The sequence below is a fragment of the Haliotis cracherodii genome, unplaced genomic scaffold (assembly GCF_022045235.1).
Source record: "Haliotis cracherodii isolate W230 unplaced genomic scaffold, xgHalCrac1.p SCAF_28, whole genome shotgun sequence".
NCBI classification, from domain to species: Eukaryota; Metazoa; Mollusca; class Gastropoda; order Lepetellida; family Haliotidae; genus Haliotis; species Haliotis cracherodii.
Genome location: NW_027266284.1, coordinates 2,282,969 through 3,436,401, shown reverse-complemented (window position 1 = coordinate 3,436,401; position 1,153,433 = coordinate 2,282,969). Strand labels below are relative to the sequence as shown.

Here is a 1,153,433-nt window from a genome sequence, read left to right as displayed (position 1 = left end):
GATGACATTAGTGACAGGCTGGATGAGGTGCAGGATGTGGACAGTGTAACAGTGATGACATTAGTGACAGGTTGGATGAAGTGCAGGATGTGGACAGTGTAACAGTGATGACATATGTGACAGGCTGGATGAAGTGCAGGATGTGGACAGTGTAACAGTGATGACATTAGTGACAGGCTGGATGAAGTGCAGGATGTGGACAGTGTAACAGTAATGACATTAGTGACAGGTTGGATGAAGTGCAGGATGTGGACAGCATAACAGTGATGACATTAGTGACAGGTTGGATGAAGTGCAGGACGTGGACAGCATAACAGTGATGACATTAGTGACAGGTTGGATGAAGTGCAGGATATGGACAGCATAACAGTGATGACATTTGTGACTGGTTGGATGAAGTGCAGGATGTAGACAGTATAACAGTGATGTCATTAGTGACAGGTTGAATTAAGTGCAGGATGTGGACAGTGTAACAATGATGACATTAGTGACAGGCTGGATGAAGTACAGGATGTGGACAGTGTAACAGTGATGACATTAGTGACAGGTTGGATGAAGTGCAGGATGTGGACAGTGTAACAGTGATGACATATGTGACAGGCTGGATGAAGTGCAGGATGTGGACAGTGTAACAGTGATGACATTAGTGACAGGCTGGATGAAGTACAGGATGTGGACAGTGTAACAGTGATGACATTAGTGACAGGTTGGATGAAGTGCAGGATGTGGACAGTGTAACAGTGATGACATTAGTGACAGGCTGGATGATGTGCAGGATGTGGACAGTGTAACAGTGATGACATTAGTGACAGGTTGGATGAAGTGCAGGATGTGGACAGTGTAACAGTGATGACATATGTGACAGGCTGGATGAAGTGCAGGATGTGGACAGTGTAACAGTGATGACATTAGTGACAGGCTGGATGAAGTACAGGATGTGGACAGTGTAACAGTGATGACATTAGTGACAGGTTGGATGAAGTGCAGGATGTGGACAGTGTAACAGTGATGACATTAGTGACAGGCTGGATGATGTGCAGGATGTGGACAGTGTAACAGTGATGACATTAGTGACAGGTTGGATGAAGTGCAGGATGTGGACAGTGTAACAGTGATGACATTAGTGACAGGCTGGATGAAGTGCAGGATGGGGACAGTGTAACAGTGATGACATGAGTGACAGGTTGGATGAAGTGCAGGATGTGGACAGCATAACAGTGATGACATTAGTCACAGGCTGGATGAAGTGCAGGATGTGGACAGTGTAACAGTGATGTCATTAGTGACAGGTTGAATTAAGTGCAGGATGTGGACTGTGTAACAATGATGACATTAGTGACAGGCTGGATGAAGTACAGGATGTAGACTGTGTAACAGTGATGACATTAGTGACAGGCTGGATGATGTGCAGGATGTGGACAGTGTAACAGTGATGACATTAGTGACAGGCTGGATGAAGTGCAGGATGTGGACTGTGTAACAGTGATGACATTAGTGACAGGCTGGATGAAGTGCAGGATGTAGACTGTGTAACAGTGATGACATTAGTGACAGGCTGGATGAAGTGCAGGATGTGGACAGTATAACGGGGTGACATTAGTGACTGGTTGGATGAAGTGCAGGATGTGGACAGTGTTACAGTGATGACATGTGTGACTGGTTGAATGAAGTGCAGGATGTGTACAACCTATGCAGCGGGATATTCACGTGATACAGGCTTACAATATGAAAACAGTAACACCAGAAGCACTTTGCATATAGATAGTTTGAACTTCGAAACATATTGCTTTATAATGTTTTTGAGCACATAATAGTCTTCTATTTTTCCCTGAAGATGTATCCTGTCAAGGTGTCAAGAATGCTAAAGATGGATTCCAATTAATGTTCTAAAGTTTTTAAGAAACATAATCAAAATCGTGCGAAGCATTGTTGGTGTGTTCTTTTATGGCTGCTTAATAATAAATAAAAACATAAAGCAAATCTGATTTGATGAGTTTTTTACTATTTCGGTTATCTGTTTTGAATAAATTTATATAATCATAGATTGTTTTTGCCTGTATGTGTGCAGCAGTCTGACGGTGGATGGATAAAGTAAACATCCTTGATTGAATTGTCAGCTGATAGAGACAGACACATTTTCCCCACACCTAGTTCCATCACTATTTGATAAATACATCTTAAAATAATCGTACAATAGACTCTTCTATATTTGTTTTGCATTATTGATGCATTATTGAATAATTACATAAACTTAAAGATTACTTATAATTATTATTATATTATTATGACATGTACATTATGTCTCACGTGACCCTAAACAAGTAAATAAAAGAAGTGCAACAAAATTCGTACCAGTAATGTGATATAAACGGGACCAGAAGTGCTTGAGAAAAAAACATATCTTGAATTTATTTTATTATAGTTTCTTCATGTTGGAAATTGTACGTTTTCACGTGTGAGCGATTCTGTGTGGTTTGGTTAACCAATAACTGTCATATTGATATATCATAAACTGTAAGTTAACAGACATTGGGGGCTTCTGGGATTTCTTTGGGAGACAGAATGTTTTTTTTAATCAACGCCTCATGGCATGCAACTCCGTTGTTGTTTTTTGGAAAGGGGTAGCCAAACATTTTTTTGGAACACAGAACACATTCTTTTTCAGAAGATCTAGTATGCTGTGAATTGGTTTTATTTTGCTGCAAAACCTGAGGAAAAATATTTTTTGTAAGGTATTCTTGGGAACAGATTGATATAACACCACTTCATAAAAGCTTAAAGGAAAATGTATGTACACAATCACTTATTTTAAATGTTGATTAAATAGGCATGTATATGAATTAATTACCACACTCGTTTTTAAAGCACTCGCTGAAAAAAAAGGTTTCTAGATAGGACGAGTTTTGTAAGTTTATTACTCACTTAGAAATTGTACTTTATCGAAATTCAACGTTAAAAACGGGACGTTGCTGGTTTTGAGGTTGGCGTATGAATACAACATTCGTTGCTAATTAGTTCCACGCTACGGCGTAAGAGAATGTGATGATTCGACCATAGACTTGTTTTCTCAAGGTGCAATAACGTGCGAAGACTTCTCCAAGATCGATTATAAGAAACGATAACATTCTAAAACCACGTGCATAAACACGCACAAACATCACTAAGTTAGATCCATCCATTAACGCTTCAAACGGGCTTCGAACTCGGTTCAGTGGGAGTGGAGATGATCGAGTCATATGATGGTGACTGTAAGTCAATGCGAGTTCACACGAGAAAGCAGATGCTTCATCTGTTATGAACATAATTTAATTACCGTCAAGTTACGCCCTTTCGGCGATTTCTCCCTTCCATGACATTTGGTTCAAATGATGAGATTTCTAACGAATGACCTCTTGGTCAAAGGGGGTCTACTCTCATTTACTCAACGAATTTCAAGGTCGTATAAGTAGGCGCGATGAAAACTGTTAGGATGATCTTACAACACAATTTTTCCTTTATTTAGTGATGATGTGCACATTTATAATAATAATGCGGCGATGTTTGCACGAAAACACCACAACAGTCGGAGTCTGCAAATTCCAAAGAACTTGACAGAGTAAAGTATGTCAACAGGCCCAGCTACTGAGAGATTTGAGATGCATGCATAACGTGTATATGCAGCGCTGATGTTTTAGGACAAACCTGTTGTATTTCGGGAGTACATTAATTATCTGTCTAGGAGCTGTGTAGACATTGCAGTGTGAAGTTGCACGGTGCTACCGACGCCTCCATGACCAGCTGATGCCACAAAACAGCCCCGTCCTCGCGTGATGTTATTAAGCCCTGTTTAATAAAGGAGTGTTGTTATTTAACGGGTGGTCTCTTCACGGGGGAGTCGTGAATATTAGCTATGATTACTGCATGAAGATAACGACTGACAAGTGTGACGTAACGCCGGTTCCTGCTGGTGACACCCCGCACAACAGTCACCGACTGATTAGTACGCCCGAGACTGTTGGTTATAATCAAACGCCATTCCACCATTAAGGGACCTGATCAGAGAAAAACCCCAGACTGAATTATAAATACCCTAGACTGTAAACATAAAATACCGGATTATTGACATTTTCGAACTTTTTGACATTTTAAAGAAGACTGTAGACGAGACGAAAATCTATTAACCTTAAGTTGATATTAATTGGGTTTTTTCTGTTCAGTGAATGTATCATGGGTTTCCCTGCACAGTGGATGTGAGCTAGGTTTCCCTGTAAAGTGGGTGTGAGCTAGGTTTCCCTGTAAAGTGGGTGTGAGCTAGGTTTCCCTGTAAAGTGGGTGTGAGCTAGGTTTCCCTGTAAAGTGGGTGTGAGCTAGGTTTCCCTTCGCAGTGGATGTGAGCTAGGTTTCCATGTACAGTGGGTGTGAGCTAGGTTTTCTTGCACAGTGGGTGTGAGCTGGGTTTCCCTGTACAGTTAACATGTCATGGGTTTCCCTGTACAGTAGGTGTGAGCTAGGTTTCCCTGCACAGTGGGTGTGCCCTTGGTTTCCCTGCACAGTGGGTGTGAGCTAGGTTTCCCTTCACAGTGGGTGTGAGCTAGGTTTCCCTGCACAGTAGGTGTTAGCTAGGTTTCCCTGTACAGTGGGTGTGAGCTAGGTTTCCCTGTACATTGGGTGTGAGCTAGGTTTCCCTGCACAGTGGGTGTGAGCTAGGTTTCCCTGTAAAGTGGGTGTGAGCTAGGTTTCCCTGCACATTGGGTGTGCGCTAGGTTTCCCTGCACAGTTAATATGTCATGGGTTTCCCTGCACATTGGGTGTGAGGTAGGTTTTCCTGTACAGTAGGTGTGAGATGGGTTGTCATGTACAGTATGTGTGAGATGGGTTTCCCTGCGCTGTGGGGTGAAATGGGTTTCCCTGCGCGGTGGGTGTGAGCTAGGTTTCCCTGCACAGTGGGTGTGAGCTAGGTTTCCCTGTACAGTAGGTGTGAGCTAGGTTTCCCTGTACAGTTAATATGTCATGGGTTTCCCTGTACAGTAGGTGTGAGCTAGGTTTCCCTGTACAGTAGGTGTGAGCTAGGTTTCCCTGTAAAGTGGATGTGAGCTAGGTTTCCCTGTACAGTGGTTGTGAGCTAGGTTTCCCTGCACAGTGGGTGTGAGCTAGGTTTCCCTGTACAGTAGGTGTGAGCTAGGTTTCCCCGCACAGTGGATACGTCATGGGTTTCCCTGAGCGGTGGGTGTGAGATTGGTTTCCCTGCACAGTAGGTGTCTGTTGTGGATTCCCCTGCAGAGTGGGTGTTTGTCATGGGTTTCCCTGCGCGGTGGGTTTGTTGTTGGTTTCCGCGTGATATGTGTGCCTACTCGTCCAGTACTTCATGACTGACACAAGTTCCTGGCCCTGATAGCCAAGAGAACGAAAGGTGTTCATTGTCGCACATGGCTCCTCTATGAATGTCTGGTTACAAGGCTAAAAACAAGAAAAATCAACTTTTATTCAATAATTTCATTAAGTCAGCGGCATTGTTACACCCATAGGACGCGCGGCGCGTTGACAAGGTTCGTTGCAGAAACACAGGTAGGCTTACAGTATTGGCCGCCATTGACTGCAGCTTGAAATGCGTCGTAGGGACAGGTTGTCACACAAATACGCAGAATAAAGGTTAATTATTCATGTTTGTGTATAGGTTAGATATATTAGAAAGTATTTGTATAGGTCATATGCCTCCCTCTCGACAACCACTGAACGAAGATATGAGTTGTTAAACGTAAGAATAAATAAATAAACACATGATGTTGCTTTATGTACACGCCATCTCCTTATCAAGTAGGATAGAGCCGGGGATATCATGCTCAAATAACGGCCACTTCTCCCCTTGTGGGGCTGCTGGGCTTGACCTTCCTTCTTCGGTTGATAGTTGATTTTCATTGAACTATATTTTATTAGTTTAGTTACTGATGGTTATATCCAGTTCTTGGACAGACAGAGTATTTGAACGATTATCATGAAACATGTTCACTTGACAAATGGTTATTTCATAGTATAAGACACTTAAGTATAAGAATGCCGATATTGAATTATGGAACAAGTGTTTTTTAAATGTTGCTCATCATAGTGCGGACATTATTTCAGGGTAATCTTTAATTTCTTCTTCTATCACGTTTTTTGGCCTGTTTTAATGGACGTTTGAAACAAATGTCATGGTTCTCCATTCTGAATGGAAGAGTTCTCTTTTCTTGTGGCTTCGGTTGAGTGTTATGATTTCTACGTTCCTTGTTTTCTACTTTTCCTTGTCTTGGAGTAAAGTTCGAAAAACAATCAAGTAATAACTAGATCAGGTATGTTATTTTAGCCAGTAAAGAACTTACACAGAGATAATGTGTCGCTGATTACGACGTCTGACTATAGACGGAGACGGGCTGCACTACATCAGTGGCATGTTAATGACGCCGTATTAACACGTTTATGACGATGCGGGGAGTCTGATGTGGCTGCGGTACTTATGTCTTTCGAGGTTGTTTTTCCGAAGTAGTGTTGGTTGATGTTTTTCAAATGAGACCCCTGCCTCGTTGATCAACACCCACGTATAAGGACATAGCCAAAGTCGGTGTAGAAGTGCTTAACTTGCGTTATCTACTCTACCTCTTCAAATAACCGCTACTCAAGGTTCACTTTGTATACTAATAGATGTGTCTCGGGTAGGCGTGTTGTTTGTCAAACACCAGACACTTCGCTTCGTTTACAGATAATCAGAAAGGTTCTAGTGTGTGTGTGTGTGTGTGTGTGTGTGTGTGTGTGTGTGTGTGTGTGTGTGTTGTTCAACGCCCTACTCCGCAATATTCCAGTTAAATGACGGCGGACTGAAAAATATTCGAAACTGGATCAGGCAATCCAGTGATTGATACCATGAACATCGATCCACACAATTGGGATTCGATGCAGTTCAGTTATTGTAATCAGCGAGCCTAAACACTTGATCCCTCTGGTCTTCTCTGACGAAACTTACAGTTTGCAGGGGACCCGAAGGGTACCGGGTAAAGGAAAGTGTGGACGCATGTTACCTCTGGTGGCAAACAGTGAAACAAACAAGATGTTCTTCAGGGGTGAGCATACACCACAAGACAGCATCACTGGCCTTGTGAACAGAACTATCACTCGCATAATAAATGGCTGAGGTTATGGGGACGTACTTTCCACGGGCAATAGAAAATCTCTTCCGTTCAAATGTTTATCCAATTAAAAGCATGCGTCAGACGATGATTTTGACGGAATCAGTCGTACAACCCAAAACTGTCGTTCGGAATACCCGGAATTAACCTTTTGGAGGTTGCATGTTTAGAAAACACATTCCGATTGTCACTCTCCTGATCTGGTAAGCGACGCTCTGATTGTTTGGATGAAAGGTCGATCTGACGTGACCCGTAATGGAATGTCCTCAGATCTTTGTTTATGGGGCCGTCACACCATGACGTTCTGGTCAGCGTTCTATGACGTTTGAGGAAACGTTGGTAGTCGCCCATGGTCGCTGGGATAGCGCCAGAAGAGCGTTGTGTGAACGCTAGTGAACGTCGGTGATCGCCGGGAATCGGCGGAGAACGCTGGTCCGGAAAACAAGTTTTGAACATGCACAAAAGTTCTCACTGAGACCAGCGTTCTTCAACGTTTAATTTTAAACGCTGAAGAACGTTTAAGAACGTTTGTGGAACGTTTTACTAACGTTCGCCGAGCGTTGCACGCGTTCGGCTATCGTTAGTCAGTCGTTACTCTAGCGTTACTTGGTTGTTACTAATCGTTTGCTTTGCATTGAACGACTCACTGGCGACCTGTCAACGACCGCTGAACGGTCCCCTAGCGCACGCAGCGTGTGACTAAAAATAACACGCCAGCAAGACGCTATTCTGTCGTTATCCACACGTTAGTCACACGCTCAACACGCTCGTCTAACGTTGACAAATCGTTCGTCGCGCGCCAGTGGCACGTTAGCACACGCTAATGGTTTTCAGGGTAATCTTACCTGGTCGCTGTTACACGCTTCTCGTGCGTTAGACACACGCTAGTCATGCGTTAGGCACACGTTAATCACACGCCAGATGTGTCATCCTCATTCTAGAACGCTCAAAAATTGAACGATTGAAATGTTCAGAGAACGTTGACCAGAACGTCATGGTGTGACGTCCCCTTTAGCTGAAGCAAGAACCTTCATATGATTTTGATGAGATTGCGCTTTCCAAAATGAAGTGAAAGGGTTTAAGTAGCATGTTTGACTATCAAACACTTTTAAACGTTTCTTGCATTTCGAATTTCGATTCATCTTTTTATCGGTTAACTTGAACTAAGTTTTCATCTGCATATAAATGAAACTAAATTATTTTCTCTCGGTTGCCGTGTATGCATTACCACGACGGTAATGTCCTAGAGGGTACACGGTATTCCTCGCCTTCTCGGGGGGAGGGGGGGGGGGGGTCCTTGGGGTAATAAAGCATTCAAGTGTACATCTTCACTGCCGTCGTCAATGTCAACAAGTGAACAAAACAACATTTACTAATCTTCGGAAATACTTTTTAGATGTTTACTTCAAATATTGTCCACGTTTTTGAAATTCCAGATCGTGTCCAAACTAAATATGTCAGCTTTAATTGTAACACTATTATGTTGTTTATATGCGGTACACGGAGCCCAGCCGCCCTTCTTCACAATGCATTTACATTTAAGTCTGGTCACATACAGCTTGTTGTATGTTGCGTCGATTCTACATAAGGTACATGATGTATAATCATGTAATCACACGGGCTATACTAGAGATATTGATTCTATCTCGCCTTGATTAATCAATATGAACTGACGTCATGAGTCTTCGTCCGTCCGGCGTCCGTCTATCTATCTATCCGTTTTGACTTACTCTAAGAAGGCTTCTTCTACAAACATATTTCAACATGCCAGCAATCATTGTCCCATGTCCTACAGCCTTCGCCGCAGCATATTGTAATCAACAGTATAAAGTCTTCGCCAAACCTCCTCTCCTCAGAAACCGTTGGACATACTACTTTGAATTGTTCAAGGTGTGTTTATAAAACCCTTCTTTACAGTATTTTTTTAATCAAATTGGTAATACGATCTCAACATTTAATTTGATTTGAATAGTAGTTCTATGAACGTAAAGGGTATGTAACGGGGGAGTTTCTTGCCAACCTATGCCTGCCTTATGGGAAAAAGAGCTTGTTAAGTTCCTGGTAAGGAACATTGTTATTTATCTCTTCATGATCTTACTGATAGACGCACAGTCCTCTAAGACATGCCCCACATCGGCCAAATGACGAAGTATAAAATACATGCGATAACTAGGACTCCTTAAGTTAGCCTAGGCCCATCGACATAATACGGAGAAGACGTGTTTTTCCTACATTGCGATCTTGTGGTTGGGTGAGTGGCCATAAAGACAGGGCTGTCAGCACTTCTCGGGAAGAGTTCTTCGACACGAGCACTCCTTCTGATTAAGCCCAGATACCGATAGTAAGAAATAAAAAACGTGAATGTCAACCATCTGAAATAGGTGACTTGAAGTAATCTCGGTTTTAATGTTTTGTTGACCCCATGAGGTCAGTTATGTACTGTTCCAAAGTGTTTGCCAATGGCAGATTTTCATTTCAATCCTATCTTACTAGCCCTACGTTAAGGGGGCCGCCATGTGCAACATGTATTAAAATAGTCTTGGGATTATAAGGCCAAACAACGACAAAGCTGATAAGTTGCTTAGTACGATACGTGTGGTTGACGTTTGTGGTGGTTGTTAGACTTAACACGCATCGCTAATAATACATGTACATACATGCCGGTCATAATCAGTGTATAGCTAAACCCAGTTTCCGATAAAATACGGAATAAACCCAAAATTAAAAAACAGACTTTGACATTGAATGACATGAGGTGACTAGATGATTTGTAGAAAATACTAGAAATAAACTGGGCGGCAAAAGAAAGTATAGGTCGGGTTCCATGATCGATAAAAAAATAACAAGTGTAGGTTTTGTTGTGAATTATAATATAATCTAGGGAGGGGTAAAAAATGATTGATCAACAACAGTTTGAATGAAATTGTGCAATTACAGGTAATGTAAGCTCAAGGTAAACAATGACGGGGTAAGAAATTTCATTTTCAAAAGTTGTCTGAAATGTCACCAAAAAATTGTCAGACACACTACAAGTTCACTGTCGACACAGTTGCCTTCAATAGCGTGAATGGCCTCCAGCTGCCTCAATGCATGCTGTGATACGCCGCCTCATCGATGACTTCAGTCTTCTGATGACGTGGACTGGAATCCGTTGCCACTCGTCTCTCAGGGCCTGCTGCAATTCTTGTCTGTTGACGGGAGGCTGGTGCTCTAATCTGTCTGTCAAGATGGTCCCACAGATGTTCAATAGGATTCATATCCGGTGAGTGGGCAGGCCAGGGCAAAACGTCAACGTTCTGTTGGTTTAGAAAGTTCCGAATGAGTCTTGCAGTATGGGACCTGGCATTGTCATGTTGAAACAATGTCCCCTGCTGTTGGTTTTGTAAGAACGGAAGCACAGCTGGCTGCAGCACTTGGTCTCTGTACTGCACAGCATTCAGGTTTCCCTGTATAATCACCACATCAGTCTTCTGATCTCCAGAAATACCGCCCCACGCCATGACACCTCCCCCGCCGAATGGATGGACCTCTCGAATACACGCCGGAGCCAAACGTTCCCCTCAGCGTCGATAAACTCGTTCTCTGCCGTCATTTCGAAACAAGTTAAACCGATTTTCAATAGTAAACAGCAATCGACGCCAATTTCTCACTTGCCTGAGTCGGATTGCCTTGCCCATCGCAGTCTCAGGCGTCGTTGTTGAGCAGTCCTCGGAAAGGACGATACGTTGTTATAACAGCAGGAGTAGGATTCCAGCAGCACGAAGTCGTCGTAGTACTGTACGTTGACTAATGGGATGTCCCAACGCTGTTGCTGCCGTCGCCGTCGCCGTTACGAATCTGTTTCGCAGGTGAATGAGCCGTATCTGACGTCTTCTAGTGGTGTTGTCTAGGCCTGTACCGTTGAATCAGCCTGGCTACTGTCAATGGTGTACAGCCAAACCTTCTGGCAATTTGGAGCTGTGTTTCCCCCATTTCGGCCATACTGATGGCTCTCTCCTGCTCCTGTGACAGTCGTGGCATTTTTTTTGTGTGCTCTCATCACGTGTGGTTATACCCTGCAGACGAACGCATTTATACAGCTCACATGGACGTGCAGTTTATGACATAGGCGGGAAACCTGTTTCACCATTTTTTTGTCACCGCACGAGCCCCTTCAAAGGTGGCGCGTTCGGGTGAGGTGTTTTTTGGTACCTGTTCCTGGGCAGTCATATTCCCAATACCCACCTTCCACTAGTTATCGTTGTTTTTAGGAAAATTACAAATTGCCAACATATACTTTCTTTTGCCGCTTAGTTTATATAAGTTTTGACTATGTATAATTTTGAATTTATGTATAATAACTTGTCTGTCGGGCTAGTTTTAGGGAAATGTTAACAGCCCAATTTAAAAGTCACTGGTATTTGGCTAGGGGACAGGCAGCTATTTGGAAACTGCGAGTACTTACAGGCTGCACAAACAAGGCACACATCAAGTAAGTGTGGAACTGTCAAATACAGCTACGTGCATTCGTGAATCATTAACATGTTGTTGTAAACTGTCTTAAAGGAATTATGCTTTCACTCACTGATGTAGATTCCGCTGTGCAGAGTTGCGCCCCTTAGGTCTGCAAGAACCCTACCAGGTTGTCGGTGCCTGCTTGTGGGTTGAACCAAAGTGGTAAACATCAAGTGGACACTCCGTGATTTAACTGAACTACTTTTCAAAGGGACATTAAATACAACTCACTCACTCACTTATTCATTTCAAATGAAAATACAGCCCGCACAAACACACCACACAGAAGAATATGAGTAACAAACTACAGAACGAGAAACATGTATATATATATATCAAGTACTCTCACTGACGTATACATTTGTCCTTCCATGTCTTTCCACCCTACACCACAACTTCCCCGCACACAGCTGACGGGCAGAGACACCTGAGCGTCCACCCTACATAACAACACACAACTTCCCCGCATACAGCTGACGGGCAGAGACACCTGAGCGTCCACCCTACATAACAACACACAACTTCCCCGCATACAGCTGACGGGCAGAGACACCTGAGCGTCCACCCTACATAACAACACACAACTTCCCCGCATACAGCTGACGGGCAGAGACACCTGAGCGTTCACCCTACATAACAACACACAACTTCCCCGCATACAGCTGACGGGCAGAGACACCTGAGCGTCCACCCTACATAACAACACACAACTTCCCCGCATACAGCTGACGGGCAGAGACACCTGAGCGTCCACCCTACATAACAACACACAACTTCCCCGCATACAGCTGACGGGCAGAGACACCTGAGCGTCCACCCTACATAACAACACACAACTTCCCCGCATACAGCTGACGGGCAGAGACACCTGAGCGTCCACCCTACATAACAACACACAACTTCCCCGCATACAGCTGACGGGCAGAGACACCTGAGCGTCCACCCTACATAACAACACACAACTTCCCCGCATACAGCTGACGGGCAGAGACACCTGAGCGTCCACCCTACATAACAACACACAACTTCCCCGCATACAGCTGACGGGCAGAGACACCTGAGCGTCCACCCTACATAACAACACACAACTTCCCCGCATACAGCTGACGGGCAGAGACACCTGAGCGTCCACCCTACATAACAACACACAACTTCCCCGCATACAGCTGACGGGCAGAGACACCTGAGCGTCCACCCTACATAACAACACACAACTTCCCCGCATACAGCTGACGGGCAGAGACACCTGAGCGTCCACCCTACATAACAACACACAACTTCCCCGCATACAGCTGACGGGCAGAGACACCTGAGCGTCCACCCTACATAACAACACACAACTTCCCCGCATACAGCTGACGGGCAGAGACACCTGAGCGTCCACCCTACATAACAACACACAACTTCCCCGCATACAGCTGACGGGCAGAGACACCTGAGCGTCCACCCTACATAACAACACACAACTTCCCCGCATACAGCTGACGGGCAGAGACACCTGAGCGTCCACCCTACATAACAACACACAACTTCCCCGCATACAGCTGACGGGCAGAGACACCTGAGCGTCCACCCTACATAACAACACACAACTTCCCCGCATACAGCTGACGGGCAGAGACACCTGAGCGTTCACCCTACATAACAACACACAACTTCCCCGCATACAGCTGACGGGCAGAGACACCTGAGCGTTCACCCTACATAACAACACACAACTTCCCCGCATACAGCTGACGGGCAGAGACACCTGAGCGTCCACCCTACATAACAACACACAACTTCCCCGCATACAGCTGACGGGCAGAGACACCTGAGCGTTCACCCTACATAACAACACACAACTTCCCCGCATACAGCTGACGGGCAGAGACACCTGAGCGTCCACCCTACATAACAACACACAACTTCCCCGCATACAGCTGACGGGCAGAGACACCTGAGCGTCTACCCAACATCACAACACACAACTTCCCCGCACACAGCTGACGGGCTCAGACACCTGAGCGTCTACCCTACATAACAACACACAACTTCCCCGCATACAGCTGACGGGCTCAGACACCTGAGCGTCTACCCAACATCACAACACACAACTTCCCCGCATACAGCTGACGGGCTCAGACACCTGAGCGTCTACCCAACATCACAACACACAACTTCCCCGCACACAGCTGACGGGCTCAGACACCTGAGCGTATGAGGCCGTTGACATACATACTCATTAGCAGGGGAGTGTCCTCCCATCGTGCTTAAAGCGATCACTGACGGTGCCAAGTCTTGTACCAACAAGGATTTGCCGCTGGCCAGGCACATCGATGGCGATTGAGACATATGGGGAGCACACAATCTCTTGAAGCATGTGCCTCACTTGGAAAATGTCGTTTGTATTGAATTATAAAAGAGAAGATTTACAACAATTTGTCTTTTAAAGGAGTTAGAATTATTCCCCTTTTCTAAGCATGGTATCCGCTCATCCGCAACAACACTACAAAAACAACAACAGCAACATAAGGGCAACACTACAATAACAATAACAACAACATAAGGGCAACACTACAACAACAACAACAACATAAGATCAACACTACAACAAGAACATAAGGGCAACACTACAACAACAACAACAACATAAGGGCTACACTATAAAAACAACAACATAAGGGCAGCACACTATAACAGCAACACTATAACAACAACATAAGGGCAACACTATAACAACAACAACATAAGGGCAACACTACAACAACAACAACATAAGGGCAACACTATAACAACAACAACATAAGGGCAACACTATAACAACAACAACATAAGGGCAACACTACAACAACAACAACATAAGGGCAACACTATAACAACAACATCATAGGGGGAACACTACAACAACAAAAACATGAAGGCAACACTACAACAACAACAACATAAGGGCAACACTATAACAACTACAACATAAGGGCAACACTGCAACAACAACAACAACATAAGGGCAACACTACAACAACAGCAACATAAGGGCAACACTATAACAACAACAACATAAGGGCAACACTATAACAACAACAACATAAGGGCAACACTACAACAACAACAACATAAGGGCAACACTATAACAACAACATCATAGGGGGAACACTACAACAACAAAAACATGAAGGCAACACTACAACAACAACAACATAAGGGCAACACTATAACAACTACAACATAAGGGCAACACTGCAACAACAACAACAACATAAGGGCAACACTACAACAACAGCAACATAAGGGCAACACTATAACAACAACAACAATATAAGGGCAACACTATAACAACAACAACATAAGGGCAACTCTACAACAACAACAACATAAGGGCAACACTACAACAACAACAACATAGGGGCAACACTACAAGAACAGCAACAACAATATAAGGGCAACACTACAACAACAACAACATAAGGGCAACACTATAACAACAAGAACAATGTCGTTTGTATTGAATTCTAGAAGAGAAGATTTCCAACAATTTGTCTTTCAAAGGAGTTAGAATTACTCCCCTTTTCTAAGCCTGGTATCCGCTCATCCGCAGCAACACTACAACAACAACAACAACAACAACAACAATAACATAAGGGCATCACTATAACAAAAACATAAGGGCAGCACTATAATAACAATAACAACATACCAACACCAATACCAAGTGAACGCCATAACAAGAATGCAGCTATGATAAACCTTTGAATGTATCCCGATCTCCAAATGGCGAGTGAAGACATTGCGGGCCCTTGTTACGTAATAACAAGAAGCTACATTTGTTTGACAGCTGATACAAAACCTGAGGTGCGTGGCACTGGGCAGCAGACATTTCTGTTACACCCCCAGGGATCACATCGTGATATATTTCTCTCTGTAAATACTTAGTGTTCTCAGCAGTTCTGGAGAAAGACAGAGTGTGTTCACTCCTTGGAGGAACATCCCGCTTGGACAATGAGGTGGGCGCTCTGGTGAGCAGATGGACGTCTCCTTGTGTTTAACGTTGAGATAATGTGGAGACCGCTTTTCCTGATACAGGGATTGATGTGCCTGCGTTCCACGAAGGAGTGAATGTCAACAATATTTTAGACATCTTGTAAACAACAGCGTCTGGGCATGGCAAGCCGGTGGTGGAGCAAGGACCCAGGCTGCCGGTGTGTGTGTTCTGACATGACACACACGCCACACGTCACACGTCACACACCGGAAGCGCCCAGGTACATGACACACACGCCACACGCCACACGTCACACGCCGGAAGCGCCCAGGTACATGACACACACGCCACACGTCACACGTCACACACCGGAAGCGCCCAGGTACATGACACACACGCCACACGTCACACGTCACACACCGGAAGCGCCCAGGTACATGACACACACGCCACACGTCACACGTCACACGCCGGAAGCGCCCAGGTACATGACACACACGCCACACGTCACACGTCACACGCCGGAAGCGCCCAGGTACATGACACACACGCCACACGTCACACGTCACACACCGGAAGCGCCCAGGTACATGACACACACGCCACACGTCACACGTCACACGCCGGAAGCGCCCAGGTACATGACACACACGCCACACGTCACACGTCACACACCGGAAGCGCCCAGGTACATGACACACACGCCACACGTCACACGTCACACGCCGGAAGCGCCCAGGTACATGACACACACGCCACACGTCACACGTCACACGCCGGAAGCGCCCAGGTACATGACACACACGCCACACGTCACACGTCACACGCCGGAAGCGCCCAGGTACATGACACACACGCCACACGTCACACGTCACACGCCGGAAGCGCCCAGGTACATGACACACACGCTACACGTCACACGTCACTCGCCGGAAGCGCCCAGGTACATGACACACACGCCACACGTCACACGTCACACACCGGAAGCGCCCAGGTACATGACACACACGCCACACGTCACACGTCACACGCCGGAAGCGCCCAGGTACATGACACACACGCCACACGTCACACGTCACACGCCGGAAGCGCCCAGGTACATGACACACACGCCACACGTCACACGTCACTCGCCGGAAGCGCCCAGGTACATGACACACACGCCACACGTCACACGTCACTCGCCGGAAGCGCCCAGGTACATGACACACACGCCACACGTCACACGTCACACACCGGAAGCGCCCAGGTACATGACACACACGCCACACGTCACACGTCACACGCCGGAAGCGCCCAGGTACATAACACACACGCCACACGTCACACGTCACACGCCGGAAGCGCCCAGGTACATGACACACACGCCACACGTCACACGTCACTCGCCGGAAGCGCCCAGGTACATAACACACACGCCACACGTCACACGTCACACGCCGGAAGCGCCCAGGTACATGACACACAAGTCACACGCCACACGCCGGGAGCACCCGGGTACATGACATACACGTCACACGTCACACGTCACACGCCGGAAGTGCCCAGGTACATGACACACACGTCACACGTCACCCGCCGGAAGCGCCCGGGTACATGACAGCATGGGTTTCAGGGGACACATTTGCGTACAATCCTGGGTTCTTTTTAATGTTCAGAAATAAGCAAATCTGATTGGTTAGTTAGATGTTTCAGTCTCTTAATCAAAGGAGCCGTTCTTAACTGTCAAGACTCACACGTCATTCAGAAGACACTTCTGTGTGTATAGTTGGTTAAATATGTGAATAATCGTTCAATTTTATACCCATTAAATCGAACAAAAAGACTCTTTACTGATGCAGGAAAAGCGGAAGCTATGAAGATGTATAGCTTAGGTAACGCTACATGGTTCTTTAATCGCATGTATCAAAGATTCGCCGAGTCTTTCAATATAATCGAACACTCTTCGAAACAAATTTCCAACCAACAGAAATTATGATGCATTATCACTAACATAATTAATGTGAAGTAGATATACACGAGATATACACGAACCACGTAATGCTGGATGTAAATGTTCATACCGGCACAATTTAACCGCACTACTCCATATTCGTCTGCGCACCGCCCTCAGACAATCACTTATTACTTCGCGGCGCAAAGTAGTCCTACTCATGAAAATTCAGTACATGTACACCTCGCCTTCAGCCCAAATAGATGCCAGATTTGATCGCTTGGGGCAGCTGTTGACTGTTGCCTCCGCATCTACATTTAATTAAGATCTGATTTGAATCAATTAAAAACCACCCTCATTGGGGGATACGGGAAGCTGCGAGGAACCGCGGACTTTCCGTGAATATCTCATGTCTTCCGTGCAATTAAGATCGGGCACATTCTGGCACTTTAATGAACAGGAACTCGATTGGGAAAAGTCGGGTTTTAAATTCCGGACGGTTTGTAAGTTGTTTAGTGTGAATTAAGAATATCGGAATGAAACTGTCTGTATTTCAAACGGCTGTAAAATCCTAGAACATAGTATTTCCCTAATGAAGTTCAGCTAATTTGGGTCTCGGTGCATGACAGTGGTGTGCGTTGTTGCCGGCCGCTAACAAACCATTCCTAGCACTGACATATTTACTCAGTCAATGCATCCACAACTTTTCTCGTATGAGTATTACATGTGGGATAAAAAAACAGTATTGGTTAAAAATGTAAATGTCAAGTTACCAAACGCTATGCGATACAGGGTACATCTGCACGCATCTTCGATTAGACCCGCACAACATCGTACTTCAGCAGCTAGTATCACTGTTACATGTCAGTGAGTGAGTTGGACGTTAACGTCGCATCGGCAATATGGCAGCCTTACGGCGACAGTTAAATGTCAGGCTCTATTTCAGCACGAGAATGCATTTGCATATATATCCTTATCACATTACTATCTTTCTTACATAGTTATCTGTCTTTCATAGTTATCTGTCTCACTTGGCTATCTGTTTTACATAAATATCTGTTTCATTTGACTATCTGTTTCACTTGGCTATCTGTCTTACTTGACAATCTGTTTCACTTGACTATCTGTTTCACTTGACTATCTTTGTCACTTGACTATCTGTTTCACTTGGCTATCTGTCTTACTTGACTATCTGTTTCACTTGACTATCTGTTTCACTTGACTATCTGTCTCACTTGACTATCTGTTTCACTTGACTATCTGTCTCACTTGACTATCTGTTTCACTTGTCTATCTGTCTCACTTGACTATCTGTTTCACTTGGCTATCTGTCTCACTTGACTATCTGTTTCACTTGACTATCTGCTTCACTTGACTATCTGTTTCACTTGACTTTCTATCTCACTTGACTATCTATCTCACTTGACTATCTGTTTCACTTGACTATCTATCTCACTTGACTATCTGTTTCACTTGACTATCTGTCTCACTTGACTATCTGTCTCCCTCCATTTTTTATCTCACTTGACTATCTGTCCCCCAACACTATCTGTCTCCTTACACTATCTGTCTCCTTACACTATCTGTCTCCTTACACTATCTGTCTCCCTACACTATCTGTCTCCCTACACTATCTGTCTCCCTACGCTATCTGTCTCCCACTATTATCTGTCTCCCACTACTATCTGTCTCCCTACACTATCTGTCTCCTTACACTATCTGTCTCCCACCACTATCTGTCTCCTTACACTATCTGTCTCCCACCACTATCTGTCTCCCACCACTATCTGTCTCCCTACACTATCTGTCTCCCTACACCATCTGTCTCCCTACACTATCTGTCACCCTACACTATCTGTCTCCCACTACTATCTGTCTCCCTACACTATCTGTCTCCTTACACTATCTGTCTCCCACTACTATCTGTGTCCCACCACTATCTGTCTCCCACCACTATCTGTCTCCCTACACTATCTGTCTCCCTATACTATCTGTCTCCCTACACTATCTGTCACCCTACACTATCTGTCTCCCACCACTATCTGTCTCCCACCACTATCTGTCTCCTTACACTATCTGTCTCCTTACACTATCTGTCTCCCACCACTATCCGTCTCCCACCACTATCTGTCTCCCACCACTATCTGTCTCCCACCACTATCTGTCTCCCTACATTATCTGTCTCCCACCACTATCTGTCTCCTTACACTATCTGTCTCCCACCACTATCTGTCTCCCTACACTATCTGTCTCCCACCACTATCTGTCTCCCACCACTATCTGTCTCCTTACACTATCTGTCTCCCACCACTATCTGTCTCCTTACACTATCTGTCTCCCACCACCATCTGTCTCCCACCAATATCTGTCTCCCTACACTATCTGTCTCCCTACACTATCTGTCTCCCACCACTATCTGTCACCCTACACTATCTGTCTCCCACTACTATCTGTCTCCCTACACTATCTGTCTCCTTACACTATCTGTCTCCCACCACTATCTGTGTCCCACCACTATCTGTCTCCCACCACTATCTGTCTCCCTACACTATCTGTCTCCCTATACTATCTGTCTCCCTACACTATCTGTCACCCTACACTATCTGTCTCCCACCACTATCTGTCTCCCACCACTATCTGTCTCCCTACACTATCTGTCTCCCACCACTATCTGTCTCCCTACACTATCTGTCTCCCTACACTATCTGTCTCCCACCACTATCTGTCTCCCTACACTATCTGTCTCCTTGCACTATCTGTCTCCTTACACTATCTGTCTCCCACCACTATCTGTCTCCTTACACTATCTGTCTCCTACCACTATCTGTCTCCCACCACTATCTGTCTCCCACCACTATCTGTCTCCTTACACTATCTGTCTCCCACCACTATCTGTCTCCCACCACTATCTGTCTCCCTACACTATCTGTCTCCCTACACTATCTGTCTCCCTACACTCTCTGTCTCCCACTACTATCTGTCTCCCACTACTATCTGTCTCCCTACACTATCTGTCTCCTTACACTATCTGTCTCCCACCACTATCTGTCTCCCTACACTATCTGTCTCCCACCACTATCTGTCTCCTTACACTATCTGTCTCCCACCACTATCTGTCTCCCACCACTATCTGTCTCCCACTACTATCTGTCTCCCACCACTATCTGTCTCCCACCACTATCTGTCTCCCACTACTATCTGTCTCCCACCACTATCTGTCTCCCTACACTATCTGTCTCCCACTACTATCTGTCTCCCACTACTATCTGTCTCCCACCACTATCTGTCTCCCACCACTATCTGTCTCCCACCACTATCTGTCTCCCACCACTATCTGTCTCCCTACACTATCTGTCTCCCACCACTATCTGTCTCCTTACACTATCTGTCTCCCTACACTATCTGTCTCCTTACACTATCTGTCTCCCACCACTATCTGTCTCCCACTACTATCTGTCTCCCTACACTATCTGTCTCCCTACGTCTCCTTACACTATCTGTCTTCCTACACTATCTGTCTCCTTACACTATCTGTCTCCCACCACTATCTGTCTCCCTCCACTATCCGTCTCCCACCACTATCTGTCTCCTGACACTATCTGTCTCCCTACACTATCTGTCTCCCTACACTATCTGTCTCCCACCACTATCTGTCTCCCACTACTATCTGTCTCCTGACACTATCTGTCTCCCATCAATATCTGTCTCCCTACACTATCTGTCTCCCACCACTATCTGTCTCCCTACACTATCTGTCTCCCTACACTATCTGCCACACTTGGCTATCTGTCTCACTTGTTATGTAACACTCGTAGTCATGTCACAGTGATTGCTTGTGACTCATAACAATCACGGTGACGTTACTACCAGTGTCACATACAATCACGGTTACGTTACTACCAATGTCACATACAATCACGGTGACGCTACTACCAGTGTCACATACAATCACGGTGACGTTACTACCAGTGTCACATACAATCACGGTGACGTTACTACCAGTGTCACATACAATCACGGTGACGCTACTACCAGTGTCAAATAACAATTACTGGGGACGTTACTACCAATGTCACATAACAATCTATGTTGCGTAAATACTAGCATCACATCAGAATCGGTTTGACAAGTTTGAGGTTAGCACTTGTATCACTGTCATGTAAGCCGCCCCAATACGAGCGCATGTATAGCGTACATGAGCTGTGTGGCGGTAGTGTTCACGACAAGTAAGTGTACACCCACACTAACCACAGTTTGCGGTCGTATTACGCACGCGGAAGTCCCTCTCACTGTTTCAGTGAAATAATGGATACATGAGGTGAGATTCAACACTGTGTCCATGTATCATACATCCATGCACAGGATCGATACAACACGCGTACAATGTACACCTCGACTGTGTTGATTGCGTCAACTGTTGTAGTCGTGTCACATTCACTAAGAACATGTCTTCACGTTTTACAGTTCCATGATAACATTCTTATGTTAGTTTCATCATATCGATTTGTGGATAGGAAAACACATGTTCACTGACCCTCTAAAATTTTGTATTTACAAATTATATATATATATATATATATATATATATATATATATATATATATATATATATATATATATATATATATATTGCTTTTTTCTCAGAAAATTACATGGAGTTTTGTCGGGCAACACTGGTGTTTGGCATTGACAAGAGGATAATTTGCTTCTCGGGCACATGTGGTGGTTCTTTCTAAGGGTATGTAAAACTTTTAATGAAATTAAAGGTTTTGAAACACTGCAGCAGGAGCTCGAGCCGAGCTTCTATCCTCCCTTACTGAACTAAATATAAAATCGTATAAATAATTATTGTTATAATTCCTTTTGCAGTTTAGTGATTGCTTCACGGTTTTTTTAAGAATGATGAGATATTAAAACATTAAACAGTTTTTTGGCTTTCACATTTCATCGGATCCTTTTTTTTAAAGTTATTATAACCTGGCTATCGAAGTGCTGAACATGCGTGTTATCAATATTTCATTGGTCTTCTCATGTAGCCTACTAAATGTAGACATATTACGAACACGTGGGCAACACGATTCATATTATATCTTCTCATTAGACTTATAGGTCCATAAATGCGTTTTGTGATCATGCATAGATATACATTGGCATACAACCAAGCGATGTCTCCCATAAGACAGTCACATTGCTGCTTTAGAAATGATCGTTGTAAAATAAAAAATGGCAACGGGGATGTGGGGTAGCCTTGAATATTGATAAAAGCGGCGTAAACCATACTCACGAGTGGCAGCGTGGGTGTATGTGTGTTACGGGGGAGTATGTGGGTTACGGGGGAGTATGTGTGTTACGGGGGTGTATGTGTTTTACGGGGGAGTATGTGGGTTACGGGGGAGTATGTGGGTTACGGGGGAGTATGTGGGTTACGGGGGAGTATGTGTGTTACGGGGGAGTATGTGGGTTACGGGGGAGTATGTGGGTTACGGGGGAGTATGTGTGTTACGGGGGAGTATGTGGGTTACGGGGGAGTATGTGTGTTACGGGGGAGTATGTGTGTTACGGGGGAGTATGTGGGTTACGGGGGGTGTATGTGGGTTACGGGGGAGTATGTGTGTTACGGGGGAGTATGTGGGTTACGGGGGAGTATGTGGGTTACGGGGGGAGTATGTGGGTTACGGGGGTGTATGTGTGTTACGGGGGGTGTATGTGGGTTACGGGGGTGTATGTGTGTTACGGGGGAGTATGTGGGTTACGGGGGTGTATGTGTGTTTACGGGGGTGTATGTGGGTTTACGGGGGGAGTATGTGGGGTAACGGCGATGGTGTGTGTGCCTGCCTGCCTGCCTGCCTGCCTGCCTTTGTGTTACGGGGGGTGTATGTGGGTTACGGGTTACGGGGTGTATGTTCTGTACGGCAGTGTTATGTGGGTAATAGGGGTGTATGAGTGTTACGGGTGTGTAGGTGGATTATGGGTTGTGTAGGTGGGTTACGGGGGGTGTATGTGTGTTACGGGTTACGGGGTGTATGTCTGTTACGGGAGTGTAGGTGGGTTACGGGTGTATGTATGTTAAGGGGATGTATGTGGGTTAAGGGGGTGTATGTGTGTTACGCGTGTGTGTGTGTGTTCTGGTTGTGTGTGTTTGTGGGTGTGTGTGTGTGTGTTTGTGGGTGGGTGTGTGTGTGTGTGTGTGTGTGGTGTGTGTGTGTGTGTGTGTGGTGTGTGTGTGTGTGTGTGTGTGTGTGTGTGTGTTGTGTGTGTGTGTGTGTGTGTGTGTGTGTGTGTGTGTGTGTGTGTGTGTGTTGATATTTCAGAATGTGTTTTGCATGAAATCAACATGCTTTAGTTCTAAAGACGTTTAACCGTACATGTTCAGATCTTAAGCATGTTTATTGTAGATGTCAGCATGTGTGTGTGTGTGGTGTGGTGTGGTGTGTGTGTTTGTGTGGTGTGTGTTTGTGCGTGCGTGCGTGCGTGTATGTGTGTTGCAGGGGTGTAGGTGGGTTACGCGGGTGTATGTGTGTTACGGGGGTGTAGGTTGGTTACGGGTCTGTGTGTGTGTGTGTGTGTGTGTGTGTGTGTTACGGGGGTGTATGTGGGTTACGGGGGTGTATGTGTTTTACGGGGTGAATGTGTGTTACGGTGGTGAATGTGTGTTACGTGGGTGTATGTGTGTTACGGGTGTGTGTGTGTCACGGAGATGTATTTGTGTTACGGGGATGTATGTTGGTAACGGGGGTGTATGTGGGTTACGGGTGTTTGTTGGTTTACGGGGGTGTATGTTGGTTACGGGACTGTATGTGGGTTACGGATGTGTGTTGCATTACGTGTGTGTGTGTGTGTGTGTTTTGCGGGTTTGCATGTGTGTTACTGGTGTGTGTATTGTGTGTGTGGTTTGGGGGGTTACAGATGTGTGTGGTGTGTTCTGGTTGTGTGTGTTGTGTGTGTGTCTGTGTGTCTGTGTGTGTGTTTTTGCGGGCGTCTGTGTGGTTTACGGGTGTATGTTGGTTACGGGGGTGTATGTGGGTTACGGGACTGTATGTGGGTTACGGATGTGTGTGCATTATGTGTGTGTGTGTGTGTGTGTGTGTGTGTGTGTGTGTGTGTGTGTGTGTGTGTGTGTGTGTGTGTGTGTGTGTGTGTGTGTGTGTGTGTGTGTGTGTTTGGTTGCATGTGTGTTACGGTTGTGTGTGTGGGGGGGGGGGGGGTTGGGGGTGGGGGGGTTACGGATATGTGTGTGTGTTCTGGTTGTGTGTGTTGGTGGGGTGTCGGTGTGTTATGGCGTGTGTGTGTTATGGGGGTGTATGTGTGTTACGGGAACGCATGTGAGTTGCGGGATAGTATGTGTGGTTACGGGTGTTGTGTGGGGGGGGGGGTTCGGGTGTGTGTGTATGTTCTGGTTGTTTGTGGGTGTCGGGTGTGTTATGGGCGTGTGTGTGTGTTATGGGGGTGTATGTGTGTTACGGGAACGCATGTGAGTTGCGGGGATAGTATGTGTGTTACGGGTGTGTGTGGGGGGGGGGGGGGTTCGGGTGTGTGTGTATGTTCTGGTTGTTTGTGGGTGTCGGTGTGTTATGGGCGTGTGTGTGTTATGGGGGTGTATGTGTGTTACGGGAACGCATGTGAGTTGCGGGATAGTATGTGTGTTACGGGTGTGTGTGTGTGTGTGGGGGGGGGGTGGGGGGGGTTCGGGTGTGTGTGTATGTTCTGGTTGTTTGTGGGTGTCGGTGTGTTATGGGCGTGTGTGTGTTTATGGGGGTGTATGTGTGTTACGGGAACGCATGTGAGTTGCGGGATAGTATGTGTGTTACGGGTGTGTGTGTGGGGGGGGGGGGGGGGGGGGGTGGGGGGGTTCGGGTGTGTGTGTATGTTCTGGTTGTTTGTGGGTGTCGGGTGTGTTATGGGCGTGTGTGTGTTATGGGGGTGTATGTGTGTTACGGGAACGCATGTGAGTTGCGGGATAGTATGTGTGTTACGGGTGTGTGTGTGTGTGGGGGGGGGGGTGGGGGGGGGTTCGGGTGTGTGTGTATGTTCTGGTTTGTTGTGGGTGTCGGGTGTGTTATGGGCGTGTGTGTGTTATGGGGGTGTATGTGTGTTACGGGAACGCATGTGAGTTACGGGGTAGTATGTGTGTTACGGGTGTGTGTGTGTTAGTGTGAGTTACGGGGTAGTATGTGTGTTACGGGTGTGTGTGGGGGGTGTGTGTGTGTGTATGTTCTGGTTGTTTGTGGGTGTCGGTGTGTTATGGGGCGTGTGTGTGTGTTATGGGGGTGTATGTGTGTTACGGGAACGCATGTAAGTTACGGGGTAGTATGTGTGTTACGGGTGTGTGTGTGTGTGTGGGGGGGGGGGGGGGGGGGGGGGGGGCGGGTTCGGGTGTGTGTGTATGTTCTGGTTGTTTGTGGGTGTCGGTGTGTTATGGGCGTGTGTGTGTTATGGGGGTGTATGTGTGTTACGGGAACGCATGTGAGTTACGGGGGTAGTATGTGTGTTACGGGTGGGTGTGTGTTAGTATGTGTTACGGGGGTGTATGTGTGCTACGGAGGTGTATGTGTGTTACGGGTGTATATATGTGTAACGGGGGTGTATGTGTTACGGGTTAGTATATGTGTGTATATATTAGTTACGTGTGTGTGTGTGCGTGGGCGTGTGTGTAACGGGGGTCTATGTGTGTCACGGAGATGTATGTGTGTTACGCGTGTGCGTGTGTGTGCTTGTATGTTACGGGTATGTGTATGTGTGTAACCAATACCGACACGTAGATCAGTTATATTAAACCTTGCCACAGTGACGTTTAACCAACACAAGAAATCTTTAAGCTTGTAATATGTTTTATTGCTTTGATTGTTCTCAGTTGTGAACTTCTGTATGGTGTAAAATGACCATAAAAATACATTTTCAACTACCAAATTGGCCAAAACGCACTTCTATGTCAAAACAAAACTCCGAATTTGAATACTTGAGGTCAAACACCTATACAAAAAAAGAGCCTTCATTCATGAAGTTAGGACAAATTCAAATAGGGACTGGCGGCCATCTTGGATTTTGCCAAAATTGCAACCCCAATAAGCACCGACTTGGGGAATTTAGTATGTTCTGGCCTACACCCGTGCCAAATGTGTAATGCTTGTTGACATGTCTGCACAATATCTCCCTAAGGGCCTGGACTATTAGACATTTCAGATTGTTCCATTGCTTAGTTTTCAAATTTGAATCAAGGAGTCTGTAAAAATAGTTTTCAAAGCGTAGTCTGGAATGGAAGTCGCGCAGAAAGTAGTGCAGTATAGCTCGAGAAAGCTGCTTTCTGATTGGCTAATGAGGACTTTTTGTCAGTTGTCTCACTGTTCTGTCAAAGTTTGCGAAAGGTCGTCCTGACGTGACCCGTAATGGGGCGTCCTAATATCTCTGTTGAGCGGTGGCGAGCACTAAGATATGATTTTAATGAGATTGGTAATAGTACTGCGTTTTGATGAAACCGTACATGTACTAAACAGCCTAAGCTCACAGAATCAACCCGGGGGGGGGGGGGGGGGGGGGGGGGGGGGAGGGGAGGGGAGGGTATATTTGGCATCTAAAGCTGATATGTTTTGTTTTCTTCACGCATGATAATGATCTGTACAGTTTCGTGATGATCCACAGATGGCCAGCAGACAACGTGGAGCGAGACGTGGGGCACGTGCAGACAGGCCGTCTAGACCCATCCCAGGCCGTATACTCAGGGAAATGACACAAATCAACAAATCGTCAACCGTGACACAGGAATGTATCTAGGGAGTAATTCTTTGGGTGCCAACACCAGCTCCATGGCTCCCGACATGGATCCAGTGTTAACCCTGTTCATATCGGCTGCGGTTCTTCTTTTTCAGACATATATTTTACCTCGTTGTTAGCCCACAGTGATAGTTATGAACGGATACGGAGCATGATGATTGTGCAGAAAGGTCGCGAGTATTTCCGTTGTCCTTTATTGGGAGCGAGATAAGATATTGATGGGTTACGTGGAATTAAAGATGGCCTGATATGGCTGCAGGTTTGGACAGCCAATAACCTGGGTCGGTAGCTCCAGGGTTAGATGTTAAATCGGTTTAAAATACGTGAATTATATGAGTAGCAGACATCAATAAGCTCAGTGGACGAATTCGAGATCAAGAAAATATATCTGCAACAATAGACATGATGTCCTTATTCTCCAATCCCTGATTACAGGACAAATAATTCCCTTCTCTCTTATCTCCGTGGATAGAAGTGCATTGTCAGTTTGTGTGTGTTTGGATGTGACTGTAGATGTCAGCATGTGTCTATGGATGTGACTGTAGATGTAAGCATGTGTGTGTGTTTGGATGTGACTGTAGATGTCAGCATGTGTGTATGGATGTGACAGTAGATGTAAGCATGTGTGTGTGTTTGGATGTGACTGTAGATGTCAGCATGTGTGTATGGATGTGACAGTAGATGTCAGCATGTGTGTGTATGGATGTGATAGTAGATGTCAGAATGTGTATATGGATGTGACAGTAGATGTCAGCATGTGTGTGTATGGATGTGATGGTAGATGTCAGCATGTGTATATGGATGTGACAGTAGATCTCAGCATGTGTGTATATGGATGTGACTGTAGATGTCAGTATGTGTGTGTATGGATGTGATTGTAGATGTCAGAATGTGTGTATGGATGTGACTGTAGATGTCAGCATGTGTGTATGGATGTGATTGTAGATGTCAGCATGTGTGTATGGATGTGACTGTAGATGTCAGCATGTGTGTATATGGATGTGATTGTAGATGTCAGTATGTGTTTGTATGGATGGGACAGTAGATGTCAGCATGTGTATATGGATGTGATTGTAGATGTCAGCATGTGTATATGGATGTGACTGTAGATGTCAGGATGTGTGTATATGGATGTGACTGTAGATGTCAGTATGTGTGTGTATGGATGTGACTGTAGATGTCAGTATGTGTGTATGGATGTGACTGTAAGTGTCAGCATGTGTGTATATGGATGTGACTGTAGATGTCAGCATTTGTGTGTATGGATGTGACTGTAGATGTCAGCATGTGTGTATATGGATGTGACTGTAGATGTCAGCATGTGTGTATATGGATGTGACTGTAGATGTCAGTATGTGTGTGTATGGATGTGACAGTAGATGTCAGTATGTGTGTATGGATGTGACTGTAAGTGTCAGCATGTGTGTATATGGATGTGCTGGTAGATGTCAGCATGTGTGTGTATGGATGTGACTGTAGATGTCAGCATGTGTGTATATGGATGTCATTGTAGATGTCAGTATGTGTTTGTATGGATGGGACAGTAGATGTCAGCATGTGTGTGTATGGATGTGATAGTAGATGTCAGCATGTGTGTGTATGGATGTGACAGTAGATGTCAGTATGTGTGTATGGATGTGATAGTAGATGTCAGCATGTGTGTGTATGGATGTGACAGTAGATGTCAGTATGTGTGTATGGATGTGACAGTAGATGTCAGCATGTGTGTGTATGGATGTGATAGTAGATGTCAGCATGTGTGTGGATGGATGTGACTGTAGATGTCAGCATGTGTGTATGGATGTGATAGTAGATGTCAGTATGTGTGTATGGATGTGACTGTAGATGTCAGCATGTTTGTATGGATGTGACAGTTGATGCCAGTATGTGTGTGTATGGATGTGACTGTAGATGTCAGCATGTGTGTATGGATATGATAGTAGATGTCAGTATGTGTGTATGGATGTGACTGTAGATGTCAGCATGTTTGTATGGATGTGACAGTTGATGCCAGTATGTGTGTGTATGGATGTGACTGTAGATGCCAGTATGTGTGTGTATAGATGTGACTGTAGATGTCAGTATGTGTGTGGATGGATGTGACTGTAGATGCCAGTATGTGTGTGTATGGATGTGACTGTAGATGCCAGTATGTGTGTGTATGGATGTGACTGTAGATGTCAGTATGTGTGTGGATGGATGTGATAGTAGATGTCAGCATTCGTGTATATGGATGTCATAGTAGATGTCAGCATGTGTGTATATGGATGTGACAGTAGATGTCAGCATGTGTTTGTATGGATGTGACTGTAGATGTCAGCATGTGTGTGGATGTCACTGTAGATATCAGCATGTGTGTGTATGGATGTGACTGTAGATGTCCGCATGTGTGTATTTGGATGTGACTGTAGATGTCAGCATGTGTGTGTATGGATGTCATAGTAGATGTCAGCATGTGTGTGTATGGATGTGACAGTAGATGTCAGCATGTGTGTGTATGGATGTGACTGTAGATGTCAGTATGTGTGTATATGGATGTGACTGTAGATGTCAGTATGTGTGTATGGATGTAACTGTAGATGTCAGCATGTGTAATGGATGTCAATGTAGATATCAGTATCTGTGTATGGATGTGACAGTAGATGTCAGTATGTGTGTATGGATGTGACAGTAGATGTGAGTATGTGTGTATTTGAATGTGACTGTAGATGTCAGCATGTGTGTGTATGGATGTGACAGTAGATGTCATGTCAGCATGTGTGTATGTTTTGATGTGACAGTAGATGTCAGTATGTGTGTGGATGGATGTGACAGTAGATGTCAGTATGTATGTATGGATGTGACTGTAGATGTCAGCATGTGTGTATTGATGTGATAGTAGATGTCAGCATGTGTGTACAGGATGTGACTGTAGATGTCAGCATGTGTGTATGTGGATGTGACTGTAGATGTCAGTCTGTGTGTATGGATGTGACTGTAGATGTCAGTATGTATGTATGGATGTGACTGTAGATGTCAGTATGTGTGTATTGATGTGATAGTAGATGCCAGTATGTGTGTACAGGATGTGACTGTAGATGTCAGCATGTGTGTATGTGGATGTGACTGTAGATGTCAGTATGTGTGTATGGATGTGACTGTAGATGTCAGTATGTGTGTGGATGTCACTGTAGATGTCAGTATGTGTGTAATGGATGTGACAGTAGATGTGAGTATGTGTGTATTTGAATGTGACTGTAGATGTCAGCATGTGTGTGTATGGATGTGATGGTAGATGTCATGTCAGCATGTGTGTATGTTTTGATGTGACAGTAGATGTCAGTATGTGTGTGTATGGATGTGACAGTAGATGTCAGTATGTGTGTGTGTTTGGATGTGACTGTAGATGTCAGTATGTGTGTATTGATGCGATAGTAGATGTCAGCATGTGTGTACAGGATGTGACTGTAGATGTCAGCATGTGTGTATGGATGTGACTGTAGATGTCAGCATGTGTGTATGGATGTGACAGTAGATGTCAGCATGTATATGTATGGATGTGACTGTAGATGTCAGCATGTATATGTATGGATGTGACTGTAGATGTCAGCATGTATATGTATGGATGTGACTGTAGATGTCAGCATGTATATGTATGGATGTGACTGTAGATGTCAGCATGTGTGTATGGATGTGACAGTAGATGTCAGCATGTCTATGTATGGATGTGACTGTAGATGTCAGCATGTATATGTATGGATGTGACAGTAGATGTCAGCATGTATATGTATGGATGTGACTGTAGATGTCAGCATGTGTGTGTATGGATGTGACAGTTGATGTCAGTATGTGTGTGTATGGATGTGACAGTTGATGTCAGCGTGTGTGTGTATGGATGTGACTGTAGATGTCAGCATGTGTTTATGGATGTAACTGTAGATGTCAGTATGTGTGTATGGATGTGATTGTAGATATCAGTATCTGTGTATTGATGTGACAGTAGATGTCAGTATGTGTGTGTATGGATGTGACAGTAGATGTCAGCATGTGTTTATGGATGTAACTGCAGATGTCAGTATGTGTGTATATGGATGTGACAGTAGATGTCAGCATGTGTGTGTATGGATGTGACTGTAGATGTGATGTCAGCATGTGTGTGTTGATGTCACTGTAGATGTCAGCATGTGTGTGTGGATGTCACTGTAGATATCAGTATGTGTGTATATGGATGTGATTGTAGATATCAGCATATGTGTGTATGGATGTGACTGTAGATGTCAGCATGTGTGTGTGTGTGTGTGTGTGGTGTGTGTGTGTGTGTGTGTGTGGTGTGTGTGTGTGTGTGTGTGGTGTGTGTGTGTGTGTGTGTGTGTGTGTGTGTGTGTGTGTGTGTGTGTGTGTGTGTGTGTGTGTGTGTGTGTGTGTGTGTGTGTGTGTGTGTGTGTGTGTGTGTGTGTGTTGATATTTCAGAATGTGTTTGCATGTTTGGAAATCAACATGCTTTAGTTCTAAAGACGTTTAACCGTACATGTTCAGATCTTAAGCATGTTTATTGTAGATGTCAGCATGTGTGTGTGTGGTGTGGTGTGTGTGTTTGTGTGGTGTGTGTGTGTGTGCGTGCGTGCGTGCGTGCGTGTGTGTGTGCGTGCGTGTGTGTGTGTGTGTGTTGATATTTCAGCATGTGTGTGCATGTTTGGACAGCAACATGCTTTGGTTCTAAAGACGTTTAAACGTACATGTTCAGATCTTAAGCATGTTTACATTTGACCTTTTAAAGATCATGTTATAACCCTTTTGACCGGATTGTTGATTTCAAAAACTCCTTCAGAAAGACACACATACATACAAGGGGACTGATCGAGCAGATCAAGGTCAAGGTTATCGAAGTGCACGTGTACCAATACGTTGACGCCGGTGTCGGACTATGGAGAGTCCGGGTTAGAGAGACTCCTGAGTATCTGTACAGTGTAAGGTGTTGACATACGTGGAATCTGCCGGGCTCTTGACGGCACTGCACATCCTGAAACCATGTACACAGGATATTCTCAACATGTCTTCTCGTAAAGAACTGCTTGTGGTCACATCTGGGGAGGTTTAAAGAAGCATCGATTCTGAAAAAAAGATCTCGGTATTCTGCCAAGTCTTCCCTTATAATTTAATTACGCTAAAAGGTCTTCGCCCCAGAAACATTAAAAGTCTGAATATTGCCTTTACGTACACACAACATATGTGCAAAACCAAGGGGAAATACTACAACAATCTAAAAGCCGATATGAGCGATTATATTTATTTGAAAATACTAATATAATCTAGAGAATTCTAATTAGTATTTGCAGTTTTTTAGAAACACTTAAAGTCACATCTCTTCATGTAGAATGCCGCGGTACGTCGCCCTGCGGTCCATTTCCTTGATTAATTGGAACCCCAAATGATATTTTTATTCATGAAAATCAGGTTTTTTTTTAAAAAAACGAAAGATATCAAGGCCACACTTTAAAAGATCAACACCATACAAAGTCACACCATTATTTTTATCGTCACACCAGAGTCACATCATTTGTCACATCAAAGGCAAACTTACGTCTAAATCCAACATTAAATGTCACAGTTTGAAGTACCTAGGAGAGTGCAGTGTGTGAGATTTGATAAGTTGGTTAATTGTTCCCGTTAGTTGGTTGACAGAAAGGGCGTCGTCCATCACGATTTACATATGAAAGCAAATTAATAATAGTGACATAGGATATAATGGATAAAATACTAATTGATCGAGTATCAAACTCATTCAAGAGTATGTTGGTGTTTCGTAACCGTGTAACATTCAATGGTATAATAGTTGCATCATCCTGTGATGCGTCATGTGACAGATTTTTATGAAATCATTAAAAAAAAAAGAGGAATTTCAAGTGTTACCCCTGTTAAAATACCCACATCACACTCACTCACACAAGCAGGCATTGTCTTTCAATGAAGACACAGACATCTACCTTTGAATCAAAACGGAGAAATAATTCCAATCGATGACACACAAACAGTGAGGGCCTTGCCCTCTACATGCCACAGACCTGCCGCCAAAGTACAGGTCCTATCAGACACAAGGTTGGTTGGGTGCTTGGTTTGTTGTTTAACGCCGCACTCAGCAATATTCCAGCTATATGACGGCGGTCTGTAAATAATCGAGTCTGGACCAGACAATCCAGTGATTAGTAACATGAACATCGATCCACACAATTGGGATCGATGACATTAATCAACCAAATCAGCGAGCCTGACCACCCGATCCGGTTAGTCGCCTCTTACGGCAAGCATGGGTTGTCAAAGACCTATTCTACCCCGAATCTTCACGGGTCTTCAGACACTAGGACAACATGCAATACTTATAAGATAGTTTTGTTTGACGAAAGTTGATGCTGACGACAAGATTTATTAAACAGAAGAGTGTGTCATCCTAAATGTTGATACTAGCGACAAGGAACGGTCTAATCATGTCAGGAACGAAGTTGGCCTATTGTGTGGAGCTTTAAGGTATGTGGATAGTCGAGACTGTCTTCCTCACTCGTTAAACTAATGGCTTTAGCTAATAACTGTATGTTTCAACTAGCCAACATTCCATGGCTATTGTTCCTAGATGTTGTTGAACTTTATACCTGCGCTAGTTCTACCGCAATGTGGTTTCAAAACAAATTTGGTCCTGTTTTGTAGAACAGGATACGAACTATTCAAAGGTAACTTTATCAGATTCAAGGGCGGCTTCAAGCATGAATGTAGTGTTGTTAAGCAGGAGAGTGATAGCGAACGTTACACAGGAGTTTTCAATGTTGCCGTTCCAAGCAAACAACGTTTATCATCAGGAGATTGGCACAGCCAACTCAATATGAAATGAAATGTTAACACGCGGGACGAGGAGGAACTGGGGGGCATGTGAATCTCTTTAACTTGGAGGATGGTCCAACTTTTAGAGAAAAATAGGATCGGTTGGCAACAGAACTCAATTTTTATAACACAAACACTTTGGGGAGTTCAGTTGCTCTTATCAGACGGAGAGATTGGCCAATACAGCCACAGAGTCAATCACTTCGTCACTTGGTGTAGATTTTGTGCGATTTAATATTTTCCGTGAATTTTTCACATTCTTCGGGGACACATTGAAGAAGGGATAGCACGGGTACTGGAGGTCCAGGGTCCGAGCAACTTAGTAGCAGCATACATATCTTATTTAAATCCATTATAATGCAAACAAAGTTCTTCTATTTAGCTATCTCATCACGTGAGTCCATTTCTGCCATTTTGTCTGCCAGCTAACGGCAACAGTAGACCAACCAACAAGATCTCACGAACCCCCTGTGGGTACCGAACAAAATGTCAGCGAGTCCCCCCCCCCCCTCCCCCCCACAGACCCCCTGTGTACGTGGGGCTTGTAACTGTCTATCATAACAACGACACGTATTACATATAATAATACCCTACATACATCACAATTCCCATATCTACTATTCCCATATGTTCATATTAATATATCGTAAACGACGACTAGGCCTCAAAATGAATGTGTTTTGATCCAAAGAAATGCAATACTTAAAAGTCGAGTTTTTCAGTCGAGTATATACAACCCGAGAGTTGAATTCATAAACCGTCAAATGGACTGAACTGGTATTGTTTGACATTTTTTTGTCATCATCTTGTCCGTCTGTCCGTCTGTATTTCGTTTCCGGAGCATAACGTGAAAACTGTGAAAGATTTTTCATCCAAACTTGGTCCATGTATTGCTATTGTGGGGGCCTCGGGGATTTGTCATCTGGTGACTCTTGTTTCTAAAGAGATAAGCGTCAGGATAAAATTAATTTGTCAATAACTGTTGCCCAATCAAGTGGTTAGTGCCGTTGCACATTTCTGTATAAACTGTTCGTACATGAAAAATACCGAGTTGGGGAATTAAATACGCATTACAGAATAAAAGATAAAAACAAAACAATATTGAATCAATCACAAAAATGAACTATATTTGAGAACAATACAACTTACATTTAATCCATCGTTGTTCAAACAAGTTCAACGGACACCGGATCACTGTCCTGTATAAACTTTTCGAGATCCATGCAATTGATAATAAACTCATGTAAGTAAAATGTTATTAATGATCTTAATCCCCATCACATTGAAAGGTTAAATCTAGATCTATATCACATCACGGTCAATATTCCGCGAGCAGAGTATATTACATCCGAAAACGTGTCCACTGGGAACTGGACTGAATGACCATTTCGACTCCGATAGGAAGACACCCATGAAGTTCTTGGTCACTAAATCAAATAACGGAAATACCTTTCTTTGATTTGTCTGTGAATAAGGAAGGCTGTCTCGACAATTTCAACTTGATTGAATATAACAGTATTGCCATCAGACAAATGATTGTTATCATTTTCTGCGTTATTATATTATGAATATAATAAACGAAGACTGTCCTGATAATTTCAAATTGCGTGAATATAATGGTTTCCCATTATACCCACGTCGTTCAGTACGAGCCAAGTTCATCACAGGGACCGCCTCCGTGGTCTAGTGGTAGAGCCTCTGCCCGGAGAGCGAAAGGTCGGGGTTTCGATCCCTGGTCGCGTCACACCAAAAGACGTTTTTAAATTTGTGTTTGTTTGTTGATTAACGCCACATACAGCAATATTCCAGCTATATGACGGCGTTTTGTAAATAATCGAGTGTTGATCACACAATCCAGTGATTAACATCATGAGCATCGATCCACGCAATTGGGATACGATGACATGCATCACCCAATTCCGTTTGTCGCCTTTAACGGCAAGCATGGGTTGCTGAAGACCTAGGATCTTCACGTGTCAAAAGACGTTAAAAGATAGTACTAGATATTACCCTGACGCTGTTGTTGCCCTACCAAGAACTGGTCTGCTCGGAGCCAGTATACTGTGTCTGATTGGGGTATTCATGTTAAACTGCAGCATGGGATCTCAGTGGGCTAGCCCTATAAATCGGCATTAGTTTAACCCCATTTCACCTCACCTCATATCACAGGTGAAACAGGGACCAGCCATGTTCACACGTGCATCACTTTCTGGGCATCAGACCGTGTCATTTCCTGACTTTACTGCAGGCACAGTGGAGACACACATCAGATTCAAGGGCGGCTTCAAGCATGAATGTAGTGTTGTTAAGCAGGAGAGTGATAGCGAACGTTACACAGGAGTTTTCAATGTTGCCGTTCCAAGCAAACAACGTTTATCATCAGGAGATTGGCACAGCCAACTCAATATGAAATGAAATGTTAACACGCGGGACGAGGAGGAACTGGGGGGCATGTGAATCTCTTTAACTTGGAGGATGGTCCAACTTTTAGAGAAAAATAGGATCGGTTGGCAACAGAACTCAATTTTCCACGCAATTGGGATACGATGACATGATTCAAGCATAGTCGCCTTTTACGGCAAGCATGGGTTCCTGAAGACCTATTCTACCCCGGATCTCCACGGGTCTTTCGTGAAACTGTTCATCTCAGCTGTTCCTGTGTACTCGTCGCTCAGTGTAAGTTATTCAGGGTTGTGTACTACGTGTCGAGATTTTTATCTTTAATTCTTTTTTTTTTATGTGTGTAAGAGGTCGCCTTCTGCCTTGTGGTAGCCCAGTAGTTAAAGCATACCCCTCCACCGCCACTCCGATGGCTCGGGCTCTGGGATGCTTAACAGGCAGTAGCTTCCATAAATGTCTAAATGGGCTCTCATCCATCCACCCACACCATCAAAGAAAGTACGTCTTGCGGTTTACTGTGAAATTTTGCACCGATCCCTACGTTCTCCCACAGCTTACTCCGTTCCAAGTACCCACCACCATCAGCCGGTCTCGGAAGCTACACAGCCAGAGCCAGGACATATCTTCTCTGCCCTGGAAACACTTCATCGCAACTGGTGATGGTTTTATCGTTAAACACGGTAAATTGGATTACTTTAGAACCACTTATTGAGTTTTATTGGGAAGCCTTGTTGGCTGTCAAGCTGGAAAAAACGTTCAATTGACGACAAACGAAGAAAAACAACATTGCACGTTTTCCGCATATTAATCACGTTCTTACCGGTGAACCTGGGCGAGATTTGAACGTGAGAAAACGCAATCATGAATCGCGTGCTTTTCACAAATCTGACAAGACTTGGGGATGAGAACAGTTAGCGTCAGCGCCAAGCTTAACGCGAGGCTTTCCATCTTATTACTAATGCCTCTCCCTATTATGAAGCTCACATAACGCTGGCAGTGGCATTGACAGCTACAACAATGAGGTCGGCTTGCTGTGACGTCAGTCGCGTGTCGTCATTCTTATTCATCTCCGCTGAACATGTCTGCGAGGTCGATCTGTGGATAGAAAATTATCTCACCCTTTCGATCACTTTCCAACGACTGGACTGATATAACAGCAATTAATACGATATCACGTTTGTCGTTTACTGTTTAGTTGTTCGTTTATTTTACTTCTTTCATCGAATGTTATTTTTTATGTTGCCAGATCGAAAACAAGATGGCCTCCAATGGTGACGTATTAAAAAACTTGCAATAAATGGTGACCGAATAACGGTGTGTATATACGGTAAGCACAGATAAACATAGCGTCACTGATGACTTTGATGGCCACATGTGCTGTAGTGGACGAACGAATTCATCCATTTCTTTTGTAGTGCACGTGGGGGGGGCGGGTAGCCTAGTGGTTAAAGCGTTCGATCGTCACGCCGAAGACCCGGGTTCGATAGCCGACATGGGTACAATGTGTTAAGCCCATTTCTGGTGTCCCCCGCCGTGATATTGCTGGAATATTGCTAAAAGCGGCGTAAAACCAAACTCACTCACTCACTCCCTCACTCTAGTGCACGTACGTGAAAGATTAAACGGTCTAAATCATTGCACGTCTCTGTACATAGCTGCGCCCCTTGAGCCGTCCTCGATCCGATGATTATGGATTTGAATACCAGGATCGCCCAGATTATAATGCTTGTTTTGTCAGCACCATGACTAGCTCATGGGTTTCAACAAAATGGTAAAAGTCTAAGACCTGCATTACTTCGGGCTTTCCTCCCACATCAAGCTGACGCGCCGTGATATAACTGGAATTTAGTTTAAAGCGGCGTTAATCGTCCGTCACTCATAAACTTTTGTGCAAAAAAACAATGTCCTCTCCGATCCCTTCCTCAAGACGATACACGGTCTTAATGACAAAAAATAATGTGCAGTAAACTAAACAATACTGCCCTATGTTCCCCATTAACGGTGGTAATGCCATGTGGAATACGGTTACTGACGTCCAATGGCCAGTCTTGGAGCCTCGGACCCGGCTTACAGTGTGTCGTGCCTCCCATGTGATCTCATGTCCTGATTTTCTAGAGATATATGCAGGCCATGTGGCGTACTGTTTTATGTCAAATAATGGGAAAATGTCACTTCTGGGTAATATTTCTTCACTCGCTGTTCCTTGCGACGTTTTGTGGAATAAAATATGTACATAAAATCGACCGACGGTATTGCGTAACTTAAATTTTGTGTCTTGCAATGGAGAAATTAATTTTGCTTACAAAATGTTTGAAGCTATTTTTTCGCGAAATAAAGGAAAAATATGTCCTTTGTAGATTTGTAACATCGTCAAGCACATTAATTTCTTTTGTACAAAGTCGTGTCAGTCTGATTCAAGATTTTTTACTTTTATCGATTCCTGGTTCATATACAATAATTCATCACTTTAATTCAGCCTTTGAAGTTTTCAATGCGTTTAAAGATATAGTCAGACATTTCCAAGGGATAAAACGCGGTTAACGTTTCGCTGAACAACTGTATTTTAACCATTGTTCGATACTCATTTGGCCTTGCATTTATCATATGAAATAAGGTTAAGCACCCCAAACTCCCCGCTCTACATCGCTTTGAGCAACATTCCGGGAATATCACGAGACTCCAGAAAACTGACTACACACACTGTACGCTGGACTTACATTAAGGGCTATGAAAACATTTCTTTAAGATATACTCTTCAAAAAAAGAAACGCAATACGGATATTTTTAGCGATAAAAGCAAAATTAGCGGACCAAGAGCGGACCAAGAGCGGACCAAGAGGTTTAATGTGTTATAGTGTCAGTGCCAAATTTCCGGGATTAGAATGATCACAACAAGGACATGCAAACCATAAGTCGGGAAACACGTACAATTCGGAAAAACGCACCCAGTGCATTAACAAAAGGGCCATGGAGCTGCACAATGAACGGTTTTTGATTGCCTGACATCTGCGTCAATCGAACAGTAACAGTTCAACAACATGCCAAGATTAACAGAAGTGCAAAGAAACAACGTCAAAGGCCGCTTGCAGGAAGGGGAATCCCGATCAGCTGTAGCCCGGGTTTTTAATGTAGCGCCCAGCACCATCACAAGGCTATGGGATAGGTTTCAACACCATGGGTAAACACGTGATCGGGCAAAGGACGACCAAGAGTAACCACCTCCGCCCAAGCAGGCTACATCCGACTGCGCCACCTACGTGAAAGGACGACCACAGCCACCTCAACTGCATCCCAAATACCCGGACTGCGCAAAATCTCCGACCAGACCGTACCAAAACCGTTTGAGCGCAGCAGGTCTACGAGCAAGACGTCATGTTCGACGCATCATATTGAGTCGACAACATCGTCAACAACAACAGCATTGGTGTCGTCAACACAGAGTATGGCCTCAACTGCGATGGAGAGATGTCTGGTTCAGCATCTAATCAAGATTTCTCCTCCGTCGAGGGGATGGAAGAGCACGGTTCTACAGACGTCTGGGAGAACGTTACGCTGCATACACGAAGTGGACAGGTTTAATGGGGGTAGCGTTATGATGTGGGCGGATATCTCTCATCATGGTAGGACAGGTTTGGTCCATATCCAGGGCAATCTTACGACTCAACGATACATTAACGAAATTCTACTACCACAGGTCCTGCCAATTGCAGCCAACGGCAACAGTGTTTTCCAGCAGGACAACGCTCGACAGCATACAGCACGAATCACAAGAACCTGTCTACACAACAACAACGTTAAAGTGTTCTCCCCTTGCCCTCCAGATCCCCGGATTTGAACCCGATAGAGCACCTGTGGGATGAATTGGATAGACGGCTATGCCGACGTCAACCACAACGCAAAACCTTGCAAGCAGTGGCTTGTGCGTTGCAGGCCCAGTGGTGTACCATTCCCCAGGATGTGATTCGCATACTCGTCTCTTCCATGGGCAGTAGATGTCAGGCCGCTATCGATTCCAATGGGGGACATACGCGTTATTGAAGGTAGCTGACCTTCACCTTGGACTTTTCGTATGTACCGTTAAGTGAGATGACTACAATCACCAAGTGTTCTCTCCACAACATTTTGGCTCAATATCTTGTACGGTTCCTCGTATAAATGTATATTCCTACCTCACACAAATCTGGCTTTGCGTTTCTTTTTTTGAAGAGTATAACCCCACCGCCTCAACAACTTGGGCAAATCACTTAAATACTTAGACGCACTCCTTAACTTTTATTGTGGGTAAATTCATTGGACGAAGTGGCAGTTTGTGGATACATTGTCACACTTGTTCATACACACATGTTTCTTGGATATGTTCATGGTGGCAATGGATACAGTCATTTGTTTCAGATAGTGGGCATTTGGAGAATACCCTATGAGTTACAATAGGGGGTTATCTATCCACATCAGTCCAGGTATAAATCATTTCTTTAAAAGCTAATGTGGAATAAAGCGTGTGTCAGACCAAGGAAGATAATCGGGGCGATTCTGGGACGTAACTCAGTTCACGTGTACTTGACGTTTACGACAAGGTTACAACCCTGTGTGATGATCCACTGCGTAAGGTGCAGACCAATGACCTTTCACTGAGGTGAATCACAGGCAGAGCCAACGACCTGCAGCTAAGGGACGCAACTCTAAAAACGCACCTTAGACGAGTGGGCAGCGCGTAGCCCCGACTGTAAGAAACACGGCAAATTACTGTTAATTCTATAGCCATTGTGCGGTAAGTACTTGCATCGCTACCGTTACAGGCATAGATAAAAACCTAATAATACCCAAAACACAGTTGATAGTTTCTTTCAATCGATTTCTAATCAGGACAAGTTATGGTTCATCTGTCGCCCCTGGTTACATGTAGATATTGCTCGTAGACAAGGTACGTGTTTCCAAGTGACAAGTCACATGCTTCCTGCCTCAAGCTGAAACACGAAGCCGTCGCCAGGTGGCGCTTTCTACGCCCGCCTACGGACATAGCCGAAGAAGAGGTCCGGGATGATACAAGTTGTTCATTACCGATGTCATCGCCTCAACCGCAGAAATTGGAGGGGCTCTGGCAGAAGATAATTTGTTCGTAAGTGACGACAAGCAGACGAGATTTTAATTATTGAGGGGAATAGGCGAGATTTATGTTTGTGAATGTCAGCAATTACCACACGCACGAAGTTCAGTGTTAATTGTTGCCATGCAACTGACAAGCAGTACTGTCGACTATACACCTTGCTTTATGACTTGCTATAGTGGGAAGTCGGCAAAGCGTGGGATCCCATACTCTTGATTACTCGTACATCCACGGGTAAATGTATTTTGTGAACGGCATAATATAGACTGCAGTAATAACGAAATGATAAAAAATTTCAGCGGTACCGTTGTCAGGAGAAAAGAGCATCATTGCCTTTCAAAACATGGCCCTGGTTAAAATAAAATTATTTGTCTTGCTTCGGTGCAGTTCAATGTGCAGAGTTGCCTCTCTTTCTCGTTTCAAGGTACCCTGATCGCGGTTCTGAATCAAAGATCCCCCCCCCCCCCCCCCCCCCATCCTTCCCCCTCCCCTTCATGACCATAGGTGTGTATTCCTAAGAGGTCTTTGGCTCGCGTGACTTCAGGTTTCAAGTTCCCCTGACATCAAGCTGGCTTGCCCGGATGTAGCGGAAAAAATGTTTAGAGCGGCCTTAAATCAAAGTCTCTCGCCCCTGTATGAGGCATACTCGACATTTCTTGAAACCTGGGGTCATGTCTGGCTTTGCCCGGCACACGTGTACAATACGATGACATTTGGTTTGGCCCCGTGAAGAATTGGCCTTCAGAAACCCATGTTTGTCGTAAAAGGCCACTAACGGGATTGGGTGGTCAAGCTCGCTGACTCAGTTAATGAATGTCATCGTATCCCAATTGCGCAGATTGATGCTCATGATACCAATCACTGGATTGTCTGGTCCGACAGCCACCATATAGCTGGAACATTGCTGAGTGAGGCGTTGAACAACAAACAAACAAACGATGTGCAATGTATGATGTTTCCACCTTAAGGATTAAGATCGCTGGCACAGACGTTATAGAGACAGAATGGCAAGCAATGAACACATGCTGTTTGAAAAAGAATAAATACTACTGATTTGAAGGTTCTCTTCACTGGTAACTTCAAAGCAAGATAAAACGTGGTTTAATCAGTATTCTTGTTACACGTCCCGGCTACTTCATGCGTGGTGCAAAAACCTGAAACGCAGGACGTTGTAAATGGGATATCAAATGTCTTTATGTGGTCGTCCTGTTGCACGTAAAATGCCATTATTTGCGGAACTTGTCTTGAATTTATCACACATCTTTCAAACTGTAACAATGTCCATTTACGCAAAAATAATGTTGCATGTGGTACAGACGAACATGTCAATCTGGCCGACATTACAAATGGCAGTCAACAGTTCGGCAAAGGCCAGGTTATGAAGGAAGCCGTGTACAGGATCTGACGGCGGATAGACGCAGCATCAGAGTCGACAGGGTGGCATATGTCGCCTAGCAAGCAAGCACGTGCAGCTTTCTATATGTTTCACAGAAATCGTGAAAATAAGGTCGGGAAACAGACACGTCAACCTCACAGAAACCGTCAGACAAAGACATTCACAGACACATATACCATCACTCATACAGTCAGAGGCATTTCATTTCTTCTTGCTGGATGAAGGTGACTAGCGTTTTTTTACCATAACTTCGTGTAATAATTACTCACGCATGTGTGTCAGTATCTGAACCCCAGTCTCATTACAATCAGATCTTAGTTCCAGCTGCATAAACCAACATCTGAGGACATCCCATGACGGGTCACGTCAGAACGACCTTTCATCCGACCAATCAGAGCGTCGCTTACCAGATCAGGAAAGTGACAGTCGGAATCATGTAACCTCGAAGATCTTAACACGGGGTGTATCCAACGAAAGTTTCTGGCTTGACGACTGAATCCGTCCAATACATCGTCTATCTCTCGCTTGAATGGGATAAACATTTGCCAGGAAGAGACTTTCTGTATCCCTTGGAAAGTACTGCCATACTATCTCGGCCATCTATTAGACATTTAAACATGTTCCTTTGTTCAGTTTTCAAATTTTGAATCGAGAACTTTGTCAAAATATTTTTCAAAGCGTAGTCTGGAAAGGAAGTCGTCATGTCGAAACTGGTGCTGTATAGTCCGTATAAATGATTTCTAATTGGCTAATATCGACTACTTGTTAGTCATTTCATTGGTCGGCCAAAGTTCGCGAAAGGTCGTTCTGACGTGACCTGTAATGATATCTGCAGATCTTTGTTTTGGGTATCAAGAACTAAGATCTGATTGTAATGAAATTCATATCCCATGCTACTCGCCAATGATTGGTCCAGTGGGACGTCACTGGCGTCTGCTTCAACTAGGATCATTAATGGACGGGGGCAAGAGAAATGACACACTGTTTCTATTTAGATTTGAAGCGTGACATCCAACACTCCACATCAAAGACAACTTGGATGTTACACAACTAAAGGACAATACGACAGTTCATGTGCTGGCACTGTCATTAAACAGCACGTGACAGAAAGATGGCGCCTACATACCAGTTGCTAAAAAAGTACAAAAGGTGCTAACAGAAAAATTAAAGGCACCTGGTATTTTACTGAATTGACAATATCATCTTCAAAATGTTTTAGCCCAGTGAGTGCTACCATAGTTATGTTAGAGTCACGGTTCTCTGTCTCAGCTTCTACTTAGTGTGTGTTTCGTCTACCTGGGAACAACAACAACAACAACAAACTTTCGGACATCCAGAATGTCCACTTAACAATTCTTTGGGTTTTTTTAAACCTGAGACCAAATGTTTTTTTACCAGTATTTTATAGAAAACATAATTTCCTTCAAGAAGACCCCACTTTGGTGAATTCCAAGACCATGGGCATGTTACCAACACACAGCGCAGTGCAGGCCTTAGTGCCTCCTTAGTGCAGGCTATCTTGAACAACCACACGAAACGACTGACAATCATTCAGTTTTGTAGGTTAAGGTGTAGTGCTTTAATATAGTTCTAAAAGAGGGGAATATTTGACGTGAAATTGGATATGAGATTAGATCAGCCTTCAACAGAGACCAAAGGTTCGGTTTTATTTAAAAAACATATTTTTAAGTGTAAAACTTCAAGCTAGGCTGCAGACAAATCTCCCTGCGGATGCCGCTTCCATCATGAGCACGGGTCCTTGCACTTATGCGTTATACGCCGCTGACGCTTTTGTCCATTGACAAAACTGGATCTTGTCATACAAAAATATTGAGTACTGACAGTGATACTGAAAGAAACCCAGTGTGTGTTTTGTAAGGCCCAATGGTAACATTATTTCAGGGGTCCCTCAGGTCTACTTGTGATTAATCACAACATGCTTAACGTTATCTGCAATGATTGCGGTCGGAATTGATCGGGCTCAGAATCAACACACGGAATGCATATCCTCGCCTCTTCTCGTACAACAACGACATATCTGTGATAGTGGCGGGAGAGGGGGCGCTATGCCTTGGGCTTCGTTAACCCTTTATCAGCTGAACACATGTTGGGGGGTTAGCTTTATATGTGCGAAGAGTAGTGGCAGATTCGGGAATAGGGTGGAGGGAGACTTTCCCCCGTCTCGTAACCACGTGATCAAGTATGACGGTGTCCTTGCTCAATCATCTTATAAAACCCTGGTGCGCACCATTCACAGCGAAACATCACAAACGTACAGGGAAAGGTTTTGGTAGAAGCAGGACTCACTTTAAAACCAACTAAACAAGTCACCTACATATCTTCAGCAAAGATGGCATCCATGTCTTTATACTTCAAAAATAAATTCAGTCACACAGATCCAGACCTGTAAAACATCTCCATGACATGTGTCATTTCTTCGATTTGGTCTTGTTTTATCACACTTTTGTAGCTATCCTTTCTGGTATCGCCTCCCCTCAAAACAACCTTCTGAAAAAAGACGCTTCATCCTCACAACTGATATAGGGTACATTGTAGGCCAACTACCTGTCAGGGCGTAACGTGGAATGATGTTGTTAATTCATGTCTTTATAACATACTCGTCAAGCAAAGTTGATTGTTAACGTTTCTTTTGCTCGTCAGTTTCCAAGTAAGCGTATATGATGCTTAATTATCAATTCCCATCACAGTCAACAACTGTCATGGCCTCTTGTGTAGAAATCAAATAATCCGCCCCTTAATGTGACCTGCACAGCCAAACCCCGACCCCAATAACAGACTGTTCCAACAAATCCCTAAACAATACCTGTCTCAAAGTGCACGTGCACGTTACGTTGACTGCCTTCTGAGATTGAAATATTCACGTCAAAGGTTACACTCCAAGCATATATTCGTGAATACGATACCCGTATGTACTATAATTCATAGATAAAGACCTATTCGTTCTTACTTCTTTACACACAGCGTGGACATATCCCAGGATCTGTCTCAAGGATGCCATTTCCTGTAATGGATCAGCAAAGCATGAAAATGTCGGAGTCGAAACTTATTACGGTCAGTTACTTTGGCGACCGTACCCCCACGTGGGTCAAGAGGCTTGGTGGGTGCAGTGGTGTTTGTTCTAAACATCTATACATACCCCAGGTGATGGGTAAAGTGCAAATGTATCACACTGGAATTGATTTTCACTTTGTAAACATTCATAAAGGGAGGGCCAACATTTATGAACGTCGGAGCTTGTTTGCTAGCATCCGTCTAAAACATGTATTCTCAACTTGTTAATGCACACCTACTTTTCCACAAACCGAATACCTGTGGGTACGTGTGAGCCCCGCTAGTGATTACTGTCACAGAATTCCATCTGCACGGGGATCTGCGGAATTCCATCTGCACGGGGATCTGCGGAATTCCATCTGCACGGGGATCTGCGGAGCTCCACACGTGTGCCAGTGCGGTCGGCAGTGTCACAGGAGGCGCCGATTGTTTTTGTCATCGTAATCCCACATGTTCAGCACTGGAACCCATTGCTAGCCAGCGTCACTGTATATCTGAGTTTGTTTCTCAATCAAAAGATCGATTTGAAAAAATATAAACAGCGAAAAGCATTTGAGTTATACATTGCGACGTTCATGAAGACAATTTCCAAATGTAGTACTCTGGCACAAAATCCAAACTTCCATTTCTACATATTCTCAACAACAAAAGTTCCTGTGACACCAATATTTTAGTGTATTTTTCAAACAAGTAAAGTTTGGTTTTCAATATTGTAGTATATGTATGGAATCAAGTCACAAAAATGCAACTGCTACAGAAAAGCATGCATTCCATGCAAAAGGTGACTTTTATGCAAGCTTTCACTAACCAAAAACATGTGCGTTAACGGGATTCCATATGCATTGTTTAGCATCGTGCTGACAACAGCTGCTCAGAAAAACAACAAAATTACGCAATTATTCAACATTACGAAATGCCACGCCTGTCCGAAAATGGGCGTCTGCGAACCATTGCTATGCTTGAAGCAGGATCGAGTCAACTTGATGTTGCAAAACAACTTAACGTCCACAGAAACACCATTTGGTGTTTATGGCAACGTTGGCAACAGACGAATGCTGTCAGAGACCATCCTCGGAGTGGCAGGCCACGCGTAACCAATAATGGACAAGACAACTGGATTCGAACAACACACCTACGAAATCGATTCCAGCCAGCAACAGTGACTGCAAGAAGCACCCCTGACCTTCGACGAATATCTTCACAAACCGTACGTTGTCGCCTCATATGTGCAGGGATTGTCGCCAGAAGACCCGCCAGACGTCCCATTTTGATAGGAAACCACCGTCAAGCTCGTCTACAGTGGTGCAGACAACGTCTACGCCGGACGGCCATGCAGTAGGGACAAGTTCTATTCACTGACGAGCCTCGTTTTCACCTCAGCCACAGCGATGGACGGATTCGAGTGTACCGACGTCGAGGTGAACGTTACGTCAATCAGTGTGTCATGGAAGAAGATCGGTTCAGGGGCGGCAGCGTTATGGTATGGGGTGGGATTACAGCAAGACAGAGGATAGTGGTAGAGGGAAATCTCAATGGACAGCGCTACCGCGACGAGATCATCGGTCCCGTTGTTCTACCGTTTTTGCGTCGTCATGGCCCAGACATTACCTTTCAACATGACAACGCCCGGCCTCATATTGCTCGACTTGTTCGGGAATCTCTTCAACAAAACAACGTGAATGTCATCCCCTGGCCGGCTCGTTCCCCTGATCTCTCGCCAATCGAGGACATGTGGGATGAGATGGATCGGCGCCTTGGACGTCAACCACGTGCTCCAAAGACACTCCAGGAACTTCGAAACGTGCTCCAGAAGATATGGACAGATATTCCACAGGCCTTTGTGCGACGCCTGGTCCATTCCATGAGACGAAGATATGTTGCTTGCATCGCAACCAGAGGTGGACACACACGCTATTGATTTGTAAATTGACATTTTGGCATGTTCATGTGTTTTTTTATGAAATCACGCATTTTCTGAAGTCAGTATGGCAAATTAAACCATTTGAACACTTACAGGAGTCTTTTATTTGTTGCAAACTGAAATTGTTTCAGATTTGGCAAAAAACATAACTTTGCATAAAATCTTATTCAGTGTCACAGGAACTTTTATTTTTCAGTATATATCCCCCGCCAGCACTGCCAACATAAAGTGAGTGAGTTTCTTAACGCCGCTGTCAGTCTGAATAGTCCACTTATTTCACATTGAAGTATAAATAACCGAGGCTGGACCAGACAAACCAGTGATGGTTAGTATGAACAATGATTCCCGCAGTGTAGGCTCCATGAAAACATGAATTGTCGCAGAAGATGCTTGGAAAAAGTTATTATGTTTCAGACTTTTGAAAAAAAATGGAATTGTCACAAAAAATATATATTTGCAAATAGAATATCCAGTCTCCGTACAAATGCAATAATCTTGAACGCGAGGGTAAACCTCATTTCACCTAACCTTTTATGTTTTGCCTCCATCATAGGTTTGGCAATGGCGATGTAGAAATCAGTGACTTTGAGGGGAAGCAAGTATGCATATGAAAGACTAAGTGAAACTGATACAAACTGCTACTGGGATGAGATTACAGTGCATTGAAACCAGTCTGCTAACAATGAAAAACGACCACTTGCTGCTACTGAAATGTTTCAATGGCTAGGAATGTTCTCAATAATGACTTAGTTTGAAATAGATACTAATCTTGTCTTCAAGATATGAAGGCTCGGGTTTGTTCCAAAGATAATGATTAAACCTACAAACGATTGAAACTTAATGATAAAGTTCAACCTTTACAATGATTATTTTATTTTTCCCAAAAAGTAACTAAGTATGATATGTCTCTGTCCTTTCTCAACAAACAGAGATTAACATTTGTTTTAGCTGTTTTTTTCTATTCAAAAGAGAGTGGTTTGACATTTGAATGTCAGCCAGAAATGTCATTCATTAGAAACGACTACATGACCAACTGATAACTTGGATACACGTCACTATTGTGGGCTCTGTGCAGTGTAATCTTGGTGATTATATCGGGCCAAAGTATGTATCTCGTCTTAAATTACTTATCAAATCGAAATGGTATCATTGCTATGAATATTAATCACTTTCTCTCAATTATTCCTATATATCACTAGTTATCCACCATGATGGTATTAATTCTCCATCTTACACTCGGGGATCCAATTGGGAAAGATTCATGTTGTCCACATACATGGTTATTGTTGTTATGCTTTAAGAAATCGATTGATGTTTGAAATTTAATAATGCAGGACCATCATAATCCTTGATTGCAACTTACACCTGCATCATGTTGTGACACATGAGAACTGCAGTATCCGCTGCCGGTGTGTAACCTAGTATTTTGTGATTGAGAGAGTGTGTGAGTGTATGTTCCTTTACGTCAACGAATACAGTCCCAGAAGTGGTGACCAAGCAAAGTATTATCCGTATTCGTGCAATCTCAGTTTAAGTGAAGTAGTGTGGACCCTAGACAACACAGGATTGTGGATCCTAGACAACCCAGGAGTGGGGACACTAGACAACCCAGGAGTGGGGGTCCTAGACAACCCAGGAGTGGGGATCCTAGACAACCCAGGAGTGGGGACCCTAGACAACCCAGGAGTGGGAACCCTAGACAACCCAGGAGTGGGGATCCTAGACAACCCAGGAGCGTGGATCCTAGACAACCAAGGAGTGGGAACCCTAGAAACCCAGAAGTGGGGACCCTAGACAACCCAGGAGTGGGAACCCTAGACAACCCAGGAGTGGGGATCCTAGACAACCCAGGAGCGTGGATCCTAGACAACCAAGGAGTGAGAACCCTAGAAACCCAGAAGTGGGGACCCTAGACAACCCAGGAGTGGGAACCCTAGACAACCCAGGAGTGGGGATCCTAGACAACCCAGGAGCGTGGATCCTAGACAACCAAGGAGTGGGAACCCTAGAAACCCAGAAGTGGGGACCCTAGACAACCCAGGAGTGGGAACCCTAGACAACCCAGGAGTGGTGATCCTAGACAACCCAGGAGCGGGAATACTCGACAACCCCGGAGTGTGGATCCTAGACAACATTGGAGCGTGGGCGAGTCATTTGGATTTAAAATCGCTTTGAACAGTAGTTCAGTTATATCATGGGGTTTGGGGAAAGCCCAAAATGATGCAGGTCTCAGACGTCTACCACTTTGGTGAAATCCTATTGCACGGGTATGGTGCTGGCAAACATCATCAGGACAAACCAGGATTCGAACCTATGATCCTAGGTTCCTGGCATGCTAAGGGACGCAACAACGGGCGGCACAACACGTGTTGTCAGGACATCCAGGATGTACCGTGCACCGTGTACCGTGTACCTTTGGGCAGTTCCTTTTCTTCCAGCATTTTCAGGAACAGATTATCTGATTAACAATTTCCAGGCCCAACCCAGAATATTGGTCTTTCCTTCAACAACATGCTGTAAAAATAACTGAAATACTGTCAAAGAACTTAAATACTGTAAAAGAACTGACGTGTATCCTGCTCGTCAACTAAGGCGTACACAAATCAGCTGCATTTCTAGTTACACCATCATTATATGGTACAAGCTGAACCAGTCAAGAGCTCATGTGTTTCCCAGAACAGGTGAAAATACAGGAAAGAAAGCTATAACTCAACGAAGGTTGCACATATTTGACAGGAGGGACAAACTGACATGGTGCTATTATTAGAGGTTTCTTTTTCTTTTCAGTGCAAGCAGTGAATGTCTTCTGTGCTGACTTCTGCCTGTCGACACTCCCATGTACGGATTACTTGTTACCACATACTTCTCATATTTCCACTGAACATGTCACTGAACATACAGCACACATCGTGTGATAATAAAGATTTGGATCGTCACAGTTATATACGGATTACTTGTTACCACATACTTCTCATATTTCCACTGAACATGTCACTTAATAAACAGCACACATCGTGTGATAATAAAGATTTGGATCGTCACAGTTATATACGGATTACTTGTTACCACATACATCTCATATTTCCACTGAACATGTCACTTAATAAACAGCACACATCGTGTGATAATAAAGATTTGGATCGTCACAGTTATATACGGATTACTTGTTACCACATACTTCTCATATTTCCACTGAACATGTCACTTAATAAACAGCACACATCGTGTGATAATAAAGATTTGGATCGTCACAGTTATATACGGATTACTTGTTACCACATACTTCTCATATTTCCACTGAACATGTCTCTGAACATACAGCACACATCGTGTGATAATAAAGATTTGGATCGTCACAGTTATATACGGATTACTTGTTACCACATACTTCTCATATTTCCACTGAACATGTCACTTAATAAACAGCACACATCGTGTGATAATAAAGATTTGGATCGTCACAGTTATATACGGATTACTTGTTACCACATACTTCTCATATTTCCACTGAACATGTCTCTGAACATACAGCACACATCGTGTGATAATAAAGATTTGGATCGTCACAGTTATATACGGATTACTTGTTACCACATACTTCTCATATTTCCACTGAACATGTCTCTGAACATACAGCACACATCGTGTGATAATAAAGATTTGGATCGTCACAGTTATATACGGATTACTTGTTACCACATACTTCTCATATTTCCACTGAACATGTCTCTGAACATACAGCACACATCGTGTGATAATAAAGATTTGGATCGTCACAGTTATATACGGATTACTTGTTACCACATACTTCTCATATTTCCACTGAACATGTCACTTAATAAACAGCACACATCGTGTGATAATAAAGATTTGGATCGTCACAGTTATATACGGATTACTTGTTACCACATACTTCTCACATTTCCACTGAACATGTCTCTGAACATACAGCACACATCGTGTGATAATAAAGATTTGGATCGTCACAGTTATATACGGATTACTTGTTACCACATACTTCTCATATTTCCACTGAACATGTCACTTAACATACAACACACATGTTTCAAACCTTTCTGATCGCGCATCACTTTGGGAACGATATTAGTAACCGGTTAGGACAGGAAAGTGTGTATATTGCGCTGTGATTCATATCCCGGAAACACATATCATGAGGTGTGGGGTAGTCGTGTGATTATAAGGAGCTCGTCACAGTCATACGCATCGTGTTATACCCGGTGTGGGATGTGCACAAGTACTGTGGTCAAACCCTAAGTGACGGCCTACATATTTTGAACATCCAACAAACTGATTGCATGACCTGGTTGTCTATGCACACGCACGCGCACACCGAAATAACCCGGATGAGATCATACAGCAAGGAAACACAGCGGAGATGCGTGGATCGTGGTTAACGCGAAACTCAAACAAATTGTTCCAACCTGGACATAGACTGAATGGCGGAAAGGAACAAGAGCCCTTGTAAATGCGACTTGCTATTTTTAGAACTTATGAGAAATTATATATTTAACTACAAGTCAAAATGAAATATACAAATGTCCATTTTTGGTCATGGCGAAGTGAGACACATCTGAATTCATTATGCATTGATCTGCGTCATTATGCGTGACAACCCAGCCAGTACATAGCTTATATGCTGCACATACCGAGTCGTGACTGAGGGACAAAAGAAAGTATAGACGGAGTTGTTGTTTTTAATGACTGTTGTGAAATTTGATTATTGTGAAATTTGATTATGGCTAGTATATATTTGTAACCACATGGCCCCTACCATGTTGTAAATTTTTGCCGAAAAAAAATGTAAATTTGATGTCGCGAAGTTTAAGATAGCCATCAGCAGTTGTCTTTTATGTGAAAATTCTTTTTGAATTTTTATACGTTGCAAATCAATATATATTTTAAAGAATAAAACCATCTAGAAGCTTTCTTTGCGCACGGACTCCACCAGTACGGATCATTTTGTTATGTAATATTGCTAAGTTAGAATATTCTCAATTGAAAACCAAACATACACTCTGCAAAAAAGAAACCGCAAAAGTGATTTTAGATGTATGCTCAAAATTTGCACCCTTCATTGATCTAGGCTCCATATGGCACACATGGGACAGTAGATTTTCAAGATGAATCTCATCTGTTCTTAATATATTGTATGGCCACCATTAGAGTCCAAAGCTGACTGGCATCGTCGTCTCACGGAAGCAATCAGATCCCGAATTGTGGCCTGGGGAATGTTCACCCACTCTGCCTGCAATGCTTGTGCCAACTGTCGGGGGTTCTGTGACGGGTGCTGACGTGCTCGCCTTCGTTGGTCCTGTGCATCCAAGAATTGTTCAGTTGGGTCTAAATCTGGAGACCTGGAGGGCCATGGCAGGACCTGTATATATTTTTGTTAATTTTTTGTTTGATTTTAGTTAGGCGGTCACCATTTCGTGAGTAAGAAATTGTACCCAATAAAATATCATTACATGCTTGAGACGACCCTTGCTCAGAAGTTGTTTGATTAGGGTTACAACATTCGAGGCAACGGGTGGGACAGGATTCGCGAATTGATGCTTGAAAACACGAGCATCGGTCTATGCAAAATTTTCGAAGCTGTCATCAGAAGAATTGCATTTGAAACACGCTGTGAGCAAGATTTTACCATGGTGTCAACCTCGAACGTCAATGTCTACAAATCCGATCATAACATACAGTGATGGTTGCGTATACCTCTATAAGGGATATGTTTCAAAGATGTAGTTTCATATGAAATAAGCGCCCAAAGTTCATATTGAGAATCACACGCAACTCAGGTCATTGCATACATTTCCTACAGTACTTGTGTTTGTTTCACAGGTGTAAACTCCGGCTTTTGGTCCCAAATATGTACAAATATTTCTTTTATTTCAAATAGACCTTCTGTGCAAAGCAAACTGCTGAGACATTTTGAATACCAGATTTGTTTATATAAAGATGCTGCTGCTGAATGGATTACTTACCTCAGTGAACTAACCTGGGATAGTCACGTGGCTGGCCTAACGGCAGATGTAAATGCTACTGAGTTCAGGACACCTGGACCTGGACGTAACATTTGTTAACATCTACAGTGTGGCCCCTTGTCTCAACTGTTTCTTGTCATAGATGACCCCAGTCTGTGCGGTGAGTGAGTGACGAGAACACCCCTTGTCTCAACTGTCTCTTGTCATAGATGACCCCAGTCTGTGCGGTGAGTGAGTGACGAGAACACCCTTTGTCTAAACTGTGTCTTGTCATAGATGACCCCAGTCTGTGCGGTGAGTGAGTGACGAGAATACCCCGTGTCTCAACTGTCTCTTGTCATAGATGACCCCAGTCTGTGCGGTGAGTGAGTGACGAGAACACCCTTTGTCTCAACTGTCTCTTGTCATAGATGACCCCAGTCTGTGCGGTGAGTGAGTGACGAGAACACCCCTTGTCTCAACTGTCTCTTGTCATAGATGACCCCAGTCTGTGCGGTGAGTGAGTGACGAGAACACCCTTTGTCTCAACTGTCTCTTGTCATAGATAACCCCAGTATGTGCGGTGAGTGAGTGACGAGAACACCCCTTGTCTCAACTGTCTCTTGTCATAGATGACCCCAGTCTGTGCGGTGAGTGAGTGACGAGAACACCCCTTGTCTCAACTGTCTCTTGTCATAGATGACCCCAGTCTGTGCGGTGAGTGAGTGACGAGAACACCCCTTGTCTCAACTGTCTCTTGTCATAGATGACCCCAGTCTGTGCGGTGAGTGAGTGACGAGAACACCCTTTGTCTCAACTGTCTCTTGTCATAGATAACCCCAGTCTGTGCGGCGAGTGAGTGACGAGAACACCCCTTGTCTCAACTGTCTCTTGTCATAGATGACCCCAGTCTGTGCGGTGAGTGAGTGACGAGAACACCCTTTGTCTCAACTGTCTCTTGTCATAGATAACCCCAGTCTGTGCGGTGAGTGAGTGACGAGAACACCCTTTGTCTCAACTGTCTCTTGTCATAGATGACCCCAGTCTGTGCGGTGAGTGAGTGACGAGAACACCCTTTGTCTCAACTGTCTTTTGTCATAGATAACCCCAGTCTGTGCGGTGAGTGAGTGACGAGAACACCCCTTGTCTCAACTGTCTCTTGTCATAGATGACCCCAGTCTGTGCGAGTGAGTGACGAGAACACCCCTTGTCTCAACTGTGTCTTGTCATAGATGACCCCAGTCTGTGCGGTGAGTGAGTGACGAGAACACCCTTTGTCTCAACTGTCTCTTGTCATAGATAACCCCAGTCTGTGCGGTGAGTGAGTGACGAGAACACCCCTTGTCTCAACTGTCTCTTGTCATAGATGACCCCAGTCTGTGCGGTGAGTGAGTGACGAGAACACCCCTTGTCTCAACTGTCTCTTGTCATAGATAACCCCAGTCTGTGCGGTGAATGAGTGACGAGAACACCCCTTGTCTCAACTGTCTCTTGTCATAGATGACCCCAGTCTGTGCGGTGAGTGAGTGACGAGAACACCCTTTGTCTCAACTGTCTCTTGTCATAGATAACCCCAGTCTGTGCGGTGAGTGAGTGACGAGAACACCCTTTGTCTCAACTGTCTCTTGTCATAGATGACCCCAGTCTGTGCGGTGAGTGAGTGACGAGAACACCCTTTGTCTCAACTGTCTCTTGTCATAGATGACCCCAGTCTGTGCGGTGAGTGAGTGACGAGAACACCCCTTGTCTCAACTGTCTCTTGTCATAGATAACCCCAGTCTGTGCGGTGAGTGAGTGACGAGAACACCCTTTGTCTCAACTGTCTCTTGTCATAGATGACCCCAGTCTGTGCGGTGAGTGAGTGACGAGAACACCCTTTGTCTCAACTGTCTCTTGTCATAGATAACCCCAGTCTGTGCGGTGAGTGAGTGACGAGAACACCCTTTGTCTCAACTGTCTCTTGTCATAGATGACCCCAGTCTGTGCGGTGAGTGAGTGACGAGAACACCCTTTGTCTCAACTGTCTCTTGTCATAGATAACCCCAGTCTGTGCGGTGAGTGAGTGACGAGAACACCCCTTGTCTCAACTGTCTCTTGTCATAGATGACCCCAGTCTGTGCGGTGAGTGACGAGAACACCCCTTGTCTCAACTGTCTCTTGTCATAGATGACCCCAGTCTGTGCGGTGAGTGAGTGAAGAGAACACCCTTTGTCTCAACTGTCTCTTGTCATAGATAACCCCAGTCTGTGCGGTGAGTGAGTGACGAGAACACCCTTTGTCTCAACTGTCTCTTGTCATAGATGACCCCAGTCTGTGCGGTGAGTGAGTGACGAGAACATCCTTTGTCTCAACTGTCTCTTGTCATAGATAACCCCAGTCTGTGCGGTGAGTGAGTGACGAGAACACCCTTTGTCTCAACTGTCTCTTGTCATAGATGACACCAGTCTGTGCGGTGAGTGACGAGAACACCCCTTGTCTCAACTGTGTCTTGTCATAGATGACCCCAGTCTGTGCGGTGAGTGAGTGACGAGAACACCCCTTGTCTCAACTGTGTCTTGTCATAGATGACCCCAGTCTGTGCGGTGAGTGAGTGACGAGAACACCCTTTGTCTCAACTGTCTCTTGTCATAGATGACGCCAGTCTATGCGGTGAGTGAGTGACGAGAACGAGTTGACATATATATACAAGAGCGGCATGAATACAACGTTATACTTAAAAGCAAGTTTGTCATCACAATATGAAGATACACTCGCCGACTCGGGTCTTTCAAAAGAAATCATTTTCAGAGTTCAAACCGTGTCAAATAATCTCCTTAAATACGTCCCAAAATCAACCCGAAACGTGGGATGGGCTCACAGTGTGTCCACCTATAAAAACCTCACTGAGGGTTTCATAGAGTCAAAAGATGTGATGAATCTATTCTTATTAGTGTTGGTCTCTGTGGTCTTTATAGTTTTTGGTCCTCTAGATCGAGTCACGGGTGGCTGTTTCTCTGATTCATGGGTTATGTCGTCACACCACAAAGTGACAGTGGTGGAAAGACTATGCTCGCGACCATTCTTCACCTGTGGCACTTGAAAGGGGACTTGTGCTACGGCCAGGGGCCTACTGCCTATGTGAGGACACTGTAATACTTGTGTCAAACGAGGGCATTGTCTCTGTGTAATGACTCTCACTTACTGCTAGGGTGATATGATACATTCATCTGGAAAAATCGTAAGTGAGTGAGTGAGTTGGGTTTTAACGCCGCTTTTAACAGTATTCCATGCATATCACGGCGTGTCAGGGTAATGTGGGAGGAAAAGCCGAAGTGATGCAGGTCTCAGTCGTTTACCACTTCGGTGAAACCCACGAACCTGGGTATGGTGTTGACAAACCTAGAAACTTAATCGGGCGAACGGGAATTCGAACCCACAATCATTGGTTTCTGGCGTGTCCAAGGGACGTAATTCTGCACAGGGAATCGCGGCGCCTTCGACGACTGGGCCGCGGGAAAATGGTAAGCACCGGTTGTTCTATATTTGCATATATCTGGAACTTCCATTTATCTTTCGAAAATATATACAAATGACACTGGTATCATGATGATAATTGTCCAAGATACCAGCATTACCACCGATACCTGCTGAAACGTTTGTTTGTTTAATATTCCAGAGGTCTGTAAATAATGGAGTCTGGAAAAGACATTCCAGTGATGGACATCAGGAGCATCGATCTACGCAATCGGGATACGATCACATGCATCAACCAAGTCAGCGAGCCTGACAAACAAATCCCGATAGTCGCCCTTGGGGACAAACGGGTTGCTGAAGCCCAATTCTGTCTCGGATATTCCCTGTTAGTTCCTCAAGATGGTCATAAGTACTACGTCATATATCACGTGATGCAAAGAAGCAGGGTATGCAAATATAGGCCATATGCAAATATATGCAAATATATGCAAATATATGCCATGTACTTCTGGTTTCTGTATGTAGAATGCCACTATGTAACCAAAAACACTATTATTTCGTCAGAAAATTAATACAGGTTAGGATTTTTTTTAAAGACTTTTTTATATGGAAATATACTGTATAATTGATTTCAGTTGTATACATAATGAACTGTTTACAGTCACATGACGTAGGTTTTGAAAACACGTGAATGAAGTGAGTGAGTGAGTATGGTTTTACGCCGCTTTTAGCAATATTCCAGCAATATCACGGCGGCGGACACCAGACACACATTTTACCCATGTCGGGAATCGAACCCCAGGTCTTCGGCCTGACGAGCGAACGCTTTAACCACTAAGCTACCCGACAGCCCCCACTTGAATGAAACAAGCTAAGGCTGACTGCTGTCCAGGTTTCCAGGCCCTGTACTCCCACGTGGGAAACAAGGAAGTGCGGGTGGGAGAAAGACGATACATGTTTTTACAACATTACTGACGGCGGATTAAAGGTTACTTTTACAAAGACGCATTTTTATCTAAAACGTTTACATTTATAAATGCGTTTACTGACATGATCGACATTGAGAATCGAGCACCATTAACTTCAAACAACTCTTCTTCAGTTAATCGCTGGCGTCCGGAGGAAATTGCGTGCGTTTCTGAAGAAGTTCTTAAGGCACTTCCCCACTGTCCGTCTCTGTGACCGCCACAGAGCGTGGCAGCAAGGGGATACGTCTGGAACATGCCGTGGACGACAAAACAGGGAGGAGGACTGTTTGCCATCGCTACCAACGACAAAAGCGTTGTCGTTCTAATGTCGTTACATGAGACATTACTTGAGAACTGTAGACTGCAAAGGATATTTCAATCGGAAGTAATGACATTATATACTAAGTATATCTAGTCTAACATATCCAGGGCCTAAGTCACACTTGCGTTAAAAAACGTACTTAAGCGTAGAAAAAGCTTTCGTAGTTTACCATATCCATACGTGGTTCATTGTAGCTGTTCCGTGTCTATCTGTGTTCACAACAGATAGCCACGTAAGCTGACATTTGTGTTAACGTAGTAGTAACATAGTTTAATGTAGTTAGATGTAGTTTGCCGTTGTTAAAACCATAGTCTACTGTAGCCAAACGTAACGAACATCGTAGTTATCAAGGCATAAAATATCTACGAACATCTAAGGTAAACTACATCTTAGTAGGGGCACAAGTCCGTCTATATAGTTCAACTTTCGTTAAACTTCACCCGGTTATACTACACTACACTACATTTACCTGATTGACATTAAAGAACGTTCAGTACAGCGAACTAAGTATTTGTACAGTTATCTACGTTTTGAAAATGCTATGTCACGTCTTGCTAGGTGTGCTCTTAGCACATGTAAGTTAAAGTAAGTTACAATACCTCGAGGGGGCACAGGTGGCCCAGTCGTCTAAGGCGCCGCGATTCGCTGTGCAGAGTTGCGTCCCTTGGGCATGCCAGAAACCAATGATTGTGGGTTCGAATCCCGGTTCGCCCCGATTATGTTTCTAGATTTGTCAGCACCATACCGGTGCTCGTGGGTTTCACCGAAGTGGTAAACGTCTGAGACTTGCATCACTTCGGGCTTTCCTCCCACATTAAGCTGACACGCCGTGATATAACTGGAATAATGTTAAAAGCGGCGTTAAACCCAACTCACTCACTCACACTACAATACCTCGAAATAAGTTAAACTAAGATAACAAGGCAGCAAGTATGGGTTGATACACGTGATATCTATAACCCATGATGACATCAGTCTGCAGACACAACATGAGTGATAGAAGAGTAAATATGATTCGGTTCTGTGCTGTTGTCAACAAAGAGCTGCTATGTTCTGCCCAGTGTCTCATGCAATTTGAAGAGGAAGAAGAGAAGCGGAGAAAACAGAAAAGATGGTGGCCTCGTGACTGGCTTCTGCGCATTGCACACCATGGTCAGTATGACGCCCTGGTGGAAGAATTACAACTTGAGGATCCTGAAGCTTTCGTGAACTTTCTGCGCTTGGACATGGCCACATTTCATGAACTGTTAGCAAGGGTAGAGGACCGTTTCACCAAGAATAGGACCTGATGGCGTGATCCTGTGTCTCCTGGACTCAAGCTGGCTGTGACATTAAGGTTCCTGGCTAATGGAGACCCATACCACTCACTGATGTGGGTTTTTTTCAGACTTGTTCACAACACCATCTCAGGGATTATTGTTTCCGTGTGTAAGGCTATTTTGGATGTCATGGAAGCTGGGGTTATGAAGACTCCTATCGAACCCCAAGATTGGTTACAAGTGGCAGAGCGATTTCAAGGAAGATGGCAATTTCCACATGTCTTGGATGCTTTTGATGGCAAGCATATCGCCATCAAAAAGCCCTCCAATTCAGGTTCAACGTATTATAACTACAAGGGGTTCTGCTCCATTGTATTAATGGGCCTGGTTGATGCAGATTACAAATTACGATGGATTCAGGTTGGTGATGTTGGGGCTAGCTCCAATAGCCAAATATGGAACCACTGTGCCCTCCACCAATCAATACAACAGGGAGCCTTTACCATTTGATATACCCTATTACATCATTGCAGATGATGCCTTTGCCATGCAGAGTTGGCTAATGAAACCATTCTCTCACTGGGGACTGGCACACGATGAGCTAGTATTCAATTATCGCCTTTCAAGAGTTCGCCGTGTGGTTGAGATTGCCTTTGGGATACTCGCAAACAGATTCAGGTGTCTGCCTCGCACTCTCCAGGCTCAGGTAGATACTGCATCTTTGATAGCGAGAACGTGTGTGGTGCTGCACAACTACCTGAGGGAGAGGAACCCCTCCAGTGATGTCATGACCCTGGACAAGGAAGATGCAAACCACAACTTGTATGACCCAATAGTTCTGACCCTCATTTCCATCCCTTAAATTTCGACAAAATGATCTCAGATTTTGCGTGAATACTAAGCAAAGATGTCTCTATCAAATTATTTGAAAACCTTAAAAGGGAAAGATTTCACCGATTAAATACAGTAATGCAGCTTTAACTATATATAAGCTTTACCTTTAATTGAAACATCTATTTTCAATTTAGATTCTATCTATATTTGAAAATAGGACCTTATTTACAGAATTAGTTTCAAATGGTCTTTTAATAGAAACAAGCAGTTTGTTTTGGTTTGTTAGCACAAGTCTCTTAGTTAATAATTTGGCTGTTTTCATATCATATCATATCAACAACATCACATTTGTATTTCTTATTTCAACTTTATGTTTAAAATACAAACAAACATACCAAATAAAAATACAGGGAAGCATCAACCTCTACTCTAGAATTCAAGAATTGCTGGAGGTGCACTTGAAGACCGCTCTGACTGTCCCTGCTGCGGCTGATAAACATGCTGCCATGGTGGCATCCATCCCGTTGGGCACTGTTGCTGCTGTGAAACCGCAATATTTGAAGCTATCTGGTATCTGGATGATGTGACTGGAGGGATGGTGTGTGGCTGCTGATGTTGTGCTTGCGTCTAAGATAGCAGATGTGGATGAGGTTGGGACTGTTGTAGCTGTACATGTGTACATTAAAATTCATATTTCATGAACAATTCACATTTTGATATTATCTTTCATGTAAAAATCAATTTATAATTATCAATCATATTTTTTAATCAGTCGTAAACAGTTAAGTACTGTAAGTTCATGTCGAAATTTACAGTTAAAGTTCAAGAAATTCAAATACCATAATCAATATCACGATGATATGTCATTTCAATAATTGACTCTTATAATACATATTCTGTAACAGCTGTTCCTGCTGCCTCTGGGTTGAGGCAAAACTTTCCTCAATATTTTGGATGACCATTGCAGTCTCAAAGGTCTTACGTTTTTATCTTGATTAAGCTGTGGAGGGAGGTTGAGGCTCTTCACAACACACCGGAAGATCCTCTGTGTCTGACTCTGGGTTAGGAACTTTTCCTTACGCTGCAGCAAGGTCCTCGAAATCCTTCAGTTGGGCAATGAGCTGCAAGTACAAGAACAAACCAAGATGTTAATCATATAAAATATTTGTGGCATTGAATTCTAATTTTTTAAAACCCATGGGTCAATGGTTATACTCACATCCACTCCACACCTCTTTGGCACCCTATACACGTGTTGGTCCAAGAAGCCAAGTCTCGCCTTCAGCCACTCTTCTCTGAGGGTGAGATTCTTTCTCCCAGCACCAGACGCTGTTCTTGTGCCCTTGCCATAAGTACTTCTCATATTCGAGAACCATGTCATCAGACGGGGTCCCTATGCAATGGTACCTAAAATATATTCAAAAACAAATTAGTCATTTTGTTAAAGAAACATGAAGAGATGATGTAAATATTACCAGTATTGTAAAAATGAATATTTGGTAAGAAAAGTGGCAGATTGTATTTTACTAATTTGATAACAAATTACTGAAATATTGAACACACCATCAGATTCCTTTGCCTGGATGAATGCCGCAAGTTCTTCTCACAAGGCTTCCTTCTGAGTTCTTTTGCAAAAATTTGAGTGGTTCTTGTTGAATAGTTCAGGGTGGGCTTCTACAAATTCAAACACCCGAACCTCCTGATCATCTTTGAGCTTTAGGCCAGATCTCCTGGGTGCTGACTTTCTTGGTGAAGCTGCCTCTTCCTGGACATTGCAACTCTGAGAGTGACATCAACTTCATCAATATCCTGCAAGTCTTCATAGATCGGATCCTCAGCAACCCCAGAAACATCTGGAACCTCAGGATTCTCATGAACCTCAGTAACCTCAGCAATGTCAGAAGCTGGGGTTTGACCTCTCCTGTTTTTTGTTTCCTCATAGCTAGACTGTAGTTAAGCTAACCCTAACTAAGACCAAAATGACGAAAGGAATGAAACATATATGTACTTTGTCAGGAATTGAAAGAATGATGAAAACCACATGTCTCTGTATATGCCCTGTACCTATTGCAGGAAATGGGCCTATGAGAAATGGGCCTATGGGAAATGGGCCTATGGGAAATGGGCCTATGAGAAATGGGCCTATGGGAAAGGGGCCTATGGGAAATGGGCCTATGGGAAAGGGGCCTATGAGAAATGGGCCTATGGGAAATGGGCCTATGAGAAATGGGCCTATAGGAAAGGGGCCTATGAGAAATGGGCCTATGGGAAATGGGCCTATGGGAAAGGGGCCTATGGGAAAGGGGCCTATAGGAAATGGGCCTATGGGAAATGGGCCTATGAGAAATGGGCCTATAGGAAATGAGCCTATGGGAAATGGGCCTATGGGAAATGGGCTTATGAGAAATGGGCCTATGGGAAATGGGAAATGTTCACCCTAGTTTAACGTAATGTAACGATTTTAAATGTAGTTCAACGTACCTGAATGTACTAGCTACTGACCTTGACTGTAGTCTAACGTAGCTTAACGCAGGGAAACGTAGATGATGTGTAGCACCCTTTTCGTACTTCAGTGTTGTTCGCTCTAGTACAACGTACTTGTCTGTAAATTGACGGACATTTCCCTAGTAACATTTTGATATAGAAACGTTGTTCGACTTAGTTAATATCCCTAAAGATAACTATAGCTACTAACGCAAGTGCTTGTTTGTTTGTTGTTTAACGACGCGCTCGGCAATATACCAGCTGTATGACGTCGGTCTGTAAATAAAATAGAGTCTAAACCAGACAATCCAGTGATTGCTAAAATGAGCATCAATCTACGCGATTGGGATACGATGACATGCATGACCACAACCGGTGTTAAACCAACGGATTCACTAAGTCTGGTGTTTTGACGCAGGTTTTTTAGGGGTAGGATAATTCACGACTCCGCGATTATGCCTAAGGTTCTCTTCTGGGGGGGGGGGGGGGGGGGGGGGGAAACAATCTCAAGTCTATCCAAAGAGTGTGTCGTCTAGGTTATGTGTCAGACGTCCAGCACAATCCAATGCGTGGGTTGTTTGCCGTAATATTCACATCTCCATCTGATCCAGCACACAACTATTGAGTGAGTGAGTAACGGGATCGGGTGGTCAAGCTCGCTGACTTGGTTGATGCGTGTCAACGATCCCAATTGCGTGGATCGATGCTCATGATCACTGGATTGTCTGGTCCAGATTCAATTATTTACAGATCGCCGTCAAATAGCTGGAATATTGCTGAGTGCAACTTACAACAACAAACAAACATACATACAACTATTGTCTTCTACAGTCCAAATTATTGCGATGTAATGACATTGTACATTTTTCAGGTTTTAGGTCGACTATTTTAAAAGTCAATATTATTTATCAAAATACCTCTAAATATAACAAAGTTATAAACATCATTTAGAAACAAGTATTAGTCAATGTCGAAACACTAGTATGTGAAACTTCAAGCCAAGTGATGACCAACCACCAGGTAGCTTCCTGCTAACACAATACTGCAGAATCCCCGTGCAGCAGACAACAGTGCGACCCATGCCCCTTAAGTGAGCGAGGGTATCTGTGGTGATGACTCGTGAACATCTTAATTACGTGGATCTGCAACATGTGCATGCGATTCCCATGCTGATAACAGTATTACAGGGTTCCTGGAATAGAAGCACTGAAACAGTCCAGCACTGAGTGTACCACTATTGCATTAGTTACCTCAGTATAGAGACCAAGACACTGAACAGACGCCTGGGGAGCCTCCATGATGGGTTGATGCATGGCATGCCGTGCTGATGGCTGGTTATATTTACTTTGGAGATTTTCGTCCATTTGTCCAGGGCAGCACCCAGAAGTGGCTGCTCATCATTTATTGAAGGTGCTGCAGGAGACTTGCATTTGCCATTTACAGCCAATTTGTTTTTGGGGGGGGGAATATTTTTGTCAACTCATTAATTAAGATGTTTTTGCGACTGCGAAATGAGTTAATTTAAAGTTTAACACTCAAATCCCCAATCAATTGCATGACACGTAATGATTATGAGTGTGCTCAGATTTTCTGTTCCTTTCTGTATTTATGTGTTGTGATAAGGATATCAATATGGATTATGCATGTTCACAAAACAGAGTCATGCTCCTGCAAAACTGCCAGAAAACCCTGTGAAGAACATTAATTTTACCATATTACATTTTGGGATTAAATGAGGAGGTCCGAGTGGTCTAACCTATTTAAACCATGGCAGAGTGTAGACAACATAAACTCCTTCCTTTACATTCTAATATGAAAGTTGTGATTGCGGCCTATCACTTTTGCGAAGGTATGTAAATAGTCTTTCTTCAATTCATGCTGCAGTCAAACTAACATATATGGCAGAGGCCTAACGTAGGCGTGCACGTCTTGCGTGCAATGCACGTTCATTTCGAACCTCTCAGTGGTACCAGAGAATAACTATTCTTGCTCGAAGCTACCATTTGTTATATTTTGGGCCGTTTGACTCGCATGATATAATAAGTTGAATGCACGTGTTTGTCGCCGCTTCGGGAAGAGTACATGTTATATGATAGACGTGTTTGACGCCACTTCGGAAAGAGTACATGTTATATGATAGACGTGTTTGTCGCCACCTCGGGAGGAGTACATGTCATATGATAGACGTGTTTGTCGCCACTTCGGGAAGAGTACATGTTACAAGATAGACGTGTTTGTCGCCACTTTGGAAAGAGTACATGTTACATGATAGACGTGTTTGTCGCCACTTTGGAAAGAGTACATGTTATATGATAGACGTGTTTGTCGCCACCTCGGGAGGAGTACATGTTATATGATAGACGTGTTTGTCGCCACCTCGGGAAGAGTACATGTTATATGATAGACGTGTTTGTCGCGACTTCGGAAAGAGTACATGTTATATGATAGACGTGTTTGTCGCCACCTCGGGGGGAGTACATGTTATATGATAGACGTGTTTGTCGCCACTTTGGAAAGAGTACATGTTATATGATAGACGTGTTTGTCGCCACCTCGGGAAGAGTACATGTTATATGATAGACGTGTTTGTCGCCACCTCGGGAAGAGTACATGTTATATGATAGACGTGTTTGATAGAAGAGTACATTTTCCTCACAATACATAAATGAAATCGTAGGAGCATATCATCAATACAGGCAGGTTCTCCTGCCACATGACTCAACTAAAGTGACATTTAGGACACCGCAGTTTTGATAATAGGAATAACAGGAAAATAGGTTTCATTTTGTAAACACTGAAGACAGATGAACTGGTTTGTATACTGGTGTTTTATTTATTTTCTCAGTATACTAGTCGTGTATCAGAGCAGACGGGAAGTAGGCAGGATTCGGACTGTGCAGGGGGGTTCTGGCAAAGGTCCTGAAGATGTTACAAGGCGACCTGTCAGCCACTTCATACACACTGACATCGACCTCACCTGACTGCTCTATGGTCGAAATGTATGTTAACAAAAGTGAATGAAACTTTGAATACAATTAATGAAATAGTTACAAAATTAAGTCCAGATATACAATTAACAATTTTATAACCATAGAGTGTAATTACACAATTAATTTTCGTACTTCAGTAGAGATTTGTTGACATGGTACTTCCGGTGTTGCTCACGGTGTTGCTCTTTGCATTGCGTTGGGAATAAAACAGAACAAATTATGATGGCGTGTATCATTTGTGCGCACCCCTCACTAAATAGCTGTGTATGTTTTTGTAACGTTCGCAGGTTAGAAACAAAGTACAGTATGCAAGATAATTTCAAACCAAAAATGTGTTTTATCTCTCGCACGTTTTCAGAAGTAATAACGATTTACACGTCATTCATATCATTAAAAGACGGCAACTTAGCAACTGTCTGTTAAAAAATAAACGGTATTATTTCTGTTGTAAGCCAATTGGTTAAGATGAATGTGGATGGCAGGGACTATGAATTATTTTGTACTGTCTGCCTTATATATCCTCAATTATCAGATCCAAATTCTTGACTGGTGATTGGTTAAAACAATAAGTTCAGAAATGAAAAATCAAAATTTCAAGGGAAAAGTAGGAAATATGTTCAATGCTGTGAACATGAACAAGTTATGAATGAATTCACAATATCATGCATAATCACTTAATACATTTGTGATTTTTTACTTTATAAAGGTAACTGCAGAAAATGGAAATAATAACCAAGAACATGAAACTTTATAAAATTTATAAGGGCAAGTGAAAACATCGCAGGACAAGTTGTTTGAGAATTTTTTCGAGCCCTGCTTTATGTATATTACATATTTCAGAGACCCCAAAGTCTATTTTAGAAAACCGAATCTTTTAAGTTTTTACATGCCATGAAATATTATCCGTACTTCAGAGGACCCACAGAAACATACTTTCTCCTTAAATCCTGTTAATATTACCACTGTAGCTAACCTAATTATGTATTCAATACCCTAAATGTCACGAAAACAGTCACCTGAGATAGTGTTTCTAGAAATGCTCATATCAGATATCAATTGTAAACCTATCTTTCATAAAGAGAAATGGGTTGTAAACTCGCTAGTAATTTTTCTAGTTTAAGCTTTAGATATTTATTGGCCTTTTGGCATCTTGTTAGTTTAGCAGTCAGAGCCTGCTTGTTTATATCAGTCACCTATCAGCTCCAAAACCAAGCTTGGATATAACTGAAGTACTTTTTAAAGTGGTGATGAACCCAGCAAAACTTGTTTTACGGTAATTAAGCACAAATTAAAAAACATTTTTCACATATATTTTGTGTATCTTATCCAAAAGAATAAATCAGATAAGACAATTAACTTCAGCACCTGGATGAGCACTATTCAAGAAACTAGTGTCTCATCTAATAGGTGAAAATGTAGGGGAGACATTCAGCTTCATCAGTACAGCGATGTCAGAGAAAATGTTGGACAACAATAATCAGATGATGACATAGGCGGGATTTGGCCGGGTATGATAGAAAACAGACACTGCACCATGACATGGTGACCTTTACTATAACAAAACAATCATGATTAGAATGGTGTTTATTACATTTATTGTAGACACTCACAGAGGATGAAGTATGATGAAATGAAAGTGCCACTGACTTGAAACTGATTGTGAGGAATCAATGATGTCCTCATCTTGACACTGTACTTTATAGGAAAGGAAAAGAAATACAAGCAAATCTCTTCCCTTCTGCAACATCTACACTGCTGTTGGATGCAACATCAACACTGCTGTTGGATGCAACATCTACACTGCTGTTGGAAAAGCTAACATTCTGCACTCAAATAGGGCGAAAAGTGTTCACAAATAATGTGCTGGTGCGTTGAAACACAGCTATACTGGTATTCTGTAATCCATCAATTCTTTTGACCTACTGGAAGTTTCTGTCTCTTGTAAGAAAACTGCCTATTGAACTCCATTTCTCTCTTTCTGTCACCTTGATACAGTAAAGAAGATATACATTTTCTTCCCTAACCCACCAAAAAAATATTTTGGAGCTCTATCAAATTACCAGACAAACTTGTGTTCCTCCACAGGTCATCTTCAAAGACTGAAATGTCTATTCATTGTCTGTGTGTTTATTGCCTGCCACCTTGCCTCTGCAGTCTGTAAGCATGTCCACATATAAAACCCCTAAACACACCCACCCACCCACCCCACCATGACCATGTGCTGAAGTTTATAGGTCACTCTCCAGTTGTTGCAGCAGTAACCTCCTCCTCTTCTCCAACTCCCCTTCACTCAACTCACTCTCGGTGCTGTCATAGTCATCATCTCTCTGGAACAAATAACCTCCCATTACTTGTCTGGCTCTGTGGATAGGGGTACCTAGTGGTTTACATGCAATAGTCAAGTATTTAACTGAATGTTGTTTCATGCAACAGCAATCTTGCAGCTATCCTGGCAAACATGGTTGTGGCCGAACAAGGACAATCAATAGGCTACATCACACATCCTAGCCACCCAACTCACAGTTGTCTCTTAGACATGCATGGGGCACTGGGAACCACAACGGCCCCACAATCCCAGCTGAGTCTTACAACAGTGAGGATCAATATTTCTCAAATCATTGCTTACCAAGGTAATATCTGGGAATACTGTTTTACATCAAATCATAAATAATAAATAATATACTGTATATCATTTGTCAGACAAAGAATTGTTATCATGCAACCATGGTAACTACTGATGTAAATGGGAAACTTGGATTATCTTCAATCTGCACAATACATGAAGATGCTCCACCTACTCAAATTCAACATTGTTTCATCTCACTGCAAAAGCATTTATCAACTATGCATATAAAATCCTTAACATATTTAGAAAACATGTTCAACGCTCATAAACCATGTTATTTATTGAGACATCAAACCATGATATTACTCCTCAAATGTGAACAGTAATTGATTGTTTTATTGTAGTCAGCCATATTCCAGCTACCGGTATATCCTCATGGCCTGAAGGTACTGTGTCCTGGGACTCAAAAACCAGTAGATCATCAATGTCCCACTCAACCAGAAAGTCACAGCCGATGTCAGGTTTTTAGGACATGTGTGCGGGGCCTATTCTGCCCCAGATTTCCACATGTTAGATTGGGCTGGTCATCCAGAATGTGATATTCATCATCCAAAAATTAATTGTTTCTACTTCTTGTAAGGAAGGTCATTTTTCCCATTTTCCCCCACAACTGGAAGATCACCAGCAATACTGGCATGGCATCGTTCTCACCAAGTGTAACTACATTTCCCAAAAGCCCTCATGCAATGAATTCCATTCTTTAAATATCAATCAACAAAAAAAGAATGATATATGAGGTTGCCTATTTCAAACTTTTTCACATGAAATGAATTGTAGTCAACATGAATTGAATCAGCAATTACTATGTCTTCTCAGAAAACGTTCATCACCAAGAACAACAACATATCAACAATGAAATTTGTATGAAATTTGAAATTGTCCACAGAGAAAAAACAGAATAAATTTGAACGCATTTTGATTCTTCTTACACATCTCTTGAGAAATGAAACTCTGAAATGATGAATGAACTTGTCTCTAAATTACAGGCCTTAAATACTTAATCAATCAGGATTGGACCTTTGTGTCATTAATTCAACATTAATGATTATCAGAATCACCATACATTCAGACAAGAATAGAAAATAACAGAAAAGAAATCCAAGAAGAGTGTATTCAAGTTAAACTTGTATTACTTCTAAATCAGAATCTTACAAAAATAATTCAGGAGGAGTGGGCTTATAATAGGTGTTTCACTTTTCAAATGAACATAGATGATGTCTGAGCACAGTTATAATCACTTGACTGCCATCCTGTGGTAAGCTTCCCTTCCCACCAGACAGTGATTCTGGTGACTTGTTGTTGTAAATCATGCAACTAAGTGAGTGGGTGGACTCAGCCCCCAGCCTTCTACAGATAGGAAAGAAGGGCACCCTGCATCCTATAGTGAGAGAGTGGAATTAATGGACAACACCCAGTGTCGGAAGTGTTATACACAGATCACTCTGGGGGACATCTTGGTATATTCTCTCCAAACATGTCCGAAACCCCCACATGATACATGCTGACACTGTGAGAGTGAGTTCACTGAAGCATACCTGACGTGGTTCACAAATCCTCCAGGCCACATGTCAACAACAAAAGCACCTGATGGCTCTGACCAGTAATCCCTACACTGGATAATGTTGGAGAATTCCTAGTTTTTACTGTAGGATACTCCCTGACTCTTCTGAGACACTAGCTTAAAGTTGGCATACACTATTCAGCTTGTACACCCCACTCATGACAACACATTATGCTGTACTGAGCATCCATACAGGTCAAAACATAACATAACACACCAAACAAACCAGTCTATGACCACGGACTACATTTGCAATTGGCAATCAATGTTTGCCATCTGCTCTCCAGGCCAGACACTAGCATCAACATGTCAGGTACGTGAGGTGAAATTGGGTTTAACGTCATGTTCAAGAGTATTTCACTTATATAGTGATGGGCACGTGTGTGTGGCTGCTTGTACTAGTCCAGACTAATGCAGATTCTATAGAGCTAGCCCACTGAGATATCATGCCACAGTTTAGCATGAATACCCCCCTCTGACAAAGTATACAGACTCCTGAACAGTCCTTGTTTTATCCCTTTAATGATGAGTGCCAGCGTGGGTAACAAGTACCATCTTTTAACATCTTTTGGTATGATGTGGAATTAACCCCCGACTCCCCCTCTCTGGGCAGACACTCTATCCACTGCACCACAGTGGCGGTCCATCATGTGATGGAGGCGATATGTTATTAACACAACACAGAAAACATGTAACAGGGAACATCAATGCAAATGAGTGAGTGAGTGAGTGAGTGAGTGAGTGAGTGAGTGAGTGAGTGAGTGAGTGAGTGAGTGAGTGAGTGAGTGAGTGAGTATAGTGAAATCTAAGTTATTGTGTGGATGAAGATGGAGAGGGTAGTGAACTACGATGTGGTTAGAGGGGTCAATGATGGCTGATGATTCAACTAACCTTCTTGGAAGCATGCTGAAAAGGGAAAAACAGAGGATGTTATGTACGTCAGTCAGCAAGCACGTAATACTGTACATGATAACAAGTTCACTCCAGACATCCTAAACCTAACATACTTGACACCCCACTGCAATTTGTAGGTAGGTTAATTGAAAAAAAAGGAAATAATTTCTGATGAGGTTTTGAAAGGAGTGAGTAAGTGAGTTGGGTTTAACGCCTCTTATAACATTATTCCAGTTATATCACAGTGTGTCAGCTTAATGTGAGAGGAAAGCCCGAAGTGATGCAGGTATCATACGTTTACCACTTCAGTGAAACCCACGAGCACGGGTATGGTGCTGACAAACCTAGAAACATAGTCAGGGTGAACCGGGATTTGAACCTACAATCATAGGTTTCTGGCATGCCCAAAGGATGCAGATCCGCACAGCGAATCGCGGTGCCTTAGATGACTGGGCCACCCGTGCCCACGGTTTTGGTAAGAACTGTATGATGTCCTGGCAGCCATAATCCAGCTACATCCCACCTGCCTGTAAATAATCAAGTCTGGGCCGGTGTATGAGCAACAAGCTACACTGTTGTCATTTGACATAAGACAGGTGCATCGGGCCTTACAGTCTTCATCCTTTTGTAATCAGCCTGAATTCCCCCAAGGAAGAGTTTCTGACTAGTGACAGATGTGGTTAACCATTCAGGGTCACAAGAGGAGTAGGGACAGATTACTGGAAGCAAGGTTTCTCAACATTGAAAACATACCAGGGTTCTTGTATCACTATCCCCCATTATGGGGCAAATAAGAATTCTGATTGTTCATATAGTAGTGAATATGAACTATATTAAAGGAGTCCTATAAAGCCTAAGAAGAGATAGGCACTTGGGCCCGCTTTGTGTCATCAGAAAAAAATAATTACATGTGAAGCTAATACACACAAAAGACCCCTTCTCTGGTAAAAATAGCCCAGTCTTGTTAAGTATCTCTCAGATAAGCTAACATCAGTAGTTTCTGAGAAAACTTGTTCCCATTGCAGACACTATGCAACAAGTAAACTATCATGGATCAAGGGCCGTAACTCTGTAAAAAAGTAATTTATCGGACAATTTTTCGAATTCAGTCTTGACAAGTATCTCTTTGATAAGCATGCAAACATTTATTCAAGTAACTTTAGTAGTTTCTGAGAAAAGTTGTTCCCACTCAGTTGAAAAGCAAGGAGCAAGAGCAATAACTTGGTAAAACAATGAGTTTACGACACCAACTCATTTGAGATCATGAACAGTAACATCAGTATTTCTCTGACTTAGTAAAAATTTTGAGAAAATTTGTCCACTTTGAGAAGCGGATGGAAGGAAGGAAGGACAAACTCAATTCCTATATCCCTCGCCCCACTTGGTGGCGGGGAGAATAACCTGGCGCCATGTCCTGATGTACATGAAATCATACACGAAGTCTAACGTGCGATTCTCAGAAATTCTATTCTGTAGGTGGAAAAACTGATATATTGCCTCGTATACGATCCAGATGAGTTCATCTGTCAGTGTCTAGGCTCAGTATCAGCACGAACACCACAATCACAACGATGCATTGGACATATAAGACACTGTTAGATCCATCCATTCCCCACGTGCAGCATGCCCAAGCCAACGCAAGTTTGATTTCCAACAACACATGATAGCATTTCATTTATTTCAAACAATGTTGTCTGTCTATAAATGTGCTCAGTATTAAAAAGGAGGAGCAGTAATTGACATATGACATTTGGCAATCTCGGTTCCCATTACCACAACTCATTACCTGTCTCATATCCTTGTGGTAATACATGTATCATTTTCTTCCAAACAATTTTGAAAAATGTTCTACACAAGATTTCCTTTCAAACAGATTTTAGTACACAGACTGGGTTCAGATATCTCCATACTAAACCAACACACAACTGCAAAGAACCTGTTTTGACTTATAATGCTAGCCTGTGATTACTCCCGAGTTATCCTGTCTTCCTAAACAAATTAGCTCTCCGTCCATGCTGCTGTTTTTAGCAGAGACTGGAAGACTCTGTCACTAGAATCACACCCACATTGCCATACAGAGGGAAATACAACAAACCTTATCATGTCTGTCTTTCCTGGAGGACGGTGTTGGAGATTTCTTCCTACGAGAAGACTTACTATCCCTCTCTCGTTCCCTGTCCCTGTCCCGTTCTCTCTCCCGTTCCCGTTCCCGGTCCCGATCGCGGTCCCTGTCCCGGTCCCGGTCCCGATCTCTTTCTCTCTCTCGATCATGTTCATGCTTCTCATCACTTGAATAGCCAGAACGTGACGGCTGAAAAACAAACACCAGTCTTACAGATGAAGAGCTAACACACTATTGTTGCTTCATTAAATTTAATTTATAATCTGTGGAAAACTCAGTCTAGGAAATGTGGGTTACAAATTCTAGGCAGCCATCAGTGTCAACAGTGTGGGGACTTACAGATCTGGAGATATGCTTCTTCTTCTTCTTCTTCTTGTGTTTCTTGGATGTCCGTTCAGGCTCATATTCTACATAAACAAAATGCAAACTGATACTCATAGAAGTGAGGAAGGAGGACAAGCCATCAGCTTATTTCCTCATATAGGTGCTGCAACAACAAATTGCTTTTTCTTTAACATCTTTTGTCACTATAATCAGAGTAACCTGATGGTCAGTCATGGTGGTCAATCAGGTCAACATCAACTTGCAAAATGTCCACAGAATGTAACAGAAATGAGAACAACTCAACCAGTGGCTGCTAGAGGCCTCCTGATGGATGCAACCCACTATCAGTTGTAGAAATCTACAGTTTCACTTCTCCTTCACATAAGTCAGTTAATGGGATCAAGCAATATGAATGGTAGATGAAAAAAACCTCTAAGACAATGAAACTTTAACTGGTGACTTCTTCCACCCCCTGGGGATAAAGGGCAACAAATGTCCCCAAGCAAACTATGCTTGACATAAGTGATGACAGGTGTCCAGACTTGGTTGAATGTGTGTCATTGTGAACTCCAACAGCGTTGATTGTTGCTCATAGTCTCAATCACAGGATCATCTCGCCCAGACTTGATTATTTATAGGCTGTGGTCCTGTAGCTGGAACAACAAACAATACACAATACACAAACAAACCTAACCTCTGTCTGAAGGTGTTCCGGGACTGGGAGACCTGGACTCAGAACGGGATTTCTTCTTCTTTTTTGCTTTGTGTCTTCGATCGTCTTCTTCTGAATCACTCTGAATAAACAAATAATATTCAATTATTGTGACACAACATAATGTAGTCCTGAATCAAAGACAGCCAACAGGCAGTTTAATAATGACATGTCTGTACAAATGACTTACGGAATGTGACCTTGACCTTGACCTCTTGACCTTGTGTTTCTTTGATTTCTTTCTCTTTGCATGGTGGTGCCCACATGTCTCCTCATAGGCAATGACATACTCCCTGAACAGTCTCATTCGCTCAGACTCAAGAGTGATTGCCTCAAAAGCTGTCTCGTGTTCTAACTTTGATCTTATCTGGAACAAAGAGAGATTCCTCTGCTATGAATCAATATCGTTTCTTTGATTAGCACATGAATGCTTCAGTGTTCCATAATGTGAAACCAAAATCCAGCCCAAGTGTTTACATTACCATTACCAAGGTCATTGTGACATACTGTATATTGAATTAATGCATCACCCAGACAGCCAGTTTACACACATCCATGGATAGTGTACACAGAGATTGGTAGTCAAGTGTCTTTCCATAAACCTTAACTTTACATAGTATTACAATTTGTCATTGCACAGTTACAGGTGTAGGTAGTGTTGGCAGCAGACCCAGATGTAGGTGTAGGTAGTGTTGGCAGCAGACACAGGTGTAGGTGTAGGTAGTGTTGGCAGCAGACACAGGTGTAGGTGTAGGTGTAGGTAGTGTTGGCAGCAGACACAGGTGTAGGTGTAGGTAGTGTTGGCAGCAGACACAGGTGTAGATGTAGGTAGTGTTGGCAGCAGACACAGGTGTAGGTGTAGGTGTAGGTAGTGTTGGCAGCAGACACAGGTGTAGGTGTAGGTAGTGTTGGCAGCAGACACAGGTGTAGGTGTAGGTAGTGTTGGCAGCAGACACAGGTGTAGGTGTAGGTGTAGGTAGTGTTGGCAGCAGACACAGGTGTAGGTGTAGGTAGTGTTGGCCACAGACACAGGTGTAGGTGTAGGTAGTGTTGGCAGCAGACACAGGTGTAGGTGTAGGTAGTGTTGGCAGCAGACACAGGTGTAGGTGTAGGTAGTGTTGGCAGCAGACACAGGTGTAGGTGTAGGTAGTGTTGGCAGCAGACACAGGTGTAGGTGTAGGTAGTGTTGGCAGCAGACACAGGTGTAGGTGTAGGTAGTGTTGGCAGCAGACACAGGTGTAGGTGTAGGTAGTGTTGGCAGCAGACACAGGTGTAGGTGTAGGTGTAGGTAGTGTTGGCAGCAGACACAGGTGTAGGTGTAGGTGTAGGTAGTGTTGGCAGCAGACACAGGTGTAGGTGTAGGTAGTGTTGGCAGCAGACACAGGTGTAGGTGTACGTGTAGGTAGTGTTGGCAGCAAACACAGGTGTAGGTAGTGTTGGCAGCAGACACAGGTGTAGGTGTAGGTAGTGTTGGCAGCAGACACAGGTGTAGGTGTAGGTAGTGTTGGCAGCAGACACAGGTGTGGGTGTAGGTAGTGTTGGCAGCAGACAGAGGTGTAGGTGTAGGTGTAGGTGTAGGTAGTGTTGGCAGCAGACACAGGTGTTGGTGTAGGTAGTGTTGGCAGCAGACACAGGTGTAGGTGTAGGTGTAGGTAGTGTTGGCAGCAGACACAGGTGTAGGTGTAGGTAGTGTTGGCAGCAAACACAGGTGTAGGTGTAGGTAGTGTTGGCAGCAGACACAGGTGTAGGTGTAGGTGTAGGTAGTGTTGGCAGCAGACACAGGTGTAGGTGTAGGTAGTGTTGGCAGCAGACACAGGTGTAGGTAGTGTTGGCAGCAGACACAGGTGTAGGTGTAGGTAGTGTTGGCAGCAGACACAGGTGTAGGTGTAGGTAGTGTTGGCAGCAGACACAGGTGTAGGTGTAGGTGTAGGTAGTGTTGGCAGCAGACACAGGTGTACGTGTAGGTAGTGTTGGCAGCAGACACAGGTGTAGGTAGTGTTGGCAGCAGACACAGGTGTAGGTGTAGGTAGTGTTGGCAGCAGACACAGGTGTAGGTGTAGGTAGTGTCGGCAGCAGACACAGGTGTAGGTGTAGGTAGTGTTGGCAGCAGACACAGGTGTAGGTGTAGGTAGTGTTGGCAGCAGACACAGGTGTAGGTGTAGGTAGTGTTGGCAGCAGACACAGGTGTAGGTGTAGGTAGTGTTGGCAGCAGACACAGGTGTAGGTGTAGGTGTAGGTAGTGTTGGCAGCAGACACAGGTGTAGATGTAGGTGTAGGTAGTGTTGGCAGCAGACACAGGTGTAGGTGTAGGTAGTGTTGGCAGCAGACACAGGTGTAGGTGTAGGTAGTGTTGGCAGCAGACACAGGTGTAGGTGTAGGTAGTGTTGGCAGCAGACACAGGTGTAGGTGTAGGTGTAGGTAGTGTTGGCAGCAGACACAGGTGTAGGTGTAGGTAGTGTTGGCAGCAGACACAGGTGTAGGTGTAGGTAGTGTTGGCAGCAGACACAGGTGTAGGTGTAGGTAGTGTTGGCAGCAGACACAGGTGTAGGTGTAGGTAGTGTTGGCAGCAGACACAGGTGTAGGTGTAGGTAGTGTTGGCAGCAGACACAGGTGTAGGTGTAGGTAGTGTTGGCAGCAGACACAGGTGTAGGTGTAGGTAGTGTTGGCAGCAGACACAGGTGTAGGTGTAGGTAGTGTTGGCAGCAGACACAGGTGTAGGTGTAGGTGTAGGTAGTGTTGGCAGCAGACACAGGTGTAGATGTAGGTGTAGGTAGTGTTGGCAGCAGACACAGGTGTAGGTGTAGGTAGTGTTGGCAGCAGACACAGGTGTAGGTGTAGGTAGTGTTGGCAGCAGACACAGGTGTAGGTGTAGGTAGTGTTGGCAGCAGACACAGGTGTAGGTGTAGGTGTAGGTAGTGTTGGCAGCAGACACAGGTGTAGGTGTAGGTAGTGTTGGCAGCAGACACAGGTGTAGGTGTAGGTAGTGTTGGCAGCAGACAGAGGTGTAGGTGTAGGTAGTGTTGGCAGCAGACACAGGTGTGGGTGTAGGAAGTGTTGGCAGCAGACACAGGTGTTGGTGTAGGTAGTGTTGGCAGCAGACACAGGTGTAGGTGTAGGTAGTGTTGGCAGCAGACACAGGTGTAGGTGTAGGTAGTGTTGGCAGCAGACACAGGTGTAGGTGTAGGTAGTGTTGGCAGCAGACACAGGTGTAGGTGTAGGTGTAGGTAGTGTTGGCAGCAGACACAGGTGTAGGTGTAGGTAGTGTTGGCAGCAAACACAGGTGTAGGTAGTGTTGGCAGCAGACACAGGTGTAGGTGTAGGTAGTGTTGGCAGCAGACCCAGATGTAGGTGTAGGTAGTGTTGGCAGCAGACACAGGTGTAGGTGAAGGTAGTGTTGGCAGCAGACACAGGTGTAGGTGTAGGTGTAGGTAGTGTTGGCAGCAGACACAGGTGTAGGTGTAGGTAGTGTTGGCAGCAAACACAGGTGTAGGTAGTGTTGGCAGCAGACACAGGCGTAGGTGTAAGTAGTGTTGGCAGCAGACACAGGTGTAGGTGTAGGTAGTGTTGGCAGCAGACACAGGTGTAGGTGTAGGTAGTGTTGGCAGCAGACACAGGTGTAGGTGTAGGTGTAGGTAGTGTTGGCAGCAGACACAGGTGTAGGTGTAGGTGTAGGTAGTGTTGGCAGCAGACACAGGTGTAGATGTAGGTGTAGGTAGTGTTGGCAGCAGACACAGGTGTAGGTGTAGGTAGTGTTGGCAGCAGACACAGGTGTAGGTGTAGGTAGTGTTGGCAGCAGACACAGGTGTAGGTGTAGGTAGTGTTGGCAGCAGACACAGGTGTAGGTGTAGGTAGTGTTGGCAGCAGACACAGGTGTGGGTGTAGGAAGTGTTGGCAGCAGACACAGGTGTTGGTGTAGGTAGTGTTGGCAGCAGACACAGGTGTAGGTGTAGGTAGTGTTGGCAGCAGACACAGGTGTAGGTGTAGGTGTAGGTAGTGTTGGCAGCAGACACAGGTGTAGGTGTAGGTAGTGTTGGCAGCAAACACAGGTGTAGGTGTAGGTAGTGTTGGCAGCAGACACAGGTGTAGGTGTAGGTGTAGGTAGTGTTGGCAGCAGACACAGGTGTAGGTGTAGGTAGTGTTGGCAGCAGACACAGGTGTAGGTGTAGGTAGTGTTGGCAGCAGACACAGGTGTGGGTGTAGGAAGTGTTGGCAGCAGACACAGGTGTAGGTGTAGGTAGTGTTGGCAGCAGACACAGGTGTAGGTGTAGGTAGTGTTGGCAGCAGACACAGGTGTAGGTGTAGGTAGTGTTGGCAGCAGACACAGGTGTAGGTGTAGGTAGTGTTGGCAGCAGACACAGGTGTAGGTGTAGGTGTAGGTAGTGTTGGCAGCAGACACAGGTGTAGGTGTAGGTAGTGTTGGCAGCAGACACAGGTGTAGGTAGTGTTGGCAGCAGACACAGGTGTAGGTGTAGGTGTAGGTAGTGTTGGCAGCAGACACAGGTGTAGGTGTAGGTGTAGGTAGTGTTGGCAGCAGACACAGGTGTAGGTGTAGGTAGTGTTGGCAGCAAACACAGGTGTAGGTAGTGTTGGCAGCAGACACAGGTGTAGGTGTAGGTAGTGTTGGCAGCAGACCCAGATGTAGGTGTAGGTAGTGTTGGCAGCAGACACGGGTGTAGGTGTAGGTAGTGTTGGCAGCAGACACAGGTGTAGGTGTAGGTGTAGGTAGTGTTGGCAGCAGACACAGGTGTAGGTGTAGGTAGTGTTGGCAGCAAACACAGGTGTAGGTAGTGTTGGCAGCAGACACAGGCGTAGGTGTAGGTAGTGTTGGCAGCAGACACAGGTGTAGGTGTAGGTAGTGTTGGCAGCAGACACAGGTGTAGGTGTAGGTAGTGTTGGCAGCAGACACAGGTGTAGGTGTAGGTAGTGTTGGCAGCAGACACAGGTGTAGGTGTAGGTAGTGTTGGCAGCAGACACAGGTGTAGGTGTAGGTAGTGTTGCCACCTGTGTCAGGGTATAACACAGCATATACTTACATCATCCCACTTGGTGTCAATATCTATGGGTGGAGACAGCTGTTTCAACAGAGTCTTGAAAGATCCCTCCAGTCGCTTCAGCTGGAAACACAGGATTTAGTGTTAGACAGACTCATGTACTTGCTATTAAAGCAATTTAAAGTGACATACATAGATAATCGTGATATATCCCAGTCAGATAACAACATAAAGTGTCAACAGTTCTGACCAGTATCAGCTGACCTCTTAGGGAATTAGAAACATTGCAGCTATCTTTGTCTGAGGTCTCAATATAAATAGTTTCAATATGAGTAACCAAAATGTCTTGATACCGAAATAAATACAAGTAACATCAGTTTCTTCAACTGTATCACCGATGTGACATGCCATAACTCTATGAGTACTTGAGGTGAGACATATACCTTCCTGGCCTCATCCTTCAGTCTCTCTTTCTCACGAGCCTCAGCCTTCTCTATCAGCTGCAAACATAAGATATACAGAATATGTTCACCTGTAGTTTCATCAAGTGATATCATTCATAAAGAGAGAGATTGACTTAACACAGCTTACAGTATTTCAAGACCAAAGTGTCAGGGTTGTAGATGTTTGGTAAAACCAGTGTAGAAAGGTATGGTGCTGACCGGTCAACCAGGAATCATATCAAGATCGGGGCACTGGGATTTGAACCCTCTGAACATTGAGGTGCGGAGCCTCAGACCACTGGTTTAACCCTGAACCATCAACAAAAGATCATGTATGTCATGACTAGCCACTGACAAAGTTATGATACTCCCAACCTAACATGAGGTCTGATCCTGTGATACATACACTATTATAGGTCAGCTTGATGTTGCCGGTGTCAAGGCTGATAGCCCGTCTGTCACTGCTGATGACAGCTGCAAAGTCATCGTATGTCGTGCTGACCTCCACCACAAAGCCCTTCTCCTGTTTTTAAACAAGCACAGTGTATGACATTAAATATAGTAGATCTGTGAAAGAAACACATGTTCAATACCCGATTGTACTTGGGTGTAATGGAATGATGCAGAGAGGTGGTTACTTCGGGGCCATGATCTGGGAAATTAGGTTAGGAAAGACGGGCGAGATGCAACAAGACTAGAGCACATCAGATGTATAAAGCCAGGGTATCTTTTCAACTGGAAAACCAAATAACAGTATTCATTCTGACAAGTCTCCTTGAATTTCTTCAGTTCTAACCTTTATCACATATCACCATCTGGCCCTGTAAGTGAAATGTGTCAATATATCAGTCCATTGTTTTTTCCTAGTCTCTGACATTAAACAAACAGTAATTTTACCTCACTGAGTCTACGACTGTTATATGTCTAGTAAGCACAGCTGTGATAGTGACACTGATTGTTGTATAAAATCCACATGCCTCAGTACATTCTAGCAAATACTGCTCCATCATTTCACAGTCTAGGTCATTATATCCAGATAATACTGATCAAAGGACTGCCACTAATTGAGGAAGACTGACTTTGCTGACTGGCTGTTCATTGTTGCAGGAAAGGCCCAATCTTTACTTATGATCACTGGTGGAACATCTGCACATAGCTAGAGGGACAGTTATTACTCAGGTCAGGTTATTTAGCATATAGTATTTAAAAGAGATACTTCATGTCAAATATCCTCAATAGTCCCAAGGCCTTCAAGAAGAAGAGCTTATATCCCTGCCAGTTATTAAGTGTGTGTACTGTACTCACTCGGAGAATCTCCTTCACTATCTTCTTCTCGTCATGGAAGCGGGCCTTGAGGTCCTCAACATAGAACTTGAACAGGTCGAGCGGGGTTGAGCCAGGCTGTCCCAGCATCATGGTGAAGCGCAGGTCTTGACTAATGATGGGATACAGGTCCATCCACAGAGACATGGAGTTGAGCTTGCCCTGGTCGTGCAGCTCGTCCAGTAGAACCTGCATGTCAACACAGATAATGTTAGATGAAGCTACAACAGAGACATGGAGTTGAGCTTGCCCTGGTCGTGCAGCTCGTCCAGCAGAACCCGTATGTCAACACAGATCATGTTAGATGAAGCTTGTGTGATGCAAACATAAATGACTATCTGTGGTGGTTCCAGAGAATTTGAAAATGTCAAACTTAGCACCAGACAGGTGGTGTCCACATGCACCAAACAACAGATCAGGTGGTGTCCACATGCACCAAACAACAGATCAGGTGGTGTCCACATGCACCAAACAACAGATCAGGTGGTGTCCACATGCACCAAACAACAGATCAGGTGGTGTCCACATGTACCAAACAACAGATCAGGTGGTGTCCACATACACCAAACAACAGATCAGGTGGTGTCCACATGCACCAAACAACAGATCAGGTGGTGTCCACATGCACCAAACAACAGATCAGGTGGTGTCCACATGCACCAAACAACAGATCAGGTGGTGTCCACATGCACCAAACAACAGATCAGGTGCTGTCCACATGCACCAAACAACAGATCAGGTGCTGTCACCCACTGTCACCATGGTCACTATACATGCTGAACACAGCTTGGAATAACACAACTGGCAATTGATGAACACTAAAAGCTATGGCAATGGCTTGCTATGAACTCACAATGCCTTTGTATGCTATCACTCACTCTGGTAGTCTGGGAGGGAATCCCAGCTGGGACTCAGCCCCAAAAAGTATGAGAATCTGTACTTTCCTAAGAATGTGTTATCCTAAATATAACATTTATTCGGTTTGCCTTCAATAAATCAAGACAACACATAATAACAGGAATTCCAGTTTGACTAATGTTAAAGATATCCTCATGTCAGGTAAAATTTCAGGCTTTTTAAGGGTGTCACTGTTTGGGCTAATAAATGTTTCAGGATAAATTGCATCCCTAAGAAAGCCGTTGTAGATGTGATCTCATTGATAGTTGTGAGCACACATCTAGGTGCACAGCTCTGTCCATCTGAGGCAGCTTCATGTAGAATTATTGTTTGTACAGAAGGGCATGTTTCAACAGAAGGGTTTGTAGGTTCATGCACAAATGTAAAAGCATGCAAAGTTTCCTGAAGTGGTTGGATAGATTAGAAGTAAATTATCAACTGTGATAAATAAGAAACATAACATTATCATTTTCTTATTCATGATTTGAACATATGCCAGAAATAAATAAACTATCCCCCTTTGTATCTGACTATATCACTGTATACAAGCATCACCTACCACACAACAGATAATGCTGGGACGTACATCATGGCGTCACTACAACTGTGATGAAGGCCTCACTTTCTCTAGCCCTTAAACCTCTTTATGACCACTCCCTTACACAGATGAAAGGTAATTGTCATCAACTCAGCTATCACGTATAATGTGCCATGAAATGTCTGCTGCCTATTTTTATGAACTGAAGAAAATAACTTTGCCAGAGGAAGAAACACCAATTTCTGGGGACATTTTTCACGACTTTTTCTTTCAAAACATTTGGTACACGTCCAACTTTATTTCTCAGCATCATTTCACAAATGTTGGCAAGACTAAAGGAGGAGAAAAGCACCTGCTTCTTCTTGGCAGATACATTCTCCATGCAGTGGAATGAGGATCCTTGAGAACACAGTGACAGGGCCACAGTGAGTGCTGTGACGGAGGCATGTGGGGGTGATGTACATTACAGGCTGTCTAGCTCCCACATACCAGCATAACATGTCACCGCGGGACTGTGTAAGCCAACTCCAAGACCTTCTTCCTTTAATTACAAGAGCAGGTGCAGGCTGAGATAATTCAATTCTGTCCCTCTTCTTTGTTCAAGCACCACCGCATATTTAATCTGACGACAGCTACGGGCCACGGAAGCAAGTGCAACTTTGGTAACAATTATAGTGATTACACACATAAAACTGTCATCAGTTCTGACATGCCTAAAATTTAGGTATGTTTTTTCATGTGAAAGGATAAGAACGTTCTCTTCTTCTGAGACTTGAATTGTCTATGATGGCGACGGGCAGTATTTTTCAGAATAATTAGAACTGTTTCTATGGCTTATTGATTTGTTGTACATGTGACTCAATAGCACCGTTTGTGTATTAATCAATGGTAAAAAACAGCAGCGCCTTGTAACAGTTCTGTCCAAGAAATAGTTCTATTGCGTGATGGGTCTAATTCGGCAGTTACACTGACTGATGTGTCTCAGAAGCAAAAGTTGCAATGAGTTGGTTTTCAGTTGCTTTTTGAAAGTATTTCAGTTAGATCACAGTGTGTCAGTTTAATGTGTGAGGAATGCCCCATGTACAATTACCACTCTGTGGAAAAGCTGATTAATATACCTCTAGGCCTACAGACAGGGTGGGTTTCACTGTACACGGGGACAAAATGTCAGTATACATGAAATCATCCACATGACATTATTAACATTTATATGTTTATATTTCACAGTGTAAATGTAAATGATTAATGTTTCTGGGTCAAAAGTTTTCGTTCGTTCGTTCGTGAGTGAGTGTTTTATGTCGCTTTTAGCAATATTCCAGCAATATCACAGTGGGGGACACCAGAAATAGGCTTCACACATTGTATCCATGTGGGGAATCATTGTCATGAAACAAGGGGACATGAGGGAATGGATAACAGCACAGCCATTGTCAGAGATCCCCCCAGTCAGCCCGGAGACAAGGTCACTAAACGAATAAACTGACAGTTGTCCCCACAGCACAGTCTCAGGACTTGACATTGATGCTGCTAATTAACTTAGTAAAACAGGCTCATACTGAACAATGTCCACATGTCCACAGGTTTCCATTCACTCAGCTATAGACTTTTTGGAAACATGTCTTTGAAAATAATGGAATTCTTTACATTTTTTGTTATATTTTGCAAAGAAGTATATCATTAACTTTGTTTATTTGATGAAGCTTATTACGGTGACAAACATCAATGCCCAGCATTTTAAAACTTTAATTTGAATTTGCAAATAGTTTCAACAAAACAACATCACAAAGATTTTATCAAAATGTGGTGTTATCATTAGAAGAAACACACCATGCCAAATGTCATATTCATGAGTCAAGAAAGAAGTCAGTAAAGAGCACCCAAAAAGAACAACGCAGACAAGATACATATCCCTTGTATATTCTGTTGTCAAAACTATAACTCCAATATGCTATGTCTATACAATCTAAACTATCCTTGCTATCTGCAAACTGCAGAGGCTTAGCTGATAAGCTAAAAAGAAAAGAGGTTTTTAATATTTGGCGCAAACGAAATTTTGATGTCATCTGCCTTCAAGATATTCATATAGATAAAAATCAAGTGAACATTTTTAGGAATGACTGGGGCCTTGAGTGTATTTTCGCTCCCTTCAAGTCTAATGCCCGCGGGGTGGCTATTCTTTAATTCCATCGAAATGTCTATTCATAAGGTTATGATAGATGATGATGGAAATTTTATAATTGCTGATATAACCACTAAAGGAATAAGATTGACCTTAGCTACTATATATGGGCCTAATTCTGATCTCCCATAATTTTATCATGATATCTGTAATGCCATTGATGGACTTGATAATAAATCGATTATAATTTGTGGGGATTGGAACCTCATTCTTGATCAATCTCTAGATCTGGAAAACTATAAAAATATTAACAACCCAAATGCTAGAAAAACGGTTCTAGACTATTTATCTCAGTTTAACCTACATGATGTTTGGCGTGAACAGAGCGGCTGTTAGAAAATTTACATGGTGGAAACATAAACCCAGACAGCAAGCTAGGCTAGACTTTTTTCTGGTTAGTGAAGATATTTTAAAGGGGCACTGATCTAACGCCATTCCCCGGACTGGTTGTTGCCTTTGTTATTGTTTTTTCCCCCGTGAGTACCCGGATGATACGCAACGCAACTGAGCGTGACCAGAGACTGGGCTACCGTCTGCAAGGACAGCTAAATAAACTTGGAGGCTGGAGGCAATATTTGTTTTACGCATTTTTGAATAAACACTGATTGGCTAAATGTGATCTATAAAGATTCAACAAAGGGCGCATGTTAATTAATTTCTTCAGCCTAAACAAACAGACAAATCCAGGTTTGAAGTGAGGTGAAATGTGCGTTATGTAATATGCACGTGGCAGCCCAGCAAGAGATGAATGATCAGTTGATTTACTTTTTTAGGTAAATCAACGGATCGTTACTAGTCATCAAAGGATTAACAGAAAATACGTTGATTGATTAATCACTGTTATCTGGCACAGTGGATATGTCAAAAGTGAGTGTTTACATGTCTAGGTTTACTAAAACAAAGGGAATACACTCATATCATGGCGTGAAGTGCCGATGTAAAAACAACATACTTTGTTCAAAGGGTTAACTGATAATACGCTGATTGGTTGCTCATTGTTATCAAACTCAGTGGATTTTTTAGGAACCGTGGACGTAATGTAAATAGTTGTCACGTGGCCTTTCTCAGCCAACCTTTGAGACTTGACACCTATGTGAAACACCTGAAACAATCCAAGTGATCAGTTGAGAAACGAACACTGGTTATAATATCCCAAAACGATATATATCTTTTAGAATATTTGATAGTTACAGAGACACATGACATCGAATAAGTTATTTTGTATAGCTGCAGATGAGTGGGACATTATTCCTTTGTGTGGATATTCACGGATACATTCCTCGAACAAGGACGCTGCCTATTTATACACATAAATTTGGTAAGTTGTAATTATGGTATTTGCATTTTGTTTTCCTTCATTTGAACCGATTCGTTCTTGTTTCTCTACGTCTTGGTTGGGAAATTCTTCAATACGCGATAGACGTTGTTTTCACAGGTCATTTCCTTTGTAAGCGTGTATAGATTACCGTCAATTTGTAAAATGTGATTCTCTCAGGCAATTTATAAAATGTGTAAATATTTCAGTCATTTTGACTAAAAAATCTGTCCAGATTGATTAAGACAATCAAAAGGGCCTACAAACATCACAACAGATTATTATGTAGGTAGGCTTAGAAGCCAAACAACATAGAAATGTACTTTTCAACGTAACATTTTCAGTCTCTTGGTGATGACATTAAACATCAAAATGTTTGGAATTCGTTATCATAATAATACAGATGGAAATGTTTTTCAGTCACTTTGTAAAATAACTGAATATTTATACGTTTAATAAATATGTTACACATTTTGACAGTAAAAAAATATACACACTATAAAAAAAGCAATGCTCAGATGAAATATTTACTTTGTGTTGCAAGTCAAAATAGTGTAAACGAAAATCGCAAAATTACCAAGCAAGTGACTTATCAAAACTTCGTCACCATTACCGATGCTACCCACAAAGATACCTACATTTCCTTATTATCTCGAAAACTGTATTTCATTTTGTTGATCAATTACTACCGGTATCCATAAAAGTGACTAATGCGCTTGCGAATGGCGCAACAGAGGTCGCGAGCTAGTCTAGATTTCTGCTCTACGTCCGGGTACTCACTGGGAAAAAACAATAACAAAGGCAACAAGCAGTCCCGGGGAATTGCGTTAGATCAGTGCCCCTTTAAACCTATCCTCTGCTGCTGACATTCTCCCAGGTTATAAATCTGACCATTCGGGTATTTCTTTATGCCTAAATGATTCTCTGATAAATAATAGGGGTCGTGGATATTTTAAATTTAACACTTCCCTTTTAAGAAATAAACAATATGTGGATATGGTTACGACTGTTTTAGATGAAACAAAACAACAATATGTGCATCCATCTTATAGATCAGACCATTCTACTCCTTTTGATGATTTGGATTTAAAACTGAATATACCTGATTCCCTATTCTTGGAAACCTTTTTAATGAATTTGCGAGGTAAAACAATTTCTTTTTCCTCATATTTGAAAAAGAAAAGAGGAAAGAAATTGGGCGATTTAGAAAAAGAAACAAACCAATATGAAAATAAAATTAGAGAGGATTTTCAAAATATTTCTGAAGAAGCTTTAAGTAAATTATCTGAATCAAAAAAGGATTATGAAAAAATTAAAGAAGAAGAAAGCTAGATAAATGCTTTTAATAAGAGATTACAATGGTATGAGGAGCGAGAGAAACCAACTAAATACTTTTGTGGTCTTGAAAATAGAATTTTTACAAATAATATCATCTCCTCTTTGATTAATAGTGAAGGTGAGGAACTGAATGATACAACTCTCATCATTAAAGAACAAGAATCATTTTATAGAAACTTGTACCAAAAAAATAGTTCAGTAGATACTGACCCAAGCCTGATGTTAAACAATATTCCAATTCCCAAACTAGAGAATGATATCAAACAGGCCTTTGAACAGCCGTTATCCTTAAACGAAATTGGTAAAGCTACACTTGCAATGAAAAATAATAAGAGCCCAGGTCTTGATGGCTTCCCAATTGACTTCTTTAAATTTTTCTGGAAAGATTTAAGAGTCTGGATATGGAGATACTTTAATCACGCGTACCATTCTAATTCTTTGACTTCTACTATGAACTGGGGCATGATTACTTGCATTCCAAAAGCAAATAAAGATAGAAAAAGATTAAAAAATTGGCGTCCCATTACTTTATTAAATGCTGTATATAAGATTTTAAGCTCTTGTATTACTAATAGAATCAAGCAATCTTTAAACAAATTAATTCATTGTAATCAATCAGGATTTATCCCTGGGAGATGTTTAAGTGATAATACTAGATTACTTTACGATATCATATTTGAAACTAAGAGACTTGACAATAAAGGTACCTTGATACTCATTGATTTTGAGAAAGCGTTCAACACCGTGAATAAAGATTTTATTTTCCTCGTTCTGGAAAAATTTGGCTTTGGGCCAAATATGATTAAATGGATACATATACTCATATCTAATGCCTCTTCTTGTATTGTCCAAAATGGCTACCTCTCTAAATTTTTCATGAATGAAAGAGGTTGTAGACAGGGTGACCCAATTTCCCCCTATTTGTTTCTTTTCGTAGCTGAAATTCTCGGTATCATGATTCGTAATAATGAAGATATAAAAGGTTTACTTCTACATGATATTGAACACACATTTGGCCAATATGCTGACAACACCCAACTTTTTTTAGATGGCTCGGAAAAATCATTAAAATCAGCCATGGATACACTTGAAACTTTTTACAAAATCTCAGGATTAAAAAGGAATTTTGAAAAAACCAAATCAATATGGATAGGCAGTATGGCTGGTAGCAAAGTCCGATTTTGTCCTAACTTAAGCTAGATTGGCATGATGGCAACTTTGAAGTTTTGGGCATATGTTTTAATGTTGACTTAAAAGACCTTTGGGTAATCAACACTAAAAAACGCCTTGATAATATCTATGGTCTTATAAGCAAATGGAAAAAACGTAATTTGACTTTGATGGGTAAAATAACAGTTGTTAAGACTTTAATTCTCTCTACCCTTGTACATATTTTTTCCGCTCTCCCAAATCCATCAAAAGCTTTTATTGATCAATTGAATAGAATTCTTTTTAACTTTATTTGGGGTGGCAAAAGAGATAAGATTAAGAGGGATTATTTGAAAAGGAATTATAGTCAAAGTGGATTGAAAATGACTGATTTGCCCAAATTTATATCATCTTTAAAAATTTCATGTTTAAAAAGATATTGCGAAAAAAACATTAATTATGACCTTGCTAGTTTTCAGCTGGCTCATATCTACACTTTAGGTGCCAGTTTGCACAAAAATTGGGAAATTGTAAATCCTTTCTGGAAAGATACCCTTATAGCCTGGAGTGACTTTATGCATTCATATGACTTTGAAGACTTAGAAAAAGCAGAAATTGCTTCCCAACCCATATGGTTAAACCATTATTTTAGAGAACCAGTATTAATTTTTAATGACTGGTTTAAAAAAGGTATAGTTACGATAAAAGACTTGTATGATGAAAACGGATGGATTCCTTTCCCACGTTCACAACAACTTTATGATCTTAAAGGAACTTTTCTCGACTATAACCGTATGTTTTTTAATATTCCAAGAAGTTGGAGACAAAATATTGATAAAAATCTACATTCCTCTTCTAATCTCACAGTATCTCCTTGAATTTATGATCTTACACGTTCTATCAAAGGAACAAAAGTGTTTTATAAAAAACTGATAGGGAATTCCCTCCCTCTCCCTAAATCTTGTTTGAAATGGGAAAATCAGCTGGGTTGTTCTTTTCCATGGAATCAAATATTCAGTGTATATTGCCATGGGTTAAGGGACACAAAACTCAGGGATTTCCAGTTTAGATTTATTCATAAAGTAATATTTACCAAACGTGAGTTATTAAGAATGAAACTTATTAATAACGATGAGCGTTCTATGTGTCATACTCACAAAGAAAATGTTTTTCATGTTTATATTGAATGTCATGTTGTTAAGAACTTCTGATCAGATTTCTGTATTTACTTGACTCATATCTTGCATAGAAAAATCCTTATAACTGACAACGAGCTCCTCTTTGGTACCTCTGATGTACTAATTAACCATTTGATTGTAGCTGCTAAAAGATTGATCTTTGTCCAGTGTATTAAGAATGAAAAGGTTGACTTTGTTGCTTTTATGAACACAACGTAGAAATAACGACTTCTCTGCCTTTAATAGAAAATGGGCTTTGTTTACTCAATATGCTCAAACTGATGTACCATAAATACTGCATCTTCTTAATTGTATACATAAATATGCCTTCATCTGTAACATGATGTGGATTATGCCTTCATCTGTACCATGATGTGGATTATGCCTTAGGCCTCCTCTGTACCATATCCTTTTGAGAAGTACCTGTATTCATAAAGCTGTATTGCTTTCCGAGTGCATATGTATCCTGTGTATATGACTGAATAAAAATTTATTAAAAAAAAAGAACAAAAAAAAGAACAAAGCTCTTTCCAATGCAAAGGTCAGTGTCAGGGTACTGTGAGAGTCATGTACCCATAAGTAGTCCATTACAAAAAAGGGACACCTCTTTGAAAAGCTGTAGGTCACTTACCCTAGCTCTGTGGCCTAAGCAAAGAGTGAGTGAGTGTTTGATTTTACGCTGCTTTTAGCATTGTTCCAGCAATATCACGGCGGGGCACACCAGAAATGGGCTTCACACATTGTACCCATGTCGGGAATCGAACCCGTGTCTTCGGCGTGACAAGCAAACGCTTTAACCACTAGGCTACCCGACCGCCCCTTAAGCAAAGAGTAATTTGGCTTTGACCAGCCATGGGGTAACTGACACATGTGTCACATTGGCCAAAACAGTCTGAACTTGTGTCGCTGTTTACCCTTACACCTCACTGTGTAGGATGGTTAGACTTGGCCTGGACCATAAGACTGACTCACACAGAAGCATTCATTGTTTGCACACAGATATTTCAATTCATACCTCCATGAACAGAATAAAATACAGTCAACCCTTATAAATTGAATTTGACAATGAAAACATGAGTTATGAACAAAAGTTGATTAAAAACAATTATATAAAGTTTATTGAGACTGGTCAATCAAGGCAAAAGGCAAGAAGAAAAACTTTTACGAATCAGGCAAATATGTCCGAGAGAAGGCGGCTGTTTCAAATGACATGGTTAGAATTCGCCAGATTCAAACATTAGTCTCATGAAACTGAAAGATATTGCTGGGAAAATGCGAGTTTGGAATTGAACTCAAAGAAACCCAAAGAAAACAGACGACATGAAATTTGATATGCTAACCCTGAACAGAAATCTAAACCTTCACATCACACTCATCCACAACTAACATTGAACTAGTGATGTCAAACTTCATGAATTTTAGAATGAAATATAAGTTTCACAATGTTGAATGTTTGCATATGCTATAAAAGACTGTACAGGCAGCACTGACCCCAAAGACTGTGATGTGACCTACCGGTACCCTATTTACTACCCTGTGATGCACTCCATGATGCCCCAGGCACGGGACCTTTAGACTTTCAAAATTAGGCTCCCAAACACTCTTGAATTTTGTATGAGGCATGTTCCTGAAGTCCGCTAACAGTCTAATTGCTTCAAAATGACCAACACACAGAGTTTTCCTCAGAGGACATTCTATACCCAGTAGGTTCTACATTGTGTCAGGAATGCATGTGTTACCTACCACAAAGCTCTCCCTGTTGTTTGGACACACAATACCCAGTAGGTTCTACATTGTGTCAGGAATGCATGTGTCACCTACCACAAAGCTCTCCCTGTTGTTTGGACACACAATACCCAGTAGGTTCTACATTGTGTCAGGAATGCATGTGTCACCTACCACAAAGCTCTCCCTGTTGTTTGGACACACAATACCCAGTAGGTTCTACATTGTGTCAGGAATGCATGTGTCACCTACCACAAAGCTCTCCCTGTTGTTTGGACACACAATACCCAGTAGGTTCTACATTGTGTCAGGAATGCATGTGTCACCTACCACAAAGCTCTCCCTGTTGTTTGGACACACAATACCCAGTAGGTTCTACATTGTGTCAGGAATGCATGTGTCACCTACCACAAAGCTCTCCCTGTTGTTTGGACACACAATACCCAGTAGGTTCTACATTGTGTCAGGAATGCATGTGTCACCTACCACAAAGCTCTCCCTGTTGTTTGGACATTCAATACCCAGTACGTTCTACATAGTGTCAGGAATGCATGTGTCACCTACCACAAAGCTCTCCCTATTGTTTGGACACACAATACCCAGTAGGTTCTACATTGTGTCAGAAATGCATGTGTCAGAAATGCATGCGTCACATACCACAAAGCTCTACCTGTTGTTTGGACACACAATACCCAGTAGGTTCTACATTGTGTCAGGAATGCATGTGTCACCTACCACAAAGCTCTCCCTGTTCTTGCGCTGCTGGCGCTTCATCCTCCGCCGCTCCCGCTCCCGCTCGTCATCATACTCCTGCTCCAGCATGCGAATGTGGTCCTCAAAACAGATCAGGGCATCCTCCTTGTCCATATCTGACACCAGAAACAGTGATCAAAGTCAGTCGGCATATCAGCAGTGTTGGAAAAAATAAAACCCCAGGTTGCCATAGGACCCACAGGTTTTAGGCTCTGACTAAACTCTTCAGACCCTCATCTGAAAAAACTACATCTTATTGTGACCAACAAAAAAAAAAGTAAATATACCACAGGCCAAAAGTACCCATGTAACTTTTAAACTATGAGTTCAACATGAGATCTACCTGCCATGGGCCTACAGGCCGGCACTTACTTGAAACAATGCATATCACTCTCGTCAACTTAAGCACCCAAGTCAAACTTAATTTATTTGAGCCCTCTCATAATTGCAAACAAGGCTAAACTCAACTTACTAAAATGACACAAATATATAAGTTCAGGCTAGTACATTATGACTTCATGAGACCACACAGAGCCATGATTGGGTGCCAACCCCCTAGGTAAACGGAGTGGACAAGAAAACATGCCCCGGGTCGTCCTGTAAGGCAGACCCACCCCTGTTCCCTGGACACCTGTCAGTGTTCTGTTACTCAATACAGACTGGGATCATTACAATCTCTCATTTGTGAAGACAATTCCAGCAGCTGCATGCTATTGAAACAATAATCAATACCAGTTCTTCACTTTTCCCAAAACATCCATTAACTCTAAATGTGATTGTCCTTTGGAATGGTTCTTGTTTTGTATTGAAGATCAGAATAAAATGCTTTCAGAACTATTATCCATTTATCTTATCTGACTACAAATGAGTTTGTCGCCGGGCATTGTCTCTAACACTGCTTCTTCCATGGTGAGTGTGTATTTTCAAAATACAGACAGAGAGTGAGTGAGTGAGTTGGGTTTAACGCCGCTTTTAACAGTATTCCAGTCATATCGTGGCGTGTCAGCTTAATGTGTGAGGAAAGCCCGAAGTGATGCAGGTCTCAGATGTTTACCACTTCAGTGAAACCCACCAGCACGGGTATGGTGCTGACAGACCCAGAAACATAACCGGGGTGAACTGGGATTCGAACCCACAATCATAGGTTTCTGGCATGCGAAAGGGACGCAACTCTGCACAGCGAATCGCGGCACCTTAGAAGACTGGACCACCCGTGCCCCCTATAATACAGACAGACTGATAGGGGAAATAACCAGGCAGCTGAAGACTGCTGCCGAGTAGTAACACCCATGACTGAACATGCTGGTGTTTGTTGCTTAACACACCACTCGGGCCTACCTGTATTCCAACTATAAATATTCAAATCTGGACCAGACAAACCAGTTATTGATATCATGAGCAACCACAATGGCCATCAGAGTACAATCACATGCATTCAACTTCATCACCGAGCCTGACCACAGAAGTCATAACTCACCTCCTACAGCCAGCATGGGTTTCTAACTCAAAATGTCCAGCAGTTAAACATGGGGGTGAGGGTGATGACAAAAGACACCATCCCACATGCAACTGAGATCTATCATATTACTTGACACACTGATATCCTGGCTATCTTTGACTTACAGTTAGCAACAGGTATCATGGTAATACTCATTTTTTTATATTTGGTAACAAATATTGAAAATTATACTCCGATGAACACATAAAACTGTCATGGACAATTGGCAAAATATATCCGAGACAATCCAAACTACTGTATAATCTGGTAATAAACTGCATTATTTGAAAAAGGTTGTCAGACAGGGAGATTTCCCCAGGTTCAAGTGCTCCCATGGGTACAATGTGTGAAGCCTTTTTCTGGTGACCCTCACCTTGATGTGGATGAATGTTGGTAAAACAAGTAAATGGTACCTGACTCACAACATACTACAACCTGAACTGTATTACTACTGGCATTCTTTAAACACTGTCATCAACGTCACAGGAGAGTAACATGTTGCCAATAGTAAGAGAGATCAGGTTCCTTTACAGACATGTCTGAAAGAAATATCTAATCTTCTCCAAGTCTGCATTGCCTAAGGTTGCCAACATGAACCGAACAAAAACACAGCCTGAAGTTCTTCTACCTTAATTATTCCACACAGAATAGAGCGCATGGAGAACTGGAATAAACAGCTTCTAGTTATAGAATAACCCAGTAAACAAGCTTAACATTCACACTGAGGGGTTTTCTGATGCATATTTTAATATGTTCTGAAAATTGAATGTTGTGAGAGTATTGCAGTCATGCGGCAAGAGTGCAACCATTGACTATAAACTGACCCATGGAGGTAGAATATTAACTTTCCTATCAGTGTATGTAAAATAAATAGGAAACATAAGACTGGTTTGAAAAAGGACAATGCTTAGTGTTGTCCACGCTTTTGTAATACATGAACGGGAAATCTGGACTTTTTTACATACACCAAGACAAGAGATGAGTACATGGTGCACCAACAGTTTTCTTTGACAGCTCTACGTAAACTTCTGTGAGCAGACATAATACTGTCTGAGTGAGTGAGTATGGTTTAAGGCCGCTTTTAGCAATATTCCAGAAATATCACGGCGGGGGACACCAGAAATGGGCTTCACACATTGTACCCATGTCGGGAATCGAACCCGGGTCATCAGAGTGAAGAGCGAACGCTTTAACCACTAGGCTACCCGACCGCCCCTAATACTGTCTGAAGCCTGAACCGCTTATGATATATCAAAGTGATCTGTATGCTTATTTATAATGCTACACATTCTAAGACGTCAAAAGAAAATACAGATGATACACATCCATGTGGCAGGACTCCCTTTGTTAAGAAATAATACATCATTCAGTTCTCTGTGATGGAACCACAACATATTTCTGTAGTGTTTTGTTCATGGGGAAGCAAACTGTTCTAACAGACATTTCAATATTGAACCTCTTGGTACAATCACAAATAATATGAAAAGATAAAATCCTATTACATTCAAAACCTATTAATGGTGAAATGGAGACCTTAGACTCCCACGTGCACCTGAATGTGTAAGTGTAATCTGACTCAATGTGCACATTATTGATAAGTACCAGCCTCATCATCAAATGTACTGAATTACAGGACAAGTAAAAGAGTTGACATCATGGTTTGTGTTGTCTCTGAAGGCACTGAGGAAAGGCCATATTGGTATTTCTAAGATGCTTCGCTAAACAGTCAAACAGCATTAGAAATTTTGGCATTAGTTCTACAGGTCCTTGCCAAACTGCCTAATAGCTAAGATATTACAAGGACCAGTAGAAATTTGCCATTATCATGTTTTTCTATATGTTATCATTATAAGGACGAGAAGACCAAAATTGTTAGTTTCTATCACTATCAAAGGGTAATAAACTACAGTTATATAAATATACTTTAACGCTTTAATAGTTCTGGGAAAAACTATACATTATTACACCAAACATTGGGTTAGTGCAAACCTTATAACTTTTCTGAGAGCCGGACTAACCTTGTGTTTCATTAGATATGGGTTTAAAATCAAATCTGTAATAAGCATGCAAAACTATACTTTATTACACCACACATGAGGGTAGAACAATTGTGAACAAGCAAATATAATTTTAATATTGGACATGCATGCATTCCATCGGAATGGGGTTGTTCCGCTTCAATTGTTTCAGTACAATACATTCATATGAAGAGTCTTCAGTTATCAGGATAAATTGTACAAGTTTGCCTAACAGATTGGGTACATGTAAAGTTGGGGATTTTTAACAACTTTTATAGAAATAAAGTAATCTCCTGAGAATTCAATATGTAAGAAATAGTGAAACACGAAAAACAAAAATGAGAGGAGCAAATCCTTTGTGGTCAAATTTGCACCTGGCATCAATATTCTGTCAATTAAACGACCCAAAACAATTTTAGAATGATTATATTTTCATTCTAATAATGTCTGCATATAGGTCATTATAAAAAATGCAATCAATTTTGGTAAAGTAGTACATTCAGGTTTACACTAAATGAAACGGGTATTCATTAAGTTGCTGTTGGGAAATTGTCACAATGACTCACAATTACACTGCAAAGGAAACATGCACATGCTGCAGTTTGAAACATTTACATGTTAAAATATTAAACTTGTTTGTTTCTAATTATTTTCTCATACAGAATAGTTGACTTAACTCAGTGTCAATACTGTCATGGCGATGGGTATTAGTCAGTTGTCAGTTGTGTTTCTTTACTTTTATGAGTGAGTCTATGGACGCTATTCTGTCAAGTGACTGGGTTTTCCACACAACATGTCGTATATGCAGTATCGAGATACATATCATATCGTGGCTTCTGTATCAAGATATGTATGGTATGGTGTGTTCACTGACAGTAGTATGCAGGATGTTTACAGGAGGATTATTGTTGATTAAGGAACTGGGTCAGTGTTGCCTTTGTGATTTAGTGTCAAGCTAAGGCAACTTCTGTTGAATTTACCATATCAGTGTAATGAATCTGTTTTTAATTAATTAAGTCTTGTTACAACACACACATTAGGTTATCCCCAAGAAATGTATTATTCAATGTGTTTAAATTGCCTAAACTCATAACTGGTTGATCAAGTAGCCGTTTTACAACAGGATATTCATAACTGAACACATTGAAAACATTAAAGTCACTAAAATATGAATGTTTTACAGAAGTGGAGAATACATCATGGAAGCCCTGTGCCACAGAAACAATCAGATCGTGATAGTTGAAAAGAACAGACCCACAACTGAACTGAATGTCAACCTCTTTACCTCAACCAAAAGGTTGGAAGTCACTTTTTGAAAGGTGAGTGAGTTGGGTTTAACGCCGCTTTTAACATTATTCCAGTTATATCACGGCGTGTCAGCTTAATGTGGGAGGAAAGCCCGAAGTGATGCAGGTCTCAGACGTTTACCACTTCGGTGAAACCCACGAGCACGGGTATGGTGCTGACAAACCTAGAAACATAATCGGGGCGAACCGGGATTCGAACCCACAATCATAGGTTTCTGGCGTGCCCAAGGGACGCAACTCTGCACAGCGAATCACGGCGCCTTAGACGACTGGGCCACCCGTGCCCCCCTTTTTGAAAGGCATATTATGGCAGTCAATTTATTTGCAGTTAACATTAACTTTCTCTTCATATTCAGAATAAATCATTGATGGCCAATAAAATAATTGACAATCAACTACCCGGTAATACTGTATGCAAGTGCTCAACCAGATGGATTTCCTTCACAATATTCAACTTCAACACTCTCTGGGACTTTGGTAGTTTGGGGGTGGGGGGTGGGGGGGGTGTTCTTTGTTGTTATTTTTTTGTCACCAATATTCCAACCACATGACCGGGGTCTGTAAATAATCAAGTCTGGACCAGACAATCCAGTGACTGACAAAATGAGCCTAGATACAATACAATACATGCAAGCCTGACTTCCCTATCCTGAAAGTCAAGTGAGCACATGGGTTGCTGCAGACAGATGTTCACCGACTGTCTCCGTTCTTTGGGGATATCAGACAGCTTGGTGTTCATGACATAATGTCACGATCAGCACTCCTGAATGATATCAACATGATTAATGTTTAATTTAATGAGCCTTGTTAATTAAATAAGGTTCCTGTTTTCTTATCCAAGAGTAAAAAACTCTGCAACAATGAAGCACCACCACAAGCAATGAACACTCATCGTAGTGTTTTACAACATCAACATTCATCATATAACGACAGATTTGCTGACTTGAAGAAGTATACTTCAGACTTGCCATGGTAGACACTTGATGTCACCATATTTGGACATGATAACTGACCAGTGAGACTCTCTTCCATGTGGGCAATATCAAAGTAATAACTACCAGTGTTACTTGTACATGTCACACCACACATAAGAAAGATGTGGGAAATACATAACTGCATTTGTTTTTATTCATTTGAGAAATTAGTAGCACTCTGGCAGATGGATATTATAAAGTGTTCTAAAAGGATAAGGCTTTATCTACACGTGGACAAATATTCAAAAAGTTTTTCATAACTAGAATTAGGAGGCTTTCTGTGTGTGCGTGTGTGTGTGGGGGGGGGGGGGGGGGAGTGGGGGTTGGGCAGCGTCCTTTACACAGGGTTGAGTTTTTTAATGTTTTTGTCCACAACACAAACACACTACTGTGAGCATGTAACACCAGAAATACCATGTCAACAAATCCGTACTGAAGTATGCTAATTAATCATATAATTACACTGTCTGGTTATAAAAAGTGTTCATCATATATCATTCAATATTGTATCAATTCATTTCGGCAAAATGGTTGGTGAAGTGATCAGAAGATCGCAAAACTCAACATTATTTACAGCAACCAGGGTCATATTGCCGCTCTTGACTCTGTGAAACGAACTTTAGTGGATAGAAATATCATAAATGCCATACATTGAATTGCTGAAAGTCATATTTGTTGTAGTTTGACCATTATATGTCAACAAAGTTTTCGCAATTGTGGGCGCTGGAGCTTCGACGAAAAAATATCTGGCAATGGCGATCAGCTGAACCAAAGTGCTTCGCTTGTCGTTATTAATTTATTTCACATATATATAGAAAAGCTGCAATTAACATGATATTGGAATAAATCATTCCTGATAAAATAATAGTTTCAGATACCATTCTTCTGCTCATTGTATCAAAATCCTATAAAATCCTATAAAATCGAGAAATGTGTGTACAGATGATTGCAACTTCGGGCTCAGGTTACGAGACAAGACACACGGTAATCTTAATTTCTGCATATAAAACAACGCCAAACAGAACAGGAAATACAATTTAATCGGTAAACCATCATGTCTAGCGATGTTTTATCTCAAATTTGTATGGGCAAAGTCTAATTGTTATTATCCGTTCGTTTCCCTGAATTTGCTGAAGGGATACGATGTAATGTCTTTCTGTGGAAGACAAACACGTTTTTATTGCAAATGAAGGGATTGTGTATGTACTGGTGACGTGCTTCATTCCGATTGCCCTTATAGATGGGGTATATAATCTAGAATCGATTTCCTGCTTATTTTACACATGTAATTGTAAATCTTAAATCTTAAATCTCTGCATATGAAGTATTGTCCCACATACAGTACAAAAAATACCATTAAATTTGTACTTGAAACCATCATCATGTCTTGTGATGTTGTATCGCAAATTTAATGTTTTCATTGACCAAATTTGCAAACAGCAAAACAAGCACACAAACTCCTATTGCCGCCATGACCAAAACACACGAGATGCGCAGTAATTTGAGTAAAGCAGTGAGCATGAGAGGGGAAGTAACTTCACATTATATTGGATCGCATTGTTTTTAAGTATTGCAGCACTTCACTGTTGGGGGCCATGTGTTCGAGACACGGAATATTTAAGGATTTCATTTTTTTTTAAAATGGAAATAAAAACGAAACATGCAGCAGACTTTATGATGATGCGGCGGTGCCTGAGAACCAAAAATATCTTTTTATTTTACCCAACCCTTCCTTTTTTATTCAAACAGTTAGACTTGATCATAAATCTCAGAAAAGAGTTGCAGCCAGCAGACAACCAAAAGCGGGATAAGTATTCAAATATCTTACAAACGTCATTTTACAGTAGTCCAAGAGACTGTTACATGGGCAAAGGGATTTAATACCAGTGTAACAGGAGGCAATCGCTGATAACTCTGTGACAAGGATAGTGTTGACTCTCGCATGTCTAATGTCTACACACAGGGGTGTTCAAATAGTATGCCCTACTTGCCCGACCCGGGAAAGTAAAGTGGCAGCCAATTGGAAAAATAATTTAGTTGCCCTCGGGCAGGAATGACAATCGGAAGTACTAACTTAGAAGATGCATTGTGTGTTTGTCAACTGCAGATGAAATATGTTACTTGACATTTTTCTATTCCACTTATCTCCCAACAGCTCTTGCTGCAGTTAAATAGAATTTGTTGTTAAAAGTTGTCTTCTTTTCTCTAATTTAGCAGGGCAAGTTGATGATCAGGCTGGGCAAGTAAAATATTAAGGTATAAAATAAAATATAAATCTGTGGCTTTACATTTAATGACTTTCTTTTGGTTTATATTATTAAAGTTTTATCAAATCATTAAAAAAACATGACACTATAAAGGTTTCAAGGCTTATTCATACACTGTGGTATTTGGTACTTGATGGGGAATGCCCAGAGTCTCTGGTCCTGTTAGTAGAGAAATACAAGTACCTTTCACAACCACACTTGACCCTCGATAGGGTGTTACCAGATACCAAATGGTGCATCTTATATGCATGAAAACTGAATGCAAATGAAAAATGGATGCAAATATAATACAGATGAGTATGTCTGTCTAAATCATTAAAACTAAGTCAATTATAGCATTCAGGGAAGACGCCATCCCCACCACACCACACCACACCACACCACACCACACCACACCACACCACACCACACCACACCACACCACACCACACCACACCACACCACACCACACCACAGAGGCGGTCAGTGAGGACAGTGTATTGAGATTCTATAAAGTTCAGGTAAAACAAGGATGCAAACACATGCAAAAGCATTACACAAGAAAACCCTCGAGAACTCTGACCCCAGTTCCCTACCTTCCCACACCTGATGGTCTGTCCATCTTTACCACCTGCAAACCATCCTACAGTTCCCAGCCTACATCTATGACAAAGAGGAGACAACACTGTATGAACTCACTCTGTAGATCCGGGTCCTCTGTGAAGCGGGGGTTGTCCAGCAGCATGGCCTGAGCTTCCGACCATGTAGTGCAGTATGTGAGACTCGGCATGCTGTCAAGGATTTCATTGAACAGTTTGGTGTTGCGCTTTCTTAGTGTCTTGGCTTCCTCCTGAAGGCATGAGAGAAGGAATGAGAGGCTACAGAAGCGGCCATGTTCATGCTAAATCCACACACCACACAACAAGACACTGTTGGTTGAAGTGAGGTAAAAGATGATGTTCTCACTACACCAACACAAGGTTCATACAAAAATTAATGTAGTCTTTTGTTCACCATGTTCAGGCCTTCTCAAATCATTCATCATACTAGGCTAAAAGTAAGTGTGCTTTCAAAAGATAATTGAGGAGAATCTTACTTTGATTTTCTGTCAGAAATGCTCCATTTGTACATTCAATTACACAATCAAAATATTTAAGTCCACACATAATATCTATAGGCTGAATTACAGACTAATCTTTGTCTATATAATGTGATCATGCAATATTAGAACAAGTAATTACCATATATTTATTGGAATAGTCCTTGAGTTAAGTCATCGTTTCAAGGCATTTAATGAAATATTTAGGGCTTCTCACAGCCGATTCCAACTGAAGGCTTTGCCAAGCTTGGCACCGATCCAGAAAGCAATCATAGCACTATGACTGTCATAACTGATGTGAAGAATTGGAGTTACGATGATCTTAACTCTGTGATCTGGGGAACAGGCCCAGGAGTTCACACTGCAGCTGCCTACATGGAGTTACCTACCTTTTCCCGTTTAGCAAGAAGATGCACAACATCATCAAACAGATCCCGGCGGTCTCGCTCGTTGACTGCCCGCCACACCTCCAGGTCTCCAAACATGTTGTCAGCTTTCCTGTAGTTAATATTAGTATGATAAGATGAGTTGTTTTCAATCACAAACAGTAAAGAATTAGACATGTTTAGAAATTACTGCAACAGCAATTTAAAGTTATTCAATGTCAGACAAGGGTTTCCAGTGTGTGAGTGAGTGATAGAAAGCCCTAAGCTACAATCATCAATATTACAGCTGTACCACAACAGATGATAAGTAATCCAATTTGGACGAGATCATCCTCGATTCTATTATGATATAGACGCTGGACCAATCCACACCACAGCTTTCATTTCACTAACCTAGCACAAACATTCTTTTACTCATCAGCTTGAAGCCAACAACCAACTGCCTCTTCTGAACGAGAGTTTGGATTAGATCAAGATTCGTACAAGCGAAGTGATTGGTCATGGTTCAGTCCAATATTTAATCAACTGAGAAGGTGATTTAGCTGGTAAAGATATTTTGAGAATTTTGATAGGGAGGGGTGTCCTAGTGCTAGTATAATTTCCTGCTGTATCTGAGGAGACCGACATAGAGGAGAGCCAGTTATCAGTGATATCACCACTTCAGTCATGAAAGAGCAGGGTGACTCATGAGTCCAGGGTAAATACCTTAGCCGAAAGGAGACATGATACGCACTCGACACCCGAGAATGGAGCAAAAACACCAGTGGTTGATATAACACAAGCACTTATCAGGTCAATCTCATTAAAATCATATCTTAGTTCTCGCTTTCACTAAACAAAGATCTGAGGACATCCCATTAACGGTCACGTCAGAACGACCTTTCATCCAACCAATACGAGCGTCTCTTACCAGATCATGAAAGTGACAGTCGGAATGTGTTTTCTACTCATGCAACCTCCAAAAGGTTAATTCCGGGTATTCCGAAAGACAGTTACGGGTTTTATGATTATAGCTATACAATCTAGGCCATCTATAAGACATTCCTGAATGTTCTTATCAGTTTTAATTTTTTTTAAATGAGAATACGTCAAAACATGTTTCGAGGCGTAGTCGCCAGTTTGAAATTTGTGTCATAAAGCTCGAGAAAGTTGCCTTCTGATTGGCTAATGTTGATTTCTTGTCAGTCATTACAATGGTCGGTCAAAATTTGCGAAGGTCGTTCTTATGTGACCAATAATGGGATGTCCTCAGATCTTTGCTTAGCGGTAGCAAGAACTAAGATCTGATTTTAATGAGATTGCTATCAGGCAGGTCATGCATTGTAACTATGTCATTCTGTTCTGGCAGACAGTGTGTTGAATAACACAGTGACATCTCTACAGTACAGTGTATCCTCTGATCACTGTCATGTTCTAAGCCAATGTGTGCCAGGTCCAAGCACTGTCAGCCTGACACAGGAGCCTACCAATGAGGTCACAATGAGCGTCTGATTATGTGTCCCCTCTGAGCCTGTCCGTACTGATTGTAAGTTTTACAGCAAGAATTCTCAACAGATTCCAGAAAATATTGTAGGAAGTCACAAGTATACAAGTGTCTCCTGAATCAGTATAAGGGGCAGTGAGGTAGCCAGCCATGTTCACTCATGTCGCCAAAGTACAGGGTTCAATTCCCAACATAGATACAATGTGTGCAGCCTAATTCTGGTGTTCCCCGTCATGATACTGCAGAAATAACGTTAAAACCATATTCACTCTCTCCGAAATCAGTAAGGTTAAAACATTTTTGGATGAAATGCCACTTCATCAGATATTTCCACCTTAGTATACAATGGTATATGTCAGTGAAGTAGGCATTTTCTACATCTTCAGCTGCTGCATCAAACAGTGGGACAATCTTACCAGTATTTCACTGTAGAGTTCATCTTCTCATTGTTACACAGGAAGTGTTCCAGGTCTTCCTTGGCCTGCTTGGCTCGTAGTCGCTGCTCATCCTAGCAACACAACAATAATCAATAAATGTGTATGATGTCATAACATCATGAACAAAACCTACTAAAGAATAAACACCAAATGAAAGTTCAAAGAAATGTTGTGTTGGATAAATAATAATATACTCCCTTCTCATGCTTGTCAGGGAAAATGGGAAATGAATCTCATTAAAATTACATCTTAACCCTGATACGCTTACCCTTCTGGGCAAATATCCGACAACCTTTAACGTCACATGGACCCTGAGCAAATTTTGACCATCCAATCCAATGAATCATAATGAATGATGTTTGGGTTTCTTGAGCCATTCAAATGTCAGCTTTCAGATGAAGCATTGGCGTCTTTCTTTATCACCTTGGGAATTTTGATCATAGCAAAAGAAAACCACCACATAAGACAAATATTCCCTCAACAGTGCACCATTGTGGTTGGAAACAACAGGGTGTATAAGATATCAACAACAATATACTTCCAAGGGAGGTGCCCCAAGATCTCAAGGTACACAAAGAAAATTAAATCAACACTGACAATTTTTATTTCTGTATTTGGCATTCTGCTTCTTGGCATGAAGGCAAATTAATATCAGGCCTTAGTAATACTTAGATCATGTCCTTGGCATAGTCACAACCACACAGTGTTAAACGCCCTGCAGCAGTGGTCGTACCTTCTCCTCCTTAGCCCTCTGTGTCTTGTATTCATTGAATGCTTGTTTCTTTTCATTGAGATGTTTGAGCGCTCCATAGCGTGGGTCATTGATGATGAGTTTCATGGCCTGCTCCCAGGAACAGTTGGACGGCACCTCCTGCAACATATGTACAACAGATGTATATCTACATCATACTGCCTGCAACACAGGTGCAACACATGTACATCTACATCATACTGCCTGCAACACAGGTGCAACACATGTATACCTGTATCATACTGCCTGCAATACAGGTGCAACACATGTATACCTGTATCATACTGCCTGCAACACAGGTGCAACACATGTATACCTGTATCATACTGCCTGCAACACATGTATACCTGTATCATACTGCCTGCAACACAGGTACAACACATGTATACCTGTATCACACAGCCTGCAACACAGGTGCAACACATGTATACCTGTATCATACTGCCTGCAACACAGGTGCAACACAGGTATACCTGTATCATACTGCCTGCAACACAGGTGCAACACAGGTATACCTGTATCATACTGCCTGCAACACAGGTGCAACACAGGTATACCTGTATCATACTGCCTGCAACACAGGTGCAACACAGGTATACCTGTATCATACTGCCTGCAACACAGGTACAACACACGTAAACCTGTATCACACTGCCTGCAACACAGGTGCAACACAGGTATACCTGTATCATACTGCCTGCAACACATATATACCTGTATCACACTGCCTGCAACACATGTATACCTGTATCACACAGCCTGCAACACATATATACCTGTATCACACTGACTGCAACACATGTATACCTGTATCATACTGCCTGCAACACAGGTATACCTGTATCACACTGCCTGCAACACATATATACCTGTATCACACTGACTGCAACACATGCATACCTGTATCATACTGCCTGCAACACAGGTATACCTGTATCACACTGCCTGCAACACAGGTACAACACAGGTATACCTGTATCATACTGCCTGCAACACAGGTGCAACACACGTAAACCTGTATCATACTGCCTGCAACACATATATACCTGTATCACACTGCCTGCAACACATATATACCTGTATCATACTGCCTGCAACACATATATACCTGTATCACACTGCCTGCAACACATGTATACCTGTATCACACAGCCTGCAACACATATATACCTGTATCACACTGCCTGCAACACATGTATACCTGTATCACACTGCCTGCAACACATATATACCTGTATCACACTGCCTGCAACACATGTATACCTGTATCACACTGCCTGCAACACAGGTATACCTGTATCATACTGCCTGCAACACAGGTATACCTGTATCATACTGCCTGCAACACAGGTATACCTGTATCATACTGCCTGCAACACAGGTATACCTGTATCATACTGCCTGCAACACAGGTATACCTGTATCACACTGCCTGCAACACATGTATACCTGTATTACACTGCCTGCAACACAGGTATACCTGTATCATACTGCCTGAAACAAGGGTATACCTGTATCACACTGCCTGCAACACAGGTATACCTGTATCATACGGCCTGCAACACAGGTATACCTGTATCATACTGCCTGCAACACAGGTATACCTGTATCACACTGCCTGAAACACATGTATACCTGTATTACACTGCCTGCAACACAGGTATACCTGTATCATACTGCCTGCAACACAGGTGCAACACAGGTATACCTGTATCATACTGCCTGCAACACAGGTGCAACACAGGTATACCTGTATCACACTGCCTGAAACACATGTATACCTGTATTACACTGACTGCAACACAGGTATACCTGTATCATACTGCCTGAAACACGGGTATACCTGTATCACACTGCCTGCAACACAGGTATACCTGTATCGTACCTATTATTTTACCAGAAATAACATATTCTTATACCTTGTTAATTAAGAAGGCTCTACATCTATTTAAAAAAAAAATAATCATAAGAGTGGCACTTTAGTACATTGCCGGATACATTTCATGTATGGAACACATTGACAAGTCACTGTTTGACGCTTCCTGCAGTCTTTCTATTTTTATTGTGAAAACAATACGTTGACATAAACATGACAAAACTAGTGAAAACAAATCCAATTATGACTTTTTATTAGTGAGAGCATGGCATCTATGATATATGTATCCATTCTCTGACAACATTTCACGGTGTCAATAGCAGTAATCTGATCGTGATTCATCTAAATGAGATTGGAGTTGGTGCGATCTGCCAAACAGATGACACATGATGTTACCATAATTAATGTAAACGATATTGAAGTAAATATGGAACACAATTAATATTCATAGATAAGAAACATAAGTCCAGATCTGCAATGATCACTTTTCATAACCAGATAGTGTAATACTGCAGCAGATGTAGCCCTTGCACATATTTAATTCTTCATATAATCTTTAGTGTCTGCAATTGAGTGTTTGCTTTTCTCTGATTAACTCTTACATAGCGGTAAGGATAGATTAAATGTAGTTCATTGTCCTTCAGGTTTAAGCCTTTAACAAACCCAAGCCATGACGTGCTCAACTGATTGGCCAAGCTAACCCTCTAAGTTAACCCTTTGTCTCAGGGCATGTACTCAGTCTGCAAACACATTCTACACAGACTGAGTACACAGCAAACCACTAAATCAGGTTAGTTGTATATGTGTGTATATATTTGTACTTTATATTATTGCATTTAAATATTGCAGTATATTAAACCTGTATTATTAGTAAACTAAAAGTGTCTAATATTATCTAAATCTCAGCTATAATCTATTTAAGAAATTGTGGTAAACTAGGCTTATATATTGTAAGCTTTTGTAATTAGTAATGTATAACTATATAATCTCTTTATTCTTGTATGAATGAGACAAGAGTGTAAGTGTTGTTTTACGGAATATGCTATGTTAATATTATGATACACATTTTAGACAATCAGAAACGTTAGCACCGTAATTTCCAGCCACCTTTTTCTTGTTCACCTCAGCGGTGCAGCTTAGAGCTGAGATTTGATGGTTGTTTTAAATAAATATGAGGTAAGGTGACCACAGATGAACCTGGTTGTGTAGCCTATGGTTTGTTTAGCAAGTTCCAATAGGTTGAAATAAGTGCCATTCATATTTCATGCAATATCGAGCTGTGATTCAAACTGAGTGTGAAATCTTGAATAAGGACCAAGATGGAGGGTGTCACTCCTTGTCTATATATATAAAGAGGGATGTGATTTTTTTTCTATTTGAATATATTATCCTTTACCCGCTATCATCAAATTCCTGTGCACTATTACATGTTGAGTCTGTTACTGTTAGATATGAAATGTGTCATACCATAATTATCATGTAACTAGTTCTATTATTAGATCAGTTAACATTTATCGAATAACCTGGTACATAATTGTCATATGCCTCAATGTATTTTGTCAAAAATTCATTAATCTTATTATACTTAGAATAATTATCCATCTCCCCGAACATTGTACACAGCTAAAATAATGCAAAATTCATTTTACTTATTTATCTTTTTCATGTTTTAGGGTGTTCAAACAATTTTACGGTACTCTTTTGGTACATTGACTGCCCTGTTACAATACCAGAATTAACTTGTGTACTGTGGTACAGATTTGTTGACATGATATTTCCAGTGCTGTGTTGGCAGTCACTTAAATAAGTAATAAAAACTCAAAGCATGCATGTATGACGCACACCCCCTCTATACAGCTGTATTTGTGGAAAAAAATGAATAAGATTGTATTTCCATACTGAACTTCATGATCATCTGTTAACTGATATATACTGCTCAAAAGAAGTTAAGGATCACCTGATTCTTTCATATTACAATAGTTAATCTCTCATGCCATGACAGATTAACATTACCAATATGAAAGAATCGGGTGACCCTTAACTTCTTTTGAGTAGTATATATTATATATGCAAGCTTGGGTGATTAATTTGCTCCAGTCGGCAAACGGCCAGGAACACCCTTTTCAGCCAGCTGTTACTACCAGCATGAGGCACACATGGTAGGTGCAGATGTAGGTAACAAGTCACCTTCTCCTTCAGCAAAGCCTTGAATGCCTCCACCGCCTCCTTCTTGTTCTTGAACACCAGCGGGACTTCTTTCTTGGGCTGCTTCACCTCCTCCACGTCAGAGCTGGAGAAAAACAGTTATCTTCATCATCTATTCTAACTCTGGCTCACGACTGAACTGCACTCACCAGGCACATTTCATCTGTCTCCAAGTTTTCACAAATTCTCCTTGCAGTTAACACCCCCACTTATCTTCCGAGCTGCTACCTGCTGGCCAGTCTGATGTCTCACTGTACATGTACACAACACTGATCATGTTGAAGTCAGAGAGTGCCTGGCTGGCCACTAAAGCATGGCTTTGTGTGGGAGGTGCAAGACTTGGCAGTCTGACAGTGATCTCCCGGAGGGTCAGTCGGGTCTTGACCCTCAAGGGGGACGAATGCCTGCAAGATGCCACCTCTAGACTACTAGCCAGTGCTGCATTATCGTTATAAGTATTCATATTAACATCACAAATAACATGTTGTGGACCCAGAGATGAACATTCCAAATATAATGAGTCCAGGATACAAGAAGAGCTCAGTGCCAACTTACACTTGTCAGAGAGGTACACAAAGTATGTGACATACTTTCTTTTTGTGGAAGCCTTTGTGTGGCACTCTGGGTTCGAATCTGGAATGGGACTCAACCCCAAAAAGTACTAGCATCTGTACTTTAGTGACCACTTTCTAAAAGTGTGTGTTCATATGACAGCAGTGTCTGGTCCAGACTTAATTATTTACAATCAAGAATCTGCACCAATATTGGTTAAAGTTACCACCCTGAATTCTTTAGAGCAGTTAAAACTAGAGAGTGAGTGAACTGATGTCCTCAATATGAACTAGTTCACATCAGTTAGTCCTTCTTAGGCCATTCTAGCCACGGCCATGTAACTACTAACATTGACACGTTTTGACTTGTGTTGAGAGGAATTATTCATCACAGCGGCTAATCAATGCAGACTTTTTATGTGAAAACGTCGGACAAACGAGGAGAGTCAGCTTCAACTGTCTGCAGACAACCATTTACCTTGAATCAGTTTTGAATTCATAACAAGTACTTAACATAGCTTTGACAAAGCTAGTATGACCAATCCAAATGACAATGTAGTGTATACTTGTTTTACTTTTAGCCAAATGCTACTTTTGTAGAAGTCATATTAGGTTACCGATATCGTTTGATTATGGCCTAGCAATGGGACAAAACAACTTATTCATAGTGGGAAAAGCCACAGAGATACAAAGTAAGGCTGATAGAAACACCATCTTGGTTCAAAAATCAGAAGGTCTCTGGACACAGGCAAGTGAAGCACTTTGACTTCTTCACAGTGCACCTACCCGCTATCGGAATCCTCTGGCTTGGCTGGAGGTGCTCCCCCTGGGGCGGCGGGGGGCAGCTCAATGGAGGCCAGGGTGGCCTGCATGGCCTGCTGGATGGCGGACGACGGGGTGGACGACTGTTTCAGCTGGGGAATCGGGGCAGACACCGTGGACGGCAGCTCCTTCCTACTACCAAACCATTAGACAAGAATTCTATCAAATTATTTGTTAAAGTTATGATATCATTACAAACATGAGGAAACTGTCAGGTTGGTCTACCCTTATGATGAATCCAGTTTACACATCCATGATATCTTCAAGTTGAGAACAAATTTCGAAGATAATCTGTGTCTAAGATTGTAAGATTGGATTACAGAAATGAGATAAATTAGTACATAGTCTCTATCCCTGCACTAAACTCACCTTGCTTTCTGGTCAGATAGCTTTTCTGAAATCATAAAAATACAGAGCTGTTAGTGGCATGTATTACCCAGGATGGATATACAGTATGCATACAGTGAAGGTGCAACTACTTCCGCATCATTAGAAACTGGCACTAGTCCTAGCCAAGCTATCATAAGGACAAGTAGAAATTAACCATTATCATGATTACTGAGGGTTTTGCTATATGTTATCATAGTGGACTAAAAATGTAAGTTTCTACTGCTACAACACTGCAGTGTAGGTGAATAGCTCATTTTGTCTTGTCTGTTTCAAAAGGTAACATAGTTGGGCATCAGATATTTTGCAGGATAAACAGATACCCTAATGTCCTTTAGATAATACAGTTTGAGTTGTGACTCTCTGCAAGAAGATGTTTGGTTCAGTACGAAGGAGATTGCTATTGCTTAGAGTTCTAACAGTGGATGTCAGCAGGGTCAAGTTGGAAACAAAAACACAAATATGTAATATTATCCAGAGTGCCATCATTATCTTCCTGGACATGTTGGAAATAACAATTTGTGAGTGCATGCAATGCCTCTACAAGTTACCACGGTTACATAGTCTTACTTTCTAATTCCTCTAGGTCTTTGGGCTTGGTCCACTTGCTTTCCTTGGTTTGAGAGTTATGGTAGTACACCTTGCCATTGTCTGACTTGTACTCCTTCCAAGGACACTGCGACAACAACCGCTGAAACAGACCAACACCAGTTGCTACACTACCATAGAGATGGAGAAGACATAGGAACGGCTAACAACAGAGTCTACATCATTTATGGTGGTCATGTTTCTAAGTGGTATTCCTTGAGCAGTCTATGTTTAAACATACAAGACATCTTCATATACAAAATCCTAGTCTAAGTTGTTGTAAAACTTAGCTCAATTACAAAGCTGTGTGTCACTGCCTTTCGACTATGTTCTATATTCATCTGTATGCTATAAATTTTTTTCTGCCCCACTGCATGTCACCTTGTATAAAAACTCTAATTTTCAACATCACCACCTTAAGTCATACACATCCAAAAACATGTAGTGTTCATTGTTGACCAAAACACGGCCCACTTGACTGTAAATAGTATGGGCCATTTAGAAATGTTGAAATGCTCCATTGAGCATTGAGTAATCTATGTATCACACAGAAGATCTAGTACATGGTAATCACATCCATCAATACAGGGCCACAACAGTATGACGGATGTCTTCACGGAGACGCTCCAACACACAGGTTCACGCAGTGCCTGGCTCATACATTCAACAAGCAATGGTTCTAAAGCCAGCAGGGGGCAACTTTACTCAGAAAAAAATCTCACTCCGCATCATCTACCATTTTGTGTAATTATACAAAAAAAATATCAGTTTCACTACATTGTTTCTACCAAACAGGTTCTAATTTTCAAGCATGCATGCGTTACCTCTGTGTCAGACTTGAGGTCATCAGGCTTCTCCCAGCTGGACTGCTTGGTGACATTGTTGTAGTAGTACGTCCTTCCATCTGGCGCCTTGTGCTCCGTCCACACACTCTGATAACACAACAGTACTTTACACTACTCCCCACACCTTCAGTTTCTCTATGTACATGAGAGAGTCTTCATGCAAGTCAGCAACATTCCAGTTACATCTGACACTAAACATTCTGGGTTAGGCAGACCAGCAGTTGACAGCATGACCAACAACCCACGACATGTCAGATCACACAGTCTCAGGACCAGAGAAATCAGCTCTTCTAACAACACAATATTTGGACAAAAATCGGATGATTCAACACGACCATTTAGGGTTTTACACAACACACAAATGTTGGGATTGGACACAGGAAGCGAATCGACTGCATACCAGGTGACGCACAACAATATTCATTGTACCTACAGCGCACCAAGAGCAGTTATGGGGGTCTTTTTTTTCCTCCATCAATCGTGACCACTGTCCATATGATCATTGATTCATTCCAGGCTCTGAAGTAATTATCTAAACGTACAGTACACTACACCATTTCATTACTTTACCATCTTTATGGGACCCTCATACTGCCTGCAAGGACCCTTAATACTAATTGTTGGGGGACCCCGGGACCCCTGGACCCCCCCCTTTCTAAAGTCAAGGTAAAACCCTGTTATTGGCTGTAGCTATAGTGATCTAAACTTTGAGAAAGATTGTCTCCCCTGCTGTGTATTTCTGTGTTACTCTGTTGTATAAGAGAGAGTGATAGAGTTCTGACTTACCTTGTCTCCACCATCCACTGCAGTGGTTGATGATGCAGATATGACAGGTGAAGATGTGGAACTGCCTGCTCAACATACAAAGAGTACTCGTGGTACATACAGCATATACAACTCATACTATAGTAGGTGAGTTTGGTTTAATGCCGCTTTTACAGTATTCCAGCTATATCACGGTGTGTCAGCTTAATGTAGGAGGAAAGTCCGAAGTGATGCATGTCACCGACGTTTACCTCTTTGGTGAAACCCATGAGTATGGGTATGGTGCTCACAAACTTAGAATCATAATCGGGGCGAACCCGGATCCGAACCACGACCATAGGTTTCTGGCATGCCCAAGGGACGCAACTCTGCAGAGCGAATCATGGCGCCTCAGATGACTTGGCCACCTGTGCCCCCTTTTACTGCAAGAAACATATTTGTGTATGACTGATTTAGGAAAACAGTGCCCAGCAGTTGTATTCATATAGATTCTCAGAATTATCTTGCATTGCCTAACAAGATTCTTAGCTGGTTGTTTTAGTCAAGACACTTTAGGAGTAGTTTTAGTTTTAGCATGCTTATTGCTGAGGTTTTATCCATACGACTAAAGAAATTTTAACATCAAAGAGTAACTTTTGGAATGTAGCTTTGTTATTGAATCAGATTTCACATGATTTATACAAAGCTGACATGCCATAGTATTTCTGACATTTGTCTGATTTGTGACTTTCGCCAACAAAAGGCGCTGATAGTACACTGTGACGCATAAGGCTACGAAAATCATGGTGTTTACATTGAATAATATAAGCAGCTGTCCTGTGGTGTACACTGTTTTTGAGACAGTAAGTGACTCCCATAACTACATGAAAATGAATGCGCCCCTTGTCCCACTGAAAGTAAATATCATGCACCAATCAATAAAATTTTGCGAGAATCCTGCAAGGCTGCTGCCTCGGCAGAACACTTCTGTCCCAGGTTCTCAGTTCCAGTGTCAGTAGTGAATGGAGTCCCACATCAGTCAACAGTATTATTATCAGAAATATTAAGACTGGAATATAATGACACAATCAGCCAGATCACACATTGTAACAATCCCAATTCTTTTAATCTCTTACAACATCATGTACTGGGGGACTTTCCTTTTTACCCAGAAACCCTCACATGCCCAACATGAATCCCTGCCATCTGAGTACAATAGGAGAACCTATGACATGTATATGTGGTGAACAGACCCAATACTATATCAGCCTCTGTTGTCACCATGGTTGGCTCCACACATCCTTACCATGTGGGGAGTTGGTTCTATGGTCTGAAAACAGTGAAGCTTGAGCCACTATTAAGAAATATTAAGACTGGAATATAATGACACAATCAGCCAGATCACACATTGTAACAATCCCAATTCTTTTAATCTCTTACAACATCATGTACTGGGGACTTTCCTTTTTACCCAGAAACCCTCACATGCCCAACATGAATCCCTGCCATCTGAGTACAATAGGAGAACCTATGACATGTATATGTGGTGAACAGACCCAATACTATATCAGCCTCTGTTGTCACCATGGTTGGCTCCACACATCCTTACCATGTGGGGAGTTGGTTCTATGGTCTGAAAACAGTGAAGCTTGAGCCACTAGGCTTCTCCACTACCCTGACGCCTGTAAAACAATCTGATGACATTGGGTACACACACTCTCTAACATGTTATGCCACCAGCCTTGAGTGAGTTGTGTTGAATGCCGCTTTGAACAGTATTCCAGTTATATTACCATGATTACTGTGCTTCAGTCTAATGTGTGATGTCTCCGACGGTGCTGAAAATCCTGGAAACATCATAATCAGTGCGAAAAAGAATTCGAAACTACCATCTTAGGTTTCAAGTGTGCCCATGGGTAGCAACTCTACACTGCAAATAGCGGCGCCCTAGACAACGGGGCCCCCTGTGCCATCAACTGGCCTTGATATGACATAAACCTGTTAACGTGGCTAACTCACACTTACCTCCAGGGAACATGGGTGGGGGCATCCCCATCGGTGGCGGCATGCCGGGGGGGAATCCAGGAGGGGGCATGTTGGGAGGTCCACTATATCCTGACAAATTAAACACAAACATATCATTGGGAGTTGGGTTCAATGCCACTTTGAACATTATTCCACTCACGTCATGGTGTATCAGCTTAACATGCTTATGTGGGACACATGTGGAAGGAAAGCCTAACGTTACATATGTTGTCAAATCTGGGATTCAAACCCACAAACAGCAGATCCTGGCATCGCTAAGAGACAAAACTCAACAAATTGTGGTGCTGTAGATGACTTATACATCCATCCCCTCTACCTTTACAGAGATAATCAAAGAGGAAGTCCCCCTGTGTGGTAAACATGCTAACTTTGGGTTTACTTCTTTCCTCAACTATCTCTCCATAGTTCCCCACACCAGTTCAATAGTTCACCACATCATGAACATTGCATTCATCAGTCTAGAATTTGTCACTAATGTTGACAGCAGACTCTGATGCTTCAAACAATCAGATAGGACTTGGTGCAAATTATATCAAGTTCCTTACTTCAAACACTGAGGACCAATAAAGAAGAAAAGTTTAGTGCTTACTTTTACATAACTGTGATAACATGTTAAATGCAATGTTAAAAGGCTCTGATATTGACAACACACCAATTTTGAACAAAATAACGCTATTTTCCCCAATTGTATTGAATTCCAGATAACTGTGCAACTGCGGTCTGTGTACACAATCCCCTCACCTGGCAGTCCTGGTGGAGGTTGGTTGAGGTCACCGTGACCTCCCATTCCAGGTGGGGGGATGAAACCCGGAGGGGGGGCATTCCCAGGAGGTATCTGAAAGATACAGCTTCATGAGGATATCTGCCTTTCTGAGTGCTTCAATTTCTGTTGTGTTGGACAATGTCAATTTCAGTTCATGGTGTGACAGACACAAAAGGTTCAATGATTATCAATCTGTAATACAAGTTCCTAACATGGTAAATTCATCATGTACATTGAATAATACACAAGCATTCATGGTTTAGGTAATACCTATGATATATTGAACATTTTACATCTCACACTATGCATTTCTTCTTTCGATCCTTAAGTGGAAACTTCCTGAAAGAAAGTTTCTAGCTAATAAAACCATTTTGCCCGATCACCCCTCGCATCCCCATAGTCACAACCCAAATAAATTGGTCACTCACTACAAACCAGTGCAAATAGACGTTAGCAGTCTGATCACCTGACACCCACATCATTCTCTGATAGGCTAGCGGGGCTTAACGGGCAGGCATATAACGTGTGAGATAGGATAAGTATATAGATATAGAATTTCATATGAAATTTTGAAATTTTTAAGCTTAACCTTATCTCAGACTACGCATTTTATCACACAGTTGGACAGTGAGTCGTAGAAATACCCTAGCCTGTAGTTGTCTACAACTGGGAGAAATACATGAGGAACCTGGTGCTGAACATGCTTTTTTCAAGATTGTAACACAATAGCGTCTGAAAGACATGGACTCGTGATTGGGTAGAAAAAGTGAGATAACGCTACTAGAACACGGTTACTAGGAAACAACGTCATGAAGTTGGGTATAACATGTGTTATGTGTCTCCACGGAGGACATCGTTTCCAGAACAACCACATAGCTTTGAAGTAGGGAAACTATTCAACTACCACTTATAACCAATTTGGAAGGGGTCTCCAGTTGTGATGGACGATACACCTATGCATCGGTGGATTGTGATACAGGTAAAAACAATTGCACACTATATGCATGATAAGTATTGAGTCGTACCTTAAATATATTCTTTAATAAATGTTACACCAAACACAATTTACTTGTGAAAATGAGTTGTGAAAATGTAAATATTTTCATCCATTGCGCAATAAATGACACTGCAAACTGTAAATTGTTAGTGGGCCAGGAATTTGGCCATCCTGTCTGTGAAAAAGATAGCTTACGCACCACCGATAAGAGCACATGATATACGGCATCGTTTCGGATCATGAGCAAGGTATCACACAGTGGGTGTCCCAGTCCTAGTCTCCAGTAGTTCTCCAAGACAAACCATGACATACGCTCTAAGACGGAAGGATGAGCAGTTTGACATCTTTTAATGCTTCGTCGAAGCTATCAATCCCACCGCAGGATTGAAGCATGCTAAGACGAGAAGAGGTAATGATCAACAACATCAGAGGATCTTCAAACCACTACCTGAGACATCTCGTGCACATGGCAGAGGTGAAATGTGGGGGTTTGGGACATCGCCGAAACGGCAGTGACTTGGGCAACCTCATCGTCGAAGACTAGTGTCTCTACAGACGAACATCAACAGACTCCAATGAGTACTCAATCTGGGGACCTGATGTACAAATAATATACAAAGGTGTGCCCCTCAATCTTTTATTCAGTATGTACAAGATTCGAAGTACGAGTCTGTGGGAGGTATGTGTATTAGTTATATGCGTTGCCGAGCTGTCATCAGTTTTGTTCGTTTGATTGTCGTTTAACGCCACACTCAGCACAATTCCGGCTATATGACGGTGGTCTGTAAATAATCAATTCTGGACAAGAGAATCCAGTGATTGACATCATGAGCATCAAACCACGCAATTGGGATACGATAACATGCATCAACTAAGTCAGCGACCCATACCATTAGTCGCCTTTTACTGCAAGCATTGGTTGCTGAAGACCTTTTCTACCCCGGCTCTTCACGGGTCAGCTGTCATCAGTTGTTATGTCAGCTAAGCAGACCAAATTGATGGAGGCCTTTTTACATCAGTAATGGAGATATCACGTAAGAAACGAAGACTGTATCCGACTTCCAAAAACATCCCTCCACGATGGCATTGAGGGTGCAGATACTGTGCAGTGCCATCATGGATGCAAAAGCTGTCGTTTTGCAGATATTAGATGTCTGAGGCAGAGGCAAATTGGCAAAGGTGTAGACTCAGACCGGACATAATGAGATGTCCTCACAATTCTAAGATGGAGGCCTGGGACGGGATGGTGAATAATCTGTCAGGTTTTCCTGGAAGCTGGTTCTTCATAATGAAGTCCCTGTGGAGACAAAGATGCCATGACGGCATCTCAAAAACAAGTTCTGTTGATGTCCAAGGCATGTATCTCACTGACTCTAGCATCAGTAGGGAGGGCCAGGAGGAAGACTGTCTTCAGAGTGACATGTTCGAGTCCTTTCCATTCAGAGACTCATAATCTGCCGATGTCAAAAGGCAAAGAATAACACTTAGGTCCCAAGTAGGCGGATGTAACCTGGACGACTGTTCAGCGAGTTTGTAAGAGTAGGGGAACCTATTGTGTCCTGTAGCATCATCAACTGGCTGACGGGATACACCCTCTGGAGCGGTGTGGACGTGGTAGAAGGACTCCTGATGAGTCCCAGTCTTCCGCCTACTGGAGACTAAAATATGGGTACAACTAGAGGCAGAAGGTCCCAGTCGTCCCGTAGAAGAGAGGAGTCACTTGGTGGAGATGTCGCCTAGCTTGGATGGCTCTCCCGAGTCCTTCATGGTAGTGAAGGTAACTGCCCTTGGTGCTGAAGACAAAGCCACATTGACCGCTGCGCCCTCTGACACAAAAAGAACTCGACCTAGCAGTGACAACATCACGAAGATCCTGATGGGATGGGGTAAATTGTGGACATCTGCGTTCCAAACGCACTTGATCCTCTAAATGTTGCTTCTGGAGGCCAAATGTAATAGTTCAATTTGGCCTTAGGTTGTTAAAGGTAGCACAAGAGCTAGTAGAATTTCAAGCTTTAGAGGTAGTGCTCTCTACCATTTGAGTTGTTGATGTCCTAAGTTACATTCCAAAACTGGAATTCTCCAATCAGTGATGACCTAATTGTATGCATCATGACATGTGCATGTCAACATGGTTGGGGGTAAATAGAGAAATTCCCCATATTCAGTATGAGCTATGACATTCAGAATTAAATCATGATTCCTCCTATCAATGTTTAACCTTAATCAGTGTTCAGAATTAAGCATCAGTGATAGACTGGGTGACCTGTGTGTGCAGCAGCTTTTGTAGACACTGGTGATGGTGAACTTTCTTGGTACATTATCTATTTAATATTGGGAGATCCTTGACCATCATATTCATACAGATTAGAATTCTGTAGTTGGAAACCTCAACATGCTCAAGGACCGGATAAATGTCTTTTGATCTAAAAAATGCTCCTTACCCCAAAAGGTGGTCTCATCATTGGGTTTGGGGGTCCTCCCTGATTAGAAGACGCCTGAAAAACAAAACACCGTGAGTTTGGTATAACCTATACTGCTTTAAACATGTTAAACACCAATAAACAGCACCAGTATTTCAGTCATTTCAAGCAGTGTCAATGACAGCTTAATGATGGAGGAAAGCTCAAAGTAATGCAGAATGCAGTAATTAGGACCACAGGGACTATATCATGGTCAAAAGATATATATAAAGTATATAACATGAGTACATGATCAAAACTTTTCATCAATAACTTAGTTACAATATGGCAGAAAAGGGGAAAACATTGCAGTGATCATTCAACAAATATCCCCATATAAGTGTAGCACAATATACATGATATACGTGACATAAAATATGAATGGCATGACGTTACAACTGGGGTGATCAGCCTTCACTGTTCATGCTGTTGCTCATCGAGCTGTGTATACCGTGTTGAACATTAGCATGATTATGCTAGCCAACTTCAGAAAGGACTAGTGATATTGTTGACTACCATTTTCACCATTAAGTAGAAAATGTAGATAGCAACTCTGTAGAATATCAGTTTTGTAGATTCATGAAAATTGATTTCTAACCCTGAATTGTTCATGTTGTATGATGTTGTGGCACCAAGAAGGTCCAATTAATATATTTCTCAAGTTTTGTTTAGATGTTGTTTAGCGCCTCACTCAACAGTATTCCAGCTATCATGGCTATATGACGATGGTCTGTAAATAATTGTGTCTATGCCAGGCAAGCCACTGATTGACATCATGATCACTGATCTACACAATTGGCATATGATGATATGCATCAACCAAGTCGGTGAGTCTGACCACCCAATTCCTTAAACATGATTGAAATATACCTAAATGACACCTCAGCAAAATGTCACTGAGTGAAATAGGCACCTCGCCTAAAGCAAAAACAGCTACTATTGCCTGGCAAAAACATCACCTTATTTTTTGTTGCTTAAATAAATGAAATCAAACTCGAATGGTCACATGCAAACACAAATAATTGTGAAAAGTTAATCGCCTTAAAACAAGTTTACATAAGAAATTAGTCTCAACTCCAAATTATTCGCTGACACAGATTGGGAGGCGAAAGTAAACATATTTTTCACATCACATGTGTAGGAGTTTTATGTAGCTATACTCAAATTAATTTAATGTCAAGCTGAACATGCTGAAACATTATTTAAGAGGGTGCTGTCAGAAAAATTATTATTTACAATGTCCATTCGTCAGAAAAAATGAACATCCTGTATAGCAACTGGTATAGTGACTGCTACATAAATCCTTATCATTATCAAAAATAGAGGTGCCCTTTTCACCCGACAATAAGTAGCCGTTTTCACCAAAAGTGGGGCAACAAAGGACCAGTTTGAGTGAGTGAGGTTTTACGCCGCTTTTAGCAATATTCCAGCAATATCACGGCGGGGGACACCAGATATCGGCTTCACACATTGTACCCATGTCGGGAATCGAACCCGGGTCTTCCGTGACGAGCGAAAGCTTTAACCACTAGGCTACAGGACCAGTGTGATGTGAATTAGCAAAATTATAAGGTGGCAAATAAATATATTTAAAAACTTTACACCACATCATTTGATACAAGGATAACGGTGATAGTAGCTACATTAGAACACGTGAACACGTTTAAAACACCGATTTAGTAATAAACGATGTCGTAAAGCTACTTACGTTGCGTTACGTTCCGTTAATGTTTTATTGTTAAGCAAAGCACCCAAATGATCGCCAAGAGGTTGGCTGACGATGTTTCGGTGAACGAGGGGTTCAATGAGATGATCTCAAAACGTCTTTGTAAGGTTCGCGAATACCGAAGGGCTACATTAATGGAAACAGGTCTATCAAAAGTTCATCAGTATTACGTGGTAACCGGGTTACATAGTATGGTTCAAAGAAGACAAACAACTCTCAAAAAGTAATTAGCAGCTTATAGCGGTACCCTCCAAGACATCATTTCAATTTAATCGAAAAATGAACGCTCTAAATCTACTCACCGCCATGATGCCGGAAGTTCATAAGGGAGGTAACTCCCCCATAAGCTGGGCCCCGTCTTTCAAATCATAAGTTGACGACGCGCATCGTGAGCCGGGAACCAGCTTACTCGTCCAATCGTTCTCGCGCCGTCATATAATATTTTGAAAAACATATTGACTCATATATGAACCAATGAAAACCATGCTCACTTACTCTGTCATGTTCTTAAGACTTCCACCAATAACCCCTGGCCGGAAGTATTAAACAACATTTATGTAGGTTAAGGTTCCCCTAATCAAATGAAAAGAAATGTGGGAGTTCTATTCAAACGAGGAAAGACGCAAGAATACATCTACCACGTATATCCATTAAAGGCAAAACAGTAAAATTCGAAAAATTCGCGAAATGTTTATGACCGACAACTCACTTTGTGCATATAGAATATATGGAAGCAAAATCATGAAAACCTGAACATTCCTGTGGCAGGATTGCGCGCACAGACAACAGACAATACGATGTTCATCATTGGCCAATATTTAATCCAAGATAGTATTCATGAAAGTAAAACCACCCAGGTGTGTGCATGGGCCTGGGTTGATATCCCACCAAGGGACGATGCCGCGCCAAGTTTCTACACAGTAGTACAAAACTCGTCTTGGAATTTGATCTAGAGACCCTTGTGAATAGCAAGTGAGAATATAGACATATGCATGTTACTTACTTACTTACTTACTTACTTACTTACTTACTTACTTACTTTGGAGATTTAACGTGCGCTTTCCGACTGATGCGTATTTCGCACACGGGCCCGGCCAGGCCATTTAATGTGTTTCCGAAAGGGGCGAGGGTGGTCTGTGCAACCCAAGAGGGGGCTTTAGGGGTTGCTTATATATAATTTGGGAATTTTGAGATTTGGAATAGATGCTGATGGGGTTGGGGAGGAGAACTAAGGGAGCTGGGTATGGTGGATGTTTGTTTATTTATGTGATTTTGGTTTGGTAGGTTATTATGTTTTTAGATGCGTTTTATTAGTTCCGTTTTGATTAAGAATACGCTAAGGCCTTGAAGTTTTCTAGTTTATTTTGTGGGTTTAGTATTGCTTCTAGAGTGAGAGCCTTGTTTAGATTGAGGGTGGTTTGAAATGCGGTTCGATGTGTGAGGTAGTGTGTGCAGTGGATGAGTGCGTGTTCTGGGGTTTCTGGTTGTTTGCAATGTGGGCAGTTACCTGTAGTGTGTTTTTTTATTTTTTTTAGGTGGTTATTTAGGTTGGTGTGTCCTGTTTGGAGTTTAGTGATTACTGCCGATTTTTTTTGATGGATGGAGAATTTTTGGTTTGGTTAGTGGTTTGCTGAGCACTTTTTTGATTTGGCTATTTGAGTTTAGATAAAGGTTATGCCATTTTTTGGTGATTTTTTGCTTGTTAACACTTTTAATTTCTGATTTTGAGATGGGTAAGTTTAAGCTTATTTCTGGGATTTTGAGGGATAGTTTAGCTGCTTTATCTGCGTTTTCATTACCGTATATTCCTACGTGGGCGGGGATCCACAAGAAGGTTATTTGTTTGCCTGCCTTAGTTAGGTCGTTGGAGCTTTTAAGTATTTGATTTATTAATTTAGGTCGGTTTTTGGTATTTTTGTTTTGGAGGGCTTGCAGTCCACTTAGGGAGTCGGTAAGTATTAGGATTGTTTTTGTGGTTTTTGGATTCTTGATTATGGAGGGCTGAGGCCATGCCCATTAGTTCTGCCGTGAATATTGATTGGTTATTTGGGAGTCGGAAGGATTGTGTGGTTTTAGTTGGTTGTGTGGTATGGACTCCGAAACCTGTGTGTTTGGAGGTCGGATCTGAGGATCCGTCCGTGTAAATGTGACACCAATTTGGCCAATTTTCGTGTATGTATGCTAGTGTGGTAGTTTTAGCTATGTTTGGGTCGGTTTGTTTATTTATTTGGCTAGCTAGTGTTGTGTCTATTTTGGGTATTTTAAGTTTAGGGGTGAAGATATTTGATTGTTTGCAGTTTTGTTTAAGATTTTTAATTTGGTGTTCATTTAGGTAGTTTGTTATTCTTTGGGATATTGGGGTAAGTAAGGGGTTATGCATGTTTATCCCTATAGGGTTATATATGTAATGACCGCTGTCCTTTTGATGTCCAGTATACAGCATGGCTGCGTGCCCAAGCTGGCCATATAGACAAAAGGGCTTGAGTAGGGAAAGGGCTGAGGCTTTTGTGTTAGTGCACAGGGTGTGACGTTTAAAAACTAACCATGCATGCAGTAAGCATGCTTAGAAAAAGAGCTGTGACTGATTGTGTTGTGCGTGTAAGGTTGGCTGAGCAATAAATTAAGATGACTAAATCTGCATGCAATTTTGTACATGAATTATACTTAAGAGTCAAAATGCAAGAAATATACAACACAACTCCTTAATCCGACAGGAACAGCATTGTACAGCTACCTCACTAGAAGCACTACACGTAAGTACAGGAGGGCCCCCATTGAAGCTAAGAAGAGGAGGCAATACTATCGTTATGGGGACGATCAGCAAACCCTTGTGTGAAAAAATATGGCAAGCCGAAAAAAAACCACCGAGATGAAGCCCTTGCTCGGGAAATTCCCTCTCAAGCCATGCATGCACCTGGGATATTAGTACGTGAACTCATCCGAAGTTACAAATTATGACCACATTCAGCCACCAGAAAGTGGCTACAAAGGGGTATATCCTCCCTGGACTCCCAAAGTCTACACTGCGTTAACATCAGAAGTCGCTATAAAGAAAGAAAACCCAAACCTAGTACGATCAGTAGCGATCACTAACATTCTGGACAACGACAGCTTGGCCCATATACAAGTATATACACCGTATATACACTGATCCGCTTATACCCGACGAGCATCATTCACTACTGCATCACGTTCCCTAACGCCTACCAAAACTAACCGAATCAAAGGCAGTCTTCATATCGGACTCTAAGACAAGATTGAGTCAATGATATTCCATACGAATATACAAAACTCTCTGATCAGGGAAAACAGGTAGAACTATGTTAGACACGCAAAGCGGAGATCCAGCCTTGTTCCCTTCAGAAAACTAGAGGTAAAATACAAAATGAAAGCCCCCATGGCCCAAAATGGCAAGCCCATGTGGGACGCGAGTATGCTGATCCAAATGTCGTATCACCTAAAGCCAAGGAGATGCAATAGCGAAGACAAATCTAACTCTATTTCTGAAAGATGGTCCGCTATCTGAATAGAAGAGCCAAAGAAATTATATCAATTTCTTTAATTATATATACATAAACGAGTGATTTCATCAGGTGTATAAGTATTAAATATAAAAAGTCCAGATATTCGTGCTTGTCAAAACTCCTTTACCCACACAAGATATTTCGCCGTTCAACGGCTCTTCAGGTGTAATGAAACCTTTAACTCGCATTGTAGTCTTAGGGGACGCATAACAGTAGTATTTGTGGCGTCGTAATGCCTATGATGTAACAGTGACAATAGAGGGAGAAGTATAACGTATATATCAATACAAAAGCAGACATCTGTCAATTCTAAAATCTCAATGTAGATGGGTGTGCATGTGTATGTACCTACTCACGCACGAGTCCCAAAGAGGTTGCAGGTCAAACGAGATTGCTGAGGCAGAAGGCGACCTATTAAACACTTAATTAGCGACGAAGAAGTAATTCAGTAATTGGATTCACAGGTGAATGACCACCATAACCTTATTGCGATTATATCAATCGCGTCACGCCACTAGCCTAACGTGTTACATTAGATATATAGAGGTTACATCTATTAGGAATATGTATCATAAACTGGAAATGAAGACCTTGGTGTTTCGTCAGGGTATCTTGGCTTCCCAGTTCAATGAATATCAACTATTCCTGATTGCTATGGGTATCCATTATCACCTGCATAAGGCATTGGGCATTGAGCGCAACCTATCCTTGTAGTGCCACGATATTCATGAATAACATGGTCATATTCTGACGAGGTGTCTGTGAATGGAATAGCTGACAGCTGTAGTGGGGTCCGAGAGTCAGGACACTGACTGTGGTCACATCGCATGTAGCAGCTAAGTTTTGCGTTACATGCAAGCCCCTGTGTTTGAAGCTGGAGTTTTTGTTGAATGCAAATGTTTTTATCTTGGTGATAAATGCTGTTAGGAACATTGTTTTAGGATCAGCATCTTATCGATTGTTATAATCGATCTCACTTGCGCATTTGCCATTTCGGTGGTATATTGTTGTTGTTGTTGTTGTTGTTGTTGTTGTTGCTTTAAGTGTATAAGAGGTCGCCTTCTGCCTTAGCAATTTCGGCTGATCTGCCCCTCTTTGGGACTCGTGTGTGTGAGTTGGGTAATTATATCTATTGCGATTTTTAGTATTCATAGAATTTCTGTTTTTGTATTGATATGATTTCTGTTTTCGTATATTGATATAATTTCATTTTTATCTTTGGTATATACGTTCGTGTAGCTGTCCATCTAGTTTTGATCTTCTTAAGTGCTTTATCTGTAAACACATCCGCATCGTGAAAGAAGGAAAGAAAGGAATCGTACGCAACGAAAAAGGCTGGCCCGCACCAAAGATTCTTGTCAGATTCGCCCCTGTTTTCAACATTTTTCGTACTGACTGACCCATACCCAAATTTGGAGGACCCGTATCTAGATTTGGAGGACCCGAACCCATTTATGTTTTATACCAAGACGTCGGAAACGGCATTGCTTTAACCGGTAGAGACTACAGCACTAAATTCTCATATATTCTGAACTACACTTTCATAGCAATTTATTTATAGCATTATTACAATATTTACCAAATTCACTCATTTTACATTTCAAACATTCATTCATTTTACATTTTCACTCATTTTAAATTTCAAATATTCATTCACTTTACATTTCAAATATCCACTCATTTTACAGTTCCAACATTCATTCATTTTACATTTTAAACATTCATTCATTTTTAATAGTTTCATTCATAAGTTGGTGAATGAACAATCAACCAAATAACTCACTCAATGCGAAGTGACAATGAATGACAGTTATTCATTCTTTAATATAATAGTAACATTAGGATTGAATAAATTAAGTTAACTAAATTGGCCCTGCTCACATTTTGTTGTTTTAGTATACAAACTATTAAGTTCTTGGAAGTCAGACGGTCACACAGTCGGACAACCCATGTGTTTGCTATACGAAAAACAAAACACTAAACAAACAAAGCCTTAGTTGAAAACATGTTTAATTTGATTAATGTTTAATCAAATCATACATATTTTCATTGGTTAAGGATTTGCTTTTTGTGTTATGAGTCATCCAGATGATTAGGTACGAGTGGGTACGGGCTATCCACATTTGAAGATACGGAGGGGCTGGTTGGTTGTGTCAGTGGATTACTCTGTATTGTTGGTCCAGGTTGTGACAGAAGAGGATTACTCTGTACTGTTGGTCCAGGTTGTGACGGAAGTGGATTACTCTGTATTGTTGGTCCAGGTTGTGACAGAAGTGGATTACTCTGTATTGTTGGTCCAGGCTGTGACAGAAGTGGATTACTCTGTACTGTTGGTCCAGGTTGTGACAGAAGAGAATTACTCTGCATTGTTGGTCCAGGTTGTGACAGAAGTGGATTACTCTGTACTGTTGGTCCAGGTTGTGACAGAAGTGGATTACTCTGTATGTTGGTCCAGGTTGTGACAGAAGTGGATTACTCTGTACTGTTGGTCCAGGTTGTACCAGAAGTGGAATGTAAACTCAGTACTGCTGGAGGATGTGACAGAAGTGGATTACTCTGTACTGTTGGTCCAGGTGGTGACAGAAGTGGATTACTCTGTACTGTTGGTCCAGGCTGTGACAGAAGTGGATTACTCTGTATTGTTGGTCCAGGCTGTGACAGAAGTGGATTACTCTGTATTGTTGGTCCAGGCTGTGACAGAAGTGGATTACTCTGTATTGTTCGTCCAGGTTGTGACAGAAGTGGATTACTCTGTATTGTTGGTCCAGGTTGTGACAGAAGTGGATTACTCTGTATAGTTGGTCCAGGTTGTGACGGAAGTGGATTACTCTGCATTGTTGGTCCAGGTTGTGACAGAAGTGGATTACTCTGTACTGTTGGTCCAGGTTGTGACAGAAGAGGATTACTCTGCATTGTTGGTCCAGGTTGTGACAGAAGTGGATTACTCTGTACTGTTGGTCCAGGTGGTGACAGAAGTGGATTACTCTGTATTGTTGGTCCAAGCTGTGACAGAAGTGGATTACTCTGTACTGTTGGTCAAGGTTGTGACAGAAGTGGATTACTCTGTATTGTTGGTCAAGGTTGTGACAGAAGTGGATTACTCTGTATTGTTGGTCCAGGTTGTGACAGAAGTGGATTACTCTGTACTGTTGGTCCAGGTTGTGACAGAAGAGGATTACTCTGCATTGTGGGTCCAGGTTGTGACAGAAGTGGATTACTCTGTACTGTTGGTCCAGGTGGTGACAGAAGTGGATTACTCTGTATTGTTGGTCCAGGCTGTGACAGAAGTGGATTACTCTGTATTGTTGGTCCAGGCTGTGACAGAAGTGGATTACTCTGTACTGTTGGTCCAGGTTGTGACAGAAGTGGATTACTCTGTATGTTGGTCCAGGTTGTGACAGAAGTGGATTACTCTGTATGTTGGTCCAGGTTGTGACAGAAGTGGATTACTCTGTATTGTTGGTGCAGGTGGTGACAGAAGTGGATTACCCTGTATTGTTGGTCCAGGTTGTGACAGAAGTGGATTACTCTGTACTGTTGGTCCAGGTTGTGACAGAAGTGGATTACTCTGTGTTGTTGGTCCAGGTTGTGACAGAAGTGGATTACTCTGTATTGTTGGTCCAGGTTGTGACAGAAGTGGATTACTCTGTACTGTTGGTCCAGGTTGTGACAGAAGAGAATTACTCTGCATTGTTGGTCCAGGTGGTGACAGAAGTGGATTACTCTGTACTGTTGGTCCAGGTTGTGACAGAAGTGGATTACTCTGTATGTTGGTCCAGGTTGTGACAGAAGTGGATTACTCTGTACTGTTGGTCCAGGTTGTACCAGAAGTGGAATGTAAACTCAGTACTGCTGGAGGATGTGACAGAAGTGGATTACTCTGTACTGTTGGTCCAGGTGGTGACAGAAGTGGATTACTCTGTACTGTTGGTCCAGGCTGTGACAGAAGTGGATTACTCTGTATTGTTGGTCCAGGCTGTGACAGAAGTGGATTACTCTGTATTGTTGGTCCAGGCTGTGACAGAAGTGGATTACTCTGTATTGTTGGTCCAGGTTGTGACAGAAGTGGATTACTCTGTATTGTTGGTCCAGGTTGTGACAGAAGTGGATTACTCTGTATAGTTGGTCCAGGTTGTGACGGAAGTGGATTACTCTGCATTGTTGGTCCAGGTTGTGACAGAAGTGGATTACTCTGTACTGTTGGTCCAGGTTGTGACAGAAGAGGATTACTCTGCATTGTTGGTCCAGGTTGTGACAGAAGTGGATTACTCTGTACTGTTGGTCCAGGTGGTGACAGAAGTGGATTACTCTGTATTGTTGGTCCAGGCTGTGACAGAAGTGGATTACTCTGTACTGTTGGTCAAGGTTGTGACAGAAGTGGATTACTCTGTACTGTTGGTCCAGGTTGTGACAGAAGTGGATTACTCTGTATTGTTGGTCAAGGTTGTGACAGAAGTGGATTACTCTGTATTGTTGGTCCAGGTTGTGACAGAAGTGGATTACTCTGTATTGTTGGTCCAGGTTGTGACAGAAGTGGATTACTCTGTATTGTTGGTCCAGGTTGTGACAGAAGTGGATTACTCTGTACTGTTGGTCCAGGTTGTGACAGAAGAGGATTACTCTGCATTGTTGGTCCAGGTTGTGACAGAAGTGGATTACTCTGTACTGTTGGTCCAGGTGATGACAAAAGTGGATTACTCTGTATTGTTGGTCCAGGCTGTGACAGAAGTGGATTACTCTGTACTGTTGGTCAAGGTTGTGACAGAAGTGGATTACTCTGTACTGTTGGTCAAGGTTGTGACAGAAGTGGATTAGTCTGTATTGTTGGTCAAGGTTGTGACAGAAGTGGATTACTTTGTATTGTTGGTCAAGGTTGTGACAGAGGCGGATTACTCTGTATTGTTGGTCCAGGTGGTGACAGAAGTGGATTACTCTGTACTGTTTTGTTCCAGGTGGTGACAGAAGTGGATTACTCTGTATTGTTGGTCCAGGCTGTGACAGAAGTGGATTACTCTGTATTGTTGGTCCAGGCTGTGACAGAAGTGGATTACTCTGTACTGTTGGTCCAGGTTGTGACAGAAGTGGATTACTCTGTATGTTGGTCCAGGTTGTGACAGAAGTGGATTACTCTGTATGTTGGTCCAGGTTGTGACAGAAGTGGATTACTCTGTATTGTTGGTGCAGGTTGTGACAGAAGTGGATTACCCTGTATTGTTGGTCCAGGTTGTGACATAAGTGGATTACTCTGTACTGTTGGTCCAGGTTGTGACAGAAGTGGATTACTCTGTGTTGTTGGTCCAGGTTGTGACAGAAGTGGATTACTCTGTATTGTTGGTCCAGGTTGTGACAGAAGTGGATTACTCTGTACTGTTGGTCCAGGTTGTGACAGAAGTGGATTACTCTGTATTGTTGGTCCAGGTTGTGACAGAAGTGGATTACTCTGTATTGTTGGTCCAGGTTGTGACAGAAGTGGAATGTAAACTCAGTACTGCTGGAGGATGTGACAGAAGTGGATTACTCTGTACTGTTGGTCCAGGTTGTGACAGAAGTGGATTACTCTGTACTGTTGGTCCAGGTTGTGACAGAAGTGGATTACTCTGTATTGTTGGTCCAGGTTGTGACAGAAGTGGAATGTAAACTCAGTACTGCTGGAGGATGTGACAGAAGTGGATTACTCTGTACTTTTGGTCCAGGTTGTGACAGAAGTGGATTACTCTGTATTGTTGGTCCAGGCTGTGGCAGAAGTGGATTACTCTGTATTGTTGGTCCAGGCTGTGACAGAAGTGGATTACTCTGTATTGTTGGTCCAGGTGGTGACAGACGTGGATTACTCTGTACTGTTGGTCCAGGTTGTGACAGCAGTTACAGCTTCTGGTAGCTGTCAAAACTATGGAATGCTTGTTACAACTCCACAACACTTGATTCAAATTAATATAAGTTCCCAATGCTAATCATCATAATGATACCAGCTATCAATAAGGTTATCTGTGTAATTAACTTTAATGAGATGGCTTCATTAACGCTACAGACCGCCAAATTGTAGCTCTGACACTGTCCATGTGTTCACTAATATTGCATCTGCTTCAAATCAGCTTCCTGAGATAATAAGGTAAACTGTTCATAATCAGGCCGAACTGAAAACTCAACGCGATGACCCCACACTTAAAGACTACAGAACAGTCTTCACCTCACCCTCAGATTATTTTTCAATAACTATTTATTTCAGACTATTCCATTTTGAAAAAGTAACAACATATTTATACAGTCAAGGCAATTTATTTTTCATCACCAAATATAAAAAAATGTGAATTAGTACAACCAAGAATATCTTACAAGTCCTAAAGAAACAGAACATGGTACCAATTTGGTACGTACTCTGAGGGACAGAGTGTTACAAATGTTTGTGCCAACAAGGAGCACATCCTGTGAGATGCTTCTGTGTCCACAAGGTGTCCCCCTCTCAGCAACACATGTCTGAACACAGGTCACACAAAGCTTCCCTTACCATTGACAATTTTCAATGTTAAATAGAAAGTTCCATTGTCTTAGTAACCTAGATCCATAGCATGTTGGACCTATTGAGCTGATTAATGATCTATTTCTTTGAATACTAACTCTACATAATATGTCTATTGATTTCTCAAGAGTAGAAAAATATGAAATTTGGTCTGAGACAAAGATGAGGGGATTGTTAACAGTGGTTTTAAGTCATGAAACCAATACAATACAGTAGAGTGCATTCATTCACTTAGCATTCCTTCAGATCACATGGGTACTTATCATCAAATTTCTGAAACCACAATCACACATAATGCATAATCACTTCAGTAAACATCTGCACATCTTATCTTGGGACAGAATATGTGGCACCTTTCTATCAAGAAGTTGTCTAGTCTTTTCTTACAGTTAGAAAATTTCACAATTAAAAATCCATAAGTAAAACAAATAACCGACTGCCATCAGCTTCCTCACTTCACTGCTCCCCATGTTTGGCAATTCGTGAGATGCTGAGTTAGTATCAGTATATATTACAGCTGACATGACGTATTCATATTTTTTTACAAGACCTGTACCTTGGATAACAGATGACAGTGAATCTGCAATGACCAAGGATCTGAGAATCCCAAGACTCCAACATACAAATAGAAGTTCCTGGGACTTTCCAGTGTCTTATACAAATAGTTCCCTATTCTCTTTGAATGCCAGAAAGATATTCCCCACAAGAAAACAAAACTCAATACTTTTTTTAGTTCTAAAAATAAGGAGGCTACATCACACTTTCACGTTTCTTCCAGGAACAACCTAATTATCGTTGAATCCAAGCTTCCCAGGGAATTCATACAACAATCATAATGAAAACAAGAAACATATTTACATTGTCTGGCAACTACATTCAGATTTGCTTCTCAAACTGTAACGTCTTTATGAAAGTTATATACTACTCAAAAGAAGTTAAAGATCACCTGATTCTTTCATATTACTATAGTTAATCTCTCATGTCATGACAGATTAACTTTACCATTATGAAAGAATCGGGTGATCCTTAACTTCTTTTGAGTAGTATATATAAGCACAATGAGAAAATATCTTTAGACTTATATACACACGATTGGTGCCATCACACAGGATAAAAATAGTCTCTATCATTGTATATATAATCCGTGTGCTTAAAGTTCTTCATTGCAATCATGACATACATATTTTGTATACATCAGTAACAACACATTACGTTTTTACACAATTGCAGATGCCACATCATGTCCGACAACCATAGTTCTCTTCAGGCACTTTAAGGAACTTCCTGTTAAGATGAAAAATAAACCAGTCCTTGAGTAATGACTCTGTTGCAGGCTAATACTAACTTGCTAGAAGCTATCCACTACATCAGAGTAAGAACATAGGCTCTGATTGCAGAGTTTTGTCTGATGTGACCCATACATGGAAGTGAGAGAGTTTACCTGTCACCCAAAGATAAAGAAAGTACGAGGATTTCACCATTGTTACAGATCACAAAAGACAACTTGGCAAAAGTGAAACCCCAGCTACAGCTACTTAAGTGTTACAGCAAATGTCTGGTACAGGCAAACCATGATAGTGACAGGAACCACACGGGTTCAAACTGGTGGTCGGCTTACTCCACCGTTACCTCCTCACAGTGATATGACGCGGGAGATGTGACTTCTACCTACCCCGTTAGGTAACTCAGGTGGCATATCTTGAAAATCCGACATCAAACACTTTAGTCATACAATATTGATTTTGATAATAAAACATTATGCGTTTTCTTAAACAATCAACAGAATAACACACAAACTAAACAGCAAGAAACACAACATGTGCCAACTGCAACCCAGCAAGCTCACTGGCTCTTGTACACAGCAATATGTGGTTTAGAAGTTTGGTGGAGTAGTTTTCAAATTACAAGTGCAGCGTTTGATGTCCAGAGTTACAGTGTATTGTTTCTCAGACATATAGGACAAGTACTTGTGAAATAACAGAACATCCTAAATTTTGTCTACCTTCACAACACAAGAAGACTTCATATGGTGCAACTTTGTGTTGAACTGGATGAAAGGCAGTCCTCCAACACTGTTTATTTACATCCTGTTCTATATATCCAAGCAATGGTAGGTCTTATTTGTCCAAAAAACTAAAAATAATAATGAAGTTACATTTTGAATACATACACATCACCAACCAAACTTTAAACATCACTTACTTTAACGACATAAAAAGGTGCTCAAGGGCATTTATTCATAAATGAGGAACCATGAACGAACAAGACACAAGAATGTAACAGGCAGCTTTCTTTGATGTCGCTGCATCAATATATTGACATGCATTAATGACATACAGCAGTGCATATTTCTGCCCTGTGTCTGTGACAAGCCAAGTTACAAGTCCAGTATTAAACCTCCCATAAACAAACCTCGAAGTAGTACTGATGTGAGAGGGGTCTGAATGTTTGTCTCCTGCAGAGCAGATGGGGGGATTCAACTAATGGGGGTGGTGCACGGTGGAATGAATAACAAATGGTGGGCACTTCACTAACTCTGGCGGCCATTGCTAGCTGGCAGGAAACAAAGGCATACAAACCACTATCAACCATAACGCAACTGAGGACATCTACTTGCCATGGTCAGAGGACCAAGCTACAGTACAGTTTCTATATTGCATGTACAGTCTTTGTCAGCTATGCAGATAGCATTCATTGCAATAAAGACAAAGTGCTTTTCAGGTCATGTTTTGTACTATTTTCTTGTTCAGGGCATTGCCAAGTCTCATACATATGCAGTAATTTGATACTTTAAGGACTAAACTAAATACTAGGTGTTGCTTGTGTGGAGAACTGATGTTCGTAATGTCTATTCTGTTATTTAAAGGGCTGTTCTAACCAGTGAGAAGTGTAGCCTGACAATAAACACTATTATGATTTACAACAATATCAAAAGCAAAAACATATAAATAAATGGTGAAACAAGTGATGAACACAGGTATTCCAAACAATTTCTCAAAATCATAATGCCAACAGCACACCATGCTCCTACATCAAGGCTATGTCAAACTACTTGGTCACATGCACATATACGTGGCTTGCTAGCACTTGGTGCATGAATTATTTTCTGAAATAAGAGTCAGATTGAAACCAAAATATTAAATTTATGAATGTTCTTAATCTCTTCAAGGTATTGTGTGCTGGGTGAAAGTCAAAGGGTTACTTCTCTACAACTTAGAACTTTGTTAGCATTACAAAAATTATAGCAGATTTGGGGGAAGAAGACATTTTGTTCAAAATAGTCTAATTTAATGAAATTGTGAAATTAGGGTTCAAGGATAAGTAAAACAAGTACCTTACACAACACACCTTGTTTCTGTGTTCTGTGGGACTTTCTACAAACATGACTGACATTGCTTCCTTACCCTGACCTTGGTCATCAGCTTCTTGTCGGAATTAGTCTGCTATCAGGAGCATAGCCATTAGACTAAATATCAAGAGCATAGCCATTAGCCTAAATATCAAGGGAATACTGGTAGACATGATCTATGCATATTAAAAGCATCAACATGAGCCGCCATGTCAAGAGCATAGATACATGCCGGGTGTTAACTTCAGCCAGGAGGTGTGACATGATGACTACCTCTAGTTGATGGCTGGAACATCACTGTCGTGTTGTTTGATCGGTAAATGAGGAGCATAAATAAGATGGACATGATACAATTGATATTGGTTATGATTGTACAAAAATTAAGAATATGAAATAAATACACATCTGGTGATTTTCCATACATATAAGGTGAACATAATGTAATATAGCTTTACACAAAATCAACAGGCTGTTTGTTGATGGGTGCTTCTCCTACAGTTAATGAAGTACTAGTAGACAACATCCCTACATTCACCATGAAGTTGTTGAACACTTGCATTAAGCATCACAAAAAGGCGGAACAAATGCTTATGTTATGGAATGAAAAGAATGACAGACTTGCACTTTGAACTAGACTTAGTCCTATAATTTGTATGATTAAAAGCAGCATGTGCATGATTGATTATCTTATGAGTGTACTGTCTATTATAAACACTTCTCTGCATATCAAGTAAACATGGAAAATGTGTTGCTGCACAGACATGACATGTTTCTGGATGACAGCATCACACCGAGTGTGACACAAACATGGGATGTGAACACTCCATCATGCTGTGATCAGTGTGCCAGGGCGACAGGCAGGCCACGGAGAGCTGAAGGAGATCTTGCTGCCACAGACTCCAAATGTTGTTACTTACAAGCTACATCCACAAGGAGCGAACACAGACTAATGGCCTAATCTTGGCTGAGTAAGTGGTACATTGACACAAAATCAAGTGCTAGACATCAGTATCTTGTAAAATAGAGGAACATGTAGGATATGAACAGTTTTAAGGACACATTCATTTGAGCAAAGTCTTCAACTTGTCTGATGTGAGGATTCAGCTGTTTGCTTCCAGCTGCTCACATTCAACCAGTGACACTCAATCATGTATATAAACTCTGTAACTAAGTGTGGAATACTGTAAACCTTGAAATTAACGAGAGCGTGAATTATATGCAAAAAATGTGAAAGGTCAACTGACCACTGAGTGTCCCACTGACCAGTCTCCACTGTGGTTCAACTGACCACTGAGTGTCCCACTGACCGGTCTCCACTGTGGTTCAACTGACCACTGAGTGTCCCACTGACCAGTCTCCACTGTGGTTCAACTGACCACCGAGTGTCCCACTGACCGGTCTCCACTGTGGTTCAACTGACCACTGAGTGTCCCACTGACCGGTCTCCACTGTGTGGCCCACTGACCACTGAGTGTCCCACTGACCGGTCTCCACTGTGTGGCCCACTGACCAGTCTCCACTGTGGTTCAACTGACCACTGAGTGTCCACTGACCAGTCTCCACTGTGTGGCCCACTGACCACTGAGTGTCCCACTGACCGGTCTCCACTGTGTGGCCCACTGACCAGTCTCCACTGTGGTTCAACTGACCACTGAGTGTCCACTGACCAGTCTCCACTGTGTGGCCCACTGACCACTGAGTGTCCCACTGACCAGTCTCCACTGTGGTTCAACTGACCACTGAGTGTCCCACTGACCGGTCTCCACTGTGGTTCAACTGACCACTGAGTGGCCCACTGACCGGTCTCCACTGTGTGGCCCACTGACAACTGAGTGTCCACTGACCAGTCTCCACTGTGGTTCAACTGACCACTGAGTGGCCCACTGACCGGTCTCCACTGTGGTTCAACTGACCACTGAGTGTCCCACGGACTGGTCTCCACTTTGGTTAAACTGACCACTGAGTGTCCCACTGACCGGTCTCCACTGTGGTTCAACTGACCACCGAGTGTCCCACTGACCGGTCTCCACTGTGGTTCAACTGACCACTGAGTGTCCCACTGACCGGTCTCCACTGTGGTTCAACTGACCACTGAGTGTCCCACTGACTGGTCTCCACTGTGGTTCAACTGACCACTGAGTGTCCCACTGACCGGTCTCCACTGTGGTTCAACTGACCACTGAGTGTCCCACTGACCGGTCTCCACTGTGGTTCAACTGACCACTGAGTGTCCCACTGACCGGTCTCCACAGTGGTTCAACTGACCACTGAGTGTCCCACTGACCGGTCTCCACAGTGGTTCAACTGACCACTGAGTGTCCCACTGACCGGTCTCCACTGTGGTTCAACTGACCACTGACCAGTCTCCACTGTGGTTCAACTGACCACCGAGTGTCCCACTGACCGGTCTCCACTGTGGTTAAACTGACCACTGAGTGTCCCACTGACCAGTCTCCACTGTGGTTCAACTGACCACTGAGTGTCCCACTGACCGGTCTCCACTGTGGTTAAACTGACCACTGAGTGTCCCACTGACCAGTCTCCACTGTGGTTCAACTGACCACTGACCAGTCTCCACTGTGGTTCAACTGACCATTGAGTGTCCCACTGACCGGTCTCCACTGTGGTTCAACTGACCACTGAGTGTCCCACTGACCGGTCTCCACTGTGGTTCAACTGACCACTGAGTGTCCACTGACCAGTCTCCACTGTGTGGCCCACTGACCACTGAGTGGCCCACTGACCGGTCTCCACTGTGTTTCAACTGACCACTGAGTGTCCCACTGACCGGTCTCCACTGTGGTTCAACTGACCACTGAGTGTCCCACTGACTGGTCTCCACTGTGGTTCAACTGACCACTGAGTGTCCCACTGACCGGTCTCCACTGTGGTTCAACTGACCACTGAGTGTCCCACTGACCGGTCTCCACAGTGGTTCAACTGACCACTGAGTGTCCCACTGACCGGTCTCCACAGTGGTTCAACTGACCACTGAGTGTCCCACTGACCGGTCTCCACTGTGGTTCAACTGACCACTGACCAGTCTCCACTGTGGTTCAACTGACCACTGAGTGTCCCACTGACTGGTCTCCACTGTGGTTCAACTGACCACCGAGTGTCCCACTGACCGGTCTCCACTGTGGTTAAACTGACCACTGAGTGTCCCACTGACCAGTCTCCACTGTGGTTCAACTGACCACTGAGTGTCCCACTGACCGGTCTCCACTGTGGTTAAACTGACCACTGAGTGTCCCACTGACCAGTCTCCACTGTGGTTCAACTGACCACTGACCAGTCTCCACTGTGGTTCAACTGACCATTGAGTGTCCCACTGACCGGTCTCCACTGTGGTTCAACTGACCACTGAGTGTCCCACTGACCGGTCTCCACTGTGGTTCAACTGACCACTGAGTGTCCACTGACCAGTCTCCACTGTGTGGCCCACTGACCACTGAGTGTCCCACTGACCGGTCTCCACTGTGTTTCAACTGACCACTGAGTGGCCCACTGACCGGTCTCCACTGTGGTTCAACTGACCACTGAGTGTCCCACTGACCGGTCTCCACTGTGGTTCAACTGACCACTGAGTGTCCCACTGACCGGTCTCCACTGTGGTTCAACTGACCACTGAGTGTCCCACTGACCGGTCTCCACTGTGGTTCAACTGACCACTGAGTGTCCCACTGACCGGTCTCCACTGTGGTTCAACTGACCACTGAGTGTCCCACTGACTGGTCTCCACTGTGGTTCAACTGACCACTGAGTGTCCCACTGACCAGTCTCCACTGTGGTTAAACTGACCACTGAGTGTCCCACTGACCGGTCTCCACTGTGGTTCAACTGACCACTGAGTGTCCCACTGACTGGTCTCCACTGTGGTTCAACTGACCACTGACCAGTCTCCACTGTGGTTCAACTGACCACCGAGTGTCCCACTGACCGGTCTCCACTGTGGTTCAACTGACCATTGAGTGGCCCACTGACCGGTCTCCACTGTGGTTCAACTGACCATTGAGTGTCCCACTGACCGGTCTCCACTGTGGTTCAACTGACCATTGAGTGGCCCACTGACCGGTCTCCACTGTGGTTCAACTGACCACTGAGTGGTTCAGAGATAAGATGGAACAGTTTGACCCTGATACAATTAATGAATAAGTAGTCCTTCAGATGTATGGCCATTGCCTGTAACTGTGAACACAATATATGTACAGCAAAAGAAGGAAACAGTGATCATGAAATAAAAGAATCATGCAGAAACGTTGTATTTCATTATGAACAGATTGATTTCATGTGCCAGATGGGCAGCATACAATACCATATACTCATGGATCATTCTGGACTGACATGCTTGCTGCAAACTCTAGAGAACAGCAATGTTTATTAATCTTTCTTCAAATAAAGTTTACCCACCTCTGATTTCCCACATTTGGAATTCCAACTAAAACCTTTTTGATCATTATAGAGTTCCAAGCCATTCCAGACAGACTTGTGGGAAAGGATATATTTAACTCAACAAAATAGTAACGACCCAACATGTTACAATTCAGTGTTTGAAATTTAAAGCAATTACCTTGTAAAGATTTGCATCATTTGACATTGTATAGATGCTTGTGAGGCAAAGATATGTTCCACCATGATGGACTTTTCAAAGTTAAACAGAATATTTTGAGCAAGATCACGTTAAACACAAGATTGAAGACACATTGATGATACTTGAAACTAACAGCTGACATCATGAGTGATCATTCCTTGTAACTAATGTTGTTATTTCTTGTTCTAAGATTTTTTGTTCCATTCATTTCTGTTTTGGTTGGTTCTGGCTCGGAGTCCTCGTCGGACAGATCTGCATCACTCTCTGTGTCACTCCGAACATCTTTCTGTAGCTGGAAACAGAAACATCAGCATCAGCACATGGAAAACCTGCCATTTTGTTGCTTAACACCGCACTCAACAATATTCCAGTTTCATAACGAGAGTGAAAATAATCATATTTGGACGAGACAATCTAGTGATTGATATTGTGAGCAGCAATCAACACATCAGGGCACAGTGACACACCATCACCAAGCCACCAAGCCTGACCACCACAGGGTTGCCTCTTACGACCAGCATTGGTTACGGGGGAGCAAATCTAACACTGCATCTTGATGGAGATGTCAACCTGCCAATAACTAAGGCCAGCCATCCTAGTGGTCAACTGCATGAGCAACAGCCTCATATACACAACAAGAGGACAAAGTCATATATATTCCCCGCAATGGTAAATATCTGTTGTCAATACATCAACTAGTAATACTAACTGCAAAACCGTCCCCTTTTTCAGACTAAATCAAAGTTGTTGCTGTGAAAACCTATAAAATTATCTTTTGAAAACTCCTGAACTATCACAAAGCACCAGTTCCTATCTATGTGCCAAGTTTGGTGAATAAACATTGTACAGTTTTCAAAATCTGCTACAGAAATAACATCTAGCATGGACGGGGGGTATCCATTTAATTTGAACACAATTCCTCAATAGATGGCTCTAAGACAAGCATCTTGGGCCATCCCTTCATCTCATTACCTCTCCACTGATTCTGAAACCTGAATCAAATTACTGTATTTCATGTAATTCAACAGTACAGATGGCAATGTTTTGCACTCACAGCTCCATGTGTGAACTTCTGGAGAGCTATCTTGAGGATGAGGTATGTCCAGATGGTGTGGAGCACGAGAAGGCCAAGCAGCAGAACCGTGAACAGCCGGTGAGAACTGAAGGGGGGCACATATTCAGTGATCTCAAACACCACTGAGTTCAATACTCTGAAACATAAACAAATGATATTAACACACAACACAATAAAACTTGACAACACCAACCTTCATGGAAGAAATATAGCCCCTCCAGTGACATCTGAATAGCAAGCTATTTATGTTGCAATCATGCTGACCAAAAAGTGCCAACGTATCCCAACAGAGTATATCTCTCTTATCCTTGAATCCAATGGTCCCTTGATGAGAGATACTATTGTTTGACACAGTAAAATCTTGTGAGTCTGTGCCATGTTAATATAGCAATCTCTCCTTCGAGGAAGTCTTTTATTTAAACACAATACTCTGAACCAAATTTCAGAAATCAGGAAATGTAAATATTTTGACAATTTCTGTGGACCTAGGTAAAGTGAACCAGTGAGAGTTGATATTGTTTCTATCTGACCTAGGTACTGTGTGGCAATGAGAGTTGTTACTGTCTATATCTGACCTAGGTACAGCGTGGCAGTGAGAGTTGTTACTGTCTATATCTGACCTAGGTACTGTGTGGCAATGAGAGTTGTTACTGTCTATATCTGACCTAGGTACTGTGTGGCAATGAGAGTTGTTACTGTCTATATCTGACCTAGGTACAGCGTGGCAGTGAGAGTTGTTACTGTCTATATCTGACCTAGGTACAGTGTGGCAATGAGAGTTGTTACTGTCTATATCTGACCTAGGTACAGCGTGGCAATGAGAGTTGTTACTGTCTATATCTGACCTAGGTACTGTGTGGCAATGAGAGTTGTTACTGTCTATATCTGACCTAGGTACTGTGTGGCAGTGAGAGTTGTTACTGTCTATATCTGACCTAGGTGCAGCGTGGCAGTGAGAGTTGATATTGTTTCTATCTGACCTAGGTACAGTGTGGCAATGAGAGTTGTTACTGTCTATATCTGACCTAGGTACAGTGTGGCAGTGAGAGTTGTTACTGTCTATATCTGACCTAGGTGCAGCGTGGCAGTGAGAGTTGTTACTGTCTATATCTGACCTAGGTACTGTGTGGCAGTGAGAGTTGTTACTGTCTATATCTGACCTAGGTACAGTGTGGCAGTGAGAGTTGTTACTGTCTATATCTGACCTAGGTACAGTGTGGCAGTGAGAGTTGTTACTGTCTATATCTGACCTAGGTACAGTGTGGCAGTGAGAGTTGTTACTGTCTATATCTGACCTAGGTGCAGCGTGGCAGTGAGAGTTGTTACTGTCTATATCTGACCTAGGTACTGTGTGGCAGTGAGAGTTGTTACTGTCTATATCTGACCTAGGTACAGTGTGGCAGTGAGAGTTGTTACTGTCTATATCTGACCTAGGTACAGTGTGGCAGTGAGAGTTGTTACTGTCTATATCTGACCTAGGTAATGTGTGGCAGTGAGAGTTGTTACTGTCTATATCTGACCTAGGTGCAGCGTGGCAGTGAGAGTTGATATTGTTTCTATCTGACCTAGGTACAGTGTGGCAATGAGAGTTGTTACTGTCTATATCTGACCTAGGTACAGTGTGGCAGTGAGAGTTGTTACTGTCTATATCTGACCTAGGTGCAGCGTGGCAGTGAGAGTTGTTACTGTCTATATCTGACCTAGGTACTGTGTGGCAGTGAGAGTTGTTACTGTCTATATCTGACCTAGGTACAGTGTGGCAGTGAGAGTTGTTACTGTCTATATCTGACCTAGGTACAGTGTGGCAGTGAGAGTTGTTACTGTCTATATCTGACCTAGGTACAGTGTGGCAGTGAGAGTTGTTACTGTCTATATCTGACCTAGGTGCAGCGTGGCAGTGAGAGTTGTTACTGTCTATATCTGACCTAGGTACTGTGTGGCAGTGAGAGTTGTTACTGTCTATATCTGACCTAGGTACAGTGTGGCAGTGAGAGTTGTTACTGTCTATATCTGACCTAGGTACAGTGTGGCAGTGAGAGTTGTTACTGTCTATATCTGACCTAGGTACAGTGTGGCAGTGAGAGTTGTTACTGTCTATATCTGACCTAGGTGCAGCGTGGCAGTGAGAGTTGTTACTGTCTATATCTGACCTAGGTACAGTGTGGCAATGAGAGTTGTTACTGTCTATATCTGACCTAGGTACTGTGTGGCAGTGAGAGTTGATATTGTTTCTATCTGACCTAGGTACTGTGTGGCAATGAGAGTTGTTACTGTCTATATCTGACCTAGGTACAGTGTGGCAGTGAGAGTTGTTACTGTCTATATCTGACCTAGGTACTGTGTGGCAGTGAGAGTTGTTACTGTCTATATCTGACCTAGGTACAGTGTGGCAATGAGAGTTGTTACTGTCTATATCTGACCTAGGTACAGTGTGGCAATGAGAGTTGTTACTGTCTATATCTGACCTAGGTACAGCGTGGCAGTGAGAGTTGTTACTGTCTATATCTGACCTAGGTACTGTGTGGCAATGAGAGTTGTTACTGTCTATATCTGACCTAGGTACTGTGTGGCAATGAGAGTTGTTACTGTCTATATCTGACCTAGGTACAGCGTGGCAATGAGAGTTGTTACTGTCTATATCTGACCTAGGTACAGCGTGGCAGTGAGAGTTGTTACTGTCTATATCTGACCTAGGTACAGTGTGGCAATGAGAGTTGTTACTGTCTATATCTGACCTAGGTGCAGCGTGGCAGTGAGAGTTGTTACTGTCTATATCTGACCTAGGTACTGTGTGGCAATGAGAGTTGTTACTGTCTATATCTGACCTAGGTGCAGCGTGGCAGTGAGAGTTGTTACTGTCTATATCTGACCTAGGTACAGTGTGGCAATGAGAGTTGTTACTGTCTATATCTGACCTAGGTACAGCGTGGCAGTGAGAGTTGTTACTGTCTATATCTGACCTAGGTACAGTGTGGCAATGAGAGTTGTTACTGTCTATATCTGACCTAGGTACAGTGTGGCAATGAGAGTTGTTACTGTCTATATCTGACCTAGGTACAGTGTGGCAGTGAGAGTTGTTACTGTCTATATCTGACCTAGGTAATGTGTGGCAATGAGAGTTGTTACTGTCTATATCTGACCCAGGTACAGTGTGGCAATGAGAGTTGTTACTGTCTATATCTGACCTAGGTACAGTGTGGCAATGAGAGTTGTTACTGTCTATATCTGACCCAGGTACAGTGTGGAGGTGAGAGTTGTTACTGTCTATATCTGACCTAGGTACAGTGTGGCAGTGAGAGTTGTTACTGTCTATATCTGACCCAGGTACAGTGTGGCAGTGAGAGTTGTTACTGTCTATATCTGACCCAGGTACAGTGTGGCAGTGAGAGTTGTTACTGTCTATATCTGACCTAGGTACAGTGTGGCAATGAGAGTTGTTACTGTCTATATCTGACCCAGGTACAGTGTGGCAATGAGAGTTGTTACTGTCTATATCTGACCTAGGTACAGCGTGGCAGTGAGAGTTGTTACTGTCTATATCTGACCTAGGTACAGTGTGGCAATGAGAGTTGTTACTGTCTATATCTGACCTAGGTACAGTGTGGCAATGAGAGTTGTTACTGTCTATATCTGACCTAGGTACAGTGTGGCAGTGAGAGTTGTTACTGTCTATATCTGACCTAGGTAATGTGTGGCAATGAGAGTTGTTACTGTCTATATCTGACCTAGGTACAGTGTGGCAATGAGAGTTGTTACTGTCTATATCTGACCTAGGTACAGTGTGGCAATGAGAGTTGTTACTGTCTATATCTGACCCAGGTACAGTGTGGCAGTGAGAGTTGTTACTGTCTATATCTGACCTAGGTACAGTGTGGCAGTGAGAGTTGTTACTGTCTATATCTGACCCAGGTACAGTGTGGCAGTGAGAGTTGTTACTGTCTATATCTGACCCAGGTACAGTGTGGCAGTGAGAGTTGTTACTGTTTATATCTGACCTAGGTACAGTGTGGCAATGAGAGTTGTTACTGTCTATATCTGACCCAGGTACAGTGTGGCAATGAGAGTTGTTACTGTCTATATCTGACCTAGGTACAGCGTGGCAGTGAGAGTTGTTACTGTCTATATCTGACCTAGGTACAGTGTGGCAGTGAGAGTTGTTACTGTCTATATCTGACCTAGGTACAGCGTGGCAGTAAGTACAACTTACCTGAAGGGGTAGATAATCATCCGAGACACAATCCAGATGACAATGAAACATGTGAACAGCGCCTCACAGATAGTCTGGTGTTTACTGTACTTAGCCATCTTTGCTGCCTGAAATATAGCAATTTCCTGTTTCAAGACCCATGATAAGTGCATTTATATGAGTTCCCTTGAGGCCTGAGACCTACTTCACAAAGTAACATTGAGGCCTGAGCCCTCCTTCACAAAGTAACATTGAGGCCTGAGACCTACTTCACAAAGTAACATTGAGGCCTGAGCCCTACTTCACAAAGTAACATTGAGGCCTGAGACCTACTTCACAAAGTGACATTGAGGCCTGAGCCCTACTTCACAAAGTGACATTGAGACCTGAGGCCTACTTCACAAAGTGACATTGAGGCCTGAGATCTACTTCACAAAGTAACATTGAGGCCTGAGGCCTACTTCACAAAGTAACATTGAGACCTGAGGCCTACTTCACAAAGTGACATTGAGGCCTGAGGCCTTCACAAAGTGACATTGAGGCCTGAGACCTACTTCACAAAGTGACATTGAGACCTGAGGCCTACTTCACAAAGTGACATTGAGACCTGAGGCCTACTTCACAAAGTGACACTGAGGCCTGAGGCCTACTTCACAAAGTGACATTGAGGCCTGAGACCTACTTCACACAGTGACGTTGAGCCCAACTTCACAAAGTGACATTGAGGCCTACTTCACACAGTGACACTGAGGCCTGAGGCCTACTTCACAAAGTGACATTGAGGCCTGAGACCTACTTCACAAAGTGACATTGAGGCCTGAGGCCTACTTCACAAAGTGACATTGAGGCCTGAGGCCTACTTCACAAAGTGACATTGAGACCTGAGACCAACTTCACAAAGTGACACTGAGGCCTGAGACCTACTTCACAAAGTGACATTGAGACCTGAGGCCTACTTCAGAAAGTGACATTGAGACCTGAGACCTACTTCACAAAGTGAGACTGAGGCCTGAGGCCTACTTCACAAAGTGACATTGAGGCCTGAGACCTACTTCACACAGTGACGTTGAGCCCAACTTCACAAAGTGACACTGAGGCCTGAGACCTACTTCACACAGTGACGTTGAGCCCTACTTCACAAAGTGACATTGAGGCCTGAGGCCTACTTCACAAAGTGACACTGAGGCCTGAGGCCTACTTCACACAGTGACGTTGAGCCCTACTTCACAAAGTGACACTGAGGCCTGAGGCCTACTTCACAAAGTGACACTGAGGCCTGAGGCCTACTTCACACAGTGACGTTGAGCCCTACTTCACAAAGTGACATTGAGGCGTGACGCCTACTTCACACAGTGACGTTGAGCCCTACTTCACAAAGTGACATTGAGACCTGAGGCCTACTTCACAAAGTGACATTGAGGCCTGAGACCTACTTCACAAAGTGACATTGAGGCCTGGGACCTACTTCACACAGTGACGTTGAGCCCTACTTCACACAGTGACATTGAAGGTTGAAGCCTCCTTCACACAGTGACATTGAAGGTTGAAGCCTCCTTCACACAGTGACGTTGAAGGTTGAAGCCTCCTTCACAAAGTCAGGTGGACTTACAGCCATCCAGTAGTCAGACACATCGTGAACCAAAATGATGAGTGCGCCAATTCGGACGAAGTTGAGAATCCAGGAAAAGTAGATGAGGTTAATTGTTATCAGGTGGTGTGCTGTCATCTCCCAGAAGTCCTGCAACATCAAATCATCAGTTACCATGGTTACATGCTGACAATGTAGTTTGTAATCACAGAATACAACAAACTGTAGATATTTCTTACCATGCAAGCAAGTGTTGAATTAGACATTCATTGGTCATGTATTGGTAATTGGTTGAAAAAAACCTTCTTTCGTTTAATAGAGATTCAATAATTGCTCTATTCAAAATGTGGACTTTTTTATCAATGTTTAACGCCTAAGTATGTATGTTAATCAAAATGACATCAGCAGACAAAGCTGGTGTTGTTCCGGTCGGACGGCACAGAACCCACCAGGGATGTAGGATCTGTAACTCTTGGTGATATTGATATTGGGAGAAAACTAGTTTTAAAAACATTAATTCAGGGCAAGATAATCATGATAATGCACAAGTGGGAGGTCAATTTCATTGCTGGATCCAGTAAAGTTTTTTAGAATTGCAGAACCCAGGGACTTTGGGTGTATATCTTTGTGAGCCCCGGGTATTGGGCGTCCCACGTAAAACCATGTAAAACCACGTAAAACCCTGTTGAAGCCCTGACAGAGTGTGAAGTTCCTCACCTTCCTCTTGACATCAGTTAGAGAAGAAAACAGCAGACTCCAATAAAAGCCTAACTCAGCAAGATAAAACAGGTACAGCGGATTGTCAACATGCTGAAACAGAACGGTGAGTGTGTGAGTTGGTGCTCAACAGTCAGCTCAATATCACCAGCTGGATGTGAGGGACAAACCCAAAGTAATCAAGTCACAGACTTTTACCATTTGGGTGAAACCAAGAATCCTAACTGGAACGCATTTGAGAACAGAACCAAAGTGCATCTGACCATGTCCACTAGGGCAAGAACGGACACAACTTTGGGGAAAGGAGGGATCACAACTTTAAATACATGCCATATCAGCAGTGTTGTACTACACTTCCACTTGTGTGTTTAGTTTCTACAAAATGAGGAGTACACCCTTTAAGATTCTCATAGTATCATATAGATAACGATCATGATTACAATGTTTTCACATAAACTTTATCTAAAACGGAAATGCAGCCCAAAAAAACAATTTACCTGATTTGGCCAGCCGACGTAGGAGTATTTGGTCTCCCAGAACCAGTCTCTCTGGAACAAACATAGCCACTTAATGACGAGGATGACAGGGGTCCAACAAGTGTACACAAAACAACATGGGCTAGTGTCACAAGTGAAAGTCGGTCAAAGTCACGGGCAGCAATATTACAGCTACATATCACGGTACCCAGAACATCAACGAGCCAAGGTCTGACAAACCAGGCAGTATAACAATGAGCAACATCCCATGCTGTCCCGGCATTGGTGGTGAGCAACCAACCAAGTCTATGAACCTGACCACCCAATCCAATTAATTGTTCTTTACAATTTAAGTTGCAGGGTACACAGGCCACGGTCAGAAACATGAACTGTGTCAACAATTGCTTTATACCAAAACTTTAGTTCTTCTACATCAATCAAACACTTCATGTTGACTTGTTTTTTTTATACAAGTGCAGGCAAAATATGTAATTCTGTAAGCATTAAGATCTCTGATTCACTGGTGTGCCTGATACAGGTAGCAACGAAGGTACTTACCTCCCACAAAATATACACTCCATATACAAAGGCCGAGAAATAAAACAGGAAGTGCCAGCTGAAACACACAGAAATAGTAATAATTACAACACAGAAATAGTAATAATTACAACACAGAAATAGTAATAATTACAACACAGAAATAGTAATAATTACAACACAAAATAGTAATAATTACTAGGGCTGTTACGATTCACTCACGTATTCAGGAATCGAACCGTATCCATTCATGAATTAAATTTGTTATTCATGGTCACTAGAATCGATTATTTACGAATATGCAGTCATGTGCATCTACATACCCTGCACCTAAAAATATCCATAAGAACATATCATATGCAGAGATTTCTTTAAAGACAACACTCATATATATAATTTGACAGTATTGTGGTCACTAGTCATTGTCGTATACTAAGACTAAGAACCTGGATAAATGCTGTATATAAATGTATAATATATTAATAATTATCCAACCATGTCAAATAATTTATGTTGTTATTTTTCACTGAATATAATAAATTATACATCAACTGCTGACTTGTAATTGTATTCGTGAAAATATTCGTATTCGTTACCCTATATTCGTGATATGAATCGTATTCGCCTCATACTGTATTCGTTGCAGCCCTAATAATTACAACACAGAAATAGTAATAATTACAACACAGAAATAGAAATAATTACAGCATGGAAATAGTAATAATTCCAGCACAGAAATAGAAATAATTACAACACAGAAATAGTGATTTATAAATTACAACACAGAAATAGTAATAATTCCAACACAGAAATAGAAATAACTAGAAAACAGTGTTATCACTATCCCCTGCCAATGGGCACATTAGAATGTTGTTTGTTTATAAAGTAGTGAATATAAACTATAAAAAAGAGTCCTATAAAGCCTTAAGAAGAGACCGGCACAAGGGTCGTTTAATGTCATCAGAATAAAATGATTAAATGTGAAATTAATACACACAAAAGGGCCCTTCTCTGAAAAAAATAATTTATGGCACCAGTTCTTGAATTTGGTCTTGATAAGTATCTCTTAGATAGGCTAACTTCAGCAGTTTCTCAGAAACTCTGGAAAAAAATAATTTTCAGGACCAGTTTTTGAATCTTGACAAGTATCTCTTAGATTAGCATGCAAAGGTTCATTCATGACACGTTAGTAGTTTCTGAGAAAACAGTAAGTTGAAAAGCATGGAGCAAGGGCTATAACTCTGTAAAAAAATATTTTACGGCACCAATTTTAAAACTCAGACTTGACAGGTATCTAATATGAGCATGCAAACTTTCATTCACGTAACTTCAGTAGTTTCTGTGAAAACTTGTCCCCATTTCATGCAGTATTTAAACTGAAAGAAGGGACCAAGGGCCATAACTCTTAAAAAATGAATTTAACACACAAATTTTCGAACTCATTTCAGATCATGACCAGTAATATCAGTGTGTACACTTTCATTACTCTAACTAAATTAGTTGTTGTGAAAATTTGTCCCCTTTGAGAAGCAGACGGAACAAAAGATGGAAGGACAGAAGAGCTCTATTCCTGTATCCCCCACCACAAGGAAAGAAATAGTAATAATTCTTACACAGAAACATGGTAAGGTCTCTTCTTCATTAATTGGCTTACAGGCTTTTTTCCAAAACAGTAGGGTAATTGGGCAAAACAAACATAAATTAGTGAACATTTTAAGATCAAAATAAATGAAATGAAATAATGTAATAGATGTATATAACTGTTTTAAATATATAGGCGTAACTTAGAAAGTAAATTAGCTCGTAATTGTGTTTCGGAAATTAGCTTCTTTGTACGCATGCTGAAAAAGCTTCATTGTGTATTTACGCGAGCTGTTTTTATACATTTGAGTTTTTCATTTAATGCATGCGTTTCTGTATGCAAGTTAATTGAAAGTAATTGGGTTTTGAATATTTTGGGGGGTGGGGGTATTTTACGTAAATACACAGTCTATCTGTAGCTCTGCATAAAGTACCATCTCACATCATTTGTAATGACTTACACAGAACAGCAATAACTTACTACATAGTAAAAACCATTTAGATGAATAGAGTGTGTTCAAAGATCATTGTTGTGTGGACAAGTAGGGGTTAGGAAGACACACATTTGAACTGTTTAGCATGCTCTTGGTGCATTGAGACATCAATGAGTATTTCTGAGTAAATGCAATGATTTTATACTAAGCTGATGCTACACAGTGCTATTAGTGCAGCGTCAGGTAAAGTAAAACATAGTAAGTGGCATTTTGTAATAAACGGTTGCACTGGTGCTTGTTTTAATTAGCTGAATTGAGCCCTGTGATGTGTTACAAGTGTTGTTCAAGAAAGGGCTTCCAATATCTCCAAAACCATACATCATTGCTCTTCTGAAAAGGTATGTGGCATGGTTTGAATTAAAAAAAATGATGACAAAACATTAATTCAAACTTTTCATGACCTAAAACTATGATTAAATCGGTGAAGCCATTTTGTCACCTATGGTTATGGTCGTGATGGTGATCACATCTCTGATTAATACCAAAAGGATATGTCTGAAGTGTTCAATGGCTTGATTCAGTTAGGGGCTGCTTGTAAACAAAAACATGCTTCTCTAGGTGTGTGTTTGTGGGCACAAATATCTATTCCAGTTTAGGTACATACACAATTACACTCATTTCATACTGTCGTATCTCATAACCTCATGACAATACATGTGAAGGGCTAATTCACAACAATTGGAACACTTCCATATTTTCAAATATGTCTGAATGAGAACACAATGAGCATGTCAAGTTAAATGGTAGTTTAGACACATGTGTCAGTTATAACACACATACTGAATGATTCTGTTGAGTCAGCACAGATGTATAGGTCAGCTAGACAACAAGTAGCAGGGAATCAGTGCATTCAAACACGGGCACACACAGAGAATTTCAGAAGACAAAAAACTCTACCTAAATTCCATTGTTTTACTTACGACAAATTGAGATACTTTAACTTTAAACATGTGTCTTATTGTCTACATATGCATGACATAAATCTAGGCGTGCACGAACACTCCAAGGAAAGCCAATATTTAGTTATTAATATGCATATCTAAGCAACCTCAGGTATTAGCCCCTTTTTTCATGTGGGTTGCAGCAACAATCAGCACATCAGTAACAAGGCACTGAAAACCATAATCACAACAGATCAGGGGATACTCAAAGGTTAAGATTGGTTATTATGAAATGGTTGCTGTCTGTGATGCCAATATTGTCAAATGACAGGAGTGGGTGCCACGACTAACTGACTGAAGAACATTGCCCAATGGTATTCACAGACTTTTCAAATGTCCCTTTACAACAACCAAATCAGTTCAGCTGTCATGTCTGACGCCACTCAGCACATGACAATATCGTGCCCATATGCATATGGTCAAGAATTGATGCTCTGGCATACCCCTCGCCACTACATCGCCAACAACGTTTTCTACCATCTACGAAAAACCTTAATTCGTCTTCTGTAAACATGTGTAACGCCATTGGGGCACAGCCTGTCCCTGGTATTGCCTAGCATGCATCAGTCTTAAGAAGGCTTTGCTTTCAGGTGGGCTGCATACAGCCAGTTTGTATTGTTAGATGTAGAAATTCCCCTTCCTTTTATTTTACGGAATTCTCTTTTGATAACAGGAGCAGATTCGAATCTGTTGCATAGTGCAATCAATGTAATGAGACGGTCTTGTCTAGGTGTCATGTTTTCTAGGCCTGCAACGCCAAGGTCTCAGTGATGGTACATTGCCACACAATTGGGCAACTTGGGATGTCGATTCTCTCTCTCATCTCTCTCTTCTCTCTTCCCTCTCTCTGTCTCTCATCTCTCTCTCACTTCTCTCCTCTCTCTCTCAGGCACGCACACACACACGCATCCCTCTATCATACCCACAATTCGCATTTTTTCTGTTCATTTAGATACTGTCTCAGAGGCATTTTTAAGCATTTGCTCAACTGCATTTGTGATTGTGAGTTCCCTTATAGGCGCACACACTTTGACTTGTGCGTATGTTTGCATGGGCATCACATGATGTACTGAGCATGGTTTTACTCCGCTTATAGAAATATCCTAGCAAAATCATGGCGGGGGACACCAGAAATGGGCTTCACACATTGTAGTCATGTTGGGAATCGAACCCGGATCTTCAGCGTGATGAGTGAATAAATAGATTTGACATAAAACTCAAACGTTATGAAGAAGTAGCACAAGCCCTTTGATCCTACTGCATCTGCACGTGCTCCAAGGTAGAGTGAGACACAATCAACCTGCTGTAGAACAACACTGTTGGTTTCACCATACGGCTGGAGACTTGCTGTCACAAAGGGATGGTTTAACAGGCATGGTTTAACAGGCATGGTCTGACACAGGGATGGTCTAATGCAGGGATGGTTTTATAAAGGGGTGGTCTAATGCAGGGGTGCTCTAACAGGGATGGTGTTACATAGGGATGGTCTTACAAAGTGATGGTCTAACTGGCATGGTCTGACACAGGGATGGTCTAATGCAGGGATGCTCTAACAGGGATGGTCTTACATAAGGACCCTAATATGTAGGGATTGTCTTACAAAGGGATAGTATAATGCAGGGGTGCTCTAACAGGGATGCTCTTACATAGGGATGATCTTACATAGGGATGGTTTAATGCAGGGGATGGTCTTTCATGGAGATGGTCTAATGCAGGGGGTATCTAACTGGGATGGTCTGGCACAGGGATGGTCTAATGCAGGGATGGTCTAATGCAGGAATGCTCTGACAGGGATGGTCTTACATAAGGACCCTGTTATGCAGGGATGGTCTTACAAAGGGATGGTCTAATGAAGTAATGGTCTTATAAAAGGATAGTCTAATACAGGGATGCTCTAACAGGGATGATCTTACATAGAGATGGTTTAATGCAGAGGTGCTCAAACAGGGATGGTGTTACATAGGGATGGTCTAATGCAGGGATGCTCTAACAGGAATGGTGTTACCTAGGGATGGTCTTACAAAGGGATGGTCTAACTGGCATGGTCTGACACAGGGTTGGTCTGACACAGGGATGGTCTAATGCAGGAATGCTCTGACAGGGATGGTCTTACATAAGGATGGTCTAATGAAATAATGGTCTTATAAAGGGATGGTCTAATGCAGGGGTGCTCTAACAAGGATGATCTTACATAGGGATGGTTTAATGCAGGGGTGCTCAAACAGGGATGGTCTTTCATGGGGATAGTCTAATGCAGGGGTTCTCTAACAGGGATGGTCTTACATAGGTATGGTCTAATGCAGGAGTGCTATAACAGGGATGGTCTTTCATAGAGATGGTCTAATGCAGTGATGGTCTTACATTGATATGGTTTTAGGCGTAGATGGCCTAGCTAACACTTGGATGAAACACAATTACAAATGTCAAACTGACTTAAGTCCTTGACGGGGCCGGTCAAAATCAAAATGTTTCTATGACAAATAGGGGCCCACCACCTTGCAAAAAACTACTAGCACCGGTAGGAAAAGAAGTGTCTGTGAAGTTCTACATCACTGACTCCAGCACAAGGTATCATAAGGACTAGTAGAAATTTGCCATTTTTAAGTGTTTTGCTATATGTTATCATCATAAGGACTAGTGGACTAAAACTGTGAGTTTCTACCGCTGAGCGAAGTTCTACACTGATTCCAGCACTATTGGTAACAATCTAAAGCAGAGTTAAAAATTGGCACTAGTCCTGTTGTCCTTGCCAAACTGCCCAATAGTTAAGGTATCATAAGGACAAGTAGAAATTATAAGGACTAGTGGGCTAAAACTGTTAGTTTCTACCACAATTAAGAAGCCCATCTTACAGGCTGCATGGACAGCTACGATGAAGTAGACCTCTTCACAAACATACCATTGCAAGAAGTCCCACAGAGCAATTTACAGACCCACATTGACCACACACTCTCTCCATCAACAGCATCATACAGTCAACAGCCTCCTGCTTGAACACTTGCTTCATCACATGCAGTGGCGAGATCCATCTGTAGATTCATGCCTCCCAATGTGTTCCCCTTATCCCACCTCATCACAGAAATTGTTATGGCCAACTTTGAAGCAACTGCCCTTAAACCTTTATGCTGGTACAGAAAACTAGATGACACATTCACCATCCCTGACAAAGGCCAGGACCCTGAAACCCAACTGGATCACCTCAACAATCTACACAAAAGAATCAAGTTTAACATGGAGACAGAAAACAAACCACATATTACCATTCCTCAATGTTCACCTTGACAAAAGACATGACGATGTCCACACTGCCGTTTACCTCAAGCCCATCCAACATGAACCAGTACAGTCACTATGACCAACATCCACCCACAGGGAAACAAGCCATACTTGCCACCCTCACCTAAAGAACCATAGCCATCTGCAATCCTGACAGTTTCCTCAAATGAGATACACAAAGCATAATCCAGAAAGTCACTCAGACATATTGTTGTTTCAAACTGATTGGCTGTTTCATGCCTTGTCTTCCACTGTTTTGCTTGTGACATCATAGCAGTCCATTGCAGCAAATAATCAAAGATGATTTCACAGATTATATTTTGCAATGTTGTTTCAACAATAGCTTGTCTTTGCTGATGTTCTTGCACGTGTTCGAGAAAAACATACTTTTCTACATTTTCCTATAGAAATGATTGTGGCTAACATCTGTAATAAGCTGCTCGCAACTCAGAATTACACATGATCGTACCTTTGTGAATCAATGTTATTAGTTCCTCAAAATGGTTTAGATTTACAAGACTGGTGACAGACAAGATGCAGCTTGCTATGTAAGCTGGTAGTTGCTCATACCTGCATTCTCTGAACTTCTTCATGGACGTTTGGTTGTCCTTTAACCTTCTCTTGAAGAACCATCTTTCTACCTCTCGTATGCTTAATTCTGTCTTCTTTGATAAAATCTGGAACAGTGATGCACACATGAACATTAACTGACACCACAGTTGCAATGGCTGTGTCCTAATCATGTATTTATATATTCTTCACATGACACAAATTAAACAAAATGAAGTTGAATGTGTTTTTACTCATTAAAACACATGTCCCCCCCCCCCCCCCCCCCCCCCCCCCCCCACCACCCTCCTCTTTGGTAAAAGGCAACAGAATAGCTGATAAGCCATACATAGACCAAACACCTCTCCCCTCGGGGGGGGGGGGGAGGAGGAAAGAAGGACTTAGAAGAGAGATAAAATAAACACACAATATGTCTCCCTTCCCTTTGGGGGAAGGGGATATAATTGAGAGCACTATCTTTTTTCAGGGAAAAGTGCCCTGGGGACCACTTCCTCATTTCAGATGCATTATGTTATATATTTTCATGAGGAAAAGCTGATATCAATCCATTAATATTTGCTTTCAGAGCCCAATTATTCACCTATTACTATTCAGAGTGATAACCAGCACTATTCACTGGGGTAATGTGCCCAGTGTCCTCCCATTCCTTGCCAGGTTGCCAGGATACGGCCACAGTCAACTACACAGGGTCTTCCGTCCTACATACTCACCCAGGCTAAGTCAAACAAGCTTCAACAGTGTACAGGGCCTTGTTATATCATGTTATAACACCCAGGGTGAGCACCCCAAAACCAGAGAATAATCTCTGCTAATGTTATTTTTTTATATGAAATATGAAGTAATACTGTGCAATATGTAAATGTGTCTCGAGGAATGTCTTGACGAACAAGGTACAAAGGGAATCATTTTCAGGTACCAATATGCATGTACAGGAATCACAAAGCTTCCATCTCTCCGTTTGTTCATAGAGTTTTATGTCACATGAGGTGAAAAGGGTGCGTGTCTGTGTGGACTACTTCACTTGATGTGTATTTACGACTATTCCATGTGCCAAGTGTGTTGACCTCCTCCTGTCAACCAGCGGTGTCAGAAAGTAGGGTGGGGGCACATGGGCCACGAAGGGTTAGCCTGCAGCAGCAGCCCATCACCAGGCATCCTACTTCTGTGTTATCAGGTCCCAGTGTTATCAGGGACAGGGTCACGCCATGTAGTTCAAGCATGTGTGGCTAGGTAGCCGGTATCACCAAATGCTCCTGTGCAACTATCCACGTCCAGCGCTTTGATAACAGCTCATGTTCGCAGCTAGGCAGTGGATGTGACCTCCCACTCAGCTCTTATGTCAAATCATGACCAGGACACAGTACACAGGCAGCACATAAGATTTATCTTGGAACAGGGCATGTGTCAAATGTTTTAACATTGGCCATGGTCTATCAATTCAAATTTGACATGTATCAAATGTTTGACAGTTGGTGATACTTAAGATATTCAGTACAGATGTTTGATTATCCAGAATGACATGTTCATTGCATGACATTGATCTGTTCAGTTTGTCATAACTTGTCTTCACTACAAACTATCCCCCCAAATACTCCTGATCTCTAACTTTTTTCGTTCAGTATATTAGAATCAACTTCTGTATAATAGAATCTTGGTTTTACAAGCTGTTAGATATTCCAGTCTCCCTCATATAAGAACATTGTCTCAGTGTTACAGGGTGTGTGAGCTGACTCGGGCTTCACATGGTGGGGAGCATGCAGCAAGTATTGTGACAGCCATTATACCTAGAGGGGTAATCATGACGCACACACCAAGGCTGTTTTCAGTAACTGAGCTGCCAAACAAATTATCTTCTCAGCTATGAATAGCAGAAGGAAGCTGAGGGTTCTTGTCAAGTTTAAAAGCGGGGGATATGATGGTACCCTAGCACAAGCAGGAGTGTGTCATCTGTCAAGACAGACACAACTACGTCTACAACTACGGGGGAAGACATTTGGATTGGCTCTGCCCCTTCAGAAAAAACTTCACGGTGAATGGTTTAGTAAATATCCGTGGTTATGACTGTCAAGGTAAAGTAAGGTTAACCTAGGCTTAAGTGGCAATACTTTCTTAACAAGAAAAGTAATGGGCCCCTAACTAAAGTCCTAACTGAATCTTACAGTGCAGGACACTACACCATTTCATTACTTTCTAGGACCCTCATATGTCCTGTAAGGATTCTTGAAATTTATTACTGGGTGTCCCCTGGACCCCCACATTTTAAAGTCAAGGTAAAATCCCAGCATATACTTGACCTAGGCCTCACTCTATACAGCATACAATACACCCAGGCCTACATACATGTACACGTCCCGTTGCCCTGTGTTTAACCCGGTGGGAATCTGGGCTAGACATGCAGGAAGTGAAGCTAATTGCTATGCCTCTCATTACCATGATTAGTGCCTGACTACATATGTCCTAGAGGTGGAGGTGACAAAACTGTCGTCAGCACTGCCATAGCAACACATCGTTCATAAACACTGTCACTTGTAGCATACATCAACTGATACAGGAGCATCAGCGACGGACACAGCCATAAACTCCCCCCTCTAGTATCTGTACTACAAAGGACTTGAAATCAATAATAAAAATAATGATAAAAATAATGATAAAAATAACAACAACAACAATGATAATCTGATAATACAGTAAACTACGGTTATAGCGACCACCCATTTTAGTTTGTAATAATCATAGTTCGTTATAAGCATATAAACAGCATATATGCAACACATGGCCGGGGCTAACAAGTAAGTTTGTTATATCAGTCAGTTCGTTATAAGCATGTTCGTTATAACCGTAGTTTACTGACTGTAATGATGATAATAATAATTAGAGAATTATAAAAAACCTTCTATAATCATAAGAAATCTCTGCTGAAAGCAGAGTTCATTGTACAATTCCAACAATATCTTGTGTTGATTGATGCTGCAGGTTGTAAATGCAGTACAGAGAGAGTTGTAGGTCCACCCCCACGTAGTCTGTGGGTGTCCGGAGCTCACCTGAAGGTCTCCCGGTGAAGCCTTTCCCTTGTGGCTACTGTATGCCTTCTCCAGGACTGGGTTGGGTTTCACATATCTTTTCCCATCCTTGACTCCCAGGAATTTGGCAAAAGGAACTATCACCAAACTGAAAGGACAAAAAAACAGTGGTTAATTTGATGACAATCATAGCTTCATACACAGTCTTGCTGTCTGTACAAGAATAGCTTCATACACTGTCTTGCTGATTGTACAAGAATAGCTTCATACACTGTCTGGCTGTCTGTACAAGAATAGCTTCATACACTGTCTGGCTGGCTGTACAAGAATAGCTTCATACACTGTCTTGCTGATTGTACAAGAATAGCTTCATACACTGTCTGGCTGTCTGTACAAGAATAGCTTCATACACTGTCTGGCTGTCTGTACAAGAATAGCTTCATACACTGTCTGGCTGTCTGTACAAGAATAGCTTCATACACTGTCTGGCTGTCTGTACAAGAATAGCTTCATACACTGTCTGGCTGTCTGTACAAGAATAGCTTCATACACTGTCTGGCTGGCTGTACAAGAATAGCTTCATACACTGTCTGGCTGTCTGTACAAGAATAGCTTCATACATTGTCTACATTGTTAGTTTGCTAACATACACTTCCTTCTCACACTCACACAACAAGGATATTGTCACCCAGAGTGACCCAAGCTGATTTAGTTGTGGCTACATGCAAAAACGGCTTCCCCGCACTGGTTCCCAGGCCACACCACCTTCTGCCAGTCAACATAATCACAGCGATAGGACCACAACAACATACAGCAGTAGACTTGTAAATACAAGCATCACTAGCACTTCACACACACCACTGCATTTTCAATGTTGACATCATTCTAATCTTACTGTGACGTATGGTTTGAATGACATCGCACATTAAGGCTGAAGATTGTTTACGTCACTCAACAATTGTGGTTCTTGTTAGACAGTGGTTGTTCCTGATCAGTGCATTTTTGATACAGGTGAAGGGGGGGTGGGGGTGGGCTCAAAAGGATTAAGAAATAATGGATAATGAAGAAATTATTACACTTACATGTTTGAGTAATAATCTCTATATAGTCATTCATTAACATGTCCTATACCAAGCTTCATTCACCAACAGTAAACAATTTTTTAACTTAAGTATCATTTGAACAAAAGTATCTGTAGGTTATGAACTTGTCCATATCTGTAACAGATAGGTCAATTTCATAAGACTATGGGTATTAATTAAGAACTGACCTTCACTTGGTGTGAGTTCATTGGAGTATGAACCTTCTTAGAGTGAGGGCCTAATTGAAAGGTGATTGTAAAGATGTGTCACATAGATACTAAGGTACATCAATTTATTGCTGTAGACTGTCACTGTAGTCTAGACATGGACCGAGTTGATACTACGGTGGCTTGGATCTGCTTTTCTTCGCTTTGTTCTCTAGGATGGGTTGTACAAGGACATCCTTGAAGGACATGCAATCAAACTCTGTGACCTATCCCAATGTACTCTAAAACGCTGAGTTCAAAATTACAGGGCCTAAATGATCAGAAACGATGCTTCTGTATGTTTTCGCACTAGGGAATTCTGATTGGTTTCCCCAGGTATGTGTCCGTCAGTGATAATGTTATTTCAAGAACATAATCTCGTGAAAACTTGTGAAAGTCAAATTGTGTCCTTCATACACTTATAAACGTCAATTTTGCAGTCATGTGACCGACCTCACGTCCAATGGAAAAGCTGTATATTGAGTAAACTTCAAATTACAAAAATATGCCCACTATGTTAGCTTGGATCATTCATACAAAGATTCAGCTCCTGTCCATTTGCCAATGGTGAAGTTAAAGACAGACAGACAACTGAACAACGCACCATGACATAAGCTCACTTGTCGTAAGAGGCGACTAACGGGATCAAGGGGTCAGGCTCACTGACTTGGTTGTTGCATGTCGCCCTATCCTAATTGCATGGATCCATACTCATGTCAGTCACTGGATTATCTGGTCCAGATTTGATTATTTACAGAAAGCTGTCACATAGCTGGAATATTGCTGAGTGAGGCGTTAAACAAATAAAAGTAAAAGCTCATCAGTTGTAGATTCAGTCTTGGTGCAAATAATTGCATTTTATTAATATGAACCCCTGTTATCAGAGATAAGAATGCAACTGATGAGAACCTAAACTAATGTCTATGTATTTGGAATGGACATAGTGTTGTCATGGGAAGACTATATTTACTGTTACGATCACTGCCTCGTACAGGATCATTGCGACATTCAAGCTAAAGCTTTCATCAAACATTAAATAAGCACTGTTCACCACTGCAGACAATTAACCACAACACTCCTCACAGCTGGGGTTCCCCAACTCATACATTCAGGTTAAAACAACACACGACATGATGTGTCTTGCTGGTGGATGGCAAGTGCATAAAGCAGCTCTGACAGCAAAAGAGAAAAGAAAACTTTGCCTAAATTTCATCTCTTTTCATATGGAAAAAAAGACAAGTCAATGTTGCATAAACTATACCTTTATTCCTGACAAACACAAAGAATACGATGGCAATAAAGTGTATGCTTTCTTCACTCCACTCTGATTGTCTTTATTAAATTTGAAAACAACATTGTGTTTCACTGCCCTGTATAAAGTGGTATATCAGATCCTTCCCTTCCAAATAAATATGTCAATAACACATGCCCCCTCCATGTTGTACTGCCCTGAATCTTGGTTGTACTGCCCTGATTCAAGGCTGTACTGCCCTGATTCAAGGCTGTACTGCCCTGATTCTAGGTTGTACTACCCTGATTCTAGGTTGTGTGTCCCTGATTCTAGGTTGTACTGCCCTGATTCTAGGTTGTGTGTCCCTGATTCTAGGTTGTACTGCCCTGATTGTAGGTTGTGTGTCCCTGATTCTAGGTTGTACTGCCCTGATTCTAGGTTGTGTGTCCCTGATTCTAGGTTGTGTGTCCCTGATTCTAGGTTGTGTGTCCCTGATTCTAGGTTGTACTGCCCTGATTGTAGGTTGTGTGTCCCTGATTCTAGGCTGTACTGCCCTGATTGTAGGTTGTGAGGCCCTGATTCTAGGTTGTACTGCCCTGATTCTAGGTTGTGTGTCCCTGATTCTAGGTTGTGTGTCCCTGATTCTAGGTTGTACTGCCCTGATTCTAGGTTGTGTGTCCCTGATTCTAGGCTGTACTGCCCTGATTCTAGGTTGTGAGGCCCTGATTCTAGGTTGTACTGCCCTGATTCTAGGCTGTACTGCCCTGATTCTAGGTTGTGTGTCCCTGATTCTAGGTTGTACTGCCCTGATTCTAGGCTGTACTGCCCTGATTCTAGTGTGTCCCTGATTCTAGGTTGTACTGCCCTGATTCTAGTGTGTCCCTGATTCTAGGTTGTACTGCCCTGATTCTAGTGTGTCCCTGATTCTAGGTTGTGTGTCCCTGATTCTAGGCTGTACTGCCCTGATTGTAGGTTGTGAGGCCCTGATTCTAGGTTGTACTGCCCTGATTCTAGGTTGTGTGTCCCTGATTCTAGGTTGTGTGTCCCTGATTCTAGGTTGTACTGCCCTGATTCTAGGTTGTGTGTCCCTGATTCTAGGCTGTACTGCCCTGATTCTAGGTTGTGAGGCCCTGATTCTAGGTTGTACTGCCCTGATTGTAGGTTGTGAGGCCCTGATTCTAGGCTGTACTGCCCTGATTCTAGGTTGTACTGCCCTGATTCTAGTGTGTCCCTGATTCTAGGTTGTGAGGCCCTGATTCTAGGTTGTGAGGCCCTGATTCTAGGTTGTGAGGCCCTGATTCTAGGGTGTACTGCCCTGTTTGTAGGTTGTGAGGCCCTGATTCTAGGTTGTGAGGCCCTGATTCTAGGTTGTACTGCCCTGATTCTAGGTTGTGAGGCCCTGATTCTAGGTTGTGCTGCCCAGATTCTAGGTTGTGCTGCCCAGATTCTAGGTTGTGAGGCCCTGATTCTAGGTTGTGAGGCCCTGATTCTAGGTTGTGAGGCCCTGATTCTAGGTTGTGAGGCCCTGATTCTAGGTTGTGAGGCCCTGTCATGCCTGACTGTTTCTACAGAATATTTCAGAGTTTGTTTCTATAGAAACAAAGAAGCCATGTACTTAATCACACAATGAACTCTGGATGTGACAATATTTGAATGCTCAATACATTGAAGCCTGCATGGTGTCCAGATTTCAACAACCACACTGCTAACTGTGGGGGAAAGACTTGACATACAGGCAGTATCATCCCATGATTAACCACTACTTCACAATAAACCTCATCATTAATTGTACAAATTTATTATAAGTAAATACAGGATCTAATTTGGGCTCAACATCCGTAAAATGATTCCTGTTGTTTCTGCCCCACTACATTCACAAAATCAATGAGAAACATTTGTATCAGAACGACTGAGGACATAGACCTCGAACAGGCCTTTCAGAATGAAATGTGCATTAGTTTGTTATTCTGCCAAGAACAACAGGGCATCAGTGTGTGATGCAGTAGTTATACTATAGCCTGTGTTTGCGATGTGACATGACGAGGTGTACACGACACTTTTCACACTGTGCTACAACAATGGTGGCAGCTATGCAGAAACAGAAGTAGCATTGAGGTTGTCACCATCGGCCTGCGTTATAAAAGAAAAACTGACCACCCCATTACCTAAAAAAAGTGACAGAAGTAGCATTGAATTTGTCATTGTGATACAAGAGTCATCAAAAGATGACAAATCCCCACGGCCCCCACAATAGCAAATGGCACCACTTCAGTCCATGGTTAATACATGTAGCAAGTTTGGATAAAAATATTTCACAGTTTTCAAGTCATGCTCTGGAAATGAAATACAGATGGACAGACAGACTAGACGATAGTGGTAGGAAGATACACCCATGCATCGGTGGATCATGATTTTTCACTTCTTGATTCCAGTAATCACATGGTAATGATCACAGTTGCATACTAAGTAAAAAAATAACAATTCAAACATTAAATGTTTGCTTTAAAAACTGTCACACCAAATACTAATTAGTTATGAAAATTAGAAGTGCAAACGTAAAACATTTTCATCCATTGCGCCATACATGACACTGCCAACTGTAAATCGTCCGTGTGCTAGGTATATGGTCATCCTATGAAAAAGATGGCTTATGCACCACATATTCGAGCACATGCAAGTATGGTGATACATATCTGAACATGAACAAGGTATTGCAATCATGGTGATACGTAGTGATGGGTCTTACAGTTGGTGTATTGTCCCAGCCCTACAAGATGATGAGTATATCAGATTACAGGTGTTGGAGAAACAGATGTTGGAGAAACAGATTACAGGTGTTGGAGAAACAGATTACAGGTGTTGGAGAAACAGGTAACAGGTGTTGGAGAAACAGATAACAGGTGTTGGAGAAACAGATTACAGGTGTTGGAGAAACAGATAACAGGTGTTGGAGAAACAGATAACAGGTGTTGGAGAAACAGATTACAGATGTTGGAGAAACAGATTACAGGTGTTGAGAAACAGATAACAGGTGTTGGAGAAACAGATAACAGGTGTTGGAGAAACAGATTACAGGTGTTGGAGAAACAGATAACAGGTGTTGGAGAAACAGATAACAGGTGTTGGAGAAACAGATAACAGGTGTTGGAGAAACAGATTACAGTGATTGTTGGTGACATGGCAGGGCCATTGCTCATGATATCAATTCACTGGTTTGTCCAGTCCAGAATAGATTAATCACAGGACACCATCATATAGCTTGAATAGTATGACATTAAACAAAGTGAACTGATTGAGAGTCTGATCAAACCTTCACACATGATCTATCACGTCTCTCAGAACCATTTTATCCTGATGACAGACCTTCTACATAGACTGATAGAATGTTCCATTCATCTTACTAGTTTAGTCATTCAATATTTATGTCATTTCCAGTGCCGTCTGGTATTGCTTCCAGTGAATCATTCTTGAAACATCATTATAAAATTTAGATTAAAAAGTGTTTAATGCTTCCATAGTTCCTGGCTTACCATGAAATTATAACCTGCCCAGGAACCTTGTGTATCAGTCACAGTTGCAAGGTAGTTTTATTATATCCAATACATCCACTTGTAGCAATGTCACTTGGATGGGGTTGGGTGACTGGGGACCTCGGGTTGGGTGGGTCCAGAGAAGGGCCCAGGTACCCACTGGACTACCCAGATCTGTGGCAAGTTCTATGTTAATCATGTTAATAACAATAACAAATAAAATTCCATTGTTACACAGCCAGTTGCTAATGTTTGCATTTCTTTCAGACTATGCACACATTTTCTGACTTTTATATGTATGAGTAAAGACAAATCTTCAGTCAACTTCAGTGTTTGCATGAGCAGATCATTATATAATTGGATCTTTTTTACCCAACTCTTGTGATCTACAGAGAGTAACCGTGTAGGGTCAGATAAGAGGGGGTCAGGTACCCGGGTAGTTAATCTGGACTCGCCCCAGTCCCAGATGTAGTGATGGGATCTACAACTCCATGCAGTGCATCAACAGTCACAGTTAACGGAAGCTACAACATCTACTGAACAAACTGTATAAAGTATAGTGTCAGGGAGATTTACTAACTCACTGACTTGTCAAAATTTATAACATTAAAGAAAAATGTACACTCAAAAATTGCGAAGATCATGAAAATGTCCCACAGGTGTCTGTGGCAAACTCCCCCTAGTTGTGTATGCTGGAATCCACTGCCCAGTGCCAATTCTACAGTGGTAAAAGTAGCTGAAACTGATATTAATCTACAATGGCCTCACTATCAATAGTTTGAGACGTGGGTATGAGGAGATGAGATAATGACGTCAGCTATCCCCCTAAAACTTCATGTGGAACATAACGAGGAAGTGTGGGAAGTCAAGGTGCCCTCCTCCTTTCCTAACACTCTATCAATTCTAAGTACTACAACTAGTACAATGGTTCAGTCTACCCACAATACTTACCCCTGCTTCGTGTCCAGTACAAACTTGAGGCTAACTTCATGCATGACAACATTGAAACTTACATAACAAATCTTCCAGAAAGTTTCCAATGCTTATGACGGTACTTCCGTTAGTTATACTCTCCAGCATGACAGCCTAATGTTGGAGTAAGGTCCAAAGTGATGTTCAGGGACAGATGTTAACACATTGTAATGTTCCAATTGGGCCATTTGTAACCTCAGTGGGGGTGGAGGAGTCCACCCAAGAGCATACCCCAAAAAAATCACAAACACTGTATGTATAACATCATTAATTTACTTTCCCAAGGAGATATGTTTGGGTGAGATCAAGCGATATCTACATTGTCTGAAACTAGAGTGTGTATCTTATTGTGATCGTTTTTATTTTTATTTTGTTCGTTGTTTAATGCCGCACTGAGAAATATTCCATTATATGACGGAGGTGTGTCAATAATAATGTTGGGAGCCAAAAGTTACTTTTGGATTTGGAATTGCCGTTTGTTGTTTGTACTTTTACGATCGAAAAATACTTTTAGTTTCGTTTTTTGGGAGCCATTATACCCGATGACGACCCATGTGCAATTCTTCGCACCACTGAAACACGTAACCATATAGCTGTGTTTGGAATTTAAATTAACAGTAACTAGGAAGTGAAAAATTATCATTTACTAGCATTATATATATATTTAGAGAGATTGACTGGATCTAAAAAGTGCTATATATGTTTAATTTGATTTCTGAGGTTTTTTTAATATTATCACATTTATATTCTTGACCAAAACATAGTTGCCAAATTCAGTTTTAGACAAGATGCCACCAGGCAACTGACACTAATATATGGCTCACCAAAATCCTAAATTGAATCACCATGGCGACCAAATTAGATGCAAACTTCAGGCTTGTGGTGTACTGCGAATCTAGCCTGGCATCCATCCAAGGCGACACTTGAAAGGAGACAAAGTAGTACTCTGAGTTGCATGCCCGGAGAGTATCAAATTTGAAACATACACACACACACCCACACACCCATAACCCCCCTTTCTGAATCCTACTGAGTCGCACAGCTTTGACAAGACCACGTTTTGCTGGAGACCAAAGCTGCCGCAATATGTCCTTTTGCTTCAATTGTCAACAAAAGTTATGAATAATGTCATTAATGCCCAACCTAAATAATTATGTCTTCTCTTCCAATAAAAACTGCCCACTTTTGTACATGATTGAACAGTACTTTTGTCATGAAGTGATGCGAGCAAGTGCTGTGCTGTAGTGGCTACTGTGTGTGATCCCAACACCAGCCTGGCACGAACACATGTGCTGCAGTCACACAATGTAGCTGAGCTGTGGAGCATGCTTGACCAAACAGGTACAACAACCTGTGTCAACAACACAGTAAATGGCAGCGCTGCTGTGCCACCAACAGGTTTCCATGTTTCTCGGCAGGTCCTGGAGATGGCTGGACACTCAGTCAGCCACCAACACAGGACATATTTGCCACAGGTATCTATCTCACTCAGAGAAGATGGAATGAGCAAATAGCATGATGACAGCAAAATGGAAATCATGTATTCCCCTTCTTTTCATTTTATTCTTATGACTTTTGCATGAGAACCAATTGTTTCTGTTTTTTGGTTGCAATTTCTGCAGGGAAGTAACATACATTGTTTTATTTTAAAAAAGTCAGATCACTAGAAGACAAATTTCCATTGCTTGGGAGCATCATTCAATGCCACCAGGTCATGGCAACGCACACTCTGTCAGGTTGGAGAGTCTTAAACAAGCACTGGACACTGGGGGCTATTCTGACCTGGAATCCCACACAAGTTCAGTCAAGAGTAGACTATCCAGCTGCCAGACTGGTTCAGTCAATAGTACACTATCTATCTGCCAGACAGGTTCAGTCAAGAGTAGACTATCTAGCTGCCAGACAGGTTCAGTCAAGAGTAGATTATCCAGCTGCCAGACAGGTTCAGTCAAGAGTAGACTATCTAGCTGCAACACAGGTTCAGTCAAGAGAAGTATATCAAGCTGTCATACAGGTTCAGTCAAGAGTAGACTATCTAGCTGCAACACAGGTTCAGTCAAGAGTAGACTATCTAGCTGCCAGAAAGGTTCAGTCAAGAGTAGACTATCTAGCTGCCAGACAGGTTCAGTCAAGAGAAGACTATCTAGCTGCAACACAGGTTAAGTCAAGAGTAGACTATCTAGCTGCAACACAGGTTCAGTCAAGAGTAGACTATCTAGCTGCCAGAAAGGTTCAGTCAAGAGTAGACTTTCTAGCTGCCATACAGGTTCAGTCAAGAGTAGACTATCTAGCTGCAACACAGGTTCAGTCAAGAGTAGACTATCTAGCTGCCATACAGGTTCAGTCAAGAGTAGACTATCTAGCTGCCATACAGGTTCAGTCAAGAGTAGACTATCTAGCTGCCATACAGGTTCAGTCAAGAGTAGACTATCTAGCTGCCATACAGGTTCAGTCAAGAGTAGACTATCTAGCTGCCATACAGGTTCAGTCAATAGTAGACTATCTAGCTGCCATACAGGTTCAGTCAAGAGTAGACTATCTAACTGCCATACAGGTTCAGTCAAGAGTAGACTATCTAGCTGCAACACAGGTTCAGTCAAGAGTACACTATCTAGTCATCAAGGTGCTGAAGGTCTCCTCTATACAATCAAGCAATTCAGAGTCAACAAATAGGTCAAAATGAAGGAAAGTTGAATCCCTGTTCAAAGTTTTGACAAATTTCGCATTTATAGGTCAAGTAGAAGTGAAGTGCTGTGATCATGGTGATGGAACTTATTTCAATAAGTCACATGAACATAGACCATGTAAACACTTGTAACATGCAGTAGATCATGTGCTTCAATTAAAGACTATTCATTTTGGATATAAACATACTATGTAGAGCTAGGTTACCTGTAGATAATACTGCGCTAAATTGAATTTGGAACAGATTGTGCAGTTTGAGGTTTCAAATTTTAATTTAGCGTGGTTAAATCTGCAGGTAACCTAGCTTTATCATATAATGGGTAGGTTTCTCGGCAGGACAAAGCCAACGGATAACAACGATATATGTGGGGTCATATGCGGATAGAGATGCAAATATCAAAGGACTACTTTCAATGTTTATAAACAAACATAGCGTCGCCCTTGTCATTCGGCGATCGAGTCAGAATTAACCATTGGGAATGTGGATAAACTAAAGGGATAATTCTATCATTATCAAAAGAACAGTCTAATATACTGAAAATCAGTGTCTAACTGTGACGTAGCTAAGGCATTTTATAGGTTTGGGCAACTTTGGAGATATAAATTTCAAAACAGTTTTGCGAGGGCACTAGGCCTAGCCAAGCAGGATCAGTAGCCATATCTGTGCTTGAAATCTTTTCCACAAATTAAAATAGTTCGATTTGGCCGAAATATGTTTGAATTGTTACCTTGTTTCGTTTTGTCCCTGTGTGTACGTCTGACTGCACTTAACCTTATGACAGGACAGACCGACTGTCAACAACGTCTGACCGTGGCCGTGACGTCTCATAGACTAGGATTAGAGTAGCTTCCCTTTGACAAAGAGCAGCTACTCTAACGAACAGACAGATAGATTGTCGCAAAAGGCAAGTAAAAACAATTCTTGTTTTGCGTATATGTTGCTTCGCCACTGTATAAGAAACAGATTTTAGTTGGAACTATATTGGCTACTGTCACTGTCCGACTGACACATCACTTACCCTGTGACGTAATAAATATTAATGAGCGCATTCCAGGAAAACTCGTAATGTTTAGGTAATGTTTGTGAGTGAGGGGAAGCGATTTTCAAGCACAGAATTGAAGAATGACATTATATGATAAAGAGGTTATAACGCTTGTGTTTTAAGGCTTGCTAAATACAATGTTTATTCCTAATGCAGGATATTTACCATCCCCAAACACACTCGCGTGATAACCTCTATCTACATCGAAAACACAGTATGTCTATCTCCATTCTACCATGACTAAATGAAACATGAACTCTTTGGCGTTAGCAAATATACTGAGTGAAGCGACATGTCCAGTGTTTTAAGTCGGTTGTCGATAGAATTTATGAAATCATCGTCAACAGCCTTCAAACATAATATGGTACTGTATATGCTCAAGTTTGTTTACATCATGACACTTCATTCGTACTTGTGACAGGCAATGAAAGCATGTAGCACAGCAACTACGTAATCTAACGTCACGAGTAACGTGTGGTGGACATCCTTGCAAAGGTTTCATTCTACACTGCACGTCACTTTTATGACGTCATACCTCTCACTGTGACAAACATGTAGACAAGTTGTTTGAGTTGAACTTTGTTCTTTCAAAGATTAAGCAGTGCACTCTCATCATATTAACTTTGTTTACAAATTGCAAGTGTGCTTTTAAAGCAAATGAAAAGAATGCTGCAAAACGTGCGGCCCAGTATATATTGCAAAGTTACGACATACTCGCGACACATTTATGTTCATGGTGATGTTCTGCAATTGTGACGTGGTTTATGCAATACACCCTGAGCACAAAATCTGTGCGCAAGCTTACGAATATCACTCCTTATTTACAGATATATTTTTTAGCACATAGGACAATAGCTTGTATAATTTAATATCCTTCATTGCTCAATCTTACATTACAATAACATGCGGAAAATTGACCTTTGGCAAAACCAGTAAACACCGGAATTTATCATAACATAAACAGATAAACATTTATCTCCAATAGCAGTTTAATTGTTTATCTATACTTTCCATACAGGAATATTTATCTACATATTGATCAATATTTTAAACATATAAATGCAAACATGAATTTTAATCTGTGGAACTCCCTGGATAAACAATGAACCCCCACCTTATTTTCCCTCCATCACAAAAGAGCTCAATGCCCTTGCTAAGATTTGCGTCGTAAGTAAGTTAACATTGCAGTAGTAAAGACTGCTTCAAGAACAGCTCTAGTCATATGGCAGTTGTAATTTTTGCCGAAAGTTGCTAAGGTTAGCCTCAGTTAAGACAGCTTCATGTATAGCCCGCCAATGTCTTGAGTGTATATAGGACCGCTTACCTGCTTCAGTAGCAGACAATAGTGATGTCATTGGATTGTGTTGTCTCGGTAACTGATGATGTCACAATGGTCTGCAAAGCATTGTGATGCAATTTCATTGTAATTATATCTCCCAAATGAGATCTCTATTTTTTTATGATAAATAGAGGTTATCACGCAAGTGTGTTTAGGGATGGTAAATATCCTGCATTAGGAATAAACATTCTATTTAGCGAGCCTTGGCATAATTCTGACTCGATCGCCGAATGTCAAGGGCAACGCCATGTTTGTTTATAAACACTGAAAGTAGTCCCTACTTGACCTTTGATATTTGCATCTCTATCTGCATATGACCCCACGGATATCGTTTTTTATCCGTTGGCTTTATCCTGCCGAGAAACCTACCCATTATATGATAAATACTTTTGTGGGACAGCCTTGCACAGGGTCATCATGGTCATTTTAGTAGCTCCATACTAAAGTCTATACTTTTGGTGTGTGACCAAAGGGTGGCAACTGGAATTTTAACTTCAGTTAACTCCCTTACTACCTTACCATGCTTACTAAGGGAAGATGTTTTGAATGTTGATCTGCACCTAACTCACATTTAGAAAGCTTATTTTGATTGGTTGTTGAGCATAAAGTCAGGGATTTTCCAAAGATCTTAACTCAGCTGGGAGGCAAATTGGGAAAAAGTGTTTTTTTTTAAAGTTCATATCTTCTAAAATTCAGAGGTCTTGCTACAAGTGAATACAGGTTAATTCTACAAAGTATATTGGCCTTTGAGCAGGACCATGAAAGCTCATCAAGAAATTCTGTGCTAGGCTAGCACCATGGGAGATGGAGAGTGTGACGTCATTTCCACAACAAAAGCTTTGGTGGCATGTAGGTCCAATGTTTCCATAATGGAATGGATAAGCAGCTGGATAATCGAGCATGTGGTGGACCCAACTTGTCCTCTTGGTGAAAAACACCAATCATACATGTCATAAGTAAACATGTACATAACTATCAATAATAGAGCTTCTTCACAACATCGTTAAAATCAGATCTTAGTTCTTGCTACCACTATACAAAGATCAGAGAATATCCCATTAGGGGTCATGTCAGAACGACCTTTCATAGGGAATAACACAGTGTCGCTTACAAGATCAGGAAAGTGACAGTCGGAATGTATTTTCTCATCCTACAACCTTATAAAGGTTAACACAGGGTGTTGTGAACAAGAGTTATGGGCTGTATGATTGAATCCATCAAAATCACCATCTATCGCTCGCTTGAATGGGATAAATATTTGAATGGAAGAGACTTTCTATATCCCCTAGGAAGTACTGTTATACAGGAAGAGACTTTCTATATCCCCTGGGAAGTACTGTTATACAGGAAGAGACTTTCTGTATCCCCTGGGAAGTACTGTTATACAGGAAAAGACTTTCTATATCCCCTGGGAAGTACTGTTATACAGGAAGAGACTTTCTATATCCCCTTGGAAGTACTGTTATACTGGAAGAGACTTTCTGTATCCCCTGGGAAGTACTGTTATACAGGAAGAGACTTTCTATATCCCCTGGGAAGTACTGTTATACAGGAAAAGACTTTCTATATCCCCTGGGAAGTACTGTTATACAATCTCAGGTCATCTATTAGACATCCCAGAAAGTTCCTTGGTTCAGTTTTCAAATTTTGAATCGAGCACTTTGTCAAAATATTTTTCAAAGCATAGGTTGGAATGGAAGTCGCCAGTTTAAAACTGGTGCTGTAGCGCTTGAGAATGCTGCTTTGTGATTGGCTAATGTCCACTTCTTGTTAGTCATTTCATTGGTCAGTCTAATTTTCACTGCTTGAAGGCTGTTCTGACGTGATATGGTATGGGACTTCACAGATCTTTGTTTAGCGGAAGCATGAACAAAGATCTGATGTTGATGAGATATGCTTTTTAATTTCATACTTTAGTATTGATCCCCCTCCCCAATACAACCCAAAAACAAAGTTCTAAACATACTGCCTCCTAAACAACAGCACTATTATTAAACAAGTATTGGTAGCTATTTGACTTGCAGTTGCACAGTTCATATATACATTTGCACAGTTCATTGCTTACGTGTCATACAGATAAGTTCATTGAGGAGTGTGGCATTAAACAACAAACAAACAAGTACACTGCACTGATTACTTCCCCTGCCTGCAGTCCATGAGGCACACCTGATGAGGACGAGGGGCGTGAAATAATGTAGTCCTCCCCAACTTCCTGGCCCACCCACATAGGAGACAACATTGTTGAGTCTTTAGCCACTGGTCACAAACCACTAGTGTGTAGTTATGTTGTGGAGTAGGTTCAGCTAATACTAGACCATACTGAAAATGTACTATGCGAAAAGTGTTCCATGAGGAAGTTTGCACTAATAGTTTTTTAACATGTTTAACACTGGCTGTTGCAAGTGGATTAGCCACACTCTGGGTGTACTCCCTTACCATCTCTCTTTTTTCACAGCACAGGTTTTCGAAATATCACAGGTTAACTTATCAACTGGATTAAAGTGGAACTCCAGAGTCTATCAGAAGCCTTAGTGAAAGCTGTCCAGTGATTACACTCATGTGCTAGGGGCGGTCGGGTAGCCTAGTGGTCAAAGCCTTCGCTCGTCACGATTCGATTCGATTCCCGACAGGGCTATAATGTGTGAAGCCCATTTCTAGTGTCCCCTGCTGTGATATTGCTGGAATAATGCTAAAAGCGGCGTAAAACCATACTCACTCACTCATGTACTCTGAACTAATCATGTTTTCTGAACTCGTTTAACTAACCCATATATTTCTGTGATATCTGAGTGCAGCATACATAATTTCCATTAGTCACCAAAAGTGGAATTTTGATTTAGAAATTCTGGAAAATACAGATACTTTTCAATGTTATCTGGGTAAAGATATGAAAACAAGCCATACAACACTGGCAGTATAATTTCCTTCTCTATAATATAATGGCACCGTGCACAGGAACACACCTGCCTCAATAAAATTACTGCCATTTCATAAAAAGCAGTCATTCTTTAGCCACAAGACCAAAGCCATAGTCTGCGAAAATGTCTTTCTGTCTACATGGTCTAGTTAGCTCGGCAAAGAAACAACATTAATTAAAACCTATTACAAACTGTTGCTGGTAGGCTAGTTTGGGGTTACATGCAAAGAAAACTGATTTATTTATAGATGTGAACATTTTTCATGCTACACTTCAATCAGATACATGCTCAGGATGTCATGGTTGGTTGACTTAACATACTTCTAATATTACTATGTGAGGCAAGTAGGACTAGTAGTACTTATCATGCTCATGGCTAATACCTTATTCCAAGTGCTGGAAATGATCTGGCAAAAGTTTTGGTACACAAGCACATAAGTGTAGCAAGTAATCTATGTCTAATTCATAAATGATATTTTTATAATACATCGAGGATATTTCATGTGTCGAGTGAAAAATCCTGTTTCTCTCATCGAGTGACTGGGGGGGGGGGGGGGGGGGTTGAAGGAGATGCAAGAGTGACGCATCGGTTTGCACATGGGTTTTTAAATTCATACCTCAATGAACATAAAAAATACACAGTCAATCCTTCAACTAGTCATAAGAAGGAAGTCAACAGTTTGACAAAGGGCCAGACACATGTGATAAAGGGAGACAATTTGGGAGGTAGCTCTTGTATGATAATATTTTCCAGGGTTAGAAACTAACAGTTTTCGTCCACTAGTCCTAATAATGATAACATATAGCAAAAAAACCTTAAAAATGGCAAATTTCTACTAGCCTTTATGATACCTTTACCATTGTGCAGTTTGGCAAGGACTATAGGACTAGTGCCAATTTCTAACACTGAATTTTCTTTGAGAGGCATTTAGAAGTTGGGGTACTAAGTAAGGATAGGATATATGAATGAACAACTTCTTTATTACCACTAGGAGCGATGTTTCGGTATAGGTTCTAACACCGTCATCAAGCAAGTGAATCTACACCGAAACATCGCTCCTAATTGTAATAAAGAAGTTGTTCATCCATATATCTTATCCTTACTTTGTATGATAATAGTTCTTTCAAAGTGCAATGTTCACAGCAGTTACATATCAAGTGTTATGTTCACTGCAATGAAAATATAACTTTTCTCAACTTCAGGAAACTTAATCTCTTACACTGAAGTATATAATAAATAGTCAGTTGTAATCATATTAATATTTATTTGTTATCATAATTACTTTATGTTTTATTCATGAATGATGAATTTGTGTTACTCCATCATTGAGTTTGCCAGATCATTTCCAGCACTTGGTGTTAAATATTAGCCATAAGCAAAAGTACTACTCGTCTTACAAGATTTACATAGTAATAGTAAAGTATGCAGAGTAGGTCAGATAGTGTTACGGGAGCTAGTCCTACTACAACACATCGTTGAGCCAATGCCTTACACAACATCACTGAAGTGCCACACCCGTGACTGACAAGACAACCCAGATTCAACAGGTCTACTAAGTCAAAGTTAGGATAACACATAACCTAAACACAAACGAACTGAAATCATTGACTGGGTTGTTTGTTGGTTCATTACACCTCTTCACTTCGGAACTCATGATGTTACATTCGTTTGTGTACTATAGATCTAGTCACCACTAGACTTGGCGTGGTGGGCTTGCATGGGCCACACGCCGAGCATACCCCTGTTTCCACATGAGCGGAGGCCTACATCACATTGTAGGGCAACTGTACACATCCGGCATCGTAACAGTGCCACTATAGTATACAGGTGTCTGTCCTTTTTTCATACCCTGAAATGACTAAAAGATCACGCGACCACAGAACATGCAACTGTTGTTAAATGACAGTTCAAATCCAACAGGAGCGAGAAGTAGAAACCTTACCTTTCATACAAATACCGCACCACGAGCATCAAAAGTCCCACAGCAAGAGACACATTAATATCTTCCACTTGTGGGAGATAGACATCACTGTCTTTACTTTTAAGATCTGCCCATGTGTGTCCGTCAGGCAGCCAAAACTTCGTACTCCAAAATGTGTCGCACACCGCTTTCCACTGGGCGGCCATGTTTTACGGTGTAAGGTTTGACAACTCTCTGTGCTATTTGGTACATCGGCTGAGTTCAATCAATACAACATCTCGTACGACTCCGGCATACACGCTAACTGGCTACACAGACCGGTGTGCGCATACGGCTAACCTGTTTGACGTGTACACGCATGTTGCTCACTACCCAGTTGCTCCGCGACCGTGACTCACTGCTATTTATACAACAGTTGACATATTATCCCTTGATACAGAATAATGAATGGCTTAGTTTATGTCACTGTTTTTCACAAATTTTCATCAAGACTACAACAATATCCTAGCTAAGATAACAGTTCTCCTACTAATAATAACCTATGTGTGTACATGGCCGCGAGACACTGATTATGTGTCGTGTACATAGGTAGACTATCAAACCATTCTGCAACAAAAAACAAAGGAAGCACATAAGCAATGCTTGCGATAACAACAGATACTGGGCAATGTGTAATTTCTACTGGCGCGCGATAGGTAGTCACATTTGTTTTGCGATTGTTGCAGCAACAAGTCATGTAAAGTGTCAAGCGGCCATATCGCACCCCAGAAATCACGATAAAATCGGTAAAGGGCAAACAGGTGTAACGAGTTTATTCAAATAAAAGCGACAAAAATCCTTTCCGTAATCTAAGGAAACGTCCACTAAAGGCAGGGTCAACTGAACGGCGTATCCGCCACAAACACATGCAAAGGCAAGTCAATTGTTCATCTAAAAAAACACATTGGAACACCTGGTATAAGTCAAAAAGGGAACTGCATCGGACAGTTTGGCCACCTATGCATCGTATTTAAAATGTTAGAAAGCTGAAAAATACTGAGGCCTTGATTGCTCTGATAAAACAACATATGAGCATGTATCGTACGACTATTTGCAGTCTTTCTTGAAAGAGAATGCTCGATTGTACCTGAAACGTTGTGAAATGTGGAGAGATAAAGATGGAGCTGCTGGAATACTGAGCAATATTCCAGCTTTATGACGGCGGTCTGTAAATAATCGAGTCTGGACCAGACAATCCATTGACTGATATCATGAGCATCGATCCACGCAGTTGGTGCCTATGGGGATGCCTGCTTCTTCCCTAAATGTCTTATCACCAAATTGTACATACATGGTATCAACGAGGAAGTCCAGCATTTCACATATTATATTCTCAGTAACTCCAGATGGCATTTGCTTTCGTTTATGACAAATTGTAACGTACATAGTCTTTATTGCTGTCACAAGTTTGCGGACTAAGTGGACTAGTCTGCCTGAGAGAGAGAGAGAGAGAGAGAGAGAGGGGGGGGGGGGGGGGGGGGAGTGTGTGTATGTGTGTGTCTGTGTGTGTGTGTGTGTGTGTGTACAATATAGAATACTGATGAATCTGTAAAAAAGGCTCTGGTCCATATAACTTCGACTTTGAGCTCACAATACATACGAAATGGGCCATTAACAATGCATTTGATAAATATAGAATACTAAACGAGCTCCCGTGTAATACCAATTTTATGAAACGAGTGAATAGTTGTGGTATCTGACGAGCGAAAGCGAGTCAGATACCACAACTATTCACGAGTTTCATAAAATTGGTTTTACACGAGAGCGAGTTTAGTATTTTATTTATTACTTGTCATTTATAATGTGTTTAGAATTATACTGTTGAGTGTAAATAGGCTGACACCTACACGATCCATGCATGGCATAATCCAATTGAGTTTAACAGAATAATACTTCAAACACGTCAAAAGTTGAAACGTATGAATTTAATATCATACAATGGTCCACCTTTAGATTTCAGGCGTTCGTCCCACAAAATTATCGTAGTGCTAAGGCTATCACAACTCTCATAATTTAACTTAGACTAACGACTGTCGTTGCGCTAGAGTACGATCGCCTTGTGGAACGGGGCCTTGCAGCTCAAAGTTTACAATGACGTCACAATACCCGATGACGTAATTTGTGGAATTTTGTTGTAAGATCCATCGGCAAAACAATACCATGTGACGTCAGCCTAGCAACAAGGTTGCTGGGGTCATCGAGCTCATCCCAGTGATCTATCATATCCACACACAATGTCGTTGAATACGCCAAGGGATGTTGAGAGCTTTCAATATTTGTTCGTGAAACGTGTTCCGAGAGTACATAAGCACGCGTTTTGGTATTACACAATGTGTAATAAAGCTGTATGTTTATTAAACGGGTGATCTCTTCACGGGCAAGTAATAAAACGTTTTACTAAGGGATATAAAAGGTATGGCTGCAAGTCATATTCCTTTTTAGTGAAGGAGATAAGATCGACCCCAGTCAGGTGATATGCATTACACTATTGACGTGTCCATGCTATCCTACCCCTAATGTCAACATGTGTACAGAACTGAAGTCCTCTTGCTAATGTTAGTATTCATCACTTCACTTTAGTTTTCCTCATTGAACTCCCATTACTGCACAGATGTTGTGATTTGATGCACGGGGAACATTAATAGAATAAGATCATTTTAAACATGTACACCCAATCGTGCGCTCATATGTAAACATGTATATTTATAGAAAATATATTATGTTGGGACCTCGGTATTCATGTTACAAAGTTAATATTCGTACGTCGATTGACACCGCACGGCATTGCAGTACAGCATGTGATTTGATATCACGAGTTCGGTAGATTTTAATATCCAAACTATGAAAATATACATGCAGGTATGGCATTTCCTTCGATGTACAACCGAGGAAAGGGGAGGGATGTGTTGGTGGGAGTGAGTGACTGAGAGGGGGAGTGAGGGAGCGAGTGGGTGAGAGAGTGAGTGAGTGAGTGAGTGACTCAAGAATCATAACCGGGGATAATCAAACATGGATTCGAACTCATGATCACAGGATCCCGGCATACCTAAGGGGCGTAACCCTGGAATGGGACTTGCGCATCTTAAGAGCCGCAAATAAGAACCAAGAAGCAGGACTGTGCCCTATAGCCTTCAGAGATTTTACGTCTTCGTTTACGCTGCAACATTATCAATCTTCAGTGTGATATTTCATTTGAATGTCTTGGACAACACATCTAGAGTCCTAAATGCGATTCCCGACCAGAGCATGGATATGTGACAGTCGATCGGTGCATTTTTATGGCGTTTCCATGAAGTTGTTAAAAACGTTTCAATTTAATATTAATCAACATTTTGTGAGACATTCGTTGCAATATCATTTTGGTGTTGAAAACAGCGCTGGTGATAAAGCGTCCCGCTGTTCTATAGCTAATAGAAGTCACCGTGTGTTTCTCACTAGGACATTAGACAACTTTTATTCACGAACGTATTTTCATTCCCGTTCGTTGAAACACAACATTCATTTTGAAAAGGACCATTGAAAGTTTATTCATATTTATGGACGTGACGCAATTTGCTTATGTCCTGGCCATGTGAAGGTACACGCCGTTCTCCGCCTGCGGCATGCGGTAATTGAAATGAAAGGATGTAATGAGCGGTGCTTACCCCCACTAAGTTTTGGCAGGATTAAGATTATTACCAAAAGCAGATTATCAAAAATCAGAGCATGTTAATACCGTATAAATGAAGTGTCTTAATTATTACTTGTCCGTTTTATACATTGTCTTTCGTAATTCCTTCGTGGATTGGCTTGTGTGTACATTTTTTGCTTTTAGCATGGTGAATGTGACACACGTGTTGAGACTGTAATAAGAATCAGAGTGCGTCGGTCAGATTATTACGTGCATGGTTGTACCAGTGACCGGCCTGAAGATGAGGGGTTGAGTTACCTTATATAGGTCAGATTTGAAATAATGGATGTCTTATTACAAATATGGACACGTCAGTTTGTTAGAATTTGTATTTCGAGTGTAAGCTGACGTCTAGTAACTCAACATTGCTGTATTGCACTGTTACGTTTCCCAGTGATGTAGTCAGGCCGGAACTATGCCAACCAGGTAATGTGAGCAACGTGAGTCGAAACATGGTCCTCCTGGTGAACCTCCTGTCCACAAGTCACATCTGCTGTAGCCATCCAATACCCCAAACTGTCGTTTGACAACCACAGCGTCACGGTTGTCTTCATGAGCCGCCATCTTCCTTGTTCACTATACTTTGGACGGACAGGAATCACAGGTGAAGACGGAACATATCAGCAGAGGATTCAGTAACCATCAACATTGCAGCCATTCAGACTCCGATCAAGGAGCACGAGTGGCCTTCTAAATCGGTATACAGAGTTGCGTCCCTTAGCCGTACTAGGATCTACTGATCACGGTTTCCAATCCCGGAATTGCCTGATTATGAGCCTTGGTTTGTCAGGAACATTCCAGTGATGGGGGCTTACCCAAAAGTGGGGGATTGGGGTTTGCTAACATACTAAGATGGCACACCGAACGTAACTGACACACCGCAATTAGGTATACTGGTTAAACCCAACTGACTCCTAAGAAATCAACAGTAATAGCAACAAGGTGTTGTTCCAATTCTGGGTGCCAGGACGTTTTCAATAACGTGGTTCCATTGTGGTTTTCCTGGTTTACACCACAAGTAACCCCCTAACGGTTCCTTTTATAAGTTTTCGTTATACATCAGCTTAAATTGATACAATTTAGAAACAGTTTTCGTAGATTCGGGTCCGGAAACGGTCATATGCGCCGGACATGTCCGATTTGGAATCTCAAATGTCCGGTTTAAAATATTGCTTAACGGACTTTTACATTTTTCTATCCGGACATTTTAAAAAACAAACAACGCTACCTTCGGGGTCCAAATAATTGATGAGCGTTATCGTATCCATTCACCGAATACAGGTGAATAAACAGGTATAACAAACTTGGTCAATAAAAGTATGAAATTTGATATAAAACATTACTAGACATTTACTGCTTAAAATGTATTTCCTGCTCTCCAAGGCATTGTTTTATATGCAGAGATTAAGATTACCGTGTGTATTTTCTCGTAAACTAAGCCGGAAATAGCAATCAGCTGTGCACACGTTTCCTCCCAATCTACCAGTGATTCAGTTAAAACATACCCAATTTTAGTTGCAGCTTCCACCATATAAACTTAAAACTATAAGAACCACCCGCTCCCTTAGTACGCCCACCATTCCCTCTTGGCATTTATTCCAAATCTCAAAATTTCTATATAAGCAACCACTAAACTCCCCTCCTGGGTTGCCCAATCTTTGTCCCTTCTCGGAAACACACTGAATGGTCTGGTCTCAGTTGCAGTTTGTACCCCAAGCGAGCAACACCTCCCAAGCCAGCACAGAGCATTGCCTGATAGCCAGCCAAGGAGAACTCCAACATCGGTAATTATCACGTCATCCTTTCAGCCTTATTCACATACTCTTACAATCACTCTCACCGTTTGTTTGTTTGTTGTTTAACGCCGAACCTAGCAGTGTTCCAGCTACAGGACAGCGGTTTGAAAATAAACGAGTCTTGGCCAGACAATCAGTTGCAGTTTGTACTCCCAGCGAGCAACACTTCCCAAGCCAGCACAGAGCATTGCCTGATAGCCAGCCAAGGAAACTCCATCATCGGTAATTATCACGTTATCCTTATTCACATACTCTTAAAATCACTCTCACCGAATTAATCATAAAACCCCTAAATCCTTAAAAAACAACAACACTAAATAACCAACACCTTATCCTACCCAATCTCCCTAACACAGCTCGCACTCATTTCTACTCACACCCACGCCCACCACTCAAACACACCCTTTGACCCAACTCCTAAAAGCAAAAAACACCTAATCCCCCCTTCTCCTAAACACAACGCTCGCTCTTTCCTACTCACCACCCACGCCCACCAGTCACATACCTCCACTCCTTCAACTAAATATCTCTTAATCCCCGCTTTCCACTTGTCTCACCTTATCCCAGCCTTCCAGAATCAAACTTAATCTTCAATAAATAATCCATTTCCCAAACCCTCCTACTAAAACCAACAACAAATAACCACCGCAACCTCCTCCGCCTCCTAAACACAAATCACCAAGTAAAAACAACAAACCAACTCACCTCCCCAAAACCACCACCACTCACCACAACACACGCTCTCCAACACAACACCCAAACAATATGATTGACACCCGCAACGCCACACTCGCAGACATTCCAGCTCCTTACTCACCCACGCCTGCGGAAGCGCACAACACTTCTGGGAGGTCACTCGAAAACATCGTCCCGACCGAGTATGGCGAAAACACGACATACACCACCCCAACCAAACCAGCTAACTCGCCACCACAAAACACCAAAAAACGCAAACTCGACACATCCACTCCACCTCCATCGCCAACACCCTCCCCGGCCGCCTTCCTCACCACCTTCGCCCTCTACTTCTTCTCAGCAGGCTCAGGCACCACTCTCTCACTAGAACTTTCGGCAGACAAAATAGGACTTTGGTTCAAAAGACAAAAAATAAATTACAACAATATTAAAAAAGCCAACAAAGGATACCAGATAATCTTTCCTAACCGAGAATCTTACAACGCAGCAAATAAAATAACTCAAATATTCCACGTCACGGTAATCAAACAAACACCTAATTGGCAACAATATACACGAGGCGTAATAAGGGTTAACCCAAGGGAAACAACTGAGGACTTACAATTATACTCTCTAGAAGCTAACATAAACCAAGACCAAAACCCTCAACCCCTAATCACCAGCACGCGCAGAATAACCTCAACTAGAAACGGAAAAACGGTCCCAACCTCCATTGTCATAATCAACTTTAAAAAAAACGCTAAATTCCCTGAAGCCCCCAAACACATATCCTTCGGAGCCCACACAAACTTAGAAGTCAAACCCTATATAAAGCAGGTTAAGCAATGTTCAAAGTGCCTCAAATACAACCACACTGCTTCCCAATGCACCTACCCTAAAACTAAATGTAAAAAATGCGCACAAACAGACTGCCCAGGCACATGCACACCCTGGTGCATCCGCTGCAAATCCACCCAACACACTTCACTTTCAAACCAATGCCCACACAGACACACACTCACCCAGCAGGCCAACAAACACATAAACATAGAAACGGCTAAAATCCAAACACGAAAATTTGCTACACCTGCATCTAAACCACTCCTCCCTACACCACACCCAAACACCATCCCACAAACAAACACCACACCCATAACCGACAGCTCTGTCTCGGACCCCTACCGAGAAACCGCACCCACCTCACACACACAAGCAGCCACTCAACCAACCACGAACCCTCCCAAAACATCAACCCCCGCATGCAAAACAAACCTCAAAATGACCACCACAACACGACCCTCATCCAAGCACCCTACAGCCCATATGGCAACAACGCTCTCCCACAAGCAAGCACAACAACAAAACACAAACACTAAGAAAACATCAGCTACACCCATCCCGCCAACACCTTCACAACCCTCCACATCACATGCCTCCCCCATGGAAACTCAACCAGCTAAACCTAATCCAACCCATGACGAAGATTTCTCCACTACTGAGGAAACAATAGACACTACTCCAACTAAAACAAACCAAACTTCCCAACCAGCCAACACCCCAAACCTAAATAACCTCACCTTACTCCTAGCATATATGCATAGTCAAAACTCACCAAAAGCTAGTATGGAATCCTTCCACAAAGTAGCTTTCAATCTAAAATTAACCGATCTTCCCTTCTTCCTCTTTAACCTCCATCTAAAAGAACTCACCGAATAAAATAAAAACTAAAAACTAAATCACCAATCACCCGAACCCAATATTCGAAGGACTAAATATTTTTCAGTGGAACGCCAACGGACTCACCTCCCACGGCCATGAACTAAAAACTAAATTTAAACTAAATAAAGGCCCTCACATTGCTTGTATACAGGAAACCAAATTCTCAAAAAAATCGAAATTCACACTACCTAACTACAACTCAGTTAGAACTGACAGAGCTAAACCGAAAACAAGAAGAGCCGCAGGAGGACTAATCATATTTATCAGGGAAGATATAAATTACGAAGAAATAAAAATAGACACGCCAAACCTAGAAGCCAACGGCATTAAAATCACATTAAATAACCGAAACATAAACATCATAAATATTTACCACTGGGCGGAACAAAAAGTCCAACCTGAGGATCTAAACAAACTACTCAAAATAAGCGATAAATCTACTATATTCCTAGGAGACTTTAACGCTCACCATCCTACATGGAGCATAGATGATAAAATAGATACTCATGGCAAATTAATCTCCGAATGGATAGAAACAAACGACCTAGTACTCCTTAATAGCAACCAACCCACGAGGTACGATAAGATAAACCAAAAAATGTCGGCTATCGACCTAACCATATGCACCGCAGATCTAGCCCAAAGCACTCAATGGGAAGTGCACGACGTCCCGCTAGGTAGCGACCACTTCCCCATAAACATAACCATAGGAAATACAAACGTACCAATCCAAACAGAAAACCAAGAACCAAAATTCCATTACAACAAAGCTAACTGGGACCAATTCCAAGATATCTGCAACGAAGCTAACTTAAACGAAATAGAAAATAATGATCCAGAAACCTATTGTAAAAACCTAACAGACTATATAATAAACGCAGCCAAAACCTCCATCCCCTTCAAAGTATCTAAGACAGGCAAACCGACGGTACCATGGTGGAATGAGGAAATAGAACAGACTAGACGAAAACGTAAATCAGCCTTCAATAAAGCAAAACGCGACTACAAATATTTAAACATAGCCCACGAACTAAACCACCAGGTTCAAAAACTAGTCCAAATAGCCAAAAGTAGAGACTGGAAAAAATTCTGCGAAGGTATAAATAACCGTACAGATGCCAGAACGGTCTGGCGCAAAATCCACGCCATTAGAGGCTTAAAACGACATAAAAAAAAACCCTAACATTAACAACTCAACCAACCCCGCCCAAAAAGCAAATAATCTCGCCAACCACTTTTCGGCCGTTAGCAGTAACAGCAACTTCAGCCAAAAATTCCAAGATAAACTTAAAACAGAAAACAAACCCACAAAAGAACCAAACAATAACAATCTAGAAATAAATCAACCCTACACAATGGAGGAGCTCCTCTACGTAATCCAAAACAGGAAAAAGGGCACAGCCCCAGGATTAGACCTAACCTCTTACCAAATAATTAAAAAACTCCCCCTAAAACTGCTCCAGGCACTACTCAAACTATACAATCTCATCTACCTAAACGGACAGGTTCCTACACCCTGGAAACAGGCCCTAGTCATACCAATCCCTAAACCTAATAAACCAGCTAATCAAGCTAACTCATATAGACCAATATCCCTAACTTCAAACTTATGTAAAGTAATGGAATCAATGGCTAAAAATAGATTACAACATTACTTAACCCAAAATAACACCATAAACCCAGATCAAAGCGGTTTCACTCCTGGCCGCTCAACCCTAGATAACCTCGCCCGACTAGAACAAGATATTAAGACAGGACAACTAAATAAACAATATACCACAGGCATCTTCTTAGACTTCTCTAAAGCTTTCGACATGGTATGGCACGCTGGGCTAATACAAAAACTTAAAAAAATAGGACTCAAAGGTCAGATAATAAACTACATCCAGGACTTCCTAAACAATCGTAAAATAACCGTGTGTATAGACCAAACTCTATCGGACCAATGTCCCCTAGAAAATGGCACTCCACAGGGCAGTATCCTCAGCCCCACCCTCTTCAATATAATGATAAACGATCTATTCGAGGGTCTATCCCCTAAAGTAAACACATCAAAATTCGCGGATGATGGAGCCATCTGGATCCGCACTAAAAGCATGAAAATGGCCACAAATCTACTCCAAAAATCTCTTAATAAAATACAACAATGGGCTGACAAATGGGGCTTCTCCCTTAACTCAGAAAAAACAACAGGAATAGTATTCAAACATAAAAACATGAAACCCGCCTCCCCAATCCTCCAGCTAAACAACCAAACAATCAAATTTCAAAAACAAACCAAATTCTTAGGACTTATTTTCGATGAACATCTCACCTGGGATGCTCACATCCAAAACCTAACAACTAAATGCAGTAAAGACCTAAACACCCTAAGATGCCTAACTGGCTCTAACTGGGGAGCCTCCAAAGATAATCTCCTCTCTCTCTACATATCCCTAATTAGATCAAAACTAGACTACGGCTGCGCCATATACAACACCCTAAACAACTCTCTATCCAAAAAACTTGACTCAATACAATATCAGGCTCTCAAACTCATTACACGCACCCAACATGGCACCTCCTACACCTCACTTCAGGCCTTAACAGGAGAAATGCCACTAAGTCTACGCAGGGAACAGCTAAGCTTAAATTTCTGGGCCGCGTCCCAATCAAACCCTCTCATCCAAAACTTAATAAACCAAAACATCAGCCCTAAAAACCAAGCTCTAGCTCGTAAACACCCCTTACTTACCCCAATATCCCAAAGAATAACAAACTACCTAAATGAACACCAAATTAAAAATCTTAAACAAAACTGCAAACAATCAAATATCTTCACCCCTAAACTTAAAATACCCAAAATAGACACAACACTAGCTAGCCAAATAAATAAACAAACCGACCCAAACATAGCTAAAACTACCACACTAGCATACATACACAAAAATTGGCCAAATTGGTGTCACATTTACACGGACGGATCCTCAGATCCGACCTCCAAACACACGGGTTTCGGAGTCCATACCACACAACCAACTAAAACCACACAATCCTTCCGACTCCCAAATAACCAATCAATATTCACGGCCGAACTAATGGGCATGGCCTCAGCCCTCCACAATCAAGAATCCAAAAACAACCAAAAAATCCTAATACTTACTGACTCCCTAAGTGGACTACAAGCCCTCCAAAACAAAAATACCAAAAACCGACCTAAATTAATAAATCAAATACTTAAAAGCTCCAACGACCTAACAAAAGCAGGCAAACAAATAACCTTCTTGTGGATACCCGCCCACGTAGGAATATACGGTAATGAAAACGCCGATAAAGCAGCTAAACTATCCCTTAAAATCCCAGAAATAAGCTTAAACTTACCCATCTCAAAATCAGAAATTAAAAGTGTAAACAAACAAAAAATCACAAAAAAATGGCATAACCTATATCTAAACTCAAATAGCAAAATCAAAAGAGTGCTCAGCAAACCACTAACCAAACCAAAAATTCTCCATCCATCAAAAAAAATCGACAGAGTAATCACTAAACTCCAAACAGGACACACCAACCTAAATAACCACCTAAAAAAATTTAAAAAACACACTACAGGTAACTGCCCACACTGCAAACAACCAGAAACCCCAGAACACGCACTCATCCACTGCACACACTACCTAACACATCGAACTGCATTACAAACCACCCTCAATCTAAACAAGGCTCTCACTCTAGAAGCAATACTAAACCCACAAAATAATCTAGAAAACTTCAAGGCCTTAGGCGTATTCTTAATAAAAACGGAACTAATAAAACGCATCTAAAACCATAATAACCTACCAAATCAAAATCACATAAACAAACAATCATCCACCATACCCAGCTCCCTTAGTTCTCCTCCCCAACCCCATCAGCATCTATTCCAAATCTCAAAATTCCCAAATTCTATATAAGCAACCCCTAAAGCCCCCTCTTGGGTTGCACAGACCACCCTCGCCCCTTTCGGAAACACATTAAATGGCCTGGCCGGGCCCGTGTGCGAAATACGCATCAGTCGGAAAGCGCACGTTAAATCTCCAAAGTAGGTAAAAGTAAGTAAGTAAGAACCACCCGCTCCCTTAGTACGCCCACCATTCCCTCTTGGCATTTATTCCAAATCTCAAAATTTCTATATAAGCAACCACTAAACTCCCCTCCTGGGTTGCCCAATCTTTCTCCCTTCTCGGAAACACACTGAATGGTCTGGCCGGGCCCGTGTGTGAAATACGCTACAGTCGGAAAGCGCACGTAAAATCTCCAATGTAAGTATGTAAGTAAGTAACTTTGGTACAGATGGTATGCAGGATATTTTTTGACGTATGGAACGATTTTGACCAGTCACCGTAGGCACTCCCCGCGCAACATGTATTTCGATTGCGAAAACGTTATGTTGACATTTAATAGTCAAACTGCCTCAAATATGACTCAGATATAATCATTGTACATGAATTTATACTGTTTACGCCACATCGAGCGTCGCCTTCAATGAGGTTGCTTATTTTTCCACTAATTGCACATTGTTCCTTAAAACATTACTTATCTGGACATAGGAGAGCTGATGCAGAAAGAGCACGTTTGCTAAGACATGAACAAAATGTGTCTGTCAAAGTTAAAAGGTCATTACATTAAACACGCCTTTTAAATCTAATAATGCAATTGCATGCCTCATTAAGGGACATATTTATCGTCTTGACCTTGAAGACACCTTGACGTCACGTTGAAGTCACACATGATACCGGGCTGATTTGACCAACACTCATCACACCATCACGTGACGGAGCAATTCCCTCTGTGAAGAGTGTCACATGGGCCTGTAAAGCATGTAGATATGGGTATATAGACTGAAACCACACGTCTTAACGACATAGTCAGTCATACTATGCAGTCGTTCTCAACCTCAGTCCATAATGTATTCATTTATTATGATGCTGCATTTCACTTTACTGTAGAATGATTGCAGTGGCTTAAGAATTCTACCTCATAGCGGAAAAGGAATATTTTACACTATACATAGCAAATGCTACACGCACAAACTCATTTCGCCTATATACAGAGCTGAAAGTGTTGTAAGCCTAAGACATGGATGCACTTTGTTCTATTCATGGCTCCCTGTGAAGGAGATGGTAGACGTCGGTCTCGTGTACAGTTGAAGTTAACGTCGTGGCTGCAATATCTTGGACATATCGACGTTTATTATTTATTATTATTTAACCATCATTAATTGTGACGTGCAAGGACATCAATCTGTTTTTTAGATCACGTTCGTGACTTTATTGATAAAGATTATAGTTAAATCTTCCCAACAAGGTTTGGAGTGGTCTCCCTTTGACATCAGCGATAGCTATCAAACGCTTTGCTAGTAGCACTGATAATAAGCAAATCTCTGATAAAAGGCAAAATGTGCGATATGAATACCAGAGAGTGTAAACCTTTCGACATAATAAATTCGTTATGGTGTCTATAGTTGCCGTATACGGTGTCATAATAGAAACATATTTTTTTCTGCTTATGTAATATGACACCGTATACTGCAACTAAAGACACCATAACTGATAATATCTGAACCAAGGTCAACAGAAGGCGATATTCTAGGAATTATGGTAGGTAAACGTCCATTGACCACGCGCCCACCAGGCAACTATTGGCATGAAGTGGAATGAGTACTCCTTGTAAAAGAACCGGAACAGCACGATACTATACTGAACTAATTACAATGCCATCTCTAACTGAAACCATTCTGTTTACATAAAGTTGATTAACAATCAAATGGTTTAGTCAATGGCATTGACCAATCCTCTAACGTATCATATTTGGTAACTATGGAACAAGAAACACGGGTCGCTCTGACATTAAGATCGAAGCCTTGCAGATATCGCGCAACGCCGACACAATAGTGGTTTATGATTTAATCATATTTATTGACATCGTCATTTTGGACTGGTAAAAGCATATCTTGCTAATTATAGATCCTGGGCAATATGGTAATTCAGCAATGATGTACCTTGACTGCAGACAGTCAACACACGAGTCAGGTGTCCCAGACTCAGTAATAGGATTAGGAGTAATGGAAACAGTGAGTTTTTAAAGTTAATATTTAACGTCGTATCAGCAATTTTTCAGCCATACACCGAGGAGTGGGTTGGGTTTAACATCGCTTTGAAATGATTATGTTGGTAAAGCAAGGAATTTGTATCTGAGTATATTTATTTGAGTACGTTTGAGACCTCTTTCTGGCTTCATAAAATGCCAAGGAGAAGACATTACTTGGTATGCCGATATGACAATAAGATCAATGTTAGCTGAGACAATGCTGGTGGAATTTTTTTTTCCCAAAGACCAGTGTGAAAGTGGCTCCGGCATCTTAATTTTGTTGTTGACCTGTTCATCAAACAAGATGCGACTCTTATGAAAAAGTATAAAAGAAATAAAGACATAATTTATATAAAAAAAAAAGAAAAAGAAAAAAAAGGGTGGTGGAATTGGGATACCAAGAAGTAGAACCATGCAGCTTTGGCCCATTTTGAAACTGTTCCACAGAGAGGCTTGAAACCCAAGTAAATGCCGGATATGACTGCCTGGAATGCAAAAAGATGCAAGTGAATATTCTAATTAATACGTACGCACCAAGCCATTATGGATCTTGCATATACTGTAAATCATTAAATTATTATGAGTGCCTCGCAAAAAGTGCGCCATGAAATTAATGTGTAGAAAGCCCGTGTTTTGAAATTCATAAACAAACACAATCTCATTAATGTGCTTGAAACGATAACACCGCGGTCAAGGAGTCCATTATAGTGTTAACTGATAGCAGTTCTCTGTCACACTGTACTCTTCTCACAATAACCCCACACTGGACATGCGATCAACTTCAGCAGGAGCTCGATAGTAGGAAATGACAAATGACTATTTGAGCGAATGCCGTCCTCCGGGTAAGGTTGAAGCTGGGCTCTCACACGACAGCAGTAACCTCGTGGAGCTCATGTACAGTCCGGTCATAAGCAATCTGGAGATCTGGACTGACAACCCTTCAGTGAGAATTACACATGCATCTAGTGACAAGTTCCTGGTTGCCTAGCATCAGGGTGCCCTGTCCCGCCCGCCCCACCCCTACATCAGTCTGTCTCACAGACCCCAGCTAACAGATCAAAATAGTCCAACTCAAGTCTAGAAGTATTGTTCTTGTTCTTGGCTCCATTTGGATTTTATTTTATATTGAGTAGACATAGACTTTTAAATAAGAGAACTTAATTTCTGGGACTAAATGTCAGTCTACCCCAACACAACAGGACTAGGGATAGACACACACAATTACAAGAGCGGTAGCATTACGATACATGGACTTACAGTAGAAAAATTAGATGATAATTTAGAGTTTTTCGTTTCGCCTTTTTCACTGACTGAGGCCAAACAACACAATAACAACATGAAATAAGAATAGATAAAATTCCTATTTGTTTAAACGCTAATCTTTGAATGGCCCAGGGGGTACGTTTCAAGTGCATCACAGTGTTCTCCGACTCATGAACAGTTCTCGAAAATATTTTTTAAGTAGGGTCATGTAAACAATGTGGTATTTTTTTAACAATTTGGGTGCTAATTAAGGTTCTTGGAGTGTTGGCAATGTGTGAGCATTTGGATTCTCACTTCTGATCCTTGAACTAGTTAGTCCAAATCCCCGGCGCTTTGTTCCTCGCACATAATGCAGACCTGATATCAACTCCATGTTTTAACAAGCCATTTCAACGATTAGACAGCCGGTGCTCGCGCACTAACATTCCCTTAAGTATTGCCAACCAATGTCATTCGATTCCATATCCAAATAAGGGTTTTACTTGGAATGGTAGTACAGGTAGCACGTGATAATTCATTCTCAGATCCATAAATAATCCATGTCCAGACCAACCAACACATTTAATGAAGTTCAGATCATTGTCAGTTCTCTGACGCATCACTGGATGTCGTTTCCATAGCAACTGCAATCTATATTTTTGTTTTGAAAAAATGCACAATTCCCCGCTTCAGCACCAGACTGACATTTGTTTCATGGAATCATACCGATGAATGTATTTCATTGTAAAAAGCAACATTTGGTTGATATTTTATCTAAATATTGTATCCTCGAGTGGGGATTCCGGGACACGATAGGTCCCCGTCTCCTTGTTACACAGTGGTGTTTCAGGGGAAGGATAGGTCCCCGTCTCCTTGTTACACAGTGGTGTTTCTGTGGAAGGATAGGTCCCCGTCTCCTTGTTACACAGTGGTGTTTCTGTGGAAGGATAGGTCCCCGTCTCCTTGTTACACAGTGGTGTTTCAGGGGAAGGATAGGTCCCCGTCTCCTTGTTACACACTGGTGTTTCTGTGGAAGGATAGGTCCCCGTCTCCTTGTTACACAGTGGTGTTTCTGTGGAAGGATAGATCCCCGTCTCCTTGTTACACAGTGGTGTTTCTGTGGAAGGATAGGTCCCCGTCTCCTTGTTACACACTGGTGTTTCTGTGGAAGGATAGATCCCCGTCTCCTTGTTACACAGTGGTGTTTCAGGGGAAGGATAGGTCCCCGTCTCCTTGTTACACAGTGGTGTTTCAGGGGAAGGATAGGTCCCCGTCTCCTTGTTACACAGTGGTGTTTCTGTGGAAGGATAGGTCCCCGTCTCCTTGTTACACAGTGGTGTTTCAGGGGAAGGATAGGTCCCCGTCTCCTTGTTACACAGTGGTGTTTCTGTGGAAGGATAGGTCCCCGTCTCCTTGTTACACAGTGTTGTTTCAGGGGAAGGATAGGTCCCCGTCTCCTTGTTACACAGTTGTGTTTCAGGGGAAGGATAGGTCCCCGTCTCCTTGTTACACAGTGGTGTTTCTGTGGAAGGATAGGTCCCCGTCTCCTTGTTACACAGTGGTGTTTCTGTGGAAGGATAGGTCCCCGTCTCCTTGTTACACAGTGGTGTTTCTGTGGAAGGATAGGTCCCCGTCTCCTTGTTACACAGTGGTGTTTCTGTGGAAAGATAGGTCCCCGTCTCCTTGTTACACAGTGGTGTTTCAGGGGAAGGATAGGTCCCCGTCTCCTTGTTACACAGTGGTGTTTCAGGGGAAGGATAGGTCCCCGTCTCCTTGTTACACACTGGTGTTTCAGGGGAAGGATAGGTCCCCGTCTCCTTGTTACACACTGGTGTTTCAGGGGAAGGATAGGTCCCCGTCTCCTTGTTACACAGTGGTGTTTCTGTGGAAGGATAGGTCCCCGTCTCCTTGTTACACACTGGTGTTTCAGGGGAAGGATAGGTCCCCGTCTCCTTGTTACACAGTGGTGTTTCAGGGGAAGGATAGGTCCCCGTCTCCTTGTTACACAGTGGTGTTTCAGGGGAAGGATAGGTCCCCGTCTCCTTGTTACACAGTGGTGTTTCTGTGGAAGGATAGGTCCCCGTCTCCTTGTTACACAGTGGTGTTTCTGTGGAAGGATAGGTCCCCGTCTCCTTGTTACACACTGGTGTTTCAGGGGAAGGATAGGTCCCCGTCTCCTTGTTACACGGTGGTGTTTCTGTGGAAGGATAGGTCCCCGTCTCCTTGTTACACAGTGGTGTTTCTGTGGAAGGATAGGTCCCCGTCTCCTTGTTACACAGTGGTGTTTCAGGGGAAGGATAGGTCCCCGTCTCCTTGTTACACAGTGGTGTTTCAGGGGAAGGATAGGTCCCCGTCTCCTTGTTACACAGTGGTGTTTCAGGGGAAGGATAGGTCCCCGTCTCCTTGTTACACAGTGGTGTTTCAGGGGAAGGATAGGTCCCCGTCTCCTTGTTACACACTGGTATTTCTGTGGAAGGATAGGTCCCCGTCTCCTTGTTACACACTGGTGTTTCAGGGGAAGGATAGGTCCCCGTCTCCTTGTTACACAGTGGTGTTTCAGGGGAAGGATAGTTCCCGTCTCCTTGTTACACAGTGGTGTTTCTGTGGAAGGATAGGTCCCCGTCTCCTTGTTAAACACTGGTGTTTCAGGGGAAGGATAGGTCCCCGTCTCCTTGTTACACAGTGGTGTTTCAGGGGAAGGATAGGTCCCCGTCTCCTTGTTACACAGTGGTGTTTCTGTGGAAGGATAGGTCCCCGTCTCCTTGTTACACAGTGGTGTTTCAGGGGAAGAATAGGTCCCCGTCTCCTTGTTACACAGTGGTGTTTCTGTGGAAGGATAGGTCCCCGTCTCCTTGTTACACAGTGGTGTTTCTGTGGAAGGATAGGTCCCCGTCTCCTTGTTACACAGTGGTGTTTCAGGGGAAGGATAGGTCCCCGTCTCCTTGTTACACAGTGGTGTTTCAGGGGAAGGATAGGTCCCCGTCTCCTTGTTACACAGTGGTGTTTCAGGGGAAGGATAGGTCCCCGTCTCCTTGTTACACAGTGGTGTTTCTGTGGAAGGATAGGTCCCCGTCTCCTTGTTACACAGTGGTGTTTCTGTGGAAGGATAGGTCCCCGTCTCCTTGTTACACAGTGGTGTTTCTGTGGAAGGATAGGTCCCCGTCTCCTTGTTACACAGTGGTGTTTCAGGGGAAGGATAGATCCCCGTCTCCTTGTTACACAGTGGTGTTTCTGTGGAAGGATAGATCCCCGTCTCCTTGTTACACAGTGGTGTTTCAGGGGAAGGATAGATCCCCGTCTCCTTGTTACACAGTGGTGTTTCTGTGGAAGGATAGATCCCCGTCTCCTTGTTACACACTGGTGTTTCTGTGGAAGGATAGATCCCCGTCTCCTTGTTACACAGTGGTGTTTCTGTGGAAGGATAGGTCCCCGTCTCCTTGTTACACACTGGTGTTTCAGGGGAAGGATAGATCCCCGTCTCCTTGTTACACAGTGGTGTTTCTGTGGAAGGATAGGTCCCCGTCTCCTTGTTACACAGTGGTGTTTCTGTGGAAGGATAGGTCCCCGTCTCCTTGTTACACAGTGGTGTTTCAGGGGAAGGATAGGTCCCCGTCTCCTTGTTACACAGTGGTGTTTCAGGGGAAGGATAGGTCCCCGTCTCCTTGTTACACAGAGGTGTTTCTGTGGAAGGATAGGTCCCCGTCTCCTTGTTACACAGTGGTGTTTCTGTGGAAGGATAGGTCCCCGTCTCCTTGTTACACAGAGGTGTTTCTGTGGAAGGATAGGTCCCCGGATCCTTGTGATACAGTGGTGTTTCTGGGGAAGGATAGGTCCCCGCACTGGACAAAATATCATCCATTCCAAACAATCCAAAACTTGGAAATACCACCATTCCAAATGGAAATATGACCATTCCAAAATCGGTCAAGGTCATATTTCCAAGCTTGGATTTGTTTGGATATGTTTGGATATCTTTGGATACAACATGTCATAATCATATCTGTTAAACGTTGTACATCTTTTGACCTTATGTGAGATTAGAAATTTTGTTTTGTATTTTGGCACTATTTACCACGAAAAGACCAAATCATGAGCAAATTTAACTAAAAGAATTTCTTTCATTTAAAGTGGCTACTCTTTATATTTAATTTCTTATCTTCCTTGTCTATAATCATATGACATTGACTATGAACTTTAAACAATTAAACAAATATTTTGTTTTCCCATATCGACTGACGGTTGTCGTAGAACAAAGACCGTTTCGAGAATAGAGGGCCTCATCATTATAATTTGAACTAATATACATATGTACATAATAGTACTAGGTATAAATGAATTTTGATAAGTGTTCTCACAAGTATATGAACTTCAAATTATCTCGGATTTATGCGCAACACATAGGACTGGAAATTTTATAATTGGTCTGGGACTATCTGACGGTAATTCAAAACAGGGAACAAGATTTCGTCAAATGAATCATTGAGCCAGGAATGCAACGATTTAAATGCTGACAAAATGAATAAACATATCTGGAACAGAGTAGATTGTTCATGTGGACAATTATATGCTCCGTCTATCGCCAATGAAGTTTATCACCCCATATTATAGCATTTGTTTCATATAAAAGATAGAAGCCAAATAAATGGGACAATTAGTTGTTATGAATTAGCTTTACCTCTGTGACATATTACGCAACTAAAGGTGAATACATTTATCAATTAATCAATTACAGTAATTAACCTAGTGTCCTTATTTATATACAATTTAATTACGTATTGGGGTACAATATATAATATGCATATACAAGGAATGATTTCTTATTTTGTCAATTTAATCATAACCCAAATCATACAAATCAAACATGTGAAAATAAAAGTAGTGACTAACTTTATGAACAAGGGTATAAATACTCAATTGTATCTATTAATCCTAATAGTATAACAATAAATCCTGTGTATTTACTGAGCATATTTAGATACATCCGGATCTACGACCGCAGTCATATAATCAATCAAGGAAAGTATATTAGATTGAATTAAAAATGTGCTATCGCTAAAACAAAATTTTCCGTTATCCACGTAAGCCTAAACCTGGGAGAAATAAAGTTCTGCTCTGTTCTGAAGGCGCCGTCATGATTAGTTGGCGCCAGTCTAGACTGTCCAATCAACGTGAATATACAAACCGTGATGTTACTTGACCAGTTGAGGACACCTGTCAAACTCAAAGTGCCCCTGGTCCTCCACCCACCATGTGTAATACTTTAGCGCACTTGTTTTATTTGCAGTTATATCACTGTTAGGCTGAGTGATGAGAGAATACATTTTGTTGTTTTTGTTAACGATCGTTTCCGCTTTCTACATGGTAACCTTATAAGTGACTAACTTTTTTATCATGATGAAATGAAACATATTAAAATAATCAGAGGGACTGACGATCGCATTTTTCGCATAAATGTCATGCTCGCATTAATTTCATGATTTACTGAAGATAGATTTGGACATTTCTGAGCAACGATCATGTTTGGGTAAGGGAAGTAAATCTTGTCTCCGCTTGCAATTGGATTCAATCGGGCGAGCAGTTCCGAGATCGCAGGTTGACTGTTCGGTACGCATCCATGTTGTTCACGCTCAGCTGATCACGGGGCCTCATTTTTCTGTATTCTGCTTATGAGCCGGGATGCGCATGAAACACGGGTGTCAAAACGAATATATTTACCAATCATATATTATACGGTCAATTGCCTAAAAGTCGGGCCAAGAAAAGTCGGGCCGGGCCAGTGGATAATGCTAAAAATGGATTGCAGAATAATAAAACGAAACGTGCACATCTAGGCAGATCGCAAATGTCCACAAACGAATACGTTTTGCTCATTTAATTGAGTTTGAATCAAAATGCATCTTCAACAATGTAATAAACTGATAATTATGACGTGAGTCCTCGTAGAAAGGTCAGTGTCTTGACTGTGTGTTTTCTTTGATGAGAAAGTTTCTCGCCGACCTTATATCGTGTAAGGGTGTGATGTCCAGGGCAGGGACGATGTGTCCAGTGTTTTGACTGATATAGAAGATTTAACGTGCGCTTGTAGCGACCAGAACTGGGATAAACACCGTAGAGAATTATATCTGTGGCATGCAACTATGCGTTTGATTGACAAACATTTAATAAGAGCAAAATCATCTGCACTTCTTGTGTTTTGTATTTTTACTCCGTTCTGCAAAGTGCGCCAATGGCAATGCTACTGACTCGATGTCCGACATTTGCAGCTAAATGTAGCAGCGTATAAAAGTTGTATTGCGGTACTAAAGCGGAATACAAATTCTTCTTTTTATGCAGATCGCTCATGAAAAAATGCAATTCCTATTAAAATGGTCGTGTTGCTTATTATCTGTAATCACTGCCCATTGCCATGTTTAAATTCTAACCATGATATCACTCCCAAATGTATTATTTAATTGTCTATCATATCATAACCTTTGTGAAGTGGTGACATGTTTAATAACAGAGTAAATTTTCTGTGAATTCCGAAAGAGTGAAAGTGGTGTGTGCAACCCAAGAGGGGGCTTTTAGGGGTTGCTTATATTGAATTTTTGGAATTTTTAAATTTGGAATAAATGCCGAGGTAGGTGGAGGAGGGAACTAAGGGAGCCGGGTGAGGTGGGTGTTTGTATGTTTATTGGATTTTGGATTGGTAGATTAATTAGTTTTTAGATGCGCTTAATTAGGTCTGTTTTGATTAGGAACACGCCTAGGGCCTTGAAGTTTTCAAGTTTATTTTGAGGGTTTAGTATTTTATCTAGAGTAGGAACCTTATTTAGATTGAGGGTGGTTTGTAGTGTGGTTCTGTATGTTTGGTAGTGGGTGCAGTGGATGAGTGCGTGTTCTGTGGTTTCGGGTTGTTTGCAGTGGGGGCAGTTGCCTGTTGTGTGCCTTTTAAGTTGTGATTAATCTGTCAATTTCTTTTTAGGGGTGTAGGATTTTAGGTTTGGCTAGTGGTTTGCTGAGCACTTTTTTTATTTGGCTATTTGAGTTTTGATATTGATTATGCCATTTTTTGTTTGTTTACACTTTTAATTTCTGATTTTGAGATGGGTAGGTTTAGGCTTATTTCTGGTATTTTGAGAGATAATTTAGCTGCTTTATCGGCGCTTTCGTTGCCGTAAATTCCTACGTGGGCGGGGATCCACAAGAAGGTTATTTGTTTGCTCGCTTTTGTTAGGTCGTTCGAGCTTTTAAGTATTTGGTTTATTAATTTAGGTCGGTTTTTTTTGTATTTTTGTTTTGGAGGGCTTGTAGTCCACTAAGGGAGTCTGTGAGAATTAGGATTTTATTGTTGTTTTTAGATTGTTGGTTATGCAGGGCTGAGGACATGCCCATAAGTTCGGCCGTGAATATAGATTGGTTGTTAGGGAGTCGGTAAGATTGTGTGGATATAACTGGTTGTGTGGTATGGACTCCGAAGCCTGTGTGGTTGGAGATCGGGTCTGAAGATCTGTCAGTGTATATGTGACACCAATTTGGCCAATTTTCGTGTATGTATGCAAGTGTGGTGGTTTTAGCAATGTTTGGGTCGGTTTGTTTATTTATTTGGTTTGCTAGCGTTGTGTTTATTTTGGGTATTTTGAGTTTAGGGGGTGAAGATATTTGATTTTTTGCAGTTTTGTTTAAGATTTTGAGTTTGGTGTTCATTGAGGTAGTTAGTTATTCTTTGGGATATTGGGGTGAGTAAGGGGTGTTTGCGAGCTAGAGCTTGTTTTTTTGGCTAATGTTTTGGTTAATTAAGTTTTGGATGAGAGGGTTTGCTTGGGACGCGGCCCAGAAATTAAGGTTTAGATGTTCCCTGCGTAGATTTAGTGGCATTTCCCCTGTAAGTGCCTGAAGTGAGGTGTAGGAGGTGCCATGTTGGGTGCGTGTAATTAATTTAAGGGCTTGGTATTGTATTGAGTCAAGTTTTTTAGATAGAGAGTTGTTAAGGGTATTGTATATGGCGCAGCCGTAGTCTAGTTTTGATCTAATTAGTGCTGTATAGAGTGAGAGGAGGGTATCTTTGGAGGCTCCCCAGTTAGAGCCGGTGAGACACCTTAGTGTGTTAAGGTCTTTGCTGCATCTAGTTTTTAGGTTTTGGACGTGAGCCTCCCAGGTGAGGTGTTGATCGAAAATGAGTCCTAAGAATTTGGTTTGTTTTGTGAATTTGATTGTTTGGTTGTTTAGCTGGAGGATTGGGAAGGGAGGTTTCGGGTTTTTATGTTTGAATACTACTCCTGTTGTGTTATCTGAGTTAAGGGAGAAGCCCCATTTGTCTGCCCATTGTTGTATTTTATTTAGAGATTTTTGGATTAAGTTTTCTGCCATTTTTATACTTTTAGTGCAGATCCATAGGGCTCCGTCATCCGCGAATTTTGAAGTGTTTAGTTTAGGGGATAAGCCCTCGAATAGATCGTTTATCATTATATTGAAGAGGGTTGGGCTGAGGATGCTGCCCTTGGGAGTGCCATTTTCTAGGGGACACTGGTCCGATAGCGTATGGTCTATACCCACGGTTATTTTGCGATTGTTTAGGAAATCTTGGATGAAGTTTATTATTTGGCCTTTTAGTCCTATTTTTTTTAGTTTTTGTATTAGCCCGTGGTGCCATACCATATCGAAAGCTTATTTGTATTGCTTGTTTAGCTGTCCTGTTTTTATATCCTGTTCTAGTCGGGCGAGGAGTGTTTTGACTACTCTTCTTTCATTAATTAACGTGTTGGGTATTAACCTTTAATAACAGAGGATGTTTTCTTGAAGTGGATATTCGCGAATGTCATAGGGCTGACACGACACGTGTTAAGAACTGTCCTAGCACTTCTAAAGTTCCTAACATTCTTTATATCTAAAGACTAGTATTATATCTAATCATATACCACTTTATTGTCTCATATTGCGGTAGATAAAGAAAATCAACTTTAAACACACAAATATCTCAAATGTGTTTACATCTGTAGCTTTATATTTTATCTACCTGTATACCACTTTATAATGTCACAGTACATCGTATTTAAAGAAAACAAGGTGCTCAAAGTGAAGCCCTTTTCACTCTACATTCTCAACATAGTCTCTATCAGAAGTGTTTGGCTTGTAATGGGTCAGACTTGGCCCTGGCTGTCAAAATCAACTTTAAACACACAAATGTATCCTCAAATGTGTTTACATCTGTAGCTTTATATTTTATCTACCTGTATACCACTTTATAATGTCACAGTACATCGTATTTAAAGAAAACAAGGTGCTCAAAGTGAAGCACTTTTCCCTCTACATTCTCAACATAGTCTCTATCAGAAGTGTTTGGTTTGTGTTGGTTCCGACTTGGCCCGGGCTGTCAAAATCTACTTAAACATCACAGATGTAACATCAAATGTGTTTACATCTATAGACAAGTATTATGTCTACCTAAATACTACTTTATATTGTCTCAGATCGCGGTATTTAAAGAAAACAAGGAGCTCAAAGTGAAGCTCCTGTGTGTAATCGGGTTAATTGTACGGTATACATTGTAGACAGACAATAATTTCTTAATGTCTCACTTCTGTACATACATAAAACAGCTTTGTACAAATAAACATTGATATAATGTACAGAACCATTCAATAGAATTATGAGAGATTATTAACAGAATATCTAACTGACAAGTGTATGATACATTGTTGAATTAACATTAGATAAGGTTGAGAATTATTTGCATGTTTTTTCAATACATACGATGATAACCAGCCAACTCAGAAATCAGAGCTGTTTTTTGTGATGTCAGCAAAGCCTTTGATAGAGTATGGCACAAAGGAATTATTCATAAACTCAATGCTTACAGTATCAAAGGTAATCTTTTGAAATGGTTTGAAAGCTACTTAGAACATAGAGTCCAAAAAGTAGTCAATAATGGTTATACCTTGGGGTCCCCCAAGGGTCAGTCCTTGGACCACTGCTTTTTATTGTTTATATAAATGACATTGTCGAAGGTATCGAGAGTAATATACGCCTGTTCGCAGACGATACATCTATATATGTCATCATTGATGATCAAATCTCTCTAGCAAATTGTATCAACAATGATTTGACAAAAATCTCAAACTGGGCCCAAAAATGGCAAGTAGGTTTCAATCCGATAAGACCAAAACTATAACATTCAGTCGCAAAGTCAATTCTGGTTTTAGACCAAACTTGGAGAGTTCCGTTATTGAAGAAGTACAAAGTCATAAACATTTAGGAATTACACTTCAATCTGATTGTTCATGGAAAATACACATTAACGAAATTATTAGAAAAATCAGTCCAATGATCAACTGCCTAAGGAACTTTAAATACAGACTAACAAGAAACACGCTTGAAACTATGTACACATCTTTTATCCTAACTTCGACTACTGCTGTCATATTTGAGACAACTGTACAAACGAACAATCATTGTTATTGGAGAATTTACATTTGGACGCATTGAGAACTATTTGTGGGGCGGTTCCGGGTACCAGTCATGTTAAAATTTATAACGAAACAAACTTTCAGTCCTTAAAAGAACGACGACACCGCTTCAAATTGATTACATTTTACAAAATGAAAAACAGTATTTCACCTGTATATCTCAACGATCTCATTCCAAGTCCAGTCTCCGATAATAGCAATTATAACCTTAGAAATAGATCTAACATACAAACAATCAAATGTAGAACCCAGACCTATGCTAAATCATATCTTCCGGATACGATTAATCTGTAGAACGCTCTACCCAATGAAGTTACTAATTCACTTGCTCATTAAAAGAATTCAAATCCTTAATTAATCGTTCTGATACAATTATTAATAATTTTGACCTAAAATACGGTCATAGATCATGCCAAATTATCCACTGTCGCCTGAGGCTCGGCTGCAGTGACCTAAACGCTGATAAGTTTAGACGACATGTATCAGACATATGAGACTGCACTTGTGGGTATCACTTCCCGCAATTCTCTTTTTCTATACCTGTCAAAAATACCATAATATCAGAAACACTATGTACTTCTACACACATGGGTATGATTTGAAAACGGTATTACATGGCAATAGTTCAGTTAGCAGTTCTACAAACATGACTATTCTTAAATCAGTTCACGATTTCATTGTCAAAAGCAAAAGATTCGAGTAGCATTTTATGCATGTGGTAATGGAAAACTGCTATATCTTATTTCACAGACACCACTTGTATTGGCTTCATATATTTCATTTGTGTATTTAGTATGTTTATGTTTAGCAATATTTTATATATAATCTGATATATAACCAGCTGTTGTAAAGTTATTACCTGGAGAGGTATTTACATAAGCAAGTTTTGCTTGTTTACCGATCCAGATTTCTTTTGAAATAAAAACGTTTAAATCACCAGCCTACTCATATTTTTACCCTGTTCCCCATTGTTTGAAAGTGTGTCGTCTGCTACCCCAGCTGGAGCCATCTGGTAACAATTAATCACAAGCTGTCAATATACAATACAGTATAATACATCAAGATGACAGTTAACATGTAACGATTAAGTATTTCTAAGAAACTTAAAGATATGTACAATATCTAGATATATGTATCTTTAATTTGCTTAGAAAAACTTAATCTTTACATGAAAACTGTCATCTTGATGTATTATTCTGTTTTGTATATTGACAGCTGGTGACTGAGCCGTGATTGCTGCCAAGGGCGGTTACACGAGATACTGAGTTCAGCGCACCCTTGTGGCCTTATGTGACATGACAACGAACAGTTTCCAATGCCTTTGTACGACAACATGTGACTATCGGACTCCAAAATTTCATATTTGTACCTATGATATTAAATATATCGACTTTATTAGGTTCAATAAATTTACTAACAAATCTACCTATTGCGCATTGAGCGATTATCTCCTTTAGCTGTATGCGTAGTATAGAGCTTTATCAGGCGCGACCTTTCAATGCTGTATATCTTATTCAAGCTGTATCACTGAAAAATGACTGATAATCTCCCTTACCCGAAAAGCTCTTTTGCGCACTACCTTAGCAATGTATCGTATGTTATTCAGGCAGGGAGCGAGAATGGTTCCAGGAATGAATTAAGGTCAAGCATTCAGTCGTTCTCCCTTCACAATGCTCTTGCAACTTATTGTTCAACACGATTAAATCCCAGGTTTCTATGAAGCATGACTTTGTTCAATAAACAACACATGTAAAACAACGGGTTTGATATCAGCTATGTGTAATAAGTTGTCTTCACAATCACATGTATGGTGCTTGCTGTGCAGATTTGAGCACAGTTTCAAGTCGTTCACTGTTTGTAAAATATGATTCATACCGTTTCATACGGCGGTATATGGTTCTGCAAGGTTTATTGTATTGACAGCTGTTTTAACTTCCTGCAGAGATTATACACCCGTATAAGTTCTTTGCTTCTGGATACATTGGAAATCAACATGTTGGCCTGTAGTTTGCAATTATTCTCCTGAAAAATAATTCGGTTGCATGATATATTCACGATGTTTGGCTTGAACATAGTAACATTCTTCTGAACATACTTCAAATTTAAGCCAGAAGTAATCACAACACAAACCCAGTTAACCAAACGGAACTGTACACAAGAGTAGCGAGTGAGTGAGTTGGGTTTAACGCCGCTTTGAATAGTATATTTCCAGTTATATCACGGCGTGTTAGCTTGATGTGGATGGAAATCCCGAAGTGATGCAGGTCTCAGACGTTCACCACTTTGGTGAAACCCATGAGCACAGGTATAGTGCTGACAACATAAACGGGGCGAACCGGGTTTCGAACACACTGTCATAGGTTTCTGGCGTGCCCAAGGGACACCACTCTGCATAGCGAATTGCAGCGCATGAGGCCAACCGTGCCCCCGTACACAACTGTAGCAAACTATCATACTACAAAGATGTTGAAGATGAGATATATATTGCGTAACATTCCATGAAGAAACAGTGGCAATATTACACTATCACAAACTACAAAATATATGCACAATAAGTGCAAAACACATAAGTACATTCAACATACAGAGAAGGCACATTATAACAAGTTTATTTTAAAACAAGTGTATTATAATGATGTAGAAACAATATGAGAATTGAGCAAAACATTTCTGATAGAGTCTATGTTCAGAATGTAGAGGAAAAAGTGCTTCACTTTGAGCTCCCCACTCTCTTTAAATACCGCGATCTGTGACATTATAAAGTAGTATAAAGGCAGATATAATACAAATTTATAGATGTAAACACATTTGATGATACATCTGTGTGTTTAAAGTTGATTTTGACAGCCCGGACCAAGTCGGACCCAACACAAGCCAAACACTTTTGATGGAGACTATGTTGAGAATGGAGAGGGAAAAGGGCTTCACTTTGAGCACCTTGTTTCCTTTAAATACCGCGACCTGAGACATTAGAAAGTGGTATATGGGTAGAGTTAATACTAATCTACAGATGAAAACACATTTGATGATACATCTGTGTGTTTAAAGTTGATTTTGACAGCCCAGGTCAAGTCGGAAGAACACCTCTGACAAAGATTTTCTTAAGAAAATACAGTAAAAGTGTTTGACTTTAATGGATCAGTTTTCTTTCAATGCGATGTACTGTGCCATTATAAAGTGTTATATAGGTAGATATAATACTACTCTATAGATGTAAACATATTTGATGATACATCTGTGTGTTTAAAGTTGATTTTGACAGCCCGGGCCAAGTCGGATTATATATATTGAAGATTATTAAGTCTCTTTTATCAGCCGCTACGTTTGTATCGTTTGCATTGTACAAAGAAATATTTTATCTGTCCTTTTGCAGATTTAGCCCCAGAATGTGCTCATTCGAATTAGGAACGAAAATAATTGCTTATCATGAGTACATATGATACAGTTAAAAGTTACTTGTACACTGTAAATGTATTCACTTTAAAGTCGTATACGACCTTCGCGAGCGAGTTATATGATCCAGGTTAATTGGAACGAAGTCTAGAAAGGGTTATAAAGTTTTGTATTTGGTAATGTGTAGGTTTGTTAAATATGATTATTTTAATTCCTTTTATTCAAAATGCAAAAAAATAATTATGCGCAGAAAAATAGAGCTGACTTTATGGGAGATATGGCGTTAGCCACCTGAGATTGTCTGGTGGACACGGTTTAACCTTACTGTGTCCTCACCCTGGTTGTTGTCGATGTTATAAGGGATTGGGAGCTACAGCTAATTGCATTTTTGGTTACAGTCTGTCTCACTAAAGTGTAGGTGAACTCTGTTCAATTAGTATATGAAATGCCCCAAAATGTAAACTCCAGACAATAATAACCTGAGAGTAAATCCACGTGCGTCTGCCTTTCCGCTCGTTCACTTGAAATTCAGTGACAATGTTGCTGAACAGTTGAATCTGATGGACGTATTGTGCAGAACCTGTTTGACACTATTGGTTCCAGGACCACTAACACTGGGAAGAGTGGCGCTCTGATCTGAAAAAAAGTTTGGTCCTAACCGCCCCAACATCTACAAGTTTGTAAGCTTTTTGACATTTTTAAGAGGAAATTAACAGTCCCATGCTGAGACCTTTCTCAAAATTCAGGCCGGTGGCAGGCTGCCAACAAAGAGAAGAAAATATCGCCACCTCGACACACGTGTGCTCAGTCAAACGATGAACTTACGACCGGCAGAAAACAACTCCAGTTGAGTATGTCGATGCTGTATCTCAACCGTGTTGGCCTGAAAAATTAAACATGCTAATTAAACCCATAATCGTATAATTATTTTTGATAGAAACCGTATCTTAGTTTGTTCTTGCACTGTATCATATCGTGTATTTCATCTGTATATGTGTAATGTGTATATGTATAAATGACTACACTTTTACCGCATATTCTGCAACAGACAATAATTAATCACCTTATTATTGTCTCTCCATTTACCATGGCTGACTGCACTAATACCCTTTTTAACAGTGGACACCGATTTCAGTATACATGTAGGCTTTTTGTTTAAAAAGGAATATGCAGGAAATTATATGTAACAATTAACTGTGTACTAATTACATGTTTGAATGTTATCAGTTTTGCGTTCTGAGATACAGTGATGTAAGCATCTTCTACAATTAACAATACATGTATATAATAAAATACTAAACTCTCTGCCGGAATTTTTCGTGGAAATCATTCGATCAAGTATAAATGACTGCGTGACAAGACAAATCAACTATTTATACCCGATAAAAGAAACTGGCTCATTTTAGGAACAGTGCTATATCAGGACATTTGCAAGTTCTAACCAAGCAGATACATTAGAGACAGTGACTAGACTACATTTACGTAATCCGTACCAATCAGAGGTGTAAAATAACTGAAAATCATATCTGTCGGAGACCTACCAAATTTACCAAGTTTTATTATTTCTATATTTATTACAATGCAAATACTTTAGTGATACATTTTTTCAGAGGAGAGGGCATACATACAAGTATATTGCTTCCGTGTGTGAATGCAGGTAATACTTGGCATCTCAGTTCTCAGTTTTATACCGGTGGTATGTCTGAATTTGTATATGGAACCATGCGTACAGCAAGACAATTACTTGCTTGTCGTCAGTTAGTATATAAGTGGTGACTGATGATGGCATGTCTGTTGTTGCAATACATAAGTGGTCACTGATGATAATGGCATGTCTATTGTTGCAGTACATAAGTGGTGACTGATGATGATGGCATGTCTATTGTTGCACTACATAAGAGGTGACTGATGATGGCATGTCTGTTGTTGCAATACATAAGAGGTGACTGATGATGGCATGTCTAATGTTGCAATACATAAGTGGTGACTGATGATGATGGCATGTCTATTGTTGCACTACATAAGTGGTGACTGATGATGGCATGTCTGTTGTTGCAATACATAAGTGGTGACTTATGATAGCATGTCTAATGTTGCAATACATAAGAGGTGACTGATGATGGCATGTCTATTGTTGCAGTACATAAGTGGTGACTGATGATGGCATGTCTGTTGTTGCAATACATAAGTGGTGACTTATGATAGCATGTCTAATGTTGCAATACATAAGAGGTGACTGATGATGGCATGTCTATTGTTGCAGTACATAAGTGGTGACTGATGATGGCATGTCTGTTGTTGCAATACATAAGTGGTGACTTATGATAGCATGTCTAATGTTGCAATACATAAGAGGTGACTGATGATGGCATGTCTAATGTTGCAATACATAAGAGGTGACTGATGATGATGGCATGTCTATTGTTGCAGTACATAAGTGGTGACTGATGATGGCATGTCTATTGTTGCAATACATAAGAGGTGACTGATGATGGCATGTCTATTGTTGCAGTACATAAGTGGTGACTGATGATGGCATGTCTAATGTTGCAATACATAAGAGGTGACTGATGATAGCATGTCTATTGTTGCAGTACATAAGTGGTGACTGATGATGATGGCATGTCTATTGTTGCACTACATAAGAGGTGACTGATGATGGCATGTCTATTGTTGCACTACATAAGAGGTGACTGATGATGGCATGTCTGTTGTTGCAATACATAAGAGGTGACTGATGATGGCATGTCTAATGTTGCAATACATAAGAGGTGACTGGTGATGGCATGTCTATTGTTGCAGTACATAAGTGGTGACTGATGATGATGGCATGTCTATTGTTGCACTACATCAGAGGTGACTGATGATGGCATGTCTGTTGTTGCAATACATAAGTGGTGACTTATGATAGCATGTCTAATGTTGCAATACATAAGAGGTGACTGATGATGGCATGTCTATTGTTGCAGTACATAAGTGGTGACTGATGATGGCATGTCTGTTGTTGCAATACATAAGTGGTGACTTATGATAGCATGTCTAATGTTGCAATACATAAGAGGTGACTGATGATGGCATGTCTAATGTTGCAATACATAAGAGGTGACTGATGATGATGGCATGTCTATTGTTGCAGTACATAAGTGGTGACTGATGATGGCATGTCTATTGTTGCAATACATAAGAGGTGACTGATGATGGCATGTCTATTGTTGCAGTACATAAGTGGTGACTGATGATGGCATGTCTAATGTTGCAATACATAAGAGGTGACTGATGATAGCATGTCTATTGTTGCAGTACATAAGTGGTGACTGATGATGATGGCATGTCTATTGTTGCACTACATAAGAGGTGACTGATGATGGCATGTCTATTGTTGCACTACATAAGAGGTGACTGATGATGGCATGTCTGTTGTTGCAATACATAAGAGGTGACTGATGATGGCATGTCTAATGTTGCAATACATAAGAGGTGACTGATGATGGCATGTCTATTGTTGCAGTACATAAGTGGTGACTGATGATGATGGCATGTCTATTGTTGCACTACATCAGAGGTGACTGATGATGGCATGTCTGTTGTTGCAATACATAAGTGGTGACTTATGATAGCATGTCTAATGTTGCAATACATAAGAGGTGACTGATGATGGCATGTCTATTGTTGCAGTACATAAGTGGTGACTGATGATGGCATGTCTGTTGTTGCAATACATAAGTGGTGACTTATGATAGCATGTCTAATGTTGCAATACATAAGAGGTGACTGATGATGGCATGTCTAATGTTGCAATACATAAGAGGTGACTGATGATGATGGCATGTCTATTGTTGCAGTACATAAGTGGTGACTGATGATGGCATGTCTATTGTTGCAATACATAAGAGGTGACTGATGATAGCATGTCTATTGTTGCAGTACATAAGTGGTGACTGATGATGGCATGTCTATTGTTGCTCTAAATAAGATGTGATTGAAAAAAATGAGTCTGTCAAAGTTGACCATGTTTATTGCAATGCGATAGATACAAAAGTGTAAGAATTACAAAAGGTCCCCCTTGACCAGGGTTTCCGCACATACAATACATAGAACAGTTAAACAATTGTGGGGTGAGTCAGACCATCAGCTCTCCGCGATACCATGAAGTCACGCAGAAGCAATTCTACATCCTAGTCCATGGTACCATACAGATACGGGCTATGATAGCCATGTACCCTACAGTTACATGGTTATGATAGCCTTGTACCCTACAGCTACAGAGCTATGATAGCCTTGTACCCTACAGCTACAGGGCTATGATAGCCTTGTACCCTACAGCTACAGAGCTATGATAGCCTTGTACCCTACAGCTACAAGGTAATGATAGCCTTGTACCCTACAGCTACTAGGCAATGATAGCCTTGTACCCTACAGCTACAGGGTTATGATAGCCTTGTACCCTACAGCTACAGGGCAATTATAGCCTTGTACCCTACAGCTACAAGGCAATGATAGTCTTGTACCCTACAGCTACTAGGCAATGATAGCCTTGTACCCTACAGCTACAGGGTTATGATAGCCTTGTACCCTACAGCTACAGGAGGGTTATGATAGCCTTGTATCCTACAGCTACAAGGCAATGATAGCCTTGTACCCTACAGCTACAGGAGGGTTATGATAGCCTTTTACCCTACAGCAAGAGTTATGATAGCATTGTACCCTACAGCTACAGGGTTATGATAGCCTTGTACCCTACAGCTACAAGGCAATGATAGCCTTGTACCCTACAGCTACAGAGCTATGATAGCCTTGTACCCTACAGCTACAGGAGGGTTATGATAGCCTTGTACCCTACAGCTACAAGGCAATGATAGCCTTGTACCCTACAGCTACAGAGCTATGATAGCCTTGTACCCTACAGCTACAGGAGGGTTATGATAGCCTTGTACCCTACAGCTACAAGGCAATGATAGCCTTGTACCCTACAGCTACAGAGCTATGATAGCCTTGTACCCTACAGCTACAGGAGGGTTATGATAGCCTTGTACCCTACAGCTACAAGGCAATGATAGCCATGTACCCTACAGCTACAGGGTTATGATAGCCTTGTACCCTACAGCTACAGGAGGGTTATGATAGCCTTATACCCTACAGCTACAAGGCAATGATAGCCTTGTACCCTACAGCTACAGGAGGGTTATGATAGCCCTGGTGGAATATATAAGACAGAATCCTATGACATAAAAGCATAAGGAAACATCATCTTGGAGGATTTCTACAAAGATTACAACAGCCAACCAGATGGATTGGGACACATTGTAATTAATAAATGACAATCAGGGACAACTTCTGTATATTTGTGAATTTTTTGAACACAGGGAAATATACAGGTAAAATTGTTTCATATTTCATTTTTACAATACACCAATCATGCAATAGACAAAGGAAACCTTGTAATGCTAGTCCACTCCATCCTCCACTGTAATTACTTTAGTGATGATAGGATGTGCTGTGATGAAATACCCGTGCAGAAAGTGTAGAAATAAATCATAATTTGGTCATCACAAGCGCTCAAAAACAAGGTGGAAGCCATACAATTCACTTACAAAACACTTCTAAATATAAACCCAAGTAAATAATGCAATAAAAAGTATAAAAGAAAATAATCTTGATAAATTATACTACATTCACAAGCATATTTAATTTCTGTCAACAATCATAAACATAACAGATTCAGTAAAATCAAATTATATCACAAAATCATTTGCCTTTAACACTATAAAACTAATTCTCCATTGAGCTCCAAGGAAAAGTAGGATCCCTCGTGCACTGCGGCTCACCGCCCACAACTTTCAGCAATTCAGTCAAGTATTTAGTCCAAGGTCAAATTGAAATTACAGTGGAACACTGAAATGAGTTACTATTTAACTGATAAAACCATCTACAAATCCTAGAACTCACAACCAAGGAAATTCATCTTTCAGAAACCATAACATCCAAAATGTTTTAATTGTTTCATCATGAGAATGTTCTCTTGACTTTGAATTACTGAAGGTGATGTGGATGATGGTGAGAGCTGAAGGTTGGGTGGAGGGGCAACCTCCTCCAGTGCCCTGTGCTTCATCGCTAACCATGTTGTGCATAGTTGTCTCAGCTCAGGACCAGTAGGATGGGAGGTACACTACAACATGTATTATGCTGGAGTTGTCAAAAGACAAATGAAGGGTAGAAGTACTAAAATCAAAAAGGCATATATTTGGATATGCTTAGAAGATATATTTGCTCTGGTAAAACCACCAGTAATTGAACAATAGACAATGTCATGACCTTACTACCTATATACTTGAGTGTCACATTCATGCAAAAGGAACATACATATAAACATATATCAGCATTTCCCAAGACATGAACATGAGCTTAGTTGGTGCTTTCTCACATTATCAAACATTGTACGAGGGGTGTTCATTAAAGATTTCCCCTAAACCACTTAGGGTTATCATATTTGGTTAAAATTTCACATGTGTAATGACACATGTATCTATGGGTTATGTCTGAATTTGCAGCAACGAACTATTCATCTTACCACTTTTACAGGTGTTATGATTGAGTAGGGTGTGACAATGGAGCCAGTAGAATACCGAGCAGTGATTGGGTTTTTATATTTGAAAGGTCGCACACCAAAAGAAATTTTCGATGAAATGAAAGCAACTTATGGGGAAGATGTCCCATCATATGACGTTGTTAAACACTGGCATCGGCAGTTCAAGTGTGGTCGGGCATCTGTGGAAACAGGTGCCATTCCTGGTCGCCCCCATTCAGCCATTGATGAGGACACTATCCATCAAGTGGAGACCGCCAGTTTGGCAGACCGATGTATAACTGTTCGCCAGTTAGCACAAGATGTCAAGATCAGTGTAGGGTCTGTGGAAAAAAATCATCCATGACAATTTGAACATGCATAAGGTGTCTTCATGATGGATTCCCAGGTTGCTCACACCTTTCCCAAAACAGGAACGAGTCAATTGCTCAAAGGATCTTTTGGACATGTGCCAAAAAAACCCAGGCAAACTTTTTTGACAGACTTATCACACAGTATGAAACATGGATCCATCACTATGATCCTGAGACTAAAGTTCAGTCGATGCAATGGAAGCATGTGGAGTCACCAGCCCCAAAGAAGGCACGTGTCCAACCCTCTGCAGGCAAGGTCATGCTCATGGTGTTTTGGGACCAGCACGGAGTAGTGATGATGGATTTCTTGGCAAAGGGTACCACAATTACAGGAGCTTATTATGCTTCACTGCTGCGGAAATTGCGGGACGCTATCAAGCTTAAGAGGCGTGGCATGCTGACCAAGGGTGTCCGTCTCCTGCAAGACAATGCTCCAGTACACAACTCTCATGTTGCCCAGACAGAAGCACGGTCCTGTGGCTATGAAATCCTTCCACATCCTCCTTACTCTCCTGACCTTGCACCATCTGACTTCCACCTCTTTCCAAACATGAAGTCATTTTTGAAGGGAAAACATTTCACAGATGATGAAACACTGATTTCTGAAGTCAAGTCCTGGTTTGAGACGCAAAATGAAGGCTTTTACAAGCGAGGTCTCCATAGTTGCATAAAACGATGGGCGAAGTGTGTAACTCTTGGTGGTTCCTATATGGAGAAAGACTAATTCCTATGCCAAGTTTCATTCCACTAAGTCCATCGGAAGTGGGTCAGGGGAAATCTTTAATGAACACCCCTCGTAAAAACTCATTATTCATGTAGCATTAAATATATCTGCACAGCTGTAAAGTTTTGAGAGGCAGATGTATGGTATTAAAAACGTGGTAGAGATTAGAAGGTCCAGGGTTTGATTCCTGCCAAAAGTTGTTAAAAGATGGTACTTGTTGTTACCCTACCTGGCACTTGGCATTAAGGGACTAAAACAAGGATTGGTCTGCTTGCAGTCAGTATACTGCCTGAGTGGAGTATTCAATAATCTTGCAAAAACCTTGTACACGACATTCACCTCCATTTCACCTCACGTCACATCGTCTGATGGTTGGTCTCCGTGTCACATGACAATCACTGGAACAAAGTATGTTCCTCAAGTCTATTTCTAACTATAACTGGCAATGTGTACAGTGTATGTTGGGAAGCAGAACCAACACAGTGGCTAGGGGAGGCACAAACTGCTTTTACACCTCAAGCTAGCCTTCTGCGAAGAAGGCATGATGCCCCACAGTACAATTATCTGCCATCACTTACTAAGGCATTGAATATATACTGACAATTTGAAACTCAATTCACTCGAAGCACCTGTTTTGGGTTGTGCAGTGACAGCCATGCTAAAAGTGCCATCCAGCTCGAGAACAGGTTTTTCAACCAGTCACAATCTTCGGGACCACCGAATGTACAAGAAGGGACCAGCCCATCACTGAGTTAGACATAGTATAAAGTCATTCAATTGATGTTAAAGTCTAGTGTTTGTCCTCCTGTAAAAGGCAACCCAAAACAGGACAAATCAACTAATTGCAATCTTGGACATGGCAACTACAGTACCATATACTGGATAACTAACAACTTCCAACCATTGATCCAACTTAAAGTAATTCTAAGGTTAGTCTAACTAAGGCATGGGTGTGGAGGAACAGTGTCAATGGCACCCAGGTAGAGCCCACTGGAGAGGGGATGTAAAGACGTATTGAACATTCAGTGCGCTGTGATATTCTGTGCCACAATAAAAGTATATATCAAGGTGACATGTAAAATGGCAGGGATATAATTGTGGGATACTACTAGAGACATTAAGCCAGTGTTTCAGTAATCAACTTCATTAGGCTTTGTTTCCTTTGATGTTGAAAAGTGTGGAGTTTTCATGTATGATATGCTGACGCTACTATGGTTACAGCCCCACCCATAACAAGGTCTTGTGCCACAGGGCTCACTCCCTATATACCAGCAAACACACTTCCTTACTTTGGAATACACTTTGTTGGTTTTCTCAACTTTCCATTCAGGCCCTGATATCACCTAAATTGTTTCACGTTTCCTGGTTCAATTGCCCTGGATAGTGTACCATTTTTTCTTATATGAGAATACATTTGCATGAATCATTCAGTAACCCAATTTGATATGTTGCAATTACAGTAAAGCATTTCATGATAACATAAATAGCTATTTACACTGACAACAGTTGTACTCTGTCTGGACACATGCACTCAACGTCCATACACAGGTGTACTCCATGTCCGGACACAGGTATATTCGTCTTGACATATGCGCTCTATATCCAGACACACACACTCAACGTCCATACACAGGTGTACTCAATGTCCATACACAGGTGTATTGTCTTGACACATGCTCTCAACAACCAGGCACACACACACAACATCCATACACAGGTGTACTCAACGTCCATACACAGACATACTCTAAGTCTGGACACAGGTGTATTGTCTTGACACATGCACTCTACATCCAGACATACACACTCAACGTCCAGACAGATACACTCTACATCCAGACATACACACTCAACGTCCAGACATACACACCCAATGTCCAGACAGACACACTCAACGTCCAGACACACACACTCAACGTCCAAACATACACACTCTACATCCAGACACACACACTCAACGTCCAGACAGATACACTCTACATCCAGACATACACACTCTACATCCAGACATACATACTCAACGTCCAGACAGACACAATCAACGTCCAGACATACACACTCTACATCCAGACACACACACTCAACGTCCAGACAGATACACTCTACATCAAGACATACACACTCAACGTCCAGACAGATACACTCTACATCCAGACATACACACTCAACGTCCAGACACATACACTCAACGTCCAGACATACACACTCTACATCCAGACACAGACACTCAACGTCCAGACAGATACACTCTACATCCAGACATACACACTCTACATCCAGACACAGACACTCAACGTCCAGACAGATACACTCTACATCCAGACATACACACTCTACATCCAGACACAGACACTCAACGTCCAGACAGATACACTCTACATCCAGACATACACACTCTACATCCAGACACACACACTCAACGTCCAGACAGATACACTCAACGTCCAGACATACACACTACATCCAGACATACACACTCTACATCCAGACATACACACTCAAAATCCAGACAGATACACTCAACGTCCAGACAGATACACTCTACATTCAGACATACACACTCTACATCCAGACATACACACTCAACGTCCAGACAGATACACTCTACATCCAGACATACACGCTCTACATCCAGACAGATACACTCTACATCCAGACAGACACACTCAACATCCAGACATACACACTCAACATCCAGACAGACACACTCAACGTCCATACACAGGTGTACTCAACGTCCATACACAGACATACCCTATGTCTGGACACAGGTGTATTGTCTTGGAAAAATGGACTCTACATCCAGACACACACACTCAACGTCCATACACAGGTGTACTGCTCATCACGGGATAATTGTTCAAAACCTGACTTTCTGAGATGTCCCCATTTTGATCTGACCCTCTTTCCCCACTACAACAGCCTCATGTGTTGCTGCCTCCTGTGACACAGCTGTCTATACATCTGTGCAGGAGAGAGTCAAGAGATCCGCACATCCTCATCAGTCATCCACAGCTAAGGCAGAGGAAAGCGTGGTGGCAACTGTTGCAACATGAACATTCTGAAACTGTAGTATATGCGGTTTCCCACAAACTGTCATATCTACCTGGAGTAGAAATCTGTGAATCTAGAAGATAGCCATGTACATTCAGCTTGAATACATCACATATAGCAAAGAAAAGACAAGCTCCTTATCATGTGTGAAGCCATATTTCATCTTCCACAGGGAAGCAGCACCAGAAACTCCCATCAGACAATAGTCAAAATGCGGCAGGCCCATATATTGCGGAGTAAAATCTGGCATCACATTACTGACATATTATTTTCAAGCATCTGTACATGGTTTCCACTAAATAAAGAGTTGCCAAACGTTCCCTATTCTTTTGAGTTCTGGAATGTTTGGCCCAAAAAAACTTTTATGAAATATGGTTGATAATTTACGTACAGCAGAAGAACACTTTACAGTGATATCCATATCAGACAATACATTGAATTAAAACAGTGAACCTGCAGACTTATAATAGTGCTAGTTGGGAGTTAGCAGGGAGGCTGACAACGTGTAGATATTGCATCACCTGTCAATCACGATCATGAACTGTGCTTATAACAAATATCATAGGAATACATTACCAACCAAACTTTAACGATGCTAACATCAATTTACAAACACATCCCATACATGATAAAGCATAGGTTTTTTCCTTATTCCTGGATCTCTAGTTAGGGATTGCTCAACCTACAATTTCCTTTTTCTTCTTCCCACAAAGTATGTCAAAAGATTTTAGTAATAAATAAAGCAGAATAAATTGACTAATGTACCGCACAAAAACCTATCTCATTGCCTTGGACAAAACAACTTGTACAAAAGCAAATCATAACACTATCAATTACATCACTGTAGAAAAAACAGGTATCATACAGATGTTCATATAGTGTTCAGTCTTGCAACACTGTAGCACAATAGTACCATACAACAATATCATACAGATGTTCAAAGCGTTTAGTCTTGCAACACTCTAGCACAATAGTACCATACAACAATATCATACAGATGTTCATAGTGTTCACTCTTGCAACACTGTAGCACAATAGTACCATACAACAATATCATACAGATGTTCATAGTGTTCACTCTTGCAACACTAGCACAATAGTACCATACAACAATATAATACAGATGTTCATAGTGTTCAGTCTTGCAACACTGTAGCATAATACAACAATTTCATTTTGTAAAAGTAGATTGCCCATAGGTTGTCACATATGCATTGAGGCAAAAGTTAGAATGGAGTATCTTCAACGAAAGTATCGGATGATTCACAATAGCATAGGTAAAGTTGCTACTCATGCATGTTATACAAATTTATCTACTGCCTGGTCTGACAACACTACTTAAATGTTTGGTAATATGAGGAATGTCACATCTTTGACACATTACACTAAGTCAGGCACATGACAGTCATCTCTCCAGCAGTGTACAAACATGTAGCATGACAGAAACATACAGACACACAATACAAAAACACACAGACACACTATACAAACACAGACACACCATACAAACACACAGACACACTATACAAACACACAGACACACCATACAAACACAGACACACCATACAAACACACACACACTATACAAACACAGACACACTATACAAACACACAGACATACCATACAAACACAGACACACCATACAAACACAGACACACTATACAAACACAGACACACCATACAAACACACAGACACACCATACAAACACAGACACACCATACAAACACAGACACACTATACAAACACAGACACACCATACAAACACACAGACACACCATACAAACACAGACACACCATACAAACACAGACACACTATACAAACACACAGACACACCATACAAACACAGACACACCATACAAACACAGACACACCATACAAATACAGACACACCATACAAACACAGACACACCATACAAACACAGACACACCATACAAACACACAGACACACCATACAAACATACAGACACACCATACAAACACAGACACACCATACAAACACAGACACACTATACAAACACACCATACAAACATGCACACACCATACAAACATACAGACACACCATACAAACACGCAGACACGCCATACAAACACAGACACACCATACAAACACACAGACACACCATACAAACATGCCTGTGCTTCTCAAGGAGAAGAGTCGTTGAAGGGTACAATTCCAAGCAACAGTAATTGGAAGCAGTAGCCCATTAGTATTCCAAAACTAGGATGTCATATGACAAATACAATACTTGTATAACAATATGACTACCTGGTAATGACATAGAAAACATTTGAGGAGTAAAAACTGTGTTTTCCAGATCTAAAATAATCATGTTGGTTCAACATAAATCTGAAAAGTATTTAAATAAATTTAAGTATAAAGGGAACATTATGTAGCATTATAGACGTGGGTCATCATCATCATAGTCACACTGTATATTACATGTTACAAAGCATCAGAGATTACACAGACACAAATCAATAAGCTTCTATTGCAGTGCAATAGACTCCCCCTACACCCCTTCCCAGAGTACATCTAGGGCCGCATGAGCCCCCACATCTCCACATAACACCATATACTGGCCCACTGGGGAACAAGTCAAATACCATTCTGCAGAGATAAATTGACTGAAAATTTGATTGATATATGTTTATCAAATTAATAATCAGGTGTACACACTGTTACATGCAGTTAACCAGCTCAGCATGTGCAGGCAGTGATCAGGATTCCTGTCCGGAAACACCAGGATTGGCTCATGCACTTTATATATCTGTCCAAAATTCTTGTTGGTACCGGCTGTGGCCAGGGGAGCTAACTCTATTCTCCAAATATCTAACTAATCAGAGTGAATACATTTGAATACACCAAAACCTGGACATACTTGTGAACAAACTTCATGAACAGGATTATGTATAATTAAAAATGTAAGGATTACTTTCCCATGACTACATCTTTACATTGACTTGTGCTTGACCTATTGATGTCAAAGGGAAAGGTTATACTCATTCTTGGCATAATTTACTATTTTCTTGTAACTTTTTTAAATGCATGATTTCAACAGCATATGACTAAAATATGTGAAAGTCAGACTTCAATGAACAAATAGCTAAACATTTTCAATCGGCATATGGAAATAATATTTTACAACTTTTTTGCCTTTATTTTCAATTCAAATGTGGTCCCTCTCTCAAAATCTCGTTTAATGAAACCAAGTAAAAAGCTGCCTTGAAGATGGTTGACATAATTTTCACATAATAACATTTTTTTCTGGTAGTGGTTTATACTCTTTGTTAAAAATGAAATGTGGTTCCTCGATCTCTCTTGTTTCTGTATGCAGGATATCTTCAAGAGGGACCACATCCTCATAATCAAACCGTATCACTGTAATACAATTAAAACAGACTTTCCCTTAGTTATACATGGCATCAGACATCATAGAGAAATATGTCCACAGATATTGGGGGTTTCAAAGTCTGACAACTGAGATTGATACGAAACAACCAAAGCTAGCTCCAAGGCCCTTGAATACAATAGAGTTACCTCCCCTATTCACATTTCAGAAATCATTTGGACTGAGAGAAATATTGCTGCTGCTGTGCATACATATCATGTGACACGCACCCCCGCAAACCAGGGCCATGTTCCACAAAGCAGTCATAGCCCTATTACAATCTATGGTCTGCACAACACGATCAATCAATCAGAATTGAAATGAAAAACTCCATTACTATATTTTGCAGACAGGAAAGCAAAGCTTTTAACATGATCTACTGCAACAAACTAGAAGTCCAGTTCCTTGATGGTGCGATCTATTGCACAGTTGTCTTCAGTACAAGATATGCCAAACATGAGACATCCAACACTGTGACAGTGTGTCACTAATCCCAACATGTCAAAGGGTCAATAGTCCTCGGCAGTGCATTCAACACATAAGCAGAACAAGCAACAGAGTATTTGTGGTTATGTTTAGGAGGAGACTTAACCTGGAGACTTGACATAATATTGGTCACATAAAATACTAAATTCGTCAGCTTGTTCAATCAGAATTTGAACCTGAGTTCAATGTAGAAATTATATAGATGGAACGTTAGCTGACACTACAGCCACAATCTTGACTTTTTTCCTCATTTTCTTTTTTCAAACAAAATCATCTTAAATATGATAAATATTTAAGAACAAACATGCATAAACCTTAACTTCATGATGATCCATGAAAACTACCAGGCAGGCCCATTCTTAACAGTACATGTCAAGTTCTGATTACAATGGCACTACATAAGTCTGAAGCATATATATATGCATTCAAGGTAAACAACTTGAACACTCTATGGTGCTGTCATTGGTGTGCTAGTAGCATGAGTCACATAACGACAAAGAGGTGAAGTCTAGACTGTGCAGGCGGTGGACAGAGCGTCGCAGCCTCTCCAGGACTGGCATGCTCCCCTGAGGTAAGAGTGGCACACTTCACCTAGCTGTCATGGTTTCGTATCAGACGGGGTATTGTCACGCCGTTCATCACTGGTTTGCTTGGAGTATTGTTGGAACATTCTTCGTCACTCTCGCTGAATGAAATATCGTCCATATCACTTGTGTCACTGCGTATATCACGCTCGATCTGAAACATCAGTGAAATGTGCATTCATTCAGTTGTTCAAATACAGACTATTTCAGAAGCTAGACCTACTTGGCAATCAGACCGCTAAGACAACCTGCAAATGAGGCGTTTCATCACCATGACAAGGATGGCACATGCCAAGTTTCTCAGTTTACTTGATTTCATCATAATTTCATTAACTTCTCAGTGTAGCTATTCAGACTGCAAAATGAAAACACAGCACTATTTGGAAAACCCCCAATAACCTTGTGTCTGCGTCAAAGTGAGTGCCAGCAGTTTTACTCCAATACACCTGCTGCAGCAGTGTGGCCCGCTAGTTATACTAGTTGTCAGTTCTAGGCCAGTGGTTGAAATCATGATGGCACAAAACCATCCAAGTCATTCATTTGCAACCCCTCCATTCACATCAGCCCGCCCCGACAACAAGCATGGGATGCTGCTACAGAATCCAGTGTCTCACACCAGGGCTTCAGATAACTTTTTGAGCAATTGAGTTTTTACTCTAGGGTTTCTATTTTAATTGGGTTACAGGGGTCCCTCATTATTGCGCTCTTCGATATAGCGCTAACTCGGTTATAGAGCACGGTAAAGCATGGCTCCCAAAATTTACTAACATTGTTAATAAACTCAAGTTTTCCAATGACACAATGTTTTCCCCCATCTCAGAAAACATTATCAGCTGATCACTGCGATCACGTCACACCGGAAATACCAGTCAACAAATCTGAACTGAAGTATGCAATTTAATCCTATTATTATAATATCTGGTAATAAATTTTTTTTTCATTGATTACCTGGACTAATGTTTGCAATATATTTTATTAATTATATTCAAAATTTAATTAAAAAATTATAATAATGTTTACCATAATTTCGGTGAAATCCTATGCGAAGTGATCGGTACACTAGATCCCACAACTCACCGTTATCTACAGCAACCACGGTCAGATTACCACTATTGGCGCCTTGAAACGAACTTTAGTTGCAAGAGAATGGATACACATGTCATAAAGGCCATACCATGACTCGCGAAAAGTCATATTTGAGGCAGTTTGACTATTCAATGTCAACATAACGTTTTCGCAATCGAAATACATGTAGCGCAGGATGTTTCTTCTGACCATTGCATCAAAATGCTTTGAAGTTGTATCATTGGGTATGTTTTAACTGAATCACCCGTAGATTGGGAGGAAACGTGCACAGCTGATTGCTATTTCCGGCTTAGTTTATGAGAAAATACACACAGTAATCTTAATCTCTGCATATAAAACAATGCTTTGGAAAGCAGGAAATACATTTTAAATGGTAAATCATCATGTCTAGCGATGTTTTATATCAAATTTCATACTTTTATTGTCCAATTGCGTTATACCTGTTTATTCACCTGAATTCGCTTCATTGGGTATTTACGTGTGATGTTTTTATACATTTGAGTTTTTCATTTAATGCATGTGTTTCTGTATGCGAGTTAATTGAAAGTAATTGGGTTTTGAATTTTGGGGGGATATTTTACTCAAATATGCTGCTTATCTGTAGCTTTGCCGACACTGACCTTAATATGTCAGTGGTCTAGACCAAATAAGGCGCAAAGCGCAATTGGAAAGGAAACCAGTCAAGAAGCTAACCACTGTACCATGGAGGGTTGTTAAGGTCGGTTGCAGGTTTTGCTTAAGAGTTTAGAGTCAAGCTATCGCTGATTTCAAACATGTACAAATTTAAATTACTTGGTTCACACCCAAATAACACCAGATCACAGGACCAGCTGTTATTTAAGTTTAATGGTCCTTAAGAAAATATGCTAGTCTCCGACCAGCAGACCAGTGTTCTTGACAAACACTGGAATGACCACGGAGGTTCACATAGAGCAATGTGACTACACCAGACTAAGTGACATGTGCCACTGGTGGTGCAGGCAGCCTTACCGATCCTTTGGTAACTTTCATGATTATCACTCGCAGTATGAAGTATGTCCACAGAATGTGTAGAACTTGCAGGACAGCCAGCAGAAAGTTGAACAGCCAAAAGCATGTCCCGACCGAAACATAGTCATGTACTTCAAAGTAGGTGGTCTTTAATATCCTGTAACATTATTTACAGAGATGAAGTATTCATAGATATCAACACAATAAAACAGTTCACTGGCATCACTGAAACAGAGTTCATGAAATGTTGTTTGGCAGTTTTGACCACAATTTTGTCTTGATTTCACTTTACTGTGTAAATTATTAACCTGCATTTGAAAATTAAAAAAAGATAGACATGTTTACAAAACTGGTAGATGAAATATTCGCAAGTGAATAATCAATTCAAATCAGAAGTACTCAAAATATTGTGTACACAAGCCTTGATAACACAGTGAGTGACCTTCACCTTCAAAAACACACAATCATTTGTCACAAATATTCTCATCACTGATGAAGTCTCTCCCACCTCTCCAAATTCCAGCAAACACCTGATGCAGCGCCCTTTCACTAAGGCTACTGCATTTCCAGTGAGCATACGGGTGCCAGTTAACAGCCAGTTGGTGACAGTGACTCACCTGTAGGTGTAGAGGTACAGCCGACAGAACACCCAGATCAGGATGAAGTTAGTAATAGTGGCTCACCTGTAGGTGTAGAGGTACAGCCGACAGAACACCCAGATCAGGATGAAGTTAGTAATAGTGGCTCACCTGTAGGTGTAGAGGTACAGCCGACAGAACACCCAGATCAGGATGAAGTTAGTAATAGTGGCTCACCTGAAGGTGTAGAGGTACAGCCGACAGAACACCCAGATCAGGATGAAGTTAGTAATAGTGGCTCACCTGTAGGTGTAGAGGTACAGCCGACAGAACACCCAGATCAGGATGAAGTTAGTAATAGTGGCTCACCTGAAGGGGTAGAGGTACAGCCGACAGAACACCCAGATCAGGATGAAGTTAGTAATAGTGGCTCACCTGAAGGGGTAGAGGTACAGCCGACAGAACACCCAGATCAGGATGAAGTTAGTAATAGTGGCTCACCTGAAGGGGTAGAGGTACAGCCGACAGAACACCCAGATCAGGATGAAGTTAGTAATAGTGGCTCACCTGAAGGTGTAGAGGTACAGCCGACAGAACACCCAGATCAGGATGAAGTTAGTAATAGTGGCTCACCTGTAGGTGTAGAGGTACAACCGACAGAACACCCAGATCAGGATGAAGTTAGTAATAGTGGCTCACCTGTAGGTGTAGAGGTACAGCCGACAGAACACCCAGATCAGGATGAAGTTAGTAATAGTGGCTCACCTGAAGGGGTAGAGGTACAGCCGACAGAACACCCAGATCAGGATGAAGTTAGTAATAGTGGCTCACCTGAAGGGGTAGAGGTACAGCCGACAGAACACCCAGATCAGGATGAAGTTAGTAATAGTGGCTCACCTGAAGGGGTAGAGGTACAGCCGACAGAACACCCAGATCAGGATGAAGTTAGTAAAAGTGGCTCACCTGTAGGTGTAGAGGTACAGTCGACTGAACACCCAGATCAGGATGAAGTTAGTAATAGTGGCTCACCTGAAGGGGTAGAGGTACAGCCGACAGAACACCCAGATCAGGATGAAGTTAGTAATAGTGGCTCACCTGAAGGGGTAGAGGTACAGCCGACAGAACACCCAGATCAGGATGAAGTTAGTAATAGTGGCTCACCTGAAGGGGTAGAGGTACAGCCGACAGAACACCCAGATCAGGATGAAGTTAGTAATAGTGGCTCACCTGTAGGTGTAGAGGTACAGCCGACAGAACACCCAGATCAGGATGAAGTTAGTAATAGTGGCTCACCTGAAGGGGTAGAGGTACAGCCGACAGAACACCCAGATCAGGATGAAGTTAGTAATAGTGGCTCACCTGAAGGGGTAGAGGTACAGCCGACAGAACACCCAGATCAGGATGAAGTTAGTAATAGTGGCTCACCTGAAGGGGTAGAGGTACAGCCGACAGAACACCCAGATCAGGATGAAGTTAGTAATAGTGGCTCACCTGAAGGGGTAGAGGTACAGCCGACAGAACACCCAGATCAGGATGAAGATGAAGAACAACACTTCACAGAGCATCTGCTTCTTAAGGTATTTGGCCATCTTAGCTGCCTGAACAGAGAAAACATCTACATGTATAGCACAGGACATTCCTACAGAACATTGATGCCACATGTTTAGCACGGGACATTAAACATTCCTACAGGACATTGATGCCACATGTTTAGCACAGGACATTAAACATTCCTACAGGACATTGACGCCACATGTTTAGCACAGGACATTAAACATTCCTACAGGACATTGACGCCACATGTTTAGCACGGGACATTAAACATTCCTAATGGACATTGATGCCACATGTTAAGCACACAACATTAAACATTCCTACAGGACATGGATGTCCACATGTATAGCATTGGACATTAAACATTCCTACAGGACATTGACGCCACATGTTTAGCACGGGACATTAAACATTCCTAATGGACATTGATGCCACATGTTTAGCACACAACATTAAACATTCCTACAGGACATGGATGTCCACATGTATAGCATTGGACATTAAACATTCCTACAGGACATTGATGCCACATGTTTAGCACGGGACATTAAACATTCCTACAGGACATTGATGCCACATGTTTAGCACGGGACATTAAACATTCCTACAGGACATTGATGCCACATGTTTAGCACAGGACATTAAACATTCCTACAAGACATGGGTGTCCACGTTTATAGAATGGGACATTAAATATTCCTACAGGACATGGATGTCCACATGTAAAGCACACGACATTAAATATTCCTAAAGGACATGGTCTTTGATTCAGGTTTTTAGCATATTGGCAGCTAGTCTTTCACTAGTGTGTCTTACAGACATTCAAGCATGGTGGTGAAGAAGGAGGAGGAGGTAGAAGAGGTGGTGGATGGAGAGGGGAGAGGAGGGGGTGGAGCAGGTGGAGGTAGAAGAGGTGGTGGATGGAGGGGGAGAGGAGGTGGTGAAAGAGGTGGTGAAGGAGGAGGAGGTAGAAGAGGTGGTGGAGGGAGGAAGAGGAGGTGGTGAAGGTAGAGGAGGTAGAAGAGGTGGTGGAGGGAGAGGGGAGAGGAGGTGGTGAAGTAGGTGGTGAAGGAGGAGGAGGTAGAAGAGGTGGTGGAGGGAGAGGGGAGAGGAGGTGGTGAAGGAGGAGGAGGTAGAAGAGGTGGTGAAGGAGGAGGAGGTAGAAGAGGTGGTGGAGGGAGAGGGGAGAGGAGGTGGTGGAGGGAGAGGGGAGAAGAGGTGGTGAAGGAGGAGGAGGTAGAAGAGGTGGTGGAGGGAGAAGGAAGAGGAGTTGGTGAAGGAGGAGGAGGGAGAAGAGGTGGTGAAGGAGGAGGAGGTAGAAGAGGTGGTGGAGGGAGAGGGGAGAAGAGGTGGTGAAGGAGGAGGAGGTAGAAGAGGTGGTGGAGGGAGAGGGGAGAAGAGGTGGTGAAGGAGGAGGAGGTAGAAGAGGTGGTGGAGGGAGAAGGAAGAGGAGTTGGTGAAGGAGGAGGAGGGAGAAGAGGTGGTGAAGGAGGAGGAGGTAGAAGAGGTGGTGGAGGGAGAGGGTAGAAGAGGTGGTGAAGGAGGAGGAGGTAGAAGAGGTGGTGAAGGAGGAGGAGGTAGAAGAGGTGGTGGAGGGAGAGGGTAGAAGAGGTGGTGGAGGGAGAAGGAAGAGGAGGTGGTGAAGGAGGAGGAGGTAGAAGAGGTGGTGAAGGAGGAGGAGGTAGAAGAGGTGGTGAAGGAGGAGGAGGTAGAAGAGGTGGTGGAGGGAGAAGGAAGAGGAGGTGGTGAAGGAGGAGGAGGGCGAAGAGGTGATGGTGGTGGAGTAGATGGTGGAGGGAGAGAAGGTTGGTAAGGGAGAGGGGAGAGGAGGTGGTGAGGGCAGTAGTGGTGGTAGTGGAGGTAATAGAGGTACTAGAGGTAGTGGAGGTAGTGCCAGGGCACAAAGAAGAGGAAATGTCTTACGGCCATCCAGTGGTCAGAAGCATCATGCACGACTAGGACCAGTGTCCCCACACGGACATAGTTAGTGATCCAGGAGAAGTACAACAGTAGCATCGTGATCAAGTGATGTGTAGCCATTTCCCAAAAGTCCTGAAAAACAACAGCATGTTAATCAAGTAATTTGCAGCTATCTTACATTTTGATAAAGCAGGATGATTGTGTGAGTGACTTTCAACAGTATTTGATTGAATGGAAGATTCCTAATTATTGCTATTGACCTACCTTGCGCTTGACATCATAGAAAAGTGTGAAGAGCAGGCACCAGTAGAAGCCCAGCTCCACCAGATAAAAGTAGTACAGGTCATTGGTGACATGCTGCAACACAGAGCACACATCATACACCTGGCACAGAGCACACATCATACACCTGGCACAGAGCACACATCATACACCTGGCACAGTCCACCATCATACACCTGGCACAGTCCACCATCATACACCTGGCACAGAGCACACATCATACACCTGGCACAGTCCACCATCATACACCTGGCACAGTCCACGATCATACACTTAGCACAGAGCACACATCATACACCTGGCACAGTCCACCATCATACACCTGGCACAGTCAATCATCATACACCTGGCACAGAGCACACATCATACACCTGGCACAGAGCACACATCATACACCTGGCACAGTCCACCATCATACACCTGGCACAGAGCACACATAATACACCTGGCACAGAGCACACATCATACACCTGGCACAGTCCACCATCATACACCTGGCACAGTCCACCACCATACACCTGTCACAGAGCACACATCATACAGCTGGCACTGTCCACCATCATACACCTGGCACAGTCCACCATCATACAGCTGGCACTGTCCACCATCATACACCTGGCACAGAGCACACATCATACACCAGGCGCAGTCCACCATCATACACCTGGCACAGTCCACCATCATACACCTGACACTGTCCACCATCATACACCTGGCACAGTCCACCATCATATACCTGGCACAGTCCACCATCATACACCTGACACTGTCCACCATCATACACAGGCAGTGTTAGAAATTGGCACTAGTCCTGTAGTCCTTGCCAAACTGCCCAATAGTAAAGGTATCATGAGGACTAGTAGAAATTTGCCATTTTTAGGGGTTTTGCTTATTTGATATCATTATAAGGACTACTGGACTGAAACTGTTAGGCACCGGGCACACAATACACAGGCAGTATTTAATTGTAGTTTATTTTAATGATAACCAAAGACAAATCACTGACACGAATGAGACCCAAATAAATTATAGGTAGAGCTCAGCAATTTCACTACATTAATACATATTGTCAAAGAGAAGCCACTCCAATCTGTGTGGACTAATATTATCTGCCCTTTAGTTATCCAAGAGATCACGACCATTACTATAGCTTGAAGAAGACTTATGTTTTTATCTTTCCCATGACTTTCAAAAGGGATGTGTTGTCATCATGGATGATGATTATCATACCTGTTTAGGCCAGCCTTTCCAGCAATTTGTTGTGTCCCACAGCCACGGCTTCTGCAGGCAGAAAACAGGGAGAGGTGTCGATCAGAGACAACAGAGAGAGGTGTCAGTCAGAGACAACAGGGAGAGGTGTCATCAGAGACAACAGGGAGAGGTGTCAGTCACAGTCAACAGGGAGAGGTGTCATCAGAGACAACAGGGAGAGGTGTCAGTCAGAGATAACAGGGAAAGATGTCAGTCAGAGACAACAGGGAGAGGTGTCAGTCAGAGACAACAGGGAGAGGTGTCAGTCAGAGATAACAGGGAGCGGTGTCAGTCACAGATAACAGGGAAAGATGTCAGTCAGAGACAACAGGGAGAGGTGTCAGTCAGAGACAACAGGGAGAGGTGTCAGTCAGAGACAACAGGGAGAGGGGTCAGTCACAGACAACAGGGAGAGGTGTCAGTCAGAGATAACAGGGAGAGGTGTCAGTCACAGACAACAGGGAGAGGTGTCAGTCAAAGGCAACAGAGAGAGGTGTCAGTCACAGGCAACAGAGAGAGGTGTCAGTCACAGGCAAAAGGGAGAGGTGTCAGTCACAGACAACAGAGAGAGAGGTGTCAGTCACAGGCAACAGGGAGAGGTGTCAGTCACAGACAACAGGGAGAGGTGTCAGTCACAGACAACAGGGAGAGGTGTCAGTCAAAGGCAACAGAGAGAGGTGTCAGTCACAGGCAACAGAGAGAGGTGTCAGTCACAGGCAACAGGGAGAGGTGTCAGTCAGAGACAACAGAGAGAGAGGTGTCAGTCACAGGCAACAGGGAGAGGTGTCAGTCACAGACAACAGGGAGAGGTGTCAGTCACAGGCAACAGGGAGAGGTGTCAGTCAGAGACAACAGGGAGAGGTGTCAGTCAGAGACAACAGGGAGAGGTGTCAGTCAGAGACAACAGGGAGAGGTGTCAGTCACAGACAACAGGGAAAGGTGTCAGTCAGAGACAACAGAGAGAGGTGTCAGTCACAGTCAACAGGGAGAGGTGTCAGTCAGAGACAACAGGGAGAGGTGTCAATCAGAGACAACAGAGAGAGGTGTCAGTCAGAGATAACAGGGAAAGGTGTACCTCACACATCAATACATTGCAGATATTGTGATCATCCACTTCCCATAGACTTCCTTCCTCTCAATAAACATACATTATTATATCATTCAATAAAGAAATTAACACAAACGATTCATTAGGTATTAGAGGTGGGAAAGAGAGCAAATGTTTTATGAGTGACACAGGACATGTATATAAGCTAGTGTACTCACATCCCACAAAACGAACATTCCATATAGGAAGGACATCGAGTAGAAGAGCATCTGCCAGCTGAAACAGTCAACATAGACTTTGGTCATAACAAAACACTTGTTTAAAACAGAGGGAATCAGAGTATTACCCTTGTTTATATACTTATCCTGACACAACAGAATCCAATATTCCTTCTTTCCTTGATCATATAACAGTGTAGAAAAATGTAAAACAATCCCCGAACACACCCTGTGACCATCTTGCTCCCAGCATGCTCCTGTGCTAATCATTACCTTTTCTACGATCGCAATACCCCTTTTCCAACTTGGTGGTCGGGCCAGGGCACAGACTAGACTAGACAGCCACTTTGTCTCCAACCCACGGGTAGGTTCAACTTCACTAGTCCTGTAATACAGGTAAGGCTGGGTCTGAAATTAAGCTGCATCTGGGGGTACTCGAACGATCAGGAACCGTAGTTGCCCTCACAATACATAGTACCCTGTGAACAGAAGGAAACAGCTGTTCTCGGTTTGTTTTGTTATAGCTCGCCCAAATACACTCATGAGTTAACTTGAAAGTGCTCGTCCAAACATACCACTTGCGCATGTTCTTTTTTGTAAATCTCGTGTTTTTCATGTTTTCACTATGTTGAATAGCGTAATATTTGAGTTGACATTTATTCGTGGTAACCTTAGAACGCCAGTCTGGCGATTGATTTTGAGTACCGTTAACTTCCATTATCGGGAAGTTAAAACCACTTTAAAACAGAAAGTGGTCAATTATTCACACTTTCGTTGAATATACAGAAAAAGTGTCATTTTGAGGGGACTTCTTCAGTTTTGCAAGGAAGGATTGTGTGTCTGTCTTTTGTCTAATTAAGTGTTCCGACCTGATCTTTTTGACTTGTTGTTTATGTGACGGGGAATAAGAACTGCCTCATTCCAATATGGTAGCAGAGTATGGTTTCCAAACGGTAAGTCAAATTGTAAAGAGCGATTAGTCTCTGGCCAAAGAAACAAACAGGTTTCTGTTAAAACTGGAGAACATTTTGAAACTGAAACAACAAAAAGCCAATGTTAAATCAACATTTACAAAAGCCAAAAACATGTTGTACAATTTACTCGAATCTCCTGACCAATAATCTCAAATAGACATTAGATATGGTATAGATATAATGAAAGAAAGTCAGGTGAAAGCAACTGATGTTATGACACAACTCACTCTGGCTTATGCAAAGAATCAGCAAGATGAAAATGTCACTAAAACTGAAGAAGAGATCAGTCATCTTGAAGATGAAACTAATGCTGTAGTTGAACAGGCACAATGTCACTTAGATAATAGGTCAGATGTGACTTCCGTGTCAAGTAGGACACTCAAAAGATTGTATTCTATTCTATTTTCTGGTGATATGAAATCCTATGGAAGTTGGAAAGCTGCATTTCTGACATGCATAGACCAAGCACCAGCCACTGCTGAATACAAGCTATTGCAGCTGAGGCAATATCTTGATGGTGAAGCTTTGAAAGCAGTACAAGGTTTGGGTCATAGTGCTGTAGCTTATGACACTGCATTAGAGCGCCTAGAAAGAAAGCTTGGTGGTAGGAAGTGTCAAGCAGCATTACAGTTAGAAGAAGTGACACATTTGAAGCTTATTCGACAAGGGAATGCCAGAGATGTTCAAAGATTTGCTGATGTCTTGGACACTGCAGTCGTTAGTCTAAAAGAAGCAGATAGAGTAGAATGGGTCATGGGTTATTGTATGCCACTTTACATACGAAAATGACTGAGTCAATGATCGCACAATACCAAAGATGGCTTCATGACAGAGATAGGCAAGAGTCTGTCGAGACTCTGAGAGATGGGTACTTCAGGAAGCTGAATACCAAACGATAGCTGCCGAAACAATACATGGTGTTTCTGATAAAAGCATAAGACTAGAGTTCAAAAGGAAAGAGTCCTGCTTGTTTGTCTGTGCTAAATAGAAAGTCAAAGAGGGAGGTCAAGTGCAAGGCATGTGTTATGGAAATGCAATGTGTTCAAGAATATGAATATTTCTGAGAGATGGAACACTGCTAAGAAAATGAAAATATGCTTTCGTTGTCTTGGTGGTAATCATCTTGGCTCACAATGTAGATATGCATATCGGTGTGGGATCAATGAGTGTACGAAAACCCACAATAGACTCTCACTTGATAACATACCCACAACAGACATTGCACATGGCAATCTGGACTTTGCAGAAAATGGTTTAGTTGTGAATATAGAGGATACTCAGTTAGGTTCACAAACAAAAGGTCATGACCAGGGCTTTTCTGAAAGAGCACATGCAACTATGACATTGGAATCTGACCAAACGTTCACAGCACTTCGGACAGTCCCAGTAGTGCTGAAGAATGGAACTAAAAGGATCCGTGTCAACGCATTATTGGATGATGCAAGTACCAGGTCATACATTAATGCTCATGTAGCTTCAGAATTAGGGATGCAGGGGTCAATAGAGAAAATATCTGTGAGTGCCTTGAATGGTAAGAAAGAAACATTTGAGACCAAGCCAGTGGTATTTGGAATTGAGAGTGAAGATAGTAGTGTGGATATGGAAACGACAGCACTGACTATGACTAGGGTCACAGGTGACCTGCAAGTGATTGATTGGCAGAAATGCAGACACTGATGGAGTCACATGGAAAACATCAACTTTCCAAGTGTTGGGCGACATCTAATCATCGATCTACTGATAGGTATTGATCACATGCAATTACATCAGTCATTCGAAGATGTTTGTGGAGATATAGGCGATCCTATTGCAAGGAGAACGCCTCTTGGGTGGACATGCATAAGCAGTGTAAGCAGTCAGGCAACATCCCAAACACACTGTGCATATACATACCACACATACAGCAAAGACAGTGAATAGTTGGTTGGTTTGTTTGTTGTTTAGCGCCGCACTAAGCAATATTCCAGCTATATGACGGCAGTCTGTAAATAATCGAGTCTGGACCAGACAATCCAGTGATTAATATCATGAGCATCGATCCACGCAATTGGGATCGATCAACTATGTCAGCAAGCCTGACCACCCGATCCCATTAGTCACCATTTATGACAAGTATAGTCGCCTTTCACGGCAAGCATGGGTTGCTTAAGACCTATTGTACCCCAGATCATCAAGGGTCCAGTGAATTGTGCTCATTGGTGAAGTCATTTTGGGAGTTGAAGAGTTGAAGACTCCTCTCAAACGCCTTCTACCAGATGATGAACAAGCTCTTCACAAAGAACAGGAGACACACGTGTATATACGAATGGCCGATACCTGATTGGTATTCATGGGAATAACGTTCCTTCATTGCCAAATGATTATGCCATGGCATTTTGTAGGTTTCTTAGCACTGAAAAGAAGTTATCCAAAGACCAGGACACAGCACTAGCCTACGACAATACCATCTTGCAGTATGTTGAAAGTAGTATGCAGAGGTGAGGTGAAATGCGGTTTAACGTCGCGTCCAAGATTATTGCACTTATATAGACGTGTAGTATGCAGAGGTTATATCTGTAAGGTAGATCATGAGGAATCGAAAGAAGATGTGTGGTATCTTCCTCATTTCCCGATACAGCACAAGACCACAACAAATGTCTGTATTGTTTTTAATGCTTCGGCAAAGTATCAGGACACATCATTGAATGAAGCTTCAACAGTGAGCTCTTTGATGTGCTGATAAGGTTCAGAAGAAAACCATTAGCTCTCATTTGTGATATAGCAGAGATGTTCTGGCAGATCAAAATATCACTGGAAGATAGACCTTGCAAAAGATTTCTCTGGAGATCTATGAATACAGATATTACTCCTGAGGTATACAAGTTCAGTCGTCTTGTATTCGGGAACACCTCTTCTCCTTTCTTGGCTCAGTAAGTTACCCAGGAACATGCTTAGGCACATCTTGTAGATCTGCCTATGGCTGCAGAGACCGTCATAAAATCCACATACATGGATAACAGCATGGACTCGGTGGAGAATGTGGATGAAGGTATAGAACTGTACAACCAATAAACTCAGTTATGGTCCAGTGCTTCAATGCATGCTTGGAAATGGTTGTCCAATTGCCTGAATGTCCTTGATAACATTCCTGAAAAAGATAGGGCTTCTGAAATTGATCTGTTTAAGGGCCATTTACCATCGGTGAAAGCACTTGGGTTAATGTGGGTTGCTGAAAAAGATATGTTCACATTCAAAATAGGAAAGTTTCTTGAAGAAGAAACCGCTAAAAGAGGTTTTCTTAGGCACATTGCAAAACTATTGGATCCTCTTGGATTCATAGGACCATTTAATCATTACTGTAAAGATACTGTTACAAGAAATGTGGTTAACAGGACACAACTGGGATGATGAACAGCCTCAACACCTGCAACACAAAATAGAAAAATGGTTGGTACAATGGAAGGAAGTACAAGGTGTTCAGGTACCCAGATGTTTGCGCCTTGACGCTGACGTTTGTTCAGTCTCGATTCATACCTTTGCTGATGCATTACAGGATGCATATGGCACCGTTGTATACTCTGTCTATACTTACATGGACGGAAAGAAGTCAAGCAGGATAGTTGCTGCAAAGAGTTGTGTAGCTCCGTTGAAAGCCTGTAGCATACCACACCTTGAACTGATGGCAGCTGTACTTGGCCTCAGAGTTGTCTCTGAAGTGGTCAAAGTCCTTCACATTGAGATTGAAACAGTTACCTTCTGGTCAGATAGTAGGAGTGTTATGTGCTGGATAAGAAACAATAGTCGTACTTTCAAACCGTTTGTTGCCAACAGAGTAGGAGAAATACACAGCACTACAAATCCATTTCAATGGTGACACGTACCATCTGCAGAAAATCCTGCAGATATCTTAACAAGAGGTCTGTTAGTTTCACAACTCATCCACAATGAGTTATGGTGGTCTGGGCCTACATTTTGGCTGAGAGCTGAAACAGAATGGCCACCTGACAAAGCATTGTCCCTTGACATGATCAATAATAATGAAAGAAGAACTAGCAATAAGAAATCCCGTGAAGATCCGGGGTAGAATAGATCTTCAGCAACCCATGCTTGCCGTAAAAGGCGACTAACGGGATCGGTTGGTCAGGCTCGCTGACATGGTTGATAGATGTTATCTATCCCAATTGCGTGGATCGATGCTCATGATATTAATCACAGGATTGTCTGGTCCAGATTCGATTATTTACAGACCACAGTCATATAGCTGGAATATTGCTTAGTGCGGCGCTAAACAACAACCAAACAATAAGCAGGTTGTTCTAGTTTTAATACAAAACCATGACCTAGAGACATGGAGACTTGATCCTTCCAGCTTCTCCAGCTGTCATGTTGACGGCAATAATTCTTGATAACCATTTCTGGTCATACAGAGATGCCAAAGATGGGCGGTGTGTCTGACGGATAGTGAGAGCCGCTGCCGTCCAAAAACCCTGGCCACCAGCGTGTTGTGCAAATTGACCACAAATGTAGATCCCATGACTCTCTGGCTCTCCAGTGAGTCGGAGCAGGTGGTGGAACCACATCCAACTGAGCCAATCAGGCACTACTACAAGAAGCTGGATGTCCACTGCGGATGCAGAAATCAGGGAAGGAGCACTAGAGGTGGAAATGCATACACGTGTTGGCCCTTCCACTCAATGGTGGAGCATCGTGATCCCAAGCCAGATCGTCTGAAGCTGGTGGTTGTATGAATTGAAGGGTCTTGTAGGGTGTTAACTTTGACTAGACGAAACTGATCTGCTGAAGGAGACGGAGTGTAAATCTGACCTGTCTGTGAAGCAGCTGAGATGAGGGTTTGCTCATCAGGCATTCCTTGACGTACAAGCTGAATGGGATCCCCGCTGGTGTAATACGGGTGAAAACCACAGGCCCATAGAGATGCCGAACAACAGGACTTTCCATTTGTATTGACGGACATTGAAGATAAATGGAGGTACTGACGATGGGCTGGAATAATCAGGACATGCAGGTAGGTATCCCGAAAGTCAAGTGAGACCTGGAAGTTGCCAGGTTGAATGGGTAGACCAGATCAGTGGCAGTGTAACCATCAGCAACAAGTGGAGGCACCAAGTTTGGTAAAGAAATTCCATGCAATTCAAATCAAGACAGTGTGATGGCAGGTTTGGGAAGCAAACCCTTGAGTGATGCTGATCATGATGCCATCAACCAAGTAATGAACAGGGACCGCGTAGGTAAGTGTAGTAAGTTTGAGATCAAAGGAGCATATAGCCGAAGGCAGGACAGGCTCCTCGAGCACATCCATGATCCACAGGATCTGAAGAGTAGACAGGCTGCTCTACTGCTGCAGAGGCTTCAAAACCCTATAAGGGAAATGGCTAATGCGATCTCGAATGCCTTGCAGGACAGCGTTTGAAATATATTTATAACCCAACAAGACAGTCAGGCAGGTGACCCACGAGTGTTGCCTGCCCATCTTCAAAGTTACCTACCCGCATTCAGACCTTATAAACATTGAAAAATCACAAAAACTTAGGGGCAAATCACGTCTTAATTCAGTTGAAATAATGCCAACAAATACTTGAGAAACTACAAGGAGTTAGACAGTCGGGGAGGTGGAAGAAAATTTAATGCAGCCCGACAGAAAAGTTACCAGCCACTGGCAGGCAGTTATTTCAGGCTGTGGGTGATGATGGGAGATGTACCTAATGGTGACAAAGTGGTAAGCTTGCCGAATTGACATGCATGAGGTGAGGTCGGCAAATTCTGACGAGTGAGTGCTGTCAGTAATACGGTTGGTTGGTTGGTTTGTTGTTTAAAGCCGCACTAAGCAATATTCCAGCTATATGACGGCAGTCTGTAAATAATCGAGTCTGGACCAGACAATCCAGTGATTAATATCATGAACATCGTTCCACGCAATTGGTATCGATGACATGTATCAATCAAGTCAGCAAGCCTGACCACCCATTCCCGTTAGTCGCCTTTTACGACAAGCATAGTCGCCTGTTACGGCAAGTATGGGTTGCTGAAGACCTATTCTACCCCGGCATCTTCAAGAGTAATACGGAGCAGGCCAGGCGGAGGTGGCTTGATAACGCAGTTGATAAGCAAGGTGAAGCCGAACAACCAAGGCTGGTCACCCTGGAGCTGCGCATGTAAGTGTGTTAATAGAGGGAGGTAGGAACACAAGAAAAAACCAAAGCAGAACATTCACATGCAGAATGGGGCAATGGCGGAAGAGAGAAGCTGCGTATCAACATGAAACATACATTTTCATGAGAAATGGACAATAACAATGACACAAAAGGTGGATGGAACAAGACAAGTACTGGAAAACATACAGAGAACACAAAGTGAGGAAGATAAGTAGCCTTTTATATATTAAATGATAAAATATGGCCAGGAACCCTGAATAACATTACACAAGGGATAAATCCGAGGGGTGTTCATTAAAGATTTCCCCTAAACCACTTAGGGTTATCATATTTGGTTGAAATTTCACATGTGTAATGACACATGTATCTATGGGTTATGTCTGAATTTGCAGCACCGAACTATTAATCTTACCACTTTTACAGGTGTTATGATTGAGTAGGGTGTGACAATGGAGCCAGTAGAATACCGAGCAGTGATTAGCATGATTAGGTTTATATATTTGAAAGGTCGCACACCAAGAGAAACTTTCGATGAAATGAAAGCAACTTATGGGGAAGATGCCCCATCATATGACGTTGTTAAACACTGGCATTGCCAGTTCAAGTGTGGTCGGACATCTGTGGAAACAGCTGCCATTCCTGGTCGCCCCCATTCAGCCATTGATGAGGACACTATCCATCAAGTGGAGACCGCCATTTTGGCAGACCGACGTAAAACTGTTCGCCAGTTAGCACAATATTTCAAGATCAATGTAGGGTCTTAGGAAAAAATCATCCATGACAATTTGAACATGCATAAGGTGTCTTCATGATGGATTCCCAGGTTGCTCACACCTTTCCAAAAGCAGGAACGAGTCAATTGCTCAAAGTATCTTTTGGACATGTGCAAAAAAAACAGGCAAACTTTTTTGACAGACTTATCACACAGGATGAAATATGGGTCCATCACTATGATCCTGAGATCCTGAAAGTTCAGTCGATGCAATGGAAGCATGTGGAGTCACCACCCCCAAAGAAGGTACGTGTCCAACCCTCTGCAGGCAAGGTCATGCTCACGGTGTTTTGGGACCAGCACGGAGTAGTGATGATGGATTTCTTGGCAAAGGGTACCACAATTACAGGAGCTTATTATGCTTCACTGCTGCGGAAATTGCGGGACGCTATCAAGCTTAAGAGGCGTGGCATGCTGACCAAGGGTGTCCGTCTCCTGCAAGACAATGCTCCAGTACACAACTCTCATGTTGCCCAGACAGAAGCACGGTCCTGTGGCTATGAAATCCTTCCACATCCTCCTTACTCTCCTGACCTTGCACCATCTGACTTCCACCTCTTTCCAACCATGAAGTCATTTTTGAAGGGAAAATGTTTCACAGATGTTGAAACACTGATTTCTGAAGTTCCTGGTTTGAGACGCAAAATGAGGGCTTTTACAAACGAGGTCTCTATAGTTGCATAAAACGATGGGAGAAGTGTGTAACTCTTGGTGGTTCCTATGTGGAGAAAGACTAATACCTATGCCAAGTTTCATTCCACTAGGTATATCGGAAGTGGGTCAGGGTAAATCTTTAATGAACACTCCTTGTATATCATACCATTATTTGTTAATTTGTCCTTTTTATAAAACTAGGAGACAAAAATTTAATTCCAAAATGTTACCATGTGCAACCATCTGTCCCAAAATTTATCAGTCTTCTATCTACCAGAAATGAATGTAAGAAAATTTGTGCATGTGCATACTATATATTTTTCCTGTAAATGAACTCTGGGCCATGTGGCCTTCATTCATGAATAAACTTCTTCCTCTTCTTCTTCTTAAGAAAATAGACCAGCAAACACAAACAACAAACAAAGTCTATTCCAATTGTAAATTGGGAGCGTAGCAAAACACGTCTGTCCAATACAGACGATGAAGGAAATGGTGACGAGATGTACAGGAGTATGCTGGGAGCGAGGTGGTTGGAGGGTGTGTTCAGGTGATTGTTTTACATTGTTCTTCACTGTCATATGATCGAGGCAAAAAGGAATATTGCATACCAGTGTGGAGGGATAAGTTAAAAAATAACATAATTGGTCAAAACGAAACACTTGTTCAAACATCTACCAAGTATCAGTTGGATTATCAAGTTACAGTCAGAGATACAAGTCCGTTTTTGATACGCATGATGACAAAAAGCGGATGCAGTATGGGAGCAAAGACGCACCTCTGATCCCGGAATCGGAAGAGGTTACTTGGCACATCTTTCAGTCTACGCTTGAAAAACCATCTCTGTACTTGTTTTTCTGTCATATCAGTTTGTTTTTGTGCTTTCTGAAATGTACAAAAGAAGTAATAAGTATAAAAGTCACATCTATCACATAATCATGTGAGAGCATGCTGACAAATCACCAATGTTTTCCAAACAAAGGGAATGGTGGAAGGGGAGTTTTTGTAAAGTTTAAAACATTTAGTAACCGTGTCAACAGTTTCTACTTTACTTGCAATGATCCCCCAAATGTTTGTCCTTTTATTCATACTGCTCCCCTATAGCTGTCTAAATTTATCATGAGCCTCCATAGGTGGCCTTAGTACTGTGTTGTAGCCTATGTTAATGCATTTGCCCAGCCAAAGTCTGGCTACTGGTTAGTCTTGCTGGGCATGTCTTTGTATACCTTAATGTAACTACAGCTGTCTTTGACAGATCCTCCCCTCAGACATGTCTTACACTGGCCTCTATAATACAGTCAGGCACAGGTCCCTTCTTACCTCAATGTCTGTCTTCAACAGATGCTCCCCTCAGACATGTCTTTCATTGGCCTCTATAATACAGTCAGGGACAGGTCCCTTCTTACCTCAATGTCTGTCTTCAACAGATGTTCCCTCAGACATGTCTTACACTGGCCTCTATAATACAGTCAGGCACAGGTCCCTTCTTACCTCAATGTCTGTCTTCAACAGATGCTCCCCTCAGACATGTCTTACATTGGCCTCTATAATACAGTCAGGCACAGGTCCCTTCTTACCTCAATGTCTGTCTTCAACAGATGCTCCCTCAGACATGTCTTACACTGGCCTCTACAATACAGTCAGGCACAGGTCCCTTCTCACCTCAATGTCTGTCTTCAACAGATGCTCCCCTCAGACATGTCTTACATTGGCCTCTATAATACAGTCAGGCACAGGTCCCTTCTTACCTCAATGTCTGTCTTCAACAGATGCTCCCTCAGACATGTCTTACACTGGCCTCTACAATACAGTCAGGCACATGTCCCTTCTTACCTCAATGTCTGTCTTCAACAGATGCTCCCTCAGTCATGTCTTACATTGGCAGGCCACTAGGTTAGAAAAATTTCAAAGGAGCCACTTGGCTCCTAAATATTTTTTTCAAGGAGCCAAATAGAATTTCAAGGAGCCAAGGCAAAATGTAAGGAGCCGAAAGTAATGACTTGTAATTTAACTGAGCTTCTGCCTAACAAAACACACAAAAATCCATTAGTTTGAATAATCATTTTTATATCATGAACAACAACTGTTGTTGAATGCTTTTGTAATGCTGTCAATGAGGACGTCAGCCATGTCTTTTGGGAATGTAATGAAACTAAACAATTTTGGAATGATCTCAAACTTTGGCTTAACAATTATCTTTCACAAAAAATCAAATTGACAAAATATCATATTTGGTTTGGTTCTAATTACGCTAATACTTTAATCAATCATATAGTTTTATTGGGAAAAAGGCATATTCATGTAAGTGGAATTAAAGGAACCAAACCGAAATTAGATATACTTATAAAATTGTTTAAAAAGATATATTCAATCGAGAAATTTATTGCTGAAAAAAAGGATGACAAAAATAACTTTAACAAAAAATGGTTAACTTTATTCTCAGCATTTGATTCATAGCTCTCTGTTGATACATGATATGTTTGAGTCTGACAGTGTGTTGCAACCGTGTTGGTTTGAAATAGGACAATGTTTGTTTCCAACCCTTAAATTTTCTAAAAAGTGTATTGTGCCATTCTATGCAATCCGAAATATGTCTTTGACGGAATACTGTATTAATCTACAACTCTGGGAACAATAAAATGTTGGAAAAAAACAACAAAAAAACAACTGTTGTTGAAGCTTTTGAGTTTTTCAGACTAACAAGCTTTAGAACATTGTGTCAGTAACATCATCAGACAAGTTTTAGGACATGTGTCAGTAAATCCATCAGACAAGCTTAAGAACACTGTGTCAGTAACATCATCTGACAGTTTACCGGTGCCAGTTGCAGGTTTTGGTTCATCGAGCGTGTCGACAGACGATGAAACTTCCGTGTCAGCTTCGCCATTCAAAGCATTCCGTATTTTCTTGAGTATTCTGCTCATTTTTTTCCAAAAACAAACACAGCTGTGTAGAAGGGGGTGCACATTATACACGAAATAATGAGTTTTGATGTTTTTCCCCCATGGAAAGACATTACCCTGAGCACATAACACCGGAAATACCATGTCAACAAATCCATACTGAAGTACGCAAATTAATCATGTAATTACACTGTCTGACTATAAAAAGTGTTCTTTGTATATCTGGACTTATGTTTGTAACTTATTTCATTAATTTTATTCAAAATTACTTTTAATATTGTTTTAATTAATTTCGGTGAAATAATGTGTGAAGCGATCGGAAGATCACACAACTCACCGTTATTAACAGAAACCACAGTCAGATTACCGCTATTGACGCCTTGAAACAAACTTTAGTTGACAGAGAATGGATACATATGTCATAAATGCCATACTTTGACTCGTTAAAAGTCATATTTGTTTTTGTTTGACGATTCTGTGTCAACACGTAATTCTCGCGATCACGCGATCATGTGTACGTGAGCCTTTACGGTGACTGGTCAGACTGGTTCCATGTAAAACCATGTAATACCCGGTAATAGCAATCAGCTGCTTCGCTTAGGGTTATTATTATTTCAAATATGTTTAGTAAAGGCTGCATCTAAATTAACAAGATATTGGAATATATTATTCCTGATGAAAAAATAGTTTCAGATACAATTTTTGCCGATCCTTGCATTAAAAACCTGTAAAGTTATATCATTGGGTGTGTCTTGACTGAATCACTGGTAAATTCCAAGAAAATGTGTGTACAGCTGATTGCTGTTTCCAGCTTAGTTTACGAGAAGATACACATGGTAATCTTAATCCCTTTATATAAAACAATGCCTAGCAGAACAAAAAAATACAATTTAAACAGTAAATCAACATGTCTGGTGATTTTTTATCTCAAATTTCGAATTTGTACTGACCAAGTTTCTTATCACCCGTTTGTTTGCCGGACTTCGCTAAAGGGGTAGATATATCTACGGTGTAATTTTTTTTCTGCGCTTGGTAGATCTATTCAAATTTTTTTCCCAAAAAAATACTGATTCCGCTAGAGAGGGGTGTGCACTATACTAAAGAAAATACGGTATTCATCATTTGCCGATTGACAACGATTTGTTGTTGTTTTGACTTGCGCAAATATGGAAAAATACTTATGGAAAAATACTTCGTGTTTTTGAATGGCGAAACGACTGCCACAGCTGTCACCTGGGCAGATGTCGAACTGCGCATGCGTGGGTACTAAACTCTTAACATCGTTAGTGCATTACTTAATAACGGAAAGTGCTTCCTTCATTCCAGGTATGGAGCTTCATATCGAAAGCGAAAACAGTACACATGGCCGGCCTTGCAGTGATCTAGTCGATGTTATTATGTTCTGATATCGATTTTTTTCGCTGAAGTTACCGCACTTACCGTATTAAAAACGATCTTTTTTAATATCTTATGACAAGAGATATTTAGTCACCAAACTTAATTAAAGACAAGGAGCCAGTTGGCGACTGACATGAAAATACCAGTCGCAAAATACAAAACTAGATCGCCATGGTGACCAATTTAGTCGCAACTTTGTGGCCTGATTGGCCTCTACAATACAGTCAGGCACAGGTCCCTTCTTACCTCAATGTCTGTCTTTGACAGCTGCTTCCCTCTGATACTTCTATACATGGCCTCCAAATTCTGGTTTGGCACAAGGCAGACATTTCTCTCTTTAAGGCCGAGGCTTTTAGCAATTGGAACAACAATAAATCTGAAAAAGAAATGCATTAATTAACTGCTGATTGAAGCAATAATACTGCCTGGAGAGTACAACAGGTTTCCATGTCTAGCACCTCTAACTCACAATAAAACAAGGGCAGGCTAGACAGTCTAACAGGTTTCCATGTCTAGCGCTTCTAACTCACAATAAAACAAGGGCAGGCTAGACAGTACAACAGGTTTCCATGTCTAGCGCTTCTAACTCACAATAAAACAAGGGCAGGCTAGAGAGTACAACAGGTTTCCATGTCTAGCGCTTCTAACTCACAATAAAACAAGGGCAGGCTAGACAGTACAACAGGTTTCCATGTCTAGCGCTTCTAACTCACAATAAAACAAGGGCAGGCTAGAGAGTACAACAGGTTTCCATGTCTAGCGCTTCTAACTCACAATAAAACAAGGGCAGGCTAGAGAGTACAACTGGTTTCCATGTCTAGCGCTTCTAACTCACAATAAAACAAGGGCAGGCTAGACAGTACAACAGGTTTCCATGTCTAGCGCTTCTAACTCACAATAAAACAAGGGCAGGCTAGACAGTACAACAGGTTTCCATGTCTAGCGCTTCTAACTCACAATAAAACAAGGGCAGGCTAGAGAGTACAACAGGTTTCCATGTCTAGCGCTTCTAACTCACAATAAAACAAGGGCAGGCTAGAGGGTACAACAGGTTTCCATGTCTAGCGCTTCTAACTCACAATAAAACAAGGGCAGGCTAGAGGGTTCAACAGGTTTCCATGTCTAGCGCTTCTAACTCACAATAAAACAAGGGCAGGCTAGACAGTACAACAGGTTTCCATGTCTAGCGCTTCTAACTCACAATAAAACAAGGGCAGGCTAGAGAGTACAACAGGTTTCCATGTCTAGCGCTTCTAACTCACAATAAAACAAGGGCAGGCTAGAGAGTACAACAGGTTTCCATGTCTAGCGCTTCTAACTCACAATAAAACAAGGGCAGGCTAGACAGTACAACAGGTTTCCATGTCTAGCGCTTCTATCTCACAATAAAACAAGGGCAGGCTAGAGGGTACAACAGGTTTCCATGTCTAGCGCTTCTAACTCACAATAAAACAAGGGCAGGCTAGAGAGTACAACAGGTTTCCATGTCTAGCGCTTCTAACTCACAATAAAACAAGGGCAAGCTAGACAGTACAACAGGTTTCCATGTCTAGCGCTTTTAACTCACAATAAAACAAGGGCAGGCTAGAGAGTACAACAGGTTTCCATGTCTAGCGCTTCTAACTCACAATAAAACAAGGGCAGGCTAGACAGTACAACAGGTTTCCATGTCTAGCGCTTCTAACTCACAATAAAACAAGGGCAGGCTAGAGAGTACAACAGGTTTCCATGTCTAGCGCTTCTAACTCACAATAAAACAAGGGCAGGCTAGACAGTACAACAGGTTTCCATGTCTAGTGCTTCTAACTCACAATAAAACAAGGGCAGGCTAGAGAGTACAACAGGTTTCCATGTCTAGCGCTTCTAACTCACAATAAAACAAGGGCAGGCTAGACAGTACAACAGGTTTCCATGTCTAGCGCTTCTAACTCACAATAAAACAAGGGCAGGCTAGAGAGTACAACAGGTTTCCATGTCTAGCACCTCTAACTCACAATAAAACAAGGGCTGTGTATACAGTACAACAGGTTTCCATGTCTAGCACTTCTAACTCACAATGAAACATACATGTTTGGCATCCCTAATACATTGCCATACACATCTGGCATCCCTTAAACATTGCCATACATATCTGGCATCCCTAATACATTGACATACATATCAGACATACCTAATACATTGCCATACATATCTGGCATCCCTAATACATTGCCATACATATCTGGCATCCCTAATACATGTCCATATTTATCTGGCATCCCTAATACATTGCCATATATATCTGGCATCCCTAATACATTGCCATACATGTCTGGCATCCCTAATACATTGCCATATATATCTGGCATCCCTAATACATTGCCATATATATCTGGCATCCCTAATACATTGCCATACATGTCTGGCATCCCTAATACATTGCCATACATATCTGGCATCCCTAATACATTGACATACATATCTGGCATCCCTAATACCTTGACATACATATCTGGCATCCCTTATACATTGACATACATATCTGGCATCCCTAATACATTGCCATACATATCTGGCATCCCTAATACATTGACATACATATCTGGCATCCCTAATACATTGCCATACATATCTGGCATACCTAATACATTGTCATACATATCTGGCATCCCTTATACATTACACAAGCCTAATGCATTGCTACAGTGTTTCACTGCATCCTAATTAACAACAAACTGACTTGAATAATGCATTAAACATACATGTTGGCGTATCCTATATATATATATATATATATATATATACATATGAAGTTTTATAGTTGCATAATACCTCTCAGCAGATGGAATCCAGATGTAAATAATGTCCTGGCAGTCTCACTCAGTGTAGTTACCCCACACAACACTTTCTTCAGTATCCTCAGCAGCCATTACCGTATTCGACATAATAAGCGCCCAGGGTGCTCTCAAAATTAGAAATAGGGGGCTCTTATTAGAATATAATTTTGGTGAAAAAAACCTGAGTTGAAATATCAAAAATTTCTACGTTTGAGGACCTGAACTGATACAAAAGAGAAGTTTGTGTGTATTATACACGACAGATATATAATTGCCCATAATTAAGGGTGCATATAACACACAAGTGCGTATTATACACGAATAACTAAGTCTTGAGTACATTGATCAATCGGAAGAGGTGCTAATTTGGATTGCTCACTAGACAATATATTAGCAGATATCACCATGGGCGCTTATTAGAGCGGGGCGCTCATTACGTTGAATACGGTACATCATGTGTTACACGACTCCCTACAACCCAGTGTCCGGTTGCTTCTATTTGTGCCCATGTTACATACACAATGCGAAATTAATTACAATGACAGAATGTAAAATGAATGCTTTAACTTAAACAAGGATCAAAGAATTCCAGCACGCCTAAAATGCCTATGGGACACAGGGGTGGCACAGCTCCTTAGTGACTGATGCCCTACATGTTCTGCATGACCATCCACAGGAGAGTGACAAATGGTGTGTGAGCCTCCTGTGTAGGCCAGTACAATGCCTGTCACTACAATGCTGTACAGCAGCACTGCCCCTCATCAACAGGTGTCATTACATGCTTAAAGTCCATCACAAACAGTGATATCAGTTGCTGGAGCTGCTCACTTGGAACACCAGCCATTATTCAGGTCAAATGATCAACATATGACATCAAGTATTGCCTTCCTTGTAGACAAGCTGACTATATTTGAAAAATGTACTTTATATGAATATCACCGATGTTTTGTTCAACAACAAAGATTTATAAGGTACTTTATTTGCCGGTCCACAAAGCCTAATTTTACCGGTAAAAAAACTGGTAATTACCAGTAAACGGGAATGCTGATTCCTTCTACATGTTCTACAATATTTGAGTATGTGTTTGTCCATGTTTGTCTCCTCCTGAAACTATCAGTAAATGAGCAGTGAAAAGCTCACTAACAAACTGTCCAGCAGGTCACCTTTGAAAAGTTTAAATCTCGCTTTTCCTTTATTGAGTGTAGGGTTCAAGTATAGGGAGGTCACATGTAGGTGCGGTGAGGTGAAATAGGGTTTCACGCTGTATCCAAGATTATTACACTTTTAAAGCGACGTGCATGCACGTGTGTGTGTGCGTGACTGTTTGTATTAATCTGGCCGAATGCCGATTTTATAGTGTTAGCCCACTGAGATACCCTGCCGCTACTTAACATGAATACTCCACTCAGACACAGTATACTGAGTCTGAGTCCGTGTTTTATCTCCTTAATGCCGAGTGCCAGGCAGGGTAACAACAAGTACCATCTTTTAATGTCTTTTAGTATGACGCAGTTGGGGAAAGAACCCCAGACCTTCCGCTAGTTAGGGAGATGTCATTGTATTTATCTATTGTTGATACATTTTTACTGCACGAGTATCAGAAAAAGTACATGTTGATACAAATAATGAATAGGTCTCTCTGCAAGATAAAGCCAACCAATAAAAACAGTATCTGTAGGGGTCACATAGGGATAACTATGCAAACATAAAAGGTCGTATTGGTAGTACTTTCATGAGGTTTGGCAACTTTGGAGATTAAATTGTGAAACAATCTAGTGAGGATACCAGCAGGATCAGTTTCCATATATGCACCTCCCCGGCTTGGGATCTTCCCCTAGTATAAAATGGTTGGATTTGGCCAAAATATGTTTGCATTTTTTTCCAACAATACAGCTATGTAGAGGGAACAGAACCTGATACATGCAGACAATTGTGTTGTTTTTTCACCCAAAGCACAGAGATAACCACTATTGATACATTGAATCTGCTTTTGTCTCTTAATTTTATAATAAAACAACCATAGACTTCATCCACGGCCAATATCGCTTTTTTTCAGATCCATATAAACAGGTATTGACCTCATATAAAGTTTATAATTGTACATTATTATACTATCTTGTTAGAGAAAGAGTTCATTGTATATCTGGCTTAAGCATATGCTGACTGTTGATTCTTGCACAGTGTATATATATATATATATATATATATATATATCACTGACCGCACAGTGTCTTATCGAACAGAAAAACAGGATGTAACTGAAACTGTAAATCATGATATTGAGTTATGTGCTATCAACAGTACAAACTGAAGTGCAATTGTCAATTTGTCATAACGACCTGTGTTTAGTACATATGGTGGACATGTAAAATAACTATCTAACCATGGTCGATGACCGAAGGAGATCTGAATCCCTGTACAGTGGGCGTGTCAAACCTCAGGTAAACGTACCAACACTTAGTGCCATCAGTACTTATCTCTCAGAAGTGTGTCAGTGATCATAATGATAACGGCTATTGGTCATTTCTGGTCCCCCAAACATCCTGTATTTCAAGCATGATAAATGCTTCATGAACATTAAAAACATTTCTTGAGTCATGCGGTGTATGAGGCCTGTGATTAAGTATAAGGATGTATGAAAGTGAACTTTGTTGATTCACCAGGCTTCCAGGCAGATGGCATACCCTGTAGCATGTTTACCTGGTGAATAAACCATGGTGGTCACAGCCCCGGTCACTCAGGTCAAGAAACCCCATCTTCAAGGGCCTGTACATTAATTAACATGATAGTTCACCTCCATTAAGTTCACCTCCATCACCTCAACATACATTCTCGCTGCTGGACCCACAAACTTAAACAAGGAAACTAAACAGTTACAAGCCTTCTGCTAACACACATGAAGCAGTTACACAATAAAAATAACGTTATGTCAAGGCTACTCATTCAAAGCATTCTGAATGTTACACAGGTATGCAGTGCAACCTTTTCAATAAACGTCTACACCAGTAGTCCTCTCAACATTTGGCTGTGTAGTCCATGGCGGGAGGACTAGTGGCTGTTTCACCCCCAGTATACAATGACATCCAGGACAGTGATGAAGTGATGCTTTATCAGTTACAAAGCATCCACACATTTTCCAACACTCCATTAAATGTGTGGTAAAATATTTACCGTATTTGACATAATAAGCATCCATGGCGCTCTCAAAATTAGAAATAGGGGACTCTTATTAGAATATTATTTTGGTGAAAAACAACAGAGTTAAAAGATCATAAATTTCGTGGTTTATGCTGACAGCCTGAAATGTTCATATATGACAGATATATTTTTCCAGAATTTGATTTCCCATAATTAAGGATGCATATAACACACGTAATATACACGAATAAATAAGTCTTGTGTACATTGAACAATCGGAAGGGGTGCGAATTGGGATTGTTCACTAGCCAATATAGGAAACAGTTCATTTCCATGATTAAACCATTTCAAGTCTTAAAAAATATTTTTGAGTGAATCATGGATAACGTTTTATGTCAATTTTACCTAGATTGTGAGTCCTGGCCCATTGTTGGCACACAAACAAACCACTAAAACACTTGTTGTTAAGTAGCAGGTCAGAGTGAAGAACAACACAGTTATTAGATTATTCTCGCTGACAATTACTGACAAACAACGTCAACATCTGCACCCCTATTGATAATAATTCATATTACCAGTATAACTTACCCATGAATACATCTCCTAGTTAATAACACTACACCTTTATTAAACAGTGTTTAATAACATAATGTGCTGACAGGACTATTTTGGGCATCAGCTGGTCATCAGCCTGGTTCCCTGGGTATGCTGCGCTGGCGCTACACTGACCCAGGCAATGACTGCACAATGGCCGCCTCCACTCGACGAAAAAACATTGAATACACAATATGTATTTACTATAGAAAAACACTAGAACGGGTAGTTAAAAAATGTTCTTAGCACTTTCATAACTGCTCTTGCATTGTATAAGTCACAAGAATAACGTCCATTGTTACTTTTAGAGAAGGAAAACATTATTTAAGCTGTTTCGAGACTCGAAAGTGGTCGTCACATCGGTGAAATGTAAACAATGACACACACCCCATTTTTAACAGTGATATGTGTGTTAATATTTTGTGTCAACTCACTGTTGTCACAAAATTGTATACATAATTGATAATACATGGAATTAAACGACCATGTTAATGAAATAGGGGTGCATATTCATTTTAGCACTTTTTTTATTGAATGTCACAGATTATGCCCTTTTTCTCCTATTGTAAAATGGTGGGTTTAGCTGAATTATTGAACGCCCAGTATAAATTACTATATAAAACAAACACATTTGATCCATAATAATAATAGTATTTAATGACAGGGTCTGTCATTGGTTTTGATATTTGGCCTCTGGATTTTATTCACATGAAAAGCCAATTATTTTGCATTTGTTTTCTTATTACACAATGAAATTAATCATAAATAGATCTAATAATTTTGGAAAATAATTGATTAATTCCAATCTAGTGTTTTTTAACTATGTGTGTGCTTGTAAAAATGTATGACATAATAATAAAAAATATGTTCATTATTTTGAATTAATTTGGTACAGTGGTATACATGTACATGTATTTTCTCTTTTTCACAGGATGAAAAAAAAGAAAAATATATACAGTTATGAAAGTGCTAAGAACATTTTTTAACTACCCGTTCTAGCGTTTTTCTATAGTAAATACATATCGTGTCCTCCATGTTTGTTCGTCAAGTAGAGGCGGCCATTGTGCAGTCATTGCCTGGGTCAGTGTAGCGCCAGCGCAGCATACCCAGGGAACCAGGCTGATGACCAGCTGATGCCCAAAATAGTCCTGTCAGCACATTATGTTATTAAACACTGTTTAATAAAGGTGTAGTGTTATTAACTAGGAGATGTATTCATGGGTAAGTTATACTGGTAATATGAATTATTATCAATAGGGGTGCAGATGTTGACGTTGTTTGTCAGTAATTGTCAGCGAGAATAATCTGATAGTGCCAGCGCAGCATACCTAGCGAACCAGACTGCAGCTGGTCATTTGACTGAGTACATCGGTGTCACTATGTAACTGTACCCTGGAAATGTCTACTCTACTCCAAGATGGAGACTCAGGAATCTCAAACCTGTGTTATTGACACATTTACTTGGAAATGTCACAACCTTGAGTTTTTTGCAGTTGCCTATGATCTATGATGATTAAAATGGACATGGATTTTTATTCCACTCTAACTGTATCTTGATTAAAGTGGATAAACTCTTATCATATAATGGGTAGGTTTCTCCGCAGGATAAGCCAAAGGATAAAAACGATATCCGTTGGGCTCATATGCGGATAGAGATGCAAATATCAAAGGTCAAGTAGGGACTACTTTCAGTGTTTATAAACAAACATGGCGTCACCCTCGTCATTCGGCGATCGAGTCAGAATTAACCATCGGGAATCTGGATAAAGTACAGGATAATTGCTATCATTATCAAAAGAACAGCCTAATATACTGAAAATCAGTGTCTAACTGTGATGTAGCTAAGGCATTTGGCAACTTTTGGCAACTTTGGAGATATAAATTTCGAAACAATTTTGCGAGGGCACGAGGCCTAGCCAAGCGGGATCAGTAACCATATCTGTGCTTGTAGACCTCTGCGGCTTGAAACCTTCTCCACAAATTAAAAAAGTTGGATTTGGCCGAAATATGTTTGAATTGTTACCTTGTTTCGTTGTGTCGCTGTGTGTACATCTGACTACACTTCTTAACGTTATGACAGGACAGACAGACTGTCAACAACGTCTGACCGTGGCCGTGACGTCTCATAGACTAGGGTTAGAGTAGCTTCCCTTTGACAAAGGGCAGTTACTCTAGCGGACAGACTGATGGATTGCCGCAAAAGGCAATTAAAAACAATTGTTGTTATGCGTATATGTTGCTTCACCACTGTATAAGAAACAGATTTCAGTTGGAACTATATTGGCTACTGTCACTGTCCTACTGACACATCACTTACCCTGTGACGTAATAAATATTAATGCGCGCATTCCAGGAAAACTCGCAATGTTTCGGCAATGTTTGTGAGAGATGGAAAGCGATTTTGAAGCACAGAATAAAAAAATGACATTATATGATAAAGAGGTTACCTCGCTTGTGTGTTTGGAAATGGTAAATATCCTGTATTAGGAATAAACACTAGTATTTATCTCGCCAAGGCTCGCTAAATACAATGTTTATTCCTAATGCAGGATATTTACCATCCCCAAACACACTCGCGTGATAACCTCTATATCACACTGTACCTATATCACACTGTATTTCTATCCTGGTGAACTGGATATTATCCCACAGTAATTGTACCCGGACATTGATTTAAGACTGTGCAGTGACTCAGTGACTATTATGTATTTTCAACTGAGTATATAGTTCAACTGCTGTGATGCACTGTTACACAATACTGCACGGAGCACAGTGATGCTTACAACAGGTCAAGTACATCTCATCAGACAGAGATCATATGACAAGCAATTGTGATACAAGTTCCATGACAAAAACACTTAATTAAGTAGTCATCCTCTCAACACAGACAACTATCTCTTGCAGTTGATAACCTCATTTCAAGCAGTACCCTTATCCATGATGAACATATGAAAAGTTCCATGTAGTTACAATCAATTCCTCTAAGTATACTTAAGTCATGTACAACAGCATGATGAGGGGTTGGTTCTACAACAATTCTACAGCTGATTCATTATTTCTTCAATCAATCACCCAACACCACAGGCGAAGGACTGACTACACGCAGGGTTTATAATTCAGTGTCAGTTTCACCTTCCTCACCATGGCCACAGATAGCCTGTTAACTGAATGTGAAGGCAAGTTCTCTCAACAATCACAGCTCAGACACGGGACACATGTCATGAAGCTATTATATTGGAATGTGGGGGCCTGGGATTTATCGAAAACAATAAAGTGTTGGAGAAAATTAACAAAATATCTGATTTAGCAGCTGTAGCTGCAAACATATCTAATCTCCAACAACCACAATGTCGTCTACACACTACTGATGGGCAACAACTACACTGTCGTCTACACACTACTGATGGGCTTCAACTACACTGTCGTCTACACACTACTGATCGGCTACAACTACACTGTCGTCTACACACCACTGATGGGTTACAACTACAGTGTCGTCTAGACACCACTGATGGGCTACAACTACACTGTCATCTACACACCACTGATGGGCTACAACTACACTGTCGTCTACACACCACTGATGGGCTACAACTACACTGTTGTCTACACACTACTGATGGGCTTCAACTACACTGTCGTCTACACACCACTGATGGGCAACAACCACACTGTCGTCTACACACCACTGATGGGTTACAACTACAGTGTCATCTACACACCACTGATGGGCTTCAACTACACTGTCGTCTACACACTACTGATGGGCTACAACTACACGTCATCTACACACCACTGATGGGCTACAACTACACGTCATCTACACACTACTGATGGGCTACAACTACACTGTCGTCTACACACTACTGATGGGCTACAACTACACTGTTGTCTACACACTACTGATGGGCTTCAACTACACTGTCGTCTACACACCACTGATGGGCTTCAACTACACTGTCGTCTACACACTACTGATAGGCTACAACTACACTGTCATCTACACACCACTGATGGGCTACAACTACACTGTCATCTACACACTACTGATGGGCTACAACTACACTGTCGTCTACACACCACTGATGGGCTACAACTACACTGTCGTCTACACACTACTGATGGGCTACAACTACACTGTCGTCTACACACTACTAATGGGCAACAACCACATAAGAGGATTAGACGACAATTATTAACTATTGTAAGAGCATGTATAACTATATGATTGATTGGCTTGTCCCAAGCATGCTATGCAGGCTATGTGAAAGAGTCACACGTATACCAGGTCTATCTCAAAGTATAGGGGTTATGACTATATCAGCAGAGTACCCTAAAATTCAACTTTATCCAGTAAGTCGAGTACATGCATCTGGAAATAGCATAGTGCCACCATGCTATTACGGATTATGTCCCATCTATGTCCGTCCTATTGACCAATCAGATTCCACCTCTCATATTACTTGCATTTACTTCAAACAACATGGTGTCACCCAGTCAAGACACAAGTCAAGTTCTATATTGTAATAAAACGGGTCTTACTTCGCTCAGTGCATCAAATGATGTGAGCACCTTGATTAGAAACATGAAAGGATTTGGAAAATAACTGTTGATGTCTAGCTGGCGGAACACATGCTTAACAAATCCGGCAATCAACTGAATTCTGCACATCAGTTTACAAACCGGATGTCGATTTTGATTGGACTATGCATAGACTAATTAGTCCAGCCAAAATATAACTCCATAACTCCACCCTCGTTCAACAAAGATGGAAACTGTTTTTTTAAGTCAGTTAACACACATGCCTCGGGAAGATGAGTCTTTATTCGTATGAAGGCCACTGTCCATACACAGAGAAAGTCCTATATACACATTACAAGGGTACACTAATGGCATGCTTGCAACTTGAACAGTATTTGCTGACCATGTCCACTAAGGGTGAAACAATACATCTGTGTACCAGTGCATGGCGAGTTTTCATGTGACAATACGTTTCTTTCTGTATCAATACAACTCGTGAAAATACATTACTTACTACTTGTATAATGATTCCTCAGCGTTCTTGTCAGTCAAATATCGCGAAATGTGCTGTAATTAGCATTTCAAGTTCTCTACTAAAAATAGCTGCCACAAACATGTGTCTGCAGCTAGGTTTTCCTTTTGAAATATTACGGTCAATAAGATTCCATGCGATTTAACGTAAATGTGCATTGGGATACACATCATATCATGATACATATCGTATCGTGACCTTGCTGTATCGTTTCACCCCTAATGCCAACTACACTAAAGTTATAGCTGAAAGCCCTGTAACTAACACAGTGTTTGCCAGCCATCCCATTAATATCATCCACTGTATAACTGAACCAGCAGAAACTAAACATGATCAACCTACCAACCTCTTATCCATGTCAAGGTGATTAGGAGAAGCTGATAAGAAGCTCGCTGTGACTCAATACATCAATTATCAATTACTGCTAGTGTGATTGAGGTGGATGGCTTCTGTTTCGTGCAAGGAGAGGGAGTACATTGCATACCTCAATACTCGCGTGCTGCTTCCTGGCAGTATATAACAGGTGCCATGGCCAATCAATATGCATAGCATCAAAATACATTGTTCCTCAAGTTACTAACATAAAATATGAGTACTTTGAAGAGAACAGCAGGGTTTTACCTTGACCTATAAATCTCGGACCCAATTACAAACTTATAGGGTCCTTACAGGACATATGAGGGTCCTGTAAAAAAATGAAATAGTGTAGTGTACTGAACTGTAAGATTTGATAATTACTTTAGTTACAGGAACTTTATATTTCTTGGCAAGAATTGGGTACAATGAACATTATTGTGCGTCCCTTGGGATCTGCAGCCATTTTTTCTATTTGTGTGCACTGGACGCACATTTGTGTGTGGTGTCAATCCTGCAACTGTAACACTGTAACCTGATGTAAGTGAGTGAGAAGGTCCTAGGTTACTCCCACAGTAGACATGGAAGGGTACAGGATGTTCATCAATTCAACTCAATAAGAACATATCAGTTTCACAATAAGTAAATGTAAAGGGTTTCACCCAGCTAATACACATCTTCCCGAGGCAAGAGAGTTAACTGACTTTAAAAGTCCAGTTTCCACCCTTGCCAAACTAGACTGGAATTCCTGGGCGCTATAATTTGGGACAGAACATCTACGATGAAGTACATGTGAAGGTCTCCCAGGATAACCAAATAGTGACACAGATATTGCCTCAATCTGACATGGAATGTGGACGCTGAAAGGCTTGTCAGTTAATAACTCTGCTACACTTGCCAACACATCCGATTGTATCACCCTTATCATGCTGAAACACCAACACAAACTTACCTCAACATCATTCCACTAACTTAAAATCAGACAGCCAACACATGGTTATGTCATGGTTATGTCATGGTTATGTCATGGTTATGAGGAGACATCCGACATGGGGCTACCAGGGTGTTGCGTGTGAGGAGCTACCAGGGTGTTGTGTGTGAGGGGCTACCCAGGGTGTTGTGTGTGAGGGGCTACAGAGTGTGTTGTGTGAGGGGCTACCTAGGGTGTTGTGGGTGAGGGGCTACCAGTGTGATGTGTGTGAGGGGCTCCCCAGGGTGTTGTGTGTGAGGGGCTACACAGGGTGTTGTGTGTGAGGGGCTACACAGGGTGTTGTGTGTGAGGGGCTACCAGGGTGTTGTGTGTGAGGGGCTACACAGGGTGTTGTGTGTGAGGGGCTACAGAGTGTGTTGTGTGAGGGGCTACCTAGGGTGTTGTGGGTGAGGGGCTACCAGTGTGATGTGTGTGAGGGGCTCCCCAGGGTGTTGTGTGTGAGGGGCTACACAGGGTGTTGTGTGTGAGGGGCTACCTAGGGTGTTGTGTGTGAGGGGCTACACAGGGTGTTGTGTGTGAGGGGCTACCAGGGTGTTGTGTGTGAGGGGCTACACAGGGTGTTGTGTGTGAGGGGCTACCAGGGTGTTGTGTGTGAGGGGCTACACAGGGTGTTGTGTGTGAGGGGCTACACAGGGTGTTGTGTGTGAGGGGCTACCAGGGTGTTGTGTGTGAGGGGCTACACAAGGTGTTGTGTGTGAGGGGCTACACAGGATGTTGTGTGTGAGGGGCTACACAGGGTGTTGTGTGTGGGGGGCTACCAGTGTGTGAGGGGTTACATAGGGTGTTGTGTGTGGGGGGCTACCAGTGTGTTGTGTGTGAGGGGCTACACAGGGTGTTGTGTGTGAGGGGTTACACAGGGTGTTGTGTGTGTCGGGGAGGGCGACCAGTGTGTTGTGTGTGAGGGGCTACACAAGGTGTTGTGTGTGGGGGGCTACCAGGGTGATGTGTGTGAGGGGCTCCCCAGGGTGTTGTGTGTGAGGGGCTACACAGGGTGTTGTGTGTGAGGGGCTACACAGGGTGTTGTGTGTGAGGGGCTACACAGGGTTTTGTGTGAGAGGGGCTCCCCAGGGTGTTGTGTGTGAGGGGCTACACAGGGTGTTGTGTGTGAGGGGCTACCCAGTTGTCTTGTATAAGTTGAGACATCCAGATTAAGCTAGGTACATACTACGAGGAGTGCTCACATAGATAGGTAGATCAGGCGGCCTTCATTCTTTTGCTGACTAGCAGCATCCTGCCAACATACCTTTGAACTGGCCTGGTGCTGCCCCACTTTGGACAGTATCACAATGAAGCCTGAACTTTAAGCTGTGGGTGACAGCATGACGTTCCACAGCCAGGAGTTAGATGGTGTCAGCTGACTAGACTTAATTAGTGACTCACATAAGCACATATAAGCAAAACTCATCAGGTCATAGGAATAGGCCTCTGCAGAACAGGCCAGGGTTTAACATGACATCCCTAATCTCAGGGGCATCGTAACCCTGGTCTGTTCTTCAGTGGGGTCCTAGGTGAACTGTAGGGGTCCTAATTGTCCACATACAAATAATGACTACTGCAATGGTGAACCCTGATTCAACTGTTATATAGTCTAATTTATAGAGAGTTGTGTGATATTCAATAGATCTTAACATGCAAAAGAACATTTCATTCATCTGCCTTATTGGGTACAAAACATTGGTGACCATATCTCAATTTGAGTGGCCTACAAGCTAGCATCCAGGTGCTCATAAACGTAACAGACCATGTTTGTGATGCACACAAAACACTCACTCACCATTGCTCACTCTCAGGGTATCAGCAGGTGTCCAAGGCATGGCACACCATCAGTCACGACTTGGTTTCTTAGGGCTTACACAATGTAATAGTACCTGAACCTGGGTTTACATGTTTCAGATAAGGGATTTATCTAGGACTCTAAGCTAAGTGCCCTTGGCAGGCAAATTGGGAAAAAATTACATTATTTTGTTCAAAATTTGTCAAAGTTCCTTATTTGTCAAAGTTTTTAATTTCATTAATTCTGAGGTGTTTTTACACTCCTGAAATGTGAAACAAAGGCAGTAAAGCCACATCCTCTTCAGTGAGTGAGAGTGAGTGATTTGGGATTGACGCAACATTAGAAATTAGCACTGCATCCATGCCAAACTGACCAATAGTTAAGGTAAAAAAAAAAAGGACTGGTGGACATTTGCCTTTTTTAAGGATAAGTAAAAACTGTTAGTTTCTACCGCTGGAACTTTAACGCCGCCTTGAACAGTTTTCCAGTTAAATAAAGGCATGTCACCTTAATCAGGTTTCATAAGAATAACAATTTTCAGAATTGTCACAGTAAAGTAAATATAGTAAAGTAGTATTGGACGTTTAACATGTATCACAATATTTTACAATGCACAAGGCCTTATTGATAAGTATCAAAAGAAATTGTATAATTAAACATTTTGAATTCAGAAGCAATGCAAGAATTGAAGTTTCATGAATGGAAAAAAAGAAGATGCTGGAACATCATAATGTTTACTCATTTAAAATTCAACATGCAAGGATACACGCTCTGGGACAGTGATGGCTTGGTGTTACACCTATGCCACAGAAGAACTCCAGAATGTGCATTTTGGAATTACAGAAACATTTCAAAGGTACTGGTACAAGACTACAAGTACTTGGCAAGTGTATAACATTAAACATGATAGAAATCACCCATTATCATGATTATACCGGGCATTAAAATGTGATATTGTGATATGTATCATGGCAAGAATGAACCTCTATTTGACGATATACCAGTAATAGTAAAACCTCACACTCTTAATGAATATTACTGATGAATATTAGCATTATTATGGGTAGCTTACATTCAGTCACCAAAGTCAGTTAATCTGAATAACCTGTCTATCATCGAGTCAGTCGTTCTATCATGACCCAATCAATTCAGATACATTCACCCCATAATCTAGTGTTCAAAATTCTAAATGACACACACAGTTAATACAAAGACAACTTTCACCTTCATCACTGTACTTTAGCCTATGTGTAAAACTTCATTCAAATATTTTGTATTTTGTCAACAGCAGTAATAAGAAAATCTTGTTAAACACATAAGAGATAGGGTAAACAAGGTGATCACATTACAACAGACACCACCAGTTCCAGCGAAACTTCCTTTAGGTCCAGTGGTTTATGTCACCTAACCAGATTTGGGGACAAAACACAGGTCTACTGATAGTCCTTATGTTGCTAATAGGCTGTCACTTGACCAATGGAGAAGTGGCAGTGTCTTACCCGTACAAGGAAAGTCACTGCCCCTGCTCATCCACAGTCTTTGTGTACAATGAACATCAATTTTGTATACAATACATTAAAGAATCTCTAATTGGTGACAATTAGACTTACACAAGACTTATTTATTTGTGTATAATACACACTCGTGTGTTATATGCACCCTTAATTATGGGCAATTAAATCCTGGAAAAATAAATCTGTCGTGTGTATAATAGGCACATACTTTTCTTTTGTATCATTTCAGGCTATCAGCATAAACCACGAAATTTACGATCTTTCAACTCTTTCACCAAAATTATATTCTAATAAGAGCCCCTTATTTCTAATTTGGAGAGCGCCCTGGCGCTTATTACGTACATTAATACAGTAGTTCGTAACTAGTTCTTGGAACATCACTAAATCTTGCAAGTTCTTCTCAGTTTCTACTGTTGTATCTAACATGGTATGAGTGAATCATGTTTAGCAGAATAGAGAAACTGAGATGTTTAGAGTGAGAGAAAACAAATTTAGATCATCATTGTTACCTTTTAGTTCACCATAGAGGCCACCCTTGACCATTTCAATTTCTCTCCATGCAAACAAGTGTTAATAATCCTAATAACCTCATTACGTTGATACAGCACGTAGTTAGGCAAGGGGAAGCACTGGGCCTACCTTTAGAATACAGCACCACAAACTTTTCAAACAGGTCACAATACCCTATGACGTAATTTGTAGTATTCTGGTGAATCACAATGGTGAAACAATGCCATAGGGGTCATTGAGTGTGCATAAGCTCCTCTCAGTGATCTATCCTCTCCACACGCAATGTAGTTGATTAAGCCCAGCGATGCTGAGAGTTTTGAATATTTGTTAACTAAATATAGTCTGCGGCAGCACATTTTATAGCAAGCTCTAGTTTACGAAAGCACTTTTATTTTCAATATATCTTTTATTTCTTTTTTTTTCTAAATTCAAATGGCTAAAATGATCATAAATGGGAACTAATATATTTTTTTATTCATTTATTTTCATTATTATGCACAGGAAGGCAGTTTACTAGGTATATTATATTGGTGCTGAACACATCCAAATGTTGCCGGTGTTAGGGTAGGTTACCCCGAACTCTATCCTTAGCCACTTTCACCCGCTACATTTATTCAGTAATGATTCAGAAGCGGACTCACCCTTGTGGCGTCACTACCCATGCTTATTCCTCCCTCGTTCCTTACTTTGATCCACATTATCCTAACAGTGTTCCCTACCACACTTCTCTATGACAAAAATCACCCGACAAATTATTAAAGGGGCACTGATCTAAAGCAACTGGTTGTTGCCTTTGTTATTGTTTTTTCCAAGTGAGTACCCGGATGTATAGCAGAAATCTGGACTAGTTCGCGACCTCTGCTGCACCATTCGTAAGCGCATTAGTCGCTTTTATGGGTAGTAATAAGGGCGTATGGTCACATTGATGAACAAAATGAAATACAGTTTTCGAGATAATAAGGAAATGTAGGTATCTTTGTGGGTAGCATCGGTAATCGTGACGAAGTTTTGATAAGTCACTTGCTTGGTAATTTTGCGATTTTCGTTTACACTATTTTGACTTGCAACACAAAATACATATTTCACCTGAGCATTGCTTTTTTTATAGTGTGTATTTTTTTTTACTGTCAAATGTGTAACAAATTTATTTAACGTCTAAATATTCAGTTATTTTCCAAAGTGACTGAAAAACATTTCCCTCTGTATTATTATGATAACGAATTCCAAACATTTTGATGTTTAATGTCATCACCAAAAGACTGAAAATGTTCATTGAAAAGTACATTTCTATGTTGTTTGGCTTCTAACCTACATAATAATCTGTTGTGATGTTTGTAGGCCCTTTTGATCGTCTTAATCAATCTGGGCAGATTTTTTAGTCACAATGACTGAAATATTTACACATTTTATGAATTGCCTGAGAGAATCAAATTTTACAAATTGACGGTAATATATACACGCTTACAAAGGAAAAGACCTGTTAAAACAACGTTTATCGCACATTGAAGAATTTCCCAACCAAGACGTAGAGAAACAAGAACGAATCGGTTCAAATGAAGGAAAACAAAATGCAAATATCATAATTACAACCTACCAAATTTATGTGTATAAATTTTAGGCAGCGTCCTTGTTCGAGGAATGTATCCGTGAATATCCACACAAAGGAACAATATACCACTCGTCTGCAGATGCACAAAGAAACTTATTCGATGTCACGTGTCTCAGTAACAATCAAATATTTTAAAGGATATATGTCGTTTCGGGATATTATAACCTGTTTTCGTTTCTCAACTGATCACTTGGATTGTTTCAGGTGTCTTACATAGGTGTCAAGTCTCAATGGTCGGCTGAGAAGGCCCATGTGACAACTATTTTCATAACGTTCCCGGTTCCTACAAAATCCATAATAGATAACAATGATCAATCAATCAACGTATTATAAGTTAACCCTTTGAACAACGTATGTTGTTTTTACATCGGCACTTCAGGCCATGGTATGAATGTATTCCCTTTGTTTTAGTAAACCTAGACATGTAAACACTCACTCTTGACATATCCACTGTGCAAGATAACAGTGATTAATCAATCAACGTATTTTCTGTTAATCCTTTGATGACTAGGAACGTTCCGTTGATTTTCAAAAAAATAAATCAACTGATCATTCATCTCTTGCTGGGCTGCCACGTGCATATTACATAACACACATTTCACCTCACTTCAAACCTGGATTTAGATTGAATAATTACCCCAGACACAATAAATGCCAAAATTGGAACCTTTGTCAGGTAATCTAAGTGGTGCTACCACTAACTGTACCTGTAATAAATTCATTAACTGAGCATCAAGTGAATGACGACAAATACACAAGTGTACGGTTATACGAGAAAACGTGGATGTCAACAAGGGAGTAGTAATCGTATTATCGACGCAAGCCGAAATCCGAAAATGCTTTCACCGTATAGATACTTTTTTTTAGTACTAGTACCAAATCCGATGAGCTCCGCCTTTCTTTTTGTCTGTTTGTTTAGGCTGAAGAAATTAATTTACATGCGCCCTTTGTCGAAATCTTTATAGATCACAGTTAACCAATCAGTGTTTATGCAAAAATTCGTAAAACAAATATTGCCTCCGGCCTCCCAAGTGTATTTAGCTGTCCTTGCAGACGGTAGCCCAGTCTCTGGTCAAGCTCAGTTGTGTTACGTATCATCCGGGTACTCACGAGGGAAAAAACAATAACAAAGGCAACAACCAGTCCGGGGAATTGCGTTAGATCAGTGCCCCTTTAAGGAGTTACCTAAATAAATACTCAAGGATACAAATTTAAGAAAACCCAACATGATTGCAGATGAGAAGATGGTATCATGAACACAGGAAAGAACAGTGACATTTACAACCTGAAAAATGTGAAATGTGTCCTTTGGAAAGGACTTCCTTAGTTTCAACTAAAGAAAATAAGAAAATGAAACAGACTTCCAATCTTGTGTAATTATGATGAACAATGTTCTTCCTCATCACACTGTCAACAGTATTAACAACCCACCCAAAAACAAAATCTCACACTCATCATCAGTTGCATAACAGCAGGCGCAGCATCCCCCACACACATCACCGAACACCACCCCGTAATGTGCCACACCCTGAAGAAAGGGTTTGGGGTTTTCATCAGTGTTCATCTCGGCCTCATGAATTAAATTTAACGTCAAATAATTTGGTTCCGCTGTGCAAATGTGTAGCAAATGCTGAAGCAAATAATGTTATCTTCTGAGAGATATTATAACTAAAAATCAGATGAATCACTGGTCTAAATATATATTGAGCGTGGAGTCAGCGTGATCGCGATGGACGAATGGTGATGACTCTAAATGACAGTGACTGAAGCTGCCTTGGTTACCTACCTCTCGTAAATATATCTGAGTCCCAGCAGCAGAAACCCAACGAAAAACGATTTGTTCATATCGGAGAACTTTGGGTAATATATATCTGGGTCTGTGCTTTCCAAATCTTTCCATGATGTCCCGTTAGCGAACCAAAATTTATCACTCCAGAGCACATTTTCAGCCGCTCTCAGCATCGCCGCCATTTTAACCGGTGTAGATTGATACTGCACCCGATGCGAAAAGATCGGCTTTATCACCTCCGGGGATGTTTGTGAGTGTTCGGAGCAGTCTTTCAGATGCGGTCATATGCATTGAGCGGCCCTTTACGGATGCTCGACTGACATACAAAACCACGAACTGTTAAGATATGATTGGTCAACAGCACCGCCAGCGTGTAGTATAAAGCAAACTATCCAGGAGATGATTTATATGCAGTTTTAATATTACCGTACATCTATAAGTAATCGCACTAGTATTATGTTTTTTCACAACCTTGTTCTGATTTGCATTTATATAAGACAGGCTTGGTATATACAATATTATATTAATAAGCATAATTTGAAATTGACCAGTATCAGGTAGTTTTGTTCAAATGAAAGTCTTGTACAAACGTGTAAGTTAGGGGATCAGTCCTGACGTTCATTCAATGTTGGCGTTGACGCTTGTGATATCGGTGTATCGCGATACCTGTGCCAGCGCTATAACGGACTTTCATTCGTTTACCGATATAAAGAAATGTACATATAATATTAGAATTATACACGACAAGTGGCAAAGCAAAACGCTACCGTTTTAAGAGCGCTTCAACTTCGGGGTAAACATTTCATGTAATTTTGTTGCTCGTTGAAATTATTCTTTGCAAGGTTGACTGTAAGATTGTAGGGAGTGTGTCGCTCTACAATACTTTGGCAATAGGCTGTATGCCAGTGTGCATTGTTCATCTTGAGATGTAGGCCTATAGGTGTATCTCGTTAGGCCTATACTCTAGCGTTTCATCTGGACTTTACGGTACACATAGATTTATCATCTGCAATCTTTGACTCACTTTGACCAAGCAAGACCTAGCACACACAGTTATGTTTAGAGATACGACTTTATCTCACGAGTCTGAGTTGTAGGTGTTAACAACATGAGTTTAACTCTCTTGGTGCCACGGGACAATATATGGTCCCTCACTTTTCACACTCTCTTAGAGCCAATGTCCCTTTTAAACTGTGAATTAAGATGTCAAACACTGAGTGCGCATACTCAAAATTAAAAAAATCACCACCCTAATCATCTCAGCTTTAACATCGTGTAACTCATATTTTATACAGTGGTACGCATTGCGAAATGTGTTGAGATTAGTAAAGTTGTTACTGCGCTTCTCGACTTTTTCTGCCATGTTGAGTGAGTGAGTGAGTGAGTTGGATTTAACGCCGCTTTTAACAGTATTCCAGTTATATCACGGCGTGTCAGCTTAATGTGGGAGGAAAGCCCGAAGTGATGCAGGTCTCAGACGTTTACCACTTCGGTGAAACCCACGAGCACGGGTATGGTGCTGACAAACCTAGAAACATAATCGGGGCGAACCGTGATTCGAACCCACAATCATAGGTTTCTGGCGTGCCCAAGGGACGCAACTCTGCACAGCGAATTGCGGCGCCTTAGACGACTGGGCCACCCGTGCCCCCTCTGCCATGTTGAACTTCATGCGAATGACGGCGATTTTTTATATTATGCGCCCATGTCACATACACGCAACTATTATGACATGAGACAGCCTATTTGAAAATGAAATCTGATCAGACCGGTCATGCAGAAAAAAATACTTTTCCTCACTGTACAGTTATTGTCGTAAGACTACTATAACATTTAGTACGCAACGGAAGTTTTTTGTTCAAGTATTGCATATGTTTATCGACTGTGTGCCATGGCGATTGAGCACGGCGCTAGAGACGAAAAGACAGTGCAGATTGTGTTTCTGTTTATGATGATTTACAAATATTCAAACCTAAGATATGGAAAGTTAGCTACGATCGTTAATATTAAGGTGGTATATAGGGTATATATATGGGCGTGAAGTTTAAGTTCATGATCAAAACGTAAACATTGAATGGCCACGCCCTAAGTGATCGACAGGACACGTTAAAAATCGTATCATAGCTGTGTCCTTCATGCTCGCCCGTTTAGACAATGGCGGTGTTTCCCTTCATTGCAGGCGTCGTCCACCTGTATCACCGATGCCGGACAGGTTGTCGTCTGGTTCCTGGTATATCTGAAGTTTTCTGCAAACACCAAATGAAATAAAAATATGACACACTTAGTTACTTAGATTATACTTATATCATATTCTTATGAGACATAAATAAATGTTTGTTTTTAAAAACAAGTATAAATATATTTACCCGAACGACGTACGTGAATCCATAATAATCCACAAGCTTCTTTTTAATAACATCTCACAATTATCGGTGTTTGCAAGTTACAATGTAAGTTTAATATACTTTATTTGACCAAGGTAAAAAATAAGGTGCTGTTTTCGCCAGGCTATAGGCAACATAAAATAACAAGTAAGTAACATAGGCTGAGCTCGAACACTGACTATTGCCTGGCGTCCATCTTCTAAACTGATGGCTTACAGGTTGTGGTGTTTGACATTTGGTTCACACTGAACAGACATTTGCGATTAAATAAATCACAACTTAAATTTCAAATATGTATTGGTTTGTTAGTTTTAATTAGGAATAGTAACCCTTCACGGCACCGGAAGCCGTCAAGATTTTAGTCACGTGACCTCTGTCAGTAAAATGATTGGCTCAAACCTATCGTCTGCTGTAGCAGTATACTACTGTTACTGTTGTGGTGGACGATTACTTTAGGATTATATCTTGGCTATTGCATTTTTATGCCCAATCATGGCTACATTGTGTAATTCAACTGTTACGTTTCTTGACACTCACTTGGCAACTTCCAAGTGACACCACTGGAGATTTGTCAAGAAAGGTATAAACCTATTGGAATTCTGACGTCTCTAAAACTAATGAATTTTCAAGTGGAAAATATCCAGAGTGCATTTTTACCAATAAGGCTTGTGTATGCTTTAATATTATTTAGAACGTTAAACGCTCGTAGAATTTTCCATCTTGTGAATGTATTTGCATTTATGCCATCCAATAAGTCAGAAAGGAAATAGAAACAAAAGCTGGAATGATGGTATTCCTCCTGAGAAAAAATGTAAGACATCGTATCATTATGGTAGCCCATGCAGCCCGTCAGGTATGCATACAGTTGGGAACATTTTATCATACATGGTCCTCATCATGAAATGAATAAACCTCATCACCCAGGTGAAAAGCATTAATATTCAGTGAATAAATTTCGTAACATGGAAAACTAATAAAAGTACAAAAACAGTTGTTTTAGTAGAAACCTCTGTTTATCCAGTTGACAGAGGCGAGAGAGTGAATATGTCTTCTGCTAGCAAATTGTATTTACTGTTTTTAGGTCGCACTTGAGAACGAGACTTGGTTTTTACGGGAATAAAATATCAATTACAAAATTGAGGCTAAGCTCGCTTGCTGAGGTGCCGTTTCGCTATAACCCGTGATTTCCAGCCGCTGTGAATTTCGTCTGGACAGGTGTGCGTGATTTGACCTCGCGTGTTGTGACGTTGATGACATCACACTAGGGTACGTTGCAAGCCACGAATCGCCTAGGGAAAGCAGATATTTTGGTTTGAGAACGCAGCGACCTCAGCCAGAGATTGTTTCGCTTGCAGGCGGCTGAAAGTTAGCGCACTGTTGTAAGGCGAATCGCTGTACATCGCTTGCAAGCGATTCGCTTGAACATGGTAGGGCGCGTTGCAAGCCACGAATCGCTTAGAGAAAGCAAATTCATCGCTCAACCCGGGGTCTGCAACAGTTCAAAGCGCTTGCGCACTCTTCCTATATGGCGCACTCAGCAATCTTCCAGCCATATGACGGCGGTTTGTAAATAATCGAGTTTGGACCAGACAATCCAGTGATTGACATCATGAGCATCAATCCACGTAATTGGGATACGATGACATGCATCAACATGTCAGCGAGCCTGACCATCCGCGTAATGAAGAACGTAATAGAAGAGGCTCGATGACGAGCTGATGAAATTTATGACTACTTTGAAGATGCGGAGCAGACTGAGGATGATGGGGTGTTAGCTACCTTTGCTCATTTTCTCGTTGATCCAGTCAAGAATTCCTTGGGTGCGTTGCAAAGCGCCAATCGCTTGCAAGCGAGGTACAGCGATTCGCCTAACAACAGTGCGCTAAGTTTACGCCGATTGCAAGCGAAACAATCGCTGGCTGAGGTCGCTTCGTTGTCAAACCAAAATGGCGGCTGACTTTGACAGCGGAAGAAGAAATTCTTGACTGGATCAGCGAGGAAATGAGCAAAGGCAGCCAACACCCCGTCATCCTCGATCGGATCCACATCTTCAAAGTAGTCATAAACTTGATCAGCTCGTCATCGAGCCTCTTCTATTACGTTCTTCATTAAGTCAAGGCAACCAAGCGGTGGTTGCGCCGCCATTTTGGAAGAGTGCGCAAGCGCTTCGAACTGTTGCAGACCCCGGGGTGAGCGAGTAAGTTGCTTTATCTAAGCGATTCGTGGCTTGCAACGCGCCCCTTGTTCCGCTGTCAAAGTAAGCCGCCATTTTGGTTTGAGAACGAAGCGACCTGAATCAGCGATTGTTTCGCTTGCAAGCGGCTGAAAGTTAGCGCACTGTTGTAAGGCGATTCGCTGTACATCGCTTACAAGCGATTGGCGTTTTGCAATGCACCGTTGTATAATGAATGGGTTTCATTTTCCAAATAACTATATTTGCTTTGGATGAACTAGTAAGTATATCTAGTAATCTACATCACGATTGGAAAATTCCCACGGCGACCGACGAGTGAATGAGACCGTTTATCACTTGGCGCAGTTTTCTAATTTTGGTATGTTAACATACCTGCTTTTCATATCTGTTTGAAGGATTGATATTCCAAGAAAATAATATGCATATAGTTGAGTAAGGGAATGGAATGTTTTACAGTGAGAAAGCTGTCAAAATGGATCCAATATTAAACAACCTAGCTTTTTAATAGTTTAGCTTCATCGATCGAAGCTGTCACTGACATGCAAGCAGGAATGAGTTTGTTGATTTTCACGTCTTCAGCATATGGTCGCCCAGTTAACATAAACGTCTTTAGCGAGCATTCTGATTTCACCCTCCCTAAATGGTGCGGACAGGATATAAATCAGCTGATAGATCAAGAAAACCGAACTACTTTGTTTGCACAGCCTGGGCGCTGGTTGGTCCGAGATTCAAAGCGCGGCTCTAATAGAGTTTTTAAGGTTTCTTACAGTTGTCTTGCGTACTAACAACAATGCGCTTGAATTACCTCAAGTTGAAGAAATTCTTTAAATAACAATCTTGAGCGTTGGTGCTCTCATGTTTGCATACACAGCAACAGGCACATGTTGTTAATACGTATGCATAGAAATGTCAACAATTCTCATATTTGGCATATGTCAATATTCATGCGCAACCGGTTTCAGTTTGGTCGGTTAACGAGCGAAATGTCATGTATTTACACTTAAATACATATTTAAAGTGGGTAATAAATAGAATACCATACGCATTTCACGTTAGATACCATTTTTACGAAACTCGTGAACTTTCTACGGTATCTGACTTCGCTTTCCCTCTGTCAGATACCATAGAAGGTCCACTCGTTTCGTACATTGTCTCTAACGAGAATGAGTGTAGTAGTCTCTATAAATACGAAACGCGCAATACTGATTTCACGTTGTACATCGGTGACGTTATGCAAATACTATTGTTTATCATATAATGGGTAGGTTTCTCGGCAGGATAAAGCCAACGGATAAAAACGATATCCGTTGGGGTCATATGCGGATAGAGATGCAAATATCAAAGGTCAAGTAGGACTACTTTCACTGTTTATAAACAAACATGGCGTCGCCCTCGTCATTCGGCGATCGAGTCAGAATTAACCATCGGGATTCTGGATAAACTACAGGGATAATTGCTATCATTATCAAAAGAACAGTTTAATATACTGAAAATCAGTGTCTATCTGTGATGTAGCTAAGGCATTTTATAAGTTTTGGCAACTTTGGAGATATAAATTTCGAAATAATTTTGCGAGGGCACGAGGCCTAGCCAAGCGGGATCAGTAGCCATATCTGTGCTTGTAGAGTACTAGACCTCGGCTTGAAACCTTCTCCACAAATCAAAATAGTTGGATTTTGCCGAAATATGTTTGAATTGTTACCTTGTTTCGTTTTGACGCTGTGTGTACATCTGACTACATTTCTTAACGTTATGACAGAACAGACCGACTGTCAACAACGTCTGACCGTGGCCGTGACGTCTCATGGACTAGGGTTAGAGTAGCTTCCCTTTGACAAAGGGCAGTTACTCTAGCGGACAGACTGATGGATTGCCACGAAAGGCAATTAAAAACAACTGTTGTTTAGCGTATATGTTGTTTCGCCACTGTACAAGGAACAGATTTCAGTTGGAACTATATTGGCTACTGTCATTGTCCGACTGACACATCACTTACCCTGTGACGTAATAAATATTAATGCGCACATTCCAGGAAAACTCGCAATGTTTCGGTAATGTTTGTGAGACAGGGAACGCGATTTTAAAGCACAGAATTAAAGAATGGCATTATATGATAAAGAGGTTATCACGCTTGTGTGTTTAGGGATGGTAAATATCCTGTTTTATGACGTCATAACATTGTTGTTGATGTCATTTTGACAGTGTTAGCTTCTTGGCGAAGCCTGCGTCCGAATCCATGCATATTTTCTCGTTTGGGAAATACAAACATTCTTACACTGCACTAGTAAAATAAGTATACGACAAACAAACGCAGATTAATCCCTTTATACACCATATGAATCATTGATCTGGTTACGGCGGGAGTGGGGGGGGGGGGATGTATCATGAACTTATATCACCACAACAATCCCATTTCCGAATTGCAGAACAAGTACAAAACGTCTAACAATCAATATGAAGTCTCGTCAATGAAAGAGTACCGAAGTCTGTTTTAAGCATGTCACTCGCCAATTTCAGAGATAGGATTGCCTCGAGATAACGGCCTTAATTTAATAAAAGTTGATGCTGATGACCCAGGTTCTTCACGTGGGCGCAGCGCGAAGTCCATCCACCTATCCCCTGTCGTTTTAATCTGCAGAATGAAATAAAATCACGATTTTTATATTAAAGTAGGAGGTTAATGTCAGAACCTCCAAACACATGCTTGTACGTTTTGGCATTAACCATATAACGCGACTAGGTATATGGGGCACCAATAAGAGGCAGTCGCTTTTGCTTGCGAAATAAAGCAATGCCTCACACTTGTTTCGCAATACCAGTATGACGCATACAATAATGACAATCTCTATGTACGTTGTAGACAACCGCCTTCACCCTACCGAGAATAATCACCCACATTCTACCCGGCCCAGGGCTGCTGACCAAGCACTAATATGCTATAATTGTCATGAATGTCATTCTTAAACACCGCTTATGTATAGTCTAGAATGTTATATTGTAACTGTAATTGCCGCGTGCTTTTATTCTCGAGACGCATCTAAAATGCACATCACCCCACCCCTACATAAACCCCTCCACATCACAAAACCCCTCCACGCACACCCTAACCGCATCGCAGGACACTTTTCAGAATTATCATAGCGTGGTTTGTGCTGGTTTGTAAAATTACACATTTCTCTAACCCACAGTAGTGTGTGTTAGTCTGTCTTACAGATCCTGATACAAATATATCAAATACAGCCCATGCAAGTCTATGATGTTTGGCAAGTCTAGATTACAGCAGTATCAGGAAGACGAAGAGAGTCTCTGGGCTCCCTTTTATTATATTTTTTAAAGATAATTGAACAACTGTTTTTTTCTGTACGATATGTTCATTTCAGAGACTAGATGTTAGTCTAAAGTGTGTGTGTGTGTGTGTGTGTGTGTGTGTGTGTGTGTGTGTGCGCGCGCGCGTGTGTGTGTAGTTGTTATATACGCTAATATCATATACGACTCTCGATGAACCTTCATAGCAGTTCTCATAGATGATAAATTTACTAACAATGAAACATACTGTGCTTCTTTGCTTCATAATGTAGACAGATTTCATAGTGTGGGATGGCGCCCTGCTTGTGTGTACTGAGTGATACAGCGAATAGATTAACACCATGTTATCAACTGTTCTGTTGTTATCCATAAATATCTCATGTCTTCATGCTCTTCCAAATTCCAACTTTTAGACTGAACCAATTAACAATACGTGTGGATTTCACCCCAGAATGTGTGTATGTATACATATGTAATCTGTTATTGTTATCTCAGTGCGAGTCGCTTATCCAAGCAATGTGTCCTTTGGCCCAGGGTGCCCTGGCTCTTGTAATCGTTAATGAATGACTGTATCGCATATCAGGAGATTGTAATAACGGGGCCCAACATGGACTTTGCTAGTTTGCCTTTTACGTAACAATTCAAAGACGAGTCAGCCTAGATGAGCACTTCCTGGTGTACGTGTAAATATGCCTACTGTGGAGGACACACTCTGCGTGTCCGGCCATCGCCTGCACCTGAGCGTGAGTGATCCTGAATGTGTCACCATGTCACGGAGTCGCGGTTCAATATCGCCCCACACTGAACACAGCCCAGACTCGTCGAGTGTCAATCACTGCTACTACTACTACTACTAGCTACTACAACTACTTTCAACCACAACTATCACTACAGCTACTACTACTACTACTACCACTGTCCACTGCAACTACCACCTCTACTACTACTTACAACTACCAACTACCACTACAGCTACTACTACTACCACTTCCAACTGCAACTACCACCGCCACTACTACTACTTACTAATTCCAACTACCACTACAACTACAACTACTACTACCACTACTACCGCCACGACTACCACTATCACTACTACAACAATTGCTGCTAGTAATTGTCTACTACTACTACCACCACTACCACTGCAACTACCACCACTTAGTACTTACTAATTCCAACAACTACCGTACCACTACCACCACTACTACCGCTACTACTACTACTACTACTACTACTACTACTACTACTACTACTACTACTACTAGTACCACTACAAAAAATGCCGCTAGTTATTGTCTAGACTACTACTACAACTACCGATACTACCACTCTCTATGGAGAGTCAAAGTGAGTGTCACTTGCTCGCTCACTCACTCACTCACTCACTCACATGCACGCACACGCACACACACACAAACACACAGACACACATACAGACACACACACTGCAATAATGTTGACCGCGACGTTAGCCCCATGTAAGCTCGCCTCACCAATAATGTATTCTGTGTTTCACGGACTAGTATTTATAATGTGTATATGAAACCAAATTCCCTTTGACAAAGAGGTGATACCACAAGTTCTGTTAACACTCGATACCTATATTCTCAGTTGTACCAGGAATGCAGTCTGGTGATCAACGAGAGGGTGTATTCAAAACAATTTGATAATGTGCTACAAATCGCTAATATTATACCGTATCCTTGGGTATACATGCACACACAGCAGGCGTTTTAGAGGAAGGGTACATAGATTATATACAGCTCCCCGCGTGGTTCGAATCAGTGTATACATGCTTTGCTTGTTTGTTGTTTAACTAAAAAAATCCGGTATATAAATTGGACATATGTTATTGGAAAATGTTGGTGGCCTGATATTCGACAAACGGTGCGTCACAACGCAGCCATTGTCGATTTGCAATGTCTTAAACGGTGTTATAGTGCAAACCATTTCAATACTTTTACTTAAATAGTGCAAACCATTTCAATACTTTTATTTTACATTTCATTTATCTAAATACCTAACTGGTTCAATATGTTTCCAAGTGCACCGAAATGCTATGCCCTTTGTCTGTTTAATATATTCAGCAAACATTCGGCGTTCCCCTCCGGGCAGGACCCTTAATCTCCAGCTATCTATAAATTTTAATTAACACCACCTAACGTCGCCGGATCTTACGTATATATATACACGTGGGACAATGACCTTGCCACACGTTATGTAATACCTCGCTCTACAAAACCCGACTGACATGGTCAGTCAGGGAGACAGCCTAGAGAACAGCCAGAAGGTAAGTGACAGAACGGTTCTCCGACCCGGGAAGATTGGCCACTCGGTCCCGGTGTGCGTTCTGTCACGTTATTATCAACATGTACCTTTTCGACTCATTTCAACCTGCATCAATAAATATGGCTGCTGTCGTCTAAACTTCACCCCTGAGTTTTGTCTTCCGTCATCACCCTGAGCTACCATCCGAGGGCCGAAACAAACGCCCTTGGACAACGGGATTGATTTCACACTTATTTGAAAATGTAATGGAGGAAAACAGTAAAGCAAAATGCACGTGCAAGTAATGGCATTCGTAATTCGTGGTAGTGACCGATACACATAGTTCAATTCCACTGCAGAGAACTGGCCGACCAAGAGTTACCACCCCTGCACAGGGTCGCTACATTCGACTGTTCCACCTACGCCATCGCAATGCCACAGCTACGGAGACTGCAGGACGCCCCCCTGGTTTGAGGAGCATATCGGACCAGACCGTCAGGAACCATCTTCGCTAGGTTGGAATCCGACCCAGAAGACCAGTTATCGTCCCTGTTTTGCAACAGATCCATCGACAGCGAGGCTTGCGTTGGTGCCATACATTACAGCCTTGTAATTTGAGAAACTGGAGACGAGTGTGTTTTAGCGATGAATCAAGACTTCCTCTTCACTGGCGAGATGAAAGACAACGTGTTTATCGTCGTCGAAACGAGCGTTTCCCCCACATTGTGTACGTGATTTAGGCAATTTCGGTTCCCTGGTTGATTTTAAAACAGACTTTATCCTCGTGTATATAAATACTTTATCATTGTGATCTCTTACTTTGCCAGATTGCTGATTGCCTGACAACGTGACGCCATGCGGGCACTTGATTGTCATGGGTAGAAGTACTTCCTTCAACACCGTTTGCATCTTCCCAAGGCAAGAGAGTTAACTGACTTTAAAAGTTCAGTTTCCACCCTTGCCGAACTAGGCTGGAATTACTGGGCTCGATCGTTGCGCCACCAGTGGTTATTACCAATTATGTCCCTTCTAAGCCTCTCCTATGGACCAATCAGATTCCACCTCTCGTATCACATGCGTTTGCTTCACACAAAATGGTGGCGCCCAGTCAGGACGGTCTGATCGATAATCAAGATCTATATTGTGATGAAACGGGTCTTACATCGCGAAATGCATCAAATCACGTGAGCATCTTGATTAAAAACATGAAAGCAATTGGAAAATATCTGCTGACAACGAATTGGCGAAGCACATACCTTGCAAACCCTGCAATCGATCGAAATCTGCACGACAGTTTACGAACCGGATTTTGATTTCGGTGCGCGATTTTGATTGGACTATGCATAGACTCGTTAGTCCAGACAAAACGTAACTCCATAATACCAGCCCAGTTCGGCAAGGGTGGAAACTGGGCTTTTATAGTCAGTAACTCCTTTGCCTCGGGAAGATGCACCGTTTGCTACTTGGGCGTGAAATTTGACAAAAATGGCAGCTGCACCTAATTCAAATTTCACCCAGGTTCAAGTAAAATGATAGCATATTCAAATTAAAGTTAGTATCTTGTGAATGTAGATTAATTCAAACAGTGTCCCTACACTGTAATTCACCAATCGCTAAGTGAATTTTAGCTTCCCGTTAGAAACAAAATGTACATTTATAAACATACAACGTAGTAGACAATGTGTCAATAGACATGTATCTAGTACTGTGTTTATATCAATGTACGTTTTCTTCTAAGAGTTAAGCCGACAATATCCTGATTTCACAGTGTGATCTTGTCATGCCAGATGGCGTGTAGCGGGTGATTCATACACCTGCTTCCGCTGACCTGACTTGCCTACCCACTTGATACCCGCAGGACGCCCCGTCTCTTGACATTGTATCTTGAATCGCACTCTAAATTGTGCGCGGCGAATATATATATATATATATATATATATATATATATATATATATATATATATATATATATATATATATATTGTGCCGTAGTACGTAGCGCTATATGTCACAGCCCAAACGCTCTTAAGTTTGAACCATTTTATGGATTATGGTCTCTGGTTTGAAAGTTCTTGATATCACTGATTTATTATGTTATTTCGACGTATATTATTCATATCTAATTACTGATTTAAGAATTGTCGGTTTAGGGTTACAAATTGACTACATACGGTCGACATTACAATATGTGTCATACAATAATTGGGGGACATCAAAATTCTCTCCCCTGAGCGCCTAGACGCTGCCATTCATTGTCTATATCACCTGTTATTGATGTCATAAAGGAATCAAAGTCATTTTAGCAACAGGCAATAGAAATCCTTATAATTACCCGAAAATCTGTAATGCAAAATGAATAGTTAAATATTTTTCTTTGCGGTTTTGAATTCTTGCGAGTGGGATATCGAGTTTATATTCCATATAAAGATAGTAATTCATCACTAAATATCACTAACAAACGGAATCAAATATTTAATGTCAGAGTGATATTTCGTAAAATCATGGTTGTGTATTATAGGGAATCGTTTGGGTAATAACCAATTCCAGTACTTTTAGGAATCATGGCAGTGTATTAGGAATCGTTTGAGTAATAACCAATTCCAGTACATTTAGGAATCCTGGTTGTGTGTTATAGGGAATCGTTTGGGTAATAACCAATTCCAGCACATTAAGGAATCATGGTTGTGTATTATAAGGAGTCGTCTAAGGAATAACCAATTCCAGTATTTTAGGAATCATTGTTGTGTATTATAAGGATTCGACTGGGTAATAACCAATTCCAGTACATTAAGGAATCATGGCTGTGTATGTTAAGGAATCACCTGGGTAATAACCAATTCCAGTACATTAAGGAATCATGGCTGTGTATTATAGGGAATCGCTTGGGAAATAACCAATTCCAGTACACTAAGGAATCATGGCTGTGTATGACAGGGAATCGCCTGGGAAATAACCAATTACAGTACATAAAGGAATCATGGCTATGTATTATAGGGAAGCGTCTTAATAATAACCGATTCCAGTAAATTAAGGAATCATGGTGGCATATTATAAGGAGTCGTCTGAGGAATAACCAATTCCAGTATTTCAGGAATCAAGGCTGTGTATTATAAGGCTTCGACTGGGTAATAACCAATTCCAGTACATTAAGGAATCATGGCTGTGTATTATAGGGAATCGCCTGGGAAATAACCAATTCCAGTACATTAAGGAATCATGGCTATGTATTATAGGGACGCGTCTTGATAATAACCGATTCCAGTAAATTAAGGAATCATGGTGGCGTATTATAAGGATTCGACTGGGTAATAACCAATTCCAGTTCATTAAGGAATCATGGCTGTGTATTATAGGAAATCGCCTGGGTAATAACCAATTCCAGTACATTAAGGAATCATGGTTGTGTATTAGGAATCGTTTGGGTAATAACCAATTCCAGTACATTAAGGAATCATGGCTGTGTATTAGGAATCATTTGGATAATAACCAATTCTAGTATATTAAGGAATGATGTGTGTGTGTATTAGGAATCGTTTGGATAATAACCAATTCCAGTACATTAAGGAATCATGGCTGTGTATTAGGAATCGTTTGGGTAATAACCAATTCCAGTACATTAAGGAATCATGGCTGTGTATTAGGAATCGTTTGGGTAATAACAATTCCAGTACATTAAGGAATCATGGCTGTGTATTAGGAATCGTTTTGGGTAATAACCAATTCCAGTACATTAAGGAATCATGGCTGTGTATTAGGAATCGTTTGGTTAATAACCAATTCCAGTACATTAAGGAATCATGGCTGTGTATGTTAAGGAATCACCTGGGTAATAACCAATTCCAGTACATTTAGGAACCATGGTTGTGTGTTATAGGGAGTCGTTTGGGTAATAACCAATTCCAGCACATTAAGGAATCATGGTTGTGTATTATAAGGAAGTGTCTTGATAATAACCGATTCCAGTACATTAAGGAATCATGGCTGTGTATGTTAAGGAATCACCTGGGTAATAACCAATTCCAGTACATTTAGGAATCATGGTTGTGTGTTATAGGGAATCGTTTGGGTAATAACCAATTCCAGCACATTAAGGAATCATGGTTGTGTATTATAAGGAAGTGTCTTGATAATAACCGATTCCAGTACATTAAGGAATCATGGTTGTGTATTATAAGAATCACCTGGGTAATAACCAATTCCAGTACATTAAGGAAACATGGCTGTGTATTATAGGAAATCGCCTGGGTAATAACCAATTCCAGTACATTAAGGAATCATGGTTGTGTATTAGGAATCGTTTGGTTAATAACCAATTCCAGTACATTAAGGAATCATGGCTGTGTATGTTAAGGAATCACCTGGGTAATAACCAATTCCAGTACATTAAGGAATCATGGTTGTGTATTAGGAATCGTTTGGGTAATAACCAATTCCAGTACATTAAGGAATCATGGCTGTGTATTAGGAATCATTTGGATAATAACCAATTCTAGTATATTAAGGAATGATGTGTGTGTGTATTAGGAATCGTTTGGGTAATAACCAATTCCAGTACATTAAGGAATCATGGTTGTGTATTATAAGGAATCACCTGGGTAATAACCAATTCCAGTACATTAAGGAATCATGGCTGTGTATTAGGAATCGTTTGGGTAATAACCAATTCCAGTACATTAAGGAATCATAGCTGTGTATTAGGAATCATTTGGATAATAACCAATTCTAGTATATTAAGGAATGATGTGTGTGTATTAGGAATCGTTTGGATAATAACCAATTCCAGTACATTAAGGAATCATGGCTGTGTATTAGGAATCGTTTGGGTAATAACCAATTCCAGTACATTAAGGAATCATGGCTGTGTATTCGGAATCGTTTGGGTAATAACCAATTCCAGTACACTCAGGAATCATGGCTGTGTATTAGGAATCGTTCGGGTAATAACCAATTCTAGTACATTAAGGACTCATGGCTGTGTATTAGGAATCGTTTTGGGTAATAACCAATTCCAGTACATTAAGGAATCAGGGCTGTGTATTAGGAATCGTTTGGGTAATAACCAATTCCAGTACATTAAGGAATCATGGTTGTGTATGTTAAGGCATCACCTGGGTAATAACCAATTCCAGTACATTAAGGAATCATGGCTGTGTATGTTAAGGCATCACCTGGGTAATAACCAATTCCAGTACATTAAGGAATCATGGTTGTGTGTTATAGGGAATCGTTTGGGTAATAACCAATTCCAGTACATTAAGGAATCATGGCTGTGTATTATAGGGAATCGTTTGGGTAATAACCATTTCCAGTACATTAAGGAATCATGGCTGTGTATGATAGGGAATCGACTGGGTAATAACTAATTCCAGTACATTAAGGAACCAGGGCTGTGTTTTAGAAGGAATCGTACGAAAGGCAGGATTTCCTGACTAACGGGTCTCTGTGTATCGGGAAAAAAAACGTATGTGTGAAACTATTATCAATGCGAACACGCAGGTAGATATATTGAATCGTACGACTACTGATCCCATGTTAGAAAGTGTCTTTGTACACTGTATAAATAGAACAGCTGTTCCTATTCGATCAATGTTTTCATTATACTCTTTCAATCTTTCAAACTAAACTTGAAAATCGGCAATATCGGAAGTATGGAATATCGATATATTAGCTATGCTTTATTTGCCCCGAATACAAAGTGTCTCCATTATTATGCTTAACCCGGTGTGGTGTAAGTTATAAACGAGTACTGACTTATGTAGTTTGTTTGTGCGACATCAATGTCTAATTTACCGAATTGTAGATAGATATATTTATAGTTTTCCATGCCGGATAACATATAATAACCCGGTCATCAAGACGCTAAAGTTCGAGGTGCAAAGTTGCGCCCGTTAGCCGTACCAGGATCCGATGTTGATGGGGGTTTGGATCCCAGTTTTGTACAGCTATTAATTTTATGTTTGACAGAACCACAACAGTGCTCGTTAGTTTCATCAGGGACAGGGATTCCTATTTAAGTTCCCTTGCCAGGAAATTTTCAAATAAAATATTGTTACTTTGCTCAAATTGGTCACTGAAATACACGTCATGTGTAGCAAAGCCACATGCCTGCAACTCGATGAAGAGACAAGGGGCAGGTGTGTTCAGTGACATTGTTATCTGTAACTGCTGTGTCAGCTATTTCCTTAATTTCAGCAGGATTGTGAGAATTTTGAGTATTTACAGAAATAAAACATAGTTTCATATTCAATGAAAAAACCTACATTTGAATGCATTGTGAGTGTTCATTAACATGTTCATGATTTTTACAGTATAATTGTTCATTATATTTTACTTAGATAGTTTAACAAAAAAAATCTGTAAAATATATTAATTTCTTAATCTTCCCGACGGCGTGGGGCGTTGCTCACAATATCAATCACTGGTGTGTCTGGTCAAAACTCAATCATTTACAGGCCACCGTCAAATAGCCTTGAATATTGCACGTGCCACTAAGCCGATGTGGTAATAGTATGAGATGGTTGAGACAGCGTGGATATTGGCTCCATGCAACATTCCTTCCCTCACTCACTCACCCCTGTCTTCATCGCAGCGAGGTTTTAGGGACCTTCTACAAACCATGTTGTACACCCTGGTGATGTCATACATGCCCTAATGACCTTGAATGAAATCCACTTTACCATGGCTTGAAGTGCAGGTGAAACTACTTTGCTGGCTTTCTAGCCGCAGCCATCAATGTTATAGCCATATCACGCAGAGCATGTAATCCCATTATACACTTTAGTTCTACCATCTCACACCGCCAGCTAATGCTATCAATCAGTCTCACAATGTAGCTGTTCAGCACGATGTCATTGAGTTTGAGTGCTGAGTGTTGAGAAAACAAACCTAAAACACGTGACAAAACGTTATAGGCTCACTACCCCAACAGCCACACCTCCACCTTCATCGGCCCCTGTCTGCTACACCTACTCCTTCCTTGGCCCCTGTCTGTCACACCTACTCCTTTCTTGGCCCCTGTCTGTCACACCTACTCCTTCCTTGACCACTGTATGTCACACCTCCTCCTTCCTTGGCCCTTGTCTGTCACACCTCCTCCTTCCTTGGCCCCTGTCTGTCACACCTACTCCTTTCTTGGCCCCTGTCTGTCACACCTACTCCTTCCTTGACCACTGTATGTCACACCTCCTCCTTCCTTGGCCCTTGTCTGTCAAACCTACTCTTTCATTGGCCCCTGTCTGTCACACCTACTCCTTCCTTGGCCCCTGTCTGTCACACCTACTCCTTCCTAGGCCCCTGTCTGTCACACCTACTCCTTCCTTGGCCCCTGTCTGTCACACCTACTCTTTCATTGGCCCCTGTCTGTCACACCTACTCCTTCCTTGGGCCCTGTCTGTCACACCTACTTCTTCCTTGGCCCCTGTCTGTCACACCTACTCCTTCCTAGGCCCCTGTCTGTCACACCTACTCCTTCCTTGGGCCCTGTCTGTCACACCTACTTCTTCCTTGGCCCCTGTCTGTCACACCTACTCCTTCCTTGGCCCCTGTCTGTCACACCTACTCCTTTCTTGGCCCCTGTCTGTCACACCTACTCCTTTCTTGGACCCTCTCTGTCACACCTACTCCTTCCTTTGCCCCTGTCTGTCACACCTACTCCTTCCTTGGCCCCTGTCTGTCACACCTACTCCTTCCTTGGCCCCTGTCTGTCACACCTGCTCAATCCTTGGCCCCTGTCTGTCACACCTACTCCTTCCTTGACCACTGTATGTCACACCTCCTCCTTCCTTGGCCCTTGTCTGTCACACCTCCTCCTTCCTTGGCCCCTGTCTGTCACACCTACTCCTTTCTTGGCCCCTGTCTGTCACACCTACTCCTTCCTTGACCACTGTATGTCACACCTCCTCCTTCCTTGGCCCTTGTCTGTCACACCTACTCCTTCCTTGGCCCCTGTCTGTCACACCTACTCCTTCCTTGGCCCCTGTCTGTCACACCTACTCCTTCCTAGGCCCCTGTCTGTCACACCTACTCCTTCCTTGGCCCCTGTCTGTCACACCTACTCTTTCATTGGCCCCTGTCTGTCACACCTCCTCCTTCCTTGGGCCCTGTCTGTCACACCTACTTCTTCCTTGGCCCCTGTCTGTCACACCTACTCCTTCCTAGGCCCCTGTCTGTCACACCTACTCCTTCCTTGGGCCCTGTCTGTCACACCTACTTCTTCCTTGGCCCCTGTCTGTCACACCTACTCCTTCCTTGGCCCCTGTCTGTCACACCTACTCCTTTCTTGGCCCCTGTCTGTCACACCTACTCCTTTCTTGGACCCTCTCTGTCACACCTACTCCTTCCTTTGCCCCTGTCTGTCACACCTACTCCTTCCTTGGCCCCTGTCTGTCACACCTACTCCTTCCTTGGCCCCTGTCTGTCACACCTGCTCAATCCTTGGCCCCTGTCTTTCACACCTACTCCTTTCTTGGCCCCTGTCTGTCACACCTACTCCTTTCTTGGACCCTCTCTGTCACACCTACTCCTTCATTGGCCCCTGTCTGTCACACCTACTTCTTCCTTGGCCCCTGTCTGTCACACCTACTCCTTCCTAGGCCCCTGTCTGTCACACCTACTCCTTCCTTGGGCCCTGTCTGTCACACCTACTTCTTCCTTGGCCCCTGTCTGTCACACCTACTCCTTCCTTGGCCCCTGTCTGTCACACCTACTCCTTTCTTGGCCCCTGTCTGTCACACCTACTCCTTTCTTGGACCCTCTCTGTCACACCTACTCCTTCCTTTGCCCCTGTCTGTCACACCTACTCCTTCATTGGCCCCTGTCTGTCACACCTACTCCTTCCTTGGCCCCTGTCTGTCACACCTGCTCAATCCTTGGCCCCTGTCTTTCACACCTACTCCTTTCTTGGCCCCTGTCTGTCACACCTACTCCTTTCTTGGACCCTCTCTGTCACACCTACTCCTTCCTTTGCCCCTGTCTGTCACACCTACTCCTTCCTTGGCCACTGTGTGTCACACCTCCTCCTTCCTTGGCCCCTGTCTGTCACACCTACTCCTTCCTTGGCCCCTGTCTGTCACACCTACTCCTTCCTTGGCCCCTGTCTGTCACACCTACTCCTTCCTTTGCCCCTGTCTGTCACACCTCCTCCTTCCTTGGCCCCTGTCTGTCACACCTCCTCCTTCCTTGGCCCCTGTCTGTCACACCTACTCCTTCCGTGGCCACTGTGTGTCACACCTACTCCTTCCTTGGCCACTGTGTGTCACACCTCCTCCTTCCTTGGCCCCTGTCTGTCACACATAGTCCTTCCTTGGCCCCTGTCTGTCAAACCTACTCTTTCATTGGCCCCTGTCTGTCACACCTACTCCTTCCTTGGCCCCTGTCTGTCACACCTACTCCTTCCTTGGCCCCTGTCTTTCACACCTCCTCCTTCCTTGGCTCCTGTCTGTCACACCTACTCCTTCCTTGGCCACTGTCTGTCACACCTACTTCTTCCTTGGCCACTGTCTGTCACACCTACTCCTTCCTTGGCCCCTGTCTGTCACACCTACTTCTTCCTTGGCCACTGTCTGTCACACCTACTCCTTCCTTGGCCCCTGTCTGTCACACCTACTTCTTCCTTGGCCCCTGTCTGTCACACCTCCTCCTTCCTAGGCCCCTGTCTGTCACACCTACTCCTTCCTTTGCCCCTGTCTGTCACACCTACTCCTTCATTGGCCCCTTTCTTTGTCACCTACTCCTTATAAAGGTCATTATTTATATATAAGACGATACCAACAATGAAATACTTTCCTATAAGTGCAAGAGGATTGGCATAACACATTGAGCACTTCAGCATGCATTTATCATTTACACGGCGGAACAAGCCGATTTAACTCGGAATGTTTTACAAATTAGCCATTTGGCATTCTATTTCTTTACATATGACGTCTTTTGTTTGCGAAATGTTCATTTGTGTCGTTTTGTATTTTGAATTCATTATTCGTATCTAAATAATGACCTTTCTAGGGAATAGGTGACAAAGACTGGGGCCAAGGAGTAACACTCATTCTTTATTCGTAACATTTGATTATTATTGAGAACGTTTGTCCTGTTTTCCAACTTTGTATTTTTGGACCGAATGGCCGCCCATAATATAGTATGCTACAATTAGCTACACCTGAAACACATTAATTAATGATGAGAGTCCATCATCACGGAAGGCAGACGCCGTCGGGGACACATTAGCTGCAAGGAAATTAATCTACATACTCGACTGCGAATAATAAGTGTTCGTTAATTTTAACGACAACGAAACAGTTTGAATTTGCTGCAAACATTGTAATTTTGATAATTATATAGTGCAAATTGACTGGATTATAGATGAATGGTGGTGTATCTGTAGAGGTGTACATCGTATGTGCAGACCTCAGCCTCAGCCCCGTCAGCTTCCTTTGCGTTATTGTTACTCATGTCATCAATAATACACAAGGCTGAGATGAGAGACGAGCGAAACTTCGATCCCGGCCCAGACATGCAGTTCTTCCATGGTGGCATCACCACGGCAAAACAAAGCACAGTCCGTCTTGCAGGGCTTCTTGTCACATGATCCAAGCCTTGTACTATCTGTACGTTTGTTGCGGTGCGGAGCTCGAGTCGGTCACGTGTTTGAGGTATTAACGGCAGAAAACATGCCGGGGGCCAAATATATTTAGCTATTTATAACTACAAGCAAAAATAGCCTCGGAAGATCGATACCGACCTGAGTTCCGCGCTGCCGTTCACAAGACCGTGACGGAAGTACTCTGGCCGATGTCTCTAATTACCCCGCCAGGTGTTGCCATAGTAGCCCTACATTCCAGTCGCTTCCGCATAGCGCTGCAGTGATGAGTTCATTGTAAGTCATGTTAGTCATGTTGTCAATGTGTGTTAGAAATTTAAAAATAATGCTTCATTTTTATTTTACATGGTGTAGAACAGTACCTCAGTCTAACACAACAGTCCTACTGTTGATGTTTAGATGTTTGTCGTAACAGGTGACTAAAGGGATCGGGTGGTCAGCAGGCTCGCCGACTTGGTTGATGTATGTCATCGTATCCTAATTGCATAGATCGATGTCAATCACTGGATTGTCTGGTCCAGAATCGATCGATTATTTACAGACCACCGGATAGCTGGAATAATGCCGAGTGCGGCGTTAATTAACAAAGAAACAATTAAAATAGATTAATGACAGAACGGCAGAACTCAAAAATCGTATTATACCGACTAAAGTACGGCTGATGAATCAGGCATGCGTGTGTGTATAGTTACACTTATGGTCTGATATTTTATAGGGCATTTGAAAGTAGTGTTGGACAGTGACCATTTTAAACTCTTCCTTCAAATTCAATATCCATTTAGACTCGCCATGGACTGGCTACTCGTGAAGCGTCGACTACCAACGGGTAGAGAAGCGATCCAGCACACCTGGTATCATACGAGCACTTGGAGCACATTACCCAGGTATCACAGTTCATTACGACAGGCACCTATGTTCACGTGCGTGACCGCCGACCTTACGGTTCACAGTCCACACATTGCTTGAGGCATGGTCGTATCAGCGATTTTCAACTCAGGTGTGACTTTAGTTGAAGGATGTGGGTATACCTGTGCTGGAGGGAACAACTGCCATATTTATAACCCAGAGAGGGGGATTGATCGACAACAGTGTTTACTCACGTACGTTCGCGCAAACGACATGTTGATTGCTGACTAATCTCATTAAGATCAGATCATAGTGCTCACTACCGCTACACATAGATATGAGGACCTCCCATTACAGATCACATACGAACATAGAAAACGCCTTATAGTTCTTGTGCAATCCCCTTTCCATTGATATACACAACTTGTTAACATTTGGGTTGAATTAGGAATTGCTGTTTACTCAGTTGGCTTTTTAATCACCGTACACTGGACACACAGATATAACTCACATTCGACTGGTTCTAGGACATACTGAAATCCCTTATCTACCATTAGTGCAGGATCAACGTTTAAGGGGGGCAACTGGTCAAGTTATTCATCATAACATTGTACAACTGACGCTTCCTCTGCCATGACTGTCTGACAGTTTCCTCCCTCCATACATCTCACAGAGCTGCAGGTCAGTAGGACCAGAGACCATGTAATAGTAGTCTATCATATGGTCACCGGTAGGACTCAATACCAACCCTTCTCCAATGTCCATTAGCTGATATCTAAACGTTTATGGCCGTTAGTTTTGTAGGGGAACGAGCTGACCTATCTATTACTACACGTGGGTGATTCCTGCATGGTTTTGGATACGCTATGATGTTAAGATGTATTGAAAGCTATTGATCGATATCTGGATGTGGCGCAGGTGCACTTACAACATGTCTCCAAGTGCTTGTCAGGGATTCCGAACAAGTCTAAGGCTTTTTAACAACTCTTCAACAGAAACAACAACTACTACTACAACAACAACAACAACAACAACAACAAAACAACAACAACTACTACTACTACTACTACTACTACTACTTCTTCCACTACTAGTCTATATATATTGCGGCTGTTCTCCATGCATTGACATGCCCAAAGCGCTCAGACATTTTTACTAATAGTGTTGACTCCGGTGGCCTGGCGAAAGTGAACATACATTTGAGCGGCTGTTTGGGCTTTCGTAAAGCCTGGTTTCTGATTAATCGTCATACCGAAGACCCGGTTTCGATTCCCCATATTGGTACAATGTGTGAAGCCCATTTTCGGTGTTCCCCGCCGTGATATTGCTGATATATTGCTAAAAGTGACGTATAACCACACTCACTCACTCACTCGAACCTGTGGCAATTGTCGCGCAGTGTTGTCTGGTGATGGGTCTGACTGAATGGCTGCAGGCGATGGTGGCGAGTCTATACCACCTGCCACTGATCATTCGATATTTTCTTGTGTTCATTTAAGTATTGACTACTTTAAATATCCACTTCATTTATCGACCATTTAATGTTACATGAATTATTTTAGGGTCACGAATTGATTTTTTGGTAGTTTACATTTAGTAAACACAATAATTTGCACATAAAAACAACATTAAAACTACACTTTCAATGCGTTCTACGGCCCGAGAGCTCGCCATGTTGATCCTGCTGAAGACAATAAAGAGATTTAATGTGTTCAAGAATAACGTGCACATCGTTGTAAAACCATTGCAGTTCAAATAAATACTCGTACGAACCGTTAACAAGCACAGTGATCCTTCCATTATCTTTATTAGCCTGTATATATATTGAACGTGCACGTATACCAACGGGGAAAACTGTGCTTCATATAGAGTTAAATAAAATAAAAATAAATTTATTCTGAAATTAAGTTACGCATCTTTCAATACATATTCATGAAGACATCTTCTCGACTTTAAGATCGTAATTCACAATTCTTACGTGCATATTAAAGCACGGCGCACAATTCAGATGTCTGTGTGTTTGTTTGGGAGCGTGGTTCTCATATATGTTTATTTCCAATATGAACAGCACACAATGACTGTTTAACTACTTGGTGCTCATTAAAATACTTTTGTTTAACCTTAAATAACGCTTACGCAATGCTACGGCTTGCTGAAATCAACGTCTACTCGCCGTGGGTATGCTGCAAACAGGAGTAGCGCAAAACGACGTTGCCAGGCATTTTAATGTTCATCGAAACACAATGTTATCTCTTTGGAGACCTGGGGCAACACTCGTGACTTGCCACGGGTAGGTCGTCCACGTGTGACGTCACGTCAACAATACAACAATATCCGGTTGGTGCATCCGTGGAATCGATACCAAACTGCCACATTAACAGCTCCGACAATTCCAGGGTTGAGATAACTTGGTAAAACCGTAGGCAACCGGTTGAGGGAGCACAACATCCTGCCCCGACGTCCAGCCATAAGTTTGCTTCAACGTCATCGTCAGGCACGCCTAGCTTGGTGTAGACAATATCTGAGGTTAAGAAGACAAGTCTGAGATAGTGTACCGTTCACAGATGAGTCGAGATTTCATCTGGACAGCTCTGATGGTCGCGAACGGGTTTACGGGCGTCAAGGAGAACGTGTCAGCGACGCTTGCGTTACTCAAGTCGTAAGTGTTCATTTCCAAGGCGCTGTTATCCATCCACTATGTGGTTCCTCAAATCGCACACGAGCATTTGTGACAATTAGAAGTACTTATTAAAATGAAATGTCTTGAATTTGGCCTTAAAACAGAGCGGGATGGAATTTATTTTAGGGCGTGCCGTTCTGTCTCCTGTTACCATGTATGGGTTTTGTCAGTGAATTAGTTCTGATTAAACACTGATCTGACGAATGACCAAATATTATATGGAGCACAGTTATTTTTTCCGCTCGTAAATATCACGGACCAAATTTTTTAGGCCCCTGTATATATTATATTAACTTACGCTCCGACATTTCGCCGACCTCTCACTTAGGGTTCCCCCAGGCCCATCTGTGACATCGGTCATTCTTGTACTCTTGACGCGCGTCTGCTGATGGGACCATCTCATTGTTTTAATGATGCTCGCGAAGGAGACTAAGTGTGTAGCTCTCCGGTGTCCTCATGTCATCACTCAGACTGGTTGTAGCTGTGAACTTTGATTGTTTGAAAATCTCTTGCTCATGATATTGGACGCACGTGACCAAACTTTGGACTTCGATTACACACGTTGTTCTGTATGTGTCAACATTAGAGAGTGGGTATAAACTTTGTACAATCTACATGTGCTATCACTGGTGCTATTATGATGTATATTTGAGAAGACGTCTACTGGGTTCATCAATCTGATTCACAACATCTGTCCATAGGCATTGCTGGCAAGTTACATTGTACTTACATTGTACTCTGTACTTACATTGCTAGAATGTTAATATTTCCTCGTTACAAGCACATACAATCAGTTCTGCCCCAAATAACCATTGGGTCAGCCAGCACATGAAGCTTTTTGTATATATCATCCACTAACTATTTATCGAAAATATGTTTACCTTGTACCCCTGTCGCACCTAGTATACCCCACCTGTCTCCCTCCTGACAAGGTGTTTTACCTGTGTGATGTACACCTTGTACCCCTGTCGCACCTAGTATACCCCACATGTCTCCCTCCTGACGAGGTGTTCTACCTGTGTGATGTACACCTTGTACCCCTGTCGCACCTAGTATACCCCACCTGTCTCCCTCCTGACAAGGTGTTTTACCTGTGTGATGTACACCTTGTACCCCTGTCTCACCTAGTATACCCCACCTGTCTCCCTCCTGACGAGGTGTTTTACCTGTGTGATGTACACCTTGTACCCCTGTCGCACCTAGTATACCCCACCTGTCTCCCTCCTGACAAGGTGTTTTACCTGTGTGATGTACACCTTGTACCCCTGTCTCACCTAGTATACCCCACCTGTCTCCCTCCTGACGAGGTGTTTTACCTGTGTGATGTACACCTTGTACCCCTGTCGCACCTAGTATACCCCACCTGTCTCCCTCCTGACGAGGTGTTTTACCTGTGTGATGTACACCTTGTACATCTCTCTCACCTAGTATACCCCACCTGTCTCCCTCCTGACGAGGTGTTTTACCTGTGTGATGTACACCTTGTACCCCTGTCACACCTAGTATACCCCACCTGTCTCCCTCCTGACGAGGTGTTCTACCTGTGTGATGTACACCTTGTACCCCTGTCTCACCTAGTATACCCCACCTGTCTCCCTCCTGACGAGGTGTTTTACCTGTGTGATGTACACCTTGTACCCCTGTCGCACCTAGTATACCCCACCTGTCTCCCTCCTGACGAGGTGTTCTACCTGTGTGATGTACACCTTGTACATCTCTCTCACCTAGTATACCCCACCTGTCTCCCTCCTGAAGAGGTGTTTTACCTGTGTGATGTACACCTTGTACCCCTGTCTCACCTAGTATACCCCACCTGACAAGGTGTTTTACCTATGTGATGTACACGTTGTACATCTGTCTCACCTAGTTTCATGCCTAAGGAGACATCAGATGTGTTTTATATGCTTCAGACTGAAGCAGGACTGTAGCCCCAGAAACTCTCTAGAGGCTCACCAAACGCGGTCACCCATTCTCCCGACCAATGTCGCTTACCTTAGTAGGCCATCTACAATAAAACACCTTCTTTCTATTGCCGATTCTTTACATGAAACCACCAACTCAAAAAGTATCTGCCACCTCGGAGGACATTTGAAATCTAGCTGTGAGTTTGCCATCTCGAATGTGATGCACATAATTTCAGCAAATATGTATAAACAGTAATTTTCTCATTTTGGTAAGGCGAACGAAGTTCAAATTCAGTTCTAAGTTCAAGGTTTGGACATACATGCATGCATACGTGCGTGCGTGCGTGCGTGCGTGCGTGCCTACCTACCTACCTACCTACCTACCTACATAAATACATACATGTTAACCTTTCAATAACTATAGATATACATGGGAAACCCTTTCATACACTCTTACATCCAAGAACTTTTTACATGTATATAAATGTTCCTTTTCAGTGACATCCAAATGTTATGGCCCCAATTTCTGATCCATATAACAGAATCGGGCTTCTTTTTTTTATCAAATATACTGAACCAAATAAAAAACTTCACAATCCTAAAATTTTAACATTTTGACCATGTTATCATTGTGGGCCCTTATTGTGTATTTAAACAGTAATGGCCACGTATGTAGCGACCAGAACTGGGATACGACCAGAATTGGGATAAACAGTCCACAATTTCGCAAAACCCCATTTACTGCGGTAATGCTTTCGGTTAGCTCTAAAACACATGGCGATATATATGCGGAATATGATTTAGTTTATATTTTGGGCGTATTGTCTTCAGATAACGCCCGTTTTTGTGGAGGTGAATCGATCAAAATCATGTGCACAGCACTATAGTTGCAAAAGTGTTTTTTTCATGTGCAACTGATCACGTGGCCATAATACCGCACGTGTTTTCAGCCATTCTTGTTAGCAGTCATTAACAAAAAAAAGAAAAACACAAGAAAACAAAAGTCTTTACGGCCATTTGTCATGCCACGCCATTCAAATGTTGTAGTCTACGGACTGTTTCTGTTACAGACGCGTCTACAGCAAACGGGTACCACCGCTGATCGCCCTCGGCCAGGTCGACCACGTGCGACGTCACATGCAGAGGATCGTCAGATTGTCTTACGTCACCACCGTAACCGATTTTTGACGGCTACATCAACCAGAAATGAACTGTTTAGGGGTAGACTGAGTGCACAAACTGTTCGAAACCGTCTGAGAACTGCTCACCTTTCATCTTCCAGAGGCAAGAGAGTTAATTGACTTTAAAAGTCCAGTTTCCACCCTTCCCGAACTAGGCTGGAATTCCTGGGTTCGATCGTAGCGCCACCAGTGGCTATTACGAGTTATGTCCTTGTATGCCTCTCCTATTGACCAATCAGATTCAACCTCTCGTATCACTTGCATTTGCTTCAAACAAAACGATGGCGCCCAGTCAAGACAATCTGATTGATAATCAAGATCTATATTGTATGGTCGCTTTCTCGCTTTCTCGCTCTATCGCTTTCTAGCTTTCTCGCTCTATCGCTCTATCGCTTTCTCGCTCTATCGCTTTCTCGCGGTTAAGCAATATCCCCTCTTGACCACTTTAGGGGCCGCATGTATGGTGGCCGAGAGGGGACATCGCTTTCTCGCCTTCTCGCTTTATCGCTTTCTCGCTTTCTCGCTCTATCCCTCTGTCGCTCTCTCTCTCTCTCTCTCTCTCTCTCTCTCTCTCTCTCTCTCTCTCTCTCTCTCTCAAAGTCATATGATGAAAGAATCGGATGTATTTTGAATAGTACATACTATACATCATGAAATTAACGCGAGAATTGATTAAATGCGACAAATGCGAGTGGACTTAATTAATTAAACTTTGCATATATGTCTCAGAAATGACTGTTGATAAGACGGCCTCACTGCACACTTTGAATAGCGGAAATACTAACTTAAACTACTATCTATTTTCACATTACGGTTTTTGACATCAATATGTCATTCAAACACAGGAAAATACGTCAGGTTATTGCCACGACGATAGGGCTTCAATCAATTACCTTTATACGCAGAAATCCGTGAATTGTTTTAAAAATCACATACGCTTGTACAGTTAAATTACGTTAAAGTAGATAGTGAGAAATTTGTCCCACCATAGGTACAGTTTTAAATGAGATTGGAAATCCCCCCTCCAAAACCCATACCCCGACAATACAACCCCCAACCCACCCTCAACCCCCCTTAATGACACTAAGGTGAATATACACGTTTTATCGTATAGAAACACATAACACATGTAACCCTATAGTGGCCAAGAGGGGATATTGCTACACCTCGAGAAAGCGAGAAAGCGAGAAAGCGATGTCCCCTCTCGGCCACCATATTTTTTCAGCTACAGCTGCAAAATCAGATATTTTTTTATAATATATAACCATTGGCCTAGTTTAGAATCAAATATAGGAAAGACGTCCGCCCGTGCCCCCTCTCCGAAAGTTATATATGTATGGGTTGCCGCTCAATCCTTTTAATCATACATATATTTAGGTGGATACGGGCGGAAGTCTTACCAAAATGTAGGCCATTTCATTTTTAGTCAACAGCCTGAGGCATAATTATTTTTTCAAGCATTTTCTAAGACAAATGATTGTTTTTGATCAATCTTCTTTCGGTCTTCTCCAACCACTGCAGCACATTGACAAGAGCATTAACCATGTTTGCAAAGGTAAAGACGATAAAATACTGGATTAAATCAGTTAACATGCCTGTAACAAGATATCCAAAGAAATGTTATAACACGCTGTTACTCTATGATCAAACAAGGACAGACTAACTGAGCATCTTCTGTTAAACATGAGTTTTATTCATGTGGTTATGGCAATTTATGGATAGAACCTGACACGTATGTACCAGATCATTTCATAGATGTTTTTACTCAGACCCTGAAAGATATGTAAATTCAAACATTTTCCTTATCGGTATCCAGTAAACTATCAACTTATTCCTTCCGTGAGCTGCGTCCCTGTGTCGGCGGAGCACGGTGGTCGGCGGTCTGGTGGTTGAGGGTAACTGGTTCCAGGAATAGCGTTCCTTTGCCCAATACACCACCTTGACCATTTCTTCGCCCCGACGAGTGGTAGGATGGGCCCGGTCCTATCAAACGGCTGGTCATGTCAAGCCTTGAGCGCGTTACTTTTCTTGCCCTCTGCTCTCTCACTATTCGGCTTTTTCGGAAATTTATATTTATGATTGAATGGTATGAATAATCATTTACACTGATTTTCAGTATATTTGTTATATTCAAAATTTGCCTAGACGCCAGCGCCAGAAGGCGGTGGCTCATGGGCCAATCTGGTAATATGTATCTTTTCAAGATATATTTCTGCTTGAGTATACCCTCCTGGTATCCTTGGGTGCCGTCTGTTGGAGATCCACAGACGTGAGGCATCGTCCACGTAGACACTTTGTGGTGGGTGGGGAGCTAGGAGGGTGAATCATATCTACTACTACCATGGAACTCCCACTCAAAAAACGTTCACATGAAACTGATCATTCAGTCTCTTCGGACGATGATGAACCTACTGATACCCTCATCAATCTCGATAACTGGCCTCGTTTTCTTGTCATGTCTGCTTCAGATGATGGTCCTCTTAAATTAAATCATTTTGCCATTGCAAAGGGCATTGAATGTTTAGCTGGCGACGTGAGGGAAGTTTAAAAGCTTCGATCTGGTTCCCTAGTGATCGAATGCAAAAAACAAGTTCAATCTCAAATTTTACTTTCAGCCCAATCACTCGCAAATGTTCCTGTTAAGGTTTCTCCTCACAACAATAGTAAAGGCATTGTCCGCGATGGAGGACGTTGCCTTGCAGACATGTCTGAGACTGACATAGTGTCAGAGTTACACTCACAAGAAGTTACGTTTCATTTCAAAGGGTGACCATCAAAGTATCCAGACAAACACATATCTGTTTACTGTTTGTCTTCCAACACATCCAGAATCACTTAAAGCTGGCTTCTGTGGATGCTTACACCCCAAATCCCCTGAGGTGTTACTGTTGCCAAAAGTATGGCCATGGCTCAAAATCATGCCACGAGCCAGCTGCCTGTCATCGATGTGTGGTGGAAAATGTGAAGATACCAGACCACATGTATGTGAGAAACCTCCTTCCTGTGATAAACTGCTCTGGCAATCATCCCTCATCTTCTAAATTCCCACGTGGGCATGAGTGTAACATCTCTTTTTCTGGATGCGAAGAAATTGTTCTTACTCAAGAAAAGTCAGGCCCAAGTTATGCTGCTGCTGTTTCTGTTTCAAGGCCATCTCCTGTTATCATTCCAAAGACTATATAAATCCATTCAGCCGGTTGCCAGACCGAATACACATGGGCAAGAGCTTCTGCTCCTACCTTGTCTGCTGCAGTCAAGGTTAGGCCTCCACAAGAGACCTCTAGTTCACAAACCATCACTACATCACAAACAATCTTTCAATCACAGGCGTTTTGTGATAAAGATTCATCTTTATCTCAGAACCTATCATCATCTCTATCAGCTAAACCTAACTCAGAAACTAAAGTGAAACAAGACGCAAAAAGGCAAAAAAAACCAAACAAACCGAAAGCAGAATCATCCAAAAAGTACCATAGAGGCAGAGCCTCAAAAGGGGCAGATAACCAGGTCCAACTTTTTAATAAGTATGGATCCCTTGAGGATATGGAGGTGGCTGACAACAGTCATCATCGTCTTCATAGGACACACAGCATGTCTCCCTCACGGAAGGTGAGGGGGTAGACCTCCCACCAATCTTCTTCACATATAGTACAATGGAATTGTAGAGGCCTGAGAACTAATTTTAACGATTTACCACTCTTAGTTCAGGATTGTAAACCTTCAGCATTCTGTCTGCAGGAAACGTATCTAAAGCAGACAGATAATTTTATTTTACGTCAGTTTAATGCATATCATTTGTTTCCTTCTCCGGGTGAAAGGGCCACTTGGGAATCTTCAATCAATGTTAAGAATGATGTAATCCACAGCCCTGTTATACTTAACACCAATCTGTAAGCCGTTGCAATGTGACTTACTTTGGACGTTGTTTTTACTTGGTGCTCACTGTATATTCCACCTTCTTCAGCTGACTGATCTTCAAGCTCTCTATGATCAACTCCCCAAACCTTGTATACTCATGGGTGATCTAAATGGCTACAACCCACTCTGGGGTGGTACAAACACTAACATTAAAGGTAACATACTTGAAGATTTCATCTCCATTAATGACCTATGTATATAGCATCAGCATCCTGCAACTGGGACCTACTCTTTTCTCGATTTGTTACTAACTGATTCTAATTTTTTAACCTTCTCAAAGAATTTGAATGGTCAGTCCACAATGACCTTTGTGGAAGTGACCATTTCCCAACTACCATAAAAACAATAAATCCATCTGATATTCTACCTTCAACCATTACTATAAAACATGACCAGATCCAAAGGCGGTAGTGTGCATGGTCATCGAACCAGGTCATGTAGTTATTGAACACTTGTGTCTGTCTAATGGTAGGAGCTTCTTACGCGATCTCTATCCAAGCATCTTGCACCAGGATGACTGGGAGGAATGGAAGTGCTGTGCTGTGAAGTATAATATTTTCTTAGGATTCGCCATGGTACGAGGCAAGAATTCCACGAAAGACATTTTATAAAGCTATACATTTCCTTCTTGATGTTGAGTAAACTAAATAAAACAAATATGCTTACAGTTCCTACTCAAACCAGGCCCTGAATTGCGATGAAAAGGCTGGAGATGTAACAGTAGGAGCATGTAAGGGGAGGTCAGTTAATCTGTTTCAGTGTGGACATGAGTGAGCTCCAGCGTGTGGAGAACCCCACTTGTCTGCTGGGAAGTGTAACAGTCACTGCACAAAAACAGCATGCTTTGTAGCTATTATTGTTTGTATATTATAACCTATCTCCCACTCGCGACTATCCGAAATACTTGCGACCAGGTGATGGGAAATGACGAAACTGGTGACTTAAGGGGAACGAGTCAGCGTGTAGAATAGTGTTTAGCCAGACCCTTTAAAAGCGCATTGAGGTCATATGAACCTTGAAGGCAGGAGGGTGTCAGCATATGTGAAAATAAAGCAATGTGAACCCGATATTTCACATTGTGGAAAATCTATGATAATATTTTTCAAGTACCGATTATACGAGCATAAATCTTTAAATACATAGCCTTGATATCTGAACTGAGACATGACCCTCTAAGCTTGTAAACATTTAGCAATGTTTCCTCGTCCAAGGAAATTCACATATTTCAAACTCTTGTCAATTTGAAAAAAAGTCTGAAATTGTCGGACCTATGACAATAGAAGAAATTCATTTAAAATAGGCTATGAGCAAGAAATTATTAAAGTCGAAATCATGCTTGGTAATTTCTGCAAGTTCGGTGCTTGTGTAGACTGCAATCAAGGACGATCATGATTCAAAGGTGTATCTTCATATGAATCGCCCAAAATTCACATCGGGAATCGTACGCAAATCCGGTCATTGCGTTGATATTCTCCAGTATTTGCGGTTTTTTCTGAAGTAAAATCCCGTTTTCCGTTGTGTTAGTCACAACAACTCTGTATTTAATGAAATCGTATTGAGTCTTCAACATGACTAACCTTTCATATATATGACACGAGGAGCAATAGGGAGCAAGATGCGGTTAACGTTCCCTATGTGGGTGAAGGAACCACACAGTATTTCGTATCACAGTGTCACTCAAGGACTGGTCTGAGCGTATTCAATGTCCTTCTGCAAACGCGTACTTGTTTCCAGGAGTCGGCGACAGTAATATAATAACCGTGGTTGTGTACAATGCGTGAGAGTTGGCAGGCGGCCGAGATGTCGGTTTTGTCTTACTGAACTGACCCAGTTCTATTATAGAGTAACCGCCTCCTTGGTTTAGTGGATAGAGCGTCTGCCAGGAGAGCGGAAGGTCGATCGTTCGATCCCCTGTCTGAGTCAAAAGACGTTAAAAGATTGTACTTGTTGTTATCCTGCCTGTCACTCGGCATTAGGGGATAAAACAAGGACTGGTCGGCTCTAAGTCAGTAGAGCGTGTCTAAGTGGTGTTTAACCAAACTCGCTCACTCACCTGTCTTTGAAGATAAAGCTTTAATTGTGAGGGCTGATGATGGTCTCTGTGGATCTTTCTGAAGAAGTGACCACCTGGACACATATGTTGGTGGAAATACTGCCACAAGTTTACTTCTAAAAACCAATCAAATTACTTGTAATATACTTATCGGTAGTTAAATTAAAGTTCATTTTAACAACAATTTATTCAGTGTCACAATAGATTCACAATCACAATATGTAACTAAATCGGTATCTAACTGCAAAATGGCGTTTGTATCTTAACTCTCATGTATCTAATATTTACCTACAACTTTTTACTTCAGTCGACAATTGTGTTTATTTTGTACCATTCACTGTACATTAGAATTTACACATTTACGAAATAATGTTTAACATATGTACCTCCTTCCCCCGTGGTTCCTCACACAAAGTTAAAATATTTATTTAGTTAGCTTTTTAAAAGTTAAAATACTAACAAGACATCACTTACTGATGTTTGTGATAGATCTATCATTTATTGACAAGTTTTCATAATTTATGGTATTATGTTACTTCCATAATATATGTGTTGAGTGCTATGAAGTGAATGGTTATCATATATATATATGTGATTGTGATTACGAACAAATTATAAAAAACTTAGGTAAATTTCTCTTCCAAGTCATGAACATCGAACGGAAACTCAAAATTGCAACTGTATGCCACAGGGTCCTCTTTGATTCAGCACTGGAGACATGTGTGCATTTAAGAAAACAGAAAATGCGTAGTAAGTGGCCAAGTTGTTGAAGCTAGATCTATGGTTAAGGATAATAAGAGTTCGAATTCTTTTAAAATTTGTTTAATGCTTGTGTAGTGTTTTCTCAAGTTGTTATATCGTTTCTCACTTGGGCCAAGCACTACCCTGGGTGTCAGGTCTTATCTGTAACAAATATCAATAACAAACGAATATGTTTTAATCAAATTAAATACAGATATTCCACAGTCATATCGAGGAAGTACCTTAAGCAGGGAGCTTAGAGCATAAAACCGACGAGCTTGACTCTGATCGTCTGTCGTCGCTAGTTTCACAGATGCTGTCGAAGGGAGGTCACTCTGTTATCACCTGACACTTCCGGTTTTCGTTTGTGACAACGCTCTTCAAGAGGGGTTGTTGACTTTGCGGAGTTTGATATTGTTTTGTTGAAGAAGTCATTTGTAATTTGCCAGTATGGTGTACTGGAGTGAAGTGTTGTTTCTCAGTTTAACAGTTTGTCTTTGTTTGACAGCACAAGCTAAAGCCCCCTCGTCATTGAAACTTGTCAATCTGGTGAGTAGCCTACTAGCTACTGAGCATAACTGTCATGGTTAGACTCCTGCCGTCTGCCTGGTTTAGTTTCACTTCAGTGTGAACAAACCAAATTTACCGTAGTACGCCATTTTCTGTAGGTTTCTAATTTAATCATGCGTTTCAAAACATACGCTCGTAGTTGTTGATAGATTCGAATTACTCGGAGGCTATAACCTGTTTCATTATTTGATCACTGTTGATATGGGGACAGGGTTCGAAGTTAACCCTCTTGGTGCCACGAGACCATATATGGTCCCTCACTTTTCACACCCGCATAGTGCCAGGGGACCATATATGGTCCCCAGAAAATGCCCTTTTAAACTGTGAATTTTGATATTTAACACTGAGTGCACAAAGTCACTATAACCATCATCACCCCAATCATCTTAGCTTTAACATCGTGTAACTCATACTTTATACAATGCTACTATCGATAATGGCGGAATGGTAGGTACACATGAGAAAGCGACAGTGTATATTTTCATTACATTTATGACGTTTATTGAATTAATTTATAACCATTATCACCCTAATCATCTCAACGTTAATATCGTGTAACTCATATTTTATGCAGTGCTACGGATTGCAAAATATGGCGCGATTAGTAATGTGGTTACCGCGCTTCTTGATCTTTTTCTGCCATGTTGAATTTCATGGGAATGAAGGCAATTTTTCATTATGCACCCATGTCACATACACGTAACTATTATTATATCAGACAGCCAATTTGAAAAAGAAATCTGATAGGACTGGTCAGAAAGATTTACTAGTCCCCACTGTACAGTTATTTGCGTAAGAGTACTAATGTTTAGTCGGCCACGGAAGTTTTTTGTTCAAGTATTGCATGTTTATCGACTGTGTGTCATGGCGATTTAGCACGGCGCTACATACCAACCGACAGTGCAGATTGTCTTTTTGTTTATGATGCTGATTTACAGAAAATATTCAAATAAAAAATATGGAAAGATAGCTATAATCGTTAATATTAAGTTGGTATAGTGTATATTTATGGGCAGGAGGTTCATGATCAAAACCTAAACATTGAATGGCCAAGCCCAAAGTGATCGACAGGGCACGTTCGCATCATATCTGTGCCGCGATTTCTTGTTTACCGGTTGTCCTACATACTCGCCCGTTCAGACAAATAACTGCTACTTTTTTCATATGAAATGACTAAGAGTCATGTGTGATTGCTCAAACTACCTGACCGTGTGAGTGACTTGCCCTAACTGTTTCACATTTTGTCGCAAATGGAGATTTCAAAAGTGTGGCCATGACATCTAACGTGAGTCAACGCCATATTGTAAACAAATCGTGTCAAGGTCGGTTCCACATGTGGTAGCTCGGCCCCCATTTCTGTCGATGGTACACGCGATACAAACATAATGCAACTACTGAAAACATCAACATAACTTCTACAATGATGACATCAATACCTTTTTGTATTTGGATTAACTTCTTATGGATACGCTGTGCTGTTAAGTTCGATTTCGATTTGTTTTTCCTTTCATTGAAACTGTGATAATGGCGCTGTGATTGGTTTGCTGAAATAGTATTTTCCATGAGTCCAATGTACATGGTACATGCTGTGATTGTACAAGATAATTGATAACCAATTGTGTATGCATACATATCATCAAATACACATTACTAATCTGTTCAGAAAATGGAATAAATTATAGCTCCTTTTCAAAAATTCTGCCATGGATATTAGATCAAAAATTAATATTAGATTTACAAATTATTTATGTACACTGCCCTCTCGATTAACGTATGATAATCTATTGCAAGTCTTCAACTCTTATTTGATATGTCATCTGAAATGTCAACAACGAGTCAAATTAATTTTATTTCGTTACCGTCTGCAATTTTATTCGAATAGGCTAATCATTGCTAATGGACGGTCTGTGATTTCCCGCCGCTGTGAATTTGTCGTCTGGACAGGTGCGCGTGATTTGACCTCGCGTGTTGTGACGTGGATGACGTCACATGAAACAGCTGATCTAATGTTGTGGTAGTATAATGGATACACATGGTTTCATTTTCCAAATAACAATATTCTCTTTGACTGAACTAGAAAGCATATCTAGTACATCACGATTGGAAAATTTCTACGGCGACCGACAAGTAAATGAGACCGCTTATCATTTGACTAACAGTGTGAGAATATTTGGCGCAGTTTTCTAATTTTGGTATGTTGACATGTGCTTTTCATAGTTATATTTATGTCTTTTTTCACTCTGCATTATCTAAATTACCAAATACTTCGACCAGTGACATAGTAGTTGTTAGATTCTACTTTGTTTTGTATCCTAAGTATGAAATATATTTTTTTTTAAATAAATATTTGTCTAAGAGCAAAATCAAAGCATTCTTGTGCGGCAATAATGAGGTTTAACCCTCGTGGTGCCTGGACGTCAGTCAGCCTGCATGCCGCTCAGTGCCACACTGTGATGACGCCGCTGTTTAAAAAACGTATACATTGTATCAAAAGTGTTACAATGTCTTTATTTCTTCACACAGTGGAACTAAATTGTATGACATGCAACTCCAGTTGATTGTCTTTCCATCAGTATCTAAAGTCACCAAATCCAAAAGATCTATATATGCACTGCCTAGCCATCAATAAAAGTGCTGGTATTATAAGTTTTATACTTTTCTACATTAATCGTAATATGGAAGCACCCGAATATGGCAAGTAAAGTCAAGTAAGTGCCCTTGTTTGAAATCTAAATGACCAATAATTCATATCATTGGCAAGTACATGTCCTAACAGTGATAGACATATGATATTTATGTTGAAGTACACATTCACGGAGAATTTTCCGCGAGTTATATTTACCGATAAAAAATCCCGATGAAATTGTGCTTGTTTTTGACGTCAAAACAAAATTGACGGAAGTGGTCGTGATTAATTCATACGCAGACTGTTTCAAAGATTATGTCACAAAACGAATGACAGTTTGGAATGTATATCTTGAAGAAATCCCGGTTACGTCCATGTATGTTTCAGTGACCGTGCTATTTTATTATTGATAAAAACAACTTCGGAGTAACTGACATCGTACTTTTCAAAGGACAAAATGTGAAAGATCACTAAACAGCCCTAACAATACGCAAATTGACATCGCTCAATATAAGGCATCATTAATATTTCTTAATAATTAACAAGATTATACTAACGTAATACCACCCAAGAGTAAGTACATGTAGATTCAATCAAAATTGTTGAAACGTTTTCATTGGCAGAAAATCTATTCAACAAACCTATTTTCGATCACTCGCAACTCGGGCGCTATATGTCATTGTTTCACTATGACCACCAGAAAACATACATCCTCGTCTCAGCTAGTATTTCGCACTTGGCTGCCTTACTTAGACCTTTGCTCAAAATATACTCATATGGCCAGTCCATGAAATACCACTTTTTCTTTCATTTATTCATTTGATATATAAATACGACTTTAGAAGTTTATTTACACCTAGTTAGGTATGTACATGTACATTTAAGAACATACATGATAGTTTATTTCCTCTAGTTTCCCATTCCATCCCATTCTACTAAAGGAAAAGTTTGAAGTAGATAATGATCATATTCTTGGTATTGAACTTCGAAAATTTAACCAGCAAAATCTTTAATATAAATGGTTTTCAGTTATTTTGTCTTTCCTTTTTTTTTTTAATTTTGGCAAAGCTTGGAGGGAAGATATACAAATTAAAATGGTGAGAAAAGAACCACAAGAATGCCTTGATTTTGCACTTAGACAAATATTTATTTAAAAAAATCTATTTCATACTAAGGATACAAAACAAAGTAATTACTACTGTCACTGATCGAAGTATTTGGCAATTTAGATCATGCAGAGTTAAAAAATACATAAATAAAACCATATGAAACATCAAAGCGAAATCACATTTACAATGACCACATTTTGTCTTTCAGAAATCAATTATATATATATTGTGAGTAGATCTAATTACTTTTACTGTTGATGTTATAAATTGAACCATTTGAGATAGATGAAGCTAAAATATTAAAAATCTAGGTTGTTTAATATTGGATCCATTTTGACAGCTTTCTCACTGTACTCAACTAGATGCACATTATTTTTTTTGGAATATCAAGCCTTCAAACAGTTATGAAAAGCACATACCAAAATTAGAAAACTGCACCAAATATTCTAACACTGTTTGTCAAATGATCAGCGGTCTCATTCACTTGTCAGTCGCCGTAGACATTTTCCAATCGTGATGTACTAGATATGCTTTCTAGTTCAGTCAAAGAGAATATTGTTATTTGGAAAATGAAACCACATGTATCCGTTATACTATCACAGCATTGACCCGTAGTTAGTCACGTGATGTATTGTTTAATCCAAACTTCTGTAAAACTCTATGGTCACACTACAAGTCACTAATGTTCCCATTCCTTTCTGACTATGCACACATTCTGACTTTTATATGTTTGGACCCGTGATGATCCGGATAGAATAGGTCTTCAGCAACCAATGCTTTCTGTAAAATGTGACTATGCTTGTCGTAAAGGGCGACTAATGGGATCAGGTGGTCAGACTGGATTACTTGGTTGATGCATGTTATCAATCTCAATTGCATGGATCGATGCTCATGATGTCAATCACAGGATTGTCTGGTCCAGACTCAATTATTTTACAGACTGCCATCATATAGCTTGAATGTTGCTGAGTTCAGCGTTAAACGACAAACAAACAAACAAACAAATTTCATATGTTTGACAAAAGATAAAACTTCATGCAGTTAACATCAGTGTATGCATGACCAGATCAGTTTATATAAGTGTATCTAAATACATTTTGGCAGGGGTACCGTCAAACTTTTCCCAATCGGACAGTTTGTACCTCTCTTGAGACCTACAACAGGTACCCGTGTAGGGTCGGGTAATAGCGTGGTGGGTACCCGGGTAATAAATTTTGACTCGTCCCAGCCCTATAATAGTCCCAAGATTTAAGTGAGTGAGTGAGTGAGTGAGTTTGGTTTAACGCCGCTTTTAACAGTATTCCAGTTATATCACGGCGTGTCAGCTTAATGTGGGAGGAAAGCCCGAAGTGATGCAGGTCTCAGACATTTACCACTTCGGTGAAACCCACGAGCACGGGTATGGTGCTGAGAAACCTAGAAACATAATTGGGGCGAACCGGGATTCGAACCCACAATCATAGGTTTCTGGCGTGCCCAAGGGACGCAACTTTGCACAGCGAATCGCGGCGCCTTAGACGACTGGGCCACCCGTGCCCCCCTCCCAAGATTTAAGAGCACCATTATCTACAAAACTTATTTAGTCATCCACACGATAGTAAACTCACCTAAAGTCTTTCTGTAGCTGTAACATTTGATTTTATTGCATAAAAAATTGGTTTCTTATGACACTTTCTTGCCGAAATCTGCTACAAGGTTCGTGATTGGTCAAATTTGAGCATGTGACCTAAGGCAGCCAATCAAATTACTGCAATGGTACGGTCCTCATGCATAAAGAAGGGTCGTTAAATTTTGTTCTTCTGAATGTTTTGAGCAGGAAAACATCTGTTTTATACTTACCTATTAATATCTTTACAGTATTTACTTATTGACCTGTATGTCTATGTATTGTTAAGAGTTAGTGAAAAAGTTTAAGTATGTATTATCCCGTTCCCCCTGTGGAAACGCAACAGGTGGGAGGGTGGTGGTGTCTGTGTTTGGTTGTGCTAGGTATACTATCATGCGCATGCCTTGTGTTATCCTTATTCTGTGGTGAGGTTTTGACCCTCCACCCTGTGCGTCAATAAGGTGTCTTAAAAATGCACAACCAATCGGAATTGCTCTGCATTAAGTTAAGTTAAGTTAAGTTTTCCCACCAAGGACTGCAAGTAGTGAAATGTTGTTTTCTTCTTTGAAGGTGATAAAAAAGCATCTATTTCCTGAGTAAGCGACACAACCTCGTCCATCGGTATGCTAATTTGCGCTTTGACAGTGTCGATTGTGATACCCAGGAACGTCATGTTTGTTATAGGTAGCACCGTTTTGTCCTTTGCGATGGGAACACCTATGTTTTGTAATAACTTCAGGGTTGACTCAAGAGTTTGTTGACACTTATCAGAGGCTAGTGCTGCCAATGCAGAATCATCCAAATAATGTTGTATGTTATTATGTTAGGTGTATTTCCTGTGTACCCACTGCAAAAATGTGCCAAATTTTTCAAATGTTGCACTTGATATGGAACAGCCAAACGGAAGACAAAGCTAGTGTACTTGACTGTTGACACCTCGTGTGATATGTAGTCGTTTACAGACTCTCCCTCAGGGTACGACAAATGGTGAATAAGTCTGAACGTTTGCTGAACTTGTTTATTGTTTTGATTTGTTGACTTTTTCGGAACGAGACCGATTGGAGAATCTATCATATCGTGGAATGGTGGTGCTGTAAATGGACCTGCAATTCTACCTAGATCAATTTCTTTTTGTAACATTGTTGCCACCATGTTTGGGTGTTGTTGGGCGGATTTTAAATTGTATGCCATTTAAGGACCCGGTGGACCCATGTATTGTAGTGGGAAACTTTTAGGAAAACATAGCATCTGCTGCGTAGAAAGGAGTGTAACTACTGAGCCAATATGTCAATACACGCATACAAATGGGTGTTGGAGCTAGGCCTTGAGTTGGTATTGTTTGCGTTGGGTTTTGTTTGAGTATTGGGGGTTGTAATGCCCCTTTTTGACGAAAGCATGTGTGTGCGCCGTGTGCAGTGCTGTCACATGTGATGCATTTGTGTGGATATCGGCTGAAAGACCTTGTACATCCGATTTTGTTAAAATCTCAGCAAAACTGATGGTACAGGTAGTTGCGCTACCCATGTTAACATTGTTGTTGCGGTTGGTGGTAGGTGTGTTGTTTGATACGCGAGTGTGCGTTGTTTGTTGATTTTGAAGGCATATGTTGTAACCATAAATGGCCATCTATTGCATCCTTTGTCGGAAACTACGGTCATATTGCAACCATGAAACTTTGCCGAACCGAATAGCAACTCCCCTGATTGTTTCGATGTAGGTCAGCAGGTCCTGTATCTTATCTGGGTGTTTTTCTATGTAAATGCTCATGTAGACGTTAAACGCCGATATCCATACACCAGTGCCTTATGGACGCGTTTGTTGTTGTTTGTGTTTAAAAATGATCTGACCTGTGGCGTCGAGTGCCAATGTAAATTGTCCGACATCTCTTGAGGTGTCCGATTTGGGGCCGATAGTTGTGTTGAGCTCAATCAATTCACGGTTGTGTATTTTTTCCCATAGTTGCTGGGAAATGTGTGATCAGATGTGTTCCGCTCTAACGTTTAACTGTTGACTGGGTGCATTTGTTGCTGGTATGCCAAACATGGTTAAATCGTTTAAATTCATAGTTGCGAAAGGATTGAGTGTTTGTGCTTGTTGTTGGGACAGATGCTTGTTTAGGGTGCTTTCGGATCCTTTTCTGTTTGTTTGCAAGTGTTCGCGTGTAAATGTGCTAATGTTTATGTGCCCTTGATTGCTTGAAAACCTATCCCAAGTTGGCGTCTGAATGCATTCAGGCATATGCGTGTCTCCGTTTGTGAGCATGGTGTTAGCAAGCATTGCCGTACTTGTGTGTGTTATGGCAGGAAGCACTGTCATAGCTGAGTTTGTATTATGCATAATATTGCACGTATTAATACAAACTAAATTGCTATCCAATGTACCTGCTGTGTTTTGGGGTACTCCGTCTCTGCTGATAGATCCTGTGCCAGTCGGCGCCTCCACGTCTGCTCCAACCACATAATTTCTCCTAACCCCCGTCCTAAAGGCTTTTGGACCCTTTACCAGTCGGTGGGCCAACGCAACTTTCCCTTCTAGGAGGCATCACTCATACAGCAAACACGAAACAGCAGTGAGGTGAAATCGCTAGAGGTGAAATTGCTAACCGCCTGACGAATTGTGTTGTTAGGATGAGTTGATGGTTTGGGAGTAAAAGTAGTGATGTCATTAGACCAAGGGTAGTGACGTCATGGGAGAAATGACAAATGGTTGCTATGGGGAGTATTGATAGCATTGTTTTAGTGGGGTATTGTTAGAGGAGAATGTTTGTAAACAAATGGTAAATGGGGATAGTTACTAGTATTTATTATGAAGAGCTAACCATAAACTGATTTAGCTAAATAATGCTAAATAATATTATTACTTGATATGTCTTTTTTCTGCTCTTTGACTTGTTCAATGTGGACCTATTGTCGAAGTGTGTCCGAGAATTTTATTTTAATTAACATTGCGGGAAATAGAGCAAGTGAATAATCTTTTAATCTATTGATAAAAAATAATAAATTGATATAGAAGACGTATTTCAGACATTGTGAAAGCTGACAGATTTAATAAATGAATGATATGACAGGTAGGTTCATAAAATTATATACTATTTTGATGTGTCTACAGCTTGGCTGGTCTACCGGCCTGCGGTGTCTGGGGACTCTGTGTTGAAAGAGTTCAGTCATGTTGATCATCGTTTTCCAAGAAGGAAATTCAATATATTTTTGCACATATTAATAAAAAATATGTTTACATAGTCATAATTATCAACAGAAATACTCGTCAGTCACTTTCATTGATAATTTGCCATAGGGACACAGAGGCAAGGAATTCACCGTGCCATTACAGTTTTAGGTGTGCCCTCGGCATGATGGCACCAATAATTTGGTTTTGTGTCATTTCGTACCCTGATGGATTAGTAACCCAAATCGAAACTGGTTTCAGGGGGCATGGGTGGCCCAGTCATCTAAGGCGCCACAATTTGCTGTGCAGAGTTGCGTCCCTTGGGCACGCCAGAAACCTATGATTGTGGGTTCGAATGAAACGTGTTAAAACAAAGTACACTATAATAGGATTACCCTCATCGGATTATTGGAAACTCTGTGAAAACCCTAGCCCTAACCAGGCCAAACTAAGGACCGAAAAAGGGTGTATAATAATCATAAAGATAACCCTTTGATACAAGTGTATTTAATAACCCACTGGAAAAGACAGTGAAGAGATCAGGGACAGACAACTTCTGTGGGTAACCAAGTGCTGGGGACGCCCCAGAGGAGGATTAGGCACATTTGGGGTTCTGTGTTATAGGATGGAGGTCCAGAAGGGAATTTGAGAGGTGTTGTGTCAGGATAAATATACTAATATTATGAATAATGAAATTCATGTAGTTTAGTACTCTGTTGCTAATAGTTATGTGTCCGGTATTATTAACATCTGTGCATATAATGTATGTTTGATGAGTTTGGACTTCCATTAACATTGTAAATAATCCTTCCTCATGAGATAAAGTTTTTTTGGTGGTAATTATTTACGAAGATTGACTTTCAGACGTCAAAAGTTAAGACAACTTTTCATCTCATTGACTTGAAATGCTACAGCTGAAGTTTCTAAAACCACTATCTCCTTCGGGATGAGAGCAGTCCTACTCTGAGCCTACAGAGATGCTGGTCTAGACCCTCCCTCGGCTTCCAATCTGCATGAGGTCAGAGTACTTGCTTCCATGTCAGCTCTCCATGGCAACTGCTCTATTCTGACAATAATGGAAGTATGTTTCTGGAAATCGGACAGTCTTTGCTAACCACTACCTTTGAGTCTTCGCCACAGAAGATATTGCTGGGATTCACCAGTTTTGACCAGGGTTCTGGAAAATTAAAATCCCAATCGGACATCTACATTTAGGCCACGCCCCCTTCAAATAGCGTATTTTTCACACACATTGCAAGTTGTAATGAGATTCCCAATCGGACATGTCCGGTGCATGTGACGGTTTCCGGACCCCTGGTTTGGAACCTTAGTGGCTGCTCAACAACTGAAAGTACCTTATCGAAGATAACCAAAATCAAGGTAGAACTTCTGGTTACTGATTCATAACCACTGACTGCGTGTCCTTGCTCCCCTGTTTTACAAAGTAATTCAGAACATGGGTGACAACGATTGTGTCAAGATTATGACCTTCTCTTCACACGAGAATTGTTCAAAGTAAGCTGGAATATAATGCTATGCACACTTACAAAATCCACGAAATCTCTTTATTTACTCCTACTCTCACAAGTACGGAGGTGGTGCCCCACTACAGATTGATATTTAAGAAGTAATAAGACATTTCCATGGGCTTAATTGAACAGATCCCGATCTGCTTCACACATACTGTGGATCCCACCACTGTTGGATTCAAGCAATTAGTATGAGTCAGGATAAGGTAAAATATGTATATTTTTAGGGTCAGAATATCATTTATACTTTTCCTGACTCATACACTATAGTGCCCACCCAGCCATCCCCACTTCCAGTATATGTGTTTCGGCCATATGGGTAAGTGAAAATGAGAGAGTGACAAGTATACAGGTTTGGTCACATACTTTTTTGCGTGCCTGTGCGGCTTAGGGGTGCATTCGGGTGAGATGTTTTTCTCTGTTCTTTGGCACACAGGACAGAAGTTTCCACTATCCTTTTGGAATCAGATGTGATAAGCAATTAGTATGAGTCAGAATAAGTATAAATGATTTTTTGTTCCGTTTTCATCACAAGTTGTACTTCACTGAAAATGATGGTAGTGCTCGTTTCTGGAGCAGTACTCAAAACCATTGAATATTTCAAGATGTAACTTGCTATAAGATTAGAATATAGTAGTTATTTATAGTTATATATAGTAGTTGTGCAAAATAGAGATATTTCCCTCATTTCTTTGTCGTTTGTTATTATTTATGAGCCTCATCTGTCACAATCAGTGTCAAACTAATATACTTACAGATAATGCTTTGTGTAAGAGGCAATCAGAATTCATTACACAAGTACAAAGTTTATTTAGAGATTTTGCCGAGGACCTATTATCTCTCTCTCCTAGGTAGGATATGATGTTTAGGAGTAGAGATTCAGTATAATGATGTTAACATTACACCCTGTGTCTGTTCTTCTCTGTTTAGGTGTATCGCCATGGTGACCGAAGCCCCACAATGACCTATCCCAAGAACCCAAACCATGTCAACGAGACATGGCCTGAAGGACTGGGCTGGCTGTCTACTGTAAGCTGGACAATGCACAGCTTGTCTGTAATCCCTGTAATGGGAAGTGTATCAGATAACGCCAAAGTCTGTGGTTCTGACCAACCAACCTACTACGTTTTTAGATTTTATCCCATCTGGAAACTTACTGTCATGAAAACACAACAAAAAGTAGGCAGGAAAAAGACTAAGTATGTCAGTGTGACTTCAGGCACTTGTCAGAAGCCCCAGTCTTGTAAAAATACTGTGAAGATTTTTTTGCCTTGTACACTCAGCTAAGAAAATGGAGTCTATATGTTAATACTAAAATCTACTTAGCATGAACACCACTGGACCAAAGAAGCTGAAACTTCACATACTTGTTCAAGCAGTTTTGCTTGGTCACCTGGCAGCCATTTTGAAAATCTTACTCATGGCCATTCCTCTAATGTTTGTGCTCAAGGGGTAATTAAGTTTGGTATGTTGTAGTGGGACTCAACACATATTCCATTTTTCGTAATATTTTAAATTTTGACGTTTGTGTTTTGACCACACTCTTTAATTTTCATAATGCATTTATATCTGTAAGCCTTTTCTTCTTTGAAAATGCCAGACTGTGAAAGTTGAACTTTCTTTTTTAGGGAGGCATTATATTTTTTTCATATCTTTGGGATTTTAGTATGAGTAGCTTAACCTCAGTACATGTCAGAAACTCTTTGAATCACTGGCTTTTTGTCAGTGGCTGTCTGTGTTGACATTTGTGACTGTTGTCTATATATCCAGGTGGCACTATGTTTTTATGTAATTTAAACCCTCTTCTAGTTGTATAATGAGCAGTGTAGTAGGAATGTAATAAATCTTTGTTGTTACACCATTTCCAGTTGGGGATGCAGGAGCAGTACTCACTGGGCAGCTTCCTCCGCCGTCGGTACACTGGATTCCTCAGTGACCAGTACATACACACTGAGGTAGGGAATTCTTGAGTGAGGGAGTTGGGTTAATGCCATTTCGTGTTTTCAGATATATGATGGTGGCCTGACAGAAAGCACCAACTGTCACAGGTAGTAGAACTTACTTCTCCTGTGAAGGCCGCCAGGATTAAGCACCAACTGTCACAGGTAGTAGAATGTACTTCTCCTGTGAAGGCCGCCAGGATGAAGCACCAACTGTCACAGGTAGTAGAATGTACTTCTCCTGTGAAGGCCGCCAGGATGAAGCACCAACTGTCACAGGTAGAAGAACTTATATCTCCGGTGAAGGCCACCAGGATTAAGCACCAACTGTCACAGGTAGTAGAACTTACTTCTCCTGTGAAGGCCGCCAGGATGAAGTACCAACTGTCACAGGTAGTAGAACTTACTTCTCCTGTGAAGGCCCCCAGGATGAAGTACCAACTGTCACAGGTAGTAGAACTTACTTCTCCTGTGAAGGCCACCAGGATGAAGTGGTGACAATCAGTAATCATCACCCCCCAAGCATGGCTTCCTCCTTTATCCTCTTAATTTGACTCTTGAAACCTCAGCCTATGCCATGTTAAACCTGTAACATACAGTAATCAGAGAGAATCTGGGATTCAAACCCAAGTAGATCCTGGCATGGCCAAGGACAAAACTCACAGTGTTGCAGCACGTTATTGCACTCTACAGCTCATTGTGTAGTTAGTTAGCCGAAAATAAAAACAAATAGAGTATCATCCCTTGCTGTTCCAGATGCTCTCACTCACTGACTACAGTAACAAGCCCTATCATCACTTACAATCTCTCCTTCCTCCAGCATCTGCCATTATATATTGTTGTGGGAAACAGTCCCTCTGTAAGCTCCCAGATGCTGGTGCACTGGGTGTGTGCTGTGCTGTGCTGTGCTGTGTGGTGACAAACTTGTCTGCTTGTGTTATCAGATAAGAGTGAACAGCTCAGATGTTGAGCGGTGTCTGATGTCTGCCTACTCCAACTTGGCTGGTCTGTACCCTCCAAGTGGGGACCAAATGTGGAACAGCAACATCTCCTGGCAGCCCATCCCCGTCCACACCAGGCCAGCAGAGGAGGACCGTGTATGTAACTTTCAATTGAGTTCTGCTCACCAATAGACTGCTCTGGAGGAGTTTCTTATTGTTTATGAATCATAAACAGTGCTTACTGAATACCAGTATAACTCACCCAACGAGCCTTGAATAATTTACAAAGACCTGCATATATGAGTATATTACATACATATTTGCAAAAATCTCTTCAAGCCTCTATACATTGATTTGCAAAGAAATGTGATCCAGAACATCAGGGTTTGAAATCTCTGTAAATCCGCTAGTCTGAGACAAGAGAAATTCAGGAAGGACACATGGACTGTCACTTTCACTGTAACAGAGATAGAACTGTGTCGTAGTTTATTTCAGACGACTAGTGAAAATAAAAATAAATTTCTTACCCTGGATCATGGTGCACAGATTTAACTAAAGACTCTTCAGGCCTTTTGTTTGTACTTCCTTGTAACCCTTTTTCTTAGGTTTATGAGACCGATAAATATGAATGTTAAGTTGTGGGTCCTATAAAGTCCTATCTTGTCAGTCTCCTGTTGTGATTACACTACCTCACATGTTCCTCCGTTTGATGTTTAGGAGCTGAACATGGGGGAGGACTGTCCCAAGTATGACCAGCTGTACGATGCCAGCCTGAAGTCCAACCGCGTCAAGAAGGAGGAGGCAGAGAACAAGGTATGTCCCTCTGTACAGCATCCCCCAACACTGTCTGTACTGCATCCCCCAACACTGTCTGTACAGCATCCCCCAACACTGTCTGTACTGCATCCCCCAACACTGTCTGTACAGCATCCCCCAACACTGTCTGTACAGCATAACAAACACTGTCTGTACATCATCCCCCAACACTGTCTGTACAGCATCCCTCAACACTGTCTGTACAGCGCCCCTCAACACTGTCTGTACAGCATCCCTCAACACTGTCTGTACAGCATCCCTCAACACTGTCTGTACAGCATCCCCCAACACTGTCTGTACAGCATCTCTTAACGCTGTCTGTACAGCATCCCTCAACACTGTATGTACAGCATCCCTCAACACTGTCTGTACAGCATCCCCCAACGCTGTCTGTACAGCATCCCTCAACACTGTCTGTACAGCGTCCCCCAACACTGTCTGTACAGCATCCCCCAACACTGTCTGTACAGCATCTCTCAACACTGTCTGTACAGCATCACTCAACACTGTCTGTACAGCATCCCCCAACACTGTCTGTACAGCATCCCTCAACACTGTCTGTACAGCATCCCTCAACACTGTCTGTACAGCGTCCCCCAACACTGTCTGTACAGCATCTCTCAACACTGTCTGTACAGCATCACTCAACACTGTCTGTACAGCATCCCCCAACACTGTCTGTACAGCATCAATCAATACTGACTTTGAATATGTCACTTCGAAGGTGTACCTTTTGTTTCAGGAGTTCTATGAGTTCATCACGAGAGTGACAGGTGTATCACACGAGTCAATCGCCGATATCTGGCAGATAGCTGACAGTCTGTTTTGTGAGGTAAGTAAGTGAAAACACAATAAACACACTCATTTCTCCTACATTAGAAGATACCCCATGCTGCAATGTATGTGTATAATATACGCTTCAGTATCTCCCACAGTAGATGACTGTTGCACAGAAAAACTTAAAGCAAACAATACGCTTCTGTTATGTTTAGTGCTTCACGAGTTTTTCTACTGCCTTCACATGACTGGGATCACAAGAGATTATATGACCATGCACTGTCCATAGGCTTAGTACAAGCAGGTTTGCCTTTGTGAACGATGGTGACATTCATAAGATCTAAACTGCCAGTGAAAATGAAAACACAATGAATAAGTCTAAACTTAACATGAATTTATTTCTCAAATTTGTACAGGAAGGCTTAAATGACACAAGAAATGTGGAACTTAAGATTATTCTTTGCAAATTTTTCATTTCGGCCGGTTAATCAGATGGTTTATAATTTGGACTGTCTACTTTGAAGGGGATCAAGGCTAGCATAGAGTGCTACCTTAGCGACATGATTGCATCATCTGCTCGTGAAATCAGTGCACTTTGCTTAACTCAGGAGGTTTTTAAAATCAAACAAAACAAAAATCACATTTAAAAAACAAGGAAAAGGAAACTTACCCCAGCGAGTTGATCCTGTGTCTGATATTGAACTAAATGAACTCCATGAATGCGAACAGCTTGGCACCAAGTTTCCAGATTCTGTGTTTGTCTATCAACACCTTTTCGACCATCAATGAATCACGTCAAAATATCAACAACTCCTGTCATCTACTAGGCTATATCCTCGCTAAAGCTCTGAACTTAAAACTATAATTTCATGTGACATATTTTCCGTAATCACTCATACCTCAGGATTATTCTATAAGTACACACAAATGCACTGTGTTCTGGCACAGTGTTGGTTAACCATTAACAGTCACATTCTTCTCCATACTGGCTGTACCATGGACAGATTGAATTCAAATTGTTAGGACGAGCTAGGTGGTTTAGCATGTCCTTACTACACAAGTTTTATATCCCTTGAAACAGGTGAGCTTCAGTACCTGTGGTGCTATTGTGATGTGTATCAAGCTACATGATCAAATTGCTCAGGAAAACATCCATAAACCATTAAGTCACCAGTGTATGTCCAAATGGTTGATGTGGTTGAGCAACTAAGGCTGATTTGGCCACTTTACTGTGTAACAGAAACAGCACAACGTCACATGGCCGACCTGGGTCAACTCAACCATATACAAGAAGCTGCGCGACCTTGAGGCCTGGGGCTTCGACCTGATGTTCCGCGGCAAGGAAGAGAGTCGTCTGAAAGGAGGTAATGTGAAGAAGTGTTGGCTATTGAACTAAAAGTCACACAAACTGTTTTATTACAAAAAATATTCAATCATAAAGAGGTGCTATGTCCACTTGAGAAATGTTTCTTATCCCCCCCGGTTTGAAAAATGAGGGGTTATAGCGATCAGCATGTCCGTCCATCCATCGCCCTGTTAAATATTTCTTGTTGAACCTTGCTATACAGATCAGTCTTGTGGTGAACTTCTGACTTTTGATGATTTTGAATTTATATATTTTTTTTATGTTTTCATGACAACAATCTGGATATACTGAATATGAGGGTAGTACTCGTTTCTGGAGCAGAACTCCAAAACCGTGAAATATTTCTTGGCGAAACATGCTATACAGATCAGTCTCATGGAGAACTTGTGCATTTAGACGATTTGGGCAATGAAAAATACTGAAGATCATTATTTTCTTCTTCACTGAGCTGAAGGTATCTAGTGACAATGAACCAAAAGTGGGCTATAAGTAGCCAAACATCACTTGCAAATTGCACCAGAAGGGGGAATAATTGTCATCTCCTGAAGTTTAATTCAGGTGTCAGGACAGGACAATGTCTGGCAATGACGATTACTAATTGATGTTGGGTTAATGGAAACAAACATGCATAAATGCAAATGCTCTGACACTGTTACTGTGTTGTGGCAGGCCCGCTACTGAGGGACTGGATTAGCTTGGCCAAGGAGAAGATCAAGAACCAGACTGCCAACATCGTCAAGATGAACATGTTCTCTGCTGTGAGTTAACTTTGGCTTTGTATGTCGTCATGTTGAGGAGTGGATGAAAATCTTTATAATAATGTATGTAAATGAAAAATAATATATAGAGTTCATTGATTCATTCAGATCCTGCCTGCAAAGTTTTCCTTCTACTTATTTTGGTCATTGAAATGTTTGCTTCTGTGATACCCGGTAGAAAAATGTTGTTGCAGTTGTGACTAGAGATACGTTGTTGAGGTTGTGTCTAGAGATACGTGGTTGAGGTTGTGACTAGTGATACAATATGTTGTTGCAGCACGACACGACTGTGGCAGCTGTTCTGAGTGCTCTCAGTGTGTACAACAGAATGAGTCCGCCCTACACAGCCACTGTGTTCATGGAGCTGCATCAGAACACCTCAGGGGACTTCCATGTAGAGCTGTATTTCAGGAACACCACCTCCACTGATCCCAACGATGACACACCACCTCACAAGCTTACAATACCAGGTAACCCCTACAATAGTGCACACTAATAGTACAAGGTTCAGACACTTCCACAGTCCCTACAACATTGCACACTAATAGTACGAGGTTCAGACACTTCCACAGACCCAACAACACACACTCACAGTACAAGGTTCAGACACTTCCACAGTCCCTACAACAGTGCACACTATTAGTACAAGGTTCAGACACTTCCACAGTCCCTACAACAGTGCACACTATTAGTACAAGGTTCAGACACTTCCACAGTCCCTACAACAGTGCACACTCACAGTACAAGGTTCAGACATTTCCACAGTCCCTACAACAGTGCACACTAATAGTACAAGGTTCAGACACTTCCACAGACCCAACAACACACACTCACAGTACAAGGTTCAGACACTTCCACAGTCCCTACAACAGTGCACACTATTAGTACAAGGTTCAGACACTTCCACAGTCCCTACAACAGTGCACACTCACAGTACAAGGTTCAGACACTTCCACAGTCCCTACAACAGTGCACACTCACAGTACAAGTTTCAGACATTTCCACAGTCCCTACAACAGTGCACACTATTAGTACAAGGTTCAGACACTTCCACAGTCCCTACAACAGTGCACACTCACAGTACAAGGTTCAGACATTTCCACAGTCCCTACAACAGTGCACACTAATAGTACAAGGTTCAGACATTTCCACAGTCCCTACAACAGTGCACACTAATAGTACAAGGTTCAGACACTTCCACAGACCCAACAACACACACTCACAGTACAAGGTTCAGTCCCTACAACAGTGCACACTATTAGTACAAGGTTCAGACACTTCCACAATCCCTACAACAGTGCACACTAATAGTACAAGGTTCAGACACTTCCACAGTCCCTACAACAGTGCACACTAATAGTACAAGGTTCAGACACTTCCACAGACCCAACAACACACACTCACAGTACAAGGTTCAGACACTTCCACAGTCCCTACAACAGTGCACACTAATAGTACAAGGTTCAGACACTTCCACAGTCCCTAAAATATTGCACACTAATAGTACGAGGTTCAGACACTTCCACAGTCCCAACAACACACACTCACAGTACAAGGTTCAGACACATCCACAGTCCCTACAACAGTGCACACTATTAGTACAAGGTTCAGACACTTCCACAGTCCCTACAACAGTGCACACTCACAGTACAAGGTTCAGACATTTCCACAGTCCCTACAACAGTGCACACTAATAGTACAAGGTTCAGACACTTCCACAGTCCCTACAACAGTGCACACTAATAGTACAAGGTTCAGACACTTCCACAGTCCCTACAACAGTGCACACTCACAGTACGAGGTTCAGACACTTCCACAGTCCCTACAACAGTGCACACTAATAGTACAAGGTTCAGACACTTCCACAGTCCCTAAAATATTGCACACTAATAGTACGAGGTTCAGACACTTCCACAGTCCCAACAACACACACTCACAGTACAAGGTTCAGACACATCCACAGTCCCTACAACAGTGCACACTATTAGTACAAGGTTCAGACACTTCCACAGTCCCTACAACAGTGCACACTAATAGTACAAGGTTCAGACACTTCCACAGTCCCAACAACACACACTCACAGTAAAAGGTTCAGACACTTCCACAGTCCCTACAACAGTGCACACTATTAGTACAAGGTTCAGACACTTCCACAGTCCCTACAACAGTGCACACTAATAGTACAAGGTTCAGACACTTCCACAGTCCCAACAACACACACTCACAATACAAGGTTAGGACACACCCACAGACCCAACAACACAGACTCACAGTACAAGGTTAGGACACACCCACAGACCCAACAACACACACTCACAATACAAGGTTAGGACACACCAACAGACCCAACAACACACACTCACAATACAAGGTTAGGGCACACCCAAAGACCAAACAACACACACTCACAATACAAGGTTAGGGCACACCAACAGACCCAACAACACACACTCACAATACAAGGTTAGGGCACACCCACAGACCCAACAACACAGACTCACAGTACAAGGTTAAGACACACCCACAGACCCAACAACACAGACTCACAATACAAGGTTAGGACACACCCACAGACCCAACAACACACACTCACAGTACAAGGTTAGGGCACACCCAAAGACCAAACAACACACACTCACAGTACAAGGTTAGGGCACACCAACAGACCCAACAACACACACTCACAATACAAGGTTAGAGCACACCCAAAGACCAAACAACACACACTCACAATACAAGGTTAGGGCACACCAACAGACCCAACAACACACACTCACAATACAAGGTTAGGACACACCCACAGACCCAACAACACACACTCACAGTACAAGGTTAGGACACACCCACAGACCCAACAACACAGACTCACAATACAAGGTTAGGGCACACCAACAGACCCAACAACACACACTCACAATACAAGGTTAGGGCACACCCACAGACCCAACAACACACACTCACAGTACAAGGTTAGGACACACCCACAGACCCAACAACACACACTCACAGTACAAGGTTAGGGCACACCCACAGACCCAACAACACACACTCACAATACAAGGTTAGGGCACACCAACAGACCCAACAACACACACTCACAATACAAGGTTAGGGCACACCCACAGACCCAACAACACACACTCACAGTACAAGGTTAGGACACACCAACAGACCCAACAACACACACTCACAATACAAGGTTAGGGCACACCCACAGACCCAACAACACAGACTCACAGTACAAGGTTAAGACACACCCACAGACCCAGCAACACAGACTCACAATACAAGGTTAGGACACACCCACAGACCCAACAACACACACTCACAGTACAAGGTTAGGGCACACCCAAAGACCAAACAACACACACTCACAGTACAAGGTTAGGGCACACCCACAGAACCAACAACACACACTCACAATATAAGGTTAGGACACACCCACAGACCCAACAACACACACAATGTTTGACAGATCCACTCATGAACGCAATGTTTGACAGATCTACTCATGAACGCAATGTTTGACAGATCTACTCATGAACAAGTTAAAGCCATCATTATCGGCATACAGCTTTTGCCATCTGAGATGATGTTGCAAAGATAGCATTTTGGGGCTTCTGTTCCCAGTACTGCTTGGGGGGCGGTGGGGTAGCCTAGAGGTTAAAGCGTTCGCTCGTCATGCCAAGGACCCGGGTTGATTCCCGACATGGGTACAATGTCTGAGGCCCATTTCTGGTGTCCACCACTGTGATATAGCTGGAATATTGCTAAAAGTGGCGTTAAAAAAAATACTCACTCACTCACTCACTCACTCACTCACTCACTCACTCACTCACTCACTCACTCACTCACTCACTCACTCACTCACTCACTCACTCACTCACTCACTCACTCACTCACTCACTCACTCACTCACTCACTCACTCACTCACTCACTCACTCACTCACTCACTCACTCACTCACTCACTCACTCACTCACTCACTCACTCACTCACTCACTCACTCACTCACTCACTCACTCACTCACTCACTCACTCACTCACTCACTCACTCACTCACTCTTTGAGCTGAAATGTTTTCCAGATGTTCAAAACCAGAAGTAATAAATTGCATAAGCCAGACAAATAGAATTTTTAATATTTATTCATGAAATTTGTTGAAAGAATCTTTACCTTCATTATTACAAAAGTCTGTAGATATAGCTTATTGCAAGAATATGACTGGTATATAGCTTATGGCATGTTACTCTCTTCTTGTCATTATGCCTGGCTAGTTGCTGCACAACAGTGTATTGATTGTATTGGAACGCGGTTCCATATTTGGTTATTGAGGCCATATAGGAACTGTTGTTTTGTTCTCTCTTGTAGGTTGTGAATTCACGTGCCCATTCAATCAGTTTGTATCACTGACCAGTGACATCGTGCCTACTGACTGGAAGACAGAGTGTCACATTGGAGGATTGTCTGATCTCAAGTTTAACCTTGGTAAGACAGCTTCCTGTTGAATGGTGTGACATGCCTGTCTAGTGTGTAGCTTCCTGTTGAATGGTGTGACATGTCTTTATAGTGAGTAGCTTCCTGTTGAATGGTGTGATATGTCTGTCTAGTGTGTTGCTTCTTGTTGAATGGTGTGACATGTCTGTCTAGTGTGTAGCTTCCTGTTGAATGGTGTGACATGTCTGTCTAGTGTGTTGCTTCCTGTTGAATGGTGTGACATGTCTGTCTAGTGTGTTGCTTCTTGTTGAATGGTGTGACATGTCTGTTTAGTGTGTAGCTTCCTGTTGAATGGTGTGACATGTCTGTCTAGTGTGTTGCTTCTTGTTGAATGGTGTGACATGTCTTTCTAGTGAGTAGCTTCCTGTTGAATGGTGTGACATGCCTGTCTAGTGTGTAGCTTCCTGTTAAATGGTGTGACATGCCTGTCTGGTGTGTAGCTTTCTGTTGAATGGTGTGACATGTCTGTCTAGTGTGTTTTTTTCTGTTGAATGGTGTGACATGTCTGCCTAGTGATTAACTTCTTGTTGAATAGTGTGACATGTCTGTCTAGTGTGTAGCTTCCTGTTGAATGGTGTGACATGTCTGTTTAGTGTGTAGCTTCCTGTTGAATAGGTGTGACATGTCTGTCTAGTGAGTTGCTTCTTGTTGAATGGTGTGACATGTCTGTCTAGTGTGTAGCTTCCTGTTGAATGGTGTGACATGTCTGTCTAGTGTGTTGCTTCTTGTTGAATGGTGTGACATGTCTTTCTAGTGAGTAGCTTCCTGTTGAATGGTGTGACATGCCTGTCTGGTGTGTAGCTTTCTGTTGAATGGTGTGACATGTCTGTCTAGTGTGTTTTTTTCTGTTGAATGGTGTGACATGTCTGCCTAGTGATTAACTTCTTGTTGAATAGTGTGACATGTCTGTCTAGTGTGTAGCTTCCTGTTGAATGGTGTGACATGTCTGTTTAGTGTGTAGCTTCCTGTTGAATAGGTGTGACATGTCTGTCTAGTGAGTTGCTTCTTGTTGAATGGTGTGACATGTCTGTCTAGTGTTTAGCTTCCTGTTGAATGGTGTGGCATGTCTGTCTAGTGTGTAGCTTCCTGTTGAATGGTGTGGCATGTCTTTCTAGTGAGTAGCTTCCTGTTGAATGGTGTGACATGTCTGTCTAGTGTGTAGCTTCCTGTTGAATGGTGTGGCATGTCTTTCTAGTGTGTAGCTTCCTGTTGAAGGGTGTGACATGTCTGTCTAGTGTGTAGCTTCCTGTTGAATGGTGTGACATGTCTGTCTAGTGGGTAGCTTCCTGTTGAATGGTGTGGCATGTCTGTCTAGTGTGTAGCTTCCTGTTGAATGGTGTGACATGTCTGTCTAGTGTGTAGCTTCTTGTTGAATGGTGTGACATGTCTGTCTATTGTGTAGCTTCCTGTTGAATGGTGTGGCATGTCTGTCTAGTGTGTAGCTTCCTGTTGAATGGTGTGACATGTCTGTCTAGTGTGTAGCTTCCTGTTGAATGGTGTGACATGCCTGTTTAGTGTGTAGCTTCCTGTTGAATGGTGTGACATGTCTGTCTAGTGAGTTGCTTCTTGTTGAATGATGTGACATGCCTGTCTAGTGTGTAGCTTCGTGTTGAATGGTGTGACATGTCTGTTTAGTGTGTAGCTTCCTGTTGAATGGTGTGATATGTCTGTCTAGCGAGTTGCTTCTTGTTGAATGATGTGACATTTATGACAGATGCTTTATCTGATAGTAACAATGTATCTTGGTTATCAGTCTAGTTGACTGGGTAATATATCAGTTCTAGACAAATTCTGTGATTCTGCATTCACAGAAAGATTTCCAGAAATGTAACTTTAGTGCATAAGTGCAGAAAAATTGTGGAATCGCCCTTTTTTATTAACCAGTACTCTAAATTTTTAAACCCTATCTCACACTTTGCATTTCTTCCTCCTTCTTTTGATCCAATGTTTAAACATGCTTGGACAAACTTGACAGCTTCTAAAAGCAAATCACCCAAAAACATCCCAGCATCACCATGGTCATCATCCAAACAAATGGGTCTCTCACTGTAATCCGGTGCATCACTACCCACCTGACCTGGTCAGGTGACTACCCCTGCCACATCATGCTCTTTCTCACTGCCCCACTGTGGAGATGTGCAGTGAGAGTTCAGAGAATACATTTAAGTTTTTTTTGCTGGATTTCCTCCAACATCATATGGACTGTAAGTTAATGTCTGAGGGAAGATGAGTACAAAAAAGAAACATCGCCCAGCCAGTCTTGAGTGTAGAACTACCTTTTCCACTTCGGACCCTGATAACCAATATTGTGATTGTCATGGCTGTTGCCGTACCAACAAGTATTGTTCCCTGTGTGCCCATCTTCCAGAGGAGTCCTATCTATGCACTTGCCACAGACAGGAAATTGCCCAGTGCTCAAATTCTAGAGACTTGGAACATGGTCTGTTTTCTGCTAAGATAACTAAGAAGTCGACCAGGCCGGCTCTACCTTCCTCCGTTACAACGGCCAAACCACCTCCGAGTCCACCTTGCCTGTTATCTCGGTGGTCGTTTCCTTACCGACAGCATCCCTTGTATGCCGATTCAACTGTCCATTCGTGATGCGTCCGGGTCCGCGCCTCTGTCGGACATCCAGCTACATCGGACGTTTTCAAGGTTCTCTCTTCAGTCAATTTCATCAAAGCCTCTTAGCACTCCTTGATCGTCAGCTACCAGTCTTTTGTCTCTTACTGCTTTGCATGATGTTCGAGTTGGTGGTGATGTCTCCTCTTCATCCAAAGATACTGCGCTTCTCCATCGACAGTGATGAATAAGGCTTCACCTGGGATTGGTCGAACGGGATCGACGAAGCAATGATCAATCTTGCGCTTCTACCAAGGATCACCATTTCAAGAATAGCACTCGGGCTCGACACTCTCGTGATTGACAGTTAAAGGACCAACCCTCTCATGATCAACGATTGGGGGATCAACACTCTGGGGATCGATGCTCTCTGTCGGCCATACAGAGGGAGTTAGTGGGAGAGGGGCTGGCCGACTCTTCGGAGTTGGCTGCGCAACTTACGGAGGTACATAGTCATCTTGCGAGGGACGCTATTCGTAGCTGTGCCTCGCAGATGATGTGCGCAGTCATGGGCATGCGCAGGCTGTGGATGTCGGTATCCAAATACTCGGCTTCCACACGCCAGGATCTACTTGCTTTGCCATATAAGATGGGTGCCACCCTCTTCCCTGGGGCTCAGCAGGTGGTCCGAAAGGCCACACAGTTGTATGCCTCCATCAAGGTACCTCTCCACTTGACTCCTCCTACGTTGACGCGCCGGGTCAGAAGTCTGCACCTGCTTGGAAGCAGCCGCTTCCTTCAGGTAAGGCGCCTGGAGGAGCAAGAGAGGCAGGGGCCGGGGCAGGGCAGCTGGTCGAGGCCAGCAGCCTTTTCGCGGGGCCGGGTTCCCATTATGGGGCCGAAGTGCCAGGGGCGGACCTACGGTCGCATGTTATCGAACTGCCGACAGCCGGGGTCCACTGCCTCAAGCCGGATGTCCCTGTAGGCGGCCGACTGGCTCTATTCCTGCAGGAATGGGAGACAGTCACATCCGATCCCTGGACCCTGTCCACTCTAAGGGATGTCCATTTGCCTCGGTGGAAACATCATCCGCCCCCCTTCTCCGGGATAAAGCACACTCCGGTGCCTGCTACCCGAGAGAGGCCGGAATTCCTCCGTGCCGAGGTGGACGCACTTCTTATGATGGCTGCGATCGAACCGGTCCCGTGGGACAGGAAAGCGAGGGCTTCTACTCGACATATTTCCTAGTCACCAAAAAAGACGGAGGGTTCAGGCCTATTCTCAATCTGAGAAGGCTGAACAAACTTATAGAGGTACCGTCCTTCAGGATGGAGACACTGCGCTCGGTGATCTCAGCTGTCGAGACAGGAGAATGGCTAATGTCAAAAGACCTAAAAGACGCCTATCTCCACGTACCCATATACCCCGAGTTCAAGAAATACCTGAGGTTTTCTTTCGACGGGAGGTGTTATCAGTTCAGGGTTCTACCTTTCGGGATCTCCACGGCCCCGAGGGTGTTCACCAAGCTGATGTTGATTCCCGCCCAAGTGGCCAGGTCAAAAGGTCGGTTCTGCCATCCGTACCTCGACGACTGGTTACTAAGAGCTCTATCGCAATCCCTGAGTCTGATAGCTACACAAGACGTGATAGACATTCTGATCACTCTAGGGTGGATAGTCAATCTCAAGAAGTCAGATCTGAGCCCTACTCAGAATCTAGTCTTCCTAGGGGCGAATTTCAACACGGTGAGCGGACTTGTATCTCTGTCACAAGATCGCATTACCAAGGTCAGAAGTGTTACTTCCCAGTTCCTTCTGTCGGCAAGTCACACTGCTCATACATGGCTCCAGTTACTGGGCAACATGGCGGCGACAGTGGATGTGGTTTGGCGGGCACACTTGAGAATGAGACCCATTCAACAAGCACTCTGTCGACTTAAGGTGAACTCAGAAGATCTCGAGACTGTTCTTGAGACTCTGCAGTGGCTCAATGCACACCTTCAGTGGTGGACCGAGGTCGGGAATCTGTCCCGGGGGCTCCCCCTCGACTCTCCCGTTCCGTCTCTCACAGTTCAAACAGACACGTCACTCTCCGGCTTGGGAGGCGTTCTGAACAATCACACTGCCTCGGGACTATGGTCCCAGCAGGAGATCAAACTGCATATCAATGTGCTAGAACTGAGAGCGGTCAGGTTGGTGGCCAAGTGGTGCGTCTAGAGATGGACAACCAAACGGCGATGACTTACATCCGGAAGCAGGGGGGAACGGTGTCTCCGTCGCTTCTCCAAGAGACGTGGCAGTTCCTCCTATGGTGCGACTGACACGTTATCAGGGTGCTACCTGTTTATCTCCTGGGGGTAGACAACGTCCGTGCGGACGCTCTGTCTCGCCGGATCCTCGCTCCTCACGAGTGGAGGCTCGACCCGGGGATATTCGGGATTATCTCCCAGTTATATGGGTCGTTCCAGGTGGATCTGTTTGCGACACCAACGTTCTGCTCCCGAGTCCCCGACCCAAGGTCGGTAGCACCGGACGCCTTCCAGCTAGATTGGACGGACAGAATTCTGTGGGCATTCCCCCCAGTACCTCTGATTTCCAAGGTCCTGTCTCAGCTAGCCACTCAGCCTGCACTACTACTTGTGCTCCTGGCACCCCTTTGGTCGGCGCAGAGTTGGTTTCCAGTAACACTCAGGTTTCTGGCTCAGCCTCCTGTTCTATTACCTTTACGACCGGACCTCCTATCCCAGAACAAGGCCCTCCACCCGAATCCCAGGATTCAGTGGGTGGCTTGGCCACTGTCCGGAATCGCCTCCAGAAGAGCGGTATTCCTGCACGAGTTGCAGACACAATACTGGCTTCGCAGAGGGATTCGACAAACGTTCAGTATGAGGATAGATGGGCCTGCTATGCGCGCTGGTGTGTCGATAGAAGGATTGCAGATCCCTTTTCTGCAGATCTCGTAGCCGTGCTTGAGTTCCTCCAGTCGCGACTTGATGTCGGCCTAGCCGCATCGACAGTTCGGGGGTACTCTACAGCTATCGTTGCCTTTCACGTCCCCGTCAACGGGGCACTTCTGGGTGCGCACCCATTAGTGCAGCGCTTTTTAGCAGGTGTGGACAGGATCCGACTGCCTGTCCGGCGGATCAGTCCCCCTTGGGACTTGTCAATCGTTCTTGATTGGCTGTCCAGTCCTTCCTTTCGGGATCTGTCGTCTCTCTCTCTTCAGCTGTTGAGCTGGAATACGGCGTTTCTTGTGGCGGTAACGTCCGGCAGACGGGTAGGCGACATTCACGCAATGTCAGCCGATCCCGAACTAACTGTCTTTCACCGGGACAGGGTCAGTATTCGCCTGCCGGGCTCTTACCGTCCTAAGGTCACACACGCCTTCCACGTGACGGCTCCTATTGAGCTACCTGCTCTTTCACAGCCTTCCTCGTCGGGGACCACTACAAGACATGCTCATGTCTTGGATGTCCGCAGGACCCTCAAGTCCTATATCAGCAGAACTAAGGGTATCCGTAAGGATAATCAACTATTTTGCTGTTATGGCGGTAGGAAGGCTGGCTCACCTGCGAGCAAACAAACTATCTCCAGGTGGATAGTCTCTACTATATGTACGGCGTACACCCTTCAAGGCAGGGACCCCCTACCAAGTTGAAGGCTCATTCGGATAGAGAAGTGGCTATGACACAAGCGTACACCGCGGCTCTGCCCATTGAGGAGATCTGCTCCGCGGCTTTTTGGAGCCAGCCGAGCACGTTCATCAAACATTACCAACTCGACAAACACTCAAGCGAGCGTGCTCGATTTGGTCAGTCAGTTCTCCGAACTGGGCAAAGTTCTACATCTCTAGCCGATTGAGCCTTCGAGATTTTAGACCGCCCGGACCGGTTATAACACTGCTCAGTAACGGTCCGGATTATATCTTCTACGGTCGATAACAATTCCAGCCATTACTACTCGATAATCATCGTATTTGCACATGCACTCCTTCGATTCACGGGGACCCTCTGGCCTAGCTCTGCGCGGGTTTATAGTCTCTCGTGATCTGTGCCCCCATATCACTTGTTCAAAAAAGTGGGGGTGTGGGGGGTGTGTGTGTCTCGAGTTCTCGATATGATAAGCCACAAAGAATGGCTCTTTTCATTGTGTATGGTCGATAACGCCTCCAGCCCCCGCCTTTCGACGGTGGTGCCTCACGATAAGGTTGGTTCCATTTATTGAACTCTTGTTTATTCATTGAAATAATCAAAATACGATGTATTTATGCACGCTTGTTGCTGACGGATGCCACTTCCTAGATTATCTTTAGGAGTCTATCTTGATGCAAAGGAGGATTTAATCTAAAAGAGAATTTTACGAACCTGTAGAGGTTATGAATTCTCTGATGAAATCCTCCTTGGGGCACGGCCACCCGCCTCCCCACATTCCGTCAGCATTAGACATATGGAAAGTGATTTGGGTGAGAGTTGCTTCCCTTGGCGTGACGCGCCGTAGAGGGTGAGGCACCATCAGGGTGGACGTATATCATACAAAAACAAAGTTTTTTGTGTGGTAACAATTTTTATTAAGGAAAATGGTTACCACTATGTCATGTAGATTTTCTTGAGCCAGGAAAATGCAATAAGTGCCCCAAGGACGATTTCATCAGAGAATTCATAACCTCTACAGGTTTGTAAAATGTTTCTCACTGTTTAGCACCAGCTTCCTTGTGTATGTGTTAAGGTTATAGTCTACAACAGGCTAGGGTATCTGCGCCCCACCATCCAACTGTGGGATAAATATATATAGTGTGAGATAGGATAAGTTTAAAAATTTGTAAATTTTCCATCAAATTGTATATCTATATACTTATCCTATCTCACAAGCTGTATGCCCTCTCCTCAACCCCTCTAGCCTGTTAGCTCTGTGAAAGAGATTGATGTGGCAGGGGTAGTCACGTGGTCAGGTCGTATGGGTCGTGTGCAGGGGATAACAGTGAGAGACCCATTTGTTTGGATGGTGACCATGGTGATGCTTGGATGTGTTTGGGTGATTTGTTTTTAGAAGCTGGAAAGTTTGTTCAAGCATTTTACCATATAGAATCGAAAGAGGAAGGGAGAAATGCATTGTGTGAGATTTTCAATTTTCATTATTTTCAAGCTTTTCTATGAAACACTGCACACAAATGATGCCAAACATTTAACATATGACATACAAAATATGAATCGTTCAATAAAATTTGAAATAAACAATTCTCACTTTTAAATGTTCTTGTGGTATTGTGACTACATAAACTATGTTTACATCTAACCATAAATAACTATCAGTGACACTTATGCTTTTGAGTTTGCATATCATATATATCATTCTATCAATTGTGACACATAATTATGCATGTGCTGTTTAAATTGGTTTGGGTACGATTTATATTTATGTGACATCAGAATGATTCTGCACTGAATTTTACAATCTGTTGCAGCTACCATTATCGCCATCTCCGTGGCTTCAGGTGTGGTCCTCATCCTGCTCGTGGTCATCATAGTCATGTGCTGCAAGAGACACCGGCCCACTGGGGGCTTCGGCTACAAGATGACTATATAGGGGTCTCAGGATGTAATCTCCTGTAAACTCCTAGCTAGTGATGTCTACCATATCATATGTTGGACTGTTTTGCCAATAATAGAGACTTCTGTGTTTGTTCTTTATCACAGAAAAGATACTTTTTGATGACTAAAATCTTCATTCAGCCTCATTAGTAGAAGAACAGTTTTGTTGTGGTGGTACAACTTATGCAAAATGTCCCCTGTTAAATTCAGCCTTAGGCCTCTTGCTGTTTTTGATAGTCACTGTTTGGGTCTGTAAGGTCTGTAGACAAAATTTCTCTTAAAACAAAAGCTGTTTAAATATGAAGTCTTTGATTCCTACATTTACCTACTATAAAATATTTTTCATTACTGAAATTAGTCTGAAAAACCCTAAAAAGCAGTGTCAACAGTTACAATTTTAATTCTAATCCACATTTTATTTTCCACAATTTTGTGTAGTGGATCCCTAAACTAAGCTATGAAGAGACTACTACATTCAGGCCACACACTGAAGCAGGAGCTCCACAACACATCTGGAGCAATCCCCTTGCTCAGACAGCAATATTTCATCAGCAATCAAAACATTTGAGTAATGGCTTCAGAAATAGGAACGTTGCTATGTTTGGGAGAGAGTGTGTACTCCATTCTGTGTTGTACATGTGTACTGAAACTGGCCATGTCATTTTCCCACCAAATCTCAAGAGGACATATGTTTGCTTATAGCAAAATTAATCACGGGTATCTGTAGGTTCTATGGACCATTTGAACCAGGGACACAAGTGAAGCTTCAAGTTTCTAGTTTTCTCCTACTGAATACATGTATATCTATTACATGTGCCCGTTGCGGAGCTGAAAACCCACGAGGACACTTTAACATGAATACAGGCATATTTTTATTTATGTAGTTTTCATGAACCCTTAAATATACAGGGCACTGTCACATTTCCAGCATTCATATCGGAAGTTGATGAAAATTTTCAGGTTGTGTTTCTATTTATATGCTCTCTGTTCCAAGAGAAAGCAGACATGAGGTTAAATGGTGTAGCGCTGATATCACAGAGCTACCATATGTAGAAGCTTTGTATGCAAGGGCTGGTCAAAAAGTTCTGAGTCTGACTAACTTGTTAGTCAATGTAGTACATTGTTTTAGTCTATAGTCTATTGAGGCCGTTTGTATATTAGTGACAGCCAGTTCAAAGGGACAGGGGTCCAAATGGTCAAAGAAATGGAAAAGAACGAGTACCAAGCAGTTATCAAGTAAATACTTTCCAAGAAATTCCTGACCGCATGTCACAAGTTTATGGGATTAAGATCCCGAGTCAAATCACCAATCCATGGAATGGCTCCATTCCACTTGTCTGGCACAAAAAGAAATTCTTCAGAAGTCTTCAAGATCCATAAAGAAAGTTGCGGCCACTGTATTCTGGAATGCAAAGGGTGTGATCCTTGTTGATTACTTAGAATATCAAAACACGTTTACCGGTGCCCTGCTATGCTGATTTGTTTTAGTGCCTGAGAGATTCTATTAAAGTAAAGCGGCAAGGGAAAGCTGAGTGCTGGAGTTCTATTACTTCATGAAAATGCCTCTTCACACCTCCCAACTTGCAAAGGATGCTGTGCAACAATGCGGGTTCAAAGAGCTTCCTCATCCACCATACTCGCCAGACCTGGCACCAAGTGATATCCATCTGTTTCCTTAACTGAAAGAGCAACTTCATGGAAAGCGCTATGACGACAACGATGACCTTAAAGCTGCCGTGAATGGGTTTTTCAGGGTGGCGACAGAAAACTTCTTCCTAACTGGAATTGAAAAGCTTCACTATCGATATGAGAAGTGTATTGAAAAGCAGGGATATTATTTGAAATAAACACCTTTAAAACCCTTTCACAACTGTTGGTTTCGTTTGTTAGACTTAGAACTTTTTGACCAGCCCTCATGTTATGTTAAATATTGTATATGGGATCATATGTGTTGTGGTAGCTATGGCAATTACTCAGCTATTTGTGTTTGAAATGTATTATATTTTGTTTTATATGTAGTTAGTAGTGAGGTTCAACACATATGTTCCGTTTTTCACAGTATTTTGATTTTTACCTTTTTCTCATGTTTAGACTTTTGACCATGCTCCTAAATTATCTCAAAGTGCATTTTCTGACATTGTAAATATCACCTCCTCAGAGACCATTGATCCAGTGAAGCTGAAAGTTGCCATGCTTGTTTCCACCAATGATGACTTTGTCCAAGAGGTTGGAGTTCTGATTTTCAACATTGTCACCATGGCAATCATTTTGAAAAAGCAATGTATGGCCATTACTCAGTCATTTGATTCAAAATGTGATTTGTAGTGGGTCTCAACAAATGTTCTGTCTTTTTTGACAAATGTTGTTCGGACTATGCTTTTACATTCCCTGAAAGCGATATTGACTCTGTGAACTTCTGTTCTCAGATTGACAGCAAGAGGAAGGTGAACTCTGGTCTAGCTTATGATGACTAAGGGTGAAACGATACATCGATATTCCAATGCATCACGATACTTGACCCACAATACGATACACGTGGGCCTATTTATTGATACGCTACGGTACTGAATGCAAATCTTAAGAGCAGTGTTCCTCGCTATTCCACCTTTCAATAAAGCGCAAACTCGGCGAAATTGTGCGTGAAGTGATAGGTAGATCCCACAACTCACTGTTATTTACAGCAACCACACTCATATTACCCGTATTGACCCCTTGAAACCAACTTTAGTTGCCAAAGAATGGATACATACATTATAAATGCCATACTTTTATTCGTCAAGTCATGTTTGCGGCAATTGGAAAATGTCAAATATCATGTTTTTATAGACCAAGTTTGTTATACATGTTTGTTCACCTGAATTCACGGAAGGGATACAATGTGTGTTTTGAAAGCACATTACACTTGATAAATATTTTTTTACACTATGAATCATAAACAACCACAATTCTAATATTTTTTTTAAACTGTGTACATGGTAGATTATGTTAGGTAGGCAGAGCATGTACTGTTGTGTTGGTCATCAACCTCAGTTAAGACTCAACAGCCTGAGACACTGTCAGTACTCAGAGGGCATCACTGTCACTCTACATTGTTGACATTTTAATTTTTCTGAAAAAGAACTTGAAGATGAACTATTCAGACTGTGAAGTACATTGATTATTTTCTGGTGTTTTGAAATTTGACGTGTTTTGAAGGGAATTTGAGAAAGTCCAACTTTGAAGCTTCACAACTTCAATAGTGTTGATATTGTCAAATAATTGTGACCTCCAAAATCATGAAATGTCCAATCTTGACATGCTTGAAGTCTTGAAACTTAATAAATGCTTGAGTACATGAGTACTGTTATCTGTTTCGTATCATGACCTGAATATTGAGATACGTATCTTTACCTTCCTGTATCGTTGCACCCCTACTTATGATATTATATTTTCAAATCAGTCCTCAATATTTATGTAGAAAATATTTAAGTATCAATCCTGACAGCCACTATCCTTATGTGGCTGTCTTTATTGACATTTCAAACTGTTGATTACACATCCAAGTGAGCTTCAGTGCCACCTCACTACGTTTTAATAGTGCTCAACATTGGAGTTTGGAAGATAATTATGATGAAGTGACATCAGCATATGTTCATGTTGAGAGTGGCACCTCTCGTGTCTGTGTGTAATCAAAGCAGGCAGTTCAAACACAGGTCGTAATGCCTTTGAATGCAGTTTCCTTGGTGCTCTGTAGGTAGAAGCTAATAAATATTCAGCAGTGTACATCTGTTTTAGTATGTATTTGTGTTCCTGTTTGTCATCTCTCTGTACTCCGATCCATACGATGTGTTGCACCATGCTTCTATTGGTACCAAATCTGTGATATGGGGGACTGAATAATATCCCAGTAGGTGAAACACTTCAATAAGTAATTGATCTTGTTGAAGGTGAATGTGCATGTTGATTTTGAAGAAAACAAATATTTTCAGTGTCTCATTTTGGATGGATATATAAATGTCATTCCAGCAAACTATTGTCTGTCGTACCAGTGAATATCATGTAATGTGTGGCTATTGTTTCATCCAATGTACCCAGTTAGTGTCTGCCTTTCCACGAGCTACCGTGGAGCATGTACATACCACCTTTAATAAATGCTTAGAATGTCATGGTTGTGGCATGGCTTGTATACATTGTGCTCCTCTCATCATGTACTCCATCAGGTCATACAGTAGGGGTGCAGCAAGTACTTCCAAATTAGCTCCAAACACTCCCAACATAGGGAATAAGGTACAGCCCATCTGTAGCTCAACCTCCGCAGCAGGCGACGCAACTGCAGGACAAGTTTACTGTTTGGGCACACATCAGTTAGCATCCTGTAATTTCCCAAACATTTTGTTTGTTTTAAGTCAGTTTTCCAAACATTATGTCCAAACTAGGTTTGCTTTCTTTGAAGGAAAGGTACTACCTACTGTTAAAATTCCAGTGAGATTAACTGGCATAAAAATGTGTAGCAAAAACAATATTTGATATAAATATCCCAGCCTTCGCTCCCATAAGGTGCCATTGTGAGTCAGCAGTACTGGTCTTAAAACAGTGTACCTTGTCACAAAGAACATTGGAGCTCATGGCCAAATATACCAGTAATTAACATTTCATGAAATAGTGAAAGATAGTTCTGCTTCACTGAGTGATCACAGAAGTGTATGGATGAGGGCATGTTTCCTGTCTACTGTAGCTGCAATCTGTGACACCATGTCCAAGTATTGTGTCCATGACCAATGACCCTTACATTTCATTGAACAGGCGGTGTCACTACTTCAGCCGTGTGGACGACACAGTGTGATAGATGTCTTTGTTATTCAACTGATGTAACTTGACTGAGGGATTCACCCTACTAATACTCATTGAAAGGAACTAAGACATCCTCCATGTTAAATGGGTTTTGTGTAAATCATGTGTGCATGTCACTTGCAGTGGATGTAGATAGGTATTTTGCAGTTTATTATGTTTTTAGGAAGAGAATTTATGGATGTCAACTTCTTTATTATGTGGAACACAATGTATCGGAGTATATGCTTACTCTTTCATCAGGTGAAGTAATGCTATGAGGCAGAGGACATATATATGTACCTGTAAGAACAACATAAGTAATAAGATAAAAAGGTGAAAACTTAACAAGGGAGCCAACCGTTCATTGGCGCTGATAGGTGATGACGGGAGGCAGGGGGTAATTAGCACTGACAGCTATAAGGGATGGAAATGGCAATGGACAAATATACAAATGTTATTACCTACCATTGCCATTGCTTGTTCATCATAATAAAGAAGTTGACATTCAGAAGATCTCTGCCTTTGTGCATCACCTCAAAATTCCATTAAAAGACTTATAAGGTTTAGTAATCATTACTGGAACAGCTGTGTTCTCTGTGTAAAGTAGGATACTAGTACAGCCTATTGCCCTACTTTCATGCCCAGACAAAGCTTGTCTGATTGTCAAGTTTGTGTAATTCATGTATATAAATAACATTCCACACTGTAGGCAACCCTTGTTTTGTTGTTCTGTGTTTATGTACCATGTTGGAACCCCACATTGCCAGATGTGTGTGAGCACCTAATTACAGTTGATGTTTTGAGGGGTAAGTCTTCAATATGTCTTGAAAAAGCATTAGTAATATTTACTCTTACATTTAATTTTGCCATTTTTAGAACGAATAATGATGATATAGATCTGAACCAAGTATGTTTCCAGTAATTGTTGACTTTTTGATTGTTAATTTGCTGGGATGTACAGGCAAGAATAAACACGGTAGTAAGAGTAGAAATAGGTTATTACAGTGTCTGTAAACACATACTTCAGATGAGGTACATTATTATAAAACATATAATTATAAACTGACGTCCAAAAGAAACTTTAGCAGAGTTTGAAATCACTCTTGCTCAAAAACAACAAAACATACATGCATGATGTAAAGTGTATTGAGAAGATCAATATATCAACATAATCAACACTGAAAATGACAATCATACTGCGACCAAGAATGACATCAGAGCCCCCCAAAGTTGGGTGTGGTACAAAACTCAAGCTTTCAGAATCATGGACAATAGGCAGAGTACATAAACAATCACTCACATTCATTAACAAGTCATTAGTAGCGTGTGTGGCCACCAAATGCCTCAATACACGCAAAAACTCCTCGACGCACAGAAAAAGTCAGTCGTCTGATGAGGTCACGTGGGATTTGACGCCATTCTTCTTGGAGGGCCAAGATCAGTTCTTACGGTTGGTTGGAGAGTTGTCGTTATCGAACACGACGATCCATCAAGTCCCAGAGGTGTTCTATGGGGGACATGTCGGGTGCAGGCCACGGCAGGACGTTGACGTTGTTGGCTGCGAGGAAGTTAGTGACAATTCTGGCTGTATGGGCTCTAGCGTTGTCATGCTGATAAATGACACCACGTGGCTGCTGTTGGAGAAATGGTAGGACAACTGGACGAAGAATGTTATCCATGTTAACACTGAGCTGTCAAGTTTCCGTCAACGATGACCAGCGGTGTCCTCTCCTGCCCACAGATCCCTCCCCACACCATGACACTCCCTTCACCATATGGTACAACCTCCTGCACGCAACACGCTGCCGTTCGTTCACCCCTTCGGCGGTAAACACGTTGTCTTCCATCAGCCCTAAACATACAGAATCGACTTTCGTCAGTGTAGACAACCCTCTGCCAGTCACGTCGTTGCCAACGTCGTACAGTCCGGGCCCATCTCAATCGCAGACGACAATTTTGCGCTGTCAATAGCTGTCCTCTGTATGGTCTAAAAGCCCTGATTCCATGAGCCCTGAGTCTCCTGGCCACTGTCTGTAGACTAACCCTGTGACCTAAGGCATTTGTCGCCGATGACGTCACTGTCAGGAAGCAATTTCGGAGGTGCAAGGTATGCAAGTACCGGTCATCATGGAGCGAGGTCACCGTGGGTCTGCCTGTCCTTGGCCTGTCAGAGGTCCGCCCTGTCTGTCTGTAACGTTGCATCAAGTTGGTAACGGCAACCGAAGGTTCGTGCAATATGGGCGTGGTTGGCTCCCATCTGTACCATACCCAAGGCTCGTTCACGTTGTTCGAGTCGTGGCATTTCTTTTGTGGTTTTTTATCACTGTGGATGTCTGACTTGCCGTTGCAATCGTTTTATACCCTTACCCGCACGTGCATTTGCAGTTGTCCGTGGTGCACGTGTGTTTCACTTTTTCGCGTGTTATCTCGCAAACATGTAACAGACGATTAACATTTTCTGCATACACTATTGTTGTATTTAGGTTATGTGTTTTAGATTGACTTCATTGAAATTTTTTTTATACTTTGTCTGAAATTTATCTTTTCAGTTGGTAAAGTTTCTTTTGGATCCTTATTATAACAGAAACAAACGTATGTTTTCCATTTACCGGTATATCTAAAATGATATTATTTGTTATCAGTTGTCCGGTGAATTAAACAATTTATATTGAAACAATTCATAATTCATCATATTATGAATGCGTAACAACTTGTAATGTGTGTGAAAAGTGGCACTAAAATACGCTATTTGAAGGGGGCGTGGCCTAAATGCAAATATCCGATTGGGATTTTAAATTTTCCGGACCCATGGTTTATAACCTATGTCAGTAGGAGTACAGGTGATAAAGATTGTGAAAGAACCATCAGCAGTGCCCATAGCTGAACCAGAAAATAAAGATCAACAGAGGTCATAATGCGAATATGGGTAACCTCCGGTAGAATAGAATAGAGGTCACAGGAGCTTCTGGTTGTAGACAAGTTCATCTTAGCAGTCTCACAAATAAAACAAATATTCACTCATTAATTTACTCCTTGAGCTGGACAAAGTGAGAGAACTCGGCGAGAGATCTGTAAGGTGAAGTGAGAGAACTCAACAAGAGATCTGTATGGTGAAGTGAGAGAACTCAACAAGAGATCTGTATGGTGAAGTGTGACAACTCAGCAAGAGATCTGTAAGGTGGAGTGAGAGAACTCAACAAGACATCTGTAAGGTGGAGTGAGAGAACTCAACAAGAGATCTATAGGTGAAGTGAGAGAACTCAACAAGACATCTGTAAGGTGAAGTGAGAGAACTCAACAAGACATCTGTAAGGTGAAGTGAGAGAACTCAACAAGACATCTGTATAGTGGAGTGAGAGAACTCAACAAGACATCTGTAAGGTGGAGTGAGAGAACTCAACAAGACATCTGTATGGTGGAGTGAGAGAACTCAACAAGAGATCTGTAAGGTGGAGTGAGAGAACTCAACAAGACATCTGTAAGGTGGAGTGAGAGAACTCAACAAGACATCTGTATGGTGGAGTGAGAGAACTCAACAAGACATCTGTATAGTGGAGTGAGAGAACTCAACAAGACATCTGTGTGGTGGAGTGAGAGAACTCAACAAGACATCTGTAAGGTGGAGTGAGAGAACTCAACAAGACATCTGTAAGGTGGAGTGAAAGAACTCAACAAGACACAATTGTTTGGTGAAGTGAGAGAACTCAACAAGAGATCTGTATGGTGAAGTGAGAGAACTCAACAAGAGATCTGTATGGTGAAGTGTGACAACTCAGCAAGAGATCTGTAAGGTGGAGTGAGAGAACTCAACAAGACATCTGTAAGGTGGAGTGAGAGAACTCAACAAGAGATCTATAGGTGAAGTGAGAGAACTCAACAAGACATCTGTAAGGTGAAGTGAGAGAACTCAACAAGACATCTGTAAGGTGAAGTGAGAGAACTCAACAAGACATCTGTATAGTGGAGTGAGAGAACTCAACAAGACATCTGTAAGGTGGAGTGAGAGAACTCAACAAGACATCTGTATGGTGGAGTGAGAGAACTCAACAAGAGATCTGTAAGGTGGAGTGAGAGAACTCAACAAGACATCTGTAAGGTGGAGTGAGAGAACTCAACAAGACATCTGTATGGTGGAGTGAGAGAACTCAACAAGACATCTGTATAGTGGAGTGAGAGAACTCAACAAGACATCTGTGTGGTGGAGTGAGAGAACTCAACAAGACATCTGTAAGGTGGAGTGAGAGAACTCAACAAGACATCTGTAAGGTGGAGTGAAAGAACTCAACAAGACACAATTGTTTGGTGAAGTGAGAGAACTCAACAAGAGATCTGTATGGTGAAGTGAGAGAACTCAACAAGAGATCTGTAAGGTGAAGTGTGAGAACTCAGCAAGAGATCTGTAAGGTGGAGTGAGAGAACTCAACAAGAGATCTGTAAGGTGGAGTGAGAGAACTCAACAAGAGATCTGTAGGTGAAGTGAAAGAACTCAACAAGACATCTGTAAGTTGAATTGAGAGAACTCAACAAGACATCTGTAAGATGGGGTGAGAGAACTCAACAAGAGATCTGTAGGTGAAGTGAGAGAACTCAACAAGACATCTGTAAGGTGAAGTGAGAGAACTCAACAAGACATCTGTATAGTGGAGTGAGAGAACTCAACAAGACATCTGTATGGTGGAGTGAGAGAGTGAGTGAGTGAGTGAGTATGGTTTTACGCCGCTTTTAGCAATATTCCAGCAATATCACGGCGGGGGACACCAGAAATGGGCTTCACACATTGTACCCATGTCGGGAATCGAACCCCGATCTTCGGCGTGACGAGCGAACGCTTTAACCACTAGGCTACCCGACCGCCCCGTGGAGTGAGAGAACTCAACAAGAGATCTGTAAGGTGGAGTGAGAGAACTCAACAAGACATCTGTATGGTGGAGTGAGAGAACTCAACAAGACATCTGTATAGTGGAGTGAGAGAACTCAACAAGACATCTGTAAGGTGGAGTGAGAGAACTCAACAAGACATCTGTAAGGTGGAGTGAGAGAACTCAACAAGACATCTGTAAGGTGGAGTGAGAGAACTCAACAAGACATCTGTAAGGTGGAGTGAAAGAACTCAACAAGACATCTGTAAGGTGGAGTGAGAAAACTCAACAAGACATCTGTATGGTGGAGTGAGAGAACTCAACAAGACATCTGTAAGGTGGAGTGAGAGAACTCAACAAGACATCTGTAAGGTGGAGTGAGAGAACTCAACAAGAGATCTGTAAGGTGAAGTGAGAGAACTCAACAAGAGATATGTAGGTGAAGTGAGAGAACTCAACAAGACATCTGTAAGGTGAAGTGAGAGAACTCAACAAGACATCTGTATAGTGGAGTGAGAGAACTCAACAAGAGATCTGTAAGGTGAAGTGAGAGAACTCAACAAGAGATCTGTAAGGTGGAGTGAGAGAACTCAACAAGACATCTGCAAGGTGAAGTGAGAGAACTCAACAAGACATCTGTAGACGAAGTGAGAGAACTCAACAAGACATCTGTAAGTTTGAATGAGAGAACTCACCAAGAGATCTGTAAGGTGGAGTGAGAGAACTCAACAAGACATCTGTAAGGTGGAGTGAGAGAACTCAACAAGAGATCTGTAAGGTGGAGTGAGAGAACTCAACAAGACATCTGTAAGGTGGAGTGAGAGAACTCAACAAGACATCTATAAGGTGGAGTGAGAGAACTCAACAATACATCTGTATAGTGGAGTGAGAGAACTCAACAAGAGATCTGTAAGGTGAAGTGAGAGAACTCAACAAGAGATCTGTAAGGTGGAGTGAGAGAACTCAACAAGACATCTGCAAGGTGAAGTGAGAGAACTCAACAAGACATCTGTAAGGTGGAGTGAGAGAACTCAACAAGACATCTGTATGGTGGAGTGAGAGAACTCAACAAGACATCTGTATGGTGGAGTGAGAGAACTCAACAAGAGATCTGTAAGGTGGAGTGAGAGAACTCAACAAGACATCTGTAAGGTGGAGTGAGAGAACTCAACAAGACATCTGTATGGTGGAGTGAGAGAACTCAACAAGACATCTGTATAGTGGAGTGAGAGAACTCAACAAGACATCTGTGTGGTGGAGTGAGAGAACTCAACAAGACATCTGTAAGGTGGAGTGAGAGAACTCAACAAGACATCTGTAAGGTGGAGTGAAAGAACTCAACAAGACACAATTGTTTGGTGAAGTGAGAGAACTCAACAAGAGATCTGTATGGTGAAGTGAGAGAACTCAACAAGAGATCTGTATGGTGAAGTGTGACAACTCAGCAAGAGATCTGTAAGGTGGAGTGAGAGAACTCAACAAGACATCTGTAAGGTGGAGTGAGAGAACTCAACAAGAGATCTATAGGTGAAGTGAGAGAACTCAACAAGACATCTGTAAGGTGAAGTGAGAGAACTCAACAAGACATCTGTAAGGTGAAGTGAGAGAACTCAACAAGACATCTGTATAGTGGAGTGAGAGAACTCAACAAGACATCTGTAAGGTGGAGTGAGAGAACTCAACAAGACATCTGTATGGTGGAGTGAGAGAACTCAACAAGAGATCTGTAAGGTGGAGTGAGAGAACTCAACAAGACATCTGTAAGGTGGAGTGAGAGAACTCAACAAGACATCTGTATGGTGGAGTGAGAGAACTCAACAAGACATCTGTATAGTGGAGTGAGAGAACTCAACAAGACATCTGTGTGGTGGAGTGAGAGAACTCAACAAGACATCTGTAAGGTGGAGTGAGAGAACTCAACAAGACATCTGTAAGGTGGAGTGAAAGAACTCAACAAGACACAATTGTTTGGTGAAGTGAGAGAACTCAACAAGAGATCTGTATGGTGAAGTGAGAGAACTCAACAAGAGATCTGTAAGGTGAAGTGTGAGAACTCAGCAAGAGATCTGTAAGGTGGAGTGAGAGAACTCAACAAGAGATCTGTAAGGTGGAGTGAGAGAACTCAACAAGAGATCTGTAGGTGAAGTGAAAGAACTCAACAAGACATCTGTAAGTTGAATTGAGAGAACTCAACAAGACATCTGTAAGATGGGGTGAGAGAACTCAACAAGAGATCTGTAGGTGAAGTGAGAGAACTCAACAAGACATCTGTAAGGTGAAGTGAGAGAACTCAACAAGACATCTGTATAGTGGAGTGAGAGAACTCAACAAGACATCTGTATGGTGGAGTGAGAGAGTGAGTGAGTGAGTGAGTATGGTTTTACGCCGCTTTTAGCAATATTCCAGCAATATCACGGCGGGGGACACCAGAAATGGGCTTCACACATTGTACCCATGTCGGGAATCGAACCCCGATCTTCGGCGTGACGAGCGAACGCTTTAACCACTAGGCTACCCGACCGCCCCGTGGAGTGAGAGAACTCAACAAGAGATCTGTAAGGTGGAGTGAGAGAACTCAACAAGACATCTGTATGGTGGAGTGAGAGAACTCAACAAGACATCTGTATAGTGGAGTGAGAGAACTCAACAAGACATCTGTAAGGTGGAGTGAGAGAACTCAACAAGACATCTGTAAGGTGGAGTGAGAGAACTCAACAAGACATCTGTAAGGTGGAGTGAGAGAACTCAACAAGACATCTGTAAGGTGGAGTGAAAGAACTCAACAAGACATCTGTAAGGTGGAGTGAGAGAACTCAACAAGACATCTGTATGGTGGAGTGAGAGAACTCAACAAGACATCTGTAAGGTGGAGTGAGAGAACTCAACAAGACATCTGTAAGGTGGAGTGAGAGAACTCAACAAGAGATCTGTAAGGTGAAGTGAGAGAACTCAACAAGAGATATGTAGGTGAAGTGAGAGAACTCAACAAGACATCTGTAAGGTGAAGTGAGAGAACTCAACAAGACATCTGTATAGTGGAGTGAGAGAACTCAACAAGAGATCTGTAAGGTGAAGTGAGAGAACTCAACAAGAGATCTGTAAGGTGGAGTGAGAGAACTCAACAAGACATCTGCAAGGTGAAGTGAGAGAACTCAACAAGACATCTGTAGACGAAGTGAGAGAACTCAACAAGACATCTGTAAGTTTGAATGAGAGAACTCACCAAGAGATCTGTAAGGTGGAGTGAGAGAACTCAACAAGACATCTGTAAGGTGGAGTGAGAGAACTCAACAAGAGATCTGTAAGGTGGAGTGAGAGAACTCAACAAGACATCTGTAAGGTGGAGTGAGAGAACTCAACAAGACATCTATAAGGTGGAGTGAGAGAACTCAACAATACATCTGTATAGTGGAGTGAGAGAACTCAACAAGAGATCTGTAAGGTGAAGTGAGAGAACTCAACAAGAGATCTGTAAGGTGGAGTGAGAGAACTCAACAAGACATCTGCAAGGTGAAGTGAGAGAACTCAACAAGACATCTGTAGACGAAGTGAGAGAACTCAACAAGAGATCTGTAAGTTTGAATGAGAGAACTCACCAAGAGATCTGTAAGGTTGAGTGAGAGAACTCAAGAAGAGATCTGAAAGGTAAAAGTGAGTTATTATTAGCAGTGTGGGCTCTATTTATAGTGCGTGGTGATAAGCTGATTAGCTGTGACCAGAAAGCACTTGAAGTCTTTAGCAACATGGAAGAACAGCCTGTGGCAGTTGTTGCACTGATGCTTGTTGTTGGGTGCTGCTCCGTCGACACCACAGCTCCTAAAACACTGCGACTTGTCAATCTGGTAAAATCCCATTCATATCAATACCTTTCATACTTGAACAGATGACTTATTCCGTCAACAGTATGGTACATAACACAGGACAAATATGACAATTTAGAAAACCACCACTGGCATTGTGATGATCAGAAGCTTTGCCTGTTCATTCACTGTGCAATTGGTAGATTCTTTCATGTTGGCGTGTTTTAGGGGATCTTGTATTTAAGAAAACCAGTTTGTAGTAAAATAACGTGTATCTAACTGTACTTACAAATGAGGGTAGAGCAAACTTTATTTAGAACACAACATCACTAAAATAGGTAGTTTATTATCTTTAAATAGGTCACATTTTCTTATCCTTTCAGTGTGTGGTTATCCATAAACCCATGCAGCATAAGAAGGATTTTCAAATTCAAGTTAATTTGCTTCAGTTTAAGCACATGGCTCGAAACATTCCACAAATGCATTGTCTGGCCGAGCTAATACATGTTAACAGATGAAGTTCGGTGTCGCTGGTTATCGTGAGTTGAGGTGTTTTCTGTTGTTCAAGTTGCAGCTTTGTTTCCACCAATAATGTTAGCAGACAGCAGCAACTGCACTTAAGTGTACTTACCGAGACTGTTGCCCTACATGATAACGTAACGAACGTGAATTGATGGGCTGGGACGTGATATTGCGTCGACGTGAGACAAACATGGCGGAGGAAGAGCAGCAGCGGCCGGTTTGTTTCACTGGGTATATTGTAAAATGGTGAATGCTGAGCAACAGGTGAACATGTATGTGGTTATGAAACCTTATGGCGCCTTGTGAAGCATCTAAGAATGAGTGCTATCCACCGGTGAATACATGCATTTGGTGGCATCCCTGAAAAAGGTTGTCAGGTGATGATGAATCAAATGAGACCATAGGGATAGTGGCGTCATAACTCTACACAAGGTACCTGCACACAGATGGGTGGCAGATAAGCAAGGAGGACTGTGTGGATGGCAACATCATGGCTCAACCCCAGGTAATGACACGCAGAGATGGGTGGCATTGTAGCAAGGAGGACTGTGTAGATGGCAACATCATGGCTCAACCCCAGGTAATGGCACACAGAGATGGGTGGCATTGTAGCAAGGATGACTGTGTAGATGGCAACATCATGGCTCTACCCCAGGTAATGACACACAGAGATGGGTGACAGATAAGCCAGGAGGACTGTGTGGATGGCAACATCATGGCTCAACCCCAGGTAATGACACACAGAGATGGGTGACAGATAAGTCAGGAGGACTGTGTGGATGGCAACATCATGGCTCTACTCCAGGTAATGACACGCAGAGATGGTGGCATTGAAGCAAGGAGGACTGTGTGGATGGCAACATCATGGCTCAACCCCTGGTAATGACACACAGGGATGGTGGCATTGAAGCAAAGGGGGACTGTGTGGATGGCAACATCATGGCTCAACCCCAGGTAATGACACACAGAGATGGGTGACATATAAGCTAGGAGGACTGTGGGGATGGCAACATCATGGCTCAACCCCAGGTAATGACACACAGAGATGGGTGACAGATAAGCCAGGAGGACTGTGTAGATGGCAACATCATGGCTCTACTCCAGGTAATGACACACAGAGATGGGTGGCATTGAAGCCAGGAGGACTGTGTGGATGGCAACATCATGGCCTTTACTCCAGGTAATGACACGCAGAGATGGGTGACAGATAAGCCAGGAGGACTGTGTAGGTGGCAACATCATGGCTCAACCCCAGGTAATGACACACACAGATGGGTGGCAGATAAGCTAGGAGGACTGTGTGGATGGCAACATCATGGCTCAACCCCAGGTAATGACACGCAGAGATGGGTGACAGATAAGCCAGGAGGACTGTGTGGATGGCAACATCATGGCTCTACTCCAGGTAATGACACGCAGAGATGGTGGCATTGAAGCCAGGAGGACTGTGTGGATGGCAACATCATGGCTCAACCCCAGGTAATGACACGCAGAGATGGTGGCATTGAAGCCAGGAGGACTGTGTGGATGGCAACATCATGGCTCAACCCCAGGTAATGACACGCAGAGATGGTGGCATTGAAGCCAGGAGGACTGTGTGGATGGCAACATCATGGCCTTTACCCCAGGTAATGACACACAGAGATGGTGGCATTGAAGCCAGGAGGACTGTGTGGATGGCAACATCATGGCTCTACCCCAGGTAATGACACGCAGAGATGGGTGACAGATAAGCTAGGAGGACTGTGTAGATGGCAACATCATGGCCTTTACTCCAGGTAATGACACACAGAGATGGGTGACAGATAAGCTAGGAGGACTGTGTAGATGGCAACATCATGGCTCTACCCCAGGTAATGACACGCAGAGATGGTGGCATTGAAGCAAGGAGGACTGTGTGGATGGCAACAACATGGCCTTTACCCCAGGTAATGACACACAGAGATGGATGGCATTGAAGCCAGGAGGACTGTGTGGATGGCAACATCATAGCTCCACGCCAGGTAATGACACACAGAGATGGGTGGCAGATAAGCAAGGAGGACTGTATGATTGCAACATCATGGCTCTACCCCAGGTAATGACACACAGAGATTGGTGGCAGATAAGCAAGGAGGACTGTATGATGGCAACATCATGGTTCAACCCTTCGGTCTCTGCACAAGGTGGGTGACATTGAAGTAAGGTGGATGATGGCATGGTGGTACCTGCTCACTTGGGTGGGTGGCAATATAGCAAGGTGGACTGGTTAGTAGGCGTTATCCCAAGGACTGGCACAGAAGTGGGTGAGGAAACAAGGGGGACTGTGTAGTCATTAGAGATTATTTCTGTGTCGACGCTGGACAGATGCAATAACATGACATGTGGTCTTTCTAACCAACGAACTGCCAACTTCAAAGTATAGAATATGTTTCTGGCATCCCTTAGACGTCGACGCAGCCATAGTCACAAGAATGGACGAGGGCCAAATGACAACATTCATTTGGAAGATTTATTGCCTCGCCTTCAGGAACCATTGGGACCATCAAAGTTAGAACAAGTCTGTAGTCTGTGTCATTGAAAGAAATTAAACGGCTCCAGCAAATATTTCTGATGGGTGGGTCTACAAACAGAAGAGCCCACAGTATCGACTAGAGAGTGTAATAACTGTTCTTGATATTGCTTTGCAACATTTGGCCAAATCAGAAAAAGACCGCATGTTCTTGAAGTTGATTTTGCAAACAAAGGGAATTGTTGCCTTAAATCTAATTAACATTCTCAGATAAAAATCATTTTCCCCAAATTTCCCACAATATTTCAAATTTCAGGAAGCATCAAAAATGTCATTTTCGTATACGAACATCATTTCACCCAGGTGGTTCATTTATAGGAACATGTTGCTGGCCGTGGACCTGGCAGGTCATTGTGTAATGCCACTACTTGTGGCTGACAAGACTCACCACAGGTCATATAATCACGGTGACAATAACAGTGAAGATCCGGGGTAGAATAGGTCTTCAACAACACGTGCTTGCCGTAAAAAGCTACTAAAGAGATCGGGGTTTTCAGGCTCGCTGCCTTGGTTGATGCATGTCATCGTATCCCAACTGCGTGGATCTATGCTCATGAATTCAATCACTGGATTGTCTGGTCCAGACTCGATATATATTATTTACAGACCGCCGTCATATGGCTGTAATATAGCTGAGTGCGGCGTTAAACAACAAACAAGACAGAAAAAAGGACAATAACAGCTTTCGCCATTTATTCAATGTGGAAGACATATGGTCAGTGGGATCACAACTTTAAATTCATTATGGATGCTTTCAAAGCATATGCAATGCCAAAACATGGCCCAAAAGAGAAGAGGAACCTGTTGAATGTCTTTCGGGGTCAATGTGTGATTTGGAAGTTTGGGGCTGTCTGGAGACATGATGACGCCAGGGTCATGTTGGAGTAATATTCGTCTAATGGACGTCAACAAATTTCAGAAGCTATAGAAATCAAGTCAGTGTCACCACAATCTACTTGAATCGCACAATACACAAAAACTACTAACCACAAGATAATAATTAAAGTGCCAAACCCTTTCCATATTCATAAGACATCTCTGCCAAAAGCAGAGTTGATAGTACGATTCCGACTATATCATGAGCATGTGTTTATGAATCACTATCAAATTATGATGATACCAGGTGTTCGGGAAAAGGTGAGCGTATCCCCTCACATCGGCGGCACCAGTCACAAACACATTCAAAGGCAAGTCAATTGTACACATGAAAAGACACGAAGACATATGACACAAGTCAATATTGGGAATTGCATCGGACATCATTTTCATCACTGATGCGTCAAATTCGAAAAAGTCATCCACATGTCTGCCATATAGCTTTTTAAAGCTTTATTCCGGCCTTGAATGTTGTAACCTTGTCCAAACAACTTCTGAGCAGTTCTTGGTAGAAAGAGCATGATCGGTTCAACTTCAGGAGTTGTGAAATGTAAACACCCAAGGCTGGCGCTGCAGGAATATTGCTCGACATGAAGGGAAAGTTGACTATTGGAAAGTAAGCCTTCGATGATTTAGTGTTAATTTTATGTTTATTTCAAAGTACGGACAAACTAGAAGTCATTTATCATACTGAGAAAAGAAAAGTAATATTTAGTCAAGAATACTTTAACCTCGCATATTTTATTTATATTTATATACACAAGGGCTAAAAATTAATAGAAATTATGAAATGGACTACATGTCCGAGTTGTTTTATCCATGTTTAACCAACGAATACCTTGCCAAGATAATTGATGCCGTTTAGTTTAGTTTTGGTTAACACTCACACCCCTCTTCATTAAATCAGAGGGGGCACGGGTGGCACAGTTGTCTAAGGCGCCGCGATTCGCTGTGCAGATTTGCGTCCCTTGGGCACGCCAGAAACCTATGGCTGTGGGTTCGAATCCCGGTTCGCCCCGATTATGTTTCTAGGTTTATCAGCAGTGATCAGCACCATACTCATGCTCGTGGGTTTCACCGAGGTGGTAAACGTCTGGGACCTGCATCACTTCGGGCTTTCCTCCCACATTAAGCTGACACGCCGCGATATAACTGAAATACTGTTAAAAGCGGCGTTAAACCCACCCCACTCACTCATTAAATAAGATCGTTTGTACCAAATCGATTCATTGAAGGGGAGAGTTCTGTATTTGAATATTTCTGAAAGTGTCATTAATTGAGACCTCCTGCTATAACCCCTCACCACACTAGTCTGAGGGTCCTATGTTCGCTGTAATGGATGCAGCACACGTGTCCCACATACCAGTGGTCGTGGGTTCGAATCCCAGATTCCCTGTTGGTCAGCACCATGCTCGTGTTCATGGCTTCCACCAAAGTGCATCACTTCGGGCACTCCTCCCACATCAAGCTAACACGCCGTGATATATACAACTGTGTTACTGAAATCCTGCTAAAAACCAAACCAAACTTACTGTCACTTACTTTCTTTAATAAGTCAATAACTAATTGGGGGCACGGGTGGCCCAGTCGTCTAAGGCGCCGCGATTCGCTGTGCAGAGTTGCGTCCCCTGGACACGCCAGAAACCTATGATTGTGGGTTCGAATCCAGGTTCGCCCCGATTATGTTTCTAGGTTTGTCAGCACCATACCCGTGCTCGTAGGTTTCACCGAAGCGGTAAACGTCTGAGACCTGCATCACTTCGGGTTTTCCTCCCACATTAAGCTGACACGCCGCGATATAACTGGAATAATGTTAAAAGCGGCGTTAAACCCAACTCATTCACTCACTCACTCAATAACTAATTATCATGCATCTGGATTGGAGACAATGGCACATTACTATGATTCAGATGTATCGCCATGGCGACCGCACTCCATACACCACTTACCCCAACAACCCCCACTCCATGAATACTACCTGGCCCCAGGGACTCCAGTGGCTGACAACTGTAAGTAAGCTGTACACTGTCCATTGTGTCCTCAGTTGCACAAGGTAGATCACAGGTAGTGGCTGATACAGATGACGACAAAAAGCATTCAAAATGATAACTTAACCCAAGTCAGACAAATCAAGGACTGAAACCTGATTATATCATGCAGCAATTGTTAAGTTGAAATCTCTGAAGTTAAGTATGCCCAACTGTTAGGTGATGCATCTCATGTCATGTCCGCTGGCTGTACCGTTAACCAGAGAGACTTGATGCGTGTTACGTATAAACTACTAATACATTATACACCTTTCAGGATGGAATGGCACAACTCTACTCTCTCGGTCGCTTCCTCCGCCGTCGCTACTCCGGGTTTCTTAGCAACAAGTACATGCACACAGAGGTGGGTGGTGTGGAGGTATAGGGTAAAACACGCCTCCGTCGTCGCTACTCAGGGTTTCTTAGCAACAAGTACATGCACACAGAGGTGGGTGGTGTGGAGGTATAGGGTAAAACACGCCTCCGTCGTCGCTACTCCGGGTTTCTTAGCAACAAGTACCTGCACACAGAGGTGGGTGGTGTGGAGGTATAGGGTAAAACACGCCTCCGTCGTCGCTACTCAGGGTTTCTTAGCAACAAGTACCTGCACACAGAGGTGGGTGGTGTGGAGGTATAGGGTAAAACACGCCTCCGATGTCGCTACTCAGGGTTTCTTAGCAACAAGTACCTGCACACAGAGGTGGGTGGTGTGGAGGTATAGGGTAAAACACGCCTCCGTCGTCGCTACTCAGGGTTTCTTAGCAACAAGTACCTGCACACAGAGGTGGGTGGTGTGGAGGTATAGGGTAAAACACGCCTCCGTCGTCGCTACTCCGGGTTTCTTAGCAGCAAGTACCTGCACACAGAGGTGGTGTGGGGCGTGTGTGGGTGGTGTGGGTGGTGTAGAGGCAAGGTAGACAGCTTACGCCTCTGTCGACACTGGACAGATGCAATGAGTAACTGTACAGTATTGAAGTATATTGAGCCAGGTTCTAGGGTGATTCAATATGCCTGAGGTCTCCACTTCAGAACCCCAGGAGAGCTCAACCGTTGACCGGTGTCTGATGATAAGTTTCAGTGTAAGATTGGGAATTTGCATGGCTGATGTCACTCCAGATCAGCGTGGAGAGCACAACCGTTGACCGGTGTCGGATGTAAACTTTCAGTGTAAGGTTGGGAATCTGATTCACCGATGTCACTCCAGATCACCGTGGAGAGCTCGGACGTGGACAGGTGTCTGATGTCTGCCTACTCCAACCTGGCCGGTCTGTACCCTCCAAGTGGGGACCAAGTGTGGAACAGCAACATCCCCTGGCAGCCCATCCCCGTCCACACCAGGCCCAAGGTGGAAGATAATGTACGTAGATCTCGAGAGCAGAGATCAGTTGTGTGTAATCGTGCTTCTACATGTCTAGTGAAACTGTGAACTACTTACACAATGTGAGGTCATATTTCTAGTATCTGTAGCAGGGCCTATCAGACCCGCCACTAAGTGATGCTGGAGACAAGCTTGTCCACAACTAGATGATGTGTGGTGGGGAAATGAATAACTATGTCTTTTTGATTTTTCACCAGTGATTTAGGTCCAGATGTGAAATACTGTGTCGGGAGTCTCTACTGTATGGAGAACTACCGGTCCTATCGTTGTTTATCATTTAATCATTAAGTCCATCAATGTTAGAGGCATTTAATACACAGTGTTTTCACATCAGTTGCGAATGACCAAAACAGATCTGAATCATTGGAATAAGATTCAGGGAACAAGTAGAACTGGATTCGCCCACAGTTAGAATGTCCCTTATTTCCAGATGTTGGCTCTACACAAGCCGTGCCCCAAGTATGACATGTTGTATGATCTACGCTTCGGCTCCCCACAAGTACACCGGGTAGAACGCGAGAACAAGGTATGTCTTGGACCAACATTTACCACCCACAGTAATTCTGTCACTGGAAAAGGAATAGATTCCAATCAAAATTGAAGACACAATTTCCCGGATTACTGTAAAAGTAAGTGATGACCCCAGGTGTCTGTGAAACAGGGGAGTAAATCTACCTGCCGGTAGCACCCATCATGAGTGAAGGTCAAGGTCACGATGCAGTTTGCCCCGGAAACAACACAACGACGTTGTCTATGTCTAGGTAATGGTGTTCTCTCACGATGGACGAAGAAATTGCATGATAGTGAAATCTTTTGCTGTGAACATGGCGTGATCACGTAGAGATATCCACAAAAACGAGAGTCAATTGAGAAATTTGTCGGTAAAATAAGCAGGGGCCTTTTGGAAAATGGGTAGTCAAACTTGAGGAAAGTGCAGTGATGTCGCAATCATGTAGAAAAGTCGGATCCTTTAAATTACAAAAGAAATGTTTATCTGAATATTTAATATCTTTCAGGGTTTCTTTCGTTTTTTGGAGGAGAAGTCAGGTCTTACTCCAGTGTCGTTTAAGAATCTGTGGGAGATCTCCGACACTCTGTTTTGTGAGGTGAGTCGACATACGGAGAATAGATGATATCGTTGTTATCCCGGCAGGTGAGATCTGCATGGGAGGGGTGGAAACCAATGGCTGTTAGCACAAACAACGCCGCTTGGCGCTCTGGTATGGAGACATTTAGCCAGTTCACAAACCGTGACCACCCGATCCCCATTGTGGTTGGCTAAATAAGGCAGTGGACACACGAGACCAAGGGCGGGGGAAGGGGCATAAACAAATCAGACCTACAGTATTTTATAATGTTTATTCTAATATTCGTGACCAGGGCTGACATTAGCCTAGGTTGTTAAGTGAAAGTGGGGACCAGGACATCTTCTGTCCCGGATTCGCTTGGGAAACACTGGGATGCAACAGTGACGTTGATTACAAGGGAAGGCGTGAGTTTGATTTAACCTCGCCTGAACAATATTTCCGTTAAATCACGGCGTGACAACTTGACGAGGGAGTAAAGTTAATAAGAATGTGAGGTAGACGTTTACCACTTTGGTGTAACCCACGAACATGGGCATGGTGTTGAAACGTAGAAACATATTCACGGCAAACCGGGGATTGGAACCCAGATCATAGGTTCCTGGGACGCCAGACCGACACAAAATTACGGCTCCTTCGACAGGGCCAGCTCGGTCATATGACATGAAGGAAGCATTTGTTAGACGCCTACATCGCTGCTAGGTAGAAATTCATTAATAGATGCAGTATAGTTCTTTTGCAATCTAGCCCTGTTATAAACGTTGGTGTATGATCGATGAAGTGGCAGCCTAGCTTTTCAGAAAAACCACAACGTCACATTGCCTAGCTGGGTAAACTCCACAATCTACCAGAAGCTGCGGGAGTTTGAGGCTGTGGGCTATGATCTTCTCTACAATGGTACTACCGAAGCCCGTCTTAATGGTGGTACGGTATCTGCTGATATCATTGTCAACTTCATTTGTTTAACGGAAAGCAGTACTTGACAATTTCTCTGTAATTGTTTACCTTAGTGACGTATGTGGCATATGACCCTGTCACATGTGTCATATCAGATGAAAGGGGATTCGATAATTTGGCAAGTGGCCTTCTTTAAGTTTGTCCATGTCCACCCAGCACTGAATAGGTGTGCATCCAGTAGTTTAACGTGAATGCAGAACATTCTAGTGCTAAACAGAAAGCTGATGGTGTGAAGTCTTGCGCTTTGTATTGTTATTATCATTATTAATGTTATCATTATTAATACCATGTACATCACTATTATTGCTTTTGTATCTTGAAGGTCCTCTTTTAAAGAAATGGATCGAATTGGCACAACGGAAACTCAGTTCCAAGAGTTACACCACCAAGATGAACATGTTCTCCGCCGTTAGTAACGTGTAACAGTGGTCCATAGCCTAAGATTCATATCGTTATAACTACACATTTAAAAGATCTTATTACAATATCCTGTTTTAGTGTAGAACGAGTGAGTTGGGTGTGAGATTGCTTTCAAGCTTTGAGTAGTTATATCCCGATATGTCCAGTTGTTATTGTAAGAAAGACCAAAGTTACGCGGGTGTTGGACGTTTACCAATCTATTTAAACCCAGGAGTATAGATGTGGTGCTTACATGTAAACAAACATAACTGAGGCGAAGATGGGATCAGATCCCGGGAGGATCATGGCTTGACTGAGAAGCACCACTCTGCACTACAATATATGTTATTTATTTGAACACATAGTTCAGGGTGTTAAATTCGGCAGTGGCATTTGATATTGAAATGACAAGGGAATTGTGTGGCCTCATGACCACGATGGTATTGGGTTACTGCATGGATGTCCACTGTTGTTATCGAGGGTAGCTGATAAAGTAACAAAGGTAATGTGTGCTACACGATACTCACCACGGCAAGGGGCTGACATGTTGCGTCTGTTACTGCAGCATGACTCAACCACCGTGGCGCTCCTCTGCGCTCTCCGAGTCCACAACCACCTCAACCCACCCTACTCCTCCGCCGTCCTCATGGAGCTGCACGAGACAGGGGCCGGGGTCTTCCACGTGGAGCTGTACTACAGGAATGTGTCATCCACAGACCCTAACGATGACACACAGCCTCATCAACTCATCATCCCAGGTGAGACACACAGCATATCTCTTCTCTGTACCAGTAACACATCTTGTCTCTGTACCACAATCACATTTTGTCTCAGAACTGTCTTGTCTGTTATCAATACAGTATTAAACATTCATGGGTTTCTGTGTAGGTTGTACGTCCCAGTGCCCATTGGCCAACTTTGTGTCCCTCACCAAAGACATGGTTCCCACAGACTGGGACGCTGAGTGCGCCGCCTCAAACACAGGTAAACAGTCATCCAACCTGATAACAGGGACAGTCGTGCCTCAGCCTCTACCTGGAACTGTGTTGCGGCCACCAGCTGGAACTGTCTTCAAGCTTCATATTCTACTAATGATAACATCAGATTATCGTATCACGAAATGTACCAGAAACTGTCGATTAACAGGTCCCTGATGTACGCCGTATAGATATATCTGGTGTTTCAGATCCCATCATCGGAAGGCGTCGGGGCAAGGCCAGTCGCACCAGGACATATGGACCATATTGACCACTTGGCCATGTGGGACTGTTGAACACTGCAATACACTCGCATTGGCAGCATCACGGAACACATGCACATATTATATTGGAAACATACGTTCAGGAATAAAACGCCCGATGCTGACGTGCTCCTTGGTAGTTATAAAGTCGAATTTTCAGTTGTTACATGAATAAACAGCAATGTTCAGCTCCACCAGCTATAGCTGTGACACCAGAGTCACATATGTCACACCAGACTGTCACGACTGTCACACCGGGCAGCCACATCAGATTGTCACATTTGTTACACCATGCAGGTAGTTACAACTGTCACGCCATGCAGTCACATCTGTCACGCCATGCAGTCACAACTGTCACACCAGGCAGTCATATCAGATTGTCACATTTGTTACACCATGCAGGTAGTTACAACTGTCACGCCATGCAGTCACAGCTGTCACGCCATGCAGTCACATCTGTCACACCATGCAGTCACAACTGTCACACCAGGCAGTCATATCAGATTGTCACATTTGTTACACCATGCAGGTAGTTACAACTGTCACAGAAGGCAGTCACAACTGTCACAGAAGGCAGTCACAACTGTCACACCATGCAGTCACAACTGTCACACCATGCAGTCACAACTATCATACCAGGCAGTCACAACTATCATACCAGGCAGTCACAACTGTCACACCAGGCAGTCACAACTGTCACACCAGGCAGTCACAACTGTCATACCAGGTAGTCACAACTATCATACCACGCAATCCCAACTATCACCCAAGGCAGTCACAACTGTCACACCAGGTAGTCACAACTGTCACACCAGGCAGTCACAACTATCATACCATGCAGTCACAACTGTCACACCATGCAGTCACAACTGTCACACCAGGCAGTCACAACTGTCACACCAGGCAGTCAAAACTGTCACACCAGGCAGTCACAACTGTCACACCATGCAGTCACAACTTTCACACAAGGCAGTCACAACTGTCATGCCAGGCAGCCACAACTGTCACATCAGGCAGTCACAACTGTCAAACCAGGCAGTCACAAGTATCATACCATGCAGTCACAACTGTCAAACCATGCAGTCACAACTGTCACACCAGGCAGTCACAACTGTCACACCAGGCAGTCACAACTGTCACACCAGGCAGTCACAACTGTCACACCAGGAGGCAGTCACAACTCTCACGCCAGGCAGTCACAACTGTCATACCAAGCAGTCACAACTATCACACCAGGCAGTCACAACTATCACACCAAGCAGTCACAACTATCACACAAGGCAGTCACAACTGTCACACCAGGCAGTCACAACTGTCACACCAGGAGGCAGTCACAACTCTCACGCCAGGCAGTCACAACTGTCATACCAAGCAGTCACAACTATCACACCAGGCAGTCACAACTATCACACCAAGCAGTCACAACTATCACACAAGGCAGTCACAACTGTCACACCTGGCAGTCACAACTGTCTCGCCAGGCAATCACAACTATCACACAAGGCTGTCACAACTGTCATACCAGGCTGTCACAACTATCATACCATGCAGTAACAACTGTCACACCAGACTGCCACAGTAATTAGGCATGCAGTCACAACTGTCACACCTGACTGTCACATTAATTAGGCAGTCACAACTGTCACATTAATTAGGCAGTCACAACTGTCACATCAGACTGTCACAGTAATTAGGCATGCAGTCACAACTGTCACACCTGACTGTCACAACTGTCACATTAACTAGGCAGTCACAAGTGTCACATTAATTAGGCAGTCACAACTGTCACATCAGACTGTCAAAGTAATTAGGCATTCAGTCACAACTGTCACACCTGACTGTCACAACTGTCACATTAATTAGGCAGGCACAACTGTCACATTAATTAGGTAGACACAACTGTCACATTAATTATAGGCAGGCACAACTGTCACATTAAATTAGGCAGGCACAACTGTCACATTAATTATAGGCAGGCACAACTGTCACATTAATTAGGCAGGCACAACTGTCACATTAATTATAGGCAGGCACAACTGTCACATTAATTAGGCAGGCACAACTGTCACATTAATTATAGGCAGGCACAACTGTCACATTAATTAGGCAGGCACAACTGTCACATTAATTATAGGCAGGCACAACTGTCACATTAATTATAGGCAGGCACAACTGTCACATCAGTATCTCTTTTGACAAGATACTCGCTCACTCACGTGGTTGTCTTTTATTGAACACCTGTTGTCTTCACAAACATATCAGTCCCATAATGGACATAGGTGCATTGAAACATTTGATTAAAACAAATAAAATAATACTCCACTGTGCTATAACCACTTAGGGTGGTCGGGTAGCCTAGTGGTTAAAGCGTTCGCTCGTCACGCCGAAGACCTGGGTTCGAATCCCGAAATGGGTACAATGTGTGAAGCCCATTTCTGGTGTCCCCAGCCGTGATATTGCTGGAATATTGCTAAAAGCGGCGTAAAACCAAACTCACTCACTCACTATAACCACATCATCCACAACAATGGACATCTTGATTACCTTGCTGCTTGTGTCACAGCTACACCTTCAGTGTACGTAATAGATCCTCTCCTGTCAATTTCATTGTCTTCATCATTATATTGTTATCTTAATCCTATCCCACTGACTTTGTCATCATATTGTTATCTTTGTGCAATAATCCTATCCCATTGGCTTCGTCATTATATTGTTATCTTAATCCTATCCCACTGACTTCGCCATTATATTGTTATCTTTGTACAATGTACAATAATCCTATCCCATTGGCTTCGTCATTATATTGTTAGCTTTGTACAATGTACAATAATCCTATCCCATTGGTTTCGTCATTATATTGTAATCTTTGTACAATGTACAATAATCCTATCCCATTAAATTGGCTTCGTCATCATATTGTTATCTTTGTACAATGTACAATAATCCTATTCCATTGGATTCGTCATCATATTGTTATCTTTGTACATTAATTCCTGTCTATGTCTATGGACATGAAATAATTAATTAAATTAAATTTAAATGAATTTGCAGTTTTTGCCTGATGTACATTCAACTTACATACCCTAGAAAATAACACACACACTTGTGAACACTTGTTTGCAGAAACCACCACTGTGTATTAGAAAAAGATGTATGATAACTGGTGGAGAGATGGAACGAAAAACACAAAAATAATTATAGCCTTTGGACTTGTCTCCCTTGCGATAACAAAGGGAAGTAACTGCGTCTAAGATCTTGAGGGGAGTGTTCACGCAAGTTGCTGTCTCATTTTGTTTATATACTGTATCATTATAACCGTGTTGTCAACACTGCAGTTTAACAGCCTCAGTGTGCATCAATCATCATATATAGGTAAACTGGAACGTATTTTCGTGTTGTTATGTCATGCTTATCTTCAATCAGGACCGGTGGCACTTGTATACCAGCGAGACTCACCAAGTCGATCTTGGCGTAGTGCATGTCCAATCAGGCACGTGATCATCGTGACTCATCACTCTTCGAATTGTTTGATGCGGTTACGCCAACATGGGGCAACGTGATGATAAGTGACATATACAGTACAGCAGTCTTTGTTACCTGACAATGTGTCAATATTCATACAAAAATGATGTGCACGTAAAATCCCCCAACCACCAGATTGAAATGATTGCCGGTTGGATGACATCCGATGGTGCTGGCCAAGCTTTGTATCTGGATTCATACTTAGGTTACAGTTATTGCTGGCATGGATATAGAGCATCATTTTCAGTAGATGAGATGAGAAATGAGAGTGTGGAAATGTTTATATTACCAAAACAATAAAGCAATCATCTCCTCTAATGGGCAGCGGGGCGGTCGGGTAGCCTAGTGGTTAAAGTGTTCGCTCGTCACGCCGTAGACCCGGGTTCGATTCCCGACATGGGTACAATGTGTGAAGCCCATTTCTGGTGACCCCCGCCGTGATATTGCTGGAATATTGCTAAAAGCGGCGTAAAACCATACTCACTCACTCTAATGGGCAGCAAGAGGGGTACACTGGCGTATAACGTTTCTTCTTCTCCTCATGCTCTCCATACCCACTGTGTATGATAACATGAGTACATACTCAATGGCTCAGAAAGTTGTCTGGAGCCTTTTTATACCAAAGCATAGTAAGCTGTCATACATTACGAGATGTAATACATAATGAACATCAACTGATGTTGTGGGGGGACTCCAGAGTGCTTGATAAATATACCATCTATTCATGAGCTGACCACTCTCACTTTTTATTTCTTTTCTGTTGCACTTTTTGGTACTTGTTAAAGATTTGTGGTATTGTGATACGTTCTCAAGATATAGTCGTATGCCACCTGAAAGTGCATCACTTAGATTATGTCTGCTTACTGTAATTTGTGTTGGTATTCATTGGCCTGTCACAGCTCATCCTTTTTCTTTGTTAGGTAAGAATGTCACTACCAAGAGCCCCACTGTCCCGTACGACCCAAATGCGTGTTCTGGGCACACTGATGAAGGGCCCTCCATGTGTAGCTGATGAGTGGGAGTATGCTGTGTCTGATGTGTGGATTGGACAGCTGAAGGACCTGCTAAATGATCATCAGACAACAGGGGGGCCTGTCCCTCCCATGACAAGCTCATTCAATGACACAGACAACATATTTCTAGGGGAATCAATCTGGAAGGTGCTGGTGTCATGGTATGGCCTCGGGGAGGATTACAACCTCCACAGACGACTGTGTTCCTCAAAGTACATGCAGGTTCCAGGTCAGGGAGACTCATACATCTTGGCAGACAAACACCTCGACTTCATCCATATATCCGTCTGTCTCCTGGACCACATTGACTGCGTAGACAAGCAGCATTTCATTCAAGTCTTCTTCTGGGAGGATGTCAATTTTCTGGAACTGCTGCTGTGCAGATCTATTGGTGTTTCAATAGACCAAGGTCATCGGATATGGGCATCTATCAAGAAAGATGAAAATGAAGTATTTTTGGGGACTTTGGATTCACCAGAAATATGTACAGCTGGGAGTTTTGGTGGATTCCTAAGCTTGAAGCTACCAGGTTTGCGCGAGAAACTGAAAAAGAGACATGGACTTCCTCCTCCTACTGCTAGTCAAGCATCTTTGGACTCTTTCTCTTCTGCCAAAGGACACTTGGCCGAGGTTCTGCAGAGACTGGGGATCAGCATCATGTTGTGTCTGGAGGAGACGGGGAGGAAACAGCCTTACCCTCTGCATCAGAGGGTCTCATGTCTGTCTGGCATCAGTCCTAATCTTGTGGTTGCCCAACAACAACATGACTGGTCACGAGTACTGGATGAAGCCTTGAATACATTTGAGAAGGAGGTACAGTTTCTGGTGAAGACGAAACGAGATGAGGTGTGCCAAGATGTTGAGAAACTCATCAAGGACAAGATTACAGATGCAGAGAAACTGGAGCAAGATGTAGGGAAGGCAAAGGCAGAGCTTGGTGTGCAAGAGAAGAGGTTTAAAGAACGTGAAAAAGACTTAGATGAGCGCGAACATGACCTCAATGTGAAAGTGGACAAGTTCAAGCGAGGCCTGACAGATTACCTTATGCAGAGGAAGAAGCTAGAAGAAGAGTTGAAAAGAATTGAAGAACAGAATATATTCACAGACACAAAAGTGGAGTTGAATGTTGGAGGCTCCAAGTATACTACATCAACAATTACGCTAACCAAAGAACCAGATTCATTATTAGCACTGATGTTCAGCGGGCGACATCATGTCCAAAAAGATGCTGATGGCTCCTACTTTATTGACCGTGATGGGACCAACTTTCGACATATTTTGAATTATATGCGTGATGGTATGAGGTCAATAGATAGTCTCAGGAATCAGACTGCATTACTCCAAGAGATACTTGTCGAGGCCGACTTCTTTAGACTGTCAGGGTTGTCGCAAGCCATCAACGCTATGAGGTCAAGCCAGACATCCGGCACGTGTTCCAGTATGCCAGCACAATACTGACAAACTCATATCCTTTCTAATGACAGTAACTACATTACTGACTATACCCCAAACATGGGCCTGAAACTAGTGCTTACCATGTACTGCCACAGTATATGTTTCATCTGCAGAGTTTCCAACTCCACTTAAGTTCAGGAGAGCAAGACCTTAGATAAGGCTATTTCTGGACTTGCAGAAAGGAAAATGTGACATACATATTAACAAAAGTTAGACAATTAATTAGTGCAATCCAATGTGGAAAAAAAATAGTTTCCTTCAAATTTGTTTTTAGCATTAAAGTTTGGATTTGGCTTGAGAATAATTAATCTTGACTAGAGAGCTGGATATTAGATTGAATGTCTGGAGACTCAAGCTGTATGCTAGGGTGCTGGCAGGTCTGCATTTGTAGATTGCTATAGAGTATCAATTCATTGGAAATATGGGGGCAGTGAGGTTTTTGTGGAAACTGATAAATGATTGGGGACGCAAATATATGTTGTATGTGTTGTTCCGTATGTCAATGACCACACTTAAGTCTTTCGTAGTAGGAAGCATTGGGCCAAACCAAATCACTTGTACAGTGCATGTATATATTCTACAGGTTAGGCTCCTTGCATCACATGGCAATGGTTGTTGTAAAATGGCAGGCATTTGGGAGGAGCTGTCCACATCTTTCAGTGATCAGTCACAGCCTGTAGTAGTGAAGAATGAGAGAGCGAGTGTACAGACTACAACACCTGCTTCACCAGTATCATATTAAACTGTCCTCACCCCACATCTTTAATAACCTTCACCAAAACATAACTATCCTGGGATCTTCAAGCACTTAGCTGTTTTTTTAATGAATATATTATCATTAAACATGTAGCTCTTCATGTGGTTAGGGTCCTCGGGGTGATTGAGTAGCCTGGGGGTAACTTCACTCCTCACTCCAAAGAACTGTGTTCGATTCCCCACATGGGTGGTACAATGTGTGAAGCCCATTTCTGGTGTTTCCTGACATGATAATGCTGGAATATTGCTAAAAGCGGTGTAAAACCACACTCACTCTGGAGTCCTCTTGTCAAATTTATTATTTCATGTACAGTTCATATCACATATTGATACATCCATCTGTTGTAATATTATACAGGATGATTTGTTCTCATATCAACGTTTGTTTGTTTGTTTGTTTGTTTGTTTGTTAATAAACTGTTTTTTTATCAACAGACATGTCCTGACTATAGTGCTGCCTCTGTCTGCAATAACTGTTGTAATAAGACTCTCCGTTATGACTCCATGTCAGAAGCATCTGATTCTCCTTCACTGACTCCCAGTGGAGGAGATGAGTTAGATACTCAAGCACAATTTGTTCATTTTCTTAATGTCTTTATTAACACTCTTTGAGTTTTATGTATAAGAAAAATAAATCATCAAAACCCATATTGATAGATATTTCAAGTGCCATGAATCAAACATCAACCTGGTATCTGCATCTCTCAACACCTGTGTAATCACAGCTGTTACCAGTGTTGAGAGCAACTCTGTATTAGGAGCAGCCAAGCTAGAGTTAAAGCAACATCTTATTTAGTATTTCATACATCACAATATCATTGCAGTAGTTATTCCAAGCTGTTTATCCACCTGTCCTCTGTAGAGCTACAATTAACTCCCAATGTACAAAAATCAAGGGACTCTCTAAGTCAGTTTGTTATAAAGTTTGTTGTTCACATGAACAATAACACTAAATACTACCACAATTTTGATTGTCATATTCAGAGCTGAATAGCAGCTACAGCACTTTGAGGAACAGGAGTGCATGGTAGCCTGTGGGTTGCATTGTCCACCACAATGCATGGAGATCGAGCCATGGAGCCATTATGCTGGTGGTCGGAACTGGTTCTTCTCACTCCTGAGGAAGCCCATCACTTTAATAGAGTCGGTCTCATTACAGTGTGTCTGTACACTGGCCTCCCTGGACAGACATGAGAAATGTGTGCAAATCATTGTTGTGGATTTCAGGTCTGACTTCCGACATATACAATGAGTTTACGCATGAATGTTCAGTACAGCAGGGGTTTGTTGTGTTGAGTGCAGCAGGGGTTTGTTGTGTGAAGTGCAGCAGAGGTTTGTTGTGCTGAGTGCAGCAGGGGTTTGTTGTGCTGAGTGCAGCAGGGGTTTGTTGTGTTGAGTGCAGCAGGGGTTTGTTGTGCTGAGTGCAGCAGAGGTTTGTTGTGTTGAGTACAGCAGGGGTTTGTTGTGTTGAGTGCAGCAAGGGTTTGTTGTGTTGAGTACAGCAGGGGTTTGTTGTGCTGAGTGCAGCAGGGGTTTGTTGTGTTGAGTGCAGCAGGGGTTTGTTGTGTTGAGTACAGCAGGGGTTTGTTGTGTTGAGTACAGCAGGGGTTTGTTGTGTTGAGTGCAGCAGGGGTTTGTTGTGCTGAGTGCATCAGGGGTTTGTTGTGCTGAGTGCAGCAGGGATTGGGCTCATTACAGAAGGGGTTTGTCTTCAGTGCTGCATGATCTTGTGTCAATTACAGCAGGGGTTTGTTGTGCTGAGTGCAGCAGGGGTTTGTTGTGTTGAGTGCAGCAAGGGTTTGTTGTGCTGAGTGCAGCAGGGGTTTGTTGTGCTGAGTGCAGCAGGGGTTTGTTGTGCTGAGTGCAGCAGGGATTGGGCTTATTACAGAAGGGGTTTGTCTTCAGTGCTGCGTGATCTTGTGTCAATTACAGCAGGGGTTTGTTGTGCTGAGTGCAGCAGAGGTTTGTTGTGTTGAGTACAGCAGGGGTTTGTTGTGTTGAGTACAGCAGGGGTTTGTTGTGTTGAGTGCAGCAGGGGTTTGTTGTGCTGAGTGCATCAGGGGTTTGTTGTGCTGAGTGCAGCAGGGATTGGGCTCATTACAGAAGGGGTTTGTCTTCAGTGCTGCATGATCTTGTGTCAATTACAGCAGGGGTTTGTTGTGCTGAGTGCAGCAGGGGTTTGTTGTGTTGAGTGCAGCAAGGGTTTGTTGTGCTGAGTGCAGCAGGGGTTTGTTGTGCTGAGTGCAGCAGGGGTTTGTTGTGCTGAGTGCAGCAGGGATTGGGCTTATTACAGAAGGGGTTTGTCTTCAGTGCTGCGTGATCTTGTGTCAATTACAGCAGGGGTTTGTTGTGCTGAGTGCAGCAGAGGTTTGTTGTGCTGAGTGCAGCAGGGGTTTGTTGTGTTGAGTGCAGCAGAGGTTTGTTGTGTTGAGTACAGCAGGGGTTTGTTGTGTTGAGTGCAGCAAGGGTTTGTTGTGCTGAGTGCAGCAGGGGTTTGTTGTGCTGAGTGCAGCAGGGGTTTGTTGTGTTGAGTGCAGCAGAGGTTTGTTGTGTTGAGTACAGCAGGGGTTTGTTGTGTTGAGTGCAGCAAGGGTTTGTTGTGCTGAGTGCAGCAGGGGTTTGTTGTGCTGAGTGCAGCAGGGGTTTGTTGTGCTGAGTGCAGCAGGGGTTTGTTGTGTTGAGTGCAGCAGAGGTTTGTTGTGTTGAGTACAGCAGGGGTTTGTTGTGTTGAGTGCAGCAAGGGTTTGTTGTGCTGAGTGCAGCAGGGGTTTGTTGTGCTGAGTGCTGCAGGGGTTTGTTGTGCTGAGTGCAGCAGGGATTGGGCTCATTACAGAAGGGGTTTGTCTTCAGTGCTGCATGATCTTGTGTCAATTACAGCAGGGGTTTGTTGTGCTGAGTGCAGCAGGGGTTGTGCACATTACAGAAGGGGTTTGTGTTCAGTGCTGCATGATTTTGTGTCAATTACAGCAGGGGGGTTGTTGCGTAAGAAGTGGCAGGGACTTGTGTTTTGTGCAGCAGAAGCATACCTGACTCTCATGAAAGGATTTATCTGCATCTCTTCTCCTATAGTGGAAGGCACTGTTGCCTCACCCTTTGTCCGCTGATTCTGCAAGGGAGAGCCGACAGGTTACAATATGATGTGTTGGTAAGCTGCACAGGGAAGGGCTAACAGCCTGCAATAGGGAACCACTCACTGACAGGTTACAATAGGGAACAGATTTTCCAGTCCCTATTTACAATGAGTGCTCAGGACATTTAAGAATTGACTTTCACTTTGTGCGAGTTCTTCTTTGGAGGATGGACCTTCATAGAGTGAGGGACAAACAGTATCAAGGTTGGAGCTTGAGTCGATAGCTTGGGTGTGCATTTCTTCATTTTGTACCCCAAGTGAGTCGATCACAGGCATGCAGTCAAACACTGACTTTTTCAAGGTATGATCTTGTAGACCCTCATACCAGTCCCAATTACAGTCACATACCAGTCTCTACTACAACCACATACATGTTTCTACTACAGTCACATACCAGTCCATACTCTTACAACTACGTACTTGAGCCCACTCCAGCCTGCTTGCCACTGCCTCACTGCTAGGTTCCACATGGGCAGCATACTTCAGATTTGACACTGTGTACTCATGGCCACAGTACACTTTCTGCAATCACAGTAAGAGACAAGTGGTATATGCTGTGTCATTGTGTGCATGGACTTAAGTTCCTCTCCTGGCATTAATAATTAAAGAATCCAAGCGATTATTGTACTGATTCAGTACTGTAACAGGATGACGTCTGTAATAAACAAGTGACTCACTGTTTGCTGTGGCAGTGCAGAAAGGACCTCGATCAAGGCCTTGTGCATCTGGTCCGGCGTCCCTTCAAAGAACTTCCCACAGCCTCCCTGAAACAGCGTGTCCCCTACAACAACAACTTCACACTTAAAACCATCTCCCTCAGCCACTCTGAAACCATGTGTCCCTTACACAAACATCACCCCTGACAGCCACCCTGAAACAGTGCGTCCCCTACAAAAACATCACCCCTGACAGCCTCCCTGAAACAGTGCGTCCCCTACACAAACATCACCCGACAGCCTCCCTGAAACAGTGCGTCCCCTACACAAACATCACCCCTGACAGCCTCCCTGAAACAGTGCGTCCCCTACACAAACATCACCCCTCACAGCCTCCCTGAAACAGTGCGTCCCCTACACAAACATCACCCCTGACAGCCTCCCTGAAACAGTGCGTCCCCTACACAAACATCACCCCTCACAGCCACCCTGGTACAATGTGTCCTCTACACAAATATCACCCCTCACAGCCACCCTGGGACAGTGTGTCCCTTACACAAATATCACCCCTCACAGCCACCCTGGGACAATGTGTCCCTTACACAAATATCACCCCTCACAGCCACCCTGGGACAATGTGTCCTCTACCATAAACTACATCAGACAGCATTACAATTGTCTTGTCTTATAACACAATCGTATACTAAAACTAAATTTTAAATTGAGACTTTGTCATGCAAATGTGGAGGAGTGAAAGACCAAAGTCAAGAGATTAGTTAAAATACATGTAGAATGAAAATAAGTGTTTTGAACAGGAGTTGACAGGTTGTCACTTGCAGGTCTCAAATGAACCAATCAAGTCCCACAATAGAAGACACACACTTTATCTAATCTTCACTCTTCTAAAAATGTCTGAGACAAGTGATAGGATTCAAAACACAGACCTTCTGATCTGAGGTCAGATGCCTTGTCCAAATGAGCAAAGGATGTTGTTGACTAGCCATGTTTACAGACACTGGTGCCAAAGGACAAATGTTACTTGATCACCACTACTGGTTGCTGACCAGTTCAAGTAAAAGTTGAAACAGTTTACTTGCTTGACATCTACCCATCGAGGACAAGATGGATTCCTGACACTGACCTGTGAAGACTGCAGGGTCCTCTGCCTCCTTCCCCGTCACATAGTAGCAAATGTGGCCTGATGTGTGGCATGGCGTAAACAGGCACCTCACTGTCAAGCTGCCTATCTGCAATACGATTGCAATCAATCAATCTTTATACTTTCATCATAAAGGCCTGACAGCCTAAGAGCAAGATGCAAGATGAGAATTCACAGTTTCATTTTAGTTCTATATACAGGGCAACAAATTCCAAAATATTGTTCACCCAAATATCACCATAGACATTTAAGTGAAGTTTGCATTTCGATAAAACAGTGACATCACAAGTATTTAGCATACTTTTCAGTAAAAAGTCAATACTTATCAATATCAATTAACAAAACCACACAAACAACTGAAAACAAATGCAAATCTTATCATAAATTCTTAATGTTTATGGAAAACAAATTCAGCAATGCCAAACTCACTTGACTTGCAGCCTTTCATAAACCAACATTGATCATCTGGCCATGTTTCATAGAAGTCTATTACAGTTTACATGTTCTTGTAAAACAGGCAAAATTAACAATCATCATCTTTTCTTTTGTTCTCTGCAAATACTCTGTGTCTGACCTTGAACTCATCCCCATGTGTGACCTTGTTGGTGAGTTCTCCAATTCTGACATCGCCACCATAGACTGTTGTCTTTCCCAGAAGACCGACAAGCTTCTCATTCCCTCCAGCATGATCCCTACAACCATAACACCTTCATACTTCCTGTAACCATGACAGCATTTTCATTCTCTCCTCAGACAGTAGCTGTTTAAATCTTGATTTAAAAAATATGTACAGATCAATGGGATTTTGTTTTTCGAAAGAATTTTCATACAAACCTGTCAATTGCACGCAAAACAGAACTTTATTACTCAGGCTGAAATCTTTGTCATATGATGAGTAAATGACAGTATGGACAATGTGTGATGGCAGAATTAGGATTAACTGGAAGATCTTATATCATTCATTATTAATTACCAAATTTACAGACTTTTATGCTTACTGACAGTTTATTACAATTAAAAAAAGCATTTACAACTAAAAATAAAATGAAATTCATCTCCATTATCATCCATAATATGTATGTTAGCATCTACTGTATGCATTGTGTTTATGACATTGGTATCATGGAGAGTGATCTCCCCTGAATAAACATCCTTGATACAAACACGACAATCATGTTACATGGTGTCAGATAAGTGGGATTTTCGCAAACAAATTAAGACTTTGTCTGGAAATAACATTCCCTAACAGGATTCTATAATCTGTGAATCATTGTGTGACTTTTCATGACATGTGCATGTATTTTTGAGACGTAAATGCCGAAAAGAGACGACCATATGTTGCATAAAACCTGAACGCTTAATTGTGAAGTGAAAGTGACAAGATGTGTGCAAAAACTGTGAAGTTCTACAAAATCACAAGTGCCTATAGATACATCCAACTTTATACAGGGGCAGACCGGTCCTTCCATACAGAGTATTCACAGAAATGGGACTCAAACTTAGCGAAGTCAGAAAAGAAATTCAGAAGTTACACTTCATCCACTTGAGGTGGTTGGCATGATCATGTCACCAGTGACAAATGAAGATAGAACTGTCTATGTAAAGTTTTATTTGGCTCGTGTGGATCAGAAACCTCTCCTGTTAGGTGATGGATGTGAAGAGCAAATACTGATTCAGAGAACATACGCCATTACAGTAGAGTTTGACAATCATCCAGGTTAAAGATGGCTACAGGTACCCTTCCAGGAACATACAGGTTGAAGATTGACCCAACAATCCCTCCTGTAGTGCATGGACCAAGATGTCAAACAAAGGCACTGGCAGGAAAGATCACGAGCAAGCTGCATGAAATGGAAGCTAATGGCCACATCATTAAAGTCACTGAACCTACAGACTGGGCTAGTTCAAAGGTTACAGTCGTCAAAGGCGACAAACAGCGAGTATGCCTGGATCCAAAAGAACTGAATCCTGCAATACGGAGGGAACACTATCCGATTCCCACAGTAGAGGAAGTTTTTGTATCATTCCCAAATTCACAGGTGTTCTCTGTGTTGGATGCAAAATCTGTATTTCTCCAAATTATGTTAGACTATGTATCAAGTTTGTTAACACTCAATACTCCAATAGGCAGATTTAGATGGCTGAGGCTACCTCTTGGTGTCAAGTCCAAATCTTTCAGCACATAATGGACACAATGCTAGAGGGAACAATTGGAGCGAGAGCTATAATGGATGACATTCTCATCGGTGGTGAAGATGCTGCTGATCATGATCGTATTAAGAAAGATGTCACGCAAAGGGCAGCTCAGTACAATCTCAGACTGAACTTTGAGAAGTGCCACATTAAACAAGCGCAAGTGAAATTTGCTGGTCACATATAGTATGTGAGAATGGTGAGAATGGAAGCAGATCTCAGCAAAGTTAGAGCTTTGACGGAAATGCCAGTCCTAAAGAGCAAAGGGGAAGTTCAACACTTCTTTGGGATGATCCAATATCTTGCCAAATTCCTGCCTTATCCTGAGTGAGACTGATGCGCCTCTGAGAGAGGTCATCAAGAAAAATATGGAATTCTTCTGGCAGAAACAACAAACGTCCTTTGAAAAACTCAAATAATTGTGTAGCTCAGCTCCAGTGTTGACGAGGTTTCATGTCAGCAAACCATCAGTTATACATTGCGACTCAAGCAGTTATGCTTTGGGAGCAGTACTTTTGTATTACATCATCTATGCTACATCATTTACATTTCCTGTCACATATTAAGGAGATTAACATTCTGTGTTTTCAAAGTAGAGCTCGTTCTACACCACACATCACTATTAGGTTGTCATAATTGCTCGTTGTGACAGTTGTATTATAGAAAGGCACCGAATAGCAAGCTCTCTGTTGTCCTAAAAATCTGAAATACATTCTCTTTGTTGATTTCTATCGTGTTTTCTGCATGAAATGTATTGCCACACATCCTTTGAATATTGTGGTAACTGCAACTGTGCAACTTGAAGCCTATAATTGTACATATGAGACAAGCTAGCTGGGACCTACCAGTGGTGATGAGTTGTCAGCACAGCATTCAGCGACACTCCCTCTTCCTTCAGGGCTGAGGCTATCTGAAATACAGACCTCACTCTTTCCACTCTGGCATGTTGTAGCATGTACATTTCTCTGGGATTGTTAAAATAACAAAAATATATAGAGGTTATAATGCGAGTGTGTTTGGGGATGGTAAATATCCTGTATTAGGAATAAGCATTGTATTAAGCGAGCCTATTTAGATAATAGGTTAAGATATAATTTCTTCTGATCACTGCATTCAAATTATTGTATTGAGTATTTTTGTCCTGAGTCATCAATAGATCACGTAAGAAAATGTGTTACAGATTATTGTTATTTTGTTTATTTCCGGTGTATATACGCAATAATATTAATATCTTGATATAAAGCAATGCCTTGCATGAAGGAAATTGTAATATCTCAAGTCTAGTAGTGTTTGACTGCAACACCCTAAGGATGATATGTACAAAATGTCATCCTTTAATAGAGAATAATTCTCGAGTTGTGTGGACACAATCATTTGAGAGATTGATCTCGAGTGTGAGTTTGACTTTCAATAAACCAGTATTTCAAGAACATTCCAAGAGGCTGGTTAGGCCTTAAGCCAATATGATGTCTCTAGGTAGTTCAATGTGACAATGAAAACATTAGCATATGCTACACATTTAAAGTAGGTCACAGTGACCTATCACCAGTGACCTAAGACTCACATCCATTGTTGTGCAAATAATATAAACATTACATGCGTAAAACTTGAACAATATCTTCAGAAAAAGGCATTTCAGTGAATATTGTCATACCTAATCTGATCTTGGCCCCGCCCTAAAGATGACATGTTCCAAATTTTATTGACCCACAATAAATCCTTCTTGAGTTAACAGCTTCATTCAGGCTTATCCTTAAGGACGTCCTTGATCAGTGACATAACATATCAATGTGTCAAAACATATTACTAGGGCTATGCAGGAAACAATATCCCTGAGATGTCCAAGCACCTCATTCTTTCAAAAACTATGTAACATTTGCTATATAGTACTGTGACACACTAGTGATATCACAAGATTGTCATCACTTGTCACACATAAGTATTCAAGTAACATACCCACTACATGCATAAGACTTACCCAGGGCTTAAGGAGCTTGCACCAGGTGCATGAAAACCTAGTGGCAGCAGACAAGACCAGGTTGCACCCTTGTCCCATACATTTATCAAAGTTGAAAGTAATCTTGATGTAAACACAGCTTGATGACATCAAGCCCAAAAAGCATGGCAAATTGCACATAACACAGGGATTATTGATGTAGTATGGTGAATAAATAAAGCTTAGGGGTATTGAACATGTTCAAAGATTGATGTGTGGACAAGGGTTGGTCACAAATTTGAAAAACTTTGACATGCACTCGGGGCATGTAGACATAAATTTTAGGTTGCACTTTTAAACACAGGTTGCACTAGTGCAAGTATTATATAGCTGAATCGAGCCATTTACCTTATATATAGTGCACTCACAACCTTTTCAGATCTTGGCCCCACACCAAGTATGACATGTACAAAGATTCTTTAACATACAGTAAGTGCTTGAATTATCACTTCAAAGAACTGGTCAGTGTGTCCAAAACAGTTTCCAGAACTAGAAAGGTGACGTACATGATGTTTCAGCCACACTCAAATACAGATGTAAGTTTTAATTTTAAATTGCTGCTTAATTACCAGAATGAGGAGTGACAATGTGTTTAAATTTATTTAGCAGATAGTTGAAATTGAGTACATTTCTTCCAGCAGACTGTTTTAAGACAAAAATATAGTTAGGCAGAATACCCAGACATCCTGATAGCGATATCTAGACTAATGATAAATTAAATTAAAAAAACATTTCACCATGTTTCAACAAGTGTCCAGCCACCAGGGTATTCTAATTACGCAGGATATAAAACAGTCATCCAATATGAATGTCTTGCAATTGCATTTTTAAACACCAAGTTTATAGTATCTTCAGCTACAGCCAGACCTTGTGGGGTTCAACGGGGTCGACTGCTGCACACTGCTTGGTTTCTTCATCAATCAGGAGGTACATATAGTTGTCCTCCAGCGCCGGAATCAGCCTCACTCTCATGTCTGAGTGGGATATCAACAACTCTCGGGAGTGACAATTTCTACACAGCACTTTCTGTGGTAATGACTTAACTGCAACAACAAAAAAGAAACTAAACCAAGTCTTCAATCTATTTAGATAAGGAAAAACTTGAAGTCAGATGAGAGTAATGTTTTATGGTGTTAGAAACTAATCTGAAAAATCAACTTTCCCATATGGTAATGCAATGGTTGATAATTATCGATTATTCTCAGCGACCACTTTCAAGGGTGATATAGATGTTAACACTAGAGGAATGAGTTGAGAGCATTGAATCCATATCATTCAAAAAGGGGGCGCTAACCACATGGGCACTTTACACAATAATGCAATACATACACTAGTGGTATAATTGAGGTCAGTGACTCTGCCACATCAGTTGGCCAATATGATAGTATCAAAAATTTGTAAACATCTATTGGTGATATCTAATGGTCTAGCAGGTCTAGATAAATGCCTTATTAAATATACTTGATCTATATCATGATATTATATCGTTTCCAGATGACTAATTAAATGTTTTTTTCTTTTTACAGAGATGTATAAGGAGCTCTCTAGCAAATCAAATGTGGTCTGTTTAACCCTTCTCAGTTCACATCAATATGCAAGACACACCCTTGTACATGTCTCCAAAGTAAAGTAATGAGCACTGTTTTTGCTACACTTATGTAAGATGGAGTTTAACACTACCAACTAACTAGGCTTGGACACTATAATAACCTAGGACTAGTAGCAGTGTATATAAGATTAAAGGGGCACTGATCTAAAGCAATTCCCCGGGACTGGTTGTTGCCTTTGTTATTGTTTTTTCCCAGTGAGTACCCGGATGTATAGCAGAAATCTAGACTAGTTCGCGACCTCTGCTGCGCCATTTATAAGCGCATTAGTCACTTTTATGGGTAGTAATAAGGGCGTATGGTTACATTGATCAACAAAATGAAATACAGTTTTCAAGATAATAAGGAAATGTACGTATCTTTGTGGGTAGCATCGGTAATGGTGACGAAGTTTTGATAAGTCACTTGCTTGGTAATTTTGAGATTTTCATTTACACTATTTTGACTTACCACACAAAGTAAATATTTCAACTGAGAATTGCTTTTTTTATAGTGTGTATATTTTCTTACTCTCAAAAGGTGTAACATTTTCAAATTTATTAAACGCCTAAATATTCACTTATTTTACAAAGTGACTGAAAAACATTTCCATCTGTATTATTATGATAACGAATTCCAAACATTTTGATGTTTAATGTCATCACCAAGAGACTGAAAATGTTACGTTAAAAAGTACATTTCTATGTTGTTTGGCTTCTAATCCTACATAATAATCTGTTGTGATGTTTTTAGGCCCTTTTGATCGTCTTAATCGATTTTAGTCAATCTGGACAGATGTTTCAGTCAAAAGGACTTAAATATTTATACATTTTTTAATTGCCTGAGAGAATCACATTTTACAAATTGACGGTATTATATACACGCTTACAAAGGAAAAGACTTGTGAAAACAACGTCTATCGCGCATTGAAGAATTTCCCAACCAAGACGTAGAGGAACAAGAATGAATCGGTTCAATGCTACAGCAAATGAAGGAAAACAAAATGCAAATACCATAATTACAACCTACCAAATTTATGTGTATAATTTTAGGCAGCTTCCTTGATCGAGTATGTATCCGTGAATATCCACACAAAGGAACACTATCCCACTCGTCTGCAGCTGTACAAAGAAACTTATTCGATGTCACGTGTCTCTGTAACCGTCAAATTTTTTAAAAGATATATATCGTTTCGGGATATTATAACCCGTGTTCGTTTCTCAACTGATCACTTAGATTGTTTCAGGTGTTTCACATAGGTGTCAAGTCTCAAGGGTCCGCTGACAAAGCCCACGTGACACGGTTCCTAAAAAAACATTGAGTGATAGATAACAATGAGCAATCAATCAACGTATTATCAGTTAACCCTTTGCTTTGAACAAAGTATGTTGTTTTTACATCGGCACTTCACGCCATGATATGAGTGTATTCCCTTTGTTTTAGTAAACCTAGACATGTAAACACTCACTTTTGACATATCCATTGTGCAAGATAACAGTGATTAATCAATCAACGTATTTTCTGTTAATCCTTTGATGACTAGGAACGATCCGTTGATTAACAAAAAAAGTAAATCAACTGATCATTCACATCTTGCAGGGCTGCCACGTGCATATTACATAACACACATTTCACCTCACTTCAAACCTGGATTTAAATTGAATAATTACCCCAGACACAATAAATGCCAAATGGGAACCTTTGTCAGGTAATCTAAGTGGTGCTACCACTAATTGTACCTGTAATAAATTCATTAACTGTAGTAATCGTATTATCCACTCAATCCGGAATCCGAAAATGCTTTCACTGCAGGGATACTTTTTTTATTATTAAACCATAAGCATCTGGGGTATTTCCAAATGACGACATCCGATGAGCTGCACCGTTCTTTTTGTCTCCAAGCCTCCAAGTTTATTTAGCTGTCCTTGCAGACGGTAGCCCAGTCTCTGGTCACGCTCAGTTGCGTATCATCCGGGTACTCAAGGGGGAAAAAACAATAACAAAGGCAACAACCAGTCCCGGGGAATTGCTTTAGATCAGTGCCCCTTTAAGACTATAAACATGATAAACACCCTGTAATAACATAATGTCCATTGTATTGGAATCTATACTCTTACACACTCACAGTACAGAGAATAGAACATATGCCATATACATACATATATAAAAAGATGATAATAAAGCTGTTGATAACCCTTGCTGTCGAAGAAGGATGATGTGTTCGAAGACCGAAACACAAATGTGCTGAGTAACCGGGAGTATTGTACGAAGGGGGATAACTCTTGCGAACAAACACTCCTTGACAGGTCCGCTTTGCTCAACTGTCGACAGCCCGCTCAGTCTCGTTTCATTGCTTCCATTGCAAAATGACAAATTGATTTCAGCAATGACTGTCATTCCTTACCGTCCTTGTTCTTTAGAACGGTTGCAATTCTTGCCAAGCGGGCGCCTGCCCTGTGCATTCTGTTCCTTCCCTATGTGCAGACAGCGCCGGTGATACTACATTTTGATACCTGTGTATAAAGGAACCGCTATTTTGTGGGGTTGTAGTGGGTTTTTTACATAACAGGTGAAGTTGAATATAATTATTATATTCTCATTCCGATGTATTATCCGTTTCAATGTTCACTATGTTGGAGACATCTGTATGAGTTTCACACCAACAGAACGTTTGTATTTGCGAATAGAGTGGGTGTGTATTTGTACAAGTGTATCTTCACCTCAATAAGGAAGATTTTTTTGCAGACCTGGGTTTATGAATGGTATGATAAAAAAACAACAACTAATATACAGGTGTTGTAGTTTATTAGCAATTATTATCACTCTTTGTCGTTTATGAGGTAAGATTTCTTATGTGAAGCAAAGAAAAGTAATTCAGTATCAGTGCTTAAAGAATTAAGAATGACATTAAAATGATAAAGGTTATCGAGCTTGTGTGCTTGGGATCGTAAATATCCTGTATTAGGAATAAACACTATGTATTTAGCTCGCCAAATGCAAGGCTCGCAAAATACAATGTTTATTCCTGATACATGATGAAAAAAATAATACCTAATGCATAAATACATAAAGTTTTGTATTAAATGAAATATGTTGATATTAGATGTATAATAATTATTGAGGAAATCTAGAAATATTGTGGACCTGTCAGAACAAGTGTCACGCCATATAGGAAATATAACACACATTCATCAGCACCCTGATAATGTCTCTGTACCGTGGACGTAACGTTTTAATACACATTGCGGAAAAGGTATGGTTCATTTTATTTTAAAATACAAAAAATACTGAAAAAATAATTTTGCCTGAGGTTTCAGGAAAAGAACGATTGTTTGTTGGACATGCTAGATGTGAAGAATTAATTTTGTTTGGTTTCTTCTTTCAAAGAAAAAAATAATATGTATTTAAGCACTAACCTAATTTAAGAATAGCTTTTTCCCTAACAAGATGCCACAATGCCCCCATCCATCTTGTAATGTGGCCGGTCCCTCAGGTCAGCTAGTGTAGATGTAATAATAATTACTGAGCACGTGTGCTGAGGAATTAATATTCTTTGTGAGGTGTGTTAACCTCTTCAGCTGCTCTGCGACGTCTAAACGAGCATCGGACACAAGGTGGGGCTCAGCCACAGGAAGACTAATGCTTAGTCTCTTAACATATTAATATATAATTTTGATAGAAACAAATAACTCCATGTTAAATGAAAAGGGGACCCATTGGGGTGGGAGATTCAAAAACTGTGGAAAATCTAGATTTGCTTCATTTGGGGCTATAGTAAAACAATAAGGGCTGGGCTGAAGGGGAAAACATAAGGTTCGGGGACTGTGAAACTGACGAAGCAAGAGGCTTATATTTTGCAAGTTCCGCTTTCTATTCCTTCTTCCAACAAGCGGGAAACTTTAATCGATTCTTCTCACTTGTCTATGATTAATAATCTGAATCTGTCCGGAAAATCTTGAACTTTAGTTTCCTTGCTATAGACAGCTGATTTGTGTCTACAGTGTGTGTCATCGTGGTGCTTTGCTCTTTAGGAGGTAGTAGCTGAAACATGCCCTCGACATTGAAGACAATAGCACTTTGCCGCCTTGGAGATCCAGGCGGGACAACATCTGCACATGTAGGTGTGGAAACTCTGTCACGCCTTAATTGGTGTTATATCTAGGGCTGCAACGATACAGGAAGGTCACGATACGATACGCATCTCGATATTCTGGTCACGATACGATACGTATCTCGATACGCAATGATAAAAAAACAAGACTTTAAATGAAATTTTGAGTAAAATTAATAAAAAATACTACAAACACAAGTCCAGATATATAATGAACACGTTTTAATAACAAGATAATATAATAATGGTATTGAATTGCGTACTTCAGTTCGGACTTGCAGACTTGTATTTCCATTGTTATGTGCTTGCGGGGATCAGCTGATAATGTTTAATGAGATGGGGAAAAACATCTGTCGTTGTAAAACCTGAGCTTATTAAAAATGTAAGTACGTTTTTGGGAGCCATGCGTTACCGCGCGCTATAACCAAGTTTGCGGTTTTTTGAAAGGCACAGTAGAGAGGAAACGCTGTACTTGAGATTTGCGTTCCGTATCGTGGCGTATCGATAAATGGGCCCACGTTTATCGTATATCGTATCGTGGGTTAAGTATCGCGATGCATCGGAATATCGGTGTATCGTTTCACCCTTAGTTATATCTCTCTCGGGGAAGATCAGTGTTTCTAGATTTTCTACAGGGGTGATGTTTTTCTTGGGGATAGCTAGACTGCCCACAACGATCTCAGCCTTGTTCGATTCTTCAATTGAGCCTTCATTATCCATTGATTCCTCACCCGCTCGACAACCTCTGTGTGTATTGTGTCTTCCAACATTGGTAGATAATGCATAGGAATAAGATACATGGTCGTAGTCGCATCTGATTCATGTAATATCTCTTCATTGCATACATTACCAAACTTCACGCTCACAGTCTCACATTTATTTTTAATGCAATACACTATGCGCTATTATAAAGGACAGTTCACAATAGTGTTTTGTGTAACCCACAGAAGTTGGTACTAATCATCGGAGGTTTAGGAACTGAAAAAAACCCAGAAAAGCCGAAATTAACCGGCTGATTAAGGAGAAAGTTACCCTGTCCTCCCTGAAAGTAATTAGATTGATGCCAACATTTTGTCAAGCTTTTCTTTCTGTTGCGCTGAAATTTATACTCGGAAACTCAGTTTTCTTGAGAAAGGAGACCCTCGATGGTATCAATTTGAATGCAATTCTGAGAATCTGCTCATAATGTGATGATCATCAACAGTATCCCACATCTGTCGATTTCCATTGTAATCATCACGACAAATCATTATATTCATGTATATCGTTCTACATGGAATTTGTAGATGGCGTTATTGGTATGAAGTTGACCAAAATGTGAAAACAAGACACTTGAGCAATAACATCAGGTCGATTGCACTCGTTTGTGAATACGATGTCAAGACAGCGACAGTTTTAGATTTGTACCCTGTGCATTGTCTGTCCAGTTCAAAATTGACAACCGCCATGGTGTCAGACAGCTTTGTATATGTACACGGGAAGAAAAGCCGGAGTTTACACCTGTGACACAAACACAAATACAGTAGGAAATGTATGCAATGACCTGAGTTGCGTATGATTCCCAATACGGAATAACTTTAGGCTCTTATTTCATAGGATTCTACACCTTTGAACATATGTTGCCTGTCCTTACCTTACTGTGATTGTGTTGATGATACGCCAGCAGACAAATTTTTTATATATGTACATTAAACCCATTCATGCGAGTATCGAATGCACAATTCAGCACCTCTGGTGAGACATAGCTTGCATTACTATATTTCCACCTGTATAGGGAAAAACATGATCAATTGATTGATTCAGCTCGTTCCATATAATTGTGTATTCATGTAGCATTTGGTGCAGGTGTCACTCATTGAGAGCTGTCTGTGTAACTAGGAACCAAAACATTCATTGTGAAATGTGTATCATTATATTGCTATGGGTTAAAACTCCGTTTAATTTCTATAGTTTTTGTGTGTGTGCTAAAGTTCTTTAATTTCAAAACTAGAATCCCAGTCTTTCAGTACCACCCATTAGAACTACTCATTAGGCTGATTTCCTCTTCACATAAGTGCGGTTATAGTAAATGTACATTTCTGACGAGATTGTGCGGTCTAGATTCATTTCTTAGTTGACATGCATTATATTCACATTAATAATTCTCCCACGATTCATCTGATAAATCATATTTGTTTTGGGTGGAATCCGATTACCATCTAGTAATCTTCCAGTCACAATGTACCTAACCTGAGCACCGTGGCATCTGCAGTCACATCTCTTCCAGGAAAACCTGCACCCAATTTAGAAGCAACTGCCATGGATAATCTTGACCATCCACTGGTATATGCATGTTAATTTGGAAAAGGGGATGTTCGTTTAGGTGGTACAAGATGCAAGTTTTTAACAGATTCATGACAAATAATGATACAATTTATTTATGCGGAAAAACGAACAATATGTGAAAAGGGAAACACGAAGCAGCTACAAGGAAGGAGAGGCGATCTTGTGTATATGAATATCACACTAGAAGCCTGTCTAACCTGTGTAACCTCAACCCCACTCGTACAGGAACGCATAATATAGGAAATATAGATGTGGAGTGTCGCAACTGAAACGTGAGGAGGGTTGTGACCAGAATACATCCCTTAGAAACGGTCATAGGCTGCTTTATTTAACTGTATAACTGTTGAGTCTTGACGATGAAGTAGCATTACTAACTCATTTAGTAACATTATTAAATCACCCTCGTGTCTTTTGATATCAAATATATAAACACTCGTTGATAAAAGTTTATCAACTCGTGTTGATATATTTGATATCAAAAGACACGAGGGTGAGATTTTCTATATCAATCAAAGACAACATGTGATACCGTAAAACTATCCATCCCCAGAGAATTTTGTACTTCTATGTTTAGATCACCTTATAACACGCCCAACGTGTCTTTTATATGGTGTCTGATCTTAGTATTTATTACTATATACGTTAGCTAATGCATAAACCAAATTGAACGTACCATTTTGCAGTTCAGTGTCGTCTGCTTATGTACAAGGGAAGTAACTCTAATCACATCCGCCTCAACTGTTGTGTTCTGCTTGAGTGAGATCTATGCCTGTTTTCATCGTTGTGTTTACCTCGTTGTGCGAATTTCTGGCTGGTTGTTGGAAGACAGCAATGGCGAAAGCAGGAGGCTGTTTCTTCAGGATAGGGTAAAACAGACGCACATTACACATGCTAGTATATCCCAAGCTTATAACTGTATAAAATGATATTACTTATTAGACCAGGGTCCATGTCTATCTAAATGTAGTTTGTTAAGTGGGGATTGTTGTTTAGTTACACTCCAAAACTCCCAGCCAGGTAACTCGGTGGTACTTCCACATAATGAAATGTATGTGGCATCAAGTACCGATTCTGATAAAGACAACTGATAAATACATAGTTTGAAAATGAAAGTGAAAGTTAAATTTAACCCCCCCAAAATCGTAAACAGATGCCTCAGATGGTGGAATACCCCTATCAGGTACTTCCTTTCCCCTCTGACAGGTACTTCCTATCCCCCTGATTGTGTATACTACAGGTACTTCCTATCCCCCTGATTGTGTATACTACAGGTGCTTCCTAAGCCCCCAGATTGTGTATACTACAGGTACTTCCTAATCCCCCTGATTGTGTATAATACAGGTACTTTCTATCAACCTGATTGTGTATACTACAGGTACTTCCTATCCCCCTGATTGTGTATACTACAGGTGCTTCCTAAGCCCCCAGATTGTGTATACAACAGGTGCTTCCTAAGCCCCCAGATTGTGTATACTACAGGTACTTCCTATCCTCCTGATTGTGTATACTACAGGTGCTTCCTAATCCCTCAGATTGTGTATACTACAGGTACTTCCTATCCTCCAGATTGTGTATACTACAGGTGTTCCTAAGCCCCCAGATTGTGTATACTACAGGTACTTCCTAAGCCCCCTGATTGTGTATACTACAGGTACTTCCTATCCCCCTGATTGTGTATACTACAGGTGCTTCCTAAGCCCCCATATTGTGTATACTACAGGTACTTCCTATCCCCCTGATTGTGTATACTACAGGTACTTCCTATCCTCCTGATTGTGTATACTACAGGTACTTCCTATCCCCCTGATTGTGTATACTACAGGTACTTCCTATCCTCCTGATTGTGTATACTACAGGTACTTCCTATCCCCCTGATTGTGTATACTACAGGTGCTTCCTAAGCCCCCATATTGTGTATACTACAGGTACTTCCTATCCCCCTGATTGTGTATACTACAGGTGCTTCCTAAGCCCCCATATTGTGTATACTACAGGTACTTCCTATCCCCCTGATTGTGTATACAACAGGTACTTCCTATCCCCCTGATTGTGTATACAACAGGTACTTCCTTTCCCCTCTGACAGGTACTTCCTATCCCCCAGATTGTGTATACAACAGGTACTTCCTATCCCCCTGATTGTGTATACTACAGGTGCTTCCTAAGCCCCCAGATTGTGTATACTACAGGTACTTCCTAAGCCCCCAGATTGTGTATACAACAGGTACTTCCTATCCCCCAGATTGTGTATACTACAGGTGTTCCTAAGCCCCCAGATTGTGTATTCTACAGGTACTTCCTATCCTCTTGATTGTGTATACTAAAGGTGCTTCCTAAGCCTCCAGATTGTGTATACTACAGGTACTTCCTATCCCTCAGATTGTGTATACTACAGGTGCTTCCTATCCTCTTGATTGTGTATACTACAGGTGCTTCCTAAGCCTCCAGATTGTGTATACTACAGGTACTTCCTATCCCTCTGATTGTGTATACTACAGGTGCGTCCTATTCCGCCAGATTGTTTATACTACAGGTGCTTCCTATCAGATCACAATTGTGTGGATCGATGCTCATGATATCAACCACTGGATTGTCTGGTCCAGACTCAATTATTTACAGACTGCCGTCATATAGCTGGAACATTGATGATTGCGGCGTTCAACAACAAACCAACAACCTCCTGATTGTGTGTTCTGCAGGTACTTTCTATCCCCCTGACTTTGTATACTACAGGCAGCTATAGGTAGTGGCACAAGTCCTATAGTCCTTGCCAAACTGCCCAATAGTTAAGGTAGCGTAAGGACTAGTAGAAATTTGCCATTTTAGGGGTTTCCTATGTGTCATCATGATAAGGACTAGTGCACTGAATATGTTAGTTTCTATTGCTGACAGGACCTATACCCTTTCCCCTGCAGGTACTTTCTATACCAACTGTGTATGCTACAGGTACTTTCTGTAATAATTGTGTATGCTACAGGTACTTTCTATACCAATTGAGTATGCTACAGGTAAGGGTGAAACGATACAACGATATTCCGATGCATCCCGATACTTGACCCACGATACGATATACGATATACGTGGGCCCATTTATCGATACGCCACGATACGGAACGCAAATCTCAAGTACAGCGTTTCCTCGCTATTCTGCCTTTCAATAAACCACTAACTTGGTTTTAGCATGCGGTAACGCATGGCTCCCAAAAACGTACTTACATTTTTAATAAGCTCAGGTTTTACACTGACAGATGTTTTTCCCCATCTCAAAAAACATTATCAGCTGATCACCGCAAGCACATAACACCGGAAATACCAGTCAGCAAATCCGAACTGAAGTACGCAATTCAATACCATCATTATTATGCTATCTTGTTATTAAAACGTGTTCATTGTATATCTGGACATGTGTTTGTAATATATTTTATCAATTTTATTCAAAATTTCAATATTTAATATTGTTTTCATTATGTGAAATCGTGTGTGAAGAGATACAGCAACCACGGTCAGATTACCGCTTTTGACGCATTGAAACAAATTTCATTTGCTAAAGAATGGATACATATATTACAAATGCCATACTTTGACTCGTTAAAAGTCAAATTTGTGACAATTTGGCTATTATCTGTCAACATAACATTTTCGCCATCGAAATGTCGTGCGGGAAGTCCCTACGGTGACTGGTGAAATTGTTCCATACGTAAAAATATCCTGCAACAGCAGTACCAAAATGCTACGCTTGTGTGTTTTTTTTAATAATTTTGAATACATATATAGTAAAAGCTGCAACGAAATTAACATGATATCTGAATATATTATTCCTGATAAAACAATAATTTCAGATACAATTTCTTCGGCCATTGCATAAAAATTCTTTGAAGTTGTATCACTGGTGAAGTACATTAATTATTTCCTGGTGTTTTAACTTTGAATTGTTTAGAAGGAAAGTTAGAGAAAGTTTAACTTTGAAGCTTAACAACTTCAGTAGTCTTGTTATTATAATTTTTTTGACTGTTCCAAAACCATGAAAGGTTCAATCTTGACATGCTTTAAGTCGTGTTTTTGAATCATTGCGTATCGAGATACGTATCGTATCGTGACCAGAATATCAAGCTACAGGAACTTTCTATAATAATTGTGTATGCTACAGGTACTTTCTATACGAATTGTGTATGCTACGGGTACTTTCTATACCAATTGTGTATGCTACGGGTACTTTCTATACCAATTGTGTATGCTACAGGTACTTTCTATGCCATTTGTGTATGCTACAGGTACTTTCTATACCAATTGTGTATGCTACAGGTACTTTCTATACCAATTGTGTATGCTACGGGTACTTTCTATGCCAATTGTGTATGCTACAGGTACTTTCTATACCAATTGTTTATGCTACAGGTTCTTTCTAAACCATATACCAATTGAGTATGCTACAGGTACTTTTTATACCCATTGTCTATGCTACGGGTACTTTCTATACCAATTGTGTATGCTACAGGTACTTTCTATACCCATTGTGTACGCTACAGGTACTTTCTATGCCAATTGTGTATGCTACGGGTACTTTCTATACCAATTGTGTATGCTACGGGTACTTTCTATACCCATTATGTATGCTACGGGTACTTTCTATGCCAATTGTGTATGCTACGGGTACTTTCTATACCAATTGTGTATGCTACAGGTACTTTCTATACCCATTGTGTACACTACAGGTACTTTCTATGCCAATTGTGTTTGCTACGGGTACTTTCTATGCCAATTGTGTATGCTATGGGTACTTTCTATACCCATTGTGTACGCTACAGGTACTTTCTATGCCAATTGTGTATGCTACGGGTACTTTCTATACCAATTGTGTATGCTACGGGTACTTTCTATACCCATTGTGTACACTACAGGTACTTTCTATGCCAATTGTGTATGCTACGGGTACTTTCTATACCAATTGTGTATGCAACAGGTACTTTCTATACCCATTGTGTATGCTACAGGTACTTTCTATACCAATTGTGTATACTACGGGTACTTTCTATACCAATTGTGTTTGCTACAGGTACTATTTATACCAATAGTGTATGCTACAGGTTCTTTCTAAACCAATTGTGTATGCTACAGGTACTTTCTATGCCAATTGTGTATGCTACAGGTACTTTCTATGCCAATTGTGTATGCTACAGGTACTTTCTATACCAATTGTGTATGCTACAGGTACTTTCTATGCCAATTGTGTATGCTACAGGTACTTTCTATACCAATTGTGTATGCTACGGGTACTTTCTATGCCAATTGTGTATGCTACAGGTACTTTCTATGCCAATTGTGTATGCTACAGGTACTTTCTATACCAATTGTGTATGCTACAGGTTCTTTCTATACCAATTGTGTATGCTACGGGTACTTTCTATACCAATTGTGTATGCTACAGGTACTTTCTATACCAATTGTGTATGCTACAGGTACTTTCTATACCAATTGTGTATGCTACGGGTACTTTCTATACCAACTGTGTATGCTACAGGTACTATCTATACCAATTGTGTATACTACGGGTACTTTCTATAATAATTGTGTATGCTACGGGTACTTTCTATACCAATTGTGTATGCTACAGGTACTTTCTATGCTACAAGTACTTTCTATACCAATTGTGTATGCTACAGGTACTTTCTATACCCATTGTCTAGCTACAGGTACTATCTATACCAATTGTGTATGCTATAGGTTCTCTCTATACCAATTGTGTATGCTACAGGTACTTTCTATACCCATTGTCTAGCTACAGGTACTTTCTATAATAATTGTGTATGCTACGGGTACTTTCTATACCAATTGTGTATGCTACAGGTACTTTCTATACCAATTGTATATGCTTCAGGTATTTTCTTTACCAATTGTGTATGCTTCAGGTATTTTCTATACACACGGACGCGGGTGGGATACTACTACCATCAGAAAGAGATCAAGAAAGCCAGAGAGAAGTTGGAGGGAGCTGACCATTCCAACGCAGAACCTACTGTGTTCAATGGTAAACAAAGATGGCTGTGTGTGAGGCACAGTTTTGTTCACTGTTGTATGATATCAGTAATTCATGTATTGATATCTCTAATTTGATTTTAAGACATCAATAACTACATATATTTATATCAGAAATATGATATTTAGATATCAATAACAAAAAAAATTCTTTATTAGATTTCACAAATCTAAACTGTATTTATAGATATCTAAAAATCAAATTTACTATTTCAATATTTATTTTTTGGATTTCATAAATCAAATTTTTGATATCAATATTTCATTTTGTGTAAATAGTTGAATTATTGATGTCATAAAATAAGGTTGGTTGGTGGATTTGTTGGCACTCAGCTATATTCCTGCTATGTGACGGCGGTCTGCAAATAATCGAGTCTGCACATCCATCCATGCAATTGGGATACGATGACATGCATCAACCAAGTCCACCCGATCCCGTTAGTGGCCTCTTTTGAAAAGCATAGTTGCCTTTTACGGCAAGCATGGGTTGCTGAAGACCTATTCTAACCCGGATATCTTCACGGGTCTAAAAATAAGGAATAAATAGTAAAACCAAGAGTCATATAAGTTCATATCTGCTAAACAGTAACCAAATGATAATGGATAGCCATAAAGTTTGCCCTCTGCCATTTCTACTGGCTACAGGCCAAAGGATCAACAGTCAACCCATGTTCATAATACATGTAGTAGAAATATGAAATTGAACGGCATCTACGTTTCTTTGTGTGGGGACACTGGAATCTTGAGTGCTGATAAAGTTGATAAGAAAATATTTGAAAGGAAATTCTAATCAATTGACAAGGAATATTTTCATATGATGAATATAGCAATAGTCCCCCTGATAAATCAAGGCATGGTGTTCAAGGACCTGAAGCTACCATGCCAGCTGTACTTACATTGATCACAGCAGCTTTCAATATTTGAAAGCAAATGAAATTGTCTTTTTGAAATAACATTTATTTAAATGTTTCAGAAAAACGGGTGATCGGATGGTCAGACTTGGTTGAAGCATGTGATTGTATCCCATATTTGTAGATCGATGCCCATAATGTCCATCAATGAACTGACTGGTCAAGACTCGATTATTTACAGACCGCCGTCACATACATGATATGGCTGGAGTATTGCTGTGTAAAACAAGAAACGAACAAAACAAAGCACAAGTCTTGTTTCAAGAACATGGCAACCATATCAGTGTTCCCGCTGACTTTTGAAACTGCCAGTCCTGTTGGACTAGAAACTGCCAGTCCTGTTGGACTAGAAACTGCCAGTCCTGTTGGACTAGAAACTGCCAGTCCTGTTGGACTAGAAACTGTTAGTCCTGTTGGACTAGAAACTGCCAGTCCTGTTGAACTAGAAACTGCCAGTCCTGTTGGACACTGCATATTAAAAACCTATTTATGGTCATTACTCTTGAGATTTTAGATCAAAATGTCATGAATTTGGTTATTGTGTAGTTGTTATTCACATTTTGACCTTTCTCTCATTTTGACCTTTACTACTTTTTACTCAGAATTAGTTGAACCAAATTTGCTTAAACTCAGCATAAATGATTGTCTTTATTTTTTAAGGCTAGTAGGTATGATATTTCAAACTAAATAAGTAAAAATAAAATAAAATAGATATGGAAATACAATTCTGTTGCAGATTCAGCATGTTAAGAAGCCTTGTTAAAATGTAGTTACTTGTTTCATATGTATCAATTAGTCCTCAGTATTTGTGTAGAAAATATTTGGATATCAAGTTGCTGTCTTTGTTTACCGGTACATGTTTTAGTATTGATGATACATCAACATAAGCTACTGTGCCATTTTTTTTCAGGTAATTCCCTTTTGGGTCTAAACAACATATTTTCTGTTTTCCAGATCTGTCTATCCTTCCTATACCCATGCTGTTAGACAACTACGCCTATCTGATCACAGACCGTGCTTCCAACTTGTCAGTGGTGGTGGACCCTGGGGACCCAGAGCCAGTGCAGGTACAGGCACACTCCCCTCATCCAGACCCTTTCTTCAGATGCTGTTCATGGGAAACAAAAACACAAATTCAAAATATCTCATTTATCATGTATTGTGGTTCTTGAATCTGGGACCAATGGCTAAACATACATGAAGGTGTTTAATCACGTTAATTATAAAGCTGAACAATGCTTGGTATGTGCATGTGACAGTAAGGTGATACAGATGTCTCAAGATGAGTCACGTGTAAAGACCCCAGTGGACTAGAACTGTACTATGGACCCACTGATTGTGTATGCTAGACAGCCTAGATATTTATTGTTTGTTGTTTCATACTGCCCTCGGCTTTATCACATCAGTTAAAGTAATCAAGTCTCTGCCAGACCAACCAGTGATGATATTATCAACAGTTTGTCTGGTTGATGTATGGACTCCACTGACCCTAAAAGGAAAGGAGAATGAGAACAAATACAGGATGAATTATTTTATTTATATCTGATGAATGTAAACATATATATTCATCACAAATAACTGATGTATGCCTAAAATAGGTTTAACTTACACAAGTTTAACTAACACAGTAATTCAGATAATTAACTTTTTGAAAAAACAAGAAAATAACCCCAAATGTCTTTGATTATTTCTTATCCTGACACAACACCTCTCAAATTCCCTTCTGGACCTCAATCCTATAACACAGAACCCAAAACGTGTGTGATCCTCCCCTGGGGCGCCCCCAGCCCCAGGTTACCAACAGGAGTTATCTGTCCCTGATCTCTTCACTGTCTTCTCATCTCGCACGGTGATAGACTTGCGAATTGACTTCTATATCCTTGTGTTGTAGGAGTTGTCGTTCTCTATGTACCTGTTTTAAGAGGATACTTCTTCATATTGTGTGGGAATGTTTCATTTAGCATGCAAATTTTGAAAAATTTAAGGCCATGTGTTGTGCTGGAAATACATTTTCCTTGGTAAAATTATTTCGGTATTTCCATTTGCTATTGTACGTTGTTGTTGTCATTTACGTTTGGTTTCTATGCTCTGTGGGAGATTTGTACATGCTTATATATATGTTTTATATGTTGCAGAGCAGGCATGTCTTTGACCATTCGGGAGTCGGGCTGTCGGGGATCTGTGTGTGACTAATTTTCTCGTTGTACTGATTGTAGCACATTATCCACAGAGCAAGTAGAAGTTTATCTCAAACGTGTCCAGAAGAGAAATGTTCACGAAGCCTGCAGAGATTTGGACTACTGCCCCGGTCACCACATCTGCCATGGTGACTTGTCGCTTGAACAGCAACGACTCTATGGACTTCAGCGTTAACAGCTAGTATAACCTATCCAGTCCAGACATACCCACAAGCAGGCGTTCACAGGTGTCAACCACTGGTCCTTCATCTAGTGTCTGAGTGTCCAGTGTTTGAGTGCCACTGTGTTGATTGGGACACAAGTGTCAGAGGAGGCAGCGCTGTTTGGTGCTTGAATGTTGGACGTGGCACCAGCGTAGGCAAAGGCGCCGGTGACAGCATGAGCGCTAGTGTCGGCGGAGGTACTGATGACAAAGGCAATAGAAGGGATGGTCAAAGCGCATGTTCGCCGTGTGGAACATCGGCACCTGCCAGAATATGGGATGGAATCCTAGCCATGACTTGAGCAACTGCGCAGAATGAGGCGCCGCCTGCAGCACAGACTTGGGGTCAGGTGATTACCCACCGACTGATGCACGATTCAACCCTTTAAACACCATGGGTGGTTATCTAAATTCAGCTTCAACTTAGGTTGGGAGCCATAGCATACGGATCATAGCAGCAACCTCCACCCTTTTTTTCCAAATCAAGAGTATTACTGACTTTACCATGAAGCGCCTTTGGGAACACACCTGTGACTGTCGTGGTACATGCACCGACGACGTCTTGAACACCGATAGCACGAAACAGATCGTCTTATCTGGGTGGCGGACATGCTAGGTTTGGAGCCACCCAACCCCCCAAAACCTAAGGTGTTGCCCTTCCAGATTGCAGAGAGAGAATCAACTCCAACTCTCACACTGCCACCAGTCCATGATTCTCAGCTCCCGGATTTTTTTTAACAAGGCCTTGCGATGATTGACTGGAAAGGATTATTGGGCAAACTAGGATTTTGTACATCGAAGTTAAAGTTGCATGGTGTGTCCTTCCATGGATAAAGATGGGTAGAAGTTTGGGCAGAAGATGGGTGGAAGATAAGGCACTTGCGGCAATTGACAGTGACTTACGCTTAGCTCTGATGCCACTCTCACTAGCAGCATCCTTTTTTAGAGGCCATGATTAAGATGATCCAGGAGACTGTCTAATCCTTGGGCTACACCTTAGTTGAGTTCAGCAACTTTTCAGGTCGTCTCGTATGAAGAGAGCACAGCAAACATTTTGTTACATGCGTGTGGATCAATGACTTTCATGAGACGACAGGCTATATTGGAAGAGATAGTCTTGGGACAGCAACATGCGCACAACGTTGTTGCAACAACCTTGGTCTGGCCTCACCTAATTTAACGGCACGGTGGACGATGCAGCAAAGACATTGGCTGAAAGGGCTTGCTCACAGATCGCCCTAAATGCCTTACCAAACTTTAGAGCGGGGTCTACACATGCAGGCAGTGGACGGAAGCCAGCATTGGCTGTTTGGGGAGCTTTCAGTTTGGTACCAGAGGTCACGAGTCAGTTGGTGCCAGACAACTGCATATACCCATTCATCCAGAGTACCAGCCACTACTCAGATTCATGTTCCAGGGGAGGCCCATGGTTATTTACACAAATAACCAACCAAGTGGTAGCCCTATTGCACAGCAAGGGTGTCAGCTTTCATCCGTATGTAGACAATTGCATCCTCAACAATGGTCCCAGTAGGAAAGATTGATCAACCTGGAAAAGTCAGATTTTGCTTCCGTCGCAGTCTCTCTAGTTCATCAGGTCTCTGTTCAACATCAGCAGAAGTTCACTGATGGTGCCCGATCTACTGGCTTGGGATCATGAAGTTCTTGCCATCTCCGGGGAAAACCCTCATGTGTACGCATTCCCACCACAGACAGTGCTACCCAAAGTCCTGCAGAAGTTGAGGGAAGTGAGGCAGTTCCTTCTACTTTTGGTAGCGCCTTATTGGCCCAGGAGATTGCGGTCGCAGGAAACCTTGCCATGGAGCTCCCTCTGTGGCAGAAGCAACTCATCAACCCACTCACACAGCAGATTCATCTGCACATGTGGCGCATTTGCCAAGAGCATTGAGGTGTTTCTTTTAGAGCCACACAGGCCATTGTGCGGGCTCACAGGAATCCTACTAGGCAGTTTTACGACACCAAGAGGCATTCTTTGTGGCTTACTGCAAAATGAAGCGATTCGATGAAGGTCACTACTCCGTTTATTGCAGAGTACTGTTTGTGCTACAATTTTGCAGGCCCACCAGCATGCAGTGTTGGACCCACTCACCCATGAAATCAGGGCCCTGGCATCCATGATGGCGGGGCATACTAACTGTTCGGTGACGGATGTCATCAAGAGGTGTTTTGGCGCACTGACACTACAATTGCCAACTACTATCTGAGGGACCTCTCTGTTGAAGATGTAGAGGGGTCCTCCCAGGGTACCCGCTGTAGGTCTAAGAGATGGGTACAAACTGTTCAGTTGGGAATAGTTTGACCGCATTCCTGGAAAAATATATTTAGATATAAATTAAACAATCTGGTCATGCATACACTGAAGTTGACAGAAGTTTTATCTATATTCAAACATATAAAAGTCAGAAGGAATGTGTGCATGGTCAGAAAGGAATGTGAACATTTGTGACTTGTAGTGTAACCATGGAGTTCGAGATATTTTATGTCAATAAACAATATATGATATGACTAACCATGGATCTGGGTAGTCCTGTGGGTACCCAGGTCCTACTCAGTACCTATTGTCCAGGCACAGCAGTTAACTATCCTATGTTTGCGTCATTGATTTTTATGCTGTATCTATCCAGTGTACCAATCATGAATAAATATTGTTTGACAATATCTTATGGACGTTTCTGTTCACCTCAGGAACGATGTGGGATCCTGCTGTGCATCGTAGACAAATCATCACTGTACACTGCATTGCCGGATATTTCCCTTGTGTCACATGTGGTTCAATAAATATTCTGAGGGATTGTTGGGCTTGGGTTGTTATATGCTACATCCTTTAGCTCTGATCCTCCAGGCGTCACATATCGGAAACCTCACAGGTAATCGGACATGGAGCGTTGTCTTGCGTTGCCAGCTGTTTTCCTTGTGTCACAGGTGGCTCAAAAAATATTCTTAAGGGTTGTTGGGCTTGGATTGTTGTGCGTTACATCCTACAGTTCCAATCCTCCGGGATTAGTGAAGAAGGTGCCCTTCTGAGAATAGCCTCATCCAGACGTAATCCGGGTGGTTACCAATACCGAAAGTTGCAGATCCTGTCGCCATCTGTGGGATAGGCATTGCAATGTGCTGTGTCAGGATAAGAAATAATCTACATGAAGTTGATTATTCATGATATTAGTACACTTATCCTAACACAACAAGACTCCCTTCATTCTCCTGTCTGATTTTAAAGTGAAGTGCTGATGAGAAGACAGTGAAGCGATCAGGGACAGATGACTCAGGTTGGTAACCGAGGGCTGGGGGCGCCCCACAAGAGGAAGATGCACGTTTTGGGTTCTGTGCTATTGGATCGAAGTCCAGAAGGGAATTTTCAATGTGTTTTGTCATAAAAATGCTAGAATTATGAATAATATAATCCATGTAGATTTTTAATTATTTTCCAAAAGTATGTGCAAACCAAGAAATGAAAAATGGTTTGACCTTCACATTGTGTCATAGATATCATGCCCCATCTTCCCGAGGCAAGGGAGTTAACTGACTGTTAACATCCAGTTTCCACCCTTGCCGAACTAGGCTGGAATTATGGAGTTTTATTTTGGCTGGTCTAACGAGTCTATGCATAGTCCAATCAAAATTGCGTTACGTAATCGACACATGGTTTGGAAACAACATGACAGTTCCGGTCGATTACAGGATTTGCAAAGTTTGTGTACATTCATTCACCTGAGCTTCTCTTCATGTTTTTAATCAAGTGCTCGGGTGATTTGATGCTCTTCCTGAGGGTAGACCCATTTTATTGCATTAAAGATGTTATCCATCGGATAGTTTTGACTGGGCGCTGAACTTTGTTTGAAGGAAATGAAAATGATATAAGAGGTGGAATCTGATTGGTCAATAGGATGGACATAACTTGTAATCACCACTGGTAGAGCTACAATTTAGACACAAAATTCCAGCCTACTTCGGCAAGGGTGGAAACTGGACTGTTAGACAGTTAACTCCCGTACCCTGGGAAGATGATCATACCCACCCTTAATATCGTGTCATAGATATCATGCCCATCCTTAGCATTCTGTTATGGATATCATGCCCATCCTTAGTATTGTGTTATGGATATCATGCCCATACTTAGTATTGTGTTATGGATATCATGCCCATCCTTAGCATTGTGTAATGGATATCATGCCCATCCTTAGCATTGTGTTATGGATATCATGCCCATCCTTAGCATTGTGTTATGGATATCATGCCCATCCTTAATATTGTGTCATAGATATCATGCCCATCCTTAGCATTGTGTTTTGGATATCATGCCCATCCTTAGCATTGTGTTATGGATATCATGCCCATCCTTAGCATTGTTCTCGATATGCCCATCCTTAGCATTGTGTCATGGATATCATGCCCATCCTTAGCATTGTGTTATGGATATCATGCCCATCCTTAATATTGTGTCATAGATATCATGCCCATCTTTAGCATTGTTCTCGATATCATGCCCATCCTTAGCATTGTGTCATGGATATCATGCCCATCTTTAGCATTGTTTCACGATATCATGCCCATCCTTAGCATTCTGTCATGGATATCATGCCCATCTTTAGCATTGTTCTCGATATCATGCCCATCCTTAGCATTGTGTCATGGATGCCAAGCCCATCCTTGACATTGTGTCATGGATGTCATGCCCATCCTTGACATTGTGTCATAGATATCACTGGAGGGTGTTGTATATCATTTACAGTATTTTGTTATTTGATCTACATTTATCAATATGAATGCCCATCTTTAGCATTGTTCTAGATATCATGCCCATCCTTGACATTGTGTAATGGATGTCATGCCCATCCTTGACATTGTTTCATGAATATCATGCCCATCCTTGACATTGTGTCATGAATATCATGCCCATCCTTAACATTGTGTCATGAATATCATGCCCATCCTTGACATTGTGTCATGAATAGCATATCCATCCTTAACATTGTGTCATGAATATCATGCCCATCCTTGACATTGGGTCATGAATATCATGCCCATCCTTAACATTGTGTCATGAATATCATGCCCATCCTTGACATTGGGTCATGAATATCATGCCCATCCTTGACATTGTGTCATGCATATCATGCCCATCCTTAATATTGTGTCATGAATATCATGCCCATCCTTGACATTGTGTCATGGATATCATGCCCATCCTTGACATTGTGTCATGGATGCCATGCCCGTCCTTGACATTGTATCATGGATATCATGCCCATCCTTGACATTGTGTCATAGATATCACTGGAGGGTGTTGTATATCATTTACAGTATTTTGTTATTTGATCTACATTTATCAATATGAATGCCCATCTTTAGCATTGTTCTAGATATCATGCCCATCCTTAGCATTGTGTTATGGATGCCATGCCCATCCTTGACATTGTGTAATGGATGTCATGCCCATCCTTGACATTGTGTCATGAATATCATGCCCATCCTTGACATTGTGTCATGAATATCATGCCCATCCTTAACATTGTGTCATGAATATCATGCCCATCCTTGACATTGTGTCATGAATAGCATACCCATCCTTAACATTGTGTCATGAATATCATGCCCATCCTTGACATTGTATCATGGATATCATGCCCATCCTTGACATTGTGTCATAGATATCACTGGAGGGTGTTGTATATCATTTACAGTATTTTGTTATTTGATCTACATTTATCAATATGAATGTATTTCAAAAATCTGCGCTATGTTTCAATATTACCTGATATGTATATTTAGTGGGAGCTTTATAACACATGTTGGATAGACAGGGTTGCACTTTACAGGAGTTGTTGCTAGCCCACATCATTTGCTGACTCTTTCATTTGTCTATTTCAGAAAGTGCTGACTGATTTGAACATTACCCCTGAAGCAATACTCATCACCCATAAACATTGGTAAATAAGGCACACATTAGCAGACATACCTTCATTGGTTAGTTTTGTCTGTTCAGTTCTATCAAGCATATACTTGACAAAAACATACCAAAAGGATGTTCATACGGTTATTAATACAATCCTTCAGAGATGAGTTGAAGTGGATAGTGTATGAAGGATTTCGATAATTGAAGTCTGCTCTTTGTCTCTAGGGATCACAGTGGAGGGAATGAGGCTATGAAGTCTGCCTACCCAAATGTCCGGATCTTCGGAGGAGCGGAGGACCATGTGCCCAACATCACCAAGTTAGTAGCCTTTGTCCACCATCACCAAGTTGGTAGCCTTTGTCCAACATCACCAAGTTAGTAGCCTTTGTCCACCATCACCAAGTTTGTTGCCTTTGTCCACCATCACCAAGTTTGTTTCCTTTGCCCACCATCACCAAGTTATTAGCCTTTGTCCACCATCACCACGTTATTAGCCTTTGCCCAACACCACCAAGTTAGTAGCCTTTGACAAACACCACTAAGTTAGTGGCCTTTGTCCAACACCACCAAGTTAGTAGCCTTTGTCCAACATCACCTATCAAGTAGCCTTTGTCCACCATCACCAAGTTTGTTGCCTTTGTCCAAAATCACCAAGTTAGTAGCCTTTGTCCAACACCAGCAAGTTAGTAGCCTTTGTCCAACATCACAAAGTTAGTAACCTTTGCCCAACATCACCAAGTTAGTAACCTTTGTCCAACATCACCAAGTTGGTAGCCTTTGTCCAACATCACCAAGTTAGTAGCCTTTGTCCACCATCACCAAGTTGGTTGCCTTTGTCCACCATCACCAAGTTTGTTTCCTTTGCACACCATCACCAAGTTATTAGCCTTTGTCCACCATCACCACGTTATTAGCCTTTGCCCAACACCACCAAGTTAGTAGCCTTTGACAAACACCACTAAGTTAGTGGCCTTTGTCCAACACCACCAAGTTAGTAGCCTTTGTCCAACATCACCTATCAAGTAGCCTTTGTCCACCATCACCAAGTTTGTTGCCTTTGTCCAAAATCACCAAGTTAGTAACCTTTGTCCAACATCACCAAGTTAGTAGCCTTTGTCCAACACCACCAAGTTAGTCGCGTTTGTCCACCACCACCAAGTAAGTAGCGTTTGTCCAACACCACCAAGTAAGTAGCCTTTGTCCAACATCACCAAGTTTGTTGCCTTTTTCCAAAATCACCCAGTAACTAGCCTTTGTCCAACACCAGCAAGTTAGTAGCCTTTGTCCAACATCACCAAGTTTGTTGCCTTTGCCCAACACCACCAAGTTAGTAGCCTTTGTCCAACATCACCAAGTTAGTAACCTTTGTCCAACATCACCAAGTTACTAGCCTTTGTCCAACATCAGTTTAGACACGAAATTGAGAATTATTAATGCTGTTGATGCTGGCATAAAAACCAAGAAAGACCAAAGCTGACGAACTTGCTGTGAAAGTAGGCCATCTAGATTTCACGTGTAACACTGCAATTACGTGTATTGTGTTTTGTCTTATCCAAGATGGCGGACATTTCCGAGCGAAAACGTGTATAACGAACAATGGATGTAAGGAACTGATTTCTCTGGTCCCTTGTAGTTGGTTATATCCTTGTTCTACTGTAATCTATATTTGATTACATTTTTATTTCCAGTGTTAGCCAGGTTCTTTTCAATGCAGTTATTGTAAACCTGCATTGATGAGTTATGATTTTCAACTTCACTGCCCTTCATCATGTATTTTAATCTTGTGAGTCACTTCAATCAGACATTTTCTTTAAGAAGTAGTTTCAAAAAAGGGTGGCAGATTGCTTTACTGACTCAATATTTCTTCAGTGGTGTAGTGGATGGGGAGAAGCTGACATTTGGTGGTCTGAAGTTCACAGTCATGTTCACGCCTGGTCACACGGTAGGCCATGTAGTCTATCATCTAGAAGGTCACAACTTTGAAGCTCCTGACTGCCTGTTTTCTGGGGATCACGTCTTCCTCAGCGGATGTGGTAAGTGTAACGTTTGTGCCTGTCAATCAGTCAGTGTGGATCCTTGTTATGGGGAGCCCAAAGTATAAACCTTGCTGAGCAGTTTACAACACATGAACCATTGAATGTACAGGTGGATACTGGACAGGGGGAATGGAAATGACATCATTATGTCTCATCAAAGTTGGCTTTTTACTGTTTTTCAAGAAAAAAGAAATATTATATTTTGCTTGGAATTATTTTTCATGTTTTTTAAGTCATATATACTTTGTTAATGTAACTAGTCTTACCTACTGGTTGATTGTTGAAGTTCAATATGATGTTCAATATGTCTTGTCTTGCCGTTCACTGTGATATGAGGAATTGTGTTCAGGTCGAATGTTTGAGGGTACACCAGTCACTATGCTCACCTCGCTGGACAAAATGTGTGAGCTGCACGACTCTACTCTCATCTGGCCAGGTAAGACAGTCTGGATCATATACCCTGGATCAAAGTATGAAGTAGCATCATGCACATTCTAGTTATTGAAACATTTAAAGGAAGAAATGTTTTGCAGGAACTAGTACTGACTAGTGCTCCCAGTTCTGTTTGGTTTGTGGTATATATCACATTGTGCTCTTCTCTACACTGTGTCTGCACTTCTGTACGCCTCTGTCCCTTCATTTACACAACTCACAGGATCTCCCTTCATGCATCCCTCGCACAAATCTGTCCGTTGCAGAGGCAGGGGAGGTTTCATTACGCTTGGTTAGGAAAGTGTTGTAGTAGTGGAACGATACACTGATGCATCGGTGGATTGCTATTTATTAATTCTCGATACAAGTATCAATCACAGTCATACACTTGTTTGCTTTAGTTACTGTAAAACCAAACACTAATTAGTAGTGAAAACGTAAATATTTTCATCGGTTACACCATACTTGACACTGCCAGCTGTAAATCGTCAGTATGCCAGGTATTTGGCCATCTTGTCTATAAAAAAGATGGCTTTAGCACCATAGATGAAAGCAAATATTGTGATACGTATAACATCATGAACCAAGTATCATGATATGTATCGGATCGCAAAGTTGGTGTATCGTTCCAGCCCTATAATCTAGTCTGAGGGATTATTTCCCATTGTTAGAGTCAGAGAACTGGTATTAGTATCAGTCTCCCTGAGTATATATGTGGAGACCCCGCTGCTACCCCACTGTTTGTTGCAGGGCATGAATATGCAACAGACAACCTGGAGTTTGCCTGCCATGTTGATAATGAAAACTCAGATGCTGAGGTAATACCACACTTTGTTCATAATAAACATGTTAACAAATTTAATGAATCAAATCATTTTGAGACTTAGTCTGTAAAAGTTGTAAGAATCAGTTGTCACTATGTTTTTTATCTTTGTACAGGAGAAGCTGAAGTGGGCTAAAGCCAAACGAGAGCAGAAACGTCCTACGGTATGTAGATCTATCGGAAGTATTTGAAGACTTTGTAGGTCACATAATATAGCAGAAAACATAGTTGTGAATTATCATAGTTGCGATTTATGTAAATTGTGAAAACTGTCACATGTCCTGATAATTAAACAATTTATGAAATAGTATGCAGTGATACAGAATTATCAGGGATGTGAAATTCCGTGGAAACGTGTAAAATCGCATTTTTTAAAACATTAGTCCTCGTAGTTTACAAGGCTGTTGATCTTGGTCATAAATAGGTCAAAGTGATGGTGGTTATTGGATAAATAATGTTAAAAACGATCTACATCTGAAGACCTTTTTCTGGCACTTATACACGGGTGGTTTAATGCTGCACTCAACAATATTCCAGCTATGTGACGGGGTTCTGTAAATAATCGAATCTGGACCAGACAAACCAGTGATTGATATCATTAGCATCGAGCTACGCAATTGGGATTCAATGACATGCATCAACCAAGTTAGCGAGCATGACCACCCGTGTATTCTGCCCCTGCTGACTAGCCAGGATGTATACATATACTGGTGGAGAAAGTGTCTTTTCCCCTGACCTTTCTGAGTCAGTATGAGTTCATGTTGGCCTTTCTGGTGTCTGGCATCTACCGGTAATGTAAACCTCTTCTTTGAAACCACTGCTTTGTTAACACCTCTATTTGATCAAGGGATTCTTATCAGATGAGATTAGTCAATGCCTGTGTGTTTCAGTGCCCCTCTACAGTTGGAGATGAGAAGAAGTATAACCCATTCCTGAGAACCGGTGAAAAGTCAGTGCTGTCCCAGCTGGGACTTGTAAACATGGAGGACTTTTCACCTCCAACAGATCAAGTCAGGGCCCAGGCTCTAGGGGAGATTCGTGAGAGGAAGGACAAGTTCAAGTACAAACTATGATCCAAGATGTACTACTGTGACTGCTCAACACTGTTTTATTACTCTGGACCAAACCCTGTTGTACAAGGCTGTCTGATCTGTTGCCTCACAGCTCTTGTACCTTAACTCAGATTTGCAATAATCGTTTTAGCCCTGCGACAGTTTTGTACAACAAGGAGCTGGCCTCACATATTACCTGGGGGTAATAAGCTAGGAGTTCCCAGAATCTACCCCGGGATGTAATCTGGGAGCTCCTCCCAGAATTTACTGCAGCCCTGTTTGATTTAAACATTTTTATTTCATGAATGTACTTGAAGTTTTCTTTTGTGGATGTATCTAACTCAGTCTTGGTCTCTTCTGGTCAATTGCTGTAAAAACATTGTCATCTGATAAGGTTTACATAAATGCCTATTCAGTACACATCTAATTAGTTTTAAAACATTCATATCCCAGAATGTACCCCCTTTTCCCAGAATCTACCCCCAGGGGGGTATAATCTGGGAGTTCCCAAAATCTATCCCGGTGTAGATAATACAGGTAATAAATTGTAATCGAATACAAAATGTTGTTTTATACATGCAAAGAAAATATAAATATTGTTTAAACTGATGGAAAAATCTTACAAATCACATTGACTTTAACTCATTGTAGTCATCATCAATTTGTAAGTTCGAAAGTTGGTGTTGAGAATTGTGTGAGGAAATGTCTTACACTTATGTTATTGAATAAGCTTTAATATGCTTTGTGAATAGACCTACCTACTTTTGATAGCGTATAAAATCATTTTGAAACCAATTATAAGTATGCACTTGTGTCTGTAAGTACCTTTGTTTGGGAAGGCATGTATCACAGTATCAAGAATATATTCTGACTATAGAAGACATCATATCATTTAAACCATCTAATTTTTTGTCCATTTGTCAGAATGTTAGAATTGGTCCCTAGCAACCTATGCTGGTCCTAAGTGCTGACTTAAGTTATCGGGTGATCAGACTCAATGGCATGGATTGTTAGTTACAATATAAATCACTTGATGGTCTGGTCCAGATTCAATTGTTTGAATGCCACCCTCATATAGCTGGAATATTGCTAAGTGCAGGGTTAAGCAGACAACACCAAGGTTCGTACAGTCTTGAAAAGGCCTTGAGTTTTAAGGTCCCTCTTGAAAAGCCTTGATTATTAGTATCAACCTTTAAAATGCAAGGCTTTAGAGCTATTTTGTGGGTTTCAAATCCACCAAAATAGCTCTAAAGCCATGAACTTCTATGTCAAGTATAATGTTGTTTTTGCCGAATATCTTTTGCCATCCTTTTTTACATGATTCATTATGAAATTTGTATCAAGTATGTAGTATGAAGATCAATATTCATTACGTTTTGTTGTAATGCAATTTTTGTTATTTGTGTAATGACCTTTTAACCTAATGTTGTAAACTTTCCCCGAACCCAGTGGTGAGATGCTGAGCCTTTTGACTCTTAGCTTTTAATAACATAGTTGTTTAATTCAGATAGCATGTAGAGATGCCAATCATAATGATTTTGGCAGAATCTTTATGAAATTCGTAACCTAATTCGCTAATATGTTCAAGTGTATTTTTACAGTCATTGTCGCATGTACAGCCAAATAACAATTGATTGATCATCAGTGTAATTGGAGCATTGACATGGTTTGAGGAGTAAGAATAGTCACATAACTAGTGCTGATGTTTTGAAAACAACTACTTCTGCCAATTACCCCAGATGTTCTTAATTGCCTTAATATGAGGTTGGTATCTCTGTAGCCAAATTTTGGGGACAAGTGTTTTGTGCCACTCTCAGCCTTATTCCAGCTGTTCACAGCAGTCTCTAAGTAATTCCCTTGTGACTGATAGCATGATCAACTACCATCCATGCGGCAGAGTATTATCCACAGCCAAGTCACACACACATTGTAGCCACCCTATCCTCATTAGGCTGACAGCTGGTTTCTTCCATCTGTTACGCTTCAGTCAGGTCAAACCCAGAAGTCTATGTGTCATGTGCTGCCCTGACAAGGAGCAGAGAATCATGCTTTCATATGATCAACATACCTTGCTAAGATATTATACTAATTTTACCTTATCCTGACTCATTCTAATTGCTTAAGTTATCTCATTCCTGAAACATAATCGAAACTCCTGTGCTGTGTTTCCAAGAACAGAGAAAAACATCTCACTCAAACACACCAATGTCAGAGAAGTCCTTTTCTGTGTCCCTAATATCAGGTGATGAGAAGCAGGTGAAGGAGGAGAAACCACCTTCACAAAGCCCACATCGTTACCCCTTGTGGGATTTATGAAGACGTCCGTGAAGGCAGCCACGAAGACGCAGAAGCATGCTTCCTGTACACGTCCACTGACCTGCATGCAGCTCCCGTCGTTAGTGAACCTTTCACAGGTTTCACACATGCATACATGCCTGCACGTACCCGGCTACGTTAATGCAACTTGCAAAGTACCATGCTTCCTTCGTCCAATGACTTCGTAGCTAATGCTAGTGATCCTTGATGCAGTTACAACACACACTCAACAAACCACCCACGCAGTCTACCGCATCTACTCCTGTCTCAGACGACGTGTCTCACACTTATCACCGCTCTGCTATAGCCCCAAACCCTCACTCCTCCTTCCTTTTACAGGAAGAGGATGTGTTTGAGCCTTCTTTTGCTGATACATCCTCATGTCAGGAGGAAATACCTTCTACCTGGGACCAGGAGTTTCTGATATGGATCTCTGACGGTCTTCCCATCTCGTCCCCCTCCAAGGATCTACCTTCTATTGATCTACCTTACAAGTCATGACACATCCTTCTCAAAGGCTACTAGGACTCAGGGTTTACCAACCCCTCCAAGTCAGAAGATTGACAGATAAAATCCTAATTTTTTTGCCAGCAGCTATGCACTAACAGATGTTGGTCAATCAATGGCAAGTTCTGCTAGGCCTTCTCACAACAGCCCAAGGGGTAGGCTTCCTATCCAGAGGGTCCTAACCTGTTTCCTAGAGCGTAAAGATATCAAACTTCGCTATCCACAATGTTTCTTGAAATACCTTTATTGATGGACAATCAAGTCGAATGTCTGTGGAGGAACCTTTTTGTACGAGCTGCTTTTCAACCTTCACCTTTATGTGGACATGTCCCTACAGAGCTATGGTCAGCAGAAAAGAAGCTCCTCCATATACCGGTAAATCAACTGGAGTTTGTGGCACTGATCCAGGCTCCTCGATTGATAAACCTCTTTCTTATGATCAGAACGGACAGCTTGACAGTGGCCTTCTACATAAATCTCAAAGGGATCTGAGATTAACTTTTCAACTATTTAGTCTTACAGACAGCCTAAATATAAATATAAAGGCAAGACACATACGGGGGATATCGTGGGGAAGACTTCAAGCCTTTGCATTCCCCCCACAAGCACCATTACCCTCAGTCCTACAGTAGATCAGGCACAAATAGTGCCTTTTACTTCTTTTGCTCGCGCCTTACTGGTCAGCAAGAACCTAGTTTCCAGACCTCATCACCCTAGCAGGGAATCCAGTACTAAAGCTTCCAAATTGGTCAAACATACTTCTTCATCCTCACTCAAGACAACTTCATACAAACTGAAACATTTTCGAGCTTCATGTATGGAGCGCTTCCAATCCCCGTGAGGTCAGATCTCTCACTTCCACATTCGCGCTTAATGGCAACTGATTTTTTCCAATGATAATGGAAGTATGTTTCTGGAAATCGGACACAGTCTTTGCCAAACACTACCATTGGGTCTATGCAACAGAAGATATTGGTTCGATTCACCAGTTCGGACCACTAGTGGTTGCTCAACAACTGAAAGTACCTAATCAAAGATAACCAAAATCACGGTAGAACATGTAGATGTCAGGTTACTGATTCATAACCACCAACTGAGAGATCCATCTTCCCGAAGCAAGAGAGTTAACTGACTTTAAAAGTCCAGTTTCCACCCAAACAAGACTGGAATTCCTGTGGTTATTATGAGTTATGTCCCTTCTGAGTCTCCTGTGGACCAATCCAATTCCATCACTTGCATTTGTTTCAAACAAAATGGCGACGCCCAGTTAAGACGATCTGATCGATAATCAAGATCTTTATTGTGATAAAACGGGTCTTACATCGCGAAGAGCATCAAATCAAGCGAGCACATTGATTAAAAACATGAAAAGATTTAGAAAATATCTGTTGACAACGAGTTGGTGGTGCACATGTTTTGCAAATCCGGCAATCGACCGAAATCTGCACGACAGTTTACTGACCAGATTTATATTTCGTTGCGAGATTTTGATTGGACTTTGCATAGACTCATTAGTCCAGCCAAAATGTAACTCCATAATACCAGCCTAGTTCGGCAAGGGTGGAAACTGGACTTTTATAGTCAGTTAACTCCCTTGCCTCGGGAAGATGGAAAGTCCATGACTCCCTGGTTTACAAAGTAATTCGGAACATGAGTGACAACGATTGTCAAGATTATGACCTCCTCTTCACACGAGAATTGTTCAAAGTAAGCTGGAATATAATCCTATGCTCAAAATCCCCATCTGGTTTCAGAGTATTTGTACCCTATAGCCCTGTTCCCATCTAGCTTCAGTCAGTATTTGTACCCTATTGCCCTGTCCCCATCTAGCTTCAGTCAGTATTTGTACCCTATTGCCCTGTCCCCATCTGGTTTCAGAGTATTTGTACCCTATAGCCCAGTTCCCATCTAGTTTCAGAGTATTTGTACCCTATAGCCCAGTTCCCATCTAGTTTCAGAGTATTTGTACCCTATAGCCCAGTTCCCATCTAGTTTCAGAGTATTTGTACCCTATAACCCAGTCCCCATCTAACTTCAGAGTATTTGTACCCAGTTGCCCTGACCCCATCTAGTTTCAGAGTATTTGTACGCTATTGCCCTGTCCCCATCTAACTTCAGAGTATTTGTACCCTTATAACCCAGTCCCCATCTAACTTCAGAGTATTTGTACGCTATTGCCCTGTCCCCATCTGGTTTCAGAGTATTTGTACGCTATTGCCCTGTCCCCATCTAACTTCAGAGTATTTGTACGCTATTGCCCTGTCCCCATCTGGTTTCAGAGTATTTGTACCCTTTAACCCAGTCCCCATCTAGCTTCAGAGTATTTGTACCCTATAACCCAGTCCCCATCTAGCTTCAGAGTATTAGTGCCCTATAACCCAGTCCCCATCTAGTTTCAGAGTATTTGTACGCTATTGCCCTGTGCCCATCTAGTTTCAGAGTATTTGTATGCTATTGCCCATCTAGCTTCACCTAAAAACCACAACCTATGTCAGGAATTAAACATTGTGTCTTCAAGTGAGCCAGCTTCTTTTAAAGCTTTATTTTACTGCATTCTAATGAAAACCCAGGGCTGAGAGGTTAATGTTCTGCTGCATGGTCGTACATGTTAATGCTTTGAGCAGTACATACTTTCAGACGTGCCAAGTTGTTACAATGATTAAATTCTTGTTCAAATATTATGAAGATTTCTCAGATATATTTTTTGGGTGTTGTGCAAAACCTTTATAATATTACATGGTTGTTTGGAAATGTCTTTATATTCCTGTTAATCTATATGTTTATGCATGGTGTATATATACTGTATATTATCCTTGTCCATGGTTCACAACCCACAGTGTGACATGACAACTGTTTTATCATGTTGACAACAAATGAGGTATGAAACTTCATCTTGCATTGTGAAGATTTTTGTTTTAAATGTAACAGATTGATACCCTTATACATGTCCTATCAGTTTTGTTTGTACATACCACAAAATGTTATGAATGAAAAGTAAAAATGTAGAAAGCTTCTATGCAAAAACAAAATATATATACAATTAGCCCTCCCAAACTGCTTTATATTTGTAACAGCTACAGTTGTCACAGACTAGTAGAGCTTGTACAACAGACATATCAGTAACATCCTACCACCAGTTTCAGTTGTCACAGACAAGTAGAGCTTGTACAACAGACATATCAGTAACATCCTACCACCAGTTCCAGTTGACACAGACAAGTAGAGCTTGTAAGCAGACATATCAGTAACATCCTACCACCAGTTCCAGTTGTCACAGACAAGTAGAGCTTGTACAACAGACATATCAGTAACATCCTACCACCAGTTCCAGTTGACACAGACAAGTAGAGCTTGTACAACAGACATATCAGTAACATCCTACCACCAGTTCCAGTTGTCACAGACAAGTAGACCTTGTACAACAGACATGTCAGTTACGTCCTTCCCTCAGTTTCAGCTGTCACAGACCAGTAGAGCTTGTACAATAGACATGTCAGTTACGTCATACCATTAATTTGAGTTTGAAGATGATTCTTGGGACAGGTGTGAATGAATTTTACAAAGAAAAAGACAGGTTGTTTTCAGACACACTCACTATCGTTTTTTTGTCATGATTTTATTAATCACCTTAATCACCGAGGAGCACCTTAATAATGGATATATGTATGGTAATGTACATTTCAGGTAAGTTGGTGTGTTCTGGAAGCAAATCTTTATTTAAAGTGTGGATGAAGAACTTTGATGACTGGACTGGCATGTTGTCCTCGCTTCCCGATGATTGTACCTACAACATGCAACAATATGTAAAGCCTTGACTTTAGGAGAAGGAGGGGACACATATTTGTTTCATTATATCCTTACAGAGTGGAGTAGACAGGACTCATGTTTTGGCTGGTCTCCTCTATGGGTGACTGAATGGCTCACCAATTTTGGGACTGGCACAAATGTTGAGTGAACGACACACTCATGTGGACACACATTGGCACGCACATTAATACGAGCCAATGACGCACCCTTGTAGGTACTGCCACACACATTAAGGCAAATGAACGACACAACAGTGTTGGTATTGGTATTGTATGGCTTAGGATCTAGACTACGTGGAGGCAAGAAAACAACTCCCCTATGTATGGATGAGAACTCATGTGGCAAACGAATAACTCACTAATGTAGGGATTGAAACAAGAGGCAACTAACGGCAACTAAAGTAGGAATTGGAACCCAAGTTCCTGATTATATATTTTTCTCCATTTTGAGGATAAGCATTGTGACAACAGTGATCCATCACGTTATGACTGTTGTCTGAGATTACATTGCTCGCTAAGGCACAATACTAGGTGAAGGCTAAGGCACGGGACTTGGTGACGGCTAAGGCACAGGACTAGGTGACGGCAAAGGCACAGAAGTAGGTGGTGGCTAAGGCACAGGACTAGGTGGCAGCTAAGGCACAAAACTTGGTGGCGGCTAAGACACAGGACTAGGTGGCAGCTAAGGCACAATACTAGGTGAAGGCTAAGGCACAGTACTAGGTGGCAGCAAAGGCAAAGGACCTAGGTGGCGGCTAAGGCACAAAACTAGGTGGCGGCTAAGGCACAGTACTGGGTGGCAGTTAAGGCATAGGACTAGGTGACAGCTAAGGCACAGTACTAGGTGGCAGCTAAGGCACAGGACTAGGTGGCGGCTAAGGAAAAAGTACTAGGTCATGGCTAAGGCACAGGACTAGGTGGCAGCTAAGGCACACAACTAGGTGGCGGCTAAGGCACAGTACTAGGTGGCAGCTAAGGCACAGGACTAGGTGATGGCTAAGGCACAGTACTAAGTGATGGGTAAGGCACAGCACTAGGTGGCGACTGAAGCACAGGACTAGGTGGCGACTGAAGCACAGCACTAGGTGGCGGCTAAGGCACAGGACTAGGTGGCGACTGAAGCACAGGACTAGGTGGCGTCTAAGGCACAGGACTAGGTGATGGCTAAGGCACAGTACTAGGTGAAGGCTAAGGCACAGTACTAGGTGAAGGCTAAGGCACAGTATTAGGTGGTGGCTAAGGCACAGGACTAGGTGGCGGCTAAGGCACAGTACTAGGTGGCGGCTAGGGCACTGGACTAGGTGGCGGCTAAGGCACAGGACTAGGTGGCGGCCAAGGCACATGACTAGATGACGGCTAAGGCACAGGACTAGGTGGCAGCTAAGGCACAGGACTAGATGATGGCTAAGGTACAGTACTAGGTGACGGCTAAGGCACAGGACTAGGTGGCGGCTAAGGCACAAACTAGGTGGCGGCTAGGGCACAGGACTAGGTGGTGGCTAAGGCACAGGACTAGGTGGCGGCTAAGGCACAGTACTAGGTGGCAGCTAAGGCGAAGGACTAGGTGGTGGCTAAGGCACAGGACTAGGTGGCGGCTAAGGAAAAAGTACTAGGTGATGGCTAAGGCACAGGACTAGGTTGCAGCTAAGGCACACAACTAGGTGGCGGCTAAAACACAGTACTAGTTGTTGGCATGTCCCTGTTTACCTGTGTTAGAGGCGGCGCACTCGGCGTCCCAGTCTGTGGGAACCATGTCTTTGGTGAGGGACACAAAGTTGGCCAATGGGCACTGGGACGTACAACCTACACAGAAACCCATGAATGTTTAATACAGTATTGATAACAGACAAGACAGTTCTGAGACAAAATGTGATTGTGGTACAGAGACAAGATGTGTTACTGGTACAGAGAAGAGATATGTTGTGTGTCTCACCTGGGATGGTGAGTTGATGAGGCTGTGTGTCATCGTTAGGGTCTGTGGATGACACATTCCTGTAGTACAGCTCCACGTGGAAGACCCCAGGCCCTGTCTCGTGAAGCTCCATAAAGACGGTGGACGTGTAGGGTGGGATTAAGTTATTGTAGAGCTTCAACGCGCTCAGTACCGCCACTACGGTGGAGTCATGCTATGCAAAAACAAGAGGGTAACATGTTTAAAGCACCAACAGAGACATCCGTTGAGACAGTGTTGATTATGCAAGTCACCGTAAGCTCAGTCGGCAGAGGTTTATGATTATGTCTCAGAGTTTACTCGGTAAGATGCCAATTCGTGGTAAGACATGCACCACTTTGGTTTTGTTCCAACATGAAGCTGTCACCACATGATAAGTTAAATAATTTTCAAAGTGGTTTCTCAGAAGGTTTGCAAAGGAAACCAAGAAAACTATAAAATAGTGTTTAGTTTTAGTATTGACAACCATTCAAACGATAAAATGAATCTTGCCCTTGTCCAATCTTTATATATCATAAAGACAATTGTATTTAAAACTTGAATAGTTTACGGCTAAAAAAACCATCTTAAAATACGAGTGGGACAAGACATACTCAGCTTATATACTGAACCACAAACGAAACATCACCCAGAGTAACATTGCATGAAAAGTTGTCATTTAAATATGTGGATATTTTTTGTGAAAGTTTCTAAAATTTAACACTACCTTGTCCGGAAAAATGAAATTTGATGATAAAAAACCCAAAGCAGATGACAATAAAACGGATCGCCCAAAAGCATCACGGCAATGGCCATGGAAACCCGATGCACGTGAGTTCCGGGCAAATTGAAAAGCACATGCGTTCCCACATTTCTTGCCCTATAAAAATCCACCCAGATCGGATAACATTCATTCGTTAATGAATTGCTACCACATGCAGAGATTGACAAGAAATCAGCGACACCAAGTCCTTGGACGATTGCAAGCTGGACAAACTGCCCAGCATGTAGCCAATGCATTTCCAGCAACAGTACCAGACCACCAACATTACAGATGACCAACCATGTAGTGGAAGACCAAGGGTCACCACCCACGTCAGGATCGTCAAATTGTGCGACAACATCTTCAAGATCGCTTTGTTACTGCTGTGGAAACTGCTCCAAAGACCATGGGGACACACCAGCGACACATTAGTGCGGACACTGTGCATCGACGATTGACGAGCAGACACGTCCACTGTCACAGGCCACACTGAAGACACATTCTGACACCACGTCATCGCCGGGACTATCTTCAGTGGGCAACACGACACCACCATTGACGCCACCAGTATTGGAAGAAGAGTCCTCTTCTCAGACCAGAGCCTTTACTGCATCTCAAAAGCAGATGTCAGAGAGAAAGAGTCTGGTGATGCCATGGGAAACATTATTTGGATGCTTGTGTTGTTGAGAGAGACTCGTGGGGTGGTCCGAGCATCATGGTATGGGGTTGAATTTGTCTTGCACAGAGGGTCGGCCCAGTGGTCTTCCAGAACATCGGTCCAGGGAGAGGCAATGGTGTCACAGCAGCTCGGTACATTAATCAAGTCTTGAGACCACACGCCATACCTCATTTGGCACGTTGCCGCAACCATGAGTTTCAGCATGATGACACCGTGCCCACACTGCAAGAGAACCATGCAGGGGCCTGCCCTCAGTCCCGATTTAAATCCCATTGAGCACCTGTGGGACGAGATTAAAAGGCGGCTGAATGACGTCCGACCAAGGCCGACAACTGCAGCTGAACTGCGTCAAGCATTCTTCAGAGTGTGGGCTCAAGTGCCTATGGCCTTCATCAACCGTCTCAGCCATTCCATGTATCGACGTTGCATGGCAGTCATCAATGCACATGGCGGACACACGAGATACTGACTTGTGATGCCATTTTCTCAGAGACTATTGTTGTGTTTCACTTTAAGAACATTTGACACTATAATTTCAACCTTGAAGATCAGTTCTGCCAAGTTTCATCTTTTTAATATGTTTCAAAGTATGTTTACAGTGTTTGGACAAATAAGGTTTCTCATATATCTATCCATGGTGACGTTTATTTTGCAGTTCAGTGTAGATGTGAAGTAAAAGGTGGGGACAAGACATACTCAGGTGATAGATGTGAAGTACAAGTTGGGGGACAAGACATACTCAGGTGATAGATGTGAAGTACAAGTTGGGGGACAAGACATACTCAGGTGATAGATGTGAAGTACAAGTTGGGAGACAAGACATACTCAGGTGACAGATGTGAAGTACAAGTTGGGGGACAAGACATACTCAGGTGACAGATGTGAAGTACAAGTTGGGGGACAAGACATACTCAGGTGATTGATGTGAAGTACAAGTTGGGAGACAAGACATACTCAGGTGACAGATGTGAAGTACAAGTTGGGGGACAAGACATACTCAGGTGACAGATGTGAAGTACAAGTTGGGAGACAAGACATACTCAGGTGACAGATGTGAAGTACAAGTTGGGGGACAAGACATACTCAGGTGATAGATGTGAAGTACAAGTTGGGGGACAAGACATACTCAGGTGACAGATGTGAAGTACAAGTTGGGGGACAAGACATACTCAGGTGACAGATGTGAAGTACAAGTTGGGGGACAAGACATACTCAGGTGACAGATGTGAAGTACAAGTTGGGGGACAAGACATACTCAGGTGATAGATGTGAAGTACAAGTTGGGGGACAAGACATACTCAGGTGATAGATGTGAAGTACAAGTTGGGAGACAAGACATACTCAGGTGATAGATGTGAAGTACAAGTTGGGGGACAAGACATACTTAGGTGATTGATGTGAAGTACAAGTTGGGGGACAAGACATACTCAGGTGACAGATGTGAAGTACAAGTTGGGGGACAAGACATACTCAGGTGATAGATGTGAAGTACAAGTTGGGGGACAAGACATACTCAGGTGATAGATGTGAAGTACAAGTTGGGGGACAAGACATACTCAGGTGACAGATGTGAAGTACAAGTTGGGGGACAAGACATACTCAGGTGATAGATGTGAAGTACAAGTTGGGGGACAAGACATACTCAGGTGATAGATGTGAAGTACAAGTTGGGGGACAAGACATACTCAGGTGACAGATGTGAAGTACAAGTTGGGGGACAAGACATACTCAGGTGACAGATGTGAAGTACAAGTTGGGGGACAAGACATACTCAGGTGACAGATGTGAAGTACAAGTTGGGGGACAAGACATACTCAGGTGACAGATGTGAAGTACAAGTTGGGGGACAAGACATACTCAGGTGATAGATGTGAAGTACAAGTTGGGGGACAAGACATACTCAGGTGACAGATGTGAAGTACAAGTTGGGGGACAAGACATACTCAGGTGATAGATGTGAAGTACAAGTTGGGGGACAAGACATACTCAGGTGATTGATGTGAAGTACAAGTTGGGGGACAAGACATACTCAGGTGATAGATGTGAAGTACAAGTTGGGGGACAAGACATACTCAGGTGATAGATGTGAAGTACAAGTTGGGGGACAAGACATACTCAGGTGATAGATGTGAAGTACAAGTTGGGGGACAAGACATACTCAGGTGATAGATGTGAAGTACAAGTTGGGGGACAAGACATACTCAGGTGATAGATGTGAAGTACAAGTTGGGGGACAAGACATACTCAGGTGACAGATGTGAAGTACAAGTTGGGGGACAAGACATACTCAGGTGACAGATGTGAAGTACAAGTTGGGAGACAAGACATACTCAGGTGACAGATGTGAAGTACAAGTTGGGGGACAAGACATACTCAGGTGACAGATGTGAAGTACAAGTTGGGGGACAAGACATACTCAGGTGATAGATGTGAAGTACAAGTTGGGAGACAAGACATACTCAGGTGACAGATGTGAAGTACAAGTTGGGGGACAAGACATACTCAGGTGATAGATGTGAAGTACAAGTTGGGGGACAAGACATACTCAGGTGATAGATGTGAAGTACAAGTTGGGGGACAAGACATACTCAGGTGATAGATGTGAAGTACAAGTTGGGGGACAAGACATACTCAGGTGATAGATGTGAAGTACAAGTTGGGGGACAAGACATACTCAGGTGACAGATGTGAAGTACAAGTTGGGGGACAAGACATACTCAGGTGACAGATGTGAAGTACAAGTTGGGGGACAAGACATACTCAGGTGACAGATGTGAAGTACAAGTTGGGGGACAAGACATACTCAGGTGATAGATGTGAAGTACAAGTTGGGGGACAAGACATACTCAGGTGATAGATGTGAAGTACAAGTTGGGGGACAAGACATACTCAGGTGATAGATGTGAAGTACAAGTTGGGAGACAAGACATACTCAGGTGACAGATGTGAAGTACAAGTTGGGAGACAAGACATACTCAGGTGATAGATGTGAAGTACAAGTTGGGGGACAAGACATACTCAGGTGACAGATGTGAAGTACAAGTTGGGGGACAAGACATACTCAGGTGATAGATGTGAAGTAAAAGGTGGGGGACAAGACATACTCAGGTGACAGATGTGAAGTACAAGTTGGGGGACAAGACATACTCAGGTGATAGATGTGAAGTAAAAGTTGGGGGACAAGACATACTCAGGTGATAGATGTGAAGTACAAGTTGGGGGACAAGACATACTCAGGTGATAGATGTGAAGTACAAGTTGGGAGACAAGACATACTCAGGTGATAGATGTGAAGTACAAGTTGGGGGACAAGACATACTCAGGTGACAGATGTGAAGTACAAGTTGGGGGACAAGACATACTCAGGTGATAGATGTGAAGTACAAGTTGGGGGACAAGACATACTCAGGTGATAGATGTGAAGTACAAGTTGGGAGACAAGACATACTCAGGTGACAGATGTGAAGTACAAGTTGGGGGACAAGACATACTCAGGTGATTGATGTGAAGTACAAGTTGGGAGACAAGACATACTCAGGTGACAGATGTGAAGTACAAGTTGGGGGACAAGACATACTCAGGTGATAGATGTGAAGTACAAGTTGGGGGACAAGACATACTCAGGTGATTGATGTGAAGTACAAGTTGGGGGACAAGACATACTCAGGTGATAGATGTGAAGTACAAGTTGGGGGACAAGACATACTCAGGTGATAGATGTGAAGTACAAGTTGGGAGACAAGACATACTCAGGTGACAGATGTGAAGTACAAGTTGGGGGACAAGACATACTCAGGTGATAGATGTGAAGTACAAGTTGGGGGACAAGACATACTCAGGTGATAGATGTGAAGTACAAGTTGGGGGACAAGACATACTCAGGTGACAGATGTGAAGTACAAGTTGGGGGACAAGACATACTCAGGTGATAGATGTGAAGTACAAGTTGGGAGACAAGACATACTCAGGTGACAGATGTGAAGTACAAGCTGGGGGACAAGACATACTCAGGTGATAGATGTGAAGTACAAGTTGGGGGACAAGACATACTCAGGTGATAGATGTGAAGTACAAGTTGGGAGACAAGACATACTCAGGTGATAGATGTGAAGTACAAGCTGGGGGACAAGACATACTCAGGTGATAGATGTGAAGTACAAGTTGGGGGACAAGACATACTCAGGTGATAGATGTGAAGTACAAGTTGGGGGACAAGACATACTCAGGTGATAGATGTGAAGTACAAGTTGGGGGACAAGACATACTCAGGTGATTGATGTGAAGTACAAGTTGGGAGACAAGACATACTCAGGTGATAGATGTGAAGTACAAGTTGGGGGACAAGACATACTCAGGTGATAGATGTGAAGTACAAGTTGGGGGACAAGACATACTCAGGTGATAGATGTGAAGTACAAGTTGGGAGACAAGACATACTCAGGTGATAGATGTGAAGTACAAGTTGGGGGACAAGACATACTCAGGTGACAGATGTGAAGTACAAGTTGGGGGACAAGACATACTCAGGTGACAGATGTGAAGTACAAGAACATCGTTGTAGCTAATATGTGATGGAACAGGCAACTGTTGAAGCGTACATGAAACTTCCACAAAATAATACGGTGCACATATTAGCGGGTGAACCACCCAAGAGAACATAGTTTACAGCACAGTAAAGTCTACCTACAGCCGAGAACATATTCATCTTGGTAGTGTAGCTCTTGGACGCGACCTTCTTATGTGCCAGGTCTATCCACTTCTCTAGTAGAGGTCCTAAAAGACACACACGCATCCTGTCAGATCTAGGACTGGATTGATGACTGCACATGACTTCAAGTGGCATATCTCCGAGAAATGGTAAGAGCGAGATTGCACCAGGAAGTTAACAATTTCATACCCAACACGCCCGCAAGCCCAACACGCTCGCACGCACGCACTCACGCACGAATGCCTTGTGGCTGTGGATTAAAGTAGACATTTCGATAATGTCCTTCTTATCATTGCCATAACACAAGAGTTTTGTTTGAGCGAACATGTTCTTCATGTTTCTAATTCAGTTACTTCATATCAATTTGAAGAAAGAAATACTTTTGTTTTGGACTTGAGTTTATACGTATGTTTCTGGATATTGATAAACTGCCAAAACAAATGGGCACTACAGTGAGGATAATGTCGGTATCCAGATAACACAACAAAACAGCACTTTGTGTGATTAGTGACAACACATGGTTCATTTTTGATGAGTACGCGAGTGAACATGAATGAATACTTCTCTATGTCGCATCAGTAATCTTGAAGCATAGCCAGACTTTCCATGGTAAGAGCTAATAGCTATTGTATTGGGCGACATACACACGTCTCATCAGTAATCGTGCAGCATAGACAGACATTCCATGGCAAGAGCTAATAGCTATTGTATTTGGTGATTAGCAGACGTCTCATCAATAATCATGAAGCATACACAGACATTCAATGGCAAGAGCTAATAGCTATTGTATTGGGTGACATGCAGACGTCTCATCAGTAATCGTGCAGCATAGCCAGACATTCCATGTCAAGAGCAAATAGCCATTGTATTGGGTGACGTGCAGACATGTCATCAGTAATCGTGTAGCATAGCCAGACATCCCATGTCAAGAGTGAGTGAGTGAGTATGGTTTTACGCCGCTTTTAGCAATATTCCAGCAATATCACGGCGGGGGACACCAGAAATGGGCTTCACACATTGTACCCATGTCGGAAATCGAACCCGGGTCTTCGGCTCCCATGGTAAGAGCTAATAGCCATTGTATTGGGTGACATGCAGACGTGTCATCGGTAATCGTGCAGCGTAGACAGACATCCCATGGTAAGAGCTAATAGCCATTGTATTGGGTGACATGCAGACGTGTCATCGGTAATCGTGCAGCGTATTCAGACATCCCATGGTAAGAGCTAATAGCCATTGTATTGGGTGACATACAGACGTCGCATCAGTAATCGTGCAGCATAGCCAGACATTCCATGGCAAGAGCTAATATGTATGGTACTGGGTGATGTACTGACGTCTCATGGTCTAATCATCACCTCCTTTCAAACGTCCGACGTTGTCACTGAACAGAAGATCAAAGCCAATTTGTTCGAACTCTCTGAGTTTAGTGTAGATGGTTTCATTCACCCAGGTTGGCCAAGTTATATTATGGGTTTTCTGAAATGTAATATCATTAGTATGTTCATGTTGACAAATCATGGTGAGGTGAGGTGAAATGGGGTTTAACGTCGCGTCCAAGATTATTGCACTTATATAACGTGTGTGTGTTTGTGTGGCTGCTTGTACTAGTCCGGACTGATGCCGATTTATAGTGCTAACACACTGAGATACCATGCCGCAGTTTAACATGAATACCCCACTCAGACACAGTAAACTGACTCCGAGCCGACCAGTCCTTGTTTTAGCCCCTTAATGCCGAGTGCCAGGCAGGGTAACAACAATTACCATCTTTTAACGTCTGTTGGTATGACGCGGTTGGGGATCGAACCCCGGGCCTTCCGCTCTCCGGGCGGACGCTCTACCATTAGGCCACGGAGGCGGGCGTTGACAAATCATGACAATATAATGTTACAAATTTGTCATCATTATAAGATATTAAGAATTGGATGATGCAAAAATAACAATTGTACATAAATCTTGAAGGATTTCTCTTTCATAAGAAGTGTGTCTACTAATTGAAGGACATCACTCACATTGAAGTGTGTCACCTATATGCAGTACGTCATGCAATGTGACCTACCTCACATTGAAGTGTGTCACCTATATGCAGTACATCATGCAATGTGACCTACCTCACATTGAAGTGTGTCACCTATATGTGGTACATCATGCAATGTGACCTACCTCACACTGAAGTGTGTCACCTATATGTGGTACGTCATGCAATGTGACCTACCTCACATTGAAGTGTGTCACCTATATGCAGTACATCATGCAATGTGACCTACCTCACATTGAAGTGTGTCACCTATATGTTGTACATCATGCAATGTGACCTACCTCACATTGAAGTGTGTCACCTATATGTGGTACGTCATGCAATGTGACCTACCTCACATTGAAGTGTGTCACCTATATGTGGTACGTCATGCAATGTGACCTACCTCACATTGAAGTGTGTCACCAATATGTGGTACATCATGCAATGTGACCTACCTCGCATTGAAGTGTCACCTATATGTGGTACGTCATGCAATGTGACCTACCTCACATTATAGTGTGTCACCTATATGTGGTACGTCATGCAATGTGACCTACCTCACATTGAAGTGTGTCACCTATATGTGGTACGTCATGCAATGTGACCTACCTCACATTGAAGTGTGTCACCTATATGTGGTACGTCATGCAATGTGACCTACCTCGCAAAAAAGTGTGTCCGCCACAGGCCCAAAGTCACGCACTGTGAAAGGTTTGAAACCTGATTCTCTGCTAATGAACTGGATGAAGTCCTAAAAAATGAAATAATTATTTTGTCTGGTGATAGTATGATACATGTTTACTGTCTGTTTAGGAGTGAAGATACGTCATCTCAAACATAGAAGTAGCTTGAATTGTATTGAAAGAAGTGTACATTACCATATCTGCATCCACTAGCTTCTTAAGACGGTTAGACGCAAAGTTGGCAGTCTCGATTTGGTCGTATTTCTTACAGGGCTTCTGCAGAGCCAGCATCTGTAAAACGAACATAAAGGCGGCTGGTGTTAGTGCGGCGTACAAATAATTCAGTCACTACCTTTGTGACAGGGACATCCGTTATGAGTAAGTTTGTTTCATTGGGTCCTTCGATTTAGTGAGCACGAGTATACATGGTGTAAGTGATTGTGTTATCTACGTTATCCTCGGGCTCTGGCCTGGTGTGGACGGGGATGGGCTGCCAGGGGATGTTGTTGTTCCACACTTGGTCCCCACTTGGAGGGTACAGACCGGCCAGGTTGGAGTAGGCAGACATCAGACACCTGTCCACGTCTGAGCTCTCCACGGTGATCTGAAGTGACATCAGTGAATCAGCTTCCCAACCTTACACTGAAAGTTTACAGTGTTTTCAAAAATGAAACAAACATGGGGGAGGATCAGAAAGGAGGCTTTTTGCGCTCCTGATACAGATACACAAAAAATGAAATGAATGAGTGAGTATTATTTTTTTGCTTTTCGCGATATTCCAGCAATATCACGTCGAGGGACACCAGAAATGGGCTTCACACATTGTACCCATGTCGGTAATCAAACCCGGCTCTTTGGCGTGACGGGCGCACGCTTTAACCACTAGGCTATGGAATCGCCCTAAATAAATAAAATTTTGCAATGATATTTTGGAAACATCGTCTCTTAGGGCGGAAAGTGTGTGCTTTTTTTTATCTTTACACTCTTAAAAAGATACACTTTATGTGTCACCCACCAGTATGTGCAGCTACCTGTAATGTGACACCAACCTCATGTGTCACCCATCTCTGTGTCCAGGTACTTGTCATGTGTCACCCACCTCTGTGTGCAGGTACTTGTCAAACGTCACCACCTCTGTGTCCAGTGCAGCTCTTGGTCATGTGTCACCTACCTCTGTGTGCAGGTACTTGTCATGTGTCACCCATCTCTGTGTGCAGATACTTGTCATGTGTCACCCACCTCTGTGTGCAGGTACTTGTCATGTGTCACCCACCTCTGTGTGCAGGTACTTGTCATGTGTCACCCACCTCTGTGTGCAGATACTTGTCATGTGTCACCCACCTCTGTCTGCAGGTACTTGTCATGTGTCACCCACCTCTGTGTGCAGGTATTTGTCATGTGTCACCCATCTCTGTGTGCAGATACTTGTCATGTGTCACCCACCTCTGTGTGCAGGTACTTGTCATGTGTCACCCATCTCTGTGTGCAGATACTTGTCATGTGTCACCCACCTCTGTGTGCAGGTACTTGTCATGTGTCACCCACCTCTGTCTGCAGGTACTTGTCATGTGTCACCCACCTCTGTGTGCAGCTATTGGTCATGTGTCACCCACCTGTGTGTGCAGGTACTTGTCATGTGTCACCTACCTCTGTGTGCAGCTATTTGTCATGTGTCACCTACCTCTGTGTGCAGGTATTTGTCATGTGTCACCAGCCTCTGTGTGCAGCTATTGGTCGTGTGTCACCTACCTCTGTGTGCAGGTACTTGTCATGTGTCACCCACCTCTGTGTGCAGTGCAGCTATTGGTCATGTGTCACCTACCTCTGTGTGCAGGTATTTGTCATGTGTCACCCATCTCTGTGTGCAGGTACTTGTCAAACGTCACCACCTATGTGTTCAGTGCAGCTATTGGTCATGTGTCACCTACCTCTGTGTGCAGGTATTTGTCATGTGTCACCCACCTCTGTGTGCAGGTACTTGTCAAACGTCACCACCTCTGTGTCCAGTGCAGCTATTGGTCATTTGTCACCTACCTCTGTGTGCAGGTATTTGTCAAGTGTCACCCATCTCTGTGTGCAGGTACTTGTCAAACGTCACCACCTCTGTGTCCAGTGCAGCTATTGGTCATGCGTCACCCACCTCTGTGTGCAGCTACTTGTCATGTGTCACCCACCTCTGTGTGCAGTGCAGCTATTTTTCATGTGTCACCCACCTCTGTGTGCAGGTATTTGTCATGTGTCACCCACCTCTGTGTGCAGGTACTTGTCAAACGTCACCACCTCTGTGTCCAGTGCAGCTATTGGTCATGTGTCACCTACCTCTGTGTGCAGGTACTTGTCATGTGTCAGCCATCTCTGTGTGCAGATACTTGTCATGTGTCACCCACCTCTGTGTGCAGGTACTTGTCATGTGTCACCCATCTCTGTGTGCAGGTACTTGTCATGTGTCACCCACCTCTGTGTGCAGCTATTGGTCATGTGTCACCCATCTCTGTGTGCAGGTACTTGTCATGTGTCACCCACCTCTGTGTGCAGGTACTTGTCATGTGTCACCTACCTCTGTGTGCAGCTATTTGTCATGTGTCACCCACCTCTGTGTGCAGGTATTTGTCATGTGTCACCAGCCTCTGTGTGCAGCTATTGGTCGTGTGTCACCTACCTCTGTGTGCAGGTACTTGTCATGTGTCTCCCACCTCTGTGTGCAGTGCAGCTATTGGTCATGTGTCACCTACCTCTGTGTGCAGCTACCTGTCATGTGTCACCCACCTCTGTGAGCAGCTACTTGTCATATGTCACCCATCTCTGTGTGCAGGTACTTGTCAAACGTCACCACCTCTGTGTCCAGTGCAGCTATTGGTCATGTGTCACCTACCTCTGTGTGCAGGTATTTGTCATGTGTCACCCACCTCTGTGTGCAGGTACTTGTCAAACGTCACCACCTCTGTGTCCAGTGCAGCTATTGGTCATTTGTCACCTACCTCTGTGTGCAGGTATTTGTCATGTGTCACCCATCTCTGTGTGCAGGTACTTGTCAAACGTCACCACCTCTGTGTCCAGTGCAGCTATTGGTCATGCGTCACCCACCTCTGTGTGCAGCTACTTGTCATGTGTCACCCACCTCTGTGTGCAGTGCAGCTATTTTTCATGTGTCACCCACCTCTGTGTGCAGGTATTTGTCATGTGTCACCTACCTCTGTGTGCAGTTACTCGTCATGTGTCACCCACCTCTGTGTGCAGGTACTTGTCATGTGTCACCCACCTCTGTCTGCAGGTATTTGTCATGTGTCACCTACCTCTGTGTGCAGTTACTTGTCATGTGTCACCCACCTCTGTGTGCAGGTACTTGTCATGTGTCACCCACCTCTGTCTGCAGGTACTTGTCATGTGTCACCCACCTCTGTGTGCAGGTACTTGTCATGTGTCACCCACCTCTGTCTGCAGGTACTTGTCATGTGTCACCTACCTCTGTCTGCAGCTACTTGTCATGTGTCACCCACCTCTGTCTGCAGGTACTTGTCATGTGTCACCCATCTCTGTGTGCAGGTACTTGTCATGTGTCACCTACCTCTGTGTGCAGGTACTTGTCATGTGTCACCTACCTCTGTGTGCAGGTACTTGTCATGTGTCACCTACCTCTTTGTGCAGGTACTTGTCATGTGTCACCCACCTCTGTGTGCAGGTACTTGTCATGTGTCACCCACCTCTGTGTGCGGGTACTTGTCATGTGTCACCCACCTCTGTGTGCAGGTACTTGTCATGTGTCACCCACCTCTGTGTGCAGGTACTTGTCATGTGTCACCTACCTCTGTCTGCAGCTACTTGTCATGTGTCACCCACCTCTGTCTGCAGGTACTTGTCATGTGTCACCTACCTCTGTGTGCAGGTACTTGTCATGTGTCACCCACCTCTGTGTGCAGGTACTTGTCATGTGTCACCCACCTCTGTGTGCAGGTACTCGTCATGTGTCACCCACCTCTGTGTGCAGGTACTTGTCATGTGTCACCTACCTCTGTGTGCAGCTACTTGTTATGTGTCACCCACCTCTGTGTACAGATACTTGTCATGTGTCACCTACCTCTGTGTGCAGGAACTTGTCATGTGTCACCCACCTCTGTGTGCAGCTACTTGTTATGTGTCACCCACCTCTGTGTACAGGTACTTGTCATGTGTCACCTACCTCTGTGTGCAGGAACTTGTCATGTGTCACCTACCTCTGTCTGCAGGTATTTGTCATGTGTCACCTACCTCTGTGTGCAGTTACTTGTCATGTGTCACCCACCTCTGTGTGCAGGTACTTGTCATGTGTCACCCACCTCTGTCTGCAGGTACTTGTCATGTGTCACCCACCTCTGTGTGCAGGTACTTGTCATGTGTCACCCACCTCTGTCTGCAGGTACTTGTCATGTGTCACCTACCTCTGTCTGCAGCTACTTGTCATGTGTCACCCACCTCTGTCTGCAGGTACTTGTCATGTGTCACCCATCTCTGTGTGCAGGTACTTGTCATGTGTCACCTACCTCTGTGTGCAGGTACTTGTCATGTGTCACCTACCTCTGTGTGCAGGTACTTGTCATGTGTCACCTACCTCTTTGTGCAGGTACTTGTCATGTGTCACCCACCTCTGTGTGCAGGTACTTGTCATGTGTCACCCACCTCTGTGTGCGGGTACTTGTCATGTGTCACCCACCTCTGTGTGCAGGTACTTGTCATGTGTCACCCACCTCTGTGTGCAGGTACTTGTCATGTGTCACCTACCTCTGTCTGCAGCTACTTGTCATGTGTCACCCACCTCTGTCTGCAGGTACTTGTCATGTGTCACCTACCTCTGTGTGCAGGTACTTGTCATGTGTCACCCACCTCTGTGTGCAGGTACTTGTCATGTGTCACCCACCTCTGTGTGCAGGTACTCGTCATGTGTCACCCACCTCTGTGTGCAGGTACTTGTCATGTGTCACCTACCTCTGTGTGCAGCTACTTGTTATGTGTCACCCACCTCTGTGTACAGATACTTGTCATGTGTCACCTACCTCTGTGTGCAGGAACTTGTCATGTGTCACCCACCTCTGTGTGCAGCTACTTGTTATGTGTCACCCACCTCTGTGTACAGGTACTTGTCATGTGTCACCTACCTCTGTGTGCAGGAACTTGTCATGTGTCACCTACCTCTGTGTGCAGGTAATTGTCATGTGTCACCCACCTCTGTGTGCAGGTCCGTGTCATGTGTCACCCACCTCTGTGTGCAGGTAATTGTCATGTGTCACCTACCTCTGTGTGCAGGTACTTGTCATGTGTCACTCACCTCTGTCTGCAGCTACTTGTCATGTGTCACCCACCTCTGTCTGCAGGTACTTGTCATGTGTCACCTACCTCTGTGTGCAGGTACTTGTCATGTGTCACCCACCTCCGTGTGCAGGTAATCGTCATGTATCACTCACCTGTGTGTGCAGGTACTTGTCATGTGTCACCTACCTCTGTGTGCAGCTACTTGTCATGTGTCACCCACCTCTGTCTGCAGCTACTCGTCATGTGTCACCCACCTCTGTGTTCAAGTACTTGTCATGTGTCACCCACCTCTTTGTGCAGGTCCGTGTCATGTGTCACCAGCCTCTGTATGCAGCTACTCGTCATATGTCACCCACCTCTGTGTGCAGGTACTCGTCATGTGTCACCCACCTCTGTGTGCAGGTACTCGTCATGTGTCACCCACCTCTGTGTGCAGGTACTCGTCATGTGTCACTCACCTCTGTGTGCAGCTACTCGTCATGTGTCACCCACCTCTGTGTGCAAGTACTTGTCATGTCTCACCCTCCTCTGTGTGCAGGACCGTGTCATGTGTCACCCACCTCTGTGTGCAGGTACTTGTCATGTGTCACCCACCTCTGTGTGCAGGTACTTGTCATGTGTCACCCACCTCTGTGTGCAGGTACTCGTCATGTGTCACCCACCTCTGTGTGCAGCTATTTGTCATGTGTCACCAGCCTCTGTGTGCAGGTACTTGTCATGTGTCACCCACCTCTGTGTGCAGCTACTTGTCATGTGTCACCCACCTCTGTGTGCAGGTACTTGTCATGTGTCACTCACCTCTGTGTGCAGGTACTTGTCATGTGTCACCCACCTCTGTGTGCAGGTACTTGTCATGTGTCACCCACCTCTGTGTGCAGGAACTTGTCATGTGTCACCCACCTCCGTGTGCAGGTACTTGTCATGTGTCACCAGCCTTTTTGTGCAGGTACTTGTCATGTGTCACACACCTCTGTGTGCAGGTACTTGTCATGTGTCACCAGCCTCTGTGTGCAGGTACTTGTCATGTGTCACCCACCTCTGTGTGCAGGTACTTGTCCTGTGTCACACACCTCTGTGTGCTGGTACTTGTCATTTGTCACCCACCTCTGTGTGCAGGTACTTGTCATGTTTCACCCATCTCTGTGTGCAGGTACTTGTCATGTGTCACCCACCTCTGTCTGCGGTACTTGTCATGTGTCACCCACCTCAGTGTGCAGGTACTTGTCATGTGTCACCGAGCTCTATGTTCAGTGCAGCTCTTTGTCATGTGTCACCCACCTCTGTCTGCGGTACTTGTCATGTGTCACCCACCTCTTTGTGCAGGTACACTTCTGCCTAGAAGTTCATTCCCCTTACATGCATTGGCAACGCGTTAAGCAACCCGTGTGCACCTCGTTGGTCACTCGTGTGGAACCCGTTTGCCACACGTGTGTTACCCGTTTGCAACGCGTTGAACACGGGTGTGCATCCCGTTCGTCACTTGTGTGCAACGTGTGTCACACTCATTAGAGGGGGAACAATCTTTTGACCAAAGGAGGACCCATGTTTAGCTGAACCTGGATAACAGGGAGATAACCTTTTGATTTCCTAACGAAAAATGTTAATACACATTTTATCATATGTACTTGCTGATGTCTCATTTCTAGATGTGATTTTGTTGGAAAATATGAGTACTGTTGTGGCTTCTACAAAAATGTTTTGCGATGGTGTTGAGAGATTACATGATCCGGTTAATGTTATTGCTATTCAAATGCTTTTTTGTGATTTGACATTAAACGTCTGTAGTACGACTCTCAGTGATCATGTTTATGAGGTTTGGTGGAGCATTGTTTTCATTGGACCCTAATTACTTTATGATGGCTGGGACTCTTTGTCTCAGCTCCATAGCCGTGACGCTGGGAAAGGGCAGCATTTAATTAATGAGAGTAGTATCATGGTATAACATTTATACTAAGTTATCCTATAATAATTAGATCTACATCAAGTGCTTTTATGAGTTATAATGGTGTAATATTTATACATCATTTCATATAATTATATTTAGCAAGTAATACTTATCATCAGGTAAAATGCATATATAAAATATCAGTAGTTTCAGTTATAGCTTTTTAGATAGATGCTAGCCTAAGGTAATGGGAGCGCATCTTCTAGACATACTATTCAATAAGACAAGAGTTACGTCTACATAGTTTAATAGATTTGAAGCTTTTAGATAAATGCTAGCCTAAGGTGTCAAGATCCCATCTCCCAGATAAAAGATATGTCTACATAGTCTTATAGATTACCTTGAACTATTTTATTTAAGTAAATCTGTCATCACCTATATTAGAATAACATTCAGCAATAACTTAAAATTTGACTCATTAAGGATTAGCCCTCATACAAGCTCGTCTATAAGGCATTAAGGATTAGCCCCAACACAAGCTCATCTATAGTGTCACCATAATCTCTTTCAAAGCATCCAGTAAATATGTCAACAAGATTAGTGCCAGTCCAACAGGATTAACAGGATAAAGTATTCCCCTCTGTCTAGCCATTCATTTAGCATAGGGCACAACCCATCGTGTATCAACCAATCACTTTCCATTTTATTGTTCTAATTTTTGTTAAATACATACAGTAACCTCTTGTTAGGACAGAGAAGGGGTTTGACTCTACCAAGCAGACCTCTCTCCCACAGCCCAGAGTGTTGTACCGACTCTCTGTGGCACCCTCAGTTATTTTCTAAGTATATTGTAAATTGTTAATTGTTCTTGTAAATAAAATTGTGATTAGTCTCCTGTGACTCCGGCTCTTTGCTGACTAATTCCCCAAGAAAACCAGCACGACTTTTGGAATGTATTGTTCACCCGGAACAGTCCATGATAATTTGGCGGAGAATCGTCGTTTTCGGAACCACATATCCAACCGTGATCATCTGATGGAATAACAAGCAAGCTGCATCTACTTCTGACCTCAACACTGGATTAAAGACAACCAACTCCTCCAAAGACACCAACAAAGGAAGAAAAAGTCTTCAAATATTGTAAGTAGAGCATTACATTGTTGAATACTTGTCTTTCTTTAATTTAGTACGGTACATACTAATAGGTGTAATGGCAAATATGGAGTCTGGTATGGAAAGTAACTTTGAAAGTGAAATTCCAACAGTGTCTTTAGTTACGCCCCTTGCCAAAAGTGTAATTCAGGCAAAATTTGGCACAAAAACAACAAATTGTTTAGTAGATACAGGGGCATCCATTTGTTGTATTTCGTCTGCTCTTCTTAGCACAGCTTTTGAAAACCTTTCTCTTGGAAACTCACCCTTTCCACAGGTTAAAGCTGTTGGCGGCGAATTGCATAAAGTGTTAGGTTCAGTTGTGTTAGATTTTGTCATTGAGGATCAGGAATTTTCTCAAAGATTCCATGTTCTGCCTACACTACCAGAGGCAGTGATACTAGGTGAAAACTTCCTTGATGACAATGATGCAGTCTTAGATTATAGCTGTCATTCCTTGATACTTAACAACAGCACCTCAGATAGGCAATATATCAATTTCATAGCCAATTCAGTGCAAGAGATTCGTGGATTAGCAAAAACAATAGATCAGATTTACATCCCCCCCTCAGAGTGAAATTCATTTCAAGGTTAGACTATCAGAGGTCAAAGAGGATTCCCTCATCGTCATTGAACCCATTGCTTCCCTCACTGCTCATTCTGAAGTAGCAGGCGGTAGAACTCTTTCGAAATCAAAAAGCAAAACTGCTACGTTTAGGCTTATGAATCCCTCCCAAGAAGAAAAGGTTCTTGACAAGGGTACAGTTGTAGGCAAATTTAGTTACATTGACAAAAACTATGTTTTTGAAATTGACTCTGACCAACCATCAATAAATACTGTTAACACTGACAATGAGAAGAAAGACCATGACACCAGGGACTATGTTAAAATTGCACAAGAATTAGGTTTTGATTTGACAAATACACAACTGACTCCAGACTACTTAGATTTTTGGGACAAAATAGAAACATTTTTTCAACGAGTCTTGCAGATTTAGGAAAGACTGACATGCACCAACATATCATTGACACTGGCAACCACCCACCCGTTAAGAGTAGACCATATCGCCAATCTCCTCATCTCCAAAAAGTCACCGAAGAACTTATAGATGATTTTCTGAAGTATGATTTGATCGAGGAGTCTACTTCTATGTATTCAGCTCCCATTATCCTAGTCAAGAAACGTGATGGCTCATATAGATTTGTTTGTGACTACAGAAAGTTGAATTCTGTCACCAATGTCTTGGCCTCTTCCTGTTTTTGATGATGTTGTTGATCACATCGCCAATGCCCAAGCTAAGATCTTCTCATCTTTAGACCTTGCTAATGGCTTCTTCCAAGTGCCATTACATGAAGATTCAAAGCATAAAACTGCTTTCGTCACCCATCAAGGCCTTTATCAATTCAAATGTTTGCCCCAAAGTTTGACAAATTCTCCACTTTGTTTTCAACAGCTCATGAGCAAAGTGCTTAGAAAATTGCTTTTTAAGGTTGCGGTGATCTACATTGATGATTTGATAATTTACAGCAAAAACTTTGAAGAGCATCTCCAACATTTTGACCAATTATTTTACTACCGGTATCTGAAACAGGCAAAATTAACACTAAAGCCATCCAAATGCAATTTTGCAACGGACAAAGTTTCTTTTCGGGGTCATGTTTTATCATGTGGAGGTGTTCAAGTTGATGACAAAAAGATTGAAGCAATTAGAACCTTTCCAGTGCCCAAATCACAAAAGCAGATTCGCTCCTTCTTAGGTCTCACAAACTTCTACAGGAAGTATGTGAAAAATTATGCTCACATAGCGCTTCCACTGATTGCTTTGCTAAAGAAGCATTCAGAGTCAGAAGTAGGAAAGTTCCAATGGTCACTTGAGTAATCAGGCATTCAACACACTCAAACATGCTATGAGTAATACACCTGTTCTGGCTTATCCAAGTTTTGACAAAGAATTTCTTCTCGCAACTGATGCCAGTGATATGAGCATAGGTTTTGTTTTGAGTCAAAGAGATAAGAAATATAATGAATATCCAATAGCTTTTGGTGGTAGAGCTCTTCATGGCAGCGAAAAGAACTGGAGCATTACAGAAAAGGAAGGCTTAGCTCTAGTTGAAGCCATTAGATCCTTTCGTCCATACCTTGCAAATTCCAAATTCACAGTCTACACTGATCATATAGCATTGAAATGGCTGAAATCCATCAAGGATGCCACAGGTACCTACACTTTTGACATTGTTCACCGCAGCGGCAAGGCCAATGGGAATGCCGATGCTCTGTCATGTAGGGAATATGAGGAAAATATTAACTGTAATGATCAGACAGAAGAAGATGCTGAGAAAACAGTCTTTTCAGTAACTTCAACTCAGCAAAGCAAATCAACTAACAGTACCACAATATTGCCAAACACTCATTCACCCTCACAGGTCACACAGACAAGTCAGACTGAGGATATTTGCACACCTATTGTCAATCACTTAGAATCAGACACACAGACAACACATTGGTCAGTCACCTTTGAATATGAAGAGGATTATCAGTCAGTACCAGTTAATGTTGTCGCAGCATTACATGCTACAAATGCTGATGTTACTCAAGACACACTGGTCGAAGTAAGTATAAAAGAACATCCAAATTTACGTCACCTACAAAGGATTTGTCCAGATTTCATCCAAATCTTTGACTACAAAGAGGAGGATGTCCTACCACAAAATGAAAAGGATCGTCAAAAGATTCTTATCGAAGCCAATACTTTTGAAATTGATGAAGGCATCCTATACAGATTCAAAGACAGAAAGGCCATGCAGACAAGTTCATTAAACAGCTGGCAGTCCCAAGAACCCTCAGGAATCAAGTCCTCCAATCCTACCATGACTCAGAGTTTGGCGGTTGCCACCCTGGGAAAGAAAGGATGCAGAACACCATGAGACCTAAGTACTACTGGCCCAAAATGTACAGCGATATTGCTACTTATGTCCAGACATGTGAGGTATGTCAACAGACCAAGAGGCACTACCATGGCAAGAAGGCACCACTTCGTCCACTACCTGTAGAAGAGGTCTTCACCCGATGGCACGTTGACATTCTCGGTCCCCTGCCAACAACACCAGACAAGTACAAGTACATTTTGGTCATCACAGATGCATCATCCAGATGGTGTGAAGCCTTTCCACTTCGGACCCAAGAAGCCAAAGAAGTAGCAGATGTTCTCGTCAGAGAAATATTTTGTCGGTATGGCGCTCCAAGGACCTTAATTTCAGACAGAGGTCAGAACTTCATGTCCAAACTCATCAAAGCAATTTGTGAACTTTTGGCAATTAAATTTACCCATACCAGCCCATACCATCCTCAAACAAACAGCTGTGTAGAAAGGCTCAATTCCTATATCAATCAGTCACTAAGAGCCTATTGTAACAAGTCTCAAAATGATTGGCCCCGTTTTATTCCTGGCATCATGATGGCCTATCAGATGGCCCCAAAAATCGTCAACACAAAAATCCCCATACGTTATGCTTTTTGGCCGAGAAATGAGAGTTCCACAAGATGTAGCATTAATTCCAAAAGAAAATTTAGGCCACAACAACAAAAGTTATCTTTCAAATTTGCTAGAGGAGCTTGAATTCACCAGAACAATTGCAGCTGAAAACAATGCTCGGGTTAAGGAGGTGTATTCAGAACAATATAATCGAAAGGCTAAAGAACCTGAATTCACCCCAGGTCAAAGAGTTTGGCTTTACTGTCAAAAAGTTGAAAAAGGCCTTTCCAACAAATTAACCAAAAAGTGGTATGGTAGCTATTATATCATCCATACAGGTCCAAATTATACCTACAAACTACGCCGAAGTTCTGAACCCAACCAAAGCAAACCATACTGCGAATTGAACTAAAACTGTACCAAAGCGAATCTAACCGTATCGCGAATCGAAATGAACCGAATTGAACCGAACCATATCGCAAACCATACTGCGAATTGAACCAAAACCGTACCAAAGCAAATCAAACAATATAGCGAACCGAATGAAACCAAACCTTATCGCATTGAACCGAATTGAAACGAACGAAAATCGAAGCGAAACAAACCAAATTGAAATAAAGCAAACCTAACAACCGAGGTGAACCAAAACAAAGAAAAGGCAAACCAAAAAGTTACGAAAACTAACAAGTAATTCTAAAAAGGATATACATAAGTTCTAACACTTTACTAATTGTATACCTTATTAGTGTAATTAGTCACTGCACTTGTTATATGCACATGCCCATATATGTATAATGCATCTAATGATAGTATCCAAAAATAGGATATTTTTCTAATGATACACTTTTGTAATTTGCCACCAATACATTCTTCCTGGTCATGACACCATTTGGTAATGCATGTGTGCTTAATAATGTACTGATATTTTTTTTTACATCATAATTATCATATTTGTTTTATTTTCTAGTTATTACAGACAAACTGAGGAAGTATGGATACTATTTATATATGACATATTATTTGAACATGCTAACTCTCTTTTTCTTTGTTTTCCATGTAAAACCTCTATAACGGATAATGGACACAGCCAACTATCCTAAAAACTCAAACCAGGATGTGGAACTCAAGGCCTCCTACAATACCCATAAAACAACCAGTACAGAGTGCCAAGACAAGCCAGCTCCACATCCAGACTCCCCGATGACAGCAGAAAGAACCTTTTCATTATGTTTCCTTATATCAAAGAGACTCTATAATAATTGTTATTTACCATACTACCAGTTTAACTTAATACATTGTCCATCTAAGCCATAATTATTTTAATTTTTACACGTTTGGGGTCCAAACTTTTTCAGACGGAGGGGAAGTTATCATTGCATAACATTTATACTAAGTTATCCTATAATAATTAGATCTTCATCAAGTGCTTTTATGAGTTATAATGGTGTAATATTTATACATATAATTATAGTTTAGCAAGTAATACTAATCATCAGGTAAAATGCATATATAAAATATCAGTAGTTTCAGTTATAGCTTTTTAGATAGATGCTAGCCTAAGGTAATGGGAGCGCATCTTCTAGACATACTATTCAATAAGACAAGGGTTACGTCTACATAGTTTAATAGATTTGAAGCTTTTAGATAAATGCTAGCCTAAGGTGTCAAGATCCCATCTCCCAGATAAAAGATATGTCTACATAGTCTTATAGATTACCTTGAACTATTTTATTTAAGTAAATCTGTCATCACCTATATTAGAATAACATTCAGCAATAACTTAAAATTTGACTCATTAAGGATTAGCCCTCATTCAAGCTCGTCTATAGGGCATTAAGGATTAGCCCCAACACAAGCTCATCTATAGTGTCACCATAATCTCTTTCAAAGCATCCAGTAAATATGTCAACAAGATTAGTGCCAGTCCAACAGGATTAACAGTATTCCCCTCTGTCTAGCCATTCATTTAGCATAGGGCACAACCCATCGTGTATCAATCAATCACTTTCCATTTTATTGTTCTAATTTCTGTTGAATACAGTCAGTAACCTCTTGTTAGTAATCCCTAAACCTAATAAACCAGCTAATCAAGCTAACTCATATAGACCAATATCCCTAACTTCAAACTTATGTAAAGTAATGGAATCAATGGCTAAAAATAGATTACAACATTACTTAACCCAAAATAACATCATAAACCCAGATCAAAGCGGTTTCACTCCTGGCCGCTCAACCCTAGATAACCTCGCCCGACTAGAACAAGATATTAAGACAGGACAACTAAATAAACAATATACCACAGGCATCTTCTTAGACTTCTCTAAAGCTTTCGACATGGTATGGCACGATGGGCTAATACAAAAACTTTAAAAAATAGGACTCAAAGGTCAGATAATAAACTACATCCAGGACTTCCTAAACAATCGTAAAATAACCGATGGTATAGACCAAACTCTATCGGACCAATGTCCCCTAGAAAATGGCACTCCACAGGGCAGTATCCTCAGCCCCACCCTCTTCAATATAATGATAAACGATCTATTCGAGGGTCTATCCCCTAAAGTAAACACATCAAAATTCGCGGATGATGGAGCCATCTGGATCCGCACTAAAAGCATGAAAATGGCCAAAAATCTACTCCAAAAATCTCTTAATAAAATACAACAATGGGCTGACAAATGGGGCTTCTCCCTTAACTCAGAAAAAACAACAGGAATAGTATTTAAACATAAAAACATGAAACCCGCCTCCCCAATCCTCCAGCTAAACAATCAAACAATCAAATTTCAAAAACAAACCAAATTCTTAGGACTTATTTTCGATGAACATCTCACCTGGGATGCTCACATCTAAAACCTAACAACTAAATGCAGTAAAGACCTAAACACTCTAAGATGCCTAACTGGCTCTAACTGGGGAGCCTCCAAAGATACTCTCCTCTCTCTCTACATATCCCTAATTAGATCAAAACTAGACTACGGCTGCGCCATATACAACACCCTAAACAACTCTCTAAAAAACTTGACTCAATACAATATCAGGCTCTCAAACTCATTACACGCACCCAACATGGCACCTCCTACACCTCACTTCAGGCCTTAACAGGAGAAATGCCACTAAGTCTACGCAGGGAACAGCTAAGCTTACAATTTCTGGGCCGTGTCCCAATCAAACCCTCTCATCCAAAACTTAATAAACCAAAACATCAGCCCCAAAAACCAAGCTCTAGCTCGTAAACACCCCTTACTTACCCCAATATCCCAAAGAATAACAAACTACCTAAATGAACACCAAATTAAAAATCTTAAACAAAACTGCAAACAATCAAATATCTTCACCCCTAAACTTAAAATACCCAAAATAGACACAACACTAGCTAGCCAAATAAATAAACAAACCGACCCAAACATAGCTAAAACTACCACACTAGCATACATACACAAAAATTGGCCAAATTGGTGTCACATTTACACGGACGGATCCTCAGATCCGACCTCCAAACACACGGGTTTCGGAGTCCATACCACACAACCAACTAAAACCACACAATCCTTCCGACTCCCAAATAACCAATCAATATTCACGGCAGAACTAATGGGCATGGCCTCAGCCCTCCACAATCAAGAATCCAAAAACCACCAAAAAATCCTAATACTTACTGACTCCCTAAGTGGACTACAAGCCCTCCAAAACAAAAATACCAAAAACCGACCTAAATTAATAAATCAAATACTTAAAAGCTCCAACGACCTAACTAAGGCAGGCAAACAAATAACCTTCTTGTGGATACCCGCCCACGTAGGAATATACGGTAATGAAAACGCCGATAAAGCAGCTAAACTATCCCTCAAAATCCCAGAAATAAGCTTAAACTTACCCATCTCAAAATCAGAAATTAAAAGTGTAAACAAACAAAAAATCACAAAAAAATGGCATATCCTATATCTAAACTCAAACAGCCAAATCAAAAGAGTGCTCAGCAAACCACTAACCAAACCAAAAATTCTCCATCCATAAAAAAAAATCGACAGAGTAATCACTAAACTCCAAACAGGACACACCAACCTAAATAACAACCTAAAAAAAACTTAAAAACACACTACAGGTAACTGCCCACACTGCAAACAACCAGAAACCCCAGAACACGCACTCATCCACTGCACACACTACCTAACACATCGAACCGCATTACAAACCACCCTCAATCTAAACAAGGCTCTCACTCTAGAAGCAATACTAAACCCACAAAATAAACTAGAAAACTTCAAGGCCTTAGGCGTATTCTTAATCAAAACGGAACTAATAAAACGCATCTAAAACCATAATAACCTACCAAATCAAAATCACATAAACAAACAATCATCCACCATACCCAGCTCCCTTAGTTCTCCTCCCCAACGCCATCGGCATCTATTCCAAATCTCAAAATTCCCAAATTCTATATAAGCAACCCCTAAAGCCCCCTCTTGGGTTGCACAGACCACCCTCGCCCCTTTCGGAAACACATTAAATGGCCTGGCCGGGCCCGTGTGCGAAATACGCATCAGTCGGAAAGCGCACTTTAAATCTCCAAAGTAAGTAAGTAAGTAAGTAAGTACTTGTTAGGACAGAGAAGGGGTTTGACTCTCTTACCAAGCAGACCTCTCTCCCACAGCCCAGAGTGTTGTACCGACTCTCTGTGGCACCCTCAGTTATTTTCTAAGTATATTGTAAATTTTTAATTGTTCTTGTAAATAAAATTGTGATTAGTCTCCTGTGACTCCGGCTCTTTGCTGACTAATTCCCCAAGAAAACCAGCACGACTTTTGGAATGTATTGTTCACCCGGAACAGTCCATGATAATTTGGCGGAGAATCGTCGTTTTCGGAACCACATATCCAACCGTGATCATCTGATGGAATAACAAGCAAGCTGCATCTACTTCTGACCTCAACACTGGATTAAAGACAACCAACTCCTCCAAAGACACCAACAAAGGAAGAAAAAGTCTTCAAATATTGTAAGTAGAGCATTACATTGTTGAATACTTGTCTTTCTTTAATTTAGTACGGTACATACTAATAGGTGTAATGGCAAATATGGAGTCTGGTATGGAAAGTAACTTTGAAAGTGAAATTCCAACAGTGTCTTTAGTTACGCCCCTTGCCAAAAGTGTAATTCAGGCAAAATTTGGCACAAAAACAACAAATTGTTTAGTAGATACAGGGGCATCCATTTGTTGTATTTCGTCTGCTCTTCTTAGCACAGCTTTTGAAAACCTTTCTCTTGGAAACTCACCCTTTCCACAGGTTAAAGCTGTTGGCGGCGAATTGCATAAAGTGTTAGGTTCAGTTGTGTTAGATTTTGTCATTGAGGATCAGGAATTTTCTCAAAGATTCCATGTTCTGCCTACACTACCAGAGGCAGTGATACTAGGTGAAAACTTCCTTGATGACAATGATGCAGTCTTAGATTATAGCTGTCATTCCTTGATACTTAACAACAGCACCTCAGATAGGCAATATATCAATTTCATAGCCAATTCAGTGCAAGAGATTAGTGGATTAGCAAAAACAATAGATCATGTGTAAGAAGGCTGTTGCATAAGTCTACACAGGGAACAGCTAAAGCTTAAATTTCTGGGCCGCGTCCCAATCAAACCCTCTCATCCAAAACTTAATAAACCAAAACATCAGCCCCCAAAACCAAGCTCTAGCTCGTAAACACCCCTTACTTACCCCAATATCCCAAAGAATAACAAACTAGTCAGCAGCTTTCCTCCTGGCTATGGATGTGGAACACAGGCTTTAGGGTTACATATGCATCTTGTTATCATTGTATTTTAATGCGATTTGAATATTATTCTTTACTATTGTACTTACTTCATGTTTTAAATGAGACGTTTTATATTTATATGTCACCACAAATTACAATTATTGCTTGTAAGCTCAACAAAATTGAGAAATACTCTAAAAGATATGACTAGTAAACCATTAATGTACGTTGAAAAATATATATTGTATATATTGTAAATGCCAGACTGATGTATCTAGGATCAAGAAGATACATGGACAGCAGCGCTGGGAATTTATTCAACAAGCCCGTGAAAACAACACTGCTTTAGCTCAATGCTTACCACTCCTGGCGGCCATTATGCAACGGCCATCTTACACATGATCTATTGTTTCTGCTCATCCACAAAAATAGGTCTTAAAGGTCAAATAATTAACTACATCCAAAGTTTCCTAACAAACCGCAAAATCACCGTGGGCATAGACGAAACGCTATCGGACCATGTCCCCTAGAAAATGGCACTCCCCAGGGCAGCATCCTAAGCCCAACACTCTTCAATATTATGATTAACGATCTATTCGAAGGACTATCCCCCAAGGTAAACACATCAAAATTCGCGGATGATGGAGCCCTCTGGATCCGCACTAAAAGCATGAAAATGGCCCAAAACTTACTACCAAAATCACTAAATAAAATACAAAAATGGGCTGACAAATGGGGCTTCTCCCTAAACTCAGAAAAAAACACAGGAATAGTATTTAAACACAAAAATATGCAACCCGCCTCCCTTAACCTCCAACTAAACAACAAAGCAAACAAATTCCAAAAACAAACCAAATTCCTAGGATCAATCTTCGATGAACATCTCACCTGGGATGCTCACATTAAAAACCTAGTAACCAGATGCAGCAAAGACCTAAACACGTTAAGATGCCTAACCGGCACCAACTGGGGGGCCTCTAAAAACACCCTCCTCTCACTCTATATATCACTAATTAGATCCAAACTAGACTATGGCAGTGCCATTTACGACACCTTAAACAACTCTCTCCCTTAAACTAGTCTCAATCCAGTATCAGGCCCTAAAACTAATCACACGAACTCAACATGGCACCTCCTCCACCTCACTCCAGGCCTTAACAGGAGAAATGCCACTTAAACTAGGTAGGGAACAACTTACCCTAAACTTCCGGGCCGCGTCCCAATCAAACCCTCTAATCGAAAACTTAATAAAAAACAATATCAGCCCTAGAAACCAAGCCCTAGCCCGGAAACATCCACTACTTACTCCAATTTCCCAAAGAATAACCAATTACCTAAATGAACACAAAATAAATAATCTTAAACAAAACAATAAATCTGGATGATTTATTGTTTTGTTTAACATTATTTATTTTGTGATCTTCACTCCAAAACTTAAAATACCAAAAATAGACACAACACTAGCCGGTACACTAAACAGACCGATCCTAACATCGCTAAAACCACCACACTAGCATACATACATGAAAATTGGCCAAATTGGTGTCACATATACACAGACGGATCCTCAGATCCGATCTTAAAACACACAGGTTTCGGAGTCCACATCGCACAACCAACCAAAAACACACAATCTTACCGACTCCCAAACAACCAATCCCTATTAACGGCAGAACTAATGGGCATGGCCTCAGCACTACACAATCAGCAATCTAAAAAACACCAAAAGATCCTCATCCTAACCGACTCCCTCAGTGGACTACAAGCCCTAAAAAATAAAAACACTAAAAACCGCCCCAAACTAATAAATCAAATACTCAATAGCTCAAACAACTTAACTAAGGCAGGTAAACAAAAAGAGTTCATTCGGATCCCCGCCCACGTAGGAATCTTTGGAAATGAAAAGGCAGATAAAGCAGCAAAACTATCCCTTTTAACTCCCAGAAATAAGCTTAAACTTACCCAGCTCAAAATCAGAAATCAAAAGTGTCACTAAACAAAAAATCACCAAAAAATGGCAAAATATATACCAAAACTCAAATAGCCAAATCAGGAAAGTACTAAACAAAAAAACCTAAATAACCAAAAATACTACACCCATCCAAAAAAATCGACAGAATAATCACTAAACTACAAACAGGCCACGCCAAACTAAATAATCACCGTAAAATAGCTAATCTACACACAACAGGAAACTGCCCACATTGCAAACAACAAGAAACACCAGAACACGTACTCATTCACTGCACACACTACCAAACACACCGAACAACACTACAGACCACCCTAAATCTTAAAACCGGACTTACACTAGAATCAATCCTAAATCCACAAAATAAATTGGAAAAATTCAAAGCCTTAGGCATATACCTAATAAAAACAGGATTAATTAGTCGCATTTAAACCCCAAATAAAATATTGAAACCAAAAGTACCTTATCTAACAACCACCCAACACACAAAGCTCCCTTAGTTCGTCACCCACCCACTCTTGGCATTCTTTCCAAATCTCAAAATTTCAAAATTACTATATAAGCAACCCCTAAAGCCCCCCTCCTGGGTTGCACAAACTAACTTTTCCCCTTTTTCGGAAACACATTAAATGGTCTGGCCGGGCCCGTGTGCGAAATACGCTGCAGCTGGAAAGCGCAAGTAAAATCTCCAATATAAGTAAGTAAGTAAGTAAGCAGAGGTGGTGACGCATGATAAATAGTTGAATTAACATTAGATAAGGTTGAGAATTAATTGTGTTGTTTTAATACATCTTAGACAGGTGAGTCGTCTGCTCGATGATAACCAGCCTACTCATATTTTTACCCTGTTCCCCAGTGTTGGAAAGTGTGTCGTCTGCTACTCCAGCTGGAGCCATCTGGTAACAATTAAACACAAGCTGTCAATATACAATACAGTATAATACATCAAGATGGCAGTTTCCATGTAACGATTACGTATTTCTAAGAAACTTAAAGATATGTACAATATCTAGATATATGTATCTTTAATTTGCTTAGAAATACTTTATCTTTACATGAAAACTGTCATCTTGATGTATTATTCTGTTTTGTATATTGACAGCTGGTGATTGAGCCGTGATTGCTGACAATGAACAGTTTTCAATGCCTTTGTACAACGACAACATGTGACTATCGGACTCAAAAATTTCATATTTGTATCTATGATATTAAATTAAATATATTGACTTTATTAGGTTCAATAAATTTACTAACAAATATACCTATTACGCATTGAGCGATTATCTCCTTTAGCTGTATGCGTAGTATAGAGCTTTATCAGGCGTGACCTTGCAATGCTGTACATCGTATCTTATTCAAGCTGTAATCACTGAGAGTGAGTGATTATCTCCCTTACCTGAATAGCTCTTTTGCGCACTACCTTTGCAATGTATCGTATGTTATTCAGGCAGCCAGCGAGAATGGTTCTAGGGAGGAATTAAAGGGGCATTGATCTAACCCAATCCCCGGACTGGTTGTTGCCTTCGTTATTGTTTTTCCCCCGTGCGTACCCGGATGATACGCAACGCAACTGAGCGTGACCAGAGACTGGGCTACCGTCTGCAAGGACAGCTAAATAAACTTGGAGGCTGGAGGCAATATATGTTTTTCGCATTTTTGAACACTCATTGGTTAACTGTGATCTATAAAGATTTCGACAAAGGGTCCATGTTAATTAACTTCTTCAGCCTAAACAAACACACAAAAAAGAACGGCGGAGCTCATCGGAAGTCGTCATTTAGAAATACCCTAGATGGTTAGAGCATTTTCGGATTTCGTATTGCGTCGATAATACAATTACTACTTCCTTGTTGTCATCCACGTTTTCTCGTCTAACCCTACACTTGTGTATTCGTCGTCATTCACTTGATGCTCAGTCAATGAATTTATTACTGGCACAATTAGTGGTAGCACCACTTAGATTACCTGACAAAGGTTCCCATTTGGCATTTATTGTGTCTGGGGTAATTATTCAATCTAAATCCAGGTTTGAAGTGAGGTGAAATGTGTGTTATGTAATTAACACGTGGCAGCCCAGCAAGAGGTGAATGATCAGTTGATTTACTTTTTTTTGTAAACCCACAAAGATACCTACATTTCCTAATTATCTCGAAAACTGTATTTCATTTTGTTGATCAATGTGACCATACGCCCTTGTTACTACCCATAAAAGTGACTAACGCGCTTACGAATGGCACAGCAGAGGTCGCGAACTAGTCTGGATTTCTGCTATACATCTGGGTACTCACTATGAAAAAAAACAATAACAAAGGCAACAACCAGTCCCGGGGAATTGCTTTAGATGTGTGCCCCTTTAAGGTCAAGCATGTAACGCGCACTCAGCCCTTCTCCCTTCACACTGCTATTGCAAATTATTGTTCAACTCGATTAAATACCAGGCTTCTATGAAGCATGGCAATGTTCAATAAACAACACATGTAAAACAACGGGTTTGATATCAGCTATGTGTAATAAGTTGTCTTCACAATCACATGTATGGTGCTTGCTGTGCAGATTTGAGCACAGTTTTAAGTAGTTCACTGTATGTAAAATATGATTCATACCGTTTCATACGGCGATATATGGTTCTGCATGGTTTATTTTATTGACAGTTGTTTTAACTTCCTGCAGAAATTATACACCCGTATCAGTTCTTTGCTTCTGGATACATGGGAAATCAACATGTTGGCCTGTAGTTTGCAATTATTCTCCTGAAAAATAATTCGGTTGCATGATATATTCACGATGTTTGTCTCGAACATGGTAACATTCTTCTAAACATACTAATTAGTCTTCAAATTTAAGCCGGAAGTAATCACAACAAAAACCCAGTTAACCAAACGGAACCGTACACAAGAGTAGCGAGTGGGTGAGTGGGGTTTAACGCCGCATTGAATAGTATAATTCAAGTTATATCACGGCGTGTCAGCTTGATGTAGAAGGAAAGCCCGAAGTGATGCAGGTATTAGACGTTCACAACTTTGGTGAAACCCATGAGCACGGGTACAGTGCTGACAACATAATCGGGGCGAACCGGGATGCGAACACACTCTCATGGGTTTCTGGCGTGCCCAAGGGACACCACTCTGCATAGCGAATTGCAGCCTATAAGGCGACTTTGGCCAACCGTGCCCCCGTACACAACTGTAACAAACTATCATACTACAAAGATGTTGAAGATGAGATATGTATGGTGTTTTTTAAAGAAAACAAGGTGCTCAAAGTGAAGCCCTTTTCCCTCTACATTCTCAACATAGTCTCTATAAAAAGTGTTTGGCTTGTGTTCGGTCCGACTTGGCCCGGGCTGTCAAAATGAACTTTAAACACACAGATGTATCATCAATGTAGAGGGAAAAGGGCTTCACTTTGAGCACCAAGTTTTCTTTACATACCACGATCTGAGACTATAAAGTGGTATATAGGCAGATATAATATCATTTTCTCTTGGAACATCTATAAGATGTACAGCTAAATGTATTTACCAAAAGAAAGAATCTACGTTTTTACTTCATTAAATAAACATTCACTCATTGAACATCTCCAACAGTTTTGTCCATGTTGAGATGCACTGAAATGGTTAGTTCACTTGTTACATTTATATAGAACAGAACGATATTTGTGATTAAATATGATTGTGGATACATTTACCTTGGTTATATTTTAAAATACAACAAAAGCTGACAGACAATGAGAATGTAGAGGGGAAAGGGCTTCACTTTGAGCACCTTGTTTTCTTTAAATACGATGTACTGTGACAGTATAAAGTGTTTTATAGGTAGATACAATACTAAGCTACAGATATTAACACATTTGATGATACATCTGTGTGTATTATTGATTTTGACAGCCCGGGACAAGTCGGACCGAGCACAAGCCAAACACTTCTGATAGAGACTATGTTTAGAATGAAGAGGGAAAAGGGCTTCATTATGAGCACATTGTTTTCTTTAAAAACCGCGATCTGAGACACTATAAAGAGATATTAAGGTAGATATAATACTAATCTATAGGTGTGAATCCATTTCATGTTACATCTGTGAGGTTTAAGTTGATTTTAACAGCCCGGACCAAGTCGGACCCAACACTTGTGAGACTGTTGAGAGTATGGGGAGAAGAGGTCTACTTTAACCAACGTGTCTGCTTTATACACGATGAACAGTGACATTATTAAGTGGTATTTACATAGAGGTGAGGTGACTCTAGGAGATTTAACGTGCGCTTTCCGACTAATAGCGTATTTCGCACACGGGAGGCACTTTATACTATTGGGAGAAAAAAAAAGCGTAATGAATAAATAAAGAAGTGAGCTAATCTAATAAAGCTGCGGGGGGTGGGGGTTTGGTAGGGTGGGAGTGGGTGGTGAAAAAGTACTCAATAATATGGAAAAGGTTGGGCATGGGTTGGAGGGGAGGGGGTCAAGCGTGGGAAGGCACGGCGTCGGCGGGCGAGCGTGTGGCTAGAAGACTAGTGACGGTGTCCTTGAAGGAGTCTCTTTGTCAGCTTCTCTTCCTGGGGGTTGGGATTCTGGTAGAGACTCTTTGCAAGGAGGGCGGTGGTGTTGGCGATGAAGTGTTACATAGATATAGTACTATCCTATAAATACTTGTCATGTGTCACCTACCTCTGTGTGCAGGTACTTGTCATGTGTCACCCATCTCTGTGTGCAGGTACTCGTCATGTGTCACCCACCTCTGTGTGCAGGTACTTGTCATGTGTCACCCACCTCTGTGTGCAGGTACTCGTCATGTATCACCCACCTCTGTGTGCAGGTACCTGTCATGTGTCACCCACCTCTGTGTGCAGGTACTTGTCATGTGTCACCCACCTCTGTGTGCAGGTACTCGTCATGTATCACCCACCTCTGTGTGCAGGTACCTGTCATGTGTCACCCACCTCTGTCTGCAGGTACTTGTCATGTGTCACCTACCTCTGTGTGCAGGTACTTGTCATGTGTCACTCACCTCTGTGTGCAGGTACTTGTCATGTGTCACCCACCTCTGTCTGCAGGTACCTGTCATGTGTCACCCACCTCTGTGTGCAGGTACTCGTTATGTATCACCCACCTCTGTATGCAGGTACTTGTCATGTGTCACCCACCTCTGTCTGCAGGTACTTGTCATGTGTCACCCACCTCTGTGTGCAGGTCTGTGTCATGTATCACCCACCTCTGTGTGCAGGTACTTGTCATGTGTCACCCACCTCTGTGTGCAGGTACTTGTCATGTGTCACCCACCTCTGTCTGCAGGTACTTGTCATGTGTCACCCACCTCTGTGTGCAGGTCTGTGTCATGTATCACCCACCTCTGTGTGCAGGTACTTGTCATGTGTCACCCACCTCTGTGTGCAGGTACTTGTCATGTGTCACCCACCTCTGTGTGCAGATACTTGTCATGTGTCACCCACCTCTGTGTGCAGCTACTTGTCATGTGTCACCCACCTCTGTGTGCAGGTACTCGTCATGTGTCACCTACCTCTGTGTGCAGGTACTTGTCATGTGTCACCCACCTCTGTGTGCAGGTACTTGTCATGTGTCACCCACCTCTGTGTGCAGGTCCGTGTCATGTATCACCCACCTCTGTGTGCAGGTACTTGTCATGTGTCACCCACCTCTGTGTGCAGGTACTCGTCATGTGTCACCCACCTCTGTGTGCAGGTACTTGTCATGTGTCACCCACCTCTGTCTGCAGGTACTTGTCATGTGTCACCCACCTCTGTGTGCAGATACTTGTCACCGAGAAACCCGGAGTAGCGCCGACGGATGAAACGACCAAGCGAGTAGTGTTGTTTCATTCCTTCCTGAAAGCCAGTTTTCAGCAATATAACATTTGTAAATGTATCTTTATTTTAAGAGGGTGAGGTATTTTAGAGCAGCGCCGTGACGTACCATGGTGAGCCATCCTAGTCCCTGGGGCCAGTACTTCTCGATGGTGTTCGGGTTGTTGGGGTACGTCCTGAAGGGACTACGGTCACCATGTCGGTATACCTGTGTGTAAAGAGAGGTCTAGAAATAGTATACACTGGCAAACTGAAAGAGGTTCTTCCAATTAATGAGAGTCAATCGTCTGTACAATGGGGTTTACCAGTTGTTAGCTGCTGTGGGTGGATGTTTCTGCATGATAAACTTAATAACTCGGAACAGAATGCCATATAACTTCAGGCTTTGTGTGAAAACAAGTAAGTTGATATTTGCGTGTACTTCAGTAGAACGTGTTACAAAACACAATGACGTAGTAGAACGCATGTTCTATCGGTAAACTTTACCAACTCAACACGGTCTGGTGATACCATTACTGCAGTCAAAACTCAGTACACGGTCAAGCGATACCATTACTGTAGTCAACACTCACTACACGGTCTAGTGATACCACTACTGCAGTCAACACTCAGGACACGGTCAAGTGATACCATTACTGCAGTCAACATAGTCTCTATCAGAAGTGTTTGGCTTGTGCTCGGTCCGACTTGTCCCGGGCTGTCAAAATCAATTATACACACAGATGTATCATCAAATGTGTTAATATCTGTAGCTTAGTATTGTATCTACCTATAAAACACTTTATACTGTCACAGTACATCGTATTTAAAGAAAACAAGGTGCTACAGTAATGGTATCACTAGACCGTGTACAGAGTGTTGACTGCAGTAATGGTATCATATCACCAGACCGTGTCCTGGGTGTTGACTGCAGTAATGGTATCACTAGACCGTGTCCTGGGTTTTGACTGCAGTAATGGTATCACTAGACCGTGTCCTGGGTGTTGACTGCAGTAATGGTATCACTAGACCGTGTCCTGGGTGTTGACTGCAGTAATGGTATCACCAGACCGTGTCCTGGGTGTTGACTGCAGTAATGGTATCACTAGACCGTGTCCTGGGTTTTGACTGCAGTAATGGTATCACTAGACCGTGTCCTGGGTGTTGACTGCAGTAATGGTATCACTAGACCGTGTCCTGGGTGTTGACTGCAGTAATGGTATCACCAGACCGTGTCCTGGGTGTTGACTGCAGTAATGGTATCACTAGACCGTGTCCTGGGTGTTGACTACAGTAATGGTATCATATCACCAGACCGTGTACAGAGTGTTGACTGCAGTAATGGTATCACCAGACCGTGTCCTGGGTGTTGACTGCAGTAACGGTATCACTAGACCGTGTACAGAGTGTTGACTACAGTAATAGTATCACTTGACTGTGTACAGATTGTTGACTGCAGTAATGGTATCACTAGACCGTGTCCTGGGTGTTGACTACAGTAATGGTATCACTAGACCACGTATAGAGTGTTGACTGCAGTAATGGTATCACCAGACCGTGTACAGAGTGTTGACTGCAGTAATGGTATCACTAGACCGTGTCCAGGGTGTTGACTACAGTATTGGTATCATATCACCTGACCGTGTACAGAGTGTTGACTGCAGTAATGGTATCACCAGACAGTGTACAGAGTGTTGACTGCAGTAATGGTAGTTGACTGCAGTAATAGTATCACTAGACCGTGTACAGAGTGTTGACTGCAGTAATGGTATCACCAGACCGTGTACAGAGTGTTGACTGCAGTAATGGTATCACTAGACCGTGTCCTGGGTGTTGACTACAGTAATGGTATCATATCACCAGACCGTGTACAGAGTCTTGACTGCAGTAATGGTACCACCAGACCATGTACAGAGTGTTGACTACAGTAATGGTATCACCAGACCGTGTACAGAGTGTTGACTGCAGTAATGGTAGTTGACTGCAGTAATGGTATCACTAGAACGTGTACAGAGTGTTGACTACAGTAATGGTATCACCAGACCGTGTACAGAGTGTTGACTACAGTAATGGTATCACTAGACCGTGTACAGAGTGTTGACTGCAGTAATGGTATCACCAGACCCTGTACAGAGTGTTGACTGCAGTAATGGTATCACTAGACCGTGTCCTGGGTGTTAACTACAGTAATGGTATCATATCACCTGACCGTGTACAGAGTGTTGACTGCAGTAATGGTATCACCAGACCGTGTACAGAGTGTTGACTGCAGTAATGGTAGTTGACTGCAGTAATGGTATCACTAGACCGTGTACAGAATGTTGACTACAGTAATGGTATCACCAGACCCTGTACAGAGTGTTGACTGCAGTAATGGTATCACTATACTGTGTCCTGGGTGTTGACTACAGTAATGGTATCATATCACCAGACCGTGTACAGAGTGTTGACTGCAGTAATGGTATCACCAGACCGTGTACAGAGTGTTGACTGCAGTAATGGTATCACCAGGCCGTGTACAGAGTGTTGACTGCAGTAATGGTATCACCAGACCGTGTACAGAGTGTTGACTGCAGTAATGGTATCACCAGACCGTGTACAGAGTGTTGACTGCAGTAATGGTATCACCGGACCGTGTACAGAGTGTTGACTACAGTAATGGTATCACCAGGCCGTGTACAGAGTGTTGACTGCAGTAATGGTAGTTGACTGCAGTAATGGTATCACTAGACCGTGTACAGAGTGTTGACTACGGTAATGGTATCACTAGACCGTGTCCTGAGCGTTGACTGCAGTCATGGTATCACTGGACCGCGTACAGAGTGTTGACTACGGTAATGGTATCACTAGTCCGCGTACAGGGTGTTGACAGCAGTAATGGTATCACTAGCCCGGGACCGTTGACTGCAGTAATGGTATCACTTGACCGTGTACAGAGTGTTGACTACAGTAATAGTATCACTTGACTGTGTACAGAGTGTTGACTACAGTAATCGTATCACTAGACCGTGTACAGAGTGTTGACTACGGTAATGGTATCACTAGACCGTGTCCTGAGCGTTGACTGCAGTAATGGTATCACTGGACCGCGTACAGAGTGTTGACTACGGTAATGGTATCACTAGACCGCGTACAGGGTGTTGACAGCAGTAATGGTATCACTAGCCCGGGACCGTTGACTGCAGTAATGGTATCACTTGACCGTGTACAGAGTGTTGACTACAGTAATAGTATCACTTGACTGTGTACAGATTGTTGACTACAGTAATGGTATCACTAGACCGGGACCGTTGACTGCAGTAATGGTATCACTTGACCGTGTACAGAGTGTTGACTACAGTAATCGTATCACTAGACCGTGTACAGAGTGTTGACTGCAGTAATGGTATTACTAGACCTTGTACTGAGTGTTGACTGCAATAATGGTATCATATCACCAGACCGTGTACAGAGTGTTGACTACAGCAATGGTATCACTAGACCGGGACCGTTGACTGCAGTAATGGTATCACTAGACCGTGTACAGAGTGTTGACTACAGCAATGGTATCACTTGACGTGTAGTGAGTGTTGACTACAGTAATGGTATTACTAGACCGTGTACAGAGTGTTGACTGCAGTAATGGTATTACTGGACCGGGGCCGTTGACTACAGCAATGGTATCACTAGACCGTGTACAGAGTGTTGACTACAGCAATGGTATCACTTGACGTGTACTGAGTTTTGACTGCAGTAATGGTGTTACTAGACGGGGACCGTTGACTACCGCAACGTATCACCAGACCGTGTACAGAGTGTTGACTACAGCAATGGTATCACTAGACTGTGTACAGAGTGTTGACTACAGCAATGGTATCACTTGACGTGTAGTGAGTGTTGACTACAGTAATGGTATCACTAGACCGCGTATAGAGTGTTGACTGCAGTAATGGTATCACCAGACCGTGTACAGAGTGTTGACAACAGTAATGGTATCACTAGACCGGGACCGTTGACTGCAGTAATGGTATCACTAGACCGTGTACAGAGTGTTGACTACAGCAATGGTATCACTAGACTGTGTACAGAGTGTTGACTACAGCAATGGTATCACTTGACGTGTAGTGAGTGTTGACTACAGTAATGGTATCACTAGACCGTGTACAGAGTGTTGACTGCAGTAATGGTATCACCAGACCGTGTACAGAGTGTTGACTGCAGTAATGGTATCACTAGACCGTGTCCTGGGTGTTGACTACAGTAATGGTATCATATCACCAGACCGTGTACAGAGTCTTGACTGCAGTAATGGTACCACCAGACCATGTACAGAGTGTTGACTACAGTAATGGTTTCACCAGACCGTGTACAGAGTGTTGACTGCAGTAATGGTAGTTGACTGCAGTAATGGTATCACTAGAACGTGTACAGAGTGTTGACTACAGTAATGGTATCACCAGACCGTGTACAGAGTGTTGACTACAGTAATGGTATCACTAGACCGTGTACAGAGTGTTGACTGCAGTAATGGTATCACCAGACCCTGTACAGAGTGTTGACTGCAGTAATGGTATCACTAGACCGTGTCCTGGGTGTTAACTACAGTAATGGTATCATATCACCTGACCGTGTACAGAGTGTTGACTGCAGTAATGGTATCACCAGACCGTGTACAGAGTGTTGACTGCAGTAATGGTAGTTGACTGCAGTAATGGTATCACTAGACCGTGTACAGAATGTTGACTACAGTAATGGTATCACCAGACCCTGTACAGAGTGTTGACTGCAGTAATGGTATCACTATACTGTGTCCTGGGTGTTGACTACAGTAATGGTATCATATCACCAGACCGTGTACAGAGTGTTGACTGCAGTAATGGTATCACCAGACCGTGTACAGAGTGTTGACTGCAGTAATGGTATCACCAGGCCGTGTACAGAGTGTTGACTGCAGTAATGGTATCACCAGACCGTGTACAGAGTGTTGACTGCAGTAATGGTATCACCAGACCGTGTACAGAGTGTTGACTGCAGTAATGGTATCACCGGACCGTGTACAGAGTGTTGACTACAGTAATGGTATCACCAGGCCGTGTACAGAGTGTTGACTGCAGTAATGGTAGTTGACTGCAGTAATGGTATCACTAGACCGTGTACAGAGTGTTGACTACGGTAATGGTATCACTAGACCGTGTCCTGAGCGTTGACTGCAGTCATGGTATCACTGGACCGCGTACAGAGTGTTGACTACGGTAATGGTATCACTAGTCCGCGTACAGGGTGTTGACAGCAGTAATGGTATCACTAGCCCGGGACCGTTGACTGCAGTAATGGTATCACTTGACCGTGTACAGAGTGTTGACTACAGTAATAGTATCACTTGACTGTGTACAGAGTGTTGACTACAGTAATCGTATCACTAGACCGTGTACAGAGTGTTGACTACGGTAATGGTATCACTAGACCGTGTCCTGAGCGTTGACTGCAGTAATGGTATCACTGGACCGCGTACAGAGTGTTGACTACGGTAATGGTATCACTAGACCGCGTACAGGGTGTTGACAGCAGTAATGGTATCACTAGCCCGGGACCGTTGACTGCAGTAATGGTATCACTTGACCGTGTACAGAGTGTTGACTACAGTAATAGTATCACTTGACTGTGTACAGATTGTTGACTACAGTAATGGTATCACTAGACCGGGACCGTTGACTGCAGTAATGGTATCACTTGACCGTGTACAGAGTGTTGACTACAGTAATCGTATCACTAGACCGTGTACAGAGTGTTGACTGCAGTAATGGTATTACTAGACCTTGTACTGAGTGTTGACTGCAATAATGGTATCATATCACCAGACCGTGTACAGAGTGTTGACTACAGCAATGGTATCACTAGACCGGGACCGTTGACTGCAGTAATGGTATCACTAGACCGTGTACAGAGTGTTGACTACAGCAATGGTATCACTTGACGTGTAGTGAGTGTTGACTACAGTAATGGTATTACTAGACCGTGTACAGAGTGTTGACTGCAGTAATGGTATTACTGGACCGGGGCCGTTGACTACAGCAATGGTATCACTAGACCGTGTACAGAGTGTTGACTACAGCAATGGTATCACTTGACGTGTACTGAGTTTTGACTGCAGTAATGGTGTTACTAGACGGGGACCGTTGACTACCGCAACGTATCACCAGACCGTGTACAGAGTGTTGACTACAGCAATGGTATCACTAGACTGTGTACAGAGTGTTGACTACAGCAATGGTATCACTTGACGTGTAGTGAGTGTTGACTACAGTAATGGTATCACTAGACCGCGTATAGAGTGTTGACTGCAGTAATGGTATCACCAGACCGTGTACAGAGTGTTGACAACAGTAATGGTATCACTAGACCGGGACCGTTGACTGCAGTAATGGTATCACTAGACCGTGTACAGAGTGTTGACTACAGCAATGGTATCACTTGACGTGTAGTGAGTGTTGACTACAGTAATGGTATTACTAGACCGTGTACAGAGTGTTGACTGCAGTAATGGTATTACTGGACCGGGGCCGTTGACTACAGCAATGGTATCACTAGACCGTGTACAGAGAGTTGACTACAGCAATGGTATCACTAGACCGTGTGCAGAGTGTTGACTACAGCAATGGTATCACTTGACGTGTACTGACTGTTGACTGCAGCAATGGTATCACTAGACCGCGTATAGAGTGTTGACTGCAGTAATGGTATCACCAGACCGTGTATAGAGTGTTGACTACAGCAATGGTATCACCAGACCGTGTAGTGAGTGTTGACTACAGTAATGGTATCACTAGACCGGGACCGTTGACTACAGTAATGGTATCACTAGACCGGGACCGTTGACTGCAGTAATGGTATCACTAGACCGTGTACTGAGTGTTGACTACAGTAATGGTATCACTAGACCGGGACCGTTGACTGAAGTAATGGTATCACCAGACCGGGACCGTTGACTGAAGTAATGGTATCGCTAGACCCTGTACTGAGTGTTGACTGCAGCAATGGTATAACCTGTACACGGTCTGGTGATATGTTACCATTGCTGTAGTCAACACTCTGTATATGGTCTAGTAATACCATTGCTGTAGTCAACGCTCTGTACACGGTCTAGTGATACCATTACTGCAGTCAACGGTCCCGGTCTAGTGATACCATTACTGTAGTCAACACTCTGTACACGGTCTAGTGATACCATTACTGCAGTCAACGGTCCCGGTCTGGTGATACCATTACTGCAGTCAACAGTCCCGGTCTGGTGATACCATTACCGCAGTCAACACTCTGTACGCGATCTAGTGATACCATAACTGTAGTCAACACTCTGTACACGGTCTAGTGATACCATTACTGCAGTCAACTGTCCTGGTCTGGTGATACCATTACTGCAGTCAACGGTCCCGGTCTGGTGATACCATTACCGCAGTCAACACTCTGTACACGGTCTGGTGATACCATTACTGCAGTCAACGGTCCCGGTCTAGTGATGCCATTACTGCAGTCAACAATCTGTTCACGGTCAAGTGATACCATTACTGCAGTCAACGGTCCCGGTCTAGTGATACCATGACTGTAGTCAACACTCACTACACGTCAAGTGATACCATTGCTGTACACTCTGTACACGGTCTAGTGATACCATTACTGCAGTCAACAATCTGTACACAGTCAAGTGATACCATTACTGCAGTCAACGGTCCCGGTCTAGTGATACCATAACTGCAGTCAACAATCTGTACACAGTCAAGTGATACCATTACTGCAGTCAACGGTCCCGGTCTAGTGATACCATAACTGTAGTCAACACTCAGTACACAGTCTGGTGATACCATTACCGCAGTCAACGGTCCCGGTCTAGTGATACCATAACTGCAGTCAACAATCTGTACACAGTCAAGTGATACCATTACTGCAGTCAACGGTCCCGGTCTAGTGATACCATAACTGTAGTCAACACTCAGTACACGGTCTAGTGATACCATTACTGCAGTCAACGGTCCCGGTCTAGTGATACCATAACTGTAGTCAACACTCACTACACGTCAAGTGATACCATTGCTGTACACTCTGTACACGGTCTAGTGATACCATTACTGCAGTCAACGGTCCCGGTCTAGTGATACCATTTCTGTAGTCAACACTCAGTACACAGTCTGGTGATACCATTACTGCAGTCAACGGTCCCGGTCTAGTGACACCATTGCTGTAGTCAACTCTACCGGTCTAGTGATACCATTACTGCAGTCAACGCTCCCGGTCTAGTGACACCATTGCTGTAGTCAACTCTACCGGTCTAGTGATACCATTACTGCAGTCAACGCTCCCGGTCTAGTGACACCATTGCTGTAGTCAACTCTACCGGTCTAGTGATACCATTACTGTAGTCAACACTCAGTACACGGTCTAGTTATACCATGACTGTAGTCAACACTTTGAACTCTGAAATCAAGATCGATCAAGCCACAATTTTATTAAAAAAAGTAACGGATGATGCAGCTATATTGAAACCCAAAGACAGTCAAAGATGGCCATGGCCTACAACCAGTATCAGTGGGAAAAGAAAGGTTTTCTCACCAGATTGACGAGCCTGAGTGTGGGGGGAGCTGCGTGGCAGACTGCCCAGCAACAGACAAGTACAGCAGTAAGTGTTGTCCACATATCCACAGAAGCCTTGGCTGCCTTCAGTCACAAAAGATACCAATTCTGTGCCGGCCGGCTGGGAGATAAAATCACTTATCTTTACGCGTTGTCTGACGCTATTGGCTAACTGTAGAACATGGTATCTGCCAGCGGCTATCTGGTGAACCTGTGTGAAGATAACACGGCGCCTCTCTACAGCACTCTGCTCAACTTACTCTTCTGTCCTGTTCACACGATTTACCCAGTAAAACACATTAGTATTTATTGGACCACCGGGTATTGTGCCCACTATTTGACCCCAGGGAACTCCAATGCCAACTGGAACCTACGTTTCGCACACCTCTCCACAAGTTACACTTCTTGTCTTATAGTCGCATACTTTCTCAGATCGTGTGCTCATACGGTGAAGGTCGTCTGATGGCTTTTATTTTGTATATTTTCTAACCCTGGTCTTGTACTGGTCATTTCAAGTCGTATCAGCGGTACCGAGTATCTAGCCAGCGATACTGCCTATCTAGTCAGACATACTGTGTATCTAGTCAAAGATACTGTGTATCTATCCAGAGGTACCTAATTAATATTTAGTATCCCGGGCCGTTAGGTTTGGGACAGTAGTATAGGTAATGGGGGTTCTGCCGCAACTCCACTGGAGCCGGATTTATATGCCTATACTGCTACTACAGGTGGCATTTTTTTATGCAGAAATGATGCGATTCAACAATAGTCATAAGATTCAGCTAAATTGGCTCTAGCTCATCACTACCTGGAGCCAATCAATGATACCATTAGTACTAAAACAATGATGAGACTAAACTAAATTGTAATGAAAATATTCTCTATTATTTTTACTAATACGTATACCATTATTTTTAACGAAGTGATACTCAACATTTTTACTAAGTTCTTCGTTCATTTTACTAGGAGACCAGACTATATACTCTTCTTGGTAATTGGAAACACAATTGATGACAGTATTTGGTTGGTTTGACATCACAAATATAATATATACCTTGTGGTAATTCTCTCCATTTGATAATTTTGTCCCTGAGCATAAATGTTTCAATAGCTTTTTCGAGTTCTTCCTTTGTTGGTTTGTAATTCTCCATTATTATATACTTACGTAAACATTCGTTTAAATGTGTTCAAGCAATCTATTTTTAATCTCCAACCAGTTCTTTGGTTTTGGCACGGAATAATTGACTCGCTTGTTGTCTCCCCTGCTCTATGAACTTTTTTTTCTCGTCTTCGCTAATACCACTGGTCTTACGAGATTTTGATAGAATCTCCTGCTTCATTACATTGTATTTGGTGAGTTCTGACAAAAGTTCTTATCGCAATTCCTGCCAGTCCTGAGACTCCGGCAGCTATTTCCATGCCAAGTACGATAGGCGATTATAGTTGATAATAAACCAACACCGGCTACACCGAGTCCCATGCCAGCTGTTACAAGCGCAGTGTCAACTCCGTCCAGAGCATTCACGGCTCTGCGATACTTTTTATACAATCCAAGTCTCAATTACCTCTCCTTCTCTATTCGATGTTTTATGTCGCTTATTTGATGTAATTGAAATCCATCAACAGTATCCATCTTTTCAAATGCCTCATCGAGCGCTGGATATAAACCCATAGTGTATATTACGGTCATATAATAGTCTTTAATTGATCTTGCTTAAATGTTTTGAGAGTATACATAAACATTATCAAATGAATATTTTGCAGCATGAATATCTTAGTAAGAGAAATGCTGTCACTTTTAATAATTTGGACCCCCTCAAGGGTTGCAACGGGTGATGCTCCAATATAAATAATACTGCAACGTTGACGCTCGTGTTTCTTGAACCATTTAATCAATAGACCTGGTAATATTTCAAAGGCATCTTCCGGTGCATCTCCGAACAAAACTTCAATAATAAGCGTAGAAAGATTAGGTATTGCACTCAAGTTAACTTTAATATCATTGAATTCAGTAACCAAATTTAATATAACATTTTGGACTGCCAGACGACTATATAACATATGACCTGGGTTTTCTGGCAGGGGAGAGACTACCACACTTTTTCGATTTGAGGGGATATAAGACCCGAGTACGATACCATTATTTATTATCTCAGTTAAATTATGTCCCTTACCCATCATCACATACGGTGGGGTAATGACGATATTCAGTAGCCACTCGATGTTTGCTTCGACCATAGTCCATTTATTATCATCGTTGAGAATAATATTGTACAAAGTGTTTTTATGGAGTCTACTAACGTAGACATGGCTTAAGTCTTCTAGATTACCTGTGAATGTAACTTCTCTCTGCGTGTATACATTATCTTGTAAGTGTAAAGCATATAACTTACCATCGGTAAAGTGTCTACCGAATCATTCTGTGTCTCCGAGATCGGAATTGCAATTGTATTATATTGTCTGAGTGTTCCAGGGCCTGATGAATCAACCATTATTTATAATATGGAGTGTTACACTTAAGTATCCTATATGTACAGGTTGGTGTTTTACATCTAATACAGAAATTTTGAGGTCTGAAATAATACCCCGCTTTAATTTTTTATATTGTAATGATGAGAAAGAGTCCGTTCTACCGCTGTTGTATTTTTCATCTTTCACTGGAATAGATCTGAGCAGAGTTGAAGGACTTTCTAGTTGAATATTATCCGTCGTGCTTCTTTGATCAAGATGGATGCACAACTCTTTATAGGGAACTAAATCGGGTAATTTAAACCCCCTTTGCTGATGTCTTGAGTACTGTTATATCTCCGAGTGCAAATCCAAGTGTAACTGCTAAGTTCATGAAAAGCTGTACATCCTTTTCTCCAGGGACTAATTTCAGTATCTTATTCGACTCATTTTGTGTGAGACTAATTCCATTAGGCTTAAAAATGTCATCATTGAGTGAGCATACGCTGTAATACCCATCAGGTATAATTATGCGAATGGGATCAATAATACTAAAGTTTTCATCTAATATAAACATCTCATTATTATTTCTTGCAGCATTTATATTGGTCCACAGTGGGTAATACGTTACATCGCATAGAGCAACTTCAAGTTGACCACCCGAGTTATCGATAGTATGGAGCAGTTGAATAGACTGACCATTTGTTATTCCCGGGAGTGTGACATACATATTAAATATACAATGATACTATATCATAACTTAAATATGAAATCGAGATATATTACTAATCAATTGATTATAGTAACTGCCTCTGGTGCTGAATGTTTTCGTTAAATTCCCTAATATCTTTGAAAAATACAGGGTCACGGCAACTAGCGATAAAATGGTGCATGATTGGTTTCACAATCCGATGCAATTTTGGCAGAATCAGTTAAACTTTGCCCTATGGTGTGCCACAACAGGATGTGGTGTATCTCTTTATGCTCCAGGATTTGAACTGAATAAGACTGTTTTATCATTTCACGTATACTATCAGATTAGACGTATACTTAAAGAAATTAGTGCTCCATTACCGCAGGATCGATCATGGAATTCCACAAATAATCCGTACAATAGGTTCGCGTTTGGGCGTATTTGTCAGGAATTTAATATTTCTACAAGTAATGATTGGCGTATTAAAGGAACAAACCATGGTCTAGGTGTTCCGTACAGCGCACCACAAAACTGTTAAAGAAGTCAGCGATGATTTACTCATCAACCATTCGATCCATTTAAGTTGTTACAGAAAAATAATCTTTTTGTAAGATTGCATAATCTTAATCATGGCTGGGAACTTTCGAGTAACGATTGGAGAGGTTCTCTTATGAGTTTTAAGGGTGGTTTGGCTTATATTGTTACAAAATTTATACAAATGAATGATACTGCAAAGGCTTGGAATGAATTTCTTAATGATAAAACAGAAAATAATCTTACTAACCCAGGAGTTGTAAGAGTTAATGAATCAATAAGAACTTATGTATGGGCAATTCTCGGTGCACAATCGCAAACACGAACGTCCATTGTTGGTTCTGGGACGGCGCTCAATGCGCAAAAACAGTTTGTCGCAAACGTGGAGGATGCTATTAATTCACCAGTTGACATACCATCTTCTATAAAACGTTATCAAGATGTATTACAGTACGCTCAATCCAAAGAAGACTACGTTTATGCACCCGGACTATACATGTCTCCTAGTAATATGGAACTTAAGATCGGTCAAGTGATAGGCTATAATAATAAAATTGTTATTGCTACCGATCAACAAAAAACAGATATAAATTTAGATATTAATACCAAAATAATAACGCAAACAAACACAGGCGAAACGGGAATAGTCAAGCCACAAATATCTACTAACGCACAACCACAAGTTGCAGCTGAAAATCAACAACATATCGATGAAAAAACAGCGCTTGTACTGGGTGGAGTCGCGGCTGGTTTACTCATGATATGGTTAAATAGTTCTTATTTGGTTAAATAGTTCTTAGCGGATACGTACAACAGCCCTGCATTTGCTACGATCAGTGCCCACAAGTTTTGACTAAGTCAAGTGGTGGTCTTAGCTAATAAATTCAAGAGCCAGGAAACTATACTCCCTATTATACCGGGAAGAGCAGCCGCGGCTTTCTCAGCTAGCTTTCCCAGTGCTGAACCAAATGCTTTTAAATGCTTTTTTATCCACTCTTTTATGCCACCCCTATCACTAGGCGGAGTGCCACCTCCTGTATCACCACCGGTTAACACGAGAGTTAAAGTCGATATAATAAATTCAGTTAAAATACTGGCAATTGTTATTCCCTATTCTCTGAACAATGTTTTAATTTTATCGTCTAGTGTAGTATCATCATTGAGGACTTGATCAATAGTTTCTCGAATTCGACTGATTTGTGAACGAAGTGCCTTTCTATTACTGGAAGCAGCCTCGAGGCGGGCCTATCTTTCGTCTTCTAAGTTACGTAATCTTTCTGCAATACAACGTCTACTGAATTCATCGTCCGCCTGTTCATGTTTCGTCTTCTCATAAGCCATATGCTCGTCGATTTCGGATAGCTTGGCTATATTATTGATGAGTTCTCCCCGCATTGTTTGCATTGCCTTGTCAAGACCTCGTAATTCCCTAATACTGAACTCCGAGTCCGTCCGAGGCCACCTTCGAGCTTTCTTCCAAATTATCTATGTTACCAAGTTCAGTACGCACAGTCCGAAGAACCTTAGTAGTCTTTGCGGAAAGTTTTGCTCCTCGTGAGTAGTCTACAAAACCTAATTCATCATGAACAGTGCTGATACCGTGTTTAGCGGCTATCGTAGGCAAGGCTAGGTGCTTACGAGTACGAGAATTCATAAGATCAATATCTGGAGTGCCACACAGTCGCAATATTCCTTTACTATCTATCTCAAACTTTAAATAGTCACGAACAAAAGGACTAACATCTTTAAAGTTATCGCAATAATCATTGACGGTTGATTGTAAAAGTTCATCGCTAAGATTCATAAAACTGGTTTCATCAGTACCCTCTTCGATTGTACTAGTATCAGTCATGTTATCTAGATTAATATCATCCATTTTTTTTATATTAAACATATGGTTATATAATTTCAATATAACAATGTCTTCACAATACGGACGCAAGTTAAACCCACAATGTAGACTTAGAGATCCATTAGGGGTCAAAGCAATTCGTCAGTCTGTAACTATAACTAATAACCCGAGTACCATTGATCAGAATCAATCTCAGCGCACACGATGTATTAGTTGCAGGAACTGTCCGACTAGCATTTACGATTATTTTGACTTCTGCCGATGTTAACAGGGCAGGGCGATGTTAATGGGTTGTGGAAAAACAGCTTTTATTATAGATATTTTTAAAAGTCATTATCGGGACGTTTTCGATCATATTATTATTCTGTGCCCGACTATAAGCGTTAAAAAAACATACCTATCGAGAGATTGGGTAATGAATGACGACGGGGTACACAGAGTCGATCCTGGCGATCGTTTACAAGACTGTTTACGAGTATGTTACGAAAAATACAGAGGAGAATCAACCCTTTTCGTAATAGACAATTGCAGCGCGAGTAAAGAACTAACCAAAAAGAAAGATATGCTTTCGTATTTAGCATTCTCCAGAAGACATACTCAACATAGCATTTGGGTACTTACTCAAAAATACAACTCTGTACTGAAAGATCTCAGAGAGCAGACCAAATGGGTAGCACTGTTTCATTGCAAAGATCGAGATTCATTCGAGGAATGTCTACGCGAAAATGATGTTATTTATACCAAGCTCGAACGAGATAGAGTCAGAAAACTGTTAGCGGCAATGAAGTACTCATATTAAAACTCATATTAAAAACCGATCAACCAGCTGCTTAAGCAATTGCTTAGCAAAATGTAGCAAAAATGTGGCAAAAAATATAGCAAATATAGCAAAATTATAGTAAAAATATGATAAATTGAACATTAGCGGTTCATATGACATAATGTGGTTTGAAATCCTCATTCTTTCACAACAGTTCATTATTATGGGATGTATTGGATATGCCATATTATATTATGTTAGACTTAAATATCTCCTTAGGTATTACATTATGGAATGCGACGAACTCATCGAACAAAGAACATTTGATTGCAAAGGCTCATTACCCTGGAGCCATGACATCTATATGCCTTGAAACACTTAATTGCTGTTATTTATTAGATGCTAATTCTATTTGTTAATCCCCATTTTTGTGTACATCGACCGTCTGCCATACTGAACAGGATGTGCAAGTATGTCACTGATGATTTACTGTTTACATTTATATTTATTACTTACTAAATGTCAGGTGACCTTGGCTATATAAGCCTTGGTCCAGAGAGGAGAAAGAAAAAAAAGAAGGGTCTTACCCTTAGCCTAGCTAGGGTTAGACTGGGTGCTCCGGGGCACCTTGACAACAACCACTACCACTATGTGCTGACCAGGCACATAGTGTCTTTTGTATGTATATATCAACATGTATAAAGTAGAACTGAATATACCACAAGCCATCGTCTCCAAGTTGTCACTTCCTACAGGAACTATATGTCGGCCCCTTGCATATACGAGTATGCAAATTATTCATAAATCAACGTCGGACCGACACGCGTTGTTATGTAGATAAATCTTTAGATAAACATAGAGAAAGACTCACGGCTTTGGTAGCCAGTGGAAAATGTTCCCAATATTTGGAGGAAAATTATACCGTCGAAAAAATTGATAACATGACCAATGAAGAAATTAAAAAACTGTACACGCGTTACGAGTCTATACTGGGAGCTACCATGACTAAAACGATAGGGTCTGCTATATTACAACTATACACAGCTAGTACGTTTCTCCCTATACCGGCAGAACATTGCATGTAAGTAATGCGAATCTCTAGAGAAAGACCCATTCATCGAACACACTATAAGCTCAGTAAGCTGTGAGTTTTATCATAAATACGGAATGTTCTTAGCTCCACTTACCACAGCTTTAATAACGGCTAGGTATTATCAATTTAAACATACGTGCCCACTTAATAATAATGGAGACTCAACAAGTGACACCACCACAGATTGTGAATGAGGAAATGATAACCCTGATTGCACAACCACAACAGATTGCACAACAGATTGCAGAACAACGAGTGAATGAGGAAACACCACAAAAACAACCCAGAGTTACTAGGAACCCCCCAAAAATAGCTGCAGGCAGGATGGGAGGACTCGCTCGCAAAGCGAAACTAATGAATAATTCAAATATTGATCCGATTAAAACATGGGCACTAGTAGGAGTTGTTGCTATAGCGGCTGTATGGTTGTTTTATAAGACCGGAGAAGAGAAAACATCACCCCGATGTCACAACAACAAGTTCAATTAGAGGTTAGCCCCCATATAATGCTATAAGAAGCATGACTACTCCAGTTACAGACGGTAAAATGTTGGTAAACGCAACGTATGATTCAGCAGTTGTCAGCGGCTTGGCCATTGGCTATGCCCGTATGGCTAAAATGATTACTAAAGCCACACCTCAATGGTTATGATATTGGTATGATGATTCTGGATATTGGATTAGCAATGACAACGAACGATATGCTCATCAAACAAGGGCTTATCCCGGAAGACATAATGAATTAATTAAACATTTGAATATTTTATATTTTTGAACATGGCATCAATTGTGATGATGGTCGGTGGAGCTATTGTTAATGCTCTAGCTTTTTCGGGGAGTAATTTTTTATTTTCTAGTATGAGAGGTTTCGGAGCAGAAAAGACATAATAAAGCTTTAGAACAACTCGAAAAAGCTCAGTCACAATGGGCGCAGCAGAGAATGGAGAGATTAGATTTTATTCATGAAGAACTGCGTAGGGAGGGACATTCAATTCAAACATTTAAGGATGTCGAATCTGCCATGCACGAATACTTCCTCGTTTATGGGAAAAAAATTGACCCAATACCGAGACCAACAATGAGTCAGTTTTATAGACCATCAGAGGCTCAAAAAGACCGTGAGGTCATATTCGTGATAATTGGGTTATCAGTTGTATTGATTTTAGGTTACACAATAACTACGCATAAACCATGACCTAGTTTGGGGAGTCAGAGTGACAGCCAATCAATAAATCACCATGACTGCTAATCTATAAATAGCGTTGACTGCTGTGGCTATTTATAGCTACACAATAACTATGCATAAACCAAGATCTAGTTAGGACAGCTAGTCAATAAATAGCCAGTGGAGATGTGGAGATTTACCTTTTAGACAAATGATACGATATGTGTATAACCATGAATCTGTGTAAATATACACCTATGGGGAAATCGATTCAATGTCAGAAGCCATCTGTTGGTATTTACTGTGGCGCCCACGCTTATAACATAAGAAAGGGTTTTAAGAATTACGTTTGTTCTGTATGTGGTATTGGAGTCAAATGTAGTTACAGTTTATGTTTAAAGTCACGGTGCTGATAAGGTCAGGAAGCAGATTATTTATGCTAGGGAGAGATTACATCAATGAGAGGAATAGTTCGGGAGAATATGTATTTATATATGAAAAATAACCATTTAGAAAAATGAATCATTTGTATATACCATGGTCACAATGGTTTTTGTCAGAGAGTTGAAGGCTATGTCAAAACAACATGGTCTACATGGATATTCTCGAATGAGAAAAGCTGAATTGATCGATTTACTCGGTTTGCATATCGAGCAAAATTAACGAGGAGTTAGATGATTTACATAGTATAAAATACCAGCTGATGATAAAAATGTCATTGAGTAAAGGTAACGCAGACGATAGCACCGAATATACCAAACCATATTTCCGTAGCAATCAAGAAGTTATAACCGAATCCGATACTATAAACGCATCATTAGATACATGAATTCAGAGGATACTGGAAACTTTAGAACGCTGGACTAATAGAGTTTCGGGTTGGGGTGTGGATAAAATTGATAGTTTATGTTTAGATAAAGCAAATTATATGCCCTTCAAAGGTGGATCTTATATAGATTTACCCCCGTATTATAAGAAGAAAAAAGCCATAATTAATGTAAAAAATAAATCCGATGACTGTTTAAGAATGATGATAAGATCTGCATTGTTCCCCTTAGATTCTAAAATTGCAAATAGACCTTCTAGCTATCCTCAAAACGATGGACTCAACTTCGATGGTATAGACGAACCTACACCAATATCACAAATTGATAAGGTGGAAAAAGCAAAATAATTTAGCTATACATGTTTTCGGACATTCTTCTAAAGGAATTGTTGTTAACAGGATAAGCTCCGCTCAAGATCATATCCCCAGAATCAATTCATTTCTGATCGAAAAAGATGGTAAATATCATTATACATGGATAAAGAGTTTAAGCAGACTATTATACGATCAAACAACCCATAAAGAAAAGAAATATTTCTGTGAAAGATGCCTACATGGGTACAGCAGACAAGATCTATTCGAAGCGCATAAAGAAGACTGTAGAGGTGTTGGACAGACTGCTATCAGGATCGATATGCCTAAAGAGGGAAAAAATATATTAAAATTTGAACATTATTGTAATCAAATGCCAGTACCATACGTAATTTACGCTGACTTCGAAGCACTTATCAAACCTATAGAAAATAATCAAATAATAATCAAGACAGTAGTTGTACATACAAAACTCAAGAACATATTCCTTGTGGGTTTGGATTTATAGTTGTAAGGTATGATGGGAAAACAAACCCGCCCGTGATTTACAGAGGTCCCGATGCAGCGGGAAAGTTCCTAGAATATCTACAAAATGAAGAAAGAATAATAAGGGAAAATTTATCGTGTAAGAAACCCATGTGTATGACGAGGGATAATTGGAGGGCCTATAAGAAGTCAACGAGTTGTCACGTTTGTAATAAACCCCTGGATGGGGATTCCGTAAGAGATCATTGCCGCGTCACGGGGAGCCGCTGATAACAAGTGTAACTTGAAACTAAAAATGAATTCTCAAAACAATACCCATCCCCGTTGTGTTTCATAACCTTAGAGGATACGATTCACATCTCATCATGCAAGGTATCTCAAAGACCGACGGCGGTTTAACATGCATTCCTAATAATATGGAAAAATACATATAATTCTCGTTGACTAAAACTATACATTATACGGACAAGCATGGGGAAGCCAGAATACAGCAAAGTAATGGGCTTAAATGCATAGACTCCGTACAGTTTCTGTTATCTACCCTGGACAATTTAGCTAATGCGAACAATCCCGATGACTTTGCAATAACAAATCAATATACCGATAAGATAACTCGTCATTTGCTGCTGAGAAAAGGTGTATATCCTTACGAATATATGGATGATTGGTCTAGATTCGACGAAACTAAATTACCAGCCCTTGAATCATTCTATGTTGACTTAACAGAATCTAAAATAACAGATGCCGATTATGACCACACTATGACGGTGTGGGATAAATTAGGTTGTAAGAATATAGGTGATTATCACGATCTGTACTTAAAAACTGATGTACTGTTACTAGCCGATATATTCGAGATATTTATCATGGAACTGTTCTGGGTGAACAATACCTTCCAAATGACGTGCTGGTTTTCTTGGGGAATTAGTCAGCAAAGAGCCAGAGTCACAGGAGACTAATCACAATTTTATTTACAAGAACAATTAATAATTTACAATATACTTAGAAATAACTGAGGGTGCCACAGAGAGTCGGTACACACTCTGGGCTGTGGGAGAGAGGTCTGCTTGGTAAGAGAGTCAAACCCCTTCTCTGCTAGAACTTGGCTACAGTATGTATTTAATGAAAGTTTGAACAATAGAAAGGAATTTGATTGGTTGATACACGATTGGTTGTGTCCTATGCTAAATGGATGGCTAGACAGAGGGGAATACTAAATCCTGTTAATCCTGTTGGACTGGCACTAATCTTGTTGACATATTTACTGGATGCTTTGAAAGAGATTAGGGTGTCACTATAGATGAGCTTGTGTGGGGCTAATCCTTAATGCCATATAGACGAGCTTGTATGGGGGCTAATCCTTAATGGACTATAGACGAGCTTGTATGGGGGCTAATCCTTAATGAGTCTTAATTGAAGTAATGTTATTCTAATATACCCCGGTAGGTGATGACAGATATACTTAAATAAATATCCTTTGTCTGGGAGATGGGATCTTGATACCTTAGGCTAGCAACCATCTAAAAAGCTATAACTGAAACTACTGATATTTTATATATGCATTTTACCTGATGATAATTATTACTTGCTAAACTATAATTATATGAAATGGTGTATAAATATTACACCATGATAACTCATAAAAGCACTTGATATAGATCTAATTATTATAAGATAACTTAGTATAAATGTTAACCATGATATATTTAAAAAGACATGTTTAAAACACTACGGCTTGGACCCGGCATGGTACTGTCATAGTCCTAAAATCACTATAATTAACCCATAATTATAGTGGTCATATTTCAATAATATGTTTTGTATTTTTCTCAATATTTTATCTTACAACTAGCTAAACCTAAATATATTTCTGTCGATAATGTTAGTCAGTTGCCATGCACGTAACTGACCGTCACAAACCAGTGACTCCGGATTATCTAACTCAGCCAGGTGGCCAGGCTAGGGTTATGCCCCAGGCTATAACATGCTGTGTATGGCCGGACGCATCGTCATTTGAGTATCAGATAGGTGGAATATAAAGGATATTACGCGGTCGGTGTGCTCCGTAATTGTCGAATAATTGTAATTAATACGCCACGCATGTAGCAGATTTAGATCATAGTTTCAATATTAGGTAACTAACGCATTCTACAGAAGGCCTGAGTCCCTATATATACGGAGTCCAGTGGCAGATACTTCACTCTGCCACGAATAAAGACGTAAAGGGACTCAGCAGCCTTCTCTCTGTTTAAAGGTAAGATATCATTATTTTCTTGTTAAATTCTCCTTGCCTTTAACTTATATGGTATCCTGTGCAAGCAACTATATATTTACCATGGTTTGTAATATTTAAGAATAAGTTATATGTCATTCATTATACCGCAAAGTAACTTGAATGTTAATTGTATGTGTGTATTTATATAGATGTTAGTAGATTAATTCACTTGTACATTAACTGTTGATATGCCAAGTGATAGATAAAGCTGTACATTACATAGCATGAGACAGAGTACATTGTGGTAAATACCCGCGGGTAATCTCACGTAAATACCGTCTCATGCGAATATTGGCCGTGCTACGTCTATCATTTGGTTAAGCATTTACGGCATTGAAATTATACAGTATGTTAAATACGTTTGTATGTTAATACACGAGTAACGCTAGAATGCCGTAAATGTAAATGTTAACAGTTCCTGTATGAAATGTCGTAGCTAGAATAACATGAAATACCTCCCAGTCGCTTATTATTCACGATTCGTTTTTGTACCTTATTTATTAGAACAGTCCTGTTAAGAAAGTTTAAAACGAGTCGCTACCAATTCATGTATGGTTGTCAATTATATATTTAATGTAACAAGTCATTGACTGCATCTCTCTTGTAATGTAATATTGTTTAAATATCTCTCTATATATGAAATTAGACTCTGCCACGAATAAAGACGTAAAGGGACTCAGCAGCCTTCTCTCTGTTTAAAGGTGATAGCCGAGTAATCAGCTCTACCAAGTTAATTCCCCCACTATCTTGGCTATTGTGACGTAGCAAACGGGACCACGCCCACACAAGGCAAAACGGCCCGAACGCAAGCTACGTCAGTTGATGGAGATCAAAGTTCCCGGTGCTGATGAAAGGCAGAACACAGAGAACAGGATGAGGCTGCAGTCTTTTAGTCTTGACTCGTTGTAACCCTGAGTTACCAGGCAGAGTCATCATCAACAACAGCTCCACATCACAGACGCCAACCTCTACAATACCAACATCACCAGCAATATACACAACGTCAACATCAACGGTACCAACGTCAACGTCAACATCAACATCAACATCTACGTCAGTATCAACAACCGTATCAACGTTATCAACAACATCCTCAACAGCAGCTACTCGAAGTATTTCCTCCACAGCTTCAAACACAAGCATGGCCATGTCACATATTCAGCTTCCTAAATATTCAGGTAAGCAGGATGCAAATAACTGGTGGTCAGATCTAGAAACTTGGGTTAAACTCCAAGGTACTGACCAAGACAGAGCGTGTTTAATGTTGAACTTCCTCTTAGAAGGACCAGCCAAACATTGGCATCATGCCTTGAGTGACGATATCAAGTCAGACTGGAATAGCTTGAAACAAGCTTTCACTACTGGGTTTCAACCATCAGGACAATTTGATCTGTCAGTATTGGCAATCAATCAGCAACCTGCTGAATCAGTATCAGATTACATCAGTAGGTTACAGCAGTCCACCTCTAGTAAATCCATACCAGTCGACATCTTAGTTGCCATAGCTGTGAATGGTCTGTGCCCTTCCGTCAGACAATGGGTCTATAACAAAGAACCCAAAACATTGGAAGAAGTGCGTCAACATGGTGAACTAGCGGCCAAGTCATACCTCAGCATCCAACAGCCAGATCAAGCTAGTCTCACAGACCAGGTGACTAAGCTATCAACACTAGTGATGTCACTAATGGAGAGCCAACAGAAGCCTTTGGCAGCAGCAATGTCAACACAGCAGGGGACGCTTCATGATGACTGTCAGCGAAGAGTCAGGTTCCAGTCACCACCTCGACTTGATGACTACAGCTCAAGACAAGGTCATCAGTCATCTTATGCCAGTCCACAGTCGCAGCACAGGCCACGTGACTTCAGACGAGAGCAACTCCGACCATCCAGCAGAAACAACAGAGAAAGATGCTCAGGATGTGGTGGGTATTGTTCTCAGCGTAATTACTGTCCCCATCGGCATACCATTTGCAATGTTTGTAGAAAGAAAGGTCACCATACATCTGTATGTTACCAGGTTCTTCTGTCTAAGATAGATAATAAATAGGGACGCGTGCCTGATTCCAAGGATCCACCTAGAATCAGGCACCCATTGAAACAATCTAAACCATCTGACCCACCCACTAGGCATACTACCCCTACTTCCCCATCCTCTACTAACGTTAAACAACATCATGTATCTCTTGTAGCCCCATTATCTAAAAACACCATTCAAGTTAAGGTCAGACAAGTCAAAACAACAGCATTGATAGACACTGGAGCAACAATCAGCTGTGTTCATATGAAATTTCTGAAGAAAATAGGACTCACTGAGTCTCACCTTCAGAAATCTCATCTAACAGAGATTCTTGGTGTAGGAGGAGAACGCCATCCAGTGTTAGGTTTAGTCACTCTACAACTTAACATAGGCCATGCTTCTTATTCACAAGATTTTCATGTCTTCGAATCATTACATCATACCATCATTCTTGGTTTAGACTTTCTCCAGTCAAACCAGGTCAAAATTGATCTATCAAACCGCACAGTTCACCTGCATGATGGATTAATATCCGTAGGCTTGGTGGACGCCAATGCAGGGTTTGCTAGACCTCGCAAAACAGTTCAGATTCCTCCCTACTCCCAGGCTGATATTCCTGTTAAAATCTCCCGTTGTGAGAGCAACAGAGTATTGCTACTAGAACCATTTCCTGGCCTAGAGGCACTCCCACTCCAAGGAGCCAAATGTCTCATTCAAAGTGCCAAGGATAGACCATGTATGAGGTTTCTCAACCCAACTGATAAACCTGTCACACTTCGTTGTCAACGAATAGTAGCCACAGCATCCATCATTGACCCATCATCTGTCCACACATTGGAATCTGAGCCAAACTTAGACCATCCATCAGTCAACACTGCAGTCCCTTCTAGCCCATCAAAGCTAAGTGCTAACCTGAATTTTGACCTGAGTGACTCAGATCTCACAGAGACCCAGAAGCAACAGCTTGAGTGCTTCCTGTTGTCTCAAAGATCTGTTTTCGCACGAGAATGGTCAGAGCTAGGCAAAACACATCTGCATCAACATAAGATTGAAACAGAGCATACCCGTCCTGTAAGACTCCCCTTCTACCGTCAGTCATCTTTAGTTAGAAAAGAATGTGCTAAGCAAATTAAAGAAATGTTAGACGCAGGCATAATAGAACCAAGTCATTCTGAATGGCATTCGCCAGTAGTCATTGTCAAGAAATCTGACAACAGTTATCGATTTGCGGTAGATTATCGCAAGCTCAATGCGGTTACGAAACCAATATTTTTCCCTCTTCCATGCTTGGAAGATGTCATAGATGCTATTGGTGAAAAACATGCTCAGATGTTCTCTGTTCTTGATTGTGCAAGTGGATTTTGGCAGATACCACTTCACCCAGAAACAAAACATAAATCCGCCTTCATCACGCAAGATGGAATTTTTGAATTCAATCGTCTTCCTTTCGGTCTCAAAAATGCACCAGCAGCATTCCAGCAAACCATTTGTTCTGCTCTTCAAGCTATGAATTGGAAACACATTTTAATATATGTTGATGATATAATAATTTACAGCAGAACATTTGAAGAACACTTACATCATCTGAAATGTGTTTTTGGCAAACTTAAAGAAGCTGGTCTTACCTTAAAACCAAGCAAATGTAGATTTGCAGCTAAGAGAGTAACGTATTTAGGCCACGTCTTCAGCAAAGATGGAGTAGAAGTTGACAAATCAAAGGTAGAAGTTGTTAAAAGTATCCCTTCTCCCAAAAATGTCCATGACATCAGACATTTCTTGGGTCTTGCAAGTTACTACCGCAAATTTGTCCCAAATTTTTCCCGCATAGCATCACCATTATATAACTTGCTTCAAAAGGATGCCACCTTTAATTGGTCAGACGAGTGTGAGCAGCCACTTAACAAATTGAAAGCATGCCTAACTTCAGCCCCTGTCTTAACATATCCAGATCCCAATAAACCATTCATTCTAACAACAGATGCTTCTACCTCAGCCATAGGGTATATCTTAGGTCAACGAGATGCTTCTGGCCAAGAACACGTCATCTGCTATGGTGGCCGTGCCCTTCATGCTGCTGAGAAGAAATGGGGCATCACTCAACTAGAATGTTTGGCTGTATTAGAAGGCATTAGAACTTTCAGGGTGTATCTCACATCGCAGAAGTTTAAAGTCTTCACAGATCATCATGCTCTGAAATGGCTTAAGGACATCAAACAGGAAACAGGTCGTCTTGCTAGATGGTCTCTCATGCTGCAGGAATATGATTATGAGATCGAACATAGAGCAGGCAAAGCCAATACAAATGCTGATGCTCTCTCGCGCATTCCATATCCTGCACAGATCATAGAACCTGTCACTGATGATTTCCCTGTCCCACCAGTCCCCTCTATCAGCTACACCTCAGCCACCATCCAGTCAAATCATCATCCAATCCAGCATTCATATGCTGATGTGGTTTCAACACCACCCAAAAATCCATCATCAACAACCCATCACCAGATTGCTAGTCAGCTCACTGCAGCAGATAATGACTATGGGATATCTCCTGAATGTTCAACTTCAGAAAACCCTCATTTATCTGGTCAGAAGGCTATAGCACCTTCTTCAGCATCGTCGATAGATCTGTATGTTGAATTCTGTTATCAAGATGAGATTCCATCAGGACCAACAGTTCAAACAATTGGAACTGATATCCCGGAAAACAATCTTGCAGAAAGACAGCAAAGTTCACCAGATTTCAAGCCTATCATTGACTTTCTAGAGAATGGTGAGATTCCCTCTCATTACACTGATTCTCAAGTCAAAGGTCTCCGAGGTCTCTCACAGGAGTATGATCTATGTGATGGCATCTTGTATCATTTCTACCTGCCAAAGCATAGGGGACACAAGAATGGACGTCACCCAATGGTTACACAACTGGCAGTTCCTATTTCTGACAGGAAGTCCCTGCTTTATGCTTACCATGATTCAAAAGCAGGTGGGTGCCACTTTGGTCGTGATGCCACCCGTCAGTCCATTTTGACCAAATACCATTGGCCAGGCTTGTACCAAGATGTTGAAACATACATCAAATCTTGTGAAGAATGTCAAAAAAGCAAATGTTGGGCCCATTCAAAGCCAGCTCCAATGGTACCAATGCCTATTGAAGACAACTTTTCCAGGTTACATGTTGACATCCTTGGACCTCTTCCTCAAACAAAGGATGGGCATAAGTATGTTCTTGTAGCTGTGGATTCATTCTCAAGGTGGATTGAAGCATTTCCATTGCACACTCAAGATGCTGTGGAAGTAGCAACAAAACTCTTTAATGAGGTCTTCACAAGGTACGGTGCACCTCGAACTCTAGTCACTGATAGAGGTCGCCAGTTCACATCAAAGCTGGTCAATGCTATTTGTGAAATCTTTGAGGTTAAGCACCACTTCACATCGTCATACCATCCTCAGACAAATGGAATGGTTGAACGACGTAATAGTACAATTGCACAAGCCTTAAAATCTTACTGTAAGCCTGACCAATCCAACTGGGCTGATATTCTTCCATGTGTTCTCATGTCAATGCGAAACACACCGTGCCAATCAACTGGTTACTCACCACACCATATGCTCTTTGGCAGAGAAATGTGTCTTCCATTTGATACTACACTCACACCAAAGCCGACACTTGGTAAAAATGCAGAGACACATCTCCAGCAGCTCATCGACAATCTGAAGGTTGTCAAATCTATTGCTCGCGACAACATGTCTGTAAGTCAACAGATAGACAAGGAGCATCAAGAGCTAAAAGCATCAGAACCTTCATTCATGTTAGGTCAACAGGTGCTTCTACACAGCCCTGTAGTCAAACAAGGACTTTCCCCGAAGTTGTCCCAATCATGGACAGGTCCTTATTATATCACAGACATTGGTCCAAACCACACCTTCAAAATTCACAGATGTTCAGATGACAAAGAACATAAATCTTTGGTCCATGCCAATCGCCTGAAACCCTATGTCCTCAGAGGTAATGTTGCACGGCATGTTGACGCATCAGGTTCTTCTGCACCTACATTGGTTTCAAGCAGAGCACAGGAACCGTTACCAGATCCTCCTGCACAAACTTTGCAAGGCAGTCCTCCACTAGAATCACCAGTCTCTAGTGAAAAGCCAACTGCAAAAGCAGATGAAACTGTGCCATCAGAGCACAATCACAAGCAAACAAAAGATCGCAATCAAGATCAATTCTATGATGTTGAAAAACTCTTGAAGTACAAAGACATCAATGGCATACGCCATTTTCTTGTCAAATGGGTTGCGCATCCTACACCAACATGGGAGCCACACCATAATATAGGACAAGGACTTATCAGAGACTTCCACGTGCATAAAACACAGGCTGGACGCAGTCGTAAGCACAAACGTTCACACAAATATTTTGTCTAATCTCTAATAATATAGTTATCCTTGACTTTGATAAAACCTGGCAGTTCGTTTCATTGTGAGTAGTTAGATGTTGTCGACAAACCTGCAGGGCCTCCTGTGTTATTAAGTGCTAGAAGGATGATAGTTGCAAATGTCGTCTCTTCAAACCCGTTGTCAACACTGATCTACCCACTTGATCTTCTCTCAGAGTTGTCATATTCACTGATCTATTATTATAGATTATGCTGTTATAATGGTGTATATTTCAAAATCGAGACAAACGGTATGTCCAAATATGACACTATTTGTCCACCTTCATTCCCACATCTATTTAAAAACTTTAAGCTTAATAGAAAAAAACAAAACAGTTAACGATGTATGAACTGTTACTCATCCATGAACTAAACCGATACATATACATGTATATGACCTCTTTCATCAAGTAAAGTTTTCAAATTGCCGAATTCCTGCTGAGAACAATACTCTACATGTTCTATTAAACCAGATGTTGCTAAAACTATTGTATTATGCTTCATTATGTTGTAAATTTTTGGGTTCTCATAACAGAACAATACTCTGTCATAACATGTTCTGTTTGGTTGACTATTGCTCAAATATTGCATTGTTTTTTCAATACCTGTATTCTGTTTGTTACCATGACAAAGGGATATTGTATCTTTCAGTAGCACTAGTTCCATGTAACATATTTTGTGCTTTTGCGGTCAAAAGCTTCCCACAGCGGAGGGATATTGTCATAGTCCTAAAATCACTATAATTAACCCATAATTATAGTGGTCATATTTCAATAATATGTTTTGTATTTTTCTCAATATTTTATCTTACAACTAGCTAAACCTAAATATATTTCTGTCGATAATGTTAGTCAGTTGCCATGCACGTAACTGACCGTCACAAACCAGTGACTCCGGATTATCTAACTCAGCCAGGTGGCCAGGCTAGGGTTATGCCCCAGGCTATAACATGCTGTGTATGGCCGGACGCATCGTCATTTGAGTATCAGATAGGTGGAATATAAAGGATATTACGCGGTCGGTGTGCTCCGTAATTGTCGAATAATTGTAATTAATACGCCACGCATGTAGCAGATTTAGATCATAGTTTCAATATTAGGTAACTAACGCATTCTACAGAAGGCCTGAGTCCCTATATATACGGAGTCCAGTGGCAGATACTTCACTCTGCCACGAATAAAGACGTAAAGGGACTCAGCAGCCTTCTCTCTGTTTAAAGGTAAGATATCATTATTTTCTTGTTAAATTCTCCTTGCCTTTAACTTATATGGTATCCTGTGCAAGCAACTATATATTTACCATGGTTTGTAATATTTAAGAATAAGTTATATGTCATTCATTATACCGCAAAGTAACTTGAATGTTAATTGTATGTGTGTATTTATATAGATGTTAGTAGATTAATTCACTTGTACATTAACTGTTGATATGCCAAGTGATAGATAAAGCTGTACATTACATAGCATGAGACAGAGTACATTGTGGTAAATACCCGCGGGTAATCTCACGTAAATACCGTCTCATGCGAATATTGGCCGTGCTACGTCTATCATTTGGTTAAGCATTTACGGCATTGAAATTATACAGTATGTTAAATACGTTTGTATGTTAATACACGAGTAACGCTAGAATGCCGTAAATGTAAATGTTAACAGTTCCTGTATGAAATGTCGTAGCTAGAATAACATGAAATACCTCCCAGTCGCTTATTATTCACGATTCGTTTTTGTACCTTATTTATTAGAACAGTCCTGTTAAGAAAGTTTAAAACGAGTCGCTACCAATTCATGTATGGTTGTCAATTATATATTTAATGTAACAAGTCATTGACTGCATCTCTCTTGTAATGTAATATTGTTTAAATATCTCTCTATATATGAAATTAGACTCTGCCACGAATAAAGACGTAAAGGGACTCAGCAGCCTTCTCTCTGTTTAAAGGTGATAGCCGAGTAATCAGCTCTACCAAGTTAATTCCCCCACTATCTTGGCTATTGTGACGTAGCAAACGGGACCACGCCCACACAAGGCAAAACGGCCCGAACGCAAGCTACGTCAGTACTATTCCAGTCCCGGACTATCGTGGGATGCATTGTTGAAGAAGACCGGGGTAGAACTAAAACTACTCACAGATTACGATATGCACTTGTTTATTGAGAAAGGATTAAGGGGTGGTACTGCGATGGTAGCGAAAAGGTATTCTAAGGATAATAATAAATTAGTGGAAGGATATGATCCGAGTAAACCCGACATGCACATATTCTATCTCGACGCCAACAATTTGTATGGATGGGCTATGAGTCAACCTTTACCCACGGGTGGTTTTGAGTGGGTCGATGATATCGAAGTGAATAATATCAATGTGAACAAAGGGTACATACTAGAAGTTGACTTGGAATATCCAAGTTCGTTACATAAAGACAATAACAGTTATCCACTAGCTCCCGAAAGATTAATGGTTAATAAAGATTGAATGTCGGAATATCAACACTCCTTGATGGGTAATACTAGGTTAGCTAACATAGAAAAAACTCAAACCAAATCTGATGGATAAGACAAAATATTCAGTTCACTACAGAATTCTCCAGTTATATCTATCGTTAGGTATGAAACTTAAGAAAATACACAGAGTTTTAAAGTTTGATCAAAGTCCTTGGATGGAGCCCTATATAAGGTTGAACACAGATTTAAGAAAGATAGCTACCAGCGATTTTGAAAAGAATCTATATAAGCTCATGAATAACTCAGTATTTGGTAAAACTATGGAGAATCTAAGGAAGCGTGTTGATGTTAAATTAGTCAGATCTAATGAGGAAGAAAGACTCAGGAAACGTATAACCAGTCCGGCTTTTAACAGAAGAAAGATATTCGATAACGACTTAGCCGCGTTGCATATGCAGAAGAGTAATATCAAATTCAACAGACCAGTGTACTTGTCAAAACACCTAATGTATGACTTTTATTACAACGAACTTAAGAAGCAATACGGCGATAGATGTGAGGTGTTATATACCGACACAGATTCTTTGTTGATGGAAATACAAACCGAGGATGTGTATAAGGATTTGGCAGAAAAAATAGATATGTACGACACGAGCGATTACCCTAAAGATAATCCACTGCACAGCGTAGTAAATAAAAAGGTGTTAGGTAAGATGAAGGATGAATGTGCTGGGATTCCTATAGCGGAGTATGTCGGATTAAGTATCTATAAGGAAGTCCGATAATGGAGAGATAAGAAAAGCCAAGGGTGTTAAAAAGTATGTGCTAAAAAAGCATATCAAACATGAACAGGATAAAGAAGCATTATTCAACGGTAGAACGTTCAAACATGAAATGAACTATTTAAGAAGTTACAATCATAGGATATATGGATTGAGAATGAACAAGACATCATTATTCCCCTTAGATACAAAGAGATGGATTGATAATGATGGTGTAACTACCTATGCTTATGGTGGTAATACTGTACCGTTGGGAACTATGAACAACTCTTCTCGTACAAATGCCCTGCCCGGTCCATCTTTAAGATAATAAAGAATAGGCTCTCCTTCTTTCATAACCAATCGACTAATGTTATATGTCTTAAGGGGCCAAATCGGATCGGTTGCGCGACGTAGACCTCCTTCGAGTTCACCGGGCTTACTCTATCCGGAAGTTTTGTTCTTTGCTTCTCCTCGGTGCTGAAGATTCGGAAGTCACAGATTTCATTTTAATCGCATCGGATGGTTTCTTCCCGATTAATCTCGTTACTTCATTATTCAGCGCTGATACAACACCTGATAATCGTGTCATCCATTCGGTTGATCTCAATCGCCCGGATTTCATTTCGATCCCATACTGATAGCCAAACAAACGTTCCGCTAATGTCCGGTTAAATCTTTCAACGATAGCTTGACTACGATGGGCCTCTTTTTCACCACGCCTGACTGCGACATCGTGCTTTGTTAACAGTTTAGTTATTAATCCCATAAACTCACGACCAGGATCTACTTGAAATAGCTTAGGCCATTTTAGTGGTCCGCGTTTATATATACGTCTTAGTGCATTAGCTACTTCTGTTCAATCTTTCGAAGTTAATGACTCAGCCACATCCACTATGGTTAAAGCGTATTTATACGTTTTGCGTCTTACCTTATCGTGGGGAGGAAACAAGAGGTCAGCCTGATGAACTTCATTCAATGTAAATATATCAAACTTCTTCCTCGGTATATAACGCAGTGCCGGTAAATATATTTGCCACACCTCTTGTTTCTTTAACCAATCCTTGGCCACATCTTTAGATACCTTAGCAGCGGTGGCTAATTTTTTTATTGCTCCTACACCTTTCCAATATCCACGTGGGCTATAGTAAATTTTATTCATTATTAATTAATATTGATATTTCTTTTAATATGACTTATGACTATTGTTGAATCGCATCATCATTTTTGCATAAAAAATGCCACCTGCAGTAGCAGTATAGGCATATAAATCCGGCTCCAGTGGAGTTGCGGCAGAACCCTCATTACCTATACTAGTGGGACATCTGTCCTTCAAACACAGCAGTCCATCCGTGGGTCCACAACACTTTATTTGTGATATAACAGTAACTGCATGTGCATTATCACGATTGTGGTAATGGGACAGATCTAGACATGGCCAGGCAGCATATCAGAGGCGTCAGAGAGCCAACCTGCCTAGCCGCTGTCCGAATGTCAAGTGCCGACTAACAGAAAGTATTCTAATTTTATCTGGTTAAATCACTGATCAGCTGCCACGTATCGAATACGATACCTCTCTGGTCAGCTTGCAGTATCCCGCACCTCATCCACAATGTCAAGCTTCAGTGGCCAACCGGCCATTCTCTGGCACACTAATTAGGAGCCACTTACCTGCACATGACTCCGTGCTGTTGGACATAGTAATAATAGCCAAGCTGCTGTTATAATTTGATTTGGGCAACGATGTGAATATCTATCTATATGTATTTAACTTATTCAACTCAGGGAATATATAAGATATCTATAAATTCCCTGTTAAAACCTATACCCTGCCAAGCTGCCTACGATATAAGCCAGTGACAGCGAGCTATAGACCTGTATATGAGTTCAACAAATAAACCATGCCATGTCCGACGCTACCACACAGAACAGACATGGTACACAGTCAGGGAGAAATATTTATTATCCAGGTTATATACTGTCGGTGTCATCAGAGTGGGGATCAAGGGCATCAGGGCTGTCGGCGTCCTGGTCTTCCCGCCGTCCGATGATGGTGCCTGGAACACAAAGCCTCGGTTCACGTTCATGTCTCATGTCCCCGTGGGGGGGGAGCTGAAAAGTTATGAGCCTGACTACGAAGGATGTAAAGTACGCCCTATACGTACGTATACGCCCTATCGTACGTTTAATAACTCTTTGCATGTATTACGTACAAGACACTCCCAGGCAGTGTATGTATGTATGCAGGCATCAAAGTGATTAGGTGTTCTCTGGTGATGCTACCGCGCGATCATCAAAAATCTGCTACTGAAAGAGAGTGGATTTGAAGAGGGAAGAGAGGGTCTCGAAGACTGCCACCGCTAAGAAAAAATTTCATATGATACATGATCGAGGACTAACAACACGTCACGCAGCTATGGGAGAGTTGAGAACTGTCTGGCAAGTATTGTGCTAATAATGATGACGTCATTTCTGGTAAGGAGGACGGGGGACACCACCAGGAGGTAGCTGTCTACACAAGTGGGGTCCAAACACTTCAGCATCGTTGCCAGAAGTGTGTTCTTCTCGGAGGGGATTATGTTGTAATATAATATTTACAGGTTAATACTCATAGTTAATTTCAGCTGTAGATTGGCGAACACATCTCATGGTATTCCTGCAAACAGTAGGCACCATGGAACGTAATGTAATCAGGTAGGAGGACTGTTTACCTGTGCTGGAGGCGGCGCACTCGGCGTCCCAGTCTGTGGGAACCATGTCTTTGGTGAGATAGACAAACTTGGCCAGCGAGCACTGGGACGTACAACCTGCACACACAATGTTTAACGCATTACTGATTATAGATGATGTCATATCGCCCCCTCTGGTGAGTCTAAGCAGAGACCATATGGTCTCTGGTCTAAGATAATATAGTCCGTGAAGAGATACCTTATTGCTATTTTACAGTGACGAGGTAACTTCACTAACAGATGTGAAAACATGATGGTGGAAGTGGTATTCGTATTGGTCATACAAACAACACAGAGGCCGCCCTAAGGCTGTATTCAATTAAAACATGTATACAGATAACACCGTGCTTTAAAAAGCCACACCCATTGTATTGCTAGTATAATGTGAGTATATCAAAACGAAGAGATCAGGTCACTGCCATGTTTGTTTTTTGTTATTGGTACATTGCACAGCAGAGGTGTGTTATAAGGCTCTGGGATGATATGTGTTATTGCTACAGCGAGGAGGGATGTTATCGGTAGAGAGGCGATATGAGTTATTGGAACACAAACAAAATGTGTTATTGGTTCAAAGACTACATGTGTCATTGGTACAGAGGCGAGGGGTGTTACTGCTACAGAAACAAGACGTGACTTGGTGTGTTACTGCTACAGAAACAAGACGTGACTTGGTGTGTTACTGCTACAGAAACAAGATGTGACTTGGTGTGTTACTGCTACAGAAACAAGACGTGACTTGGTGTGTTACTGCTACAGAAACAAGACGTGACTTGGTGTGTTACTGCTATAGAAACAAGACGTGACTTGGTGTGTTACTGCTACAGAAACAAGACGTGACTTGGTGTGTTACTGCTACAGAAACAAGATGTGACTTGGTGTGTTACTGCTACAGAAACAAAATGTGACTTGGTGTGTTACTGCTACAGAAACAAGATGTGACTTGGTGTGTTACTGCTACAGAAACAAGACGTGACTTGGTGTGTTACTGCTACAGGAACAAGACGTGACATGGTGTGTTACTGCTACAGAAACAAGATGTGACTTGGTATGTTACTGCTATAGAAACAAGACGTGACTTGGTGTGTTACTGCTACAGAAACAAGATGCGTTATTGGTACGAAGATGATATGAATTATTGGTTGAGAGACATGGTGAGTCTCACCTGGGATGGTGAGTTGATGAGGCTGTGTGTCATCGTTAGGGTCTGTGGATGACACATTCCTGTAGTACAGCTCCACGTGGAAGACACCGGTCCCTGTCTCGTGCAGCTCCATGAAGACGGTGGACGTGTAGGGCGGGATCAAGTTATTGTAGAGCTTCAACGCGCTCAGTACCGCCACTACAGTGGAGTCATGCTATGCAAGAGGGTAAATAAAGAGGGTAACATGTTTAAAGTACCAACAGAGACATCCACGTGTAAGTTACTGTCAGCATTGCTATTCCAATATTTTCTGATTGAACCATTGACGACTTACACTTTTACTAAATTGTATTGATGTGAACATCATATGAAGTCTCTCGAAAAGAAACATACATGCCAAAGCTTTTCTCTGCAGAGCAGATGTTTTCAGAGCCAAAATCCATTTTGAGAAAATTTAAGGGCATGTTCAAAACATATACGAGGTTAGACTGTAAAACATGGCGGAAAATATGCCCCGAGTCCACAACAAACTACAAATATACCACATTGCATAACATTTTGAAATTAAGCTACATTCAAAGATACTGAAATTCGGATTCGAACCTCTTGAACAAATTCCAATGACATATTTATGGGTAGTTGCATGTGAAGATTTTGTTTCTTTTGGTCAAGTGATTTGTGTCTTTATGACGTTCGGTACAGTAAGGGGAAATATAATTATTTTGTTGTGTTCATTGTAATTCCTGCATTCTGATTAGGTGAACTGGTCACGCGCTATTGCATTCATTTCCCAATTAACGTAATAAATTAATCCCGGCCCATCGAAGCAGACTACTGTTATTCAACGGAATGTAATGTCGGGAATCCCAATATTACAGTCGAGGGTATTCCCTTTTCGCACACGTGTATCGTCCTGCACAGGACATTTTAGCGAAATTCATGCATATTCATTTTCCAAACTACAGTTTGAGGCCGAAGGCCGAGAAGGAATGAAACAGCAAACGTGAAGGCTCGCTCTCCTGTTTTTTGTCCACTCGCCTGGGTTCCACACATTTCATGTCCTTAGGGGTTTCATTTCTAACCCGCATTTTTCATCTGTGTCTTCCTGTTCTCGGGGAACTAATGTTTGAATCTGGCGGTAACTGACCATGTCATTTAAAACAACCGCCTTCTCCCGGACATATTTAGTCCGGTTCGTTACAGTTCGTTTTCTCACCTCTTACCTTGATTGACAGGTCCTATGAACTTTGTTTCGATCCGAAGCCGAAGCAAAGCTCTCCGTATCCTATCGTGGAACACTGAAGGATTGTATGAATATGTAAGTCTTCCTGATGATTCTGAATTTAAGGATTTTTGTGCGTCATTTGACATAATAGGATTTTGTGAATCTTTTGTGAGAAAGTTCAACGATTTCGTAAATTTTTTGACTAGTTACCGATCTTTCAGCTGTGCTAGACCCAAAGCTAAAGTATTAGGGAGATATAGTGGTGGTGTGACAGAGTTTGTCAAAGAGTCATTAGTGAAAAATAAGATCATCAGAAGAATATATGGATCCTTTGAAGACTGTGTGGTGTTCCAGTTTCTGACAACAGCTTTTAGATTTAGAAAAGACACTGTCATCTTTTTTGTTTACATTTCTCCATAGAGTTCTCTTATCTATCACACAATGGATATGGATGGTACTGATCGCCTTATACACTATGTTGAAACTGCTTTTACTACTCATGATAATCATCATTTACTTCTGTCTGGTGATTCTAATGCAAGGATGAGAGATTTTCATGATTACATCCCATCAGTTACACTTGAATTTATCCATGATGATAGTGAAGACTATCCATCAGACATTCTTGATATGCCTAGGAAGTCAAAAGAAAACATTAGACATAATAACTATGGGCTAAAGCTTGCTGAAATGTGTGCTACCTATGGTATTCATGCCCTAAATGGGCGTTTATTTGGAGATAAAGTTGGTAACTTCACCTGTATTACCCATAATGGAGCAAGTGTAGTAGACTATGTGCTAGCTTCGTCTGACCTCTTTCCATATTTTAGTGACTTTAAAGTACTTGACAGAGATGAATCCTGTCACTTTCCTCTTTCATGTGAGATTAACCTTAACCAAACAAACCCTCAATATATGGAAGAAAATGTGAATGCTAACTGTCAGCACAATATCAATAGCCAAAATGATCTAACATATGATGACTCACAAGAGTGGATGAAATACACATGGAATGAAGATAGACATTTAGACTTTTTAACAAAGTTTCAGAGTATTTTTCTTGAAAATTATGATGAATTTTCAGCATTGATAAAAATCAGTGTTAATCAAGCCATTCATGCAATTGTGAATATGTACCATAAGGCAGGAGAAGGTTTTGGAAAAGTTTACAAAAAAACATTTCACAGTATTAAGAATAAACAACCGCCATGGTGGGATGATAAACTGGAATGTGTGAAACAAAATAAATACCGTGCACTTAGAAATCATAGGGACTTTGACTAAGATTTAATTGTGTATCGAAAGGAAAGAAGGTATTTTAAGAAGTTATTTTCACATAAAAAGAGCATATAGTTTTATAATCTTCTTCCTGTTCAGACCCTAAGCAATTTTGGAAGCTATTGAAGAATCAGAGACAAAAAGGTAGTTCATCTAACAACATCACCACCGGCACATGGTATAACTATTTTAAGAACTTACTTAATCCTACAGTTTATAATTTTTTATCTTTCCCTAATCAAGAGCTGCAATTAGAATGTGACACTGGAGAAGATATACTATGCTTGGAATTAAACAAACCTATTTCAGAAGAAGAAGTTTATCACTGCATTAGAAGTCTGAAAAATAATAAAACTCCTGGACCAGATGGGATTGCAAATGACTTTGTGAAGTCAACCAGAGACTATATCACTCCACTACTTACAAAACTCTTTAATCAGATGTTTTTTTACAAACACATTCCCAGATCTTTGGGGTCAGAGCATTATATGTCCGCTTCATAAAATTGGACCGGTGCAGGAGCCTGGAAACTATAGAGGCACATCTCTCATTGACTCCTTTTATAAGGTATAAATAGCAGTGTTAAACAATAGACTCAAAGACTGGTGTGACTGTCACGACATACTATCAGAAACGCAAGCAGCGGCTTTAGATCTACATATTCAACAGCGGACCATATTTTCACTCTGCAAGCAATGATAACAAAATATCTTTTGAAGAAAGGGGGGAGATTTTACTGCATCTTCATAGATTTTAGTAAAGCGTTTGACTGTATAAATCATGATGTTCTTTTTCAAAGTCTTCACGATGTAGGGCTCAGAGGAAACTTCTTAAATTGTATTACATCTTTGTACACCAAACTTTCTGCTTGTGTGAGGACAGATTCTGGTTTGTCTGATTATTTCAAATGCAGCACTAGTCAAGGCTGTATAATGAGTCCTCACATCTTTGTAATTTTCATTAACCAACTTGTGATAAAATTGGAGGAAAAGAGTTGAAGAGGAATTTTTATAACTAGTGATATTCAAGATATATTCGCACTGATGTATGCAGATGATGTGTCAGCTGTTTCAGACTCAACAAATCAACTTCAACAGAAAATTAATATACTAGAAGAATTTTGTAATTCAACAGGAATGAAGATAAATCTCAATAAGACTAAAATTATGGTGTTTAGGAATGGTGGCCCACTGAGAAAATGTGAGAAATGGTATTTTAAAGGTGAACAAATAGAAACAGTGAGTTGTTAGAAATATCTGGGAACTCTCTTCACAACGAAACTTTCATGGACTAAAACACAGATATGTCTAGCCGCTCAAGCCACTAATGCTTCATTCTCACTTCAACAATTTCAACAAAAGTTTGGATATATTCCTGTTGGAGAAGTTTTTACATTTTTTGACTCGCATTTTATGCTATGGATCTGAAGTATGGGGAATTAACTACTGTAACACTATTGAGCAAGTGCATCACAGATTTTGCAAAAGATATTTGAAACTTGATAAATATAGGAATAACAACATGGCTCTAGGAGAATGTGGGAGAGTGCCGCCGCTTCAATATCATTATATAACCAGAGCAGTGAGTTACTGGTGCAGAGTGATCCATATGGAGCCTCAAAGATTACCGTATCAGTCCTATTGTATGCTCAAGTCACTTGATGACTCTGGTAAAACCATATGGGCATCACACGTCAGGAATATCCTGTATCAACATGGATTTGGTTTTATTTGGATAAATCAGGAATGCGGTGATAGCAAATTATTGATGATGAAATTTAAACAGAGGCTGTATGACTGTCTTTCTCAAAACTGGCATCTCTCCATAGAGCTCTCATCTAAATGCAAATATTACTCACAGTACAAATCTCTCTTAATGTAGAAAAATACTTATTATCATGTGAAATCTCTGCTTATTATAAAAGATTACTATGTATGTTCAGGTGTAACAACTTTAAACTTGCAGTTGAAACTGGAAGACATTCTAAAATCCCATATGAAGAACGTGTGTGCATGTATTGCCACTCCAAAGGTTTAACTCTAATTGAGGATGAGTATCATGTATTGTCAATCTGTGACAGATGCCGAACTGCAAGAAGAGAATGCTTTGCTGAAAGTGAAATCAACTTTAGCACATTTCAACAGTTTTTAAACCTTATGTCAACAAACTCCACAAGAACTTTAAAACACATTGGACTATTTCTATCTAAAGTTATGAATATACGTAACTCATCACTTTTCTAACGTATTCTAAAACTATTTGTCTTAACATATCGCCATAGTATATAAGCATGTATGATCTACATTATGTTGGGGGCGGTCGGGTAGCCTAGTGGTTAAAGCGTTCGCTTGTCACGCCGAAGACCCGTGTTCGATTCCCGACATGGGTACAATGTGTGAAGCCCATTTCTGGTGTCCCCCGCCGTGATATTGCTGGAATATTGCTAAAAGCGGCGTAAAACCATACTCACTCACTCATTGTGTTAACATGTATTATTTGCTGGAGGCCTGATTACTGAATAAATCTGTCTGTCTGTCTGTTTTGATCCTACTTTCAATTGATTGGCTACTGACTCTATGAGCAGGTCAAGTTATGTGCATAAATTAAACAATCACCTGATTCATGTCAGTATACAGTTTGTATTCCTACACCTGGAATGTTTATGAATCTGGTCTTTTTGTCTGCTTTGATAACACATGTTTTCGTTGTCGAATTTTGATGTAAGGATTTTTAGACAATTTCAGACCATAGTTGAAACACAAAGGTCAAAACAGTTCAAACTTCAAAACATCGCGAAAAACGAGCAAATGTATTGAGTTCCACTAACAACAAATGTATATCACGAAGTGATTAGAACCTCCTGAACAAATTCAGGTGACGTCATTTGTGGGAACAAGGATAGGAGGTTTCATTGGTTGAGTGGTTTCTGAGGAGATGTTTCCAGGCGACGGACGACGGGGCAAGCAAGTCGACCCTGTCGGGGAGCTTACAATCTATTTAGTTTAGGGTTGACCAAAGATACTTTTTTATTTCCTCGTTGGAATCATAACGACAATTGCCATGTTTCAGACTTGTCTAGTTGATTGTTCTAAAAATCCAAGAAAACACTTACCACAGTAGTATTTTATCTCTATGTTACACTCTGCGCAACAGACACATGGTAGAAGGAAATCGAAAATAACCTTTGAATTAAAATGGAGCATCTACCCACAGCCTCTCGACAGCAATGATCGGTGTTCACAATATCAGTCATTGGATTGTCTGGTCCAGCCGTCATATAGCTGGAATATTTCTGAGTGCGACGTTAAACAAACCAACTTACAGCCGAGAACATATTCATCTTGCTGGAGTAGCTCTTGGACGCCACCTTCTGATGTGCCAGCTCTATCCACTTCTTTAGTAGAGGACCTACAAGACACACATTTATTGTCAGATATGGCGCTGGATAACACTGACAGAACAAAATACAACATAGGTGTATTCTCAAAAGCCCCTAAGGGAGAGAGCTTACAAAGATATATTTGCATCTGAACATGCATGATACACTGTTGCGAATACTTTTATTATAAATACTTAACATATTTTTGACGCACTCCCGGCTGCACAACTATTGATGGTGAAAGGGAAATCATCAAAGTTCATTTAACAATGAGCATACTAAAGTCTCAACGCCAACAGTGGTCTGTCCATAGTCCACGATGGTTCATCATACGGAATAATCAAATCACAAAACTGTGCACAGTATGCAAGTTACTTCTGATTATAGCAAAGTTACACCGTGATAACCACAAATAATGCATTCCACAATTGTTCAAAAACTTGTTGTGGATTGCCAATATATACTGCACTGCCTGGTGTCCCCAGGAATGTATACATATTGTTCTGTATGTTTAACACGAGAATGTGTAACAACCAGAAGACAGAGAGACACGCTGTTGAACTACAGTCAGGGGGAATCGTATCCAGATGACACAATGCAATGTGCGCCAAAACAAAACTTGCATACGTGAGAATTAGTTATAAGTGCAATGAGCATAGGAAGAAGGCTGTTTAGATGTGTATGCGAGTGAACATGAGAGAATATGTCTCTACGTCGCTTCAGTAACCGTGCAGCTACTGCCAGACATTCCATGGCAATAGCAAATAGCTATTGTATTGGGTGACATGCAGACGTTTCATTTCATCATTTAATCATCACCTCCTTTCAAACGGCCGACGTTGTCACTGAACAGAAGATCGTAGCCAATTTGTTCCAGCTCTCTGAGTTTAGCGTAGACGGGTTGATTGACCCAGGCTGGCCAGGTTATATTGTGGGTTTTCTGAAATATAATATCATTATTATGTTCATGTTGACAAATCATGATAATGTAGTTACTGATAGTTAAGCAAGACTAAGAACAAACAGTATAATATTGTTTCTTCTATTCACTCTACGTATACGTTAGTTTAAAAAACATATTCTCTCCCGCATGACTGCATGTCATGCTTTGTGACTCGTTTGAGGAATATATATAGAGCTTATTTCCTCCAAGTTTCAGGCCATAGGCCCATAGAACATACATGCTCTCAATAAAGTCTTTGCATAAATACATGAAAAGAATATAATACCTAAATAATACCTCAGTGAATTGTGAGTGACTCGCGTAATCTAAAAGCGTGGTAGATCTATTTAGCAAGTTGTGTAAGAGTGTATTTACATTTAGAAGACATAAGATTTACAAATTTTTCATAGGATGGATTAGTGTGAAAATATGTATCAATAAAATGTAAACGTAATGTTGAATATGAAGTACAAATAAGAAGGAAATGATATTCATTTTCAATGAAGTTGAAGTCCAATTTTTGACATTGTGGGCAAAATCTTTTGTTTTCTTCTGTATTGGTATGACGTCCAGTTTCGATCATAAGTTAATGGCAGCTGCATCGGAATCTTGTTAGGGTATCTTGATAGATCTTCTTGTTTACTTCCTGAAGGTACATTTCTATTGTTAATACCGATTTGAAAGTTAAATATGTTTTAAGTTTTGATTTTTGAGATAGGTTTTCAATCCAACGTTGTTGACCACAGTCCACGATACGTTGTTTGAATTATGAAATGAATATTTGCGGATCTCCAACATCTTGAATTATCAAGGCGTAGCCAAATCCATACTTGAAAAGAATGTTTTTTTATATATGTTGCCCAGGATATACGGCCAGCTTCATCTAACTTGTACATCATTAAATACGTTTGCTTCGGTAGACGATCAGTGTTCATAGAGATTAATTTTGTCCAGTATTTAATACATTTACTAATATAATACACATATGATCGTTGTCTTCCAGTTTCACCAAGAACAGCGTCATTGTTTGGATTATTTGGTAGGTTAAGAATCCGTTTGTAATATTTAGTCTGTACCATCTCTATAGTTTCGTAGTATTGGAACCCCCAAACTTCAGAGCCATATATTAATATTGGTAAAACCATGGATTCGAACATCTTGATTGCAGTAGTGATTGGTACTCCTCCACATAGATAGTTTATTTTATAGATATAGCGACATACTTTTTCTGCTTGTTTTGCAAGTGTTGCCGTTGCTTTTGTCCATAGCAATTTAGGAGTGAAAAATAGTCCCCAAAAATTTATAAGATGAAACAGTCTCTATCTTTTCTTCTTTGTAAGTCCAATGTTCATAGTTCCTTAAACGTCCACCATTTCTAAAAACGATTATCCTTGATTTGTTCATATTGAGAGACAGTCCCCATTTTTTTAAAAATTCACTTATACAGTTGATCTGCTGTTGTAATCTTCCAGTGGTATCGGCAGTGTTGGCAACATCATCGGCGTATAATAAAGAACAAATATTTGGTGCTTCTTCTGAGATACATATTCCAAGACAGTCAGATTGATTTAGTTCGTTGACCAATTCATTTTTAAACAGGCAAAAGAGTGTCGGGCTGATCATGCATCCTTGTCGTGTTCCAATAAAACAGTTAAAATATTCAGTCAAACCATTATCAGTTCTCACACAAGCTTTTAGTTTCGAATACATATCACGTTTCCATGGATACCATATTTCATTAGCCAATGCCAAAGCAAGTTATGGGGAACACAGTCAAACGCTTTACTGAAGTCAATGAAGAGACAATAAAATCTTCCACCGGTTGATTTTGATAGATATTTCCGTATCATTCAATACAATGTGAAAATACTGTCGACTGTTGAGCGTCCTTTTCTAAAACCAAAGTGGTTTTCATATAAAATATTATTGTCATCACACCATAGCTGCAGGCGTTCGTTGATAATTTTTGTGAATATTTTCCCCCAAACGGGTAATAATGAAATGCCTCTATGATATTCCCACAGTTCGTATCTCCTTACATCTTTATACAGCGGACATATAACTGCTCTGCACCATGACTCCGGATAAACACCTGATTTCATTATCTCGTTAAACAGTTGCACACATATAGGAACAATGATATCCAAAGAATTCTGGAATAGTTCAGAAGAGATCCCATCACATCCTGGTGCTTTAGTTGATTTCATGTTAATAATGGCTGTCTCCACTTCATCACTTGATATCTCTCTGTTTACGTCTTCAGGCGATCCACGTTCACAAACCTCACATACATCATTGTCATGCTGTGATATGTCTGATTTTACTAAATCTTCAATAGATGACTTCGAACTGGGAGAATTTAATAGATTCTGGAAATATAAAAAACATTCCCAAGAACTGATACTGTTTGTTTTCCTGCGACATTTTCTTTTCTTGATTTCCTTCCACAGTTTGTTGTTATCACTTTTTATCTCATTAAATCTATCTCTGAGTGAACCTGAAATTCATCTTGTTTCTGTTTGCATGATTCTTTAAAGGTTCGTCTGTGCTGTTTATATACTTGATAATCTTCATCTCTATCCGTGTCTCTGAATCCATCCAGTGCAAAATACTTCTCCGACTTCACTCTATCACACTCTGCGTCCCACCATGCAGGCTGAGTTCTGCGCTTCGGGTCACGTGACCCCTGTCGCCTGCTCATCGCAGCAGCAGCTCTCGTGTACAGTCCGCATATGAGATCCCCACGCTGTCTATATTCACAGAGGTAGCTTCTTTGATATCATTTTTAGTGTTCGAAGAGGTTTCATCATGAAGTAAATCATTAAAACTGATAGCGTCTTTATTCCATCCAAACTTATAATAGACGAACTCATTACCATGGTTATCAGTGTCTTCTAGGTTTTTGTTGCTTTTAATATCACAAATGAGAGGAAAATGGTCAGACTTATCCCACTCCAATATCTTGAATTGTTCAGTATATGCAAACATGGTTTGACGATGTAATGAAGGTAGTCCACAACACTAAGACCATTACTTGCAGTACAGGTATATTCTCCCTTTGGGTCCCCTGAAGTTCTTCCATTAACAATATGTATTGAATAGCTCTTACATATGTTGAGTAGTTTCCTTCCAAAATTATTAACTTGTTTGTCTTTATTCAAACGTGGTAAGGAGAAGATGTCACTATCATACCAGGCACTATAGCCACCAGGCAGATAATCAGCCCTATCATCTAATATAAAATCCTCTTTTTCTCCTGTTCTACTGTTAAAATCACCTGTTATCAGAATTTCTGCATGATATTTGCAACTTATTTCACACAAAGCATCTTCAAGTTTATCTAAACTGTTGCCTTGTCATGTCATGCACTGAGACTTACCTCGCAATGAAGCGTACTCGTTTCTGACTGCATATCATCCACTGAGACTTACCTCGCAATGAAGCGTATCCGTTTCTGACTTCATATCATGCAGCGTATTCGTTTCAGACTACATGCCATGCACTCAGACTTACCTGCAAAGTAGCCTTTCCGTTCCTGGTAGCATAATCATGCCGTGGCCCTCCTCCTAATGAAGCGTGTCCGCTGCTACTGCTACTTACTTCGCATGGCTAACCACGCAATGAAGTGTGTCCGCTACTCGCTGCATTAGTGTACCATGGCTAACCACGCAATAAAGTGTGTCCGCTACTCGCTGCATTAATGTACCATGGCTAACCACGCAATAAAGTGGGTCTGCTACTCGCTGCATTAATGTACCATGGCTAACCACGCAATAAAGTGTGTCCGCTACTCGCTGCATTAATGTACCATGGCTAACCACGCAATAAAGTGTGTCCGCTACTCGCTGCATTAATGTACCATGGCTAACCACGCAATAAAGTGTGTCCGCTACTCGCTGCATTAATGTACCATGGCTAACCACGCAATTAAGTGTGTCCGCTACTCGCTGCATTAATGCACCATGGCTAACCACGCAATAAAGTGTGTCTGCTACTCGCTGCATTAATGTACCATGGCTAACCACGCAATAAAGTGTGTCCGCTACTCGCTGCATTAGTGTACCATGGCTAACCACGCAATAAAGTGTGTCCGCTACTCGCTGCATTAATGTACCATGGCTAACCACGCAATAAAGTGTGTCCGCTACTCGCTGCATTAGTGTACCATGGCTAACCACGCAATAAAATATGTCTGCTACTGGCAACATGTCATGCACCGCTACTTACCTCGCAGTGAAGTGTGTCCGCTACTGGCAACACGTGTTGCACTGTAAAAGGTTTGTAACCTGATTTACTGCTTAGGAATCTGATGAAATCCTGAAAAATGTGGGAAAACATTGAATAATATTTGTATAATATTATTAATAGTGCATCCTCGATGAATACAGTTGTTAAAGCTAGAAACAATAACGAAAACAGGAAGAACACATATCTCTTCACTGACCCGAGAGAAGATAAGTCGCCCCAATGTTTGGCAAACATGGAAGTAGTTGGATTTGTATTGAAAGAAGTGTACATAACCATATTTCCAGCCACTAGCTTCTTAAGACGGTTAGACGCAAAGTTAGCAGTCTGGAGTTGGTTGTATTTCTTACAGGGCTTTTCCATGGCCAGCATCTGAAAATGATATTCATTAATCTATATGCTTGTCCTGGCGCAGATAAAAACATTCACTCACTGCTGTCGGGTTATACATTACCCTGTAAAGCATTATGGTTGTGTTATCTACGTTTTTACATGATGTAAGTGACTATGTTTTTTTACGTTATCCTCAATCTCTGGCCTGGTGTGGACGGGGATGGGCTGCCAGGGGATGTTGTTGTTCCAAACTTGGTCCCCACTTGGAGGGTACAGACCGGCCAGGTTGGAGTAGGCAGACATTAGACACCTGTCCACGTCCGAGCTCTCCACGGTGATCTGGAGTGACATCGGTCAATCAGATTCCCAACCTTACACTGAAACTTAACAATGAACCATGTACGAACAATGTTTTCAATAATGAAACAAAAGTCGGGAAAGGATCACAGAAACAAAGAGGCTTTAAACGCTCCTGGTACATAAATGCAAACAATATAAACACTACTTTTGTAACATAGTCTTCCATGGCGGAAAATGAGTGATTGACACATTCATAAACCCCACGCATCTTTCCATCTTTTGCAGGTACTTGACACGTGATACCCACCTGTGAGTGCAGGTACAGGTCATATTTCACCCACCTCTGTGTCCTGGTACTTGTCTTGTGTCACACATCTGTGAGTGCAGGTACTTGTCATATGTCACACATCTGTGAGTGCAGGTACAGGTCATATTTCACCCACATGTGAGTGCAGGTACTTGTCATATTTCACCCACCTGTGAGTGCAGGTACTTGTCATATGTCACACATCTGTGAGTGCAGGTACTTGTCATATGTCACACATCTGTGAGTGCAGGTACAGGTCATATTTCACCCACATGTGAGTGCAGGTACTCGTCATATTTCACCCACCTGTGAGTGCAGGTACTTGTCATATGTCACACATCTGTGAGTGCAGGTACTCGTCATGTGTCACACACCTCTGTGTGCAGGTACTTGGCATGTGTCACCCACCTCTGTGTGCAGGTACTCGTCGTGTGTCACCACCTCTCTGTGCAGCTACTTGTCACGTGACACCCACCTCTGTGTGCAGGTATTTGTCACGTGGCATCCACATCTCTGTGCAGGTACTTGTCATGTGTCACCCACCTCTGTGTGCAGGTACTCGTCATGTGTCACCCACCTCTGTCTGCAGGTCCGTGTCATGTGTCACCCACCCCTGTGTGCAGGTACTTGTCATGTGTCACCCACCTCTGTGTGCAGGTACTTGTCACGTGGCATCCACCTCTCTGTGCAGGTACTTAGCATGTGTCACCCACCTCTGTGTGCAGGTACTTGTCACGTGGCATCCACCTCTCTGTGCTGCTACTTGTCATGTGTCACTCACCTCTGTGTGCAGGTACTCGTCATGTGTCACTCACCTCTGTGTGCAGGTACTCGTCATGTGTCACCCACCTCTGTCTGCAGGTACTTGTCATGTGTCACCCACCTCTGTGTGCAGGTACTCGTCATGTGTCGCTCACCTCTGTGTGCAGGTACTCGTCATGTGTCACCCGCCTCTGTCTGCAGATACTTACCATGTGTCACCCACCTCTGTGTGCAGGTACTCGTCATGTGTCGCTCACCTCTGTGTGCAGGTACTCGTCATGTGTCACCCGCCTCTGTGTGAAGATACTTACCATGTGTCACCCACCTCTGTGTGCAGGTACTCGTCATGTGTCACTCACCTCTGTGTGCAGGTACTTAGCATGTGTCACTCACCTCTGTGTGCAGCTACTTGTCATGTGTCACCCACCTCTGTGTGCAGATACTTGTCATGTGTCACTCACCTCTGTGTGCAGGTACTCGTCATGTGTCACCCACCTCTGTGTGCAGGTACTTGTCATATGTCACACATCTGTGAGTGCAGGTACTTGTCATATGTCACACATCTGTGAGTGCAGGTACAGGTCATATTTCACCCACATGTGAGTGCAGGTACTCGTCATATTTCACCCACCTGTGAGTGCAGGTACTTGTCATATGTCACACATCTGTGAGTGCAGGTACTCGTCATGTGTCACACACCTCTGTGTGCAGGTACTTGGCATGTGTCACCCACCTCTGTGTGCAGGTACTCGTCGTGTGTCACCACCTCTCTGTGCAGCTACTTGTCACGTGACACCCACCTCTGTGTGCAGGTATTTGTCACGTGGCATCCACCTCTCTGTGCAGGTACTTGTCATGTGTCACCCACCTCTGTGTGCAGGTACTCGTCATGTGTCACCCACCTCTGTGTGCAGGTACTTGTCACGTGGCATCCACCTCTCTGTGCAGGTACTTAGCATGTGTCACCCACCTCTGTGTGCAGGTACTTGTCACGTGGCATCCACCTCTCTGTGCTGCTACTTGTCATGTGTCACTCACCTCTGTGTGCAGGTACTCGTCATGTGTCACTCACCTCTGTGTGCAGGTACTCGTCATGTGTCACCCACCTCTGTCTGCAGGTACTTGTCATGTGTCACCCACCTCTGTGTGCAGGTACTCGTCATGTGTCGCTCACCTCTGTGTGCAGGTACTCGTCATGTGTCACCCACCTCTGTGTGAAGATACTTACCATGTGTCACCCACCTCTGTGTGCAGGTACTCGTCATGTGTCACTCACCTCTGTGTGCAGGTACTTAGCATGTGTCACTCACCTCTGTGTGCAGCTACTTGTCATGTGTCACCCACCTCTGTGTGCAGATACTTGTCATGTGTCACTCACCTCTGTGTGCAGGTACTCGTCATGTGTCACCCACCTCTGTGTGCAGGTACTTGGCATGTGTCACCCACCTCTGTGTGCAGGTACTTGTCATTTGTCACCCACCTCTGTGTGCAGGTACTCGTCATGTGTCACCCACCTCTGTGTGCAGGTACTTAGCATGTGTCACTCACCTCTGTGTGCAGGTACTCGTCATGTGTCACTCACCTCTGTGTGCAGGTACTTAGCATGTGTCACTCACCTCTGTGTGCAGGTACTTAGCATGTGTCACTCACCTCTGTGTGCAGGTACTTGTCATGTGTCACCCACCTCTGTGTGCAGGTCCGTGTTATGTGTCACCCACCTCTGTGTGCAGGTACTCGTCATGTGTCGCTCACCTCTGTGTGCAGGTACTTACCATGTGTCACCCGCCTCTGTGTGAAGATACTTACCATGTGTCACGCACCTTTGTGTGCAGGTACTCGTCATGTGTCACCCACCTCTGTGTGAAGATACTTGTCACCGAGAAACCCAGAGTAGCGCCGACGGATGAAACGACCAAGCGAGTAGTGTTGTTTCATTCCTTCCTGAAAGCCAGTTTTCAGCAATATAACATTTGTAAATGTATCTTTATTTTAAGAGGGTGAGGTATTTTAGAGCAGCGCCGTGACGTACCATGGTGAGCCATCCTAGTCCCTGGGGCCAGTACTTCTCGATGGTGTTCGGGTTGTTGGGGTACGTCATGAAGGGACTGCGGTCACCGTGTCTGTATACCTGGGTTGCAATAAGTGAAGAAAGGGGGATGTAGCTGCAGGTTGTGAGTTTAATGTACTTCCCCAAGCCCCTTACTCTCCAAACCTTGACCCGTCGACTTGAAGCTCTTCCCTAAATTAAAATTACTGTTGCTTGACAGCCTGCTGTCGTCTATATGAGGACTTTAAACTTCTGAAATGTTTTGTGCCATGTATTACCTAATTGGCAATACAGTTCACATCACCAATAGAATTGTACGTCAGGTACGTCAAACGTTACGCCACTATTATTGGTAGTCATACGACACACACTTGGTGCTTTGTTTGTAGTCATGCCATACTAAACATAAACTAAGGAGCAAAAGACACCTCTCAGTTGATATTAAAAATGGCTTTAGTTCACAGGAGAGAGCAGATTTCAGTGTTTCGAAGCTGACGACGAGGAGAACCGTATGGAGGTGGAGACGTCATGGTTTGGGGCGGCATCTGTTGCCAGATCTGGTGATTATGGAAGGACACATGACTGGACAGCGTTACATCGACCAATCTCTCTACCCTGTTATAGTTACCTTACTTGCAACAGAATCTCCGGACCCTGTTTCAGCAAGTGACAAGGCACTATACAACGATGTGCCTTGGCCAGCACAATCACTAGAGTTATCACTTATAGAACACGACCAAGTCGTTCTCATAACAAGCACAGGTCCTCCGAGAAGAATGGCGCTGAATCCAATTTCTTGCGATTACACGTCTCACATCTCCAGCCAGTCGTGGAGTTGGGCGTGTATTGATGCCAATAGGGTGCATGCACGATATTGACTGATATGTGTGACATCCTGAAGAACGAATTCATGTTTCTGATTTCAGTCTTGATGGTTGATCGACTACTGAACAACGGACCATAATACCAAACTGTGGACACAGTGTTTCATGTTTGTCTCATGCACGTCATAACTTGTAATGATATTGGGAATTCAGGTCTTTTGAAAATACAAGTATTTTTCTTGACATTGGTTCATTTCTGTTTTTAGGAACAAACAATGTTGGTTGGTAGCGTTTCTTTTGTTCGTCAGTTTAGGATATTATAATAAACTATATACATACATGCATACATATGTTTATGTAAGGGTAAATGATGCATAGTGGGCCTTTTAATCCACAGCGGGACAAGTGGAGTCAATTACCCAAGGATAGAACACAGTGACTTGCATAAAATGGAATAGTTTACATGATAAATGAATAAGCATTACAGGCATGGTGGATCTCATGCCCATGTCTCTATGTAAAGATTATGGCCTTATTGGGGTCGAGATTGTTTACTGAGGTTGAAACTATTTTTTTCAAGCAGATGGATGCTGAGCTCTGCATTCACGCAAAATTCTAAACTGTTAGAATCCCTTAGAAAAGAAAGGTTTTCTCACCAGATTGACGAGCCTGAGTGTGGGGGGAGCTGCGTGGCAGACTGGCCAGCAACAGACAAGTACAGCAGTAAGTGTTGTCCACATATCCACAGAAGCCTTGGCTGCCTTCAGTCACAGATATACCAATTCTGTGCCGGCCGGCTGGGAGATACAATCTCTTATCTTTACGCGTTGTCTGACGCTATTGGCTAACTTCAGAGCTCGCAAAGTCTTTGTACAGCACACTGCTAAACAATTAGTACATAATATTGCTTAAGGTATCGGTTATCCGACATTTGCTGCAAACGTTTTGGTATACACATTTCACGCTAAATAATATTCCACCAGGTTTAATATAAGAATATCAAGAGTCAAAGGCCTTAGAATCTCCCACCAATCGTGGATAAATACTTCTGGACAAGCCATTGTAAGGTGGAGATGTAGGGTGTGCGGTTTACAATTCCTAAACAAATGCCTTAGCTTCTGGAAACTTATCAAATCAATCCGCAAAGGGTCGTTGTAGAAAATAGTGTCTAAACATGTCCATCAATGATATGTCTGCAATTATTGGCATTGCCTTTCTTACGAACTTTGCATATTATACGTTTTGATATACGTTATCAAAATGTTATTAAATATAAGAGTGACATAGAGAACTTCCCCGGGTTCATGTCTGGCAGCTTCAGCCTCTTGTTGTGTCACATCTCTGTTGAGAACCGCTTCTGTGGTCTGATGGAAGAGCGTCCGCCAAGAGAGCGAAAGGTCTGGGGTTCGATCCCAGACTGCGTCATACTATAAGAACTTGTTGTTACCCTGTCTGGCGCTCAGCATTAACGGGCAAAAACAACAACTGGTTGGCTCTGAGTCAGCATATTGTGTCTGAATGGGATATTCATGTTAAACTGCGGCATCTTATCTCAGTAGGCTAGCCCTATGAAATCGGCATTACTAGGGCAAGCACGCACGCACGCACGCACGCACACACACACACACACACACACGTTCATCGTTCATGCCATCGCTATGTAAGTTCTGTTTGTTTGTTGTTTAACGCCGCATTCAGCAATATATCAGCTATATGACGGCCGTCTGTAAATAATCGAGTCTGATCCAGACAATACAGTGATTGACATTATGAGCATCGATCCACGCAATTGGAATACGATGACTGGCATCAACCAAGTCAGCGAGCCTGACCACCCGGTCTCGCTATGTAAGTGCAATAATCTTGGACGCGGCGTTAAACACCATTTCACCTCACCTCACTGAGTCTGTTTTTTTATCCGTCATGGGTAACATCTTGTACCGGTCATCAAGGGTAACATCTAGTACAGGTCATCATGGGTAACATCTACCGCAGGTCATCATAGGTAACATCTACCACAGCTCATCATGGGTAACATCTACAGCAGGTCATTATGGGTAACATCTACCACAGGTCATCATGGGTAACATCTACCACAGGTCATCATGGGTAACATCTACCATAGGTCATCATGGGTAACATCTACCGCGGGTCATTATGGGTAACATCTACCACAGGTCATCATAGGTAACATGTACCACAGTTCATCATGGGTAACATCTACCGCAGATCATTATGGGTAACATCTACCACAGGTCATCATGGGTAACATCTACCACAGGTCATCATGGGTAACATCTACCACAGGTCATCATGGGTAACATCTACCACAGGTCATCATAGGTAACATGTACAACAGGTCATCATGGGTAACATCTACTGCAGATCATTATGGGTAACATCTACCACTCGTCATCATGGGTAACATCTACCACAGGACATCATGGGTAACATCTACCACAGGTCATCATGGGTAACATCTACCACAGCTCATCATGGGTAACATCTACCACAGCTCATCATTGGTAACATCTACCACAGGTCATCATGGGTAACATCTACCACAGGTCATCATGGGTAACATCTACCGCAGGTAATCATGGGTAACATCTACCACAGGTCATCATGGGTAACATCTACCACAGGTCATCATGGGTAACATCTACCACAGGTCATCATAGGTAACATGTACCACAGGTCATCATGGGTAACATCTACCGCAGATCATTATGGGTAACATCTACCACAGGTCATCATGGGTAACATCTACCACAGGTCATCATGGGTAACATCTACCACAGGTCATCATGGGTAACATCTACCACAGGTTATCATGGGTAACATCTACCACAGGTCATCATGGGTAACATCTACCACAGGTCATCATGGGTAACATCTACCACAGGTTATCATGGGTAACATCTACCACAGGTCATCATGGGTAACATCTACCACAGGTCATCATGGGTAACATCTACCACAGGTCATCATGGGTAACATCTAGTACCAGTCATCATGGGTAACATCTACAGCAGGTCATTATCGGTAACATCTACCACAGGTCATCATGGGTAACATCTACCACAGGTCATCATGGGTAACATCTACCACAGGTCATCGTGGGTAACATCTAGTACGAGTCTTCATGGGTAACATCTACAGCAGGTGATTATGGGTAACACCTTCGCAGGTCATCATGGGTAACATCTACAACAGGTCATCATGGGTAACATCTACCACAGCTCATCATGGGTAACATCTACCACAGGTCATCATGGGTAACATCTACCACAGGTCATCATGGGTAACATCTACCACAGATCATCATGGGTAACATCTACCACAGGTCATCATGGGTAACATCTACCGCAGGTCATTATGGGTAACATCTTTCGCAGGTCAGCATTGGTAACATCTACCACGGGTCATCATGGGTAACATCTACCACAGGTCATCATGGGTAACATCTAGTACCGGTCATCATGGGTAACATCTACCGCAGGTCATTATGGGTAACATCTTTCGCAGATCATTATGGGTAACATCTACTACATGTCATCATGGGGAAGATCTACCACAGGTCATCATGGGTAACATCTACCACAGGTCATCATGGGTAACATCTACCACAGGTCATCATGGGTAACATCTACCACAGATCATCATTGGTAACATCTACCACAGGTCATCATGGGTAACATCTACCACAGGTCATCATGGGTAACATCTACCACAGGTCATCATGGGTAACATCTACCACAGGTCATCATGGGTAACATCTAGTACCAGTCATCATGGGTAACATCTACCGCAGGTCATTATGGGTAATATCTTTCGCAGGTCAGCATGGGTAACATCTACCACAGGTCATCATGGGTAACATCTACCACAGGTCATCATGGGTAACATCTACCACAGGTCATCATGGGTAACATCTAGTACCGGTCATCATGGGTAACATCTACCGCAGGTCATTATGGGTAACATCTTTCGCAGATCATTATGGGTAACATCTACTACATGTCATCATGGGGAAGATCTACCACAGGTCATCATGGGTAACATCTACCACAGGTCATCATGGGTAACATCTACCACAGGTCATCATGGGTAACATCTACCACAGATCATCATTGGTAACATCTACCACAGGTCATCATGGGTAACATCTACCACAGGTCATCATGGGTAACATCTACCACAGGTCATCATGGGTAACATCTACCACAGGTCATCATGGGTAACATCTACCACAGGTCATCATGGGTAACATCTAGTACCAGTCATCATGGGTAACATCTACCGCAGGTCATTATGGGTAATATCTTTCGCAGGTCAGCATGGGTAACATCTACCACAGGTCATCATGGGTAACATCTACCACAGGTCATCATGGGTAACATCTACCACAGGTCATCATGGGTAACATCTAGTACCAGTCATCATGGGTAACATCTACTGCAGGTCATTATGGGTAACATCTTTCGCAGGTCAGCATGGGTAACATCTACCGCAGGTCATCATGGGTAACATCTACCACAGGTCATCATGGGTAACATCTACCACAGGTCATCATGGGTAACATCTACCACAGGTTATCATGGGTAACATCTACCACAGGTCATCATGGGTAACATCTACCACAGGTCATCATGGGTAACATCTACCACAGGTCATCATGGGTAACATCTAGTACCAGTCATCATGGGTAACATCTACCGCAGGTCATTATGGGTAACATCTTTCGCAGGTCAGCATGGGTAACATCTACCACAGGTCATCATGGGTAACATCTACCACAGGTCATCATGGGTAACATCTACCACAGGTCATCATGGGTAACATCTAGTACCAGTCATCATGGGTAACATCTACCGCAGGTCATTATGGGTAACATCTTTCGCAGGTCAGCATGGGTAACATCTACCGCAGGTCATCATGGGTAACATCTACCACAGGTCATCATGGGTAACATCTACCACAGGTCATCATGGGTAACATCTACCACAGGTTATCATGGGTAACATCTTCCACAGGTCATCATGGGTAACATCTACCACAGGTCATCATGGGTAACATCTACCACAGGTCATCATGGGTAACATCTACCACAGGTCATCATGGGTAATATCTACTGCAGGTCATTATGGGTAACATCTACTACATGTCATCATAGGTAACATCTACCACGGGTCATCATGGGTAACATCTACCACAGGTCATCATGGGTAACATCTACCACAGGTCATCATGGGTAACATCTACCACAGGTCATCATGGGTAACATCTAGTACCAGTCATCATGGGTAACATCTACAACCAGTCTGTAGCCCGCATCCCTGATCTCCGTGGGCTAGCACTATAAAATCGGCATTAGCCCGGATTAGTACAAGCACACAAGTAAACACGCACACACACGTGCATGCACGTCGCTATAGCAGTGCAGCAATCTTGAACGCCACGTTAAACCCCAATCCACTCACTTCGGGAGCTTTTATTGGACGATGTACTGACGTGCCAAAGAATACGGGGCTATGTGCACTGTGTGACGGTGTGGAAGTTGAAGATGAGTTTCATTTTGTGCTTGCATACTTTTTACTTTCAAATATATATACTTTATACAGTATAAAGTACATCTATCTATCTATCGACTATACAGAAATCTAATCTATATATAACATAAGACAGTCTGTTTCTCACTACACAGTGTACTATATGCCTTTGGCGTCCTTAATACAGAAATAATACAATATATACTGGCGCTACCACACACAGAACAGACATGGTACACAGTCCGGGAGAAGTATTTATTATCCAGGTTATATACTGTCGATGTCATCAGAGTGGGGATCAAGGGCATCAGGGCTGTCGGCGTCCTGGTCTTCCCGTCGTCCGATGATGGTGCCTGGAACACAAAGCCTCGGTTCAACAGCTACAATATACTTTGCGATATTTCATGCCTAGATCTGGGTTTATCCGTTTGTATCTGAATATGTGCGCGACACTGGTTTGGGGTTAAGTGTTACTACAATTACTATTTACGATATAAAAAAACAATGTTAAAACAAATGTATTATGAAAAAAATAATTTTAACAGGCAATAGATACAGACACAATTAGTTTGTTCATTAAACCTATTTATCAAAGATTAAATACATTTCATTTAAGAGATGCCAAATGTTACTTACAGTTTTTGACGAACATGCAAGAGAAGTTACTCTAACCTAAAGATCTATTATTATATTTGCAGTATATAAAGTTCTAAGGAACATAGTGTCGGTGACTTGACCGATGATTCCGATAGTTTCGTGCCACATATTAACTTTCATTACAGACACTAAGCATTACAATGAAGAAACTGATCGAGTAGATATCAAAACCGAGCGAAGAAACGCGAAGTTGAGTCGCAGGATAATTGCGAAACATTGCGGCCTATTCATAGCGTACATAGTCAGACAGTTTCTGCAATGATAAGTAGCATGGTCGAAAAAGAGACGTAAAGTGGAATATGACCCATACACACCTTCATTAGGATTTATTACCCTAACGGAAGAAATAAAATCAGATTTCCATTCAGTGTAAACCAGCTAGCATTTCAGATTAGAATCATGACTGGGTTCCTGTCTATCTAAATGGATAAGGTTGCTGTGCGAACCAGTTTAATTAAAATCGACGTTATTAGCGTTATGCGTGACGTTTTCAGTTACCAGAAGACGTCATGATGCGTGAAAAGACAGGCAACATACAAACTACCAACATTGTAAATAAACACTACACCAAAACACATTTCAATATCCTTCAGCATGCTCAGGCAACTGTTTACCTGTGTTAGAGGCCGCGCACTCGGCGTCCCAGTCTGTGGGAACCCTGTCTTTGGTGAGGGACACAAACTTGGTCAGCGGGCACTTGAACGTACAACCTAGACACGGGGATATTCGATTATTTTTATATATTAACGGTCATAATAATTCCGGTTCCGATGATGGCGTTTTAGCTTCTTGCCTCACACGCCAGATATTCAAAAAATAAATCGAAAGCTTTTTCAAAATCACAGTCTCGCATGTCAGTGCGCCTCACAATGTGAGAATACTGATCACTATTGGCACAGTGCGAACCAGGGGATCTGATTGCGTGGCAGAAGGCATGATCAGCACAATTGTAACTGTTACCTAGTTTAACTTCTGAATTACTGACTGTTTAATCGAGTCCATGAGTACATATTGTCGCGCAATTGACATAAACAGAGTTCTATTGTCATTCTATGAGATTTTTGTAATCAATTTCTCATTTTGAGTTAGTAAGCCGTCTCACCGGGGATGGTGAGTTGATGAGGCGGTGTGTCATCGTTTGGGTCTGTGGATGACACATTCCTGTAGTACAGCTCCACGTGGAAGACACTGGCCCTTGTCTCGTGCAGCTCCATGAGGACGGCGGATGAGTAGGGCGGGGGAAGGTGGTTGAGGGCCCGGAGAGCGCCCAGTACCGCCAACACGGTGGAGTCATGCTGCAAACGGAGTGCTTGTGTTGCGTAGTCAACTAATTGTATTATAAATCTACTGGAAGTTTTAATGCCAGTGCAAATGCAATACCATATGCCCTTGGGTTTCAACAGACTGATAAACGCCTGAGACATGTATCACTTCGGGTGTCCTCATACGTGATTTACTGTGAACTGCTATTCATATCAGCGATAACTCACTCACTATCAGTCCCTGGGAAGCCAGCAACACTACCAACAGCGGAGAACATGTTCATCTGGGTAGAATTATAAACAATCTATCATCAGTCTATGACAAGCCAGCAACACTACCAACAGCGGAGAACATGTTCATCTGGGTAGAATTATAAACAATCTATCATCAGTCTATGACAAGCCAGCAACACTACCAACAGCGGAGAACATGTTCATCTGGGTAGAATTATAAACAATCTATCATCAGTCTATGACAAGCCAGCAACACTACCAACAGCGGAGAACATGTTCATCTGGGTAGAATTATAAACAATCTATCATCAGTCTATGACAAGCCAGCAACACTACCAACAGCGGAGAACATGTTCATCTTGGTGGTGTAGTAGCTTGATCTGACTCTCTGCTGTGTCTCTTCGATCCACTTCTTCAACAGCACCCCTAGAACAGTCAAACTTCACATTTATGTCATACTGGTACACAAAATACAACATACTGCATCTGATTCTGTCATGATGGTACACAAAATACAACACACTGTATCTATTCCTGGCATGATGGTACACAAAATACAACACACTGTATCTATTTCTGTCATGATGGTACACAAAATACAACACATTGTATCTATTCCTGGCATGATGGTACACAAAATACAACACACTGTATCTGTTTCTGTCATGATGGTACACAAAATACAACACATTGTATCTATTCCTGTCATGATGGTACACAAAATACAACACACTGTATCTATTCATGTCATGATGGTACACAAAATACAACACATTGTATCTATTTCTGTCATGATGGTACACAAAATACAACACATTGTATCGATGTTGGTCAATCTTACAGACACATATAAACATCTACCTCCTTTCAGGCGGGCCACGCCACTGTCGCTGTACTTGAGGTCCAGGCTTAACGCCTCCAGCTCCCTTAGTGTCTGGAACATGGTTTCATTCACCCAGGGGGCCCAGGACACGTTATGGAGTTTCTGAAATGAACCAGTACCCCTTCCTTGGATGAATGTGTAACCTATTGTCTGTTTAACATTGCCACAAACAGGAGACCAAATCCTCCACGACCTACATCCGTCTTCATTGTTGCCATTGTATATGTATTTATTTTCTAATCCTTTGTGACTTTGGCACCGTAACCCTATAAAGAGGGGAGGTAAGTCTACAGAGAAGGGAGGTCGTATGCACCCTTAGTCCAGCAAGCGTTAGGCCAGGTGCTCCTGGGTACCACAGCCGTTATCACGATGTCTTCAGGGGGCGTTTCTTGCATAGAACTCGTGTAAACAACCTAAGCACGTAATGTCACAGATATAATGTCGGACACACCCCTACATTGAACAACTGCATATATATGCATATATATATATATATATATATATATATATATATATATATATATATATATATATATATATATATATATATATATATATATATACACACAAACATACATACATACATACATACATACATACATACATACATACATACATACATACATACATACATACATACATACATATATATATGAATATAGATACGTATAGTCAACGACAGCGTGTGGGATGCACACTCGTCTATTACTGAAATTCTTATTCAGAGTGAACTTAGTGTGCTCGTCCATTCTTCCAGGCCTACATTAATCAGTGAAATGCATAAGTATGAGAAACACTATTTGGAAACGAGAGATGTTATCTAGAATCCGATATCCATGCAAATGCGTTAACCATTTCGTTCAGTGAACAATCCTACCTCACACAGAAGGTTGTCTGCTACCACAGGGGCGTTTTGTAGGCGGAATGGAACATACCCCGTCACTCTTGTCAGGAATGTGTAAAGATCCTGGAATTTAAAGAATAATACTTAGCCTAACGTGTGCTTCTTAAAGTGCGGTTACAGGTAACGTTACAACATGTCTACATATGTAATTCTACAAAGTTCCCCTCAGGGACGTGGCCAGTGTAGGTCCCCGTCGGCCAAGTACTGTGCAGTTATTCCAGTGTCTACCAACACCCACCTTGTTCTCTCTCGCCTCCTGCATGGCCCGGGTCGACTTGTAGATTGACGTCTGCAGGTCGTTATATCTCTGGCAGTGCTTACCCATACCCAGCATCTGAAACACACCAGCGTATATACATGGCCATAGGTTCCATGGTATCGGATACAAGTGGTCAAACCCGATATGATATCATGATATCTTTGCGCCAATGTATTCTCACAGTACCCATCTCTAGTAGATATCTTTCGGACCATGTACATGTACAAGGTTGTATTATATCTTGCAGCGCCAAGTCTTGTTGGTGACCATTTAATCTTAATTGCAAATCTTCGCGCAGGCGTACAAACCATGACTATGTGGATATATCAATTATACTCAAGGGCAAAAGTTGTTGTGACGTGGATTTATATATAAAGTTTTGGATTTGAACCAGGGAAATTGTTTGACTGTGAAAAGGTTCGAAGACGCGCAATCAATAACCACGTGAGAGACCGTTCCCGAAGTGGCCGCCCACCAGGACATCCAGATTCGAAATCACGCAACTCGACACAGGTTCCAGACAGCAACATTTACAGCCTGTGCCCGACTTGGAAACAGAAACGTATCGGCAAAGATACGATGATGTGTACGCATGTCTGGTATACGAGTGAGGCGCCTAGCCAGACGGCCAATCCTGACGGCAGGACACCAACGCCCATGTCTCCAGTGGCGTAGACAACACTGGCGGGGTCAGCGGGTCGGTGGAGAAGGACCATCCTCACGGTTCCTTCTGAATCTCCAATTTGTCGACCTGGCCTGCAAGAGCCCTTGATTTGCCACCAATCGAGAGTTTCAAGAATGTAATGATCTTTGAGACGTCCTCCAAATGCAACAACGACGTTGCAGAAATTCGGGATTATCCTTCCTCAGATATGGAATGTCATTGGTCAGATGTTTTTTCGTGTAATAGGTGTCAGGCCTGCTTAGAATTGGTCTTCAACATCCTGTGCTTGTCGTAAGATGCAACTAACGGGATAGGGTGGTCAGACAATTGTGTAGATCGATGCGCATGATGTGAATCACTGGATTGTCTGGCCCAGTCTCGATTATTTACTGACCGCCGTCATATAGCTGCAATATTGCTGAGTGCGGCGTTACACAAAACACAAACAAATCAATGCACAAGGTTGAAGCACTGGCCTCTAAACCCACTCTGGTGACATGATTCATGTGCATATGGTAGGAGCTCTCCTCATACGGACTGTTGTTCGTTACCATCGCCTCAGATATTGTTCTTTTTATTTCCGTATTATATAATTCCATACACTGCAGTTCAATTGATACACCGATCCCCTTTGTGTTTTGTATGTCACAGGACGTTGTGCCTTTAAGTATTGAACAGACGGAGATACATTTCACACGTATGAATGCTATGGAAATGGCATGACTTATTTGTGATTTTGAGCTGTCTGTTCATGAAACATGGCTGCTGTATTGGCTTTTCGAGAATATAGTATGATGCTTTGACAGAAAGGTCAAAAACGTACACTAAAGACAGTCAATGATTTAGTGAAAAAAATTCAAGCAGGACATTTAAACAGAAACGTGAACGCAATTTTAGAAAGAAAGCATGCATTTTCACTTCTTGGTACGTAATTCTGGCGAATGTCTGAGCTTGCATGATGATTTGATCGTACCTTTAATCGGGTCTAAAAGTACCCAGCTTCTGCTGTGCCATCTGTTCATAGAGGATGACTGGTTTCAGTGGGGAATGCATTTTAGTGCTACCCAGTTAGTCAACATAGCATTGTTTTGTTGAATGGGTCTGGTAGTACACGATAACTTAATGGAAATGTATCACATAACTGGAAGGTGATCATGGAACAAGTGAAACATGTGATAGATGAGTTGTTATTGAGCATACATACATTGTCCTCACTTCTGGGCCTGGTGTGGACGGGGATGGGCTGCCAGGGGATGTTGCTGTTCCACACTTGGTCCCCACTTGGAGGGTACAGACCGGCCAGTGTGGAGTAGGCAGACATCAGACATCTGTTCACGTCTGAGCTCTCCACGATGATCTGGAGGCAGTGTGAACCGCAAATATTGGCATCTTCCAGCTGTGATATTAATGAATGTTTTGCGTTTTTGTGGCGCTCTGAACGCCACATACCTTTATCAATATCACAGCTGGAAGATGTTTTTATCACTGAATGGCTCAGGCTTATCAATGTGAAGGCCGATAGAGAGTGTGTTGTATACTAACGACTGGCCACCCATCTGTGCACAGGTATACGTTACTAACAATAAGGTTTCCATATACTCAGTATCTACCTCTGTGTGCAGGTCCGTGTCATGTGTCACCCATCTCTGTATGCAGGTACTTGTCATGTGTCACCCACCTCTGTGTGCAGGCACTTGTCATGTGTTACCCACCTCTGTGTGCAGGTACTCGTCATGTGTTACCCACCACTGTGTGCAGGTACTTGTCATGTGTCACCCACCTCTGTGTGCAGGTACTTGTCATGTGTTACCCATCTCTGTATGCAGGTACTTGTCATGTGTTACCCACCTCTGTGTGCAGGTACTTGTCATGTGTTACCCACCTCTGTGTGCAGGTACTTGTCATGTGTCACCCATCTCTGTGTGCATGTACTCGTCATGTGTTACCCACCTCTGTGTGCAGGTACTCGTCATGTGTCACCTACCTCTGTGTGCAGGTACTTGTCATGTGTCACCCATCTCTGTGTGCAGGTACTCGTCATGTGTCACCCACCTCTGTGTGCAGGTACTTGTCATGTGTCACCCATCTCTGTGTGCAGGTACTCGTCATGTGTTACCCACCTCTGTGTGCAGGTACTCGTCATGTGTCACCCACCTCTGTGTGCAGGTACTTGTCATGTGTTACCCACCTCTGTGTGCAGGTACTTGTCATGTGTCACCCATCTCTGTGTGCAGGTACTCGTCATGTGTTACCCACCTCTGTGTGCAGGTACTCGTCATGTGTTACCCACCTCTGTGTGCAGGTACTCGTCATGTGTCACCCACCTCTGTGTGCAGGTACTCGTCATGTGTCACCCACCTCTGTGTGCAGGTACTTGTCATGTGTTACCCACCTCTGTGTGCAGGTACTTGTCATGTGTCACCCATCTCTGTGTGCAGGTACTCGTCATGTGTTACCCACCTCTGTGTGCAGGTACTTGTCATGTGTCACTCACCTCTGTGTGCAGGTACTCGTCATGTGTCACCCACCTCTGTGTGCAGGTACTTGTCATGTGTTACCCACCTCTGTGTGCAGGTACTTGTCATGTGTCACCCATCTCTGTGTGCAGGTACTCGTCATGTGTCACCCACCTCTGTGTGCAGGTCCGTGTCATGTGCCACCCACCTCTGTGTGCAGGTACTCGTCATGTGTCACCCACCTCTGTGTGCAGGTACTCGTCATGTGTTACCCACCTCTGTATGCAGGTACTTGTCATGTGTCACCCACCTCTGTGTGCAGGCACTTGTCATGTGTCACCCACCTCTGTGTGCAGGTACTCGTCATGTGTCACCCACCTCTGTGTGCAGGTACTCGTCATGTGTCACCCACCTCTGTGTGCAGGTACTTGTCATGTGTCACCCATCTCTGTATGCAGGTACTTGTCATGTGTCACCCACCTCTGTGTGCAGGCACTTGTCATGTGTCACCCACCTCTGTGTGCAGGTACTTGTCATGTGTCACCCATCTCTGTATGCAGGTACTTGTCATGTGTTACCCACCTCTGTGTGCAGGTACTTGTCATGTGTTACCCACCTCTGTGTGCAGGTACTTGTCATGTGTCACCCATCTCTGTGTGCAGGTACTCGTCATGTGTCACCCACCTTTGTGTGCAGGTACTTGTCATGTGTTACCCACCTCTGTGTGCAGGTACTTGTCATGTGTCACCCATCTCTGTGTGCAGGTACTCGTCATGTGTCACCCACCTCTGTGTGCAGGTACTTGTCATGTGTCACCCACCTCTGTGTGCAGGTACTTGTCATGTGTCACCCACCTCTGTGTGCAGGTACCTGTCATGTGTCACCCACCTCTGTGTGCAGGTACTTGACATGTGTCACCCACCTCTGTGTGCAGGTACTCGTCACTGAGGAAACCGGAGTAGCGCCGGCGAAGGAACCGTCCAAGAGAATATTCCTGTTCCATTCCTATCTGAAACAGCACATTTGATGCGGGGCTTTTCAACATGATATGTGTTTCTCATACTTTGAAGACTCGTTTGAGTGTTGACGTGTTTGTTTTACAGTTTCTTTGCGAGTTTAAAAGTAAAGGGGAGTCTCTCTCTTTATAGACAGGTCTCGAGAACTTACTGTGGTCAGCCAGCCTAGTCCATTCGGCCATACGTTCTTCCTGTAGTTGTTGGGGTTACTCGGATAGGTGGCGTAAGGACTTCGGTCACCATGACGATATAACTGAATTTTGTGTTTAATAATTATTTACCCCGACAATGGTATGTATCCACTAAGAAATGCACTCTATGCAAATAGTCTTGTTGAGGGTGAGGCGATATATACAGAACCGCAAAAGAAACGTCACCATGGATAGATATATGAGAAACCATATTTGTCTAAACACTGTAAACATACTTTGAGATATATAACACAGATGAAACTTGGAAACACTGATCATTAAGGTTGAAATTAAAGTGTCAAATGTCTTAAAGTGAAACACAACACTGGTCTCTGAGAAAATGCCATCACAAGTCAGTGTCCGCCATGTGCATTGATGAGAAATAGAAATGTGCCTATTATGTACCGTGAATATGATTCCTTATCACAGCATGGTATTAGTCAGTGGGAGATAAAGCTATGTCCACAGAGACAAAACGTGGACATTAAACAGGTGTTCAAGTGCTATGACTGTCAATTCTTTATTCATGTACATGTGTAGGTACACTATTTGGTCAGGAGAGGACACCGCTGGTCATCGTTGACGGAAACATGACAGCTCAGCACTAATGTGTCGCTGGTGTGTCCCCATGGTCTGTCGAGGAGTTTCCGCAGCAAAGCGATCTTGAAGATGCTGACGATCCTGACGTCGGGTGGTGTCCTTTGATCTTCCACTTCGTGGTCGGTCATCTGTAGTGTTGGTGGTCTGGTACCGTTGCTGGAGCCTGTTTATGGTCTGTACGTGGACTTGAAATGCATTGGCTACTTGCCGGGCGGTTTGTCCAGCTTGCAATCGTCCAAGGGCTTGGTGTCGCTGATTTTTTATCAATCTTGACATGTGGTAGCAATGCAATTGTTATCCAATCTGGTCGGGTTTTATAGGGCAAGAAATGGTGGAACGCATGTGCATTTCAATTTGCACGGAACTCACGTGCATCGGGTTATCATGGCCGTTGCCGTGATGCGTTTGGGCAATCAGTTTTAGTGTCACCTGCTTTGTTTTTTCATCATCAAATTTAATTTTTCCGGACAAGGTAATGTTAAATTTTAGAAACTTTGACAAAAAATACCAAGATATTTAAATGACAACTTTTCATGCAATGTTACTTGGGGGGACGTTTCTTTTGCGGTTCAGTATATTTTGAAGTTAGTTATAGATCCCTCAAACCCCCAAAAGCTGTTAGTTCAGGTTTAGGTTGAAACAACAAACACCATTACAAACACAATATAAATATTCAATTATGGTTATTCTGAAACCGAAGGCTTTTGCCACCAGATGTTATATTGAAAGAAAGCGCCCTACCAGGTTGACCAGTCGCAGTGTACTCGGGGCCCCGGACCCCTCACTGCACCCACCACAGACAAGGTAAGCAATGCCAAGCACAAGACTCCACATGCCTGGAATGGAGGCCGGGCCAAGTTGTGTGTATCTCGGTAAATGGAAATAGAAATGTGCCTATTATGTACCGTGAATATGATTCCTTATCACAGCATGGTATTAGTCAGTGGGAGATAAAGCTATGTCCACAGAGACAAAACGTGGACATTAAACAGGTGTTCAATGCTATGACTGTCAATTCTTTATTCATGTACATGTGTAGGTACACTATTTGGTCCACCATTAACATTTATAGGCTTAGTGTTTGGAGTCTAACATTCATAGCATGGTATATAAACGTTACAACATTTCTAATAACAGTTTCATTGTTTACCGCCATAAGCATATTGAATTTAGCAAGAGTAGGATGTACAAAATACTTCTGTGGTAAATACTGGAGACGAAGTTCATCATAAGCGTTACAAATTAACAGCTGTTCAAAGAAGTGATATGAAGGATTTAACGTAATCTCAAAAAAAGAATGATTTCTTCTTTAATCTGGTCTATGGTGGTACAAATATACCTAGTTATCTCTACAAATTCGTTCGATCCCATTTGGCATTCGTCAACTTTAAACGTTGAACGACTACAGAATAAATCAGATGACAGTGACATATGTGCCTACCTGTCCATTTGACCTGCCAGTAAATAAGGATGTTCCTCTCTGTAGTCCCCGTGGATTGTGTACCTGCACTGAGACTGTGACAGTCGAGAATATCTTGCGCATGCGTGCATGTCCTGTACATTGACCGCCGTGTGTTGTGTTTGACCGCCTGTTATTTCAGTGTATATATCTAATCAAATACACATTATTAATCTCCTCAGAATATGGAATAGGGTTTTATCATAACACGACAGCCAGTATTTCCAACATTCTACCCTTTAATTAATTAATATTAGATTTACAAATTATTGATGTAGACTGTACTCTTGATTAACGTATGATAATCTATTGCAAATCTTCAACTCTTATTTAATATGTTATCGGAAATGTCAGCAATGAGTAAACGCTTTAATTTATTTATTCATATATTCGAATGTCGAATGGTTCAATTTTTAACATAAACGATAAAAATAATCAGATCTACACACAATATATAGATAATCGATTTCTGAATGACAAAATGTTTTCAGTGTAAATGTGATTTCGTTTTGATGTTTTAAATAGTTTTCATTATGACTTGTTCACGGTGCATGTCTTAATTATCAAATAGTTTTATCGGTGACATACCTATTTAGTAATAATTACTTTGTTTCGTATCCTTAGTGAGAAAAAGAATTTGTTAAAGAAAATCTTGTCTAAGAGCAAAACGAATGCATTCTTGTGGTTCACAATCATAAACTGTATATGTTCCTTCCAAGCTGAAGTTAACCTTGCCACTCCTCCCCCCCTATTCTACCCCGGATCTTCACGGGTTGATGTATTTCAAGGACTGGCCGTACAAGTATATTTTGAGCAAAGGCCTAAGTAAGGCAGCCGAGTGTGAAGTGTGAAATGGTACAAATACACCAAGTTATCTCTATAAATTCGTTCGATCCCATTTGCCATTTGTCAACTTTAAACGTTGAACGACTACAGAATAAATCAGATGACAGTGACATATGTGCCCACCTGACTGACTTACTCTTAGGTGTTTGTGCGTCAAAAAACTGACGCCCAAAAGAAACTTTACCAACTGAAAATATAAATTTCAGACAAAGTATAATTTTTTTTCCGATGGAATCCATCTAAAACACATAACCTAAATACAACAATAGTGTATGCAGAAAATGTTAATCGTCTGTAACATGTTTGCGAGATAACACGCGAAAAAGTGAAAAACACGTGCACGTGCAAATGCACGTGCGGGTAAGGGTATAAAACGATTGCAACGGCAAGTCAGACATCCACAGTGATAAAAAAAACACAAAAGAAATGCCACGACTCACAGTCGAACAACGTGAACGAGCCTTGGGTATGGTACAGATGGGAGCCACCCACGCCCATATTGCACAAACCTTCGGTTGCTCCCGTGTTGCCGTTACCAACTTGATGCAACGTTACAGACAGACAGGGCAGACCGCTGACAGGCCAAGAACAGGCAGACCCAGGGTGACAACGCCCCATGATGACCGGTACTTGCATACCTTGCACCTCCGATATCGCTTCCTGACAGTGAGTCATCGGCGACAAATGCCTTAGGTCACAGGATTAGTCGACAGACAGTGGCCAGGAGACTCACGGCTCATGGAATCAGGGCTTTTAGACCATACAGAGGACAGCTATTGACAGCGCAACATCGTCGTCTGCGATTGAGATGGGCCCGGACTGTACGACGTTGGCAACGACGTGACTGGCAGAGGGTTGTCTTCACTGACGAAAGTCGATTCTGTATGTTTAGGGCTGATGGAAGACAACGTGTTTACCGCCGAAGGGGTGAACGAACCGCGGCATGTTGCGTGCAGGAGGTCGTACCATATGGTGGAGGGAGTGTCATGGTGTGGGGAGGGATCTGTGGGCAAGACAGGACACCGCTGGTCATCGTTGACGGAAACATGACAGCTCAGCGTTACATGGATAACATTCTTCGTCCAGTTGTCCTACCATTTCTCCAACAGCAGCCACGTGGTGTCATTTATCAGCATGACAACGCTAGAGCCCATACAGCCAGAATTGTCGCTAACTTCCTCGCAGCCAACAACGTCAACGTCCTGCCGTGGCCTGAACGCTCACCTGACATGTCCCCCATAGAACACCTCTGGGACTTGATGGATCGTCGGGTTCGACAACGACCACACTCTCCAGCCAATCGGCAAGAACTGATCTTGGCCCTCCAAGAAGAATGGCGTCAAATCCCACGTGACCTTATCAGACGACTGACTTTTTCTGTGCGTCGAAGAGCTTTTGCGTGTATTGAGGCATTTGGTGGTCACACACGCTACTAATGACTTGTTATGGAACGCGAGGGATTGTTTATGTACTCTGCCTATTATCCATGATTCTGAAAGCTTGAGTTTTATACCACACCCAACTTTGGGGGGCTCTGATGTCATTCTCGGTCGCGGTATGATTGTCATTTTCAGTGTTGATTATGTGGATGTATTGATCTTCTCAATACACTTTACTTCATGCATGTATGTTTTGTTGTTTTTGAGCAAGAGTGATTTCAAACTCTGGTAAAGTTTCTTTTGGACGTCAGTTTATAATCATGTTAATTATTAAGGAATAATGATGATGTCCGATAATGAGCGATGTCAGTTTGAGTGTTGTCAGGGCTGTTAGCGATCTTTCACATTTGTTCTTTGAAAATGTCCGATGTCAAATAACCCGAAGTTTTTATCGCCAATAAGAGAGCACGGTCACTGAAACCTACATGGACGTAACCGGGATTTCTTCAAGATATACATTCCAAACTGTCATTCGTGGTGTGACGTAATCTTTGAAACAGTCTGCGTATAGACTACTCACGACCACTTCCGTCAATTTTGTTTTGACGTAAAAAAACAAGGACAATTTCATCGGGATTTTTTATCGGTTACTATAACTCACGGAAAATTATCATAAATATGTACTTCGACATAAATGTCATATGTCTATCACTGCCAGGGTATGTACCACTGCCAATGAATAATTTATTATTGGAAATTAGATTTCAAACAAGGGCGCCAAATGACTTTACTTGCCATATTCGGGTGCTTCCATATATTTTTCAATTATGGTAGAAAAGTGGGAAACTTTGGTGACTTTAAATACTGTTGGAAAGACAATCAACTCGAGTTGCATATTATACAATTTGGTTACACTGTGTGAAGACATAAGAACGTTGTAACACTTTTGATACAACGTATACGTTTTTGAAACTGCGACGGAGGTTGTGCTCCCCCAACCGGTTTCGTACGGTTTTGCTACAAGGCAATGGGAATTGTCCGCGCTGTTAACATGGTTAATGTGGCAGTTTGGTATAGATTCCGTAGAAGCACCAACCGAACATGGTTGTCTTGTTGACGTGACTACGTTTTGATTACGCCAGGTGTAGTTTGTATATTTCACGTGCACGCGCCGAGTCAGGTGTCAGTACCTAGTCTTGCTCCAGGCATCAGCTCAATTTATTGACGATATTGGGATACGTTTTCCCCAACACATCCTTGAGTTGTAATGTCCCTACTATGCAAATACTACCTTGTTTATAATCACCTTTATTTCCAAATGTATTCATGAAGATTTCTTCACACTTGCACCGCCCGCCGATTGATTGTAAGTCTACTTGTAACGCGTGGCTTACAATGATCCTTAATGGTGGGATCTGATGTCGGGCATTACAGGCAGTCGGTGGGCATATTTGCAGCAGCAGTGTACTCAAAGGACATGCATAGTTCCATAAGTGTTTACATTTTTTGTAACGCGGGTATTTTATATACATGTAGCTCACATATTTTTTACCGCGTTATCTAAAAAAAGATTAAGTTACTCAAATGCAGGGCCTTTGAACTATGAAATCTAAACATTCAACCAATTAAATGTATGCAGTCTTAGGGATTTGATGGATTCCATAACTATTGAGTTCCAGTACTATGATGCTATCTGTATTACAGAAACTTACACTCGGGCATTCTGGGTAGTCAAGACTCTACTCCTGGTTTTCACTTACCGTTCAGGCTTGACCGCACCAGTACAGGTGGTGGCGTCGCATATACCTGGGGAATAATGACCAACTGACTATAATCGGACTTGAGGCTATATGTATCCAGGTCCACCGGATCCAGGAAATATTACCTACTACTAGCACAGAGTTGTTAGCAACTATGACCTGCTACTAGTAGGTACAAAGACGGTCTCTACGCCTCTGGAGACTAACATTTACTGCTACTACTAGCTAACAGTAACAATTAAATAGCATAACCATATTAGGATGTATGTTCACAGGGGCGCATTTCACGCCATATTGGAACATGCAGTGTCCTACACAGCATTCAGCAGATGGTAGGATGTCTGTCATCATTTTGTTGTTGTTTTTATCTCCGGTCTAGACAGGCTAGACTTAGATTTAGTATATTCATACGGTATATGTATTTTATACATCACCTAATTACAACTTTAACAACCAATAGATAGATCTATAGATATATAGTAATCCGGTCTTAATAGAAGATCGTTACGGTTTTCATTCATACATGCCATTGTATGTTTATTTGTTTGATAGAACTACACATATTTATATGAACTGATCGTTATAAAATATATTGGCAAACAAGGTTAAAATTTGTCTTTGGAAAAATCGTCCCGACGTGGTCAGAAAGAGTTATCCCCCTTAGCCGGCATCGCGATCGGTTTTCGATCAAACATTTATCGGTTAGATCTTGCTTTTTGTATATCTGTTCTTACTTGTTCGTTGGTCATAATGTTATCTAGTCTTTGTGCAAACATAATTTACAGTCTACAACCATGCACTATGGTACTTTTTATTTTCAGATACTGAGATGGAGAACGTCAACGTGCCTGCTGACCCTGCACATGACGCATGTTTGTATTCTATGTCTGTAGGCCCAGAATGAGTGTAGGACTGACATAGATATATCATCGGAGAAGCATCAAATCTCATCTAGATTATTAGTGTTAATTAACTTGTTTTGCTGAAAGGTATGTGTTCTGGGTTCAAAGTGAGGTCCATTTCTGGCGTTCGCTCCATTGTGAGATAAGGCCCACGCTCTAATTCACTAGTCTACATGCCCTCTTTTTTGTTTGTTGTTGTTGTTGTTGTTGTTGTTGTTGTTGTTGTTATGATGAACACTGAGGGAATATGTAGACATATGAGATTAATAAAGGATCATAAAGATTATTGTGCATCCGGCAAATTTATAGTAAACTATACATGTATCATTGATTACCTCCCTTTGCAACCAATACGTCAAGATATCAGTACCAATTTATACTCGGACCCCATGGTACCGCGTCATTCATCGTATCGCGGCATTTGTGATTTCCGATAGTTCACGCGGGACACGCCTCCGCAGTTTCCCAAGTAAACTTTCTCTATCGACCTGAACTAGACCATCTGCATATTCATGGCGACTAATGAGGTAACGGAAGTTACCTAGTCCGCACATTTTTTCCCGCTCTGTGCCCAGAATCTATTGGGAGATCATAAGGGCCATAATGCCAAACTTAGAAATACGTTCTTCACTATTAACCAAAAGATAAATACATACTTTGGGCATACTAGGAGTGCTTTTTATATATTTATTGTCGACTTTTAACTTTTTTCCATTTTGTGACAAATTATTGTCATCCAATTTTTTTTAAACAATCTTAAAATATCATTTTTGATATTTTGATGTTGACTTATAAAGATATTTTTCTCTTACTTTTCGGTAAATATGCATTGAATACCTGTTGCTGATAACACATTTAGAATTTTACTTGTGCTGTCTTTGCACTTGTCTGGACGAATCACTGATGTCTGGCATGATCATACCAAGTGGTAGGTAGAATTATGTCCTCTTTTTGTCCAATTCGGGCCTCCATTCACAACTTTTCTCTGTACCGCGATACGATGGAGTTCTCTCCCTTGTCAAACAGAGCGCGAGGCCCGGCTTTTACTCGGAGCTACTGATGTAAATAATCAACTTTTATCAGTAAAATATGCATTGTTTGATAAATGAATGATATCTGATACAGAGAACACGAATAAACATAAAGGTTAGTGAGTGCATTTTGTTCCGTTTAGCGTACATGACAAGTAGTGAGTACCGCGATACCCCGAGGTTGCAGGCTACTCATTTTTTTATTCCCAGGGTATCCAAGTGGGCTGTGTCCTGCCACATTCAGGAAATTTGAGGTGCAACCCTTGTTGGAAATCAGGTATGTTGTATTCTACCCCTATACATGTTGGGAATTTATATTATTATACTAAGGCTAATTTACTGTTGTATAGATTTAGCACAAGCTGAGCACAGGTGCTGTGAACATTTATATTTATGCAGTGCCACCATGATAAAGTCAGGGATGACAATAGAGGAATCATCATACATCAAATTAAATCATGGATGTCATGATATGAAAAACCACATTTGTAGTATTATCGGTACCTCATTATATCAGTCTTTCCTCACTGTATCATCAGCTGACACACTGTGATATTACTGAAACACTGTTCTAAGTTGCATTAAGCCATTAAGCCAACTCAACCATTCACTTACTGGCCTGATTATGGCAATTGTGAAAGTATTACTTTCCCTCAGACCTTAGGCCATTTATTAAGTTATGAGGTGTGAGTTGGTATACTGTTATCAAACTACAGGCTATCATGAATACAGGAATATCCAATTTGAAGTCAAATGAGCTTATGTCATGGTGAATTATCTGTCATCTGTCCATAACTAACATGTACACTTTCAAAACCTCCTCTGAATCTACAAGGCCTATGAAACTGAAATCTCAGCAATGATATTCTAAAACACGAGGCCATTTACAAAATATCACTTTTGCATATTACACAGCCATTTCAGATGTGGCATTATAAAACTTGATATGTGTTATGGGGTTTACATTGGTGTATTTTTTGCTTGATCTGGGAGGAACATCTTAGATATTTACCACTTGATGAGACCCACCAGCGTGGAAATGGTGCTGACAAACCAAGGAAAATAATCATGGTAATTATGGGATTTGAACCCATTGTCATAGATTTCTGGCATATGAAAGGGATGCAGCTTAGTCGCTTAAAATGTAAAATATTGATAGAAACATTATATATTCATTTTTGTTTAAAAGTAGACCCAGTGAGATGGGCTGGGCGGAAGGGAAAATAATATGGTTCAAGGACTGTGAGACAGACAGGGATGCAACTCTGCCCAGCAAATTGAGGTGGCTTCTTGGATGACTGTATTACCTGTGCCTTCTATGGCCTTAAACTTTCACATACCTTATGAAGTTTGTTTGTGTTTTCAATATCTTCTCTGAAAATCATATTTTCAATAAGCTGAGATTTTGTGTATTTGATCCCACTAGCATGATGCCAATACAACTTCAAGCTGTTAAGACATGGCAACTATATTGAACATATACTTTTCACCCTTTATAAAGCCACTTCTGCATTTACGTTATGAAATTTGATATACAGTAATTATTTGGTAAACCCAACAACAGGGTCATATTTTGCAAGTTTTTCTTATATTTGGAACTGCAACATTTTGTTTTCATGGGCTGCTGCAGCAGTCATGATGAATGTGTTCTTTGACTCGTTTCATTACCAATTATTATCCCCCACAACATGTTTTGCGGTGGTATTAAAATGGACATGGTCAGTCCTTGCATTCATACTTCTGTGTAAGATTTTGAAAAAACGTTTACTATTTTCTTCACCAATCATGGTACATGGATAGGCCTAGTGGTGACCTGGTGCCTGTTGATAGTTTTTGATTTTTTGGCAAATGTATCTTTTTAGTTTCCATGGCAACAACTTTGACTGAAATAGGAGGGTAGTGATCGTTCTTGGAACATACCTTAAAAATCTACAATATTTCTTCACCAAACTTGACACACAGATCAGTCTAGTGGTGAACTGGTGCCTTTTGATAGTTTAGGATTTAAAAAAAATTAATATTTTAAGATGCCACAAATTTGACTCATACTGAAAATGAGGGTAATGCTCCTTTCTATGCAGATTAATTTTTTTTAACAATTTTTCCTTAACAAGCATGGAACATAGATAGGTCTAGTGTTGAACTGGTGCCTTTTGGTAGTTTAGGACATTTTAAAAATTGATATTTTGAGATGCCACAACTTTGACTCATACTGAAAATGAGGGTAGTGCTCCTTTCTGGGCAGATTAAAAAAAACCTTACAATATTTCCTTAACAAGCATGTCACATAGATAGGTCTAATGTTGAACTGGTGCCTTTTGATAATTTGGGATATTTAGTTTCCATAGCAAGTATTTAATATTTAGGGGATAATGGTGAATTTGTCTTCTTGCATATACTGTCATCCTTTTAATTGGTGGCACTCGTGAAGAGCAACCTCCTCGTGGTGAGTGCTGGGTAACGCTAATAGCTCTTCCCCCGTGTGGAAACGGGGCAGAATATTTCCACAGCCCCCCATTGCTGGTCGTATGAGGCGACTAAAATGGGCAACCTGTTTGCCGTGGGTTGCGTCCCTGTGTCGGCGGAGGACGGGAGTCTGGTAGTTGAGGGCACTGGTTCCTGGAACTGTGTTCCTTTGCCCAACACACTACTTCGACCCTTACTTCGCCTAGACGGGTGGTAAGATGGGCCCGGTCTTATCAATCGGCTGGTCATGCCAGGCCCTGTGCGTAATATTGTATATGCACACCTGTGTTGTATTGTAATGTGTATTTTGGTCTTGGCCATCCATAACTTGTGTGAATTGAATTACTTGCCTAGAGTCTTACGCCAGAAGGCGGTGGCTCATGGGCCAATCTGGTGATGTTGACCTCCGAATAAAGTATGTTTCCAATTTCTTGTCATGGGCCGAACCAGTCTGGCATTGAGTTGGTAAGCAAATACAGCTGTTCGCGTCATATTCCCTGGAGTATAACATCCCTGTATCCCTGGTGTTTGCATCCTGGATATCCGATGCAACATAACACTGTCCCTGTTGACACTCGATGGCGGGTGGGGAGCAGGGGTGCCGAATAATTTTCTTTCATCATGGCTCAACAACAATCTGGTTCATCTCGAAACGAAAAAAAGAGAAGATTAGAAGAAATCGATATTTCCACTGGAAGTGTTGCTCAAAATATTGATACCTGGGCTAGATTCCTGGTGATTGAGGTTGCTGATAACCTTCCCATCAAACTCAATCCTTTTGCTATTTCTAAGGCTGTTTCTGGGATATGCGGTGAGGTGAAGAACGTTACCCGTCTCCGTAGTGGTTCGCTTCTGGTGGAGTGTGCTCGGAGACAGCAATCTCTCAATCTTTTATCTATATCTACATTTGCAAATATTGAGGTTGCTGTGTCTGAGCACAGAACATTAAATTCTTGTCGAGGCATTGTTCGTGACAGGGCTCGTTGTCTGTCCGACATGTCTGAAGACGAAATCACTACAGAGTTGGGAGACCAGGCTGTAACTGCAGTTAGACGCTTCACATTCAAGAAGGACGGGATCATCACAAAAACAAATACGTATCTTATGACGTTTGCCCGTACAACCCTCCCGCAGTCAATAAAAGCAGGTTATTTCAGTATCGGGGTGGATGTGTATGTCCCCAATCCGCTCCGATGCTACAAGTGTCAACGTTTTGGTCATGGTTCAATGTCCTGTCATAGCTCTGTGGCTTGTCATCGGTGTGGTGACAGCCATGATAGCATTGACTGTGAGAAGGATTTGAAATGCGCCAACTGTTCTGGACCACATGTTGCTTCCTCCAAATCATGCCCCGTATGGCAAATGGAATCACAAATTATGAAAGTGAAATGCGAACGAAACATATCCTACTTGGATGCAAAAAAAATATTCAAAAATCAGACCACAACTCCCTCAAATATTTCTTACTCTGATGCAGTCACTCGCTCTGTTGCGACATCAACTATTTCGTGCCAGACTGACTTGACATGGGTCAAGTCAGAACAACCAGTTGAGACTGTTCCAATCAGTCAGGTTATTCCTAGCATCGTTGTATCTAGTTCAGGATCTCAGACTGAGATTCAGGCTGAGAAACAATCTCAAACATCAGTCAAACAACCAGTCGTTGTTCAATTGTCAAATAAAGAAAAAAAGAAATTGAAAAAAAACCAACTACCAATCGTCCCTCCGCCTTCAGATGTTCCTTTACAGAACTCCTTTGGGCCTCTGGACATGGAGGTTACTCTGTCCTCACAGGACAGGCGGAGGAGTAGTTCCTCCTCACATTCACGTGAGCGATCTCCAATTGAGCCACCATGACTCAATTGTCCAATCTAATGCAATTGAATTGCAGAGGACTTCGCCATAATTTTAATGAACTGCAGTTATTAACAAGTGATTTAAATACATCAGCAATTTCTTTACAAGAGACGTACCTTAAGAATACAGATAAGTTTGATTTAAAGCAGTATAGTTCATATCATTACTTCTCTCCTCCGGGAGATAAAGCTACTGGAGGTGCTTCTATTTTAGTGCGGCGGGGCGTTGTTCACAGTCCTGTTCCGCTTGACTCGACTCTGCAGGCAGTTGCAGTTAGAATTACACTGCATATTGCCTTCACACTTTGCTCCTTATACATTCCTCCTTCTTCAAATCTTCAGCGTCATGATCTACAAAAACTTTACGACCAGCTCCCAAAGCCCTGTGTCATCATGGGTGATCTAAATGGACATAATCCTTTATGGGGAAGTTCAATACTTAATCAAAAGGGTAAAGTGATCAAGGATTTTGTTTCCGATAATGATTTATGCATCTTTAATGATGACTCGGACACTTACTTACACCCTGCAACTGGTACGTATTCATCATTAGATCTGTCATTGACGGACTCAGTTTTGTTAAATGAATTCTCCTGGTCTGTCCACGATGACCTCTGTGGGAGTGACCATTTCCCCACCGTGCTTAAACCCATTAATCCCACTGATGATCCTCCTTCACCTCGATGGAATTTTGTGAAGGCTGATTGGCTTTTATTTCAATCTTTATGCAAAGATAAATTACAACCTGCGTCTTTTCAGAATGTTAATGACCCATTTCAGTTGTTTTCGGATCAACTGAATGAAATTGCTAATGCATCAATTCCTAAGTCCTCTGTCAACCCACGTGTTCGTAAACCATGGTTTGATGCTAATTGCAAACAAGCTAGGAAATGTCGTAAGAAGGCGGAGAAGTACTTCCGTAAACATCCCACTGTCCATAATTTAAATAATGTTAAAATTTCTAATGCCAAGGCAAGACGTCTATTTAAGCAAAATAAACGTCAATTCTGGCAGACTTATGTCTCAAAAATTAACTCTCGTACCCCTATCTCCAAGGTATGGAACATGATTAAAAAGATCAAAGGCAAGGGATCAAATTCTACAGTTAACCATCTGAAGGATGGCGATTCTTTGTTAACTGATAAATATGCCATTGCCAATAGCATTGGGGAAACTTTATCTCATCATTCTTCTTCATCTAATTATGCTCCTGAATTTCAAAAATATCAGCTCCAACAGGAAAAGAAAAAAGTAAATTTTACATCTGATAATGGTGAAGATTACAATGAGGTATTTTCACTACATGAGCTATATACTGCCTTAGGGCAAGCTCATGATACAGCAGCAGGCGCTGATAATATTCATTATCAGCTGCTGAAACATTTGCCCGAATCATGCCTTGAAACTATGTTAAATATATTCGATGACATTTGGACATCTGGGACGTTTCCACCTTCATGGCATAATGCCATTGTTATACCAATCCCCAAACCTGGGCGGGATCATTCTGATCCATCAAATTACCGACCTATCTCTCTAACTAGCTGTGTTTGTAAAACGATGGAACGCATGGTCAATAATCGATTAGTGTGGTACTTGGAAACAAATAATCTTCTTACCAATATACAATGCGGTTTCCGGGAAAAACAGAAGTACTATCGATCATTTAGTGCGCTTAGAATCGTTCATTAAAAATTCCATTGTAAATAGACAACATGCTGTATCGATCTTTTTCGATTTAGAAAAAGCTTACGATACAACATGGAAACATGGTATTTTAAAAGATCTTCATGAATTTGGATTAAGAGGCCGTCTGCCTCATTTTATATCACAGTTTTTAACAGACAGGCAATTTCAAGTCCGAGTGGGTACCACCCTGTCTGATCATTATCATCAGGATCAGGGTGTCCCACAAGGCAGTATTTTGTCTGTCACTTTATTCAGTATAAAAATTAACAGTTTGTCAAAAGTTTTAAATGATTTAGTTGATGGATCACTTTTTGTGGATGATTTTAATCTCTCTTGTCGTGGTAAAAATATGCACACAATTGAAAGGCAATTACAATTATGTCTAAATAAAAATAACAAGTGGTGTCTTGAAAACGGGTTTAAATTTTCCAAATCAAAAACTAATTGTATACATTTCTGCAGAAAATATAGACCGCATAAGGACCCTGAACTATTTCTAAATGGCACCCCTATCAAAGTTGTGAAGGAGGCCAAGTTCTTGGGACTTATTTTCGATAGCCATTTAACTTTTTTACCACACATTAAATACCTTAAAGCTAAATGCCTGAAGGCACTTGATTTGTTGAAAGTCGTTTCTAATTCAAAGTGGGGAGGGGATCAGACAACACTATTGCACTTGTACAGGTCCCTGATCCGTTCAAAACTTGATTATGGCTCCATCGTCTATGGTGGAGCCTGCAAAAGTAACTTAAAAAAACTAGATACTATCCATCATCAGGGACTGAGGCTTTGCCTTGGAGCTTTTCGAACGTCTCCAATCCACAGTCTGTATGTAGAAGCGGATGAACCTTCTCTTAAACATCGCCGTCTGAAATTATCTTTACAATACGTCACTAAATTATATTCAAATCAGTCAAATCCAGCTTTTAATTGCGTCTTTAATCCTCTCTACCAAGATCTTTACTATAAAAAATCATCTCTCGTTCCACCACTCGGAATAAGAATCCAGTCTGCCATGTTTGCTTCTAATATTAAATTGCATGATATTGCTCTCTTTCAACTGTTTTCATCACCTCCTTGGCAAATGGTAAGGCCAGAGGTTGACCTCACATTAACCAACTTAAAGAAATCCGATACTAACCCATTAATTTATCAACAAGAATACAATCAATTAAGAACCACTTATAACACTTATAAATCTATATTTACTGATGGTTCCAAGGATGGTGGTGCTGTTGCTAGTGCCACTGTCATTGGATCCAGGACAATATCTTCGCGATTACCAGATAACAGTTCTATCTTTACAGCAGAAGCAAACGCCATTTTTACCGCACTACAATATATCAAAAGCCAATCTAAACATAAACAATTCATTATTTTTTCAGATTCTCTATCGTGCCTTCAGGCGATTAAAAATATATCATGCAAACATCCACTTTTAATCAACATCCTTGAGTTATTTAATGATCTTGCGACTGGCCAATATGACATCGTCTTTTGTTGGTTACCAAGCCATGTTGGTATCACTGGTAACACAATGGCTGATGCTGCTGCAAAAGCAGCACTCAACAAATCTGTGACACCACTTCTGATCCCGTACACTGATTTCAAACCCATGATTAGATCTTACATCCGAGATTTAATGCAGCAGAAGTGGGACGCCCAAGTAGGTATCAATAAATTACATGAAATTAAACCTAATATTGGTTACACCTACTTGGGCTGTCAGTCCAGATTTGAAGAGGTCATTGTAAGACGATGTCGTATTGGTCACTCACGTTACACTCAGGAGTATATTTTAAAAGGTGAAGATCCTCCATTCTGCATCCCTTGTGATGAAAGAATCACAGTCAAGCATGTCCTGCTTGACTGTGTTGATTTTTCCATCACAAGGGATAACTATTTCAAAGTTTCATCACTCAAGGATCTTTTTAACCTAAGCTCTCATTTAATTCTTGGATTTTTAAAGGAAATTGAATTGATTAATAAATTTTGATATCTACAGTTATATATTTTATAAATTGGTAGTATATAGTTCTTAACTGAGATTGTTAGTGGTTGTACCCTTGATGGGGGTTGAAGTAGCGTAAAATTATTGTCCCCCTGAGAGGGTGCGTAAACCCTCTTCATTCAAAGTAATTTATATATACCAGGTTTTTAATCGTAGAATATTTGTTAGTTTTAATTTTGGCTAAACTTGTCCATAATCACCAGTAACTGAAGGGATGGTGTAAATCCTGCCGGGGTCCTTGCAGGTAGCAAAGGTACTGTAAGTCCCCATGGTCCCCGGTATGGTGACCTACCTTTTGGTTGCTGGTGATCCATAGCCCACTTTTACGTTGTATTGTAATGTATTGTATTATAGGAATTGTGAAGTTTTATGATCATTTACTAGTTTTAAACCTACATCTGTGATAATCTAGTACTTTTACTGTCCTTTGTCGACAGGTTTATATTCTAAATTGATGTATTGTCTAATTTGTTATAGTCACTATATGGCTGAAATATTGCCGATGTGACTTTAAATATTAACTCACTCACTCACTCACTTTTAATTGGTCAAGATGCTGTGAGAAAGTCTGTTCTGTAGATAAATAGTTTTGTTTCTTTTGCTTATTTATTATAACCTTGTATTGCCTTTTTGTTGTAATAATATATTCCGTGAAAAAGTACAGGGAAGCTACAGATGCAATTTTAACACCTATACCCAGGGTAGTTTGTTCGAACAGTATTTCTGTCAGTCATGTGAGGGGACAGCCAAAAGGTAATGAAGGTAAAAGTCATTACATCAGAGCTACAGATAAGCAGCGTATTTGTGTAAAATACCCCCCAAAATTATTTAAACCCAATTACTTTCCATTAACTTGTGTACAGAAACGCATGCATTAAATGAAAAACTCAAATTATTAAAACAGCTCGCGTAAATGTCCAACGAAGCTTTTTCGGCATGCATACACAGGAGCTAATTGCTGAAACACAATTACAAGCTAATTTATTTTCTGAGTCAAACCTATGTATTTAGAACATTATTTCATTTTTTTTAAATCTTAAAATGTTCACTATTTTTGGGAAAGACCCAAGAGAGTGATGAATAGATGAGTGAAAAAATATTAGTTACCCAATGAAAAATGTAATAACCCAATTAAAATAGAAACCCTAAAGTAAAAACTGAATTGCTCAAAAAGTTATCTGGAGCTCTGTTACATGAGTCAGTTTAATGGCACTAATACAATGGGCACATCTGGCCTCCATTAGGTTGAATCTGGTAAACTGTGTCTGTGATTTTTTGGGGTGACGACATTGCAGCCATATTGAAAGTTATTTTGACCAGGTACTCATGTATCATGGTGTTATTCATTCAACAGGCTGTAATACTATATTTCAATCTCCAATGTGCTATGTTTCAGTGATCATATGTTCCATTTGGTCATGCCATCATCTTTCACCTTTTTGTGTCCTAATAATGGAATGTACCAGTAAGTGTAATAACCTTGTACCTGCAATATTTCCTATGAATCTTTTTGGAAGTGAAGCTATGATTGGTTATATATGTGTGTTATCATGCACTCCAACAATGGTATAAAATAGATCTACTGTTCTTTTCAGATTTCAGATTCAGATTATCATGCCATGGTCATACCCTTTGCATGCACCCTTGTATCTAGATTACAGGTATACTAACACTGTTTGGATTGTTGCGGACATGATCCAAGTAATTCAGTCTCAAAAACGTAGTCACAGAATTTGATTCTTAACATTCCCAAAGGGCAACTATATGGAATGTCAGTTTTGTGTGACCTGGCTGATTTGGTGACATTACACCCCAATTACATGGATAGTTGTTAGTGCTATCAACCTCTTGCCTGCCTGGACCAAGCACCATTAATTTAAGTGGTCATAAACAATTCACTCGTTTTTCCTCATCTGTCAGTCATTATCAAATATTCATATCATTTGGTGTATCTGAACATTTGTTACTTATTTCTGCATAATCTTGTTAATCTATTTATGATGACCTTTACCAGTATTTAATTCCCTAAAAATAAATTCTGATCAGTTTCAGGCCCATTCAAACGGTTCGTAGTGAGGCATATTTTTGTTTATCCTAGATAACCTTAGCAATGTTGTCATGAAGAGGTTCATGGATGTTTATTACACTTTTTTAACCTTCATTTGCAAAGGTATTTTTGTAGCTTCCAATTCTGATTTGTTCAACTTTAAGAACTTTCTTCTCAGAAACCAAGGAAACTAAAACTTAATGACACCTGGCATGTGTAGCACCACAATGGGACTCGGATTAAGTTATGTGGTTGTCCAGTGTTTTATTTTACAATTTGTTCATTCAGTTCTGTGGTGTCATGTGTTGTGTTTATTCTTATGAAGATTTTCATTCTTCGTATACCATGTTCACAGGTTTCACTGTCCAGTTACAAGAAGCCTGGTGTAAATAGCTTGTTTGGTCCACTTGCACCCAACAAAGGTGACATTGATCGCCTCAAAACGTTAAACAAACTGGTTGTAATATAGCATAGACTATTTTTCCAGATAAGACAAATATACAAAATAAAACAAAACACTTTTTGAATACAAACAACATGGCCTGCTTGTCTGGTGTTTGTCATCCTGACACAACTATTAGCTCACCAAGGTGAGCTTATGCCATACCGTGGGGTCTGTCGTCCGTATGTCAACGATTTTTTCAAAAAACTTCTTCTTTTGACCACAAATTGACAATTAACGAAATTTGACTGGAAGCATCCCTAGGTGGTGAGGATTCAAAATTGTACAAATGGTGGGGCTGATCCCCCAAAGGGCTGGGTGGCGGGGCCAAATGGGGGTAATTTGGCTATATTGCTTTAAACGACTTCTTTGTTGGAACTAAGAGATAGATATCAACCATATTTGGTTGGAAGCATTCTCCAATGCTGGGGATTAAAAATTGTACAAATGGAGAGGGCTGACCCCCAAAGGGCTGGGTGGCGGGGCCAAATAGGAGTAATTTGGCTATATTGCTTTAAACGACTTCCTCTCTGGAACTAAGAGATAGATATCAACCATATTTGGTTGGAATCAATTCTCCAATGGTGGGGATTCAAATTGGAGAAATGGAGGGGCTGAAATTGCTTCTTGAAAAACAATTAAGAATGAAAATAAAAAAAGAGAAACTACACTCTCCAAGAAGCTGAAACTTAACTTTGTAGAAATGATGATGATCACTTGTAGCTTACCGGTACACAAAGCGAAGGTTCAAATAAGCTTATGTCATGGCTGTGTTCATCTATACTAATGGAAAAAAGTAACTGCTGTGTATTAAGTAGTGTAAATGTTATGTTATTGTAAATTACAACATCATATTTGGCCTTTGTCTCATCAATGTTTTATCATAACAAATTCATTGACAAAATCCATTCCTGGTAATTGGAGATGGAGAGACATGCCCCAAAGAGGGGTGCAACTTGTAGGCGGGCACTATCCTGCTGCAACATGACATTACGTCCCTGCATGTGCACAAAGGCAAGAACATGATCTCAAACGATGTCCTCATAACAATGATGAGTCGTGTTTTCCCATGAGTTGTGATGCCACCCCATACCATTACAGTTCCACCCCAAAACTGATTATGATAAGTAATGCAAGAGTTGCTAAAACATTCTCCAGTATGCATGTAGACCTTTGCACGACCATCAGAGCTGTTCAGATGAAACCCTCACTCATTTGTGAACAGTGTACTGTCCCTGTTTTTATTCTGAACCTCAGATGCTGTCTACACCAAGTGTGACTGATAGTCCTGTGTAAGCAAAATTAGGCATATTTCTGAATGTTGGGACCGGATGTTGTGCTCTCTCAACCGGTAACGTACAGCTCTGCCACTAATTCGTCTTAACCCAAGAATTGTCCGATTATTAATGTGGCATATGATATTTGTGATTTGATGAACATTAAAAATGTTTGGCAACATGTCATCAAGCCGTGACAGCATTATTAATTACAGTTGAACAAAAAGAAAAAATATTTTATTAGACCCAGAGAGCTAAACAATCATTGTTTGCTGTTTACATTATGAAATCGTGTGTAAATACCTTTCTCCCAACGAACATGCAAACACACAAATTATGCGCAGTCCATAAACATTTGCATATAAATTGTGAATCACGACCTTAAAACTGAGGAGATGTCTTCATCTATATGCATATTGAAAGATGCATTATTTATTTTCAGATTAAACTTAGTTTTGTACTGTTCAATCTCATTAAAATCTGGTCTTAGTTTTCGCTACCGCTAACCAAAGATCTGAGGACATCCCATTACAGGTCAGGTAGGAACGACCTTTCGCGATCATTGACCGACCAATGAAATGACTGAAATCGACATTTGCCAATCAGAAGGTAGCTATCTCGAGCTTTACTGCACTAGTTTCAAACTGGCGACTACGCCTCGAAACATATTTTGACGTATTCTCGATTAAATAAATTTAAAACTGACCAAAACAACATTCTGTAATGACTTATTGATGGCCTAAATTGTATGGATATAATCATAAAACCTGTAACTGTCGTTCGGAATACATGTACCCTCTGTTAAATATTTCGAGGATGCAAGATTAGAAAACACATTTTGACTGTCACTTTCAGGATCTGGTAAGTGATGCTCTCTGATTGGATGAAAGGTCATGCTGACGTGACCCATAATGGGATGTCCTCAGATCATTTTTTAGCGGTAGCGAGAACTAAGATCTGATTTTAATGAGATTGAGTTTTGTTGGACTTTTTATTAAGAAAAGTTACCTTTTTCTGCTAGTATATATGTCGTTAACAATTACACTTTCAACATCTCCTCTAGAGCTACAAAGCCTATGAAGCTGAAACTTGGCATGAATCATCCCAGCAATGATGTCAGAATTGTGATTTGATGTTAAGCGTGTCGCTATGTAACAGCAGCGTATACAATTCCCGGAAGGGCAACTTTGCAAATATTCCTGTCCAGATAAAATGCTTCCCGTCCAGAATTTTCTACTCTAATGAACATAAGTAACAAAATGGTGAACATAAGAAAAGTACTGTTGATTGTTAGTTCTCAGAAAATAACAATAAACTGATGGATTGTCAACTTAGTTACTTTAACTCATTGAAATTCATCAAATTCCATGTCTGATTGACTGCCTCTAAGGTGTACTGGTAGAGTGTCTGCTCGGAGAGCGGAAGGTCAGAAATTTGATCCCTTGAAGCATCAGTCCTAAAGACGTTAAAAGATGGTACTTGTTGTTACCCTGTCTTGCTCTCGGTAGTAAGGGCTAAAAGAAGGAATGGTCCACTCGGAGTCAGTATACTGTGTATAAAATTTGTTTTGCAGGTTTTTGTTGATGTATATATTTTTTCGAAATTCATGTCTAACTGTATCAGTCATCTCCCTCACAAAATGTTAGAAATTTGGTTGTATTTTAAAAACTTTACACTTACATACTTTGAAAATAACAAAATCAGATCAAATTATCATCTGTTATCACATTTTCCTTCACACGAATATCCAGATACAAATTATGAGTATGTGTCCAGAAGCCAGAAATCTTTTACCAAAAAATAAATGCATATCAGTTTCTGGATGTGAATTACAAAAAGTACACAAATTATCATCAGATATTTTCATTTTTGTTCAAGAAAATATTTGTGGTAAAAACACCATCTTAATTTTGTATCCTGGACACATTTAACTGGCTTGAGAAAAATCCTTGCCAGTTGAGATAACTGCAAATTATAACTTCCCATTAAGTTTTGAATTTAAGTGAGACAACATGATATTAAACTATAATATCTTTACAGGCATTTTTAATGGAACATAACTTGATGTTGCCATGAACCTAAAATAAATGTATGCTATGCCCACAAACGGTCAACGGTTTCCTGATTGGCTGATAATAGAATGGGAGGGGCTTGTTTTTCATTATATTGGGTTTAACATATTTTACATATACAGCTCCCAATACAGTGTGCTTTGAGAAGGGAGAGCAACTATGCCCTGTACGTTTCTGGAAAGAAGAAGTGTTGAGAAGAAGAGTTCTGTGTTGAAGTCAGCATTGACATCCTGAGTAGTGAAAAGATCAGCAGGGAGTAGCATCAGTTCGCTACTGTGTGGAGGGACAGTGTTTCTCCCTATTCTCATGGACAGTACTGTACATCTAAACATATGATTCACATTATATATTGTTTCATAATGTGAGGTGTGGTTTTTTTCATTCATAATATCAATTATCATATATGGTGAATTTAGCATCTTACATATATACTGTGCATTGAATTTCTTCACTTACACTGTTTTCAGCATTTTGAGGCAAAACTCTTTTCATGTGTTACATTTATGTTTATTGTTTCCTCGTCAATAAAGAACTAGCAAAATGATGAATTTTGTTTGTAGTTGATTGATTATGACAAGGATAAACAGTATTATGTAGGCATGAATTTGTTCATGTATTCATCACCGAACGACATGATGTCAAATGTCTGATTGTGTTAATGTGCCCAATGGCATGGGTTTTGCTGATCTTGTCCGCCACTGATTTGCCTTGTCCACAATACATTTACCAGCGGCCTTGATACAGCTTACATTACAATCCTGGCAATCAATGCTACAGATTAGGATTTTACATCAAAACAGATGGTAAGTTAGACAGTCCCAAAATACTGATGTCACCATATTATCTCAACAGAAACGTGAATCGGGAGGTGCTTTGGTAATGGTTACTACCCAATATATGTCCGACAGTGACATAAAGCTGCGTTATTCTTGAATCAGACGCTAATGTCACTAAATATCAACAGAAACATGAATCACATGGTTCTAGGGTTAGGGTTTCTGCCCAATATATGTCCGACGGTGATGTTAAACTGGGTTATTCCTGATACAGACGCTGATGTTATGAAATCTCAACAGAAACATAAATGATAAGGTGCTAGGGTTAGGGTTTCTACCTAATATATGTCTAATTGTGATGTAAAACTGGATTATTCCTGATACAGACGCTGGTGTTCTCGTATCTCAACAGAAACATAAATGATAAGGTGCTAGGGTTAGGGTTTCTACTCAGTATATGTCCGACAGTGATGTAAAACTGCGCTATTCTTGAATCAGACGCTGATGTTCTCGTATGTCAACATAAACACGAATCATGAGGTGCTAGGGTTAGGGTTTCTACTCAATATATGTCCGAAAGCCATGTAAAACTGCGTTTTTCTTGAATCAGACGCAGATGTCACAAAATTTCAACAGAAACATGAATGATAAGGTGCTAGGGTTAAGGTTTCTACTCAGTATATGTCCGAAAGTGATGTAAAACTGCGTTTTTTCTTGAATCAGACGCAGATGTCACAAAATTTCAACAGAAACATGAATGATAAGGTGCTAGGGTTAAGGTTTCTACTCAATATATGTCCGACAGTGATGTAAAACTGCGTTATTCTTGAATCAGACGCAGATGTCACGAAATCTCAACAGAAACATGAATGATAAGGTGCTAGGGTGAGGGTTTCTACCTAATATATGTCGAATTGTGATGTAAAACTGGGGATTGCCTAAAAGTCGGGCCAAGAAAAGTCGGGCCGGGCCGGGCCAGCGGGTAATACTAAAAATGGATTGCAGAATAATAAAACGAAACGCGCATATCTAGGCAGATCTCAAATGTCCACAAACGTATAGCTTTGCTCATTTAATGGAGTTTGAATAAAAATGCACCTTCAACAATGTAATAAAATGATGATTATGACTACATACCGTGAGTCTCGTAGAAAAGTCAGTGTTTTGAGTGTGTGTATTCTTTGATTAGAATGCTTCTCACCGACCTTAGCGTGTAGGGGTATGATGTCCTGGGCAGGAAACGACAGTGTTTTGACTACTCTTCTTTCATTAATTAACGTGTTACGGTAATTAACCTTTACTAATTCGTGTAAAACCAAAACAGGATGTTTCCTTGAAGTGGATATTCGCGAATGTCAAAGGACTGACACGACACGTGTTAATAACTGTCCAAGCACTTCTAAAGTTCCTAACATTCTTTATATCTAAAGACTAGTATTACATTTAATTATATACCACTTTCTTGTTTCATTTTTCAGTAGTTTAAGAAAACACAGAGCTCAAAGTGAAGCCTTTTTCACTCCACATTCTCAACATAGTCTCTATCAGAAGTGTTTGACTTGTGTTGAGTCCGACTTGGCCCGGGCTGTCAAAATGCACTTTAAACAAACAAATGTATCATCAAATGTCTTTAAATCTATAGACTAGCATTATATCTACCTATATACCACTTTATAGTGTCTCAGTTCGCTGTATTTAAAGAAAACAAGGGGCTCAAAGTGAAGCCCTTTTCCCTCTACATTCTCAACATAGTCTCTATCAGAAGTGTTTGGCTTGTGTTGGGTCCGACTTGGCCCGGGTCGTCAAAATCAACTTTAAACACACAGATGTATGTTCAAATGTGTTTACATCTATAGATTAGTGTTATATCTACCTATATACCACTTGATAATGTCACGGTACATCGTATTTAAAGAAAACAAGGGGCAAAAAGTGAAGCATTTCTACTGTATTTTCTTAAGAAAATCCAAGTCAGAAGTGTTCGGTCCGACTTGGCCCAGACTGTCACAATCAACTTAAACCTCACAGATGTATCATCAAATGGATCCACATCTTTCGATTAGTATTATATCGCTGTACTTAAAGAAAACAAGGGGCTCCAAGTGAAGCCCCTTTCCCTCTACATTCTCAACATAATCTCTATCAAAAGTGTTTGTCTCGTGTTGGGTCCGACATGGCCCGGGATGCCACAATCAACTTTAGACAGACAGATGCATCAGCAAATGTGTTAACATCTATAGATTAGTATTATATCTACATATATACCACTTTATAATGTCACAGTACATCGTATTTAAAGAAAACTGGTCCGTTAAAGTAAAACACTTTTACTGTATTTTCTTAATAAAACCTCTGTCAGAAGTGTTGGGTCCGACTTGGCCCGGGCTGTCAAAATCAATTTTAAACACACAAATGTTTCATCAAATGTGTTTACATCTATAGACTAGCATTATACCTACCTATATACCACTTTATAGTGTCTCAAGTCGCTTTATTTAAAGAAAACATGGTTTTTAAAGTGAAGCCATTTTCCCTCTACATTCTCAACATAGTCTCTATCAAAAGTGTTTGGCTTGTGTTGGGTCCGACTTGGCCTGGGCTGTCAAAATCAACTTTAAACTCACGGATGTATCATCAAATGTGTTTATATCTATACCTTGTTTTCTTTAAATATGATGTACTGTGACGGAAACAAACATTATAATGATAATGATGATGATAGTTGTTTATGATGAGGATCATCACCATATTTTAACGTCTATGGTGTGATTAACAAGGAGGCCTTTCATGATTGAATTTAATCGTGCACTATTGCACATATTTATTTATCTGAAAATCCTCTTGTGAAGAATGTCAAGACTGAAAACAAGTCATTCATTGGATTTTCCTAAACGACTCATTGATGCAGTACTGAATATCAATGTTAATGTTTATTTTGTTGATGGTGCTGGACGGTACAGAAATGAGTGTCAATCAAGCGAAGTGCCATTTCAAATCGACCCAGAACCAGTCACTTGCCACTCGAAAACGTCAATGTGTGGTTTTGTGTCAAAGTTGATGTCCAGCTTGACACAAAACCAGTATCTTTGCCATGGTTCGATCCTCTTGTTACCGTAATGTGTGGTTTTGACTCCGAGACCATCAATGGTACGACCCAGAATATGCAGAGTGCGTCGTGGGAAAGGATAATTACATATAAAATTCTTTGGAATACGCCCACATACAGAGTCAGACGTATCCAAGCGAACAAACCTGGTATGGTCCTTTTTGATAAATCCAATGAAAGCATTGTATGACCGATTTATCTGTTTCTTTTGAAACTATTGAGATTCAGGAGAAACAAGGCAAAGACAGTATGAGGACCGTACTAACGAAATGTCAAGCTAGCTTCCCAAGTTGTTATACTCGCCATTCATGACAAAAATGAAAAATCCCGTTTCCTGACGCTTAAAATTGTGTTTATATTAATTAAATTGCACACATTTCCAAATATTCGAAATATTCCAGTGTCCATACCGTCCACTGTCCTTGAAGGATAATGATGACGTAGAGGACAAAAACGACAACGACAACAACGATGTGCTGGATTGACTTTCAGAAAGCATATGATTCTGTCTGTTTGGGAATGTTTGGACCTGTTGTAGAAATTTTCCTCAGTGTCCACATCGTCCACTATCCTGGAAGGTGTATCTTGCCACATATGTTTGCGGGTAGAGACACAAAACCAAATAAAGACATGACACATGTGTATGCATACAATTTGGAATAATATGGACAGTTTACAATCCTAGACACATTCCACATTAAGCCATGTTAGATCATGTTTACACTGCTGTTTTATGTATGAGAACACAAGAAAGTAAGGATTTGTCAGTCATTCAAATCTCGGGTTCAGCAAAAGTTTTCGTATCTATTTTTAGTAAAAATCGTTAGGAGTTTTGCGATCAGGGTGTTAGTTGTCAATTTTAGGTGCTTAAAATGCACTTTAATGAATCCTTGGAGTCTGTAACCTTGAGAAACGTTGTAATGTTATTAATACAAAAATCAGTAAAAGATAAAGCATATATTTTGTGACCGGAACTAGCATGTTCGAGGTAAAGCTTACGTTTTGTGTACCATCAAAAGCATGACAGTGATGACATTTCTTCAAAACATGACAAAATCCCTATCATCCACAACATGAGAGATATTGACCACGAATGTGTATACCGAACTCTCGAACCTATTCTCCGATCACGACCGTCTCACCATAAAAATACATATAGATTTGGACCTGTGAAGATCAGGGTTAGAACAGATCGTCAGCAACCAATGCTTGTATTAAAAGGTGACTATGGTTGTCGTTAGAGGCGACTAACGGGATCGAGTTGGTTGTCAGGCTCGCTGACTTGGTGGATGCATGTCATCTTATCCCAGTTGTGTGGATTGATGCTCGTGATGTCAATCACTGGATTGTCAGGTCCAGACTTGATTATTTGCATGACCTCCCTCATATAGCTGGCATATTGCTGAGTGTGGCGTTAAACAAAAAAACAAACAAACAAAACATATAAATTTAACAGCTTATTTCAAATTCGAGATAAAAATACATAGCGCCATCTCGAACTCCCAGTCTGACTTTACAATAGAACTGTGTACCATGATATCGAAGTTTGAATTTGCCACCGTGACAGCTTTAAGAAATCTTAATTAGAATTTTACTTAGCTGTAAACAATTCTCCTCGATACAGGTTGAGGAATCCGTAATGAAGTCAAAGAAAGTGATCATTTGCAACATTGTCAAACTTAGTTTCATCCACAGAAACCACGGACCTTTTTCGCAAAACTAAAATTCAACTCAATCCTTCACTTGTTTTTCTGTCACAATGTTTATTGATTATTACCTGCGAAATACATTTCAATTAGTCATCGAGATACATTTCAATTACCCACACCTTACACCTGTTGTATTCTGAATTGATCGTCTATGCAATCGTATTTCTATGGATCTATAATACACAGTCTGTTACTAAGTTTTATTTCGCTTATTGACTTTCTACATAGGTGAACAGGGAAATCTATTTTACATGCAAACAACATGTTATTCAGGAAAATATAATTACATGATAGGGGTTTGTGAACACACAAATAATGATTTATTCAAACACCTTCCCTTTAAAAAACATATATATTAACATACACAAATGGTTTTTACAAACAATAGTTGATTTTATGCTTCCAAACAAACCACACGCAAGCTATTGTTGAATTTTAAAATATAGCCAAGGTAAATGTATCCACAATCATATCTAATCACAAATATCGTTCTGTTCTATATAAATGTAACAAGTGAACTAACCATTTCAGTGGATCTCAACATGGACAAAACTGTTGGAGATGTTCAATGAGTGAATGTTTATTTAATGAAGTAAAAACGTAGATTCTTTCTTTTGGTAAATACATGTAGCTGTACATCTTATAGATGTTCCAAGAGAAAATGATATTATATCTGCCTATATACCACTTTATAGTCGCAGATCGCGGTATGTAAAGAAAACTTGGTGCTCAAAGTGAAGCCCTTTTCCCTCTACATTGATGATACATCTGTGTGTTTAAAGTTGATTTTGACAGCCCGGGCCAAGTCGGACCCAACACAAGCAAAACACTTCTGATAGAGACTATGTTGAGAATGTAGAGGGAAAATGGCTTCACTTGGAGCCCCTTGTTTTCTTTAAGTACAGCGATCTGAGACACTATAAAGTGGTATTTAGGTAGATATAATACTAATCGAAAGATGTGGATCCATTTGATGATACATCTGTGAGGTTTAAGTTGATTTTGAAAGCCCGGGCCAAGTCGGACCGAACACTTCTGACTTGGATTTTCTTAAGAAAATACAGTAGAAATGCTTCACTTTGAGCCCCTTGTTTTCTTTAAATACGATGTACCGTGACATTATCAAGTGGTATATAGGTAGATATAACACTAATCTATAGATGTAAACACATTTGAACATACATCTGTGTGTTTAAAGTTGATTTTGACGGCCCGGGCCAAGTCGGACCCAACACAAGCCAAACACTTCTGATAGAGACTATGTTGAGAATGTAGAGGGAAAAGGGCTTCACTTTGAGCCCCTTGTTTTCTTTAAGTACAGCGATCTGAGACACTATAAAGTGGTATTTAGGTAGATATAATACTAATCGAAAGATGTGGATCCATTTGATGATACATCTGTGAGGTTTAAGTTGATTTTGACAGCCCGGGCCAAGTCGGACCGAACACTTGTGTGACTGTGGAGAGTATAGGGAGAAGAGGTCTACTTTAAAGGGGCACTGATCTAACGCAATTCCCCGGGACTGGTTGTTGCCTTTGTTATTGTTTTTTCCCAGTGAGTACCCGGATGTAGAGCAGAAATCTAGACTAGCTCGCGACCTCTGTTGCGCCATTCGTAAGCGCATTAGTCACTTTTATGGATACCGGTAGTAATAAGGGCGTATGGTCACATTGATCAACAAAATGAAATACAGTTTTCGAGATAATAAGGAAATGTAGGTATCTTTGTGGGTAGCATCGGTAATGGTGACGAAGTTTTGATAAGTCACTGCTTGGTAATTTTCGTTTACACTATTTTGACTTGCAACTCAAAGTAAATATTTCATCTGAGCAATGCCTTTTTATAGTGTGTATATTTTTTTACTGTCAAAATGTGTAACATATTTATTATACGTATAAATATTCAGTTATTTTACAAAGTGACTGAAAAACATTTCCATCTGTATTATTATGATAACGAATTCCAAACATTTTGATGTTTAATGTCATCACCAAGAGACTGAAAATGTTACGTTGAAAAGTACATTTCTATGTTGTTTGGCTTCTAATCCTACATAATAATCTGTTGTGATGTTTGTAGGCCCTTTTGATCGTCTTAATCAATCTGGACAGATTTTTTAGTCAAAATGACTGAAATATTTACACATTTTATAAATTGCCTGAGAGAATCACATTTTACAAATTGACGGTAATCTATACACGCTTACAAAGGAAATGACCTGTGAAAACAACGTCTATCGCGCATTGAAGAGTTTCCCAACCAAGACGTAGAGAAACAAGAACGAATCGGTTCAAATGAAGGAAAACAAAATGCAAATACCATAATTACAACCTACCAAATTTATGTGAATAAATAGACAGCTTCCTTGTTCGAGGAATGTATCCGTGAATATCCACACAAAGGAATAATGTCCCACTCATCTGCAGCTATACAAAATAACTTATTCCATGTCACGTGTCTCTGTAACTATCAAATATTCTAAAAGATATATATCGTTTCGGGATATTATAACCAGTGTTCGTTTCTCAACTGATCACTTGGATTGTTTCAGGTGTTTCACATAGGTGTCAAGTCTCAAGGGTTGGCTGAGAAAGGCCACGTGACAACTATTTTCATTACGTCCACGGTTCCTAAAAAATCCGCTGAGTTTGATAACAATGAGCAACCAATCAACGTATTATCAGTTAACCCTTTGAACAAAGTATGTTGTTTTTACGTCGGCACTTCACGCCATGATATGAGTGTATTCCCTTTGTTTTAGTAAACCTAGACATGTAAACACTCACTTTTGACATATCCACTGTGCAAGATAACCGTGATTAATCAATCAACGTATTTTCTGTTAATCCTTTGATGACTAGGAACGATCCGTTGATTTACCTAAAAAAGTAAATCAACTGATCATTCATCTCTTGCTGGGCTGCCACGTGCATATTACATAACGCACATTTCACCTCACTTCAAACCTGGATTTAGATTGAATAATTACCCCAGACACAATAAATGCCAAATGAGAACCTTTGTCAGGTAATCTAAGTGGTGCTACCACTAATTGTACCTGTAATACATTCATTAACTGAGCATCAAGTGAATGACGACAAATACACAAGTGTAGGGTTATACGAGAAAACGTGGATGACAACAAGGGAGTAGTAATCGTATTACACAATCCGAAATCCGAAAATGCTTTCACTGCATGGATACTTTTTTTTAGTATTAAACTATAACCATCTGGGGTATTTCCAAATGACGACTTCCGATGAGCTCCGCCGTTCCTTTTGTCTGTTTGTTTAGGCTGAAGAAATTAATTAACATGCGCCCTTTGTCGAATCTTTATAGATCACATTTAACCAATCAGTGTTTATTCAAAAATGCGTAAAACAAATATTGCCTCCAGCCTCCAAGTTTATTTAGCTGTCCTTGCAGACGGTAACCCAGTCTCTGGTCACGCTCAGTTGCGTTGCGTATCATCCGGGTACTCACGGGGGAAAAAACAATAACAAAGGCAACAACCAGTCCGGGGAATGGCGTTAGATCAGTGCCCCTTTAACCAACGTGTCTGCTTTAAATACGACGATCAGTGACATTATAAAGTAGTATTTACTTATATATAGTACGTTCCTATAAATATAAACACTATGCCGACAGATGGAAATTTGTATCACGATAGCTAGAAGTTATTGATACGTTTCAAATCTTATTTCGTTTAACGATTGCTCTTTTACATGTTACCAAGATCAGCGACGCTTGCACACAGCTCCACTTTCTGGTTTTCAAGCGATTTACTCCGAATTACTTATTTATGGTGCACTTTTTTGTTTGGTGATTGTTCATTAATGTCATGTGTGTATGTTTCATCAATTATATGTAGGTATGATCGCCGATAATGAAGTAATTAGCCAGTAACACTTTGGCCGTCTTGGCCCGGCCCGGCCCGACTTTTAGGCACTCCCGTAAAACTGGGTTATTTCTGACACAGACGCTGACGTTCTCGTATCTCAACGGAAACATGAAAGAAAAGGTGCTAGGGTTTGGGTTTCTACCCAATATATGTCTAATTGTGATGTAAAACTGGGTTATTTCTGATACAGACGCTGATGTTCTCGTATCTCAACAGAAACATGAATGATAAGGTGCTAGGGTTAGGATTTCTACTCAATAATTGCCGACAGTGATGTAAAACTGGGTTATTTCTGATACAGACGCTGGTGTTCTCGTATCTCAACAGAAACGTGAATGATAAGGTGCTAGGGTTAGGGTTTCTACCCAATATATGTCCGACAATGATGTAAAACTGCGTTATTCTTGAATCAGACGCAGATGTCACGAAATCTCAACAGAAACATGAATGATAAGGTACGTGCTAGGGTTAGGGTTTCTACCCAATATATGTCTAATTGTGATGTAAAAGTGGGTTTATTTCTGACACAGACGCTGACGTTCTCGTATCTCAACAGAAACATGAATGATAAGGTGCTAGGGTGAGGGTTTCTACCCAATATATGTCTAATTGTGATGTAAAACTGGATTATTCCTGATACAGACGCTGACGTTCTCGTATCTCAACGGAAACATGAAAGAAAAGGTGCTAGGGTTTGGGTTTCTACCCAATATATGTCTAATTGTGATGTAAAACTGGGTTATTTCTGATACAGACGCTGATGTTCTCGTATCTCAACAGAAACATGAATGATAAGGTGCTAGGGTTAGGATTTCTACTCAATAATTGCCGACAGTGATGTAAAACTGGGTTATTTCTGATACAGACGCTGGTGTTCTCGTATCTCAACAGAAACATGAATGATAAGGTGCTAGGGTTAGGGTTTCTACCCAATATATGTCCGACAGTGATGTAAAACTGCGCTATTCTTGAATCAGACGCTGATGTTCTCGTATCTCAACAGAAACATGAATGACAAGGTGCTAGGGTTAGGGTTTCTACTCAATAATTGCCGACAGTGATGTAAAACTGGATTATTCCTGATACAGACGCTGGTGTTCTCGTATCTCAACAGAAACATGAATGATAAGGTGCTAGGGTTAGGGTTTCTACCTAATATATGTCTAATTGTGATGTAAAACTGGATTATTTCTGATACAGACGCTGACGTTCTCGTATCTCAACAGAAACATGAATGATAAGGTGCTAGGGTTAGCATTTCTATTCAATATATGTCCGACAGTGATGTAAAACTGGATTATTCCTGATACAGACGCTGGTGTTCTCGTATCTCAACAGAAACATGAATGATAAGGTGCTAGGGTTAGGGTTTCTACCCAATATATGTCCGACAATGATGTAAAACTGCGTTATTCTTGAATCAGACGCAGATGTCACGAAATCTCAACAGAAACATGAATGATAAGGTACGTGCTAGGGTTAGGGTTTCTACCCAATATATGTCTAATTGTGATGTAAAAGTGGGTTTATTTCTGACACAGACGCTGACGTTCTCGTATCTCAACAGAAACATGAATGATAAGGTGCTAGGGTGAGGGTTTCTACCCAATATATGTCTAATTGTGATGTAAAACTGCGTTATTCTTGAATCAGACACAGATGTCACGAAATCTCAACAGAAACATGAATGATAAGGTGTTAGGGTTAGGATTTCTACTCAATAATTGCCGACAGTGATGTAAAACTGGATTATTCCTGATACAGACGCTGGTGTTCTCGTATCTCAACAGAAACATGAATGATAAGGTGCTAGGGTTAGGGTTTCTACTCAATATATGTCCGACAATGATGTAAAACTGCGTTATTCTTGAATCAGACACAGATGTCACGAAATCTCAACAGAAACATGAATGATAAGGTGTTAGGGTTAGGATTTCTACTCAATAATTGCCGACAGTGATGTAAAACTGGATTATTCCTGATACAGACGCTGGTGTTCTCGTATCTCAACAGAAACATGAATGATAAGGTGCTAGGGTTAGGATTTCTACCCAATATATGTCCGACAGTGATGTAAAACTGGATTATTCCTGATACAGACGCTGGTGTTCTCGTATCTCAACAGAAACATAAATGATAAGGTGCTAGGGTTAGGGTTTCTACTCAATATATGTCCGACAGTGATGTAAAACTGGATTATTCCTGATACAGACGCTGGTGTTCTCGTATCTCAACAGAAACATGAATGATAAGGTGCTAGAGTTAGGGTTTCTACCTAATATATGTCTAATTGCGATGTAAAACTGCGTTATTCTTGAATCAGACGCAGATGTCACGAAATCTCAACAGAAACATGAATGATAAGGTGTTAGGGTTAGGGTTTCTACTCAATATATGTCTAATTGTGATGTAAAACTGGGTTATTTCTGATACAGAAGCTGACGTTCTCGTATCTCAACAGAAACATGAATGATAAGGTGCTAGGGTTAGGATTTCTACTCAATATATGTCCGACAGTGATGTAAATCTGGATTATTCCTGACACAGACGCTGATGTTATCGTATCTCAACAGAAACATAAATGATAAGGTGCTAGGGTTAGGGTTTCTACTCAATATATGTCCGACAGTGATGTAAAACTGGATTATTCCTGATACAGACGCTGATGTTCTCGTATCTCAACAGAAACATGAATGATAAGGTGCTAGGGTTAGGGTTTCTACCTAATATATGTCTAATTGCGATGTAAAACTGGGTTATTTCTGATACAGACGCAGATGTCACGAAATCTCAACAGAAACATGAATGATAAGGTGTTTGGGTTAGGGTTTCTACTCAATATATGTCTGACAGTGATGTAAAACTGGATTATTCCTGATACAGACGCTGATGTTATCGTATCTCAACAGAAACATGAATGATAAGGTGCTAGGGTTAGGGTTTCTACTCAATATATGTCCGACAATGATGTAAAACTGCGTTATTCTTGAATCAGACGCAGATGTCACGAAATCTCAACAGAAACATGAATGATAAGGTGTTAGGGTTAGGGTTTCTACTCAATATATGTCTAATTGTGATGTAAAACTGGGTTATTTCTGATACAGACGCTGACGTTCTCGTATCTCAACAGAAACATGAATGATAAGGTGCTAGGGTTAGGATTTCTACTCAATATATGTCCGACAGTGATGTAAATCTGGATTATTCCTGACACAGACGCTGATGTTATCGTATCTCAACAGAAACATAAATGATAAGGTGCCAGGGTTAGGGTTTCTACTCAATATATGTCCGACAGTGATGTAAAACTGGATTATTCCTGATACAGACGCTGACGTTCTCGTATCTCAACAGAAACATGAATGATAAGGTGCTAGGGTTAGGGTTTCTACCCAATATATGTCTAATTGCGATGTAAAACTGGGTTATTTCTGATACAGACGCAGATGTCACGAAATCTCAACAGAAACATGAATGATAAGGTGTTTGGGTTAGGGTTTCTACTCAATATATGTCTGACAGTGATGTAAAACTGGATTATTCCTGATACAGACGCTGATGTTATCGTATCTCAACAGAAACATGAATGATAAGGTGCTAGGGTTAGGGTTTCTACCTAATATATGTCTAATTGTGATGTAAAACTGGATTATTCCTGACACAGACGCTGATGTTATCGTATCTCAACAGAAACATAAATGATAAGGTGCTAGTGTTAGGATTTCTATTCAATATATGTCCGACAGTGATGTAAAACTGGATTATTCCTGATACAGACGCTGGTGTTCTCTTATCTCAACAGTAACATAAATGATAAGGTGCTAGGGTTAGGGTTTCTACTCAATATATGTCCGACAGTGATGTAAAACTGGATTATTCCTGATACAGACGCTGGTGTTCTCGTATCTCAACAGAAACATGAATGATAAGGTGCTAGGGTTAGGGTTTCTACCCAATATATGTCCGACAATGATGTAAAACTGCGTTATTCTTGAATCAGACGCAGATGTCACGAAATCTCAACAGAAACATGAATGATAAGGTACGTGATAGGGTTAGGGTTTCTACCCAATATATGTCTGATTGTGATGTAAAACTGGGTTTATTTCTGACACAGACGCTGACGTTCTCGTATCTCAACAGAAACATGAATGATAAGGTGCTAGGGTGAGGGTTTCTACCCAATATATGTCTAATTGTGATGTAAAACTGGATTATTCCTGATACAGACGCTGGTGTTCTCGTATCTCAACAGAAACATGAATGATAAGGTGCTAGGGTTAGGGTTTCTACCCAATATATGTCCGACAATGATGTAAAACTGCGTTATTCTTGAATCAGACGCAGATGTCACGAAATCTCAACAGAAACATGAATGATAAGGTGTTAGGGTTAGGGTTTCTACCTAATATATGTCTAATTGTGATGTAAAACTGGGTTATTTCTGATACAGACGCTGATGTTATCGTATCTCAACAGAAACATGAATCGTGAGGTGCTTGGGTTTGGGCTTCTTCCCAATGTATGTCCGACAGTGGTGTAAAACTGGATTATTCTTGAATCAGACACAGCTGTTACGGAATCTCAAAAGAACAAGAATCGTAAGGTTCCAGGGTTAGTGTTCCTACCCAATATATGTCTAATTGTGATATAAAACTGGGCCGTAAAGTGACAAGAAACTGCTTTATTAGTCACACAGACCCTACTTATTAATTTCTGCCTTTATGGTACTGCAATTTTGCTGAAGTAGAGTGAGAGAAACTTGGGTGCACAGGTGTCCCAATTGTCATGGTTGATGGAACTTGATGTACTGGTCATGGGTTCAAATCCAGAATATGATCCTTCGTTTCAGCACAACACCTCATGTGGTTGCATAAATTTGTGTCTCACTTTCAAATCACACTGCCACATGTCCATCTGTTCATCTTAAGGTCACTATTCTCCAAACCAGTGATCAGAATGGATCCTCACATAACCAATCGACACAACTCTGCAGTGTTGAAGCATTTTAGACCATTAGGCCTACTTTTCTCTCAAACAGCATAAAACATCCACACTATGGTGACGACAATCTCATTAAAATCAGACCTTAGTTGTTGCTGCTGCCAAACAAAGATCTGAAGACATCCCAGTACGGGTCACGTCAGACCGACCTTGTGTGAACTTTGACCGACCAATAGAATGACCAATCAGAAGGCAGCTTTCTCGTGCTTTACGGCACTAATTTCAAATTGGCGACTACGCTTCGAAACATATTTGGACAAATTCTCGATTACAAATTTGAAAACTAAACAAAAGAACATTCTGGAGTGGCTAATAGATGGTCTACATTGTATGGATTCAGTCGTTAAACCTGTAACTATCTTTCGGAATAGCCCGTGTTAAAGTTTTCGAGGTTGTATGATTAGAAATCACATTCTGACTGTCACTTTCATGATCTGGTAAGCGACGCTCTGATTGGTCGAATGAAAGGTCGTTCTGACGTGACTCCTAATGGGATTTCTTCAGGTCTTTGTTTAGTGGTAGGGAGAACTAAGGTCTGATTTTAATGAGATTGTGGTGACGGAAACACAACTAGTATCACATGTATTCCAATACTTTATTCTATTCTATACAGAAATCCATTTTTTTATACTATATATACATCAGTAGTGAAAACAAAAAACTTCTGAATATCATATTTGTGAAACTTATACTTAAAGATGGTGTCAGTTATCTTCAACTTGCTGAATATGAACTTTAACATTTGGTCATGACAATATTAGTGTTGGAATCAAGAGTGCAGTGTCCAGTTCATGACATCACTTTAAAGCAGATATCTGAAACCACAAAAAAATGAATCAAAAATCTTATCTGGAGCTCCGTTAAAATACTGTAAAATTTGCATTTTATCTCAAACCTCAAATAAAATATTTCAAATATTTCAAATTCACACATTTCTCAGCCCATTTATACACTTTATTAACAACAATTAGTGAAAGCACACTTTCAAGATTTATTTTCTGGCATATTTCTCAGCAATGGTGCCCCAAAACTGCTACCCTTTTGATAATTCCAACCCAATAAGTACATAGAAAGTTGCATGATCAAAAACATAAGAACAAATAGTTGAAGGCAAGTGTTTTAAGAAGCACATAGTGTTTCAAATAAAAAATATGACTAAACTTAATCAAATCGATTGCAAACATATGTCCTAAGTCTAGATGTATACAATGAACACTTTTCAAGAACATCTGTGCATCCTTACGACAGGACTAACTTGCATAATTTCAGAGCAGATTTGTTGATATGCTATTTCCGATGACCTAAAAATGCATTTGTGGGGGAAGTATTTAAATGTATGGGACCCATGTATTTTACCTGAAGTTTAACCCAATCTGTGGTATTTCATGAAGGGTGTTTTAGCAAGGGATGACTGTATTTATGTTTATATTGCAACATTACAAAAAGAACCAACATCAGATATTTCAAATCCTTATCTTGAACAAATATACAGTGTGGAATCCCAATAAAATTCACATTTCTAGAACTGATTTGCCGCTCTGATAAAGGGTACTTATATATTTTATTATGTGGCTGTTTTCTCAATATCATTTTCATTTTAACACTTAGATCAATTCATAACATTTAATACACTCCTGTGTCACCATTTACAGTGTTGATATTTTCCATTCATCACTCCAATTTACCGGTATATGCATAAAACCAAAAGGACTAAACGAAAGTGCAGTAAATGTAGATAAGGGGGCACATGTGAAGTATGTGCAGTTAAAGTAACAGCAGTTAAAAAAATAATACTATGCCCCAAAGTACAATGTAATATAATTTAGCATCGACAACAAATTCAATATGGTTGACATGGTGGCCATATTTAGAATCTAGATATTATCACTGTCATCTTGTTACAATAACAAGCAACTAACCAACATATATCAACATTGGTCTATGTTTCGTGTCGTTATATCCGCAGCCATGTTATTTTCTGGTCTATGTTTTGTGTCGTTATATCCGCAGCCATGTTATTTTCGACCACCTTAAAAGGAAGATAAATTTGAAAGTGACTATTGAACATAACATGTCTTTACACACATGACCATTCTATTTTATGTTTTAATTTAAATTTCATGTCCATTATTCATGTGTTCAATCATTTTCAGATGACTTTTGGACCCCACACCCCCTCAATACCTGAAAAGTTCATGGTGAATCTCAAACCTGAACTGTGTTCAGATAACAGCAGTTACGTGGGTGATTTCTGACCTGCTGACAGATTATTGTTCAGATCAATATTTGCTTCAACTCAGACACCCACCTCAATGCAGTTATGTTTGCGATTTCGGACCTTCTTGATTTTGACTGATTTTGCTGACTTTTTGCCTAGTTTTACATTTAATGTATATTTTATAAAAATAAAAGTCCAAACAAAGGAAAGAGTGGATAAATAACACATAACAAGCCTTGAGGAATTAATCATCCTTTAATTTTCAAACCCCTGATGAAATTTGGAAGTTTAATCTTACCCAAAATGTTGAAAAACTTACTTTTCCACATAAATTTTTTAACCAGATGTTATTCTTCCACCTTATTTGATTTGCAGATTTCCATGTCAGACAAAGATAAAGCGGTGTCCTTTTCACTTGATCAGGAGGGATGCTGTTGTGTGCCAACTGAAATAAAAAATATGACGATGATAATCAATGCTACTCCATAGTCATAGTCATCGGGGCCTTGGTCTATAATTCAGGGTACGATTTCATTTTTTTCTGTCTTACCACCTGCACCAGGTGCAACAAAGATAACTAAGCAGGTTGCACCACCAAAATTTTCTGTTATTTTGAATTTTAAATAAATTCAAAGAAAAAAAACCCTTGAGAATGTGCTCCAGAATTTATTTTGAGGTGAATCTGTACATGCCTTTTCATATCATGATATCAAGTAAACAACCTTAAACAGAAGTCTCAAAGTGTCTGTTGTGATTGTAACCTCATGAGTGACTGTTCTATTGGTAAATGTGAAGAATGAGTCCTGCAAGTTCAATGCATTCAGACCACCTGTGTATTTCACTACTTTCATGTACTTTAGTTTCCTGGATTCAAAAAGAATTGCAGCCAGTTCTAAATTTCAGTTTTCCACTTATGGTTGGAAATGTTACCTGCACTGGGTGCGACCTAACCTCATCTAAAAGTTACTGACACCTGGGCCTACTTGCACAGAACAATTTTAGTTACAATCGGTCTTAGGCGGCTACAATCAATTTTACAATCACCATACAATTGTCCAATTCCACTTGCACAAACCCATCTTAGTGCGATTGTAAGACGGCTCATCTAAGATTGAAATCTTCAACGGTGGAGGTACAAATATCTTAACTCGAACTCCTGTCTACAGTTGTCTGCAAACGCGCATAGCTTGCTGCGTATACAATAAGTGGAACTGTTAACGACACAACATGTACCTCCCTCCATGGTACCTTGCACAGTTTCAAGAAAGGTGCCAATTATTTGAAGGAAACGATTACTAGAATGATGGCATATATTTTTGTCGGCATTAATAGTGTCATGATTTAGGAATTGTTATCTGTTTCAACTTGAGAAATACCTACTCATGTTTTTTTATCAAAAGTATTGAAAAACGAATAAATATATTATTTAGTGACACAATCATTATGAAAATTAAAATAAATAATACTAAAAATATTTCCTAATAACATAACATGGGGGAGCTTTTCGTAAAATCCTAAATATATCCTTCATGCTTTCATTTCGTTGCTGTGACAAAGGATGTTATGAGTACCTTTTCAAAACACAGGAAGACGCAGGATTTCAAGAATGCATGGGAAATAATAATAATGAATAATGTTTCGAGAAAGCAGTTGTTTAATATATATTCACTTGGTATTAATTATATTGATAATTATTTTTAAAAGGTGTAAATTTTACTTTTGCTATTTATGGGATATCTTACACAAATTTCAAATGTCTCATCATGTGTATTTGCTTGTTTAATAAATACTTTCCTTTTCTTTTTAATTCAGATTTTAAAATCCCTCGTCCCCTGCCAACTCGATTTTAGATTTAAACATGTTTGACTTCATCTAATATTTATTTGTAGATTAATTTAATGATGAACTAAAGACAAAATAACTGACACGAATGGGACCGAAAAGAATAACAGGGGGAGCTCAGCGATTCTACAACATTAATACACTGGGCAAGGTAGATTCTATGCTACATGCTTACACAAAGGGAAACCACTCTCATCTAGAGTATAAACTATGATTAGCTGCCCTTGAGTTATCAAAAAGGTCACTGACGTTACTAATCGCCTTTCATACAACTTTTTATGCTTCCCTTGATTAGTGAAAAGGTATGTTGTTTCACACTTCTTTCAGCATTGAGTCCGGTGGGTAGAGTACTTTTACTTTTAGCTATCGATTCTATAGTTAAGTGGTTCACTATCGCAATTAACGATATTTCTGACGTTACATCTTAAATTAAAGTGTTGATTTGAATCATAAAGTTAACAAAATAACGAGGCAATATTTGAACATAAGGCAGAATATTTATGTGAATTAGATGAGGTCCTGCACGCCCTTTTGTCAAGTTTATTCAGGGACCACAACGATCTTAGCTACTTAAGATTGGTTTGGACCAAGTGTAAGTTTCGCTTGTAGCTTACAATGATCATAGCCTACAATCCCTTTGATCAGTTGGACAGTGATTGTAGCCGAAGCCTAAGATCGTGATCTTAAGGATTTACAATAATTGAAGTGCTAAGATTGTTCTGTGCAAGTGGACCCAGCAATGTTTTTACCTGCACTGGTGGGGCTTGTATGTAGAGAAATAGATCCCTGTAATTGAATGTGATTATGGCTATTAATGTAGTGTTTAAGTAATAGTATAGGCAAATACTACAATGACAATGACAGAATTTGCTACGTATATTTCTAATTTATCAATAAGTCATTAAAGCCTTAATCATGTTAATGCTATTTAACATAACCCTAAGGTAATGATTGTTCTCTTCCAGTCAACATTAACAGATTTCTACATTCAACTGTTTATTACTCAAAATTGTGTATCTTGTGTAAGTTAATAGGCAATATAATCAGAAACCTATTATCAGGATGAGTTGGTTTTCAAACACAGAGATCCATGAAAAACGTTTGACAGTGACCATCATACATAAGGGCAATGTGTTGAATTGGAACCCCTTTGGATCACATGTGTCTAATGGTACGCTCTCTGATTGGGTGCTGCCAAACTTCCTTCTTTCTTACATGTCATTCACTGGATACAATAGATCATATTTTAAGAAATTGATGAATTTCAAAACAATTTTCATACACACTGGTATACCATAATGACATTATAGATGGAAATAAATACCTTCTACAGCAATTTAATATCATCTAACAGTTCTGGAATAGCTAAATATGCAAATAAAAGAATCAACATGTTTTTACACTATAGATGACTTACTGTACAATAACTTACATGTCTGAGAAGTGGAAGAAAACAACATTTTAAACGTATCTGCCATGTTGGTCATACTCAAACTCAGATAAAAATTTTGAATACATTTCTGGTGACTTTATTCCTGGAACCACACAAAAAATGACAGCTTCATAACAATTGTAGGTTATTAAAGAAATGTAAAAATAAAGCATCAATGGATTCAAGGATTACATTAAGGTTAAAGTTCATAAGTGTGCAAGTTATTGAAATACACACAACAGAACCTTGTGCAACATTGTCACCATATAATAAATTACATTAGCAGTCTGGGCCTAAAAATGATGGGTCAACTAGCCCGAACAGGATTTTAGTGTTGTCATATTGACTATTATTAATTGGACTTACTACATAGAGCACAATATTACTAGACTTGCGTTTCAAATTTGGGGTCTTTTCAGGAAGAATTGCTCAAGCAAAACATGTTATGTGTTTACAGTATAAAGAATTAGTACATGCATTATAGTATACTTTAAAGTACCAGACAACAGGCTACCGCTTGCTACTTGAATTCCGAAATGAAAAGACGTTGATACTTCATTGTGTTCAGTAGTATACAGTGCAGAGTCTGGTGAGTCCAGTAAAGAGTCAGAATATAATATAGCAGTTGCCTTATTAGTCTATAGCAATTTGTTATCTGCAAATATATTAAAAAATATTGGACATTACTATTTAATTGGATTAGGAATTCCACAGAGATTAGATAAGTACGTAAAACATAATTTTAACAGTATGATTAGAGAATCAAGATGATATTTTTAAGATTAGAAATTGAATTTGTCCCCAGTTTTAAGAGGCTTGGGTAAACCCTGTAGTGACCAGGCTCCATGGTCCAGTGCACAACATTTACAATGTAGGTCTAAACTAAACAGGGGGCCCTAGCACTTGACCTTACATCTTCCACAAACAGCCTGTCAGCTGAAAAGGAACATAGCAGTTTTCTTATAATGTTCAATTCTTCCAATCCAGGTGCAAAGAGTTTTAATATTTATAATATTAATAAAAAAACATATACTTTATGCTGACATCCCTAGCACCGGTTAAAATGATGGTGACTCGCTTGTATTACTTTTCCGATTTCTATTAGATTGGAGACACTTATTTCAGAATATGATGAGCAAACTTGACTCTTGTCAGGTAATATTATCAATACACCAGGTAGGCACCTTGCACAAACAAAACTTGAGAAAGACAGAGACGAGTTCAACAAAAAATACCACAGGCAAGGTAGTGCACATTAGCTCTGTTGTGAGGAAGATACTGATTTTACAACTAAAGTGGACACTTTCTAGCACATTTTACAAACATACATAACCTGAAGATACCGTATTAATTGTGTTACAAAAAAGCATGTGCAGATAGTTGTGGGAACCTTGGTTTGTGTCTCTTACAAACTGATACGAGCAGTCTGTATTCATAATAATCAATAAAAATAGCACATTATAATACTAGAGTATAAGATTATTTAAAAAATTGAACAGTATAACTTTGTTTGTTTGTTGTTTAATGCTGTACTAAGCAATATTTGTGCTTTGACAGCTGCCTGTAAATAATCAAATCTGGACCTGACAATCCAGTAATTGACATCATGAGCATCAATCAATGCAAATGGGATACGATGACATGCATCAACATGGTCTCTGAGCCTGACCCCTCAATCACGTTAGTCGCCACTAATGACAAGGATAGTCGCCTCTTAAAGCAAGCATGGTTTGCTGAAGACCAATTCTGACCCTGATCTTCACTGGTAAATGTGTATAACTAAACATGCTGAAGTAGTGCCCATGATCATGTGGCACTTGCCACCAAGACAATAACAAGAACTACAGTAACAATACTCCCTCTGTTTGGGTACAACACAAATTGTCTAAAACACTGAGAAATAGGCACATTTGCTCTTAGTCCTTATTAAAGTGTGCTGGTACTGTACAGACAAATCTTATTTTGGAATGTATCAGAAATAACAGGAAAATGGCAAGGACAAATGCAGGCCAGTAGACAAAGTGAAAAGAAAAATACACAATATATAAAACACTGCCAAACAGATCACTATTTAAAAACAACACTATGTCATTTTTTGTATGTCCAATGACATTATAATTGGGGATTCAATTATACTTACTAAAACAGGATGTTGCCAGCAGTGTTCACTACGGTTCATGATATGGTATTCTCAGTTCTGTCCATTGCTCATAGGCAGATGTAGTGTCTGCTACTGTCAACAAAAACATTCCAACATTACACCCTACACTAAATTGTATGAGTTAAATGGAGATATATTCATCAAAATAATGGTATTTTGCCTTCAGACATATAGTTATCAGAGGATTACAGTTAGTTAGATGCTGTAGGCCTAGTCATAATCTTAAAATATGACAACACAATTATTCAGGTATAAATGGAAAAATTTGAGTTTGTTGACAGAGGTTGCAAAGAAACAATACAGATGTAGACTGACCAGTGTAATTAACTAACAGTTGGGGAATGTTCATCATGACTTGTTATAAAGTCTATCAATCAGCCTCTCTACTATCAACAAACATTTAGGCCTACAAAACAAACACTTTCACCAGCACTTTGAGAGTACCAGGGTCACGTGATAGTGTTTTGGAGCATTTTCAGTAGTTTGGGACTTCAGAGCTTGTATAAATTTTCTGCCTCCGATGCATACTGCTGAAATGTAAACAAAATACAATTATTGGAGGAAATAAAGAATGTCTGTCTGTAAGTACTAATTACTAGTAATTACTACCAGTTGGACTAGAAGAAACGAGCGATTCTGAAAAGGAACGTGACCCAATCGTTTTTGGATGCAAGTGATTCGCGTCAAAACATGGGCGCTTGATACCAGGCAACAACTCCAATACAATATACGATAGGTAGTACTGTAGGGGATACTGTTTCGGTAAAGCACTCTTTCTTTTAGAATAAGCGGCATTTATGATGCGTGACCTTGCTTGTGCACGTCGACGTTGTTTCTAGGGACGCAAAGAATGGAAGGCTACCTGTAGAAAACACGCACGACATTACGTTCCCATTTGTGGCAATGGTAGGAATATTGAAGAGTATTTATTGTTATGAAAACACCCACGTTTGTTGTGCTCTATTTAGAGAAAAGACACAATTAACTGGCCTAAACTTGGCCTAGGTTAAGTGGAACAAATGACGTGACCTTACACAAAATGGCGGCGGATGATGATGCATGACGAGGTCATGTGACCAGCTGGTGATGTAATTATCATAGACTGGTTCCCGGATCCTCCGCTTGTTGTCGCTGCACTTGTTCCGCTTTCCAATCAAAGTCTGTCGCAGGAACGAACGGGAACCAGTCTATAATTATCAATGGTTACTGTATAATTTTCTTCATGATAATGTAGGTTCTATTTGTAATTCCAGGTGACTGGGAACATACTGGAATGGTGGTTGAAAGGTTTGCATGGCGCATTTCACCATTACGAAGCTACTTCTACATCTAGAAAGCTAGCTGGTTACAGGCTGAAGTTGCTCTGCGGTAATCTATTTATTTTTCTGTTGAGACAGAGCCTGGCTTGCATACCGTCGACGTAGACTCGTTGACCAATGAAAATCATTTTAGACATGCTCCTTTGCCGTTAGCTAGTAGTAGCAGTAAATGTTAGTCTCCAGAGACGTAGGGCACTCGTGAAGAGCAACCTCCTCGTGGTGAGTGCTGGGTAACGCTAATAGCTCTTCCCCCGTGTGGAAACGGGGCAGAATATTTCCACAGCCTCCCATTGCTGGTCGTATGAGGCGACTAAAATGGGCAACCTGTTTGCCGTGGGTTGCGTCCCTGTGTCGGCGGAGGACGGGAGTCTGGTAGTTGAGGGCACTGGTTCCTGGAACTGTGTTCCTTTGCCCAACACACTACTTCGACCCTTACTTCGCCTAGACGGGTGGTAAGATGGGCCCGGTCTTATCAATCGGCTGGTCATGCCAGGCCCTGTGCGTAATATTGTGTATGCACAACTGTGTTGTATTTTGATGTATATTTTGGTCTTGGCCGTGAATAACTTGTGTGAATTCTCCATTTTGGATTGAATAAATTGCCTAGAGTCTTACGCCAGAAGGCGGTGGCTCATGGGCCAATCTGGTGATGTTGACCTCTGTATTCTGTATGTCTCCAGTTTCTTGTCATGGACTGAACCTTCCTGGCACTACATCTGGTAGATAAATATAGCTATTCACGTCATATTTGCTGGAGTATACCATCCCTGTATCCCTGGTGTTTGCATCCTGGATATCCGGTGCAATATAACACTGTCCTTGTTGACACTCGATGGCGGGTGGGGAACAGGGGTGCTGAATCTTTTCCTTTTCAACATGGCTCTCCCACAATCTGGTTCATCTCGTAATGAAAAAAAGAGACGTCTTGAGGAAATTGAAATTTCAGCTGGAAATCGTTCTCAAAATATTGATTCCTGGGCTAAATTCCTGGTGATTGAGGCTACTGATAACCTACCCATCAAATTGAATCCTTTTGCTGTTTTTCTTTCATCATGGCTCAACAACAATCTGGTTCATCTCGAAACGAAAAAAAGAGAAGATTAGAAGAAATCGATATTTCCACTGGAAGTATTGCTCAAAATATTGATACCTGGGCTAGATTCCTGGTGATTGAGGTTGCTGATAACCTTCCCATCAAACTCAATCCTTTTGCTATTTCTAAGGCTGTATCCGGGATTTGCGGTGAAGTCAAGAACGTCACCCGTCTCCGTAGTGGTTCGCTTCTTGTGGAGTGTGCACGGAGACAGCAATCTCTCAATCTTTTATCTATTTCTACATTTGCCAATATTGAGGTTGCTGTGTCTGTGCACAGAACATTAAATTCATGTCGAGGCATTGTTCGTGACAGGGCTCGTTGTCTGTCCGACATGTCTGAAGAAGAAATCGCTACGGAGTTGGAAGACCAGGCTGTTACTGCGGTTAAACGTTTCACGATAAAGAAAGATGGTGTCGTCACAAACACAAATACTTATCTCATGACGTTTGCCTGTACTTCTCTTCCCCAGTCAATTAAAGCTGGTTATTTCCACATCGGAGTGGATGTGTATGTCCCCAATCCACTCCGATGCTACAAGTGCCAACATTTCGGTCATGGTTCCAAATCTTGTCGTAATTCTGTGATATGTCATCGTTGTGGTGACAATCATGAGAGCACTGACTGTAATCATGATTTGAAATGTGCTAACTGTTCTGGCTCACATGTTGCTTCATCTAAATCTTGCCCCGTGTGGCAAATGGAATCTAAAATCATGAAACTAAAATGTGAAAGAAACATCTCCTACGTGGATGCCAAAAAACTCATCAAAGATCAGTCAACAACTCAATCTACTATTTCTTACTCTGCTGCAGTATCCCGCCCAGCAGCAACATCATCCATTTCGTGTCAGACTGACTTGACATGGGTCAAGTCAGAAGAACCTGTTGTTACTGTTCAAATCCATCGACCTATTCCTGCCACTCAATCTAGTTCAGGATCTCAGGCTGAGATTCAACCTGAGAAACATTCTCAAACGACAGAACCAGTTACTCAGTCAAAAAAAGGGAAAAAGAAATTGAATAGAAAACAAGCACCGATCGTCCCTTCACCTTCAGAGGTTCCTTTACAGAACTCATTTGGGCCTCTGGACATGGAGGTTACTCTGTCCTCTCAGGACAGGCGGAGGAGTAGTTCCTCCTCACATTCACGCGAGCGGTCTCCAATTGAGCCACCATGACTCAATTGTCCAACATAATCCAGTGGAATTGCAGAGGACTTAGGCATAATTTTAATGAGATACAATTATTAATACAGGATTTTCAACCGTCAGCATTGTGTCTTCAGGAAACATTCCTGAAAACTACAGATCAGTTCACCTTACGAAAGTACAATGACTATCATTCATTTTCTCCTCCAGGAGATAAAGCAACGGGAGGTTCTACTATCTTGGTGCGACAGGGGATAATACATAGTCCTGTCCCTCTACATACCAATCTTCAAACTGTTGCTGTTCGTCTTACTCTGCACATTGCTTTTACGCTGTGCTCTTTGTATATCCCTCCTTCTTCTGATCTTCGACAGTCTGATCTTCAAAATCTATATGACCAGCTCCCAAAGCCCTGTATCATCATGGGTGATCTGAACGGACACAATCTGCTTTGGGGAAGTGCAAATACAAGTTCTAAAGGAAAAGTCATTGAGGAATTTATTTCTAACAACAACCTGTGTATATTTAATGATGATTCTGCCACATATTTACATCCAGCCACGGGCTCGTATTCTGCCCTCGATCTGTCACTCACAGACTCAAACTTGTATAATGAATTTGCATGGTCAGTCCATGATGACTTCTGCGGGAGTGATCATTTTCCCACTATACTTAAAACTGTTAATCCTACTGATGAGCCACCATCATGTAGGTGGAACTTTGCCAAGGCTAATTGGTCCTTATATGAGGTACTGTGTACTGACAAAATAAAACATGATATTTTCAAGAATATTCCAGATCCGATACAGTTGTTTTCGGATTTACTAAATGACATTGCTGACCAAACCATTCCTAAGTCCTCTGCGAATCCCCATATTCGTAAACCATGGTTTACAAATGACTGCAAACAGGCCAGAAAGTGTAGGAAGAAAGCAGAAAAATATTTTCGCCGACATCCTACAGTCCATAATTTGGATAGAGTTAAAATTACAAATGCCAAGGCACGACATGCTTTTAGACAGCATAAGCGTCAATCTTGGAGGAACTATGTCTCCAAAATAAATTCCCGTACGCCCATGTCCAAGGTGTGGAACATGGTTCAGAAAATAAAAGGCAAAGGCTCAAAATCTTCTGTTCATCATCTTAAGGATGATGACACGTTATTAACAGATAAAACTGACATTGCCAATAAGCTTGGAGAAACGTTGGCAAAACATTCTTCAACATCTAATTATGTCCTGGAGTTTCAAAAAATTAAGAAACAACAGGAGAAGATCAAAGTAAATTTCACTTCTGATAATGGTGAAGACTATAATGAAGTCTTCTCATTACATGAGCTACACACCGCCCTTGGGCAAGCTCATGACACAGCAACGGGAGCTGACAACATACATTATCAGCTTTTGAAACATTTACCTGAATCCTGTCTGGAGACACTTTTAGATATATTTGATCAAATATGGATATCTGGGAATTTTCCTCCTTCATGGCACAATGCCATTGTAGTTCCGATACCAAAGCCTGGCCGGGATCATACTGATCCCTCTAACTATAGACCTATATCCTTAACAAGTTGCGTGTGTAAAACCATGGAGCGAATGGTGAATAATAGATTAATTTGGTATCTGGAAACCAATAATCTAATTACAAATATCCAATGTGGTTTCCGAAAAAATCGAAGTACTATCGACCATCTAGTACGATTAGAATCCTTTGTGAAAAATGCTATTGTAAACAAACAGCATGTCGTGTCAGTCTTTTTCGATCTTGAAAAGGCCTATGATACTACTTGGAAGCACGGCATTCTAAAGGATTTACATGATTTTGGTTTGAGAGGCCGTTTACCTCATTTTATATCACAGTTTTTATCAGACAGGCAATTTCAAGTCCGAGTGGGTTCAACCCTGTCTGACCATTATACTCAGGATCAGGGTGTCCCACAAGGCAGTATTTTGTCTGTAACATTATTTAGTATCAAGATAAACAGTCTGTCAACCGTTTTGAATGATTCAGTTGATGGCTCGTTATTTGTGGACGATTTTAACATTTCTTGTCGCGGGAAAAACATGAACACTATTGAGAGACAACTGCAGTTGTGTCTCAATAAAATCCAGAAATGGTCGCTTGCTAACGGCTTTAAATTTTCTAAAACATAAACTAATTGTATACACTTCTGCAGGAAATATAGACAGCACAAGGACCCTGAACTATTTCTATCTGGCACACCCATAAAGGTAGTTGAGGAGACCAAGTTCTTGGGGCTTATTTTTGACCGCCACCTGACATTCTTGCCACATATAAAATATCTCAAGGCAAAGTGCCTGAAAGCATTAGACTTATTGAAAGTCGTTTCAAACTCTAAGTGGGGAGGAGATCAGACAACCCTTCTCCATTTATACAGATCTTTGATCCGCTCAAAATTAGACTATGGTTCCATCATTTATGGTGGAGCCTGTAAAAGTAACTTACAAAAACTGGACTCAATTCATCACCAGGGCTTAAGGCTCTGTCTTGGAGCTTTCAGGACCTCTCCTGTTGACAGTCTCTATGTGGAGGCTGATGAGCCTTCATTAAAACAACGCTGTTTAAAACTTGCTTTACAATATCTCACAAAATTGAAATCGAATCCGTCCAATCCAGCCTATGATTGCATATTTAACCCTCCCTACGAGGACTTATTCCATACAAAACCGAAGCTGGTTCCTCCACTAGGGATCCGAATAAAACCTCATGTAACAGCAGCAAATATTGACCTTGATTTTGTTGCACCATACCGTTTACTCTCTACACCTCCTTGGCAACTAGTCCACCCCGTTGTAGATCTCACACTTACTAATTTTAAAAAATCAGACACAAATCAATTAGTCTTTCAGCAGGAATATATCCAGTTGAGATCAAAGTACGATTCTCACCGCTCCATTTTCACTGATGGATCCAAGGATGGTGGCAAAGTTGCCAGTGCTACCATCGTTGGATCAAAAACTATTTCTTCCAGATTACCAAACACTTGTTCTATCTTTACTGCTGAGGCCAAGGCTATTCAAACAGCTTTGGAATATATTCAGACACAAAATATCTGTAACAACTTCATCATCCTCTCTGATTCTTTGTCATGTCTACAGGCTTTAAAAAATGTCCACTCAAGTCATCCACTCATTCTTGATATTTTAGAATTACACAATACTCTGGCCACTGGCCAATACGACATCGTCTATTGCTGGTTACCCAGTCATGTTGGAATCACGGGTAACTCTATGGCTGATGCTGCAGCAAAAGCAGCTCTAAACAAATCTGTGACCCCACATCTTCTACCATACAGCGACTACAAACCTTTAATTAGATGCTATATCAAAGACCTTATGCAAAAGAAGTGGGACACCCAAGTAGGTACAAATAAATTACATGCAATAAAACCAACTATCGGTTACACCTACTTGGGTTGTCAGTCCAGATTTGAGGAGGTCATTTTACGACGATGTCGTATTGGCCATAGCAGATACACTCACGAATATTTGTTGAAAGGTGAAGATCCTCCATTTTGTATCCCTTGTGATGACAGAATCACGGTCAAGCATGTCTTGCTTGACTGTGTTGATTTTGCCATCACAAGGGATAAATATTTCAAATCATCATCTCTCAAGGATCTTTTTTATAATATTAATTCTCATTTAGTTATTGGGTTTTTAAAAGAGATAGAATTGTTTCACAAATTTTGATGATATATATTGTATAAAATGAATGACCTTTTAAGAATTAGTAGAACGAAATTATATCTGAGTTTGTTACTGGCCGTATCCTCAAAGGGGGTTGACGTAGTGTAAAATTATTGTCCCCCTGAGAGGATATTGTAAGTCCATGTCATTCAAAGAATATTTCTGGATACTAGTGTTTTAAACGTAGTATATTTGTCTTTTTACTTGTGGCTAACTTTGCAAACAATCGCCAGTTGCTGAGGGTATGATGTAAATCCTGCTGGGGTCCATGCAGGTAGCAAAGGTACTATAAGTCCCCATGGTCCCCAGTATGGTGGTCTGCCTTCAGTTGCTGACGATCTATAGCCCGTTTTTAAATTGTGTCGTTTGTTATAATCTGCTTATTTTATTGTTCTGAAACTAGTTTTACAATTAGAATCTGTGATATTTTGCTAGTTGTTATACTGTCCGTCGACGACAGGTTTTAATATATTATATAAATACATAACTTGCTCAAGTCACGATATGGCTGAAATAGTGCCGATGTGACTTAAAACTTAACTCACTCACTCACTCACTCCAGAGACGTAGAGACCGTCTTTGTACCTACTAGTAGCAGGTCATAGTTGCTAACAACTCAGTGCTAGTAGTGGGTAATATTTCCTGGATCGGGTGCCAGGTCATGTCCAAAACATTTTAGTGTATCAATTGGAAATATTTAGAGAGCAGATATGGTCTCAAATCAGTATGGCGAACCAGAATAACTTACCGTTCTGGTACGCTACATGTGCTTTAAAATCGAGTGCTCTACTTCTGAACACAAGACAGAAGGCATGGATGTAACTTTTAGAACGCGTCCTTGTGATCTGGAAATAATACTCTCGAACAAGAACAGTAATGTTCTACAAACATATTGAGAACGTTTCCATGTGCTATTACGATGTAACATTTTTGGAACACTTGTAAGGCTTTCTAGGCCGATATTCAGAACACTACCGTTTCAGATAATTGCTTCAATGGTACTGAATTTTGCCCGATGTCTTCAAGGAGTAAAAATTCACACAAACTGTTTGGTTGGCATTCTAGAAGTTCGTGAGTAAATAAGAACAAATGCAATGTTATGGATAACAACTTCTGGTTTCTTGCATTTAGCGAAGTTTCGATGTACAGTCTTGCACCGTTATCACGCTGGAGTGACTACAACCAAGTCGTGAGGGGTAAACAGGCAGGGTTGGTATATTGTAAAGCCAGATTAACAGTAACAGTAACAGGTACCACGTGGCACACAGATAATTGGATGAAGCCAAATGTACTGTTAGAATAATAAATAGCATACAGGTTAATGCTAATCTGTTGCATAACCCAAATATATATATAACAAATATTATATCTGGAAAAACACTTTCTTTGTAAAGTACGGATTCTCGTACTTTTGGGGTTTGAGTCTCGTCGAACCCACACTGCCAGAGTGAGGTACCTAATCACCAGCACACAAAGTCAGCGATCTAACCCACTCAGCCACCGAGGCTTCCACAAATGAAAGTCCGACAACTGGTAGTCTAGATCACGTACTTTGTGTACCCCTCTGACAAGTGTGAATTGGCACGGGGTTTGACGTCGACGTGCATGCGTGCGCGCGTGTGGCTGCATTCGTTACAAGCCGATTGAAGACTCGTGCCCCTCTCGAAGGTTTCCCTATGGGCGTGTGAACACGAGAATTAGTTCAAACAAGAACGATAACTCATATTCTACCCGCTTCGAGTAAACATTAAGAAGGCGCTACAGCAGCGCTCGCTGACTTCTGTTGTACAAGTATTGAACCTCTCTGTTATATTTACGAATATATTCTTTTGTACAAAAGTATATTTGGCAAGCCATTCAATTTATTGATTCGAAATTCTCTGCTGTTCATCTTTTATTTGCAAATTATTAATTTTTAAATAGAACGTTAAAATGAGATGAAGAAAACTGACGAAAGACGAAGGTTGTTTTCGGATGTATGTACTTTCAAAAATGAATTTCTCAGACATATCAGTTAAACGTAAATTTAACATTGTATTTAAACGCTTGGAACACATCTTTTAACACTCATTTAATTAATGACTGAATCGGTCCTTTTATTGACAGCGTTTACAAACAGTACACCCATTATATATGCATTATTTACAATAAAGTATGAAGGAATGCCCTATCCACCATGTCTAAGAGATGTATAAAGGTATTTCTAATCACATACCAGCAACACAGTGAGACCATGTTAATATTCAAACCCATTTGGGATTCCCAAGTAACGCTATGCTTGTCGTTAGAGGCGACCTAACGGATGGGATGGTCAGGTACTGTAACTTGGTTGACTGGTGCCATCGCTCCTCGACCGTGTGGCTCGTTGCTTCTAGTACTAATTACTGGTTTACCTGGTGATGTCTCGATCATGTGCGAGCAGCCGTCATATGGGTGGAATAATGCCTAGTGCGGTTTTCAACAACAAACAAGCTTTAATTTCAAAGCTAGTTCAGATTTAAGGTGTTCAGGAAAAAAGGAGAACTAAAATTTCATCAACCAATGTACCTACGTGTACATCCGGGTACAGACTATGTACTAGATATAGCACAGCTAGCTTTAACTGATTAAATTGTGTGGAAGCCACATACTAGTCTCTCACTGGTTAGATAAATCAGAATATATTTACGTCACCTATGTAGGTATACTTTAAAACTTTAAAAGTTTTCATTAACAATTTCTGTCAGTATTTAATGCTGATCTTTTTACGATAGCTTCCTTTTCTTCTACAAATTTCGAAATAATTCGTTGGAATGTTATATACACTCTTCGAAAAAAGAAATATATGTATGTATATTTTACCGGAAAATGTTGGTGACCTGGTATTCGACAAACATTGTCGATTTGCAATGTCTTAAACGGCATTGTTTTCCCACTTGTTCAAAAATGTCATGGAGGAAAACAGTAAAGCAAAATGCACGTGCAAGTTATGGCATTCGTAACTCGTGTTAGTGGCTTTACAAAGGCAAGCATAAGCCATTATTTTGTCATTCAATTGTCAACATATTTCAAGTTCGAAAATGCCGAGACTCAGCGCTGCATATCTTACACCACGAGATCTGACTTGGTCTTCAACCTCACCTTCATCCAATCATTGACCGCCAGAGGTTTCCACAAGACAGCGCTCCACCGCACACAGCTCGTGTCACGGTAGACTACCTGCAGAATGCTAACATCAACGACCTGCCTTGGCCATCAAGATCTCCAGATCTCAACCTAAGCGAACACCTCAACGTCAACGTCAACGTCACGCCACAGACACTCCCACAACTGGCCAACACGGACAGAATTCGTACACTTATCCAGTCAGTGCCGAGGAGATGCAGAGCCGTGATTGCTGCCCGGGGCGGTCACACAAGATACTGAGTTCAGCGCAACCTTGTGACCTTATGTGACATGACAATGAACAGTTTCCAATGCCTTTGTACAACGACAACATGTGACTATCGAGCTCCAAAATGTCACAAAATGAAGGTATGTCACATTGATTTTGTCCGTTTAAAATATATAACCACTACCCTAATTTTGATATTTATAATCCATCTACACGAATCCACCCGTTTATATGCTAATATAGCAAAGATAAACATCATTGTTAAGGCACTCGTTATGAAGTTGATTATCTCTATACATGTATGTCAGTGCTAGCTGGTGTACATTAAATTTATATCCCAGAGCAATGTCCGACAAAGTCATATCTCTAGAAAGTTAATAAAAGCTATCATTTTGGTACACCCACTTAACTCAGCTGAAGTGGCATAGACCTTCGTTTTGTTATTTTTTGATACATGAAAACCATGAAAAATATGAATGACTTGAGCAAATACAGCCAGCTCTTTAGTTACCTGTTCACGTACTAATTCTATTATTTTAGTACAACATATTTTTTTTATGGAAAGTAAGAAATTTCCTTATACTGAATGTAGTAGTTTTGGGAAGCCAAGTAATGGCTCAAATGAACGGATGTCGCAGTCAGGGGTTCCGTTTCCTGAATATAAATAAACGCTCATGTACATTTGAATCTATCATCGAACATGGCCCTAAAAGTAACATCATCAATTAATACGACACAATTCTGTTCTCCGTATACACTGACGTGGGGAACCGACAATCTACAGTTTTCCACATTTTATAAAGATAAGCGCATTCCAACGATGAAGTGAAATACTCGGGATTATATTCATCGAAGTACCTATATCCTGGAGGTCTTCCAGAGGTCTTCACTGAGAGTGGTGGGTGGATTTTGTCATTGACAATGTGAGGCGCAGTTCGGTCAGTCATTATGATACAAACCCATAACATCATGGGCCCACCCCCAAAACGATCACGTTGTACGACGTTGACGTCCATAGGACGTCTCCAAAATCAAATCGATTCCTTCAGTCATGTTGAGAGTAAACCTCGAATCGTCCATCTTCCCTAGGCAAGCGAGTTAACTGACTGTAAAAGTCCAGTTTCCACCCTTGCCGAACTAGGCTGAAATTATGGAGTTGTATTTGGCTGGACTAACGAGTCCATGCATAGTGTAATTAAAACTGCGTAACGTAACCGACACATGGTTTGACGTGTATGTACTTCATATTTTACTTTTTCACAGTTTGTTTGTCTCTGAGATGTTTACTGAGTAGATCTGTTTAATCTCACAGCTTAATTCATCCGTGTTGTTTTCATTGAAATTAGTAGCTTTATTATATACCAGAAGGTATGATCAGAAGAATCACGAGATGCTACTTCAACTTCACTCAAGCTATCTGGAGGAAGACCCAAGACCTAGGATTGGCGGTTCTATACCGAGCAGACGCGCAAGTGAAGAAGTGGATCCTGAGAGCAGATGGTTTGGCCCTTCTCCCACCAGGCATGGCCCAAGACCTGTGTCTGGAAGCCATGAATTCCACCCTGACGTGCCTCGAGGTGTGCAGTTCAACGACTACATGGTAGTAAACTGGGTCGACGATGGTGTCACATTCTGGATACCAGTGTGGAACCATCATGATGGCCCCAGGACCAACAACCATCTGGAAGGGTTCCACTATCGGCTGAACAAGTCTCTTCCTAATCGAACCCCAGCATCTATCGTCTAACTGAAGTCATGAGGGATATGGAAGAAGCAGACATAGCCAAGCTTATCCACATTTACTTCGACGCAGCGCCTCCAAGAATCAAGAGAACCAGCACTGAATGAGAGCGGCGCCTCCTTCGCCAGAAGGAACAACTGCGTCAGGCAGTGAAGACCCCTATCCAATTCCTGGATGCAGCAGGTGACATTCCAACTCTGGCTTGAATGACTGACAGTACATTGACATTGATGTGAAAGTAAATATTACTATATTCATAATGATTGATGGTCATTATATATTATGTATATGGTATGTATTATACTCCTATACTCTTATACTCCTGTAAAACTCCTTTAACTGTGCAATATATAAGCATATAAGTATAAAGCAATAATAAATCAGGAATAAACACTGGTTTGTGTAAATTTTGTTTTCTTTTGTACCAGTTGTCAGACAGTTGTTGACGATATGACTTGTCTATTCGGATTTAAGGGAATATATCACACACCTGATGTGCCCTCAACCATAAAAGTTGTTGTTCGAGGCTGTCTGACAAATGGGAGACGACCTTGTGACCAGGTATGGATAATTGTTCGAAAAAAAAATCATTGGTTTTGGAAAGTCTGCACTGAGAAACAACATGTGGAGATACTGGTGGTCCCAGTCCTTATACTCTGAAACTAACTTTACGCCCTCGTCCAAAAGACGGCAATCTTATGAATTAGAAACATTTTACAAAACGGTGTATTCTTGTTCCTCCAAATGCCTCAGCGGGTGACCATTTTTACCTGAATGTGGAATGATTTACCAAATAATATTCGTTCAAAAAATACTGTATATGGTTTCATTAAAGGTATCACCACAACTGAAAATCTATGGTATCCGTTTTTGTCAAATTATCCACTCTAACCTCAGGTTAGGATGCAGTGATTTAAATGCACACAAATATCACAGTAAATAATCATGATTCTACTACCTGCTCTTTTGTATACCACTATGAGGATCCCACACGTCTTTTCATGTCTTAACTATTACGATCTCGGAAATAAAAGGTATTTCTACATGCAAGGATATGACTTTAATTCAGTGTTATGTGAAATGCTGAAACATCCACTAATATTCACCTTTGTTATTATACAATATGCTGACTTGTTTATCTAGGAGATTAGATATGTCTCTTTTTAACAATTACACCTATGTCACAGTTGTTTGTATGTGTGATATGCTGGTATGTAGAGGTACATGTGCGTGGAGGCACCGGTTTGGGTACGTACCGGGGAGGGTTTACCTGTCCACCAATCTCCGTTTTTGGAAATAAATATTGTTTAAATCACGTGATTCACACAGTATGGCAACAACTTATGACACGGTTAAATCAAACAGCTGGAGACCCTCTACAGGGATGTCTAGTGAACCTCTGTAGTGATGTCTAGTGAACCTCTACAGGGATGTCTAGTGAACCTCTACAGTGATGTGTCTAGTAAACCTCTGAAGGGATGTCTAGTGAACCTCTGTAGTGATGTCTAATGAACCTCTACAGGGATGTCTAGTGATCCCTTACAGGGATGTCTAGTGAACTTATGTAGTGATGTCTAGTGAACCTCTGTAGTGATGCCTAGTGAACCTATAGAGGGATGTCTAGTGAACGTCTGTAGTGTTGTCTAGTGAGCTTCTGTAGTGATGTCTAGTGATCCCCTACAGGGATGTCTTGTGAACCTCTGTAGTGATGTCTAGTGATCTTCTGTAGTGATGTCTAGTGATCTTCTGTAGTGATGTCTAGGGATCTTTTGTAGTGATGTCTAGTGAACCGCTGTTGTGATGTCTAGGGAACATCTACAGAGATGTCTGGAGAACCTATGTAGTGATGTCTAGAGAACTTATGTAATGATGTCTAGTGATCCCTTACAGGGATGACTAGAAAACCTATGTAGTGATGTCTAGTGATCTTCTGTAGTGATGTCTAGAGATCCCCTACTGGGATGTCTAGTGAACCTCTGTTGTGATGTCTAGTGATCCCTTACAGGAATGTCTAGTGAATTTCTGTAGTGATGTCTAGTGAACATCTACAGAGATGTCTAGAGAACCTATGTAGTGATGTCTAGTGAACGTATGTAGTGATGCCTAGTGATCCCTTACAGGGATGTCTAGAGAACCTATGTAGTAATTTCTGGTGAATCTCTACAGTGATGTCCACTGAACCTCTATAGTTCAGTGGAAATGAACGATTTTAGTTGTATGCACTGAACCTCTATAATTCAGTGGAATGAACGATTTTAGTTATATGCACTGAACCTCTATAATTCAGTGGAATGAACGATTTTAGTTATCTGCACTGAACCTCTATAATTCAGTGGAATGAACGTCTTTAGTTATATGCACTGAACCTCTATAATTCAGTGGAATGAACGTCTTTAGTTATATGCACTGAACCTCTATAATTCAGTGGAATGAACGATTGTAGTTATATGCACTGAACCCCTATAATTCAGTGGAATGAACGATTTTAGTTATATGCACTGAAGCTCTATAATTTAGTGGAATGAACGTCTTTAGTTATATGCACTGAACCTCTATAGTTCAGTGGAATGAACGTCTTTAGTTATATGCACTGAACCTCTATAATTCAGTGGAATGAACGATTTTAGTTATATGTATGAACCTCTATAATTCAGTGGAATGAACGATTTTAGTTATATGTATGAACCTCTATAATTCAGTGGAATGAACGTCTTTAGTTATATGCACTAAACCTCTATAATTCAGTGGAATGAACGATTTTAGTTATATGTATGAACCTCTATAGTTAAACATTATGTATACCTAAACATTCATCATTCAAACACTGATATTGGCAATGCAGTCTGTGTTAAATTCCACCATGACTTGTGTTATATTCTACCTTAAATATAACAAAAGTTATCATTGTGATTAATTTTAAGTTTTTAACAAACTCAATTACATCACTGAAATAAATTCATGTTTATGCTGGGAACCACACTACAAATTTTTCATAATTTGTGAACAGACGTCCTCATCACTGCCAAATCTCTCGCAGGAAACGCAGCTGCGCATGTCCAAGGTGGGAATACCTGACGTCTTTCTTCCCATAACCCTCATCAACTAGATGCAGATATTTGGGGAGGTGGGAGGGATTAATTCCTGATGTAATAGAAGAAGTATTCTTAGAGTTATACACAATGATAACTATTGTTAGAATTCCCTACATCTATTGCATCATAGCCAGTATACACCAGAGGTACCGGTGGGATCCCACTCAGGTTCCCAGCGTGTATAGTTCATTCAGATCGGTCTATATGTCTCATAAGTAAAAGTTTAAGAACGTATCGTGGGACTTCAATGGCAGCTCGCCATCCCTGAAGAGGTTCATTAGACATCACTACAGCGGTTCACTAGACATCACTACATAGGCTCACTGGACATCACAACAGAGGATCACTAGACATCGCTGTAGCAGTTCACTAGACATCCCTGTAGAGGTTCACTAGACATCACTACAGCGGTTCACTAGACATCACTACAGAGGTTCACTAGACATCCCTGTAGAGGTTCACTAGGCATCACTACAGAGGTTCACTAGACATCACTACAGAGGTTCACTAGACATCACTACAGCGGTTCACTAGATATCACTACAGAGGTTCACTAGACATCCCTGTAGAGGTTCACTAGACATCACTACAGCGGTTCACTAGACATCACTACAGAGGTTCACTAGACATCACTACAGAGGCTCACTAGACATCACTACATCGGTTCACTAGACATCACTACAGAGGTTCACTAGACATCCCTGTAGAGGTTCACTAGACATCACTACAGAGGTTCACTAGACATCACTACAGAGGCTCACTAGACATCACTACAGAGGTTCACTAGACATCACTACAGAGGCTCACTAGACATCACTACAGCGGTTCACTAGACATCACTACGGAGGTTCATTAGACATCCCTGTAGAGGTTCACTAGACATCCCTGTAGAGGTTCACTAGGCATCACTACAGAGGTTCACTAGACATCACTACAGAGGCTCACTAGACATCACTACAGCGGTTCACTAGACATCACTACAGAGGTTCACTAGACATCCCTGTAGAGGTTCACTAGACATCACTACAGCGGTTCACTAGACATCACTACATAGGCTCACTAGACATCACTACAGAGGTTCACTAGACATCGCTGTAGCGGTTCACTGGACATCCCTGTAGAGGTTCACTAGACATCACTACAGCGGTTCACTAGACATCACTACAGAGGTTCACTAGACATCCCTGTAGAGGTTCACTAGACATCACTACAAAGGTTCACTAGACATCACTACAGAGGTTCACTAGACATCACTACAGCGGTTCACTAGACATCACTACAGAGGTTCACTAGACATCACTACAGAGGCTCACTAGACATCGCTGTAGCGGTTCACTAGACATCCCTGTAGAGGTTCACTGGACATCACTACAGCGGTTCACTAGACATCACTACAGAGGTTCACTAGACATCCCTGTAGAGGTTCACTAGGCATCACTACAGAGGTTCACTAGACATCACTACAGAGGCTCACTAGACATCACTACAGCGGTTCACTAGACATCACTACGGAGGTTCACTAGACATTCCTGTAGAGGTTCACTAGACATCACTACAGAGGTTCACTAGGCATCACTACAGAGGTTCACTAGACATCACTGCAGAGGCTCACTAGACATCACTACAGCAGTTCACTAGACATCACTACAGAGGTTCACTAGACATCCCTGTAGAGGTTCACTAGACATCACTACAGAGGTTCACTAGACATCACTACAGAGGCTCACTAGACATCACTACAGAGGTTCACTAGACATCACTACAGAGGTTCACTAGACATCACTACATAGGCTCAATAGACATCACTACAGAGGTTCACTAGATATCGCTGTAGCGGTTCACTAGACATCCCTGTAGAGGCTCACTATACATCACTACAGAGGTTCACTAGACATCACTACAGCGGTTCACTAGACATCACTACAGAGGTTCACTAGACATCACAACAGAGGTTCACTAGACATCACTGTAGAGGTTCACTAGACATCACTAAATAGGCTCACTAGACATCACTACAGAGGCTCACTAGACATCGCTGTAGAGGTTCACTAGACATCACAACAGCGGTTCACTGAACATCACTACAGTGGCTCACTAGACATCACAACAGAGGTTCACTGGACATCACTACAGAGGTTCAATAGACATCACTACAGAGGTTCACTAGACATCACTACATAGGCTCACTGGACATCACTACAGAGGCTCACTAGACATCCCTGTAGAAGTTCACTAGACATCACTACATAGGCTCACTGGACATCACAACAGAGGTTAACAAGAAACTGTATTCCAAGAGGCTAGGATTGTTGCTGATTTCGTGAGGTCTGCAACTTCCCCAAGAATTGGCGTGGCGTGGAGAATTGTGCCAGTTTGTAGCTATCTGGTATGGTCGATCTGAGCCATCCTTTACAGCCATCCTTTTATGTCCTTTTCTGAGGAGGGTTTGCAAGAGATAAAAAGGCGTTTTCTCTGCTTCCGATTGGGTTGGGTAGCTGCAATGAAGTTCAGTCAGGTATACACTTTCACTCATGGCTGGTATCGTGTATTGTCTGTGGATCGAATGTCAATAACTGAATTTCTTGTCGTTTTTTAGGTATAGCAAGAATAAGGCAACTATAGGTATCGTTATCTCCACGTCCAATAAGTTTCTCCTCCTTGTCCCATCTGTTGTTACATTGGCCAGAAGATGACGATCTCCATAGGCTTTGCTCTCTTTGTGCAGCTGATTTAGAGTAATCAGCTTGCATTTTAGTGGGGATACTTTCCAAGCGTGAAGGTGTACTTTGTCGAGGCGGTCGTAAAACGTGTCTGAATTCAGTTGTCTTAGTAGATCGTTACGTACCAGGAGTTTTAGAGTGTGGATGCAAGAACACAAAACTAATACTTGCATCCACAGAGTTTATTGAGTGACGTTTGACGTAAGAAATACAGTTTATAGCAAGCGCCATGGCTTTCGGACGAGTTGGTGACGAGTTGTTGAAGCCTCAACAAGTTGATGAGTTTCAGAAAAATGTGTCTATACATAGTTAAAAAAGAGCAGCCAGCAAGGTGAGAACATGGCAGCATGGAGGTCCAATACACACTGGCGAGCATGTGCTTCTAAACGTATGAGTGAGTGAGTGAGTGAGTATGGTTTTACGCCGCTCTTAGCAATATTCCAGCAACATCACTGCGGGGGACACCAGAAATGGGCCCATGTCGCGAATGGAACCCGGGTCTTCGGCGTGACGAGCGAACGCTTTAACCACTAGGCTACCCGACCGTGGGTATGATTTTGCTCTTCCGGGACAGGTAAATTGCTAAGATATTCAACTTGCCTGGAATGAGTCTTGCTTCAATCCTGCAACTCACTGTGTCTACCAAGCAAGTAGTGCAGCCTACTTCAACAAGGGCTAAGACGTCGTGCCTCCCTCGTGTATGTAAGGAAGCACAGTCGAATCTTTACTGGAGAGTGGTGCAGAAGATCTAACCATGCTTCTAGAGGTAGATATATCGCCCTCATTTCTAGGCAGTGTAACTCTTTACCTTTAGGTGGACCATTTTCCTTGTACTGCTATATCGTCCATATGGGCGCCCCATCCTTCTCCTGACGCGTCTATGTAGTGCTGATGTAGAGGAGGGGTTAGTGTGAGTCGAATTCCAGGCATGACGTTCTGACGTGTTAGCCACCAATGTAGTCCTGAGATTCGAACTGGTGGAGGTTGAATTAGTGCTTCGAGCTCTAGTTATTTCGTGGTGTGCATCCAGTTTTGCAAGGGTCGTAACTGTAGCCTGCCACTGTGGGTCAGATCCTGGATGGACGTGAGCGTGCCTAGGCAAGACATCCACCAACGTCTTGATTTGATGTGCTAGTCAAGTGCGCTTGATATCATGTCTTTTACTCTTGTATATCTGTCCTCTGGAGGAGCTACTATACCCATGTTCGGTAGAAATATTGCGCCTATGTAGGTGCTGTCTTGTGTGGGTGCTAATTCTGATTAGTGGGGATGAGCCAGGAAACCTAAGTGCGTTAGTAGCTGAATAAAGCACACTGTATTTATCTCATCTGCAACTTGTCCTGATCGGCCGATAGGAAGTCGTCTATATATCCGTGTAACCTAATGAGGTTTGGGTGGGTAAAGCCGATGACGAGGTTGGCGATTCTGGTGAATAACCATGGGGCCATATGCCATAACCATATGCCGAATGGTAGTACCCTGAACTCGTTTCTCTGACCGTTTGACCTTGAAATGCAGATATTGCCGATGACATGGATGGATGGGGCAAAACGTTTGGCGTTCTGGAGATCTAGGCTTATCATCCAGTCTGTTTGTCTTAAGGCATTCTTTAATTTCTTGATGGATTCAATCTGGAACTCAAGCTGGTTTCTTCTTTGGGACCAGGAATACTTGCGAGTAGAATACGTGGGTGGTTTGCGATTCTGTTAAGGCGCTGAATGCTCTCTTGGCAAGTAACATGGGTATGGCCACATTTGCTGCAAGGAACTTTCTTCCTGGCAGGTGGAATCCGGGTCCAGTAGGATGGATAATTAGTGTTGGCCGTTTTAGAAAAGGAAGTTTGTATCCTTTTCTTTCTACTTCGAGCAGCCAGGAGTCGTCTGTGATGGCTTCCCAGTTGTCTGCGTACTGCAAAAGACGACCCCCGACTGCTCCTGGATTAGGGGCAGTGCTGAGCATTTGCAGTCTTGGATAGATGTCCATAAGGCAGGCTAGCTCGATGGGATTCATTGTGAGTGTAGCGTTGATACTCTGAAGTCTAAATCATTGTCCACAGGGCAGGCAATATCGGCAGTGTCTGTAGGAATTTGTTGAGCTCTGGTTAAGTCACCTCCGGTGGGATCCACCTTGGAAACATCCTCTGCTGTACCTCTTCCGCTTTGTGAAGTGGGATGGTCATCTTTGGATGTCTTATTCTTGAGGCGAAAAGATCTTTCTTTCCATGTTGAGGCTCAAAACGAATCCCGACGAGTTCACATGACGAAATTTAGGATTCTGTAGACGATGCAGGAAATCTGCAGGCCGTTCCGGGATCCTAGAGGCCAATGAGATTCTTGGAACTTATAATTGGACGATGATGCACTATCTGTGGAGCTGTAGTAGGCTGTGATAACATGGAACTTCTTAGAGGTTCCGGGATCATAAGGTGTACTTGCCACAGCAGATGATTTCTTTGCATGAGAAGGAACTGTGCCGACATCCAAACTTGTGCTGATTGAAGATCTTCTTGCATCTTTAGCATATGGTCCAACCGAACTGTGAATAAAGCCTTCCTGCTCTAGTGTCATCCCTGTGGGAGTTTCTCAGGGAAGACCTTCGCTATTATTGGTCAGACGAATGATGTGACGGATTCCAGGCACAACCCAGTTAATGTATAAACTGATATTGATGTTAGGATTTTTAACAAGTACATAAAAATCGTCATCAATCTTAGGCTGTTATGCGAAAGGAACGTGCGTCTTGTAAGCATTCTTTTTGATGGAAGGCATACCGAGTCTGATACGATGTTATCATCTAGTCTTTAATGCGTTTATCAATCATTTCTGTGAACTTATTTCAGTTGAAGGGGAAACGTGGCATAGGATTGTGATAAGTTGTTTCTTCCCTGCCTAGATGGTCCACCTTACCAGACATTCCCAGATGTACGTGACTGGTAATGTTAAAAACCGAAAGGTACATTGTCTCCTCAACTATATTGGGAGAGTGGAATGAGCAACAAGATCTCTCCTCAGGAGGAGATACAGCGTCCCAGTGCGACACTCTCGTCACCTGAACGATTCTCATTATGGACGTCACAACGGACTGAATCACTTTCCTTTTCTTCCACGAAGCAGATGATTTCTTAGCTGACGCTCTAGTGTACTTGTGATAGTCAGGATCATTGTGTCATACCTTAGAAAGTTTTTTTCAAACTTGGCACCTAGGATGAGGGTCACCAGTGATTTGATGTTGCCCACAACCTGAACAGACAGGAGCCACAACATTCTCTGAACTAATTACTTACTTGAGACTTCTGCCTTCTTATACCCCCGTTCTCTGCCGTGGAACTATACCCACTGCTTGACTTAAATGAAGCTTGTGATGTTCTGGTGTGACTTGTATAGTGTGGAACACCAATCATGTGTACAGATGTATCAAGAATAAAATTTACTTTGTCATTTGGACACACAGGAAAGAAGTGAGGTATTCCCACCTTGCGCATGCACAGTTCCGTTTCCTGCGAGAGATAGGAATTCCCTCACAACTATTAGATGTTGGCAGAGGACGTCTGTAGAAAAATTTATGACAAAATTGTAGTGTGGTTCCCTGCATAAACAGAGAATTTCTAGCTATAATATGAAAGAGGTAGGGTATTCGCAAGAATTATGTTGTTTTAAAGTTCAGAAATAGAATATTTCCCATCAAGATTTCTTAAGCTTCTTTGTCTAATTTCTATCCTGGAACATATCCTGATTTGATCAGAGTGGACTGACCTGATCTTCAGTTAATACTGTAGAGTGGTCACAAACTAAAGCATTAACTTGGACTACATTAAAAGTTTTAAGGGTGAAAACGTAGCTGTTCATTGATCCATTTGAGCCATTTTACCATCATTCAAGGTCTGGTCTTGTTCATCTACAAACGTTAGAATAACTTACTGTTGCATTAGACAACACACCCTCTGCTATCTTCTTATAATCATGGATATTGTATTCATTGTCATCAACATCAACCACAGTAATGACTTCAGTTTCATGAAAGTAAATCCGAACCGCTTCTGCAAAAATTTAGGTAACATTTGCTGTGTTACATATCAATTTCACAGTCTCCACTATGAGGGTTCATAACATTTGGATTTCTGATTGTTCTTTCCTGGCCGTAACAGACATACCCATTGATAATATAATTGCTCAAGTAGTATAGGTAATGGGGGTTCTGGACCACTTCCACTGGAGCTGGATTTATTACCTATACTGCTACTACAGATGGCATTTTTTATGCGTAAATGACTATGCGATTCAACGATAGTCATGAGATTAAGTTAAATTGGCTCTAGCTCACCAATACCTGGGGCCAATCATTGCTTTAGATGAGCTTAAATGGTAATAAAAATATTCTTCATTATTTTTATCGATAAAGCGATATTCAACATTTTTATTAAGTTCTTCGTTCATTTTACTAGGAGACCAGACTATATAACTACACTCTTCTTGTAAATTGATAAGAAACAATTGATAACCGTATTTGGTTGGTTTGACATCACTGATATAATAAAAACCTTGTGGTAATTCTCTCCATTTAATAGCTTTTTCCATTATTATATATATTTATGTAAGCACTTGTCTAAATGTGATCAAACGATAGTAAGCAATCTATTTTTAATCTCCAACCAGTTCTTTGGTTTTGGCACGGAATAATTGACGCGCTTGTTGCCTCCCCTGTTCTATGAACTTTTTTTTCTCATCCTCGCTAATACCACTGGTCTTATGAGATTTTGATCGAATCTCCTGCTTCATTTCGTTGTATTTGGTGAGTTCCGACAACACTAAACGAAACTCATCCTCTGATATCTTACAATCGACCATTGCTGTCGAAATATGATCCTCAATGCTGTTCAACTTTGCTTCGGCGAGTATCCGAATACTATCGTGTTTTAATGCTTTCTTTTGCAACCTATGAGAAATGAATTTTATCGCTATTCCTGCCAGTCCCGAGACTCCGGTGGCTTTTTCCATGCCGAGCACGATAGGCGCGGCGATTATAGTTGATAGTAAACCGACACCGGCTACACCGAGTCCCATGCCAGCTGCTAAAAGCGCGGTGTCAACTCCGTCCAGAGCATTCACGGCTCTGCGATACTTTTTATACAATCCAAGTCTCAACTCCCTATCCTTCTCTATTCGATGTTTTATGTCGCCTATTCGAAATCCATCAACAGTTTCCATCTTTTCATCGAGCGCTGGATATAAACTCATAGTGTATATTACGAATATATAATAGTCTTTAATTGGTCTTGCTTAAATGTTTTGAGAGTATACATCAACCTTATCAAATGTATATTATATGGCAAGAATATCTTAGTAAGAGAAATACTACCACTTTTAATAATTTGAACTCCCTCGAGGGTTGCAACGGGCGATGCTCCGATTGATTAATACTGCAACATTGACGCTCGTGTTTCTTGAGCCATTTAATCGATAGACCTGGTAATATTTCGAAAGCATCTACCGGTACATCTCCGAACAAGACTTCAATAATAAGCGTAGATATATTAGGTATTGCACTCAAGTTAACTTTAATATCATCGAATTCAGCAACCAAATTTAAACTAACATTTTGGATTGCCGGACGACTATATAACATATGACCTGTTTTTTCTGGCAGGGGAGTGACTAACACACTTTTTCGTTTTGACGGGATATAAGCCGCGATGCATCAACCATTATTTATAATATGGAGTGTTACACTCAAGTATCCTATATGTACAGGTTGGGGTTTTACATCTAATACAGAAATTTTGAGGTCTGAAATAATACCCCGCTTTAATTTTTTATATTGTAATCTTGAGAAAGATTCCGTTCTGCCACTATTGTATTTTTCATTTTTCACTGGAACACTTCTGAGCAGAGTTGAAGGCCTTTCTAGTTGAATATTATTTGTCGTGCTTATTTGATCAAGATGGATACACAACTCTTTATAGGGAACTAAATCGGACAATGTCTCTCCATCAAATGTTGACTTGAATATTGCTAAAATTCCGCGTGTAAATCCAAGTGTAGCTAATAAGTTCCCTACAATCCGTACACCTTTTTTCTCCAGTGTCGAAGTTCAATATCCCGTTCGATTCATTTTGTGTGAGACTAATTCCATTAGGCTTAAAAAATTCATCATTGAGTGAGCATACGCTGTAATACCCATCAGGTATAATAATGAATTTTTCAATTAGATTTTTTTCATCTAATATCCATATCTTATTATTATCTTTCGCAGCACTTATATTGGTCCACAGCGGGTAAACATTACATCACAGATAGCGACTTCGAGCTGACCATGCGAGTTATCGATAGTACGAAGCAGTTCAATAGACTGACCATTTGTTATTCCCGGGAGTGTAACATACATATTAAATATACAATGATACTATATCATAACTTAAATATGGAATCAACCATTATTTATAATATGCAGTGTTACACTTAAGTATCCTATATGTACAGGTTGTTTTACATCTAATACAGTAATTTTAAGGTCTGAAATAATACCCCGCTTTAATTTTTTATATTGTAATCTTGAGAAAGATTCCGTTCTACCCCTATTGTATTTTTCATTTTTCACTGGAATAGATCTGAGCAAAGTTGAAGGACTTTCTAGTTGAATATTATCCGTGGTGCTTATTTGATCAAGATGGATACACAACTCTTTATAGGGAACTAAATCGGGTAATTTAGATCCATCATTTGATGAAGTGATTACTATTATATCACCGATTACAAATCCAATTGTAATTGCAAAATAGTTCACGTAAGGAAGTACACCATGTTCTCCAGGGTAGAATTTCAGTCTCCCAGTCGCCTCATTTTGTGTGAGACTAGCTCCCATAGGCTTAAAAATTTCATCATTGAGTGAGCTTACGCTGTTATACCCATCAGGTATAGTAATAATTCTATCTCTGTCATCCATTATTAATATCTTATTATTATCTTTTGCAGCACTTATATTGGTCCACCATGGGTAATACGTTACATCACATAGGGCGACTTTGAGCTGTCCATCCGAGTTATCGATAGTATGAAGCAGTTCAATAGACTGACCATTTGTTATTCCCGGGAGTGTAACATACTTATTAAATATACAATGATACTATATCATAACTTAAATATGAAATCAACTTACATTACTAATCAATCGATTATAGTAACTGCCTCTGGTGCTGAATTTTTAGTTAAATTCCCCGATATCTTTGAAAAATACAGAGTCACGGCAACTAGCGATAAAATGGTGCACGATTGGTTTCACAATCCGATGCAATTTTGGCAGAATCAGTTAAACTTTGCCATATGGTGTGCCACAACGGGATGTGGCGTATCTCTTTATGCTCCAGGATTTGAACTGAATAAGTCTGTTATTACATTTCACAAGTACTATCAGATTAGACGTATACTTAAAGAAATTAGTGCTCCATTACCGCAGGATCGAGCGTGGAATTCCACAAATAATAATTATGATAGGTCCGCGTATGAGCGTATTTGTCAGGAATTTAATGTTTCTACGAGTAAAGATTGGGGTATTAAAGGAGCAAACCATGGTCTAGGTGTTCCTTACACAGAGGTAAAAATATCCGTCAAAGAAGAAAGCGATTATGTATATAGAGAACTTAATAAACTTCATGTTAATTTTGGTAAGTTGTATAGTACCAGCAAACTTCACGCAAGAATATATGATCATTGGCATAAAACCGGTGATTGGTACAAAGGCTGGGAACTTTATAGTAACGATTGGAGAGGGGATATTATGAGTTTTAAGAGTGGTTTAATTTACATTGTTACAAAATTTATACAAATGAACGATACCGCAAACGTTTGGAATGAATTTCTAAATGATAAAACGGAAAATAATTTTACTAACCCAGGATTTGTAAGAGTTAATGAATCGATAAGAACATATGTATGGGCAATTCTCGGTGCACAATCGCAAACACGAACGTCCATTATCGGTTCTGGGACGGCACTAGATGTGCAAAAACAGTTTGTCTCAAACGTGGAGGACGCCATTAATTCACCAGTTGACATACCATCGTCCATAAAGCGTTTTCAAGATGCATTACAGTACACTCAATCCAAAGTGGACTTCGTTTATGCGCCGGGACTGTACATGTCTCCGAGTAATATGGAACTCAAGATCGGTCAAGTGATAGGTTATAATAATAAAATTGTTATCGCTACCGATCAACAAAAACCAGGTATAAATTCAGATATGAACGTCGAATCAATAACGCAAACAATCACGGGTGAAAAGGGAATAGTCAAGCCACAAACACCAACTATCGCTCAACCATCTACTGACGCACAAGTGTCATCGCATATTGTGGCTAAAAATCAACAACATATCGATGAAAAAACAGCGCTTGTAGTGGGTGGAGTCACGGCTGGTTTACTCATGATTTGGTTAATGAACTGATTTGGTTAAATAGTTCTTAGCGAATACGTACAAGAGCCTTGCGATTGCTACGATCGGACCCCACAAGTTTTGACTACGTCAAGTGGTGGTCTTAGCTAATAAATTCAATAGCCAGGAAACAACACTCCCTATTATACCGGGAAGTGCGGCCACGGCTTTCTCAGCGAGCTTTCCCAGTGCTGAACCTAATGCTTTTAAATTTTTTTTATCCACTCTTTTATACCATCCGTCGTAGGCGGTGTACCACCACCTGTACCACCTGTGCCACCGGTTAACGCGAGAGTCAAAGTCGATATAATAAATCCCAACGCGGTTAAAATACTGGCAATTTTTATTCCCTGTTCTCTGAACAATGTTTTAATTTTATCGGCCAGTGTAGTGTCATCGTTGAGGACTTGATCGACAGTTTCTCGAATTCGACTGATTTGTGAACGAAGTGCCTTTCTATTACTGGAAGCTGCTTCGAGGCGGGCCGATCTTTCGTCTTCTAAGTTACGCAATCTTTCCGCTACGCGGCGTCTACTGAACTCATCACCCGCCTGTTCAAGTTTTGTTTTCTCTTGAGCTATATGCTTGTCGAGTTCGGATAGCTTGGCTATATTATTGATGAGTTCTCCCCGCATTGTTTGCATTGCCTTGTCAAGACCTCGTAATTCCCTAATACTAAACCCCAAGGATGGTGGTACCTGTAATTGAGGATCATCAATGGTGGTCAAGATTTCTCCGAGTCCGTTCGAGGCCACCATCGAGGCTGCTTCCAAATCATCTCTATTATCGAGTTCAGTCCGCACAGCCTTAAGAACCTTGGTAGTCTTCGCGGGAAGTTTTCCTTGGTAGTTCACAAAACCTAATTTATCACGAACAGTGTTGTTGCCGTGTTTAGTGTATATCGTAGTCAAGGCTAGGGGATTACGAGTACGAGAATTAATAAGATTAATATGCGGAGAGTCACGCAGTCGCAATACCCCATCCCTATCTATCGTAAACTTTGAATAGTCACGATAGATAGGACTATCATGTTTAAACCAATTGTATTTATCATCAACGGTTGATTTTAAAAGTTCATCCATAAGATTCGGGCCAACAAAGCTGGTTTCATCAGTACCCTCTTCGATGGTACTAGTATCAGTTATGGTATCTACCGTATATCGCTGTGTATAAGGCGAGTTTTTCGTACCTAAAATGAGGGGGCTAAGAAGGGGGGTCGTCTTATACACGGAGTCGAAGATCTCACATTTTTTTCCACTGGCGATGTCAACCGGCGTCCGATAGCCAGCCCAGCATTTGACAATATAACTTCGCATTTCGTCCTAAATAACTGTTCCAATAACTATTTCCATACATAAACATGATTTGTATCTCTTTTCCTTGAATAAAGTTTAATAATTTCTGCAAATAAAGTTGAAATGGCCCTCGCCTCGATGCAGATTGTCAAACCACCTGACACGGTAAAACAATCAACATCCGTGAGCAGAGAGCCGGAAGTACCGGTAAGCATTTGCATATTGCACATGTGACCTAACATGTGATAACCGGTGAAGCTGAAATCAATTCCCGCTGTTTTTACAGTTGTATTAACAAGTGTTGGAGATGGTGTGTACAAGTGATTGTGGAATAAACACGCTGAATGTGAAGCAAACATAAGCCTAGTTAGTTACAACATAGTTAATTGGCGATTAAATTACTCACCATTGTCTCTTATATGTTATTACTTCATAAATGAATTTTATTTTACGGGCACCAATTTGGTGTCGTACCGTGTAAACACAACATGGCGACGTGTGCTGTAGTTACACACGCGACCTATCATTGTAGAAAAAAAACAACGCAAGATAAACATATTTTTATTGCATATATAAGGTTTGTGTGCGCACTTGTGATGTGTGCGAAATACGCATCAGTCAGAAAGCGCACGTTAAATCTCCAAAGTAACTAACTAACTAACTAACTTGTGATGTCCGTGTGCGAAATACGCTACAGTCGGAAAGCGCACGTTAAATCTTCTATATCAGTGAGACTTGTGATGTGTTTCATTCCCGGTCGCCTTATACACGGAGTATAGGATTTTGGGTTGATTTTTAAGGCGTGTACAGGGGGGTCGTCTTATACGTGGGGTCGCCTTATACACAGCGATATACGGTAAATCAAAGTCATTAAGATCAAAATTAGTCATTTTTATATTAAACATAGGGTACATGTTTTCAATATAACAATGTCTTCGCAATACGGAAGACACCCACAACGTAGACTTCGAGATCCATTAGGGGTCAAAGCAATTCATCAGTCTGTAACTATAACTAATAACCCTAGTACCAGCGATCAGAATCAAACGCTTCTGGTTCGCTTTCCTAATCTCGGCGCACACGATGTGTTAGTTCCCGGAACTGTCCGACAAGCATTTACGATTAGTTTGACTTCTACCGACGTTAACAGGGAGCCTGTTCAGAACATAGGTTGTGCTATCGTTAAGAAAATCGCCATTAAAATTAGCGGTAAAGAGGTTTTGAGTATCGACGATAGCGATGTATACTATTGTTACATGGATCTCTGGAGAACGGATAAAGAGCGGGAAAACTTACAGTACCAAGGTATTTGTAATAAGAACACATTGAGACTGCGCGTGGGCGCTGAAAATGGTGTTGATACCAACGAAAAAGATAAGGCCGTTGCCGACGCATTAGGTAACCGATTCTATATTCCGCTAGACTTTGAATTACTAGATTCCCACATGCCCTTTTATCAAGCATCCCTAGGCGATAGGTTAGAATACGAACTCACTTTTAATGACTACGGTAGAGTAATCAGAGCTGCTGAAGATGCTAGCTATTCCATTGACAATATCTCGCTCGAGTACGATATGATAACGGATCCCGAATTAGCCAGACAAATTCGTAACCATTATTCCGGAAGTTTAGCCATTTTTTACGATCGCGAGCTGCGACACCGAAAGATCACGAGGGACAGAAAAGATACGATGTGGAATATTAATCTAAACGTCCCCACGAGGTCGTTGAAGGGTATTTAAATGTTGTTCGAGGACCCCTCCGATGCGTTTAAAAGAAATACCAAGAAGTTCTACAATCCCAAGATTACAAAAGTAGAATTAACTATCAAGGGCGTTCCTAATCAACTATATAGCCAAGGAATGCTAGCGTATCACCAGTGGGATGAGATTAAAAAACTTCTTTCTTCCCCGGAAGTTAACGCGGTCGTGAAAGATCTGTCTCTCGGGAGTGTATCGATGGGTGAATACCTCACCACAAAGTACGCGCTATGGCTGGACATGCAAACAACGGACGATGACCAACTACACGTCAGTGGAAGGAGAATAGAAAATGCTAGCGAGGGTGCCACCATACAGATAACAAAGCTTCAGGAATCAGCTGGTAAATTAAACATATATTTGTACGTGATTATGGATGCGCAACTTAATATACAGAATGGGAGATTCGTGCAAGCAATCTATTAATAATCTTTTACCTAAAGATCCGCACTGCGCTATCATATGCGGGCAAACGGGCTGTGGAAAAACAGCTTTTATTCTAGATATTTTACAAAGTCATTATCGGGACGTTTTCGATCATATTATTATTCTGTGCCCGACTATAAGCATTAATAGAACATACCTATCGAGAGATTGGGTAATGCATGACGACGGGGTACACAGAGTCGATCCGGGCGATTGTTTACAAGACTGTCTCCGAGTATGTCACGAAAAATACAAAGGAGAATCAACTCTTTTCGTAATAGACGACTGCAGCGCGAGTAAAGAATTAACAAAAAAGAAAGATATGCTTTCGTATTTAGCATTCTCCGGACGGCATACTCAACATAGCGTTTGGGTACTTACTCAAAAATACAACTCTGTCCTGAAAGATCCCAGAGAGCAGACCAAATGGGTAGCACTCTTTCATTGCAAAGATCGAGATTCATTTGAGGAATGCTTACGCGAAAATGATGTTATTTATACCAAGCTCGAACGTGACAAAGACAGAAAACTGTTAGCGGCAACGAAGCACTGTAAACTCATATTAAAAACCGATCAACCAGCTGCTTATGCAATTGCTTAGCAAAATGTAGCAAAATGTAGCAAATTGTAGCAAAATGTGGCAAATATAGCAAAATTATAGCAAATTGAACATTAGCGGTTAATATGACATAATGTGTTTCGAAATCATCATTCTTTCGCAACAGCTCATTATTACGGGATGTATTGGATATGTCATATTATATTATGTTAGACTTAAATATCTCCTTAGGTATTACATTATGGAATGCGACGAACTCATAGAACAAATGCTCAAAGAATCTGATACAGATCAAAATTTAGATAAATCTTTAGATAAACATAGAGAAAGACTCGCCGCTTGGTAGCCGGTGGTAAATGTTCCCAATACTTGGGTGAAAATTATACCATCGAAAAAAATTGATAACATGACCGACGAAGAGATTAAAAAACTGTACGCGCGTTACGAGTCTAGACTGGGAGCTACCATGACTAAAACGATAGGGTCGGCTATATTACAACTATACACAGTCGTAGCTAGTACGTTTCTCCTTATCCCGACAGAACATCGCATGTATTTATGCGAATCTCTAGAGAAAGACCCATTCATCGAACACACTATAAGCTCAGTGAGCTGTGAGTTTTATCATAGATACGGAATGTTTTTAGCTCCACTCAACACAGCTTTAATAACGGCTAGGTATTGTCAATTTAAACATACGTGCCCACTTAATAATAATGGAGACTCAACAGGTGACACCACAACAGATTGTCAAAGAGGATGCACAACCACAACAGATTGCGGAAACGCAACAACATGTGAACGAGGAACAACAGATAGTGAATGAGGAACCACAAACACAACATGTGAATGAGAAAATACTAAAAGCCAGAGTTACTAAGAACCCCCAAAAATAGCAGCTGGGAGGAAGGGAGGACTGGCGCGCAAAGCGAAATTAATAAATAATTCAAATATTTATCCAATTAAAACATGGGCACTAGTAGAGTTGCTGGTATAGCGGCTGTATGGTTCTTTTATAAGACCGGAGAAGAGAAAACATCACCCCCAATAAAACAACAAGTTCAATTAGAGGTTAGCCCCCATATAATGCTATAAGAAGCATGACTACTCCAGTTACAGACGGTAAAATGTTGGTAAACGCAACTTATCATTTAGCGGTGGTCATTGGCTATGCTCGTATGGCTAAAATGATTACTAGAGCCACACCACCCAAGCTAAGATTTTAATAGTTTTGACATCGGTATGATGGTTCTGGATATTGGATTGGCTATGGCAACGAAGGATATGCTCATCAAACAAGGGCTTATCCCGGAAGACATAATGAAGTAATTAAACATTTGAATATATTATATTCATATAAAGATGGCAACAATTACGATGATGGTCGGTGGAGCTATTGTTAATGCTCTAGCTTTTTCGGGGAGTAATTATTTATTTTCTAGTATAAGGGAATCAAACGCTAAAGAAGTTGAAGAGGAGCGTAAACGACATAACAAAGCTTTAGAACAACTCCAATCAGCCCAGTCACAATATACGTGGCAGAGAATGAAGAGATTAGACTTTATTCATGAAAAACTGCTTAAGGAAGGACATTCAATTCAAACGTTTAAGGATGTCGAATCTGCCATGCACAAATACTTCCTCGTTTATGGGAAAAAACTCGACCCAATACCGAGACCAACAATGAGTCAGTTTTATACACCGTCAGAGGAACAAAAGAACCGCGAGGTCACATTTGTGATTATGGGATTGACTGCTGTATTGATTTTCAGCTACAGTCAAGTCTCGTTAATCCGACACTCGGCTTTATCCAACACAAATGATGGGAACCGATTGATTCAGTGCTATTTAGTCCCGTTAATCCGACATTCTCGCACTCCGACTCCGACACACCTAATTTGCAACGAATTACCGAAATCACTCATTAATCAGTCTCGATAATCTGACACAGTGGTCAGCGTACTCCGTGGTCATCGGACCGCGAGTACACAACCCCGTGTTTCAGTGAGTAATGTCTCTATTGTTATGTATAAATGGGAAAATTATTATTATTTTTGAACAGTCATTAATTATAAATTAAGGAATGAATGAATAAACAACATAACAATATTAATATTTCGTTTTTAATGATTTTATTACAAGGTACACACGGTTATTATCTATCGTGAAGACGTCCGATTTTCGATCACAAATCACTTAATTTCGTTAATCCGACATACTCGTTAATCCGACACAATCATGTGCAACCAACGATGTCGGATTAATGAGACTTGATTGTATACAAATACTCATACATAACCACAGCTGTGGCTATGCATAAACCATGATCTATAAATAGCGTTGGCTGACTGCCTAATCACTAGTGTAGCTGTGATTTGCATTTAGACAAATGATATGATAGATGTATAACTATGAATAATTGCAAATTTACACTCATGGGTAAGACGACTCTATGTAACCGACGCTGTGTTGATATTTACTGCGGCATACACAATTATTACATCAGGCGCGGAAACATAAACTATACGTGTTCTGAATGTGGGATAGGGGTCAAAGGTCGTTATTGTTTATGTAAGAAACACGGTGCTGATAGGGTCAGGAACCAGATTATTTATGCTAGGAAGAGAGATTACATCAACGAGAGGAATAGGTTGGGGAGAATACGTATTTAGATATATGAAAACAACCAATTAGACATTTGTCTCATTTTGCATATACCATTCAACCACAATGGTTTTTGTCAGAGAGTTAAAAGCTATGGCAAAGCAACGTGGTCTACGTGGATATTCTCGAATGAGAAAAGCTGAATTGATTACCTTACTCGGTTTGGAATACAACAAACCCCAGACTGTTAGAGAACTCAAAGCTCGAGCGAGAAACAGTGGGCTGAGAGGTTATTCTCGAATGAGAAGAGCTGAATTGATCGCTTTACTAGATAATAATGATGATGATGAACAACAAGAATTAATATTTGTACCCATATCCGCCGGCGTTGGTAAATACTTAAGAGGTTGGGAGATGGATATTAATTCCAACATGGATGTTAATGATATTAAGCCCATCATATCGAGTAAAATTAACGAGGAGTTAGATGATTTACATAGTATAAAATACCAGCTGACGATTAAAATGTTATTGAGTAAAAGTAACACAGACGATAGCGTTGAATATACCGAACCATATTTCCGTAGCAATGAAGAAGTTATAACCGAATCTGATACTATAAACGCATCATTAGATACATGAATTCAGAGGATACAGGAAACTTTAGAATGTTGGACTAATAGAGGTTCGGGTTGGGGTGTGGATAAAATCGATAGTTTATATTTAGATATAGCAAATTATATGCCCTTCAAAGGTGGATCTTATATACATTTACCCCTGTATTATAAGAAGAAAAAAGCCATAATTAACGTAAAAAATAAATCAGATGACTGTTTAAGAATGATGATAATATCTGAATTGTTCCCCGTAGACAAGCATCCGGATAGACCTTCTAGCTATCCCCAAAATGATGGACTCAACTTCGATTGTATAGACGAACCTACACCAATATCACAAATTGATAAGGTGGAAAAGCAAAATAATTTAGCTATAAATGTTTTCGGACATTCTAAAGGAATTGTTGTACACAGGATAAGCTCCGCTCCGGAACATATCCCCAGAATCAATTCATTTTTGATCGAAAAAGATGGTAAATATCATTATACGTGGATAAAGAGTTTAAACAGGCTATTATATGATCAAACAAAACATAAGGAAAAGAAATATTTCTGCGAAAGATGCCTATATGGGTACAGCAGACAAGATCTATTAGAAGAGCATTAAGTAATGGGCTTAGATTCATAGATTCCGTACAGTTTCTGTTATCTTCCCTGGACAATTTAGCTAATGCGAACAATCCCGATGACTTCGCGATAACAAATCAATATACCGATAAGATAACTCGTCATTTGTTGCTGAGAAAAGGTGTATATCCTTACTAATATATGGATGATTGGTCTAGATTCGAAGAAACTGAATTACCACCCCTCGAATCATTCTATAGTAACTTAACAGAAACTAAAATAACAGATACCGATTATGAACACGCTCTGATGGTCTGGGATAAATTAGGTTGTAAGAATTTAGGCGATTATCACGATCTGTACTAAAAAACCGATGTACTGTTACTCGCCGATATATTCGAGATATTTAGAAAGACGTGTTTAAAACAATACGGCTTGGACCCGGCATGGTACTATTCCAGTCCCGTACTTTCGTGGGATGCATTGTTGAAGAAGACCGGTGTAGAACTAAAACTACTCACAGATTACGATATGCACTTGTTTATTGAGAAAGGATTAACTCGTACCAAATTTGATGGATAAGACAAAATATATAGTTCATTACAGAATTCTCCAGTTATATCTATCGTTAGGTATGAAACTTAAGAAAATACACAGAGTTTGATCAAAGCCCTTGGATGGAGCCCTATATAAGGCTGAACACAGATTTAAGAAAGATAGCTACCAGTGATTTCGAAAAGAATCTATATAAGCTCATGAATAACTCGGTATTTGGTAAAACTATGGAGAATCTAAGGAAGCGTGTTGATGTTAAATTAGTCAGATCTAATGAGGAAGAAAGACTCAGGAAACTTATAGCCAGTCCGGCTTTTCACAGAAGCAAGATATTCGACTTAGCCGCGTTGCATATGCAGAAAAGTAATATAAAATTCAACAGACCGGTGTACGTCGGTATGAGTATTCTCGACTTGTCAAAACACTTAATGTATGACTTTTATTACAACGAACTTAAGAAGCAATACGGCGATAGATGCGAGGTGTTATATACGGACAAAGATTCTTTGTTGATGGAAATACAAACCGAGGATGTGTATAAAGATATGGCAGAAAAAATAGATATGTACGACACGAGCGATTACCCAAAAGATAATCCACTGCACAGCGTAGTAAATAAAAAGGTGTTAGGTAAGATGAAGGATGAATGTGCTGGGACCCCTATAGCGGAGTATGTAGGATTAAGACCTAAGATGTATTCTATAAAGAAGTCTGATAATGGAGAGATAAGAAAAGCTAAGGGCGTTAAGAAGTATGTGGTAAAAAAGCATATCAAATACGAACAGTATAAAGAATCATTATTCAACGGTAGAACGTTCAAACACAAGATGAACTAAGAAGTTACAATCATAGGATATATGGATTAAGAATGAACAAAACATCATTATCCCCATTAGATACAAAGAGATGGATTGATAATGATGGTGTAACTACCTATGCTTATGGTGGTAATACCGTACCATCTGGAACTATGAACAACTCTTCTCGTACAAATGCCCTACCCGGTCCATCTTGAAGATAATAAAGAATAGGCTCTCCTTCTTTCGTATACGTCTTAAGTGACCATATGGGATCGGTTGCGCGACGTAGACCTCCTTCGAGTTCACGGGGCTGGTATAAATATCTTACCCTTACTCTATCCGGAAGTTTTCGTTCTTTGCCTCTCCTCGGTGCTGAAGATTCGGAAGTCACGGATTTCATTTTAATAGCAACGGATGGTTTCTTCCCAATTAATCTCGTCACTTCATTATTCAGCGCTGATACAACGGCTGGTAATCGTGTCACCCATTCGGTTGATCTCAATCGCTCGGATTTCATTTCGATCCCATACTGATAGCCAAACAAATGTTCCGCTAATGTCCTGTTAAATCTTTCAACGATAGCTTGACTGCGGTGGGCCTGTCTTTCACCACGGACGCTTTCAACATCGTGCTTTGTTAACAGTTTAGTTACCGATCCCATTAACTCGCGACCGGGATCTACTTGAAATAGCTTAGGCCATTTTAGCGGTCCGCGTTTATATATGTGGCTCAGTGCATTAGCTACTTCTGTTGAATCTTTCGAGGTTAATGGCTCTGCCTCTTTGTATCGACTAGCCATATCCACTACTGTTAAAGCGTATTCATACGTTTTGCCTTATCATGGGGAAGAAACAAGAGGTCAGCCTGATGAACTTCATTCGTTGTAAAAATATCAAACTTCTTCCTCGGTATATAACGCGGTGCCGGTAAATATATTTGCAACAACGCTTATTTCTTTAACCAATCCTTGGCCACATCTTTAGATACCTTAGCCGCGGTGGCTAATTTTTTTATTGCTCCTATACCTTTCCAATATCCTCGTGGGCTATAGTAAATTTTATCCATTATTAATTAATATTGATGTTTCGTTTAATACAACTCATGACTATCGTTGAATTGCATAATCATTTTGGCATAAAAAATGCCACCTGTAGTAGCAGTATAGGTAATAAATCCAGCTCCAGTGGAAGTGGTCCAGAACCCCCATTACCTATACTACTGCTCATGTCGGAGGAATGTCTCCTGATTGAACTGTGACGTTAGTTGAAGAAATGCTTAAAGGTCATTGCCATAGGCTACAAGACTTTGAGCAAACAATGGTTAGACACAAGGAGAGTGGTGTCTTTTACAGCAGATACATTATAATATATTTAATCTTCCCTGATATTACGCTCAAAGCAACAAGCAATGAAATGCCAAGAATGGTTTAAGTAACAGGCAATCCAGCAAACACCTATTAACCAGACAGTTTGAAGAACTAACGGGACAAGAGGATGGAAAAAATGTAGTTTAGAAACACTGATAGAATATGAGAACTGGTACATTGCCAACTGGGGTTTGAATAGCAACATTGCATGCAAAATATACAGCAGGGACATGGACAGAACTTTGGCATAGAAACCTACTTTGTTACTCTGCATGATTCCTTGTACTGATTCCTTATATTTCTCATTGTAACCAGCTCTAAGATCACCTCACAGTCTCTACATCTCCAAATACAGTCAGCCTAAACTTTCTAACTGTATGGTCACCCTTACATGAAGAGAAAACTGGATAATATTATTTTATTCACATGATAGCTCGCCAAAGCTTGTCACACATAATACCTGGTGTAACAAAAGGATGAACTGGAATTATAGAAACTATATCATGATATTTTCAGGCAGATAGCAAGTATGAAATGAAAGCAAAACGGTAGTTTCTTCTTTTACTCTTTCCTCTATGTGAATGTATTGCCACACTTGGATCTTAACAATCTTGGAAGCACAAGGTAGTATTCCTCATTTTTACAGGAGTACCTGTATGGACTAGCTGTGCTTTAGTAAACAAAATGAGTGTTTGAACAGACTACAAGTCTGGTATGAGGTTTGGAAATGATTACGGCGATTTAATAGAATCATTTAAAGATGACACAGTCAAATTAATGTTATCAGAATCTTCCTGATCATTGGGGTGTTTGTTCACTCCTCTTCCTCATTAAACACAGAACACACAGAGTAAATTGTAGGGAGTTTATTCTTTTCTTATTACAACATTTGTCAGCTTTCATTAAACAGTGAAATCATATCACTATCTCCATGCCGACCAGACAGTGTTAACCAATGATAAGACAAGGGAATGAGAGTTGTGTCAGAGGTCAGGCAAGCTGGAACAGTCAACCCACTGGCTGCTTTAATCACGAAATTAAGACTACCTTCCTTTCATATTGCATTCAAAAAGAGGAATTATCAGTAACTTATAGTTTTGACAAGTTACCGGAAAATAATAAATAAAATGAAACCTGGATAATTATTCTGCCATATTTCTACTCCAGCACTTTAATCCAGAGTCTCTCACAATATCACTAAAAACCATTGCCAACTTTCACAGTTTGAAAAGTAATAACAGAGTTATAACATATTTGTCTCCCCTCAACAAACCCGAAACAAAAACTTAAGTACTGATCAATATTTTCAGTCAGTGCCACAAAGATAAAAAAAAGACAGGGAGATAACCCCAACTTCCCTACACCTCTGAGCACAATATCACAACTGTTGAGGCCATCTATACATGCAGTTAGTCACAAAAGTCATTTTGCAGTCATTGCACTTGAAAGTTAGTGTATCATGTGTGATGAAATATGATAGACATAAATCAGCCCATATATGTTTATGTAACAAACACTGCTTTGGAACAATCACCAGTTTGGCCAGAAACAATTTTTTTAACATGGACTAACCTGCCAAATATAAGATTTGAATATTTTTGCCACCAATAAGAAACTGGGAATGTAAAAATCAACTAAAGTCAGTTCCAGCTTCCAATTTCTAATCAACAGATATGACTGTGACTGCCAGAACAATGAATGTAAAGTTTGAATAAGTTTGGTATGGATGGCACCATTGTTACAAGACATCCCCCTCCATCCCTTCCCTCCCCTCCCTCCCTCCACGCATGCAGACAGCCAGCCAGCCAGCCGGCAGGTACACAATAAATTATCCAGTATTAACATGTTACACAGCTGCAGTAGAAACAAGCAACAGAGTCGCTGCTACACAAACTAGTTCAGCTTGACTTCAACAAATGCAATTGTCCATAAATACAAGATTCTGTAACTATTTTCTGGTGGCTATATACAGTGCCAGACAGTGGGAATGTCAACAGGCAGACAGTCCAGCATACAGAAGCACACTGTAGCTTACTTCTTTAGTCATTTAATGGCCCAGCCAAGAGATCATGTCAAAATACCCACTATATTAGAAATAGATGTATTTGAATTTTGACATATTTGTCAATATCTTTATGTTTTAGATCACATACACCCATCCTGTCAATTTCTGTTGTTTGTTGTTGAAAACATCAAAGAAAATTTGAAAATAGCTTACAAAGTAGTATTTACAGCCTTGATTTAACAGACTGTGCCCCAGGTAATATGACATACCAATCAAGTTTACTTTAGAAGTTCGACAATGTAGAACATGAGTTGATAATTAGGATGTCCTAATGCACTGCGGTACAAACAATGAACTTCTTGGGTTGTCAAACAGAATATCCTTCATTAAGCATGGTGGTACCTTGGCCCAACTGTAATTGAGATTACTTTTGTAAAATTTTACATTTCTAATTTGCCCCCACATATTGAAACAAAGGGATGAATTTGCCTGAAAGTGTACAAAATAATTTTTTTCAAAGATAAGAGCTGAATGTTGATCTTATGGCATGATCGTCGACTAGGCATACCTGAAGCTAATTAAGCCAGGAACAAACTGGTACACCCACAGCATAATAACAGGGGACTGTAAAATCTTCATCTTTGGTAGGATTTGAATGAATAGGAAAACAAATTATCGTACTTGTAAGAACAGTACACAAACAACATATTGTAGTTTTTCATCTCTAAATATTAATGTTAGTTTTCACAAGCCACTCCTATCCACAGACAGAATTGTAACCCATGTTATGCCATGGAGGTACCAGTACTAGCAGAATAGGAACAAACGACATACATCGACACCAAGTGATTAAAACCAGGGTGGGAGACAGGATATGGCGCAAAGCCTGTCCCCATCCTAGAAATCTATTGCTGAATATGGTAGAAAACACATTTCTCCTTACATCAAAATGTATAAATACTTCAAATTTAAAATATTCTCTCTTGACTCTATATACAATGACAGATAAACGTCCCAGTGATTCAGTCTGCACACCACCATTCATCCATCCACCTACAACAATACCCACACCTCTGCACATGGCAGCAAGCTGGGCACACATAAAAACACTTTCTCCATAGAAGTACACATTAAAATGCTTGTAGACACTCCATCTCCACTAAGAATTCCACTCACTGAGGTTCAGAACTCGACATTCCATCATCCACATTCAGGGATATATGGGAGATGGCAAAAGGCTTCTTGTAAAGCAGGCGAAAATAAAACTGAAAGAGACTGAAGCTTACATTGTTAGCAGCATCCACTTGGGCACAGTAATTCAACTGAGATGCTCTGGTAGCATGAGGCAATCATTCGAGCTGTTACACATCAACCAATACTTGTTTGAATTATGTATGACAACAGCTATGTTGTGAAGGCAGTCAGGTTTGCAAATGTATCTGCAGGGTTTGTTACATGCAGCACTCAATGTTGGCGATTGTCGTGAAGCTAACTCCCTCCCCAAGCAGCAGGCATGTCACACTGGACAATGTATGGCAATGCTGCAATCTGTTTGCACAAAAATAGTCTGTGGTACTTGTTGATGCCTCTGTGTCCACTGTTGAGGGGGATACCTTGTCTGGGAGCCGCTTCTTGTCCTGTGTCCTGTACATTACCAACTTGGTCTGTGTACGTCGAAAGTCTGAATCTATACTAAGCAACATTCACCAGTAGTCTTTTGAGCAAGGCGCTGACTGACAGTACGGCAGGAATGATGAGGATGAACGACAGGAGTTTCCTCCCTTTGCTGAGCTCGCATTATGTGGTAATTCAGAAGTTTGTGGAGATATACTGCTTGACTCCTCATCTGGTTCCTGAAGCTGTGGTGCAGCAAATATGAGTGGTCTCCCTTTATTGTGGTAGAACAGTGATATGTTACAGGTACATCCTTGGCCTGTAAGCAGGTACATCTTATCTGCTACAACAAACATGTCTGCTATCGACAAGGGTAGACTCCTGATATGTAAGAATCACTCAGAAAACACCCCAAAGTAAAACAATACACTGGCCTTTTGGTGATTTTAGGTTACCTTTCATATAACAAGGCAATGGCATCTTTGAGCACTTTTTTGTTACAAAATCACCATTTTTATACAAAAATAATATCTTTCAGTTCACCCCTTTGGTGTCTGCTTCTCAACGACTTCTGTTGCAATCGAAAGTTTGGGCAGTGCAGTGACCACATGACAGTCACATCCAACACAGGACACTTCACAAGCTGATTTCTTCTCTCACTCTCAAACCTTCTCCTCCACATAACACACCAGCCAATAATAATTTCCAACTATCCACAGAAAGAGAGTATTCCAGCCTCACCTATGATAGTCCTCAGATGGTTTTACCAGGCCTTCTGAAACAATGATAAGGTACAGGGAGAAAGATTAAAGCCAGAGTTGCATGCACACAAGCATCAAGCACAAGCATCTCAAAGTAAAATATCTTTTTAAATCTTCTACCCAAACATCAATTTTTAAGCTCTAACACGGTATATTAAAATGGTTAATTTACATTTGGAACAAAAAGGTTAATTCTAAAGCCATTGCATTTTTTGAAAAGTTGCCAATAAGACACCAGTTCAAAGGTCATGCATTTTAGTCAGTGACATGACATGCAGAATTTGAACTTGATCTAATTTCTTCAAAGCAATGTTGAATTTATTGTCATGCAATCATAGGCTGTTAACCCTACACAGAAGCAGTCATGTCAGGTCACAGTGTGCATGCAGTTAGGTGGAAATGCAGTCCATGTGCAGTGCTACTCACCATTATATACTCGGAGGATTGCTTCACAGACAAACTTGTATTGACTCTGAAATGATGAATAAAAACTACACTTCAGTCAAAGCATTTTTCACACTGGATTCACTGTTACATTTACCTATATGAGAAAGTAATTCTTATTTTATCAGCAAAGGAAGCAAGATGTTGATGACAAGGGACTTACAGATGTTTGAATCAACATTGCCCTCTGGTCTCTCATCTCTTTCACAACAATTAGAGGGTAGACAGGCTGGCGGGCCTCCACCCGACACATCGCAGTCTCCATCGTGATCAGCACACCCGTCCGGCCAATACCAGCACTGAAACATACAGGGTTGTACAGTAAGCAGAATGAGAACAAATAATCAGTTGTCAGTTCTGGGAAGAGTATTGTGTGTGAAATATTTCTATCCAGTGACTACTCCCTTCTGTTGACCAACCCTATATTCCTCTGTGTGTGCACTACTGCAGCTGACTGCGTCATTGATGCTGGTGGGTGTACAGAAGTGTCACGAAGTCTGTCCTGACTTTACAGCAAGCTTGACTCACCTGCAGTGCACTATCGTCGGTTCTACCATGCCAGATCTATTCTGTCGCACTTTCATGACGAATTCAAGGAAATCACTTGGGTCATCTGGAACCCCATGGTCCGGCCATGCTATATACTGCATGTGTCGAATATGTCTCTCTTCACTGGTTTCTACATGTGTTAGGTTAAACTCGCGGAATGCAAATGAAGGAGTCTCCTCTTCCTTGACACATGTGATCTGTAATGCCCCAAAGTCCTCCGTCTCATACAGCTCCGGCCAATACTGATGACATTTGACCCGTCCTCGCTCCACCTTCGTGGTCAGCATCACAACCAGCGAGGAGTGCTGCTCCCACACCATCTGTAGAAAAGAAACAACATGCATATAATCGAAGGTCTGATTCCCATAGCATGCTTAGATTTTGGGTGCCATTGTACCCATCTTAAAAACTAAGTTCACCATGTTTTTTAGCCTGCTTAAACCATTACCTAACATTATTTCTTGGTGTGCTCGTAAAAATTTACTGCGGTCACCCCGAAATCCAAAATGGCGTCCAAGATGGCCGCCAAAGTGGGAAAATTTCTCAATGCGCTCATTACTCTGTCAAAACAATAACAAGTCAGCTTTTTCAAAATCAGAAATGCATTTATAGGTGCACATATACATTTTTAATGCAAAATAATTCAGAATTCTGCAAAAATAGTACTTTTATAAAGTTAAATAATGAATTTTGTAGAAAAAAATGCAACATATTTACAAATCGGAGATTAGACTAAAACTCAAAGGAAAATTATTTTTAAACAAAGTCCATTTTCATGATGTCAAAATGTTTCACACTCACTAGTACTGTATTTGATTCAGTAAATGATGTTTGAAGAGCTTTAATGCATTCAGATGCATCATTTTCATTGGACAAAGTTGATTCAGATATCACTGTCTGTGTCTGAAGATGAGTTTGACTCCATGTCTGAATCATGGATATCGCCATCAGGTATTTCAACTGAAGAATCTTCTGAAGGAAGTATGTCCACTTCAGCACCAGTGTTTCTTGACTTGTTCTGGCATCATGAGACACAAGAACACAGACCTGTAAATTTCAGACTGTTCTTTACACATCCACACCTCTTCGTTCGGCAATCAGTTTTGCAGCTGCAGCAGGTCATTGCTCGGACTGATGACGGTGCTGGTTGTACATCCATCCATTTAATTTCCAACTTTTTATCTGCCACAAACCATCCATGTCCATTTGGAGAAGGTGGTTGCTGGTCCTGTTTCAGACAATTTCTGGAGAGGAATGGTTGGTAATTAGCACGCTGTACTTTCTTTCTCAGAACATTCTGGCATAGAGGCAGTTTCTCTGATCCAAACATGATTGTCCGCAGTGTATTTACACTGTATGTCAAAACCGGATTCAGATGTTTGGTTCTGGAATTGAAGCTGTAGAAGATGCAAGTTGCTGCTTCACACGATTTCAATAGATCGTCAGTTACTTCTGAGCTTTTTCCAAGTGAAGCCATTGCATTGCACAAGATTGCATCATTTTCAAGAAGCCAGAGTATGCCCATTTTTCCTCGTCCCTTGAAGGCACTAGTACTGTCGCAACCAGTGAAAGGATGAGCTCCTATAAGACCTTCACATGCATCTTCTCCAAGAGCCCTTCCAATTCTTTTAAGATCCAGATAACGTGATTTGGATCCAGAACCAGTGAAGAAAAGGCACTTCGTTTTGATCCATTCCAGTCCACACGCAGCTGTTGCTAACACCATGGCATCTGTGTCCGGTGAGTGAATGATAACAACATCAGGTTCGGGAGTTTGATGTGATGCATAGTGTGCGTGAAGAATAAGCCTCTGATCAGCTTCTTCCATCCTGTATATCAACTCTGGAATTTCTTGGCATTCCATCCGTACAGGTGACACACTGAAGGCATAACATTTATTTGCTGTTGTTGCAAACAGGGTATGATCGCCAATTATGGATGCATACTTGTGACTCTTCCATTCTTCAACTAAAAACTGTATCAAAGATTCTTTGAATTGACCATCTCGTAGAGCTTTTTTAAGCTGTGTATCTACCTTCTGATCCTGGCTGTTTATTGTAGTTGCAAAGCTTTCTTCTGCAGACAGCAAGCGAGACTCATGTTCAGTAATCTTAATTGACATTTCTGGATATGTATCTGCTATCCAATGCACAGATGAAATACTGCTTGTTGAAACATGTCTCAGGATCATTTTCATTACAGCTTCAGTCAGGTCATCAAATGTGGCAATCTTAGCAAGTTTCATTTGCTGAATCTGTGCCATAGCATCTACAATGATGGATTGGTGTGTCCTTCGACAGGGAGTCTCTTCTTGTTGAGTCATCTTTTCTAATTCGTGCATGAGTACAGACTTTGATGTCTTAGCCAATTTTCCTTCAGCAGTTGCTAGAGAATATGGCAAAGGCCCGAGTGGAAATGCTATAACTTCATCTATTGAAAAACCTCTCTCCACAGCTGTCTCGAGTATTTCTGAGTCTTGTTGTTTGACTTTTTACTGTTGTTTTCTTTTTTTTTTGTCATTAAGGCAAAGTTCTGCAGACCAAGTTTTGGCCTGCATCATAGAAACTCTTCTTTACCTGAGTTGTAGGAGTTTCTGTCTGAATTGAACTCACCGTTGGAACGTCCTCATCTGATGAAGAAGTTGAAGAACATGTTTCTTCTCATCTCTCCTTCACAAAGGTCACAAGCGCAGATTATCCTTTATCATGGGCATGAAGCATATCTCTTGCAACTTCTTCAGTGGCTTATATACCAGATGAGATGTGACAAAGTGGTCCTTCACCTTCAAATGGATTGTTCCATTTTGTTATTTTGTTCATGATGTGCTGCACTTTCTCTTCATCTTCTCTGACCTGTATCTTGCCTGCATCATCAGCAATGAAGGGTTTGTCTTTCTCATCCCCAGTCAGAGAAGTGCAACGTCTCATAAACTCAGCTCTCTGAGTTGACAGGATTTCCCTTTTCCGTGGTGCTGCTGGTTTCATGCTGATATCTGCTACACCTCCTGGAGCCTTAAAATCTCTGTTAACACCCATTTCAGTTTCTTGGTCAGCAGGAACTCTGCCAAATGTTTTTTTTTACTCTTCTGGATGGTGAAGAGGGATCCATTAAGAAGCTGCTCTTAGCAATCTGGGTGTGTGTTTTCAAGGTTCAGCATCATGAGCAGATAGAGAGGTTTGTATGGTTCATATACATTTCTTCCATAGGCAATAAACCAGGGGAGCATTTCAATTTCAGAGTGTAGACTTAGTTTCCAGTCACCTGTTCAAGCAGCTCACACATGCCGCAAGAGTATCCCAACCATTTCGAGATACATTGACCAGAACTTTCCATTTGGTCCAAGAGATTAGATGTATGAGTTGTAGAGTGACAACACAAATCTGAAGTTGTCTGAGGTTGTTAGAGTGGCAAGTCTCTCAGGTGACATATCATGACGAATACCATCAATTTCAGACTTCAAGATTTCAAGACATCTTCCATGATCAAGGTTTTTGACAAAAGCTGCAAAACGAAGTCTCTCACAAGCTTCAGCAACAAGCGTGTGGGCAAAGAACAAACGCTGCCAGTGCTCTCCTTGAAGGACCTTGTCAAATGATCCTTCTGCCAAAATTCCTGCCTCAATGAAGATGTCACGCAGTCCAGCACTACCAAAGAGGAAAACAGCACATGCCATGAACCGCATACTGGTATGAAATGGCCCCTGATGCAACACAATTCGGTTCATTTTAGGATCAGAATCCTGTTTGCTGTGGATAACTTCTATGGCTTTGGTCCATATTCCCATATCAACTACCACTTGGACAGAACAAGAACCTCTGCCATGATCATCATCCATTGTTTTGTCAGTCAGTTCAACTGATCTGGTCAGAAACGTATAGATCACACTATGATCAGGGGGTTTGTGGATGGTTTGGCAGTATCCAATTCTGTGAGGCTCCATTGGTGTAGAGGGCTGGGTGGCGCTGTTAAATCCCTTCCATCCTGGGACAGCTTGCTCTGATGGTTCCACGTTTTCGCCTAAGTTGAAATCCATTCGGGACAGCTGCCATACCAAATCGACCTGCTTAGCCTTTTTTGCACTTTTTGAATCCAGTTTAGTCAGCAGTTGAGCAGCATTATTATATCGAGGAGGTTCGGGTCTTTTGCTGATGATGCATGCTAGAGACAGAGACAGATATGGATTTGCGTCCAGTTCGGGGGTGATTCTCTGATTGACCTGTAGGAGGTTCTCGATTAGCATCATGTCCAGGTAATCTTGCTTGAGCCATGTATCCAGTTGTATCATGGCCCTGTAATGATCCTGAGAAATGACCTCTGTTTTTGTAGTCATTGTTGTCCCAATCAAACAAAGAAGGTACATTTGGAGCCATTCCACGCGGCATATGGTAGCCAAGATCGTTATGAGATGTCAGAATCTCTGCATTTGCAGTATCCATCTCTTGAAGAAGTGATATATTTATGCAGTGCTGATGTTTGTTCAACAGCACTACGAAGACTCTTTTCTGTATTTTTGAATGCACAAATCTGTTGTGAACAATAACAAAGCAATGTACTTACCGACACGAAGATAATTTTGCAAAAATCAACAGATTTTGTCCTCCAGTGGAGTCTGTTTGTCCTTGGCAACATTCTCTGAGACAGCACTTCCTGTACTACTTGCAAAACAACTGTTTATAGTTGTTTATAAGCATAACCACTTTAAATGTTTTGGGTTTTTTATTTGTGTTTGTAACTGTTCAATGATGTTATTCATTGAATATACTGAATGCATTTATTCGTTTACAGTGCAGAAGATAGTTTTATGATGCTATGCTTTTTATTTTCTCACCCTTATTGACAGATGAATTCCATATTTTTGGTCATTATTTGTAGTTTTATGAAACCTAATATACCTTTAATGAATATTTACTGAGCCAAAAGTGGTTAATTTGTATTATCCTATTCCAAATTGAAGTTCTGATTGGTATATCCATACAAAAAATACCATGTTTTGTATTAAAGAATATAATTAATTTGAACTTGGCATCCATTTTGAACTAGTAATTCCGTTCTAAAATGTTAAATCTGGTGCCCAAACAAAATATATATATATTACAGATCAGCTGTTCATGGTCAGTAGTGATTTATGATTAATATGTGATAAACAAATAGGATATATAGTGAAGTTAATAGGTTAGGTAGAAAAGTGGCGGCCATATTGGTGGCCATCTTGGCGGCCATCTTGGATTTCAGGGTGACCGCAGTGAAAAAAATTGAGCACACCAAAAGATTATTCTTTCTCATCACATAATCTATCAATCTAAATAGGTGAACTTAGTTTGTAAAGCGGGTACAATGGGAGTGTCAGATATGAGAAACAGACCTTCGCTTAATAAGAATGTGAGGATCCAGAGGAAGGTTGCATGGCTGGCAAATGTAACATTTCGCATTGCCAAAAAATGAGAGCTATATTGGAAAAAGAATATATCATTGGAAAACTGGCTTTTCTATAACTATGTGCCTTTTGCATGTTCAGGTGACATTTCCTTGCAATGGTTTCAGTACAAGATCTTGCACCACTTTTTACACTAATGAAGATGGGACTAACAGATGAAAACACATGTAGCTGTTGTTCAAAGGAAGCAGAAACAGCTTCCCATATATTTTCTGATTGCAGGAAGGTACTTCCCTCTGGAGGGAACTCGAGAATTGGATTCAAACAAAAATCCATATTAGAATAGAGCTATCAAAACAAAACATTTTGCATGGATTTGTGCACAGAAATAATGATCATGTAAATGTAATAATCTTAGTAAAATCTAAATATTTTTTACATTTGTATACTTATCCTGCATTACTCCTTAATGCATTCACTGCTTACTTACGACAACTAGAAGGACAGCGCTGCGAAGGTCCTGGGTGAAGAAATAAAGTTGTTGTTCTCAAGTCCCAATCAGTGGCCTTCCGTCGCTGTCCTGTGACCTTGATGACACCTAAGGTCAGCTTCACATCACTGCTTGTCGCCAAAGCTCTTGGAAAAACATACTTTTGAGGTTTCTGAAGCCAAAGTGGGGAGGCAAGTCTTGCGACGGGTGGGCCTTACACGTAGTAATGCAGGATAAGTATACAAATGTAAAAAATATTTAGATTTTACTAAATTTTTTACTTATCCTGCATTACTCCTTAATGCATCTGTATCGGACAGATTAGAGGTGGTAAAACCTTCAGAATACAGAAACCTCAATAATTCACACCCTGCAATACTACACCAGTTGGTCGATAAACCGTGAAGCGGAAAAGTACAGAAAAAAAACGCCATTAGGGTTGTTCAAAAATCAAAAAGATTGAACATAGGAATTAAAGAGAATTTCCCTATACACTCTTAGTAATAAAGAAAATAATAGCTATTCAGCTAATTCTTTACTTACTACGTCATAGAGCCATCGCTGAGAAACAAGATATTCTTCCTCTGGCGGCGACTGAGTGACTGCACATGGAAGTTGACTGGCTCTGTATAGGGCGAGTTCATTATTTGCGTCAGGGGTTGGCAAACTGCAGGATAACAACAAGAGGGCCAAGCTTCGCACGTCTTCGACATCCTCGAGAGCCCCAACGTGAAGGTTATGACTAACGAAAATCTGTGTCGAATCTCCATAAATATCCTTCCGTGATTGTTCCAAAACCACAATTGCCGTGTTGAGCCCTGGTAAGGCTGACACCCTGAGATCTTGAGGGTAATTCGCTCTCGGCGAGTTCCGTTTGGCGATCTCGTAGGCCTGAAGGATTACTGCGCGTAACCATAGAAATATGGTGTTTGCGACTATGCAACAAACTTCGGTCGTGGACAAAGTAAATACGGGTATCCATGACCGCTTCCTCGAACCACGCCTAGTCAGGGAGCGTCAATTGAAAACTCGAACTGCTCGCACAGAGTCCAGAAGAACTTCACCATGAACGATTTCCACAATAGTCGATATCTGTGGGATGGTGAAGGAACGGTCGGGTTGGCCTGGTAGTAGATTTTGGCAATATAATCCCAGCATAACCCTAGATGTCCCGTTCCGTGCGTCCCATGCTCAAAACGGATCCGGGCTGAGTCGATCACATATAGTTCGCTCACCTGCACTGCCATTGCTAATGCCTAGAGAAACCATTGTTTCCTTGGTGAGGTCATGAAATGAGGCAAGCCCCTCACAGCGATAGCCCGTTCGTGGAGCTCTCTATACTATACCGAGAGTGTAACGAAGGTGTCACGCGCTGGGAAGGAGTTTGAACATGAGGATGCAATGAGGGGCTCGAAGGGGGCTCTCGCAAACCTCAAAGTACCACGTTCAAGTCCCTATCAGGTGGGGGAACTTGGCCTTCTGATCCTCAAGCCTGAATGAGCATAAATATGGCCTGTAGTTCCGTGACTTTAATCACATTGTAATTTTCCGGAACGGCCAACACTAAGATAATTGCAGCCAATTACGTAGTAATGATGCTACCTTCCAAGTATTTTTAGGTACGCAAAGTAGGAGGTATTCCTGTAGGAATTGTGACGCAATCGTAGGGTCTTGATTCTTTTTTTCTCTGTAAAAAGTCTCAAGTAATCGCCACTTGTCATCGTTTAGTCTCTGGGAGAGTAACGATGAACTAAAACTATAGCTTTGCTGCCCGTGTTGAAATAACCCTTCGCACTTAAAAGCCTTTTAAAGACGAACCATGCGTGCAGACATAGGGTGAGGCAATTTGCTGTGAGGGTGGATGAGTAGGTTGGACCACTGTTAAAGGGGTAGTGAATCGTCTTCGGCTAGATTTTTCCAAGCTTGACGAACTACCCTCTCGCCGGTTACCAGGGTGCGATCAAAGGAGAGATCAAGATACCTTGTTTCCTTGATCCCCTGTATCACCTTGGGAAGTAAAAGTGGTGGCAGAAAAGTGTTAGTTTTTTGCCCTTCCCAAGTGATACTGAACTCGTCCACTGCCCAAGTCTGCGGATCCGGCAACAGGGAGATATACGTCATGAGTTGGTGGCCTAGGAAAGTAATAAACAAGTCAATGTTAGGTTGCCTGAATTCCTGAAGCAGTAACTGGAATGCTTCTGTGAGAAATTTCCACTCGGTGGGAGCCACCCTGTCTGGACGTGATAAAGTATCGGCCAGTATGTTTCTACATCCGGGGATGTGCTGAACTATGAACTTTAGTCACAGCCGATCCACTAGATGGAACAAATCTGAATATCTGTAGAAGTAGAGAGTGGGAGTGTGTTGTTCCCGACTGCACAGGCACCACACCGCAGTGCTGTTGTCTGTGGATATTGCGAGTCGGGCTAACTGTAGTTGATTCTGCCAATGTGATATAGCCAGAATTAAAGCTTCCAACTCCAAGTTGTTTATGTGCCACTTCCATTGAGCGCCGGGCCATAGCCCCGGGCTTATCTGGTCTTGTAAGTGAAGACCCCACCCCTGAAGGGGGAAGTCCACAAACAGGTTTGTATTCGGGGAAAACCCTAATAAAGAGACTCTGAAGACATTCAACGCCACAAATTGAGGCAAGGCCCTGGCTTAGTCGGTAGTGTGATGGCCTTGAGTGGATCCTGACTCCTGATGTAAGGGTTCAGGAAAAAATTGAATTGGTCGCAGTTGTACCCAGGTGCTAGCAACACTTGCCACTGGCGAAGTGTGTGTGGTTGGTGTGAAGTAGATGACAACAGAAGTAGAAACTTGTGCCATCTGTCCCTCGGTACAGATAGGATATCCTGGTCTGTCTTGAACAGGTCTCCTATGAACTGAAGTCAATAGGAAGGAGAATACTCCCGACTTCGCCGCGTTGATTGTCTATCCCAGTTATTGATATGTGTTGATGATACAGTAGATCGCCCTCCATCTACGACTCGAACCAAGTGTTCGTCAAGTGTAGATACAGTTATTGGCTTCATTACTCCTGTAAATAGCTTTAAGTGTCACTGACATGTCAAATGGGAAATAATACCACTGGTAGTGAACCCCAATGAACTGGACCTGAAAAGTCTACAGTTGGGATGGATAGTCGAGAATGATCAAGAATCAAACGTTCGTTGAACACAGAGAAATTGTGGAACATTCTCATCTTGTCTGGGTCCTTCATGAGAACGAGGTAGATGTGAGGATAAAACCCTGGTGTAAAGACTGGGTTGTGAACCAACTACAGCTCTTCTTACCAACAGTATGTCTATGTTGGATTTTCCCAATCAAACTATGGTCAAGGGTGAGGTTATCTCTACCTGTATACGGACACCTTGTTATAGTGCGATGAGTCCTTGAGACTTGTCTCTGCCACGCCCTTTCCCAGTAAGGGAATGCTGGTCTTCCCTGAGAAATGCGCGTCTAGGCTTATAATTTCCTGACTTGCCAGCCCGCATAGACTTTCCAAGCTTTTTGGGAACTTGATGTGCGTGTCTGCGATCTGTTCGTTGAACAGGGGAGTAAATGACCAAGGTTGACGTTATAGACTACCCTTGAAACCAGAATCTCAGTTGGAAACACTATAAAGTCTTGCGTGTAACGGTAATCTCCGTCAGAACGGTCTCAAGATGAATTTTCCTGTGGTCAAACACCATAGTTTGGAAGTGATCTAATCAGATAGGGTTATCCTCTAATAGATTCTGATCCACTGCAAACATTGACGATATTGGTCGCTTAAATGACGGAGCAAATGTGAGTTTTGGAGAAGTCTTCCTCCAATGACCTTGTGGTGTCCCTCTTATTTACCCCGTTATCAGGGGAGGGCGTTACTGACACGAGATGGTCTGCTACCCAATCGGGTACATGTGTTAAGCTGATCATGTGCCGGCTACGCAACCGAGTACACTGTAAGCCTTGGGCTAACGTCATTGTAGAGACCTTGATTGGTACGCAGACGCTGCGCTCAGCGCAGGTCTGGATGTGTTGGAACAGCGCTAAGCTGATCGTGCGACGCTTGCGTAATAGGAGCGCTTGGGTAGCAGTCAGATGCTGCGCTCGGCGCAAATAACTGAGCCACAAAGCTCAAAGGTATTGACTGGATGAAGGCTTGCGTCTAATCTACCCCCATCATAGCATCTTGATACGCTGGTGCTGTCGCCGACATCACAGATTAACATATCTGGAAGTGTCCGGCGGCTGAAAATATAGGTGCAGTTACGAAACTCACAAAATCCTCCGGTATTGTTGATTTCGGTGGATGGTGTACTTCTGCAGTCACAGGCGTCATAATACCTGCCTATAATAATGGTTGGGTGGTAATAACCAAGCCCATGTCATTCGCCATTCTGCGATAGTGACATTCCTCTCGTCTCACGACGGAATAACTGTAAAATATGATTGTGAGTAACCTGCTTTTATATAGTAAACTCGTTGGATTAGATATTTACACAAAAATTACATTTTTGAATTTTGGCGAGTACCTCTACGTGCATGCCTAGGACCGTGGATAAAGATCTTTGGGCGATTATTCCACGACAATATGTACACCACGCAAACATAAGTTACGCAATTAAACCATTGAAGAAATGGTACTGGAAGAATGCCGTAGAATAGAACAATAATCTATCGGCAAAAAAAACGAATTGCAAGGGTATACAATATTTTTATGTACGCAATTCAATGTAAACCAAGGCTATTTACATTTAGAGACTGGCGAGCACATATACGCGCAAACCAACCAACGTGGATGATAATCTTTGTAAGGAATTTTTCCACGATAATTAGTACAACGCTCGAAGGTATGTTACGCAATTAAACCCTTGTTGATGAGACAATACTGGAAGAGTGCCTTAGAATTGAACAATAATCTATTGGCAAAAATACAAATTGCAAGGGTATACAATATTTTCATTTATTACTTGCCCGTGAAGAGATCACCCGTTTAATAAACATACAGCTTTATTACACATTGTGTAATACCAAAACGCGTGCTTATGTACTCTCGGAACACGTTTCACGAACAAATATTGAAAACTCTCAACATCCCTTGGCGTATTCAACGACATTGTGTGTGGATATGATAGATCACTGGGAGGAGCTTATGTACACTCGATGACCCCAGCAACCTTGTTGCTAGGCTGACGTCACATGGGATTGTTTCGCCGATGGATCTTGCAACAAAATTCAAGAAATTACGTCATCGGGTATTGTGACGTCATTGTAAACTTTGAGCTGCAAGGCCCCGTTCCACAAGGCGATCGTACTCTAGCGCAACGACAGTCGTTAGTCTAAGTTAAATTATGAGAGTTGTGATAGCCTTAGCACTACGATAATTTTGTGGGACGAACGCCTGAAATCTAAAGGTGGACCATTGTATGATATTAAATTCATACGTTTCAACTTTTGACGTGTTTGAAGTATTATTCTGTTAAACTCAATTGGATTATGCCATGCATGGATCGTGTAGGTGTCAGCCTATTTGCACTCAACAGTATAATTCTAAAAACATTATAAATGACAAGTAATAAATAAAATACTAAACTCGCTCTCGTGTAAAACCAATTTTATGAAACTCGTGAATAGTTGTGGTATCTGACTCGCTTTCGCTCGTCAGATACCACAACTGTTCACTCGTTTCATAAAATTGGTATTACACGGGAGCTCGTTTAGTATTCTATATATACGCAATTCAATGTAAACCAAGGCTATTTATATTTTCATTTAGGGTTTGGAGAGCACATCTGCATACAGACCAAACAACATGGATGATAATCTTTGTAAGATTTTTCCCACAACAATTAGTACCACGCTCAATCATAAGTTACACAATTATGCCTTTGTTGATGAGGCGGTACTGGAAGAATGCCATAGAATTGAACAATAATCTATCGGCAAAACTACGAGTTGCAAGAGTATACAATAGTACATATACGCAACTCAGTGTAAACCAGAAAAACCAACAAAAAACTATTTAATCGCGTAAACATAGGTACGCAATAAAAGAATTGTTGATGAGGGACTGGAAGAATTGAGCCGTAGATTTGTTATTAATCTATCGGCAACCATATTTTTAACGAGTTGAAAAGGTATACAATAATTTGAGTATACGCAACTCACTGTTACGCCAAAGCTAGTAGTATTTAAGAACATAAGAATATGTAATACATACGTAGCTGAGAATTGTAAACAATATGACTACCTTGGCAGGCAAACGATTGTAACACAATTCAAAATGGCGGCGAACAACAATATTGTGGCAGGAAAAAAGACAAGAGTCTTTTCACGCCTAATTAATTCACATAAAACTACACAACATGGTGAAAGTAATATGAAAAGAATACATCACCCATCGCAGATCAATTTTAGGATTGTAGACGAAACTGAAGGTCTAAAAATTAATCCAAAAGGAGAGCTCCGCTGGGACACGTCCTAGCTGTGCTGCGACAAGCAGTGATGAGGAGATGACCTTAGGTGTCATCAAGGTCACAGAACAGCGACGGAAGGCCACTGATTGGGACTTGAGAACAACAACTTTATTTCTTCACCCAGGACCTTCGCAGCGCTGTCCTAGTTGTCGTAAGTAAGCAGTGAATGCATTAAGGAGTAATGCAGGATAAGTAAAAAATATTCTTTTGAAACAGATCATTTTTAAATATAGAATCACAAACTGTTCACAGAGTCTTCCAGGGGAATCTATATCGGTATGACTGTATTACCAAATGTAGTTTTATAGATTCTGGTCTTCCTCACATTCATCATATTTCCCTCTTGAGCCACAGGAACTCTACTTCATGTTCCAGCAGAAAGGATGTTTCTCAGTTACACTTGCTCCTCCCCCTGTTTATTAATTGACCAGAGCCAGAGTAGGAGAGAGTGACTCACCTGCCAGAAGTCAGTGCAGGTGTTCGGGAGAGGACCCTGAGCTGCGATGTACCGGTTGACAATCCCAGAACCTGGAATCTCCATCTACAAAACAAGCAATAGCATCACCTCCAGCAGCTATAGGCATCAAACAGTTGGACTTTTGTGGGAGTTATTGAAATATTTCTTGGCTTTAGCCTTACTGATGACAAATATGAAACATGTTTAGAAGTATTGGACTTGAGTGAAACAGATATGGGCTATACAAAACATTATGGATAACAACTTCTTTCTTACACTGTAATAGCAATGTTTCACTGTAGATCCTTATACCATTGTTGTTATAACAATATAATTAAGAACTTGTTATCCATAATTTTTAGGTCTACTTTGTCTTCCGTCAACTTCTAAGAAATGCCTATCAAGTGAGGTACCATGCCACAGTTTAACATGAATACCCCACTCACACACAGAATACTGACTGAGCAGATCAGTCAGTTAAGCCCCTTAATGTCAAGCGCCAGGCAGAGTAACAACAAGTACCATATTTTAACGTCTTTTAGTTTGACACGGCCAAGGATCGAACCACCAACCTTTTGCTTTCTGGGCAGACTCTCTATGCACAAGACCAGGGAGGTATTCGAGAATCGAATAGAAACATAAAGGCAAAAAAACCTATAACAATGTAAAAGGATGTCTTGTCATAACTCACATTGACATAGTTAGCATTTATATAGTCCCCTGATGATCCTGTTTTCAACACAACTCTCGTCTTGTCATCTGAAAAGAAAGACAACCAGTTAATTTCAAAAGAAAATAAACTCCCTTCTCATCATGATATACATAGTAGTATATATATATCTATATATGTATATAGTATCCACTTCTTGATCATCAGTTTGGATGGGGTCAGTCTCCAGGATGGAAGATACTCACATGGTGAAATGTCCCTGTATCTGTTCTTTGGGATGTTACTTTCATTCCGAGCAGCATTCATGGTCATATTAGGTTTTTTTCTGTACAATTGCTGAAATTCAGATACATCCAACAATAGTTATCACTGTCAATAATTCAAAGAATTCTACATCTATTACATTAATGCCTAATTCCAATAATTTACACTGTCATTACACTAAAACAATCTTTGCATTTTTCACAACTATTCCAAGTAATAGTATCTTGCCTCCCTTGCCTTCTATGCATGTACAAGATTGCTATCTTGAGCGCTGGTTCAGAGTTTAATACATCCCATCGCTACATGAACCAGCAATTATCATTGTGAGCGTCCTCAATACTTGCTTATCCATTTTTCTTAAATATCTCCATTAGTTTTGGGTTTTATAGCTTTCTTCCAATCAGGGGCTATTGATCATCTTCACAGAAGTAGAAACAAAGATTGTCTCAATATTTTGAATTAATACAAAATTAATAACACAATAACACTGAAAGCTTGTAATCGCTTTCATTTGGGTGAAGTTAGTGACGAGAGCAGAATGTATATTGTCCTGTAGGAGGTGTAGTACCTCAAACTGCGCAAGTGCAGCCCCACTCTCCAGGCTCTCCTGTAGCAGCATGAGTGAGGATTCGAGCGTGTTGGCGCTGGAGGAGGAGCTGGCTATTTGGTGGGTCTCAGGGATGTAGGTGAAGTCCGGTTCCTCCGACTGGTCCTCCCCCACATACACTGCAACAAACAAACAATGCATGGGGCTGCCTTTCTCTTCCACTTTGTATTTTGAAGCCACAAATCAAATATACACATATGAACATTGCTACTTGGAAAGTGCAAGATCAGATATTTGCTGGGAATGATATCTCTTTTCATACAACTAAGGTAACATATATACACATTAGACACATTTTCTCATATGTTTACCTTCACACCAAACACATTCACTTATTGACTTTAATTGCCACTGATGATGATATCACAGTTATATTACACACTGATAATCTCACAACATCTTTTAAACAAATATTTGTGGATTTTCTTTAATATCAGACATTTTGTTAACATTGAAACTCTGATCATGCACCTTAAGTATGTGATCATAGGAATGTATTGTCTTATTGTGAGATATTCTTGATCACCTATTCTTGATTATGTATGCATTATTTCTGCTTGGTCTGGTGACAGCCACCCACATACCATTTGGTCTGACAACCAGCACCAGCTCCCCAGAGTGAGTCTCTCGAGAAGCTTTGATGAACATCACCACCTGAAACAGAAACCAGTGTGTCAAATGACATCAACAGTCTAACCGAAACATGCCAACATCAAATGTAGATTATCTCCCCTTGACTAAAACCTCAGCTAGTCAGCATAAGTAAACTACTCAAACACTGAATCAACCTTTTCGCCCAGACAGGAGAGAACATGCTTCTCCATCTCTCATGGCAACCTCCTCACTACAGAAAGGGAAGACTTGGTAGCTCACCTGTTCATGTGTATGTTGTGAGACATCTCTGCCATTGATGAAGAGGACCTGGTCTCCTTCATTGAGTCTGGGTATGGCGAGATCTGCTGGCGTGCCTGGAGCAACCCGAGACACAATGATGGGCATGCCCTGGTCAGCTCCTCCCTGTAACAGCAGCACTTGGGGTAAGACACAGATACTGGGGTCATATACTACAGTGACTGGGGCAACCTGAGACACAATGATGGGCATGCCCTGGTCAGCTCCTCCCTGCAACAGCAGCACTTGGGGTAAGACAAGGAAGGCATGCTACACAGATACTGGGGTCATATACTACAGTGACTGAGGAAACCTGAGACACAATGACGGGCATGCCCTGGTCAGCTCCTCCCTGCAACAGCAGCACTTGGGGTAAGACAAGGAAGGCATGCTACACAGATACTGGGGTCATATACTACAGTGACTGGGGCAACCTGAGACACAATGACGGGCATGCCCTGGTCAGCTCCTCCCTGCAACAGCAGCACTTGGGGTAAGACAAGGAAGGCATGCTACACAGATACTGGGGTCATATACTACAGTGACTGGGGCAACCTGAGACACAATGACGGGCATGCCCTGGTCAGCTCCTCCCTGTAACAGCAGCACTTGGGGTAAGACAAGGAAGGCATGCTACACAGATACTGGGGTCATATACTACAGTGACTGAGGAAACCTGAGACACAATGACGGGCATGCCCTGGTCAGCTCCTCCCTGTAACAGCAGCACTTGGGGTAAGACAAGGAAGGCATGCTACACAGATACTGGGGTCATATACTACAGTGACTGGGGCAACCTGAGACACAATGACGGGCATGCCCTGGTCAGCTTCTCCCTGTAACAGCAGCACTTGGGGTAAGACAAGGAAGGCATGCTACACAGATACTGGGGTCATATACTACAGTGACTGGGGCAACCTGAGACACAATGACGGGCATGCCCTGGTCAGCTCCTCCCTGTAACATCAGCATAGGCATGCCCTGCAACATATGCACTAAGAAGGAAAGTGAGTGGTTGAATCGGTTTGGGTGTTGACGCCACTTTGAACGGTATTTCAATTTGATCATGGTGTGTCAGGTCTTAAAAGTGAAGCAGATCTGATCCTGATGTTCACTCATGGAAAGACCAGACAGGCCTGCTACATACATGGAACATATACTACTGGGGATACTTGAAGACATACCATACAGATCCAGAAGCAATGCTTACTCAAGAAAACATCAGACTGCACTAAAGTTTATATAGAGTCAACTCTTATTATTTCATATGTATTTATTTCTGCTGTAAATGTTTAGTTTTATCTTCCTGTGGCATGAGAGTTAACAGACTGTAAAAGTCTAAGTTTCCATCATTGATAATCTAGGCTTGAATTTCTGGTCTTGATCATAGCGCCACCAGTGGCTATTATGAGTTATGTCCTTCCATGTCCCTCCTATTGACCAACCAGATTCCACCTCTCATATCACTTGCATTTACTTCAAACAAATGGTGGTGCCTTCTCAAGATGATCTGATCAATAATCAAAATCTATATTGTGATAAAACAGGTCTTTCTTCACAAAGTGCATCAAGTCAAGGGAGCACCTTGATTGAAAACATGAAAAGACTTTGAAACTATCTGTAAAGGCCATGTTGGCGGTACACATGTTTTGCAAATCCTGCTATCAATCAAAATCTGCATGGCAGTTTATGAACCGAATGTTGATTTCGTAACATGAGTTTGATTGGACTATGCAGATTCCTTAGTCCAGCCATAATGTACCTCCATAATTCCAGCCTAGTTTGTCTGGTCTTTTATAGTTAGTTAACTCCCATGCCTTGGGAAAATGGTTTAGTTTTAACAAAAATTAAACTTTAACAAATTAAGGTCTGATTTAATCAGATTCAAGAAAGACATCATTAATACTTTGTGCTTTGCATGTGGTACGTACACTGACCTTGACATTAAAGCCGAACCTGCCCAAATCATCGGGTGTCATCCTGATGGTGACCAGGCCATGTCCATCAGCGTAACCATTCCCGTTAGACTGAAACAACAAAGAAAGCAATTAACAAATTGCAGATGATATTATTGTATTTTATTACTTGAATTACTTTCTGCCTAACTAAATGTATAGTTCAACAATATGCGGCCTCGTCTCCTTCATCACAAATCAAACCCCGCATTATGATTTGACTTTCAAGCAATCATTTGATGAGATCCACAGCGAATGTTGCTTGCATCTGTACTTGTATGCACTTATAGGTAATGGATTTCTTGAAAGCTGTAATGAACTAACACCCTACTTCTAAATGTAAAACCAGACTATCTAATTCCACAGGTGTTAGTGAAGAGCAAAGGCAGCCTCTCTTTACAACTGGCCATTCCAGCTGTTAGACGGAGTCGTCTCAGTGTACAGGCGGCTGCTGCTGCTTTAGGGAGCTAGATCAAGTGTCCCAACAAGAGCCCTACAATACCTGCACCTATCCAGTGATCCATATCTCACCTGAATGCCTCACTCCCTCACATAATTGGACACAATTACCTGTAAATGCTACTAGGCCACATGTGTTACGGCTACAAAGTGGCAATCAATGATTGTCAAGCCATAACAATGAAATCAGAGGTAAGCTGCATAAAGCATAAAACAAAGAGTGGCCAGTATCAAAAGGTGTGACTTGTCCTGATCTGAACACTGATTTAGCTCTTAACACAAGGCAAAAATGGTCTTCCCTTCAACTGAGCCTGTTAACCTGTGTGAAGGTCTGGCCCTGTTCATATTTAGGAGTCACATAACCTGTATTGAAATAACAATAAAGATGACTACAGATTAAATTGGTAGGGGAAAATATACTCTTGGCCCTTTGCAAAATAAATAGTGTCATAGCACATACAGTCATTTAATGAAGTTGCTGTCAGTATTGATATTATAATGTTCAAACAGATATGTGGAATACCACTACAAACAAAACCAAGAATCATCAGAAGACGACAAATCCCACCAGCCCCCACACATTTGAAAGAACAAATCATTTGATTGTTACAGCAAGACCTACAAGAGTGATTTGTCCAACTTGATGTGAGAATTCCTATCTAATCTGTTTGTCTGTATACAAGAGTAGTTATTGGGATATTAAAACAATACCATTGGAATTCATAACTTTGTATTTGAATGTCAGGTCCTTTTTGCAAAGACTGTGGATGTCACGCTATTGGTACATGGCTTATGCTGTAATCTGCTGCATTACCAAATGTAAAAGGATACTATGCTTGTCGTAAGAGGTGACTAACAGGATCGAGTGGTCAGTCTCGCTGACTTGGTTGATGCATGTCATCAAATCCCGATTGTGTGGATCGATGCTCATGATGTGAATCACTGGATTGTCTTGATGATATTGATTACATTATGTACAAAAATGGTTAAGTAATGGTCACATATAGCTTTTTCTATATGGGTACTGTGGTGGCCATATTGAAAATCGGATTGGTTGAACAATCAGATCGGATCAAAGAACATGGTCAATGCGCAAAGGTAAAAAAAAAAGCTCAAAACTTATTTATATCATGAAAAAACAGAAAAAGTGTTCTCAGCTCCACTACAAACTACTCAAATTCCAATTTTCATTACATTTGGAAAACAATTTGATGCCATGGCAACCACATCAAAAATCTGATTCAATTTAAACCTCTTGAACAAATCTGGGTGTCATCATTGGTGAGAACAAGTACGGCATGTGAAATTTCATCTTCACTGATTCAGGGGTTTCTGAGGGGCTGCTGACAATGGATGATGGAGGAACAGGCTATGACAAAAGCTCACTTCAGTCAGGTAGCTAAATATTTCATTCACAAAACAATGAAATCACAGCTTTAAGCTCTGATTATAAAGGTTAACTATCAGAGTGAGTGAGTATAGTTTTACGCTACTTTTAGCAATATTCCAGCAATATCACGGCAGGGGACACCAGAAATGGGCTTCACACACTGTACCCATTTCAGGAATAGAACCTGGGTCTCTGTGTAATGAGTGAACACTTAAAGCACTAGGCTACCCGACTGCCCGTAAACTATTAGAGCTTAAATACATGAACAACATGTACATTGTTTATCAATGTGTAAGTCAAGACGGCAGGAGAAAGTAATGTGCCTGTCTTCCAGTGCTCATAAATCAGGCCCGAAAACCTCCAGTGCCTGTGGAGACTTGAGCCGGTGAAGGTGGCACGGCAGAACAACCCTAAGCCTTTCGCTCTCATCATTTCAACAGTTTATCACTGATTTTAAAAACGACACACATAATCTACAGCAAACAGAAATAACCACTCCAAACATAACCACCTTCCTTTGGGTAAGTGCACCTAAATTAAGAAACTATTCACCTTATTTGCTTCATTATGGAATTCTGTTGGTTTCACTCCCTGGCTTCACAACAAAAGGCAAATGCTGAAATTGCAGTAATACCACAATTGAAACAGGTTGGTTTTTCACAGGAATGTTGAACCTTTTGTGAAATCGCCATCCCATCCTTAACACTTGGCCAGCCAAACATTCAAATATTTGTAATGGGGTCCTCAGACAATTTGTAGTTGAAGAATGGGGCAGAATTGACATGGCATGTTGAACTTGTGTTTTGTCTACAGCCCGACCTGTGCCTGTAACGGCAAGCAGTGGAGGAGATGGGCACATCACACAACAAGTACCCGTTTCATTGTGAAGTAACAGGACCCTATATCTATATCATGACAAAATGTTACACGTCATATGTAAAAAAGTAAAATTAAAAAAATAAAACAGAGTAAACACATGCTTTTTCTATCCAAGTTTACTTGGTACAAGGGTCAGTTATTGTCACTGTACGACTTTTCACCACAGTGCAGCCTTACAAATACAACAGTTATCATATATATAACTGATTCAAACAATTTTCTTATCTGTTAAAACTGTCAGAAAAAACCAAACAAGATCCTTCAGAATACAAGTGCTTTTTATAGCTTTAACATAAAAAGCTAATTGTCATGATCTTAAAATAGATTCAAACTCTGAAAGTTCCTGTTAAACAAGTTTGTTTTTATAAATTCATCTTTCTGAAAAGATTCAATTTGTATACAGCTCATAGGCAAATCTTTTTCAACAACAGACAACATTGTAAGCTATTATCTGGAGGCCATTGAGTTCAGAAGCACTGTAACAGCGTGTTCATGTGTCAAAATATGGGGAATTCCGTCACACCTGGATAATTTGTATCAATTGCAGCCAACACAGATGCCTACATTCCATGGAAGACAAACCAGGCAAGGAGAGACTACTGGCCAACATGTTTACATGGCTCACTCGGGTGGTTAGACCCCAACTATTCTTTATAATACACGGAATGTTGATGGAATGGTGTATATATTCAGTGTCAATGTGAGACCACGGTTCAGCGGATAGTTTCACTGCCCCCTCACAAATCATTTACTGAATGTGAGGTCACATTTTAACCTAATTCAATACATTAACAATATATCATCATGCTCCTCCAGAGAAGAAAGAAAACACAGTTGCACATAAACTGTCTCAAATGATAAAAGGCAAGAAAACTTGATGAGAAAGGGAGACAACCAAACTGAAAATAATGTTTGACTTCATGGTGCAGACTAAAAGATTCACATCACCAATACCACTCCCTGTAGGGCATGCTTTGATAACCTACCAAACACCATGGAAATAGGTTACATCCAACCTGTAACTATACATCATCAATATTGATCTCATTACTCATAAAGATGTGATTACCAAACCAAAAAATGAACAACAAACCAACTGGATAAAAAACACATTGTCTTACTTGATCAATCAAGGGAAAAGCTGACATAAGATCCACTCCGAAGAAGCAGTTTCCAAAAACATTTTGCCAGTTGGTTTTTGTTCTTGGCAATAACTAACTCGCCCACTCTCTCAGGGAAAATTAACACAATCTGGTTGGCATAGTAACAACCCTAACAAAGCAGATATTGAACACTGGCCAAGAAACAGTACTTCAAACAAAAATACTCGATTCTATCAATACTCAGCAAAGAAAGTGCAAAGGTATATTTGTCTAACATCCAATTGTCTGATTCCAAATCCAACAAGAATCGAACGCCATGATGTCTATCAATTTGTCAAAAACTCACCTATAAGGATTTAGGATTCATCTCCATAATGATAAGTAAACAAATGAGGCGAAATGGATAAATACATTTTTCTCTACTTTCTACTCATAGCTGAATAGGTCTTTATGTTACAGAGTTCTGTGAAGAAATATTCATATGTTTTAAAGGTTAAAGTCACAAAAACAACCATCAAATCCAACTTGATTCGATGAAAAACGAATGGAAATCTTATCAGACCACAGAGCTAGGTAAATGACTTAACCCATAATTTTAGAGCTTAGATCTAGATTTGCCTAATAATTGATGATATACACAGGGCTAACAAAACAAATTGTCAGTCAATGTCAACAATAGGCAATTTGTCAGTGGCTGATTGGTACTTAAACTATAATATTAATTTATATGTACTTTTTATGAAATTTGCCAGAACTGCTGGATGGATGGGCGAGATGTTGGAGACCATAACTGACCACTGCCCATTTATTTGCAATAACGGATACAAGAAAACACATCTCCCACTTTAGATAACAAATTCTGATGCATATGAATACTGGTTACTCTGTTACTGGTTATGCTGTATAGCAAAGACTTCGAGTCAGACTAACCCAGAGAAATTACATTGCTTTTCAATTATTTGTTTATCGTCCCATTTTTCGAATGCTGTTTTTCCAGAAAAGCTCTGGTTCTATTAATTACGATCAGCTTTTGAACGATACAGCCAAAATTATTCTTTTACATTTGATCAAGTTTCCCAAAGTTGCTGTTCACATTTTCCGCAACCGACCGCTGTCAAATTTGATAGTGTTTCCTTTCATTTGTATAGTAAATGCATTCAGTTCAAATATGGAAGCTGTACTACTAATACATCTAATTTAAAACCCATTCAACATTTTTTAACCAAAAAGATGGCCTGAATATGATACATTTTTTATACGTGACTGTGACATATGTCCGGTGATCAACAAGCTGTTACTACTGAGTGTTGATACTCTTATTACCCTGTCTGAATGGCTTTTAGTCATGGTAAACCTGCCAACAACACCCACCATCCATTGTGAAACCTCAAGTACATGCTATGGTTGACCATTCTGTCACCATCTGAAGGTCCACCAGGGTTTCATTGACCAGTGTACAATAAGTGGCTGCCCAATGGACCAACAAATCCCATAATAAATGGAGGATTACTGGCAAACCTTTCTCATAATTGCAAGAACCAACAACCATAAGCTAACCAGAAATATGTTTAGATTTTTGTTTCAGACAAAAGAAGACAAAGTGTTTGTCCAGTGATGGTAGTGACTAGACAAGCCCAACTTGACAACAGGACAGATGTGACATGGAAGGGACGTTCCAACTCAGTCTCCATGTCTTTCCACAAAGGATTTATGGCAATAATCAAATGACCAAGCTTAAATCCACAAGAATCAGCCAGTTCTTAAAGCATGTCAAAAGAAAACAGCCATATATTTGGAACAAACAGGGAATAGTGACTGCATTAAGGAGTGCTCATTAACTACCAAACTGTGATACAACTATCAAGGAAACCCTGCCAGGTTTCAGGCTTCTCCTTTTATCAATCCAGCCAAATATGATGAAGAGTTATATTGCAGTATTGTGAAGGGAATGAATGTAAAAGTACTGTTCCTCCTTGATAGCTACTGATGAAAAAGCTAGCCATGTGAGTGATGAAGCTGCTTGCCCTGTCATCAGCTACACACACAAATCAGTTTATTTAACCCACATGACTTCTCCAGTTAGTTTGTCAACACTTTTAAGCCCTGTAACTTACTCGCAGGCTGTTATGTGGTTGCATGGCAGAAAACTGCTTACAGGAAAGGGAGCATTCAAAAAATCAATTATGTGTGAAATATCTAAGCTGTGGAAGCTAAGGCACCAGTCACGGGGGTGGGGTGGGGTGGGTCAGAAGGAATCAGGGGAGGGCCACCCAACATATGACAGTCTCTAGGGGAGGGTCATACAAAATAATGCACATATTTGTGGAAGGTCATATGAGGACGGTAATTATTTCCAGTACATTAGGTGCATCAAAAACCTCTGACACACCCTCCCCTGTAATAAACAGGAAAGACAATACCTTGAGGAAAATATAATTGAAATGAATAAATTAATATCATGTTCATAATCTACTTCATGAGAATTTACTATCCTTCATTTACGTAAAACCTCAGTTATGAGTTGGTATATTAACAGGCACCATAAACAAATCTATGCTGCATTACAATAGGCTGAGTACAACATGATATAGCTGCATGCATGTCCTGCTCATAAATGTCCTTGCACTGCATGTAGAGAGTGACCTAGTGAATTCCTGCCACATAGCTGATCAGGGCAGGTAGAGCTGGGAGAGGCGCCAGTCTCAACAGCACAAAGCCAGTAACATGTAATCCGGCAACCATCTCCCTGTCTGCATGTCCGACATACCACATTCACCTTACTTAATACCCTCTATAAATACCCCTGACATACAGAGGCCATGCATGCTGGCAGGTCTGATGTGCAGGGTATGTATCACCCAACAAATCACACAGCTGACAGATATTACATCATGCTTATATCTACTCAACACGGCTTGGAAATTATTGCCAATACAGTATGTTGAGTATGTTTTATCCACATAAATACTACGGGGAACTACAACATCACAATAAAAAGCCTATGTGAAAAGAAGTATGAGGTGAAGTAACCTATGCTATACATATCTGCTGACGCCCACCTGCAATGATCACTTGGAGACACACATTCATTACCAGGAGAAGACATGAACATAATCATCCACAGCGCACAACATAACTGTGCATTCTAGTTAATCTATTTCTCCTTGAATTGGATTGAGAAAAAACACAAAATATTATGACTGAATGCAAAAGACATTAGAGCAGGGAGGTATTTGACTGAGAGTCTATGTGTGGCAACAAGACTCGGGGAGGTTGGGCAAGATGAGAGTATTACACATGTGTCATCCATGTGGCAGCCTACATTAACATGGCATGTGTCACAGACACACCAGACTTATAAAGACACACTGCTAGAAACTACACATGCAAAGATTTCTTTCATTTCTCAACAAATACCCCTCAAAGCTACGTTTCTGCATTCCATGTTATTTAGTATCATTAAGTTTGAACTGTTGTATGGCTAGGTCCACACAGTAACTTGTGAGATGGATGAGCGAGGTTGCTGTGAGCCTGACACATACCGCCTGAAATGGAAGCTAATGTCCAGTGTACTAAAGCTTCCCTCATCCTCTACATTCCCATCATACCTGAAATACCTAACAATAAATTAAATTAACACTGATCAATTCCATTATGTTTGACCATGTCAGGACTAGTCTTTGTCAAAAGGTTTCATATATGCAAAGACACATGCAAGTGTTTAGCAAATAACCCCCTAGATCATGTGGTTTGCATAATGAGCACAGGCAATGAATTACAGTTTTCAATGTCTTATGGCTTGTAACAACAGGTCACTTAAATATTTCAATCAATTTCATACAGCATACCACAGAATGCCTATAAGCTCAATGCAGCCACTGTTCAGAACATTAGTCTTGATGAAACCTTCCTGGATAAACTGTTGTAAATGTTCAAGTAAATTACTTCCTCATTAAGTTCCACTTAACATGTAACATCCCCAAAATAGCCCTCACTTACTCCTTCATACGCAGGTGGAAGCTGTACAACTCTGAATGTGAGGGCGCCTCCGATAACACATCTTCGTACAACCAGCTTGCTGTCCTGATGCTTGGCACTTTCATGGGACTTTATGCTGTTCATGCGAACTAATCCTGAAACTACCTTCTCCTTAGTCAGAGACTGTTTTGTAGCACCATAAAAAGAGGCACCAGATCTGAGCAGCCTCTGGGACGTTGCACGCTTCACTGTTACATTATTTCCCAACTTTTCGACTTCAGAATGGGTCTTGGCATCCACATGTAGCCGGTTCTCAACATCTCTCTTCAGTTTGTCCACTGTAGTGTCTCTCTGAACCCCTATCAGCTGGAACCCAGTTTCTCGCGGAACCTGCATCAGTTCACTATCAGCCTGTCCAACACATTCTTTATCTCCAATAGTTTTTAACTGATCACTTTCTACTTTGTCCAGCTGAAATTTAACTGACTTCTTCACTTTGAATTTCTTTTGTAAAACATCTGACTGAGGAAGATGTTCAGCCAATTGCTTTCCTTGAATTTGAGGTCGTTTGTCCTGGTCAGACCATGAAACTGACTTGGTTCTCTTTCCTTTATCAACTTCTGGTGAAGTTTTTGGCACATGTGAATGATCACTACTACGTTGAGCAACAAAATTGTCATGTCTATCAGTGAGATCAGATTGAGAGACTGTCGATACAGACCTGCTTGCATCACTTTGTGTGAGCACTTCTTCATTAGCACTTGACAAGGAGCGTCTTTGAGCACTAATGGAGGAACGTCCCTTGTCACCTGAAACTATTCTAAAGCCCCTTTTTCCTCGTATAACTTTGATTTTCTTTTTAAGTATAATTGGCAAAACTTTCTTATCAGATTGTTCTGAAGAATCTGTTTTATCTAATTCAGAATCTATGGAACTAGAAGACTGTAGGACCTTAGAATCACCATGCACAGATAAAGAGGATGGCAAATGCTCACAGCTTTTATGCCTACTTCGTGAATAAAGTCCAGTCTGGACTGAGCCATTAGCAGTCCTGCTTGGCGACATTTTCTCCTGCACCAAACTGTTTTCCTGCTTTGTGTCTCGTCTTTTCCCTGCAGGTACAAGCTCAACTCCATTTTGAGTCTTCACAATTTCCCCATTGCCAGTTTGTACAGAGTGTCTGACACTTCTAGATCTGACAAGCTGGAACACTTGCTCCTTCCTAATAGCCTGTGATCCACGCTCAAATGGACTCGCCATAAACACCACCATCTCTGTGACCACCATCAGTTTAAGTGGGGACACCACAAGATGTTATCTAAAATGTTTCTTGATACAAACAAAATCTAATTTCTTACCATACAATCAATCACTATGGCCACATGCTTACAAATGTCCTGAGCAGAAAAACCTTCCGCTTGACACCTGGATGGTATATTCTTACACGGTAATCCTTTGGTATGTTAACAATGGCTATATCTGAAGTAATCACATATGCAAACCTGAATATAATCATAACCTGTTCAAAAGCAGGGCTGAACAAGCTCTTGTGTTTGCCTGTTGATGCATATTACGTCAATTATTTTATCCAATTTGAAGTCAAACCTCTACCTGTGTAGACATGCTATGCGCTTTCCTTCAACGGTTGACGAGTTGTCAGAAGAGATGACACATACATCCACATTATCATGACATAACGCATTCAAATTTTCCATTGAAACTACCCCACACATTTCACAAAGACCTTCCTCAACTTGTGTCCCAACTGCCAGAGCAAATAAGAGATGTGTTATCTGTGCATAATAAATATCTGTAATTCCTTTTATAGACTCTGCATTATCTAGCAGTGCAAATAGTTAGTTCTGTTGCAGGCATTTCCCTTTCCCGCTATGAAAAAAACCCTTGTTATCGATTCAAACTAAATCCTTGTTCGAATTGTTGAGAGATATTCAATGTATGCAATGTATCCAATGTATCAGCTGTATATTCCGCAACTGGCATTGGGTCGCAAAACACACAGTGCTTTTCCCAGCTAGTCAAGCCTAACTCATGAAAACAATTATCCAGCCGTTACAAAGTCATCAGAATCAAGTAAGGCCATTTTTCACTGTTCAGAAAAGCTTTGTACATTGTGATGGGACAATGAGGGCACACCTCTCTCACTTTGACTACATTGACACAGACTTAGCCCCGGCAGCAGATGAGGCCCATTGCAGCCTTCTCCAACTAAAAACTTTGCTGCTGCCTGTTGACTTGAACAGACACCTCGACAGAGTCTTACTGATGTCATGCATGGAATGCACTCTGCTATAAACCAGTGTCAATCTGGGTTACACCATTGTAGCACACATTCCGGATCCACACTTATATAATAACGCAACACATGATGAATCCAGTCTCAAGCACTGCTGAATACATACAGTCTAAAAGCTGTCCAGTTCCATATATACCAGGTCAATCCACAAAACACAATATTGGAATATTTTCAGGGGAATGAATCGAATGTAGTAGTTCCATTTTAACTGTTCAGGTAAGCATGGTCCCTTGATAAGACAGCAATATCCTGGTCTTTGGCAGTCCTCTCACTAATCTGTGACACTGTTAGGTGCAGTCAGGCTTCAGTTGTGGACTATCCTTGGCTGTCCTAATCCATTCTGCCTATGTCTCATGATCCTGACTGGGAGCCCCGCTTCAGTGGTGTTGTAAGGCCCTTACAGGAGCCCTGATCCCCGGTAGATGTCTACCGTTTAAAGAGACAGCCTCACTCTACCAGTCGTCTATGTAGACTAGTGACACGACCCTGCATACATTCATAACACAATACACCAACTGTGACGTGCCCTACCTCGCTGGCTCTGTGGTATGGCTCCTAACTCCTTACCTGAAGGCTATTTTTAGATTATGTCATACAAAGGCTTCTACATATCCTAAATTATATTTGTCAATAATGCATTACTGTCTTGTTTACCTACATGAAGTCTGCGGCAACTTTAGTGCCCACACTTCATTCATGAAAACATCAGCATTTTAAATGTATACAGATAGTGTCATTATTCTCATTATAAGGCAATTAATGTTTTCAAGCTAACAGCAAAGCTTCCTTTATATAAATTTCACATATGAACTAATAATTATCCAACTTTAACACTTTCCAACAGAAGTAATGGTACAGAAGTAACATATGTAAATATTGCTGTGTGTTATAGCGAAGCAGTGTACCCTGCCCCTGAATACCAGAGAGAACAAGGAAGGGGTGGCTGTGTTGGCTGAACTCCACTCACCTGTTGTGGGTCAGCAAGGCAAGCCAGCTCACTTTCCTCCAACTACCAGCTTGGGACTCTCATAATGAAATGACTAATTAATCAAGTTTTGTTAATCTGCTTGTCATTCTGCCTGAATGGGCAACTTTGTTGGAAATCATGCCAGCAGGAGACAAGCATAAACTATTTCTGTCTCGCTTGTCGACATGAAGGCAAATTAGACAACAAACTAATTCCAACAATATTTAACAAAATTAAATTCTGATAAAATATGTCCGAAGGGATTTTAAGCTCTCAAGAAATAGACTGAATATAATGTAAGGACAATAAAATAGAAAATGTTTGATTTGTGTACAGTTATTGTTTCAATGCATTCAACCAGGTTTTTCAAAAGGAGTTTTAAGATCATCAAGAACTGAGGTTAATAAATGAGAACTCCCGGAGTGGTGCTTGGCAGATAAGAGTGTAGATATGAGGTCCCTCTTGGGTCATGATACTCCATGATCAGGAGACATAAAGGAATGTTCATTCATTCACAGAAGGCACAAGTGAATGTGTGAGTGCCTGGGGCGTTTATCATTGTCCAAACATCCCCTTCCAGGTGCCCTTCATGATGACAGTAAAGGTGAGCCTGGCTGACGTCGGAGATACAGAGCTCACGTGCAGTGCACTGAGGAAACACTCGGGATCAACAAACACTATAGGTCGGCCAGACAGAAGGACACACATTATTTATCACCTCTACTGCATTTGTGAAAAGCGACAGCAGTATTCCAATTATGAGCAACTATTAATGTACTTGCATGACATTCAGTAGAGATATCATTTGAAGAAATTATATCAAAATTCCTTCTATTATGCCATCAAAACTCAAGGATTGTTTTATTGTCCAAAAACTAAAGAAATAAGTTTTTTTCAACTCCTTCAATGTACTCAAAAAGTGAAAAGTCAAAATATCTATAACTCTATTTGAGACATGGGAGACTTGTAGCACATTAAACTTGAAGTAAGTCTGCTGCATCTGCACCAGATGACAAAGTGGGAGGGGATAGCTTGTCCTGTGTGTGCCTGTTTACAACTTATCCAGGGGTGGGAGTGGGTGGGGGTTGGAAGCCTGCCAATTCTCATTCAACTAACTTACATGACATCAAATGTTAGTTTTAATTCTCTCCATTATTCATATTGAATACATGTATGTGAAGTAGGACAATCCCTCTGTAATCCCATCGACACATTAAACCCAGTGTTGCGTGATGCCAGCAGTACATTTTCATTGTGGGCTCCTTTATGGGGAAATAAAACATCTATACCATCCCCATAGCTGACAACAGGAACATTCTACACATTGCATCACACCTAAGTCTCACCCAGGACAATGACTGAAGTGCTACAACACACAAGCCATATCATGTTATCATTAGTCTGAACATACGAGAGGACAAAAAGCTAACAGCTTACCAAACAATCGTATCCATGTGCACTTGATATCCTCATATCTCATTGTAACATATCAACAGTACTGTTATGAACTCACATGCAACTATTACCATGAACAAGAAACATATAACATATAAAAGTGGCAGAATGTATGCAGCTGTTACCAAGGACAGATCAATCTCATTTCATGTGTTTTAAGGCAGGAGGTTAATATTTCATATCTTACTACCTTGCTTGTCTCTAGCTGCCCCTGTACTACCTTGCATAGTAGTACAAACACAGTTAGATTATACCCCTAGCAAGAGCAAGGCTTGCACAGTACATAGTACAAACACAGCTAGATTATACCCCTAGCAAGAGCAAGGCTTGCATAGTAGTACAAACACAGTTAGATTATACTCCTTGCAAGAGCAAGGCTTGCACAGTAGTACAAACACAGCTAAATTATACCCCTAGCAAGAGCAAGGCTTGCATAGTAGTACAAACACAGCTAGATTATACCCCTAGCAAGAGCAAGGCTTGCACAGTAGTACAAACACAGCTACATTATACCCCTAGCAAGAGCAAGGCTTGCACAGTAGTACAAACACAGCTAGATTATACCCCTAGCAAGAGCAAGGCTTGCATAGTAGTACAAACACAGCTAGATTATACCCCTAGCAAGAGCAAGGCTTGCATAGTAGTACAAACACAGCTAGATTATACCCCTAGCAAGAGCAAGGCTTGCACAGTACGTAGTACAAACACAGCTAGATTATACCCCTAGCAAGAGCAAGGCTTGCATAGTAGTACAAACACAGCTAGATTATACCCCTAGCAAGAGCAAGGCTTGCACAGTAGTACAAACACAGCTAGATTATACCCCTAGCAAGAGCAAGGCTTGCATAGTAGTACAAACACAGTTAGATTATACCCCTAGCAAGAGCAAGGCTTGCACAGTACGTAGTACAAACACAGCTAGATTATACCCCTAGCAAGAGCAAGGCTTGTACAGTAGTACAAGCACAGGTAATTATACCCCTAGCAAGAGCAAGGCTTGCACAGTAGTACAAACACAGCTAGATTATATCCCTAGCAAGAGCAAGGCTTGCATAGTAGTACAAACACAGCTAGATTATACCCCTAGCAAGAGCAAGGCTTGCATAGTAGTATAAACACAGTTAGATTATACCCCTAGCAAGAGCAAAGCTTGCACAGTAGTACAAACACAGCTAGATTATACCCCTAGCAAGAGCAAGGCTTGCACAGTAGTACAAACACAGCTAGATTATACCCCTAGCAAGAGCAAGGCTTGCACAGTAGTACAAACACAGCTACATTATACCCCTAGCAAGAGCAAGGCTTGCATAGTAGTACAAACACAGCTAGATTATACCCCTAGCAAGAGCAAGGCTTGTACAGTAGTACAAACACAGCTAGATTATACCCCTAGCAAGAGCAAGGCTTGCACAGTAGTACAAACACAGCTAAATTATACCCCTAGCAAGAGCAAGGCTTGCATAGTAGTACAAACACAGCTAGATTATACCCCTAGCAAGAGCAAGGCTTGCACAGTAGTACTAACACAGCTAGATTATACCCCTAGCAAGAGCAAGGCTTGTACACTAGTACAAACACAGCTAGATTATACCCCTAGCAAGAGCAAGGCTTGCACAGTAGTACAAACACAGCTAGATTATACCCCTAGCAAGAGCAAGGCTTGTACAGTAGTACAAACACAGCTAGATTATACCCCTAGCAAGAGCAAGGCTTGCATAGTAGTACAAACACAGCTAGATTATACCCCTAGCTAGAGCAAGGCTTGCACAGTAGTACAAACACAGCTAGATTATACCCCTAGCAAGAGCAAGGCTTGCATAGTAGTACAAACACAGCTACATTATACCCCTAGCAAGAGCAAGGCTTGTACAGTAGTACAAACACAGCTAGATTATACCCCTAGCAAGAGCAAGGCTTGTACAGTAGTACAAACATAGTTAGATGAAAGTGAAAACCTTTATCATTATAAATATCCTTGGTTTATATGTATTGCCTAAGTGGTTTTTACAATTGGAAGTATAAACAATCTCTGGTCATTCTGATTTTTTAATTATTTTTAAGCTCAGTGGAATCACAAACCAGGCGAACAAAGAGAGAGCCCTAACCAAGTACTGACAATGCTTATGAAGTATGTGTAATCTGTTGACTGACTTTATTAATGGTATTAAGGACAGCAGCTGGAGTTCTGCAAAAACCTATCAGCCTTGTTATTCGTCGACACAGCTGCAGCAAATAACTCAACCACAATGATGTATGCATAATTTGTACAATTTTTTTTTTCAACAACACATTATACATGATTATGAGTATTTATTAATATGCTCTTAATAGATACTAACTGTTAGTTTATCTTGTGCATTTAACAAATACACGATATAGGACAAAAACATTTTGCACTATATTTAGAAGGATAACCAAAGTATGAAGTCATATCTTAGACCTCTTTGTATAAAAGTATCTTACATGGTGAGTTGAAAACAACTTGTGCACACCTCATTTTGGACAAACTTTTAACATATAATGGGTGATCCGACTGTGGACATTCAAGTCTTGAAGCTAACAGACTGATGTCCATGTCTAACCCTGTTCTAAATAAAGATGGCATCAATGTTCCTACCATCCCACATGCATCACACAATGCTGCACCTGGTACCTCAACAGTCCTCATAGAGTTATCTCCCATGGTTTGGCTTTCAGATCTTCATTGTGTATTCACTTTGCGTCAGTTCTGTATTGACTTATTGAGTTACAATTGGCTGAGTTCAATATCCCCTGACATAAATGCACTGTTCTGCTTTTGTGTCTGGTGAACAGGGATACACTTGACCCATAAATGAGCGCCGTATGATCATGTTTTTCAGATTACCTCCATGCCAAGCTGAGGACAAAGGAGGGAACGTGATCAATGCCCATCATCTGCCAAACAGGGACAAGCAGGAGGAAAAACTGTGGCCAATTTAGTCTGCATATCCATTGATTTCTACAAAGTACTACTTGGGCATAGTACAGAGTGTGGCGTTAGAACAGCAGGACAATGTTTCCACATACAAACAAGCCAGCATCAACTGAGGTTGAAGGGGTTGTTGTCGGTGGCTTTGGCTGGCGGACTATTCTGTGAACAGAAATGTACCGGGGGTACATATCTGTTGCACCAGTACCAACAACAACCCCTTAAGCTCAACTGAGTATTGGTATTTTTCATTCCCTTCTCGCACAACCCTTTATTACTAGTTTACAATTCTACAAATGAGTGAAGCTGAAGTGTAGAACAGAGAATAATGTCAGCAATGTTTAATTTGGAGCAGACAATCCTGAAGCAAAATGAGCCCCATGCCAAACTCATGGTGAGGGTACTTTGTCAAACCGATACAATCTTCTCCAGCTGCATGTCAGTAAGCTGTCTCCCTGAACCACCATGAAGTGGCTCTAGCTGTCCCCCTGAACCACTATGCAGTGGCTCTAGCTGTCTCCCTGAACCACCATGTAGTGGCTCTAGCTGTCTCCCTGAACCACCATGAAGTGGCTCTTGCTGTCCCCTTGTACCACCATGAAGTGCATCTAGCTGTCTCCCTGTACCACCATGAAGTGTCCCTAGCTGTCCACCTGTACCACAATGAAGTGTCCCTAGCTGTCCACCTGTACCACCATGTAGTGGCTCTAGCTGCCCCCTGTACCACCATGTTGTGTCTCTAACTGTCCCCCTCTACCACCATGCAGTGGCTCTAACTGTTCCCCTGTACCACCATGCAGTGGCTCTAGCTATATCCCTTTACCCTCATGCAGTGGCTCTAACTGTTCCCCTGTACCACCATGCAGTGGCTCTAACTGTTCCCCTGTACCACCATGTATTGTCTCTAGCTGTCTCCCTGTACCACCATGCAGTGGCTTTAACTGTTCCCCTGTATCACCATGCAGTGGCTCTAACTGTTCCCCTGTACCACCATGCAGTGGCTCTAGCTGTCTCCCTGTACCACCATGCAGTGGCTCTAACTGTTCCCCTGTACCACCATGCAGTGGCTCTAACTGTCCCCTTGTACCACCATGCAGTGGCTCTAACTGTTTCCCTGCACCACCATGCAGTGGCTCTAACTGTTCCACTTTCCCACCATGTAGAGTCTCTGTCCCCCTGTACCACCATGAAGTGGCTCTAACTGTTCCCCTGTACCACCATGCAGTGGCTCTAACTGTTCCCCTGTACCATCATGCAGTGGCTCTCAGGAAGCTGTCACCCGTCTGCATTCTACACCACGCAATCCACGCAGTGGCTCTCTCCTGTTCTAAGGGTGGCTTGGTAGACCATATTAATGAAGACATATACCAGTATTTATTCACCTTCTGTCTGTCATTGCATAATCTCCCAACCTGTCTGGTAATTTATCCTCTTGTCACACAGGCAGCTCCACATCCCCTTTACACAGTTTAGTAACAAGCAAGATCACAAATCTTGTATGACTCAAACAACACCCAGAAACATAATATTTCTCATCACAACTAGTTATTTTAATAGAATGTTATTTGGTTCACAAAGACCAAAGACAAAGAACACGGTCCTACATCAGTACCACACAGTGTTTCAGGCACACAGTACTACACAGTGCTTCAGGCACACAGTCCAACACAATACTTCAGGCACACTGTCCAATACAGTGCTTCAGGCACAGTGTACAACACAGTACTTCAGGCACACAGTCCAACACAGTACTTCAGGCACACAGTACTACACAGTGCTTCAGGCACACAATCCAATACAGTGCTTCAGGCACAGTCCAACACAGTACTTCAGTCACAGTCCTACACAGTACTTCAGGCAGAGTCCAACACTGTACTTCAGGGAAACAGTCCTACACAGTACTTTAGGCAAACAGTCCTACACAGTACTTCAGGCACATAGTCCTACACAGTACTTCAGTCACAGTCAAACACAGTACTTCAGGCACAGTCCAGCACTGTACTTCAGGGAAACAGTCCTACACAGTACTTTAGGCAAACAGTCCTACACAGTACTTCAGGCACATAGTCCTACACAGTACTTCAGGCAAACAGTCCTACACAGTACTTCAGGCAAACAGTCCTACACAGTACTTCAGGCACATAGTCCTACACAGTACTTCAGTCACAGTCCAACACAGTACTTCAGGCACAGTCCAGCACTGTACTTCAGGGAAACAGTCCTACACAGTACTTTAGGCAAACAGTCCTACACAGTACTTCAGGCACATAGTCCTACACAGTACTTCAGTCACAGTCCAACACAGTACTTCAGGCACAGTCCAGCACTGTACTTCAGGGAAACAGTCCTACACAGTACTTTAGGCAAACAGTCCTACACAGTACTTCAGGCACATAGTCCTACACAGTACTTCAGGCACAGTCCAACACAGTACTTCCGGCAAACAGTCCTACACAGTACTTCCGGCAAACAGTCCTTCACAGTACTTCTGGCAAACAGTCCTACACTGTACTTCAGGCACACAGTCCTGCACAGTACTTCAGGGAAACAGTCCTACACAGTACTTCAGGCAAACAGTCCTACACAGTACTTCAGGCACATAGTCCTACACAGTACTTCAGGCACATAGTCCTACACAGTACTTCAGGCACATAGTCCTACACAGTACTTCAGGCACACTCCAACACAGTACTTAAGCCAAACAGTCCTACACGGTACTTCAGGGAAACAGTCCTGCACAGTACTTCAGGCACATAGTCCTACACAGTACTTCCGGCACACAGTCATACACAGTACTTCAGGCACACAGTCCTGCACAGTACTTCAGGCAAACAGTCCAACACAGTACTTCAGGCACAGTCCAACACAGTACTTAAGCCAAACAGTCCTACACAGTACTTCAGGGAAACAGTCCTGCACAGTACTTCAGGCACATAGTCCTACACAGTACTTCCGGCACACAGTCATACACAGTACTTCAGGCACACAGTCCTACACAGTACTTCAGGCAAACAGTCCTACACAGTACTTCAGGCAAACAGTCCTACACAGTACTTCAGGCACATAGTCCTACACAGTACTTCAGGCACATAGTCCTACAAAGAACTTCCGGCACACAGTCCTACACAGTACTTCAGGCAAACAGTCCTACACAGTACTTCAGGCACAGTCCAACACAGTACTTTAGGCAAACAGTCCAACACAGTACTTAAGCCAAACAGTCCTACACAGTACTTCAGGCAAACAGTCCTACACAGTACTTCAGGCACAGTCCAACACAGTACTTCAGGCACAGTCCAGCACTGTACTTCAGGGAAACAGTCCTACACAGTACTTTAGGCAAACAGTCCTACACAGTACTTCAGGCAAACAGTCCTACACAGTACTTCAGGCACAGTCCAACACAGTACTTCCGGCACATAGTCTTGCACAGTACTTCAGGCACACAGTCATACACAGTACTTCAGTCACAGTCCAACAGAGTACTTCCTGCACACAGTCCTGCACAGTACTTCCGGCACGCAGTCCAACACAGTACTTCAGGCACAGTCCAACACAGTACTTCAGAGAAACAGTCCTACACAGTACTTTAGGCAAACAGTCCTACACAGTACCCAAGGCACACAGTCCTACACAGTACTTCAGGCACAGTCCAACACAGTACTTCAGGCAAACAGTCCTACACAGTACTTCAGGCACAGTCCAACACAGTACTTCAGGCACACAGTCCTACACAGTACTTTAGGCAAACAGTCCTACACAGTACCCAAGGCACACAGTCCTACACAGTACTTCAGGCACAGTCCAACACAGTACTTCAGGCAAACAGTCCTACACAGTACTTCAGGCACAGTCCAACACAGTACTTCAGGCACACAGTCCTACACAGTACTTTAGACAACAGTCCTACACAGTACTTCAGTCACAGTCCATCCAGCACTGTACTTCAGGCACACAGCCCAACAAAGTCCTACACAGCACTTCATGCACTCAGTACTTCAGATGCACAGTACTAGACATTACTTCAGGCACACACTGCTACACAGTACTTCAGTCTGTAGTGTCTCAAAGGCAGAGACCTAATGTCCCTGAAGAATAATCTTATTTATGCACTCTTGGCCTTAGAATCAACACTTTCTATTCCTGTGGTTCCCCAAACGCAATATTCTTATTATCAAGTGATCTATCTCAATATTTTCTTGTGTATAATGCACAATTAGTTTTTCGGAAAAATACAGCTGTGTAGAGGAGGGTGTGCATAATACACCAATTCAATTTTCAGCTCTCATTTCAAACACATTACTGTAAGAACATAACACCGGGACCAGCATGCACAAATCTGTACTGAAGTACGCAAGTTAATCCTGTTATTACACAATCTGGTAATATAAAGTGTTCATTGTATATCTGGCCTTATCTTAGTAGTCATTATTATTAATTTTATTCAAATTTCTTCCCATTGTTTACATTAATTTCCACAAAATTGTGTGTGAACTGATTGGAAATCAAGACAACAGGTCGTTCATGGCTTGAATCCTCTCTGGACAAACATTGTAGTGTACTGGATGCCACATAAACTCAGTATTCATTAATACTTTACTGTGTACTGTCCGGTGCATTGCAGTGGTCATTAATGCTCACACTGTACCACACGATGCAAATACCAGACTTTCATACACTACGCTGTACAATATGACAACATTGTCATGACACAGTGTCTAGTCATGTCTTCAAAATAATTGTACATACAATCACTTGATAATATGTGTTGCCTTTATGGTCATAGGACACAGTGTATATACTCACAATATACTCTTCATATGCAGGAATATCATAGTACTGATCCGATCTGGTGTTCTCTTCTGAGGAATTGAAGTTAACAACCTTGGTTGGAGCAGGTGCCGGATATGTGTCCCGTGACGTGTTGTGAGACAAGAAACCCCCATCACTGAAAGAAACCACATATATAAATCTCAGGAAGAATTTCTGCAGCTTTCTCAGAATAGAAATGAGCACTATTTCATGATTACTAAAACAAGGTTCATGCATATATGGAACACAAAAATTCAACTCTTCAAGGCTTTTCAAGGCTGCCAACGGTCACTTTCAAGGCTTTTTAAGTTGAGTTATCAGCCGTAGTCTGTCAATATTTTTAAAAATCCAGTATACTCTATATTAGTCGTAAGACATAAAAAACAGTGTGCCCATCACACATCCCAACAGGATTTATTTTTCACCCAACAAAAAACATAAATTAAGTCTGTCATGAATTCTTCAGGGCCTTTGGCACACAAATATGTCATGGTGATAAATCTCACTATAACATCGTTGGTACATATTTTTTAAGTGCTTTAATACAATGATTAACAAGTATGTGTCATTTTGTACAAATTCAAGGCTTTTCAAAAAGCTCAAAAAATCAAGGCTTTCAAGAGGGACCTTATAATTCAAGGCTTTTTCAAGTCTGTATAAACCCTGTAAAATACATGACAGTTGACAAATCGATTTGTCCACAGGAACATTTTGTTTAAAGATCATACTGATTATCATCAACTGCATGTTTCCCATATACAGTTAGTGCCAAAAGATTTGAGAAGAGAAATTGATCTTTCAGGGACTATTGCATTTGATTCCTAAAACATGGACCAACAAATATTACTGTTAGGAAATAAATTTCTTAAGACTAGAGTCTAGAGTGAATGACTGCATATACAGAGAGAATGGCTGATTGTATTGCACACGATACTTCACACAGGGTAAGGTAACAGTAGACATATACCGGCTTAAACAGAACTCAAAGAAAAATTATACAAAAAAATATAACTACAAATATAACTGCAGGAAATCAGGGTATAGTGAAAAATGACAACTTGTTTCAAGAATACTACACAGGAACCAGGTTGTGGGAATTCCAACACAGTTCACAGTATTCATTCAGGAAGTATCGCACCTGACTCACATTGCACTGAGACAGGATTGTCATGACTCCCTTGGAAAACTTCACTCAATAGGGAATATGCTAATCAACGTAGACCAAACTGGTCTGCCACAAGGTTTCACTTTTACACACTTGTCGACTGCTGCATTAAGACAGTTTAGCTGGGACAAACTTTACACATTTGTCTATATGTCCTGCTTGTTACTGAGGATGGGTGTAACCTGACATTATACAGTTTAGTCATCATCACTTTCGTAACCACAACACATTCACCCCTAATGCACAGAATGCCAATGTACATGTTGTAGCAAGTCCCCCAGCATTTACACTTGTGTAGTTTGACACATAGCCACATTATATACTGATATGTAATGGACAGGTTCATAGGGAGCTGCCGATCATCTGTCTTTCACCAAATGTTTGCAATACTCTGGGTAACACACCAACTGTTTTAAATACTCAGGGTAAAACACCAACTGTTAGGAACAACCACGGTAACACACCAACTGTTGGGAATAATCAGGGTAACACACCAACTGTTGAGAACAACCACGGTAACACACCAACTATTGGGAACAACCACGGTAACACACCAACTGTTGGGAACAATCAGGGTAAAACACCAACTGTTTTAAATACTCAGGCTAACACACCAACTGTTGGGAACAATCAGGGTAACACACCAACTGTTGGGAACAATCAGGGTAACACACCAACTGTTTTAAATACTCAGGCTAACACACCAACTGTTGGGAACAATTAGGGTAACACACCAACTGTTGGGAACAGTCAGGGTAACACACCAACTGTTGGGAACAATTAGGGTAACACACCAACTGTTGGGACCAATCAGGGTAACACACCAACTGTTTTAAATACTCAGGCTAACACACCAACTGTTAGGAACAATTAGGGTAACACACCAACTGTTGGGAACAATCAGGGCAACACACTAACTGTTGGGAACAATCAGGGTAACACACCAACTGTTGGGAACAATTAGGGTAACACACCAATTGTTGGGAACAATCAGGGTAACACACCAACTGTTGGGAACAATCAGGGTAACACACCAACTGTTGGGAACAATCAGGGTAACACACCAACTGTTTTAAATACTCAGGCTAACACACCAACTGTTGGGAACAATTAGGGCAACACACCAACTGTTGGGAACAATCAGGGTAACACACCAACTGTTGGGAACAATCAGGGTAACACACCAACTGTTGGGAACAATCACGGTAACACACCAACTGTTGGGAACAATCACAGTAACACAACAACTGTTGGGAACAATCAGGGTAACACACCAACTGTTGGGAACAATCAGGGTAACACACCAACTGTTGGGAACAATCAGGGTAACACACCAACTGTTGGGAACAATCAGGGTAACACACCAACTGTTGGGAACAATCACGGTAACACACCAACTGTTGGGAACAATCAGGGTAACACAACAACTGTTGGGAACAATCACGGTAACACAACAACTGTTGGGAACAATCACGGTAACACAACAACTGTTGGGAACAATCAGGGTAACACACAAAATGTTTTGAATACTCAGGGTAACACACAATCTGTTGGGAATACTCAATATAGCGCTAACTCAGTTATAGCGCACAGTAACTCATGGCTACTACAATTTACTTACCCGGTACATTTTTTTATAAACTTAAGTTTTACACTGACATGATGTTTTCTCCATCTCAAACATTATCAGCTGATCACCGCAAGGATATGTTATACCAGAAGTACCAGTCCACAGATCTGAACTGAAGTGCGCAATATAATTCCATTATTATACTATCCGGTTATAAAAATGTGTTCATTGTTTATCTGGGCTTATGTTTGTAGTCTTCTCTGGTAATCATATGCAAAGTTTCTTATTATATTGTTTACATTAATTTGATTGCACATTATTTACAGCAACATGGTCAGATTACTGCCACTGACATCTTGAAATGAACTTTAGTTTCAAGAGAACGGATATCTTTCATAAATGCCATATTTTGAATTGTTAAAAGTCATATTTATGGCAATTGGACTACAAAATGTCAACATAACATTTTCACAATTGAAATAAATGTAGTGCGGGAAGTCCCTACACTGAATGGTCAAATTTTTCCATACATAAAAATATCCTGCAATAGCAATCAGATGTACCAAAGTGCTACACTTATGGTTCTCATAATTTTAAATACATAAAGTAAAAACTGTCGCTAAAATAACACTAGGCAGAGCATGTACTGTTGTGTTGGTAATATACCCCTTACAACTCCACCTCAGTTAAACCGTTGATCGTCTATAACGCTCATCCATTATTTGGACCCCAAAGATAGTGTTGTAGCAAGGGATCACTGTAGTTGGAAATGCTTGATCGCTGTGTAGACAAAGCTTCCTCATTAGGATGCACATTGTGAAATACAAACAGATTGAGCTTCCCAGCTGTCAAAAAATTCCCCGACTGCAAAGTTGGAAAAAACAAGTTTCCCTGTTTAATGAATACTACACAAATAGCACTGGATGCCCAACTAACATCACCAAACCATGTGTGCTGTATTTAGGCAGTCAGTCCCCAAAGTACTTGTTTTATATTAACTTAGGCCTTAGTTTCGTACAAAACTGACTGACAAAAAATAATTGAAACAGAATCTGCTGAAATGAGTGCCAAACGAATGACTACCAGTGATAAACTAAGTGTCCTTCAAAAGTTTAAAATTATAGTAAGTCAATTTGAAAGAAATGATGTGATGAAACTGATCTAATAATGTCCTTTCTATTGAGTAGCACATTATTTCGACATCAACAATACAGAGAGTAACAAAGAGACAAGGTGGTTAAAAAACACTAACAGAGAATTGAAGACAGACATGTAAATAACTCAACTCTCCCAAGCTGAAAGTATTGCTTCGAGAATTTGGTGACACTAAGCTGCATCACAGTCAGATGCCTCTTCCATCAGCAATACACACCATCATGTCCAGCAGCAAGGGAAGGTATTAAAGGGCTTACTAAAGATGATTGCGTCAGTCATCATACATGCCATATGAAAATTTTCTGTTTCAAAATCAGAACTGACGCATAAAAAACAAAAGATCCAGCAAATGACAAAACAAAGGACACTAATCTGCAGTTACGAAAACCTAATTGGTCAAATTCCTTCATATAAAGACAGAGTAACGTGAGTGAAATGACCTAATCCTGTTCATCATAATGTTATTCCCCAACAACTACCTCAGCCATACCTTCCTCGGTCACTGTGAAAATGATGTGGTGTCCACTTGATATAGAAGCAGTCAAACAGTTGTTTGATGATATACATAGTGTCCGATATTTCCCAAGCTCTCAGTCCACCTGAAGTGCATTCCCACCAAATGGCAGCCAGCAAGTGCCTCCACTAGTCCTCACATCTAGCACGTAACACACGCTCCCACAGGCTTTTTGTCATAAGTAATACTCTTCTGCCTTCCGCCCTACCACAACTTCACTTCCTTAATCTGCTATTCACATCCAACAGCAAAAAAAATTCTGATCAGTTTTAGACAACATCTTAATCTTGCGACGGATACATAATGTCCTATCTAATCAAATCACTGAGGTTTCTCTTCAGACCTGCAGCGGTGTACGTCACTGAGTGGAAAACTCGCTGTGGCTAAACTGCTTCCATTTATATACAGTGTATGTAGCAGCAGCAGCCAGCTTGGTGTAGGAAGAGAGGCACACTAGAAGTGGGGGGAAGGGGGCACTGCCCACTGGTGGGTGGGTGGATGTCGGGCCATATCCATCAATTAACACACTCAACCTCACGCTCACCAAAATGTGATGGATCTTATATAACCTGATGCTGGGCTGTTTTACATCTCTAAGCTGTGCTTCGGGAAAGTCAGCCCAGCAGACTACAGTTATGAAAATGTTTTACTTAATTCCACCGTGGTTAACAATTTGTCATACACGATTAGATTAGCAGCATTTGCGAGAAAGCTGTTTGTTACATATTCCAGTAATATGCATAAAATTTACTACCAGTGTATCGATTGGTGTGGTATTGGACTATACAAGCATGTGAGAGAATCACAAAAATAACATGAGAAATCACCTACAAATTGGAATGGATATTAATGAATGTGGAAACATGGTAAAATGAAGATTCATAACACAGTAGTTGATATGTCAGTCAAGTCAACTATGAAACAGAATTAATTGTGAACCAGCAGAAGCTGAATGTTGACTAAAAAGAGAAGTCTTCTTAATGAGATTGAAACTTGACCCAAGTGGGAGAGAGGTGGGAGGATGTAGAGGACAGTACATTGTTATCAGCAACTAACAATAGGCTGACATACAGGCCTCCAAGCTGAACAGTCATGGATATGGCTGTGTTCAGTAATGCTGGGAGGGTAAGGAAGGAGGACCAGACAGTCAATACACTTTATTTGGATCAAGAGTTACACAAGATGGCATCGTTCTAGGCATTCTTAAGGAACAAGTTGATGGCACCTTCACATCAGACAACGAACATCACACAACTAGGAAATATGGTTTGGATGTTTCTTCCTACCTTTCATAAACATCAACCATTTTGTGTCAAATGTCTTTCACAAGCTAAGTGTCATTGTTATTATCCTCTCACTTAATCAAGCAGTAACCTGGTAACAACACATAGTACATGCAGCTACGTCTCAAGAAGGTTGACATAGATTTGCGGTTGGAAGTTAGACCATACATCAATCCCTCTTCTTAATAACTAGGCAAAGTGACATTGGCAAAATGCAGCAACAGAATGGATCAATACTGTACAAAATGAGGGGTTGAACCAGTGATACCCCTTGACAAAAACACCTCCATACATTATGGTCATGGAATGAAATAGGAATTGTTTGAGCTGTACAGAGGTAAATGTCACGACCTATGGTTTGTTGTCTGATTATTCATAATGTCAACAGATAAGAGATTCAGAACATCAAGAAAACCTGTATAACAACAAAGAATTGTGCAGTTATCTTGAAGTTGCCATTGTTCATAAAAAACACTTCATAAGGATTCTGGCACTATCTGAAGATCACTATTACTTGATATACAGTTACAGCATGTTTATTCCAGATAGTTACCATAGAAACCAGCATGCTACAATTGCTTAAAATGATCTGGAAGTAAATTACTCCATGCTTTAATTCATCTGGTATCAGATCTCTGAGAAAAAGTTTCAATAATGTGTAGTGTGTGCAAAATGGCATTCTTATATTAAACTTTCTAAAAATAACTTACCACACATTTCATCAGAACAAATTTGATACAGCTGAAGGCTACACTTTAGCCTATGGTCGACCATGTCAGTCTTACAAGAATACATGGAAAATTATGAGTTCTGTTCTGGTAATGACCAAAATGTTGTTTCAATAAATTTCAACACTAACAACAAAAACAGTTGTTGAAAATTTGAAATAGCCTGAAGCCAATAATGATCAATAATGTGTACAAAGCTTATGGAGACAAATCAAACAGCAAAGGAAGGAACAGTGTGATGGACATACTAGAAGTGAAGCGGAGATGGGGGATCCCCCCAAAGTACTTGTTGTCCTTAAACTAGCTAACCAACAAACAGAGGCAGCCGGAACAGAAATATTCCTTGCTATTGTGTTGATTACTAATTTTGTTCATGGTGTGCAGACTGACTTACCTGTCTCGGACCTGTTTGTTTGTGTGGCAGGTGAAGCACCTCAAGATCATCCTCACCAGTGGAGGGGACGTTGTGGTTTTCATGGCTGCTTTAGGTGAGTTAACTGATAGAATATTTCACTCTAGCATAGCATCCATTGCAACTATCACTTGGAATATACAATACACATTTTGAAATCACCTGTTATTCCCTCTTGTGTTCACTGCAGAATCCAATCCAATACTTATGAGCCAAGCAACTATTATGATGATTCCTATACTGACAACATGAAACAAGTATGTAGTAATGAGCTTTACCGACAAATGAACAAATGCGTTTTGAAGAGAGATGTATCAAAACTGTACTTGTGTATAGTTTCTCTTCCTTGAAAGTATCACATCTAACAATACAATGAGAAACAAAAACAGTCAAGCACAAGCCGTTCCTAGATGACCTAAATGTCTGGGTGACATTCACAAATGAGCATAGTACAGAAAGTCCAACTCTGAATCTGGCAGGAATACAAATGAAGCCTGCAAACCATGAATTCTACAACAACTTAGTCTGCTAAAATGTTGACAGGGTCACGATTACATGTTGTGTCAATCAATTGCAAGGTCTGGGTAGAGCCAATAGGTACAGGCCACCGCAGTGATTCAGCCAGGCAACCTTAACCTGGTGGAATACCCAGTCTTAGCCATACAACAGAAACTTGGCACACATCACTTGTGTAACACTTTCAAATTTATCCTGGATTTGATAACATGGCTTCAAATCAATAACCAAAGTAGTAGTCCCGGGAAACCTGGGTAGACCCATCTTACAGGTGCCTCGTCGTGTATAGGAGCTGCATAAACATACAGCCTTGTTTCAATTCCATGTGAAGGTTAAAGAAGAGTTCAATAAATGTAATCCATGGTGCCTATAGCTTCTCTGTTAAGTCTGTTCAAGGAGAGCTCAACCCTGTCAGTGTATATTGATCACATCACACTTCACTTACAATACCTCAAAACACTATCCATTAATGACAACAGGTGCTCCTCATCACATGGCAAGCATAGATGGAAGACATCCTTGAAATGGAAAATAACTTGCAATATCTGTTACAGTCAAGCCCAAACGATGATTCATCACTTTACTAAATTCCTGCTTCCTTCCTTAAATATTTATGAAACAGCTTGAGAGTAAGACGATACTGGTCTGCTCCATGAGCAGATAATAATGAATGTTTGATTGACAGCAAGTGATCCTGAGTCAACAGATGACCAGCAGTGCAAATAACAACACACTGAGTAAATGAAGGAAACCGTCTTCCAACAAGGTGACAAGCACCTCAATAACCTTGTCATCAGTCCCTATTTTAGGAAAATTACACATCACATTCATGTTGGACTATAGAACTGGCACAGAACTGTATACAAAACACAAGACAGCAATATGCTCAGATTGTCAAATGTAACAATATGGAATCTGGGTTGCCTATTGGATACTTTGAATGAGTCCACCTCCAAGATTGCACGCCTTCAATAGACATAATCCACAACTTGAGACAAATAAGAATGTGTGTGACATGTGGAGTGTTTTCCGTCATGTTACCAGCTGACATGGAAGGTGGACATAGTGCAGTCTGTGTGAAGATGTGGCCCTTAGATGTGGCTGGTGAGGTGTGGCTAGTGACTACAGGGAGCACCTGCTGGCCACACCACATGCAGACTACCTCACATGCTCATTTACAGTTGTCATTTCACAGTCAGAGGCAATTGTACATACAAACAAAAACTTAACACTTTCATGTATGCCGATGTACTGGTAATAAATAGATCATATATGACATCAATACCACTTCCTGTAATGAGACATTTTTAAGTCTTTTATTTTCTGTGACAAAAGGTGGAAGATTCCAGTGTCACACATGAGAAAAACTGTGCTGTGAATCTCAGTAGGTAAATGGCCATTTAAACAGGAAACAGAAACACAAAGATTTTTTCCCCAATTTCAAATACCTGCATGAATCAAGAAAATTCTGATCAAATAAGAAACTAAGATGAGTATAATACAGTTGATAAGAGGGCACTACATAATACAGCTAAAATATTGGGGAGTCAGTTATGGTTCATGCTCTGTTCATAATTATTACAGCCTCAGATTGGACTCCATACATTGTACCCATGTGTGGAATTGAATTTGGGACCAGTGAATGGATACCCAACTATCCCAAACATCTATCTTCGGATCTGATCTATTTCTAACCAGAGGAAAAAACACAGTTTCCCACACCTGTCAGCAGTCAGTCCTTGATGAAACCTATAGATACGTGTCAACTGTCTCAGGGATAGGAAAACACCTTGCTGACTCACAGGACACACAGTATGTCAGACGTTGGACAAGTAGGTTTTTGCTTTATGCATTTGTTACAGTTGTCCTTGAACAATTTTTCAAAAATTCAAGAAACCAAACTGAAATATGTCAACACTGGACACTTGACAGAATGTAGAAAGTTTCAGCCTTACTATCTATTCTTGTGTCTATTATGTCGGGTTTGTTAGAAAAAAGGAAATTGGTACCTCCAGTCTAAACACAAAATGGTTCAACACAAAATGAACACAGAAGTCAACATTTTATTTTGTAACTATTACCCTGGTGTGCAACACCATCTAAAGCACCTAGATGTTCCATACAAGACACTGTAGAAAGTTGGCAAGACACCAATGTAATTCAAATTGATCAGCTTGTTTTAGGTTCAATCAAATTGTGGGTATCCTAGAAGCTCAGGTCCCCCGTTACGCAAGTGACATGTCACCGTGACAGTGGAAGGAAGTAGAGCCTCCTACTAATAATCACCAATCAAGTGCAAATGGCCTATCGACTAACAATTGCACACAGGCCAACCAGCAAAGTGATCCCAATGAAGGCTGGTGGATATTGGAGGCAATCAATGATTTCAAACTACAAGTTCCTAAAAATCAATGATGAACAAAAGTCTTTGGAGTTGAACAAACCTGTGTGATCCCCACTGGTGGACAAAATAGAAACACAGCCAAAGCAAATTTACACGGCCTGTTTAAATATTCAAATACATCATCCAAGGCTGCTCATCACATCTTATTCAGTCATATGTTTCCTTCTTATAATGCAAGCACAATTGAAATTGAGGACAATGAAGGAGGAATGTTTAAATTTAGTAAGTATAGAAATCATATTCAATGTTCAACCTTTAGTTGATCAATATTTATCTTGTTCATTGTCAATCACAACCAATTAATTAATACCAGTATATTTACAACTTTAAAATGTCTTATATTGGTCGTTTCAATATCAAAATCGAATAAATCCAGTCAATATTTTGTCCAAATATGCAAAGAAGATGGTGGCAGTAATTGAGATTATTTCCTCATTCATAAATGTTTATGGAAACTAAAACAGAAGATGTAAAGAAGAAGCATAACAAAGCATTTCATTCAAAATAACTGTGTTAAGTTTTGTAAAATACTTTCCTTATTGATATATAAAACTAATCATCATACATTAGGTATTACTGACCCTATAACAGATAAATTGTTCCCCCTAACAAGAATTCAGGGACATAAAGTGCAAACAGACTTTTTTTAGACAACATTGTCCTGGCATGACCTCAGCAGGATCATATTGATGAATTCATGAGTCAGACCAAAAGAGCATCTCACATCGCCATTGCTCACTGGCTGGTCAATCTGTGTCAGATATTACTATTCTGCAGCCCATATCCTGTTTCATTATTATGAATACACTCCCAACAGACAGCAGCAGCAGTCTCAGGCAGCAATGGTGGCCCGGGGAACAACATGGTGTTTAATAATGCCAACATGGCATCATCAGAAATGGCACATCATAAATACCCCCAAGCAAGGCATGGCTGGACTCCTTATGCACCTATGCAACTGTTATTTGGGAACGGGTCACATTTTGAACCATGAAGTATATTCCTACTTAAATATTTGTGAGTCCTCCTTCTGTGTGTGCATGCAGTGAGTGAAGCGTTGGAACATTGATACAGGAAGATCTATCTATGTCTTCTACATCTGCTAATAACCTAGCTAGGTCTGAGCACAAAGCACAGACAAAGACAGATGAGAAGGAATTGGGGCTCCCAGACACTGATACATGACACAAAACAAGACAGAATATAGTGAGACCATGAATCCAGACTGATATTACTCTACAACACACAAATGACAACACTCTGAGGTTCAAGTTACACCACTGGTGTCTGGCCAAATTCTGAAACCAGGACTTCAATGTAATGATGAAAAAGTGTTGAACTATGCAATAGGGATTCATGCTGTAATTCTAGGGGTGACCATTGGGGCTATTTTCACTATTTGTATTTGTATTGCAATAGTACCCAACACTAATTACATTAAACAATGCAATAGAAATGGATGGCCATTTTTCTCCCTGTCAGTATTAAAACCAAAGGGAAGTAGTGAGTGAGTGAGTTGGGTTTAACGCCGCTTTTAACATTATTCCAGTTATATCACGGCGTGTCAGCTTAATGTGGGAGGAAAGCCTGAAGTGATGCAGGTCTCAGACGTTTACCACTTCAGTGAAACCCACGAGCACGGGTATGGTGCTGACAAACCTAGAAACATAATCGGGACGAACCGGGATTCGAACCCACAATCATAGGTTTCTGGCGTGCCCAAGGGACGCAACTCTGCACAGCGAATCGCGGCGCCTTAGACGACTGGGCCACCCGTGCCCCCTCAAAGGGAAGTAAATGGAAATCGTAGTTATCCTTGCTAACCATCACATAAGCAGCTTTGCATAATTTATGTTTTATTTAACTAATGGGAATAATTGAAACTATCAATATTGTATACAATCGACAATACTATTCGCATTAATTTAAATTCCTATTGATATAGTACTATTGTAGGGGAAGCAATTGTAATACATAGAGGATATTTAATGTGTTTTCTCAAATAACACTTTTGTCTCATTGAGTGAAGTGGGGAGAGTCTAATATTAGACTCTCCCCACTTCACGAGATGAGATAAAAGTGGTATTTGAGAAAACACATTGAATTTTCTATTTATTATTTACATGTTTTATTTTTATTACTTGCAATTTATATATTTTTTCGAAAACAGTGTTTGATAAATTTCTAGGTTCTCCCTGTCGCCCCTTTACCACCGCCGTATAAAGGGGGTTTGCGAAAAGAATATAGTTCGTGAATAAAACTAGCCCTGTTAATATATGTTATGCGAAATATATTATTTCATATCGAGTATTAAGTTCCGTGGACATATTTGTTTGTCATAATTAAACATTCCTGTTTAAAATGAAAACAGAAATCATTTTCAAACAGCGATTATTTTATTAGCGTAGGAATACATAAACAGTTAGTACTGTGACCGTGTCGAACGATCAGCTGAGCGCTCTCCAGGCTTACAAAATCCGCCAAATTTGATCAAATTTTCTCAAAGATAAGTATGAAAGTTGACATAAATACAATTATAGAACCCTGAACATTGTAACTGAATCATTGTTGCTTGCTGTCATGAATTAAATAAGGAAAGTTCAATTCTCGGAAAATTCAAGCGGGCGCTTCTCGCCTCGGCGGTACGTCTGTGGTCGCCATTTGTGCCTAATGTCTGGCGAAGCATGTCCGGCGCAAGAGTGATATTAACATTGCCATTACGTTATTTCCAGACATCAGACTCGTCAATAAGTTCCTGTGGTCAGTTGAAGAAAAGTTATGCACCTGCGGTTGAGACTGAGTACAGTCGGCATCTGACGTAAACAAAGGGGGATAACTCTTTAATGTTTTGATTCAGGAGAGAAGTAGTTCCGTCACTTTGTTTATATCAGTCACTAGTGACTGATAACTTGATCTATCGTCACTGATAAATTCCAGTATTTCATTCATATGTATATAATAAATCAATATTTTTCACTCCGTAATACATCAATATCTTTCATTCCAGAGTAATTGTGTGAGTATAATACAGTTTTATATTACAAGAGAGTGTAAATAATGGAAGATAGTTTAAGTAACCCAGTGGTTGATAGCATGGGCAACAATCCTTGCCATAAGGGCATGGAACCATGAAATGGTGAAATGGGGTTATCCTGTCTAACAAGAAAACAGTGTTACCACTATCCCCAGCCATGAAGCACCTTAGAAATTTGTTTGTTCATATAGTAGTGAATATAAACCATAAAAAAGAGTCCTATAAAGACTTAAGAAGAGATGGCACTGGGGTCAATTCATGTCATCAGGAAAAATGATCAAATGTGAAATTAATTTTGTCTTAAAAACACAATTTATGGCACCAATTCTTGAACTCAGTCTTGATAAGAATCTCTTCAGTAGTTTCTGAGAAAACTGGTCCCCATTGCAGACACTATGCACTTTTTAAAATTACATACGAGTATCAAGGGCTGTGTATATTCAAAATCTAAAAACATGTAGTAAGGGAAGTAACTCTGGGAAAAAATAATTTACGGAACAATTTTCGAACAGTCTTTAAAAGCATCTCATGGATAAGCATGCAAAGTTTTAACCATGTAACGTCAGTAGTTTCTGAGAAAACTTGATCCCATTTCATGCAATATGCACTAAGTTGAAAAGCACGAAGCAAGGGCCATAACCCTGTAGAAAAATAATATACCACACAAATTTTCAAACTCAGTCTTGACAAGTATCTCTTTGATAAGCATGCAAACTTCATGATGCATACATATATACCATGTATACTGTAGTACTTCCTTCAATGTAAGTAAATAAGCCTACAGTTTCATGAACAAGTATGTAATGTATATTGCACATCTATGAAAATTCAAATAAATATGCAGTGCAATGGGCAAGAATAGCACTTATATCTATTGTCAAATACAAATGAGCGAGCTGACAATACTCCATAGCACGATACCACACATCCTACAACATTTCTGAGATGGCTGTAGATCATGCTGCCTTGTCTATCATTGCTGACATGGTTTGCTGCACACGACAATTGTCTGTGTAGAAGATGCTCCTGATTTACTTTGTCCAGTTATCAAGATCATTACAATCGTGTGTAGCACAATAATTATTTACAAATAGTCAGCATGTACACATACAAAAGATGTTGCAAATAAGTTGGCAAGAGTTGCTCCCCTTGTATCACCTACGCACTACTGTTGGCCTATGCACAAAGCAGACAGGCAAGGTAGGGATTTAATTTCTCCATTGTGTTTCTGTTTGCATTCAACTTCAATCCATTGCTAAGTCTTCTTTGGAATTGCAGTGAATAACAATATTTGTTGTGTCATGTGTCAGTGTATCTGTAAATGATTCAATAATATTGCAGATTGTCTTCATAGGATTTGCAGGTATCATCACAATAACTAATAAAACTATTTTGCTCTTCCAAATATGGCATACATTATGTTTGTCAATGAGCCTGATGTAATATACAGTGAAATGCACAACAGCACAAACCATAAATATACAATGTGGGCAAGTATATTTGATTGGACAAGCACGTATCATGTACAATATAGGGTGACTGTATTTTCTGAGTCAGTCTTGACTGATCCTGAATGTAGCTGAAGCACAGGACAGGCTGACGGGATGCAAACCTTGGGCATATTCTGCTAATCTCACCGACTAAAGAACTACATCTTAGGTTGAGTATCTGAACATGACTGAATCTGTCATTCTGTATAACATGAACAAACTATTTCTTTATATATATATATATATATATATATATATATATATATATATATATATATATGAACAAACTATAGATTGTATTGATTCAGAGATTACACACCTGCTGTAGGAACTCACTGACCTACTATGATTAATCAAATATGCCATAAATAGCACATAAGCATATACATATAGGTGGAACAAAGTCAAGCTTGTACGAAGAAGTTCAACATGACAGGGTAGATTGCTTCAACACAACTATGGCCCTACACAGCAGCTCAGCCCATGGGGGCAGCCAGGCTTGGAACTATGCACTTCTCATCAATATTTGCTCATTGTCTCATCCACTGTATCAACCATAGTAAACCTGGACATGCATTACCGATGCAAACTCTTCATCAGGCATATTTGGAAAGTTGCATTTCTTCTGTTATGTACTTTATCCATGACAAAGTGTCTTCTCCAAACTGATTCAGACTAGACTTAAATGGGGAAGGTTTTGTGCAAATCAAGACCTCAAATTAGTTGCTAACAAGATATTAAATTCTTGTAAGCTTGTTAAAGGTGTAGTTTCTCAGAAGAAATATTTAGTTGAATGAAGAAATTCAAGATATACAACATAAGCTTCTCCATATAATGATATTGAATAGAACAACAAACTTCAACTCGCTGAGTCATGAATGTGAAACCGAACTGACAAATCTTTCAGGTAAGGGTAAATCCAATATCTAACAGCAAAACATTACTGGTCACCTATTACATTGTATAGCAAGCAGAGTAAACACATTGACTGCCAAGTGCTCAATAGAGTGGGTGATCATGGCCCTGTAATGGGCTGAGGGGGTCTGACAACAGCAAGATCACATATGACACAATGTGAACATGTAATGCTCATCTATGTAAGTGTCATAATATAAAATAAAAAAATATAATTGTCATTAAGAATATGTTGTTGAAGCCTGTTTAGAATGGTGAACTACAATTTAATATTTTAATCATTTTATATTTCTTGTACAAATATTAAACCATGACAAGAACATGCATTGTTGATAAAACATAAATATCAATAGACATGATCATGTAGATAGGTATATGGTCAGTGATAGACTAGTCAGCTGTTGATTTAGGGTAGGTTCATGAACTGTTCACGACTGGTGATATTAATCCATCACTTCTTCAGTGCTGTTACTTCAATAAGTACATTACGTTTTGAAGACCTTGGCAATACTCCAGCCATATCATGACAAGGGACACCAAAATTGGGCTTCAAGCATTTCACCATGTGAGGAATGGAACCATTGTCTTTGGCATGACTGACGTTGGCCTTAACCACTACACTACCAGCTGTGCTGATTAGCATCAACTTCATGTACACCTTAAGCTTAGGAGAAGCATGTGCATTACTCTTTCCTTCCTGCTCACAGCAGTTCTTAAATTGACTGAGCATGTCACAATCTCCTTGAGTTAATCTCCTGTTAACCCCTCAGGCTCTAACCAACATGAAATAACTCTCAATAATTCCCAACCAGGCCTGACAAATTCAGATCAAGTGGTGATAGCTTTCTTATTCATTAGTGTTAGCTCATACATTTACTTCAAAGACGCTTAAACAATCTCTGTGTTTACAGCTTTTGACAAAATTTCAACAGGTTAAAATCAAGGTTTTGTCGTTCATTGTAATCTTACAGAAGATTTCAATCAGTTTCACGTTTCTGTATGTTATCACAATTTAGTGTCTGGTTTCCCATACTGATAGCAGTGTGTAGTCTTGGAGTCAGTGACATAGGTACACACGATCTAGGTTCAGGTCGTACACATCAGCCACTCTGTCTCCTGCAGTGAGTCTCAGTGTGGAGAGTAGTGACAATACAGGGCCAAGCCAGTCAGCTGTAGAAAACAGCAATCTGTGGAGGACATAGTCTGGAAGTAGACCAGAGCATGTTTAGCTCTCAGTACTCCTCACACATGAAACCTTGTCACAGAAATGTGTGTAGAAATTCATCCAAACATCAGAGACTGTGATTGTAAGCTCCTGAAACATCTTCCTCAGTGATCCCACAGTTGTCCAGTTACATTATTTACAGGTGGTATGAAACTAATAAAACCATAAGACTTCCATATTCTTTTTGTCAAATGCACAGATGTATGATAGTTCCCATGATGGGAATATTCATTGATCTCAGACTATAAGAGACAACCTGAGATTGTTGAAAACATATCAGCGTGTATTGTAAAGTCTGCATGTAAGGAGTGTATCAGTTTCCTCACAATCATGACTTTGCAACGACCAATTAGACAAAGTAACTGGTGATAATCAACAATCCTAGTCACAGAGTGCAGCATTGTAACAGGCAGACACAGACACAAAGTGCAATCGAACTGTTGCAACCATTAACTTGTAATTTCTATAATTTTAAATCGACGTTACCTAAACATAGCAGTGGGTCTCTTTATCTTAAAACAGCAGTATAAAAAAACCTGATTTACGACTATCTTAATGACATTGCTCGATTCACAAGTCAGCCAAAAGAAACAACATTATCGTTTTGTTTGCTTTTGTAAAATATTCCATTATTTTGTTTTTGAAATGTTAAAAAAGAAGAAATAACATGAAAGTTTCTCACAATTATATTATTTAATCATGTTGTCTTAAATCTGCAACAAATTGCTGAGCATGCTACACTTCCAAGGAGTATCACTTGATTCACATGATCCAATAACTTACACAGGCAGTGACCTTAGCTTAAGTGAGGTAATATGGAGATTTGTCAGGTTACTCAGGGATTTTCATTTACAAAGTCACTCACCAACACAAATAGTTATCGATCATAAGTGATTGAATTATTTTTGTGCATCCAAAAAGAACCAAAAAGAACACTTAATTTCATTTTTTATTTTATCCTGAAATTTGTCAAAATGGTAAAGAAGGTAAAGCGATCAGTTTGTTGCATGTGGCTGGCCAAATATGTGTAAGACATGTTAGCCTGACAGTAGACTGCCAGTTTGCAGAATGAAAGCAGGCAGGTTCCCTCAGCATGACATGCCTAAATGGCTGGTACTCCTGGGATTAACACCGTAACACAGAAACACCGACAATAATGGTGGACACAACTCACCACGAAGGCCTTTTATGTCACACAAATAACTCATTCACATAACAGAGTTAAGCCATGACATTAACTGTGGTCCAGTTTAGTCAGGTACAGCCTTACAACAAGTATGCATCCTGATGTCAACATTGTTATCAGAAGTCCTTGACATTTTTCTGTTCAAAAATATGTAAAGAGCTACACCATAATGATAAATGCCTTGTGAATTGTATGACCTTGGCAAGTGAGGATTGTGATGCAATAAGATTTCGGCCTATGTAATTACATCCTTTACACAATTGTGATTTCATCTAAGTTTCAATAACAGGGCTTGATGACATCAGCCAGAATCCAAAGCTATGTCCCTGGTGGTCATCAATTTAAGTACTTTTTCTCTATCCAGCACGACCACCTATTCTCTGCATCTAGCATGACCACCTATTCTCCCCATCTAGCATGATCATGCATTCTCTCCATCTAGCATGATCACGCATTCTCTCGTTTGAGGATGACCACCTATTCTCCCCATCTAGCATGATCACGCATTCTCTCCATCTAGCTTGATCACCCATTCTCTCCATCTAGGATGACTACCCATTCTCCCCATCTAGCATGAGCACCCATTCTCCCCATCTAGCATGATCACCCATTCTCTCCATCTAGCATGATCACCCATTCTCCCCATCTAGCATGATCACCCATTCTCTCCATATAGTATGACCTTCCATTCTCCCCATCTAGCATGATCATGCATTCTCTCCATCTTGGATGACCGCCCATTCTCTCCATCTAGCATGGCCACCTATTCTCCCCATTTAGCATGATCATGCATTCTCTCCATCTAGCATGATCACCCATTCTCTCCATCTAGGATGATCACCCATTCTTCCCATCTGGCATGATCACCCATTCTCTCCATCTAGCATGATCACCCATTCTCTCCATCTAAGATGACCACCCATTCTCTCCATCTAGCATGGCCACCTGTTCTCCCCATCTAGCATGATCATGCATTCTTTCCATCTAGCATGATCACCCATTCTCTCCATCTAGGATGACCACCCATTTTCCTGATCTAGCATGATCACCCATTCTCCCAAACTAGGATGATCACCCATTCTCTCCATCTAGGATGACCATCCATTCTCTCCATCTAGGATGACCACCCATTCTCGAACTCCATAAAGTATGACCACCCATTCTCGAACTCCATAAAGTATGACCACCCATTCTCTCCATCTGGAATGACAACCGGTCCTCTCCATCTCACATGACAACCTGTTCTCTCCATCCAGTATGGCCACCCATTCTCTGGTGAAAGATGTACAAATATTCCATAAAGGAAGTATTTTCTACCAATAATTTTGAAACGGCTGAATGAAGTTGAGGTGGGAATGTATTTCCAGTGTTGACCTGCCGGCCAGACCACCTGCTACACATGGCATGGTGCCGACCTAATCAACTGATCTCCAAAGTTGCCCATTTCATTACCTTTATCACTTGTCACTCAACTGTCAAGTAGTGCCTTCTACAAGTGATATTTACCTACACAACCACTTTCCTCATTGGGCCTATGCTGAGAGGGGAAATGAACAGTTGAAAAGAATGAATGTATATATTAATTGAAGCACATAGGTTCAAAATGAAAGCTAGTTCTGACAGTGGGATACCGGCCAGTCAGTATGACCCCGCCTTGCCCTAAATGACACATACTACATGTTTAACAATGTGAGGAAGCCAGCACAACTGAAGACAAAGCACACTGTCCAAAATATTACTTATGGGCACATAATCTGCGTATCTATCTCTAAATGTCCACGAACCAGTTTCCACTTGATGGAAGGGTAATTGTTTTTGTTGAATAAACCTACTTTGTGAAGTATCACCATGCAATAGGTTTACTGGGAAAATCGCGGAATGCTGATTGCCTGTTAAATATGTACCTTGTAGCACACAAACACTGGCATGCTGGCTGACTAACCATCTCACACAGACATCTATGGAGCTATTCATGATAAATAATAAAACCTTCTATATAATATATATGTTTGATAAAATCATCAAGTCTCACATTTCAAATAAATGACCAAACAAACAGTTTTAACGACATCAAACCCTAACAAGTATCACAGCAGCTTACTTTCATTACAGCATGGGATGAAACTGTAACTATTGCAGCCAACATTGGAGCTGGAAGAACAGTAATTGTATTACTCAACCCTAAAAGTTTCTTACACATAATATCACTTTATCTCAAAAAGGCTACCCCATAGTGTCTTTGAACATATGAAATCAGTGATAAAGTAGTGTATAATCCAATATTATCACATAGAGTCTGTGTTACCAAAACAAGCTTTCACTTTAACTGCCTCATTTTCCCCTTCATTAAGTCAACTGTTGCCAGGTCAGCTCTAGAGGCTTGAAGACAAGTAGCTTACAACGATCTGTAATGGCCGACGACACCCTGAATACCTTATCAAGGACTAGTAGTGCAAATCACTTCTTATGTAATGAGATACTTACTCCACATCAAACACACAGCTTTATAGGCTCATTTGAAGACATTTCTGAAAGCTGATTGTATTAAAGTATCACTTTAACACACTAAAGTAAACCCATGTATGTTAAGTCTTTTTGTAATTCCTAACAAGAGTTGTGAAGTAGATGAAAGAAATCAATCTTGATTTAAATGCTCATTCAGTTTCATGTTTCCATATACCAAAGTCAATTCACAAATGTCACAGGAAAAGACATAAGTTAATGAAATAAACGTTCATACCACCATGTTTCTTCTTAAGTAGATGGTCCAATGAATCAAAGAATAATCAAGTCTCTGTGTTTAAATGTCTCTTGGAATATTGGCAGTTATGGTATGTGATTGTATTCATATGATTTATAGTATTTGTGAAACATGTTGCACCTGTCGCTCTAGCTGAGCTGCTTCCTCGTCACAAGTTGCAGCAACTATGATGTTCTCCTATGATGTCCTCTTAATATCACCAAAGTCAAGGTTGCCATTTGTGGACACAGTGTACATAACAAAGCCAGCACAGAATGGAAATAAATCCCAGTACATTTGTCTTTCCTGTTTTAATATTCCAAATATAGTAGTAATTGAATGAACAGTATTGCATTAAATAAACATGGAATACTGCTATATGCATTGTTACACACATATATTTATTATTATCTTTTTAAAATAGACTATGAAATAGTCATTCAAACATGTCATTTTCGGGTAGCCAATTAGCCCCTGTGTGTGTTCATCTTGGCCTTGATCAAAAACATGTTCATACTCATTTAAACTTATAAAAATCACATGAATCTTATTTCCTGGAATCTTATTTCCTGGTTTTGTACAGACACCTTGTTGATCAGATACCCAATGGCTAACGTGGTATGTCAAAATGATAATATTTTATAATACACATTCTGTGAAGCTATTTTAATGTTTTGTGTTTCCATGACAACTGCACCTACCTGCCACAGATGAGGCTGGCACTTTTTCCCATGGAGAGCCCTATTTTTGTGGTTTGAGTTAACTGTAGGGGACTGGTCAAGTATATCCCATGCCTGTCTGGGCAGACCACAATTCAGATAGCTGCTGGATGTCTGGGGTTTGCTGTGTTGCCTCACACCAGGGTAGCCTCCGTCATGTACCCCACAAACTATTCTGCACAAATCACCACCCCTAAACCAGCCAGTTTACCCTGCCTCCACTGTTGACCACACTCCTGTGACTATTGCACACTACCACGACTTGTCACACCTCTCATACGGTACTAATCCCATCCAGCTAAGACATTTATTGTAAGCCCGATCAGTCCTTTATTGGTCAAAGGGGTGGCAGGTAGACAGGTATGGCAACAGGCAGAGGGTTTAAACAGGTAATGTTATCAGGCCAGTTACAACAGATCTGAGCCAATGGCACAATTAATCACCCCCAAGCATATGTTGTAGAACGCAGGATAAAGAAGTCAACTTGACCCACCAGATTCTTCAAACCTGCTATATCAAAGGAAAATATATTCTTGGAAATAAATCTTGGTCATTCTGTTAAAACCTACACAGAATGAAGACCTACTATATGGAACATTATTAGTTTGACAAGTCATATTGCACACAAAACATTGTCTTAGTGATGAAACAATGCTAAAAACAAATATACAGATGAACCATATTGTCTCAGACTAGGATGTGTCGAACTCACAGTCACGGCCCAGCAAATTCTTACTATATTTATCACATTTTTAAACAAGGTGCGTTGAACTGGATGTGTTGCATTTCAGGTTCTCTTAAAACTCAATTTAGAGTATCCTGACAATTCAAACTCATCTTTTTTAAAAAACACAAGTTAGAATCTGTATACACTGATCCCTCGCTACAACGCTACCTTCAGGGTCCAAATAATTGATGAGCGTTATAGATGATCAGCGGTTAAACGAAGGTCGAGTCGTAAGTGGTAGATGACCAACGAAATAGTTTACATGTACATGTTCTGCCTACCTAACATGATCTATGTTGCACGTTTCTGAGTTTCAAAAAAGATTAGAATGGAAGTTATTTATGATTCACCGTGTAAAAAAAGATTTATCGAGTATTAACATGCGCTTTAAAAAAAACCAACACATCGTATCCCTTCAGGTGAATGAGCAGATAGATCTATAACAAACTTGGTCAATAAAAGTATGAAATTTGATGTAAAACATCACCAGACATGATGATTTACCATTAAAAATGTATTTCCTGCTCTAAAGGCATTGTTTTATATGCAGAGATTAAGATTACCATGTGTATTTTCTCGTAAACTTAGCCGGAAATAGCAATCAGCTGTGCACACGTTTCCTCCCAATCTACCGGTGATTCAGTTAAAATGTACCCAGTGATACCACTTCGAAGAATTTTGATGCATTGGTCGGAAGAAATTATTATTTTATCAGGAATAATATATGCCAATATCGTGTTATTTTAGTTGCAGCTTCCACAATATACATATATACTTAAAATTATAAGAACCACAAGCGTAGCACTTTGGTACAGATTGAATGCAGGATATTTTTTTACGTATGGAATGATTTTGACCAGTCACCGTAAGGACTTCCCGCACTACATGTATATCGATTGCGAAAACGTTTTGTTGACATTTAATGGTCAAACTTTTAGCAAGTCATGGTAGGGCATTTATGATATGTGTATCCATTCTCCTGCAACTAAAGTTCGTTTCAAGGCATCAATAGCGGTAATCTGACCGTGGTTGCTGTTAATAACGGCGAGTTGTGCAATCAACCGATCACATCGCATATGATTTCGCCTAAAATTATTGTGAACATTATTATAATTATTCAATGACTATTTTGAATATAATTAAACAATTATATTGCAAACATTAGTCAGGATAAACAATGAACTTTTTTATTTTTATTAGATCTACCAGATGTTATAATAATAGGATTAAATTGTGTACTTCAGTTGGGATTTGTTGACTGGTATTTCCGTTGTTACATGATCGCGGTGATCAGCTGATTATGTTTTCTGAGATGGGGGAGAAGATTGCGTCTTTGGAAAACTTGAGTGTATTGAAAATGTTGGTAAATTTTGGGAGCCATGCTTTACCACGCGCTATAACCAAGTTAGCGCTATATTGAAGGGCGCAATAACGCGGAAACACTGTACTTTGAAAAAAATGCACATGCAGTAAACTACGGTTATAACGAACTCAAAGGGACCACTAATTTTAGTTTGTTATAACCATAGTTTTTTATAAGCATATAAACAGCAAAAATGGAAGGAACCAAAAAGGTTTGTTGTATCCATCAGTTCATTATAAGTGTGTTCATTATAAACATAGTTTACTGTAGATGCAAAATGTAGATATGGCAAATGCTTGTTTGTATTTCTTATTATATACCGGTACATGTTTTTTCACCTAACTTACAAGATGTGGTATGTTTGCTTTCTGTTGTCAGAGGGCTTGGTCAGACAGTAATACGGTCCAGTCAGATGAGTAAAATTCCGAATAAATAACTATTTATCTGGTCCCCAGGAGTTCAAAGTCAACAGGATTTGACTGTATCCCAAAGTCACACAGAGGATTTTACAACCAAAACTGTGAAACTGTTAGAAAGAAATCCACTTGGAACTCTTTGGTTGACTGCCAGACTGTGTGTATGTGTGTATGTTGTGTGTGCCACTGTCCTGTTCCTGCATCTGTGTATGTCTTGTGCGGTATGGGAGGTAGGAATTACCATATAGATTACATGTAGCCATGACACATGGGGCTACAACACTGCCAGACGGTCAGTAGGGGAGGTGGGCTGACACGTTCCATACACTCATACACCAGTACTGCTGCATGCAGCAAATACCACCTCAAGTAGATAATCAATTATACTTCTATACATAAATTCAAAAACCTGACTTTTTCAGTTCAACTTCATCATCAAGACAGCAACAATGATAACATGCATTTAAGAAAAGATCACTAAAACTTGATTGTATGCGAGTTGTGAGTGTTAGAACATAAGCTGCTTATGCTGTATCTTGTGCTGCACACAGTCCAGGGCTAACCATGAAGGGTTAAACAACACGTGAGGGGGACTTGACCAGCAGGATTATCATAACATATATATATATAGAAATAAAAGTACAGCCTCACCATTATTCACAATGTAACTTATCACTAAGAGAATAAGTTGGATTAAAGAAATAGTCAAGAGAAACCTCATTTTAGTTTTGTCAAGACATTGAAATTATTTTTCTTAGTATGCAGTTGATATGCATCACATAGTTCTGTGTTAACACTATTTATCGGCCGACTGGCTACATATCTCCAGCACAGCCAGAACAGACAGGGTAATGAGCCATCCCCTCAATCAATCACCCAGTCTACCCACGCAGGGGACCTCACTGCATGGCACACCAATGCTAATTCAGATGTATGTTAAGGATTAGAGGGGGCCTTGGGGATTGACAATCTGTTTTAATCTAAGGCCAACCTCTCAGGATTTCTTAATTTCATCACTGTCCCACTGTAGATTAAGAAATGCATTAAACTCAACACAAAAATCATTAAAAACGTGTCTAATGATATATTTCCAAGGTGTCATCACAGATTTACTCCTAAATCCTACCTCCATTCCAATAGTTGCAATGCTAAAATAACAAATAATGCCAAGAGTATGGCAACATTTGTATGTATTTTCTCTCCAAACGCTTTCATCTGTTGCATTACAAAACTCCATACATGATTGTAGTTTTACTATCAACTGCTATAACTCATAATGCTAGGAGTATCATTCTGAGACCATTTCATCTTCTTTCCCTATGGACTTCATGTGCGTAGGTGTCAACTCTAATTTCAATCCTAGTGTAATCAAGCAACTACTGTACTGAGAATCTAGAATGAGAGGAGTAGGAAAGGAATTTAACACTCACAATATGCCACGCAAACTACAAAGTTTATATCAATTTGCCTCTACACACAAAATCAAATAAATATCAAATACCTGCATGCCTCATAAGATACAGCAAATCTTTTCAATATGTATGAAAGTTTTCGTCTCATGTGTCTGACACACATTCAATCCAAACTGACACAAGTCTATTTCATTGATTGTGTTCTTAGAGAAACCGCCTCCAACAAACCAATAATCTCTCATATGAAAGGCCATTATCAGTCACCTGTCCTGCATAGTCTGAGACTGACACAACAGGTCCTATAGTTGACTTCAAACTGCCAACACAATTACTGACAATTAAGTGGGTAAAAACATTTTGTCACTTGACCCTTGCTGACAAAGTTCAACTCTTTAGCTATAAGCTATATTAGGTATTTCATGCAACGTAATAAGAATTTTTGATTGACAAGAATAAAAGACAAATACACCAGTTCATGTTAGATACACTTATAATACTTCTATATACATATAAAGACTGCCACACATAATGCATATTATAGAGGTGGTTAAAAGGTAAATATAAATGATTCCAGTAAAACATCTCCTTGTCAGGACGAACGTACAATGACCACCTTGCCCCCAGTGTGGAGATGCAGTTATGTTGGGGGAAGTTTATTACAAAGATTATAACAAGGACATGCGGATCAATATGTTCAGGCCAAACAACAGCTTAATCTTGACATTAACACATACCAATGTCAACACTGATCTTGTCAGTGTACAGGGTACGAGTAAGCTGTATGTTGTCAACTGTCAATACTCAATAGCTCGGTGGATACCATCAATGAAAGACATTAGATTTTTTATTTTGGTGTTTATGCATTGTGATATGCTGATCTGGGCAGCTGTGTTCCTTCTTCCAAGTATAACAGACCACTCTGTGGAAGTATAGGTTCAATGTTACTTGTGTTCTCATCCAGCTTTTATCATAATAGCCCACACGTAAATCGGCTGTTTCTTTCATTACTACCTTCCCAGGTATGGACCAAGACACTGAGAGAAGAAGAAGAGAACCAGATTACTTTCCAGTGTTATGGATAATTTTTTTTAACAAAAACCTCTCCATTCATTGTGCCATTTCCCCAACCATATTTCTAACAGAACCCAGATATTTAGCAATATGTTCTTGTTAGATTCATTCAAAGAAATGCAACTTCTGGCCTCAGTCTGTTGCTCCTCCCCTGAATGGCTTAATCGTACATCCCAGGAGATGATATTTTACTGCATTTGTCATATGATGACAGTTAATGTGTTAGGACTGTCATATGATTACCAAATACTGAGTGACAGAAATTCATATTCAATTATGAAAATATTTCACAACCTTCATATGGTCTGGACACAGAAGGGATCTTGACAAGTGTCTGTCAGCATTTCCCTAATAAATCAAGGTAATGGCCTAAGGAGTATCCCTGTCATGTTCATAATTGGTGAGGTCTTCACTGGCCAATGGGGCAGCCAAGGAACCTATACAACAAATCCCAGTTCTGGTGATACAGTAGGTAAATAGGCCAGAAGGCATGCCGTTACTAGTAAAGCTAGAAGTGAAACTAAGCTCCAGTTTACCTTAGGAAGAGGCTGTTTTCATGTGGGCTTTTAGCACTGGTTGAGCTTGTCATTCAGAATTTCACTGACACCCCATAGCATGAAGTATATGGTACACACCACTCACTTCAACAAACAACTTTAGTCCTTATGAATTCCTAATAATAAACACTGATATTTGACTCTTTTGATAAAGCAAGATCCTGAATGAAACCTATTCATTGGTAACACAAGGCATGAAACATTACACGTATTCTAAACATTATCAAGCAGAAATATTTCTAATAAAAAACATACAGCTGACTTATATCCTCATCCTAGGGCTGTTGGATTGAATGAGTAACTCAGTGAGTTTGTACAGTATTTCAGTCATATCACACTGTTTCACAAGACACAATTGCCAAGACCACTGCTGATACGAAAGAAGTAATGATGTTATTCTGTACTATGATACAGGTCTTGATCATATTGTAACATCAAGACCACATATGACATGAAAGACCTATATTTTTATTAATTGTATGGCACACTGAGATACCATGCAACACAGTATGATCCATGCTGACCGGTCCTCTTCTTCATCCTGTTGATGTGAAGCTCAAGGCAGACTAACAACATGTACCATCTTTTACGCCATTTTGGTATTACACAGCTGGGAATCGAACCATCAACCTTTCGCTCTACAGGCAGCCGCTCTTTCCACTTTACCACAGGGTTGTCCCACTTGTTTAGGAAGCATGCCATCTCAAATTCCTGTCTTTCCAGTAATGGGTTAATTTTGGAGCTGAGATACAGAATTAAATATATTTTTTCAATTTTGCAGCTGAAATTAGTCACTGACTACTCTTATAGTGTGTCCCTTCTTTTACCGCCCATTTTGATATTTGTTTTCAAATGTTGGATAGCTCTTATTCATTAATTATGAGTCAGACATAACAATCTTGAAAAGAACATTATTTGACGTTACTTGACGTTCCTTATTGGAAGATACAGACTATAATTTGAAGGTAGTGATGGAAATGCATAAAAGTAACAGCAGTGACGAAAAAGTAACTTACATGTTGGGATTTATTTGATTGATTTTCCACTATACCAAACACCCGAAACATACAGAGATGGGTAGAAGGAAGAGTATTTTATATATTAAAATTATGTGGTAACAGAAGGGACATTCCAATTATGATAACTTTCTACAATGAGAAGAAATAAAGTACCAATAAGAATAAAGGTGCGATGTTCAGATTTTTAATGCTCAATAGTTATATTATAATGATATTACATTTAACGTGCTTTCAAAACAAAACTATTTAACATTTCTGTCATTCTCAAACCACTGTTGTTGGTATTCTGACTTAAGTTAATTAAATTTCTTAAAGCCTTTCTTACTACAATTATTATCAAGATATGTATAATATCACGATAAAGTATGCCTTTACAGCCCTTTAAATGTCATCTACCCACAATAATTCACAGAAATAGCAGAAAAATAACAAAAATTACATCTTTTCTTTGGAATGTCAAATGTGCTGATCCTCGGAGACAAGTTATTGTTAAATGTGCCATGACAAAGTCAGTTTCCCAATATCCCATTTAAGAAATGCAATCTATTCTGAAGCAGCCATGAGATCGGCTAGTAACTCCCTCGACACCTGCCCTAACACAGTTGTCATAAGGGTACTCACTGCACCATCTCAACTGAAGGTGTTCTGGTGGGCTCAGTGGACTTGCCATGTCTCATATTCAGACCTAACATTAGCAATCTTGATATCGGACACCATAAACTCCATCCTGATATACACCTGCCAAACCAAACACTGTTAAACAAGGTAGTTTGTGTAGGATTTCAAGAAACATCTATGTCGGTTGACTTGATTCAAGGCTGCAGTCATGTTTGAGGAGGAATAGTATCATATGACTTGAAAACATGGTACTAAGAACACAGCAAAATATTGTACACACAAACTTTATCAGATACATCTTAAGCACTAATTTCTCCTTACTGTCATCATTGATGAAAGAATTACACATAGTTTGTATGTGATTTCTTGTCTTTAGTTAGAAATGATGTGCTATACTGTGGAATAGCCTTGAAACTGTCAACAATAAACAAAATAAATATCAACAGTAATATAAGGGCCACTTACAACTACAATCAATAAACAGTTTCAAAACCCCTCCTATGTACACATACAACACATGTTATAATTGGTTACCAGGTGCAACCTTGGTTGTAATGATCATGGCTTTTCTCACCCAGATGTGGCTCAATGGCTTGATCATTACATTAATAGAAAAATCACAGTGAAAAAGAATGCACCCCTGGCATGGCCCACCTCTCCTATGACAAATATTTCAACTAGACATTAATACAATGCATCACTGGACAGAATTGCCTACAGCCATTCACAAAAGCTCCCAATAATCTATCCATATCACGACAAAAACTATATGGTTTAGTTCAAACAAAGCATGATTTTAATACATAGGTGTATATACACTGAAGCCTGAATGCCAGTCCTGTTAAGGAGTTAAGCCATGCAAAGAGGACGGGTTTAGACGGGACTGGGAGATCAGCTAAGTGCGGACTAAAGACCCCCTGCTTGGCTATCACTGTCCAATCCTGACAGCATCATTCCTACGTGTCTTCCTAACAACGCTTCTTGTTCCTCCCCAAACACAGTCTAATCTGCTCTATCATCTTCCAGTTACTTACCTGGATACACCATTGCCTTGTTTCTAAAGACCTGGAAGGGGCATTAAGGCTATCGATACGGGATTATAGTTATCATTGCAAGGAACATTCAAGAATTGCTTTGATACCAGACATATTTTCCCCAATTGTATAGTCTCTCCTCTGCTGACATCAAAGGGAAACAGTATTGCAGTCTATGGATAGATTTTCTTCACTAATGTTATCCCACAGAGTGAAATATGTACTAGCCTAGCTTCCATTTTTTTACTGGCCACTATAATGTACATGTGTGAAGCTTGTGTAGTAAGGCATAGACACCATTAGTTAAATCCATCCAATCCACAACCTATTTTAAACTTGTGGTTCATCAATGAAAAGTTTGGACATAATCAGCAAGTTCTCATAGTTTTAAACTGGTCTCAGGTTAATGAAGGCTAAATGTGAGTAGACAAATATCGTCAACTTTCTAACACAACGAAGTGAAGACGACAATTCCACCATCTACTTATCTAAGTGTAAGTAAGAAAGTAATAGAATGTGACGTGTTTTAATGTCCTGCCACAATTTAACATATGTAGCGTATGTTGGATTGTAAACCTGAATTCATATTCAAATCACTGCTGAAGGAAAATTTACAAAAGAATCTACGCAACTTGGATATGATGACAAGCATCAACTAAACTGAGTCTGGCCACCCGATCCCATTAGTCGACAAGCAGAGTTGCCTTTTACCGCGAGCAAGGGTTGCTGAAGACCTATTATAACCTGGATCTTCACCGGTATCATTTTGGAGAGAAATGTACTGTGCTTAATGTAATGTGTGCTTCTGAAGGCACTTGATTTTAAGTTGGAACCAAATGTGCAGATAGGTGTTTCAAATGTGAAATTAGCACCATATAGGCATCATGATGACCAAGGTCATGTGTGTATGTAGAGGTGTCCCCTGGGGCTGCCAGGTGTGCTATTGGTTGAGGGAAGGAACCTTGCAAGATAAGGAATGTAGCAAATAAGAATCTGTATAGTTGCCCCTACTTACACAGCAGCTTTGCTATAAAAAATATGAAATTATCACTTGAATATATCTTTAAAAAAAAAAGGCATCTAAGTGTAGTCATGGACACGCTGCTTAAAAGTGGAGTATGGTTGTTGGTCGCTTGAAATAGAAAACTTACCTCAGGTTGATTTCCATAGACAAGAAATTGTGAAGCATTAATATACTCACCACAAAAAGAGATGCGAAAACCATAAATTTTGGTATATAAATGAAGACTTCTTTGAATCTTTGATTGGTTCTATGCACAAACAAACATACTGTTATGTTGTGCGAATCAATGCTCATGAACGCATCACATGTGACGTCAAAGATCCATGACTCAAGATGCACCATTTATCTAGTGCAGGATAAGCGTGAAAAGTTTGGAAATCAATGTACAGCATATCGTGGTAAGAATATGGACAATCTGTGGTAACACTTGACTGATTGTTAGTTTTGTCATCAATTGGCACCTTATTTTCTTGAGTATAGTGCTCACCCTCCTCTAGTTGATTCAGTATTTTGGAAAAAAACAAATTCAAATATTATGAGCAGAAAAAAATTACATTGTACCCCTTTAGCGAATTCTGCTAAATGAACAGGTGATAAGAAACTTTGTTAGTACAAATTTGAAATTTGAGATAAAAATCACCAGACATGTTGATTTGCCATTTAAATTGTATTTTTTGTTCTGCTAGGCATTGTTTTACAACCAGGGATTAAGATTACCTTGTTTATTTTCTCGTAATTTTAGCCAGAAACAGCAATCAGCTGTACACACACTTTCTTGGAATCTACCAGTGATTTGGTCAAGACACACCCAATGATATAGCTTTACAGGATTTTAATGCAAGGATAGGCAAAAATTGTATCTGAAACTATCTTCTTATCAGGAATAATATATTCCAATATCTTGTTATTTTAGTTGCAGCTTTTACTGAACATATTTTAAATAATAATAATCCTAAGCGAAGCAGCTGATCGATATTGCAGGTTATTTTTTTCACATGAAACAATTTGACCATCCACCATTGAGGATTCCGTGCAGGTGATCGCGAGAACTACATGTTGACATAGAATCGTCAAACTATAAGAAATATGACTTTTAACGAGTCAAAGTATGACATTCATGATATAGGTATCCATTCTCTGTCAACTGAAGTTTGTTTCAGGGTGTCAATAGCGGTAATCTGATCGTGATTGCTGTTAGTAACGGTGAGTTGTGTGATCTTCTGATGGCTTCACACACGATTTCGCCAAAAATAATTATAAAAATATTAAAAGGAATTTTGAATAAAATTAATGAAATTAGTTACAAACATAAGTCCAGATATACAATGAACACTCTTTACATCCAAACATTGTCATGACATGATTAATTTGCGTACTTCAGTATGGATTTGTTGACATGGTATTTCCGGTGTTACGTGCTCACGGTCATGTCTTTTTGTCTGCGCAGCCTTGTCCACACAGCTGTTGTTGTTTTTTGGAAAAAAGTGCACAATATACACAAGAAAATGAGGTACACATTGGAAACATCTCTTCTTAACATACATACTACTCTATGTTTCTATGGTTCGTGTTTCTTTTAGCAATGAGTATAGTTCTGTCCTAATATAGTTAAAATGTTGACAGCAACACTCAATCCATAACAAAAGCCAAGCACAAGATACAGTGAATGTGCAACCATGGATAGACTTCGAGACTAGGCTAGCTGCACGCATCAGGATGACATGTCATGAGTGTCTGAGGGTCATCATGACCAGTGACAACTGTAGCCTGTTATCACAGTTTACTCCATGGGGACACAATTGTGTGGGTAATAGAGAAGTGTTCTGATATCAGCCACAACATACAACAAATGCCATTGTGAGTGTGGTCCCCATTCAACCAAGCAATCGTACTAAAATGACCTTTTCAAATCTATGTTAACACAGTCACAGTCCTAAGATGGCTTTGGGGAACGGGGCCCAGACCTTTATTTCCACAAATAATGCCGCACAAAGATAACATCCTGGTGTATATTATTTTGAGTGGATTACTTATTTGTGAGGACACAAGTATGAAGTCCATCTGTCACCAATAGAAAGAAGATACTCACTCATCAGATTTTTCAGATCTTGTTCCATCATTCCATGATGCCCTGGACTTGTAGTCATGAGGGAGAGTGGCCCGTGTGTGGCTGTTGACACCGTCATAGCGGTTGAAGTTGTGTGTTGAGTTGGTGGAGTTGCTGGTGAATGTTTGTGACTTGGTTAGGTTCCTGTATCCCTCGATGAAGCGTTTTTCTTCTAGTATTGCATCTCTGCTGACTCCGCCCACTGTCCGGCGTGCATAGCGCTTGCTGGGGGACCTGCAGGAGCGGGGGCACACAGTCAGCTACACACCAACACTCACAGTCAAAGCCACAACATTTCCTGCATTCTCAGAAACATTATCATTTACCTGTATTTTACATACTTTATTCAAGATAACATAAGTGTTTATTTCTTTGCACAGATGTAGTATATCAATTTGGGTTAGAAAACAATCAATTTCAAACTTAATTTTTGACATTGATTAGCAATTGAAAACATTGTCAATAAATAATTAATATCCCTATTTCCCTATGATGAGATACATTTTAGAGAAATTCTTCACGTGCCTACCTTTCTTAATCCATACTAAGTTTCTCACTGAGAACAGCACTAAGCAAACTGTGTTAAGAGACACATGGTCTTTGAGTGGTTTATAGAAACAGATAACCCTCCTTTCTTCCCAATACATGTTACATGTGACTGTGAGTGGACATGTTAGGCATAGTGTTCATATGGAGATATACATCATGTCAGTAGTTTTAGTCAGTGTATAGGTAGAAGTATATACAGGTGCACTGCAATAATACATTAGATACACAATACCTAGAGTTAAAACACAAGATACGACAGAACCTTGCATTCCACACATAGCACCTACATGACTATATACATGTGTAGGAGGTAGAGGATGGAAATGGACCCAGTTCAATTCCACTTGTATGATGATATGTACACTGATTGAAAAGAAACTAGATATCCCAGCTTTAATCACACTGATCACAAACATTCTATTGTGAAGAAACATGAAATGGGTGAACATGGCTGACAAAACTTAGTTTCATTGATCACGTCACGTAAAGGCTCCACCATATGTATATGGATGTATAACAATAAAACCCTGGAGACCAGTGGACATGGTATAATAATTGCAAGGCATCTCCACTGCATGTATAACAATAAAACCCTTGAGAGCAGTGGACATGGTATAATAATTGCAAGGTATCTCCACTGCATGTATAACAATAAAACCCTTGAGACCAGTGGCACAGGACATGGTATAATGATTACAAGGTACAGTGATCCCTCGCTATTGGGCTCTTCGATAAAGCGTTACCTCGGTTACTACGCGCGGTATCGCATGGCTCCCAAAATTTATGTACACTTTTAATACTGAGAGTTTTACACAGCTGTGATTGTATTGTTGTTCGTTATTCATTTGCACATAACGCTTCTCATTGCATAATCAACCGTTTATCGCTGAATGGAGTTCTAAAAATCTGTTTGAAAACATCTGCGGCAAGTCCCGGAAATACAATTGTTCTACTAGTTAACTTTTCACACTATACATCCTTTGATCTTAGAAGCGCATGCATGCAATAAAAGAGAACCACAAGCGAAGTTTATTTTCTTAATTAGTGGGCAATCCAATTTGAGGCGACACTGTCAACTCACATGTAGTTGCTGTCACAACACGGCGGTCATTCCTTTTGATTCGGATCAAGTAACCGTATCAAACCAATTAATCTGGCTTGAATGTGTATCTATATTTGCATGAATGTGTATGAATGCGCGTAGTGCTGGTCAAAACTCTTGTTTTCCGTATTTTAAGCAACATGACCAGTCAATGCCACTGAATCACTCTGTACTTGTGTAATGAATTGTGATTGGCTCTTCACTCATAGCGTCTGTTACTACCATTATCGATCGATATTTTCATGTAAGTAGACTACATTCACATTGAATGTGACAGTTAAGGCTTCTAAATAATAACAAACGGCGAAAACATAATGAATATATATTTTTACACTATGAATGGTAAACAACTTGTATCATTGCAATGTGTGAGACAAGGCGAAGATCGTGAGATTGGCCGAGTGCGCTCCCCCGCCTCGGCCTCGGTTAAACGGCTCATTGTCTATAACGCCCACCAATTATTTGGACCCCATTGGTAGCATTGTAGCGAGGGACCACTGTATCTACACTGCATGTATAACAATAAAACCCTTGGGACCAGTGGACATGGTATAATAATTGCAAGGTATCTCCACTGTGTGTATAACAATAAAACCCTTGAGACTGATGGACATGATATAATGATTACAAGGTATCTCCTCTGCCTGTATGACAATAAAACCCTTGAGACTGATGGACATGATATAATGATGACTAGGTATCTCCTCTGCCTGTATGACAATAAAACCCTTGAGAGAGAGAGTGTGTATGATTTTACGTCGCTTTTAGCAATATTCCAGCAATATCACAGCGGGGGACACCAGAAATGGGCTTCACACATTGTACCCATGTCGGGAATCGAACCCGGGTCTTCGGCGTGACGAGCGAACGCTTTAACCACTATATAAAACCCTTGAGACTGATGGACATGATATAATGATTACAAGGTATCTCCTCTGCGTGTATGACAATAAAACCCTTGAGACTGATGGACATGATATAATGATGACAAGGTATCTCCATTTCATGTATAGCAACAAAACTCTTCAGACTGGTGGACATCAATCCTGAAAGGTTTTGAACTAACGTTTTTATTAAATAATGAGGGAAAAATAAGATCTTTTTATACAGTCCGCACACATGCCAATTATAACTAAAGTAAGTTGCCGTCAAACGTCTTCATGACGACACAGCACAATTGTATCCTAGAACTCATAAGGTCCCTGTTCTCCCGGTGGGTCACATATATTGTGATTTCAACGCATCTCCACTGCATTTATAAAAATAAAACCCTTGGGACTAATGGACATGTATAACAATTAAACCCTGAAACCGGTGGACATAATATGATTGCGAGTTATCTCCAATGCACATAGAACATTTAAACCCTTGAGACCGGTGTACATGATATTATGATTGCAAGAAAATTCTTGAGACCAGTTTTCTCCATTGCATATATGACAATAAAACCCTTCAGATGGGTGGACATTTAACAATAAAACCCTTGAGACCGATAGACATGAAAAACAATAAAACCCTTGAGACCAGTGGACATAATATTATGATAGCAAATTATCTCCCCTGTATTAGCCCTCCAAGTTGTGACCAATTTGGTAACATGTGCGACCCATATTATCATTTTATGACCTGTATTTATTGCTTGGTTGCCAGTTAGTCTGTAATGCTTTACAGTTTATGTGCTCCTGGTCATGTGTACATTTTCAGTTTTCTTTCACATTGGTGGCTTGTTTTAATCATAAAAGAATATTTTAACATGTTTTCAAGAGCTATCTCTTAGCCAAACTGTCCATCACAGAATGATGACATGAATAACATAACTATGGCTATTGCTGCCAGCAATCCTAAAAGGAGTCTTTTGGATGCAGATGTGGGTGGGCATAGTTGAATCAGAGAATTCAGCAATGGGATGCTACACAACCAAAATTACTTCATCTGCTATGAATGTATTTGATAGCAACAAATCAATCATGAATCCCAACGAATGCATAAAACAAACTTTCTAATAAAACCAAAAAGGCAGCAACAGTATTGTTTCAGGTAACTGGCTTAGCGAGTTCCAGTGATGGTCTTTCGACAAGGGTAATTGTTCAATGACTTGTCTTTATTGCAGCAAGTTTTCAAAGTTGATGTGCAGACACATTACAACAATTGGAATGTTTTCTTGTCTTGTCTAATCATTTAATTTCTAAAATAATAAATTCTTGTACGCCTAAATCAAAGTGGCTCCACAAATTTTAATGTGACTCCTTAAAGTTTGAAATGGCATCTGGAAACAGATTGCCAGGAACCAAGTGGTTCCCAGGAAAAAATCGAAGCTTCGAATGCTGCGCATGTATACACTTCATCACAAATATCGCATTTTAAAGTAGAAGTAGAAAATATAATTTGTTTTTTAAACTACAAGTACATATTACACATACTACACCATCTGTGAACATAATATCACAAGCACACCCTTTTCTGAGCTTTATGTGCCTGCTTACGTTGAGCATGCTTGTACCGGAGGTCGGCGTATGTTATGTTGGCAGACACAGCTAAAATTTGGTTTTAGGCATAAATTAAGTTTTATTTTGACCAATCAGTGAAATGCCCAAGCGTCCAGTGCCTCTAAACCAAAGTGGCAAATTATTGGTATGCACCAGACTGGTATGTCATGTCGTGCTACTGGAGCACAACTGAACATTAATCACACTGTCATCAGCAGGCTAATACGTAAGCATACTGCTTCCGGTGAAGTGAAGGATGCACCGAGGTCTGGACGTCCCAGAAAAACCAATGACAGGGAAGATTGTGCTCTCGTAAGCCAAGCCAGACTAAGCCGAAGGCTACTTGTACACAGCTGCGACATGGATGGCATCCATACAAGAGAGTGTCCATCAGCACCATCAGACGACACCTAAATTCTGCAAGATTGAGAGCAAGACGACTAATCAGACGTCCACTCCTCACAAATCAGCACCGCCATGCCCGTTTAGCCTGGTGTCAAGCACATGCTCGCTGGAACCTAGGGACATGGAGAAGGATCCACTGGTCCGATGAAAGCAGATTTTTGCTGCATCATACAGAAGGGAGTGCACGACTTTGGAGGCAGAGAGGCACAGCATATGATCAGAGGAACATTCAAGCTGATGTTCCATTTGGGGGTTGATCCGTCATGGTGTGTGGGTGTTGTTCCTACGATTGTAAACTTGACCTCATCACAGTTCCCGGCACACTGAATGGACAGAAGTATCAGAACTTGATCCTGGATGGTGCTGTTGTGCCTCATTTCGATAACCATGCTCTCGCCAGACGTCCAGTCTTCATGGACGACAATGCCAGACCACATCATGCTTGAGCTGTTATTCAGCATCTCCAACACAACGCCATTGAGACACTACCCTGGCCTGCCAGAAGTCCAGACATTAATCCTATTAAGCCTTTGTGGGACATTTTGGGACGTAGGGTGAGAGCAAGGGATCCTCCAGTTCAGAACCTTCAGGAATTGACCCATGCATTGCATGATGAGTGGCAGCAGATCCCCCAACAGAGATTCAGACGTCTGGTGACCAGCATGAGACGGCGTGTAGAACATGTTATCCAAGTGCGAGGTGGTTACACCACATACTGAGTTAGCCAGTCATTGTGGACCTTACTAGCGTGTTCGACATTAATGAAATGTGAACTGTGTTGTGTGTCTGTTGTAATGACTCCGGCTCCATACTTATTTCACCTTATTTCACAGTGATTTTAGTGAACTTTAGTTTGCTACAATTAAACCCTCAATTAGTGCACAAATTCGGTCTTGTGTTGTCAATTTTCTGACTTAACGATCACATGAGGCCATATAAACAGTTTAATGTGCTTTTCTAAGCACCATTTTTATGAGGTTGAAGATCCAGTTTTACTTAGTGAAAAGTGGGTGGTGCGATATTTATGACAAGGTGTATATGATAATAAACACCTTGAGCAGTTGACTAGGAGACATGATATAATGATTACAAGGTATCTCCACTGCATGTACAACAATAAAATCCTTGAGACTGATGAACATGTATAACAATAAAACCCTTGAGGCCAGTTTTCTCCACTGTATATGTAACAATAAGACCCTTGAGACCAGAGAACATGATACTATGACTACAAGGTATCCCCACTGCATGCATAACAATCAAACCCTTCAGGCTGGTGGACATGATATTATGATGACAAGGTATCTCTACTTCTTGTATAACAATAAAACCCTTCCGATTGGTGGACATGATATTATGATGACAAGGTATTTCTACTTCAAATCTAACAATAAAACCCTTCAGACTGGTGGACGTGATATTATGATTACAAGGTATTTCTACTTCAAATCTAACAATAAAACCCTTTCAGACTGGTGGACATGATATTATGATGACAAGGTATCTCTACTTCATGTATAACAATAAAACCCTTCAGACTGGTGGACGTGATATTCTGATTACAAGGTATTTCTACTTCAAATCTAACAATAAAACCCTTCAGACTGGTGGACGTGATATTATGATTACAAGGTATTTCTTCTTCAAATCTAACAATAAAACCCTTCAGACTGGTGGAAATGATAAAATGACTACAAGGTATTTCTACCTTATGTATAACAATAAAACCCTTCAGACTGGTGGACATGATATTATGATGACAAGGTATCTCTACTTCATGTATAACAATAAAAACCTTTCAGACTGGTGGACATGATATTATGATGACAAGGTATCTCTACTTCAAATCTAACAATAAAACCCTTCAGACTGGTGGACGTGATATTATGATTACAAGGTATTTCCACTTCAAATCTAACAATAAAACCTTTCAGACTGGTGGACATGATAAAATGACTACAGGGTATTTCTACCTTATGTATAACAATAAAACCCTTCAGACTGGTGGACATGATATTATGATTACAAGGTATCTCTACTTCATGTGTAACAATAAAACCCTTCAGACTGGTGGACATGATATTATGATGACAAGGTATTTCTACTTCAAATCTAACAATAAAACCTTTCAGACTGGTGGACATGATATTATGATTACAAGGTATCTCTACTTCATGTATAACAATAAAACCCTTCAGACTGGTGGACGTGATATTATGATTAAAAGGTATCTCTACTTCAAATCTAACAATAAAACCCTTCAGACTTGTGGACATGATAAAATGACTACAAGGTATTTCTAGCTTATGTATAACAATAAAACCCTTCAGACTGGTGGACATGATATTATGATTACATGGTATCTCTACTTCATGTATAACAATAAAACCCTTCAGACTGGTGGACATGATATTATGATTAAAAGGTATCTCTACTTCATGTATAACAATAAAACCCTTCAGATTGGTGGACATGATAAAATGACTACAAGGTATTTCTACCTTATGTACAACAATAAAACCCTTCAGACTGGTGGACATGATATTATGATGACAAGGTATCTCTACTTCAAATCTAACAATAAAACCTTTCAGACTGGTGGACATGATATTATGATTAAAAGGTATCTCTACTTCATGTATAACAATAAAACCCTTCAGACTGGTGGACGTGATATTATGATTAAAAGGTATCTCTACTTCAAATCTAACAATAAAACCCTTCAGACTGGTGGACATGATAAAATGACTACAAGGTATTTCTACCTTATGTATAACAATAAAACCCTTCAGACTGGTGGACATGATATTATGATTACACGGTATCTCTACTTCATGTATAACAATAAAACCCTTCAGACTGGTGGACGTGATATTATGATTAAAAGGTATCTCTACTTCATGTATAACAATAAAACCCTTGAGATTGGTGGACATGATAAAATGACTACAAGGTATTTCTACCTTATGTATAACAATAAAACCCTTGAGATTAATGGACATGTATAACAATAAAACCCTTGAGGCCAGTTTTCTCCACTGTATATATAACAAGAAAACCCTTGAGACTGGTGAACATGATATTATGATTGCAAGGTATCTCCAATTCATGTATAACAAGAAAACCATTTAGACTGGAGGACATGATAAAACGATTATAAGGTATCTCCACTTCATGAATAACAGTAAAACCTTTCAGACTGGTGGACATGATATTATGATTGCAAGGTATCTCCTCCACTGCATGTACAACAATAAAACCCCCGAGATCATGGACATGCTATGAATATCGAAATGAAGCTGAAAGGTATTGGACTAAACAGTTTCCTATTGCCCAATCAAAGTGTCCTCCTAGCTGTTGGTCATATCATCAGATCTGCAAAGGATTTCATACCTAGAGGAAACCAAACAAAATTTTATCATAAACATTTCCGAAATTTGAATTTGAACATCAAACTTTTGTGCAAAAGTGCCATATGTTGTTGTGAATTGGGTCATGTTGATATTCGCTACAATCATTGATAACATGTCCAAGGGTGCCATAGAGTGGAGTGTCTATACCTTGAGATATCCGTGGACAGGCCTCCCCTAGTGACACTGGAGGGTTCTAATCTGTATGTGAGAGAGAGCATTACATGGGATAGAGCTAGACCAAAACCTGAAAACTCAGGGTTCTTTGTACAATAAGGGATTTTCATCAGTCAATAAAGATTCAATCTCATGTTTTCAAAGAGTGCACATGTCTTCAAATTGATGTCTCGAAAATATTGTAAACATGGATACAGAGGCATCCATTCACACCATACCTTATGCTCAGAGCTGTGGAGAATGAGTGTGGATATGCATGACCACCTCAGTCACCTGGGAATCAGCCAGCAGATGCCAGTCTTATGTGTACCACAAAGGCCAGAGATAATCTACATCCACTATCTGGGTAGGACATTTATAAGTTCCCCCATACTCATGCACTTTCTACTTGTGTGGCCTCCAGCACCTCCTACAGAAGGCTTGACCATTACATGGACATTGTTGAGGCAAACATCTCATACTGTTACTACAGAACAGACAGGAAGCTAATATGGTAAACTCTTCAGAAAACCATAGCAGGTCAATACAAGCTTGCTGTTATTACACTGTATAATCAACACAAACATGAGTGAGACATGCACAGTACATTACGGACTTGTGTATGGGTTATGTGTAATGCATGGTATCCATGAAGCATGTTGAACATAGTTTTCCCACCCTGACCCTAACAAGAAGACCCAGTAGAGTACCCAGATTCACTTTCATAAAATGGTGAGAGGCTACATACATTTAGAGTAAAATAATGTGAATGTGACAGTCTAAACTGAAGTTTACATGAAACATTAAACATGATAAGCCAGCTTAGAGGTATCATTCATTTAGAGACCTACAGAGTGATAATGATTTAAATGATTGTAGTTTTACACAAAGTTCCAAGGCCACTTCTTGCCTTCAACCTGTGACATGGCCAGGCTCAGCCAATAACAACGTCATCTTATATCTTAAATTTTGATATTTTTTAATTCAATGCATATTAAGCATGCTATTAAATTCTATCAAAATGCATTTTGAGGTCTGAAAAACTGAAAACTGAAGCTTTGTGAGAAGATTCATGGCATCATGAAAGTATTTACCTATGTATTTTCTTTATTTCTCAAGAGGAACAAATTTGCAAGACTTGGGATAACTGGATAAATCTCCACAAAATTGTTGACGCTTTATAAAATCAACTAATGAACTTACATACTTTTCAAAAAAAGAAATTGAATTAAAATTACCAAATAATATCAGCAGGCCAGCATGATTTACTGCATTTGGTTTCACTGAAAATGTGCTGTAATCTTATTATAATCAGAACTTTATGGGGATTTTGTCTGTTTGTAATTTGTGTGGCTATTTCTAAGTGAAATGCGGTTGACCATTGCATCCAAGATTATTGCACTTATATAGAGATATGCATCCATGTGTGTGTGTATGCTTGTACTAGTCCGGACTGATGCCGATTCTATAGTGCTAGCTCACTGAGACACCATGCTGCAAGTTTATCATGAAAAACCCACTCACAGTATAGTGACTCCAAACCGACCAGTCCTTGTTTTAGCCCCTTAATGCCAAGCGCCAGGCAGGGTAACAACAGTTACAATATTTTAAGGTCTTTTGGTATGAAACGGACGAGGATCGAACGCCAGACCTTCCGCTCTCCCGGCGGTCACTCTACCACTAGACAGCGGAAGCGGTCTATATTTCTATTCGAAGTATGTACATTTCCCATAGCTTGGTAGCTCTCTGTTGGTTTTCTTTGGTAGGCCTGAGCATTGTTGAAATTAGGTTACTTGTTTCATATTTATCAACAGGTCTTCAATTATTTATTCAGATTGGTTGGTTGGTTGGTTGGTTGTTTAATGCCTCGCTCAGCAATATTCCAGCTATATGACGGCGGTCTGTAAATAATCGAGTCTGGACCAGACAATCCAGTGATTGATATCATGAGCATCGATCCACGCAATTGGGATTGATGACATGCATCAACCAAGTCAGCGAGCCTGACCAACCGATCCATATTCAGAAAATAAATGGACATGAATGCTTACAGCAACTCTGTCACATCAATTGAAATCTGGTATAAGACTATTTTAATGTCTGTGTCTGCTATTAACACAGTTCAATTAGTTCAGTGACTTTGCAAGAGTTAAATGGCATGAAGCCATTGTGAAACATTTCTTCAACTCATTATTAATTTTGAAGAGAATCTTTTGGAAATTTCAGTGTCAGTCAATGTCCTCAGAGAAGTATATAACTTAACTTTGAATAGATGCAGAGATCACTGTGGAAAACGGATGAATATATGGTCATTTAAATACTCAGTCCATATTACTCTATGACAAAACACATACTACTGCAAATACTCTCACGGACTTACAGTCAAGACTTCCTGAAAATGTTGGAAACAAAACATGATCACCCAGAGCTACAAACTATAAGCCTGAGTAGGACCATCTGATCCCTGGTTGCTTTACAAAAGCCTTACCTGCCCTAGAAGACAGCTGTGCTAATTGCAGACCTAGATGGCAACAGGCAGTGTGGTGCATGTGCTCGCAGTATACAGAAAACAGTGACAGCACTGACTGTGTATGGTGTGTGTGTCTACAGTGCAAGCAGCAAGCAGCATGTTCTGCACTATGGGAAGAAGAGATCTGACCAATTCGGCTGTGGGGTGAGGGGGGAGGGGTCATGGCTGCAGGTCCTACCTGGAGAATGTTCTGTCTATTTTGGCTCTTCTTTTACCCTCCTCTAGCGTTTGATACTCAGTTCTCCCGCTGGAAGATTCACCAGTTAGTAGTTAAAACACGGGTTAGTTTCAGATTTCATCAAGTTGACCCAATATAAGTCTCAATTCAGATTCATTTCAACATAAACGTTCAGTCAAATTCAAACAAGATACCATTGAAATTAGAACCTTTACTGAAAGTAGCTCTGTTGCAGTTTCATACAAATTGTCAGGTATGTTGAGGATACAGAATGGCTTTGATTACTGCAAAGGATTATTGAATGATATATATTTTCAATCAAACATCCTGTCAATACTGATCTCTCTCTCTCTCTACATGAACAGACAGGAAACCAAACATTGATCATCATACACACCAATATTTGAAATGATCCACTTGGACTTAATGGTATCTTTTTGAATCTGTCAAATTTCAACAGTGTTCCTTCTCTTTCATAGAGCAAAACATGAAGGTTTCTACTTCAAAAGTCAGGGATGAGTATCAAACACATGATCAAAGTAAAAGATCATGTTTTGTGTTCAAAAAGGACAGTCTGAAAAGTGATGCAGATATTAGGCCCCTTGATCAGAAATCTGTGACTTCTCAAAAGTTATGAAAGAAAAGCAAAAAAAAAACCAACAATCATTAGATGTGATGAACATGTGAAATATTGTTCCCAAAACCATGTTGGCAAAAGGGAGATAACTCTTGATGAATAAAATGTATTACCACCATACAGTAACGTGCACACTTCCATGAGGGGAGGTTCACTAACAACTGACAAACTTCCGTCAACTCCGTGAGGAGCATATTTACCTGTTTCATCAAGGAGACACCGCCACAATGTACTGACAGTCATCAAGAGTTACTCCCCCTTCACAGGGTGTCAATGCTTGTTACAAACTGAGGCCACACCATTATGTGGATATATTCATAGATCAGGAAACATGATGAGGTTCAAACAGTTGCAAATAAGCAATGTTTAGACATCTGATAGCTAGCAATTACTGAATGCAACTGTAGTGATATGCATGTAGTATGTAAAACAAGTGCCACATCAATACAATTACTGCTACCTTACAAAAATTGCAATGAAAGTGTTCATGATTAACATAAACAACAACATATATTTTAACATAAACATAATCTTTCTAGGAACAACTTATCACTGTCTTGCTATTATGTGGCATTCAAACTGATGATGAGCTTTACTTTTAACTACGTCAAATTGCAAACAAGAAATAGCAAAGTACTTGCTAAATAATGGATGTTTAAGCAAATTGCATCATTTATAATTTCTAAGTATTCTTATCACATAAGCACAAGTCTGTAATAGAAACACATTAAACATCACATACTGTCAAGCATCTTGTACATTCAACACAACATAATACCACTTTTATCAAGAAATTTGAAAGGTGCTGAAGTGTGTTCATAAACATTGTAACAGTAAACTGGAAATGACAAGTTGTCTTACCTATATCTAAACTTGGATCCTATGGAGAAGATCTTTTTGGATGGTGGGTTTGGGTGATGAAGGCGAAAGAAAGTATGATGTTCAACACATGACTTCCATAGGTTCTTGCATGAACGGTAACTTATCATGTTGAAGCCAATCAGATTCTCAATACTGTCATTCTGGCAACAGAAACGGTCCAAATGAACACTGTGCCTCAACTGACTGCACACGTGTAGTGGTGTAAAACATGATCAAACTATACATGCACTGCAACAGTCAACTAGTAATATGAAAAGTGCAATATTACACCAATTCCACACTAGCTGATAAATAGTAGAAAAAAATATAATGAAATGACAAGAACACTGATGATATCAATACTGGCATTAGTAAATACTTGACCATTTGTCTGATAATTACAGAACTCATCTGAAACCTACAGAACCTAGGTTACAGGTTGATCCTGACTCATGCTACACTGGGATGTTGCTTGCCAGCCTGGAAGGCTACATAAGGGCTTCAATAATGTATGGAAAGTTTTGCAGAAATCTGTTTTGAGATACAATCTTACTAATTTTAGTAAAATCTAAATATTTTTTATATTTGTATACTTATCCTGCATTACTCCTTAATGCATTCACTGCTTACCTTACGACAAGAAGAAGACAAAGTAAAGGGGTTGGACTTTGGTGAAGAAATAAAGATGTTGTTGATTCCGGAGTAGGCGCTACACAAAACATCACCGCTGTCATGTGACCTTGATGCCAAGTCACCTTCCTCATATCACTGCCTGTTGCCCGAGCTTAAAAAACATACTTTTGAGGTTTCTGAAGCCAAATTGGGACGCAAGTTTGCAACGGGTGGGTCCTTAAACGCAGTAATGCAGGATAAGCATACAAATGTAAAAAAAATAGATTTTATTAATTTTTTCTACTTATCCCGCATTACTCCTTAATGCATCTGTATGGGGCTGTTTTCTGAAGAAATACAGAAACCTCAATAATTCATACCCTGAAAATATGACACATGTTGGTCGATAAACTGTGAAGCAGAAAAAAACATTACAGAGGGTTGTTCAAATACCAAACAGATTTAACATAGGAATTAAAGAGTAGTTCCCTATAAATATTTATCTATAAAGAAAATAATACCTAGCCAGCTAATTCTTTACTTACCATGACATAGAGCCAAGGTCTGACAAAAAAAGATTGTCTAATATTCTTCCACTGGACGAATCTCAGCAACTTGCACAGGGAAGTAGACTGGCTCTGTATTGGGCAAGTTCATTATTTGTGTCGGTGGTTGGTAACCTGCTGGGATACAACCAGAGGGCCAAAACTTTGCATGCCTTCGACGTCCTCGAGAGCCACATCACAAAGATAAAGACTACTGAAAACTGTGTCGGACCTCCAAAAACATCCTTCCATGATCATTCTAATAGAAGTTGCTGTGTAAAGCCATGGTAGAAGCCCTGATCTCATGAGGGTTATTCGCTCTTGGGAAATCCAGTTTGGCGATGTCGTAAGTGTGAAGGATGACTTCCTGTAACCATAGGGATATGGTGGTGCGACTAACTTCGGTTGTGGACGTAGGAGACACGGCTTCACCGCAAAGCTTGAAGTACCACGTTCAAGTCCCAAGCAGGTGGGCTGAACTTGGCCTTCTGATCCTCAAGCCTGAAAGAGCGAAGCAGGGCCTGTAGTCCTGGGAGCTCAGTCATCTTGCGATTTCCAGAACGGCCAACACTGAGTTAAGTGCAACCAAATACGTAGTAATGATGCTACCTTTAAAGGGTTTTTGGGTATGTAAATGTAGGAGGTATTCAGCGAGGAATTGAGGTGACGCAGTGATAGGGTATGATTCTTTGCCTTGCAAAAAGTCTTAAATGATCCCCACTTGTCATCGTATAGTCCTCTGGTAGAGAAACAATGAGGTAAAGCTATAGATTTTGCTGCCCACGCCAAATAGCGAATATGTTTCGACACCTGTCGATGTGCTGAATTATGAATTGTAGTTCCAGATGATCCACTAGATGGAAAAACCTGAATGTCTGTTGAAGCAGGGAGTGGGAGTGGGAGTGCATTGTTCCCTGATTGCACAGGCACCACACCACAGTCATGTTGTCTGTGGATATTGCGAGTTGGGCAGACTGTAGCCGATTCTTCCAACAGGATATGGCCAGAATCAACTCCAAGTTGTTTATGAGCCACTTTCGATGAGCGCCAGACCATAGGCCTGAGACTGTCTGGTCTGGCAGGTGAGCACTCCACCCCTGAAGGGAGGCATCTACGAGCAGGACTAGACTCTGAGATAAAGGTGACAAAGGTTTCACTACCGGTCTGATATGCAAATCTGGTATCCTGAACCTTAAGAGTGGTTGGCCTTGACGAGCCTGTCATCCTCTGTATGTCCTCATCCAAACTGAGCTTGGTCTGCTACCGCGAACGCATGAATAGGAAACTCGTCCTTCATAAACTTGGGTGATTCAAATAACGGCACAAGTGTGAGCTTGGAGAAGTCGTCATCCAATGACCTTGTCATATCTCTAAGTATAGGGTCGGCCAGAATCAATGTAGGATGCGACCACATGGTGTCCTTTTTATCCACCCCGTTACCGGGGGAAGGCACTGAAATGAAACGGTCCGCTACCCAATCAGGTACTTGCTCTAAGCCAAGCTGCGCCATCTTCGCCATTTGAAGAGTCTGATGAATCAGAACGATGTTGACCTGTTCGCCACGATGGCGATCGGCTTCTGCTCCGGTGTGTAGTGCTACCTCTGACAGAGGGCTTGGATGATTCACCTGTTAATAGGGATTCATGCGTTGATGTCCATGTACGCGCAGACGTACAAGCGCTGCCCAGCGATGAATGTGCTGTACCATGAAGCACAATAGGCGTATTGTAGACGTTAGGTGCTGAAGTAGGCGCTAAGCCTTGTGCCATAGTTGTAACTGACGCAGGCATCTGATACATTTGTGTAGGCGTGGGCGCAGGATACAGGTGTGCCATAGACTGCTGCCACATGGACTGCTTGAAGTTTTGCATCCAATTAGTGCTCTGGAACGGTGTTGACGCCTGGGCGTACCTCTGCCGCGCTGGATAAGTTGATCATGCGTCACCTGCATGACAATGTACGCTGTAAGCCCTGGGACTGATGACATTGTAGGGGCCTTTGTGCTGACTGGATCATGGCCCGAGTCTGTGCTACCCCCATCAAAGCGTCTTGAGATGCTGACGCAGATCTAGCAGAACTGAATGTCTCAGGTGGCTGAAAATTAGGAGCAGTTACGATACTCACAATATGCTCCTGTATTGTTGATTTTGGCAGAGGGTACAATTTTTGTGAAGGTGACTTGTCATCAAGGTTACATAAAAGTGGCAATGGTCCATATAAAAGTGGGACTTGGAATCAACAACATCTTTATTTCTTCACCCAAGGCCATTGTCGTCGCGCTGTTTTCTTGTTGTCGTAAGGTAAGTAGTGAATGCATTAAGGAGTAATGCTGGATAAGTAAAAAATTACTATTTTAGTAATATATCAGGAATGTTCCCCTTTTACAATGGTTGTATATCTTTCTTTAGTAAAATGCAGAAAAAGTTGAAACTCAGTTGTTGAAACCATCATGCAGAATGTTGTCCACATATCTATATGTCCAAACTAATCAACTCACTGATTATTGACATACAACACAAAGAATAAAGAAAACAAATCACCTCGACACTCACCGCTTCCCGGCGGAGTTGGATGAAGAACTGTTTCCTCTTAAAAGATATTTTGACTATTTTAGCCCTGAAACAGATGAAGACAAACTAAATATAATGGGCTACTCCCAGGGATACAGCAGGAAAGGGAGTGTGAGACATGAAACTGAGGGCTACTGCCAACACACATATATAATATAACTTGTTCATCACAGACCTGAGATCCCTAGAAATCTCAACACAAAATGAAACAATCCAGACATGACAAATTAAATTTAGTACAGAAAAAGTCCTATATTGTACCTATCCCTCCCTGCATGGTCACTTACGACAGTGAGTGAGTGAGGTTAACACACTTTGACCAGTGTTTCAATTAGCATAATTAGGAATGTGTTACAAAGTGGGTGGGAAGCATTTATTATCGTTAAGCAGTACGTATATAGTTACCCCTATCATGCTTATAGAGGGTCAAAATCAGTCTGGCATTGGGACACAGGGAATAATTACATGACTATAGGACATAACTCTGACTGCTTCAGCATTCTGAAGGCCGTCAGAACTGACTGCTGACTTGTGTTTCTACTAATGTTGGAGGGGTCAAATAATGTGAATCACAGGCAAGGACAAAATGTGTGAGAGAAGACACATTGTGGTACTTACCAGGAGAAAGTGTTGATCTTGACATTGTTCTGGAAGACCACCAGGCCTGCTGATGTGACTCCCAGCTGGATTTCTATGTTACTTTGATCCTACACACAAACACATAAAGGTTACAGACCAAGCACACATCTTCAGCATTATCAATAACATATAAGTTGTTTTTTTCTCAATGTATCAGTGATGTGAAAGAGTACTCCTCAAAGGTAACACAAAAGAGTTCATCTTCTTATGTCAGACAAGTTGTGTGAGGGTTCTCATAAGCTTCTATTGCATATTTCATTCAGCCTCAAAAGGAAACCTCTGATACTCTAAAAGAGGCCTTGATCTCAATTGTTAAGTGAATCTGAAATGTGCCATTCTGAAAACATGCTCAGCAACTGGAAATATTAACTAAAATATAATCTAACACAAAACAAAAACGGCCAAAACATGCAGCATGCTAAAACAAAAAAGTCAGTTACACTGCTAAATATCCAAGCTTTGAACAAAAACAAGTTGTATTAATAAATTCAAGAACAGAAAGCAGTCAGAGCTCAGATTGTGGGCATTCTTAACTCTAGAAGTGGCCAAATAATGTAGAAGAAAAACTGATGGTTTTGCTGGTCCAGTGGGCCTTCTTTTCTGACATCCAAACATTCCAGGGCCCCAGAGCACAAAGAGATGTTAGCGCTATGAATCACGTAACTGCCATACCATAACATAGAATTCAAAAGTCTTAGAGCTTAGATTGCTTTGTACAACAGCCCCTGTTAATCAAATGGGCATTGAAGAGTTTTCAACAATTGTGATTGAATGACTGATGAGTTATTCCGCAATATTCCCGTCTGTAACTGATAGCACAAGCAACAATTCTGGGAATACAGTGTAACTTCCTGATTCGCAGTAGTCAGACCTTTCGATGAGGATGGGGTGCTCATATTGTGAGAGTTACCTTGATGGTGTGAGTGACAACTTCCAGCGGGATGCCCACCAGGGAAAGACCACTAACCCCTCAACAGTTCAATACTTACAATCCTATCCGGTGATCATCAAACCAACTTGAAACCTTCCTTTTCTCATGACAAATTGATGGCATTACAAGATCCACATCAAAAGCATCAAACCAAACCCACAGCTCTAACACGTCAGTTAAGAAAGGGAACATGCAACAAGACAGGCAGGCAGGCGGGCGGGCAGGTGGAAGGGCAGGCAGGCAGGCAGGCAGGCAGGCAGGCAGGCAGGCAGGCAGGCAGGTGTGCGGGCAGTGGTCACTGATCAGATGGAAGTAAGACCAACAAGTCCACGGGGCACTACAGGACATGCTTACCCTTACCCTGGCATTGTGGAGATCTATCCCATACATGTCCAGACGCTTTGCTTTGTCCAAGAAGTTGTACTCCGCATCTGCTGGAGTCTGGCCCCTAGTTAACAGAATAAACATGGTTCCTTATCAATTTTTTATAAATGCACGTATCAGGAAGGCCTCACACATCGGAAACTTGGCCTTTGTCTTTATCTGTTTAGACATCTATGGCACCTCACCAAACTTACTTACATTACTATAGTTGTGCGCGCTTTGCTTTATATTATTTACAGATGTCAACTTAATGTTTGCTTACAAGGGAACTGTTTTACACTTTCAATGCATTTCAAATTTTAAAGGATATTGATAAATAAAGCAGTGTTTGAGTATATACATATACATGGTATAAATACAGGTAATTATCCATGATTCCAGGAAGCTCTCTTTTAAATCTCCACTAATGAAGATGTTTGCCATGAATTACTCATTTAACAACCTAGATTCCACTGATAGCTGGCAGGAGACAAGACATGTATCCTAACCTGTGTTGTTTGTGTTTCTCGGACACCATCTTCTCGAAGTCATCTGTCTGTGAGGGGATGAAGAGGAAGTCGGCCAAGTAGCCATCTTTGTGTTCATCTGGGTTGTAGTCACCTAGTTCCGCTGCAAGGTAACAGTAAATTCTGTGTATGTCATGTCTAATGTAAAAAGTGAATATGCCATGTAACCGCAAGAAAACAATAATCAAATTCTATATTCACAAATAGCTGACAAGCTTCCTTGGAAAGTAGGTTGTTGCGTACCATGCCAAAATTTCAGCTTCAATTCCTGATAGATTTACAAGGTGATTCAGGAGATGAGGCTACAGAGTTTTGAAATTTGATGTTGTCCCACTGTACAGTAGATACCTCCTATTTTAATTTGGAAAGGAGTGCTTCAGCTGGCTATTTTGATATGAGGAATCTGATTTGACCTGTCAATTTCAATATTTCACTGATTCAAGAAAATTAATGTGACAGTTGTGGCCCAGAAACAGTTATTCGTGTATGATTTTCTTAATTGTGCGTGTTCTGAAATTAATTTCATTAAGTTTGATAAGTTGTTATGATCAAATTCCTGTGCTGTGACTTCAATGATGTTGGGACATTGCTTTCATGGCCTTTCTAAGGGAGGAGTGTTTTCTGATGGACTTTAAAATCCTGCCCTGACAAATCCTTATGGTGGTGGTTGACCGAGATGGCAATGAATAAGGTTCATAAACAACACATTGTCATGAATAAAGTTTCTTCAAACATTTTTTTATAATGTCCCTAAAATGTCATAAACATTTCATTTGTTATCAAAAGATATGCCTATGTAAAGTCTTGTAATCTCTTCATTGAAGCAGTCAGGGTTACGGCCTGGTACTATTTACCCCCAAATCGGTTCATACAAAACTAAATTGTGAAATCAGTACATTACCACACAACATCAATAAATAATCAATAAATTATATTGAAACACACAGTTTTAGGTTCACAATAACAAAAAGGCAATACAATGGGTCAAGTAAGTGCCGCAGCAATAAGTAACAGGCCCTTTAATATATGTCCAGAATCGGTCACTGATAAATGTCTTGAAACAGACCTGCCAGAATAGTGTTGGAAGCTGGCAGGAATTTGAAGTTTGCAGACAGGTATCCCATCCGCACTTAGCAAGTAGATAAAGACACAAGTCAGATCGTAAGGTCCTGAATACTTGTGTTGCCCTTATATTTAAACAGTCAATCTCATTAAAATGAGACCATAGTTCTCGCTACCGCTTAACAAAGATCTGAAGACATCCCATCCGACCAGATTATGAAAGTGACAATCAGAATGTGATTTCAAATCATACAACCTCGAAAACTTTAACACGGGGTATTCCGAACGATAGTTACAGGTTTAACGACTGAATCCATACAATGTAGACCATCTATTAGCCATTCCAGAATGTTCTTTTGTTTAGGTTTCAAATTTGAAATCGAGAATTTGTCAAAATATGTCTCGTAGCGGTGTCGCCAATTTGAAATTAGTGCTGTAAAGCACGAGAAAGCTCCCTTATGATTGGTCTGTCAAAGTTCGCGCAAGGTCGGTCTGACGTGACCCGTAATGGGATGTCCTCAGAACTTTGTTTAGCGGTAGCGAGAACTAAGGTCTCATTTTAATGAGATTATTGATACAGCCAGCCTGTTCTTCTCAAATCAAGATTGCCATGTTCACTAAGAACTAAGGGAGGTAATCACACTAATTGTTATAATCTGGTCACTGCAGAACTTGCCATTATACCAGTGCTTCAATCATTTGCTGCCACAGACAATCATTTCAAATATACTGCCACATAACTATACTTACAATTATTGTGAATGTAGTCAAGGCAAGGGTTTGTATACATTACATTTCTCTATCAACCGTGAATACACAAGAAATATCACTGTTTGTGTGATATGAGTGCCCATTGAGAGAAGTCAACTTGCACCTCATTGTTTACATGGATAGTTGCATCACTTGCACCACTTGTGACGCAGATGTATGTTTACATGGATAGTTGCATCACTTGCACCGCTTGTGATGCAGATGTATGTTTACATGGATAGTTGCATCACTTGCACCACTTGTGACGCAGATGTATGTTTACATGGATAGTTGCATCACTTGCACTGTTTGTGACGCAGATGCATATTTACATGGATAGTTGCATCACTTGCACCGCTTGTGACGCAGATGTATACTTACATGGATAGTTGCATCACTTGCACCGCTTGTGACGCAGATGTATATTTACATGGATAGTTGCATCACTTGCACCGCTTGTTACGCAGATGTTTACATGGATAGTTGCATCACTTGCACCACTTGTGATGCAGATGTATGTTTACATGGATAGTTGCATCACTTGCACTGCTTGTGACGCAGATGTATATTTACATGGATAGTCGTATCACTTCCGGCACTTTTGACACAGATGTATGTTTACATGGATAGTTGCATCACTTGCGGCACTTGTGATGCAGATGTATTTTTACATGGATAGTCGCATCACTTGCACCACTTGTGAAGAGGATGTATGGATAGTCGTATCACTTGCACCACATGTGCCGCAGATGTTATTTTTACAAGGATAGAAGTTTCACATGCACCATTTGTGATGAGGGTGTATTTTTACATGGATAGTCGTATCACTTTCACCACATGTGAAGAGGATGTATGGATACATCATATCACTTGCACCACATGTGATGTAGTCGTTATTTTTACATGACTAGTCGAATCACTTGCACGACATGTGACAAGGATGTATTTTTACGAGGATGTATGTTTACATGGATGGTCATATCACTTGCACGGATGTATGTTTACAGGTATTCTCGTATCACTTGTGACGCTGATGTATTTTTACATGGGGAGGCTTGTACCACATCAAGATTATCTGTTTCTATTGAGAACCAGCGGAGACATTGAGTATGACAAAACATTTTGTTTTTGTATATTTTAGATAAACAGTATGCATGTAGTTTAGTTAATAATACATGCATTGTCTAGTCATGTAAGTAGCATCTATAATTGGGGGACAAGTCTTCTTGCAGCCTTTGAAAATGATCAATGCTCAGCTTGATTTAACAGTTTAAAATGTCAACAAAGAGAACCATTCAAAATTTGCTATTATTAGCATTGCTATTCTATTTATTGATGCATAAACACTAACACTAAATTCAATAGATCGGAAGTATTACGTTACCAAAAGAAGAATTATACAGACCAAACTTCACCATCTTAGTCAATTTCAGAGGAGAAGATGTTAATGAGTCAAAATTCATTTATACACCATTAAAGAACATGGTCAAAATAAGTTCAAACAGTAAAATTTCACAAAACAATAAATACATATACATAACTTCTTTATATTTGGACCAAACATGACTGAGTAATTGACATATATAAGTTAGTTTTTCAACAGGGCTGCCGTGGCAGACATATTGAACTTGGATTTGGATGTCAAGTTTGAGTTTCATCAGTCCAGTGAAGACGGTCATGACGTAAGTTCACTTGACGTCCAGTCAGGTAAGCTAAATATGTTATTTCAACAACCTTTATATGGTATTATTATCTTCACATGATTTGTCAAACTTTGCAGTATAGGAGAGACATATAGGGTTTCAGATGGGTATATGTTCCAGGCCACTTACAACCAGGCTGCCATAGATGCCACCTTGGTGTCAACAACACTGCCAAGTTTCAGTTACAACAGTTGTGTAGTTTTTACAGAAGATGCTTAACATGATGCTTGTAGAAAAGACACCTGTCATTAGTGTCAAGCAGATATTCCTGGAATTTTTATGCAGGTGGGTGAGAAAGTCAGATACAACATGTGACTTTAACCCAAAAATGGCACTGTAGTAAGCCTACAATAAGTGACTGCGATTACACTGGCGTGAGGATGGAGACTCACATTGTACAGAGTAGCTTGCAAGCAGCGCTGCCTGACTGGGAGGACAAACCAGCTTCTCCGACAGAATATCCCGCTTTACTTGCAGGAAGAAATGGTATCTGTAAGTGGATACAAAACATCTTATTGATGAGCATTAACCGTCAAACTAGGGAATATTACAATGGTGATCACTGTTACCATTTTGTACATCTATAATACTTGACCTTTTTATTTAGAAGCTATACATCGATGCATCGGTTTGGAAATATTAAAATGATATCTTCAACAATAACCTCTACATCAGATAAAATACAATACAATACAATACAAGGTACATCGAAATCAACACACAAGTCGTTAAATGTGTTTGCAGCAGGGCGACATAGGCACACTTCAGGCTTCACACGGGACATGAGTCACTGTTCATACCGGGGCTATTTTCACTGCGGACCACATGCACAGCAAGATTAGTCTTAACACTTAGTGATTCATACTTGCTAGTGTGACAACGTAGGCTCTGATTTATATGCAAACAGTGACCTATTGTGTGATAAAGCATGAATCACTCAGAGGCTACTTCCTTTGTTCCTGACATCCATTGGTTACATGGGGCAGCAGCGTACTGTTACACTCACATGACACCAGCCTTAGTCTTCACGTTTAATGTCACACCTTATGTGATGGCACCCCATGCACTGATAGAGTTACAGCATACCTTGTATATTCTTCAGCAAGCTTGCTGGGATCCGACACATAAAACTTCACTCGGAAAAAAAATTCAAATGGTGGTCCAACTGAAAATAAGTGACCCAAAATCAGAAATTTTGAATTGACTGAATAATGAGAGAATACTAAATACCACAAGCAGGGATATCAGTGTACACAGTAGTATCTACCATATTTAAAACAATAAAGAGATAATGCATGTTATGTTACCATGTTTCAAATATACTAAAGTAGGTTCAAACTAACTTTGTAATTCTTTGTTCATATATAGGTGAAAATAAAAAATAACCCAACCCAATTATTCCTATTCTTCTAAATATCCTCAAGTTTCCCCTAAGTGACCAACACATACCTCTACACTGTTTCTTTATAGTCTTCAGTGGGTCCAGCCATCGCTGCAACAGAAAATGCTGTAAACTAAAATTACTGGCAATACTGTGCTGGTAGACATATGATCATGCATCCATCAGGAACATGATACAAAGTATGTCGATGTGGACAGATGTCTTGAAAAATGTACTCTGCAGTTAACTGATGAGTAGAAATAATTCAGTTTTCAAGCATAAAACGTTATTGCTTGTGAATACTCTAGCAGCGAGAGGGTGGTGGCACATTCTAGAGCTGCTCTTTACTTCATGAAACTTGCTAATTTCATTGGGGCTAGGATTTTTTAGATTCATTGCTGCTTATCTATCATGCAGAATATCAGATCTGGCAAATCACAAACTTGGACTTAATAAAAATTGAATCTGTAGACTTCACAAAATCAGTATGCTTGTACATTATCTCATATACCGAGCCTGTTAGCAGGAAGCAAGACACAAGCTCTAATAGGGATGGGATAAAGACATGTTATATATAGGGTTCTCTGGTCAGCACTAATTTCAACTGATGTTTAGTCCTTTACACAAAAGACTATTCATAAAACCAACATAACATAACCAGCAAACACAAAACAGGCATGAATCAATTGTACATACAGTAAAATACATTTATAAGGAACACCATTATAAACGACCTGCCGGATATAACGAACAGTTTTTTGGTCCCTGTATATGCTGTATATATATATATATATATATATATGCTTATAACAAACTACAGTTATAATAAATTAATATTAGTGGTCCCTTTGAGTTTGTTATAACCGTAGTTTACTGTATCCACTTCTTGTGTGTGCTTCTTCAACAGAATCGACCCGTGAAGATTCCGGGGTAGAAAAGGTCTTCAGCAACCCATGCATGCCGTAAAAGGCGACTATGCTTGTTGTAAAAGGCGGCTAACGGGATCGGGTGGTCAGGCTCGCTGACTTGGTTGATGCATGTCATCGATCACAATTGCGTGGATCGATGCTCATGATATTAATCACTGGATTGTCTGGTCCAGACTCGATTATTTACAGACCGCCGTCATATAGCTGGAATATTGCTGAGCGCGGCGTTAAACAACAAACCAACCAAATCTTCAGCAGAAACAATGTATAGTTCACAAGCTCAACCTACACACAGGCATAGCCTTCTCCTACTGAGGCTGATACTATCGCAAGTAACAGTCACTTACTAGTGCATCATCACCAGGGGGCAAGTCTAAATACTGCAGTCCAAAATAGTCCTTCTCAACCAGCTCAAGGTGCTCAAATACTTTGTCCAGCAAATTCTGAGCCTTGGCACGTTTCTGTAACATATGGTTCAAATGAATTAGCTATTGCTGAGGTTCTCCATGTACATATTGAACAAGAACACAAAACACAAGTTGGGTAAGTTAACATTCTTTCCATGGAGAGAAGTGGCTGAATGAATTTGTTCTGAAGCCACTTGTAATTTTAGAAGACAAATTTTCCTTATCAAACACACCTTTCTGGATCAAGTACGATATAGTCAATTGGCAAAAACAACTAAAAAACAGCTGCTTTCTTCTATGCCCTGTGGCAAGACCTTCAGTGGGCTAGTCCCTTATCAAACACACCTTTCTGGATCAAGTACGATATAGTCAATTGGCAAAAACAACTCAAAAACAGCTGCTTTCTTCTATGCCCTGTGGCAAGACCTTCAGTGGGCTAGTCCAATCCATTTCCAATATCCAATTTGCCTTGCAATATCAATAAGTGAATCTAAATTTAATGCCAGTTTTCTACATAAGGAAGAGAATTTATGGATGCCAACTTCTTTATTATGACGAAAGACAACGTTTCGGAGTATATGCTTACTCCTTCATCATCACCTGATGAAGGATTAACCTGATGAAGGAATAAACTCTCTTTCTTATGTGCATCACTTCTAAATGCCATTCAAAACCCAATTTTGTACAGTATCACAGCATGTGTCAACCTTATTAGTCTGATGCTTGCATTGACCAGCGGATCAATGATTAGACATGACACACGTTCCATATATTACATATACTGGGAAATAAGGATTATTTTGTATAGGACTTCCATTATCACGTGTGAATGAGTATAATTTCACAATCTCCACCTGATGACCCAAGAAATGTTTTTGCTTGTGCGTAGGTAGATGTTGTATTTTTGGGGGCATTGGCACTTCTAAGACTAAGAGCATAATTCACATACTGGAATGAAATTGTCAAATTCGAAATCATTTCTATCTGACTGCATGTATTTTGTTTTAACCAAAGTGATCACACTTCAAAAAAACCTCCACAGCAGCTGCACAATATTCACACCATCTATACAATTATTACTTATTAGCAGCTTCATGTGGTTATTTCAATGTTTGTATAATCAGTTCTGTTCCAGATTTCAATACTACCTAATCAAACATTCCTGTCCATTTGCATGCTTATACCATCCTCTCAAATCTCTGAGAACACTCAGACTAAGGGCCTCAGAGGCTTAAATTCACAGAGAAAGAGTACATGTTGGTCAAGACAGAATTAATCCATTCCCTTGGCCTGGATGTGTGGCGGGTTGTGACTGCCTGCCTCCCACACACTGACAGTGATGCCCCCTGGGGAGGGGGTTGGAAGACAACATCTCACGATGAGCCTACACACCACTTAGGACTGTAGGTGTCACAAACAACACATCATCCATTTGGGATGGAATACTTTTTCTTTTTAAGCATTCAATAAATATTACTTTGATCAAACATTTGACAAGGAGCTTTATTTCAAGCTTCACAATTTATTACTTTTATGCCAATCGTCCAGACACTGGAACGCCAAAGCAGTATGATTCAATTAACTAATCGCCAAAAAAGATATAAAACCACGCCTACCAACACTTCTACTCGGTTAAAAAAGAATGAAAAGCTGCTGAAATAATTCTGGATATAATAGTGAATCTGAAAAAATAAATATATACTCACATTACTGAATAATTATACAAAAACCTTTCAAAAAATATTCCTACATATAACATCATGAATCTATCACTTCGAAAAAAGTCTTTGACAGGTTTGAAGTTTTCAGAATAAATGAGGGGAACTTTTGGAGTGTGGTCGTTTTCATGAGGTTGGGTAATGAGAAATATATCTCCTTTAAAACTACTTTTCTTTTTCACATTCATCCTATCTTTGACAAGTTCTTCAACTCACACATAGACCAGGCAGTATTTCATTGTCAGTACTCACATCTATTTCAAAGGTTTCACAGCTGTCATCAAGGAAGTGGACAACACATGTGACTGTTTTGGGTGTACGATCTTGGAGGTGGGCCATTTCTGAAGCCCGAACATTGTAGCTCCCGCTAGACACCAGTCTCATGGACATAGTGTGTAGCTCTGAAACAGAGACAAAACATAGAAACAACGGTCAAATACAGTCATCTCATCTGTGACAATAAAAATCCATCAATGGATCAGCATGATTTCTCATATGAAGTTACTTCATTTTGTAGACATGTATGAAGAAGAGGAAAAGTGTACCTTCAGCACAGTAACATTAACCTTAAACTCACAAACAGACCCTGAAAGAAATATACCTAATATAGCCCATGCAAGTCTGTAATAGTGGGGAAGTCTAGATTACTGCAGGACTCTCTGGGCTCTTTTGTATTATATTTTATAAAGATAATATAAAAACTGTTGTTTTTGTTCATTTCAGAAACTAGATGTCTGTCTATATTAACCTATGAGATCAACATATTGCAGGCATTTATTTAGGACATCAAACTTAGTACCCTTGCCAGGCAACTTGGGAAAATATACAAATATCTTTTAACTCAATAGTATTTTAACATTTCATTCAATGCAATAATTTAAAACTATGCATTAAAGCCTCTGCCACATTATTGTTCCTGTTATCAGGAAATACAAATCACATCTTCAACAGTGTTTAAAGCCATGAATTAGGAAATTATTCATTGATAAGTCTAGATAAATACCTGTATTGGCCAGGATGTAGCTCTGGGAAAGATGTTGCCGCTTGTATTCACCATGTTCACAAAGACATAAACAATGGCATACACTTTGTCAACTTTAACCATCACAACATGGATATAAGTCAGTGTTAGAAATTTGCACCAGTCCTGTAGTCCTTGCCAAACTGCCCAATAGTTAAAGTATCATAAGGACTAGTAGTAGTAGAAATTTGCCCTTTTTTATTTCTATATGTTAATCATTAATAATTATCAGCATAATTACAAGAAATTACATGAGAAAATACCTGTTTCTATCAGGCTTCTCCTTATTGAAACAGTTTAAAAGATTCAAATGTAACACATTTTTGAAAATGCTTACTGCCTGTCAAATTTCACAACAGTACATGCAGAAGCAGTGGAGTAGTGCATCAATATTATATTTTCAATATGGCTGCCATTGCGACCATGTTGAAAATCGGACAGGAATGCAATGTTCTAAGCCATCATTGTGATCCCAGCACTGAATCACCTGACAAATGGTGATCAATACACTGGTACAGTCACAATTCTGGCTGCTCCTATCACACAGACCTGATGGTTTCTCTTACATCATTAAAACCAGAGTACCATAGGAAATGAAGTTCGCCTTAATTCAATGATGTAACATTTATGGGTCTGTGTTGCACCAAACTAGTTATTTTGAAGAAAGACAAAATACATGGGTAATACTCAATAATTGACTACAATGGGTTTTTTGTAGGTTCTTGTTATCAGAACATTTTGTCATACAATTTTTGAGAATGACCTTGTATTTTGCTGTTAAAAGAATATTGACTTCTAAGTCATTTCTATCATATTTTCCCAATATCTATTATTCCGATTAAATTCATATAAAAAATGCTCATAGCTATTGCTTTTCTTACCGATGGTGACAATCAGGGGTTCCGAAACGGTCAAATAAGCCAGACATGTCCGATTGGGAATCTCAAATGTCTGGTTTAAAATATTGCTTATCGGACATTTAAATTTTTCTTGACAGGACATGATCTACAGTTAGGACTGAGCAGTTTCTGTCTGCAGTTGTAACACAATAAAGATTATCTACACTGACAAGCTTTGTTTGTTTTGATTGCTGTAAATACATCGTACCTACATGATAGTCCAAGCGGTACTAGAATACGCTATTTGAAGGGGGCGTGGCCAAAATGCAAATGTCCAATTGGGATTTTAATTTTCGGAACCCCTGGTGACAATGGATCCAGACAGTAATTACACAGCCTGGATACTTTATGGTATGAAAGATTATGGCATACACAACTAATAATGTATTCATACTCAAGTAATGAACATGATTTATCATACGATTTCAATTCAGTATGTAATTGTCATCATTGTTTTTCATGATGATGGTGAGGGAAAGGAAAGGTTGTTGAGTGAATCTGAACACACAATCACCACATTAATATTTGGTGAGTTCCTCCTATTTTTAAGAAGGATCACAGACAATCCTCATTAACAATTGAAGGTCTTTGCCACAGAACACACCAATACTATCTGCCCATAGTTCAGAAATCTGACAAGGCACCACTGTTTCCACAATCATGTCTGTATACTGGAACTAATTTCTCCCCAAGATGACAGCTAAATCCACCTCTTTGACATCTACGAGCAGGAAGAATCTTGGCATGTGCAACTTCTACCATCCAACTGAACCTAGACTGCTGCCCAGTCCATGCTGCTGATTTATGTCACTGTCAAAATGTGAAATATAAGATCAATTGACAAAAAAATGCTGCTACTGTATCGCTTCAGTTGTGGCAGTAACAAATGCTGCTACTGTATCGCTTCAGTTGTGGCAGTAACAAATGCTGCTACTGTATCACTTCAGTTGTGGCAGTAACAAATGCTGCTACTGTATTGCTTCAGTTGTGGCAGTAACAAATGTTGATACTGTATCGCTTCAGTTGTGGCAGTAACAAATGCTGCTATTGTATCACTTCAGTTGTGGCAGTAACAAATGCTGCTACTGTATTGCTTCAGTTGTGGCAGTAACAAATGTTGATACTGTATCGCTTCAGTTGTGGCAGTAACAAATGCTGCTACTGTATCACTTCAGTTGTGGCAGTAACAAATGCTGCTACTGTATCACTTCAGTTGTGGCAGTAACAAATGCTGCTACTGTATTGCTTCAGTTGTGGCAGTAACAAATGCTGCTACTGTATCGCTTCAGTTGTGGCAGTAACAAGTGCTTCTACTGGGCCCAACTGGACAACCCTTTTTAAACATCTGACAAAAATTAAAAGACATGTTGAAAGATAAGATGGTGACACCCATGATCACACAGATACAGAGGAGGGGCATACATCCGTTTCTGAAGCATACTAAACAATTCCTACTATCAGAAGCTTAATAGGTGATGTGCTGTAAAGCCTTTTGCACTGATACATGTTTTCAACAGGGCACAGTACATGGTGGTGACATACAGAACAAACAAAGGGATCAAGTAAACACATCTTAACAGTGAGATGCTCAACAGTATAGACAGGAGTTTTTTTTTATAGAATCGGCATGTTGGTATATGTTGGCATGTGTTGGTGTTGGTAAAAACATTTAGGTAATAAAGCAACTAAGATGCAGACAAATCTCTCTTTGACAAGCCATCATGGGCAGCAAAGAAGGAAAGGTCAGTGTCTACCAAGAGTCAGTCAGCTAGCAGGGTCTGGTACTTGTCTGTTTGGCCCCCATGTCCAGTGAGTATTACAGCCATCAGGCAGGCCAGCCAATATTCCACAGGAAGCTAACATCAGTTTGTTGCTGCTCACGCTTAGTGTAAACACATGAGTGGAAACTCACACTGGCTGGTTCTCACATACTTCACATGGAAACGTAGGACAAATTACACACACCTTACCCCTAATATTAAACACTGGCTTCTTATATCAAACCAAGGTTTCAAATACTATCAGAAAGAATGAATGTGTTTCAAGCTATTGGATTGTTAGGCTGAATGTATTAACTTTACTTTTCAGCATGTTTCTAATATATAGCTGAACATTTTAGACACTGTTAAATGAGACTAGCAACCATGAACAGTAAAATGTCAAATGTTGAACATAACCAATCAATCTGACAACAGAATCAAAAGATAGACACAAAGGGGAAATAACCATTCCCAAGAGACAGTACAATTGTTGCTTACTCTACATGCTATTGGGTTATGAATAAAACATGGGCACCTTCATCACAATCACACACTAACCCAGTTATCTCTTCTCCTCACACATTCAGGCAGCCATGCATTAAAAAATGAAGCTATGGTTAGTAAGTCAGCCACAGAACTACAGTATGTGGCACAAACTGAACAATATGAATATAGATATGATACTGTCTTAAAAAAACAGAAACTTTCATCTCCTTCATACATGATCAAAGGAAATGCATATCTTTTTTGTTTATCATCATGATCTGGACAGTATTCCTTATACATGTATGTATCAATGTACATGATATTTCATGATGATAAACAGTTGAAATATCAACAAAAACATAGACCTGCCTCTATGACATGAAGCTTGAACAGACAATAGTTCGCTGCAGCCTTCACATAGAAGCATGACCCCTGACTCAACTAGGCCTGCCAGGCCCTGCAGCCAATTCCCTACATACTGTACTACCCCCTTGCTTCAGTACAGGGAATAGGGAGCAGTGATGTAAACACATTGTTGACATAGTCATCCTGTGCCTTCCCTCCCACCCCCATGTGTACTAGGCAGTGTCGCCAGGTCATAAAACACAGCACAATGTAAACATTACTGTGGGTATTTCCATACCCCTCCATGACACTGCACTAAGATTGTGGGTGAATCCCCTCAAGGAAGTACAGAGCTTCCTATACCAGTTCAATAGCTGTACATTCACAAACAGGGGAAACATGTGGTCATCCAGATAATAAACATGATAAACACCAAGTGGTTCAGCAGACAGTTGACAGGGCAGACTTATTGAATTCTTGCAGTACTGTTAGTGTTAGAGGCAAATGTCCTGTTGGCTCTCAAATAATACACCGATCTTCCTAAAAGGAGGTACCCTTGATCATTTTACAAAAAGTTACAATTTAACCAAAGACATGAGGACTGTTAACAGTCATTTTGACAGAAAACCACCTCTGAATTTCAGATATTAGGAATTAACCTAAATGACTATATTACATTGAAATATACATGCATGTACCTTAATGTGGACAAACTCATTTCATACCAAATATTCACATTTCGCTCTCATGAACATCTGCATACGACTCCAATCCCCACCACCATGAAGGTGGACTGCTGTACTATCCAGATTTCCTGATCACCTGTCATTAAAACTGGGGCAAGTGAACCGGACACTTGGTGCACCTTAAACTAGGCCACTCCTCATACAAAATACATGGTAATGAGAAAGTCTCAAATATGACACCCACAATCAACAGGAGAATCCAGATTGACTACATCCACACCCAGGAGACATTACTAACAAAGAAGATGATGATTGTCGACATGCAACCTGCTACACCCACATTCCTCCACCAGCCAACTATGGAGTTGCTCTCAACAAGTCATTGCTTTCTAAAAATCAGAAAAGGAAAAAATGACTTGGTCATGTAAAAACTTTAAACATAAATTCCTTTATCACTGTTCCTAGGAATATTTCTTCTTGCTATACAGCTATGTATCTTTTTCAGACATAACACACAGAACATATATTTCAGAATGATGAATCTGCTTTATACGTTTTAGTTCCTTTATTACTGCAAATCCTGAAATGAGTTTAGCTGGATATTGTAGATCTGGCTCTACCAACCAGCCCCTGAGAATAACACACACACACAGCCTTCTTACACAAGATAACCATGTGCACACTGTGAATGAGGAACTGCCAAAACCCATCAAGTGTGCACTGACATGATATGTGCATGACGTCAGGTTTTCACTTGTCTAATCGTAGTTCCACTGCAGGAACAAGTATGAACATCAAACCTTTATCTGACCAACAGACCCTAGTATAGTAGTTAACACTCAGTATTTTACCTCTCCCCTGTACAAATATGTGGCATCAGTCTTGAAGAACATGGAAACAGATGAAAACCAACATTTTTCATAAGCTTATGATGTGATCTTTACTACTATACATTCCATACATTTGGTGAGGGGAACCTAAACTTGGGGAAACTTATTTTCAAGTTATCAGGGGAGCTTTTATCACCATCATCCATCTATAAAGACATTCATAATGCAAGGAATAGGGCTTAGATGGGTCACTCGATCAGGTTGGTCCTGAATAGCACCTGGGTACCCACCATGCCCACAGGACTACCTAGACCTGTGACAATGACAATATTACTCCATGCTTACACTATAAATGGCTAATGTTCAAATTTCTTTCTTACCATGCACGCTTTCCTTCAGGCATTTATATGTTCGAGGAAGGATAAAGCTTCAGTCAACTTCAGTGTATGCATGATAAGGCCATTATATATGTGTATCTAAATTGTTTTTGTCATGATAAAATAATTCCCAAGAGGACATGTTGTACCCATCCCTTGAGACATACAGCAAGTACCCAGGTAGGGTTGTGAGTGAGTGAGTGAGTGAGTGAGTGAGTGAGGGAGTGAGTATGGTTTTACGACGCTTTTAGCAATATTCCAGCAATATCACGGCGGGGGACACCAGAAATGGGTCTCACACATTGTACCAATGTCGGGAATCGAACCCGGGTCTTCGGCGTGACGAGCGAACGCTTAAACCACCAGGCTACCCGACCACCCCGGTAGGGTTGGGAAATTATTAGTGGATCGAGTACCTGGGTAGTCAATTTGGACTCATCCCAGCCCTAGCAAGGAGGTCCCTATACCATCCTCTATTATCCAGTGTATTAAATCTTCATTCTATTATGATAAATAACTCGGACCTAATCGCCACAATACAATTGTCTAGTCTGGTTCAAAAGATACAACACTAAAAATAGACATCTGTAAGAACTTCCCACTCATCTTAGTACAGTGCAAAACAACTTTTCAAGATGAAAGCTCATTTATAACAGTCTTCTGATTCCATTAATAACATCAGATGAGGTGGTTATTCTGTTTTTAAGTATGGGTACCGACCTGCAAGAGATGTAGACACCTTCTTGTCAAAGTCATAATCCACATTCTGCATCACTCAGTCAGATGAATCACAAACTCACTACCAGTTCTGTACCAGGAGCCTTTCTTCTCAACAGTTCAGCTGAACATGGTCACTTTGACTCACCAATCAGTGCAATATGCATTCACAAATGTTTGCATGAAGTGAGGCTTAAACTAAACAATGGAATTGCTACAAAGCATTCAAAATGGAAATCAATTCTGTGTCAATACTCTGTATATATATTGATCGTAGTCTGTTAGGCTGTCCGAGGGGTACCCTCCTATTCTACATCTACACATGAAGGGATAACACGTCTGATCACTGGTAACATCTCAGTTCCCTGGAGTGTGTGTTTCTGTACACGGAAACCTGTGCATTGACACAATCAACACACTTCTTGAAACACAAAATACATCATGCTCCTGGAATGTCTGATCAGCATCAAGGAATCTGTCACCCAATGGCAATTATTCCAACAATATGTAAAATGTTGTGATCCTTATGAAAACATTAGTCAAGGATAAACATTCACCAAATCATTTCCAATCCATAGCTACACTGAATCTGCACACTGCCTTGATATCCACACCTTTCATTCCATATCAGCCATATCACACAGATACTTTCTGAGCCTTTTCCAATCTTGAAATGAGAGATCTCCCACACCAGCTACACAACATACACTATTCCTGTGACACTACTATTCCTGGAATGCACTGGTGAGTTGCTCTGTGACTTTACTCATATCGCAGACCTCCAGTACAACCACTTCAATATCTGGCAATCTACAACCCTGTTGAAACAAGCAACACCATCACTTTAGATTGGCCTGGGGTGATAGTATTGTGAGACTAAACTCCCTGTGTGGGTTGCTGACTGGGCCTCTGTCTCCCTCTCCCAACTGTCTCTGTCAAACAGTGATCACACTCCCGCTGCATTCCACTAGCCAACCCATTTCTTACAAACCTCACTTTTAATGCTCTGACCTTACCTGTCAGGCCTTTTGTTTGGCTGATGGATTTCATGGTTTACCAGAAACCATTTTCATTCATCACCACAACTGTGAACAAGCATTTCACATCTTTCTTCTATTTCAAATCAGACATTAGGCAACTTCTGGCTACACTCAGACTGTTCGCAGTATGGTAGAAGAAAATACTCAAGATAGTGAGACACATGCATTTATAACACTCAACCCATGAGATCCTGTTTTCCACCTGAGAAGGTGTCCAGTGTATAGAGTCTCAACACCCAGACACACTATGATACAAGCACACATCCTAAAACTGTTACATGGATATATATCTGGATCTGACAGGATGGCAACAACCAGAAATCCTGTAGGACAAGTGCTCAGCTGGTATTCCATGACAAGGGCAATATGACGGGACAAAAATCCACACTAGAGATAAATGGTACAGTCGGGTTTAATTCAAATAATTGCAAATGTTAAAAAAAATTATGTTACACATTAGGGCTGGGACGATACACCAACTGTGCAATTCGATACGTATCACGATACCTTGATCACAATACTTGCATGTGCACTTTTCCGTGGTGCGTGAGCCATGTTTTTCATAGACAGGATGGCCAAATACCAGTGGCACACTAACGATTTACAGTTGGCAGTGTTAACATGGTCAAGTATAGCCCAACGGATGAAAATATTTCCGTTTTCACTACTCATTATCACTGGTAATTAGTGTTTAGTGTAACATTTATTGGAGAATTCACTTAAAGTAAGAATCAATACTTTTTACTTTGTGTGCCATTGTGTTAGAAACTTGTATCCTGAAGTAAAAAATCGCGATCCACTGACGCATTGGTGTATCGCCCCTCTACTATTACACATACAACAAGAGTCATCAGAAAGATGACATATCCCCCCCGGCAGCTGTCTGTAAATGTAAATGTGCAATTCTGTATGTAATGAGTCAAGAGTTGAATGTTCTTGAAGAAGCATACATTGTTTACTCACAAAAGATCGCATCCATATGAAATGGAAACTAAAACAAGTGTGTTTCTGTGGGATTTTTTTTATGCAAACAAATGACAAATTACAAGAAACAATAACTAAACAAGCGTAATGTCAACGAAGTCATCTATATCCCCCGCCAATTTTAACACATTATGGTCCCAAACCAGGTAACTGACCCAACATTTCTCTTAGCCCATGTCAAAATAGCTGCAATGGAAATTCTAAAATAAACATTTCTAAAACTCCTTTATATCAAATGGCACCAGTTCAGTATGTGCTTTATATATAGACATGCAATGTTTGGCAAGGAAATATTTAACAGTTTATTTGTTATACTCCATAAGTGAACCCACCCTATATTAAAACTTAAATCCAACTTGTTGCCATAGAAACAAAAAATATAAATTTATAAAATTCCTAAATAGCAAAAGGCACCAGTTCAGTATGTGCCTGGTATACATGCAAAGTTTTGTAAGAAAGTATTTAACAGTTTTTGAGTTACCCTCCAGAAACGACCACCACCCTTATAGAACCTAAGTCCAACTTGTTGCCATGGAAACGTAAAAAAATAAATAGCAAAACTCACAATTTCAGTATGTGACTGATAGATTTGCCAAGTTTTGATCAAATACACTGAATTTTTTTCGAAATGATTACGGATGGACGGACAGACTGGCTGATCGCTATATCCCCCCGCACTATATGCCAATGAATGTACTTGAAATTATCTTTACTCCCTAGGCTTTCATGTAAGACCATCTGCAATGCTTAGATGTGGCAGTTACACATTAATCATGTCAATTATAAAAGCTGATATAAAAACATTGAGATGACCTGGATCCTATTCTAGCAGAGGGCAATATCCTTCTGCTATGACTGTAGAATCTGTTCTGCAATGCATTAATACATATTATACTCTTTTCTAATCCCAGACATGCAAGCATGGGTTCAAAATAATTCAGGTGAAATCAATGCAACATATGCTTATTTCTTAAACATACATTCCACGCCAGTTGCACTGACTTGGAATGTCCAGCCGTTTCGTATGTAGTCATGACATCACTACCTGTTGTGTACATATTTACTCAGTGCACGGCTCATCTGGAGACAGAACTCACGAAGCAATGTTATGATACATTGTGCACTGCATAAATATGTACTCAAATGTGTAAATAGATAAATGACAAACACACAAAAACCAGATGGATGTATATGTTCAGACATGACAATGCATTACGTTTGAAAACTGCACATAGATATATTTGAACCAATGCCCAGTGATCCTGGGGGAAGCAACATGTGCAAAATGGAGATACAAGGCACAATGTCAGAAGGAAGGGTGGATGGATGGACAACAAGCTATAACAATAGCTCTGCAGGTGTACCACAAGTTGAGCTAATGATAATAAGGATGGGACTTTCCCAGGCTTCACTCTTCCAGCTGAACAGAGTCAAGTTGTGGCAAGGACTGCTTGTGGCTGGTGTTTACAGGCTTGTAATGTATGGGCTTCAGAGGCAGTTATGTAATGTCCTGTTTCTACTGAACTTCTTCCCACCACTGCTAGCCGCTACAGGCTCAAATCCATCACCCTACATGTTTACCTGCAGACACGTGACCTCTCATTTATCAAATGTCATTATTTAATTACATATGTGACTGTATTTATAGAACATATAATCTTGTCAATCAAGTATAGAATCTGTTCATATAGAAAGTGTGAAAATTATAATAACAACAACTGGCAATTTGTACCTCAATTTCAATAAGCTGCCGTATGTTTTGGCACCTTTTGGCCAAGCAAATGTTATTGATAAACATTTGCCTATCCTTATATATATTCAGAAAATGATTAAATCTTTGAGTCTGCTGTTGGGTTTGGCATTCTTATTAAAGTTACATTTGGAATTGTTTGATCCATGTCACCAACATTTTCTTCCACTTGTATCTCCTCCACCCATGATAATTTCCTACCAAGCTGTCTCCACCGAGTTCAGAATTTCCAAGCGAGTACATTGACATTTTCCTCAATTGCCTCAAGTCCCCCAAGCTTACACAGGAGCAAAGTGACACACACTAAAAAAAACAATGAAGCATTAACAAATTGCTGTTGAGGATAAAGAATCTTTGTTATATTAATATTTTGATGACTGCAGATCTCCTACAGGATGTGGTCGGTAATCTGTGCTGTGTAAAAGTTGGCAGGATTGTGGTGTGATGTATGGACAGGTGGAAACGTGCCTGGAATCAGAGCCCATCAACTCTCAACCTGCTCAAGGACAGTACACCACACACTACATTATTCACAGGCAAGCGGTCATTACCTAGATTCATTTGGAGGATATTTGTGGAACTGGAAAAGGCAGAATTGCATAATAAAGTACATACCATGCATACAAAGCTTTACTTCAACCCAAACATGTTCTTCACATACCACTGCAAATAACTAAATGACCGGAAGAATTATTATTTAAAGTGAGATGCTCACATTTAAAAAGTGACATTTTTTAAGTTGCTTCATTACACCCATAACAGATTCAGTGATGTACCATGATACACCTGAATAATACCATGTTGTCACAGCAATTATCAACGCAATGACACATAGCTTTATTTCCACTTGTTACTGTCCAAGTATTGACATCTTCTGAAAGCATTCTTGCAATTTACCGTTCAAATTCAGACTAGCCATTCAAAACATTAAGTGGTTGACAAATCATAGGAATTTCTCCACATTATACCACGTAAAACCCTCCAATCATGTGCTAGTGTGACATTACAGTACTAGTGGGCATCAGTGATCTGCATGATTTAAGTCCCCCAACAAGCCATTAATGTCTGATGAAATCCTCTGAAACAAAGAGCCAGATTTTATGCCTATTGTGCATAATGGATATTGTCTCTGATCCATTTCGTCCGTGACTTAAGTCCTTGGTTTCCATTGCATATCCTGAGGCTAAAGACTAAATTAGTGAGGGGAGACAGGGAATTTTCATATGTTACTGAAGTCATTTAGGAGAAGCAGAGGCAGTAGCAGCAGCCACTCCAGAGATCCTCACGGTAGGCTAGAGGGAGGGAGGACTACACAAGTTACTGCACCATGTAATTGCTCCAGCACATGTACCAACCCTCATCTGTCTCATCACAGCACATGTCCAATTTAACCATTTATGATAGTGGTTCTGGAAGTACATGGGAAATCTGGGCATTGCAAGGAGATAACTGCCAGCTTGCACCAAACCTTGCCTTTCATTCACACATGCATCATCCCCATGATATTTGCCATTCATCATTGTGGATCATATGATTATGTTGAACGTTACCATCTGAAGTGGGAGCAGGTATTAATTAACATGTATATAATAGTCAGCTGGTGAGGAGGCAAGGAAAAAGGGATCCACCTGAGAAATTTGAATAAACATTTTGACAACACAAAAGATGCACATCTCTGTAAGTTACTATTCTGGAAGAAATAAACACTGGTCCAAAGTTTGCTCATAACATACATCAGCATACATCAGTAGTATGGTGCATATTCAGTGTCATCAATACTATAGCGACATTTCAAAATATCCAAATTGAAATGCTCTTCAATATGATCAAATTAACTTTAACACTTGACCACATGACAATCTCATTACTAACAGAATAATATATTCTGTTGAAAATAATACAAAATGTCTTTAAAAGTTTTAATATTTTCTTCAATACACAACATTTGATGAACACACAAACATATGTGCAAAGTCATCGAAAAAAAATGAAAATTGCATAATAAAGGATAAACTGAAAGCAAATGTTATCAAGTTTTTATCTCTATGACAAAGGCTGAGCTTATCAAATCAAATATTATCTAGAATCCACACACAGTTAATCCCCTGGAGAGTTAACCAACACTTTTTGTCCTGTGCTTCAATTTTCTATGTCAATATGGTCAAATGTGGCATGCATGAATCATAAATTATGCCAAGAAATCATGCTCAGGGGAAAACTCTCAGTTCCTGGAGAAGTGAGCTCACATCGTAAACATAGCAGCAAGCACCAGTTTTCAGCCCATGTCATGGGCATCATTTGTAAAGAGGTTACTCATAGCTCCCCTAGTACACCAATCAGCAATGTTAATTAACTGTAAGATCCTTGGACCTAAAGTACTCATGCTAGTGCAGCTTTCATTCCAATGTTTCTCATCATCATCTCAAAATAATTCCACATCAGTTGAATAACAAGTCAACACAGGTATGTACTTTATGTTCCCGTGATAGACAAATATGACCTATAATCTCCTTTGAACAGCTCACCATAAATCCTAATGCATGTTTAGATAAGGAAGGGGTTTTCCCACCCACCCACTTAGCTAAACTGCAAGCACTAAGGTAAATTCAAAATAGTGAAAAGCTACTTTTTTGTGAAAAGCATAATGGCTTGTGCTATAAACCTTCAGCTTGCAAAGCTGGGAAGAAGGCGAGAAAATGCAGCCAGTTGCACTATGGTGCATCATCACATATCATGTAATTGGTAAATCGATGCTGCACTCTTTGATTGAGACTTAACACAACTTTGGCCTGGAAATTTAGGAAATCAATTCACATTTGGCTCTCAATAGGTTTTTGTGATGGTGTTCCCATTGGCTGTGATGAAGTACTCTGAGCTTTGATTCATGTGTCATTTATCAAACCAAACACAAATACAAATTGATTTTCTTTTTACACTGCTATGACTTCACTTTAGCTTGCCGTTTTGTGCATCTTAAAACCCAATTTTACCAGACGCAGCCTTGAATAACTCTCCAGCTATTGATTACTTTGTTTCATTTTAAGTCTCAATGACATTTATTTTAATTTACCAAAATCAGTCATCCTTTTATAAAAGGGAATCATTTCTCATGTTTTCCATTTCTGCCCCATTTTTATTCCACAAGGAACAGTTGCTTCATTGGTCAATAACAATAAGACTTGGTGATAAGGGGATCCCAAACAGCATCCAACATTCTGCAGGACTGACGGCACTTTAAAGATTTTTACAGCAACAAGAGAATTTGCTTCTTTTTACACAATGTTATTGTATACTTATATCATATATCAGTATGCATATCTGTGAGGGAGGGAAAACTATTTAGTCATAATGTCATTGATTTCAATTAGAGTATTGCTAATCTCCCGCCGCTTCCACAGTACCCTATTCATCACATATACAAAAGTAATGCACATGTTGACAGTTGGTCAATTATTTTGTTATGATATGAAACAAACAATCCTTCAAGATACTTGGACACTTGTTCCACCAACAAGAAATATAAATTAAGTAGAAGGCGAAATCCTGTGTGCTTTTGAATTGTCAGTGGCAACTGTGCTGAGCAGTTGATGAAGCCTTCCGTTGCTAATGGATACTTTCCTGAACTAGGTGCCTCCTCTAGAAGTAGTTGTACGTTCACTAAACTCCCTCCAATATCAGTCTTAAAATCCTTTCAAGTATTTTTTTACATTTAAAAGATCAAATAAATCTTCTACAACATGTAACATTGTACTTTCAAATCTTAAAAAAATAATTCTTCATTTGAATGTATTATATTAATTTAATAGCAACTTTCAGTAAAGCTACAGCAGACAAAAACTCCCAATTAATTTCTTCAATCCTCAGTGCAATTTTTAATATGTGCCTGGTGCTTTACCAGCCAAAGGTTTTCCATGTGATAATAGATCCACAATTTCCCCCATACTCAAGGCCAAATAGTTAATGTTGTGCAGCAGCTCTGTGATGGAAGCAGCACACATGTCGTTCACTCGCTTCCCCACCCCCACCTGCCATTTTGCTGGGCCACTTCTCATGACCAGATCCAAGCACCAACTCAGTCACAATCATAAAGCAACAATCGATACATCAAACCAGGAATTACCACCCATAACATGTAACTCACCATGCAGTCTGGTTGTAATTAGGGGGGCTCAAATGACATTTGAAGTAAACAGCCATTCCCCATGTTTATTTGTTCAACATCACATTTGGTACTTTCAAATCATTATCAAGGCTCCTGTGTTGCAATTCTCATCCTAGTTGATGGAAATAATCATAATCCAGATTTTAAAATCAAACCATTCAGATTTGTCAGCAATCAACTAGATTGGATATTGTTTTGTGTTACTTTCAGGGAAACTAACACTCGGAAAGAGCGTAAGCACAAATATGAATTTCCCATCCAAATAAATGTTCTGAATGGTGCTTAACATGCACTTTAGCAGGGGTATATTATTCTTTTTGAAGATTTGGTTATACTTCTTACCATTCTTACCATAAAAATCATTAGTATGCAATCACATACATCCTGATGATCAATTCATTTTAAGACACAAAGTCCTAATTGTGAACTCACCACTGAATATCATTTAATGTCTCCACACTTCCTGCAATTCAGTGAATAAGATAAAAGTGTTTGAAAGGAACTTGTTGAACAAAATCATAACCGACAGGTTCAATTTAGGCCCATTGTAACATGGGTGTCCAAACCTGTGACAGAATTTTGATTGTTTATCCCATGCATGAAGCATGACTCAGATTTAATTTGATATGATAGCTGTGAAAGGGTATCCCACAGCCTGTACATCAGATTAAACAATGTTCAGGCCACAATAGTTAAACACATGAAAGTCCATTCACTAATGACAGTGACACAGCTGCCAGTGAGCATCCCATCAGAGGATCTGCATTATCATGATTATGGAGGGAACGGCTTATAGTTCACAACAATTTCTGTGGTGTAAATTAATCTTTACACCATAGAAGAAAGCAGGAAATGTTTTAAACATTTACCCCTCTACCCACCCCCTCTAACTGCAGTTTCATTCCTTGAGACTGAAATACAGATAAACTGATGAAATGATGGTTTTCTACTCTGGTCAGACTGTCATGGTGCTACTAAGTATTCACTTGCCATTTTCCTGGCTCTGAGTCCAGAAATACTGACACAAAATGCCTGGAAGGCTGGCAAATCACAGCAATTACTGAAAGTACACATCTTGAGCCTGGTCAGCAGCTGGTCAAGGGCTGGTCAGTGGTATCGATCAAAACACAGCCGAGACACCAGCACCTGCAGCTGAGCGGCAACATCCACTACAACAACTGTACCAAAGCTACATCCAACATTCCCATCTGTTTCACCTTGAATATCTTCCACAGCCTCATATACTTAGAGCAAAATGACTGTACAAAACTATTTGTGATCCTGAACCCAATGCAGTAATGCATATTCAAGAAGTATGAAGTCATTCTCAATATGCAATGTTAATATGATTGCAAACATTGCATGGGTTATCCATACAAGCTCCTTTCTAAACTCAGAAGTTATCATGACTATTGTCATGCTATCATTTTCAATTGCATCTTCTTTCCAAGAAGATGCTTGAAAATAGTGGAGATCATCCGTGGCACAACTGTCAATCTATAAATAATATTATGCAGCCTTTCACCAGTCCTGCAGCTGTTCAGTGACAGCACAGTGGCCCAGCCTACTCGACTGCAGCCAAACACCTAATGTTCACTCAATCCGCCAAAGTAATTCCTCAATCCTTGGGTCCATCACCCAGTACAATGCCCAATCCAGCAGAGTGTGTGATCCTATAACATACAGTAGATCAATTCCTTAACAGTCCTTTCTTGGTGAAGCATCTCAAGATTCAGGACATACAGATAACATCACAAATCTCACTGGCTGTGCTAATATTAACCTCTCTTTCAGTGACAACACAGTGATAAATTTCTGGGGATTTATATCATTTGTGTGCAATGTTCTATGAACTGTTTCCAGTCGTTCATTATGATAGATAAATGATGACATTATTCACCAGAGTTTAAAATTAAGAATGAATGTCATGGTCCCCTTGCCATAACCCTTATGTTGAAAATAAGTAATTAAGAGCTGCCTAGATTATATTTCTGTGAATACGAGCATATGAACCTCAAGGAACACAGGAACAGTTCCCTAGTCCCGCACAATGACTGTGGAATATATTTATCCTTTAAACACAAAACCATATATTAAAGCCAGTCTAGCCAGATCAAGCCAGCTCAAGCCAGCTCTATACCAACTATAGGAAGGCTCTAAAATAGTTTAGTCTATGAAATCAACATCAGGAAAATTATTTGTTTAAATCTTAGAGGAGAGAAATGTAGTGTGTAATAAACTATTTCATAGACTTTATGCTGGTCTACACTGTCCCCACTCAGGGACATATGTGTCACCTCGCTCTGCCCCAGTCCATGAAATAAGTGACAAAATCTTTTACAGAAGAACATGAAACACTGATTGTATCATTTCAATATCATTGTAATGGATTTTTCTAAATGGAGATTCTGACAATATTAATATAATGCATTGCAAAGAACACAATTCTAGGAGTTGTAATAGTTACAGAAGTACTTCAACTCCCCTGCCAAACTAACACTGATGATACTACAGCAGTGACCCTGTGAACAAATAATAATCTGTGTGAACACACTTACCTATACTATTACAGTCCCTGAAGTACTTGCAAACAAGCTCAAGCGATAATCCTTGAGCCCTGTTAAGTTTACAATCATTCAAAAATAAGGGTTAACTCAGCATGTTCAGGGGAAACAATTGTTAAAAGAAGTAGGGAAATTTAACATGTGACACATAACTTAATAAACACAGGCCTCTGGCAAAATGTAAAATCTTAGACATATGAATGACGACAGACAGAGAAAACACAACCAATTCACATGACACCTCAAATCAAATGATAAACACATAATGTCTTGACCACTTCTATCCAGATTATAATATTGCAGTTCACACAGATTTCTAGTGACAGTGCTGGTCCCACAAAAATGCACATTATAGCTACACAAATTTCCAGGTCTCCATTCCTGGAATCGGAGCGCTAAGATGATCGTAACTCACATACTTTAACATAGACTTACGACAGTCATAGCGCTACGATCGCTTTGTGAAACAGGACCCTGTTACAGAGGAATTGCTTCTTACTACTGCTCAAGAAATGGTTATTTGATTGAATCATATTCCAGAAAAAGCCTCTTCATCCCACTTGAGTGCAAAGAAGCAGGAGATGATGATGATGTACAACAGAGGCCGAGTAATAGCCCTCCTTACTGGGCCTGATGAAGCCAGCATGCAGTGCAGGGTGAGCCTACAATATTACTGGTCTGGGCACACAACCCTGCCTCAATCTGTACCACAGATTTTCTCCATTGCTTTATCAGTTCATGGTTAATCAAAAAAGAACTTTGTCCTTGCATATAAAAATCATGTACATATTTCCCACTTGCCAGCGCACATAACCTCTGTAGTATGTACATCACAATACCAATAATACTTCATGCCATAATTTTCCAGCAATTTTCGAACACAGAATATTTAAACTGCAAGCCAAATTTGTACATTTCATTTCCTGAGGGCATGTGACAACAACAGATGTTAGTGTATCAAAATTACCCCTTTGTTATCTTAAGTAATTTGGGGATGGAATTTACACTGGAATTTGTAATGATAAAGTATGGTTCAAAGCACAACCTTAAATTCCTCACATAACATTCATCATTTCCTATGGTAGTGTTGAAAAAAATGGTACAAATCATTTCATATTCATAATGCACAGAGTGAGGATGTTTTTTAGATGAAATTGCAACATAAGTGTTTCATCCATCAATAGTTCAGCACACAAAATCATTATTTCTTCAAGCAAACAAAAACTTCAAAAAATATTCCCCCAAAACACACAATCTTTTCTGTTTCAAACAGGCTAACATTCTCGTTAAAATATTTTAACATTAGCATGTTAGAAAATTGGTTTTAAAATCAGAAAGTAAATTCACATGTAAATATGTTCTATCCATAAAACGGAACTTGAAAACATTTAGTCATTGTATCCTCCTTCCAACAAGTTTACATGAATGAGGCTAAGCTGAAGTTGTGAAACTTCTGGAAAACTAATTAACCTACATGTAGGTGTTGCTTACCTCATTTTGATGTATTTTTCAGGAAAGCAGTAATCCGAAAAAGAAAGAGGGCACCTTGAGGAGGACTGGAACCAGTTGGGGATGGAAGGGAGGACAGAGAACAATGTAACAACAGTTCCCTAAACATCAGCAAAACCCCAGTCACAACAAGTGCCCACAACCAACTGGGACAAGTAACGTGACTTCACCAATGGGGTTGCTAGAAGATGCTGCTGCTGAGGCTGCTATTGCTGGCCTATGTAAAAGATGAACACCACCACCCACTCCTGTATCCCAATATCTTCAACGTAACTTCCCAACACATTGGCTGCAAATGATTTGGCAGCCAGTCAAGGCAGTGCTGCCTGAGTGCAGTAACAGGCATTTATAAACACTGCCGCATCCCTTGTCCTAGACTTGCTGAGGCTTTGATTGAACAGAAAAACATAAATTTAGGTAGTTGGACTTGTAGCCATTTCAGTATTTCTGTGGACTCCTTGTTATTTTTCTCATGTATTTGATCATGATTACAAGTGCAAGTTCACAGCTGCCAATAATTTGAACTGTAAGAAGTATGGACTGTTTCATGAATCACAGATTCATATCCACACCTTCAGCAAGTACACTTTTACAATGGAAAGCAACTACTCTGAGACTTAAAAATAACTAAATAAGTTTCTACATGTGTCTTGTATCTTCCTGCCATCAAAGAAAAACACTGGATTTGTACTGTAGAGTTCCAAGTCACCTTCATAACCATAAATACATCTTTTCACACCTTGAATATGGATAAGGAACCACCACCACCATCAAATGATTAGGTGAAATATATTTTGACAAAATACTTTTTTTCTATTTCAATATTTTGATACTGGACTTCAGTAAACATGGTAAAAGTGGTCCAGATCTGAAGTGAAAGCTTCTTCTCATCCAGTATCACTGAATCAAGCACATTCTCTGGATCTGTCTGAAGCTGGGGTTGATCATGAATTAATTGTGTTTTTTCTAGTACCTAAAGCAGAAATCTTAATGTGGCTGTGGAATACAGTGATTTGCTAGAAATGATAAACAGCAGGTCACAGTGATTAACGTTTTAACAGCAGCACATCAGTAACATTGTCAGAGAATGTCTCCACTGGGTTTTGACGGGCGCAAATAACTGTATTGTACAAGAACAAAAATGAAGCATGGATGCATGTTCAATACATGGCAAGTCCCATTGCATGCAAAATGGCAGGGTTAGAACTAAACTCAAAAGCTTTACTAGCCTAAGTAATGAGAAATTCCCTTGTAATGTTAAAACAACGTGGAAACTAGGGAATTTGTACTAGTCCCAGCATAGTGTTAAGTTCTAAAAAACTCTGAAATGGTATCGATGTTGGAAAATTTGATTACACTGAAGCATGTACGTACCATTTATCTGATATTTATCTTCTGATATGAAATACAATTAATGTTCCGTCAGCCAAAGACAAACTTTCATCATTCATGTTGATTAAAAAAGCAATGGAATCCCCATCCATAATAAGCATAAGGCTCGGCACATGCTTTATATTTTATTTGGTTATTTGGCATTGGTATAGTGGTTGTCCTTTGACTTCTATTTTAATGCTTGGGATCCTCACAATGTATTATTCCAGGAGTTCCCATTACTCCTAAATATTTAGGCCCAAGTTTGTTTGTTTGTTTGTTTGTTTGTTGTTTAATGCCGCACTCAGCAATATTCCAGCTATATGACGGCGGTCTGTAAATAATCAAGTCTGGACCAGACAATCCAGTGATTGACATCATGAATATCGACCCACGCAATTTGGATCGATGACATGCATCAACCAAGTCAGTGAGCCTGACCACTGATCCCGTTAGTCGCCTCTTACGACAAGCATAGTCATCTTTTACGGCAAGTATGGGTTCCTACAGACCTATTCTACCCCAAATCTTCATGGGTCCAAGTAAATCTATGTGTCTGATTCATAGCGCAGGGATGTATAAATCAGTAAGGTCAGTAAGGTGATACATACATGCTATTTTTCCACTTTTGGGACATGTTTGAATCAGCAAAAGTAAACAACAGTGTTTGAAAAAAAAATAATAAAAAAAATATATAAAAATAATCAAAATCTGACATTTCCCTTCAGATTTAGTTAATTGAGTATGGAGTTGAAAATGAACAGGGCCAGAGTGTACTATTGATGTCTAGATCAGCATAGGCTATAATGTAATATCAGGTCAGTAAACCCAGCGTTAATCAATCTACAGCTCTAGTGATGTTATTAGCCATCCAATGTTTCCATCAATACCGCTGGCCGGTGATATGTTTATCTGATCACTGTACCCCACTTCAGGCTAATGTAGTATCTTCGCATCCACAACATAATCCCCATCTTTGCTGCAAATGTTGTGGGTGTGCATAGAGCACGGATAGAGAGCTAGTGCTGATTCTATGATCAATACACTCGAAAGGAAATTAAACCATTAAGCCATTCTTGGTCAAACATCCATGTACCAGTATACTGACTGCATGTGCAAGATTCACATGCTATGCTATTGCTGTGCCTGTTCTCATGATATGGAGAAGGAATACTTATAAAAATATATTTAAATGGTTTTTTTTTAAGAAATCATTACATTATTTTCCATGGCCTTTGTTTTCTATGCAATAAGGACCACGACACTCACAGGACATACATGTAGGCCTATCTAGAATAATGGTATCTCCACCAAGGAAACTATAATTGTCTGAAAGGCTTTGTTTTCAGGGGAAATGTAATATCGTACTGCCTTAATGTCTTGTCTACGCTTTTTAATCACAGATTAATCCTCTCTTAAACATGCCTCAAACACTGTTAAACAGCAATGACTATATCATTCTGAACCAGTTCATAATATCAAACAAATACAGCTACAAGGCTCTGTGGCATATAAATGGCTCTGACATATAAATGAAGATACTCCAACCTCATTTTGGTACAAACACCTACAGTGAGATAAAGAAAGATTGGTACAAAATGGTCTAGTGAATACTTGAACAAACTTAGATCTTCTTACATTCATTACATTCACAGAAAGTTTAAGCCCTATGACTCATAGGTTTTTCTTAAGATTAAGATTTTTACAATTTTTGTAAAATTTGATTTTTAAAATATAAATAACCATAAAAATGATAAAATCATATCGATTTGCACAAGACGTCTTTATTACATGGAACCTGCATGCCAATTTCAGCTTTATTCATCAAGAAATATCAGAAGTGATATACCTCTTGCCTCCACAGCCGAAGCAATGGTTCTTTTGGCTATGGCCAGTCAACATGGTCAAGTGGAAACTGACACTTAGTCAACTCAGGCAAAAAAGCTATACCCCCATCTGTGGATAGTTCGGACATGCTTGAAAAATGCTTCACTATTTTTCCTTCAACATAAGGTGTAGGTGAAACTTTACCCTGACAATCCTTCAAACAGACTCTCATAATGATGCAAAAACCATTTCTTTTGAAGTTTCAAGTCTATTTTTGTCTCAATGGCAACCATAAGCAAACATGAAATGGTTAGATAAAGCTCAAAATTCATAATATTTAAGATAGATGTTAGACCCCACTTCTAGCTACACCAAGGTAAATTACGATACATTTCACACAAATAAACAGACAAATAGGTATTAATGGGTTTTGAAATACAAGTAACTCTGATGTAGTGGCATTGTGAGCAGTGAGCTGTTTATAATTTTATAGAGACACCATAGCTAAGATCATTCATGCAAACATTTAGCTTCACAGGCCTTGCCGTTTTACAGGTGATGTTAAAAATGCAGTAACACTAGAAAAACAAGTGGTTTGGAAGAGTCAAAGGTCATAGCTTGATCAAAAATCAAAATATGCCAAAGGATGTATGCTATATCTTATTCCTTAAACCACATACTTGCTGAATATGACCAAACATGGCAATTTCAAGGTTCCCTTCATGGCAACCATGTTCATACTTGGACCAGAATACAGGGAGCAGGTTTTAGGGCCTACCTTTAGAATACAGTACCACAAACTTTTCAAACACGTGATCATACCCTATGACGTAATTTGTTGCCGGTCACACCAGCGAAACAATGCCCTGTGACGTCAGGGGTCATCGAGTGTGCATAAGCTCCTCCCAGTGATCTATCTTCTCTACACGAAATGTCATTGAATACGCCAAGCGCTGTGGAGAGTTTTGAATATTTGTTTACTGAATATAGCCTGCGGCGGCGCATTTTATAGCAAGCGCTAGTTTACGAAAGCACTTTTATTTTTTATTTATTTTTTATTTCGTTTTTCTCGTAATTCAAGTGCCTAAAAGGGTTATAAATGGGAACTAATATACATATATTATTTTTTCGGTGCATTAATTTTCATTATTATGCACAAGAATGTAGTTTGTTAGGGATATTTATTTGTTGCTGAACACATCCAAATGTCGCCAGTGTTAGGGTAGGTTACCCCGAACTCTATCCTTAGCCCTTGGATCCCTTTTACGATAAATCACCCCTTTACAATCATTAGGGTTAGGAACCTGTTTAGTGGCTATTCGATTACCCTAAGTCTATCCTTAAACCTTGGATCCCCTTTACGATCATTAGGGTTTAGTGGCTATTATAGAATATATAGGGGCTCCTTATATTCTTCCCACAAAAACGTCGAGTAAAAAGGATGAAATGGTTTTGTGTCGAATATTTTGGCTACTGGAAAGTGTCCTGGAACATTCACTCAAGCCACTTTCACCAGCTACATTTTTCAGTACGGATTCAAAAGTGAACTCACTGTTGTGTCGTCACTAGTCATGCTAATTCCTCCATCGTTCCTTATTATTATCCACATCATCCTTACAGTGTTCCCTACCACACTTTTCTGTCACAAAAATCACCCGACGAATTAGTAAATACCATATCATTCATGCGCACTCGCGAGTTCGACGTCTGACGTCTGGAGCCGTTTTCAGTTCGCGGCATATCGGCTTATTCCTCACCACCCGGTATCTTGTAGATTACAGAATGGGACGAGTGTGCCAAATGGCATCGGGATCATTCGTAAGTGTCCGTAGACTAGAGTCACGAGACACCATGCCTACCCGTAACCTTCGTAAGTGTCCGTCACCTAGTCGACCCTTTTCGTTCAGTTCCGTAACATCATAGGCATGACTAGGTAAATTTGCACTGTTTAACAGTGTGGACGTAGCTCAGTCGGTTAGCTGTCAGGTTAACAATCCGAAGATCGCGGGTTCGCGTCCGACGGATTCTCACTAAAACTGGTTGCTTGTCTTGTGACATGTCACCTACGGCAGAGATCGTCCTCACGAGAAGTTGTGGTACTGTATTCTAAAGGTGCTCCGGTTTTAGAGACATCATGACTGGAATAATTCATACAAAGTCTCATTCCATAGGCCTCCATGGACAGACAGACGGCAAAACAAGACATAAGCTGACTTGACAGTTAGCAGAGCTAAAAATCAGGCAACATACTGTATCAGAATGATTAAAATATGAAAACTAAGTAGGCAAATCAAACTTCAGCAGACAGCAAAAACAAAAGTTTAAACAGCCAGGCTTTATGGTATCCTACAAGCAAAATAGCCTTCACTACCAAACACTGGTTCACAGTTTCCTCCTCCAACCAGAAAATTAGATTAATCATCAATCAATACTTCTATATTTAACCACTTGGATGCTTTCCTACAAAAGTAGTGTAAGCTGACGAGTGTGAATCAAATATTACCCAGTTAATGCATGGGGCAGCAACTGTTCATGTCGACAGCAGCCTGCGCCGTAGTTTACACCCGAATACTGCATCACTGTGCATTGTGACACAGCCATTCATCTTGACAGCATAGAGCCACAATTTACACCCAAATACTGCATCACTGTGCATTGTGATGCAGCTATTCATGTTGACAGCATAGAGCCGCAGTTTACACCCAAATACTGCATCACTGTGCATTGTGATGCAGCCATTCATGTTGAGAGCATAGAGCCGCAGTTTACACCCAAATACTGCATCACTGTGCATTGTGATGCAGCCATTCATGTTGACAGCATAGAGCCGCAATTTACACCCAAATACTGCATCACTGTGCATTGTGACACAGCCATTCATCTTGACAGCATAGAGCCGCAATTTACACCCAAATACTGCATCACTGTGCATTGTGATGCAGCCATTCATGTTGACAGTATAGAGCCGCAGTTTACACCCAAATACTGCATCACTTTGCATTGTGATGCAGCCATTCATGTTGACAGCATAGAGCCAGAGTTTACACCCAAATACTGCATCACTCTGCATGGTGACGCAGCCATTCATGTTGACAGCAAAGAGCCGCATTTTACACCCAAATACTGCATCAATGTGCATTGTGACGCAGCCATTCATGTTGACAGCATAGAGCTGCAGTTTACACCCAAATACTGCATCACTGTGCATGGTGACGCAGCCATTCATGTTGACAGCATAGAACCGCAGTTTACACCCAAATACTGCATCACTGTGCATTGTGATGCAGCCATTTATGTTGACAGCATAGAGCCTCAGTTTACACCCAGATACTACATCACCCTGCATGGAAATGCAGCCATTTATTGACAGCATAGAGCCGCAGTTTACACCTAAATACAGCCAACTGTGCATGGGGACAAAACCATTCATAGAGCCATGGTTTATACCCAAATACTGCATCACTCTGCATGGTGACGCAGCCATTCAAGCTGACAGTAGAGAGCTGCAAATACTTAGACACTGCTTGTGATGCAGCCACTTAAGATGACAGTATAGAGCCGCAGTAAATACATGTACCAGGTACTCAGATACTACATAGCATATAGGAGTACTTGTTATAAGACTAGGAGAGTATGGTTCACTGAAGGTTCATATATTGTGACTTGTACTGTGACTATATCTCTGTCTGCATATTCAGACTTATTTCAACTGAATCAGATTTACAAAAAATTGACAGAAAATTTTTCATGTTTATTTATTCCCTTTGATTCCCTAAAATTGAGTTATCATGCATTACATTGTGTACAAAGATGGAAATGTATTGCTCCACCGTGCACTCACAAAGACATTAACGCTTGGCCTTTTGAATTTACATGTGTCAAGAAGAATAACAATTTAGTGAAATAAGGAAGTTTGTTTTCTATTCTTACAATCAGTATTGTGTTACATTAATGTCACTCACTGGTCACTATGGTTAGCATATGTATTGGGTTCATCTTAAGAATATATAACTAAGATGTTGTTGGGCAAAACAGGTTCTTAAAATATTTTGTCCTTTGTTTCAAAATATGGCATTTGTAGCTACATCATGTCTAAGTTGACAGATAATCACATAGTATCATTTCAGTTACCCATGACATACTTAGGTACAAGCTACTCCATACTGTGCCTCATGTTGGAAATCCCAAACACATGATGTGTTGACCAGATTTTATGAAACATTCTTTCAAGATCACATTTGAAACTAAGAATCTGACCTCATCAGTGCCACTCACAGAGCATTGCTAAGGTATCAGAGGACAAAGAGTCATAACACTGATGTATGAGACATGTTGAAAATTCACATCAGATCAGATACTCACTTCTATGCTTTGACCTGCAGCAATTAACCTTAAACATCAACATGATCAATACTCATTAATCATCAATGACAGACACATGAAGAAAATGTTTTGCCTGGAAAATGACTTGCACCAGATGTCTGATCAATATACTATGTATTCCAGCACTATTTCTTATTGCTGGTATGCTGCATGCAATGGAATCATATCCACTTCCACATCAGGTCATGCATCAAGGTTTTTCAACTGGTGTCAAACGTCACACCAAATAGACATAAAACTCCATGCCCTTTCACTCACAGCACCCCCGAAATCTCCTCCATACTGCATATCTATGCCAGCTTCTGAAGCAGTACACACAGCCAACAGATACTAGGATATTATGGTCTATGTTTACTAACCTATAATCTTGCCAGCAGCCTTCCATTGTTAGGAAATCAGACAAGGAAACGGCAGCTACAGATCCATCCCTCACCACAACAAACACACTGAATGCATCGTCACACCAGTGAGGAGTGGACAGACAATAAGGCCGGCCCGCCGCCGACGAGTGAGTCGGGGGAGAGAGAGTCAGCGCTCCTCAATTATGCAAATTGTGCAGGAGTCCATGAGCATTACGATTTTCTAATGGCCCAAATGCCTGGTTATCATGCCCTGATTACAGCTAGAAGAAGTAGGTCGCAAGAATCTAAGGACACAGGTATTGAGCATGGAGAATTCCAAGCAATGTCAGGGCCCGTTATCTCAGGCTGATGATCTGCCACACAATCTATAATAACAAAGTCCTAGGCATAGGCAACAGGGGATTTCTGTCTTTGAGTCAACTGTCTGTGGCAAGTGAACCTCGAAAAAATACTTATTTTGATAAGCAAATCAAGAAAGATCAAACAAGAATGTTCTACAAAGCATTCAGTTCTATCAGGAGAAATGAAATAATTAATTTATAAAGTTTGGTATATGAAAAAATACGCAAAAAATTCAAAAATATTACTTCCACCATGCTAAAATACAATCCACATGTTCAATAAGAACAATGATAACAGACTTCTTGTACAAATAACATGCAAAATGATAAGGAAGAATAACTTCACTAACAAATTAAGTCTAATTTGACAATTTGTTTATATTAAGTATGTTTGTTTATTTGTTGTTTAATGCTGCACTTAGCAATATACAAGCTACATGACAGCAATCTGCAAAACAATCAAGCCTGAACCAGACAAACCAGTGATTAACAGATGAATCTCCAGACAACACCCCAGGCCATCAGGGTACAACATCCAAACCATTCAGTCCCTTCATATGACAAGCATACATTGCCGGGCAGGGATTGAAACCTGGAATCCCCACCAGGTATGTTTTCTAATGATGTGCATTATCATTCGTTGACTGTGTTTCAAAATAGCAGTGGTGTAATACCCTGTATGCAGTCCTGAATACACAAGGGTCCCCTGTTAATACAAGAAATCACACACTTCCAGTACAGTAAGTAACAAGGCAGGGCCCAACTTACTCAGCAAAGTGAAATCTTTTAATCTGCATAGGCAGTAGTTTTTATGAACATGATTCGAAAAATGTGCATAATTCACAAAATTACAGATTTTTGACAAGATGTAATTTATGGACTTGATCCATGGGTACTGTACTAGAAACTGGTGAATTCTTGATTTCACATAACAACAAAATATGCTGTCTGCAAACATTCTGCCTGAATTGAATCTGACAGTGCAAGGGAAGCAACTCCTAAGGCTCACAGGAGTAGTTTAATGTATCCCAAAATTACATGTGTCAAAGTATATACTTCTCAATCAAGTTTTATTTTCCAATAAAAGGCACTTAGATTATTTGAGGCATTTTTTCTCAAACTCAACTTTTTACATGTTTTAAACACAGATCATATATTTTGTGGCAACCAAACAGAGTGTGACCAAAGCAAACAGAGAATGACCAAAGTACATGACAGGAAAAGATGTGTTAAGAAATGCCATACTTTTTTTAAACATGCACAATTTGATACTAAAACATACTTATCAAATTATGCCTTCATTTTTTCATAGGCCATTTGGAGCCATGGACTAAATCAGGACACAAACTGACAAGGATGCTTCAGGAAAAGAGGTCTAACCATGTACAGTGATGTATGTAACTTAAAATGATGAGAAGGGAGAAATGTTTTGAAAACTTTATGTGATCATAAAAAGATATTGTATTTAATCTATTAATAACAATAATCAAATTAATCAAATTATGCACAGTAAAACAAAATAAATCCCTCTGTGAAACATTGATCTGTTGTGTTATCGGTAATCAATGTTAATGCTTCCATCTTCATAAGGTTTCAGAATGGCCATGAGAAGAAACATCAGAACGATCCCTAGAGGACATTATAAGTCCTTGGGCAGGGAGGGAAATTACCTACTACCGTATTCAATGTAATAAGCGCCCAGGGCGCTCTCAAAATTAGAAGTAGGGGGCGCTTATAAGAATATTATAGAGTTGAAAGATCGTAAATTTCGTGGTTTATGCTAACAGCCTGAAATGTTTACATACGACAGATATATTTTTCAAGAATTTAATTGCCCATAATTAGTGAGTGAGTATGGTTTTATGCCGCTTTTAGCAATAATGCAGCAATATCAAGGAGGGGGACACCAGAAATGGGCTGCACACATTGTACCCAGCCCATAATTAAGGGTGATATAACACACGAGTGCGTATTATACACGAATAAATAAGTCTTGTGTACATTGATCAATTGGAAGGGGTGCTGATTGGGATTGTTCACTTGCCAATATATTAGCAAACATCGCTGTGGGCGCTTATTAGAGCTGGGCGCTTATTACGTCGAATACGGTAACCCGAAAAGTGATAACATACAGCAATACCCCCAGAATGTTTGAAATTCTACTAGCCCTTAGGATAACTTTAACATTAAAAAAACTGGTCCAGGATAGTGCTAATTTCCATCCCTGTTGGAAAAAATGTTTACAGTAATATTCAAAAATCAAGAAAGTTATCTTCAGTAAGTCTCCCTCAGAACTAAAACTTTTGCTTCACACTGTTTTAGTCTGCTGATCCAACAATTTGTAAAAATCTGGAAGGTTTATTTGTTTCCTCTCAAAATATAACTTAACTCCTTCCTAAAGTTTTGTGTAAAAGATATATAAAAATGCTGAATGCTCAAAACATTTAAGACAACAACATGTTTCACATGTTCAATCTGGATTAAGTCATAAATCATAGATACATGTACTCAAATGACAAGCATAATAGGTCAATTTCAAATGCTACTGTTCAATCCCAAAATTTAGCTATTTCTGCTGACTTACCAAGGAGATAAAAAGTGGGTCATATTTCCTGTGGCCTGTGACAGATCTAGGTGTGACATTTTCAATCACATCCTACTAACAAGCTCATTTAAGTTGTCATTGTACTTGTGACATGCAGTCAACTCACACTATAGTGAACCACAGCCACTTACCATCATCTACACTTGACACATGCTTGAAAGTGTTGACGCCCACACAACTTCAACTTATTAATAATTATTAGAAGATGAATGATCAAATAAAACAATCAATATCAAATGAACTTCTCAAGATTGTTTATCATATCATCACAGTTGATTTTTACCTTAACAATAAGCCTCTCACGTTCTTATGGAACTAATCTCATCAACGCTTATAGAATATTCTAGCCTCAGTTGTGATAGGCATATGTGGCCATTGATGATACTTTCACAACTTCACAAATAACATATTTCTAAACTAAATAAAGTGTTGAAACACACCACGGTGTCAAATATTGTAACAATGCTACTCCAAACCATTTCAGTAGTTATTAAAAATTAATCTCCATGATGCTTGACAACTTACCAGTAATTCGCTCCCACAACTTTCTCATTTCCGTCATCATATCCATTAGACTTGTCTGTTTCTAGGTAATCAACACAAGTACTCTCCTCCACAACTAAATTGTGTGTGTGAGTTTGTACATGTGTGCAACATCCTATTTCTTCCCTTTTTCATGACAAAGTGGAAGCATCCAATGTCCTTGTTATTTAAACACCCACATAAGGATGTCATAATTCTGCATATCACATCTACTCAGCATAAACATTAGGACATGTTATTACAGCAAAAGTCACCAAAGGTAAACTGTTTGTCAAATCACTAGAAACCAGTTAACCTCACACTGGTAAAGCACTATTTCAGGAAGATATGTTGATAATAACCAGACAAATGTTTGTAGAAATGTCCATAATACTACTACAGTCTTCCTCTGTGAGATATATATCAGACATTGTAGCATCCCAGGTCAGAGTAACCTGAAAGATATATAAACCATTGAATGGATCCTTTGAACTGTTCACATTAGAAGAACATGTGGTCAAAACCCACACATACACACTCCACAACACCTCTCAAAAGAAGCCAAATTCCTTTTTCCCTTCATCAAGTCAGAGGATAGGATTTTCGGCCTCAGCTCCCTCTCAACTGGGACATACAATGTTGGAACGTTCCTTTTAAAAGTTTTCCCATACGTACTGGATTTTACAAGTTGAGAAGCTATCTGTCCCCAGGTTAAAGTTCAGATGAAAATGTCAAACTAGGGGTCCCCATCCTGCCATTTGTCCTGGGACCAAGTAACATTAGTCCAGCAGCATCAGTCCCCCAGCCAGGCACGCTGCTTCCTCTCTGGCAACACCGGTGACTCCTCAACAGATGTTTTTCTAAGCTATCATCTTCTCAGTAGAGTGATAATGATGATAACGCTTCAGCCAAACTGAAGCCTTGTTGTCAGACTTCAAACACTGGCAGGAGAAACTCAAGCCTACCTTGATTCTGAGACTGCATCTTTTAACTGGGGTTCTCAACCTTTCCTGGCCTGGCCTTAGTGTGGTCAATCAACTTTGATATGCTGATCATGCTGATGGGCAGAGTACTCTGTAGGTACAACTACCACACAATCTATAAGCATGTACTAAGGTGTTGCAGGAGTGCAGAGCACAACTGAAATATATTTCATTTTCAGCATGTTCAGAATTTTCATAAGTTACATAGTAAACTCTGAACTATAACAATGATAACCTTATAATGTAATATATGCATTTAACATGTCTAATCTCAGTTTCTTTATAATCATAATATCACACAATAACCTTAATGTTCAATCCAGTTAAAAGTAATTCTAAGCCTTATATTTGTATATTTGTATTTGATTACTTAGCATGCTTAGGTATGCCAGTCATTAAGAAATCAACATGAATTAAGCAAATAATACTTGATCCTTGATCTTTGTTTACCTCAAGGAAAGATATAAAAAGCATTTATGGTAAACCATTGCAACTTAATGGAAGCAGTTCCAAGTATGAGGACAAATCTAAAATGCATTTCATTATGACATCCAGCATTTTACTGATTGGTTAGCAGTGTCGTTATGACATGGGCTGGTGAGATTTGCTTCCCCTGTAGTTGTGTCCATAAAGCCAAGGCTTGGTATGTGAGAACTGTGCAGCAGCAGCAGCAACATGGGGATGGAGAGACTAGCGGCAGTCTGTGCACACACAACTGTAGAGATCACGTTACGTTTTGTGAGGAGCATCTTCACTCTCAATCTCCGTCCTGCTGGCAATATTCACTCTATAGTCTGTTCTAGTTAACATTATTTCTAATTGTCTCACCAATATCCACAGGTTGCAATCCATAGCTGTAATACAGCATCCAGGTACAGGCGTCCATGATACCATGCATGATGTTTGTCTTCCCATATCAATACAAAAACCATGTATGAATTGGTATCCAACACAGTTTAGTCTCAAAATTCAAAAACTGTGCATTATGAATAGATATTAAGTGTCAATACTTAATTTTGCCTACTATTTCTGAGTATCTATTACTGTAAGACAATTATAAATAAATCATACTGATTCACATTTACACAAGAACTAGTACTGCACACAGGAATCATTGTAAGTAAGTCAGGATAGTACAAAGTCTCTAGCTCAACCAGTGTCCGGAATAACTGCCTGCCCACCTGCCTGTGGCAGGAAACTTTTCTGTTGGGCTGCATAAAAGTTTCCTGCATCTACCCGACCTTGGATTTGGTTTAGGTGGGCCAAGTTGCCCACAGACCATGACAAATTATGACCTTTACACAAACAATGTTGGACATACAAAGTATTTTAAATGCAATAACATACTGAAGCAACTTTCAATAGTATCTCTCTTCATACTATCTCCCTACCCTTAATATTAACTGAACTACCACAGATAGGGAATAAATGATAAACATAAGCCACAAATGGCAGAGGAACTATGCCATCAACCAATATGAAAAAATGTGTATCAAAACAATATCAACGATACTATGTGGGGATCAAAGTCTGATATCATTATTGCTTCCTGCCTTATATTTGTGATCATCCTAACAGCAGGGGAAGCACTGTACATGGACATGGAAATGCAATGCAAAGAGTTTAAAAAAGCCTCATACTAATTCTTTTTTTACTTTCTGGATATCAGTTTACCACTTCAAGCAAAAGCAAAGGTTGACTTCTTAAATGGAGTTTGTTACATAAACTGATAATGTTTAATGACAATGCAGCATGTGATTAACAACTGAATGCATGAATTATGAAAATAATGTGACCATTGAGCATGAACGCACATGACACATTTGCTTGATAATGTGTACCTACAGAGTGTATTCCCACTTTATTTTAACATCTCTATGTCTCATTCTGTCAAATGCTGCTAACAGGTGATTAAAAGACATTCAGAATTATCTCATACCAGGCTCAGTTTCCTGTATGCTTTGTTCCGTTAATGATAACTTGGGACTGGATACATTTCAGAAGTTACCTTTTAAATCAGGTTATAAGAAAATGCTCTGAGAAGCATGAAACAGAATGAATTGTTATATTATTTACAGTTTAATTGTTTTTTGAAAAATATAATTGTGAAAGAATCATGAGAATTAACCATTCAGCAAAACTAAACAATATAAGTCATAAAAATTTGAGTCTGCTAGTGTATGTGTACATGCATGTGGCCTCTATACACATGGTACACGTTCAATAATTCCTGTAAGATGGGACACTCTGGAGGTCACACACCCAATGAACATGCGTGATTAATTGGAAGAATAGCTTTACTATCAAGTACTTGATCACCACACATTCCTCAAGTTTGTCTGTTTTCCAAATGTCACAGACCCCTGCATATTTTACTGACTTGTCATGGCGATAAAAATTGGCCCAGTTGACTCAAGTTTTTGCGGATTTATCTCTATATCACCATGATGTAATGTTCACAGAACACGAGTTCACCATTACACAATCCCTTCTATGTGAGGCTATTAAGCCTTAGAACTTCAACCCTTGTATGTATCATAAAATGAAGTATTGTGCTGCATTGTGCATCATGAACAATATACAAAGCCTTAGCACCATGACATACACTGTGAGAAATGAATAGGGGTCCTATCCTCCTGTAGGTGTTCAGCTAGATTGCTCTTATTAAAGGACCCCCTAAAATCATTATCCTTTGACAATACCTGTTATCCCCGCTGGTCAACAACAAATAGTAAATAGTTTGTTAATTAATGAAATATTACATATTTCTAACTGATTTTAACTTCAATGTTTTAAAAACTAAGATTGAGTTCCAGTGACAATTGACCCCCCGCCCCCCAAATCTCCCATGTTACCAGTGTTCACTACGAGGAAGTAGATCACCATGAACACCTTTGAATAAAAACTTGATTGGAAAATCAATAAATTAATAATTTCCATCTAGCCTTAACAGATATGGTAAAGAATTCATAAATTCAAACTATCACAAAGCACAGATACCAATGATGATGTACATGTGTGGAAACAATTTTTGAAAATATATTAGCTATACAAAACCAGTCATCAAAATTTCTAAATTCCATCATGTTTCCATGAAAACAGCAAAAGACAAAACTTTCAGAATCTTATAAAAGATAAAAAAAAAATCATAGCTGTTACTGTAGCAAGTTTGCTGAAGCTAGGATACATAATATTGTAAACATGGATCGTACAAAAACTCTACCCAAAATTTATGTTTCACCATGATTCCATGGAAACGGCAAAATTAAAAAAATTCAGAATCTTCAAACTAGCAAAAGGCACAAGTACTCATTGTGGTAAATGTGTGTAGGAAGTTTGGTGAAGCTAGGGTGCATAGTTAAAAAGATATAGGTCGTACAAAACACCACCCTAAAAGTTTTAGTTTCTTAATGTTTCCATGGAAACGGCAAAAATTAAAAAGTTCAGAATCTTCAAACTAGCAAAAGGCACAAGTACTCATTGTGGTAAATGTGTGTAGAAAGTTTGGTGAAGCTAGGGTGCATAGACGTATGTTAATGTTGACAATTAGGAGATAAACATACTGTGTTTTCAATGTAGAGCTAGGTTACCTGTAGATTTAACCTAAAGATTTAAGCTAAATTGAATTTGGAACCGAACGCGCAGCGTGAGGTTTCAAATGTTAAATTTAGCGCGGTTAAATCTACAGTTAACCTAGCTCTACATTGAAAACACAGTATGTTTATCTCCATTCTACCATGACTAAATAAAACGCGAACTCTTTGGTGTTAGCAAATATACTGAGTGAAGCGGCATGGGTTGAGTTCAGTGTTTTGAGTGGGTTAACGATCTGAATGACGGAATCACCGAACAAAATATGGTGATGTATATACTCAAGCAGTTTGTTTACACCATAATACTTCACTCGAACATATGACAAGGCATTGAAAGCATATATAACCACAGCATGAGGTGGGCATCCCTAAAGAAAACAAAGCAAGCTTTGCAAGGCTTTCGCTCCACATCGCGCGTCACAATTATGACGTCATATCGCTCATTGTGACGCAAAAGATATGATATCACTGTCGTACATAGAAAAGCGCCAAAATTCCAAGCTGTGTGTTGTCTCCAAAATGTAAATACATTCCCTTTGTTGATTTCTGTCGTGTTTTTCTGCACGAAATGTATTGCAACACATCCTTTGAATATTGTAGTAACCGCATCTGTGCATTTTGTAATCTGTAATTTTAGATATAATTTTTTAAATATGCCTACCGACACTGACTGAAAATAGTACAATTCTATGAATATTAGCTTCCGCGGTGATGCGGCCGTCAAACCAGCTGTTTCAATCAGAGGAGGTTTATTGTGATTTAATAGCCTCTGATTGACCAATCAGAATTGAGTAAATTCCAAATTCATGGTAGAATGGGGATTATCCTATTTGTGCAGGTGAACATGGTGTACAGCACATTGACAGCGTCCTCAAGTGAGAAACCCAACATATAAACACATTTTAATGATGAATCGGTCGTAATTATCCAAAGTGTAGCTGAGTAAGCACCATGATCAAAACTAGTGGTGGGACGATACACCGATGCATCAATGGATCGCGATCTTTACTTCTCGATACAAGTATCGATCACAGTCGCACACTAAGCAAAAAATATTGCTTCTGACCATAAATGTTTGCTTTAATAACTGTTCAACTTAACACTAATCAGTAGTTAATAGTGAAAACATACTCATTTTCATTCCTTATGCCATACTTCACACTGCCAACTGTAATCCATCAGTGTGCCAGGTATTTGGCCATCCTCTCTTTGAAAAAGATGGCTTACACACCACAGACAAAAGCACATGCAAGTATCGTGATCCATATCGGATCGTGTTTAAGGTATTGTATCGAATCAGACAGTTGGTGTATCATCCCAGCCCTAATCAAAACTGTGTTTTCAGTTGGATTCAGGTTCTGTATCATTATGTACACCATGTATACAACTTGGTGGTGCATGACACAGGTTCTATACCATCGGGCTAAAATAATAAGTCTTGGTTCTCAGGCACCTCCACATCATCATAAAAACTGTTGCATGATTTGATGGTTTCCAATAAAATCCCTTAATATTCCATGTCTCGAACACACAACCTCTACAGTGAAATAATGCAATATCAGAAATATTGCGATCCCACATGGCATGCAGTTACTTCCTTTTATGCACTGGTTTAATGTGCATCATGTGTGTTATGATCATGGCAGTAGCCAGAGTGGGGATAATTGCCATAGCTAGTCCACTGGTAAACATTGGGCAGCTATGTCTAAGGCTGGGAGAACAAACCTTGATGATGACCCTAGATCTGGACGTCCCTCAACTTCCATCACTGATGATTCAATCAAGGAGATAGAAAATCTTATTGTCAGATAGACTTATTATCATTGTTGAACTTGAGGAAGAAACATGTCTGAGCCAATGGATTCTTTGAAATTATTATCATGATAATTCATGAACATTTACGGATGAATAAGATATCTGCTTGTTGGGGGCCAAAGTTTCTAAATTCAGATCTTAAGGTAAAAGAAATGATATTGCCAAAGCCAATTTAGAGCTAATTGAGGTGGATTTCGTCAAATTCAAAAAAGAGATAAGTAACAAGTGATGAAACATAAGTTGACCACTATGATCCTGAATCAAAACGTCAATCCAAGGAATGGCACCATTCAACTTCTCCAGCACCAAAGAAATTTCAAGTCTTCAAGATGAGTGAAGAAAGTTATGGGCGTGATGGTTGTTGATTACTTGGAAAGTAAAAAAGACGATTAGCGGTGCCTACTATGCTGATTTGCTTCATTGCCTGAGAGATTTTATCAAAGAAAAGTGGCAAGGAATGCCGACAGCTGGAGTTGTACTACTTCATGACAATGTGTCTTCTCACACCTCTCGACTTGCAAAGGCTGCTGTGCGACAATGTGGGTTCGAATAACTTCCTCACCCTTCATACTCGCCAGACCTGGCACCAAGTGATTTCCACCTGTTTCCTAAACTGAAAGAATACCTTCGTTGAAAGAGCTATGATGACGATGATGACCTTAAAGCTGCCATGAATGGGTTTTTCAGGGTGGCTTGAGAAAACTTCTTCCTGAACGGAATTGAAAAGCTTCACTATTAATATGAGAAGAGTATTGAAAAGCAGGGAGATTATGTTGAAAAATAAAATTAAAAACACATTCACAATTATGGTTTTGTTTGTTAGGCTAAGAACTTTTTTACCAGCCCTCATAAAACATCTCAAGACATGATGAATTACAACTTCAAAAAGACATTGTTTTTAAGATTCAGATTACTGTGTGTAATTGTCATATTTTATAAGCCAGAAACAGCAATCAGCTGTACACGTTTTCTCCCTGATCTCTCTTTTGAGGATTTTTTTAGTTTTTGTCCTGTGTGAAATAAAATAACATCAGCCAAGGTGCCTCAGAAGCCACAACTTGACATATATTAGGGGGAGTTATCAAAACCCCCAACAATACACACACCTTTTTGAAAGGAACAATTGTCCAGAGCAATTTGAATCAAGCAGTCTCTTGTCTCCTTCTTAATTTTTCTTGTAGAAAACACTGTATCTTTATCAAATTATTAGAACATACAGGATGACCTCCCAGACTTACAGTGCAATAATATTTCAAGAAGAGTGAACATGTGCCATTCACATATGGATTACAAGTTTTCAAAATTATCATATTGATACATTGCACCAGCTCCTCATGTTTGGGTGATGCAACAAAAGGGAGAGAACTGTTACTCATCAGTGTACAGCTGCAAACAAGTGATCAAGGACTCCCATGGTGAAGAGAATAAGCTACATTCACAACAAGGCGTACTTTTTTTCTATGTCAGTGTTTGGCTAAAAACTATACAAAGACATTTAGTCAAGACATACAGTCAAACTGAATCATGAAAAACGGTTATAGTTTCATGTTTATATCTAGCGGGATGCACATATAATTTCCTTATACTTCTCATTCCTTAAACGATTACTAATATGAATGGGAGAAGGCATCTACATGATCTAAGATGAAGATGGTGAAAAATAAGCAATGCCAAAATGCTTGTCATGACAGCAAACATGATCCTAATCAATTGAAGCTTGAAGCTAAAGTATCTTTCAAAAGTATCAGTTATTGATTTGTAATTTAGGGATTACAGAGCAAAGAGCATGCATTATGGGTTTCAGTGTTTCTTAAATGGAGACTTATGCATCATAAGAAGAGCAACACATGGGAGTCAAAGTAATAAACTAAATCTTATAGTTTTTGCAATAGTTTAGTAAATGTAGTAGCCTGCAACCTCAGGGTATCGCGGTATTTGTCATGTACGCTAAACATGCTAAACGGAACAAAATGCACTCACTAACCTATATGATTAATCATGTTCTCTATATCAGATGTCATTTAATTTATCTAACAAAGCATATTTTACAGATAAAAATTCATTATTTACATTAGTAGCTCCGAGTAAAAGCTGGGCCTCTCTCTCAGTTTGACAAGGGAGAGAACTCTATCGTATCGCGGTACAGATACAAGTTGTGTATGGAGGTCTGAATTGGACAAAAAGAGGACATAATTCTACCAACCACTTAGTATGATCATACCAGACATCAGTAATGTGTCCAGACAAGTGCAAAGACAGCAGAAGTACAGTTCTAAATGTGTTATCAGTAATAGGTATTCAATGCATATTTACCGAAAAGTAAGAGAAAAATATTTTAAAATTCAACAACAAAATATCAGAAATGATATTTCTAAGATTGTTTTTAAAAAAAATCGGATGACAATAATTTGTCACAAAATGGAAAATTTTTAACAGTCAACAATAAATATATAAAAAGCACTCCTAGTATGCCCAAAGTATGTATTTTTCGCTTGGCTACTAGGCCTAGTGAACATGGTGAAGACCGAATTTCTAAGTTTGGCATTATGGCCCTTATGATCTCCCAATAGTTTCTGGGCATGGAGCGGGAAATAATGTGAGGACTTCATAACTTCCGTTACCTTATTAGTCGCCATGAACATGCAGATGATCTAGTTCAGGTCGATAGAGAAAGATTACTTGGGGAACTGCGGGTTATATCGTTGGCCGTTGACAGATGGGGGTAAGGCAGTATTAAAAAATATGCCAGAAGTATGTATCAACGCATTAATAACTCCTTACTTACAGCAGACGGAACGTTCCGAGGAAATTGAAATTGTTTCCGAAGTGAGCACTTCCTGGTTACTAATTTGAATTAATAGACAGCTGCTAAGAGGTGTGTCCTGCATGAATTACCTGAAATTACAAATGCCGAAATATGATGAATGCTGCGGTACCACGGGGCCCTTGTATTGATGTTTCCTTATGTGCCAAAGTGAATATTCTCGGTTGTCACCATCAAAGCTAAAATAGCATCAAAGCTACACCAAGCAAAACAGCACAAAACATGTGAAGACTACACCAAGTCCATGCAAAATTTGCACAATACTTTTCAGGATATCTTCACGTGATTTTGCAATCATAAAATTAAAACATTAGCATAATCAGCATGATTGGGTGAGTATTTCATGCTGGAATATACTTTCTTATAAAAACTGCATGCAGTTAACTAACTCAATAAATTATTGCCTCTTCTCACTGAAAAGAGGGAAAAGAGTAACAATAGCCATTATAGTATTGAATTATTGCAAACGTCATAGTACCCAGTAACCATGGTAAGAACAAACTTAGCTCTTTTGCAATACTAATTACACTTTCCATCATCTCTTGTTTAACATTAATAAATTTACCATTCTGTGATAAACAAAAGCTTTGTAATATGTGAGTTATTCATTGTTTTACTTATATTTCTTTCTGCATTATGTTACACACAGATCTAGGCCTACTTGAGTGCCAGTTAATTGCAGTACTGTTTTGATGAGATGAAATTTTATCCAGATCCTGATATATTCTGAAAAATATCTAATGGCTAGTTATGAATGACAAGGTAAAGGCTCATTTCATCTTTTCTTTGATAACCACCAGATGGAAAATAGAAACATATTTGGGATGGGATTTGTCAAGTAAATGCGTATACACTGGCCAGATATGCCTATCTATACTGAAACTTCTTAGTTATATTATCTTCCTTTCAATTACTTAGTCGATGAATATGACAAGAACATTCAGCTACGTTAATTTCCTATAATTGCATGACATTGACCATGTTGACGAGAACCATGACGAGTGCACGAATGTCGGGGAGACCCTCACTGGTCCACTGACCGCAAAGCCGGTTTGTTGACACACGGTGGTTGGTTATGTCGCCTTTCCATTTCCACCGTGTTGCATCGGTTTGCTCATTTTCTGGAGGGATCGTGTAATCATAACACTTCAATAAAATCAAAAGCATTTCACACTCCCAAAATTATACATTGTGCATAAGCAAACACCACACTGTCATGTACAGGTAAACTACGGTTTGTCTTTAGTGACACAAATGACAGGTTTTTGTCTTTACAGGTGTGCTAAGTGACGATATCAAATAACGATCTCATTTTGCTTACCTTACAATCTACTCCCCAAGGGTTGTTTGGTAGTTTCGTGTTTCACCATCTATCCTAGTTTTGTGATGAAATGTGGCAATAAATTAATAAATCGTCCAGTAGGTGAAATAAAACACCACAGGAAGTGCTCATCCCACGACAAAATGGCGGCGAAACAACAACATCATCACGTGACCATACGGCACGCTCTTGTCGCCGCCAGGTGGCTGGTGACAGATTAGAATCCAATTTTCCCATAGATTTTACAGGATGAAACTAGATTTTGAATTGTACTTATTTCATTGTGGAAGCTACAAATGGTTCGCACACATGGGGAAACTTAAATGATTTTCACATCCATAATACTTTTATCATCCATCGATCTTTTCAATATGTCTGCGAGTTAATAAAAATCATATACAGCGAATGAATGATGATCGATGAAACATTATCTATTCTTAAAGAAAGTCGAGTCCCTAATCCAAACGAAGCACACATAATGAATTCACACACTCTACACCAATGTTGAAAAATACCCCTGTTGACGTAATGTTTAGTGATGTCACAACAATAATGGCGTCACATCAAAATCTGATACTACGGTAAAATCAGAACAATCAGTAAAATCATGACAAACTTACTCAAATAAATTAGGAGATAAACATACTGTGTATTCAATGTAGAGCAAGGTTACCTGTAAATTAAATCGCGCTGAATTGAATTTGGAGTCGAACGCGCAACACTATATCATGTTTGAACTTCCCCAAATTGGATTTTTTGTTAACTGGGTATTTGTACTGTGAAAAAACACGTTCGACTATTCCTTTTTGTAACCAGTTTCTCCAGAAGTTTTTTCGCTGCTTAGATAAAGAAACAATTCTTATCTCTGGCTGTCAGTTATCAACTGATCTTTCCTTTATCATAAAATTTATATTTCGTGATTCCCTACTGTTTTTAGAATGTAGTTCAGGACGAAAAACGTAATGGTACATTGTTATGTTTGAAATCCACAAAATAGGATTTTTTTGTTAACTGCATGGGTATTCCATGATAGATAGATAGATAGATAGATAGATAGATAGATAGATAGATAGATAGATAGATATACTTTGTGCTAAGAAGTTCATACTTATAACATACTAATAAAACATTCATCCTCAATTTCTCCAAATTGGCAGTTTTTACAGGTACCCATTTCAACGTCCCTTTTTCACATCTTTGTCTAGAATTTACACTGAAATTGTGTAATAACACTCTGAATTCACATAATGCCCTAACAAGCGATTTATCATCTAGCATACTTGTATAATATACTTCTCTGGTTCTATAGCAGACTTGATATCCTTGTAATGGCTAAGGAAACGAGAAGAAGATATACCATCGTGCCAGTTTTGACTATTCATATCCTGTAATCTTTGTTTAAAAGAGCATAAGAACAAATTTGCATCCCCTACATCTTGGGATATCCACACAAAGGAATAGCCACATGAAAATAACATTTCATTGGACACCCGACTGATTTTGCCTTTGTTATCAAGAGCTTTCAGTAGTTTATAACATTGGTAAGGAGCAAATTTTCTTACCATTAAAAAGCGCTTAAAGTAGGAAGCATGTACTTTTTCAATAGCGTCATTATATTTTGCGCCCCATATTCGCTTCATATATCAAGATTGGTGCGATTTTGCCGTCAAATATAGTACAAGCTGTAGAAAAGGATACATGTATATTCTGCTTGAAAAAAATATAGATAGGTATAATTGCTTTTGATGCTTTTGATGTTAGTTGTTTGCATTTAAACAGCCGATTTGACGGCCGCAATATAGCGGAAGCTATTATTCATAGAAAAGTATTGTCGGTAGGCATTTTAAAATAATAATTTGTGTCATTATAGGTCATAAAATGCACAGTTGCGGCTGTAAAAAAATAATAAATGTGTGCGGCATTACACTTTGTACTGAATTCAAGATAGAAGTTAAATAAGAAAGCGTATTAAAAGTATTGGAGCCGCAGAGAGTTTGGAATTTGGTGCTTGATATTCGCTTCATATATCAAGATTGGTGCGATTTTGCCGTCAAATATAGTACAAGCTGTAGAAAAGGATACATGTATATTCTGCTTGAAAAAAATATAGATAGGTATAATTGCTTTTGATGCTTTTGATGTTAGTTGTTTGCATGCAACTGACCATGAAGGTTTAGATGATAGCGTCAAGCGTAAATATTTATAATAAGTAACAATTTTTAAGGCAATATTACAATATGTCCATTTTTCATTTTTGGCAATGATACTTTCATTTCTAAAAACAATTGTTTTTGACAAATGAACTTCCAATCCCCATCTACTGAAAAAAGAATGTAATACATTCTATTGTTTCTGTAGACCATCAACAGAGCATGAAAACATTATAATATCATCAGCAAATAGAAGTAACATTAAATCTCTAATATCTTGTGTGACAAACACACCATGATGACATTCGTTTAATATTTCTGTCACGAGGTCATTATATGTACATTTTAATTGTGCTAAACATTCGGATATTGCAGGGGCATGCTTTTAATTATGCAAAATTGGTATCATGAAGACCTTTATGATCCCCTAACTGAAGACCCTTTAAAACGAGTGCAACTTTATAAAGGGCAGGACCTCTGAGGGCCAAAATCTCAGTTTGTGTGACAGAACCGCATCTCTGCTGAGAAATCAAACCCGGTTCACCCTGAATGGTAGATCAGAATATATCCTGCGTGGGAAATGTTCCGTCCAATTCATAAGTTGGTATTGTTTCCTTTGAAGATATATAGATATTCATGGTCGTGTATGACATGCAGAAGGATGTCGCCATTCACTACTATATTTGGTGGCATTTCTTTGATTTAAACATATTTATTCACAAGGAGTGAACGGGATTGGGGGACAAGTTCTTCCAACTTAGATTTGCAAAATTTCACAATTTCAAATTCAATATAAATGCTTACAACGTACACGATAGAAGAGACATAAAAGTCACTTGAGTCAATATTGAATTGTTTCTTCAGATGAATACAGCATCTTATTACTAAATATTTTACCTTGAATTTGGAAATAAGTCGATAAAGATTGGACAATAAGAAGTATCAAATCAGAATAACCACTTCTAATTTAAACAGCCGATTTGACGGCCGCAATATAGCGGAAGCTATTATTCATAGAAAAGTATTGTCGGTAGGCATTTTAAAATAATAATTTGTGTCATTATAGGTCATAAAATGCACAGTTGCGGCTGTAAAAAAATAATAAATGTGTGCGGCATTACACTTTGTACTGAATTCAAGATAGAAGTTAAATAAGAAAGCGTATTAAAAGTATTGGAGCCGCAGAGAGTTTGGAATTTGGTGCTTGATATAAATATACATATAGCGCTGACTTACGAAGTTGCTGTGCTATACATTTATAATGCCTGACTTGTTTACGAGTAAAGTATTCGATGACTCCTAAACAAACAACAAATTGAGCATATACAGCACCAAACTATGTTTAATAGCTATTATCGATGTTTCCAAAATTGAGATGGACAATCCACTCAAAACATATTGGTCTCAACTCATGCCCCGTACCCAGTATCTTATCTAAGCTCAGAGAGTTCGTTCAATGTTGTTCCGGTGGAGTGGTTATTGTGAAATGTTCTCTCGAAAGACAACGTTTTATCTCGATTTATATATGTATATGTTTTCCCCAACTTTTACATGTGTCACGATTGCTTCACTTTACAAAGAAAAACATGTGATGATATTCATTTTGGTCATGTTTTTTAACAGGTATCTTAATCGGACAATATTTTACACACAAAAATGTCAGTGTATCGGTTGCAAAATTTGTACCCTTGTGCCGCTTTCTCCATTACTCTGATAGTAAAGTCAAACATTACGTCATTTGCGATTTCCAACATGGAAATACAACACTCCTTTTGGGATATTGTGACGCTGTATTGTCCTTTTCGAGACCACTTTACGTCCCTATATGTTAATACCCTCATGGTGCGAGAGACTTATTCATGTGTTAAACATACATTTCCAGGGGTCCTTGCACAGACCTGTTGAACTGTTTTGACTATTCCAATATTTCATTTAAAGGTCAGATTTGCATAACATGCCGCACACCATCAAATCCAGATAAATGGCTTTTGTCTTGGATGTCATTTGCATATACAGGTTATTGCTAAGAACAGTATTGTTGTTGTTGTTGTTTAACGCTGCACTGAGGAAAACAATATTCTAGCTATATGACAGCGGCCTGTAAATAATCGATCCTGGACCAGATAATCTAGTAACTAAAGTATAGCGCTTGACCGACCGATCCATTAAGTCGCCCCTCACCGACCAGCATAGGCAGCTGGGGACATTTTCTAACCCGGAATCTCCACAGAGGCAATGAACAGTTCTATGTTGTACGATGAAGTTGCATGGCGTGTCTGAAGTAAGGTTCGCACCAAAACGGAACAAGTCTGGGCTCAAAACACGACAATAATGTGAACAGTTTCTGTTTGAAGAGACCAATACTGGGGTATGTTTTACAAAGGCTATCTGATCCGTGAAGATCCGGGGTAGATCCCATGTTGCCGTAAAAGGCGACTGTGTTTGTCCTAAGAGGCGACTAACGGGATAGGGTGGTTCCATCTCCTGGAAGGCCTGTCATGCCAGCAGCGCAAGAAATGATCCAGATAATTCACGGTATGGTGATGACCGACCGACCAACGAATGACTGAGCATATTATTACTAGTTCGGTAGGCATTTCCCAGGATAGAATACATTCTATTACCACAGAAACTTTGTCAGTGAAGAAGGTATATATCATCTCGTTGGGTTTCAAAGCTTCGGACATTTGATAGAATGCGGCGTAACATTTCTCGTGATAATCTAGCTCGGTTTGAAGCTGATCCCGAAAGGCTTTTGCAACGATTTGTAACTATGGACGAAACCTTGGTTCACCACTTCCAGCCGGAGTCCAAACAACATTCAAACAGTGGAAGCATTTGACATCACAACCATCAAAAAAGTCTTCAGCAACTCATGCATGCCGTAAAAGGCGACTAACGGGATCGGGTGGTCAGGCTCGCTGACTTGATTGATGCATGTCATCGTATCTCAAAAGCGTAGATCGATGCTCATGATATCAATCACTGGACTGTGGACACGTAGATATATGGATTCCCCCGTGTCTCGGTACAAGATGTATAATCAAATATAAGAAACACTACTGCTTTGAGAAAACTTCTTTATTAAAGATAAGAAAATGGTAAAACGTAAGAGAAAGATACCCTAATGTGTAAAGGGCAAGACACATCTCCGAGGCTGCTTGGGATTGTGCAATCCTCAGGTAGCCGAAGTTCCCGCTTCCTGCAATTCGAGCGTGTTACCAAAACCCCAACAAGAGTGTTGATCTATGGATTAGATACCGATCAATAACGGTGTCCGATTAAATTGGGAAAATATGTAAAGTATCGAGCAAAAACAAACAGCAGGATTAAAAAAGCTTTCCTTCGTGCGTAAGGCTTTTGTGGCAGGATTTGTATCTTGTCGTGCATATACAGGTTCGAATCCCAGGATCGGGAAATATTTTAAGAAAGGTTAATTCAGGATTGACAGTGTACCATACTGGATGTACATGGTTTGTGAAGACTTATATAAGAAACGAAACAGAATATCATTATGTTTGTAGAGAACTAGTTTTAGCGGGGACCAAAGGCGATGAGCAGGGCTCAACCTACAATAAGCGTCACTACAGAATACTAGAAACCTGAGAACAAAATCGATGACGGCTCAGGAGGTTTCAATTTACTCTAACATAATAAAAATAACAAAACGTTCAACAGCATGGATATAACTTCTGATTTTATGGCTCGCTGACTAAGTTGATGTATGGCGTAGATCGATGCTCATGATGTCAGTCACTGGATTGTCTGGCCCAGACTTGGTTATTCACAGTTTGCCTTCATATAGCTGGAACATTGCTGAGTTTGGCGTCAAACAACAAACAAACAAAAGCATACAGAAAAATACAGCATGATAAACATATCTCTCAGAACACAAGTCAAGTATATATAACTTTAATCCGGAAGGCTTACGGGATTTAAAACATTTACACACAAATCAGGCATAGATTTAAACCTTTGATCCAGATTTTGCATACAACATACCGTATATATAGTATACGTACGGATTCACCGGAGTCGCTTACATAGACTCAACTGATTAAAAAACATTTTTTTATTTTATGGATTCTTGTGATAATCACTTCAAAGATAATATTATAAAATATCTGAACAGACATCGGCATATAAACATATTTAATATGTATCAGTTAATCGCATTAGTTATTCAACATAATGACAAAATATCCTTTACATGCTTATACTATTTAATCTCAAGAGTCAGCTAATTATTATCAAAATACATAATGCAACGTCGCTGAAGTGTTTGGTTTATATAGATCTAGCAAAGAAACACACAATGTTATGCTTCATTTTCAGTCTGATTTGACATGCAAAATAAGAAAAAGCGAAAGTTCTTGATAAATCAGGTCCTAAATCAGAATTATTATCAAATAGAAATATACATAAAATCCAATATACATAGCTATTATCAAACAAGACTAGATCTATACCTGACGATAATAAATTATATTATTTCCTTATGTATTTCACCCGTGTAATCTTACTTTCTGGTGTCATCATGTTATCAGAACAAATTAAATATACGCCGCAAGTTGATGTATTGATAAAAGTTGTTCGGATAGTTTCCAAACTTTCCTTAAATGGCAATGGAACAGGATCGAACATTCAGCATGTGCAGACAACCCGCGATGTTGTTTAGATGTTGGTTTCCGTAAATAGGATAACTTTCGAATCCACTTTAGTTTATGTGACAGGCTAGTTATTCTTCAACGTGGTTGTACATGAACTAGTTTATCCTTAATATATAATCATAATTTATATTCAAACCTATCGTATTAGGAAATCCTTATAACAGCACGAAGCAAAATTGAATACGAAACTATCCACCAGGCAGACATTCGGAGCTACCGAGCCAAGCAAGATGTCGACGGAGACTTTGGAGGCCCAACTGGCAACAATTGCACAAGAAAGTGCATTCTTGAAGAAATATTTCTCTCTTAGGAACAAATGTGAACAGATGCACCAGGTACTTGCACGCTTAGAGTCTTAATTACCAATAATGCGCGAGAAAAACTTTCAGCATAATTATGTTGGTGATCGAAATTAGGACATGTCTTTCGGTGATGGATACAGTTCTGCGTACGAAGTTAACATTATTATGCTAAAAAATACATGCATTTTTTCATCAGCCAACCACTGGGCAATTTTGGAATTTTTCTGATAGCATTTCAGGAAATCTTGCAGTTTACATGGCGAGACTAACTGGCGCAGGTTGTGGCTCTCGCTCTATCCTTAGACCTTGGATCCACTTTCCGATCATGCAACCCCATTACGATCATCCTATTCAAAAATATATTAGTCAGAAGGAATGGGTGCATAGTCAGAAAGAAATGCTAACATTTGTGACTTGTAGTGTAACCACATAGAATTCAATGTAATTTGTCTCATTGAAAATGATTAAACAATATATCATGTGACTAAACATAGGTCAGGGTAGTCCTGTGGGTACCCGGGTCCTACTCGGTACCCAACCTACCCGAGTTACCCGCCCCAACCCTACCACTTAGGGTATGGGGTTTACCTTTCTCTTTGTTATTTTAGTAAAATCTGAAAAAAATATTTATCACATTTTGAGTTTTGCATGCGTATTAAGGTGAACATGAAGGTAAACATTCAGGTGCTGATCACTTGGTAAGTGAGTACTAATCATTTGTGATAGTGCCCATGGTCCCATGGTAAAGTGTTTGGTAACTCATTGCAGTGTTTTACCTTGGCTTACAAAACCTATTTAATTTCAGGGGTCCTGTAAAGTAATGAGATGGTGCAGTGTATTGTAAGATTTGATAATTACCTTAATTACTTGACCTTCGTGTTTCTAGTCAGTAATTTGTAGGATAAATATTACTGTGTGTCCCTCGACCTCCTGCGTCCATTCAAGATTTTTGTGCATACTGGATGCACATTTCTGTCTTGTGTTAAACCCTGTCATTGACTGAGCTTTGCTTCAAGCTGGCAAGGAAAGTTTGAACTCCCAAGAGGTGCTAATTGAAACCTGAAAAGTATGCCCGGTAAACTGCAGTGATACCCACAAATAGTGATCTGTTTGCCAAGTTTACTTATTGTTTCTATCAGCAGATGTATCCAGAGTAGGTTCTGATCAGAAATCAGCCATTGCCCATTATGAAATGATAGGAAGAGCATATATTCAGACAATGGCAACCAATTGTACTGAGTAGTTGATGTCAGTTGGTGAATGAGTGAATTTTGGTTTATAAAGCTTTGAGGTGGGGAGAAATTGGGTTTAACGTTGCGTCAAAGATTATTGCGCTAATGTAGCTGCATGCATGTGTGTGTGGTCGGGGGTGTGTGTGTGTGTGGGGGGGGGGGTGTGGGGGGGGAGGGGCTACCTGTACTAGTCCAGACTGATGCCAATTTATAGTGCCAGCTCACTGAGATACCATTCTGTAGCCGAGCTGACCAGTCCTTGTTTTAGCCCCTTAATGCTGAGCGCCAGCGCCAGACAGGGTAACAACAAGTTCCATCTTTGAACATCTTTTGGTATGACGCGGCCGGGTATCGAACCCCAGACCTTCCGCTCTTCGGGTGGACGCTCTACCACTAGACCACGGAGGCAGTCTTGCAGCTTTGAACAGTATTCCAGTTACATCATGGTGTGTCAGATTCATGTGGGAGGAAAGTCCAAAGTGAATCAGTTCTCAAATGTTTACCACTTTGGTGAAATCCACGAGCATGGGCATGGTGCTGAAAAACCTAGAAACATAGTCAGGGCGAACAGGGATTTGAACCCACGATCATAGGTTTCTGGTATGTCCAAGGGACACAACTCTGCATGACTTGGCCACCCATACCCCTGGGTCAATGTCAACATTTTGTATACTTTTTCAGGCAAACGAGAAGCTGGTAAACAGGATTCAACATGTGAAGAAGCTGATTAAGAGGACAAAGAGAGAAAGGAGGTATGTAAATCAATATGATTACATTTTCAAAAAAGATGATGAATGGCACTGCAGCATGTAAAACAAAAGTCATTCATTTCCTGTTGGTAGTGTCACAAAGTTACAAACTTATTGAAAGAACATAGAGCATACTAGTCGAAACGGAAAAGTTGATTTGGTAGAGACAAACCAATTTTCTTATTCATATGACTGATGCAGACAAATTGCAGTCCAGTCAAATTACACTCTTGTTTGAGAAAAATTGTGTGGGTAGTTACTGATTGGACAGATTGAGATGGTGATATCACTTCCTTTATGAAGTCATTCTGGGGAAGGGGTCCAGGGTATCATTGTAACTATCATAGGCATAAGTCATCCAGATATAATTGCATAATCATTATATGCTTGATTATTATGACACCTCAGTGAACAGATATGGGAGATTTATTTTCTATTTTTATGTGCATTTATTAACTTGACATCTCAGTGTAGGATTTCAGCTTAGATAATGAAAAGGAAAAAGCTGGAAGCAAATGGTAAGCATCTTGCCATGTTTGTTCAAGCTTGAAAGTGGAAATGGAGTTGTGAGTTTGGACTGCTTGTTTCAGATACTTAGTAAGCCGACTAGAGGAACATGGAGACAACTTTCGTGAAGCACAGGTGCCAGTTATGTGGGAGGTATGAACCGGTGAACTCACTAATGCAAGGAACTCAATCAGTTGTACAGGATGAGGCTGTTATGATTTATGTAGTATGTTTATCGAGGAAACATTTATGCTCTTATTTGGCTGAAATCAATAGTATGGATGTTATCAAGTAAAAAAACTGAAAAAAACACATTTGTAATTTTATGCCCTTCTCGGCAGTCAGTAACACTGATAGTCTAGACATTTAATTTTGTCACTTATAAAAAAGAGCACTTCACAAGTCATTGTAAATGAAGCATTGATGTCAACTCAAACCAGGAATAGGAATAGGCCTGATAGTTAGTCACTTGATTGCCCCTGCAGCTCTCCCTGACATGATGCAGGGTATAAAATGCATACATAACTTTCCTTCTTCTATTTTTTCTAAATAGAATCGTTTATTTGAAACTAGTAAAATTATGTCTAATATCATATATATTATATTTTATAAATGTTTCTACTTTGAAAATATTACCGCTGTTTCAGGAGGATCAACTTTATAACTTGTTGCGATCTCCGCCTCCATACCCAGGCTCAGGGTCTGAGGCAGAGTCGGCCTCCAAAGCTCGTCCCTCCGCGTTGTCATCCATACAACCTCTACTGCAGGCTCACGGGATGACAAGTGAAACCCCGTCAATCAAAAAAGGAAAAAAAATCAAGCAGGATAAAGAAAGGGATCCCCTAGCCCCTAAGAAACCTGTTAATGCTTTCATGCTTTTTCGTCAGCAAAGAAGAGCAGGAATTCAAGAGGAGTATTTTAAGGTGCACTGTTTCCTCCATGTATTCATTGGTCATTGTTTATCCCAAATCACAACTAAATTGATGAAGACTATACAGTTGTGCTGAATCCAAAGTTCTACTTTTTTTTAACTCTTCATATCATGTACAACACAAAGAGTTTTACTTTCAATGTTTGCTAGATCAGGGTAGGTTTTATGAACCAGACTAAAGCATATTTCAATAAATATGTTTTATTCCTGTTTTCAATTCAAACAAACCAAACTGTGCTGGCATGATGTAAAACTTGTAAATGCCTAAATCTTTCACTTATCCTGCATTACTCCTAAATGCATTAACTGCATACCTTATGACAACAAAAAGACAGCACACAGTGATGGTCTTGGGTATAGAAATAAAGTTGTTTCAAAGTCCCATTCCTGCTTTTTGTACGGACCATCACCGCTGTCATGTGACCTTGATGACAAGTCACCTTCCTCACACCACTCCCTGTTGCCCGAGCTTAAACAACATACTTTTGAGGTTTCTGAAGCCAAAGTGGGGAGGCAAGTCTGTGATGGGTGCGTCCAATTTGAAGAGCTCCGCTGGGACACGTCCTTGCTGTAGCGCGACAGGCAGTGATGTGAAGAAAGTGACATGTGCTATTTCTTCCCCCAAGACCATCGCTGTGCGCTCTCTTTTTGAACCCAAAACGTTCCTCTTCTACATCCAAGGTGCCACTTGCCTTGGCTACCAATCAGAGTTATCTATCCTTGATCCCTCACAAACCTTCTCACTGCACAAGAAGCTACACGGTTGCTTTTGGGGAATTATATCCTTTAACATTGCAGAGCTACAGATAAGCTGTGTATGTGTAAAATACCCCCCCCTAAATATTCAAAACCCAATTACTTTCAATTAATTTGCGTACAGAAACGCATGCATTAAATAAAAAACTCAAATGTATAAAAACAGCATGCGTAAGTACCCAATGAAGCTTTTTCAGCAAGCATACAGCAGAGCTGATTTACAAAACACAATTATGAGCTAATTTGCTTTCCGAGTCAAGCCTATATTTAGAACCGTTATATACCCTGCTGCAGAATATGCTACTTGATAGAATGACAGTGCTTCCTCTCATTTTGATGGTCGTAAATACGTTGCTGTCACAAGCTTGAAATGAATTCCAGACACGTGACTTCCTGTTATCAACCACACATGTTGGGAGGTTCCTTTCACCGGGGAAGAAAATCGGTGCAGCAAACAACGCAGGAAAAATATGTTGTTTGCTTACATGAAATGTAAAACATGAAACCCATCAAAATTAGGAATATATTTAGGTAGATATTTCCATGTGTACAATCTCTGACTTGTTGGTAAATGGTGTTTTTAAAAAAAATGACACACCGTCAATTTAAACGAACAATCACAGAATGGAAAACAATGTTTCTATGGCATATTTTTGAAAATAAGGGTGAAACACTTGATGAGCTACAGTTAGTGTAGCATTTAGGGGGCATGGGTGGCCCAGTCATCTTAGGCGCCGCAATTTGCTGTGCAGAGTTTCGTCCCTTGGCCACGCCAGAAACCTATGATTGTGGGTTCGAATCCCGGTTCGCCCAGATTATGTTTCTAGGTTTGTCATCACCATTCAAAAGTCCAGTATTACTAGACACAACGAAATGACTTTTGTTTTATTATTTTATTTTAGATTTTAGATATTTATTTTACTGACTGACTGCCTGATATAGAAGATTTAACGTGCGCTTTCCGACTGTACCGTATTTCGCACACAGGCCTGGCCAGACCATTTAGTGTATTCTGAAAAGGGTGAAAGTGGTGTGTGCAAACCAAGAGGGGGCTTTTTAGGGGTTGCTTATTTATATTGAATTTTTGCAATTTTTAAATTTGGAATAAATGCCGAGGTTGGTGGAGGAGGGAACTAAGGGAGCCGGGTGAGGTGGGTGTTTGTATGTTTATTGGATTTTGGATTGGTAGATTAATTAGTTTTTAGATGCACTTAATTAGGTCTGTTTTGATTAGGAATACGCCTAGGGCCTTGAAGTTTTCTAGTTTATTTTGAGGGTTTAGTATTTCATCTAGAATAGGAACCTTATTTAGATTGAGGGTGGTTTGTAGTGTGGTCCCGTGTGTTTGTTAGTGGGTGCAGTGGATGAGTGCGTGTTCTGTGGTTTCGGGTTGTTTGCAGTGGGGGCAGTTGCCTGTGGTGTGCCTTTTAAGTTGTTTTAGGTGGTTATTTAGGTTAGTGTGTCCTGTTTGGAGTTTTGTAATTAATCTGTCAATTTTTTTTGAGGGGTGTAGGATTTTAGGTTTGGCTAGTGGTTTTCTGAGCACTTTTTTTATTTGGCTATTTGAGTTTTGATATTGATTATGCCATTTTTTGGTTATTTTTTGTTTGTTTACACTTTTAATTTTAGATTTTGAGATGGGTAGGTTTAGGCTTATTTCTGGTATTTTGAGAGATAATTTAGCTGCTTTATCGGCGCTTTCGTTGCCGTAAATTCCTACGTAGGCAGGGATCCACAAGAAGGATATTTGTTTGCCTGCTTTTGTTGGGTCGTTGGAGCTTTTAAGTATTTGGTTTATTAATTTAGGTTGTTTTTGGGTATTTTTGTTTTGGAGGCCCACTAAGGGAGTCGGTGAGATCTAGGATTTTATTGTTGTTTTTAGATTGTTGGTTATGCAGGGCTGAAGCCATGCCCATAAGTTCGGCCGTGAATATGGATTGGTTGTAAGGGTGTCGGTAAGATTGTGTTGATATAACTGGTTGTGTGGTATTGACTCCGAAGCCTGTGTGGTTGGAGATTGGGTCTGAAGATCCGTCAGTGTATATGTGACACCAATTTGGCCAATTTTCATGTATGTATGCAAGTGTGGTGGTTTTAGCTATGTTTGGGTCGGTTTGTTTATTTTTTGGTTTGCTAGCGTTGTGTCTATTTTGGGTATTTTGAATTTAGGGGTGAAGATATTTGATTTTTGATATTTATTTTAGATATCAGTGAGTAAATATATCAGATAAATCACCTCCTGAATAAAATAATGCAGTTGGCAGTAATGCAGTTGCTTAGCAGAACATTTTCAAACATGGTGGTATTTTTTTCAATTACATGTCAGTGCCTGCAATCCAAATAACACAACATTAATAGCAACGTGGAGTATTGAATCTTACTCAGGTGCATAATCCACATGGATTTGGGGTCGTGACATCCATGATCAAGGGTCCACTGTCAACTGATCAGTGGGAGATGTCATGTTTTGGGTAAACAGAGAACACCTTTGTCAATGGGTCACCAGTGTTGGCAGTAATTGACTGTTCCATGTCATGTATTTAGTGTCACAGAGGTACTCAACCTTAGATTGTCTCAGCAAAGTGAAGTATTGTCCAGCTCTTGTTCATGTGGGATATGACTTGAGACTGTGACCACAACAATGCGCAATGCAATTGTTAGACGTCCTGTTTGTCTTACCTACTAATTAATGAGCTGCTCCAAACTGGGGGCAGAGTAAGCTACTCCAACTTGTTGATCGATACAGATTAACCAGATTATGATTGTGTTAATGAGTTGTTTGATCTGTGTCGGATTGCGTGTGTTTTTGAGCAAAGACTTCGGGTAGTTTTTTCAGTGATATTGAATATAGACTATATTCGTCAGTTATTTATACCCTCTCTTAAAGTGAGGGTTTGACCCTCGTGTACCACTGCTTGCCCAGGCGAATGGCGCTGTCAATATGAAGTGAGTTATTATGTGGGTCACCATGGGAGTATCCCGTGTTATGTATGTTATGTTCATTGTAAGTGACTGTCACAGGATACATATTTTATTCCATCCCAAGAAACCTGAATGGTGACGAAGAAGTTTTTGAATTGGCTATCAACCAACATGGCTTTGGACACAGAATTCTAAAGTATCCAGTAGGCATTTGGTCAAGGGGCCCCAGAGTGAAAACAGCTTCATTTTAAAATGAAGATTCGTGAACAAGTGTAGCCCCAGATCAAGCTTGGTATGTCAACTTGACCTTCTAGTTGGCGGTAAGTTGAAATTTGCTCATTTTCAAACGTATGCCAAAAATGATACAAGTTATTGATTTCATGAAGTGTGGGAAACATGCTCAACATAATCATTTGTTTACTTGGAAACACTTTTTTTGTATTTTCAAACTTTTATCACCTATAGAAATCGGACCTTTAGCAGAGGTGTGTCAATGATTTAGAGTTATGTGCCCTTGGTGCGAGGCATGTTAGGAGAACAGCAGACAAGACGACAAATAGGTTTAACACACTAAAAGCGTGTAAGAAATCACCACTTTGTTTCTTCATCCTTCCTTTAACTGTCCAGTGAAAGTACCCATACAGCTTTCATTCCATCATAATTGACAAATGTCAAAATGCAATTAATAAAATAATATTTATTTTCATGATTTCCATGTTTCTGTTTTGGTCTATGTTGAGTTCAATTTGTCATGACATTGCTTATAAGATATTATTTTGGTATATGCTTATGTTGTTTGGTAGCAATTAATAGCGTAAAATGTTCAAAAGGTGCATTATTTCTACATAATGATAAGACTTTCATCGCATTGATTGTAATTTGTAGTCCCTTCATTTTTACTTTTTACTTTTTAAAGACCTGCCAAGGGAAATGTGCCACTGTAGTGAGAACTTGCTTTAAGATGTCTCGCACCACTGTCATCCACCTACACATCCGACTCATGTCCAGGTCGTCAGTACTTTGAGGAACCGGGCCAGGGAAGAAGCAGCACCTGTCCAGGCTGTCTACACCTGAACAGTGTATGTTGTGTATATAGTGTCTTTTGTAATAAAGTAATGAAATATGTCCTGTAAATATACTACTCAAAACAAGGTAAGGGTAATAAATTCTCTTTCAGATTAAATCCTCCTTGGGGCACTTATTGCATTTTCCTTGCTCAAGAAAATCTACATGACATAGTTGTAACCATTTTCCTTAATAAAAAATGTTACTACACAAAAAACAACGTTTTTGTATGATATATGATTACCCCTACGGGGCCTCACCCTCTACAGGCGAAACACGCCAAGGGGAGAGACTCTCACCCAAATCACTTTTCCTGATATCATCTGACAGAACAGATGTACATAAGGACTCAGAGAATTCTTCACCAACTTATCCGTTTATACTTGAAGACTTGGCTGACCAAACTGTATGTGTGGTATATTTCCCTTTTCTTTCTTGCAAAGGCGTAATTCTTCGCATTTTATGTTTTTTTATATGTTGTAACTTGGCCGCCACTTGCACGTGCTACTTTTGTTTCACGTAATGGCGGCCGATGTGTAGCTTATTCTGTTGTGATAAATTCCATGTTCGTGAACAACCGACATGGCTTTCTAATCTTAATATTATTTCACTACATTGATTCCTTCCAACCTGTCTGTAACTTTATGTGCACTTGGGGCGCACGTTACTATGCGGTTTTCCGCTCAGGGGGGAGGTTTACTACCCTCCCTTTATATGTTACACATGTATACATGGACCTTGGCTATCGATATCGCATGTTGCATTTTCGTTACGCCTTTGCATCTGTTTGTGTTTATGCATGTATCTTTCTGCATTTTCATCAATTTGCACTGATACATATCCCTCCCCGTTCCCCATCTGTTTAGTTTTAACGGTCTGTTTGCAGACTTTCAAAGTTTGTATGGGATGTGAAGCGGCTATCCCCCCGCAAGTTCTGCACCCCAGATGCCTACATTGCTTGGCGGAGGATAGCCATGGCTTTCAGTCATGCGCCATCTGTGGCAGTTTTACCCCCAAAGCAAGAAAGAGGCGTCATGCTGACTTACTCCATTTTGTGGGTTTATTGGAGGCGGGGGTTGACATACGTTTGGCGAAGTCTGTCCCCCCCCCCCCCCCCCCCCCCCCCCCCCCCCCCCCCCCCCCCCACCCGTCAAAGGCTAAGGGCAAGAAGGCTAAATCTTCCGCCCCGGTTGCTTCCACCTCCACTGCGCCAAACGCAGACCAGGGTTGAGGGCTCTCGGGTCCCCGAGGTTCCCCCCTCCCCTGCTCCACCAATTAAACTTGCCGATATTTCGGTGCTTCTGCGGTCAAGGATATCAAGTTCCAGCTCCGAAAGGAGCTGCGGACGGGGCTTCCCCGGGCGTCAGCGTCGGATGCGGCTGCGGGGCCCAGTGGAATGTCCGGCGTAGGCCTCGGGGACGACTCGCGTTTGGGCTTCGGCTCAGGTTTGCGGAAGAGGGGGGGGGGTGCCGGCCCGTCCACTTCCTCAGCTATGGTTTCCCTGGCGGAGCCGGAGGCTTTTCTCGAGCCCCAGGCTTCAACCAGTGTACCTGTGCCCGTGAGCCAGGTGGGTTCCCTTGAACTCCCAGCACCTCGGGACTGGGACCCGGTGTCAGACCGGGGACAGTCGGGGGATGTGAGGGCCCAGGCCTTCTGGCGCCCCCTTCCTGCTCCATCTACTTCCTCTCTTGCTGAGGAGTCGGAGGCTACCTTTGGCTCGGAGTCGAGGGATGAGGAGTGGATGGAAGAGGGAGGGGATGACTCGGAGGCTTAGGGGAGCTTTTCCTTCGCATCCTCGATGAGGCATGTCCGGGATAAAATTGTCCAGGTACTGCCTCAGGTGGCTGCCCCTACGCCCGTCTCGGGCTTTTGCTCTGTGCAAAGCGCCCCAGGTGTGGCTCCGCATTCTGACCTCATTGGTACACAAGGTCATTGATCCCCTGGTTTCGGGTGCCCGTAAGAAGTTCGATCTCCCCGAACTTACTAGGTGGTACCCGTTGGCAGAGAACCATGACTTTGAGGTGCCGGTCGTGAACCACGACTCTTTGGAGTTGGCTGGCCAACTTACCAAAGTTCACAGCCATCTGGCGAGGGATGCTATTCATAGCTGCGCCTCCCACATGATGTGCGCAGTCCAAGCCTGCTTGGAAGCAACCGCTTCCTTCAGGCAAGGCGTCGGGAGGGGCAAGAAGGGCAAGGCTGCAGGCAGGGCACAGCAGCCTTTTCAAGCCCCACAGTTCCCAGCCCTGGGGCTGCCAACTGTTGGGGTCATTGCCTGAAGCCGGAAGTTGCCGTGGGCGGCCGACTCTCTCTCTTCCTGTCGGAATGGGAGAAGGTGTCATACAATCCCTCGGTCATGTCCACACACAGGGAAGGCCACTTGCCTCAGTGGAAACTACTTCCGCCACCCTTCTCCGGGATAAGGCGCACTCCGGTGCCCTCTACCCGCTACCCGAGAGAAGGCGGACATACTTCGTGCCGAGATCATAGCACTGCTAGACAAAGCTGCTATCAAGCCGGTTCCAATGGGACAGAAAAGCGAGGGCTACTACTCAACTTATTTCCTCGTCACCAAAAAAGACGGAGGGTTCAGACCTATTCTCAACCTGAGAAAACTGAACAAACTCATAGAGGTACCGTCCTTCAGGATGGAGACACTACGCTCAGTGATCTCTGCTGTAGAGACCGGGGAATGGCTGACGTCGATAGACCTCAAAGACGCCTATCTCCATGTACCTATACACCCCGAGTTCAAGAAATACCTGAGGTTTTCTTTCAACGGGAGGTGTTATCAGTTCCGGATTCTACCCTTCGGGATCTCCAAGCCCCGAGGGTGTTCACCAAACTGATGTTTATTCCTGCCCAAGTGGCCATCCGTACCTCGACGACTGGCTGCTACAAGCGCTATCTCATCATATGAGTCAGATTGCTACACAAGAGGTGTTAGACATTCTGGTATCTCTAGGGTGAATAGTCAACCTAAAGAAGTCCGATCTGAACCCTGCTCAGACCCTGGTCTTCTTAGGGGAGAATTTCAACACAGAGAGCGGGCTTGTCTCCCTCTCACAAGACCGCATTGTCAAGGTCAGGTGTGTAACTTCACTGTCCTTCTTTCCACGCGACACACTGCTCGCACTTGGCTCGACAAACACTCTAGGGAGCGTGCTCGGTTCGGTCAGTCAGTTCTCCGCCCTGGGCAGAGTTCTACATCTCCAACCGATTGTGTCTTCAAGATTTTAGAATGTCCTCCGGTTTTCTTGACTTTGTAATGCTACTCCTCCTCTCTTCTCTCCGGGACTGACGATTCTTGGTAGGCATTACTAATCGATAAAGCACTTACTTAATCTGAAAGAGACCGTACAAACCTGTAGAGGTTATGGATTCTCTGATGAAATCCTCCTTGGGGGACTTATTGCATCAAGATAGACTCCTAAAGATAATAAAGGAAGTTGCATCCGACTGCAACAAGCGTAAATAAACACATCGTTTAACATGATGATAGAGAATGAAAAAAATGGAACCCACCTTATCGTGTGGCACCACCGTCGAGAGGCGGGGGCTTGAGACAGGGCGTGGTCTGACCGCCCTCCTCCCCACATTCCGTCTGCTATGTGACATTGGAAAAGTGATTTGGGTGAGAGTCGCTCCCCTTGGCGTGTGTCGCCTGTAGAGGGTGATGCCCCGTAGGGGTGGTCATATATCATACAAAAACGTTGTTTTTTGTGTGGTAACATTTTTTATTTAAGGAAAATGGTAACAACTATGTCATGTAGATTTTCTTGAGCAAGGAAAATGCAATAAGTGCCCCAAGGAGGATTTCATCAGAGAAACCATAACCCCTACAGGTTTGTACGAATTTATTGATGATATTCTGTCATAATACAGAAAGAGGAATAATTTAAATTCATTGTAATACAGTTGTAAGTTGTGAGTACCAGAAGCATGCAAATTAATACGTGAGACACATCATGAAAATCCCAGACAATAAATGCTTCAGCATTGAGGGGTTAAACAGAACTTTCAATCACCATGTCAATACAGAGTGAAACAACCTCTACTTGTAAACAGTCGACGCACCGTTGAGGCATGCTGTCGATCAGACGTTGAAAGAACGGTTGTGGAACATCCTGCCACTCTACCTGAAGGAACTGGGCCAATTCTTGAAGGGAATCAGCTTGCCTATGATTATCCCTCACTCTTCTGCCCAAGTCATCCCATGCATGCTTAATCGGGGCCAAATCAGGTGAGTATGCAGGCCAATCCATTCGTTCAATCCATGTCATTTTGGTTGAGAAAAGTATTCCAGGCCTGGCACAATGGGCTGAGCATTGTCATCTTGAATAATCGAACCAACTCCAATGTGGCAAGGCGTGGGAACATCAAGAGGTCTCTGTATCTGATACCGGTCTAATTTTCTTGGACTACATAAAGAGGAGTCCTTAGGTGCATAAACATTCCTCCCCAAACCATCACTGCATAGTCGCCAAAACTCTCGTAAATCTCTCCAGGTCGTAGGTAGACACAAATTCTGCCATCATTCAATTGTAGAGCAAACCTGGATTCATCTGTGAAGAGTACCCAGCCTCTTGCCACTGACGACATGCCCAGGCTCTGTTACATGTGCACCAGACCCTGAATGCTGTCCTATGACCTTGAAGAAGAGTTGGTTGAATTGCTTGCCGCCGCGAACAAATGTTGTTGGCTCGCAAACAATTCCGTATGGTCTGGTCTGACACTTGAAAACCAGTTGCATGTGGCAGTTCATCTCTCAGATGCCTAGCTGTGACAGGGTGCCATGTGTTGGATACACCAGTCATCGCGCTGTGATGTTGATCTTGGCCTACCAGAGCGGGGACGATTCTGAATGGAATTGTTGTCTTGCTGCCATAGTCTACCAATCACACTTTGGCTTCCTCTCTGAATAACCATCCTGCAGCCATGCAGTGTCTCTTCCTATATCAATAGTTGCTTAGTTGATGTCTGACCATGATGAAATTACAAGTGGGAACAACACGAGCATTGTAGCAATTTGTATGCCCCAAATGCCCACGGAGAACACAGATTCAGGTGCATTAACATCAGAAACTCACGATGATCGGGCAACAATGCATTCCGGCAATGCAAACAGTTTTGTTGACCCTTGTTTTTCAGCTTGAATTGATGATTTTTCAAAGGATTCTCACAGTCGTTATGGTTGCCTAGTGCATATGATTTGTGCACAAAGCTAAGCATTAGGACACATTAAACCCATTTCAACTGCATTTGCAATTAGAAATTTCTATTTCCTATGTTTTCTATGTCAAATTAACGGCAGTGCTGGAATATATGTTTGGACATTAACTTGTTTTGAGGAGTATACTTCAACGTGTGATAGAACACATGTTCAGTGTATATTTTGTATATAGTGTCTTTCTAATGATGTGATTATAATTGATATCATATTTTAAAAAATATGATAAAATGTCCGCTGTATAAGTGTTAAGTTAAATATATCCTGTAAATAATTCAAAATATTTGATTTCTGTTGAACACTTCAAATTGTGTGAATTCTTGTATGATTTGATGATTAAAAATGCATAATAAACCTTTCCTGTAAATTCCTCAAAATGTGTGTTTTCTGGTCTGTTCCAAGTTAATGAAAGGTAAACAGGTAACTATTGCTCGACTAACCAACCTTGGCTAATCCTGGTATAAGCTGTCTGACAATTGGGAGGTTACTGTTTGCTACTGCATAAAGTTCTGATGTACAGTGTTTCCCAGATATTTCCTTTGTGTCTCATCGCATATTGTGTCACAATATATATTCAAAGGGATTGATGGGCTCTTGTTGAAGTTCCGATACTCCATGCATCAAATATCTGAAGCTGCACTGGTACTCAACCAAGGAGTGTAGCTTTCCATGGTAGAGTAAGGATGTGACAGGGTTTAGTGAAATGGTCGCTCATTCATCTTAGTCTAATCCAGATATAATCCAGCGATGGTTAGCAATGACGCATGCTGCAGACCATGCCTTCAACTGTGGGATAACCATTGCGCAATATGTTGTGTCTGGATACAAATTGTTTACATGACACTACTTAGATAATATAAATATAATTATCCTGGTGCAAGTCTCTGTCCTGCCTGTCCATCATCCCCCATACAGCTACATGCTGATGAGGACGCAGTAGGGGATCAAAGACCGGTAATGCTGATTGATAGCCAATGGCAGCAGGTGCCCAGATGTAGAAGAGACATGTTTTGGATTCTGAGTTATATGCTCGGGAACACCTTGAGAATACAGTACCACAACTTCTTGTTAGAACAATCTCTGCTCTGCATCTGTTAGTCCAACAGCTAGCTGACCGAGCTACATCAACACTGTTAAACTTACTGCAGATTTACCTAGTCATGCCTCAGACGTTATGGAACTGAACAGAAAAGGTGGAATAGATGAGGGACACTTACAAGGTTACACGTAGGCATGGTGTCTTGTGACTTTAGTCTGCAGGCACTCAGGATTGGCATACTCGTCCCATTCTGTAATCTCTAAGATACAGAGTGGTGAGGAATGAGCTGTAATGGTGCGAAAACTACAGGCATCGGATGTTGAGATCACGAGTATGCATGAATGACAGGGTTTTGATAATTCATTTGTTGATTTTGTCACTGGAGAGTGTTGGAGGTAGCACTTTAAGGACAACGTGAATCATAGTAAGGAACAAGGAAGGCATAGACATGGCTCCTGACTCCACAAACGTGATTCAGCTTTTGAATCATAACTCAGTAAGTGTTGTGAGTGAAAGTGGCGTGCATGGAAATTCCATGACAGTGTCCAGAACATTTGACATGAAACTACTTCATCCTTCTTAGTTGACGTTATTGTGAGAAGAATAAGCGAAACTGAAATGTGAAACGATATATAAAATATATTACTTGCATGTTTAGTGTCTTCAGCTACCATGCTTGAAAATGCATTAGAAGTGGGTACAACCCCTTAGACCCCCTACCCAGCTGGTAAAGACTTGTATCCATCATTGTCAATAGAGAGTGTACAGACCGGCCACGTTCAGATATGTGCAACGTCAATAAATAAATACCTAATAAACAACATTCCTGTTCATAATAATGAAAACTGCTGAATCAACATAAAAATATGTGTATTAGTTCCCATTTGTAATCCATTTATCCATACGATCAAGTTGAAGCAAACAAACATGTTGAAAAGAAATGCTTTCATAACCTGGTTCCTGCTATAAAATGCGCCGCAGCAGGCTATGTTTAGTAAACAAATGTTGAAAACTCTCAACATCGCCGGGCATGTTCAGTGATATTGTGTGTAGAGATGATGGATAACTGAGAGGAGCTTATACACACTCGATGACCCCTGACATCACAGTAGGGCTGGGACAAGTCCAAATTTACTACCCGGGTGCCCACCTCCCTGTTGCCCCACTCTACCTGGATACCCGCTGTAAGCCTCAAGACTTAGGTACAAACTGTCCGACTGGGAAAAGTTTGACCATATTCCTGGAAAAATGTGTTTACATACACATTTAAAACGATCTGGTGTATACACTGAAGTTGACTGAAGGTTTATTTTATTTAAAAATAAAAATGTCAGCAGGAATGCGTGTCGTAGTCAGAAAGAACTGCAAACATTGGTGACTTGTAGTATGACCATGGAGTTTTAGATCATTTTTGTTATTATACAATATATCACGTGACTAACCACGGGTCCAGGTAGTCCTGTGGGTAACCGGGCCCTACTCAGTACCTACCCGACCTGAGTACCCGAGGTACCCATCCCAGCCCTACATCACAGGGCATCGTTTCGCTGGTGTGTCTGGAAACAAAATAAAATATTACATCATAGGGTATTGTGACATGTTTGGAAAATTTGTGTTACTGTATTCTAAATGTAGGCCTATGATCAAAGTGAAAAATGAAATTGCAATATGTTTTGTCAGGATAAGTATACTATATCATGAAGTCTCTGATAGGCATTAAGAAGTTGGGAGAACATGAATACATTACACTTTTTATATTGATAGCATTATAAAGAATAAAAGAAGTTGCTATCCGTAAAAAAGTGTCATGTATTTACATTGAATATGAATATCCAAATTCATCTTATTTTGTTACAGGAACACAGAGATGCCATTTCTGCTCATGAGTTGACAAGGAGACTGGCCTTAGAATGGGAGAATATTGGAACAGAGCAGAAAAAGGTCGGTCAGCTGGGGTTTCACCATAACATTTTCTTTGAAAAAGGCCTAAGCATGTGATATGCAGAATAAGATATGATACGTTTTTTTACATCTTTAAATGTTTGACCCTGATGTGGCCTGAGCTTATGTGGTGTCCTGTTCATCCATTGTCGACAACTTTTCTGAAATCACTGCACTTATTAAGCTGAAACTTCACATGCTTGTTCCCATGGTAGACATAATGAAAATCCTGCTGTGGCCATAACTCGGCCATTTTTGCTCTAAATGCAATGTTCTGTTTTTTTTTGCAGTAGTTTAACATTGCTTGTATGATAATTGTGGTACAAAGATTTAAGGCTTCATGAAGGCTCCTCCAATCATGTCATTTTATAGCGTCACCTTTTATCAGGAAGGTACAGCTGGTCAAACTTACTATATCTATCTACCATTGGAAAGCAATCAACATGCTTTCTAAACCAAGTCTGAAGTAGTAGCAGCCATGGCAGCAGTAAGCCTTGGATAGCAAGCACCTCGTTAATAACACTGGCAATAAGGTTACTTCTATTTAACACTGCAGTGAAGCCCTATATCAAACTGGCATGAAAATCAGCAGTCAACACAATATAATAATGCTAGTTCTGTGCTAGCTACACTAGTGTTGTGTGCAGAAGGGGTATTCTTTAAATACCACATAGTACATGTGTTTAAAGCCTAATGACTGACAACTGTTAATTTTTTAATATAAAATTATCACCCTATCACCTGTATTGCATGAGGTTCCTGACAACCTCGGCTCAACCAAGATGGGAAGTAAATCAGTAACCAGCTCTAAGCCTGCTTTCAGGTTGTTTCATTAACTGGCCTTTTGATATGAATATAATGTTGATTTTTTATTGGTTCAAAGTCAGATATTTTTCTTACTGATACAGTAAAGAGAAACAATATGAAAAGCATGTGGCACTACAGTGTTGATGTTGCAGGTTTACCAGGACATGTATGAGCAGAGTATGCAGCAGTATGAGCTGGAGATGCAGGAGTACGCCATGGGCCAGTATGGGGAGGCTCCAGATCCACGGAGGCCCACCAGTCCACTGGCAGACGCAGCCATGACGGCACTCGAACTGGCCTCCAGGTACGGCGCCACTCTCAATGTGAAACAAGAAGTGGAGGATTGAACATTTTCACCTTCAATCACGCATATGAAACATTGAGTGACGGATTAATAATTGAGACAGTCAGACAAGGCATTATGCAATGTATAGTGAGTGACTATCATGCATTTTGACAGCTTCAACCAGTGTAAATGACCAAGGAACATTCTTGTATGGATATATTTTCATGTGCTGTCCTTGTATATGGCTGAGGTGGACATAAAGAACAATGTATTGTTTTAAGTGGCTTTAAGAATTGTTTGAAACTATGGACCAACTAATGTGTGTTGGTGTGGCTTAGCTTCACTTACAACAGTTATGAGCATGTTGATATGTTGCCATGGTAATCTTGTACATATATCCTCTCATACTTGTTAATCAGCTGTTGACTGGAGCACATAGTCTTGTGTTTGTCATCATGATGCATCTTAATCTGTTAAAAGTATTCAGACAAAAAATATTTCTCATGTCAACTTTGTGATTTATAGGCATATGTTCTTGTGCAGGAGATGTATTGTTGATGATGAGAGGCGTCCTAAGCTTCAACTCTCCCTTGTGAACTACCCTCATCCACTGGATTTGTAGCGGTCAGTTGCTTGTCACATATTATCAGTTACCTTGGTAACAAGGATGAGTGACAGCTTGATGTCACATGTCCCCTTTATCAGTGTTTCCACCATGGTGTGGCTAGGGTTTCTGTTGTGTTTCTGTTCTCTGTGTGAGGTCCCCTCTGCTGTTGCCAGTGTCTAGGTCATGTGCTGCAGCATGTAGAAACTAGCTGCTGGTCTGAAGGAGGATCAATCATTGCAAATGAATTATAGAATATATAATATAGAATTTGTAACATTGGTACATAAGTTAGCAGCTGAAATGTTGATGCAACAATGTATTAAAAGAGCTTAATTGTTAAATTTTGTGTATCCTCTGCATTAAATTGACACATGTCAAGTTTCAGGAACCCTTATTTCACATTGACACATTGCTGGAATTCCTGTCATTAATTGGAGGAAGACAGGGTTGACTTCCTGCTTGTTTAGTTTAGGTACTGATATCTGTGCCAAAACATTAAATTGTAAGAATAAGAAAGTTGATCATGCTTTTATTGATGCAGTTTCCAAATCCCTTTTAGACATTTAATTGATTGTTTCATTGAAAGTGTGTGTGCAAAAGTGTTTTTTTATAAAACAATTTCCTGAGGTATTGTTATGTCCTGTATTACACCGGGCTATGTTCAGTACTGGCTGGTTGTGTAGTCCATGCACACATACTTGAGGTGGTGCAGTATTCTAAAGACATTTGACGCCAACATTTTGTATTTTATGAGGTATTTTCATTCTGTTTTCTTGTGCCATGGAACACAAACTATTCTGATTGTTCGGTGTGTGATAGCTTGTTAGATATAGTGTGAAAAATGTGGTAAAAATGCTAAACTGAAGGATGCAAATAAACTATGAAATATGTTTTCTGTTGTATGCATTCTTCCTTATAACCATTTATCATTGATGGTTATCATTTACAACATGCACACATCTACAATGCATGAAATGTCTACGTGAAATATATTAAACCCCAACTTATGGCCAGTTCCACAACAACTCCTGACAACCACACTTCTGTTACGTGTAATGTGTCTGTGAAGGTTGCTCTTGAGTACACATCTTTACTCAGTCCACTCGTTCTGCAGACTAAGACATTTCAAACTTTTGTTAGGTTGTTTTCTTTTAACAGAAGAAAGGATTTCTGATTTTGACTGGCAACAATATTGTCCAGTGTCATTTTGATCCAAGTTGGTTGGTTGGTTTGTCATTTAACGCCACACTCAGCAATATTCCAGCTATATGATGGCAGTCTGTAAATAATCGAGTCTGGACCAGACAATCCATTGATTGACATCATGAGCATCAATCGACGCAAGTCAGCGAGCCTGACAACCAGATCCCGTTAGTCGCCTCTTACGACAAGCATAGTCGCCTTTTACAGCAAGCATGGGTTTTGCCATCAGCTCATGTAGATATACACAAGTGGATGCACAGACAGTATAGTGTGTTCACTGCACAGGTTTTAGAATAACTTATAAACCTTCTGACACTTTCCCTAATGTATTGTAGGTATCTTTCTATCTTGTTATAACCTCTTGGAAGGGTTCACTTTTTCCTAGTAAGACCTGGTATGAGGTTTTGCTTTTTCTAGTTAGAGCTGGTATAAGGTTATACTTTTTCCTTGTAAGACATGATGATTTTGAGTAGCAGATGGAATTTGGACTTCAAACGTCCAGTGTTCTAAAATTGAAGACAAAAAATGAAACTTTTTCATTATGGATGACAGGAATTGAACCTCCAACCTGACCTATTGTGTTAAGTTTTGTAACCCACTGAGATACCGGGGCAGGGGATGAGAGAATGTTCAATTTTAGATGTCATGACTTAGGAACATGAGCAAAGAGAAACTCTTTAGCATGCTTGATCGCATTCCTTTTATTCCTTTGCTCCTGGGTCTTACTTTCTCAACCTCAACCTTGGAGGCGTCCTTTATCATTCACATTTGTCCCTGAAATGATTTCTAGGTTTGATAAGATACTATCAGGTAGAGATGTGGTGGAGATTACAATGGGAATGAAATCTCCAAAGAAAATTTGCTTGATATCCTTTAAAATAAGCCTTTTGAGTTTTGACGTATCCTATTTTCCTATAATTTGGTGTTGTTTCAGGCCTTATTCTCATTCATATTAACCCATCTGATGACTTTCAGTTGATTTCTCAAGTTTTGCTTAATTTCATAAATAATGCAGGTCTTCAGGGTCAAAAAGGTTCTTTGTCTTTGATTCCAATCCCTCCTTTTGGTACAGGAGTATTTTATCATCAAGGCGTACAACTCTGATGTAAGCACACCACCAACAAATTTATGTCATATGTCTTGTGTGTATGATACTGTGTGAAGGAAACACATGATGCTGTTCCTAAGTAATTGTCGCATATCAGTGCCATACACTTGTCAAGGGCATGGGTGGACTAGTCGTGCAGAGTTAGGCACGCCAGAAACCCATGAACGTGGGTTCGAATCCTGGTTCGCCCGAGTATGTTTCTAGGTTTGTCATCGGCATACCAGTGCTTGTCGGTTTTCACTAAAGTGGTAAAACGTGAGTCCTTCATCACTTCGTGGTTTCCTCCCATATCAAGCTGATGTTCCATGATAGACAACTGGAAAAATGTTCAAGTGGTATTATACCTAACACACTCACTATACACTTGTCATTCAGTAATTTAATGTTATCGTACTTTGAGTTTTTGCCCTTTTAATCAAGGGACCTTGCAAGGGATCAGACATTTGTGTTTCAATGTGTAATTAATCAAGGGGACTGTTTAATATATTTCCTGAAATTGGCCACTGTTGCAATTCTTTTCTCAATTACGTGCTTATGACAACAGATGTTTTACTTCTGGTGAGTGAATGAGTGAAAACTGCCTTGAACAGTGGCCTGTATTAATTATCCATTACCCAAAGTATCATATGTCAACAAGTCACAAACAACACAACACTACTGATCTTATTAAAAATGAATTATATTTACACAAACCCAAAGTTGTGAATAATACATAATGGGTACAGTTCATATTCAATATATGTTGAATGTGTTGTGCTATATACCCAAAAATGATAATTAAACATTCAGTCAATTTTGAACCATAAAGCTCTAAAACAAATTAGCTAATTGTGTAAGAACTACAAGTAGGGCACTATGTACAGAACAATGGAGGTACATCCAAATACAGAAAATCTTAACCAAACTTTTGAAGGTGTTCCATAAGCCTGGACATGGGTCATGCAGGAACACCACAAACAATCTCTACAATTTTGCCAGGAATTGTTTTAAAACTTCATGATTCAGTTCCAATATGTCTACTTTCCAAGATGCTTTTTCAGGCAATCAAACAGACACATAAAAGCACATGACAAAAACATTATTTTTACTCAAAGTGAAAGATTCTAAAATACATGATTCAATCAGCAATGTAGATTACTCTATGTTTCTCAAAGATTTCAATGTCTCTTTCAAGCTGTTTCATCTGAGCTTCCATTCGCTCCTTTCGGTTCTTCTTTGGTGCTGTATCCGTGACAACAGAGAGGCCCTGGTACTGGTCATGTATGTCCTCCCAGTTGGCTTTCAGCCCATCAATGATTGCATCCCGTTCTTCTGCTGTTAGGGATCTCATTGCTCCGCGGCGGAAGTGCTCTGCAACATACTGATCATATTCTTCCTGTGCACGATCCATCTCAACCTTGCGGCGCTGTAGATAGGTTGGAACCTCACCATATTCCTGAAAACATTGATGATACATTGCATCAGCTTGGTCCAGAATGGTTCAATAGGAAGGGTCTGTGAGTAACAAAGATTTGACATTTTCAAACACTGACACTAAGCTAACTAATGTGGTCATATCACAAACCATCCAGGAAGTTTCTGAAATATAATGACATTGTCTATCAATCTATCATTAAGTCTATTGACATATATACAGAACCTATTGTATCTGCAAAGCAAAAATAAAGGGGTACAACCATGACAAAACACAGAGCGTCTCACATCTACAGTAAATAGGATAGTTATATTTCTGTTGGGTCCCAATTAGTCACTCACCTGTTTGTGAATGAAATGTGGTTCCAGGCCAGACGGCTCCAGTGCATGTGTGTCCCCAATACGTGTATCAGCAAACTTCTTCTCCGGCTTCTTCGGAACAGATGTGATGTTTTCCACTGCATTATTAGTGATGAAATTCTTGGTTGTCTTTAAGCCCATAAGTGGCTTGTCATCTTTCTTGGGCACTGGTGGCTTCTTGCGTTCCTCATCTGGATACTTGTATTCTTGTTCTGTAAGATTATGAAATGTAAAAACATTTAAAAGGTTTTCAAGCATTATCAATTTCCCAGCAACTGACTTTCTAATATGAGTGAATAATGCCACAACATCTATTACAGTAGCCTTAAATCAAGTTTGAAACACACAATTGGTTGAAATACACCAATCCGCAAGTTCAGTGTTCAATGACACAACATCAGAAATGATGACAGCCTGTTTTGTGTAGCTAAGGATGAAATACTATAATTATCTGAAAAAACAAAATCATTATTTCACTTAGTGAAATAAAACTATTTGCCAGAAATATTTGCAGTCAGCCTGAATGACACTATGTGGTTCAGACCAAGACATGAAGGATAAGAGAGAAAACACATAATTAGAACATTTGGCTCTGTTGTCAAATCTTGTGACCTGAAAAAAGTTGACATTTTCACTTGTGGCTGTACCACTCATGAAAACATCAAGTTTGTCAGGCCACTTAATGAGTTAACATGTTATTTGAAAAGGAAAGACAAATGTCCTCAGTGTCCATATTATTTTGCCTTTACAACAAACATGATGCATTAATGGCCTATTTTTAAGAGGTGACTAACGGTATCGGGTGGTCAGGCTCGCTGACTTGGTTGATACATGTCATATAGCTGGAATATTGGTGAGTACGGTGTTAAACAACATACAAACAAACAAACAAACCACATGGGTATTTTAATGATTCCTTGAAAGTTACAGGTAAGGTCAGGTAAAAGGTTTGACTATATTTGTCCAACTAGTTAAAATCAATGACTGTACCTGCAATACCTGGAAATAGAAATTATTTTCCCTGGTAACTACGGACTTTCTTCTAAACATGTCAGTAAAGTTATAGTAGTTAAGCATATGCAGGACAATGAGATGAAGATGCTCACTTGTTGGTAGCTTTGGTTCCTTTTCCCTTTTCTTCAGGAAGTTATCTGTTGTAGGCACTGGTACTTTGGCCTGGCCCATAGTTTTGTGGTCAGCCTTGTTGTGCTTAAACTCATCTCGCACTGTGGACTTGAATTTGGATGCATGCCTGAAATGGTAAATCATGTTTCATAAATTGTGCAACATATAGGCCCATCCCCTTAAAGGGAAATGAAACTAAGTATGATCTTTTAAAAACACTCTCCGGACGTTTCAACCCCAACTAATTACAAAAGTGCCCCCTATTAGTGGCTTGGTCTGCTGCTGATCAGACCAAGACGTCAAGGAAGAATTATGACTCTGTTGCAGAGACTTTTGAATGATAAAGAATGACATTTGACATAAGTAAGAATCTGAATTAAATTATTTATAGTAACCTTATGTGAACCTATTTTAGGTTTTATGAAAATCCCTTTATATTTTCCAGTCCATCCCGATTACATGAGAATTGGTGCCCCTTTTCACAATATGTTAACAATAAACCATGTTTTTTTCAAATTATAAGTTTCGTTTTCATGGTATCACCCAGTACCATAAAGCTTTGGTCATGTGAAGGACAGATGAGTGCAATGTGAATACAATCCATAAGCAATAACTGTGACATATTGGTTGAATACCATTGTAACTATTGTAACGCTGAATAACCGTTTGGTAATTAGCGGAGATCGAAACGTCGGCTACCCTGACTATTTTCCTTGGTAACGCCGCACAACGCGTCTCACAATCTACTTCAGTTTCATTGCATACAGCTGCACCCTGAGCATGGTTTTTAATATTTATGAAAAGTTAGGTAATATGTCAGTCTTACACAATAAAACATAATCAACAAGGTATACACTGCCTTAACTGTTATCGTGTCAACATCTCTGTTGACTAAATAGGCCATCTAAGAAACTAAAACATTCAGCGGGGAAGCCTTCCTCCTCACCTTGCATCTTTAGGTGGCTTGAACTCCTCTACAGGAATAAGGTTGTAAATGGTCCCTTCTTCAGCTTGATGCATCTCGATATTTGTGTAACTACTCTCTGAGAGTTGTTGTTGGTACTGGAATAAATATCGAGGCAAGAAATGTTTTAACACCTATTCATGTCCAACGGACCCCAACAACAACCGTAACTAGGGAAATCACGTGACGTCACCCAAGGGAGATAAATAAGCTGCCTTCTGAGTTGATAACCGCTAAGCATATATACTGGATCCGCTGTTGGTACGCAGCTTAGTTACTAGGTTAGGTAGACAGGAGCCCAGTCATGGGCTTATGAAGTAGTACAAATCTCAATGCTAAATTGATAACCTAAATTACATGGTAGGATTTAAAAACTATACCCCGTAACTCCCAACAACACCAACTTCACACACCAAAACAAAGTATCTCCATGCAAAACCCTCAGTTACGTCCAAGCCCCCCTTTTCAGCCCACCCCCAAGCCCGGCCCCTCCACCGAGGTGGGCAAAGTGCCTTCAAAGGACGTATAATTAATTATTCACGTGTTAGCTCATCGTGCAGGATCATCAATATCACCTGTCCAAACATCATTTCTAATCAGTACCGAAGGTAAAACTTCAAACTTTCAATGTCCATAACCGTTTAGATTCACTCATTTGCATAAGAAGATGCTAATCCCCAGATGAGCTTCCTTTAATTGTTAATCCCCATTCAATGGTATTATACTTTCCTAAACGGGCTTTGCAACGATGTCATTCTTCATTATTACTATTGTTTGTAATAAATCATGATGTGATGTTGGCTATATGAGACATGGGATGGTTATCATCTGTTAAATCGGCACCAATTTAGTACCCGTCAAAAACGGAACTCTTATGACTAAAGCGGCATAATATTTTAAAACGGCAATACATGTATAGATACAATAATAGAATAGACACACACACACACACACACACACACACATATGAGACCAACTATTTTTACACAAAGAAAAGCATGTACCTGTACCTCACTAACAAAAATATTACGAGATTGTTATCCATACACAATTTCCAATTGTCTCAATTATTTCACCACGTGTAAACATGGAATACGACTTGGCGAACGCACAAACACTCAGACACATCCGCCAACAGAGACTCACACTCAGGCCGCAGCCATCCCCACAGACTCTCAGACACTCAGACGCACATTTACCGACACACACACACCTATTAGACCAACTATTTTTTACACTTTTTAATTTCTCATTTAAAATCTGATGTAACTCAGATAAAAACAACATAAAACAACAATGTATATACACATCCAAGCATATCCTTCTGTGTATAATATAAGCACTAGCCAGTGGCCAGAGTCCAAAATCCCAATTAATTGTGGTATTCATGTGTATTATGTTGTAAGAATTACCTCCCTTTATACAGTTTCGCCGTACACGGAAGTTTCTGTTTTGATACTCGGTCGGTGTAAGTCTTGTAATCATACGCTAATTGCTTGTCATTTGATGTCGATTTATCATATCCTTATATCTGACTCGCACATTCAATATTGGTTAACCAAGAGAGGTATGGACAGCCATGGATCTTGAATCCCGAACCCTGTTGTCATTCTCTTTTAGAATCTCATGAGTCAACGACAGAATCAGTCACATTCATTTTGATCATCTGTACCGTCAGGTCTACGATTTGTTTGGGATTGTCTTTTTATTCTCCCTTTGAGACCACTATGTACTGAACCACACATCAGCTTGATTTCTCTCTCTCTCGCTTCTTATTATCGAAACAAATCTTACTTTTATGACGATATTATTTTTGTTATCATTGAAAATAAATATACAGCCAAATATACAATAAGGCTGGGACGATACACCAACTGTGTGATTTGATACATATCACGATACTTGCTCATCGTCTTATCTGTGGTGCGTAAGTCATCTTTTTCATAGCCAGGATGTCAAAATACCTGGCAATTTACGCAATGGGTGAAAATATGTATGTTTTCACAACTCATTTTCACTTGTAACATTTGAGTGTTTGGTGTCACATTTATTAAAGAATACATCTAAAGTAAGAATTGGAACTTTTTACTTAGTGTGCGATTGGCCGAAGGTATAAGCGCCAGCAACCCAACAAACTAGGCTTTTGACTAGCGAGGCGCCAACTGGAAAACCTTGTTGACATTGAGGGTTAATCCCCTTGAAATTTGAATGCTTGCATTTGTGTGAGTGATGCTTACTATAACCTTTCATCTTGCAAATTGATCTGTGTGTGTCAATGTGTATGTACAATTATGAAGTTTCGTAGACAGAACATACGTGTACATATCATTTTTGTAACAATGAAATTAAGTTAATATACTCAGAACAGCAACAACCCTTATTTTTCAAGCAAATTGCGTACAATACATATTACTCCCTTCTTGTACATGTTGTAATCCATATTTCTTGGTATAACCCTACACCTGTGTATTTGTCATCATTACTTGATGCTAAGTTAATAACTTTATTGCAGGTATAATTAGTGGTAGAACTAATCAGATTTCCTGACAAAGACTGCAAAATATCCCAATAAATATCTTGCTGCCTATGTGGGTGTCAAGATAATCAAGCACTCAGTGGTTCGCATTGTGTCTGGGATAAGTATTTAATCTAAGATTGGGTTATTTATCCAAGCCTGATGTGGTGAATGTATTACATGTTGTGTAGTATACATGTGCCAGCCAGAGAGGAATGGTCAGTTGAGTTTAAAAAAAAACATTGATCAAAGGATAAACTGATAGTATGTTGATTGATTGAAGTTATATTTATTGTGTTTTTTAACCGAATCACCGGTAGATTGATAGAAAATGTGTACACAGCTGATTGTTATTTCTGATTGCCAATTTGTATACCCTTGTGTATGTTGTGACAGGGCTATACAGGTATAACACTATAACGAATATGTACTCCCTTGTGTGTGTTGTATCAGGGCTATATAGGTATAACACCATAAGGAATATGCACACCCTTGTGTGTATTGTGTCAGGGCTATATAGGTATAACACTATAACGAATATGTACTCCCTTGTGTGTGTTGTATCAGGGCTATATAGGTATAACACCATAAGGAATATGTACACCCTTGTGTGTATTGTGTCAGGGCTATATAGGTATAACACTATAACGAATATGTACTCCCTTGTGTGTGTTGTATCAGGGCTATATAGGTATAACACTATAACGAATATGTACTCCCTTGTGTGTGTTGTATCAGGGCGATATAGGTATAACACTATAACGAATATGTACTCCCTTGTGTGTGTTGTATCAGGGCTATATAGGTATAACACCATAAGGAATATGCACACCCTTGTGTGTATTGTGTCAGGGCTATATAGGTATAACACTATAACGAATATGTACTCCCTTGTGTGTGTTGTATCAGGGCTATATAGGTATAACACCATAAGGAATATGTACACCCTTGTTTGTATTGTGTCAGGGCTATATAGGTATAACACTATAACGAATATGTACTCCCTTGTGTGTGTTGTATCAGGGCTATATAGGTATAACACCACAAGGAATATGTACACCCTTGTGTGTGTTGTATCAGGGCTATGTAGGTGTAGCAGGGCGTGGTCATCCCACAGATGACATCCTTACCTTGTCAGCTTGCTGACGGGGTTAACCTCTTATGTCATGAGGTCAAGGCGTCCGACCTCGGTTCAGCAGGTCCGTGGTTCGAATCCCATCACGGGACTCGGAAATTTTATGGACGCTACATAGGTATAAGGAATATGTACACCCTTGTGTGTATTGTGTCAGGGCTATATAGGTATAACACCATAAGGAATATGTGCACCCTTGTGTGTGTTGTATCAGGGCTATGTAGGTATAACACTATAAGGAATATGTACACCTTTGTGTGTGTTGTGTCATGGCTATGTAGGTATAACACTATAAGGAATATGTACATCCTTGTGTGTGTTGTGTCATGGCTATGTAGGTATAACACTGTAAGGAATATGTATACCCTTGTGTGTGTTGTATCAGGGCTATGTAGGTATAACACCATAAGGAATATGTACACCCTTGTGTGTGTTGTATCATGGCTATATAGCTATAACACCATAAGGAATATGTACACCCTTGTGTGTGTTGTATCAGGGCTATGTAGGTATAACACCATAAGGAATATTCAAATTACGCATTTATATAGCGCTACCTATCCAGACATACTGCCTGCTCAAGAGCGCTCAGTCGTATGCTCTTTTGAAGAGGAGGGTCTTGAGTTTTGATCTAAAGGTGTTGACATCTTCAGATCCCCTGACATCAATGGACAGTGCATTCCATAGAGTTGCACATGCTTTTCGGAAGGTTCTGTCACCATATGTTGTTCTGCTGGTTGGTGGAACAGCAAGCTGTAGTTTGTTTGCAGATCTCAGTGTTCGGCCAGGTTGGTAAAGGGCAGTGAGTTCCTGGAGGTATGTATACTGGGGATAGCCCATGGATCGATTTGTAGACAAACATGATCAGCTTGAACACGATCCTGAGTCTCACAGGTAGCCAGTGCAGCTCTTTCAGGACAGGTGTAATGTGTTCACGCATTGACTTCTGTGTGATGAGTCTGGTGGCAGTGTTTTGCACACGCTGTAGTCTATCCAGATGCTGCTGCTGGATACCATACAGAAGACTATTACAATAGTCAAGTCTTGATGTTACAAATGCATGGACTAGGCACTTGACTGATTCTGTGTCTACGTATCTTGCTATCTGTCTGATGTTCCTGATGTGAAAGTAAGCTGTCTTGCACATACTGCTTACATGGTTATTCAGACTGAGTGTTGAGTCAATGATCACGCCTAGATTTTGGGCACAAGAGTTTTGCTCAACCGTACAGTCCCCAATTTTCAAACCAGGAAATCGTACTTTGGACTGCGTCTGTTTAGAGCTGATGATCAAGAGCTCAGTTTTGTAATCATTAAGTTTGAGAAAGTTGCTTCTCATCCAGCATCTGATGTCATCTATGCAGCTTGAGATTGCTTTAAAGGTAGTGCTTATTGATGATGTATTCAACGGTCTGAATCCCAGATACAATTGTGTATCATCAGCATACAGATGGAAGTTTAGATTGTGAGATCTTGCTATATCTCCTACTGGTAGGGTGTAGATGGTGAAAAGTATCGGGCCAAGGACAGAGTCTTGAGTCACTCCAAACTTTAGTTCATACGTCTTTGATCTTAGTCCATTAATGATAACTGATTGGTAACGTCCTGAGAGATATGAAGCAATCCAAGATAGGGCAGCTCCAGTAATGCCAACTCGTGATTCGAGTGTTGTCAGTAGAATGGAATGATCTATGGTGTCGAAAGCCGCTGATGGGTCCAGAAGCACAAGAACTGCAGCTCCCTGAGAATTGACAGCATGAAGTAGGTCATTCTGCACACGCAACAAGGCTGTTTCCGTGCTGTGACCAGTCTTGTAGGCTGACTGCATAATTTCACCTAGGTTATTTGCATGCATATGGTCATGAAGACGTGATGCTACCGCATGTTCGATCACCTTTGAAATAAATGGCAGGTTTGAAACTGGGCGATAGTTTTTTAGAACATCTTGATCTAAAGTTTTCTTCTTGAGGAGTGGAGTTATCAATGCTTCCTTTAGAGAAGAGGGAACCTCACACTGAGACAGAATATGTACACCCTTGTGTGTAATGTGTCAAGGCTATGTAGGTATAAGACCATAAGGAATATGTAACCCTTGTGTGTGTTGTGTCAGGGCTATATATGTATAACACTATAAGGAATATGTATACCCTTGTGTGTTTTGTATCAGGGCTATGTAGGTATAACACTATAAGGAAAATGTATACCATTGTGTGTATTATGTCAGGGCTATGTAGGTATAACACTATAAGGAATATGTATACCCTTGTGTGTATGGTATCGGGGCTATGTAGGTATAACACTATAAGGAATATGTACACCCTTGTGTGTGTTGTATCAGGGCTATATAGGTATAACACCATAAGGAATATGTACACCCTTGTGTGTGTTGTATCGGGGCTATGTAGGTATAACACTATAAGGAATATGTACACCCTTGTGTGTATTGTGTCAGGGCTATGTAGGTATAACACCATAAGGAATATGTAACCCTTGTGTGTGTTGTATCAGGGCTATGTAGGTATAACACTATAAGGAATATGTACACCCTTGTGTGTATTGTGTCAGGGCTATGTAGGTATAACACCATAAGGAATATGTAACCCTTGTGTGTGTTGTATCAGGGCTATGTAGGTATAACACTGTAAGGGTTAGTTACTCTAGCGGACAGACTGATGGATTGCAGCGAAAGGCAATTAAAAACAATTGGTGTTTTGCGTATATGTCACTTCGCAACTGTATAAGAAACAGATTTCAGTTCAACTGTATTGGCTACTGTCACTGTCTGACTGACACATCACTTACCCTGTGACATAATAAATATTAATGCGCGCATTCCAGGTAAACTCGCAATGTTTCGGTAATGTTTGTGAGAGAGGGAAAGCGATTTTGAAGCACAGAATTATAGAAAGACATTATATGATAAAGAGGTTATCACACTTGTGTGTTTGGGGATGGTAAATATCCTGTATTAGGAATAAACACTATATATTTAGCTCGCCAAGACTCGCTAAATACAATGTTTATTCCTAATGCAGGATATTTACCATCCCCAAACACACTCGCGTGATAACCTCTATACCCTTGTGTGTATTGTGTCATGTAACAAACATCGGTTGAGGTTCAGATATCAGGTGTTTATCTATAATGATTGATGACAGAAAGGAAGGCTCAATGGCAATAGATACACAGAGTTAAAATATGCAACGTACCTACACATACAAATAAAACATTACGTATATTACTTGTCAACAAATACTAAAATCTTATCTTCCCGAGGCATGGGAGTTAACAGACTGTAAAAGTCCAGTTTCGGCCCTTGCGGAACTAGGCTGGAATTTCTGGCCTTGATCATAGCGCCACCAGTGGTTATTATAAGTTGTGTTCCTTATTTGTCCCTACTATTGCCCAATCAGATTCCACCTCTCATATCATTTGCATTTGCTTCAAATAAAATGATGTCACCTAATGAAGATGACCTGATCGAGAATCAAGAATAACATTGGTCTTACTTCACGAAGTGCATCAAATCACGTGAACACCTTGATTAAAAACGTGAAAAGATTATGAAAATATCTGTTGACACTAAGTTGTTGCTACACGTTTTGCAAACCCTGCAATTGACCTAAATCTGAATGACAGTTTACAAACCAGATGTCCATTTTGTTGTGTGATTTTGATTGGACTATGCATAGACTCATTATTCCAGTAAAAAATTAACTCTGTAATTCCAGCCTAGTTTGGAAAAGGTGGAAAATGGACTTTTATGGCCAGTTAACTCCTTTGCCTTTGGGAAAATTGAATCTTTTACTGTCACATAGTTTTTTTTGTTTGTTTGTTTTTTTTTGTTTTTTTTTGTTTTTTTTATTATTCCACTTTTTTTGTCGTACAGCATTTCATACATATTATTGTTCATACTGCGATTCTTATAACAGCAACAGAATCATACATCATGGGGGCGTATGAACTCAGATTATTCAGTATTTTAGTTGATATGGTTACAAAAATAGTTTGTGGCAACTGGATCAAAACTTCACAAACTTGTTGTAGTTACAGTTAGAGTAAGCTATCGCTTTAGTTATAAAGTAGTAATTTGCCAACTCTCTCTGGATCAACTCGAAAGACAAATTTTTTTTTAAGATAAAATTTGAATATAGTATCTTTAACGACAAGGCATATAGCATTTAATAGATTATTTCCTTTAAATGGAAAGCCCAGTAAAACGTTTTCTTTGGTGAAATTGATATGAATTTCCGCCTTATTATTTATCCATCTTTCAAGTTCGGCCCAGGGAGAGTTAGCGTTTCACAATTCCATAGTACATGAGAAATGTCAGCAATAACTTTATCACAACTCGTACACAAGTGAGAATCTTTATATCCAACTTTCAACAGGTATTTGATTAATGATTCTGTACTGAAGCCAACGCAATTGCACACTATCAGTACATTGGAAGGGTATTTCATTTATATTTTTCCATTCATAATCTGTATAATATTTTATTTCATTTTCCCATTGCTGATTTGCTGATGTCCTCTGAAATGTTGAACTGAATAGCACATCATAGTAGTATTTTGAACCCTTTGGATTAAAGGTAAAATTGGGGCTACCAATGTTGTAACATCATAAGTTTCTAAAGATTTTAAATAAACATTTATAGCATTTCTTACCCCGTAAAAGGTTATTACACGAAACATTGTATCTATTCTCAATTTCTAAATATGAAAGAAGTCGGCCCTGATGATCTACCAAATCGTTGATATATTTTACTCCCGCATCATCCCACTTGTTAATAAATATATATTTCCCATCAATCTGCACATTGTCATTGTACCATATATATTAGGAATAAGCATCCTTTCGTTTTTTCTTATGATTTTCTATATATCGGCCACAAGACGACACTACATCTCGCCAAAAAGGATTTCTTATAGTTTTGACTATGTGGTCTCTTATGTATTTTGCATCCATTTGAAAAATATCAAATGGGATAATATTAGCCTCAAATATAAACGATTTAAGGGTAGTATTTGATAGATGTATGTGACGAAGCCAAGAAATATATTGAGATGCAATAATATCTTTTACTAGGGGTACTTTAAAACCACCGTCAGGAATATTGTTCATTACCCTTTCCCTTTTAATTTTATCCGGTTTTTCATTCCAAATAAATCTGAAGCACTTTGCTTGATATTTATTTATAATATCTTCGGATGGAGCAGGAACAGTAGAAAACAAATGATTAAGTTTTGGTAACAATAATGATTTCAATATTGTATTTCGTCCAAAGGGTGTAAGTATTCTACTTTTCCATAATTGCATTGAAGTTTTTATTTCTTTGAATTTATCGTTATAATCAATGTCTACCATATTTTCAAGATCAGTATCAAATTTAATGCCCGATAACTTAAAGTTATCGGTCCAATCCATTTTCATTTTGGGGAGTAGTTTTATCCGACTACGTTTTTTTGAACCAATCCATATCAACTTAGTTTTGTCTATATTTACCCGTAAGCCCGAAAAACGTTCAAAGAGAGTCAGTGTATTAAAAACAGCTTGTAAACATCTTTCTGTACCATCTAATATTAAAGTTGTATCGTCTGCAAACTGAGCTTATAAGTGATCAATAGAACCAATCTTTAATCCTTTGATAAATTTGTTATTCTTAATCAATCTGGTTAATATCTCAGTACATATGATAAAAATATACGGGGAAATTGGGTCGCCTTGGCGACAGACTCGACTTAACTTGAAGAATGAACTTGCAAAACCATTAACCAATACACAAGACTCTGAGTTTTCATACAATAATCTTATCCATTTACGTATTGAAGGACCAAACTTAAAAAACACTAACAAGTCTTGAATAAATCCCCCATCCAAAGAATCAAAAGCTTTTTCGAAGTCGATAAGCATTAACATGCCAGGAATTTGATAAGTATCGACATATTCCATAACGTCATACACCTGCCTGTTAATCTCTCCATATATCTCCCTTTAATAAAGCCTTTCTGTTCTTCACTGATAAAAGTAGATAAAAATGGTTTGATCAGATCTGCTATAGCCAAGGAAGCAAGTTTGTACGTAGTATTAAGTAACGAGATGGGTCTCCAGTTTTTCAAAAATGTTTTTGACTTACCTTCTTTTGGAATACACGTAATAATGCCCTGAACTTGCGTGACTGATATCGCTTCGTTTCTATAAGCATAATTAAGTGAATTTAAAAGATATTTATTTAAATCACGCCAAAAAACTTTAAAAATTCTGCGGTGAAACCATCAGGTCCCGGACTTTTATCGTTTTTCATATGCTTTAAGGCACTAAGTACTTTATCGCAAGTTAATTCACCTTCCATTGGTTCTGCTAATCTTTCATTAACTTTATTTTGATTATTTGGAAATAATGTTTCTAAATCTATCTGAGATCTATATTTTTTTGAATATAGGGTTTTATAAAATAATTTCATGTCATTTAAAATATCTGAAGCGTTTGTGATAATTTCACTAGATGTTCTTTCAAGTTTAGTGGTCGATTTATTCAGAAAATTTCTTGATTCCAAGTTTAGAAAGAATTTGGTTGGTTTTTCTCCCTTTTCTATCCATTTGGCCTTAGCTCTTACAAAACAACCCCTCGCTTTAATTTCACTAATGTCCTCTAATTCAGAATTTATTTCATTTATTTCTTTGATTATTTTTTTTTTATCATCAACATTTTCTAGTATATCTAGTTCAGTTATCTTACAGGAGAGCTTTTCGTTTAATTGTTTCTCTTTATTTTCTCTGTTTCTTTTTGCACTACTAGAATATGATATGGTTTTGCCCCTTACCAAACATAAAATTGTTTCCCATAAAAGCTGATCCGAAATATTATAACCTTCATCTTTTTTGTATTCCGCGCAAGTTTCATTTATAGCTTCACATAATCTGGATCATTTAGTAAAGAATTATTAAATTTCCAGAAGCCTTTACCGCGTTTGATTTCGTTATAACACAAACTTATCTCTATAGCCGAGTGATCTGTTTTAAAACCCGGATCAATGCTGGTATGTTGCACTGAGGAAAGAAGATTGTGTGAAATAAGAAAATAATCAAGCCGTGATTGTTTCAGGGGAGTAGGCTGACACCAGGTATATCTTCTTTGATTTAGGTTATTTAATCTCCATGGATCTTTCAGATCATACAGCTCTATAAGATCGTGTATTTTGGATCTAGCTTTTGGGTTATTTACATTCTTGTAATTAAATTGATCAATTAAAGGATCTAAAGTACAATTCCAATCTCCACAAATGATTAAAAATTTAGCCTCGGATTCGTTTAAAATATCTGCAATCTGTTCATAAAATTCAGGGTTATCTTCATTTGGGCCATACAGAGTTATGAGTAGGTATGTCTTTTTTTCAATTTCAATATCTAGGGCCTTGTAATTCCCAAAGTCCTCATCTGAATATTCTTTACAAACTTTAAATTCAAAATTATTATTAAAAAGAATTGCAGTTCCACGAGCGTTTGATCTATATGAACTAAAATAACATTCTGAATAGCCCCATTGTTGTTTGATGAATTGTTCTTGTTGTTTCGTAAAATGCACATCTTGTAAACAATAAATGGATGCTTTTTTCTTTTTAAGAAAGGTAAATACTTGTTTTCGTTTTAGGTTGTCGCCAATCCCCCTACAGTTCATAGAAATAATTCTTACTCTTTGAGACCCCATTGCGATGACAAATGGGATAGATATACATGATCAATTTTGAAATGCTGACTTTTGTATGCCTTCCAGAATTTGTTATTTTCATGTTGTACATATTACGACAGTGGAATTTTATAACAACTGAAGAAACATAGAAAAACCAAGTATGAGATGGACTCATAAGAAGCCTTAATTTCAAATACTAGTACACCAACCCGTACCCGCAAAGTATACAAAAATGAGTTTCTCTTTGTATAAATACATAATTTACATTAGACATCTTTAACATGCCTTTATGAAATCCCTTATCACCGCATTTTGAAAATAAATGTCTATATATAGAGTTTCGTCCAACTGCAAGGATTATTTTTTCTGTCCATGCATAATTTATAGAACGTCATACACTAAACTGAGGTAAATGTAATGATAAAGAAAACCAAAACATATCTTTCTTAAGGGGAAAGGGAAAAGGAAGTAATCAATGTTCCTTTGTTATTGAACAACAAGAATGACAGCTAGGGATGCCAGTATACAAATATAACGAGGGCAATTGTTTGTTTACCTTGTACAGGTCTTATCGCTCGTACATAACTTAAAGTGTTAAAGTGTGTTACACCAAATTGAGACAAAAGATTAGAAGGAAACATATACACTTAAAGGCTTCTTGATATAGTATGGTTAAACTCCATGTGAAACAAAGGAAATATAATACGTGAACAGAAGCAAAAAGAAGTAGTTTGGCAGTTCTGTAATACAATTAAGAGTAGAAAATATGGCAACGATTAACACATGCACGTATGCACAAATGTAATATGGGTCTGGTTTCTTTTCGCCCTGCACGGATTTTACCTGCTCTTACGCAATGCAATCAATGGAATGTTATGTTCACATACACGGGACTATGATCAGTATTAATTCACTTAAATTATCAATGAAAATGCCTATTGACACAATCCACCAATAGAAGAGGATTTGCCCTGAAGTAAAGTGATGAACATAGTTACATATGGTATACATGGATATAGTGATGAACATAGTTACATATGGTATACATGGATATAGTGATAAACATAGTTACATATGGTATACATGGATATAGTGATGAACATAGTTACATATGGTATACATGGATATAGTGATGAACATAGTTACATATGGTATACATGGATGTAGTGATGAACATAGTTACATATGGTATACATGGATATAGTGATAAACATAGTTACATATGGTATACATGGATATAGTGATGAACATAGTTACATATGGTATACATGGATGTAGTGATGAACATAGTTACATATGGTATACATGGATATAGTGATGAACATAGTTACATATGGTATACATGGATGTAGTGATGAACATAGTTACATATGGTATACATGGATGTAGTGATGAACATAGTTACATATGGTATACATGGATGTAGTGATGAACATAGTTACATAAGGTATACATTGATACAGTGATGAACATAGTTACATATGGTATACATGGATATAGTGATGAACATAGTTACATTTGGTATACATGGATATAGTGATGAACATAGTTACATATGGTATACATGGATGTAGTGATGAACATAGTTACATATGGTATACATGGATGTAGTGATGAACATAGTTACATAAGGTATACATTGATACAGTGATGAACATAGTTACATATGGTATACATGGATATAGTGATGAACATAGTTACATATTTTTTATACATGGATGTAGTGATGAACATAGTTACATATGGTATACATGGATGTAGTGATGAACATAGTTACATAAGGTATACATGGATGTAGTGATGAACATAGTTACATAAGGTATACATGGATGTAGTGATGAACATAGTTACATATGGTATACATGGATGTAGTGATGAACATAGTTACATATGGTATACATGGATGTAGTGATGAACATAGTTACATATGGTATACATGGATATAGTGATGAACATAGTTACATAAGGTATACATTGATACAGTGATGAACATAGTTACATAAGGTATACATTGATACAGTGATGAACATAGTTACATATGGTATACATGGATATAGTGATGAACATAGTTACATATGGTATACATGGATATAGTGATGAGAACGACATGTAGCCTTAGCACACTATTGGAGTGCCCATCAACATGAATATACCCGGGGAGGCAATAAAATATAATAGCCCTCACCATGTGTATGACACTGTACTCTATTATGTCACATACAATATGTACTACAATCTGCTTTGCCAAGGTGACACACCTGAACATAAGTATATTTGATATCAATACACTATAGGTAAGATGAACTGGGACAGGGAATTGCATTTGTGCCTGCATGCATGTGCGTGTTTGCATGTATGAATGAATGTATGTATAATGAGGTGAATAATTTGAATAGATATTTTAGAGTTATTGCATGCACATAAGAATGTTGACACACTAATGTAATATTTTATCGTCTATTGAAACCGCCTCCGTTGTCTAGTGGTAGAGCGTTTGCCCGGAGAGCGGAAGTTTGGGGGTTTGATCTCTGGACGTAATATACCAATAGATGCTAGTAGATGGTACTTGTTGTTAAATTGCCTGGCGCTCAGCATTAAGGGGCTAAAAAAGGGCTGGTCGGCACAGTCAGAATACTGGGTATAAGGTTGTATTCATGTTGGGTATTCATGTTAAACTGCGGCATGATATCTCAGTGCGCTGGCACTACAAAATCAGCACTAGTCTGGACTAGTACAAGCACCCACCCACACAAACACACACACATGCATGCACATCGACATATAAGTGCAGTAATCTTGAACGAGACATTAAACTCCATTTCGTCTCGCCTCTGTGTAAGGAAAACTTTTCTTTGCTCTTCTTCTCTTTTTAAGTGATTTTAGCATTTTCTTCCTGGCACCTGAAACATATGCTTACAGCAAACACATTTTTATAAGCATATTTTTTACTTATCCTGCATTACTCCTTTATGCATCTACTGCTTACCTTTTGACAGAGACAGTGCCTTGCGATGGTCCTAACTAAAGAAAAAATTTTTTTTCCACATCAAGTCTATATTTAATTGAGGACCACTCACATAGCAGTCACATGATCATCCAGTGTGACGTCCCATCCCCCCACATTCCTCCAGTCTGGAGCTAGTCTTGCCAGACTCATACAGTGTCTTGACACGTCTGTTAGGGGGATTATCAGGCTTTAGATTTTAGCTCACGCCATTTTCTTCTTATTGTTTTTAACCTGGACTTCTTCCTCAATTCTCATTTCTCTCCATTGACAAGATTGAGCGAGTAATACCGATCATGCTTCACTCACCATACGGTTCTCTTGACACATGTGTCTTATGAAGGGTTTGTCTATATTGAGGATTACATCTGAAGGTATGCCCGCCGCTGTACCGTCTGATACAGATTCAATAAGGAGTAATGCTGGATAAGTAAAACGATTTGTAAAATCTAAATATTTTTTACAATTGTATACTTATCCTTCATTACTACGTCTGAAGGCCCACCCATCACAGACCTGCCTCCCCACTATGGCTTCAGAAACGCAGTTATTACAGCGTGATAAGCAGTAATGTGGTGAGATGTGACGTCACAGCTGTTCGAGTGGTCCTCAGACAAAAATAGACTTGGAGTGGAAACAACCTTTTCTTCTTCAGTTAGGAACATCGTAAGGCAAGGTAAACAGTAGATGCATTAAGGAGAAATGCAGGATAAATATACAAATAAAAAAAATATTTAGACTTTACTAATTTTGTATTTGACAGTAAAAAACATATATGTTTAACTATGACAACACTGTGTAAAATGCCCCTGTGTGATGAATGTGAACATGTTACCTGTGCATTTCATATTTTGGCGATGCAGGTTATGAAATAAATGTCCAGGGGCAAGTATACAATTCATATTGGACCAACTCAAGCACATTTATCAATCACAATGTTGATGAGCCTACCAGGGTATTTGGAGCAAACGTAGCTCTGATCAAGAGTTACACACTGAATAAATAACAGATATACTTTTTTCAAAAATAGATTGACTACATGTTTTTGAAAAACTGTATCTGACCGTAATAATTTGTATATTGTCCTCTAGGGATTTCACTCTGCCTTCCCTTTTCAACTGGAAGATAGAGGTTACGCATTCTGTATTTTAGATTTGAATAGCATTTTACTGGCAGATGAAAATATATCTGAAACACTGAACTTATTTTTTGTGTGTATGTTGGCCATACTCTCCAAGCATCTAGACCGAGTCTGAACTGTGGAAGTTGGTCAATTTACACGTTCATGGTTGACCAGAGCAGTTTATTTCTGTATTTGCAGATGATGTGATTTGGTCAGTTTGTACCAACAGTGTCATTGAATAAGGGGGAGACAGCACTTTGACAGAGTAGTTATGGGGGACCCAACATCAGGCTACCATGGTGTTGACTCGGCAGTGTTGGAGCGGGATGCAGGAATGTATGCTCATCAGGCTGTACAGTTTGACCAAGTTGGAAACTACGAGACGGCCAAGTTTTATTACATAGTAAGCTTGTACCATGTTCACAGCTAGAATTTGAGGATACTTCTAACATTTTAAGTCTTTAAAAGTCATCATAGAAAGATAGGATCATCTTCACCAAATGTTCAGATTATTATAAAAACATGCTGCTAGAGAGGTATGTTTTTATAACATTTGTATAGACCTGTCAGAGATCTATTCAACAACATAAAACATGCACAAGTGCAACCTAGTATTGAAAAATGCAACCTAATATTTATGTCAACATGCACCAAGTGCATGTAATTTTCTTTGTCAAATTTTTATCTGACTTAGAATTACTTTTCCACACAACCTGGTTATGTCTGGTGCAACTAAGTTTTCATATCAACATGCACCTGGTGCAAGTTAAATCAATCGAGACCTTCCTGTCAAAGTCAACATTTGACTGACACATTTACCTTGAGCACTGTTTTAGTATGACCTACAACCTGATGTTGCATACTTGCTTGAAACATTCAGGTGAGCCTTATGGCTGGCTTTGTTGTTTTCTTTACATAAAGTTATTGAAAAGTATCTGGATAGTTTCACGCCCCTTTAGACATAATATAAATATAATATCATATTAATGTTGTATTATCATAATTGTTGTCCAGTTCATGACATTTGTTACATATTTATTCACCTGGAAAGATGTTTTGATGCTGTACGGTGCAGGAAACGTTTTAGATAAGGACTATATACTGAGATATTGGACCACTTGTGTTGCAGGAAGCAGCCCAGGCTCTCCTGTCTGCTGCTCTGGGAGGCTCGGATAGCTCCCGCAACCAGGTCATACTGGACAAGGCTAATGAGTACATGCTGCGAGCTGAAGCACTCAAACAGTCAGGTGAGTACATGCTGCAAGCTGAAGCACACAAACAGTCAGGTGAGTACATGCTGCAAGCTGAAGCACTCAAACAGTCAGGTGAGTACATGCTGCGAGCTGAAGCACTCAAACAGTCAGGTGAGTACATGCTGCGAGCTGAAGCACTCAAACAGTCAGGTGAGTACATGCTGCGAGCTGAAGCACACAAACAGTCAGGTGAGTACATGCTGCAAGCTGAAGCACTCAAACAGTCAGGTGAGTACATGCTGCGAGCTGAAGCACTCAAACAGTCAGGTGAGTACATGCTGCGAGCTGAAGCACACAAACAGTCAGGTGAGTACATGCTGCAAGCTGAAGCACTCAAACAGTCAGGTGAGTACATGCTGCAAGCTGAAGCACACAAACAGTCAGGTGAGTACATGCTGCAAGCTGAAGCACTCAAACAGTCAGGTGAGTACAATAATAATGCTCACAGCATGTCAATATTCAAGTTTTCATATGATTTTCCGATAGTTTCTGATGAGATAGAGAGTCAGCCTATGCATTGTTAGAGTCTTCCAAGGTGTAGGCATTGCACACTGAGATAGAGTCTTCCCAAGGTGGAGACAATGCACACATTGAGATAGAGAGTCTTCCAAGGTGTAGGCATTGCACACTGAGATAGAGTCTTCCCAAGGTGTAGGCATTGCACACTCTGAGATGGATAGTCTTCCAAGGTGTAGGCATTGCACTCTGAGATAGAGTCTTCCCAAGGTGTAGGCATTGCACTCTGAGATAGAGTCTTCCCAAGGTGTAGGCATTGCACACTGAGATAGAGTCTTCCCAAGGTGTAGGCATTGCACACTGAGATAGAGTCTTCCCAAGGTGTAGGCATTGTACACTGAGATAGAGTCTTCCCAAGGTGTAGGCATTGCACACTGAGATAGAGTCTTCCAAGGTGTAGGCATTGCACACTCTGAGATGGAGAGTCTTCCAAGGTGTAGGCATTGCACACTGAGATAGAGTCTTCCCAGAGTGTAGACATTGCACAAATTGAGGTAGAGAGTCTTCCCAGAGAGTAGACATTGCACACATTGAGGTAGATAGTCTTCCTAGAGAGTATACATTGCACAAATTGAGGTAGAGAGTCTTCCCAGAGAGTAGACATTGCACAAATTGAGGTAGAGAGTCTTCCTAGAGAGTAGACATTGCACACATTGAGGTAGAGAGTCTTCCCAGAGAGTAGACATTGCACACATTGAGGTAGAGAGTCTTCCCAGAGAGTAGACATTGCACACATTGGGGTAGAGAGTCTTCCCAGAGAGTAGACATTGCACACATTGAGGTACAGAGTCTTCCCAGAGAGTAGACATTGCACACATTGAGGTAGAGAGTCTTCCCAGAGAGTAGACATTGCACACATTGAGGTACAGAGTCTTCCCAGAGAGTAGACATTGCACACATTGAGGTACAGAGTCTTCCTAGAGAGTAGGCCATGCACACATTGAGGTACAGAGTCTTCCCAGAGAGTAGACATTGCACACATTGAGGTACAGAGTCTTCCTAGAGAGTAGACATTGCACACATTGAGGTAGAGAGTCTTCCCAGAGAGTAGACATTGCACACATTGAGGTAGAGAGTCTTCCTAGAGTGTAGACATTGCACACATTGAGGTAGAGAGTCTTCCCAGAGAGTAGACATTGCACAAATTGAGGTAGAGAGTCTTCCTAGAGAGTAGACATTGCACACATTGAGGTAGAGAGTCTTCCCAGAGAGTAGACATTGCACACATTGAGGTAGAGAGTCTTCCCAGAGAGTAGGCAATGCACACAATGAGAGAGTCTTCCCATACTGCAGATATACTTTGGGTAGGTTTAGTTAGGTTTGCCAGGATTGACAACTCAGTCAATAGTAGCACACAGATAACACCATGAATGATGAGAAACATTAAAGATATGTTTACTGTTGTATATTTATGTGATTTCAGTTTCTAGTCAGACACCCAACAACAAAGCACAGCTCCCTGGCAAAAGTCAACAACAGGTATAGTCATCTGGAATAATACGCAGCATTTTACATGAAGCACACATTGAGATAGAGAGCTTGCAGCAAGATCTGGAGCCAAGTTCCTCCTCTTGATGTTGTTAGCATGGGTGGTATGCAGTGAGTCACTGTTTCTTGCAGCAAGTTCTGAAGCCCAGTTCCTCCTCTTGATGCTGTTAGCATGGGTAGTATACAGTGAGTCACTGTGTCTTGCAGCAAGATCTGGAGTGAGCCCAGTTCCTCCTCTTGATGTTGTTAGCATGGGTAGTAAACAGTGAGACACTGTGTCTTGCAGCAAGATCCAATCTCATTAAAATCAGATCTTAGTTCTCGCTACCGCTAAACAAAGATCTGAGGACATCTCATTACGGGTCACGTCAGACCGACCTTGCGCGAACTTTGACCGACCAATCAGAAGGCAGTTTTCTCGTGTTTTACAGCACTAATTTCAAATTGGCGACTACGCTTCGAAACATATTCTGACAAATTCTCGATTACAAATTTGAAACCTGAACAAAAGAACATTCTGGGATGGCTAATAGATGGTCTAGATTGTATGGAGTCAGTCGTTAAAACCGTAACTAGTGTTCGGAGTTAAAGTTTTCGAGGTTGCATGTCACTTTCACAATCTGGTAAGCGATGCTCTGATTGGTCGGATGAAAGGTTGTTCTGACGTGACCCCTAATGGGATGTCTTCAGATCTTTGTTTAGCGGTCGCGAGAACTGAGGTCTGATTTTAATGAGATTAATCAAGATCTGGCGTGAGCCCAGTTCCTCCTCTTGATGCTGTTACTATGGGTGGTATACAGTGAGTCACTGTGTCTTGCAGCAAGATCTGGAGCAAGCCAAGTTCCTCCTCTTGATGCTGTTAGCATGGGTAGTATACAGTGAGTCACTGTTTCTTGCAGCAAGATCTGGAGTGAGCCCAGTTCCTCCTCTTGATGTTTTTAGCATGGGTAGTATACAGTGAGTCACTGTGTCTTGCAGCAAGATCTGGAGTGAGCCCAGTTCCTCCTCTTGATGCTGTTAGCATGGGTAGTATACAGTGAGTCACTGTGTTTAGCAGCAAGATCTGGAGCCCAGTTCCTCCTCTTGATGTTGTTAGCATGGGTAGTATACAGTGAGTCACTGTGTCTTGCAGCAAGATCTGGAGCCCAGTTCCTCCTCTTGATGTTGTTAGCATGGGTAGTATACAGTGAGTCACTGTGTCTTGCAGCAAGATCTGAAGCCCAGTTCCTCCTCTTGATGCTGTTAGCATGGGTAGTATACAGTGAGTCACTGTGTCTTGCAGCAAGATCTGAAGCCCAGTTCCTCCTCTTGATGCTGTTAGCATGGGTAGCATACAGTGAGTCACTGTGTCTTGCAGCAAGATCTGGAGTGAGCCCAGTTCCTCCTCTTGATGTTGTTAGCATGGGTAGTATACAGTGAGTCACTGTGTCTTGCAGCAAGATCCAATCTCATTAAAATCAGATCTTAGTTCTCGCTACCGCTAAACAAAGATCTGAGGACATCTCATTACGGGTCACGTCAGACCGACCTTGCGCGAACTTTGACCGACCAATCAGAAGGCAGTTTTCTCGTGTTTTACAGCACTAATTTCAAATTGGCGACTACGCTTCGAAACATATTCTGACAAATTCTCGATTACAAATTTGAAACCTGAACAAAAGAACATTCTGGGATGGCTAATAGATGGTCTAGATTGTATGGAGTCAGTCGTTAAAACCGTAACTAGTGTTCGGAGTTAAAGTTTTCGAGGTTGCATGTCACTTTCACAATCTGGTAAGCGATGCTCTGATTGGTCGGATGAAAGGTCGGTCTGACGTGACCCCTAATGGGATGTCTTCAGATCTTTGTTTAGCGGTCGCGAGAACTGAGGTCTGATTTTAATGAGATTAATCAAGATCTGGCGTGAGCCCAGTTCCTCCTCTTGATGCTGTTACTATGGGTGGTATACAGTGAGTCACTGTGTCTTGCAGCAAGATCTGGAGCAAGCCCAGTTCCTCCTCTTGATGCTGTTACTATGGGTAGTATACAGTGAGTCACTGTTTCTTGCAGCAAGATCTGGAGTGAGCCCAGTTCCTCCTCTTGATGTTTTTAGCATGGGTAGTATACAGTGAGTCACTGTGTCTTGCAGCAAGATCTGGAGTGAGCCCAGTTCCTCCTCTTGATGCTGTTAGCATGGGTAGTATACAGTGAGTCACTGTGTTTAGCAGCAAGATCTGAAGCCCAGTTCCTCCTCTTGATGTTGTTAGCATGGGTAGTATACAGTGAGTCACTGTGTCTTGCAGCAAGATCTGAAGCCCAGTTCCTCCTCTTGATGCTGTTAGCATGGGTAGTATACAGTGAGTCATTGTGTCTTGCAGCAAGATCTGGAGTGAGCCAAGTTCCTCCTCTTGATGTTGTTAGCATGGGTAGTATACAGTGAGTCACTGTGTCTTGCAGCAAGATCTGGAGCCCAGTTCCTCTTCTTGATGCTATTAGCATGGGTAGTATACAGTGAGTCACTGTGTCTTGCAGCAAGATCTGGAGTGAGCCCAGTTCCTCCTCTTGATGCTGTTACTATGGGTAGTATACAGTGAGTCACTGTGTCTTGCAGCAAGATCTGGAGTGAGCCCAGTTCCTCCTCTTGATGCTGTTAGCATGGGTAGTATACAGTGAGTCACTGTGTCTTGCAGCAAGATCTGGAGCCCAGTTCCTCCTCTTGATGCTGTTAGCATGGGTGGTATACAGTGAGTCACTGTGTCTTGCAGCAAGATCTGGAGTGAGCCCAGTTCCTCCTCTTGATGCTGTTAGCATGGGTAGTATACAGTGAGTCATTGTGTCTTGCAGCAAGATCTGGAGTGAGCCCAGTTCCTCCTCTTGATGCTGTTAGCATGGGTAGTATACAGTGAGTCACTGTGTCTTGCAGCACGATCTGGAGTCCAGTTCCTCCCCTTGATGCTGTTAGCATGGGTAGTATACAGTGAGTCATTGTGTCTTGCAGCAAGATCTGGACTGAGCCCAGTTCCTCTTCTTGATGCTGTTAGCATGGGTAGTATACAGTGAGTCACTGTGTCTTGCAGCAAGATCTGGAGCCCAGTTCCTCCTCTTGATGCTGTTAGCATGGGTAGTATACAGTGAGTCACTGTGTCTTGCAGCAAGATCTGGAGTGAGCCCAGTTCCTCCTCTTGATGCTGTTAGCATGGGTAGTATACAGTGAGTCACTGTGTCTTGCAGCAAGATCTGGATTGAGCCCAGTTCCTCCTCTTGATGTTGTTAGCATGGGTAGTATACAGTGAGTCACTGTGTCTTGCAGCAAGATCTGGAGTGAGCCCAGTTCCTCCTCTTGATGCTGTTACTATGGGTAGTATACAGTGAGTCACTGTGTCTTGCAGCAAGATCTGGAGTGAGCCCAGTTCCTCCTCTTGATGCTGTTAGCATGTGTAGTATACAGTGAGACTGTGTCTTGCAGCAAGATCTGGAGCCCAGTTCCTCCTCTTGATGCTGTTAGCATGGGTAGTATACAGTGAGTCACTGTGTCTTGCAGCAAGATTTGGAGCCCAGTTCCTCCTCTTGTTGCTGTTACTATGGGTAGTACACAGTGAGTCACTGTGTCTTGCAGCAAGATCTGGAGTGAGCCCAGTTCCTCCTCTTGATGCTGTTAGCATGGATAGTATACAGTGAGTCACTGTGTCTTGCAGCAAGATCTGGAGCCCAGTTCCTCCCCTTGATGCTGTTAGCATGGGTAGTATACAGTGAGTCATTGTGTCTTGCAGCAAGATCTGGACTGAGCCCGGTTCCTCTTCTTGATGCTGTTAGCATGGGTAGTATACAGTGAGTCACTGTGTCTTGCAGCAAGATCTGGAGCCCAGTTCCTCCTCTTGATGCTGTTAGCATGGGTAGTATACAGTGAGTCACTGTGTCTTGCAGCAAGATCTGGAGTGAGCCCAGTTCCTCCTCTTGATGCTGTTAGCATGGGTGGTATACAGTGAGTCACTGTGTCTTGCAGCAAGATCTGGAGCCCAGTTCCTCCTCTTGATGTTGTTAGCATGGGTAGTATACAGTGAGTCACTGTGTCTTGCAGCAAGATCTGGAGTGAGCCCAGTTCCTCCTCTTGATGCTGTTAGCATGGGTAGTATACAGTGAGTCACTGTGTCTTGCAGCAAGATCTGGAGCCCAGTTCCTCCTCTTGATGCTGTTAGCATGGGTAGTATACAGTGAGTCACTGTGTCTTGCAGCAAGATCTGGAGTGAGCCCAGTTCCTCCTCTTGATGCTGTTAGCATGGGTAGTATACAGTGAGTCACTGTGTCTTGCAGCAAGATCTGGAGCCCAGTTCCTCCTCTTGATGCTGTTAGCATGGGTAGTATACAGTGAGACTGTGTCTTGCAGCAAGATCTGGAGCCCAGTTCCTCCTCTTGATGCTGTTAGCATGGGTAGTATACAGTGAGTCACTGTGTCTAGCAGCAAGATCTGGAGCCCAGTTCCTCCTCTTGATGCTGTTACTATGGGTAGTATACAGTGAGTCACTGTGTCTTGCAGCAAGATCTGGAGTGAGCCCAGTTCCTCCTCTTGATGCTGTTAGCATGGGTAGTATACAGTGAGTCACTGTGTCTTGCAGCAAGATCTGGAGTGAGCCCAGTTCCTCCTCTTGATGCTGTTAGCATGGGTAGTATACAGTGAGACTGTGTCTTGCAGCAAGATCTGGAGCCCAGTTCCTCCTCTTGATGCTGTTAGCATGGGTAGTATACAGTGAGTCACTGTGTCTAGCAGCAAGATCTGGAGCCCAGTTCCTCCTCTTGATGCTGTTACTATGGGTAGTATACAGTGAGTCACTGTGTCTTGCAGCAAGATCTGGAGTGAGCCCAGTTCCTCCTCTTGATGCTGTTAGCATGGGTAGTATACAGTGAGTCACTGTGTCTTGCAGCAAGATCTGGAGCCCAGTTCCTCTCTTGATGCTGTTACTATGGGTAGTATACAGTGAGTCATTGTGTCTTGCAGCAAGATCTGGAACGAGCCCAGTTCCTCCTTCATCAGGCATTTGACGAGGATGAGAATGACAATGAAGAAGATGCTGTTGAACTGTACTCAGAAGCTGTGGAACTATTTATCAAAATAGTAGGTAGTCCAACATGACATTCAGAATCAGATGCACTGAAAACAAGTAACTGTTCAAGGATAAGAATTTATGGATGAACAAGTTCTTTATTATAATTAAGAGCTACATTTCGGTGTAGGTTCTAACACAATTATCAGTGATATACAGAGTGTGGTTGACAAGAATATATACAGGTAGGAGGCAATGTTTATACAGTAGAGTAGATATCAGCTGTAGTTATACTGCAGGAGAGAAGCCTGTTATGTACACACAAGGGTAGTAATGACGATCATCGGTGAAGTCAGTGACATAAACAAAGGATGAAGCCAGTAATTATAAACAATGGGATTATGGCTGATTGGGGTCTTTGATGAGTTGATGGTACGACGGGGGATGGGGCAGGGATAGGATGGGGGAATGGTCACAGTTGATTGACGGTTGGAGTCTTTTGATGTTGATGGCCTCTTTTTCTTTTTCTTTAGTTTTCTGATTTTGAAGTCTTTGAGGTTGGTGGTGAGGGCTTTGACTTTATCCCACTGAATGCTGTGGCTTGGGTTGTCATGGATGTGGTCTGATAGAGCTGGTTTGGAGTCATCTTTGGAGACTGAGTTTTGAAGTTCTTTAATTCGGGTTTTGAGGGTCCTAGATGTTTCTCCTATGTAAGCTTGTCCACAATTGCACGGAATGTGGTACACTGCTCCTGATGGTTCTAGCTTGTGGCTTGATATCACTTGCTTGATGTTAATGGTGTTAGAACCTACACCAAAACGTTGCTCTTAATTATAATAAAGAACTTGTTCTTCCATAAATTCTTATTCTTACTTAGTAATTCTAAATGCCTATGAAAGAAGTTCAGTAACTATTTAGCTGTCTTATAATCTGGATCATTAAAAAAATACAAAATGCCTATTAAGTCTATTAAGAAGCATTTCAGGCAGCTAGGCTTAGTTAGATATCAATCTTGTGTCAAAGTTTGTTAATGAAATAAATGGTATCTGTTGCAGGAGTATTGTTAATGAGTATTTGTGGCAAAAGTGTATGTGTATTGATAACATTTGTTGACATTGTCAATGTTGTTAGTACTAACGTTTATTTTTTTTTTTTGTGGAGCACTCCCTTTCATAGCTTCTTTGTGTAGTAATTCTGTGATGATTCTGTATAGAACAGGTGGTCGGCTCAGTGACTTGGCTGATAGGGTGTCATCATACCCCGACTGTGGTGTCAGGGTGCTGTAAGGTAGCTGGAATATTGCTAATCACACAGTGAGACAAACACGACTTCGTGCTTCAATGGCTGTTTCCATGAAAACTAAATCACCTGGTTTGAAAAATAATAACCCTTGATATTGAAAGAGCAAGTGTAATTACCTTCCAATCTATGCAGATGTGCATATGGGTGATTCTCCATGCTGACTGATCCCATTGCACGTTGCTGCATTGTTCAGAAGTGAATGATACAAACTATCCATTGTTCATGACAGCACCAATTTTTCATGTTTGACATGCCTGAAATTTCTTTATTAAAAGACAGTTGGTGTTACTTAGAATAAGCTATGTGTCCCAAGTGAATGTCCCTTGTCATATGCTGGAGTCAGACACCAGTCCTTCACAGGAAGCTCCCAGATTACACTTGGTCCACAGCAAACTGTGCTTGGTGTAGGAGGTAGCTTGTAGAATGGGTTGTCAGGATCGACAACTTTCTTGATTGCGTTTCATAGCGCCCACATGGCTTGGATCAATGGTGATTATGTTGATCAAGGGATTTTCTGGTCCACACTTTAGATTATTTACATGTTGCTGTCATATAGCTTGAATATTAATTAGTACGACTTGAAACTACAAACACTTCTCGAAAATCTGTCCTTCTCCATATCTATTCTACTTAAATTGGATGTTCTGATAAACATTAATCAAATATTCAATATGAAGAACACAATAAACTTGTTGCCATGCCAAATGCCATGTGTTTGTAAATTTCATATGGAAGCATATTCATGTTTCCTTGGCTTGAATTTCAAGAAACAATGTATTTTTCAAACAATCAGAATGTTGATTCCATTATTTTATAGCAAAGGAGATAAACCTATTGTGTTTTTTAATTAAGCTATTTGTAAATTGCTTTTAGTTTTCGTACACTTTAGATGTGGATTTGTTTTGTCACTGAAACTAGAAAGCATATGGTATATGTATATGTAGTATAATATTAGAGGATGAGGTCCATTTCCTTATCATTTGTGACAGACTTATATTCTGGGTAAATACTGGAAAACACAATCACATATGTGTAGGTCATGCCATTAAATATAGGAAAGTAGATTGATATAGAGTTCTGTGTTTAATATGCAGTAATATTTCTAAATGTATTATTTCATGACACCAAATGCAGATGTTATGAGATGACCACCTGGTACTCATTTTGACTTTTACTTTAACAGAGAAATGATACAACCGACTCCTCCCTCCAAACTAAAGTGACAAAGATGGCAACCCAGGCTCTGGACAGGTAGTATACAGCCACTCACAACACAGTTGCAACAGTCACAGCTGGCAATCCCCATTTCAACTTCTGTAAAATACAGAAACCTGTTTTGTAGATGGTTCAGTTCCCCGTGAAATCATTGGGATGAATTTCCAGATCACCTGCTAGTTAGTACATAGTAATGTCACCTTAATTACGTTGAGGTGTACCCTACTGTACTCATCTGAGGTTTCACTGGAGATAATAAGAATGCTTCAAATTATTATTTTTTGACAGAGCTGAAAACTTGAAGAAGAAGCTCAAACCTCTCAGTCCTAATAATAACCAAGGGAAACAACTCCCAAACCAACCAGGAAGAGTTATGCCCCCTCTTGGCTTTGGAGCCTTTTCAGAGGATGATGATAAACCACGGGCGCGTCCACAACCCCAGGGGATGCCGGGCCCCCCTCCCCCGACTTCAGGGCCAACCAATGTGGGGGCCTCCTCCTACACCAAGGAAGAGATAGCAGTAATTAGGTATGATGTGTAAATCCATTATGGAAGGAAACAGTACTAGCTGTAGTACTTTGTCTTTTAGCTGTTTAATATTTAATGGTTTTTTTTGTTTATCATTTGTTATTGAAGGATATAACAAATTACTGTTTAATAATTGTATATATCCCCAAAACAGTTCAAGTGTTACATATTATTAGAGCATTTTGCAAGTCTGTTGTGTTAAGGTTATGTGAAACTGCAAAGCACTTCACTGTATGAGACTCTAAAAATCATCTCCTCCAGAAACCAATGACCTATGACACCTCACTTCACAGTTCACATGCTTCTTTCAACCAATGATGACCCCTGAATTTGTTCAGGCGACTGAACTTCAATATAACAACCATGGCAACTATATTAAGAAGCTATTTATATCCATTACAGAATCAAAATGTAATGACACATGGTATGTGTGTTAGTAGTAAGGCTCAACACATGCTCCTATTTTCACAATAATCTATGTTTTTACCTTTAATTCACCTTTCCACGTTTCCTGGTAGTGTACGCACCATCTTCACTGAAACCACACGAGCAATGAAGCACATGCGTGTTCCCACCAATGATGACACCTTAATTTATTTAAGCTTTTTGAATCAGATTTTCAGTGTATTGAAAGATCTATTTACGGCCATTGCTCTGCAATACTAACTACTACTCGTATTGATGACATTGTATTTTGGTCAAACCATTAGATTTTAGTGGTAGATTTGAGTCACTAGTAATAATGCAGAAAAGAAATGAAAATCAATGCTGACAGTAACTTTTGATAAGTGTCTGTCCTTGTTGTCATTTCGAACTGTCGACTACATATGTAGATGAGCTACAGTGCTATGGTTCTATTTTTTCCAATTGTTATGTCTCCACTGAAGCGTGGATAATGACATCAATATGGTGTTGATACCAGGTTACTTCTCAACATGTTGGCCTAAGGAATCATACCTTAAGTGTTTTTTCTCTACTCTTTTGCAAGTGGTCTGGATTTCAAAGTGAATTGACAGTGACATAGAATCGTGAGAGACACAATAATTGAAGCCAATAAATGGACTGACATGAGCAGAGAAATCAGTTCATTGACAAAATTTGTGTCTTTGAAATGCAATTATCATTCTGTATTTCCAGGAGCACCTCAAAAATCAACAGTCGAGAATATGTCCCATTTCTGTCTGTGGATCTGAAGGAGAGGTTTGCCTTTCCAGTGCCGTTCACGTAAGTAGCTCTCACCATGTGATGAGGAGGGGGAAGGAGCAACTGCACTAGGTGGAGCAATTGTGTCTCAGCTCTACGACTTTATATCTTATTTTGTTTTTGACATGGACACCATTTACACGAGGAGTGTGTCCTGCAATGTATCTCTGGATATTATGTTCTTGTGACAAGCTCCCACAGCGATAGTCTGTTCGCGGAGCTCTCTATACTATCGCTGCCACCAGTCAAAACTCCCCACTGTGATAGGTGGCCACAACCATGCTTGGAGTTGAACTCGCAACCGAATGGCCGTTATGTTTACAAACATGTGACGACTGTCGTGACGCCGAATACACTTATCGCTGCTAAATAAATTTCTTCTATTGTCAATTTGAATTTCTGTTTCATTAAAACTATCGTGTTATTGATATAGTAAGAATGTAAGGGAGAAGTTGGTTGATTTTCCGTTAGTCTGCAATCTCGAACCAATCTGATTATCAAAACAACAAAGTAAATTCATCCTGGAAAACATGGTCAGTCGTAAACCTTTTCAAATTGAAATATGATGGCATTCCCAAAGACATAAACAAAAGTATAAACATTACTACATATGGTGTTGGAGGGCAAATTTCAAGATTCTTGAAATGGCCGCGCCCACACTGGTGGCAGCGATGTTACCGAGAGTGTAACGAAGGTGTCACGCGCTGGGAAGGAGCTTGGTTCTAGTTAGAGGGAAGGGAAGTAACTCTGGATATGTTGGTCTAGTTAGAGGGGAAGTAACTCTGGATATGATGTTCTCGTGACAGGGATGGGAAGTAACTCTGGATATATGGTCTAGTGACAGGGATGGGAAGTACCGTATTCAACGTAATAAGCGCCCAGGGCCTGCCCCCCTAATTAGAAATAGGGGGCTCTTATATGAATATTATTTTGGTGGGGAAAAAACAGAGTTGAAAGATAAATTTTGTGGTTTATGCTGACAGCCTGAAATGTTTATATATGAGAAATACATTTTCCCTGAATTTAATTGCCCATAATTAAGGGTGCAAGTAAAACACGAGTGCGCATTTTACGCGAATAAATAAGTGTTCTGTACATTGATCAATCGGAAGGGGTGCTAATATGTATTGTTCACTAGCCAATATATTAGCAAATATCGCCGTGGGCGCTTATTAGAGCGGGGCGCTTATTATTTCGAAATACGGTAACTCTGGATATGCTGTTCCAGTAACAGTAACTGGAAGTAACTCTGGATATGTTGTTCTAGTGACAGGGATGGGAAATAACTCTAGATATATGGTCTAGTGACAGGGATGGGAAATAACTCTAGATATATGGTCTAGTGACAGGGATGGGAAGTAACTCTGAATATGCTGTTCCAGTGACAGTAACTGGAAGTAACTCTTGATATGTTGTTCTAAAGACAGGGAAGGGAAGTAACTCTGGATATGGTGTTCTAGTGAGAGGGAAGGGAAGTAACTCTGGATATGTTGTTCTAGTGACAGGGATGGGAAGTAACTCTGGATATGTTGGTCTAGTAACAGGGAAGGGAAGTAACTTTGGATATGCTGTTGTAGTATCAGGGAAGGGGAGTAACTCTGGATATGGGAAGTAACTCTGGATATGCTGTTCTTGTGACAGAAAAGGGAAGTAACTCTGGATATGCTGTTACAGTGACAGTAACTAGAAGTAACTCTGGATATGCTGTTCTAGTGACAGGGAAGGGAAGTAGCTCTGGATATGTTGGTCAATTGAAAGGGAAGGGAAGTAACTCCGGATATGATGTTCTAGTGACAGGGATGGGAAGTAACTCTGGATATGCTGTTCTAGTGGCAGAGATGGGAAGTAACTCCGGATATGATGTTCTAGTGACAGGGATGGGAAGTAACTCTGGATATGTTGGTCAATTGACAGGGAAGGGGAGTAACTCTGTATATGATGTTCTAGTGACAGGGATGGGAAGTAACTCTGGATATGTTGGTCAATTGACAGGGAAGGGAAGTAAGTCTGGATATGCTGTTCTAGTATCAGGGAAGGAAAGTAACTCTGTATATGCTGTTCTAGTGACAGGGATGGGAAGTAACTCTGGATATGCTGTTCTAGTGACAGGGATGGGAAGTAACTCTTGATATGATGTTCTAGTGACAGGGAAGGGAAGTAAGTCCGGATATGATGTTCTAGTGACAGGGATAGGAAGTAACTCTGGATATGATGTTCTAGTGACAGGGAAGGGAAGTAAGTCTGGATATGATGTTCTAGTGACAGGGATGGGAAGTAACTCTGGATATGATGTTCTAGTGACAGAGAAGGGAAGTAACTCTGGATATGATGTTCTAGTGACAGGGATAGGAAGTAACTCTGGATATGTTGTTATAGTGATAAGGATGGGAAGCTGGCTATGTCCCCAAAACAGAGGTCACAGTTTGGCAAGTGGGCTCGAGCTGAAGATTTCTGTGAGGATCCCAAGATGATCCTGGCTGTTTCTCCTTTTAGCATCAGACAGGTGAGGAAAGCTTCATCAGGAGATTGTGAATATTACCTGTACATCAGACAGGTGATTAGTGTTACCTGTACATCAGACAGGTGATTAGTGTTACCTGTACATCAGACAGGTGATTAGTGTTACCTGTTCATCAGACAGGTGATTAGTGTTACCTGAACATCAGACAGATCATAAGTGTTACCTGAACATCAGGCAGGTGATTAGTGTTACCTGTACACCAGACAGGTGATTAGTGTTACCTGAACATCAGACAGGTGATTAGTGTTACCTGAACATCATACAGGTGATTAGTGTTACCTGTACATCAGAGGTTGATTAGTGTTACCTGTACATCAGACAGGTGATTAGTGTTACCTGAACATCAGACAGGTGATTAGTGTTACCTGTACATCAGAGGTTGATTAGTGTTACCTGTACATCAGACAGGTGATTAGTGTTACCTGAACATCAGACAGGTGATTAGTGTTACCAGAACATCAGACAGGTGATTAGTATTACCTGAACATCAGACAGGTGATTAGTGTTACCTGAACATCAGGCAGGTGATTAGTGTTACCTGTACATCAGACATGTGATTAGTGTTACCTGTACATCAGACAGGTGATTAGTATTACCTGAACATCAGACAGGTGATTAGTGTTACCTGAACATCAGACAGGTGATTAGTATTACCTGAACATCAGGCAGGTGATTAGTGTTACCTGTACATCAGACAGGTGATTAGTATTATCTGAACATCAGACAGGTGATTAGTGTTACCTGAACATCAGGCAGGTAGGGACTATTACCTGTCTGTACATATTGACTAGTGAGGAGCTTTACTTGTATTTTGGCAGGTGAGGACTGTTTAAAGAACATCAGACAAATTGAATTGCCATTTTAAGTTAATGACAGTTTGATCTCTCTTCATATCAATAATGAAATAACTATGTGTTGTATAAGTTGTGAAAGAGATTTACTGGAAAAGCAGGAACAGCCCTGATATAAAGTGTTGTGTTTCAGACCATAGTGTCAGACTGCAGTTTTGTAGCATCAGTGGCCATCAGTGCACAGTATGAGAGGAGGTTCAAGAAGAAGCTGATCACCAGGTGAGTGAGTGTGACATCCTCACAACACCCTCAACTTGGAGAGAGTGGGGACGCAGGCAGCCCACTGGTCAACTCAAGCTCATTAGTTCTAGCGACGGCTAAACAAAGATCTCAGGACATCCCATTACAGGTCACATGAGGACAACTTTTCATGTTCTTTGACCCATCAATGAAATGACTGATAAGAAGTTGATGTTAGCCAATCAGAAAACAGCTTTCTCAAGCTATACAGTGCTAGTTTTAAACTGGCTACTTCCATTTTAGACTACGCTTTGAAGATTGTTTTCACAATTCAAAATTTGAAAAATAAACAAAAGAATATTCTGGAATGTCTTATACATGGCCGAAACTGTATGACAGAGCTTACCATGGGATATGCATAGTCTCTTTTGTTCAAATGTTTATCCCATTGAAGTATAGACAATGCTTTTGACAGAATCAGTCTACAACTTGTAACTGTCATTCAGAATACCTTGTGTTAACCTTTTTGGGGGTTGCATGATTACGAAACACATTCCGACTGTCATTTTCATCAGCTGGTAAGACGCTCTGAATGTTCGGATGAAAGGTCCTTCTGACGTCCTCGGGTCATTGTTTAGTGCTAGTTAGTACTGTTGTTCCTGTGTTCTAGGCTGAATATACTGTTGCTGTTTGTGTTTTACTACAAATTAGTGTATTTAGGTTAGCTTAGATACATTCTACACATTTTCATCTGTCCTTTGCAGCATCATTTACCCCCAGAACCGTCAGGGAGACCCTGTGTACAACCCATGTGGGAAATACATGGTCAAACTCAACATCAACGGTGTGCATCGAAAGGTAGGTGGACAGTAGGTGGAGTCGCCTGCCTTCATCTTCTTCAGTCTAAGTACCATCCTTGCAACCAAGTCATGGGGAATCAGGAAAATCTGGTGACACATTAAAGTACTTGCCAGGTAGCCATGTAGTGATGACTTCAAAAGCTACTTTGTTTTTCAATTGCAATAAGATGCTGACATCAGCATGCTTCTTTAGGGTTTTTCTACCAAGTAGTAAAAATGCTGCCATTAAGAAGTACTGCTGTATGTGACTGGAGAGCGAGCCATGTGTTCCCTATGCACTCTATGTACACTCTGTCTGCTGCAGGTTATCCTGGACGACTACTTCCCAGTTAGTAAACATGGCGACCTCCTGTGCTCCTTCTCCACCAATCGGAATGAGCTGTGGGTGTCCCTCCTGGAGAAGGCCTATATGAAGGTCATGGGTGGATACGACTTCCCGGGTTCCAACTCTGTATGTAGGAATAGATGTCTAATTGATATCAGTTGTTTTGTGAAAACCTTTATTCGGTTATTGAATGGGATTTTATGTCACTAAAATATAAAAGAGACATTAAGCATGTATTTACTTGTCATTACCCGTTCAGTTGTTGTGGATTTGGCTTTCAAGATCCTCAGTTCAGCTTGATTTATTGATATGATTTGTTGTTCTTTGAGAATACAGCTGAAATCACTGTACCAAATGTTGTTTCAGAACATTGACTTACATGCCCTGACTGGATGGATCCCAGAGAGAGTGGCCATCAGACCAGGCAGTCAGGAGTTTGACAAGGACCGTGAGTTCAAGAGACTCCTGGAACGCTTCCACAAGGGACATTGTCTGGTTACTGTTGCAACAGGAGAAATGTCAGAATCTCATGCCGACAGAGCTGGACTAGTGCCAACACATGCCTATGCCATGTTGGATGTCAGAGAGGTCAAGGTCAGTGATAAAAAGATTTTAAAGGTCATATGAAAACATATCATCACTAAGAATGATTTCTTTATTTTATAGACGTTGTGCTTCAGTTTTGGTTGTATCACTCCCTAGGGTCAGCGATTGTTCTTGCTGAAGAATCCTTGGAACCATTTACGCTGGAAAGGAAATTTTTCGGAACATGATACAACTCACTGGACTCCTGACCTTCAGAAGGCCTTGAACTACGATCCAAAAAGTGCTCAGACGTTTGATAATGGTATGTGAGATGAAAGTTGGCCTGTGAGATGAATGGTATGAACACAGTAACAGGTTTACCTCTGACTTTCTTGTGTCATCTATTTCTTCAACTTAATAGAATGCTCTCTACCTCTGACAAGCACTGTTTCACATGCTGACGGATACACTGTTTACTTTTTAACTCTGATAAATGTGATGCTATGTCTGTGGACTGTGATCATTGTGTTGCCAGGTGTGTTCTGGATCGACTATGACTCCCTATGTTCATTCTATGACGTCTTTTACATCAACTGGAGTCCTGAGCTGTTCACACACACAACATGCATACACCAGTAAGTCCACCAGTTCAGCCATTCTTGTACGTGACAGCTCCTGCAGGGTGTCAGTCTCTTGTGGAGAGGCTTGTCATGAGACACCAGTACAGCATTGTCACCTCCCTCGTAGTGATTGGAGCAAGATCCGACTACAGCGAGTTCGTTTATATGACTTTGCTTCTTGCGTTTAAATATACAACAAATGCTTTTGATCACATAACTAATTGCCATCTTGCAAGCAAGGGGACCTTTGTTCCTTGACCCCACAACGGGAGTGTGGATGTTGGTGATTACCCATGTATCATTTCATCCCCTGCATGTAAAGACGTAGTGTTTAAGACATATTTGATACTGTTCAATACTTGTTAGCTCTGCAGTGTAAAAGTCTGTTTCTTGTCCCAACAGTTCCTGGCATTCCAAGGAAGGGCCTAAGAAAGACAGCTACAATATAAGTGACAACCCACAGTATCGCCTGGAGGTCAAAGCCAGCAAGTCTGCTGCTGTGTGGATCCTCCTCACTCGACATATCACAGATAAGGCAAGTCATGTGACATGTCACAGATAAGGCAAGTCATGTGACATGTCACACGTAAGGCAAGTCATGTGACATGTCACAGATAAGGCAAGTCATGTGACATGTCACAGATAAGGCAAGTCATGTGACATGTCACAGATAAGGCAAGTCATGTGACATGTCACAGATAAAGCAAGTCATGTGACATGTCACAGATAAGGCAAGTCATGTGACATATCACAGATAAAGAAAGTCATGTGACATGTTACAGATAAAGCAAGTCATGTGACATGTCACACGTAAGGCAAGTCATGTGACATATCACAGATAAGGCAAGTCATGTGACATGTCACATATAAGCCAGGTCATGTGACATATCACAGATAAGGCAAGTCATGTGACATATCACATATGAGGCAAGTCATGTGACATATCACATATGAGCCAAGTCATTTGACATATCACATATGAGGCAAGTCATGTGGGATAGGGAAAGTTGTTCTTGTTTGACTTGTTGCAATGGTTGTGAGACTTTTTGGCAATGGTTCTTTGTGAGACTTGTTGCAGTGGTTCTTTGTGAGACTTGTTGCAATGGTTGTGAGACTTGTTGCAGTGGTTCTTTGTGAGACTTGTTGCAGTGGTTCTTTGTGAGACTTGTTGCAATGGTTGTGAGACTTGTTGCAATGGTTCTTTGTGAGACTTGTTGCAATGGTTCTTTGTGAGACTTGTTGCAATGGTTCTTTGTGAGACTTGTTGCAATGGTTCTTTGTGAGACATGTTGCAATGGTTGTTAGACTTGTTGCAATGGTTCTTTGTGAGACTTGTTGCAATGGTTCTTTGTGAGACTTGTTGCAATGGTTGTGAGACTTGTTGCAATGGTTCTTTGTGTGACTTGTTGCAATGGTTGTGAGACTTGTTGCAATGGTTCTTTGTGAGACTTGTTGCAATGGTTCTTTGTGTGACTTGTTGCAATGGTGGTGAGACTTGTTGCAATGGTTCTTTGTGAGACTTGTTGCAATGGTTCTTTATGAGACTTGTTGCAATGGTTCTCTGTGAGATGTGTTGCAATGGTTCTTTGTGAGACTTGTTGCAATGGTTCTTTGTGTGACTTGTTGCAATGGTGGTGAGACTTGTTGCAATGGTTCTTTGTGAGACTTGTTGCAATGGTTCTTTATGAGACTTGTTGCAATGGTTCTCTGTGAGATGTGTTGCAATGGTTCTTTGTGAGACTTGTTGCAATGGTTCTTTGTGAGCCTTGTTGCAATGGTCCTCTGTGTGACTTGGTGCAATGGTTCTTTGTGAGACTTGCTGCAATGGTTCTCTGTGAGACTTGGTGCAATGGTTCTCTGTGAGAATTGATGCAATCGGTCTTTGTGTGACTTGTTGCAATGGTGGTGAGACTTGTTGCAATGGTTCTTTGTGAGACTTGTTGCAATGGTTCTTTATGAGACTTGTTGCAATGGTTCTCTGTGAGATGTGTTGCAATGGTTCTTTGTGAGACTTGTTGCAATGGTTCTTTGTGAGTCTTGTTGCAATGGTTCTCTGTGTGACTTGGTGCAATGGTTCTTTGTGAGACTTGCTGCAATGGTTATTTGTGAGACTTGGTGCAGTGGTTCTCTGTGAGACTTGATGCAGTGGCTCTCTGTGAGACTTGTTGCAATGGTTCTTTGTGAGATTGTTGCAATGGTTCTCTGTGAGACTTGTTGCAATGGTTCTCTGTGAGACTTGGTGCAGTGGTTCTCTGTGAGAATTGATGCATTGGTTCTCTGTGAGACTTGGTGCAATGGTTCTCTGTGAGAATTGATGCAATCGGTCTTTGTGAAAATTTATGCAATGGTTCTCTGTGTGACTTGTTGCAGTGGTTCTCTGTGAGACTTGGTGCATTTATTCTCTGTCTGATTTTTTGAAATGCCTCTCTGATATGTGTTCCAGGATGACTTTGCTGACAACAAGGAGTTCATCACCGTGCTGGTGTACAAGACTGGAGGCAAGAGAGTATTCTACCCTTGTGAGTAGCACCACTTTTGTCTGTTATTCAGTAAGCCACATTATTATGACACATCAATATTGTAGTAGTTATTGTGTGTGTACTAATAGATGAGGTGTCAGTGTGTGAAAGTAGAAGAGGGCCCCAGTTTGTCCATGTAGATGCTGGGTCACTAATAATACTAGGTACGTGTTTATGCTGTTTGTTGTAGATCCTGTCACGTTGATGTTGTTCATTATGGACCCTGTCTTGTTGATGCTGTTCATTATGGACCCTGTCTTGTTGGTGTTGTTCATTATGGACCCTGTCTTGTTGATGCTGTTCATTATGGACCCTGTCATATTGATGTTGTTCATTATGGACCCTGTCTTGTTGATGCTGTTCATTATGGACCCTGTCATATTGATGTTGTTCATTATGGACCCTGTCTTGTTGATGCTGTTCATTATGGACCCTGTCTTGTTGATGCTGTTCATTATGGACCATGTCTTGTTGATGCTGTTCATTATGAACCCTGTCTTGTTGATGCTGTTCATTACGGAGCCTGTCTTGTTGATGCTGTTCATTATGGACCCTGTCATGTTGATGCTGTTCATTATGGACCCTGTCTTGTTGATGCTGTTCATTATGAACCCTGTCTTGTTGATGCTGTTCATTATAGACCCTGTCTTGTTGATGCTGTTCATTATGGACCCTGTCTTGTTGATGCTGTTCATTATGGACCTTGTCTTTTCTATGCTGTTCATTATGGACCCTGTCTTGTTGATGTTGTTCATTATGGACCCTGTCTTGTTGATGCTGTTCATTATGAACCCTGTCTTGTTGATGTTGTATACCCTGTGGCTTTCATACTCTTCATGATGGGTTATAATTGCAATTGCAGATGATCCCCCACCCTATAAGGATGGTGTGAGGATCAACAGTCCGCACTATCTGTGTAAACTGGTGGAGAACAAGGGGACATCACTGTACACGCTGGTCGTGTCGCAGTACGAGAAGAACAATAGTATTCACTACACACTCAGGGTGTACGCTACGTGTGAGTTTTCCCTCAAGCAGTACAAGGACCCATACAAGCCACAGTACTTCCAGAAGGTGTGTATCACAGAGGGCAGATCTCACCAATCTTGTCTACGTGCAGTAAGGTTTAATGAGATAACTGATGTCATGGACTGTGATAATCTGCTGTTTGGAATCACATATATCAAGGCTGTGGACTTGGCATGGGTAGTTATTTATCATTATCTGTCCATACATTAAGGTTTTACTTCCAACCAACTCAAGGGATAAATTTAAGAGGTTTTAAACTATTTGGATCCTTAAGATGTGTATCCTTTGACACTAACCAGCTGGCAAGTGACATCTATTGTTTTGGGTGATTAGCACTAGGTAATTAGCATGTTGTCTAGATGTATTGAATGCAAGGGTAATTAAGTGATGTCGACAATATTATTTTAGGATAATGTTTTTATAGTTGGATTATTGGGATTAAGGTTTGTTTTCATTGATACTTAGATATCCCAATTTAAGTCATAGCTTACATGGCATTTAGATTAACAATATTTCAATAGGGAAAGTTATTAAATGTTTTGGTTTATGTGACAAAGTGTTTATGGTTTAATATCTAGGTGATTTAGAACATTGCAATAAAATTTTGTGTATTATGTATAAAGTTTATTTTATGAATAACTACTATTAAGGTTGGGTTAAGTTTTCCAACAGTTATTATTGTTTTAAGTATATAGCATGATTGCAAAACTTATGTTCATATTTAATGCCCATGATACGACCATTGCATCAAAATTCTTTGACGTTGTATCATTGGGTACATTATAACTGAGTCAGCGCTAGATTGGGAGAAAATATGTGTACAGCTGATTGATATTTCAGGCTTAGTTTATGAGAAAATACACATGGTAATCTTAATGTCTGCATATAAAGCAATGCCTTGGAGAGCACGAACTACATTTTAAATGGTAAATCATCATGTCTGGTGATGTTTTTTATCAAATTTCATCTTTTTTTTACCAAGTTTTTTATACCTGTTTGTTCACCTGAAATCGCTGAAGGAATAAGATGTGATTTTATTTAAAGCACATAACACGATAAACTACCATTCTTATCTTTTTTTGATCTCTGAAACGTACATCGTAGATCGTGTTAGGTAGGCAGAGCATGTACTGTTGTGATATAATCATCTACCCACTATGACTCCACCTCTCTTAATCCGTTGATCGTCTATAATGCTCATCAATTATTTGGACCCCAAAGGTAGTGTTGTAGTGAGGGATCACTGTATCTTATTCAAACAAAACAACATCTAGGATTCTGAAATATTAAATTTAAAAAGTTTGAAGCTTAAAAAAGAACCAGTGAAAACCTTGAAAATAATAAAGAAACTTCTTTTCAGCAAGCAAAATTCTGAGAGAGCTGATAGTTTATCAATATGTATAGGACAATATTGTGACTGTAATATGAGCTCATGTATGGTCAAAATGTCTTACAGTAACCGTCTTCTTTGTAGTGGTGTGATGACAAATAAGCAACATTTGCCACAAACTACTGGAATATGTCAGCTATATGTTGACTTTATCAAATGGGTCTACACGATCAATAGAATAGAATGCTATCTGATGAAAAACTTCAGAAGATGAAGACATGTTTTAATGATGGCATGTTGGTGACTGCAGGTGAATGGTGCGTGGACTCAAACCTCTGCTGGCGGATGTTCCAACTACTCGGACACACACAAGAACAACCCTATCTACCAGATCCTCATAGACAACAGCAGTACAGACAACTGTGTACAGATTGAGCTCCTGGGGCCCAAGTGAGTAGCATTCAACAGCCAGTCTGTCCTCTTGGCTGATTCAGATTATGTTCTTGCAAGGTGTGACTTGAAATGTTGCAGATAAACCTATACGTTTGTTCACTATTTCACACACTGAGTCCAGGTGTTGAAGCACAGGGGTATACTATTCCACTCAGTGAGCCTGATTATTGAAGCACATGGGTGCACTATTCCACTTGGTGAGTCTGATTATTGAAGCACATGGGTGCACTATTCCACTTGGTGAGTCTGGTTATTGAAGCACATGGGTGCACTATTCCACTTGGTGAGTCTGATTATTGATGCACATGGGTGCACTATTCCACTTGGTGAGTCTGATTATTGATGCACATGGGTGCACTATTCCACTTGGTAAGTTTGGTTAATATGATTTTGAAGCATGTACTTCTTGAAGTCAACAAGACATTTGTATTTCAGAGTGTACAGTGTTGGGTTCGAGGTGATAGCAGTCAGCCAGAATGTGCCTAGTGCGCCCGGATCTTTTTCCAAGAAGACATCAGGAGATTTCAGGTGAGCTTTTTGTTTACTCCCTTACAGTCCAGATGATATCCATGTTATATAGTCCAGGTGATATCAGTGTTTGTTCCCTTAAAGTCCAGATGATATCAGTGCTTGCTCCCTTATAGTCCAGATGATGTCAGTGTTTGCTTTCTTATAGTCCAGATGATATCAGTGTTTGCTTCCTTACAGTCCAGATGATATCCATGTTTACTCCCTTATAGTCCAGATGATATCATTGTTTTCTCCCTTATAGTCCAGATGATATCAGTGTTTACTCCCTTAAAGTCCAGATGATATCATTGTTTACTCCCTTATAGTCCACATGATGTCAGTGTTTGCTCCCATATAGTCCTGATGATATCATTGTTTACTCCCTTATAGTCCACATGATGTCAGTGTTTGCTCCCTTATAGACCAGATGATGTCAGTGTTTGCTTCCTTAAAGTCCAGATGATATCAGTGTTTTCTCCCTTACAGTCCAGATGATATCAGTGTTTTCTCCCTTATAGTCCAGATGATATCAGTTTTTTCTCCCTTATAGTCCAAATGATACAACAGTAGGGTATCTTTGTGATATCAGAAGATTAGTTGAATAACTCTATCTTTTTAGAATGTTTTATATGAGCTGGTCCAACTACCACCTTTCACAATAAACACCTGCACATAGTCCAACCAAACCATTACTGTGTGGTTGATACATGTGTTCTCTGCTTCAGACCAGGATACTGTGTGCTACAGCTGGACAATATCTCAGGCGGGGTCTACAACATACAGCCATGCACATTCAGACCTGGAAACCAGGGACCTTTCTTCCTCGATATCAGCAGTAATATTGCCTTGAAGATCTCAGCACTACAGTGATGCATCAGCAATGTTGACCCTCCGTTATCTGTTCAGTGGATTGAATTGAAGAGATAATGTATTTCCCCTGTAATATATCTTGCAAATCCAGTGAGCCATAAGTGGCATATTGATGCCAGTTTATTTGGTGCATTTGTCTGAATATATTGAAAGAATTTATGTGATGTAAGTGTTCATAACTACATGCGGTTTATGGTTACTATGCAGTAAAGACAACATTTCATGAACACAAACCATGTTTATAAACATTGTCATGTTATGTCAGAACTTGGAAAGTCTATGTCATTTGTATGACAAGGAGCGTCTTGGAAACCGTCTTGTCTTTTGAACTGGAAAGTGTGACATTGCTTCGATTTACAAAGACCGACATTCTAGTCTTTGGTTGTGACAATGACATTAAAGATATAGTGCCTTCTTAGCCCTCATCATCATGTTAATTGTATTGTGTTTAAAACACCCATGCCTACCATGTTACTGATATGAAGAGTCCAGTGTTTAGTTGTTCACGGACAGCTGATGGTTATATGTTTTTGTGTCCTCAACACCAGGTCATTCTGGTGTCAGCATCTCCACACACGATCACCTCAAGATAAGCTGTTGATGTTGTGATAATTCATATAATATCTGAATGATCTCCATTTCTGTCTGTATCATATTTGTTCCTCCATGACAACTGTTCACCTCCCAGTCTGTGGAGATACCTGATCAACTGTTCACCTCCGAGTCTGTGGAGATACCTGATCAACTGTTCACCTCCCAGTCTGTGGAGATACCTGATCAACTGTTCACCTCCCAGTCTGTGGAGATACCTGATCAACTGTTCACCTCCCAGTCTGTGGAGATACCTGATCAACTGTCCACCCCCCAGTCTGTGGAGATACATGATCAACTGTCCACCCCCCAGTCTGTGGAGACACCTGATCAACTGTTCACCTCCCAGTCTGTGGAGATACATGATCAACTGTCCACCCCCCAGTCTGTGGAGACACATGATCAACTGTCCACCCCCCAGTCTGTGGAGACACATGATCAACTGTTCACCTCCGCGTCTGTGGAGATACATGATCAACTGTTCACCTCCCAGTCTGTGGAGATACATGGTCAACTGTGTGTCAGGTTTGAACTCTGTCTGCATATGTAGCAAATAGGTCTGAAAGTACCATATTTGGCCCTTACAGCAAGAAGAACTATTTATGAGAACATTTAGCTAGTGAAGATAGATAAAACATCTAGAATTGTTAATATTTTTAGGGTTAAATCTCTGATGTATGTATTAAGAAAAGTTTGCCATAGATTATGCACAAGTTGGACAGAGGCATGATTCAACATTGATATTGGATTATCTAAGCAAATCAGGGAGATATTTTGGATTCTTGTCCCTCTTTACCCAAGCCCACTACAAGTGAATCAATGCCCTTTTCCTATGAACAAACATGGAAATATAATCTGTATTCTATACTTTGCTAAAAAATCAAAGGTACCAACAGTAGTTTATCCTACGAAAAAGTAAACCTTTTGAGTTACATCATAATGGGCTGTTCAGTTAGCTCCCCCCATGATGTAACATATCCTATTCCCGTCAATCAAGATATGCACATTGGCATCTATTATCGATAAGTGAAATAGTTCATTTAACAGAGAATATTGTGGGATAATTGAACATTTTTCCCGGGGATGAAATATGGCAAGATGATGTCCACCATCTGCCCGGCTACATGGTTATCCCACACCATGGTGTACAGGTCACAGCAGCCAGAGAGTTGTACAAGGAAGGTGTTGGTGTCTCCGGCCACAGGAAGGAGCAATCCTTGAACAATTTCATAACCTCATGTACTACTGTTATTCAGCTTAGGGCACTTAGCAACATACTGCAGTAAAATGTCTGCTGTCTAGTTTCTTTTCTTCCGCCATGTTGTTCCCAGAGTGATGCCATTTCACACCCCAAGCCATTGATTCACATCATTTGCAATTGCCGGTTGTGGTATTATATAGTGGAACCAACAGGGTAAGCACTGCTTTTCAAGGTTAGCAGTTGCTGCAGTTTGCTAACATTAATGGTGGAAACATAACTTGCTACTTTTTATGATAGAAAACACCTAAACCACAATAACCACTATGATGAAACTGAAATACTGTTCAAAGTAGCCTAAAACTCCATTCACCCATGGTAATCATGGAACAGTATACTGAATACTTCATTTCAAGTACATAGATGTATATATTGTTTCAGTCTGTGATATCGTAGCAGCATATCATGAAAAGTGTAGTTCATTTCTGGTGGTGGTTTGACAGCTACAGTGGTAGAGGTCAACTTGACCTCTTCAAGGAAACAATGGCACAATGGCATTGTAAAAAAATATCTGTTGGCAGTCTGATCGTGGCCAGTGCTGACTCTATTGCTTGGTGTATCTGTTGGCAGTCTTATCATGGCCTGTGTCGACCCCATTGCTTGGTGTATCTGTTGGCAGTCTGGCCGTGGCCTGTGTCGACTCCATTGCTTGATGTATCTGTTGGCAGTCTGGCCGTGGCCTGTGCTGACCCCATTGCTTGGTGTATCTGTTGGCAGTCTGGCCGTGGCCTGTGTCGACTCCATTGCTTGATGTATCTGTTGGCAGTCTGGCCGTGGCCTGTGCTGACCCCATTGCTTGGTGTATCTGTTGGCAGTCTGGCCGTGGCCTGTGCTGACCCCATTGCTTGGTGTATCAGTTGGCAGTCTGGCCGTGGCCTGTGCTGACCCCATTGCTTGGTGTATCTGTTGGCAGTCTGATCATGGCCTGTGTTGAACCCATTGCTTGGTTTATCTCAATCTCATTAAAATCAGATCTTAGTTCTCGCTACCGCTAAACAAAGATCTGAGGACATCCCATTACGGGTCACGTCAGACCGACCTTTAGCGAACTTTGATCGACCAATGGAATGACCAATCAGAAGGCAGCTTTCTCGTGCTTTACGGGACAAATTTCAAACAGGCGACTACGCTTCGAAACATATTTTGACAAATTCTCGATTAAGAATTTGAAACCTGAACAAAAACATTCTGGAATGGCTAATAGATGGTCTAGATTGTAAGGATTCAGTCGTTAAACCCGTAACTATCGTTCGGAATACCCCATGTTAAAGTTTTCGAGATTTCATGATTAGAAATCACGTTCCGACTCTCACTTTCATAATCCAGAAAGCGATGCACTGATTGGTCGGATGAAAGGTCGTTCTGACGTGACCCCTAATGGGATGTCTTCAGATCTTTGTTTAGCGGTAGCGAGAACTAAGGTCTGATTTTAATGAGATTGGGTTTATCTGTAGGCAGTCTGGCCGTGGCCTGTGTCGACTCCATTGCTTGGTGTATCTGTTGGCAGTCTGATCGTGGCCTGTGTCAACTCTATTGCTTGGTGTATCTGTTGACAGTCTGATCATGGCCTGTGTCGACTCCATTGCTTGGTGTATCTGCCGGCAGTCTGATCATGGCCTTAGTCGACTCCATTGCTTGGTGTATCTGCTGGCAGTCTGATCATGGCCTGTGTTGATTCTATTGCTTGGTGTATCTGTTGGCAGTCTGATCATGGCCTGTGTCGAATCCATTGCTTGATGTATCTGTTGGCAGCCTGATCATGGCCTGTGCTGACTCCATTGCTTGGTGTATCTGTTGGCAGTCTGATCATGGCCTGTGCTGACCCCATTGCTTGGTGTATCTGTTGGCAGTCTGATCATGGCCTGTGCTGACCCCATTGCTTGGTGTATCTGTTGGCAGTATGATCATGGCCTGTGCTGACCCCATTGCTTGGTGTATCTGTTGGCAGTCTGATCATGGCCTGTGTCGACTCCATTGCTTGGTGTATCTGTTGGCAGTCTGATCATGGCCTGTGTCGACTCCATTGCTTGGTGTATCTGTTGGCAGTCTAATTGTGGCCTGTGCTTACTCCATTGCTTGGTGTATCTTTTGGCAGTCTAAATGTGGCCTCTCCTGACTCTATTGCTTGGTGTATCTGTTGGCAGTCTGATCATGGCCTGTGTTGACTCTATTGCTTGTAACTGATTTAACTGATTTTTCCACCAGCAAGTGTGGCCTCAGGCCTAAGGTTGTGGTATGAAGTCAGGAGATGTTATATTGGGTCATGATATCACTTGTTCAGCCATGTGGTATTCCAGAATCTCTCAGTGATTTGACATGACTTTACAAATGACGAGATAGTACAGCTTAGTTTTCAATAGTGAAACTATTAGGGATGGAAGTTAATGTGATATATCACTTTTTCAAGTTGGTTATATGTGATATTTTTTCTCCACTTCTCCCCAGTCAAGATGGTCAGGTTTATGCACACACTCATCCAGACACAGCGACACACTCACAGACACACTCACAGACAAACTCACAGACACACACACATACATTTGCTTCTTGTAAAAATGTATTTGTAAAAAAAATGAAATTCAATAAATACATGTTTGAAATAAATTGTGTTTACTTTTACTGTGCATGAAGCAATAGGTACAGCAAATGTATTTCTCCTAACACCAGATATGATCTATCGATTTTCAAACTGATGACCTTTGTTTTGTACTGGAGATATAGGGCAGTTGTTAGCCTAGAGGTTAAAGCATTGTCTCTTCAAGCTGATGACCTTTGTTTTGTACTGGAGATATAGGGCAGTTGTTAGCCTAGAGGTTAAAGCATTGTCTCTTCAAGCTGATGACCTTTGTTTTGTACTTGAGATATAGGGAAGTTGTTAGCCTAGAGGTTAAAGCATTGTCGCTTCAAGCTGATGACCTTTGTTTTGTACTTGAGATATAGGGCAGTTGTTAGCCTAGAGGTTAAAGCATTGTCTCTTCAAGCTGATGACCTTTGTTTTGTACTTGAGATATAGGGCAGTTGTTAGCCTAGAGGTTAAAGTGTTGTCTCTTCAAGCTGATGACCTTTGTTTTGTACTTGAGATATAGGGCAGTTGTTAGCCTAGAGGTTAAAGCGTTGGCTCTTCAAGCTGATGACCTTTGTTTTGTACTTGAGATATAGGGAAGTTGTTAGCCTAGAGGTTAAAGCATTGTCTCTTCAAGCTGATGACCTTTGTTTTGTACTTGAGATATAAGGCAGTTGTTAGCCTAGAGGTTAAAGCATTGTCTCTTCAAGCTGATGACCTTTGTTTTGTACTTGAGATATAAGGCAGTTGTTAGCCTAGAGGTTAAAGCGTTGGCTCTTCAAGCTGATGACCTTTGTTTTGTACTTGAGATATAAGGCAGTTGTTAGCCTAGAGGTTAAAGCATTGTCTCTTCAAGCTGATGACCATTGTTTTGTACTTGAGATATAGGGCAGTTGTTAGCCTAGAGGTTAAAGCATTGTCTCTTCAAGCTGATGACCTTTGTTTTGTACTTGAGATATAAGGCAGTTGTTAGCCAAGAGGTTAAAGCATTGTCTCTTCAAGCTGATGACCTTTGTTTTGTACTTGAGATATAGGGCAGTTGTTAGCCTAGAGGTTAAAGTGTTGTCTCTTCAAGCTGATGACCTTTGTTTTGTACTTGAGATATAGGGCAGTTGTTAGCCTAGAGGTTAAAGCGTTGTCTCTTCAAGCTGATGAAGAGTAGCTCATTGTAGTGGTGTATCCTCTGAAAATGTTGGACTGGCATCTGGCGTCTGGCATCTTGCACCAACATGACACTGATTTTCAATATTGACACTAGGACTGCCTTGGACCAAAAGTTTCGCATCTAGTGTGTATGTGCTTGAATGTACAGCCTGTAAGTAATAGTGTTTGGACCAGACAAACCAGTGATATCCCATGGGCAATGTCAATACTTTTTGGGAATGATGACACAAAATCACCAAGCATGACAACCATTTTTAGTTCAGTCCCACCTTGCAACAAATACAGGTTACCCCCAGTGCCTATTCTATCCTGGAATCTCCACAGAATAACCGATAAAAGAAGATACAGAAAGCCAAATGTCATGACAGGAACCCTGAAAATGTATTTCTATGTATTGGCATTAGTTTTGTCTACCTTAATTCACTGTCATTAGTATCTCATGGAGATGTAGCTTTGTAGAGGTTTGCCCTCCCCTTGGTGTGTTGTTCTTCTAAATGTAATTTTATCATGCATCCATACAATTCTCAGATTGGATTATTTCAACAGAGTAAACCTGAAAACATGACATGGATTATTCCTTTTTTAATGAGATGGCATAGTTTTTCACTTTCACATAGCTGTCAGTGTTCAAAATCAGAAATGCCACCAGGACCCAGACTTTAAAAGATGCAGGCATTGACTATACTCGCGAGGCCCTCATTAAAAGAAACTGGAACAAAACCATGGAAATGAATTTCAGGCCATAAGAACTCATAGAACTTAAAAACTACGGCCGACAGGAGATCTACCTGCGCCTTCATAGGCTTATGCTAGTTTTTCTCGAATGGAAAACAGAACATATTCTTCTTTGTATTTACAGTGGTTTGTCACTAACATCACTGTAACTAACTAATGCTCTTTTGAAATAATCCAATTTGAGAATTTCGCGTTTTATATCACAATCCAACATGTTATCAAGGACTTTTCGTGAGCACACTATGGTTCCCCCTGCTCTGCCTTTTATAATGTAGAGGTCAGGTCGGTAAGGTGACACTGAAGTGGTGGTAATATGTTTTATATTAAAAAAGGAGAATAATTCAGTTCCAGACATGAAAGAGGAAACGTATTATTATGAATGATAGCCAAGGTGTAACGTATTCAACAGATGTCGGGAGTAGTGTAAACTCTTACGGACATTGAATCAATCGTTAGATATAACCATGCATTGTGAAACAACATAACCTTATGGATAAATTTAACGTATAGTTAACACTGATTTAACAAGGTTAACTCGTTAACAAGGCTTTGAACTCCTGGTCCGAGGAGGTCAAAATGGCCGACACGATAAACTTGACCGGAGAGACTTCCAAAGTTGTTAATGAATAGGTTGATAACTTGGACGAGCTTTGAAAGGTGATTACAAAGACGGATATTACTGAGGTTAATTCGTAGAATGCTGTAGACTGTCACTGTCAGCCTAGATAGTTTGGATGTGCCTTTCATCGTTACTTCACAAGGATGGGTCGTTGCGAGGATATACTTCACAAGGATGGGTCGTTGCGAGGATATACTTCACAAGGATGGGTCGTTGCGAGGATATACTTCACAAGGATGGGTCGTTGCGAGGATATACTTCACAAGGATGGGTCGTTGCGAGGATATTCGTGAACGGACATGCACTCAAACTCTCCGACGTTTCTCAATGCATTCCAAACCGCCGAGTTCAAGATTAAAGGGTCTTAATGAAACTTCATATTGAAAAAAATATTTCATGATAAAACTTTGTTTAACGCTCTCTTAACGATTCACCCAAACGATACGAAAGGGTGTACGCATTTTAGTAAGAATGTTTTGTTATGGCAAGGCGAATACAAACATATTGACATCAATTCTAAAAAGAATATTGGCATTGTGCGTGTCTCAGTTCCTGACTGTTGTGAATGCTATGTGTAAGGCGAATAACGTGTCATTCTCTGATTCAGGCAGATCCGTTATATGCTTGCATCCAAAGAAACAAGTATGTGGCCTAATGTATTCGTGGGATTGGCAAATGCGAGTATCCTGGACATGTGTAACCTTCCCGATTAAAGCCAATATCAAGTATAATTGTGGACATGAGGGCAAACAATGTTTTCATTGTAAATGTGATAAATCACCATTACGTCATACCTCATTGATCAGTACCCAATACCTGCTGGTTGCTAGGTAACGGGTATCACGAAGCTCACACAGCCTATTGAAAACCTGTCACACTTATGAAAGCGATAAATTTTGAGATATGAATAGCTTTGTATTAGGAAATGTCTCAAAGAATGGCATTTGAAGTATGAAACCAGCTTGTTATAATCGTGGAAGTCTCGTTGGATCATTTTGGACCTTGGCGAACTGAATATGCACGCTGGTCTGCTACAGATAATGGCTACAGGACCGGCTACAGATAATGGCTACAGGGGTTCGTTGCTGACAGTTGGCAAATGTTTCCATAGATTTGAAAGCAATACACGAGATTGTTTACGTTTCCTAATACTGGCACGTGCTGCAAAGGTCCGCTTTCTTATCAGTAAATTGTTTGTGCGAAGTAGTTAACACTGACGGGAGCCACACCACCAGTACTATTCGAAAAAAAAGAAACTTATGCCCAACTTGGTCACGTGTTAGGTTTGTTGGTCTCTTGTTTTGTTTGTTGCTTATAGCCGCACTCAGCAATATTTCAGCTATATGACGGCGATCTGTAAATAATGGACCAGACAATCAAGTGATTGACATCATGATCCCGTTAGTCACCTCTTACGGCAAGCATGGGTTGCTGAAGGCCAGTTCTAACCCGGATCTTCACGGGTCTGTTGGTCTGTGACTCAGTCAGGCGTTATATTGACAATTACGTGTTGATGGCCGCCGACATCGACCTTACTTACCGAGTCGACAAAAGAACATATTCATTATATCATTGAAACGTCTTTTTATTTGGACACTCGCTTCCAGAAAGTCTTTCTTTATTACAGAGGACACGGAGAACACTAGACTACAATACAAGACCACTCCCCACATGGCGATATAGCAAGAACGGGTGATGGTGTTGGGTAGACTAACATTTAGTCTCTGAAATCTTATATCACACAATATCCTTCTTGACTCTAAAAATAAAATAAAAATTCCCTATGCTGATTTGAGCTGGCTGGACTTTCTAGATTATTTTGTTTTCATAAAATAAATGTATTCCACGGTCATGTTGCAGGACTAGGTGTCGGGCTATATCCAACAATAACATGGAGTAGGGTAGTCGCTATGCAGAGTAGTGGCCCTTGGGCCCCCATAAACATTTGATCGTCAGTTCGAATCCCGGTCCGCTCCTATTATGTTTTTAGGTCTGTCTGCACCATACCCATGCTCGTGGGTTTCACAAAAGTAGAAAACGCCTTACACCTGCATCACTTCGAGCTTTTCTGACACATTAAACTGACTCGTCGTGATATAACTTGAAAACCCATCAAGGCGGCGTTAAACTCAACTCTGTCACTCTATCCATCAATAATAAAGCTGATGGCCCAGCACCTGATCTCTAATCACAAGAAATGTGTAAAAATTCCGATATATACACTGTGTACAGATGCGCTGCACGTACACGTGCACAAGGTGATATATGGATGAGGTACAAGTAATACAATGGGGAAGTGGTAACGTTATCGGCTGCTCAAGGTACAATGTTATACTTCTTGGCTTCGAGTGGCATTGTTTTGGAGGCGGTATCTGTATTGCTTTGTCTCCCGTCGGTCACGTGGACGTTCCTATGACAGCTATGGAGCCAGGTGAAGAGAGTTACTTCAATATCGTTTCACCACCGACAGCTGCAGTTAAATCACAATTTGGGATGGCATGTCGAGATAATGACCTATTTTACTGTAGATTACATGCTATCTGTAAATTCCACTTACATTTTATCGTCTACATCAAAATGAATGTAAATATGCTTATTTTTATTCCCGACTGTGGCGTCAAAAACAAACAAACAAACAAACAAACAAAACAACGCCATACCTGTTCATTTACCATTTGTTATGTTCAGTCAATGAAACACGCATTTGAATTAAAAATACACCGATCACTTCGACGTGCTTCCGATAAAGGGAAGCAAAAGTCCCCTGCGGTCAGTGAAATTTGGTAAAATATACAAGTGACAGTCCTTCCCATGTATATTGCGGCTTTGCAAAAGAACGTTATCTAAAATGATATAGACTTCGGTGGTACTAAATATAAACCGGTATTTCACCAATGATTTCATTAAGAAGTCGATCGGGTATCCAGAGAGTTTATGAGAAGTTTTAGTGATAAATTACGCTCGTTAGACATGCACATATTTCTATCGTGGACATATTGGGATCTTTATGGAATGTTTCCCATCTCGTAGATCAAAGACAGCATGGGGCTCTGTTGGGGTGCGGGATTCATGACCACGTTGTGATTAATGAGAAACAGCAGCATTTCGTTAGCGAAGCTGACCTTTCATGAAAAGCACCGGCTATAGTAGAAATGTGTTATTTTATGAATTTTTTTATTAGCCATGCTGTCACACAATTCTGAAAGAAATTTGTAAAATTGAATATCTTTGCCCTTAACAAAAGACATCATCTCAGATTTTAGCAACGGTTGTGATGTCTTTTTGTCCACCAAAGGTCGGTGGGGTAGCCTAGTGGTTAAAGCGTTTGCTCGTCACCCCTAAGGCCCTGGTTGGATTCTCTACGTGGGTAGTGCGAGTGAAGCATATTGCTGGTGTCTGGCGTCATGATATTGCCGAAAACCAAACTCACTCATTCCATACTCGAAAACATTTCCCTTTTAAATAATTCGCCAAGATCCGGTGATCGGGGGTCCGATCTGGCTGATATATACTGTTCAAAACGCCGTTAAAACCAATTCACTCATTCACCACTAATGAGTGTGCTGCCGACTTGTATCCTGTACATATTCTACATAGCGCACATGCATTTAATGTTGTGACTGGTCCAGATTATTTACGGACCGCCGTCATATAGCTGGAATATTGTTGAGTGCGGCGTTAAACAACAAACAAACAAACAATCATTTCTTCTGTTGATGTGTAAATGTATCGTTATTGTTGTTGTTCATACATCTTTCAATATATGATAAACACCATAAGACGGCAATCGTGTCAGTCTTGCCTGATACACCCATCTCATTCTATTACTCTACTATACGTGTGCAATATTCCAGATATATAACGATGACCTCTAAATAATCGAGCATGGACCAGACTATCAGGTGATAGATATTATAAGCTAAGCCACACGTTGTCGGGGCACAGGGACACGCAAGTCATCGGTTCTGACCAAACCTTTAAGTCGCCGCTTACGACCAGCATGGGATGCTGTGTTAACTGACCCCCAGACAAACAAGGTCATACCCTCTCGACAATACGTACACTTGACCTAGTTGCTTTGACCTACAGGCTAACTAGGTGATACCCACTCTTGACCTAGTTGTGTTGACCTACATGACAACTCGACAGTACGTACTCTTGACCTAGTTGCGTTGACCTACAGGCTAACTAGGTGATACCCACTCTTGACCCAGTTGTGTTGACCTACGGGCTAACTCGACAATACGTAATCTTGACCTCGTTGTGTTGACCTGCATGCTTACTTGACAATACGTACTCTTGACCTAGTTGTGTTGACCTGCATGCTTACTTGACAATACGTACTCTTGACCTAGTTGTGTTGACCTGCATGCTTACTTGACAATACGTACTCTTGACCTAGTTGTGTTGACCTGCATGCTTACTTGACAATACGTACTCTTGACCTAGTTGTGTTGACCAACACACTAACTCAATTATTACTTGAATGCAGAGGTTCTTTAATTACATTGACTTTTTCCTACCTTGGCGCCAAAAGGCTGAGCTGATATACATAAAGTTTAAGATCAACACATACATTAAATTTCAAATTTCTTTAACCTGTCAGCGGCAAACGCAATTCGCTCTTGAAAGTTGTTCACACAGCTTCTGGCAAAACATGTAACGCTTCCGTTCAGAGCATTACCAAGAACAGACAGGACACGCCCACCCTTTTCGCGAACACCTGATGTCATCACTGATTTTCAGTAATCCCTTCATATACTATTCATCACTTGTTTGCCTTTTACGCCTACTGGAATCTGTTTCGGCAGATAATCGAGATTGTTATTCTCTGGCTATGACGTTTCATATTTCGGCCTTGCATGTTATTTTAAGTGTTCAATTGGCAGACAGTCATGTGGTACCTGTACAAGATAATTTTGGCACTTTGAGCGTTCACTAATTACTATTACTAATGGCGGCTTTTATAGATGGAAATGCTTACACACCCACAGATCTAATCAATGGCCGCCGTCTGTAGACAGCTCCACCTGAACCGTGCCTCATGTAGAGAGGCTCCAACAGTGTTACAGAGAAGGGGGTGACTGGCATCTAGCTACCGGAAGGCTACAGTTCGCCCTGTATTGGGAGGGATCTACAAGGGGAGCGCCGTGTCCCCAGATATAACTACATACCTAACCTAGTCGTTCAGTGTGTTGTTCATACCTACCGTTACGTATCAATTACTTATGTGTCGGGGGACAAATAATCCACGTCTCTTTATGTGTGACAGGCCTGATAACGGTGACGGAATTGTAACAGGAGGTGAACTGCAGTGATCCCAGAGTAGAACGACAGGGCCACACGTGACCTTGTATTCATATATTGAAGGTAGCTTCTGGCCATGACAGTTTCCGTGGGTCTGAAGGATGTGGGAGACAGGGTAGCGCTCCTCGGGTAGGGATGACGTCTGTGTCTCTCGCCACCAGCTCAAGTAAGTATATCACCTTCTTGCCAACGCAAGTCGCATGTACGTTTTTATTTGGAAGGTATTAATGTTTTAGTTATATACAATACCAACGGGTGGCACCTATTACTTAGGTATAGTATACAGTGCTATACCCATGGGCTGACATGTCATCTGCTGAATGAGGTCGTTCCGTTGAAAGAGATGTTCATGCATAGCGAAAGTATGTGATTTAACTATGTTCGTTCTAAGTGAAACCACCCGGATTAACGACTAACTGTTGTGGAGTAATGTATATGAGACTGGTATCCAAACTGACAGGATTTCACTGCTAATGGTATTTGGAGAATGTATGCAGGCAGTTCAAATTAATTTGAAATTGGAGAAAAACTAATGGAGATAGGTAATCTAAACAAGGCTTTTATGTTTCATACTTTTGTAAATGAAAACGAGGCCAGCTCGGAATGAACATTCAGTCTGTCTTATTCTGAGGACAGATTTTTCAGTTTTCCTTCAAAATGTACATGGATGAGAGTTCGAGGTAACGATTATTGATTTGACGCGGATTTGATAACCGAAGTGACTTGAAATTCATTGAACGATTTACCAAAATAGTTTATCCATTGTAAATAAAATGCTGTAGAAACTGTTATGACATGCGCTCTTGTATACGTATTTCTAACGGACGTGTGGAGCCGACTTGTCCTGACGCTCAACTCTTTGAGGTATCCACAGCTTATATGACATCCGGGGACCGAACAACATTAGAATCATCCCTGATTAGCAAAGATTTTTATACGGCCCATGGAGTTTAATATTTAATTCTTAATTATCATTTGTATCAACATATTTAGCACAAGGGCAATGATAACAAACTACCCTTTCATTTAATCACTTTACAATAACATCATAAGCAATGTGCGTGAATCTGTTCCAGCTGAACACGGTCTACACAGACTACAGCAATGGGCATGCCTCCACTTGTATTGGCAATGTGTATTCTGGTACGTATGTAGTTAAACATTACCAAACCAGGCAGATGCTAGGAATGTCAGTTATAAGCTCACAAACTGAAATAGAATCTACTGTTCCCGTGAAGCATGACATTTACCTGGACACTTAGTGAAACATGACATTTGCCTGTACACTTCGTGAAACATGACATTTACTTCACAACTTCGTGAAAGATGACATTTACTTGTACACTTCATGAACCCTGTCATTTACGTGTACACTTCGTGAAACATGACATTTACCTGTACACTTCGTCAAACATGACATTTACCTGTACACTTCGTGAAACATTACATTTACCTGTACACTTCGTCAAACATGACATTTACCTGTACACTTCGTGAAACATGCCGTTTACGATACACTTCGTTAAACATAACATTTACCTGTAAATTTCGTGAAACATAACATTTACCTGTACACTTCGTGAAACACGACGTTTACCTGTACACTTCGTGAAACATGACATTTACCTGTACACTTCGTGAAACATGACATTTACCTGTACACTTCGTGAAACATGACATTTACCTGTACACTTCATCAGACATGACATTTACCTATACACCTCGTGAAACATGACATTTACCTGTACACTTCGTGAAACATGACATTTACCTGTACACTTTGTCAAACATGACATTTACCTGTACACCTCGTGAAACATGACATTTACCTGTACACTTCGTGAAACATGACATTTACTTGTACACCTCTCGAAACATGACATTTACCTGTACACTTCGCCAAATATGATATTTACTTGTACACTTAGTAAAACACGTTCTTTACGCGTTCTATAATGTTAGCAATGATTCAATTTCAGTTAAACTTAGAGAGACAGTACACATTGTCCGAGGTGCAGCTTGATACAGTCAGTCCCCCCATGCTGTGCAGAAACCGGGACGGCCTCCAGCCTCTCTACGTGTACACAATATACTCATGTGTAGAATGCTATTGGTACTTATTTTTGGAGGGTGGCAAACTGAACGTGTCATGTGGAGGTCTGTGCCTCAAGTCTTCCTCCGAATCGACCGTGCGGCCCCACCCAGACGACCACCACGCCATGGGCATAGTGTGTTCGACGTTGTCGGCGACTAACTGCACGTGGTGGACGTCCTGCTGCAGTGACGCCGCTGCATGCTGTCAGCAAGAACAGAAGTCCCGCCAGGTCCAAGATGGCAGCTTTTGTCCTATGACATGGGACGGCTGGTCATGTGTTGCCGAGACACCTGCAGGGATTACGGCGGAAATAAAATGTCCTGACTTCATACCATCGTCTAGACCAGAAGGTGAGCACAAGACTGAGATAACGTGTAAGACTGTTTATCACACTGACTTCGGCTGCCGTACATGCCTAACATTCTGAAATGCAGTTCCTACTGCTTCACCCGCTGAAGACGTTGAACCATCTTTGTTTAAACCTGTATGGACTGCTGCTCATTGAGTTTCTATACCACTACATCTGAACAGCCCTGACACCCCACTGATTGTATGAGTTTAGTTTATCGCTGCATTGGGCAATATTCAAGCTTGATGTAGGGAAACCCGATGAGATGATGCATGTCGTTGACGACTACCACTTTGGTGAAACCCACAAGCAAGGATAAAGTACTGACAAACCTAGAAACATAATCAGGGCGAATCTGGGATTCGAACCCACGTTTCTAGCATGCCTTGGGTATGCAGCTCTGCTAAGGGAATTGTAGGGCCTGATCCATCAAGTGCCCCATTTACCGAAGAAGGGTTTCATGAGAGTAATTAAAGCTTTTGAGTTATGTATGAAAGGCTTTATATATCATAAGTACAGTATTAGGGATGTTGCCGGGGGGCGAAATAAACTATTCCAAGGCTACATGTACATACCCGACATAACCTAAAGTGGAATTTGTTAAAGCTCGAGCACACAGGAAGTGCACATCTAACGGCACCTGGTGGCGGAAACCCGCGAGCAACACGGAGTGGACTGACTACTCATCCTGCATAGAGCTTGACCTTAATGTGAGTGACAAGACTTCTCGTCCTGCATAGAGCTTGACCTTAATGTGAGTGACAAGACTACTCATCCTGCATAGAGCTTGACCTTAATGTGAGTGACAAGACTTCTCGTCCTGCATAGAGCTTGACCTTAATGTGAGTGACAAGACTACTCATCCTGCATAGAGCTTGACCTTAATGTGAGTGACAAGACTACTCATCCTGCATAGAGCTTGACCTTAATGTGAGTGACAAGACTTCTCGTCCTGCATAGAGCTTGACCTTAATGTGAGTGACAAGACTTCTCATCCTGCATAGAGCTTGACCTTAATGTGAGTGACAAGACTACTCGACCTGCATAGAGCTTGACCTTAATGTGAGTGACAAGACTACTCATCCTGCATAGAGCTTGACCTTAATGTGAGTGACAAGACTTCTCGTCCTGCATATAGCTTGACCTTAATGTGAGTGACAAGACTACTCATCCTGCATAGAGCTTGACCTTAATGTGAGTGACAAGACTTCTCATCCTGCATAGAGCTTGACCTTAATGTGAGTGACAAGACTACTCATCCTGCATAGAGCTTGACCTTAATGTGAGTGACAAGACTACTCATCCTGCATAGAGCTTGACCTTAATGTGAGTGACAAGACTTCTCGTCCTGCATAGAGCTTGACCTTAATGTGTGTGACAAGACTTCTCGTCATGCATAGAACTTGACATATAGGTTAGTGACAAGACTTTTGGTCCTGTATAGAGTTTTTTCCTTAATTTGAGTGACAAGACTTCTCGTCCTGCATAGAGCTTGACATTACGCTTAGTGACAAGACTTCTCAACCTGTATAGAGCTTTCTCCTTAATGTGAGTGACAAGACTTCTCGTCCTGCATAGAGCTTGACATTAATGTGAGTGACAAGACTTCTCGTCCTGCATAGAGCTTGACCTTAATGTGAGTGACAAGACTTCTCGTCCTGCATAGAGCTTGACCTTAATGTGAGTGACAAGACTACTCGACCTGCATAGAGCTTGACCTTAATGTGAGTGACAAGACTACTCATCCTGCATAGAGCTTGACCTTAATGTGAGTGACAAGACTTCTCGTCCTGCATATAGCTTGACCTTAATGTGAGTGACAAGACTACTCATCCTGCATAGAGCTTGACCTTAATGTGAGTGACAAGACTTCTCATCCTGCATAGAGCTTGACCTTAATGTGAGTGACAAGACTACTCATCCTGCATAGAGCTTGACCTTAATGTGAGTGACAAGACTACTCATCCTGCATAGAGCTTGACCTTAATGTGAGTGACAAGACTTCTCGTCCTGCATAGAGCTTGACCTTAATGTGTGTGACAAGACTTCTCGTCATGCATAGAACTTGACATATAGGTTAGTGACAAGACTTTTGGTCCTGTATAGAGTTTTTTCCTTAATTTGAGTGACAAGACTTCTCGTCCTGCATAGAGCTTGACATTACGCTTAGTGACAAGACTTCTCAACCTGTATAGAGCTTTCTCCTTAATGTGAGTGACAAGACTTCTCGTCCTGCATAGAGCTTGACATTAATGTGAGTGACAAGACTTCTTGACCTGTATAGAGCTTTCTCCTTAATGTGAGTGACAAGACTTCTCGTCCTGCATAGAGCTTGACCTTTAGGTGCGTGACAAGACTTCTCGTCATGCATAGAGCTTGACCTTAATGTGAGTGACAAGACTTCTCGTCCTGCATAGAGCTTGACATTAAGCTTAGTGACAAGACTTCTCGTCCTGCATAGAGCTTGACCTTAATGTGAGTGACAAGACTTCTCGACCTGTATAGAGCTTTCTCCTTAATGTGAGTGACAAGACTTCTCGTCCTGCATATAGCTTGACCTTTAGGTGAGTGACAAGACTTCTCGTCATGCATAGAACTTGACCTTAATGTGAGTGACAAGACTTCTCGTCATGCATAGAACTTGACCTTAATATGACACGAAATATGAACTTCCTTGTCTGTGCATGCACCTGTCCCACTGGACGTTCTGTTGTAGTCTGTGCATGCACCTGTCCCACTGGACGTTCTGTTGTAGGGGGAGACCGCCACCCAGATCGTGGCCATCGTGTGTGACGCACTCAGCATCCTGTTTCTGATTCCCGCTATCGCCATATTCACGGGATTCAGGTGAGCAATAGCCATATTCATGGTGTACAGGTGAACTATTTTGATAACCTAAGAAATTAAGACTTAAATATGTCGCACGAATACGTCCAAATTTATTCGGTGGCAAAAAAACAAGAAGAAGAATTGACAGTATTTGTGAAAGTCGTGCATTTTGCCACAACGACTTTGGGCTACGTAGACCGAAGTGCACGTGCAAAAGTACTTTATAAAACTGGTGATACGGCACGTCATGAATACTTCAACCAACAGCACCAAGACCTTACGCCACGTTTATCCGCTACACAGAGTAAGAGGGTCGTTGGTATGGCGAAAAAGGAGCATGCATGCCTCCATTGCATGCACGTTTGGACGCTACTGGAACACAGGCTCAGTCGACAGACACTGTATAGGAGAGTAAGAGAGCACGTCGCTGAGAGATGTTAACACAGGATGACATTGGCCAGACGAGTTCGACGTTGGCAAGTGCGTGTTTCTTTGTACATACATGATGGTCGGCAGCAAGTATACAAACTAGCAGGTGAACGTTTAGCGCCAAATCGTTCAACCATTGGTAGCATTATGGCTTGGGTTGAGGGGTGTTCATTCAGCAACAACTACGTGGCACTGTCTTCCAGAAAGAAAATGCGAGATCGCATACGGCAAGGCTCACATGCGTAATTTTACTTTTCGCCCTAACCGGTATGTTCTCATGATATGAACCCAATCGATCAATTATAGGATCACCTTAACCGACAGATCAGAAGACGACCAGCGTCACCAATCAACCGTCAAGAACTGGAACAATGTCTCCATAGGGAATGACAGCGGACTATCCCCAACGTCATCCGACGTTTAACGTACTCGTGTTCAGGCGTACATTAATTCACAAAGTGGACTCACTCGGTATTAAGTTGGTTTTGAATGTGCTTTCAGAGATTTTAAAGCCATGTCGAACCGTGATATTGTGAACCATTTGTGTTTGCCAGGCGTAAAGATTTGTTTGGATAACACGGTCAGCTTTACATATCATGTTATACACAGCTCAAATGAAATAGATTCATATTGAGAATATGATTTTGCTTTTATTTCATAGTCTTTCAAACTCTTGGTATACTTTCTTTTGGACAGTTTATAAAACATGCACATAACGTCACTATGACGCTCCACACAAAGCAGAGGACATTGCTTCGTAAAAAGAATGTGAAGCACATGCCCTTAGATGTTGTTAACGTGGGTAGCACTAGACACATTAGGCAGATCTGGTCACGTCACAATAACCATACACTACCCAAAACGTCTCACCATGACGTAACCAATCGTATCTAATGAGGATGCTATGCCACGCCACGAATTGAAGATGTTCTGTAGAGATCCATCCTGAAACCTGACTCCAAGTCAATGTATCCATTGCAGACTGCTGCGCTGCCACCGCCACATCAAGCTGCACACCAACCTGTGTGTGGCCCTGCTGCTGAAGTCCATCACCTCAATGCCGATGGAGAAGCTTGTGTACTACGACAGCTTATTTACAGAGCAGAGCAAGACGTTCCAGCAGACCAATCAGGTGAGCCGATGAATGTATGCGCTTGTACAGTTCGCTCTATCTGGACACTGACTCAACTCTAGGCTGTCAACGCCGGGTTGAACGTCGTGTTTGAACTGTATTTCAGTTGTGTCCCGTGTCAGCTTAACGCCAGAGGACGCATACAAGTTAAGTGTGACCCATTCCCAAAACGTCAGGGTATTGCGACGACAAACGAAGAATAATCATCAGGGTATCGTTTGAATCCGAACTCACAGTGATACTGTTCTTGCATGCCTAAGGGAAACAACTCTTTACAGCAACTACCGTAGTCATAATGTAATGACTGCCCCGTTAGGGTATAGAACGTTCCTGACATACATAGATGTTGGCACATATATAGGTAAACACTGATCCGGTGTATGTCTGTCAGTGTCCTGCGTATATCTGTCAGTGAACCGTGTACATCTGTCAGTGTCCTGTGTATATATGTCAGTGTCCTGCGTATATATGTCAGTGTCCTGTGTACATCGGTCAGTGAACCGTGTACATCTGTCAGTGTCCTGTGTATATCTGTCAGTGTCCTGCGTATATCTGTCAGTGTCCTGTGTATGTCTGTCAGTGTCCTGTGTATGTCTGTCAGTGTTCTGTGTATATCTGTCAGTGTTCTGTGTATGTCTGTCAGTGTCCTGTGTATATCTGTCAGTGTCCTGCGTATATCTGTCAGTGTCCTGTGTATGTCTGTCAGTGTCCTGTGTATGTCTGTCAGTGTCCTGTGTATGTCTGTCAGTGTTCTGTGTATGTCTGTCAGTGTTCTGTGTATGTCTGTCAGTGTCCTGTGTATATCTGTCAGTGTCCTGCGTATATCTGTCAGTGTCCTGTGTATGTCTGTCAGTGTTCTGTGTATGTCTGTCAGTGTCCTGTGTATATCTGTCAGTGTTCTGTGTATGTCTGTCAGTGTCCTGTGTATATCTGTCAGTGTCCTGTGTATGTCTGTCAGTGTCCTGTGTATGTCTGTCAGTGTTCTGTGTATGTCTGTCAGTGTCCTGTGTATGTCTGTCAGTGTCCTGTGTATGTCTGTCAGTGTCCTGTGTATGTCTGTCAGTGTCCTGTGTATGTCTGTCAGTGTCCTGTGTATATATGTCAGTGTTCTGTGTATATCTGTCAGTGTCCTGTGTATATCTGTCAGTGCCCTGTGTATGTCTGTCAGTGTCCTGTGTATATATGTCAGTTTTCTGTGTATATATGTCAGTGTTCTGTGTATATATGTCAGTGTTCTGTGTATATATGTCAGTGTTCTGTGTATATATGTCAGTGTCCTGTGTATGTCTGTCAGTGTCCTGTGTATATATGTCAGTGTTCTGTGTACATCTGTCAGTGTTCTGCGTATGTCTGTCAGTGAACCATGTATATCTGTCAGTGTCCTGTGTATGTCTGCCAGTGTCCTGTGTATGTCTGTCAGTGTCCTGTGTATGTCTGTCAGTGTCCTGTGTATGTCTGTCAGTGTCCTGTGTATATATGTCAGTGTTCTGTGTATGTCTGTCAGTGTTCTGTGTATGTCTGTCAGTGTTCTGTGTATATCTGTCAGTGTCCTGTGTATGTCTGTCAGTGTCCTGTGCATATCTGTCAGTGTCCTGTGTCTGTCTCTGTTAGTATCATGTGTAAGTCTATGGGCCTTCAGTGTCCTGTGACAGTATCCTGTATTTGCAGGTGGGATGTCGGGTCCTCAACGTCCTTGATCTCCTGTTTCACATGTGTCCCGTGTTCTGGATGCTGTGTGAAAGCTTCTACCTCACCTGGCTAATGATTCGGTCGTTCCAGCAACTTACATCCGTCATCGGGTTCTATACATTTGGCTGGGGTACCAGTATATATCATTGCAAACAGCAAATCGACCTCTCCTTTCAAGACATAGGAATACAGTATGAGTTAGTGGTCAACGCTCTATACATGTACCCTGTCTTCATAAGCAGCAAACCTAATGAATACATATAACCCGTCAAACATGTTCACGCAGTACGTTTGTCAAGAAAACTCCAACGAATATATTTGTATTGATTACAAAGGTTAAGATTTCTACAGTGAATCACGACTTTATTTTACAGGGTTACCAATACTGATAGTCGTAATCTACGTCTTCTTGAAAACACAGGTGGACGCAGACAGGTAAGACGATAACAGTTCCCGACAGTGGTCAAACACGCACGACATGACTATGGGACGCAATGTAGGACAAACGTTCAGGCCGCATTGTAAGACTAACTGTGTGAATGAGTGAGCGTGTGGGTGGAAGGGTGTGTTAGCGAGTGTCCGCCCCCCCCCCCCCCCCCCCCTTACAGGCATAAGGCATACATACTGCCATGTGATATATTAATACTTTCTTTGTTTTGAAGTACAGTTTTAGTTTGGATAATTAATAGCTATCGATATTAATCGATCAATTCTTTTTGTACAGTCGGCATATACAAATGTATTGTGTCTTGTAATGTATTTATCTGCATATGGTTAGGTCTTCCGTTTCAGTCCCTGTTGGCTCACCAGCCCTCTAGGTCTGGACTGGGTTGTCTACGGACCATCGTTAGTCTGTATCGCGGTAAGTTAGATGTAGCAGAGATAGTTCTCTTCATACATCCATGTCGCCCTGTTGAATAGTAATGACGCTCTTCCCCCCCCCCCCCCCCAAAAAAAATCACTAACCAGTGCTGGATAAAAGCGGTTGGACTTGCTTTTTCAAAATTAAACGGGGGCCATGGGTGGCCCAGTCGTCTAAGGCGCCGCGATTTGCTGTGCAGAGTTGCGTCCCTTGGACATGCCAGAAACCTATGATTGTGGGTTCGAATCCCGGTTCGCCCCGATTATGTTTCTAGGTTTGTCAGCACCATACCCGTGCTCGTGGGTTTCACCGGAGTGGTAAACGTCTGAGACCTGCATCATTTCGGGCTTTCCTCCCACATTAAGCTGGCACGCCGTGCTATAACTGGAATAATGTTAAAAGCGGCGTTAAACCCAACTCACTCACTCACTCAAAATTAAATGCCTTCGGTGATCTGTACATATGGCTGCCCTGTGTTATGTAATCCTAGAACGGACATTGTCGCCCTTCCAAAACCAAGAAGAAATAGGACAGTATTAACCAAAGCAGGACAATGCGCGACACTTTTCCCTTAGACATTCTTCAAAGTTAATATACGTAGCGTTATCGCATTGTTACCATTTCTAATATGTGTAAGAAAGGCGAACGGTAAGGTAGACTGTATTGAGAGAGTACATATATATGCATGTAACCGACTACTGGGAGTTAAAATCAACACTCCAAATGCAATGGTTTGTTTTGAAACAGGTAGATTATCTCTATTGTTAAATGCACAGGAGAAAATGATGAAATACTGGTTGCGACTATTACAAATGCATTCCCATAGATATTCAAAACAATGTTATGATATGATGGTGATGTAGGAGAGTCGCGGAATTGTAAACTGGATATCGTCTATTAAGAAATGTGTTAATGAACTTGGTTTTGGACATGTATAGAAAAGTCAAAACGTAGAATATCCCGATCAATTTATTCAAATATTCACTCAAAGGATACATGCACGTAAAGTCAGAAACGGAACGATATACTTCTGTTATCACCCAAATGTGAATACTATGTAATGTTCAAGACCCAACTTACAAGACTTACTTACGCCTTACAAAACCAAGAATAAATGTGACAATATTAACCAAGGCACAACAACGCGCGACACTTTTACCTGAGGTCGAAAGGGCAACAACAGGACAAGTTATATGTCGCATTATCGCAATGTTGAACCATCTAAAATGTGTACGAAAGGCGATTAAATGGGAGACAATGCGACATGTTGATTGTCTTTTCGTACTCCCATGATTCTCAAGTACCAATGACAATATGGGTTGCTTTTTTTCAAATGAAAACAAATCTTTCTGTTGAAAATTCTTCATATGTTGTTATTGTTATTGTCGATAGGTTTGTCACCACCATACCCGTGGGTTTCACCAAAGTGGTAAACTTTGTGAGACAAGCATCACTTCGGGCTTTCCTCCCACATCAAACTGACACGCCGTGATATACAACTGAAATACTATTTAAATCGCCGACTGAAAACTCACTCACTTTATTGTCGGTGTCATTTTCATAAGCCAACGCGTCTTTATAACAGGAAACAAACCCTTGGTATTTGTATTTCGTGTAATTCCGGTCTCCAAGAACTTTAATAATCAGTGAGAGGGAAATCTCGGCCCAGTCGTACTAAGTGGCGCAACATGCATATTTGCGTCCCCTTGGCGTTCCAAAAACCTATGATCGTGGGTTCGAATCCCAACACAATACCAATAGTTGTGGGTATCGCCTTTAGTGCTTTAGTCTGAGACCTGTACCATTTTGGGCCGACAACCAGCATTAAGTAAGATACCTTATCGAATATTTACATGTAGAGTTCTAGATCACAGTTCATAAGTATCAAATATTTGCTTACAGATAAATCTGCTGTTATTTCTTATTATCCTGAAAACCCTTTTCACCCTTCGACGTCATCCGAGGGAACCAAGCAACTTCAGGTAAACCCCCTTCACTTGTGTTGAATGACATGTCTTATGTAGGAAGGTAAACCACCTTCACTTGTGTTGAATGACATGTCTTATGTAGGAAGGTAAACCACCTTCACTTGTGTTGAATGATATGTCTCATGTAGGCAGGTGAACCCCCTTCACTTGTGTTGAATGACATGTCTTATGTAGGCAGGTAAACCCCCTTCACTTGTGTTGAATGATATGTCTCATGTAGGCAGGTAAACCACCTTCACTTGTGTTGAATGATATGTCTTATGTAGGCAGGTAAACCCCCTTCACTTGTGTTGAATGATATATCTTATGTAGGAAGGTAAACCCCCTTCATTTGTGTTGAATGATATGTCTTATGTAGGCAGGTAAACCCCCATGACTTGTGTTGAATGATATGTCTTATGTAGGAAGGTAAACCCCCTTCACTTGTGTTGAATATGTCTTATGTAGGAAGGTAAACCCCCTTCACTTTTGTAGGATGATATGTCTTATGTACGCAGGTAAACCCCCTTCACTTGTGTTGAATGATATGTCTTATGTAAGGAGGTAAACTCCTTTGCCCGTGTTGAATATGTCTGATGTAGGCAGGTAAACCCCTTCATCTGTTTTGAATGATATACCTGGTACAGGCAGGTTACCCCCTCAACAGATATATACTTGAACGCCCGTGCACATTGATTGTATATTGAAGATGGTCCATGTACGTTGTGTGTAGGGTATGTTGAAGAATGCCTGTGTACAGTGTGTGTGTATGTTGAAGAATGCCTGTGTACAGTGTGTGTGTATGTTGAAGAATGCCTGTGTACAGTGTGTGTGTGTGTATGTTGAAGAATGCCCGTGTACAGTGTGTGTATGTTGAAGAACGCCTGTGTACAGTGTGTGAGTATGTTGAAGAATGTCCGTGTACAGTGTGTGTGTGTTGAAGAACGCCTGTGTACAGTGTGTGAGTATGTTGAAGAATGTCCGTGTACAGTGTGTGTGTATGTTGAAGAACGCCTGTGTACAGTGTGTGAGTATGTTGAAGAACGCCTGTGTACAGTGTGTGTGTGTGTATGTTGAAGAATGCCCGTGTACAGTGTGTGTGTGTATGTTGAAGAATGTCCGTGTACAGTGTGTGTGTATGTTGAAGAATGCACGTGTACAGTGTGTGTGTATGTTGAAGAATGCCTGTGTACAGTGTATGTGTATGTTGTAGAAAGCCTGTGCACAGCGCGTGTATGTTGAAGAACGCCTGTGTACAGTGTGTGTGTGTATGTTGAAGAATGCCTGTGTACAGTGTGTGTGTATGTTGAAGAATGCTTGTGTACAGTGTGTGTGTGTGTATGTTGAAGAATGCCTGTGTACAGTGTGTGTGTATGTTGAAGAATGCCCGTGTACAGCGCGTGTATGTTGAAGTGTGTGTGTTTGTATTGAAGAATCCCCGTGTACAGTGTGTGTATGTTGAAGAACGCCTGTGTACAGTGTGTGTGTGTGTATGTTGAAGAATGCCTGTGTACAGTGTGTGTCTGTGTTGAAGAATGCCCGTGTACAGTGTGTGTGTATGTTGAAGAATGCCCATGTACAGTGTGTGTGTATGTTGAAGAATTCCTGTGTACAGCGCGTGTATGTTGAAGAACGCCTGTGTACTGTGTGTGTGTGTATGTTGAAGAATGCCTGTGTACAGTGTGTGTGTATGTTGAAGAATGCCTGTGTACAGTGTGTGTGTATGTTGAAGAATGACCTTGTACAGTGTGTGTGTATGTTGAAGAATGCCTGTGTACAGTGTGTGTGTATATTGAAGAATGCCTGTGTACAGAGCGTGTCTATATTGACAAATGACGGTGCACCGTGTGTATATTGAAGAATACCTGTGTACAGTGTGTGTGTCTATATTGAAGAATGCCTGTGTACACAGCGGGTGTGTGTATGTTGAGGATGGTCCATGTACGTTGTGTGTATGTATACTGAAGAATGCCTGTGTACAGAGTGTGTGTGTATTGAAGATGGTCCATGTATGTTGTGTGATGTGTTTCCAGGAAGGCTCTGAAAGCGACTGTCATCCTCATCCCGTTGTTTGGCCTGCAGCAGTTTTGCATCATCTATAGCCCTGCTGACACTGTACCCGGCTTCATCGTTTACAACATGGCACGTGCAATTATCATCCACTCTCAAGTGAGTTAACAGTGTTGGTGTACGGTGCTCCTCATGCAGTAGATCAGGGCTTACTTACAACTGATTCAACAGTTGGCGTGCAGGATTATCACTACACAAAAACAACATATATGGAGAAGAAAACGTATATCTTCACATGAATCTAATTCCATTAGTGATGTATAAACATGTAAAGCAAACTAGCACGCCAATGTATTTCACGGTTTACTGTAATACGTATTGCATGTGAACCATATGATGCATATTCAGTGATATATCGGCAAATCTGTAAATTAGTAAGAGATAGGGTTGATGCTGTGGATACACAATGCCTCTTTTAGACAGTCGTCAAATGCCACAAATGTTATATCTGGGATTACACTTTCCTTGTAAAGTAGCTTCAATTCTTGCACTGTTTGGGGTTGAATCCCATTTGTGCGCTGGTGAATAGGTCTGTGTAGGTTTGAATCCCGGACAGGACTCAACCAAAAAAATACTAGAATTCAAACTTTGCTTTTGTAACATAGGGTTGATGTTTTCATGATTTATGTTTCTTAAATAAACTTCACATATATTACTTTCGTTGTAGGTTAGTTATGGAAATAAGCCTTGGAGAGCAAGTTAAAGCAAGTTACGTAGCACCTCAAAGGGTCCGGTACCTTGCCAATTGTGTCAAGTTATTCTGAATTACACATTAAGTGAACTTAAATATCAAGGACTAATGTTTATTTTTTGTTTTCAGGGCCTTTTGGTGGCTCTCTTATTCTGTTTCCTTAACACTGAGGTAAGAGCAATAGGTTCAATAGAACTGTTAGACAATGCTACATTTATATCAGAACTACGAAACAATACCTTCTGTCACCACCAACATGTTGACCCTGTGCTTGGTGTGTTGTGTCCATCAGGTTCATGGTCATATCAACATGGTCTGGAAGCGGTGGCATAATCAGTCCCGACAAAACTCACACAGGAATACGGCCACCTTGACCTCAGCTTCTTTGTCATCCCAAAGAACATCCCTTCCAGAAATTGAGGGTTTGGCAGTTGTCATGAAGAGCCAGAATGGGCGTGTGAAGAACGATGCTTTGACATCAGAATCCATTGTCATCAACGACCCGAGTGTCACTGGTCAGACTTCAACACAAACTGATCAATTCTAAGGCTAACAAGCGAACTGGTGCACTGTGTTATGCTGCATACAATCCAGACATTTAACCAGCATTGCTGTACTTGTGCTGACAACCTTCATGCTCTGACCTCATCTTGTGGTGACAGGTAGACAGTGGTGTTGGGGAAGTTTACACATTCCCGATAAACAATCACATGTTGTCCTGATAACTAATGCAACTAAGCTTTGTTATTTGAATATGAAGTATTGTCCTCATGCATGATTATACAGCTGATAAAATGCTGCCGAGTGCCATTTAGTTTAACGTTGCCCTTTGTTCCTTAACTGTTTTACTGCACATTTGTGGCATCCTTTTCATCAAGGCATGGGCTATAGGAGCATGTACCATCTAACATTTGCTTTTGAAATTAAATATAATGTGTTGCTGTGTGTGTTATCCTTTACTCCTAATTGACAAATGAGATATACCCATTTATGGTATCATGAACGTAACCTATATATGCACCACTGAAAGATGAGATATCGAACGTCACCGTTCTTTCCCCTGCTTGTATGATCTGACCAATGGTGTCAATGTGTGACCTGGCTGATTGTGTGTTGTTTGACAGGAATCATGAAACAAACTTCATTCACTCATTAGATACCAAATTTGTCTCAAAACAATTCAAATAAACAAATCCATAAATATGACTTTCCACTGCTGAGTGGCATTTTGAACTTGAGCATTATTATTGTTGGGAACACCTACAAAGTGTTCGGTCTCCATCAACTCGGCAATAACACTTGAGGACATGCTACACAACCACACTGACTGCAATTAATGAACTCTGCACAAACCTTGAAGTACTTGTGAGGGGAGTGGGAGCAGGGGTCCAAGGGCTGGAACAGGACTGGTGGCCATATAAGGGAGTTAACTGACATAGTCCAGTTTCCACACTTGCCGAACTAGGCTGCAATTTCGGAGTTATATTTTGACCTGACTAATTAGTCTATGCATAGTCCAATCAAAATTATGAAAATGACATCCGAGTCGTAAACAACATAGCAACTGCCTTGCAGAGTTTGGTCGACTGTAGGACTGGCAAGGCATGTGTACTGTCAACTACATGTATGTATCAAGAGATATTTTCCAAATCTTTTCATATTTTTACTCAAGGTGATAAAGTGATTTGATGCACTTCACAAGTTGGGACCCAGTTTAAACAACATAGATTTTGATTATCAGCGAGATCGTATTGACTGGTCGCCGCCATTTTGTTTGAACATATGACAGATGGAATCTCATTGGTTAATAAGAGGTACATAGAATGGACATAACTTGTTATACCCACTGATGGTTCTACGATTAAGCCACAAAATTTCAGCCCAGTTCAGCATGGGTGGGAACTGGTCTTTTACAGTGAGTTAACTCCCTTGCCATGGGTGAGATGATAAGTCACAGGCAGGGATTTTGGTTATATGGACAGAAGCTGAGAAACGTTAACTCTAAAGCCATGAACAAATCAGAGTCTTGTTATGTTCTCATTATGGAGGTACCTTAGACCTTGGGTCCTACTCAGCTAAAGACCTGTCTTGGTCAAATAATTCACATTTTGTGTTTGCCGAAAACAACACCATAACACTTCAGGACCTGACAAACACAAGTTTTATTCTTAACACATCACTCATTCTAACAAGATTTCTTCATACTGCATTAATAAACTGAATCAAAGCTCTCCAATAATATGTAAGTTTACAATGAACTGACTACATACATACCACAACCTTCCAGTCACTATCAGTTATGTTTTACAACTTAACATTTCTATCACAAATAGAATCTGCCTGAATCATAATACAATTACCATCGCACACTCTCACCACAGTCAATGTGGCAGATGAATATACACACATCTACCCAGGCCACCAAAGGTACATTACATCTATGATCATCTGGGTGTCATGAAGAGGAATGAGTTACAAACACATACATGCTATACTTTTCCCAGTGCTGCAACCATGGTGATTCACCACGTCCTGTCCTATTTGACTGCCTGGACGTGGGGCAGCTTGTGTGTGCCATCACAGAAGGGTCTGTTGTTGGTCTGTTTACAGTTGCATAGCCAGTACTCCTTGGTTTCCTCCACACTAAACCGAACTGGACCCCATTTGGGCATGTTCTTACTTTCTGATGTCCCCCATAGTGTCTTGTGTGTACCATCACACAGAGGCTGTAACAGAAGCACAACATTAACACAGATACTGTAACAGAACATAATATTTCCCAACTGTCTTCAAAATCACTTTGTGTAATGTTGGAACGCCCTCAGTTGGTGTATGTGTTGTAGTTACCTTCATGATACTATGAACGTGTGGTGATACTGAGTTGTCCCCAGCAGCTATTGCTTATTGCAAGAGGCGAGTAAATGGCTCTTGTGGTCAGACTCGGCGACAATGTTGGTTGCATGTCATCATATCCCAATAGTATTGATGCGCATGATGTCAATAGCTGGACAGTCTGATCAGTTACAGATCACTGTCATGTAGCTGGAATATTGCTGTGTGTGGCATTAAACAACTGCCAAAACAAAATCAATTCTGAGTGATTCAGCTGGCTGCCAAACTTGACCTGTTTTACCATGTTTCACATGACATGTCTACTGACTGCATTGATATTTCATACAGCAATAGTTGAGTGAAGTAAATATCACATCCTTCATTAAACTGGCAATTTAACTTGACCTGTTTTAATATCAATAACAAACTGACTCCACATATGAAACATCCAAAGAAAGAATGTGCTATGAATCCATCTATATCACTACATATATATGGTGTTTGTTAAAACCTTGCTCCACACTTACTTGTGTGTGACTATGCCCACAAGCACACCAAGCGTATTTCTTCCCGGCCGTCAGCTCTATACGAAATGGCTTCTTGTCATATATCTTTCCCTTTGGTTGGTCAGTTGAGAACTCATTTACAAATTTGGGAGTTTCTCTGTGCTGCCTGAACTTGTTTTTCTTCTTCTTTTCAGTCACAAAATCATCAACATTCAAAGCCCGTGTTTGCTGAAACATTTAAAAATACGCTTAAACATGACGTTGCCAAAAGTGGTTTATATGCAGCCAGTCATAATAGTATTTCACTGGGAATGCATTTCCCTTGCACATGAAGCTTGCACATGACCTACAACAGAATACTGCAGCCTTTCCCTTGTGTATGAACCAGTCCAATACCACATTTAGGACATAAACCTACTTTGATTTCAATTTAGAGCTAGGTTACCTCAGATTTAAGTGTTAATTTGAATTTCAAATGCTTAATTGTGCGGTTAAAACTATAGGTAACTCTAAATTGAAAACACAGTATGTTTATCTCCATTCTACCACAACAAATTAGATGCGAACTCTTTTAGACTATTTGGGACTTAGCGAAGATACTGAGTGAAGGGGCGTGAGTTATGTCCATGTGTTGTTGATTTCAATTCAGGAAACGCTGATAATAGCCTTAATGTTGTTGAACCTTGTTTTCTCACATCGATATGCGTTACATGCATGTATGGCAGGCATAGAGAGCATGCAGCACAGCTACATAAAACATGCCAGCATGCAGTGGACACCCCTGAAGGACCCTGTAAAAAAGCCTTGCAAGGCTTAGTTCTACACCTCACATCACTATGATGAATTCACGTTGCTCATTGTGACAGAGAAAATGTGATGTCACAATTGGCTATAGTATAGAAAAAGCACCACATATAGGCTCTCTGGTGTCCCCTAAACTTGAAATACACTCCATGAGTAGATTTCTCTCATATTTTCTGCACAAAATGTATTGCCACACATACTTTGATTATTGTAGTGACCACAAATCTGAATATCAAAACCTAATATAGTACATACAATTATATAAAATTGCCTCAATGACTGAGAAAAAAGTACTCTTCTATTATTATTATTATCTTCCAGAGTGGTGCAGTCATCAAATTGTCCGCTCAATCAGAGGTGGTTATTGTGATCTGATACCTCTGACTGACCAATCAGAATCATGTATTTTCCAAATTCACACACACTTCTCGCAAAAGAAAGATAAAGATATATGGCAACTGATTAACTTAAGCAGAATTATATCCCAAATGTCTTGTTATCACACGGGTAACAAAGAATCCAGTGAGAAAACTCAACAGTCCAAATAGAGATCCATGAAAACACACATACCAGCTCTCCAAGCTTAGACTTTTTCCAAGTGGCAGCAATATTTTTCTAGGTGCCTTTCAAACTTTAAAGAGGCACATTAAACTATTAAGGAGACACATTGATTTAGGCTTATAGAGAATTTATAATTTTAGAAATTAAATAATAAGACGACAAGAAAACATTCAAATTGTAGTAATGTGTCCGCACAAAAAAATTTGAAAACTTGCTGCAATAAAGACAAGTCATTGAACAATTACCCTTGTCGAAAGACCATCACTGGAACTCGCTAAGCCAGTTACCTGAAACAATACTGTTGCTGCCTTTTCGTTTTATTCCAATGTTTGTTTTATGCATTCGTTGGGATTCATGATTCATTTGTTGCTATCAAACACATTCATAGCAGATGAAGTAATCTTGGTTGTTGGTGTTGGCAGTTGCTGTTGCACTGGACAAAGCCAGGTACTTTGTTCTTTGCTGAAACGATCTCACTGTTGCGGTTGACAACAAACCACTGCTCATGGAGACCGATCCCTTGAACATGATATCTCCAATGCTCAATTCCGAAACCTAAATGAAAAAACCATTGCACTACAAATTCCAGTTGGTTCATGTACCAGGTGCAAAACACAGTGCTGCTGATGCTGATGCTGACAGCATTGAGGACCCAGTTATATACTAAGCTGTTCGTCCATCAGCTCCCTCCAGTCCATCACCCGGGACAAGGTTCGGACAGCAACCAACAGTGGCCAGGATATGGTGAAACTGGTGGAGATGATTGAATCAGGGATGCCAGAACTCCCCCATGAATTACCAGCATCACTTCGCAATAACCATCAGTCTCTTGAGCATCTACATACAGTCGATGGGGTTGCCATATACAAGGATCGAATCATGATTACCCCATAACTACGACAGTATGTCTTGACTGCACTCCACTCCACTCACCAAGGCGTGTCATCGATGATGTCGAAAGCTGAAGCATCTGTCTTCTGGCCCGGAATCACTCCAGCTATCACAGCCCTCAGAAACGATTACAATCACTGCAACCGTATGGCCCCCTCCCAACCTTGTGGCCCACCCATGCCACCAATCTACCCATTTCAATGTCTTTGTGCTGACTTTTTCCATTACAAAGGGTCATCTACTTTGTGAATGTCGACAGATACTTCAACTGGCCTGTAGTTGAAAGAACCTCAGTGGTGCATCTGGCCTGATTGATTATCTACGCCACAGTTGCTGATCATTTTCCATGCCATATCCATTCAACATCACCATCTGGTCTCAACGGTACACAGTACCGCCCTTTCTTGCAGGAGGCCTCATCCAGGCCCAGAATGCCAAGTGTAATCAGCCTGTGGCCCCCTCGCAGAAGGAATTAAACTTGATTGAACCATCATCCTCAGCCGTGCCAGCAATGACTACTGTGAGTCCCTCAGACTGGCATCAGCACTACCTGAACTTCAACACCAGACTGTTGCTCCTTAACAACCTGCTGCACCGTCGTTGACAACATCAAATAAACCAATGCTACCACCCCCACTACCTGCCTCAGTGGAGGTTGAACAGGGACGTTCTACTGCTGTTTGGGCGGAATACCCTTTGCTGTGAGGCTGTAAATCTGCTACAGTGAGTGAGTGAATATGGTTTGACGCCGCTTTTAGCAATATTCCAGCATTATCATGGCAGGGGACACCAGAAATTAGCTTCACACATTGTACCAATGTTGGGAATCGAAACCGGGTCTTCGGCGTTACGAGGAAACGCTGTAACCACTACGCTACCTGACTGCCCCAAATCTGCTAAAGAATTGTCAGACATGAATGTGTTACATGACATCCCTGTCATCCTTCCCTTCCATAGATATGGAGGATTGGAACATTCATAATGTGACACCAACACACTTGAAGACATTTCAGTTCATTTTAACACTTAGTCAAGATTTGACTGTCTTCTTTAAAAAGAGGGCCTACCTTTAGAATACAGTACCACAAACTTTTCAAACACGTGATCATACCCTATGACGTAATTTGTAGTATTTTGTTGCCAGTCACACCGGCGAAACAATGCCCTGTGACGTCAGGGGTCATCGAGTGTGCATAAGCTCCTCTCAGTGATCTATCATCAATGTCATTGAATACGCCAAGCGCTGTGGAGAGTTTTGAATATTTGTTTACTGAATATAGCCTGCGGCGGCGCATTTTATAGCAAGCGCTAGTTTATGAAAGCACTTTTATTTTTTATATATTTTTTATTTTGTTTTTCTCGTAATTCAAGTGGCTAAAAGGGTTATAAATGGGAACTAATATACATATATTATTTTTTCGGTGCATTGATTTTCATTATTATGCACAAGAATGTAGTTTGTTAGGGATATTTAGTGGTGCTGAACACATCCAAATGTCGCCAGTGTTAGGGTAGGTTACCCCGAACTCTATCCTTAAACCTTGGATCCCCTTTACGATAAATCACCCCTTTACGATCATTAGGGTTAGGACCCCGTTTAGTGGCTATTAGATTACCCTAAGTCTATCATTAACCCTTGGATCCCCTTTACGATCAATCACCCCTTTACGATCATTAGGGTTAGGGGCTAGGTACTCGATTAGTGGCTATTGTAGATTATATAGCAGCTCCTTATATTCTTCCCACAAAAACGTTGAGTAAAAAGGATGAAATGGTTTTGTGTCGAGTATTTTGGCTACTGGAAACTGTCCTGGAACATTCACACAAGCCACTATCACCGGCTACATTTTTCATTACTGATTCAAAAGAGAACTCACCGTTGTGTCGTCACTAGTCATGCTTATTCCTCCATCGTTCCTTACTATTATCCACATCATCCTTACAGTGTTCCCTACCACACTTTTCTGTCACAAAAATCACCCAACGAATTATTAAATACCATATCATTCATGCGCACTCGCGAGTTCGACATCTGAAGCCTGGAGCCGTTTTCAGTTCGCGGCATATCGGCTTATTCCTCACCACCTGGTATCTTGTAGATTACGGAATGGGACGAGTGTGCCAAATGGCATCAGGATCATTCGTAAGTGTCCGTAGTATAAAGTCACGAGACACCATGCCTACCCGTAACCTTCGTAAGTGTCCGTCACCTATTCGACCCTTTTCGTTCAGTTCCGTAACGTCATAGGCATGACTAGGTATATTTGCACTAAGTTTAACAGTGTGGACCTAGCTCAGTCGGTAAGCTGTCAGGCTAAAAATCCGAAGGGTGCGGGTTTGCGTCCGACGGATTCTCACTAAAACTGGTTGCTTGTCTTATGACATGTAACCTACGGCAGAGATCGTCCTCACGAGAAGTTATGGTACTGTATTCTAAAGGTGCTCCTTGTCATACCTTTTGCAAGATCTACCAATGACTTGGGTAGGGATAGGGGATTATGTACATTTACATTATTCAATCTTGTGTTGCATTAAGTTTTGTTTCACATTCTGTATTCCAGATCTCCATAATTTGTGATAATTTTTATCGATTTCCTAAAAAAACCCACTAACCTAAAAGATAATGTTTTCTTATGGATGAAGAGTTTATCCATGTATATAAAATCTTTTAAAAGTTAAATATTATCAATATTTTAATGCAAAAAGATGGAGAGTGACCACTATATTTCTTCATAATTTGGCGTTGTCGTTAGGCTACAAGTTAGCCTTGTTCAGCGGAATGGACATTAACTATTTTTTAAGTTTATAGATCTGGATAAAAATTATCATAAAGACATCTGTATTTTAAAAATGCCTATGGTATCTTAGAAAAAGGTTATACTCTGAAAACAGGGGTGTGGGGGGTGGGGGGGGGTGGGGGGTGGGGGGGGGGGGGGGGTGGGGGGGGGGGTGATAAGGATAGAGTTGGGGGAAGCCTCCCCTTACCCTAACCAAAGACGTATACAATGTACGTCCATGCATTAACACTAACAGTAACACACTGTATTTTCACATATCAACCTGAAAAAACAACATTGTATAACATTGTCATTTCAATCCCACAGCAAGAAAGTTCATTGTGCAATATTTATATGTTGATTTAAGCATATGTCATAAGTAATATTACCGACAGTGCTCCGAAAAACGAACAATTCTTAAAGAGTGAGGTGACCGACGCACATCGGTTCATGTAGAGCGCCATGTTGCAGTCCTGCATTGTATAACGTAGTGCTATTTTTGGAATAATATTAAATTCTTTTGAAATCTCGAAGAATTACTTAATTGATGAATTAATGGTGGAATAATAAATCAGAAATTGATAAATGAAAATGTTTTCTCTCCCAAACTTAATTACTGTAAAACACTTCAATTAAGGCCAATCGAATTTGCCCAAATTCATATCTTCGGTCCTGTCCTTGTTGCTAACCGCTCATAGCAACGTTGTTCTGCAGTAGTAAAAACTAACAAGCGTGAGTGTCCATCGTTCATTTGTGCAAGTGTCGATCGGAGTAAAAGAGCAGAATGAGTCAACGACAAGTGTTACAAGGTATCGTATTTAGAGTGGTTTTCACCAAATCACTTAGACGTTTACATTTCAGATAGATCAAAACTTACTGTGTGAAAGTTTGATTACATTTTGGATACTTCTTCATTTCGATCTCGCCTTATGACAATGTTTACATTTCGAGTGAATTTGCATTCCTTTATTTTGGCCTCGTTGCTATCATTAACGCTATAACATGGTGTAAGTAACATTAAGTGTACTTAAATTGCTCAATTACTCAGTAAAATAACATTACATGAAATATCCATCAAGGTAATCCTAAGGACTTCAGCTTTGGCATACCCGGCATACCCTAGTCCTGGACAAGGTTCTCGTCGTTAAATGCTGCTAGGTCCTAACTGTAGTGAAGACCGTAGTTGTCAAACAGCAGGGTTTGTGGAAGAAGCCTTAGGTGACGAGAACTTTCATGTCCACAGCACCCTAGTCCTATATTTTTTACTTTTCCCCTCGCACCCTGTCAGCTGGGTCAGAAATAGCCCTGGAGGTTAAATCATTTAGTAGTTTCAGTGATCTGAATTCAAAATGGGGACAGCAAAATGAATAAATTTGTTCATATGAAATCTCATGTAAGCTGTTGCTATGGTATCGAGCTATATCTTGCTATTACTATTTCCCACTTCATTCCCAGTTAGCAAAAGATAAACTGTTGCCATAGTATTGAGGTATATCTTGCTATTACTATTTCCCACTTCATTCCCAGTTAGCAAAAGATAAACTGTTGCCATAGTATTGAGGTATATCTTGCTATTACTATTTCCCACTTCATTCCCAGTTAGCAAAAGATAAACTGTTGCCATAGTATTGAGCTATTTCTTGCTATTACTATTTCCCACTTCATTCCCAGTTAGCAAAAGATAAACTGTTGCCATAGTATTGAGCTATTTCTTGCTATTACTCTTTCCCACTTCATTCCCAATGAGCAAAATCAAGAAGCAGCACTAGAAATTGGTACCACTCCTGTAGGTCTTGCCAAACCGCCCAATAGTTAAGGTATGATAAGGACAAGTAGACATTTGCCATTTTTAAGGGTTTTGCTATAATATGTTATCATAATGACTAGTGAACTGAAAATGTTATGTGAGGAGTGTCTTATCTGACTCACTGTACTGCAGCAATGTGTGTGACTTTAGCCACTTGTCTAAAGCCCAAGTCTAGTAACATGTTATTAGGTCTTGTAAAATCAGCTAACAACTGCCAACATATTAACTAAGAAATCAACTGACAATGATGCTAAGAGCCAAGTTCAGTCTCGTAGGCTGCTGCAAATTAACAACACATACAGACAGTTGTAGGATTTTCTGAATTACTTTGTTTTAGTGTTTGAACAGTACCAGAAGAGTCGGACACAATTTGTCCAGACAGTTGCTGAACTTGCCTCAAGACCACAAAACATCGAGACACTCCAGAATGCCGGAGTTATGTCGCTTCTACGTCCTCTGCTCCTGGATATAGTGCCAACTATTCAGCAGACAGCGGCTCTGGCTCTCGGACGTCTGGCAAATTATAACGATGACCTAGCTGAAGCAGTAGTGAAAGGAGATATCTTACCTCAGCTTGTCTACTCACTGGCTGAACAAAATGTGAGGAAGTCATTGTTGTGTATTGATAATCTATCAGAAATATACTTTCATTCCTATGAGAATGCACATGAACTAATTAGTGTTTATCACTATGTATGCTGAAGAATAGAACAATATCTGAAAAGACTTAGAGAATGATTGAATTTAATGTGATCTAAATGGATTTGTCTGTTATTTTTTTGTGTTTATTTTTCGGAAATGAACATTTTCAGTTTTAATTATGATACAGTGCAAGAAATTACAATGATTTTTAATGACTTCAAAGTTTGTGTGGGGCGTATTTTCCCTGCTGTAATATCAACTTTTTTTATCCTTTTTCCTGATCATCATTTCAGCGTTTCTACAAGAAGGCTGCAGCTTTTGTGCTTCGAGCTGTTGCCAAACACTCCCCTCAGCTGGCCCAGTCTGTGGTAGACTGCGGGGCTCTCGATGCTCTGGTCATCTGTCTGGAGGAGTTTGACCCCGGGGTGAAGGAGTCTGCAGCATGGGCTCTTGGCTACATTGCCAGACACAATGCAGGTAAATGTCTCTATATGAAACAATGTTAAAGATGGATTTGTCTATTCCATGATGTCCTGACCGTGACATTCATGCTGCTTCTACATATGAAAGCCCAGCTTTTGAGGACAAAGGAGATATCTAGATGTGTTGATTATCCATGTTTTTTCTTTCTACTTTTAGAACACTAGATACAAGTTTTGGTAACTTACACTCATGACATGGTGACCTTAAGTATATTATCTGTTTTATTCTGGTCCATTTTCATGTATGTTTTCATGTTAATGTTTGAGAGGGGTGCCTGTCAAATGTTAAACTTGTCCATTGGAAAAAATATTGACTGACATTCTGCTTTTCATTGTAGAGCTAGCCCAGGCTGTGGTTGATGCCGGTGCAGTGCCGCTGTTGGTGTTGTGCATCCAGGAACCAGAGCTGTCCCTGAAGAGAATAGCTGCTTCAGCTCTCAGTGATATCTGCAAACATTCACCAGAGCTGGCCCAGACCGTGGTTGATGCTGGTGCTATTGCTCATCTTGCACAGATGATCCTCAACCCTGATGCAAAACTCAAGGTAACAGTCATCTTGATCATACCTGTATCATCGGTATTGATGCTATTTGTAATATATTTTATTTCTAAAGCTTAGATTTTCTGCAAGATTGTTTTTAGTTTCTGGACATTGTACAGTGGTATGAATGTTTTCTATATTTCAGCGTCAAGTGTTTTCAGCACTGAGCCAGATTGCCAAACACTCTGTGGACTTAGCAGAGATGGTGGTAGAGGCAGAGATATTCCCGGCAGTCCTCACTTGTCTCAAAGACCAAGATGAATATGTCAAGAAGAATGTTGCTACACTCATCAGAGAGATCGCCAAACACACACCAGAGGTTAGTTTCATCTGGTGTGTAAAGGTTTCAGGCAGTAGATGATGACATAAGGCTGCTGAACAACATTATCTTTAATGATTCTTTACTTCTTAGAAATGAAAACTGTATAGCATACATTATTGTGAATGTCTCTGTGTTAGTAATACACAATATTCATATTTAATATGATGCATGTTTGCAGCTGTCGCAGCTGATTGTCAATGCTGGTGGAGTGGCAGCTGTTGTAGACTACGTCGGGGAATCCAAGGGGAATGTGAGACTGCCAGGAATCATGATGCTTGGATATGTTGCAGCTCACTCCGAAAACCTGGCCATGGCAGTCATTGTATCAAAGGTAAGTTATGTTCTTGTTCACGGAAAGTAAAGACAGTTTCAGATTTTTTTAAGAATGGGGATGCGAATGTTAATCTTAAAGCTGAAAGTTTAAAGTTTTCATGATGTGTTATCATTTTGTAGTTGCAAGCTGTTGAGCTCAGCCTGAGAGTCAAAGGTTCTGTGCTGGTTATATTTAATTCAAACAAAGATTCCTACTTTGCTCTTTTTGTATCTTTAATCCAACTTTCTGTTCACCCAGGGAGTAGTACAGTTGGCCATCTCGCTGGCCGAGGAACGGGATGACCATATCCAGGCTGCTGGAGCATGGGCACTTGGACAGATTGGACGACACACACCCGAACATGCTAAGGCAGTGGCAGTGGCTAATGTGCTTCCTAAACTACTTCATTGCTATCTCCGTGCTGATGCATCAGAAGACCTCCAGACAAAGGTAGAAAAGCACCAACATCTCCATTTGCTGTCAGAATATACAAATTAAGGCGAATGATACAAAACACCTCCGATAACAAAAACTGAATTCTGAATTTTCATCAGTGTTGAAATTTCATGAGTTTATTCCATTTTCTGCACCTAGGTTTAAATACTTGATTGATGTTTCCAGAGCAAGAAAGCCCTGAAGAACATCCTACAGAAGTGTGTCCACCTGCCTGCCCTGGAACCCCTCCTCCATGATGCTCCTCCCAATATCCTCAAGCATGTTGTTGGTCAGTTCAGCAAAGTCCTGCCCCATGACTCTAAGGCCCGCAGATTATTTGTCACTAGTGGAGGTTTGAAGAAGATCCAGGAAATCAAGACAGAACCTGGCTCAGCTCTGGCAGAATATGTCAATACAATCAACAACTGCTACCCAGAAGAAATTGTCAAGTAAGTACACATTGTCGCTTATGCTTCAAGACTGTTGTGGCCTGAATTACAAGTAATGAAAGCTCAATACAAAATAACGCTGAGCTTTGGGGTTTCTTCGCTTGTTTTTCACACATGTAACTTGCTTTATATTGCAATTGTCAAATCTGCTATACAATGATAGCATATTATCACAGTAACTTAAATACGATAAGATGATAGTTATTGTCTGACTCAAATAAAGTCAGAAAATATATCATTCAACTTATACATATTTTCAAATGTAATTTCAGATACTACTCCCCTGGTTACTCTGATGCCCTCCTGGAGAGAGTGGAGCAGTTTGCTCCCAAAGTGTAACAATGCTTTCCTGACAACATAATATAGGAATATTACAGACACTTTTGTGCTGACCTGAGTTTGAATCAAGTCATTTGTATACATCTTCCGGGATAACTTTCAAGAAATGTGAAACTCATAAGATATTTTGAACTCATATCAGTGCATGCCAGGAGGAACAGTGCCACCTGGGAAGCAGCAACCCATCTTTCACTCTGCCTCACCTCTATAGGTGTGTAATAATGCTAGATTTATTGGTTAATTTTGAAATTTTTGTACTGTTCTCAGTAATGTAGATGCTGCTTTATGCTTGTTCATGAAAAGAGCTATAATGGCAGGTATATCAATGTGTTAATATACCAGTAATTTTTCACCTAATTCAATTTCAAGTTAAATTTGTTTTAATGTCAATGTACTGGATCTTGTTTATACATCACTAGCTTTCAGAGTTTTATGTTTGTGTTATGGACAGTGTCAGTTATGTGAAGTATCACCTTGTTTCAGGTTATGTACTGCGTACAAATGGTATTTATTTAGTGTGAAGGTCTGTTTGTTGTAAAGGGGATTCCAGACTTTGAAACTTTTTATGCCCAAGAAAAAGTAAGGAACATGTCTGAAATTTGCCAAGACAAGATAATTTTGTAAATAAATAATGTTTAAAAAAGTGAGTTTGTTTTCTTATTTCACTTACTTGGTATCTGATGAGAATTGGGTGACCATACAAATCTATGGTTGATTTTAACAATGTGGATCTCCAGGTTATAATAGGTCTTCAGCAACCCATAATTACAGTAATAGGCGACTAAGACTGTCTCAAGAGGAGACTAATCACTGGATTGTCTGGTCCAGACTATTATTCACAGATCACAGTCATATAGCTGGAATATTTGCCGAGTGCAGCTTAAACAAAAAACAAATATAACGTGAGTGACCTCCCATGTAATTGGGAAATGACACACAATCGAGGGGTCGGTTATAATCTCCAGTCTTACTCCTTCTCTGCATACTCTTTGCACAATCGTAGAGTGTTGTCAGGTGAGTGAAATCAAAATACAACACTTTAGAATTGTTAATAAGTAAAATAGAACAAACAATTAAGCATTTTATAATTTTTATTCTAGAAGTTGACTGGGCAGCCATGTCTACTATTCCACCTTCTGAGTCTCCCAAGAAAATTATACATACTTTTGCAGGACATCTTTCAAAACGTCGGTACTTGGACATTGAAGATCATCGAATAAGGAAACAGTGCATAAAACAGAATATACTGTTCTCTACAGAGACGCTTCAACCACATTAGCAGGTGCACCAGGAACACTTCACCGACAATCATCGCTATCCATAAGAGCATATACAGTGATCATGTGGCATACAAACAGCCAATAAACAATAATGAACCATAAAATCCTCACGCTACAAATAAAATTGATGTATTTAACTTCTAGATAAGCTTTATTCAATGCAATTTGAACTGATATAAATTATTTTTTTATATATTTAAACAATACAGAATTATTTGCTTTCAAATTAATATTGTTTCCGTCAGTTCATATTACTAGTATATATCTAGCTTGTAGCTACAAATCGCTGTGGTCAGCTCGTTCTGCTTTTGACCGTTCGTCAAGGCCGGACTTACATAATCCAGGCCCCGGGATCATGAAAGTGGTCTAAGCTCAAATTTTGCTCAGCACGAATTTTGTTTAAGTTTTTAAGATTTTGCAGCTATAGATTCTTTCTAAGACTGGATCTTGAAACGGTCTTAGCAAAATCTTAGCTAAGTCTAAGTCCGTCGCCATAGGGACGCGCGCACGTTAAAGGGGCACTGATCTAACGCAATTCCCCGGGACTGGTTGTTGCCTTTGTTATTGTTTTTTCCCAGTGAGTACCCGGATGTAGAGCAGAAATCTAGACTAGTTCGCGACCTCTGTTGCGCCATTCGTAAGCGCATTAGTCACTTTTATTGATACCGGTAGTAATAAGAGCGTATGGTCACATTGATCAACAAAATGAAATACAGTTTTCGAGATAATAAGGAAATGTAGGCATCTTGTGGGTAGCATCGGTAATGGTGACGAAGTTTTGATAAGTCACTTGCTTGGTAATTATGCGATTTTCGTTTACACTATTTTGACTTGCAACACAAAGTAAATATTTCACCTGAGCATTGCTTTTTTTATAGTGTGTATATTTTTTTACGGTCAAAATGTGTAACATATTTATTAACCGTCTAAATATTCAGTTATTTTACAAAGTGACTGAAAAACATTTCCATCTGCATTATTATGATAACGAATTCCAAACATTTTGATGTTTAATGTCATCACCAAGAGACTGAAAATGTTACGTTGAAAAGTACATTTCTATGTTGTTTCGCTTCTAATCCTACATAATAATCTGTTGTGATGTTTGTAGGCCCTTTTGATCGTCGTAATCAATCTGGACAGATGTTTTAGTCAAAATGACTGAAATATTTACACATTTTAAAAATTGCCTGAGAGAATCACATTTTACAAATTGACGGTAATCTATACACGCTTACAAAGGAAATGACCTGTGAAAACAACGTCTATCGCGCATTGAAGAATTTCCAAACCAAGACGTAGAAAAACAAGAACGAATCGGTTCAAATGAAGGAAAACAAAATGCAAATACCATAATAACTTACCAAATTTATGTGTATAAATAGGCAGCTTCCTTATTCGAGGAATGTATCCGTGAATATCCACACAAAGGAATTATATCCCACTCGTCTGCAGCTATACAAAATAACTTATTCGATGTCACGTGTCTCTGTAACTATCAAATATTCTAAAAGATATATATCGTTTCGGGTGTCAAGTATCAAGGGTCGGCTGAGAAAGGCCACGTGACAACTATTTTCATTACGTCGACGGTTCCTAAAAAATCCATTGAGTTTGATAACAATGAGCAACCAATCAACGTATTATCAGTTAACCCTTTGAACAAATTGTATGTTGTTTTTACATCGGCACTTCACGCCATGATATGAGTGTATTCCCTTTGTTTTAGTAAACCTAGACATGTAAACACTCACTTTTGACATATCCACTGTGCAAGATAACAGTGATTAATCAATCAACGTATTTTCTGTTAATCCTTTGATGACTAGGAACGATCCGTTGATTTACAAAAAAAGTAAATCAACTGATCATTCATCTCTTGCTGGGCTGCCACGTGCATATTACATAACCTCACTTCAAACCTGGATTTAGATTGAATAATTACCCCAGACACAATAAATGCCAAATGAGAACCTTTGTCAGGTAATCTAAGTGGTGCTACCACTAATTGTACCTGTAATAAATTCATTAACTGAGCATCAAGTGAATGACGACAAATACACAAGTGTAGGGTTATACGAGAAAACGTGGATGACAACAAGGGAGTAGTAATCGTATTACACAATCCGAAATCCGAAAATGCTTTCACTGCATGGATACTTTTTTTAGTATTAAACTATAACCATCTGGGGTATTTCCAAATGACGACTTCCGATGAGCTCCGCCGTTCTTTTTGTCTGTTTGTTTAGGCTGAAGAATTTATTTAACATGCGCCCTTTGTCGAATCTTTATAGATCACAGTTAACCAATCAGTGTTTATGCAAAAATGCGTAAAACAAATAGTGCCTGCAGCCTCGAAGTTTATTTAGCTGTCCTTGCAGACGGTAGCCCAGTCTCTGGTCACGCTCAGTTGCGTTGCGTATCATCCGGGTACTCACGGGGGAAAAAACAATAGCAAAGGCAACAACCAGTCCGGGGAATGGCGTTAGATCAGTGCCCCTTTAAACCGTACTACCGTTATCATTGGAACTCTTCAGTGAATGGAGATGCGAAATTCGTGTTAGTAAACAGCTGTCTCGTGTGACAAGTCGGTCGTCTGCGTCCTCTCCCTCTCCTTCTGGAGAACTCTTTTCGAATCTCTTATTTAAAGATTCATCAACTTTTTAATTGTGATGCCTCAAAAAGTTCCGAATCACTTCCACACAAATCAACGTTCAATAGATCACTCATACTTTAATCTGCTTCTTCAAACGAAATCTTATCATGAACTTGTTTCACCTAATCTTTCGAATGTTTCGTTCACAATGGCAAATGCCCGTCAATCTCCAGCGCTGTCAAACAGGTTAGTCCGACCATTGTTGTGTTTGCGCGCTCTGTTCCTAACTTTTCCATGTTTGAAGAACCAACCTCCAATAGTCAACCCCGCACTTTACGGCGACTTTGTTTTGAGTTGGATATGGTCCTCGAAGTCACGATTAGTTTTGCACGTGCAAAACTAATCGTGACTTCGAGGACCATATCTGACACATAAAATTAAAAAAATAAATACTAATATATATTTATAGGATTTAGCAAAAATGCATACATATAGATTTTCTATAACGTTTGGAGGGGATACGGGCGGACGTCTTTTAAAAAAGACTTTTCATGTAACAATTAACATATCCAGAATAATATCTCAATAAAACATGTACTTTTATAACGAGTAATACAGATAACTAAATAATAAAAAAAGCATAATCCGTAAAACAACACTTACACTCTTTTCTCATTTATACAAGAATAAAGAGATTATATAGTTATACATTACTAATTACAAAAGTTTACAATTTATAAGCCTAGTTTACCACAATTTCTTAAAAAGATTATAGCTGAGATTTAGATAATATGAAACACTTTTAGTTTACTAATAATACACGTTTAATATACTGCACTGTGTAATATACTACACGTTTAATATTAATATTTAAATGCAATAACATACAATACAAATATACACACATATACAACTAACATGATTTAGTGGTTTGCTGTCACTTCACTGTCACTTCACTTTATTCTCCGGAGAACCACGCATGGTGGTATTAGAGTACATTTTACATGTCAATCATTATATACAAGTAGTCAAAATGGCGGCGGACTAAAACAAAATATTGTAGGTAAACAGTGGCAGATATAATAAGCATGTCTATTATCTAAGTTTTGATATTACAGAGAAGATAACATTTATAAACTTTGCTAAGTTTCTTAAAACAGTGAAATCTGATGATGTAAACAACCGTCTATAAGATGCCATATTTGAAAATTTGGTTAGTTTTTGTTGAAATAAATCTTTTTTCTATTTTCATCAAAAGCAGGACAACGAAATATATAATGAAACTCGTCTGCAATTGTCGGAGAGTCACACAATTTACAAGTTCTAAATTCCCTGTCTCAATGTAAACAATGATTCGATGTTCTAAATTTTAATATTGGGTAGTAAATATATTTGGGCAATAATATTAAGGCATCAAGTGATAGTAGGGTCTTAATGTGTTTAAAATATCCCCCTTGGGACTTACTTCTATTGCATTCCTCCACACTTGGTAGAAGTGATCTTTTAGTGTAGTTTCTACTTTATTAAGCAGCCATGTTCTGTTAACATTACCTGGGAACATATAAACATTACTTAGCCCACATGAGTTAAGCGTATTTTCAACAAACTTAAGCCAAGAATAAGAATGATTATTTAACACTATCTAAAGACATAAAATTGTACAATACCGAGGATAACTTCAAGTGATACAGGGGGGTGTTGAGTTTATACCAATAACTAATAATTATTTTAGAAACATGGATGCTGATAGGAAATATTCCAAATTCACCATATAAGAAATAATTCTGTGTGGACATTCTGAGACCAGAGGCTAATTTTAAAAACTCGGTATGAATATTTTCAAGTATATCTATTTTAACATGTCCCCAAAATACAGAGCCATATAACATAATGGGTAAAATCATTAAATCGAATGCTTTAAATACGCAGTCAAGTGTTAAATCATTGTTTCTTGCCATTTTAAATAACAAAAACGTACATTTCCTAGCTTGTGTGGCTAGAACACTTATACCAAATGTCAATTTTCTATTTTTGTGAAAGTTAAAACCTAGATATTTATAATTATCAACTATTTCAACTTCTTCTTTGCCAAAGTAAAATGATAGCTTGTTTACTCTACACTTACCACTTCCAAAAATAACAATTTTAGTTTTATCACTATTTACAGTTAGTTTCCATTTCTGACAATATACATGAAAATAATCCAGGGACCTCACAGGGCTGACGCTGAGGTAGCAAATAGCACTGTATCGTCTGCATATAACAGAACTAGTAGTTGTAGACAAACTAAATTCAAATCATGTTTGCTGGATATATCAACACCATTACTATCAAATGTTTTTAGCCAGGATTCTAAATCATTTATAAAGATAGAAAACAATAATGGAGGAAGGTTTTCTCCCTGTCGGACCCCTGAAAAACTTGGGAAAAACGCAATTTTTTTATGATTAAACTCGATACAGGATTTAATATTGGAATACATATTTTGTACTAATGTAAAGAATTTTCCTTGGATACCATAAGTTAACATTTTTTACCAAAGACCAATTCTCCAAACGTTGTCAAAGCTTTGGAAAAGTCAATGAATGCACAGTACAATTTCTGTCTGTTTTGTTTTAGGAATTCTATAACTGAATTGAGAACAAACATCTTATCAACTGTTGAGTAACCTTTACGAAAACCGGCTCGGCAAGGGGATAATAAAGAGTTAATGTTTAAAAATCTGGATAATCTACAGTTAAGTAAACTTGTAAAAAGTTTTCCAAGACAGCTCAAAAAAGTAATGGGTCTATACGAACTAGGATCAGACGAGTCACCTTTACCTTTATATATAGGTTTCATGACCCCAATTAACTATGAGTCGGGAACTTCACCTGTGTCAAGTACGACATTAAAAAGTTTCCCTAAAAATGGGAGAAATAAATCTATTGAGTCAATTATATATTCGTTTTCTGCAAAGTCTTCACCTGATGCTTTATTTCTTTTCAGTTGTGATACTGATTCACTAATTTCTTGTTGTGTTATGGCAACATGAAGAACTGAGCAATCTAGGGGTACGTGTGTATTATCAATATCTTCAGGAACTGTATCATCATACTCTTGTGCGTTTATATTCTTAAAGTATTCATATAGTTCATTAACACCAAGGATGAGTCATTATGCGCACGCTTACGTTTACGCAGTAGTTTCCAGTAGTCCCTTGGGTTCTTCTTCTGCCAGTCTCTAATTTCAACGGCTAATTTACATTTATATCTTTTCAAATATTTGTTCATACATTTCTTATATTCCTTAGCTGCATGACGAAAGTAGATATGGTTTTCTTGATTCCTATGTCTTCGATATTTTCTCCTAGCTTTATGGTAGTGTCTACGTTTCAGAGTACATTCTTTTCTGAACCAAGGTTTGTTAACTTTATGTTTCTTATCATTGCCAGTATAATAAAAATGAGGGGGAAGAGCGTATGCCAAATGTATTTCTCGCTGCATTTGTAAGAATATCAGAGAAGATAACAGTTGCATTATTTATTAATCATTTGCCTTCGTAGTGTCATCAACCACTTTATCTAATAATGTGCTTACATCTTGTATCTGCATAACATCAATATTGTTCCTGTATTGGTTTGTTTTTGATGAGTCATATCTTTTGGGTTTTGTAGAAATTGTTACAGGTTTACTGGTAGATGATTTAGGTACATTACCATACATTCTGCTATTCATACTTGATAACGAAAAAGCTATAGGACAAAGTACATCTGAGTATAGGGGAGAAAAATCAACAATTTCAAAGCTCTTAAAATATGACAGGCACCTGTTGGAACATATGACATGGTCAACAGTACTTGTATCCTTACAGGTAACCTTTCCGGATTTTGCGTCTTTGTCCATTCTTCCATTGCAAATAAACATATTAAAATTTTCACAGATATCAATCAGTTTGTAAACATAATTATTAATTTTGTTACTATCGTTCGAGTATCGCTGACGTGGAAGTCCGAGTTCATCTAGAACAGATTCAGGATCAAAGTCATCTGACATTTCTTCAGTATCAATATCTAATTCCTCTTTCAGTGTGAGAATACATATATAATAGTGCTTGTTCTAACTGATCAAACATGTCTGTGGTGGCGTACTTAGAACCTTCAGGTGGAAGGTACACAATACCAATTAAAAGGTCATCATTGCTATTGAAAGCTAACTTAGATAGTTTAAAACATAGTATGTAATCCGATTCAAAATCTAATAAAGTGACATATTTAGAGAAACAATGTTAAACTGCAAGGCCTATCTCTCCCGAAGGTTACAGGCCGGCAAAGCCACATTTCGAAAATAAATAGCCCAAATTGATGTGGCTCTCGCGGCAATGGTTATGGTTGCGTGATTGTATAATGTGGCTCTCGCGGTTATGCAGTCAAAACATGCTTTGTGATTCTAACAAGTTACCGTATGTAACAAAACAAGTCTTGTTTTCTCATTTTCTATTCAACAAGGATAACATATTCATCAAAACTTTACATTGATGAATATGAATAGCATATGAATATCATAATGCAGATGAAGGAGGTCGCCCACGTGGTCAGCAAATTCCATCTCACTCAGGTGTGGGTTCAGGAGCTGGATCTTGAGGGACGCAATACGTGCATCGATTGCCTTGTACTTCTTTCTTCGTGAAGGTTCTGATCACTGGTGTGAGAGTCTCAGGACTGCAACCTCTTTGAGTGACTGCTCTCGCTGAAATAGCTTCACTACCTCGTAGATGTTCGGGTGGCACTTCTTGGCAAGTTTCTTTATCTTGTTGTGCAACCCTTCCAGGTGATTGTTGGTATGGTGGCCTTGGATTTCGAAATGGTTCCAAATCTCTGGCATGAAGGCCCCCCCCTTGAACCCAACAGGTTGTCACGTAGTCCATGAAGGCAGTCGCTTTAGGGCCAACAGGAGAGTCAGCAATGGCATCAAGCCACACATCATCCACTTTGTCACGAGGTACTAGAGGGAGGGCAGCAGCTCTTGTCACCAGCTTCTTCACCTCCTCATCTTCCTTATAGTCCAACACCAGACCTTCTTTCTGCATCCTCCTCCAGATACATTGGGTGAAGTGAAAGAAACACCCTCTAACTAATGTCCCAGGAAATACCTCAGTCACGGCATTGTGAGCTGCACGTTCAAAGTCCAACTGAATTGTAAGTGGGGCAAACTCTAGACCTCCTCTACTAGCAAAATCGCATAGGTACTGAAACATGTTGACATAACTTTTGTTCGATTGGACAACAAACAGTAAACTAATGGAAACATATGGCCAAACACCTCAGCATGTAAACAATAAATCTGATCAAACAACTTGGGACAGGCATAAGATGTACCATCACAAAATACAATGTCTGCAGTACACAAATGTTCAATGTTCTTGTCTGTAGTGAAGATGATGATGTCGTCACTAACACGGTGTAGGAACTGGTCGCCTCCCTCAGTCTGGGAGTACCGCGCTTAGTAATTTAAATGTGGGACACTCATATAAAGGTATCGGTAATCGGATTAATTAATTACCCGCTAGAATAGGCGAAATGCACTCAGCTGAAAATGTGGCTTTACCGGCAATAGCCATTTCTGAAATGTGTCTCTCCCGGCTAGACACCCTCCCGAACGCCTGTCACCCAGGCCCTGTGTTTCAAAAACAGTTTAAAACCATCAATTTCAATATCATCGAGTGTTTCTGTTTTGGTCTCTTGAAGAGCAACAAAGTTAAAAATATTTACAAGATCCAAAAACTAAGGCGATTTCTCAGACCGCACACATTTATGTTGATAACACCAATTTGTTCAAATTTATTAACAAATAATTCTGAATTGTCATTTTCCACTGAGCAGCTTTCGCTAAGAGGGCCAGTTTGTGCATAAGCTGGACTAGACTCTCCATCATGTAGTTCAAGTGCACAACTCGTCGATTTTATAGCAATTGAGTCTTTACTGTCGAGTTCACCCTGGTTGTTTTAAAAGGAATATGATGGCTAAAAACATTAGATGAAACATGTTCATAACATACCAGTTTATCTAGAGTTCTGGGTGGTTCAAGTGTCACATGGTGTGAGCTCGCTACGTCCTGGCACAAGTCATTCCCGCCTTGCCATCCCTACACTTTCGGCCTAGTTGCCAGGTTACCACGTGCAAACTTGTCTGTGTAGAATGTGTTTGCAGACTGAGTATATGCAGTGAGACAAAGGGTTAACTTAGAGGGTTAGCTTGGCCAATCAGTTGAGCACGTCATGGCTTGTGTTTGTTAAAGGCTTACAACATGAAGGACAATGAACTACATTTAATCTATCCTTACCACTAATTATACATACAGGTTCAACACCGAATAGTAAACACCCAATAGCAGATACTGAAGAATTGTTAAATAAATAAGACAACAGTACAACTGTTACATCTGTCATATCAATCCACTAGGGATGAGATAAACAATAGCATTGGCGTATTAGTTTGGGGGCCGAATCAAGAAATATATAATAAGATAATGTGTGTAAACCAGCGTTATTTTCCATCGTGCCAGATCATTAACAGACCATGGAGATGTCTGATTTACACATCTGTAAACTAATTGTACTCCAAGTAGAGCCACGCAGTCACTTCATCCATAGTGGAGATCGAGCGTTTTTCGAATTGTTCCTTGAGGGCAACACATCGTGCGTCAAGTTAACGGTATTTCCCTCTCCCTGGAAACAACACACTGCACCAACAAGGTTTCATCCTTCTTTTGTTCTCGTGTAAAGAAGGTAAGAAACAGAACAGCGAGGGATGTGCCTTGGAAACGTTCTTCTTCGGGCGGCCGTCCAGGTCTTGGGACCATTGGTGTCGTGATGGTACGTACCTCTGCATGGTTGGTGTGTAAGGCAGGAAACAAAGTTGTTCGTCACGTTGTCGACGAGGAAAATACCTCCAGTGTTGTCTGGCATAAGATCAAACCCGCTGCTCATCCCCATACACAAGCCACACACACAGTCATCCTCACACACACAGACACTCTCTCCTATACACACACGCACGCACACACACAGACACCCACCCACCAAGACACACACACACACACTCTCTCTCTCTCTCTCTCCTATACACAGACGCACCCAAGACACAGACACACACCAACACACACGCCACGCTCACACATATACTATTTATAAATATACATCAATATACTGATTTTCATCCAAATAGAGTGTATCAGAAAAGGACAGTGTTAATTGAAGTTATTATTTCATTTTAGGAACAGAATAGGACTAAATATGTCATACACATTGAAGATAGACTCATGGAACACACCACTGCGCACACGGGTTAACTGTATCAATACCCTCATATTGTATATTGTCGTTTTGTCATCTAATCCACATTCAATAGGGTAAATACTCACTTACGCATTTACCTGCCAGTCAATATGATCCTAGGCTAGCAAACGTATGTTACCTAAACCGCTAGCAAAGTCAAATATGATCACGAACGGGTATTGAGGGAAGAATACAAACCGTTTAAGGAAGTTCATATTATTGATAAAGACATTGATCAATGTTAAATTATCACATCACACCTGTTACCTGCTGCCGTTGCTACATTGTCTGTCGTCGCCGCCGCCGCCGCCACCTTCACATGGACGCCTTTAAACGTGAGGCCCCAGGCTCTCGTTAAACAACTGTTACCTGAGTGCTGCATCCGGAGCCCCTCACCGTCACCTTGATGACGTGCTTGTATCAAGTGACTTGTAGTGCAGATGCTCTCCGTGGATAAACAGAAACCCGACTTATTCGCACAAGGACAGAAGATGTTGACATTCAGAAGGTATGCTGTGATTGGTCAGTTCTATGATATATGCCAGCCTTGACTAACAATATATGAAGATCATATTTGATTGCCAACTTTTTTGTATGTTAGACATTTCCACTACGAGAAGTTGGTATCTATTATCATGTTAATTACCAATCAATATCAAGCGATGGATTTAAACATGTTTCCAAGTTGTAATCCATTTGTATGGAACAAACACATGATGCTCCGGATATTTCCCTTCTTGGTTCATAGTGGATAGTAGTAACCAAGTTATACACTGCTAGATGAGCACACAATACAGAAACTATGTGACCTGTTGCTCCAGTGGTTCTCATCATTATCCAGACTGTCCCCTGTGGTCTAGTGGTAGAGCGTGCGTCCTCAGAGCGGACAGTCCGAGAATCGATCCCCGAACGCGTCATACCAAAATACGTTAAAAAATGGTAGTTGTTGTTACGCTACCTGGCGCTCGGCATTAAGGGGCTAAATAAAGGACTGGTCGGCTCGGAGTCAGTATACTGTGTCTGCGTGGGGTATTCATGTTAAAACTGCGGCATGGTATCTCAGTGGACTGGCTCTAAAAAAATCGACATTAGTCCTGACTAGTACATGCAGACACACGCACGCACGCACGCACGCACGCACGCACCCCCCCCCCCCCCCGCACACACACACACACATACACGTGCATGCACGCTATATGTGGTGCAACAATCTTGAACGCAATGTTAAATAGTGACGAATAGGTGTTTGTGTTGGCATTTCCTTTTCGTTATCTTAAATATTTTGATACTTGGTTGGTTGGTTGGTTTGTTGTTTAACGCCGCATTCAGCAATATTCCAGCTATATGACGGTAGTCTGTAAATAATCGAGTCTGGACCAGGCAATCCAGTGATTGATATCATGAGCATCGATCCACGCAATTGGGACCGATGACATGCATCAACCAAGTCAGCGAGCCTGACCACCCGATCCCGTTAGTCGGTCTGAAGGTCAATCAGACATCCTGCCAATCCAATGAAACCAAAACAGTTTTTGAAATAGGAATTATTTTGTTAGCGTAAATGAGTGAACAGGGTTTAACGCCCGTGTGTGTTGTTTTATCACGTTGTGTCTTGGTGAAGAGTCCTTTACCACGTTGTGTCATGGTGGAGAGCCCTGTACCACGTTGTGTCACGGTGAAGAGCACTTTACCACGTTGTGCCATGGTGAACAGTCCTTTACCACGTTGTGCCATGGTGAACAGTCCTTTACCACGTTGTGCCATGGTGAACAGTCCTTTACCACGTTGTGCCATGGTGAACAGTCCTTTACCACGTTGTGCCATGGTGAACAGTCCTTTACCACGTTGTGCCATGGTGAACAGTCCTTTACCACGTTGTGCCATGGTGAACAGTCCTTTACCACGTTGTGCCATGGTGAACAGTCCTTTACCACGTTGTGCCATGGTGAACAGTCCTTTACCACGTTGTGCCATGGTGAACAATCCTTTACCACGTTGTGCCATGGTGAACAGTCCTTTACCACGTTGTGCCATGGTGAACAGTCCTTTATCACGTTGTGCCATGGTGAACAGTCCTTTACCACGTTGTGCCATGGTGAACAATCCTTTACCACGTTGTGCCATGGTGAACAGTCCTTTACCACGTTGGTGAATGGTGCCGGCAAACCGAGAATAATAATCAGTACAGATATGGGATCCAAACACACGACCACTCAGGCTTGACGACTACCAACCCCGTACACACACTGTAGAGCCCCACGAGATGGTTCCTACCCCACACTCGCCACATAATTACCTCACTGACCCCATGCATGTTTGTGGTCACCCCAGTTCACCACGCAGTGTCCATGTTGTCCAAGTGTCAGCTCAGTTGCGCGTGTTAGATCGTAGGTAGGACTAAACTGAAAGAACCGATCCAGCAACATTGCAGATCACCGTGACGCCAACCATTGTCCCGAGTCAATATACTGATAAACACCTTATATTGGAGTCTTATGTGATGGTATATACACTTATGGGAATCTTAAATATATTGATAAGTTGGCGTGCTGGTCCACAGTGCAATATCAAACATTCTGCAAACACCCTTGTACAGATATTTATTGTATCATTACATGATATAAACACGTATCAAACATTGGTGTGGGATATGAAGCACGATGTATGCGGTATGCCTGGCACCCGTGTAGGAGGTAGACATGGTACATGTGCTCTACCTTGTGAGATGGTGGTAGCGCAGGCACACGATACAGTGGCCACCAGGATGCCATCTTCTCTACACACACAACATCTGACGTAGTAAAGGTTTTAGGATATTCTGACATGTCTGTGGGTATGTTAAAGTCAAAGGACAAATCTATCCAATGATGACTTTCCTCGTCTACAGTCAGACGGAAGTGGCCGTAGTATTGTCCAGTCAGGCAACAGGCGCCGGCAGTACGACATGGTGTTCATCTACATCGATAACAACATCGATTGTTGTAACACATGGCGGCGGAAACAACTTCATGCGAATATTATGTGGTGTTGTAGCGGTGCTTATACCCCATGCCGTGTAGCTCATTATTTCAGTTGAATCACATCATCAATAACTGAGTTGCACACAGTTGAAAGGAAAGGTAGGTCTCATACAAAACATGCTATATCTCTAGAACTGATCAACCACCATCAGCTTTTAATAATTTCGACTCTCGTCGTTGCCGCAAGAATGATACAAGTTGCGCCCCTCCCCCCATCACGTGGGGGGTCTAGCTGTGGGGGTAACGTATACGTATACGTCAGGTGGACACACATATTGTATAGCTACTGTTGTGGATCACTATAACCTTGGCTGGCACATCGTATACGTGGCACAGGTAGGGTCAGAGACTGCTTGCTGTATAGTGATGTGTATGTATGGAAGATGGAACACACGTGCACACTGCTAGTGATTGCACATTTCAGAAATAGAGCTATACATATATAGTGGCCTGTTTAGTACTTTGTACTGTGGTGACCGTCCCACCTCGCGTGAAGAGATACTTTAGATCGAAATTGACCGCCCATGTATAAAACATGGCGTTTCCGTTATATTCAAAACGTTACATATCCTTAATATAGGCCATAGTTCGGTGACATACATTTTATATTTATATATAAAACATTGTCTTGTGTTTTGCACAATACATTCGCAACAAGAGTTTCGCATGGTCATTAACCCTGTCCCAGACAGCTTATTACGACCAAAATTCGAAATCAGGTGAATTATATATTTAATTCTTAATTGTTTCTCATGACAATTCCAAACTGACTTGGTAGGGAGTGAATTTGTTCTCACTCGAGGAAGACATGAGTCGAATGTATCACGTCACATGTTTTCGACACGCCACCTCCACCTCACTGTGACCAGGGCAGGACCCCCTGCCAGTCTGTCTCACTATGAATGGTACAGTCTGTGCTTCATGATGAAACCCAATTAAAAGAAGAAAAATGTATTTTGTTTTCTCAACAGTGATTAAGAATAGAAAATTGTTTGAAAACATGATGAAAACCAAGAAATAAATTTTACAAGGCTTTCAAAAATATTCCAACAATATCAATAGAAGGGGGACCACACATTGTAACCGTTGGGGAAGACGAATCCGGGTCTTTGGCGTGACGAGTGAACACTTTAAGATTTAAGATTCAAATCGAATGAAATTATTTATTTAGTCTCTCCATCATATGAATTGTAATCAAATTTCATAGATGAAAGCTGGAATAAAAATGAAAAATAGTTTTAAAAAAATATACACAGAAATGTATAAAAGTACATAAAAAATAACGTGTGTTATATCCTAACTGCACACCAATTCACGTAATTTGACGGTATATGACTCTCCAACATCTTCACGAACGGGCAACCAAACGTGTTTTTTGTCCCAGCCACAATATCTGGGAAAGCTTGACGACATCAGGTCCAGTAAAACTTGGGGATGGGCCCCAAACAAGCGTGGACCATGAATAAGATGTATCGGCCTGACGAAGAGCACAAACTGATTAGGTCGTATATACGTACAGTTGTTATGTACCTCAAATCAAGTATTTAGTATTCTTTAAGGAAGACTCAGTTGGTGTAAGGTGTTCGCTGGAAGCTAGCTTAGTATAATAGGTCGGCATGTGTGTGCAGGGTACTCGGGAACAACTACAACACGCCTTGGGTACTGCGGCAGGCAGATAGGTAAATATTGAGTAAACGGATATAGAAACAGCGTATATCAAGCAGATTTATATGTTGTGTGTTATTAGAGTTGAGACTTTTTGTTCATGTGCTGTGAACAGCCTCGGTGGTCTAGTGGATAGAGGGTATTCCCGGAGAGCGTAAGGTCGGTTGTTCGATCTCTTGCCGCGTCATTCTAAAAGGAGGTACTTGTTGTTACGCTGCCTGGAGCCTCTTCACCTCTTGAACTCGTTGTCCACCTCTTAACAATGGAAAAGGAAGGACCCCATTCCACATGTCTGGCTGCTGGAGTTTCAATGGGAGATATATTTGATGACAGCGCAGTAGTCAATTTTGTCCATTTTCATCAACAGAGAATAACCAGTCACTTTGATGCCTGCAGAAACATGCTGGCTTATCGTGTATTTGGTTGCCTGTAAGCTTGGGAAGTATCCTTCGTAGTTCGGCTCAGAACATTGCAGCCATCCATCTTTTGTAGCAGCTGGTCCGTGAGAAGTTTTTTTTTCTTCTCAACAACAACTTTTGTGACGAACGAAACTTATTTTTTAATTTTTAGAGAATACATTATATGCGACAACGAATTACTGATTATCTTTTCCCGAGTTAATTAAGTTGTCAATATCAGACCTTCTGGGAGAGGCATTCGATAATAATTTATGGTCCGCAATTCCCTGTAGGTTAATAATACACATATTAAAGGAAAAAGTAATTGTTCTTCATATAAAATTCAATAAAAATAAATCTTTTCTAAAGTTAAACAATGCATCTTGCAAAACATTTTCATTAAGACGTCTCCACCTCATGGTCGGATTCACAATTTGCATGTGCATGTCAATGCAAGGCGCACAATTTGGATGTGTGCTTGTAAGTTGGGAACAATGCTACTCACACACGTGTTTTTTTTAATGTGAACAGCACTCAAAGATTGTTTTGCTATCAGGTGCTCATAAAACACACACTTTTGTTTAACCGTAAATAAGTCTTGCGCAATGCCACGGCCTGCCGAAAATCAACGTCTACGCGCCGTGGGTATGCTGCAAACAGGAGTGGCGCAAAATGAAGTTGCCAGACATTTTAATGTTCATAGAAACACAGCGTCATATCTATGGATACATTATTTGGTGCTTCTACGGAATCCATACCAAACTGCTACATTAACAGCTCGGACAATTCCTGGGTTGAGACCAATTTGTGGCGGAGCTCATCGCAACCTTTTGATAGAGCAAAACATCCGGCCAACGATACACCCAGGCACCGCCAGGGCATCTAAGGTTCAGAAGACAAGACTGGAGCTGTATGTTGTTCACAGATTAGTCAAGGTTTCATCTGGACAGCTCTGATGGTCGTGCAAGGGTCTGCAGGAGTTCAGAGGGACGTTTTATAGACGCTTGCGTTGCCGGGGTGGATATGTTTTGTTTGTTTGTTGTTTAACGCCGCACTCAGCAATTTTCCAGCTGTATGACGGCGGTCTGTAAATAATCGAGTCTGGACCAGACAATCATGAGTGTCGATCCACGCAATTGGGATACTATGACATGCATCAACCAAGTCAGCGAACCTGACCACCGACCCCGTTAGTCGCCTTTTACGACAAGCATAGGGTGGATGTATAATGGTAAGTGGTGGCATCACATCTCACCAGTGTTGATGGCAATTTGAATGGCGTACGCTACCGGGACGACATCGTTCAAGATCTTGTTCTACCTTTTGTGTTCACGCAAAGGCAGGGACGTAACATTACGTTGAAGAAAGTTAATGCTCACGCAAAGACAGGGACGTAACATTACGTTGAAGAAGGTTAATGCTCACGCAAAGACAGGGACGTAACATTACGTTGAAGAAGGTTAATGCTCACGCAAAGACAGGGACGTAACATTACGCTGAAGAAGGATAATGCTCACGCAAATGTTGTACGTGTTGTAACAGACATTCTGAGGTGGCATAACGTTAATATACTGACATGGCCTTTTCTTCAGACCTCTTTCACATAGATCATGTTCTGCCCTTTCTGTAAATGCAGGGACGTAACGTCACATTGCAGCAGGTTAATGCCCGCACTAATGTTGCACGTGTTGTAACAGACTTTGATATGGCTGGAATATTACTAAAAGTGGCGTAAAGCCAAACTCACTCACTCACATACAACGTATGTGATATAATGAATAATGGATGGATTTCAATTATTTGCGACAATGACCTAATATTACCTCACGTAGTTTAACGTGCAAACAGTCTAAACAACGGAGAAAGTAAATTAATTAGGGGATGTGTTTTTAATCTAGAGTTGTGTTACCGGCAGAGCATGGCAAAATCAAACACGAGCTTGAGTGGTGTTAGCGAATTAATGGGTGAAGCAGCATAAGTCTAAACTTTTGAGCAGGTTATTACAGGAACCACAACTCTACAGAAAAATACGTGTTTGAATATTGATGTTTGAAAAGTACAGACATTGTTCGAAATAAGCACCTGCCCGTAGGCCCGTGGCATATAGATCTTGTGTCTGGCCCGTAGTTTCAAAGTTGCATGGGTCCTTATGGCCTGCAGTAAATTAACGTGTCGATATATTTGTCACAATAAGCTGCATTTTTTATAATGCGGGCCTGAGGAGTTTAGTCAGGGCCTGCAGCTTCTGAAGTCTGAGGGTCCTGATGGCAACCTGACATTCTTTGTTATGAGGATGAAGTAATTTCACACAGATACTTGAATCGGCCGTGAAATCATGTTTGAATCAGAGTTTCTTTGTGTGATTTTAAACTCCTGATTTAACAATCAGAATCGTGTAATCCAAATTCATGGCAGGATACTGCTTGAAGACTAGAATCTGATGTAATATTTACTTTTCAGATGAAACTTCAGACATTCCTTACAGTTGGCTATTCCCAGGTGCTGTGACTGTTGGCAGAGCCAGCGTGTAACCAACCATGCGGACAGGGAGACAGGAACGACCTACCAGGTGTTTCTTCCGGTTCCTCTGCCTCGTGCTTGTGTTCTGGTTTCTGGTATTCCTGCAGTACATTATAGTTGACGAGTGGTACCCGCACACGGGCACTGACAATCACAGGCATTTTAGTGGCGCTGTCAACATTAATCCACACGGTCTGCCAAATGACCATCTCCTAAGGGTGGAAGATGTCCGTGACAAACTCAAGTTACATAGGAAAGTTCCCCCCGACGGTCACGTGCCTAAGGGAGACAATTCTGACAGTGACCACCATTTTGAAAAGTTACGCAGGCAAGGTTTCCCAAATGACCATCTCCCAAGGGTTGACAAGTCAGACAATGGCCTAAATATTAATAAGGTGGGCGGAGAAGGTCTCCCCAAAGCAAATCGCCCAGTAAAGGTTCTTGAGAAAGATCGCAAGAGTGATGCTGTAAAAAATATTGTAGAGTTCATCCAGGAAAAGATGGCAACGTCAGATTCTCCAAACAAGGCCTACAACAAAACACTAGCGCCTGTGAGAGAAGTTAAAGACAAGAATTTGACGTCAACTTCCAACATTGACTACCATGCTCGCAGCCGGGATGAAGCTGAAGTGAAGAGGATACTAAATACAATAGCCCCACTGGCCCACGTGAAAGCCCCAGGTGATTCTGCTCTTCCTTTATATCTTTGTCAATTTGTTAGTGTTCTGTAAAGGCATGCATTTTAGAATAGTCTGCGCTGAAGGTGAAACATATGTCGTTAATGCGTTCTATATCCATATCATGTATTGTGTTATTAAGGTGAGTTTGGCAGGGCGGTGCAAGTCCATGTGGAGAGTCTGTCCAAAGAGGAGAAAATCAAGATGGAGGAAGGCTTTAACAGAACCGGATTCAACCTGCACGTCAGCGATCTCATCTCCCTCCGTCGCCGAGTCCCAGATCTCAGGCCGGCTGGGTGAGTGTTTGTTGTCACTCTACCCTAGGATAGTTCCAGCCGCCTCAGCTCAAATGGTCATCGACCAGTCAATACGATCAAGCTGGTACGACAGTCTTATGCTGACAAATGCCTTACCCATATCAGATTGTATTCAAATTTGTGTGACCCAAGGAAAGTTTCTCTCGATACACTCCTCTAGCCCCCAATATCTGCCACGATTATGTATCTAGGCCCTCTATATCCGTCGTGACTATCTATCTGGTCCCTCTACATCTGCCTCTAGTATGTATCTAGCCCCTCTATATCTGTCTCTACTGTGTATCTAGCCCCTCTATATCTGCCTCTACTATGTATCTAGCCCCTCTATATCTGCCTCTACTATATATCTAGACCCTCTATATCTGCCTCTACTATGTATCTAGACCCTCTAGATCTGCCTCTACTATGTATCTAGACCCTCTATATCTGCCTCTACTATGTATCTAGCCCCTCTATATATGCCTCTACTATGTATCTAGCCCCTCTATACCTGCCTCTACTATGTATCTATCCCCTCTATATCTGCCTCTACTTTGTATCTAGCCCCTCTATATCTGCCTCTACTGTGTATCTAGCCCCTCTATATCTGCCTCTACTGTGTATCTTGCTCCTTTATATCTGCCTTTACTATGTATCTAGGCCCTTTGTATCTGCTTCTGGTATGTATCTAGCCCCTCTATATCTGCATCTACTATGTATCTAGCCCCTCCATATCTGGCTCTACTATGTATCTAGACCCTCTTTATCCGCCTCTACTTTGTATCTAGCCCCTCTATATCTGCCTCTCCTATGTATCTAGCCCCTCTATATCTGCCTCTACTATGTATCTAGCCCCTCTATATCTGCCTCTCCTATGTATCTAGCCCCTCTATATCTGCCTCTACTTTGTATCTAGCCCCTCTATATCTGCCTCTCCTATGTATCTAGCCCCTCTATATCTGCCTCTACTATGTATCTTGCCCCTCTATATCTGCCTCTACTATGTGTCTAGCCCCTCTATATCTGCCTCTACTATGTATCTTGCTCCTTTATATCTGCCTCTACTGTGTATCTAGCTCCTCTATATCTGCCTCTACTTTGTATCTAGCCCCTCTATATCTGCCTCTACTATGTATCTAGCCCCTCTATATCTGCCTCGACTATGTATCTCGCTCAAGTAGGACTTACACCTTGCCGGAGTTTGGGACTCGACGAACAGCTTGTTTTTCCTACATGTTAAAGTAAAGAAAGGGACGATTTATGCCTGTAAAGATATTACATTAATTAATAATGATATTATATTATCATTATTCTGCATCCAATGTCCCCAGGTGCCGGGGGATATTGTACCCAGACGACCTGCCTGCCACCAGCATCATCATCTGCTTCCACAACGAGGCTTGGTCCACTCTCATCAGGACAGTGTTCAGCGTCCTCGACAATACACCACAACATCTCCTACAAGAAGTCATCCTCGTGGACGATGCCTCTGACCACCGTGAGATCATCACATGCATATACTTCACGTATTTCACTTACTTGACGAACCATTGCTCGACAATAATAGTTCTGAGCATCTTATCCATCACATGATGCTGTCCCTAACAATACATGGAACTCATTCAGAGCCTGCATCCCTGCCCTAATTCACAAACCTCGGTTTTCAGTTGTAAAGATCGTTAGTCGTTGAACAATTACGTGAAACAACTACTATGCATTAGTACACATAAAGCGATTACACATTTATTGTTTTAACTGAATCTGGTTCTTCTCCTTACATCGCTATGACCACCCACCCCAAATAAATGCCAATAAATGTCACGTGGTTCATGAAGGGGTACAATTAAGGAATATGCCGCCCAAATGAATAGTTGCACACAATTGTATGCTTGAAGCTGGCCAATCACAAACTACAGTTGCGAAACACTTTGAAAAATCTCAAGTGTGATAAACCGACTGATGGAACGATGTCGGCAAACGGGTGGGGTTAAGATTAGGGTGGAATGGGGGGAGGCCTAGAAAGACTACTCCCAGGCAGGATCGATATGGCCGCACCATTCCTTTGATGAACGGATTCATTTCTGCAGCAGAACTGAGGGACAACTTCAGGGCTGAAAATTGCGGACCTGAAATCAAGAGAAATCTTTCTAGAGAAATGTGTCTGACTGTGGCACACGGGCGCCACAGTGAGCACAGTAGTTTGGAGGTCACCAACGGCGACATTGGAGATACACCATGTTTTCTGATGAATCGTGTTTGGAGACGGCATGGAGAGAAGTACAACCCGGCAGCAGTCCAAGAGCACGATCGTTACGGAAGTGACAGCATCATGGTCCCACGACAGCCGGACGGATCTGATGATAGTGCGAGAGGACATGACCGGCCAACTTTATGTGGACCATTTCTTATGTTCCGTTGTCGTACCATTTAGCCAATGCGTAGGTCACAACTGTGTTCCAGGATGACAACGCACATCCTCACAGAGCTCGTGATGCAGTCAACTGTCTCAGACTCCAAGGTTATACAACACTGTCTTGGCCAGCCAAATCTCCAGACCGATTGAACACTTCTTGGATATACTGGGCCGAAGGGTTCGCAAACGACCTCAGCTTGTACAGGCCTTACAAGAAGACTAAGATTACCATGGGAGAAAAGTTGATACCCAATATTTCCGGAAGATGTCGTGCCTGCATCGATGCTCACGAGGCATGGACCAGAAATTGAATGTGCTTTGCACATTGAATTCCACAACGTCATTTCTTTACATAGCATTTCTCAATATATGTGGGGGTTCTCTTTACTATTGTTCCTAGTATACATAGAATATTGTGACTTACTGAAGAATAATGACGTTTGCGTTCAAATAAGTCTAGCTGTTTTTCTCTCCCCAGCGTCACTAGGTTCCTCGCTGGAGGAGTACCTTCGCCCGCTGCCCAAGGTGAAGCTAGTGAGGGCCTCCTCTAGAGTGGGCTTGATAGGGGCCCGACTACTGGGCGTGGCCGCCGCTACTGCCCCCGTCCTCACCTTCCTTGACTCACACGTGGAGTGTATGAAAGGTAGGGGCCTGTGGTCGAGTGTATGAAAGGTGGGGAAATGTAGTGGAGTGTATGAAAGGTAGGGGCATGTGGTCGAGTGTATGAAAGGTGGGGAAATGTAGTGGAGTGTATGAAAGATAGGGGCATGTGGTCGAGTGTATGAAAGGTGGGGAAATGTAGTGGAGTGTATGAAAGGTAGGGTCATATAGTCGAGTGTATGAAAGGTAGGGAAATGTAGTGGAGTGTATGAAAGGTAGGGGCATGTGGTCGAGTGTATGAAAGGTGGGGAAATGTAGTGGAGTGTATGAAAGGTAGGGGCATGTGGTCGAGTGCATGAAAGGTGGGGAAATGTAGTGGAGTGTATGAAAGGTAGGGGCATGTGGTCGAGTGTATGAAAGGTGGGGAAATGTAGTGGAGTGTATGAAAGGTAGGGGCATATAGTCGAGTGTATGAAAGGTGGGGGAATGTAGTGGAGTGTATGAAAGGTAGGGGCATATAGTCGAGTGTATGAAAGGTGGGGAAATGTGGTGGAGTGTCTGAAAGGTAGGGGCATATAGTCGAGTGTAGGAAGGGTTGGGACAAGAACTAGAGTGTCTGAAAGTTACATGCAGGAAGATCTAGAGTTTGCTTGTATTGACAAGGTCATGTTCATGTCACGGCACCACTAGTTTTCCAGGTTGCGTGTAACTGGATGAGGGCAAAAGTATCTCAAATTACAAATTCACCTTCCGCAGATGAGAACAGCCTTCAGCAACTTTTTTATGAAGAGACATTGGATGTTAATACACTTTGAATTCCTAGTATTAGTCTGTTCGTGGCATATACCAATGTTTGTCATCGCATCGCTTCTAATGGATGACACTTCATGTTATAATGAAGAACTTGTTACTGTTGAAGACTGGCTACAACCAATGCTGCATCGTATTAAGGACGATGAATTCACTGTTACCTACCCCGTCATCAACGGCATCGACAACAAGGACTTCAACATCTACCAAGTAGAAGTGTACTACCACGGTCTGTTCAACTGGGTGGATCTGACCTACTTCCCCAGTCCACTCACACTAAGTATGATGAGGAAACGGAAGTCAACTACAGCGCCGATCATGTAAGTATATTTGACTGTGCATAGAGGATGCTGCAGTGCAGATAGTTGTCAACATCAATCCTATTTATTCTTCTTGAGCAGCCTTCTCCTCAATTTAAACCGAAACTTCAATCAATCTGTTTGTAAATCTGTCTTCTCCAGTACATTGGTCTGATGGTCCCACAATGCAATACATTGTCTCGGTAGTGTCCCCGTGGACTTCAGGATGTACCTTGTTTGATAAGCACCTATATCTCCCCTCTGCCCTCCCAGGTCACCCACAATGCCTGGCGGGATATTCAGCATCAGCAGACGATACTTCCATCTTCTCGGGGGCTACGACCCCGGACTCAAAGTATGGGGCGGGGAAAACATTGAACTGTCTTTCAAGGTATGTACAAAGCAGACGAGGACGTACTTAACATGGACTTATAAATCGGTCAGGAATAGTGACCATTCTTTTGGACGTTACTTGTTTATTTCGTAATTACCTCTTAGAACGTTTTATTTTTTCTTAGTAAGACCTAATCTAAAATCGAAGACAATAAATGAAACTTTTTCATTATGTAAGACGGGAATCGAACCTCCTGATCAGTAGTCAGACACTCCAACCATTATACCACAGAACTGGTTGAATGCACGGTTCATTAGAAGGTCCCATGTTTGGCGAATATGTCTTGGCCAGTTATATTTTACGAGCGTTCCTTTAGACTGTTGTAACGCATTTTTATACATACTATGCAACACATATTAATAAATGTTGTTTCAACGGTTCATATGCTATATATATAAAACAGCAGTCACCTCGCTAGTCCAACTCACGCCCTCAGCCTCACAGGCTCGGCCACTGCACCCCTCAGGGTTAACTGTACCAACCCCAAACACCGGAGTCGTGTTTTATCCTGTAATACACTCACTGTAGCTGGCCTGGCGCGGCGTCACTCTGTTGCAGACGTGGATGTGTAACGGCACAGTGGAGCTGCTGCCCTGTTCCCACTTGGCGCACATCTTCCGCACGACCAACCCTAATCTGGGTAAAGATGCCTTCAGGACAGTACTGAACAACGCTATGAGGGTGGCGTACGTGTGGATGGATGAGTATAAATACCTGTTCTTCCATAACGTCGTCAGCAATCACGTTACGGTGAGTAGTTTCATACCAATCAGAGCATCTAGTGATATATAGCATTTTCCCCACACATATGAACACCGGGGTGATATTCTAGACATATATAGCATTTTCTTTACACATATAAACACCAGGGTGATATTCTAGAGATATATAGCATTTTCTTTACACATATAAACACCAGGGTGATATTCTAGAGATATATAGCATTTTCTTCACACATATAAACACCAGGGTGATATTCTAGAGATATATAGCATTTACTTTACACATATAAACACCAGGGTGATATTCTAGAGATATATAGCATTTTCGTTACACATATAAACACCAGGGTGATATTCTAGACATATATAGCATTTTCTTTGCACATATAAACACCAGGGTGATATTCTAGACATATATAGCATTTTCTTTGCACATATGAACACCAGGGTGATATTCTAGAGATATATCACATTTTCTTTACACATATAAACACCAGGGTGATATTCTACACATATATAACAATTTCTTTACACATATGAACACCAGGGTGATATTCTAGAGATATATAACATTTTCTTTACACATATAAACACCAGGGTGATATTCTAGAGATATATAACATTTTCTTTATACATATAAACACCAGGGTGATATTCTAGAGATATATAACATTTTCTTTACACATATAAACACCCGGGTGATATTCTAGAGATATATAACATTTTCTTTACACATATAAACACCAGGGTGATATTCTAGAGATATATAACATTTTCTTTACACATATAAACACCAGGGTGATATTCTAGAGATATATAACATTTTCTTTACACATATAAACACCAGGGTGATAATCTAGAGATATATAACATTTTCTTTACACATATAAACACCAGGGTGATATTCTAGAGATATATATCAAATGACGTTAATCAAGAAATATTCCAACTTGTGTTGAGCTGTTATGTACTGAAAGGTTCTTTGATCAATGTTGTCACATGTGACATTTTGTCAAGGTAAGATACCCTGTGAAGATAAGAAGTGAGAAGTAAGAGGTTGTGTGGAGTTTTTTCTCAGATCTTTGAGATATCTTATCTGGTTTTCATGAGATTGCGTATCGGAGTAAGAGACCTGTTATTAATGTTTGTTTGTTGTTTAACGCCGCACTATTTCAGCTATATGAGGGCGGTCTGTAAATAATCGAATCTGCACCAGACAATCCACTGATTGACATCATGAGCATCGAGCTACGCAGTTGGGATACGATGACATGATTTCATCCAACCTGACCACCCAATCCCGTTAGTCGCCTAATACAACAAGCATGAGTTGCTGAAGACCAATTCTAATTTTCATGAGATTGCAACACTGGGGAACAACAAAACATGGCGCCCGTGTAAGGCTATTGTAGCTCCTATACTGTAACATACACGTACAACAGTTGTAGCTCCTGGTGAAAACGTAATTTGTCAGGTGCCAGAAGTACAAACCAACTTACAAGTGTCTTTATCCTCCCTTGCCGAGACAAGCCGTATGAGCTGATGTAGAGACGAGCTTTTCGATCATCCATTCATCATTTGGCATTACCAAGTTCTCGGAAACCGCAGGGGCAATACTCCTCCAACTCGAGCTTGTTGTAACCCTTTTATAAACTACGTCACACCCAGCATTCAATATAACACCTTTTTTCTGTCAACTCCTCGATGAGCGACAGTACGCACGGCTCAGGTTCCTAATTTCACACCTGTTGGGGTGTTTTTCTCACATTCATTTCAAAATTTATTATTTAATAAATTTTACTTTAAGCCGCAGTTTGGGGATGTTTCTGGACGGGTTTTGCTCCGGAAGAAGTTGCAGTGTAAATCCTTTCATTGGTATATGAAGGAAGTGGCCACCGACCTGTATGCTCCTATCTCGGCAGTCGCACTCAACAAGGTGAGGTATATAGTAGAATCTCTCCTCTACAACCTGTCCGATACACATGACGTATAGTAGGATCTTTCCTCTACACTTAGGCCTATACACATGACGTATGGTAGGATATCTCCTATACACCGTGGCTAATACACATGACGTATAGGATCTCTCCTCTTCACACAGCCGATAGACATGACGTATAGTAGGATCTCCTCTACACACAGGCCGCTACACATGACGTATAGTAGGATCTCCTCTACACATAGACCGCTACACATGACATATAGTAGGATCTCCTCCACACATAGGCCGCTACACATGACATATAGTAGGATCTCCTCTACACATAGGCCGCTACACATGACGTGTAGTAGAATCTCCTCTACACACAGGGCGATACACATGGTCATATAGTAGGACTCCTCTACACACAGGGTGATACACATGGCATACAGTAGAATCTCCTCTACACACAGGGCGATACACATGACATATGGTAGGACTCCTCTATACACAGGCCGATACACATGACATATAGTAGGATCTCCTCTACACACAGGGCGATACACATGACATATAGTAGGACTCCTCTACACACTGGCCGATACACATGACATATAGTAGGATCTCCTCTACACACAGGGCGATACACATGACGTATAGTAGGATCTCCTCTACACATAGACCGCTACACATGACATATAGTAGGATCTCCTCCACACATAGGCCGCTACACATGACATATAGTAGGATCTCCTCTACACATAGGCCGCTACACATGACGTGTAGTAGAATCTCCTCTACACACAGGGCGATACACATGGTCATATAGTAGGACTCCTCTACACACAGGGTGATACACATGGCATACAGTAGAATCTCCTCTACACACAGGGCGATACACATGACATATGGTAGGACTCCTCTATACACAGGCCGATACACATGACATATAGTAGGATCTCCTCTACACACAGGGCGATACACATGACATATAGTAGGACTCCTCTACACACTGGCCGATACACATGACATATAGTAGGATCTCCTCTACACACAGGGCGATACACATGACATATAGTATGATCTCCTCTACACACAGGCCGCTACACATGACATATAGTAGGACTCCTCTACACACAGGGCGATACACATGACATATAGTATGATCTCCTCTACACACAGGCCGCTACACATGACGTATAGTAGGATCTCCTCTACACATAGGGCGATACACATGACATATAGTAGGACTCCTCTACACACTGGCCGATACACATGACATATAGTAGGACTCCTCTACACACAGGGCGATACACATGACATATAGTAGGACTCCTCTACACACAGGGCGATACACATGACATATAGTAGGACTCCTGTACACACAGGGCGATACACATGGCATATAGTAGGACTCCTCTACACACTGGCCGAGACACATGACATATAGTAGGACTCCTCTACACACTGGCCGAGACACATGACATATAGTAGGACTCCTCTACACACTGGCCGAGACACATGACATATAGTAGGACTCCTCTACACACAGGGCGATACACATGGCATACAGTAGAATCTCCTCTACACACAGGGCGATACACATGACATATGGTAGGACTCCTCTACACACAGGGCGATACACATGACATATAGTAGGACTCCTCTACACACAGGGCGATACACATGACATATAGTAGGACTCCTCTACACACAGGGCGATACACATGACATATAGTAGGACTCCTCTACACACAGGGCGATACACATGACATATAGTAGATCTCCTCCCACACACAGGCAGATACACATTACATATGTCCATGTGAGCGTAGTCAATTTTATTGCTCGTTATGACCTGCACGTGCACAACATGTGTACACCCTCTCTACCTGTAACAAACCAAATATGTCTGCCCAAATTATGTGCACCGCCTTCTTGTCTCCAACGCGATTTGTGAGTTGGACCAACTTTTCTGGATTACCAGTGTGTATTCACTGGTTACGTTCCTTGATTGGACATTGAACACTGTCTGTAATAGGTCATTGAACACTGTCTGTAACAGGTCATTGAACACTGTCTGTAACAGGTCATTGAACACTGTCTGTAACATGTCAATGAACACTGTCTGTAACAGGTCCTACACCAGGACGCATTGTCCGTGTAGAGCAATGTATTCCAGGAGCCATTGGTTGACAAGAGGAACTGGAAAACAAGGATTATAGTCGGTACCTTGTAACGGATTTAATTAATTGCCAGTGCGATGAGTGACGGAGACTTTGATTTGCAGATAGTGAACGTGAAGTTCGATAACTACTGCCTGACGCATTCCATCTACTACCCAAAGGTGTGGTGTGGGCCCTGCGACAACTTTATCCATCAGCAGGTTAGTCATATAGATAACAACTGCTCAACAATGTATGCATAGTATTGCCATTTGTCCGTTTGTGATTTTATAAAAGGAAGCAGATTCTGAACCTTACGAAAAAGCTTCGCGTCTTTTCCGGTACAAGTAAGGGTCCTGGCGACCTGCATTGCCCCGGACAGAGGGGCCCTTCATCACAGGTAGCATCAATGTGTAAACTCACTTCTGTGATGCTTGTCTTTCAGAAAGTCTGGTATTTAGACAACGGTCAGTTGTTGGCTGGCGTTCTTTGGAGGGAGAAACCATGGATGTGCCTCGTGGCTAACTCGACAGAACTGGTCATGTCAGAAAGGTGTGACGCCATCAAACAACGCCGACAGTGGACATACACACACGTGCGTACTCAGATGTTCATTGCGGTGATTTTACCACAGCCAACGTTCACATATGGTCGCACTCGGTATCAGCCGTGTTTCAAAGCCTGGACGCCATGCATGGAAAGGGCAATGTTGCACGTGCAGAGAGATATATAAAATAACAGCGTTATGCTGAAAGATGATGTTACGTTCTAGATGAATCTGTCGTTAACAACATTAATTACAACAGAATTGTTGCTGTGACCCGACTTGCCAATCAGGTACAGTTATTCTACGAAGGCATAGTATGAGAGAGTATGACCTGTTTGTCCACTTTACCTACGAGACCACATGCCTGTAATACACTAGGATGTAAGAAGTACACGTCATTGCATGATAACTATACGTGGAGAAATTTTATTTAAGGCTCTTGATATTTATTTGATTTTCTGCATTTTGTTTGAATGTTTAATTTGATAGTATTTTGAAATGTACTGTGTCTTTATGTAAATGGTTTAGTTAATATCTACGAGAACTGATGTTATTCAAACCCCTTTCATCATACACATATATATCTGTTAGATCTCTCAGTTTAAATGGATGGCCATTAATAAATCCCCATGTCTTACAGTGATAATTGAGAACCATACAACCACTACAATATCTTGATTTTGTCCACTTTTAATTTGCGCAGTAAACCTTGTATTGACATAACATCTACCTGGAATGTCTGACTTTAGATTTCTACCAGTGTATAGGTTTATGTACAGTACACCACAACTATACTGATGTAGTCTGTAGCGCTCCCCCAAGTCACGGCACTCCCGTGTGTGACAGATCCCTCGTAAATGTGAAAACTAATGTAAACTTGTGTTGTGCTGTCATTGCAGGAGAATACCATTCTGAACACTTTACATAAGAAGTGTATAGAGTTGATCCCTGGGAAGCCCCTGGTCCTGACCGAATGTACCGGAGTCCGGTCCCAGAAGTGGGTGCTCCAACAACCGTCCTACAAACTCGTTACACACCCAATAAGGCGCTAGCCGACTCCATGTTACAATCAGTCAATGTCATTCACTTAGGCAATTTACAAAATTCTCGAATATTTCAGGCATTTTACAAATTGACTGAAAAATCTGTCTTTTTATTAAAACATCCCATTGGACTAATTATGCTAGTATTTGAAGCAAGAAATTCTTTTAATCCTATTTTTTCTATCACTGGTGGATTAAATTAACGATAAAACATCTTTTCATCATACATACATACAGCATACATAGACAGATTTTTCAGTATTTTTAAAAAATAGTTATGCGCTTTATCAATTATCTAAGTGAAAGTTGAGAGTGGTCCGTCTTATCGGAGGAAAGGCTTGTATACCTTGACACTGGCGGTGCATGTCAGTTATTCATAAAGCAATAGATATATATGTACACACAAGAGTAAATATGAAGTATATAAGTGCGATGGATCGTGTGTATACGTGTATATATTAACTTAATGGTTGAATGTCTTGTTTTGTAGTGTAGTGCAACTTTATTTAAAATAACAATAAAGACGTTTTACTACAATGAAATTTCACATTGGTTTTGTTGTTAAATGAAGGGTATAGCTATCGTCTGCATGACCATCTTTCAAAGTGGACGATTGTGTGACATAGTCCAGAGCCATACAGGCACAGAGGGCACATCTCTTGCCAAATTGGAAGTTCCAGGCCGAGGCAAGCTTAGATTATATCCTTGATCCTTTTCGCAGGTGTAGTAAATTACACACGGGGAGGTGGAATTGTTTGCCAACCACATCGTACAGAGATACAGTGGTTGAATGATCCATCGACCAAATCGTACCAAGGTACATTGGTTGAATGGTTCAACAACCAGATCCTACATAGATACTGTGGTTGAATGGTCCATCCACCCTACCGTACATAGGTACAGCGGTTGAATGGTTCACCCACCACATCGCACATAGGTGCATTGGTTGAATAATCCACCCACCACATCTTACATAGGTCGAGTGGTGGTTGAATTGTCCCCCCACCACATCTTACATAGGTCGAGTGGTGGTTGAATTGTCCCCCCACCACATCTTACATAGGTGCAGTGGTTGAATGGTCCACCCGCCACATCCTGCGTAGATATGGTAGATGAATGGTTCACACCCCACATCCTGCATAGATACGGTAGTTAAATAGTTCATCCACCACATCCTACATAGATACTGTAGTTAAATGGTCCACCCACCACATCCTGCATAGATACGGTAGTTGAATGTTTCAAACCCCACATCCTGCAAAGATACGGTAGTTGAATGGTTCCCCCACCACATCCTGCATAGATACGGTAGTTGAATGGTTCACACCCCACATCCTGCACAGATACGGTAGTTGAATGGTTCACACCCCACATCCTGCACAGATACGATAGTTGAATGGTTCACACCCCACATCCTGCACAGTGACGGTAGTTGAATGGTTCACCCACCACATCCTGCATAGATACGGTAGTTGAATGGTTCACACCCCACATCCTGCACAGTGACGGTAGTTGAATGGTTCACACCCCACATCCTGCACAGATACGATAGTTGAATGGTTCACACCCCACATCCTGCACAGATACGATAGTTGAATGGTTCACACCCCACATCCTGCACAGTGACGGTAGTTGAAAGGTTCACACCCCACACCCTGCACAGATACGGTAGTTGAATGGTTCACATCTCACATCCTGCACAGTTACAGTGGCTGAATGGTTCACCCACCACATCCTACATAGATACGGTTGTTGAATAGTTCACATCCCGCATCCTGCACAGTGACGGTAGTTGAATGGTCCAACCACCACATCCTACATACATGTGTGTAGATACGTTAGTTGAATGGTTCACACGCCACATCCTGCATAGATATGGTGGTTGAATGGTTCACACCCAACATCCTACATAGATACGGTGGTTGAATGGTTCACACCCAACATCCTACACAGTTACGGTGGTTGAATGGTCCGCCCACCACATCCTACATAGATACGGTAGTTGAATGGTTCACACCCCACATCCTGCATAGATACGGTAGTTGAATGGTTCACATCTCACATCCTGCACAGTTACAGTGGCTGAATGGTTCACCACATCCGAAATAGATACGGTAGTTGAATGGTTCACACCCCACATCCTATATAGATACGGTGGTTGATTGGTTCACACCCCACATCCTGCACAGATACGGTGGTTGAATGGTCCACCCACCACATCCTGCATAGATATGGTAGTTGAATGGTCTACCCACCACATCCTACATAGATACGGTAGTTGAATGGTCCACCCACCACATCCTACACAGATACGGTAGTTGAATGGTCCACCCATAACATCCTACATAGATACGGTAGTTGAATGTTTCACACCCCACATCCTGCACAGATACGTTGGTTGAATGGTTAACCCACCACATCCTACATAGATACGGTAGTTGAATGGCCCACCCACCTCATCCTGCATAGAAACTGTGATTGAATGGTTCCCCCAGGACATCCTGCACAGTTACGGTGGTTGAATGGTTCCCCCACCATATCCTGCACAGTTACGGTAGTTGAATGGTCCACCCATAACATCCTGCATAGATATGGTAGTTGAATGTTTCACACCCCACATCCTGCACAGATACGGTGGTTGAATGGTTCACCCACCACATCCTACATAGAAACGGTGGTTGAATGGTTCCCCCACGACATCCTGCACAGTTACGGTAGTTGAATGGTTCCCCCACCACATCCTGCACAGTTACGGTAGTTGAATGGTTCACACTCGACATCCTGCACAGATACGGTGGTTGAATGGTTCAACCAACACGTCGTACATAGGTACGGTAGTTGAATGGTTCAACCAACACATCCTGCACAGAGACGGTGGTTGAATGGTTCAACCAACACATCCTGCATAGATACGCGGGTTTAATGGTTTAACCAACACGTCGTACATAGGTACGGTAGTTGAATGGTTCAACCAACACATCCTGCATAGATACGCGGGTTTAATGGTTTAACCAACACGTCGTACATAGGTACGGTAGTTGAATGGTTCAACCAACACATCCTGCATAGATACGCGGGTTTAATGGTTCAACCAACACGTCGTACATAGGTACGGTAGTTGAATGGTTCAACCAACACGTCGTACATAGGTACGGTAGTTGAATGGTTCAACCAACACGTCGTACATAGGTACGGTAGTTGAATGGTTCAACCAACACGTCGTACATAGGTACGGTACTTGAATTGTTCAACCAACACATCCTGCATAGATACGGTGGTTGAATGGTTTAACCAACACGTCGTACATAGGTACGGTAGTTGAATGGTTCAACCAACACATCCTGCATAGAGACGGTAGTTGAATGGTTCAACCAACACGTCGTACATAGGTACGGTAGTTGAATGGTTCAACCAACACGTCGTACATAGGTACGGTAGTTGAATGGTTTAACCAACACGTCGTACATAGGTACGGTAGTTGAATGGTTTAACCAACACGTCGTACATAGGTACGGTAGTTGAATGGTTTAACCAACACGTCGTACATAGGTACGGTAGTTGAATGGTTCAACCAACACATCCTGCATAGATACGCGGGTTTAATGGTTTAACCAACACGTCGTACATAGGTACGGTGGTTGAATGGTTTAACCAACACGTCGTACATAGGTACGGTAGTTGAATGGTTTAACCAACACGTCGTGCATAGGTACGGTGGTTGAATGGTTTAACCAACACGTCGTACATAGGTACGGTGGTTGAATGGTTTAACCAACACATCCTGCATAGAGACGGTGGTTGAATGGTTCAACCAACACATCCTGCATAGATACGCGGGTTTAATGGTTCAACCAACACGTCGTACATAGGTACGGTGGTTGAATGGTTTAACCAACACGTCGTACATAGGTACGGTAGTTGAATGGTTTAACCAACACGTCGTACATAGGTACGGTGGTTGAATGGTTTAACCAACACGTCGTACATAGGTACGGTAGTTGAATGGTTCAACCAACACATCCTGCATAGATACGCGGGTTTAATGGTTCAACCAACACGTCGTACATAGGTACGGTAGTTGAATGGTTCAACCAACACGTCGTACATAGGTACACTGGTTGAAATCCGGCGGGATATTGTTGCGATATTGATATACTGCCACAACATGCGATTCTTTTGCACATTTTCTATAGACATATGTTCGTATTGTTTGTCTTAAAACAAATAAGGTTAATATGCTGTGATCGAATTCAAAACATTCAGATATATAATCTCAGCGGATTTTTAGGACATGCGCGAAACTGTAAAAGTATGTTGTGGAAAGGTCTTAAGACAAAAACCAAGAACGTAATATTAATAATTCCCATTCGAATTTCACACTAAATGCAATAAATCAAGATGCATTGGTCTAAATTCCACGACAGGACCAAACATCAAAACACGCCCCAAACCATTTAATGTGTATGTTATTTCATTCAAAACAAATAATCATACATGCAAGTATGGCAAAACGCCCACTCCCCCCTCCAAAATCATCTTTGGCTTAGTTTTTTCAGATCAAGTGTACACTAATCACGACATAAGCTCATTTTAACTTAGTTCAGGTAAACACAACCGGTGGAAAACGAGAGTCTCGTGACGTCTGGGGATGTTTTCAATGGAATGGCGATCATGCAGGTAAGACACCATGGACCTAGATGTTATTACAGAGTTGTTGACTGTTTGACGGACAATAGCTAATGTACCACGCTGTAAATATACATTCACTTTTATTATTACATAGCGTAGACGTCATCCTACAGTAACGTTCTTAAGGAACGTTGCAAAAACGCCGTCAAAGTTTTTGTGTGGTTAATACATATGAACACAAACCGGCAATGAAACATTTCTTAAACCATGAACACGTTTAGTCAAAGCGTGTCCCACCATACTACAGTCAGACCGGGAAAAGAGTAAATGCTGCGGACATTCTAGTTGCTATCGTCCACTAAATACGAGTGCAGCCATGTTAAAGTGAACGCTTATACTTTGGATAAATGTCCTGGTATCAATCGAATAAACATTTGTACTTTTCTTACTGGTAGATTTTCAACAAACCGTGAACATAACCTTCCCGCATTTTGCGGCTAGCGCTGAACATGCATAGTGCTGACAACTGTGGAACACCTGGGCACAGTGGATGTTGTAGGAGTGTGTGCATCCATTACACATGGGAATAAAGCCTGACCTCACGAGTGGGAAAAAACTGTTTTCTCTTGTAGTCATAACACCTGACCTCCTCACTACAGCAGGGAAGTACTGTATACAATTTCAGCGGGCGTTAAACAGAGGAAGTGTACTATCCCGTAAAAGTCACGTTTCCTTCGCTACCTGGAGATTCACTCGAGGATTACGACATTAAGCCCATGTCAACTCGATGTACTGACAAGCACAGTTTCCGTGTTTCCTAAATGCAATGGCAGGGTTAGTAAAGTTCATTGGACAGTTCATTTGCCGATATCTTTTATGTATGTAATGGTGGACATGTAAGCGATAGGAGGAACGCCCGGACTGTGAAGGGACACACATGTGGTGGAGTGTATGAAAGGTAGGGACGTGTCGTGGAGTGTATGAAAGGTAGGGACGTGTCGTGGAGTGTATGAAAGGTAGGGACGTGTCGTGGAGTGTATGAAAGGTAGGGACGTGTCGTGGAGTGTATGAAAGGTAGGGACGTGTCGTGGAGTGTATGAAAGGTAGGGACGTGTCGTGGAGTGTATGAAAGGTAGGGGCGTGTCGTGGAGTGTATGAAAGGTAGGGACATGTCGTGGAGTGTATGAAACTTGGGACGTGTCGTGGAGTGTATGAAACGTGGGGACTCGAGAGGATTGCGTGAAAGGCAGGGACATATGTCTTCCTGTTTACACCGGGGACAATATGTGCTAGACTATGTCAGTAAAATGTAACATAATATTATATAGTAATAGAACAATAATTATGTCCTTCATCAAATCCAGAATTTATTTACAGTGGTATCCCATGATTTGTTTGTTGTTTAACGCCGCACTTTGCAAGATTCCAGCTATATGACAGCGGTCTGTTAATAATGAATCTGGACCAGACAATCCAGTGATTGAGATCATGAGCATCGACCCACGCAATTGGGATACGGATACATGCATCAACCAAGTCAGCGAGCCTGACCACCCGAAACCATTAGTCGCCTCTTACGACAAGCATAGTTCCATTTTATGGCAAGCATGAGATGCCGAAGACCTATTCTACCCCGGATCTTCACGGGTGGGCATCCCATGAGGCTAGCACACGGTAACTCAGTTATATACAATACAGTTCCACCTAGGGTATTCATAGTGCCCTTGTCTTAAATGCTCTAAATAAAAGTGTTTGTTTATATGTTCTAGCTAATGCCAAAATTAAGCATTTATGTTCCAAATAGATACTGAACGAAGACGTGATACAAAACATTTTAATCGAAATAGAGGGGGAAAAGAGTCCGTCCCTGGATGCTATAAAGGTGAGACAACACTGATAGAGTCAGCGACCAGTTCACGTGGTAGGGGATTTATTGCAGTGCGTGACACGGTCATTGAGTTCTAGGGATCGAGATATCACTGTATAGTGAGTGAGTGAGCGTATGAGTAAGATTTTATGCCGCGTTTAGCAATATTCCAGCAATATCACAGCGGGGATCAGACATGGGCTCACACGTTGTGCCCAGGTGGTTGATCGAACCGGGTCGTCGGTGTGACGAGCGAACACTTAACCACCAGGCTACTCCACCACCCTCGCTGTGTTGAGATGGGTACGCCCAATAATGTAACGCCACGATTGGTGACGGTGGCAGCGAGCGGACGTTTTCAGCGTCAAATTACACATATTTAGCGGTTGTAACATTCGATATGCACAGATATTCAGCTGCAGTGTGTAGACGTATAATGTGCAAACACCATTTCCCACCTTGATTTTGTCCCCTGTTGAATGTAGGTATGATAATTATATAAATATTAACACAGTGACGTTACGGAAACAAACTGGCAGCACTGCCCGGGAACCTGTGATAACACCTGCCCACGTACAGCGGTGAGGTCGCCAATCGGATTGTCGCTGCGAAGAAGATGCCCCAGCGGTGCCCCTTCTACTTCAAGGTGTTGTACTTCATGGCCGCTCTGTGCTTCCTTGTATTGATACAAGTTGTCATCGTCAGTGAACATTATCCAAGTATTGAATCACACAACAATGTACATTACACTGCATTAGATACACTATCTACAACTGTATCAGAGCCGAGTGACATTGAAGCAGCACTAGAGGCACTTGTGAGGGAGAAACTGGACCAACTGGAAGCACAACGCCCGTCTGACGCTCCCGGTAAGTGGTGGTCAATGACTTTTATAAAGCTACGCCAGATCTTAACGTACATGGAATTTAACATTTTGATATATTTAATATTTGAGTTTTTATGAATGTTCGGTGCTACTGCTAGGGATGCGAGTGAGAGAAGTACCTAATTCTTCACAGTGAAATCAATATTGGAGTTGAGCTTTAATTATAACCTCAACATTTGCCTCTAGGAGAACTGGGCAATGCGGTAACTATCAACCATTCAGTGCTCACTGATGGACAGAGGGCGAAGATTGCGGAAGGATATGAGAAGCATGGTTTTAATGAATATGTCAGCGACATGATTTCCCTCCGCCGTCGAACACCGGACTTCCGGCCGAGCATGTACGTCTCTACACTGCTGGTGAAGTACTGACATGGCGGCCAGGAGTGCCTCCATACATTTAACTCAACAGCGTGTGACTGTGTTCCCCACTGGCATGGTTTGTTTTCACCTGTGTCGGGGTGAAGGGAGAACCCTACTGAGGGACTTAGACTGGTCATAATAAAGGGGTGGTGTGGGGGCGGGGTGGTGGTGTTGGGGGTGAGATTCATCTTAGGACTGTATCATATATTGCTGACCCCCCAAGTTTTGTCACATTTCTAACAAATAATGTTCAAATAAACAAATAAACAAATAACAAATAAATACATGTCCCATTCCCTATCAAGTCTTATCTCTGTTCCTTATGGTGTCGTGGTCCTCTGAATTGTCTGAGGCATCGTCATACAGTCTTCAGGGTTGTCTGCCTGCATCGTGCCACGATCCATATGTCATGGGTTGTAAACCTCTTCCTGATTGTATAATCTTTGGTCAAAACCATATTCTTGCCCATGATTTCCACCAAAGTGACAAAACGTCAAACATGAGCATCAGCTTGGGCTCCCCTCTCACATTCAGCTGATGCGTCATCATGACAACTCCAGTACTAAATCTTACTGAAGAACGACGCGTATGTGATGATACTACCGCCATTGCTTCTCCCGACAGGTGCCGGGGGATAGTGTACCCAGACGACCTGCCCGCCACCAGCATCATCATCTGCTTCCACAACGAGGCTTGGTCCACTCTCATCAGGACAGTGTTCAGCGTCCTCGACAATACACCACAACATCTCCTACAAGAAGTCATCCTCGTGGACGATGCCTCTGACCACCGTGAGCCCATGTCAGACTTAGTTCATTGAAATCAATACATGTTTTCAAACACGGTGCTCCTTCGTTTTAACGTCTCATCCCAGCAACTTTCAATGCGTCGGGGTATGATGATTCGCAATCACCCTCGTTACGGAGCCTGACACCGATATCCATGTAGCCGGCTGTTACGTCCAGCATAGCTTGTTGAGGAGCTGTTCCAACTCGGCATCAATATGGGTCCAACACGGACGTATGCTTTATCTATCCGTGGTCCAAAAAAGCAAGCAAATATGCATTAAACTGTTATTACTATTCCTTTACTGATTTTAGGATGGATTGACTTGTATGTATGTATATATGTGTGTGCATAGAATAGGATATTTTTTGTCACTAATAATCGCGCTATTCTCCCGTCCCTAGCGTCACTGGGTTCCTCGCTGGAGGAGTACCTTCGCCCGCTGCCCAAGGTGAAGCTAGTGAGGGCCTCCTCTAGAGTGGGCTTGATAGGGGCCCGACTACTGGGCGTGGCCGCCGCTACTGCCCCCGTCCTCACCTTCCTTGACTCACACGTGGAGTGTATGAAAGGTAGGGGCATGTTGTCGAGTGTATGAAAGGTGGGGAAATGTAGTGGAGTGTATGAAAGATAGGGGCATGTGGTCGAGTGTATGAAAGGTGGGGAAATGTAGTGGAGTGTATGAAAGGTAGGGGCATATAGTCGAGTGTATGAAAGGTGGAGAAATGTAGTGGAGTGTATGAAAGATAGGGGCATATGGTCGAGTGTATGAAAGGTGGGGAAATGTAGTGGAGTGTATGAAAGGTAGGGGCATGTGGTCGAGTGTATGAAAGGTGGGGAAATGTAGTGGAGTGTCTGAAAGGTGGGGGCATGTGGTCGAGTGTATGAAAGGTGGGGAAATGTAGTGGAGTGTATGAAAGGTAGGGGCATATAGTCGAGTGTATGAAAGGTGGGGAAATGTAGTGGAGTGTATGAAAGGTAGGGGCATATAGTCGAGTGTATGAAAGGTGGGGAAATGTAGTGGAGTGTATGAAAGTTGGGGACATGTAGTGGTGTGTATGAAAGGTGGGGATATGTAGTTGAGTGTATAAAAGTTTGGGACAGGTAGTGGTGTGTATCTAAGGTGGGGATGTGTAGTTGAGTGTATGAAAGGTGGGGACATGTAGTGGTGTGTATCTAAGGTGGGGATGTGTAGTGAAGTGTATGAAAGTTCGGGACATGTAGTAGTGTGTATCTAAGGTGGGGATATGTAGTTAAGTGTATGAAAGGTGGGGACATGTAGTGGTGTGTATCTAAGGTGGGGACATGTAGAGGTGTGTAGGAAAGGAGGAGATATGTAGTGGAGTGTATATAAGGTGGGGAAATGTAGTGGTGTGTATTTATGTTGGGGACATGTAGTGGTGTGTATGAAAGATGGGGACATCTATTGGTGTGTATGAAAGTTGGGGACATGTAGTGGTGCGTATCTAAGGTGGGGATATGTAGTGGAGTGTATGGAAGTTGGAGACATCTAGAGGAGTGTATCTAATGTGGGGACTTGTAGTGGTGTGTATGAAAGGTGGGGATATGTAGTCGAGTGTATTTAAGGTGGGGATATGTAGTGGTGTGTATAAAACTTGGGGACATGTAGTGATGTGTATCTAAGGTGGGGACATGTAGAGGTGTGTATGAAAGGTGGGGACATGTAGTGAAGTGTATTCAAGGTGGGGAAATATAGTGGAGTGTATTTAAGGTGGGGACATGTAGTGAAGTGTATTCAAGGTGGGGAAATGTAGTGGTGTGTATTTAAGTTGGGGACATGTAGTGGTGTGTATGAAAGGTGGGGATATGTACTGGTTTTTATGAAAGGTGGGGATATGTAGTGGAGTGTATAAAGGTCGGGGACAGGTTGTGGTTTTTATGAAAGTTGGGGACATGTACTGGTGTCTATCTAAGTAGGGGATATGTAGTGGAGTGTATGAAAGTTGGGGACATCAATTGGTGTGTATCAAAGGTGGGGAAATGTAGTGGAGTGTATAAAAGTTGGGGACATGTAGTGGTGTGTATCTAAGTTGGGGACATGTTGAGGTGTGTAGGAAAGGAGGGGATATGTAGTGGAGTGTATATAAGGTGGGGAAATGTAGTGGTGTGTATTTATGTTGGGGACATGTAGCGGTGTGTATGAAAGATGGGGACAGGTAGTGGAGTGTATCTAAGGTGGGGAAAATGTAGTGGTGTGTATTAAAGTTTGTGAAAGGTAGTCGTGTGTATGAAAGGTGGGGGCAGGTAGTGGAGCGTATGAAAGTCGGGGACATCTAGTGGAGTGCATGAAGGGTGGGTTACAGGTAGTGGAGTGTATGAAAGGTGGGGACAGGTATTGGTGTGTATGAAAGGTGGGGACAGGTATTGGTGTGTATGAAAGGTGGGGACAGGTATTGGTGTGTATGAAAGGTGGGGACAGGTATTGGTGTGTATGGAAGGTGGGGACATGTAGTGGTGTGTATGAAAGGTGGGGACAGGTAGAGGTGTGTATTAAAGGTGGGGACATGTAGTGGTGTACATGAAAGGTGGGGACAGGTATTGGTGTGTATGAAAGTTGGGGATATGTAGTGGTGTGTATGAAAGGTTGGGACAGGTAGTGGAGTGTATGAAAGGTGGGGAAATGTAGTGGAGTGTATTCAAGTTTTGGACAGGTAGTGGAGTGTATGGAAGGTGGGGATATGTAGTGGTGTGTATGAAAGGTGGGGAAATGTAATGGAGTGTATTCAAGGTGGGGACAGGTAGTGGAGTGTATGAAAGGTGGTGAAATGTAGTCGTGTGTATTTAATGTGGGGACATGTAGTGGTGTGTATGAAAGGTGGGGGCAGGTATTGGTGTGTATGAAAGTTGGGGACATCTATTGGTGTGTATGAAAGTTGGGGACATGTAGTGGTGTGTATGAAAGTTGGGGACATAAAGTGGTGTGTATGAAAGTTGGGGACATGTAGTGGTGTGTATGAAAGTTGGGGACATGTAGTGGTGTGTATGAAAGTTGGGGACATGTAGCGGTGTGTATGTAAGTTTGGGGAGGTAGTGGAGTGTATGAAAGGTGGGGACATCTAGTGGAGTGTATGAAAGGTGGGGACATCTAGTGGAGTGTATGAAGGGTGGGGACAGGTAGTGGTATGTATATAAGGTGGGGACATGTAGTGGTGTGTATGACAGTTGGGGATATGTAGTTGCTGGTATGAAAAGAAGGGACATTCAGGAAGATATAGGTCTTAGTTCGTCGAATCAAACGTGGCGTGTATGCAAGGAGGAAATAATTGCGTTAAATGGACTTTAACTCTTATCTTAATACAATGAGATTGAGAAGACATGTCTAACGTCCTGTGTCGATTCATGGTATAATTTCATAAGAAATAAGGTATTGAACGAATGTTGAAATAAAGGGGCACATGGTAATTCCGACAGTCATTGGTCGGCCCTTCGTTGGTCGTTGATATGTGTTATTGCTATTTGACGGAAAAACCGATATGGGGTTTACTACATGTGTGTCCAGATTTGACAAATGCTGTTATCGTGATCAGATTGGCTGCAACCGATGTTGAGCCGTCTTCGAGTCAGCGACCACCATGTCACATACCCAATTGTCCACATCATCAACTACGTGGACTTCAGCATCGAGGAGGTACAGATTGGAACAAGAGGTTTGTTTCACTGGATGGATCTGAGTTACTTCCCTTACAGAGCTCCTGGTCACGTCCTGAAAAGCAGACTTAGTGCAGCCGATCCCATCAGGTATGTACAAAACAGGGACAGCAGACTTAGTGCGGCGGATCCCATCAGGTATATACAACACAGGGACAGTGGACGTGGTACAGCTGACCTCATCAGGTATATACAACACAGGGACAGTGGACGTGGTACAGCTGACCTCATCAGGTATATACAACACAGGGACAGTGGACGTGGTACAGCTGACCTCATCAGGTATATACAACACAGGGACAGTGGACGTGGTACAGCTGACCTCATCAGGTATATACAACACAGGGACAGTGGACGTGGTACAGCTGACCTCATCAGGTATATACAACACAGGGACAGTGGAGGTAAAGCAGTAGACCTCATCAGGTATGTGCAACACAGGGACAGTGGACGTAGTACAGCTGACCTCATCAGGTATATACATCACAGGGACATTGGACGTGGTACAGCTGACCTCATCAGGTATACACAACGAACGGACAGTGGAAGTAGTACAGTTGACCTCATCAGGTATATACAACACAGGGACAGTGGACGTGGTACAGCTGACCTCATCAGGTATACACAACGAACGGACAGAGGAAGTAGTACAGTGACCTCATCAGGTATATACAACACAGGGACAGTGGACGTAGTACAGCTGACCTCATCAGGTATATACAACACAGGGATAGTGGACGTAGTACAGCTGACCTCATCAGATATATACAACACAGGGACAGTGGACGTGGTACATCGACCTCATCAGATATATACAACACAGGGACAGTGGACGTAGTACAGCTGACCTCATCAGATATATACAACACTGGGATAGTGGACGTAGTACAGCTGACCTCATCAGGTATACACAACGAACGGACAGTGGACGTGGTACATCGACCTCATCAGGTATATACAACACAGGGACAGTGGACATGGTACAGTTGACATCATCAGGTATGTACAACACAGGGACAGTGGACGTGGTGCAGTTGACATCATCAGGTATATACAACACAGGGACAGTGGACGTGGTACAGCTGACCTCATCAGGTATATACAACACAGGGACAGTGGACGTGGTACAGCTGACCTCATCAGGTATATACAACACAGGGACAGTGGACATGGTACAGCTGACCTCATCAGGTATACACAACACAGGGACAGTGGACGTGGTACAGTTGACATCATCAGGTATATACAACACAGGGACAATGAACGTGGTACAGTTGACCTCATCAGGTATATACAACACAGGGACAGTGGACGTGGTACAGTTGACATCATCAGGTATATACAACACAGGGACAATGAACGTGGTACAGTTGACCTCATCAGGTATAAACAACACAGGGACAGTGGACGTGGTACAGTTGACATCATCAGGTATATACAACACAGGGACAATGGACGTGGTACAGCTTTACTCACCAGATATATACAACGCGAAAAGTGGATGTAGTGCAAATTAGTCCATGAGATACATATATAGATACACTCCATAGATGAATAATTCCACCTCGGCTTAATAATCATCATACATACGAAGATAACTTAGAAAAAAAATTCTAATGGATCTGAGTTACTTCCCTTTCAGGTAAAATAATCAAATCGACCTTCTGTCAGAATAAACACGTGGCAAAATGTTGCCTGCATTTAGAGTCTTCAGTGAAGACAATTAAAATTATTGCCGTCAGTACGCGATGATTATTAATGATTCTTCCTCATGTCTTCCCTCGGTCTCAGCCTCATGACCCTGACATATTTGATGTTGAATTTCCAGATCCGCCACAATGCCTGGCGGAATCTTCTCCATGAGCAGACGATACTTCGACCAGCTAGGAGGCTACGACTCGGGCCTCAAGACCTGGGGCAGCGAAAACACAGAACTTTCGTTTAAGGTACATAGAAGTTTCATGTTCAAAACATGAACAGTAATAAGTTTTGATTGAACTTCTTATTGGGCAGGTTTATGTTCAGCTGGAATTTGTTCGCCATGTTTGGTTTTGAAACCATCAAGTGTTTAGGCACCTGAGAGATGTACTACAGCAAGGAAAGTATCAGCCCTTGTTTGATGGTGGCTAGAAATGATACAAACAAAATTTTTTTCGGTTATTCGGTTGCGATGTATTTGGCACGAATATTTTAGGTGCGGTTTGCTAAAGTTATTGCGAATAATGTTTTAAATCAAGGTCATGTCAGAAGGCAACCCGTCATAAGGTTTGTTGAAGCATTTACTGTAAGTCAATGACCCCTTGCACACATGTCCCTTAGGCCGGGCCGTATTCTGATGGTACACTGAAAGGCAAAAGAAACGTCATGTGGATGTATCATATAAATATCTTTATTTTCAAATGCTTATATATGTAAGTAAAGACATCGGAGAAAGTCTGGAGGTAAACTGGTGCCTTTTGATAGTTTGGGATTTTTGAAAAAAATATTTTTTGAGCTTCCTTGCCAACAACTTTGACTTAGACTGAAAATCGCGGTGGTGCTCGTTTCTGGAGCAGATCATGAAAACCGTACAATATTTCTTCACCAGACTTGGCACATAAATAGGTCTAAAGGTAAACTGGTGCCTTTTGATACTTTAGGATTTTGAAAGAAAATGTATAATTCAAGTTTCCCTGGCAACGACTTTGACTTGTTACAGATCTTAAAAACCGTACAATATTTCTTCACCTAACTTGGCATATAAATAGGTCTAGTGGTAAACTAGTGTCTGTTAAGTTTTTTTTCAGTATTTTCAGAAGTGACGTTTCTTTTGCCTTTCAGTGTAGTTGTGCGGCAGCATGTCCCGTATCTCTCCAGCAGCCATTTGCATGCCGTGGTTATTATTCCCCGCTACGAAGTTTAGGAGTTTTTGCGAATGTTTCCTTAGCAAGAGCATAACTTGGAAACCGTTTAAACATTCTACAAAAATATATAAGCAGGGTTGTCCGAGAACCGTTACCATAAATATCTAATTGAGATGTATACCACTTGACAAAGGAACTTGGACAAGGTATATATTGAATTATTGTGAAAACACAATTTACAAGTGGAACCCGAACCAGCATACTTCATTACAGTGCTTGGTGGTAACATGCAATAAAACTGAAACTTGAAGATTTCATTAATGTGCGGACAATGACTCAATTCATTCACTCTCAAACTCACTGCCTTGGAGCTACACTAGAGTTGTTGTTTACTGATCATGCCAGTGCTGTAGCATTCCGGACTCCAGTCTTCTACAGATGATAGATGCTGTACTTCTCAGTATATCTCATGGTGACCCCTACTCTCAATGATCTCTAAGTAAAGTAAGTAAACTCCCTTACTTCTCTGATTTTTGTTTAAGTAATAACACAACTCATTACCAAATACAGTTACGCATTCTATCATAAACTGCAGAAGGCAAAACAACACCAGTAATAACCTTTGAGTGCTGCAATTAGGCCATTTACAAAAAAGGTCCAGTGAAAATAGTTCACAGGAGCTAATGCATTCCACACAACCGGACATGGCGGGGGATATGAGTATTTCATGCTTGTTGAGTTTAGTTTATCTTATGGATTACAAATGATGACAAACTCATCAAAGCAATTCCTGATTTTTTTTTCAATACTATTTATTAACATGTACCATACACTTTGTATTTTAGACTTTAATCTTTCTCATCTACTTTCTCCTCATACCGAACGTCAGATTCACTCCCAGAGCCATACTCTGGAGAAATTATAGAAACTAAACAATAACATAGATTGTGTTTGATGTGGAATATACTTTGGTACTACTGAATCTGTTTGCAGTAGGTGTGGATGTGTAACAGTACTATTGCGCGTGCTTGTTGTAGGTGTGGATGTGTAACGTCACTATTGAGTGTGTTTGTTGTAGGTGTGGATGTGTAACGCTACTATTGAGTGTGTTTGTTGTAGGTGTGGATGTGTAACAGTACTATTGAGTGTGTTTGCAGTAGGTGTGGATGTGTAACAGTACTATTGCGCGTGCTTGTTGTAGGTGTGGATGTGTAACAGTACTATTGAGTGTGTTTGTTGTAGGTGTGGATGTGTAACAGTACTGTTGAGTGTGTTTGTTGTAGGTGTGGATGTGTAACAGTACTAATGAGTGTGTTTGTTGTCGGTGTGGATGTGTAACGTTACTATTGAGTGTGTTTGTTGTAGGTGTGGATGTGTAACAGTACTATTGAGTGTGTTTGTTGTAGGTGTAGATGTGTAACAGTACTATTGAGTGTGTTTGTTGTAGGTGTAGATGTGTAACAGTACTATTGAGTGTGTTTGTTGTAGGTGTGGATGTGTAACAGTACTATTGAGTGTGTTTGTTGTAGGTGTAGATGTGTAACAGTACTATTGAGTGTGTTTGTTGTAGGTGTAGATGTGTAACAGTACTATTGAGTGTGTTTGTTGTAGGTGTAGATGTGTAACAGCACTATTGAGTGTGTTTGTTGTAGGTGTGGATGTGTAACAGTACTAATGAGTGTGTTTGTTGTAGGTGTGGATGTGTAACAGTACTATTGAGTGTGTTTGTTGTAGGTGTGGATGTGTAACGGTTCCATCGAGGTTTTGCCATGCTCAGGCATTGCGCATGTCTTCAGACACATCAATCCAAACCTGGACCACAACTTCTATGACACCATCACGAGGAACGCAATGAGGGTAGCCCACGTTTGGATGGACCAGTATAAATACTTTTTTTTCAACAATTTCATCGAAGATAATCAAATGGTGAGCGTCTTAGGATGTCCATGTATATAAGCATATGTCTCACTATAACGGCTGTATTTTATGTTAACGCCGTGATATAACTTGAAAACTGTTAAAAGCGTCGTGAAACCTAACTCACTCACTCATTCAGTATTTTATGTTAACCTGAAACATGCAGGAGATAAGGGTGTTACCAGCGTGTTTGTTCCTGGTCAAATACGTGAAGAGTCGTAAAATAATTGAAATCCTTCAACCTTTAAAAGTACGTTGGCCGTTTCCCTTTGTTCTGTAGCGTATAAATCTATACCCATCGGAAATCCTATTGACCATCATGTATCAGCGTTAGTAATTAAATGTTAACTGATGTTAACTGGATTAACAATGCCTAGGATCCTAATCATACCCCACATTGTGCCCACAGCCACACTTTGGAGATGTTTCTGACAGAGTATCGCTACGTGAAAGTTTGAAGTGTCACGACTTTGACTGGTACATGCACAACGTGGCCACAGATCTGCATGCTCCCACTGATGCTCTCCATGTGCAGGAGGTACTGTACAGTATGCGTGTTCTGTACCGTCCTATTTCCATAATATTACATAGGCTTACCTCTTTGTGTTCTAAAGGTGCTCGGGTCAGTTGAGCAGGCTAGTGGTTAAAGCGTTCGCTCGTTACGCTGAAGGCCTTGGTTCGATTCCCCACTTGCGTACAATGTGTGAAGGCCAAATCCTGGCGTAAAACAATACTCACTCACTCACATTATGATAGGCCACGACAGGTCCTAGTCACAGCATAGTGTCTAACAGCGCATGTAACAATGCATGTCACAATCTCACTGTTTATGTTACCCGTGAGATGTGTAATACATGTGTAGAAATACAATTTATCTTTCAGATACGCCATAAACGAAAAAGTAATGTTTGCCTTGCACATTCCTTTACCAAGCCAGAAATCCTGGTCGGGGTCTGCGAGGGATTCATGAGACACCAGGTATTATTCACTTCAGAAGGTGTAGTAATGTGCTTTGCCCTTTAGAAGGTGTAGTAATTAGCGTAAGTGTGTTTCCCTTCAGAGGGTGTAGTATTTAGCGTGAGTGCGTTTCCCTTCAGAAGGTGTAGTAATTATCGTATGTACCTTGCTCTTTAGAAGGTGTAGTAATTAGCGTATGTACCTTGTTCTTCAGAAGATGTAGTAATTAGCGTAAGTGCGTTTCCCTTCAGAAGGTGTAGTAATTATCGTATGTACCTTTCTCTTTAGAAGGTGTAGTAATTATCGTATGTACCTTGCTCTTCAGAAGATGTAGTAATTGGCGTATGTACCTTGCTCTTTAGAAGGTGTAGTAATTATCGTATGTACCTTGCTCTTTACAAGATGTAGTAATTAGCGTAAGTGTGTTTCCCTTCAGAAATGTGTAGTAATTATCGTATGTACCTTGCTCTTCAGAAGGTGTAGAAATTAGCGTATGTACCTTGTTCTTCAGAAGATGTAGTTATTAGCGTAAGTGTGTTTCCCTTCAGAAGGTGTAGTAATTAGCGTATGTACCTTGCTCTTTAGAAGGTGTAGTAATTAGGGTATGTACCTTGCTCTTTAGTAGGTGTAGTAATTAGGGTATGTACCTTGCTCTTTAGAAGGTGTAGTAATTAGCGTATGTACCTTGCTCTTTAGAAGGTGTAGTAATTAGCGTATGTACCTTGCTCTTTAGAAGGTGTAGTAATTAGGGTATGTACCTTGCTCTTTAGAAGGTGTAGTAATTAGGGTATGTACCTTGCTCTTTAGAAGGTGTAGTAATTAGCGTATGTACCTTGCTCTTTAGAAGGTGTAGTAATTATCGTATGTACCTTGCTCTTCAGAAGGTGTAGTAATTAGCGTATGTACCTTGCTCTTTAGAAGGTGTAGTAATTAGCATATGTACCTTGTTCTTCAGGAGATGTAGTAAATACCGTGAGTGCGTTTCCCTTCAGAAGGTGTAGTAATTAGCGTATGTACCTTGCTCTTTAGAAGGTGTAGTAATTAGGGTATGTACCTTGCTCTTTAGAAGGTGTAGTAATTAGCGTATGTACCTTGCTCTTTAGAAGATGTAGTAATTAGCGTAAGTGTGTTTCCCTTCAGAAGATGTAGTAATTAGGGTATGTACCTTGCTCTTTAGAAGGTGTAGTAATTAGGGTATGTACCTTGCTCTTTAGTAGGTGTAGTAATTAGGGTATGTACCTTGTTCTTCAGAAGATGTAGTAATTAGCGTAAGTGCGTTTCCCTTCAGAAGGTGTAGTAATTATCGTATGTACCTTGCTCTTTAGAAGGTGTAGTAATTAGCGTATGTACCTTGCTCTTTAGAAGGTGTAGTAATTGGCGTATGTACCTTGCTCTTTAGAAGGTGTAGTAATTAGGGTATGTACCTTGCTCTTTAGAAGGTGTAGTAATTATCGTATGTACCTTGCTCTTTACAAGATGTAGTAATTAACGTAAGTGTGTTTCCCTTCAGAAATGTGTAGTAATTATCGTATGTACCTTGCTCTTTAGAAGGTGTAGTAATTAGGGTATGTACCTTGCTCTTTAGAAGATGTAGTAATTAGCGTAAGTGTGTTTGCCTTCAGAAATGTGTAGTAATTAGGGTATGTACCTTTCTCTTTAGAAGGTGTAGTAATTAGCGTATGTACCTTGCTCTTTAGAAGATGTAGTAATTAGCGTAAGTGTGTTTCCCTTCAGAAATGTGTAGTAATTAGGGTATGTACCTTGCTCTTTAGAAGGTGTAGTAATTAGCGTATGTACCTTGCTCTTTAGAAGATGTAGTAATTAGCGTAAGTGTGTTTCCCTTCAGAAGGTGTAGTAATTATCGTATGTACCTTGCTCTTTAGAAGGTGTAGTAATTAGGGTATGTAGCTTGCTCTTCAGAAGGTGTAGTAATTAGCGTAAGTGCGTGTCCCTTTAGAAGGTGCAGTAATTAGTGTATGTGCGTTGTCGTTCAGTAAGTGTAGTAATTAGAGTATGTGCGTTTGTGCGTTTCCCTTTAAAATGAGTGATACATGACGTACGTGTGTTGTCGTGTAGAAGAAGGTGCGCAATTGGCGTATGTACGTTGCCTTTCAGGGGGAGTGGTAATTGGCGAATGTGCGTTGTCCTTCAGTAGTTGTGATACAAAACGTTGTCCTTTAGAAAGTATGGTACATGGAGGATGCTGGCCGACTGCTTGGAGAGGTCTTGAACGGCAATCAGACGTGGTCCTGTCTGACATTGAAAGACGGCATGGTGACGTCAGAGGCGTGTTTGAAAGGACTGAAGCGACAACAGTGGCAATACACCCCGGTATGTAATGTGACCCTTGTAACTACATCAAAATAATAAGCTGAATTCTCACAGATATAGGATGTTTTCCATCAGTGGGCAGGTATGGTGTAACACTGCCCTGAGCAATATTGCCACTGTATCTTTTCCGGAGACACGAATAATTACCTTCAAGCGTTACAATTATTTCATGTGTAGCCATTGATACTACATCACTGTACTTGTGTGATGTCTATGGTTAGAGTAGGAAGTATAGGAATATGCTTTCCATCCGCAGCTCTCTCTAACTTATGTTTTTTTCTGAATGGCTCTAGGAATAATAACACGTTGCCTTTGTTTTGTGAAGGCGATGACAATACGCCACGTTGAGGTGGACAAGTGTGTCACCTTGGAGGACAGAGATACACTCTCCTTGCATACATGCACACAAGGAAGTTCTCAAGTCTGGGAAATGAAGACGTTTGTCCATCAAGCATTCGGAAAATAATATAATTTAATTATCTCGAGGAACTATATCGGTAACAAGACACTCAAACACAAGTCAATCGGATATTGAACATGGGAAGTGCTGAAGCTGGCCTGTACACAGCATTGGATACATTCTACCCATGCATTATTGGTGTATTGTCGATATATATACCTCGTATATGCACAGAAGATTATATGCAAATAGTTACACCATCACCCCGGGATAGCACGAGGTACTGCATAAGAAAGTACACTTCCCCAATCGAAGGGTCTTCTGTGGGATCTCATCTGAGGGTGAATATCTGCATAAGACGGCAGTATATTTTTTTCCATGTCATTAGGCAGTCTGACAAATGGCTTTGACAGTTCACCCCAGTTTTATGCAATCGTAGAGCTACTACATCTTCTTTAACAAAGGTAGCCCTACCATGGCTCCTGCTACTGATTGACGAGATACTGGGCTGGGCTACTGCAATCAGAAATGTCACAGAACAACGAGTAAGTCAATCATCAACTCCACTAAGTGTAATAAGTTCAGCTATACTCAACATCAAATGTTACTGTGATCATATCAATCAACTGTGTATATGTTATAACTATGATGATATTGACATTCTGGCTTTACCAATTGATCAATATTCCAATTATGTAACAATAAACTGTTTATCATGACATTGTAACTTGAGGTATAAGTTCCCCCTCAAATTCCAGCGTTCAACTGCTGTAATCGCTTATAAATTAAAATTTCAAACATATTTTGAGAGCCCATTGGGTTCATCTTAAACCAAACTAAACACCACAACGGTTGAAATCTTCAAAGTAAAGCAGAATACGTTTGCATGATCTGTCTCCAACAGAATCCCTCAATGATGACTAACACCACTATCATAGTGACGACTACACAGATCTTGTCAGTTGTTTCAGTTGATTCAGGTGGTCACGTTTTGAGGCTTTAAAAGGGCATTATAATAGCCTCATTTGGCCAACTGGAAATGGGAAATGATCAAGTTACTGAAAACTGAATTTTAAAAACAAATTAACAGACATTTTCAAAGGTCTGACAACTAACCTGTTTTCTATCTTACACTTACAAATGTTGGACTGGTATCACTAGCATATTTAAGTACGGAATTATAAGTAAAATGAACGGAAAACGTAAATTCTTCAAACTTGAAGAGAAAATATGTCTATGAGCAAGTCTGTGACCCACTGTGAATGTTTCAAACGTACATGCGTCAAAGACTTTATCATGTTCAAACATTACTAAAGATTTCATGAAAACTTTTCAAATACAACCTTATCGACACATTGTAGACCAGAGGAATACATTCAGTGTTTAATTCCCAACCATGTCAGTGTTGAAACGAATGAACACAACGGAGAGCTTCAAGTTAACATTTTCTGAAAGATTTCTTAAATTATGCATATAACATGGTCTCCTACCATGTCATGACCTTTGGAGGTGACTGTGAAAACATTGTGGATCAGGTACCAGGAATAATACAATATTTCCATGAACCAGTGCTGCTGTCCTAGTTTTGTGTGTACTGTATTGGGATGTCTATTGCCGAAAGTGAGCCAGCTGAATTTCGTCTAAACAGACAGTGCTACAAGCGAGACATCTACAGGAGGAAGGCAAGGGGTTCACAAACATGCTTGACCAAAAAAGATATTTTTGATGTTAACAGATTATTATTAAGTAAATCCTGTCCCCACTATGCCCCAAGGTATGGCACATCGCGGTGCACGCCGGATCCCACTTTGTGGAATGCTGACTCTAGTGGCTACGTGCGTAATCCTGTACTTGACGTTCACCAGGAAAAAGTTAGTTCTGAACAATGATGGCTCCACGTGCAGACGTTATATCCTTAAGGTATGGGACACAGAAGCTCATGAAATACTGGCATGTTCTTAAAAACACACTCACTTTATTGTCTTTCACAATGGTTCTGTTGGGGCAGAGAAACAGCAATATCCTGTCCGCCGTTTTAGTTTGTCCACGCCTCTAAACATCGATGTTCGTATCGGCCCGGGTTTCAGTGACTTTATAGATCCTGCGAACACGTTGAGGTATTGTTCGTAAATTGAATATAACGCTATTCGGAAAATGTATAATTATATAATACAGGGACGGGTGTCACTAAGGAAATAGCCCACTATCAAAGCCAAATAGCATTGTGTTTAAGAATTATTGTTGTTTTCTTTGGGAAAAAGATACATTAACATAATATAACAATGAATGAATGAATATGCACAAATGCATTGTAACAGAGCCGCTCGAATGTCACATCACTCGGGGTGTCACATAGAGATTGTGACCAATGAGTGAAAAATTGGACAATGCTACCCGTGTTGTATCTCTGGTAATCACATGAACAAACACTTTTGTGATTCTTACCCTTGATGACCCTGAAAGTGCACGTACATCTCGGTCATTGCATGCATAAAATCACATGACTGAGAATTTCATCACACACCACAGTACACGTGGGACCGAGTCGATTCAAAAACAGAGTAAATCGTTGAAGTGTTTTAACTGTGAAAACCAACTTTTTTGACGGCCAAACATCGTAAACGTTATCCCAAGTCTATCTGAAAATGAACGATCACGTGCAACTTGTATGCTCAACATTGTGGTTAGGCGTTTTGGTGTTCATCGTAACACCGTACAGGCATTCTGGGGTCAGTACCAACCGACTGAAAAAGCAGGGGCCAACCACGAGAAACGTCACTGCACGTCCAGTTTTGGTGCCATATCATCGAACTGTACGCCTGACATGGTCAAGACAACATCTGAGGTTCTGGGTTACAGGACTGGAGGTTAGTTATCTTAACGGATGAATCGAGGTGTCATTTTGAGGGACGGAACGTTACGGTAACGTGTGTGTTAAGTGGTCTGCACTCGGTGGTGTGAGCGTGATGGTGTGGGGAGGCATTACTATACATCAAAGGACGTCATCCCGTTTCTTCAGACCAATGGACGTCAAGACCCTTGCATACGACAACATGAACCACATCTCCACACTCCCTGCTGTTTCGCCAGATCTGTCACCCATGTCGAACATGTATAGGATGAACGCCAACTTCCAATCCAACCGGTGACGTTGGTTAAACTACGACCGACGATAGTCCAGATCTGGAATGATATCCTTCATGCAGTCCCTAAACCATCTTGTGTCGCCAATAAGACGGGGCTGTCAAGCTTGTGTCAGTGTTAATGGTGGCTATAGTGAGTGAGTGAGTTGAGTGAGTGAGTGAGTATTCCAGATATATCACGGCGTGTAAGCTTAATGTGGGAGGTAAGCCCGAAGTGATGCAGATCTCAGACCTTTACTACTTCGGTGAAACCCACGAGCACGGGTATGGTGCAGTGAGTGAGTTAAATTTTACATCACATCGGCAATATTTCAGCCATATAGCGATGGGTATGGTGCAGAAAAACCTAGAAACATAATCGGGGCGAACCGGGATTCGAACCCACAATCATAGGTTTCTGGTGTGCTCAAAGGACGCAACTGAGGCCTGAGACAACTGGGCCAGTGCCCCATAATGTTGGTTATACCCCACACTGAACTGAAAATTGACCCCACGCCATTCTCAGCCTGATGAATTCAAGTTTCATGGATATCAATATATTGTTCTGTCGCAAAATCGTTCTTTGTGTGCGTTTATTTATTATTTCCCATGATAGTCATTAAAGCAAATGAACTGTTTTCCACCAGTATATCTTGTTTGGGTACACGAACATATGCCAAGCTTTCAGAAAAACCTGAGACCTGACATACACATGTGTGCTATATTATGGGTCTCATATTTATGAACCTTCGAAGCTATAACTTCTATACTATACAGCATTACTTTCAAAGCTGATAATCAACGATGATACATTTTACAAGATATCTGATATACAGGAAACAACACTTGGCTTTGTATTTGTTTAGATACTTCACCATACTTTCCAAAGCTGTCAATTATAGATTTTTCTGTACATCATAACTACAACGTATGAATGCACGTTCTACAAGAATTTTCACCAATTCAGTGTATGTAGAAACTATGCAAATGATACAATAATATGTAAGTATAAAAAAAACCCAAACTACTTATAAATAAATGAAAAACAACCATGTCCCTTACATGAAAAGTCTAACTAGATTAATGTAAATTGGTTTGAGCTTTACATGTCCCAAACGTTATATATATGTCATGCGGGGACCGACCCTCTATGTGGTGAAAACACCTTCACCGACTGCTGGGATCGACCTTCTATGTGATGTAAACACCTTCACTGACTGCGGGGACAGACCCTCTATGTGGTGACAACACCTCCACCGACTGCGGGGACAGACCCTCTATGTGGTGAAAACACCTTCACTGACTGCTGGGACAGACCCTCTATTTGGTGAAAACACCTTCACCGACTGCTGGGACCGAACCTCTATGTGGTGAAAACACCTTCACCGACTGCTGGGACCGACCCTCTATGTGGCGAAAACACCTTCACTGACTGCTGGGACCGACCCTCTATGTGGTGAAAACACCTTCACCGACTACGGGGACCGACCCTCTATGTGGTGAAAACACCTTCACAGACTGCTGGCACCGACCCTCTATGTAGTGAAAACACCTTCACTGACTGCTGGGACCGACCCTCTATGTGGTGAAAAACCTTCATCGACTGCTGGGACCGACCCTCTATGTGATGTAAACATCTTCAAAGACTGATGAGATGGACCCTTTATGTGATGTAAACACCTTCAATGACTGCGGGGATAGACCCTCTATGTGGTGAAAACACCTTCAACGACTGCGGGGACAGACCCTCTATGTGATGTAAACACCTTCACTGACTGTTGGGACAGACCCTCTATGTGGTGAAGAGACCTTCACTGACTGCTGGGACCGACCCCCTATGTGATGTAAACACCTTCACTGACTGCTGGGATCAACCCTCTATGTGGTGTAAACACCTTCACTGACTGTGGGAACAGACCTTTTATGTGGTGAAAACACCTTCACTGACTGCAGGGAGAGACCCCCTATGCGATGTAAACACCTTCACTGACTGCTGGGATCGACCCTCTATGTGGTGAAAAACCTTCATCGACTGCTGGGACAGACCCTCTATGTGATGTAAACACCTTCACTGAGTGCTGGGATCGACCCTCTATGTAGTAAAAAAACACCTTCACTGACTGCGGGGACAAACCCTCTATGTGATGTAAACACCTTCACAGACTGCTGGGATCTACCCTCTATGTGATGTAAACACCTTCACCGACTGCTGGGACCGACCCTCTATGTGATGTAAACACCTTCACCGACTGCTGGGACAGTACCTCTATGTGGTGAAATCACCTTCACTAACTGCGGGGACAGACCCTCTATGTGATGTAAACACCTTCACTGACTGCTGGGACAGTACCTCTATGTGGTGAAAACACCTTCACTAACTGCGGGGACAGACCCTCTATGTGATGTAAACACCTTCACTGAGTGCTGGGATCGACCCTCTATGTAGTAAAAAAACACCTTCACTGACTGCTGGGACAGACCCTCTATGTGATGTAAACACCTTCACCGACTGCTGGGATCTACCCTCTATGTGATGTAAACACCTTCACCGACTGCTGGGACCGACCCTCTATGTGGCGAAAACACCTTCACCGACTGCTGGGATCTACCCTCTATGTGATGTAAACACCTTCACTGACTGCGGGGACAGTACCTCTATGTGATGTAAACACCTTCACTGAGTGCTGGGATCGACCCTCTATGTAGTAAAAAAACACCTTCACTGACTGCAGGGACAGACCCTCTATGTAATGTAAACACCTTCACAGACTGCTGGGATCTACCCTCTATGTGATGTAAACACCTTCACCGACTGCTGGGACCGACCCTCTATGTGGCGAAAACACCTTCACCGACTGCTGGGATCTACCCTCTATGTGATGTAAACACCTTCACTGACTGCGGGGACAGTACCTCTATGTGATGTAAACACCTTCACTGAGTGCTGGGATCGACCCTCTATGTAGTAAAAAAACACCTTCACTGACTGCTGGGACAGACCCTCTATGTGATGTAAACACCTTCACTGACTGCTGGGACAGTACCTCTATGTGGTGAAAACACCTTCACTAACTGCGGGGACAGACCCTCTATGTGATGTAAACACCTTCACTGAGTGCTGGGATCGACCCTCTATGTAGTAAAAAAACACCTTCACTGACTGCTGGGACAGACCCTCTATGTGATGTAAACACCTTCACCGACTGCTGGGATCTACCCTCTATGTGATGTAAACACCTTCACCGACTGCTGGGACCGACCCTCTATGTGGCGAAAACACCTTCACCGACTGCTGGGATCTACCCTCTATGTGATGTAAACACCTTCACTGACTGCGGGGACAGTACCTCTATGTGATGTAAACACCTTCACTGACTGCTGGGATCGACCCTCTATGTAGTAAAAAAACACCTTCACTGACTGCAGGGACAGACCCTCTATGTAATGTAAACACCTTCACAGACTGCTGGGATCTACCCTCTATGTGATGTAAACACCTTCACCGACTGCTGGGACCGACCCTCTATGTGATGCAAACACCTTCACTGACTGCTGGGACAGTACCTCTATGTGGTGAAAACACCTTCACTAACTGCGGGGACAGACCCTCTATGTGATGTAAACACCTTCACTGACTGCGGGGACAGTACCTCTATGTGGTGAAAACACCTTCACTAACTGCGGGGACAGACCCTCTATGTGATGTAAACACCTTCACTGAGTGCTGGGATCGACCCTCTATGTAGTAAAAAAACACCTTCACTGACTGCTGGGACAGACCCTCTATGTGATGTAAACACCTTCACCGACTGCTGGGATCTACCCTCTATGTGATGTAAACACCTTCACCGACTGCTGGGACCGACCCTCTATGTGGCGAAAACACCTTCACCGACTGCTGGGATCTACCCTCTATGTGATGTAAACACCTTCACTGACTGCGGGGACAGTACCTCTATGTGATGTAAACACCTTCACTGAGTGCTGGGATCGACCCTCTATGTAGTAAAAAAACACCTTCACTGACTGCGGGGACAGACCCTCTATGTGATGTAAACACCTTCACAGACTGCGGGGACAGACCCTCTATGTGATGTAAACACCTTCACCGACTGCTGGGATCTACCCTCTATGTGATGTAAACACCTTCACCGACTGCTGGTACCGACCCTCTATGTGGCGAAAACACCTTCACCGACTGCTGGGATCTACCCTCTATGTGATGTAAACACCTTCACTGACTGCGGAGACAGTACCTCTATGTGATGTAAACACCTTCACTGAGTGCTGGGATCGACCCTCTATGTAGTAAAAAAACACCTTCACTGACTGCGGGGACAGACCCTCTATGTGATGTAAACACCTTCACAGACTGCGGGGACAGACCCTCTATGTGATGTAAACACCTTCACAGACTGCTGGGATCTACCCTCTATGTGATGTAAACACCTTCACCGACTGCTGGGACCGACCCTCTATGTGGCGAAAACACCTTCACCGACTGCTGGGATCTACCCTCTATGTGATGTAAACACCTTCACTGACTGCGGGGACAGACCCTCTATGTGATGTAAACCCCTTCACAGACTGCTGGGATAGACCTTCTATGTGATGTTAACACCTTCACCGACTGCTGGGATCGACCCTCTATGTGGTGAAAACACCTTCACCGACTGCGGGGACAGACCCTCTATGTGGTGAAAACACCTTCACTGACTGCGGGGACAGACCCTCTATGTGATGTAAACCCCTTCACAGACTGCTGGGATAGACCTTCTATGTGATGTAAACACCTTCACTGAGTGCTGGGATCGACCCTCTATGTAGTAAAAAAACACCTTCACTGACTGCGGGGACAGACCCTCTATGTGGTGAAAACACCTTCACCGACTGCGGGGACAGACCCTCTATGTGATGTAAACACCTTCACAGACTGCTGGGATCTACCCTCTATGTAGTAAAAAAACACCTTCACTGACTGCGGGGACAGACCCTCTATGTAGTAAAAAAACACCTTCACAGACTGCTGGGATCGACCCCCTTTGTGATGTAACCACCTTCACTGACTGCTGGGATCGACCCTCTATGTGGTGAAAACACCTTCACTGACTGCGGGGACAGACCCTCTATGTGATGTAAACACCTTCACTGACTGCGGGGACAGACCCTCTATGTGATGTAAACACCTTCACTGACTGCGGGGACAGACCCTCTATGTGGTGAAAACACCTTCACTGACTGCGGGGACAGACCCTCTATGTGATGTAAACACCTTCACTGACTGCGGGGACAGACCCTCTATGTGATGTAAACACCTTCACGGACTGCGGGGACAGACCCTCTATGTGGTGAAAACACCTTCACTGACTGCGGGGACAGACCCTCTATGTGATGTAAACACCTTCACTGACTGCGGGGACAGACCCTCTATGTGGTGAAAACACCTTCACTGACTGCTTGGAGAGACCCTCTATGTGGTGAAAACACCTTCACTGACTGCTGGGACAGACCCTCTATGTGGTGTCAACACCTTCACTGACTGCGGGGACAGACCCTCTATGTGATGTAAACACCTTCACTGACTGCGGGGACAGACCCTCTATGTGGTGAAAACACCTTCACTGACTGCTTGGAGAGACCCTCTATGTGGTGAAAACACCTTCACTGACTGCTGGGACAGACCCTCTATGTGGTGTCAACACCTTCACTGACTGCTGGGACAGACCCTCTATGTGATGTAAACACCTTCACTGACTGCTGGGACAGACCTTCTATGTGATGTAAACACCTTCACCGACTGCTGGGACAGACCCTCTATGTGGTGTCAACACCTTCACTGACTGCGGGGACAGACCCTCTATGTGGTGTCAACACCTTCACTGACTGCGGGGACAGACCCTCTATGTGGCGAAAACACCTTCACCGACTGCTTGGAGGGACCCTCTATGTGGTGAAAACACCTTCACTGACTGCTTGGAGGGACCCTCTATGTGGTGAAAACACCTTCACTGAGTGCTGGGATCGACCCTCTATGTGATGGAAACATCTTCACTGGCTGCGGGACAGACCCTCTGTGTGATGTAAACACCTTCACAGACTGCTGGGATCTACCCTCTATGTGATGTAAACACCTTCACTGACTGCTGGGACAGACCCTCTATGTGGTGAAAACACCTTCACTGACTGCTTGGAGAGACCCTCTATGTGATGAAAACACCTTCACTGACTGCTGGGACTGACCCTCTATGTGATGTCAACACCTTCACGGACTGCTTGGATATACCTTCTATGTGACGTAAACACCTTCACAGACTTCTTGGACCGACCTAAAATGTAATGCAAACACCTTCACCGGCTATGGGTCTGACCTGTTTTTGTGACGTAAACAGTTACACCGGCTGTTGGACCGACCTCTCTTTATAATGTAAACACCTTCACCGGCTGTGGGTCCGACCTCTCTTTGTGATGTAAACACTTATACCGGCTGCTGAGACCGACCCTCTATATAATGTAGACACCTTCACCGGCTGTGCGACCGACCCTCTATGTGATGTAAACACCTTCACCGGCTGTGGGGCAGACCTCTCAGTGTGATGTAAACACTTATACCGGCTGTTTGGCCGACCCTGTTTTGTAAATGTAAACACTTCTCCCTCGGGAAACTGGGAGGTCATTAACACGCTTTGGAAAATAAATACCATACCATACACACACAGATAACACTTTACGATCTATATCTCGTACATATGTGATGGGAATATGTGGGTGTGGGGGGATGGGGGGAATGGGGTGGGGTGGGGCGGGTGGGTGAGATTTCATCAGTTATTATATTGATTTTCTTTTTAGATATAATAAACTGAAATATGTTACCCTACCCCCACCTCAGCTTTCTCCCCCCCCCCCCCCCCACGTCAACCCCCCCCCCTCCCCCCCTCCTCACCTCCCTACCCTTGGGTCTAGTGAACGCAGACACTGCTGATTGAAACGGAAACAAGCTCCATACTGAGGAGATATGCAGGGCCTGCCACCATGCACATTCCAGACGCTGCATTCGCAGAGCGCTTCGCGGGCTCCGTTTGGTTTCTTCAGATCTCTCCGGTATGCGTTGCAAGTGTAAATGTTTCAAATGGCATTTGTATTTCAGCAGTATATCCTGGATAGCTTCAAGTGCCAAACGTCATTACCTGTTCCCCTGAGAAAGTAGCCACCTTATCACCTCTATTCCTATACATTTCAGATATAGAAAGTTGCAAGGCCTGCTAGTTGTAAGCAGAGACCATATAATAGATCTATTATATGGTCTCTGTTGTAAGCTTGTCTTCTCAAGTTTATTCCTATAAATTCAAAATAAGGAGGCTACAAGTCTCTTGGAGGAGATGTGTTTATTTTAGCTAGTGTACTATCGGTTATTCCTATAAAGATTAAGAAAGCCGCATTCCTCGTGGGGGAACAGATGCTGTTGAAACTAGTCTTCACTTTTTTATTCCCATAAATCCCAGATTAAGAAAGATGCAAGTCACTGTGTTAACTAGTCTTTGTTTTACAGGGATATGAAAGTTTGGATTCAGATGGAGCAAGAACATTAATATAGTTATAAATGCTATTCCTGTCGATTGGACTGATATTTTACGTAGTTACTGAATCAGCTGATTTGTATCTGTGTTTGAAACTTACGCTGTTGTTGAATTTCCTTACGAGTTGATGTGCAACTGATAATTGATGACTTAATGTACACGAGGCCAACACTGACCTATAGTTAAATCGTTTTCTGTCATTTGGCTTAAAGAGAGGAGACGCAAGATAGCATGTACCGTGGCACTGACGATATTGAACCGGGTTCATCGCCTGGAAGTTCCTATGTAACAATACATTTACCCCGTGGGATAACAATCAAGCTAGTAATACATAACAACAGTCACCCACATTCAGTCGCGCGTACGATCAGGGGTAGCGGGGCCGCCATGTCCATGGTGTTATATACAACGAATTGAGTGACCAGGTAGATTTGCGAAATCGTCTGTGCCTCAGGCCTCCTCTACAACCGCAAAGTGGTTTTGTGGGGGCTCTGTAAACAGAAAAAGCATTCTCCCGGAGGTATAACGTCATTGCATGCTACCTCGAGCAAAACACTCCTGTGTTCAATTATGAACAACAAGGGTTATGTAATTCTAGGATAACTGTTCTCCAAGTGGGATATTACTCATGGATGTAACAACATGCCTGATTGATCTTGTTCAATGGAAAGAAGCCTTTATAAACAAGACAGGATTGACATATGGCTTTTAAATTCTTTATTCTGTCAATGCGACATTTTGGTACAGATGCTAGTACCTGCATCAACCCAGAATCAGAATAGGAACGTTGCATTGACAGAGTAAAGACGTTGAAATACATGTCAACCCTGACTTCATTTATACTAAGGCTCCTACATGGCACTTGAAGATATAATAGGAGTTGGATGTATGGGGAGGGGGATACAGTGTAGATGGCATTACGCTGACGCATATAGCATATCGACAATAAGGATGCTTCCCCCATGGCATCCCTAGAACGTACAGACACTTCAAAGATAAGATTTCATCCTCAGTGGACTTGATGAGAATTCTTTCACTACAGACCGAGATATTCTTCGCCCACGCCCACTCAGGGTGGCATTGTCTGGATGTTAACGTTGTCTCGCCTAAACATGAACACGTGCATCGCAGATCCGCATACTGTGGACCTGAAACCGCCAATGAGGACGGACAAATCCTCACGTGTACTCAGTTAAAGGCTGGAATATCTGACACAACATATGTGATTGAGTAAGTGAGTGAGTGGAAGGGAAGGCAAGGGAAGCTTGTCAGTGAGTGAGTTAGGAGAAGGGAGAGGAAGGGAAGGGAAGGTAGCAAGTGAGTGAGTGAGTTAGGAGAAGGAAAAGGAAGAGAAGGGAAGGTAGCAAGTGAGTGAGTGAGTTAGAAGGAAAGGGAAGAGAAGGGAGGGTAGCGAACGCAGTGAATGAGTGAGTGAAAGAAGGGGAGGGAAGGTAGCGAGCAAGTGAATGAGTGAGTTAGGAAAAGGGAAAGGAAGGGAAGGGAGCGAGCGAGTGAGTTAGAAGGGAAAGGATGGGAAGGGAACGAGCGAGCGAGCGAGTAGAGGGAAAGAGTGAAAGAAGGAGAGGGAAGGGAAGGGAAGGGAAGGGAAGGGAAGGGAAGGGAAGGGAAGGTAGCAAGTAAGTGAGTGAGTTAGAAGGGAAAGGAAGGGAAAAGAAGGTAGTGAGCAAGTGAGTGAGTGAGTGAAGGAAGGAAGGAAGGAAGGGGAAGGAAGGTAGCGAGCGCAGTGAGTGAGTGAGTGAAAGAAGGGAAGGGAAGGTAGCGAGCAAGTGAGTGAGTGAGTTAGGAGAAGGGAAGTGAAGGGAAGGTAGCGAGCGAGTGAGTGAGTAAGTTAGGAACAGGGAAGGGAAGGTAGCGAGCGCAGTGAGTGAGTGAGTGAGTGAGTGAAAGAAGGGAAGGGAAGGTAGCGAGCAAGTGAGTGAGCGAGTTAGGAGAAGGGAAGGGAAGGTAGCAAGTAAGTGAGTGAGTTAGAAGGGAAAGGAAAGGAAGAGAAGGTAGCGAGCAAGTGAGTGAGTGAGTGAAGGAAGGAAGGAAGGAAGGAAGGAAGGGAGGAAGGAAGGAAGGAAGGAAGGAAGAAAGAAAGGAAGGAAGGAAGGGAGGAAGAAGGGAGGCAGGAAGGAAGCGAGGGAGGGAGGGAGGGAGGAAGGAAGGAAGGAAGGAAGGAAGGGAGGAAGGAAGGGAGGAAGGAAGGAAGGAAGGAAGGTAGCGAGCAAGTGAGCAAAGGAAAGAAGGGAAGGGAGGGTAGTGAGCGCTTTGAGTGAGTTAGGAGAAGGGAAAGGAAGGGAAGGGAAGGTAGCGAGCGAGTGTGTGAGTGAGTGAAGGAAGGGAGGGAAGGGAAGGGAAGGTAGCGAGCAAATGAGTGAACGAGTTAGAAGAAGTGAAGGGAAGGGAAGGTAACAAGTAAGTGAGTGAGTTAGAAGGGAAAGGAAGGGAAGAGAAGGTAGCGAGTAAAGGAGTGAGTGAGTGAGTGAGTGAGTGAAGGAAGGAAGGAAGGAAGGAAGGGGAAGGTTGCGATCGAGTGAGTGAGTGAGTTAGGAGAAGGGAAGGGAAGGTAGCGAACGAGAGAGTGAGTGAGTTAGGAGAAGGGAAGGGAAGGGAAGGTAGCGAACGAGAGAGTGAGTGAGTTAGGAGAAGGGAAGGGAAGGGAAGGTAGCGAGCGAATGAGTGAGAGAGTTAGGAGAAGGGAAAGGAAGGAAGAGAAGCTAGCGGGCGAGTGAGTGAGTGAGTGAAGGAAGGGAAGGGATTGCAGTGAATGAGCGAGTGAGTAAGTAAGTAGATAGGGTAAGGTAAGGAGGTAATAACAAAGTGTTGTTTTTGGTTCCGGCCATTAGCGGTTTCCTTTAGTTGAAACGCTTATAACGCACCCCGGTGATAACGAAAAAATTATAATTAATTCCTGTCCATTCGTCTTCCTTTAAAAAAATCGAAACCTTCATATCTCATAATCAATATTATTTATTGGTATTTCTTTGATAAAATGAATTATAGACATAATAAAACACATTCACAATATACTACTCAAAGTTTGCTAAGGATCACCACTTCGAAAGATCATACGTCAAATTGTACGCATCTGTTGAATTCGCCAAAGACAATATGGCGTGAAGACATGTTTAATGGAGTCCTTGCCACATAATGCCAACACACAACATGTGACCAATCATTAGTCAGGTCACCCATGAAAATGAAAGTATCTGACCAAAACTGAAACGTCAAAAAAACCGAAAACGTATTCATTGTAAAAAACCACCCCCATGCTCCCAATAAGTGTCTGGAGAGTTGCCAAGGGAGTATTGGTCCACTCTTCAGTAATACCATTGCCGAGTTCCTAGTGATCTGCAGCTCTTTCCCGTGTGTTTGATTGGGTTGAGGTCTGGTGACTGGGCTGGCCACTCCATGCGGACAATGGTCTCCTGCTCTAAGTAGGCCTCAACGACCCTGGCACGATGAGGACGTGGTCTTGGGCCAAACCACGCGTGTTCCCGTGATGATGGGTCAGTGAGATGCGAATGCCTTAACCTCCGTGACGATTCCGCACTGCCTGCGTAGAAATGTTAACACCGCTGGCGTCCCCAGGTCATTCCTGTTTAGGGTGGCAATTACACAGTTATGATGTTTTGCAGCAGTCAGGAGCAACTTGTCTTCCCGTTGTGTGGTGGAACGCCGTCGACCACCTGCATGTCGCTGGGCAGTTGATCCAAACGTTTGGTATCGATTCCATTCCCTGCTAATCACACTGACACCAGAGACGTTTGCAAAATGACATTGTGTTGACCCTATTCATTCACTTGTTGCAATGCTCAGCAGTAAATGTTGTTGTGCTCTCTGATAGTGATGTGCAACCATTCTGTCACGTTACACACTGGTTTCCAGTCACCTCTTGCACATGACTTGACTGCATGCCTGTGTCCGTTCATCATTAAACTGAGGTCCTATATGGGTGACCGAATCCTTGTGTACCGGGATATTTCATTTGTTGGATGATGTTTTGATGTCATAATAACTCATCTTTGAGTTGTTTATAATATCTAGAGACTTTTCTACATTAACGCCTCTTTCGTCAGAGTGACTTTAAAACAGAATAATTAAGCCGGTTCGTAAAATTCACATTATCGGTCTTTTTATGAACGTGATATCAATATTGGTCTGTTAAAGGTGTTGTGAGTATACTCTATGCAGAATCCATAAAGTAGATCCCTGGGTAAATACTGCCCCAACTACTGGCCCCAACTACTGGTCAATGAAGCGTTTACTGACGGTACAAGATCGAGTGACCAATCATTCTTTTCATTTGCCCCGACATGTAAAATGTAAACGTTTACCCTGTATTAGTTCATATCGCCTATATTCGTGTAGTTGATGTTATGTAGATTATCTTGGAGGCACCAGGCACACTATGATTGGTGAGGGAACACTTTCACTCCGCTTACAAGGCGAAGCTGATAATTCCCTCTTCCGATTGTCAACCAGGCAGGTTGTTTTCCCAAAAACAGCATCATCATTCTCACAATAGTTTTTGTTGTGTATAAATGAAGAAATCTAGGTTAGTTGTTTGATTGACATTCATGCCTTGTTAAACTGTCAGTTTGAAATGAAACACGCTTCCTGTTGTGAAATGAAAATTGAGGTAAATGTGACGAGAGGGGTATTTAGGAAACGTGATCTCCGTGCTACGAAATCCTTCATTACAACAAAGCCGAATGTGAGTCAGCTGTCTGGACGGGCATAGTGCTGCATTGAACCACAAGCTCGCGAACCTAGCGTGCAGGACTCAGATACAGCACGATATTTTACATGTCGGCCCTTGTTTATAGGCCAGGTTCTACGTGACAACTTCTACATGACGACCACTACATGATAGGTTCTAAATGACGAGTTCTACATGACGGGCTTCATATAGAGGGTTCTACATGGCGGGCTTCATATAGAGGGTTCTACGTGGCGGGCTTCATATAGAGGGTTCTACATGACGGCCCTCATATAGAGGGTTCTACATGGCGGGCTTCATATAGAGGGTTCTACATGACGGGCTTCATATAGAGGGTTCTACGTGGCGGGCTTCATATAGAGGGTTCTACATGACGGGCTTCACAAAAGAAGGTTCTACATGGCGGGCTTCACATAGAGGGTTCTACATGGCGGGCTTCATATAGAGGGTTCTACATGGCGGGCTTCATATAGAGGGTTCTACATGACGGGCTTCATATAGAGGGTTCTACGTGGCGGGCTTCATATAGAGGGTTCTACATGACGGGCTTCACAAAAGATGGTTCTACATGGGGGGCTTCATATAGAGGGTTCTACGTGGCGGGCTTCACAAAAGAAGGTTCTACATGACGGGCTTCATATAGAGGGTTCTACATGACGGGCTTCATATAGAGGGTTCTACATGACGAGCTTCACAAAAGAAGGTTCTACATGGCGGGCTTCATATAGAGGGTTCTACGTGGCGGGCTTCATATAGAGGGTTCTACATGGCGGGCTTCATATAAAGGGTTCTACATGACGGGCTTCACAAAAGAAGGTTCTACATGGCGGGCTTCATATAGAAGATGCTACATGAAGGGCTTCATATGGAAGATTCTACATGACGGGCTTCATATAGAGGATTCTACTTGACAGGCTTCATATAGAGGGTTCTACATGGCGGGCTTCACATAGAGGATTCTACATGGTGGGCTTCATAAAGAGGTTTCTATATGACAGGCTCCATATAGAGGATTCTACATGAAGGGCTTCACATACAAGGTTCTACATGGCGGGCTTCACATAGAGGTTCTACAAGACGGCCTGTAAATAGAGTGTTCTTCATGACGGGTTCTACATGACGGGCTTCACCTATGGGTTATACATGACGGGCTTTACATAGAGGCTTCTTCATGACGGGCTTCACATAGGGCATTCTTCATGACGAGATTCACATAGGGGATTCTACGTGACGGACGTCACATAGAGGCTTCTTTATGACGGGCTTCACATAGAGGCTTCTTCATGACGGGCTTCACATAGGGGATTCTTCATGACGGGCCTCACATAAAGGATTCTTCATGACGGGCTTCACACAAAGGGTTCTTCATGACGGTCTTCACATAAAGGGTTCTTCATGACTGGCTTCACATTGAAGGTTCTTCATAACGGGCTTCACATGAGGGCTTCTTCGTGACGGGCGTCACATAGGGGACTCTACATGACGGGCTTCACATAGGGGATTCTACATGGCGGCGGGCTTCACATGACGGGTTCTACAAGACGGGCTTCACGTAGAGGGTTCGATATTACGGGCTTCACATTGAAGGCTCTTCATAACGGGCTTCACATGACGGGCTTCACATAGAGGGTTCGATATGACGGTCTTCACATGAGGGCTTCTTCATGACGGGCTTCACATGAAAGATTCCACATGACGGGTTCTACGTGACGGGTCTTATATGACGGGCTTCACATGGAGGGTTCTCTATGACGGGCTTCACATAGAGGGTTGTACAAGACGGGCTTCACTTGACGATTCCTACATGACAGGCTTCACATGGAGGGTTCCACATGACGGGTTCTACGTGACGGGTCCTATATGACGGGCTTCACATAGAGGGTTCTCTATGACGGCCTTCACATGACGGGTTCTACATGACGGGCATCGCATGGCGGGTTTCACATGGCGGACTTCACATTGAAGGTTCTATATGACGGGCCTCACATAGATGATTCTATATGACGGACTTCACATAGAGGGTTCTCTATGACGGCCTTCACATGACGGGTTCTACATGACGTTCTTCACATTGCGGGTTCTACATGACGGGCATCACATAGATGATTCTATATGACGGGCCCCACATAGAGGGTTTTACATGACGGACTTCACATGACGGGTTCTACATGGTGGGCTTCACATAGAGGATTCTTCATAACGGGCTTCACATGACGGGCTTCACAGAGAGGGTTTTACATGACGGGCTTCACATAGAGGGTTCTACAAGATGGGCTTCACATAGAGGCTTCTTCGTGACGGGTTCTTCATGGCAGGCTTCAGATAGAGGTTTTTACAGTACGGGCTTCACAAAGAGGATTCTATATGACGGCCTTGACATAGAGTTTTTTTTGCATGACGGGCTTCAAATAGAAGGTCCTTCTTGGCGGGCTTCACATGATTAATTCTACATGACGGGCCTCAATAAAGAGTTATACATGATGAGCTTCGCATGACGGGTTCTATATGACGGGATTCACATGGGGGTTTTTACGTGACGTACTTCACATAGAGGGTTATACATGACGAGTTATACATGACGGGCTTCACATGGAGTGTTTTACATGATGGACTTCACATGACGGGTTCTACATGGCGGGCTTCACATGGAGGGTTCGATAAGACGGGCTTCACATAGAGGGTTCTTCATAACGGGCTTCACAAGGAGGGTTACACATGACGTGTTTCTATTCAGCTCGCGGCCCAACTGACTGCGACATTTACACGCATCTATTGAAAGGTGCTTTTCAGGTTATTCATATTTCTTCACCTTATTCATTGAAAATATCAGAATTCCAAAATGGGTATGTCGCCGACCTGGAGGTGGGACCTTGTAGGGTGACAGACAGCTCCATGCTGCAGACAGTAATAACCACCAACTGTCAACACAATTGCAACAGGACACGTTTAAATCCACGTGGGGGGAGATAACACATGACGGTAAAAATCGACACAAACACGCGTACGACAGAAACAGGAGGGACATATTTTTTAAGAAAACTCACGAGTCCACGAATGTATCCTACAAACAAATTGTTGGAAATCAAAGCTACGTGTATGAAAGAAAAATATACTTGCTGTCAGAAGTTATATATTATTACGGTATTGATATCTTGAAACTATTTAAGGTTTATGCATCATCTCAAACCATCCCATACCATTCATGCTTAAAACTGATTCTTTATGAACATAAAAGATAAGCATACAATATTTCACGGTCCCCTGAGAGAAATATACGTTGATTAGAGAGATCTTTAGACTTCCCCTACAAAGATTCGAGTGTCTGTTCTGTTTCGTCTGATCCCTGGTAATTGTTTTCATCATATCACTAACAGATGACAGATTGATCATGACTTTTGGAGCGTATTCACTTTTTCTCTCAACAAACATTGAAACTTATTTATTGTTATTCCTAAAATCATACACGCATCTTAGTTATATTCAATTTGAACATTACAGGCATTTTCTGTCTCCAGTCATTCAAAGACGTAGCAGAACTATAATAGGGGTAAATGAGTAGACATACTAAGCTGAGGCAGGATTTCGCCAAAACGTTCCTCTCCAGCTAACTTATTTAGTTTAAAAGCTTTGGTCTCGAAATATCAATGCAGGCCAAATAGGCACATCTATTGCACAGTCATTTATTTAAAAAAGCATTTGACTATATGGGCTCAATTTTATTTTGTACGTTTTCATTACCGGTATGTCATGGTATATTGTCAGTAGTTTTAGAACATTAGGAATCAGTTAGAGCCTGTATACAACCACATCTGTGAAGGAGTGAGTGCTTTAATAATTCCCGTGGAGTCCGACTAGGATGTGTTTTAAGTCCCATACTGTTTATATATTTCAAAAATGAAGTATAAAAATATAAATTCTAAACGCCAAGCCAGAGAACTAATCTTGATTATTCGCCGTAACCGACACCCCACTGAGTGCAAAGGGGTGGAAACCACACGAATGAATTCCCCCTAAAAAGCGGCGACGACAACAGACTCCCGCGAAATAGGCAAGCACCCAACCCTCGCAAAGAAAAAAACTGTTAGAAAAAACCTAAATGTTTTATTTCTTTCGTATGGATTTCACAGAGATTGGTAATAAAGAGCTATTTGTGTATTTATAACATGTAACATGTGACACATGTCGTCACAAATGATCGGGACTGGCTGCTCATTCACATTTCCTGAATACTGATGCTTGTGGCAAGCCACAGCTACAAGCTGAAACATCCTTAACTGTGCTTCAAGCTAAAGCATTGAGAAGATTTTTTTTATAAATTCAGAATTTCCTTGCATAATTTTCAACAAAATATAGTTGGTAGCTCCAGGGATGTCGATGTTGTTAATGGAGTGTGTACAGATGCTGCAGTAGTATATCGAGGATGAATTTCATGCTTATTGATTTGTGATGCTTATCAACATCTTAGAAGAATATATCTTGTGTAATGGTTACAGGCCGCCTAAGCCACATTTCGAAAATAGATAGCCAAAATTGATGTGGCTCTCGTGGCAATGGTTACGGTTGCGTGATTGTGGAATGTGGCTCTCGTGGCTATATATACTGTCAAAACATGCTTTGTGATTCTAACAGGTTACCGTATTTAACAAAACAAGTCACTCTTCTTTTCTCATTTTTTATTCAGATCATAACAGGGATAATTTATTCAACATAACATTGATGGATATCATGACAGGTCATATTACATTGTCACGTGAAGGTTCTGACCACTGGTGAGAGGGTCTCAGGACTGCTCCCGCTGAAAGAGCTTCACTACATCGTAGATTGGCACTTCGGGTGGTACTTCTTGACAAGTCTCTTTATCTTGTTGTGCCACCCTTCAAGGTGGCCTTGGTTGTCGAAGTGATTTCAAATCTCTGGGATGAAGGCCTGTCCTTGAACCCAACTGGTTGTCACATAGTCCATGAAGGCAGTCACTTTAGGGCCAGCAGGAGAGTCAGCAATGGCATCGAGCCACACATCATCCACCTTGTCACGAAGTTGAGTTGTGATCCTTGCAGTGCACTCCTTGACAATACAGGACCAGTATCTTCTTTCACCCCGACTGCTCTTACACCGAAACTTTAAGCCATCAATGAACTTCATTTGAACTTGTGCATTTGCCATGGTTCGGACATGGAGTAAACAGGACGTCTCTTAAATATGTTATGGATAACAGGATTTACTCAATGTCAATTAAGAACGCCATTGATCTCTAAAGAACACCACTCTTAGTAATCTCTACAAGTTAATTGAGGTGAGTTTACTCAATTTAAATGTGGGACACTCATTTAAAGGTATCGGTAATCTGATTAATTATTACCGGCTAGAGTAGGTGAAATGCACACAGCCGAAAATGTGGCGCATTCGGCAATAGTCATTTTTGAAATGTGGCTCAACCGGCTAGACACCTGTGTAATAAGCATACAGAAAAAACAACAGCAATTGATCATAAATCAATAAATTGATAAGAAAACACTGATGTAACACAATATATTGCTACTTTCTTTTTACATGTATTTGAAAATTATCGCAAAATCACCTGATTGACTAATACATGTTAAGAAGATTGTACTATGGACCGTATTGCTTAAAATGCACGAACACATAGTGTATCTATATGTCTCTGTAAAACACACAAGCCCATTATTCACAACTTTTTTTGTTTGTTGTTTAACGCCGCACTCAGCAATATTCCAGCTATATGACCACCCGATCCTGTGAGTCGCCTCTTACGACAAGCATAGTCGCCTTTTACAGCAAGCATGGGTTGCTGAAGACCTGTTCTACCCCCGATCTTCACGGGCCTCACAACTTATTTATGTGTTTACAGTCAATGGTAGCTACATTATTTAAATAAGCAATAAATGTTAAAGACATGTTTTTAGAAGAGTTTTAAATAAATAAACCGTATAAACCTATAAACCTATAATTAGCTTTAATCAGGCTTTACGAGAATTCGTGTTTTTAATTGCGAATTCAAGCAACAAAATCACGAAATCATATTGAAATCCTGTCCAAATAACATATTAATGTGTTCGGTTTGTTCACTGACAAAAATTGTGTTTAGATCCTTAACAGAAGGGTAAGAGTGTCCTTGTCCCATTAGTTTGACGTTAGAGTCATGTTTATGATTGCCTTTAACGGCCTAACGTTGAAACGACCCTTATTTATCCTCTTCCTCCCGCCCCTTTTAATAGGTGTAGAGCAGTTTGCGGGAAAACTTTAAAAATTGTGTGTCTTTCGTAGTAATCAGGCGACTATGCTTGTCGTAAAAGGCGACTAACGGGATCGGGTGGTCAAGCTCGCTGACTTGGTTGATGCATGTCATCGTATCCCAATTGCGTGGATCGATGCTCATGATGTCAATTAATGGATTGTCTGGCCCAGACTCGATTATTTACAGACCGCCGTTATATAGCTGGAATATTGCTGCATGCGGCGTTAAAAACAAGCAAACAAACAAACAAACATTATCGACACCCGTGTTCTGCGCGAGGGAAATAAAGCACATTTCTGAACACATCGCAATTTATAAGACGACGGACGAACATGCAACGTCATCACGTGTAGTCCTTCACGCTACCACCTCCTCTACTGAGATTCTTGTCACTAATGTCAATTTCTTCAGTCACCATTAACATAGCTTTGTCGATTTGTGCATTAGTACTGTGTATTAATATTAATATCGAACACATCAACACCCGTATATTGACCTTTTTCACACTTTCGCCATCTTGGATCGAAAATGAGGCTTGGAGAGCATAGCCCCATGCAGTGTTAGTCGCATCAGCTCATAGGGAACAGACAGCATGTTGTGCATTTCTCTGATGGACATTTCAAACAAACAAAAAATGGTATCCTCTGTATCTAATACAGAAAATATTTCACATTTAATCATGAGGTCCAACTAAAATATGCCTGTAATACACTGGAATTAGCATTTTGCTGTCAGGATCCCGGATGTGAATCGAAAGGTGCATTTCGAGATACGTTTTTCAGAAATAGATTGTTTTATCATAACCTCGTCGGCATATAGGGACAATGTGACAGCACATTCAATGACAGAAGTTTTGTATTGCAAATGAACCGCATAACATGAAACACGTCAGTGTACTTTTGCAAATTTGCTCAGTCAGTGTGTGTGTGGCTTGGCGAACTCGAGATCATCGATCATGTTTCTTTCACGTTTCATAGTGGTGTTTGCTGCACAACGCACTATCGTTTTGCCATGAGTCCAGTTGACAAAAGACACTTTTTCTGCGATGAGTTTCATCTTAACATATTACGATGTAAATGAAATTAGTTCACAAAATGATTCGTGTGTCAAAATAAATATTCAGAAGGGTCGATAACTCTATTCAGTGTCTACAATGACAGATGATACTTTACTTGTTCTTCAAACATCACTTACTTAACTGATTATTGCCGATTGAGATTGCACCGTGCACGACAAAAGTAATAATATGTGAACTGTTTAAAATAAGTTAAAAGGAAACTAAATATTGATAAATATAAATAATGTATGAAATTTTAAGAAATATAAGAATTGATACAACCACCTACTTCTTGAACACCCTCACCTAATCCTGTATGATGATAGGTAATTGTATATCAAAAGTAAGCTACTAATACATTTATCCTGAATATTTTGAAGATGTCTTGATCAGATATGAGTACAGTTAAAATAACAAAAGATAAAAAAGAATCAACTTCAATTGGTAATCAAGCCAAAATAAAATATATGTATCGGTACAAATTATGTTGATGGAACAATCTGGATTTCTTGTATGTAACAAAGAAAAACAGACCGAAATTTTCATGTCTTTATTTCTCACAATATAAGTTTTCAAAACTTAACATGGACCGGGTGTCTTTGTCAGTCAAAAGCACCTAATTAAATTCCAGGAGAAAATAATTTTCTTGCTTGTAAACAAATGGTACAATGTGCTTTTTTAGTGTCTGATAAATATTGGCATTGTTGTTTTGTGAGTGAATAAGGTTTTTCACTTCCTCGTCCTATTTAAGTGAAATGTGACAGGAAGCACATTTGTTGATTGAAAGAAAATGGCTTTTCACTTCCTCTTCCTTTGACAGGACGCACATTGTAACCAGTGTGTCACTCTCAGCAGAAAGCTCCTCCAGACATCCATCACCGGATACTAGTACTTCATTGTGTTGACTCGCTGGCCTGAAATGAATAGTTCAATAATATTGTAATAATATTTCTACTTTAAATTTTTTTTTTTAGAAACAATGTATATTCACCTTCTCTCAAAACAGTGCTTATTTAGAAAACAACATTCATCTCAAATAGAGAAATTTAAGGAAAATTATTCACAGTGTGTAACATTACATACAACTTTAGAAGGCATCAATTCATCTGATATGTCTAAAACTCAAACAGTATATTCTGTGTAAACAGTAAACTCAACAGATGCATCAATTTAATGACAGTGTGCTACAGCTCTTTATATCAATGTCACACAGAAATTTACTCTTGTTTTAATGAAACACGTTTTGATATTTGTATTGCAGGTGTGTATATAATCATGACATACTTTGTTTAGTCTGACCATGCTGAAAACATACTTTTGCTAGAGTGAAATAAATAAGATTTTTATTACAATCAGGTGAAATATCACGTTTTGTCATCCCTACAGCCAGTCTGCCTCATTGACACTACGGTAAGGTCATCAAGAACACAAAGAAAATATAAGACTTGAATTTATTTTGTCAAATATAATGTTTATCTCTTCTTGTTGTTTACTAAAGTTGACTTGAAAATATTAACTTTGTCACATCACAAGATGATGAGATAAATTCATGCTATCATCGTTATTTGACAAGGAAAACAAATTTCTTCCATGTATTTATATTTTTTTTACATTTCCCGTTTTGATTGAGTTATAAAAAAATGATCAAAATGATCACACCACTTGACTTGATTGAAATAAACTAAAGTTCTAAAGATTGTTATCAATAGTAAAATATTACATCATAACAATATAATTATTGCAAAATGACGCAGTAAGCACAATTATATTCTTACATATAAATTGATATGATTACTAATCAATAATACATGGCAATTGCTTACACAAAAGAAATCATTTTGTTTTTAAAGTTTCACAACATGTTTGTGGAAATAAAGCCAGATGGGTTTCACAAATAAACAAAGAGAATAAATGAGTTATGATTGCAATATGCATTGGAATTAAAAATAATTCTGTTTATACTTTAAGTTTAGAGTAATGTCAATATCAATGTATGCATTTGAAATATTTGAATACAAACTGTTAAAGAGTTATCTGTTTGCGTAAATTATATAAAGATCACATGTAGATTGAACATTTACTGGCCATTAATTAGTTGGGTTTTTGTTCATTTCATGACATAATTAATTTGGTACAGTAAAGTAAATATCATTTTGGTAGAAATATTGTTTACAAAATTGCAGATCAAACTGTACTTTACTTCAAATATTTAAACACCTTTCATGTAATAATTCAGTTGAAATATTACACCTCATGGTATCTAATCTGTCAACATTGAGAATCAAAATAACAACTTTCACAATATCAACAGCACAAGTACATCTAGAGGTCTAATATTTTATTGGAATACATTTGAGTCCATTACAATTTACATCAAATACACAACTGATGCAAAATTCTGATTTGTTACGATTGTAAATTCTCAGTAGGTTACAATTTGATACATTATATCAACATATCAATTTAGTTAGTTTCTGACATATATCTAGATATGGTCAAAAGGTCAATATTTCGACTTCAAATACAAACCACAAAGTGATTTAAACTCACAATAAATAGTTTGGCTTAATGGTGTGTAAACCATGAATTATTCTTTACAAGATCTCAGTAGCATTTGTATTAAGTCTGTTCAGCTACCATAAACTGCACAGGGAGTTACCAGGTGGTCATGGATATTTTAAAATGAAATCACAACAGAACGGCCAGACTCAAATTTATATCGGTAAGGAGACCAGATAACAGTTGAATAGTTTGTCAATGATAAGAATAAGAACAATGTTCAATACTTACGATAAATGTACCAGGATGGTTAAATTGTCACACTTTGTCCCGATTGCGTGCCTTGTTGACATCTCCATGTGTTTCATGTGCTATCCAGCCTTCTTCTTCTGCTCTCCAAGCCTCGCTTTCAAATCGGAAGTAGCGAAGTGTGAAAAAGGTCAATAAGGGTACACTGCATTTAGTATGAAACAATGGGTGAATATTTAAATATATGTGAGTACATGCCTACACTCAATGGTATATTTAATATTTAATATTTTCTTTTAAAAACAAAACTAGTATCTCATAGGCCCATTGGTAACTCCTTTATTCTATAAAGCAACATGTGACATTCTAATAACCTAATGTTCATATTTTTACTCCATACGCACTCTGATGCACTATAACGTGCTACATTAGTCGTGTCCAGTTCTTGTCACTTCGGGACAAGCCGAATGGCGAGTGCTCCTCCAGAAGGTGGCTTAAACGTTACGTTCTCCCTTATAAGGATCTATATTGGCGTATGAACAACTGAACTACTTCAGACAAGAACGATAGTAATATGTCAGCGTTATAGTAGAAGTCGTTTGTTGCTGTTTTGAAAGCGATTAAACCACTCTGATACATAAAAATACAATATCAAAATTGTGTTCTTCTATTTTAAAATGTATGTAGTGAGTTTCAAGTTCGATAAACAAAATCCTTAACAATGAAAAGTAATGTTCTCTTTTTAAAGGCATATCGTCCAATTTCCTAGACACATCTGATACATCAAAGCTGGAAAGTCGAAACTTAACAAAAAAAATCAGAATCTCCAAATTCATTTCCTGAACTTAAATAAATCATTGCTGTGTTATACAGTTAAAAACTGGCCTCTCCAACGTCCCTGTGGCCATCATCTCTAACCGTGTCTCTCTACAGTGAAACTGCAATGGTCTCCCATCAAATGGGCATCAGGTTAAGAAACGTACAGCTCTTAATAAAACCATTCGTAGCAGCACTCCAGGAATCTAGAATTTTCACCTAATTATAATAGCTATCAAATACCAGACCGTTTCTTCGTCAGGATCGTCTTCGACCAACACACGGCGGGATGGGTATTTTATCAACTATTCACCAACCTATTCCTAAACCATATTGAAATCTCGGGTTTAAGCACAGCTATTTTTAACAATAACCTACATATTATCGATGTCTTTAGTATCAAAATTAAGCCTATACAGATAATTTTGTATTTGAATATAATCATTTGCATCATTTGGGAAATTTGCATCCTCTTCTGGAAAGCCAATTTCGGAAAAGGGGTTACCTGGGGGTCCCTTTGATAATAGATAAGGGCAATGCGGTATGTAGGGCTAAGGGAGCGACCATTTGATTTCTAGGGGGGGGGGGGGGGGGGGGGGGGCGGGGCCGGAAGTTGTTTTCTCAGCAAACTATTTTTTTCTGAAGCCATTTCTAACAAACTATTTTTTTGTAACATACAGCTGAACAAACTATTCATTTCAGATGGTAATTTTGCAATTTTATTATAGAGTAAAATATGCAATCATATTTCAGCAAATGCAGCCTGTGGTGTATTATAACATGAACAGCTATAGAACACCCGTTATAATAGTCTTTTTCATTCCCTGACATAAATACAGTAGTCCTGTTTGTAGCCTGGTGGAGGACGCGGTAATAGCTGTTTCTTTAGTCCCGTCCCGTATTGGTGGTACACTTCCAAGCCATCGTAACTGTACCAACCTTTGCCTGGCAAACACATCCCACGAAATGACCCCCATTGCCATACACTAAAGCAAATAGTGTATATACTCGTTCATTCATCTGAATAACATTGGGGTATCTGGTGAGAGGACAATTGTCTATCTCTATGTACACTACTGTAGGGGAATCAATGGTGAACAGTCTTGAAGAGAATGTTCGGACACCAGAACAATTCTCATTGGAGTCTTTACCCTGAAACAGGCATGGTCGAGGATCATGTTCATTGGCAATCCATGAATTTAACTTCTCCCGAAGAGTAGTGTGTTGACCCTCCTCCCACGACAAAGAGATGTCAGTACTTGTTCTGTGAATGACTGGATTCTCACAGTCATCTTTTGCACTACATTCTGATGAAAATTCAGTGGTGAAGAGAGGTTTCATCTTAGAAAATACTCTCTCCTGTTGTCCACCATAGCACAATATAAATATGTTCAACATTTATCAGTGAATAAATGTGTTCTTTTACAACATTGTAGCTTGGTTATTTCAAATGGTCGCTCCCTAAGTGTACTAAAAAGAAATAGCTTTATGTTGAATAGTGAATATTGAGAAAAAAACCAACCCAAAACAAGAGTTGTGAGTAATTGCGACTCTTTGAACACAGATATTAGGAGGTGTGCCTGGAATGTTGCCTTAAGTACAATAAAGTCCACACCAACAGGCTGCAGTTGAACCAAATACACAAAACAGCTAATAATTTTGTATAAATAAAAAATCAGCTTTCCTGTGCTTGAAAAAAATGTCTCATCCTAAAAAAAGTCTCGAAGGCAATATGGCCATCCTCACTTTGTGAGCAAAGCCATGCTCTTTGACACCGAGACATGAGCATGAAAGACAGTATGCCTGCAACGCGTATCTATTAATAATCATTTCAAATCTTCCATTTCAAGAAGTCATATGATGCAAGTCACTGTGTCGTATCCTTGGACAAGGTTATTAACTCCATGTGTCCCGCTGTGATATGACTGAAACAGTTTTTGACTGTGATGTGACATGCCCATTAGGCATCATTTACCCGAACTTGGACAAAAAATACAACATGAAACATACTTGCATTGTCAAAAGACATGAATTATATTATCAATCTCATTACAAGTTATGCAATGGATGAGAACCAAAAAGAAGGTATTGAGTTCACAGTGTGGAGTATGGAGTCTGTTGTTCACTATTCGATCAACCATTACGACTGAAATCACGTCCCTTTAATCCTTCAGAATGTCACAATTGTCAGTCAGTATAATGTATGCCTCCATGAAAAGAGGATGTGATACGTCTGATCACAATAAATGGGATTTAAACTCCTTGTTATAAGGTCAAGGTCGTGCTCTAATATTGCCGGTCAAGGTGATCCTATTAGAGTTCTTTTGGTGCTAAGTGTGGTGATTGTGCTGACCAAGGCAAGATTTTATTTGGGGGCTTGTGTTTTCTTGTTGAAACAGGATCCGTCCTGGCTACAGGTGCTGCATTGCAGGACAAATGATGTCACCTTGACTGGCCACAGGTGCAGCTTTGAAAGGACTAATGATGCCACATTGACAGGGCTACAGGCGCTGCCACCTCCAAACGGTACGACATTTTGAATGCAGCAATGTTTTCCATGTCGGAGGTTGACACAAATTCTTCCACCTGCCAGGAAAAGCTTGAATCTGCTCTCTCCTGTGAACATGAGTCTTTGCCAGTTTCTGTTCTACCAGCAGTGCAGTGTCAGCGTTACGTCTTGAAAGTGGTCTGCAAACTTTGATATTCTACCGATGCACTCTTCTAGACACTGTCTAGCGACTGACAGGATAATTGACTCAGCTGATGACGTCACAGTGATGCTATTGTCCCTCAGATGGAGGGTACGCATGTTACGTTTTACTGGGTGGTGGTGGCAGGAGGTCTGCCGCTCTTGGGCCTGTCTCCCTTCCGCCCAGTCAGCCTGAATCACGCCATGCGCCTGGTGACTATCATTCATCTACAGCCAAAACTTCTTGCAACTTGATCAAGCATTGCTCCTTGATGTGTCATACAACAGCCTATTCTTTCTGAGTTAATGTTATCATATGCTACTGTCCAATGGTTTGGGTGAGATGAAACAGTAAATCGTTCCTTTTATACCTTTTTTGTAGGTTGGCATGTTGAAAGTGCAGCGAAAGTTTCACTTCAAACTCAAGTTCTATGACTCAGCACATCGTTTTGGTTGTGTTTGGGCGATTGGTTCTCAGCCATTTTGTCACACTATTCGGGGCTTGGACCCAACGGGTCCACACTTTAGTTTGATAATGTCAGTTTACATCAAATGTTATGCTAATTTTGTCAATCATCCAAAATCTTAATTATTCAAAGGTACGTTCCTCGATCAGTTGTGAGTACAAACATATCAAGTTGAACAGATTTCAGCCAATCGAAAGAAAGTTGCACACTAGGCTTTTGCCTTGTGATGTAAAAATTGGTCTTTTATTATACTGCGATTTTCAATGTATTGTTTCTTTCTGAATTTGAAATGTGACCTAAAACAATCTCTGTTCTTTTTTATAAAGCATTTCTGGTATCCCCCGCCGTGATATTGCTGGAAAATTGCTAAAAGCAGCGTAAAATCATATTCACTCACTCTTTTATAAAGAAAAAAAGTACCTCCGCTTCTACAAATGTTGAGAAAAAACAAACATGATATGACTCTATCTCCTACCACCCCCACTCCAACCCCTACCCCCCATACACCCCACACCTAAATATCTAATGGTCCGGCTTTTAGGAAACGAGAGAAAGAAATCAGTTCCGTAAGGCTGATTATGCCCATCATTTCGCCGGGTGCTTCTGTTCTTAACGATAAATAAACGACGGTGCCAAATAACGGTAAAGCCATTCAGTACTACCGAGGTGATTCTAAGAATACCATTCAGTAGTCAAAATAGGGAAATGCGTTTGTAGAGCAACACGGCATGTAATTGTACAGCTAACTTGTTTACCCTCCGAGTCGAGGGAGGAGAATTCCTGCGTCCGCAGCCTCACCGCCGCTCACGTGATTTGTTATCTTGAAGAAAGAATACATGACTTGTAGCCATGAACATATCAGGGGCATGCTTTTGGTTAAAGAATTCTCGTTTCAGACATGTAGACATAAGAAGAGTGAAGAGATTTAAAATGAGAGCGTTCACTTAATGGTGTTGCTGGTTATGGAAAAGGCAATTTCTGCACAACATTCTTAAGAATCTTGTAAAGCATCCTCGAAATGGTTAATTTAATTTGGAGGAAGTTTGTAGTTGGGGAAGCGGGGTAACGCTCATTTAGTTTCTCTATTTACATCGATACCGGTTCCCGGAAGTATTTTGAGAAAGGCATGCCATGACAGTACACACCGCAACTATGCTGGCTGGAATTTCCTCAATGCCTCTTTAACACATAGTTTAAGCTCACAGCGCATTTCATTTTAAAATGTTAAACTATTTTCTGACGTATTGAAAAATTACTTATAAATGCATCAGAGAATGTGGACTGAGGGAACAAGACCAGTAACTTTTGTTAGCATGCATCATTAGTTCTCTCTAAAAGAACCGAAGATATTATTATTCCTGACTCAATAATGGACCTTACACAGTTTTCACGCAAAATTAATAAATGAGTTAACAATCCTTAAACAGTATATATTCAGTTACATTACTTCGTGTGAATAGATACGGATGTGTGATGCAGGTGTGAAACGTGATACTCTTGAGCTCGTGCCGACAACTCTGCGATTCTAACCCACGATCACATGACTGTGGTACACCAAAGGGACATAACTCTATACAGCGAATTGCGACGACTTTGACAAATGCCCCCCAAATGGGGATCTGTCTTCAGTCAAACAAGATGATGGTACACATTCATGATCAGGGCGAATCATCCCAAATTGCAGTTAGAAAGTACCGAATTTAATTCTACCATGAATCAGGAAAATGCTCGATTCTAGATTTTATTAGGCCTATAGGGGGTTCCAAATAACCATCTCTTGTCAAAACGGTTTCTTTGACAGCCGCATAACCTGAAGGTGGTATTTATAGAAAAGTAATTCTTCCTTAATCATTGTCGATATGTATATTGAAAATTATATCACAATAATACGTTTCACCTTGTTACGTAAACACACCTGGCACTGTTCCAGTATGTGAGAACACGCTGCAATCCACCTTGCTGTTCCGAACGTTCACCTGTATTTATTCCAGATTAGGGCGACACCAATAAAGTGCATTGCAGTAAGAATAGCATTCGAACTTGTCGGAAAAAGATTATAAATAAAATATCAAACTGAATAGTACAAATGGCCGCATAAGTCAATCAAAGTAAATGCCGTTAATACACATACTGCTTCATGTTGTCATACATTCACAGGCGTGCACGACTCTTGTACGAGCGGCCATACTGCTTCACGTTGTCAATACATTCACAGGCGTGTACGACTCTTGTACGAGCGGCCATACTGCTTCACGTTGACATACATTCACAGGCGTGTACGACTCTTGCACGTGCACACATACTGCTTTATGTTAACATACAGAAACAGGCGTGCACGACTCTTGTACGAGCGGCCATACTGCTTCACGTTGACATACATTCACAGGCGTGTACGACTATTGCACGTGCACACATACTGCTTTATGCTAACATACACTCACAAGCATGCACGACTCTTGTACGAGCGGCCATACTGCTTCACGTTGACAATACATTCACAGGCGTGTACGACTCTTGCACGTGCAGACATACTGCTTCATGTTAACATACAATCACAGGCGTGCACGACTCTTGTACGAGCGGCCATACTGCTTCACGTTGACATACATTCACAGGCGTGTACGACTATTGCACGTGCACACATACTGCTTTATGCTAACATACACTCACAAGCATGAACGACTCTTGTACGAGCGGCCATACTGCTTCACGTTGACAATACATTCACAGGCGTGTACGACTCTTGCACGTGCAGTCATACTGCTTTATGTTAACATACACTCACAGGCATGCACGACTCTTGTACGAGCGGCCATACTGCTTCACGTTGACAATACATTCACAGGCGTGTACGACTCTTGCACGTGCAGACATACTGCTTCATGTTAACATGCACTCACAGGCATGCATGACTCTTGTACGAGCGGCCATAATGCTTCACTTTGACATACATTCACAGGCGTGTACGACTCTTGCACGTGCAGACATACTGCTTTTTGCTAACATACACTCACAGGCAAGCACGACTCTTGTACGAGTGGCCATACTGCTTCACGTTGACATACATTTACAGGTGTGTACGACTCTTGCACGTGCACACATACTGCTTCATGTTAACATACACTCACAGGCATGCACGACTCTTGTACGAGCGGCCATACTGCTTCACGTTGACATACATTCACAGGCGTGTACGACTCTTGCACGTGCAGACATACTGCTTCATGTTAACATGCACTCAAGGGTATTACCCCCGAAGTAGTTCCCATAGCATGACTTATAAACTATTATGAATTATCATTTCTACGATGTTTCAAACGATCAAACACTTTGACATCTGACATCATCCATACCGACTTGTGTCAGTAAAGATATATGGCTTCACGGATGGGATGATTAGCTTTACATAAACTTATAGAACTCACAGAACTTGTGTTATCAACACTTTATAACTTAACATAAGCAATTCCTGCTGTGACCTACATAGAGCGGGTAAGGGTTCTAGATGTTCTCTGATAATCTCCTTACTGCAGTAAATCCACCAGCAATGTTATCGAAGAATGGGAAACGGAGCTAAAAAATTACAAGGATTGGAGACAAACATTTTATTTTTTCAATATAGAAAAAGTACGCAGGATACCAAATTACAAAATTTTCAATTCAAATTCTTACACAGAATTATTTACATTAAAAGAGAATTGTTCAAAATTAAACTCGTCGACAACGATACCTGCTCATTCTGTGGAATAGCAATAGAAAGCATATATCATGTTTATCAAGAATGCATAATTGTCAACAACTTTTGGGGAAGATCTAAAGCAATTCTTAAGTGATGTACAAGGATATATATTGTTCAATTTACTAACACAGATATTATTCTGGGAGAGCTTCATAAGAACTTTCTAAATGATATTGCAATAAGAGCAAAAAGACAATTTATATTATGAGCAGCGTTGCTTCTCCAAATCTATAAAAGTTATGGAAGATATTAATCACGTCGAAGTGGTTATTGCCAGAAGAAACAATACAACACATCGCTTCAACGTGAAATGGGGAAATTTTACAGACGTATCAAATGCCCGCACATAATCCCTTATATGTCTACCTCTCATGTAAGATGGTACACTCAGCAGTCCACTTGGCAAGTCAATATCATTAAACGTTGCTTTTATGACGCAGCCTGACAGCTGTAAGTTAGTTCACATCGCGTGCCACAATGATAGTCTCTGTACTCAATGACGTCATTCTCTTGTCCCCGCATCCTGGCCGGGATTACATGGTTCATCAAACCTGACATCACTGCACGCCATCCATTGGCCTTCCATTGATGTGTTTCAACAACACAAAGGGGAGGGGAGGGGGCTCTTAGCTGCAGATCCTTATAAAAGCACCAGTTCTGTCAATGAAGCCACACATAACAAGACATATGACTTTGTATGAACTAATAACTGACAACGATGCCGTATTTGTTACGTCAGTGCGTACGAGGACAGGATGTGTGTCATGTCGATTCGCCCTATTGGGTGTGAATGTGTGACGTCGCTACCCATGACACGCCATCCAGGTACAGAAAGGCTACCATAGCTTGAGAGGTTTGATTGTCTCACTTTGCGGTTTGCTTCAAGCTGTATGCATATGTTAACTGATGCAGTCCTGCAAGGTCCGAGGTGTAAAGACAGGTAGAGCCTAGTGGTTAGAGCGTTCGCTCATCACGCGAAATCCCGGGTTTGATTCCTCCATTTTGGTTCCTCGTAATGTTCTAGTACTATAAACGGCCGTTCTAAAACACTGAGAAAAAGGTTTTGTGAATTCTACTAACTTAATGTGTAACAATGTCCAGAAGGTTCTTAAACAGCGCATTTACTTTCCTTCCAAGTACATTTCAAGAAGCAGCGAGTATCCTGTTGGGGGGAAGGGAATGTCCAAGTAACTCCCAATTCCTTAAAAATAATGGAGCAGAGGCCCCCGTATAATCCTTTAAAGCTAAGAAAAACAATAATATAATAATGCATACTCACACGCAAAAGAAACGCAAGTCGAGTATGCAGTATACATGTTATTTATTTTCAACAGTAAAGACAAGAAATACTAATAGGGCTAGATTGACAAAAAAATTACTGAAGACAGTTTAATGGATTAAAAGGCAGATGACGTAATTCTTTTTTTTCCAAATGTTAAGGGCTTACACAGTTTCGGGTCAATACCTAAAATGTCAGTCAATACCTGGTGTGACCACCATTAGCACTGATCACTGCCACACATCTCCTGTACATTGAGTGGATCAGACGATTTGTGAAGGCACTAGGGATCCTCCTGCACACATCCAGAGCAGCTGTGCGTAGTTCATCGGCAGTTGTAGGGAGTGGGCGGACATTATGCAGACGCCTTTGAACCTCATCCCACAAGTGTTCGGTGGTGTTCAGATCAGGGCTGAGGGCTGGCCACGGTAGAACACGGATGTTGTGTTGTTGCAGAAAGGCCATGGTAGCTCTGGCAACATGGGGACGAGCGTTGTCCTCCTGGAAAATGTGTTGTTGATGTTGTGCAAAAAATGGAACAACGTGGGGTCTGATCACTTGGTCGATATACCGCTGAGCATTGACTCCGTGTCTCCGACCTTGACCAACATTCAGAAAGCACATGAGTCCAAGTCCCGCATTAAGTCCAATCCCTGCCCATATCATGACGCTAGGTCCACTTCATGGATCCCTTTCCACAACGTTTCTGTCAGCGAAACGATCACCTCGACGCCGCCAAAATCTGACTCTGACTCCGTCTGCATGGGAGACACGAAAGCGACTTTCATCAGAGAAGATGACACGCCTCCACTCACGATGGCGATGACCCTGTGCCCACTGAAGTCGTGCTTGTCGGAACACAGTGTCCCGGCTAATGTGTCGATTATGTGTTCCTATGGTCTGTCGGGGGGCACGGGTGGCCCAGTCGTCTAAGGCGCCGCGATTCGCTGTGCAGAGTTGCGTCCCTTGGGCACGCCAGAAACCTGTGATTGTGGGTTCGAGTCCCGGTTCGCCCCGATTATGTTTCTAGGTTTGTTAGCACCATACCCGTGCTCGTGGGTTTCACCGAAGTGGTAAACGTCTCAGACCTGCATTACTTCGGGCTTTCCTCCTACATTAAGCTGACACGCCGTGATATAACTGGAATACTGTTAAAAGCGGCGTTAAACCAAACTCATGTACTCAATGAAGAAGGGAGGTTTGTTAAGTTTGTTTCAATTATTTCTTTTTGCAGTCTTGTCTAAATATAACTTAAAATGCCACGGAAAATCATTATGTGCAATCGCTCACCTGTATTGTTAATGTTTTACTTGCTTGTTTTTCTGCAAATTGTATTCAGCAGCTGTCAGCAGGGAGCTCAGAATGACCAAGAAATGAGCCTAAAGTGCAGTGAAACGTACTACAGGCTTAGTAAATATACTTAATTACATTATCAAATTATTTGAAGAAGATTCTCTGAAGGATGGATAGGAATATCTACTAACTGATAAGCAACTTTTATCATATAATGGGTAGGTTTCTCGGCAGGATAAAGCCAACGGATAAAAACTATATCCGTTGGGGTCATATGCGGATAGAAATGCAAATATTAAAGGTCAAGTAGGAACTATTTTCACTGTTTATAAACAAACATGGCGTCGCCCTCGTCATTCGGCGATCGAGTCAGAATTAACTATTGGGAATCTTGATAAACTACAGGGAAAATTGCAATCATTGTCCAAAGAACAGTCTAATATACTGAAAATCAGTGTCTAACTGTAATGTAGCTAAGGCATTTTATAAGTTTTGGCAACTTTGGAGATATAAATTTCGCGAACAATTTTGCGAGGGCACATCTGTGCTTGTAGACCTCTGCGGCTTGAAACCGTCTCCTCAAATTAAAATAGTTGGATTTGGCCGAAATATGTTTGAATTGTTACCTTGTTTCGTTTTCTCGCTTTGTGTACATCTGACTACACTTCTTAACTATGACAGGACAGACCGACTGTCAACATCGTCTGACCGTGGCCGTGACGTCTCATAGACTAGGTTTAGAGTAGCTTCCCTTTGACAAGGGGCAGTTACTCTAGCGGACAGACCGATGGATTGTCGCGAAAGGCAATTAAAAACAATTATATAGTTGTTTTGCGTACATGTTGCTTCGCCACCGTATAAGAAACAGATTTCAGGTGGAACTATATTGGCTACTGGCACTGTCCGACTTACACATCACTTTCCCTGTGACGTAATAAATATTAATGCGCGCATTCAAGGAAAACTCGCAATGTTTCGGTAATGTTTGTGAAAGAGGGAAAGCGATTTTGAAGCACAGAATTAAAGAATGACATTATATGATAAAGAGGTTATCACGCTTGTGTGTTTGGGGATGGTAAATATCCTGTATTAGGAATAAACACTATGTATTTAGCTCGCCAAGGCTTGCTAAATACAATGTTTATTCCTAATGCAGGATATTTACCATCCCCAAACACACTCGCATGATAACCTCTGTGTACTAGTCTTCAATAGGCAACCTACTTACTGGTTAGTAAATCTTCTAACATGTGTGTCTAAGTGGGGAGTGAAATTCAGTGAGTAAAACTGTATGTCAGTGAAGCTCCTAATCACATCATGCCATATCATGTAATGCCACATGTTCTAACCTGTGATAAAATAGTAGTATACAAGGCTGTCTTTCTACAACCGCCTTACATTATCATGTAACGCCACATGTTCTACCTCGTAGTGTTATTGTAGTATAATAGGCTGTCTTTCTACAACCTCCTTACATTATCATGTAATGCCACATGTTCTACCTTATAGTGTTACAGTAGTTTACACGGCCGTCTTTCTACAACCACCTTACATTATCATGTAATGCCACATGTTCTACCTTGTAGTGTTATAGTAGTATACAAGGCCGTCTTTCTACAACCTCCTTACATTATCATGTAATGCCACATGTGCTACCTCTTAGTGTTATAGTAGTGTACACGGCTGTTTTTCTACAACCTCCTTACATTATCATTTAACGCCACATGTTCTACCTCGTAGTGTTATAGTAGTATACAAGGCCGTCTTTCTACAACCGCCGTACATTATCATGTAATGCCACATGTTCTACCTTGTAGTGTTATAGTAGAATACAAAGCCGTCTTTCTACAACCTCCTTACATTATCATTTAACGCCACATGTTCTACCTCGTAGTGTTATTGTAGTATACACGGCTGTCTTTCTACAACCTCCTTACATTATCATGTAACGCCACATATTCTACCTCTTAGTGTTATAGTAGTATACAAGGCCGTCTTTCTACAACCTCCTTATATTATCATGTAATGCCACATGTTCTACCTTGTAGTGTTATAGTAGTATACACGGCTGTCTTTCTACAACCGCCTTACATTATCATGTAATGCCACATGTTCTACCTCTTAGTGTTGTAGTAGTATACACGGCTGTCTTTCTACAACCTCCTTACATTATCATGTAACGCCACATATTCTACCTCTTAGTGTTATAGTAGTATACACGGCTGTCTTTCTACAACCTCCTTACATTATTATGCAACGCCACATGTTCTACCTCTCAGTGTTATTGTAGTATACAAGGCCGTCTTTCTACAACCTCCTTACATTATCATGTAATGCCACATGTTCTACCTTGTAGTGTTATAGTAGTATACACGGCTGTCTTTCTACAACCTCCTTACATTATCATGTAATGCCACATGTTCTACCTCTTAGTGTTATAGTAGTATACACGGCTGTCTTTCTACAACCTCCTTACATTATCATGTAACGCCACATGTTCTACCTTGTAGTGTTATAGTAGTATACACGGCTGTCTTTCTACAACCTCCTTACATTATTATGCAACGCCACATGTTCTACCTCTTAGTGTTATTGTAGTATACACGGCTGTCTTTCTACAACCGCCTTACATTATCATGTAATTCCACATGTTCTACCTTGAAGTGTTATAGTAGTATACACGGCTGTCTTTCTACAACCTCCTTACATTATCATGTAACGCCACATGTACCTCGTAGTGTTATAGTAGTATCCAAATGGCGATTAACTTATAATGCATCGAAAAGTAAAATTGTTATGTTTCATAAAAAGAAGCATATAATTTGTACGCACTTTGGGGACTATGACATACCTAATGTTGATAATGATATATATGCGGGTGTTGTTCTACAAAGTAATCTTTCTTTCAAATTATATATTGAAGAGAGCTGCACAAAAGCAAGGCGTACTATTAATTCTCTCCTCTCTGTTGGTCTAAATAGTAGTGACTTACATCTGTATGCAAGTATTGAGATATGGACAAGAATGATTTTAACAACATATTTTTATGGATGTGAATTACTACCTCCTCTGCATGGTAAAGATCTTGGATTAGCTGAAAGCACCCAGCGTTACTTTGCAAGGATTGTACAAGGTTTTGACAAACATTCCCCCACTGATGCCACTATTGCTAATCTAGGACTTTGGAGCATGGTTGACTATATAGATAAATGTAGACTACAGCTGCTGGGGCATTATTAATATTGTCAGGGCCAGGAGATTTGTTCCTCCTCAATGTCCTCAATGTCTGTACATATCTAGTCACTTCCTGAACCGATATTTCAGCACATAATTCATTATCAACACATGAGTTAGATTCATTACTGGAGGCTAATTTCTCAATTTCATAGTCAATATCATCGTTAAAGTCTTGATTGAACTGGTCGGAGTTATATGGTTTTCTAAATCCGCATAGTACCTACCCCAAAGCTGACATATGTCAGTGGGGTTTGTTACATTACGGTCATCATAAGTTTTTCAACTCCGATCTTCTGCTTACGTAGTTTTCTAACAGATTTATAAAACGTATTCACATCAGTATCACAAGTTTTTTCTAATTCCAAACAAAATTTCTTTGAATAGGCCTGCTTTGACTGTCTGTGACGACGTCGGAATTCTCGCTTAGCTTGCTTGTACGATGTTTAAGAATGGAAATTATCCCCCCTTGGTTTATCCTCGGATAACCATCTCCGCCTTGCAACTCGCATGTTATAATGGTCTTGGTGTAGTCCATCCTGTTTCCAGTAAGGCTTCAGATGAGCCTTGAAACTACCTACTGGTATAGACTGTCTACTGGCATCAATCATACATTTACTGATCCCTGTATTAAATGATTCAATATCATCACGTGTATCTATTGATAAACAAGTCTCTGCATTGTTTAGTAATGTATCAAGACAGACCTTGTACGAAGAGATCTCAATATTGGAAGCTTTGTCCCATTTAACAAAACATGCTTCTTTAACCTTTTGCTTTACATTATCATTTACATCTACTCGTATTGTAGCTACAAATGGGAAGTGATCTGATACATCATAACTAGTGAATAGCACTTCACTTGAGCTAACGTTACTCTGCAAATGGGAAGGAATCAGGATATAATCGATTAGAGACTTGTTTATGTTATCTTTGCTCCTGAAAGTATATGAGCTGATGGCTTGAATAGTATTCACTAAATAACGAGTGCTGACAAAGTGAGACAGAAGTTTGTCGCGTGGTAACATTATACGCTTACATATATCCGAGTTGAGATCACCTAGGATAATTGTGTCACCCTGCACGCACAATTCATCATATAAGTCAGATAATTCGTCTAGAGCCGTGCTATAGGTAGAGTGGGGGGCATTATTGAACGGAAGGCGACATGCAATCACATACATGTCAGCGGCACGTGGGTGCGTTAACTTAACAGCAATACTACTGTCAGAAGACGAATGTATACATTGCATCCTCCATTTAGAATGAGTGTTCTGTAGAAGAGCTATACCACCGGACCCTCTCGATGAGGTACATGCATCGTCACATATGTAGGACAGAAGTTTACAACATTTAAAATCTTTGAATCTTTGAATTTTGCATGTTTTTAGCCAGTGTTCTTGTACAGCAATGATATACACATAGTCCGGTAAAATAGAGTTGATATGTTCGGTCTGATGAGACACACCACGTACATTCCAGGTCAACACACTTAGTGCCATCACAATAGACAACATAGTCTATTTGGACATAGCCATTTTGTTAGTAGATGTTCCTTCTGTATTCTTGCTGTTGTTGTTGTTTCGGATCAGTTTGACGCTGCCTTGGCACATAGTCTCGACACACAATGTCCTCAGGCCAGAAGTAATCTTCATTCACCATGACTTCATAATCATCTAGTGGCAGGTTTACCTGTACAGTGTAAGTTTCAGACTTATCAAAGTGAATCCGTTTCTTCATGAGTCGGACATATGTTACTCGGACGTGACGTTCATGGGCATAGCTGGATATGATGTTCTTCAGTTCTTCGAACGACTTGTCCGCCTTGATATGACAGAACAATCCGTCTGGTCCGAAGACGGGAGACATCTTCTAGAGTGTTATACGATTTGCTGAGGGATCGTATGGGATACCCTTTGTTCCGAGGGTTACTCTGATTATTCCGCTGGGCAGATTCCTTCTGTGGTACACATATATCACTATTAGTGTTCACATGAGTATTTCCTCTGAATTCAAGGCCATGGGAATTATCTGTGTAGAGTTTCAATATGTAATCTTTATCAGAAAGGTCCACAAGATTACTTGAACCTGGGCGAGTAGTGTTCCCACCAGCTCCCGTAGGTCCAGTTGTTGTGTCAGAGACAAACGCTTGGTTAATAGAAGCAGCGTGGGAAGTCTCAGTGTTGAGACTCGATTGTTCATCACTGTTAGTAGTTGGAATAGTTATAAGGGCATTGGCGGTAGATGCTCTGTCATCAGTGATGATGTCAGAGTCCTCTGTCAATTTGGCGTCAGAGTTAGTATCACATGATTGGTTGATAGATTTTGATATATCATGTTTTGTTATTGTTGTGCATAGTTTGGAAGGGATGTTGGTAACTTTGTTATCCAGGCTTTTTAGTTTCGCGTCAATTTGGTAGTTAGCGCGCAGCAATTCATGTTCCAAGCCTGTTATCCTGTCTTTAAGTGACTTCATTTCTTGCCTTTCCAGCTTCAACTGAGCGCTAAGTTCAGTCCGTCGGGCCTCAGATTCCTCTAGACGTACAGAAAGTTCATGTATTCTTTTAGTCTTGGAGTCAATCAACGAGTTTTTACATGCAATGTCATTGTTCAATTTATTCTCTACAGCGTTAATTTGATTTCGTAGAGACTCATTCCCATCCATTACGCACTGTTTCAACTGTACAAGGTGACTCATTACATATACAACAGTATCTAACTCACCTTGCGGAGTTGTTATGTTCGTTTCTTCTTGTGTATAATCCTCCTCAAGTGATACGGTAGATAGAGATAGGCGTTACATGATAATGTAAGGAGGTTGTAGAAAGACGGCCTTGTATACTACTATAACACTAAGAGGTAGAACATGTGGCGTTACATGATAATGTAAGGAGGTTGTAGAAAGACGGCCGTGTATACTACTATAACACCACTAGGTAGAACATGTGGCGTTACATGATAATGTAAGGAGGTTGTAGAAAGACAGCCGTGTATACTACTATAACACTACAAGGTAGAACATGTGGCGTTACATGATAATGTAAGGAGGTTGTAGAAAGACGGCCTTGTATACTACTATAACACTACAAGGTAGAACATGTGGCGTTACATGATAATGTAAGGGGGTTGTAGAAAGACAGCCGTGTATACTACTATAACACTACAAGGTAGAACATGTGGCATTACTTGATAATGTAAGGCGGTTGTAGAAAGACAGCCTTGTATACTACTATAACACTACGAGGTAGCACATGTGGCATTACATGATAATGTAAGGAGGTTTTAGAAAGACGGCCTTGTATACTACTATAACACTAAGAGCAGAACATGTGGCGTTACATGATAATGTAAGGAGGTTGTAGAAAGACAGCCTTGTATACTACTATAACACTACAAGGTAGAACATGTGGCATTACATGATAATGTAAGGAGGTTGTAGAAAGACAGCCTTGTATACTACTATAACACTACAAGGTAGAACATGTGGCATTACATGATAATGTAAGGAGGTTGTAGAAAGACAGCCTTGTATACTACTATAACACTACAAGGTAGAACATGTGGCGTTACATGATAATGTAAGGGGGTTGTAGAAAGACGGCCGTGTATACTACTATAACACTACAAGGTAGAACATGTGGCATTACATGATAATGTAAGGAGGTTGTAGAAAGACGGCCTTGTATACTACTATAACACTACGAGGTAGCACATGTGGCATTACATGATAATGTAAGGAGGTTGTAGAAAGACGGCCTTGTATACTACTATAACACTAAGAGCAGAACATGTGGCGTTACATGATAACGTAAGGAGGTTGTAGAAAGACGGCCTTGTATACTACTATAACACTAAGAGGTAGAACATGTGGCATTACATGATAATATAAGGAGGTTGTAGAAAGACGGCCTTGTATACTATTATAACACTAAGAGCAGAACATGTGGCGTTACATGATAATGTGGCGTTACATGATAATGTAAGGCGGTTGTAGAAAGACAGCCGTGTATAATACTATAACACTACAAGGTAGAACATGTGGCATTACATGATAATGTAAGGAGGTTGTAGAAAGACGGCCTTGTATACTACTATAACACTACAAGGTAGAACATGTGGCATTACATGAAAATGTAAGGAGGTTGTAGAAAGACGGCCTTGTATACTACTATAACACTAAGAGCTAGCACATGTTGTGTTACATGATAATGTAAGGCGGTTGTAGAAAGACGGCTTTGTATACTACTATAACACTACGAGGTAGAACACGTGGCATTACATGATAATGTACGGAGGTTGTAGAAAGACGACCTTGTATACTACTATAACACTAAGAGCAGAACATGTGGCGTTACATGATAATGTAAGGAGGTTGTAGAAAGACAGCCTTGTACACTACTATAACACTAAGAGGTAGAACATGTGGCATTACATGATAATGTAAGGAGGTTGTAGAAAGATAGCCTTGTATACTACTAAATTATAACAGGGTAGAACATGTGGCGTAAAATGATAATGTAAGGAGGTTGTAGAAAGACGGCCTTGTACACTACTATAACACTAAGAGGTAACACATGTGGCATTACATGATAATGTAAGGAGGTTGTAGAAAGACAGCCGTGTATACTACTAAATTATAACAGGGTAGAACATGTGGCGTAAAATGATAATGTAAGGAGGTTGTAGAAAGACGGCCTTGTATACTACTATAACACTACGAGGTGGAACATGTGTCATTACATGGTAATGTAATTCTTTATTTCCTCAAATATTTGAAGAGTACATATGACAGTAAGTTAGTTCAAATCATAGATGTAGTGAACAAAACGCAGATAACAAAAAAATAATGAATACAATGTCCTTCTAGGTAGGAGCTTGTTAACAGTAACGGTTATAGCATGCTTTGTTTGATGTGTAACCTGCAAATATGTACAAACTTTGAGACAACCAACACAAATCGTATCCAAGTGCAAAAATCAACACGACATAAGGTGTTGTGATCTCTTCCAAGCAAACAGTTCAACATTGCATTGTCATCCTGGTCACAAAAGTTAATAAAATCGTTTATATGCAGCAGTGAAGAAAGTTTATCGCACATCTGATTTCTCTGTTGTATGAGTCCTTCACAGTCAATGATGACATGTTCTGTACAGTCCGGTACTATGGTGTGACATAGTGTACATGTGACATAACCAGGTTTTACTGATGCCAGATATATCATGGATGATATGTAGAGTTTGTGTGTTGGATGAACGTATGCTATTTTCCACAAATGATGCATACGCACTGTCGGGTGAATTTCATAAAAGGTTTGTAGCCCTGGTTTGTTGTGAGGCACGCTGGAGTTTAATGACTGTTCATATTAATTAAGAACCTTCTTGACCACAGAGCACCATCTCTGTTTGTCCATAAAAGTGCCATATCTAAGATAAGCAAGCAGTATTTCTTTTATATTATATTTTCTAAACAGTAAAACTGTCTCTTGTATAAAACTGCTGTTGATGTTGAATCCTGCTATACAGTTCCCTTATAGCCATAAGAAAAGTTTCTTCGATATAAAGGAATTATTCTGTCTACATAGTCGACCAAAGAATAACAGTTTACATTTGTCTATATATGTGTGCATTGACCATAGTCCAACTGCTGTTATGGTGGGCTCGCATGCTGATCTACAAGGGAATCCTTGTGCACGTCGGGCAAACGTTCTCTGGGTGGTTTCCAGTTTTGTGTATGAAGCATCAGATATGTTGGTGAACAACTCACATGAGTAGAAAGCATTTGGCAAGATAACAGTTCGCCATATCTTTGCACTAATGATAGGATTAAACCCATGGACATTTAATCCGGATGTATATAGAGAGTTTAGAGTTTTCAATGCTTTGTGACATGCTGATTCAATTCGTCGTTTAGTCAAGGTGTTATGGGAGAAGATAACTCCTGCATATCTCGTCTGCTCAACTCTGTTAATTGTTTCTCCGCCTATGGTGAGGTTAAATGACAATGGCCTTTTAACGCTCGTGTTGAAAGCAATGACACAGCTTTTGGACGGGTTGTAGGTAAGTCTCCATTTCAGAGCATACGCGTCTACAGTGTCTATGAGGTCCTGCATGCCTTTAAGCGTAGTGCTAAGTAAGGTAGTGTCATCTGCCAGCAGTAACGTCGGTATTGTCATGTTTGCTACTTGGACGCCAGTGCCTGTACGTTTCAGTTCTTTAATAAGTTCATCAACGTAAACCAGAAAAAGCCATGCTGATAGGACTCTTCCTTGTCCAACACCTCTACGTATAGCAAAGTATTCTGATTGCTGACCTTGAAATGTAATATAAGATCTTGCTGTGGTATAAGAATGTTTGATAAATCGCCAGCACTTTCCATTTATTCCAAGAGTGAATAGTTTTTTCAGCAGTCCATTGTGCCAAATCCTATCAAACGCTTTTTCGTTATCGAGAAAAGGGCAGTAGAGTACTGACTTGCATTGTTTGAAATATGCAATACATTCTTGCAGAGTTAGTGCTGCAAACTGAGCCCCACTACTCTTCCGAAATCCAAACTGTATGTCATCGGGGAATATAATGTTACGGTTGATCCAACTCTGTATTCTCTCCTTGATTACTTTCTCTAGCAGTTTTCCGATAGCTGATGTAATGGTGATACCGCGGTAGTTTTGGGGGTCACATTTGTCTTTTCCATTTTGTTTGTAAAGTGCAATTGTGAATCCAGTTCAGTAAGGTAACGGAGAATACTCGTGTTTTATTATTAGGTTAACGAGAGTCACAAGATGATGTAGTAACCTATCTCCAGCATGCCTTATATGTTCATTAGTCACTCCATCAGGACCAGATGACTTCCGATATTTTAGTGTCTTTACCACACAGCTAATCTCTTCTGATGTAAATGGGTCTTTCAGGATAGTGTTATCTTGTCCAAGGGACTCTCTGTTCAATACTTGTATCTCATCATCAGATATATCGAATTCATTATTTCTGTTTGAATAGTCAGGAGTTGCTAAATCCCTGAAATAGTCTCTCCAGGTGTTAACAATGCTGACAGAATCGTTTACTACTTTGTCGTTGTACTTCAAAGTGTTTATTGTTGACTGTTTCCTTCTGATACTTTTGATTCTCCTGTAAAAGTAGCCCACATCTACATCACAGCTCTGTTCAATATCCCTATATAGCTCTTCTGCAAGTCTACATTCGACTTGACGTTTATTCCCGCGAAAGTTTCTTTTAGCATTTTTGTAGTTTTTATACAGTACTGACTGTTCATCACGTGGTCTACCTGCTCGTTTCCATTCTCTGCGGTGACATCTCATATCATAATGGTAGGCATCCAGTTTATCCGACTTCCAGTAAGGTCGAAGGTAATGTCGATATACACCATTAGGGACTGTTGTTACCGAGGCTGAGAGGAGACTGTTTGTTACACGTGAGTTGTATCTCTCTATCAAAGATACCATGTCTGTCTGCTGGTTACTGTCCATTGTGAAGTTCAGGAGCTTATCAACTTCGCTGCTGTACAATTTAATATCTGTATCATCAGCTTTTGACCATTTGACTGAGATCTTAGAGGAGCGATAGTTGAAGGACGAGCAACGTTGTATACGAAGTATGCTGCATACCGGATAGTGATCCGATATATCATATGACACATCAGTATTGACATTGTAGCTATCTCAGTAAGCCTCGCATATATTCAGGGACGCATATGTAGTCCACAGTTGACTTCCTCGTATTGTCCTTGGAGTGAAAGGTAGCTTGATTATCTTCAGATGGTACTTGCTTCGCTGTATATTCTGTTGATGTCCTGAGTAAAATAGCAATACCTCCAGATCCACGATTACTGGCACAGGTATCATCACAGATCACTGCGCTTACATTAAATTTATTATCCAATGAATGAAGATAGTTGAGATTGTCTGCCTTAAGCCAGTGTTCGGTAATAACAACCACATCGTTGTTATTAAGGGGCGAGATGAGCCATGGTGTTCCATACATAACTCCCCTGACATTCCAGGTCGATATTCGAAAGGTGCACATTAATATGTATAGGATACAAATGTAGTTTATGTTCACGGTGAATATATGTTATATCCTAGAGGTCACTTTTCCAATATCGTTCACGTTGTCTTACAGGATCGCGTGACCATACTCCGTCACGACCGCGTGACCAGTCCTCATCGTTGTTCCGTGGCCAATCGTCATCACGCTCACGTGAAAAGTCTTCAGCTTGCTTACGTGGCCTGTAGTTATCAGAACGGTTCAGCTCTGATCTTGGTACATATTGTCTGCAGAGTACACCTTCAGGCCAGAAGTCATCAGTTATTCTATCAGCATCTTCAGCATCAATGTTTACTTGTTTACTAATGTATTGTGTAGGATGTGTTGTTGCCGCGGTTGTCACGCCATGTTTTCATCAGACGAATATGAGTAACTCTTACATGATTATCTGAGGCGTAGTTACCAATAGCTCTTTCAATAGTGTCGAATGGAGAGTCCGCTTCGATTCGTGATAGAACTAGTTTGAGAGCCCTTTTCCTCTTAATTCCAGTGAACATTAAATTAACACCTGTACTACTGTTAGTTTTGCTGGTTAAGTTTCTTGGTTTGGAAGGAGATCGTTGGACGACTTGGTTCTGAATGTAGGAATTTGTATTAGAGTCCTTTGATTTCAAAGCGTTGATTCTAGATATTGAGAAACTGTCTGTTGTAGGCTGGGAGATCTCTTCAGATGTACCTGTATGTGACTGTAGGGTCATTTCAGGTCCAGTTGAAACATTGTTTGAGAGAACGTTTATCATGTAACGCCACATGTGCCAGCTCGTAGTGTTATAGTAGTATACAAGGACGTCTTTCTACAACCGCCTTACATTATCATGTAACGCCACATGTGCCAGCTCGTAGTGTTATAGTAGTATACAAGGCCGTATTTCTACAACCTCCTTACATTATCATGTAACGCCACATCTGTTAGCTCGTAGTGTTATTGTAGTATACAAGGCTGTCTTTCTACAACCCCCTTACATTATCATGTAACGCCACATGTGCCAGCTCGTAGTGTTATAGTAGTATACAAGGCTGTCTTTCTACAACCTCCTTACATTATCATGTAACGCCACATCTGTTCGCTCGTAGTGTTATTGTAGTATACAAGGCTGTCTTTCTACAACCTCCTTACATTATCATGTAACGCCACATGTGCTAGCTCGTAGTGTTTTTGTAGTATACAAGGCCGTCTTTCTACAACCTCCTTACATTATCATGTAACGCCACATGTGCTAGCTCGTAGTGTTATTGTAGTATACAAGGGTGTCTTTCTACAACCGCCTTACATTATCATGTAACGCCATATGTGCTATCTCATAAGGGACCGACTATTTGATATTCTGGGCAAGGGGCCTGGGATTTTGCATTGAGATTAGATATTTTTTCAATAACAGCTTCAAAACCAGGTATGGTTTACTTAAAACTATGAGCCTGGATTTACAAAAAAGAATAACACGGTGCAACAATGTAATTTTTGTGGTAGGCAATATTTTTCAAGACTGAAGCATAATTATTTTTTTCAGTTTTTTTCTACCTCGTATAGATATCGTTTAACACCTGCTTTCAACCTCGTAAATTCATAGAATTAAGATATCTTTTCTATATCGTAAATGTATGGTCTACTGGTATTGTCATGGTATACGACTCATTTTCCTCCTCCGACGTTTTTTACCTCTTAACATGTTCTTACAATGTATGGCTTCTGCCGTTTTTACAGGTTAATGTATTCACGAAACACATGAGGAAAATGACCGGAGCTCCGGGTTGTTCAATGCGTATGATAGGTCCCTCCAATCACTACTGCCCCTTCTACTGCCATCTGTTGTCGGAGTACCTGATCATCTCTCGTGTGATGAGGTCAAAGAGAAAACAATACATCTTCCCCGGTCCCATGACCAAAGGAGTTGATAAGTTGGTGATAAGTTCATTTCCTGACACGATGACAGCCTGGTTGGTCCTACGACACACGTATCTGTCACAACACGTCCAAGTATACATTAGGGCTTCGTTAGTCACAACCTTCCACATATTAATATTCAGTTCTTTATCAACGGTTGGCTTTTCGTACCACAATAAACCCTTGCGAGCTGGTCCAGACAACCGGAGACCCCATATCATAAAGGGGATGACAGAAGGAGAGATGTTCCCACATTAATCGATCATCTCTGTCAACTCCTTATCGACAAGATTTCCTCTCCGACAAGACACCAAAGGTAAGTGTATCCGAACATTATGGTCCCAGGTCAGTGAACAAGACCTTAAACCTGTTGTCGTTTGTGTGTTGTTACTCCCAATGACATTTTCACTTTATATGTATCACTGTATATGTGCCCGAATAGACTTCCACCGACGTGATCGTTGTATATGTGCCCGAATAGACTTCCACCGACGTGATCGTTGTATACGAGCCCGAAGAAACTTCTACTGACGTGTTCACTGTATATGTGCCCGAATGGACGTCCACTAACGTGTTCATTGTATATGCGCCCGAATATACATTCAATGACGTGTTCTTTGTATATGTGCCCGAATATACATTCAATGACGTGTTCATTGTATATGTGCCCGAATATACATTCAATGACGTGTTCATTGTATATGTGCCCGAATATACATTCAATGACGTGTTCATTGTATATGTGCCCGAATATACATTCAATGACGTGTTCATTGTATATGTGCCCGAATATACATTCAATGACGTGTTCATTGTATATGTGCCCGTATATACATTCAATGACGTGTTCTTTGTATATGTGCCCGAATATACATTCAATGACGTGTTCTTTGTATATGTGCCCGAATATACATTCAATGACGTGTTCATTGTATATGTGCCCGAATAAACATTCAATGACGTGTTCTTTGTATATGTGCCCGAATATACATTCAATGACGTTTTCTTAGTTTATGTGCCCGAATATACATTCAATGACGTGTTCTTTGTATATGTGCCCGAATATACATTCAATGACGTGTTCTTTGTATATGTGCCCGAATATACATTCAATGACGTGTTCTTTGTATATGTGCCCGAATATACATTCAATGACGTGTTCACTGTACATGTGCCCAGATGGACGTCAACTAACGTGTTCGCTGTATGTGTGCCCGAATAGACTTCTACTAACGTGTTCGCTGTATGTGTGCCCGAATAGACTTCTACTAACGTGTTCGCTGTATGTGTGCCCGAATAGACTTCTACTAACGTGTTCGCTGTATGTGTGCCCGAATAGACTACTACTCACGTGTTCGCTGTATGTGTGCCCGAATAGACTTCTACGGACGTGTTCACTGTATATGTGGCCGAATATACTAACATATATGTATGTCTTGAAGTGCATGCCACCTTCGTACTCCCTGAATATGTGCCTTGAGAAGAAAGCTAGACAGACAGACAAACAGACAGACAATTAGACAGATAGTTGTTTGTTTATGAAATGAAAAGCGAAACTGACAATGGAATGATTTATTACACACAATGGGTGCATTGTTATGCAAGTCATGCGGTATACGTAGCTGCTGAAAATAGAAAATATTGCAACCTGTATCGTTTCAACATACCAAACTTGCGTAATATAACTGTAAACACATGTCTACTATGCATAATATGGCACGTTCAAAATGAAGTTATCGCCATTGACCAACGGTAACTGACAAAGACTCCAGTAGTACTGCAGCTCACCTACATGTCCCTGCAATTCACGTGTTGACGCAAAGACAGTATACCGTTGATGGAAGCACAACATATAATGCCATCATCATTCAACTGTACTGCACATGCTATAGACATTGATTTGAGTCACTTCTGTCAAACAGTTACATAGTTGTGTGTCACTTTGCTCAGAAACAGGATTCTAAATGATGAGACGTAGCAAGTCGCTCTTTACGCACTTCTTCCTACCAATCAATACCCTGAAATCAGTAAAATATGGAAGAATGTGTTCGAAACTCGATGTGTTATATATGGCTGTAGTTGCGGTCATTCTAATCAGCGATGACATTAGCAGTTGAAAATAATCACACTGCCGAATATCAGCACCACGGAGCAAACCTTGGAAAGGTCATATTGAATAGTTCACATCCATTATTAGTTGTATGTGCGGTATCAGTTCGACCTTATCTCGGGGTAGGTGTCACGTCGCAATTCACTGAGCAGATTTACATCCTTTCATCGTGGGTTCGATCCTAGATCCGATTGTCCAGATGATGAATCTCGTTTTACTGACACCAATTCCATTCCTATGGGTTTCATCAAAAAGGTAAAACGTCATATAACTGAAATAACGTTCAAAGCAGCATAAAATCAAACTCCCTCACCTACCTCTAGTGTCATAGCACTGTGTTACGGTGTTCGAGAGAAATGTGTACCTGAACAAAAACCAATTATCAACGGGAAACTAAGTGAATTACCTATATGAATGATGAGTATGTGTATATTTCCATAATACTGATTGGTCACGTCTGAAGGATAACTCTGGGACGCTCCACCGTGAATGCCGTGACAAATGTATCGCCCTAACTGCACATGTGAATCCATACAGTGATTGGAAATGTGAACGCTAAACCATATTTCAGTTTTTCTTTTGTTCAGTCAATTGAACACGTCGCTACCGGCGACTGAAGTGTACTGTTACACGACCTTCACGTGCACGAACACATTGATGAGACAAATACGCACTTGGCATGGATGATACGATATGAGTATTACGTCACGTGTGCATAAAAAGGACGTTACGACATTAAGATATTAAGATAACCTCCACTCCAAGAGTGCATACCTGTTACAAGAAGCACTATTCCTCAAATATATTCCCAATTACGCTGATATAAATGTACTCAAAATAAAACCTGAAAAGGTCAATAAAAGTAACACGCCTACCATTTACAACGCTGGAAAGCCTTCCTTGTCAACAAACATTTTCACTTAAGATGTAATTGCTATTTGATGCTGATTATACTCTTACACGCACTCAGCACGTTTTTCTGAGTACGTACTAAAACACAACCCAGGAGCTCTACAAAGTGAGAATGTCACAAAGCGGAAGTATGATATAAGTATAACTTAAATAGTGAATAAGTGAATGCCAGTGAAGCATCAATAATGTCCCCTGTAGGAGGCCAAGGTTTCCACGTTGTAAATGTGCAAGAAGAGCAGACAGGTGTCACTGAGATCCCAGTCTGCACACGTGCTGTGACTGCCGAAACTAACACTTTAAAACCGTCCAATATCCGGGACAAATATTACGCTAAGAGGTAAACGTTATTTTGTGACTAAGTCACATTTGCACATAGCTGTGTTACGTGTCTACTAAATCCAGACACGTACTAGTCACATGAACCAGGGATATATCAACTTTTATGTAATTCTTTTGATTAGGAATGGAATTTAACCCGTGTGAATATATGCAAAAATGGCCTCCTTTTGGCCGGCGTATTTGTTCGTAAACCACGGGGGGATGGTCTCCTGGCTTTTCTGCGCTTGCCCCAATTTCTGTTCCTAGGTAGCACGAGCTTGACCTCTCGCCCACATCTGCGACAGTCTATACGAAGTTTCAGCGTGCTGAGGGGTGGTTCCACCAGAGTCTGAATCAAGCTGATCGGTAGACTTAACTTCTGCCATCTCGTTTTTTTCACTTTAGTCCTGAGGTACGTGAGGAGAACAAGGCCCTTGTCTTTCAACTGAAATACTTTTAGTACTATACGCTTCCCCTTTTTAGTTTTCCCGCGTTTTTTCACAAGTACCCACAGATTTGCACTGAGAACTTCCAACTCTTTTCTTTTCCTACTTGTATCTAGCACGAACTCCAGTATGCTCGAATCTTCCTTCCTTCCTGAAAAGTAGCACATATTTTAAAAGTTTACTATTAGCTATTACATTATGGAATGCAGACAGTATAAGATGACGAGGAAGAACGTGATTATACATTATTAGATATCTGATTCATTGTCGTTGGTATTACTACTAGTAATACAATCACGATTCAGGCAATTATGACAACATATATCCCATATCCATATTTTGGTGCAACATGAATTTCAGCTACATTCACAACGTTGAATTCCTACCTATCGCCTGGGAGAAAGTGATGATTTCCTCTTTCTCAGCTTGTTGGGGTACACTATGTTTCCTGGGAATTCCATCTGACTGCATGGGCGAGCCATGTCTTCCAATTCTCAGAGCTGTCTCAAGGCGCATGCGTATAAGCTGTAACCTCTTAAGTTGCTGGATGTCCTTGCCCAGAGATCCCCGACAGTCACTACAGTTCTTGAAGTAGCGGGGTATGTTGAGGGCCTCCACTCTGTTGCTTGTCGGGGCAAAGGCAATGAGAAACGATGCTATCAGGTAGGTGGCAAATGTGATCTCAACACTCACAGTGTCCATTTTATTCTTGATTCACTTTGGTTACGTCAAACTAAACCTGAAAAACAAAGCCGTCGATACAATAAAACACATGCGGCAATTCAAAAATGTCGACGCAAGTGTGAAACAAGTTGTAGTTAGTTTTCAACAATGTAGTAGTAAGTCTTTAACAATGTTGTCGTAAGTCTATAACAATGTAGCAGTAAGCCTTCAACAATGTTGTCGTAAGTCTTCAACAAAGCTGTCGTAAGTCTTCAACAATGCTGTTGTAAGTCTTCAATAATGGCGTTTGTGTGCAACAGTGCTGTACTAAGTCATCAACAAAGTCGTCGTAAGTGCTAAAAATGCTGTACTAAGTCTTCAACAATATCGTCATAAGTGTGCAACAAAGCTGTAGTAAGTCTTCAACAATTCCGTCGTAAGTGCTAAAAAATGCTGTAGTAAGTCTTCAACAATGCTGTAGTAAGTCTTCAACAGTGCCGTCGTAAGTGTACGACAATGCTGTAGTAAGTCTTCAACACTGTTGTAGTAAGTGTGCAACCATGCTGTAGTAAGTCTTCAACAATGTTGTAGTAAGTGTGCAACCATGCTGTAGTAAGTCTTCAACAATGTTGTAGTAAGTCTTCAACAATGTCGTCGTAAGTGTGCAACAGTGCTGTAGAAAGTCTTCAGCAATGTTGTAGTAAGTGTGCAACAATGCTGTAGTTATTCTTCAACAATAACATTGTAAGTGTGCAACAATGTTGTAGTAAGTCTTCAACAATGTAGTAGTAAGTCTTCAATAATGTAGTAGTACGTCTTCAACAATGTAGTAGTAAGTCTTCAACAATGTTGTAGTAAGTGTGCACCAGTGCTGTAGTACGTCTTCAACAATGTTGAAGTAAGTCTTTAACAATGTAGTAGTAAGTCTTCGGGGAAAATGCTATTCTCACACACGATAGACGTCAAAGTCACGAGAGGTGAGGTGAGGTGAGGTGGAAAGGGGTGCAACGTCCCGTCCACGATGATTGCACTTATATAGCGACGTGCATGAACGTATGTGTGTGTGCGTATGTGTGTTGCTGCTTGTACTAGTCCGACCGTAAACATATTTTAAAGTGCTAGCCCTCTGAGATACCATAATGGATACCCCACTAGACATTCCGCTCCCCGTTCTTCCGCTAGGCCACTAGTCACCAGAAGGACATACAACTAAACGTATATGATATGATTTTCAATTCACTCTATCTTAAAATCATAAAAGCATTGCAGTTGGTAACCACGGTAATCTTACCAACTGAGTCAAAACTGAGGTAGAGTCGAGTCCACTTTGTTGCACTTTTGAGAGCAAAAGAGCATGACGTGTCGTAACAAACTAATATTGTTACATGAACGAAGCAATAGGTTGAATTTAGTGAGGATTTTGGAAGGGTTGGATTTTCATATTCTTTTCGTTCTTCAAATGAAAGTTAGAATTGATTAATTAATGTCCCTTCTGATTAGATAGTCGGTCGAAAAAGTCATAAACGTCAATCTTCGCAGTTCGTGTGTTAATTTCTATATATAATAGTTTAAAACAAACTGTTCAAACCACTCGAAGCATCATCAAACAGAATTGAGTTGACCTGAGTTAGCTGTGACGTCACATGCACTCTGGGGGCCGGTGGAGTGGAGTGTTAAAGGTACTGTCGTGTTTGTGCAGATTGCACTGTTGCAAAATTGAACCAGTCACGTAAAACGACATGTATTGAAAGTTAATGGGCGAGCTATGGCATCGGATGGAAGTAATATCCCATGCGTATCGAAGTTTGTATAACAAGATATAACAATGATCCTTTTTTGCCACAGATCTGCACAATTCAGAAAATGAGGAAAACCTTTAGAAATTCTTATGAAAGTTATCCGAGCTGTTCACGTGAATGGTTCGTTTCAACACCAAATGCACACGTAAACATATTAAAAAAACATGTATCTAAAATTTAAACAAGTCTTTGAACCATATTAGTGTTCACAAATGTAAATCCAATAAATCACTTCCCCTGTGAAAGTATATCTATCTGTCCCTCCACATACATGACAACAAAGGTCAGCAAGTATATCTATCTTCCCCTCCACATACATGGTAACACAGGTCAGCCAGTATATCTATCTGTCCCTCCACATACATGACAGCACAGGTCAGCAAGTATATCTATCTTCCCCTCCACATACATGGTAACACAGGTAAGCAAGTATATCTATCTTCCCCTCCACATACATGGTAACACAGGTCAGCCTGTACATCTATCTTCCCCTTCACATACATGACAGCACAGGTCAGCAAGTATATCTATCTTCCCCTTCACATACATGACAGCACAGGTCAGCAAGTATATCTATCTTCCCCTTCACATACATGACAGCACAGGTCAGCAAGTATATCTATCTGACCCTCCACATACATGACAGCACAGGTCAGCAAGTATATCTATCTTCCCCTCCACATACATGACAGCACAGGTCAGCCAGTATATCTATCTGACCCTCCACATACATGGTAACACAGGTCAGCCAGTATATCTATCTTCCCCTTCACATACATGACAGCACAGGTCAGCAAGTATATCTATCTGTCCCTCCACATACATGACAGCACAGGTCAGCAAGTATATCTATCTTCCCCTCCACATACATGACATCACAGGTCAGCAAGTATATCTATCTTCCCCTCCACATACATGACAGCACAGGTCAGCAAGTATATCTATCTGACCCTCCACATACATGACAGCACAGGTCAGCAAGTATATCTATCTGATCCTCCACATACATGACAGCACAGGTCAGCAAGTATATCTATCTGACCCTCCACATACATGACAGCACAGGTCAGCAAGTATATCTATCTTCTCCTCCACAAACATGACAGCACAGGTCAGCAAGTATATCTATCTTTCCCTCCACATACATGGTAACACAGGTCAGCAAATATATCTATCTGACCCTCCACATACATGACAGCACAGGTCAGCAAGTATATCTCTCTTCTCCTCCACAAACATGACAGCACAGGTCAGCAAGTATATCTATCTTCCCCTCCGCAGGTCAATCCAGCATAAGCATGTTGAATACAGGTAGCAGGTCAAACCAACATAATTATGTTGTGCACACGTGGCACGTCAAACCAACACAATCATGTTGTACACAAGTAGCAGGTCAACCAAACATAAGCATGTTGTACACAAGTAGCAGGTCAACCCAACATAAGCATGTTGTACACAAGTAGCAGGTCAACCAAACATAAGCATGTTGTACACAAGTAACAGGTCAACCCAACATACGCATGTTGTACACAAGTAACAGGTCAACCCAACATAATTATGTTTTACACAAGTAGCAGGTCAACCCAACATAATTATGTTTTACACAAGTAGCAGGTCAACCAAACACAATCATGTTGTACACAAGTAGCACGTCAACCCAACATAAGCATGTTGTACACTAGTAGCAGGTCAACCCAAAATATGCATGTTGTACACAAGTAGCAGGTCAACCCAACATCAGCAGGGTGTACACAAGTAGCAGGTCAACCCAACATAAGCATGTTGTACACAAGTAACAGGTCAACCCAACATACGCATGTTGTACACAAGTAGCAGGTCAACCCAACATAATTATGTTGTACACAAGTAACAGGTCAACCCAACATAATTATGTTTTACACAAGTAGCAGGTCAACCAAACACAATCATGTTGTACACAAGTAGCACGTCAACCCAACATAAGCATGTTGTACACTAGTAGCAGGTCAACCCAAAATATGCATGTTGTACACAAGTAGCAGGTCAACCCAACATCAGCAGGGTGTACACAAGTAGCAGGTCAACCCAACATAAGCATGTTGTACACAAGTAACAGGTCAACCCAACATACGCATGTTGTACACAAGTAGCAGGTCAACCCAACATAATTATGTTGTACACAAGTAACAGGTCAACCCAACATAATTATGTTTTACACAAGTAGCAGGTCAACCCAACATAAGCATGTTGTACACAAGTAACAGGTCAACCCAACATAATTATGTTTTACACAAGTAGCAGGTCAACCAAACACAATCATGTTGTACACAAGTAGCACGTCAACCCAACATAAGCATGTTGTACACTAGTAGCAGGTCAACCCAAAATATGCATGTTGTACACAAGTAGCAGGTCAACCCAACATCAGCAGGGTGTACACAAGTAGCAGGTCAACCCAACATAAGTATGTTGTTTACAAGTAGCAGTCAACCAAAATTATCAATGTTGTTTACAAGTAGTAGATCGACTAAACATAAGTATGTTGTAAACATGAAGCAGGTTAATACAAGATAATGATGCTGTATGAAAGAAGGTCAACCCCAGATGTGGATGTCCTAAATCACACAGAGAGATTCTATACTACTCAAAATTTGATAAGGATCACTAGGTGATATGTGTGTAAGTTACCACAAACATAACAAAAGACATGACTCTGACTCAGAAACGTGTTTAATCATGTTATGAATGAAAATGCATGAACGGCATGAACTTGTATCAATATGGAATGTTTGAAATCTGCAAACACCAAAAGGCATTTCATTAAAAAATGCAAACAAGAGAAAGAATTACACAGTTATGAGGGATAGTCCATCATTACACTTAGTCGATGAAGTGCCAATATCGAGTATGACCTCCCCTTGCATCAATGACGGCCTGACAACGTCGAGATATGCTGTCAATAAGCACCCGGATGTTCCCAATGGGAAGGTTGTTCCACTCTTCCACGAGGGCATGTCCGAGCTCTGCCAAAGTCGTGGGTTGTGCTCTACGGCGTGAAAGGGCAACCTGCAGCATGTTCCAGACATGCTCAATCGGGTTCAAGTCCGGCGAGCGCGCTGGCCAATCCATGCGGACAATTGTCTCCTGCTCAAGGTACTGCTCAACCACCCTGGCGCGATGAGGACGGGCGTTATCATCCATCAGGATGAACTCAGGGCCAACAGCACCAGCGTAGGGTCTGACGTACACATCGAGGATCTCATCCCGGTACCTCACCCCCGTCATTGTTCCTCTTTCCAGGACATGAAGATCTGTCCTTCCATCTCTGTTGATTCCACCCCAGACCATGATGGAACCACCACCATAACGGTCATGTTCACTGATGTTGGCATCATGGAAACGTTCACGTTGTCGTCGCCACACCCGCTGCCTCCTGTCTGTAAAGTCCAAACAATACCTGGACTCATCGGTGAACAGAACTGGAACCCAATCGTTCCGTGTCCAAGTGACATGATCTTCAGCCCATTCCAATCGCTCCCGTCGGTGTCGAACAGTCAGGGGGATTCGGACACATGCCCTTCTCGAGTAGAGACCTGCATTGTGAAGACGATTCCGTATCGTCTGAGTGGACACATTCACCCCCGAGGCGTTCAGGAGGTCGTTACGTAGGCTGGTTGCTGTCCAGAAGGGATGACGTCGTGCCTGAAGAGCCACAAAATGATCTTGGCGTTGGGTTGTCGACCTCTGACGACCACCCCCATGTCGGTGTGCTGCTGTACCAAAATTTTGCTGTCGGGACCAGGCCCTGCTTACAACGCTCTGGCTGACGTTTAGTGCACTGGCAACGTCACGTTGTGAATAGCCAGCATCAAGCATTCCAATACATCTGCCCAGTTATTCTGTCGTCAGGTGACGCCTTACACGTTGAGGGGGCATTGCGTAGATAAACGTAGTGTAAACACTCAATTGAGTTTACAGTTTCACAATGAATCAGACACCGTTGCCTGATTGGAAATCGTGCAATGGTAGCAAAAGCATGAACTGTGATGTGAAACGCATTTCCCAAGGCATGAAATGCACGTGCACGTGTGTTGGAGACGTTTTTGATTTCACTTGAACACAATATTGCCAGTTATGCAGTTATTTTGTTTTTTATTAAGAAAAATATCTACGATCCTTATCAAATTTTGAGTAGTATATATTTACGAGGGGCGTTCAATAACTTTTGCAACTTCAATATAAGACCAAGTCGCAGAATATCTTTTGCACTTTTATTTTTCAATATAGTCTCCATTCACCTCAATACACTTATTCCATTTGTCCATCAACTTACTTATTAGGAACTTAACGTGCGCTTTCCGACATATGCGTATTTCGCTCACGGGCCCGTCAGGCCATTTGGTGTTTGGTCGAAAAGGTGAGGCAACCTAGGTGGGGCTTTTTAGGGTTGCTTACGCAATTTGGAGAATAAATGTTTGGAATTTTGAAATATGGGGCAAAGTCTAGGCTGTAGGGCGGGTGATTTAAGTGTTCGAATCCACATTCATATCCAACAGCCCGTGCAATTCTCGACATTTGAACCGGAGCATGTAAGGAACTTTATTACAGCGCGTTGTTCATGTTTGAGAGAATCCATGATTGTGACCACCCTTAGGTGAATGAAGCCATCACATCTTATTGTTGTGTCTGGAACATGTTATGACTCGTGTCAACCTGATGTTATGAAAAGTGTCACACCTGCAACACGTTGACATTGTTTGTGAAAACACAAATGCCCAAGTTGCAAAACTTATTGAACGCCCCTCGTACCTACGAGAACAACCTCACAAAGAGAAATGTTATATATGTATAGGTGAACAACCTCACACAGAAAGAAATGCTATATACAGCTACGTGAACAACCTCACGCAGGGAAATGCTTTATAGATCTACGTGAACAACCTCTTACAGAGAAATGCTTTATAGATCTACGTGAACAACCTCATACAGAGAAATGCTTTCATATATACGTTAATAACCTCAGATTGAGAAATGCTACATATATCTACGCAGACAGCATCACAGGGATATGCTATATAGATCTACGAGAGCAAGCTCACACAGAAATGCAACATATATCTACGTTAACAACCCCACACAGAGAAATGTTTTATATATATATATTGTATATATATATATATATATATCCGTGAACAACCTCACACAGGGAAATGCATAAATAGTTATATGTGAATAACAAAGAAATGCTACAAATTTGTACGTGAAAAACCTCACAACGAGAAATGCTTTCTATATCTCCGTAAAGAACCTCACACAGAGAAATGCTTTTTATCTACGGTAATAATCTAAGGTGGAGAAATGCTATATTTATCTACATGAACAATCTCACATAGGGAAATGATATATAGATCTACGTTTACCTTTAGACAGAAATGCTACTGTATATCTACGTGAACAATCTGATTGAGAGATATACGATATATACTTCCGTGAAGAACCTCACACAGAGAAATGCTACATATATCTACGTGAACAATCTGAATGAGATATATACGATATATACCTCCGTGAAGAACCTCACAGAGAAATGCTACATATATCTAGGTTAATCTCACACGGAGTAAGGACATACATACATACATACATACATACATACATACATACATACATACATACATACATACATACATACATACATACATACATACATACATACATACATACATACATACATACATACATACATCCCGTGAACAACCTATCACAGAAAGAAATGCTATATAGAGCAACGTGAACAACCTAACACAGAGAAATGCTGCATATATGTACGTGAACCTCACAACGAGAAATGCTATATAGATCTACGTGAACAATCTCACACAGAGAAATGCCATATATATGTCCGTGAACAACCTAACATAGAAAAATGCTACATATATCTACGTGAACCTCACATGGGGAGATGCAATATAGATCCACGTGAACAATCTCACACAGAGAAATGCTACATATATCTACGTGAACCTCACATGGGGAGATGCAATATTCCACGTGAACGACTGAAGAACGCGTTTTATATCTAGCTTTCATAGATGTGTCAAAGGAGATGGTACAAGAATTGCTAACATGTGAGTGTTTGCAATGAAATGATACACGTTCAGAAATACATTTTTACCACGAGTAATATCGAACGCATGGTACACATAAACTATGTCCAAGACAGTGTCTATACAAGCAGGTGACTAGCTGGGACTATGTATATAAAGGGACGTATAATTCAGCATTTGTCATTCCCAGCCAGTCATCTGCAGAGACAAATTACTACACAGTTTCACATCTTTGATTAAGTCATAAAGCTTCGGTGATTGTAAAGCGTTCTACTAGTAGAGAAGACGAGTGTCAGCCAGTTATATGCACATCTGGATATGAAACAGCTCGATCCTCCATTTTAGGCATGCTTGATTTATGGCCTCACTGTGAAAGTGACCCACATCTTTACATGACAATACCACCATCACGATAGGATCATAATGTTAATGTTGGAACATTGTAAATAGGCGTCCTGATTCCTCGGTTAATGCCCCTTAGCGCCAAATCTAAGTCATCGGGCATCACATTAAACCGTATTGCGTGTAATAAATAAATACTGAATACACTGTATCCACTAGATACAGGCCGAACACGTGTTGTATCTGCTCCAGAGATACTTTCACTTCCACGACCAGCTCGAACAACTGTTATTGTGGTTGTTAAAATGAACAGACACGGATGGAAGGAAGACTGATACAGATGTGAGTAGACATCCGCGGTTGGTGGGTAGACTGACAGGGATGTGGGTAGAAAGACTGTGATATGGGTAGACAGGCACTGGTGGTGGGTAGACAGACACTGATGTGTGTAGACAGACACAGATGTGGGTAGACAGACACTGATGTGGGTAGACAGACACTGATGTGGGTCGGCAGACACAGATGTGGGTAGACAGACACATAAGTGGGTAGACAGACACATATGTGGATAGACAGACACTATTGCGAGTAGACAGACACTGATGTGAGTAGACCGACACAAATGTGGGTAAACAGACACAGATGTGGGTAGACAGACACTGATGTGGGTAGGCAGACACTGATGTGTGTAGACAGACACATAAGTGGGTAGACAGACACTGATGCGAGTAGACAGACACTGATGTGAGTAGACGGACACAGATGTGAGTAGACGGACACAGATGTGGGTGGACAGACACTGACATGACTAGACAGACACAGATGTGTGTAGACGGACACAGATGTGGGTAGACAGACAGGTGTGTGGGTAGACAGACACTGATGTGGGTAGACAGACACAGATGTGGGTAGACAGACACAAGTGTGGGTAGACAGACACAAGTGTGGGTAGACAGACACAGATGTGGGTAGACAGACACATATGTGGGTAGACAGACAGGTGTGTGAGTAGACAGACACTGATGTGGGTAGACAGACACAGATGTGGGTAGACAGACAGGGGTGTGGGTAGACAGACACAGATGTGGGTAGACAGACAGGGGTGTGGGTAGACAGACACAGATGTGGGTAGACAAACAGGGGTGTGGGTAGACAGACAGGGGTGTGGGTAGGCAGACAGGTGTGTGGGTAGACAGACAGGGGTGTGGGTAGACAGACACAGGTGTGGGTAGACAAACAGGGGTGTGGGTAGACAGACAGGGGTGTGGGTAGGCAGACAGGTGTGTGGGTAGACAGACAGGGGTGTGGGTAGACAGACACAGGTGTGGGTAAACAGACACAGATGTGGAAAAACAGACACATATGTGGGTAGACAGACAGGGGTGTGGGTAGACAGACACAGATGTGGGTAGACAAACAGGGGTGTGGGTAGACAGACAGGGGTGTGGGTAGGCAGACAGGTGTGTGGGTAGACAGACAGGGGTGTGGGTAGACAGACACAGGTGTGGGTAAACAGACACAGATGTGGAAAAACAGACACATATGTGGGTAGACAGACAGGGGTGTGGGTAGACAGACACAGATGTGGGTAAACAGACAGGGTTGTGGGTAGACAGACAGGGGTGTGGGTAAACAGACACTGATGTGGGTAGACTGACAGAGGCGTGGGTAGACAGACAGGGGTGTGGGTAGACAGACACAGATGTGGGTAAACAGACACAGATGTGGGTAGACAGACACAGATGTGGGTAAACAAACACTGATGTGGGTACACAGACAAAGAAGTTGGTAGACAGACACAGATATGGGTAGATAGACACAGATGTGGGAAGACCGACACAGGTGTGGGTAAAAAGACACAGGTGTGGGTAGACAGACAATGATGTGGGAAGACAGACAGGTGTGTGGGTAGACAGACACTGATGTGGGAAGACAGACAGGTGTGTGGGTAGACAGACACTGATGTGGGTAGACAGACATGGGTGTGGGTAGACAGACACATATGTGGGTAGACAGACACTGATGTGGATAGACTGACAGGGGTATGGGTAGACAGACACAGATGTGGGTAAACAGACACAGATGTGGGTAAACAGACACATATGTGGGTAAACAGACAGGGGTGTGGGTAGACGGAAACAGATGTGGGTAGACAGACAGGTGTGCGGGTAGACAGACACAGATGTGGGTAGACAGACACATAAGTGGGTAGACAGACACTGATGTGGGTAGACAGACACAGATGTGGGTAGACAGACACATATGTGGGTAAACAGACAGGGGTGTGGGTAGACGGAAACAGATGTGGGTAGACAGACAGGTGTGCGGGTAGACAGACACAGATGTGGGTAGACAGACACATAAGTGGGTAGACAGACACTGATGTGGGTAGACAGACACTGATGTGGGTAGACAGACACAGATGTGGGTAGACAGACACATAAGTGGGTAGACAGACACAGGTGTGGGTAGACAGACACAGATGTGGGTAGACAGACACATAAGTGGGTAGACAGACACAGATGTGAGTAGACAGATAGGTGTGCGGGTAGACAGACACAGATGTGGGTAGACAGACACAGATGTGGGTAGACAGACACATAAGTGGGTAGACAGACACAGATGTGAGTAGACAGACACTGATGTGAGTAGACGGAAACAGATGTGGGTAGACAGACACAGATGTGGGTAGACAGACCCAGATGTGGATAGACAAACAAGGGTGTGGGTAGACAGACACTGATGTGGGTAAACAGACAGGGGTGTGGGTAGACAGACACAGATGTGGGTAAACAGACACAGGTATGGGTAGACAGACACAGATGTGGGTAGACAGACACATATGTGGGTAGACAGACACCGATGTGGGTAGACAGACACAGGTATGGGTAGACAGACACAGATGTGGGTAGACAGACACAGATGTGGGTAGACAGACACCGATGTGGGTAGACAGACACAGGTATGGGTAGACAGACACAGATGTGGGTAGACAGACACAGATGTGGGTAGACAGACACAGATGTGGGTAGACAGACACAGATGTGGGGAATCAGATATGGGTCTGAATTTAAGTTTTGATTTGTGACTTGTTGATTGAATAATTAACTCGTGGTCGGGTTGAATGATAGAATCTATAGGTATCTGATTGAAGGTTTGGCTGACTGATTGAGAAAGGATATTATTGAAATGATACGGGCCATTCACTATCGACCACTGAGCGACTCAAATATATGATTAGATATCTACATAAACACGATACACAAGAATACGGTGACACATTTCGTATTTGTTCTACACAATTACAATGTTACTTGACAGAGCACACACGCTGTCTACAGCTGACATGGATAACTACGGTAAAGAGCAGATGGCCGTACCAGCAGGAGACTTATTTACCTGCTTCCCTACTGACCTACACGAAAAACACCGTCACTCGGCCGTCCACATTGAACAAGGTACAGTCTGTTCAACATAGCCCAAGGTCAGCCGGAATCAGTGAGGCCGAAAGGCACCTGGGATGCGACCTACCGCACTCAGATTCTTCATTAACTTTCATTCAGTGAGATAACTAGTGCACTCTGGGACCGACTATTTGCAGTGTTATATTAATGTGCATACAATCCCCACCCTGCCTACCCAGCCCCCACCCCTGCACCCGCAAGCTGGAGGAGAATGACTGTGTTTGTTTGGCCGCGTTTGAGGTTGCGTCGCGTTAGTTTTGTTGTTATTTGTGAGTTTCGTTGTTGCGTTTATACAAGCGCAGAGGCTGTGAGACTCTACAAATGTTATTATTTCGATAGTTAGTGTGTCTACCTTGCAATGATTTATAGGCAGTGGGTTTATGGAAAATGAACGAACGCCTGGCAGTGTTTGGATGGGACATACATACACACAAGTTAAATCTCCACACCCGACAGTGATTTACAGCTTGCGACAAGCTGCTGGGGAACATCCACAGCATTTGGACACCCAATAGTAGACGTGATTGTCGTGAACAGATGGACAAGGACATGGATAAGGGAAGAATGCGCGACAACACCGTGTCAGTAGCTATTCCAACTCATGTTTCTCTGCTGTGTATGGACACGGACGCTCATTTGTCTGTGAAAACAACAGCGGTGAAGTAATGACTTGATCAGATGAAAGGGGCGTACAGACAAACTTACGAGATACACCGAGTCGTTTGACATAGCGTTCTATTAAAATTCCTAATTCCCCCATTTGTAAATGTATCGGTTCAACAAAACCACCAGAACGCTAATTAATTCCATGTACATGTGTCACCATGTGTAATGATAAAGAGTGATTTAGATCTTGTAAATATTAAATATCGAACTTAAATGTCAATGGGCGGTGGGGTTGTCGTATCTATTGGGTTAAAGCGTCACCTTGTCATTCCAATTGTGAAGCCACGGGTGGATCAAGTTTGGTTGTGTGTGTGTGTGTGGAGGGGGGGGGGGGGGGGGAGCTGTAGGCAGTTTAATTGACTGAAAGGATGCTGGATCCACCCTTGTGAAGCCTACTCGGCCACAGGACTACATCTAAGGTCACTATATCATACCTCGACCATGGGAGGCCACCGTTAAACATCCTACACGGTAGCACTGTCACAAATGAAAACAGCCGACAAACAGCCGTACGCTGTGATTGATTGTGATCATTAAATCATTTCTAAGGCCTGAACTTTAGTGTCAAGCTTTCTGCAGCTTCACAGGCAGGTGAGACAAGGAGACGCATGTTTCATAGCCAGAAACCTGCACGTGAGTCAGTCTCGTTCAGTAGTTTCGATTCAAGCGCAGTTTTCGTTTGTATGTGTCAATTTCTCTCTCAAAGCGCCCACAAATTTATCCGTTTAATCGCCACTGTAATCTCTCTCTGTTAACGTGTCCCTGTTCCCGTCAGTCTGTATTATGTCTGTTACTGTCCTCGTCTGGCTGTATGTCTGTCCCTGTCTGTTACTATCCATGTCCGTTTGTACGCCCATCATTGTCGCCGTCTGTGTGCCTGTTCCCATCTGTATGTATGTCACTGTTCCTGTCTATATGTCCACGTCTCAGTGTCTGCCCCTGGCTCCGTCTGTCTGTCAATGTCTCCGTCTGTCTGTCAATGTCCAACGTCTATATGTCTGTCACCGTCTGTTTGTGTGTTTTGCCCCGTCTGTCTGTATGTTATGTCCCTGTCTGTATATGTTTGTCCCCGTGTGTCTGTCTGTCCCCGTTTATCTGTATGTTTGTCACCGATTGTCGCCGTTTGTCACTGCTCTTGTTTATCTGTATGTCTGTTACTCTCTTTGTCTGGCTGCATGTCTGTCTGCCACTGTCCTTGTCTGTCTGTAACTGTCCCTGTCCGATTGTCTGTCACTGTCCTTGTATGTCTGTAACTGTCCCTGTCCGATTGTCTGTCACTGTCCTTGTCTGTCTGTAAATGTCCTTGTCCGATTGTCTGTCACTGTCCTTGTCTGTCTGTAACTGTCCCTGTCCGATTGTCTCTCACTGTCCTTGTATGTCTGTACGGTTCACTGCCCTGGTCGTCTATATGTTTGTGCCTTGTCTGTCTTTTTACTATCCCTGTCTGTTTTTATAACTGACTGTTCTTGTCTGATGTATGTCTGTCACTGACTTTGTCTGCCGCCATGTCTGTCACTGACCGTGTCTGCCTTTATGTCTGGTACTGTCCATGTCTATCTGTATGCGTGCTACTTTCCTTGACTCTGTTTTTCACTGTGCTTGTCAGCTTGTCTGTTACTGTCCTTGTCTGTCTGTATGTCTGTCACTGTCGTATATTTGTATGCTATGTCACTGTCCTTGTCTGTTTGTTTGTCAGTTACTGTCTTTTTATGTCTGTCACTGACCTTGTCTGTATGTTTGTCACTGTCCTTGTGTGTATGTCACTGTCCTTGTCTGTATGTCTGTCACCGTCCGTGTGTGCTTGTATATATGTCACCGTCCTTGTCTGTATGTCTGTCACCGTCCGTGTGTGCTTGTATATATGTCACCGTCCCTGTCTGTATGTCTGTCACTATCCGTGTGTGCTTGTATGTATGTCACCGTCCTTGTCTGTATGTTTGTCACCGTCCGTGTGTGCTTGTATGTATGTCACTGTCTGTTTCTATGTCTGTTACTGTCCTTGTCTGTATGTCTGTCACTGTCCTTGTGTGCTTGTATATATGTCAGTGTCCTTGTCTGTATGTCTGTCACCGTCCGTGTGTGCTTGTATGTATGTCACTGCCCTTTTCTGTATGTATGTTATTGTCTTTGTCTGTATGTCTGTCACTGTCCTTGTGTGTTTGTATGTATGTCACTGTCCTTGTCTGTTTGTATGTCTGTTACTGACCTTGTCTGTATGTCTGTCACTGTCCTTGTCTGTTTGTATGTCTGTTACTGACCTTGTCTGTATGTCTGTCACTGTCCTGTTACTGTTACCGTCTGTTATCAAGTCTGCCCTCACGTGCCACTGCGCCTTGTTCCTATTGAGTGTTAACTGTTGGTGGTATTCCCGCCAGTTTCAGCTGATATTATGTCGAAACACGCAGTTGTGTTATTTCACACAACCGAGATCAGTTAAAAGGTTACGAGCCAATGTTTTACAAATATCCAGTGCTCCTTAACATGCTGAATTAGTACGAAATAATGATGAATAACACAGCCTCCGTTAAGTCATCTGTTACTGTACTCGGCTGCTCCGACCTTTGATGTTTCTACGCTGAACGACACAGCACAATGCGACAACCTACCGCTGCCTCAGTGGCGAAGATGATAGACTAGCACGGTACAAGCACCGATCAGAGAAACAGGTTAGCTTCATGGTAGTTTTGTTTTATATGTTGGAACAGACTATACGCAAGGACGTAGGTCAGTGAACGATGTCACTTTGTTATAAGCACATACCGGAGTAATCCTGCTTTATGCGGCAAATGATACCAGCGGCAGATCAGTGCCGGTCTCACGTCACTGCCGCTAGGAGCTGTCTTTGAAGGGACGCTTCATAGACAACGACCCTGTCAACGATGACAGTTTTATAGCACTAAGGATACTGTCAAATTCTCAGGATGGCCCTTTAGAAACAAAATGGTCCACGATTGTTTGTTTGTCCAAGATTTACCCACTGACCTAATTTGTAGACATGCTCAACGATTGCTTTCGTCTAGTGAGACTAATATCAGTTTAATACACATGCTCCTGTCTGCTCGGTACATGATATGGTACACCTGCAGAGATCAACCCACACTGGGTAACTGGTTTACACACATATTAACGGGGCATACATCACAGTAACCAGAATAACACCCAGTATAGTCGTCTCAAAAGCCAATGGTCTATTAAAGTAAATATTATCATCTTTCCAATCATTTATTATTTTCTGACTAAGCTTAGACGTTTACGAGTATTGATACTGAGAAAGTATTCCATTCTATTAAGCATAAACCTTCAACGCCTAAATGTATATGAGCATCACACTTCTCCATAGTTAATCCAATGCAAGCCAACGTCCCAGAATGACGTACAGCAGATGGTTCCTCTTCTCATGTGTTTGTTTATCTTCCTTATACCGCCTCGAGAGAACCAAACACTGAATTAACTATAGCTTGCTTGTTAAATTTGTGAAAAAATTAACTGTGTCATGAACTGTGCACATACCTCCCGTGTTCCTGGTAGCAGGCAAGATATAAACTAGTTCAATGAAATAAATAAATAATATCCCTAATTATTTTAGATCATATCAAATTCTCTGACAAAATAAAATATACTCAGTCTGTCATCTCGAGTTTTAGGAAATCTTTTTTAAAATACATCCCATTTATTTCTCGGGGTAAGCTCATATCAAGCAGATATAAGTTTTATCACCAACATTACACACTCATTGTTGTAACATTGTTGTTGACATTGTTAGTAACGAAATTAAATGCAAGAATAAACATATCTGAGTACATATCCAGCTGCAGTTTTTTGGAAAATAACAATAATATCATTTTGTTAAAATACCCCATAAAACATCGGTGTATATACAGTTTGTGTGCAGTATATTTACACCATAAAACATCGATGCATATACCGATTGTGTCCAGTATATTTACCCCATAAAACACAGGTGTATATACAGGTTGTGTCACGCGTATTTACCCCTGAACACATAGGTATATATACAGTTTGTGTCCAGTATATTAACCCCATAAACATCGGTGTATATACCGATTGTGTCCAGGATATTTACCTCATAAAACACAGGTGTATATACAATTTGTGTCAGTACATTTACCCCCATAAAACACAGGTGTATATACAGGTTGTGTCAAGTATGTTTACCCCCATAAAGCATCTGTGTATATACAGTTTGTGACCAGTATATTTACCCTATTAAACATCAGTGTATATACAGGTTGTGACCAGTATATTTACCCTATAAAACATCAGTGTATTTATAGGTTGTGTCACGCGTATTTACCCCTCAACACATAAGTATATATACAGTGTGTGGCCAGTATATTCTCCCCATTATACATCGGTGTACATACAGGTTGTGTTCAGTATATATACTCCTTAAACATCGATGTATACAGTTTGATATCTCACAGAGGGAGAAAACATTGGATGTGGCAGATATACAACTAAATTCATACTCGTAGAATTTGTCTCTCAATACCACCATCTAGAATTTGTCCCACAATATACAACCAGCTACACGAGCAAACAACCTAGGTGTCGAATGGAGGCCAGAAACTGTCATAACAAAGGTGGACACCTTACACAGACAAAAACAACAACATTGTATGGAACTAGAACCTAATAACGAAAGACTGTCCAATATATGCAGGGCTGCCGTTCACAGTCGATAGTATAACGTCTTTATATGCCCATATAATAATACATTTTCGCCAGTCTCACCTTTATTGAATAAGTTTGTGATACGGCTCTTCAACCTGCGGAAGGTTGCCGTGAAGTATGATGAATATAAATACTTGAAAGACTGCAGATGAAGCTCGCATCACTAACACACTGATACCAAACTGTGGGGGCTGACAGCTGGCGTCACCGCTGTGACATCCCCCACCCGCCACAGAAGGGTAAGGTCTGAAGTGTTGACTCGTACAAGGCTTTCAAAAACTGCTCGCCAACAATGTTGAAAGCCTCGATCAACTGGTTTAGATGAAGAAATAATGCGATAGTTTCGGTTTAGCTTTTGTGCAAACCTTACAAATCTGTGCTTGTTAATTGACCTCTTTTAGATTGTTGAATAAGACTGCAAATCCCATGATGAGGACTGCTTCTATTGAAAGCCTCGCGTCTAAGAATAATGGAATTTTCTTTATTCTGCTCTTGGCTAGATATGCCACGCTCATGGGCAGAGAACGGACAACAAGTCGATGACATAGTGGGTATTTATCCATGTAGTTATTACATGTACAGTTGGTAGGTTTGTAAGATTATAAATACCCAGTTCGACCATTGCATTGTTTAACCATGGTTTGGCTTGAAATAGGATTACACGTTTGAGCGGAACACGCGTCATTGAATCGTAACAAAGGACAATGATGTTTTTGTTAAAGTCCATATAAAAACATTCTCTTTAAACTCGCATCAAAATACCGCTTTTTAATAATAATAATAATAATGATAATAATAACGAAAATAATGATGATGATGATTGTGATGATGATGATGATGATGATGATGATGATGATAATAATAATAATAATAATAACAACAATAATAATAATAACGGTAATAGGAAAACACAGTGCTCTTCTGCAATAAATTAAACTGAAAACAATCGATGACTAGAAGGACCGATAAGGACTACTTCCACGCTGAGAGCACGCAGTCGAGCCTAATACACAACCTAGTGTCACTAACAACTGTCACACGATTGTCATTGACAATCCCTCTATGCTACTTACTTGCTGTCTTCTGTGGTTTGACTTTCAGCAGCATTTCGGATCATTTTCTAATCCATTCCGTAGAACGATGATGCAATTGGTGTATCCAATGACATTTACTTGCAACAAAGCTTTGGGACGTGGTAGAACCGATTCTGCTTTAAGTTAAGATTCGCCATGGTCGGAACAATGCTGCTCTCACTCGGCGTCGAGAGTCCCCAAGGCGTTGCTAAGAGACTGAATTAGCCAGTTTTATTTACTTTCCACTCATGTAGAAGTGTCCTTGACAGTTTAAATTAAATTTCTTCAAAAATCAATCCCTCTAGTGCGTAGGCAGGTAGACGAAGTCCGGGTCGTGAGAGAGGGCGAGTGACGACAGCCAGCACCCTGCCTCCCAGACCTCCGCTATATCCAGCCTTGTCCCATTCTGCGAAGGAGAAAGTATCTGATCACACCAGCACAGCAATCACAAGATCTCAGTGAAGAAACCCTTTGCGCAACGTTTAACTAACTCTGTGTTACATTGAGGGGCGCTTTGAATTGCACTCTCCGAATCAGTCGCTGTTACCGTAGCTCGGCTTTTGTCTGGAATTGTGGCTGCCTTCAGTTGATTGTATTCTTTCAATAGGAGCTTAGAGTAGTGACTCAAAGCTCCTAACTTGTTGGTTTTGAACAGTTACTTCTCCCGGAATCATTCGTCAAGACAAGTGTGTATCTGAAGAAGACTCACATGGGTCCTTCTTAATAGTGCAAAACATGTGGCGATAACACGGACCAGGCAAGGTCCAAACACCATGATGCTTAATTTGGGTAGGAATACCTAATGCAATGAATAGTGCATGACGCAGCCTGATGCTGCAAACATATGCCAGTCTGTATAATAAATAACATTTTTTAGTCAAGTTCATATGTTCATGCAGCTTTTCGATAGGAGATATTTCGGTCACAAGTGCGGAAAGTGACGTTCATAAGCGTGTAAATTACACTACTTTACTGGACATATTTTACTGGGCATTCAGCACTCTTGGATAATGGCTATACACGTATGATAGCTTTGACTGTTTAGTTTTGAACTTAGTTTTCTATATGCATTAGCGATAGAAAACATGATGGTAGCTTTAACACTTTAGTCTTGTTTTATAAACGTTTTAAAAGTCAGTATTATTGACTGTGATTGTATAACTTCGACACGGCATTTGCTATGCGTTGTTAATAAAAGGAGGCATGCACATTATAAACAATTTAATCAGTGCCTAGACTATAACTGACAGTCATGTGCGATCTGCAGAGATCTGTGACTTTACTGATGCTAGTGCTCCCCACATCATAACAATCACCTTAACATAAGCACCAAGTACAGTAATGATGCCCAACAGCTAATCCACGCAAACGTTTGAAATCTACCTCGTCACAGTAATTGTATCAGCCACGTTGACTTCATGTACTACACGCACTGTAGCTGATTTCATTTGTAGTGAGAGAGCAGGATTTGACACCGCCTTTCACTAAACACCTCAGGGATCACCAGGAATAGGATTCAACCATGTCAGGAATCTAATCTGGGCCTTCGGATTGCTGGGCGAACACTTTGACCACAAGGCTACCCAAAAGCCCCTGATGTAGTTTTCCCAAATGTTCTAATGATTATCAAAACTATTATTTGCTGTAACGAAATTACACAGGGTATAACTGTAAGGCATGTAAAACATGTATCTCTTGTATCCTCCGCTATAAGCTGGTAGTTGTTACTTGTCTGTTAGTGTACACAGGAAGTCACGCATACCGAATAAAACCATGTTAAAATCCTACTAAAAAAAACGAAATAGTATTGTATATTGATTTTAACCTTTGTCAGGACATTTGAGTACAAACCTTCTTTTATTAATATCACCAGTAAGGGCCAAGCATAACACAAAGTGAAGTCTATTTTATTGCAGCACATAGCTGTATAAGAATGTGATAATGTTTTGGAACCTGGTTTGATAGATAGAATTCCCGGAAAGTAGGTACTTTTGGCTTGCTCCATTGAATTGCCAGTGAAGTCAATTGTATGTTTGACCGCCCCTGGTGTTAAACCAGAACTTAAGATCGAAATAAACCAAGGACGAATTCTTTTGTAAATGCCAAATGAACTGATTTTATTACTGAAATCTTTCCTCATCGTTTACAGTATTGAGATCATATAATACACATATCCTGCCGAGAAGAGCCGCGCCATGCGGCGATTCCATAGTGCGAATGAGTGCTTTACTTGTTTTGAAATAGATGGCGGATATATTATACGGAGTTATATACGGTTTTATGCTCGGTTTGAAATAAACAACACTCACCAGTGGATTGACGACATCCCATATTTCACAAAAGGAGTACACCACGTCTCCCACCCCGCATTGTCCTTCAATCCTGCAGGTTCTACAATGACTGCCTATCACATTACACGGCGGAGAATGCCGCAGACAGATTGTAGTTAATGCATATGAGGTCCTGTTACCCGTGATACGGATAAATCAGCATCAGCAGAGCAACATGGACATACACTGACAGTCAGTTGCTAACTTGCATATGTCAAGGATACATAGGCCATAACATTAATGAAAAGCATAAAAAACTGTGAATACTAGGTAGTTTGACAAACGTATGCAGCTACTGGCGCCAGCTTCATACATTTTATCACGGACCCATCTCAGTCATCAGTGCCACCACTCCAATATAAACAAGTCTTATGCGAATCATAACGTTAGTTATGTAAGAAACGTTAAAAATATCAATCACCATCCTATTGAGGCTTCTGTCCTACTGATGCTACTCCAATTACTGTCCCAACTGATACTACTTCACCTAATTTTCCAACAACACTAATGCTACTCCACTCACCGTCCCTACACTATTGACGATACTACCTTCACCGTCCCTACACTATTGACGTTACTCCACTCACCGTCCCTACACTACTGACGTTAATCCACTCACCATCCCTACACTACTGACGTTAATCCACTCACCGTCCCTACACTACTGACGTTAATCCACTCACCATCCCTACACTACTGACGTTACTCCACTCACGTCCCTACACTACTGACGTTACTCCACTCATCGCCCCTCCACTATTGACATTACTCCACTTACCGTCCCTACACTATTGACGATACTACCTTCACCGTCCCTACACTATTACTGCTACTCCACTCACAGTCCCTACGCTATTACTGCTACTCCGCTCACCGTCCCTACACAATTGACGTTACACATCTCACTGTCCCTATACTATTGATGCTAGTCCACTCACTGTCCCTACCCAATTGACGTTACTCATCTCACTGTCCCTATACTATTGATGCTACTCCGCTCACCGTCCCTACACAATTGACGTTACTCATCTCACTGTCCCTATACTATTGATGCTAGTCCACTCACTGTCCCTACACCAGTAATGCTTGTTCTCATGCTGTCCCTTTGATATTGATGTTCACTTCACAAACCTTTACAAGACTATAAATGCTACTTCACTTTCTGCCTATTACAAGACTAAAACTAACATTTGCTCTATAAATGTCAGGAAGTTTACTGCAGCAATAACAATCACAACCACTACTGCAAATAATGCCACCATTTACGTCATATGTGATCTCCTATTTCTTTACGTTATCTACTCCAACTACTACTGAAGCTTCCTCGACATCTACTGCACCCACAACTACTACCTAATCTTCCTCAACATCTACTGCGCCCACAACTACTACCTAAGCTTCCTCGACATCTACTGCGCCCACAACTACTACTGTAGCTTCCTCGTGATCTACTGCACCCACAACTACTACTGTAGCTTCCTCGTCATCTACTGCACCCACAACTACTACTGTAGCTTCCTCGACATCTACTGCAACCACAACTCCTACCTTAGCTTCCTCGACATCTACTGCAACCACAACTCCTACCTTAGCTTCCTCGACATCTACTGCGCCCACAACTACTACCTAAGCTTCCTCAACATCTACTGCGCTCACAACTACTACCTAAGCTTCCTCGACATCTACTGCGCCCACAACTACTACTGTAGCTTCCTCGTCATCTACTGCACCCACAACTACTACCTAAGCTTCCTCGACATCTACTGCAACCACAACTACTACCTAAGCTTCCTCGACATCTACTGCGCCCACAACTACTACCTTAGCCCTCCTCGACATCTACTGCGCCCACAACTACTACCTAAGCTTCCTCAACATCTACTGCGCCCACAACTACTACCTAAGCTTCCTCAACATCTACTGCAACCACAACTATTATCTAAGCTTCCTCAACATCTACTGCAACCACAACTACTACCTAAGCTTCCTCAACATCTACTGCAACCACAACCACTACTAAAGCTTCCTCGACACGCTGCACCCATACCTCTGACCATGTAATCTGCAGCCACAGATAGACATCGAGGATGACCGCCTCCTGCAGATCTTCATTGTTTACAATTCGATGGAACAAATGTGCCCCGTTGATGATAATTCCACTTCTGCTCTTCTCTTACGTCAGTAAAAAGCGGTCTGTGGCACAGAACTATTGTAAAACAAAATTCATCCTGTTCAAAATGATACCCCCCCCCCCCCCCCCCCCCCCAACACACACACACACACACCCCACCCCTGTTAAAGGAGGGAAAAAACAGCAACACAAAACAGTTGTAGAGCCTGTTGTGATACTGTAAACATTAACCGCTACCTGCCACTACACAGATGGACATACACTTACTGATATCGTGGCGGCTATGAAATACACGCACAAAATCAGTTTAAAATTCGCATTTTTCAGTTTGTGATATATCTGGTCTTCAGCACAGATGCAAGTGTCAATTCAAATTAAGCATGTTGGCATTTGATTGAAGTAATTCGCAACATTATTCCACAGGCGCTAGCACCTGTATTGTTCCCTGGTACGTTCATGTCCTTACAGAAAGTGCAACACATATGTCCAGTCCTATAAATTTTCAGTGACACATTGTTTTAGTTTAACTATTTAAAATATTAACAATAAGAAAACGTTATATCTAAAGAATGAATGATGTCACTTCTGCAACTGATTCAATATTCGACAGGTACATAATGGAAACACCATGTCTGCAACTAATGTTTGCTTCCAGGCAGATACGTTTATGAAAACTATTAACTAGCATGCTGTACGGGCTGGTTCCTCTGTCGGACTCACTGTGTTTCTCACATCAGGCATCCAAGCATTACAGGCTTCAGTATACATGTTCAGTGTACATATCTCTGTCATTCAAATATCTGGTAGTGCGTTCTTTTCCTTTCAAATATCACGCAACTTGAACAAGTGATGTACATTGTACAGCTTGATAGATAACAAACCGCTACAGAACGACCCAAATGACAGTATCGCCCTCCCCCAAGTTTACAAGTATGGGTAGTTCCCGCCGTAGACATTCTACTTCAATGGACATGCAGGGGACCGAGTGACGGCGCCTCGTTAGTTGTAAACACTTTTGTCGGCGTGTGTTTCCACCTGGACGGGCATGTGTGGCGCGATAAAGTGCCCATCCTCTTCATAAATTGTAACAAGATATGTTTTTTCAGCTTTGATTTCTGATCCGAGGCTACTTTTTACATGCCGGACCTGATAACGTTGTCATTGGAAGGACAAAAGTGGTGTCACCAGGAACCCGGTATATAGCCTTCTGTTTGTAAACCTGTTGCCGTGACAGAGTGCATGAAAACTCACACATGTACTCACACTAGGTAATCAGCTTTAAACACAAATGTACCTGCCACTAGTTTCTTAGATTCAAAACAAATGTACCTGCCACTAGTTTCTTAGATTCAAAACAAATGTACCTGCCACTAGTTTCTTAGATTCAAAACAAATGTACCTGCCACTAGTTCTTAGATTCAAAACAAATGTACCTGCCACTAGTTCTTAGATTCAAAACAAATGTACCCGCCACTAGTTTCTTAGATTCAGAACAAATGTACCTGCAACAAGTTTCTTTGGGATAAAACACAAATGCACCTGCCACTAGTTTCATAGCGTTAAAACACAAATGCACCTGCAAAATGTTTCTTTGCTTTAAAACAAATGTACCTGCCACTAGTTTCTTAGATTCAAAACAAATGTACCTGCCACTAGTTTTTTTAGCGTTAAAACACAAATGTACCTGCCACTAGTTTCTTAGATTTAAAACAAATGTACCTGCCACTAGTTTCTTAGATTCAAAACAAATGTACCTGCCACTAGTTTCTTAGATTCAAAACAAATGTACCTGCCACTGGTTTTTTTAGCGTTAAAACACAAATGTACCTGCCACTAGTTTCTGAACGTTAAAACAAAGATTGTACCTGCCACTAGTTTCTGAGCGTTAAAACACAAATGTATCTGCCACTAGTTTCTTTGCGTTAAAACACAGATTGTACCTGCTTCTAGTTTCTTAGCGTTAAAACACAAATGTACCTTGGGTTGACCACAATTTGTAAATACATATTGACATATAAAGCACATCTTGCTTTCCAGAAACTGCCAACCTATATACTGGATGTTATCTCGCTCGCCTGTTAACTTCATGTTAATTAGTTCATGTTCACTGTTCAGAATGCATCGTAATTTGGTGTATCCGCAGCAGCCCGACCCTGAAAGAATTCTGTGATGGCACGGAAGCTGTACAGGGCGCCAAAGTCCAGCCCAACTATACCGTAGACATATGTTTACAACCGTCTGGAAGGAAAAAACTCGAATCACTGACCTAACCTTTGTAGCAACACTTAACAATAAGTAAATATGTGGCGAACTAATCGTCGGATAACATTTTCACTACATGTTACGTCAAGTGTTAAAGTAAACACGGACAAGTAGCGCTTTCATTACTGTCATTCATTTCAACGCAATAACTGCCAATAAACAGGGATTAGGATTTACCTACCCCCCTGCACATGATGAAAACCGGTTATCCTCGTGTCTGTGGAAAGCATGAAGTTCCAATAACGATGCTGATTATAGCCAGGCTTTAGAGCAGTTAATGGCTGACCTCGTAGAGTGGGATCAGTGGATACACAGTTGGATTTTCAGGTAGGAAGACAGCACAATGCAGCGAAACCTTGCAAATAACCACCGAACATTCATTTCCACTCAGCTGATTAAGGCACATATGCAGTTGAAGTTTTGAAATTTTTAAATGCATTTGGAGTCTAGCTATGTCAGTTTTCAGGAAGTTTTGTGGGAGAAACTGAGCTGGCTGTCACATGTGTCAGTAAACAAAATCTGTGGACGGGGCAAAATGTACTTTGAGTGGTGACATGTCTCACGCGGATGATGATGGTTTACAATATTGTCTTGGCAATAATTTAAGAAGAAGCTAATGAAAAACATACTGCCATTACTGACTGATGAAAATGTACCACAACATGTACAAAACCCCAAAGGAGTGCCACTGGGTATTCACGGTTTCAATCACCATCTGCCTCTTTCCAATGCCAACCTCCTCTCCCCCATTACCAAGATAGCCGGGAAAGAACGATGGCTGAAAAACCTGCGTCAAAGTGTTGTCATCAATCGCTTCAGAGGAAAGAGTGAGAGGCGTCATTAACTGAATCCCATTGATCGCCGCTTTGTAATGCACGTTACAGATAAGTCCGGGATCACGGTACCCCATCTACAGCCATCTACAACCGCTAATATATATATGGGTCAACTAAATCAATGTGCTTCTCTGACCAATAGGAATACACCAACCGTGTCCACTGAGTTTTCAGGCCATGAGTAAGAGTTTTTATGGCCACATGACGTCCAAAGAAGGATTAAAGGATTAGCCCAAGATGTATACATAACTTTTTGAGTTTTGGCTATTGTAAGTACATCAATTTGACCTCATTCGCGTCAGCTGGAGGAGATATTCCGTCTATTAACGTGCCACACACATTTAAACATGAATGAAGATTCTGACAGAAGCTTTGAGGGAGCCCAAATTTGCCTTCGCTGTAGGCCGAGGGTGTCTGTGAATTTATTTTACTTCACGTCAACATACACTGTTTAGAGGAATTGTTTCAATTCATGATCTAACGTCTTCATTGTATGTATAAAGCCATTTACTCAATATGGTCAAAGGTCTACATACAATGTACAGAACAATTTACCCAATCTGGTCTCACATCTACATACCATGTATATGACGCCTGTAAATAATAAGTCTGGATAAAACAATCCAATGATTGAAATTTTGAACAACGATCCAATCCCTCGGAGGTATGATGACAAGCAATCAACTGAGTCATCGAACCTGATCACATGATCCATACTGTGAACAGAACAACAAATTCAATATGGTTTTAAGGCAGCTACAGCTGGAAAACTAGGTTTATTTTCAATAAATACATTGTATATATATTGTATGTTGTTTCAATTTTTTAATGTAGATTCATATCTATAAATGATATAAATGTTGCTAGATGTTTTTATTTTTAAAAGAGAGTAATGCGGTTTGATGTAGAATGATGATGGTAATGCAGTTAGATGTAGTATTGTGATTGTAATGCAGTTTGATGTATAGTATAGTGATTGTAATGCAGTTTTGTGAAGTATAGTGATTGTGAGTGAGTGAATGAGTGAGTTAAAGCTTTACGTCACATCGGTATAGTTATTGTAATGCAGTTTGGTGTAGTATAGTGATTGTAATGCAGTTTGGTGTAGTATAGTGATTGTAATGCAGTTTGATGTAGTATAGTGATTGTAATGCAGTTTGGTGTAGTATAGTGATTGTAATGCAGTTTGATGTAGCATAGTGATTGTAATGCAGTTAGATGTAGTACTGTATTTGTAATGCAGTTTGATTTAGTTCAGTGATAGTAATGTAGGTTGATGTAGTATTGTGATTGTAATGCAGTTTGATGTAGTATTGTGATTGTAATGTTGTTTGGTGTAGAATGACGACTGTAATATAGTTTAATGTAGTATTGTGGGTGTAATGTAGTTTGATTTAGTAAAGTGATTGTAATGAAGTTTGGTGTAGTATTGTGATTTTAATGCAGTTAGATGTAGTATTGTATTTGTAATGCAGTTTGATTTAGTTCAGTGATAGTAATGTAGGTTGATGTAGTATTGTGATTGTAATGCAGTTTGATGTAGTATTGTGATTGTAATGTTGTTTGGTGTAGAATGATGACTGTAATATAGTTTAATGTAGTATTGTGGGTGTAATGTAGTTTGATGTAGTATAGTGATTGTAATTGCAGTCTGATGTAGTATTTTGATTATAATGTAATTTGATGTGGTATAGTGATTGTAGTGCAGTGTGATTTAGCATTGTGATTGTAATGCAGTTTGATGTAGAATAGTAATTGTAATGTAATTTGATGTAGTATAGTGATTGTAATGTAGTAAGATCTGGTATAGTGATTGTAATACAGTGTGATGTAGTATTTTGATTATAATGTAATTTGATGTGGTATAGTGATTGCAATGCAGTTTGATTTAGTATTGTGATTGTAATGCAGTTTAATGTAGTATAGTGATTGTAATTGCAGTCTGATGTAGTATTTTGATTATAATGTAATTTGATGTAGTATAGTGATTATAATGTAATTTGATGTAGTATTGTGATTGTAATGCAGTTTGATGTAGAATAGTAATTGTAATGTAATTTGATGTAATATAGTGATTGTAATGTAGAAAGATCTGGTATAGTGATTGTAATGCAGTCTGATGTGGTATTGTGATTGTAATGTAATTTGATGTAGAATAGTGATTGTAATGCAGTTTGACGTAGTATAGTGATTGTAATGCAGTTTGATGTAGTATTGTGATTGTAATGTAATTTGATGTAGTATAGTGATTGTAATGTAGTAAGATCTGGTATAGTGATTGTAATGCAGTTTGATTTAGTATAGTGATAGTAATGTAATTTGATGTAATATAGTGATTGTAATGTAGTAAGATCTGGTATTGTGATTGTAATGCAGTCTGATGTAGTATTTTGATTATAATGTAATTTGATGTAGTATAGTGATTGTAATGCAGTTTGATGTAGTATTGTGATTGTAATGCAGTTTGATGTAGTATAGTGATTATAATGTAATTTGATGTGGTATAGTGATTGCAATGCAGTTTGATTTAGTATTGTGATTGTAATGTAGTTTGATGTGGTATAGTGATTGTAGTGCAGTTTGATGTAGTATAGGGAGTGTGATGCAGTTTGATGTAGTATGATGACTGTAATGCAGTTTCATGTTGTATAGTGATTACAATGCAGTTTGATGTTGTATAGTGATTGCAATGCTGATGGGTGTAGTATGGTGATTGTAATGCTGTTTAATAGGCTTTTTTTGGCTTGCCTGAACCTGGCTTCGGGCGACCACATCGGTGGAATCTGTTCCTTTTACTAACTAACCTTGAGAAAGTTAACCCGGTTTTATTATCACCTTAGGAGAATGCAGTGTGGGATTCCTGTGTTTATTGCATATATGTACACCCATGCAGACAACTCTGTGAATATCTAAACAATAGTTTACAGACCTTTCGTGTGATGTTGTGATGTACTGCATACAATATTAATAATTTTGAACCGACTGAATAATTTCCTTCTTAATTACAGCGGTAATGGCCCTGTTTGAATACACTGCCTGGAGTGAACCGCAGGAGAAAAAAACACGGAAACCAGGGAAGGACAAATGCGAGCCTGATATGTTAAACACAGGTATCACAGGAGAACCGTAAGGGCGGTATGCAAGCACGCAACCAAGCGAGGAGATATGCCTGGGTGGTAAGTGAAACACGGGTACCACGGGAGGATAGGTGTTATGCAATACACAGGTACCACAGAGAAGACAATGTCAGAGTTGTATGTAATACACAGGTACCGCAGAGAAGACAATGTCAGGGTATTATGTAATACCCAGGTACCGCAGAGAGGACAATGTCAGACTTGTATGTAATACACAGGTACCACAGAGAAGACAATGTCAGGGTTGTATAATGCACAGGTACCACAGAGAAGACAATGTCAGGGTGTTATGTAATACACAGGTACCGCAGAGAAGAAAAAGTCGGAGTTGTATGTAATACACAGGTACCGCAGAGAAGAAAAAGTCGGAGTTGTATGTAATACACAGGTATCACAGGAGAACTGTTAGGGTGGTATGCAAGCAAGCCACCAAGCGAGGAGATATGCCTGGGTGGTAAGTGAAACACGGGTACCACGGGAGGAAAGGTGTTATGCAATACACAGGTACCACAGAGAAGACAATGTCAGAGTTGTATGTAATACACAGGTACCGCAGAGAAGACAATGTCAGGGTATTATGTAATACACAGGTACCACAGAGAGGACAATGTCAGACTTGTATGTAATACACAGGTACCACAGAGAAGACAATGTCAGAGTTATATGTAATACACAGGTACCGCAGAGAAGACAATGTCAGGGTATTATGTAATACACAGGTACCGCAGAGAGGACAATGTCAGACTTGTATGTAATACACAGGTACCACAGAGAAGACAATGTCAGGGTTGTATAATGCACAGGTACCACAGAGAAGACAATGTCAGGGTGTTATGTAATACACAGGTACCGCAGAGAAGAAAAAGTCGGAGTTGTATGTAATACACAGGTACCGCAGAGAAGAAAAAGTCGGAGTTGTATGTAATACACAGGTATGACAGGAGAACTGTTAGGGCGGTATGCAAGCAAGCAACCAAGCGAGGAGATATGCCTGGGTGGTAAGTGAAACACGGGTACCACGGGAGGATAGGTGTTATGTAATACACAGGTACCACAGAGAGGACAATGTTAGACTTGTATGTAATACACAGGTACCACAGAGAAGACAATGTCAGGGTTGTATAATACACAGGTACCACAGAGAAGACAATGTCAGGGTGTTATGTAATACACAGGTACCGCAGAGAAGAAAAAGTCGGAGTTGTATGTAATACACAGGTACCGCAGAGAAGACAATGTCAGGGTTGTATGTAATACACAGGTACCACAGAGAAGACAATGTCAGGGTTGTATAATATACAGGTACCACAGAGAAGACAATGTCAGGGTGTTATGCAATACACAGATACCACAGAGAAGACAATGTCAGAGTTGTGTGTAATACAGAAGTACCACAAAGAAGGCAATGTCATGGTATTATGTAATACACAGGTACCAGAGAGAGGACAATGTCAGACTTGTATGTAATACACGGGTACCGCAGAGAAGACAATGTCAGAGTTGTATAATACACAGGTACCACAGAGAAGACAATGCCAGGATGTTATGTAATACACGTGTACCGCAGAGAAGACAATGTCAGAGTTGTATGTAATACACAAGTACCACAAAGAAGGCAATGTCAGGATTGTATGTTATGCACAGATACCGCAGAGAAGACAATGTCAGGGTTGTATGTAAGACATAGGTACCGCAGAGAAGACAGTGTCAGGGTTGTATGAAATACACAGCTACCACAGAGAAGACAATGTTAGTGTGTTATGTAATACACAGGTACCGCAGAGAAGACAATGTCAGAGTTGTATGTAATACAAAAGTACCACAAAGAAGGCAGTGTCAGGATATTATGTAATACACAGGTACCACAAAGAAGACAATGTCAGGATTGTATGTTATACACAGTTACCGCAGAAAAGACAATATCAGGGTTGTGTGAAATACACAGCTACCACAGAGAAGACAATGCTAGTGCGTTATGTAATGCACAGGTACCGCAGAGAAGACAATGTCAGGGTTGTATGTAATACACAGGTACCACACAGAAGACAATGTCAGTGTGTTATGTAATACACAAGTACCACACAGAAGACAATGTCAGTGTGTTATGTAATACACAGGTACCACACAGAAGACAATGTCAGTGTGTTATGTAATACACAGGTACCACAGAGAAGACAATGTCAGTGTGTTATGTAATACACAGGTACCACACAGAAGACAATCTCAGGGTGTGATGTAATACAAAGGTACCACAGAGAAGACAATGTCGGAGTTGTATGTAATACACAGGTACCACAGAGAAGATAATGTCAGGGTTGTATGATATACAGGTACAACATAGAAGACAATGTCAGGGTTGTATAATATACAGGTGCCAGAGAGAAGACAATTTCAGGGTGTTATGTAATACACAAGTACCGCAGAGAAGAAAAAGTCAGAGTTGTATGTAACACACCGGTACCGCAGAGAAGACAATGTCAGGGTTGTATAATATACAGGTACCCCATAGAAGACAATATCAGGGTTGTATAATATACAGTTGCAAGAGAGAAGACACTGTCAGGGTGTTATGAAATACACAAGTGCCGCAGAGAAGACAATGTCAGGGTTGTATAATACACAGGTACCACAGAGAAGACAATGTCATTGTGTTATGTAATACACAGGTACCGCAGAAAAGACAATGTCAGAGTTGTATGTAATACACAATAGCACAAAAAATGCAATGTCTGGGTATTATGTAATACACAGGTACCACAAAGAATACAATGTCAGGATTGTATGTAATACACAGGTACCGCAGAGAAGACAATGTCAGTGTGTTATGTAATACACAGGTACCGCAGAGAAGACAATGTCAGGGTTGTATGTAATACACAGGTACCACAGAGAAGACAATGTCAGGGTGTTATGTAATACACATGTACCACAGAGAAGACAATGCCAGGGTGTTATGTAATTCACAGATACCACAGAGAAGACAATGTCAGGGTGTTATGTAATACACAGGTACCACAGAGAAGACAATGTCAGGGTTGTATAATACACAGGTACCACAGAGAAGACAATGTCCATGTGTTATGTAAGACACAAGCACCGCAGACAAGACAAAGTCAGGGTTGTATAATACACTGGTACCACAGAGAGTGAGTGAGTGATTATGGTTTTACGGCGCTTTAAGCAATATTCCAGCATTAACACGGCGGGGTACACCAGAAATGGGTTTAACACATTGTACCCATGTCGGGAATCGAACCCGGGTCTTCGGCGTGACGAGCGAACGCTTTAACCATTAGGCTACACGACCGCCCCACCACAAAGAAGACAATGTCAGGGTTGTTTGTAATACACAAGTACCGCAGAGATGACAATGTCAGGGTTGTATAATACACAGGTACCAAAGAAAAGACAATATCATGGTGTTATGTAATACACAGGTACCGCAGAGAAGACAATATCAGTGTGTTATATAATGCCAAAGTACCGCAGAGAATACAATGTCAGGGTTGTATAATACATAGGCACCGCAGAGAAGACAATGTCAGGGTTGTATAATACATAGGTACCGCAGAGAAGACAATGTCAGGGTTGTATGTAATACACAGGCACCACAGAGAAGACAATCTCGGGTGTTATGTAATACACAGAAACGGCAGAGAAGACAATGTCAGAGTTGTATGTAATACACAGGTACCGCAGAGAAGACAATGTCAGGGTTGTTTACTACACAGGTACCACAGAGACGACAATGTCAGGGTGCTATGTTAGACACAGGTACCGCAGAGAAGACAATGTCAGGTTTGTACAATACACAAGTACCACAAAGAAGGCAATGTCAGGAGTATTATGTAATACACAGGTACCGCAGAGAAGACAATGTCAGGGTTGTATGAAATACACAGCTTCCACAGAGAAGACAATGTTAGTGTGTTATGTAATACACAGGTACCACAAAGAAGACAATGTCAGAGTTGTTTGTGATGTGCAGGTACCACAGAGAAGACAATGCCAGGGTTGTATGAAATACACAGGTACCACAGAGAAGACAATCTCGGGTGTTATGTAATACACAGGAACGGCAGAGAAGACAATGACAGAGTTGTATATAATACACAGGTACCGCAGAGAAGACAATGTCAGGGTTGTTTACTACACAGGTACCACAGAGAAGACAATGTCAGGGTGCTATGTTATACACAGGTACCGCAGAGAAGACAATGTCGGAGTTGTATGTAATACACAGGTACCGCAGAGAAGACAATGTCAGGGTTGTATGAAATACACAGCTACCACAGAGAAGACAATGTTAGTGTGTTATGTAATACACAGGTACCACAAAGAAGACAATGTCATAGTTGTTTGTAATGTACAGGTACCACAGAGAAAACAATGTCAGGGTTGTATGAAATACACAGCTACCACAGAGAAGACAATGTTAGTGTGTTATGTAATACACAGGTACCACAAAGAAGACAATGTCAGAGTTGTTTGTAATGTACAGGTACCACAGAGAAGACAATGCCAGGGTTGTATGTAATACACAGGTACCACAGAGAAGACAATCTCGGGTGTTATGTAATACACAGGAACGGCAGAGAAGACAATGTCAGAGTTGTATGTAATACACAGGTACCGCAGAGAAGACAATGTCAGGGTTGTTTACTATACAGGTACCACAGAGACGACAATGTCAGGGTGCTATGTAATACACAGGTACCGCAGAGAAAACAATGTCAGAGTTGTCTGTAATACACAGGTACCGCAGAGAAGACAATGTCAGGGTTGTTTACTATACAGGTACCACAGAGACGACAATGTCAGGGTGCTATGTAATACACAGGTACCGCAGAGAAAACAATGTCAGAGTTGTCTGTAATACACAAGTACCGCAGAGAAGACAATGTCAGGTTTGTATAATACAAAGGTACCACAGAGAAGACAATGTCAATGTGTTATGTAATGCACATGTACCACAGAGAAGACAATGTCAGTGTGTCATGTAATACACAGGTACCATAGAGAACACAATGTTAGTGTGTTATGTAATGCACAGGTACCACAGAGAAGACAATGTCAGGGTGTTATGTAATACACATGTACCACAGAGAAGACAATGCCAGGGTGTTATGTAATTCACAGATACCACAGCGAAGACAATGTCAGGGTGTTATGTAATACACAGATACCACAGAGAAGACAATGTCAGGGTTGTATGTAATACACAGGTACCACGGCGAAGACAATGTCAGGGTTGTATGTAATACACAGGTACCACAGAAAAGACAATGTCAGGGTTGTTATATACACAGGTACCACAGAAAATGGCATCACAAGTCAGTATCTCGTGTGTCCGCCATGTGCATTGATGACTGCCGTGCAACGCCGATACATGAGGCGGTTGATGAAGGCCATAGGTACTTGAGCCCACACTCTGAGGAATGCCTGACACAGTTCAGCTGCCGTTGTCGGCCTTGGTCGGACGTCATTCAGCTGTCTTAGAATCTCGTCCCACAGGTGTTCAATTGATTTAAATCGGGACTGAAGGAAGGCCACTGCATGGTTCTGATGCCATTCTGTTGGAGGAAGTCTCTCGTTGCTCTCGCAGTGTGGGGACGGGCGTTATCAGGCTGAAACTTGTTGTTGCGGCGACGTGCCAAATGAGGTATGGCATGTGGTCTCAAGACTTGATCAATGTGCCGAGCTGCTGTGACACCATTGCCTCTCCCTGGACCGATGTTCTGGAGACCACAGGGCCGACCCTCTGTGCAAGACCGATTCCACCCTACATCATGATGCTTGGACCAACCTACGAGTCTCTCTCAACAACACAAGCATCCGAATAACGTTCCCCACGGCATCACCAGACTCTCGCTCTGCCATCTGCTTTTGGGGTACAGTAACGGCTCTCGTCTGAGATGAGGACTCTTCTTCACTGCTGTGGCGCCAATGCTGGTGCTGTGTTGCCCACTAAAGACGGACCCGGCGATGACATGGTGTCAGAATGGGTCCTCGGTGTGGCCTGTGACAGTGGAGGTGTCTGCTCAATCGTCGACGCACGGTGTCCGCACTAATGTGTCGCTGGTGTGTCCCCATGGTCTGTCGAGCAGTTTCCGCTGCAGTAACAAAGCGATCTTGAAGATGCTGTCGCACAATCTGATGAACCTGACATCGGGTGGTGACCCTTGGTCCTCCACTACGTAGTCGGTCATTTGTAGTGTTGGTGGTATGGTAGCCTTGCGGAGCCTGTATATGGCTTAACGTGGACTTGAAATGCATTGGCTTCCTTCCGGGCGGTTTGTCCAGCATGCAATCGTCCAAGGGCTTGCTGTCGCTGATTTCTTGTCAATCTTGGCATATCGTAGCAATTCTATAACCACTGAATGTTATCCGATCTGGGTGGACTTTTATAGGGCAAGATTTTGGGGAACACATGTGCATTTCAATTTGCACGGAACTCATGTGCATCGGGTTACCATGGCCGTTGCCGTGATGCGTTTGGGCGATCGGTTTTATTGCCATCTGCTTTATTTTTTTTATCATCAAATTTCATTTTTCTGGACAAGGTAATATTAAATTTTAGAAACTTTGACAAAAATTACCCAGATATTTAAATGACAACTTTTCATGCAATGTTATTTGGGGTGACGTTTCTTTTGCGGTTAAGTATATAAGTGACACTCCAAGTAACCAAGAGCTATTCCGTACACATTAAATTAGATGCAACTTTGGAAATAATAACGTTCAATGTAAAGGTAATCTACGACTGTGTCAGTGTTATCCAACAATGGCATCGCTGATTGTCATTTTCTCTTTCGGCTGCCTTCTTGTTTCATGTATCTGGGCACATGTCGATGGATCTCGTATTGAGACAGATATATTAATAATTCAGATAGACAGCACTTTAAAACTGTACTTTCGAACGTAACTAACTACATGACCACGTGACATAAGCTCACATTACATATACGTAAGTGATGGAACAAGGTCAGCGAGGACAGAAACTGTACAGCAACGTGCAAGTTGTCCCTGTGTACATGAAACAGAAACACTGTCAGTGAGGAAAGGCTACAGTGATCTTCCTGTGGGGATTCCGGGTGAGAATCGTAAAAGGCGACATAACGGATCGAGAGTTCAGTGAGTGAGTGAGTGAGTTGGGTTTAACGCCGCTTTTAACAGTATTCCAGTTATATCGCGGCGTGTAAGCTTAATGTGGGAGGAAAGCCCGAAGTGATGCAGGTCTTAGACGTTTACCAGTTCGGTGAAACCCACGAGCACGGGTATGGTGCTGACAAACCTAGAAACATAATCTGGGCGAACCGGGATTCGAACCCACAATCATAGGTTTCTGGCGTGCCCAAGGGACGCAACTCTGCACAGCGAATTGCGGCGCCTTAGACGACTGGGCCACCCGTGCCCCCCGATCGAGAGGTCAGCCTCGGTGACATGGTTGATTGCATGTCATCCAATCATATGAATCGATGATCATGATGTCAATCACTGGATTGTCTGGTCTGGATTCGATTGTTTACAGACCGCCATGAAATTGCTGAGTGTGGCGTTAAACAACAAACAAAAACATGTGCATACAGGACGTTTATAGAGATTATTCATGGAGCTAGCAAGGCGAGCTGGACATCGCAATTTCTAAGTTTTTCAAGTAAACTGTGAAATAATGTTCCACCGTTAAGTTGGTAAAATTGTAAATCGAAAGGCATGATTTACATGACTGTTCTTATATTAAAATCTCACCACACAAGCAACCACCCGGAATCATACTAGCCTACCGTATGAAGATAAATAAGCGCTCACAGAAGGTGAACCGATTGTGTCCGGTACCTGCTTCTGGGGACGTGTTGGCGGAAATAGCTAGTTGTGTTTGCATGTGTCTTGCAGGCGTCATGCAGACACAAGTCGGCTCTGTTTACAGAACATATTGCTGTACACCTCGACCTCTCTCCTCCCGCCGTGCTGTTGACATCACTACTACCACAGTTAACTACCAGCTTAAGCATGCACACATATTCCATCAAATTTACATGTATAGTAACATGATAGACGTACCTGGTAGGGGCCTGTTGAAGCAGGTAGTATTATGTTTATAGTCCATTGAGGTTGACAGTATATCATCAGCTAACACTGTTCCCGATCTTCTCGCCCTAAATTCAGATGGCTGTCAGTGAGTGGTAACCTCTGACATGAACTTTGACCCGAATAAGGCCAGCGATGTGTGCCCGTCGTTTCTTGATGTAGACAAGAATATTTATGCCTGAGCGTAAGATCAAGAACATTTATTGCATAGAAGTAGGAGGACCCAATCTGTCACTATAATATTCAAGCAATTTAAAAAAAAATTAGGGACCGTTCATAATTTGTGTCTTTGGGTGTGGGTGCGGGTGGGGTGTGTGTGTCGGGGGTGGGAGGTGATGTATGTGTTGTCGGGTGGGGGTGGGGGTGGGGGTGGGATGTTAGGAGGATTTCTTTGTGTGTGTGTGGGGGGGGGGGGGGGGGGGAGGGGGATGATCAGATGGTTCTGTTTCATTAGCATAATTCATTTAGTCTTTCAGTCTTTGAGGTTTGGTGTGTCAAATCCTTCCGTGTAATGTCCTTTAGTGTGAAGACCATGGAGAACAATATTCACACATTGGCTAACACGATTTCTTAAAAAAACTACCATGATTCACAGTACAAATTAAAAAAACTGTTTCTGTAGAAATAGCCTGAGGTTGCCTGTCTTAGTGACTCTGATGCTGGAGAGTAATACTGCATACGTTCACACTAAGTGAAGGATTCCTGTGATGATTCAGGTACCCCCAACACCACGACACCACCCTATCCCCACCGACACAGTCGCCCCCAACACCACTACACCACCCTAACCCCACCGACACAGTCACCCCCACACCACGACACCACCCTATCCCCACCGACACAGTCGCCCCAACACCACTACACCACCCTATCCCCACCGACACAGTCACCCCCCAACACCACTACACCACCCTATCCCCACCGACACAGTCACCCCCACACCACGACACCCACCCTATCCCCACCGACACAGTCGCCCCAACACCACTACACCACCCTATCCCCACCCGACACAGTCATCCCCAACACCACTACACCACCCTATCCCCACCGACACAGTCGCCCCAACACCACGACACCACCCTATCCCCACCGACACAGTCACCCCCACACCACGACACCACCCTATCCCCACCGACACAGTCACCCCCACACCACTGCACCATTCTATCCCCATCTCATATCCCACACCCACCCACCCACACCTCACATCCCACACCCACCCACCCACACCTCACATCCCACAAACACCCACCCACACCTCACATCCCACACCCATGTAACCACACCTCACATCCCACACCCCACCCAGCCACCCACATCTCATATCCCACACCCACCCATCCATATCTCACACCCCACACCTCACCTCACATCCCACACCCACCCACACCTCACACCCCACCCACACCTCACGCCCACACCCACCCACACCCCACCACATCTCATATCCCACAAACACCCACACTTCACACCCAACACCCACCCACCCACCCACACCTCACAGCCCACACCCACCCACCCACACCTCACATCCCACATCCACCTACCCCAACCTCACATCCTACACCCACACCTCACATCCCACACCTACCCACACCCACCTCATATCCCACACCTACCCACATCTCACATCCCACATTCACCCACACCCACCTCATATCCCACACCTACCCACATCTCACATCCCACATCCACTCACACCCACCCACACATCACATTCCACACCACACCCAGTTGCAAACAGACAGTAAGACAACCGTTGACAATGGTTTCAGAATCGAGGACGTTACAATTCATCTTTATTGATGTTGACAGCCAAAATTATGAGATCTCAGGCAGGTTTGTTGTGAGACATGAAGCGATAAGCGAGATTATTTGAAGCATGATTTGCCATCTACTAACGCTGTATCAAGGCATGTAATCCTGGTTTTGCGGGATATATGGTGGTAATGAGTATGGTGAATAGCAGCAGGCAATATTGGGTTCAGTTGGATGTTTCGTACGTCCAACCCACGTTGTGTGGCCCAGCTGGGACTTCGTGGATCCCATGTGTCACTGTCCTGCACTTGGGTCTTATGAGAATGACTGCAGTTTCCACATTACATTCACTTTAAACAGCTGAGAATGGGGACACCTGATACAATTACTGTTATCTAGGGAAATGCGTCGCAACGTGAATTAGGTCAAATGTAGGTTGGAAGTGCCAGTCTCCCACAGCGGCAGTGAGAGGGAGGGGGTGGGGGGGTATTGGTGTAGGATGGGGAGCCACTGATGTAAAAGGGGTGCTATGACACTAGTGTAGGAGGGGGTGGGGTGACACTGGTGTGGGAGGGGGCCGGGGGTGGGGGTGGCGGGGGGGTTATTGGTGTAGGATGGGGAGTCACTGAGGTAAAAGGGGTGCTATGACACTAGTGTAGGAGGGGGTGGGGTGACACTGGTGTTGGAGAGGGGGGGGGGGGGGGGGGGTATTGGTGTAGGATGAGGAGCCACTGATGTAAAAGGGGTGCTATGACACTAGTGTAGGAGGGGGTGGGGTGACACTGGTGTGGGAGGGGGCCGGGGTGGGGGTGGCAGGGGGGTTATTGGTGTAGGATGGGGAGTCACTGAGGTAAAAGGGGGTGCTATGACACTAGTGTAGGAGGGGGGTGGGGTGACATTGGTGTGGGAGGTGGTGGGGGGTATTGGTGTAGGACGGGAAGCCACTGATGTAAAAGGGGTGCGATGACACGGGTGTAGGAGGGGGTGGGGTGACACTGGTGTGGGAGGGAGTGGGGGGGTATTGGTGTAGGGTGGGGTGACACTGGTGTAAGAGTGGGTGGGGGTGACACTGGTTTAGGAGGGTGTGGGGTGACACTGGTGTGGGAGGGGTTGGGGTGACACTGGTGTAAGAGTGGGTGGGGTGACACTGGTGTAGGAGGGTGTGGGGTGACACTGGTTTAGGAGGGTGTGGGGTGACACTGGTGTGGGAGGGGTTGGGGTGACACTGGTGTAGGAGGGTGTGGGGTGACACTGGTGTAGGAGGGTGTGGGGTGACACTGGTGTAGGAGGGTGTGGGGTGACACTGGTGTAGGAGGGTGTGGGGCGACATTGGTATTGGAGGATGTGGGGTGACACTGGTGTAGGAGGGGGTGGGGTGACACTGATGTGGGAGGGTGTGGGGTGGCACTAGTGTGGGAGGGGTTGGGGTGACACTGGTGTAAGAGGGTGTGGGGTGACACTGGTCTAGGAGGGTGTGGGGTGACACTGGTTAAGGAGGGTGTGGGGTGACACTGGTGTAAGAGTGGGTGGGGGTGACACTGGTGTGGGGGGAGTTGGGGTGACACTGGTGTGGGAGTGGGTTGGGGTGACACTGGTGTAAGAGTGGGTTGGGGTGACACTGGTGTAAGAGTGGGTTGGGGTGACACTGGTGTGGGAGTGGGTGGGGTGACACTGGTGTAAGAGTGGGTGGGGTGACACTGGTGTGGGAGGGGGTGGGGTGACACTGGTGTGGGAGGGGGTGGGGTGACACTGGTGTAAGAGTGGGTTGGGGTGACACTGGTGTAGGAGGGTGTGGGGTGACACTGGTGTAAGAGTGGGTGGGGTGACACTGGTGTGGGAGGGTGTGGGGTGACACTGGTGTAAGAGTGGGTTGGGGTGACACTGGTGTAGAAGGAGGTGCGATGAAACTAGTGTAGGAGGGTTTGGGGTGACATTGATGTAGGAGGGTGTGGGGTGACACTGGTGTGGGAGGGGTTGGGGTGACAATGGTTTAAGAGTGGGTTGGGTGACACTGGTGTAGAAAGGGGTGGAGGTGACATTGGTGTAGGAGAGGTTTGAGGTGACACTGGTGTAGGAGGGGACACTAGTGTAGGAGGGGGTGGAGTGACAGTAACACTAGTGTAGGACTTGGTGGGACGACACTAGTAAGGGAGGGGGTGAGGTGACAGTGACACTAGTGTGGGAGGGGGTTGGTGATACTGGTGTAGGAGGGGTTTGGAGGTGACACTGGTGTAGGAGGGGGTGGGGTGACACTGGTGCAGGAGGATGTGGGGTGACACTGGTGTAGGAGGGGGTTGGAGGTGACACTGGTGTAGGAGGGGGTGGGGTGACACTGGTGCAGGAGGGGGGGGGGGGGGGGTGACAGTATGGCTCGAACCTTGTGTTACTCTGTAACTGTTTCATAATGTCATGTATATGGGATGTGCCAGTTGTTGTTGTGCTTAAAAGTTGGCTATTTGTTAATGACAAATGTCCATTGTGATGTAGTCTTACACATTCAGCGTACTTGTGAAAATATATAATATATAGATCAATGTAACCTGTGCCCAATTCACAAAACCTGACAGACAATCTAAGGACAATAAGCGTGCGCACCGTCACCCAACAGGACAGTGCCTGTGAGTAAATATAGCATCTCTGTTGCCTGGTTCATGTTTAAGGTAACAGAAGAACTTGAACTTGTCATTCTGTGTTTTGTCAGCAAAGTATCAGATATTATCGGGAACAGGCTCAGGTACTCGAATGGGTTGATAATCCAATGTCCAAGATCTGTCATCTCTATGTCAAAGCGATATATGTATGTTATACTACGTCATTTTTTAACTAACAAACAAATAGCTAAAATGATGCGCCATCCATCTTTGCGTTTTATACATTTTTTTAACAACGTCTAGCAATGTCAATATTCACACCTTTTAACATTGGATGAACAAAGAATATACAGTGTATTGAAACTATATCAACTATTTAAATTGGACGCTTTGAAACGCTACTGCGCACCTGTGAGTTACGCGTGTGTTTCATGCACATCAAAACACATCAAATGATCAGGTGAAGAGGCGGTAGCTTCCAGAAATACAGCAGCTTCCCCCATCTATCAGCCAGGCGACGAGGCAGATGACAGCTCAGATGACAGTTTATCTGTTCCGCCGAAAGGTCAATAATTCTCTTCTTGCAATTCACACATAACACAACTGTTCTTGTACCTTCATTAAGCTTACTTCATGTCCTGCTTACCGCACCAGGGTCATGGCTACAACGGCACCAAGAGTTGTCGAAAACGTCCCCCACACCCCATGTTAAATATCTCTCTCTCTCTCTCTCTCTCTCTCTCTCTCTCTCTCTCTCTCTCTATGTATATATATATATATATATATATATATATATATATATATATATATATATATATATTCGAGTAAATGGTACGAAGCACTCGCACCTGCAAATATCTTCTTAAAGGGAAGTTACTCTAGCGGACAGACCGATGGTTATCGTGAAATGCAAGTAGAAACACTTTGTGTAGGCAATTGTTGTTTTGCCTATATGTAGTTACGCCACTGTCTAAGAAACAGGTTTCAATTGGAACTATATTGATTGTTGTCATTGTCCGACTGACACATCACTTACCATTTGACGTAATACATATCAATGCGCACTTTCTAGGAGATCTTGCAATGTTAAGGTATTTTTGTTTGACATGGGAAGATATTTTTCGAGCACAGAATTAAAGAATGACGTTAAATCATAAGAGGTTATCACGCTTGTGTGTTTGGGGGTGGTAAATATCCTGTATAAGGAATACAACACGGTGTATTTAGCTCTCCCAGGCTCACTAGATACAATGCTTATTCCTAATACAGGATATTTACCATCCCCAAACACACTCGCGTGATAACCTCTATTTATCCATCAGTCCCACTGTCGAAATATATATATTTGGTCTAAACATAAACTGCTAGAAATAGTACAACATTTTCGTCCTTCACGTATATGTTTCTATTTATTGCTTTTTCACAGATAAATCAACTGGTATTTTATATATTTTTAACTTGATAAGTTAAAGGAAAATGGTTTATGTTTATATCTGCAGAGTTTTTAACAAAACAATCTCCAGAGACAATACAGTACTTGGTAATATTAATATTGTTCTTATTTTTTAAATATTTTCAAACGTGATACTCATAATGTGATCGCTCGGAAGACATGAAATACTCGATATTCATCCTATCCATTTTGGTTTATATCAAATTGATAACGTTACCATCAAGCCCATGCTGGTTTCACACAAGGTGACATTAATAAAAATCACCAGCCAAAAAAATGTAAGCATTGTATGATGTTCTTCCACCGGACGTTTCCGGAAACATTAAAAGTCCATTGAAAGTTCGATTCAGGTGAGCCCAAATCGGAGATAACCAGATATGAAAATAAGTGCTCTGAAGGTCAAGGATGATAATGTGGCATGAAAGAGGCATAAACGTGGCTACGAAAATTGGGTACGACGGTCGAGGGAGTGGCATTTGAGACATCCGTCTGAATGTTGATGGTCGAACAATCAGGTCTAAACAGACCAATGGGGTACTTCAAGGATCTAATCTACCCTCAAGCCATTCACCCTTAATCCCATAATTGTTGTTACCAGCTTTAGCGAGACATGAGGAGCTGGCACACAGAGCTTGGGAGGTCGATGTGGTTCACTTGCAACAACGTAAACACACAGATAAGCTTTAACACAGACGATCATTCAGAACTTACTTATGTGGGAAATGTACCTCATACGAAATATTTTACATCAGCAAATGTCTTTCATCACATGGTAGAACACGGTAACTGAATATATATTTGGGTTGAAGTTATTTATATTTCCTTTATACAATACATATATAACATAATTCCCGAAACTGTGATTAGTCATTCAAAAGTCGTTAGCGTATAGATAAAAACGCTGTTTCAACAGGCAATCAATTGTAACATAATCACTTTTCAGTTAATGAAAGCTTCAAAGTAAAACAGCATATCTAGGTTCTCGAACACATATGTGGTTGTGCATCCAAACATTGATACCAACCACCCCTTCACACTAATACCAACCACCCCTTTACACTCATACCAGCCACCCCTTCACATTGATACCAACCACCCCTTCACACTGATACCAACCATCCTTCACATTAATAACAACCACCCCTTCATACTGATACCAACCACTCCTTCACACTGATACCAACCACCCCTTCACACTGATACCAACCACCCCTTCACATTGTTACCAACCACCCCTTCACACTGATACCAACCATCCTTCACATTCACACCAACCACCCCTTCACATTGATACATACCACCCCTTCATACTGATACCAACCACCCCTTCACACTGACGCCAACCACCCCTTCACACTGTTACCAACCACCCCTTCACACTGTTACCAACCACCCCTTCACACTGATACCAACCATCCTTCACATTAATAACAACCACCCCTTCATACTGATACCAACCACTCCTTCACACTGATACCAACCACCCGTTCACATTGATACCAACCACCCCTTCATACTGATACCAACCACCCCTTCACACTGATGCCAAGCACCCCTTCATACTGATACCGACCACCCCTTCATACTGATACCAACCACCCCTTCACACTGATACCAACCACCCTTTCACCCTGATACAAACAACCCCTTCACACTGATACCAACCACCCCTTCACACTGATACCAACCATCCTTCACATTAATAACAACCACTCCTTCACATTCACACCAACCACCCCTTCACACTGTTACCAACCCCCCCTTTCACACTGTTACCAACCACCCCTTCACACTGATACCAACAACCCCTTCACACTGATACCAACCACCCCTTCATACTGATACCAACCACCCCTTCATACTGATACCAACAACCCCTTCACACTGATACCCACCACCCCTTCATACTGATACCAACCACCCCTTCACATTGATACCAACCACCCCTTTACACTGATACCAACCACCTGTTCACACTGTTATCAACCACCCCTTCACACTGTTACCAACCACGCGTTCACATTGATACCAACCACCCCTTCATACTGATACCAACCACCCCTTCACATTGATACCAACCACCCCTTCACACAGATACCAACCACCCCCTCACATTGATACCAACAACCCCTTCACATTGTTACCAACCACCCCTTCACACTGATACCAACCACCCCTTCACATTGATACCAACCACCCCTTCACATTGTTACCAACCACCCCATCACACTGATACCAACCACGCGTTCACATTGATACCAACCACTCCTTCACACTGTTACCAACCACCCCTTCACACTGTTACCAACCACCCCTTCATACTGATACCAACCACCCCTTCATACTGATACCAACCACCCCTTCACACTGATAACAATCACTATACATGACACAAGCCAGGTCTTAACGAAAGAAAAACAATACTATAGTTAAACTGTACAATTATCAGTTCATTCGATGTCAGGGTTTAACTGTAAAATCACCACCAGTGACGATAATAGCTACAATCATCAGTTCTTTCGATGATACAAGTCAGGGTTTAACTGAACACTCACCACCAGAATCGCCGATGATAGTTAGAATGTCACTGTACAATCATCACAAGCGTCAGCGATAATTGCTAGAGGGAAACTGTACAACCACCACGAGTGCCTCTGATAATAGATAGGGTGTCGCTGTACAATCACCACAAGTGTCACTGATAATAGCTAGAGTGTCACTGTACAATCACCACCAGTGTAACTGTTAATAGCTAGAGGAACACTGTGCGACCACTACCAGTGCCACTGATAATAGATAGAGTGTCACTTTACAATCACCACAAGTGCAACTGATAATAGCTAGAGGGAAACTGTACAATCACCACAAGTGCCACTGATAACAGCTAGGGTGACGTTGTACAATCACCACAAGTGTCACCGATAATAGCTAGAGCGTCACTGTACAATCACCACAAGTGCCACTGATAATAGCTAGAGTGTCACTGTACAATCAACACAAGTGCCACTGATAATAGCTAGGGTGTCGTTGTACAATCACCACAAGTGTCACCGATAATAGCTAGAGCGTCACTGTACAATTACTTCCAGTGGAAGTGTTAATAGCTAGAGAGTCACTGTACAATCACTACAAGTGCCACTGATAATAGCTAGAGTGTCACTGTACAATCACCACCAGTGCCACTGATGATAGCTAGAGAGTCCCTGTACAATCACCACAAGTGCCACTGATAACAGCTAGAGCGTCACTGTACAATCACCACAAGTGCCACTGATGATAGCTAGAGAGTCCCTGTACAATCACCACCAGTGCCACTGATGATAGCTAGAGAGTCACAGTACACTCACCACCAGTGCCACTTTTAATAGCTAGAGAGTCACTGTATACCTACCACCAATGCCACTGATAATAGCTAGAGTATCACTGTACAATCGTCACCAGTGTAACTGTTAATAGCTAGAGCGTCACTGTACAATCACTTCCAGTGGAACTGTTAATAGCTAGAGAGTCTGAGTACAACCACCACAAGTGCCACTGTTAATAGCTAGAGTGTCACTGTACAATCATCATCAGTGCCACTTTTAATAGCTAGAGTGTCACTGTACAATCAACACAAGTGCCACTGATAATAGCTAGGGTGTCGTTGTACAATCACCACAAGTGTCACCGATAATAGCTAGAGCGTCACTGTACAATTACTTCCAGTGGAAGTGTTAATAGCTAGAGAGTCACTGTACAATCACTACAAGTGCCACTGATAATAGCTAGAGTGTCACTGTACAATCACCACCAGTGTAACCGTTAACAGCTAGAGAATCACTGTACAATCACCACCAGTGTAACTGTTAATAGCTAGAGACTCACTGTGCAATCACCACAAGTGCCACTGATAATAGCTAGAGGATCACTGTACAATCACCACCAGTGCCACTGATGATAGCTAGAGAGTCCCTGTACAATCACCACAAGTGCCACTGATAACAGCTAGAGCGTCACTGTACAATCACCACAAGTGCCACTGATGATAGCTAGAGAGTCCCTGTACAATCACCACCAGTGCCACTGATGATAGCTAGAGAGTCCCTGTACAATCACCACAAGTGCCACTGATAACAGCTAGAGCGTCACTGTACAATCACCACCAGTGCCACTGATGATAGCTAGAGAGTCCCTGTACAATCACCACAAGTGCCACTGTTAATAGCTAGAGCGTCACTGTACAATCACCACAAGTGCCACTGATAATAGCTAGAGAGTGACTGTACAATCACCACAAGTGCCACTGATAATTGCTAGAGCGTCACTGTACAATCACCACCAGTGCCACTGATAATAGCTAGAGAGTGACTGTACAATCACCACAAGTGCCACTGATAATTGCTAGAGTGTCACTGTACAATCACCACCAGTGCCACTGTTAACAGCTAGAGAGTGACTGTACAATCAACACAAGTGCAACTGATAATTGCTAGGGTGTCACTGTACAATCACCACCAGCGCCAGTGTTAACAGCTAGAGAGTCACTGTACAATCAACACAAGTGCAACTGATAATTGCTAGGGTGTCACTGTACAATCACCACAAGTGCCACTGTTAATAGCTGGAGCGTCACTGTACAATGACCACAAGTGCCACTGATAATAGCTAGGGTGTCGTTGTACAATCAACACCAGTGTCACGGATTATAGCTAGAGCGTCACTGTACAATCACCACAAGTGTAACTGTTAATAGCTAGAGGATCACTGTACAACCACCATTAGTGCCACTGATAATAGCTGGAGCGTCACTGTACAATCACCACAAGTGCCACTGATAATATCTAGAGAGTCACTGTACAATCACCACCAGTGCCACTGTTAATAGCTAGAGCGTCACTGAACAATCACCACAAGTACCATTGATAATTGGTGTACACCTACCACCAATGCCACTGTTAATAGCTAGAGAGTCACTGTACAATCACCAGAAGTGCCACTGATAATAGCTAGGGTGTCGTTGTACAATCAACACCATTGACACCGATAATAGCTAGAGTGTCACTGTACAATTATCACCAGTGTCACCGATAATAGCTAGAGCGTCACTGTACAATCAACACAAGTGTCACTGATAATAGCTAGAGTGTCACAGTACAATCACCACAAGTGTCATTTATAATAGCTAGAGAGTCACTGTACAATCACCCCTAGTGCCACCGATAATAGCTAGAATGTCACTGTACAATCACCACCAGTTCAACTGTTAATAGATAGAGTGTCACTGTACAATCACCACAAGTGCCACCGATGATAGCTAGAATGTCACTGTACAATCACCACCAGTTCAACTGTTAATAGCTAGAGAGTCACTGTACAATCACCAGAAGTGCCACTGATAATAGCTAGGGTGTCGTTGTACAATCACCACCATTGACACCGATAATAGCTAGAGTGTCACTGTACAATTATCACCAGTGTCACCGATAATAGCTAGAGCGTCACTGTACAATCAACACAAGTGTCACTGATAATAGCTAGAGTGTCACAGTACAATCACCACAAGTGTCATTTAAAATAGCTAGAGAGTCACTGTACAATCACCCCTAGTGCCACTGTTAATAGCTAGAGGATCACTGTACCACCACGACCAGTGTAACTGTTAATAGCTACAGGATCACTGTACAATCACCACAAGTGCCACCGATAATAGCTAGAGCGTCACTGTACAATCACCACCAGTTCAACTGTTAATAGATAGAGTGTCACTGTACAATCACCACAAGTGCCACTGTTAATAGCTAGAGTGTCTCTGAACAATCACCACAAGTGCCACTGATAATAGCTAGAGGGTCACTGTACACCTACCACCAATGCCACTGTTAATAGCTAGAGAGTCACTGTACAATGACCACAAGTGCCACTGATAATAGCTAGGGTGTCGTTGTACAATCACCACAAGTGTCACCGATACTTTAGAGCGTCACTGTACAATCATCACCAGTGTCACCGATAATAGCTAGAGCGTCACTGTACAATCACCTCAAGTGTCATTTAAAATAGCTAGAGAGTCACTGTACAATCACCACCAGTGCCACTGATGATAGCTAGAGTGTCACTGTACAATCACCACCAGTGCAACTGTTATTAGCTAGAGGGTCTCTGTACAATCACCACCAGTGTCATTTATAATAGCTAGAGAGTCACTGTACAATCACCCCCCGTGTCACTGTCAAAAGCTAGAGTTTCACTGTACAATCACCGCCAGTGCAAATGATAATAGCTAGAGCGCCACTGTACAATCACCACCAGTGCCACGGATAATAGCTAGAGTTTCACTTTACAATCACCACCATCCCCAAATGCCACTGACACAAGGCACTATTGAACTGTAGAGACACCACCTATGTCACTGCAACAGGTCAGGGTTAATATTTTTAGGCACCACAAATATCACGGATACACGGATTGTGTAAGTCTGGGTGTAGCTCAACAATTAAAGCAAAAGTCTCTGCCACAAGTCAGGTTTTCACGGAACAATCCCCACACTTGTCACCAACACAAGACAGAGTTTAACTCTACAATCGCCACCTATGTTACTGAAACAAGCTATTTTTTGCCCTGTCCAGTCATCACCAATGCCATTGATACGAGGTTAAGGTTTAACTGTACAATTACCAAATTGTCACTGGTACAAGGCAGACTTTCACTGAACAATCACTACCCATGTCACTAATACAAATTAGAGTTTAACTGCACATTCACCACAAATGTCATTGATACAAAAATGTGTTTAACTGTCCAATCACCATCAAATGTTCAGATACAATTGTGGGTTTACCTGTTCAGTCAGAATCTATATAAATGATAACAGCCAGATACTTACTGAACCAATGCCAGTGATATAAGTCAAAGTTCTGTATGTATGTAACTGACACAAGCCTGTTGTTTACATAACAATCAACCCCAACATCACTGAAACAAGACAGGGAATCATAGAGCAATCACCACCTATGTCATTAAAACCAACTCGGTTTTGTCTGCACAATACCACTGTTGTCATTCATTCATGGCTATATTTCTAGTTAACGATTTGTCTCGGTTTGACATTAGAATATATTATATTATATGTAAGATAATATAGGAAGGACATGAGACGTTCCTGGAACATACTGTTGTCAATGGTTACCACATGTATTACAAATTAAAAAGAAATGATATTCGTCCTTCACGTAGCCCATGTTACATATCTTACAAAACCTCTGGTCTCTAGAAGTGTTATTGTATCTCCAGGTTTCCATGTGTATAGAATGCGAGCGACGGCGAAATCGAGCCGTTCCCGATCAAAATGAAAGAGTATTATGATGTACGTTTAAGCTACCAACAACTGACCCGTGAAAATCCGGGTTAGGATTGGTCTATAGTAAGTAGCTTTTCGTAAGGGGCGACTAATGGTCCAGCAGCTTCGTGACATATATAGCGTAAAGTGTGCACTTTGTGATAAAAGCATGACAATTGGCACAGATGTAGGTTAGGATATTCCAAATATTATAAGATATGGGGCCATCCCAAACAGTCCAATTTGGCCGCCATGGAGGAACGAATTCAAATATTTCTCACATGAACTTGACCCACAACTTAATTATATTATGAAAAATGAACATTTTTGAATGTATTTAGTTCTATTTACCAAACAATACATATGTAATTTAACTTGAATTAAGTAATCAAAAGTGAGACAAAATGAAAAAAAATATGCATTTCCTCCTTCGGGATAACCTTACTTCATTTAAAGTCAAGTAATGTTTCCAATCTTTCATACTCATGTGGTCAACAACAGAATGTTTAAGAACAACATTTGCATTTATTGAAATAATTTGTACATGACTAATACTTTGCTTGGTGAGTGACAATTAAATACGATCACAGTTGCCTCCACATTTGCAAAGTGGTGTACAAACCAGCTGTGCCATTTGCACCTTGCTGTAATGCTGCATCTCAGAAGCTCTTGACGTGACTAAGAAGCTGATTAGTTTGGGAGGTCTGTGGTGAGCTTGAAATGCAGCTCTTTTGACATGTGGTACAAAGCAGCTGACATTGGAGCAATGGAACCAATTGACTTCCTTTCTCAGTGAATAGCCCTTTGCGTGCCTCATCCACTCCTGTACATGTACTGGCCCGATCACATATCAAGACCACAAAATGCTGAATGACTGGCATCATGTTCTTCACATCCTTTTCGGTTGGTACATCACCAATGAGATTGAAAGTCTATGTTGCTTTATCGCACACTTTCATGTTTCCATGTTTTTGCCTTTTACCCCAAGAAAGATGTCTGGTCACAGCCATAATTGCATGAAACATCTCGAAGTGACCAGGCTTTCTCCGGTCCAAACAGTTCGGCAAGGACATGAGCTGCCAAATATCTGCATTGTTTTCCAGTTTTAAAAGCTGTCCAAAAGTAAGACCCATCCATTTGACATGTGCAAAAAGAGTCTTGTTTCAGCTTCTCAATGTAAACAGGGATGCAGATCATTGACAACGTGTGGTTGAACAGAACATGTTTGCCATAAGTGGTTATAATTTGTTCATCCCCACATTCCAATGAAATAACTTGTCCAGCCAAGAACTTAAACAGTCAATTCACAAAAATATCTCCTACTGTGCGGAATTTGGGTCTTTGTTGAACGTTCGTACTGATCAAATGCTACAATAGGGATCTTTTGGGGGTTTACATGATGTGCTGCTTGTTTGATCAAATCTAAGGAAAGTCTGATCATGGCCATTGATTTTGAATCTTCCAAAAAGTCTTACCGTTGAAGAAGAATGCAAGAAAGGTAATTACGCGGTGAAGGTATTACTCAATTATTTACTGACCGTCGTCATATTGCTGAGTGCGGCGTTACACAGCACGCAAACAAACGAAACCAACAATTCCTGGAAGCTAGTCCGGTTCATACACCGATTAAGAACGTGTTTCAAATTCAGAAATGTACAATTAAGGTAAATCGGCACCCTGCCTCTTCTGAATACATGTATACCCAAAACCAAACTTATGCAAAAGGAACTTAATTCAAAATACCAATTAGATTCACCATTGGCAGCTTTACACAAAGTGAATACCTACGAAATATGTTTTGAGAATGTTGATGAGATTTTGGAGGTCAACGACAGTGTTAGAAATAAGCGTTATGTCATCAACAAGACAAAAGCTCTAACAGCTCTGGGTGGAATTCGATTCAGCTTCGATCTCCAGATTCTCCTTCGCTAAATCATTTATGAGCATATTGAAATATAGAGGGAATCAGAATACATCCCTGCCAAACTCCATGATTACATTCAAAACTGTCCGAAAAGTATTTATCCTATCTAATACGAGAATATACATATTTATGTATAGATTTAACAGTATTATAAAGCTTTGGAGAAATCCCATTATCATTGAAATCCATCTATAACTTAAGTCCTGTCGACAGAATAAAAACTTTAATGGAGTCAACAAAGAGAGTATATGTTTTACCCCTTTTCTCAGATGCATAACGCTGAATTACTGATTGGAGAATATTTGCCACAGAGTAGCCTCTCCGAAAACCTGCCTGGGATTTCACTAGTATATCATATGCCCCACTACAAAACTGTAATCTTATATTGAGAATGGAAATATAAACCCTACTGACGATACTCAAAATTGCAATGGCTCTGTAGTTATCTGGTGTATTGATGCCATGAGACCAACCAGAGGGGAAATACGCCGTAAAGTCAAGAATGGGAACAGGACATCCTGAACAATGTTAAACATTTCCGAAATAAGTCAATCAATTCAACTAATCAAAAAACATTAATGGAATTAATGTCACTCATATAAGTCAGGTTAAGTGTGTAATCACCACCTACGTCCCTGGTCGCCGTCATATTTTCACTGATACAAGCCTGGGTTTCTATTTACAATCACCAATGCCACTGATACAAGCAAGGGTTTGTATTTACAATCACCACCAATGTCACTGATACAAGCCAGGGTTTCTATTAACAATGACTACCAATGTCACCGATACAAGCCAGGGTTTCTCTTTACAATCAGGGGGCACGGGTGACCCAGTCGTCAAAGGCGCTGCGATTCGCTGTGCAGAGTGGCGTCCCTTAGGCAAGCCAGAAACCTATGATTGTCGGTTCGAATCCCGGTTCGCCCCAATTATTTTTCTAGGTTTGTCAGCACCATACCCGTGCTCGTGGGTTTCACCGAACTGGTAAACGTCTTAGACCTGCATCACTTCGGGCTTTCCTCCCTCATTAAGCTGACACGCCGTGATATAACTGGAATAATGTTAAAAGCGGCGTTAAACCTAACTCACTCACTCACTCACTCTTTACAATCACCACCAATGTCACTGATACAAGCCAGAGTTTCTCTGTCCAATCACCACCAATGTCACTGATACAAGCCAGGGTTTCTCTGTACAACCACCACCAATGGCAAAGATATAAAACAGGGTTTCTCTGTACAATCACCAACAATGTCACCAAAACAATTCAGGTTTCTCTTTATAATCACCACCAACTTCACTGATACAAGCCAGGGTTTCTCTTTACAGTCCCCACCAATGTCACCGATACAAGCCAGGGTTTCTCTGCACCATTACCACCAATGTGACTGATACAAGCCAGGGTTTCTCTTTACAATAACCACCAATGTCACCGATACAAGCCAGGGTTTCTCTTTACAATCACTTCCAATGTCACCGATACAAGCCAGGGTTTCTCTTTACAATCATTTCCAATGTCACTGATACAAGCCAGGGTTTCTCTTTACAATCACCACCAATGTCACCGATACAAGCCAGGGTTTCTCTGTACAATCACCACCAATGTCACTGATACAAGCCAGGGTTTCTCCTTACAATTACCACCAATGTCAGTGATACAAGCCAGGGTTTCTCCTGACAATTACCACCAATACCACTAAAACAATTCAGGGTTTCTCTTTAAAATCACCACCAATGTCACTGATACAAGCCGGAGTTTCTCTTTACAGTCCCCACCAATGTCACTGATACAAGCCAGGGTTTCGGTTTTCTATATCACTGAAGATAAATTGACATTAAGTTTGACATTTTCTTATTTATTATTGATAGATTCATTTTGAATTAGACACCGTGCCAGAAGAGGAGGTCACAATTTATAATCGTTTATAAGAAGAACGGGTAATTTTATATTTACTCCAGTTTTGGCAATGAAGAAAACTACAATACTCGTTTCATAAGTGTGTGGGTTTTAACACGCAACTTGAAAACATTTGAGTCAATATATTGCGAGGCAAGATACACCATCAACAACGTAAAGATATTCTACATTGACATAGAATATCTACATATTTACATATTGTGTTGGATGCTAAAATCGGTGTGGTATAAATCCAACTTCCAGACGAAGGGCTTGAGATTGTACAAGCTGCGTCGATGTCAGAAACAGAGTGTTGGGGCGGTAGTATTAAGTGCGATGAAAAGACCAGTTGAGAAAGGAGAACGTGTTGCTTTCGAATAATTCTAGGTCCCATTAAATGTAACTCTGAGAAAGTTTGAAAACGAAAATTGTTTTAGTACGCGATCAACCAGTTGTGTTTTGGTTTGATTTCCATATTTCAATGGCCACTTTTCTGTATACCTGTCTCTGAGAACTATTTCATAGCACTGAAAACTGATGTCAGTGTTAGTGATGGTGTGCCTGTTATACACGTGTCTTACATCACAGCTGTCTTTCTTTATACGGCGATACCGGCGAGTCTTCTAATGCTCATGCCCTGTTCTGAAATGATCCGGGGTCAGAAGACGACGTTGCGGCTTTATTCGGGAGGATTATCGTGAACATTCCCAAGGGTCGGCGTCATGAGTTATGAGCCTGAGTTTGCCGTGGATGAACAGGGGAATTTTTCGTAAATCACTGTAATGCACTGAATATGGCTGTGTCGCTTAAAGATAACATTCAGGGACGAGTATGAAATTCAAAAGCCACAATTTCACGTTACAGGTCACCACACGTAACATGTTCACTAACCCAATTCATTCCGTATGTGCATTTGATTTGTCTTTTTTCAAACAGGCAAAATCCTGTCTGAAGAGTATCACGTGGTTTAATATTAAATTAGACTTCATTAAATCAACCTGTTTCTATTACAATGTCAGTTGTGGCGCTTGGAGATACATGACCGCCTCCGTTCCTGGGATGGCCATGAGACCGTGTCTATTTGTTCTAAGATTTATGCGCTTGACAATGTTTTAGATGTAAGTCATATGATATTTTGAGGGGACAGGAGTTTTTGATATTCTTCTAGATTTTTCGGATTTATGCGAGGCTTCTGCATGGTAAGGTAGGGTGTAGCGGAACACGTTTCCCTTGATACAAAAGATAAAGAGAATTTCGTCCTTTAAAATTGGTGTAGAATTCATTGGTATCAATCCTGTCCTTACCAGTACTACCAGTACCACAAAACACTTGCTGCACACAAGTCTATATTATTACAGTGTAACGAATGCCCATCATCTCATTCACTAAAGAGTGTACTATCACAGTCCTTCATCTGCTATACCGAAGCGTGTACTATCACAGTGTACCACAGCCCATCATCGGTGTTTGTGGTGATGTTTTATCAACCTCTTAATCGGTATTTTGTTTTCATTATTATCGTTGCTTGGAACACGGAGATACACTTCCCACCCATAATGTATGTAGCTTCTGTGAAGCCCAACCACGATTTGGTTATTTTTCGATGAAATAGTAATGGCATCAATTTAACAGCCGAATTAAGAATTGACTAGCTTGCATCAAGAAAATCTGAACTCCTTATACTGCGATTCACCCACTACTTCCCCGAGTTTTGTCAGACACCAGTGGCCTAGTGGACGTGTATTAGTGCTACAGTTTATAGACTCATGTGTGCGGTATGTATAGGTGCACCGTGTCGGGGAGCGGAGGGAGCAGCCAGCCGATGTTATCGTACCAAAGCGGTGCAGGGTTTTCTTTACTCAAGTCTTTAGTTTCAGCAGTTTATGATTTTCTGGTCTGCGTGTTAGAGGTTTTCATACATCTTCCGTTTCAGTGTCAGCAATCTGAGAAGACATTGATCTCTACCGCAGAAGTAGTGTATATATGCCAGAATGTGACGAATAAACAATATACATGTGACGTGTTACTTATCAACCAGTAAGCAGAATAGAAGTACTGTTTATATGCCAGAAGGTAACGAATATACCATATACATGTGACGGGTTAGTTATTAACCAGTAAGCAGAATAGAAGTAATGTTTATATGCCAGAAGATGACACGTATACAACATACATGTGACGGGTTAGTTATCAACCAGTAAGCACAATAGAAGAAGTGTTTATATGCCAGAAGGTGACGAATATACAATATACATGTGACGGGTTAGTTATCAGCCAGTAAGAAGAATAGAAGTAGTGTATATATGCCAGAAGGTGGCGAATATACAATATACATGTGACAGGTTAGGTATCAGCCAGTAAGCAGAATAGAAGTAGTGTATATATGCCAGAAGGTGGCGAATATACAATATACATGTGACGGGTTAGTTATCAAGTAGTAAGCACAATAAAAGAAGTGTATGTATGCCACAATGTGACGAATAAACAATATACATGTGACGTGTTATTTATCAAGCAGTAAGCAGAATAGAAGTAGTGTTTATATGCCAGAAGGTGACGAATATACAATATACATGTGATGGGTTAGTTATCAGCCAGTAAGAAGAATAGACGTAGTATATATATGCCAGAAGGTGACGAATATACAATATACATGTGACGGGTTAGTTATCAACCAGTAAGCACAATAGAAGAAGTGTATGTATGCCACAATGTGACAAATAAACAATATACATGTGACGTGTTATTTATCAAGCAGTAAGCAGAATAGAAGTAGTGTTTATATGCCAGAAGGTGACGAATATACAATTTACATGTGACAGGTTAGTTATCAGCCAGTAAGAAGAATAGAAGTAGTGTTTATATGCCAGAAGGTGACGAGTATACAATATATATGTGACGGGTTAGTTATCAGCCAGTAAGAAGAATAGAAGTAGTGTATCTATGCCAGAAGGTAACGAATATACAATATACATGTGACGGGTTAGTTATCAACCAGTAAGCACAATAGAAGAAGTGTATGTATGCCAGAATGTGACAAATAAACAATATACATGTGACGTGTTATTTATCAAGCAGTAAGCAGAATAGAAGTAGTGTTTATATGCCAGAAGGTGACGAATATACAATTTACATGTGACAGGTTAGTTATCAGCCAGTAAGAAGAATAGAAGTAGTGTATCTATGCCAGAAGGTAACGAATATACAATATACATGTGACGGGTTAGTTATCAACCAGTAAGCACAATAGAAGAAGTGTATGTATGCCAGAATGTGACAAATAAACAATATACATGTGACGTGTTATTTATCAAGCAGTAAGCAGAATAGAAGTAGTGTTTATATGCCAGAAGGTGACGAGTATACAATATATATGTGACGGGTTAGTTATCAGCCAGTAAGAAGAATAGAAGTAGTGTATCTATGCCAGAAGGTGACGAATATACAATATACATGTGACGGGTTAGTTATCCAGCAGTAAGCACAATAGAAGAAGTGTATGTATGCCACAATGTGACAAATAAACAATATACATGTGACGTGTTATTTATCAACCAGTAAGCAGAATAGAAGTAGTGTTTATATGCCAGAAGGTGACGAATATACAATATACATGTGACGGGTTAGTTACCAGCCAGTAAGCAGAATAGAAGTAGTGTTTATATGCCAGAAGGTGACGAGTATACAATATACATGTGACGGGTTAGTTATCAGCCAGTAAGAAGAATAGAAGTAGTGTATCTATGCCAGAAGGTAACGAATATACAATATACATGTGACGGGTTAGTTATCCAGCAGTAAGCAGAATGGAAATATTGTTGATACGGCATAAGTTGACGAATATAGAATTAAGATGTGAAGGGTTAGTTATCAACCAGTAAGCAGAATAGAAGTAGTGTATATATGCCAGAAGGTGACGAATATACATCATGACGGGTTAGTTATCAACCAGTAAGAAAAATAGAAGAAGTGTATATATGCTAGAAATTGACGAATATAATATATAGATGTGACGGGTTAGTTATCAAGCAGTAAGCAGAATAGAAGTAGTTTATAGATGCCAGAAGGTGGCAAATATACAATATGTATGTGACAGATTGGTTATCAAGCAGTAAGGAGAATAGAAGTAGTGTATATATGCCAGAAAGTGACGAATATACATGTGACGGGTTAGTTATCAAGCAGTGAGCAGAATAGAAGTAGTGTATGTATGCCAGAAGGTGACGAATATACAATGTACATGTGATGGGTTAGTTATCAAGCAGTAAGCAGAATCGATGTAGTGTATAGATGCCAGAAGGTGACGAATATATAATATACATGTGACGGGTTAGTTATCAACCAGTTAGCAGAATGGAAGTATTGTTGATACGGTATAAGGTGACGAATATAGAATAAACATGTGACAGGTTAATTATTAACCAGAAAGGAGAATAGAAGTAGTGGATATATGCCAGAAAGTGACGAATATACAATATACATGTGCCGGGTTAGTTATCAAGCAGTAAGCAGAATAGAAGTAGTGTATATATGCCAGATGGTGACGAATATACAATATACATGTGAAGGGTTAGTTATCAACCATGGAAGCAGAATGGAATTAGTGTAAATTGTTTGATAGGCATTACTTAGAAGTTGACGGATGACAAGATAGACACAATTTTTTATGGATAACAACTTCTTTAATACTGTAAAAGGCGACGTTTCGGTATAGATCCTTATACCGTTGTCAAGCAAGACTATCAAACAATTTATCCGTCGTCTACATGGAGACGTGGCAATCAACACCATCAACAGCCTTACCCGACTCCAGTCTTGCTTGACAACGGTATAAGGATCTATACCGAAACGTCGCCTTTTACAGTATTAAAGAAGTTGTTATCCATAAAAAATTGTGTCTATCTTGGAATTAGTGTATATATTCCAGAAGATGACGAATATACACTATACATGTGACAGGTTAGTTATCAACCAGTAAGCAGAATTGAAGAATTATATATATGGCATAAGGTGACGAATATACAATATACATGTAACGGGTTAGTTATCAACCAGTAAGCAGAATAAAAGATGTGTGTATATGCAAGAAGGTGACGAATATACAATAAACATGTGACGGGTTAGCTATCAACCAGTCAGCAGAATAGAAATAGTGTATATATGCCAGAAGGTGACAAATATACAATATATATGTGACGGATTGGTTATCAACTAGTAAGCAGAATAGAAGTAGTGTATATATGCCAGAAAGTGACAGAAATATACAATGTACATGTGATGGGTTAGTTATCAAGCAATAAGAAGAATAGAAGTAGTGTATATATGCTAGAAATTGGCGAATATAATATATAAATATGACGGGTTAGTTATCAACCAGTAAGCAGAATAGAAGTAGTGTATATATGCCAGAAAGTGACAGAAATATACAATGTACATGTGATGGGTTAGTTATCAAGCAATAAGAAGAATAGAAGTAGTGTATATATGCCAGAAGGTGACGAATATAAATGTTACGGGTTAGTTATCAAGCAGTAAGAAGAATAGAAGTAGTGTATATATGCTAGAAATTGGCGAATATAATATATAAATATGACGGGTTAGTTATCAACCAGTAAGCAGAATAGAAGTAGTGGATAGATGCCAGAAGGTGGCGAATAGACAATATACATGTGATGGGTAAGTTATCAACCAGTAAGCAGAATAAAAATAGTTTATATATGCTAGAAGGTGACGAATAAACAACATACATGTGACGGATTGGTTATCAAGCAGTAAGGAGAATAGAAGTAGTGTAAATATGGCAGAAGGTGACAAATATACATGTGACGGGTTAGTTATCAAGGAGTAAGCAAAATAAAAGTAGTGTTTATATGCCAGATAGTGACGAATATACAATATACATGTGACGGGTTAGTTATTAACCAGTAAGCAGAATAGAAGTAATGTTTATATGCCAGAAGATGACACGTATACAACATACATGTGACGGGTTAGTTATCAACCAGTAAGCACAATAGAAGAAGTGTTTATATGCCGGAAGGTGACGAATATACATAATACATGTGACGGGTTAGTTATCAGCCAGTAAGAAGACTAGAAGTAGTGTATATATGCCAGAAGGTGACGAATATACAATATACATGTGACGGGTTAGTTATCCAGCAGTAAGCACAATAGAAGAAGTGTATGTATGCCACAATGTGACAAATAAACAATATACATGTGACGTGTTATTTATCAAGCAGTAAGCAGAATAGAAGTAGTGTTTATATGCCAGAAGGTGACGAATATACAATTTACATGTGACGGGTTAGTTATCAGCCAGTAAGAAGAATAGAAGTAGTGTTTATATGCCAGAAGGTGACGAGTATACAATATACATGTGACGGGTTAGTTATCAGCCAGTAAGAAGAATAGAAGTAGTGTATCTATGCCAGAAGGTAACGAATATACAATATACATGTGACGGGTTAGTTATCCAGCAGTAAGCAGAATGGAAATATTGTTGATACGGCATAAGTTGACGAATATAGAATTAAGATGTGAAGGGTTAGTTATCAACCAGTAAGCAGAATAGAAGTAGTGTATATATGCCAGAAGGTGACCAATATACATGTGATGGGTTAGTTATCAACCAGTAAGAAAAATAGAAGAAGTGTATATATGCTAGAAATTGACGAATATAATATATAGATGTGACGGGTTAGTTATCAAGCAGTAAGCAGAATAGAAGTAGTTTATAGATGCCAGAAGGTGGCGAATATACAATATGTATGTGACAGATTGGTTATCAAGCAGTAAGGAGAATAGAAGTAGTGTATATATGCCAGAAAGTGACGAATATACATGTGACGGGTTAGTTATCAAGCAGTGAGCAGAATAGAAGTAGTGTATGTATGCCAGAAGGTGACGAATATACAATGTACATGTGATGGGTTAGTTATCAAGCAGTAAGCAGAATCGATGTAGTGTATAGATGCCAGAAGGTGACGAATATATAATATACATGTGACGGGTTAGTTATCAACCAGTTAGCAGAATGGAAGTATTGTTGATACGGTATAAGGTGACGAATATGGAATAAACATGTGACAGGTTAATTATTAACCAGAAAGGAGAATAGAAGTAGTGGATATATGCCAGAAAGTGACGAATATACAATATACATGTGCCGGGTTAGTTATCAAGCAGTAAGCAGAATAGAAGTAGTGTATATATGCCAGATGGTGACGAATATACAATATACATGTGAAGGGTTAGTTATCAACCATGGAAGCAGAATGGAATTAGTGTATATATTCCAGAAGATGACGAATATACACTATACATGTGACAGGTTAGTTATCAACCAGTAAGCAGAATTGAAGAATTTTATATATGGCATAAGGTGACGAATATACAATATACATGTATCGGGTTAGTTATCAACCAGTAAGCAGAATAAAAGATGTGTGTATATGCAAGAAGGTGACGAATATACAATAAACATGTGACGGGTTAGCTAACAACCAGTCAGCAGAATAGAAATAGTGTATATATGCCAGAAGGTGACAAATATACAATATATATGTGACGGATTGGTTATCAACTAGTAAGCAGAATAGAAGTAGTGTATATATGCCAGAAAGTGACAGAAATATACAATGTACATGTGATGGGTTAGTTATCAAGCAATAAGAAGAATAGAAGTAGTGTATATATGCCAGAAGGTGACGAATATAAATGTTACGGGTTAGTTATCAACCAGTAAGAAGAATAGAAGTAGTGTATATATGCTAGAAATTGGCGAATATAATATATAAATATGACGGGTTAGTTATCAACCAGTAAGCAGAATAGAAGTAGTGGATAGATGCCAGAAGGTGGCGAATAGACAATATACATGTGATGGGTAAGTTATCAACAAGTAAGCAGAATAGAAATAGTTTATATATGCTAGAAGGTGACGAATAAACAACATACATGTGACGGATTGGTTATCAAGCAGTAAGGAGAATAGAAGTAGTGTAAATATGGCAGAAGGTGACAAATATACATGTGACGGGTTAGTTATCAAGGAGTAAGCAAAATAAAAGTAGTGTTTATATGCCAGAAGGTGACGAATATACAATATACATGTGACGGGTTAGTTATTAACCAGTAAGCAGAATAGAAGTAATGTTTATATGCCAGAAGATGACACGTATACAACATACTTGTGACGGGTTAGTTATCAACCAGTAAGCACAATAGAAGAAGTGTTTATATGCCGGAAGGTGACGAATATACAATATACATGTGACGGGTTAGTTATCAGCCAGTAAGAAGAATAGAAGTAGTGTATATATGCCAGAAGGTGGCGAATATACAATATACATGTGACAGGTTAGGTATCAGCCAGTAAGCAGAATAGAAGTAGTGTATATATGCCAGAAGGTGGCGAATATACAATATACATGTGACGGGTTAGTTATCAAATAGTAAGCACAATAAAAGAAGTGTATGTATGCCACAATGTGACGAATAAACAATATACATGTGACGTGTTATTTATCAAGCAGTAAGCAGAATAGAAGTAGTGTTTATATGCCAGAAGGTGACGAATATACAATATACATGTGATGGGTTAGTTATCAGCCAGTAAGAAGAATAGAAGTAGTATATATATGCCAGAAGGTGACAAATATACAATATACATGTGACGGGTTAGTTATCAACCAGTAAGCACAATAGAAGAAGTGTATGTATGCCACAATGTGACAAATAAACAATATACATGTGACGTGTTATTTATCAAGCAGTAAGCAGAATAGAAGTAGTGTTTATATGCCAGAAGGTGACAAATATACAATTTACATGTGACGGGTTAGTTATCAGCCAGTAAGAAGAATAGAAGTAGTGTTTATATGCCAGAAGGTGACGAGTATACAATATATATGTGACGGGTTAGTTATCAGCCAGTAAGAAGAATAGAAGTAGTGTATCTATGCCAGAAGGTGACGAGTATACAATATACATGTGACGGGTTAGTTATCCAGCAGTAAGCACAATAGGAGAAGTGTATGTATGCCAGAATGTAAGAAATAAACAATATACATGTGACGTGTTATTTATCAACCAGTAAGCAGAATAGAAGTAGTGTTTATATGCCAGAAGGTGACGAATATACAATTTACAAGTGACGGGTTAGTTATCAGCCAGTAAGAAGAATAGAAGTAGTGTTTATATGCCAGAAGGTGACGAGTATACAATATACATGTGACGGGTTAGTTATCAGCCAGTAAGAAGAATAGAAGTAGTGTATCTATGCCAGAAGGTGACGAATATACAATATACATGTGACGGGTTAGTTATCCAGCAGTAAGCAGAATGGAAATATTGTTGATACGGCATAAGTTGACGAATATAGAATTAAGATGTGAAGGGTTAGTTATCAACCAGTAAGCAGAATAGAAGTAGTGTATATATGCCAGAAGGTGACGAATATACATGTGACGGGTTAGTTATCAACCAGTAAGAAAAATAGAAGAAGTGTATATATGCTAGAAATTGACAAATATAATATATAGATGTGACGGGTTAGTTATCAAGCAGTAAGCAGAATAGAAGTAGTTTATAGATGCCAGAAGGTGGCGAATATACAATATGTATGTGACAGATTGGTTATCAAGCAGTAAGGAGAATAGAAGTAGTGTATATATGCCAGAAAGTGACGAATATACATGTGACGGGTTAGTTATCAAGCAGTGAGCAGAATAGAAGTAGTGTATATATGCCAGAAGGTGACGAATATACAATGTACATGTGATGGGTTAGTTATCAAGCAGTAAGCAGAATCGATGTAGTGTATAGATGCCAGAAGGTGACGAATATATAATATACATGTGACGGGTTAGTTATCAACCAGTTAGCAGAATGGAAGTATTGTTGATACGGTATAACGTGACGAATATAGAATAAACATGTGACAGGTTAATTATTAACCAGAAAGGAGAATAGAAGTAGTGTATATATGCCAGATGGTGACGAATATACAATATACATGTGTAGGGTTAGTTATCAACCAGTAAGCAGAATGGAATTAGTGTATATATTCCAGAAGATGACGAATATACACTATACATGTGACAGGTTAGTTATCAACCAGTAAGCAGAATTGAAGAATTTTATATATCGCATAAGGTGACGAATATACAATATACATGTAACGGGTTAGTTATCAACCAGTAAGCAGAATAGAAGTAGTGTATATATGCTAGAAATTGGCGAATATAATATATAAATATGACGGGTTAGTTATCAACCAGTAAGCAGAATAGAAGTAGTGGATAGATGCCAGAAGGTGGCGAATAGACAATATACATGTGATGGGTAAGTTATCAACCAGTAAGCAGAATAGAAATAGTTTATATATGCTAGAAGGTGACGAATAAACAACATACACGTGAAGGGTTAGTTATCAACCAGTAAGCAGAATGGAAATATTGTTGATACGGCATAAGTTGACGAATATAGAATTAAGATGTGAAGGGTTATAAATTAGTTATTAACCAGTAAGCAGAATAGAAGTAGTGTATATATGCCAGAAGGTGACGAATATACATGTAACGGGTTAGTTATCAACCAGTAAGCAGAATAAAAGATGTGTGTATATGCAAGAAGGTGACGAATATACAATAAACATGTGACGGGTTAGCTATCAACCAGTCAGCAGAATAGAAATAGTGTATATATGCCAGAAGGTGACACATATACAATATATATGTGACGGATTGGTTATCAACTAGTAAGCAGAATAGAAGTAGTGTATATATGCCAGAAAGTGACAGAAATATACAATGTACATGTGATAGGTTAGTTATCAAGCAATAAGAAGAATAGAAGTAGTGTATATATGCCAGAAGGTGACGAATATAAATGTTACGGGTTAGTTATCAACCAGTAAGAAGAATAGAAGTAGTGTATATATGCTAGAAATTGGCGAATATAATATATAAATATGACGGGTTAGTTATCAACCAGTAAGCAGAATAGAAGTAGTGGATAGATGCCAGAAGGTGGCGAATAGACAATATACATGTGATGGGTAAGTTATCAACCAGTAAGCAGAATAGAAATAGTTTATATATGCTAGAAGGTGACGAATAAACAACATACATGTGACGGATTGGTTATCAAGCAGTAAGGAGAATAGAAGTAGTGTAAATATGGCAGAAGGTGACAAATATACATGTGACGGGTTAGTTATCAAGCAGTTAGCAGGATAGATGTAGTGTATATATGCCAGATGGTGACAGAAATATACAATGTACATGTGACGGGTTAGTTATCAAGCAGTAAGAAGAATAGAAGTAGTGTATGTATGCCAGAAGGTGGCGAATATACAATATACATGTGACAGACTTGTCATCAACCAGTAAGCAGAATAGAAGTAGTGTATATATGCCAGAAGGTGACGAGCATACATGTGACGGGTTAGTTATCAAGGAGTAAGCAGAATAGAAGTAGTGTATAGATGCCAGAAGGTGACGAATATACCATGGACATTTGACGGGTCTGTTATCAAGCAGTAAGCAGAATAGAAGTAGTTTATAGATGCCAGAAGGTGACGAATATACAATATAGATGTGACGGGTTAGTTATCAACCAGTAAGCAGAATGGAAGTATTGTTGATACGGTATAAGGTGACGAATATAGAATTAACATGTGACGGGTTAGTTATCAACCAGTAAGCAGAATAGAAGTAGTGTATATATGCCAGAAGGTGACGAGTATACATGTGACGAGTTAGTTATCAACCAGTAAGAAGAATAGAAGTAGTGTATAGATGCCAGAAGTTGGCGAATATAATATATCAATGTGACGGGTTAGTTATCAACCAGTAAACAGAATGGAAGTATTGTTGATACGGCTTAAGGTGACGAATATAGAATTAACATGTGACAGGTTAGTTATCAAGCAGTAAGCAGAATAGAAGTAGTGTATAGATGCCAGAAGGTGGCGAATATACAATATACATGTGATGGGTTAGTTATCAGCCAGTAAGAACAATAGAAGTTGTGTATATATGCCAGACGGTAACGAATATACATGTGACGGGTTAGTCATCAACCAGTAAACAGAATATAAATAGTGTATATATGCCAGAAGGTGATGAATATACAATATACATGTGATGGGCTAGTTATCAACCAGTAAGCAGAATAGAAATAGTGTATATATGCCAGAAGGTGACGAATATACAATATACAGATGACGGGTTAGTTATCAGCCAGTAAGAAGAATAGAAGTAGTGTATATGTGCCGGAAGGTGACGAATTTACAAAATACATGTGACGGGTTAGTTATCAAGCCGTAAGGAGAATAGAAGTAGTGTATATATGCCAGAAGGTAACGAATATACAGTATACAAGCGGAAGTAATCACTAGGTATCAAGAGTATCAGTGTTGGCAACATGATGGTATGGGGTTTAAGATTTAATTATTGACAAATAATGCTGCTTTTAACAAAATTAGGAAGCTGTTTCCAACACGAGTCAGTTCTTTTGACGCAGTGGTTATGTTTTATAATGGCATGGTTCTGTGCCGAAAACGAAAATAATGTGTGAGTGATACTGCTCCCAAAACAGTGCATTAACACGGGGATGATTTTTCAGATTATGTGTGATAGGAGGTAGGAGAATTTAAACACTGACAACAATGTTCAGTCGGCATAGGGGGTAGGGTTTTAGGTGTGTGTGTGCGTGTGTGCGAGTGTGCGTGTGTGCGTGTGGCTATTACTGTTGCAATGACAACGACAGTTAGTGTAACCATGAAAGCTTCATGTGTGTGTTGAATAGGTTGCGTTATAGTCCTTCTTGACGGTGCTGCTTATCTACATAATATGGAGTTGATCTTGAATATCGAATTAGCGTAATACTATCTTCAATGCCCACGGGCGCAAACAAAAACGTGTGTGTCTTGAAGGGTATTTAAATGACATTGCAAGATGATGTACGTTCATCGTCAACTAGTGTCACAATGAGTGTTCGCTTGCAACCATTAAATGATATTATTTACATGATGCCGAGCATAAAGTTACCATGCGAACATTTAATTTCTGACAGAGAAAAAGATAGTAAATGAAAATGAAATATAAGAAGTGAAGCCAAACAACCAGTTACAGTCAATTATCAACGTTGACGAAACTCACCCTTTCTGTTCAAGGAATACGTTATTTATCTACTCCTCAAAACAGGAAAAACATCCCATGGAAGAATGTTTTTGTCTGTAACACCAATACTCATCAGAAGCGCCACTCACGTGCGTTGGGTGTAATTTCTGATTTTGACACTTTCAAGGTAGGTCGATTAATCTATGTGGACCATTATTTCTGTCAATCTTATTGATTTTGATAACCATACAGTTGTGATTTACTTGATTTTCTTCACCGTCTCCGTGGTCTAGTGGTACAGCGTCCGCCCGGAGAGGATCGATCCCCGGTCGCGTCATATCAATAGGTGGTATTTGTTGTTACCCTGCCTGGCGCTCGGGATTAAAGGGGCACTGATCTAACGACATTCCCCGGACTGGTTGTTGCCTTTGTTATTGTTTTTTCCCCCGTGAGTACCCGGATGATACGCAACGCAACTGAGCGTGACCAGAGACTGGGCAACCGTCTGCAAGGACAGCTAAATAAACTTGGAGGCTGGAGGCAATATTTGTTTTACGCATTTTTGAATAAACACTGATTGGTTAAATGTGATCTATAAAGATTCGACAAAGGGCGCATGTTAATTAATTTCTACAGCCTAAACAAACAGACAAAAAGAACGGCGGAGCTCATCGGAAGTCGTCATTTGGAAATACCCCAGATGGTTATAGTTTATTACTAAAAAAAGTATCCATGCAGTGAAAGCATTTTCGGATTTCGGATTGCGTCGATAATACGATTACTACTCCCTTGTTGTCATCCACGTTTTCTCGTATAACCTACACTTGTGTATTTGTCGTCATTCACTTGATGCTCAGTTAATGAATTTATTACAGGTACAATTAGTGGTAGCACCACTTAGATTACCTGACAAAGGTTCTCATTTGGCATTTATTGTGTCTGGGGTAATTATTCAATCGAAATCCAGGTTTGAAGTGAGGTGAAATGTGCGTTATGTAATATGCACGTGGCAGCCCAGCAAGAGATGAATGATCAGTTGATTTACTTTTTTTGGTAAATCAACGGATCGTTCCTAGTCATCAAAGGATTAACAGAAAATACGTTGATTGATTAATCACTGTTATCTTGCACAGTGGATATGTCAAAAGTGAGTGTTTACATGTCTAGGTTACTAAAACAAAGGGAATACACTCATATCATGGCGTGAAGTGCCGATGTAAAAACAACATACTTTGTTCAAAGGGTTAACTGATAATACGTTGATTGGTTGCTCATTGTTATCAAACTCAATGGATTTTTTAGGAACCGTGGACGTAATGAAAATAGTTGTCACGTGGCCTTTCTCAGCCAACCCTTGAGACTTGACACCAATGTGAAACACCTGAAACAATCCAAGTGATCAGTTGAGAAACGAACACTGGTTATAATATCCCGAAACGATATATATCTTTTAGAATATTTGATAGTTACAGAGACACGTGACATCGAATAAGTTATTTTGTATAGCTGCAGATGAGTGGGATATTATTCCTTTGTGTGGATATTCACGGATACATTCCTCGAACAAGGAAGCTGCCTATTTATACACATAAATTTGGTAAGTTGTAATTATGGTATTTGCATTTGGTTTTCCTTCATTTGAACCGATTCGTTCTTGTTTCTCTACGTCTTGGTTGGGAAATTCTTCAATGCGCGATAGACGTTGTTTTCACAGGTCTTTTCCTTTGTAAGCGTGTATAGATTACCGTCAGTTTGTAAAATGTGATTCTCTCAGGCAATTTATAAAATGTGCAAATATTTCAGTCATTTTGACTAAAAAAATCTGCCCAGATTGATTAAGACGATCAAAAGGGCCTACAAACATCACAACAGATTATTATGTAGGATTAAAAGCCAAACAACATAGACATGTACTTTTCAACGTATCAAAGATACCTACATTTCCTTATTATCTCGAAAACAGTATTTCATTTTGTTGATCAATGTGACCATACGCCCTTATTACTACCCATAAAAGTGACTAATGCGCTTACGAATGGCGCAGCAGAGGTCCCGAACTAGTCTAGATTTATGCTATACATCCGGGTACTCACTGGGAAAAAACAATAACAAAGGCAACAACCAGTCCCGGGGAATTGCGTTAGATCAGTGCCCCTTTAAGGCGCTAAAACAAGGACTAGTCGGCGCGGAGTGCATACTGTGTCACACACATCGTCTAATCATGTTCAAACATGACACTTGTATATTGTATAGTCTTTCTCAATTCCTAAATTCAAAAGTTTCAAAAATTCTTCAGGCGAGTATTTCTTGTTTATGTACTCTTAATATGTTTGTTTATACACGGCTTATAAGGGTTAACTTAACAATGGCAATGTTACCTATTTATGATGTTTCTATTATATTGTTTCTTATACCTCATAGTTAAACCAAGGTTTGTATTTCTCTTCACTGGAGTTGTTGTAGGTTTCGTCCTCATCCGAACGCGTTGCGAGCGGCCTGGAGTTTTTGGTCCATATGGTCCTTGGATGTTGAACGGTTGCACACATACTATACACCGCCAATATGTTGACCTTTTTCTTATATGTTCTTATCCACCTATCACCATCGCTTGATACCTCCTTGGCTTTCTGTAATACATCCACCTGTTTTCCGGGAGTCAAGAGGACATTTGAATGTAATACTGGAAACGCGCTGAACACATTAAACTTAGTACAAGTAACTTTTCACTATTTTCAGCAAAACAACTGTACTTGTAAATCTACTCTATGAGTGTGTGGAAAATGTCACCCTTATTGGTTTTAAGAACGAAACGAAAGAATGTCTCATTGTTTAGTAAACGTACATGTAGCTTTTCTAAAGCTAAAACGGATTGGATACACATGATCATAACTTGAACAACTAAACATTACATGTTTATAAACATGTTTATATTTTTTAAATGCATTGAAATCAGCGTTGCTACATAAGCCCACTATCAACAACTACATTGCATACGTCATTTGTAAAGTCATTATTTATCATAACACGACAACAACGTGGAATAGCCACACAAAGGTGACGCCATATTTGATTCCTTTGAATCATAAGTAAATACAAAGAACAGTTTTATCCAACTAAATCCTATTTTAAACGTCGGCAACTGTTTTTCATAAATAGATATGCCTACAACTATGTAACGCCCTGGTCCTAACTACACACGATTCTGCTACTCTTACCTTCTCTTGCCAAGTATTCACACAACGCTACGACGGTGATCCATTCGTTCGATCGGACAGAATCCATTGCTTCCCCAGATCGACACACTTGATGCAGTGCACGGCTTGACCACTATTGTGCAGCTCCTATCTCGTGATTCATTCGCTGACCTCACTCATATTCCACGCGCTCTGCGTCATATGTTTAACAGTTGCTTTTCAATTGAAGGAATAAATAAGAAAACCGAAATAATCCAACTTTGGTTTACATGGTAACCAGGGTATATATACACAGTTTGTGTTTGAATTGTAAAACGTGTTAATTACTTGTATTTCTCGTTAAATGTGTATGTATATTCTGAACAACAAAAGTTCCTGTGACATTGAATTAGATTTAATGCAAAGTTATGTTTTTTACCAAATCTGAAACAATTTCGGTTTGCAAAAGATAAAAACACTCCTGTAAGTGTTCAAATGGTTTAATTTGACATACTGACTTCAGAAAATGCGTGATTTCATAAAAAAGCATGAACATGCCAAAATGTCAATTTACAAATCAATAGCGTGTGTGTCCACCTCTGGTTGCGATGGGGGACACGGGTTGCCCAGTCGTCTAAGGCGCCGCGATTCGCTGTGCAGACTTGCGTCCCTTGGGCAAACCAGTAACCTATGATTGTGGGTTCGAATCCCGGTTCGCCCAGATTATGTTTCTAGGTTTGTCAGCACCATACCCGTGCTCGTGGGTTTCACCGAAGTGGTAAACGTCTTAGACCTGCATCACTTCGGGCTTTCCTCCCACATCAAGCGCCGTGGTATAACTGGAATACTGTTAAAAGCGGCGTTAAACCAAACTCACTCACTCACTCACTCACTCTGGTTGCGATGCAAGCAACACATCTTCGTCTCATGGAATGGACCAGGCGTCGCACAAAGACTGTGGGATATCTGTCCATATCTGCTGGAGCATGTTTCGAATTTCCTGGAGTGTCTGTAGAACACGTGGTCGACGTCGAAGGCGCCGATCTATCTCATCCCACATATGCTCGATTGGTGAGAGATCAGGGGAGCGAGCCGGCCAGGGGATGACTTTCACGTTGTTTTGTTGAAGAGAATCCTGAATAAGTCGAGCAATATGAGGCCGGACGTTGTCATTTTGAAAAGAAATACCTGGGCCATGACGACGCAAAAACGGTAGAACAACAGGGCCGATGATCTCGTCGCGGTAGCGCTGTCCATTGAGATTTCCCTCTACCACTATCAAACGGGTCCTCTGTCTTGCTGTAATCCCACCTCATACCATAACGCTGCCGCCCCCGAACGATCTTCTTCCATGACACAATGATTGACGTAACGTTCACCTCGACGTCGGTACACTCGAATCCGTCCATCGCTGTGGCTGAGGTGAAAACGAGACTCGTCAGTGAATAAAACGCTGTCTGCACCACTGTAGACGTGCTTGACGGTGGTTTCCTGTCAAAATGGGACGTCTGGCGGGTCTTCTGGTGGCAATCCCTGCACATCTGAGGCGACGACGTACGGTTTGTGAAGATATTCGTCGAAGGCCAGGGATGCTTCTTGCAGTCACTGTTGCTGGCTGGAATCGATTTCGTAGGTGTGTTGTTCGAATCCAGTTGTTATTTGTTACGCGTGGCATGCCACTCCGAGGATGGTCTCTGGCTGCATTCGTCTGTTGCCAACGTTGCCATAAATACCAAATGGTGTTTCTGTGGACGTTTAATTGTCTTGCAACATCACGTTGACTCGATCCTGCTTCAAGCATACCAATGGCTAGCAGACGCTCATTCTCAGACAGGCGTGGCATTTCGTAATGTTGAATAATTGCGTAATTATTTTGTTTTTCTGAGGGGTTGTTGTCAGCACGATGCTAAACAATGCATATGGAATCCCGTTAACGCACATGTCTTTATACCCATTCTTGTGTAGTGAAATGCATTGGGTTTGCATAAAAGTCAACTTTTGCATGGAATGCATGCTTTTCTGTAGCGGTTGCGTTTTTTGTGACTTGATTCCATACATGGACTACAATATTGAAAACCAAACCAAAAATACACTAAAATATTGATGTCACAGGAACTTTTGTTGAGTATATATGTACATAACTGGCAACAAAAGGAAGCTTGATTCAGCTTCAGATAGCTGCAACCAGGCTGTGTATTTGTCAACTCAGGCAACGTCGGATGTTGTGGTAGTCTGTTGTAAAGAGAGAAGCCACGTTAAGCAATGTTCGCGAGATACATAAATCTATGTGTGCGTGAGTCACCTCCGAGTATTGTTGACAGTTGATTGAAAACAGTACTTGACAATGTTATTGATTTGTGTTCCACATGCACAGTGCATCGTCAAAAATGAGAACGTAATCAGGTTACCCCTTATCTAAAATCCTCTTACTTGCGATACATGCGATATGAGATATTTTTTATTGCAAAACCTTAAAACAATTATCGATCAATATCTGTTTGTTAAAACCTCGGTCATCGCACTAACTTTAGTCTTAGGATCTTGTAAGGTCTTCAGGCCCACATAACATGCAACACAGAGATACCAACAGAAGACTTTTACTTGACAAGGACAAACACGAGACTGATCACAATCGAAATAGGATCACGCGTCACAGTCTATGATTCCACGTGCAAGCACACACTACTTTTGGGGACCGTTGCGTTTGAGCTAAGCTGTCCAACACCGGGAACAACCTCACATCCCTCCTCTCTCAAGAAAGGTCTGGCACGACTTGATCAACACTTACGATGACTGTTTCTCTCGATGAACGGCCTGATGACACATTAGAATTTTTCATGCTTCTTTTTGCAGATGAGATTTTGATGTCTGGTACTACAGAAGCAGCTTGACATACTTTCGGAATTTTCAGATAAATGGAAACTTAGTGTTTATCTTGATAAATCAGATATTGTTATATTTCGTAGAAGTGGTCGAGTGGTCGCAAGAGAGAAATGTTTTTTTTTAAAAAGGTAAATGTATTAATGTTGTGAATGAATACAAATACCTTGGCATATTGTTTACCAAAACACTGAATCTGAATAAGTCTGTAATTAATTTCACAAACAGAGCAAAGAGAGCTCTGTTACAAGTCCACTATGTTATCTCTCAGCTTGGAGTTATTTCGCCGAAAATGTATTTTAAATTATTTGATTCTCAAATACAACCTATTTTACTATATGGGTCTGAGATATGGGGTTGTAAAAAGTTCTTCCCAATTGAAAAAGTTCATCTCCTCGCTTGTAAAACGTTTTTGAATGTTGGTATGTCAACACCAAGTAATATGGTTTATGTAGAATGCGGGAGATTCCCATTGCACATTGTATCTTACACTCGTTGCTTGAAGAATTGGTGTAAAATAGTAATAATGCCTGGACACCCTTTACCTAAGAAAGCCTTCAACATGCTTGTACACCTCCACTGTCTTGGAAGGAAAGCATGGGCTTCTTGTATATGTACAATTCTTTTGAGAAATGGCTTTGGTTTCATTTGGCTGTCCTAGACAATTGGTAATGCAAATGTTTTCATTAAATACTTTCGCATGCGTGCCATTGATATGTTTCATCAGAAATGGCATTCATATATTCACGAAACTTTAAGACATGATACTTATCGCCATTATAAGTAATTGTTTGAACCAGAATCTTATTTATCAAACTTACGGTACAGGAATTTTCGTTACATCAATATTCGTTTTGGACTTGGCCTGAATGATCTAACATTTAACACAGGGAGATTTCCATCTATTGAGAAATCCCTAAGGTTACGCCCATTCTGTGACATTGTTGTCGAAGATGAAGATTTTATGTCTATTTGCCTTATATACGAAAATCTAAGAAACAAGTACTTACCGCAGTGGTCTTTATCTCATTTTAATGCTATAAGATTGTCTTCATTACTGCCTTGCAAGGATTTTCTAACACAAAATCAACTGGCTTTGTACATACATCATGCGTTTTTGTTACGATGTGAATTGTTACCTTGACTTTGTATGGTATAAAATATGTTATGTTACTCCGTTGTATATGGGCCTGTGGCCTTTCATACAATAACGAATTGAATTGAATTGACTTACAGGAACACACCATAACACTTGGATACCATAAATCCAGACTTGAAATGTTGTTTCTTGAACTTAAGTCCTAATATTTTCACAGCAATATGATCACCAACATTAAACATCCTTGAAACTCTTTCAGATGTCTGTTCTTGACGATGTAATTTAGCTGACGTATGGTATTCGACACACTTATCCCATAACTCAAAACCAGTGGTGCGATTTAACAACGAATTATGTGCTCACACAATTTCTGGCAAAACTCTGTCCCACGTTTTCTAACACTCTGCTGTTTTCACTGACGAAGCTTTTTAATGTTCTGTGAGCTCTTTCGACTTGATTAGCCTGTGGTCTATCAACTGGAGTATAACTACATCTAATTCCCTAATTGGAAGTAAACATAATAAACTCTTTTGATGTAAAGACAGTACCATTATCCATATGTAGAACACTGGGCGGACCAAATATAGAAAACAGACGTTCCAACACTGTTGCAGCACTAGATGGAGTCGAAGAACGAACTGGAAGACCATCCTACTCAGATCATCAAAACATGTAAACACATACACATAACCACAAGACGAACATGGAAGTGGGCCAACAAAATCGCAATGAAGAACCTCCCAAGGACGCGAAACAGTAACAGTAACACCTAAAGGAGATCTAGGTATAGCATGTGGACCCTCTATACACAGTACATTTCTCCACTATTTCAGCTACCACACGTTGAGTGATTGAAGAATCAACTTTCTGTGCCAATTGCCATGTTCATTGTACACCAAAGTGACCCAGTTCATAAGCTTTCAGAATAAAATCACTTCGTTTATCTTGACCTCTAGTCACAGCAAATACAGGCAATTCACTTCCATCTTCAACAGGCATACGACTCAAAACATCACTTCGAATGTTTTCATTCCCAGGAATATGATCAATGTGAAATGAGTATTCAGAAAGTTCTAAACTCCATCTGGCGAATTTCTCAGCTTTGATGTCAAAATGTATGTCAGTAGCTTATCAGTTCTCTTCCCGAAACATCTTCCCGAACACGTAGGTTCCAAACAGCCCAAATTATCGCCAGTGCTTCTCTGTGGATAGTGGAATAATTTCTTTCAGTTTTGGAAAGTTTCTTTGAAGCATAACTGATGGATGGACATCTTGGAAAAGCACTCCTGCTAAACCTGTCTTAGTAGCATCAGTTTGTATAACGAATTGCGACGCCTCTGCACTGAAGTCTGGATGTTTCAAAACAGTGTTAGACGTAAAGATCAACTTAAGTCTTTCAAACGATTCCTGATGTAGACACGCTTTTCAACATTACGACTGAGAGGCATAATCAGATCTGAAAAATTTGGAATAAACCTCTGAAAGTACATTGCAAGACCGACCGACCAACGAACGAACCTCTTCCCACGAAGGCGGAACCAGAAACTGCGTGATTGCTTCTAAACCTTTCTTACCGTAACACCTGAACCAGAAATCTCATAATCAAGATATTGGACACTTTCGACGAGAAGAAACATTTGTCTGGCCCCAATGTAACACCAGTAGATGCACATTTTTCAAATATCTGTCGCAAAGTATTCAAATGCTCATCAGCTGTAGGGGAATGGACTAACACATCGTCCAAATTCACCAAAACATTATCAAGGGTTAAGCCATATGGTACTACATGCATCTATGAGCTTTGTGTAAATACCTTCAGTAACCAGATTTCTAATGCCGGCTGACTTTTCCTTCGGCTTCAACACTATCTCCTCAAACCTACACATAAAGTCACATCCTGGCAACACACTGATAACGCACAAAGAACCAGACAGATCAGTCAATTTAGATTTTTTTCTCTTCTAGACAAACACCATTAGGAAAAGCTCTCTTAAGCAGAGACACACTTATGCACGAGATGCTCGCTATCTATGACTGCAGTGTAAGACTCGCTCCCAAGACGGATTTGGGTGGTTGGTGAATTTTGAGGATTTGGGGAAAAGTTACTGTTGGTATCTGAAGAAAAACAGTGTACCAGAGATTAATCTGGACAATTAGTCGCAATAGGTCCATATTTTCGACAGTTATAACACCGAATGTTTCTGTACTTTGACTTATCACTTGACTCTGAATCACGACCGTCAGCTGCCGCTGATTTTGAAAAACTATATCTGCTGCGACTATTTGATGAACTTAAATCTCGTTTTTATTGTAACACTGTCGCTCTTTATGAACTGGTTTCTTGCAATAATTTTACTTGATAAGAAACACAGACTTATCATTGTCCTCACACAGAGAACCCGCAGTCTCGCTATGTCTACCAGAGCATCAAAGTTTGGAGATTTAGATTGCTGACAAATAGCAATCTTCAATTGTTCTCTCAATTTCTTACTAGGCAAGCCATCAAAACATCTTTGAGCACAAAGTTCACTTATGTTTGATTTTTCGAATGAGGGGTACGCTACATCAACCTTGATCTGAAGACGGTGGGCAAAATCATCAATAGATTCATGAGATATTTGACACATGTCTCTGAACTCCCTAGTTTGAGTACGTTCTTGGGCCTTATCAAGTTCTTTAATCAAAGCAGCTTTCAGAGTTGCATAATCAGCTTTTGTATCGTCAGGCATATCGTTAAATACCCGTGAGCAAAACCCTGCAGGAAGTTCTAACGCTAACCCACGAACTTGTCTCAGAGTTCCAATTAAGTTCGGGCGAAGCTGTCCAACACCTGGAACAATCTCACACAAGTGTCACGTTGCTTATGGAAATGTTTACAATTCTTATAGAAATATAGTAAACAGTTCAATTTCCTGTGATTACCACACTTAAAAACAATGAAACAACTGATTATGGTAAAGCGAACGAGAGGAGTACATCGTTAGTGACTTACCGCACACTTGTTGAATCGTTAGACATCAATGTTATGTCAATCAAGCGACCAATACAATATGTTAAATATCCTTCTAGAAACGTGTGCATATATGTTAAATATAATTAGTATCTATTTTCTTTGTAATAGATTCAGTTTTAGTTAAAATATAAAATCTTATGATTATATAACATGTTTATAGGAAATTACAACATTGAAAATACACGATAAAGTACATTGCAAGAAACACATTAAGATACATATTCAATTAAAATCAATTATATGATTATGGTTATTGATTTAATTAACATATTTAATGGTTAACGTCTACATACATGTACATCTTCAAACATTGTACGATACATATTCTGAAACATACATTTTGGAAATCATTTACAGAGAGAGAGAGTTTATTGCAGTAATACAATACATATTTCATGGATTTTTTTCAATTGAGCGCCATACAATATTATACATTGCACAATCTAAGTGACAATTAATTAATATTGAGTTGTTTACATCTTTTTTTCATTGACAGGAAAATATATTTCGCTAAGACATTTACAGTGTAAGCATTTTGTGATGACAGTAGTTGTTGGAATTAGGTTTTATACACAGTATTTCGGTAATATACTTCTTATATCATTATAGAATGGACATATCATACAAAAATGGTACGATACACAATGCACAGAATCTTTCATTCGCACTTATACCAAGTGTACGTCCGTATTCAATCATAAGTTTATGGTTTGAACATCTACATTTAATCAAAGCATTTCTATATGGATGTACAATGACAAGTGATAGGTATTCTTCAAATTTAACGACAGTCTTAACAGACTGGTACATTTTCAATTTAGAATATTTTGACAAATCCTCAAACCACATTTGGTAGTCAATCTCTTTACAACGCTCTTTAAACTCTGACAAAAAAGAAGTGATACAATTAACATTTTGGTTTTTCCAAACATATCCAAAACCGTACTTAAATAAAAGCATTTTAGCATTATATGCCCAACAACTCTTGTCTAATTCAGCTAACCTATATTGAAAAGAATAAGCCTGCTGTAGAATCACATTATCTTGTTGATAAATTAATCTCAGCCAATACTTAATTATTTTGATGTACATCTTAGCTTTTAATGAACAATATCCAACTTCACTTCTAGCAACAACATTTGGTGTGCTTCTACCAAGACAGAGTAATTGCTTAAAGTAAGTATCGTAAACACAGTTTGCGTCTGGCGATGGATGAAAACCCCAAATTTCCGATCCATAAGTCAACACTGGAAACAATTTAACATAATAAATATACAGCAATAATGACAATGGTAAATTTCTAAAATTATTACATTGGGAACGCATTGTATTCAAAACCTTAGACATTTGAAATGACAGAGTTTTCTGTGTTTTATACCAGGAACCACTACTAGAGAACTGAACTGCTAAATATTTTAAAGAAGGAATTAATTCTAATGGTCTATTGTCAAGATAAAACTTTTCATAGTTCCTAAGTTTACCACCTTTTCTAAAAACAACTACTTTAGTTTTCTCAACATTAACACAGAGGCTCCATTTTGTACAATAAACAGATAATTTGTCAAGTTTTTTTTGTAGACCCTTTACTGTACTATCGAAGAGTGCCATGTCATCTGCAAACAGTAACATAAAAATATTACAAATACCCAGTTCTATACATCTGCCCTCATTTACATTCAGAAAATCTATAACATCATTAATATACAATGAAAAAAGTAGTGGAGATAGTTGGCATCCCTGTTTCACACCGTTTAAGCAGTTGAAAAAATCAGTAAAACCATCCTGCAGAGAAATACATGACTGAACATTGGAGTACATATTTCTAATGAGGCGGAAAAACACTTCCTTTTATGTTGTACAACGAAATCTTATATAACATACTTTTTTCTATTAACTGAATCAAATGCAGCTTTAAGGTCAATAGAAGAACAATATAATCGACCTTTATACAAAGCAAAATATTTGGCGATCAATGTATCTAAAACAAAGATGTTGTCCAGTGTTTGAAATCCATGTCTAAAACCAACTTGTTCAGGGATAAGAATATCATTAGTTTCAACAAATTTGGTCAGTCTTTCACATATAATTTTAGCAAATATTTTACCAGAAACTTCCAATAAAGGTATGGGGCGATAATTTTTAGGATTGTTAACATTTCCTTTTTTATGAATTGGAAGAATTGCACCAAGTGACCACTGTTTTGGATAGATACCAGTTCTTAATACTGCACTGTATAAAATCAGTAATAGGTTAACACAGGCAAATGGAGCATTTTTGAAAAAGTCAATTGGTATACCACTATATCCCGGAGCTTTGCCCTTTTTCATACCTGAAATAGAAATATCTAAATCATTCGTATTTACAGTTGTATCTATCAAATCATCGGCGATTGAGTCAATAAAGTCTATTATGCTATCAATAAAGAATTGTTCTTCAGGTGAAGTGCTTATACTATTAAAGTTGCTATCAAAATGTCTTATCCACTCAGCAGGTGTAATAACTGGATTTGTGAATTGTCGTTTTTCCTTTAGAATTGACCAGAATTGTTTGTTGTCCCTATTAAGAAGGCTCTCCTGCAGTTTTTCCGTTTTCATATTGAGAACACGTGTGCATTTCAGGTGACACAAATGTTTGTATGATTTCCATGCCTCGATGTAGATGCGGCGGTCGCGTATACAGTTAGTTGCATGAAATGCACGAAGTTTACGGCGTGCGTCACACCTGGTTAGGTAGCATTCCGCGTCCCACCAGTTACATGTATGTCCCTTGTTAACTGTGGATACTGATGATTTCTTGAAGTCCTTTGAACATGACCGTAGCAAGTCGTGGAATTTTTCAGCCACTTCCTCGACACGCCCACGTGCTGCTATTGTTGTTATTTCTTGGATAGAATGTTCCGATATTAAATTCCAATTTTAGTGTATTTTACCATTTTCTTCTCGTTCCAGACTTATCTTGACTTTATAGATAATGTATCGTTGGTCATCTATATCCCTTGAACAAGACAGTGTATGTGATAGGAAAGTGTATGGATTCAACTTCGTTACAGATATCGAAGCTGGTAAACTGGTGGAATATGTTATTTGAGCACATAACATAATCTACAACGCTTTGGCCCTCATTTTCAACACAAGTTATTTTCCTAATGGCTTTATCTTGAAATAAACGGCCATTGCAGATACGGAGTTCATTTTTCTTGCAAAAGTCTAACAATGAATTTCTCCTTTTGTTTACATTTTTGTCTCGAGATATTCTTGGGGTGGGTTCATCCATTATATAGTTTACATTTTCGTCAATTTGCAAATAGGTGGTATCATCATTTTCTAAATAGTCTGCTAAATTCCGAGTTCTGACATTAAAGTCACCATGTAGAATGTATTCACAATTAGGAAAAGTACTTCGAAACGTATAAATATCCTCTTCTAGAATATCAAACAATTGTTCCTTTGAGTGCGAGCTGGTTGACCCTTCTGGAGAGTAATACACAGTGCCTATCACCACAGTAATGTTTAACTGAAGTTTTATCCACTGGACATTATCTGTTTTAGTACAGCCATGTAATTCACAGACGTTAGATGAAATGTCTTGATTCACGAATGTGAGTATCCCGCCTGAGTTTCTGATAGCACCACTTGCTTTAGTTCTGGTTTTGCTGTATGTATTATATCCATTAATGTCTACTTCTTCTTTATTCAACCAGGATTCCACGAAACATGCTATTTGATGTTTATTGATAAAATCTAAGGAAAGACTCTTTAGCAGTAATCTCTTGAAACCTTCACAGTTCCACACTGACAGTTTTAGGTTGATATCTGTGCATAATGGACGTTGGCCACACCCCTAATCATCATCATCATTCGTAGCTGTTGCTTCCGCTGATTTCGTCACTGCTGCTGCGTTGTTTATACCACCCCTAGTGACTGGTGAGAATGTCTTTATGTGTATTAGATTTTCATTTATGTGATCAAATCTGTACAGTTTGTCATCAATTTGAATCTTATCGTAGCTCAGAGTTGCATACTTCATTTCATCTCTTGCCTTATCTAGAAACGGTTTCAACTTACGTCGAGTTTGTCGTACTTTTTCTGGAAAATCCTGAGAGACACCAAACTTCGATCCTTTCAGTTTACTTGATCCTTTCAATATCGATTTTCTGTCAAGCGAATTTCTTATAGTCACGAGTACAGGTCTGGGTCCCAGTGATTTGGTAGATAGTCGTCTGATATCATCATATACAGAGTCTGTGGGTCTCAGTTCCATTTTGGTGATAACTTCTTTAAGTTTATTTTCGATTTCACTTGTGGTTTCGCCAGTTGATTCTTCAATATTATAGTATATCAGATTATCTCTCTTGCTAAGTCCCTCCAGATATTCCACTTTTTTTATAGATAATTCACAGTGTCTTTCAGTTCTTTATTTTCCTCCATCACCAATTGGGGGCGGTCGGGTAGCCTAGTGGTTAAAGCGTTCGCTCGTCACGCCGAAGACCCGGGTTCGATTCCCGACATGGGTACAATGTGTGAAGCCCATTTCTGGTGTCCCCCGCCGTGATATTGCTGGAATATTGCTCAAAGCGGCGTAAAACCATATTCACTCACTCACTCCATCACCAATTGCATATCCCTTTCAACAGATTCAATTTTTCGGTTAAGTTTATCAAAGGTCACATTTATTTCCTGACGCATTTCTTTCAGTTCTTTTAAGACTTCAGAAGCAGAAAACTCTCCCTCAATCGTCAGTTGGCGGTTTTTTGGCGGGCCTGGGTTGGACTCAAAATCGTTGCTAAGTGTCAACGTCAACACAGACACAAACAAACAGAGACGCAAAAGAAACCTGGTGTTCTTCGGCACGCGCAGCACGTGCGGCCGCATGGCTGCTCGTCTAGCTCTTTTGAACATGAAGTTGATAAAGACTGAGTGAAAACAGCCGATTCTGGCTGTATAATCTGCATTTTCTCAGCTCATCTTCTAGACGTTGTTGATATGAGGAACTTCTCAAAATGTTACCTCCGGTGGTAAGTTGGTTTTGATGTTATTTCTCAGAGCGACATTTCTCTGCTGCTTCACTACACACCGCTGGCGCTGAAATGGTTTGTAATGTACGGTACGGTTAACATGTTTAAATGATTTACATATACAACCTCTCTTACAGGCCAACAAAGGGGGGATACAGCATCGGTTTACTCCACTGGAGTTTTTTTCTGCTGGTCATACGTTTATTCTTTTCACAGAGGATACTCAGCGATATTTTCTGGTGAACCAGCCTGAAGGTATCACCATTGGGCTGTTCCTTCCTGATGTCTACATACTTGTAGATGTTAGGGCGGTTAAAACAGGCTTCCTCTCATTCCGAACTTTGGTTTACAGGATAGGGATTCCTGAATGACAATGTCCTTGTCACCTCCAGCATGGTTGTAATATATCATAATAGGTTGTGTGATGAAGCTGTTGGAAGTGTTGATTGTGGCTGGACAGTCTTTTCTACAACAACGCCAACGTACAGTAGTGTTTCTTTTGTTCTTGATTCAAAATCTATGACCATTATGAATTAAATTCTGTCCAACCTGTTAGCAACAAACCGAACATTTACATAAACATTTGCCAATGATTCTGTGATCGGTACAAAAAATCTATGCACATGGCATACTTACTAATCAATATATGAACTTCTTTTTATGAAAATCATCTTAAAAGTGTTCATCTATAGTTTTCCACATGATCAGACACTAATTGAGCAGTGTTCACCGTGAGGAGAGTTCAACTGAACTGTCCACTTTAGTTAGACAGAAAAATAAAATAATGAAGTGAGGTGTAACTCTTGATCCTCCATAACAACACCCAGGTTACTCATCAATATTCCAGCTATATGACGGCGGTCTGTAAATAATTAATCGAGTCTGGATCAGATAATTCAGTGACTGACATCATGAGCATAGATCCAAGCAATTGAGATATAAGGACATGGATCAACCAAGTCAGCGTCATGACGTGGGTATAGTTTACGTATTATTTCGCACAATGCATTATTTTCACGTGACCTTCACCTCAAAGAAATGGCTAAATATACACTATACACCACCGTGAATGGTGATTATGTAAAAGATAAAAAGTAGTGATATTTACAATGAACGTAATTTTTAGTCTTAGTTTTCGGGAATTTGCTTGGCCGAAAAGGATGACATCACAGAACAGATGTTTCCCGCTGAATTCCTAAACTATGAAGTGTATATGTGTACATGATGTATTCGAGTTTTATTCAACACTAAGATCATAGAAGTTCTTGATATATTCTTGATACAGAGAAGCTAAAATCTAAATTTCAGATTGTATAAACAATCGTCTTGTATGACTACTGTAGATGCTACTAACATGATCATTATGTCCTTGGCATTAACTGTCAAAATGTAACAGAATTCTAAAGGTGTATGTGTGAATGGTTTTACGTCATAACCTCTCAGCAAGAGCAGACCAGGGGCACTCCACTGCTACTTAGACATATGCAGCACCGTGTACAGACGTGTTAAAGAGACATCATAGTAGTAATGAGAAGCGGTCGGACTCTCGACAAACTGTCGTGACGTTCTCATGCAAGATTTCCTGCCTCCGGGTTGATGCATCTGCGCAAGGGGAAATGCGCACGCACACTTGTGATTACAGCAGTTGGAGCATACGAGGAGATGTGAAAAGAATAGAAGGGGGATCTGGGCCGCGGGTCATTCTTCACCCATTATAAAGGTATAGGTTTTTAATCAGTAAACATGCCTGCAGCTAGTTCTGGTTGCTTTCCTAGCTTCTTAGGATTATTTGTATAAACGTATAACCATCCGCCGAAATTATTGGCGAGAAGTGAAAGTTCCCGTTAACCAGGGTGGGAAACACGTGTTGGAACACTAACGGAAGACATCCGTGGTTACTTCGTACTTAGGGTTCCTGACTATTAAGTCCCTACATTAGGGGGTGACGTGGTGACATAATGATGGGTTATACATCGTGTGACAAGTGTTGGCTCGTCATGTCGATATATTTACACAGATTGGTGGTTATTTTCTGCTCACTCACTCACCAGCAGAGCCCGAATAGTGTCATGTGATTTGCCGCAATGGAAGTTACAATTTGGGGGGATCGTCAATGACAAAATAACAAATCTTAAACGAAATATTACTCTCTAATTCTGAAGTCAGAGGCAATTGCAATCCGACAGTGCACGGTACGTTTGCTGGTACATGTTTTCTTTGCACAATCTATATGTTGTGAGTATGATTTCAGTGATGACGCTAAATGTATGGTGACGAAGGGTATGTGTGAGGTACCTATCCAAAACAGTTCCATTGTTCCAAGTGTTTGTGTTTGTCTGTACTTCGACCTGCCGAGCTCCTTCTCAATTCTGGCGTTATGGAGTATTGCGTTGCTCAAGAATCATAAACAAGTTGTATGCCACAGTAGCTATAGCGAAAATACCTTATAATATAAAAGTGTAGGTTCAGGTACGAGGATGAGGTCTTGGTTACCTACGCCACCGTGTTCTACATGCACCAAGAAAGAGTCCGAGTACCTTAACTTGCTTATAAGTGACTCCTTTTATATCTTCGATGCTTAATTGATTCGGTGTTCGAAAATTTGATGCAGCAATGAATTCTGTAACAATAAATCAAAAGACTGACTACATGAGGCTCGTAAGCACAAAGTACAAGAATAGGCTGTTGATGCTTCCGCAAGTGTCATGCCATCGATCCAAATGCTCATGATGTTAATCACTGGATCGTCTGGTCCAGATTCGATTATTTACAGACCGCCGTCATATAGCTGGAATATTGCCGAGTGCGGCGTTAAAACAACAAACCAACCAACCAACCGCTAGTGTCAAAATACATTTACGCACATCTGAAAACCATCTCAAAGCAATGCCTTACGTCGAATCGTGTTATAGATTTTCTTAAACGAAGCTTCAAGATATCTCGCTTTAAGACGCGAATATGGTTCACTGTACGTGTCGTCGTTGCTCTATGGGGCGTTTTGTGGTACACAGGAAAATCCAGTAGATTTCCCATGTAGCGTGCCGAGTCAAATATAGCCACTTAAAGTTTATATTTTTCGGATATGAAGTCTATACCTTTTCTATAGCAGTTTAGCATATCCTGAAGTAAGACCATTGTTGACTGAAAATAGCGAAAAAAGAACATATGGCATATGGCCTGTAGAGTATTTCATGTCAGTTAGGAACCGACCATTCGATCTTCTGTGGGAGCTGACATAAGCTCACCGCGGAACTTCGTACCAGGTGAGCTGTAATTGCTTTCGACATATTTTAGGTATAAATCGTATTGTGAATAGATTTCGCATGACGGAAGACGAACGCCGTACAAAGACGGATGGTAATACGTCACATAAGCCTTTCTGACATCTTACAATGCGACAACGCGAAAAAGGGTCCAAATGTCGCGTTGTCGCAATGTCGTGCTTTGGCTAATTTTGACACTTTTTGCTTGTTTCTGCAAGGGCGACAATGCGACAACGCGACAATGTCCCTTGAAGTATTCCATATAACGAGATTTCTGCATATTATAAAGAGACAAGAGACAATATTTGACACATTTCAAAACATCGAGCGACTGAATAGAACATCTGCCAGACTCGGTTCTATGTCACTGAACCCCAAAATTAGAGCCCCGTATAAACGTGTTGGTGTCATCTTTGTATCAAAACATTTGATGTAAAAGTGAGGCGAGTTTGGTATCAAGGAATGTAAGCCTTTACATTACTGTACGAGGTTTGTAACATTTTACCCATTTTAGCACTCAAACCATGTTTGTACAATGGCTTCCATAGATGTCGTCAAGGCCAGATGATTTATTATGTTTCTAGGCACTGTTGCTTTCAAAAAGTTCGGATCTGGTGATTGTGGATTCTAATATGTCAATTGTCAGTTCTTGCACATAACCATGACCTGTCACTATGTCCTCCACCTCACCAAGATTATCCTGAATACCCATTGATTCAGAATTCTGCGACGAGAAATAGTCCCCCAGTCTTGTACATCAATAGGGTTGGGTCGTTGTGGTCGTCCAGACACACGTTTTATGATGTCCCAGAAACGTTTATTAGAGTTTACCGCTGCTACATTTTCTCGGTCACTCCTGTTACATTGTGCAAACTGGTCCTTCTTGATTCCACACAGTTATCTGTATTCACTGCAAACTTTGTTTTCCTTAATAAGGTATGCGTTATCTTTTGTTATTTCTGAACGCAGGTACATAATGGCACCGTTCATGTTTTTTACAGAGACATTCATCATCATCGGGTAACATGTCACTCGATGCCAAACCATAAGTTATCACACTACACCCTAAATGCCCAATAGGGGGCACGGGTGGCCAGTCGTCTAAGGCGCCGCGATTCGCTGTGCAGACTTGCGTCCCTTGGGCAAGCCAGAAACCTATGATTGTAGGTTCGAATCCCGGTTCGCCCCGATTATGTTTCTAGGTTTGTCAGCACCATACCTGTGCTCGTGGGTTTCACCGAAGTGGTGAACGTCTGAGGCCTGCATCACTTCGCGCTTTCCTCCCACATTAAGCTGACACGCCGTGATATAGATGGAATACTGTTTAAAATGGCGTTAAACCCAACTCACGCACTCACTAAATGCCCAATAAATGTTCAGTCACCGATTTGATAGTCAGTTCCAAATCTCCCATTCACAATATGTATGTTCAGAATTGAACACATTTCCCAAAGAGTTTTTCCAAAGTAATTTATCACAAAAATATCTTTCCATCTCAAATTGTGTGAAAACATCTACTAAGTAATTATTACTTTCAACATGGTGAATAACATCGTTCTCCACATAGTCCCGCGTCACACCGGTTCTGCTGTTCATGTACAATGGACCTGTGAAGATCCCATTCTTGCCGTAAAATGCGACTAGGCTTGTCGTAAGAGGCTACTAACGGGATCAGGTGTTCAGACTCGCTGACTTGGTTGATGCATGTCATCATATCCCAAATGCGTGGATCGATGCTCATGATGTCGACCACTGGATTATCTTCATCTATAAACCACCGTCATGTAGCTGGAATACAGCTGAGTGCTGCGTTGAACAACAGGCAAACAAACAAATCCAAGTTCAATGATAGAAACAGCTTGGTCCTCTTCCAGTGTACTCAATTAAAAAAATACAACAAAATCTTTACCCCATTTTGTCTATCTTTGTTATTATTACCAGGTCGATCTCTCCGGCTGGATATAAGTAAACACACATATTGTAGCTCTTCTGAAACCAAACATACTTTTATCCAACAGAATAGTAATAGCATGTTATCTGTATCGAAAATCAATAACACGTCTTACCAGTGAATATTTTATCAAAGGTATTCCTCCCGAATACCTCCCGAACTTGGACCTTTTTGGGTCTGGTAAACAAAAAAGTTTATATTCTGGAAAAAATGTCACTAAAGTCATTTTCTATTAACTTCTTTGATAGGCATTTAGAAGTTGGAGTACTAAGTAACAACTTCTTTATTACAATTAAGAGCGACGTTTCGGTGTAGGTTCTAACACCGTTATCAAGCAAGTGATTTACAGAGTGCAGTAAGCAAGTATATATACACATAGGAGGCAATGTTTATACAGTAGGGTAGATACACTGGAGTTGCGAAGCCTGCTGTGTACACACAAGGGCAGTGATGATGACCATGGGTGAAGTCAGTGCCGTGATACAAAGGATGAAGCCAGTAATATAAACAACGGGATTATGGCTGATTGGGGTCTTTGATGAGTTGATGGTATATTACTGGCTTCATCCTTTGTATCACGGCACTGACTTCACCCATGGTCATCATCACTGCCCTTGTGATACACCATAGGCATATTCCTCGACTTCTCTAAAGCTTTCGATATGGTATGGCACCACGGGCTAATACAAAAATTAAAAAAAATAGGACTAAAAGGTCAAATAATAAACTTCATCCAAGATTTCCTAAAAAATCGCAAAATTACCGTGGGTATAGACCATACACTATCGGACCAGTGTCCCCTAGAAAATGGCACTCCCCAGGGCAGCATCCTCAGCCCAACCCTCTTCAATATAATGATAAATGATCTATTCGAGGGCTTATCCCGTAAACTAAACACTTCAAAATTCGCGGATGACGGAGCCCTATGGATCCGCACTAAAAGCATTAAAATGGCAGAAAACTTAATCCAAAAATCTCTAAATAAAATACAACAATGGGCAGACAAATGGGGCTTCTCCCTTAACTCAGATAAAACAACAGGAGTAGTATTCAAACATAAAAACATGAAACCTGCCTACCCAATCCTCCAGCTAAACAACCAAACAATCAAATTCCAAAAACAAACAAAATTCTTAGGACTTATTTTCGATCAACACCTCACCTGGGAGGCTCACGTCCAAAACCTAAAAACTAGATGCAGCAAAGACCTTAACACATTAAGATGTCTCACCGGCTCTAACTGGGGAGCCTCCAAAGATACCCTCCTCTCACTATATACAACACTAATTAGATCAAAACTAGACTACGACTGTGCCATATACAATACCCTAAACAACTCTCTTTCTAAAAAACTTGACTCAATACAATATCAGGCTCTCAAACTAATTACACGCATCAACATGGCACCTCCTACACCTCACTTCAGGCCCTTACAGGAGAAATGCCACTAAATCTACGCAGGGAACATCTAAGCCTTAATTTCTGGGCCGCGTCCCAAACAAACCCTCTCATCCAAAACCTAATTAACCAAAACATTAGCCCAAGAAACCAAGCTCTAGCTCGCAAACACCCCTTACTCACCCCAATATCCCAAAGAATAACTAACTACCTCAATGAACACCAAACTCAAAATCTTAAACAAAACTGCAAAAAATCAAATATCTTCACCCCTAAACTCAAAATACCCCAAATAGACACAACGCTAGCTAACCAAATAAATAAACAAACCGACCCAAACATAGCTAAAACCACCACACTTGCATACATACACGAAAATTGGCCAAATTGGTGTCACATATAAACTGACGGATCTTCAGACCCGATCTCCAACCACACAGGCTTCGGAGTCCATACCACACAACCAGTTATATCCACACAATCTTACCGACTCCCTAACAACCAATCTATATTCACGGCCGAACTTATGGGCATGGCCTCAGCCCTGCATAACCAACAATCTAAAAAAAAAAAAAAATCCTAATTCTCACTGACTCCCTTAGTGGACTACAAGCCCTCCAAAACAAAAATACCAAAAAACGACCTAAATTAATAAACCAAATACTTAAAAGCTCCAACGACCTAACAAAAGCAGGCAAACAAACAACCTTCTTGTGGATCCCCGCCCACGTAGGAATTTACGGCAACGAAAGCGCCGATAAAGCAGCTAAATTATCTCTCAAAATACCAGAAATAAGCCTAAACCTACCCATCTCAAATCAGAAATTAAAAGTGTAAACAAACAAAAAATAACCAAAAAATGGCATAATCAATATCAAAACTCAAATAGCCAAATCAAAAAAGTGCTCAGAAAACCGCTAGCCAAACCTAAAATCATACACCCCTCTAAAAAAATTGACAGATTAATTACAAAACTCCAAACAGGACATACTGACCTAAATAACCACCTAAAACAACTTAAAAGACACACCACAGGCAACTGCCCCCACTGCAAACAACCCGAAACCACAGAACACGCACTCATCCACTGCACCCACTATCAAACACACAGAACCACACTAAAAAACACCCTCAATCTAAATAAGGTTCCTACTTTAGATGAAATACTAAACCCTCAAAATAAACTAGAAAACTTCAAGGCCCTAGTCGTATTCCTAATCAAAACAGACCTAATTAAGCGCATCTAAAAATTAATTAATCTACCAATCCAAAATCCAATAAACATACAAACACCCACCTCACTCGGCTCCCTTAGTTCCCTCCTCCACCCACCTCGGCATTTAAAAATTTCAAAAAATCAATATAAGCAACCCCTAAAAGCCCCCTCTTGGGTTGCACACACCACTTTCACCCTTCTCGGAATACACTAAATGGTCCGGCCAGGCCCGTGTGCGAAATACGCTGTAGTCGGAAAGCGCACGTTAAATCTTCTATATCAGTCAGTCAGTCAGACTCTGTAAATCACTTGCTTGATAACGGTGTTAGAACCTACACCGAAACGTCGCTCTTAATTGTAATAAAGAAGTTGTTCATCCATAAATTCTTATCCTTACTCATTTTCTATTGACTATTTTTCAAATAAAGCAACAATGTCATGTTCAAATACAAAAGAAACAAAGCCAATGTCGGACAGTTTGGTGGTTAAATCTTCTAGATTCCTTGCAATGTATTTTGTTTTGCATTTGCATAACCTTCGACCTTGACGGCAGCGCCCGCTCCTGATCCACAGTTGACGATGTTCCACTTGAATCGTGATCTGCCACTGGAGCCGACAACTGACGCTCATCACCTTCCAAAGAAGTAGCTGGCATGTCCTCAATAACGAGCCTGTCATTTTTATAATAGCCCCTCTTGTTCTCAGATCTGAGCAAAGTCAGTTTCTCACGCTGTCGTTTATTACGAATAATTGCAAGAAAACGAGCAAAAACAATAAAAAATGTTAACATAGCAAAAGGTATCCTATATTTCCAATCAAACTTTGTTTATAAGAATACTTTTCATTAAGGTGCGATATGTACGATAATAACCCTTAATGTTAAAAAAAATTTTTTTTTACATTAAGAGTTAACACGTAGCCCTTAATGTAATTTTTTTTTAACATTAAGAGTAATTTTTAAATTAAGGTTTGTAACAGAGCATCCCTAATATTGTTGCAAGGGGAGAGATAGGTCGTTATTCACTCAAAGTAAACCAAAATATGAAAATTATTAAATATTGGATTTGATTGATGTTTCAAACAGATAATCCTATTTTGAAAAATGTTTCTGATTATCAAGTGTCCTTGGCCGATAAAGGTATTCAATGTTGGGCTTTTCATGTAAAACAATTATTAACCGTTATCATAATATGGTTTTGGTTCTGTCTGGTGTAATCAAGATGTTCCAAGTGTAAATAAGTTTATTGTTTGTTTTGAGCAAAGATGTATAGATATAGACCAGCAAACTTGGTTTAGTAAATTAAAAAACATTTTCTAAACTTGAAATGTATTCACAAATTAAACCACGCATTGTATAAGAAAAATATTTAACATACCTGTTAGATTATATCAATTTGCCCTTAGTTCTTTCCGTCGTTCTAGCCATAACCTAATGCTTGAAGAAGGTAGAAACATTGGTCTTTCTAGAAATGAACGCCTATGTCCATTTTGTGTAGTCCGTGTAATTGAAACTGAGTATCATTTCTGCATTGAATGTCTATTTTATTCAGATCTAAGAAATAGTCTTATACCTATGTATTACCATTCACAACATTCATTTGATACATTTTGCACTCTTATGTCTTGCCAAAATGAACACGTATTAATAAATTAGCTAAATATATTTTTTTAAGAAACGACAACAGTTTTTCAAATGTATGCAATATTTCAATTATATCACTATGATATCTCTTGTATTATCTGGCGCCTGCTATTGTTGTAATCCACTGTATCCATATTGTATAATGGGCCGGTGGCCTCTTTACTGAAATAAACTCACTCATTGGATGGTTTACATTTTGCAATGCGGGTAGGCCAAACAACACAAACATCATTACTAATACACACATCACAGGCCCATTTCTGGATGAATCCAATCGAAGGTGGTACTTACTCTACTTGGACGATATCTGAGGTAAACTCTGGTGGATTTAAACACGGAAAGGCTGAACCGAAAATAGTGAAGGCGTTTGAGAATACAGAGGATACCAGTCGGTGCTTGGCGAGGCAGCAACAAGAGGAACTACACTATTCTTTGGGTAGTAAATAGTTTATATGTCGGTACAAAGAGTCTCCTGCTGGCATAAACGCGATAAAAACTGGTCAAGAGATGGTGTGAAGCTAGAGGTTAAGCTGCTATATATTACATACATCAGGCACTCACGAACGTCTTGTATTAGTCTCAGTCGGATGTTTAATTCAGGAAACAGTGTTGGAAACAGGCAGTAAGTCGATAGGTGTCTGGGCACCGGGCAAGTATAATGTAGAAGTCACAGAATGCGTCCAATTGCTCTCGTTTCCCTCTTACATAGGAACAGCCTGCCTTTCAGAAACTTCTCGAAAAAGAGTCCATGCTCAAAGGCGTTTAACTCTCAAGTATTGTGGTTGTCGCATACCATCAGTAAAATATATCGAGAAACAATGGCACTTGGTATTTTATGAGCGCTTTAATAAGGTGCAATTAGACATTATCAGAAATAACCTTACAATTTCTACTGCCGTTTAAATTAAGGTGCAACTGAATAAAAGTTTGTTTCTTCAATGTTTGTCTTTATGATCATGATGACAGACAATCCTTATACCGGAGATCAGATTCGAGTCCGGTTTTAATCAGGAGACGTTATGCCCAGCTAAATGCATGTGAACACAAATGGAAAGAATGGCTCGTTTACCTCTACATCGATCCATAAAAAAAGGAACAGGTTGTGTTTTTCATGTTATGAAGCAAAAACAAAAGGCTGGAGTAATAAGACACGTTGTTAATATGTACGACTAAGACGAGATTGTGCTACTGGGATATTGGTGGGGTGAGGTGAAATGTTCCAAGATTATTGCACTTATATAGCGACGTGTATGCACACTGAGATACCATGTCAATCGAGTCAGAATTAACCATCGGGATTTGGAGGAATTACTGGGATAATTGTTATCATTATCAAAACACGAATCTAAGATATTGAAAATAAGTGTTTAACTAGGACGTAGCTGAGGCATTTTTCAAGTTCTGGCAATTTTGGAGTTGTAACTTGCGAAATAATTGATCGAGGACACTAACCTTGCGGGATCAGTTTCTATTATCTGTGATTGTAGATCGCTGCAGCTTGGGGCCATTTCACCAAATTAAAACACTTTGATTTGGCCGAAATATGTCCGAATTGTGAGTTTGTTTAATTTTGTCGCTGTGTGTACATCTGACCGCACTTCATATCGTTATTGTAGGACAGGCAGGCTCTAAACAAACATGGCATCTCATAGGCTAGGGTTAGAGTAGCTACCCTTTGATAAAGGGCAGTTACATTAGAGGGCAGACCGATGGATTGTTGGAAAGACCCATTAGAGACAATATGTGTTGGCAAATGTTATTTTGCCTGTATGTAGTAACGCCACTGTCTAAGAAACAGTTTTCAGTTTGAACTATTGTTACTGTTGTCACTGTCCGACTGACACATCACTGACCCTCCGGCGTAATTCATAGTAATGCGCACAGTACAGGAAAACATGCAACGCTTGTGAGAAATGAGAACAGGCTTTTCGATGGCAGAATTTAATAATGACATGATAAATAGGTTATCACGCTTGTGTGTTTTGGGGTGGTGAATGTCTTACATTAGGACCAAACAACACTGTGTATTTAGCTCGCTAAGGCTCGCTAAGGCTCACTAAATACACTGTTGATTCCTTTACAGGTTATCTAAAATCCCAAAACAAACGCACGTGATAACCTCTATGTTCCGAGTGTGTCACTATCAGCTGAACGCTTCTCCAGCCCTCCACTGAGATGTTATCAGTTTCCACGTTATACATCTCCCCGTGATGAAAGGGAACCAACGAGGGGACAGTGTAGACTGTAGATGTTCACTGTGTAAAGTCCCCGGGCTCACAGCCTGAACTGAATATTTCAGTAACACTGTAATAATATATATGCTTCTGTGTTTTGCAATAGATGTTGCATATTCATCTTCTCTTGAATTATTTCCTTTTCACTTTTCAGCAAATACTTAATGCAAATACATAGAGGTTATCGCGCGAGTGTGTTTGGGGATGGTAAATATCCTGCATTAGGTATAAACATTGTATTTAGCGAGCCTTGGCGAGCTAATGTATAGTGTTTATTCCTAATACAGGCTATTTACCATCCCCAAACACACAAGCGTGATAACCTCTTTATCATATAATGTCATTCTTTAATTCTATACTTCAAAATCGCTTTCCCTCTCTCACAAACATTACCGAAACATTGCGAGTTTTCCTGGCATGCGCGCATAAATATTTATTACGTCAGAGGGTAAGTGATTTGTCAGTCGGACAGTGACAGTAGTCAATATAGTTCCAACTGAAATCTGTTTCTTAAACAGTGGCGAAGCAACATAAACGCAAAACAACAATTGTTTTTAATTGCCTTTCGCGGCAATCCATCGGTCTGTCCGCTAGAGAAACTGCCCTTTGTCAAAGGGAGGCTTCTCTAACCCTGGTCTACGAGACGTCAAGGCCACGGTCAGACGTTGTTGACAGTCGGTCTGTCCTCTCATATCGTTAAGAAGTGTAGTCAGATGTACACACAGCGACAAAACGAAACAAGGTAACAATTGAAATAGTCCAGTAGCTAAAAGCAATTTTCAATGCTAACCTTGCATTTGAGGCCCCACAGTGTTTTATTGCTGATTTTATAAGTTAAAGTTTTTGTAGATCAAGAAACAACTGGATGCCAACTTGGCACCCTTCAGGATTCTAATTAAAATGTGTTTTAAAATATGGCCTTGGAATCTCAAGCGCCAGCAAAGGACCGTATGGAGGCAAAATAAGTTGTTCGGTAAGTAGCACAAAATGGAGTACTTCCTGTACAAACTGTTTACATTAGTTACTCATTTTCTACCTCATTTTCACAAATAATATGGCACAATGGTAAGTTATTTTTGTTGTCCAACTGATTCATGACATAGACATTGCAGTTATGCAGAGTAACTGAATGAGTGATAAGTGGGAAAAATAATTCAGATCAAAATGCAAACTAGTGAAGTGTCGTCTGCTAGGCTAAGCATACCAATGCTATCAACAGCTGCATTAAACTTCATTTGTTGTTCAAATTTATCACAACTATCTATATATACATCAATATATTCATGTTTGCAAACAATATGCAAAATATCTCATGGAAATAATGTCTCCGTTCACTTGAATTGATAGTTTGATGAAAACTGTATATACTACTTTCCAAACCACTTATCATACTGCCATAGGGTCTCTATTGACTATGCGAGTAAGGAAGAGATTTTATTTTATTTTTGTCTCTAAATTGATTACTAAAATAAATTGAAAGGATTTGATTTGTAGATACTATTTCCCTGTGAACTATTATGTTTGATATCAACCTTCAAAGGATAAGATTTATTTGGCAATATGAGCCCTAAAATGATTCAAATAAAATGTTACATAATTTTCATCAAACGCAATATTGATTATTGGTACAGTCTGCACTGTAAATATGTTAAATAACTGATGTATGTCTGTCAGTGGCTACAATTTCATAATTCAATTGCATATTTATTTGAATTAAACTTTTTGAAACATTATAGTTAATATTGTGCTATTCAACTACCTTTCAATATATCATTAATATTTTTGCATATTTTGAGAAATAATGAATCCCTTCTGTCGTCAATTTCAGTCAAGGTTGAATGTTTATTCAAGTTGGTTGGCTGTTTTAATAACCCTAATTCAACTAGTCAACGTATCATATATATTATTGATGCTAGCAAGACCAGACAGGATAGCCTACATTTACTAATTGAAAAATATAAATCTTCTTCTGATGTTAATGAATTATTTTACCACAAAAACTGTGTTTCTACTTACACATCAAAGACCCACCTTAAAAGACTTTCAAAATCTTGTTCAGATAATGCCTGCCAGAACCATCCAAAAAGAGAAGGCGTCGTTCAGTTTCAAGCACTGACTTTAACTTTCTAAAACATTGCTTATTCTGTGGGAACCCATGTGAAATTGAAAAAGACTCTAAGAAATCCTGGACGATGGAAGAGATCTCTTCTTTGCAGAACTGCAGATGATGGCCAAAGATCATTCAAGAATATAATTCTTGGGACATGCGATATACTCCAGGATAAGTGGGGAGATGAAGTTTGACTTAGAGTATATGGAGCCATAAGTGATCTTCATGCTGCAGATGCAAGATATCATGACAAATGTAGAACAAATTTTATGGCCCCTAAATCTGTACAATTAGCTGCTTAAAAACTGAAAGGAACCGAGTCAATTTCAGATGAATCACTCTAGTATGTGATCAGATCAATGAATGCTGATCGGAAACAGATTTGAAATTCCACAGAATCAGTACCTAGAGAGTGGAGGGGTCATGCTTTCAAAAAGAAATGTCAAGGTGCTTTGCTGATGAACTGATTATTCTAAGAGGAGTGAGTGAGTATGGTTTTACACCGCTTTTAGCAATATTCAAGCAATATCACGGCGGGGGACACCAGAAATGGGCTTCACACATTGTACCCATGTTGGGAATCGAACCAAGGTCTTGGGTGTGACGAGTGAACGCTTTTAACCACTAGGCTACCCGACCGCCCTTATTCTAAGAGGAAATGGAATAGCCAGTATTCTTGTTTTCCGTGAAACTGCCACAGACACCCTTAAGTTGGTTGTTGATGAAACCGAAGATGATGATTTGACTTCTTCCATGAAGAAACTTTTGAGTAACATTCTTCAAGGTGAAGATCATGCACTACCAGTCCTGATGATTTGTAACTTGATCACTGGACTACTAAGAAAGCAACCAACACCACTACAGACAACTCTTTGAGTTTTCATCAAAGCAAAAGATCCTATTAAAGAACTGAACAAGTTTGGCATTGTGTGTACTTACGATGAAGTTCTCCGATTTAATAAGTCAGCCGCATTTGCATCCGATGATATTACATCTAGAGACCTGAGCTCTTCAACACAAACAGAAACTCCCCTTGTAGAAGACATAGTTGACATCTTTGATGCCAATATTTCCAGTCAAAATGGACTCCAATCAACACATGCTCTTGCTATGCTTCTTACTCAGACACTTGATGATGGCAAAAACACTGATGACAAAGGTACATTTTGTCGGATAAAGAAAGAAGAAATGACACAGAAAGTAGAAGATGGCATCACACAAGAACGGTACACAGGTCCAAAAAAGCCACACGTGCCCAAGGACTCCACCATGGAGACAGTGTTATCACTGAAAATTTTAGCCATGCAAGTAGTCTCGCCATCACATGCAACTGTTCATTTCTTGTCTGAAGTTGTTCAAGACACATCCATTCCAGAATGGAATGGATACAATAGTGCCCTAAACAGAAAAGAAGGTCAGACAGTGGGATAAAAAACAACATAAGTTTACAAGCCTTTGATAGACATGAAACCGGCTGACCCTGACACCATTTTAACTGCTATGAAGGAAGCTGACAGATTAACTAAACAAGTTGGACAAGATATTGTTGTTTTCACATGTGACCAACAACTGTACAGGGTGGCAGTTCACATTTCATGGGCAGACCCAGAAAGATTATATAATTTCTTTCTGCGTCTTGGAGGAATGCATTTCCTTATGAACTTTATTGGATGTGTTGGCACACTGATGGCTGGAAGTGGATTGTCAGACATTCTTGAGAGCTCTTTCAGAAGTGTAGCAAACATGATGTCAGGAAAAAGATACCCTCAAAACTTACGAGCGTTAGGAATTCTTGTTGAAGAGCTATTAAGGAATGTGATAACAGAAGCATCCAAGCCAGAAGACTTATTGAAAATCTTGGAAGGCAGAGCAAGATATGCCAGAACAACGCGACTGTGGTTGGATATGCTAATCAAAACAGTTTTGCTGATGCTACAGTTTGTCTGAAAAAGAGGCTGATTGGCCACTCCATTTGCTTGCAGTGACACTGATGATGCCATATTTCTTTGCTGCTGGACATCAGAACTATGCTCGTTATGGCCTCTATTATCTTAGAACAGCAGAAGACCCTTAATCCAGAACTACTTAAGAAGTTTCTCAAAGGGGAACACGTCATGAGTCATACACCTGGTACTTGGAATGGAATATAGACAGACATGATTATTGAAACTACTTTCATGAAATATGGAAAGGATCCAGATGGCATCATTGGCATCACCTTACAGCCAAACACACTGAAGACATGGGCCTTGAGTCTTCATATTTGCAGTGTTTTGTCAAATGATATCTATGACATGACAAACAAGGACAAATCAGCAAATCAAGTTCATAAAGAAGAAATGAAAGGCCGAATTGCAGCAGATGCAAAAGATCAGGAAAAAATTCGACAGAAGCAGCAAGAGTCAAGTGATCCACTAGACGTATTGCAACTCCCTACTGATAAACCTCTGCAGGTTGTGAGTGGCAGATTTGCAGACAGTACTGTGAATGTTGATAAGGCATTGGCAGTGGGTCAGAAAGAAATGGAGAAATTTGAAAGGTCATGTCCAGATGGATTTCATAGGCCCTTGTCAAAGAAGATAAAGACTATGGCTGTCTTGAAGAATCATGTTCAGATTGGATCTGCCACGTTATATGACACAAATCTGATCTACTCCAGAATCAATGGACTTCAGGCATCAGGAAGAGACATCAACATTGCTGAGGTCTTAAAGTTTGAGTTGCCACCAGTGCCTACTTCTATGTTTACAGATGCAGGTGTCATGAGGACAGCCACAAACAAAGCTACTTTGAGGAATCAATTGCAGGTTGAATTGTCAGAAAGCCTCTCCTCGGACCAAAAAGGCATTATCATTGATGGTTCTGCAATGCTATGGATGGTTCACTGGCCGAAGGATGGAAAAGTAAAAGATTTCATTGACAATGTTGCTTCATATGTAATGAGGAAACTGAAAGACGCTGATGTGTACCTTGTATTTGACAGGTACTTTGAATACAGCATCAAAGGTGTCACTAGATCAGCACAGGACAAAGAAGCCAACCGACAACACAAGATTTCTCTGTTCATGCCCCTCTCACCACAGAAGATTCTACTCACAGTTACTTCAAACAAAGTTCAACTGATAGATCTAGTAGTAGATTATCTGCAAGAGAGAATTGTTGAAAGTCTGCTCACACAAGCTAGTATTAACTGGAAGTTCCTCGGTACCTGTGGATGTCAACTATGGTTTACTGATTCATCGACAAGATCTCAAGACAACCCATGAAGAAGCTGATGTTATTATCATTCAGCAGATTTGCCAATGCATCTATCACAGTGGTGTGTGACGAAACTGATGTGTTTGTGCTGCTACTGCATTTCTACCTATACCAACAATTAACGTGTCAGCTATGCATGGAGTCAACATCATCTGTCAACAAGAAGTGCATTGACATCAAAGCCACAGTTGAGAAACACTCTGCTATTGTTCCCAAAATTCTTGCAGCTCATGCTCTCACAGGCTGTGACACAGTGGCTCAGTGCTGGGGTGTTAGAAAATCTACTGCTGTCAAATTGTTGAAAGGTGATTGTAATCTTCATCATGTTGGGGACTTGTCTGCTTCCTCTTAGAAATAACAGAAGAATCCATGTTATTTCTGTCATCATGCTATTGTCAATCTGCATCTACAATGCATGAGCTACGTTTCAAAGTATGGAAATCAAAAGTTTGAAGAAGAAATGCTCTCTCATCTATGAAGATCATGTCTTTGCCACCTACTCAGGAGTCATTTGAACAGAATGCATTGAGGGCTCATCTACAAACCTGCCTCTGGAAACATGCTTTAGTGTGCATGTGCTCTTGCTCGACTTCCGTGTAAAATTTTCTGTGAATGTGAAGGATGTGATGATTGTTTAACCAGCACACAAGAACTGCACAGAGAGTGTTAGATGAAAGTGACTGATGTGAATGATCTGATGTGTCAATAGACTCAAACAGACTTTGCCTAGGACTCTCACTCATAAATATTGTGACTCAAATTGATTCAAGAATCGGACCTGACTGATTATCCTGGATAAGGATTTGTATGATGCATGTTCTTCATCTGTAGTATTGTAAGTAACATGCAATCCATAAATCAAACAATTCAGTCATGGGTTATGTTATTTCCAACTTGTGCATTATATTTATATATTCATTGAAACAATAAGTTAAAATACTTTGATGGATATTGTCAAAGCACTCTTTTATCCATACAATTTATTAGTAAACATCTGAAAGGTTCTCTTAAAAAGGTTTACTTCTCCTATTTTCAAGATTTAAATCAAAGTAATTATTACTTAAATCATATTAGAAATTTCAAAATCAAATAACTGTTTTTTTATCTAATGTAATACATTGATAATTCAACAGTAACATGGTATGGATTACATTTCGTCTGGATAAAAGAAGTTTAGAAAATCATAATTCCCTATGTTTTTATACTTAAAAGAACGTCTACCACATGTCAAGTTTTAAACATATATGTTGTATATCAAGTGTATTTAACATCTATATACTCTGAAAAGTTCATTATGTGTTTCTTTCTGACAACAAAAATGAAGCCGAATATGAAACTGGGACCTAAATTGCAAGGTCATGTCAACATTCTGCCGGACTAAAATATATTTCGGCTAAATTCAACTTTGTTTATTTGTGTAGAAGGTTTCAAGCCGCAGAGGTCTAGAAACACAGATATGGCTACTAATCCCGCTTGGCTAGGCCTCGTGCCCTCGCAAAATTATTTCGAAGTTTATATCTCCAAAATTGCCAAAACTGATAAAATGCCTTATGTACGTCACAGTTAGACACTGATTTTCAGTATATTAGACTGTTCTTTTGATAATGATAGTAATTATCCCTGTAGTTTATACAGATCCCGATGGTTAATTCTGACTCCATCGCCGAATGACGAGGGCGACGCCATGTTTTTTTAAAACAGTGAAAGTAGTCCCTACTTGACCTTTAACTTGTTCGATAGGCATTACTTAGAAGTTGGCGGATGACAAGATAGACACAATGTTTATGGATAACAACTTCTTTAATACTGTAAAAAGCGACGTTTCGGTATAGATCCTTATACCGTTGTCAAGCAGGACTGAATGAGGGACATATTGCAGAATATATATAGCAAATGAATTGTTATGTCTTCTTACAATCTGCAAAGTTAAAATTTGACTTGTGGCTGTGATCTCAGATCACGAGATGAGATAAATAATTACATGATTATTTTGACATTTATCTATTCTTACTTCTTGTCTTGAATGAATTATGAAATTGTTAAATGATCACACGACTTGACTAAAAGAACCAAACTTCTTGATAATGTTAACAATAGCCAAATATTACATAGTGTTGCTATATGTTATTGCATATGGTAAGCATACTATACTTTCATCTATCATATAATGACATGAACTGTAGGCCAAAGCTAGGCCTGTGGTACAAGTAAAATGATTATAATGGGTCAGTGGTACAAGGCTAGGGTCAGTGTACGTTTCGACAGTGCATGGGGTATTAACGAAGCCAAATTCTATGGAAACTGGTCTTTACCAAATGTATTAATTGATGGACAGGACGTATATGTAGATGGAATATAATGAATCCTTAGATTTCTGTACTGTGTACAGATAGGAAGGACGGGATATTCGTCTTCACTATTACTACCGTCACACATTCTACATAATTTTGTTCCCAGTGGCATGCAATGTTTTTTGTATAAAACATTAGATCACAATAACTATATCGAAACTGTGATAATGCAATGTGAATTGTTCGGCTATGATGTTACATGGCCAGACTCTTTTTCATCTTCTCACTCATAATACCCGGAGCAAGACACTGTTGTGTGATCCCAGGCCAGTGGATAATGTGTCTCTGGAAAACTCCGAAATTATATAAGGTTTCACTCGGAAAAATCAATTAGTCAAGGAAGAAGTACAACAGAGGGTGTATCAACCAAAGTGTGAAATGATCAGTGTTCAGTAAAACCTTAAGTCAGTATCTGCAGCCACACATGGACTGAAAAATGATGTTGAACAAACTAAATGACGACCAACATGTTCGAATTCTCCGAAATGATTAGGCGCTTTGGACGAACAGCTGCAGCTACGTCACTCTGTTTATTCGGCAACGATTGAGGAACCTGACAAACTAGTAGAAAGGTTAGAAAAGCTTAGTAGCAGAGCTTATTCCTTTTTGGAGTTCCCGAGGATGGACGATGTGAATCATACAGGTGGAACAGGTGATTAACTTTGTGTGTGGTGATAGAAATGATCCTATACAACCAGGTGACATTGATTAGATTATGACAAAAGCTCTAAACCAGATCTATTACTGTTTCATTCTGGGACAAGGAGACAAAGATATGGGCTTAAGATCAAATAACATTGGAAAAACACTGCGTAACTCAAAAAGCAAATGGTGAACTAGGTTATTGTAAGAAAGGAAAACGTGTTATCGTCAATGAACCAGCTACACCTACATCTCGACTACGAGGAAAAATAGACAATAGTAAGACTATGGACTAGTGAAGACTATTCTAATCGATTCCCAAACTTTTTAGACAGCATAAAATTGGACCTGCCACTGCATCGCCTGTATAACCTCAAATGGTCACAAGATACTGATGCTGCTGTGCTCTATACTTTTCATTTTGCTGATCTTGTGTGTCAAGAGCTTTGGTTTCAGACAAGATGAGGTGCATGCCTATCCATTCTGTTGCACAAGACTTGGGACATCAAAATTGCAAATCTCAAACTGTTCATTGTCAGGAATAGGAAAGAAAAAGACATTGACATCGCTACAGAACAGAGAAGTTCACCAATCAGCTTAGTTCAATTTGGTGAATTCCAAGAGTTAAATGGCGAATGAGCAAGGCTATATGAGGAATTTGTTTGCAGGCTCTACACTGCCAATGACAGGGATGGCAAGAAGATAGATGATGTCAGTAAGAAGCAACTCAACAACAATACCGGCTACCCCCGAACTCAATCAGCCTTATTCAGCACATGAAACGAGCACACTACAAAATCTATGTTTGGAGATGGCCTTGCAAGTCATGCATGATCTTCCATCTGTTGATGGTCATGGTCGGCCGACAAAAGATGTCTTCCAGTTGTAATGTATTGATGAACGACAGGACGCAAAATTCCATCACCCTATTGCTGGCCAGGCAAATGTCAATTCACATTAACCAAATAGCCTGTCATGTGTGATACGGCCCCACACTATGACACTATCGCCCCAGTACCACAGTCAAGAATTGTTGCCCTTGCATACTGCTCGCCGCTGCTTTGCCAACAACGTCTTCTGCCGTCTGTAAATCGGAGGCAACACCTTGATTCGGCTGAAAACGCCACTGACGCACAGCTTCCCCAGCCTTAGCCGCCTGCTATATAGTATACGCCGTTGTTGACTTACAAGTTGCGCTACTCAGCTCATGTGAAACAGTTGATTTTTAAGGTGTATGATTTCTTTCAATGTGAAGCAGAAAGAGGAAAACCATTTATGCCATAAATAACTACTTGAAACGAGTTTCTAAAGCTCTTGGTATGTCTCCTCACAAGCTGAAAAATGTTGTCCGTCGACGGGACTCGAACAATCTAGGCGAAGCAAATGGGGAACTTCTCAAAACCATGTAGGGTTGATAAATTAGACAATTATAATGAATTCCTTGGTCGGCTAACAGTGGAGACTCGACAGCGATGCGTTACCAAAGTTGTGAAAGAGATAGAGTCAAGGTACTGGTCACGCGATGGACTTAAGCAAGGAACAGCCCCACCCCTAGTTGTGATGCTCAGCAGTGACACAAGCATTCCGACGACGAAGGTTCTGACATGTGCGAGTCAGATTGCGATTAAAATTATCTCGAGATACCGTGTACCGTATTGACATTAAATAGACTATTCCCGGAGTTGTTTTGCCGGTAGTATACAATAGATGGGTGACTTTGCGTGTTTAAATCTATCTACAGAAGTTTTACATAAATTATGAGACCCTGTAAAATATCACTCAATGGTAAACACTAGCTAAAAAATGTTATTCATTTCAACATGTATCTTGATACAGAAAAGTGCAGAAACATTATTATAACCAAATGTTATAATGAAAATTGAATTCAGACCACTACTAAGTTTCGATTACTAGAGGCCTATAGATATGTTCAGAAATGTGCATTGTTTGAAACATTGTAAGATGCAAAGAAACTTAATATGAAATAAATGTGAACAAAATTACCGTCAATGCAGTACACCAGCTAGATAGTTAATAAAACAAGTAAATTCATGGTCAACATATATTGGGTCTTGACTGGATCTACACCAAGGAATTATACTAATAAGATACATTTATCAAATAAACCTACTTTTTTACAATAAGTACCTGGCATTAGACTGCTTTAATTGTTAATCTACGCTATAATTTGTGTATTTGGGCGAACTGTATTGTCAGACCTTTTATGTAGTAGGAAGCTCTTTATACTTGGCTATGTTCCTGTACTACAAGAGTACCGACTTCAGGAAGGAGATCAGGTTGAACTCTGGTGTGCATAAAAAATTGTTTTGCCACTGTATAAAGAAAATGCACAAAATTATAACTGTTAATTTATTCTGGTCGATAAATGTGTGTTTACATTTGGAAAAGATGTATTGTTCACAATTGTATACATTCAACCCGAAGTTTCTGACTGGAACAAAGATAACACCTGTGAAAACGGTATATGTTTACAGTTAGATACTATATTAATTACAAGTTCACCTTATCAGATAATGAAAGTATGCTATGCGGAGATTTTAAATGAAGAACTGGAAAAATAGATATATAGACAATATTGATGATGATGTTAAAAAGTATGTTTCACCTGTTTCATTTCAAGATGTGAATGATAACAAATATATTAACATGATTAATCAATGATATACTGAACCGCAAAAGGAACGTCACCCCAAGTAACATTGCATGAAAAGTTGTCATTTAAACATCAGGGTAAAGTTTGTCAAAGTTTCTAAAATTTAACATTACCTTGTCCGGAAAACCCCCCAAAGCAGATGACAATAAAACCGATCGCCCAAACGCATCACGGCAACGGCCATGGTAACCCGATGCACGTGAGTTCCGTGCAAATTGAAATGCACATGCGTTCCCCCATTACTTGCCCTATAAAAATCAACCCATATCGGATAACATTCATTCGTTATTGAATTCCTACGACATGCCAAGATTGACAAGAAATCAGCGACACCAAACCCTTGGACGATTTCAAGCTGGACAAACCGCCCGGCAAGTAGCCAATGCTCCAGCAACGGCACCAGACCACCACCATCAGCATCTTCAACATAGCTTTGTTACTGCTGCGGAAACTGCTCGACAGACCGTGCGGGCACCGTGCGTCGACGATTGACGAGCAGACACCTCCACTGTCACAGGCCACACAGAGGACACATTTGACACCACTTCATCGACGGGACCGTCTTCGGTAGGCAACACAGCACAAGCTTTGCCTCCACCAGCAGTGGAGAAGACTCCTCTTCTCAGACGAGAGCCGTTACTGTATCTCAACAGCAGATGGCAGAGCGTGAGTCTGGCGACGCCGTGGGGAACATTATCTGGATGCTTGTTTTGTTGAGAGAGTCTCGTTGGGTGGTCCGAGCATCATGGTGTCGGGTGGAATTGGTTTTGCACAGAGGGTGGGCCCTGTGGTCTTCCAGAACATCGGTCGTGGGAGAGGCAATGGTGTCGCAGCAGCCCGGTACATTGATCAAGTCTTGAGACCACACGCCACATCTCATTTGGCACGTCGCCGCAACCACGAGTTTTAGCATGATAACGTCAGTGCCCACACCGCGAGAGCAACAAGAGACTTCCTCCAGCAGAATGGCATCAGAACCATGAAGTGGCCTTTCCTCGGTCCCGATTTAAATCCCATTGAGCACCTGTTGGACGAGATTCAAAGACGGCTGAATGACGTCCGACCAAGGCCGACAACTGCAGCTGAACTGCATCAGGAGTTTCTCAGAGTGTGGGCTTCATCAACCGCCTCATCCATTCCATGTATCGACGTTGCACGGCAGTCATCAATGCACATGGCGGACACACGAGATACTGACTTGTGGTGCCATTTTCTCAGACACTAGTGTTTCATTTTATGAACATTTGACACTTTAATTTCAACATTGATGATGATGATGATGATGATGATGATGATGATGATGATGATTATTAGTAGTAGTATTGTTTACAGAGTAAAATAAAAAATGCAACAAAGAGGGTTTGGGTGATCCTGGCACAATCAGGCTGGTTACATTACTCTGTACTATGTACATGAAATCAAAAGTCATGCAATGGGTAATATCAACATCAATTCAGCTATTTGGTCAAAGGTCGTGAAACTTGTCATAAAAAAATCGCCTTGTGTTGAAGTTATTCAAACTCACACGTGATTAAAACCACTTAGCTTGGTTGAAGGCTGGCGATGCAGTGAATTATTCACCATACACGTCTAGGAGGCAACCAGTTGGAGTTACCAGGTGGTTCTATATATTTGATCTTGAAATCACGACAGAACGGCCAGGGTTACTCTCTACATTATGTCAATGAGGAGACATGACGACACCAGAATATATATTCTGGAAATGATAACAATGTAGGCCGTTGCATACTTTCTATAAATGTTGCCTTGACAGTATTGGAACGTAAAATCATCACCGTGTGTCCCGGCTGCAGACCTTTTTGACAACGCGATGTGTGCCATGTGCTTTCCAGCCCTCACTTGTGAAAGTTAGAAAAAGTTCAGTAGTACCTGGGCGTGTTCCAATAGTTTAGATGCTCTGCTGTGGGTGTGTTCCAATAGTCTATAGCTTCTGTGCAATATGTGTGTTCTAACAGGTCAGTTGCTGTACGATAGATATATTCCAAAAGTTAAGTTGCTGTGCCATAGGCGTGTTCCAAAGGTTTAGGTGCCACGTGTTGACATGTTCCAATAGTGTATGTGCTGTGCTATAGATGTGTTCGAATCTTTTTTATATAAATAGGACACAGAGGAACATAAATGATTAAGCTATTGGTAAAATCAATCGTTAAAATGATGTACACTATCAACTTTGCCGGCGTCGTGATACGAGGAATCCCCCTCATTTCTAAAAAAGCGCTACAGATATAAACCTCGAATCAATTAAATTTCCGAACCGCTTGCGTTTTATGAAGGTGTCTAGATTTTCACGAAATACAAAATGGCAAAATTTCCTAACAAAAATTTTCCGTTTCACGCATTAATGGTTTTTATGGGTGAATATCGAACTGACATGTAACCTTATCGTTATCTGTATGTTGTGAAATGAAATGTTGGTCACTGTCGCGATAAGCTAATGGCCCGATGATTGGTCTCTTTCTGTATGTTGAAAAATGTAATCACATGTATTATTGATCATATATATTGTGAAATGCAGACTCGTATGCAGATGAATGCTAGTATATGCTATGAGATGAAGAAACGTGTAATGGTAATTATTCACGAGGTGAGGACGCGTGTATTAATGTATCTCTATCTGTGTGTTGTCAAATGGAGAAAACCCATCTTGCTGATCTGTCTGTATGATTTGAGATGAATTCCCGCATGTTGACGTGCAGCAATGACACGAACTCACGCGATTGGCACTGTTGATCTGTTTGTATTTTGTGTATAAAAGACACGTGTTTTATTGCCCTGTGTTTGTATGAAGTGTAATGAAGACACTTCTTATAGTGATCTATGTTTGTATGTTGTGTGTTGATTACACGTGTTTTTGTTTTATGTTGATTTATGTTCTGTGTTGAAGACACGTGTTTTGTTGGACTATTTTTTGTATATTGTGTAATGAAGACACGTTGTCTTTTTATGCATGTTTGTATATTGTGTAATGAAGACACGTGTTTTATTGGTCTGTGAGTGTATGATGTGTAATGAAGACACGTATTTTATTGGTCTGTGAGTGTATGATGTGTAATGAAGACACGTATTTTATTGGTCTGTGAGTGTATGATGTGTAATGAAGACACGTATTTTATTGGTCTGTGAGTGTATGATGTGTAATGAAGACACGCGTTTTATTGGTCTGTGAGTGTATGATGTGTAATGAAGACACGCGTTTTATTGGTCTGTGAGTGTATGATGTGTAATGAAGACACCTGTTTTATTGGTCTGTGAGTGTATGATGTGTTATGAAGACACATTGTAGACTCTTTCAACCTGGAGATCCTTTTCTAGGACATATAGGCTCCGTATGTGGTCTTAGATTATGACAGATGCTCGTCATGGATGGGGAAAAATGCACCTGAGACAGTGTTGTTTCGAGCTGCGAAACCCAAAAATGTGTTCATGTCAAAGCAGTTACAAGAGAGGGTGAGCCGCGTAGCCAGCGATATGAATATTCTTGATCTTGAAGTCCATGCTCACACACATGACAAAATTAGTGTGAACAAATATTTATCTGAACATTGTTTCGAAGTATGTAAGGCTGTCCGTATTACATATGAGTTCCCCATATCCATTCCGCGTTGAAAAAAATTATCAATTTTTCCCGCCGACTGTGCACCAATCTGATAAAAAGTACAAGCTTGAAACATATTTACCCACATTTTAATATTGATGTCTCTTTTAATTAGCATCCGACCTCGGAAATGTCGGACAAATCCTTTTTATGAACAGGTGGGTTAAGTTTGGTATTTCCCGCATATTCTGAAAATTCTCTCGTCGTTTATCTATCCCTTTTCTCCCAATACCAACCGTCATTTTTCTCCCACTTTTGGGTGCTATCGTTCGGACACAGCGTTTACCTACGGATCCCAGCTGCCTTTATGGAGAACAACTTACGAGACGCTTCCCTCTCAAAAGTAACGTCGTCCAATATGTGACGTCATCAAGTTGCGAGCGCATATTTGAATCTCCAGAAATGGCGTCATGGTACACCAATGTTTTATCGCGAAATAAACGCGTATCTATCTTATATTTATATACATGATTGTTGCTAGGCAAAGGAAACATGTGAAAATATGTTTGACCATTACCAGGGTTTTCTCGATCATTGTCTTTCAGATTCCAGATGTAGACAAGACGAACACGAATAAAAAGCACTGCTGAAATCACCGCTTTTCATGGATATTTTGATAAATGCTGTCCATAAACTGCATTTGGTGCTGTGATACATATGTTGAATGTTTTAAGAACATTACTCTTTTTCATCACGACACAACGTACGTATTTCGAATACATGTGAGTACTAATTCGTATGTAATTCGAATGAAAACATAAATGAATATTCATGAGAGAATCGAAAACGAGGCCGACACGGCAGGTACGCATCCTCTGATAGGAAAGTTCACGACCTAAGCGCTGACCCCTCTTTTGGTCTCTTAGACATCAAAAGTGTTGTAGCTCCAGATTTAAATATTGTAGCTTACCTGCAGAGGAAGGATGGTGTGTTGTCCCTTAAGGAAAATCTTAACCATTATTTTCAGGTTCAAATGCAACTTGCTATTTCAGGTTTAACATGGTGTGACTTTTTTATTGCTCTCAGCAGGAAACCCATGTTGAAAGAGTAATATTTAATTCCGAAAAGTGGTGTAAACTTCAAGCTAATTAAGATGCGTTCTGTTTATAGTATTACCTTAATTAATTTATCCAAAATTAACATGGAATAATCAATTATCTTTCCTCTGCGGTTATTTTTACAATTTCCCATAGTAATACTAGAATCACCAGAAAACTGAAACATAAAGAACAAGATAAGGTCAGTCAACATGTAACTATAATAGCTTTGCTGATTTCAACAACATTGGTCTCATGTTCATCAACAGTTGCAAGTTGAGTGATACAGACTTATAGTATCTGTCAGAGTTATACTGGTATAGAAACTTTCTCCACTTCTAAAATAATGGTCCAAGGGTCTAATATTTACAGGGGTACTGACATTTATAATGTTTGTTTGTTTGTTGTTTAACGCCGCACTCAGCAATATTCCAGAATAATCAAGTCTGGACCAGACAATCCAGTTATTGAAATCATGAGCATCGATACGCAATTGGGATACGATGACATGCATCATCCAAGTCAGCGAGTCTGACCACCCGATCCCGATCAGCAAGCATGGGTTGCTGAATACCTATTCTAACCTGGATCTTCATGGATCTTTTATTACTGTGAACAGTGTGCTATTTTAACTGCTAACACTGTTTGAGACATGTATTTAGAATAATATAATAAGGAAATTGTCTTTAAATTCTGACTTTGTAGTTATTTTACAATTTGATGTAAAGAGACATTTCTGATTTTCTGTTTGTTCAACCTTGCTCTTACTAAACTGGCCATGAGAATATAATTATATAAGAATGGTAGGATGTTGAGACCAACATTGATCTCACTTAACTTGTCAGTCATGACCAAGCTCCAGTAGATCTAATATGCCACTCAATTGAACAATTTCAACATCAGACATACACCCAGTATATAAACAAGATACAAATGTGACTGCACCGTGTGATGCAATACCTAAAAGAGCTTTAAATGAATTTGTAGTCTTATAATGTGAATAAGTTTAAGAGTTTAGATTCATAGAGGATGGGTACTGTGTATTAAATTCTGTGCAATCAATGATTACCCATGAAGATGAGTAAATTAATTTGAAACATGAAGGCATATATCTATCAATCAAACCCCTAGACGGCCATATGGGTATGCTACGAAGTACAATGTACAAAGGTTTAGCCCATGTAATCAATTTTCTACTCACAGTACTTATATGGGTGTTAAAACGTACAGATAAGTCCAGAAATAGCAGACCAGCTCTCAGTCTACATAAAAACATATAAAACTCATCTATGAGCAGCATTGACCTTGGTCTACAAGCAAGAAATACAATTTCACTTGGAACATAGTATGCACTTTGCATGTTGGAGGCACTAGGCTGAATGAAAGAGAAAAATGCACAAAACAGAGAATATGTTCGAAAACCTGTGTAGAATCGTATCAGTATTATCAGTACTTAAACGGTTAACTCCAAACTTTTCTTATCTTTAAGTTAACATGTATTTTTATTTAAGTTCACAACATTCCACTTCTTTCTTGCGATGTGCTTCTGTGTACTTCATTAAGCTCATCAACCTGATCAACATCATCTGTTCCTTCATCTGTGTCCATCGGTATGTTTTGCCTAAAAGGGGCACTGATCTAACGCAATTCCCCGGGACTGGTTGTTGCCTTTGTTATTGTTTTTTCCCAGTGAGTACCCGGATGTATAGCCGAAATCTAGACTAGTTCTGCTGCGCCATTCGTAAGCGCATTAGTCACTTTTATGGGTAGTAATAAGGGCGTATGGTCACATTGATCAACATAATGAAATACAGTTTTCGAGATAATAAGGAAATGTAGGTATCTTTGTGGGTAGCATCGGTAATGGTGACGAAGTTTTGATAAGTCACTTGCTTGGTAATTTTGCGATTTTCGTTTACACTATTTTGACTTGCAACACAAAGTAAATATTTCACCTGAGCATTGCTTTTTTTATTGTGTGTATATTTTTTTGCTGTCAAAAGTGTAACAAATTTATTAAACGTCTAAATATTCAGTTATTTCACAAAGTGACTGAAAAACATTTCCATCTGTATTATTATGATAACGAATTCCAAACATTTTGATGTTTGATGTCATCACCAAGAGACTGAAAATGTTACGTTGAAAAGTACATTTCTATGTTGTTTGGCTTCTAATCCTACATAATAATCTGTTGTGATGTTTGTAGGCTCTTTTGATCGTCTTAATCAATCTGGACAGATTTTTTAGTCAAAATTACTGAATTATTTACATATTTTATAATAGCCTGAGAGAATCACATTTTACAAATTGACGGTAATATATACACGCTTACAAAGGAAATGATCTGTGAAAACAACGTCTATTTATGTTTGCAACACACACCTTTTGTTTTCTCCATTAAATCAGAACAACAATATTTCTGTTTAGAAGATGTTTTGAGTTTCATGGGAAGATTATATGATAAATATCAATATAATTGTATTCATTATAGATCAACAAAAAGCCATCGGTTTTACTTTTTTTTATAAAGAAACTAATTGTAATTACTAGTATCCATCTGTGATTACTTCTGCTAAAAGTGTCCTGGACTGACCTTACGACAGGTGGTTTCCCCTGTTGGGTAGGGGTGATCGCTCGTTAGCCGGGTCAACCTCCTTTTGGATTCAGTGGGCGGAGTTATGCATAAGTATTGCGAGTTCCGTATATGATCACACTAGCTGTCCCTGATAAAAGATGAAGGATAAGTGTTTCATTTGATTCAGTTGCAGTTTGTACTCCAAGCGAGCAACACCTCTCCAAGACTCCAGAGCCTCCTCAAACCCACGCACAGCACCGCTGATAGCAAGCCCAGGGAGAACTTCAAAGGTAATTATATAACCATTCACCCATCCATTCACAACAACCTACACCTCCTAAACAACGCTCACACCCAAGCCCAAACCTAAAACTACACTCACAAAGCCCACCTAATCAAAGACAAACACTTCAAATTAAATCACAAGCCCTCTATTTAATCTCTTAAAGCTTAAAACAACTCACAAACCCTAAACAACCAAAAACACCCAAACACTACTCACCCCTTCCAAAACACTCCATCCACAACCCCACAAATACCACAACTCACACACACATCCTATACACCCAATCCCAGCATGGCAGACTAAAGACAAATCGAGATAAGCGAAATCCCTACACCTGCGGAGGCGCACAACACCTCCGACAGGGCAACACCCTCACTCATCCCCACAGGCTACGGCGATCAAGACCCTCAAGCCTCCTACATGGAAACTCAACCCAGCACCCAACCTCCCCAAGCATGCAACTAAAAAAAACGCAAACTAGACGCATCGGCATCACCTACCTCACACACCCTCTCACCCGCAGCCCTCATCACCACGTGGGCCCTCTACTTTTTTTCGGCCACCCCCTCAGTACAACTAGCTCCAACACTAACCATAAATAAAATAGGCATGTGGCTAAGGCAACAAAAAATCAACTACTTAAACATCAAACGTAGCCTCAAAGGATATCAGATAATCTTGCCAAATCAGGAATCCTACATAGCAGCAACTAAAATTAAACAAATATTCCAATTCACCGTAAATAGCTCTAAACCTAACTGGCAAATATACACTAGGGGAGTTATTCGAGTGCACCCAAGGGAAACTGACGAGGACCTCGATATATACGCCCAAGAAGCTAACACTATCCAAACCCAACCACAAATAACTAGCCTCCGCAGGATTAAATCAAACAGAAACGGGAAAACCACCCCCACACCTATTGTAATAATAAACTTAAAAAAACCCAACTAAACACCCTGAAGCCCCCAAACATATCACTTTCGGCGCTAACCATAACTTAGAGGTCAAACCATACATCAAGCAAGTAAAGCAATGTTCTAATTGCCTACAATATAATCACACCGCTAATCAATGTACTTTCAAAAAAACTAAATGCAAAAACTGTGCCCAAACGGACTGCCCAGGCATATGCACACCCTGGTGCATCCATTGCAAATCCATAAAACACTCATCACTCTCCAACCAATGCCCCCACAGACTATCACTCACCCAACAGGCCAACAAACATATAGACATAAACACGGCCAAAATCCAAACCAAAAAACCCACACTGCAAGCATGCAAACCACTACTACCAACACCACCCCCAAACAACAACACTCACGCACGCACAACAGTATACCCAGGCTCCGCATGGGACCAAAATCAGCAAGACGCATACATCGCAAACGAAACAAACACCCCACACATCCCACAAACCCACCCTCCCCGCCTCTCTCCCCACAATTACCACATCTACACCCGCAAGCAAAACCCAACGCACAACGACCACCACACAACCAGCACCAACACAAGCCATCACAGCCACAAGGGCAACAACACCCCAAAACCTACAGGCACCCCCCGAACATCCAGTCAACAGGGAAACTACAGAAACCACTCAGACTCTCACACCCAAACCCAGCATGCAACCCACCGACGAAGAGAGTGACCAAACTAAAGACAATTTATCAGAAGAGGACGAGTACACATCCTCAGAGGAAATATACGATCTAACCTTGTCAGCTCCAAAAACCAAAAGCCATATAAAAAAACTCAACCAAAACGAAGCAAGCAAAAAACTAAACAACTTAGTCCTCCTACTAGCTTACATATTAAAGCAGTCTAACCCAAAAGCCATCTCCAAAGCCTTCTTTGGTGTAGCACATAAACTAAAACTCGTCACCACCCCTTTCGACCGTTTCAGCAGCAACCTTAATGACCTACTAAAGTAAATACCTAAACCAAGCCTAAACCAAACATAAACCCAGTTTCCCAATGGAAGGCCTAAACATTTTTCAATGGAATGCCAATGGCCTCGCCGGCCATGGTTCTGAACTTAAGGCTAAATTCAATATAGATAAAGGTCCCCATGTAGCATGTATTCAAGAAACCAAATTCACACATAAAACTAAATTCAACCTACCAAATTATAACGCAGTAAGAACCGACAGGTCAAAAACCATCCCAGGCAGAACAGGAGGAGGTCTAATCATCTACGTTAGAGAGGATATTAACTACGAGGAAGTTAAAGTAAACACTCCTAATCTAGAAGCTAATGGAATCCAAGTCACCATCAACAACCAAAAAACAAAAATCATTAACATCTATCACTCAACACTAAAACCAATTAAAGATACAGACCTAGACATCCTTTACCAATTAGGGAATAAATCAACAATCTTCCTAGGAGACTTCAATGCCCATCATCCTACCTGGGGCATTGCAGATAAACTAGACAACCATGGACAACTAATATCAGAGTTGATCGAAAAAAATGACCTTATACTATTAAACAATAACCAACCAACTAGATACGACAAATTCCACCACACCATATCGGCTTAACAATATGTACGCCAGACTTAGCACAAAGTCTGATGTGGGACGTCCACCCAGTACCTCTAAGCAGCGACCATTTTCCCATAAATATAACCCTAGGAAATCTAAAAATACCAAATCAAACCCCTAAACAGGAACCTAAATTTCAGTACAAAAACGCCAACTGGGACAAATACCAAGAATTATGCAACCAAGCTAATCTAAACGATTTAGAAACAACAGACCCCGAAACATTCTGTCAAAACCTAACTAACTTCATAATCAACGCAGCCAAATCTGCAATCCCCTTCAAATCACCCAACCCAGGAAAACCCACCGTCCCTTGGTGGAATGCGGAAATAGAGCTAACTAGACTAAAACGCAAATCGGCCTTCAACAGAGCTAAACGAGACCCCTCTCATCTCAAAACAGCCCATGAACTTAACCACCAAGTCCAAAACCTAGTTAAAACTGCTAAAACCAAAAACTGGAAAAAAATCTGTGAGGAGCTAAACCACCACACCGACGCTGGGAAGGTGTGGCGCAAAATTCCTGCCATCCGAGGCATCAAACGGCACAAAAAAAGCCCCAATATAAACAACTCAACTAACTCCACCCAAAAAGCCAACAACCTAGCCAAACACTTCTCTGAAGTTAGTAGCAACAGTAACTTCAGCAAGAAATTCCAAGATAAACTAAAAAAACAAACCAAATTCTCCAAAGAAAACAGACAAGACAACCTAGAAATAAACCAGCCTTACACCCTAGAAGAACTAAGTCACGTACTAAACAATAGAAAAAAAGGAACAGCCCCTGGCCTAGACCTCACCTCTTACCAAATAATCAAACACTTACCTACGAAACTACTCCAAACTTTACTTAAACTATACAACCTAGTCTACCTAAACGGACAGGTCCCATCCTCATGGAAGGAAGCGTTAGTAATCCCAATATCTAAACCAAATAAACCAGCAGATCAGGCTAACTCCTATAGGCCCATCTCCCTAACCTCAAATCTCTGCAAAATAATGGAACTTATGACTAAAAATAGGCTACAGCACTACCTAGACCAAAACAACATCATAAATCCCGACCAAAGCGGCTTCACTCCTGGCCGATCAACTCTCGATAACCTCGCCCGACTAGAACAGGATATAAAAACAGGACAGCTAAACAAGCAATACACCATAGGCATATTCCTCGACTTCTCTAAAGCTTTCGATATGGTATGGCACCACGGGCTAATACAAAAACTGAAAAAAATAGGACTAAAAGGTCAAATAATAAACTTCATCCAAGATTTCCTAAACAATCGCAAAATAACCGTGGGTATAGACCACACGCTATCGGACCAGTGTCCCCTAGAAAATGGCACTCCCCAGGGCAGCATCCTCAGCCCAACCCTCTTCAATATAATGATAAACGATCTATTCGAGGGCTTATCCCCTAAACTAAACACTTCCAAATTCGCGGATGACGGAGCCCTATGGATCCGCACTAAAAGCATTAAAATGGCAGGAAACGTAATGCAAAAATCTCTAAATAAAATACAACAACGGGCAGACAAATGGGGCTTCTCCCTGAACTCAGATAAAACAACAGGAGTAGTATTCAAACATAAAAACATGAAACCTGCCTTCCCAATCCTCCAGCTAAACAACCAAAAAATCAAATTCCAAAAACAAACCAAATTCTTAGGACTCATTTTCGATCAACACCTCACCTGGGAGGCTCATGTCCAAAACCTAAAAGCTAAATGCAGCAAAGAACTTAACACACTAAGATGTCTCACCGGCTCTAACTGGGGAGCCTCCAAAGATACCCTTCTCTCACTCTATACAGCACTAATTAGATCAAAACTAGACTACGGCTGCGCCATATACAATACCCTAAACAACTCTCTATCTAAAAACTTGACTCAATACAATACCAAGCCCTTTAACTAATTACACGCACCCAACATGGCACCTCCTACACCTCACTTCAAGCACTTACAGGGGAAATGCCACTAAATCTACGCAGGGAACATCTAAGCCTTAATTTCTGGGCCGCATCCCAAACAAACCCTCTCATCCAAAACTTGATTAACCAAAACATTAGCCCAAGAAACCAAGCTCTAGCTCGCAAACACCCCTTACTCACCCCAATATCCCAAAGAATAACTAACAACCTCAATGAACACCAAACTCAAAATTTTAAACAAAACTGCAAAAAATCAAATATCTTCACCCCTAAACTCAAAATACCCCAAATAGACACAGCGCTGGCAAACCAAATAAATAAACAAACCGACCCAAACATAGCTAAAACCACCACACTTGCATACATACACGAAAATTGGCCAAATTGGTGTCACATATACACTGACGGATCTTCAGACCCGATCTCCAACCACACAGGCTTCGGAGTCCATACCACACAACCAGTTATATCCACACAATCTTACCGACTCCCTAACAACCAATCAATATTCACGGCCGAACTTATGGGCATGTCCTCAGCCCTGCATAACCAACAATCTAAAAACAACAATAAAATCCTAATTCTCACCGACTCCCTTAGTGGACTACAAGCCCTCCAAAACAAAAATACCAAAAAACGACCTAAATTAATAAACCAAATACTTAAAAGCTCCAACGACCTAACAAAAGCAGGCAAACAAATAACCTTCTTGTGGATCCCCGCCCACGTAGGAATTTACGGCAACGAAAGCGCCGATAAAGCAGCTAAATTATCTCTCAAAATACCAGAAATAAGCCTAAACCTACCCATCTCAAAATCAGAAATTAAAAGTGTAAACAAACAAAAAATAACCAAAAAATGGCATAATCAATATCAAAACTCAAATAGCCAAATAAAAAAGTGCTCAGAAAACCACTAACCAAACCTAAAATCCTACACCCCTCCAAAAAATTGACAGATTAATTACAAAACTCCAAACAGGACACACTAACCTAAATAACCACCTAAAAAAACTTAAAAGGCACACCACAGGCAACTACCCCCACTGCAAACAACCCGAAACCACAGAACACGCACTCATCCACTGCACCCACTACAAAACACACAGAACCACACTACAAACCACCCTCAATCTAAATAAGGTTCCTACTCTAGATGAAATACTAAACCCTCAAAATAAACTAGAAAAACTTCAAGGCCCTAGACGTATTCCTAATCAAAACAGACCTAATTTAGCGCATCTAAAAACTAATTAATCTACCAATCCAAAATCCAATAAACATACAAACACCCACATCACCTGGCTCCCTTAGTTCCCTCCTCCACCCACCTCGGCATTTATTCCAAATTTAAAAATTCCAAAAATTCAATATAATTAAGCAACCCCTAAAAGCCCCCTCTTGGGTTGCACACACCACTTTCACCCTTTTCGGAATACACTAAATGGTCTGGCCAGGCCCGTGTGCGAAATATGCTACAGTCTGAAAGCGCACGTTAAATCTTCTATATCAGTCAGTCAGTTTCATTTTATCACGTGCGGGTCTATGTTTGGCATCAGCTGGTCATTTGAACGGGAGCACCTGTAGTCTGAAACGTCTACTATACTCCGAGACCGAGGGAATCGTGAACATTCACATGCATTGTAGTAGTGCAAGTATCATGGTGCTGTAAAGGTTCGAATTCGGAGCATCACTATGGCGACACTTTTGTATTTAGTTGAGCGTAAAGCAAAGGGAAGTCACTCTGATATTTCTCACTGGGATCCTTCTCTAATGCCATCAAAGCTTGTCAACGCAAAGCACAGTGGTGACCAGTTAAACTCTTTCAACACTGTTGGCCGTTCAAGGAGCCAGGAGTAACACCGCAGGGTATAGTGTAGAGCGACCAAGTTATGTCAAAATAGTTTATAATTTTATTAACCTACTTGTCATATCATTCATTTATTAAATCTATCACATTTCACAATGTATGAAATACGTATTCCATTTGATTTTATCATTTTTTATCTATTGATTAAAAACTTGTTCACTAGAAACTATTTCCCGCAATGTTATTGAAAATAAAATTCTCGGACACACTTCCACAACAGGTCCTCATCGAACATGTCAAACAGCAAAACAAAGACGTTTCAGGCAAATCTTTGAATATATCATACAAAGTAATAAAATCAACAAAAATATATCTAAAAGTTGCCAAACTGACATCTAAGTTAGTTTTGCCATCTTTTTGTGCGATCGCGTGTAATGTAAGTCAGATGTTATCTCGGCTTTCGTCGCCTCGATTTCTCGGCTGGAACACGATGGCTTTAATGCCAAAATATATGCATAAGAAATCTTTGTCATAGCTCAAAACCTAGCACTATGCATACATAAAGTTCCATAATTTTAATATAGATCGCAATTTCATGCTTCAAACGTTCGGAATAACAGAATTCAACCCAAACCTTTCGCCAAAGTCTGAAAAATAAACGTTGCTGTGATTTGATTGGCTGCCTTAGGTCACATGCTCAAAATTGACAAATCACGAACCTCGTAGCAGATTATGTCAGTGAAACAATATAAGAATTTTTTAAATGTATACTGACTTGGTAGCCTTCGACGTATGTGTTATTCATACGAAGCTTCATGTTTGTGAGCGGACAGCCACTATCATTGGGAAAAGGGTGATGACAGACATTATTTGTAATTCTTTTAAAAATAATGTTCCGACTACGTAAACAAATGTGGATTTTATGAAATCTTATATTTGCCGAAAATCGTTAAATTTTCGATTCATTGGTTCTTAATCTGGACGTTATGAATGTTTAAGCTTACATTATTTTTATTTAAAACGAACTTTATAAAGTTGTTAATGAATTATTTAAATTATGTAATACACATAACTTTCATATGTATAAACAATAAGATTAATTAGACCTTTCAAATAGTGTATGGCCAAACATGTAGTAGCAAAGATGTTTTACAAGCAGATAATTTCCGTGATAAATGTTGGCTTCATCTTTCACACAAAGAGTCTCTGGGAACTTGGTGTCACAGCAGTAATCTTCTAGTTGGCTGGTGTTGAAAGAGTTAAACATTGCCCATGCTGCCAAAATAGCAGCGTCTTTCATGCATTTCCACCCATGACATAAATATTGTTATGTTGCCATTTGTGCACAAGCTGAGTGCCAGGGATATAATAAAATGTTCTTGAAAAACTGAGTTATTTTACTTTTTTCACCTCAGGATATTTTTTTTCATACCTACTTAACTTTTTAAGACAAAATTCAAGTTAAAAAATGGGAAAGGCTCTTTTTAAAAATTGGCCTGCCTCACTTTTGAAATGAGTTTGAATTCCGTAAACGAAGAAATATAAAAAAGTGTCGCCTAATATTTGTCGTGAGAGGCGACTAACGGGATCGGGTGGTCAGGCGCACTGACTTGGTTGAAGCATGTCATCGTATCGATCGATGCTCATGATATTAATCACTGGATTGTCTGGTTCAGGCTCGATTATTTACAAACCGCCGTCACATCGCTGGAATATTGCTGAGTGCGGCGTAAAACAACAAACCAAACCAAACTCCTGCTATTTGTACCACTGTCACTGTCGCTGCTTCTGCTGAAACGTCTTATCAGTATACAGTGTTCCCGTTGTCGTTATTGCGCCCTACAATATAGCGCTAACTCGGTTATAGCGCGCGGTAAAGCATGGATCCCAATATTTACAAACATTTTCAATAAACTCAAGTTTTCTAATGGCACGATGTTTTCCCCCGTCCCAAAAAAACATTATCAGCTGAGCACCGCGATCACGTAACACCAGAAATACCAGTCACCAAATACCAATACCAGTGGGAAGTCCCTACGGTGACTGGTCAAAATCGATCCATACGTAAAAAATATCCTGCATACAATCTGTACCCAAGTGGTACGCTTATGGTTCTTATACTTTTAAGTATATATGGTGGAAGCTGCTACTAAAATAACACGATATTGGAATATATTATTCCTGACAAAATAATAAATTCGGATACAATTTTCTCCTACCATTGCATCAAATTTCTTTAAAGTGGTATCACTGGGTACATTTTTACTGAATCACCGGTAGATTGGGAGGAAACATTTTAAATGGTAAATCATCATGTCTAGTGATGTTTTGTATCAAATTTCATACTTTTATTGACCAAGTTTGTTATACCTGTTTATTCACCTGAAGGGATATGATGTGTTTTTACTTTTTGGAAGCGCATATTAATACTCGATAATTTTTTTTTACACTATGAATCATAAATAACTTCTGTTGTAATCTTTTTTGAAACTCTGAAACGTGCAAGATGGGTCGTGGCAGAGCATGTATACTGTTTTGTTGATCATCTACCACCTACGACTCGACCTGATCATCTATAATGTTCATCAATTCCCCACGCCTAGACATTTTAGAACCAATAACCGAGAAGATCCGTGAACAACCTCAGACCTGTCAGACCTGACATGGTATGTCAACTTGACCTAGTCAGCGGTAAGTTGAAGTTTGCTCAATTTCAAACGTATGCCAAAAATGATACAAGAAATTGTTTTCATGAAGTATGGAACACACGCACAATGTAATGATTTGTTTGCTTGAAAACACCTTTTTGCATTTCAAACAATAATGGCCTATAGAAATCGGAGCTGTGACAGCGATTGAGAGGTTTATGTGCCCTTGGTGTTAGGAGAACAGCAGACAAGACGACAAATAGGTTTTACACACTTAAAGAGTTTAAGAAAACACCACTTAGTTTCTTCATGCTTCCTTTAATTGTCCAGTGAAAGTACCCACACAGGTTTCATTCCATCGTAATTGACGAATGTCAAAATACAATTAATAAAGTAACATTTATTTTCAGGATTTCCATATTTTTTGTTCAGGTGTATTTTGAGTTCAATTTGTCATGACATTGCTTATGGGAGATAATTTCATTATATGCTTTTGTTGTTTGGTAACAATGAATAACATGTGAAAATGTCCAAAGATGCATTATTTCTACATAATTATAAGACTTTCATCGCATCAAGTAATGTTGTAGTCCCTTCATGTTTCATTGACAAAGAGAACAAGAATGACAATGTATACCAAATCATTAACATGGTCATTAACAATTTTATGCCATTTATTTATTGGTAACTCCCATCAATTACTGCAGAGATAAAAAGTCATATTAATGTAGCATTTGAGTTGCGTCCGAGAGGATATTCAGAGAGGGGTAAAATATATTTTTTACTAATTTCAATGTGTTCATATTTTACAGGATTGGTCAAGGCCCTTCATGAAGTGGACCTCGGTTATAAAGCAACACCGCTATCAAAAGTAGAGACTTCACTTAAATTGAATTTGATGTATATGAGGTGTCAAATATAACATTGGCGTTAAGCCCAGTCATTGGAATAAAAGTGGGTAAATTCAGAGTCCTTTTCCAATACTTGTGAACTTTTTATCATTACTTGGTGTGGTGTCATCATGAGTGAGTGAGTATGGTTTTACGCCGCTTTTAGCAATATTCCCGCAATATCACGGCGGATGACACAAGAAATGGGCTTCACACATTGTACCCATGTCGGGAATCGAACCCGGATATTCGGCGGGACGAGCGAACGCTTTAACCACTGGGCTACGCGACCGCCCGGTGTCATTATGAGGAGATTGTTCTTTTGGTCACTGCAACTGTGTATATTGTATTATATATATATAGGTGTGATGAAGAGAGCATGTCTCTAAAAGTATCATGAAGATAGCAAGTCCTTAAAAGCGCGATGAAGACAACATGTCCATAAAAGCGTCATGAAGATAGCAAGTCCGTAAAAGCGCGATAACGATGACATATTCGTAAAAGCGTCTTAAATATAGCATATTTGTAAAAGCGCGATGAAAACTAGGATAACATGTTCTTAAAAGTGCAATGAAGACTGTACACATGTTAATGTCAACATTAGCGTGAGTGAGTGAATAAGTTGGGTTTAACGTGCTAACAGTATTACCGTTATATCGCAGCGTGGCGTGCATAAGCGTGAGAAAGACATTAGCGGGATGGATGTGTTACAGTGCATATATTTCAATACACTTTTTATATTTTTAACAAAATAAACTTAAACTAGGAAATTCTAAAATTCGAAAGTCGCTAGACCAGTATTTCTTGTTTTTATCGCCACTGGTCGACCATGACGGCTGCTCCTCGGCAAGCTCATTCACGCGAACAGTAAATTACGTAATCATAGATAAAGTCGGCGCGTTCGTCCGCCCCGGCCCTTGTTCTGTTGATAATGTTTTGTTACCAGCTGGCGCAGGTTTTGACCATCATCTTAAACTGTAATTAAAATAAACTCTTCTTAGGCAATACTGATACCATTCTATTACCACCTGCTTTTGTGTAGTAAACTTTGACAGCCCAGGGCAGATAACAGAGACCGAAATTACAACTTCAAAGTAATTGTTAATGTGATAAGAGTAGAGCTGTGGGGGTATATAACTCCTTGGGTGTTGGTCCTCAGCACACTTGCTTGAATAAACCCTAAGGACCTCACAGCTCTCTTCTCTCTTGTTTCAAGGTAAGAAACATTTAAATATTTCTATTTTATGACTAAACTTCTTATTTCGTTGTTATTATTGTCTAGAAAATGTTATAGTTAAGTTGAATCAGTACTGCCATATTATAACGCTCAATCTACTGTGTACAAGTTCTAAATGACTGTTCATTATATATTATTTACTGTTTAATACTCAGGCACTTTCCAGTGTTGTTTGAAGTGTAATGCGTCGTGGGCTCCTCCAGTTTATGTCATTAATATACGACATCAATAGTTCTCTCCTATATTTCGACATCCATGATTATTATCCCCTTCTATGTCTAACATCATCTGTTCAAAATGCCAGTGCATGTACAGTTTATATTTACCTGCAGTAGCGTAGCATACATGTAGCTTTGTCACAAAACGGTTCCTAGAGTTAACACAACTGTTTTAAGCAAGATTTAGTCTATACGTAGGTCGGTTATTCCATATTTTCCGACAGTCCACCGATCAAAGGTTATATGTGCAGCTTTACCTTCCGTGTGCGCTTACAGAATAGGCCATAACAACGCATTCCATATTTCTTAGGTTTTATCCTCCTTAAGTAAGTATTTGAATATATTGTAAAGAGTCCCGTCCCTCATATAGTTGCATACGTTACAACACAGCCTATACCACAATTTCATTTCCGTAGTCATTTAAATACTGTTATATTCCTCCTTTATACTTCTTAACAACGTACATTCAAACGCGCATCGTTTAAGTATATAATTACCGTATTCACTCCATTAGCTGTTATCATCTAGCTCCGTATATATTTAGGAAATGCGCGCAGTCAATAGCAACACAGCCGCCGTGATTCATTACCGCAGTCAGCAAAGTAATCACTACTAAAACTAATAATTACTCTAACTAAATAGCTATATCTTCTACCGCGTACATTCGTATCTTTATTTGGATCAAGTATTTACTTTCTGTATTTGCCGAAATTATTATGTTGTGATAATTATTACTGAAACTACAAATATTAATGTTTACCGTCTTTTCATAAGTAAATGTCATGTTCCTCATCTAAGCAGTTTGTGCAGTCTACCGTACATCCTATATTAAAACCTTACGACTACACAATTTATCTGTTAAGAAATGTTATTTAGCATTACCGTTATTATTCTAGTAAATACTGCATCTGTTGTATAATGTTACCGTACATACTTCAATATTAAATACATTGCCTTTATTATTATGCCTTTATTAGATAGACAATGTGTTAGCATATTATTATTATTGCACTTCACCATTATATATTAATTGATGTAACTTGAAACACACTTGCTTGAATAAACCCTAAGGACCTCACAGCTCTCTTCTCTCTTGTTTCAAGGCTCGCTCCCAATAGCTAATTCCCCAAACCGAGGCCTGACAGTTATTGGGATCACCCAACAAGGCTGTCTTAATTGGTGGAGACGTTCGATCCTCGGTGCCTGGAGCCAGCCTTGTGAACTACAAGTTGAGACTGTGACGTTACCTGTACCTGACTGCACACTACCACCACCACCTCCACAGCTTGACACCACAATATGCCTGCTGACACCATCGTCCCCTACAGAAGCAACAACACAATCAGTCTCATCTTACCCAGCAACAACTCCCAGTAATGGCACAGATATATCTCCCCACATACACAGGTCAGCAGGATGCTGAAAGTTGGTGGGCAGATTTCTACAATTTCAACTTCCTCCATGGTCACACAGACACCCAATCCTGTAGAATTCTGCCCTTCTACCTGGACGGAGCTGCTAAAGTATGGTTCAGGGACCTGCCTGCGCACACACAGCTGGACATCCACTTGCTGAAAGCAGCCTTTCAGCAACGATTCCGAAGTTCATCAGCTTTCAATTTGAGTCTTCTTGACATGACACAGAAGGAACAGGAGGACGTTGGAGACTTCATCACCAGGGTCCAAGCATCCGCGTTACACTCCTGCTTACCACAATCTGTGATAGTAGCCATTGCAATCAATAGGCTACTCCCACAGATTAAGCAGTGGGTGTATATGAAGGAGCCATTGACCCTGGATGAGGTTCGTCACCATGCCCAACTGGCTGTACAATCGCAGGCCCCAAGCAAGGAGGAGGTCAGCTTGGTCCAACAAGTTGAGCAATTAACGAACTTGGTGACCATGCTGATCACTACAAACAAGGTCTGTGCTGTACAATCAGCAACTCCCTCATCCCATCATCAACAGTACGAGCCCCAGGTCCAGCAACAGCCAACCTCCCCATCACCAAGACACCACCAGCAACCACAACAGTACCTTCCATCAGTACCACTACAGGAACCATGCCAACCACAGCAGGATCCATAGCAGTCACCACAGCAGTACCAACCACAGCAGGATCCACACCAGTCACCACAGCAGTACCAATCACAGCAGGATCCACACCAGTCACCACAGCAGTACCAACCACAGCAGGATCCACACCAGTCAACACAGCAGTACCAATCACAGCAGGATCCACACCAGTCACCACAGCAGTACCAACCACAGCAGGATCCACACCAGTCAACACAGCAGTACCAACCACAGCAGGATCCACACCAGTCAACACAGGAGCCATACCAACCACCACAGGATCCATACCAACCACCACAGGAACCATACCATTCACCACAGGAACCATTTCAACCACCACCACAGCAGTACCAACCACTACAACATTAATACCAGATACTGCAGGAACAACATCAACCACCACAGGAACAATACCAACCATCACCACAGCACTTTCAGCCATCACAGAAGGAGTATCCAGTCCCACCACCTCAGCCCCACCACACAGCACAGCAACAACAACAGACGCCATCATTCTACCCGTACAGCTCCAGCAACAGTCAACGTCTGCTAATTCCACAGCACCTTCGAGGCAGATGTCGCGGATGTGGTGAGTTTTTTCGGTTCCCTCACAATTGCCCTCATAGAAATACAGTCTGTAATTATTGCTCACGCATAGGTCACCATGCAAAAGTATGCATGCACGCATACTATACACAATATCGACAGCCACAGGGACTCATACCTCATACTCATCGTTCTAGGGTCAGGCAAGAGTCAGCCTTTGTATCACTTGTGGCTCCCTTGACAAAGAACACTGTTCATGTCAAGGTGAAACAAGTGAGAACTACAGCTCTTGTTGACACAGGTGCATCAGTTAGCTGTGTCAGCATGGGCTACTTAAATAAAGTTGGCATCAAACCCTCTCATTTACGCCCATCTCACCTAACTGAAATCATAGGTGTAGGTGGTGAAAAACATTCTGTGCTAGGTTCTGTCTCTCTTGACATCAACATAGGGCATATCTACCTCCCCCAAATCTTTCATGTCTTTCACAACTTACATCACTCTCTCATCTTAGGCATTGACTTCCTTGAATTAAACAAAGTCACTATAGACCTGCCCTCAAAATGCCTTCACATACATGAAGGTCTTGTTTCAGTCTCCCTGGCATCAATCAATGGAGGCTACGCAAGACCACGCAAGTCTGTAATTATTCCTCCACACTCTCAAGCAGACATTCCCATCAAAATTTCTCATTGTCAACAAGGTCAAGTTTTTCTTCTTGAACCAGTTCCGGCATTAAATGACATGCAGCTCCAAGGTGCTAAGTGCCTTATAACCAACAATCCAAAATCAGCATGCATGAGATTGCTTAATGCGAGTGACAGCCATGTCACTTTACATTCAAAAACAGTGGTTGCTGTAGCCTCAGAGATTGACCCCACATCTGTCCTTGACGTTCCTGACACTTCTGATTCTGATCCTCCTACTTCTACAAGTGCTAACACAACACATCCACAGGACATTGACTTTGATCTTAGTGATGCTGACCTCACACATGAACAACAAACACATTTATGTGCATTTCTCCAATCACAAAGGTCAGTTTTTGCCTCAGATTGGTCAGAATTAGGACACACCCACTTACATCAACACAGAATAGAAACAGGTGATGCCAGACCGATTAGACTCCCTTTTTACAGGCAAAACGCAGCCATTAGAAAAGAATGTTCAAGACAGGTAAAAGAAATGTTAGATGCCAATATCATTCAACCTAGTTCTTCTGAGTGGCACTCACCTGTTGTCATGGTTAAGAAACATGACAGCTCTTACCGCTTTGCCGTAGATTATAGACGCCTCAATGCAGTTACTAAGCCTATATTTTTTCCTCTGCCACGTTTTGAAGATGTTGTTGATGCCGTAGGTGACAGCCATGCCAAAATCTTTAGTGTCCTTGATTGTGCTAGTGGCTTTTGGCAAATACCACTCCACCTAGATACAAAACACAAGTCCGCCTTCATTACGCCGGATGGTGTTTTTGAATGGAATCGCCTTCCTTTCGGCCTCAAAAATGCTCCTATGGCATTTCAGCAAACCATTTCAGAGGCACTAAAAGAGATGAATTGGCGTTACATATTGATATATGTCGATGACATAATAATATTTTCTAAAACCTTTTCTGAACATCTGAATCACCTCAAGGCAGTATTCCAAAAGATCAGAGAAGCAGGCCTCACTCTAAAACCCAGCAAATGTAAATTCGCAACCAAACAAGTTACCTACTTAGGGCATATCTTCAGCAAAGATGGCATCCATGTTGATCCTTCCAAAATAGATTCAGTCACACAGATTCCACCTCCTAAAAATGTCCATGATGTGCGCCATTTCCTAGGTTTGGCATCATATTATCGGAAATTTGTAGCAAACTTTTCGGGCATTGCCTCCCCTCTTTACAATCTCCTTAAAAAAGATGCATCTTTCGAATGGTCATACAATTGTCAACAGGCATTTGAAAAGCTAAAACATGCCCTTACAACTACACCTATCCTCGCATACCCTGACCAAAACCAACCCTTCATCCTCACAACTGATGCATCACAAACTGCAATAGGGTACATCTTAGGCCAACTTGATTCTCAAGGTAGAGAACATGTAATATGTTGCGGTGGCCGCTCTCTCCATACTGCTGAAAAGAATTGGGGTATCACACATCTAGAATGCCTGGCCGTCCTAGAAGGTATTAAAAACTTCAGGGTGTACCTTGCAAATGGATCATTTTCTGTTTACACAGACCACAAAGCTCTGACTTGGCTTAAGAAAACCAAACATGACTCTGGTCGCCTTAGTAGATGGTCCCTAATGCTGCAAGAGTATGATTTTTGAGATCATACACAGGCCAGGCAAAGCCAACACAAATGCAGATGCCTTATCTCGAATTCCTCATGCAGAGCAAGTACATCAACCTAACACTGATGATATACCCTCCCCACCCATTTCAACAGAACCCATCTCATTAACCCGCACATATGCACAAGTAGCTGCCACTGCTTCATCTCCACTCTTACCCACTCCAACTTCACATTCGACGTCACCATCAAGCAGCCCCAAAGTGTCATTCCCTCATCACCAAGGCAACATGAGGTCTACATCCTCGACTGCCCATTCTCCCCATCATGTCAATCCCAATACAGGCAACAAGAAGTCTACACCCTCCAGTGCCACTTCTCACCATTATGCCAATCTCAATACAGGCAACAAGAGGTCTACACCCTCGACTGCCACTTCTCACCATTACGCCAATCCCAATGCAGGCAACATGAGGTCTACATCCTCGATTGCCCATTCTCCCCATTATGCCAATCCCAATACAGGCAACAAGAGGTCTACACCATCAACTGCCACTTCTCACCATTATGCCAATCCCAATACAGGCAACAAGAGGTCTACACCCTCGACTGCCACTTCTCACCATTACGCCAATCCCAATGCAGGCAACATGAGGCCTACACCCTCGACTGCCCCTTCTCTCCAACATGCTTATTCTCACTCAGCCAACAAGAGGTCTTCACCTTCGACTTCCTCCACTCGCCAATATGCTTATTCAAAAGCAGGCAATATGAGGTCTACACCCTCACCCTTATCTCACAAACCAGCCAGCCATGCTCATCCAAGTCCCATGCCACCTACTGACAAGAAGACAAACAAGTCGGTCACCACTGCTACAAAATCCTCCAACAACAGTGTCCACACCAAACTACCATTCATGTCTCGTCCCTCCAGCCAACTGAGGTCTTCTTCCCCTTCAACCAAATCATGCTCATCTCCACAAAACAACTTTCAAATGCATACAAACATTGATAATGACACTCTTGACTCACACAGTGTCTCATAGATATCAGTAGAGATGACATAACAGCCTCCATATCTGTAGACTTTGTCTACAAGTCGGGTTCTCCAGATCCTCCTTCAGGCCCTATGGTCTTTTCTATAGGAACTGATCTTGATGATCAAGACTTGGCAGAAAAGCAACGTAAATCCCCTGACCTTCGTCCAATCATGGACTACATTGAAAAAGGTGAAATTCCTTCCACCTATACAGATGTTCAAGTCAAAGGTCTAACTGGCCTTGCTCAAGAGTATGACATACGTGATGGTATTCTGTACCACTTCTATCATGCAAAGCATCGAGGTCAGAAAAACAATCGCCCTCCTATGGTAACACAGCTAGCTGTCCCTGTCTGCTGTCGCAAAGAGCTTCTTTTTGCCTACCATGATTCCAAAGCTGGTGGTTGCCACTTTGGACGAGATGCCACTCGCCAGACAATACTCACAAAGTATTACTGGCCAGGCTTATACCAGGATATTGAGAATTATGTCAAGTCCTGTGATGACTGCCAACGCTCCAAAAGAAGTACAAATGCCAAGCCAGCACCAATGGTGCCCATGCCTATTGAGGACACATTCTCTCGTCTCCATGTTGACATCCTCGGGCCATTGCCTGAGACTAAGGAAGGTTATAAGTATGTTCTCCTTGCAGTTGATTCCTTCTCACGCTGGACAGAAGGTTTCCCTATGCGCACTCAAGAAGCCTCTGAGGTTGCATCAATCCTGTTCTCTGAGGTCTTCTCACGGTTTGGTGCTCCCCGTACACTTCTTACTGACAGAGGTAGGCAGTTCACTTCCAAGCTAGTAAATGCTCTCTGTGAACTCCTCGATATCAAGCACTACTACACTTCATCCTACCACCCCCAGACTAATGGGATGTGTGAAAGGAGGAACAGTGTCATAGAGCAGGCTCTCCGAACATATGCTGACCCTGATCAGACCAATTGGGCCAAACTCATTCCATGTGTTATGATGGCCATGCGCAATGTACCTTGTCAATCTACAGGGTATTCACCACACTACCTCATGTTTGGAAAGGAAATGAATCTTCCTTTTGACACAACCTTGCTGCCCAAATCTACCCTCGGCAAAGATGCACAGGGTCATCTTCAAGATCTCTTGAAAAATCTGAATGTGGCAAAATCCCTTGCAAAGGACAACATGTCTGCTGCTCAGGATAAAAGCAAGAATCTTCAGGATATCAGAGCCAAGGAACCTTCATTTGCAGTGGGTGATCAGGTTCTCATGACTGATCCAACTGTCAAAACTGGCCTTTCCCCCAAACTGTCAAAGAAATGGATAGGACCTTACAGAATCATTCGCATCGGTCTAAACCATACATTCAAACTACTGAACACTAACACAAACAAAGAACATAAATCCTTCATTCATGCCAACAGACTTAAAACTTATACACCTCCAACCCCTCGAAGACAACCTGCACAACCAGCTCAGCATCTAGCAACACCCACTCAGTCGATGGCCTCCCAGCCCGACAATCCTTGTAGAGAAGCCTTACAAACAGCTCAGCATCAATCAACTCCAACTCAGTCAACATCCTCCGATCCTGACAATCCTACCACAACACAGCACACTTCCGCAGAGCATCCCATTATGCTACCTCACTCGTCTTATAACTCTGACACTATTCCACAGAGTCCCACATCATTTGCCCAACCAGATGATCAACTTTATGCAGTAAAACGCATACACAAAGCTAAAAAGAAGTCAGGAGTAACTCATTACCTAATTGAATGGGAAGGTTACCCCCAACGCACCTGGGAACCTGCCTCCAACCTTCGTGCGGAAATGATAAGTGATTATCATACATTCAGAACAGGATCTGGTCACAGACGGAAACGGAAACACAGATATTTTGCAAAATCATAGGTTGTGACCTTCCATGCTATTCCTCCTGGCAACAAGTCATCATTTGTCAAGGTAGATGAGCTCTGACCACCCCCTACAGGTAATCAAATTGCCTCGTGTTTTATAAGTGCTACGCAGTGAAATGTTGTGGCCACAACTTTCCTGCATGAATGGTCATCACATCTGACTTGTACTTTGGTTTCTTTTTGTCTTTGGTCCATCATGGAGAGACACTATCCTTGAATTCGGCTGATATTTGTGCCTCCTGGCCTGAGTGAACTTGCTTTGCCTTCAATCCCTAAATATGATACTTACACGTCAAATAATTTATTGTATCATTGTATTCTGATTATCTATGTATATTTGCTTCATTTTAATCCTTTGAGGACAAAAGCTCCACGACGCACAGGGGTATTGTTACAGTGCATATATTTCAATACACTTTTTATATTTTTAACAAAATAAACTTAAACTAGGAAATTCTAAAATTCGAAAGTCGCTAGACCAGTATTTCTTGTTTTTATCGCCACTGGTCGACCATGACGGCTGCTCCTCGGCAAGCTCATTCACGCGAACAGTAAATTACGTAATCATAGATAAAGTCGGCGCGTTCGTCCGCCCCGGCCCTTGTTCTGTTGATAATGTTTTGTTACCAGCTGGCGCAGGTTTTGACCATCATCTTAAACTGTAATTAAAATAAACTCTTCTTAGGCAATACTGATACCATTCTATTACCACCTGCTTTTGTGTAGTAAACTTTGACAGCCCAGGGCAGATAACAGAGACCGAAATTACAACTTCAAAGTAATTGTTAATGTGATAAGAGTAGAGCTGTGGGGGTATATAACTCCTTGGGTGTTGGTCCTCAGCACACTTGCTTGAATAAACCCTAAGGACCTCACAGCTCTCTTCTCTCTTGTTTCAAGGTAAGAAACATTTAAATATTTCTATTTTATGACTAAACTTCTTATTTCGTTGTTATTATTGTCTAGAAAATGTTATAGTTAAGTTGAATCAGTACTGCCATATTATAACGCTCAATCTACTGTGTACAAGTTCTAAATGACTGTTCATTATATATTATTTACTGTTTAATACTCAGGCACTTTCCAGTGTTGTTTGAAGTGTAATGCGTCGTGGGCTCCTCCAGTTTATGTCATTAATATACGACATCAATAGTTCTCTCCTATATTTCGACATCCATGATTATTATCCCCTTCTATGTCTAACATCATCTGTTCAAAATGCCAGTGCATGTACAGTTTATATTTACCTGCAGTAGCGTAGCATACATGTAGCTTAGTCACAAAACGGTTCCTAGAGTTAACACAACTGTTTTAAGCAAGATTTAGTCTATACGTAGGTCGGTTATTCCATATTTTCCGACAGTCCACCGATCAAAGGTTATATGTGCAGCTTTACCTTCCGTGTGCGCTTACAGAATAGGCCATAACAACGCATTCCATATTTCTTAGGTTTTATCCTCCTTAAGTAAGTATTTGAATATATTGTAAAGAGTCCCGTCCCTCATATAGTTGCATACGTTACAACACAGCCTATACCACAATTTCATTACCGTAGTCATTTAAATACTGTTATATTCCTCCTTTATACTTCTTAACAACGTACATTCAAACGCGCATCGTTTAAGTATATAATTACCGTATTCACTCCATTAGCTGTTATCATCTAGCTCCGTATATATTTAGGAAATGCGCGCAGTCAATAGCAACACAGCCGCCGTGATTCATTACCGCAGTCAGCAAAGTAATCACTACTAAAACTAATAATTACTCTAACTAAAACCGAGCTATATCTTCTACCGCGTACATTCGTATCTTTATTTGGATCAAGTATTTACTTTCTGTATTTGCCGAAATTATTATGTTGTGATAATTATTACTGAAACTACAAATATTAATGTTTACCGTCTTTTCATAAGTAAATGTCATGTTCCTCATCTAAGCAGTTTGTGCAGTCTACCGTACATCCTATATTAAAACCTTACGACTACACAATTTATCTGTTAAGAAATGTTATTTAGCATTACCGTTATTATTCTAGTAAATACTGCATCTGTTGTATAATGTTACCGTACATACTTCAATATTAAATACATTGCCTTTATTATTATGCCTTTATTAGATAGACAATGTGTTAGCATATTATTATTATTATTGCACTTCACCATTATATATTAATTGATGTAACTTGAAACACACTTGCTTGAATAAACCCTAAGGACCTCACTCCTCTCTTCTCTCTTGTTTCAAGGCTCGCTCCCAATAGCTAATTCCCCAAACCGAGGCCTGACAGTTATTGGGATCACCCAACAAGGCTGTCTTAGATGGATGTTCTCAAAAGCCTGATAAAGATTATGTGCATATGTCCACAAAAGTGGGGTGAATACTGCATTTTTGTATTATGAAGGCATGGCGTCCTGATCACACTACTCATGTACCGAATAATTTCACATGCATCGGATGTTCACTGCACAAGGGTTCACCGTGAAGAGACTCAGCAAATGGAAATCTAATTCCTATGCACTGTTTTTCCAATGTTACCTTATGTATACTAATCAAAAACGTTAAGGATAACCAAATTCTTTCATTTCAATATAGAATAATCTGCCATGGCATGACAGATCAACATCCTCTGCACGTCCAAACTTGGTTTGGAAACCATACCAAATAGAGAGATATGAAAAACTCTTGGAATTGCGTATTCGACAAGAGCACTAAATTAAAAAAAAGACTTGTTGTAATCCCCGGCTGTCTTAAAGATATGAAAGAATCTGGTGATCCTTAATTTGTTTGATTAGAGTAACTGTAATGAAATGTTAAAAAAGTTTAAGATTCTCTTTTCTCTTTGAAGAAATGATTGTTGATTTGTTTGAACTGACAATACACGCAAACAATATTTCATAGCTTCTTGCTGTTGTGTGTTATAATTATTTTACATTTTGAAAAGGAAGTTTAGAGAATGACATGCAAATTATCATTTGACCCAATGTTTTCCTGCCCAGCGGAATCAGATATGCAGTGTTAGAGTGAAAAGAAATGTCGAGCTGCGTTAGCGTGTAGAGAAGTGAATGTTCTCTGCTTCAGTGTTTTACTGGGGGCCTCGTCCAGCGCCTGGCTACACAATCCGGCTAAATATAACCTCTAGCACCCAGACAGTGGGAATCACCCTTTATTGGACTGCGCCATGCTGCCTATTTAAACATAATTTAGTAATCGCCTGTTATATTATTGTTTGGTTGTTTCAACATACTCATGGTCCTCCCATTCCCGTGGGCTTCTAGCAACACACGGACAAGGTAAGAATCTCACACACTCCCTATTTCTGCATAAAGCTTCTTATAATGCCATATCTTCCCTAATATGGAATTCGCGTGTGCATATGCGTGGCTTATTTTCCCCAACTGCTTTGTCATGCGCAATGTGTAGCCAGCTGGTAGCCCTGTACACTGGACTCAATGTTATCATTGGGTGTTCATCAACTCTGACAGTTCCTTTGTTGTTTGTTTTATTGGCTGGTTCAACACGTGATGAGTTGGTCTTTGTCTGGTATTATCTGGAAGCTTCATGGTATTACTCGGAAGCATCTTGTAATCTATTAATATGATGCCACATTTTGCTTTACAGGAAATATCTCCTTTAACAACAGCTACTTAGTATATTGAAACGGGAACGAAGACATTACACAGGAAGTTTTGCTATATTCATAGGTCCGCTCTCATTCAATTAAACATGCCGAAATATTAAGTCCCTCCTGTTTAATTATTCAGATTAGCTACCCATCATCTGATAAGCTTTTATATCTACTCTCTAAAATTAACAAGAGGCAGCTATTCAACTGCAGACACAACTTACCACCTGCAGACACAACTTACTACCTGTAGGCACTACATACTGTCTGCAGACACAACTTACTACCTGCACACTACTTACTACCTGCAGACATAATTTACCACCTACATTTACTTCTCAGTACCTACAGACACAACTAACTACCCGCAGACACAACTTACTACATGCAGACACAGCTTACTACCCGCAGACACAACTTACTACCCGCAAACACAACTTACTACATGCAGACACAACTTACTACCCGCAGACACAACTTACTACATGCAGACACAACTTACTACCAACATTCACTCCTCGGTACCTGCAGACACAACTTACTACCTGCAGGCACAAATTACCACCTACATTTACGTCTCAGTACCTGCAGACACAACTTACTACCCGCAGACACAACTTACTACCTGCAGACACAACTTACCACCTACATTTACTTCTCAGTACCTGCAGACACAACTTACTACCTGCAGACACAACTTACTACCTGCAGACACAACTTACCACCTGCAGACACAACTTACTACCTGTAGGCACTACATACTGTCTGCAGACACAACTTACTACCTGCACACTACTTACTACCTGCAGACATAATTTACCACCTACATTTACTTCTCAGTACCTGCAGACACTACTAACTACCTGCAGACACAACTTACTACCTGCAGACATAATGTACCACCTACATGTACTTCTCAGTACTGGCAGACACAACTAACTACCTGCAGACACCACTTGCTACATGCATACACAACTAACTACCTGCAGACACAACTTACTACCTGCAGACACAACTTATACCTGCCGTCACTACTTACTACCTGCAGACACAACGCACTACCAGCATCCACGACTTACGACCTGAAGACACCACTTGCTACATGCATACACAACTAACTACCTGCAGACACAACTTACTACCTGCAGACACAACTTACTTACTACCTGCAGACACTACTTATACCTGCCGTCACTACTCACTACCTGCAGACACAACATACTACCTGCAGACACAATTCTGGAGACATTACTTCCTACCTGCAAACACAACATTCTACGTTCATACACTACATACTACCCTGTAGACACTACCCAACGCCTCACACACAACTTTCTACCTTCATACACTACATACTACCCTGTAGACACTTCCTACAACCTCAGAAACTACTCACAACCTGCAGACACACTTGACTACCTGCAGACATACTTGACTCCCTGCAGACACTGATTACTACCTGCAGACATTACTTACTACCTGCAGACATTAATTTCTACCTGCAGACACAACTTTCTACCTGCAGACACTACTTACGACCTGCAGACACTACTCACAACCTGCAAACACTACTTGCTACATGCAGTCACAACTTACTACCTGCAGACACTACTTATTTCCTGCCTCCACTTCTTACTATCTGCAGACACTACTTGTTACCTACAGACACTACTTACTACCTGCAGATGCAACTTACTACCTGCAGACACTACTTACTACCTGCAGATACAACTTACTATCTGCAGACACAACTTCCTAGCTACATTTACTACTTACTACCTGCAGACTCTACACGGATGTATACGCAACAAGGACACACGGTTGCCAGAGATGTATAGAAATAGTGACTCATATGTACACAGGAAGTTTGACCAACAGTTGACAAACACGGAGACTCATGTATACACAACAAGTTTGGATATAATTCACAGACACGGAGACTCATGTAAACACAACAAGTTTGACCCACAGTTGACAGACACGGAGACTCATGTTAACACAACAAGTTCAGACACACAGTTGACAGACACGGAGACTCATGTATACACAACAAGTTTGACCCACAGTTGGCAGACACGGAGACTCATGTATACACAACAAGTTTGACCCACAGTTGGCAGACACGGAGACTCATGTATACACAACAAGTTTGACCCACAGTTGACAGACACGGAGACTCATGTAAACACAACAAGTTCAGACACACAGTTGACAGACATGGAGACTCATGTAAACACAACAAGTTCAGACACACAGTTGACAGACATAGAGACTCATGTATACACAACAAGTTTGACCCACAGTTGACAGTCATGGAGACTCATGTATACACAACAAGTTTAGACCCACAGTTGACAGACACGGAGACTCATGTATACACAACAAGTTTGACCCACAGTTGACAGACACGGAGACTCATGTATACACAACAAGTTTGGATATAATTGGTAGACACGGAGACTCATGTATACAGAACAAGTTTGACCCACAGTTGACAGACACAGAGACTCGTGTATACACAACAAATTTAACCCACAGTTGACAGACTTGGAGACTCATGTATGCACAACAAGTTTGGATATAATTGGTAGACACGGAGACTCATGTATACACAACAAGTTTAACCCACAGTTGACAGACTTGGAGACTCATGTATACACAACAACTTTGGATATAATTGGTAGACACAGAGACTCGTGTATACACAACAAGTTCAGACACACAGTTGACAGACACGGAGACTCATGTATACACAACAAATTTAGACACACAGTTGACAGACATGGAGACTCATGTATACACAAGAAGTTTGATCCACAGTTGACAAATACGGAGACTCATGTATACACAACAAGTTTGACCCACAGTTGACAGACACGGAGACTCGTGTATACAGAAGTTTAGACCCACAGTTGACAGACTTGGAGACTCATGTATACACTACAAATTTAGACACACAGTTGACAGACACGGAGACTCATGTATACACAACAAGTTTGACCCACAGCTGACAGACACAGAGACTCATGTATACACAATTTTAGACACACAGTTGACAGACTTGGAGACTCACGTATACACAATAAATTTAGACACAGAGTTGACAGACTTGGAGACTCATGTATACACAACAAGTTTGACCCACAATTGACAGACACGGAGACTCATGTATACGCAACAAATTTGACCCACAGTTGACAGACTTGGAGACTCATGTATACACAAGTTTAGACCCACAGTTGACAGACACGTAGACTCATGTATACACACGAAGTTTGATCCACAGTTGACAGACACGGAGACTCATGTATACAGAACAAGTTTGACCCACAGTTGACAGACTTGGACACTCATGTATACGCAACAAGTTCAAACACACTGTTGACAGACTTTGAGACTCATATATACACAACAAGTTTGGACACTATGTCTTGAGACGCTGGTGACAGACAAGACAGTGAATTATGACGTACACTTGGCCGAAACCCATATACATGACGGCAAGGTGAGGCACACTGGGTTACATGAAAAACAAAGCACACGAAATGAAGCTGGAAGACACTTTTCCACAGATAAACATTTCTCGCTTTGCTTCCAGTTGTTTACGTCCCACCTACCTTTTAAACATTTTTCGAATCGGCAGCAACTTTGTAAGCCCAGCCTTGACCCGGCCCGGAATGAGAGGCACCAATCCCACTGCAAAATGTGTGTGTCTGTGGAATGTAACTAACTAGTGAGTGAGTATGCGTAGACCCACGGCCTTCAGTTCAACCTTAGATATGTGTACATTACGGTATAAGAAGAAATAACGCGAGCGCATGATTATATGTATACACCCCAACAGATTATCCCTACAGAACACAAATGTGTAGGGAGCATGTATGTTATGTTTTTTTTAATTGAGTGTGTAAATTTTCTCCTTCAAGTTGTCAGTTCACTGCATTCAAATTCTCTCCTGATGAAGGGGAGGGTGTTATGTGTAAGTATAATGTGAACCGCTTGTAAAAATGGATACTACTGTCGTGGCCTCATTTGAACAGCAGTCAACAGCCGAGAGTTGAACTTTACAGAATAGTTTTGTACTGGAACTAGAGTTATGTGCCCTTGTCATGTGAATAAACACGTCAGACTTTGTCTTTCCAGAAGTGTCTGATTGGGAAAGTTTCGAAAATTCAAAACGCTTAATTTCTCAATTTTTAGAGGGTTGGCTGTATGATAATCAGTGATATCTTAAATTCTTTTTGCTGGAGGGACACAATAATACTTTGGTAAAATACACTCTCTAAACCTGAATAGAATGTTCACTGGAGGAAAAAACGGTACTCGGATTCTACTATTGATATCATACAAAAAGGACACAATCTTAAATTTATGTTAATATTATACTGTCGATCCATTTCTATCATTGAAGTATGATTAGATGACTAAATTTAGCTAAAGCTTCAAGATAAATCATATTGTAAGTGCAATAAATATAATCTTAAATACATTTTTTTGTCTATAAATATTTGACCTTCGAGAAGATGTGATATTATTGTTCATCAATATATTTACAGCGTTTTACAAATTGGTCAATAAATAAATAAACATAGCCTACCCGTTGATGGAGCCAAACTTCTCCAAAACTACACTTATATAAGAAGCTTTAAACATCATAAACCTAGCACACAACCCACCCCAAAAGTGGCATGCATACGTAAGAATACCATTTGAATTTGGGCGAAACACTTGCATCTCAGTGAGTTATTATTCAGTGATTCAGTTATCAATTCACAAAACCTGTCATGAAATGTATCAACATCTGGGGATGGGGGGTACCCCATAACTGAGATCCATGTAATAAAATTGGCATGACTTTAATCGAAAAATATAAAGCTGTATACTTATGGGAAGTTTTTGAAAGGTAAAACATTTACATTGCAGTATTTGGATAATTTTCAAAGCTTGTGGCGCCAATGTTTTGGGGTAACTACCATGAACCAGAAGAGGATAAAACAACACCAAGATATTTAGAGATAGATACTATTTCTAGATAAACAATATTGTCCGTAAACAAACCATTTTAGAACTTAATTTGCAAGTGTTCATTCTGGCCTCATTGCGTTACGCCTTGATAGTAAGCCTTCAATTAGAAAAAGTAAAATCAAACTTGCTGCGGAACGGGTTTTTTTCAGAGAAAAAGTTAAAACTAACCCCCTAAAAAAGAAAAGAAAAGAAAAGAAAATAGGAGAAAATAGACAGAGAGAATTTCAAAAAGAAAGAGGTGAGGATTGCATTAAGACATAGAGGAGAGTGATTGAGGTGGAACGGTTTTCACCACAATTTGGTTTATTAAAGATTTCGAAAGCCGGTAATGAATTTAAGCCACAGTACTACTTTGGCTTGTCAGTTTGGTGTTGGAGAGTGTTCACTCGACTATTATTATGAGGATGTACTGCTTTGACACTGAGAAGAAGTTGGAGTAAGACTTTCCTTTTTTTGTTGTTTGCAGCTTTGGAGTCAGTTCAGGAATCATTAGGGTTCAATCCCTATGATATTGTCTTTGGTCACAATGGTTCAGGGGCCACTTAAGCACTTGAACGTGAAATGGCTTAATGTATCCAACTATGAAAGGCAACTGTGACAAACATTTCAAATATTAAAATTTCAGTCCCGGCGATAGGGTTTTAGTCTTGTTACCCGTCCTGAATCAACCTTTGTGGGCTAGATACTATGGTCCTTAAGTGATTGATAAAACATAAACGGTTGTGTCATTTGACAATGAGAAAGACATGTCGTGACAGGTGAAACCAAAAGTACTGCTGGTGTCTCTCCCGTTGAATCTGTATCAATTGAGTGCATTTCTGAATGTACCAAAGGGCTTTGGAAGTTTGATTATTTCTATTAATTCTAATATTAATTCATATTAATATTAAGTATGTCCATTTGTTTCTGGGTGTACATGGTCGTACCGACCTAGCTACACATGACATAGCTGTAGGTTACGTTTTGCCTCTGAAACAGTATCATAGGAGCCCACTAAAGCTGGAGTATCACCGAAAAGACTTCAAGTATGTGTTGGAAGAGAAGAGTGTGGAGAAATGTGCTGACAATGACTTCCCCTCTCACTCTCTCTCGAGGGACAGACCAGCACCCACAAGCCTGACTCCCATCAGCCCTGACCCCTACCAGCCCTAGAAGACAGACACAGACCTAGTACAACTACCAAATAGGATGGTCTAGAAATTTTTAGGTCCCCACAACTAACTTTCTCATTTAGTAATATGTGGGGTTTAATAAGTAAACTTATTAATCCTGACTTTATCCAGTTCATCAAATCAACAAACATTATTCTCCTTGCTGAAACTAAATTGGATGACTGTGACACGATCAACTATTCAGCCAACACAAAGAACAGATCAACTAACACAAGACCAGGGGGATTAGCAATCTTAGTGGAGAATACCATCAACAAATATGTTCCACCCATCTCAACCAACAGTGACTGTTTACTTCTAGTCAAGATATCATCTGAGATACTGCTATCTGAGTGTGATTTAGTACTTGGTGTTGTATACATCCCCCATGGGGGATCACCCTATTATAATCATGTGCGTTTCAATAATATTGAAGCTGAGATATGTAAATATGATTCTGATATTGTTAAGTTGAATGGTTTTAATGCCAGAACAAGAAATATGTGTGACTGTACTTGTATGGAAAGAACACTATCTGTTCACTTAAATATTCAAGAAGACTTAGTTGGAGAATTAAATGTGTCAGAAGACATCTCATCATTAGGTACAGACATCCAAAGACACTCACAAGATAGTGGGAAAGCTAATAATCATTGGTTATAAGCTTTTAGAATCATGTAAAAACACCCACTTGTTCATCATCAACAATCTCTGATACATATTGGCAATCTTGGAAAGTGGATATTTCAAATTCTAGTAAATGCTTCTCATTTCGTATTTTTTTTAAATCGCCAATATACTTCATATAACATATTCAATAAACATCCCTCCCCACTTATCCGTTAAACTGACGTCGCGTGGAATAAAACTCCGTTGAATGAACGTTTAGGCAAGTTGTGATAGTTTTGACATTGGAGATGAATTCCACTACATCTTCAAATGTAAATATTCCAATGAACAAAAGGACATGAACATGCCAAAACATATTTCGAAAAGACCTACTATGTTACAACTTAAGCAGTAATTTAACTGTCATAAGATATCTGTCCAAAAGAAACTATGTAAATTTGTTAACATTATAATGACAATTATAAAAAAGGTCTGGTAAAACCTCTGTCCAGTGCAATGTAAAATACGGTTTGTACCTCATATGCCGATGCACTCGGCCTGAGAAAAAAATAAAGTGTTGTTCTGGAGAACATCATCAAAGCAAATGACAGGGAGCGGGGTATCACAGTACCCGAGCTCACCTCCCGATGTTGCACTTTTTGCACTTGTAACGGGTGATTTGGTTAAAAAAAAGCTGACTCGTACCCATGCCAAGATTTGCTGAAATTGTCATGCTAAGTTTGTAAGTTTAACATTTTTGCATTTGAACGTGCAAAAAGTTTTGCTTTTCTACACCAGATGTGTGACATGTGTGCAGTACATGGGGACACCTGCAAACAGTCAACCAATCGCCAACCAGTAGATCCACTTTAGGTTAAATGGTGACGTTTATATGAACTTCACGTGATATACTTCATTATGTTTTTACACGCCCTATCTTCACTATTTTAAGAAACGATTCGTTTTTCTATTTGAAAGGTTACAGTTTAGATTCCATGCTTTATGGAAATGATACACAATCCGTCAATGTAGATATTTTGAATTCGGTCCATATGTACACTTTGGTGTGGTTGATAGAAAGGTGTTTAATTATTTTTAATTATTAAGAAAAAGGCATTAACTATCTAATACTTAGTACTTGTCTTAAAGTATGAATTAAATTTTAAGTTATTGCAAAACGTACATATGGACCGAATTCAAAATATCTAAATTGACGGATTGTGTATCATTTCCATATATATATAGCCTGCAACCTCGGGGTACCGCAAACCTTTATGATAAACCGTGTTCTCTATTTCAGATGTCATTTATTTTATCTAACAATGCATATTTTACTGATTTAATTTCATTATTTACAGTAGTAGCTCCGAGTAAAACCGGGTCTCGCGCTCAGTTTGACAAGGGACAGAACTCCATCGTATCGCGGTACAGAGAAAAGTTGTGTATGGAGGTCCGAATTGGACAAAAAGAGGACATAATTCTACCAACCACTTACTATGACCGTGCAGGACATCAGTGATTTGTCCAGACAAGTGCAAATACAGTACAAGTAAAATTCTAAATTTGTTATTAGTAATAGGTATTCAATGCATATTTACCGAAAAGTAAGAGGAAAATATTTTAAAAATCAACAACAAACTATCAGAAATGATATTCTAAGATTGTTTTAAAAAAGATTGGATTACAATGGATCACCAACATGTGTCAATATTACTTGATAAATACAATTTTGTTTCTATTACTTTGTCATGGAGCGGCATTTACATAAGTCAGATGATCAGCTTCACGTGAATGAGTACAACGTTGAGATGCAGCATGCTGTGGCATCGCTGTCTACGGCTCTTACGGCGGAGACCCTTATAATAACTAACCTATTATGTGTCAGTATGTCCTGGCATCCAGACTGAGCCTTTTTGTAAAAATAAAGATCAAACAGCAACGTCACAGAGAAGAATGCATGCCAACTGTATCACCTTGAAGCTTGCCGACTGTATCACCGTGATGTTTGCCGACTGTATGACCTTGAAGCTTGCCGACTGTATCACCGTGATGTTTGCCGACTGTATCACCTTGAAGCTTGCCGACTGTATCACCGTGATGCTTGCCGACTGTATCACATTGAAGCTTGCCGACTGTATCACCGTGATGCTTGCCGACTGTATCACCGTGATGCTTGCCGGCTGTATCACCGTGATGCTTGCCGACTGTATCACCTTGATGCTTGCCGACTGTATCACCTTGAAGCTTGCCGACTGTATCAACGTGAAGCTTGCCGACTGTATCACCGTGATGCTTGCCGACTGTATCACCGTGATGCTTGCCGACTGTATCACCGTGATGCTTGCCGACTGTATCACCGTGATGTTTGCCGACTGTATCACCGTGATGTTTGCCGACTGTATCATCTTGATGCTTGCCGACTGTATCACCGTGATGCTTGCCGACTGTATCACCTTGAAGCTTGCCGACTGTATCACCGTGATGCTTGCCGACTCTATCACCGTGATGCTTGCCGACTGTATCACCGTGATGTTTGCCGACTGTATCACCTTGATGCTTGCCGACTGTATCACCGTGATGCTTGCCGACTGTATCACCGTGATGCTTGCCGACTGTATCATCGTGATGCTTGCCGACTGTATCACCGTGATGCTTGCCGACTGTATCACCTTGATGCTTGCCGACTGTATCACCGTGATGCTTGCCGACTGTATCACCGTGATGCTTGCCCACTGTATCACCGTGATGCTTGCCGACTGTATCACCGTGATGCTTGCCGACTGTATCACCCTGATGCTTGCCGACTGTATCACCGTGATGCTTGCCGACTGTATCACCGTGATGCTTGACGACTGTATCACCGTGATGCTTGCCGACTGTGTCACCTTGAAGCTTGCCGACTGTATCACCGTGATGCTTGCCGACTGTATCACCGTGATGCTTGCTGACTGTATCACCGTGATGCTTGCCGACTGTATCACCGTGATGCTTGCTGACTGTATCACCGTGATGCTTGCTGACTGTATCACCGTGATGCTTGCCGACTGTATCACCGTAATGCTTGCCGACTGTGTCACCTTGAAGCTTGCCGACTGTATCACCGTGATGCTTGCCGACTGTATCACATTGATGCTTGCCGACTGTATCACCGTGATGCTTGCCGACTGTATCACCTTGAAGCTTGCCGACTGTATCACCGTGATGCTTGCCGACTGTATCACCGTGATGCTTGCCGACTGTATCACCGTGAAGCTTGCCGACTGTATCACCTTGAAGCTTGCCCACTGTATCACCGTGATGCTTGCCGACTGTATCACCTTGAAGCTTGCCGACTGTATCACCTTGAAGCTTGCCGACTGTATCACCTTGAAGCTTGCCGACTGTATCACCGTGATGCTTGCCGACTGTATCACCGTGATGCTTGCCGACTGTATCACCTTGAAGCTTGCCGACTGTATCACCTTGAAGCTTGCCCACTGTATCACCTTGATGCTTGCCGACTGTATCACCTTGAAGCTTGCTGACTGTATTACCGTGATGCTTGCCGACTGTATCACCGTGATGCTTGCCGACTGTATCACCGTGATGCTTGCCGACTGTATCACATTGAAGCTTGCCGACTGTATCACCGTGATGCTTGCCGACTGTATCACCGTGATGCTTGCCGACTGTGTCACCGTGATGCTTGCCGACTGTATCACCGTGATGCTTGCCGACTGTGTCACCGTGATGCTTGCCGACTGTATCACCGTGATGCTTGCCGACTGTGTCACCTTGAAGCTTGCCGACTGTATCACCGTGATGCTTGCCGACTGTATCACCGTGATGCTTGCCCACTGTATCACCGTGATGCTTGCCGACTGTATCACCGTGATGCTTGCCGACTGTATCACCCTGATGCTTGCCGACTGTATCACCGTGATGCTTGCCGACTGTATCACCGTGATGCTTGACGACTGTATCACCGTGATGCTTGCCGACTGTGTCACCTTGAAGCTTGCCGACTGTATCACCGTGATGCTTGCCGACTGTATCACCGTGATGCTTGCTGACTGTATCACCGTGATGCTTGCCGACTGTATCACCGTGATGCTTGCCGACTGTATCACCGTGATGCTTGCCGACTGTGTCACCTTGAAGCTTGCCGACTGTATCACCGTGATGCTTGCCGACTGTATCACATTGATGCTTGCCGACTGTATCACCGTGATGCTTGCCGACTGTATCACCTTGAAGCTTGCCGACTGTATCACCGTGATGCTTGCCGACTGTATCACCGTGATGCTTGCCGACTGTATCACCGTGAAGCTTGCCGACTGTATCACCTTGAAGCTTGCCGACTGTATCACCGTGATGCTTGCCGACTGTATCACCTTGAAGCTTGCCGACTGTATCACCTTGAAGCTTGCCGACTGTATCACCTTGAAGCTTGCCGACTGTATCACCGTGATGCTTGCCGACTGTATCACCGTGATGCTTGCCGACTGTATCACCGTGAAGCTTGCCGACTGTATCACCTTGAAGCTTGCCCACTGTATCACCTTGATGCTTGCCGACTGTATCACCGTGATGCTTGCCGACTGTATCACCGTGAAGCTTGCCGACTGTATCACCTTGAAGCTTGCCCACTGTATCACCGTGATGCTTGCCGACTGTATCACCGTGATGCTTGCCGACTGTATCACCGTGATGCTTGCCGACTGTATCACCGTGATGCTTGCCGACTGTGTCACCTTGAAGCTTGCCGACTGTATCACCGTGATGCTTGTCAACTATATCACCGTGAAGTTTGCCGACTGTATCGACGTGATGCTTGCCGACTGTGTCGCCTTGAAGCGTGCCGACTGTGTCACCTTGAAGCTTGCCGGCTGTATCACCTTGAAGTTTGCCTACTGTATCACCGTGAAGCTTGCCGGCTGTATCACCATGAAGTTTGCCGACTGTATCACCGTGAAGCTTGCCGGCTGTATCACCATGAAGTTTGCAGACTGTGTATCCTTGAACTGTGTCAAATTGAAGTTTGCAGACTGTATTACTTTGAAGTTCGCCGACTAGGTTTGCTGTGTCAACTTGAAGTTTGCCGACTGTGTCACCGTGAAGTTTGCAGACTGTGTTACCGTGAAGTTTGCCGACTGTGTCGCCTTGAAGCTTGCCAACTGTATCACAGTGAAGTTTGTCTACCGTGTCACATTGAAGTTTGCCGACCGTGTCACCGTGAAGTTTGCCGACCGTGTCACCTTGAAGTTTGCCAACTGTATCACCTTGAAGCTTGCCGACCGTGTCACCTTGAAGTTTGCCGACCGTGTCACCTTGAAGCGTGCCGACCGTGTCACCTTGAAGCGTGCCGACCATATCATCTTGAAGCTTGCCAACTGTATCACCTTGAAGCTTGCCGACCGTGTCACCTTGAAGTTTGCTTACTAAATTAAAATTTTGGTAACTGTGTCAAGTTGAAGTTTGCAGACTGTATCACTTTAAAGTTTACCGACTGTATCCCCTTGAAGTTTGCAGACTGTGCCACTTTGAAACTTGCCGATTGAATCACCTAGACGTTTTCCGAGTGTATCACTTTGAAGTTTTCCGACAAACGTTGCTTTGTGTCACCTTAGGGTATGCCAATTGTCTCATTTTTAAGTGACGACAGGAACACAAGAAACACACAGTTAAGGAAATTGGTAACGTTGTGACTATTGTGGACACCAGAGACACTCTGCTTGTGTCACGTGCAACAATTAACGTTCATTCTGAAGAATTTTAGCACAATTCTCACAGATTAGTACATCTTACCATATATATCAATTTTAAACACAGAAACAAAAAAAACCCCAAAGAAAACAATAAAAAACAGTAGTATATGTGATAACGCAGACTGGCATATAGCGTAAGAGAAGTGTACTTGATTTAGTTTAAAGTGATAAGGGTAACATGCAGGATTCCTTGAGGTCCATACGCTGAAAGTGAGTTTATCTTTTAACGGGATGTTAATGGGTTATTAGAGTCAAAAACTTTGTTGAAGTGCTGGAGCATATGGGATTTCTCTTTTATGTGGTGGAGGTACGACTGTACAGCAGCACTTGAGAGAGGGTGGTATTCCTTGTTCAGCTAAACAGAAACCACTGCTGTGCCTGTGTATTCCAAGAATGCCATAGGATCAGTGTATTATCGCAAACCACAAAAAAACGCTCTTATAATGCTGTTCACTCTACACTATTGAATAAAAGCGACAAAACCATTTTCATATTCACAAGAAATCTCTCCTAAAAGCTGAGTCAACTATACGATTCCGGCTATAGCATGAGCATTTGTTTATGAATCACTATCACATAGTGATGACACCAGGTGTTCGCGAAAGGTGAGAGTACCCTGCCTCACCGGTGGCGTCTGTCACAAACACATTAACTTAAACCATGGTACCAGATTCCGTCAGATAATCCATTATGGCGAATTAAACGTCCTGCCAATCTGCCAATTTAGATATTTTGAATTGCGTCCATATGTACATTGTTCGTTCTGGTAGATTTGCACTAAAGTAATTATACCTTAAAATTTAATTCATACTTTAAGATAAGTACTAAGTATTATATAGATAATGACTTGTTTTTCCTAAAAATTGAACATATTTCCATCAACTGCACCAAACTGTTGACCACTCGGTTTTGTTCTGTTTTAATGTATTATGGCCAAACATGTATCATTATTACTTGATATTAAATTAAATGTTGTTTCTATTACTTTGTACTGGAGCGGTATTGACAAACGTCAGATGGCTTTTTTACCAAACCAGATTAATTTATAAAAACAATATGTTTAAATCAAGTCAAAATAGGAAATTGCATAGGACATCATTTTGTAACTGACGCGTCAAGTTTGGAAATGTCTCCGTTTGTACCATAACACTGACGGGTGACAGGTCAAAATTCGGAAGAAATATTGGATCGATGTGTCATACATTGTTATTGTGCATTTGTTAAGGCAAAGTGACATGTGTTAGGTGTTGAGGGTGTCTGTGGTGAAAAGACTTGGCATTTACGTTCCTATTACAATATTATTGCATTCCAATTTTATTTGTTTTGGGAAGGTCGCGAAAGCCTTACAAACAAGGATTTGCTCAGGAGAAATCATCGCTTTCGGTTTGTTGCATTTGTTGCATTACATCATCATGACGTCATAGAATAACTTTCATGATTTCATCACGTATTATTCAGCATCGCTCAAATATTACGCTATACGTATTTGTTATATATTACATACTTCGAGAAATGTTTTGATAAATATTTAATGTTCAACATCGTTCCATTAGAATACGACTGTTTACAACAACATGACCTTCGCGGGAACAGTTAGAAATGCCAGCCTTCAGAGGGGGAAGCCAGGGTTCTGGTTTAACTGCATTACTGCCAAGCCAGGTTCGTCCCATGGGAAATTGTACCCATTTCCGGAGGGCGAACCTCCACATCGCAATATTTCTTTGGTCGCTTGGCAAAAGGGGGCGACCTCATTTTCTGCAAAAACGAGAACATAATTCCACGTAATTCAGAGGAATGGTTCGGCTATTATGTTCTCGCTATGACGTAACAGAGGCAATGGTTGCTTTGCAAAAAATGGTCTCTCTGGGTGCCGGATCCCGCGGGGTGAGGGAGCACCGATCAGGCTGTCCGATTAGACGCCCAACATCAGCTCACACCGGTAGAGTATTTTCTTTTCGTATATGCAAACGCTTCTTCTCAAACCATGTGCAGCACTGGAAATATTTTCACACATACTGTTGTAAGTGTTGTACGTTTTCAGCGTGTTGTCGATATACAATATCTGGAAGCGATTGCCACAAATATCTTGTTCTTTTAGTCATGAAGGAAGACATTCCTGAACCATTACACTGTCAGATCTCGTTCGCATTTTCTCAGAATACAAGTTGCACAAATGCTTCTTTACCCGGTGTTATGTTTTGTTACAATAGGTACATAATATTAAATATACTGTTACAGTTTTTCCTCGTCTCACAACCATCAGGTGCATATGCCTGTAGTGCACTTTATGAACTCTCTGAATGCGAAATTCTATGAAGAGGTTGCATGATAATACTATTGTCTGTATGTATACATGAATCAAAAACGTAATGGTAACAAAATAAGGTCATGTACCATTAAGTAAACGTAGAGAGCAAATGTGTTTAGATATGTTTAGTTGTTGCAAAGGCTTCATACCGTGCAGACTTATCCGACATTACCGTAACGACAGCTTTCAAGGACTTGCATATTTTGGTCCACCCTCTCTTTTTATGATGCTTCTCTTCAAATAATGGTACACCGTCAATTGTTATAACGATTCACTTCATATCTTGATCCACCGTCTGTTTTTTTAAATGCTCCAGTTCACAAAATGGTCCACCATCAATTGTTATTATGTTTCTCTTCATATCGTGGTCGAACCGCCAGGTTTTGCAATGCTTCGCGTCATATCATATTGAATGTTAATGCTAATTTTACTAAACTTGTAATTTAGATGTCTTGAAATCCATACATTCATACTTCATTCCCGAAGAACTAACGTGATACTATACATCATGGTCTACAATCAGTTGTTATAAATACTGCCCTTCATGTTATGTTTGATCGCCAGTTGTTGCCATGTTTCCCTTAATATCATTTCCACCGTCAGTTGCTGAATTCATATAGTTGTTTCCCTTCATACGTTGGCCCCTCGTCAGTTGTTGCCATGTTTTCCTTAATTTCATGGTCCACCGTCAGTTGTTGCAATGTTTCCCTCCATACCATGGACCACCGTCAGTTGTTGCAATGTTTCCCTTCATACGTTGGCCCACCGTCAGTTGTTGCAATGTTTCCCTTCATACGTTGGCCCACCATCAGTTGTAGCAATGTTTCCCTTCACATTATGGTCCACCGTCAGCTGTAGCAATGTTTCCCTTCATATTATGGTCCACCGTCAGTTGTTGCAATGTTTCCCTTCATGCCATGGCCCACCGTCAGTTGTTGCAATGTTTCCCTTCATATTATGGTCAACCTTCAGTTGTTGCAATGTTTCCCTTCATACCATGTCGTCAGTTGTTGCAATGTTTCCCTTCATACCATAGTCCACCGTCAGTTGTTGCAATGTTTCCCTTCATACCATGGTCCACCGTCAGTTGTTGCAATGTTTCCCTTCATACGTTGGCCCACCGTCAGTTGTTGCAATGTTTCCCTTCATACGTTGGCCCACCGTCAGTTGTTGCAATGTTTCCCTTCATACCATGGTCCACCGTTAGGTGTTGCAATGATTCCCTTCATACCATGGCCCACCGTCACTTGTAGCAATGTTTCCCTTCATACCATGGCCCACCGTCACTTGTAGCAATGTTTCCCTTAATGCCATGGTCCACCGTCAGTTGTTTCAATGTTTCCCTTCATACCATGGTCCACCGTCAGTTGTTGCAATGTTTCCCTTCATATCATGGTCCACCGTTAGGTGTTGCAATGTTTCCCTTCATACCATGGTCCACCGTCAGTTGTAGCAATGTTTCCCTTAATGCCATGGTCCACCGTCAGTTGTTGCAATGTTTCCCTTCATATTATGGTCCACCGTTAGGTGTTGCAATGTTTCCCTTCATACCATGGCCCACCGTCAGTTGTTGCAATGTTTCCCTTCATACGTTGGCCCACCGTCAGTTGTTGCAATGTTTCCCTTCATACGTTGGCCCACCGTCAGTTGTTGCAATGTTTCCCTTCATACGTTGGCCCACCGTCAGTTGTTTCAATGTTTCCCTTCATATCATGGTCCACCGTTAGGTGTTGCAATGTTTCCCTTCATACCATGGTCCACCGTTAGTTGTTGCAATGTTTCCATTCATGCCATGGTCCACCGTCAGTTGTTGCAATGTTTCCCTTCATACGTTGGTCCACCGTCAGTTGTTGCAATGTTTCCCTTCATACCATGGCCCACCGTCAGTTGTTGCAATGTTTCCCTTCATATTATGGTCCACCGTCAGCTGTAGCAATGTTTCCCTTCATACCACGGTCCACCGTCAGTTGTTGCAATGATTCCCTTCATACCATGGCCCACCGTCAGTTGTTGCAATGTTTCCCTTTATACCATGGTCCACCGTCAGTTGTTGCAATGTTTCCCTTCATACCATGGTCCACCGTCAGTTGTTGCAATGTTTCCCTTCATATTATAGTCCACGTCAGTTGGTGCAATGACCTCACTTCTCGTTTAGACAAATAATAAATATTGGACAAGATTGATATTTCAAACTATTAATCCTAATTTGAAACATGTTCATGATTATCAAGTGTCCTTGGCGGATAAAGGTACTGAATGCTTTTCTTTTCATGTAAAACAATAATTATCATCATATGGTTTTGGTTCTGTCTGGTGTAATCAAGATGTTCCAAATGTAAATAAGTTTATTGGTTGTTTTAAGCAAATATTTATAGATATAGATCAGCAAACTTGGTTCAGTAAATTAATAACATTTTCCAAACTTACAATGCATTCACAAATTAAACCATACATTGTATAAGAGAGATATTTAACATCCATACCTGTTAGAGTATATCAATTTGCTCTTAGTTCTTTCCATTGTTCTAGCCATAACCTTATGCTTGAAGAAGGTAGAAAAATTGGTCTTTCTAGAGATCAATGCTTATGTCCATTTTGTGTAGTCCGTGTAATTGAAACTGAGTATCATTTCTGCATTGAATGTCAATTTTACTCAGATCTGCGAAATAGTCTTATACCTAAGTATTACCATTCACAACCTTCATTTGATACATTTTGCACTCTTATGTCTTACAAAAATGAGCATGTTATTTTATAAGTTAGTTATATATATTTTTCTTGCTTTTAAGAAACGACAACAGTTTTTCAAATGTATGGATTGTTGTAATCCACTGTATCCATATTGTATAATAGGCCGGTGGCCTCTTTACTGAAATAAACTCACTCTCGTTTAGACATAATGATCATAAGAACTCTGACAAGGACCTATTCAAAATGGCCTGCTCAGGTTTCAGATATAAGGGTGCTTAAAGTCACTTTCGCCATCTTTTGGTGCTCGATATATTCATAATTCCTGATATACCTGACATACCTGGGTGAATCCATAAACTCTGTTTGTCATGCCTGTGTCTGATGAATACGCTTTGACTTTGCCGATGGCTGGTTAATAGGTTGTTTTGACAATGTCAATGGCGAATTAATATGCCAATGTCAGATTAATATTTTGGGGTAACAGAAGAATGCCTTGTGAATATGTTTATGCAACAGATAGTTTGTCTTTGCCGATATCTGATGAATATGCTTGTGTAACAGATTGTTTGGCTTTGCCGATGTCGGAGAAATAAGTTTGTGTAACAGACCGTTTGTCTTTGCGAATGTCTTATGAATATGTTTGTGCAACAGATAGTTTGTCTTTGCCGATGTCTGAGAAATAAGTTTGTGCAACAGACTGTTCGTCTTTGCCGATGTCCGAGAAATAGGTTTTGTGTAACAGATTGTTTGGCTTTGCCAATGTCCGATGAATAGGTTTGTGTAGCAGATGTTTTCTCTTAGCCGATGTCTGATGAATATCTTTGTGTAACAGACTGGTATAGGTAATTTAGTAGATAACAAAATTGTGTTATTTTCATTCTACAAATCAATGGGAGTTTTCCGTTAGTTGTCAGGCGTGGCTTCAATATAGCATGGCAATGGGTAGAATCACTCATAGGGGTGCAACGTAATGTATCATTTTACTCGCCAAAAACCCAGAATAACCATCATTTATTCAAATTTCTAATGTTTACTATTTATATAGTTTCTAATAATTAAAAATTAGAATAAATTCGAGAGAGACAGTTTTTGTCAACTTGAACTTATGGCCGGCAAAATATCAGAAATTGTACTATAATTGAGTACAATAAGTTATAAAACTTCGGTCGTAGGTATGTGCACATAAAGATCGTCCTTTTTCGCTAATTTTAGTCATCCAAAATTTGCAAGTACTAGAAAGAAAAAGATTTCCGATGAGCATGGTCCTCATCAAACCATGTCATTTGCCGGTGGAACAAAAAGGCCCTCAGCATACATAGTCCCTCAACCATAAGTGCAGTAAAGTGTCATCACCCTACATATTTGTCACAACCATCATCGATTCCGAGAATAGCATAGTACCTGGAAACTCCAGCGAGATCGTAAATATTTTGAGAGTTATGGTAATTACATCCATTCTCAGAAGCCACACCTTCTCCTTCAGGAACCATTGAGATTGCGCAAGGTTAGAACAAGACTATACCCTGTGTCGTTGAAAGACATCAAACGACTCCACCAACTTTAGCTAATGAATGGGTCTCCAAACAGCAAAAGACCACAGTATCGACAAACCAGAAACATGATGCAGGCCATAGGCACTTGTGCCCAAGCTCTGAGGAACGTCTGACGCAGTTCAGCTGCAATTGTCGGCCTTGATCGGACGTCATTTAGCCGTCTTTGAATCTCGCCCCACAGGTGCTCAATGGGATGATGCCATTCTGCTGGAGGAAGTCTCTTGTTGCTCTCGCAGTGTGGGCACAGGCGTTTTAATGCTGAAACTCGTGGTTGCGGCGTCGTGGCAAATGAGGTATGGCGTGTGGTCTCAAGACTTGATCAATGCACCGAGCTGCTGTGACACCATTACGTCTCCAAGGACCGATGTTCTGGAAGACCACAGGGCCGACCCTCTGTGCAAGACCAATTCCATCCCACACCATGATGCTCGGACAACCCCACAAGTCTCTCTCAACAACACAAGCATCCGAATTACGTTCCCTACGGCGTCGCCGGATTCGTTCTCTGTGATACAGCAACGGCTCTCGTCTGAGAAAAGGACTCTTCTCCACTGATGGTCACGCCAATGCTGGTGCTGTGTTGCCCACTGAAGACGGTCCCTGCGATGACGTGGTGTCAGAATGGGTCCTCGGTGCGGCTCGTCAATCGTCGACGCACGGTGTCCGCACTAATGTGTCGCTGGTGTGTCCCCATGGTTTGTCGAGCAGTTTCCGCAGAAGTAACATAGCGATCTTGAAGATGCTGTCGCACAATCTGACGATCCTGACGTCGGGTGGTGACCCTTGGTCTTCCACTACGTGGTTGGTCATCTGTAGTGTTGGTGGTCTTTTACCGTTGCTGGAGCCTGTATATGGTCCTTACGTGGACTTGAAATGCATTGGCTACTTGCCGGGCGGTTTGTCCAGCTTGCAATCGTCCAAGGGCTTGGTGTCGCTGATTTCTTGTCAATCTTGGCATGTGGTAGCAATTCAATAACGAATGAATGTTATCCGATCTGGGTGGATTTTTACAGGGCAAGAAATGGGGGAACGCATGTTCATTTCAATTTGCGTGGAACTCACGTGCATCGGATTACAATGGCCGTTGTCGTGATGCGTTTGGGCGATCGGTTATATTGTCATCTGCCTTGTTTTTCATCATCAAATTTCATTTTTCCGGACAAGGTAATGTTGAATTTTCGAAACTTTGAAAAAAATACCCAGACATTTAAAAGACAACTTTACATGCAATGTAACTTGGGGTGATGTTTCTTTTGCGGTTCAGTATATTATGAATCCTGTCGAAGCGTATGCCAATAGAGAATACGAACCTCTTGAATGTCTTTCAGGGTAGGTTTGGTCAATGCGTGACATTGTCTTTCATGGAATGCACGAATTGAAAAAGACGAAACAGAATTAGATTAAACCCATTCTGTCCCAGCCAGCTGTTATCCAAAGTCTGTTGTACATGAAACAGAAATAGCACCTCTATTACAGTATCAGCATCACCACAGTAATGTTTTGATAACATAAATTAGTATAAGTGAAATATAAAATAATGCCACATATTAGGCTGGTACGTTAACTGATGAAGAAATATAACATGAATAAACATGCATCAGTACTATCAATGCTTGTCTTGACTCTAAAAACTTGGGATATGTCCATTCCCTTTTCCTACTGAATTACAAAGCTCTACGATAATCCGTACAAAGGGAGATATATTGCAGAGTCCAACAAATGTACCACTAAATCCCTGTCTTAAGGATTAACCACAATCCATAAACCAGTAAAACCGCCTCATATATTTCATATTCAGACATATTCAGATTCAGATACAAGCGAACGACCGCCTCTGTGGTCTAGTGGTAGAGCTTCCGCCCGGAAAGTGGAAGGTCCGGCTTCGATCCCCGGCCGCGTCATATCAAAAGACATTAAAAGATGGTAGTTTTTGTTACGCTACCTGGCACTCGGCATTGAGGGGCTGAAACAAGGACTGGTCGGCTCGGTGTCAGTATACTGTGTCTGAGTGGGGTATTCATGTTAAACTGCGGCATGGTATCTAAGTGGGCTAGCTATGAGTCCGGACTAGTACAAGAAGTCACACACACACACACACACACACACACACGCGCGCGCGCGCGCGCATGCACGTCGCTATATAAGTGCGATAATCCTGGACGCGATGTTAAACCCCATTTCACCTCACCTTTTATTTCGAGCAATACTCCAGCAGTTCGAGTCTTTGATTATATTTCACTACTTTTTATGGCGGAAGGACATTTCAGAATTTGACGTGTCAGTAACAAAAATATTGTCAGATGCAATTCCCTATTTTGACCAGAATCTTATGTTCAGATTTAGGTAAAGGTCTGCGTGAATATTCAATATTCACGCTTTAACCACCAGGCTACCCGACCGCCCCGAACATAAAATGACATTACATGAGCCGTGATATAAGTGCACTCTCGTTTGGACAAATCAAACGTGGTAAGAAGTGAGGACATGGCTCTAGTCTCACGAAATAGAAATGAAACTGTATGTAACATATATTTACATGACTAAAACCGAAGACCAATATTTATAAACACTATTTGATGAAGAAAAGTACATACAGAATTATGTTTTTCATGATAGCACATGGCCGATATAGACTATATGATCGATGTGAAATGTTACTATTCAAAGAGAACTACTAAATATTCATGCGGGAAATTAAAGCATCAGTTTTAATATTCTTTTCAAAAGATAACTTATTTTAAGAGTGGCTTAAGTCTTGTTATTTCAACAATGTGAAATATTATCTGAAATCTCTGTTCCGTATCGTTGAGTTGTTGTCCACTTGCCAGGAGGGTGGGCTGCAGGGAAGGGAAGGGAAGGCGATGTGAAGCTGTCTGCACAAATCATGCCGAGATGATGACTCTTCACGTATATGTCATACTCTATCAGAATGTTTTCAATACCTGCGTCTTGACTCATAAATGCCATGGTAGTGTGAAAGTCTCCAAGTTGAACAATGTTCTCTACATCAACACCGCATTCTGCCATCGAATATGCATAAACAGCCTGGTGTACAACATCAGAAGTGGCAACACTCTTTTTCAGAACAGGGTATATGGTAGGTATAATCTGTACGAGAGGTATAAATCACTGGCAAATAACAAATTTAACTCACTGCAGGAATGTCTGTATTCTGGTGGAGGGTATTGAATCGATCCAGCTTGGGAAAGAGATAAATCCTTTTTGATTACCTGCGAGCTTGTATAGACAAAATACCATGTCAATCAATGTTGCCTGGTGAAGAATGTCTTCACTGGAAACTTTTATTAGAGAAATGATCACAGTACATGTGGGACCTTTCTTCTGGGTCAGTATGGAATCTGAAATGTGCACAAAGGGTCGACAAACGGTTCTTTCTCTTGAATGATGGAATGTCTTCTATCTCCTTAAACAGTGGCCGTTGCTGAATTATGATCTAAAGATCTGTTGTGAGTTGTCACTTTTCCAGAGAACATCTGACCACAAGCATTGTTGTCCATCACTAGACTTCCATTCAATATTCCTAATAGTTTGGAAGAATTAGAAAAGGGGGCCTGAGCCCAATGACAAGGTGTCTACTTTTCTCCATTACTCGATAGGAACACAATATCTTATGCAATAGGGTTTTATTGGGGGTGTCAGATGAAGCTTGCAAAAATGTAGTCAACGTTATTAATCATCAGATGCACCGTAAAGTTATGCCAGAATTTTTTTCTGTGGGAGCTGATGAGATTCTTCACTCGGTGTGCTAGATGCTGGAGGCAATTTATCAGGACATGAATGTGACTGTATCTGGTTCTGCAACATTTGAGATGCCATGTACAAGTTCCTTACACATACATATTGGTATGTGTGATGTATTTAATAAAATATATGTAACATCACAGGAGTCATTGGACTCATCAAATTCTATGATGGAAATGTCAAATCTAAGACCTTCTATATTCTCACAGAAAACTAGTCCACATTCATTCATATTTCAGTTGAGGATATTCACTTTGATGCCTGGTTTTGAGCGGAGGGTTACTGTTTTATCACCATTTATTCCTTTAAGTTCTTGTAATGTCTTTGAAATTGGAAAACGGTTGCCGAAATAAAACGTCAATGAAACCACATTACTCTAAATACGTTTTTTTTCTTTGCAAGACTCGTTGTTCAAATGTCGACCAACTACAAAAGGGTGAAATATGTCCACTGACCTCCTGAACCTGCATAAAGCAGGTGGCAGATAGCAACTCGTATTCGTCAAAGTGCACTCTCGACGTTTCAGTTCGTTGAGGCAGAACTCATTTTTCGGCTTGAAAGCATTAGACTTTTCAATATAAGAAATTCAACCGTGACACTGAAAAATTCCTGATTCTGATTGGTAAAAAACTCTTGTAAATAAGACTTTGTTTGGTACAAAAACCGTAGGTATGAAAACATCCATCTGTCGACAGCCGACGATACATAAACAATGACTGCCGATAACCCATTAGAATATTGTATTCTTTCGATATCAGAGGTGGAGTGAGATGAGGTGAGGTGAAATTGGGTTTAATGTCGCGTCCAAGATTATTGCACTAATAACGTGATGTGCATGCAGGTGTGTGTGTGGCTGCTTGTACTAGTCCGGACTGATGCCGTAGTGCTAGCTCACTAAGATACCATGTCGCGGTTTAACATGAATATCCCACTCAGACACAGTATACTGACTACGAGCCGACCGGTCCTTGTTTATTCCCCTTAATGCCGAGCACCAGACAGAGTAACAACAAGTGCCATTTTTTAACGTCTTTTGATATGACGCGGCCGGGGGTCAAACCCCGGACCTTCCGCTCTGCGGGCGGACGCTCTACCACTAGACCACGGAAACCGTCTCGATATCAGAGCAAGAGTATATTACACACACACTTAAGTAAAACACACGCTTATCACTGTGTCAGGACCACATAACCACCAGTCAAAAAAATGAACGGTCTCTCTCGAGTTGTCATCTATAGCTACGTTCGGCCGTCACGCGGAAGATCCGACATGGGCACAATGTGTGAAGTCGATTTCTGGTGTCCCCCGCCATGACACTGCTGGAATATTGCTAAAACGGCGCAAAACCAAACTCACTCACTCACTCATCTGCAGGTAAAAACGGAGGTGATCGCCAAACTTCAAAGTGTTTTCAGCTGGCAATGGTTGTGCCAGTTGACACATTCCACCAGCTCGTCATCAGGTTAATGTTGAACATAACTACATATCCAGATTGTCTTCTGGATTCAAGAAACTGGTTAAGTCCTAGCAGTGCAAATGTGAAACATGTTATGATGAATTTAAAACATACACCTTTGGAGGGTTATTTGACAACTTCATTCGAAACACTTGAACTAGTCCGGACCATGACTATTTTCATCTTGACCGTTAGTAATATTTGTTAGATTTAGAACTACCTGTAACCTCTTTTTGAAATGTTCTAAGATAGCGGACCTTTGTACTCATGTGCAATTACGCGCATAAAGCTACTTTGGCGCTAGGTATCAAATTTATAAATATGATGTATGTAGTCTATAGTGGGACTACATAAAATTTACAAACACAGTAGGTTTACTTACTAAATGATTAAAGCTTAATGATTTGAAAGAACTTAGACCTGTCTAACATAAATATTAACGCGACAAAAGACATTTCCATAATCATACGAAATATATAGAACCCATGTACGATTCCGACTAGAAACCTTATAATCTGCATTTTTATAGCAGGTCTTACTAAAATTTGCACACAAAAACTGCACAAATACACAAATGTGAATACGATTAATTTAAACAACTATTTATAACCCACATCTCAATGGCTGGACACCAGTGAATGGTCTAGATTAAAAATGTCCACCTATTATTCAATCACACGCTTCAGTATATTGTTACAAATCATGTAAACCATTACGTCTCTTACCATTCTAACCAAAAACTTTATTACATACCCCACGCGTGTTCATCAGAATCATTTCCCATTCTGTTACTTTTCTTTGAACATTTGGGGCGGTCGGGTAGCCTAGTGGTTAAAGCGGTAGCTCGTCACGCCGAAGACCCGGATTCGATTGCCGATATGGGTACAATGTGTGAAGCCCATTTATGGTGTCCCCAGCAGTGATATGGCTGGAATATTGCTAAAAGCGGCGTAAAACCATACTCACTCACTCTTTGAACATTTACACCATAATGTGCTAGCCGGATATAAATTTCACTCGACTCGGGTAAATAAGAACCGTGCGTCACCTTAAACTACTGTCAAATGTACGACTACAACTTTGGTGTTCAAAGATGTCACTGTCAACCGTCTCCATTCATGAAATGTGACCTGTTGCTGGGGCTGGCATATTTGCAATATAAAGTTTGGCTTTTATAAGCTTGGCTGTGCTTCGAGATATGACATGTCATTGTTCACTCGGAGAAGTAACTCCTGTCAATAATGGTAGACTAGTAAACATAGCTATAATGTTTTTAAAACGTTTCTTTATTATTAAGTTTATTATTAAGTTTATTATTAAGTTTATTATTAAGTTTAAAACAAACAACAATTTAAAAATAAACTAGGAATATTGAATTGAATATGCAGAAATTAAAGAAAGTGTTATTTGAAAGCGGCGAAAAAAAGAAGTGTGTGCTCTCACAAAATCTACAATTCCATCACAGACAAACCCCAACGACCGCATCCCACCCCGTGTGCCCAGTGTTGTTCTCAAGCCGGCATTCACAGCATTCGACTCATCCTATTATAGGGCATTATACTTGTTATAAGAAACACGGAAAATGTCGCCTTGCCAAAACATAAATTCCTAGCATTTATTAGAAAGGCGTAATGCTCTCCTACATGAGAATCGTTGATATGATCGTCTTGAAGGGCTTTATCATTCAGACCTATACCTATATGTTCCTTCCCTGCTCCTTGCTCTCCGTCACTTCAGATCCTGCGGGGAGAAACCTACAGATTGGAACTATAATTACGTGTGCGTGCGTAAATGCTCGTGTTTGTTGTGGAGTAATGTAGGGTTAGAGCACTTCGACACAGTTCTCGCACTCTGGTAGCGTATGTTCCATATAGCTATCATTAACATTTCTACCCGTCAGTTTCATTCCGCTTATATTCCGTTAATCTGTCTCGGCGAGCGTGTGTATAATGGCCTGTGTGAAGCTATGTCTTGTTGACAAGACGGGCGAGCGTGTGGCTGTATGTTGTAAGGACAAGGTGGGCAAGTGTGTAGCTGTATGTTGTAAGGACAGGGTGGGCGAGTGTGTGGCTGTATGTTGTTGACAAAGTGGGCGAGTGTGTGGCTGTATGTTGTAAGGACAGGGTGGGCGAGTGTGTGGCTGTATGTTGTAAGGACAAAGTGGGCGAGCGTGTGGCTGTATGTTGTAAGGACAAGACGGGCGAGTGTGTGGATGTATGTTGTAAGGACAAGACGGGCGAGCGTGTGGCTGTATGTTGTAAGGACAAGGTGGGCGAGTGTGTGGATGTATGTTGTAAGGACAAGACGGGCGAGCGTGTGGCTGTATGTAGTAAGGACAAGGTGGGCGAGTGTCTGGCTGTATGTTGTAAGGACAAGGTGGGCGAGTGTGTAGTTGTATGTTGTAAGGACAAGGTGGGCGAGTGTGTGGCTGTATGTTGTAAGGACAAGGTGGGCGAGTGTGTGGCTGTATGTTGTAAGCACAAGGTGGGCGTGTGTGTAGCTGTATGTTGTAAGGACAGGGTGGGCGAGTGTGTGGCTGTATGTTGTTTACAAAGTGGGCGAGTGTGTGGCTGTATGTTGTAATGGCAAGGTGGGCGTTAGTGTGGCTGTATGTTTTAATGAGTAGGTGGGCGTTAGTGTGTGCTGTACGTTGTAATGACAAAGTCTGCGTGTTTGTGGCTGTATGTTGTAATGACAAGGTGGGCGTGTTTGTGGCTGTATGTTGTAAGGAAAAGGTAGGCGTCTGTGTGGCTGTATGTTGTAATGACAAGATAAGCGTGTGTGTGGATGTATGTTGTAATGACAGGGTGGGCGAGTGTGTGGCTGTATGTTGTAATGACAGGGTGGGCGAGTGTGTGGATGTATGTTGTTATGACAAGGTCGACGAGTGTGTGGTTCTATGTTGTAATGACAAGGAGGGCGTTAGTGTGGCTGTATGTTGTAATGACAAGGTGGGCGTGTGTGTGGATGTATGTTGTTATGACGAGGTCGGTGAGTGTGTGGCTGTATGTTGTAATGAAAAGGTGGGCGTGTGTGTGGCTGTATGTTGTAATGAAAAGGTGGGCGTGTGTGTGGCTGTAATGACAAGGTGGGCGTGTGTGTGGCTGTAATGACAAGGTGGGCGTGTGTGTGGCTGTATGATGTTATGACAATGAGGGCGTTGTGTGTGGTTGTATGTTGCAATGAGAAGGTGGTCGAGTGTGTGGTTTTATGTTTTTATGACAAGGTCGGCGTGTATATGGCAGTATGGTTTAGGGACAAGGCGGGCGTTTGTGTGGCTGTATGTTTTAATGACAAGGTGGGCGTGTGTGTGGCTGTATGGTGTAGGGACGAGGTCGGCGAGTGTGTGGTTCTATGTTGTAAGGATAAGGTGGTCGAGTGTGTGGTTTTATGTTTTTAGGACAAGGTCGGCGTGTGTGTGGCGGTTTGTTGTAATGACAAGGTGGAATTGTGTGTGTCAGTATGTTGTAAGGAGAAGATGGACGTGTGTGTAGCTGTTATTGTAATGATAAGGTGGTTTTGTGTGTGGCAGCATTTTGCAATGACAAGGTGGGCGTGTGTGTCTATGCCTTCATAACAGGTTGTTCGAGCGTGTGCCTTCGTCTCGTTCACAAGGCTGACGACCGTGTGTCTATATGTGGTTGACAAGTGTGGGATGTAACATGGAGAACATGTCTGGCTGTGTGACTACATAGTGAACAATGCATACCTAAAGCGGGTATCAAATTAAACAGCTGTCATGAAGAAAATAAACTCTTAAAACTGTGAACGTGTCAAATTACAGTAGCAGACTGTACACGTGAGCTACTTGTAGCCTACATCCATTTGTTTTATGTACATAGTTTACATATCAGTTTGAGACCTGGACACATCCTGTTGAAAGGTGTATAGCTTGAATAGCGGAAGAACACAAGGAATGTTTTTCTCAAATTCCTGTAAGCGCTCCTAAATTAATGTTTTTTTCTCTTTCAAAAGTACATTAGCGTATGTTTCAGCATTAGTCAGTGTCATGCGCATTCAGACACAGTCATCAGTGACCCTAACCCTTCTTGTAATTGAAGACTGAGATTGACCGAAGAAAATGTGTCCAGCTGCAATACATTTAAAGACTGTAGAAGTTGACCGAAGGAAGCGCGTCGATGTACATGGCCGTAACCGCAGTTTGAGTTGGAACTGAGGGAAACGCGTCCATATACATGACCGTAATAGCAGTCTGAACTGGAACTGAGGGAAACGTGTCGATATACATGACTGTAGCAGCAGTCTGAACTGGAATTGAGGGAAACGTGTCGATATACATGACCGTAACAGCAGTCTGAACTGGAACTGAGGGAAACGCGTCCATATACATGACCGTAATAGCAGTCTGAACTGGAACTGAGGGAAACGTGTCGATATACATGACCGTAATAGCAGTCTGAACTGGAACTGAGGGAAACGCGTCCATATACATGACCGTAATAGCAGTCTGAACTGGAACTGAGGGAAACGTGTCGATATACATGACCGTAACAGCAGTCTGAACTGGAACTGAGGGAAACGTGTCGATATACATGAACGTAATAGCAGTCTGAACTGGAACTGAGGGAAACGTGTCGATATACATGACCGTAATAGCAGTCTGAACTGGAACTGAGGGAAACGCGTCGATATACATGACCGTAATAGCAGTCTGAACTGGAACTGAGGGAAACGTGTCGATATACATGACCGTAATAGCAGTCTGAACTGGAACTGAGGGAAACGTGTCGATATACATGACCGTAATAGCAGTCTGAACTGGAACTGAGGGAAACGTGTCGATATACATAACCGTAATAGCAGTCTGAACTGGAACTGAGGGAAACGTGTCGATATACATGACCGTAATAGCAGTCTGAACTGGAACTGAGGGAAACGCGTCGATATACATGACCGTAATAGCAGTCTGAACTGGAACTGAGGGAAACGTGTCCATATACATGACCGTAATAGCAGTCTGAACTGGAACTGAGGGAAACGCCAAGGTACGTGACCGTTACCGCAGTCTCAATCGAGGGACATATTTCGTTTGTTTGTATTTGGTTGTATGTTGTTAAACTTCGAGTCTTGACTAGACAATCCAGTGATTGATAAACATGAGCATCGATCTACGCAATTGCGCCACAATGACATGCATCAACCAAGTCAGGGAGACTGACACCCGATCCCATTAGTCGCCTCTTACGACAAGCAGAGTTATTGCCAAAAACCTAAACTCACCCGGATCTTCACGAGTAGGTGTGTGTGAGTGAGTATGGTTTTACGTCGCTTTTAGCAATATCCCAGCAATATCACGGCGGGGGACACCAGAAATGGGCTTCACACATTGTACCCATGTAGGGAATCGAACGCTTTAACCACTAAGCTACCTCACCACTGCTCACGAGTTTGAAATGTATCGAATATATGAATACAAGTAATATTAACCCTCCATCAAGTACCTTCTTCCATCAAGTATCTGTCGGGAGAAAACAGCTTATCGCATCCGATTGTGTCCCTTTCTGCACCACTCCAAGACATGATGCATCCTTTCATATCTCCATTCATTTCGCATCAAATGTAAGCCGTTTAACATTTGTGCTACATAAGAAAGACATCTCGCCGCGGTCGGACTATTCTCGAACTGATGAGATGTTAGAACACGAGTTAACTCATTGGATAACATGTGTCGGTGTATGGCAACTTGTGAATAATCGTATTTCTATACAGAGGCAGTCCTGACGTTGTGGCATCAGTCGCGTGCATCTAAAGCTAGCAACACAAGCGAGTGTCTGTATGAATTCTATCTCTTTGAGTGAATAGAGGACTGGAGTCACCAGATCTATCTATTACAGGGGCGCAACTTCCAACGTATAATGTAAGTTCCTTCTACATACGAAAGTATATTCTTCCATTTAAACCAATACTGATGCACAAATTGAGTAATGAGGAGCGGCATGAAGTAAAGCTTCATGTTAATATGACCTTCAGGGTGAACATAGTCGTGTGTAACACATTCAGAGTTTTCCTTGGAGTATTTACTATTTCTATATCTGTGTTTCCTGATTTGTTTTCCATTGTTTTGCTACGAAATTATTTCTATGTTTAATTTTAGATGATTTATATGTGTTGTTATTAACCCGATCTGGCAATATAAGACATTGTAAGGTGGGCTCTGGAATTAATTCGTCATTTGTAAAGTCAAGTTATTTGTTCACGCTGACACCAGTGGGTATCATTAGGCCATATGAATTTACAGATTGTTTAAGTGTCGTCAAACATTCCCTCTGTCCATACTTCTAATCCCACCTCCTAAACATTCCCTTCATCTAAATACGACAAAACTCTTTCTATATTCATTAGAAATCTCTGAATAACCTGTCAGAAATTATTCTTTGGCCATGCAGTATCCTCCCCACGGTCAACTCATCTCACACCTATCTGTCAACACGTCCTGCCTCTACCTTGCCTCTGTTTCAGTAATATCAGTGTTGGTGCAGCTCGACATATAGTCTCTTACCCTCATAATTACATGAAGCATAATGAATTCACATCGGTACCATGCTTGCTAGACGTCGCAGATATCACGTGCACCTAGGTGTAGTTGATATAACGTGGGTGTAGCTGATATTTCGTGCAAGTAGGTGTAGATGATATTACATGTACGTGGGTGTCGCTGATATTACGTGTACGTGGGTGTAACTGCTATTACATGTACGTGGGTGTAACTGCTATTACATGTACGTGAGTGTAACGCAGGAGTAGATGATATTACATGTACGTAGGTGGAGCTGATATTACGTGAATGTCGGTGTAACTGCTATTACATGTGAGTGAGTGTAACTCATATTACGTGCACGTAGGAGTAGCTGATATTACATGTACGTGGGCGTAACTGATATTACGTGAAAGTGGGTGTAGCTGATATTACATGTACGTGAGAGTCACTGATATTACATGTACGTGGGTGTATCAGATATTACGTGTACGTAGGTGTATCTGATATTACGTGTACGTAGGGGTAGCTGATATTACGCGTACGTGGGTGTAGCTTATATTACATGTACATGAGTGTAACTCATATTACGTTTAAATAGGTATAACTCATATTACTTGCACGTAGGAGTACCTGATATTACGTGCACGTGGGAGTACCTGATATTACGTGCACGTAGGAGTACCTGATATTACGTGCACGTAGAAGTACCTGATATTACGTGGACGTAGGAGTACCTGATATTACGTGGACGTAGGAGTACCTGATATTACGTGGACGTAGGTAGGGCTGATATTACGTGTCCGTAGGTGTACCTGGAATTACGTGTCCGTAGGTTGAGCTGATATTTCATGTCATAATTGATATTACGTATACGTAGATATAGCTGATATTACGTGTACGTATGTGTAGCTGATATTTCATGTCCGTGGGTGTAACTGATATTACGTGTAAGTAGGTGTAGCTTATATTACGTGTAAGTGAGTTCAGCTGATATTACATGTACGTTGGTGTAACTCATATTACGGTTAATCAGGTGGAGCTGATATTACATGTACGTGGGTGTAACTGATATTACGTGTACGTAGGTGTACCTGATATTACGTGTACGTAGGTCTATCAGATATTACGTGTACGTGGGTGTATCAGATATTACGTGTACGTAGAAGCACCTGATATTACGTGTCCGTAGGTGTAGCTGATATTACGTGGACGTTGACATAGTTGATATTACGTATACGTGGATATAGCTGATATTACGTGTACGTAGGTGTACCTGATATTACATGTACGTGGGGTGTAACTGATATTACATGTACGTTTGTGTTGCTGATATTACATGAACGTGAGTGTAACTCATATTGCATTGCAACTCATATTACACCTGGTATCATAGTTAATCAGGTGGAGCTGATATTGCATGTGCGTGGGTGTAAATGATATTACGTGTACGTAGGTGTATTAGATATTACGTGCACGTAGGTGTGTCTGATATCACGTGTACGTAGGTGTACCTGATATTACGTGTACATAGGTGTATCTGATATTACGTGCACGTTGGCATAGTTGATATTACATATACGTGGATATAGCTGACATTACGTGTATGCAAGTGTAGCTGTTATTACGAGTACATGGTGAAACTGATATTACGTTTACGCTTCTGTAATATTACATATACGCGAGTGTAGCTTATTTCACGTGTACGTAGGTGTAGATGACATCACGTGTTAGAAAGTGTATATCACTGTTCGCAGGCTCCCTGAATGGGGTCATGATATCACTGCATCTTTCACACTTTATATTAGATTCATATTAATAGACGTGGATGTCTCGTTGAAGTCTGTAAATAACGTGTTATCAGCTCCCACAGGCCGATGTGTATGTTGAGCATTATCTCGCTCACTCACTGATAACTCCCCCGCCACGGCCGATAACCCTGAGTCATGTAGATGGTTTAGATATGCTCAGTCATCAAGTTTTAAATGCGTGATTCGTAACAATGACTTCAGAAAAATAAACAAATACCACCTTATTTCAATGCAACATATTACTCTCATAACCTTAAAAATTGTACGTTTTTGAGTGCGGCACTTTTGTTATCTGTTATCAACACGAGCACGAGAGTTTTTCACTGACAGCAAGTGTGTATGTGTTGTGTGACTGCTTCCTTGACATCATTAACAGGTGTCTAAATCATTTAAAATGTGCTCTCAATGACAGGTGCCTGTTAAAATGAGAGGAGTATCTCCTTGTTATCAAAAACGTATGTATTAGGTTTTACGTTTATTTATGAAACCGTGATGAGGTACGTTCGTAAGTCAAAAACTTAGTAGATATTTCTTTTTAAGGGTAAAACAAACTCACATATCTATACTGAGTCAAATTAAAAACTTCACATTTTAAAAAGTAATCCCATATATGATATACAACGGACAAATGAATCAGAGAAGGTAATTTTTAATCATCAATGTCCAAAGAAGGATTTTAATTAATGGTGGTAACCATGATTTGTTCCAAGCACCTACGGTATTCGGTAATAACATCAACAGTTTAAATCATAAGTCCCAAGCACGAGAATCTGATGGCACACAAGTTCAGTAGCGTGTATGGCCACCATGTGCGTTGACAACTGCCACACAACGCCTCCGCATGGACCTTGTGATGCTTGTGAACACATGTTTGGGAAGGCGACGCCATTGTTGCTACAAAATGACGCCAAGATTTTGCAAATTCTGTGGTTGGTTCTGGAGAGTGCGCAGACTTCTGCCAAGAGCATCCCAGACGTGTTCGATGGGATTGAGGTCGGGAGACCTTGACGGCCAGTCCATGACGTTGACTCCCGCATTGTGAAGGAAATTCCTTGTCAAAATTGTCGTGTTGGAAGATCCAACCGGGTCCATGTGCTGCCATAAAAGGCCGAAGTTCTGGTGCCAGTACCTGGTCGCGCTAAGCAGCAGCGTAGAGGTTGCCACGGATGACAAGAAGCCTGGAACGTGCATTGCCACAGAAAGCACCCCACACCATGACACTCCCGCCTCGAAATTTGTCAACTTCCAGTACACAACACTGGGCGTAACGTTCATGACGGCGCCTCCACATCCTCGCCCTACCATCAGCAAATCGAAGATTAAATCGGGATTCATCACTGAAGACGACTTGATTCCAATTCCTCTGAGTCCATCGTAAGTGTCGATGTGCCCACAATTGACGTTGACGTCTGTGTAATTGAGTCAGAATCGGCCCGCAGTATGGCCGTCGTGCTTGAAGGTGAGCAGTTCTCAGACGGTTTCGAACAGTTTGCACACTTAGTCTACCCCTAAACAGTTCATTTCTGGTTGATGTAGCCGTCAAAAAATCGGTTACGGGGGTGACGTAATACAATCTGACGATCCTCTGCATGTGGTCGATCTGGCCGAGGGCGACCAGCGGTGGTACCCGTTTGCTGTAGACGCGTCTGTAAATCATTAACAGTCCGTCGACTACAACCCATCGTCCTTGCGACTTCAGCTACGGACGTTCCCGCCTGCAGCATGCCGATGGCACGTTCACGTTGCACATTTGAAAGGCGTGGCATGACAAATGGCCGTAAAGACTTTTGTTTTCTTGTGTTTTTCTTTTTTTGTTAATGACTGCTAGCAAGTATGGCTGAAAACACGTGCGGTATTATAGCCACGTGACCAGTTGCACGTGAAAAAACACTTTTGCCATTATAGTGCTGTGCACATGATTTTGATCGATTCACCTGCACAAAAACGTGTGTTATCTGAAGACAATACATGGCCATTACTGTTTAAATACACAATAAGGGCCCACAATGATAACTGGTCAAAATGTTAAAATTTTAGGATTGTGAAGTTTTTAATTTGGTTCAGTATAGATATTATTATAGATTTTCTAGAGTTGTAATTATGTAAACTGTGTACAAATACCATGTGTCATTCCTCGCTTATTTACATTCGATGTCTTTTTCAAGGAATCTTCCTGACAATTGTGGATGCATGCCCTTGTGTTTATTCATCATCCTTGGCTAACTTACGTGCGAGAGCGATGTTGTGCCGAGACGGCAAAGCAGAAAGGTTTGGAAATAGTAGAATTTTTTCTCCACTTTGTCGATATCTGTAAGAAGTCCTTCGGCTAACCTAGTATTAATGCTCATATTCTGCCGCACTACAATTCCAAGCCGCATTGACGAGGACAATCATAACACAGTACCTCAATATCAAGACAAACATTCATGGTCGAATTATCTCCCCCAAAAAGAACAAATTGATAAAACCGCTCCTTAATATCCACGCAACCATTACTGGTCGCATTATCTCCCCGACAAGAACAATGATTAAACCACTCTTAATATCCAGACAAACATTAATGGTAACATTATCTCCCCGACAAGAACAATGATGATACCACTCCTTGATATCCACACAAACATTTATTGTCGCATTATCTCCCTGACAAGAACAATGATAAAACCACACCTTAATATCCACGCAAACATTCATGGTCGAATTATCTCCCTGACAAGAACAATCATGAAACCACTCCTTAATATCCATATCAACATTCATGCTTGTATTTTCTCCCCGACAAGAGCAATGATCAAACCACTCCTTAATATCCATGCAAACATTTATGGGCGCATTATCTTTGTGACAAGGACAATGTTAAAACCACTCCTTAATATCCAGACAAACATTCATGATTGCATTATCTCCCTGACAAGAACATTTATGAAACCACTCCTTAATATCTACGCAAACATTCATGGTCGCATTATCTCCCCGACAAGAACAGTGATAAAACCACTCCTTAATATATACATTAACATTCATGCTTGTATTATCTCCCCGACAAGAACAATGATAAAACCACTCCTTAAAACCAAGCCAAACATTCATGGTCGCATTATCTCCCCGACAAGAACAATTATGAAACCACTCCTTAATATCCGTGCAAACATTTATGCTCGTATTATCTCCCCGACAAGAACAATGATAAAACTACTCCTTAATATATACATTAACATTCATGCTCGTGTTATCTCCCCGACAAGAACAGTGATAAAACCACTCCTTAATATATACATTAACATTCATGCTTGTATTATCTCCCCGACAAGAACAATGATAAAACCACTCCTTAAAACCAAGCCAAATATTCATGGTCGCATTATCTCCCTGACAAGAACAATGATAAAACCACTCCTTAATATCCTAGCAAAAGCTCATCGTTTCATTATCTCCCCGACAAGAACAATTATAAAACCACTCCTTAATATCCATATCAACATTCATCCTCGTATTTTCTCCCAGGCAAGAATAATGATCAAACCACGCCTTAATATCCATGCAAACATTCATCAGCGCATTATCTTCGTGAAAAGGACAATGTTAAAACCACTCCTTAATATCAAGACAAACATTCATCGGCGCATTATCTCCCCGTCAAGAACAATGATAAAACCACTCTTAATATCCAGACAAACATTAATGGTAGCATTATCTCCCTGACAAGAACAATGATAAAACCACTCCTTAATATCCACACAAACACTCATGGTCGCATTATCTCCCTGACAAGAACAATGATAAAACCACACCTTAATATCCACGCAAGCATTCATGGTCGAATTATCTCCCTGACAAGAACAATCATGAAACCACTCCTTAATATCCATATCAACATTCATGCTTGTATTTTCTCCCCGACAAGAGCAATGATCAAACCACTCCTTAATATCCATGCAAACATTTATGGGCGCATTATCTTTGTGACAAGGACAATGTTAAAACCACTCCTTAATATCCAAACAAACATTCATGGTCGCATTATCTCCCCCAAAAAGAACAATGATAAAACCACTCCTTAATATCCAGACAATCATTAATGGTAGCATTATCTCTCCGACAAGAACAATGATAAAACCACTCCTTAATATCTACACTAACATTCATGCGCGTATTACCTCCCCGACAAGAACAATGATAAAACCTCTCCTTAATATCCACGCAAACATTCATGGTCGCATTATCTCCCCGAGAAGAACAATGATGAAACCACTCCTTGATATCCAGACAAACACTCATGGTCGCATTATAAGCCCGACAAGAACAATGATAAAACCACTCCTTAATATCCATATAAACTTTTATGCTTGTATTTTCTCCCAGAGAAGAATAATGATAAAACCACTTCTTGATATCTACACTTACATTCATGGTCGCATTATCACCCCGAAAAGAACAATGATAAAACCAATTCTTAATATCCTCACAAACATTAATGGTAGCATTATCTCTCCGACAAGAACAAAGATAAAACCACTCCTTAAAATCTACACTAACATTCATGCGCATACTATCTCCCCGACAAGAACAATGGTATTGACCTTTTTAGCACTTTCGCCATCTTGGATCGAAAACGAGACTTAGAGAGCATAGCTCGATGCAGTGTGAGTCGCATCAGCTGATAGGGAACAGACAGCATGTTGTGCATTTTACTGATGGGCATTTCAAACAAACAAAAAATGGTGTCCTCTGTATCTAATACAGAAGATATTTCACATTTAATCCTGAGGTCCAACTAAAATATGCCTGTAATACACTGGAATTAGCATTTTGCTGTCAGGATCCCGGAAGTGAATCGAAAGGTGCATTTCGAGATACGTATTTCAAAAACAGATATTATATTTATAATAACCTCGTCGTCATATAGGTACAATGTGACAGTACATTCAATGAAAGAAGTTTTGTATCGTAAATGAACCGCATAACATGAAACAGGTCAGTGTACTTTTGTAAATTTTCTCAGTCAATGCGTGGCTTTGCGAACTCGTCGATCATGTTTATTTCACGTTTCATAGTGGTGTTTGCTGCACAAGGCACTGTCGTTTTGCCATGAGTCAAGTTGACAAAAAACACTTTTTTTCTGCTATGATTTTCATCTAAACATTTCGATGTAAATGAAATTAGTTCACAAAAATAACTCGTGTGTCAAAATAAATATTCAGAAGGGGCGATAACTCTATTCAGTGTGTACAATGACAGATGAAACTTTACTTGTTTTTCAAACATCACTTATTTAACCGATTATTAAGGATTGAGATTGCACCGTGCACGTCAAAAGCAATAATGTGTAACATGTTTAAAATAAGTTAAAAGGAAACTTAAAATTGATAAATCAACAATCATCAATAATACATAATGATTGCAATTGCTTGCACAAAAGAAATTATTTTGCTTTAAAAGTTTCAAAACATGTTTGTGGACATAAAACCAGATGGGTTTATCAATTAAAAAAGGGAATAAATGAGTTATGATTGCAATACCCATGGGAATTAAAAATAATTCTGTTTATACTTGAAGTTTATGGTAATGTCAATATCAATTTATGCATTTGAAATATTTGAATACAGACTGTTAAAGAGTTATCTGTTTCTGTAAATTATATACAGATCACATGTAGATTGAACATTCACTGGCCATTAATTAGTTGTGTTTTTGTTCATTTCATTACATGATTAATTTGGTAGAGTAAAGTAAATATCATTCTGGTAGAAATATTGTTTACAAAATTGCAGATCAAATTCTCCTTTACTTCAAATATTTACACACCCTTTATGTAATAATTCAGTTGAAATATTACAACTCATGCTATCTAATCTGTCAACATTGACAATCAAAATAACAACTGTTCACAATCAAAACAGCACAAGTAGATCTAGAGGTCTAATATTTTATTGGAATGCATTTGAATCGATTACAATTTACATCAAATACGCAACTGATGCAAAATTCTGATTTGTTACGATTGTAAAAATTCTCAGTAGGTTACAATTTGATACATTATATCAACATATCAATTAAGTTAGTTTCTGACATATATCTAGATATGGTCAAAATGTCAATATTTCGACTTCAAATACAACCCTCAAAGTTATTTAAACTAACAATAAATAGTTTAGCTTAATGGTGTGTAAACAATGAATTATTCTTTACATGATCTCAGTAGCATTTGTATTAAGTCTGTTCAGCTACCATAAACTGCACTGGGAGTTACCAGGTGGATATTTTAAATTGAAATCACAACAGAACGGCCAGACTCAAATTTATATCGGTAAGGAGACCAGATAGCAGTACAATAGTCTGTCAATGATAAGAATAAGAATAATGTTCAATACTTACGATAAATGTACCGGAATGGTTAAATTGTCACAGTTTGTCCCGATTGCGTGTCTTGTTGACATCTCCATGTGTTTCATGTGCTCTCAAAGCCTCACTTTCAATCCGGAAGTAGCGAAGTGTGAAAAAGGTCAATAACCACTCCTTAATATCCACACAAACATTCATGGTCAGATTATCTCCCCAAAAGGACAATGATAAAAGCACTCCTTCATATCTACACTAACATTCATGGTCGCATTATCTCCCCGACAAGAACAATGATAAAAACACTCCTTAATATCTTCGCTAACATTCATGCTCGTAATATCTCCCTGAAAAGAAAAATGATAAAACCGCTCCTCAATATACACACTTACATTCATGCTCGTATTATCTCCCCGACAAGAACAATGATAAAACCACTCCTTATTATCCAGACAAACATTCATGGTCGCATTATCTCCCCGACAAGAACAATTATGAAACCACTCCTTAATATCCAGACAAACATCCATGCTCGTATTATCTCCCTGACAAGAACAATAATAAAACCACTCCTTAATATCCAGACAAACTTCATGGTCGCATTATCTCTCTGAAAAAAAACAATCCTAAAACCACTCCTTAATATCCACGCAAAAGCTCATCTTTGCAGTATCTCCCCAAGAAAAATTATAAAACCACTCCTTAATATCCATATAAACATTTATCCTCGTATTTTCTCCCATACAAGAATAATGATAAAACCACTCCTTAATATCCATGCAAACATTCATGGGCGAATTATCTTCGTGACAAGAACAATGATAAAACCACTCCTTAATATCCATGCAAACACTCATGGTCGCATTATCTCCCCGACAAGGACAATGGTAAACCCACTCCTTAATGTCCACACAAACATTCATAGCCGGATTGTCTCCCCGACAACAATAATGATCAAACCACTCCTTAATATCCACGCAAACACTCATGGTCGCTTTATCTCCCCGACAAGAACAATGATAAAACCACTCTTTAATATCCAGACAAACATTAATGGTAGCATTATCTCCCCGACAAGAACAATGATAAAACCACTCCTTGATATCCACACAAACATTTATTGTCGCATTATCTCCCTGACAAGAACAATGATAAAACCAATCCTTAAAATCCATGCAAACACTCATGCTCGTAGTATCCCCCCGACAAGAACAATGATAAAACCACTCCTTAATATCCACACAAACATTCATGCTCGTATTATCTCCCCGACAAGAACAATGATAAAACAACTACTTAATATTAACACATACATTCATGGTTGCATTATATCCCCGACAAGAACAATGATTAAACTATTCCTTAAAATCAAAACTAACGTTCTTGGTCGCATTATCTCCCCGACAAGAAAAATAATAAAATCACTCCTTAATATCCACACAAACATTCATATTCGCTTTATCTCTCCGACAAGAACAATGATAAAGCCACGCGTTAATATCTACACTAACATTCATGCGGGTACTACATCCCCGACTAGAATAAAGATAAAACCACTCCTTAAAATCCATGCAAACATTCATGCTACTACTATCTCCCCGACAAGAACAATGATAAAACCACTCCTTAATATCCACGCAAACGCTCAATGTTGCATTATCTCCCCGACAAGAACAACGATAAAACCACTCCTTGATATCCATATAAACATTCATGGTCGCATTATCTCCCCGACAAGAAGAATGATAAAACCACTCCTAAATATCCAGACAAAGATTGATGGTAGCATTATCGCCCCGACAAGAACAATGATAAAACCACTCCTTAATATCCAGACAAACATTAATGGAAGCATTTTCTCCCCGACAAGAACAATGATAAAACCACTCCTTGATATCCACATAATCATTCATGGTCGCATTATTTCCCTGACAAGAACAAGAGAAAAACACTCCTTAAAATCCATGCAAACATTCATTGTTCCATTATGCCCCCAACAAGAACAGTGATAAAACCCACTCCTTAATATCCAGACAAACATCCATGGTCGCATTATCTTCCCGTGAAGACCACCGATAAAACCACTAATTAATATCCACGCAAATATTCATGCTCGTATTATCTCCCCAACAAAAACAAATCCTTAATACCCAGACAAACATTCATGGTCACATTATCTTCCCGACCAGAACAATGATAAAACCACTCCTTAATATCCATGCAAACATTCATGCTCGTATTATCTACTCGACCAGTACAATGATAACACAAATCCTTAATACCCAGACAAACATTCATAGTCACATTATCTTCCCGACCAGAACAATGATAAAACCACTCCTTAATATCCATGCAAACATTCATGTTCGTATTATCTACCCGACAAGAACAATGATAAAACAAATCCTTAATACCCAGACAAACATTCATGGTCACATTATCTTCGTGACAAGAACAATGAAAAAGAACACTCTGTAATGTCCAGACTGAGAGATGTGGTGTTAGTGTATCAGGAATTTTATTCAGATAAATTGTATCACTATAAATGCTGACTGTTATTTCACCTGACATCCTCAACACTGTAACGAATCAACATCACACAGACTCCCTAACATGAAGGATATATTTGGGGAGGGGATGGGGTGGGGATCTTGCCAATGGTAAAACTGATAAGAAGAAATAAATGCTGTTTGATATCATCCTGAGTTACAGCCTTTTACTGGAATTTGAGTAAACTCTGTAAAAGGGATTATTTCAACTTTCCAGTCGTCAACTTCTTTTATCGAGCAATATCCCAGCAGTTCCAGCCCTTGGTGTCTACATTTCACAACTTCGGAGGTGCATTCTAGCAAGCTCTTTCTAGGAACATTTCAAAGAGCATCATACGACTCACAAGTTGATTGATACACCATTCAAGGCCTTAGTGAAGTTTTCAAACCGTTTAATGGTGGAAGACATTTCCAAATTTTTCGCATCAGTGACAAAAATTATGTCTGGTGCAACTCCCTATTTTGACTTTGAATGATTGACTTGCCTTTGTATGTGTTTGTTACGGATGCCACCGATGGGGCAGGGTACGTTGATATTTTCGCAAACTCCTGGTATCACCATTTGAAAGTAATTCATAAACACACATTTACATGATATACTTTGGAGTCGGAATTGATTTTGGTGAGCTCAAAAGAATACATTTTCCTGTTCAGTGAAACTTAACATCGTATGTATATGTTTGTGACATCTCGTTCATAAGCTTTTCAAGGGCGCATATTTTCTATTAACTGCATTGTTCAAATTTAACGCATTCCTAGTACACACAGCAATGCGTAAATGGATATACAACCCTAGACATACCAGCATATATATGCATGTCATGCCGCTTGCCGCGATAGCACTAGTTCACAAGTTACGTATATGTGAAGGTTACATATACCTCACGTGAGTATTATGAAGTGACAGAATCAATTATAACTTACCTAACAATATGGGCATTAACGGAATAGATATAGATATCCATGCAGCTCCGTGACATCTTGGCTTACCCTGTATTCGTAACCGGCATTACCATGCTATCGTGTTGCTATATTTTCGATGTAAATAATTGCCTAAAACAAGATAAGATTATAATTTAATGTAAAGTAGTATCGTTGTATCCATAGTTGAACTTAATTTAGCTGCATCCATGACTGAACTTATGTTAGCTGTGTCCATGGTATTTAACTTCATCCGTTATGGAACTTAAGTTTATTCTATACTGAGCTGAGACAAGGCATCCAGTGTTCTCATAAGATGAATTATAGACCGAAAGAAATTTGAAACGGACATGCATTGATACTCCCCACTGTATCGTGTTAAAATATGTTACACATAAACTACAACAGGAAAATAGCAGGACAACATTAGAGTAGGATTCAGCCAAAATGCAATCTGCACCTTCTGTTACAAGTAATTGGGAAATTGTTGAACATGACTTAAGATTGAAGTATGTATTATACTTCATATATAACCTCACTGCTATATCTACTATTCATCCATGCAAAATAATTACATAATATCAATGTTGCAGCATTACATCATTATAGTTCCATTTGTTACAACATGTACAATCTTATATGTTAAGAAGAAGATGTGACATGTGAAGGACAAGATATGACTTGTGGAGGACAAGATGTGACATGTGAAGGACAAGATATGACTTGTGGAGGACAAGATGTGACATGTGAAGGACAAGATGTGACATGTGAAGGACAAGATGTGACGTGAGGGACAAGATGTGACATGTGACGGACAAGATATGACTTGTGGAGGACAAGATGTGACATGTGAAGGACATGATGTGACGTGAGGGACAAGATGTGACATGTGAAGGACAAGATATGACTTGTGGAGGACAAGATGTGACATGTGAAGGACAAGATATGACATGTGAGGAACAAGATGTGACATGTGAGGGGCAAGATGTGACATGTGAGGGACATGATGTGAAATGAGAGGGACAAGATGTGACATGTGCGGGACAAGATGTGACGTGAGGGACAAGATGTGACATGTGAGGAACAAGATGTGACATTTGTGGGACAAGATGTGACATGTGAGGGACAAATTGTGACATGTGAGGGACAAGATGTGACATGTGAGGGACAAATTGTGACATGTGAGGGACAAGATGTGCATTGTGAGGGACACGATGTGACATGTGAAGGACAAGATGTGACATGTGAGGGACAAGATGTGACATGTGGGGGACAACATGTGACGTGGGGGACAAGATGTGACATGTGAAGGACAAGATATGACATGTGAGGGACTAGATGTGACATGTGAGGGACTATATGTGACATGTGAAGGACAAGATGTGACATGTGAGGGACAAGATGTGACATGTGAAGGACAAGATGTGCATTGTGAGGTACCAGATGTGACATGTGAGGGACAAGATGTGACATGTGAGGAACAAGATGTGACATGTGCGGGACAAAATGTGACATGTGAAGGACAAGATGTGACATGTGAAGGACAAGATGTGACATGTGAGGAACAAGATGTGAAATGTGAAGGACAAGATGTGACATGTGAAGGACAAGATGTGCATTGTGAAGGACAAGATGTGACATGTGAAGGACAAGATGTGCCTTGTGAGGGACAAGATGTTCATTGTGAAGGACAAGAGGTGACATGTGAGGAACAAGATGTGCATTGTGAGGGACAAGATGTGACATGTGAAGGACAAGATGTGACATGTGAGGAACAAGATGTGACATTTGAGGAACAAGATGTGACATGTGAGGGACAAATTGTGACATGTGATGTACCAGATGTGACATGTGAGGAACAAGATGTGACATGTGCGGGACAAGATGTGACATGTGAAGGACAAGATGTGACATGTGAAGGACAAGATGTGACATGTGAGGAACAAGATGTGAAATTTTAAGGACAAGATGTGACATGTGAAGGACAAGATGTGCATTGTGAAGGACAAGATGTGACATGTGAGGGACAAGATGTGCATTGTGAGGGACAAGATGTTCATTGTGAAGGACAAGAGGTGACATGTGAGGAACAAGATGTGCATTGTGAGGGACAAGATGTGACATGTGAAGGACAAGATGTGACAAGATGTGACATGTGAGGAACAAGATGTGACATGTGAGGGACAAGATGTGACATGTGAAGGACAAGATGTGACATGTAAGGGACAAGATGTGCCATGTGAGGGACAAGATGTGCCATGTGAGGGACAAGATGTGCATTGTGAGGGACAAGATGTGTCATGTGCGGGACAAGATGTGACATGTGTAGTACAGGATGTGACACGAGGAGGACAATATTCAACGTGTGGAGAACACACAATTTGATGTGTGAAGGGCGAAATGTCACATGTGAAGAACAAGATAAACGCACTGTTTTCCTAAACAGTATAATATGTAAAGACTTCAAACCACGATGGTAATAAAAGTGTTAGCAGTCCCATGTGCACATACAAGGCAGCGTTATTACACACAGTAGCAAGTAAGATTAAAGTCGAGTGTACAGTTACCCTCATTGTTGACTTGGCCGACATTTGTCCTTGGTATGATGCCAGATGCTTTGAAGATCGTCCTCCTCTGTTATTGCTGTAACAGTGGGGTGTGTGAAATGTTGAAGAAATACTAGCCCTCACCCAGTAACCCAGTGATCGCGAGGATATTGCTATCTTATGGTATATATGTGATTCATCTTTAACAATGCCTATACCATTTGTTAGTTTGGCAAATGTGTATTGGAGAACATTGGCGTGATGAACACTGGCAGTTGTGTGTGTGGTAAAGTCTCTTTCATCAACAAAGAACGCAATATGGACGAGGTTCTCTATTATTGAATGTAATGACGCATAGCAGTGCTCGCTGGTGTAGCGCTACAAAGCCCTGGAGAAATAGCATAATGTTAACCACCTGGCCTGTTCTCGTGTGTGCACTATCTAGAGAGAAGTCTACAGACGATACAACAAATTAGTAACTTGATTTGTTTGTACTGAGTAGCATGCTCGGAACACCGACTAACACTCTTAGTTCCACATGAGAGGACATATGTCGTCCTCATTTCATGGTAAAGCTGTCATCATTGTTGTCGCCCCCTTCCTCAGTAAAACCCCTGGTGCATGACCAAGACATGTGTCGTACAATACTGCACGGCGGCTCGTATATCACCATGTATGTGAAAGTAGTCAAACATTGCTCGCCAGGATGTGCACTTAGATCAGCTACGTGCTGACACGAATAACAAGCATACGATTACAATCCACGCCACACTGACAATCCTTACAAACATACGATTACAATCCATGTCACAGTGACAGTTACTACAGGCATACGATTACAATCCACGTCAGGCTGACAATCATTACAAGCATACGATTACTCTACACGTCAGGCTGACAACCATTACAAGCATACGATTACACTACACGTCAGACTGACAACCATTACAAGCATACGATTACACTACACGTCAGACTGACAACCATTACAAGCATACGATTACACTACACGTCAGACTGACAACCATTACAAGCATACGATTACATTTCACGTCAGACTGACAACCATTACAAGCATATGATTACACTACACGTCAGACTGACAACCATTACAAGCATACGATTACACTACACGTCAGACTGACAACCATTACAAGCATACGATTACACTTCACGTCAGACTGACAACCATTACAAGCATACGATTACACTACACGTCAGACTGACAACCATTTCAAGCATATGATTATTCTACACGTCAGACTGACAACCATTACAAGCATACGATTACACTTCACGTCAGACTGACAACCATTACAAGCATACGATTATTCTACACGTCAGACTGACAACCAGTACAAGCATACGATTACACTACACGTCAGACTGACAACCATTACAAGCATACGATTACACTACACGTCAGACTGACAACCATTACAAGCATACGATTACACTTCACGCGTCAGACTGACAACCATAACAAGCATACGATTACACTACACGTCAGACTGACAACCATTACAAGCATACGATTACACTTCACGTCAGACTGACAACCATTACAAGCATACGATTACACTTCACGTAATACTGACAACCATTACAAGCATACGATTACACTTCACGTCAGACTGACAACCATTACAAGCATACGATTACACTACACGTCAGACTGACAACCATTACAAGCATACGATTGCACTTCACGTCAGACTGACAACCATTACAAGCATACGATTACACTTCACGTTAGACTGACAATCATTACAAGCATACGATTACACTACACGTCAAACTGACAACCATTACAAGCATACGATTACACTACACGTCAGACTGACAACCATTACAAGCATACGATTACACTTCACGTCAGACGGATTGACATCCATTCAGGTCACTCAGGTTGACAACCATGACAAGAAAACGACCAGAGTAGAATTGAACCAGCGCATGCATATACAAAGGAATGCGACAATACTTATCTGTTAACATGTATACTTAAAGTTTACATATTTGCTATAGGTAAACACATCAGGTTTCTTTCTGGATTGTTGAATTTGAATTAATTAGAGGTCATTATTTATTTCAGCACCTGCTATTTAATATGCGGATATCAGCCATGCACTTGACAACACCCAGTGTAATGTTCCTACTGTGTGTCGCTAGCATCACAAGTCAGCCTAGGTTACAGGGTTTGAAAAATGACTTTCTTGTTAAAAATTTGACAAAATTCCAGTTGACGGAGAAAATCAAGCAGCAGATTCTGATCCATCTAGGTATGAACACTCGTCCGACGTCGGCCCCCGGCGACAAAGACAGGATCTATCAAATGTACAATGTGACGGGGACAAAGGCAGAAGTTAATGAGATTATCAGCTTTTCTGAGCCCCCTGGTAAGACGTTTAACATCTTTTCCATAGAATTATTTTGAAATACTTGTCTGAGTATCTAGTGCACGTGCGGTTGTCACTGAACCGGTCACTCATGTAGTTAATTCTTATGTTTCAGACAAGTTTGAAGATGAGAAAATTATTCAGTTTCGTTTTGCAAAAGGAACCAAAGGCAAGCGACTGGTTGTGAAAAGTGCCAGTCTGCTGATTAGAGTCAAGAACAAGCAACGCGAGGGGATGAAGACCAGAAAAGACGGTAATTTGAGGTTTAAAACAAAACGCTTCAAGTTACGTAAACGGAGGCGGGGAACGAAGGTTTCCTTGTCGGTTTCCACTGTGACTCCTGATGGACATCCTGAAACAAACATCGCAGCAGTCAAATCAAGGATAAAGAAAAACAAATGGTTCAAAGTAAGTCTTAATCGGACTATAATGCAGACGTTAGTGGACTCGTCTAACGGTACTGTGCTCCTGCACGTCCAATGCCAAGGGTGTAAGAGAAATACGCAAGTAGTGTTGGTTCACCCAAGACGGCGCAGGAAACGACAGCTAAAACGACAAAGAGCCAGAGCCAGAGCTAGAACAAGAGCAAGAACTAGAAGTACAAGAGTACCTAAACTAAACAAGGGTCGTCCCTTCTTGATACTGCACACATTGGTGGAGGCGAACAGCAGAAGAAAGAGGAGCATTAACTTTCAATGTTCTCGGTGCTGCAAAAGAAAGTTATACATCAATTTCACAGAAATAGGATGGGGTGATTGGATTATCTCCCCTCCCGGGTTCACAACCGGAGAATGTGTCGGTGAATGTACAAATCAGAATGTTTATGGACCAGAAAATACAATGTTATGTGTTTCTACGCACAGGCGCACTTTGAGACTAATATATCGGGAAACAGTGGGAGTGTTTTTGAGCAGCGTCCTGCCAAACTTCATAGTTTCTCAATGTGGTTGTGAAACAGGTCATCACGTGGGACCTGAAGCCCCCGACAGGGCCACCTAGTGGAGACTGAACTTACAGACACCGATTATTTATACAGATCAGAGACATATATGGATAGATCATCTGGTAAATGTTGATCTTTCTTTTATTACAACTAGAAGCCATTCCTGATAGCATTATTAAATAACTGTATGAATGTAGCTAATATCATAAACGATGTAAACATGATAATCGGTCGATGACACAGGTAGGAAATCGCCACAGGGTCCGACGAGCGCGATTGGTAGACACTTGAAGATTTTAACTACCACGTTTGCGGCATACTTTAGCTTAGCCAACTGACCACTATGTGTTTAATAGTTATGTGAACCACTATTGCTTGTAATTCAAGTCAATGTAACTTTTTCAGTAATCTTTTCTGAGTGCAAATGTTGATAATTATCTATGGAATCTTAGATGGTACACTGTCGCACCCGTGATATCGCATTGTGACGTTGTCGTCCTGACAAAAACAAGCAAAAAGTGTCAAAATAAACCAAAGCGCGACATTTTGACCTATTGTGGCTTTGTCGCATTACTGCACTTTGAATATTATTTTCGGTTCTTACCAAAGGGCGACAATTCGACAATCCTAAAAGTTTGCAATGTCAAAATATGCCCCGTTGTCGCACTCATCTAAAATGTTGAAATACGCGACAAGGCGGCAGTGATACATTAGGATAATGTCACGTTCTCGCCCTTTTCCATTAATGTTACGCAAGCGCAAAAATGTCATACACTTTTTCAAACTGGAGTGGTGTTTTAGTTCAACATGATACTAAAACAACAGTAACACTGCCAATAGGATTCCTTATCTCAAAAGGAAAACAAAGCTTTGCTCGTTTCTTGGGAAATTATTCCATATATCTTATTGTCTGTGTCGTTTTCATGAACCAACGTGTTTTGACAGCAATAAACACGTGTATTTCAATTTCATTTAATTATCACGCTGATATTAATTACTGCTTATTTTCAAAATCTAAACAAAGCAAGATCAATAATTCTACATCAGGGCCAAGGGTTCGAACTCAGTCACGACAGTTATAAGTATACATATATGCTGTGCCAGATGTGGTTCAGAGCTCTCTCAATGTATTTTCGTCTAAAGGATATCATGAGTGAAAGAGTATTATTTAACGCCGCTTTTGACAGTATTTCAGTTATTTCACGGCGTGACAGTTTGATGTGAAAGGAAAGCTTTAAGTGATGTTGGTCTTACAGTCAACCCCTTTGGGGAAATCCCTAAACATGGGTGTGGTTCTCACATATTCAGGAGGAATCAGGGGATTTGAGCCAACGATCATAGGGGATTCAACTCTTCACAGCGAATTGCGCCACCAAAGATTAACTGGCCGAGCACTGCCCTTTCATTGCTTTAAAAAAGTTGTTGGGACTACAAAAAAACACTGGAGTTTGAAAATAAGTATAACCGTTTCTCGAAAGTGGAAAACGGCAACAACATATGTCATTATGCCGCATGCAATTTTACACATTTCTTACACATTTTAGATGGGGTGATAATGCAACAAAGCGACAAGGCGATAACACTCATATGTTCACTTGCAAAATGTCGCCTTGTTGTATTGTCGCTCTTGAGTAAAGGTGAACAATATTGAAAATGTGGCAGTGCAACAATACGACAATTATCTTGCAGTGGTTACTTTTGACACTTTTTGCTTGTTTTTGTAAGGGTTACAACGCGACAATGTCCTGTCTACTTTTCCATAATTTTCCCATACGCGAGACAGGATGTCAACATCTGCATGGGAACAATCAAATATAATCCTTACAATATTATGCAAAATTGGAATTGTCCTCATGTATATTTAAGAAATGTCGTTTTTTCAATGATCATTTCTGAAAACCATAGACCCAGTTTAGAACGTAAGGCTGAAAACAAAGAAAATGTTTCTTTCTGGGCACTGGCGTTTCACTTTAAATCGCCCGGGTCCTTTTAATTTCCAATAAAAACATATTTCCGCGTCATATGACACATGCTCTGCTATCAGTAAAATTACGTGTTTGACAACTGACACTGTATTAACGAGCACTGTTTAATGAGTGATCAGTTGTGTTTGTTAGTAATCTTGGTGCGAAACAAAAAAATTAAATAAATCAATGATCCTCCCACAGCACACTTGTTTTCAATATATATATTGATTAGTTCATTGGATAGTGAAGAACCATCCAAATAAAACGTCAGTGTGAAAGAGGCAACTCTGTCAACTTACAAAGAGAAATAAGGTTACAGGACCACCAGCAGATGACTGGGGACAGTTCATGTGAAATCCTCATGAAAATACATGGTAGAAAATGTTTTACCAAAACTCTTTAAACGTAAATCTGCACACCTGTGCACTTGCATGAGTTGTCCACAAATCCTAAATGTGCGAGGAATTTGTCTCATTACATCTGTGTAATAGCTTTGATCAATCTGCAAACCTCAACACTCTAAGTGTGTTAGGAGTGTATAGGGAGATACAACATGCCTGTTTGTTAGGAGTATGCAGGTAGATACATACAACATGCCTGTGTGTTAGGAGTGGGCAGATAGATACAACATACCTGTGTGTTAGGAGAGTACATGAAGATACAACATGTCTATGTGTTTGGAGTGTATTGCTATAGGGAGATACAACATGCCCGTGTTAAGAGTGGAAAGGGAGATACAACATGCCTGTGTGTCAGAGATGTATAGGGAGATACAACATGTCTGTGCGAGTAGCGCATTGTGAGATACAACATGTCTGTGTGTTAGGAGTGTATAGATATGGGGTGATACAACATGCGTGATAGGAGTGTAGAGGGAGATTCAACATACCTGTGTGTTAGAAGTGTATATGAAGATACAACATGTATGTGTGTTAGGAGTGTAAAGCTATAGGGAGACACAACGTGCCTGTGTCAGGAGTGTATAGGGAGATACAACATGCCTGAGTGTTAGGAGTGTATAGGGAGATACAACATGCCTGAGTGTTAGGAGTGTATAGGGAGATACAACATGCCTGAGTGTTAGGAGTGTATAGGGAGATACAACATGCCTGAGTGTTAGGAGTGTATAGGGAGATAGAACATGCCTGTGCGTTGGGAGTATAAAGAGAGATACAACATGCCTGTTTGTCAGGAGTATAAAGAGAGATACAAGATGCCTGTGTGACAGGAGTGTATAGGGAGATACAGCATGCCTGAGTGTTAGGAGTGTATAGGGAGATAGAACATGCCTGTGTGTTGGGAGTATAAAGAAAGATACAACATGCCTGTTTGTCAGGAGTATAAAGAGAGATACAAGATGCCTGTGTGACAGGAGTGTATAGGGAGATACAGCATGCCTGAGTGTTAGGAGTATATAGGGAGATAGAACATGCCTGTGTGTTGGGAGTATAAAGAAAGATACAACATGCCTGTTTGTTAGGAGTATAAAGAGAGATACACGATGCCTTAGTGACAGGAATGTATAGGGAGATACAACATGCCTGAGTGTTAGGAGTATATAGGGAGATAGAACATGCCTGTGTGTTGGGAGTATAAAGAAAGATACAACATGCCTGTTTGTTAGGAGTATAAAGAGAGATACCAGATGCCTGTGTGACAGGAATGTATAGGCAGATACAACATGTCTATGTGTTTGGAGTGTATTGCTATAGGGAGATACAACATGCCTGTGTTAAGAGTGGAAAGGGAGATACAACATGCCCGTGTGTCAGAAATGTATAGGGAGATACAACATGCCTGTGTGAGTAGCGCATTGTGAGATACAACATGCCTGAGTGTTAGGAGTGTATAGGGAGATAGAACATGCCTGTGTGTTGGGAGTATAAAGAAAGATACAACATGCCTGTTTGTTAGGAGTGTATAGGGAGATACAACATGCCTGTGTGTCAGGAGTGTATTGCTATAGGGAGATACAACATGCCTCAGTGTTAAGAGTGTATAGGGAGATACAACTTTCATGTGTGTTAGGATTGGATAGGGAGATAGAACATGCCTGTGTGTTTGGAGTGTATAGGGAGATACAACATGCCTGTGTGTTAGGATTGTATAGGGAGATACAACATGTATGTGTGTTAGGAGTGTATAAGGAGAGATACAAGATGCCTGTGTGTTAGGAGTGTATAGGGAGATACAACATACCTGTATGTTAGGAACGTGTAGGAAGATACAACATATATATGTTTTAGGGGTGTATAGGGAGATACAACATACCTGTATGTTAGGAGCGTGTAGGGAAATACAACATATATATGTTTTATGGGTGTATAGAGAGATACAACATGCCTGTGTGTTAAGAGTGAACAGGGAGATACAACATGCCTGTGTGATAGGGGTGTTTAAGGAGATACAACATGTCTGTGTGTTAGGAGTGTATAAGGAGACACAACATGTCTGTGTGTTAGGAGTGTTAAGGAATATACAACATGTCTGTGTGTTAGGAGTCTATGGCTATGGAGAGATACAACATGCCCGTGTTAGGAGAGTATAGGGAGATACAACATGCATGTGTGTTAGAAGTTTGTAGGGAGATAGAACATGCCTGTGTGAGGAGTGTTTGGGGAGATACAACATGTCTGTGTGTGTTAGGAGTATACAGGGAGATACTACATACCTGTGTGTTAGGAGTGTGAAGGGAGATGGAACATGCCTGTGTGTTAGGATTGTATGGGGAGATACAACATGCCTGTGTGACAGGATAGTATATTAATATACAACATGCCTGTGTGTTAGGAGTGTATAGGGAGATAGAACATGCCTGTGTGTTAGGAGTGTATCGGGAGATACAACATGCTTGTGTGTTAGGATTGTATAGGGAGATACAACATGTCTGTGTGTTAGAAGTGTATAGGGTAATACAACATATATATGTTTTAGGGGTGTATAGGGAGATACAACATGCATGTGTGCCAGCAGTGCATAGGGAGATAGAACATGCCTGTTTTAGGAGTGTCTAGGGAGATACAATATGCCTGTGTTAGGAGTACACTGTGAGAGACAACATGCCTGTGTGTTAGGTTTGTATAGGGAGATACACCATGCATGTATGTTAGGAATGTATAGGAAGATACAACATGCCTGAATGTTATCAGTGTACACTGATATACAACATGCCAGTGTGTTAGGAGTGTTATAGGAGATACAAAATGTTTGTACGTGATGAGTGGAAAAGGAGGAACAGCAGGTATTTGTATGGTGGGTCTACAGGGTGATATAACATATCTGAGTCATTTTCAAAATTTGTAAGATATTTCGTGCCTATGAATTTCAAAAAGCAAACATTTCTTTTCATTGATTTTGGTTCATTAATACAAAAACAACATGTTTTAGGGTTAAGGTAGAGAGTTTGCAACCTTAATGAATCCATATATTACTTTTGTAGACATTTAGACGAAAAATGCAAATTACAAGTCACTGCTGTTACATGTTGTAAAGTAAGGATTTTTCAAATTGTCATTTGAACTGGGCTTTTTATAGTGATAATATCATTTTCTGTGAAGTGTTGTACACAGAAAAGTCAAAAGAAACCAAATTGAAGAAAACATATGAAAATAATGATGTAAGCTTTGGTTTGTGAATTTACATTTTGATGGGAAAAAAATTAAGTTATGACACAAGTCTTTTTGGACTAAAACATAAAACAATTACATGCTTATTTATTAGATCATAACAGATTAAACAAAGAACAAAGACAATTAATAAATATTTACTATAATTTAGGCCCATAACAGTAGTGACATTACATGTAACAGTAGTGACAATCATAACAGTAGTGACTTTTTTTATGAAAGAGGAAATTTAATATGACTTCCACATTCCATCTTTCAACGCAACAAGCAATGTTGTCAAACACAACCACATCTTATCAACTGAATCAGCTTTGATTTGAATGAAAAAACCTGTCTCACTGGTTAACATGTCGGTTTTACGACGAAAAACATTTCCATAACAAATGCTGTTGTAGAATTTTGAAACATGGGTAACTCACAACAATACACATAAACATTATTGCCATTGGATTTTTCATCTACCCCTTCATCCAGAGGTGACGATGCCACTTGAACATCCTGCAACATGGATGTATTGGGATTCACTGGTGTCAGAGGTGTTTCCAAACTGTCCAGAGGTGAAGAAGTTTCTTGAACATCCTGCACCATGGATTTGTTGTGATTCATTGGTGTCATAGGTGTTTCCAAACTACCCAGAACTGAAGATGTTTCTTGAACTTCCTGCATCATGGATTGACATAGATTCCCTGGTGTCATAGGTGTTTCCAAACTGTCCAGAGGTGACGATGACTCTTGAACATCCTTCATCACGGATAGACCGGGATTCCCTGGTGTCATAGGTGTTTCCAAATTGTCCAGAGGTGAGGATGTCTCTTGAACATCCTGCTCCAATCACTGGTGTCATAGGTGCAAAACTGTCCAGAAATGAATATGCTTCTGGAGTGCCATCTCTCCTTTCGCCTTTGGCGTTCCACCAAATTCATACCCACCTTTGATTCTTTGCATTGAAAAAGCCAAACGTATGATTAAAAACATAACATTTAAAGAAAATTTCATAACCCTAGTTACTACAGTTGCAAAAACATGTGTTAACTGAATGGAGAAACTTTGTTGACAATTACATAAAAGCCACCAGAGTCCCCTAAAATATTACAAGGAGAACATTAACAATATTCAAAGACGTCAGACTGAATATATTGGGTTTCAAGATACCTTATCACTAATCTTACAATACTCTATGTCACTATTGAAAACATAAACGTATTTATAACCAGTTTGTCAAAACGCTTATAACCCTTTGTCACCACTGTAACAGAACCACTTAACTCATAATATTGGAGAAAATATGTCTACCAATCTTTCAGTTCAAGTCAATTTTGTAAAACTTAAAGAGATATGTTTTAAAGCTCTGAACGCTAACGTCGAACCCATTCGACAGAGGTGTCACTTTCCGTGCATCTGATGTCGAACCTATTCGACAGGCGAATAGCATAACGACACCCCAAATATATTCTTTATAATTTTATCATTTTTCATATTCGATCATAATTTAGAAACTTTCGGTGTAACTAATTGTAAACAAAAACAGTCTGAATCGTCATCGATTGGATGGAACTTGTACGAACGGCGGTAAACAAACAACCCCACAAGTATCGTGATCCAGTAATACTGTCATAATCATTCAGTTACATCTAACTTAAGTTTCTATAATTAGTAACATGGATGTATATATCTTTTTTTTTAAATCTCATTTTTATCGAGTTTGCAAATTATTTCGTTTGATAAACTTTCTGACATTGACCTGTTGTTGACTAACCGATCAACGTAAAAAAATACGTTTGGGCGTAGCCTGACTCGCGATTTGTTCAGTTTAACAAAGTTAACAAACGCTGTGAAAAATTAAAAATATTTTATGATACGCAAAATCTGAACTTAATTACATTATAGGCAAACCATTCAGAAGAAAAATAATGCATGTAGCGAAAAGATTCTTGCAATTTTATTTATCGTTCTGAAACCGGAAGCACGTACCACATCTCACACATCGAGGCAAAATATGCAAAAGTTAAACAAAATACCTCGTTTAATCCCTGAAAAGAAATTACAGAATGTAATATCTATCGTCAACTGTTTACTATGTTTGTCCTGGGCAGCAGTCCCCCTCCAATTTTTTATATTTGTTCCTGATTATCAACTGTGCGTTATACGTATGTTGAAGTCTAAATCCGTAATCGTTAAAAAAAAATCGTCGATTTTTAAAAATTATTTTCTGACAACGACGGCAGCGGGATGTGACATAACATGTTGATGTGGCATAATAATAACAGCATTATACTGTTATTGGTCTAACATAACAAAAAGGAACAATTTAGAATAATAAAGATGTTGAAAATATTTTCTGAGAACCTCCCGTCCTCTGAACCGATTAAAAGTTTGGTACACGATGACTGGATGGAGGGTGTAAATATATATAGGCTCTATATGTGATTTTGTACCCAAAACGAATTAAATTGTACCCAAAATACTTTGTGAATTTGTACCTAAGAACATAAGACAATAGATCTATAATTATATTTATGTTTTCATGTAGATGAACAGTACACATAATAAAATATTTCATCAAGTTCATAATATGATTATGACAGTGATCCTTGAAAATGATTGTTTGGTTTTGATAGAAAAGTGACGTTTTGTCACTGAAGAAGAGTCGGTTAAGTTGGTTAAACCTAAGTCAAAATGCATTGTTTTGATAGGAAAGTGATAGTAAGTTAACTTTATAACGCCAAAATTAATGTTTTTCTTTTAATTTATTCTAGTTAGATCTACAAATACCCATTTGGGTACCAAATCACTAGAAATTTTGGGTACAAAAGTCACTAATGTACATTTCAACTGGTTTTCGTGAATCAATGGGATAAAAAAAGGTTTGGTCTGAATGATTCCTTTTCACATTTTAAGACAAGAATATGTTTTACTGACAGAATAGGCAGATCTGCACGGCTCACGTTTTGTCCTAAAAATATAAAAAATGTGAAAAATAAGGACACCTCAGAAATGAGGGCTTTTAAAGTTATAGTTCTACCTAACTTTAAGGACCTTTTCTGACTGGATATTCTGAAAACAAACAAATGATCAAGGATGTCAGATCCAAAGCTGGTGGGGATCTGCATCTAATGTGCTACCGTGGTTCTTGTGATAAAACAAACAAAAGTTTTATGTAGTGTTACAAGTAATTAATGTAACATATTCCTATTACAAATATATTTTGGAATTATCTTATTTGGAAACAAACCACTTAATGCACAAGATTAATGTCCATATGAGTTTAGTACGTATATGTTAAGGATCTGATCAATTTATTCATTATTCATGGAATACTAAAATTAAATGATGACATCAAATTGTTACTTATTCACATAATTGATGTTCAGAGTGAAAGATAATAATTGTAGAATAAAATATCTTTAAACTAAAGATAATAATTTAAGTTTGATCAGTAACACCGTGGTGATGCATTGACCAATATTTCGTGTCCATACACACAATCGTTGTGGTAAAAAGGAACTACTAAATATAAAAATATAACTTAAAATTTTAAAACCTGTAAACAGCTGTAAATAATTAAACAATTACAAATCTATCATCAATACGCAATCATGGCGGTCTTCATATGTTTGGAATAAATTTAAAAATGCTTCGTGAAATTGTTCTAAAATCATGCTAGAATCTATGAATGTATTATGAAAAGAAAATTGTCCCAAAAGTAATGTGGAACTAACACCGAAAATATGTATGTAGCATTTTATTGCTTATACATATTCTATCGTATTCAGCAACGCAGGAATGTTTTTTTGAAACACGTTTTGTCAAGCCCATTTTCGCGCACCTGTTGTAGAGGGTGATCTTACTGATCCACGATATCCATAGATGTATTGCGTGGGATACACTTATTATAGTGAAACTTATCACCGTGCACATTGCAGCGTGAATCATGTCCATTTATATTCACCGTAACATTGAATGGTGATTATTAAATATCAACAAAAGTTCAAATAAAAGATATTGAGAAACTTGCATGTTGATTTTCGTCTACCGTTTCCGGGTCACGGGAGCATGCAAAGTCAACGGATTAAATGATAGGCCAATTATATCGTCAAAGTTACATTCTTATTTCAAATTAGTGGTGTTTACTGATACTATTCATTGACTTACGTTTTTGCTGTATGTGAAAGGGAGAAATATTTCAAATTTTACAGTAAGTGTTTTGGTACTAAAAATTATCAGGAGACTACCCCTGTCTGTGACATCACATCCGGTAACCTTTGCACTTACTGAAATATTGCTGTCATAATTCACGATATTTGATTTTGTTTTTCTCTCGTCATAATAATTGGAAAATGACGAATAAAACATTCTTCGAATGAGAAGATCGTCAGCTTTCGCCAAAGCATATTTATAAAGGCAGTGTAAACTTTGTTGATATTGAAATTGCAAAACGTTATTCGGATGTTGGGCGAAGCGCGCCATGTTTGATTTTAGGACGTCTGCTCGCATCATGACACGTTTTTTAAAATATTTTTATATATCGTAAATATTCAACCAAAACGTTTGAAATTAGGATTAGTGAATATGTATAAGTCATTAATTGTTTCCTGCAAATTTTATAACATGACACGTCAGATTAACCCGAATGTTCGTATTTCTGCAACCGACATGATGACCTCGAAAATTAAGTTATTTTTCTGTTTAACGTTTAGATAATAAATTTACTGAAATGATTCATAATATACCATCGCGCTGTTATTTGCCGATAAAAAAACGAATTTTTACTCAATTAAAATTGAGATATCGGAGATATGAGTATTGAAATCAATTTGCACAAATGTTACGATATAAAAAGGTTACTAGCATGACACGCAAACCACCTTCAATAACGCAATTCAGGTAAATTCAAGAAAATTTACAATTTTGTGTTCGCGTTGGTCTTAACCTTGGTATGATTGAAAATATCGGGATGACTTTATATAGTACTGTGTAGTTTTCTATCAGGAATAAATGTGCAAAGATTTTCTTCAATTGGCCCTTGTTTAATGATGCACAAACTGTTTGAAATTACCCACCCTCTTTAGAGCGCCTTACGCTAAATTTTATCTAGCAAGCGGGGGTAAGAAGTGTGAAAACAATTCAGCAGGCTAAAGATTATGCACGTATTAAAAATAAATTAACACTAAGTTACAGCATATTCTTTCAATACAATATCTCTGAATGTGATGAGTCAATGTCAACTACATCTAATACAATACATCTGAAAGTAATGAATCGATGTGGACTACATCTAATACGATATCTCTGAATGTAATGAGTTAATGTGGACTACATCTAATACAATATATCTGAATGTGATGAGTCAATGTGGACTACATCTAATGCAATTTATCTGAATGTGATGAGTCAATGTGGACTACATCTAATACAATATATCTGAATGTGATGAGTTAATGTGGACTACATCTAATACCATATATCTGAATGTGATGTGTCAATGTGGACTGCATTTAATACAATATATCTGAATGTGATGAGTTAATGTGGACTACATCTAATACAATACATCTGAATGTGATGTGTCAATGTAGACTACATCTAATACAATATATCTGAATGTGATGAGTCAATGTGGACTACATCTAATACAATATCTCTGAATGTGATGAGTCAATGTGGACTACATCTAATACAATACATCTGAATGTGATGTGTCAATGTAGACTACATCTAATACAATATATCTGAATGTGATGAGTTAATGTGGACTACATCTAATACAATATATCTGAATGTGATGTGTCAATGTGGACTACATTTAATACAATATATCTGAATGTGATGAGTTAATGTGGACTACATCTAATACAATACATCTGAATGTGATGTGTCAATGTAGACTACATCTAATACAATATATCTGAATGTGATGAGTCAATGTGGACTACATCTAATACAATATCTCTGAATGTGATGAGTCAATGTGGACTACATCTAATACAATACATCTGAATGTGATGTGTCAATGTAGACTACATCTAATACAATATCTCTGAATGTGATGAGTTAATGTGGACTACATCTAATACAATACATCTGAATGTGATGTGTCAATGTGGACTACATCTAATACAATATCTCTGAATGTGATGAGTTAATGTGGACTACATCTAATACAATACATCTGAATGTGATGGGTCAATGTGGACTACATCTAATACAATATCTCTGAATGTGATGAGTTAATGTGGACTACATCTAATACAATACATCTGAATGTGAGGGGTCAATGTGGACTACATCTAATACAATACATCTGAATGTGATGTGTCAATGTGGACTACATCTAATACAATACATCTGAATGTGATGTGTCAATGTAGACTACATCTAATACAATATCTCTGAATGTGATGAGTTAATGTGGACTACATCTAATACAATACATCTGAATGTGATGTGTCAATGTGGACTACATCTAATACAATATCTCTGAATGTGATGAGTCAATGTGGACTACATCTAATACAATACATCTGAATGTGATGAGTCAATGTGGACTACATCTAATACAATACATCTGAATGTGATGTATCAATGTAGACTACATCTAATACAATATATCTGAATGTGATGAGTCAATGTGGACTACATCTAATACAATATCTCTGAATGTGATGAGTCAATGTGCACTACATCTAATACAATACATCTGAATGTGATGAGTCCATGTGGACTACATCTAATACAATACATCTGAATGTGATGTGTCAATGTGCATTACATCTAATACAATACATCTGAATGTGATGAGTCAATGTGGACTACATCTAATACAATATATCTGAATGTGATGAGTTAATGTGGACTACATCTAATACAATATATCTGAATGTGATGAGTCAATGTGGACTACATCTAATACAATATATATGAATGTGATGAGTCAATGTAGACTACATCTAATACAATATATCTGAATGTGATGAGTCAATGTGGACTACATCTAATACAATACATCTGAATGTGATGTGTCAATGTAGACTACATCTAATACAATACATCTGAATATGATGAGTCAATGTGGACTACATCTAATAAAATATCTCTGAATGTGATGAGTCAATGTGGACTACATCTAATACAATATCTCTGAATGTGATGAGTCAATGTGGACTACATCTAATACAATATCTGTGAATGTGATGAGTCAATGTGGACTACATCTAATACAATACATCTGAATGTGATGAGTCAATGTAGACTACATCTAATACAATACATCTGAATGTGATGTGTCAATGTGGACTACATTTAATACAATATATCTGAATGTGATGAGTTAATGTAGACTACATCTAATACAATACATCTGAATGTGATGTGTCAATGTGGACTACATTTAATACAATATATCTGAATGTGATGAGTCAATGTGGACTACATCTAATACAATACATCTGAATGTGATGAGTTAATGTGGACTACATCTCATACAATATATCTGAATGTGATGAGTCAATGTAGACTACATCTAATACAATACATCTGAATGTGATGTGTCAATGTGGACTACATTTAATACAACATATCTGAATGTGATGAGTCAATGTGGACTACATTTAATACAATACATCTGAATGTGATGAGTTAATGTGGACTATATCTCATACAATACATCTGAATGTGATGAGTCAATGTGGACTTCATCTAATACAATACATCTGAATGTGATGAGTCAATGTGGACTACATCTAATACAATACATCTGAATGTGATGAGTCAATGTGGACTACATCTAATACAATATATCTGAATGTGGTGAGTCAATGTGGACTACATCTAATACAATATCTCTGAATGTGATGAGTCAATGTGGACTACATTTAATACAATACATCTGAATGTGATGAGTCAATATGGACTACATCTGATACAATATATCTGAATGTGATGAGTCATTGTGAACTACACGTAATACAATATATCTGAATAGTGTTTGGAAAGCAAATTGGGTTTTACTGAAACCTTATCACCAATGTGTCATCAGTCGGTTTGCGCGCCATCAGTTCACAACAGACGTGCTTTAACTACGTGCATGCCTTCTCCAACCGCCCACACACGCCCAGAAAAACACCAACTCCGGTGTACACGGATTCTCTAAAGCAATTGTATTTTGATATGTAACGCCAAATTGGCTAATATAAATAAAGTCAGTTTGTGCTGACTTTATTGGAGAACTGCCAACATGGCCATTTCTTGCAGCACTATTACCAGAAAGAGTTTTAATATAAGTCACGATCCTATTGCTTGATAACATGATTTCACACTAACATTAAATGTTTCTGGGTTACTAAATTAGAAAAATATAATCTCGTGTGATAATATAAGGCATAACGAATTAATTGTAAAGAAGAAAATATGAAACGCTGTCAGGCCTCAGATACTGAGGCGTGGGAAAAACCAAACCATTTAATTGATTTCGATTTTAAAAAGGGTACTGTTCACTATTTCTGACTCTCTCGTTGGAACATTATATGTATAAGTCCACGTCAGCCATTGAAGATGTGGGTTACAATTCGGGATGAAATAGTTTGGTGAAATAGTTTTAATAACATATGTAACACACATTAGTGGTGATATGATCAGTATGAAAGTGACCTGTCTACCGCTTTCACTAATGGTGAGAATGAACTTCAAGGCTTCGACGTGTATGCTATTACTGCACAATGAATATTATGGAGTACCTGAACACAGAATTAAGAACATTGTTTTCACCAGTGAGAACATACATGTAGTGGGAGTGGGCGTGGCGAGTGTGCCCTGCATGTTGTCATTAGTGTTACCTTCAAACAGTAACAGGACTTTCTACAATTAATCTTACTTGGCAGTATTAATTATAGCAGGGTTAGGAAAACATGATAAATCAAACAGAAATACTATTTGTATCCTAATTTCTACCTTCTTTAATATACATTCACCATTCAGTCTTCCGCCAGAATGAGAGTGAGAATTTGTGACAAAGAACGGGCAACAACGAATAATGCCCGCCACAGAATGAATAAAAGAACGAACGAACAGACGGACGGGCCGACGGACGGACGGACGAACAAACGAACGCTTAAAGGAAAGAAGGGAGGAATGGTTTGTTACAGATCAAGTAGATTGGTAAGTACATAAGAAAACATAGCCAAGCAGGGCTTCAATAGGCCAACGAAACAATATCACAACCATGGCTTTTATCGGATAAACATCTTTACTCTCAAAAGAGGTGATCATGATCATGGTCAGTGGCTGAAGGAAATCGTTTCTTTAGCATTTGACAAGTGAGATAATGTATTCGGCATGTCGAACTACTATTACAACACATCAAGGGATATGCACCGACGTTTTCTGAAGCAGCTGAGGGTTTTATTTCAGTAACATCGGGATGATGAGCTTATTAGAGATACTGGATCGGCAGCCTGAAGTACTCGCCATAAACTCATCGCCAAGATCTTGTGGCAAGTACGTCCAGAAGGCGGTGGCATGTACGTCCAGGACATGGTTGCATGTACGTCCAGGAGGTTGCATGTATTTCCAGGCGGTGGCATGTATTTCCAGGTGGTGGCATGTACGTCCAGGTGACGGCATGTACGTCCAGGTCGCGGCAAGTACGTCGAGGTGGCGGCATGTACGTCCAGGAGGTGCCATGTACGTCCACATGGCGGCATGAACGTCCAGGTGGCGGCATGTATGTCAATGTTGTGGCATGTATGTCCAGGTGGCGGCATGTACGTCCAGGTGGTGGCATGTACGTCCAGGTGGCGGCATGTATGTCCAGGTGGTGGCATGTACGTCCTGGTGGCGGCATGTATGTCCAGGTGGCGGCATGTACGTCCAGGTGGTGGCATGTACGTCCAGGTGGCGGCATGTATGTCCAGGTGGTGGCATGTACGTCCAGGTGGTGGCATGTACGTCCAGGTGGCGGCATGTACGTCCAGATGGTGGCATGTACGTCCAGGTGGCGGCATGTATGTCCAGGTGGTGGCATGTACGTCCTGGTGGCGGCATGTACGTACAGGAAGTGGCATGTACGTCCAGGTGGCGGCATGTACGTCCAGGAGGTGGCATGTACGTCCATGTGGTGGCATGTACGTCCAGGTGGTGGCATGTATGTCCAGATGGCGGCATGTACGTCCAGCCAGGTGGCGGCATATACGTCCAGGTGGCGGCATGTACGTCCAGGACATGGTTGCATGTACGTCCAGGTAGCGGCATGTACGTCCAGGTAGCGGCATGTACGTCCAGGTCGCGGCATGTACGTCCAGGTGGCGACATGTACGTCCAGGTGGCGGCATGTACGTCCAGGAGGTGGCAAGTACGTCCAGATGACGGCATATACGTCCAGGTGGTGGCATGTACGTCCAGGTGGGGGCATGTACGTCTAGGAGTTGGTGGTGGCATGTACATCCAGGAGGTGGTGGCATGTATGTCCAGGAGGTGGCATGTACGTCCAGGTGGGGGCATGTATGTCTAGGAGTTGGTGGTGGCATGTACATCCAGGAGGTGGTGGCATGTATGTCCAGGAGGTGGTGTGCATGTATGTCCAGGAAGTGGCATGTACGTCCAGGAGGTGGTCGCATGTATGTCTATGAGATGGTGGCATGTACATCCAGGAGTTGGTGGCATGTACATCCAGGAGGTGGTGGCATGTACATCCAGGAGGTGGTGGCATGTATGTCCAGGAGGTGGCATGTACGTCCAGGAGGTGGTGGCATGTATGTCTATGAGATGGTGGCATGTACATCCAGGAGTTGGTGGCATGTACGTCCAGATATAACAATGTCGAGAATTGGCAGGACGGTGTGGGCAGTATTGGCACGTGATATAACAATGTCGAGAAGAGGCATGACGGTGTGGGCAGTATTGGCACGTGATCTAACAATGTCGAGAATTGGCAGGTCGGTGTGGGCAGTATTGGCACGTGATACAACAATGTCGGGAAGAGGCATGACGGTGTGGGCAGTATTGGCACGTGATACAATAATGTCGATAAATGGCATGACGATCTGGGCAGTATTGGCACGTGATACAACAATGTCGATAAATGGCATGACGATCTGGGCGGTATTGGCACGACAATGTCGAGAAGTGGCATGACGGCGTCCAGTATTGGCACCTGTTATGACAATGCAGAGAAATGGCATGACGATCTGGGCACTATTGGCACGTGAAATAACAATGTCGAGAAGTCGCACGACGATGTGGCACGTGATGTAACAATGTCGAGAAGTGGAAGGAGGGTGTGTGCAGTATTATTAAATTGTCGACATTTGACATGAGAGTGTTGACAAATACCATGACAGTATTGAAAAACGAGCACAAATATGACGTGGTGGCGGGAGCCTAGGTGCCGGAGTAATACACACATGCATGTATGACACTAGCCTAGTCACACACTAACCCCAAACAAACCGCCTACTCCCTGCCAGACGCTGCTCATTTGACCTGAGTCGTGTTTGATTCAGAGTTACCAGGTACAGCAGCGACAAGACAGGGTGGGAGAAGAAAAGAAAAGTTCTGTTTTTCACAGAACTTGGCATTTTACGCACATGGATGTGTTGGGAATCGCAAAAAGATTTCTTTCCCAAAAAACCATCCCAAAAGAGGAGTGAGTGAGTATGGTTTTACGCCGCTTTTAGCAATATTCCAGCAATACCACGACACCAGAAATGGGCTTCACACATTGTACCAATGTCGGGAATCGAACCCGGGTCATGAACAAAAATGGCTTCAAATTATTACTATATGACATACCACCAGTTACAGTGTTATGACTATATGACACCAATAATGTTTTCAATATTACAGCATTATTCACAGTCGTTTTCGGACCCTGAATTAAACCTTACGTTGCTGAAGAGCGTCATAAAGTGAAGTACAACAGTAAATTAAAGTTCTCACTAAATGAAGGTTTTTTTTAATATTTGTTTTAAATTCTGAAATCTTCTTCATCCACCTGTATAATTATATTTTTCTGTAACCTAGTCTGTTTTTTACAAATTTAAATTATATCTACCAAATTTACCGTTTCGGTGTTGCTTTTGCAACTATCCCTGAATATCGTTCGATATTAATGTTGGAAAATATCGATTCAACGATTCTTAGAACTTTTAAAATCATATAGAGAATGTCCACAATCTGTTTGTTTAGAAAGTTCAAGATCTAACATGCATGTAATTATTCAATAAACATAAATATATACGACGAGTATTTGACGTTAAAAAGGATAATGTAAATTGTTTTTAACGTGCATTAATGTTTGGACATCATAAAATATACCAGAAAATACGAATGGCGTTCATTAAGTTTTGCAATTTCAACATAAGACCAAATCGCAGAATATCTTTTGCACTTTTTTTTTTCAATATAATCTTCATTTACCAGCGTTAGAAATTGGCACTAGTCCTGTAGTCCTTACCAAACTGCCCAATAGTAAAGGTATCCTAAGGACTAGTAGAAATTGGCCCATTTTAAGGGTTTTGCTATATGTTATCATCAAAGGGCTAGTGGACAAAATCTGTTAGTTTCTAACCCTGAATTTACCTCAATACACTTATTCCATTTGTCCTTCAAGCTTTTAATACCACTTTTATAGAAATCCGCACCTCTGTGGCAACCTTTATGTCCTGGTCATCCTGGAAGCGCCTTCCACGTAGGGCAGATTTCATTTGCCGGAACAGGAAATAGTCACTGGGGGCTTCAGTCTGGGCTGTAGGGTGGGTGATTTCGAATCTACATTCACATATGGCGGCCTGTGCAATTCTCGACTTGTGAACCGGAGCGTTGTCATGCAAAAGTAGAATACCACGCGTTAACATCCCACGGCGTTTCTGGCGAATAGATTTGAGCAATTCTTTCATTACATTAGCATAATACTGTCCATTGATAAAGTACGCACTAGATGCCGAAATACAGAGCGAAAGCGCCGTGTTTCATAAATGATAGTAAATAATTTTGAAAGTAAATGATTTTTTTTTGCCAACAAACTGTAACACCATTTACAACAGTCGCTGTTTCACGTCTGAACAATTGATTTGCAGTAGACAGTAGAAGAAATAGCATGCACGTAGAATCTGGAGTAACACATCATGTTGCTGTTGTTATTGAAATAAAATGTGATATTCAAACTAACGTGTTATTTTCTTACGTTCCATAGTTATTTGACATGTCTATTATATTACCGTATACAGTCGAATGATGATATTCACATAAACCTAAATGTCATGTCACTTATATGTATCACACACGCACTGCCGCATATGCCAATAGCTGACCGTCAATCATCAAGTGTGGCTTGTAAAATGAATAAACTATTGTGTATATATGGCGAATGGCACGATTATTATACATTATGTGTTGTGTGTTATATTGATGGATGTGAACCGCAGACCGTTCTCTATACTGCAATAAACACTTGCCTCGACCTTGCTGTTCCTCTTTGTTCAGGCTCCAGCATCGGCTGCTTTAAGTGCCACGACAGACTGTAGCTCATCTTAATGTGTAGTAACGTATTTCCCCTGTACGTACTGAGAACTAATTTACAGATATGATTTTGTTTTTGTTTGTTTTGTTAAAGGCCGCACTCAGCATTACAGATATGAATCATGCAACTCTACTGCATAATAATTCTTACACTTCAATAAAGTGTTTTTGGTACAACGTATATGATTGCACCATACAGCTGTTAAGTTTCATTCACACAGCATTTCAACACAGAGCCTTATATGGCTTCTGTGGATATTTGTCGTTTATATTTTCATGGCAAGGTCGCGGGCCTTGACCAGTGACCTTGAACATACATTGACCGTCTCATGACATGTACCGTCCACTCAATGTGTTCACTCTCTTTGTCATATTCTTTCTAAAAAAACTGTTCTTTTTAAATTGTCACCATCTCTTTAAACATAAGTATAGATTCATTTTCATATTCAATTTTTGATAACCTTATCATACCTTAACCAACATTCTAGCATTTTCATTGGAAATTATGTGGAGAGAGCCGTGATTCCATTTTTCATAGAATAGAAGAGCATTGTAAAAGCGTTCAAGGCAATCAAAAATCAAATTCATGATATCTCAAACACGGGACATATAGGTTGGTTTCTGAAGCCGAAGCGACGATACCTGTGACGACGGTCACCTATACAAACGACATTTAAAAAAGAATCATAGGACTGATGTTTAGTTACTAAAAACAAATAACTGTCAGTGAATGTTTGACTGATGAACCATTTCCTGAACACTGAAATTAAGAATGGTATGGTGAGGGAGAACTGTATCAATGTCGGAGTAAAAGTGAAAGTAAAATTTTATACAGTAGTGAGTGAGTGAATTGGGTTTAACGCCGTTGTTAACAGTATAACAGTTATACCGCGGCGTGGCAGCTTAATGTGGGAGGAAAGTCCGAAGTGATGCAGGTCTCAGACGTTTACCACTTTATTGAAACTCACGACCACGGGTATGGTGCTGACATAATCGGGCCGAACCGGGATTCGAACCCACAATCATGCGTTTCTGGCGTACCCAAGGGACATCGAATCGCTGCGCCTTAGACGACTGGGCCCCCTTTTATGTAGTAAGTAACTGTGCTTCATATACAGTTTAATCAAAATATATATATTCTGAAATTAACGCACGACTTTGAATTTGGATGTTTGCGTGTTTGTTGGCTGCATGGTACTTACACACGTTGTTTTTTATAAGAATTGTTTGGTTGTCAGGCGCTTATAAAAACACTTTTTAACCGTAAATATCGCTTAAACAATGCCACATTTTACTGAAAAAAATCAACGTCTGCGTGAAGTTGCCAGACTAATGAGACAGCATCTGAGGTTCAGAAAACGGGACTGTTAACAGGTGAGTCCAGGTCTCATCTGGACAACTCTGATGGTTTGTGCAAGAATCTACATGCGTCAAGGAGAACGTTTCAGTGACGCGCTAGCGTTACTCAACGTCGCCAGTTCGGGGTAGGGGTGGGGGGAGAGAGTGTAATGATATGGAGTGGCATCACAACTCTTGGAACACAACTCATCACTGTAAATGGCAATTTGACTAACGTACGCTGAAGCGACGACATCGTTCGACATTATGTTCTACCCTTTGTGCAAATGCAGGGACGTAACGCCCACACGTTGTAACATACATTTTGAGGTAGTATAACATTGCTGTACTGCCATGACCGGCTGGTTCTCCACACTTTTCACCCACAGACACGTCTTGGATGAAAAGGAACGTCAGCTACGGCAGGACTAGAACCAGCCGGTAGCGCTAGCTGAGTTGAGCCAATCTTGGGTAGATATTTGGAATATCATCTTCCAAGCTATTTTCAATCACCTAGTGTCTCTTAATTCATCGCCGCTGCCTCGCCTGTATCAACGCAAATACAATATTGACATTGTTAATTAAGTTGTTATCTGCCTCCTGTCCCTTGTATGGGTTTTGTCAATGAATTTGTTATGATAAAACACTGACCAGATAAATAATCAAAATAATGTTCTTATTTTCCAATTTTATAAGGTAACATTAACACCACTTTATATCAAGAACAGCTAACTTTTCCGTTAGTATAAAGCCACGGTGTGTACCTTGAAGAATGTATACAAGTACGTGTCGCGATGGAAATAGTTCCTAAACACGAAAGAAGACCTGAGCGTATGTGTTCATACATTGTCCTTTAGTAAAATCTTTGTAGTGTGTACAACAAATATGATTGAATAATATCGTCCTTGTATGAGGAATGACTGTTAAGAACTACCGTTAAATATGTCTTAGTAACAGTGCGACATAATACATTTACTTTAAGCTAATGATTGTAAAAGATTGAGGCGATATGTGTCGAAATAGATACCGACGTACGTGCAAAGATTGTTGCAGAGTGTTGTTGACTGTCACTGCCAGTCTAACCACAATTCGAGTCGATAGTTTGAGTGTGTATTTCTTCATTTTGTTCACCAGGATGAGTCACAGCGAAGATATTCGATAAAGTGAGTGCACTCTGACAGTCAGACTTTTTCCAATACATGCAACAATGCTGACGTCAAGATTAAAGGGTCTAAATGTAGGGAAACAACGTTTCCGTATGTACTCATTCAATGGAATTCCCAGGGGTTTCCATGTAATGTGAAATAAGTACGTCACTGTTTACGTCACTTCAAGAATAATTTCGTGAAAACACGTATGAACGTAAAAATGTGTCAATCATACTTCTGAACGTGACTGGCCTCACGCCCAATGGAAGGGTCGGGTGTTGTGTCAGCTTCATATTAACATTTGATCTCAGGATCATTCTCGAAATGCAAGTTCACGTTTCAGGAAAGTTGGTGAGTAATATTATCTATTAAATCTAAACAGTAAATCCTATGAGGAACATATTGGTCACACTATACAGTGGTGACGATGCTATCCTCGTGTTGGAGCGAACAACACATGTAAGCAACTCACATAGGATATAGGTTTCTAATGCCAATACCCCTGAGACTTCAAAAATAAACTTTGTCGAGAACCGGAAGTGGGCCAAAAGTTTTTTCGCATATTTGCACGTGGCTCCAGTGTTTGTCTGCTGGCCGTTGTTGGTGCTGCTGTTCTTCCAGTTGGTGTCGAGGTGGTCGTAACTTTCTCTTACTCACTTATGTCATTGGAAAATATTCTTCACAGAGAAACGAATTTGTTTAAATATACAGCAACGGAACACGTGGGAATTTTTTTCCAGTAATACTATTCAGATGGCAGTATGTTGTCTAATCATGGATTATAAGAAACAACTTACATCCGAACAGACAATGTTTATATGGTTCCGTGCGTATTAAAAGGGAAGAACTACACTTGTTCTGTGTCAATTTGCAAATTTTTAACATACATTAAGTATAAATAATGAATCACTTTTTTTCTGTTCTTGGTCTATACATTGAATCGCAGATGACATTTGAAAGAAACGAAGTCAAACGGTAAGTTATTGCATCGGATATGCTGCTAATTTGGAAGCGTAGGTTCAAGTTAACCCCATCACATGTGAACAAGCTGCTTATTTGTATTTGGTTGGTACATGCTCTCTAACCAAATACCGAACTAGAGAGTCAAGAGCAATGATGAGCCAAGAAACACTTTTTCCAAAAAATGTGAAATCTATGGCACTCTTCAGGTGTATGGTTGAAGATAAACTATGCAAATTATTTATTGTTTTATCTCATTAAAAAGCTGCATAAAATACGGGATTATGATGCAGATAGTGATACCACAGCGACATATCATGATAAACATGACATCGTGTGTGGCCGTGCGTGCGTGCGTTCGTGCGTGTGTGATATTTTCTCAATTTCACTGACTGCTCATATTTTAGACAAAAATGGCATTTCAGAACTCAGATACATATTCATGTATAGTTTTAAAACGTGTTACTTTACCAAACCATTTTATTATATCTTTCTCCCGCTTCCCTTAATTTGTGGAGCCATATTTTTGTAACATTATAACAACTGCTCCCCATAATTCCCCAGTGGACAATCTCAGAACAACCACTATAGACAAAATAAAATATGCTCCGAAACGTGGCCACGCTAAGAAACACTTGACACACGTGAAGAAACGTGGCTGCTGCTCTCCCACTGACATTGTTGTAACAGCATTTGCAAGACTGGTGAAAAACACAAAGAAATGGTAGGACCGATCACACAATGTTACCTGAGTTGTGCCAACATGTTAAGTCACATTTAAGAGGTAGCCCCGATCACACTATGTTACCTCAGTAGTGCCAACATGTTGAGTCACATTGAAGAGGTAGGACCGATCACACTATGTTGCCAGAGTTATGACAACATGTTGAGTCACATTGAAGAGGTAGGTCCGATCACACTATGTTGCCTGAGTTGTGCCAACATGTTGAGTCACATTGAAGAGGTAGGACCGATCACACAATGTTACCTGAGTTGTGCCAATATGTTGAGTCACATTGAAGAGGTAGGACCGATCACACTATGTTACCTGAGTAGTGGCAACATGTTGAGTCACATTGAAGAGATAGGACCGATCACACTATGTTACCTGAGTAGTGCCAACATGTTGAGTCACATTGAAGAGGTAGGACCGATCACACTATGTTACCTGAGTAGTGGCAACATGTTGAGTCACATTGAAGAGATAGGACCGATCACACTATGTTACCTGAGTAGTGGCAACATGTTTGAGTCACATTGAAGAGGTAGGACTGATCACACTATGTTACCTGAGTTGTGCCAACATGTTGAGTCACATTGAAGAGATAGGACCGATCACATTATGTTACCTCAGTAGTGCCAACATTTTTGAGTCACATTGAAGAGGTAGGACCGATCACACAATGTTACCTGAGTTGTGCCAACATGTTGAGTCACATTGAAGAGGTAGGACCGATCACACTATGTTACCTCAGTAGTGCCAACATGTTAAGTCACATTGAAGAGATAGGACCGATCACACTATGTTGCCAGAGTAGTGCCAATATGTTGAGTCAAATTGAAGAGGTAGGACCGATCACACTATGTTACCTGAGTTGTGCCAACATGTTGAGTCACATTGAAGAGGTAGGAACGATCACACTATGCTACCTGAGTAGTGCCAACATGTTAAGTCACATTGAAGAGGTAGGACCGATCACACTATGTTACCTCAGTAGTGCCAACATGTTAAGTCACATTGAAGAGATAGGACCGATCACACTATGTTGCCAGAGTAGTGCCAACATGTTGAGTCACATTGAAGAGGTAGGAACGATCACACTATGCTACCTCAGTAGTGCCAACATGTTAAGTCACATTGAAGAGGTAGGAACGATCACACTATGTTACCTGAGTAGTGCCAATATGTTGAGTCACATTGAAGAGGTAGAACTGATCACACTATGTTATCTGAGTTGTGCCAACATGTTAAGTCACATTGAAGAGGTAGGACCGATCACACTATGTTACCTGAGTAGTGGCAACATGTTAAGTCACATTGAAGAGGTAGGAACGATCACACTATGTTACCTCACTAGTGCCAACATGCTGAGTCACATTGAAGAGGTAGGCCCGATCACATTATGTAACCTCTGTAGTGCCAACATGTTGATTCACATTGAAGAGGTAGAACCTATCACACTATGTTACCTCAGTAGTGCCAACATGTTAAGTCACATTGAAGAAGTAGGACAGATCACACTATGTTACCTGAGTAGTGCCAACATGTTTAGTCACATTGAAGAGGTAGGACCAACTTTGGAGCTGAACTTTGAAAAGATTTGTCACAGACGGCAGGAAACTGCGTTTTCGAGACCTCGAGATCTGTGGCCTAGTGCTCTACTAAACGAGTACTCAAGTACTCAAGTAAGGAGTTATCAGTACTTGAGTATAATTTCAACCCTACGCAAGGTCATGGAGCTTCTTTTTTAGGTGAAAGTTAAAATGGATATCGCCTATTTGGTTACTGAAAGGCTAAACATAATACCTTCATTTGTCCCTTATAAAAAATATCTCACAAGAAGGGAAGGAAAATAATGCAGCAATTCTGACGAACACGTGAACAACTTGTTGTGGCTAACTGATATCATCACTGATATGAGACTCACGTATCTGAGTCCAAGATTCCACAACATGTACAAGCCACGCAGGAATCCTGTGTTAGACTACAGCGGTATGTGACTCCATACTCCATACATTAGTATCTGAGACGACATAATGAGCAACACGACACGATGTGGTACGGTGTGGCACGATGTAGCTTAATTTCAGGAAGGTAATATTCCTCACTCGTTAAAGCTACATAAACCACTTATTACTCAGTAGGGGGTTAATGTCGAAGTGACAAAGTGAAGAAGAAATAAACTGAAGTTAGAAAAGAAATAACGTGGTAATGAAGAAAGCACAGAGACGGAACACATGTTTAACACATTTCCAGATTAACCAGGGCATTGTCTACACATAGTTTCGTCAAATGCCACGACAACATTCAAGTCGTAAGCAGATAATCCAGTGAATGATGTCATGAGCATCAATCCACGCAATTGGGATACGATGGTTTGCATCAACCAAGTCAGCGAGCCTGACCACCCGATCCCGTTAGTCGCCTCTTACGGCAAGCATGTGTTGCTGAAGACCTATTCTGACCCGGATCTTCACGGGACTCGTGAAGTTAAAGAGAGTCGATTGTTTCTCAGTAGTTAAAGTGAACACACGGTGTTTAATTTGTCCTCAGAGAATTTCAAATATGACCATGCGTTAGATCTGTTTTGATCCGACAGAGCTAACGGTGCCGCATTGTTCCTTAACAGGGAGGTAACTCACGCACGCCAGGGGAGATAGCTGAACCGTGTACTACTTGACTACTCGAGTAATCGCTCTACCCGAATCGTACTCGAGTACCCGGGTAGTATCCGCTTCAACACTAGTCTCGTGTCATTTATAAGTATATGATTCAAAACATTCGAGACAAATTAATCGTCATGTATAATAGTTGGGCGGTTAAGGCTGGATTTTAATCAAAATTGTGCACTTTGGGTTAAAAGCACCAAACTTGGCACACTTATACATTGAACCATTCTAAACATTTCTGGATATGGATCCACCTCAGCGGCGCAACCTAGTAGTCGAAAATCCAAGATGGCCGCCAAAATGGTTAAAATCTCTTTTGATGTCAATTTATATTCAATATATCATAATTATTTTGTCAATTTTGGTCATTTAAGTAAAATGTAGTGCAACAATGTTGTATATAATTCAATTCTAATATGCAGCGCCCACTGGTGGCGAAGAAAATCCAAGATTGACGACAAAATGACTTAATCTTCAAAAAATGTCAAATGTTTGTCCAAAATATCAATATCATTTGTTCATTGCAATCATTTCAATCAAATCTGGCTTTAAGACAATTAGAAGTAATACCTTACTAAATGTATAAGCTTTTGAAGCAAGATATGTTTTCCGTAAGGCAGATCTGGGGAATATATTAGACTGCATGGACTTGGTTTAAATTCAGTAACTGAACCTGGAATTTGATAAAAAAAATATTAGACCAGCACTGAAACACGCCTTTTTGATTCTGAATCATTTCGGCTAACTTAACGAGCAACACTTATCCGCAGACGTGATTTAAGGTTGAAACAAACGTAATGGGAACGTTTCCTTCTGACTGCTATAAACAGTATGTACCTGTATCTTTAAAAGCTCCAGTCAGTATGAAATTTGAAGGACCAGGTTTTAAAAAAACCAATCCCATTCCAACTATCTCAGAACATTCTTGTCTTCAAAGCGTGAAATGTCGGTGCACCAGCACAAAGACACCACTGAGACCGAGAAATGCAAGTCCAAGTTTACTTGGTATGAAACAAGAAAACGTGATCTTGTTGACACATTTTACAGTATGGGTTTGTGCATTTAGCATGAGTGTCTGGTGTATTTCAACAGATATAGCACAGTTTGTGGTGTTTATGAAGACGAAGGTGTGGTATACCCACCAACATTCTCAAAAGATAACATTTATCATAATCCTTGCTCTACAACAGCAACATATCCGCTTCATGGTACCAACATTTCACTATTGCAGCTGCGTCCAACAGCTAAAGCGGAAGGAACATCACATGTTGTTCTTTTGGCTGAAGAAAGCACACAAACAAGGAAAACCATTTCCAAACAGCCCACAGTATATACTAATGTACCCCCATCCTGTTTAAGCAGGATGGGTAATTATGTGCCTCATTTAAAAGTACCTTTCACATAGGGTGTAGACAGTGTTAACACAATGCCTGACGATGAGTAAAACTACTCATACCACAAGGAGGAAGTACTGGGGAAATAAGACAAACATATCCTCAAAAACCAATTGCCAATATGTCAATGTTCTAGAATGTGCACACTCTGTTTCTATGATACAGCATTCAATTAATGTGGTAAAAAGGCTATTGAGCATTTGAATCCTGGTCCGATGCACGAACCACTACACACAATTGCTAAAACTGTCCTGAATTATATGATGAAGTTCCGTATCATGTTTGGTAGATTTGCATATTGAAATAGTTGCTTTCAGGATTCTCAGAAACTGTCCTGAAGGAAGTAGATGGAAAACTGCAATCTGTGCTGCTGGAATTGCCTCAGGCAGATTTGCTGATTCCTTCATCAAGTGTACCCACCCTCCTACAACATTAGGCATTATGCAATATAAGGAGACAGAAGCGAAACAGAAGATCCTTTCAGAAACTGGTGTGCACCGAAGTAAGCTGCTCAGCCCGTTTCACCACTGGTCCCTTGTTCTTGCACAAGAACTTTGCATATTGTGCCTGGTGGGTGCAATTCAAAAAGCAGATTTCCCAAAGTCTGCAGCATCACTTGCATTTCACGGATATGTGCCTCTTACAGTAGAGCACGAGCACCGCTGTACCACAAATACTGTTCCGGTGGATTAGTGACACACAAAACTAAACGGACATTCTCTTGTGTGGCACAAGGTCAGACACATGAACAACTCAATAGCCATATGAAAGGAGATGGAGGTGCAGTTGGATTGACTGAAACAGCCGAGAGGTTTCCTCTAGAGGCCCGGGGGCACGGGTGGCCCAGTCGCCCAAGGCGCCCTAATTCGCTGTGCAGAGTTGCGTCCTTTGGGCACTCCAGAAACCTATGATTGTGGGTTCGAATCCTGGTTCGCTCCAATTATGTTTCTAGGTTTGTCAGCACCATACCCCTTCTCCTGGGTTTCACCGAAGCGGTAAACGTCTAAGACCTGCATCACTTCGGGCTTTCCTCACACATTAAGCTGACACGCCGTGATATAACTTGAATACTGTTAAAAGCGGTGTTTAACTCAACTCACTCACTCACTCATTCTAGAAGCCCACGGAATTCAAAGACATTGTCACTATTTCATGCCTTCATTGGTTCATATGCTTGGGATACGTGTCAAGTATTTCATGAAGTCACCAATGCTTTCCCATCATCAGCAGATATCTCTGACAAAGCAATGCAGATTCTTGAGCGGTTTGTCGTTCTCACTGGTTTATTTGGAAGGTCAATGAAAGGCAAAATCTCTGTTCATGAAGATCTCAGACACTTGACATTTCAACCCAAAGAGGCAGTTCTAAGACAGCACCAATGCATGTATGGGGACAGGTGTTTGAGTCAGGGGGTGGGAGAGGAAATGCAGTGATATACATACCCAAGTGGACAACACTTAGTCAGGCACAAAGAAGTGTTATAAACTAACACCACAACTTTACACTGTCGGTCTTTAGTACAGTGCTATGTGATATTTTGAAGGAAAGTGTTCACTGTAACTGAATTATAGAACCGTAGACACATACACTGAACTGATATTCCTGGTCCTACTTGAGTGGTAAGTAAGTTGATGTCAAAATTTCATGGAAATAATATCAATAATACTTATACGTACATTCCTGTTTTTAAGATATGAATTCATTCTCAGATGAGTGGTTTGGGGGTCATGTAATATAAACTGGGTAAAATATTTCTCAGTAGACCATTTATAAGATATTATGCCGAGAATAGATCTTACACAATACATATTAATTGATACAATGTCATTTTAAAATGTTTCATCATATAAACACTTATCAACTTCTCAACCTTAGTCCAAAAATATCAAATGGTATCTATATCTGCTGTAGAAATAGACAATTTCTGAAAACTAAAACATTTTGGGGGCCATCTTGGATTTTTGTCATCACCAGGGGGCGCTTCATACCAGATTTGAACTTATATAAAGCATTGATGCAATTGATCCTGAAAAAAACACTGTGATAAATTGTATGAATGGACCAGATAATTATGATATAATGAGTATAGATTAAAGTCATTACAGATTTCTACCATGTCGGCGGCCATCTTGGACTTTCATCACCACCAGGGGGTGCTGCATACTTGGTTTGAATTATATACAGGGTTGTTGTTATTACTCCAAAATAGATTACAATGATAATTTGTATAAATTGGCCAGATAACTATGATATATTGAGTATAGATTGATATCATTAGAGATCTCAGCTATGCTGGCGGCCATCTTGGATTTTCTACAACCGGGGGGCGCTGCAAACTATATCTGAATTATATAAAGCTCTGCTGCAAATCATTCCACATACATTACTATGGATATATGCATACATTGATCAGATAAGTATGATATATTGACTATACATTGATATCATTATAGAGTTCAATTGTGTTGGCGGCCATCTTGGATTTTCTACCACCAGGGGCTCTGCTGAGGTGGATCCATATCCAAAAATGTTCGGAATGGTTCAATGTATGAGTGTGCCAAGTTTGGTGCTTTTAACCCAAAGTGCACAATTTTAGCCTTAACCGCCCCACTATAATCACAGGAACTGCAGTGCACTAAAGAAGAGCTCGTTGAGAGAGAGAGAGAGAGAGAGAGAGAGAGAGAGAGAGAGAGAGAGAGAGAGAGAGAGAGAGAGAGAGAGAGAGAGAGAGAGAGAGAGAGAGAGAGAGAGCACCCAAGGAGAGTTGAATGGGGCTTAGTTTAGAGTCAACGAGTGTTGCGAAACGGTGGAAGCAGTTGCTCCCTATCATCAGACGTGCCAACAACAACGGGGAAGAGGCTGGCGAGA

At 40.9% G+C, this 1,153,433-nt stretch overlaps 28 protein-coding genes, 1 long non-coding RNA gene and 1 pseudogene across 73 annotated transcripts; 17 read left to right on the top strand and 13 right to left on the bottom strand.

The window, feature by feature from the left end:
• Positions 1-62,222: 62,222 nt before the first annotated feature.
• Positions 62,223-63,213, top strand: LOC139473319 (putative eggshell protein). Its single transcript, XM_071255846.1, has 2 exons — positions 62,223-62,251; positions 62,922-63,213. Exons 1-2 carry the CDS (start codon positions 62,223-62,225, stop codon positions 63,211-63,213), a joined length of 321 nt encoding a protein of 106 aa, XP_071111947.1.
• A 4,678-nt stretch (positions 63,214-67,891) lies between these two features.
• On the bottom strand, positions 67,892-120,944 carry LOC139473343 (pre-mRNA-processing factor 40 homolog A-like). 3 transcript variants are annotated; one of them, XM_071255869.1, is made up of 25 exons: positions 120,904-120,944; positions 118,858-118,911; positions 115,395-115,488; positions 114,633-114,722; positions 112,650-112,714; positions 111,843-111,950; positions 111,001-111,121; positions 110,413-110,437; positions 110,008-110,178; positions 108,653-108,755; positions 104,572-104,709; positions 103,818-103,909; positions 101,922-102,030; positions 101,133-101,283; positions 92,373-92,506; positions 81,301-81,507; positions 80,402-80,518; positions 79,996-80,052; positions 79,595-79,675; positions 74,752-74,928; positions 74,544-74,643; positions 73,865-73,932; positions 73,499-73,714; positions 71,401-71,415; positions 67,892-68,649 (listed from the first exon to the last, which is right to left on the bottom strand). In XM_071255869.1, exons 1-25 carry the CDS (start codon positions 120,907-120,909, stop codon positions 68,551-68,553), a joined length of 2,598 nt encoding a protein of 865 aa, XP_071111970.1. In that variant the 5' UTR covers positions 120,910-120,944; the 3' UTR covers positions 67,892-68,550. The 3 variants fall into 3 exon arrangements, with proteins under 3 accessions (XP_071111970.1, XP_071111971.1, XP_071111972.1); XM_071255870.1 differs by having other exon boundaries at positions 110,008-110,175; XM_071255871.1 differs by lacking the exon at positions 71,401-71,415.
• A 5,269-nt stretch (positions 120,945-126,213) lies between these two features.
• LOC139473318 (uncharacterized) lies at positions 126,214-128,940 on the top strand. The gene is made up of 5 exons (XM_071255845.1): positions 126,214-126,221; positions 126,620-126,854; positions 127,011-127,502; positions 127,750-127,890; positions 128,335-128,940. Exons 1-5 carry the CDS (start codon positions 126,214-126,216, stop codon positions 128,938-128,940), a joined length of 1,482 nt encoding a protein of 493 aa, XP_071111946.1.
• Positions 128,941-137,993: 9,053 nt separating this feature from the next.
• On the bottom strand, positions 137,994-174,278 carry LOC139473369 (ceramide synthase 5-like). Its single transcript, XM_071255918.1, has 10 exons — positions 173,992-174,278; positions 157,065-157,191; positions 154,024-154,130; positions 147,183-147,240; positions 146,646-146,696; positions 146,149-146,241; positions 145,453-145,581; positions 143,865-143,971; positions 139,637-139,793; positions 137,994-138,874 (listed from the first exon to the last, which is right to left on the bottom strand). The coding sequence occupies exons 1-10, from the start codon at positions 174,174-174,176 to the stop codon at positions 138,734-138,736; spliced, it is 1,155 nt and encodes a 384-aa protein (XP_071112019.1). The 5' UTR covers positions 174,177-174,278; the 3' UTR covers positions 137,994-138,733.
• A 15,708-nt stretch (positions 174,279-189,986) lies between these two features.
• Positions 189,987-193,075, bottom strand: LOC139473317 (uncharacterized). The gene is made up of 3 exons (XM_071255844.1): positions 192,031-193,075; positions 191,001-191,719; positions 189,987-190,763 (listed from the first exon to the last, which is right to left on the bottom strand). Exons 1-3 carry the CDS (start codon positions 193,073-193,075, stop codon positions 189,987-189,989), a joined length of 2,541 nt encoding a protein of 846 aa, XP_071111945.1.
• Positions 193,076-207,067: 13,992 nt separating this feature from the next.
• On the bottom strand, positions 207,068-260,497 carry LOC139473403 (ceramide synthase 2-like). Its single transcript, XM_071255973.1, has 10 exons — positions 260,149-260,497; positions 240,256-240,385; positions 236,487-236,593; positions 227,160-227,217; positions 225,873-225,923; positions 224,625-224,717; positions 224,364-224,492; positions 222,378-222,484; positions 220,309-220,465; positions 207,068-218,386 (listed from the first exon to the last, which is right to left on the bottom strand). The coding sequence occupies exons 1-10, from the start codon at positions 260,331-260,333 to the stop codon at positions 218,240-218,242; spliced, it is 1,164 nt and encodes a 387-aa protein (XP_071112074.1). The 5' UTR covers positions 260,334-260,497; the 3' UTR covers positions 207,068-218,239.
• A 34,083-nt stretch (positions 260,498-294,580) lies between these two features.
• Positions 294,581-329,581, top strand: LOC139473352 (prostatic acid phosphatase-like). Its single transcript, XM_071255883.1, has 11 exons — positions 294,581-294,769; positions 305,756-305,854; positions 306,694-306,780; positions 307,710-307,862; positions 308,424-308,519; positions 309,265-309,354; positions 310,540-310,663; positions 311,335-311,423; positions 311,701-311,893; positions 315,795-315,911; positions 323,943-329,581. Exons 1-11 carry the CDS (start codon positions 294,671-294,673, stop codon positions 324,062-324,064), a joined length of 1,269 nt encoding a protein of 422 aa, XP_071111984.1. The 5' UTR covers positions 294,581-294,670; the 3' UTR covers positions 324,065-329,581.
• A 7,877-nt stretch (positions 329,582-337,458) lies between these two features.
• On the top strand, positions 337,459-348,722 carry LOC139473377 (lysosomal acid phosphatase-like). Its single transcript, XM_071255929.1, has 11 exons — positions 337,459-337,579; positions 343,397-343,495; positions 343,791-343,877; positions 344,718-344,870; positions 345,322-345,417; positions 345,908-345,997; positions 346,777-346,900; positions 347,256-347,341; positions 347,898-348,090; positions 348,221-348,316; positions 348,519-348,722. Exons 1-11 carry the CDS (start codon positions 337,481-337,483, stop codon positions 348,578-348,580), a joined length of 1,185 nt encoding a protein of 394 aa, XP_071112030.1. The 5' UTR covers positions 337,459-337,480; the 3' UTR covers positions 348,581-348,722.
• Positions 348,723-351,832: 3,110 nt separating this feature from the next.
• LOC139473372 (uncharacterized) lies at positions 351,833-355,850 on the top strand. The gene is made up of 2 exons (XM_071255922.1): positions 351,833-351,944; positions 353,015-355,850. Exon 2 carries the CDS (start codon positions 353,021-353,023, stop codon positions 354,563-354,565), a length of 1,545 nt encoding a protein of 514 aa, XP_071112023.1. The 5' UTR covers positions 351,833-351,944; positions 353,015-353,020; the 3' UTR covers positions 354,566-355,850.
• Positions 355,851-355,918: 68 nt separating this feature from the next.
• Positions 355,919-368,530, bottom strand: LOC139473373 (hydroxyacylglutathione hydrolase, mitochondrial-like). Of its 3 annotated transcripts, XM_071255923.1 has the most exons (10): positions 368,198-368,284; positions 367,068-367,159; positions 365,320-365,495; positions 363,302-363,366; positions 360,838-360,955; positions 360,246-360,351; positions 359,126-359,229; positions 358,869-358,970; positions 358,345-358,424; positions 355,919-356,498 (listed from the first exon to the last, which is right to left on the bottom strand). In XM_071255923.1, exons 3-10 carry the CDS (start codon positions 365,422-365,424, stop codon positions 356,402-356,404), a joined length of 777 nt encoding a protein of 258 aa, XP_071112024.1. In that variant the 5' UTR covers positions 365,425-365,495; positions 367,068-367,159; positions 368,198-368,284; the 3' UTR covers positions 355,919-356,401. The 3 variants fall into 3 exon arrangements, with proteins under 3 accessions (XP_071112024.1, XP_071112026.1, XP_071112025.1); XM_071255925.1 differs by lacking the exons at positions 367,068-367,159; positions 368,198-368,284 and adding an exon at positions 368,443-368,530; XM_071255924.1 differs by lacking the exon at positions 367,068-367,159 and having other exon boundaries at positions 368,198-368,324.
• A 4,696-nt stretch (positions 368,531-373,226) lies between these two features.
• LOC139473381 (probable hydrolase PNKD) lies at positions 373,227-392,379 on the top strand. Its single transcript, XM_071255937.1, has 10 exons — positions 373,227-373,340; positions 378,380-378,498; positions 380,372-380,484; positions 387,710-387,768; positions 387,960-388,052; positions 389,604-389,767; positions 390,120-390,206; positions 390,953-391,020; positions 391,142-391,189; positions 391,916-392,379. The coding sequence occupies exons 1-10, from the start codon at positions 373,240-373,242 to the stop codon at positions 392,096-392,098; spliced, it is 1,035 nt and encodes a 344-aa protein (XP_071112038.1). The 5' UTR covers positions 373,227-373,239; the 3' UTR covers positions 392,099-392,379.
• A 5,574-nt stretch (positions 392,380-397,953) lies between these two features.
• LOC139473380 (prostatic acid phosphatase-like) lies at positions 397,954-443,516 on the bottom strand. The gene is made up of 11 exons (XM_071255936.1): positions 443,388-443,516; positions 434,935-435,033; positions 434,760-434,846; positions 409,944-410,096; positions 409,688-409,783; positions 409,471-409,560; positions 408,145-408,265; positions 406,766-406,851; positions 400,640-400,832; positions 400,414-400,509; positions 397,954-398,684 (listed from the first exon to the last, which is right to left on the bottom strand). Exons 1-11 carry the CDS (start codon positions 443,469-443,471, stop codon positions 398,614-398,616), a joined length of 1,176 nt encoding a protein of 391 aa, XP_071112037.1. The 5' UTR covers positions 443,472-443,516; the 3' UTR covers positions 397,954-398,613.
• On the top strand, positions 431,003-797,788 carry LOC139473379 (calpain-7-like). Of its 4 annotated transcripts, none has more exons than XM_071255934.1 (21): positions 431,003-431,014; positions 770,074-770,278; positions 771,005-771,122; positions 773,068-773,123; positions 778,105-778,221; positions 780,636-780,703; positions 780,956-781,195; positions 782,333-782,419; positions 784,775-784,901; positions 785,904-785,989; positions 786,715-786,808; positions 787,115-787,261; positions 787,502-787,729; positions 787,838-787,982; positions 788,196-788,295; positions 788,683-788,815; positions 790,724-790,799; positions 791,662-791,873; positions 793,469-793,608; positions 794,047-794,139; positions 794,847-797,788. In XM_071255934.1, the coding sequence occupies exons 2-21, from the start codon at positions 770,147-770,149 to the stop codon at positions 794,989-794,991; spliced, it is 2,544 nt and encodes an 847-aa protein (XP_071112035.1). In that variant the 5' UTR covers positions 431,003-431,014; positions 770,074-770,146; the 3' UTR covers positions 794,992-797,788. The 4 variants fall into 4 exon arrangements, with proteins under 4 accessions (XP_071112035.1, XP_071112032.1, XP_071112034.1 ...); XM_071255931.1 differs by lacking the exon at positions 431,003-431,014 and adding an exon at positions 755,833-755,877; XM_071255933.1 differs by lacking the exon at positions 431,003-431,014 and adding an exon at positions 755,842-755,871.
• LOC139473365 (prostatic acid phosphatase-like) lies at positions 467,455-485,756 on the bottom strand. The gene is made up of 11 exons (XM_071255908.1): positions 485,673-485,756; positions 484,175-484,273; positions 484,000-484,086; positions 480,963-481,115; positions 480,720-480,815; positions 480,426-480,515; positions 476,075-476,195; positions 475,199-475,284; positions 469,395-469,587; positions 468,215-468,310; positions 467,455-467,560 (listed from the first exon to the last, which is right to left on the bottom strand). The coding sequence occupies exons 1-11, from the start codon at positions 485,754-485,756 to the stop codon at positions 467,475-467,477; spliced, it is 1,191 nt and encodes a 396-aa protein (XP_071112009.1). The 3' UTR covers positions 467,455-467,474.
• On the bottom strand, positions 490,772-501,227 carry LOC139473364 (prostatic acid phosphatase-like). The gene is made up of 12 exons (XM_071255907.1): positions 501,136-501,227; positions 500,436-500,562; positions 499,055-499,156; positions 498,810-498,896; positions 496,636-496,788; positions 494,747-494,842; positions 494,482-494,571; positions 493,583-493,706; positions 493,062-493,147; positions 492,328-492,520; positions 491,840-491,935; positions 490,772-490,921 (listed from the first exon to the last, which is right to left on the bottom strand). Exons 1-12 carry the CDS (start codon positions 501,141-501,143, stop codon positions 490,836-490,838), a joined length of 1,248 nt encoding a protein of 415 aa, XP_071112008.1. The 5' UTR covers positions 501,144-501,227; the 3' UTR covers positions 490,772-490,835.
• Positions 505,404-517,529, top strand: LOC139473413 (uncharacterized; annotated as a pseudogene).
• LOC139473360 (tyrosine-protein phosphatase non-receptor type 4-like) lies at positions 536,086-723,180 on the bottom strand. Of its 26 annotated transcripts, none has more exons than XR_011653937.1 (31): positions 689,090-689,165; positions 682,218-682,366; positions 680,188-680,301; positions 678,980-679,022; positions 678,617-678,695; positions 677,923-678,020; positions 673,998-674,118; positions 673,480-673,573; positions 672,174-672,262; positions 671,538-671,601; positions 667,829-667,989; positions 666,331-666,399; positions 663,617-663,667; positions 655,497-655,748; positions 623,105-623,246; positions 602,780-602,875; positions 600,831-600,974; positions 600,542-600,611; positions 599,919-600,076; positions 599,332-599,422; positions 599,108-599,175; positions 598,417-598,500; positions 585,611-585,951; positions 585,246-585,381; positions 585,065-585,110; positions 543,512-543,614; positions 543,064-543,156; positions 540,241-540,277; positions 537,969-538,094; positions 537,351-537,460; positions 536,095-536,246 (listed from the first exon to the last, which is right to left on the bottom strand). XR_011653937.1 is itself a non-coding variant. In XM_071255897.1 (26 exons), exons 1-26 carry the CDS (start codon positions 689,139-689,141, stop codon positions 543,508-543,510), a joined length of 2,931 nt encoding a protein of 976 aa, XP_071111998.1. In that variant the 5' UTR covers positions 689,142-689,165; the 3' UTR covers positions 543,404-543,507. The 26 variants fall into 26 exon arrangements, 6 of the variants coding, with proteins under 6 accessions (XP_071111998.1, XP_071111999.1, XP_071112000.1 ...); XR_011653942.1 differs by lacking the exon at positions 689,090-689,165 and adding an exon at positions 723,043-723,180 and having other exon boundaries at positions 536,096-536,246; positions 671,526-671,601; XR_011653944.1 differs by lacking the exon at positions 689,090-689,165 and adding an exon at positions 713,182-713,338 and having other exon boundaries at positions 536,096-536,246; positions 671,526-671,601.
• Positions 730,047-749,126, top strand: LOC139473355 (uncharacterized). The gene is made up of 6 exons (XM_071255890.1): positions 730,047-730,197; positions 732,078-732,148; positions 732,736-732,805; positions 733,300-733,575; positions 746,453-746,536; positions 747,496-749,126. Exons 1-6 carry the CDS (start codon positions 730,093-730,095, stop codon positions 747,688-747,690), a joined length of 801 nt encoding a protein of 266 aa, XP_071111991.1. The 5' UTR covers positions 730,047-730,092; the 3' UTR covers positions 747,691-749,126.
• Positions 736,829-742,810, top strand: LOC139473400 (uncharacterized). The gene is made up of 3 exons (XR_011653951.1): positions 736,829-737,581; positions 738,178-738,340; positions 742,395-742,810. It is a non-coding gene; the product is annotated as an uncharacterized lncRNA (long non-coding RNA).
• LOC139473370 (enkurin-like) lies at positions 751,206-754,592 on the bottom strand. Its single transcript, XM_071255919.1, has 4 exons — positions 754,392-754,592; positions 753,427-753,572; positions 752,303-752,532; positions 751,206-751,982 (listed from the first exon to the last, which is right to left on the bottom strand). The coding sequence occupies exons 1-4, from the start codon at positions 754,463-754,465 to the stop codon at positions 751,665-751,667; spliced, it is 768 nt and encodes a 255-aa protein (XP_071112020.1). The 5' UTR covers positions 754,466-754,592; the 3' UTR covers positions 751,206-751,664.
• LOC139473301 (uncharacterized protein MAL13P1.336-like) lies at positions 790,868-791,584 on the bottom strand. The gene has a single exon (XM_071255830.1). It carries the CDS (start codon positions 791,582-791,584, stop codon positions 790,868-790,870), a length of 717 nt encoding a protein of 238 aa, XP_071111931.1.
• Positions 795,175-796,132, top strand: LOC139473316 (streptococcal hemagglutinin-like). The gene is made up of 2 exons (XM_071255843.1): positions 795,175-795,186; positions 795,680-796,132. Exons 1-2 carry the CDS (start codon positions 795,175-795,177, stop codon positions 796,130-796,132), a joined length of 465 nt encoding a protein of 154 aa, XP_071111944.1.
• Positions 797,789-808,332: 10,544 nt separating the features above from the next.
• LOC139473402 (calcitonin gene-related peptide type 1 receptor-like) lies at positions 808,333-821,903 on the top strand. Its single transcript, XM_071255971.1, has 12 exons — positions 808,333-808,371; positions 809,208-809,673; positions 810,279-810,382; positions 812,428-812,519; positions 813,912-814,062; positions 815,731-815,881; positions 816,126-816,186; positions 816,544-816,613; positions 818,516-818,595; positions 820,614-820,749; positions 821,471-821,512; positions 821,634-821,903. The coding sequence occupies exons 1-12, from the start codon at positions 808,333-808,335 to the stop codon at positions 821,886-821,888; spliced, it is 1,647 nt and encodes a 548-aa protein (XP_071112072.1). The 3' UTR covers positions 821,889-821,903.
• A 1,589-nt stretch (positions 821,904-823,492) lies between these two features.
• LOC139473388 (CDGSH iron-sulfur domain-containing protein 3, mitochondrial-like) lies at positions 823,493-830,191 on the bottom strand. Its single transcript, XM_071255945.1, has 3 exons — positions 830,102-830,191; positions 824,701-824,907; positions 823,493-824,067 (listed from the first exon to the last, which is right to left on the bottom strand). Exons 1-3 carry the CDS (start codon positions 830,189-830,191, stop codon positions 823,879-823,881), a joined length of 486 nt encoding a protein of 161 aa, XP_071112046.1. The 3' UTR covers positions 823,493-823,878.
• Positions 830,192-830,406: 215 nt separating this feature from the next.
• Positions 830,407-835,667, top strand: LOC139473363 (sperm-associated antigen 6). Its single transcript, XM_071255906.1, has 9 exons — positions 830,407-830,521; positions 831,857-832,119; positions 832,455-832,638; positions 832,982-833,187; positions 833,330-833,503; positions 833,685-833,837; positions 834,078-834,269; positions 834,441-834,703; positions 834,976-835,667. Exons 1-9 carry the CDS (start codon positions 830,497-830,499, stop codon positions 835,040-835,042), a joined length of 1,527 nt encoding a protein of 508 aa, XP_071112007.1. The 5' UTR covers positions 830,407-830,496; the 3' UTR covers positions 835,043-835,667.
• Positions 835,668-846,652: 10,985 nt separating this feature from the next.
• LOC139473366 (polypeptide N-acetylgalactosaminyltransferase 13-like) lies at positions 846,653-866,240 on the top strand. 3 transcript variants are annotated; one of them, XM_071255909.1, is made up of 12 exons: positions 846,653-846,740; positions 853,776-854,516; positions 854,655-854,808; positions 856,140-856,306; positions 857,700-857,864; positions 858,741-858,951; positions 859,204-859,321; positions 859,883-860,074; positions 861,854-861,982; positions 864,258-864,353; positions 864,578-864,727; positions 865,579-866,239. In XM_071255909.1, the coding sequence occupies exons 2-12, from the start codon at positions 853,853-853,855 to the stop codon at positions 865,729-865,731; spliced, it is 2,199 nt and encodes a 732-aa protein (XP_071112010.1). In that variant the 5' UTR covers positions 846,653-846,740; positions 853,776-853,852; the 3' UTR covers positions 865,732-866,239. The 3 variants fall into 3 exon arrangements, with proteins under 3 accessions (XP_071112010.1, XP_071112013.1, XP_071112011.1); XM_071255910.1 differs by lacking the exon at positions 846,653-846,740 and adding an exon at positions 849,236-849,351; XM_071255912.1 differs by lacking the exon at positions 861,854-861,982 and having other exon boundaries at positions 865,579-866,240.
• Positions 866,241-872,834: 6,594 nt separating this feature from the next.
• LOC139473367 (polypeptide N-acetylgalactosaminyltransferase 13-like) lies at positions 872,835-887,032 on the top strand. Its single transcript, XM_071255913.1, has 11 exons — positions 872,835-873,087; positions 873,291-873,444; positions 874,091-874,257; positions 874,657-874,821; positions 877,798-878,008; positions 879,747-879,864; positions 882,496-882,687; positions 883,088-883,216; positions 883,561-883,656; positions 885,817-885,966; positions 886,292-887,032. The coding sequence occupies exons 1-11, from the start codon at positions 872,835-872,837 to the stop codon at positions 886,430-886,432; spliced, it is 1,776 nt and encodes a 591-aa protein (XP_071112014.1). The 3' UTR covers positions 886,433-887,032.
• A 50,720-nt stretch (positions 887,033-937,752) lies between these two features.
• On the bottom strand, positions 937,753-976,713 carry LOC139473368 (uncharacterized). Of its 4 annotated transcripts, none has more exons than XM_071255914.1 (4): positions 976,640-976,713; positions 957,883-958,288; positions 939,481-939,833; positions 937,753-939,245 (listed from the first exon to the last, which is right to left on the bottom strand). In XM_071255914.1, exons 3-4 carry the CDS (start codon positions 939,794-939,796, stop codon positions 938,788-938,790), a joined length of 774 nt encoding a protein of 257 aa, XP_071112015.1. In that variant the 5' UTR covers positions 939,797-939,833; positions 957,883-958,288; positions 976,640-976,713; the 3' UTR covers positions 937,753-938,787. The 4 variants fall into 4 exon arrangements, with proteins under 4 accessions (XP_071112015.1, XP_071112016.1, XP_071112017.1 ...); XM_071255915.1 differs by lacking the exon at positions 976,640-976,713 and adding an exon at positions 960,192-960,246; XM_071255916.1 differs by lacking the exon at positions 957,883-958,288 and having other exon boundaries at positions 976,640-976,698.
• Positions 976,714-1,074,538: 97,825 nt separating this feature from the next.
• Positions 1,074,539-1,125,393, top strand: LOC139473390 (inhibin beta B chain-like). 8 transcript variants are annotated; one of them, XM_071255951.1, is made up of 5 exons: positions 1,103,294-1,104,232; positions 1,104,957-1,105,104; positions 1,109,699-1,109,801; positions 1,121,984-1,122,287; positions 1,122,403-1,125,393. In XM_071255951.1, the coding sequence occupies exons 4-5, from the start codon at positions 1,121,999-1,122,001 to the stop codon at positions 1,123,284-1,123,286; spliced, it is 1,173 nt and encodes a 390-aa protein (XP_071112052.1). In that variant the 5' UTR covers positions 1,103,294-1,104,232; positions 1,104,957-1,105,104; positions 1,109,699-1,109,801; positions 1,121,984-1,121,998; the 3' UTR covers positions 1,123,287-1,125,393. The 8 variants fall into 8 exon arrangements, with proteins under 8 accessions (XP_071112055.1, XP_071112051.1, XP_071112053.1 ...); XM_071255950.1 differs by lacking the exons at positions 1,103,294-1,104,232; positions 1,109,699-1,109,801 and adding an exon at positions 1,074,573-1,074,592; XM_071255949.1 differs by lacking the exons at positions 1,103,294-1,104,232; positions 1,109,699-1,109,801 and adding an exon at positions 1,089,301-1,089,395.
• Positions 1,125,394-1,147,206: 21,813 nt separating this feature from the next.
• LOC139473315 (uncharacterized) lies at positions 1,147,207-1,148,253 on the top strand. The gene has a single exon (XM_071255841.1). The coding sequence runs from the start codon at positions 1,147,207-1,147,209 to the stop codon at positions 1,148,251-1,148,253; it is 1,047 nt and encodes a 348-aa protein (XP_071111942.1).
• Positions 1,148,254-1,153,433: the final 5,180 nt, after the last annotated feature.

Coding starts and splice junctions, on each gene's coding strand:
- LOC139473319 (XM_071255846.1), top strand. CDS start 62,223: ATGTCATCAGACGGGGTCCCTATGCAATG. Junction 62,252..62,921: donor GACGGGGTCCCTATGCAATG/GTACCTAAAATA, acceptor TACCTATTGCAG/GAAATGGGCCTATGAGAAAT.
- LOC139473343 (XM_071255869.1), bottom strand. Junction 110,179..110,412: donor CTATCTGACCAGAAAGCAAG/GTGAGTTTAGTG, acceptor ATGGTTTGGTAG/TAGGAAGGAGCTGCCGTCCA. Junction 80,519..81,300: donor TAGTGAAGGAGATTCTCCGA/GTGAGTACAGTA, acceptor GTTTAAAAACAG/GAGAAGGGCTTTGTGGTGGA.
- LOC139473318 (XM_071255845.1), top strand. Junction 126,855..127,010: donor ACTCTGTATTGTTCGTCCAG/GTTGTGACAGAA, acceptor CTGTTGGTCCAG/GTTGTGACAGAAGAGGATTA. Junction 127,891..128,334: donor TGACAGAAGTGGATTACTCT/GTATGTTGGTCC, acceptor CTGTTGGTCCAG/GTTGTGACAGAAGAGGATTA.
- LOC139473369 (XM_071255918.1), bottom strand. CDS start 174,176: ATGGCCGCCCAGTGGAAAGCGGTGTGCGACACATTTTGGAGTACGAAG. Junction 157,192..173,991: donor GTGCGGTATTTGTATGAAAG/GTAAGGTTTCTA, acceptor TTGTCCTTTCAG/TTTGGTGATAGTTCCTTTTG. Junction 154,131..157,064: donor CTTCACCGGGAGACCTTCAG/GTGAGCTCCGGA, acceptor TCACTGTTCCAG/ATTTTATCAAAGAAGACAGA.
- LOC139473317 (XM_071255844.1), bottom strand. CDS start 193,075: ATGGATGATATTTTGTCCAGTGCGGGGACCTATCCTTCCCCAGAAACA. Junction 191,720..192,030: donor TTCCACAGAAACACCACTGT/GTAACAAGGAGA, acceptor CTGAAACACCAG/TGTGTAACAAGGAGACGGGG. Junction 190,764..191,000: donor ATCCTTCCCCTGAAACACCA/GTGTGTAACAAG, acceptor CTGTGTAACAAG/GAGACGGGGACCTATCCTTC.
- LOC139473403 (XM_071255973.1), bottom strand. CDS start 260,333: ATGGCGGCGATGCTGAGAGCGGCTGAAAATGTGCTCTGGAGTGATAAA. Junction 236,594..240,255: donor TGTCAAAGACAGACATTGAG/GTAAGAAGGGAC, acceptor TGTACATTTCAG/AAAGCACAAAAACAAACTGA. Junction 225,924..227,159: donor GAATGTTCGTTTTGTGGGAT/GTGAGTACACTA, acceptor TTCTGCCTGCAG/AAGCCGTGGCTGTGGGACAC.
- LOC139473352 (XM_071255883.1), top strand. CDS start 294,671: ATGGTGTACTGGAGTGAAGTGTTGTTTCTCAGTTTAACAGTTTGTCTT. Junction 306,781..307,709: donor ACCAGTACATACACACTGAG/GTAGGGAATTCT, acceptor TTGTGTTATCAG/ATAAGAGTGAACAGCTCAGA. Junction 311,424..311,700: donor AGATGAACATGTTCTCTGCT/GTGAGTTAACTT, acceptor ATGTTGTTGCAG/CACGACACGACTGTGGCAGC.
- LOC139473377 (XM_071255929.1), top strand. CDS start 337,481: ATGGAAGAACAGCCTGTGGCAGTTGTTGCACTGATGCTTGTTGTTGGG. Junction 344,871..345,321: donor GGCCCAAGGTGGAAGATAAT/GTACGTAGATCT, acceptor CCTTATTTCCAG/ATGTTGGCTCTACACAAGCC. Junction 346,901..347,255: donor CGAAGCCCGTCTTAATGGTG/GTACGGTATCTG, acceptor TGTATCTTGAAG/GTCCTCTTTTAAAGAAATGG.
- LOC139473372 (XM_071255922.1), top strand. CDS start 353,021: ATGTCACTACCAAGAGCCCCACTGTCCCGTACGACCCAAATGCGTGTT.
- LOC139473373 (XM_071255925.1), bottom strand. CDS start 368,500: ATGCACAGGGCAGGCGCCCGCTTGGCAAGAATTGCAACCGTTCTAAAG. Junction 360,352..360,837: donor CACATGGGGATGAGTTCAAG/GTCAGACACAGA, acceptor ATCGTATTGCAG/ATAGGCAGCTTGACAGTGAG. Junction 358,971..359,125: donor CTGCACTGCCACAGCAAACA/GTGAGTCACTTG, acceptor CTGTGATTGCAG/AAAGTGTACTGTGGCCATGA.
- LOC139473381 (XM_071255937.1), top strand. CDS start 373,240: ATGCCTGTTTTCATCGTTGTGTTTACCTCGTTGTGCGAATTTCTGGCT. Junction 389,768..390,119: donor CGTCTTCCTCAGCGGATGTG/GTAAGTGTAACG, acceptor AATTGTGTTCAG/GTCGAATGTTTGAGGGTACA. Junction 391,190..391,915: donor GAGAGCAGAAACGTCCTACG/GTATGTAGATCT, acceptor TGTGTGTTTCAG/TGCCCCTCTACAGTTGGAGA.
- LOC139473380 (XM_071255936.1), bottom strand. CDS start 443,471: ATGTGGACAACACTTACTGCTGTACTTGTCTGTTGCTGGGCAGTCTGC. Junction 434,847..434,934: donor GACTAGGATGGCTCACCATG/GTACGTCACGGC, acceptor ACTGGCTTTCAG/GAAGGAATGAAACAACACTA. Junction 398,685..400,413: donor GTGCGCCGCCTCTAACACAG/GTAAACAGGGAC, acceptor TGCATGTTGTAG/GTACAATCATCGGGAAGCGA.
- LOC139473365 (XM_071255908.1), bottom strand. CDS start 485,756: ATGTGGACAACACTTACTGCTGTACTTGTCTGTTGCTGGCCAGTCTGC. Junction 480,816..480,962: donor GGCCAGAGATTGAGGATAAC/GTAAAAAAACAT, acceptor TATCATTTTCAG/ATGCTGGCCATGGAAAAGCC. Junction 468,311..469,394: donor TCATCAACTCACCATCCCAG/GTGAGACTCACC, acceptor TTGTGTGTGCAG/GTTGTACGTCCCAGTGCTCG.
- LOC139473364 (XM_071255907.1), bottom strand. Junction 498,897..499,054: donor GACTAGGCTGGCTGACCACA/GTAAGTTCTCGA, acceptor GTGCTGTTTCAG/ATAGGAATGGAACAGGAATA. Junction 494,572..494,746: donor AGGAGGCGAGAGAGAACAAG/GTGGGTGTTGGT, acceptor TTTAAATTCCAG/GATCTTTACACATTCCTGAC.
- LOC139473360 (XM_071255897.1), bottom strand. CDS start 689,141: ATGCAGAATGTGGATTATGACTTTGACAAGAAGGTGTCTACATCTCTT. Junction 672,263..673,479: donor TCCACAATGCCAGGGTAAGG/GTAAGCATGTCC, acceptor GTTTGTGTGTAG/GATCAAAGTAACATAGAAAT. Junction 585,952..598,416: donor CCTGCACTGACTTCTGGCAG/GTGAGTCACTCT, acceptor TCTTTTCTACAG/ATGGTGTGGGAGCAGCACTC.
- LOC139473355 (XM_071255890.1), top strand. CDS start 730,093: ATGTCGACGGAGACTTTGGAGGCCCAACTGGCAACAATTGCACAAGAA. Junction 730,198..732,077: donor AATGTGAACAGATGCACCAG/GTACTTGCACGC, acceptor ATACTTTTTCAG/GCAAACGAGAAGCTGGTAAA. Junction 732,149..732,735: donor AGGACAAAGAGAGAAAGGAG/GTATGTAAATCA, acceptor TGCTTGTTTCAG/ATACTTAGTAAGCCGACTAG.
- LOC139473370 (XM_071255919.1), bottom strand. CDS start 754,465: ATGCATCAAGCTGAAGAAGGGACCATTTACAACCTTATTCCTGTAGAG. Junction 752,533..753,426: donor GGAACCAAAGCTACCAACAA/GTGAGCATCTTC, acceptor ATAATCTTACAG/AACAAGAATACAAGTATCCA. Junction 751,983..752,302: donor CACATTTCATTCACAAACAG/GTGAGTGACTAA, acceptor CAATGTTTTCAG/GAATATGGTGAGGTTCCAAC.
- LOC139473379 (XM_071255934.1), top strand. CDS start 770,147: ATGGGGGACCCAACATCAGGCTACCATGGTGTTGACTCGGCAGTGTTG. Junction 770,279..771,004: donor CGGCCAAGTTTTATTACATA/GTAAGCTTGTAC, acceptor CTTGTGTTGCAG/GAAGCAGCCCAGGCTCTCCT. Junction 773,124..778,104: donor CTGGCAAAAGTCAACAACAG/GTATAGTCATCT, acceptor TGTGTCTTGCAG/CAAGATCTGGAACGAGCCCA.
- LOC139473301 (XM_071255830.1), bottom strand. CDS start 791,584: ATGAACAGCATCAACAAGACAGGGTCCATAATGAACAACATCAACAAG.
- LOC139473402 (XM_071255971.1), top strand. CDS start 808,333: ATGGGCATGCCTCCACTTGTATTGGCAATGTGTATTCTG. Junction 814,063..815,730: donor CGTTCCAGCAGACCAATCAG/GTGAGCCGATGA, acceptor CTGTATTTGCAG/GTGGGATGTCGGGTCCTCAA. Junction 820,750..821,470: donor CAATTATCATCCACTCTCAA/GTGAGTTAACAG, acceptor TTTTGTTTTCAG/GGCCTTTTGGTGGCTCTCTT.
- LOC139473388 (XM_071255945.1), bottom strand. CDS start 830,191: ATGCAGGACTGCAACATGGCGCTCTACATGAACCGATGTGCGTCGGTC. Junction 824,908..830,101: donor CGTTTTTCGGAGCACTGTCG/GTAATATTACTT, acceptor TAAATGTTTCAG/CAAACACGGGCTTTGAATGT. Junction 824,068..824,700: donor GTGGGCATAGTCACACACAA/GTAAGTGTGGAG, acceptor CTTCTGTTACAG/CCTCTGTGTGATGGTACACA.
- LOC139473363 (XM_071255906.1), top strand. CDS start 830,497: ATGAGTCAACGACAAGTGTTACAAG. Junction 832,120..832,454: donor ACTCACTGGCTGAACAAAAT/GTGAGGAAGTCA, acceptor TCATCATTTCAG/CGTTTCTACAAGAAGGCTGC. Junction 834,270..834,440: donor CAGAAGACCTCCAGACAAAG/GTAGAAAAGCAC, acceptor TGATGTTTCCAG/AGCAAGAAAGCCCTGAAGAA.
- LOC139473366 (XM_071255909.1), top strand. CDS start 853,853: ATGCGGACAGGGAGACAGGAACGACCTACCAGGTGTTTCTTCCGGTTC. Junction 856,307..857,699: donor GGACGATGCCTCTGACCACC/GTGAGATCATCA, acceptor TTCTCTCCCCAG/CGTCACTAGGTTCCTCGCTG. Junction 859,322..859,882: donor ACATTGAACTGTCTTTCAAG/GTATGTACAAAG, acceptor ACTCTGTTGCAG/ACGTGGATGTGTAACGGCAC.
- LOC139473367 (XM_071255913.1), top strand. CDS start 872,835: ATGCCCCAGCGGTGCCCCTTCTACTTCAAGGTGTTGTACTTCATGGCC. Junction 878,009..879,746: donor AGTGCAGCCGATCCCATCAG/GTATGTACAAAA, acceptor TTGAATTTCCAG/ATCCGCCACAATGCCTGGCG. Junction 883,657..885,816: donor AGGGATTCATGAGACACCAG/GTATTATTCACT, acceptor GTTGTCCTTTAG/AAAGTATGGTACATGGAGGA.
- LOC139473368 (XM_071255914.1), bottom strand. CDS start 939,796: ATGGACACTGTGAGTGTTGAGATCACATTTGCCACCTACCTGATAGCA. Junction 939,246..939,480: donor CACTTTCTCCCAGGCGATAG/GTAGGAATTCAA, acceptor GCTACTTTTCAG/GAAGGAAGGAAGATTCGAGC.
- LOC139473390 (XM_071255954.1), top strand. CDS start 1,121,999: ATGCGGATATCAGCCATGCACTTGACAACACCCAGTGTAATGTTCCTA. Junction 1,122,288..1,122,402: donor CAGCTTTTCTGAGCCCCCTG/GTAAGACGTTTA, acceptor CTTATGTTTCAG/ACAAGTTTGAAGATGAGAAA.
- LOC139473315 (XM_071255841.1), top strand. CDS start 1,147,207: ATGTTGAGTCACATTGAAGAGGTAGGACCGATCACACTATGTTACCTC.